At 48.1% G+C, this 1,153,433-nt stretch overlaps 1 protein-coding gene and 1 long non-coding RNA gene across 3 annotated transcripts; one reads left to right on the top strand and one right to left on the bottom strand.

The window, feature by feature from the left end:
- The first annotated feature begins 42,484 nt into the window (after positions 1-42,484).
- On the top strand, positions 42,485-91,616 carry LOC138526494 (uncharacterized). The gene is made up of 2 exons (XR_011283583.1): positions 42,485-42,605; positions 91,102-91,616. It is a non-coding gene; the product is annotated as an uncharacterized lncRNA (long non-coding RNA).
- A 131,644-nt stretch (positions 91,617-223,260) lies between these two features.
- PKNOX1 (PBX/knotted 1 homeobox 1) lies at positions 223,261-1,040,384 on the bottom strand. 2 transcript variants are annotated; one of them, XM_069635659.1, is made up of 12 exons: positions 1,040,314-1,040,384; positions 984,439-984,543; positions 934,419-934,553; positions 833,916-834,043; positions 749,666-749,837; positions 669,067-669,237; positions 643,515-643,611; positions 599,374-599,471; positions 460,280-460,408; positions 413,778-413,854; positions 328,269-328,441; positions 223,261-223,918 (listed from the first exon to the last, which is right to left on the bottom strand). In XM_069635659.1, exons 2-12 carry the CDS (start codon positions 984,490-984,492, stop codon positions 223,692-223,694), a joined length of 1,461 nt encoding a protein of 486 aa, XP_069491760.1. In that variant the 5' UTR covers positions 984,493-984,543; positions 1,040,314-1,040,384; the 3' UTR covers positions 223,261-223,691. The 2 variants fall into 2 exon arrangements, with proteins under 2 accessions (XP_069491760.1, XP_069491761.1); XM_069635660.1 differs by lacking the exon at positions 934,419-934,553 and having other exon boundaries at positions 1,040,314-1,040,355.
- Between the last annotated feature and the right edge of the window lie 113,049 nt (positions 1,040,385-1,153,433).

The raw sequence follows: 1,153,433 nt of genomic DNA, 5'->3' as shown, positions 1-1,153,433 counted from the left end.
GTTATGGTGGTCGGACCACAGGCAAGGAGTTACTGAGATCAAGTTGAGAGTACAGTTCAAGTCCGCAACCCAATCAAGGGTATGACCTTTGATGTGAGTGGGTACTTTAATGTGTTGTGTAAGGCCAAAGTCCGTTAAGGTGTTAACGAGTTCAGCTGCTTTAGAGTCGTTCACGTCTTGGTAACCTAAATTGAGATCACCAAGTAGGAGTATTTGCGAGTTTGACTTTATGTCATCTATTAAAGAAAAGATAGGGCCTGGAGGTCTATAGATGAGGTAAACTGTAGCTGTTAGGTTAGGTGAGATAGGGAGTTTAATGAAAAGGAGTTCTGCAGATGGTATTTGGATGTTCGGGATCACCCTAAATTCAAGTGAATTTTTGAAGATGAAGGCTAGTCCACCACCCTTTGCTTTATTAGAATCCCTATCACATCTGATAATAGAATAGTTATCAGGGACTGCTAGAGATAGAGAGGGGCCAGCTGCTGCATGCAACCAGGTTTCTGTGATGGCCAGGAAGTCAAGGTTTTCAGAAGTAATCATATCTGCTATGTCAAGGGCATGTGCTGGGAGGGAGCGAGCATTGATGAGTGCACCTAGGAGCTTCTTGTCTTTGACATTTATGTGATTAGTGGTCAGGTGAGGTGAAGTGACTTTGTTAGGTAGAGGCACATTCATTGAGTTATAGGTAAGTGATGAGATATCAGCTGGCAGAGACGGTTTGGTAACAGGACGACGGTGCAGAGGGTGTGTCACATGATGGGCTCTGGAAGCTAATATTTGGTTTCTGGTGTCTGTAGGACATGGAAGGCTAGGGTAAATATAAGTAGGCTGGTTATGGAAGGTTTGGTCAGGGGTTTGTTGAGTGCATTTAAGGTTGCTAGCATAAAGTAGGGTTGCTAAGGAGAATACATGAGTCGGGGTCACGTGGAGTCGCATGCCTAGTCTCTGATTTCTAATGTACACAGAAGGAGGCATAATGGGTATGGAGGCATTGCTGTCAGATGTAAAGGTGTTATTGTGCATAGCAAGACAGTGCCGAGGGCCAAGTCTCAAGTTTCTAATATGGGTAGGACATGGTTGGTTAGGGGTCGGTTTGTGTGCAAAGTGCTGTAGCCAAAGGGCTGGTGCATTTAGGTAAGGGTTTGTAGTAGTCATACTGGCGAAGGTATTTAAACTAATCATGGAAGGTAGGTGAGTATCAGATAAGGAAGGGCGGTGATGTTGTACAGAAGTAGTGAAGGGAGTGCATGGTGTGTGAAATGTCCCCATCAGAACCAAAAAGGATAAAAGGACGAAGGGTATGTTGAGAGATATGTGTTGGGGGGTGCGGTAACGGATCAGGCAGGATACGTGAGGCAAGGGGCACGCGAGGTGTAAGTTAAAAAGCATGATAACTGCTTGTCCTGTAATAACTATTAGTCATGTAGCAAGCTAATGTGAGTTGAATGTAGAAGTCCTAAATCTAGTACCAGATAAGCTGAGAGCAAGTGGTAACACATGCAGGATACAGGCAAATGTTGAACATAACGTCATTCAGTAGGTTTAGCAAAATCAAGCGCAGTACAATTGCAACGTGCACAACGTGTGGTGGCCAGGTGGGGATTCAATGGGTCAGACTACCAACAGGGCAAATATCACAGAGCAAAACAGGTTGGCAGTCAAATAGTTTGTGAGTAATCTCAAGGTGCAAGTTCAAGGCAATACGGTGACCAATGGGCTAATAGCATCCGAGTATGTGGCAGGGGTCACGAAACATAGGTAGGAATAATGCAGTGCAGCATAGCAATAGTCTAGTGCCAAAACAAAGGCAAAATTGATATAATGCTGAGGAACGTGGCTAGGTCAACGAGGGACAGGCTGAAAGTAATCCCTGCACCACATAAAACGGAATGTGTCAATATAATAGCGGGCGGTCTTAATCAGGTAGTATACAATAGACAAGGGACGTGGAGAGGGTGATTTACCTCACGTGGTGGCAGTGGTAGGAGAGGTCGGTCCTCCGAGCAATGCAATGTGTTCAGTGTCCGTACCAGTCCGGACAAGTCCAGACAGGGGGCCTTATGTTCGTGGGGCCTTAGAGGAGGGGGGCCCGACTGACGCCTTCCTGCGGCTCCAGAAGGCCTATGAGCGGGCCTGGAGCGGTTGCTTAGCAACCCAAAATAAACAAAATAGTGAGATGTGCGGCAGCCATTTTCTTACTCCATGCGGTCAGTGGAGGTTGGGCATGCTCCCTTTGGGCATTGGTGTGCAACAAGAGGTGAGGAAATGCACGATGGTCAGGCAGCCGAAGTGGGGGCACAGGATCTGCGCTGTGGTCTAGGCCGAGGATCAGGTGCTCAGGCGGAATTCGCAGGCTGGCAGGCTGCAGATGGTGCACTGGCTGCTCCTGTAGCGTTGGCGATGAGAGGGGTCTGGCCCAGTGAAACAGGGAGAATGAGGGTGGGTCCAGACAGGTCGGCCTTATGTTCGTGGGGCCTTAGAGGAGGGGGGCCTGGCTGACGCCTTCCGGCTACAAAAGGCCTATGAGCAAGTCTGGAGCGGTTGCTTAGCAACTCAGAATAAACAAAATAGCGAGACGTGTGGCAGCCATTTTCTTACTCCATGCGGTCAGTGGAGGTTGGCCTTGCTCACTTTGGGCATTGGTGCGCAACAAGAGGTGAGGAAATGCACGATGGTCAGGCATCCGAAGTGGGGGCACAGGATCTGCGCTGTGGTCTAGGCCGAGGATCAGCTGCTCAGGCGGAATTCGCAGGCTGGCAGGCTGCAGATGGTGCACTGGCTGCTCCTGCGGCGTCGGTGATGAGAGGGGCTCCGGCCCAGTGAAACAGGGAGAATGGGTACAAGCCCCTGGTATATTACAGTGGGAATTTGGACCCGGTGATGAAAGGCCATTTCCCGTGCGAACAAAGTTTGACTGCCGCAGCGTTCGCCATCAAAAAGGCTACAACCATTGTAATGGGATGCTCAATGATGTTGTATGTTGAGCACTCACTATTTGTTATCCTAGAGAAACCTAAGGGTACACTAACATCTCAGAGAGCTTCTGCTTATGAAGTGATCATATCAAATCCATCAATTAAAGTAGTCTGATGTAAGATAGTGAATCCAGCTAGGTTTATAGCAGAGCCAGTCACTGAAAGAGAACTAACTGATCTATGACTGTGCAAATTATGAAGAATTCTATGATGAGATCCCCCGAGTGAAGGAAAATTCTTTGGCAGAAGGAGAAAGTGTCTTTATTGATGGTTCTTCGAGAATCGATCAAAATTACGGGCAAAGATATACAGGCGTCGCTGTAATGAAACACACAGCAAATGGAGAATTTCGAGTACTCCTTAGTGCACGAATACCATCTCACTATTCAGCTCAGGCTGCAGAATTATTGGCGTTGATACTCACCATTGAGAATCACGCAGACCAGGAAGTAACGGTGAACAGTGACTCCGCCTATGTGACGTCAACAGTGCACGCAGGCTTAGCGTGCTGGAAAAGGAGGGGCTACCTCCGAGCAGACGGCAGGCCAGTGCAGCACGCAGCATTATTGGACAGGCTGATCAAGGCACTACAGCTCGCAGTGGGCATAGAGGTCGTGAAATGCGCCACCCACACAAAAGGGACAGATTTGATCTCACGCAGAAACCAAGCAGCAGACACGGAAGCCAAACGTATGGCATCCAAGAATGAGGCGATCATGGAAGTGGAAGTCACCCATACCAATGAGAGAATGATGGTTGCACGAACTACACCTGAAAGCTATAACAATCTAGGGAAAAAAACAGTTGATGGAACTCCAAGAGGAGGCACCACATGAAGAGAAAAATCTATGGAAACGGCAAGGGTGTTCTTTAAACCCCTCTGACAGTTTGTGGCGACAAGACAGCACTGGTAAACCGGTGATGCCTATAGCCCTGTTAAAATTAGCGCTGGATCAGCTACATTACCCAGCACATATGACAAAAAAGAATCTTGCAGCAACGCTCGCAGAAGACTGGTTAATACCGAATTTAACCGAGCATGTTGCATTTTTTATAGTGAACTGTATAATCTGCCAACAATTCACAGCTGGGCACACATTAAAAGTAATGAGATGGGTCATCTCCAGGCCAAATGGGCCTTTTCAGCACTTGCATGTTGATTACGTCGACATGATTCAAGTATGTAACGGGTACAGATACTTAATTGTTGTGGTGTGTCCATTCTCTAGATGGATAGAGGCAGGTCCATGTACACACCCAGACTCTACCTGTGCAGACACATTTTTAGTGAAAGAAGTGTTCCCAAGGTGGGGGGTGTGTGAAGTCATGAGATCAGATAATGGACCTCACTTTGTAAATGAGACATTTGAACAGATTAGCGTGCTGCTTGGTATAAAGCACAAGTTCTCGTCGGCCTATCATCCGCAAGGTAACAGAATCTGTGAGAAGCTCAACGGCTTATTAAAGGAAATGATAGCCAAGTTGAAGCTTACTCTAAGAAAGGGATGGTTGCATTGCCTTCCTTTGGCATTGTATGCACTCCGGAACCAACCTGGTTCTGACCATCATCTTACGCCACACGAGATATCCACAGGAAGAAGAATGCATACTCCCTTGACACCCTGAAATAAAGCTTGATGTGATGCCCAGTTAACAGGAGAAATCTTAGGGTCTGAAATGCAAAATTACCTGAATTGCATGACATCTTGCTTTACTGTAATTTCAGACCAGCTGCAGCGACGACAAAAGGGGTGCAGGGCAGCACAGAACACAGAAGGAGATACTACTGCAGACACAGCTCAAGGACTTTGTATACCATCCATTTTCCCTGGAGATACCATCCTTGCAAAGAATCATACAAGGAAAAAGAGGGATGAGACAAGTTCTAACGGTCCCTTTACAGTGGAGGACTGCACTCTTTCCGCAGTGAAACTACAAGGCAGGAGAGCTTGGATTTTTCTGGCCGATATCAAACCCTACGTCGGAGAAGGCCTCCTGCCTACACCCCAACGCGAGGAGACTACGAGCGACGGGGAAGAACCACAACACGTGCAGACGAGATCCATGACGAAGAAGAAGGACGCATGACCAGCCAGACAAAGACAAAGAACTGTTTGCAAATTGTGGCTTAAAATTGGACACTTCCACTGAGCAATAAGGGGATAAGGACATAAACGAAGGACAATCTGTGCTTCCTAGTTGGAGGGTGAAGAAGAGAATTGCACGTATAAGCCACAACATAGGCCCTCATTCCGAGTTTGGAGGTAAGTATCGTCCCTTACCGGCATGGCGCAAATAGCGTGTCACAGTTGGCACCAGTCCGCTAATAGAGGACTATTACGACTTTGCGGGCGCAAGCTTTGCGGCATGCCGGTAAGGTACCTAGCGCCATGCCGCAAAAGGCCCCCAAAAACCCCTTACCGGCATCAAGCGCACCGTAGATAGCACTACCACCATAGTCCGAAGCGGCATTAGCGGTGACCGTAAATAGCCGTGACCGTAATTAGCGGACATCTCTATTTATGGTCACCGTAAATAAGCAGAAGCGGAAATAGCGTCATTGCAGAGGAACAGGAAGGAGCACGGCGGCCATCTTTAAAAACACAATCCATTGCCATCCTCAGCACACAGGACCCCTGGGACACTGGTGATAGTCTAAAAACGTCATCCTACTACCCAAGAATGCCTAAAGCTCTGAAGAAGGGATCTGCCCGCCTCCGAAAGGAAAGATTCAGCAAGGACGAGCTCCAGTTGCTCGTGGACACTCTCCACGAGCATGCAGGCACAGTATTCAGCAGCAACTTCAGGCGAGAGGCAGTGCTGCGCAAAAAAGAGATCTGGGCACTTGTTGCCCAGAAGGTTAGTGCAGTGGGCAACACACCCGGCACGGTGAAAGATTGCCGAAAACGGTGGGATGATCTGCGCCTAAGGGTGCGCAACATACTCTCGGTAAATCGCACCCAGGCCATGGAAACTGGAGGAGGACCTAGTTCCCCCATAAAGCTCACCCCATGGGAGGACACATGTGCAAGCATGATCGGGCCTGAATCGATTGAAGGTGTGGGTGATATGGAGTGTGGTGCCACGACATCTGACAATGGAGGTGAGTGAACAAAGTAAACACTTCAATGCCAAATCTGATGAAAGTCAATGCCAATGCCAGTCCAAAGAGTCACGCCATGGTCGGTCACACACACACACTCCCCGTAAAGTAGGCCGAAGCATCATAGACACATGCTGATGCCTGGTGCATGACACATACCACAGAAAGCAGGATATTCCATGACGCCCACAGCGTGCATGACCAAAATAGTGTGCATGTCAGACAGCACTATTCCTGGCCAACATGAGTGACACCGACATATGCCTGCATTTACCACCCATGTATGAAATGAGGTGCCCTTCCAAACACAAATGCCTATTACCCGCAAATGTGTGGATGAGCAATTGTCCCAATGTATGTATGATGCCTATCAAAACATCACTCATGCCGTCCCTCTCTCCCACCCCCACAGGCAGTGAGCATGACAGCGAAGAGCAGGACACCACCTCTGCACAGGCCACACCCAGTAAGAGGTCCCAGGAGGACAGCAGCTGTCCATCTACCTCCAGGCGACAAGTCAGGGGGCGCCGTGTCCCAGCACCAAAGCCGCCACAGGTACAAACAGCACCAGTACCACCAAGGCCCGAGGAGGCCACAGCACCACCCCCCACCCACTGTTCTGCCTAGGGTGACCTGTGAGACACCCCATTCTGAGGAATCCAGTGTGGCTGGGGAGGTGGCAGCCACGGCACCCCTCACAGTGGAAGACAGCCAGGAAGACATCTGGGGCACCATTGAGGATGATACAATGGATGTTGTCCACACCCCAAGCCAAACTGCATCCCCCCAGGTATCTACGAGCAATACCGTAGACACCCACACCCCAGAGCAGTCTGGCCAAGACCCAACCCAGGGACATATCAGTCCAGCATTCAGTGTTGTGGAGGATGAGCAGGCTGGGCATGCCAGGCAGATTCCCAGCACAGCCACAGGTGCAGCCGCAGGACCACAGCGGGCTGACCTGCTCACTGGACTCATCAGGGAACTTGTGCAGGACAACCGTCAGGCCAGGGAGGAGTGGCGCACCGAGTTGTCAGCACTGGGCTGGTCCTTCATGGATAACACCAACCGCCTCTGCGAGGAGATCTCGGGCCTCCAGCAGGTGCTAGGGCGCATTGCTGATGCTTTGGAGTCAGGTCATCCCGCCCTACAACCCCAGCAGGAGGGCACACCATCCACCAGCAGTTCAACACAAACCAGCCCACTCTGCCGGTCTGTCTGTGCACTGCGCTGACGGGACATGCCTCCTCCTGGCTCTGGGAGTGCTGAGTGAAAGTACTGGCAACCTCATGTAGGCTTTGTGGACTCTATGGGACTTGTGTGGGGGAGTTGTGGAGGGAGTGGGAAGGGGGTGAGAGTGTGTGGGGGCGTTATGGGGGGAGTGGGAAGGGGTGAGGGTGTGTGGGGGAGTTGTGGAGGGAGGGGGGTCACAGTGTGTGGGGGAGTTGTGGGGGGAGTGGGAGGGGGTGAGGTTGGTGGAGGGTCTTGACACTTACGTTAATATTGTTACTTTCAATACACCGGTTGTGTGAAAAAGAAGACCAGAGTGGACATTCATCATTGCGCATGTGTCATTTAATCATTCACAGTGCTTAGTGTACATGTACCCCCACACCCAGTGCCCTATGTCCAACCATTATGTCACCCTCTCCTGACATGTATGTCAGAAATATTGTGCGATCACTGACTGGCGCACAGCACGTCCCTCCTGTGCATCGCCACCGTGATGAGGTCCTGGCGCATCTTCCTCATCCCCTTCATCATCATCAGGTGGTAGCAGTTCCATGTCAGGGGCACGTTCCGGCGGATGCACAAATTGTGCAGCATTACACATGCCATGGTGATCGTGGCCACCTTCTCATGCCTGTAGAGGAGTGCCCCAACCGACCGGCTGAGGCAGCGAAATCGTGCCTTCAACAGGCCAAAGGTCTGCTCGATGACCACACGTGTACGGGTATGGGAACGATTGTAGTCCTCCTCGTGCCTGTTCGGTGGGTTTCAGACAGGGGTGAGGAGCCACGGCTTCAAGGGATAGCCACTGTCACCTGTATGAGATAAAAATGAAGGTAAGTGTCAGGGGAATCATGAAGGACAGCTGTACTAGTCACACATGCCTGCAGTTTATAGTTGGCCATATGCACGTCCCAGGATGCATTGCCGCCATTTTCTGTCTCTCCATGTGTCCTGTGCCATGGTCTAATGGTGCGTGTTTCATCTCCAAGATGATGGTGTGCACTGACGTCTAGTTGCACATGCATGGTGTATGCATACAGCTGTGTTAGTGTCAAAATAGTGAGGTGTTGTGTCCTGTGAGATTTGGCAGTAATATGTACAATAATGGGCAATCAGAATTCCCATGGTGACAAGCAGCACTCCTGTGATTTTTCCGGCCCTGTGCCGGACTGTGGATTCCCTAGTAGGTTCAGTATGATGCACTTCCAGGGATGCTTGTCCTGTGTGGTGATATGTTGGAGACAGCAGCATGGTGCATATGCACTGCATGGTGCAGGATGGCCTTACGGAGGGTGAAGGTCGCTGATGGGTGGTGCACGTGTCATGGGATGTGGGGTGGTTTCCTGTTAGTCATGTCGTGATAGGTGTGGACCTTACTTCATTCATATTGGAATTTTGTGTCTTGTACTGTATGTGATGGTTTGGGGCACTATTTGGTGATGTGCACATCGTGCAGTCTCATCAACATTGGCAGCATGGTGATATGTGCATCTATCCCCCCTTTTCAATGCCATGTGCCAGTCCTGCTACTTACCAAGCAGCCAGGCACGTCGTCCAGCATGTCACTCCATGTAGCGTGGTAGCGTGGAGTTCTGCAGGACCAAAGAGTCATGAGTTGATCCGGGATATCGGGCACAACAATGTGTGATGATCTTGCTGGCGTCGCATACCATCTGCACATTGATGGAGTGGGATTGCTTGCGCTTGCGGTACACCACCTCCATGGCATGCAGGACCACCAACTCCACGTGGGTGCAGTCGAGGGCACCTACACAATTTGGCATGCCTGCCAGTGCATGGAAGGCAACTTTTGTATCAAATATCTCCTGGGGAGTGCGTGGTAGGGATATGTAGTCCCTTGTGTGCTTGAGGAGGGCATCCAGCAGTTGGATCCGGGAAAATAAGGGTTGTGATATGCCATGCATGTGCCCCACTGTGTGCTGGTAGGTGCCTGTGGCAAAGAAATGGAGCATAGACACTACCTTCAGTAGAGGGGGGATGGTGGTGCGTATTTCAATGAGGCTCACTATGTCATCATGTATCAGGTCCACTATGGTGGTGATGGTGTCCCGGTCCACACTGTACAGGGAGTGGATCTGCTCAGGGGTTAGGTTGAAAGGACTGGCTCTGATGCGAGGGATTGGTGGCTGCCGCCGTGGTAAAGGTGGCTGCACTGGTGGGGCATGCTGGGCCTGTCTCACCCTCCTTCTCCTCCTGCGTCTCCTCTGTGGTGCCGGCTGTTGTTGTTGTAGTTGATGTTGAGGCATTGCAAGCAGGTGCTCCAGCTCCAGTAATGCTACTACTATTGGTATCGTCTTGGTGTGGGAGGGGGTGTGGTGTGGTGTGTGGTGTGTGGGTGTGCTCTTTTTGTGAACTCGGAATGAGGGCCATGGTCTTTTGAACTTGAACTTTGAATTGAGACACATTAAAACTGTGACGAGGAAATAACATGCCAAATTTTGATCGAGGACACATAAATTGGAAGAAAATACAATATCCAGACTCATTCCACACCGAGACCATATTCGGGATCACTTATGGTGTCCCACAGCATTGACATCACTAAAGACATGGTGGCATACTTTAATCTAGTGCTAAGATCATACCTGTCATTGGTGGGGAGACTCACCAGTGTCACTGACTTTCTTCAAGATCCCAAAAATGAAAAGACAATAAGAATATTGCTTACTGTAATTGCCAAACAATTTCTCCTGCTTCCTGAATACAGTGAGGAGAAGCCAAATGTCCCAAGCAAAGAAGGAAGTAAATGAACTTGTCAATACATTTTTCTTTCGAATAATCGAAGACTATCCAAATCTTGTCGGAAGAACGACAGACACACTCACGTTTCTCCAAGATCCAGCGCATACAGAACGTCTGAGCACACTTCTAAAATACATTGTGATCTTAGTTGCACTCCACGCAAACAGACAGTGCAGACATTGTTTACATTGAATTGAAAGCATACAGTCCTGAAAACCAGCAAAACGGGACAGATGTCCCTGTCCCCAGAAGACAGTAGATTGGCCCACAGCGTTCTCTTTCATTTAGTCACTGATTTTCCAGAGCTAGTGGGGAGACCAATCAATGTTGACGTCCTCACATTCATCAGAGACCCAGCCAATGTTGCACAAATGGGCATGCTCTTGCATGGAATAATACTACAAGTGGAACTCTAGAACCATCAGCAGAACTATCTGAGGAGATTCTAAAAGCTTTCCGCCGAGGGACAGATCGAGAGAGCATTGCACAAGGTATCCCTTCTTATTTTCCATTAACAAAGGCAACATGTCTTCTGGACTAAAGCAGATCAGGGGCACGGACTGGGAGCTGACATACTTTGAACATGCACGGTAAAGAGACTTGTTGGATTATCCCTTAATTTTGACACTTCCCATATTTTAGTAAAAGAACTGTATCCTGAGATAATAGACAATTTATTAGTCACAAGAGGGGGGACAATTGTGTTACACCTGAAACTCACAACAAACAATCCGAAAAGACAACATTGTTTAAAGGAGTATCGTAAGACTTAACATTTTGGCGAATGATCGAGATGGGAATCCAGAGCAGCAACCTCGTCCTCCCGCAGGAGGAACGACGTCCCTCTTTCTCTGGAGGTAAATGCTGCCACCTGACATACTGTGGCATAATGCATTTGTGTATTATATTCATCGTCGTTTTACTGTCATTAACGATCAGAACTGCATTTTTCATCCGTGCACAAAGCGTTCCAATTCCAGTGCACCCACCTTATGATGCACGCATGAAGCCTACAAAGGCACCCAGACCTTACATAGTCATTCCCGTCCCTAGAAGATCTGATGGTGGAATGAATGAACTTGAAATGGATGTGATTAGCAATGACACACACACACTTGTGGTAACAAACAAAAAGGAAAGCCAGAGACAGGGTCAGCAAAGTATGAATGTGACAACATTACAAACAACTACACGCATGCAAACACGAATGCACACGCAACAGGCCTAGTGTCAATGACTACAGAACCACAATCGAAAACATCAGAGAAGAAAAGACTGCATACTATGAGAAACTCCACAACAGACATTGTGGAAAGACAAGAGGAGTTGGAGAAGAAACCAACAGAAATAACAGTAATAACCACCGCTGAGACGACACTGATGGAGACGAAGACAAACTCAAAGAAAATCTCACGAGTACAGCTGATAGCAGAATCCATCTGGCCATCAGTACCCAGAGCCAGGAAAAGGCAAGAGGTAATAGAAATAATTGCCAGACTTTCCTCAACTCAAATGGCACAAATGAGGAGGTCTGCACCATGGACCGGGATACCTGAGGATCCTCCAGCAAGAAAGAGCCATACAGATGCATTCAGGGATGTAGTAATAGCAAACTACATGAAAACCTTAAGAATCAAGAGTAGTATGCACGGAGATGACAACAAACTAAATGATTACCTGGACAGCACAGCACATTTGGGAAACAACATTTGGTATCAACACATGAAAGAGGTCGGAAGACGAATTTCAGAAGAGGAATGCTTTGTTTGTGCACTCCTACCCTACAGCATGGCGAAGTCCAAGATTTTCGTAGCTGTAGAAATTGATGTCCAGACAGCACACTGTCTTTCACACATAGCCATGTGCAAAACGAGAGGCCAGTTCATGGGCAGTGATGCTTTCCTAATATGGGCAACTGAAACAGCCTATCCCGATGAAGATGATTATGTTCAAGACATAAAGACAAGAAATAGAGCTCATACTAGGAACCATGTAATCCGGTACAAGAAGCCTCGAGTTCAAGGAGCAGAAATCAGATAGGAAGTGAACCTGAAGCTAAATGTCCAAGGAAAAACTCCAGAAGAGACTCAAAGTTGGAAGAACAGAGGCCAAATGCAGATTTGGGGAACAGTGTTTTCACCAGACGGATGGGAGAAAGGAGTAGTAATTTGTAGAGCCTGGATGGTCACTGGTCGTTACCAAGGTACCATCGACATCTTACAGAATGGAGGCAAGCCATTATGGCCAAAGCTTGCAAAACTGCTGACATGGGTCGAAGAGAGAGGAGGTCCATTGCAGATAGTGCCACTGGAGAGACCCAAAGTTATGCTTCAGAAATAATGGCACAAGAAAAATGGGAGGGAACCAGAACTGTGGACGAGTTTTTGATGCTCCAGGAATGGTGCATGGAACTGCAGTAATTATGGATCATTATTGGGCATGTGGATCCAAAGCCTACATCAGACTGCCGAAAAAATGGGTAGGTATATGCACAATAGTGAACGTCCACGTTCCAGCATTGGTGATCCCGAAAAGTGACCTGAACATTGACAGTTTCCCGAAAGCAGATGCTCACCTGAGGAAAAGGAGATCTGTGGAACTGCTTACTCGGATGAAGAAAGAGAATTACTTCTCTGCCAAATCAGAAGAAGCCTTTCATGCAATCCCATATGAACACAGGCTGTTCAGCCTCACCTCATCAGTGTTCACAACTATTTTCATGCCAAGAATTCAGGTTGGAGCAAATACTAAATGGTTGCAGATAACCAGATGGGAGTTACTGCAGACCATCAACATGACAATAAAAGGATTCAATGCGATTAAGGAAGAGTTAAGAGCCATCCGACTGATGACTATCCAGAACAGATATGTGCTTGACATTATAACAGCTATGAATGGAGGAGTTTGTGCAAAAATCGGAGAATCATGTTGCACATTTATACCTTCTCACGATGAGGAAAATGGAACTTTAACAGAAGCCATAGGTATGCTGACAAAACTGCGGAACCAGATGATTGATGAAACTGACGAAGTGGATGATGAAAGTTGGTTTGGATCACTATTCTCATGGGTCCCACAATGGATGGCAGATGCATTCAAGTTCTTGGGAGCACTGCTAGTGTTGATATTACTAGGTTTTTCTGTTATCAAAATAATAATCTCTCAATGCCAGAAGACTGCGAAAAAAAGCCATAGTGATGAAGATCATGATTGATGTCAAGCCAGGATGGAAGCCTAAAGACCTAACTGAGTAAGAAATAAAATCTTTGTCAAGGCCATCATTCATGCACCAGAAGGAACAAAGTTTCTCTACCCCAGGAAACATCGAAACTATGTGGAAAGATGGGTTTACTGCAACCCAAATGGACAATGTCAACTAATGACATGGAATAAACACGAACATGTAAGGACCGCAGGAAGCCTGAAAGGAGTAATAAAGATATGGACTCCAAAGAGACACTTCTTCAAACCATCATGTATAGATCCAAAAGATGAAGAAGGAATGAACCCAGGCTATGGAGTGAAGATGAATACAGAAGAACCGAGTAAGATGAATCCAAAGACGAAAGTGAAAGTGGTCGATGAATCGCCCAGAGGGGAGTGCAGAGGAGGTCCCAAATAAAGCCTGCACTCGAATCGTCCATTTTGAAGTACCAGGAACGTTCACACCAAAATATGTGACGTATGATGAGCAAATAAAGCAGCAGAGAGCCGCAGTAGGGCTCTGTCCAGTGCCTATCAGAAGAACAGCACCTATTGAAGTACCAACACCCAGAAAACCATGGACAGTAAGGTATCCATTGAGAAAACCCTACCAACAAATGAAACAAAATGAAGATTGGCTAGGTACAGTCCCGGAAGAAACTAAAAAGGTCTTAATGGAAGATGAATGGTGACGTCACAAGAACCCAGACTGACTTGCAGATAGAAGAACTGACGACCCGAGAATGATGCAAAAAGATGAAACGCCATGAATAATGATATCGTGAACCTAAAGTGAAAGGACGATGTCGAAATGCAAAGAAGTTTAAAGCTGTAAGCAAGATGAAGGCATACGACCAGTTTACACCTGTAAATATGCTTGGAACTGCAAGAAAGCTAAGAAAACAGTGTGGCTTGCTATACTTAGTAGAAGAATAGTGCGGCAAGCGACATTATACTTAATCTACCTCAAAACGAAGCACAGCATTATAAGTGTATTTCTACTTCGCACAAGAAGCAGAATCAACCCAGGTTACTAAAGGCTAAATGAGAAACATTCATATTTAGCAAAACGAGAAGAGACGGCTGAAACAAAACTCGGCAGAGGCAACTCTTGCCAGGAAAGCCAAGGTCATACTAATAAAAGAAGTGAACAGTAGCTACATCTAGTTGAAACTGAGAACAGAATATCCTGCCTCTACTAAAAAGTCGAGATAAGAAGACGTAGGCAGGTGGCGGGCTAAATGAGAATCAAATACACAAATTGAGAGAAAAGAGACAAATTCACGGTGTAGGAATCACGTGATCAGCCAAGCTAGAAGAAGCGAGGGTCCACACCTACGCTTGGCACCTGACCAGGTGGAGATATCAGAACTTTTCCAGCCAGAAAATGCAGTCTCGAGGCAAACCACAGTGAACTAACTGACACATGGACGCTTAAGTGATGATTGATTGTAACCATAATCAGAGGAAAGCCGGGTAACTAAGGGACACCCCACACCTGGCCGACCATTCTGTGTGCTGCTAAGCGAAGTGGAAAAGTATGCATGGGGTTGGTGCCAACCCAATCACAGTGGACCAAATAATCTAGGGTTCTATAGTTAGTAGAACCAATGAGACGTTGTACTTTTAGTGATGTCTACAGTAGTCATGTTTGAAGGAAGGGTTTAGATGCCCATCTGAGAGTGTTTACCCAATCCCCTCACTCCGTTACCATATACAGATATAGTACCTATAGTAAAGTTACCTTTTCCTAAACAATAGAATTGCATGTTAACTTTTGAGTGTTACACATCAGTGATGATGATTTTTGAGTATAAATGTTACAACTTGCATGAAGTTTGTTGGAGTTGAAGTGAGAAGGATGATCGCATCACTGTTGATATCCATGACTTCCCGTTTTCTGTACTTGTCATTAAATGGGCTGCCTTTGCCAAATCATTGAGTTGTCATTATTGATTGGTGTTGGAGTAATGAATCTGCACCCCCATCCATCTCAAGGATGCAGCTATCTCGTCTTAAAGTACTTCTGAGCAAACCTCGGCTCTATGGGCCAGCCAGGGGGTCTCGGAGTACAGGCTCCTTGGCCCGGCCCTTCTGGCCCATTCCGTGAACTACATATTGATTATGTGGACATGGGTGAAAGGTGCAATGGATCTCGTTATGTCATTGTGATCATGTGTCCCTTCTCCCGATGGGTCGAGGCGGGACCTTGTGCACATCCAGACACAGAGTGTGTTACCAAATTCTTAGTGCAGGTGGTTTTTCCTCCATGGGGCGAGTGTGCTGTATTTAGATCAGATAACGGCTCGCATTTCTTTAATAAACTCTTTAAAGAGGTTTTGGCATTACTGGGCACCAATAATCGGATGTGCACCATTTACATTTACCACCCCCAGGCCAACGGAGTCGTAGAATAGATCAACAGCCTATTAAAGAGAAAGCTGTTCAAACTGTGCACCACATTAAAGAAAAATTGGGTGCACTGTTTACGACTTGCGTTATTCCATTTGTGCACACAGCCCTGCAAATACCAGCATTTATCACCCCACAAAGTGATAAAAGGGCACCCCATTCACAAACCACTCTCTCCTGTTAGACGAGCGCCAGACGCTCACAGGGCACGTCCATTTTGGGGGCAGAATTTAGCAGCTATTTGCCCCCTAACGAAGGCTATGAAATGTGTACCCCAACATATCACACCTCCCCGGACTGAGGAAGCAGCCGGCACCGCACTGGACATGCCAGCAGTATCACCACCACTGCAATTGTTCCCCGGCGATTGGATATACTTTAAAAAATGTCTTCTGCGGGGGCGTGGCTTGGAGCCATGGCAGCTGGAGCACCTTGTGCCACGTGACTGACAAGAATGCACCGGTGAAAGTGCTCATTAAAACCCACAAACGGAACGCTCTGACCATCGTGCGATGCGGCAAACACTGACAAATTCCTGACTGCCACCAGCACCTGAATCGGGAGATTCTCCCTGTGCGAGGTGCTGACAGCATGCAGGGGGAGTGAGTAGACAAAATGGTGGATGCTCTCCTGAGCCAAGACACCCTAGGCTCTAAACGTGCTCTCAGGCGTGACCCACGGCTGCAGCGATCCTAAAGAGTGGAACCAGGTCCGGCTAACAACCCGCAGCAAGACTCCTCCTCTGACAGCCCCGAATATCTTAAGCAGGCCGACTCGGCGAAGAGCCCCTCAGGGAGACGCATATAGCCGATAGGGCTATGCGACACAACAGGGGTGCTCTTGCGGACCCAGAAAAAGAGGAAACTGAAAATGGAGAGGGGATGCACACATACGCCGAATGCAGAAGAACGAATATCCTCAGCCCACACTGTTACCCGGCCCAGGGTACCAGCACAAAGCAGCGGACCGGCAATAGAGGCGTAGTCGTGAGGAGCCAGCCACCCGGCTGCAGAAACCAGCAGGTACTACGAGCTTCCCCACGCCTAACACCACTGAAGGGGAACAACTGCAAACCCGGAGGTACATCAAAGGAAACACGGGTGGAATCCCACCTAAGTAAACCGCCGGCCTTTGCCCTGGGGCAGCAGCTTTGTCCTCCCGCCTGAGAACCACGGTGTCCCACAGCCCTGAGCGCAGGCGGGGGACATCGGGAACCAACAATCTGAGGAAAACGACCCAAAGGTAGGGCAGCACATGCCGTGCAGCACAGTGACCACCCCCCCGTGTAAGACAGCTAACGCCTTCCTCCTCAAGCGGGGGGCAGGACATCACCACGCGGGGGCCAAACACTCCTAGGACGCTGCAAGCCTACATGGAATAGTGGCAGAGCCATCATCGGGATGGGCTGGTTAATTTTACGCTTGGGTGACATACTTTTTCATCTTTATGACCACTTTGTCACTGATTCTTTCAATTTACAATGGCCATTAAAATTCAACAAGAGGTTTCTCCACCTTTAACTCAAAATGGCTTAAGTAACAGTAATGTCTGCATTTCTAATGTGGGCGTTAAAGTAGCCATTTTAAATAAAGAGAGAACATTTATATTGTCCATGATGTGAGGACATCTTAGACCAAGGGAATGGAGTTGGCAGAGCTACAATTCTCCTCTATTGGGAAATTAATGGAAGACCTGGAACATTTATAGGTGAGACTCGGGGAACTAGAACTGGCTCAAAAGAGTTGTAGGGTCAGAATCAGAAAAATAACATACGTTTTTCAGGTATTCTAGAGACTCTTCAGAGTCAGGATCCAGTAAAATGTATGGAGAATTTGATTCTGAATGTTTCAGTTATTTTTCTTACCCCTCTGACCCCCATTAGAACTCCAAAGAGCTCAACATGTTTGTCCATGAACCCCTGTCACTATGGACTTTCCTCGCCCATTCATTTTGTGCTTCTTGAGACATAAGCAGGTCAAACAGGTTATTTTAGACGCTAAGAAAAAGGTCTACAATAGCATTTGAAGGAAAAAATATATATCTCCGACTTTTCTAAAGAAACAATTAGGAAGAGGAAGAGTGTTTGTAGAGATGAGACCTTTGGTCTAATTTACCTAGCGGAAATGATCATAACACTTGCCAGGAGACTCAAAAAAATGATTTTAGATGAGAACGATTAGTCAAACTTTTGATATCATTTTGAATATGAGCAAATGGACACTGCTGGCCCATAACCTCTTACTCAGCCCTTTTCTGTCCCTCCATCTCCTTCCTCTTCTCTAATGAGCCAAGCTGAGGGATATTGGTCTAGAGCAAGCTACCTGAAACATCTCCCAGCTGTAATGAAGCAGATCCTCCTATTATGGTGAAGGACCCTCAGCCAAAACATAAGAACAGGGACTAAACCACATCTCCAATTTAATGTACTGAAGATCAGCTGATTAAATGTAAGGAGCAGGATTGTTGTCCTTCTGCTTAAATTATCAATGCCTCACTCTAGTGGGTATTTATTTTGCTCATTGTTGTTTATACTTCTATGTTTTTCAGTTTCTTGTTATTCGATGCTTGTTATATGCTCACTTTATATTGTATCACAATTGAGGTTTGGCGCTATCAGGGTTTTGGATTTGGTGGCTTGATGACACGTCAATCCCAGGTTTATGGTGTGTTTTTTGCACTGTTCATAGTGGCAGGCTCCTGCCTTGTGTCTCTTTGTACAATCCTTCCTTTCACAATCTTTTTACCTTCTTTGTTTGATTTGGAGGCACTTTTATATACACTACAATTACATTTATATATCGTAGTCCTTTCTTTTATGTTTACAAGGATTTTTCTCAGAGTTCTTCATATGTTTACTTTTGTACTGCTTTAGCAATGTCCTTTAAGATCCTGTCTTGGAATGCAAGAGGTATATGAGGACCAGTTAAACACTACAAGTTTATCTCGCACCTGTCTAAGTTTCATCCGGACATAGCATGTATACAAGAAATGCATCTCGATGCTTTGGAATATGAGAAATTGAAGATGGGTTGCATTGGGGAGTAAGCTGAAATTACATTTTGAGTAATGATCAATAACATTATACGTGTCTTTCCTCTGTTGCCCCCTACCCCACTTCTCTTCCAACTGCAGGTGGGGTCTCCTGTCTCAAATCCATTGAAAAATAAGTAACTTCCAAGAAGACACATCACTCAGTGCCTGTTTCCATAGCCCTGATGAAAGTGGTTGCAAATTGCCAATACCACTGAAACCGGTAGGCTTTTCTTCTCAGACGAGTGATAAACTAGAAACTCGGTCGAAGTTTGGATAATGATCCTCTCAAAGAATACAATACGAGGATGACTCCACACCCTGAACTGAGTCCAAAAACATCTAGAAGACTTGTTCATAGTGTACAGGAGAACTGAATGAACTGGTCGTACTGTATCTCTAAAATAGAACACAGACCTATTCTGGCAATTTAGAATTACTCTTTGGCCAAACATTTTTAAACCCTGTGGACAGAGAAACGGAATAAAATTTGGAAATGTTTAATCTGTGAAGCACTTTTAATGATTGAGCTTCAAAGTCCTGAAAAGGGGGCAAATCAATAATAGAAAGAAAACATGTCAATGTAAAGATTGGAGGGGGGTGTCTGTACTTCCGCTCTCTATATGGTAGAGGAGAGGCACAGAGGACCCCAGCCAAGATTCTCTATTGTGGTGGCAATGGACGAGCAATCAAGGCCTAGCTTCTCAGGAGGTGATGCAGGCTGGTTCTTAAGTACAGTGTAGTCCCCAAGCACCCACAAAGGAATGTCCACACACTGTATTACTGAAAACACAGTCTTTATATAATTATTATTCAAAGGTATGTACACGATCACAATAACTCACTTTGTGCTCTGAAAATCAACAATGGTAAATATATACAGTTCTAAGTGGTACCACAATTATTAGCAGATCTCATTAAAGTGCATCAACTTTACTCAGGTAAAATGTCACACAGATCAAATTAAAAAGGAAACCAACAATAGAAAATAGGAGGAAAGCAGTTGGTTGGAACAATTGGCAGAATACTGGTCCCGCTACCTAGACACAGTTCTGTGTGGAGATCCCCCCACCTGGACAACCTGTAAAACAAAGATGTATCACAAACTCAGTCCATATATTGTTCACAATAGACTCCCCAATAGTTCTGCAACCCCAAAGTACCTGGCGTTGTAGCGTTCCTCGTCGGGGAATCGACGGCCCTTCTTGAGTGCCCTCCCTTTAAGGCACGAGTCACGGGTCGTCGAACGTCCGACGGAGAACAGGTCGAGCTATGACGGTGAAGTGGCAGCGTCGTTCCTAGCGGTGCTCGTTGACGGGGAAGTGTAAATGTCCTGAAAGGAAGAGGCGTGTGGGGCACCTAAGTGTCGATAGTTCTGGACCACAAAGAGTTTGAAGAACTGTGGCCCAGCAAGGGCGTTGAGTCATCGGCTTCTCTGTGGTCTTTGGGTGGCGGGAAACCCACCGGCGGATGCTCCTCGGTGCGTCGATGGTCAGGCCTTCTCCAGCAGCATACAGGGTCGATGATGCGGCCGAGAGCGTCCTTGGATTCGAAAGTTCTTAGGCAAACGGGAGCACGACGGCTCCAATCGGCAACAGCGTTTGTTGACAGTGGCGGACAACAGTCCGGGTGCTTCTCTTTGTGATTCCGCGGCAGTCTCCGTCTCGGGCCAGCAGCCTGTCGAAGGTCTGTCTACCAGGGAGCTTTGGCAAAGATCTGCTGGTGCACGATGGGCCCTCGTAGCTCGGCAAGAGGGCACCTTACCAGGTCCTCTCTGGGTCAGTCCTTGGAGACGCAGCAGCTTTCAGATTGTGAAGGAGAGCAACAGCAGTTCTTCTCGTCCAGCAGGGCTTCAAGGTCAAGCTTCAGTTACTCCAATTACTCGTCGTAATGGACTTCAGTGTCATGATGCCTGCCTCCAAGGAGCCAAACCAGGCCCGGCACCCTCAGAGACAGACACCATGCATTCAAGGGAAGTCCCAGCAGCCCCAGATGGGGGCCCTTTGGACTCAGTCCTGCCGCAGTTGGCGTCAGGCTCATAGGGGACATCAGTCCTGGCGCCATCGGCGCCAGGCTCATACAGAAGTAGGTTGGGTGTAGTGCTTGGTGTAAACTTAACTGTGCAGACCATGCTGCAACTTCCAAGACTGGAAGGAACTATTTTTCTAGGGACTACTTGATCTCTAAGGTGTGACCGGTGGAGGAATACATATTTCTGGGGGAAGAATACATACCTGGAACTACTTGAAAGGCTATTTAAGCCACACCCAAGCAGCAGACCACGCTTCGCGTTGTTCTGCACTTAGCAGCTGGACGCTCACCGTGCCTGCTCCTGCCTTGGTCCTCCATCACGCCTGCCAGCATCCTGGAAACACCTAAAGAAGAAAAGGGAAGAGAACAGGTGAAAACAAGAACCTTACCTGATACATCTGCACTCCGGATTCTGCACGCCGACGATCCTGCAAAGAAGGCAAACATTTTAAACACGCATCGCGTCGCGCGCAGCACGCTGCATTTCACTCACCTGCACGTGGCGTTTTAGAGTCCTGCGACGTCCATCCGGAGCTTCCACCGCCATCCAGCACCCATTGGAAAGAAGGAGAAAGAGAGGTGAGAAGGGAAACACGAATCTAAGTAGAACTTACCTGTGGTTCAATTCCCTCTCCGCCTTCGGGTTTGTGCCATACATTCGGCATCTCAGCACCCCGGCCCCTAAGGGGAAAAGAAACAGACATTGTATTAGTGAGAGCATGTGAGAACATTAGCAATACGCTCACTCAAGACTTACCCATTTGCAAGAGAGACACAGCAGCTCTTTTCGGGTCGGCGCCTTACCTCCAGCATTGCCGTACCCCGGCCCCTATGGGGAAAAAGACATTGGACATTAAAGGAGATACTTAAAACTGCAAAGGAATCTCTCATCGGAATTCTTACCAGAATTTGGCTTCATCCAAATCGCCTGCAGCCCGGAATCTTCTCCAGCACCTGCGAAAGAAAAGAACAGATGAGTGAATATAAACCCAAACTTGCCATAAACATTTGCGGTACGACGGGAATGGACAAACTAGTTTAAACTCATCAATCCAGTGAAGTAACTGGAATCACAACGCACCACTGCATCAGAAGCAGGATGGAGAGCTCGTCATTTTGGTCCCTAAAGTGAGTCTTCGCAGGGAATGCCAAAAGGGTTTCACGGAGGAAGAGAAGGGAAGTGGGAGGTCGGAACATCACCTGCAGACTATTAACCCTTCCTTTTCACACACAGTGGGATATTCCTCCGAGCCAGAAAAGCCAGGTTGGGGAATCCAGTCCAGTCCATCTTCCGGGTCTTACGCTTCTCTGCAGAAGAGGTCACAGCAGTCCCAGCCACGCCCGCGCCTCCGTGGGAGCCAGGTGAGCGTTACAGAACGCAAAGCCTACCCATAATTTCCCACCCAGGCGCCATGGAGACTTCCGAGACAGACCAACTGGCCCAATTATTGGGGGAATTACGGGCAGAAGTGCATGCCGCCCGCCAGGAAACTAACGCCCTTAGAAGGGAACTAATCTTATCCAAAGAACGAACTGATGATTTGGCTAAACAGATTTGCAGAGTCAGGCAGGACAAACGCCTTTACCCGGCTCCGGGATGAATTCCATTCCGATGGTTTCAACCAACCCGGTGCAAATTAACCTGCCAGGAAATATGCCTCTGGCCCTCCCTGAGCGTTTTACTGGGGATCCCAAGAAATACGCCGTTTTCATGAATCAATGTCGTTTACATTTCATATGCAGACCTGGGGCCTTCCCTAATGACCAAACCAAGGTGGCTTTTGTGCTATCTTATCTCAGCGGCAGTGCTGCCGATTGGTCGATTCCGTTGGTAAATCAAGACGACCCAATCCTTCAGGACTTTCAAGGCTTCCAGGCAAGCACGGAAAGATTATTCGCTCGACACGCTCAGGGTGAGGCCTTGGATAACGAACTTCTGTCCTTGCGGCAAGGAAACCAAGATCTCCTATCTTATATAGCCACATTTAACAGATTGGTCGTAGAGACTGGGTGGCCTGAGAATAAAAGAATTACATTATTCCACCGAGGTCTGCGTGGAGAACTAAAAGACGTTCTTGCTCAAATAGTGAACCCGCCTCAACTCTGCGCAGAATACATTAACTTAGTGGTCCAACTTGATCATAGACTCCAGAATAGAAAAGCGGATCGGTCCAGATTTGAAACCCGAGTTCTGACCAAAACCCACACAAGCCCCAAGGGTACCGACGCTTCAGAGCCAATGCAAATTGGGGGAGTTAAAGGACCACTAACTCAGAAAGAACGAGAAAGAAGAAGACAAAAACAATTATGTCTTTACTGTGGAGCTTCTGGACACTTCCTGCGGGATTGCCCGGTAAAACCACCTAAGAAGGTGGTTGGAGCCACAGACAGTAATCTTCCAGAACCTGATTCGGGAAACGACCAAGCCCGACAAGCGTAGAGGTCCGCTTGCCGAGCGTGAAGACACACTCTTTGACCTCGCATTTCATCATGCCTATGGTCCTCATACATCCAAAACAGCCTCAACGGTTGCACGGAATAAAAGCCTACCTCGACAGTGGGGCTATTGGAAATTATGTTGACCTTGAATTGGCTTCCAGGATTGGTCTCCCTCTCTGTCCAAAAACCACCAAGGATGTCATTACCACGGTTGATGGAACCGAAATTGCCTCCGGGCCGGTAACACACTCTACCACGGAAATGACACTGGTTGGCCAAGATGGCCATCGGGAAACCATAGTGTTTGACGTAATCAAGGCTCCACAATTTCAGGTAATCTTAGGGATCCCTTGGTTAGAAACACATAATCCTCGAATTGACTGGCGAGCAAAGAGCATAACCTTGCCTGATTGTGCACAAAAGTGTTATCCAGGAAATTCACAGATGGGTCTAGCCTCAGTAACCTCCACAACAGTACCATTACCTTTTGAGTGTCAAGACTTTCAAGACGTCTTCCAAAAGGAACAGGCCAACACCTTACCTCCTCACCGGCCATATGATTGTCAGATCGACCTGGTACCCAATGCTCAACCGCCTTGTAGTAGAATCTATGCCTTTTTCATGTTACGGAAGTTGAGTTTCTCGGATTCGTCCTAACATCTAAAGGAGTCCGAATGGACTCACGGAAAGTGGATGCGATCCTCAAATGGCCGTCTCCTAGTTCTGTGAAAGGAGTTCAAAGTATGCTAGGTTTTGCCAATTTTTACAGAAGGTTTATCCCGGAATTTTCTCGAGTGGTTCAACCCATCACAGCGCTCCTACGAAAAAACAGACGCTTCGAGTGGTCTAAGGAGGCAGAACAAGCCTTTCAGAAACTAAAAACCAAATTCACCTCCGCACCTGTGTTAAAACATCCTCGTCCGGACCTCCCTTACGTTGTGGAAACCGACGCTTCTAGTTTAGCCATGGGGGCTGTCCTTTCTCAAAGGGATCCAGTTTCAAATCAACTACATCCCGTAGCCTTTTGGTCCAGGAAATTCTCAGCTCCTGAAGTGAACTACGGAATCACAGATAAGGAACTGTTGGCTATTAAGTCAGCTTTCAAAGCTTGGCGTCACTACCTGCTCGGCGCAAGACACACCGTTACAGTGATTACAGATCACAGGAACTTGCAATACCATGTAAAACCTGGACATTACAGCCTTTACTTCCCAAAAGAGCAGTGCTGAGTCAATGTGTGTTACTGTAATAGGCAGGTTAGCTGATAAACATTGCTTTGCATTCTGGTATTTGTAGTATTTCAAATAAAGATGGAGCAGAAAAGAAAGCTGCAGTTATGCTTTTTTTTATATGGGTGTATATATTTGTCAAGCTGGTTTATTTTGATTTGTGTACTTTACAAGTAATCTCTTTGAAACAGGCTATTATTGAAATGCACACATTGCTACCAACTAGACCTGAAAAAGAAATTTGGCTAAAGTTGCAGACTAGTCTGAAGTCCAGGCTTCACCACCTAAGTGTGTAAACCTGGGCAAATGAGTGTATCCGTCTGTGCCTTATGCAAATGAGCAATACTGTGAGGCAAATGAGCCCAGTGTTTGCACCAAATAGAGGACGATCTAAAAAATGGAAAAGACGAATGATATAATGATATTAAGCCACTTTCCATAATACACATTTCTGTCCACAAAGATTTGCTAACACCGCTGTTCTAGGCCACAAGCAGGAGCTAATTAGCTTCCAGCTCCCTCCCCCCAAAACCCCGCACGCCCTGCGCGCAATTTCGAAACTTGCTTAAAGTAACTTGCATGGCCAAGTACTTCTCCCTCCGTCCAGTCTGGGAGGAAGAGTAGTAACTTATATATCACTCTACTAGAAAGTGTGTTTTAGTTGAAGTCAGGCAGCGTTGTAGGAGGGTCGCTGAGGTCATCTGGCTAAAAGGGAGTGTGTGTCAGGGGCCATTTCTGAGATCAGGGGGGCTAACTACGCATCAGACGCAAGGAACGACGGGTGCATTGGGTGACGATGGGGGTCATATTTATATTTCATGGGCAGAACGAATAGGGCAGATAGAGTTTAGGGTGCGCCATGTTCAAAGTGTCGCAAACATCCCAGCCGATGCGCCTGCCCTTTATTTCCAGTGGGACAAGTTCCAGAAGGCGCAACCAGAGATGGGCTCACCATCCACAAGCGCGGGAGGAAGGAGAGCCTACATAATGGTGGCAGCTGGTTTCCTGGACCAGACGCTCTGGGACACAGGGGAGCGTTTGCTCGCACTAGGAGTTAGGTCCAGGTACCAGCCTTGCTACGGTAAATTCTTGAACTTCTTGCATGAGCCGTGGTGCACAGAGGGGCCCACTTCTGGTCTGGGCACATAAGGTCGCTAATACTAACCAAGATGCTGAAATGCACTTGCACACCAAATTGTTAATGACAATTAAAGACAGATCTTTTATAATGCTTAATGATAAATAACTTCAGACAAGAATGTGAGGTGCAGGGGAGAGAGACTCAGCCTTGGTATCTAGGCTGGAATATACTAGAGAAGAGAAGAAATCCAAATCTTGGAAAGCTGCGTCCCCTGCACACTGTCAATGAGGCAATACGCCTAAGGAGATGTCAAAACAGGTCTGACTGCTTTCAAGAAGACACTTTGTATATTTTACACACATACAGTGTATACAATTTTTAGAATGACAGTGATATGTAATTCAATACATCCAAAGAATGACATACAACAATTCTGTTAGTTTTTAGAGGAAAAGATGTCTTCTCCTTTTTTATTATTTTCAGGTGGGCCCAACGCGTTTCGAGATTCATATTCTCTTCATCAGGGACATAAATCTTCAATAATTCTTTCACTTTAATCTACAAATAATTAATCAAACATTAATTAATGTTTTTACAAAAGGTCAAAAGAAAAGTAATTAACCAAGTTGAATCACTTTTTATAAAAAAAACAGTCAAAAAAACAATTTATAAAGAGGGGCATCCCCTTACAAGTTCCTCAATGAACCTGACCTTGCTAGGGTACAATTGTTGAGAGTGCAATGATTTGATTCATGTCGTACATTTGGTACCGAAATATTATGTCATGTGAGACCAAGATTGAAAATAATGTAGTTTTAACAAGATTTCTACACATTATGAACCTTTAATTTACATAGATATACTATCCTGAGACATAATAATGCCTAGAAAAAATTCAAATAAATAAATAGAGCCTGAATATAAAGTAGGGAAGAGGTGGGGAGAATGAGAACTCACCCTTCTTCCAGTAAGATAGTGGATTGAAGTAGAGGGAGAGAGCAGTGGTTGCTGAAGGTAGTCTAGTGAGGAAGCTACGTTCTCCTATGGGAGAATAAGAGCATAAGTGCCTGCAGTCCGTGTAGGCTTAAGAAATAGCCCTATGATGTAGAAGAGAACTTACTTTCAATTGGATGATAGAAGAAGCAACAGTCCACGGCAGGAATGCGGTCAGGAAGCCCAGCTCTCAGACCGCATCTGCCGCAGACTGTTTATTTATACTCAATGATGGAGCCGTGACATCACTCGCGCATGCGTGAGCGGCGTCACAACAACCATGACGTCACTCGGGTGCGCGCGAGCGGCGTATTGTCAGGAAATATCAGGATGCGTGTGCGCGGGCGGCGTCAATAACACGTCGCCCGCCACCATGTAATCAATATGAAGGTAAGTAGACGAGATCTGATAACATCAACAACATATTTGGAATTTGGAAAGGTACAGAAGCGGAACTACTTGAATTCTGGAACTACCTTAACACCTGTAACCAAAGAATTGGCTTTACAATGGATATCGGTAAACCTACGGTTAATTTCCTAGATGTCACAGTGGATCATACTGGCACGCATATGAAAACTAAGATCTTCCGTAAACCCACAGATGTGAACAGTTGTCTGCATCATGCAAGCCATCACCCTAAACATCTCAAAGACAATTTACCATACAGTCAGTTGTTAAGACTCAAAAGAATTACCTCTGAAACGGACACACTACAAGAAGAATACAATACCATGAAGAAAAGGTTCTTAGACAGAGGATTTCCTCCAGAGACCATCGACAAAGCCATCATACGCACTGAGACACATGACAGAAATGTACTCTTACAGGCCAATCAAAAGAAAGAAGAAAGAAATCTGATACATACGCTCAAATATTCAAGCCAAAGTTTCCAAATTAAGAGAATCATTCATAAAAACTGGAACTTGATCAAATCAGATTAAACTTTATCCAACTTATTTCCAGATCCCCCTATGATGGCTTATAAACGTGGAAAGAACTTCAGAGACCAATTGATAAGAGCGGAAAGGAGCAAATCAACAGCCCAGAATACCCTAAGTAAACCAAAATTTGGCACTTTCGCTTGCCTACATTGCCAGCATTGTAATAACCTAATTAAAGGAGACCACATCCGTCACCCACATACTGGTAAAAAAATCATGTTGAAGCACTTCGCGACATGCGACACCAAAAATGTCCTCTACGCAATTCGCTGCCCTTGCGGGAAATACTATGTCGGCAAGACAAACAGAAGGGCAAAGGATAGATGGACGGAACACAAATCGTGCATCAGGACACAGAACATAAAATCACCAGTCTTCAGACATTTCCGTGACTCAAGACACAATGTCTGTCAAATGCGATTAGTGATTTTGGAGGTTCTACATCCCCTCAGCAGGGGACATAATCTACCTAAACTATTGGCCCAGAGAGAACTGTTCTGGATCAATAAACATGACGCAATGACCCCACTGGGCCTTAATGAGGACTATTATTTAGGTCCATTTCTGTAAACATGGCTATTGTTCACATTCACACAATGCTTGCCTAATAACCGGTAATTTGTTTCTAGGATTCCCCGATTATAACACCTTTTAGGATGGTACTGACAATAGATTGTACACCCTTCCATTTTGGGTTAGACAATTTGTACAGGTGTCTGTCCTTTTTTTGAAATGTTGATATGTAAAAGTTGGATATTCTGGATAGTCAACATTGAATCACAACAATGCTCTCCTATGTACTTGGATTGTTTTTATTGCAATGATCAAACCATTGTTCTTATCTTTTTCTTTAATACAGCTTTCAAGAATGGCCCTTTAGCCGTTTACACCATTGTTTTGTGGCAGTAGGCTGTTGCAGTTTGACATGCAACATAATATCTTTTAGATTACTTCTTTTCACTTTTTTTTTCATAGACACACAGTGAATAGTGAGCCTTTATAACATTCTACTTTCACAGACCAGAATAGCGCGTGACAACAGTTATGTTATCACGTCTCGTCTACTTACCTTCTTATTGATTACATGGTGGCAGGTGACGTGTTATTGACGCCGCCCGCGCACACGCATCCTGATATTTCCTGACAATACGCCGCTCGCGCGCACGCGAGTGACGTCATGGTTGTTGTGACGCCGCTCACGCATGCGCGAGTGATGTCACGGCTCCATCATTGAGTATAAATAAACAGTCCGCGGCAGATGCGGTCTGAGAGCTGGGCTTCCTGACCGCATTCCTGCCGTGGACTGTTGCTTCTTCTATCATCCAATTGAAAGTAAGTTCTCTTCTACATCATAGGGCTATTTCTTAAGCCTACACGGACTGCAGGCACTTATGCTCTTATTCTCCCATAGGAGAACGTAGCTTCCTCACTAGACTACCTTCAGCAACCACTGCTCTCTTCCTGTACTTCAATCCACTATCTTACCGGAAGAAGGGTGAGTTCTCCTTCTCCCAACCTCTTCCCTACTTTATATTCAGGCTCTATTTATTTATTTGTATTTTTTCTAGGCATTATTATGTCTCAGGATAGTATATCTATGTAAATTAAAGGTTCATAATGTGTAGAAATCTTGTTAAAACTACATTATTTTCAATCTTGGTCTCACATGACATAATATTTCGCTACCAAATGTACGACATGAATCAAATCATTGCACTCTCAACAATTGTACCCTAGCAAGGTCAGGTTCATTGAGGAACTTGTAAGGGGATGCCCCTCTTTATAAATTGTTTTTTTGACTGTTTTTTATAAAAAGTGATTCAACTTGGTTAATTACTTTTCTTTTGACCTTTTGTAAAAACATTAATTAATGTTTGATTAATTATTTGTAGATTAAAGTGAAAGAATTATTGAAGATTTATGCCCCTGATGAAGAGAATATGAATCTCGAAACGCGTTGGGCCCACCTGAAAATAATAAAAAAGGAGAAGACATCTTTTCCTCTAAAAACGAACAGAATTGTTGTATGTCATTCTTTGGATGTATTGAATTACATATCACTGTCATTCTAAAAATTGTATACACTGTATGTGTGTAAAATATACAAAGTGTCTTCTTGAAAGCAGTCAGACCTGTTTTTACATCTCCTTAGGCGTATTGCCTCATTGACAGTGTGCAGGGGACGCAGCTGTCCAAGATTTGGATTTCCTCTGTTCCCCCACATAAGGTCGCTAAAGCAAGAAGTTTGTCGGTGGGGCACCCGACAGCAGTAGCCTTTTACAGCAAGCTTGGTGGGAGGGACGTCCCACCAGAGATTTCACGGACGTGTTGCCCTTAAAAGACGGAAGAGCCAAGGAAGGACGGGCGCATGCCCATTTATTTCAGGATATTACTCAACCTCTTGGGGGTTGTGCCAGGGGTGTGTTACAACTCTTTAAAATCAGAAACGAAATTAAAAAAAACAACCGACTGCAACAACGGTCCAATACCATCGAAGAAACTATGCAGTGAGCTTGCAGACCCTTTCAAAAACAAAATCATGACCATCCAACAGACCATAGAAAACCGACCATGTAACCACAATACTGAAGAAACCCACCGATGCAAGGAACACCGGAACAAATTCAGAGTCTTCCCCCAAATATCAGTGGAGACCTTCGTCAAACTGTTAAATCAAAGCAACAAATCAGGCTCCCCGCGGTTCCCTACCCACCTGACATTTACAAAACAATCCTCTCACAAGGAACACCCATCGAATACTACAAGGACATCCTCAACCAATCGATCTCAACAGGGAGAGTGCCACAATCCTTCAAATCAGCATACATCAAACCACTCCTAAAGGATACAGCAGGAAACGTAGGGGACCTCTCCAATTACAGACCCATCTCCAACATCCCCTACCAAGCTAAGCTCCTGGAAACACACTTATAGAACAACCCAAGAAGTCATAGAAGAACACGCCTACTAAACCAGGTACAAGTAGGCTTCAGACTGATGAGAGGAACAGAAACAGCCTTTATCTCAATCTGGGACAATCTAAAGGCAAAAGCAGACTCAAACAACAGCACCGCTTTGAGACCTCTAGAACTCTCTGTGGCATTCGACACAGTTAACCATGACATCCTCATCATGAGACTGGAAGAATTTGGAATCACTGACAATGCCTTACTATGGATCAACTCCTTCCTAACAAACAGAACAGAAACAATATGGTTGAAACCTTTCAAATCCAACCCTAGAGAGCCGTTATGCAGAGTCCCACAAGGATCATCCTTCTCCCCATTATTGTTCAACATCTACCTGTCTCAACTAATCAAGATCATCGAAAGACACAGCCTCACCCGTTACAACTACACTGACGACACACAAATAGTCTATAAAATACAAGACTCACAAGAAGAAAACTCAACACTAGAGAGCTGCCTTTGTGAAATATACAACTGGATGAACTCAAACTACCTAAAAACTCAACCCATGCAAAACAGAAATAATGATCATCACACAAAATGGAGAAGACAACCTCTGCATCCCATGCTTCCGTTCCACCACATGAAGTTGCAGGGCGCTGGTGCCCCTGCCTCCCTCTCCCATCCATCTGGAGACCGGACATCGACCAACACACCATGGAGAAGAAAGGTAGGCCCTTGAGGCTTGCTTTAATGCAAAATCGCGCTGGAGCGCACTTTTTCAATTTTCCACCTAAATTGACTATTTGTGCTGTGCTATTTGTCTTGGCAAAGGCTTGGCCTCACCTTGCTACATCAGTGCCTTTGTGGTTACCGGCCATTTCAAATTGGCGGGCGTGCGCGCACCGGTGTGCCTGGGCCTCTGCTACTAGCCACAGTCCCTGATTGGCTGGGCCTAGGTTGATATTGGCCAATGGGAGAGGCAGGCTTGGCCGGCCCTCCCTCCAAGGCCCACTCCTGGCCCTGTCTACCCCTGTCCACCACGGTACGCTGCACCGTCCCAGCCCACCTTGGTCGCCTGTGTAATGTATGCCTCCCCCTAGCCCCCCTTGGTCACCTGTGCAATGTATGCCACCCCCCCTTGGTCGCCTGTGTGATGTATGCCTCCCCCCCAGCCCCCTTTGGTTGCCTGTGTAATGTATGCCCCCCCCAGCCCCCCTTGGTCACCTGTGCAATGTATGCCGCCCCCCCTTGGTCGCCTGTGTTAGGTATGCCTCCCCCCAGCCCCCTTTCGTCGCCTGTGTAATGTATGCCTTCTCTCCAGCTCCCCTTGGTTGCCTGTGCAATGTATGCCTCCCCCCCAGCTCCCCTTGGTTGCCTGTGCAATGTATGCCTCCCCCCCAGCCCCCCTTGATCGCCTGTGTAATGTATGCCTCCCCCGCAGCCCCCCTTGTTGCCTGTGTAATGTATGCCTCCCCCCCAGCCCCCCTTGGTCGCCTGTGTAATGTATGCCGCCGCCCCCCCTTGGTCGCCTGTGTAATGTATGCCTTCTCTCCAGCCCCCCTTGGTCGCCTGTGCAATGTATGCCACCGCCCCCCCTTGGTCGCCTGTGCAATGTATGCCTTCTCTCCAGCCCCCGTGGTCGCCTGTGCAATGTATGCCTCCCCCCCTTGGTCGCCTGTGTAATGTATGCCTTCTCTCCAGCCCCCCTGGTCGCCTGTGCAATGTATGCCACCCCCCCTGGTCGCCTGTGCAATGTATGCCCCCCCCCAGCCCTCCTTGGTCGCTTGTGGGGTCAGCAGCCCTCATGTCTATTCCACCTATTCGGACTTAACGCATTTTTTTGCCACTGCCGCCTGTAACTAGGGGCCGACACGCATACTTCACCACTTACTCTGTCCCTTGCATTACATGTTGTCGCCAACCTTCAAGATGGGGTGGCTCTCATGTTTTATGCACTGAGTTTGACAGCATGCACTTATGTAACCAAGCAAGTATTCTTAACAGCGCCACAAAGCCCGAGGGCAGCTGTGCGCTTTACAAATGTAAATAAATAAATAAATAGATGGCCAAGAGAACTTGGTGCAAGCCCATCCCCATTGTTGATTGTAAAAAACATGGGAGTCCTGATGGACAACGAACTTACCCTAGAGCCACACGCAAATGCCCTAATCAAGAAATGCTTCTTTCTCCTGCGAACAGTAAACAGATCCTCCCATTCCTGTCATTGACTAACAAAACAACTACCGTCATCGCTCTCGTCATGTCCAGAATAGATTGCGCCAATACCTCATATCTAGGCATGAAAAAAACTCCAACGCATTCAAAATACGGCAGCCAGACTGCCCCTTAAACTACCTCGAAGAGAACACATCACACCAGCGCTGAAAAGGCTACACTGGCTACCCATCAAACAGCGAATCGAGTTCAAATCAATGTGCAAACCGCACAGAGCAATCAACGGCCAAGGCGCAGAGTTCCTTAGGAAAAAAATAAAGGTATATTGCACAACAAGGCAACTCAGATCCGTCAGCGACATCCGTTTGGAACAAAAACCATGCAACAAAAGAAAACTCAGAGGATCCTCTTTCTCTCACCTCGCCCCAAAAACCTTGAATGAACTACCAAAGAACATATGGAACACAAGAGATCACCTCCTATTCAGAAAACTCCTCAAATCCTGGCTCTTCACCCCATAACTAGAAAGAATGCCCATAGGGGCAATACACAGCGGAAACACTGCTGAGAGAAGAAACCTATCCCCTATTCCCTAAGCCTTCGACCCTCAACAGAAGTAAGGGATATATCCACAACATATACACCTACCATTGAAAGAGTGACAACCTAGAATCATACCAAGAATTACCACAGATCAATCGGGTTGGAAGGTAAGGATGTCCTATCAATAACACCTTGGCCCACAGTGTACTCACAGTCAGCAATGATAGTAAATAGACAGAAAGGGAGCGGGTGAAGGTAATACAGCACCACTATCAGTGTAGGGGATAATGCTCGCCCAACCGGGTGTACTAAGCTCAATAACACAGCTGGGAACCAGCCACACCATCGCCCTAGAAACTAGACAGTCAGGAAAGGGAAGAGAAAGAATATACCCACCCAGTACGACAACCGGATACATAGAACACAAACTACAAGGATTAAGAGACACATAACCCACTAACCCAAAGCTTACATTTCTGCATACTTAACTCACACAAAACCCACACAACCACTTCTCGCAGAGCAAACAGCGCGCACTTCACCACACCGCAACAAAAAACAATCAACAAACAAGTCACATCAACAGAACACGAGGACTTGCATCAATCTGATACTCGCACCCAAGCTCAGTGCACAGTGAAAACCGATATGAAGCTGCCAACAGGACACCACCTTCTCACTTTCTTACGCCCTCTTCACCCTAATAACCCACCCGCCCCTCCTTGTTTACAGATCCGCCTGAGCGCCTGGGGACCAATTCCGTTGGTGATGGAGAGCTATATAAATACCTTTAACATTAACCCTTACGAAGTAGCGCTTTTCTAAGTCCATCTTGGTTATAAATGTTTCAGAGTTGCATTCGCCTCTCCCCTCAGGGTCCAGCCCAGGCGAAGAATAAGCAGAATTCTGGACTTACATTGGCACGGTGGGATTTGGGTAGAAGACCAGGGGGAGTTCCACACAGTCTAAGTCATCCCATTGGTTACTGCCCTGGGGTTTAGGGGGCGCTAGCATGTCAATCCTAGGGGCACACCGCAATTTTTGCAGCGGTGGGAGTATGGTCAAGGAAATGAGAGAACTAAAAGGAGTTCATTGGCAGTGTTTCGATGTTGCCTCACGATTTACAGTTTGATGAACACAGGACAGGTATTTACACTAAGATAGCTCAGTGGGCTGGAGTTGGCCCTGATCATTAGGTCGCAAACTAGAGTGGCACCAACGTTAAAGGACAGGGACCCTTGAGATTGCAGCTCATGCATGGTATGCGGAGGGGTGATGAGGAACTGTGGCGGGCAAAAGTTCACACGTTGGCTGGTGGAAAAAGCTCAAAGGGCGGCAGAGGACTGGACACTGGGAAAGAAAAGGTAAGGTTATTGGAAGGGGTGGCAGAAGAGCAGGCTGTGCAAGTTCCCGCACACTGCAGCACGGTAAAGACACTAATGCGGAACATGTCCCCGCGTCGGAGACCCCCAGATGAATGGTTAGAGCATGGGTTTACCAGTGGAAAGGTTGCGGGTTCAAGGTCACACGTTGGCTTGACAACACTCACATGACTACAGAGCATGGTACACTTAGAGGAAATGGGGAACCTTATAGACTGGTCTGATTAATCATGACCACGGGGCGTGTAATATGCACGGGTGTCCTGAGCTTTGAGTTGGCTGGTTCACTGGTTGGCAGGTAAAGACAACATGGCAAGCGCAGAATCACTGGGTATTGGGGCAGATGCAGGAAGGCTTTCGACTCCTGGGGCACACGCTATCGAACACTTGTTGGGGGTTTGTCCTTGGCCCCATGCGTGCCCGCAAGCCCCCACCCTGAAAGGACCACACTGCTCACACGTCCTTCCAGTTCGGGCTTCCCGGTCGCTCTGCCGCGGCCGGCAACGCCCCATTTATTTATACAGCACGCGGCGGCGTGTAATGTCACGCCACAGCGTGCGCATCCCGCACGGGGCAGCGCCACACTCCTCCTTTTTCGGGAGGACACACAACTGCTTTTATTACTAAACAATACAAACCACACAACACAATAACAGCAACATTTTACGCCCATACCCCTTTAATGTCAGCCACCTTTAATAGTCGGGCATACTGTCCACATGTCCCAGCACGTATTCGCTGAGGTAAGCAGGTTTCCCTCGCCCAGCCCTCTGGGGGTACCTCCCGCTTACCTCCGGCATGGGAAGTCCTTCCGCAGCAGTCCCCCGGACAGGGGAATGCGGCGTGCCCAAGGGACCTCCAGCGTCCTCCGGCACCTCCGCTACATCCGGGTCCAGTGGTGGTTCAGTTTGTGGATCACCCAGCTTCTTAAAGAAACTGACGTTTCGGGTGACGGCAGATTTTCCATCTGAGGCCGTCACCATGGACCCCTTTACGGCTACGACGTCCAATGGGTCTGGCTCATAGGGGAGCGAGAGCTTCCCATGGGGGTGTCGGTTTCGAATGAGCACCTCATCTCCCGGTTCCAGCCGCTGGGGGCGAAGACCTCTTCGCACGTTCTCCTGGTCAATCCTGACCCGCCTGTCGGCCTCGACCTGCTGATTGTCAATTACTCCCGGCTCCTTCTCCCAGACCTCGGGCAGTAGGCCCCGGGACATCGCCTGAACAGAGCCTCCGCCGGGGCTACCCCCGTGGAGGCATGTGGGGTGGTGCGGTACACTCGCAGGAACTGGTAGAGGGCTCGTTGAAGTGGCTGCCCTTGTCCATGGGCAATCCTGAAGGTCTTATTGAGTGTCCGCATCAGTCTTTCAGCGTCACCATTAGCTCGAGGCCACAGCGGGGATATCTTCCTGTGCTGAATCCCGCAGCTCTCCAGGAACTCCGAGAACCGCTCACTTTGGAACGGCGACCCATTAACCGAGCACAGAGTGATAGGGAAGCCATGGGCCGAAAACACCTTCTCCATGGCCACGACCACGTGCTCGAAGGCCACCGACTCCAAGAACTCCACCTCCGGGTATCGTGAGTACTCATAAACGATTACAAGAAAATGGGTGCCTACGGATGTTGACCCAAAGTCCGCATGGACGACCTCCCAGAGCCGGGTCCCCCGGGGCATCGCCTCGATGGCCGGCTCTCGTTGCACGGGAGAGGCCGCCTGGCACCACAAACAGGCAGCCACAAAATCATCCACCCTTCTCTCCAGTTCCGGGAACCAGACCTTCAGCCGCAGCCTCGCCTTGGTCTTGGCGGCGCCCTGATGTCCATGGTGGGCCAAAGTGATGACCTCCGTTATCTTGGATTGGGGGACCACTATGCGATCACCTCGGAGTAGGAGGCCCGATTCCGAGAAGGACAGCTCGTCCTTGACCTTCCACAAATGCTCGAGCCCTGTCCTCGCCTCCTGGGTCCGCCCCGCCAGTGCCTCCAAGATGGATTTCCAGGAGCCGTGCTGCATTGAGTGCTTTAGGATCTGGAAGCACTCATCCTCGGCCGCGGCCGCCTCCAGGTCCGACAGGGGCATCGCATTCGGCGTGGCTCCCTCCACCACCATTCGAACATGGTCGTCGGCCTCCTCCGCACAGGTGTCGTACTCCTCTCCCCTGCGCACTCCAGGATGCCGGGAGAGGTAGTCTGCTGCGTTATTGGCCCCGGGCCGATACACCAGGGTAACTCCATACTCAAGCAAGGCAATCATCCACCTCTCAATCCTAGCCGGGGGCTTCGAGGATGACCCAGCCAGAATGGGAAGCAATGGCTTGTGGTCTGTTACCACGGTCACTGGACGCCCCAAGACATAGAGTCAAAAATGTCTGCAACCCCAGAGGACCGCCAGTGCATCCCGCTCGATCTGGAAGTATCGTTGCTCCGTCTCCGAGATCGCCTTGCTGGCGTATGCCACTGGGCGGACGCTCCCGTCCCGGTCCACCTGAGTCAGTACAGCCCCCAGGCCGAACGGACTGGCATCCACGATGATCTCGGACGCCAGCGCCGGGTTGAAGAATGCCATGGTGTTAGGGCGCTCTTAATGTCCTCAAAAGCCGACTGCTCAAGTGGGCCCCATTGCCAGGTCAACTCCTTTTTCGTCAACGCCCTGAGCGGCTCGGACCTTGACGCGAGATTTTAAATGAAGCACCCACAGTATGTCACCATACCAAGGAAGCTTCTCACGTCGGATACCGACTTGGGGGGCTGCGCCTTCTTAATGTCCTGAACCTTCCTCGGATCGGGCGACACCCCCCCTCCTTGAACACGAACCTGAAGAATTCGATGGAGGGGTGCAGGAACTCACATTTATCCCTATGAAGGGTGAGGCCCAGTGACTGTAGCCTCTCAAAAGTCTTCCCAAGCCTCCTCAGATGGTCCACCTCTGTCCTTGCGAACACCAGAATATCATCGCTGATATTAAGGACACCCTCCAGATCTGCTAGGGCGCCCCGTATAATGTTCTGAAATACTTCTGCAGCCGATGACACCCCAAAACTCAACCTCTTGTACCTGTACAGCCCCCGGTGGGTGGTAAACGTTATGTACCGGGACTCAGGGTGGAGGACAACCTGATGATATCCTGCTCGAAGGTCTAGCTTGGAGAAGAAACAGGCCCCTTGTACTTCAGCGATAATGTCGTCGATGGTAGGGGTGAGATGCCGCTCCCTCTTAATGGCCTTGTTGGGTAGCCTCATGTCCACACAAATCCGGACAGAGTCAGGTTGTTTAGGTTTTCTAGCCACCACAATGGGGGACACCCAGGGCGTCGGGCCCTCTGCCTTTTCGATAATGTCCAGACTCACCAGGTTGTCTAACTCCTTGTCCACCTGCTCCCTGAGATGGAACGGCACCCTGCGGTGCTTCAGGGCGATGGGCTGTACAGAGTCATCAATGTGCAGCCGGACCGGGTCACCGGTCATCTTTCCAATGCCGTTGAAGAGGGCAGCATACTTGTCCAGGAGGTCATTGATGTCTTCCAAGTACACCGAGTACGCAAAACTGACGGCAGCAGCACAGCTTAGGAGAGTGTTGTTACTCACAGGGGTCACATAGATCCGAGCCCTAATCCGGGAGCCCTCATGCTCCACACTTGCCACAAAGGCCCCGTCCAGCGGTATTGGTTGTAGTCCTCCAAAAGCGAATATGCGGGCTCTCGGCGTAGCCAAGTCCGGGGGCGGGTCAAGGGCGCCATAGTGTCCCCTGGCCATCACATTGACCGACGCCCCTATGTCCACCAGCACCGGGACCGGAGAGTGGTTAACCTCCACCACACACCTCGGCTGCTTCCTGCTCTTCCCCTTCAGGACTTCCACACACGAAACAAAGAAGATGTTATCTTCTTCTTCCTCATCTGCCTCGTCCACCTGGGCCTCCTCTTCACCTTGCTCCACCTGGGCCACATTTGGTGGTCAGCTCTGGCGCGGAGTCCATGTCCGGGCCGGACCTCTAAGTACCATCACGGGCAGGGCCGCCTGGCACACTCTAGAGAAATGGTCAGGCAGGCCGCACCTGCCACATGTTCTTCCCGCTGCCGGGCACTCCGTCGGGTGGAGAAGGTCATAGCCACACTTCTGGCACGACTCCCCTGATCTTCCTGCTCTGTCCCGGGGTCCTCCGACCAGCCTTCTCATTCCTCGCCCACCTCGCCACACAGCACACACTTCCTCTGACTTTATTGCGCGGGACCCCGCCTCCATCTTGCTGGCACGAGCCTCTGCCACCTCATGACATCGGCCCAGTTCCAATATGCGGGGCAGAGTGATGCCTGGCTCTCTCAGGACCTGCCTCCTGAGCTTGCCGGAGGAGCACGCCTGAATCAGCATCGTGCGCATCATGTCCTCCGGGTCCCCCCATGCACAGCCCAGGGAGAGGCGGCGCAGGCGACCATAAAAGGTGTCCAGTGGCTCATCGTCCTTTTGTTTGGCCGACAGCATGACAAATCTTTCATAATCCACATTGGCAAGGGGCAGAAAATGCGCAAGGAGCACCGCCTTGGCGGCATCATAGGATTGGTCCACCGGAGTAAGCGACTCAAAAATGTCTTGGACCGCTGGCCCCGTCGAGTACAGCATAGTGGCCACCATGCTGTCGTCGTCTGTCACCTGAGCAGCCCTGAAATACATGTCCAGGCGGCCAACCCACCTCCTCCACCGGGGCCCCATGCTGAAAGGTGGGCCCGATGCATCTAATTCGGGAATGGGCTGCAGGGCAGCCTGGGCTCGTGCCTGAGCCATGACAGGGAGTCCTTGCTGACCACCTGGCTGTGCCACCGGCAGCACCTGGGGTACAGGAGCCTGAGTACCTACTTGCGGGGGCAGCTGTAGAGCCGCCGCTGGTTGTTGAACTGGAAACACTGGGGGCTCCAAAACCTGCTGATGTTGCGCCGCTTGGCCACCGTCCTGAGGAAGCTGTGCAGCTACGGCGGCCTCACCCTCCTGATCATCAATGTCACACATGTGCTTGAGCGCACAGGCACCCCCGCCTAGTGTCCTGAGTGCCGCAACTCAAACACCCACCACCACCATGCAGACAAACAAAAGCCTCCCCCCCTCTTCCAGGCACAGCAACAGTCCAACCTGGGGGAGAGTCGGTGGTGACTTGTCCCTCGCTCACCTGGGACAGCTTCGAGCCACAAAACCACCGGAGGAGAAGAAGACACCCACTGCAGCCAACCTCGTGATGATGAAGGGGACAAAGAAGAAGCCACAGCCTCCTGATGATGAAGGGGACAAAGAAAAAGACTGTGTTTCCACCTTGCCGTGGTCCACAGGGGTGTGGATGTTCCAAAAATTAAGCTACAATTGTGGAGTGGACTAAACAGGCCCTGCCATGTTAGTCCTTCCCCTAGCTTTCACTCGACGTAGGAGTCCCAAAACTGGATTAAAATTCACAAACCAGGCATGGGCGTGCAGGTTAGTCTGCCTGCAAGCAGAATTTCAAATAATTAGACCTGGATCACCTTCACCCTCCAAACCGGAGCCTCATGAAGTTCCACGGCCTCAGAGACAAAATGGCCGCCAGCGGCGTGTACGAACCGCAGCCACGGCATGAAACGAAACATCCGAACGTTCCATTTCAGGGAAAAATTCCGGAATGCCTTCACCGCCGGGCCCGGGCATCCGTTGACACTCGTCGCCACTGTTGGGGGTTTGTCCTTGGCCCCATGCGTGCCCGCAAGCCCCTACCCTGAAAGGACCACACTGCTCACACGTCCTTCCAGTTCGGGCTTCCCGGTCGCTCTGCCGCGGCCGGGAACGCCCCGTTTATTTATACAGCACGCGGCGGCGTGCAACGTCACGCCGCCGCCGCGTCCCACACGGGGCAGCGCCACAACACTGACATGTTCTGGTTGGAGATCAAGCCTAGGAGAGTATGGCTGTTATGTTATGTTAAGGTCACTTATAGGAGGCTAATGGCACCCTTACAGACCGGTGCTACACTAGTAACATGTAGAGGCGGGTAGGAGCAATGCATGCTGGTGCAGGCCTGGGGTGTCATCGGGCACAGGGTGCTGTGGGAGAGAGACCGTGCCAAGGTTTTTAGGGATGGGGTTAGGGTGACCAGATGTCCCAGTTTTCCCGGGACAGTCCGGGGAAACCACCCTCTGTCCCGGGACTTTTTTGATTTTATAAACCCCGCCCGGGTTTTGCCGGGACCCGAAATCGTGCCCCGGCGCAACTCTTCGTGCGTGAATGGGGCCATTTCCTCCCCCTTCCCCTCCCAGGCGCTCTCGTCCAATGAGAGGAGTGTGCCTGTGAGCTCCCCCCCCTCCCCACCACCCCTCCAACAGACCAGTGACATAGAAGTAGGACTAAAGTGTCATGTCTATTTACTGTACTCCTACTTCTATGACCTGTCCCGGTTTTAAAAAAGCATCTGGTCTCCTTAGATGGGATGCACCTGTCAGACAGAGGTCACGATGTTTCCCTCTTGGACGTTTTTGCAGCTCTTAAAAGGGTGGGGTGGGGTGAGCATCCGGTGCTATGGAGAGAAGGGGGGGCATTGTGGGTCGCCAGGGAGGGGCACCCCCAAAGCGTGGCAGAGTTGCACGAGGCAGGAGGGGGTTTGACGGGCACTGACACCCTTACGGACAGTTGGGACTCCTCAGCAACTGCAGTGGCCCGGAGTTATGTGCTCCACACAAGGATATGGGAGCCTAGTGGCCTGGCAGTAGAACCACCAGAGGAGGGCGTGCCACTAAGAACTAAAACGGGAAGTGTCGGGGTCCCCCGGAAGGAGGAGTGGAAGCCCGGGAGGGCGAGGGGCCTCCCAGGGAGGGGTGTGTGTTAGACCGGGTGCACTTGTGGCCTGAGGAAGGCCAGGACCGCCCATTAGGTTGACTCCAATAAAGTGAACTTGTTCCTTCCAATGTTCGAATCGTCTGTGCAAGTTATTAATGTGCAAAGCATGTGATAAATGTAGGGTGGGGTTGGGAGGTCATAGTAGGGGCTAGCCCCCCTATGTGCAGGCTCGGACTGCCCTATGGGGCAATAAGCCCGGGGCCAAACCAAAAACGCAGAATGCAGGTGTGGGCCGCTTTTACGGCCAATGTGGGCCATTGGATGAGTTACTTCGCTCTGTGGCTAGTAGTTTTGACCAGTGGTGATGAATACATATTCTTAAAAATGCACAATTTGCTTCACATTTTAGTCTGTCACAGAACGAATGAATTGCCATTTGAGGCCGTGGTCCACTTTTTCATGGGTGCCCGAGACAGGTGCATGGCCCAGACCCCCCCCCCCCACCCATGCTACTGCGGCGGCCACCTGCACATGCTCTGCAGGGGAGCTGAGCCTCCTGTGGCTTTACAGGAGCACCCCCAGGCTCTGGGACCTCATTAGTTCTGTGATTGCAAGACTTAGCGCCCCGCGGGGCAGGGGCCACGCCCGCCCCCTCTACCCTTTGAAGACACACCCCAGCCACTTGCGCTGCCATTATCTCCAGTGGCTTGTGTTCTTTTCACATGGGTGCAGTTCATGCCCTGGCCCCCAGTTCCACCAGACCTTGGGTGGGGGGAGGGGGCTCTGACGCTAATAATGCAATATCAATAGCTTTTCTCAAGTGCTCATTTGGGGCTTCAAGTCCCAGCTGGCTACTTTCTTTGTTCTGCTTTGCAGAGGCCAATAACCCTGTCCTGAGATTATCTGCATCTGCCCCCCCCATCGCCCCCGAAACTCTTCCCCCCAAACCCCCTTCTTTATCTAGGATGTGGTCACAGCCTTCACACACGCTCGAAGACTGATACAGCGCCAGGTGGGGTTCGTGCTCTGCCCCCTCAGTGATCAAAGCAGGGAGAGCACCCACTGGCGCCTGCATCAGGAACCATCTCCCTTATTATCTATACTTCATCTTCGCCCACGAGGCCCCCGCATCCCCACCCGGGCCTGGCACAGTACACTTCTGGGCCTGTCACCCGAGGGTAGGGCAGAGCTGGCCCTGCTCCCACTAGACATGCAGGCGCCAGTATGTACACGAGCCTGACAGGTCAAGGTGTGTCCCTCAGCAGCTCCCGTGTCGCCCCCACCCGCAGGGCCTGCCCGGCACGCGCATAAAGGCGCGGCCGCACACAGCCTCCTGCAGTGCAGGCTGACGGAGGGGCCATGGGGGTAAGTACTGCCCACCGACCCGCCGCACCGCTCAGAGGGCTCATGCCTAGAGGCACAGGTCTAGCTCAATGCACTGAGGTGTGCTGCAATCTCCACAGCACTCCAAGGCGGGACAGGTAGCTCGCTGTGTTTCTGCCGCTGCTGCAGCGATCTGGGCATAGCCGCCCCTAGTGGTGCTCCCACAAATAACTCTTTTCAGGAGCCCTCAAGGTGCTCTTTTGACCAATCACGTTCACCTTCTCCTGGTTTGGTGAGGTTGCCCTTTCTTCTGACCTGAAGGAACACTGTAGTATTAGTTTGTCATTAATGGAGCGCCTTTAGTCATTATTGTGGCCTCGATGTCCTTTTGGTGGAAACTCCCTGGGGGCGGGGGTAGCTGAAATACAAGGCATTGGACATTTTCAGAGGATTAGAATGCGTGTCTGCATTTGCCCAGATAAGGAGTTAGGGGGGCTGGCCGGGCTCCAGTGAGCTACCCATGAAGGTCAGGCATGTGGATGGGTGCTGAGGTGGTCAGGAGAGTGCGCGAGTGCAAGAGAATCGCTGTGTGTCCAGCTGGGATAAGGAGTTAGGGGGGCTGGCCGGGCTCCAGTGAGCTACCCATGAAGGTCAGGCATGTGGATGGGTGCTGAGGTGGTCAGGAGAGTGCGCGAGTGCAAGAGACTTGCTCTGTGTCCAGCTGGGATAAGGAGATAGGGGGGCTGGCTGGGCTCCAAAAAGCTACCCTTGAAGGTCAGGCACGTGAATGAGTGCTGAGGTGGTCAGGAGAGTGCGCGAGTGCAAGAGACTTGCTGTGTGTCCAGCTGGGATAATGAGTTAGGGGGGCTGGCCGGGCTCCAGTGAGCTACCCATGAAGGTCAGGCATGTGGATGGGTGGTGAGGTGGTCAGGAGAGTGCACGAGTGCAAGAGACTTGCTCTGTGTCCAGCTGGGATAAGGAGATAGGGGGGCTGGCTGGGCTCCAAAAAGCTACCCTTGAAGGTCAGGCACGTGAATGAGTGCTGAGGTGGTCAGGAGAGTGCGCGAGTGCAAGAGACTTGCTGTGTGTCCAGCTGGGATAATGAGTTAGGGGGGCTGGCCGGGCTCCAGTGAGCTACCCATGAAGGTCAGGCATGTGGATGGGTGGTGAGGTGGTCAGGAGAGTGCACGAGTGCAAGAGACTCGCTGTGTGTCCAGCTGCGATAAGGAGTTAGGGGGGCTGGCCGCGCTCCAGTGAGCTACCCATGAAGATCAGGCATGTGGATGGGTGCTGAGGTGGTCAGGAGAGTGCACAAGTGCAAGAGACTCGCTGCGTGTCCAGCTGGGATAAGGAGTTAGTGGGGCTGGCCGGGCTCCAGTGAGCTACCCATGAAGGTCAGGCATGTGGATGGGTGCTGAGGTGGTCAGGAGAGTGCGCGAGTGCAAGAGACTTGCTGCGTGTCCAGCTGGGAGAAGGAGTTAGGGGGGCTGGCCGGGCTCCAGTGAGCTACCCATGAAGATCAGGCATGTGGATGGGTGCTGAGGTGGTCAGGAGAGTGCACAAGTGCAAGAGACTCGCTGTGTGTCCAGCTGGGATAAGGAGTTAGGGGGGCTGGCCGGGCTCCAGTGAGCTACCCATGAAGGTCAGGCATGTGGATGGGTGCTGAGGTGGTCAGGAGAGTGCACGAGTGCAAGAGACTCGCTGTGTGTCCAGCTGGGATAAGGAGTTAGGGGGGCTGGCCAGGCTCCACTGACCTACCCATGAAGGTCAGGCATGTGGATGGGTGCTGAGGTGGTCAGGAGAGTGCGCGAGTGCAAGAGACTCGCTGTGTGTCCAGCTGGGATAAGGAGTTAGGGGGGCTGGCCGGGCTCCAGTGAGATACCCATGAAGATCAGGCATGTGGATGGGTGCTGAGGTGGTGAGGAGAGTGCGCGAGTGCAAGAGACTTGCTGTGTGTCCAGCTGGGATAAGGAGTTAGGGGGGCTGGCCGGGCTCCAGTGAGCTACCCATGAAGGTCAGGCATGTGGATGGGTGCTGAGGTGGTCAGGAGAGTGCGCGAGTGCAAGAGACTTGCTGTGTGTCCAGCTGGGATAAGGAGTTAGGGGGGCTGGCCGGGCTCCAGTGAGCTACCCATGAAGGTCAGGCATGTGGCTGGGTGCTGAGGTGGTCAGGAGAGTGCACGAGTGCAAGAGACTCGCTGTGTGTCTAGCTGGGATAAGGAGTTAGGGGGGCTGGCCGGGCTCCAGTGAGCTACCCATGAAGGTCAGGCATGTGGATGGGTGCTGAGGGGGCCAGGAGAGTGCGCGAGTGCAAGAGACTCACTGTGTGTCCAGCTGGGATAATGAGTTAGCGGGGCTGGCCGGGCTCCAGTGAGCTACCCATGAAGGTCAGGCATGTGGATGGGTGGTGAGGTGGTCAGGGGAGTGCACGAGTGCAAGAGACTCGCTGTGTGTCCAGCTGGGATAAGGAGTTAGGGGGGCTGGCCGCGCTCCAATGAGCTACCCATGAAGATCAGGCATGTGGATGGGTGCTGAGTTGGTCAGGAGAGTGCACGAGTGCAAGAGACTCGCTGTGTGTCCAGCTGGGATAAGGAGTTAGGGGGGCTGGCCAGGCTCCACTGACCTACCCATGAAGGTCAGGAATGTGGATGGGTGCTGAGGTGGTCAGGAGAGTGCACGAGTGCAAGAGACTTGCTGTGTGTCCAGCTGGGATAAGCAGTTAGGGGGGCTGGCCGGGCTCCAGTGAACTACCCATGAAGGTCAGGCATGTGGATGGGTGCCTCGGTGGTCAGGAGAGTGCGCGAGTGCAAGAGACCGCTCTGTGTCCAGCTGGGATAAGGAGTTAGGTGGGTTGGCTGCTCTCCAGTGAACTACGCATGAAGGTCAGGCATGTGGATGGGTGCTGAGGTGGTCAGGAGAGTGCGCGAGTGCAAGAGACCGCTCTGTGTCCAGCTGGGATAAGGAGTTAGGTGGGCTGGCTGCTCTCCAGTGAACTACCCATGAAGATCAGGCATGTGGATGGGTGCTGAGGTGGTCAGGAGAGTGCGCGAGTGCAAGAGACTCGCTGTGTGTCCAGCTAGGATAAGGAGTTAGGGGGGCTGGCCGGGCTCCAGTGAGCTATCCATGAAGGTCAGGCATGTGGATGGGTGCTGAGGTGGTCAGGAGAGTGCACAAGTGCAAGAGACTTGCTGTGTGTCCAGCTGGGATAAGGAGTTAGGGGGGGTGGTGGTGCTCCAGTGAGCTACCCATGAAGGTCAGGCATGTGGATGGGTGCTGAGGTGGTCAGGAGAGTGCACAAGTGCAAGAGACTTGCTGTGTGTCCAGCTGGGATAAGGCGTTAGGGAGGTGGTGGTGCTCCAGTGAGCTACCCATGAAGGTCAGGCATGTGGATGGGTGCTGAGGTGGTGAGGAGAGTGCGCGAGTGCAAGAGACTTGCTGTGTGTCCAGCTGGGATAAGGAGTTAGGAGGGCTGGCCGCGCTCCAGTGAGCTACCCATGAAGGTCAGGCATGTGGATGGGAGCTGAGGTGTTCAGGAGAGTGGGCGAGTGCAAGAGACTTGCTGTGTGTCCAGCTGGGATAAGGAGATAGGGGGGATGGCTGGGCTCCAAAAAGCTACCCTTGAAGGTCAGGCACGTGAATGAGTGCGGAGGTGGTCAGGAGAGTGCGCGAGTGCAAGAGACTTGCTGTGTCCAGCTGGGATAAGGAGTTAGGGGGGCTGGCCGGGCTCCAGTGAGGTACCCATGAAGTTCAGGCATGTGGATGGGTGCTGAGGTGGTCAGGAGAGTGCGCAAGTGCAAGAGACCGCTGTGTGTATAGCTGGGATAAGGAGTTAGGTGGGCTGACTGGGCTCCAGTGAGCTACCCGTGAAGGTCAGGCATGTGGATGGGTGCTGAGGTGGTCAGGAGAGTGCACAAGTGCAAGAGACTCGCTGTGTGTCCAGCTGGGATAAGGAGTTAGGGGGGCTGGCCGGGCTCCAGTGAGCTACCCATGAAGGTCAGGCATGTGGATGGGTGCTGAGGTGGTCAGGAGAGTGCGCGAGTGCAAGAGACTTGCTGTGTGTCCAGCTGGGAGAAGGAGTTAGGGGGGCTGGCCGGGCTCCAGTGAGCTACCCATGAAGATCAGGCATGTGAATGGGTGCTGAGGTGGTCAGGAGAGTGCACAAGTGCAAGAGACTCGCTGTGTGTCCAGCTGGGATAAGGAGTTAGGGGGGCTGGCCGGGCTCCAGTGAGCTACCCATGAAGGTCAGGCATGTGGATGGGTGCTGAGGTGGTCAGGAGAGTGCACGAGTGCAAGAGACTCGCTGTGTGTCCAGATGGGATAAGGAGTTAGGGGGGCTGGCCAGGCTCCACTGACCTACCCATGAAGGTCAGGCATGTGGATGGGTGCTGAGGTGGTCAGGAGAGTGCGCGAGTGCAAGAGACTCGCTGTGTGTCCAGCTGGGATAAGGAGTTAGGGGGGCTGGCCGGGCTCCAGTGAGATACCCATGAAGATCAGGCATGTGGATGGGTGCTGAGGTGGTGAGGAGAGTGCGCGAGTGCAAGAGACTTGCTGAGTGTCCAGCTGGGATAAGGAGTTAGGGGGGCTGGCCGGGCTCCAGTGAGCTACCCATGAAGGTCAGGCATGTGGATGGGTGCTGAGGTGGTCAGGAGAGTGCGCGAGTGCAAGAGACTTGCTGTGTGTCCAGCTGGGATAAGGAGTTAGGGGGGCTGGCCGGGCTCCAGTGAGCTACCCATGAAGGTCAGGCATGTGGCTGGGTGCTGAGGTGGTCAGGAGAGTGCACGAGTGCAAGAGACTCGCTGTGTGTCTAGCTGGGATAAGGAGTTAGGGGGGCTGGCCGGGCTCCAGTGAGATACCCATGAAGGTCAGGCATGTGGATGGGTGCTGAGGGGGCCAGGAGAGTGCGCGAGTGCAAGAGACTCACTGTGTGTCCAGCTGGGATAATGAGTTAGCGGGGCTGGCCGGGCTCCAGTGAGCTACCCATGAAGGTCAGGCATGTGGATGGGTGGTGAGGTGGTCAGGAGAGTGCACGAGTGCAAGAGACTCGCTGTGTGTCCAGCTGGGATAAGGAGTTAGGGGGGCTGGCCGGGCTCCAGTGAACTACCCATGAAGGTCAGGCATGTGGATGGGTGCCGAGGTGGTCAGGAGAGTGCGCGAGTGCAAGAGACCGCTCTGTGTCCAGCTGGGATAAGGAGTTAGGTGGGCTGGCTGCTCTCCAGTGAACTACCCATGAAGGTCAGGCATGTGGATGGGTGCTGAGGTGGTCAGGAGAGTGCGCTAGTGCAAGAGACCGCTCTGTGTCCAGCTGGGATAAGGAGTTAGGTGGGCTGGCTGCTCTCCAGTGAACTACCCATGAAGATCAGGCATGTGGATGGGTGCTGAGGTGGTCAGGAGAGTGCACAAGTGCAAGAGACTTGCTGTGTGTCCAGCTGGGATAAGGAGTTAGGGGAGGTGGTGGTGCTCCAGTGAGCTACCCATGAAGGTCAGGCATGTGGATGGGTGCTGAGGTGGTGAGGAGAGTGCGCGAGTGCAAGAGACTTGCTGTGTGTCCAGCTGGGATAAGGAGTTAGGGGGGCTGGCCGGGCTCCAGTGAGCTACCCATGAAGGTCAGGCACGTGGATGAGTGCTGAGGTGGTCAGGAGAGTGCGCGAGTGCAAGAGAATTGCTGTGTGTCCAGCTGGGATAAGGAGTTAGGAGGGCTGGTCGCGCTCCAGTGAGCCACCCATGAAGGTCAGGCATGTGGATGGGAGCTGAGGTGTTCAGGACAGTGCGCAAGTGTAAGAGACTTGCTGTGTGTCCAGCTGGGATAAGGAGATAGGGGGGCTGGCTGGGCTCCAAAAACCTACCCTTGAAGGTCAGGCACGTGAATGACTGCTGAGGTGGTCAGGAGAGTGCGCGAGTGCAAGAGACTTGCTGTGTGTCCAGCTGGGATAAGGAGTTAGAGGGGCTGGCCGGGCTCCAGTGAGCTACCCATGAAGGTCAGGCATGTGGATGGGTGCTGAGGTGGTCAGGAGAGTGCACGAGTGCAAGAGACTCGCTGTGTGTGCAGCTGGGATAAGGAGTTAGGGGGGCTGGCCGCGCTCCAATGACCTACCCATGAAGATCAGGCATGTGGATGGGTGCTGAGGTGGTCAGGAGAGTGCACGAGTGCAAGAGACTCGCTGTGTGTCCAGCTGGGATAAGGAGTTAGGGGGCTGGCCGGGCTCCAGTGAGCTACCCATGAAGGTCAGGCATGTGGATGGGTGCTGAGGTGGTCAGGAGAGTGCACGAGTGCAAGAGACTCGCTGTGTGTCCAGCTGGGATAAGGAGTTAGGGGGGCTGGCCAGGCTCCACTGACCTACCCATGAAGGTCAGGAATGTGGATGGGTGCTGAGGTGGTCAGGAGAGTGCACAAGTGCAAGAGACTCGCTGTGTGTCCAGCTGGGATAAGGAGTTAGGGGGGCTGGCCGGGCTCCAGTGAACTACCCATGAAGGTCAGGCATGTGGATGGGTGCTGAGGTGGTCAGGAGAGTGCGCGAGTGCAAGAGACCGCTCTGTGTCCAGCTGGGATAAGGAGTTAGGTGGGCTGGCTGCTCTCCAGTGAACTACCCATGAAGGTCAGGCATGTGGATGGGTGCTGAGGTGGTCAGGAGAGTGCGTGAGTGCAAGAGACTCGCTGTGTGTCCAGCTAGGATAAGGAGTCAGGGGGGCTGGCCGGGCTCCAGTGAGCTATCCATGAAGGTCAGGCATGTGGATGGGTGCTGAGGTGGTCAGGAGAGTGCACGAGTGCAAGAGGCTTGCTGTGTGTCCAGCTGGGATAAGGAGTTAGGGGGGGTGGTGGTGCTCCAGTGAGCTACCCATGAAGGTCAGGCATGTGGATGGGTGCTGAGGTGGTCAGGAGAGTGCACAAGTGCAAGAGACTTGCTGTGTGTCCAGCTGGGATAAGGAGTTAGGGTAGGTGGTGGTGCTCCAGTGAGCTACCCTTGAAGGTCAGGCATGTGGATGGGTGCTGAGGTGGTGAGGAGAGTGCGCGAGTGCAAGAGACTTGCTGTGTGTCCAGCTGGGATAAGGAGTTAGGGGGGCTGGCCGGGCTCCAGTGAGCTACCCATGAAGGTCAGGCACGTGGATGAGTGCTGAGTTGGTCAGGAGAGTGCGCGAGTGCAAGAGAATCGCTGTGTGTCCAGCTGGGATAAGGAGTTAGGAGGGCTGGCCGCGCTCCAGTGAGCTACCCATGAAGGTCAGGCATGTGGATGGGAGCTGAGGTGTTCAGGAGAGTGCGTGAGTGCAATAGACTTGCTGTGTGTCCAGCTGGGATAAGGAGATAGGGGGGATGGCTGGGCTCCAAAAAGCTACCCTTGAAGGTCAGGCATGTGAATGAGTGCTGAGGTGGTCAGGAGAGTGCGCGAGTGCGAGAGACTTGCTGTGTGTCCAGCTGGGATAAGGAGTTAGGGGGGCTGGCCGGGCTCCAGTGAGCTACCCATGAAGGTCAGGCATGTGGATGGGTGCTGAGGTGGTCAGTAGAGTGCGCGAGTGCAAGAGACCGCTGTGTGTACAGCTGGGATAAGGAGTTAGGTGGGCTGACCGGGCTACAGTGAGCTACCCATGAAGGTCAGGCATGTGGATGGGTGCTGAGGTGGTCAGGAGAGTGCACAACTGCAAGAGACTTGCTGTGTGTCCAGCTGGGATAAGGAGTTAGGGGGGGTGGTGGTGCTCCAGTGAGCTACCCATGAAGGTCAGGCATGTGGATGGGTGCTGAGGTGGTCAGGAGAGTGCGCGAGTGCAAGAGACTCGCTGTGTGTCCAGCTGGGATAAGGAGTTAGGGGAGCTGGCCGGGCTCCAGTGAGCTACCCATGAAGGTCAGGCACTTGGATGAGTGCTGAGGTGGTCAGGAGTGCACGCGAGTGCAAGAGAATCGCTGTGTGTCCAGCTGGGATAAGGAGTTAGGAGGGCTGGCCGTGCTCGAGTGAGCTACCCATGAAGGTCAGGCATGTGGATGGGTGCTGAGGTGGTCAGGAGAGTGCGCGAGTGCAAGAGACTTGCTGTGTGTCCAGCTGGGATAAGGAGTTAGGGGGGCTGGCCGGGCTCCAGTGAGCTACCCATGAAGGTCAGGCATGTGGATGGGTGCTGAGGTGGTCAGGAGAGTGCACGAGTGCAAGAGACTCGCTGTGTGTCCAGCTGGGATAAGGAGTTAGGGGGGCTGGCCGCGCTCCAATGAGCTACCCATGAAGATCAGGCATGTGGATGGGTGCTGAGGTGGTCAGGAGAGTGCACGAGTGCAAGAGACTCGCTGTGTGTCCAGCTGGGATAAGGAGTTAGGGGGGCTGGCCGGGCTCCAGTGAGCTACCCATGAAGGTCAGGCATGTGGATGGGTGCTGAGGTGGTCAGGAGAGTGCACGAGTGCAAGAGACTCACTGTGTGTCCAGCTGGGATAAGGAGTTAGGGGGGCTGGCCAGGCTCCACTGACCTACCCATGAAGGTCAGGAATGTGGATGGGTGCTGAGGTGGTCAGGAGAGTGCACAAGTGCAAGAGACTCGCTGTGTGTCCAGCTGGGATAAGGAGTTAAGGGGGCTGGCCGGGCTCCAGTGAACTACCCATGAAGATCAGGCATGTGGATGGGTGCTGAGGTGGTCAGGAGCGGGCGCGAGTGCAAGAGACTCGCTGTGTGTCCAGCTGGGATAAGGAGTTAGGGGGGCTGGCCGGGCTCCAGTGAGCTACCCATGAAGGTCAGGCATGTGGATGGGTGCTGAGGTGGTCAGGAGAGTGCGCGAGTGCAAGAGACTCGCTGTGTGTCCAGCTGGGATAAGGAGTTAGGGGGGCTGGCCGGGCTCGAGTGAGCTACCCATGAAGGTCAGGCATGTGGATGGGTGCTGAGGTGGTCAGGAGAGTGCGCGAGTGCAAGAGACTTGCTGTGATAAGGAGTTAGGTGGGCTGGCTGGGCTCTAGTGAGCTACCCATGAAGGTCAGGCATGTGGATGGGTGCTGAGGTGGTCAGGAGAGTGCGCGAGTGCAAGAGACTTGCTGTGTGTTCAGCTGGGATAAGGAGTTAGGGGGGCTGGCCGGGCTCCAGTGAGCTACCCATGAAGGTCAGGCATGTGGATGGGTGCTGAGGTGGTCAGGCGAGTGCACAAGTGCAAGACACTCACTGTGTGTCCAGCTGGGATAAGGAGTTAGGGGGGCTGGCCGGGCTTTAGTGTGCTACCCATGAAGGTCAGGCATGTGGATGGGTGCTGAGGGGGCCAGGAGAGTGCGCGAGGGCAAGAGACTCGCTGTGTGTCCAGCTGGGATAAGGAGTTAGGTTGGCTGGCCGGGCTCCAGTGAGCTACCCATGAAGATCAGGCATGTGGATGGGTGCTGAGGTGGTCAGGAGAGTGCACGAGAGCAAGAGACTCGATGTGTGTCCAGCTGGGATAAGGAGTTAGGTGAGCTGGCCGCTTTCCAGTGAGCTACCCATGAAGGTCAGGCATGTGGATGGGTGCTGAGGTGGTCAGGAGCGGGCGCGAGTGCAAGAGACTCGCTGTGTGTCCAGCTGGGATAAGGATTTAGGGGGGCTGGCTGGGCTCCAGTGAGCTACCCATGAAGGTCAGGCATGTGGATGGGTGCTGAGGTGGTCAGGAGAGTGCCCGAGTGCAAGAGACTCGCTGTGTGTCCAGCTGGGATAAGGAGTTAGGGGGGCTGGCCAGGCTCCACTGACCTACCCATGAAGGTCAGGAATGTGGATGGGTGCTGAGGTGGTCAGGAGAGTGCACAAGTGCAAGAGACTCGCTGTGTGTCCAGCTGGGATAAGGAGTTAGGGGGTCGCTTGGCTCCAGTGAACTACCCATGAAGGTCAGGCATGTGGATGGGTGCTGAGGTGGTCAGGAGAGTGCACGAGTGCAAGAGACTTGCTGTGTGTTCAGCTGGGATAAGGAGTTAGGGGGGCTGGCCGGGCTCCAGTGAGCTACCCATGAAGGTCAGGCATGTGGATGGGTGCTGAGGTGGTCAGGCGAGTGCACAAGTGCAAGACACTCACTGTGTGTCCAGCTGGGATAAGGAGTTAGGGGGGCTGGCCGGGCTCCAGTGAGCTACCCATGAAGATCAGGCATGTGGATGGGTGCTGAGATGGCCAGGAGAGTGCGCAAGTGCAAGAGACTCGCTGTGTGTCCAGCTGGGATAAGGAGTTAGGGGGGCTGGCCGGGCTCTAGTGAGCTACCCATGAAGGTCAGGCATGTGGATGGGTGCTGAGGGGGCCAGGAGAGTGCGCGAGGGCAAGAGACCGCTGAGTGTCCAGCTGGGATAAGGAGTTAGGTGGGCTGACCGGGCTCCAGTGAGCTACCCATGAAAGTCAGGCATGTGGATGGGTGCTGAGGTGGTCAGGAGAGTGCGCGAGTGCAAGAGACTTGCTGTGTCTCCAGGCTGGGATAAGGAGTTAGGGGGGCTGGCCGGGGTCCAGTGAGCTACCCATGAAGGTCAGGCATGTGGATGGGTGCTGAGGTGGTCAGGAGAGTGCACGAGTGCAAGAGACTCACTGTGTGTCCAGCTGGGATAAGGAGTTAGGGGGGCTGGCCGCGCTCCAATGAGCTACCCATGAGGATCAGGCATGTGGATGGGTGCTGAGGTGGTCAGGAGAGTGCACGAGTGCAAGAGACTCGCTGTGTGTCCAGCTGGGATAAGGAGTTAGGGGGGCTGGCCGGGCTCCAGTGAGCTACCCATGAAGGTCAGGCATGTGGATGGGTGCTGAGGTGGTCAGGAGAGTGCACGAGTGCAAGAGACTCACTGTGTGTCCAGCTGGGATAAGGAGTTAGGGGGGCTGGCCAGGCTCCACTGACCTACCCATGAAGGTCAGGAATGTGGATGGGTGCTGAGGTGGTCAGGAGAGTGCACAAGTGCAAGAGACTCGCTGTGTGTCCAGCTGGGATAAGGAGTTAGGGGGGCTGGCCGGGCTCCAGTGAACTACCCATGAAGGTCAGGCATGTGGATGGGTGCTGAGGTGGTCAGGAGAGTGCGCGAGTGCAAGAGACCGCTCTGTGTCCAGCTGGGATAAGGAGTTAGGTGGGCTGGCTGCTCTCCAGTGAACTACCCATGAAGGTCAGGCATGTGGATGGGTGCTGAGGTGGTCAGGAGAGTGCACGAATGCAAGAGACTCGCTGTGTGTCCAGCTAGGATAAGGAGTTAGGGGGGCTGGCCGGGCTCCAGTGAGCTATCCATGAAGGTCAGGCATGTGGATGGGTGCTGAGGTGGTCAGGAGAGTGCACGAGTGCAAGAGACTTGCTGTGTGTCCAGCTGGGATAAGGAGTTAGGTGGGCTGACCAGGCTCCAGTGAGCTACCCATGAAGGTCAGGCATGTGGATGGGTGCTGAGGTGGTGAAGAGAGTGGGCGAGTGCAAGAGACTTGCTGTGTGTCCAGCTGGGATAAGGAGTTAGGGGGGCTGGCCGGGCTCCAGTGAGCTACCCATGAAGGTCAGGCACGTGGATGAGTGCTGAGGTGGTCAGGAGAGTGCGCGAGTGCAAGAGAATCGCTGTGTGTCCAGCTGGGATAAGGAGTTAGGAGGGCTGGCCGCGCTCCAGTGAGCTACCCATGAAGGTCAGGCATGTGGATGGGAGCTGAGGTGTTCAGGAGAGTGCGCGAGTGCAAGAGACCGCTGTGTGTCCAGCTGGGATAAGGAGTTAGGTGGGCTGACCGGGCTCCAGTGAGCTACCCATGAAGGTCAGGCATGTGGATGGGTGCTGAGGTGGTCAGGAGAGTGCACGAGTGCAAGAGACTCGATGTGTGTCGAGCTGGGATAAGGAGTTAGGTGGGCTGGCCGCTTTCCAGTGAGCTACCCATGAAGGTCAGGCATGTGGATGGGTGCTGAGGTGGTCAGGAGCGGGCGCAAGTGCAAGAGACTCGCTGTGTGTCCAGCTGGGATAAGGAGTTAGGGGGGCTGGCCGGGCTCCAGTGAGCTACCCATGAAGGTCAGGCATGTGGATGGGTGCTGAGGTGGTCAGGAGAGTGCGCGAGTGCAAGAGACTCGCTGTGTGTCCAGCTGGGATAAGGAGTTAGGGGGGCTGGCCGGGCTCGAGTGAGCTACCCATGAAGGTCAGGCATGTGGATGGGTGCTGAGGTGGTCAGGAGAGTGCGCGAGTGCAAGAGACTTGCTGTGATAAGGAGTTAGGTGGGCTGGCTGGGCTCTAGTGAGCTACCCATGAAGGTCAGGCATGTGGATGGGTGCTGAGGTGGTCAAGAGAGTGCACGAGTGCAAGAGACTTGCTGTGTGTTCAGCTGGGATAAGGAGTTAGGGGGGCTGGCCGGGCTCCAGTGAGCTACCCATGAAGGTCAGGCATGTGGATGGGTGCTGAGGTGGTCAGGCGAGTGCACAAGTGCAAGACACTCACTGTGTGTCCAGCTGGGATAAGGAGTTAGGGGGGCTGGCCGGGCTTTAGTGTGCTACCCATGAAGGTCAGGCATGTGGATGGGTGCTGAGGGGGCCAGGAGAGTGCGCGAGGGCAAGAGACTCGCTGTGTGTCCAGCTGGGATAAGGAGTTAGGTTGGCTGGCCAGGCTCCAGTGAGCTACCCATGAAGATCAGGCATGTGGATGGGTGCTGAGGTGGTCAGGAGAGTGCACGAGTGCAAGAGACCGCTGTGTGTCCAGCTGGGATAAGGAGTTAGGTGGGCTGACCGGGCTCCAGTGAGCTACCCATGAAGGTCAGGCATGTGGATGGGTGCTGAGGTGGTCAGGAGAGTGCACGAGAGCAAGAGACTCGATGTGTGTCCAGCTGGGATAAGGAGTTAGGTGAGCTGGCCGCTTTCCAGTGAGCTACCCATGAAGGTCAGGCATGTGGATGGGTGCTGAGGTGGTCAGGAGCGGGCGCGAGTGCAAGAGACTCGCTGTGTGTCCAGCTGGGATAAGGATTTAGGGGGGCTGGCCGGGCTCCAGTGAGCTACCCATGAAGGTCAGGCATGTGGATGGGTTCTGAGGTGGTCAGGAGAGTGCCCGAGTGCAAGAGACTCGCTGTGTGTCCAGCTGGGATAAGGAGTTAGGGGGGCTGGCCAGGCTCCACTGACCTACCCATGAAGGTCAGGAATGTGGATGGGTGCTGAGGTGGTCAGGAGAGTGCACAAGTGCAAGAGACTCGCTGTGTGTCCAGCTGGGATAAGGAGTTATGGGGTCGCTGGGCTCCAGTGAACTACCCATGAAGGTCAGGCATGTGGATGGGTGCTGAGGTGGTCAGGAGAGTGCGCGAGTGCAAGAGACTCGCTGTGTGTTCAGCTGGGATAAGGAGTTAGGGGGGGTGGTGGTGCTCCAGTGAGCTATCCATGAAGGTCAGGCATGTGGATGGGTGCTGAGGTGGTCAGGAGAGTGCACGAGTGCAAGAGACTTGCTGTGTGTTCAGCTGGGATAAGGAGTTAGGGGGGCTGGCCGGGCTCCAGTGAGCTACCCATGAAGGTCAGGCATGTGGATGGGTGCTGAGGTGGTCAGGCGAGTGCACAAGTGCAAGACACTCACTGTGTGTCCAGCTGGGATAAGGAGTTAGGGGGGCTGGCCGGGCTCCACTGACCTACCCATGAAGGTCAGGCATGTGGATGGGTGCTGAGGTGGTCAGGCGAGTGCGCGAGTGCAAGAGACTTGCTGTGTCTCCAGGCTGGGATAAGGAGTTAGGGGGGCTGGCCGGGCTCCAGTGAGCTACCCATGAAGGTCAGGCATGTGGATGGGTGCTGAGGTGTTCAGGAGACTGCGCAAGTGCAAGAGACTCACTGTATGTCCAACTGGACTGCATTTTGTCATAGAACGTTGCTGTATTCTGGTGGAAGAGGTGTTGTGCTTTGTGTTCTAGTCTGGTGTATGGAGGCGAGTCATTATGCATCCAGCTGGACCGAATGTTGTCGTAGGTCATCGCCGCATGCCGGTGGGTAGCTATGCCTGCAGTAGATGTCCTGCGAAGTGCTGCATGAATACGTACCTTGAAGCTCTGATGGAGCGTTGTCTTTGGTGAAGCTGTGTGATCAGATCGTCTGTATAATAGACAGGCTGCCTGCCCTCTGCGAGGGCGCAGAAGGAGGAGACTGAAACATAGGTGGCATGGCGATTGCTATAGACTTTTATTTAAGATCACAATAAAGAGCAAACCTACCTTTTCCTTTATGAGGGGTTTCCCTGCCTCAACTAAAAGCGCAAATGGGTCTGTCAAGATGTCGCTGCAACTGCAAGAGTCCACCGTGCTGCGTCAAACGTCCCTATCTTTGTCCCTTACACTTACAACTAAAGTAAATCTGTACCAATGTTCCTGGTCCAGGAGAAGGACTCCCTCCTCCTGCACTGGAAGACGCAGATTCTGTTTGCAAGTCTCTCACCAGGGGGAGAGTACTTCAGTGACTTCAGTACTTCAAAACAAAGGATTGCTGCCTTTGCATCAAACATCATAATTTCTTCCCTCCAGGAGGAATAACTCAGTTCACCTGGATCACTGATTTGATGCTCCTTGGAAACTGAATTACCAGGAGACAGACTCCTTTCTCCTGATGTCGGGCTCTGTGTTTCTCCTCATACAAAGGTAGGGGGGAATGACTCCCTTCCCCTGACCTCTCTCAGGCTCTTTATCACAATTCAAAATGCCAGGGAGAATGTTTCCCTTCTCCTGACCACTCGCAGGCTCTTTATCACAGTTCACAATGCCTGGGGGAATGTCTCTCTTCTCCTGACCTCTCTCTAGCTCTTTATCACAGTTCACAATGCCTGGAGGAATGCCACCCTTCCCCTGACCTCTCGCAGGCTCTTTATCATAGTTCACAATGCCAGGGAGAATGTCTCCCTTCCCCTGACCACTCGCAGGCTCTTTATCACAGTTCACAATGCCAGGGAGAATGTCTCCCTTCCCCTGACCACTCGCAGGCTCTTTATCACAGTTCACAATGCCTGGGGGAATGTCTCTCTTCTCCTGACCTCTCTCAAGCTCTTTATCTTAGTTCACAATGCCTGGAGGAATGCCACCCTTCCCCTGACCTCTCGCAGGCTCTTTATCACAGTTCACAATGCCTGGAGGAATGCCACCCTTCTCCTGACCTCTCGGAGGCTCTTTATCATAGTTCACAATGCCAGTGAGAATGACTCCCTTCCCCTGACCTCTCGCAAGCTCTTTATCACAGTTCACAATGCCAGAGGGAATGACTCCCTTCCCCTGACCTCTCTCAGGCTCTTTGTCACAGTTCACAATTCCAGGGGGAATGTCTCCCGCCCCCTGACCTCTCGGAGGGTCTTTATCATAGTTCACAATGCCAGGCGGAGTGTCCCCTTCCCGTAGCCTTTCCCAGACTCTTTATCTCAGTTCACAATTCACAATGCCAGGGGGAATGAATCCCTTCCCATGGCCTCGCACAGGCTCTTTATCACAGTTCACAATGCCAGGCGGAGTGTTCCCTTCCCGTAGCCTTTCCCAGACTCTATCTCAGTTCACAATTCACAATGCCAGGGGGAATGAATCCCTTCCCATGGCCTCGCACAGGCTCTTTATCACAGTTCACAATGCCAGGCGGAGTGTCCCCTTCCCGTAGCCTTTCCCAGACTCTTTATCTCAGTTCACAATTCACAATGCCAGGGAGAATTTCTCCCTCCCTGTGGCCTTTCCCAGGCTCTTTATCTCAGTTCACAATTCACAATGCCAGGGGGAATGAATCCCTTCCCATGGCCTCGCACAGGCTCTTTATCACAGTTCACAATGCCAGGCGGAGTCTCCCCTTCCCGTAGCCTTTCCCAGACTCTTTATCTCAGTTCACAATTCACAATGCCAGGGGGAATGAATCCCTTCCCCTGACCTCTCGCAGGCTCTTTATCACAGTTCACAATGGGCCTCATTACGACCCAGGCGGTAAGTTACCGCCTGGGCCGTGACTTTACCACCATGGCGTAAACTACGTTTATGCCATGGTGGTTGGCGGACTTACCGCCCCATTCCGACCTTGGCGGGGCGGTAAGTCCCCAATCCCCATTTACCCTTCCCCATTCCCATTTTTGCCCCATAGGGCATAATGGGAGTGGGGAAGGCGTTAATTACGCCACCGTAAATTACGGTGGCGTAATTAACTCCATGGTCCCTTAGCGCCATGGATTTTAACACCTGCTAAAAGCAGGTGTTAAGTCCGCCATGGCGCTAAGGGACCTCGTACTCAGGCGGTAAGGGTCGGCGCTGTTTACGCCGCCGTAAAACCCTTACCGCCTGGGTCGTAATGAGGCCCAATGCCAGAGGGAATGACTCCCTTCCCCTGACCTCTCTCAGGCTCTTTGTCACAGTTCACAATTCCAGGGGGAATGTCTCCCTCCGCGTGGCCTCGCACAGGCTCTTCATCACAGTTCACAATTGCAGGTGGAATGTCTCCCTTCCCCTGACCTCTCGGAGGCTCTTTATCATAGTTCACAATGCCAGTGAGAATGACTCCCTTCCCCTGACCACTCGCAGGCTCTTTATCATAGTTCACAATGCCAGGGGGAATGACTCCCTTCCCCTGACCTCTCGCAGGCTCTTTATCACAGTTCACAATGCCAGGCAGAGTGTCCCCTTCCCGTAGCCTTTCCCAGACTCTTTATCTCAGTTCACAATTCACAATGCCAGGGGGAATGAATCCCTTCCCATGGCCTCGCACAGGCTCTTTATCACAGTTCACAATTCACAATGCCAGGGGGAATGAATCCCTTCCCATGGCCTCTCACAGGCTCTTTGTCACAGTTCACAATGCCAGGGGGAATGACTCCCTTCCCCTGAGCTCTCGCAGGCTCTTTGTCACAGTTCACAATGCCAGGGGCAATGACTCCCTTCCCCTGACCTCTCGCAGGCTCTTTATCACAGTTCACAATGCCAGGCGGAGTGTCCCCTTCCCGTAGCCTTTCCCAGACTCTTTATCTCAGTTCACAATTCACAATGCCAGGGGGAATGAATCCCTTCCCATGGCCTCTCACAGGCTCTTTGTCACAGTTTTCAATTCCAGGTTGAATGACTTCCTTCCCCTGAGCTCTCGCAGGCTCTTTGTCACAGTTCACAATGCCAGGGGGAACGACTCCCTTCCCCTGAGCTCTCGGAGGCCCTTTATCATATTTCACTCTTGTTTGACAGTCCCTCCGTCAGAGTGCGTGCTGGAGGAAAGCGCACATCTTGGTCATGCACCAGCACTACTGGCTTCCATTGCTCCTTCCTCCAGGGCTGCCTGCTAATCAAGCAGGGCAGTGAATCCTCACACTCTCAGCCTTTTCCTGTCATTGTGGGCCGGTTCACGTGAATTTGCAGTGGGAGGTAGGGCTGGCTAGCTATTGAATTCAGTACCTAGGCCAAAAACCCAGTTTTACTGGTTTCTGAGTCTTTTCTAAGGCACCAAGCCTTTGGGGACAAATATAATGTACATTATATAACCAAACCCACACCCACATATTCAATCACATTTCTGTGCAAGCAAATGCCGTCATTTGACATTTACTTTTAAACTGTATTTTCCTTATTTTCAAAAGAGCAGATTCACACGTGTGTTCATTTCCTTTCATTTCAAGTTTACAAATGCGGTTTCTGCAATGCAGGATTTATTTCCAATTAGTCCTTTGGTTTTTTTGCATATCCTGTTGGTTTATGGACACAAAAGGATGCTGCATGGAATTTCTTTGATATTGACATGGAAAAAGAAATTCCACATTATTTCTTTCATTTACTGCAATTTGAGCGCAATGGTTCACAGCAAAAGGAAACCATAAAGCTGTGTTGAGTGAAAAGCAGAACTCTCTGCCCCTCATGTGATTTCTCAGTAGACAATGCCGTTCTTTGGAGGTATTGCCTAACTTTTTGGCAATCAGATGAAATAAAGCATGCAGGGGTATGTTTCAATGGAGCACACAACTTTGTGATGTTTTAAATGAAATAAAGAATAATTGCAGGGCCGTCTTGAATGTTGTGCGCAACTTTAGTATTCAGAGGACAGAACAGCAAATGTGGTGCCGTTCTGAATGCCTGTCATTTTCTTATGATTCAACTTTAAAGTAAAACAAATGTAGAGCCGTTCTTTGGGTGGCAGTGTTTAATGCTCGCCATACATGCGCCAGGGGGGCCAAAGCACATCCATTTTTGTGGCACTGTTTCCATGCAGTTTTTGGTTGAAGAGGATTTCTGCTTAGGGCCTTAAATGCACCCCACAGATTCCCCCCGCCCGGGACTACAGGATCCCCTACCGTTTTCAGGTTGGAGGGTATGGGGCAGAACCCTCTTTCCTTCCCTTCCAGGTCCCCGGGGTGATCCTCGTCAGGCTAGAAGGTAATGATGTTAATTATCTAATAGAAGATAGATAAAAACAAGTTTTAGTATTTTTCAATGACATTATTCCTGTAAGATTTACAACAGTGGAAGCATGATTATTGTTTACAATTTTCAGGAGATGGATCTCTCTCATTTTTTTTTTACAATTTACAATTACACCACATAAATTACTCAACAGAACAAGGTCAACAACTTAACTTTTATAACATCTTTTTCTCATTTTTACAATCACATCAAGTAAAATACTCCATGTTATATAGATATACCCATGCATCTAAATACTTCTATCTGCTTTTTTTCCCTTTTCTTCTCATTCTTTAGATGGTTCCCCTGTTGGATTTTCCTTTGGCTCATCAATCAGCTGCAAAGCATGTCTTGTGTGACAGCTTTTTAACTGATTGATGTGTACCTATTTTTCTTCTGACAGATCTCCTTTGGGGATGCAGATCTTATAGGCGACAGGTGAAATTTTGGCTATAATTTCAAAGGGACCGCGCCCGAAGGGGCAGAATTTCTGTTCCTTGGTCTGGTTCCTCTGAAAATTGTACAACTAGACCCGGTCTCCTACTTGATATTCTTTTTTAGTAGCCTTTAAACCGTAGTGGGTTTTCATCCCCTCTCCCAATTTCTCCAGATTCTGCTGAGCGTACACAAAAGCATGATGAAGGTGTTTTCTCAGATTCTCAACATATTCATGTGTTGTGGAGGTGTTAATCAGTGTCTGCTCTTGTGTTCTATAGAGCAGATGCTGGGGTAGCACCATGTTTCATCCATTCATTAGCTCAAATGGAGACATTTTGGTCGCAGAAGAGGGTGTAGTTCTGATGGCAATCAGGACAAGCGGTAGTCGGATGTCCCAACTAGGCCCAGAGTCCACCATAGACTTCTTAAGAATGCTCGCAATGGTTTTATTGTACCTCTCAACTCCCAAGTATCTCCCACATCTTTGTCATCACTTCGTTGGTGAAGTGACTTTCTCGGTCTGACTCAATCCTTTGGAGAAGACCAAAACGCGAGAAGATGTGGTTGATCATCAGGGCAGCTGGTGTTTCTGCCTTGCAATTTGGGGCCAGGACAGGAGACGTTCCACCCATTTGGTAAACAAGCATGTTACTATTAACATGTACTTGTTCCCCCTAGAGGAGCGAATCATGGGCCCAATGAAATCTACTTGTAAATCTGACCAAGGCAGTGTCCTCCCCCTTTTCTGGAGGGGAGCTCGGTGTGCGAGTGAACTTGGCTGAAATTGTGCACACACAAGACACCCCTTCAAATATTGGTCTAGGTCCTGACCCATGTGTGGCCAGTATGCGACCTCTCACAAGATTTCTAAAGTAGTATGAAACCCCCGATGACCGGCTATGGCCGCATCATGGGCTTGACTTGGCATCAGGCTTCGAAATGAGGTAGGTACCACCCACTGGTCACATCCAGAGATGGATAACCTTACCAACACACCGTCTTGGATTCGGAACATTTTGGAAAACTTCAACACCCGAAGATCCTCCTTCCAAATGTAATCGGTTTTCGTCAGAGGAAAGTTCACAGGGGCCTCAATGTGTTGGTAAAATTTCCCAATAATCGGATCCCCTTTTGTACTGTGATCAAATCAGCATCTGGGGCCTTCTTACTCTACTGGGCAGTTGAGAGTTCATTTTGGCAAGTGTTTGGGACCTGGTGAAGGCAGCGGCCTGGGTTTCCCCCAGCCTGGACTCGATCTCAAGGAGATCCCCCTGGATGGCTCCGGCTTTGGCCAACTGATCAGCCAGGTCTTTTCCAGTTTTGTCTGGTCCCTCTATTCTGGAATGACCCTTAATCATTTTCCAATAGATGCTCATCCCATCAGAGGTGACCCGATCATCAATATTTTGTATTAGTTTCCCATGCTTGAGGGGCTTATTGTTTGCATACAGCATGCCTCTGGTTTTCCAATTAATCAGGTGCTCCACAAACCCGTTCCGGAAATAATTTGAATCGGTGATTATGACCAGTTGTTGGAGTCGGTGTTGCAAAGCAGTGAGGATGGCCTGGTGAACTGCCATCAACTCCGCCACCTGACTACTGCAGGGACCGAACTTGTACCCAGCGGAGGGCTCTGGGGCATCATTCACCCAGGCATTCCGAGCGCCGGCCACTAGTTCCTTTTCCCCGTTGTTGTCAACATGGTAGGAGCACCCGTTCACATAAACTGTGGGCATCCCCTGGCAGGTGTCTTCTTCACAGACTTTGCGCCGGGAATCCAGGTACGCCTCCATGTTGTCTTCGGTTTTGAGACTTTTGTTCTTGAGACAGTTTTCTCGGGAACAATCACGCAAGTCAGCCAAACCTTGTGCAAGGGGACTCTTCTTGTTTTGGCCATATCTGACCTCCAAAGGAAAGCCTTGCATGGACAGAATCCAGGAAGTAATTCTGGGATTACTCACATTCCCTGCCCGGATTCTGTCACTTTGGAGGTATTGCAAAGGCTGGTGCGGCGTCTCGACGATGATGTGCTCCCCCTAGATGAACAGGCAGTAATTTTTCAATGCCCACACCGTTGCCAGCAGTGCCTTCTCACAATCGTTGAATTTTTCCTCCACACAGGATAAAGTCTTATTCGTATATGAGATTACTTTATTGACCTTGTCATGCTTTTGGTATAATACTGCTGTTAAGCACGTATTCGAGAACCCCGTCTCCAAGAAGAACTCCTTGTTTTTGACGAGTTAAGCTAGACAAGGTGCTTGTGAGAAGCTTCTGTTTAGTTGTTTCACTGCCTCAGCTTGTTCTGGACCCCACTCCCACTTGACTACCCCCTTTAACAAATGGACCAGGGGTTTCATGAACTCTGCGTAATCCTCAATTAACTTCCTACTGTAATTAGTCAGTCCAAGAAGGCTCCTTAGTTCAGTCAGAGTTGTGGGGTCTTTTAGTTTTAGTAGTGCTTCCACTTTCATCGCCTGTGGACAGAAGCCCTCAGGGGTGATTTCATGTCCTAAGAGGTTTACATGGGTCCTACACCACTGTGGCTTCTGAAAGGACAGTTTTGCTCCAGCAACCGTCAACTGGGCCAGAACATAGCAGTCATCCGCTATGTGTTCCTCCACAGTTGAGCTTTTAATTAGAACATCATCCACATAGGCCAGGTTACCCCTTTCACCCAAGTCGGGCATGGCCTTATGCAGAAAGATGTTAAATTCATTGTCGGAATTTATATATCCAAAGGGAGTTCAGGTCCTTGTGTACTGCTGCCCCTCGAAGGAGAAGGCAAGCTTGTACTGGTCTTCCCTACTTACGGTGTTAGGCAGAAAGCCTGTACTACACAGTAAAATGGTAGCGATGGCTGAGCATCCAAACTTATCTCAAGAGTAAAGTGAGCAGTACCAATAGTTACACAAAGGGCAGCAATTGCTATGGTTCAAACAAACACTGACTCAAGGTTTCTGAGTAAAAGAATATACATTTATTTACACATCAGTTATAAAACATTTCACTATTATCAAGCAGTTGAAAAATCACAATCTTAATACACCATACTACACCCAATAGATTCTGGACAAGTTAAGCTCAAAATGAAGTGTGAGCAAAATGGCACTCCAGTAATTTAAAAGAGAGGGAAAGACAAAGTTAGACAGAAATTGAGCAGCACCAACAAGTAAGTAGGCAGGGCAATCTATAAAAAGTAACTACACTGAGGAAATCAAATCAAGAGGCCAGGGCCAAAGTCAATGGACCAAAGTCTTTGCAGAGGAACACACAGTTCAGAGTAGTTTGCGGTTAAGTCTTTGCCAAGAGTTCAGAACGAAGTTGGTCAGACGAAAAGTTACTTTAAAGAATAGAGAAGGACAAGCCCTCAGATTGGCAAAAGATTTCAAACATTTACACCGCGGTCGGACGGAACGAACGACTGGATTTGAACAGTACCTTAAATGGAGAAGAAGGCTGTAGCTGAGACGAATGTTCCTGGCAGGTCCTGCAGGCTCACAGTTCCTGAAGTGACTGTTGGACTGACACGAAGTAGGAAGAAGGGTGGGTCCTGCAATGCCCAGGGAAGAAACCAGGAGCAGAGCAAAACAACAAATAAAAGGTGTGCTCCTTAAAACCCAAGCAGGGTCCGATCCTCCTGGCTATCCAGTACACTGTAGCTGTGCACAGCAAATTCGACCAGAGGAGGGAGGCTTGGTGCACAGTTTGGTGAACTGGTTGTTCCCACCAGCTCAAGGGGAGAAGATTCCTTGCAGATCTTCCCTGTCATCAAAGTTTTAAGATTTGGACCCGCAGCAGGGCTTCACCGGGAGGTTCAGTCATGGTAAAGGTCCTCTTCTGTCAGCTTCTCTTCAGTTCTCTTGATCCAGTGGCGAATCTGCCATCTCAGTCCCAGAGACCTGCTTTTTATGCAGTTTTCCCCCATTCACACAGCCTGGCTGTCAATCACACAGCAGGGTGGCTGTCCCGCCGGGACAGTCACCACAGCCAATCATACCAGAGTGCGACATGGGTCTTCAAGGAGACCCCGTGCAGGGAGTCTCAAACCCCTCCCTCACATCCTGTCCCCCTCAGACATTCAGGTGCCTAACTGTCCCCCTCAGACATTCAGGTGCCTAAGGAGGGCTTCTGTGCAGAAGCCCGCCAAAGGTCAGTGAACAAAGGAACCAGGCCTGGTTTCGGGCACAGAGTAAAACACGAGAAAGACTTTTACAAAAAGAAATGGCGAATAAACCCAGCCGGAACCGTATAAAAGTAAATATGGTCCAGCGGGTTTAAGTTTGAGGCTACTAAAATAGCCTAAAACAATACCAAGGCTATTTAAAATAACCCGGGTAGGAAAAATAGGGTAGTTACCACTGCCACCAGCCAAATCTTAATGAAAAGGGAACGAAACAATGTTCTATGAGAAACAAACAAAAAGGGACAGCTATTAACCCTTTCCAGAACTCTATGTAGTATAGTTTGTACTGGGTCTGTGATTTTAAAAAGACTAATAAAGTTGATGGCAACTTTACATGTTCTGGGAGACAGTAGTCAGTCCCAGAAAATGGAGTTCAGAGTGGGAAGTCTGAAAACGACAACTGCACTGAAGGTGCTGTGTAACACACAGTAAAAAGATGATGCCTGTGGAGTAGGTGCGGCTCCACAGTCTATGAACACAAAAATGTAAAACACACAGCAAAACACATGTAAGAGTAGGAAAAAAGGCTCAAACTCTTACAAGGTGAAAAAAGTAAATACTAGAAATCAAGAAAAGCTGCTGAGGGACTCAGTAGGTAAGGGAAATAAGCCATTTTGGAGAATTCTCCCTAACATATGGGTACTGTCCAGTATACATTGGTCAGGTAAATGGCAGTGTACACCTTTGACCCCTGGATCTGGGCCAGTCACTGGTCAATGTAGGGAAGAGGCTATCGGGACACGTGGACCTGTTTGTTCAGCTCCCTAAGGTCTGTGCATAGTCTCCATTGGCCATTTGGTTTTAGAATCCCCAGCACTGGATTATTGAAGGTGCTGTGGACTGGATGAATTATCCCCCGGGACTCTAGGTTCTTTATGATTTCTGTCAGGGACTCCATAGACACGAGAGGCAAGCAATATTGCTTAACAAATACGGGAGTCATCCCAGGATCCGTGGGAATTAAGGTAGAATGTATCTCGCTGCGACCACAGTCATACGAGTCCACAGCAAAGATTTCTTGAAAATCTAAAAACACCTGCTTCAACTTTTGGTTTTGCTCCTCGTTCTCACAGGCATCAGTGAAGTTGACCCGTTCTTCAACCATCTTTCTGAAGCCTGGGAAGAATTCGAGTTGCGCAATCTCGGCGGCCTTCTCCAGCTGCGGGGAGAGATCCCTGGTGAGGGTGTTGACCTGGACAGGACCGATTGAGAATGTCACTACCTAAGTAGAATGCAGAGGGGGCATCACACACAACCCAACAATTATGCTCTTTGCTTTTATCACCTATGGACATTTTTAGCATACACCTGCTAGGCAGGAGATTTTTGAAATTGAGAGTTTCCAGGACTATTTCCCACTTAATGAAAAACAGTATAGCTGAGGTGTGCCAGGTAGTGGAAGCGCTTGAGCAAATAAATCACATGCTACTTGATAATGTACCAAAATTAGCTGCTGCACTCTGATGAAACAAGTAGGCACCTCAAAACCTACTTCACGTAGAAAAGAAACAGTAATTGTTTCACCAAGTAAATGCGCTGCTAGCACCATAAGAGTTCAAAGCCTTCAATAATAAGGTTCAATATTGCCAATGAAGCAAGTCCTCAAAGATGCTACTCATGGAAATCTCGAAATTGTATTTCAATATTTAATAGTGTCCATATTCAGGAGTTAGAGTTGTGTGCCAACACGTGTTTCGACCTCCACAGGTCTTTTTCAAGGCAACGCTCTGCTCTAAATAAGTGATAACAGAACATGTAAATGCATAATGTAAAACACAATCCATATGGTAAAACCAAAAATTGGACAAGGTGAAGGATTACAGGGCAAAACATAGAGAGTAACAAGAAAAATACATGTGGATAAAAACAGGGAAAAAAAACACACACACATAGGGTATACATTACCAAGAAGAAATTGGCGTATAAAGTAAACAGGAACATTTCACCACTGATACATGAAAAAAAAGGAAAATGACAAAAGAAAACTTATGCACAAAAAGCAATTGAAGCAGAAAAATTGCATGAAATCTATATAATGTCTAAATAAAACGTGAAGTGGAATAAAAACTAACCGATTGAAACACATGAGTCACCAATCGAAGCCCAGCACCTCCAAAAGTTATGCCTGCCACTGCACCCGCTGACGAAAAGAAAAAGTTTTTGCACACTGTTTAAAATGTAAACAATGTAAAAAATGTAAACGATAGCCTGGTTTGTACTTGTGCCATGCACCTAATTTAAGTGTCACTTCCCATCAAAATGGCATGCACTGTCACGGTTGTGTAACATAAAGGGTTAATCACCCAAATTTCAGTTCTTGTCAAATAATGCTTGTTTCTAAATGTGTTCATACGTGACCGCACTCGTAAAGCTGACGTCCTAAATCAAAAATTACAGCTGTTCATTGTTCCTCATGCTTCTGTAGACCAGGTTCTTTCCCACCCACTAATTAACGTTTCTGTGAGATTTCCTGCTGGGGGGAAAGACCTTCCTTCTGTGAGAAAACCTGTTATTCCAGTTTGGTAGCTTCAGCCAGGCTTATTTTAATTGTTAACTCTGTTGAATTTTTCCTTAGCTTAAAACAAACTTGTTGTATCAAATCACAGCTAGAAAACCTATTCAAGATTTTACCATGGGATCAAATAAATGACGACATGGTTTACTATCAGTAACAGGCCTCTTAGATTGTAAACATTTGATTTCAGTTTATACATGTTAAAGTTTAATCAGACGGGGGCGTGGCTAGCTAGCCATGGAATAGGACGTGCCTTCATGTGCAGCTCCTGTTGATCCGTCATTTATCCTGGAAATTACGCTGGAAAATGCTACACGTGCTCTGTAACTGAAGATATGGACGTCTGAATACATGCTCTGCAACTATCCTTGAAAGCAAGTGCATCGCGTCTGGGAATCGGGAGATAAAAGAACTTTGAAGAAGTGGCCGTGCGGATAAATTGATGCCAAGATGGCAGACAACAAAGGAAGCGTACTTGCAAAAATCGAATGAAGCTGAACGGCAGGGATCGCAAAAGAAGCTAGCTGCCGGGAGAAATGCTTTCAAACCTTGCCTTTACACAAAGCAATATCGTGGTGGCGCTCCCGGGCATGAGCGAACGGAACGATTGAAAATTGCAACAGTGTCTGTGTCATGGAGGATAAACGCCTGATTCTTGCGTGGCTCCCAGCCGCTCACAAAGGAGGCTGCGAATAATGAACGTTACAATTGAAAGCATGAATAGCGGGCTGCGGTGAGATCAGCAGGGAAGACACTGACCACGAGCGATATATAAATAACGGCAGCAACGCCCCGGACACCAGTGACAGAGAACGTTCACATAAGTGCAGAGCACATGGAAACGGAGTGCTGTTGTCGAAATTGCACCGGGCGAGGTTGCCGCTTGAGCTGACAGAACATTTCCTCGCATCACTAAACAGAGTGGCATGCTATTCAGTCGGAGTGCTGCTGGGAAGAAATGCACACGAAACGCAGTGAAACAAGCGAATGAGGCGCACCAAAAAGCCTGCCCTTTCACAATAAAGGCCCAAGAACTGATTCCTCCCATTACCGTAATGCACAGTAAATACGGACCGGTAAGCTGTCCTGTTGTGACACTGCTGGGAAGAAGTGCCACAAGACACACAGGATAATTAAGCGCATGAGGCGCACTGAAGAGCTTGCCCTCATGTGATAATGGCCCAGGAACTGATACAGCGTTGTGGGCCTTGAAAGTGGCTAGGACCTGCAAAGAGAACACAGATTCCATGCCGAAGCGCTGCCTGGAGACATAGACACTTGTGCAATCTGGCAGCCTGGCATCAGGTGCGAAGGCACTGTGGTAAGAGAAGTTGGGTGTGTTCACTGGCCCCAAAAATTAAGCTATTGAGATACTGACTGCAGTGTCCAAAGAAGAGACGTGGAAGGACACAGCTCACTCTTAGCGCAACCTTATGTCCCGCCTCGCAGGGCAGTCCACTGGGGAGGACGCCCCAGCACTGAACTGAACTGGTGAAGACACATTAACATCGGAGAGCTAATATCAGACACGAAGTAAGATTGCATGATGTCAGTGAAAGGGGCGAAGGCCAGGAGCAAGCAACCTACAATGGACACCTTTGCAAAGGCACAGCAGACCCCCCTCGACCCCGGCACAAAGTTTTCTCCTTCAGCCGCCCCTGAAGGAGAAAACCAACAGATCCTAGCAGCCATAACGGATCTAAGCGCTAAGTGGGGCACAGCAATGGCGGAACTACGGATGGCCCTGGAGAACAAAATAGATGCTGTAGGAATCAAAGTCACTCTGCTGCGACAAGACGTCAGAGCGCTGGCAGAAAGGACCAGTGGCCTGGAGAGCGCTGTGCAGACCAACACAGACTTAAGCACGAATAATGCAAAAGAAGTCCACATGCTAAAACAATAGGTTGCCAATCTTGAAAATCGAGTGGAGGAAGCTTAAGGAAGGGCGAGACGGAACAACCTCCGGGTGGTCGGCCTGCCGGAGGGAGAAGAGGGCCAAGACCCCACGGACTATGCGGAGAACATGATCCTGCAAGAAATAGGAGCAGACAAGCTCTCACAAGGGTTCACGGTTGAGCGGGCACATCGGGCCCTAATGAGGAAACCATGGTCTGGGGCTCCATGGCGGCCGATAATTGCGAACATTTTGAACTATAAAGGCAGAGAGAAGATTCTAGAGTATTTTCATAAGGGCGGAACGATAGAAAGTGCTTCCTCCAAGATCACGGCATACCCTGATTATACTGTGTTGGTACAAAGACAACGATATAGATACGTGGCGGTTAAGAGGAGACTGCGTACAGCGGATATCAAGTACATGCTATTGTACCCTGCGAAGTTAAAGGTCTTGCACAAAGGCTGAGCGCTGTTCTTTGATACCCCAGAGGAAGCAGCATCATGGCTGAACTTGAAGGGCTGTACGGAGCGAGATGAGGAACAAGATCGCCAGGAGCACGATAAGTGAAGATGCTGTATCATGTACACTGAGAGGATAAGCGGGAGGGGAGTCCTAGTTTGAAGCCTTGAGACATTTGATTAATAATGTGTAGCCTTTGGACTCTATGACCCTGTTGGAACTGGAATATAGGTTATAAAAGCGCAAGTGAGTATGGGAGCAAGAGGCGTAGCAAACTTAGAACAAACAGGAGCGGCAGGATGGCAGCTACCTACCCCCGAGAATTAGTAGTAAGGCGGTCAATAGGGTGACTTCACCCTGCTTATCCGCGAGTACAGGCTTTTGCCAGAAAGGTCTAGATGCAGGAGTGCCTGAGATCCAGGGATGGAGCTGGGCAACAGTTGAGGAGGGTGTTGTTGGGGAAAAGCAAGGAGGTGGAAGGTGGGAGGGGGGAGGCGGGCGGGGTTGTTGTGCATATAGTTAGAGGGTGTTTGAATTAGGGTACGAGCCTACATGGAAGAATTAAGCAACTGAAGTTGGACTGCATGGGTGGGGGAGGGAAGAGGGACACAGACGTACCATGGGGGACCTTAAAATAGTCACCTGGAATGTCAGGGGGCTCAATAGTTACCTGAAGAGAAATAAGGTTATGCTATACCTACGGAGACAAAAGGTAGATATTGCCCTGCTGCAAGAAACACACCTGACGCGGGACAAGATGGAGATAGTCAGGAGAAAATGGAAGGGAACGGTGGTGGGTTCGCCATATTCGGCCTATGCCAGGGGAGTGATCATTTGGGTAGCGCCACATGTCCCGTTTCAGCTGTTACAGCCGTTGGTAGAGGCGGACGGGAGGATGGTCATGGTGAGGGGATTGGTGGAAAATAGAGAAATAAGTATTATAAACAAGTATGCCCCGAACCAAAATACTGCGACATATTTTAAAACACTGTGTAACAATCTTAGCATCTGTGTGGGGAGTGCAATGATTTGGGCGGGGGACTTTAATTGCGTTCTAAACCCTAGAGTGGACAGGTCAGATGGGAAATCAGATAGGCCTGCCCCAGCAGCCAAAGCGTTACAGACGCTGCTGAATGATTTTAGGTTAGAAGATGCATGGAGGATGCGTGTTATCCTTACGATAGGCAGTACTCGCGTTATTCTGCCCCGCAGCAACTACATACAAGGCTGGACTATGTCTTCATCACCCCAGAAATATTGACAGAGATCACGCAAGTTGAATATAAAGCGAGGGTCCTCTCGGACCACTCGCCTTTGATTCTTGGATGGCAATATTGTCCCCCGAGAGCGAGAATCCCGACATGGTGCCTCAGAGCAGAGGCGCTCAGAGACCCCCTTTTTAGAGAAGACATGAGAGATGAGATAGTTAACTACTTTGAGACGAACACGGGCAGTGTGGATTCAGCGGGCACATGGAGGGAGGCCTTTAAAGTTATGATAAGGGGAGTGGCTATAGCGAAATCCAAAGGATTGCAGGAAGGGATTTTGGCGGATTTACAGGAAGCCGAAGGAGAACTGGAAAAGGCACTCAGAGGAGAAAATGGTACCAACCCAGACAGTGACCTGATACTAAGATTACAGCAAAAGTGTGCAGGGCACTGGGAAAAATTGTGCAACCTCAACTATAAAAAGTATATAGAGAGGCAACATGCTGGAGGAGATAAACCGGGGAGGATTTTGGCATGGCTGTACAAAAGTGAGACCCCCTACGCCCCCAATTACATCGATAACGAGGGAAGACGGTAGGGTGGTGGATACCCAAGAGGGAATTAATCAGGAGTTTGAAAACTATTATGGCCTGCTATATGGGGGTGAAGGGGAGGATAATCACACGATAATAGCAGAAACGCTGGAAGACATAGGATTGCCACAGATTAGCGCAGAGGAAAGAGAGGAGATGGACGCACCGATTACTTTGGAGGAGTTAGAAGAGGTGGTGAGACAGTTGCCAACAAGTAAGACCCCGGGGGCTGACGGACTCCCAAGTGAGTTTTATAAAACATTTAAAGATGAAGTGCTCCCCCCTTTGTTAGACATGTTGAATGAGGCGTATGAGCTAGGCAGACTACCGGAGTCGCTCAGAGAAGCGATTATAATACCACTCCCCAAACCGAACAAGCCAGAACATAGCTGCAGCTCTTATAGACCCCTGTCGATGTTGAATCAAGCCAGCAAAATTTTGACTGCCGTCTTGGCTATTAGATTGAGGAGAGTCATAAGTCAACTAATACACCCGGACCAGACAGGCTATGTCCCTAATAGGAACATCTCCAATAATCTCAGAAGGCTCCACAGAGTCATCGAATACGGAAACGGAAGTGAGGATAAACTGGCAGTTGTGTCGCTGGATGCAATAAAGTCCTTCGACTCGGTCAAATGGCCATGGCTGTTGGCATCCCTGGCTGGCTATGGGATAGGTCTGGGGTATCTACAGTGGGCTAAGATGTTGTACAGTGAGCCGCTGGCCAGGGTTAAAACAGGGGGTCAGTGGTATCGGAAAGATGGAAGTTCCGTAGGGCAACCAGGCAAGGCTGTCCATGGTCCCCTATGCTCTACACATTAGCTCTGGAACCCCTAGCGATCTACTTCAGACAGCAATATGACATGATGGGCATCCCAGTGGGTGGGGCACGACACCTGATATCATTATACGCAGATGATATGCTACTGTATTTGCGATACCCAGAAGAAAACCTCCAATATGTTTTGGAGGTGATGGGTAGATATGCGGAAATGTCTGGAATAGCAGTGAACCCTCAGAAGTCCAGCATGTTCCCATTGGGTGGATACAAAGGAATCCCCCTGAAACAATTACCGATGTTACACGTGCCATGGGCAACCAGCACATTTTGCTACCTGGGAATAGATGTATACCACACAGTGGAGGAGGAGCAGAAGCGCAACACAGAAGTAGCCATTACCAAGATAGAGAATTGCATGCAGTTCTGGGTAAAACTGCCCTTAGCAATGATGGGCCGTGGTGCAATGTTAAAGATGGTGGTCTTGCCTCGGCTCCTGCACTACTTCGGGAATATCCCGTTTATGATACCAAAGAAATTCTTTAGTAAATTGGCTGGCATATGCAGAGACTTTCTGTGGCACGGGACATGGAACAGAGTGGCCCTCTGGAAGCTACAGAACACCTACGAGAAAGGGGGTATAAAATTGCCTAATTATGTTGCCAGTCAGCTACAGTATGTGGCCAAATGGCTTTCAGAGGATGTGACCTCGGGAACTGTGCTGTTCAGACCGGACTGTGTCCCATTCCATCTGAAAGAGATAATGTGGTTACCCCAGGCTGCGCTAGAGGGGCGCCCCAAGATGTTGTCACTGGGATGGGCGATGTGGCGAAGGGCATGTCAACTGATGGGGAACCCATGCCCGTGCTCCCCTCAGGTACCGCTAGTTGCACTGGCGGGCGGGGAAGAGCAGCTGAGGATGATAATCAGGAATCACTGGGAACCGGCTGGCGTAATGACAATGGGAGATATCTGGTGGGGGGGCAGAAACTGGGCTACACACCGGCCAGTATATCATGTACCATAGATTGGTGCGAAAGATGAAGAGAACGTGGTCAGAATTGGTGCTTGAGGAAGAACCAGACGCCACTGTAGACATAATATATGACATAGCAGAGGGAGGACACGAGATATCTCGGCTATACGAGATGGTGATGTCCAAAGTAGGAAAAGAGGAAGTACAATTGAAACTAGACTGTGAGGAGGAAGTGGGTACCCCTATGGAGGATGGGATGTGGGAAGGAGTCCAAGGGTATCATAACAAGGTGTCAAGGAACGCAAGACTTAAAACATCATATTGCGCATAGGGCGTACCTGACACCTCAGAGGATAGCCAAGTTTAAAAGTGCAGGACGGCAGGCATGCCCTAGATGTGATGAAGAGAATGCAGCCATGGTGCATATGTTTTGGTCCTGCCCGGTCATTGGGCGCTTCTGGGGTGAGGTTGCACATAAATTAGCAGGAAAAGGTTTTAGGATTGTGGGGGATAATGTGTGGGCCTGTCTGCTGGGGGGGGGGGGTTCCCTAGGCCAAAGAAACTCAAGCACGTGAGCAAACTGAAGGATCTGGCATATGTGCTTGCGAAGAGGAGAATTGCTATGGGGTGGAAGACATGCTACAAACCTTGATTAGAGATATGGTGGAATAATCTGCAGAAATGGGCAGAGGCGGAAACCATGGTATGGCAAGAAGCCAGCAATGCTGGTAGGGAGGAGGAAACTGAGACTCTCATGGCCTGGCATCTGCTGATAGCAGAACTATTTGGGTCTGTGCCGGACTCAATGGACCCCACGGACAGAAACCCCCCCATCACAAGATGCAGAATAGAACACTAGTAGAAGTAGGCTCGTAATGGGGGGAGGCAAAAGGGAAGCAGTGAGCGCGACTGAACAATGTATAATGGATATGTTACTGTATACACTGCAAGTTTGGTTTGTATTGTTTGTTTAAATATTTAATAACAAATAAAAAAAAACATTTAAAAAAAAGGTTTAATCAGGAAGGCTCCTGACAGCTGTCATCACTGCAGCTCTCTGCTGCACAGAGATTTTTGACATCCACAGACAGGCCACTTTTGCTGTGAAATCTCTTTATGCTCTCAGCTTTTCAGGACCTTGTAAGTTCACAATGATTTTTTAAACTAAGTGAATTGTAGCACCCAGTAAGAATTTTGGATGTTTGAGCGTGTTTTGTACCGGCATTCTGAAGTTTCAGCAACAAAGAAAAAGCAAGATTTTGGGGTTTCATTTAGAAAAACACTGCTTTTTCCTTCTGTACTACATTTTCACTTGTTGTGGAGCCCAGTGACATATTTCTGGAGTGATAGTTCTGTTCCACCACTGACAACATGCATGGCAGCTTGGGGAGTCATCTTTTTGTGCATTGCAAAGCGCGATTTTCAGAGGTTTTAGCGCGCACAAGGGTTTTGCGGCCATTTTCCTATTTCTGGCACCATCATAACACAGTAATGCAGCATAGCAGAGCAAAAACGGATCAATACACCCTCAGCCCTACTGTGACAAGTCCACACAGACCATGAAGAATCCTAACCCACGACTACATCCTCAGCCCTACTGTGACAAGTCCACACAGACCATGAAGAATCCAAACCCACGACTACATCCTCAGCCCTACTGTGACAAGTCCACACAGACCAGGAAGAATCCTAACCCAGGACTACACACTCAGCATTACTGTGACAAGTCCACACAGACCATGAAGAATCCTAACCCACGACTACATCCTCAGCCCTACTGTGACAGGTCCACACTGACCATGAAGAATCCTAACCCACGACTACACCCTCAGCCCTACTGTGACAGGTCCACACTGACCATGAAGAATCCTAACCCACGACTACACCCTCAGCCCTACTGTGACAAGTCCACACACACCATGAAGAATCCTAACCCACGACTACATCCTCAGCCCTACTGTGACAAGTCCACACAGACCAGGAAGAATCCTAACCCAGGACTACACACTCAGCCCTACTGTGACAAGTCCACACAGACCATGAAGAATCCTAACCCACGACTACATCCTCAGCCCTACTGTGACAGGTCCACACAGACCATGAAGAATCCCAACCCACAACTACATCCTCAGCCCTCCTGTGACAAGTCCACACAGACCAAGAAGAAACCTAACCCAGGACTACAACCTCAGCCCTACTGTGACACGTCCACACAGACCAAGAAGAGTCCTAACCCAGGACTACACCCTCAGCCCTACTGTGACAAGTCCACACAGACCATGAAGAATCCGAACCCAGGACTACACACTCAGCCCTACTGTGACAAGTCCACACAGACCAGGAATAATCCTAACCCACAAGTACACACTCATCCCTACTGTGACAAGTCCACACAGACCAGGAAGAATCCTAACCCACAAGTACACACTCATCCCTACTGTGACAAGTCCACACAGACCAAGAAGAATCCTAACCCAGGACTACACACTCAGCCCTACTGTGACAGGTCCACACAGACCATGAAGAATCCTAACCCACGACTACACCCTCAGCCCTACTGTGACAGGTCCACACAGACCATGAAGAATCCTAACCCACGACTACATCCTCAGCCCTACTGTGACAAGTCCACACAGACCAGGAAGAATCCTAACCCACGACTACACCCTCAGCCCTACTGTGACAAGTCCACACAGACCAAGAAGAATCCTAACCCACGACTACACCCTCAGCCCTACTGTGACAAGTCCACACAGACCAGGAAGAATCCTAACCCACGACTACATCCTCAGCCCTCCTGTGGCAAGTCCACACAGACCAGGAAGAATCCTAACCCACGACTACATCCTCAGCCCTCCTGTGACAAGTCCAAACAGACCAGGAAGAATCCTAACCCACGACTACATCCTCAGCCCTCCTGTGACAAGTCCACACAGACCAGGAAGAATCCTAACCCACGACTACATCCTCAGCCCTCCTGTGACAAGTCCAAACAGACCAGGAAGAATCCTAACCCACGACTACACCCTCATCCCTACTGTGACAAGTCCACACAGACCAGGAAGAATCCTAACCCACGACTACATCCTCAGCCCTACTGTGACAAGTCCACACAGACCATGAAGAATCCTAACCCACGACTACATCCTCAGCCCTACTGTGACAAGTCCACACAGACCATGAAGAATCCAAACCCACTACATCCTCAGCCCTACTGTGACAAGTCCACACAGACCAAGAGGAATCCTAACCCAGGACTACATCCTCAGCCCTACTGTGACAAGTCCACACAGACCATGAAGATTCCTAACCCACAACTACATCCTCAGCCCTACTGTGACAAGTCCACAGAGACCAGGAAGAATCCTAACCCACGACTACACCCTCAGCCCTCCTGTGACAAGTCCACACAGACCATGAAGAATCCTAACCCACGACTACACCCTCAGCCCTACTGTGACAAGTCCACACAGACCATGAAGAATCCTAACCCACGACTACATCCTCAGCCCTACTGTGACAAGTCCACACAGACCATGAAGAATCCTAACCCACGACTACATCCTCAGCCCTACTGTGACAAGTCCACACAGACCAAGAAGAATCCTAACCCACGACTACATCCTCAGCCCTACTGTGACAAGTCCACACAGACCAAGAAGAATCCTAACCCACGACTACATCCTCAGCCTTACTGTGACAGGTCCACACAGACCAGAAAGAATCCTAACCCAACACTACATCCTCAGCCCTACTGTGACAGGTCCACACACACCAAGAAGAATCCTAACCCACGACTACACACTCAGCCCTACTGTGACAGGTCCACACAGACCATGAAGAATCCCAACCCACGACTACATCCTCAGCCCTCCTGTGACAAGTCCACACAGACCAGGAAGAATCCTAACCCACGACTACATCCTCAGCCCTCCTGTGACAAGTCCACACAGACCAGGAAGAATCCTAACCCACGACTACATCCTCAGCCCTCCTGTGACAAGTCCACACAGACCATGAAGAATCCTAACCCACGACTACATCCTCAGCCCTCCTGTGACAAGTCCACACAGACCAGGAAGAATCCTAACCCACGACTACATCCTCAGCCCTACTGTGACAAGTCCACACAGACCAGGAAGAATCCTAACCCACGACTACATCCTCAGCCCTCCTGTGACAAGTCCACACAGACCATGAAGAATCCTAACCCACGACTACATCCTCAGCCCTCCTGTGACAAGTCCACACAGACCATGAAGAATCCTAACCCACGACTACATCCTCAGCCCTACTGTGACAAGTCCACACAGACCAAGAAGAATCCTAACCCACGACTACATCCTCAGCCCTACTGTGACAAGTCCACACAGACCAAGAAGAATCCTAACCCACGACTACATCCTCAGCCTTACTGTGACAGGTCCACACAGACCAGAAAGAATCCTAACCCACGACTACATCCTCAGCCCTACTGTGACAGGTCCACACACACCAAGAAGAATCCTAACCCACGACTACACACTCAGCCCTACTGTGACAGGTCCACACAGACCATGAAGAATCCCAACCCACGACTACATCCTCAGCCCTCCTGTGACAAGTCCACACAGACCAGAAACAATCCTAACCCACGACTACATCCTCAGCCCTCCTGTGACAAGTCCACACAGACCAGGAAGAATCCTAACCCACGACTACATCCTCAGCCCTCCTGTGACAAGTCCACACAGACCAGGAAGAATCCTAACCCACGACTACATCCTCAGCCCTCCTGTGACAAGTCCACACAGACCAGGAAGAATCCTAACCCACGACTACATCCTCAGCCCTCCTGTGACAAGTCCACACAGACCATGAAGAATCCTAACCCACGACTACATCCTCAGCCCTCCTGTGACAAGTCCACACAGACCAGGAAGAATCCTAACCCACGACTACATCCTCAGCCCTCCTGTGACAAGTCCACACAGACCAAGAAGAAACCTAACCCAGCACTACAACCTCAGCCCTACTGTGACAAGTCCACACAGACCAGGAAGAGTCCTAACCCAGGACTACACCCTCAGCCCTACTGTGACAAGTCCACACAGACCATGAAGAATCCTAACCCAGGACTACACACTCAGCCCTACTGTGACAAGTCCACACAGACCAGGAAGAATCCTAACCCACGACTACATCCTCAGCCCTCCTGTGACAAGTCCACACAGACCATGAAGAATCCTAACCCACGACTACATCCTCAGCCCTCCTGTGACAAGTCCACACAGACCAGGAAGAATCCTAACCCACGACTACATCCTCAGCCCTCCTGTGACAAGTCCACACAGACCAAGAAGAAACCTAACCCAGCACTACAACCTCAGCCCTACTGTGACAAGTCCACACAGACCAGGAAGAGTCCTAACCCAGGACTACACCCTCAGCCCTACTGTGACAAGTCCACACAGACCATGAAGAATCCTAACCCAGGACTACACACTCAGCCCTACTGTGACAAGTCCACACAGACCAGGAAGAATCCTAACCCACAAGTACACACTCATCCCTACTGTGACAAGTCCACACAGACCATGAAGAATCCTAACCCACGACTACATCCTCAGCCCTACTGTGACAAGTCCACACAGACCATGAAGAATCCTAACCCAGGACTACATCCTCAGCCCTACTGTGACAAGTCCACACAGACCAAGAGGAATCCTAACCCACGACTACATCCTCAGCCCTACTGTGACAAGTCCACACAGACCAAGAAGAATCCTAACCCACGACTACATCCTCAGCCCTACTGTGACAAGTCCACACAGACCAAGAAGAATCCTAACCCACGACTACATCCTCAGCCTTACTGTGACAGGTCCACACAGACCAGAAAGAATCCTAACCCACGACTACATCCTCAGCCCTACTGTGACAGGTCCACACACACCAAGAAGAATCCCAACCCACGACTACACACTCAGCCCTACTGTGACAGGTCCACACAGACCATGAAGAATCCCAACCCACGACTACATCCTCAGCCCTCCTGTGACAAGTCCACACAGACCAGAAACAATCCTAACCCACGACTACATCCTCAGCCCTCCTGTGACAAGTCCACACAGACCAGGAAGAATCCTAACCCACGACTACATCCTCAGCCCTCCTGTGACAAGTCCACACAGACCAGGAAGAATCCTAACCCACGACTACATCCTCAGCCCTCCTGTGACAAGTCCACACAGACCATGAAGAATCCGAACCCAGGACTACACACTCAGCCCTACTGTGACAAGTCCACACAGACCAGGAAGAATCCTAACCCACAAGTACACACTCATCCCTACTGTGACAAGTCCACACAGACCAGGAAGAATCCTAACCCACAAGTACACACTCATCCCTACTGTGACAAGTCCACACAGACCAAGAAGAATCCTAACCCAGGACTACACATTCAGCCCTACTGTGACAGGTCCACACAGACCAAGAAGAATCCTAACCCACGACTACACCCTCAGCCCTACTGTGACAAGTCCACACAGACCAGGAAGAATCCTAACCCACGACTACATCCTCAGCCCTACTGTGACAAGTCCACACAGACCAGGAAGAATCCTAACCCACGACTACATCCTCAGCCCTCCTGTGACAAGTCCACACAGACCAGGAAGAATCCTAACCCATGACTACATCCTCAGCCCTCCTGTGACAAGTCCAAACAGACCAGGAAGAATCCTAACCCACGACTACACCCTCATCCCTACTGTGACAAGTCCACACAGACCATGAAGAATCCTAATCCACGACTACACCCTCAGCCCTCCTGTGACAAGTCCACACAGACCAGGAAGAATCCTAACCCACGACTACATCCTCAGCCCTCCTGTGACAAGTCCAAACAGACCAGGAAGAATCCTAACCCACGACTACACCCTCATCCCTACTGTGACAAGTCCACACAGACCAGGAGGAATCCTAACCCACGACTACATCCTCAGCCCTACTGTGACAAGTCCACACAGACCATGAAGAATCCTAACCCACGACTACATCCTCAGCCCTACTGTGACAAGTCCACACAGACCATGAAGAATCCAAACCCACTACATCCTCAGCCCTACTGTGACAAGTCCACACAGACCATGAAGAATCCTAACCCAGGACTACATCCTCAGCCCTACTGTGACAAGTCCACACAGACCATGAAGATTCCTAACCCAGACTACACCCTCAGCCCTACTGTGACAAGTCCACACAGACCATGAAGAATCCTAACCCACGACTACATCCTCAGCCCTACTGTGACAAGTCCACACAGACCATGAAGAATCCTAACCCACGACTACATCCTCAGCCCTACTGTGACAAGTCCACACAGACCAAGAAGAATCCTAACCCACGACTACATCCTCAGCCCTACTGTGACAAGTCCACACAGACCATGAAGAATCCAAACCCACTTCATCCTCAGCCCTACTGTGACAAGTCGACACAGACCAAGAGGAATCCTAACCCAGGACTACATCCTCAGCCCTACTGTGACAAGTCCGCACAGACCAAGAAGAATCCTAACCGACGACTACATCCTCAGCCTTACTGTGACAGGTCCACACAGACCAGAAAGAATCCTAACCCACGACTACATCCTCAGCCCTACTGTGACAAGTCCACACAGACCAGAAACAATCCTAACCCACGACTACATCCTCAGCCCTCCTGTGACAAGTCCACACAGACCATGAAGAATCCTAATCCACGACTACACCCTCAGCCCTCCTGTGACAAGTCCACACAGACCATGAAGAATCCTAATCCACGACTACACCCTCAGCCCTCCTGTGACAAGTCCACACAGACCATGAAGAATCCTAACCCACGACTACATCCTCAGCCCTCCTGTGACAAGTCCACACAGACCAGGAAGAATCCTAACCCACGACTACATCCTCAGCCCTCCTGTGACAAGTCCACACAGACCAAGAAGAGTCCTAACCCAGGACTACAACCTCAGCCCTACTGTGACAAGTCCACACAGACCAAGAAGAGTCCTAACCCAGGACTACACACTCATCCCTACTGTGACAAGTCCACACAGACCAGGAAGAATCCTAACCCACAAGTACACACTCATCCCTACTGTGACAGGTCCACAGAGACCAAGAAGAATCCTAACTCAGGACTACACACTCAGCCCTACTGTCACAGGTCCACACAGACCATGAAGAATCCTAACCCACGACTACACCCTCAGCCCTACTGGACAAGTCCACACAGAGCCCTACTGGACAAGTCCACACAGACCAAGAAGAATCCTAACCCACGACTAGATCCTCAGCCCTACTGTGACAAGTCCACACAGACCATGAAGAATCCTAACCCACGACTACACCCTCAGCCCTCCTGTGACAAGTCCACACAGACCAAGAAGAATCCTAACCCACGACTACATCTTCAGCCCTCCTGTGACAAGTCCACACAGACCAGGAAGAATCCTAACCCACGACTACATCCTCAGCCCTCCTGTGACAAGTCCACACAGACCAGGAAGAATCCTAACCCACGACTACATCCTCAGCCCTCCTGTGACAAGTCCAAACAGACCAGGAAGAATCCTAACCCACGACTACACCCTCAGCCCTACTGTGACAAGTCCACACAGACCAGGAAGAATCCTAACCCACGACTACACCCTCAGCCCTACTGTGACAAGTCCACACAGACCATGAAGAATCCTAACCCACGACTACACCCTCAGCCCTACTGTGACAAGTCCACACAGACCATGAAGAATCCTAACCCACGACTACACCCTCAGCCCTACTGTGACAAGTCCACACAGACCAAGAAGAATCCTAACCCACGACTACATCCTCAGCCTTACTGTGACAAGTCCACACAGACCAGGAAGAATCCTAACCCACGACTACATTCTCAGCCCTCCTGTGACAAGTCCACACAGGCCAGGAAGAATCCTAACCCACGACTACATCCTCAGCCCTCCTGTGACAAGTCCAAACAGGCCAGGAAGAATCCTAACCCACGACTACACCCTCAGCCCTACTGTGACAAGTCCACACAGACCATGAAGAATCCTAACCCACGACTACATCCTCAGCCCTACTGTGACAAGTCCACACAGACCAAGAAGAATCCTAACCCACGACTACATCCTCAGCCCTACTGTGACAAGTCCACACAGACCAGGAAGAATCCTAACCCACGACTACATCCTCAGCCCTACTGTGACAAGTCCACACAGACCAAGAGGAATCCTAACCCAGGACTACATCCTCAGCCCTACTGTGACAAGTCCAAACAGACCAGGAAGAATCCTAACCCACGACTACACCCTCATCCCTACTGTGACAAGTCCACACAGACCATGAAGAATCCTAACCCACGACTACATCCTCAGCCCTACTGTGACAAGTCCAAACAGACCAGGAAGAATCCTAACCCACGACTACACCCTCATCCCTACTGTGACAAGTCCACACAGACCATGAAGAATCCTAACCCACGACTACATCCTCAGCCCTCCTGTGACAAGTCCACACAGACCATGAAGAATCCTAATCCACGACTACACCCTCAGCCCTCCTGTGACAAGTCCACACAGACCATGAAGAATCCTAATCCACGACTACACCCTCAGCCCTCCTGTGACAAGTCCACACAGACCAGGAAGAATCCTAACCCACGACTACATCCTCAGCCCTCCTGTGACAAGTCCAAACAGACCAGGAAGAATCCTAACCCACGACTACACCCTCATCCCTACTGTGACAAGTCCACACAGACCAGGAAGAATCCTAACCCAGGACTACAACCTCAGCCCTACTGTGACACGACCACACAGACCAAGAAGAGTCCTAACCCACGACTACACCCTCAGCCCTACTGTGACAAGACCACGACTACACCCTCAGCCCTACTGTGACAAGTCCACACAGACCATGAAGAATCCTAACCCAGGACTACATCCTCAGCCCTACTGTGACAAGTCCACACAGACCATGAAGAATCCTAACCCACGACTACATCCTCAGCCCTACTGTGACAAGTCCACACAGACCATGAAGAATCCTAACTCACGACTACATCCTCAGCCCTACTGTGACAAGTCCACACAGACCAGGAAGAATCCTAACCCACGACTACATCCTCAGCCCTACTGTGACAAGTCCACACAGACCATGAAGAATCCTAACCCACGACTACATCCTCAGCCCTACTGTGACAAGTCCACACAGACCAGGAAGAATCCTAACCCATGACTACATCCTCAGCCCTACTGTGACAAGTCCACACGGACCATGAAGAATCCCAACCCAGGACTACATCCTCAGCCCTACTGTGACAAGTGCACACAGACCATGAAGAATCCCAACCCAGGACTACATCCTCAGCCCTACTGTGACAAGTCCACACAGACCAGGAAGAATCCTAACCCACGACTACATCCTCAGCCCTCCTGTGACAAGTGCACACAGACCATGAAGAATCCTAACCCACGACTACATCCTCAGCCCTCCTGTGACAAGTCCACACAGACCAGGAAGAATCCTAACCCACGACTACATCCTCAGCCCTACTGTGACAAGTCCACACGGACCATGAAGAATCCCAACCCAGGACTACATCCTCAGCCCTACTGTGACAAGTGCACACAGACCATGAAGAATCCTAACCCAGGACTACATCCTCAGCCCTACTGTGACAAGTCCACACAGACCAGGAAGAATCCTAACCCACGACTACATCCTCAGCCCTACTGTGACAAGTCCACACAGACCATGAAGAATCCTAACCCACGACTACATCCTCAGCCCTACTGTGACAAGTCCACACAGAACAGGAAGAATCCTAACCCACGACTACATCCTCAGCCCTACTGTGACAAGTCCACACAGACCATGAAGAATCCTAACCCACGACTACATCCTCAGCCCTACTGTGACAAGTCCACACAGACCAGGAAGAATCCTAACCCACGACTACATCCTCAGCCCTACTGTGACAAGTCCACACGGACCATGAAGAATCCCAACCCAGGACTACATCCTCAGCCCTACTGTGACAAGTGCACACAGACCATGAAGAATCCCAACCCAGGACTACATCCTCAGCCCTACTGTGACAAGTCCACACAGACCAGGAAGAATCCCAACCCACGACTACATCCTCAGCCCTCCTGTGACAAGTGCACACAGACCATGAAGAATCCTAACCCACGACTACATCCTCAGCCCTCCTGTGACAAGTCCACACGGACCAGGAAGAATCCTAACCCACGACTACATCCTCAGCCCTACTGTGACAAGTCCACACGGACCATGAAGAATCCCAACCCAGGACTACATCCTCAGCCCTACTGTGACAAGTGCACACAGACCATGAAGAATCCTAACCCAGGACTACATCCTCAGCCCTACTGTGACAAGTCCACACAGACCAGGAAGAATCCTAACCCACGACTACACTCTCAGCCCTACTGTGACAAGACCACGACTACACCCTCAGCCCTACTGTGACAAGTCCACACAGACCATGAAGAATCCTAACCCACGACTACATCCTCAGCCCTCCTGTGACAAGTCCACACAGACCATGAAGAATCCTAACCCACGACTACACCCTCAGCCCTCCTGTGACAAGTCCACACAGACCATGAAGAATCCTAGAGCATCTGCAGTGTGGCACCAGCGGTGTGTGAGACAGCGGGTCTTCAGTTACGAGGCCCGGTACCCCCGGGAACCCCAACACCCTGCAGTGTTAGGTGCAGGGTCTGCTCCCATGTTTTCTGCATATTCCTCGATCTTTTCACCCTGGTTTCTTATTATTCTTCCAGCCCTATAATGCAGAACGCATTTCAAGTTGCTCTTTCCCACATTATGAAAATCGGACCACTTTGGTGCATGCTGGGACCTGTAGTCATTAAGTGACGTTTCAGGCTAAGGCCACATTTCTGATTGGAGAGCAAGCCCAGGGATCCGCTCACTTCACGATGTGTGAGGCACATGGAAAAGAAGCCGGAACAATCCAGTCTCCTGTGGCTTGGCCCTCTGAAATAAAAGAATGGGGAGTTTTTAAACCCCCTCCCACAGAAATCAGGCCTAACACTTACATAATGCTTGACGTCACAGGAAATCCAAGTTGTGCTACCACCCATCATTGGACTAGCAGAAAATATTATCGTGAGATGCCAGATGCATTAGCTTTCGAAGTCCAGTAAACTTCTTCCTCAGATGGTGCTTGCTGAATAAAATGAGAAACAAAAAACAGAGCGCTGAGCATTTTTAGCATAGAAAAAAGTGAGACAGAATCTTTCAGTGTACACTCCATTGGGTGCAGTCAGAGTGTGCATGGAATTGAGACCTCAGATGGCCTCTCATCTACAGGGCAATACATTTAGGATAGGAGCAGACATTGGGAAACAGTTCTCAACTCCAGCAGTGCTAAGACATTATATTTTCAGCAGGGACATATTCGCCCAGTGCTTTTGCAGGTAATTTGTCCAAATTCTTAACCACAGCGAACCTTAAAAGTGGGGCGCAGCCCCACTAGTACCATGGATGCTTTTTTGCACGTATCCCCAACTAAAGGTGTTGAACTCTAATGTATGGTCTTGGTGTGATTCTTTGTCCCAGGAAATCCTGTGACAGACTGTATATGCATGATTATGAAGAAGTGATTAGGGTCCACAGTACGGATAGACCCGGTTGCTGTAATGAAGTTATATAAAACTCACACCTCAAAAAACCAACAAATAAATTGTCATTACCTGGTCTCCACCGGGTACCCTTATTGGTTGAGTGGGAATGTATATGCCCACACAGATTAGGACTGCAAGCCCTGAGGAAGCCCCTTGCAGGTAAGGCGAAACACATGTCGACAGAAGACCTTCTACTGATTGTGCAGCTTGTCGAGTACTCTAGCATAGAAGGATGCAAGTCTTTGTGTTTCTTCGCATTAGAACCTGCATGTTCTTACACATTTAAATTCTCTGGGGCATTTTGTCTATTTTTCAAGTGCTATCAGCTGTGTGCATTGTCCACTAAACATGACATTTCTTCTTATTAATCGCCCCCCGAACCCCCACACTCTCCACTGCTAAACAGCAGCTAGTTTCACCCAGCCCCTATTTCCAGTCTTCCTGTTCCCAGCCACAGAGCCCCTCGCTAGCAGAGAAAGCATGTCACCATACCTTAGGGACAGGCTTGCTGGTGAGAGCGAGTGACATGGCCAGTCGCCAGGCCCAGGATGGCCAAACCTCCAGTCTGCCGACAAGGTTGTAGCCAGCGGGGCACTCCTGGGGAGTGGGCCAACTGCTGCATAGGTTTTGACGTATGACGCTTGTGCCACCTTGCCTAAACCATGCTCCATCACAATGTGTACACCATGAGAAAGGGTGTATTGTGTACATACACCAAACGCACACCTCAGGCAAAGCAGCGCATGAAGCACTCCTGGTGTCTTTTGAGGGTTTCCTTGACTTATTCGGCACTCGGCGGAAAAGAAGCTTATGGGTAGAATAGCTCAGCCACGTCTGCTCATGTGTGACAAGCATTTCTAGCCATCATGAAGGCGGCTGCAGGCTTACTTGCTTACTTATTAACCACTGTCGCGTCATGGTTCCGCAAGTAAGAAAGGAGGGTGAGGGGCAAAGGGCCGAAGAACTCACCTTCACAGCCTTCTAGCCTTCAGGACAGGTGAGTGCTGGAGGGAACCCAGAAAAAGCCAATACAGGTCGGGGGCTTTGCTTTTTTATTTATTTATGGTTTTTTAGTCAAAGAACTTGACTTTTCGCAAAATTAAAATAGCAGTATGTATTAAATCACATATGTCATCACTGTATAAAACAAGAGAGATGAACAAAAGAAAGAAGAAAATTAAGAAAAAGAAAATCAGTTCAGTCAGAGTGCATTAAGGGATTATAAAGGGACGCCGGTATCTTTAAATACTTAGGAGAACGTTGCCCTCTTTGGAAATTTGATATTGAATTTGTCCTTTAACTCTTTAAACAGATTAGTCAAGTAACATCAACATGTCGACAATTGCCATTTTAATACCAGGGGTGCAAACATTTTCCATGAATGTGTGCAAGCGACTGAGCCTATTGTGGGGTCAGAGGCATAGACAGGGTAGGGCCCGAGCTGGCAAGGCCCACCCAAAATATGTAAATGCCCACCCTGCAGCGCCGTGTGGGCATTTACAGATGTTAATGTCACTGTGGTGGGGCTAACTACATTAGCTTCAGGCCCCACTTGTTACACAATCTTGGCAACACCTCTTCGTGGGAGCCCCAAACAACAAAGCTCTCTCGCCTGACAAATATTTTAAAATAATGGGTTAAATTGGTACATTTCACAGCACTATCGCTGTGAAAAATTGGGGAAAACCACACAGTTTAAATTAGGCTATTTAGGGCAATGCATGAATACATCCAATAGGTGCTAGATCACTCACTTTGCACAGGAGCATTTACCAATGCATTTTCATGATGCCTTTCTTACAATACATGGCAGTGCTTTCCCAGTGTAAAAACATTTTCATGCTGGCTGTGACCAAACATGTCTCGAATGACTGCACCCATACATGCCAGTCTCCCCACATAATAACACTCAACATGTTAGATTTGCACTAACGGCAGTACAACATATTAAGCTTTCAGTTCTGGACCGAGAGACATTCCCCAGGACACCCAGTCAGAGCCTCTCCTCCCCGGCCGCATGCAAACACAAACTGACATGCATGCTCATACAACATACACACTGCACTCTTAGTCTCTCAGTCACATGCTCATCCATGCGCTACAACACACACACACACACACACACACACACACACACAACAAGCACGCCAATACAATAAAACATCCGCATTAGACTGGCTACTCTCACCCTCATATAAGCACCAGGAAACAGGGGGAGATATCAAGCAAACCCCCTTCCTGGTTCCTGGCATGAGCGGTGGCGGTGGAGCCGGAGCGCAATCAGTAGAATGCTCCAGTCCCATGTATCAGAATATGATACATTTAGTGTGAGGGGTCTGAAATACGTGAGCAGATTCCCTGTAGGGCTGAGCGGAAAAACAGGCCAGCGTTGGGAACCCTGGCAACCTACCTGCACATCAGGGATTACTTAATTGATATGTCCACGGATTGGGGATCGGAGAACAGACAAAACGTGATGAGTGAAGCCGAAAATGACAAACATTTGCTGCTGCAGCTCGGGATGTACGGTTTCATATAGAAACTCAAGGGAGGTTTTCGAGTAGCCATAGCCTAGGTCAGGCATGGCATGACTCGAATGTGTCACTGAGTAATAAAAGAAAACTCCAAGAAAGGAATAGGTATGGGAGGGAATACCCGTTTCCTTGTGAAGGGCGAGGCTATATAGTACTTTAAATACATCGTATTCGGACTTGGGTCTGTGTAAATCCGAAACTTGATGAATAAATCACAGGGGATCTATCATACATGAATGAGAAGTCCATTTTTATACCACACACGGCAAAACTAATGCACAAATTGCCTTGACGACGTGCTGCCTCGTGTTTTTTCATTGCGATAAATATATGCAATAAACTGCACCTAGCATATGATATGTTAATGTATGTAAATACGCGCAGAATCAAACATAAAATGATATATGTTATCTATAACGCGCTTTATACCCAGAGGTTTAAGCGCGGACCGGGGATCGAACCTGTGTTGCTCCGTGTCGTCTTGCTTCCAAGGCGAGCACGTTGCCCCTGAGCTATCCTCCCGATGATGCTTGGATTCATGTATCGGCCTCATTATAATTTGGATTAAACGAACAGTATTTGTGCTTCTTTACCATTCTGTTGGGAAATCTAATCACGTTGCTCTGAATATGTTTCCATTCAGATCTGTGTTCCGAAGGCGCTCGCAGTGGATGTTACTTCTTGCGTATCTTACGGTTCTTAGCGCAGTGACATGCAGAGGTAGAGGGAGCTGTTAGTAGCTCTTCCGAGTCCATCACCGTCATCCGTCGAGCAGGCTCACACTCACGTGCCGCTGCCTGCCTGCCTGCCTGCCTGCCTGCCGTAGTGCCTGCCTGCCCTAGTGCCTGCCTGCCTGCCTGCCGTAGTGCCTGCCTGCCCTAGTGCCTGCCTGCCTGCCTGCCTGCCGTAGTGCCTGCCTGCCTGCCTGCCTGCCTGCCGTAGTGCCTGCCTGCCTGCCTGCCTGCCGTAGTGCCTGCCTGCCTGCCTGCCGTAGTGCCTGCCTGCCTGCCTGCCTGCCTGCCGTAGTGCCTGCCTGCCTGCCCTAGTGCCCTAGTGGCCAAGGGGAGAGGAGGCTGGCAACAAGCTGCGCAGCAGTGCGCTGCGCACTCCCAGACAGGGCAGGGCAGGGCTGGGCTGGGCAGGCAGTGGCACGTGCCGTATTAGGGCAACGCACGAGCAAGAGTTCTTGTCAACAACTCTTGCTCGGGGTCCTGCGTTCTTCTCCTCCCCCTCCCCCACTGCTGTTGTGAATCGGATTCAGATAGAATCCCCGGGCCGCCTGTGCCTGCTGCGTGCAAACCTCAGAGTCTGAAGTTTGCACGCAGCAGTGCACATGATGGCACATCAGACTCCAGGGCAGGACACAAAACTGGGGGGGGGGATAAATGACATTGTATCCCCCCACTTAAGATTGTGCGGAGGGGGGGATTTGTCCCCCATGTCCCCCATGTCCTACGTCCATGGCCACAACCTCTGGTGATTATGGTGGCAGTGGATGCAGAGCTTCATATTGCAGTGGATGCAGAGCTTCCTATTGCAGTGGCTGCAGCGCTTCCTATTGCAGTGGCTGCAGAGCTTCCTATTGCAGTGGCTGCAGAGCTACCTATTGCAGTGGCTGTAGAGCTTCCTATTGCAGTGGCTGCAGAGCTTCCTATTGCAGTGGCTGCAGAGCTTCCTATTGCAGTGGATGCAGAGCTTCCTATTGCAGTGGATGCAGAGCTTCCTATCGCAGTGGCTGCAGAGCTTCCTATCGCAGTGGCTGCACGGTTTATCAAAGGGATGTATCTCTCGCCCTCTCCCCCTTCCTCTCTCATTCTCTCTTTCTCTTTCTTTCTCTTTCTCTCTCTCTCTCTACTAATGCAACCACGAGGATATCCATAGCTATGTAGAAGCAGGGAGTGTAATTCCAAGCCTGCAACGACTCGCGCCATCTATGCAATATGACCATTGTGTGTTGCCAACTGTAAGTGTGTCTCATCTCTGCTGTGTTCTTCTTGTCATTCGCAGGCAATGATTCGAGTGGTGGTCGTGCCGTGGCTCTGCCTCTGGTTGTCTTGCTTCTTCCTGCAGGAGGGCGGCTCTGCAATGGTCAAACCAGCATGCAGGGAGAAGCAGTGTAAAGCTCGAATCGAGAGCTGTAAAAAAGTGTATTGCGGGTGCTGTAAAGAGTATGCCGGATGTCCCTGTGATGTGCTCCGTAACCCGCAGTGCCGGTTGATAAACCACGGCCTCATCCCATTGGGAACAACCTACCTCGAAGACTACGGCAGACTGACCTGCACCTGCGGCTGCAACCATAAGCTCAAATGTGAGCGGGTCCCATGTCCGGCCATCCCTCCTGGCTGCAAGAAAACTGCCCAGCCCATGGACGGCTGCCTTCAATGCATAGCGCTCTAGACAAGCCATCAGACTTTCTACCTGATGAAGGCTTCCACCATTCAAACCCTGATTCCCGGGGAGCGCTTCCATATCTTTATGTTCTGTCTGAACGCAATCAATAAATTGCTGTAGAAAATATGGAACTCAGAGTCTAGTGCCTGCCTCTCATCATCGGCTTACAAGAATGGCACATTGTTTTATCAGCAGTGTTTTGCTTATCTGTCAAAAATCAGGAGGGGCTCCACGTTCATTAGCTGCCGACACATTAACAAAAATGTCGTCAACTACATGTCGTCCTTTGTAAATCTCGACCAACAGAAACATTGTGTTTAGAGAGAACCCAAAACATTCTGTGCATGCCTTTCAGTATTCACAGTGTAAAGAAAATATGTCTTCATCCAGAAGTACCTTATGCTGTTTTCTTAATTCCATTATGCAGATAAAATGATATTGTATGATCATGGTAAAGTGACGTCATGGAGCACAGCCACGCTACTCATCACCTTGGGAAGAAATTCATCTTCTCCGCTATCTCACCACTATTGGTAATTAAGATGCCATATTTCAAAACGTCCAGATGAAGTAACTTTAGCTCCTGAAACACGTGTCGACTTCAGCATGATGGCATCAGATTACTTTATCTAAATCTTGGAATAATAAACAGCATAAATCACTATGAGATAGAAATGTACATTCTGTACACTGTGAATACTCAAATGAATACATCGAAAATTTTGGGTTCTCTTTCTAAATATTGTTTTCACACATACAGAGCGGAATTGCCCCTATATTTTCTGCTGCAAGCAACTTGGGCTAGCGCAGAAAATAACACATTTGCTTACCTCTCCGTAATGTTCTTTCTGATGGACGTTCCTCCCACGGATTCCTCATCTTTGACATCCATCTCCCAGCGCAGCTGCTCTTTGGAGCGTTTTACACCACCAGAGGGTGCAACACTGCACCGGCTGATGCCTCAATGCACCCTGCACCGGACATGATATTGGGGCCAGTAAATATAGAGGCGCTGCATCCCATGACCTTAGTGCCACCCTATATCCCTAGCACTCTGCTGTTTAGAATCAAGGTGTACTAGGTACCCACCAAGAGGGACGGGCAGGAAGGGCGAGAAGAAACTTGTGGGAGGAACATCCATCAGCAAGAACATTACCGAGAGGCAAGTGATTTGTTCTTCGGATGGATTCCTTCTTCCCATGGATTCCTCATCTAGGATGGACTTCCATAACAGTACGTAGATCAGGAGGAGGGAGGAAAGCAAGGACACCACCTTAACCAGAAAACACTGAAGGACCGTCCGGCAATAATGAGCCTCCTGACAAGACATAGAATCCACACAGTAATGCTATGCGAGTGTGTGCAAAGAAGCCCATGTCGCTTCCTGGCATGTGTCCGGGACAGGTACTCCACGCTGCAGAGCAGAGGTGGCCATCAGCCCTCTGGTGGAATGAACCGCAGACCCTCAGGAACATCCGTACCAGCCAGATCATGGCATTCCGAGATGCAGAGGATGATCCTCCTTGACAGGGTCCATTTAGTCACAGCCTGACAGTTCCAGCATAACCCACAAAAGGCTGGTGATCTCCTCTCATACAGGAGACGCAGTAACCGAGGGCCCTGACCAGGTGTAGCCGATGGAATTGTCCCTCTCCCTTGGAAGAGTGAGGCGGAGGAAGGAAGACAGGAAGATGGATCTTCTGAGAGAGATGGAAATCAGAGACCACCTTCGGAAGGAATTAAGATCACACTCTCAATGTCAGCTTCTCTTTGGAGAAAAACAAATAGGGAGGATTAACTGGCAATGCCGGGTGATCGCTCACCCCTCTAGCGGAAGTGGCGGCAACTAGGACAATCACCTTAAGTGTGAGCAATCTAAAAGAACAAGAATTGAGGGGCGCAGAAGGAGCGCCCATTAAAGAAGTTAACATTAAACTCAAATCTCATGCCATGACAACAAGCTGGCGTGGGGAAAACACATTACCAAGACCCCTCAGGAATTGCATCACTGTGGGGATCGTCAATTAAAAGAGCATTGCTCGTGAGACCTCTTATAGACAGAAATAGCATCAAGATAGCACTTCACAGTGCCAATCTGCAGTCCCGTCAGGACTTAAGAAAGCAGAAAATCCAGACCAGAGGAAGTGGAGCATGTAAAAGGGCCCAGAACCTTCCGTAGGTATCACGCTGAGAACCTCTGCTACGTGCAGGCACAGCTAGATTTGGAGGCAGGTCTCCTAGCAGAGAGGAGCACATCCAGGCAGTGCTCTGACATATCCACTCTTTATACCGCAACCTTTCAGCAGCCAGGCATGAGGGTTAAGGCTGTGGAGGCTTGGGTGCAGAACCCGCCCCTCCAAATGAGAGAAGGAGGCCAGGCCTCTGTAGCAGGCGCCGGGCAATGAGGGCAGATGGCCATGCCTACCGGGTATCATGTTCTCCCTGCACAATCCGGAGCGATCAAAATCACTGTGGACCCGAACAGGCCTAATCTCCTGAGAGCCATCGGAATGACAGGGATCGGCAGGAATTCATAGATCGAAGTCCCACTCGGCTGTCAAGGCGTCCTCAAAGCGGACTGTCGAGGACATTCCCTGGAGCAGAACCACTTGCACTTCCTATTCATACTGCAATTTGTGGGAGTCTGAACGCTGTCTGCTCAAGTCCTCTTCCAGCACATTCTCGTCGCCAGCCAGGTAAACCGCTGTCATACACGTTCTCTAGAGCCCAGAACCACAATTACATTGCTACTCAGCACAAAGGCAAGGCGAACACTTGTTTGGGTAGTGCATGGCAATCATATTGTCTGTCAAGACTAGCACAGTCTTGCCTTGCACAGAGGGGATGAATGCAACCAGGGCCTGCCTGATCAGCCTCAACTCCAGCACTCTGGCAGGGACCACATGTCACTCACTGAAGTCTTGGAGGTGAGCGCCCCAGTCTTTCAGGCATGTATCTGTGACATGAGTATTTGGGGCTAGGTTTTGAACAATGCCCCTCGCATTGAGTTGTCTGTCTCCGACCAGCGCTGCATGTCTCTGCTCACCTGAAGAACATGTGGTGTTTGTGCCTGAAACTGAGACCAGTGGCAACTCAGAAGCCAGAGAAGCGACCTCATGTGCAACTAGCCTCCGGCACTACACAGATGCAAGCCATGAGACCCAGCAAGAGCAGGGAAGCCGAGGCGGGAACCCTTGCCTGTGATTGAAGACAAACACCATCTTGGAGATCAAAACAGTTTTGGGGACTGCCAAGCAAAAGAGCGCTTAGGTGAAGGAGATCCGCTAGGTTACACCATAGTTCTTAGGCAATGCTAGCTGCTGCACCCCTGTGGACCTAGTAGGTACCTCCACCCTACTAAAATAAAGACAGAACAGAAATGGTGCGTCCACGGTGATGCGCTGCTAGCCTGATTGGGTCAACTAGATTTCAGACAAACCCGGATGATGCAAAATCAATATGATTGATTTCAATGAGTCAAAATTACAACGGAAAGTTTAACAAGTTTTGGCGACTCTGCCAACACGTGTTTCGACCCTTCCTGGGTCTTTATCAAGGCAAAACGTGTTTATATATAGGACTAACGAGTAGTAGACATTGATTGGCTAGATAGCAGTATTCCAAATATATTGCTTGCCCATTAGCACATCTGAGAGTATTCTGGTTTGTTATGCTGAAGCGTTAATCCGTGGAAAGTTCACAATAACCTCTACTGGGTAATTCTGATATGCTATGGTCGGTCAAGTAGTACCTACAATGGGAGTATCCTGATAAAACTTGCGTCCGTTGGTCTGATTAGTAGCATTTTCCGCAGCAGCAGGTCAGTCGACTGTGGGTACTACTCGACCGACCATAGCATATCAGAATTACCCAGTAGAGGTTATTGTGAACTTTCAACAGTTTAACGCTTCGGCATAACAAACCAGAATACTCTCGTATGTGCTAATGGGCACACAATATATTTGGACTGCTGCTATCTAGCCAATCAATGCTCTACTACTCGTTAGTCCTGCATATACACACGTTTTGCCTTGATAAAGACGCAGGAAGGGTCGAAACACGTGTTGGCAGAGTCGACAAAACGTATTAAACTTTCTGTTGTAATTTTGACTTGTTGAAATCAATCATATTGATTTTGCATCATCCGGGTTTGTCTGAAATCTAGTTGACCCAATCAGGCTAGCAGCGCATCACTGTGGACACACCATTTCTGTTCCGACCATCTTGGAGAGGTTTGCGTTTCTGTCCTACGGTGGGAAATCCTGACCCAGGCGAGTATCCAAGACCTCCCCGATAAATCTGAGGGGCTGAGGCAGTGAAACCTGAGATTTCATGAAGTTCAAAGAAAAGCCAAAGCTTTGTAATAGGCGGAAACTCCGGGACAGGTGCACTGCCGTCTGGTCTGGGGAGCGAGCTCAGACGAGCCAGTTGTCCAGATCGGGAATGACATGGATGCACTCCCTTCTGAGGCGAGCCGCTACCACTGCCCGCGGCTTGGTAAAAACCCTTGGTGCTGAAGAAAGACTGAACGGCAGGACCTTGGATTTAATAATGGCAATTCCCTACTTTGAATCCCAGGAACCTCATGTGCATCCTTGGGATTCAGGGAGAGCAGCTAGTCCGGCAGACCCAGGGCCTGGAAGATCTGGGCCAGGGTCACCATTTTGAACTTGTCCTTTTGCATTAAGTACAAGTTCAAATGCCACAGATCGAAGATTGGATTGAGACCCTGGGTCTCCTTAGGAACCAGAAGAAAGGTTCAGTACCAGCTCTATGGCCTCCTTTGCCAGAAGCTGAAGGGCCTCTTCCAACAGGAGAAGATCCGTAGGCAAGAACAGGCCATCCATGGGGGCGAACAACGAAAGGGAGACTATCCCTGGTGAAAGACCTGTAAGGCCCAGGTGTCAGAAGTGGTAATACACCATCCCTTGCCAAATTGGCATAATCTCTCGCCGATAGATGAACACTTGTGTATAGGCGCGTTACAAATGCCATGTCATATCATATCCTGGTGGCAGTCCGGCTGATATAGGCTCTGCAATTGGGGCAAGAAAAGGGCATGGCCGAGGTTGCGACAACTCCTCTGGAGGCGCCTCTGCCCTGACCCCCGTTGGGGCAGTGCTGCACCTACTTTCCTGAGGGGGCTTGACCCCTGCCCCTGTGGGTGGAGCTCTAGGCGCAAAAAACCCTACCCTGCCCAGAGTTTTCTGCTGCTGCACAGCCAGTCCCAGCGATTTCGCAGTCGGCTTTAAGGCCTCGATTGGAACAAGGGGGGCGTCCTACCAACAGATTTCATTAATTGCAACTATTTCATGCAAACTTGTTTTCCTTTGTTATGTAGCACTGGGGCAAGAAACTCTTTGCCTCACTAAACACCCTCGCACGGAGTAGTGTTCAAACAGCTGTTATTATTTGGCTGCAAATCTTATTTTGATTTTTTTGTATTTCTTTTTTTAGAAACTTTCCTATATGTGAGCAGTTTGTAGTATTTGACAGCTGCTCAGTGAGTTTTTTTTTTAGCACAAATTCAATTGAAGGGGACATTTTAGGGTCCACAAATGGATATTCTGTGATAATATCAAATAGAATGTGCCGATAAAAATACAATAATCATCAACAATGAAAAAATGGTGAGAGAATATATCAACAACAAGTGGTTAGCTACTTCACTGAGTACATGGATTAGACTTGTATGTAGCAAATATGTCTTTCTTTGGCATACCATAGTGGTCCAGAGCAAACACCGTATATAAAGGTTTGGGAGGGAACTGGGCTTGGAAGCAAGCCGGAGTCCTAGGAGTGCCACCCAGTTGCACGTATATTCAGCGCCCATGGGGTGTGTGTGGTATCGCCTTGAAACGGTCTACCAATGCCAGGCAGAAGGGGGACCTATAGGGAGGTCGACGTCTGGATGTTAAATCCTGGGTTACTGTTCTTACAATGGACTGTGAGGGCACCAATGGTGCAGCGTCCAGAGACCTTTCGGCCTGAGGAGATGGAAGTCTTGTTCTAGGGCCAGGAAAAGGTCTCCCTTGAATGCGTGTCCCTGAGTCTTTACCCTCTGGAATGGGAGGAAAGATGGTTCAAAACTAGATGGGTAGGGAAAATGAAGTGTCTCAAATGAAGTAGGTCACTGCTGCGGTGGCCTCGAATTTCTGTAGTGACTCATTGGCCTTAGTACCAAACAGGTTGTTGCTGTCTAACGACATGTCCAGAAGCTTTTCCTGGACATCTGGGGCAAAACCAGACGTCTGCCGTCATAAGTACCTTCTCTATACTATGCTGGTAGATAATGTCCTGGCTACACAGTCTGCAGTGTCCAGGCACAATTGGAGGATATGTCGAGAGGTCTCTTTGCCATAATGGATCAGAGCCTCAAAGCCATCCCCCCATCTAAACCTCAGGGATGTGTTTTGCCATCTCTGATATCACAGACCAACCTCGGAAAGAGAACTTGGCCAGTGCACAGGAGGCATTGATGCAATGAATGCCCAGGCTAGGAGAATCACATACTTCCCTGCCCCAGGCATCCAGTCAATTGCTCTCCCTATCAGGAGGCAAAGAGGTAAAGGAGGTGCTTTTTAGACCGGCCATGACAGCAACACTCTGGGGATGCATGGGCCAATAGGAGGTTTGGAGCCTGTACAACCAAACTCCCTGGGGATGCATGGGCCAATAGGAGGTTTGGAGCCTGTACAACCAAACTCGCTGGGGATGCATGGGCCAATAGGAGGTTTGGGGCCAGTATAACCAAACTCCCTTGGGATGCATGGGCCAATAGGAGGTTTGGAGCCTGTACAACCAAACACTCTGGGGATGCATGGGCCAATAGGAGGTTTGGGGCCTGTACAACCAAACTCTCTGGGGATGCATGGGCCAATAGGAGGTTTGGGGCCTGTACAACCAAACTCTCTGGGGATGCATGGGCCAATAGGAGGTTTGGGGCCTGTACAACCAAACTCCCTGGGGATGCATGGGCCAATAGGAGGTTTGGGGCCTGTACAACCAAACTCTCTGGGGATGCATGGGCCAATAGGAGGTTTGGAGCCTGTACAACCAACCTCTCTTTGGATGCATGGGCCAATAGGTTTGGAGCCTGTACAACCAAACTCTCTGGAGATGCATGGTCCAATAGGAGGTTTGGGGCCTGTACAACCAAACTCTCTAGGGATGCATGGGCCAATAGGGGGTTGGGTCTGAAGCTGCTGGTCTGTGCTTTTTTACTAGGTTTATGGTCAACAGTCATGACTGAAGGCAGTTTAGACTAATGCTCCAGGACCAGCGCTTCAAACACAATAGGGTTTCCTTCTTTGGGCCTCATCCAGAATGTTTGTCAGCTCGGATTGGACCTTGGCACGTGACAGAGCCGACACAGCAATGGTATCCACCACCTTAGAAATTAGGCTTTCCAGAATTAGGAGCTTGAAGCACGATCACTTCTGGTGACGTGTCCAGGCCACTTTCATCGGCTGTAAGGTCCACCAAATCCCCCAGTTCGCCACACAACTTCTGTCAGAAGTCAATGTTTCCCTGGGTTGTAGGGGTTCCATGCAAAAGGGAATGGGGCTCCCTTCCACATCATAAATATCTTTCAGGTGAGACCTAAATGCACCCCTACAGAGTGGGACATACTCTCGAGGAGCCCCAGCGTCATAGGCGCCGACTGTGGAGGGAAACGTAGAGGCCAGAAGGCTGTCTGAGGAAGGAGTGGTGTTGCCACTAAACTGGCGGGCGAATGCGCCGAAGGATGAGGCATGGCGGGCGCCGCCCCTTAGTGGGGGTTGCCCAGCCTGCCTCCTCCCCCTCCCCCAATATGACGGGGGTAGTGGGCGGGCTCCCACAAGGGGAGGCTCCCCTCCGGAAGTGCGGAGAAGGTGGCGCAGGAGGGTGGGCGGGGGCAGGAAACCGAGGGGGAGAAAGCCCTACAAAAGGGGGAATGGTATCCAGGGCAGTAACTTCCCTCGGTTCCTGCCCCCGCCCGCGAGCGCTGTGGGTATAACTTTCCCACCCTCCCTCCCATTGAAAGAAATGTTTGGCTAATGTGTCTTTACTTTTCAGGTCGCCCTGCGGAGTTACATTGCGATCCCTTTAGCAAAGCACTGGCAGGCCCATAGGGGAATGCACAGCCAACAGATTAGATCATACGGCGCCCCAAGAGTCCTAGACTCAGGGGAGGCCCTGGGAAAAGGGGAGGAGTTAGGGGACTTGGAAACCATTTCCAAACCCAAAAAGTGAGGGGCGGCGGGGGGATAAAAGGAATGAAACACAAATCTACAACAAAGGTCTTAAAGGGAAACCTGTCGGAAGGGGGGCAAGGAGAGACTACGGGGGATCAGGGAATGTTAACAGACAAAACAGCAAGGGGAAGTCTTCATAGAAGGTGGGAGACACGAGGGCGAGAGGTGGGGGGCATAAGACAGGGCAGGAAGGGGCCAGCGGGAGCAGAAGAGGGAGACTCAAGGTTTTGTAGGGAATGGGGGGGCTGGGGGAAGCCGACCTTGGGGGGATGAGTGGGGCCTAGGCTGCATTGGGGGGGGGGCCGAGGCATGCTATCCTGGGGACAGGAGAGGGGACGAGCAAACCAGAGATAGGAATGGTCTGGGTTAAGGACAGGGATCACGGAGGAGGACGAGGCTGGGTTCGGGGATAGATTCGGTAGGGAGGCTTGGGGAGAGAGGGCGCAGCGGGTTGAGGGGGCCCGTCAAAGCACTGGCCGGGGGACGGCAAGGCGATAGGGGGCATCTAGGGCCGGGCCAGTTAGGGCAAGAGGTTGGCAGCGAAGCGGCACTGTAGAAAATGGGAGTCGGTTAGTGTAGAATGGGGGCGCGAGGATAGCTGGACATCGCAGAGCGATAACTGTATAGGCAGGGAGAAAGTTGTGGGTCAGCACCGGAGGTCGGTGTCGGCTCCGTGTATGGATGTGGGGTGTGAGTTGCATTGGGACACTGTTGGCGGGGTCTGTATAGGAACCTGCTTTTAGCGAGTCACCAAGTGGCTGCCTGTGTTAGATAGAAGGGACATGGGACGCATTGAGGGGGTGGGGGGGCAGGGCTACCATGCCGGTCTTTATAGCAAAGGAGGGGACAACGTAAGAAGCATGGACCAAGGATTAGAAGCATTGGATGATCAAGGGGTAGAGAGAAGATGATAGCAAGGGCAGGGCTACACCGGAGGCGTTCATCGGACGCTGACGGGGGGGGGGGGGGTTGGGGGGCGTCCCTAGGTAACTTCACACGGAGTAGAAGAACCTGTGGTGTGGTGAATTACGGATCGCTTGTAAGTTAACTCCAAGACTTTATGCAAATAAAGCGGCTGAGGCATTACCTCTTCCAAACATTACAAATGTGTCTGGCTGTTATTTCCTGGTTACTGATCACGGCGGCGGCGGGCCGGCACGAGAACTGGGTTGGAGGGGAGGAGGGGGAATGCCGGTAGAGGCGGGGAGGGGAGTGCCGGTCGGCGCTGCCGGGATTGAAGGAACAAGGGAGGGGGGGGGACAGGGCGATGGGATGCCCCCGCTAAGATTCTGTCCAGGTGGCGTGCAGTCGAGCCCAAAGGCGCCTGCCACACATCATATCGCAGTCTCTGCTGGCTTATCTGAGCGTAGTGGACTCGGCCCTTGACACAGGGGACTTGGCAAAGATGTCAAGCATCTTAAGCCTGATGGCCTCCCATCCCTCTGAAGCAGAGGATTGGCTGCAGAGAGGTACCTGTGGAGCAGTGTCCTGAGGAGAGTCCCTGGAGTGGTAGCTCCTCCTCTTGGGCGAAGGAAGAAGGGTGTTTGGAAGAACCTCCTGGAGAACGGGATTTCTTGGGCTGCTGCTTCTTTTTGTCCTTTTGGACGGGAGACCATTCTTCGGTGTGGCGATCCGTGCCGGGGGACCTCAAGCGGGTCTGCTTATCCCTCTTTCCTGCGTGTCATTTCCCCACTGAGACAGCAGAGGCAATCCCTGGGGGGATCTGAAACAGGCATGTGTTGTCTGCCGCCGACATAGGGTTTGAACCCCCAGGGAGGCACATTAATTGATGAAAAAAACACAAATCGAAAAACTTCAAAGAAGCAGCGTTCCTAAAATAAAACGAGCAGAGTGTGAAGAAAAAAGGATCTAAGGTCACAAGGTTCGACACCTCTGCATATACTGGCCCCAATGTCATGTCCGCTCTAGGCAAATGGAGGCGCTGGGCGGAGTCCACACAGAGGCGCACTGCGCCCCCTGGCGGCAGAAAAGGTTCCAAAGAGCAGCTGTGACAGGAGACGGATATCAAAGATAAGGAATCCCTGGGGAGGGGGGGGAGATAATCCTTTACAAACAGCCAAAAGGCCCTCCCTCTCTACTTCAGGAAATGTCCTACACTGAAAGCTAAATATTCAAATGTTGGTCAAGTTTCTCTTCTCCCTCATCACTGAACAGGAATTAGAATATGTGTTCCGTTTAACTTTATACCCTATAATGTGTGTACATATAATTCTCTAAGGATGTCTGTACATTGGGTACTGGGCATGCACACAACCCCATATGAACACCCTTCCCTTGAAACTCAGCCCCCTTCTCTTCTAAGATGCTGGAAGGCACAACCATCTCACCCTCACTTTCAAATCCTGAGGCTGTCAGAATTAGCATATGTGATTCATGGTTACAAACATTTTAATGTTAGAGGAAGCCATTTTGATAAATGAAATCAGCAGCAATTCCAGTCCACATTATATACTTAGTGGCTTAAGCTTACAACCCTACAACCCTTTAATGTCAGGCATGTTTGTCAAATATAAAGCTCGGTGGTCATTCTTGTGTTCATAAAATTCACTTTGATTTTATGGGACGCTGCCAGGAACTTTCATTGGTGCTATTTATCCCCTTCCCATCGTTCATACGGGTATTTCTGAAGAGTATGGTACGAGTGTACCAGAGGGTCCAAATTGAAATGATAACCGTCCATTAGAAATGATGTACATGGTTATTGTACGATTTGATAAAGTGCTTTGCTCAGTAAGAGTAACCTTCTTATTACGACTACTAAAGCTTCTCGAATATTCTGGAACTGATCATTAGAAATACTTGGTTTTGTGAGCAACAAGGCATGGTCTCCTTTCGCATGATGGCCATAGGTAGTGGGGATACTGCAGAACCCAGGCATTTGTTACAGTGTGCAAAGACCGAAAGAATTAATAAAACCTAGAAATTCACAAAACAATTGTGAACCCTACAGTCAGCTCTACAAGGTCTGTCAAAACTGCATCACTCCCCACACAGCCTATCCATGTGCCCCCGAGTTATCCCGATGGACAGTGCACCCTGGGTGTGATGGGACATTTCTACAGGGTACTCGCAAATACAATGTCTCCAGAAACCCAGCCATATCCCCCGCGTGGGTGATGCAAAGCACAGCGCTCTGCCCTACTTCAGGAAACATGCGGGGTTTCCTTGGCCCTGCGGCTGCGAGCAATGGCTGAGCTGCAGGGGAGGAATTGAGCCAGAACGAGACGGAGCTGCGCTCCGGGAAAATTGTCTTGCCAGAGTGCCATTCCATGTAGACCCGGGGCCGTACCCCGCTCCTTAATGTTGTGCATTTAATGCATGAAGCAATAAGCAGCACCTTCGCAAACTGCACCTGAAAGTGGTTTTCCCATTTCCTTATTCAGTATTATAGGAGAATAGCACAGCGGTGTGCATGGTAGCTGCGGCTACTGTTGGGGGTGGTATGCCTGGTAGGTGCTGCTACTGTTGGGGCGGTATGCCTGGTAGCTGCTGCTACTGTTGGGGAGGTATGCCTGGTGGCTGCAGCTACTGTTGGGGGTGGTATGCCTGGTAGCTGCTGCTACTGTTGGGGGTGGTATGCCTGGTAGGTGCTGCTACTGTTGGGGCGGTATGCCTGGTAGCTGCTGCTACTGTTGGGGATGGTATGCATGGTAGCTGCTGATACTGTTGGGGCGGTATGCATGGTAGCTGCTGCTACTGTTGGGGGTGCTATGCATGGTAGATGCTGCTACTGTTGGGGGTGGTATGCCTGGTGGCTGCTGCTACTGTTGGGGTGGTATGCATGGTAGCTGCTGCTACTGTTGGGGAGGTATGCCTGGTGGCTGCAGCTACTGTTGGGGGTGGTATGCCTGGTAGCTGCTGCTACTGTGGGGATGGTATGCATGGTAGCTGCTGCTACTGTGGGGATGGTATGCCTGGTAGCTGCTGCTACTGTTGGGGGTGGTATGCCTGGTAGCTGCTGCTACTGTGGGGATGATATGCATGGTAGCTGCTGCTACTGTGGGGATGGTATGCATGGTAGCTGCTGCTACTGTGGGGATGGTATGCATGGTGGCTGCTGCTAGTGTTGGGGCAGTATGCCTGGTGGCTGCAGCTACTGTTGGGGGTGGTATGCCTGGTGGCTGCAGCTACTGTTGGGGGTGGTATGCATGGTGGCTGCTGCTACTGTTGGGGCGGTATGGCTGGTAGCTGCTGCTACTGTGGGGATGGTATGCATGGTAGATGCTGCTACTGTGGGGATGGTATGCATGGTAGATGCTGCTATTGTTGGGGCGGTATGCCTGGTAGCTGCTGCTACTGTGGGGATGGTATGCCTGGTAGATGCTGCTACTGTTGGGGCGGTATGGCTGGTAGCTGCTGCTACTGTGGGGATGGTATGCATGGTAGATGCTGCTACTGTGGGGATGGTATGCATGGTAGATGCTGCTACTGTGGTGATGGTATGCATGGTAGCTGCTGCTACTGTGGGGATGGTATGCATGGTAGCTGCTGATACTGTGGGGATGGTATGCATGGTAGCTGCTGCTACTGTTTGGGGTGGTATGCATGGTAGCTGCTGCTACTGTGGGGATGGTATGCATGGTAGCTGCTGATACAGTGGGGATGGTATGCATGGTAGCTGCTGCTACTGTTGGGGGTGGTATGCCTGGTGGCTGCTGCTATTGATGGAGGCGGCATGCATGGTGACTGCTGCTACTGTTAGGGCTGGTATGCATGGTAGCTGTTGCTACTGTGGGGATGGTATGCATGGTAGCTGCTGATACTGTGGGGATGGTATGCATGGTAGCTGCTGATACTGTGGGGATGGTATGCATGGTAGCTGCTGCTACTGTGGGGATGGTATGCATGGTAGCTGCTGCTACTGTTGGGGGTGGTATGCCTGGTGGCTGCAGCTACTGTTGGGGAGGTATGCCTGGTGGCTGCTGCTACTGTTGGGGGTGGTATGCCTGGTAGCTGCTGCTACTGTGGGGATGGTATGCATGGTAGCTGCTGCTACTGTTGGGGGTGGTATGCATGGTGGCTGCTGCTACTGTTGGGGGCGGTATGCCTGGTAGCTGCTGCTACTGTTGTGGCGGTATGCCTGGTAGCTGCTGCTACTGTTGGGGGTGGTATGCCTGGTAGCTGCTGCTACTGTTGGGGCGGTATGCCTGGTAGCTGCTGCTACTGTTGGGGGTGGTATGCATGGGAGCTGCTGCTACTGTTGGGGGTGGTATGCCTGGTGGCTGCTGCTACTGTTGGGGGTGGTATGCCTGGTAGCTGCTGCTACTGTTGGGGGTGGTATGCATGGTAGCTGCTGCTACTGTTGGGGGTGGTATGCCTGGTAGCTGCTGCTACTGTTGGGGGTGGTATGCATGGTGGCTGCTGCTACTGTTGGGGGTGGTATGCATGGTGGCTGCTGCTACTGTGGGGGCGGTATGCATGGTAGCTGCTGCTACTGTGGGGGCGTTATGCGTTGGGGCGTTATGCATGGTAGCTGCTGCTACTGTGGGGGTGGTATGCATGGTAGCTGCTGCTACTGTTGGGGGTGGTATGCATGGTAGCTGCTGCTACTGTTGGGGGTGGTATGCATGGTAGCTGCTGCTACTGTGGGGATGATATGCATGGTAGCTGCTGCTACTGTGGGGATGGTATGCATGGTAGCTGCTGCTACTGTGGGGATGGTATGCATGGTGGCTTCTGCTATTGTTGGGGAGGTATGCCTGGTGGATGCTGCTACTGTTGGGGCGGAATGCATGGTAGCTGCTGCAACTGTTGGGCTGGTATGCATGGTAGCTGCTGCTGCTACTGTTGGGGGTGGTATGCATGGTAGCTGCTGCTACTGTTGGGGGTGGTATGCATGGTAGCTGCTGCTACTGTGGGGATGGTATGCATGGTAGCTGCTGCTACTGTGGGGATGGTATGCATGGTAGCTGCTGCTACTGTGGGGATGGTATGCATGGTAGATGCTGCTACTGTTGGGGGTGGTATGCCTGGTAGCTGCTGCTACTGTGGGGATGGTATGCATGGTAGATGCTGCTACTGTGGGGCGGTATGGCTGGTAGCTGCTGCTACTGTGGGGATGGTATGCATGGTAGCTGCTGATACTGTGGGGATGGTATGCATGGTAGCTGCTGCTACTGTTTGGGGTGGTATGCATGGTAGCTGCTGCTACTGTGGGGATGGTATGCATGGTAGCTGCTGATACTGTGGGGATGGTATGCATGGTAGCTGCTGCTACTGTTTGGGGTGGTATGCATGGTAGCTGTTGCTACTGTGGGGATGGTATGCATGGTAGCTGCTGATACTGTGGGGATGGTATGCATGGTAGCTGCTGCTACTGTGGGGATGGTATGCATGGTAGCTGCTGATACTGTGGGGATGGTATGCATGGTAGCTGCTGCTACTGTTGGGGGTGGTATGCCTGGTGGCTGCAGCTACTGTTGGGGAGGTATGCCTGGTGGCTGCTGCTACTGTTGGGGGTGGTATGCCTGGTAGCTGCTGCTACTGTGGGGATGGTATGCATGGTAGCTGCTGCTACTGTTGGGGGTGGTATGCATGGTGGCTGCTGCTACTGTTGGGGGTGCTATGCATGGTAGATGCTGCTACTGTTGGGGCGGTATGCCTGGTAGCTGCTGCTACTGTTGGGGGTGGTATGCCTGGTAGCTGCTGCTACTGTTGGGGCGGTATGCCTGGTAGCTGCTGCTACTGTTGGGGGTGGTATGCATGGTAGCTGCTGCTACTGTTGGGGGTGGTATGCCTGGTGGCTGCTGCTACTGTTGGGGGTGGTATGCCTGGTAGCTGCTGCTACTGTTGGGGGTGGTATGCATGGTAGCTGCTGCTACTGTTGGGGGTGGTATGCCTGGTAGATGCTGCTAATGTTGGGGTGGCATGCATGTTATCTGCTGCTACTGTTGGAGGTGACATGCCTGGTGGCTGCTGCTACTGTTGGGGGTGGTATGCATGGTAGCTGCTGCTACTGTTGGGGGTGGTATGCATGGTGGCTGCTGCTACTGTTGGGGGTGGTATGCATGGTGGCTGCTGCTACTGTGGGGGCGGTATGCATGGTAGCTGCTGCTACTGTTGGGGCGTTATGCGTTGGGGCGTTATGCATGGTAGCTGCTGCTACTGTGGGGGTGGTATGCATGGTAGCTGCTGCTACTGTTGGGGGTGGTATGCATGGTAGCTGCTGCTACTGTGGGGATGATATGCATGGTAGCTGCTGCTACTGTGGGGATGGTATGCATGGTAGCTGCTGCTACTGTGGGGATGGTATGCATGGTGGCTTCTGCTATTGTTGGGGAGGTATGCCTGGTGGATGCTGCTACTGTTGGGGCGGAATGCATGGTAGCTGCTGCAACTGTTGGGCTGGTATGCATGGTAGCTGCTGCTGCTACTGTTGGGGGTGGTATGCATGGTAGCTGCTGCTACTGTTGGGGGTGGTATGCATGGTAGCTGCTGCTACTGTGGGGATGGTATGCATGGTAGCTGCTGCTACTGTGGGGATGGTATGCATGGTAGCTGCTGCTACTGTGGGGATGGTATGCATGGTAGCTGCTGCAACTGTTGGGCTGGTATGCATGGTAGCTGCTGCTACTGTTGGGGGTGGTATGCATGGTAGCTGCTGCTACTGTGGGGATGGTATGCATGGTAGCTGCTGCTACTGTGGGGGTGGTATGCATGGTAGCTGCTGCTACTGTTGGGGCGGTATGCCTGGTGGCTGCTGCTACTGTTGGGGTGGTATGCGTGGTAGCTGCTGCTACTGTGGGGGCGGTATGCATGGTAGCTGCTGCTACTGTTGGGGCGGTATGCATGGTAGCGCTTGCTACTGTTGGGGCAGTATGCATGGTAGAGCTTGCTACTGTTGGGGGCGGTATGCATGGTAGCTGCTGCTACTGTTGGGGCAGTATGCATGGTAGCTGCTGCTACTGTTGGGGCAGTATGCATGGTGGCTGCTGCTACTGTTGGGGTGGTATGCATGATGGCTGCTGCTATTATTGAGGGCGGTATGCATGGTGGCTGCTGCTACTGTTAGAGCGGTATGCATGGTAGCTGCTGCTATTGTTGGTGGCGGTAATCATGGTAGCTGCTGCTACTGTTGGGGCGGTATGCATGGTGGCTGCTGCTACTGTTGGGGTGGTATGCATGATGGCTGCTGCTATTGTTGAGGGCGGTATGCATGGTGGCTGCTGCTGCTACTGTTGGGGCGGTATGCCTGGTGGCTGCTGCTACTGTTGGGGGTGGTATGCATGGTGGCTGCCGCTACTGTTGGGGGTGGTATGCATGGTGGCTGCTGCTACTGTGGGCGTGGTATGCATACTAGCTGCTGCTACTGTTGGGGCGGTATGCATGGTGGCTGCTGCTACTGTTGGGGTGGTATGCATGATGGCTGCTGCTATTGCTGGGGGCGGTATGCATGGTGGCTGCTGCTATTGTTGGGGCGGTATGCATGGTGGCTGCTGCTACTGTTTGGGCGGTATGCATGGTGGCTGCTGCTACTGTTGGGGTGGTATGCATGGTGGCTGCTGCTACTGTTGGGGGTGGTATGCATGGTGGCTGCTGCTACTGTTGGGGGTGGCATGCCTGGTGGCTGCTGCTACTGTTGGGGGCGGCATGCCTGGTGGCTGCTGCTACTGTTGGGGGCGGCATGCCTGGTGGCTGCTGCTGCTGTTGGGGGTGACATGCCTGGTGGCTGCTGCTACTTTTGCGGGCGGCATGCCTGGTGGCTGCTGCTACTGTTGGGGGTGACATGCCTGGTGGCTGCTGCTACTGTTGGGGGTGACATGCCTGGTGGCTGCTGCTACTGGGGGGATGGCATGCATGGTAGCTGCTGCTAATGTTGGGGGTGGTATGCATGGTGGCTGCTGCTAATGTTGGGGGCGGCATGCATGGTAGCTGCTGCTACTGTTGGGGCATTATGCATGGTAGCTGCTGCTACTGTGGGGGTGGTATGCATGGTAGCTGCTGCTAGTGTGGGGGTGGTATGCATGGTGGCTGCTGCTACTGTGGGGACGGTATGCATGGTAGCTGCTGCTACTGTGGGGGCAGTATGCATGGTAGCTGCTGCTACTGTTGGGGCGGTATGCATGGTAGCTGCTGCTACTGTTGGGTGGTATGCATGGTAGCTGCTGCTACTGTTGGGGCGGTATGCATGGTGGCTGCTGCTACTGTTGGGGTGGTATGCATGATGGTTGCTGCTATTTTTGGGGTGGTATGCATGATGGCTGCTGCTATTGTTGGGGGTGGTACGCATGGTGGCTGCCGCTACTGTTGGGGTGGTATGCATGGTGGCTGCTGCTACTGTTGGGGGTGGTATGCATGGTGGCTGCTGCTACTGTTGGGGGCGGCATGCCTGGTGGCTGCTGCTACTGTGGGGAGTGACATGCATGGTGGCTGCTGCTACTGTTGGGGGTGACATGCCTGGTGGCTGCTGCTACTGTTGCGGGCAGCATGCCTGGTGGCTGCTGCTACTGTTGGGGTAGCGATATGCATGGTAGCCGCTGCTACGGTTGGGGGCAGCATGCCTGTTGACTGCTGCTACTGATGGGGGCGGCATGCATGTTGCCAGCTGCTACTGTTGGGGGGGGGGGGGTGGCATGCATGGTAGCTGCTGCTACTGTTGGGGTAGCAATATGCATGGTAGCCACTGCTACGGTTGGGGGCGACATGCCTCGTGGCTCCTGCTACTGTTGGGGGTGACATGCCTGGTGGCTGCTGCTACTGTTGGAGGTGACATGCCTCATGGCTGCTGCTACTGTTGGGGGTGGTATGCATGGTGGCTGCTGCTACTGTTGGGGGTGGCATGCCTGGTGGCTGCTGCTACTGTTGGGGGCGACATGCCTGGGGGCTACTGCTACTGTTGCGGGCGGCATGCCTGGTGGCTGCTGCTACTGTTGGGGGTGACATGCCTGGTGGCTGCTGCTACTTTTGCGGGCGGCATGCCTGGTGGCTGCTGCTACTGTTGGGGGTGACATGCCTGGTGGCTGCTGCTACTGTTGGGGGTGACACGCCTGGTGGCTGCTGCTACTGTGGGGATGGTATGCATGGTAGCTGCTGCTAATGTTGGGGGTGGTATGCATGGTGGCTGCTGCTAATGTTGGGGGCGGCATGCATGGTAGCTGCTGCTACTGTTGGGGCATTATGCATGGTAGCTGCTGCTAGTGTGGGGGTGGTATGCATGGTAGCTGCTGCTAGTGTGGGGGTGGTATGCATGGTGGCTGCTGCTACTGTGGGGACGGTATGCATGGTAGCTGCTGCTACTGTGGGGGCAGTATGCATGGTAGCTGCTGCTACTGGTGGGGCGGTATGCATGGTAGCTGCTGCTACTGTTGGGTGGTATGCATGGTAGCTGCTGCTACTGTTGGGGCGGTATGCATGGTGGCTGCTGCTACTGTTGGGGTGGTATGCATGATGGTTGCTGCTATTGTTGGGGTGGTATGCATGATGGCTGCTGCTATTGTTGGGGGCGGTACGCATGGTGGCTGCTGCTATTGTTGGGGCCGTATGCATGGTGGCTGCCGCTAATGTTGGGGTGGTATGCATGGTGGCTGCTGCTACTGTTGGGGGTGGTATGCATGGTGGCTGCTGCTACTGTTGGGGGCGGCATGCCTGGTGGCTGCTGCTACTGTTGGGGGTGACATGCCTGGTAGCTGCTGCTACTGTTGGGGGTGACATGCATGGTGGCTGCTACTACTGTTGGGGGTGACATGCCTGGTGGCTGCTGCTACTGTTGCGGGCAGCATGCCTGGTGGCTGCTGCTACTGTTGGGGGTGATATGCCTAGTGGGTGCTGCTACTGTTGCGGGCGGCATGCCTGGTGGCTGCTGCTACTGTTGGGGTAGCAATATGCATGGTATCCGCTGCAATGGTTGGGGGTGAAATGCCTGGTGACTGCTGCTACTGATGGGGGTGGCATGCATGGTGGCTGCTGCTATTGTTGGGGTAGCGATATGCATGGTAGCCGCTGCTACGGTTGGGGGCAGCATGCCTGGTGACTGCTGCTACTGATGGGGGCGGCATGCATGTTGCCAGCTGCTACTGTTGGGGGGGATGGCATGCATGGTAGCTGCTGCTACTGTTGGGGTAGCAATATGCATGGTAGCCACTGAAACGGTTGGGGGCGACATGCCTCGTGGCTCCTGCTACTGTTGGGGGTGACATGCCTGGTGGCTGCTGCTACTGTTGGAGGTGACATGCCTCGTGGCTGCTGCTACTATTGGGGGTGACATGCCTGGTGGCTGCTGCTACTGTTGGGGGTGGCATGCCTGGTGGCTGCTGCTACTGTTGGGGTGGTATATATGGTGGTTGCTGCTACTGTTGGGGGCAGTATGCATGGTAGCTGCTGCTACTGTTGGGGCGGTATGCATGGTAGCCACTGCTACTGTTGGGGGTGCTATGCATGGTAGCCACTGCTACCGTTGGGGGGGTATGCATGGTAGCAACTGCTACTGTGGTGACGGTATGCATGGTAGCTGCTGCTACTGTGGGGATGGTATGCATGGTAGCTGCTGCTACTGTGGGGATGGTATGCATGGTGGCTGCTGCTAATGTTGGGGGTGGTATGCATGGTAGCTGCTGCTACTGTGGGGATGGTATGCATGGTGGCTGCTGCTAGTGTTGGGGCGGTATGCCTGGTGGCTGCTGCTACTGTTGGGGCGGTATGCATGGTAGCTGCTGCTACTGTTGGGGCTGGTATGCATGGTAGCTGCTGCTACTGTGGGGATGGTATGCATGGTAGCTGCTGCTACGTTGGGGGTGGTATGCATGGTGGCTGCTGCTACTGTTGGGGGTGGCATGCATGGTGGCTGCTGCTACTGTTGGGGGTGGCATGCATGGTGGCTGCTGCTACTGTTGGGGTTGCATATATGGTTGTTGCTGCTACTGTTTGGGGTGGTATGCATGGTAGCTGCGGCTACTGTTGGGGCGGTATGCATGGTGGCTGCTGCTACTGTGGGGGCGGTATGCATGGTAGCTGATGCTACTGTGGGGGCGGTATGCATGGTGGCTGCTGCTACTGTGGGGGTGGTATGCATGGTGGCTGCTGCTACTGTGGGCATGGTATGCATGGTAGCTGCTGCTACTGTTGGGGCGGTATGCATGGTAGCTGCTGCTACTGTTGGGGCGGTATGCATGGTAGCTGCTGCTACTATTGGGGCGGTATGCATGGTAGCTGCTGCTACTGTTGGGGGCGGTATGCATGGTAGCTGCCGCTACTGTTGGGGCGGTATGCATGGTGGCTGCCGCTACTGTTGGGGGTGGTATGCATGGTGGCTGCCGCTACTGTTGGGGGTGGTATGCATGGTGGCTGCCGCTACTGTTGGGGGTGGTATGCATGGTGGCTGCCGCTACTGTTGGGGGTGGTATGCATGGTGGCTGCCGCTACTGTTGGGGGCGGTATGCATGGTGGCTGCTGCTACTGTTGGGGTGGCATATATGGTTGTTGCTGCTACTGTTAGGGGTGGTATGCATGGTAGCTGCTGCTACTTTTGGGGCGGTATGCATGGTGGCTGCTGCTACTGTGGGGCGGTATGCATGGTAGCTGCTGCTACTGTTGAGGCATTATGCATGGTAGCTGCTGCTACTGTGGGGGTGGTATGCATGGTAGCTGCTGCTACTGTGGGGGTGACATGCATGGTGGCTGCTGCTACTGTTGCGGGTGGCATGCCTGGTGGCTGCTGCTACTGTTGGGGGTGACATGCCTGGTGGCTGCTGCTACTGTTGGGGGTGACATGCCTGGTGGCTGCTGCTACTGTTGCGGGCGGCATGTCTGGTGGCTGCTGTTACTGTTGGGGGTGACATGCCTGGTGGCTGCTGCTACTGTTGGGGCTGACATGCCTGGTGGCTGCTGCTACTTTTGCGGGCGGCATGCCTGGTGGCTGCTGCTACTGTTGGGGGCAGTATGCATGGTAGCTGCTGCTACTGTTGGGGTAGCAATATGCATGGTAGCCGCTGCTATGGTTGGGGGTGACATGCCTGGTGACTGCTGCTACTGATGAGGGCGGCATACATGGTGGCTGCTGCTATTGTTGGGGTAGGGATATGCATGGTAGCCGCTGCTAGGGATGGGGGCAGCATGCCCGGTGACTGCTGCTACTGATGGGGACGGCATGCATGTTGCCTGCTGCTACTGTTGAGGGGGTGGCATGTATGGTAGCTGCTGCTACTGTTGGGGTAGCAATATGCATGGTAGCCACTGCTACGGTTGGGGGTGACATGCCTCGTGGCTGCTGCTACTGTTGGGGATGACATGCCTGGTGGCTGCTGCTACTGTTGGGGGTGACATGCCTGGTGGCTGCTGCTACTGTTGGGGGGTGGCATGCATGGTGGCTGCTGCTACTGTTGGGTGGTGGCATTCATGGTAGCTGCTGCTACTGTTGGGGGTGGCATGCCTGGTGGTTGCTGCTACTGTTGGGGGCAGTATGCATGGTAGCTGCTGCTACTGTGGGGATGGTATGCATGGTAGCTGCTGCCACTGTTGGGGTGGTATGCATGGTAGCTGCTGCTACTGTGGGGGCGGTATGCATGGTAGCCACTGCTACTGTTGGGAGAGGTATGCATGGTGGCCACTGGTACTGTTGGGGCGGTATGCATGGTAGCCACTGCTACTGTTGGGGCGGTATGCATTGTAGCCACTGCTACTGTTAGGGGAGGTATGCCTGGTGGCTGCTGCTACTGTTGGGGGTGGTATGCAAAGTAGCCACTGCTACTGTTAGGGGAGTTATGCATGGTAGCTGCTGCTACTGTTGGGGGTGGTATGCATGGTAGCTGCTGCTACTGTGGTGATGGTATGCATGGTAGCTGCTGCTACTGTGGGGATGGTATGCATGGTGGCTGCTGCTAATGTTGGGGGTGGTATGCATGGTAGCTGCTGCTACTGTGGGGATGGTATGCATGGTGGCTGCTGCTATTGTTGGGGCGGTATGCCTGGTGGCTGCTGCTACTGTTGGGGCAGTATGCATGGTAGCTGCTGCTACTGTTGGGGCTGGTTTGCATGGTAGCTGCTGCTACTGTTGGGGGTGGTATGCATGGTAGCGTCTGCTACTGTTGGGGGTGGTATTCATGGTAGCTGCTGCTACTGTTGGGGGTGGCATATATGGTGGCTGCTGCTGTTGGGTGGTGGCATGCATGGTGGCTGCTGCTACTGTTAGGGGTGACATGCCTGGTGGCTGCTGCTACTGTTGGGGGTGACATGCCTGGTGGCTGCTGCTACTGTTGGGGGTGACATGCCTGGTGGCTGCTGCTACTGTTGGGGGTGACATGCCTGGTGGCTGCTGCTACTGTTGGGGGGTGGCATGCATGGTGGCTGCTGCTGTTGGGTGGTGGCATGCATGGTAGCTACTGCTACTCCTGAGGTTGGTATGCATGGTAGCTGCTGCTACTGTTGGGGGTGGCATGCCTGGGGGCTGCTGCTACTGTTGGGGTGGTATATATGGTGGTTGCTGCTACTGTTGGGGGCAGTATGCATGGTAGCCGCTGCTACGGTTGGGGGTGACATGCCTGGTGGCTGCTGCTACTGTTGGGGGTGGTATGCATGGTAGCTGCTGCTACTGTGGGGATGGTATGCATGGTAGCTGCTGCCACTGTTGGGGGTGGTATGCATGGTAGCAGCTGCTACTGTTGGGGCGGTATGCATGGTAGCCACTGCTACTGTTGGGGGTGGTATGCATGGTAGCCACTGCTACTGTTGGGGCGGTGTGCATGGTAGCCACTGCTACTGTTAGGGGAGGTATGCCTGGTGGCTGCTGCTACTGTTTGGGGTGGTATGCATAGTAGCCACTGCTACTGTTAGGGGAGGTATGCATGGTAGCTGCTGCTACTATTGGGGGTGGTATGCATGGTAGCTGCTGCTACTGTGGGGATGGTATGCATGGTAGCTGCTGCTACTGTGGGGATGGTATGCATGGTGGCTGCTGCTAATGTTGGGGGTGGTATGCATGGTAGCTGCTCCTACTGTGGGGATGGTATGCATGGTGGCTGCTGCTACTGTGGGGGCGGTATGCATGGTAGCTGCTGCTACTGTTGGGGCGTTATGCATGGTAGCTGCTGCTACTGTGGGGGTGGTATGCATGGTAGCTGCTGCTACTGTGGGGGTGGTATGCATGGTGGCTGCTGCTACTGTGGGGATGGTATGCATGGTAGCTGCTGCTACTGTGGGGGCGGTTTGCATGGTAGCTGCTGCTACTGTTGGGGCAGTATGCATGGTAGCTGCTGCTACTGTTGGGGCGGTATGCATGGTGGCTGCTGCTATTGTTGGGGCGGTATGCCTGGTGGCTGCTGCTACTGTTGGGGCGGTATGCATGGTAGCTGCTGCTACTGTTGGGGCTGGTATGCATGGTAGCTGCTGCTACTGTGGGGATGGTATGCATGGTAGCTGCTGCTAATGTTGGGGGTGGTATGCATGGTGGCTGCTGCTACTGTTGGGGGTGGCTTGCATGGTGCCTGCTGCTACTGTTGGGGTTGCATATATGGTTGTTGCTGCTAATGTTTGGGGTGGTATGCATGGTAGCTGCTGCTACTGTTGGGGCGGTATGCATGGTGGCTGCTGCTACTGTGGGGGCAGTATGCATGGTAGCTGCTGCTACTGTTGGGGCATTATGCATGGTAGCTGCTGCTACTGTGGGGGTGGTATGCATGGTAGCTGCTGCTACTGTGCGGGTGGTATGCATGGTGGCTGCTGCTACTGTGGGGATGGTATGCATGGTAGCTGCTGCTACTGTTGGGGCGGTATGCATGGTAGCTGCTGCTACTGTTGGGGCGGTATGCATGGTAGCTGCTGCTATTGTTGGGGGCGGTATGCATGGTGGCTGCTGCTATTGTTGGGGCGGTATGCATGGTGGCTGCTGCTACTGTTGGGGCGGTATGCATGGTAGCTGCTGCTACTGTTGGGGCGGTATGCATGGTGGCTGCCGCTACTGTTGGGGGTGGTATGCATGGTGGCTGCCGCTACTGTTGGGCATGGTATGCATACTGGCTGCTGCTTCTGTTGGGGCGGTATGCATGGTGGCTGCTGCTATTGTTGGGGTGGTATGCATGATGGCTGCTGCTATTGTTGGGGGCGGTATGCATGGTGGCTGCTGCTATTGTTGGGGGTGGTATGCATGGTGGCTGTTGCTACTGTTGGGGTGGTATGAATGGTGGCTGCTGCTACTGTTGGGGGCGGCATGCCTGGTGGCTGCTGCTACTGTTGGGGGTGACATGCATGGTGGCTGCTGCTACTGTTGGGGGTGACATGCCTGGGGGCTGCTGCTACTGTTGCGGGCGGCATGCCTGGTGGCTGCTGCTACTGTTGGGGGTGACATGCCTGGTGGCTGCTGCTACTGTTGCAGGCGGCATGCCTGGTGGCTGCTGCTACTTTTGGGGGTGACATGCCTGGTGGCTGCTGCTACTGTTGGGGGCGGCATGCTTGGTGGCTGCTGCTACTGTTGGGGGCAGTATGCATGGTAGCTGCTGCTACTGTTGGGGTAGCAATATGCATGGTAGCCGCTGCTATGGTTGGGGGTGACATGCCTGGTGACTGCTGCTACTGATGGGGGCGGCATGCATGGTGGCTGCTGCTATTGTTGGGGTAGCGATATGCATGGTAGCTGCTGCTACGGTTGGGGGCAGCATGCCTGGTGACTGCTGCTACTGATGGGAGCGGCATGCATGTTGCCTGCTGCTACTGTTGCAGGGGTGGCATGCATGGTAGCTGCTGCTACTGTTGGGGTAGCAATATGCATGGTAGCCACTGCTACGGTTGGGGGCGACATGCCTCGTGGCTGCTGCTACTGTTGGGGGTGACATGCCTGGTGGCTGCTGCTACTGTTGATGGTGACATGCCTCGTGGCTGCTATTACTGTTGGGGGTGACATGCCTGGTGGCTGCTTCTACTGTTGGAGGTGACATGCCTGGTGGCTGCTGCTACTGTTGGGGGGTGGCATGCATGGTGGCTGCTGCTACTGTTGGATGGTGGCATGCATGGTAGTGCTGCTACTCTTGAGGTTGGTATGCATGGTAGCTGCTGCTACTGTTGTGGGCGGCATGCCTGGTGGCTGCTGCTACTGTTGGGGTGGTATATATTGTGGTTGCTGCTACTGTTGGGGGAAATATGCATGGTAGCCGCTGCTACGGTTGAGCGGTGACATGCCTGGTGGCTGCTGCTACTGTTGGGGTGACATGCCTAGTGGCTGCTGCTACTGTCGGGGTGGTATGCATGGTGGCTTCTGCTACTTTTGGGGGGTGGCATGCATGGTAGCCACTGCTACTGTTAGGGGAGGTATGCATGGTAGCTGCTGCTATTGTTGGGGCGGTATGCATGGTAGCTGCTGCTACTGTTGGGGTGGTATATATGGTGGTTGCTGCTACTGTTTGGGGTGGTATTCATAGTAGCTGCTGCTACTGTTGGGGCGGTATGCCTGGTGGCTGCTGCTACTGTTGGGGCAGGTTGCATGGTAGCTGCTGCTACTGTTGGGGGTGGTATGCATGGTGGCTGCTGATATTGTTGGGGCGGTATGCATGGTGGTTGCTGCTAATGTTGGGGTTGGTATGCATGGTAGCTGCTGCTACTGTTGCGGGTGGCATGCATGGTGGCTGCTGCTACTGTTGGGGTGGTATACATGGTGGTTGCTGCTACTGTTTGGGGTGGTATTCATAGTAGCTGCTGCTACTGTTGGGGCGGTATGCATGGTAGCTGCTGCTACTGTTGGGGCTGGTATGCATGGTAGCGGCTGCTACTGTTGGGGCGGTATGCATGGTGGCTGCTGCTACTGTTAGGGCGTGATATGCATGGTAGCTGCTGCTTCTGTTGGGGTAGCGATATGCATGGTAGCCGCTACTACGGTTGGGGGTGACATGCCTGTAGCTGCTGCTACTGTTGCGGGTGGCATTCCTGGTGGCTGCTGCTACTGCTGGGGGGTGGCATGCATGGTGGCTGCTGCTACTGTTGGGGTGGTATGCATGGTGGCTTCTGCTACTTTTGGGGGGTGGCATGCATGGTAGCCACTGCTACTGTTAGGGGAGGTATGCATGGTAGCTGCTGCTATTGTTGGGGCGGTATGCATGGTAGCTGCTGCTACTGTTGGGGTGGTATATATGGTGGTTGCTGCTACTGTTTGGGGTGGTATTCATAGTAGCTGCTGCTACTGTTGGGGCGGTATGCCTGGTGGCTGCTGCTACTGTTGGGGCAGGTTGCATGGTAGCTGCTGCTACTGTTGGGGCTGGTATGCATGGTAGCTGCTGCTACTGTTGGGGGTGGTATGCATGGTGGCTGCTGATATTGTTGGGGCGGTATGCATGGTGGCTGCTGCTACTGTTAGGGCGTGATATGCATGGTAGCTGCTGCTTCTGTTGGGGTAGCGATATGCATGGTAGCCGCTACTACGGTTGGGGGTGACATGCCTGTAGCTGCTGCTACTGTTGGGGTGGTATACATGGTGGTTGCTGCTACTGTTTGGGGTGGTATTCATAGTAGCTGCTGCTACTGTTGGGGCGGTATGCATGGTAGCTGCTGCTACTGTTGGGGTGGTATACATGGTGGTTGCTGCTACTGTTTGGGGTGGTATTCATAGTAGCTGCTGATATTGTTGGGGCGGTATGCATGGTGGTTGCTGCTACTGTTTGGGGTGGTATTCCTAGTAGCTGCTGCTACTGTTGGGGTGGTATGCATGGTAGCTGCTGCTACTGTTGGGGGCAACATGCCTGGTGGCTTCTGCTGTGGGGTGGCATGCATGGTGGCTGCTGCTACTGTTGGGGGCGACATGCCTGGTGGCTGCTGCTACTGTTGGGGGTGGCATGCATGGTGGCTGCTGCTACTGCTGGGGGGTGGCATGCATGGTGGCTGCTGCTACTGCTGGGGGGTGGCATGCATGGTGGCTGCTGCTACTGTTGGGGGCAGTATGCATGGTAGCTGTTGCTACTGTTGGGGGGTGGCATGCATGGTAGCTGCTGCTACTGTTGGGGTAGCGATATGCATGGTAGCCGCTGCTACCATTGGGGGTGGCATGCCTGGTGACTGCTGCTATTGATGGAGGTGGCATGAATGGTGGCTGCTGCTACTGTTAGGGTAGCAATATGCATGGTAGCCGCTGCTACCATTGGGGGTGGCATGCCTGGTGACTGCTGGTACTGATGGGGACGGTATGCATGGTGGCTGCTGATACTGTTGGGGGTGGCATGCATGGTAGCTGCTGCTACTGTTGGGGTAGCGATATGCATGGTAGCCGCTGCTACTGTTGGGGGTGACAGACTGGTGGCTGCCTCTACTGTTCGAGGTGACATGCCTGGTGGCTGCTGCTACTGTTGGGGGTGGCATGCATGGTGGCTGCTGCTACTGTCGGGGGCGACATGCCTGGTGGCTGCTGCTACTGTTAGGGGTGGCATGCATGGTGGCTGCTGCTACTGTTGTGGGGTGGCATGCATGTTAGCTGCTGATATTGTTAGGGCGGTATGCGTGGTGGTTGCTGCTACTGTTTGGGGTGGTATTCATAGTAGCTGCTGCTACTGTTGGGGTGGTATGCATGGTAGCTGCTGCTACTGTTGGGGGCAACATGCCTGGTGGCTTCTGCTGTGGGGTGGCATGCATGTTAGCTACTGCTGCTGGTGGGGTGGTATGCATGGTAGCTGCTGCTAATGTTGGGGGTGGCATGCATGTTATCTGCTGCTACTGTTGGAGGCGACATGCCTGGTGGCTGCTGCTACTGTTGGAGGTGACATGCCTGGTGGCTGCTGCTACTGTTGGGGGTGGCATGCCTGATGGCTGCTGCTACTGTTGTGGGGTGGCATGCATGTTAGCTGCTGCTACTTTTGGGTGGTATGCATGGTAGCTGCTGCTACTGTTGGGGGTGGCATGGATGGAGGCTGCTGCTACTGTTGTGGGCTGGCATGCATGGTGGCTGCTGCTACTGTTGGGGGCACTATGCATGGTAGCCGCTGCTACGGTTGGGGTTGACATGCCTGGTGGCTGCTGATACTGTTGGGGGTGCCATGACTGGTGGCTGCTGCTACTGTTGGGGGTGGCATGCATGGTGGCTGCTGCTACTGTTGTGGGCTGGCATGCATGTTAGCTGCTGCTACTGTTGGGGGCACTATGCATGGTAGCCGCTGCTACGGTTGGGGTTGACATGCATGGTAGTTGCTGCTACTACTGTTGGGGGGTGGCATACATGGTGGTTGCTGCTATTGTTGGGGGTTGGTATGCATGGTAGCTGCTGCTTCTGATAGGGGCGGCATGCATACTGGCTGCTGCTACTGTTGGGGTGGTATACATGGTGGTTGCTGCTACTGTTTGGGGTGGTATGCATTGTGGCTGCTGCTACTGTTGGGGCTGGTATGCATGGTAGCTGCTGCTTCTGATAGGGGCGGCATGCATACTGGCTGCTGCTACTGTTGGGGTGGTATACATGGTGGTTGCTGCTACTGTTTGGGGTGGTATGCATTGTGGCTGCTGCTACTGTTGGGGCTGGTATGCATGGTAGCTGCTGCTACTGTTGGGGTGGTATGCATGGTGGCTGCTGCTACTGTTGCGGGTGGTATACATTGTACCTGCTGCTATTGTTGGGGGAGGTATGTCTGGTGACTGCTGTTACTGATGGGTGTGACATGCCTGGTGGCTGCTGCTACTGTTGGGGGTGAAATGCCTGGTGGCTGCTGCTACTGTTGGAGGCGGCATGCCTGGTGACTGCTGCTACTGATGGGTGTGACATGCCTGGTGGCTGCTGCTACTGTTGGGGGTGACATGCATGGTGGCTGCTGCTACTGTTGGGTGTGACATGCCTGGTGGCTGCTGCTACTGATGGGTGTGTCATGCCTGGTGGCTGCTGCTACTGTTGGGGGTGACATGCCTGGTGGCTGCTGCTACTGTTGGGGGCGGCATGCCTGGTGACTGCTGCTACTGATGGGTGTGACATGCCTGGTGGCTGCTGCTACTGTTGGGGGTGACATGCCTGGTGACTGCTGCTACTGTTCGGGGTGACATGCCTGGTGGCTGCTGCTGCTACTGTTGGGGGCGGCATGCCTGGTGGCTGCTGCTACTGTTGGGGGGTGGCATGCCTGGTGGCTGCTGCTACTGTTGGGGGGCGGCATGCCTGGTGACTGCTGCTACTGATGGGTGTGACATGCCTAGTGGCTGCTGCTACTGTTGGGGGCGTCATGCCTGGTGGCTGCTGCTACTTTTGGGGGCAGCATGCATGGTGACTGCTGCTCCTTTGGGGAGTGCTATGTATGGTAGCTGCTGCTACTGTTGGGGTAGAAGTATGCAGGGTAGCCAATGCTACTGTTGGGTAGGTATGCTTGGTAGCTGCTGCTACTGTTGGGGGTGGCATGCATGGTGGCTGCTACTACTGTTGGGGTGGCATATATGGTTGTTGCTGCTACTGTTTGGGGTGGTATGCATGGTAGCTGCTGCTATTGTTGGGGCGGTATGCATGGCAGCTGCTGCTACTGTTGGGGCTGGTATGCTACTGTTGGCAGAGGTATGCATGGTAGCTGGGTATCAGGTAATAATATCCCCATATATATGGTCGCCATAAATAATATTGCCGGGAAAATGTTGTGGCAATATTACTTGGGTGACCATATATATGGGGACAGGAGCAAAAAAAAACATTTTTTTTTAAAAAAAAAAAGGAAAAAAAATAGTTTGGGGGTTGCGGGGGTGTCCCCCGCATTTTCCATGCAATAATGTCGCCACAAAAAAAGGCAATTTTTCGGCGATATTTTTGCATGGCGAGATTTTTGTGGCGACATTATTAAATGGAACCGGTAGCTGCTGCTACGGTTGGGGACGGTATGCATGGTGGCTGCTGCTACTGTTGCGGGTGGTATACATTGTACCTGTTGCGACTGTTGGTAGAGGGATGCATGGTAGCTGCTGCTAATGTTGGGGGCGGCATGCATGGAAGCTGCTGCTACAATCGGGACGCTATGCATGGTAACTGCTGCCACTGTTGGGGGCAGCATTCATGGTGGCTGCTGCTACTGTTGGGGGCAGTATGCATGGTAGCTGATGCTGCTACTGTTGGGGGTATGCGTGGTAGCTGCTACTTCTGTGGGGTGGAATGCATGGTAGCTGCTACTTCTGTGGAGAGCGGTATGCATGGTGATTGCTGCTACTCTTGGGGGTGTGTGCATGGTAGCTTCTACTACTGTGGGGGCAGTATGCATGGTAGCTGCTGCTACTCTTGGGGGCGGTAGACATGGTGGCTGCTGATACCGTTGGGGCCGGTATGGATGGTAGCGGCTGCTACTGTGGGCGCGGTATGCATGGTGGCTGCTGCTACTGTGGGCGTGGTATGCATGGTGGCTGCTGCTACTCTAGGGGTGGTATACATGGTGGCTGCTGCTACTGTGGGGGCGGTATGCATGGTGGCTGCTGTTACTGTTGGCAGCGGTATGCATGGTGGCTGCTGCTACTCTTGAGGGTGGTATGCATGGTAGCTGCTGCTACTCCTGGGGGTGGTATGCATGGTGGCTGCTACTGTGGGAAGTGGTATGCATGGAGGCTGCTGCTACTGTTGGGGGTGCTATGCATGGTAGCGGCTGCTACTCATGGGGGCGGTATGCATGGTAGCTGCTGCTACTGTCGGGAGCGGCATGCATGGTGGTTGCTGCTACTCTTGGGGGTGGTATGCATGGTAACTGCTGCTACTCTTGGGGGTGGTATGCATGGTGGCTGCTACTGTGGGAAGTGGTATGCATGGAGGCTGCTGCTACTGTTGGGGGTGCTATGCATGGTAGCGGCCGCTACTCATGGGGGCGGATGCATGGTAGCTGCTGCTCCTCTTGGGGGTGGTATGCATGGTAGCTGCTGCTACTCTTTGGGGGTGGTATGCATGGTGGCTCCTGCTACTGTGGGAAGTGGTATGCACGGAGGCTGCTGCTACTGTTGGGGTGCTATGCATGGTAGCGAACACTACTCATGGGGGAAGTATGCATGGTAGCTGCTGCTACTGTGGGGAGTGGCATGCATGGTGGTGGCTGCTACTCTTGGGGGCGGTATGCATGGTAACTGCTGCTACTCTTGGGGGTGGTATGCATGGTGGCTGCTGCTACTGTGGGAAGTGGTATGCATGGAGGCTGCTGCTACTGTTGGGGGTGCTATGCATGGTAGCGGCCGCTACTCATGGGGGCGGATGCATGGTAGCTGCTGCAACTGTGGGGAGCGGCATGCATGGTGGTTGCTGCTACTCTTGGGGGTGGTATGCATGGTAGCTGCTGCTACTGTGGGGAGCGGCATGCAAGGTGGTTGCTGCTACTCTTAGGGGTGGTATGCATGGTGACTGCTGCTACTGTGGGGAGTGGCATGCATGGTGGTTGCTGCTACTCTTAGGGGTGGTATGCATGGTGACTGCTGCTACTGTGGGGAGTGGCATGCATGGTGGTTGCTGCTACTCTTTGGGGATGGTATGCATGGTGACTGCTGCTACTGTGGGGGTGGCATGCATGGTAGCTGCTGCTATTCTTGGGGGTGATATGCATGGTAGCTGCTGCTACTCTTGCGAAGTGGTATGCATGGAGGCTGCTGCTACTGTTGGGGGTGCTATGCATGTATGTATGGTAGCTGCTGCTACTGTTGGCGGCAGTATGTGGAGGATCCCCAAATCGGTCCCTGTCACATGGCAGGGGACAATCACAGTGTCACACCACAGGCCAATCTTCAGGGTTAAAATTCCTCCACCCCACTAGACCAGTGGGATAGGCCAGCACAGAAAGCTTTGACGCTTACCAAACCTCTGGCGAGTCCCTGCTGGAGCACCCCTTCCCCAAATAAGAGACCCCGAAGCAACTTCCCCTCTAAGAGATATAATGTCTCTGCACTCACCGATGGTAGAGAAGGTTTGGATGCTATTACACCTCCACCCGGTACATCAAAAGTCTTGGCGACAGAGAACTAGGCGGTTCAGTGGATACAATGTTGCCAGTTTACGCATTGCCAAATGCTGAGAGGTCAGCCCTTCTAGGACGGGCCCATAGGGCAATGCCAGAACTTCAGACCCAACATGTTAGTATGAGCCAGTTTTGTGGAGTCAAAGTGGGGCAGTTTTTGACCAAGTGGGCCAGAGTGAGGAGGTCTTGCATGCCATTGAGGCTATGCAGCGCAATAAAGCGCCAGGCAGCAATGGGTTTTCGGTGGAATTTTACCAGACGTATGTAGACCTCTTGGTGCCTCATCTTAAGAGGGCTTATGATAATGTGTTTCAGACAGGTTCTCTACCAGACACCATGCGAGAGGCAGTGATTACGGTTTTACTCAAGAGGCGGCAGGGTCCAAAGTACTGTGCATCGTACATACCAATTTCACTTTTGAATGTTGATGCTAAAATCCTGGGGAAAGTGTTAGCAAATAGGTTATCCAAGGTGGTGCCCGGTCTGGTACATCCAGACCAGTGTGGTTTCATAAAGGGCTGTTATATGACCATGAACCTGTGCAGATTGCATTATGTTATGGATCAAGTACGAGAGTTGGGCAGGAATTGGCCGCTGCATCACTGGATGCAGTCAAAGCGTTTGATTCTGTGAAGTGGGTGTGGTTACTTAAGGTTTTGTAGGCCTTTGGCTTTGGGGCAGGAATAGACAGTTGGTTGAAACTGCTATACAATGGTCCCACGGGGGGATTTGCAAGATTGGGGTCTTAAATGGGAAGAGGAATTACTTAAGTATTTGGGAATTCAGATATTTCACACAACGGAAGATACATTTGTATATAACACGGGGAGAGCGCTGTTAGGCATAGACAATGCTATTCAGTTTTGGAAGAAACAACCTATTTCTTTGAAGGGGAGGGTGGCTCTGTGTAAGATGGTGGTGCACCCAGGCTCTTTTTTCACAAACATCCCGTACCCTACCAAGAAGGTTTTTTCCAAAAGGTTGGATGAAAAAATAGGTGAGCTGCTATGAATACAGAGAGACACAGGGTACCATTGAAAACGTTGCAACATCGGTGTGAGAATGGGGAGTTGAATTTGCCGGATTTTGAAATGTATTTCCTGGTGGCCCAATTACAATCTGTGACCAGGTGGGATTCCTCGCCGGAGGGAGAGATTGTGGGTCTATTGGGGGGAATTATGCGGCACCAGCAGGGCATTGAACTGTTGTGGCGCCCCATGGGAGCTAAGGGAACCTCCGGCGTCTTCACAGTAATACAGGTACTACGAAAAAGGTTGCTGAATACATTTAGAATAGGAACTCTCTATAGTGATCTCTTGGAGGTCCATGGGGCTGGCTGCATTGGAAGGGGGCCATTGCAGAGTTCTGGGGATATTTTTGAAGGTGGTCAATTGATGACATTTGAGCAATGGAAGACGACAATTGGCATGCTACTAGGTCATTTTCTTGCATATGCAAGGATATGCCAAAGGCTGGCCACATTGTGAGATGTGTAAGCAAGGCATGGTATCAACAGTAAAACAGACACAAGTGATCACAGTTCAAGGGTGTTTATTGAATTTTCACAAGGGTGAGATAAACGCCTACCTAAACCGAAATCTACAGATGGGAGCAAGCTACAACCATCAAATAATATTAATGCAGTCCTAGTGGAGTCTTGTCAAATAAAAAGGGCCCATACTAAAAAGCCTATTGCCAATCCTAATTTATGAATAATGTGGGGTAATGTTCATGAAAAAGAAAGAAGTGTTCACAAATGATATGTCAGGATGCTCGGCCCGTTGGCCTCCCTTGCCCAAGTTTTCAGCATGGGACAAGGCAGTACACTCGAGAAAAGCACAAACTCTGGCTTCTGCAGCATGAGGGTACAGTTCCACTTTCACATTTCAAGACCTTCTGTGTCCAAGCCTCTTTACTTCTTGCAACTCTATTGACTCAGAGGGCCTGGTCTACAAAAACAACACAAAAACGTTCTTTTCCTTTTCCAGTACTCAATTTGGGTGTTCAACCAGGATCCCCCTCAGCCGGACTCAGATCCCTTTCAAAACAAAAGTTCAATGTTGGATCTCCCTCTTCCGGACTCAGACCCCTTTCAAACAAAAGTTTAAAGAATTCCTTCTCGGTGACTCACGGTTCACCCCCGATCCCTCTAAGCCGGGCACAGATCCCTTTCATTCATTCAATTAGACTCCCTCAGCTGGGGGCGGACCAATTGTGATGTACTTTAAACTATCGTAGACTTTCGAATGTGCACAGGGTTTAGCTTTACCTGTTGCATGAACACTTTGATCTCAATATTCCTTTTTCTCACACTCAGCATCAGTTGGATGCCTAACAGAGACTTTCAAATGAGCACCCACACGGCGCCGGATCACTCTGTGTATGGTATCTTTTCTTGGCCTCCCAAAGTTCAATTACTCCATTGGTTTCCAATTCTTTCCACATTGCTTATTACAAACACCTCACACACTGTTCTCTTTATACAATGTTGCCGCTTGCAAACTTGGTTCAAAGCACAAACTGGCATGGTATCAGTCTCTTTGACTCACAGGCTGTGCTGTCTTTTCTGACGCCGCTTTTTTGTAGTAGCCAAGGACAGGACCACAGCGGCAATCACTCCTCCCCACCTTGGTTATCGACACGGGAGGGCCTTGGGTACCTCCGACACACTGTGCAGGTTTGATCAACCTTAGTTTCTGGGCTTCGGTTAGTTACTTTCCAAGGCTCACGAAAGTAACGGTCTTTAGAGGTCATGGGTACTTCCCTCCTTGCGACTCGCTCTGGTCTTGCCATATTTCTCCTTGCATTAAACTGCCATCTTGGAACTGCCATTTCCTCGTGAGGTTTGCCTGGCTCACAGTGTGCTTTCGGGCTCTACCTTTTATCTGTGTGGGGAAGTATGATGGAAGTCAGGGGTGTGTAATGATCCATAATTTCCTGACCTTGCCTGACCATGCTGTTGGGACATGTCGGGTATACGGCTCTGGTATCAGTCTGTTGTCACTCATGGTGAACTGTCCATGAGAAGGTGTTTGTATTGGGAAAGGGGGTGGGGGGGCGGAGTTCCTAGGTATCCTACCTGGTAGGATGGGAAAAGGTGTTATAGGGAAGGGGATACCGGGTCTCACCCTCCGGTGTCCCTCTTCCACTCCCCAAAGATCCCTCATCCAGGTAATCCTGCCGCACTGGTCCCCCCCAGGAACTGGATCCAATATTGATGGCTGTTTCCTGGCCACCTGGATAAAAGATTCCTGGGGATTAGCGAGTGAGACACCCTGAGGATTCTCACAGATGGTATCCCAGCGGAATCAGAGACGAACTTGCTGATGCAGACGCTGTTTATTTTAACATTTGTGTAACGTCCAGACCCAAGGGTATCATGGCATTAGTACATATTAGAGAAAGCGAGACAAGTAGGACACAGTACACATGATCACATTAGGCAGGTTTGTTAAATATCCACTTTTTCAACAATTGTTTGAAGGTAAAGTAGGGTGGCTCATTTTTTAGATGAGGTGGTAGGGAGTTCCACATGGTTGGTGCCACAGTGCTGAAGATCACTCCACCTGCTCTGGCCAGTCTGACGCGTGGGACCGTTAAACAGAGCTGGTTGGCTGAACGGAGGGGGCGACTGTGCTATTGTTTCATGATCGAATGGTTGAGGTAGATGGGGGCTTCTTTATGAATGCAGCGGTGAACCAATGCCAGGGTTTTGTAGTCAATCTGTGTTTTAACAGGTTGCCATTGGACCTTTCGGCAGGTTGCAGAGAGGTGGTCTGAATTGCAGAGGCCCAGGGCTGCCTGAAGGGATTTATTTTTGAAGAAGCTGTAGTTTTGCAAGGTTGGCCGGGGAAGTGCCCTTGAAGAGAGCATTGCAGTAGTCTAATATGTTCAGGATGATGCTCTGGAAAGGGTGAGGCAGTTGTTAGGCTTCAGGAATTATCTACTTAGGGATAAACATTTTGCTGTGTTAACACAGAGAGGCAGGGCAAAGGATCACTAGGCTCGAGGCCGCCCTGCAGTGTACCCGAGTGGGGGAGGAGTTAGTGGTCAAAAGTACATGGGCCTTAAGAAAAAGCGGAAAACCGGGTTGCACCTGTATAAAATATCCATGCAGTCCTGACCTCTCCCCGGAATCAATAGTAACCAAAAAACTTAAGTGTGATTAGGAATAAGTTGGTATCCACGGAGTAAAAAAAATCCTAAATTAAAGAATAGTGTATATCTCCAATGTCATGGAGAAACAATTAACAAACAATGGAAAACAAATATATGAATAAAGCACACTTTAATCAATAAATAGTAAAAAAACAAAGTGTGGTTATCACGATTAACACACAAGAGTATATATATATATATATATATATATATATATATACACAAAATCACAAAGACAATTTCCATTATAAAATGATGGCTACACAGACAACGATAAACCACAAATGTAAACAAAGTGCTGTAGTGACTCGTAGACTAAGTGGTGGGTTAGAAAAAAGAGGGAGGGTGAGGCGTGCATTCTAGTTCCCAGCTCTGTATACCTTCTGCAGTGCAGTTGCTCTTCTCCTCCAAGCACTTTCATGCCTCTTGCAATCTTCAATGAGGCAGTCTGTTCAGGTGTAGCTGATTAGTACCAATTTTGGTCTCAGGGAATTCTGGTAGCTGTAGTCAATGCTGGCAGCCAGGAACCAACTCCCCTTCAATAGCACAGTTTAGATCCCATGGTGGGGCGAGGGGGAAAAATCAACGATGTGGCTCTCCTAAGTAGGGCATGTTGACCCCGGTGCTGTTTCACTTCTCCAATCCTATCAATAAGTGAATCTTCTTCAGGAACTGGTGATGTGGGTCCCACTTAGTTCTGAGGTTTCAAAATTGATAACGCCCATCTATTTTCTTAAAAACAAAACTTGTATCTTGTCAAGCCTCTGATTTTTGTGCTCTGGGTAGCCATGGTGGAGTTCTCCGCTAAAGGACACAGGTTATTTGCCAAATCCTTTTAATGGATGTAGATCTAGGTCTGGAATATCCTCTGTTTAGATACTCTTTCGACCCAGGAGACACCTCTATTGTGGGTTTTCGTAGATTAGGTGGTGGAAAAATCTGCTCAGACAGATGGTAAAGTAGCCACACTAACTCATGTGATGGAAACCAAAGCCATTGCTCTAACGATCTGCTCTGCGTCCTCACAGGTCCTTCGAGTACCTGTGAGGACACGCAGCAGACCGCCAGCGCAATTTACAACATTAGTAAGAAAGTCTTTTCACAGCGTGCCAGTATCCTAGCAACCCGCACGCAAAACCAGCAGCACATTCATAAACGGCTACATTTGAGCCTCCGAGTCAGATGCATAATGGCTTTAGTTTCCTTCGCATGAGCACCAGACTAGGATTGGTCTCCTAGCAACCTACACGCCAGGCAGCTGCAGTTTCTCAGACGGCATCTGCACATTTTCTGCACCGTATGCGGTCCTCAATGGCATATGTATAAACCTTTGGGCATTGCAATTGAGAAATCTCTCTATGTGATCTGATATCTGTTTACAGTTTAATCAATGTATTGATTAAAATGTGCTTCATTCATATATTTGTTTTCTATTGTTTGTTCATTGATTCTCGATGACATTGGAGATATACACTATTCTTTAATTCAGGATTTTTTAACTCTTTGGATACCAACTTATTCCTGATTACACTTATGGTTTTTGGTTAAAAGTACATGGGAGCAGGATGTAGGCTACTCTAATATGAAGAAACAGTGGTCCAAGATCTAGGAGTGGGTTAAAAAGGTTTCTCGGAACGTGCACTTTCAGTTATTCCAATTTCACTATTTGCATAGGGTATATAGGACCCCGGCTATGCTACACAGAATGAATCGCATGACTGTCCACGATGCAAGTCAGAACCTGTTGGCTTCTGGCACATGATTTGGGAGAGCCCGGTGATCGGGCCCTACTGGAAGCGGGTTATGAATCGCCTTAATTCCTTATTGAATAGCACATATGAAAGGTCCCCAAGAGTTTGTCTGCTGGGGTTGATACCTGGGAAAGTCTCACAAAACACCATGTAGGATGGCACGTTTTTCAATGATTTTAGCCAAACTTAGAGTAGCAATGGCTTGGAAGAATGAATTGGGTCCAACTATCGGACAGTGGCTTCATGACATACAAAGATGGGGAATAGCGCAGTTGGACTGTTTAAGGAAAGACAGAAAATGGGATGAGGGAGAGGTGGTCGATTGGGGTCAATTGCTAAATGAACTGGCTTCATCCCCGACCTTAAAACCTCCATGAGACGGCCTTAAAACCCCCGGCCTTTAGTCGCTCATGCTACAGACATAGCAGACACTATCCTGGAAAATGAACTTGACTTCATCGCCATTACTGAAACCTGGCTCCACGAGGCAGCAGGTCCAGCACCAACGCTAGCAGTCCCAGACAACTACACTATCCTTAGAACTGACAGACTAGACGCACGAGGTGGTGGAATAGCGATCATCGCCAAAACCAATCTCTCCATGAGAATCACCTCTACTCCCCACCTTAAATCCTGAGAGTCTCTCTCCATCAAACTATCCACTGCCAACTCTCAAACATTAAATATCCATCTCCTTTATAGACCCCCAGGCCCAATCAGTACCTTCAATGAAGATATTACCACTGTTATCTCTGAAAAGCTAAATAACTCCTCACAAACCCTAGTGCCTGGAGATTTTAACCTAGAGTATAATGATATCAATGATCACCAGGCCACCTCCGTAGCCAACACCCTGACAGAACCAGGTTTCTCGCAGAAAGTGAATATGTCCACCCACACCAAAGGGAGAACTCTCGACTGGATTGCCAGTCACAACTGTAACCTCTCCATTACATCCATCACCCCCCAAATATGGACTGACCACCACTTAATCTCCTTTACTCTCAATACTAAAAGACCCATTGCTCTAACACCCCTCCTCGCCGTACCTACATTAACTAGAAACAAGAAAAAGATCACAGCAGACAATCTCTTGCCCCATATCCTACCTTATCTTAACTCCTTACCAGACCATACTGACCCAGGCCTTCTAGTCGAGGAATTCAATAATGCTATGACCATGGCTCTCGACAGCATTGCACCGCTTAAACTTAGGAACAGTAAACCAAAGAAGCATCTTAACTCTTGGTTTACACCCCACCTAAAAAAACCTAAGATTACAGAAAAGAAAATGCGAAACGGTATGGAATCTACATCCTACCACTGAAAATAAAACAATAATATCTCAACGCAATACAAAAAGGATATCATCCTGGCCAAACAAGAAACCTATAACAATAGGATTACCCAAGCCAATTCCAGTATGAAGGAGCGCTTCTCTATTCTAAAAGAACTGGAAACCTCTATTGCAGTACAGGATGACTCTATTAAAGATAAAACTTGGTGCACAGACATACAGTTGGCACTAACCAACAAAGTGGCCAATCTCCAAACAAAAATTGCTTTAAAGAAAGCCTCATTATCAGCCCAAACACAAATTCCCCTGAACAAAACACCAATCTCTAAACCCAAAGAATTCACCCAATTCAACTTCTCCAAGGTCTCAGTGATTGAGGTAGAGAAAACTATTCTTGCACTTAAACCATCCAACTGTAAAGGCGACCAATGCCCAGCACAACTGATCAAGGACGCTGCTAGAGACCTAGCTCCCTTCATCACCAAACTCATCAATGCCTACTGGCACCATCCAACGTAACCTAAAGTAATCCTGGGTACTCCCTCTTCTGAAAAAACAAACACCGGACCCCAACATACCCACAAACTACAGGTCCATCACCACGGTGCCATTCTTACTAAAAATATTAGATAAGGTAGCATATACCCAAATTCAGAACTTCCTCGAGGTGAACCATCTCCTTGGCGCCCGCCAATCTGGCTTCTGACCTCAACATGGCACTGAGACTGCCCTTATCGATTTAAAGGCCCAAATAGACTCACTCAGAGATGAGGGTAAATTAGCACTCCTCCTCCTACTAGACCTCTCAGCCGCCTTTGACCTGGTGGACCATAGAGTCCTGTGTAATCACCTGGACTCTGCGGCCCACTTTTCAGGGGAGGCTATAGTCTGGATACAGACATTCCTCAGTGATAGGACCATGAGGGTGTTCTCCCCCTCAGCGGCAGCAGACCCGACACCAATTACTTGTGGAGTGCCCCAGGGATCTTGTGTCTCACCAACATTCTACAATATCTTCACCAAGCAACTCTTTGACGATCTTGACAATTGGGTATCACCTATACCAATTACGCAGACGATACCCAGATTCTCCTACCACTTACCGGGGATTACGGGGAAGATCTGGCTTTGGTGAACAGAGTCTATAGCATCGTTCAGGCATGGATGGCCAACCATGGCCTATGCTTGAGCGATGACAAAACGGAGCTCATCATCCTGGGCACCGCAGCTCACATCTCTAAACTCAACCCAAACTACTCAGCATTTATCATCGATGGGAATATTATCAAGGTTGCCAGAGAAGTAAAAACTCTAGGTTTCTACCTCGACTCGACCCTATCCCTCACCAAACAGGTAAACTCACTGGCCTCATCCACGGCCTACACATGTAAACTAATACAAGCCGAGAAACAATTCCTATCAGACAACAGTTGTCTAATCCTCTCCAGAGCCCTTATCCTATCAAAATTAGACTATTGTAATTCCCTCTACATAGGGGCAACCAAACAAACCATCAACAGAATACAAGTGCTCCAAAATAATGCACTTAGAGCGGCCTTAAGTATTCCCAGAAGAGTACTTATTTCTGAAATAAGACGGAAACATAAATGGCTCTCTACCCAGGAAAAAAATCAACCTCAAATCGGCCACCTCATCCACAAATGCTTAAACAACAAAGCCCCCCGGTACCTAACAGAACGTTTTACTAGAAAAAAACCACTAGACCAACTAGAACAGTCAGCCCCAACTGCCTGCTAGTGCCCAGATTTAAACTGACCACTATTGGAGGGTCCAGCTTCCCAGTTAGGGCAGCTCAATTGTGGAACTCCCTACCGCACGCCCTTAGATCTGACCAAACGTTCAACAAATTCAGATAGAACACGATAAAATGGCTCACCGAGAATGCTATGTAACCCGCATTCTCCCCATGCACCTACCGCATGTATTGCACCTGATATAGACTTGCTATTATGTAAACGTCAGCTATATGATGATTTGATGTCTGCATACTGTTTGTATATGTACTTTACTGCCTTACCTCCAACCTGTGGAGCCACGAAAATAGTTTTTACCATGCTCTGTAAATGTGTAACTTCTGTAACCAAGTTGTAAACCCTCTCGTCACATGCGCCGTGCTACCCCAGGGTCTGGTGCGCACAATAATCACAATAAATAAATAAACAAACAAACAATGTTTGAAGAAGGTGGGTGGGTGTTTGGGTTCAAGGTTGTTCTGGAGGGGATGTACTATTGTTAGGGTTATTTGGAAGAAGTGGGGGGTTTGGGAAGGGGAATCCGACAGAATGGGAAAGGGTAAGTGAGGGGTATCATATAATGGTGATTTGATGCAAGGGAGTGGGCTCTCATGGGGAGGGTTATTTGCGTTACCTATATTGATGACTGCGACTAGATATGACATGTTTTATTCATGTTTACCTTTCTATACAAAAGTGAATGCAGAAGAGTTTATTAAAAAAAAAAATCAAAAAATGTGGGCCAGAGTGATTAATTATTTCACTGTGTAGCTACAGGTTTGCACCAATGTTACTGAACAAATAGTCTTCAAAATGCACAATTTGCAAGACCTTTTACCAAATAAAACCCTCGTTGGGTACTCCTCAAACAGTCAGACACAAAAGGAACTCATTGCCATTTTGTCACAAGTTTCTCCCCTTCTCACCTGTTTCTCCTTACTTGCAACCTTCTTGTAAGTGGCTTCCTTCTTTCATACTGTCCGAGACTTCTAAAGGCCTGGGCGCAGGTCTTCGGATTCCAACATGAGTTCTTGGTTGCCCCTCCCCTAGGAAGCATTCAGTATGCAGGATGTGGAACCAGGAGGGAGATAGTCCAGGCTCGGAAGGAACCAAAGCGCCGAAGGACCGACAACAAGATTAATCCAGGAATGACCCACGGAAGGAGGAAAGGAAGGGAACGAACAGGTACCAGGAATAGGAAGGAGGAAAAACAGAGGAATTAAAAAAGAGCACGGAGCGGACTTCGACAACATACCTCTAACTACTCCAAGCAGTAGCGTTGAGACGCACGGCACCGCAGGGGCGTGGCTGTTTTCTAGGAAGTCGAGCGTAACGCGCAAGGGCTGTTGTGCAGTGTTTCGGAACTGTCGGCCATGTTGGAAGGATCACGGAGTTCATACCGCGGTGGATCATGGACCATGAAGTCCAGAATGGACGAATTCGGCGGTTCATGGCACATTTGCGATCGTGGGCCACTTTTTCATTGGCGACTGAGCCAGTTTGATTCCCCAGTCTGACCCTGAGCTCAGCGCGGGAAGACAGGTTTCAGAGTCACTGTTCCACAGCAGGAGGTTGTTGGGCCTGAGAACCCCTCTCATGGCAGGCAGCTTCTCAGCACCAGGTCACAGCCAGTTCTGTCCCAGATGGTGTAGCAGGGAGATGAAGGTTTCCGCCATCCTTAGCTCCCCATAGTGGGTAGAAACATGCAGGCAAAGAGGTAGCTCTGCTCCTGCCCCTCGCCGATCAGCCCCGGTCCTGTCCGGGTCTTCTTTTCATAAATTCCAGGTCACTTCCTGGAGGCCTGGGGATCAGAACAGCCAGCTATCTCGACATGAGGGACTACAGTTACCAGCATGCACCAGCACTCTGGTATTCCTGCAATGGATAATGGATCCCAGCAGTGATACTACAGATAAGATTTTAAGCTCAGGATATTTTACGCAGTCGTGTCAGAGGTCGACAGCAAATTAACGGCAGACCCTATTAATTCATGAGGGTGCACCTGGGCTTTTGGGGTGCTTGTGCATGATTGATTGTTAGAAAAAACATGTCTACTCTTTTGCCACGAGTAGAAACCTGCATGAAAAGCGACCGACTACAGGAAAGAAAATGCTGCATTCAAATGAGCTACTTACGTCTGGGCATTATTCTCTCTTAACATCACTCCTTCATTATTCACACTTACACAGAACAAAATATGCACTCCCCACAAGCGATGTTCTACGCTTCCTAGATCAGCTGATGCCATGTGAATTGCCGTGTAATTGTAGTGTGCCCTTCTCAAGTGATGTGAGCTTAGAAGCCAGGATTTACTGAGCACCTAATGAGGGACAACATGACAACTTAGTAAACTCTTCTACTTCAGCACAGTATGGTCACCTGCTCCGAGTCATCCTCTGACACTGCCATGCTTCTTGCGTTCATGCATGTCAAGAGTAAACCTGCAGTTCACCTGAACGGCTTTTCTTTTAACCCCTTGAACAAGCCATCAGCTGTGAAAGTCTTATTTGCATTCTGTTTTTATTTTCTGGCGTGGTGGTGCGCTGCCAACCGAGGGCTGTGTGGGATTTGGGTCTTTTAGATGCAGATAAGCACGTCTCGAGATGAACAGTGACACCATGTGAACACCCATTGCGGACTTGGGAGGCAGGCCAAAATGCAGGAGGCTGTGGGGAGGCCCCAGGCAGGGACACAGTTTTGGGCCTGGGATTGACAGACCCAGTGAGGGTGCGTTGTGTATGCAGACAGACTGAGTCCCCCCTCTGGCAATAGCAGGCAGACGACTGCGAAATGTGGGAACACCAATGAATGCACCAAAGTCTTTGTTCATGTCAGAAATCAGGAACAGATTTATTATTGGCAGAGTAGTAGACTTATTGCCGGCAGAGTATGTTAGGCACACTGGACATGGGTACTTGTCTGCACCGGGCTGCAGGCACAAGACGGAGCATCAACGGCAGGCATACGGGCTAGGCACACCCTCTTTCATGGGACCCGGGGGCCTGGAGTACCAGGGGTGGACTGGCAAACAACGGAGGCCCTGGAAATAAGTTTCAAGGTTGCCCCAAATCACTGATTTTCAGCAAGTCCAACCCTTTTCCTAAGAGAAAATGTGGAAATATCACACAAAAGAGGCCCAGGGTGCAGAGGCCTACTGGGAAATCTCCAGAGTTCTCTATAGGCCAGTCCACCCCTGTGGAGTACCCTTGTTTGCAGGGGGGAGAGAGGGACACACAGGGAAGAAGGGAAGGGTTGGAGAGGAAAAAGCTGAATGTGGAGGCTGCTGGGCAGGATCAAAGTGGGTGAGGGAGACTGGGGAGAGAGAGGAAAGAATGGGCAGTGGGGGGCATAGATAGAGAGAGACGGTGAGGAGGGAAAATAGCTGGAGAGGAGAGGCAACATAAGGGTCTGGTAGAGAAAGTGGGTGAGAAAGAGAGAGAAGGGGAAAAAAGAGGACGAGAAAGAGAAAGAGGGAAGAGCAGGGGCAGAGGCAGCCGGAAAGCTGACTTCTAGAAAAATAGAGCAGTTTGGGAAGAAAGGGAAAAAAGAGGAGGGAAAGGGTACCTGCTTAATGGCCTCCACAGCTTTGCTGCCCCAACCGGTATGTTCTGCACACCATTGCCAGCAACCAAAAAAGGCCCTGAATCCCCCTCTCCACACATTTATGAGTCTGTTGCTTCCCCCCACCCCCGAGAGCCTGCCCATTCCCAGCCGCATGATAAACACAACAGGTGGAACTGGTTTCTGGCTGTTCCCAGGGCCCAAGAGACTTGCTGAAAGGAAGGGGGAAGGGAACTCACTGGGTGTAGGACAAGTGGGCAAACACAGGTAGGAACGATAGATGAAAAGTGTAGGTCAGATTGTTAGATTGATGTTACGGAGGACAGTAAGAGATGACAGGGCAAGCCCTAGGCTGCAGATAGCCTGGGCTGGAACAGCTTTAGTTTTCAGGAGGGCTGGCCGGGTTTTGGAGGGAATGGCATCCCTTTGTCTGGGCAGGAGCATGGCTTAAGTTCCACGACCTTCCCACACAGACCCATCCTTACATACACAGATACACACAGTGGAAGGAACACAGAGTGGAAGAGCAGAAGACTAAACATAATAGCAGGAACTCAGCACAGGTACACATAGCAAGGCAGGGTCACACATACACACACACTAAAGACACAATGTACCTCATTATGAGTCAGGCAGTAACCGCGGCGGGAAAACCGCCTGGTTACCACCGGACTCGTATTACCATTCCGCCTCCGTGACTCCCGGAATTACCAGGGCATTACAGCTCTGGTGTCCCGGGAGTCACAGAGGCGGAATGGGGTAAATCCCCATTCCCATTGAGTCCCACAGGACTCAATGGGAATGGGGAAGTGGAAACACCGGCACCATCTCGTGATGGTGCTGGTGTTTCCACGTCCGCCTGCAGGCGGGGGGTGTTCAACCCGCCAGGTCAGACCTGGCGGGAAGATCACCTCCCGCCTGCAGGACTCAGGATCGGGCGGTCCGGAATTAACAGTGGCGGCGGGTTTACCGCCCGACCCGTAATGAGGCCCAATATCTGCTATCCATACAGTGCACGAACACAGGGTAAAATGTGGGCAATGTCCAGTGTGCCAGGAGCCACGCAACTACAGAGATCATAAAGTAAAAGTACAAAACACAGTGAGCAGGCAATGATGAAATCAAGTACAGTGAACAGTCAATGCAGTAACCAAATAAAGATTCCGGAATGAAGTAACAAAAGCAAGGAGGTTCAGGCTACACTGACCAGGCTTCTGTCATGATGCCTACCCCCAGGCATCTGTACCTAGCCCATCAGCCCCGGAAGCAGGCATCTAGACATTTAGTAAAACCTCAGCAGCCCCGGCTGGGGGCTAACTGGGTTCGGTCCTGGCGCCTTAGGCGCCAGGCTCATAGTAGAAATCAGTCCTGGCGCCTAAGGCACGAGGCTCATAGTCATTACTTACTGCAGGCAGACCATGCTGCAAATGACTTCAATCCAACATGAAGCCTGAAAGGGGCTATTTTACTACAGGGACTACTTTTTATATGGGTGTGGTTCTAGGGACTTCTTACCTCAGACTTCTTTTGAGGCTATTTAAACCACGCCCGACCAGCAACACACGCTTTGCGTTATTCTGCATGCAGCAGCGTAATGCTCACCGTGCCTGCAAGTCAGCTTGCAGACCTCTGCCACGCCCGTCCTGAATCCGGAGCTCCTAGAGGAGAAGGAAAGTAGAGGCAAGGCTAGAAAACGAATTTTATTCTAGTTTCTCACCTGATTCCAGAACCATCACGTCTCAGCACCTGGAAAGGATATTCTTTCTACACGCATCGCATCGCCAGCTGCAGCACCGCGCCATACTCACCGGTCCTCACAGCACCTTTCGATCTGGCGCTGCTTCCATCATTTCTTCGCTGGGCTCCGGCATCTGGGGACAAAAGAAATAACCAGGTGAGCTGAGAGAGCCAACAAATACAATCTCTCTTACCACCATAGACTTACCTGATTTACCACCAGAGGCATTATTCTTTAACTCTTAGCCGCATCTGAAAACGGAGAGAAAACAACACGTTAAATACATGCATCATTTACAAGACAGCATCGGGTAATACAGACTCTTACCTGAACGCCATCTACCGCCACGAGACCATCTTTTCTCGAACTCCACTGCAAGATAAGAAAGGAATGGGACAAGAGTGAACATCGGACATATTGAACTTTATGAACTCTATAATTACTGGTCTTCGCCAGGAACCTCAAAGTCAGCTCTCGTCCGGAACTCCCCAATGCCTTTTAACCAGTGATGTAACTGGTATCTACGCGCCCCTGCATGCCACGCAGGATGGAGAGCTCATTGTTTAAAAACATAAGGTGAGGTTACTGAAAGGGGATATCGGAGGTGACAAGTGGGGAAAACGAGAACAGTGGGAGGGGCCATCACTAAAATCCACGGGTGGCTAAATCCCTTTCTCCACTTGCAGGAGAATACTTCTACGGGTCAAGCAAACGAGATTAGGCAGGCCAGTCCAGACAGTCATCTCGGCACTACGCATCACGTTGGTGGAGACCGCAGCTGTCCGGATCCGAACGATGCCCCTGTGGGAACCAGGTGAGCGTAACAGCTTCTGACATGGACAAAATGCAAACACAGGAGAACATGCAAGCCCTTGGCACAAATAAACCAGTAGCATGGGAAATGCAGTCAAGGCTAGTCATAAACAGAAATAAAAAACAGGGAAACATGCATGTACTGGTAATGTAAACACAAGCACAGAAATTGTAGTTGGGCGAGTCCATGTAGATTCATAGGCAGGAAAAAGGAAATATACACTCACATACAGTGCAAGATGGGAAAAATAAAAAGTCACACAAAAAACATTGGCAAAATGAAAAATACAGAAAATCCACAGTAAACTCAAGTGACATCTTTGTCTAATACAAGTGAAAGCGGTCAGGGGTCCACACGTGGAGACTGCCATTTCCACTGCCCCCTCTGGTCCTGAAAAGGGACACAACAACTGGGATGGGGCCCAGCATCACTCCTCAATTTGAGCGAGTCTATAAAGTTCTTGGTATAGGGAGTCTGGATTCGAGGACGTTAGGGGGTATATGAGCCATGGTCAAGTAGGGCCCAGGGTTCTGGCAACGATTTGATATGAGGCACCAGATTAGTTTGAAAATTAAAATTAAATGAAAATTAGTGCAAGCACCCCCACAGCATACAGGACATATGAAAGCAGTTTTCCCCAGAAGGAGCTGAACCAGTCTTTTATTACATCCAGACAGTCTTTGGATGTAGTCTTGGGGGTGGCCCGAAGGAAATGATGTGAGCGGCGTGGTCAAAGATTTCTTCAGAGAAATCTGGGGCAAATACACAACACTCTGATCCAATAAGTTCACACACTCCGCCATGGGAAGCCACTATCATGTCCCTCAGCTCAGCGGACAATGTTTCCAGTGAGACAGCAGTCTCATACACCACCACCTCCAGAATTGCCTGCAACCGATACACAGCCCAACCAACTCTCATGACACACATCTGGGTTATTATTGTGGTGCCATACAGCTGTGCGTCTGTTAGAGGAGTGTAGATGTTCACTATGTCACACGCTTGGTGTAAGTCACAGGAATTTCAGATCTTGCCGGGAGGCCTTGGTTTGCTCACCCTGATGGTGGGCACCACATGGCCCAGGGCACAGCTGCTGCTCCAGAGGTCAGGAAGCCGCTTGTAGGTTTGCGGCTGCAGATTCAGAAGAGGTCTTCAGGTTCCAGTCTGGTGTCTATTGGCTCCCACTCAGGCATGGTTAGATTCCATTCCCGGCAGGCAATGTAAGTTAGGAGGCCGGGCTGTATTGTCAAAAAGTTAGTTGGGGCGTTCTCACAGGGAGAGGATGTCAAGTTTGCTGGGTCTTTACAGTAGTCCATGTTAAATCTTGCCAGTTGGTCGGGCAACCGGAGCACCGTGGACTGGCATCTGATTGTGGTGGCCACATCTTCTACCCCTCCCTTCTTGTCCTTCCCACACAAAGCACAGGGAAGGTAGCCTTGTACTGCACAGTTAGAGATGATTTTTCCAGGTGCCCACTGGGCTTCCTGGTATGGTGGAGGAATAGATCGGAGACACTGGCAGGTACGGCTTGGAGCGAGAACTCTGCACCCTGATGGGAGGCATGTAGGCAGCAGTTTGTCTAATTGAGTTTGCGGGCCACCAAATGGCAGATCTGGAGGAAAGAGTTTTCTTAGTGAACCGTTAATGCAAGAAGGAGCACCTTTACAAATAAAATACACTTAAAGCAAAGTGAGCTTGGTGCACTGTAGCTGTACAACGGTAACACTCAGAAACTGGGAGACATTCAAGCAGAACTGTTGCACCCTAAACACAGAGCAAAAATATTGAAATTCAAAAATATCAACTTTGCAAGAGATATCAAATTAAAAAAACAACAACATTCTAAAATTAAAATTCAGAAATTAAAACAAAAATTCAATAACTACACTTCGGAACCCATAATGCAAAAATCAAAACTTAAAATGTCAAAATTATTAAAATTCAAAACTTTAAATTTGAAATTCAAAATGATTGAAAATATCAACATTTCAAAATGTAAGTCAAAACATCAAAGTTCCAAAAAAATCGCAGTTCAAAAGATCAGAGTCTGAAAATATCACAGTTTCAAAAATGTGAAAGTTCAAAAATACAGTCACGTCTAAGCTGGTTTGTGTCGGTTAGTGTAAGGTGAGTGTACCTAGGGTGGAACCCTCATATATCCCCTCTTTCATTTTGTACTCTTCATTTAGATTATGTCGACTCAATGCAGCCTTATCTTTGCTATTCAGAGGAATCGCCAGGCCCGGCTTAGGGTTAGATCAGAGGAAAGCTTTTGGGAGGATTGTACAACAGAAAAAACGCTTGACCCCACAGAATATGATCTGCTTGGTGTTCCTTGAAGCTCCTCCATCAGGAATTTTGAGTGATGTCGCTCAGTCACATGTTTTTGCTCAAGGTCAGCCAGGCAATGCTGAAAAGCATAATAGCACTAGTCCTCTATTAACTCCTAAGGTCTTAACAAAAACATTGAAATACTGCCTAATTAATAACCGATCTTTAGAAAAACATGCTGCTGAAATTGCAGACTTTATTTCATAAATTAATCTCGACATCCTAGTGATTACTGAAACTTTGCTTCACGAGACAGCCCACCATGCTGTACTAATGGCCACTCCAACTGGATACTCCTGCCTCCACAATGATCGAGTCAGAACTATAGGCGGGGAAGTCGCGGTACTCTTCAAACAAGAGGTAAATTTACATATATCTGCCCATCCAACTTTTGACTCATGTGAAGCTATGTTTATAAGGAATCGTACCAAAATGTCGACCTAATTGCGATGGCCGAAAATGACGACTTTTGTTTTTTTACCTCTCCCCCTCTTACACCACAGACATATGTGGTGTTAAGGCCATCACAATAATCACATACATCCTGTTTATAAAAGTGAACATAAATCCTATTAACTCTCTTAGTGTTCTACTTCTATACAGACCTCCTAAGCAAACACCACTTTTGAAGAGCAACTTTTATCTTTTATCGGTGAAGTATCTAAAGGCATGACACCCTTTATTATTCTTGGAGACTTTAACCTATGGGCTAATAATCTCGTAGATCATGAGGCTCTTTCCTTATTATTGTCACTTCAAACTATTTGGTTCTCCCAGTTTGTTCACACTATTGCACACAATGGGGGAAACATCCTGGACTGGATTCTGATGAAAAACCAGACCCTGTGGGTTACATCAGTAGAATAATGTATTTGGTCGGATCACTTCTTTCTTCATTTCGAGGTTCCCCTCCCATTGCTTCCTACTAAACCACCCAAAACAGTTAGACCTTCCATACTTAAATGTAATTGTAAAAAAGTCTCAATCAAGGCCTTTGCGCCTCGGGTGTTATCCCCATTACCTGCAATGGATGAGAGTCTATCCCTTGACATATTTACATCCACTTTTAGAGCAGCCACTAATCAAGTATTTTACTCTTTAGCTCCTTTAAGATGAGTCAAACAGAACACAGTAGTTAGCTTTTACCACTGGCTTACCTCAAAAGTTGTGCATGCGGAAGTGTCCATCAGATGATACTGCGTTTGTTTGTTTATTTATTTATTTCTTTAGTGCACCTGACCGTGAGGGATCTGGGCGTTAAAATACAAAATTGCAGCTAGGACTTTTAAGGAGGAAATCTTCAAAGCTAAACAGAAAAACTTGAATTAAAGAATAGAAAAAGCAAAATCCAAACCAAAAGAATTGTTAACAGTATTACAAGAACTTAAAGGGTCTGTGGTTGAGTCATCTACTGTTGTAGACAATGACTGGTGCCATTGTATAGAGAACAGTTTTACCCAAAAAACAACACAACACCAGAAATGTGTACTGGATCAAGCCAAGCTGTTACAACCAGTCAAAGCTAATCTTGCACCAGCACGCAAAACTATGACCCCTGACACCGCCTTGTTTTCCTTTAAAGAAGTATCAGAAGATGAGGTGTTGGAGACTATAAAAAAAATTAAGCCCACATCTTGTAAGGGAGATGTTTTCCCTTCAACGTTTTTCAAGGACTTTGCTAAAACGCTCGTCCCATGGGTCACTAAATTTGTAAATCACTGCTTTCAAAAGGCTTACATCCCAGGATCCCAGGAAGTATCAAGGAGGCGTTGATAAGCCTATTAATAGAAAAGGAGAATCTTGATCCAACAGTCCCCGGGAACTAAAGATCAATCACAATTTACTACTGAAAATAAATGACGAAATAAATAGCTTGTGCCCAATATCAGAACTTTGTGGAACAAAACAATGTCCTAGCGAATTAAAAATCTGGTTTCCGCATGAATCTTGGGACAGAGACGGCTCTCCTAGATTTAAAATCAAATATCTAAGAAATTAATCGAGGAAGGCAATGCAGCACTACCTCTTTTGCTGGACCTTTCTTCGGCCTTCGACTTGGTTGACCATGCTGTCTTAGAAAAGAGACTGATCAAGGTAGGTAAATGCACCAACCAGGCTGCAAGTTGGTTCAGATCTTTCCTTGGGGTCAGGATGGCTAATGTGGTTAAGCTCAAAGCCCAGTCACTAAGAACACTGTTAACATGTGGAGTTCCACAGGGTTCACGCCATTATTGTTTAACATTTATTCTAAACCCTTATGTGATCTTCTTGTTTCTCTTGGGGTTTATTTTGCAAATTACGCAGATGACACCCGGATAGTTTTTAAACTATCTGGGGTCTATAGTGAAGATGTGGTCAGAGTGAATGAAGTATTTAAGGCCATATAGATATGGATGGCCACAAATTCTCTGGCCCTGAATGATTAAAAAACCGAGCTGCTTATTTTTTTTTATTTATTTTTTTATTTGTAGCATCTAGTTTATTACAAACTTTTATTACAACTCATTTCATCCCTTCGTTAATGCAATGTCCAGTGTCGTCGTATGTTCCCTGTCTCTTCAGTTTATAGCTTTATCTAAAATGTTTATAGCCGAACAGGTTAGGTGTACCGAGTTTCCGCTCAAGATCCGAAACCACAGATCCTCCATCATATCATGTGCAGGCTGGAATTTGCTCAGATGGATCGATCTTAAGGCACTTAGAGCAGAACATTCAATTAACAGATGTTTCACTGACTCCGCAAATAATTGGCAATGCTGGCATGCTTCGTCTGTGACATTCTTCGTATGTCTCATCGCCATCATTTGGTTTGTTTTATATATATTTGTTCTTAGTCTGAGGAAGCTGTCTCAATGATATCTTGAAGGAAACTGACTTAAGTATTTTGGCATGTTATCAACTTTGTTCTTTGTCAGTCCCAAGTCTAAAGCTATCGACAACTTTTCATATTTGTCCAGGTTTTCAATCCATAGCCACTCTTTCAGCTTCTTTCTCGCAATTTGGCGACGTTGCATCAGTGTGTTCATAGGCACATTTATGGTTTGCCTTGTTGTTTTAACTTTTTCTGAGCATTTTAAGAGTAAGCCTTTATGGAGATTTTTTTCCTCCTGATCTTAATATTTTGAATGATGGTTCAGGATTCGATATTTCCATCTTTCGTAGCAGGGTCATGGATTTCCATAACACTGTCCCATATAGACTTTCTAAAGCCAACTCGTGTCTTATTATAACCATGGATAGATACTTGGGTAGTCTCAAGGCACGGCGCCAGAATATACCTTCCATTTGAGACCAGATCTTCTGATCTATATTCCAGCCAGCTTCCGCCCCAAAGGTTATTGTAGGGACTACTTTCTGAAGATAAAATGTGCGGAGCGGTGTTACTGAGAATTTTCCGTATAACGTTTGAATTCTCGCTCCTTGTAGAGCAAGTGTTCGGGTCCGGTAGAATAAGTCTTGCACCCAGCTTCACTCTCGTATCGAGGTGTTCACCAATATTCCTAAATAGTGAATTTCGGTGACTTCCTCGATCATTTCATTGTAGATACGCCATTTAAAGTTCTTGTTTTTGGCCCCCAGTTTGCAGCCAAACTTCATGATTTTTGTTTTTAACACATTAATTGCCAGGTATTTTTCGTCATATAGGTTTCAAGTTTTGATATAGGCCGCTGTAGACCTATCTGAGTCCTGTCGAACAGGACCAGGTCATCAGTGTAAATCACATAACTTATGTGCTGACCATTGATTTTTGGAGGGAAGCAATTGGCACTCGCTAAGGCAACAGGGATGTCAGCAATGTAAAGTTTGAACAGGGTAGCTGCCAGACGGCATCCCTGTTTCACCCCTTTGTTGGTAACAATGGACTTCGACAAGTCTCCCCTTTCATTTAGCCTGACTCTTATTGTTGTTTTGGAGTGCAATGCCATTATCGGCAGCAGCAAGGAATTCAGACATTTTCTGTTTACTAACTTCTCCCATAGTTTGTCTCCGTTTATAGAGTCGAATGCCTGCTGCATGTCAATGAATGCCATGAATAAGTTGTTCTTCTTATGCAATGCTTCCAACTTGAATCCTGTTTGTCTTCCGTCAAATAAGCCTGTTTCCTTGGCCCATAAAGAGAGTTTTTATTGTAGAAATGTCGCAAATACCTTACCGATGGTATCCAGCAGTGCAATCGAGCGATTATTGGCAGTATCGTCCCAATTGCCCTTCTTAAACACTGGAACTATTATTGCCTTAGTCCATGAGTTCGGAATCATCTTCCTATTAGCCATCACCACGAACAGATTTTCAATAAATTTCGACCACTCGTGTTTATGTTCCTTAAGCATTGTGTAGCTGATGCCATCTGGTCCTGCCGCTCTTGACGTCTTTAACTTAGTGATGGCTATGCAGATGCCTTCTCTGGTCTCTATTATGTCCCAGATTGTTTCTTCTTTTCTACTTTCTATCGTCGGCAGTCTCTCAGTTCCTAAAAAACCTTCTCAAAATGCATTATCCAGACGTTTTCAGCCACTCCATTTGTCAGTGTGGCATCTTGATTTACTGATCCTTTGTTCAGAATCTTCCAAATGTCTCGAGTTGTTTCTTTTAATCAATGCTAGCATTTCTTCTCCACGCTCTTGGTCTCTCTGGTAAGAAAATGTTTTTAGCCAATTTCAATATTGTTGTTTCCTTCTTTTTAATAAAGTTGAGGCATTCATTCCATGCGTTTTTTTTTTATTTTGGTTAGATCTTTCTTAAGATGTTTCTTTTGAGTTTTTAAGATCATGCTCCATTTGTGCTTATGGTCATTATCAGTATGATGATGTTTTTTGGAGAAACCCAATTTCAAGCTTGGAAGTAGAGGTATATAATCTAATGGATCTGAAGTTTCTTTATTTGACTCCTCAATCTCATTTGCCATTTTGAAAATTTTATTTACTTTTATTCTTAATCGATTTCACCCATGATTCACCTCCACAGCTTGACATTTTGTGCCTGATTTCTTTTTGCACATTAGCGGCCATGATATTACTAATACATAATGATCACTATTTGCAGTCGGTATAGTTTGTAGATTTTTGATAGTGACAAACACATTTCTTGATGTCCAGAAATAATCTAGAGTCTTTTCATGTCCCATATTTTGCCAGGTGAAATTTGGTGGTAGATCACCACTCACGTTTCCATTTACCATAAAATAGCCTTGGGCTTTAATTTCATTGTTCCACTATGACCTTCTTGCATTTCTTAAAGATCCATCTTTCTATTTATCCTCTATGGGCTTATTATGATCGTCGAACCAGGAGATGTTCAAGTCTCCACATAAAATGATTGAGAGGTCATGACAAGTCCTTTGATGATTATCTATTATTTTCATCACAGCGGATATGAATGCACCCGCCGAGATTTTGAATGGGTTCCAATATACATTCAACAAAAGTAAGGTGTATATTTTATGTTTTTGATCGTGCAAAATTTGAAGTAATGTTCCTTGGACACATCTGTTGGGATTCATTTCTTCAACTACTTCCCAGTTTGTTCCCGTCTTTATCATAGTAATTAGTCCAGAAAATGGACGTGCCATGTTATTTTTTCCTGCCGGATTTATCAATGTTGAGTAACCATCTTTTGTTGGCGGCAAGCGCATCCACGTTTCATGTAGACAGATAGCAAAATTATCAGTTAGGTCTGCTGGGAAGTCATTGTTGAGATGGCTAAACCATTTTGTATTCCATGAGATCACTCTCACAGAGGCAGCAGTATCCTTTTCCACCAGCTACTGCCTCCTCATCTCTGTGGCTGTATTTCAATTCTTTGAGTTTAGGAATTAATCTGTATTACAGTGTCTCCTCAGAACTTCTCGTTGCTGGTCCATAGAGTCTTTCACCCACTTGGGCTCAGTTGCCGCAGCTGTGTCTTGTCTTCCAGCTGTTTCATGGGATGAAATCTCGAACCCTAGACACATAAGTTCTTCTTTTGCGGTCAATAAAATATTCCGTACCGCTGAGATATAATGTGTGATAATACACAGTCCACTCGATCTTCTGATAAGTATTCTACAATGCGGATGTCTTCGGACCTAATGGTCCGTAGCACTGGCAGTGCATATAGTAGATGCATTATGTTTCCACGGTTCAAGTTGACGTCCAGTTCATTTTCAATCTTGATTTTTTGTGTGAGCATCTTTTGCTAATTTCGCGGGACTTTGTGTGCTGAGATGGTAGAGTGTTGGTTGTACGCTGTTGTGTGTTTCGGATTCAGCAATGATCGTATTTTATTTGAAGGCATTGAGCTGTGGTCTACATGTCCTTTACTCGGTTCAGTTGATTGTTCACACGAGGGTCTTACTTTCTCTCGGGTCTCTCCTTTTACCATTTTGTTGAAACATGTTTTCTTTATTGGTTGTTTCTCGTGTTTGTTCTGTACTGGGGATTCTGAGCTACTTATGGACGTGTTCAATAACTCCACGGCAGATTCTAGGGGACAAGCCTCAATGTCGTCATCAGAATATGTGGACACGTTGCATAACTCCTCAATTTCGTCGCTAGAAGCAGACGAACTCTGAACAGATTCAATTCTCATCCGCTTTTTTGGGTTTGTGATCGCTTTGGTAGCTTGTCCCACTCTTTTCTCTGCTTTTCCTCCCATGGTATTTCATTTCGATCTGCCAGGTGTTTCACTTTCAAGTATCTTTGGTTTCTCGGGAGTGGTCACATTTTTTATAAAATGCCTTGTATTGCTTCTATGTTTTGTTAGAGCCTGTAAGTTCTTTTTTTCCAGCTTTTTCTTTACTTGACCATTTGTCTCTGTTTGCAATTTTCCTTCACAAGATGTAATCTCCAAGTTTCTTGCAGGACCACTGAATAGACCATATGATGCTATTGTCGTGGAGCAAGATGGAATCTCTAAACGCTTCTTGACTGTCTTCGTTGACCCTGTGGTTGGTTTATTCATTTCAGCAATCAATTCTTTATTGCCTGCCACGGACGAATGTAAGGTGCTTTGTGCATTTTCAGTCACAGTAGGTGCAGTGCCTTCCGTCACCGGCATAGACGTTTTTGTGCTTTTTTTCGGTTAGGTCAATGAGATCGTTCATTTTGGACCCATTGATTGTGTTGTTTTTGTCATTCAGCTTGGCCTGAATATCCGCCTCCATGATGCTTTGAGTCCCTGCATCTATTCCACCATGAGCCCTGTTTGCAAAAGAGGCTGGTGTCTCTAATGACTGATTTGCCATTAGGCTTAGTCTGCCAAGCGTTGCTTTTAATCGAGAATTAATTCCGTTGTTTTCCTTCAGCAACTGCTCAAATTGCCTATTTGTTGAATCATCAGACTGGGTGTTTACTGCTTCCTGTCTTGAGTGATTGGCCAAAATGTGTGCTTCTAGTTTGTTTATTTTGTCAGCCAAGTGCCTCATTACTGCTCCATTATTTTGTGTAGATTCATTTAAGCTTTCATATAGCTTTATGAATGGAATTAAGGCCAATGATGTAGCAGCTAAGACATTATTATGAATTTGAATGGTGGCGGCAACTGACAAGTTCGATTTTGCTTCTGAGTCTTTACTAATCGGACTGCTGCTTTTCTCGTTGCTTGTGATGTTCTGCTCGCTCCTGCTGTGTGATGTAATGTTTTTCAGCCATTGCAGAAGTGGCTGGTCTGGACCCATTCCTCTCTTCCTTATTGATGTTGGGCTCAGTGGGAATCTTTTTTCTTTATGCTTGATTTCTGTTGTTATTTGTGCTTTCTTTCCATGACTTTTAGGGCATAGTAACATTTCATTTTCAAGGTTAGGCTCCTGATTAGCATTGGCATTTGTCAGCTCGGGATGTATCTGCTTTAGTCTTATCACTCTGCCACTCGTGGAACGGTCATATTCACCTGATTTGTTTTGACCAGAGTTTATTTCAGCGTTGCTGATGTTGCTAGATTTTCCGAGTGCGAAACTTTCTGCCAGTCTTTCTTTCATTTCCTCAAAATCGGCTTGGAATCTCAGAGTCAGACGTGCCTCTTGCGCCGCCAAATCGGTCTCCTTTATTGGTATTACGTTGATAAGGCCCCGTTGTGAAGTGCATACAAGTTTCCCTATTGCAACACTGGATGGTATTTCAAAGCCATTTAGTGAGGTTAATTCAATGTCCTCTCTTCTGTTACAGGCCTTGTTTACCTTCTTAATGTAATTGTCGTCTTTGTTACAGCTTGCGGTTTTTTGTATTGGGGTGCTCTCTTTACGTAAGTTTAAATGGTGTTCAGATGTTAATGGAAAGGTAAATTTCAGCAGGTATGTGTCTAACACTGCATACGGCACTTCTAGTGCGAGCAGTTCATTATCTGTTACATCAAAGGGTGAATGAAATGCCTCTGCGTTTATCTCAATCACCTCCAGATCAACAGTTACTCCGTTCGAGTCATGGTCACACTGATTTACGCCCGCACTCATAGCGGCGCCCAGATTAAAACTGTCTTTAACATTGTTGACATCAATGATTTTGCTGATGCCTAAATTCGTCGGTGTAGGGCAGTATGCAATAGTGGCCTTTTTCATTCTGACCTTCTCTTTCATGGACTCGGCAGTGCGGTCATGAGCAAGAGTTAAGATTGCTTTATTTGCCAAGTCTCGCAAGTACAGTTGTTGCGGTATTGACAATAGTTCTGGGTTCGGGTTCGAGTTCTCAATTGACTTGTCTGCCAATACCGCAGTCAAACTCGCAGCCGAATCTGTTGCCCCATGTGCTGGGACCAACTCAGACTCTGCTTGTAGAGGTACTGCCGCTGGAGGACCCGTTCCACTTCTAGTGTTAAATTGCAACAAGTTGCCTCTCGCACATCCAATGTTATATCTAATAAACGTGGGTCGGCCGTGTGGATGGTGTTTGACGCTCCCTCCCTACGTCCTCCTTCAGATGTTGTTACGTTTAGACCTGCAAAATGTTCTATTTCACTCTCAATTTCGGAAACATTTTCTCTGGCATTATTTAAATCACAGTCAATCGTATTCCTGGACATGGAAGTCAATGATTTCTGAGCTTGTTTTAGTTTGAGCCGAGTCAATGGCCCGTTATCAGCCATATGTTTCTCTTACCTCTTTCCTCCGGTCACACCAGTCGCGGCTGCTGCCTGCTGCGGACTGCTGGACTGCTGTAGACTGGACTTTACATGGACTCTGCACGTGCTCCGCGCTCTTCCGGAGTTTTTAAGGGTGATAGTGCTTCTTTTCCTTAAAGGCACACACCATTCACAAAAACCAGAGATCGTGTACCGTAGCTGCAGCTCCTCTCTCCTGCTCACACTGCTGCAGACTGGACTCTACACGAACTCCGAGCTGCTTATTGGCACCCAACAGAAACTAAAAACCCTTGACACTCGGTACAATGTCTGGAAGTCAATGGGATTGACATTGAAGCGTCTGGGACGTCCTTGGGAGTATTTTTGAATTCTCATCTCACCTTTAAAAAGCATGTCTCCTACCTTAAGTCCTCTTGCGCTTTCTTTGCCAGCCTTCTGTGGCAGGTCCCCCTGTCTCTATCCGAGGAGAACTGAGCAATGATTGCCGCAGCCATTGTAAATTCAAAGCTGGACTACTGTAATAGCCTCCTGATAAGCACTTCTAAATCCAACACCGCGAAGTTACAGGTGTCACAGAACTGAGCTGTTCGTGCTGTATATGGGCTTAGTCGTCATTCTAAGATCTCAGCTTCTCGGAGGAAGTTACATTGGCTTCCTGTTGAGTAGCGAATACAATTCAAGGGCTCTGTCTTGGTATTTAAATGTCTTTTGGGTGAAGCACCTTCTTACCTTTCCTCTAGAGTCCAAAGAATCCCTTTCAGATTAACTCTTTGCTCAAATAACAATGTGACACTGCATCAACCCTGTGTCACCTTAAAAAAGATTCCAGGTGCAGGTTTCAATGTCTGGGCACCTACCATCTGGGATTCCCTCCCACGAAGCTCCGAACATGTGCTTCAATGACTCAGTTCAAGAAGCAATGAAAAACGCTCCTGTTTCGACAAGGGGATAGATTAAAACAAGCAGATAACCCTTCTTGCAATTGCATTACATCCTTCCCTCTGCTCTCCACCTGTTTTTCTATTCTCTGTTGTCTGGCATGTGCGTGCCCTGAGGCCTTTGGGCGTGTGGCAAAATATTGAAAAAATATTGAGATAGATCAAGGTTCAAAATATCACAGTACAAACCGCGCTGTCTTCCGAACGCAGGTCACTTACACACAGCAAAAGAAGACAGACTGTCCCCACGCCGTTAGGTGCGCAGAGAGGGGGTTGAGGGGAGCTTTTAGAAAGAAAATATGTTTGTAAGCATCTCAGACTTACTCTGCCACCTCAGTCCATGCTCTGTGATGCACTGACCTTTGCAGCACAGGGTCTGGTCTAAATCCTGGGCCTCAGGTTATAACGGGGCTCCGCTGGGTCGAGCCCCTGAACCTTCAGGGCTGGGTGAGGTGGAGGAAAACATCCCAGGATTATAGAAGGCAGCACTGGGGGTTGTACTTTAGGAGCAGGAGGTGTCCTTACCTTCTTGGTATGGGTGGATTGAACGAACGACTTTACACCTTGTAGCTTGAGAGCAGTGTCTGTGGTCAAAGGACAGTAAATGGTCCTTTCCACCTGGGCTGCAGACTATTTTCAAGGGCACAGTACTTGAGCATCACTAGGTATCCCGCCTGCACTGAATGCAGTTTTTGATGGCCTCGCACAAACTGTGCCCCACTGACCTGTCGGTAGATCGGTCTCATGACAGAAGTAAGGTGCTTTGAAATATGGCAGAAACTGAATCATCAGTCAGCGCCAAAGGCAACCTGTTTACAGAGGGAGGAGCTAAAGCCGGCAGGGGCAGGGTCTCAAATAGAGTCCAGCAAAGTGGCTGGGCATACCTCTCATGTACATGAGGGCAAGGGGCAACTCGTCTGGCCAACTTAGTATTATCTGTGCACACACTTTGCCAGCTTCCTTCCATTTTTACTTTCTCTTTTCCCCAAGCTCTGTGGTTTGTATTGTACATGCAGCTTCTGTTCAATCCCAGGGCCTCACACATGTAAGTCTTCTTCTGGTTGGAAAAATGTGGGCCTCTGCCACTAGAAAGAACAGAGGCCACTCCCTACCATGGACACATTTCCCTAAGTGATCCTTGGGCCGCTGTGATAGCATCATCATGGATACATGGGAAGGCTTCCACATATCCATTAAACATGTCAACAAGGACCAGAACATACTGGTACTTACCTACTGTTGGCAGTGTTATGAAATCCATTTGGATCTCATTCCAGGGCCCAACAAGTGGGCTTGTGGGTGCAGCGAGGGCCAACCTTCACTGATTTACCAATGTTACGAAACTGCCAGATGTGGCACTGCTGAACAAAGTGTTTCACTCTCTCTCTGACCCCAAGGGCAAACTAAGAACTCCTTATGTAGCTGCTGATGGCATCGCTACCCATGTGTGTGGTGTTGTGTGCCAGGCAAATCAAATATTCCTGGGCAAAAGTTGGAGCAACTGGCTTCCTTTCTTGGCAGTGCCAGACATCGGATTCATCCTGGGTGCACCGTAGCCTCCTAGGTTGCTCTGGCTCTTGTATCCCTAGGGTAGCCGACCGTGTGTGTGTAGCAATGATGTCAGTTCTGCTACAGGATCTTGTACCGGTAGATTGAGGAGTATGAGAGCCATTTCTTGTGTCCTCTCAGCAGTGCTTTGGGGAGCCTGTTTAGCCGTCTGATCTGCCAAGTTGTTACCTGTTGCCTGTAGGGATGCTCTGGTCTGGTGTGCTTTACAGCGCATAATTGAGATACTGCAAGGTAAGAGTAAAGCATATAAAAGGGCAGCAACATGGGACGCATTCCTGATTAGGTCCCAGCCAAAGTGAGATATCCTCTTTCCTGCCACATCATGCCGAAATCGAGGTGCATGCCTAGTGCATACCTACTGTCAGTCAGGATATTAACCTGCTTCTCTGACATCACTGTGTAGGCTCTGGTGAGGGCCACAATATATGCAACTTGAGCAGAACAAGGGGGGATATATGTGCTCTGCTTCTATGACAGTAAAGGTGTTATTTACTTCATCCCAGGAAAACAATAGCATTAGCGGATATGAGAGCCTCACCCGACTTTCTCTGTTGGGCGGACCCGTCCACAAATAGTGTATGGGCTCCGCGGATTGAAGGTTCGGACAGGTCAAGGCGGACGATAACCTGATGATGGACTACCTGGAGGCGGTCATGTTCTTCAGAGTGCACATCACATGCTGGCACTAGGGAGGCAATGGTGAAATCAGGAGCCCTCTCTGCAGTGATGTTGTTACTGTTGAAAAGCCCTCTTCATAACGTAGTTTGCAGGCTGGAAAAATATGTTGGGTACTGCTATGTGCCAAGAGAGCATGCACTGAGTGGGGTACCCTAACAAGAAGCTCACAGTCCAGGAAAATATTCTTACTCTTCAGAACCAGGGACACAGAACTAACAACAGCGTGCAGACAAGAGGGTAGGGAGCAGCAACAGGGTCAAGCGGAGTGCTGTAGTAGGCCAGAGGACGCAGTGCACCACAATGATCTTGAAGCAGTACCCCAGAAAATATTCCTTTCCTCTCATGACAGTGGATGAAGCGTTTATCGTAGTCATGCAAGCCCAGTGCAGGTGCACTGCACAGGGCTGCTATGACTTGTTCAAAGGCTTTTGTAAGGGTACAGAAGAAGGAGGATGACACAATGGTGGCATGTTTGGGGATAAATAATTTTATTTCAGAGAAAAAGGGGAACCAAAACCTATCTATCCCTATTCCTAAGAGGGGTTTCCCTGCCTCAACTAAAAGATCTAAGGTGATTGTCAGGATGTCTGCCAAACTCAAAATGTCCACTATACTGTGTCAACAAAACCTTACTTCTGGCCCTCACACTAAAACTATACACTGAAATGGTATGACTCCTTTCTTCTGGGTTCTTGTTTCTCACAGGTTGTCAGATGAATGACTGCCTTCCCCTGATTGTAAAGGTTCCAAACAATGTTCCCTCAAGTCTTCTCAGGGGGGACTGGCTCCTTTCCCCTGATAGGAAAGTTCCAAACAGCTTGTTCCTTCTGCCTGGTGGGTCTGAAGAATTAGAGATTGATCTGGTTCCAGGTAGCCTGGGGGAATGGATCTCTTTCCCAGGTCCTTTCGGACCTTTCGGACCTTACAGACAGTCCTTGGTAGAAGAGAATTACTATCTTCTCCTGGTATCTTGCTCTCAGTTCAACGCAACCAGGAGGAATGACCCCCTTCCACTGGTCTCCTTTTCATGAGGTTTCATACCTACAATATTTAGTTATAGTTTCACCTCTTCTTTGCATTGGTCCACTTGGTTCACTTCCCTCCCAAGTACTGCCACAAGGAAGATGACTCGTTAACACAATTAGGGGGGAATGGCTCCCTTCCCCTGATATGCTGTTCATTATAGTGTCTCGTTACTGACTCCCAGATTCCTCTCTGGTGGTTAATGGTCTCCTCAATACTACTGCGTTGAGGGAGATTCCCTTTGATGATTTTCTCTTTGTATTTTGGGTGCCAGAGCCCTCTGGTGGTTAGCGGTTTCTTCCCTACCACTGAGCTCACAAAGATTCCTCCTGATGCTTCCTCCTTTCTGCTGTGGGTTCCAGACGGCTAGTGATTTCTTCATGATCACTGTGCCGAGGAGGCTCCTCTCTGATGCTTCCCACTTTATGCTCTGGAACTGTCACACCCCTGGAGTACCACACAACTCCTTCCTAGCCACAGAAGCCAAATGCCGTTGACCCCTCCCACCTTGGTTGGCACGGTCCTGATCTTGATATATACAGGCACCACGAGGCAGCCGAAGGAGGGGGGGGGGGAGAGGGTTAGGGAGAGGTTGTGGATAGGTAGGGGGTTTTAGGGTCACTGGATAGAGGTTTAGGAATCTTGCATGAGGATGGGAAAAGGGAACATAGAGGAAAAAACATAACATGTTCATATATCCTGAAACAACCTATACCTCTCAGAACTAAACCAAGTAATGATCCTTCTTAGTTAGGATCTAACCTGCCTCCTGTATTCCTAATCACCCCTGAAGTAGCAACAAACATAAGCACATTGAAAGTTATTGATGGCCATTGATTATGTACAGCAACACACCCATGATGCAACATGAAGTACAAGCAACAGCATCGTGTGGCATACTCATGTTAATGACTTGCAACCCTCCTGCCATGTCAGCCGGCGAAGGGTACTTCTAAACATGCACAGAAATGACCCAGGTAGACAAATAATGAAGACAAGAAGCAAGTCCCTGCGTTTTCTTTTTTTTTTTTTTAACTCTTCATTTCCTATTTTCAACAATAGTCAACAAACAACATTAGCATCATCAAAAGTCATCGTATTGCAAAATATACAATAGTGGGAAGCAATACAACAGAATTTTACACCATAACCCCGTATCCCACCATATCAAACTGTAAAATTAATCGAAAACCAAACCAAATGCACCAAACAAATAACAGACAAACAAGACTACACAAAACAACCCCATAAACAACACAAATCCCCCTACCCCCATATGTATGGTACCTGAAAGTAAACCATTGCACTCTACTCCATAACTCAACCTAGCCTTTTCCATAAAGGTCATTAAAACCCTCCCACATTTCATCATAAAGGTCTGCTTTGTCCTGTTTACGAAACATTGTTTTTTCAAACCTTGATAAAGCTCTAACATCCAAAATCCACTCCTCCACTGTCAGCTTTTTATGTGTCTTCCAGACCTTCAAAACCTGTTTAGCCGCCACCAACAAAACTTTACGCACTCCACACAATGTCACCCAACTCACATTACGCCCACCACCATATGACAGAAATATAACTGCTAAGGGATTGCGTGGGTAGACAATGTTAGATCTGGTCGATCCTGTCAAGAACCTCCCTCCAAAAGATTACCACCCTTTCAAAATGCCACAACATATGTAACAGTGTACCCTGTTCTTTCCCACAACCACAACATAAAGCATCATCAGCTAAACCCAATTTGCACATATGTGCTGGAGTCCAATAAATTCTGCCCATTATCCTTTGATGTATGTAGCATAATTGCAAATCCACTTTGGCTGTCGTCGGCACTCTCCAAATCTTATCCCATTCTCTCAATGCGAGTTCCCTGCCCAACTCCTCTGTCCACGATAACCTCAACTTTTCCCACAAATCCAACCATCACCTATCCGGTAGCATAAACTGCATAAATGTAGACACTCTTTGAAATCCCATCTCCAATATTTCCAAATTCTCTGGCTTTTTCAAAAATAGAGCATCCAACATCTCTCTCCGCTCTAAGAGTAAAGCTACCAAAATATCATACCTCCTCATTTCTCTGTTCCTTAAACCAAATTTCTCGACTAAACTCTCAAAAGGTACTACCCCAGGCTCATTCCACACGTCGCCAATAATCAAAACTCCTCTCTGAATCCAACTCTTCCAGGACAGTACCTTATTATTAAACTTCAGACCAGGATTATGCCAAAGTGAAGCCTCTTCATAAAGATATAGTCCCTGACCAGTACCTATAATCCACGACGACAACGCCTCTTTGGTAGCCAATACCGATTTCAAACACTGTACCTTCTTAGGTAACTTTCCAAAAGAAAATAAACATTTAATATCATAAGGCAAAAACCGCTGCATCTCAATTTGTACCCACCACGGCATCCGGTTCAGATCTACACCGGTGTAACTAGACACTTTCTTTAACAAGAAGCCACTACAATAATTTCTCAAACCCGGATACCCAAATCCTCCGTCTTTAACATTCCTGACCGTAATGTACCGGGGAATCTTGGCTCTCTTCCCAAATCCCCACAAAAAATCTTGAAACAATCTATCTATACGTGCAAATGTTCCCTTTGTAAAACGTAAAGGTAGAGATAGAACAACATACAGAATCTTCGGCAGCAAAATAATTTTAATAGCATTGACTTTGCCCCAAAGAGTCAGATTAACACGTCCCCATCTTATAATATCCCGCTTAAGAACCTCAATGATTTTATCAACATTAAAACTTACTAACTTTCCAAAGTCCTGAGTAATATGAATCCCCAAATATTTCACACTAGAATATTCCCATTTACAGTCCCACCCCAACAGCTGTTCACATCCAGGTGAAGTACTCACCGGAAATACCACCGTCTTATCCCAATTGATCCGATACCCGGATAACCTACTCACCTCCTCAAAGACCTCCCGTAACACTTGACCCCCAATAACAGGGTCATTCAAGATGATCACCACATCATCCGCATAAGCCAGAGCTTTTACTTCCCCATCTCCCACCGCAAACCCTCTGATACATCTCATCTGACGTATATACGCCAAAAAGGGCTCTAACACCAAATTAAATAATAGCGGCGACAAGGGGCAACCTTGGCAAGTGCCTCTAAACAATGAAAATGTTGCAGAAAACCCCCCATTCACCCACACCTTTGCCGATATGCCATTCTGAAGAGCTTGAACACCCTTAATAAAGAAAGGACCAAAACCCAACTTTGACAGTGTATAATTCAGAAAGCCCCAATTCACCCTATCAAAGGCCTTCTCGGCGTCTAAAAAAATCAACAAAATATCCTTTATCTCTGAGTCCGGCATACTCAAAATATCTAACAGTGTTCGAATATCATCATATCCATACCTTCGCTCCATGAAACCTGTCTGAGAACGCTCCACTAAATTCAGCCATATATTTTTTAAGTCTTACTGTCAGTATTTTCGTAAAAATGTTTAGGTGTACATTAAGTAAGGAGATAGGCAGATAGTTATTGCACTTGGTTACATCCTTTCCTGGTTTCGGGATCACCGTGATGATTGCCTCTTTCATTGAATCACACAACCTCCCGTCCCTCAAAAAACAGTTATATAATTCACACAAGCTCGGTGCCAACACCTCACCAAATTTTTGATAAAATTCTACCATCAACCCATCCATCCCTGGAGATTTACCTATATTAATTTCCCCAATTACTGACAAAACCTCTAGGAAAGTAATTGGCGCCTCCATAAAACATCTACCTTCTTCAGAAAGCACTGGGAGTTAAATTTTCCCAAAGAATCTGTCAAAATCACCTATTTGTGGTGTAATATCTTCCGTATACAATTTAGCATAAAAAGAGTGAAAACATTCCCCAATTTTACCTTTCCTAATCTCTAAATTTCCAGACTCATCAACAATTTTTTGAACATACACCCTCTCCGAATAACTCTTCAATCTACTTGCCAACAACTTCCCTGCTTTATCCCCCTGCTCCCAGTAATTTTGCTTCATGAAATACAATCCCTTCTCAACTTGCGAGTCCACCTCATTTTTTAGTAATTCTTTAACATCCAAGATTTTAAGTCTAATATTCCCCTCTCTTGACAAAGCATAACTTTGTTGTAAGTCTCCAAGTTCCCTTTCAAGCTCCATCAATTTGGCTTCACCCACCCTATGCATCCTTGCAGTCCAGTTCATCAGTTCCCCTCTAACAGAAGCCGTAAAAGCATCCCACACCACCATGCTGTCCGCCGTGCCCTCATTCATCTCAAAGAAATTTGGTATAAAATTAATTAATGCATTAGCAGCATCCCGATTGTTTAACATAACAGGTTGCAACCTCCATCTACTAGCTCCCTGCCTCCCAGCGAGTAACATCACTTGGCCACTACCATTGAGTGATCCAAAATGTGACGTTCTCCCATAGACACCTCCCTTACATTCTCAATTAGCCTATCCGACATTAATATGTAGTCAAGCCTAGAATAAGAATTATGTACTGGTGAATAAAATGAGAACTCCCTCTCCCTCCAATGAAAATGTCTCCAGGTATCCACTAAGTCATATACATCCAAGAACTCCTGAAACTCCTTACTTGATTTCTGTCCGGTAAATTTGCACACTGAGGACCTATCCATCTTGGGGTCAATCACACAATTAAAATCCCCTCCCAAGACAATAATTTCACCTCCCATATCACCAAGCATCCTCTTCAGCGAGTCAAAAAAGGCCCCCCCACCCGCACATGGCCCATATATAGATCCCACTGTTAACAGCATGCCCTCACATTTAAGATCAATAAGTATGATACGCCCCTCGCCATCCATACTCACTTTCTCAACACATGCATCTAAACCTTTCTTCAACAATATTCCAACACCCCGGGAGTTAGAGGAGTAGCAATTCAAGAATACCTTCATATATCTCGAATTGGTCAGTGAATCACCAGTTCCATCAATTAAATGTGTTTCTTGCAAAACCGCCACATCAATTTTCTCCCTCCAAAGTTTAGCCAGCATCTTCTTTCTCTTCCGCACACAGTGCAACCCTTTCACATTCCAAGTACACAACGTAACAGGCCTCCCCATAACTCACTAAAACACTCCATATCATCACAAACTCATAGACCATCAATCATCCATAAACCTTCCATTAAACACTATGACAAACATCAAGCCCATCCCACAAAGTGGAGCAACACATGTATCAACCCCCCACCCCACCCCACACATATAACAAAAGACAACATGCACACATTCAAGACAGCATTGATTGTAAGAAACCCAATATAACTCAGGTTTCAACAAAATACCATTATGTACAAAATCATAACCTATTCCAACTATCTCCCCAGAACCCTATGCCCAACATTTTCACTATTATAATTACCTCCTCAAATATCCAAGTCCCAGAACCAACACCAAAACCAACAAGCACCTGCATCAAGCCCTCTACTATTAATTATAATGCAAAAAGTAAGGGAAAAAAATTTAAAACTCATGCCCTCACTGAAACAAAGGTATAAGCACCAAAAATTTCCACCAAACACCAACACTTCAGTAAGAACAAGTGACAGCAACCATCCCAAGTCTGCATGGGCAAACAGGAATTAATAAAAACAAAATCAGAAGCAAACTCTAACAAAAATGAGTCTATTTCTATAAAGCAGTTCCTCCAACCACCCCCTCTCCGTCAGTGCCATTGTTCGGCCTTTCATTCTTCAATCATGAAGTCACATTTGCCCATAGAGAACGCCAATCCCATCATTGCTCTTCCCACAGGGCCAGAGTGTAAAGTAAAAAATGCAATAACCTAAACATCATACACCCCTGTACACCGCCATGACCATTGAGCACATGTCTTCCACCAAGTAAGCCACGACATGCAGAGCAGAATCTCTCTCCACTGTAAGACTCCATCTAAAGGCGTAAAATGTCAACAGAAAAGTATATTATATAACTATAACATGAACCTGCAAAGAGTGGATGGTGTATTCAAAATCTTTAGTTCGCTGACATACCAACTTTCAACCAGCTCTTTCACATATAAATAAAGGTCAGCATGAGGCACTTCTTGGACGGAATGCATGCTGAAGCCATGCATGTATCAGTCCGCACACTAGCACATATCAGGGCATCTCACTGCACAGCAGGGGGGGGGAGAAGAAGCACGTGACTGCTCACAACATCCCAGTCGAGCACAGTGACCCCCCTGAACACATAGTAGAGCTGTACCAAAATCGCATAAAGTACTCTTGAGTTGACAAAAGTAACATGTAAGCTCCATAGCGAAGTCTGAGCCCAGCATCATAATGACAATTGCCAGTTAAACTCAAATGCTGGCGCTAGATTTAAATCAACAAAGAAGTGCATCGCCAACCAGCGGACCAAAGGCGTTCCCCCATCTACCCGGGAATATCACAGAGATCCTACAGAATACAGTATCACCCTGGAAGCAAAGACAAGCCCCAGTGGCCGACGGAGCATGTAAGACTCGGGAATTCTGCGGTAGTTATCATCACCACCACCATGTCTGCTTCCTTAGATGTGTCATGAGGTTCCAGGAGCATCAAGGCAATGTCTGCATGGTTCCCTCCTTTCTGTATACAACCACACTTTATGCTTCTTCCTACGTGCTCCGTATCACCAAAATCACCTCAATGTCAATCTTAACTCACATGAGCCTTTCAAGTGTATCCTGAGTTCCCCTCCACCTCATTGTAGAACATGCTTTCTGTATACCAATTGCCACTTCATATACATTACAGATCAGGAAACATAAATAGATCAGGAAACAGCCCATTCAATAACAGCGTGCGAGAAGTGCCTTCTCCAAAACCTTAATAAGCCTCAATACGCAAGCGGAATGCTGCTCATTGGTATGAAAGTCGACGTACGTAATAATAGAACCTGATGTTTCTCGGTAAGCAAATACTCAGCATGAAACGTAGCAGTTCATCTTAATTTAAAAAATAAGCACAACTCGCCCAACGCAGGTGCACAGCGGAACTCAGATGTGTCAATATGCCCGTGTATTGCATTGTCAGTTCGTAACAACACTGCAATGAGGGCTACAGCGTCCGATCACGCGCACTCCATACATCCCAAGTTCCGCAGCCTACCATGAGGGAGTCCCGCAGCCGCCAGTATTCCCCCGCGCAGGGGAGAGGCCAGAACCCTCGTTCACTGTACCTGATGACCGTGTGCCTTCCTCACCTTGCTGCCATTTTCACCGGCAAAACAATCCAGGCAACGGCGTTCCGCGCATCAATAGAACGAATAGCCTCCTCCTACCTGGAAACAACGTGCGTAGAAGCACGTACGAAAGGTTCCTTACTCAATATGCACGAAATGAAGATCCCAGCATCCCGTGCACGCGATATCATTAAAACACAACTCCAACGGTTTTTCTTTAACGGTAAAACATCAATAATGAATCCAAAGGCAAAGAAAGTCAATTAAACAAAAATAAAACATCCAATGGTAGTAAATCAAGCTGAAAAATGTCCTTCTTTCTTTTATCTCTTCTTCTTTGCTGTTTTCAGATTTATAGATGAAGTTGAAGCTTCCATGGGCTCACAATTCACATCAGTTAAATCGGATAAGAAAGCCTCTGCACTCCTATGATCAGAAAAGGAATGTAATTGGCCATCCACAACCACACGAAAAATTGCTGGATAAACCATATAATACTTCAGTTTCTCGAGTCGTGCCTTTTCTTTTGCCACTCCAAAACATTTTGTTTTTTCCCCCATGACATCTCTACTGAGGTCAGCAAATATCATAATCTTGTTCCCTCCCCATGCGAGATCTCCAATTTCACAAGATTTCTTCAGCATTAGTTCTCTCATTGGGAATGTTAAAAATGTAACAATAAAATGTCTAGAGCGCTGACCTAAGGCCGGCTTCTTACCAAGAGATCTGTGAGCTCTCTCAATGTCCAATGGTGTCCTATGATCCAAATGTAGCATGGAAACCAATGCCTTTTCCAAAAAGGAGATTGGATTCCCTCTCTCTGCATTTTCAGGAAATCCTGCAATCCTGATGTTATTTCTCCTTGAGAAATGTTCCTGCTCAGACAGCTTGATCAATAGCTTCTTATTATTAATCTCCAATTGCCTCACTTGATCAGCCAAACACAGTGTCTTGTCATCCATCAGGTTAAGATGATCGTCAACAGCAGTTACCTTGACAGTAAGGTCCATAAACTTCTCCTCTGCCTTTATCAACCTTGATTTGATATCTGTGACATCCAATGTTAATTTTTTAAGCAGATCCAAAATCTTATCATCTCTCTCCTCCTCACCCTTCTGTCTTTTAGCAGGCTGTATAGTATCAGCAGGTTCAGGAATCTCTGCCATATTGTTTAGGATAAGAATTTCAGCAGGCACAGGAGCTCAGCACCTAAGATGCCATCTCTGAGGCTGACAGTTCTGGAATCAAGTCCCTGCATTTTCTAACAGTGTTCTTTTCTGCATGCACTGTTACGGCATGCTCTCAATCCTCATATGTGTTCATAAGCCCCAGAACCTGCATATGCATGTGCGGATCTCTGCAACCTTGGCTCGCTCCCTTTCATGAAACGTGTGGGAAAACTTATGCAAATGAGGAAAACAGTGCGTCTGCACTCAAAATAAAGCATATGTGTCCTCATGAATACATGGTCACACTTAATTGAGGCCTGGTGGGGCTTGCCAACACACCCACCCCAGGCACAGTGGTGTCCAGCGTTGACGGCCTTGCCACCGCATGTGCTTCTGTGCCCTGGGAGGCAGTGCACTGGTGAAGCATCCTATCCACCCGACCCGGTCCGCCTGAAAACGGGACTGTAACCGCTCCAACCCCTCACGAGTGATAGAGCTCAGTCCAGTCACTGCCGCGCCAAGGTTGCTTCAGTCTCCAACACCTACATGACAGCTTGCCTCCTCTGACTGTGCCTGCATACAACAATCACCAACAAGCAGCACAGGCTGGGGAGGGGCTTAAGAGCTCTCATGATTGACACACCTGTTCCAACTGAAAACAAGCCTCATGGGAAATTTAGCTTTCTGCTCGTATTCCTGATAAACTTGAACATCCCTATTTTTCTTTACATTACCCCCTCCTCTAGAGCCCTTCCCAGGACCCGACTTACCCGGATGAGATTGATGAAATAGTCTTACCAGACGGTCTGCATGCACTGCCACAGCAGTTTCCCAGTCCTCAGGACCACACCCCACCCAGGAGATAAGATACCACAGTCTTGAACTGCACCACTTGGAGTCCAAAAAAGTGCTTTACTTCAAACTCTTCCTGACCATCCGTCATCACTCCCAGAGCCTTCCTTGTCACTACACCAGGAGCAGCAGGTTTAACCAAAGAAACGAGAAAAACTGGATGAATAGGCATATGAGAAGGCAATCGTAATCGTACTGCTGTGTTTCCTACACATTGCGCAATACTATAAGGACCAATGAAACGAGGCAAAAACTTTCAAAACCCAAACAATTTAATGTGCTGTGTAGATAACCACACTCGATCTCCCACCACATACTTAGGACTTAATGGTCTCTTGTGATCTGCTGGTCTCTTATAACTCACCTTGGCCTTATCCAGATTTTGGCGTGCCTTCTCTCGTATTTCAAGAAGCAACCGCATGCGTTTTCGTCAATGCCGGAATCCTGCTGAATTTAGGAATTTCTTCTGGTAGCATTTGACAATCCTGGCCATATATACAATAATAAGGTGACATTCCCAAGGAGTCGTGCTTGGCTTTATTATAGCAAAATTCTGCTAGCCAAAGTGAACGAAACCATGAAGTGTTGCCTTCGGCCAAAAAGCATCGGAGGTATTGTTCCATTGTTTGATTTACTCTTTCCGTCTACAAATCTGTTTGCGGATGATAGCTGGTAGATAGCGCACAAGAGATTCTGAGCAATTTGCAGAAAGCATGCCAAAACCGGGAGGTGAACTGAGATCCCCAGTCAGATACTATTGTCCTCGGTAACCCATGTAATCTCACTATGTGCTGCAAGAATAAATCCACCAGTGAATTCCATTGCATGGTATAAAGTGAGCCTGTTTTGTCAGATAGTCTACAACCACCAAAATATTGTCACAATGCTCATTCTGAGGCAACTCAGTGACATAATCCATATACACACATTCCCAAGGATTCCGGGGAGTAGCCAGTGGCTGCAACAACTGTGCCTTTTTCAAATGGTCTGCTTTGGAGTGGACACTGGTCTCACAACCTGCCACATAATCATTTACCTGAGTAGCCCATCCCTCCCACCAAACGTATCTTTGCTCCATATCTTGTGTCATCCTGATTCCCACATGCCCTGACATAGGAGAGTAATGGCACCAAAACAACGCCTTTTTTCTCAATGTCTCAGTAGGGAGGAACAACTTCCCTCCATGATAAGGCAACCCTTCCAGAATTACTGTCTTTTCCCTTTTTCACCCATTCTGACCACCTCTCCTTTGGGAAATACTGACGTATCTCTCCAAGCACCACCTGTGTCACTGCCCCCACAAGTCTTTCTACCAGAATAAAGCTACATTCCACTTGACACTGCCCTCCCAGATCTTCCTGCCTAGACAATGCATCAGCCTTACCATTGCTCCTACCCGGCCTATATGTGACCACAAAAGCAAACTCTTCAAAGAATCGGGCCCATCTCATTTGCCGAGAGCTCAAGTTTCTTGCAGACCTCAGATACTATAAATTCTTATGATCAGTGATAACCACCAGTGGAAGCCGAGCCCCCATTAGGTAGTGGTGCCATTTCAAAAAAGCCTCCCCGATTGCCAAAGGTTCCTTATCCATGATGGCGTAATTTTGTTCACATGTCAATTTACGAGAAAAGTAGGCTACTGGATGAAGAATGCCTTCCCCATTGACTTGAGACAAAATGGCCCCTAGAGCCAAATTAGAGGCATCAGTCTCTACTTGAAACTGTTTCTCCAAATTTGGATGAGATTGGATCGGGGCCTCTGTAAATGCTGCCTTTAATCCTTTAAATACTTCCTCCGCCTCCTGATCCCACTCGAACTTAGTAGGTTTCTTCAATAACCTAGTAATGGGAATAATTATAGCAGAAAAGTGGTTTATAAATCGCCTGTAAAAATGTGCAAACCGTAGAAATGACTGAACATCCTTCACACATTGGGGAGTCAGTCATTTGGTCACTGCCAACACCTCCTGCATGAAATGTTGAAAGGCCGTTGGGGCGTTGCACAAACCAAACGGCATTACCAAATATTCAAATAAACCAAACTTTGTACGGAAAGCCGCCTTCCGCTCATCCCCCGTCACCCTGATGAGATGGTACGCTCCCCTTAAATCCAACTTGGTATAAATCTTAGCCATCTTGACCTGATCTAATAAGACAGATATTAATGGTAATGGGAACCGATTCTTTATGGTTACCCTATTCAATGCTCTGTAGTCTATGCACGTCCTTAAGGTGCCCCCCTTCTTCGGCACGAAAAACAAGGAACACGAGACTGGAGATTTAGAGGGTCTTATAAATCCACAGGCCAACATCTCGTCCAGATATTCCCGCAAATGCTGCGTCTCCTTTTCTGACAAGGCATACACCCGAATACACGGTAATCTAGCTTGCGGTTCAAGTTCAATCACACAGTCCAATGGCCTATGGGGTGGCAACTGAAGGAGCACCCTTGTCAAAAACACTAGCAAATTCCTGATATTTTTCTGGCAGGGTGGTAACCACTGGCCAGATCTGAACCGGCTGATGTACTCCTTCCACCAGAAAAGTGGTAGGTCCGCCAATGCCCGTCAAATGAGATGTATACCATTCATTTCCAAAAGTCAATGTCCTTCCTTGCCAATCTATGCAAGGATTGTGTGTCACCAACCAGGGCATATCCGAAATCACCCCAAACTATGGTGCCAAGATCAAAACAAAAGTGATCACCTCCTCATACCCCTCACCACACCACATCCTTAGCTCCTGAGTCTGCGTGGTTATTGGCCCTGAGGTCAAACATGAACCATCCACAACCTGCATTAACTCACTCTCCTTCTTGATTCTAGTGGGAATTCCTAACTTGGTGGCCAAAGCAATATCAATGAAATTCCCCGTAGCCCCTGAATCCACGATTGCCGATACCATTTCGCTGCTATTGGCAAAAATAAAAAAGTCATCAAGAGGTAGATATGAGGAGCCTTCACCTGCATGGTATTAGACACTATTGAAGGGAACGCCGTTTCCTACTGGCTCAGTATTAGGAGTTCCCCCACTTACTGAGCCCCTTCTTTTCCCGCCTCCACCTTTCTCCTCTCCCCCATGCGAGCGGCCGTATTTGGACAATTCCTGATATAATGTCCTGCTTTTCCACAATACAAACACAAATTACTAGACTTTCTCTTCTCTTGTTTTTTTACATAAATTAAAGGACCCCTAACACTACCAATCTGCATGGGTTCCCCCTGAGCCCCACCAACACAGCCTTCTACCTCTCTGCTCAGCAAAAGGTACAACAACCAGTCAGATAGCACAGCGAGTAGAGCGCTTGCTTTGACATTCGTGCAGAACCTGCTGACGTAGGTTCGAATCCCGGCAGGGCCAAACTCAGCCTTTCATCCTTCCGAGGTCAATAAATGAGCAGAACACACTGTGGGTAAGCAGCGCTCAGATGCCTGAGGGTTTCTAGCGCTATATAAAATGCAACAAAAAAACAACTCCCTTCTAAATGTACAAAAGGTATTCCATCTGTCCATTTTTTCTCACCCCTGCACTCACTCAACTGATGATCCAACCGCAGAGCCAGGTCAATAAGTGCACTACATGACTCTGGTTGGGGTTCCACATGAGCTACAGCATCCTTAAGCTCGTCTTTCAATCCTTGATAAAACAACACTGCTTGCTTAGCTTCTGACCAGGTCGTCTCAACTACCAAATGATTACATTGTGTCACATAAGTTACCACATCCTTAGTACCCTACCTCAGTGCTAATAACTTCTTATCCTCAGCCAATGATACATTACGCTTGTCAAATGCTCGTGCAAATTCCACCGAGAGCCCAGCCTAGTCTTACAATATAGGCTCATCCTTTTGTACTAGGGGAATTACCCAGGCTGCTGCATCCTCGGTCAAATAAGAAATAACAAACACGGTCCGAGTCTGTGCCGACTCAAACGCTGTTGGTTTACATAAAAAATGTAACTTGCATTGCATCAGGAAAGTGGAAAATGTTCTAGGGTCTTCTGCAAACCTTTCAGGGGCTGCCAAAGGAACCCCCAAATGTTGTTGGCCCACCACAGTATTTCATCTACTAGACGGTTCTGCCGATGTTGTTGCCGTTTCGAGCTGGAGCAGCCTTCCCTGAGCAATCAATCCACTGGCCTGCAATTTCAACGTATTAGTCTCTTGCGGAGACTGAATCAATTCGGCCTGTATGTACTGTAGTGCTTTAGCACTTCTGTTAAGGGCGGAGGGGACTCCATCTGGCTTGGGTGGCTTAATTATCCCAATTGGGGGTTGGGGATTATGTCACACCCCTGGAGTAACGCACAACTCCTTCCTAGCCACAGAATCCAAATGCATTTGACCCCTTCCACCCTGGTTGGTACGGGGTCCTGATCTTGATATATACAGGCACCACGAGGCAGGCGAAGGGGGACGAGGGCTAGGGAGAAGTTGGGGATAGGTAGGGGGTGTTAGGGTCACCGGGTATATGTTTAGGAATCTTGCATGAGGATGGGAAAAGGGAACATAGAGAAAAAGACATAACATGTACATATAGCCTGAAACAACCTATACCTCCTAAAACTAAACCAAGTAATGATCCTTCTTAGTTAGGATCTAACCTGCCTCCTGTATTTCTTATCACTCCTGAAGCAGCAACAAACATAAGCACATTGAACGTTATTGATGGCCATTGATTACGTGCAGCAACAAACACATGATGAAACATGAAGTACAAGCAACAGCATCGTGTGGCATACTCATGGTAATAACTTCCAACCCTCCTGCCATGTCAGCTGGTGAAGGGTGCTTTCCAAACTTGCACAGAAATGACTCGGGTAGACAAATAATGAAGACAAGAAGCAAGCAGCCACAAAACAACACGGCGAGTCCCTACGTTTTCTAACAGTGTTCTTTTCTGCATGCACTGTTACGGCGCGCTCTCAATCTGCGAGTCGAGGCATGCCCCGTATGTTTTCATAAGCCCCAGAACCTGCATATGCATGTGCGGATCTCTGCAACCTTGACTCGCTCCCTTTCATGGAATGTGTGGGAACACTTATGCTAATGAGGAATACAGTGTGTCTGCACTCAAAATAAAGCATATGCCTCCTCGCAATTTCATTAATAGATGTCACACTTAACTGAGGTCTTGCCAGCACCTCCCCAGGCTATGCGGTGTCCAGCGTTGATGGCCTCGCCGCCACATGTGCTTCTGTGCCCTGGAAGTGCACTGTGGAAGTGTTCACTACCCGGCCCGGTCCGCCTGAAAACATGAGCGTAACCACTACAACCCCTCATGAGGGATAGAGCTCAGCCCAGTCACTGCCGCGCCCAGGTTCCTTCAGTCTCCAAACACCTACATGACAGCCTGCCTCGTCTGATCGTGCCGGCATACAACAATCACCAACAAGCAGCACGGGCTGGGGAGGGGCTTAAGAGCTCTCATGATTGACACACCTGTTCCAACTGAAAACAAGCCTCATGCAAAATTTAGTTTTCTGCTCGTATTCCTGATAAACTTGCACATCCCTATTTTTCCTTACATTACCCCCTCCTCTAGAGCCCTTCCCAGGACCCGGTTTACCCGGATGAGATCGATGAAATAGTCTTACCAGACGGTCTGCATGCACGCCACAGCAGGTTCCCAAGAATCATCCTCAGGACCACACCCCACCCAGGAGATAAGATACCACAGTCTTGAACCGCACCACTTGGAGTCCAAAATGTGCTGTACTTCAAACTGTTCCTGACCATCCTTCATCACTCCCAGAGCCTTCCTTGTCACTACACCAGGAGCTGCAGGTTTAACCAAAGAAACGTGAAAAACTGTAGGAATCCGCATATGAGAAGACAATCGTACTGCTGCGTTTGATACACATTGCGTAATACTATAAGGACCAATAAAACGGGGCAAAAACTTTCAAGACCCAAACAATTTAATGTGCTGTGTAGATAAGCACACTCGATCTCCCACCACATACTTAGGACTTAATAGTCTCTTGCGATCTGCTGGTCTCTTATAACTCACCTTGGCCTTATCCAGATTTTGGCGTGCCTTCTCTCGTATTTCAAGAAGCAACCGCATGCGTTTTCGTCACTGCCGGAATCCTGTTGAATTTAGGAATTTCTTCTGGTAGCATTTGACAATCCTGGCCATGTATACAATAATAAGGTTGAGAAGTAAATGGGCGGAACCCTCTTTTTCTGAAGGGGGCTTGACTCAAGAGGGCAGAAGTACAGTAAGAGTAGGAGTGAGTCAAAGCTACCCTAACCAAAGGCGTGGGTCACAAAATTGCAGCGGACCTTGGCAGCTACTAGCTCGAAATAAACACCTTTAGAAACAGGAATATCGAAACAATATAAAGCTTTAATTTAGACTAACAGAAAACAAGACATGGTTACAAACTGCGCCGTGGTGCTGAAGAAGTGCATAGTTGGGTACATAATGGTCTGCGTCTTTGTGGGTTAGTAGGCAGAGTGACAGAGATATTTCGTGTATTGCTTAAAATGGCAATACATTAACATTGTCGACACGAAATTAGGTGTTTCTGGTTCGGTATTCAGATGACAAGTTGCAGTGGCTGTATAGAATGGAGCAGCACTGCAGGTTGGTACCGAACGGTCTTCAGGACAGATTTGTTTATGGTCGGGTTGAAGTTAAAGAAAGTACGTCCACCTAAGAATGACAGGGGACTCTGTTAGTGAAGCGAGGATGGTGTTTGAAATTAAGTAAGAGATGCAGCAAAAAAGGGACCTACCAGGTACAGGTAAGTAGACGCCTAGGTTCAGGTATTGTTGGTCCAGTAATTAATTTGGACTTGGAGGCTGTCTGCAAAAGTCGGGGGCCTGGAGCTGAGTAGAAAGGAATTCAATCAGGTAAGTAGCTCGGGTGTGTGAACAATTTAAAAGTACTGTCAAGTGGTTATAGTAGTGGAGCCATCATAGTGGTATATACTGTGCCTGCAGGTACAGAGGATGTGCTATATGTATTAGCCATGCTGTGCAGTTTATTTAGTAGTGGGAGTGTTTGCCAAATTATTTGTTGGACCATAATAGCACAGGAGGGTTAATCCTAAAAGCATATCGAGCGGTGATTGAAAGCCAGATTCCAGAGTGGTCTAGTCAAAGTGTTTGTGGCTGGTGTTGGAGCCTAAATACCAGAATGCTGTGGTGGCAATTGCGGTGCTAATTTAAAAGGAGAGAGTTATTGCGAGAGTCAGTGCAAGTGATTGCCTTCGCTCGTGAGTGCGAGCTGTAACAAGTTCTATTGGTGCCAGGTATAGATTGCATCTAATGGCGTTGCAAGGGTCCTGTTAGGGACGTGCTGCGGGCGCAATTACCTGTGGAGTAGATCAGTGAGCTGAGCCGGCGGCAGCAGGAGCTCTTCCTCGATAAGTGGGAACGAGCCGTGTCATGCAGGGATGCAAGTGTGCATGTCAAGAAGAGTAGTGTCATGTCGCAGGCGATGCGCAGGTCGGGGAGAGAAGTGTCTGTCATAGAAGCTAGTCATAAAGCACGGAGTGAAATGACAGATCACAAGAATAAAGTCACTATATCTCGGCAGAGATGCTGCTTGTGAATATAGGAAAAGGCCCTGATAGTTGCAAGCATCGGCATACATTACTCGTTTAATAATACAACAAACACATACTTTTTTATGCTTTCAAAATGTGGAATGTTGAATCACAGAGTAAATTGTGCCGTGAAGAATGGCACTCATTAGAGACGGTACTGGTGCATGTACAGGAGTACCTGACAGGAGTAAAGAACTGGCTATTCGATTAAAAGAAAGAGGTTTCCGCAAACACATAATCCGCCAAGCCCGAAAACGTGTGAAAAACACCAATCGTGACTCCTGCTTAACACCAAGCAAAAGAGAACAATCTACCACTAAAATGACTTGCGTGACCACGTTCACCCCGCTAAGCAACTCCATCAGGAAAGTCATCCTAAAACATTGGGATATACTCCAGACCGATTCTTTCAAACCAGAGAAACCTCGGTTTGCGTTCAAACACAGCCGTAACCTGAAAGATCAGCCCGTGCATACCTACACAGAAGTCGTTCCTTCAAGTATTCAACAATCCACGCTATGGAACCTTCCGGCAATTAAAGGGCATTTCAAATGTGGCATTTGCTCTGTATGCTCTTTCACAAAGAATCTCAAAACTATTGACCTAAAAGGAAATCTCTGGACCTTCAACTCCTTCACGAATTGTAAAACAAAATGGTCCGTTTATATAATCAAATGCCCTTGTGACCTCATCTATGTAGGGAAGTCAAAAAGAGAAATAAGACAACGCATTTGTGAACACCGCTCCTGTGTGCGCAACCAAGTCAAGGACAAACCATTGGTGGCACATTTCAAGGCCAAAAAACATACTCATAACGACATTTTCTGGGCAATACTGCAAACAGCAGACAACCTCTTATGAGGAGGGGACAGAGACCTAGCCCTGCGCAAACTCGAACAAAAATGGATCTACCGTTTAGACTTCGGTCAGACAGGGCCTTAATATTTCAATAGAATGGAAACTTTTTTTCAATAAGTGAACACCTACGAACTCTGTTTCCATAAACACACTTGACACTATTGAGTCTTGCATGTGTAATTTTGTTTACCCATACTCTGTCCGTATTTATGCATAACCCATGGCTGTCTATTCACCAACATCAGTTTGCATTTTTCAGCTTATACTGCCCAGGTCAATACTCTACTCTGACAACCCTGGGCCTGGATGCATATAATCTGTTCTTAACAAACTCCTTTTTTCTGTTAAATAAACAAATAACATATTTGGCCTTTGAATCAGCATACTGCTTGAAAACGCCAATTTGGCAACTGTCAACAAAACCTTTGTATGCACTAATAACATCGCTGATGAGTCACAGTGACAGTGGTCATTTTTCATGGATGTATAGAATGGGGCTATAACAACCCCCTTTTTTTAAGTTAAAAAACATGTAACGTGTGGGCCCTTTTAATCATCAACCTGTCTGTAATTGCTATTCTCGCACCTGTCAGGTACTCCGGTACATGCACCAGTACCGTCTCTAATGAGTGCCATTCTCCACAGCACAATTTACTCTGTGATTCAACATTCCACATTTTGAAAGCACAAAAAAGTATGTGTTTGTTGTATTATTAAACGAGTAATGTATGCCGATGCTTGCAACTATCAGGACCTTTTCCTATATTCACAAGCAGCATCTCTGCCGAGATACAGTGACTTTATTCTTGTGATCTGTCATTTCACTCCGTGCTTTATGACTAGCTTCTATGACAGACACTTCTCTCCCCGACCTGCGCATCGCCTGCGACATGACACTACTCTTCTTGACATGCACACTTGCATCCCTGCATGACACGGCTCGTTCCCACTTATCGAGGAAGAGCTCCTGCTGCCGCCGGCTCAGCTCACTGATCTACTCCACAGGTAATTGCGCCCGCAGCACGTCCCTAACAGGACCCTTGCAACGCCATTAGATGCAATCTATACCTGGCACCAATAGAACTTGTTACAGCTCGCACTCACGAGCGAAGGCAATCACTTGCACTGACTCTCGCAATAACTCTCTCCTTTTAAATTAGCACCGCAATTGCCACCACAGCATTCTGGTATTTAGGCTCCAACACCAGCCACAAACACTTTGACTAGACCACTCTGGAATCTGGCTTTCAATCACCGCTCGATATGCTTTTAGGATTAACCCTCCTGTGCTATTATGGTCCAACAAATAATTTGGCAAACACTCCCACTACTAAATAAACTGCACAGCATGGCTAATACGTATAGCACATCCTCTGTACCTGCAGGCACAGTATATACCACTATGATGGCTCCACTACTATAACCACTCAACAGTACTTTTAAATTGTTCACACACCCGAGCTACTTACCTGATTGAATTCCTTTCTACTGAGCTCCAGGCTCCCGACTTTTGCAGACAGCCTCCAAGTCCAAATTAATTACTGGACCAACAATACCTGAACCTAGGGGTCTACTTACCTGTACATGGTAGGTCCCTTTTTTGCTGCATCTCTTACTTAATTTCAAACACCATCCTCGCTTCACTAACAGAGTCCCCTGTCATTCTTAGGTGGACATACTTTCTTTAACTTCTACCCGACCATAAACAAATCTGTCCTGAAGACCGTTCGGTACCAACCTGCAGTGCTGCTCCATTCTATACAGCCACTGCAACTTGTCATCTGAATACCGAACCAGAAACACCTAATTTCGTGTCGACAATGTTAATGTATTGCCATTTTAAGCAATACATGAAATATCTCTGTCACTCTGCCTACTAACCCACAAAGACGCAGACCATTATGTACCCAACTATGCACTTCTTCAGCACCACGGTGCAGTTTGCAAACATGTCTTGTTTTCTGTTAGTCTAAATTAAAGCTTTATATTGTTTCGATATTCCTGTATCTAAAGGTGTTTTTTTCGAGCTGGTAGCTGCCAAGCTTCGCTGCAATTTTGTGACCCTATGTCACGCTTTGGTTAGGGTAGCTTTGACTCACTCCTACTCTTACTGTACAATAATAAGGTGACATTCCCAAGGAGTCGTGCTTGGCATTATTATAGCAAAATTCTGCTAGCCAAAGACAACAAACCCATGAAGTGTTGCCTTCGGCCAAAAATCATCGGAGGTATTGTTCCATCGTTTGATTTACTCTTTCCGTCTAAAAATCTGTTTGCGGATGGTAGCTGGTAGATAACACACAGGAGATTCTGAGTAATTTGCAGAAAACACGCCAAAACCGGGAGGTGAACGGAGATCCCCAGTCAGATACTATTGTCCTCGGTAACCCATGTAATCTCACTATGTGCTGCAAGAATAAATCCACCAGTGAATTCCACCGCATGGTATAAAGTGAGCCTGTTTTGTCAGATAGTCTACAACCACCAAAATTGTGTCACAATCCTCATTCCGAGGTAACTCCGTGACAAAATCCATGTACACACATTCACAAGGATTCCGGGGAGTAGCCAGTGGCTGCAACAACCATGCCTTTTTCAAATGGTCTGCTTTGGAGTGCACACAGGTCTCACAACCTGCCACATAATCATTTACCTGAGTAGCCCATCCCTCCCACCAAACGTATCTTTGCTCCATATCTTGTGTCTTTCTGATTCCCACGTGCCCTGCCATAGGAGGGTTATGGCACCAAAACAATGCCTTTTTTCTCAATGTCTCAGTAGGGAGGAACAACTTCTCTTCATGATAAGGCAACCCTTCTCGAATGACTGTCTTTTCCCTTTTTCACCCATTCTGACCACCTCTCCTTTGGGAAATACTGACGTATCTCTCCAAGTACCACCTGTGTCACTGCCCCCACAAGTCTTTCTACCAGAATTACACTACAATCCACTTGGCACTGCCCTCCCAGATCTTCCTGCCTAGACAATGCATCAGCCTTACCATTGCTCCTACCCGGCCTATATGTGACCACAAAAGCAAACTCTTCAAAGAATTGGACCCATCTCAATTGCCGAGAACTCAAGTTTCTTGCAGACCTCAGATACTGTAAATTCTTATGATCAGTGATAACCACCACCGGAGGTCGAGCCCCCATTAGGTAGTGGTGCCATTTCAAAAAAGCCTCCCCGATTGCCAAAGGTTCCTTATCCATGATGGCGTAATTTTGTTCACATGTCAATTTACGAGAAAAGTAGGCTACCGGATGACGAATGCCTTCCCCATTTGCTTGAGACCAAATGGCCCCTACCGCCAAATTAGAGGCATCAGTCTCTACTTGAAACCGTTTCTCCAAATTTGGATGAGATAGGATCGGGGCCTCTGTAAATGCTGCCTTTAATCCTTTAAATTCTTCTTCTGCCTCCTGATCCCACTGGAACTTAGTAGGTGTCTTCAATAATCTACTAACGGGAATAATTATAGCAGAAAAGTGGTTTATAAATCTCCTGTAAAAATTTGCAAACCCTAGAAACGATTGAACGTCCTTCACACATTGGGGAGTCAGCCATTTGGTCACTGCCAGTACCTTCTTGTCATCCATGACCACTTCCTGATGGTGTCAGGATGAAACCCCAAAACTCTACTCTAGCGACATGAAACGCTTTTCTAACTTAGCAAATAAATGATACTCCTGTAGTCTTGCTAGTACTGACTTGACATGGTGTTCAAGCTGTTCAAAGGACTCAGAAAAAATCCAAATATCATCTATGTACACAATCACAAATAAATCCAAAAATTCCTGCAACACCTCCTGCATGAATATTGAAAGGCCGCTGGGGCATTGCACAAACCAAACAGCATTACCAAATATTCAAATAAACCAAACTTTGTACGGAATGCCGCCTTCCCCTCATCCCCCTTCACCCTGATGAGATGGTACGCTCCCCTTAAATCCAACTTGGTATACATCTTAGCCATCTTGACCTGATCTAATAAGACAGAAATTAATGGTAATGGGAACCGATTCTTTATGGTTACCCTATTCAATGCTCTGTAGTCGATGCACGTCCTTAAGGTGCCCCCCTTCTTCGGCACAAAAACCAAGGGACACGAGACTGGAGATTTAGAGGGTCTTATAAATCCACAGGCCAAAATCTCGTCTAGATATTCCTGCAAATGTTGCGTCTCCTTTTCTGACAAGGCATACACCTGACTACACAGTAACCTAGCTTGTGGTTCCAGTCCAATGGCCTATGGGGAGGTAACTGAAGCACCACCCTTGTCAAAAACACTAGCAAATTCCTGATATTTTTCTGGCAGGGTGCTAACTACTGCCCAGATCTGAACCGGCTGATGTACTCCTTCCACCAGGAACATGGTAGGTCCGCCAATGCCCTTCAAATGAGATGTATACCATTCATTTCCAAAAGTCAATGTCCTTCCTTGCCAATCTATGCAAGGATTGTGTGTCACCAACCATGGCATACCCGAAATCAACCCGAACTAGGGTGCCGCAATCAAAACAAAAGTGATAACCTCCTCACACCCCTCACCACACCACATCCTTAGCTCCTGAGTCTGCGTGGTAATTGGCCCTGAGGTCAAACATGAACCATCCACAACCTGCATTAACTCGCTCTCCTTCTTGATTCTAGTGGGAATTCCTAACTTGGTGGCCAAAGCAATATCAATGAAATTCCCCGTAGCCCCTGAATCCACCATTGCCGATACCATTTCGCTACTTTTGGCAAAAATCAAAGTCATCAAGAGGTAGATATGAGGAGCCTTCACCTGCATGGTATTAGCCACGATTGAAGGGAACGCTGTTTCCTACTGGCTCAGTATAGTCGTTCCCCCACTTACCGAGCCCCTTCTTTTCCCGCCTCCACCTTTCTCCTCTCCCCCATGCGCACGAGCGTATTTGGACAATTCCGGATATAATGTCCTGCCTTTCCACAATACAAACCCAAATTACTAGACTTACTCTTTTCTTTTTCTTCAGCAGTCAAAGGACCCCTAACACTACCAATCTGCATGGGTTCCCCCTGAGCCCCACCAACATGTCCTCTTACCTCTCTGCTCTGCAGAAGGTACAAGAACCAGTCAGATAGCACAGTGAATTGAGCACTCGCTTTGACATTCGTGCAGAGCCTGCTGACGTAGGTTCGAATCCCGGCAGGGCCAAACTCAGCCTTTCAGCCTTCCGAGGTCAATAAATGAGCACCACACACTGTGGGTAAGCAGCGCTCAGATGCCTGAGGGTTTCTAGCGCTATATAAAATGCAACAAAAAAAACAACTCCCTTCTAAATGTACAAAAGGTATTCCATCTGTCCATTTTTTCTCACCCCTGCACTCACTCAACTGATGATCCAACCGCAGAGCCAGGTCAATAAGTGCACTACATGGCTCCGGTTGGGGTTCCACATGAGCTACAGCATCCTTAAGCTCGTCTTTCAATCCTTGATAAAACAACACTGCTTGCTTAGCTTCTGACCAGGTCGTCTCAACTACCAAATGATTAAATTGTGTCACATAAGTCACCACATCCTTAGTACCCTGCCTCAGTGCTAATAACTTCTTATCCTGAGCCAATGATACATTACGCTTGTCAAATGCTCGTGCAAATTCCACCGAGAGCCCAGCCTAGTCTTACAATATGGGCTCATCCTTTTGTACTAGGGGAATTACCCAGGCTGCTGCATCCACGGTCAGATAAGAAATAACAAACACGGCCCGAGCCTGTGCCGACTCAAACACTGTTGGTTTACATAAAAAATGCAACTTGCATTGCATCAGGAAAGTGGAAAATGTTCTAGGGTCTCCTGCAAACCTTTCAGGGGCTGCCAAAGGAACCCCCAAATGTTGTTGGCCCACCACAGTATTTGACCTACTAGAAGGTTCTGCCGATGTTGTTGCCGTTTCCCGCTGTAGCAGCGTTCCCTGAGCAATCAATCCACTGACCTGCAATTTCAACATATTAGTCTCTTGCGGAGACTGAATCAATTCGGCCTGTATATACTGTAGTGCTTTAGCACTTCTGTTAAGGGTGGAGGGGACTCCATCTGGCTTGGGTGGCTTAATTATCCCAATTGGGGGTTGGGGATTATGTCACACCCCTGGAGTATCGCACAACTCCTTCCTAGCCACAGAAGCCAAATGCAGTTGACCCCTCCCACCTTGGTTGGTACGGGGTCCTGATCTTGATATATACAGGCACTACGAAGGCATGCGAAGGGGGCGAGGGCTAGGGAGAAGTTGGGGATAGGTAGGGGGTGTTAGGGTCACCGGGTATATGTTTAGGAATCTTGCATGAGGATGGGAAAAGGGAACATAGAGAAAAAGACATAACATGTACATATAGCCTGAAACAACCTATACCTCCTAAAACTAAACCAAGTAATGATCCTTCTTAGTTAGGATCTAACCTGCCTCCTGTATTTCTCATCACTCCTGAAGCAGCAACAAACATAAGCACATTGAACGTTATTAATGGCCATTGATTACGTGCAGCAACAAACACATGATGAAACATGAAGTACAAGCAACAGCATCGTGTGGCATACTCATGGTAATAACTTCCAACCCTCCTGCCGTGGCAGCTGGCGAAGGGTGCTTTCCAAACTTGCACAGAAATGACTCGGGTAGACAAATAATGAAGACAAGAAGCAAGCAGCCACAAAACAACACGGCAAGTCCCTACGTTTTCTAACAGTGTTCTTTTCTGCATGCACTGTTACGGCGCGCTCTCAATCTACGAGTCGAGGCATGCCCTGTATGTGTTCAAGAGCCCCAGAACCTGCATATGCATGTGCGGATCTCTGCAACCTTGACTCGCTCCCTTTCATGGAATGTGTGGGAACACTTATGCAAATATGGAAAACAGTGTGTCCGCACTCAAAATAAAGCATATGCCTCCTCACAGTTTCATTAATACATGGTCACACTTAACTGAGGCCTTGCCAGCACCTCCCCAGGCTATGCGGTGTCCAGCATTGATGGCCTCACCGCCGCGTGTGCTTCTGTGCCCTGGAAGTGCGCTGTGGAAGTGTCTTCACTGCCCGGCCCGGTCCGCCTGAAAACGTGAGCGTAACCGCTACAACTCCTCTTTCTTGGTGACTTCAACATCCACTTGGATGTCTCCTGTCCCCCCACGGGACTCTCTCTCACTCTCTATTCTCCCATCTGGGCCTACTCATTCTGCAGGGCACACTCTTGATGCTCTGATCTCTTCTGACCTTCCCCTCTCCGTCCCTCTCTCCACTCCTCTCTCAGGAGTGATCACTTTCTCCTATCCTCCCACCTCACCCTCCCTACCCCACTGGCAAAGCCACCCTCATCACTGCCACCCACCTTCTCGGTCATCCGACCCATGAAGCGCGTGTCAGTTGAGGCTTTCGCTGCCACCTTCGCACCCCCCCCCCTTCGGCTGACTCCCACCCTGACACTGCCCACTCCATGCTCCACTCTACTATATCTGATACTCTTGATATCCTTGACCCTGTCATGAGAATCTGCCTGAAGCCCAAAGCCAAATGTAACTCCTGGTATGACTCGGAGCTCGTCACCCTTAAACGCAAGTGCAGGGCGGCAGAGAGGAAATGGCGTTTTTCATGTTCATCCTCTGACAAACTGGCCTGCCGCCTGCTCCAAAGGCAATATCGTCTCTCCGTTCTCTCCAAGAAGAGAGCCCTTATCCAAGCCCGCATCTCTGCAGCATCTAACAACTCGGCCGAACTCTTTAAAATCTGCAAGGAGCTTGCCAACCCTGCTGCAGTCTCTACCTCTCCTGTCCCCTCCCAGGCCCTCTGCACTGCACTGGCCTCTCACTTCATCTCTAAAACTCACGACATCCTGTCCTCTCTCTTCTCCTATCACCTCCCTCCCTCTCTTCCTGGTTCTTCCTCTGGCCCTTCTACAGCCACCCCTCCTCACTCCTTCTCGGCCTTTCCCCTTTTTTCTGCTGACGAGGTTTCCAGACAAGTCCGATCTATGAAAGTCTTGTCTAAACAGGTTCACCCCTGTTCCTCCAAAACTATCAAGGACCACATCGACTCCCTGGCTCCTGCCCTGGCTGACTTTTGCAACCACTCCTTCGCCTCTGGAGTCTTCCCATCCCCCCCTTAAGCACTCCCTTGTGCACCCTCTTCTTAAGAAACCCTCTTCTGACCCCTCCTGCCCGGCTAACTATCGCCCAATCTCCATCACTCCCTTCCTGGGCAAGCTCCTGGAGAAACTGGCCCTCTCCCAGCTTAACCTCCATGCTGAATCTGTTGGCAGTCTTCATGACCATCAATCTGGCTTCAGAGCTGCCAGAAGCACGGAAACTGCTCTCCTGAACATCCGTGAGGACCTACTCTTGAACCTTGACTCCAACACTCTGTGTGTTCTCATTCTGCTCGATCTCTCTTCTGCCTTTGACACTGTCAACCATGCCATCCTGCTCAACCGTCTCCGTGATAACCTGGGTATCACTGGTCAGGCTCGGGCGTGGCTGACCTCTTTCCTCTCCAATCGACCCTCCCAGGTCCAACTGGGGTCCTTCCTCTCTGACATCTTTTTCTCCACCTGTGGTGTCCCCCAGGGATCAAATCTCTCCCCCTGGCTGTTCAACCAGTACCTGGCACTCCTTGCCCACCGCATCGCCGCTCTCTGCCCCAACTTTCAGTGCTATGCGGACGATACCCAGCTCATTTTCAGGCTACCCTCGGCCTCCTCCTCTCCTTCCCTCATCTCTGACTGTCTGTCTGCTATCCAGGAATGGTGTGCCGCCAATGACCTCTGCCTTAATGCCAGTAAGACTGAGATTCTACTCATCGGCACACCCACTCCCTCCTTCCCTGCAGCTCTCTGGCCGGCCTCTCTTGGCCCTCTTCCTGCTCCTACCTGCACGGCAAAAAACCTCGGGGTTATCTTCGACTCCACACTCTCCTTCTCTCCTCATATATCTGACGTCTCTAAGAAGTCACACTACCAGCTGCACCTCCTCAGAGGTATTCTTCCCTTCCTCTCCTCCCCCCAGAAGCTCACTGTCTCACGAGCCCTGGTTCTCTCAAAACTGGACTACTGTAACAGCCTCTATCTTAATCTGCCTGCCTCCACTCTCCGCCCTCTGCAACTCATCCAGAACAGAACTGCGAGACTTGTCCTTGGCCTCAAGCCCAGGGACCGTATCTCTCCAGGACTGAAGTCTCTACACTGGCCCCCAGTGGCTGCGAGGATAAAGTTCAAAACCCTCTGCATTGTCCACAAGGCTTTCTGGGGCCTGGGGCCTAAATACCTTCAACTCTCTCTTCCTAAATATCTTCCTTCCCGAGCCCTTCGCTCATCCGTCTCCAACTCCCTCGGGGTCAGCCGCTTCTCGAAGCAACGAGCTGGGGGTTGATCTCTCTCCGCGGCAGGGGCCTCCCTCTGGAACAGCCTTCCTGCCTCCCTGAAACTTGAGGAGAACCATCTACGGTTCCGGAAGCACCTCAAAACTTTCCTCTTTACTTCTGCTTTCTCTCTCCCTCTCCCCTGCTAATTCTTCGCTGAATCTGCAACTGGGCCACTCTCGCCGACCTCGGTCCTGGGCCCAGCCACTCTCCACTTGCACTGCCTCCCTGGCAACCCCTGCACTGCGGGACTGTCGCTGTATCCCTACAGCCCCGTTCCCAGCACTTGTCTGCACTTACCTTGCACTTGCCACCAGCTGGCCCTATTTATTTTATTCTACTTACCTTGTACTGCACTTCCCCCCCCTCCCCTCCCCTTGCACTTTCTCCCTTCCCCCTACCCCTGCACTTGCACGATCTGAATGACACCTGGCCTAGTAGGATCGTTGTCTGTCTTCCCCTTTTCCCCCCTCCCTGCCTCGTCGCGCCTTGAAACACTTGAAACCCTTGTGTATAGGCGCGTTACAAATGCCATATCATATCATATCATGAGGGATAGAGCTCATCCCAGTCACTGCCGCGCCCATGTTCCTTCAGTCTCCAACACCTACATGGCAGCCTGCCTCCTTCGACATGTGCCTGCACACAACAATCACCAACAAGCAGGCCGGAGAGGGGCTTAAGAGCTCTCATGATCGACACACCCGTTCCAACTGAAAACAAGCCTCATGGGAATGTAGTTTTCTGCTCGTTTTCCGGAAAGCATCTCTGCTGAGCTACCTTCTTATTTGCACAGCCCCATGTTTCCTTACAGGAACCCAGACCCTTCTCTGAAAGCTAATGGTTTCTTCAGGACCACTTTGCTGAGGAAGATCCTCTCCGATGCTTCCTCTTTTATGCTGTGGGTCCCAGATCCTTCTCTGGTAGCTAGTGGTTTCTTCAGGACCACTGTGCCGGGGAAGATCTTCTCTGTTGACTTCCCCTTTATACTGTGGGTTCAGACCCTCTGGGAACTTTCTTTAGCCCACCCGGTGCTTTGGGATCTTCAAGGAGAGTTTGGCGGTGTCCCACTATCCATGCTGACCCACTTGTACTTCCTGTTACCTTTTGGGACCTTCATGCACAGTGGCATCTCTTCCTGGGAATGGAGCTGGCCTCCTACAGTCTGTCAGCGACCATCTGTTTCTTCTGCATCGGCAGTTCCACATTTGCTGGTGTTCCGCAATATCGGCACGGCATAAGGACCGCACTGTCCACCTCCCCATGGAGGTCCTGCCACTGCGTCACCATGGTTTTCCTGGGCCCGCCGGTCATGGAGTCTTCGGGAACGTCTCCAGCTTCTCGCTTGAGTCCCCAGTCAACCTCAATCAAATCTCCCACGTCGGACAGCTTCCTCGCTTGCTGTTCTGGGACTGGTTTGACGAAATCATTGGTCAATTCTCTCTTTTTATGTTACACAATGCGATCTTCGTGCTTCCGCATCTTCCTCGTTGCAGTACTGAGGTTAGGCATGATCCTCTTGTAACACACATTCTTCTTCATCCCAGTACTGGTATGTGGTATACAGCTGGTACCACAATAACACACTGAAATTTCAAGAGAGAGGTAAGAGTGTAGAGAGGTTAGGGTTATATGTAGGGGTGTTGTGATTAAGGGTACCATGGTGCTTGCCCTTCTCCTTAGGGGGAGGGGTCCCTACCCATGAGATTGTCACTCATTATACCAGCCCATGGAGACTCTCAGGTAGCAGCTTCACTGCCCTGGTCTCATTGAAAGGGGCCCCTCCTCGGGGAGAAGTGACGACACCTAGTGAATCATCACACTTTCCTCTACTCAGGGGTCCAAGGCACAGGGTCTAGCTGATCCGACAGGATGGCCTCCTGCAGTGGTCTGACTAAGATGGCATAATCACAGATGCACTACCGGTAGTATCCTACTACACCTAGGAAGGCGCGGAGGTCGCTCTGAGTCACTGGGGGAGGTAGGGCTGAGGTAGCATTCACGCTCTTCAGATCCAAGGACCTGCAACCCTTGCTGATGATATGCCCCAGATACTTCACCTCAGTTTTGCAGAACTGCAGCTACGCCTTTGATGCCTTAGGCCCCTGCTAGTCAACTCAGTGATCAGATGAACCATTTTGAGAGCACATAGTGCCTCTGTCACAGGTATCCCCCTTTCTCACCTGTTTTCGCTGCTTGATGGATTCCGTTGTAGAAGTTTTCTTCCTTATGGTTCGGGTCTTGTACAAGCCCGCACAGCCGTCTTCGGCTTCCAGTGTTCTTTCAACTTCTTGTCCGGGATCGATAGTAAACTCCAGGTAATCCAGGAACAAATAAGGGGAAGAAGCACTCAGAGGCGGGTGCACGGATTACGGGAGAAGGTTGGGTAAGAAGGAGAAGGGATAGAATGAACCAAGGGTCCAGGAACCAGGAAAGCAACAAAGTTCCGTGAAAGCGAACTACGGGGCACACGTCTAGCCACAGCTAACAGTAGCGTTGATACGCGTGGAAGCACAGGGGTGTGGCTATTTTATCACGCGTGCTGCAATGAACGTGAAGGCTGTTAGGCAGCGTTCATTGTTTGCGGCCATGTTGGTAGTACAACAGAGTGCAAGCCCCGATGTGACAGGGACCAGGAGGCCCAGAAGGGGTGTGTCCGATGGGTCATGACAGCCTCTGTCGTAGAGCAGATCATGCACACAGATCAAAAGCTTGCTAGAGCCAGGAAGCACGATCTCCGAAAGGACCTGGTGGAGAATTTTGAGAGAACACCATAGGAGCATGGATATACGCCATTGGCATTCTTTTCCAAATTATCTGGACACCCTTAAAGGAAAAGGCAAACAGATGCCAGGAATCCAGATGCAGAGGGACACTGAAGAAGGCACTGCAGAGATCGATGACACTGAAGTTGGAACCCATCACAGGGATGGCATCTAAGAGTGTGACAGGCTTTGGGGTGACAGCAATCTACATCAGAGTGGGCTCCCTGCATTCATTATTGACATTTAACCTAGCCTTATAGCTTAATGTATCCAATTAATTTTAACAGCTGCACTGTTTACCACAGGTGGAGAACACGTGACCACCCATACCAATCACAGGACAGAGCACTTAGGCCTATACAGGAGCCCACTATAGAGCCAATAAGATAGCTCCTTACCAAACACCTTTTTCGGAACCACCATCAAACCAAACCACCGGCAGACGTTACTCCAGTGTTGACAAGCACCTTTCGAATCAGGTAAGCAGGACCTTGGATGGACTTAGTACTCCCCGCCCCACATCTTTATGAGATACTATGCTCATCTGTTTATTTTCCTATTAAAATCGTCTTAGCACTAGCGGGTGGGCAATGGGCTTCCGTGCCCATGCCTCGGCAACACACCTGCGATTTATTGTAAAAGACACTACTGTCTTAAGGTTATATTTTTATGTATAATAACTGTAGCGCCAATGGGACACCATTGGGCGTCCGCGCTCACGCCTCGCTTCCTCAATGCACTAGCAATCACTGCACTGACCATCCTAGTCACACGCAGTGCACCACCGTGTTAGCAACGCAAGCACCAACACCCACCCTCTCCCCATCCCTGCTCACACTTGGACAACGCACCATTGCACAACTCGTGCTCATCCACTGAAGCGGGTCATAGCCCAGCTGCTTATGATCACACTTGGACAATTCAATTGTTACCAGGTAACTTAGTACATGATCTCAGTCTGTAGCACCATGGCACATGGATCATAGCTTACCTAGCATATGATCACGCTCAGACACTCTGATTGTCACCAGATAATGCAACACATGTAGTCCTTAGCTTCTTGGCACAAGGACAAGAGAACCTGATAACTCAGCATATGATGCGTCTCACAGTACAATGGCACACAGACAAACCTGTTATCCCCTTGTATAAGCCATCCACCACAACCACTCACCCTCCAGGTGGTGGTTCACCCACGTGAACACCACTGTATCTCACTTGTCTTCACCCACAAGGCCAACTCTGGCCATCCAGGCACACAGGACCACCAGTAGGACACCGTCACACACTGCCAACCACCTCTGAGAGGCACAGCTTAATCTGCATCCTGCTTTCCTATACTCCAACCTTGCCATCTCCTCTCCACAGATGCACCTAACCTGGGATGACCATCCGCCCAGGGATACCTGCCTCTCAGAATCACCATGCAAGATACACCTAAAACCTATGTGAGCATGGCATCTTACTCCCATGTCAATCCTTTTGATCTGGACCAACTGACAATATGCCCCCTACAACTCCGCTAACCTGCTTATCGTTACTTTTCCTTCCCTTGTATATCAATTTCTCTCCTCATTAATACGTTTGGAATGTATGCTAATATTGGGTATCTACTCACAACATTGTGACATTTTGCGCATATAATTGCCCTGTTTTGTTATCAGGCCTTTTGACATTGTATTCAATTTCATTGGCCTCACCCTTTGCACTGAATCACCTGTCACTTTGCACCCTTCGCCATGATGTTTTGATTTGATACATGCTACCTTAACAAAAACACCTTTTAATGATTGTAGCCTTGATAAAGACCTTCAGATGGTCGAAAGATGTGTCAACACCTATGGTGAAAAATAATTTCAAAAACTCAATGGTATCAAAATCAAATGTGTGGACTATACCTATCATGACTTAATAGTGAACAAAGCAAACATGGTTTCTACTAACCAGCTGCATGTACAACAAAACTCGGCATATCATAAAGAGTAAGGCGAGGCCAACCACTAGTTCCTAGTGATCTCATTTCTGTGTGGTGGGTTTGTTGTTGCGGTGTGGTGAAGTGCGTGCTTGTTGCTGCGGTTTTAAGGATTTGTGGTTGTGTTTAGAGTGTGAGAGGTGTGTGAGGAGTGGTGAGGTTTTGTGGGCTTGGTTAGTAGCCTTGTTGTTAGGAGAAATGCACACTTCTATTGTGTGTCTTTCGGGAATTGGAGAAGGTTGTCTTCCTTTCAGTGATTAGGTTTCAGCATGATATGGCCATCTCATCTCTCTGTCGTTATGTTAAGTTAGCTAGTCTTTGTGTTTCCATTTTTGTATTTGGCCACCCCCTACATCCCAGTTTGTAGTTGGTGCAACCTAGTCTTTTCGGATCGATTTACCTGCTACCTACGCCTGTACCCTATGCCCTTTCTGAGTGGGTAAGGTTGGTGGTAGTGCCTTTGTGTAAGGCATGTTTGCTATTGTTCTGTACTCATGGGGTTGTCGCTCGTGTTCTGTTCCACCTAGCATCGTCGCTCTTGTTCTTGTAGGAGTTTCCCTTAGTCGGTCTTAGGCGTTGCCTGTGCCATCATATATTTTGTCGGGCTGTTCTTTTGTATTTCCTGTTTGATTGCTTCAGTTGTTTCCATCTGGTTCAGAGGTGTTGAAGAGCCAGGTTTTTAGAAGTTTTCAAAATTTTAGGTGGTCTTTGGTGTTTCTTATTTTTTTTAGGAGGTTGTTCCAGCTTTTTGCAGCTAGGTGGGGCGAAAGAGGAGCCCCCTAGTTTTTCCTGGCGTATGGTTTTGGTTCCAGGCGGATTTCATTGCTTGATCTGAGGAGCCTCATTGGCTTGTAGATTATTTTCTTTTGTAGGAATTCTGCTCCCTGTCTGTTGATTGCCCTGTGTCTTATGCACATTGTTTTGAACGTGATACGATGTTTGATTGGAAGACAATATAGCATTTTTAGCGCTGGAGTGATGTGGGCTCTTCTAGATAGTTTGAGGAGGAGTCTAGCTGCTGCATTTTGGATACGTTGTAATTTATTCAGGTGGTGTTCTGGCATCCCGAGGCAGAGGATGTTTGCAAAGTCGATTCTTATGATATGGCATGAGGGCAACGATTGTCAGTGTTTTGTGGGGGAAGGAGAGGGAAGGTAGGATTCTTCTTGTTGAGTGAAGGAGGAAGAAGCATTTCTTAATTTTCGTCTTTACTTGCCGTTCGAAGGTTAGAGCGTTGTTCATTAGGACTCCCAAGTTTTTTACTACCTTAGATGGTGTGGGTGCAGTTCCCAATTCCGTCGGCCAGAGAAAGCAGGTGTTGTTCTCTTGATTTTTGGATATAATCATGATTTCTGTCTTTCCTGGTTTGATTTTGAAGTTGTTGGCGTTCATCCAGTCATAGATTTCTTTTAGACATTATACTAGGGTTGAGTGATCGGCTTGTGTATCTTAGATTTTGTAGATGATTTGAGTGTCGACTGCATAGTTGTAGCATGTAATGTTGTATTTTTTGAAAATCCCGATTAACGGAATCTGATAGATGTTGAAGCATAGTGGTGATAGTGAGGATCCTTGTGGTACTCTACAGGCGTTAACTCGTGGAGTACATTTGAAGGGTTTTATCCATACAGTTTCTGTTCTGTTTTCTAGGAATGATTTAATCCAGAGTAGTGCAATGTCCATTACACCTATATCTTTTTTTTAATTATTAATGTTTTATTGGTTTGCCAAATTTAAACCTTTAACAGATAAATCCTCCATTAACAGATCATCTCACTGTTCACATTCCATTAAAAAACTATGTATTTTTTTAAACAGATATAGACCTCTTTAGGGCTCACTTCACTGCTTCCTTAAAATCAATTTTGATCAGACAACGGAGGACAGGTAAAAGAGGAGAAAGGAAGAAGGGGCATCGAAATGGAGCCTCTACTTTGGGAAGAACTCCCTTTCACTCCGTTTCCCATTTACTCACCATCTGTATCCATCATTTTTTTTTTAACATAAACTCCACCATCTTCATCACAGCGATCACAAGGCTGGTTCTTTCCCCCAAAAGAACCCACTCCCACCATTGTGAAGGCCCCAATGACTCACACGCAGTCATCTACCCCTCTAAGAATTCTTCTCACTTCCCTTAGTGACTTACATGCTGTTACCAGATGGAGCAATGTTTCCACACCTCCTATTTTGTTACAGACTCTGCACTGGGTATTCTCAATCCCATGCGGTTTCCTAGCCCATTGCACCTCTCTTGTGTTGAGGGTGTTCAGTCGGCATCTAAGGAGGAGATCCGAATATACCGGTGACAGGAACATTTGTAGGTATATTGGTAGGCAGTTTAAACCTTTTCGCTCTAGATCCAGTGGCTGTCTCAGTTTATCCTGACCCCATTGCACCACTGTTCTTACCCAATCTAGAGCTTGGAGTTTATTTTATACTTTGGTCGGATTTACTACCAAATCACTCATTTCAATTCCATTTCCATCTAGGATAATTTCTACCTTCCTTCTCCATTGGATTAGAAATATATCTTGCCCTTCTTTACCCTGGTCAAAGATATAAAAGGGAATGATTGTAGGTTCGTATGTGCATTTTCTATAGAGAGCTAAAATTCATGTCTAATCGAGCACATAGACAGCGAGTTAGGTAATCTTAAAACTATCCGCCAAAAGAAAGCCTTGAGCCTCTCCCAGATTTCCCAGGATAGGTGCAGGATGGCCTCTGCCCCATAAGTAAGAGTCTGGGCTACCTTTTGTTTATAGAAGGAAATTATTGGCACCATCGAGAATTTCCTGTATCTTCGATGGATAGCCATTCCCTGGTTGGTTAAGGAAGATAGCTTGGACCTTAGATGGATCTATTGGCCCTTTTCATTCAGGTTCCTATTTACAACCACCCCAAGGTATATCATGGATTCTACTATTTTGAGGGGTTTATCTCCCACTTTCCACAGGAATCCAATACCCTTCTTCTTGTGGGCCGACCTCATAGTCAATATTTTGGACACATTGGCCTTCATCCCATTTTTTGTTAGAAATGTATTGAATGCCTCGATTCTGCTCGGAAGGCCAATGGGCATTAAGTCAGAAAATACCAAATCGTCCGCAAATAGGATCCATGGAACTTCAGTCACATTAATTTTTTGCAAAAAGGCCATCACATCTTTCTGTGATAGTGCTAGATCGGCAATGTAGAGGCAGAATAACATTGGGGTTAATGCACACCCCTGTATTAGTCCTCTATGTGTCAGGATCTTTCTTGTTAAATGTCCTTTATCTGACAATCTAATCATTACTGATGTATTGCAATATAAACCCTCCATGGCCTCTACCAGGTCGAATGGGCACTGCCAAGCTCTCAGCTTGGCCTACAGCTTTTCTCGCAGTGCGCCGTCGAAAGCCTGTTCGAGCTCCATGAATGCAAGATATAGGCAAGTTTTGCAATCCAGGGCCCTATCTTTAAGAACATTTATAATAAAGAGATTAAGGGTTGTCCCTACAACCTTGACAAACCCAGTTTGTCTTGGGTCCAGGATTCCACTCCTAACCACCCATGCCTTGAGGTCTCTCAGTAATAGGGTCACAAACAATTTCCCCACTGAATCTAGGAGTGCGATAGGGCGGTAGTTCTTGGGACCCGCCCTATCTCCTTTCTTAAAGATCGGGACAATGTTTGCCTCTCTCCAAGAAGACGGTACCTCCTTATTTGGCATAATCTGCGCAAACATAACAACAAGGAGCTTTCCCCGTTGCTCCTTATTTTTCTACAGTTCTTGATTGGATAGACCATCTTGCCCCGCAGCTCTGGATGAGCTCAACTTACCAATCATTAGCCGGGCATCAACCTCGATCAAATAGAAATTCCAGCTAGGGGATGGGGGGACCACTTTTCCCACTCATATCCCTCCCTGGATCAGCAAAAGGGAGGGGGAAAAAAACGGGAAACCCATGCTTCTTCCACAACCATACTAATAGAGATGACCACTGTAAATGTACCCCCATTGTTTATCAATTCCCAGAGATTGCGAGAATTCCTAGCACATACCACTTTTAGCATGTGCTCTGCAACCCTCTGAGCTCTCCATATTCTAGTAGCAATCAGCCAGTTGCAGTATTTCTGTCTGGCTTTCTGCATTCTTACCTTCTTAAACAAATTTATATTTGTATAAATAGCTGTAACGCTCACCTGACTCCCACGGAGGCGCCGGCCTGGTTTGAGCTGCTGTGACCTCTTCTAAAGTGATGCGCAGGACTCGGAAGACAGACTGGACCGGACCCCCAAATCTTGCTTGTCTGGCTCGCTGAAGTATCCTTCTGTAGGTGGAAATAGGTGATTAGCTGTCTGCGGGGTAATGCGTCGGCCTCCCCTCTAACCCTCCTCAAAACCCTTCTGTGCTTCCCCGTAGCGTCTCACCTAAGGGTCTGGAAGGACGAGCTCTCCATCCTGCTTCTGATGCAGGGGCGCGTTGGTATCCAGTTACTTCACTGGATTTTCGGATTGGTGGTTTCTGATGCGGGGGCGCGTTGGTATCCAGTTACTTCACTGGATTTTCGGATTGGTGAGAACCAAACTTGCTTGGCTTCCAGGTAAGTTTTTGATAAGTGGTTCCCCTTGTGTCCATGCATTAATGTTCTAATGCTAGTGTCTTTTTCCCCATAGGGGCCGGGGTACGGAATGCCGGGGGAACAGGCACCGACCCGAGATGAGAGGTGAAATCCTTGTGGAAATCAGGTTAAGTCTTTAATGAGCGTCTTGGTAATGTCTTTTCATTCGCTCATTAACGCTGATGTCTTTTTCCCCTTAGGGGCCGGGGTCCGAAAATGCCTGGATGCGGCGCGGACCCGAAATGAAAAGGGAATGACCCAGCAGGTAAGTCTTAACATGGAGATTTAGCTTCCCTTTTCCCTTCTTTCTCTCACCTTCGTTATTGTCTTTTTCTCCTAGGCGCTGGGGCACGACTGCGGATCCGGATGGTCGCTGCAGAAGATGGAAGCGCCCTGTAAGGTGAGTAGAATGAGGCGCTGCAGCGATCGATGCGATGTGCTTTTAAAAATAAATGTCTTCCTTTTCAGGATCGTCGGCGAAATGTCTCTGGGATGCAGATTTAGCAGGTAAGGCCTTTTCCTTCTTCTGTTCTCTTGTTCCCTTCCTTTGCAGGTGATTCAGGATGCTGGCAGGCGTGGCAGAAGTCAGGATGCAGGAGCAGACACGGTGAGCGTCCAGCTGCTAGATGCAGAACAACGCGAAGCACGTGTGGCAGTCCGGGCGTGGTTTAAATAGCCTTGGAAGAAGTCCCAGGTAAGTATTCTTCCACGGTCCTCACCCAAGTAAAATAGTTCCTTTAATAAAGTAGTCCCTCCTAAGCCTTATTTGGCTTGAGGCTTTATGCAGCATGGTCTGCGTCAGGTAAGTGCACCAAACACCTTCTTTTATGAGACTGGCGCCTTTGGCGCCAGGACTGATGTCCAATATGAGCCTGGCGCCAAAGGCGCCAGGACAAAGTCCAAAGAGCCCCTATTAGGGGCCGCTGGGTTTTTTCCCCCCGAGGGCATGATGCCTGCTTCCGGGGGTGCTGGGCCTGTCCCGGTGCTCTGGGGGCAGGCATCATGACAATAGCCTTGCCTATACCTGAATACGCCCATGCCTTTGCCCAACAACCTATGTACATGCCTGAACTGCCCATGCCTGAATAGCCAGGTATATGTCTGAATAGTCTATGCCTATGCCTGAATTGCCTGTACAGCCCATGTCTATGTCAGAAAAGCCTATATATACATGCCTGAACTGCCCATGCCTATGCCTGAATAGCCCATGTAGTGGCCGAATAGTCTATGACTGAAAGACTGTTGTATATGCCTGAATAGCCTATGTCTGGATAGCCTATGCATATGATTGAATAGCCTTTGCCCCCAGTGGAATAGCCTACTATTGAATAACCCACACCTACGCATAACCAGCCTACCTCCCTAGCCTACACCATGTCCGACTAACATAAAATGCAGAATCATACCTGCCAGTCTAGAATTATGCTCCGTAGCATGTCCTTGATGCCACGCTTGCTGCTGATCTTACCACTCATCCACGAGTTGTTTATAGCCATAACAATGCCCCACACCAGGCGCCTACCCTGTCCTCTATATGACAGAAACAATAGACTCTGTGCCATGAATCGGCCTTGAGGCTAGACCCTGAGGCCACATCCAACACTCTGAACCACGCCTCTCACATTCCCTTCAAACTTAAAACAACCAATCGACCAAAACCTGTTGCCGCCAGACCTCAGGAGATTAAAAATAAGACCCCCATCTCAGGAGCATTAATAATTAATGCAAGATCACTAGTGGCTCATGCCTTAGAAGTAGCAGACCCATTATCCTTAGATAACATTTATTTTCTAGCCGTCACCGAATCTTGGTTGAACGACGCTGCAGGGCCAGCCCTTACGCTAGCAATTCCAGACAACTACCAAATACTTGGAGCAGATAGACCCAACGCAAGAGAAGGTGGCATAGCCATCATAGCCAAAAACTAACCTTGCTATAAGACTCCTGCCCACTCCACCACTTAAATCCTGCGAATTGCTTATTGCCAAAATGCCCATATCCAACTGCCGTACCCTAACCATTTACTTGCTATACAGACCTCCAGGGTCCATCAACACCTTTGAAGGGGACTTATCTAGCCTCCTAGCCAATAACTCAAAAGACTCTACGCAAATTTCAATACTGGGCGATTTCAACCTCGGATCCAATGATCCTGAGGACAAATATGCAAAGGTAATATCCACTACTCTCTCAGAACATGGACTAACCCAAAAGGTTCTTGTACCGACTCACACTAAAGGCAGGACCATTGACTGGGTGGCTGACGAACTGTAAAACTACCATCACTAAAGTAACCCCACAATTAAGGCCTGACCATTACCTGATTGATTTCTCATTAGCACTAGACACCCCAGCAACCAAAGATATAATCTTGGCACCACCCCTTCAAACTAGGAGTTAAAAGAATATCACACCAGATAAGCTACTCCCCCATATCCTTCCATCTCTTAACTCTCTTCCTAGCAACTCTGACACAAATGTCCTAGTTGAAGTGTATAACAACACCATGACTAAAGCACTAAACTGCACTGCACCAGTTAAACTGCACAAAAGTAAACAACGAGCACCCCTCAATACCTGTTTTACACCTCACCTCAAAGACCTTAGACTCCAGAAAAGGAAACTAGAATCCATATGGCGCCACACACCATCTGATGAAAATAAGACACTACTGACCACCTTTGCTAATAATTATAAAAAGGAAATAATTTGTACCAAAAGAACAACTATAATGTCAGAATTTCCAACGCCAGTTCCAATACAAAGGAACTCTTCATCCTCCGGGAACTGGAATCCCCCAGTCCCCCACCTGACACTGCACCGTAGGATAAACTATGATGCACTAGCATCCAGAATGCCCTAACAAATAAAATAAGCACACTTCAAACTAAGATTGCCAATAAAAAAGCCTCTCTGCACCCCAAGTCACCAGCCTTACAGTACCCACCAGTCTGCCTGAACCATTTAGCTTCACCAAAGTATCTATCCTGGAAACAGAAAAAAATCATTCTTTCCTTGAAGCCCTCCAACTGCCAGAGCGACAACTGCCCCGTCCAAATAATTAAAGACGCAGCTAGAGACCTAGCGCCTTTCATTACTAAACTTATCAATGCCTCATTCACGACCAACACTGTCCCAAGTAATTTAAGAGTACTGGGTACTACCCTTGTTAAAAAAACAAACTCTGGATCCCTCCATCCCAACCAATTACAGGCCCATTACTACGGTGCCTTTCCTCCTCAAAATCATTGACGTAGTGTACTTGCAAATTCAGAATTACCTGGAAACTAACCACCTTCTAGGCTCTCGCCAATCCGGCTTGAGGCCACAACATGGCACGGAAACGGCACTAATCGAATAAACACAAATTGACAAGCGCCGGGACCAAGGGAAAACGGCCATGCTACTCCACCTGGACCTGTCGGCAGCCTTCGACTTGGTGGACCATGAAGTCCTGTGCAAACACCTAGCCACAGCAGCCCATTTCTCGATGGACGCTATAGCATCGGTTCAGTCCTTCCTTGACAATAAAACAATGCAAGTTTTCTCCCCTTCAGCCGCGGCCAACCCGATCCAGACTACATGTGGCGTTCACAAGGTTCTTGCGTATCGCCAACCATGTATAACATATTTACCAGGCCCCTATTTGACAAATTGGACAGACTGGGTTGTCACCTACAATAACTACGCAGATGACCGCCCAGATCCTTATACCCCTTTCAGGCAATTTTAACAAAGATACAGACTTGGTAGATAAAATATACTTCCTCATTGGCATCCCATGGCCTCTGCCTGAATGACAACAAAACAGAAATCTTGATCCTTGGGTCGCCGACTACCTTAAAAAAATTGGATTCCAATTATTCCGCCTTCAACATAGACGGACACATGATTAAGGTAGCTAAGGAAGTAAAAATGCTATGCTTCTACCTCGACTCCAATCTAACCTTAAGGAAACATGTAAACTCCATGGCATCATCTACTGCCTATACCTGCAAACTCATCAGAGCCTGCAGACCATTTTTATACAAAGCTAGTTGCATTATCCTCACAAATGCCCTAATATTGTCAAAACGCCCTGTACTAGGGAGCCAAATAATATTCTGGACAAAATCCAAATCTAACAAAATAATGCCCTTAGAACGGCCCTGAATATCCCTAACAGAGAACGTATTTCCAATATTAGAAGGGAACACCACTGGCTAAAGATCAACGATCTAATCCTACATAAAACCGTCTCCTTGACCTACAAATGCCTGAACAACACAGCACCCCCATACCTTACGGAGAGAATGGTCAGGAGAACATCTACCCGCCCTGCTAGAACTGCTAACGCATGTTGTCTGGAGATTCCCAGATTTAAGCTTAAGAAAGCTGGAGGAAGCAGCTTCCCGGTGAAAGCTGCCCAATCTTGGAACGCACTAACTACAGCACTCAGAGCTGGCCAATCCTACCTCAGCTTTAGGCGGAACACCATGAGCTGGCTGCGCTCGAATGACATATGATCCATATTGGACACAACGTCAATGTACATATCTGCTTCTTTATCACGCATGTACCTTGCTGCTTATTTCCTTATATTGCCTGTCCGTGCTCTGTAACCATGTCTTTGTGTAACCTAGGTCTTAAGTATTCTTGTACCATGTTGCGCCCAGTTACCTACGGGTTCGGTGTGCCCTACAAATAAATAAACAAATAAACAAACAAATCCCCATCTCTCCGAATGTTTCGAACAGAGGCTCGCATCAGTCGTCTTTCCTTCACCAATTCATAGCCGTACACATGCTTCTGAACCCATTAACACTATTAGTAAAGTAGTCCAGGTAAAATAGTCCCAGGCCTGCCACACCCAAACTAGAACAGGTAAAGTAGACCCAGGCCTGCCAAACCCAAAAGACTAGACCGCATAGCTCTGTGTCTTTTCTCTCCTTGCAGGTTGCGATGTTCCTCGCCGAGCGCCGTAATGTTCCAGCAATGATACTGACCAGGAGAGGACTACCCAGGTAAGAATTGTGTGGCTTTCTTCATTCAGGAGGAAACGTGAGTAAACGCTTACTGATGCTGTCTTTCTTTCTCCTCTTTCCAGGTTATGGTATTCCGGGATGCATGCGGTGCCGGATGATGGAGTTTGTACCTTCAGGTGAGTGGAACTGAAGTCGGCGATGGATTGAAGACAGGACACTGTTCCAGGTAAGTTTCGTATTGTTCTTTCTCTCTCAGGAGGTCCTTGGTTTCAGGTAAGCTGGCATCAAAGAACTGGACACGGTGAGCGTTATGCTGCCCACAGCAGAATAACGCAAAGCATGTTCTGCTGTTTGGGTGTGGTTTAAATAGTCTCAGGTAAAGTAGTCCAGGTAAAATAGTCCCAGGCCTGCCACACCCAAACTAGTCCAGGTAAAATAGTCCCAGGCCTGCCAAACCCAAAAGACTAGACCGCATAGCTCAGTTCCTTGTAACTGAGTTATGTGTGTGCCTCCATGTTGGCTGTACCCCCAAAGTTAAATAGTCCCAAGTAAATAGTCCCATTCTAATGCTGGTCTTCATGATGGTTATGAGCCTGGCGCCAAAGGAGCCAGTAGTCTTGGATGAGGTTTTAAGGCCTTTGACCAAGCCCTAACTGGAAGGCTGACTTGCCAGTGAGGGCCAGGGGCAAGGGTCATAACACTTCCACTGGTTCAAGCAGGGAAATTGAGATTGCCAATAAGTCACGATCGCTTGACTTTTGTTGTAATATCTCAAATCGAGCCACCTCTGTCTCAAGTTTTCCGATACAAAACAATAGTCAATGCAAGATTTTGATACCCCACATGTCCAAGTGCATCCCCTAGGAATATCACCCTCAGTTTGTGCATTAAGCATATGCATGTCTCTCAATCTCATGCTTGTCATCCACTTAGACGCTCTCACATCCCATTCCCCATCTTTCAAAGGACTACCTTCTTTGTTTTGGAGTCTGATATTTAGGTCGCCACATATAATCCTAGCATCATCCCAATCCCTCATTCACAGCCCTCTTTATTGACTCTACAAACTTAATATCTTTAGCTATGTTTACTCTCCAATAGATGTTAATTAGGAGGTAGGGGATACATTGATCTTCCGATGTACTTACTAGAGACACGATTTGTACATAGGGGCTGGGATATTCAATGCTAGTTACATTCAAGCAAGACTCATTTTAATCAGGGTCAAAAGGCCTGAAAAAGGGCGACCGGTGATTCCTTTTGGAGCAGGGTTTAGATAGGTCATAAATCCTTCACATAGGGGAACTATTCTGAGCCATGTCTCTTGGAAGCACAGTACATAAAACGGCTCCAGAAGGGGGGGCTGTTCCACAAATAGAGTCTGAAAGCCTCTTGTGTTCCATGAGGCAATTCTGAGGGACTCCCTCTTAGTGTGACTTGTAATCTATTGCAGACTGGAATTTCCTAGAGTGCTGGCTAGCCAATCCCATGATCTTGCCTCCTTTATTGGGTCCGCCGACCCCTCTTCATTAGCAATTTGCTTTTTTCCCTGATTTGCCACCAGGTCCTTTTCGAGGAGGTTTTGTATCCATCACTTTTGTAGGATTCTTTGAAACTTTCTCTCCTGTTTTGGAGTTATATACGCTTATGTCCCTCTTTATTTTAGCCTTGTTATCCACAAATGGATAGCTGATACAATTGAAAAGATCGCCCCAGAAAAACCATTCACCCCATCAAAAAAAAGAGCAATGGCAAAATGGTTCACACCACTACTAAACACCATGAAAAAGGACAACAAGAAAATGGAGCTGGAATGGAGGAAAGAATACAACCCAGAAAAAAAAAAACTGTTCCAGAAATAAATCAGAGCATACAAGAAGGAAATACAGAAGGCAAAGAGAAGGCATTAGGACGACAGAATCACCAACGCAACAAACTCACAAAAAGAAATGTTCAACATCATTAAAGAAATTCGAACCCTACCAGGCTGCGACAACACCCCAACCCCTTGAGAGAAACTTTGCAACGACCTGGAAGACCACTTCAAGAACAAAATAAACGACATCAGACAAATCATACAAAACAGACCAACCAACCATAACATCCAATCAACCGAATCGAACACAGAACCACAGCACAAACTCCAAAACTATCCTGAAATATCAGCAGAAGCTTTCGTCTTGCTGGTGAAACACAGCAAGAAATCAGGTTCACCCATGGACCCATGCCCGCCTGACAGCTACAAATCAATCCTTGCACAAGGAACACCATCAGAATATTACAGATACCACCTAAATCTCTCACTAGCCACAGGAACTGTACCAAGATCCTTCAAAACAGCATATATCAAACCACTCTTAAGGAACACAAGTGGAGACGTGGAAGACCTCTCCAACTACAGGCCGATCTCAAACATTCCGTACCCAGAAGAAATCCTGGAAACGTAAGTATACAAATTAACCCAAGAACACGCAGAAAAACACCACCTGCTGGACCAGCAAAAGTCGGCTTCAGACCCGCAAGAGGAACAGAAACAGCTCTACTATCCATCTGGGACGACCTAAAAACAAACGCGGACTCCGACACAACCTCAGCCCTGATTCTGCTCGACCTCTCCGCAGCCTTTGACACAGTTAGCCATGACATTCTAACCAAAAGACTAGAAGACGTAGGCATAACAGACACAACACTACTTAAATCTTTCCGAGCAGACAGAACAGAAACCGTTTGGTTAAAGCCCTTCAAATCGACTCCACGAGTCAACGACAGCAGAGTACCACAAGGGTCCTCATTATCACCACTGTACTTCAACATCTACCAAACTGCACTAATCAGAATCTTCAAAAAATACAACATTACATGCTACAACTACGCAGATGACACTCAAATCATCTACAAAATCGAAGACAATCAAGCCGATCACTCAACACTAACCGAGTGTCTAAAAGAAGTCTTCAATTGGATGAATGCCAACAGCTTAAAAATCAACCCAGGAAAGACAGAAATCATGATTACATCCAAAAATCAAGAGAACAACTATATTCCATGGCCAACGGAAATGGGAACCGCACCAACTCCTTCTAAGGTAGTAAAAAAATCTGGGAGTCCTGATGGACAACACCCTAAACTTAGAACCACAAACAAATACAATAATCAAGAAATGCTTCTTCTTCCTTTATACAGCAAGAAGAATCTTACCATTCCTCTCCTTCACCCACAAAACACTCACAATCGTCGCCCTAATCATGTCAAGAATCGACTATGCAAACAGCCTCTATCTCGGGACACCAGAATACCTCCTGAAGATACTACAACGGATCCAAAATACAGCAGCCAGACTCCTCCTCAAACTATCCAGAAGAGACCACATCACTCCAGCCCTAAAAACACTGCACTGGCTCCAGTCAAACATCGCATCACCTTCAAAACAATGTGCATAACACACAGGACAATCAACAGACAATGAGCTGAATTCCTGCAAAAGAAACTAACAATCTACAAGCCGACAAGACTCCTCAGATCAAGCAACGAAATCCGTCTAGAAGAAAAACCATACCTTAGGAAAAAACTTGAGGGCTCCTCCTTCTCCCACTTAGCCACAAAAACCTGGAACATCCCGAAAGAAATAAGAAACACCAAAGACCACCAACAATTTAGAAAACTACTAAAAATCTGGCTCTTCAACATAACAGACTCAAACTGAGAAACCAAACAGGAAAAACAATTAAAAGGTTGACTATCTAATACGACAATGACAACAGCCAAAACCGAATAAAGAAACTCTTACCACAACAAGAGAGACAACACTAAGTCCAATAGGACACAAACGACACCCATGAGGACACAACCCAACATCCCTAGCCAACAATCATCACCCAAGCAATAAATGCCACTACAGTTCATACCTGTATAGAGTTAGGTGAGCGTTAGCGCCTAACAGACCAACTAAGCTGTGGATATTGGCAGGGCCATGGACGAAGAGAGTTGTGAATGAAGGCAGACGCAGCGTACGGAGCGCTAGCATTGCCTGACTCCAAAGGGGGTAGTAGCGGTAACATGAATGAGCAACCAAATAAGAGGGAGAAGCTGAGGAGACTGAACGTATGGAGGGAACGAACACAGGCTTACCTAGGCCACCCTCGTACTAGACTAGATTGGGAATGCTCTCTGAGCTAGACTGCAGGAGACGCACAAAATGCCTACCCGCCCCCCACACAAACAGGGACCATGTAGACGGCAGGTACACAACTTGGGCAAGGATATGAATCTGAACGGATGCCATATGGTAAAGAGACTGTGAGCGTCGCACAACCCTGTCCTGGATGCAGACACAGTGACACTCACGCACCCCGCCGAATTAGTAATGGGAAATATAGCACCCCACTTCTAGACAGCAATGCCAATAACCAACCCTCTAACAACTCCAACCTCTGCATACACCTCTCAAACTCTAACCAAACACAACCACAAACCTACAACACAACAATCCGCACAAACTTCACAACACTACAACAACAAAACAAGGCACACATGAACCACCACAACAGAACACAACGTCTCCCAACAGTATAACACTCCAAACCCAGCCAACGGAATTCCAGGCCGAGGCTGCCAACAGCACATCACTGCTCTCTTGCACTTCTCCAGCTCATCCCACTAATTCCCCCCACCCCTCCCTTTTTCTTGCAGAGCCGCCAGAGCACAAGGGGACCACTCCGGTGGTGATAGCACGCGGTACAAATACCCTTTAACATTAACATCGCCTACTTCCATTTAGCTCTAATCCTCTCCTTATAGTCACTTATATCATACCCTAGTGGTAGAAATTTCTCATTCAGTGACAACAGAAGGTCTTTCTTGGCCTGTGAGTTTAAATGGAGGATGACCCAATCAGTCCTTTTTTCCAATACAAATTCCACTATCTTAATATCCGCTGTGGATATCTGTCATAGAGGAAGAATACAGTGCAGCAATCTCAAAACATTCCTCCTATTTAAAATCGGAGCGGTAGGTCCAGCGATAATTCGTTTGAGATATATCTTTGGGCTGGCTTGTGAGGTCGCCGTATCTCAGGCTCTTTGATTTCTTATGTTAGTCCTTTGGGGGTTTCCCAAAGACTCCCACTTGTCTTTAGGCCTTGTCATTTTGTCGCCTGGGGTACCAGTTGGTCTTGCTACTTGCATACGATTCTTTCGCTTTTCTTCCATTGTTCTGAATCTCACTGGTTCTTTCTGCACTAGCGGTTGCGTTTGTTTGATGTAAGATTTTTGTCTCTGCAAATTTAGCGGGTGAGTAGCTAAAGCCATTTGACTCAATTTTTGCAGATTCTGATTTTCTCATATCATTTCATTTATCATCGTCCTCCACCCTCTCAATTTCTTCAACTAAGTCGCTTAAGCCGGTCTCCGAAAAATCCAGAACTTCCTTCCGATTTTCCGCCACTTCAACCAACGGAAGCTTTAGTTCTTTCCTTGCACCTTTAGATGCAGGTCTACTATCCATTGGCGGTGGAGAGCGCTGATTTCTTAGGAAGGCTCTTGAGCCGTTTGATTTCCTCTTAGTCGTCGACGACATATTTCTGTTTATTTTTGTCTGCTGCATGTTTTTCTTATTGCCACTTGTTGGATCTTTTGTGGCTTCTAGCGTCTTATTCGATTTAAACATTGAGAAGATGTTTTCCTCTCCGGTAGTTGTCAGGGGCTCTATTTTATTGGGCGAGATCAAAATCAGCTCTTTGGGAGAGTTTCTCTCCTTTTCCATCAATGGATGGCGGCAAGGGGCTCTTTCCACTAAATTTGTTTTTTTGCATTGGGCTCGCATCCATTTACAGTTGGCTAATAGAGCGTCCATCAGCAAGGATTTATCCGCGGATTCCCTCTTTGCGAGATCGCAGAGGCGATTTTGCCAATTTACAGAGTTTTCAGCCTCTTTGTCCAAATGGGAATCCCCCTTATTTACCAAGGTTTTCAACCCCACCATCTTGTTAGACATGGTGGTAATGAGGGTGGATGGATCTTGTAAGGTGTTACATAAAGTTTCATAAAGCTTCGTAAATGGTTTTAGGGATGCTGATAGCGATGCCATCACAGTCTGTTGAAAGTATAAACGTTCTTCAATTCCAAAAGGTCCCTCACTCATCCATTTATTGAGTCTTGAATTCTCAGAATCTTGATGGGATGAGAGTGAGAGATAGGTAGAGCCCCAACTTGCTCCCCTTTCCTTATGCTTACCTTCTTCCCTGGTTGTGCGGGGCCCTTTCTGGGACGCCCGTTTCACTTCCCTCCTATATTCTATATGTGGTTCCAGATCCCATTTGTCGGTTTGCTGTTGCACAGATTTCCACTCCACAGATCGTGCCTTTTCTTCTGGCAGGGGCGCTGTGAACTCCTGTTCTGGCACTTGTAATTCTGCACTTTTATCAGACAATTTCAAGGATTGATCCAGCACAAGCAGTCGATCATTTACACAGGACAGACTTGATTGTTTCTGCTGTGCACTTTTTTTTGTCAGGTCTGTTAGTTCACTGGCTAGATGGGCTACCAGGTCTGCATTTCGCCCTCTTACTGGGGAACAGACTGTCACGCCTCCTCTTTCAATCGAATTATTAGGCTCTTGTGGATTTTGTTCAGCCTCATGTTGACTTTTTTGAGGGTGCTTCGTCGGCTGGCTCTGCTTAGCCAGCTCCAGGCTGCTCGAGCTCTTACTCGGGCCAAACACTGCTCCTTGAGCATTGTTCGTATTAGGCTCCAGTTTTAACAATGCTGCGGGTGATTCCATAGATGGTATGATGGTGCTCATCCGACCTCCTTGTGCATTGGGCGGAGAGGACTCCAGATCGACTACTATTCCAGCCAATTTAGGCAGTAACATGTTGTTCAATAGCTGACCACCAGGGGGATATCTCGTACTCCTGCACTCCCTTGCTTGCTAACTTCACACCAGGTCTCTGCAGAAGCGGTTCGGGACCCATTATTCTCTCCCCCTTGTCAGGCGACCGCTGAACGTTGGCTGCGCATTCCACAGGGGGGTGAGTACTTGATATGGCAAAATGCCACTTTCCACCCGGTGATTCGAGCCCCACAGGGTCATTGAGATTCATTACAGCCCCCCCACACCCCTGCCTTACCTGGAAGCATCGAGCATCCTGGGGGCTGGTAACAGTGAGCATTCACTGAAGTTAGCTGGCACTTATTTCTCTGCTCACTGCGCCTTTCTCCGCCCCGAGGACTCCGGCAAACCCCACTTGTCTCCGCTTCGCGGAGGAAGGAGATTATAGGGGCCCAAGCAGATGGATCAGCTGAGCAGGGGCGAGCTCTGCAGTCAATGTAGAATTAAAGGCACAACAAAGCTTTTCTCTGTTTCCCTCCGGCAAACTCCACTTGTCTCCACTTCGCCTATATCTTCTAATCTTTTGATTAAGGTGTCATGGCTTACTGTTTCGAAAGCTGCCGAGAGGTCGAGCAGAATCAGGGCCGAGGTTGTGGTGGAGTCTACGTTTGTTTTTAGGTCATCCCAGATGTATAGTAGTGCCGATTCTGTTCCTCTTGTGGGTCTGAAGCCGACTTGCGCTTGGTCTAGCAACCAGTGTTTTACTATGTGTTCTTGGGTTAGTTTGTATATGTATGTTTCTAGGAGTTTTGCCGGATAGGGAATGTTTGAAATCGGTCTGTAGTTGAAAGGTCTTCCATGTCGCCACTTGTGTTTTTTAGAAGTGGTTTATTATATGCTGATTTGAAGGATTGTGGTACAGTCAGATTCAGGAGATTTCTGTAATATTCTGATAGCGTTCCTTGTGCGAGGATTTATTTGTATATGTCAGGGGGGCAGGGGTCCCTGGGGTAGCCTGCTTTCTTGCTGTGTTTTACCAGCTTGACGAACGTCTCTACTGATATTTCCGGGAAGTTTTGGAGTTTGTGCTCTGGCTCCTCGTCAGATCCGGTTGGTTGAGTGTTAGGATTTGTCGGTCTGTTTTGTATGATTTGTCAGATGTCATTGATTTTGCTTTTGAAATGGTCTGCTAAGTTGTTGCATAGTTTCTGTGAGGGTATTGGAGTGTTGTCACAACCTGGTGGGTTTCTCATTTCTTTTATGATGTTGAACATTTCTTTTTGTTTGTGGTTTTGGGAATTCTATCATCATGATGCCTTTTGAATTTCTTTCTTATACGATCGGCTTTGTCTCTGGAACTGGGTTTTCTTATTTTGGTCATATTCTTTCCTCCATTCTAGTTCCAGTTTCTTGTTCTTTTTCATGGTGCTTAGTAGTGGGGTGTACAATTTTGTCATTGCTCTTTTTCTTGAGGGGTTAAATGGTTTATCCATGGAGATCTTTTCGATTGTATCCGCAATCCGTTTAGGGAGTAGCTCCATTTATCCGTCTAGGCCTGCCTTCTCCAGTTCTGAAGTTGAAGGTTTGGGCTGCTGCAGTTGTTCTATTAGGTTGCTTGCTTTGACGGTTTTCCAGTTTGTTTCTGTGGTGGTTGGGAGCTTAAGGGGCTGGAAGCTGACTTTGGTTGGTAGTGTGATCACGAATGGAATGATGAGATGGTTGCTCCAAAGTATTTGTATCGGTGGTGCAGTGGTGATAAGTTTTTTCTTGGCAAAGATTGCATCAAGGGTGTGTCCTGCTGAGTGTGTTGCCCATTTGACCTGCTGTTGTAGTTTCATGGTTGTTAGCTGCCCGATGGGTGAGTCTTTTATATGAAGACTTTATACAGGTTGTTTACTGTCACGTACCACGCAGAGTTTTGCAAGATCAAACCTCAAACACATACAGAACACAGCAGTTTCTGCACTCAATTGTCTGATCTGGCCTGGAAGCTCAGTGCTCGGCTGGCTCAGCCTAATACTAAAACCTTGCTGCCAGCACAAATGCACACGCAAGTGTGCAAGTGAGGTTGTAAGTATGGCACAGGACTCTTATTTATCTGCTTTCCCATTTGCTACCTTTACGCATTTTGGAGCGGCTTCTTTATTCTGCACTCCACTGTCTGGTCTGGCATGGGAAGTCAGCTGGCTCAGCCTAATACTTTCTTCCAAACCTTGCTGCCAGCGCAAATGCTCTTGCAAGCGAGGTTGGAAGTGTACCCCAGTTTGGCAAAGGACTCTTATTGATCTGCTTTCCTTTTTGCAACGTTTATGCATTTTGGTGCAGCTCCTGTATTCTGCACTCCATTGTCTGGTCTGGACTGCGAGCACGGCTCGCTCAGCCTAATACTTTCTTTAAAACCTTGCTGCCAGCGCAAAAGCGTGCGCGAGTGTGGTTGGAAGTGTGGCGCAGTTCAGCAGGCGGTGAGCCGGTGAGTACGAGGGACTAATCGTAATCATCCTTCTAAGCTTGTCGGTAGCCGAGTATCGGAGAAGACGTTTATTTTCTTGTCGCCCCCTTGCACTCAGCTCTTGGACACTTGCATTTCTTGTTTTGGTTTGGGAGGAGGATATTGTACACTACCGATGATTTTTGCTTCCTGAATCAATTCATTGATTGATTTTATTTTTTGAAACTGCCTTATGCTGAAGCGCCGAGCTATTGCTGTCTATTTAACACATTCGCTTAAGCGAATAGTTTCATCCATGCCTGGTGATATGACGGCTAAAGCTCAACCCATTTATACCCTAGAGGAGGTGTTTGAATTAAATGGGATGGACAAAAAAAACACCCGCCGAGAAAAGCGTGCATGCCCTCAGCGAATTGTGAAATTGGTTGAGAAGGCTGTGGTTGCCCCTAAAATTGACTTTTTATCAGCACCGAAGCCTGTAACTGATGGCATTGTTTCTTGTGATTCATCTCTTATCTTAACTAATGATCCCATAATGGAACCATCTGCTCCCCTCAAGTGCCTAGGATCTAAGATGATTGAACAAGTAGCTTTGGCTCTTATCAACACCTCTTGGCCTACTTGTTCTAAGGATTCAATTGATATTCCGAGTGCTTCCATTTTAGTTCATGACACTATTTCTAATCCTTTGCCTAATGTGGTTTGCCCTACTTTGGGTGGTTCCTCTTTGGAAAACAAAAAACATTTCATCGCCAGGAATGAGGGGAATATTTCTTGTTTAGTGCATTCTAGCCATGTGCCTCATACTTTTTTTTCGACGTGGGTTGATGCTTCTCCCAAGCAGCAAGGAGCAGATTTGCCATCAAATACTACGGTCAATTTGACCGATTTTTCTTTTCCACCTAGGGAGCAAAACCATCCTGACTCATCAGATGATCTCCATCCTGTTTTTTGCATTGGAACATTGGGTTTTCTTCACCCGCTTCCATTCGCTCTTCTATTGACTTGGCCAACGAGAGCAGTTCTTCGGCATCAATGTTTAAAATCTTGGAGGCAGCAATGACTGACTGGACTATTAAATGCAATGCTATTGTAAGCAAATTAGATTTGCAGAGTTTACAGTTATCTAAAACTGCGGATATGGAAGAGGGGTTATTAAGAGCATTTTCCCAACAGGAATAATCGAGGTTCAGTCTCTTATGACCCCTCTTCTTGCATCACTGGACCTTCCCTCATCATGGGATACACATTTGAAAAGTATATTGGTCAATGGGGGACTGCCTGTAACTGAACAATCACTGCTTCTTTTACCACGTGGGAATGATTCTATGTTATTTCAGCGACGGCTATTTTTTCAATTTTTTTTTACTAAAAGGTTTTGCCCAAAAACCCATCAAAAAAATGTTTTTTTATTTTTGGGGGGGTTCCCTGAAGCCCCCCTCCCCTATTGTTTTTTTAAATGACCTCTTCCACCCATCCCACCCCCCCCCCCCTATAATTTTCAATATGTTTTTTCAGCGAAACATTTTCGCTAAAAAACCCATCGGAAAAATAGCCGTTGATGAAAGAACGGTATATGGTGGGAATGATCCTAGGTGGCGGCCACGTGAGGGTGTTAGTCAAGCCTTGACGTACTAGCCTATAGCATTATTTCCCATTTATTATCTAGTTCTGTCTGTGATTCCATCCCGGTTGCCTCCAGAAAAGTAACTTTTTCTAACTGTGTGAAACCCTGGGGATTAGAATGTGGCTATACTACCTTTTGAAGATGACTGCCCTGCTCGAAACATATTGCCTCTTGTTGTTACCCTGCCTAATGGTGCCCCTGTGGTTCCGCAGGCCAAGTCTCCTCCTTCGAGGCCTTTGGTTGCAGCAGCCAATTATAGTGATAAATCTTTGGTGTCACCTTCTAGTGTTGCTGGAAGGACTACTGTTAGCACCTCAGCTCAGATGGAATGTGGATTTGCTAGTGCTCCGCTTTCGGTCTGTAGGGTTACTTCATCACGGCAGGCGATTGTGCCCCTTTTGTCTAGAAAGTCTGCAACAAAGGCTCTTTTAACCCAGAGCCTTCTTTGTGATAATGGAAGGTTTTTGAATCAGACACGGTTGCTCGATTTATTCCATTGTGTCATTCCACTTCAATTCATTCGTAGTGGTGATATTAAAACAGTGGATATTTGTGAAAAAACCTGCAACGTTACATTATAAATTACTCACCGTAGTGACTAATGTACTCTTAGTCCATATACCCCTTTCCTCCATACTGCATGGGCGTCCCTTCCAAGGGACGGGAAACGGAACCTTTGTCACCAGAAAAAACCTCCTTCCCCTTTAAATTTAGAGGCGCGTGGCCCAGGGAGCATGCGCTGACCTGACTCCGCCCTCCGGTGCCACACCTCAGTCCCCATTGACGCGTCGACAATAGATTTAACATTGCCTAATGACACCAGTATTATTACGAGGAAGGTTGGTGGGACGTATGGAGGAAAAGGGACTATGGACTAAGAGTACGTTAGTCACTACGGTGAGTAACTTATAATTACTCTTACATCCTGTCCCCTTTCCTCCATACTGCAAGGGCGATTACAACTGATTGTAGCCCCAGGGTGGAGAGGAGACCCTCCTTAAGAAAAGAGGTTCCTGAGAACCATCTATCCGAAAGCCGCATCTGATCTAGAGCCGCAATCCAAACAGTAATTCTTGCAAAAAGCCGAGGGAGAGGCCCAAGTGGCCACCATGCTTATGACTTGCCAAGGGACATGGCGGTGGAATGCGATGGCCATTGCCTTGGCACTGACTGCGTGGGCATGCATGTTGGCTGGAAGTAGCTTGTGCTGGCCCTCGTACGCTTCTTTGATGGCAGAGACCATCCAGCGGGATATGGAGGCCTTAGAAGCCTGATAGCCTGGTCTTGATCCTCCAAAAGTGACAAACAGGGCGTTTGACTTGCGGAAGCCCTTTGTTCTGTCCAAGTAGAATTTCAGGGCACGCCTGACATCCAGGCAGTGCAGCACCCTCTGTGCTTCATCCGTAGGATCAGGAAAGAACGTAGGAGGGACGATTTCCTCGTTAAGGTGGAAAGCAGACGGAACCTTGGGCAGAAAAGCCGGGTGCGTCTGCATGACTACTGTGTCCTTGTGAAAGGTAGTATATGGTTCAGAGGCGACCAGCGCCTGGATCTCGCTGACTCTACGAGCCGAGGTAAGGCTGACTAGTAAGGTCGTCTTGATGGTGACCAACCTGATGTCCACGGACACCATTGGCTAGAACGGTTTGTGTGCCAGTGCGCCCAAGACTATGTTGCGGTCCCACACCGGGTTCGTTCTCTTGACAGGCGGGTGCCCTGTATGATCTCCAGATTGGTCTCTGAGAGGCTAAGGTGCCGAAGCATTACCTGCTCAGCTACCACGCTGTGAGGGCTAATTTCCCTGGTGCAGGGTGGATGATCCTGCCCCCCTGCTGCACCAGAAGATGTGCTGGGCCCGTCGGGAGGTGTATCGGAGGCACCTCTGAGAGGCTGAGTAGCTCCGAGAACCATGGTCTGGTCGGCCACCATGGAGCTATCAGGATGATGTGGAGTCGGCGGGAATCCTTGATCTTGCAAATTACCCTGTGGATCAGAGGAGTGGGCGGAAAGGCGTAGGCTTTCATGCCGGTCCACTGGAGGGGAAATGCGTCGCCCAGAGAGCCAGGGCCCTGCCCTTGCCAGGATGCGAACTGGGGGGCACTTCTTGTTGTGCCAGGTGGCAAAGAGATCCACGTGGGGGTGACCTCACCTGTGGAAGATCTCCTGAATAACAAGGTTGTTTAGCTGCCACTCGTAATTGTCCGCTCCCAGCCTGCTGAGCCTGTCCGCTTCCAGGTTGCATTCCCCCGGGAGGTGGATTGACTTGAGGAAAGTGTCTTTTCCAAGGCCCATTCCCACATGCTGATCACCAGTCTGCACAAAGGAGGGGATCTGGTGCCTCCCTGCTTGTTGATGTAGCACATGCTGGTCGAGTTGTTTGTCTGGATGAGGGCAACCTTGCCCTTGAGAAGTGGTAGGAATGGCCTGAGCGCTGGCCAGATGGCGTTCAGCTCCAACCAATTGATGTGGTATTCCTGCTCCTGTCGGGTCCAGGTGCCGTGGACCGAGAGATCGTCCAGGGTGGCTCCCCAGCCCTCGAGTGAGGAGTCTGTGGTGATGGTGGGCTGCGGAGAAGGTGGCCGGAAGGGCTTGCCCATCCGTAGGTTGTAGTCCCTGGACCACCAAGTTAGGTCCAGGTGGAGAGATGGAGGAACGTTGATCATTTCGGATTGAGAGCCCTGCTCCCGACTCCATGAGGCTGCGAAGTGCAGCTGAATCCTTCTCATTCTTAGTCTCGTGTGCGGGACTGCAAGCAGCACGAGGAGATGTTGATACCACCATGCCAAGGTCACCTCTCTGCTGAGGAAGTGGGAGGTGGCCCTCTTGATGGCAGAGATCTTTTCTTCCGTGGGGAAGACCCTCTCAGAGCATGTGTCCCAAATGAGTCCCAGGAACGTCAGAGTCTGCATAGGGAGCAGCTGTGACTTCTTGAGGTTGGGCGAGAAGCCCAGGTCGTGCAGTGTGTTCATAAGAGCATGGGAGGAGTGGAGGACTGCCTCCGGAGATGTAGCCCTGACTAGCCAGTCGTCGAGGTATGGATAGATGTGGAGGCTCGGCCAAACGGGAGGACCTTATATTGGAAATGGTAACCCATGATCCTGAACCTTAGGAAAGAACGGTGGGGCTGCGAAATCGGGACGTGTAGGTACGCGTTCTTCAGGTCTAGGGAGTACATCCAGTATCCCCTGTCCAATGTCTCCGCTATGAAAGCTGGCATAACCATCTCAAACTTTTGCAGGGGTAAGGAGAGGTTGAGGGTGGAAAGGTCCAGCACAACTCTCAGGCCCGCCTGTTTCTTCTTCTGAATGGTGAAAATCCTGGAGTAGAAGCCAAAGCCTCGCTTGGAGGCTAGAACTTCCTCCACTGCCTGGCTCTCTACGAGCGACCGGATCTCCGCCAAAGGAGTTGCTGTCCCAACCTGTGGGAGTAGAGGGGAGGTAGGAGGAGAGGCTGGGATGGGTAGGCAGTACCCTGTGGATACTACAGACAAGATCCAGGGGTCTGCGAAATTCTGGCACCAGAAATTTGCATGGAGAGCAAGCCTGCCCCCCACCGGAGACACGTGGACCGGAAGGGGCGTGTCATGCCTTCTTTCCCTCAGAGGCTGAGGAGGGGGACTGAAAAAAATCCCTTTCTCCCCCCCTTTTGTTGTTTGCGCTGGCTCTGAGACAGCGAGCGGTCCGGCTGCCTGGCTCTACGTTCCTGGAAGCCTCAGAACCCTCCATATGTACGACCCTTCTCTGAGCGCTGCTGAGATTGGGTGTAAGATTTGGGCGCGGTCTTTGTAAGAATGGACAAAGATTTTGCCATTTGTGAGCTGTTCTTCTTGTCCAGCTCTTCATCCGTGAAGGAGTGGAAGAGGCCCCCCCCCTCGAACAGTAAATCTAGAATGCGCTCTTGGACGTCCAGGTTGAACTTCGTCGCCCGGAGCCAGGCTGTGCGCCTCATGTCAGTGGCAATGCAGATGGCTCTGCCCGAGGTATCGATATGTGCCACCGTGGATTTCATGAGGTTGTGCGCCACAAGCTTGGCCTCCGCTAGCCCCACCTTGAAGCGTGATTGGCATTGGGAGGGGAGTGCCAGGAGGAAGTCTGCAATTTCCTGCCATAACCGTTGGTTGGCGGCAGCCAGCATGGCATCTGCGTTGGCCTGATGCAGGTGCAGGGAGGCGTTGGAGTAGATCTTCTTGCCGTACGCCTCCAAGATCTTCTCCTCCTTGCCTAGCAGCGCCACAGAGGAGGAGGCTGAGGACGACTGAGGCTTGGAGTATAGTGATGCCGCAGCGATCACCGAGGAGTGTGGCTGAGGATGGGTGGGTCAAGAGCAAGTCTATCCCCCTCCATCCGCCTGTACTTAGTGTCCTGGCGTCTGTTGACCGGCTGCACCGAGTGGGGCTTGAGCCAATCCTTCTTGGCCAGGGAGACTACATCAGTTTGCAGTGGAATCCCTGTGTTGGCAGAGGGGCGTCTTGTGAGGGCTACAGCCAGTACCCCCTCTGCCGGCTGTTCGAACTTGTGCTGAGGGAGGCCTAGATACTCTGCCAGGCCAGCAAGACGTTCGTGGAAGGCCCTGGCTGAGGATGGCGTGTCCAGATCCTCCTCCTCGTCCGTATCCTGCGGATCTGGAGGATCTTGTGGAGGCTGGAGTACAGAGACCGCAGCTGGAGGCTGAGGAGGCTGCAGAGTTGGCTGTGGAGCCAGAGGAGGCGGCTGCACCGGGGCCTGGGGGCCCGATGAAGGCGTCTGTGGTGCCTCTAGCATGACCGGGAGGACGTCCCTGACTGCGTCCTTGATGATAGCCCCCACCTGAGCAGACCTAATGAGGCCGAGGAATGTATCCAAGAGCCTCTCTCACTGGCCGAAGAGGTGGCAGGGGGTACCGACAGGGTAGCGGGGGGCTGCTGGAGCCGCTGCATACCCAGTCCGTATGGATGCATGGGAAAGCTGCCCTGTGCATATGAAGGGTAGGCTGTAGGCCACGTACCTGGTTGCGACCAGTCCCACCTTGACACTCGTTCTTTGCTGAATTCGTAGAATGGCGTCGAACAGGTGTTCCTGTCTGGCGCTGCGGCCATCTTGTCGAGCTGCCTGCCACGTGCCTGCGACGTGTTGCTCAGCCCGCTGGGTCTGGCCTCATCCAGGACTCTCGCGTGTGGATCACGAGACCTTCCCTGCTCCTCGGGTCTCGGCCCAGTAGGTGTGACACCCTCAACCCGGGGGTCGGTAAGAGCTGCGTATAGGCGCTCCCTCGGACATATTGCCGGTATTGGGGCATAGCCCCTCGGACGTCCTGCCGTTGTCAGGGCATAGCCCCTCGGCCACTGTGCCGGTAAAAGGGCGTAGCCCCTCGGGTTTAGACCCGGTACAAGAACCTTCTGGTCCCTCAACACTGCGACCGGGAGGATCCGAGGACCCCTCGACCCAAAGGAAGGAGTCTCCCTTGCGGGGTGCGGTGGAAAATATCGGCCCTACCTTGGACCTGGGACGATGTTTCACGAAGTTCTTGAGATCCTCTGGAGCAGACTTCTGGAAGAGCTTGCTCCACCTGGCTAGTCTGTTCTTCAGCACCTTCGAGGACAGCGAGTCTCACGCCGGACATGATTGCCATCCATGGTCTGGGCCAAGGCAACGTAAGCAGAGGGTGTGGGGGTCTGAAGTTGGAAAGAGCCCGTTGCAGGATGGACACCTGCTGAAGGGGGCAATCGCTTCAATCGTGACAATTATCGCCTTTTAGCCATGCTTGATGCTTCATCGAAAATCGTTGCTCGTCTTTTGTTGAGGTAACTACAGACATGGGCAGAAGCTTCCAAGCTTATTTCGCTAACCCAGCCTGGCTTACGGAGGGGATTGAGTACCACATCTAACTGCCTTGTTGACTGTTATTCAGCAGGCATGGCTTATTAGACACGGCACTGTTTATGCTGTGTTTATCGACTACAGTGCAGCTTTTGATTCTGTCAATAGGAACAAGCTTTGGCGGAAGCTGTCTTGATTGGAACATCCTGGCAGGATAACTCTCTATGATTATTTCCCTACATACGAACACAAGGGTGAAAGTTAGGTTGGACCAATCGGGCAGTACATTCTCCTGGATTTGTACGGATCGTGGGTTGAAGCAGGGGTGTACCCTGGCACCTCTCCTGTTCAATTTATATATTGCGGACATGGGAGTGGCGTTGGATAATCCAACACGGATTACCCCGAAATTGGAGAATTTTCCACTACAGTGGATGGGCTATGCAGATGACATCTTTCTGCTGGAGCTCACTCCGTCTGGCTTGCAGGTATCTCTTGACCTGTTAAAAAGGTTCTCGGATATTCATCACCTTGTTATTAACATCAATAAAACTAAGGTAATGGTATTCCATCCTCCTGGCTGGAAAAAGACCACTGTGCCATGGCACCTCGATGGAAATCGCCTCAAGCTAGTCATTGAATATAAATATCTGGAAATATATTTCGACCATAGACTAAGGGACACTCGCCACTTGGAATATGTTAAGTTAAAGTGCTCACAGGTTATTGTAGGTCTTGGGAAATTAGCCTGCAATGCAGGGGGATATTCTGTTGGAATGTTGGCTCAATTATGTCTGGCCAAGTTCCTGGCAGTTATGTATTGGGTCGAATGTTGGTTCCTTGGTAACCTTCCGGGGGTGGCCAAATTGGAGTTTTTATTGCTTAAGAGATTATTTTGCCTCCTGATACGTACTTCAATCGAGGGCGTTTTACTCGAATTAGGTATGGACTCCTAGTTCCAGGTGATTTGTTTGAATACTTACTGGAAACTTGCCAATGCTCAGGCTGGCACTTTGAATGTTCTTATCCTTGATGCTGCACCGGTTAAGGCAGCGTTAATGCAGGATAGTGGTCTATTTTACATTGAGACTGTTGCTGCCAGATGCTTGGCCCTGGCCCCGGGTGTCCCACTGAGTTGGTCCCTTGCGTTTTTAAGCCGCTTTGCGAGGAATTGTCCTTACAGGCCATCGTGAGCAGGCTATAGTGGATCTTGAACTAAATCCAACAGTGGGCTGTTTATTGAGTACATTCTCACTCCGGAGAATGTCCTGAATTACATCGGACAGTTTGTGGGTAACCCCCTGGTTTGGGATTACCTCAAACTTAAAACAAACTCAGTAAAGACACTAGAAATGACATGCGCCTGGAATAACATTCCTAGGTCACTTCGGTTTTGCTGGCTGTGTGGCGATAATCAACTGGAGACAGCCAAACACTTGTTAATAAGTTGTGCATCCTTGAGTGCTTGGAGGTCAAGGGTTGTTACTGCAGCTGGGTTGACTTTTCCCAATCATGAGGATGCTTTATCGGCTGTGACTTTGGGAGGGAACAATGAGCCCTATATTTTTTTTGACTATTTTTTGGAGAAAGGTTGTGAGCATTTTGGAGGATTTTAACTTCTATCAAGGGTTGGATTGGAGGTTGTGGGCGGGTCTTGGGGTTTTATTGTGTTGAAAATTAAGATGGCAGTTTGAGACTTGAACTCTTTTTTTGCATTGATTAATGCAGCGCAAGGTACGGATCCAATCTAGCAACTGGGATCCAAACCCTCGATTTGTTCATCCCTGGGCAAACCTTTTACGAATCCTCAATAACAAATGTTATATTACCAAAATCTGTGTAGGTGTAGCCTGTTGATCCATGTCCACACAGTGACAAAACTAAACCCTAACATTTGTAAATTCAGTCTGGTGTATTTATTTTATATAACCTATACAAAGAAGAAGTAGTCTGTACTGCGTGCATGGGATTGGTATGTTTTTCACCACCTGGTCCTCTAGTTGTTTTCTATTCCAAAGTGGTAATTACAAAAATGCAATCTTATGTAAAAAGTGTCTGCTTCCCAATGCTGCTCGTGTAAGGATTTACTTTGGACCACCACTACCAAGATAAATTGCTCCTTTTAGGCTGAATAGCAATGGCACACCAGAGGATGAGGCAACTCATCTTGGCAATAGGTAAACTGTCACCGTAAATGGGTGAATGTGTGAGTTCTCCCAGTCATTGTGACTTGAGGGTTCTGGGGAACAACACAGACTTAGGTCTGTGGTCAAAAGAGAACCTTCATGACACAATGTGATTTGTGCCACAAGGTCAATTGGGAAAAGGGATCAAAAAGCAGAAAATGTCTATTCAAAATGACTTTTCACGTTAAAACATGGTTTTCTTGATCTCTCATGAGACAGGAGATGAAAGAAAGTACACTTAAATGACCAACAAAAACACTGAAGCGTCAGAAAGTGTAGGGTGTAAACCGGCACCTGGAAGAGCAGATACAGTGGTTGCATGTGCATGCAAATTAGCCACGGAAATGGACTCCCCCCCAACAAAACTACATAACATGTTAGGAACAATCAAATTACAACAGTACTTACCAGTCCCTGTGAGTAATATCACATGGGGCATGTTTGCTTACCGCGATCCCACCTTCAAAAAGGAAATCTAACAAGCAGGGCCATGCATCGAGAAAATGGATGAGCAAGACATTAGGTTTCTAAGCTCATTGTAAAGTAATGAGACAGACCGTTCATGAGCAATACTTTATGTAAATTTATTCCATTCCTTCAAGATTCAGAACCTTTCAAAAAAGGAATTTCAAATATTTATTTTCCTTCCTCGCTTTCATTTTGAATGAAACCTTAATTTCCAATTCTTAATGAATTCATAAAAATACCTTTTTCTAAATCCAATAATTGTTGGTAAACGGAGGATCCGTGTTTCCTGGCGAGAAGAGCAGAGGAGGGGTACAGATTGGGAATGGCTACCCAGTCTGTACTATGTCCCCTGAATTTCCTCCAAGCCTCTGTGAGGGGTTCGGGCAAACACTTTCTTTAAGGATTGGCAGTTTATATTTAAGGTGCAAAAAGTCTTTCAAACGTGCAACCGATCGAATTAAGAAATTCCAAGACCAACACAAACTAGAGCTTATCAAACAAGTATATAGAGTCAATGCAGAGCCTTGCAGCGGCTTGTCCTTCCTCCAACCAAGATCCAGAATAGGAGCTCTTCAAACATAGAGGGCCTAGGGGTTACACAAACATTATTCTTTCAAACAATAAGATGACCAGAGTTAGTTCTGAAAACTCACACAGTCCAAACACTTGCATGTCCCTGTTGACAATGTGAATATTAACGAAAGCTCCACATTCACACTACACAGCTCAAGTGGAGCACCATATCCCCACCTTGTTCCACTCATGGACATCAACTGATGCAAAACCAGCATGACTGCAGAGTCTCCATCCGCATATGGTTTATAAAATTAAATAGGACTTCCTGTTGGGACTACTGTACTACTTGTCTGTAGTCCCCTTTTCTCCATGCTACTAGGATGTTGTCCCAGTCAAGGGGATGACCTGAAGCCCTTTGCCAAGCAGACTGTCACAATGAAAAGCAGAAACCCTGTGCATGTCCTCCTCCTCGTGCACATCCTAGGCTCCATCTGACAGTCCTTCATTATTGCATTGTTAAACAAAATGTAGGATACTGGTTATTAGGTATGGAGAGCAAGGTGCATCGAGGGGGGTCAAGGTCTAGGCATACAATAGTCATTACAGTAATGAAGCTTTCCAGATCCCCAAGACTTGTCCACTTCCCTCTGTACTGGTCAGACATTGTTAAGCATAAGAAAAATGTGTTCGGGGTTTGGGGAGGGTTCTTAAAGAACAAAGTCTCATCTAAAAAAGGATTCCAGCACAGACTGTCTCAAAATGGAATTGTATCTTGAATCGAGGAAATACTCTTTATAGAAAGAGTGCGGATTTCACTACTTGGCAGCTGAACACATATGCTCCGACTGAGTTTCTGTAATGTGGGGATGGCTCTCCTTCAGAGAGTGGCATTTCCCAGAGAGAACAGCACTCCAGAATACACAATACTCTCCATCGTGCTATAGTGGGTTAATGTACCTGGACAACCCGTGTCCCATCCCCAGAGGTTAAGAAAACAGTTTAGGGCAGGATCAAACTTCCACTAATTTTTCCAGGTGCAAAAGGAATACAGAATCCTTCCTGCAACTGAGGAGGGCTGTGGAATATAAGCAGGTGTGTAGATGTCTGGAACACGCATTTCCTTATAAATAATGAATTCTGTGACCACCTGGACAAAGGAGAGTTGGATTCTCAGAACTACTTCCTCTTTCTAGTAAACAGTGAAAGCCACTTCTGCACACACAGCTTGAACTTCACTTACACAGAGAGCAGAAGTCACTGCTACTAAGGTGGCAGCCTTCTAGAAAACCAGAGGCTGAATGGCTTATGGGCTAAAAATGATAAGATGCTATTCAGATGGCGCCAAGGATGAGGCGGGTGAACCCTTTAACTTCAGCTGGACTTCCTGCCAGAGTGCTGGATACAACAATCACTGAATCAAGAAAGTACTTAGCACTGAAAGTGAGTAACCTGTCAAAATGCCATTTTACAACTGAGGTTTGAAGAGAATAATGAATGGAAGCACATCTACGTAGGCATTGGCAAGAGGCAGATGTGGGTTAAGTGTGAAATCCCCCAATGAGGGATTGAGTGCATTCTTGTGCCCATACAGACCAGTGACAGAAGCTGGTCTAGCCGCTGTGGTGTTGGGAGAAGACGTTCTTGCTACCCATGTGATCTGCAAACTCTGTGCATCAACCTAAATGGCTGTAGATTAGGTCCTCAGGCACCAGGTGACTAAACATTGAGACTGATGAAAGGGCTGACCAATCTTTCCTCACTATCGGGGAGGTTGGCAGGGAATGAGAGGGAGAGACAGCAGATGGCTGCCTGGGACCAGACTTTCTTTGTCACAGAGGGACTATTAGAATGCGAAGACAGCAAATTTTGTGTCTTAATTGAATGACTTTTGGGGGTGAGGGTGGGGGGGGGGGCTATGGGTGGGGCAGAGAAATTGCCATTCCTGGGGAGGACGACAGCATTTCTTAACACCTAGGCCCCCTGCCCATTCTAGGAGACACAAAGGGCATATGATGCTGTTCTCTTTCATTGCAAGAGAATCTTCTAAGGGATGGATTTCTAGAAGATCCGCAAAGTGATCAGACGAAATAGCTCACACTTTTTAGGGCCTCTGGAAAGGTGGCTCATGGAGTATGCTGTGGTCTTGAGTTCCCACGTCAAATATTCTGCATAAAGCAGTGACCAGCCCAGTACCATAATTGCAGCTCTCCCTCACACAGCTTCCTGGACCTTGTGCCAGCCTTCTGCTTTATGTAAAACACTAAGAACATCGCCCCTTGTATTCTTCAGATATGGGAGAAAGGGATAAGAAGAGGGCTATGAGTTCCAGAGTGTGTATTGTGCCATTCTGTCCTTTGGACCTCATAGACTTTGAAGCATTTAGTCACAAACTGACCCAAAAGACGTAAAAAAGCTCTGACCATGAGGCTTGATTCCGATAGCCACCAAAGCCAGATTGGCACCCCTAAGGAGATACGACTTTTGAATGATTGGTACAGACACGCAATCCAATAAGGAGGCTTACAGGATTAGAGTATGCATCTTGTGAAGACTAGCATTAAGAACCAAAAGGACGACCAACCACACGCAGCCCAGAACCCATAGGAAAAGGAGGGAACTGACTTCACTGTGACCAAATGGTCTTGATAGCACAGATATGGTCTAGAGGTGTACAAGCAGCTCTGAAAAGACGTGTCTCAAATGTGAAAGGAAAAGAGCAGTCGGTGTGTGGTGCGAAAGGAAGCCCTCCTGACTCTCACTAGTTGAACCAGCTGGTGCCCAGGTACAGAGGACTTTGCAGCTTGTTGGAGACATTCTCTGGAAATGTGCCCCATAAATGGCTGTGGTCTAGGTACAGGTAAGTGTAAATAGCCACCAGCCACAGATGACCAAACAGTGCTGAAATGACTTCTTAGTAAACCCAGGGTCTGTACCGAGGCACAAGGGGAGAAGCAGATTCTGGAGGCCTGTCCCTCTGCCACAAAGCACAGGTACGTTTGGTGAGGAGACCAAATACAGAGTGTGTCATGAAGGTCTATGGCATATACCCAGTGATTCCGATTAAGGTAGCCTAGGATCTGGGCTGGAGAGAACATTATGGTAAATGTAAGTTAAAGTTCAGGAGGTCAAGGATTGATGCGAGGCCAGCATTGTTTTTCTTCTCCACAGAGAAAAACATGGAGTAGAAACCCCACAAGGCTTTAGTTCGAGGAGTTGGCTTGATGGCTTTCGTCCTCAGAATGAGTGAAGTTTGTTGCCAAACCCTTGTGATATCTGCTGATTTAGGGGAGTGGAAGAGAGGAAGGAGAGGCGACACCCCCAGGCCACTTCAGAAAAGATTCAAGAGTCCTGGATGATTGATCTCTAGGCTTCCAGGAAAAACAGCAAGTTGCCCACCACCGGAGGCAGATGTTTTGATCACGACTGGCTAGTCTAGTTTTGGATTAGGGTCTGAGGAAGAGGTGGAGGTGAAACAACCTACAGTGGTCATTTGGCACATTCCTCTACAGGTGGAAGAGGGCTGATCCTGGCAAGCTGTTTGGTCTTGGGCTGGAAAACAACAGAAGGCCTGAAAGGAACATCCGCTTGCTCCCTTCTGTTTACAATGAGTTTGATGGTTTGGGAGAAGGCTTGTAAATTGCAGCCAAGGATTGTGGCTGTCAGCATTATTCTTTACATTTGTTAATTCCCCATCTATTCGGGGACAAAACCATCTTCCTCTGTCAAACAGAAGGTCCAGAACCTTAAGCTGGATATTAGGTAGAAACGTAGTGCTCTGGAACCAAGTCCGTCTTCCAAAGCCCAGTCACAGAGCCATGCACCGTGATGTAGTCTCCATAATGTCTTCTGCAGACTCAAGGAAGAGCCGGTTTACTTGCTTAACATTTAGAACTGTTGACGCTTTTCCACCAGGAAGTAATTTGCAAATTTGGCAAAGTCCTTCCATAACTGAAAGTTAAATGCTGCAAATCGCGCATTAGAACTTGCCTGATAGAGACAGGGCAAACTATTTGAGTAGACTTATTTCCCCCCAGAAGCATGCATGTGTTTTTCCCTTTGCCAGATGGGGTAGAAGACCACCCTGCTGTTGCTTTACCACACTTTCCATTGCAGATACCATCACAGATGATTGGGAAAGCAGGCAGGCATTTTGCCTCTGAAACTGGTTTGTGTTTTGTGCCCGTTATATGCTAACACGGGCAACCACATGAGGTTTATCCAACAACCCGTTTGGTTTACTAAGGATGTCACTCTGTACTGTAATCCCCGTTTTCTCAGATCTTGGGCAACTGACACTATGAGCGAATCAAGGAATTTAATCTGGAAAGAATCCACAATCCTAAAGCTCTTCCTGATAAGGGAAGTACCTATTCGGCATCTTCATCCGAGTAATGTGAAGCAATAGCTTAGTTCCTTGGAAGACTGGCTCTGGCTGACAATGGTTCTGCCAAATCTCGTCACATGGACCGGTGTCACTGCAGGTGGTACGCAGGCCGTGAAGGAGTAGCAGCTCGATGAGCTGGAGATGGCAAAGAAGGTTCAAGTGCCAGGGCTTGTGGCAACTGGGTGGATTAGTGGGGTGCCAGTGGAATATGGATCAATTCGGACACAATATTCTTGAAGAAAGACTTAATTTTGGCAACATCATAAACCTATGGAGTATGTCAAACAAAGGGCTGTCTTGAGGTGGTTGGGCATTAGGGCTGGCTGAAAATGTCTCGATTGACTAAGAGGAACTCGTGGATGACATGCGATGGTCAGGAAGCCTAAACATCAATGAGTAAAGCCCAGATGGAAACTTAGAAAGGCGGGCTGCAACCGCTGTCAAATCTACCTCTGGTGCCACAGAGAGTCTTCTTGGAATGAAGAGCCCAGAATTGCCCGTTCCTTGCAGGCTGTAGAAAACTATCCCCAAAAGGCAGGGGTCAACAGTTGAAACTGAGATGGTAGGTCCTGAAGCTGTGCGACCTCTGGAGGAAAGACCATGGAGGACTGAACAATAGGTGGGTGGGAAAGAATAGTATAAGCAGCCACCTCAGACCATGAAGGTTATTGTCTAAGAAGGCTTAGTGGAGTCCATCCATATCTGTAATGCAAGGGTGCAGAGGGCATGTAGGGCAAGTACATCGCAGGCTGGGCTTGGTGAATGGTTAGGTGTGAATGTGGTCCGTTTCCTCTTATCCTGGGCACTTCAGGAGTTCCCCAGCGTTGGTCCTACCATTCTCAGGGAGAAAGATGAGCCAGCACTTTAGTTCTTGGAGACCTTGGGGCTAGTAAGAGCTAATGTGAGCAAGCGTTCGGTGGTGGTGCGCAGAATGCACAATGGGACTGGTACACACATGCACGGGTTGAGGCCATGGGGCACCCTTAGGCCCCTCATGATAGGGTGCAGAGAGTGATGGTGCTGTGCCCGATACATTAGCCAGTAGGGGAAAAGCATTGGGCTTCATGGCTGAGAAAATACAAATATTGACCTACCTTTTTCCTTGCTATAGTGGTGAAGCACCAGCAAGCTGAGGTAGAGGGAATCACAGCACACACAAGGGACACATGTTCCAGGCCAAAGCACTCAAAACATAATGAGTGCAGACCTTTGCTGGAAAAAAAAGACTGCTCTCATGAGACACAAGCTTTTAACCACACCTGTATGCACAGGGGCAGAAGAAGCATGAGAAAAACCTAAAAGTAATTGGAGGAACAAAGAGGCCTTTTGCACTCAGCCACAGAGACAGAAAAGAAAAGTTGCCTGCTGGAGAAAAGGATGTGCAAGAGCAGGATAACGCGAGTGAGGGTGTGCACGTACCTCTGGCTGGTGTATTTTCCTTTGAGAGTTTGCTTAGCAGAGGTCTTAGATCCTTCCAATTCTCAGGCTCAGAGCCCACCAATAGGAAGGAAGTAGACAGGATGGAGATGGCCCAGTACTTTGATGTTCAATGATGTCTAACCTGCAGACAGCGAGTGCCTGCTCCACAAACATATAAAGAGAGCATACAAGCCCAGTGTATCCATCCCCACCACAAACACTAATATGGGATTCATCTGCATAGGGCCACCCCTCTTTCTCGTGCACACACACACACACACACACACACACACACCCCTTTCAATTGAAACACACAATCATCAAGAAGCATCACAGATGCATTGCTCGCCACGCAGTTCACTTGTAACCCTTGTACATGAAGAATATCTGTACACTTATTGATAACAAAAATGAGGTGCCCATGAAAACAACTCAAATGATCATTTGATCATTCCAGGCACAAATAAGATTAAACAAGCTCCACAAGCATTCTTACAACCTCAGCACCCCTTGAAAGGAAGGACAACAGCTGGGGTTTCCATGCACACACTGACCTTAGAAAGGACTGCATCCCAAACTCTCAAGGACACCAGAAATTCTAAGCCGGCCTTTACAATCACACATGACATTCACACGGAGACTCAAAGGCTAATATGCCCATAGAAACATGCCCCAGGGCACCAAAGTTCATATTTGATTAATAAGATGGTTCACATTCAAAGCTTTGCATGCCTCTCCATCCGTAGGGTGCTAGAAAGCACTGCATGCCTCTCCATCCGTAGGGTGCTAGACAGCTCTGCATGCCTCTCCATCTGTAGGGTGCTAGAAAGTTCTGACTCGGTTTGTGGTGCCTGGGCAGATGTTTTTTTCCAAACAAATATGCAGAGACTCTTAATACTGTTTTACAAACCATTCACTTATCGACAAAATGGCCTATTCCGTCACAAAAGCACATACAGACCCCACTGAGACTCTCAAACCAATCTTTCCACAACCATCAATTCAATGAACCATGGTACCACACACATACATGTATAGCCACTGTGAGTCTCAGAGTCCGACATTTGCATGCCGATACATGGCTGTAACCAGTGTTTGTAAACCTACACATAGATCACATGAACATCACAGCTCAATTGAAGTACATAAGAAAAGTGATTCAAAAGAACATTCACAGTTAAAAATGAGACTACAATCCCAATCAGGAGCAGTAAAGCAACACGTGTGCGCCCATTGCAAATGTGACCCAGGAATCAACATACTACGTTTTACACACATGTCGCCTCACCAATCGCTGATAGGAACCAAGAGTCTGCGCCACACATACTTACTCCACATGGAACTTCACAGCTCATTCTTGCCACACCCATCTCTAACATGGACCTGAGTTCAACAAACACACAGAACACAGACAGCCTTGCACCTCAATTCAATTCCTCACAAAGTAAAGAAAAATGTCTCTAACATGCACACGGTTCAGAGAGCTTCGTGGCCTGGTCTAAACCCATCAAACACTAGATCCAGACTTGGTCAAACAAGCTCAGAAGTAGTCTCGAAGTCTATTCTCTCCCACCCATCCATAAGATGATCGAGAGCTTCACGGATACACATTCAGTCCACAGAGCCCCACATCTCAACTTCTCTCACCCCTCCACAAGATGTTTAAGAGCTTTACAAATACACAGTCTAGAAAACCCCACATCTCAGCCTCTCGCACCCGTCCATCCGTCCACCCATCCACCCATCAGTCCACCCATCCGTCCGTCCGTCCGTCCGTCCGTCCATCCATCCATCCATCCATCCGTCCGTCCGTCCGTCCGTCCGTCCGTCCGTCCGTCCGTCCGTCCGTCCGTCCATCCATCCACCCGTCCGTCCATCCATCCATCCATCCACCCATCAGTCCACCCATCCATCCATCCATCCATCCACCCATCCATCCATCCATCCACCCACCCACCCACCAAGGCCTAATAGACAAAGACAGATTCCACATAAACCCGACCATCCAACTGCCTGATGTCCAGAGGCTGGGTCCTTTCCAGAATGGGAGCTCCTCCCCTGTGGATTTATTTGGCAACAGAGCCGTCCTCTTGCGTGTTTTCCACGATGACATGAACAGTGGGTGCTGGAAAATGTAATCAGCAAGCACAGGGCTGTGAGGTGGGCAGTGTGTGGAAGACTGCATCACCTGTCCTCTAGAATATTCTGGAGTGCCTCTTCCTTGTCTCAATCAGCAATACTCGACCTCACAGTATTTTGCTCAAAACAAAAGGAAAGCAGACTCTGGGGGCTGCATGGACACTTCAAGCAGACTATGAAATACAAAAGGTGCACCCATCTATACCTAAATATAAAACAGGTCAGAAATAAAATGTGTAAAATGTTTGCTGTGCAAACTTTAAAAACAGTCATTCTTCTTGCTGTAACAAGAGGGGTGAGACCCCTGCACTGTAGTGTTCTACTGTAGAGGGTCACTATTGTCCAGAACTAGCCCTGTAAGGTTTGATGTGGAGAGGTCCCCATCATCATCATCCTCATCCTCGTCGCTGCTGTCCAACGTGTCTTCATCTTCACTCTGCCCAGCCATCATCACCTGCTGCACTGCCAGGGTGGCACCATCAGAGGACAGAGACTGCAGGCTATCCACATTCATATTGACGGGCGTTGCAATTGTCACCACTGTTCCTAGAAAGAAAGAAGAAAAGAATGAAACTATGGTCCATAGCCCAGCTTCCCTCTGCAATGCTTCCCATGCTTCTCTGGGTCCTCTCGCTCCCCCTCAACTAGGTCGAAGCGCTCTCCCCATCACAGTCAGCTTTCACTCTATCCTGCCTGGCATCTAGTACCTTCCGGTATTACCCATGGTGCCCATTAGTTATGTGCACTATTCCCTGTCATTGACTCATTCTCCAGAGCCCTGGTCTTGTTTCAAATGAACTCTTAGTGCTGCCACCTGACACTGTTCTCCCACATCACTAGTTTAGCTACTGTCCTGTAAGCCATCTCTTGCACCCACTCCCCTCAACTCTATAATCCCCTTATCATATTCGGACTACAATTCCCTCCATTTAATCCTCTCTTGTCAAACAAACTCTCATTCTTTCTGTGCGCCCTTTGTTTTCTTCAATTAGTTTTTTTTGTGCAAAATTAACTTCTTTATTTTCTTTGACTCAGCTAGATTGATCCAAAAGAAGAAAAAAAACACTTGTGTGAGTATATGGTCAATTTCACTTAAATAATTTAGTTTTGTATTCATTCATTTTCTTTCTCTTCCAATTTACCCAGGGATGCTCCCAAAGACCCTTTCCAAGCTACAGCCCTTGCTCAACTCCATCCCACTCTCTGCGCACAATGCTGCGCTGTGTGGCTCTCCAGTTCTATATTGTTAGCCCTTTAATAATCCATCCTTCCTAGCTCCCCACTCAGCCCGGTGCATGGTTTTCCTCTTTAGCTCCTTCCATTCCCCTTCCATCCCCAGTGTACTTGCTTTTCCCAGCTGCTTCCTTGCCTTCTTTCGGGCACAGCCCATTCATGTCACCAGATCCCCTCTATCAATTCAATTCCCCAGTAGCAAAGAGAGGGGGCGCTGTAGAACAAGGGTATCATTATAATTGTTCTTTTATAACACACTTAATACCAGAGACTCGTTTCTTCGTGCAGGATCGTGATTGAACCTGTGTTGCTCTGCGTTGTCTTGCTTCGAAGACAAACACGTTGCCCCTGAGCTCTCCCCTCACCAATGAGGTGTATGAACTCTGCTGTCTAGAATAAAAAAGAAACTACCACGTGAACCTTCATTCTCTCTGTAAACACCCTCTTCTTATGCAATCTCTAAGCTTCTCTGTAAAGCCACACTGCCTGCACAAACCTTGATGCTTTCTGTGAGCCTGTCACCCAGGGTCACCTTCTCCAGTACTTCGACTCATCCACTCTGTGAACCCACTTCCTGCACATTGATTGAATGTCCACGTTCTCTCCTCACTCATTAGTGTGTAGCCCTCTTGCCCTTTCTACTCCACACTGATCCTTTGTTGAACAACTATGTCTCTGCTTACATATATTTTTCTCCCGATTCACCCCTTATTTCACCCTCACACTTGCGTCACCTTATTCCTTTTATTCCGGATTTTTCACTTTTTGGTGAACCATTCTGTTTTCTTTTCTTTTTTAAGATTATATACATCAGAATTCACAGTTAAAACATGGCTGCGACCCAGATCAGGTAACGAACAGAAAATGTATAGGTCTAACACAAAATACAGTCATTTAACGGAATGCTGATGGCACAAACCAAACATAGTTCACATACACATGACCAATACATTTAATTAGAATATATTAAACTAATGAAGCATCTACATGAGCTTACTGAGCCCGCGATAAGGTCTAAAATGGCCCTGGATAACTTTTGGGCCTACCATCAGGCACAAATAACGTGCAATTAATGTGAAATGTGAGATCTGTCAGCCACTGGTGGTGTGTGGCAGGCGGACCCTCAGCCAGAGTATGGAAATCATCTTCTTGGCACAACCCATATACTCATCACTTTAGGTTTAAGTTTAAATAAACCTACCAGCCACACTGATAGAATGTGTAGGATACTGCAGCCCATAACAGTTCTGGATTGTGAACCAGAATGCTAATTGGAGGACACCCCTGGGGCAAGGGAGAAATTCAGCATCAGACATGTTAACCCTATGACACATGCCATACTCGTGGGGGGATGTGGCACGTAATTTCCTGAGGTTGGTGGATCTGCAGTTGGAGGCGGTTGTTTAATTGACGAGGAAACTTCAAATGGATTCATTTATGCTTGGCGTTCAAAGGCACTTCCTTAGTTTGGATGAAGGCAAGTTGCCAACATTAATCCGATGACCAGGTGCCTCCTGCTAGAAATATGTAGCAGTGTCCGCTGGTGAAGGCCTTTCAAACATGGCTGTAGAGTTTAGAGACAGACAGATGACCATAATTATTCATACTAGGCACACGCTGTAGCACTTTAGCGGTCTCCTGCACAGTAGGGAATCTCGTCACCCTGTCTCAGCATGCTGCACAATCTAAAATATAGAAATGCTGTGAATGGGTATACCCCTTGTCTTTATTTAAGCCTATCTTAAGAACATCCAATGGGCAAGGTGACGAGAGTGCAGAAAGCCTTACATGGCGTCGTCTTCAATCACCTGCCAGTGTCCGAGCTTGAAGGTGAAATATCGCATAATTAAGACAAATGGCTTCTCTGTGAGTTTCAACAGTCCCTTCATTGTATTCGTCGTGTCACTTCTAGGCACTGTTCAGGACCGTGCCTAATAGTGTGGCGTGTGTGATCAGCTTTCCAATAGATAGGTTATGTGGTGAATCATGCGCGCACCCAAGAAGCCCCGTTAAGTCCCGCTTTGCCGTGGGTGACTCTGGAGTTCCTGTGCTTCTTTTGCATTACTGTGGATTCAGCGTTTCCATTGAATTTCTGTCCACACTTCAAGTACCAGCAGGTGAAGATTTGCCTTAGAAAGTCAGAGATAACATCTATTTGCATAAATATATGCTGATACACCTTTTTTGTTTGTATTCAGGCTTCCTGCTTTGGGAGGGGCTATATACACGTGGATGCGCGTGCACCACGCACCCGAGAAGCCCCCTTAAGTCCTGCTTTGCCGCTTCGCCGCGCTAGTCACGGTGAGTGGTGAGGGTCTTAGACTGTGGGCTTATTATCCAAATTATTTCTCATTCCATAGTCTGCATAGGTGTTTTGCTTCTGAGCTTATTGACTATTTCACTATGAAACAAGGCATTACCTCTTTAAAATCGGGGATGCCCACTGTAACTGCTTTGCCCTGCACAAATGGTGCAAGCCTTCCTCCTAATTCACCTTCCTCCTTAACTAAACAACTTCGACTAAGCTCTACCCCTCGCATCGGCATCATGAAACCCAAAACAAAAAGTAAAGCTGAACTACTGTTAGGGATGGACATTCGTCCTTTTTGTCGTGAAGCAAGTCATGTGGACTCTTTTGATCTCAATAATGGAATCACTCCAGCAGCAGTACCTGGTTGTGCGGACAAAACATCTGCGGTTTCAAAAAAAGACTTATCACACAGACAATCTATCAGGTTCAATGCAGTGGATGATGGAATAATCGGTGAGACACCAAAGTCCGTGCTTTCGACCGTCTCCATGGTTACTTTTGCAAAGGAAAATGTGATGCTAAATAATGTGTTAACTGGTTCTGTTGCGCCATCTGCCAAAGTATCTAACAGCTCTGCCTTGTCCGTAAATGACATCTCTAGTTCCAAATTGTCCACCATATCGAATACTGGAGATATGGCTGTAATTGATCTTGATACAAATGCTTCTTGTTTTTCAGCACACACCATATCTGAAAATATATCCAAGTCTCCAATTTTATTCACAAGGATTAGCGCTGCCAACTCTGTGGCCAATTTGTCATTTATTGCTCCAACACCACGAAAAATGGGCGACAACAGTACTTCTGATGTTGGATTGGTTGAAACTCAAAGTGTAAATATTGGCATTGCTCTGACTTCCATAAACACTGCTATTCTTGCTTTGGACAAACTGTTTGAAGTTTTAGCTAACAAGGCTGATGTCCATTCTAATCAGCTTAATCAGCTATTATCTGAGCAACTTGCGATCTCCAATAAGCTTGAGAGTCTGAGACAACCTTCCACCTTACCTATTATTAGATGGTCAGTAGTTTCCCAGACTTCTTTCCAATCTGATGTGCCTGTGCATCGTTATCAGATCATTCCGTGCATACCAAATCCTAGAATTGATCTGATGAATGTTGTAAATGAAGCATCAGTTGACCAGCAAAAAAAAACTAATTACTCACTTTTTGGTGCAAATACAAATCCATTTGATGCAGTGAAGTCGGGGCCTAAAAAGGTTGCCATTCCAAAAAAAAAAAATCTAAAAACATCAAATCTGTGGCCAAACGTACAACCCAAACTAAATCCTTTGTCAAAAACCTTTCAACTCCAGTAACAACCACTGCAATCGCTTCTAAAGCTATAGCAAAAAAATATCTTCATCAATCGCAGGCAAAGAAGGCAAAGATATTGCCAGCTTCAGCTGCCTCTGTTATTGCCTACAGTCCTTTAAATGATCTGTTAAGTGCTGCTGCTGACATTTCTCGAGAAACTTCTAAAAGACAAATATCCAATGGCTTTTGTTTTAAATCTCTTTTGGCCATGGGAGTCTCGAACACTGAAAAGCGTCGCAAAGAAATAAGGCAAGCATTCGACGAGTACATGTCCTCCAAATCTGTTTTAAAGAACTTGACTTTTGCGCTGTGTGAAATGGTTAATATGCATGAGCCGTCCACGAGTTTCTGACAAGATTGACTTAGCACAAACCGTGTCACAGGAGCAATTTCAGAATAAGACAAATGTTCCCGCTTCTGATCTTGTTGCTTCTAGTGACATGGAAAGACTAATTCAATCTACATTGACCAAGTTTTTTGAGGCTTCTGCCTCTTCTCAAACTAAAGTTTGTAGTGTAAACCACCCAATCTCCAACGCTCCGCCCAATCCATCCAAACAAAAACCTGTGATTGCGTGTCTTAAGCGCCCTGCGGTTCATTCACTGACACTCAGTTGCAAGTCTTTGCCAGCTAAACAATATAATCTTAATCGTGTGTCACGACCCACCTCTTAAAACCCCCCGGGCAGGCCCATAGACCAGGAGGGGTCTCGGTTCGGGCCCCGAACAAACTAAGACATCCTTTGCTCAGGCTCTCTTGGGGCCAGTCCTGGCACCTTTGGCGCCAGGCTCATAATTAATGAAGACTTGTGTTTGGGAACTACTTTATTCAATGCCAGCCAACATGGAGGCACCCACATAGCTTGGTTCCTTGGAACCAAGCTATGAGGTATAGTGTTTTGGGTGTGCTAGCCTAGGGACTACTTTACCTGGACTATTTTCTTGATGCTATTTAAACCACGCCCGATTTGGAGAACACGCTTCACGTTACTTTGCAATCCTGCAACGTGACACTCATCGTGTCCAGCAGCATCTGCGAACCTCGGAAGAACCGCACCTGAAAAAAACAAAGGAACATCGTTAATAGCAGCAGTTTACCTGTGATTCCACCGCTAGCTGCCCTCTGCTCCTGCAAACAGCATCCAAGGAACAGCGAGCCTCCCGGATCGTCGGACCTGCAAAAGGAGAGAAACAAGACATTAGACTTTCACAATTGTACTGGCAGCTTACCTCTCGAGTTGCCCATCGGCCAGCATCGCCTTGGAACTTCTTGCTCTGGTGAGCACCGCAACCTACGGGAACGAAGGACAAACAGGTTAGCAAAGGCAAGGCATTTTAGCGCTGCGCATAGCGCCTACTTACCGCATCAAGGCACTCTTGAAACACCATCATCACCTACCGGAGCTTCCAAATTCAGCCAACGTTCCACCGCAAACTTCTGCGCACCTAAGGAGAGAGAAAAGACATTAGTGCATTCAAGAAAGGCTTACAGTATAACAGTAATAAGACCTACCCGAAAGACTCTAAGGGGAGCATCAGTGAAGTAACTAGATCGCTCTCGCCCACAAGGACAACGCACCCCTGCCCAGGAGGCAGGACGGAGAGCACGCCAAAACTCATAACAAGGTGAGGAAAGGTCCAGGGATGGGCTGCGGGCATACCGGGGGGTTGGGAGGCTCTTACCCCAGTTGCCCAGTCTTGAACATTGCCCACCTGTTTTCCAGGCAGAACTTCCCCGCTGAAAATACCAGGGAGCGGCTGAGAAGGGCACCAGAGTCCCCGCAGCTGCGTGGCGTCCCCGTGGATACCAGGTGGCCGTAACAGAACGCGAAGCCTCACAAACCCATCCACCTGGGCGCCATGGAATCATCAGAATTAGACCAATTGGCCCAATTGTTGGGAGAACTTCGTGCCGGGGTTCACTCCGCCAGACAGGAGACTAACGCTCTCCGGAGAGACTTATTGGTGACTAAAGAGCGTACCAAAGATATCAGTAGGCAAGTCTAGCAATCACAAGCAGGTCAGACGCCTCTACCTGGGAACAACCCACTGATGCAAAATCCAAGCATGTCTTCCACTGCCTCGACTCCGGTACAGGTTGTGTTAAAAGGTACAGTTCCTTTGGCACCACCGGAGAGGTTTGCTGGTGATCCACGGAAATACGCAGCTTTCATTAATCAGTGCCGCCTTCATTTTCTTTGCAGGCCGGGAGCATTCCCAAGTGACCAAGCCCAGGTAGCCTTTGTTTTGACATACCTAAGTGGCAGCACCACAGATTGGTCAGTACCATTGGTGTCCCATGATGACCCTTTATCATATAACTTTGGAGACTTTCAGAGGGAAATGGAAAAAACTCTTTGCCCGCCATACTCGAGAACAAGCTGTGGACAATGAACTCCTTTCCTTCCGACATGGGAATCAGGATTTATTAACGTACATCGCAACTTTCAACCGATTGGTTGCTGAAGCCAGGTGGCCTGAAAACGAAAGAACCACGTTGTTTCTTCAGGGCTTACGAGGCGAATTAAAAGACGTTCTAGCTCAAGTGGTTAATCCTCCCCGAGATTGTTCTGAATTCATAGACTTGGCTGTGCAACTGGACCACCGGCTGCAAGACCGAAAAGTAGACCGTTCTAGAATGGACCCTCGGCCAGTGTACATGCGGCCTAGAGACAATGTAACCCGAGTGCAAGAAACTACTGCGGAGCCCATGCAAATCGGAGGAGTACGGCCCCCACTAACAAAACAAGAGCGAGATAAAAGGAGACAACAACAACTGTGTCTGTACTGTGGAAAGTCAGGGCATTTCCTGAGGGACTGCCCAGTGAAACCTCTGAGGAAGACCGTTGGAGCCACGGAAAAAGATGAAGATAAGGAGGGTCAGTCGGGAAACTGCCCAGCTCGGCAAATGTAGAGGTCAGTTTGTCGAGTGAGGGAAAAGAGCCACCGACCTCACACTTTGCAATTCCGGTGATCCTAATTAATAATCAACGATCGTCAAGGATGCATGCCATTGAAGCATACATCGACAGCGGAGCAGTTGGGAATTATATAGATCAGGACCTAGCAGCAGAGATGGGGCTTCCCCTGTGTTCCAAGCCGACTACAGACAAGGTAAACACAGTGGATGGGACAGAAATCGCTTCCGGACCCGTAACCCAGCGCACAGCCGAGATAACCTTGCTGTGCCAGGAAGGGCATCGAGAACTTATTTCGTTCGATCTCATCAAGGCTCCTCAATTCCGGCTCATACTAGGGATGCCATGGTTAGTAGCTCACAACCCTTTGACTGGTGAGCAAGAAAATTAACCTTTCCGAACAACTGCTCTCCAGCCTGTTATTACCAAGAACAGAAACTTGCTTTCAGTATCTCTACGAATCCAGAAGTGGTAACTTTGGGAGTGACAAGTACCCTACCTGAGGAATGCCAAGACTTCCAGGATGTATTCCAGAAGGATCAAGCAAACACGCTGCCCCCGCACAGGCCCTATGATTGCCAGATCGACCTTGTTCCAGGTGCTCGAGTTCCTTGCGGAAGAATCTATGCTCTCACGGAACCCGAAAACCTTCACCTGAAGGCTTATTTAGACCAGTACCTCGCAAATGGATTCATCCGCCCATCCAAGTCCCCTGCAGCCAGTCCTTTGTTCTTTGTACCGAAAAAAGGGGACCTAAGAACTTGTATTGACTACCGCGCATTAAACCATATCACTGTAAAGAACCGTTACCCCTTGCCGCTCATCCCAGAAATGCTGGACCAGGTGAAAGATGCCCAAATTTACACCAAACTAGACCTTTGAGGAGCATACCACCGGGTGCGGGTTAGAAGCGGAGACAAATGGAAGACTGCTTTCTGCACCAAATATGGTTGATTCGAATATCAAGTCATGACCTTTGGGTTATGCAACGCCCCTGCAGCGTTTCAATATTTTATGAATGACGATTTGAGAGAGTTAATCGATGTCTGCGCCCTAGTGTACATATATGACATCTTAGTGTACTCAACTTCAAAACAGGATCACATCAAGCACGTCCGTTCAGTCCTTTCCAAGCTCCAAGAACATCGTTTATATGCAAAGCTGGAAAAGTGCTTTTTTCACGTCACAGAAGTTGAGTATTTGGGTTTTATTCTTACTCCACGAGGCATCAGAATGGACCTGCATAAAGTGGACGCCGTTTTGAAATGGCCAACACCAACGTCAGTTAAAGGGGTACAGAGCATGCTGGGATTTGCGAACTTCTATCGCCGCTTCATACCAGACTTCTCACAGGTCGTACACCCGATCACTGTATTGCTAAGAAAAAATAACAAGAAATTTGCCTGGACCGAAGAAGCAGAGGAGGCTTTCCAGGAACTCAAGAGAAGGTTCACCTCCGCGCCCATCCTGCAACACCCTCGCCCCAACTTTCCTTATATCATAGAAACAGACGCTTCCAGCGCAGCGATGGGAGCGGTCCTCTCGCAAAGAGATCCAGTAACAGGCCAGCTACATCCAGTGGCCTTTTGGTCGAAGAAATTCTCTCCTCCGGAAAAGAATTATGCTATCACAGACAAGGAACTCTTGGCAATCAAATCTGCCTTTAAGGCCTGGTGGCATTACCTCTGGGGGGCCAGACATACCATTACAGTTATTAGAGACCACTGAAACCTGCAATACCTTAAGACAGCTAAAGCCCAGTCTTCACGGCAATTGCGGTGGGCCCTTTTTTTCGCCAAATACGACTATGTCATCACTTTTCGACCAGGGGTCAAGAATGGAAAAGCTGATGCACTCTCTCGTACAGGCACTGATGATTTGGCGTATACGCCCCCAGACCCAGTCCCCATCATACCAGAAGACAAGCTCTTGGGCCTCACTACGGCCTTAACCCAAGTCGAACTGAGAGACAAGATTCAACGAACCATGAACCCAGATGCTTACCTCGCATGGCAAGGGCGAGGAGAGCAATATTCTGTTAAAGATCACTTACCCTTTTTTAAGAATCGATTGTATATCCCCACCAAGGATTTGCAAAAACAAATTGTTGCTAGTTATCATGATTCCCTGATCGAGGGGCACCCAGGAATCACCAAGACTCTAGCCAAGGTAAAACAGAACTTCTGGTGGCCAGCCTGGCGTAAAGATGTCATCCAATATGTTACGTCTTGCGGAGTTTGTGCGCAAAACAAGTCACAAAAACTAAAACCATCCGGTCTTCTGCAACCTTTAGACATTCCTCCCACTCCCTGGCACACTCTCTCCCTCGACTTCATCACTGACCTACCTCCCAGTCATGGGTTTAACACCATCCTGGTAGTCGTGGACTTGTTTTAAAAAATGGCGCACTTTTTTCCACTCAAAGGCCTCCCTGATGCACCCACTCTGGCCAAAGTGTTCCTGGATGGTATTGTAAAACTACATGGCTTCCCGTCAGTCCTGATCTCCGATCGAGGTAGCCAGTTCATCTCCAACTTCTGGAAAAAATGTTGTGCAATGGCACAAATTGACGTCAGGCTATCCACTAGCCATCACCCCCAAACGGACGGTCAGACCGAGAGGACCAACCAGACCCTCGATCAATATCTACGGTGCATGTTACACCATGAACTAAGAGACTGGAAAGATTTGTTATGGATAGCCGAGTACGCATATAACAACTCCTTGCACTCCAGTACCGGACAAACCCCCTTTTACACCCTTTATGGTAGACACCCACGAACCTCAGAACTAGATGTCCCAACAAATCTGGAAATGCCAGCAGTTAAAACTCTGCACACCAACATCACCCAGGCTTTCAAAAAGGCCAAAGAACATCTTCTTTTCGCCAAAGAAAAGCAAAAGCAATTTGCCGACAAACACCGGAAAAAGGCCCCAGACTATCGGATAGGAGACAAGGTTTGGCTGGCTGCCAAGTTTGTACCCATCAAGGGAACCCGGACTTTCCAACCCAGGTATTTAGGGCCTTACACCATCAAGGCAATTATCAATTCAGCAGCCGTCAAACTAGACTTACCACCTAATCTACAGATTCACCCAGTGTTTCATGTATCCCTGTTAAAACCAATGCAACCCGGTACACGGGTTGGGACACCACAAAAACCCATACTTATTGACGGAGAAGCAGAATTCGAAGTCAGAAGCATCTTGGATTCCAAGTACTCGAGGGGACGGTTATATTACCTAGTCGATTGGAAGGGGTTTCGATCCCAAGACAGATCCTGGGAGACCTGTGAAAACATTCATGCATCACGTCTGATCAGAACATATCATCGCAACTTTCCAACTAAACCAGGGCTGGATAAAAGGGACATCATGAGCGGGGCCTGGGTGGGGGGGCACGGTAGCCTAGGGACTACTTTACCTGGACTATTTTCTTGATGCTATTTAAAACACGCCCGATTTGGAGAACACGCTTCGCGTTACTTTGCAATCCTGCAACGTGACACTCATCGTGTCCAGCAGCATCTGCGAACCTCGGAAGAACCGCACCTGAAAAAAAACAAAGGAACATCGTTAATAGCAGCAGCTTACCTGTGATTCCACCGCTAGCTGCCCTCTGCTCCTGCAAACAGCATCCAAGGAACAGCGAGCCTCCCGGATCGTCGGACCTGCAAAAGGAGAGAAACAAGACATTAGACTTTCACAATTGTACTGGCAGCTTACCTCTCGAGTTGCCCATCGGCCAGCATCGCCTTGGAACTTCTTGCTCTGGTGAGCACCGCAACCTACGGGAACGAATGACAAACAGGTTAGCAAAGGCAAGGCATTTTAGCGCTGCGCATAGCGCCTACTTACCGCATCAAGGCGCTCTCGAAACACCATCATCACCTACTGGAGCTTCCAAATTCAGCCAACGTTCCACCGCGAACTTCTGCGCACCTAAGGAGAGAGAAAAGACATTAGTGCATTCAAGAAAGGCTTACAGTATAACAGTAATAAGACCTACCTGAAAGACTCTAAGGGGAGCATCAGTGAAGTAACTAGATCACTCTCGCCCACAGGGACAACGCGCCCCTGCCCAGGAGGCAGGACGGAGAGCACGCCAAAACTCATAACAAGGTGAGGAAAGGTCCAGGGATGGGCTGCAGGCATACCGGGGGGTTGGGAGGCTCTTACCCCAGTTGCCCAGCCTTGAACATTGCCCACCTGTTTTCCAGGCAGAACTTCCCGCTGAAAATATCAGGGAGCGGCTGAGAAGGGCACCAGAGTCCCTGCAGCTGGGTGGGTTCCCGGTGGATACCAGGTGAGCGTAACATCGTGCCTCTGTTGTCTATATTAGTGAAATTCCGGAGCTCGATGAAATTGGCACCATTGACATTGAGCTAGTGGAGGTCATTGATCATTCAAAACGGTCCTCTGTGATTCTTTGGATCAATTCGAGGGTCATAGTCAACGCAATCTGGGCTGTGAAGTCTCAACTTCTTGATCTTGGATTTATCCTTTTGCCAACTTCTGACTCCTCAGATGGCTTATTAACGCGACAACAGGATATACATTCAAAGCAAAATACAAACAAAATTCAAGGCATCTCCTCCCACACATGTAATTGTGACCCCAAAAGTAACCAATGTTAGCATTCTAAATCTTTAGAATCTGCTTTGTCTTTGATCAGTTGGAATTCCAGAGGGCATAGGCATCTACTGAATAATCGAGCCTGGCAGTTGTTAGACCATGATGTAATTCTGATACAAGAATCCTGGCTTACCAGCGTTCCATCATGGAATAACTATGATGTCCTTTTGATACCTGCAGTCAAAGGTTGCTCAGGGCGTCCCGCCTCTGGTTTGTTAACCGCTGTCAAGCAGTCTTCCACCTTAAAAGTTGAAACTTGGTTTTCCCCGAATGCATTTTTACAAATGACTAGAATTGTTGGACAAAATGTTTCATGTGCTGCCATTAATGTTTACTGGAATCCCTTGGGTATTTCTGATGACTGGTTTCTGGAATCTGTGAACAAAACTATTGATATTGTAACTCTCGATGGACATTCGGACCACATTATTTTAGCTGGCGATTTAAATCTTCACTGCTTGGGTCCGAATTGTAAATCTGAAACACATCGTCTTGTTAAGTGGACAAGCTTTGTCGAATCCCGAAACCTGTTCATGTTAAATGGTGCATTCCCTCGGGATATCGCACCTAGACCTACTTGGCATCGTGCTCATAGCCAGGGAATTATTGACTTCATCTATGTCAATGCATACATGTTAAATAATGTAAAATCATTTCAAATAATTGACACAGAAATGAGCGATCACAATGTGCTACACACAATTTGGCGCTTAAATTCTATCACAGCACAAGAGAAATCCTCTCATCTTATGGGTTCCTACAAGGTAAACTCAGCCAGAAATCGATTAACGTGGACCGCGTCATCTTTGGAAGCCTTTAGGTCATGCTATGACGCTGAGTTGAAGAACAAAGCTGTGCGTAAACATCCCTCAGATTTAGTGTATCATACCAGACTCAATCACACAGAAACAAAAACAAACACTGCATCTGCACATCTTCGACCATGAAATCAGAATTAGGAAATCCGTGGTCCGGGCTGAAAAGAGGGATGCCCTCAAGCTCCCCGCAGATACACGATTAGCTGCCCTAACCCTTATCAAAACCAGATATAGGAATTGGGTAAGAGGCTTGAAGGCCAAACTATATCAAACTGATGGAAGCAATATGTTGAAACTATTGGCATCTAAAAACTCTGCTCAGTCATGGAACATCATCAATAAAGTTACGGCAGCTCATCAGGTTGCTGTCCAAACTAATTGCTGCACCCTCGGTACATCCAAGTATATATATATGCCTGAGTCTCAGCCTCCTTTCCATTTATCTTTTGATAAAGACAACATTTTGTATTTCATCAAACAAGCAAGTCACTCTAGAGCACCTGGCCCGGATGGCTTGTCGAATGCACAAATGAAGCAATTCCCGGTCATCTGAGCAGATATATTATATCTTATATTTGAGACCATTAATGTTTCTCAGAAAATCCCAATGTCTTGGAAACAATCCATCATTATTCCCATCTATAAGAAGGGTGATCGGGATAATCCGGCTAGCTACAGGCCCATTTCCTTGCTTGATGTGCCTGGGAAGATCTTTTGTCGTCTAATTCTGAGAGAGTTGAATACTTGGACTAAAAACTACTTTAAGAGAGATCCTCTTCAATCAGGATTCGTCAGTGGCCTTGGTACTCTCCCTAACATCATTACCATTAATATGCTTAAATCACAATATGCGTGTCGGAAACGATCTTTATATTTTGCATTTATTGATTTCCGATCAGCATTTGACTCCATAAACCGTGATCTTTTATTTCACAAGTTAAAATCCCTTGGTTGTCCATCATCTCTCTTGGCTTTAGTGATTCAGCTACACACGGAGACCTCCATGCGAGTTAAGTTATCTTTTGAAGGTCTACTGTCTTCCTCCTTTCCCACTTTTTTGGGACTTAAGCAGGGTTGCATTTTAGCTTCAATACTGTTTAATCTATTCATCTTTGATATGGGTCTCTCTTTTCTCGGAATCGTGTCGGATGCTCCTGAACTAGGAGGCCAGCGCATACTTTGGCTGCTCTACGCTGATGACCTAGTTTTAATATCTCAGACTCCCAGGGGACTCCAGAATTTGTTATCAGCCCTCTCTAAATATGTTGAGAGGAACCAGCTTATAGTAAACTTGAACAAATCTCAGATTTTGGTTTGTAGACCTCAAGGGAAATCCAAAAATAATAATGGAATTTGGCGTATGCGACAGGAACCCATGGAATTAGTTTTGGAATACAAATACTTGGGCCTTTTTATACAAAATAGCACTGGTGATAGCAAATATTTGATTACCTTAGAGTCGAAACTTCTGACTTTGATCTCACAGGCAAAAATACTTCTTTATAAGTACGGGAAATTTACTTTAAAGCATCTCCTAATGTTCTATGAGCAAAAAGTCATCCCCGTTCTTCTTTACGGTGTTGAATCAAAGCTGTATTAAAATGATAAAATGTGGAATAAATTGGAGGCGGTTTTTTGGAAAAGGGTTTTACATTTACCGAATTGCTCTCCCATGCCTATATTAAGATTTGAATTAGGTTTGAATTCACTATTTAGTAGAGTCAAGTGGAGAATGTGCTCCTCCTTTCGTAAGTGCTTGCTTGGCGTGGCAAACAATAATATATTGAGTACGGTTGCCCGCTACTTGTCCTCTTCTACTCTCGCTTTTCCTTTAAAATGGCAAAATCTAGTACTGAATACTTTAGTAGAAGCCGATATTCCATTACAGCTCCTAATTGAAAATCCAGTCCGTGCTAAAACAAAGTATTATCTTTGAGCTTGGATACGAAACTATGACTTTTGTACAAAGTATAAAGATTTCAATAATAATAATTTTGGAATTAAGCGGTTGGGCCAAGTGGCAGGTTATATATTGAAATGTCCTTCCGCGAATGTACGGAACACATTTCTGCGCTTGAGACTCAATTTATGGACCACTAGGGAAGTGTTGGTGAGGCATAAAATTATTTCTGCTGATTTAAATTTTTGTCGGTTCTGTGAATCCCATATTGTGAGGGAAACCTTAAAACATTTGATAATATCTTGTCCTAAATTGAAGGACATGCGGGCTAAACATTTTACTAATTTGTTACATTTGCATGAGGAACTGGATGAAAATGAGATATGAAGCATTTTATTTAATAGCACAAGATTTTCGGTCATAAAGGCTCTGGTGCACTTTTTGGAAGCCATTCTGCCTGGTGAAATCTATTTACAAACTTAATTTTTAACTGCGAATACCATTTGTATATATTCATAGTTATTTTTGAGCACTTGAGAAATCAATTGAAATGTATTAGATTTTAAGTTTTAAATTCCTATATTAATTGCTCATATTCTGTTTAATTTCTCATGTTCCGAATTGTTATCCTTTTTACTATTGTTAACATTTTTGTTATTAATTGTGTTGAATGAATTTGGAAATGTACATCTGTTTGATCATTTTGAAAAGTTGATTTAATCAGCTGTATCAAAAAATAAAAAATAAAAATAAAAAAGAATCATGAATTTCCGAGTACCAGACCACTGCACAGTGGACCTGGGAGAGCAGCTAGAAAGTACGCCCAGGCAATATGCGGTCACCAAAGAAGCAAATACCACCCTAGACTGCTTTCCCATGCCCATTATTTTGACCACCCTATTATGGTGAACAAGGAGATGCTGAGAACTAGCCAAACCCAATAAAGGTAGGTAGCAGAGCATCAAGGCTTAGTCTCGGGAGGGCTGCAAGAGTGGTCCAGGGCTACAATGAGCGCTCATAGAACACCACCAATAATTCAAGTTAGACAGGCAAATACACAAATATACCATAATTTATCAGGCTTTTAAAATAAACACTAGGCGGATTCCAAGATGGCCGCCTGCTGAAGTGGACGCGTGTCCCCTGCGCTCCGCACCGGCGGATTAATAAAGGTGTATATCAACTGTATCACCTACAAATACCGCCATCCGCGATCGTGGGAGGTAACGGGTGCAGTCGGTAAATACTTTGAGTACTGCAACGGGGCTGGATCATCAGTGTTTGCAGCAAGCGGCTGCCCCTTCCCCCTCCGCAGATCTCTGGCGGGCTCTGTCGGCGGCCACGCATCCACAGGGGGCGGCCCGCTCCCCACAGCCGAGCCCAAGACGTCTGACTGCGGGTCCCTCCGCGCTCGCTGCAGGGCTAGAGAGTGCACTCCTGGAAAGGCGCAATGTCTGTGAGATCGGTGGAACCGCGAGTCTAACGTGGCAGCCGGCGGCGTGTGCAGCGGTCTCTGGGGAGTCCGGGCCGGCCAGACCATAACTGCTGCGCCGCGGCAGTGAAGATGGGGTCCGGAATTGTCCTGCTTGGCGCCCGCCCCCCCCTGGCGGCTTGAGGAAGGAAAAAGAATCCTGCATCTCGGGGGAGCGAATTCCACTCTGCGCTCGGTGCGGGGCGTTCGAGGCTGAATACCGGAGTGGGAGAAACGCGTGCAGTGGTCCCGGGGCCAGAGCGGAGATTGAGGGAGGACCCTGCAGGACCCGGGGGTGCAGTGGTGCCCGGGTCGGTCAAGCCACATCAGCGGTGTGACGGGGTGGGAGCGCTGCCCTGGCCTTGTACGCACCCCACCCCCCGGCACCCTGAAACAACGAAATCCGGCGTCTCGGCGGAGCGGGCCTCCGCTCCCCTCGGAGCAGAGAAACAGAGCTGGATGTGGGGGCTGGAGAAGCGTCTGTGCTTGGCCTGAAGCTGATCCACGGAGGACGTGGCTGTGGACGAGCGCCCTGCGGAACTCAAGGGGCTGGGCCAGGATACCATTGCAGTGGAGTTGACTGAACTCGACCTACAAGGTGAGAGGTGCCCCCCCCTCCTGTTTCCTCCTCGCCCACCTTACGGCGGCCTCCATAGGTTGAGTGGATAGACTTGAGGGACTTGTGAACCTATACTCATCACTGTAAAGGTGGCGGAACAGACACTGCAGATAGCAAATTTAATAGTGTGGGAGAGGTGCCCATATAGCCTGGCGATCTGCACGACCTGCTTGACGGTGTCACCAAGTCAGCCCCACTCACTCTTGAGGACTCCTTGGGGGGGGTGCTAAAAGGAACAGGGGGATCAACGAGCATAGTGAGTGGTACACTTTGCACGACCCCAACACACCATCCCATCTGACTCAGACTGACATGTATGCATGACCACTAAGTTGAAACTACTCGGACCCCGGAGCCAACTAGTCTGGTACTTAAAATATATGTCATCGGGTTCCTTCCTGATAGTGCACCCTCAGAAGATAAAAGCAACTCTCCAGAGACAAGTTCCTAAAAGCGCCCCACCTAGGACGAAAGGTGTGCCAGGGAGACAAGAACCCCAACTCGCTAAGTACTGGGGACAAACAAAACAGCAAGAAAAGACTCCCCAGTCGATACAACCGGAACCATCTGAGCTACCCCCGGAAATACTCCAGGGAACTATGGATACAGAGAAAGGTGAACTGTTAACGTGCCTGAAAGGTATGGAGGCCAGAATGACAACAGCATTTCAGACCCAAATAAGTCAATTGAGGGAGAATATTAAATCCTCCTTGCAGGAAATCCGTAAAGAAGTTAACGACCTTGGAGATCGTGTTGACACAGTGGAAAGCGGCCTCTCCAATTTAACTGAGGAGTACAAGCAATCTAGCCTCCTCTTGGATCAAATAGCCACGGCCACGAATAACCTGGAACTACAAGCAGAAGACCTGGAAAATAGGTCGAGACTATCTAACATACGGGTCAAAGGCCTACCTGAATCAGTCCCGGACAGCGAACTTCGTGAAACACTCCAACTGACTTTCAGTAACATATTAAGAGATCCAGCGCCAGAATCAATTGGAATTGATAGAATACACAGAGTTGGCCCCAAAAGAGGGGACCCTGGTGCTCGTCCACGAGATGTTCTGGTGGTCCTCACCTCATTCCTAACAAAAGAATGCATCCTGAAGGCCGCTAGATCCAGCACTGGACTGAATCAATGGCCATGAGGTCAAATTGTTCCAAGATCTTGCCCTCTCTACACTCCACAAGCGCAGACTAATGCGTCCGGTGACCAAAACCCTACAAGAGAAGCAAATCCCCTATAGATGGGTGTACCCTTTTAGGCTGATGTTCAATTGGGAGGGCAAACAGAGGCGAATAAATACATGCGAGGATGGTGAGGCTCTACTAAATTTGGAGGAAGCCCCGAGTTGCTTGGATAAAGATCTGATACGAAAGCCCCAGGACACTGGGCTCAACCTATGGGAGTGGTCCAGAGCGCGTAGAAGCAGATCAAGACGGGAACCAAAACGCAGAGATCCACAAGCGACTCAAGACCCCCAGAAACACTAATAATACTACTCCATAACCGTGTAAGGCCATCGGTTGTGATCCGTAGGTCTATAGGCTGTAATACATACATGCTGCTATAAGCAGTCGGTGCGGAGGCATGCAATGCCAATTTATGGAATCTAATACGACACCTGACAACTTCAGGTTTCTCATCCCCTGTAGGTTGCTGATCGACCCGATGCCCCATGGAGTTAATGGGGAGGATTCTAAGGAATCCGGGTTGTTGAGGATGCAAGAGGAGGCAAGGAAGGGATGGAGGGGAAGGGGGAGGTGGGAGGGGAGGGAGGGGGATGGGAAAGCTATCAGAGATCAACACAAAGAGGTGAAAGTAAAAGCTCCCGTAAGATCCTAATAGATAGGGGAAGGGTAACGTCACAGCAACCTAACGCATGGCGAAAGTGCAAATCTTTACCTTCTAAATGTACATGGCTGAATCAAACATAGTTTCACTGAATGTTCGGGGATTAAACTCCCCAGTTAAACGCCGGGTTATCCTCGATAGGTTGGTAAAGATGCAGACAGAAATAGGAATACTACAAGAGACACACCTTCTCCCTAACGATGAAAAGCGTTTAGCGCATCGAGCTTTCCCGCAGCAATACTTTGCATCCAGCGGGAGAACAAGAGAGGGGTGGCTATACTAATAGGTAAGGCTCAAACAACTCAACTCTGTAGAGACAAGGAGAGTCGCTATCTGGGGTTGAAGGGGCTGATCAAGGGTAGAATGTACACAATTCTGGCAATTTATGCCCCTAATGAACGCCAAGATATGTACATAACACACCTATTGACTAAACTGGGCAGCTGGTGTGAGAGTCAACTAATTGTTGGAGGAGATTTCAACTGTGTGATGGACCCAGCTCTTGATAAAACGCTTCCCCCCACGAATGCAGATCAAAGAAATAGACAGGCATTGGGTCAGTTCTTTAGGGAATTGGGAGTCATCGAGACCTGGCGGTTTTTTCAGGGTGTCAGTAGGGAATATACCCACTACTCGGCGGTGCATCTGGGTTACTCTAGAATAGATATGATCCTTGTCTCCAGTACACTAATCCCACAAATAACCGGGGTTGAAATTGGGGTGGAATATCACTCAGACCATGCGCCAGTGATAGTGGGAATAATCTGGGGAGAGGGGCATCACAAAAGCAAACCACCCTGGAGACTAAATGAAGTCCTACTGAGAGACACAGCGCTTAGAGCACGTATCAAGACCTCCATAAATAATTACTTTAAAGAAAATGACAACGGGGAAACTAGTTGGGGGACAATTTGGGATGCAGGGAAGGCAGTGATTAGAGGTGAGTTTATGTCACAGGCTGCGGCCTATTACCGAGAAAGAGCAATTGTCACCCATCTATTGGAAACTGAAGTGAAAAATGCGGAAAAACAACATAAAGAGTGCTGGTCAAGGAGATCCCTGCGGGCACTTCGGAAGATCCGAGCTCAGCTCGAGCACCATACAGTGGACCAAATGGCCCAGTCATTGCTACGCATGAAGCAGTCCTACTATGTTCATGGGGGCAAAGCAAATCGGTTTCTAGCGGCAAAACTGAGGAAACGCAAAGCCCGCAATTACATAGTGCAATTGAAAGATGAATTTGGGAATCTGCACACAGCAGAGATAGACAAAATAAAGATCATTAAACAGTTCCATGAGACACTCTTTAACAGTGAAAAGCTTGACCCTACACAGCAAATCGCTTATATAGATTCTCTACCTCTACCCCAAATAACGGAACAAGATGGAATCAGCCTGGGTAGCCCGATCCTGGCGCAACAAGTCAACGACGCCATTTCGGCCTTGCCAGCAAACAAAACTCCGGGCCCTGATGGCCTCAGCAACGGGTACTATAAAACCTTCCGTGCCCAACTACTCGGCCCACTGACAAAATTATTTAACACCATCAGAGAGGAGGGAAAAGTGACTATAGACATGGAAAAGTCCACAACCATACTGCCCTTGAAGCTCGGAAGGGACCCCTGTGACTGTGCAAGCTACCGCCCTATAACACTATTGAACACAAAAATGTATGCGAAGATATTAGCCAACCGACTGATGAAAGTACTCCCAAAAATAATACATGATGATCAAGCGGGCTTCATTGCGGATCGTCACACTTAGGATAACATCAGGAGGTCAATAGATGTTATAGACGCAGGACGTAGGACCCAGCAAGAATTTGCAGTAGCGGCTCTGGATGAATCCCGGGCCTTTGATAGTATGGACTGGAACTATTTGGCACTAATCCTGGAGCGCTTTGGTTGTGGTCCAGAGTTCACCAAAACGGTGCTAGCTAATTATCAGACCCCATCGACTACTATGAGACAGGGATGCCCCCTCTCCCTGCTAGTATTCGCAATGGCGATGGAACCTTGTGCCACGCTGTTCCGCTTAGAAGCCAACATCAAAAGGTGTGACCTTGGGTTCCGAAACTCATAAAATTGCATTATATGCAGACGACATCATCCTCTACATGGGCGAGGCAGGTACCACCATGCCCAGTGCGATGGCTAGATTAGAGGAATTTAGGCAGGTCTCCGGGTTCTCGATAAACTTCCCCAAATCAAAGGCAATGAACATCACAGCGCATAGGGCAACGATAGAAAGGCTAGAGCAGTCACACCCGTTGAAATGGGTAAAAGACTCCCTCAAATATCTGGGAATACGACTCACCACGGAACCAAGCAAACTATTCCAGGCAAACATCGTTCCCTTATGGAAGCAATTGCAAGATGATATGCTTAAATGGGAATCCCAGGAATTATCGTGCTTCGCCCGCATCGCAGCTGTTAAAATGACTATTCTTCCACGTCTTCTTTATGTAGTGAGCTCAATCCCGGTGCCTATCCCATCAGCCAAGATCAAAACTGCAAAATGCAATTCTTAAATTCATATGGCAGGGTAAAAGGCCTAGAATTCAGAAAGGTATATTAATGCGTCCCCCGCTTCTGGGTGGCCTTGGAGTACCAGACGTGGCCAGATACATATTAGCAGCGCAACTGGCCCCTATGCTGCGCTGGGCTAAGGTCGAACGTCACAAAGGGTGGTGCGGAATTGAACAATCGGTCACAACGATACCTTTGATCTCACTCCTGGGTCTGAAAGCGGAACAGAGGAAGTGGGGGTGCCCTCCTGGAATCCACAAAGGAGTCGCTGCAGAGCTGGGATATGGCTAGGAAACAGAAACGCATCCCTCTAGGTTTGGGCCAATACTCACAGATATTACATAACCCGGACTTTACTCCGGGCCTGCAGTGTAGAAACTGGGAAGGATGGAAAGGCGTGGAGACCCTGACCTTGGCTAAGGTGTACAGAGAGAACACCCCAATGATTTTCACTGAATGCCAGCAGAAGTTTGGCATCGGGGAAAGGGAGCGATACAGGTATATGCAAATAAGGCATTGGATAACCCATCCGCTGGTGAAAAGGGCGGGAACACGAACTCCGTCAGGCTTAGAACTAACTTTGCAGGAGGGTGAGACCCCAAAAGGAATCACCAGACTATACAAACTCCTCTCAAAGTCCCAAACGACGGACCGCCTCATGTCTCAACTGAATTGGGAAAGCGATCTACAAGAATCCCTGACGGAAGATGAATGGTGCATAATATGGTCACGGGCGCATGGGGTCTCCAGATGCACCACGATAAAAAAATCTGCCTACAAAATGCATCTTAGATGGTATATGACCCCACACCGTCGGCACAAATTCACTAAGGCCTACTCGCCATACTGTTGGAGAAATTGTGGAGAGAGAGGGGACTTCACCCATATGTGGTGGACATGTCCCAAAGCAGTGGTCTAATGGAAGGAGATTCTGGGCCACATTAAAGACCTCACTGGGGTTGCACTCCCGATGTCCCCGAAAACCATCCTACTAGGCGTCCCGATAGAGGACAAATACGCAATGTCAGGGGCAATGGCTACTCTCATCACCCACTTGCTACCGGCGGCTAGGATGACCTTATACGCAAAACTGGAAAAAAGAAGAGAGCCCGATAGTGGCATGGTGGTGGGGCAAAATTTGGGGAGTGATGGCCATGGAGAAAATATGTCCACTTACTGCCGGAAGGTACCCAAAATTCCTGAGAACCTGGACTCCATTCCATGGGTATGTAAGTGACAGAGAAGCCCACTTTTTCAAACCCCGGCTTCTCAGGAGTATCCATGTCATATGAGAGCCATCAACAATAAGAAGGATGAACACAGGTCTAACGTTACTAGGAGCCTTACCATATGTTGATCTCTATTATGTTTAATAATATTCTGAGGTGTTAGCTAAACCAGGGAGGGAGGGAGGGAAAGGTTGGAGGGATAAGGGGGAAACGAGGGTTGGGAATTGTTAATGAAAAATGAGAACACTCAAAGGCGAAGAGACCTTGGTTATTGTTGGTTAACATCAGACTGAGACGAAGATTCCATACGAACGTTAAATTGCGATTTCTGAATGTTTAAGATATGTGTCGGCCTTTGTTCCAAAAATAAAGTGTTTTTAAAAAAAAATACACACTAGGCAAGTCACACCTCCCGTCAAATATTGTCGCACACTTTCTACAAAACAGATATATAAGAGAAGAAAGGGTATACTTCAATAACCAGTGAAACACAGATAAGTACTTATATGCATGGAATTGAGTAAAGACACTCAGAATAACCACAGAATAGTTCCCCTAACATGTCAAATCCTAAAATGGATTGAGGCCTTGTACCCTAAAGTCATCAGTTCCAAAGTTATACTTCACAGGTTTATTAAGAGATGTGTTTGATGCCAGAGGTTATGATGAACAAGGCAAAAAGGTAAGCAAAGTTCAGGTAGGCAAACTTGACCAGGCCTCCACCGACCAAAGTCAGAAAGAGTATTTTAGGGACAGGACCTTGCGCCTGTGTAAAGTATGAGAACAGGGGGGAAAGGAACAGGTATGTTAACTTACATCCCCCACCCCGACTCTGATTTCTCTAGAGATCACTGTTAAGGTCACGGAATCCTTTGGGTTCAGTCCTCTGCACTTGGTCTGGTTGTGGAAGGGCCAGGGTCAGTCACAGGTGCCGAGATCACTGGTGGACACAGGATTTTGTGTCGGTTGGTCGGGGGGGCTTAGGAACCGGTTCCAGACAACTTCCAGCTGAACGCCCAAACAAAGAAAATTTGACACTTCTGCGATGCAGGTGTCCTCAGGGCACCTCTAGGATGGGAAGAAGACTGTTTCCAACAGTCCAAACAAAGGAGCAGGTCCTGCGCGGCTTCCGTTGATGCAAGGAGGCTGAACATGCAGGAACATGTGTCTTGTTGAATCCATTTGCTTTCTATATCCAGTGGTTGCAGTGCAGAGGAGTTGAGCGCAGTGCTGCAAGGACTTACAGATAAGTCTATTATCGGAGGGTGAAGTGGCGTTAGGAGCAATGTGGTGGGGAGTGGAGTCGGAGGGAATTGGGTGCGCAGGGTCTTGTGGCAGCGGCATAAGGGACAGAGGCCCCATTTCGTGCAGAGATGGGAATGCAGTAGGGGGATCTGGTATGAGAGGGGGGACCCCCCCATTAGCAAGTACAGCAGGTAATACCCAGTGGGGATGGGGTCGATTTAAGGTAGATTTTAGAAGGCCACCCTACTATGAATAGGGAGACACAGAGGTTAGCCAAAACCAATCAAGGTAGTGTGGAGAGCAGTCTCAGGAGGGGTGTGACAGTGGTCTAGGGCTACAATAATACCACACAGAGCAACATCAATAAATCCAGTTAAGACAGATGAGAACACAAATTAAATTGTGTTAGGCCTTTAAAATACACATTAAGCAAGTACAAACTTCTAGTCAAATATTGTCGCACAAACCATTAGAAAACAGATATATACATTCGCCCATAGGAGACATTGGAAAGCATTTGACTCAGTAACCAGTGCTACACAGCTAAGTACTCAGATACAATAGGCACTTCAGAATAATTATAGAACAGCTTCCATAGCTCTTATAAAGTCCAACCCTAAGATAGTTTTGGGCTTGTGCCTAAAGGCCACCAGTTCCAAAGTAGATACTTCCCAGTTAGGGTTATCAATGATTGGCAATGGCAGTGGTTATGGTTAACAGAGTCAAAAAGTTAGGTAAAGTTCGGGTAAGAAAATGCACTCAATCGCAGACACTAGAATAGGTCTAGGAAGGGATCCTTGACCAGGTCTCCCCCAAACAAAGTCAGAAAAAAGTGATTTAGGGACCGGACTTTACATCCGTGTAACCCTATGGAGAAAATGAGGGCAAAGGAACAGGTATGTCCAAAGACCACTGCTTGTATTCCGGATTCTGTTGGGGACACAAACTTCTGCGCTTGGTCTGGTCCAGGAAGGCCTGTAAGTCTCGGATGCAGATGTCACTTAGGTGCAGGATTTAGTTTCGGTCGGGTTGGGGGCATGGCTAGACAGCCATGGCGTAAGACGCGCTTCTGACCGTCTCCTGCCGATCCGGAATGATCCTTGGGTGCATGGGCACCTTAATCCTGAACATTCGCTACCAGAGTCGGTGGGAACGCTAGCTGCATCGAATGATGGCACGCCACCAAAAATTCATCAAGTCTACCGCGGAAATTGTGCTGGCGGTGGAGGACGGTGCTCAGAATCAAAGATGGCGGCCGTGCAAGCTTGCCGAATAAAGGAACGGGAGGACTGAGAAGGAGGGCCCACTGTGCGCCTTGAGGGGAAGCGTCCCTGGTGGGCCGGGACAGCAGCCCAAATGACAACGTGAAGAGCCCGAGCTGTGCTGCTGCGGAACCCAGAGGAGTGGACGCCTCAGTTGCTGATACAGGCGCCCAGCGAAAACGGGAGTGCACGTGCGCTCCACAGACCTGGCGGCGCACAAGCGCTCTGTGGACCTGACGCAGTAGACGCAGGATACTCCTGAAGGGCCCTGAAAGCGGTTGTACATAAGGCGATAGCATCCGTCTGGGACTGGAAGGCAGCAGAGGCCAACAGCGGGCCCCCAATATACGGCTAGCCCGGCGGCTGGCCGGTGAGATTGCAGGCCTTGCTGATCTACGGCACCGGGGCTAGGGGCCAGCAGGCCTCGTCTAAAATAGGGGGAATGCCAGACGGCAGGATGACATCTAAACTTCCCAAATCGAAGGGGAAGCAGCCCACAATGGAAGATTTCACCAACACCCCGCAACAGGCGGAGGGGGCGAGACCTAAGGACAAGATTCCACCCGAGGGCACCACTCCTACACGCGTCGACCGGCAGATCCTGGAAGCAATTGCAGACCTTAAGGCAACGTGGGAAAGCAAGCTCGAGGCAGCCACTGCCGAACTTAAGGCAGCGCTGGAGCTCAATATTGGCGCAGTGCAAGAGGAGGTCAACTTGCTCAGATTGGACGTGCGGAAAACTGCGGAACGCACAGATGAGCTGGAGAAAGAAGTGACCATAAACACGACTGCCCGGACCTCTCACGCCTCGGGGATCCATATCCTGAAACAGCAGGTGAGGAACCTGGAGAACAGAGCAGAGGAGGCTGAAGGGCGTGCTCGAAGGAACAACGTGCGCATAGTGGGCCTTCCAGAGGGGGAAGAAGGCCCTAACCCGACGGACTATGTCGAAAACATGTTGTTGCAGAAGATTGGAGCTGGGGTCTTCAAGCAAGGCTTCGCGTGGAGGGAGCACACAGAGCGCTCTCGAGGAAACCCCCCCCCCCCGGTACTCCCCCCTACCCGAGGCCGATCATCGCCAAGATTTTGAACTATCGAGACAGGGAGAAGATACTGGAATATTTCAGGAAGGGGGCACCATACAAAGGGCTTCCGCGACCATCTCGGCATACCCTGACTATACACTTCAAGTGCAGAGGCGGAGGCTGAACTATGGGACAGTTAAGATGAGATTGCGAGAGGCTGGGATGCGATACATGCTGAAGTACCCAGCTAAGCTGAAAGTGATCCACAAAGCCAAAGCTCTGTTTTTTGAGAGTCCGGAGGATGCGACGGAATGGTTGGATGGCCAAAATTGCCCGGAGGGAGCGGACGGCGGAAGAAGGATGATACGGACAAGTGATGCCCGATCACGTGACCGAGGTGCTGTACATATTGTGACTCTGGGACTTGATTATAATACAGTGTAGAGATGTGTGGATTCTCAGGGGCGACAAATTGTATTGTGATATGGAGGAGGCACCATGGTAATTAGCAAGAGACAAGCAGGAAGCACTCTTAACCCCAACAGTGAGGACATTAGTTAGGTCACCAAATATTGGTGACACCCTGCCGGGTTCCCGACGTCGGCATTTCGAGGTGGGACCAAACGCGGGGGAGCCTGAGATCCAGAGATGGAGCTGGGAATTAGTTTGGGTGTGGTTGGGGGGCAGGAGGGAAGGGGAAGTGTGCAGTGGGGCAGTGGGGAATAGTTGAGTGGGGAGAGGGGGGCGGGCTAGTTGGAGAGCCCAAGTTGGGAAAGGGTGGGGAACGAGCCCAATTTCATGATGGCCGGGACAGGAACAGTGACCCGCAGAGGGGGGAGGCGATACATACTTCGCATGGCTATGGATAGTCTCAGGATTGTAACTTGGAATGTAAGAGGGCTCAACAGCTACCTGAAAAGGAATACAGTAATGATGTACCTGAGAAAGCTGAAAGTCGATATAGCATTACTACAGGAGACCCCCCTTACTAGGGATAAATTAGAGTTAGTCAAGAGAAAGTGGAGGGGAACCACCACAGGAGCTACCTACTCAGCGTAGGCAAGGGGGGTGGTCACGTGGGTAGCACCTCATGTACCATTCCAGATGCTTCAATCCATGCCAGAACCAGAGGGGAGAATGCTAGTGGTGCGGGGGATGTTGGAGAATAGGGAGGTCAGCATCGTGAATACATATGCTCCCAATCAAGATACAGCGGCCTATTACAGGGCCCTATATGATAAAATTAGCCCCCTAATGGGCAGCGCTACCATCTGGGGAGGCGACTTCAACTGTACAATAGACCCCAGGATGGACAGGTCTGATAAGAAACTTGAGAGACCCACCCCTGCGGGGAAGGCACCAACGGCCCTCCTGCGGGATTTTGATCTAGAATACATATGGAGGCTGCTGCACCCGGGGGACAGGCAGTCCTCGCACTATTCGGCCCCCCACAACTTATATACTAGACTGGACTATATGTTTGTGTCCTCGGGAATAGCTGGGGAGATGACAGGTTCGGAGTACAAGGCCAGAGTTCTTTCGGACCACTCCCCCTTGGTGGTGGAGTGGAGGCACCGGCCCCCCAGGGCAAGAATCCCGACGTGGAAACTCAGAGCGGAGGCTTTGCAGGACTCGGGATTCCGTGAGGACCTAAGGGAGACCATTACCGAATATTTTGACATTAACACTAGCAGTCGGAGGGCACCCTATGGGAGGCGTTCAAAGTGGTAGTACGGGGCGCGGCCATATCTAAGTCTAGAGGGCTCCAATGGGGCATAGCGCGGGAGCTACAGGAGACAGAGAGGGAGCTGGAAGAAAGAATACAGAGGGGGGGTACCTCACAGGAAGATATGGCGAGGGTGGCCCTACACCAGCAGGGGGCACTGGGACAGGCTCTGCAAGATAAATTATAAAAAGTACATTGAGAGGCAACATGCAGGGGGAGATAAACCGGGCAGGCTGCTGGCGTGGCTATACAAGAACGAAACGCTGCGCTCAGTGATCAGGGAGATAAAGGACGAAGATGGCCAGACCTGGGATACCCAAGGAGTCGTCAATGAGGGATTTCTTAGATTCTACAGGCGCTTGTAGGAGGATAAAGGGGAGGAGACGGGGCAAGCGACTCAGGAAACCCTGGAGGACATAGGACCGCCCAAGCTTAGTGAAACTCCACAGCTTATGCAGGGGCTTCATCTGGCACAATACCAGAAATAGGGTGGCCTTATGGAAGTTACAAAACACGAGTGATAAAGGGGGCATAAACCTACCGAATTTTGAGCTATACTATCTGGCAGGACAGCTTCAGTACGTGACCAGATGGCTGTCCGAGGAAGAGTCTGCCGAGACCAGGCTTTTGCACAAGGACTCTGCCCCTTATTACTTGGGGGAGGTGGTGTGGTTGCCAAAAACTAAGGTGCAAGGAAGGGCAAGACTCTTAACACTGGGCTGGGAAATCTGGAACAAAACGTGGCAGCTGGTGGGAATCCCAACCCCATGCTCCCCGCAGGTGCCGCTAGTAGCGGCGATCCGTAAATATTGGGAATCAACGGGACTTGTGACCCATGGGGATGTATGGCAAGAGGGTGAGGCACTAGACTTCAGTAAGCTGATGGAAGATACCGGGGTGCACGTAGGCCAACACATTACCTATACTAGAGTCATCAAACGGGTGTTGGACAGATGGCCTGCGGAAGTGCTATCCGAGCAACCAGATATGGCCATTGAGACAATGTACGATATTTCGGAGGGTGGGCATGAAGTGTCTCGCATATACGAGTTACTGATGTCTGTTGGGTGTCATGACCCACGTTTGGACCATTATGCTGCAACATTTGGTGCTGTGGGCTTAGGAAATCCAAGAGGGCGGAAAAGTCCACATTTGCGCCAGAATCCTGGAGAACCGCGCAGTCTTTGCGCACAACAAAATGGTCGCCTGACCTGCCACCCACCAGTGTGAGCGTGAGGGACCGGAAGCGCCATGGGTAAAAGGTGGTGCCCAATGAAAAACAGCAGGGCCTGTTGGCTCAAAAAGTGCTTTGAAACCACCTTTGTTTCTCTGAAATGCAAGCTAAAAATGCATATTTTAAACATTGCAAGATATTAAAAAATCTCACTGAACACCAGCAGACATTTGGCAGAATGTATTCTTGTGTGCATACTAAATCTGGAAAGAGAAAGAGCCCAAAACAATGTTTATAACAAAACTGGCTGAGCTGTGGATGTCAGCAGCTCAAGTGAAAGTGGACTGAAAGACATTAAAATCTAAATGTTTAAAATAAATGAGTGACCAACTGTTGAGTGTCACATAGTTTGCAACTGTTAAATGTCATAGTTTTGAACTTAGAATCAGCGTTCTAGCTGCATGTGTAAAAATTGCAAGTTTGGTTTGAATGTAGAAAACTGGGAACCAAAGTGACATTTAGCTGAAGCCTGGCTTGAAGAGAGTGAATTCTGCCTGGCAACTACCCCCTGACAGGAGTTGAAACTTGCTCAGCCACTCTTCCCAGGCCTGGCTGCATTCTGCTGCCCCTGCCAAAAGGAGATGACACCTCCCTGATTGAATCAGGGGAGGAGCACCTAGGACTGGAGGGAAACAAAACAAAGCACTCTCCTTGGCCCAGGCAAATGTTAAATTAGGGGGGTCGTAAATGGCTTCCTCTTGGAAGGAAATGGGGAGGGGCACTGCATCTGTGAGCAAGCTGAGCTTGGGGGAAGTGGATAAACTGGAAATTCCACCATGTGCTTCGAAAAACCACACCCCTCGGGGCCAGAGCATAATTTTAAAAAGATGGATAATCCATAGTGCGGACTTGTAAAAATTATATAAATAACATCATCATTCTTGTGATTTTTCTGTGCACATTTTAAGAGGTGTTAGGACTCTATGGTATGTTCTTGGGGATAGCAGCGGAAAAAAGGTTGGTACTCCAAATGTATGCATGTTAAAAATCTGACACTATCATCTGAAACCCATATCCCTGGTGCACATTTGTGTAAAATCTGGAAAGGTTTAGAGGTCGTTATCTGGATGAAAAGGGGAGAATTCTGTCATAAGTGGACACGACATCTTACAAAGACAGGGATCGGATGGTTTGGTGCTACAGAAAATATATTAACTGGACATATAATATTAGAAAAATGGTACATAGATAAATATGTATTTGGATCAGAAATAGATTTGTGTGCAATTTGACAAGGGGAGGATCCTCTGACCATAAACCTACCTCATCACTCTGACTCACAAATCAGTTCCCCCAATCAAGGGAGGGAGGAGGAACTGGCCAATGATAAGTTGAGAGGGTTGGGCATGCAGAATGAGCCGACCCACCCACTTTCTAAACACATAAAAGAAGACTGTGCAGGACAGGTAGACATTCAATTTCCATTTCCTTGCGGAGTACGCTGACAGACGACTTCACATCCAGAGACTGCATACTTCAAATCCATCAATCTCCAGAGACCAGAGATACCAGAGATCCAGAGAGACCAGAACTGTGCAGTGCTGAGAGCAGAACCAGAGAACCAGTACCCAGTGGCGAGAGAAGTCCAGCCAATCCTGACCCGATCCGTGACGAAGTCGCATTCCTGTCCAAAATATAGTGTGAGTACTCAGCGAAAACTGTGCAAAACCCAATCTCTTATTTTAATATAATCTAATTCAAACTATTTTAACCTATTGAGAACTGCATCATAGAAATCGTGTCCCTTCTTTTGATTCAAAGCTGCAAAACTGTCATCTGTCATTTTGAAACTTTAAAATTTCATTTCGAGAATCTACCTTCACATAATCGTCTGTATCTCAGGAACCGTTTGTCCTAGGAACAAAATTTAACTTTTATTTCAAAGCTGAGATTCTAAGCTTTCCAACGAGCTCTGAACCGACTTGCTACTCCTTATAGTTCCTTCGTAATTGCGCTCGACACACGCGACTAAATTGCCGCGATTTGACATTTTGCTTCATTCCAGCCACGTGTAAAAACATTTATCTTTTGCTGCCATGACGGAATGCTGTTTTCAACTTGATAACCATCATTATCTTTTGCTGAAATCATATCAAGTTTATTTCTGTACTGCCTTTTATTCATCTTTGCATCTCCTTGAAACCATAAAGCATTCTCTGATACCTTATTCCCCTGTTCCTAGTCATAAGTCACCAGAACTGTGCTATTGTAGGATTACCTATTGCTGATTACTGCTCATATTCACAAGTGTGATATCAATTATTAATTTATTATAAAAGTGCGATATATATATATATATATATAGTTTAATTCTCAAATAAACCTTTTAAATTTGCAAAACAAACGTACTTCTTGGCTCAGTGGGGTCAGGGGGATTCTAAGAGAGGGATGTTATATAAGGGTTGTCATCCAGAGTACACGAACTGGACATGAAAATATATAAATAAGGGCTTCCCTCGAGCAATCCCAGACAAGGCACTGACATAGTGGGACTGCTTGATTGGAGTCTTTAACATGTCCAGGGTGGGTAAGGAGGTGCTGCAATTGAGACGGGATTGGGAGGAGGAGGTGGGAGAACCCCTACTAGATGGACAATGGGACAGTGTTAAGAGGTACCACAAGAAGGTGTCTCGCAATGCAAGGCTTCAGCAGATACAGCTATACGTCACCCATAGGGCATATATGACCCCCGGTAGGATTGCCAAATTTGGGAACCCAGCGGCGCAAAAGTGCCCACGGTGCAGGGAGGCAGAAGCTGGGCTGATACATATGTTCTGGGCTTGCCCGGAGGTGGGCAGATTCTGGACAGAGATCAAGCTACGCCTGGCAGAGAAAGGGATTGTATTGGAGGTGGAATCAGTATGGCATGTTTGCTGAGGGTGTTCGCCAGTCCGCGTAACTTGAAGCACGTTAGTAAAATGAAGGACCTGGCCTACATTCTAGCCAAACGGAGAATCGCAATGTGCGGGAAGGCCGCCCGGTGCCCCAGGATAGAGGCGTGGTGGGCGGACCTCCTAAAATGGGCAGACGCAGAAACGACAGTGTGGTTTGAAGAAATCAGCAGGGGTGGGGAGGAAGAAGTGGGACCCTTGATAGAATGGAGGCAACTGGTGACCACATTACCAGGCACCCCGGAGGCGGGTCCCAGTGAGGACACCGCGCATGAGACGTGAGAGCAAAACAAGATACTTTGGTGGGCGGCATGGAGATAGTGGCTCGAGTTAAAGGTGAGGGGGGGGGAGGACCGCAATGTTTGATGTATGACTATATTGCAGTAGACTTGAATGTAAATGTCCTCTAAGTTGTAATGTTTGGTGTGTTGGTAATAAAATAAACTTTTTTTTCAAAAAAATAGTTACGGTCGGGTGCAGTGCTGCTTAGGAATCGGTTTCAGAGCACCCAAGCAAGGAAACAACAAACCTCTAGGATACAGAGGAGATGGATTGCAATGGGAGTCCCCACAATCAGGCAACAATCTTCAATGGATGAACAAAGGAGCATGCCCAGCACAGCTTCAGTTGATTCTGGAAGGCTGTAAATACAGGAACAGGAGTCTTGTTACTGTGACGAATCATAAGGATCCCTCACTGAAACCCTACCTAAAGTCTCCTCCCAGGTGGCTAGGGGAAGGCAGACGCTTCCTGATCCCAATCCTGGGGGTAGTGTACTGCGGGAGCATCACCTGTGTGTATACAGGGCCCAGGGTAGTGGGGGGATTCCATGGGACGAGAAACAGTAATTATCCTCCTATAGGGAGAGTCTTGACACTGTGCCATAAGAGGCTCTGGCTTACTGCCATTTCAATGTCGCTCAACCTCCTATTAAACCTAAGGCGCTGAACCCTAAAGTTGTAACAACAAAGTGTACTGTACCAAAAGAAAGACTCTTTTTGGTATCTAACATTAAAAGCCTGCCTCACTTCCGAGGGTATGCCACAATGGATTGCAGCAATGTTGTCTTCTCTAAACCATCATCCTTCTCTAGAAAAGTTAAAATCTACAGCCCCTCTTAACGTTACTAGGGGAATTAAATGTACCCTTAAAATTAATCAATAAGTAGAATAACCTATCTTTAAAGAAGCAAAGTACATGACCCAGAATCCTATAGGTAGTGAGACGAGGGCTGAAGAGGTATGCAGATGTAATAGTGAGACAATTAGGCCTGAGAGCGATTGCAGGAGTTAGGCAATAGTAACTAATGGCTCACACCTGAAGCCAATTGCCAAACCTGTGAGGCATAAAAGGCTGCAGCAGGGGAGGAAAGTAGGAAGGAGCTGAAACAGGAGTTGCAAGGCTGGCAGTAGTAGAAGAGCACAAGGCTGGCAATTCCCGAGGAAGTGTGAACATGGACGGGATGCTGGAAAGTGGAGACAGCAGATTTCTCCTGCAAGTTCTGAGAGGGTCCTGTGTTCTCAAAACCTAAATTGCTGTGGCTGCACCGAGGAAGACGTGTTGAGAGTGGAGTTTTCTCCATGTGCGCCGAGTGCTGTGATTGCAGAGCCGTGACTGTGCTGAAGCCTGAGGCCCTTAGCAGAAGGCAAACCGAGGAACTGGGAAGGGAAGGAGACTTCAGATCAACATGGCCGGACCTAAGACACCGGTGCAGCAGTAGGGTGTGGGTATCAGGTGTGCCCAAAACAGTAGTAGAAGAAGTCAGAAAAGCGAGTATAAACTGTTTGTTGTTTCTGAATATATTTCTAACACTGGAAATGTAGCATGCACACAAGCAGTGAAAGCTGTAGTGTTCGAGTAGGAAGCAAAAGAATGTTATCGCCATTGCTGAACATTCTTACTGTTGCCGGAGTGGCCATGTGTCCTTAATTGAAGAAGGAATGCTTGCTAAACCATTCTGAAAACTAACGTTGACTTTCAGAGTTACAAGTGAATGCAGCATCAAAGGAAGGCCGTGTGTGGTCATTGTGTTTCCCGAAAGGATTCTGAAATCCTCTCTGTGACATTACGCGGGAATACAGTCCATTGCAACACTTTAAGGTTACAAATCTATCTTAAAGTGTGGTTGCGTGTGCCTAAATCTGTTTTCCCTTTGAAGACTGAACCTTGTAGTATTCTCAACAATCTTTCTTTAATTCCAGAAGTTGTTGTATTGAGGAGAACAAGCTTTGCCCAAGCAAAAAGGCAAACCCTTTCCATAGTGAAACAAGTCCTATTCAGATCCATCCACCTGATCTGTGAGGTTGTTAAAGGTCCAGTGTCCCCTGATGTAATTACTGGTGTGAATAAAGCTGGGGAAGGGAGTTTGGTGCTTGTAAAGAAGACATAAAATAACCTTTAATGCTTAAGACGGCTGAAGCTGAGAAGAGGTCAGTCTTAGGGCAGAGGCAGGTTATCCTTGTGACAGTGAGACAGACAGCAGAGGCAAAGAGGCTGCTCTGTTCTTGAAGCACAGAAAGGAAGAGTGCCTTGCGTACCTGTAGAGGTCAAAGTGTCTTGTCTTTATATTCCCAATAACTCAAATATAAAACTGAAACAGAAGTACATGAACAGTGGGGGTGTATACAACTGTCAGTGGATGTTACATTGAAGTGGTTTGGAGTAGTGGCATACCGTGGGACAAAGGTGACTGTTCTCATAGTAACAGCAGCAAAAGGGAGGTTGTTTAGAGGGAAGCAGCAACCCAAAGAGAAGCATCCTGGCAATTATCCATAATGCACTGCAGAGGGGTTCTAACTAATTGCAAAGTTGTAGAAGGACCTATTCTTTGAACTCTGACAAATAATCTTGGAAAGAAGATATCCAGAATGACCATTGGTGCTATTTTCTTGGCTGGAATTGGAAGAGGATCTTTTCAATCGAAACCGGAGAATTGTTACCAGTAGATCTTTGTTTGAAGAATTTTTTTTATTATTTGGAACTTACAAAAACTGGTTTAAGACTTTTCTTTTAACCTTTTGGAAGAACTGGTTCAAGACTTTTCTTTTCCTTTGAACATTTGGGAAATTTAGTTTGAAAACCCCGGGGGAAGGGATTCTCCCAGGACAGGTGGGGGTCATCCAGATCTTGTTCAGTTCTTGTTATTTCATGCTGGTTATTATTTGCTTTGAATTCTTGGTTGTTTAGTGTGAGGGCCAGTTTGCCTATGGTAGGAGTTATCCCCTTAGCCTAAAGGCTAGGTAGGTAGGGAATATCTTGATAGAGAAGAGCAAGCAAGGATATATTTGCAAACCTTTTCCTTAATAAAAGGTCTATTCTTGAGAAACAACAAGCAGTTGTCCACCTAGGTAGACCTCGCAAATCGAATCCCTTATTCTGGTGGCCAGGGAAGGGCTGCCACTCTCAGATCCCAACCCTGGGGGTGGACGAGCGAGGATCACCTGGGTAGGGGACACCGGGGTTGTGCTCAGGAAAATGCCAGGTGAGACGCTGGATTATACCGGGGAAAATGGTGAGGAGGACGGAGTCCATGAGGCTTTACCACATCTGCCTCCCTTCCTCCTGTAACCAAATCCAACGACACATCTATCTACAACAAATACCCTAGGATCTCAAACCTGTAACATTCAGAGACCCTCTTTCACAGAATCCCTATTTTCCTGGTCCCTACCCAAATACTCCCAACCATTCTTCTCCACGTCCCTATGACTACTCTTTCCCGAACAGCCTGTCTACTTTCACAAAACATTACTGTTCCCACAATCCCCCGTTCCTTTCACAACAATAATCCTGGTCAGTCCTGTGCATTTCACAAACCCTACCAAACTCATCCTTCTAAGTTTACAAACCCTCCCAGTACGAGGGTTATAATTCCCTACAACATCTTTTCCCCATCCAGATACACTGCCCACCGCCCTCCTTTCTAACATGAACACTTTCTCCTGACACGAAAGACAACAGACTAATAAAATTGTTTACCTGACATGTCCCAACCCAAGGGTTAGGCAAAGTCAGGCAACTGACCAGAACCTCACACACCTGACAGCCCTTTCCTTTCCCGAAAGGGATAAAACGTGGAGCACAAGACGAGCAAGGCAGACCGCACGACGAGAGCACTATCCAAGCACGGCAGTTCAATAGGAGGAGAAAGGCAGCGAGTATCGAAGGAACGACAAGGAGAGAAACGACCTTGCCTTTTCTGACCCGGACACGCAAAGCCTCTGCAGTAGGAAACCTAAGACCTCAAACAATAGCCCAAATGTGTTGCAGCAGATGTCAAAGGTACTGGAGCGTGCCTACGCTGAGAAGCAGGACAGAGGGAGATGCCTGCAACCGTGGTACCAGCCTTGACTCAAGATAGAGTGAAAAGCCAAGCGGTTCATCACAGTCGGTGAGTCTAAGGGGAACCGATAACGAAACCGAACTGTGTTGAATGAAAATCACAAAGAGGCACGTTGAGGACAGTTCAAAGAACTGTAAATTGTTTAGGGAAGGCCAGCTGCAGTGGTGCTGACTCGAGAGATTCTGGTTGATCCTGTGTTGACTGAAACTACTGATACCAGAAGGCCGTAGGAGAGCCGCCAAGAAAGGTCAAAGTGGTCATACACGGGTCTAGCAAAGTCCCTGTACAGTCTAAAGTCTTTGAACGACAAACCATTAAGAAACGCAAGGGAAGTGAATCCCACAGCAGAAGAAAGTAGAAGGAATTGTGAAATGGCAAGAGTGAACCAGATGGAGGGATGCCAATAAAGAGGGGTAAAGTCTAAAGACCCAAGAAACAGTGTGTTGACAAAAGTGAACCCGGCAGAGGGATGACTGTTTAAAAAGACATTAAGATTTGTGAATGCCAAGGAGAAAATGTCTTTGCAAAAGCCAGAGTGAATACGACGGAGGGAAGCAAATGTTTGAAAGGGGCCTGAGCCCAGAAGAGGGAGATCCAAGGGTGAAAGGTTGTCACCCAAAGAACTGTGAAAGCAAAAGAATAAAGCCTGAGAATGAGAGCCAGAGTGAACCAGACGGAGGGAGGCCAATATTCAAGTAGGGTCTGAGCCCGGCGAGGGGGATACATGGGGTGGAAAACCATCACCCCATCGAAGAGTGAGCCTGGCAGAGAGGGGAGCAGGGGGTGGAAAACCATCATCCCATTGTCGCATGAAGACAAGAATAAGAAATCTTTTGCAATAGGCCAGAGTGAACCTGACGGGAGGGAGGCTGATATTCCAGAGGGGTCTGCGTCGGGAAGAGGGGTCCCAGGGGTGAAGAATCCTCACCTCAAGTGCAATCCGAAAGACATTTTTGTTTGTTATTTCAATCAATCAGATTCTCGGAAGCAGGAGAGACAACCTACGAAGATCCTGATATTGATAAGAACAGTTTGAGGGGCCTGCGCCAGAAGAGGGGGATCCAGGGGTGAAACCATCACCCAATGTACATTTGGAACAGAACTTCCTTTGTTTGTTATTTTTGGACGCTACCGGGTCCTTGGGCGAAAGGGACTTTTAGTAGAAAAGAGACTTCATCATCGAAGGTCCTGATACGTGAAGCAGAACTGCTGTCTCATGCTGGGAAAGCTCAAGAGTGTGCGGAACTGCTGTCTCGTGCTGGGAAAGCTCTAGCGTAGTGTGCTCAGGAGTCCCACCTTGTACCATGCTCAAAACGTGGGGAAGGGAGACCCCCAGCTAACACATCCTGACTTCTCATTTGTGAACACTGCTTTCTTTCTTGTGAACCCTATCCCACACTCTTTTGTATTTTACTGTAAGGATTGGCAGTAGGTTTTTCTTAGTATAGGCCCTTATATTTGACATGACGCCACTAGGACTGCCTTATTATTATTTGATGGTCGTAGTTTGCTCCCATTTTAGATTTAGGTTGGGCGTTTTTCAACCTACCTATACAGTTTACAGTTTAATAAACACCCTTGAACTGTGATCACTTGTGTGTCTATTCTTGACACCATGTCTCCCTTACAGAATCAGCTGATACAAACTGGGGATCCACAATGTATTGGCTGCAATTTCTTTGTACCAAGCTAAGCCCTCTCTCCCTCCTAAGATAAGTCTGGCTGCTCTGTCCATGCTACCACATTCTCCGGTGGTACAGCCTTATACTAAGAGTGGAGCTTACATACTGCCTCAGATATATTTTTTATGAAGTCTTGGTAGGACTTTGGAAAAACTGTCCTAACAAGAACCTAAAGGTGACTGTATTTATGTTTATAATTGAGTGTTGTGTAATAATATCACCTGTTTGTTTCAGTTCCTAGTGTGTGTTTTGGGCCTAGAATAAATATAGTTTTTGTACTGACCTGTCTAAATTGAATTATTGTGTGCTTACTGTGTGGACTCATTGTGGACCCCTGACCCCAGTCACACTTTCCTGAGAATAGCCACGACTGCTCTCCACGCTTACCTTGACTGTGTTTCGGCTAACCTCTCAGTTACCCTGTTCACCATAAATAGGGTGGCCTCCTAAAATCTGTACACCTGGCTAGATTCTAGGAACCTATTTTAACACTCAGTACACTTGGTTTTCCCTTCATAGGCAGGCCAGAGGTTCAATAGGAAGAGCAACAATTATATGGAAGAGAAGGCACCCCATCCTCTGCCTCTGAAATGGGAACATGGATCGGACACCACCCCATTCATTGTCAACCTAGTCCGCATATGAATGTACAAGAGTTTAACTAATCCCAAAGTAATCACTGTGAGGAACTCATGGTATCGAAAGTAAGAACACAAAGAGCAAGTTCAAAGGTGTTTATTGAACAGTTTTCAAGGGGTTTGGGAAAACTCCTAACTTGCCTGAATTCTAGAATGGGAGTAATGTCGACCATTGAATAAAAGAAAAGAAACAGTCCTTGTCAGTCGAGTCTAAACTATAACAGTTAAACTAATAAAACCCATTACCTACCCTAAGCTTATACAACAATTGTGAAGGAGGATGAGCAATTAAGCAACAAAAAGAGGTGCATCAAGTCAGAATGGAAATATGGCTTCTTTATCTAGATTCAACAAGTACCCTCTAGGTTTCCCTCACCAAGTCCGAGTCTCCTTTTCAGGATATGGTTCTCTTGGTTTTAGCGAGGGGTAGGCTCCAAGGTCATGCAGATCAGCCCCTCTCAGCTCTTCGGTTCCTAACCAAGAATATATGATATGATATGTTATTTATATCGCACCCATACATAAGCGTTTCAGGGCGCAGCGAGGAAGGGGTACAAGAGAGGACAAAAACAACGATCATACTAGGCCCAGTGACATTGAGAACGTGCAATCACAAGAGGGAGGGAAGGGGAAAGTGCAAGGGGCAGGGGAGGAATGAGAAGTGCATAACACAGGAACAAAACAACAAAAGGTAGTGCGTCCATCGGGTGGCGGTGCATGGCACAAGCAGAGACAACGGGTGTCTCATAGGTGCATGTGAGGGGACTGTAGGGTTGCAGATACAGACCCAAGTGCAAGGGTTGCCAGAGGCAGCGCGTGTGAGTTGCAGTATGGGCAAGGGAACTGGGCCCGAAGTCAGAGGGTAGCCAGATGCACAATGCAGAAACAGAAAGATCTGCAGGGGAGAGGAAGAGAGAAGGCAGAAGCAAAGAGGAACGTCTTGAGATGCTTCCAGAACCGGAGATGTTTCTCCTTCAGTTTCAAAGAGGCAGGGAGGCTGTTCCAAAGGGAGGGCCGCAGCCGAAGAAAGAGATCTACCACCAACTCGTTGCTTGGAGAATAGACTGACCCTGAAGGAGTTGGAGGAGTTAAGAGCTCGAGTAGGAATGTATTTACAAAGAGAGTTGGAGGTAGTGAGGACCCATGCCCCAGAAGGCCTTGTGGACAATGCAGGGGGTCTTGAACTTAATCCTCGCAGCCAGTGGGAGCTAATACAGAGATTTCAGTGCTGGAGAGATATGATCCCTGGGCTTGAGGCCAAGGCAAGTCTCGTAGTCCCGTTCTGGATGACTTGCAAAGGGCGGAGAGTAGAAGCAGGCAGATTTACAAAGAGGCTGTTGCAGTAGTCCAGCCTAGAGAGAACCAGAGCTCTGGAGACAGTGAGCTTCTGGGATAAGGAGAGGAGAGGAAGGATACCTTTGAGGTGGTGCAGTTGGTAGTTTGACTTCTTAGAGACGTCACAGATGTGAGGAGAGAAGAAGACTGTTTTGTCGAAGATAACCCCAAGGTTCTTTGCCTCACAGGTGGGAGCAGGAAGAGATCCAAGGGAGGCCGGCCAGAGAGTGACCGGAAAGGAGGGTGCAGGTGTGCCGATGAGGAGAATTCCAGTCTTACTTGCATTAAGGCAGAGATCGTTGGCGGCACACCACTCCTGTATAGCAGACAGACAGTCAGAGATGAGAGAAGGGGAAGAGGTGGCAGAGGGGAGCCTGAAAACGAGCTAAGTGTCATCCGCATAGCACTGAAAGTTGGAGCAAAGAGAGCGGCAATGCGGTGGGCAAGAGGTGACAGGTATTTGTTGAACAGTCAGAGAGAGAGGTTAGACCTCTGAGGAACACCACAGGTGGAAAGAGAGATCGAGGAAAGGAAGGACCCAAGTTGGACCTGGGAGGGTCGATCGGAGAGGAAAGAAATCAGTCAGGCCAGGGCCGGATCGGTGATACCCAGGTTATCAGAGACGATTGAGCATGTCAATTTGACCGTGTCAAAGGCAGAAGAGAAATCGTGTAAGAAGAGGACAGATGGCAGATTAGAATTGAGATTACAGAGCAGGTTTTCACAGATGTTCAGGAGAGCAGTTTCCGTGCTTCTGGCAGCTCTGAAGCCAGACTGATTGTCATGGAGACAACCAACAGATTCAGTGTGAAGATTAAGGTGGGAGATGGCCAGCTTTTCCAGGAGTTTGCCCAGGAAAAAAGGTATCAGGCAATATTATCCCCATATATATGGTCGCCGTAAATAATATTGCCGGGAAAAGGTTGTGGCGATATTATATGGGTGACCATATATATGGGGACAGGGGCAAAAGGCAAAAAAAAAATGTAAAAAAACAAACAAACAAACAAAAAAAATTGGCGGTTGCGGGGGTGTCCCCCGCATGTTCCATGCAATAATGTCGCCACAAAAAAACGGCGAGTTTTCTGCGATATTTTTGCATGGCGAGATTTTTGTGGCGACATTATTGCATGGAACTGGAAAAGAGTGATAGAGATAGGGTGATAGTTAGCCGGGCAGGAGGGTTTCTTGAGAAGAGGGTGCACAAGAGAGTGCTTCAAGGGGGAAGAGACGGTTCCGATGGCAAAGGAGTGGTTGCAGAAGTCAGCCAGGGCAGGAGCAAGGGTGTCGGTGTGGTCCTTGATGGTTTTGGAAGAACAGAGAAGGACCTATTTTGACGAGACTTTCATAGATTAGACTTGTCTAGAAACCTTGTTAGGGGAGAACAGCGGAAAGGCAGAGAAAGGAGGAGGAGAGGTGGCCACAGGGGGGCCGGAGGTAGAGGAGAGGGTAGAGGGAGGAGGAGGGGGCGAGAGCGTGGACAGGATGTCCGGAGTTTTAGAGATTAAATGAGAAGCCAGGGCCGTGCCGAGGGCCTGGGAGGGGAGGGGACAGGCGAGGTAGAGACTGCAGCAGGATTGGCCAGCTCCTTGCAGATTTTAAAGAGTTCGGCCGAGTTGTTAGATGCCGCAGAGATGTGGGCTCTCTTCTTGGTGCGGACAGAGAGCCGGTATTGCCTTTGGAGCAGGAGGTAGGCCAGTTTGGCATAGGATGCACAAGAAGCTAGCCATTTCCTCTCAGCCACCCTGCACTTGCGTTTAAGGGTGTCAAGGTCAGAGTCGTACCAGGAGTTGCACATTGGCTTTGGGCTTCAGGCAGATCTTCATGACAGGGGCAAGGACATCAAGAGTATCGGAGATAGAAGAGTAGAGCATGGAAAGGGCTTTTTCAGGATGTGATTCAGCAAGGCGAGGAGGGGGAGGGGGAGAGAAAGTGGCGGCGAAAGCCTCAACTGACACACGCTTCATGGGTCGGATGACCGAGAAGGTAGGTGGCAGTGCTAGAGTTTGCTTGGCCTGAAGGGTAGAGAGGGAGAGATGGGAGGAAAGGAGAGAGTGATCACTCCAGGAGAGAGGAGTGGTGTGAGAGAGAGGGGGAGGTCTGAGGAGATCAGAACATCCAGATTGTGCCCTGCAGAGTGAATCAGGATGGAGGGAAGAATAGAGAGAGAGAGAGGGAGGGAGTCGCAGAGGTCGCGAAAGAGTCCAGAGGACGGATAGGAAGCATCCATGGGGATATTGAAGTCACCAAGGAGGAGGAGTTGAGTGGTTGAGGCCAGGAGGGAGGAGGAGCGGTCAGCCCACTCGGATAGGAAAGAGGTAGTCTGACCAGGTGGCCGATCGAGAGTAGCAATGGTGTGTGAGTGACCAGAAGAGAGGGAAAGCCTACAGACAAGGCATTCGAAGGAGGAGTAGGCCTGCACAGGAACCAGAGAGGTAGGAATCCACTCAGGGAAGATCAAGGCTATGGCACCACCCGGCCGGTTGGGTCTGGGCACAGAGAGGATCTTGTAGCCATCAGGGAGGAGAGGGTCAAAGTTTGTGACGGAGCTGGCCGTGAACCATGTCTCGGTGAGACAGAGAACATCGAAGTTGAGTTCTTCCAAGAGGCGGCAGATGTCAGAGGAGTGTTTGACAGCAGAGCGAGAGTGGCAATATGGAGAAGGTTGCCACCCTTGAAAGACTTCCGGCGAGGTGTACAAATCAGAGGTACGCCCTGCAGAGGTATAGAAGAAGCCCGAGGGACAGAGGAAGGAGCAGAGGGCAAGGTAGCCAAGGAGGAGGCCGAGGTGGAGGGCAAGGGAGCCAGAGAAGGAAGTTGATGAGGCGCAGGAAACGTCTATCAAAAAGGAGAAGGTTGGCCCGAGGGCCTTGGAACAGGTTGGTGCCATTTCGGTAGACATTAATGATTACCCTAGAAGAGTGAAAGGGGTCCAGGAGGGCCTCCCACCTGGTGCCACCATTAATGGGTGAAATAGAGAAGGGGGAGAGCACAGAGACACTTTGAGGAGTCCAAAGGTCCGGCAAAAGAACAGACAAAGATGTCGGTGAGGGTCTGTCTGGAGGAAGTGCTGGTGTAGGTGTCATCGATAGGGAGACCAGGGTTAGAGATCAAGATATCCTTTTTGAACTTCTTCCTACCAGACTTAGTGAGAAGAGTAGGGTAGTCAATGGAGAAGCAGTTAGAGAAAATAGGAGAAACAGAGAGCGCCATAGATGATGTGGAAGAGGGCGAAGGAGAGAGGAGATGGGGGGGCAGGGGAGGGGGGAGAAGACAGGAGCAGGAGGACAGGGTAGCACAATGTAGTCACTGGGTGCAGGCAAAGTCAAAAACACAGTACAGGCATAGGGCAAAGCTAAGATCAATTAGTTAGCAGATGGTCCAAACACTGCTAGAATCAAATTGGAAGCGGATTGTGAACACACAATACAGATACAGGCAATAAGAATGGGAGTCCAGGTGTGATGGTGATGAGTGTGGGAAAGTCAGAGGGGTAGAAGTAAGTCTAGGTAGAAGCGACTAACCCATGGTCGATGATGTGAGAGTGTCACAAGAGTTTATGCTCCACTAAAGAGTGTGGAAACGGGTTTATAGTGGTATAATCGAATGTCATTTTTTCGAAAGTCATAATATCAGAAAAAAAAAGTCGAAAACAAAAATTTTGCATTTTTTTAAAAATAGCTTTTTATTCGAAATGGGGGGGTTCCCCCCCTCCACTTTTTTTTTGTTTTACCCATTTTGGACCCCAAAATAAATATATAATTAAAAAAAGGGCATTCGACTTTTTTTTTCCCAACCTTTTTGTTTTCGATATTATGACTGCACACCGTGGAAACACCATCATCAGTGTGCTCGTGAGGGGTGCAACAAGACCTCACGCAACAAACCGGCAGTGGACAGGGAGCAGACAGGGGCCTTTGGTAAGGGGGCCGGCTAAAGCCTGCCGGTCCCCGATAGGATACTTTCAAGTAGCAGGTGTCCAATAGGTGAACAGGATAGCAGGATGAGGATGTGCTCAGGCAACACTCCGATCCAGTGCTTGAGGGGGCCATCTTGGAATTGACGCAAAACGGCACTGTAATAATGCACACACAATGAAGATCTTGTAGCCCCAGGCCCCAGAGAGGTGATGTGCATAGGAGGCAATGCAGGCAGTGCAGCGAAAATGCACAGGAAATGAAAAGCTTTTTGGATTCACATTAAAACCAAGCATTTCTGGGTTTCTTTCTTTTTTCTTTTTGTTTTCAAAAAACGAAAAGGATGTTGAGGAAGTTATTCCAGTGCAACTCCTACCTCAATGCAGAGATGAAGTTGCCTGCAGCACGGCCTCCATGCGTGCGTGCAGGATGGTGAGGGAGCAGCTCTTCAGTCGCTCTGAAGATGTGAGACACGGCCCAGGAAGTCAAAACATTTCAATTTAGGTGTCCCAGGTCTCTCTCCCCCGAGTTATAGTGTTCACAAGGTTGCCAAAACAAAATAGTTCTCACTGATAAGTCTTTAGACTGTTCAGGACTCCCTTCCCCAAAGTCTGGTCTATGTCCAATACATTAAAAGGACATATCTAAGCCACAATTTCAAATGAGTTGGGGATTCCCTTCCCAGAGTCTTCAGCTTCTCGTAGATATCACCAGTTAATGTAGGTCTGCCTCCATCGGCCTCAGACATCCTCCTTTCAACCATATCACAATAGGTCTCCCTCTGTCGGGATCGGCCATCCTTTCGAATATCCCAATTTTCTGTAGGTCTCCCTCTCTCGAGCTCAGACCACTCTCTTTCCAAATATAACAATTTACTGTAGGTTGCCCTCAGCTGGGCTCGGACCTCCTTCTCATAGTTCGTAGTTCACAAGTTCACAGTAGGCTTCCCTCAGCCGGGCTCAAGCCTGCTTTATAGTTATGATATGATAGTTTATTTATATATTGCCTATACACAATGTGTTTCAAAGCGCTTCAAGGCAAGGGAGGGAACAAAGGAAAATACAATGACATTCTTACAGGCCATGAACAGTAAGGATTTGAAATGAATTATCGTACTATCGTCAGCCTGACGACATTTCAGATAGTGCAAGAGCTAAGACATAGATAAGGAAGGGAGGGGGAGAGTGGGAATTAAATGGAAACAGACAAGCGACTACCGTACTAGGCCGGACGACATTTCTGGTAGAGCCGGAGAAAAACAAAAGGTGAGGGAGAGGGGTGCAGAAAGGGAGGGGAGGAACAAAACAAGCGACTATCGTACTAAGCCTGACAACGTTTCAGATAATGCTGGAGGGAGGGGGGCGGGGACAGAAAGTGGATGGGGGAGCGACAGACAAGGTTGCTATCATACTCGGTCCAGGGACAATTCTGATAGAGTAAGTGCATAGAAGAAAGTAAGGGGAGGAGATAGGAAAAGGGAGAGGGGAGGCGAGGAGAGAACAGAGAGTAAGCTGGCATAAAGAGTGAAGAAGAAAGAGGAGAGAGCGACTACAATTGCAGAAGTCAGTAGTAACACAATGTTGCAAGCCAGGATACAAGATGGAGATGGGAACAGCATGATTCAGGGCCACCATGAGTACAAGATGCAAAGGAAGTCCAGCATGAGAGTTGAGAAAGAGTAACGCACCGTGAATCAATGAAGTCCATAAAAATAAAATCCAGTATTGGTCACAAGACGGTGATGGTGAAACCAGAATGTATCAGGACAGACTCCTGTGTGCGGGAAGGGGGGGGCACAAGGGAACAACACGGGAGGACCAGAGAGGCTGGGGATGGCCTGTGGGGACAGAGGGCGTAAACACATGCTGGTCCATGACTACTTCCTCCCATTTATTCCTGCTCCTTGCGCATTGGAAGCATATGCATCCCCTCGAGCTACTAATCACCGCTAATGCATCCCGCCGCCTGGCGACTGAGTCCCACAATGCAGTTTGGTACCATATCAAACATGGGACACCATTCTACCATACCAGCGTTATGTAATCCATGTACCATCACCTCCATTTGACCATCGGGCATGGCGACAAGCGAGCATGTGAAATGCAGAAAGCCGCCTTTCATTACAGTGCCCGGTCATTTATGCCCCCCTAAAATGCAAGAAGACATTTTTACATCTCAACATCTCCATTCATGCAGTGCACACAGGGCATGAGTGCCGCGACCACCCTGGGCAAGACATTACCCTCCACCCCAGCGGCCACCAATTGGCGGTTTCTACAATAATCAGTTATGCTGCCTGATCACCTATCCCACTGTTCAAAACACACCAAGAAAACGCCTGTGATCAAATCTGCTGCATCACAGGTTTGGTACGTCGAGACTCAAGGTTTGTTCCTTGTGGCCCACAATATATGCTTATCCCGAACCCAAACTAAAGAAACACAATGGAGGACACTAAACAAACAACTACTACTACTACTACATTAACGCTTGACGATTACCGGACAGTTCTACTCCCTACGTGTAAATATTTACTGCGGCCTATGACCGCACACCAGCGCTCTACACCACAACACAGCAAGGGGACCGCATGCACAATCCGCTGCTATACAATCTGCCAATTGCGGCTACAAAACAGCACCGGGCCATTATGCCAATGTATTAAAGCAGTGTAAAATCTTTAAATTCAGGCAGTGTGCAAGCCCCCCCCCCCCCGCTCACCCAAATGGCAGCCGCACATCCTGCCCGACTACCAACACTGTGCAGTAAAGCAGTAAATACCCTTGCGCCGCCTTGTCCTCCAGCCTAAATACCCTTATTCACCACACTTGGCCCCTTGCCTCCCCTGGCTGTGCTATGGGGAGGAGGGTTGGTGGTTGAAACCAGCTCGGAGCCCATGGTGCTATGGACCCAGCCCTCCTATTTCTTACACTCAACCATACTTGCAGCCGGTTCCTTTCTTTATTTCCCTTTTTTATGGGGGGCGGTGGGTGGGGTGGAGGAGGGTACTCCGATCTTGTTTATGATCCCCAGTAATAGCACGCCGTCATTAACCAGGAGGCTGTCCCCCCATCCCATGTAAGGCTCGAGGCCACCGCAACTCTCCCGTACAGCAGCCTCTGTGAACTTAACAGCAGCGAGGCTTCCCCAACCACCTGCTTTATCTTGCATACGGAGCAAGAATATTATATTACTTTGCAAACCTTCCACTTTGTTCCCGCCATACTCAACCTTTATGGACAGCGCCTGTTAGCCGTTCACATCCCGTCGCCCATATGAGGCTTGGCCTCTTTGCTGTGCGCCTAATGGTCACATCAAACAAATCATAGTTCACTGTAGGCTCCCCTGAGTCGGGCTCAAGCCTTCTTCCTTGCTTTGGTTTCCCTGTCGAAGACTTTCGAATGTGCGAGGATTTGACATGTACCCCAACATGACCACTTCGACCTAATCAGTTCGCAGAAACTTTCAAAAAAGGCACTCTCAATTCAGCCCGACCACTCTGCTACTCATTTTCAGGGTTTTAATTGTTTGCTCAAAAAACTACCAGTCCCATAATGCTTTTGGACTCAGTTCATTATTTTCCATTATGCTTCATCCACACACACGTCACTGGGTTCCTCTCTCTCTTAGACTCACGCTGACAGGCAGGGCCTGGTGTGTTCTTGGGTTGAGGCCAGGGTCTCATCACCTGTCCCTCCTTCCTCCTCACCTCCTTCGTTCACCCGGGAGGGAAGCAGATACTTCTTTGTTGGTCTTTCCCTCCCCAACTCCGTCGTTCACCCGAGAGGTGGTGCACTACTTTTTCCAGAATGCACTTCTTCCTGTTTGTCAATGCCCCAGAGGAAGGGGCACTGGCCTGAACATGTCCCGCTCTGATCGCCAGCTCGCTCTCGGAGTGCTTGGTACTTAGGTAGGGTTTCTCTGCCGGACTCAGCCTTGCAGCCTCCCACCTGGCTTCCCAAGAGCAAATGCCTTCTCTTCTTCAGCCACCTTCTTTTATACACCTGTGAATTGGTAATTGGCTGTAGGTGTCTGGTCAGGGTTGGGTCTGCCTGACTCTGCCTGTCTATTAGTGGGACAGCCTAACGTCAGAGTGTGATAGTCTGTCCTCTGTTTCTCAGTGTGTTTTCCTTTTGTAATCTTCATACGCTTAGTCCCTCGCTTCCTCGTTTCAGTCTTTTGGTGTTCTAGTAGAGGAATGGAATTAGGTTCAATTTTTGTCATAAAAGGGATTTTGGATACAAGTTTGCTGAGAAATGGGTTTCATGGAAGAAGAGGTAAAATTTGCATTGGGGTTTAGGGATGGTCTCGGTTTCCCCTGATGAAAGGTTGGGGTAGGATGGGACTCTGATGACAAAATCCCACAAAGACAGAGGGATTGTCGGGTAAGGGGGTATGTAAAAACAAAGGATACTGCGTCTCGCCCAAGGGCGCTCCTCCCACAGCCCTCAAGGACCCCCTGCCCAGGTGATCCTCCCTCGCTCGTCTGCGCCCAGGTTCAGGATCCAAGCGCGATGACCCTCCCCTGGCCACCTGAACAAAGGATCCCCAGGGTCTAAAAGTGAGAACACCTCCAGGTTTCTCACATCACCCAGAACAGAACTCTGCAGCACCTCACAGTAATATGCCTCTCAGAGTCAAAGGCCTTCTCTGCATTAAGAAAAACGAGTATTTATGGTTTTACAGAATGCAATAGTGTAACGGTTGATATAGGATATGGTGAGTATCTCCTAGGTGCAAAGCTGGCCTCACGACTTACTAATGATGGAAGTACAGGTAGTAGAGAACTGGTAGCTCATTTTGACAGCATTTTATTATTCGTATTTATGAGGAACAGGGGTTTATCCGGCCTGAGCAACACTGCCACCAAGACCTCATAGGTGGATTTGGGGAGTCCACCAGAGCCTAGTGACTGTTCACACATGGCCAGGAGGCGCTGGGAGATGAGAGTACTAAAATGCGGCAGACAATCGACCTGTGCCCAGGGACTTGGCGCTGACTGATTCAGCAGCACACTAGATTTTATCCTATGGTCGGTGCTGTGCTTATACTACAGGCAAGGGGATCTGATGAGGGAGCTAGCTGCTCTCAGCAGGTGTTTGAGATAGATGAGTGTAGTGAAGGTCTTGGTAAAATACCTCAATTACCAAGTTCATCCCAATGTCAGCGTATCAGGGCACCATCAGAGTTTTAGTTCCTGGTATGTTGCCACCAATCCCTGGTTCTGATCTCACAGACCACAGAGGACCACAGAGGACGCCTACCAAAACTGTCCATCTGCCCATAGTGCTTAGTCTTTTACCCAAACATTTTATTTATTTATTTATTGTTTGCTTGTTAGGTGTTTATACAAGGGAAGTACAAACTGTTCCAAAGCACACACAGGACAACAGGGAGGGGACAAGGGATGATAAACAATTAAAATACATACACAATTATTAAATACAGTGGCAGGGGGCCGAACCTACTATGCCTTATGAGTGTTCAGAATGTGCAAGTGCAGAAGGTCGAGGGAATGTGATAGGTGCTCATGGGTGAGCAACAGGTGAAGTGCAATGTAAGGTAAGTGCGTGGAGGGTGAGCCGAGGCAAGTGCAGAGGATAGACAGGAGCTGGGGAGAATCGGTGTGGGAGGTCAGGGCCCCGAAGATGCATAAGCTCCCTGAACACCAAACAAGGAACTGTGAGATTAGCAGAGGAGAGAGGGAGGGAGGAGGAGTTAAAGAGGAGGGTCTTCAGGATCGTGTAGAATTTAAGAAAGCCCTGCTCAAGAGAAAGGGGGAGGGGGCAGAAAGGCGGTCAGAGATGATGGAAGGTGCAAGAGGGTCAGCAGGAAGTTTGAAGAAGAGTTGTGTGTCGTCAGCATAACACGGGAAGTTGAGGGAGAAGGAAGAGATGAGGAGTGCCAGCTGAATAAGGTAGATGTTAAAGAGCCAAGGCGAGAGAATAGAGCTCTGGGGGACACCACAGGTGGAGAAGGTGACTAGGATGACTTGGGAGGAGCGGTCAGTTAGGAAGGATGTCAGCAAGTACAGTGCCCGTTCCGAGATACCAAGGGTGTCATGGACCCTTTGTAGGAGGATCGAGTGGTTGACCATGTCAATTGCAGAGGAGAGATCAAGAAAGATGAGACAGCAAGGGAGTTGGAATCAAGGAATGCAAGCAGTTCTTCACGGGTGTCCCAATAAAAGAAATGATAATCTTCAAGACTCTGACACTGACCCACAAGTGCATTCACCTTACTGCCCCAGACTACCTCGCCCAAAGGATCCACCCCATTTCCTCTACGAGGCCAACCAGATCACCATATACTAACATGCTCTCTGTGCCTTTAGTAAAAAAAAGCCGGAGCAGGCGGATCCAGCTTCCCATATCTCGCACCCACTCACTGGAACGTCCTACCTCCCACAATCCGAGGTGAGGCTTCCCTCAGCGCCTTCGCCTTCCGCAAAACCATGAAAACCATCTTATTCACATACCAGTTGAATACATATCATATGTTCCTAATGCATAAACTGTATTGTAATGACTAACTGTACCAACCAAAATATCAGCTCCATGCCTTGTGGAATTCATAATGTACCACTGAATGCCACTATTCCTGTAACTAAGCTCTTGCAATTAACAGCGCCTCAATGCCCATGGGCTGTTTGCGCGCTATATAAATATAAATAAATAACAAGAGCAGTTTCTGTGCCTCTGGATGCCCTTAATCCCGATTGATGGTCGTGGAGACCGCCAACAAGTTCAGTGACTGAGTTGAGTTGGGACAGGGCCAACTTTGCCAGCAGTTTCCCCAGGAAGGGGGTGATGGAGATGGGGCAGTAGTTGGCTGACATTTTTCTAAGGAGGGGGCACACAAGGGAGTGCTTGAGGGAGGAGGGGAAAGAACTCGTAGAAAATGAGTGGTTACAGAAGTCAGCGAGTGCAGGAGCGAGAGAGCAAATGTTGTCCTTGATGGTTCTAGATGAGCATTTGGAAGAGACCTTCATGGAGTGGGCAACTCTGGTGACTTCCTCCGGTGAGACAAAGGCGAAGGAGGAAGGAAGAGGGTGATTGGCCAAGGGAGGCAAGGGGGTGAAGGATGGGTTGTGAGAGTGAGAGACAAGGCTGTTAAGGATGTCCTGAGTTTTGGTGGTGAAGTAAGTGGCGAGTTTGTTGCAGAGGGCCTGAGAAGGGATAGGGGAGGAGGATACTGTGGAAGGGTTGGCAAGTTCCCCGTAGATTTTGAAAAGTTAAGCCGTGTTGTTGGATGCGCAGGAGACTCGTGCCTGAATGTGGGCCCTTTTCTTGGCACGGATGGAGAGTCTGTGTGTCTTTGGAGTACGCAGCAGGCCAGTTTGTCAAAGGATGAGCCTGAGGTTTGCCACTTTGGTTCTGCAGCTCTGCACTTTCGTTTCAGGTTGTAAGTTCGGAGTCGTACCAAGTATTGCGCTTAGAGGCGGGTTTCAAGCGGATCCTCATGACTGGGGCAAGAATGTCTAGGGTGTTGGTGATGGACAGGTGGAAGTTGCTGAGAGCAGTGCCAGTGGTAGAGTCTGAGTTGGGAGGGCAAGGGGGAAAAAGATGGAAGTGAAGGCAGCAGCTGACACTCATTTCATTGGACGGATGTTCGTGAGCGAGGTTGGCAGGGCTTTTGGAGGAGTGGTCACAGGGTCATAGAGACCCAGATAGGAGGAGAGAAGAGCGTGGTCAGACCAAGAGAGAGGGGTCACCAGAGGAGATGAGAGAGGGAGTCTAGAGTGTGTCCAGCAGAGTGGGTTGGACCAGAAGGGAGAATGGAGAGGGATAGAGAGGTGCAGAGGTCAATGAAAAGAGTGGATTCTGTGCCAGGAGAGTCCAATTGGAAGTTAAAGTCACCCAGGAGCAGCAGGTTGGAGGAGGTTGAGAGTAGGGAGGAACAGAAATCTGCGCATTCAGAGAGAAATAGGGAGGTAGCGCCTAGAGGGCGGTAAAATGTAGCAATGGTCGGGGTGGAGGAGGGAGGGATGACCAATTTGCATACTAGGCTCTCAAAGGAAGGGTAGAGCTGGGTGGGTAAATGGAAGAAGGAACCCACTCAGGGACAATTAAGGCAACCCCACCGCCAGCACGATGAGGTTGAGGCGTGGAAATAATCTTAAAGCCATTCCGATAGGAGGGAGTCAAAAGCGGTGACTGCGCTGGCATTGAACCATGTCTCAGTAAGGGCGAGAATGTCAAGGTCAGTGTCTTCAAGAAAGAGGCAGATGTCAGCAGTGTTAGTTGGCTGAGCGGGTGTTGAGTCGCCAGGTGGAGATGATCTCTACCTTTGAAGGTTTTCTGAAGTGGAGTACAGGGGCGTGGTACTTCAGTCAGAGGTGGGGGGACAGAGGAGGAAGTAGGGGAGAAGCAGGAGAAGGAAGAAAGTTAATGAGGGATGGCAGGATCCCGTCAAAGAGAAGGAGGTTGGCCTGAGGACCCTGAACCAGGATAGTGCCAGTGTGGTAGACATTAATGATGCAGCGTGATGAGAAGAAGTCCACCAGGAGGACTTCCCATTTGGTGCCGCCATTAATGGGAGAGGATGAGAAAGGGGAGAGACTAGAGATGAGATGAGAAGTCCATAGTTCTGGAGAAGAGACAGAAGATTTCTCTCGAGGATGCACTGACATAGGTGTCTGCGATGGGAAGGCTAGGATTTGCACCCAGGATGTCTTTTTTCGTCCAGATTTTGCGCGAGAGAGGAAGGATAGGTGATAGTGTAGCAGTTAGAGAAGATTGGGGACATGGTGAGTGCCATCTCAGTGGCAGAGGATAGATGTGAGAAGGGAAGAGGAAAAAGGGGGGGGGAGTTGCAATGCACAGTCCTGGCCTTAACCCACAGGTGGCCTAGTAGTTAAGGAGGGCACAATGCAAATGTAGAGCAATAGGTGGGGTGCAGGAATCAATTAAAAGAATATTTTTCAAAATAAGCAATACACTGCAGTGTACACATGGATGCAAGTTGTGAAAGCACATCGACCTAGAATCGATTTTTAAAAATAAGAATACAATGCAGTATCCACAAGGGTGTGAGAGGTAAGGAGGAAAGCACAACTTGAGATGTATTTAACAAATGTAGAACACAGGGTGCAGTGTCATAAAGAGAAGGTTCAAGGAGAGGCAGTCGGGAATAGCACAGTAACGGTTCAAGAGATAGCTGGAAGAGGCAATCAGACAGTTAAGCCATCGTTTTTGTAGAGAAACAGAGGCCATGGTGCAAGTTCAGGAGCAAGATGTGCTCAGGGGGTTGCAGCGTTGTTTGTGAGCCGGCAACAAGGTGGGGGCCATACAAGCCCATTCAAGCATGGACAGCTTAAGACACAACCTTAGGGGTGGGCCTTTGGGTGGGGGCCGGCGTTCGCCTGCCGGCTGACCTGATTGGGCCTTAAGGTAGCATTGAGGCCCAATCGGTGAGGAGTAGGGAAGGGAGGTCGAGTTCTCAATTTGCAGCAATTAGGAGGCAGCCATGTTGTAGGAGATGCCAACAAAGGAACTCCAAGGTATCACGCCATTTGATTGTCAGAAATAATGCATTAAAGCACATCAGGCCTCTGGATAATGCAAGGGTGGATTAAAGCAGCCTAACAATTTTATAACACTTTTCAAAATTAATTTCTTTCAGAAAGTAAACATTGCTCACAGGGCTCAGATCGAGGTGGGTGCAGGGGGATTCCTGTTGGCCCCTTAAGCCCTTCTGGGCTTACCTGGATGGCAGGCTGGCTGGTGGTGGCTACTTCCGAGCCTCCTGGAAGGGGGTGGACGAAAGGGTCTTCCTTCTCAGGCTGCTGTAGTGAAGTGTAAACAAACTCCAGCATACTTGATCCAATACTAGTCCAGTGTTGTTCAAATTACTCAAGGGTCAATCTCCTCCAGTTCTTTCTCCAGTCTGCCCATGTCTCAATTAGAGAAGCTCATCCTTTTAACATATGTGTTGATGGTCCATTTGCTTTCAGCCAACGAATATTATCATATCCTCCTGCAAAGAGAATCAGAAGGCTATGTCTGTCCGAGAGCTATGCGTATAGCACCAATGGACGTGGCTTCTTTTGGTTACAGGCTTCTGGATTATTGTCATGACAGGAAAGTGGTCCGAATATATTCTTGGTAGATTGTCACTGGTGTCAACTCATCTAGCCAGGTGAATGTGGAGTCAATCCTAGAGGATGCTTTATGAAACTTAGAATAAAATGCGTTCTCTGGTTGGAATCCATTACTCTACATCCATACATCTGATTGCCAGGAAATAAAATATATTGAGCACTCTGTTTGCAGATTTGGGGAAAGGGCGTGTAGTAGCAGAGCTCGGACTACACTAAGGTCAGGTTGAAAATGGTCTCTCTAGAATATCAAATTTGAGAAATTGTGAAGCATTTCCCTATGAATCAACACACCCTGAATTCGTGAGCCACAATCAACAATCAAGAAGTGCCCTGCATCACCAGAAATCACCATGTGAAAATTAAACAGGAGGCTCTCATCTAATTGGGGAGCAACCCCTTCGCTTCCCACTACAGTCCGAACTGTGGGGAAAATTGTTGTGAGTGCATTAGCTAATTTGTCAGATCTAGGGATATATGCATCTCCTGCAACAGGAGAATGTTTTAATGGTGTCTGTTGGTGTACGCATAAACTTTTCTTAGCATACAGGTTATTCTCACCTCACATGTTATAGGCAAATACATTCATACTCCATGACAAACTAGTGTAACGTGCCATACAATTTGGGAGACCTGCCACCAATGGCAGAGCGGCTGAGCAACTGTGCAGATCTGGGAACAGTACCAATAAAATGATTTAATCACCTAAGCATCCCACACCAACAGATGCCGGTACATAGAATAACAAATACCACTTTTCCAAATGAAGGCATCTTAGCAGAAAGGGCTTCCCAGTAAAGATAGTGTAAAGAAAAGATAACCAAATTTAACAGCAGTGGTGTACATTCCGACTGTGGGGCCAGAGGCACACTCCAGTGAACCACAATGCTATCTCTAATCAGCCTACTAGGCTGGGATCAAAGAGGTTCTTGTGATGAATCCGACAGACTCCTCTCTAAGTCCCTGCCTACAGTCCCCTCCCGGGTGGCCAGGGAAAGGCAGACGCTTCCCGATCCTGACCTTGAGGGTGGTGTTCTGCAGGAGGATTACCTGGGAGGAGAAAAGGCCCAGGGGAATAAGAGGACTCTGTGGGGTGGCCAGGGAAAGGCAGGCGCTTCCCGATCCTGACCTTGAGGGTGGTGTTCTGCAGGAGGATCACCTGGGAGGAGAAAAGGCCCAGGGGAATAAGAGGACTCTGTGGGGTGGCCAGGGAAAGGCAGGCGCTTCCCGATCCTGACCTTGAGGGTGGTGTTCTGCAGGAGGATCACCTGGGAGGAGAAAAGGCCCAGGGGAATAAGAGGACTAGGTGGGGTGGACAGGGAAAGGCAGACGCTTCCCGATCCTGACCTTGAGGGTGGTGTTCTGCAGGAGGATTACCTGGGAGGAGAAAGGGCCCAGGGGAATGAGAGGACTCTGTGGGGTAGCCAGGGAAAGGCAGGCGCTTCCCGATCCTGACCTTGAGGGTGGTGTTCTGCAGGAGGATCACCTGGGAGGAGAAAGGGCCCAGGGGAATGAGAGGACTCTGTGGGGTGGCCAGGGAAAGGCAGGCACTTCCCGATCCTGACCTTGAGGGTGGTGTTCTGCAGGAGGATTACCTGGGAGGAGAAAGGGCCCGGGGGAAGGAGAGGACTCTGTGGGGTGGCCAGGGAAAGGCAGACGCTTCCCGATCCTGACCTCGGGGGAGGTGTTCTGCAGGAGGATTACCTGGAAGGAGAAATAGCCCAGGGGAATTAGAGGACTCAGTGGGGTGGCCAGGGAAAGGCAGGCGCTTCCCGATCCTGACCTTGAGGGTGGTGTTCTGCAGGAGGATCACCTGGAAGGAGAAATGGCCCAGGGGAATAAGAGGACTCTGTGGGGTGGCCAGGGAAAGGCAGGCGCTTCCTCATTCCTGACCTTGAGGGTGGTGTTCTGCAGGAGGATCACCTGGAAGGAGAAATGGCCCAGGGGAATAAGAGGACTCTGTGGGGTGGCCAGGGAAAGGCAGGCGCTTCCTCATTCCTGACCTTGAGGGTGGTGTTCTGCAGGAGGATTACCTGGGAGGAGAAAAGGCCCAGGGGAATGAGAGGACTCAGTGGGATGAGACACAGTATTTATTTATTTATTACATTTATATAGCGCGCAGGCAGCCCAGGGGCATTGTGGCGCTGTTACTTGTAGGGGAACTTAGTTACAGGTACAGGTTGTGCCATGGGTTACAGTAAGGCAAGATCCTGTGTTAAGCGATAAGGAGCATCATACACCATAATACATCATACACCATAGTACATCATACATGTTAGTCATGAATGTTTAAACATGTGGGGTTGGTTAGGTGAACAAGGTAGTTTTCATGGCTTTGGCTAAATACCACAGTATTTATCCTCCTATAGGGAGGACATATCTTTAATTCCAAAGTATGTAATGGCTTGCTGTCGTACCACTTTGCCTGTCCCACAAGTTCAACATCTTAATGTACATAAAAGCCCCTCTAAAACCCGGGAGATCTATAAAGCTCTCCTAACTGCCAGAGGTGCAGTAAAGGTTGGTCTATAAATATTAATGGTTTAAACCCTAAGGAACTTTATTCCTTTTTTCAATCAGATTTGGTGATTCATTCATCCAATATTTCCTTAAAGGAAATTACGGGGAACAGAAATAAGTTTAAGAAGGAACACCAAACCATAAAAAAACACTTTGTCATGAGGGACTTCAAGTCCCATAATCCCCTAAGTACTGGGACAACGGAGAAGCTTAAAGAGGAACAATGTTGCAGGAGTAGTCAGATCATTAATGGAAATAACCCACACCTGAGGGAGACTGGGGAGCTTAAAAGGCCCCATCAGGTGCATGCCAGGGGTGTTGCTTCTGACGTAGAGCAGAGAGTCGAATGAGCAGGCAGAGCAGAGCATGCAGCCAACGCAGAAGCTGGAGGAGGGCGAGGACGTCGGGACCACTGCCAAGGAGAAGTCAGTAACAGGTCCTAAGAGGGTCTGTGCCTCCAGAAGTCCAGAGTACAGAGGCTGCACAGTGGGAAGTGAAAGCAAGGGAAGCTTTCCTTTCCAAGATGCCGTCTCCCGTGGCTGGCGAGCACCAGGGACCCTCAGGGGTGAATGAAGTTCTGCTTTTGAGTAGAGCTTGAGGCGGCAGACCAGAAATAGCTGTTTGCTGGGTCAGAAGGAGCCACAGCAGCATAACACCTACGAGCAGCAAGGAGATTGGACGTGCACGCCTTACCCGGTGAGTTCACCAGCTTACAGTGACCCTGCAGTGCTTCGAGACTGCTTGCCTGTTCAGAGCAGGCGGATTACTATTAAGAAGCACTTGCGTAGGAGTGAAAGCAATATTAGAAGGGTCTCCCTAAACCCAGAGGAGCCCAGCAGATGGAAGGTTCTGTTTGCTTAGAATATGGATAACTTTGACTCCTGGCCTGGGCCCCACTGTAAATAGCCCTCGGAATCGCTTGAGCGCAGGCTCAGAGTCGACAATGGACCCACCTGTGGCTGCTATCAGCGGAAGTGCCAATGCTGATTTTTCTTCCAGAGCGTTATTGCAGGTGCTTGAAAGTTCTATTTACTGCTATTATGCGGAGAACTGCTTGCCGGGACGGTTTGAGCAGGCCACAAGCAAGCCACCAGAGTCTAGTGATCTTTTGCTTCAGTCAACCGAAGATGTGGATTCTCCGAATGGGGATGTCTTGCGGGGCCTTGTGGACTGTAAACTTATTAAGGATTCTTGTCATCTAGCCCTGATGGGGCACTGGTTAGGCCGCACTAACAACCCCAGACCGCGGGAGGGCTGTCATTTTAGCAAGCTCCTGTGTATTTCAACAGTAATTAGGGATTGTGGCAGTGCGCAAACAGAGCCCCCTGAATCCCGATTGTCAGAAGAACAGTCGGCCACTCAGCAGTCGGAATTTCGTCTCTTGGATCCTGCAGTTGCTGAGCCTTTGTCAGGCTCATATACAGCTGAAGCATCTCTTCTTGTTCGCCATTTTAACAATCTTACTGCACCCTTTCTGGAATTGAAGGTGGAATTTAGGGCCCTTAAACACCGGAATGACAAGGATGCGGGGAGACTGGACTCCTGTATAGAGGTGATAAGTGTGTCAGCAAAGTCGTTGGCCGCTCTAGCGGCTGCACCTAAAGCTTACCAGCCCACCGCTACTCTCAGAGCTCTCCATTTTGGCAATCCACTACGTATATCTGATCATGTATAGTGAACCCTGTATTTCCAGTGTTCATTTTGTATCAACTGCCAAATGATGTATTGTAACTGCATCCAGCCATAATGTATTTAATGCACATGTTCTGATTGCAACTATTCTCACTCACGCAAAATTGTCTGTAACTACTCAGTGACACCCTTGGGTTTGGGCGTATTATAAATGCAATAAATAAAATGGAGGCTGTTTTTGGCCAGCCTGATAATCCTTACCCGAGTGCTACTCGAAATCAAAGCAAGAAGCTCATGGGGCCTGGTTCTGGCCCATTTGGATATGGAGGCTCTGAATTGTAGGCCTGGTCTTGATGGAGTAAGGGCCGTAGCGATACCAAGACCCCTCAGAAGAGCATGAACAATTTCAATGCAGTTTGATGGCCCAATTACAAACGCAACAGGCCTCCTGCTTCTTTGTAACCCTGATACAATCTGTCACTGAGATCCAGGCCAGACCTAACGAATGTCGCAGGGCCGTGGAGGCTCCAATCAACAGAATGACGAGATGGTCCCGGTCTCGCAGGCTGCTCTTAGCACTTCATTAAACCATGGAGGCATAGAGGATGACCCCCTAAGAGGCTGGCGAGACGAAAATCTGATTTGAAGGTTTCAGGGGCCTTACTCATGGCAATAAAAATGCCTATAAAAGATTATTAGTGCACGGTTTGTCGGAAGTGTTGGGGTGAATGACATTTCTTTCAAATTGTTTCCGGTTGTCTGCATTTTATCGGATTGCAAGGTGTGCAACGTTAATTTTTCTTTCACCAATTTCAACTTTTGCACCTGTATTTGGAACTGTTGTGAGGTCCTGGCCTCTAAAGGGATCAACGTTTCTGAAGATATCAGGACGGAGCTGTGCCACATTCATGATTCTTGGCATTACTGACAGGACAGGGCGGGGGGAGATGCCGATGATGCTTTTTGTTTTGAGCCCACAGCAGTGGATCATCAAGGTCTTCAACATGCTAACCATCCTGAGCCTTCTGTAGATTATACCCGCCTTATTATTGACTTGACCAGATCTGACCTGGAGGCGAAGCGAGGAAGAGGCAGCCCCCTCCCATATCCTTCCAAATTTCACAGCAGGCTCAGGATAGGGTGTATGCCTCTGCCACCTTGGTCCCATGGACAAAGCAACACCAGGGAGTTTAGGGCCCTAGCAGCAAAGCAGCCTGTGCATCGTTTCTTTGAATCTTTGGTATTTATGTCTTGGATTTACGACCCATTTTGTACCGGCCTTGAAGGGAGCGAGGGGGCGACACCATAGTGGTTTATGCATACTGGTCAACCGCCCTCTTGTGAGCAAAGTTTTCCATTTTGAGTCTTCTCATCCTTTTTTCCAAGGGTTGAGAATATGTAGGAGGGGTAGCCAAGATATGCTGGTAGTCCATTTTTACAACTGCCCTCATGCTCAATTTGGTAAAGTGTCTTTCAACTTTAACACTAGTGATGGAGGGTTTGGTGAGCTGTGCAGCCATGAACGAGGCACTTCTTGTTTTGGAAGGGGATTTTAATGCCAAGCTGGGCTGTGAACTAAGTGACACTTTGTTTGATCCACTTGAAGACAATCTGGCCGGTGTACTGCCTCCTGTGATGAAAGACGGTCAAACTTGGCAAGTTTCGGGAAGCTTCTTTTTCGGTGGGTATTGCATTTAGTCAATGGTCGTTTCACAGAGGACATCCCAGGGGATTTTACTTTTGCTTTACATTGGTTTGCTTGACAATTGACTACTTATGTGTCCCAGTCAAGTTTGGGAGTTATATTAGTGGGTTCACAGTACTAGGCGATCTAGCTAGTGATAATTTTCCTATTCGGTTCGAACTCAGATTTCTGTATGGGCGTCCTCATGTGGGTTTGGTTGGCCTCCAGGGAGTGCCCTTTTGTGCGCAGCAAAGTAGGGTAAAATGGCAATCGGTGGATGGAACAAGTTACTTACCTGTAACTGTTGTTCTCCAGCATGGGTCTGGCATGGATTCACATGCTCATGAATATTCCCCGTCGTCAGGCTGGGAATCCTCGGTAAAGAAAAAACCAGTATCAGTTTCGTTTCTGATCTGTCTTTCGTAGTAATAACCAATCACTGATCTCTGCGTCATACTGACCACAGCCAATGACTGCCCTCTACCTAAGCCCCGCCTCTGGCAGCCATCTTCAGATTTGGAAGCACGTGAAGTGGCAGTATGACCAAGTGAAGAGCCGCAGAGGGGTAGGCGGGAGGGTTCGCATGTGAATCCATGCCAGACCCATGCTGGAGAACAACAGTTACAGGTAAGTAACTTGTTCCTTCTCCAGCATGGGGTCTGGCATGGATTCACATGCTCATGAATAAAGAATACATAGCAGTACACACATGCACAACCACGGGAGGTGGCAAAGGCTCAACATTAAGCATTACATCAAACTCAACATTAAGCATCTTACCTCCTCACCAGGCTCACCTCAGGCGAACAGGTTGCGCAGCACTGCTTGGCCGACCCTGGACTCCTCCCTGGAATCCCGGTCGACGCAGTAGAATTTCGTGAAGGTGTGCGTCGACCTCCACGTAGCAGCCCTGCATATGTCCAGCAGGGGCACACCAGATAGGAACGCCGTGGTAGCTGCGATCGCTCTGGTGGAATGGGCTCTCGGACGGCCAGGCAGCGGTCGGTTTGCCAACCGGTGACAGTACATGATACAGCTGGAGAGCCATCTGGAAATGGAAGCCTTCGAGAGAGCCTTCCCCTGATTGACAGGTTCAAAGTTCACAAAGTTGTGACGTCTTCCGAAAACACTTCGTGCGGTCTACGTAGAACTTCAGCGCTCTAGCCACATCCAGCGAGTGCAAAGTCCTCTCAGCCGGCGACGAAGGCGACGGGAAGAACACAGGCAACACCAAGGGTTCGTTGAGATGGAAGTCCGACGGTACCTTGGGCATGAAGGAGGGGTGCGTCCTGAGCACTACCCTCGTGTCGTGAAAAGTCAAGTACGGGGCCTTGCAGGAAAGGGCCTGGATCTCTCCCACTCGTCGTGCGGAGGTGATGGCCACAAGAAACGCTGTTTTCCACGACAGAAATTTCAACGGAGCCGAGTGCAGAGGCTCGAACGGAGGTCCCATGAGCTTGGTCAGCACCACGTTGAGCTCCCACGCCGGGGCCGGAGCCTTCACCGGCGGGAACGATCTGAACAGTCCCTTCATGAACTCTTTCACCAGACGATGAGACCACAAGGACGTCCGGCCCGTGGTTCTGGTGTATCGGGAGATCGCAGCAAGATGAGTCTTGATGGACGCGTGTGCCAGTCCAGCTTTGGCCAGCGTCAGCAGGTACGGCAGTACCTGGGGAGCCGTAATCCGTAGAGGGTTAATCTTCTGTGCGTGGCACCAGACAGAGAACCTCTTCCATTTGTGTCCGTAGCATTTAAGAGTCGAGGGCGCCCTGGCCTTTGCAAGAACCTCTCTGCAGTCGGCCGGTATGTCGTATCCTCCAAACTCTAGCGCTGCAGGAGCCAGGCCTGCAAGTTCAGCGATTTCGGGTCGTGGTGGAGGATGGCGCCTCCTTCCCTGGAGAGTAGATCCGCGTCCACCGGCAGCTTGATTGGCGGGGACGCTGACAAGTCCAGAAGGTCCGGGAACCATATCTGCCTCGGCCACGCAGGTGCGACGAGGATCATCCTGCACCGTGACCTCTTGAGCTGGTTGACGAGCCGGATTAGCAGTGGCAAAGGAGGGAACGCGTAGAGGAACAGGCCCTCCCAGGGGAACGAGAAAGCATCGCTCATGCTCCTCGCCTGGGGAAACCTGCTGGCGAACCTCCGGCACTTGGAGTTCGTCGTTGTCGCAAACAGGTCGATCTGGGGTGTGCCCCACCGTCGGAAGAGGCGATCCACTAGATCCTGCCATAGTTCCCACTCGTGGCACGAGCGCAGCTCCCTGCTGAGTGAGTCGGCGATGGTGTTTTTTATCCCTGCCAGATGAAACGGCACCAGAAACATCCTTTGGGCGACGGCCCAATGCCACAGGTCCTGCGCCTCCTTGGACAGCGCTGGGGACCTGGTTCCGCCCTGTTTCCTGATGTAAAACATGGTGGTGGTGTTGTCGGTGAAGATCCTCACCACCTTGATCTTGAGGGACGGAAGGAAGGACCTGAGGGCCCAGAACACTGCACGGAGCTCCAGGGCGTTGATATGGAGGGACTTCTCCGTCGGGAGCCAAAGGCCTCTCGCGTGCAGGTTTTCGGTGTGCGCTCCCCACCCTTCCAGGGAGGCATCCGTGGTCACTGTCTCCTGGTGGTCTGGAAGTCCATGCCCGCCGTCAGATGCGCGCGGTTGCCCCACCACCGGACCGCTCGGCGGAAACTCTCGTCGAGTGTGATCCTCTCCTCGAAGCCGCCCGTCGTTTGGATCCAGCGCGCGTCCAGGAACTCCTGCAACGGGCGGATCCGGAGCCTGCACATGGGGATGAGGTAGATGCAAGAAGACATCATTCCGAGGAGGGACTTGATGGACCTCACCTTGGCCGCGTCGGAAACCAACATCCGCTGTACCTTGCCCAGGATGGACCTGGTCCTTTCCTCCGACGGGGAGGCCAGAAGGGACACTGTGTCGAGCTTCGCTCCCAGAAACAGTGCATTTTGCGCGGGTACCAGGTGGGACTTGGCGTAGTTCACGGAGAATCCCAGGTCCGTGAGAAGTTGGACGGTCCTTGCCGTGTGCTCCACGGCGAGCTCCCTCGTCTTGGCTCGGATGAGCCAGTCGTCCAGGTAGGGGTAGACGTGGATCCCCTCGCGGCGCAGCTGCGCCGCCACCGGGGCAAGGCACTTGGTGAATACCCTGGGTGCCGACCGTAGTCCGAAGGGGAGGGCTTTGAACTGGTAGTGACGCCCTTGGACCACAAACCTGAGGAATTTTCGGTGCCCCTTTAGGATGGGAATATGGAAGTAGGCATCCTCCAAATCCAACGACGACAGGAAGTCTCCTTCCTCCAGCTGCCCCAGGACGTGCTGGAGGGTGACCATCCGGAACTTCTGTGCCTTGATGAACTTGTTCAGACGTCGCAGGTCTAGGATGGGGCGCCATCCTCCCGTCTTCTTCTTCACGAGGAAGTATCTCGAGTAAACTCCGGAGCCCCGAAGCCTCTTTGGGACGAGTTCGATGGCGCCCTTCCTGAGCATCGCCTTTACCTCCAGGAGAAGCTGAGGGACGTGAAGCTCTTTCCTGGCCACGGGGGGGACGCGCGGGCACCTTCTTTGAAACTCGAGCGCGTGGCCCCGGGCTAAGGCGTCCAGCACCCAACGGTCGGTGGAGATGGACTCCCACACGCTGACGAAGCTCGTCAGCCGGCCTCCCACCGGGGTGCTTCGGTGGGGGCCCGACCCCACGGCCGGTTCAATCCTGTTTCGACGAGGCTTTGCCGCCTTGACCTCCTTGGCGACGACGGCGGGGTCCGCCAGACTTGCCTCGTCCTCTGTAGGCCTCCTGAGACGACGAGCGGGCCGCTTGACGGTAGGTGGAGAAACCGCCGCCGGAACCTTTGGAGGCGCCCTTGCCTCCGCTGCTCCGAAAGGGCGTCCGTCGTTGCTGCAGAACCCCAAGGGCCCGGGCCGTCTCAGTGTCCGCTTTAATGGCCTGAAGGGAATCGTCCACTGTTTTCCCAAACAGGTTGTTCCCATCGAACGGCATGTCCAGGACTCTGGTCTGTATGTCTTGACGGAAGTCCGTAGCCTTGAGCCATCCACGCCGCCTAAGGCACACGCCTTTGCCCAACTGGCGGAACCCAGTGTCGGCGATGTCCGTCGCAATAGTGATGGCGTGGTCCGACGCCACCTCAACTTCCTGTAGGATCTCCAGGGCATCCGCCCTCTTGTCGTCCGGTAGGAAGTCCAGCAGGGGAGCCAGTTTGTACCATAGCTCCCTGTCGTAGCGGGCCACGATAGCCAAGGCGTTGGCCGCTTTAATCGTCGTCGCTGCAGACGAGATGACCCTGCGTCCCATAGCGTCCAATTTCTTTCCCTCGCCGTCCTGTGGGGAAGTCGATGTGGAGGCCGCACCCCCCCCCCCCGCTTTTTTCCTGGCCGCCGCGGAGACGACGGAGTCTGGGGTAGGCTGCGCCCGGAGGCACAGGGGGGCCGCGTCCGGGACCCGGTACTTCTTCTCGTACCGGTCTCTTCTAGCTGGCGTCGTGGAAGGGTTCTTGAGGAGGGCGAGGCCCTCATCCCAAATGTCGTCCAGCAGAGGCACCGCGAGGACCGTCTTCCTCTTGGCCTCGCGCCGTTGATAAAGGAATCCTTCCTTTTTCTTCTCCTCAGGGCAGAGTTGGAAAAGCTCGGATGCCCTGGCGATCATGGAGTGGAACGATCCAATCTCGTCGGGCGGAGAAGCCCTGGTGGGAGGTGACGACGGTAGATCCTCGTCGTCCGTACCCGTCGCTGCCGTGTCAGTCCCCGTATCATCCCCTCGGGTGGACGGGGAGGAGGGCTGGACGGGCGCGACGGCTGAAAAGGAGGTGGAGGGTGAATCCTTCTTTTCTTGGGAGGGGGAACACCAGAAGGTCCCGGTTCAGGATCCCCCGACGGGAGAGGTTCCTCCGTCGGCAACGGTAGTCTCGTCCTTATCTCTGAGCATAAGGACTGTATAGCCAACAAAATGGCCGCCGAGTTGTCTTGCGGCGCTGGCAGAGGGGAATCCGACGGGCGATCAGGGGCCCCGTCGGCACCCTCGACGATGTCGTCGTCACCTGCGTCGGGACTCATCCCGACGGGCCGGTCTTCTTCCACGCCAAGGCCGTGGCTTAAGACCTCGATCAGCTCTTCCTCAGAGGTTGAGGCCGAATCTACGACGACGCCCTGCCCCCCCTTTTTCTTCCCCGCCGGGGATTTCACGGGGGTCCTATCGATGGGCACAAAAGAGGACTCCCTCCGAGGTGGCAGGGAGACTCTGAGCCCCGAGGTCGCCACCACTGGTGTAGCCTCCACAGGCTGAGCCAGGGCCGCCGCGACAGTATCGATAGACGGCTTGGCCGGATGGATTAAGGCCTTCACCACCTTAGGTGCGCTCACCGCCTTATCCTTGAGGGGGGGGACACTGCCTCGCTCCCCCTCCGATGGGGCCTTCGAGCTCGACCGGGGCCTCTCCAGGAGCTTCGCCGGGTGCTCGCCTTTCCTCTTACCCGACCCAGAGCGTTGGCTCGTGGTTGATGGTGCCGGGGAGGGTGCGCTCTGCCTGGCGCCCGTAGAGCCCGACCGTTCGGCGCTCCCGGTGCCAGCGGACTCGCGGTGCTTGGCCTTGTGTTGGACCCCCGTCGCCGGGGCGTCCTCAAAGGTCTTAGAAGACCGCTCGGATTTCTTCCTCTTCTTCTCGCCTGACGGGCTCTTCCCTTCCAGCCAGTTGGCGAGACGTTGATGGCGGTCCTTCATGGTCCGCTCCGACATATTGCCGCAAAACGCACAGTCCTTCTCCACGTGCGTCTTGTCCTCATGTAAGCAGTAGAGACAAAAGGAGTGTTCGTCCTCCTTAAAGACGTTCTGCAGCTGGCATCCAGGGCAGATCCTGAACAGCTTTCCGGGCGTCGAGCTTCCCTTCTCCTGGGCCATGTCCGGGCCTGGGAAGCTTCTGGAGTCCTCCAAAAGCGTAGCTCGACGAAATCTTCACCCTTGAGGGGCGCAGACGAATCCGACACGGGTCCCCGTTGATCGGATGGAGAGTCGGTGGAGCTTGAGGCTCTTTTGACCGAAAAAACAAAGTTTTTGAGAAAAAACGTGAAAAAATAGCACTAACGCTCGAGAGCAATAGCACGAGGATCCCAACACATGAACGTGCGGTAAAAATCTGAAGATGGCTGCCAGAGGCGGGGCTCAGGTAGAGGGCAGTCATTGGCTGTGGTCAGTATGACGCAGAGATCAGTGATTGGTTATTACTACGAAAGAGAGATCAGAAACGAAACTGATACTGGTTTTTTCTTTACCGAGGATTCCCAGCCTGACGACGGGGAATATTCATGAGCATGTGAATCCATGCCAGACCCCATGCTGGAGAACCCTGGCGCCTTCAGAGGGTTATTGTTCGAAATAACTGGCATGGAAAGATTACTCTGTGGGTGTATGGAACAGGGGGTTATTTGGGGGTCATTTGTCCATATTTGTTTGCTACTTCTATCCAGCCTCTCGGCTACATTCACTATGCGGGAGGTTAAAGGGAGGGCCTGTCCCCATCCTAGATGGTTCAATTCAGAATGTGCAAAATTGAAGTCCACCCTGTTAAGACTGAACCCCTTTTCGAAAAAATCCAACACAATTGGGGCTTGAGCAGTATATAAGAAAGCCATTGCACGCAGGAAGCAAGAAATTGAGAGACGTGGGAGGATTGGATTAATTCCCTACCCTCTAATAATGACAAATTGTTCTGGAAAATTGTTAGTAAGGGGCCCTTCTATATACATTCAGGACTTCTGGCCAACCTGTCGTGGTTTCGGAGCCATCATGGTTGGCTCATTATTCCTCCTTGTTTGGAAGTGACTGCGCGAGTATACACAGGGATAGCCCGTCTGGCCCAGGCCCTAAACTGACCATTTGTGACGTGGTAGCTAGTGTTGTCTTTACAGTGGAAGATGTTTTGCTGGCTATTAAAAATCAAGGCAGAGGTGTCCTCTGGCCCCCCTGATCTTTTGTTTCTACACCAATAGCCTATATGAATACCTATTGAAATCCTCTTCTGATTTCCCTAGGCTGGGCAATAGATGTTTGCCAGTACTTGCCTAAAACGATGACGTGGTCTTACTTGCCCATACCCCCAGATCATTACAGCGTTTGGTGGATGACTACTCTGGCTATATGGACAATCTTGAGCCCAAGATAAATGGCCGGAAATCAGCTGTGATGGCCTACTGTTGAAGGAAATCCCCCCCCCCCCCCCACAGGTCTTTAGTTCTCTCTTGTAAAGGAGTATCGATTCCTAGAATTAACCATTTTGATTATCTTGGGGTGAGAATCTCTGCGAACTTTGGGCCAGAGGCACATACCGAAAAGCAGTCACAAAGGTTTAAGCAGGCGATCAAGGGTATCTAGAGCTTTTGGCTCATTTAAAGCATAACCGCTGGAACTGATAATGAACGTCCACCATGGCAAAACCATGTCCGTGGCAAGATATGGTATGGAGTTGTGGGGCTTTGGCAGATTGGAGCCTGGGTCGGCTCCTAACTTTGCAGTACACTAAGAGCTTAGCTGATGGTTCTAGGGTGATTTGGTTGTAGCCTTACCGGTCGGCAATTGGCTCAGAATTTGGGGTAATATCAGAGCCACCTTGACTCAGGAACTAATTTGTTTTTTGGTGTCTAGAGACTCCGGGATAAAAACCCCTTGGCTTAGACACGTGGAATTTTTGCTTGATGACGCAGGGCTGGGTTACTGTTTTTTATATCAGCTTTGTTATCCTCTGAGACTACAAATTCTGTGAAAATAAGTGTCTCTGTTTCTTTTGGCCAAAAGAGCATTTCTAGAGCTTACGAAGCCTGCTAACAGGACACATTCACTGATCACCTCCCCTGGTTTCCAAGAATATCTGAAACGGGCTAATCATCCATCTCAGCGCTTTCCTGTGTCAAGGGCTCGTTTTAATTGAATACACCTGGGAGCTATAATGTCGGCTCAGACTTAAGGGAGGACGGAGCAGTCTCATCTCCTCTGCAGGGCACCCAAAGAAGACCCAAAGAAGACCGGGCACACTTGTTTCTATTGTGTTCAACCCCGTCAACAAGAAGGGAACAAATGTTAAAACCTGTTTTGCAGGGCAGTGGCTTGCGACGCTATGCACCCACACTAACATTATCTACTACGGACTGACGTTTCTAAAGCGTGCATTGTCAAAAAGAGAATTTGTATTAAGGTTTGACTGCTCATGATTTTAGTGTTTTATTTTTTTAAGTTTATGTGGTGATTCTATTTGTCTGATGTTTTTATGAATACTGTGATGTGCATTTGCTGTGTTTATTATGGTATGCCATGTCTTACTGAATAAACTTCTTCAAATAGAAGTACTTTTGAATCTTGAACTAACAGAAAGCAACAAAAGTCACATTTGGTGAAGCCAAAAGACTAACTTTAAGCGTGTGAGTTTATGGAAACCCAGGCAGCCCGATGGGGCACTATTGGTAAAAGCTAATGCATACAACCATTGCCCAAGCCAAGGGAGATCAAAAACAAGGCAAGTCAAACACAGCAGACATTGCCAAAGGCGAAAGGGGACTAATAAAAGGCCCAAAGGTTGTGTAGCTTGTCACTCATAATGTGAGAAACATAGGACTACTGCTGGTAGAAACACACATTGCCAAAGCCAAGGAAGACACAGAATAAGACTCTGCCTGTCAGCATTTGGTTACTTGTGCAGTGGGGAAACGTACGTGCCAAAAAGGTTGCCCTCTGGAAAAGGCTATTCAGAAGAAGAGGAGCATAATTTGCAGAGGAGCATTGAAGAGCACCAATGTGAATGTTGTTTTCCCTGAAGAGTTGTTAAAAGTGTAATGCTACAAAATACTGAACATTGTGAAGCTGTCGGAAAGCTATTCTAAGTTCCTCTACACTACAGAAGCTCTTTCTATTTTTGAAACGCGTTTCGTGGAAGGGAGTATACCCGGGTGGCAAAACTCTTGAAGCAGTAGGCCTGGCTCGGGAGTAAACTAGGTGGAAGTTGGTGAAGTGCTGTAAAGTGGTGCTGACAAAGACAATTTATTTTAGTTGTGGTGCTGAAGACAGAACTACATAAAACTGTTGTAGAGAAATTGCCTTTCTTCGATAATACTCAGTTGTGGCAAATCATCCTGACAAGACAATTGTTGTTACTTTTGAATAACTACAAAAAGGCTCATTCTGAAGGAAAAGGATCATTCTGAAGTTTGTTCTTGCTCAAGAAAGAGAAAGAATCTTCTGTTTTCTTTGTTGAATCACTGGAGTGGTGGAACTTTGTTGCGAAGCAGGATTTCTTCAATGCTTTTTGGAACTGCGGAGCAGAACCCTGCTTGAATCTGGGGAAGGGGAATTCACCCAGATAATAAGTAGAGACTGTGGTTAGAATGCCAATTCAATTGTGATGTCAATATATATTTGTATTTCTATTTATTTAGCTTTACTCCAAAGCACTGAACAGAATGTTACAGTACAATAAAAACAAAGATGTATTCATTTACAAACATTTTCAAGGAGAGATTTAAACTGGAGAAGATAGTTCTTTAGAGAAGTACGGAAGGAAAAATAGGAAGTAATAGAATGGAGGGAGAAAGTGATAATGTTCCAGTGGTAAGGGCCAAGAAGAGATAAATTAACGGAATTGAGTTTGGGCACAAGCAGGGCAAGGGGCAGAAAATAGAAATTGATATTGAGAGCGAAGGGAGCATAGACATATATATATCTCTCCTTGTTACCGTTTCAACTGCTATATATTAATTATTTCTAACATATAAGTACATATAAGTATCAGATTCCACAAGCCTCAGAAAAGTATATATAACATATATATTACTTTACTGATTTATTCTATGTATGAGTTAGAGGGACAGATCTCCTTTGCTAGAGTGTTTCCTTTTGTTTATTTTAGGCAGAGATATTTTCATCAGGGTAGGGATAATGAGGTGTTTATCCAACCTTTTCATTTAATAAAATGACATTTGTTGAAAAACCTTCACAAAGTTGTGTGCCTCACATTTCTGACCCCTTACACTCCTATTGGCAAAGGTAGATCAATGAAAATGACTTGATAAAAAATACAGCAACAACAAAAGTGTAAGAAGGGCAATCGAAGGTCAATCTTACACATGGGCTGTTGCATTTACCTATAAGCAATGAACGGATGAAATCCAAGACATCAGACGGTTTCATAAAGAAATTAGATGGCGTCATCAACTGCCCATGGATATGGACATGGCCGCTCGAGCTTAAACCTCCGGCTCCCCTCACAACCTCAGCAAAATGTGAGCATACAGGAAGACTCTCTGCAGCCCAAAAGCAATTAAATGCACAGTGGAACAGCAGAGGCATAACGTTGCTTATTTCTGGCGGCAGCAGGGAGCGGGGAAGGTCCCAAAAATACTGACAACACAAGTGGCCGGAGGAGGGGTAGGAGAGAAAATGGCAACCTGCCACCGCAGAACTACCAGGTCCTGAGGAGACGGTGGAGCAGCCTCTGCTCATCGCAGACAGTAAACAAACAGACGGCCAGTGCAGAGCTGAGGATGCGGGAGAGATTGATGCTGTTAGGCAAGATTGTATGTAGGAACCCTGTGGGAGACTGCACCAGCCTTGTCCTCTTGGCAATAGGTAACCCAACCTTTGGTATAAGCCTGTACTACACAAGTTGGTAGAGTGACAGAGCAGCTAGGCTTATATCAAGATGGGCAAATGTGACCTGTAGGGTTGTAACAGAGTTTCACAGTGACAATTATCCAAATAACACTTACACTCAAGGTTTCCCGATTAAATAATTATTAATTTAACAGTCAGTTTTAAAATAAGCCTTCTTTAGAAAGGAGCAATTGGCAACAATAGAAAATACACTCCAAAATACACTCCTTCAGTTCAATAAACTAAGTATATATATGTCATGTCATTTATAACGCGCTTAATAGCCAGAGGTTTCTAAGCACGGACCCGGGGATCGAACCTGTGGTGCTCCGTGACGTCTTGCTTCCAATGTGAGCACGTTGCCCCTGACCTATCCTCCCGAGATACCATTTTGGGATGGCACCCAGATTTCATACACCCTGAGGTGACTTCAATAACTAGGATACTGTGGACATTTATATATCACATTTCACACTTAAATGGTAATACTGAAGTTGTGGCAAAAAGGAAAAGGTTAGGGAAGGAAACAACGGTTAACAAGTTTCTCAAACAGGTAAGCACTTTTGAACCCGCCAATGCAATGTAGATTAACCCTTTCCCAGCTATATAAGTAAGGTATGTATGACTTTGTGGAGGGCTAGTTAAACACAGAGGTTAGAAGAGTCTTCAGGGAGCCAGGACAGCCAATGTCACTTGAGCTAAGGCACTTCATGAAGGTTGGTAAAAGTCCTGCACAATGTTAAAAGAGAGTTTGTTGAAAAAGAAATTACTGTTGGGCCCCAAGCTGGGAAGCTTGTGAAGGGCAAAGCTGCCAGCAACTCTGCAAAAGGCAGCAACTGCAAGTTTCAACTGAGAACAGGCAAGCTACACACACAAGAGGTAGGTACCCCTTAGTTCACAGTAACTTAGGTCTGAAGAAATGGTTCCAGCTGGCTTCTGTTCCTGTTGTAGTTCCTGCAGATACTGTCGTTCCTGGGCCTCAGTCATGGGGACAAGAGGGAGGACGTCTGGGGACATCTGCACTACAATTCGTAGGTCGGCGGCAGCAATGGGCAAAGTTCAGATCAGCAGCACTTCCCGGTTTCAGCTTCTCGCGAATAGCACCACTGTGTTTCTTGGACACCTTGTGGGCTTTCCTTGCTTCTGGGTTCCAGCACTCTTGAGGTGGCTCAGGCTTGGTCAGCCCTGCTTCGAGGGAGCCTGGGGGGATCTTCCTGGAGCTTGGGGCCCACTTAAAAACGATGCACTCGATTCTGGTGTTCCTGGCCCCTGGCACTCGGTTCCTGCAGCAGCAATGCAAGTACAGCCAGCAGAGAGGATTTTCAGTCGAGTTCGTCTTGGGGTTGGATTGGTCCTTTACAGGGCTTCTCTAGTCGAGGCAAATCCAGAGCTTCAGCACTGCAGCAGAGCTTCACCGGGCAAACCAACAGTCAGGAGTTGCAGCAAGCTTCTCTTCCAAGTTGTTTTTCGGATTCCTTTGTCCAGTGGTCGACTCTGCCTTCCTTGCAAAAGACCTTGCCTTTTATGCAAGTCTCTCCCATTCATTCGCATTCTAGCTGTCACTCGAACAGCAGGGTGGCTGTGCTCCAAGGACAGCCAGCCAGCCGATCACTGTTGGGTGCATTCCTGTAACCAAGGAGACTAAGCACAGGGTGTTTCGGGCACCTCCCTCGCTTCCTGCTCTGCCAGACACGCTGGAGCCAGAGGCGGACTTCACCAGTGAATCCCACACCAAAGACAAAACGAACAAAGGGGCCAAACCTGGTTTGGCACACAGAGTAAATCTCAAAGACCTTTCCAACAAGAAATGGCGAAAAAAGAAAACCGGGCCATTTTGACAAAATGGGCACCCATGGGTGCTATACTGCAGCTACACACAATGGTAGGAAAAAGTAAACTACTGCCACCAGCCATTAATTGTAGAAAGGGTAACAAACATTTTACATAAGAAAGTAGACAAAGGGGATATTAATTAACCCCTCCAGCACCCTATGGTAAGATAGTGTGTGCTGGGTCTACCAAGTTACAAATGGTAAGTAAAGTCAATTTCATTTTACTGCTCTTGGATAAACACTAGTTTATCCAAGAGAAGGTATTTAGACCTTTGGGAAATCTAAAGGACTTCCCTGTGCCACTGCACTGAAGGTGCTGTGTGTCACAATGTCAAAAGATGATGCCTATGGAGTTTGTCAGACTCCAAAACCAAAAGAAAAACAGTGTTTAAATCAAAGAAAAATACATGCGAGAGTGGGAAAAAGGTCTCACTCTCCAGGATAAAAATGTAAAGTCCTAAAGTCCAGCAAAAGAGCTGGAGGTCTCGAAGGTAGAATGGAATTAGTACATTTCTGTAAATTCTCCCAAAGAGGTGCTAACAGTGGAGCGGCGGCGGAGTGAAGGACGGCTGGTGAGGCGTGAGGCCGTGACAACGGTCTGCGGCTGCATAGAGGGCACTATAGTGACATGAGAGTGTGTGGGTAAGCCGATAGAGCCGGAGCACGGAGTGGGTGGCAAGGAGAAGGAAGCGGCCAGATATAGAAGGGGGACTGCAGATTGCCGAGCAGGCAGTGGGGCAGAACCCCCCAAACTCCCGTAACGGAAAGCAGGAGCAGAGACGACATGGCGAATGAGGGGAGAGGGGAGGCATGGAGGACAAGTAAAATACAGATAGCCAAAAAACAACATTCTATTTCCTAGTACCTGGAGAAGCGGAGGACTAAAGAGGGGCATTGAGAATTGGGGCAATGGGGCTAAAAGCCAGCTGGGAAGACAAGTGAATATACTCATCACCTCAGAAGAAGGAAAACCGAGAGAGACAAAATAATATATATAAAGGGTTTTGTAAGCCTACAAGGATATAAGAGAGGCAGAAGGTGAACAGGTGTACAGGAGGAGACCAAAACTAGCCACAGAAATAGGCGGGAAGAAAATTGAGGTATCTACAAAGAAGCACACAGGGAAAGGAGGCAAGCTAAAATAAATACAAGGGGGGTAGAGGAGTGGCAGAACATCAGCATGATGGCAGAGCAAGAGCAAGTGGGAGATACCCCCTCGCTAGAAGTGCTGAAATTACGCTTAATTTGACAAAAATTTGCCAAGCTCAATGAGGTTGTGGCAACCATGGATGAAAGGAAAAGGGACACTTCTGGAGAGGTCTTAAGTGTAAAGACAGAGATGGGGAAGTTCTCGGAAAGACTTACTGAGGTAGAAAAGAGATTGGGGAAGGTAGAAGTGGCCGATGGGGTCTTTGGTATTTGCTCTGCAAGCACAGGTAGAGGAGTTGTGAGTGACCAACATTGATTTGGGGGATAGAAATCGGCAGAGCAACCTGTGTTTCTTTGGGTTTTTGGAGATGGCAGAGGGGAGTGACCCCCATTGGCTTTCTGGAGAAATGGATACTAGCTCATCTGAAAATAGATTGTGCACGAGGGTTAGTGATACAAGGAGCGCAGAGGGTGAGGCAGAGAAACGGAAGCTGCATACAAACACCAAGACCCATGATCACCCGTTTCCTCCTCTACAGGAATGCACAGCACATTTGATCGGCTGTGAAGGGGAAGACCCTGATAATCTGGAATGACCACAAAATATACATGACACCAGACTTCTCCAGGGAAACGCTGGAAAAAAGGAAGAGATGCTTAAATATGAGACTGGTCTTAAGGAAAGGGGATCTGAGATATGGGTTATTGGGGGGTTATTGGAGCCAGCAAGGGCGTTGGTCACAAAAGGATCAGAAAACAACCATATTGCAAGAAATGGACGCTCATGCCAGGGACATATCACAGCAAAACGATACTCTAAGGCAGGAAAAAGAGTGGCATGAGACACAGGGAAGATGGAGATGGGAAAACAGAAAGAGGTCCGGGAGCACGTTGCAAGCTAATCAATAACAAGCAGCAGCATGGAGACAGATTTGCAACAGACAGATTGAGAGAAAAATCAGATTCCCTGCTTACCAGGATCGCAACACCTACATACTGCTGGGGCGAAGCTTGGGGTGAAGCAATTTCAGGTTACAGGAAAACAGAGATTTGCTCACAAATGAGCAGGCCATTCAAGATGTAAGCAGAGGGGATGAGGCGGGCAGCAGGGACTGGGGGGACAGTCGGGTGCAGCAGGCCAACGCACCAGAGAGAGGAGTAGTATGATCAGCACAGTTGAAATTCAGTGGAAGCCGCAATTGCTGAAATGATAACGGTGGGAAGGACTGGGGGCCACAGGATTTTGTAGCTTTGTGTTGGGAGTTTACACAATGTTCAGTTGTACAGTTCATATTTTTCCACAGAGAGCTAATGTGGGGAGGAATACAATAGGGGGTAATGGGGACGAGGATTATACAGTTGTATGAAACTATGGCTTATGAAGATAAGATAAGTAAATGATGGTGGGGGTGAGGGATTAAGGGTACTCTCGTTAAATGTTATTGGACTAAAGCATTATATAAAGCAGAAAAAGATGTTGCACTAACTGGCCACAAAGAAAGTGGATATAGCACTTATGCAGGAAGAAGGCAGAAAAGCTATGTAGAGAATAGGCTTGGAAGGTATACCATAGTAGCTTAGAAAGAGGGAAGAAACGTGGGGTGGCAATCCTGCTACCAAAGCGCTCCTAGTACGAGTCACAAAGATTTGGGTGGATAACGAGGGCAGATTCATTGCGATTAAAACACACATAGGCAATCACAAACTCATTATTGGATCAGCATATGCACCAACTTCATAGGATTGAAAACCAGTCCTGAATCTAACAGGCGGGTTAGGTACAGGGCCATATCTTTTGGTGAGCATTCAATAGGATTGATGCCCTTGCCATTACACCAAATGACAAAGCGTGTCCATTTGTTGGAGTCGCAATGCCTGGTGTTTCTGTGCTTCTCAGAGTATGCCCATGCATCTTTGAGGGAGATGGAGGTGACTGGATCTTGGTGCATTTTTGTGCACTATTCTGTTGAGCAGGCGAATCGGGGGGAAAAGCGTAGACAAATTTCCCAGACCATGTTATCCAAAGACCGTTCCCCTTGGAGCGGTTCTGATGGTACCTGGAGGCGTAATCTGGGCATTGGGCATTCTCCTGATTGGCGAAAGAGTCTATCTCTGGGAAGCCCCATTCTGCGAAGACATGGAGTACAATGTCCTCATCTAACCACCACTCGTGCTCTACGGGTAGGGGGAAGTCTCTGCGGAGTACGTCCGCCAGAAGATTGAGTTCCCCATGAACATGTTGTGAGAGGGGGAACATTTTGTGTTTGAGAGCCCACTTCTATATATTCTGGGACAGTTTGGACAGCCCTAGAGAGTGAGTGCCTCCTTGTTGGTTTAAGTAATACAAGGACGTAGTACTGTCTGTGAGGACAAGAACCGTTTTGCCCTGGAGGTGTGTTTGGAAGGCCTTCTGGGTCTTGAACACTGCTAGCAGTCCAAAAGGTTGATGTGATTGGATGCTATCGCTGGGGATCACATGCCATGCACAGTCTGTTGAAGGAGGTGAGCCCCCCAACCTGTTAGAGATGCGTCTGTGGTGAGAGGGGCTTCTACTGCGGGGGTGGTGAGTGTTTTCCCCTGCAGGTTTTCCCTTGACCACCACTGCAGAGACTGAATGAGGGCTGCCGAGACAACCACTAGATCGTCTCACTGGCCGCTGTCCTGACACCATTGGCTCGCGAGCCACTCTTGCATGTGGCACATGCACAGACTAGCGTGAGGAACTAGGTAGACACATCATCCCCAACAGTCGCATGGCTTTGTGTACAGTCACCTGGTGACTGGCTACATAGTGAGGGATCTGGAACAGCAGGTTTTGAACCCTCTCGTTGGAGGGAAAGATGAGGCCGTCTTTGGTCCGAATTAGAGCCCCCAGAAACTGTTTGACTTGATTGGGGTTTAGACTGGAATTTTTCTCGTTGATAGAGAAACCTAGGTTGAAGAGAAGATCTACCGTCTTCTGGGTATTTGTTTGGCATGTTCCGTACGATACCCCTGTTATAAGCCAGTCGTCGAGGTAAGGATAGACTGGGATGGACTGCCTGCACAGGTGAGTAGCTACTACCGCCAGTACCTTTGTGAACACCTGTGGCACTGAAGCAATATCAAAAGGGAGACCCTTGAACTGATAGTGGGTGTCCTCTATCATTAACCTGAGGTACTTTCAGTGTGCTGGCAACATTGAAATATGAAAGTATTCATCTTCCATGTAGTCCCCCTGTTGCAACAGTGGGATTACCTCCTGCAGTGTTGTCATCCTGAATTTTTTAGGTTTGGCATACTTGTTTGCCGGGCGCAGGTCTAAAACAGGGCGCATGGTGAGATCCTTTTTGGGTACAAGAAAATACACTGAATAAATACCCTGGTGAATGGGGATGACTTCTATGGTGCCCTTTTCCAGCAGGACCTGCACCTCTTCCAGCAGGATGGGCAGGTGTTCTGGCGACAGAAGTCTGCTTTTTGGTCGGTGGTATCGAGGTGGTCGGTGAAACTCGATGCAGTAGCTGTGGGCAAAGGTCTTTAGCACCCACTGGTCTGATGTGAAACCCCTACCAGGTGTGGATGAATGATAACAAGCGACCCCTGACCGGGGAAGCGTGGGAGGGGACCCGAACCGGCGAGTCACTTTGAGGTGGAGGCCAGGGAGCCTCTAGGAGTAGAGTTCTTGCCTCTACCCTAGCCCCTACAAGGGTTTCTTAGTTGATATTGGTTGTTACTAGAAGAGCCTTGGCCGGAGGACCAGTGGGTACTCCCGGAACCTTATTGCCCATGGGGAGTGTGGGAAAAAGATTGCCCACGAAAGGACCGGCGTGAGTAAGAGCCTCCACGCTGGTGGAAGGGCTTAGCCGTGATCTGGCTGAGAGACTTCTGTGTTTTGTGTTCTTTTTTCGCATTTTTCGGGGCATCATCAACAGCCTTCCCAAAAAGGATGGAATCTTCAACTAGTTTGTTGATTAGAGAGCCCTAAGTTTCGGGGTTATAGCCAGAGTTCTTTAACCAGGTGTGTCTTAAGTAAGGTCCCCCGGGCTAGGGTGCGTCCAGCGGTCTCAGCAGAGTCCAGAGTATTCTTCAATATGTTATGGGTAACCTGTCTCCCCTCAGCCACGACCGCCAGCAGGCATGATCGGGTGGCCTCTGGTACATCTTGAAGGCCATCCTGGACTAGGCCCCATTGGACGTTGCTGTAACTAGCCAGGAGAGTGGTATTGTTTGCAATCCTAGTAGAGTAGGCCGCTAAGGCGGTGACCCTTTTAATCAGGGAATAAAGCTACAGTCCTTGTCCGGAGGGGCTTCCGCCGAGGACAGTGAAACCCCCGCCCTTTTCCGAGTGGTAGTAACCACCAGGGAGTCCGGTGTAGCATGAACCCTTAAGTAGAGTGGGTCAGATGGTGATGGGCAGAATCATTTTTCAACCCAGGGGTTGACAGCCCATGTGAGAGAGGGCAGCAATAAGGGAGGGGCAAGGCGCATCTTTATAGAGTTCAGTAAGGGGGTGTCTTGACTAGTCAGAGGCTTCTCCTTCAGGATATCCTCAACAAAGTCTGAGTCTGGAGCTGCCTCATTTGTTGCAATCTGGAAATTATCTGCTGCTCTCTTTAAAATAGCATTGAACATCTGGTCGCCAACAAGTGACAAATCCCTCTATGGAGGCAAGGTAGGGGGATCTAGACAGATGACGTCCGGGTCAGGGGTATGTGTAGGTGATAGCCAAAGCCCCTGATCCCCTGCCTGATCTTGATCCCAGTCTGGGTCTTGATCAGCTTTGTCCTGAGCAACTAGATTAATGTCCTCATAGGTATCCTCCTGTGTTGGGTCCTCTGGGACATCCAAGATATCCTCCTGCTGTCCCTGTGCAGAGATGGGGGATTTCTGCAGTTTGTAAGGAATGGGTCAGGTGTCCTCTTCCCTGGGCCTTTTAGGTTTAGGTGTAATGTACCTGTCAGAAAAGTCAATAAACTGGGACATTTTGTCTATGTATTGTTCAAATCTCTCCCTAGTCCATAGAGAAGAGGCAGAAGGGTCTGGAGGTGGAAAAGGTTGCCCAGAAGGGGGAGATTTTCCCAATAATGCCTTAGAGAGGTCAGAATACTCTCTCGACGAGAGGAGGTGCCCTTGTGCTCTGTGGCTGCCGAAATGATAGCCGCAAAGCTTTTGTGGATTTTCGGCGGTTGAATCTAAGGTCTCGACGCACCCAACGGCACTGTCGCGGACGGTGACTCCACCGAGGCCTTAGGTGCTTGTGCGCCCTCGGACGGTGTGTCGACAACGTTATGTTTTTTAGGATGAACGTCCCTTTCAGGAGGGATGCCCAGTCGCATGCCGTGAAAGCAGTTGCGTGGAAGGCGCCGAACACTGAGGTTCGGAAGGCGTTGTCGAAATTTTCGGCGGCCCTGTTGGCGTTGTGCGCTTCTACGATGACTCAGTCAAAGAGGCCCTAGAGGTTGAGCGTTTTCGTAATTGTGGTGCGTTGGTGCCCTTGTAGCCGGGGTGTGATCTCATAAGAGAGCCGGTGGCCTGTCTGTCGGGGCCGGAGACAGGCATTTGGGAGCCTCTAGGCTCCGCCGAGAGGTCGATGGCTTCCAATTCGGAGCCATGGCTGCCGACGGATTCCTCGTCCGAAGCAATGGCGCCAACGGGGGAAAGGCTTTCGGCCTGCATAGCGTAGGCCGACCACCGTTTAGACCGTCTGTCTTTCAACATTTTTGGTCGAGTTTACAGGACTTGCATGAGCGCTCATCGTGGTCTCGAAGACACCGATTGCATCGGCGATGGGTGTCCTTCCAAGGAAACTTGCCATTACACGACAGGCAAAATATAAAGGGCGTCTGCTCCATAGCAGGGGGTAGCGGCAGCCAGACCAAGAAGAGAAAGAGAGGGGTAAAGGAAATACATTCTTAGAGAAGAATAAACCCAGGGCCCCACTCTCCCTAATGTAAGGGCCTGGCAGGAGGGCAGAAGCCACGTGGTCGAAAGTCATCTAACAGATGAACAGTCGCCGAGTAGGTGTAGATGCCTTTGGCGGCAGGAAACCACGAGACAGTCGTCGAAAAGATTATTCGGGAGACTAGACGACCGTAGGTCGTGAGGACAAATTAGCAATATCTAACTCTTGCGAGCTCCGCATAGGCGACTGTTAGGTAAGATTTCCACAGAGCTGGTAAATCTTCCTTTCCTGGTTCACTCCAGAACTTTTTGCTTTTCTAGTGGGATATTTTTCATTAATCCCTCAGTGAGTGGGAACCTTTTTCCACACTCACCTAATCGTTAACTCTTTTTATGGGTGTAATTTTTAAGACTCTCCATAGTGTCTTTTTAAAGTTATCATGTCTAACAACTTATTGGCAATAAGTGCCTGTTGTTGCTGGGTTGCACTAGGGGCTCCCCATTTAACTTTCTTGTGCTAACCTTGAGTGAACTACAGTTCCCAAGGGAAGAAAGGATCTTTGGATCCCTTTCACATTTTATTCTGTGAAATCAGCACACCCCAGCTTATGTGGAGTGGTGGGGAGATACAGTGTGTATCCCCTTTCACATTAAAACTGTAACAATTATGTTACAGTGAGAAGCTTACCGAGACACGAATTGAGTCCAGAAAGTCCCCTCACAAGAGTGCTGGACCTTTCAAATGACGAGAATTCAACCGCGATTTTCTGTCTTCTTCTGTGCTCCTTGAAAAGGCGCCAAACCCGCAGAAACACATTCAGCCGCAAGAGAGATCTTGCCTAGAGCCTTCTTCATCGATCCCTGCTGCAAAGTCCCTTCTGAGGTCTTGTGTTCAGTCTCCAGGACAAGGAATCCACTGACCGGGTATTTTGATGCAGCCCCTGAAGTTCTCCTGCTGCAATCTCTTCTTCATTGCTGAGGTACTGTTTTGGCTTGGGTATATACTTACCTTAAGCCTGTTGGGATTTCTGTGTAGCTTTGGGGTGTCTTCTGTGATTGGGAGGTCCCTCATCCAGTGCACCCAGTCCCACTGCTATAATCCTGCTGGGGTGTCTTCTGTGAAGCCACTGGGCCCTCTTCTAACCCTAGAAGTAAAGTACTCACCTGTTTACCCAGTTTTCCTAAGGAACTCTGACTTTTGCTACTAAAGAACTTATTCTAACAATGCCTGTTGGTCACTAGTCCTAGTGACCCCCACCCCCTTCTGCCACTGAGAACACCCATGCTCCAAGGGAAAGACTTTGAAGGGATTGGGACTTCTGCCTAGAAAAGAAATCAAGTGTTTTACTTACTTGTAAAGAGTTGGTGGGTAACTGTAATTCTAAGAGTGAACAGTTACCAAAGTTCTTACTGATCTTGAATGTGTGATACACTATTCTTAAAAAGTATGGTTAACATCTTTTCGTCCTTAGCCACTGTTTTACCAGTCTAAAAGAAAGTAGATGTAAAGGCATTTATCTCTCCTGTGATTAGGTTGTGCCTCTTTACAAAAGTAATGTGTTGGTTTCACCAGATTATTCCTGTAGGGCAATTGTATGAGTGTCCTCCAACTGTTGGTATCACCAGGTTAGTCCTGTTAGGATAACTGTATGAGTGTCCCCCAACTGGGTCTTGCTTCCCCTGACTTGCTGCTAGCCTGTCCTTAATAGGTCTACATTAGGTTGTTGCCTACCTAGAATAACTATTCAGTAAAGTGTGACATTGGGTTTTACTCTCCCCGTCATTGTGAAGTTAAAGTATGTGGGTTTTACTTACCTTGTGTTAGCTGTGTGCCATCCACAACAAGTTACCAGAGTTATTGCTTACCTCAATCTGGGGTTCCCTGATTTCCAAAGCATCTGTAATTGGATATTACATCCTGAGGTTTTACTCACCTGCTATAACTGTGTGTTATGACAAAAGTAGTTATAGGTTTTTACTGCACCTAGAATAAGTGTTTCACTATTCACCAAAGGTATATTGTCCAGTTGACTGTTTATGTGATTTGTTACAAGATTCACTGTACAACTGGAAGGGCCTACTGTCCTTGTATTACCAAAAGTAATCTAAAAGTAACCATTGGTCTTTTACTCCCAATGAATAGGCTTGATCTATGATAAATGTGTATAACAGGGTTTTGACTTCCCTAGAACTACTGTTAGGTGTTCCAAAAGGAACAAGTTACTTACCTGTAACTGTTGTTCTCCAGCATGGGTCTGGCATGGATTCACATGCTCATGAATATTCCCCGTCGTCAGGCTGGGAATCCTCGGTAAAGAAAAAACCAGTATCAGTTTCGTTTCTGATCTGTCTTTCGTAGTAATAACCAATCACTGGTCTCTGCGTCATACTGACCACAGCCAATGACTGCCCTCTACCTAAGCACCGCCTCTGGCAGCCATCTTCAGATTTGGAAGCACGTGAAGTGGCAGTATGACCAAGTGAAGAGCCGCAGAGGGGTAGGCGGGAGGGTTCGCATGTGAATCCATGCCAGACCCATGCTGGAGAACAACAGTTACAGGTAAGTAACTTGTTCCTTCTCCAGCATGGGGTCTGGCATGGATTCACATGCTCATGAATAAAGAATACATAGCAGTACACACATGCACAACCACGGGAGGTGGCAAAGGCTCAACATTAAGCATCACATCAACTCAACATTAAGCATCTTACCTCCTCACCAGGCTCACCTCAGGCGAACAGGTTGCGCAGCACTGCTTGGCCGACCCTGGACTCCTCCCTGGAATCCCGGTCGACGCAGTAGAATTTCGTGAAGGTGTGCGTCGACCTCCACGTAGCAGCCCTGCATATGTCCAGCAGGGGCACACCAGATAGGAACGCCGTGGTAGCTGCGATCGCTCTGGTGGAATGGGCTCTCGGACGGCCAGGCAGCGGTCGGTTTGCCAACCGGTGACAGTACATGATACAGCCGGAGAGCCATCTGGAGATGGAAGCCTTCGAGAGAGCCTTCCCCTGATTGACAGGTCCAAAGTTCACAAAGAGTTGTGACGTCTTCCGAAAACCTTTCGTGCGGTCCACGTAGAACTTCAGCGCTCTAGCTACATCCAGCGAGTGCAAAGTCCTCTCAGCCGGCGACGAAGGCGACGGGAAGAACACAGGTAACACCAAGGGTTCGTTGAGATGAAAGTCCGACGGTACCTTGGGCATGAAGGAGGGGTGCGTCCTGAGCACTACCCTCGTGTCGTGGAAAGTCAAGTACGGTGCCTTGCAGGAAAGGGCCTGGATCTCTCCCACTCGTCGTGCGGAGGTGATGGCCACGAGAAAAGCTGTTTTCCACGATAGAAACTTCAACGGGGCCGAGTGCAGAGGCTCGAACGGAGGTCCCATGAGTTTGGTCAGTACCACGTTGAGCTCCCACGCCGGGGCCGGAGCCTTCACCGGCGGGAACGATCTGAACAGTCCCTTCATGAACTCTTTCACCAGACGATGAGACCACAAGGACGTCCTGCCCGTGGTTCTGGTGTATCGGGAGATCGCAGCAAGATGAATCTTGATGGACGCGTGTGCCAGACCAGCTTTGGCCAGCGTCAGCAGGTACGGCAGCACTTGGGGAGCCGTAATCCGTAGAGGGTTAATCTTCTGTGCGTGGCACCAGACAGAGAACCTCTTCCATTTGTGTCCGTAGCATTTAAGAGTCGAGGACGCCCTGGCCTTTGCAAGAACCTCTCTGCAGTCGGCCGGTATGTCGTATCCTCCAAACTCTAGCGCTGCAGGAGCCAGGCCTGCAAGTTCAGCGACTTCGGGTCGTGGTGGAGGATGGCGCCTCCTTCCCTGGAGAGTAGATCCGCGTCCGCCGGCAGCTTGATTGGCGGGGACGCCGACAAGTCCAGAAGGTCCGGGAACCATATCTGCCTCGGCCACGCAGGTGCGACGAGGATCATCCTGCACCGTGACCTCTTGAGCTGGTTGACGAGCCGGATTAGCAGAGGCAAGGGAGGGAACGCGTAGAGGAACAGGCCCTCCCAGGGGAACGAGAAAGCATCGCCCATGCTCCTCGTCTGGGGAAACCTGCTGGCGAACCTCCGGCACTTGGTGTTCGTCGCCGTCGCGAACAGGTCGATCTGGGGTGTGCCCCACCGTCGGAAGAGGCGATCCACCAGATCCTGCCGTAGTTCCCACTCGTGGCACGAGCGCAGCTCCCTGCTGAGTGAGTCGGCGATGGTGTTTTTTATCCCTGCCAGATGAAACGGCACCAGAAGAATCCCTTGGGCGACGGCCCAATGCCACAGGTCCTGCGCCTCCTTGGACAGCGCTGGGGACCTGGTTCCGCCCTGTTTCCTGATGTAAAACATGGTGGTGGTGTTGTCGGTGAAGATCCTCACCACCTTGCCCTTGAGGGACGGAAGGAAGGACCTGAGGGCCCAAAACACTGCACGGAGCTCCAGGACGTTGATATGCAGGGACTTCTCCGTCGGGAGCCAGAGTCCCCTTGCGTGCAGATTTTCGGTGTGCGCTCCCCACCCTTCTAGGGAGGCATCCGTGGTCACAGTCACCTGGTGGGCTGGGGTCTGGAAGTCCATGCCCGCCGTCAGATGCGCGCGGGTGCCCCACCACCGTATCGCTCGTCGGAAACTCTCGTCGAGTTTGATCCTTTCCTCGAAGCTGCCCGTCGTCTGGATCCAGCGCGCATCCAGGAACTCTTGCAACGGGCGCATCCGGAGCCTGCACATGGGAATGAGGTAGATGCAGGAAGACATCATCCCGAGGAGGGACTTGATGGACCTCACCTTGGCCGCGTCGGCCACCAACATCCGTTGCACCTTGCCCAAGATGGTCCTGGTCCTCTCCTCCGACGGGGAGGCCAGAAGGGACACTGTGTCGAGCCTCGCTCCCAGAAACAGTGCGACTTGCGCGGGCACCAGGTGGGATTTGGCGTAGTTCACGGAGAATCCCAGGTCCGTGAGGAGTTGGACGGTCCTTGCCGTGTGGACCACGGCGAGCTCCCTCGTCTTGGCGCGGATGAGCCAGTCGTCCAGGTAGGGGTAGACGTGAATCCCCTCGCGGCGCAGCTGCGCCGCCACCGGTGCGAGGCACTTGGTGAAAACCCTGGGTGCCGACCGCAGTCCGAAGGGAAGGGCTTTGAACTGGTAATGACGCCCTTGGACCACGAATCTGAGGAATTTTCGGTGCCCCTTTAGGATGGGAATGTGGAAGTAGGCATCCTCCAAATCCAACGACGATAGGAAGTCTCCTTCCTCCAGCTGACCCAGGACGTGCTGGAGGGTGACCATCCGGAACTTCTGCGCCTTGATGAATTTGTTCAGGCGTCGCAGGTCCAGGATGGGGCGCCATCCTCCCGTCTTCTTCTTCACGAGGAAGTAACGCGAGTAGACTCCGGAGCCCCGAAGCCTCTTTGGGACGAGTTCGATGGCGCCCTTCCTGAGCATCGCCTTCACCTCCAGGAGAAGTTGAGGGACGTGAAGTTCTTTCCTGGCCACGGGGGGGACGCGCGGGCACCTTCTTTGAAACTCGAGCGCGTGGCCCCGGGCCAGGGCGTCCAGCACCCAACGGTCGGTGGAGATGGACTCCCACACGCTGACGAAGCCCGCCAGCCGGCCTCCCACCGGGGTGCTTCGGTGGGGGCCCGACCCCACGGCCGGTTCAATCCTGCTTGGACGCGGCCTTGCCGCCTTGGCCCCCTTGGCGACGACGGCGGGGGCCGCCAGACTTGCCTCGTCCTCTGTAGGCCTCTTGCGACGACGAGCGGGCCGCTTGACGGTAGGAAGCGAAACCGCCGCCGGAACCTTTGGAGGCGCCCTTGCCTCCGCCGCTCCGAAAGGGCGTCCGCCGTTGCTGCAGCACTCCAAGGGCCCGGGCCGTCTCCGTATCCGCCTTGATGGCCTGAAGGGAATCGTCCACTGTCTTCCCAAACAGGTTGTTCCCGTCGAAGGGCATGTCCAGGACCCTGTTCTGGACGTCCTGCCGAAAGTCCGTAGCCTTGAGCCATCCGCGCCGTCGAAGGCAAACGCCGTTGCCCATCTGGCGGAACCCAGTGTCGGCGATGTCCGTCGCCACGGTGATGGCGTGGTCCGAGGCCACCTCACCTTCCTGCAGGATCTCAAGGGCCTCCGCCCTCTTGTCGTCCGGCAGAAAATCCAGCAGGGGAGCTATCTTGTACCAGAGTTCCCTGTCGTAGCGGGCCACGATAGCCAAGGCGTTGGCCGCTTTAATCGTCGTCGCCGCCGACGAGATGACTCTGCGTCCCATGGCATCCAATTTCTTTCCCTCGCCGTCCGGCGGGGAAGTCGACGTGGAGGCCGCACCCCCCCCCGCTTTCTTCCTGGCTGCCGCGGAGACGACGGAGTCCGGGGTAGGCTGCGCCCGGAGGCATAGGGGGGCCGAGTCCGGGACCCGGTACTTTTTCTCGTACCGGTCTCTTTTCGCTGGCGTCGTGGAAGGGTTCTTGAGGAGGGAAAGGCCCTCATCCCAAATGTCGTCCAACAGAGGCACTGCGAGGACCGTCTTCCTCTTGGTCTCGCGCCGTTGGTAAAGGAAGCCTTCCTTTTTCTTCTCCTCAGGGCAGAGTTGGAAAAGCTCGGATGCCCTGGCGATCATTGAGTGGAACGATCCAATCTCGTCGGGCGGAGAAGCCCTGGGGGGAGGCGACGACGGAAAATCCTCGTCGTATGCCTCGTCGTCCGTACCCGTCGCTGCCGTGTCAGTCCCCGTATCATCCCCTCGGGTGGACGGGGAGGAGGGCTGGATGGGGCGCGATGGTTGAAAAGGAGGCGGTGGATGGATCCTTCTTTTCTTGGTAGGGGGAACACCAGAAGGTCCCGGTTCTGGATCCCCCGACGGGAGAGGTTCCTCCGTCGGTAACGGTAGTCTCGTCCTTATCTCGGAGCATAAGGACTGTATAGCCAACAAAATGGCCGCTGAGTTGTCCTGCGGCGCTGGCAGAGGGGAATCCGACGGGCGAGCAGGGGCCCCGTCGGTATCCTCGACGATGTCGTCGTCGTCACCTGCGTCGGGGCCCATTCCGACGGGCTGGTCTTGTTCCACGCCTAGGCCGTGGCTTAAGACCTCGATCAGTTCCTCTTCTGAGGTTGAGGCCGAATCTCCGACGACGCCCTGCCCCCCCTTCTTCCCCACGGAGGGTTTCACGGGGGTCCTATCGATGGGCACGAAAGAAGACTCCCTCCGAGGAGGCAGGGAGATTCTGGGCCCCGAGGCCGCCACCACTGGTGCAGCCTCCACAGGCTGGGCCAGGGCCGCCGCGACCGTTTCGATAGAGGGCTTGGTCGAATGGATCAAGGCCTTCACCACCTTAGGTGCGCTCACCGCCTTATCCTTGAGGGAGGGGGCACTGCCACGCTCCTCCTCTGCCTTAGAGCTCGACCGGGGTCTCTCCAGGAGCTTCGCCGGGTGCTCGGCCTTCCTCTTACCCGACCCAGAGCGTTGGCTCGTGGTTGATGGTGCCGGGGAGGGTGCGCCCTGCCTGGCGCCCGTAGAGCCCGACCGTTCGGCGCTCCCGGTGCCAGCGGACTCGCGGTGCTTGGCCTTATGTTGGGCCCCCGTCGCCGGGGCGCCCTCAAAGGTCTTAGAAGACCGCTCAGATTTCTTCTTCTTCTCGCCAGACGGGCTCTTACCCTCCAGCCAGCTGGCGAGACGTTGATGGCGGTCCTTCATGGTCCGTTCCGACATGTTGCCGCAAAACGCACAGTCCTTCTCCACGTGCGTCTTGTCCCCATGAAGGCAGTAAAGGCAGAAAGAGTGTTCGTCCTCCTTGAAGACGTTCTGCAGCTGGCATCCAGGGCAGGCCCTGAACAGCTTTCCGGGCGTCGAGCTTCCCTTCTCCTGGGCCATCTCCGAGACCGGGCCTGAGAAGCTTCTGGAGTCCTCCGAAGTGTAGCTCGACGAAATCTTCACCCTTGAGGGGCACAGATGAATCCGACACGGGTCCCCGTTGATCGGATGTAGGATCGGTGGAGCTTGAGGCTCTTTTGACCGAAAGAATCGAAGTTTTTGTGAAAAAGCGCGAAAAAATAGCACTAATGCTCGAGAGCAATAGCACGAGGATCCCAACACATGAACGTGCGGTAAAAATCTGAAGATGGCTGCCAGAGGCGGTGCTTAGGTAGAGGGCAGTCATTGGCTGTGGTCAGTATGACGCAGAGACCAGTGATTGGTTATTACTACGAAAGACAGATCAGAAACGAAACTGATACTGGTTTTTTCTTTACCGAGGATTCCCAGCCTGACGACGGGGAATATTCATGAGCATGTGAATCCATGCCAGACCCCATGCTGGAGAATAAGGTTTATACTTGGGTCTGTGTACTTTCAAGTATAGTGTTTTGTTTTATATTGTGATTTTATATAATGTGTTAGTACTTACTTAACCCCTAGATTTATCTGGGCCTACCTGTATTTAAATAAATCCTTTACTTTTACAATACATAGTGTTTCAGTGTATGTGCTAACTTGTATGGCAATTTCATTTGTACTGTATCTACTGCCCTCTCTCCCTCCTAAAATAAGCCTGATGCTCTGTCTACGCTACCCGTAACTCAGGTGGTACAGCCCTATACTAAGAGTGGAGTCTTGTACTGCCTCAGTAGAATGTTTTTGCTAGCCCTTAATTGGACTTCAGAAAAACTGTCCTAACAGCGGCCAACTAGGTTGGCGGAAAATAACTATCTGAGGAACCTTGACACGTGAGGGATTTTGGGTACACTACATGTTATGTTCGGGATAGTGTTACAGTCACACCCATGTCGACGTCCCCTTTCGATCTTTGAAAGAAAGATGCAATACTCTGCGATTCCACTAGATGTCGGACTATATGCACAGCATGCAATTCTAAGCAGATTCAAAAGCACCAGAAATACCTTTACATCATGCGTACACGGCGCACGAACGCAAATTGACTACTTCCTACTATCGACACGTTTGATAAATAATGTGATTAAGTGTGACATTTTACCAGTAGGGGTATCAGACCATGAAGCTGTGCGCATACAATGAGACACATTGTTGGGGACCACCCGGGGGACAACATGGAGAATGAATCCCAGCATTGGTGAAATGCCTGCAGGATAAAGAGGCTCTTAAGCGCTCAATAGATGAGTATTTTGAATTGAATGAAGGCTCAGCAAGGTGAGCAGCTTATGGGTGGCAGAGAAAGCTTATTTCAAAAGATCAAAGTTATTGAATACCAAACTAAATGAAGGTTTTTGGCAAAGCTACGAGCAGATGACTGTGTGAAAGACATATACCGCATATTGAAAGTAAAGCATGAACCGTATGAAATACAGTGGAAAGCAAGTATGGAATATTGCGAGGAAGTTGCGAGGAAGTATGAAAGCAATGAGGTGAAGGAACAAGAACACCACAGAGTGAATTGTATGTGAGAACACACTGTGGCAAAGTCAAGAGGCTAACTAAGAAAAGCCAAGTGCATGAACTATCACACAGGTAAAGATACAGAAGAGATTGAGTGCCCTGTTACAATTGCGCTAGGTGCATGTGAGAGAAGCCAACACGTGTTTCCACCGAAGTCTTGGTCAAGGCAGAGGGCAAATGGTGGTTGACTCTTCTTAAGGATGTCTTGTGCCTGTCGTTTGGTGCAGTACCAGTTGTTGATGAAAGGCCGATTAGCCACTGAGCGTTTGCTGGATGGCGAGTAGTGGTTCTATGTATCCCCATCAACAACTGGTACTGCACCAAAGGACAAGGCACAAGACATCACTATCCTTAAAATAACACATAGTACTATCAGGAATGATAACATATCCTGCAGCTACTTGTTGCTCTCAAGATCCAAGGGACACTAGTGTAATTCATACTCTAGGCAAGGAATCTGAAGTGATACAGGTCCGCAGCAATAGCTAATGATCTAGCTCTTTGGAATCTGCAAGATGCCACTTGAGCACAGGGGAACAAGAAGCAAACGTGTACAAGCATGCCTTTAAAAGTGGTCTACAACCGACCCACTCAGATTCTTACGAGATTCATTCATGTGACAGGCTGCTTTTTCTTGTGCTCTCTAAACCTCTTATAATAGGGCTGAAGTCTTCCAAAGCTTAAGAGCAGAGTCTGATGAAGCTTAAACTCTTGCTCTGTGGGACTGAATGCATTCACTCTGGGGAAGCCTACTGATAAGAGTGCACAAATTCCTGCACCTCATTCAAATTTAAATACTGTCAACCATTCAATTATAGAATTCTTGTCATTATATACACTGAACAGATTCATAGGAAATGTAGGTAAAAGGGCGTACCTGAGCCATTACCAATATCTCCATTGGAGCCTCGTCCACCAGCAAGGAACAAGTTACTTACCTGTAACTGTTGTTCTCCAGCATGGGGTCTGGCATGGATTCACATGCTCATGAATATTCCCCGTCGTCAGGCTGGGAATCCTCGGTAAAGAAAAAACCAGTATCAGTTTCGTTTCTGATCTGGCTTTCGTAGTAGTAACCAATCACTGGTCTCTGCGTCATACTGACCACAGCCAATGACTGCCCTCTACCTAAGCCCCGCCTCTGGCAGCCATCTTCAGATTTTTACCGCACGTTCATGTGTTGGGATCCTCGTGCTATTGCTCTCGAGCGTTAGTGCTATTTTTTCACGTTTTTTCTCAAAAACTTCGTTTTTTCGGTCAAAAGAGCCTCAAGCTCCACCGACTCTCCATCCGATCAACGGGGACCCGTGTCAGATTCGTCTACGCCCCTCAAGGGTGAAGATTCGTCGAGCTACGCTTTTGGAGGACTCCAGAAGTTTCTCAGGCCCATCTCAGTCATGGCCCAGGAGAAGGGAAGCTCGACGCCCGGAAAGCTGTTCATGGTCTGCCCTGGATGCCAGCTGCAGAATGTCTTTAAGGAAGACGAACACTCCTTTTGTCTTTACTGCCTACATGAGGACAAGACGCATGTGGAGAAGGACTGTGCGTTTTGCGGCAACATGTCGGAGCGGACCATGAAGGACCGCCATCAGCGTCTCGCCAACTGGCTGGAAGGGAAGAGCCCGTCCGGCGAGAAGAAGAGGAAGAAATCCGAGCGGTCTTCTAAGACCTTTGAGGACGCCCCGGCGACGGGGGTCCAACACAAGGCCAAGCACCGCGAGTCCGCTGGCACCGGGAGCGCCGAACGGTCGGGCTCTACGGGCGCCAGGCAGGGCGCACCCTCCCCGGCACCATCAACCACGAGCCAACGCTCTGGGTCGGGTAAGAGGAAGGCCGAGCACCCGGCGAAGCTCCTGGAGAGGCCCCGGTCGAGTTCGAAGGCGGAGGGGGAGCGAGGCAGTGCCCCCCCCCCTCAAGGAGAAGGCGGTGAGCGCACCTAAGGTGGTGAAAGCCTTAATCCATCCGGCCAAGGCCTCTATCGAGACAGTCGTGGCGGCCCTGGCTCAGCCTGTGGATGCTACACCAGAGGTGGCGACCTCGGGGGTCAGAGTCTCCCTGCCACTTCGGAGGGAGTCCTCTTTTATGCCCATCGACATGACCCCCGTGAAACCTCCGACGGAGAAGAAAAAGGGGGGGGCAGGAGGTCGTCGTGGATTCGGCCTCAACCTCTGAGGAAGAACTGATCGAGGTCTTAAGCCACGGCGTTGGCGTGGAAGAAGACCAGCCCGACGCAGGAGACGACGACATCGTCGAGGGTACCGACGGGGCCCCTGACCGCCCGTCGGATTCCCCTCTGCCAGTGCCGCAAGACAACTCAGCGGCCATTTTGTTGGCTATACAGAAATAGGATACCCCTTCTCAAAGCACAACCTTTTTAAGCAATCTACTTTGTCCTGAGAGAGGGACTCAAGAGTGTAGCTTTTCAGATTACAGTACATATGGTAACCTTTACTGGCCTAAAGCCTTTAAAGGCTAGAATTCTGTGTATAAATAACTATTTGATCACTCCGGTGAGGCTTCACCAGTCCAAAACACCTTACCCCACTGCTGTCACCAATCGTTAATATAGATTTTCAGAACCAGCCCTGAGGGCAACACCATATTTTAGTAAACGGGGAATAGACACATAGGTATACGGCAAAGTCAACCAAGTTAAGTGGTAGAGCAGTAAGTAAGGCTTAGACTTTAGATGATATGGGGATGGTGTAATAGTACAATGACACAGAGCTCCCAAATAAAAGTATAAACATACACTATGCATTAGACCTGAACACACTAAGCAGTATAGGTATTACTACTAAAATACTATTAAAAATACATATATACACTCACTAAGCATGCTCTTACTAGAGAACACCTACAGTTTACATTTTTTGTATTTTTTATTTGTTTTTATTGGAGTTTTATTACATCAAAAACCTTGGCAACATAACTAGGATTGCAATACAAACCCGTACTTCCCTTTCTCCCCCACCCCTCAACAATGACATCCTTAATCTATACTACCTTACTCCCCCTTCCCGCCCTCCCCCCCTTTGAACGTGGTGGTCTACAAAATATCACCATCACCGGACCTTACCGTCTTGGTGTGTGGGCAGTGTCTTGTCTTGCAATTAGTCACTGCCTTTGGCTGCCTAAAGAGGGCGTACACTATAATGCAAGATCATCAAGCTGTGGGGGGCCCTACCGTGAGTGAGAGTGGTCCTTCTCCTGGTCCGTTGTCCATCTACTGCAGCCCATTCACATACACATTTTACAATGTATTCCACTACTTGTTATTCAAATATTTCGCCATAACGTCACCCCATAACAGATCGTGCGGTACCGCTTTCCCATGGAGCGCTGCGGTTATCCCTTCCATTAAAATGTATTTTTATTATTAAATCTATAGAGTTTGACACTCCTAAAATGATCAGGTTACATAAAACTCAATATCAAACACGATATATAAAACATATACTTTACATATTGGTATATTTTGAAAATATACCAATAACATCTCAGAATATGATAGACTACTCCAGTGTGAAATTTCATACAGAGTAGCGGTGCAATCATTATAAAAATGAACCCACAGTATGTGTTTTCCATGTGTTTTGTAAAGTATATGTTTTATATATCATGTTTGATATTGAGTTTTATGTAACCTGATCATTTTAGGAGTGTCAAACTCTATATATTTAATAATAAAAATACATTTTAATATGATTATTTGATATATCATTGGTCTTTTCTGCCCCATGTTGTGGTGCAGACATCTGGTAAATACATCTTCTTTTTGAATATTATAGATCTTACCCCTGTGGTAGGAAGTGTGTGCTCCCCAGAGCATGGCATATGCTGTTTGAGAAAAGTGTATCCTTTCCATTATACATATGTTTGTGGCAACATTAATCCACTCTTTCTTTCCTGGTATCTTGGCACTTTTCCATTGCATCACAAGGCAGGCTCTTTCCGCGAGCAGAAGGGGCGCTGCCAGCCAGGTCACCCCCCTAGATTCCCCATCGGTCTCCTCGATCCCAAATAGTAACAAAAAAGGCTCATTAGCACGTTGGATCCCATCAAGTTGCCTTATCCACCCCAAAACCTTGTCCCAAAACACCTTGATACGGGGACAACCCCACCACATGTGCCAATAATCGGTTCTCTCACCACACAAGCGCCAGCACCCAGGGTTAACCGACTGGAACATCCTTGAAAGCCTTACCGGGTCATATTGCCATCTATGGAGAAGCTTAATAGCATGCAGCTTATACTGACTAGCAATGGAGGTCTGTGAGGCCCCTTTACATATTCTCCCCCAAAGGTCCGTGTCTATGTCCGTTCCCAAGTCCCTCTCCCATCATAGCCTCAGACTTTCCACTGACCGCTTCCCAGCATTCACCAGGGCTCTGTACATGGCTGAGATCAAACCCTTCATTGCCCTTCGTTTATCTAGGAGCTCTTCGAAGGGGGTTAAGATCTCGCTGAATCTTCTCTCTCCATTTCTCCACCGTAAAAACCCCTTTAAACTGGAGGAAGGAAAAAAAAGAGGGGACCTATGCCCAGCGCCTCTTCCAGGTCTGTGATCGTAATGAAAGTGCCAGCTTTGCAGAGTTGGCCCACCCTCTCCAGGCCTGCATCAAACCAAGCTTGAAATCTTTCGGGACTGCCTCCCGGAACCCAGGTGCCCAGATATGACTCAAGGGAGATGGCCATGAGGTAATTCCCTGCAAGTCGACCCGTTCCTGCCATACCTGGTTTATAGTGAATATGTCGAATGACATTTTTTCGAATGCCATTATGTCAAAAATCAAATGGCGAAAAAAATGATTTCGATTTTTTTTTTTTTTAAATTTTATTTTATGGTGGGGTTCCCCGCCCAACCCCCCGTTTTTTTTATTTACACTTTCTTTTTACTAGCTAAACCAAAATAAACACGCATTCGATTTTTTTTTCCCGGCATATTTTTTTTCCACATAATGGCATTCAAATTTTTTTTTTTATAGACATTTTTACTTGATACCGCCAAACCTTTCATACGGTACCCAGTATCGGGTGGTCCCTAACCCTACATGGGAGCTTGCTTCTTGGTACCCACAGCCATTCTGCTACTGTGGCAGGGGCAAGGGTAATATTACCTAGGGCAATCCACTGCAGTTCCTTCTGCCCTCTTAGATGAGGAACAAGGACCCTTCGCTGTACAGCTTCATAGTACTTTTTCAGATTTGGCAGTCCCACCCCACTCCCGTCAGTCAGTGTGAGAACATCATACGCTACTCTCGCTTTCTTTACCTGCCATAAGAACTTCAGCATTGCCCCCTTCACCTCGCAAAAGAAGGATTCTGGGAGGCGAACCGGGAGCATTTGAAATGGGTAAAGGAATCGGAGCAGACAGACCAGCTTCAGAGCGTTCAGTTGTCCAAGCCAAGATATGGTCAGTTTCTCCCATCGCTCTAGGTCAGCTTGGAGACCAGAGGGGGAAAGTTGGCATCAAACAGGGCACCCATCTCCCTTGTGAGGTTTATCCCCAGGTATCGCAGGGTGTCCCCTCCCACCATTAGTCCCAGTAAAGCGAATCTACTACCATCTACCTGCCCCTGGTCCTTCAGTGGGAATAGGATCGATTTGGCACTATTGATCTTGAAGCCAGATAGTGCACCATACTGTTCAAACAATTGAATCGTCCAAGGTACGGAGGCCAGAGGGATCTCTATGTGCAACAAGAGGTCATCCGCATACAGAGCCATCTTGTACTCCACCCCTGCAACCATGAGACCTTCCACTTGTGGGTCTCCTCTAATTCTCTGAGCCAGGGGTTCAAGGGAGAGGGTGAACCCCTGGCTTGTGCCCCTGCTTTAAGTCGAACCAGCGGGAGTAGTTCCCATTAACCGCTACTGACGCCCTGGGAGAGGTATACACTGCCATTCCTCCCCTCATGAACCTAGATCCCAATCCCACTTTGCCCATGACCGCCTCCAGAAAGCCCCATTCCACCCTGTCAAACGCTTTCTCTGCATCCATTGAGAGAAGGGCCCGGTCCCCCCCCCCGCCATCCACCCCCCTCCATATTCCATGACTCGTGAATCTAATGCAGAGTTTTCCGCATCGTTTCCAAAACTTGGTCCGAGTGTATCAGGCAGGGCATGTATATTTCAAGTCCCGCTACCAGTACCCTCGTGTAGATCTTGGCGTCAAGGTTCAAAAGCGATATGAGACCGTAAGACCCACAACCTTTGGGGTCCCTGCCTTCTATAGGGATCACCGTAATTAAAGTCTGTGACAATGATTCAGGGTCATCATTAACGTCATTAAAGAGCTCCACCATGAAGGGGGGGGAGATAAAGAACTTGTAAAAGCCAGCTGTGTAGCCATCTTCTCCCGGGCATTCCCCAGCGGCAACCTCGACAACGCCCTTTTAATTTCCTATGCCGTAATAGGGGCATCCAATGCGCCAGCCTTCTCAAGAGAGTGTTTCGGCATCTGAGTATCAGCTAGGTATGGCCCTATACCCCTACTCCCTGGACTGGCCTCTGATTTATATAGAGCCTCATAGAATGTCGCAAATGCCTCTGGCATCCCCTCCCTCCCCGGGTCCCGCTCCCCACCTACCCCCTCTATTGCCATCACCCATCTTTCGGTGCGCTGTCTACGTAGTCTGGTAGCCAACAGTGCATCCGCCTTGTCCCCCTTTTCATAAAAGTTCTGTTTCAGGAACTGTATTTCCTAAGTTTTTGGCCCTCCTCAAGGAGTCTGAGGTCTTCCCTTTTCTGTCTGGCCTCAAGGACCCTGAACTCCCTCTCCTCGGTGGCTCCCCTTGCCAACTTGTCCAGGTGGGAAATCTCCCCCATCAACCTCATCTCTATGAGAGCCCTCTCCCTCTTTTTCCGGGCACCTTACCTAATCGGGATCCCACGCTACGTCGCCTTCCCTGCTTCCCATACCATCTTCAAGCCGGTCAAGTGGCACAGCGAGTAGAGCGCTCGCTTTGACACCCGTGCAGAGCCTGTTAACGCAGGTTCGAATCCCGGCGGGGCCAAACTCAGCCTTTCATCCTTCCGAGGTCGATAAATGAGCACCACACACCGTGGGTAATAATAAGCAGCGCTCAGATACCTGAGGGTTTGTAGCGCTATATAAAAAGCCTAATTATTATTATTATTATTATCTTCCCTGGGACCTCTCCCCCGTATTATTCAGTTTAAAGTATTCCCCAATTTCCACAGCCATCTCTGTTCGGAGCACAGGGTCCTTAAACAGTGACTCATTTCATCTCCACTTTGACCCTCTATGTGGTAGGCCTGACCAATCCAAGTCAACAGTCACCATGTCATGGGCTGACCATGCGACTGGGGTGATTTCGGAGCCCTGCGCCACATCCCATAGGGCACCTGAAACATACAAGTAATCGATTCTAGTGATAGTACCCAAGGGTGCAGAGTATAAGGTGTACCTATTCTCATTCAGATGAAAATTCCATCATGCGTCTCTGAGCCCATAAACCTCCAACATCTCCATGACCCCAGCACCCCCTCTGCCCAGTGGGTCCTGTGTTCCGGGATCTCCCACTTGCCTGTCCAGCTTAATATCAGCCCATAAATTAAAGTCACCACCCAGAATTATATGGCCCGAAGCCTCCAGCATCAATTTCGGGAGTGTCCTCGGCAGGAACCGCAGCTGACCCGTATTGGGGCAGTACACTGTCGGCAGTGTAAAATTCACGTTCCGTACAGTGCCCACTACCATCAGGGCCCTACCTTCTACGTCTGCCCACACTTTAGTTACCTCCATATTCAGCCTTTTCCTGGCGAGGATACCTACCCCCCGCCTTCCTCAGAGGACCCGAGCCCCAGTATTCCCGTCCCAGTCTCAGATCCAGGATCTTCTGTTCCTCCCCTTTTGCGTATTTGGTTTCCTGCAGAACATCACATCGAGGCCCGCTCTCTGAAATTCCCTGGCTACTATTGAACCTTTCGTGGGAGAATTCAATCCCTTAACATTTAAGGTGCCCAGCCTAAGGAGGCCTCCCCCGGGAGCCTGAGTCTATTGCCATTCTCGCATTTCCCCACCCGTATCATCACCTACCCCCCCGGGGGGCCAAATCCAATATTCTGCCTCCACACTGCCACTTACACTCAATTTAAAGAAGGCCCTGTTCCTACCCTTTTCCCCTCACCGACCCAACTCCCCTGCCCCCTAAAAGGCATCCAACATCACCAGGCCGAACTGAGACCACCAGCGGGGACCGATCACCTCCCGGTTCCTCACTAACTCAACCTCATGATTATTGAGCCCACCCCGCCCCAAGCAAATTACAACGTTACAAATCCCGAGCATGTCCCGTGAGCCACATACCCCCACATCCCGGTATGTTGTCAGGACATTCACCCTTTGAAACCCCCACAGGACCCTCGCTTCTAGATATGCAAAACTGTCTGCGGCCACTACCAGTACATTTAACAAACACTATTGCGCATCCGGTGTATTTCAAGTGTCTACCACAGGTGAAGCATTCACTCTCCTGTATTTTCTGGAGTCTGGCATACGTCCCTAATTTAGCCCTTGAATACGCCATTCCCTTTCTGGTCCTTCACCCTTGTTCTGCTCACTTCCAGATTCGCCCAACAGGTCGGACATACATCTGCGGATGCCCCTCTCCAACCTCAACCTCTGCTTTTGCCCCACAATTCAAACGTGAGGGAGAACGGAAACCCCCATCTATAGCGTACACCCTTCTCCTGCAACCACTTCGTCAGGGGCATGCACATTCTTCTTCTGGCCAGGGTCAGTGATGAGATCCTGGAAAATTGTCACTCTATCGGAGCCGTAGGTGATTGGGCCCTTTTGCTTTGGGCTGGATTTTGGTTTTGTCACTGTAGTTATGGAACCGGCCTAAAATGGACCTAGGGCCTCCGGCAGTCCCCTCCCCACACCCCAGCTCTGTGAATCCTCTCGATCTTCGCCTCATCAATGGAGTCATCCTCGAATACCAGACTTGTAACTTCGTGAAGTGTTCTTTTCAGGTCCTGCTCCAATTCCCCTTCATTGTCCAGGATGCCAAAGAGTCAAGTTTTTACGCCTTTCCCAACTTTTTTACAATCGTCCATCTTCAGACAGAATTCCTCATCTCGACTCTCCATGTCCATAATCCGTTGGTCCATTTGGGTCTCCAAAGTAGTCAGGGAGGTCTGGTTATTTTCGACTTCCTCTAAGCGCTCCTCCATCTTGTCTATCCTGCGGGTAATTTTGTCTACCCTACTGCCAATGTCTGCCCTCATGTTCCTTATTTCCTCCATCAGGGCGGTCACATCCTTCTTGGTTGCTGCCGATTCATCCACTGACGCCGCCATTTTGCTGTAAGTCGGGGTCTTTGGCCCAGGTCATTGTGGGTTATATTTGTAGGTGGCTAACTTCTGCCGTGCGTCCATACACTTCCTTCACTGCCACTTGCGTGACCTTCAGTACACTCCGACTGGTAGTCTTCTCCGATGGATGGTAGCTGCTGCGCCGCCGCGATGCGTCACACAGGTGGATGAGGGGAGGGGCGAGCCGAGCCCTTGAGTGGCTCACAGAGCGATGGGCTACCCTATCAGTGATCCTTCGGTGTTACGGCAGCTAGGCTGCGTCCGTTGTCAAGTGCGCAGCGCTGCTCAGTACCCTCCTCTGGTGTGCCCTTTCAAGGGGCATGTTCTGTCACTTATTGCCTGTTTCTCCAGTGGCCAGGGATCAACTGAGTCATTGCATCCCCATCATTGCCAACGTGGCGGGCACACGCCCCAGTACCGGGGGCCCACACCACAGAGGTTCAGGGTTTGGCCTTTAATCTGTTTCGCTGCCTTGCCTCTATCTTAGTGTCAGCCTCCGGCTCTCCCTGTCCTTCTGCAGCTTCAGGCCTACCAAGGCGAGTTCACATCCTGCTAAATCAGTGCCTCAGGTGCAGGTCGTTGGGGTCTCCTTGAACCAGGGAGGAGGGCACACGCCTCAAAATCGGGGGCCCACCCTTCCCTGGGCATACAGGGCTCCTCTGCTCGGTCTTCCCCGGATGTCCACCGGGTCCTGGGGCTCAATGTGGGTAAATTATAGACACCTACTCTAGGTGCGGAGGGCGAATCGTGGTCAACGGAGGAGACCCCACAGATGGTCAATAAGGTTGCTTGTTCCCCTACTCTGATCCCCCCACAATCTTGCAGCCGTCAGTGCCCCCTGGGAAGGGGGCCGTTATCCCTGGGACATTCTTCATGCAAGGCGTGGGTCCAGGGCTCCACAGGGTATGAGTGCCCTCCCCAATGGTATATTCCGCTATTTCACCACAAGAATGGCTGATCCAGTGGATCCAATCCCCAGACAATGTCAAGCATATGGGCACTCCACCCACCAGTCGCCCAGCTCCTCTATTTTCCCAATAGTGCAGGCAGCAGATGGGCCTCCCTATTAATCTCCTTGTCTCCGTGATGTAATTGTCCGACCACAGGGGCCGGGAATGGTGAACTCCCAGAGCAACCTCACCAACAGTATGCGGTCACAGCCGCTGCTCCTATACTTCGGAAATGTCTTATTGGCAGGTGGTGCAGGGGATGCAGAGTAAGGCCAGTGCCTGTTCACATGCTACATAGTTCCCTGGCAGGCCCATACTGGGCAGGCCGAGCAGATCTTCTCGGTCCGCCCAGGTGGGTGCAGACCTCTAGCACTCCGTTGCTCTCACACCCTAGGGGGTGTGAGTATCACCGCCCACTCCCGCCTACCCCAAGTGCACCAGCTCCTCGGCTTCTACTCACGGGCCGCCTCCACTGTCCAGAGTGTGCCGCGAACTGCCACCAGGGCCGGCGGTGCACCACGCCAGCCTCTCAGCCACCAAGCAATCCCAGAGCCGGCTCGTGTCGCTTCTCCCAACACCTGGTTGGGTCTGCACAGCTAGCCACGTGGGGGAGATGGTTAGGGTGTCCGGGGCCTCCCGTCGGCAGTTGCCATGTCCCACAGATCTTATCCAGTCTCAGCGGAACCATACCCATCCTCCTTCATACGCAGCTCCTTAGGAAGCAGGGTTTTCACTTTCGGTTTCACTGCCGTATTCTGAAGCCCTTTTTCTGAGTCCAGGGCCAATTTTTTCGCCTTACTTTCGGACAGCAATTGCAGGGATAGTTCTCACCTCTCACTGTCCAGTCTATTTTGGGGGAGGGTACAAGTGGCGGCTCAATCCACTTTATGGGACCGTAAGAGGAGAGCTATACAGAGGCTTCCCGCATCTACGTGCCCCCTAGTGGCCTCCCTACACTTTGTGTGCTGTAAAGCAAGTGACAATAGATAAGTTATTGCAAAAGCCCAATTCAGAAAACCAATGGCCTAACACAGTGAAAGCAGTAGAAACATTACCCTGCCTTATAAAATAAGGCCCCTAACACTTACGAAGTCCTACCTGCGAAGGTAAGTAGGCCCAGTACCTTTACATGTGCCCGAAAATATCTTTTGTAGGGAGTCGGCAGACTTTAAAGTGAAGAAACAAGTAGCGGCAAAGCCAACAGGTGAGTAAACTGGTCCACTATTGAAAGAGCAGGGGGACGTTAGATAGATATGGGGTCCCCTCTCAATCCCACCACTCTAGGGGTAGTCCAGGGGAGAATCCTTAGCCAGAACGCCGTCAAACACAACCAGACAAGGAAGAGATAGGGTCAGGATTTTGCGCCCATGCAACTATGTGGCGGAATGATGGAAACAGCTATGAAGTCTCACCACCCTTCTCAGATTCCACTCAGAACCAACCTTATGGTTCCTAGATTTGCTGGGTCCATTTACTTCAATCATTGGTTCCATTGCAGGGGGTTCACGTGCCGTGGTGTAGGGGTCAGGTTTGTTGTCAGGATTGGGTCTGTCTGGGCAATTGCTGCCTACTCCGACAAGATGGTTCCTTAAGCTTTGTTGCTGGATGACTCAGACACCCGCTGAGATTCAGACCAACACAAATCCCACGACGACATGACACCCCCCAGGCCACAATGGAAGCGAGCTGCATTTAAAGAACTCTGTACTCAGGTGGCGAGAAATAAACTATTCCAAGAAGGCCCCTCTTTAAGATGGAGAGCTGCAGCTGAAAAAGCCCTGTTCTTGGGCAACAAGCTGGAGACTTCTGAAGTTCCAAGCCGAAACTTAGAAAGGGGGCCAATGCACAGCAGATGCTCTAGACAGAGCTGACCAGCCCACACGTTGGTTCTGGGACACTCCCAAAGACTCCAGAGGGCAGGATGAGCATGCACGTGTCCCACCAGACCGAGGGTCGAAGCATCAACAAGGGTCTTCAGGAGATCAATCCAGAGAGGCAGGGCTAGGCTGGAGGCAATGCTGGATTTCTTCAATGGGTGTCCTCGGATTCTCAGCGGGCTGCAGCTCTTCTGAGGAGTCTTGGTTCCAAACAACGATCTGAAGTGGATGCTGGACTACTCCTTTTAGCCTAAATTCAAGCCCAGCAATGGACAGGATTTGCACCATTCAAACTGGTAAGAACTGTCCAGTCATGGACAACCTCATGCCACAAATCTGCCCAGCAACAGACATAACCCTGTCCAGGGTGTGGTTTGGGACCAGACCGTCCCAACCCCCACAACCCGCCAGATGCTCACAATGCCGCTTTGCCCTCCATATATGGCATTTGCTGAACTGAGAGGCAGGACAAAGGACAAGATGGACAAAGGACAGGGGGACATACAGGTGGCATGACCATTTTAATACTCAAAATGGCATTATGAAGTAAATGCAAAAGTGTTTGTGAGAAAAAAACTTAAACCACGCTAAAAACATATCAACAGCCAGCAGCTTGTCTTGGATGCAGCATGAAAGTAACAGAATATTACTAAAAGAACATGAAAAGGGATGCAAAGTACCCCTCCAGCAGTCTACTGCAGGGTGATGTGTGCAGCCTAAAAATAGCAACAAATCACTCAAAGGAAGACAGGGTCCCTCTGCTTTGGTAGCCATAGAGACTGACCAGTGACCCTAAAACAGATGAGCGACGCAAGAGAAGTAAAGCAAAAAGGCTTTACTTAAACTCCAAAAGACGGGACAGCAAAGAACAGCAGCAACACATTGATGGGCTGATGTAAAAAAAAGAAAATCTTGCCTAGCAGGGGTTCTTAGGAATTCTTTAGTACAACTGGAATTCTTCTCCTAGACCCCCAGTTCCCCAGACATTGTGGGCACCTTTTCTCTGGTGTCTCACTAGGAAGGCTACCTACGTGTAATTTTGAATCCAGTGTTCTTGATGTAGGCTTCATCTATTGGGGGTCTAAGGAAACTTTACAGTGCTCACTGGGATTAAGAAGAGACAACAGGAATTTCTAAAATGGTCTCGTCCCCTCCCAGTAAGCCTGCAGGGTCTCCTCCTTTTCCTCAGAATTGGCAGGTTGGGCAAAGAAGTGGGACTCACTTAAATAAGGGAGTCTGACAGTGAGATCGAAGCTAGAGGTGCTGGGGTTTGGGCTGGTGATGGACTGTGGAGCCTGGGTGATAAGCCATACACCTCCTCGAGGCCCTACCGTTCTTCTGGGAAGTCCCCTAGCTCATCCTCTAAGAACTCCAGGCCAGAACAGACACCTTTCTCATGAAACCTCTGAGCAAATCTAGCCAGACTGCCTCCTGGTAGCTGGCATGTATTTCTTAGCAAGACGCAGAGGTTCCAGTACCAGGTGACGGAGCCGTACAGCAGGACAAGGATGCAGAACATCCAGCCCGAGCTCTGGTGCATGCAGTAGGAGGTGAAAAAGATCCTCTATTGGCCCGAGAAGGCTCAACTGGCCTGGGTTCCTTTGTCTGCGCTGAGGCTGAAGTCACTGGTGTGTTTGTAAAATTATAAAGCATTTTCAGCCTGCATTCCTCCCACTGAGCCTGGGTACAGGAGGCAGTGGGAACGGTAAAAAGACACAAGTAGGTGGGGATTCCTCCGACTCCACCCACCTCCCAAAACCAGACAGTGGGGGTGCCTTCTCCGGGATGAAGAAGAATGGTTCTTGGACCACAAGGGACTTTGTGAGGGTGCTCTTTTCCTTATGCTTTTCAGGGGGCTTGAAGGGGCCAGGTCTTAGTAGGGTTTGGTAGAGAGGGGTAACGAATTTTGCTGCACAACCTTTGGGCGCATGGGCTGGAAGGACAGCACGTGGTGGTGGGATCCGAGCCGAGACACAAAACACAGTGCTGGTGTGGATCTGACTCGGCATCAGAAATACACTATCTGCAAACCTTACACTGAGAAACAATGTGACTATCCAAAATCAGAATTCAGAGTATGCCGGAAAAAGGAAATTCTGTCATGGGGTGAAACTGGCTCCATATAAACACCACCCATGGCATCCCATCCGGAGTCATGGGCACCAATGAAGAACAAACAGGAGGCGGCAGTGTGTCCCCTGGAAGCTGAAAAGGTTTCCAAACCCAAACTTGCACCTGGAAGGATATTTCTAAGAAGAGGAGCCAACGGGAGGAAATAATCCATTAGGAACATACTTCCTTCTTAAAATAGCACAACAAATGATTACATTCAAAAAAGTATTATTTTCCTACTACATGTGTGTAAAATTTCCAATCGAATTCTGTATGTGTGATCATCTGTATCAGAAACACCCCAATGATATTCCAAGAATTGCCCAAAGCTGATCGGCCAAAATAGACCACTACTTGTGAGCCAGGGAAGTCGGCTGCCCAGCTGTTCTGCAGTTTCCCTCCTTCCCTGAATACTGTTCTTACATTCTCAAACTGCAGGATCCTAGAAGAATGCCACAGTATCTTTTCTATTCTCAGAGCCCAACACACCACACAGTTATTGTGCGTGTCCGTGAGGGACATCTTCGAGTTGCAGTCCTTGCAGCATTTCAATAACAATGGTTTTGGCCTCTGCCATTCTGATGCTTTTAATCGAAAAGGTTTTGAGCCGTTTTTGGTAACACTGTGCTGATTGTGCAGAAAAAAGTAACTGAAGTAAAGGGGAGTAGTGCAATCCTCTGAGTTGGTGGTTGATGTCACGTCCAGAGTCGAGGAGTGGCAGGGTCGAGACACGAGGTAGTCGAGAGACGTCGTGGAGCTGCACTACGCCCCCTGTTGAAATCCGAGCAGCTGATGCTTGATGGGATCTCTCTCAAGATGAGGAATTTGTGGGAGAATATAATACATTGAAGTAGGTGTATTCAAATGGGGCCTGTGCATGCTCGGCTTATGAGTTTGGCTGCTCAAAGAATATGGGACACTAGCCTGATCGTGAGACTTGAGGAGGGTGGAAAGGGGTTTTCTGAAAACTCAAATATTCCCTGTTGCAATAGTGAGACTGGAAAAATGGGAGAGGTTGCGATTAAACCCAAATATTACTTGGTGTAATAGACTGGCGGACAGGCATTGAAAATCCAAATATTCTTGAGGTTAGAGGGAGATCTGAGGGTAGAGTGAGACCCAGGAAAGGCCATATTGACAACCTCAGATATGTTTAAGCGCAGAGTGGCACTCAAAGAGGGAGAAGAGCCAGAAAACCACCAATATGCCTGAGTTTCATTGGAGACAGAGGCTAAAGTGAGATGCAAAGCGGGGTAGTTTCTTACATTCCTGTAGCTGCAAAGAGTCTTGAGGAGAGTGGCTGAGTAAATCTATAAAACCCACAGAGTAGAGAGAGAATCAGAACATAGAAAGCCTGCAACCCGCTGATTAGAAGATTCAGAGTGGGAGAGAATCTGTAATAAAAGACTGACACCTTTGTGGCATATTTCATTTAAATTCCCATTACTGTGTGCAGCTTGCCTCCTTAATCACATTCCATCACAGGGAGCCCAGAAAGATGGATCTCACATTCTCTAACAGGTTACCATTCCCTGCGCACTGAAGACTTCCCAGCATATTAAGGTTCAGATAATTGTTCTCTTCTACCATCCCCGCCCTACCGATGGATATGGTTGCCTACCATCTGTTACTTCGAGTTCATGGCCCATGGGTTGAGAGGCACCGGAAGCGATGGAATCTGGCCAGAACCTCTGCACAGGGCGATTCTGGGCCGTCTTTTTCTTAGTCTTAGGGGCTTCACTGCAGCTGGAGTCCAGCATCGGTTGAAGAATACGTCTCCGAGCGTTGATAAACCTAAAGAAATTAAAGGCAGACATGTGGACCAGTATGAATGAAATCTGATCTCAAAAGGAAAATCTTCACAAACGATAGAAACAGTCAATGTTAAGCAGCAGTTGTCTGCTGGAGGAACTCTAAAGCCTTCATTAACAGACAATGCGTCCGTGCACAATCCATGCTCTGGCTAATTTCAGACAAAGAGGGAAAAGATTCACCAGCATTTACAAACGTTGTGCAACTCAGAACGTTCTAACAAGTGGGAAGACTGCTATCAAGTTGATGGCAGTGGATACAGTCCATGTACACATGTATGAAGCCAGGGACTCGGGTGCAGTCCTTTCCTTCCCATGTGCCCTAAGTACCACCCCACTGACTGGGTCTACTATGCGTCTCCCAAACAACCTCGGAACCAGTGCTCCAGATAAGATTTGGATGTGGGAGATTTTTACTCCCCATTTTTTGAAGTTGGGAGTAAAATTATTTTTATGGGAGTAAAAATAAAATACTCCCATTGGAAATTGGACTTATATAGTGGGTAAAAATTGTTTTTTAACTGGATAACGGAAATGTTTTTGTAATAGCTATTTCTTCGTACCTCAGGCAGTAATAATAGCAGCTTCCTCGGATGATGTGTGTGTGAAAGCAGGGACACAAGGCGTGGGATAAAAGACAACTGCTACAACGAGTCTTAAAAAAAAATCTATCTTACGCCCATTCTTTTCTATTTGTAATGTGCAAAAAAGTTAAACAGCGCTGGATAATATGAGATTGGCAGAAACATTGCCCAACATAAACCAGGCAAACCTTTCTGTTGGATCCTTTTGCCTCTGCTATGTAACTGGTGGATGCCTATGCAAACAGGCTAATGCCTTTATAATACTGCCGAAGCTGCATTGGCTAGGATCGGGTTAGCATATGTTGCAAATTGGATGAACTACCATTTTGATTTGGAGACTAGGATACTATAACTGATACCTACTATTCAAAAAGGTTCTGTGTCTTTTTACCACTGATGGTATGCAATCCACGTTTCATGTGGCTCAATATTAGTTGCTCTACAAATGCTGTCTTTCACGTCGCCTGTATGCATTTAGCTTTAATGCCCCCTCCTTACATGTCGCTTTTCAAGCATTTCTTTTTGGAGGACCTCCCAAAGTGATCCCAACCAGAGCGGCTCCCTCTGCCCGGCGATGACCCTAAAATGCACCTTGTGCACCCCTCTCATATGCCCCTTAGTGACCCTTCTTTGACTTAAGCTGGCGAGAAGTGGGTGATCTTGCAACATAGCTCCCAGTTTGGAGTGCTTGGGCAAAGTCCCATGTTTGGGGTTAGTAGATGATTGGTGAAGCCATGGGTACCAGGTGCCATCACCCCCCTTGGTGATGCAGGGGCCGAAGGAGGTAAAGAAATCCATCTCTGACCCATGGTATTCAACTGTCTTCCCAACTCTGCCCTGCTATCCCGCCTCCCAAAGCCTCTATGTCGGCCCCAACCCTTGGACCACCTTGTCCCTAAAGGATCCTTTTCTCACCAGTCTTCATGGAAACTATGGCAGGCATCAGTAAAAAGGGTGCATTTCAGTAAATAGTTTAGTCTTGCAGATTTGCTGCAGGCCAGCACAGCGCAACCTACAGCAATAGTTGAATGCACACTTCCCTCTGTGGGCCAACAACACTGAACAATGGGAGTTTCTATGTGGATTTGAACAATGAATTGGAAGCCACAGAGAAAAGGATCAGTGTAAACAACCGTGGCAAGGATTTTACAAGCAAAATGGCAGACAGCCCAGCTAAGGGTTCAGCCCGCAGAGACGTGTACATCAACCAAGAACAGCTTTGTGGCAACACTTGAATATGGAGAGCCAATCACTGCACCCAGCTTGTTGGGCTCTTATACCTGAGCGAGGTCTGGTGTTTGTGGGCCATGGGTACTGTTTGGTACATCATTTTACATTCCTTGCTAGGGCTGTGGAATAATGTAAACTAAAGGCAAGGTAGGCTTTTCAATCAAAACAAAGACCAAACTCTCTGTAGTGGCAGCTGTGGCAGAGCAATCAGGCCCAACTCTAGGGTAGCGGCAGGTAGTGGAGAACAGTTATTACCAATAATTACCCCTGTGCATAAACCACACGGGTACACTGCAAAATATACACTATTATAAAATGACACAAGTACTTATACATAGCACATAGTGGACACAGTACATGTATAAAAACAGCAAAGGCTCATAGACGGACCATGCCCTGTCCTAAGATAAATAGAGGCCCAAATCTGGCCTGGTGGTAGGCGTCATAGAAAGAAGGCTAAGGGGTGGAGAGAAAAAAGATCCCTCGATAACAGTAACACACATTTACACAATCATAACGCCACACATGGATGATCACAATGAGCCTCATTACAACTCTGGCGGTAGCCGGAGTTGCATTTTTTCCAGCACCCACGAATGGGCAAGAACCGGGTCATGCCGAGCTCGGCGGACCCGGTAATTGCCCATTTGCGGGTGTCAGAATCAAGGGTCTCCCGATCCCCATTCTGCCCCATAGGGCTGAATGGGGATGGGGAGGTCGGATGCACCGGCACATACAGAGTTGTGCCGTTGCATCTAACGTGCTCTGCTCGCGGGTGCCGTTCCACCGCCAGGAAAAACCTGGCGGGTGAAACGGCACCCGCGAGCAGAGAAGGTAGTATGGTGGTCCAGTAACTACGGTACCGGCATACTTACCGGTACCGTAGTTCCCGGACAGCCATGCTTGTAATGAGGCCCAATAACTTCCCACACCGAAAGTATAGAGCCGCATTAATGGTACTGTACACTATATATTAAATATAGCACCCAGAGGGCCATCAAAGGATTTGACATAATTAGGCTAATATTATCAGAGCCATAAATTCTCATTACACCCCTATAAATTCAGTGATACATAATAACCAACAGTTAGATACAGTAGCAGCATATTTCCATAGGCAAGAGCGTAATGCAGAGATTTAAAAAATGCATAATAATTCAGGGTTACAGGCTAACAGTCCAGACTATTCTTACGAACTGCAGAGATCCAGGGTGTCCCCTGGAAAGATTCTAGGCTACAGGTGAGAGTACCTTGTTAAAGTGCTTCATAGGATTTCATGGGGCACATTCAATAGGCATGCCACAGATATGGCCGATTTGGGGAAAGTCAGGAAAAGCTCAAGTCACTTCCCTGTAACTCCTGTTCTCCAGCATGGGGTCTGGCATGGATTCACATGCTCATGAATATTCCCCGCCGTTGGGCTGCAGTTTCACTTTCACTTTAAAACTGTATTTCCCCTCTAAACCAATCACTGTCCTCTGGGTCATACTGCCCCCATCCAATGACAGTCCTCTCCCTAAACTCCACCCCTGGCGGCCATCTTTCAGATTAGGTAAGCACGTAAAGTGGCAGTATGACCAAGAAGAACTGCAGAGGGTTGGAGGGAGGGTTTGCATGTGAATCCATGCCAGGCCCATGCTGGAGAACAATAGTTACGGATTCGGGAAGAAGACAGGCAACACCAAAAATGTGTTAAGGTGGAATTCTGATGGTACCTTTGACATAAAGCTGGGGTGTGTACGCAGTACCACTTTCGAAGCGTGGAATGACAAGTAAGGCTGCTTGCACCCTGGCCGAGGTGATAGCCACGGCGAAAGCAGTCTTCCACAAGAGAAACCTGAGCGGGGCCTGATGCATAGGTTCGAAGGGAGCTGCCATGGGCTTAGTTAGCACAACATTGAGCTCCCAAGCCGGGGCAGGGGCCTTCACCGGCGGGAAAGTCCTTTGAGGAATACCTTGACGAGCCTGTGAGACCACAGCGACTGTCTGCCTGGGGACCTGGTGTACCTGGATATGGCAGCAAGGGGCACCTTGATAGAGGCGTGAGCCAGTCCCCCTTTGGCCAGGGAATGCAAGTAAGGTAGAAGTTGTGGAGCCGCGACATGCAGAGGGGTAATCTTCTGAGTCTCACACCACACAGAGAACCAAAGCACTCCAGCCTAAACGAGGCTCTGGCCCTGGCCAGGATGTCCTTACATTTTGGAGGTTATGCTTTACCCGCAGACTCTAGGGCTGCAGGAGCCATGCTATCAGGTTCAGAGACTCTGGGTTGTGATGCAGGATACCCCCCACCCCCAAGTCTGTCAAGAAGGTCTGGGGACAGCGGCAGCCGGATGGATGGGGCCACTGACAAATGTAAGTCCGGATACCAGACAAGAATCGGCCACATGGGATTAACGAGTATTATCCTGAAATGGCACCACGTGTGTTGATCACATGTAAGGGGAGTGGAAATGGCGGGAAGGTGTTCAGGAACCGCCCCTCCCACGGGAACGAGAACGCATCCCCCATGCTCCTTGGTTGAGGGCTGGTGAACCTTTGGCACTTGGTGTTCGCCACTGACGCGATGAGGTCGATCTGAGGCTGGCCATATTTTCTGAACAGAAAATCCACCTGGTCCTGGCGAAGTTCCCGCTTGTGGCAAGAACGCAGATCCCTGCTGAGCGAGTCCAAAATGGTGTTCTTGACTCGCGCTAGGTGAAATGGAACGAGGAACATGCCTTGACGAACGGCCCAGGTCCTGAGCCTCCTGGGAAATCACTGGTGTACGGGTCCCCCCCTTGTTTCCGGATGTAGAACATGGTGGTGGTATTGTCGGTGAAGATCCTCACCACCTTGCTCTTCAACGACAGTAGGAAAGAATTGAGGGCCAAGAATACGGCATGACGTTCCAGGACATTGACGTGTAGGTCCTTCTCCTCCGGTTGCCAGAGGCCTCTGGCGTGCAACTATCCGGTGAGGGCTCCCCATCCCTCTAGAGAGGCGTCCATGGTGACTGTCTCCTGGTAAGGAGGGACCTGAAACGGAGCTCCCTGGACGAGATGTAGCCATACACCCCACAACTGAATCGCCCAACGGAACTCCTCGTTGAGTGAGATCTTGTACGCAAAGTTCCCCGACACCTGCGTCCACCACGAATCCAGGAACTCCTGGAGAGGTCTCATGTGAATGCTGCGTAGGCGAACGAGGCTGATGCAGGATGACATCATGCCCAGCAACGACTTGATGGAATGAACCGTCGCCGTCTACACCGATGACAAGCGCTGTACTTTGCCTTGTATGACTCTCACCCTCTTCTCGGAGGGCGACGCCAAACACATCACTGTTTTGAGTCGGACACCTAGAAACAGCGTGTTCTGAGGTGGCTTCAAGCAATAGTTTGGATAGTTTATGAAGAACCCCAACTCTGTCAGCAGATGTACAGTCTTTGATGTGTGTTCGCCGGCCAGAGCGTGCTAGCGGGAATGCACCAGCCAGTCGTCCACGTAGGGGTATACGTGGATGCCTTGCAGACAAAGATGTGCCACCAGGCCCAGGCACTTAAACACCCTGAGGGCTGATTTCAGGCAGAAAGGCAGTGCCTTGAACTATGAACCGTAGGAACATGCAGTGTTTCTTGTGAATGGGATGTGTAAGTAGGCGTCCTCCAGATCCAACAGCGTCAGACAATCTCCTTGCTCCAGCTGGCAGAGCATGTGTTGCAACGTGACCATACAGAACTTTTGGGACTTCAAGTACTTGTTGAGACGACGAAGATCTAGGATCGGCCTTTCACCCCCCCTGTTTTCTTTCTAGCCAGAAAGTATCTGGAGTATACTCCGGAGCCCAGAGACACTGGGGGACGGGCTCTATTGCCCCCTTCTGTAAAATGGCATGCACCTCATGCAGAAGCTGCGGTCAGTGCTTTCTTGTTGCTGAATCGGCGGAATACGAGAACACCTGCGTTGGCAAAATTATCTCGGAGAGCAACTTGAGGACTTCCAACAATGAAGCATGCAGTAAAAATCTGATTGGAGCTAAGGGAAAGAACGATCATTGGAAAGGGGCAGTATGACCCAGAGGACAGTGATTGGTTTAGAGGAGAAATACAGTTTTCAAGTGAAAGTGAAACTTTTTTTCTGTTAGTGAGGATTCCCAGCCTGACAACAGAGAATTTGTATTTGTATTTATTTATTTGTAATGCGCACCTAACCCAAGGATAGCCAGGCGCAAAGGCAGCAAGAGGGTTGCAAAGCTTCGTTACGTACAGTGGGGTGAGGTCCAGCTAGGGTTACAGTGCCAGATGTATCACGCCAAATAGGAAGGGTAGAACATGTACACTAAAGGCAATACTATAAACATATTTACATTCAATGAGGAGCCACATGGTAGTGGCGCATCTGGGTCTCAGAGTCGTTATGAGTCGAGAGATTTGAGCCAGTGGACGGTCCTGGCTCTGAACTGGTGGTAGGGTAGGTCCTCCCTACAGGTAGGAGGGAGGGAGTTCCAGAATTGCGCTGCTTTTACTGGGAAGCTATTGCCTCCAGACATTGTACGTTTGAACCTGGGCACCAGAAGAAGGTTGGAATTGGCCGTTCTCGAGGGGCGGGAAAGGGTAGGTCTAGTAAATCTGGCGATGAGGTATTGGGTGGCTGCTTGGTGGAGGCATATGAATCAGGGACACCGATTTAAGGAATATCTTGTCCTTGGTGGATAGCCAATTGACAGATCTTCTGGAATATGAAATATGGGCTTTCTTCGGGATACTGAGGGCCGCTCTGAGGGCATTATTTTGGAGGATTTGGATTTTGTTAGAGATATATTTGTTGCAGCCTACATATAAGGCATTGCAATAGTCCAACTTGGACAAGATCAGTGCCCTGGCCAAGGTGGTACAGTTGGTGGGGGAGAGAATGGGTTTGGCTGCCCTGATGAGTTTGCAAGTGTAGGAAGTGGCGGAGGCCATTGCGTTCACTTGTTTGTTGAAGGTAAGGGTGGAATCTAGATAGAATCCGAGGGTTTTAACCTCCTTAGCTAGCATGATTTTGTTATCATCAATTATGAACAATGAGTATTTGTGGTCCAGTTTGTTGAGGTAGTGTGTAGAGCCTAGAATGAGAAGTTCCGTCTTGTCATCATTCAGGCATAGACCATGTGAGGCCATCCATGCCTGGATGATGAGGTACACTTTATTAACGAAGGCCAAATCCTTGTCATAATCCCCCGAAAACGGGATGAGGATCTGGGAATCATCTGCGTAATTAGTGTAGGTGATACCCAGATCGTCTAGATCATCAAAAAGGGGCTTCGTGAAAATGTTATAAAGTGTAGGGGAGACGCAAGATCCTTGAGGCACGCCGCACGTGATAGGGGTAGGGTCGGCTGCTGCTGATAATGAGAAGACTCTCATCGTACGGTTATTAAGGAAGGATTGGATCCAGTTGGTTGCTTCTTGACAGAAGTGGGCAGCTATTTGTAGGTGGTTGCACAAGATCTCATGGTCGACCAGATCGAAGGCTGCAGAGAGATCAAGGAGAAGCAATAATGCTGTCTTCCCCTGGTCTCTCAACTCGTCTATCTGTGCCTTGAGATCTATGAGTGCGGTTTCGGTTCTGTGTTGTGGCCTGAAGCCCGATTGTAGGGCGCCTAGGAGATGGAAGTGCTCAAGGTAGTGTTGGATCTGTTGGTATGCTATTTTGTCGATGATTTTAAGAAGGAATGGTACTGTGGTAATAGGGCGGTAGTTAGTTGGGGTGGAAGGGTCTAAATTCGTTTTTTTAAGCAGAGGGAGAACCCAGGACTGTTTTAAATTATTAGGTACGGTGCCTGATGTGAAAGACGCATTTATTAGTTTGGTAATAAATGGTGCAAGATCACGGGCAGCATCCTTAATCAGTTGAGCGGGGCATAGGTCTCCGCGGCAGTTTGAGGGTTTGAGGGTGAGAATGGTATTTTCTACCTCTTTGGTGGATACTTTGTGGAAGTTAAAGGAGGGGTTGTGCGCTGGGGGGGAGGATTGAGTCAGGTGGACCTTTTTGTGGGAGACGGTACTTGGTGGAGGAGAGCAGAGATTCTTTTTTAGTGCTTATCTTGGTCTTAAGGGAGGAGATTTTGTTCGCTAGGGTATTTTGAATGCCCGTGCACCAATTTTTATCTTTGATACACGAATCGGGTACTTGGATCAGGGATTCAACCTCTTTAAGTATTGTGAAAAGCGCTCTAGTGTTAGATTTAGCTTGTGAGATTCGCGTGCTATATGACGTTTGTTTGGCCAGTATAATTTCTTTTTTATATTGGGAGGCTAGACTACTCAAGTTTCATATTCATGAGCATGTGAATCCATGCCAGACCCCATGCTGGAGAAGACATGCATTACTTACCGTAATAGCATTTCTGATGATTGTATCTGCTAAGATTCACATGCTGTACATATAGTCCGACATCTAGTGGTAACTGCAGTGTATTGTATCTTGTCTTCCGAGGATCGAAAGGGGACGTCGACATGGGCGTGCCTGTAACACTATCCCGAACGTGACGTGTAGTGTACCCAAAATTCCTCACGCGTCAAGGTCCCTCCGATTGTATTTTTTCTGCTGTGAGGGACCCTTATGATTATCACGAGTGAGTACAGAAAAGAAAGAATAGTAGTGAGATGTCTATGTCCCTTCCATCCGAGCGGGGAGGAAGGGTGGGCGCATGTGAATCTAAGCAGATACAACCATCAGAAATGCTAATACGGAAAGTAATGCGTGTCTTCTGATGCTGGTTAATCTGCTTAGAATCACATGCTCTGCATAGACTAGCGAGCAGTACCCGGAGTTAGAGGTGCGATGTGAGAAAGAACAGCAGTGAAAAGATGTGTTCGTATTGCTTGTCCCACCTGAGAATCAGACCTAGAAAGAGTGTCTAGGCAATAGTGTTTTGTAAAGGTGTGTGCAGAACTCCAGGTTGCCGCTTTGCAAATGGACTCTAGGGGAACATTAACAATGAATGCTATGGAAGCCCCAGTGCCTCGAGTAGAGTCTGCTCTAGGCTTGAAGGGCAGATCTCTCTTAGCAAGAGTGTAACAGAGTGTGATGCAATTCACAATACAACTTGAGATAGCTGATTTAGAGACAGGATCCCCTTCTCTACCAGCTGCCACTGAAACAAAACACTTGTTTTGTTTGCCTTGGTGGTTTAGTTCTTTCCAGGTAAAACATGACTGCCTTGCGCACATCTAGTATGTGTAGGCTTCTTTCTGCCATGCTAGTGGGATTCTGGAAGAAAGTTGGCAGTTCTATAGACCGGTTCACATGGAACTTGGAAATAAATGGGGGCGCAAATCGAGGGTGAGTGCGCAGAACCACCTTATCTCTGTGGACTGTAATAAAAGGGTCTAGAACCGAAAGGGCCTGTAGTTCACTGACTCTCCTTATAGAGGTGATAGCCAATAGGAACGCGGTCTTATAGGTAAGAGCTTTGAGACTGCCTTCATGCATAGGCTCAAAATGAGACCCCTTAAGTGTAGTCAATACAACATTTAGGTCCCACCCGAGAGCCGGATCAGAAATGGGGGAATTAATCCTTTTTAACTCCTTCCATGAAAGCCTTGATAACTGGTATCTTCCACCACAACACCTTAGTGAACCTTCAGGGAATATAAAACCAGGCCTGAGTCTAGTAAGTGAGTCAGGTATAACACAATATGAGTGGGAGAGCAGTCAATGGGATTGATGCTCCTGGAATTGCACCAGATGACAAAGTGCTTCCATTTACTGGAGTAGCAATATCGGGTGTTGGATTTTCTTGCTTCCCTAAGTATGTCCATGCATCTCTGAGGAAGTTGGAGGTGCCCAAATGCTATGACCTCAGGAACCAGGCCGCTAAGTTCAGAGTTTGCGGGCATGCGTGAAGTGTTTCCCCCCTTTCCTGAGATAACATGTTTTATGGGCAAGGCAGTTTCACTGGGGGAGAGAGAGACATATCCATCAGATGAGAACCAGGGTTGGCAGGGCCACCAATACCATGGTGACTGGTTCCTGGTGCATCTTGTGCACAATCTTGTTGAGTAGGGGAGTCAGGAGGGTGGGGGTGGGGACGAAGAAGGGTAAACAAATCTCCCTGACCATGTTATCCAGAGACCGTTCTCCTTCAATCTCTGGGAAGCTCCATTCTGCAAAAACTTTGGAGACGTGGTCTTCGTGTAGTCGCCATTCGTACTCTCAGGGCACTGGGAAGTCTCTGCTGAGCACGTCTGCCAGAAGATTGAGTTCCCCTGGTACGTGTTGGGACAACAGGAATATCTTATGTTTGAGAGCCCATGTCCAAATGTTCTGGGACAGTTTGGATAGCCCTGGAGAGTGAGTGCCCCCTTGCTTGTTTGGGTAGTACATGGCTATGGTGCTGTCTGTGAGGATCAGGACCGTTTTCCCCTGTAACTGTGTCTGAAAGGCTTAGAGTGCTTTGAATACGGCTAACAGCTCCAACAGATTTATGTGGTTGGACGCTACCGCTGGGGACCAAACGCAGTACGCTGTCTGCTGAAGCAGGTGAGCCCCCCCACCCCGTGAGAGATGCGTCAGTCGTGAGAGTGGCTTCTACTGCAGGGGTGGTGAAGGACTTTCCCTTCAAGAGGTTTTCCCTCGACCACCACGGCAGAGAGAGAACGAGGGCTGCCGAGACAACCACTAGATCGTCCCATTGTCCGCTGGCCTGAAACCACTGGCTGTTGAACCACTCTTGCATGGGACCATGCGCAAACGTACATGAGGAACCAAGTAAATGCAAGACGCCATCATTCCTAACAGTCGTATGGCCTTGCGTACCGTACCTCTCGACTGGCTACATACTGAGGGATCTGAAACAGCATGTTTTGAACCCTCTCATTGGAGAGAAAGATGAGGTCGTCTTCTGTCCTAATTAGAGCTCCCAGAAACTGCTTGACTTGACTGCGGTCTAGGCTGGATTTCTTCTCGTTTATGGAGAATCCCATACTGAATAAGAGGTCTATCGTCTTTTGAGTGTTTGACAGGCATGTTCCGGTGGAGTCCCTTGTTATGAGCCAGTCATCGAGGTAAGGATAAACTGGAATGGATTCCCTGCGCAGATGTGCTGCTGCAACTTCCAGTACCTTTGTAAATACCCGTGGGGGCGAGTGTTAGGCAGAATCCTGTGCAGTTCCCTTAGGGAGCACTACAGAAGATTAAGACTACAGGTGAGAGCAATAAATCCCCTTTGGTATCAGTATGTACCACAAAGATTTAGTTGTTAGCTGTGGCTGAGCAGTCAGACTTATCTCAAGGGGGAGAGGAGCAGTATTCAGGGTTTACACAATAGGCCTTCAGTACTATGGGACAAGGAAACACGAACCAAAGCTTTGTAGTAAAAAGAATATATATTTATTTCATACACTTCTAGTTCAACACATCTATAACAGTTCTTAAGCAAGTTCAATGCGGTCAAAGAAAGTATACACAACTCCCTAGTTAAATTGTAGACAAGTTTGAGCAAGAGTGAAAACTGAGCAAAACGGCACAGTGAAAACCAAACACAAATGGCACTCTAGCAATTTCTCACAAGGAATGGAAAGCACAAGTTATACAGAAATATCTTCTTACACACCCGAGCAACACTCCCCATCAGTTTGTGGACCAGTTTAAGCAAGGCATTACATCAATATAGAAAATACTTAAATGAAAACGGAGCAAAATGGCACTTCACATGGTTGAAGAGAGGGGAGAAAAGGGTAGTTATAAGAAGTAGGTGCACCAACACAGTTCTAGTTAAGAACCAATCTAGAGAAGGCAGTTCATAACAAATTTAGCCAGAGTCAGTAGGCCTGTGCCAGAGTCAGTGGTACAGGGCAAGGGCCCAGGAGCAAAATGTTCTTGTATCTGCAGTCAAGTCTTTGGTTAATGATTTTGAAAAGGTGGATGCAGAAGGTGAAAGACAATGTTAAGAGAGAGGGGCAGCCAACCCAACAGGTATGTAAAGGATTTAAAACACCTTTACCTCTACCACGAAGAAAGGGCGGCCTGGCGGAACAATGTACCTTTAAAATGAAGAAATGGTTCCTGCGGTGGTGGTTATTCCTGGTAGTTCCTGCAGTTCAGGGGATCCAGCAGAGGATGAGAGGCTCTAGTCAAGGAGGAAGGTTCGAGTTACTGCACTACCCAGGGATGAAACCAGCCGCGGTGCAGCCCGACGAATAAAAGGTACGCTTCTTTAAATCGCGGTCCGGGTGGACTGGTGCCTGGCTATCCGGCCTCTGAGTACAGGGTACTGGCGATTCGACCAAGGCAGGTCCGGGAGGGTGATTGGCAAACTGGTTGGCAACACTAGCTCAAGGGAAGAAGGCTCTTTCAGATGAAGATCTTCTCTCGTCGTGTGGCGAAAAGTGGTGAGAGGCTGCAGCAGAGCTTCACCGGTGGTTCAGTCATCTTAGATGTCTTTGGCTCCTCTCCTCTTCAGCTTCTGAGTTCCAGTGGCGACGTCTTGCTCTTCTAGTCCTCAGGACCCTGCTTTTATGCAAAAACATCCCCATTCATACAGCCTAGCTGTCACTCACACAGTGGAGTGGTCATCTTGGCGGGAGACCCTCCAGCCTATCAGGATAGAGTGCGATATGAGTTGCTGAGGCAACCCTGTCCAAGGGTCCTACTCCCCCCTCCCACACAATGGACCCGCCCCAGACTCAGTGGCGCCGAAAGGAGGGCTTCTTGGCAGAAGCCTGCCAAAAGGACGAACAAAGGATCCCCGACCTGGGTTAGGAGTTTAGAGAAAGACACAAGAAAGAAGATATATTCAAGTTCTGGCAAATAAAAACTACCAGAGTAAAGTTAATATTAAAATACACCGGCGGTACGTTGGAGGCTGTCAGAAAATGTGGTAGCCTTGAACAATGGGAAAATCCCATAGGAAAATATTTGCGGTCGAACATTTACGGTAGTAACCACTGCCACCAGCCAGAAACATTTGAGAGAGGGACTGTATGGTACCCTCTCGAAAATGAACATAAGGGAAAAACTATTAACCCTTTCCAGTACCTCCATAGTAAGATGGGTTGTACTGGTTTAGTTCATAAAAAGTGACTAGTAAAGTCAATTGGGACTTTACATGCCCTGGGACACAGTAGTCAGTCCCAGGGTATGGAGTCTATGTTTGGGGGTCGCTATGACACCCATGTGTCACTGCATGGAGGGTGTTGTGTAACACATGTGAATAAAGATGGATCCTATGGAGGTGAGAAAAACCCATAGACATTAGACACAAAAATAGCCTAGAACACACATAGCAAAAATGCCTAAGAGTGGGAAAAAGAGTCTCACTCTTAGCAGGAGAAAAAACAAACCCTTCAAATCCAGCAAAGCTGCTGGGGGTCTCTATAGGTAAGGGAAATTAGCCATAGAATGAGAATTCTCCCTAACACTCGCGCCCCCACTCCCCAAACCAAGGAACAGGAGGATCTAATCCACTCCTGGATGAGTCTCTTACCTCTGGTCGGTATAAACATCCTAGAGAGACCATCAGCATTTTGGTGGCGACATCCTGACCTGTGGTCAATGGTAAAATCAAACCCTTGGAGGGAGATTGACCATCTTAGCATTTTTGGGTTTTCCCCTTTCATTTGCATCAACCATCTCAAGGGTTGGTGGTCTGTTTGAATGATGAAAGTAGATCCATACAAGTATGGTCTAAACTTCTTCAAAGCCCACACAATGGCAAAACATTCACTCTAAATAGTTGCCCACCTTGTTTCAGGTTCCTTCAGTTTCCTACTGATGAAGCAAATGGGGTGTTCCTTACCTTTCTCATCCAGTTGACGGAGTACTGCGCCTATACCTATATTGGAAGCATCTGTTTGTACAATGAAGGGTTGGTGGTAGTCAGGAGCTCTGAGAACTGGAGCTTGACAAAGAGCTTTCTTCAGGCTTTCAAAGGCCTGATTGCACTCCTCATCCCATTTGATCTTTTTAGGGAACTTAGGAGAAGAGATTACATTCAGTGGAGAAGCTATGGATCCATAGGTCTCAGTAAAATTCCTGTAATACCCAGTGAGGCCTGGGAAGGCTCTCACCTGGGTATGAGTATAAGAGGTTGTCCAATTTTGCACAGCTTCAATCTTGCTGAGAAAATGCCTCATTTCACCACCTCCTACCTCATGCCCAAGGTAGACCACTTTACTCTGACCAATTTGGCATTTACTTGCTTTATGGTCAGATGGGCCTGCTCAAGAGCCTGCAAACATATCATAGGTGGTCAACATGTTCTTTCCAAGTAGGGCTGAACACTGCAATGTCATCCAAGTATGCCATGCAGAAGTCCTCCATCCCATTTAGAACCTGATTAACCATCCTTTGGAATGTAGCAGGTGCATTCTTTAATCCAAAAGGCATAACCTTAAACTGGTATAAGCCAACTGGGGTGAAGAATGCAGTTATCTTCTTGGCATGGTCAGTCAGGCCTATTTGTCATTAGCCTGACGTGAGGTCAAATGTGATGAGGAACTTGGCTGAACCAAGTCTATCCACCAGCTCATCTGTCCTTGGCAAAGGATGGGCATCGGTTTTAGTGACTGCATTTACAGCTCTATAGTTCACACATACTCTCAACTCCTTGGATCCGGCCTTTGATACTAACACAACTGGGCTAGACCATGGACTAGTAGAGGGCTTTATTACCCCGAGATCAAGTATCTTGTTGACCTCTGCTTTGATGTGGGTTCTTAAGTTTTCTGACATCCTGTAACCCCTGCTTTTGACAGGTAAACAGTCACCAGTTTGGATATCATGCTGGCCCCAACGGGTCCGGCCTGGTGCTAGAGAAAACAGGGGGGCAAATTGGTTTAACAACACTTTGCACTCCTCCTGTTACTCAGGTGTCAGATTAGAAGAGAGATTAACTCCTATTTTCTCGTCTAAAGGTTTGCCTCTGAGGAGGTCAGGTAGAGGTTCACTCGCCTGCTCCTCCTGAGCTGAAGCTAGAAGCAAAGCTCTCAGTTCTGGTCTCGAGACATAAGCTTTTAGACAGTTGGTGTGAAAGACTCTAGGAGCTTCCATAGGATTGCCTAAGTCCACCAGATAGTTCACCTCTCCGAGTTTTCCCACAACCTTGAAGGGTCCCATCCATTTGTCCTGCAAGGCCCTCTGCCTTGTTGGGACCATAACAAGAACTAGCTGGTCTTGAGGGAACTCAACCATGTTGGCCTTCTGGTCATGCCAATGCTCAACCAGAGCCTGACCTGCTTTCAAGTTATCACTTGCCTCAGCCATCATGTGTGACATTCTCCTCCAGAGTCCTATCACATTGTCAGTGACTCTGACTGGTGTGGGGAAAGGAGCACTCTCCAACCCCTCCTTGATCAGGCCCAATGGACCTCTGACCGGATGGCCATAGAGAAGATCAAAGGGATTGTAATCCACTCCCTCCTGAGGGACTTCTCTATATACAAAGAGAAGGCATGGCAGTAGGAGATCCCACTTTTCTTAAGGGGATCCTCTAAAGCTCCCATCATGCTCTTCATGGTTCTGTTAATCCTTTCTACCAACCCATTTGTCTGAGGGTGGTATTCTGTTGAGAACTTGTAGATTACTCCACAGTTTTACCACATGGCCTTCATGTAGTCGGACATAAAATGTGACCCTCTGTCGGATATTACCCCCTTAGGAAACACAACCCTGGTAAAAAATACCAACGAGGGCCTTTGCTACAGCCTGAGCTGTAACAGTCCTCCTAGGAATTGCTTCAAAGCCTAGTACCATGGACTACTACAACAAGTATAAACCTGTTGCCTGAAGAGGTTGGAGGATCAAGGGGACCAACAATGTTGATTCCTACCCTCTCAAATGGTACTCCCACCACAGGGAGAGGCACTAAAGGTGCCACGTTCTTGGAACCACTTTTACCAGAAGTTTGGCAAGTGTGGCAACTCTTGCAATACTTATCTATCTCAGCCCCCATTTTAGGCCAATAAAAGTAGAGAGAGAGCCTTTCCTTGGTCTTCTTGAAACTCAAGTGACCAGCCAAAGGTATCTCATGGGCTAGTTGCAAGAATTGGAGTCTCTTTTTTTGGGGCACTAGAAGTCTTTTGTAGTCTCCAGGGATTGACTCCGTCGGTTCACTATTTTTTAAATTTGTATTATTGCTTGGCTGTAAACAACCTTTCAATAAATACAATTTACAGTTCAATTCATCAATACATTTTTTTTAAAAAATTATCTCATACAATTTAAAAAAACAAGGTGTATACAGTCTTCCAGGTTAGTTCACTTACTGAGATTAGTTCAAAATTACTTTTAAAACAATTCATTTAAAAAGCCAGTTGTTGCTAATCTAATTGACATTCATTTTGTACCAAAAATCAGCAGCCATAATTCCTCGATATCAGTTATCGTCTGATCTTTAAAACAGTGTAAAAAATATTTACAGCGTGCAACATACAGTACTGGACAATAAACAATGACATGTTTCAGGGTTTCTTTAGTATTGCAATCTTTACAGAACCGGCAGATATTTTCACTAACATCTATTCATTTCCGCCTGGCTAATATATCTTTGGTATGCTAGAGATTGAGACGGAATCGAATGTAGTCGTCTCTAAATTTTGGAGATGGATATTTTAGAATATATGATTCAGTAACACTAAACCTCTTATGGCCAAATTGAGCTGAATTCCAGTCTCTAAAATGGGAACATTTTTCAAGAGTATATATCCAGTCTCTTCGATACAGTTTGATTTTGGCCTGTGCTGGATTATGGATTAGGGTGTCTAAAGAAATATCTGCATCAGTAAGAATATATAAAGCTGTGTTTAGCCAATGCTTAGGGTATTGATGTTCAGAGTATATTAAGTATTGGCCTAAAATACAAGAAATATCCATGTATTGTAATGACAATATACACTTTCTAAAAAAAGGTTATCAATTTCCATGCAACAGCACTAAATAAAGACAATAGCCCTAATTTGAATCGAAGCATTGCAATAGGTACACAGGTAGGAAGATTAAAAAGTGTGCGCCAATATTTGCCTTCCATATGGTCCCAGAATGTCCGGGGCAACATCGGCGCAGCTTCTGGGCCATACGTGATAATAGGTTTGACTTTCATAGAATAAAATGATATGATTACACGTGAACTTTCCAAACTTATATAATATAACCTTGGATTGAGAAATCAGGGCCTCTAGTTTCGATTCAAGGTCCGTTTGGTATACATTATCATTCAAGCTAATCATAATACCTGTATATCTATATGATGGTGTAATAAGGATTTGATCACTTTTAATAGACCACTTAAATTGGGAATATTTAGTGGTTTTACGATTATGACACACCATAATTTGCGTTTTAGTTAAATTGATGGTCATGGCATTTTCCAAAGTGTACTCGGATAACCCATTAATCAGTCGTTGCAATCCCGCCGCGGCTTTTGAGAGCAGAATAAGATCATCTGCATAGAGAATCCAAGGTATCTGCTCCTGGCCTAGTTTAGGGGCATCAGAATTAATATTCTTGAATTTTTCACCCATATCCAGAATGAATAAGTTAAATATTGTGGCCGCCAGGATACATCCTTGCTTCAACCCTCAGTATGTTAAGAGGGGGGGGTTAGCATCCCATCGAGGGTTAGGCGAACATAAACTGACGTATTTTCATGAAAAATAGCAATAAGTTTGACCAGTGAATAAGGGCAGCCCATTAGCAACAATTTATGCAGCATTAAGTTGCGATCTATAGAATCAAATGCCTCTTTGAATTCTACAAAAGCAATGAAAAGAGATTGCTTTTGCTGGCAGCAGAGGGCCTTGATTGAGGTCAGAGTGACGATATTTATAGCCGTTCCCTTGCCGGCAACAAATCCTGTTTGAAACCTATCTCGCATGTTTAATGAATTAATCCATTGGTGAAGATCTCTTAAAATTAGGGAAGCAAAGATTTTCCCCGGGACATCCAGTAGGGCGATAGGCCTATAATTGGTAGGATCGTGTCTATCGCCCTTTTTATAAATGGGTACAATCAATGAAGTGCACAATGAACTTGGTATCTTTTGGGTAATTAGAACTTGCGAGAATATTTCAAACAGGATTGGTGCCCATAGATCTGGAAACTCCTTCAGCATAACATTGGAAAGCCCATCCGGGCCCGGGGCTCGCGACCTACTGGCCTTATGAATATAATATAGAATATCGTCAATTGTGAAAGCTATTGAAAAAGGGCCCTCTAGTTTTACAGGAGGTATACAGTGATCAGAAGAGAATGATGCATAAAGTCGGGAAAAATGAGATTGCCATACTGACGGAGCAACATCATTAATCTGTATCTGACACTGAGAAGTTTTATATGTTTCTGTTATTAAGGACCAACATCCTGCAGAGTTTTTTGTTAAAACTTTGGCCAGCATAGCTTCACTATCTTTTTGAAATAAGGTAGATCGGTATGTTCTTCTCCAATTCCTATATTGGGTCTTAATAGCTTTAAGAGCTGCCCAACGCTGGTCGACTGGTAAAGACTGTGCCAATTTCTTTCTTTTCCAGGATAGTGTTTTCCCGTTCTGCATATTTAGGTCATTAGAGTGAGATGTGACAGAAGAACTTATTCGCTTTGTTGATCCAGCAAACTGATACATTAGTTTTGTGTAATCATAATCGCAGCTCACGGCATTTCTCTGACTCGTACAGGTGGCTTTGAGACGATCCGTGAAATGCAATAGCTTAGATCTAAGACCACCGTAATCGGTTTCGTGCACAATTTACCTGGATCGTGCCTTCCATAGTCATAGGCATCGAAGGGGGAATAATCTCATGACCACTAGAACTAGATGTCCAATTGAGATTCAGCATGTTGTGATCGCTGTCCGAGGTTACCAAAACCTGAAACCCCTTCAAGAGATGGAATAGTGACCGACTAACATAGATAAAATCGTTGATAGCCATAGAGTTACCCCTCTTCCAAGTCGGGTGAGGGGGACAATCCTCAGGAAAGGAGCCATTCACCATAAACATGTCTTTTGATTGGATAAACATATTCCAACATCGCAAGCGTTCATCGGAGGATACTTTGAATTTATTTAAACAATGCAGGTTCAAATCCCCTGCTAAAATTATGTGACACTGCTTTGGATGTTGTTATATTTTCTCCCATAAGTACTCTAAAGTTCTCAGAAATGAGTTAGTTGAAAGAGCTGCAGGGTTCCAATACGTATTAATTATAATTCAGCGATAGTCAATTGAACAAGTTGAATATATGGAGTCGGGGCTTCATATGTGATAATTGACATAGCCAGGGATGTTTTCAACAGCAACAACAATCCAGACATAGGGCGACCCTTAGTAGCAGAAATTGCAGGATTTAGGATGGCGTGATAGCCATCCCAGGACGGACAATGGGATAGCCATGTTTCCTGAAGTAGGATAATATCATAATCTCTTAATTCTGTAGCTGCAGCAGAAACAAGATGTCTAAAACCTCAAGTGTTCCAACTCAATAACGAAAGCTGTTTATTGGTTGATGATTTATGCTTGTGAAGTAGGACACCGACATTTGCACTACCACTAGGGTCCAAATTAAGAGAGTCGCTTACTAATAGCTGCTCAACCTCACACGGGTCAGACTTAGAAATGACTCTTAGATGGTCGGTCGAGAGTTCGAATCCCATATCCCATAGCACTGGACGGGCAGCCCATAAAGTATTTAAAACTACTCTAGAGCGTAGCCAGAGCCGTGCTATGGAGAGATCATGACTAAATGGGAATTCAAGTTGCTCAATGTCACCCGAATTAATATCCTCCAGAGCATAAATGTCACCAAAGATGGCCAGTACGCTAGAGCGATTCAAGTCGTAAGAAGGTAACGGTGAAGGTCTACATTTGATGATTAAAGAGTGGAGGTTATTCTTTACATCACATTTTTTTTGCATGATTTGCTTACTATTGGTATTAATAGCAGGCGCAGGTGGGGGGCCCGCCCTTTCCAAAGAAGAGGACAAAATATGACTTTGGATGGGAGTAGCAGTAGGTAAAGGCAGTCTCAATAGACCCTCCTCACCTAGAGCCCCACATCTATCTGGAATAGGATGGTATTTTAGCATATATTGTTCAATGGTTGAGGTTATAATATAGTCTAAGGCAGGGGGCGCAGATGTAAGGATGCAATGATCCATTTTATTAGGGCCGCCAAGGAAGAGGGGGGTAACGGCTGAAGTACAACCTTTGAGGTAGGAAACTGCTGCGGTTGAGGCAGCCTAACTTCTTGCGGCAATGTAAGGCAGCCATCTTTCAGATTGTGAACATCAGAGATGTTGGTTTCTAATAGTGGAAGATTAGAGGTTTTAGCATTCAGATAGAGATCTATCTCTTTGCGCAACTCGGCACGCTTCAATCGCAAGCCAGCAATCGCTAAATCATTTATTTTTGGAAAATTGGGTTGGTTTTGTGTGCTATCCAAAACCACAGGCTTCTTCTGGATCAGAGCTACAATATCATCCAAGGGAGAATGATTCACCGGATTTCTCACAGTGAACGACTCCTTTGACTTTCTTTCGGCGGTGAGTTTAGCATATTTATTCTGTACTACTTTAGCTGCCATAGTAATTTTATTTTTAGCGGGTAACTTCAACCCCTTAAAAAATGACTTTGCGATAGATGAAGGGATCTGTTTAGACCGATTTTTAGTTTTTTTTCTCATAGGGTTCGTATTAGTCGACATAAATTGTTTGGACTGTGAAGTACCCGCAAAAATTGTAAATAGTTCCTTGGGTGACTGAAGACCAGTCGCTGTCACATTAGGAGGTAAAGGGCTAGGTAACAGGCACTCAGGCGCATGACTATGAGCAGACGAGCAAACTTCTTGTATTATTTGCGGGAAAAAAGGGAGAACAGTCGATGAGTCGGCGGCCAGATTAGCTGCAGTTAATTTGGGTTTGTCAAATGGGGAACGGGAAGTATCGTTAGTTGCTTTCTGCTGCAATAAATTAGCTAGAGGCAACTGTTGTTTTTCAGGTAAGGCAGGGGTAATTTCCTTAGTTGATTTCCACTGTTGCAGGATCAACCGCGTTTGCCATCTGGTTAATTTTATAAGTTGTTTATCTTGCATTTGAAGTTTTTCGTTTAAAGTTTCAAATAATTTAAATAACGAAGATATGGCCAAATTCATCGCGTGTAAGGTAGTTTCAACCAATATCGCAGAAGAGAGTGACACAGCAGATGGAAGTGGCGGGGAAGGGGAGGGAATAGAGGACTGAGTGGCAGCATTCGGGAGAGTTAGGGGCCGTCGAGGTGTAGGGGTTGTCTAAGAGGAAACTGACATATGTTTCTCATCATAGGAGTAAATGTGAGAAATTTCAGGTAGCTCATAATTGGTCCCAGAAGCCACATTATCATCAATAAAGGATGAATTAGAATGAAGTTCAATTATGGCCTGGTCCCTTATGAACACATCGGCCAATGCTGCGGAAGTGGGATTAGAGGATATGGCTGGCATAGATGAGATACATGGAACAGATAGGGTTACAAGGCGTTTTAAACTTGGTTTAATAGGGGGGTTGCTCAAAGGGACCATGTTATACACTTGAGGCAGCATTGAAACGAATTGTGTTGAGGCTTGGTTGTTATTAACACATGGTAATTTTTTCGAACTAATAATGGGAGCCAACAGGGGAGCCGGTAACTCAGGGCCCGCTTTAGTCTGTAAAGGTATCTCACTACCTTTAAGCATGGTTACGTCAGAGATAAAACACACAGAATTATGGGAAGCTAAAGCTGTACGTTTGTCAGTAACGACATCATTGGAAGAAAGAACATTATTAAATACCTTCTTATCTTTACTCATGGTGGAAAGCATCTGTTGAATATCAAGAGAGACTACTGTGGATTTGGTTCTATCAATTTTTGGGACTCGTGAACATGAGGTAGCACGGGGTTGCGGCGTGCTTCCCATTTGCTTTCTTTTCTGATTAACAGGAGGAGGGGAGGGCGGAACAGGCTCCAGCTTGTTTGACCTTAAAAAATACGAGCGATAGCACATTTAAGGCACAGCCAATAAACAGTTATTTTAAAATCGCAGTTATATTATAAAATCAGCTACCGTCTAAAAAGATTAAGTGACCCTGCCTACTGCACGACTTCACAGCAAAAAGCCAACAGTCACTTAGGAATCACTTGTGAAGCGCGCGCTGAAGCGCGTACACGAGGTAGTTGTAGGAACGCTGGGAAAATGGGCGGGTGCAGGAGGAGCCAATACACTCTGCAAACAAAAGCAATAGATTAGCCGTACACAGCGTAGAAAAGTTCAAAAGTTCATTCGAAACGTTGAGGAAAGTTCATCACAGGCGCAGGGGGGCGGGGCATACCATTCGTTCCAAGGCACGTCACACAGTCGCAGCCGCAGAATCGAAGACCAAAAAGCCAAGGAAGCCGGCAGCACAACAGCCCACAACAGCCAACAGTCACTTAGGAATCACTTGTACGCGCTTCAGCGCGCGCTTCACACGAGGTAGTTGTAGGAACGCAGGGAAAATGGGCGGGTGCAGGAGGGGCCAATACACTCATTCGTTCCAAGGCATGTCACACAGTCGCAGCCGCAGAAGCGAAGACCAAAAAGCCAAGGAAGCCGGCAGCACAACAGCCCACAACAGCCAACAGTCACTTAGGAATCACTTGTGAAGTGTCGGTTCACTATAGAAGAGGCCATCTTCCCAGTGTAACCTATACTTCCCAGGCTCTTGCCCTTCAAGCTGAGAAGCTGCCTGGTGGCAAAGACCTTCCAGAGTTGGACATTCTCTTTGTCCTCTACTGAAGTCTGCCCTGTTGGGGCCACCTTCTGCCAGTAAAGACTGCAGCTCAGGATGGTCCACAGGGTCAAGATCTCCAATGAGTTCCTGGCCTCCTACTAGATCTGAATCTTCAGGATCTAGTTCAACCACACAGGGTTGTACCTCACTCTCAGCCTCAGCTGGAGGAGAAATCAGAGGTGTGATTTTTGACAACCTAGGAGATTTCCTGGTTGGCAGCACTGGAGTGCTTTCTGCTGGTTTCTTCTTTGAAGTCTTGGGTTTCCCCTTTGCTTCTGGTTGCTTTGAAATAGCAGTTAGTAGCTCCAGTGGAGTAGGAGTGATTTATTTTTCCATCATCTCCTCATGAGAGCCCCTCAAGGTCCTCTGCCTTGCAGGTCTGGTAAGCTCCTGTAATCTCTTACTAGGAGGTCTGGGAATACTGGACACTACTCCCAGGTCTTTCAGATCATTGCCCAACAGCACCCTTCCTGGTACTTCAGATTGTACACTCACAGGTATCCCGACAGTCATTTCATTGCACTGGATGAGAGCTGTTAATTGGGGAAGCATCTGCACAGGCCCTCCAGCTAACTTGGTGAGGCGTTTGGGTGCTTTAGCAACATCCACCACCTTGAAAAAAGATGTGTCCACCACAGTTATGCTAGCCCCAGTGTCTCTAATGGCAGGAGTCTCCTGACCATTGACTAGGACACTGTCTTTATAATACTCTTCAGTATTAGGAGGGTTAGAATTACACACATCTAAATTCTGTTGTTCCCACAACCCTAGGGATACTAAAGATACACTAGCTGAGACTCCAATGGGGTCTTCAGCTAGTAGTTGAAAGTTTCCACTGGCCATATGTACTTCTTCCTCTGGAGCGAAGGCTAAGGAGACAGTGTGGACCCCTGAAGGTTTACCCTTACATCTGGGATCCCCTCTCAAATGATCAGTAGAGCCACAAACATAACATTCTCCAAATGTCTTTATGAATGGTGCCTTGTTCTGACCTCCTTCTGGTCTGGGACCAGAAGGTACACTAGCCTGATTAGGTCTCCCTTGTGGCTTACCCTTAGGATTCTGTTTGGGGCCCTCTTTGGAATTGGAATAATTTGAATTCTCTTTAGTGTCTTTCTTAGGCTGCTTTCCCTCATCCTTTTTCTGAGTTACCCCAGAATCCTTGTGAGTAGCCCTGTTGGCAACCCAGAAGTCAGCAGCCTTAGCTAGCTTCTTAGAATCTAGTTCTTTTGAATCAGCCAAGTGCTGTCTGAGCTCAGGAGAGCAGGCATCATAGATAGACTCCATCATTACAGGATTTCTCAGTCCTTCATAAGTGTTAACTCTATAACCCTTAATCCATCCCTCTAAGTTCTTCAAACACTCATTCACCCAAGTAGCCCAAGGGGTACTATCATGCTTTTTGAGGGTCCTAAACCTCTTAAGGTACTGGGAAGGAGTCTTCCAAAATCTAGCTATCGAAGCTAGCTGCACACATTCATAATCCATCCTATCCACCTCCCCCAACTCCATTACCGCATCAGATGCAACAGGGGGGAGCCTAGAGAAAAACCAGGGGATCAACCGATTCCCTGTGATATCCTGGAGCCCATGATTGTATTCAAACATAGCTAGCCAATCCAATACATCCAACTTAGGTTCACACATACCCACAATCTCTTTAGGCATTCCGGGTCTTTTTGGACTGGAAGATCTAGAGGATTCGGGGAGAGAAGCGTTTTCCAAAGATAATTTCGTCATCTCAAGCTCATGATTTAGCTCCATTTCTTTGAGCCTTAGTTCTTGATGTCTGTGTTCAGTTTGGGCACTAATTCTTTTGAATTCTAGTTCAAGTCTCATTTTTTCTAGAGAGATAAATTCAGGACTTAAAGATGTAAACCAAACGCAATTTTAATTTTTTTTAAAAAATGTGGGACGTGGTAAGGATCCAGTAGCCACAGGTTGAGGCCTTTGAGCAGGTAGAGGGCCAGATGGAGTGACATTGTTATCCTCCTCTTCCTCATCCGTTTCAACAATAACATTTTTAACCTTATCCTCTTCACTGTTTGCTACATTTGCTGGAGTGGTGGGCACTACAGCACCACTATCCAGACTTTGTTTCTCTAACAGTCTATCAATCATTTCTAATTTCTTGCCTTTGACAGGAAGACCTTTCTGTCTAAACAGATCCCTTAAATAATCAGCAGTATTAGTAAGGAGGGTCTCCTGGCTGTAACTTGCCATATTTTTGACTTTGTTTAAAATAAACTTTGTGATAGTTAGCAGTGTGGTTATTTGAACCAAGGTACTAGTAGAACTCTAAAATGTAAACCCAATACTTTTATCCTCACAGCTGTACACCAGTGTTAGGCAGAATGCAGTTCCCTTAGGGAGCACTACAGAAGATTAAGACTACAGGTGAGAGCAATAAATCCCCTTTGGTATCAGTCTGCACCACAAAGATTTATTTGATAGCTGTGGCTGAGCAGTCAGACTTATCTCAAGCGGAAGATGAGCAGTATTCAGGGTTTACACAATAGGCCTTCAGTACTATGGGACAAGGAAACACTGACCAAAGCTCTGGAGTAAAAAGAAAATATATTTATTTTATACACTTCTAGTTAAACACATCTATCACAATTCTTAAGCAAGTTAAATGCGGTCAAAGAAAGTATACACAACGCACCGCGAAGCACCGCAAAGGACTGTTGGCTGTCCTGGATTAAGCTGCTCGCCGTTTTGTGCCGCTTGGAAAACGCATTCAGCGCTTGTGATTTCAGCCTTCACACTCGCGCTGGTATTCTGCAAGGAGGAAGTCTTTTTCTGTAACCCCTTGCTGTGCCTGACTTTCGTCAGTTCCAGGTACTTGCTGATTGGCCCGCGCCTTTCCACGCCCTCCACACCTCCCCTTATCCTCGGCTCTCTGGCGCACCCGCGCCGCGCACCGCGAAGCACCGCAAAGGACTGTTGGCTGTCCTGGATTAAGCTGCTCGCCGTTTTGTGCCGCTTGGAAAACGCATTCAGCGCTTGTGATTTCAGCCTTCACACTCGCGCTGGTATTCTGCAAGGAGGAAGTCTTTTTCTGTAACCCCTTGCTGTGCCTGACTTTCGTCAGTTCCAGGTGATTGGGCTCACGTCTTAGTGCACTTCGTCACAGCATTGGGGGAAAGACTGTGTACTAACGTCTCAGTGCACTTCTTCACAGCATTGGGGGAAAGACTGTGTACTTTTGGACTGGACTGTGGGAGGCGCCAACTTAATAACCTATATGATCGGCACCTCACTAAGCTTGCTTTTTTTTTCCTTTTAGGTACTTGCTGATTGGCCCGCGCCTTTCCACGCCCTCCACACCTCCCCTTATCCTCGGCTCTCTGGCGCACCCGCGCCGCGCACCGCGAAGCACCGCAAAGGACTGTTGGCTGTTCGCGGTGCGCGGCACGTGGCGTTCGGCGAGCGGAGAATCTTACTGAACATTTTTTGGCTTCAGTGTGGTACTGTGATTTAGCTTTGTTTGAGGCTTTGTAAGAGTGATCAACATTGTTTGTTTTTGCTCTCTAACCTGGTTGATGTATGAGTCTTGTTAAAGTTGACAGAGTGTAGCTATTTAGAAAAATGGAGTGTTCATCTACTACCTTAAGAAATGGTAAATGTCTGTTGGATACGTGTAAGATTCCAGTAAAGATAAAGCCGTCCTTGGCTCTCCTAAATACGGAAAGCTCACATTCTACTCCCCTTGACAGCCCCTCACAGGTTGTCGCTTCAAAAACATCACCGGAATGCTGTGATCATTATGCAAAAGGCACTCCTATTACTGAGCCGTTAATTGTCCAAAATATATATACGCCTTTTTCGTTAAAAACAGCCAATGATGAAGATCACAATGTAGAAGTATTTTTGGGAGAAATGTGTAAATCTCCGCCTGTGATTTCTGACGTCTCTATGTTGGCTCCTGGCGTAATTGAGGCCCTAGAGAGACGTATTAGTCTCTCTTTGGGCCCTTCTACTCCTGCTGCAGCCTCACATGGTCTACATGAACAGGTTCATTTTCACTCTAGCATGTTGCCTAATAGAGATGTGCCTCAGTCAAACATTCAAGCTCTCTTAGTTGAATGTGACACGAGTATGTCATTCCCCAATGCATCCTTACTTTACAACAAGGTACATTGTGAAAAGCAAACGAAACATGAATCCCCTTTTAATCAGCACCCCTCTGGGTTTTCCGCCGAGCCCATTTTGCATCAAACTTCAAGCTCTCCTTATGCAAACGACAGGAATTCTCCCAATCCATTAGCACAGGAAATCCATTCATTTCCAGTATTCACTCGTATCCTTAATCTTTTAGATAAAGGACATGAATTTACTCACGCAATTCTGAAGGATATGAAGGACTCAATTAGTACCAATTCTCTACAGTTGGCTAGGATCGAGGGATACATTTTGGCCCAAGAGGCCTGCCATAAATTTCATGCATCTTGCCCGGAACGAATGGTCGAGATTGCAAGGAGGAGTATGCCGACGACCTCTTTCATGCATGCTTTAATTTCCCAAAGTACGCAAACAAATGAGTCCCCTTCTGCTTCTTCATGGTCTGCCCACCTCCTTTGCTAAAGCAGTGGTTGAAGACCTTGCAGAGGCCTCATCAACTTCTATATCCCATTCTACACAGTGGGCCGAAGTTGCCAAACTGCAGCATGAAAGAATCTTACAGATTGAACAAACCATGCTTAATTCAAAACTTTTCAATGTGGAAACAGGTGACATTAGAAACATCCCTTCGACCACTATTGTAGTTGAAACTACGCCCGATAGTCCATCTGCTCTTACAGCGTTAATGGACCAGTCTGTCTCTGACGAGAAAACGAGTGATTCGGCCGGGCCTAATCATATATATCATGCCTCACGCAAAATGAAAAAAGCCTATCAGAGAGCGATAAAACGCAAAAACAAGACGAAAAAAAATACAAATTGCTCTGGCAAAAATTACACTGCAGTCTCCTCCTTGCAAAATTCGGCAGTTAATGGTATTATAAATGATGATGTGGTGCAGCTGACAGATACTGAAGATGCTGAAGTGCCCTTTGACTCTAGCCAACTAAATGAGGAGAGTCGGATTGCACTTCAATGGCAGGCCCCCAAAAACAAACGGAAGGGTAAAAAGAAGGGCTCACATAATTCTGAACCTCACATAAGCTTGGAAGGGTCCGTTGAAACTCGGAGTGATTCCCCTACCCTTCCTAGTGTGGTGGGCAACTTACCACAGGCAGCTACTAATCAAGCAAACTTGAATAGGTTTTTTCTTCCGCTTGAGAACAAAAGAACAGTCTGCCATGTGGCCTCAAGCACCTCCGAGAATGATTTAATTGTTTCAGAGGCATCGAACGTGGCCTCAGTTTCGACAATGATACATCAACCTAATCATGTCTCATCAGCGCTTGAAGTTCACGAGAGTCTATCACAGAGCTTGATGCAAAGCGATGTAAAATATGCCGCCGTGGTAGATACTTCTAAACCCTCCCTCACCTTGTCTAAAGTGGAACATGAAATACCTGTTGTCCAGGCTTCGTCTTTTGTAGAAAAGCAAGATGGGTTGAAGCAAATGCTTCAATCTGATAATATGAGGTTGCCCTTTCCGTCAACAATATCTACCAACACAGACCCTACGGCTCTGTATGAGATTGCTGAGGAAAATCAGACCTTAATCGGATGGTCCAGCAATCCGCAGATCAATGGTATGGCATCTATCAACCGCTCTTTTTTGTTGAATACTTTGTATAAAATTCCTTCACTACGCAACTTAGTCTCTCAAGATGTAGAATGGATTAGGTTGCCTCTGATTAACAATAATCGTATGCTGTGTAAAGTAGTATCATCCATTATTGCCAAACTCATTTGGGAACATAAAACCGATTTGCTATCTTTGGGATTGGAATTGCAAGCCTTTCCACATTTAGAAAAGGCCATGCAATTCTTAGAATTCACGCCTTTGGTTGCGAAACAAGATAACAGCAAAAAGGAAATGTCATCAGAGCAATCGGAAAACGCAAAGATTCTGGCACAATTGGCTTCTTTGACCTTGGCATTAAATGGTTTAGTGGGGATTCTGCCTACCTCTAAAGCTTCATCACTTTCAGGGTCTTCTTTGCCTATTGCTGAGGCAAAGTCGTAATGTATAAACCCTATTATTCATTCATGGAATTGCTGTGGTTTTAAGAACCTCTTAACACGGTTCCATGATAAGGCCATTAAAAGCCTGCCTTTTATTTTACTTTTACAAGAAACGATGTGTGTTTATGACCTTCAACTAGATGGATTTACGGCCATTAACCAGTTAGCTGTGCAACCACCTGTTGGTTGTCCGGTAGGCGGTTTGTCTATCTTATTGAATAATGATTTTCCTTTTGTAATAAATCATAGAGTTTCAACCCAACTGTTTCTATTGGTAGATGTGACAATTAATATGGACACACCACGCAGAATAATGTTAATCTCCCTTTATTGGAACCCGACTTCAATACTGCTTGGTGATGCTATAACTATGTTGAACGATACCCTTATCGACATTTGTCATAACACCCCTACAGCTGAGATATTAATTGGTGGCGACTTTAATTCCCACTTACTCACATATCCTAATGCTTCCCGGCGGCTTGAATTGGCGCACCATGTGAAAATCTCCTGTGCGAATGGCCTAAGATGGGCCAACTTTTTCTCTGATTGGGACCTATGTATAAGTAAAGCTGTCTGTCTTAAAACCTCATCTACTTGGCACAGGGGGAATGCCTTTTCCACAATTGATTACATAGTCAGCTCAAAGCACCTTTCGGGTCTATTATCTTTGGTCAAACCCCACTTTCCACCTTATGGAGATCATGCCATTTTAGAATGTTCATTAGCGGTTAACATTGAACCCTTTGATAGGGCACATTCGTTAGGCTTAATCCAGACTGATAGACCGTTCATCTCTATCAGATGGAACATATCCACATGTCGGCGTCTGACCTTTTTAGTTAATCGCGATTGGTGGCCTGATCACTCATTAGATGATATCTCCGCTCAGACTATTTCTCAGTGGAATAGTCAGATGATACAACAGCACTTGAGAACGTTGGCTGACGATGCTGAGAATAATTTGAATCCTGCTCGTCCATGTTTTACCTTAGAAAGATCTATTGCAAAATTAAAAAAGGAGAAAAATGTTGCGTTGCGTGCAATACGGAATGAATATGGCAGGTCAAATTGGTTCAACTTGTCCAAAGCAAAAAAATTGATTTTGAGGTATTTCAAAAACAAGGTAAAATCGACCCGAATTGCATTTCATTTGATGGAAAATCAGAAGATGGTGCGTTTCATCTGTAAGCACAATATTCGGGACATCTGGAAACTTCTTAGAGCATCTAAGTACTCTGATTCCTCCTCTATAGAGTCGACTATAGATGGTAACTCTTGGTATACATTTTTTGTACAAAAATATCATCTACCAGAAAGATTTAAGCAAGTGAATATCCTGGATTTAGTAAAATTTATTCCAATGTCCTGTCCTTGGGACATCCAAGATGTATTGTTAGCAATCACAAAGCTTAAATCCTCTAAGTGTGCAGGCCCGGATGGGCTCCCACCATGCGTTATAAAGGACGATCCCCTCTTCTGGGCTAATATATTCTTGAAGATGTTTCACGCCATTTACAAAAGGAAAACTCTCCCAATATCTTGGGTTGAATCTATTATTATTCCTCTCCATAAAAAAGGTCCCTTGAATGATCCACTCAATTTCAGACCAATAGCTCTGATTGATGTTGCTGCTAAGATCTTTGCGCTTTTACTACTTAACGAGGTGGAGCAACACATTAAAAAAAACAACTGCATTAACAAAGCCCAAACAGGATTTAGAAAAAAAATGGGAACTCAATTGAATGCTTCTATTTTAGCACATTTAATTGCTGAAGCTCACACCCCTACTAATGGACCAATCTTTATTGCTTCATTGGACTTGTCATCTGCCTTTGATTGTGTTATTCGAAGCAGGCTATGGACCAAAATGTTGGATCTTAAGTTTCCTCCGGGTCTGGTGGCGTTAATAGCGCTTTTACATCATAAAACCTCAATTAGAGTTCGTATTACTAGCAAGGGCCACCTCACACAGTCTATTCCAACTGCTATTGGTGTTAAACAGGGCTGCAATCTGGCAGCAGTCCTGTTTAACTTATATCTTTCAGATATTGAAGGGATCTGGGATTACAATCACTCATTCACAGTCAAGCTAGGTAAGCTTCGTCTGGCCTGGCTTGCATATGCTGACGATGTGTTACTTTTTGATAGTACTCATTCTGGACTTCAGAACAAATTAGAAACATTTGAAATATATTGTAAACAAAACAACCTTACCATAAATCCATTGAAATCGAGCATTCTGATACTATCTTCTAAAAAAAAGTTACGAAAGTTTCGATGGAATTTGGATTTAAACTATATTAAAATTGTTACTCAGACAACTTACTTAGGGTATAACTTGGCTAATAATTCTTCTGCATTGTTTTGGCAAGAGTCAATTGCGGAAAAAGTCCTTTTTCTACAAAATCAAATGAGATTAATTTTCCGCAAACATTGCAAATTTTCCCTAGTACCCTTATTGGAATTTTACTCAAAAAAGGCAGAGGCCATTATTTTATATGGTCTCGACCTGAATTTACTAGATTTATCGCCATTCCTGAATAAAGTTCAAGCTGGAATGTGGAAGGCAATTCTTCGCCTTCCTGCGTCCCTTCCTAACGCAATTGTTCGACATGAGCTAGGATTGAATTCCTTGGCTTCTCGTCACAATTGGCGTTTGTTGAAAACTTACCTTAAGATGAAGTTTCCAGAAGAAAACTCTTTATATGAAGATTTTTTTATTATGCTAAGGGAATCCAAGCCTAGGTCCATTGCATGTTTTCAACAGCGTATACAACTTATCCTAGAGAACATCAACATAGCAGCTGACGACTTACAAAGAAGATTGTGTACGGCTCATAAGCGTTTATTTTGGAATGACTGGGCTGAAACGTGCGAACAATTAACACAGTATTCTTCATTTACTGAATACGCACATTTCAGACATGCTCAAACACCTCGCCTGCAATATCTATTATTGTTTCCAAGTGAAGAAATCCGCGCAACATATATGCGCTTTCGCTTAGACTTGATACATACCAAGATGAGAATGAAACATTGGGCAAATAAAGATATTACTGCCGCAAACACTAGATGTAGATTTTGTAAAACACCTGAAATCAATGAGACCTTAAAACATCTTTTTTTGCTATGTCCAACCTTTGAAATCGAACGTCTAAAAATCATTTCCTCTTTTAGTCCCACCAACACATTAAGTAGCAGAGAGTTGATCTGGACTCGATGTATGTGGGGGTCAAGTAATTCGATAATTCTTGCGACTGTTCGCTTGGTTAAAATTATAGATGCAGCTCTTGAGTCGTATGTGGCGTAGACTTAAAACCATGTTAAGTAATGAGATTTTCCTGATAGTATGCATATCAAGTATCCGCATGATTTTGCTGAGAAACTAGAGTTTTATAAACTTATTTTATCTTCCCCTATACATATTTTAACTATGTTTTTTTTGTATCTATATTTAAATGTTAAGAAGTTTGTTTAAGAGATGTATTTGAATTCTGCTGTAAATTTTGTAAAGGTGCGTATGCATCAAAAACAAAAATAAAAATAAAAAAAAAAAAAAAAAAAGTATACACAACTCCCTAGTTAAATTGTAGACAAGTTTGAGCAAGAGTGAAAACTGAGCAAAACGGCACAGTGAAAACAAAACACAAATGGCACTCTACCAATTTCTCGCAAGGGAAATATGTTCTTACACACCCTAGCAACACTCCCCATCAGTTTGTGGACCAGTTTAAGCAAGGCAGTACATCAGTATAGAAAATACTTAAATGAAAACTGAGCAAAATGGCACTTCACAAGGTTGAAGAGAGGGGAGAAAAGGTTAGTTACAAGAAGTAGGTACACCAACACAGTTCTAGTTGAGAATCAATCTAGAGAAGGCAGTTCTAACAAATTTAGCCAGAGCCAGTGGAACAACGCAAGGGCCCAGGAGCAAAATGTTCTTGTATCTGCAGTCAAGTCTTTGGTTAACGATTTTGAAAAGGTGGATGCAGAAGGTGAAAGACAATGTTGAGAGAGGGGCGGCCAACCCAACAGGTAGGTAAAGGATTTAAAACACCTTTAGCTCTACCACGAAGAAAGGGCGGCCTGGCAGAACAATGTACCTTTAAAATGAAGAAGTGGCTCCTGCGGTGGCTGTTGTTCCTGGCAGTTCCTGCAGTTCGGGGGATCCAGCAGAGGAAGAGAGGCTCTCGTCGTGGAGGAAGGTTCAAGTTACTGCACTACCCAGGGATGAAACCAGCCGCGGTGCTGTCCGACGAATAAAAGGTACGCTCCTTTAAATCGCGGTCCGGGTGGACTGGTGCCTGGCTATCCGGCCTCCGAGTACAGGGTACTGGCGATTCGACCAGGGCAGGTCCGGGAGAGCGATTGGCAAACTGGTGGGCCCCACCAGCTCAAGGGAAGAAGGCTCTTTCAGATGAAGATCTTCTCTCGTCGTGTGGAAGAAAAGTGGTAAGACGCTGCAGCAGGGCTTCACCGGTGGTTCAGTCGTTGCAGTTGTCTTTGGCTTCTCTCCTCTTCGGCTTCTTGGTTCCAGTGGTGACGTCTTGCTCTTCCAGTCCTCAGGACCCTGCTTTTATGCAAAAAGATCCCCATTCATACAGCCTAGCTGTCACACAGTAGAGTGGTCATCTTGGCGGGAGACCCTCCAGCCTATCAGGATAGAGTGCGACATGGGTTGCTGAGCCAACCCTGTCCAGGGGTCCTACTCCCCATCCCACACAATGGACCCACCCCAGACTCAGTGGCGCCGAAAGGAGGGCTTCTTGGCAGAAGCCCGCCAAAAGGATGAACAAAGGATCCCCGACCTGGGTTAGGAGTTTAGAGAAAGACACGAGAAAGAAGTTATATTCAAGTTCTGGCAAATAAAACCTACCGGAGTAAAGTTAATATTAAAATACACCGGCGGTACGTTAGAGGCTTTCAGAAAATGTGGTAGCCTTGAACAATGGGAAAATCCCAAAGGAAAATATTTGCGGTCGAATATTTACGGTAGTAACCACTGCCACCAGCCAGAAACATTTGAGAGAGGGACTGTACGGTACCCTCTCGAAAATGAACATAAGGGAAAAACTATTAACCCTTTCCAGTACCTCCATAGTAAGATGGGTTGTACTGGTTTAGTTCATAAAAATTGATTAGTAAAGTCAATTGGGACTTTACATGCCCTGGGAGACAGTAGTCAGTCCCAGGGTATGAAGTCTATGTTTGGGGGTCGCTACGACACCCCTGTGTCACTGCACGGAGGGTGCTGTGTAACACATGTGAATAAAGATGGTTCCTATGGAGGTGAGAAAAAACCCATAGACATTAAACACTAAAATAGCCCGGAACACACATAGCAAAAATGCCTAAGAGTGGGAAAAAGAGTCTCACTCTTAGCAGGTGAAAAAACAAACCCTTCAAATCCAGCAAAGTTGCTGGGGGACTCTATAGGTAAGGGAAATTAGCCATAGAATGAGAATTCTCCCTAACAACGAGGCAATGCCAAAGGGAAGTACTTTAAACTGATAGTGCTTGCCTTCTATCATGAACCTTAGGTATTTTCTGTGTGCCGCAACATTGAAATATGAAAGTATGCATCTTTCATGTCCAATGTTGCCATGCAATCCCCTGTGTTAGCAGAGGAATCACTTCTTGCAGTGCGACCATATGAAACTTCTGAGGTTTGACAAAGTTGTTCGCTGAGCGTAAGTCTAGCACAGGGCACATGATGAGATCCTTTTTGAGCACAAGGAAGTACACTGAATAAATACCCTTGTTTACCTGTAGAAGAGGGACGACTTTGATAGCGCACTTTTCCTGTAGGATCTCGGCCTCCTGCAGTAGGATACTCAGGTGTTCTGGTGTTAGGTGTCTTGATCTCAGAGGTCTGAATCGAGGTGGTCGGCTGAACTCGATGCAGTAACCGTGGGCGACGGTCTTGAGCACCCACTGGTCTGTTGTAATCCCCTCCCTCCCATGCGTGCAGGAATTATGTTAAACGTCCCCCAACCGGGGAGGTATGGGAGGGAACCCGGATCTGAAAGTTGTTTCTGACTGGAGGCAGGGGAGCCTCAGGGGGTGGGATTGCGACCACTTCTTTCCCACGGCGTTGTGCCCTAGGTGGAAACTGGGTGGTAGAGGTAGATCCCTGACCTGAGGACCAGTTGTTTCCAGAACCATAATGGTTGTGAGGGGAGCAAGAGTAGGACTGTCCATGAAAGGAGCGACAAGAACCTCCCCCTCTTTGATGAAAGGGCCTTTGAGTAATTCGGTTCAAAGTCTTCAGAGTCTTGTGTTCCTTTTTTGCTGTCTACAGAGCCTCGACAACAGCCTTGCCGAACAAGTTGGAGTCCTCCACCGGCTTGTTGATTAAGGATGCCTAGGTTTCTGGCGTGAACCCGGAGTTCTTCAACTAGGCGTGCCGTTTTAGTAGGGTACCCTGGGCTAAGGTCCTTCCCGCTGTCTCAGCAGCGTCTAAATTATTTTTAAGTATGTTGTGGTTCACCCGCTTGCCCTCCAAAACAAATCGCAAGCAGGCGAGCCCGCACAGGTTCAGGGACCTTTTGAAGGTCCTCCTGCAGCAGGTTCATTGAACATCAGAGTAGCTAGCCAACAGCGTAGTGTTGTTGGCTATGCGTGTGGAGTATGCTGCAGCAGTAGAAATCCTTTTTCCCAGTGCGTGCAAATTCTTACATTCTTTATCAGGCGGTGCCTCACCTATCGACAAAGGGACACCTGCCCTCTTCCTCGTTGTCTTAACCACCAGAGGATCTGGGGTGGCATGTCCCCTAATGTAGAGGGGGTCAGTAGGGGAAGCGCAAGAAAGCTTTTCCACTCGTGGATTAACAGCCCTGGTCTGTGCAGGCATTAACAACAAAGGAGCAAGGCGTCTTTTTAGAGGATTCAGCAATGGGATAGCCTGACTGGCCTTCCTTCAAGATGCCGTCAACAAAATCCAATTCTGGCACTGCCTCCTGTGTGGCAATTTTGAAGTGTTCAGCTGCTTTCTTTAAGATGGCGTTAAACACCATCTGGTTATCAATAGGTGATGCCTGACGGACTGGTGGGGAGGGGTCCATGCATAAGGTGTCAGGGTCCGGGGTAGGGGACGTCCAAGGTTGGTTATCAACCGGCTGGCAGTCTTCCCATCCCTGAGTGGGATAAGTAGGATCATCAAGGGGATCATCATCCTGTAAGTATGGATCAACATGAACATCATCAGTAATGTCATAAATCTCCTCTTCATGAGGTGGATCAGAAGTCCTATGGAACTTTGCCACAGGCGTATATGGGCTCTCTTCACAAGGCCTTTTAGGAGCAAACCTTTCAGAAAATTCAACAAACTTTTCCAGCCTGTTCATGCACACCTCAAACTTCTCTCTGGTCCATGATGAGGAACCAGAGGAGTCTAGAGGAGGAAATTTCACAACTAGAGTCTTAGATAAGGACAGAGGACTCTCAAATCTTTCCGTCCGTCCTGGCGTTTCGACGTGTCTTTCGGCGCGTCCCTAGCCTGGTCTTTCGGTTTCATTGCAGAAACAATGTTAGCAATACTAACGCTGATGTTTGGCGTTACAGGGATGTGTATGGACTGTGTAGGCGGTTACGCCGTAGATTTTGATGCAACCGGGGCCTTGTGTGGCATCGGCACACTCTTCTGAGGAGTCTCGACGTCTGCGTGGATTTTGGTGCTGGCACCCTTACTCTTGGATTGCCTGCCGCATGCCGCTGTCGCAGTTGCGGGGAGGACTGCCGATCACGGGAATCGGCAGGTGCCGCCACACTATCCGACGTACCCGTTGGTGCCTTGGAACTCTTCGACTGACCCATCGTGGCAGAACCGCGGGTTGTGCACTTGGTGTGGGAATCGGGTGCGTCCCTGTCGCCGGGATGTACATTCCCCATAGCAGGACTCATCGCGCCTATCGGGCCGGGGACAGACATTACGCTTCAACGTAAGTTCAATGGCGTCCGAAATGGAGCCTTGGTCATGGCTTATCTCCTCATCACACTCAGCGGCAGGGGAGCTACTCTCAGCCTGCGACATAGAGTAGGCCGCCCACCGCTTTACTCAACGCTCCTTAATAGTCTTAGGACGTAGGAGCTTACAGGCCTCACAGGATGCCTCGTTGTGATTGAGGGGAAGACACTTGTCTTTCCATGGGAATGTTCCCTTACAGGAAGGGCAAAATCTAAATGTCATCCTGTCCATAGTTCGGGAATTCAAAAGCGATGACAAAACCAAAGGGACAAAGAGGGGAGAAGGAAAGACATTCTTGAAAGAATGGAACACCCCCAAACCCCACTATCCCTACTGTATAGGCCGGCCAAAAGGCCTGGCCACGTGGTTGGCAGCGTCGACCGCAGCACCAGCCATCGAAGTTCTGTTCTTAGTGGTCTTCGGCAGTGGCACAGGAATCAACCGTCAAGAAGGGAATGACAATAGAAAAACGAGGTCGAGAAGGAACAAGTTACTTACCTGTAACTGTTGTTCTCCAGCATGGGTAAAGAAAAAAACCAGTATCAGTTTCGTTTCTGATCTGTCTTTCGTAGTAATAACCAATCACTGATCTCTGCGTCATACTGACCACAGCCAATGAGTGCCCTCTACCTAAGCCCCGCCTCTGGCAGCCATCTTCAGATTTGGAAGCACGTGAAGTGGCAGTATGACCAAGTGAAGAGCCGCAGAGGGGTAGGCGGGAGGGTTCGCATGTGAATCCATGCTAGACCCATGCTGGAGAACAACAGTTACAGGTAAGTAACTTGTTCCTTCTCCAGCATGGGGTCTGGCATGGATTCACATGCTCATGAATAAAGAATACATAGCAGTACACACATGCACAACCACGGGAGGTGGCAAAGGCTCAACATTAAGCATTACATCAAACTCAACATTAAGCATCTTACCTCCTCACCAGGCTCACCTCAGGCGAACAGGTTGCGCAGCACTGCTTGGCCGACCCTGGACTCCTCCCTGGAATCCCGGTCGACGCAGTAGAATTTCGTGAAGTGTGTGCGTCGACCTCCACGTAGCAGCCCTGCATATGTCCAGCAGGGGCACACCAGATAGGAACACCGTGGTAGCTGCGATCGCTCTGGTGGAATGGGCTCTCGGACGGCCAGGCAGCGGTCGGTTTGCCAACCGGTGACAGTACATGATACAGCCGGAGAGCCATCTGGAAATGGAAGCCTTCGAGAGAGCCTTCCCCTGATTGACAGGTCCAAAGTTCACAAAGAGTTGTGACGTCTTCCAAAAACACTTCGTGCGGTCTACGTAGAACTTCAGCGCTCTAGCCACATCCAGCGAGTGCAAAGTCCTCTCAGCCGGCGACGAAGGCGACGGGAAGAACACAGGCAACACCAAGGGTTTGTTGAGATGGAAGTCCGACGGTACCTTGGGCATGAAGGAGGGGTGCGTCCTGAGCACTACCCTCGTGTCGTGAAAAGTCAAGTACGGGGCCTTGCAGGAAAGGGCCTGGATCTCTCCCACTCGTCGTGCGGAGGTGATGGCCACAAGAAACGCTGTTTTCCACGACAGAAATTTCAACGGAGCCGAGTGCAGAGGCTCGAACGGAGGTCCCATGAGCTTGGTCAGCACCACGTTGAGCTCCCACGCCGGGGCCGGAGCCTTCACCGGCGGGAACGATCTGAACAGTCCCTTCATGAACTCTTTCACCAGACGATGAGACCACAAGGACGTCCGGCCCGTGGTTCTGGTGTATCGGGAGATCGCAGCAAGATGAATCTTGATGGACGCGTGTGCCAGTCCAGCTTTGGCCAGCGTCAGCAGGTACGGCAGTACCTGGGGAGCCGTAATCCGTAGAGGGTTAATCTTCTGTGCGTGGCACCAGACAGAGAACCTCTTCCATTTGTGTCCGTAGCATTTAAGAGTCGAGGACGCCCTGGCCTTTGCAAGAACCTCTCTGCAGTCGGCCGGTATGTCGTATCCTCCAAACTCTAGCGCTGCAGGAGCCAGGCCTGCAAGTTCAGCGATTTCGGGTCGTGGTGAAGGATGGCGCCTCCTTCCCTGGAGAGTAGATCCGCGTCCACCGGCAGCTTGATTGGCGGGGACGCTGACAAGTCCAGAAGGTCCGGGAACCATATCTGCCTCGGCCACGCAGGTGCGACGAGGATCATCCTGCACCGTGACCTCTTGAGCTGGTTGACGAGCCGGATTAGCAGTGGCAAAGGAGGGAACGCGTAGAGGAACAGGCCCTCCATGGGGAACGAGAAAGCATCGCCCATGCTCCTCGCCTGGGGAAACCTGCTGGCGAACCTCCGGCACTTGGAGTTCGTCGCCGTCGCGAACAGGTCGATCTGGGGTGTGCCCCACCGTCGGAAGAGGCGATCCACTAGATCCTGTCATAGTTCCCACTCGTGGCACGAGCGCAGCTCCCTGCTGAGTGAGTCGGCGATGGGGTTTTTTATCCCTGCCAGATGAAACGGCACCAAAAACATCCTTTGGGCGACGGCCCAATGCCACAGGTCCTGCGCCTCCTTGGACAGCGCTGGGGACCTGGTTCCGCCCTGTTTCCTGATGTAAAACATGGTGGTGGTGTTGTCGGTGAAGATCCTCACCACCTTGCCCTTGAGGGACGGAAGGAAGGACCTGAGGGCCCAGAACACTGCACGGAGCTCCAGGACGTTGATATGGAGGGACTTCTCCGTCGGGAGCCAAAGGCCTCTCGCGTGCAGGTTTTCGGTGTGCGCTCCCCACCCTTCCAGGGAGGCATCCGTGGTCACTGTCTCCTGGTGGTCTGGGGTCTGGAAGTCCATGCCCGCCGTCAGATGCGCGCGGTTGCCCCACCACCGGACCGCTCGGCGGAAACTCTCGTCGAGTGTGATCCTCTCCTCGAAGCCGCCCGTCGTTTGGATCCAGCGCGCATCCAGGAACTCCTGCAACGGGCGCATCCGGAGCCTGCACATGGGAATGAGGTAGATGCAAGAAGACATCATTCCGAGGAGGGACTTGATGGACCTCACCTTGGCCGCGTCGGAAACCAACATCCGCTGTACCATGCCCAGGATGGACCTGGTCCTTTCCTCCGACGGGGAGGCCAGAAGGGACACTGTCGAGCTTCGCTCCCAGAAACAGTGCGTTTTGCGCGGGTACCAGGTGGGACTTGGCGTAGTTCACGGAGAATCCCAGGTCCGTGAGAAGTTGGACGGTCCTTGCCGTGTGCTCCACGGCGAGCTCCCCCGTCTTGGCTCGGATGAGCCAGTCGTCCAGGTAGGGGTAGACGTGGATCCCCTCGTCTGCGCCGCCACCGGTGCAAGGCACTTGGTGAATACCCTGGGTGCCGACCGTAATCCGAAGGGGAGGGCTTTGAACTGGTAGTGACGCCCTTGGACCACAAACCTGAGGAATTTTCGGTGCCCCTTTAGGATGGGAATATGGAAGTAGGCATCCTCCAAATCCAACGACGACAGGAAGTCTCCTTCCTCCAGCTGCCCCAGGACGTGCTGGAGGGTGACCATCCGGAACTTCTGTGCCTTGATGAACTTGTTCAGACGTCGCAGGTCTAGGATGGGGCGCCATCCTCCCGTCTTCTTCTTCACGAGGAAGTATCTCGAGTAAACTCCGGAGCCCCGAAGCCTCTTTGGGACGAGTTCGATGGCGCCCTTCCTGAGCATCGCCTTTACCTCCAGGAGAAGCTGAGGGACGTGAAGCTCTTTCCTGGCCACGGGGGGGACGCGCGGGCACCTTCTTTGAAACTCGAGCGCGTGGCCCCGGGCTAAGGCGTCCAGCACCCAACGGTCGGTGGAGATGGACTCCCACACGCTGACGAAGCTCGCCAGCCGGCCTCCCACCGAGGTGCTTCGGTGGGGGCCCGACCCCACGGCCGGTTCAATCCTGTTTCGACGAAGCTTTGCCGCCTTGACCTCCTTGGCGACGACGGCGGGGTCCGCCAGACTTGCCTCGTCCTCTGTAGGCCTCATGAGACGAGCGGGCCGCTTGACGGTAGGTGGAGAAACCGCCGCCGGAACCTTTGGAGGCGCCCTTGCCTCCGCTGCTCCGAAAGGGCGTCCGTCGTTGCTGCAGAACCCCAAGGGCCCGGGCCGTCTCAGTGTCCGCTTTAATGGCCTGAAGGGAATTGTCCACTGTTTTCCCAAACAGGTTGTTCCCATCGAACGGCATGTCCAGGACTCTGGTCTGTACGTCTTCACAGAAGTCCGTAGCCTTGAGCCATCCACGCCGCATAAGGCACACGCCGTTGCCCAACTGGCGGAACCCAGTGTCGGCGATGTCCGTCGCAATAGTGATGGCGTGGTCCGACGCCACCTCACCTTCCTGTAGGATCTCCAGGGCATCCGCCCTCTTGTCGTCCGGTAGGAAGTCCAGCAGGGGAGCCAGTTTGTACCATAGCTCCCTGTCGTAGCGGGCCACGATAGCCAAGGCGTTGGCCGCTTTAATCGTCGTCGCTGCAGACGAGATGACCCTGCGTCCCATAGCGTCCAATTTCTTTCCCTCGCCGTCCGGTGGGGAAGTCGATGTGGAGGCCGCACCCCCCCCCCCGCTTTCTTCCTGGCCGCCGCGGAGACGACGGAGTCCGGGGTAGGCTGCGCCCGGAGGCACAGGGGGGCCGCATCCGGGACCCGGTACTTCTTCTCGTACCGGTCTCTTCTAGCTGGCGTCGTGGAAGGGTTCTTGAGGAGGGCGAGGCCCTCATCCCAAATGTCGTCCAGTAGAGGCACCGCGAGGACTGTCTTCCTCTTGGCCTCGCGCCGTTGATAAAGGAATCCTTCCTTTTTCTTCTCCTCAGGGCAGAGTTGGAAAAGCTCGGATGCCCTGGCGATCATGGAGTGGAACGATCCAATCTCGTCGGGCGGAGAAGCCCTGGTGGGAGGTGACGACGGTAGATCCTCGTCATATACCTCGTCGTCCGTACCCGTCGCTGCCGTGTCAGTCCCCGTATCATCCCCTCGGGTGGACGGGGAGGAGGGCTGGACGGGGCGCGACGGCTGAAAAGGAGGTGGAGGGTGAATCCTTCTTTTCTTGGGAGGGGGAACACCAGAAGGTCCCGGTTCAGGATCCCCCGACGGGAGAGGTTCCTCCGTCGGCAACGCTAGTCTCGTCCTTATCTCTGAGCATAAGGACTGTATAGCCAACAAAATGGCCGCCGAGTTGTCTTGCGGCGCTGGCAGAGGGGAATCCGACGGGCTATCAGGGGCCCCGTCGGCACCCTCGACGATGTCGTCGTCACCTGCGTCGGGACTCATCCCGACGGGCCGGTCTTCTTCCACGCCAAGGCCGTGGCTTAAGACCTCGATCAGCTCTTCCTCCGAGGTTGAGGCCGAATCTACGACGCCCTGCCCCCCCTTTTTCTTCCCCGCCGGGGATTTCACGGGGGTCCTATCGATGGGCACAAAAGAGGACTCCCTCCGAGGTGGCAGGGAGACTCTGAGCCCCGAGGTCGCCACCACTGGTGTAGCCTCCACAGGCTGAGCCAGGGCCGCCGCGACAGTATCGATAGAGGGCTTGGCCGGATGGATTAAGGCCTTCACCACCTTAGGTGCGCTCACCGCCTTATCCTTGAGGGGGGGGGACACTGCCTCGCTCCCCCTCCGATGGGGCCTTCGAGCTCGACCGGGGCCTCTCCAGGAGCTTCGCCGGGTGCTCGCCTTTCCTCTTAACCGACCCAGAGCGTTGGCTCGTGGTTGATGGTGCCGGGGAGTGTGCGCCCTGCCTGGCGCCCGTAGAGCCCGACCGTTCGGCGCTCCCGGTGCCAGCGGACTCGCGGTACTTGGCCTTGTGTTGGACCCCCGTCGCCGGGGCGTCCTCAAAGGTCTTAGAAGACCGCTCGGATTTCTTCCTCTTCTTCTCGCCTGACGGGCTCTTCCCTTCCAGCCAGTTGGCGAGACGTTGATGGCGGTCCTTCATGGTCCGCTCCGACATATTGCCGCAAAACGCACAGTCCTTCTCCACGTGCGTCTTGTCCTCATGTAAGCAGTAGAGACAAAAGGAGTGTTCGTCCTCCTTAAAGACGTTCTGCAGCTGGCATCCAGGGCAGATCCTGAACAGCTTTCCGGGCGTCGAGCTTCCCTTCTCCTGGGCCATGTCCGGGCCTGGGAAGCTTCTGGAGTCCTCCAAAAGCGTAGCTCGACGAAATCTTCACCCTTGAGGGGCGCAGACGAATCCGACACGGGTCCCCGTTGATCGGATGGAGAGTCGGTGGAGCTTGAGGCTCTTTTGTCGAAAAAACGAAGTTTTTGAGAAAAAACGTGAAAAAATAGCACTAACGCTCGAGAGCAATAGCACGAGGATCCCAACACATGAACGTGCGGTAAAAATCTGAAGATGGCTGCCAGAGGCGGGGCTTAGGTAGAGGGCAGTCATTGGCTGTGGTCAGTATGACGCAGAGATCAGTGATTGGTTATTACTACGAAAGACAGATCAGAAACGAAACTGATACTGGTTTTTTCTTTACCGAGGATTCCCAGCCTGACGACGGGGAATATTCATGAGCATGTGAATCCATGCCAGACCCCATGCTGGAGAATATAACAATATTGCAATTTTTGTAAGAGCACTGCATAAGGCGACCAGCTAGCTGGGCGGAAAAAAACTATCTGAGGGACCTCGACGCGTGAGGGATTTTGGGTACACTACACGTCACGTTAGGGATAGTGTTACAAGCACGCCCATGTCGACGTTCCCTTTCAATCCTCGAAAGACAAGATGCAATACTCTGTTGTTATCACTAGATGTCAGACTATATGCACAGCATGTGATTCTAAGCAGATTAACAAGCATCAGAAGTCTCTGTTCTACTCTTGAGATGTAAACAAGGAGACAAGGCAGCAATCAACCCTAGGGGATGTGCGAGGATATCCAGGTTCAAGGCCCATAAGGCCCAGGAAGAATATAAATCAATGGTGAACATTGCTAGACGGTACCTGCAGAAACCCACAACCAAGGAACCAGGGGAACTCTGAGGGCCACTTCAAAAAATTAACCACCAGCCCAGGACGCGGGGGCAAGTACTTGCGGTGCCAGTTCTGGAGAAATTGGCTCAGGAACGGTGAAACAACCAGCTAAGTACAAATCATCTTTTGCGGGCCAGTTCCAGGATCCACTCTCATTGGATTTGAATCCTAGATCAACGGCAACCCAGATGACCCAAAGGAATACAAATCAGCCTTCCCAGAGGGTGATCCAACAACTAAGAGTGAAAACAACTAATGGGGGTTGCACCCAGAAGGCAAAGGAACCTTAACAAGTGCATCTTGATGGCTCGAGGACAAAACAGAGCAGCCAGCCAGTAGAAAACAGTCCACAGCAGGGTCAACAGTGGAGGTGACCTAAGACGGCCCAGACGAAAGAAAAGGCAGGGTGGTGGAGTCCCATCACCCTTATGTATGACATAGACTTCCTACCTTGAGGCCCGACAACCAGGAGGACAAGACAGGAAGACAGTAGAAAAACATCCCAGAACAAAACATCCAGTCCATGCAGCGAGGAGGTCCAGGGAAGGACGTCAAGCAGCCAAAAGAGGACACCAGCGCAAAGGGATAGGACACAAGGCCCATTCACTGTGGTCAAACCAGCAGCACTGCTTGAAGAAAAACCCTGCAGCAACACAGATAAGTACACCACAAAAAATCCCAGCACACTTGATGAAGAGTCAGTGGTCTCCCCTAAATTTACCCATGCACTTAATCACACCAAGCTTTTGGTGGCCAGCCAACTAGACTGGCCCTAAAAACTGTCAAAAACCTAGGTCTACTAGTTTACTCCAGTTTGGGTAAATGGCCTGTCTAGCACCAGTGACCCCTCTAAACCAGTTTAAGCCACTAATGAGGGTATACGACTAGGCTCAGAGTGAGCCCACGTTTGCACAACGGCCATTTTAGGCCTGCCTTCTGGTGTCCCTTAATAAAGGAATGGCGCAAAACAAAATGGCCAAGAGAAGGACTTAAAGAATTTAGTACCTCAATGGCTACCGAGACATTGGCTACTAATATGGTAAAATCGGATGAACCCCAAAACAATTATAGGGTGATATAATCACCCTAGTGCCAAAATGGGTACTTAAAAAGCACACATGTGCTAGGAGCTACATAGGCTACTATAAGACATGATAAAAAGGGGCGTAGTAGCTGGGGTACCTCAGGAGAAAATAAGCCAGAGATCCTAGCCAAAGGGGAAAAAACTAAAAGATTAGGGGGCCCCAAAAGGTTGTGACAGCAGAACCCTGCCAAAATGGAATTCTGCCCCAACAGGTATGCATTGGTATGAAGGTGGACACCACTACATTTGTTTACTATATCCGCGCACACAGCAAGGCTCTCTACGTGATGCACTTTGTACCAACAAGTACAAATTTGGGGGCAAGCGTTGTTGCCGACAATTGTTGAATTTGTGGCCCTTACTTCGCCAGCATTCCTGTTAGGTATTCCTCTAAAATGTACAACTGCAGGCAGGTGTCAAGGACTTCTCGACCATCTCTCTTTACGCAAACATAAGCCTGTTCATTCACCTTGCCAGCTAAACTCTGGTCTCCACCTGTACTACCCTGCCTGCTTACCGACCTAGCGGATAACCTTCATTGATCTTACTACCATCTAGGACTTGACCGCCATGAGTCTCCTACAATCCTCTAGCACAAAGCTCTGTTCTTCCAATGTTGCCCCTGGCACTACGAGGTGAGGGTCTGGCAGCTTGTTCACATTTTGACTCTACCTATAATGTTTGTTTGCACACCGGTAATAGCACCTGCAACCCGAGGTGAGGCTCTCCTTGACTGTGCTGCTACCATACCTGACTTTCCTTTGGCGACTCGGTGCGCCACTAATGCCAACGCATGCAATGCTTCTAGACTAGCCGCTGCGGCACACTGCAATGTTGTGCATAACTCACCTGTTACCAATTTGTACCTGCATATTGATGTAGCCCCCCTCACAATGACGTGAGGCAGTCCAATTTTGCATTTTCCCTACTTGTTCCTGCATACTTGATGTAGCCCGTTGTACCAGAGGGTGAATCTGTCCCAAATTTTCCAGCATTGTGCTGTGTTTGAACCTGTTCATTTGCACTTAATGTACCCTTCTCGTCCCTCCCGCATGAACTTTACTTCTTCCTCACCGTCTAGCATTTCCCCTCCACCCCTTCTCCTATCTTTCTGTCACTGCACTTGCTCTAGCCGCATAGTCTCAAGATCTAGTAGGAATGTTTGCCTTAATTCCCTGGTCATCCTAATTCTACGCTTCCTCTCCTCTCCCTCGCCTCTCATTTCTGTTACTGCACCTGCACGCTCCGAATTGTCTCACAACCTAGTAGAAATGTTATTGTTGGTCTTCTTCCCGGTTCATCCCCAAACGTCACTTCGCCATCTCCCTCGCTCCACTTCATTCTTGTTACTGCAATTGCACGATCCAAATGCCTCAAGACCTGTGTTAGGGAGAATTCTCACTTATGTATAATTTCCCTTATCTATAGAGTCCCCCAGCAGCTTTGCTGGATCTGAAGGGTTTATTTCTTTTTACCTGCTAAGAGTGAGACTCTTTTTCCACTCTTAGGCATCTTTGCTATGTGTGTTCTAGGCTATTTTTGTGTTTAATGCCCATGGGATCTTTTCTCTCATCCATAGGAACCATCTTTATACACATGTGTTACACAGCACCCTCCGTGCAGTGACACAGGGGTGTCGTAGCGACCCCGAAACATAGACTCCATACCCTGGGACTGACTACTGTCTCCCAGGGTATGTAAAGTCCCAATTGACTTTACTAGTCAATCTCTATGAACTAAACCAGTACCCCCCCCCCATCTTAATATGGAAGTGCTGGAAGGGGTTAATAGTTTTTCCCCTATGTTCATTTTCGAGAGGGTACCTTAAAGTCCCCCTCTACAAAGTTTCTGGCTGGTGGCAGTGGTTACTACCTTTTATATTCGACCGCAAATATTTTCCTATGGGATTTTCCCATTGTTCGAGGCTAATACTTTTACTGACAGCCTCTAATATACCGCCGGTTTATTTTAGTATTAACTTTACTCCGGTAGGTTTTATTTGCCAGAACTTTGATATAATTTCTTTCTCGTGTCTTACTCTAAACTCCTAACCCAGGTCGGGGATCCTTTGTTCGCTCTTTTGGCGGCGCCTCTGAGTCTAGGGTGGGTCTGTTGTTTGGGAGGGGGAGTAGAAGCCCTGGACAGAGTTGCCACAGCAACTCAGGTCGCACTCTAATCTGATAGGCTGGAGGATCTCCCGCCAAGAAGACCACTCCACTGTGTGAGTGACATCTAGGCTGTATGAATGGGTCTCTTTCTGCATAAAAGCAGGGTCCTGAGGACTGGAAGAGCAAGACGTCGCCACTGGAACTACGGAACCGAAGGGGAGAGAAGCCACAGACATCTTCAGCATCTACAACACCGGTGAAGCCCTGCCGGATCGTCTCATCACTTTTCTTCCACATGACGAGAGGAGATCTTCAGCGAAAGAGCCTCCTTCCGTTGAGGTTATGGGGTCAATCAGTTCACCTATTGCTTCCTCGGACCTGCCTTGGTCGAATCGACAGTGCCCAGCACTTGGAGACCGGATAGCCAGGCAGCTATCGACCCGGACTGCGATTAAAAGGAGCGTACCTTTTAAACTTCATTTGGCAGCACCGCGGCTGGTTTCATCCCTGGGTAGTGCAGCGACTCGAACCTTCCTCCACGACGAGAGTCTCTCTTCCTCTGTTGGACACCTCGACCTGCAGGAACTACCAGGAACAACCGCCACCGCAGGAGCCACTTCTTCATGTTTAAGGTACATTGTTCCGCCAGGCCGCCCTTTCTCCGTGGTAGCCCTAAAGGTGTTTTAAATCCTTTAGCTATTTGTGGGGTCGGCCGCCCTCTCTCTTAACATTGTCTTTCGCCTTGCATCTACCTCTTCAATATTTTTCTACTAAAGACTTGACTGCAGCTACAAGAACATTTCTGCTCCTAAACTCTTGGTCCTGTACCACTGACTCTGGCTCAGGCCTATTGACTCTGGCTGATTTGTTAGATCTGCTCTCACTAGATTGGTTTTCAATGAGAAATGTGTTGATGCACCTAAATCTTCAAAACCCCTCTTCCTTCCTACTGTTTTAACTTGTGGAGTGCCATTTTGCTCAGTTTTCATTCACTTATCTTTTGGCTAAAGTGTTACTGTGCATTACTTGTTCACAAAACTTCAGGGAAGTGTTGCTAGGGGGTGTCTGAAGATATTTCGGTTTAACTTGTGCTTTCCCTCCCTTTCGTTGAATTGCTAGAATGCCATTTGTGGTTGGTTTTCACTGTGCCATTTTGCTCAGTTTTCACTCCACCGCAAACTTTGTGTGTTGACTTAGAAGTGTATAACATAAATATATATTCCCTTTTTGATACAAAACTTTGGTCAGTGTTTCCTTGCTCCATTGTGCTATTCTACCTATTATGTAAACCCTGACAACTGCTCATCTCCCTCTTGAGATAAGTCTGACTGCGCAGTCACAGCTACCAACTAAATCTTTGTGGTACAGACTGATACTAAAGGGGATTCATTGCTCTCACCTGTAGTCCTAATCTGGTGTAGTGCTCCCTAAGGGAACTGCACAGGATTGGGCCTAACAACCTGGTAGGAACGTTATTATTTGTCTTTCTCCCAGCTCATCCCCATCCTGCATTTCCCCTTCTCCCCCTTCCCCACTTGTCTGTTACTTCACTTCCACAATCCTAATGCCTCAAGACCTAGTAGGAACGTTATTGTTTTTGTTTTTCTTCCCTGTTCTTCCCCCTCCCTTGTCTTGATGCTGCAGCAGAGTGTTCAGGAGGTGGTGGCAGTGGTGTTTCGGAGGGTCGGAGGAGTGAGCATGAGGGGAGGAAAGGCAGAGGAGCAGGAGCAGTGACTTTCATCTGACAGACAAGCGGCATAGCTCAAGGGAAGAGGGGACAGACTGACAAGACTACGGTCCTTCAGGAATCTGCAGTTACTCATTGTGGGATTCTTTCTTGCTCCCCTTTCTTCCACACCACCCCTAAAATGAACCCTTATGTGGAAGTTCCCTGCCTTATTTTGGGGACATCTCAAATGGGTGACCAAGGGGATCACTACATGTTCAACTTAGATGCTACTGGCAGTATAAGCAATTTACATTCGTTTGGGAAGAGCAAAGGGATCCCCAATGCAATCTACTAACGCTACTTAAATCTAAAGAAAATTCAGAATGCAGTATACCCAGGTCCCACAAAGCAACATCTGCCTGTGGACAAAAGGCAGGTTTCATGGCAGAATGCTTACAGTAAAGAGTGCCCTTCAAATATTAACCATGCTTCATGCGAACAGAAGTAGAAGCAGCTCCGTTCCAGGGGTCCAACACTTGCATGCATGGAGGCATGCACTGTCCAATTCCAAGACAGAGTACAAAACAAAAACAAACAAGTGATCGAGGGGCCGTAATTAGGGGAAGGCAATGCCAACACAATCGGGCCATCCAGCTGCAGACTCCGATTTACTCTCAACCCAGGGAGATAACACTTAGGATGTTTAAACCCAGGCCCAGTAAAGAATGGTGTGGGTGTTTGGCGAAGCAAACAGTCTTTAAGCAAGTTGTGAATTCAGGTTAGAAATTGGAGAAAGGGGCTAGTGGGAGAGAGGAAAGAGTGAATGTTAGAGACAAGAATGGAACATGGAATTAACATCAGTAGGCAGCAGTCCACGAAACAGCAGTAGGCAACAGCAGGCAAACTGGATACACCGACTTCGGGACAAATACTCCATCAATGACCTCAGAGGAAGCAGACAGCAATGGCCACTTTACCAAAACGTCAGAGAGCTGCAATTTCAGTGAAACACTCATTGTTTCATAAGCTGTGTCTCTGCGCAGGTCGTAAGGCTCAACCCCAGCCTGTGGCTATTTCAACGAAGTAGCCCAGGAGAACGTCTATCTAGCCCACAGGATGGTTCTGGCACTGTCCGAGCGCTTCCAGTGGCTGAATCTTTGAGCAAAGGTCTGGCCTGGTTGTTCCCACCGGTCCAGGAACACAGATTAAGGTCGTCTTGAGATCTGCAGAGTCAGGGCTATGCCGGGCAAGTGAAGACAGGGCTGCTCAACCAGCAACGAGTTCCGGGTCTTCAGAGGGCTGCTCTCCTTCATAGGGGTCTTGGATCCAATGATGATCTGATGACTGGCTATAGGGGCCCTCCTCTTTTCCAGAATACGGGCCGGATTAGCCCCTAGCCCACCAATGGCAAAGATCTGCACCATTCAAACTTGTCAAAAGGTTGTCCAATCAGGGAAGATTCTGGTCACTGCAACTGCCCAGCAACAGATATCTGGCAAGGATGTGGACTGGGTCCAGATCGACCCAGCCAACAACATCCAACCACTCACACACAGACTGCCACTTTGCACGCAAAGCTTGAGTTATCCCCAGGAAAGGGATTTACCAAATGTGGAAAATCCGGCCACTCCAGGGCAAGAAGGAGGTCAAACTACATGATGACCAAAGGACAGGGAAAAATCTCATGGCACAGCCATTTTAGAGAACATGGTACTGTAATTGCTATTAAGTGGTAGAATATAAAAGTGCACAAGACCATCAAAAATAAAATATCACAAAAGTATACACTACCACACACCCATCCTGGACAAATCGTGCAAGTAACCACAAAGTTGCCAGAAAGTGCCCCAACTGCACTTCACTAAAGGTGATGTTTTCTGAGCTGTACTGCATAGATAGTTTTAGGGAACAAACAGTGCCCCCAAAGGAGAAGAGCTCAGCAAGGTAAGTGGAGCAAAAAGGCTTCACTTACCTCCAAAAGTCAGGAAAGGTTTAAAACAATGGCAAAAGGAGGGGAATCTCTGATGCATCCAGAGAGCCTGGACGAGGAGGAAATAAAGACAGAGGCAGAGGTGGTTGAGGGTATGGATATCTCCACACGATCCAAAGGTGAGAACCACACTTTCCTTATTATCGTGCTGTGGCATACTTTGTATTTGTTATGATGCTTTGTATTGTCTGAACCGAAGATCACCCATGCAAGTGCCACATAAAACAATTGGTGTGGAGATATTTCTGATTATGGTGTCACTTTTGATGGTTGCATTTTTACCCATTGTGTGTGAAGGAGCAACAAAGACCACCAACCTTGTGTGGAAACATGGTATTTACATTTGCCATTTTACATACAAAGGGTTTTGGTCAAAGGTGTTGGTAGATTTCATGGCAGGAGTACATTTCTGTGGTCGGTGCATTGCTATCCCAAACAGTCAAAACATGCAAGATAAATACATTCATGATAATAGCAATCTGACATCTTACTACAGCTGGCCATAGGAGCTGTATTGAACAAGCTGTGTTTACTATTTTACATGTGTTCTTCGAAACGACAGTGGAAATAGTTTATGTATCTGTAGATTCATGTGCATGTGGAGAATGTAGGGGATTGGAGAATTCATGCCAGGCCAATAGCTTGCAACATGAAAGGTTTTCCCCTGCTATGGCGTAAACAAGCGTTGGGTTGGCTGCACACACAGTCAGGTGATCGCTACACAAGTCGTATGTTTGCAGTGACTTCATTACATACATTTGTCTTTGTATACTTCGTTTATTTCTGGAAGCTAGTAACAGCATTCTGCTCTTTAGCTGCACTCACAGAACACCGCAGTGGGGGGATCCTCGCGTTAAAAAGATTTGTTTGTATTTATGCAAGATCCACTGGGAAGGGTTTGCACTGGCTTGTAGCTTCAACGGTTTAGTTTTGGGCCAGGAGTGTGGTGTTCGTTGGCTTGTAAATAAACACTTAACATTTAGGTGTAATGCGTGCAGCCACTTGGAGAAGGTGTTGAGCTCCCTGAAATGTTCTGATCAGAGCAAATAATCCAAAGTTTAACCTGAAGTGTCTTGTACACCTGTCATTTAAAAGCAATCCCGCACAAGTAGTCTGGCTGTAAGATTTGGACTGCAGCTTTATTTGTGGATTTTCTACAAGTGCATTGGTGTGAATCATGAGGGGTGTTCTAAAGACGGGGTGTAGAACATGTTTACACTGTTCATTGGGAAGGAACAAGTTACTTACCTGTAACTGTTGTTCTCCAGCATGGGTCTGGTATGGATTCACATGCTCATGAATATTCCCCGTCGTCAGGCTGGGAATCCTCGGTAAAGAAAAATCAGTATCAGTTTCTTTTCTGATCTGTCTTTCGTAGAAGTAACCAATCACTGATCTCTGCGTCATACTGACCACAGCCAATGACTGCCATCTCCCTAAGCCCCACCTTTGGCAGCCATCTTCAGATTTGGTAGCACGTGAAGTGGCAGTATGACCAAGTGAAGAGCCGCAGAGGGGAAGGCAGGAGGGTTCGCATGTGAATCATGCCAGACCCATGCTGGAGAACAACAGTTACAGGTAAGTAACTTGTTCTTTCTCCAGCATGAGGTCTGGCATGGATTCACATGCTCATCATGAATAAAAGAATACATAGCAGTACACACATGCACAACCACGGGAGGTGGCAACAGGCTCAACATTAAGCAATACAACAACTCAACATTAAGCATCTCTTACCTTCTCACCAGGCTCACCTCAGGCGAACAGGTTGCGCAGCACTGCTTGGCCGACCCTGGACTCCTCCCTGGAATCCCGGTCGACTCAGTAGAATTTCGTGAAGGTGTGCGTCGACCTCCACGTAGCAGCCCTGCAGATGTCCAGCAGGGGCACACCAGATAGGAACGCCGTGGTAGCTGCGATCACTCTGGTGGAATTGGCTCTCGGACGGCCGGGCAGCGGTCTGTTTGCCAACCGATGACAGTACATGATACAGCCGGAGAGCCATCTGGAAATGGAAGCATTTGAGAGAGCCTTCCCCTGATTGACAGGTCCAAAGTTCACAAAAAGTTGTGACGTCTTCCGAAAACTCTTCGTGCGGTCCACGTAGAACTTCAGCGCTCTAGCCACATCCAGCAAGTGCAAAGTCCTTTCAGCCGGCGACGAAGGCGACGGGAAGAAAACAGGCAACACCAAGGGTTCGTTGAGGTGGAAGTCCGACGGCACCTTGGGCATGAAGGAGGGGTGCGTCCTGAGCACTACCCTCGTGTCATGAAAAGTCAAGTACGGGGGCTTGCAGGAAAGGACCTGGATCTCTCCCACTTGTCGTGCGGAGGTGATGGCCACAAGAAACGCCGTTTTCCACGACAAGAACTTCAACGGAGCTGAGTGCAGAGGCTCGAACGGAGGTCCCATGAGCTTGGTCAGCACTACTTTGAGCTCCCACGCCGGGGCCGGAGCCTTCACCGGCGGGAACAATCTGAACAGTCCCTTCATGAATTCTTTCACCAGACGATGAGACCACAAAGACGTCCGTCCCATGGTTCTGGTGTATCGGGAGATTGCGGCAAGATGAATCTTGATGGAAGCGTGCGCCAGTCCAGCCTTGGCCAGCGTCAGTAAGTACGGCAGTACTTGAGGAGCCGTAATCCGTAGAGGGTTAATCTTCTGTGCATGGCACCAGACAGAGAACCTCTTCCATTTGTGTCCGTAGCATTTAAGAGTGGAGGACGCCCTGGCCTTTGCAAGAACCTCTCTGCAGTCGGCCGGTATGTCGTAGCCTCCAAACTCTAACGCTGCAGGAGCCAGGCCTGCAAGTTCAGCGACTTCGGGTCGTGATGGAGGATGGCGCCTCCTTCCCTGGAGAGAAGATCCACGTCCACTGGCAGCTTGATTGACGGGGACGCTGACAAGTCCAGAAGGTCCGGGAACCATATCTGCCTTGGCCACGAAGGTGTGACGAGGATCATCCTGCACCGTGACCTCTTGAGCTGGTTGATGAGCCAGATCAGCAACGGCAATGGAGGGAACGCGTATAGAAACAGGCCCTCCCAGGGGAACGAGAAAGCATCGCCCATGCTCCTCGGCTGGGGAAACCTGCTGGCGAACCTCCGGCACTTGGAGTTCGTCGCCATCGCGAACAGATCGATCTGGGGAGTGCCCCACCGCCGGAAGAGGCGGTCCACTAGATCCTGTCGTAGCTTCCACTCGTGGCACGAGCGCAGCTCTCTGCTGAGCGAGTCGGCGATGGTGTTTTTTATTCCTGCCAGATGAAACGGCACCAGAAACATCCCTTGGGCGACGGCCCAATGCCACAGATCCTGCGCCTCCTTGGACAGGGCTGGGGATCTGATACCGCCCTGCTTCCTGATGTAGAACATGGTGGTGGTGTTGTTGGTGAAGATCCTCACCACCTTGCCCTTGAGGGATGGAAAAAAGGACCTGAGGCCCCAAAACACTGCCCGGAGCTCCAGGACGTTGATATGGAGGGACTTCTCCGTCGGAAGCCAAAGGCCTCTCGCGTGCTTATTTTCAGTGTGCGCTCCCCACCCTTCCAGGGAGGCATCCGTGGTCACTGTCTTCTGGTGGCCTGGGGTCTGGAAGTCCATGCCCGCCGTCAGATGCGCGTGGGTGCCCCACCACCGGATCGCTCGTCGGAAGCGCTCGTCGAGTGTGATCCTGTCCTCGAAGCTGCCCGTCGTCTGAATCCAGTGAGCGTCCAGGAACTCCTGTAACGGGCGCATCCGAAGCCTGCACAGGTGGATGAGATAAATGCAAGAAGACATCATTCCGAGGAGGGATTTGATGGACCTCACCCTGGCCGCGTCCGCAACCAGCATCCGCTGCACCTTGCCCAAGATGGCCCTCGTCCTTTCCTCCGACTGAGAGGCCAGAAGCGCCACTGTGTCGAGTTTCGCTCCCAGAAACAGCTCATTTTGCGCGGGCACCAGGTGGGACTTGGCGTAGTTTATGGAGAATCCCAGGTCTGTGAGTAGTTGGACGGTCCTCGCCATGTGCTCCGCAGCGAGTTCCCTTGTCTTTGCTCGGATGAGCCAGACGTCCAGGTAGGGGTAGACGTGGATCCCCTCCAGGTGCAGCCGCGCCGCCACTGGTGCGAGGCACTTGGTGAACACCCTGGGTGCCGACCTCAATCCGAAGGTAAGGGCTCTGAACTGGTAGTGACGCCTTTGGACCACGAATCTGAGAAACTTTCGGTGTCCCTTTAGGATGGGGATATGGAAGTAAGCATCCTCCAAATCCAACGACGACAGGAAATCGCCCTCCTCCATCTGACCCAGGACGTGCTGGAGGGTGACCACCCGGAACTTCTGTGCCTTGATGAATTTGTTCAGTCGTCGTAGGTCCAGGATGGGACGCCATCCTCATGTCTTCCTCTTCACGAGGAAGTATCTTGAGTAAACTCCGGAGCCCCGAAGCCTCTTTGGAACGAGCTTGATGGCGCCTTTTTTGAGCATCGCCTTTACCTCCAAGAGAAGTTGAGGGACGTGATGTTCCTTCCTGGCCACAGGGGGGACGTGCGGGCACTTCTTTAGAAACTCGAGCACGTGACCCTGGGCCAGGGCCTCCAGCACCCAACGGTCGGTGGAGATGGACTCCCACACGCTGACGAAGCTCGGCAGCCGGCCTCCCACCGGGGTGCTTCGGTGGGGGCCCGACCCCACGGCCGGTTCAGTCCTGCTTCGACGAGGCTTTGCCGCCTTGTCCTCCCTGGCGACGATGGCGGGGTCCGCCCGACTTGCCTCGTCCCCTGTAGGCTTCCTGTGACGACGAACGGGCCGCTTGACGATAGGTGGAAAATCCGCCGCCTGAACCTTTGGAGGCACCCTGCTTGCCTCTGCCGCTCCGAAAGGGCGGCCGTCGTTGCTGGAGAACACCAAGAGCCCGGGCCGTCTCTGTGTCCGTCTTGATCGTCCACTGTTTTCCTAAACAGGTTGCTCCCGTCGTACGGCATGTCCAAGACTCTGGTCTGCACGTCCTGCCGGAAGTCCGTTGCCTTGAGCCATCCACGCCGTCTAAGGCACACGCCGTTGCCCAACTGGCGAAATCCAGTGTCAGCGATGTCCGTCGCTATCGTAATGGCGTGGTCCGACGCCACTTCTCCTTCCTGCAAGATCTCTTGGGCCTCCGCCCTCTTGTCATCTGGTAGGAAGTCCAGCAGGGGGGCGTTTTTGTACCACAACTCCCTGTCGTTGCGGGCTACGATAGCCAAGGCGTTGGCAGCCTTAATCGTCGTCGCTGCCGATGAGATGACTCTGCGTCCCATCGTGTCCAATTTCTTTCCCTCGCCGTCCGGCGGGGAGGTTGACGTAGAGGCCGAGGCCCCCCCCCCGCTTTCTTCCTGGCCGCCGCGGGGACGACCGAGTCCGGGACCCGGTACTTCTTGTACTGATCCCTTCTCGCCGGCATTGTGGATGGGTTCTTGAGGAGGGCGAGACCCTCATCCCAGATATCGTCCAGCAGAGGTACAGCGAGGACTGTCTTCCTCTTGGTCTCGCGCCGTTGATAAAGGAAACCTTCCTTCTTCTTCTCTTCCGGGCAGAGCTGGAAAAGCTCGGATGCCCTGGCGATCATGGCATGAAACGATCCAATCTCGTCGGTGGGGAAGCCCGGGGAGGAGGTGACGACGGGAGATCCTCATCGTAAACCTTGTCGTCTGTACCCGTCGCGGCCGTGTCCGTCCCCGTATCATCCCCACGGGTCGTGGACGGGGAGGAGGGCTGAGCAGGGCGCGATGGTTGAAAAGGAGGTGGAGGATGAATCCTTCTTCTCTTAGGAGGAGGGCTCCCAGAAGGGCCTGGCGCCGGGTCCCCCGTCGGGAGCGGTTCCTCCGTTGGTGGTAACGGCAATCTCGTCCTTATCTCCGAGCATAAGGACTGTATAGCCAACAAAATGGCCGCCGAGTTGTCTTGCAGCACTGGTTGAGGGGATTCCGACGGGCGGTCAGGAGCCTTGTCGGCACCCTCGACGTTATCGTCGTCTCCGACATCGGGGTCCCTCCCGACGGGCTGGTCTTCTTCCATGTCAACGCCGTGGCTTAAGACTTCGATCAGCTCCTCTTCAGAGGTTGAGGCCGAATCCACGACGACCTCCTGCCCCCCCTTTTTCTTCTCCGTCGGAGGTTTCACGGGGGTCCTGTCGATGGGCATGAAAGAGGACTCCCTCCGCGGTGGCAGGGAGACTCTGGGCCCTGAGGTCGCCAACACTGGTGTAGCCTCCACAGGCTGAGCCAGGGCCGCCGCGACTGTCTCGATAGAGGCCTTGGCAGGGTGGATCAAGGCTTTCACCACCTTAGGTGCGCTCACTGCCTTCTCCATGGGGGGAGGGTCACCGCCTCGCTCCCCCCTCCGATGGGGCCTTCGAGCTCGACAGGGGTCTCTCCAGGAGCTTCGCCGGGTGCTCGGCCTTCCTTTTACCCGAGCCAGAGCGTTGGCTCGTGGTTGATGGCGCCGGGGAGGATGCGCCCTGCCTGGCACCAGTAGAGCCCGACCATTCGGCGCTCCCGGTGCCAGCGGACTCGCGGTGCTTGGCCTTCTGTTGGGCCCCCGTCACCCCCGTCGCGGACCGCTCGGACCGCTCAGACTTCTTCTTTTTCTCACCTGACGGGCTCTTCCCTTCCAGCCAGTTGGCGAGACGCAGATGGCGGTCCTTCATGGTCCGCTCCGACATATTGCTGCAAAACGCACAGTCCTTCTCCACGTGCGTCTTGTCCTCATGCAGGCAGTAGAGGCAAAGGGAGTGTTCGTCCTCCTTAAAGACATTTTGAAGCTGGCATCCAGGGCAGACCCTGAACAGCTTTCCGGGCGTCGAGCTTCCCTTCTCCTGGGCCATGTCCGAGATGGGCCTGAGAAACTTCTGGAGTCCTCCAAAAGCGTGGCTCGAGGAAATCTTCACCCTTGAGGGGCGTAGAAGAATCTGACACGGTCCCCGTTGATCGGATAAAGAAACGGTGGAGCTTGAGGCTCTTTTGACTGAAAAAAGAGAACATTTTCCTATGAAAAACACGAAAAAAGCACTAAAGCTCGAGAGCAATAGCACGAGGATCCCAACACTTGAACGTGCGGTAAAAATCTGAAGATGGCTGCCAGAGGCGGGGCTTAGGGAGATGGCAGTCATTGGCTGTGGTCAGTATGACGCAGAGATCAGTGATTGGTTACTACTACGAAAGACAGATCAGAAATGAAACTGATACTGATTTTTCTTTACCGAGGATTCCCAGCCTGACGACGGGGAATATTCATGAGCATGTGAATCCATGCCAGACCCCATGCTGGAGAAATAATTATTACTATTCTTGGGGTATTTAATGGAGCACAGACAGCTTCAGGAAGCAACAAAGCTCTTTACAATCATAGGGGAAGACCACAGTGAGAGAAGCAGAGAGCTAACAGGGGAGTGCGGGCACTTGCCAGCATGGGGGGGAAGACAGTGGGGTGCAGATCACAGCGTCTCGTGTAGGGTGGGAAGTGCAGGGTGTGTGGACCTAGGTGTTAAGGGGGAGCCATTTCTTGAAGAGGAAGGTATTGAGCTCTTTCCTGAACTGCAGATGGGGCAAGTCCGATGCTGACAGGATATCATTTATTCTCTTCTAAAACTTGTGTTGAGATGTTTATGTGATCACTTTATAAATATGGCATCTTAGGTTTAGAATAAAGAGTGAGTCTTGGAGTTTAGAGGTTTTCTTGTAGCTGTCTTTTTGCCATTGTGCAGATCCAGCTCTTAACTAGGTGATCCACACACTGTCTTGTATGGGTTTAGCTAAAGCAATTGTCACCATCCAGCTATGTGTTCTCTAGCTCTGCTTTGACTACCCTGATATTATTGACTGGGACGTTTTACAATCAGGCCATCTAGGCCCAGGGCTATGGTAGTAGATTGCCACTGGAGAACATTTGTTATAGCCATTAATTTAAATGTATTAGTCATTTTTTATTAAGATTAAAATTCGTTTTGCTTCTCAGTCTGGATAATCTGCAGTAATGCTTGAGAGATTTGGAGTTGTTAGCAGTCATTGCACCCTGACAGCTAACGTATTTGCTGGTCAAAAGTGTATATATGCGGAAGCCACCAGGGGGCGCAGGCAAGATGGCTGCTTGATTGCAAAGCTCCCTCGCCAGCCTCGGAGTTAATGCAGATAAAGTGGAAATAATGGCATCTGGACCCCCTAAGGAGTGTACCCTGGATCGTGTGAAGTGAACCCCACTGTGTTGGGCTTTGACAGGAGGGTCGAAGTTGCTCCTGCGCTCCACAACGCCTTGCTGAGGGCGGGCCACCCCGATGGGAAGAGGCAGCCGGTGGGTTGCGGGCTGTGAGAGGGCAGAGCATGCCCGAACCCACGCCGCAGGCACACGTGAGCCCCACATCATCAGACATGAAGGTGCCCCGCATTACCAGCAGTGAAGACGGAGGAGTGCCGGCATTGCTCTGAGGTGCTTGCAGAGGAGTGGAGGCGATCCCTCTGGTTGGGGGGTGTGTATGCCTCTGGCATACTGCGCTGGACTGCACATGTGGTATGATATCGGCCATGCCGGCCCCCGGGTGAGGCTCATCAACCCGCCAAGGGGGCGGGGAATGACCCAACGGGGGAACGAGGGAGACGCTCGCCAAACCCTCAGGACTGACGGCGCTGCAGAGGTGGTGAGTGGAGAGATCCCAGGCCTGAAGGCGGTGCGTGGTGTGCAGTGCCCTCCGTGTGGGTGGACACACCCAACAGTCGCTTGAGTGAGCCTGAGCAATGCAGGGTGAGGCCCTTTGCGGCGCAGCTTTCCAGAGGGCCAGATTCTGTCATGATCTCTGCTTCCAAAAGGTCAGGGTTTTCCCCAACTCCCTTGGAAGCAGATCCATAACCCAGGTTCCGAGTGCCAACCAGTCCCAATTGGGACCTTTTGGACCCAGTCCTGGCGCCAGTGGCACCAGGCTCATAAATATGCCCAGTCCCAGCGCTGGAAGCGCCGGGCTCATAATGCTTGGGTGGATTTACCTGCAGCAGACCATGCTGCTTACTTGCCTGCCAGTTGAGCCTCTGATCCTCTTCTGTTTGGAACTACTTTTCCTGTTGGGTGGGGCAGGAGCCACTCCCTAGATTCAGAACACTGGAACTCTTCTGGAAAGCAGGAACTCTTTTCTTACCTAGGCATGGCTGTGGAAGGAGACACCTAAGCACTACAGGAGGCTATTTAAACCACACCCGATGGATGAATCTTGCTTTGCGTTATTCTGCATCCTCTGCAGCAGAACCCTCATCGTGTCTTCTGCATCTGATCCTGGGTCTAAGGAAAAAGGCTTACCATCCTGAATCCAGTCTTCAGCAACACCTATAAAGACAAGAAAGAACAGGTTAGCATTACGGTCTTCAGTGACAGCTCTTCACTTACCTGGTCCATCGGCTGTCACCAACGCCTCGCGCTGCATTCCGGCATCTGAAAGACAAAGGCTTACCTACTCTTCGTGCGCTCCGGAGGTCTTCACACTGCATTCCGGCATCTGAAAGACAAAAGCTTACCAACTCTTCGCACGCTCCGGAGGCCTTCGGCGCTGCATCCCGCATCTGAAAGACAAAACAAGGTGCGTTTAAAGACATTGGGGAACTTTAATACTCACGTGCCATTACTCCTTTCCACATCTAACCCAGTGGGTATTCCGGCACCCTGCAGCCGCTCCGAACTTGTACCTGCAAAATAAAAAGACAGAGCGCATCGTGAAGCAGGCAACAAGCGCTTACTTACGTGCTTCCAGGCGCTTCTATTCATCACACAGGCTCCATCTTCAACTCACTTCAGCCCGTCATCCGCCATCGCCGGAACCCTGCAAAACAAGGGACATTAGAATTACTCGAAACTTACCGTTCGTGCAGTAAACGACGGACAGCAGTCCTCTGAAGTCAAGAGGCCTGCTCCCCTTATCCAGTGAAGAAACTGGTTACAGCACCCTGCCCCGAGGCAGATGGAGAGCACAGCGTTCACTTACCTAAGGGGAGAGCGTTAACCTTTGGGGTTCTACAGGAGAAGAGAAAGGGAAGAAGAGAGAGACATTCAATAACCCAGTTCCTTAATACCATATTTTCTATCTGCAGACATCTTACCCTTCGAGTCAGACATACAGTGCACAGAGGTCCAGCCCAAAGAGCCAGCCGTGTGTTACACATCACCTTTGAAGATACGGTATACGCCCAGTCAAGACCGGCGCCTCTACGGGAATCAGGTGAGCGTTACAGATTCATAGACACCATCTGCAGCATTGGGCTCTGAGGAGGGTGACAGTTACGATAGACAGGGTGCCTAGGGCCGATGGGGGATCCCGGGGCCCTTGCCCAATCCTAGCACCTATGCACTATTACAGAGATAGGATGAGGATCCTTGACCAAGCGAAACATCTGAAAGAGATACGTTACGGTGACTCCAGGGTGGCTATTTTTTAGGATCTTTCTGCCTGCACATTACTGAGACGAAAGAATTGTGGGACCTCACCAGATGGTTGCAGGAGAAGGGGGTGCGATACAGTTGGGGCTATCCCTTTTCTCTGGTGTTTGAACGGAACCACCTGGTGGCAGAAGAGGACATACGAGTCACGGAGGACTTGGTGGGCCACCAGGAGGGACTAGCCTCCGTGTGGCCCAGACCGGGGAGCACGGGCCCAGCATCCATGCGTGGGAAGCGCAGGGTGAAAGGAGTCCGTAAATACCAGAAGCTCAACACCCCTCCCCACGGGATGACGATGCTTGAAAGGGGGCTACGCCATCTTGTCATTGGCCTTCGGTGGTCTCCGGGGATCACCTCGGAACCCTTTTCGGGGCCTCAAGGGAGGCCGGAATAGAGCAGGAGAAGTCTAGGGGTTATAGTTTTGGTAAAAATTACGTAGATGGTGGGCATGTGGTTGATGAAATCGGGTGGGGGGGGATCTGGGAGTTGGGCGAGTTTATTCACGATTCAACTTGGAAGCCAGAGGAGGGTGGGGATGTGTTCTCTCCCCCAGCTGGTTTGTTAAGGGGGTTGTGGGGGTTTAGGGGGTGTCTGTTCAACAGGATTTTCGGGGCAGGGGACGGCTCCCTGGTGGTTCGATAACAGTACACACTGAGATGGGGATAATGGATCAGACACCTCAACCTAGGGTGGGGGAGGGCGAGGAGGGATGGGGGGGGGGGGGGGGGGAGTCGGGGGAGCCAGGGTGGGGAACCTCATGCACAGAAATTCTTAAATGAAGGAAATTGCGTACCTCATAGGACACGCCAGGAGTACTGGGAGAAGGTTAAAGGTGGGATATGGCTGAGGTGGTGGTGGGTACACTGAACGTAAAGGGATTGAACTCTGAAAACAAATGGTCGCTGACTAATAACATGTTCCGCAAACAAAAACCTCCGGTTCTTTTCTTGGAAGAGACCCATTACAAACAGGGGGCCGAATCTTCGATAAAATGAAGGGAGATCGGTAGGAACTTCTGGGCCTCCCATAACACTTCAAAGGAGGAAGTGGTGGGCATACTGCTTGGTAAGTCCCTCCACCTGACGGAGATTCAGGTCAAGAGGGGATTCGGGGACGCTTCTTGGGCATAAAAGGCATGTTTGGGGGTGCATGGATTGTGTTCGCTACACTGTACGCATCTGATGTGGGTCAGGTAGGGTTTCTGCGCCAGGTGTTTAAGGTAATGGATGGATGGGAGGAAGGTGCAATGCTGTCAGGGGGAGATTTTAACCTAATATTAGACTAAAAGTTAGACAGGTGGTCAGCAGAAGGAGTAGGGGCGAAAAGGAATTCCAAGGATGGTGAAGCCCTAAGGGACCTCCTACAGGATCACTTTTGGGTTAACGTCTGGTGGAAGCACTGGCCGGGCCCGGGAGGATACAAGTTTTTCTCTCCCCCGCATCAGACATATATGAGGATTGATTTCCTTTTGATCCCGATTGAGCGAGAGGGTGAGGTAGGCATTCACAGGGTGGAGGCGATCACGTGGTCAGAACACAAACTCATAGTGGCGAACTGGCAGCTCCCTGTTATGCAGTAAGCAAACAAGGGTCATGTCAAGCGGAACAGAATATAAATCTAATGCACGAGTGCTAGACAAAAATTAAAAAGAAAGAGCCTAGAGCAAGACCAAAGAGGCCAAAAAACCAAACAATGTTATATCATTTTTTATATAAAAAATATATTGTCATTTTATTATGGTATCAAAAATAGATAAAATTCATATTCGGGCTGTATATGCCTACACCAAATATTGGCTCATAGTGTTGCAGATAAAGTACATCGCGATTGAAATAAATTGCACACCATTAGAGCGGACCATTCGAAGGGTCACATCGCATGCAAAAGTGCAAGGCACCGAAGACCCAAGGTGAGTGAAGAAGATCACTCAAGGAGGGAAAACGGTGTCCACCCGTATGTCTGCGATATCCCAACAAAAGTCTAGGAGACATGCAATCACAATTCTTTACTGGTATTAATTCTAATAAAGAGAATTGTGCAAATAATTGAATAGAGGTGCCATTCGTCCAGTGATGCGCCGGGTTTTTCGGTGGAGGTGCAATGATACCCTGCTGAAGGATCGGGTCTTTAGGAACTTCCTGGGAAAGGAGATACGGGCATACTTTAATACTAACGACAACGGGGAGACTAGTATGGCAACAGTCTGGGAGGCGGCAAAGACCACATTCCATGGATTTCTTATTGCGGAGGGCGCACGTAAGAAGTAAGCTGATTGAAAGTAATCTTTGAGAAGAATTGAAAGTGTTACGTTCCCGCCTGGCTCAACGAGACACAGATAGGGTGGCTTTTCTATAGGAGATGAGGGGGAAAAGGCAGGAACTCCACACTGTTCAGATTGGGGAGGTTGTGAAGATGACAAATATTCAGCAGAGGTACTATGAGAGGGGAGACACAGCCAGAACCCTACTGGCGAATAGGTTGAAGGGTTGCAGGACAGAAAGGAGGGTAGTGGGAATGAGGGATGTGGGGGGGACGGGTGAGGTGTGGGGTACGGACACTGTGGCCTGTTTCACAGATTTTTATAGGGAGCTATACACTAGACCCCCAGATAGGCCAGTGGAAGTAATCAGGAGATACTTGGCTGACTGGAATCTCGCCGGGCTTACAAGGGAGGATGATAATGTGTATAGCGCCTTAATCCAAAGCGCTTTACAGAGCACATATTTACATACAATATCACCCAACCAGAATAGGTACTCATTTATCGACCTCGGAAGGATGAAAGGCTGAGTTGGCCTTGCCAGGATTCGAACCTGCGACCTGCAGATCACGCACAGATTGAAGCAGCAAGCGCTCAACCCGCTGAGCTATTTTGCTGGCATAGGAGGAGGAGGAGTGTGAGGCGTTGGAGGGGGAGGTGACCAGGGAGGCGGTGTTGAGGGTCATCCAGAGGCTGAAGATGGGAAAAGCCCCAGAGGACGACGGCTTTACGGACGATTTTTACAAGCAGTATCAGACCCTGCTAGCGACAACCATGGCTAAACTGTTTAACTCTATAGTGTGGCAGGATACAATACCACTGACCTTCCTCCAGGCCTTAGTTGCAGTTATCCCAAAGCCCGGGAAGGATTTGCCCAACTGCGCCTCATACACACAGATCTCCCTTCTTAATGTGGACGCCAAGGTCTTCACCAGAATTATGGCGACGCGTTTGGAATCTCATCTCCCCCGTCTGGTTCACCCGGGCCAGGTGGTCTTTGTCCTTCACAGACAGGGAGCAGATAGTATGCGGAAGAGTCTCCATGTCCTGAACACACCACAGGCAGGGGAAGAAGGGGTGCTCTTGCGATCCCTTGATGCTGTGAAGGCATTCGACCGAGTGAGCTGGGCCTTCATGGGGGAGGTCTGCGCGTTCCTGGGGATGGGTCCTAGGTGGATGGGTTGGAGTGTGGCCCTGTACTCGGCACCCATAGCCAGAGTGGTGGTTAATGGGGTTGAGTCATCATCCTTGCCATTGGGGCAGGGTACACGTCAGGGGTGCCCTCTCTCTCCGATGATTTATGTGCTGGTAATGGAGCCATGGGTTGCATCAATTAGGGACAATATGGAGATTAAAGGTGTTACGGTTGATGGGGTTGAATGTAAGGTCAGCCTCTTCGCAGACAACGCCTTGCTCTACATCGCTGGGCCTTCCCATTCGGTCCCCGCTCTCTTGGAGTCTCAGGAACGGTACGGGCAGCTGTCGGGATTTAAGGTTAACTTAGGGAAGTCAGTAGAGTTTGTGGCAGGGGAGATGTCGGAGGGAGACAGAGAATATATCAGGGGGCTCCCATTTAGAGTGCAAAGTCACATGTTCAGATACCTGTGGGTCCAGGTGATACAGCGTTTTGAGGACCTCTTCTCTAGTAACTTCCTCCACCCCTGATCTGCTATAAAACGGGATATGGAGAGGTGGATGGATGTGGGGTTAACCTGGATGGCGCGCTTAATTTGCCTAAAAATGGTGCTGCTTCAAAATTTGTATTCCTGTTCCAGATGCTGCCTGTGTCCATACCGGTCTCGTTTTTTCAGGAGGCAAAGCGCGCCATGCTGCCGTTTCGCTGGGTGGGGGCCAAATATAGGATTGCATATGGGACATTGATCCGGCCTAGGGAGGAGGGAGTTTCCCTGACCTGGCAATGTAATACAGGGCAGCCATGTTTCGGGTCCTGGTGGACCATTTTAACCCACAGTCGGGCAAACAATGGGTGGCGGTGGACAATGCGGTGTTGGCCCCGGTTACGCTTGATGAATGGTTGTGGGTTCCTAGAGCTCGTATTCCGAACAGAGTGCTTCACCACCCGATCTTGGAGGTCCTGTGGTCTATCTGGAGGGATGGATGGGACAACAGGTGGCCCACCTTGTGGCCTTCACTACTGAGCTGTATCTAGGCGCCCCCACTCAGAGATGGGATTGAGGATCCACTGGCATTCCAACTATGGTATGAGGCAGGGCTGAGTAGGGAGGGACAAATGTGGGAGGGAGAGGCCTTTATCTCCCTGAGTAGACTGGAGGAGGCTCTAGGTCTCAGTAAGCTGTCGCCCTTTCGCTTTTTGCAATTGAAGGGGGTCCTGACTGAGGGAAGCAGGGGGGCCAATATAAAACTGAATTTGACAAGCTTTGAGAGGTTCTTGATCACGCAGAAGGGGTCCAAAGGGTTGATAGCTGGTTTGTACAGGGTGCTTCTTCTGGCGCGTTCCTCGGTCCCCCTCCCTGTGATGGTTAAGTGGGGGCAGGATCTAAGCAGGGACATCGAAGACACTGTGGGCTGAAATGGGCAAGAGGGCCTCTTGCTGGACAACATCACTCCAGTACAAGCATCAGGCCTTGAAGATACTGCACAGATGGCACTACCCCCAAGCGAGAATTGCCTGTATGAGGGAGGGATATGACCCACACTGTTGGAAATGCTGTGGGGAAAAAGGGGACTATAAACACGTGGTGGTATTGCCCGAAGGTACAGGGGTACTGGAACGAGGTTTTGTCCTGAATAAAAGGGGTTGAAGGGATACAGAAGGAGCACTCAACGTGGCTCATTGTTTTTGGTGTAAGCACAGACGAGGAGCCGGAGGTGGAGCAGGGACACATGTTTCAGACCATGCTGGCGGCGGCGAGATGCTGCTTGGCTCAATTGTGGAAAAGCCGTTGAATGTCGGTGGAGAAGGAGAGGGTCTCGAAGACGCACGCCATTCATGATATGGAGTATCTCACCCACCTTATGGATGAGTCCAGGTCGGATATTGAGGGTGTGTGGCTCCCCATCTTTGAGAAATATGGGTGGCTGGACCAAAGGCGATGAAGTGGTTTACGAGCTGCTGGAAAAGGAGGGGTCTGCCTACCGCAAGGGGAGACTACAGGAATCGGAACATGCCAGGGGGCGGTGTGGGGAAGGTTCTTTTTCTTTTTATTGTGGTACAACTAATTTGGTTTTTCACAAATACAAAAAAAAATACATTCATTAACATCATTTTTACAAAACAGTTTCACATATTTACATGTTAATTTCTCTAGGCAAAAGATATAGAAATCACTTCAAGCAGTACAAAAAAAAATTACAGGCGCAGTCTCCCCAACCCTGACCACTTGATATTAAATTTCAGCAGAAATCAGTGGAGAGGAACCCTGCCTGCTGCAGAACACGGAGAACATTTATCGTTAATGGTGTTTCATGACCGGCTATCATCCGTTCCCACATCTTTGAAGTTAAGTGGTCTAGAGAGTCGGAGAAACACTCTGGCCTCCCAAGTGCCCAAGCATTGTCTCAGCAGGTGTTTGATGGTTTAATTTTTTGCATCCATGCATACCGGGCAAAGTATTTTAGTTTAGGCCCTCCTCCTACCCCTAGCTGCGAGGCTAAGAACCTCAGGGTCATCTTTGACTCCACCCTTTCCTTCTGCCCCCACATCTCTGAAGTCTCTAAAAAGTCAAACCTCCTACTGCACCTCCTCAGAGGTACTCTTCCTTTCCTCTCCTTCCCTCACAAGCTCACCGTCTCCCAAGCTCTGGTTCCCTCTAGGTTGGACTACTGTAACAGCCTCTTTCTAAATCTACCTGCCTCTACTCTCCGCAACTTATCCAGAACAGGACTGCGAGACTTGTCCTTGGCCTCAAGCCCTTGGATCGTATCTCTACAGCCCTGAAATCTCTCCATTGGTTCCCAGTGGATGCAAGAATTAAATTCAAAACCCTCTACATTGTCCACAAGGCTTTCTGGGGCCTAGGTCCAAAATACCTTCAGCTTTCGCTCTGCAAATACCTCCCCTCTCGAGCTCTTTGCTCCTCTACCTCTAACTCCCTCCGGATCAATCGTTTTTCAAAGAAAGGAGCTGGGGTAGATCTCTATCTTCGGCTGGGACCTCCCTCTGGAACAGCCTCCCTGCCACTCTAAAACTTGGAGAACCATCTCCTGTTCCGGAAGAACCTCAAGACCTTTGCTTCTGCCTTTGCTCCCCTCTCCCCTGTTGATCAGCTCTCTCTTGGCACTGTGCACCCGTCCACCCTCTGTCCCCTGGGCCCAGGTACCCGCTCTGCCTCCTGGGCACTCCTTGCACTTGGGACTGTATCTGTACCCTTACAGTCCCCCTACCCCCAATGTTTCTTCTTTTTCTGCACTTATCAGACTTACCCAGTTTGCTGCCTTAAACGCAGCACTTGCCACTTGCTGGCTGCATGTTAGGCAGAATCTTGTGCAGTTCCCTTGGGGAGCACTACAGAAGATTAAGACTACAGATATGAGCAATAAATCCCCTTTGGTATCAGTCTGTACCACAAAGATTTAGTTGGTAGCTGTGGCTAAGCAGTCAGACTTATCTCAAGGGGGAGATGAGCAGTATTTAGGGTTTACACAATAGGGCTACAGTACTTATGGCACAAGGAAACACTGACCAAAGCTTTGTATTAAAAAGAATATGGGATACATTACTCACCGTAATCGTATTTCTGATGCTTGTATCTGTTTAGATTCGCATGCTGTGTATAGGCCGACATCTAGTGGAAGCTGCAGAGTATTACAGTTTGTTTTTCGAAACTCGAAAATTGGGCGTCGACACAGGGCGTGCCAGTAATACTATCCCTAGTGTGACGTCCACTGTACCCATGATCCCTCACGCGTCTAGGACCCTCAGATTGTATTTTTTCTGACATGAGGTAGCATGAGGAGTAGCGTGAGTACAGATGATCCAAGCAGATAGAATATAGATAAGATAAGACTACAAGCATCCATGCGCCTTCTCTCAGAGGGGAGGAAGGGTGGGTCGCATGTGAATCTAAGCAGATACAAGCATCAGAAATACGATTACGGTGAGTAATGTATCCCTTCTGAGGCTTGTGGAATCTGCTTGGATCACATGCTGTGCATAGATTAGAGAGCAGTGTTAGAAGGAGGTGGGATTTGAGAAGGGTCATGAGCAAATAAATGTCTTAGAACCGCTTGTGCCACTTGAGTATCTGTCTTGGAATGGGTGTCAATGCAGTAGTGCTGAGTAAAAGTGTGAATAGAGCTCCAAGTAGCTGCTTTGCAAATGGTGTCAAGGGGAACATTTGCAATGAAAGCCAGAGTGGCCCCAATGCCTCTTGTCGAGTGGGCTCTGGGCGTAAAAGGCAAAGTTTTGTCAGAAAGAGAGTAACACAACTGGATACAGTTGACAATCCACTTGGAGATGGCACCCTTAGAGACGCGATCTCCCTCTTTGCCTGTGGCTACGGAGACAAACAGTTGATCTGTTTTCCTAAGCTGTCTGGTCTTGTTTACGTAGTAAAGGACCGCCCTACGCACATCTAGGGTGTGTAGTTTAACCTCAGCCGAGCTTTGTGGGTTTTGGAAGAAAGCCGGAAGATCGATGGACTGGTTTACAAGGGATTTGGAAATAAACTTAGGCGAGAACCTAGAGTGTGTCCATAAAACCAGCTTATCCTTATGAATAGTAAAGAAAGGATCCTGCACTGACAGAGCCTGAATTTCACTGACCCTTCTTATGGATGTAATGGCTTCTAAGAAGGCAGTCTTATAGGTCAGGTGTTTGAGACTTGTCTTATGCATGGGCTCGAATGGGGGGCCCATGAGTTTAGATAGCACCACGTTCAGGTCCCATCCTGCTGGTGGGTTAGATATAGGAGGATGAAGTCTCTTTACTCCCTCCATGAAGGCTTTAACCACGGGTACCTTCCACCACGACACCTTGCTATGTGAGGTGGTGTACGCTGACAGTGCTGCCAGGTGTACCTTTAGTGAGTTGAAAACCAACCCTGCGTCCAGCATGTGGAGCATGTATGTCACGATTGTGGAAGGAGTGCAATCAACTGTGTTGATTTGTTTATACTGGCACCAGATAACGAATCTCTTCCATTTGTCGAAGTAGTAATGCCTCGTGTTCGGTTTCCTAGACTCTTTTAGGATGTCCATACACCTCTGTGGTAAATTGAGATGTCCAAACTCTATGACCTCAGGAGCCATGCTGCTAGGTTCATGGAGTTGGGTTGAGGATGCACCTTCTGACCTTGGTGCTGGGACAAAAGGTTGTACCAGCCCGGGAGTTCGATGGGATCGCACACCGAGAGTCTGCGTAGGTGTGGAAACCACGGTTGTCTCGTCCACATGGGAGCAACTAGGACGAGCGTCATCGACTCTCTGTTCATCTTGTTCACCACCTTCCTGATGAGAGGAGTTGGTGGAAAAGCGTACGCAAACATCCCTGACCAGTTCATCCACAGGGCGTTCCCCAGGGAGTCTGGTTGGGGAAACCTGGATGCGAATCCTGGGCACTGTCTGTTTTCGCTTGTGGCGAATAGGTCTATAGTGGGGAAACCCCACTGAGAGAAGAGATCTTCTACGATATCTCTGTGTAGACACCATTCGTGTTCCTCCGGAAGGGGATCTCAGCTCAAAGCGTCCGCTAGAAAATTGAGATCCCCTGGAACATGTTGAGATGACAGAAAGATGTTCCGTCTGAGTGCCCATATCCAAATTTTCTGGGCAAGTCTGGACAGATTTGGCGAACGAGTCCCTGCTTGCTTGTTCATGTAGAACATGGCTGTCGTGCTGTCCGTCCGGATCTGCACCAACAGGTTCAATAGGTGGGGCTCGAACGCTTGAAATGCTCTGAAAACTACCAGAAGCTCTAGCAGGTTGATGTGATTCTTGGCCACTGTGTGAGACCAGAGACCCTGAGCTGTGTGGTGGAGATGGTGAGCTCCCCATCCTGTCAGGCATGCGTCCGTCGTGACTACTGCCTGTATCTCGGGATCGTAAAAGGGTTTCCCCTTGGATAGATTGTCTCTTGTCCACCAGTGGAGGCTTTGTACAAGTGTTGGCGAAACGACCACTAGATCGTCCCACTGACCACTTGCCTGAGACCACAGTTTCGCCAACCATTCTTGCAGGGGACGCAGGCGCGCGTGGGGGACCAGGTAAATACATGACACCATCATGCCCAGCAAACGCATTGCTTTGCGTACTGTTATCTGGCGACCAGTTTGATATTGCGGAATTTGCAGTAGTATATTCCGAATTCTTTCCTCTGAAGGAAAAGCCAACCCCTCTTGAGTATTTAGAACAGCTCCTAGGAACTGCTTGGAGGTGCTGGGCACCAGACTTGATTTTTTCTCGTTTATGGAGAAGCCCAATTCGAAGAGGAGGTCGATAGTTCTTTAAATGTTTGTCCTTCAAATTACTGGGGTCTCCCCCGTGATGAGCCTGTCGTCCAGATAAGGGTACACTGGGATTGCCTCCCTGCGTAGGTGTGCCGCCGCCGCCACCGCCAGTACCTTGGTGAATACCCTTGGAGCCGAGGCTATCCCGAATGGCAGTACCTTGAACTGGTAGTGCTGACTGTCCACCTTGAAGCGCAGATATTTTCTGTGCGCTGGGAACATGGAAATATGAAAATAGGCATCTTTCATATCCAATGTTGCCATGTAATCCCCCTTTTTTAGGAGGGGCATTACCTCTTGGAGAGTAGTCATGCAAAATTTTTGGGGCTTGACATACTTCTTTGCAGGCTGTAAGTCCAATACTGGGCGCATTGTCAAATCTTTTTTTGGCACAAAGAAGTAAGTTGAATAAATACCCTTGTTTACCTGGTGTCCCGGGACGAGTTCTATCGCGTCCTTTGCGAGAAGAATTTCGATCTCTTCGAGTAGGATCTTCTGGTGGTCAAAGGAGTGTATTCTTCGTCGTGGAGGGTGGTATCGGGGATGCTCTAGGAGTTCTATGCAGTATCCTGCGGACACTGTGGACAGCACCCATCTGTCTGATGTGATCCCTTCCCAAGCTTGGGTGAAGATGGAAATGCGTCCCCCTACTGGGGATGCGTGAGAAGGGGCCCTGAACGGAGCGTCACCGTTTTGGTGGAGGCGTGCCCCCTCCTTTATTGGGACTGCCTCTACCCCTACCACGACCTCTTTTGTTACCCCTGCCATAATTCTGGGTAGACTGCTGGTTAGTGTTCCATGTAGTACCCTGGCCTTGGGAATAGTTAGAGCCTCTTTGGGAGTTTTGGCTGCGAGGCTGACGAAAATTGCCATTCCCTCTCTGGTTAGGGGGTTTGTTGGTTAGTTGCCCTAGGGACTTCAGTGTCTCGTACTTGTCCTTGGCATTCTTTAGTGCGTCCTTGACCGCCTTTCCAAACAATAGATCCGGCTCCACCTGCTTATCTATCAATGATGCTTGGGTCTCGGCCTTGAAACCAAACTTAGTAGCCAAGCATGCCTCTTGATGACCGTGCTTTCAGCAATTAATCTGCCGGCGTTATCCGCGGCATCAAAGGTTGATTTTAAAATGCAACCTGTTACAGCTCTCCCCTCGGCCGAAACTCGTGCCAATTGGCTTTTTAAGGGTTCTGGGCGGAGTCTATGAGAGCCGCGACTTCTTCCCATTGATGGCAGTTGTAACTAGCCAGCAGGGTGGTGGAGTTTGCAATCCTTGCCTGGTAGGCGAAGTGGAGGCTACTTTCCTGCCCAAGCCATAAATCTTCTTGCTCTCCTTGTCGGGGGGAGCTTCGGACGATGACAAGGGTGTTCCCGCCCTCTTACGGGTGTTTGTAACAACCAGGGTGTCCGGTTTGAGATGTCCCCTTATGCATAGTGGGTCAGATTGGGCTGCCCTGAAAAGCTTTTCAATTCTGGGGTTTACTGCCCTAGTGAGATTGGGGTTGACAAGGGAAGGGTCTATCCTCCTTTGTATTGACTTAAGGATAGGGATGGCCTGAGCAACAGGTCTTCTCTCTCCCACCAGTTCCTCTGCAAAGTCCCTCTCTTCCTGAGCACCTTGGGTGTCAATGTGGAAGTGCTGTGCGGCTCTGGACAGGACCTCATTCAGGAGAGGTTGGTTGTCGACCGGGGAGTCGGTAACCGCGGGCTCTTTCTCTACTGGGGAATCTACCCTGTATGTATCTGGGTAGTCCTCTTCCTCCTCCTCCTCTTGGTCGTCATCATCCCTGTAATAGCCTGTCCCAGTTTGTTTTCCGAACATGCCCACGTCTGGATCCTCAACAAAGGATGGATCTTCCTGGTATTGAGAAGGGGTTTGAAGCTAGAGTTGGTGCTTCACCCCGGGACTTCCTACTTGGGGGTATTGGATCCTTTGAGCCTGAGGGAGTTGACCCTTCTGGTGTATAAGAGAGAAAGTGTTCCGGGTTCTTGGCATAGAAATCTGCCAATGATGACATCCTTGACATTACTCTGTCTATGTCCTCACTGGACCATTCCTTTGAACTGGGAATAACTCTTTCCTGGAGTGCTTTCTCTGTTTTATCCTGACTAGACCTACTGGTTTGAACAGGGGCCTTAAGGACAGGGGTCTGAGACTTGTCCTTCTGTTTAGGTGGAGTAGAATGTAGTTTAGGAGAGGAAGTAGGCTGGGACTGCTTACTTTGTTGTTTTCCCCCGTCCCCATGGGTGGAAGAGTGCTTCCCCGACATTTGGGCCCTATCAGAGCTTTTCAATGCCTTGCATCGAAATTCGGGGGTAGAGTCCCTGTCTCTGGAGAGTGTAAGGGATTCGGTAGCAGCCTTGCCGCTGCCTGTAGACGCCGACTCCTGGAGTGCGGCTTGGGGGTAGAGGTCGGCGTCGTCCTCCGACGACCGAACCTCAGTCACTAAGGGGAGCGAGGCACTTTTAGCAACAGTGGAGGGTTGCTTGGTGTCATGAGGCGATCTCGAACGCGAACGCCCAGAGGACACTGACTCGGTGGACTGTTCTCTACGTGCCTCTTGCCGAGAATTTGACGTGCGCGTCGAGTCTCGGTTGGACTTCGGTTTGCTGGAAGTGGTGTGGGTAGCGCTCGTGTCGCCGGGGGTCTTCCCCATAGCTGCCATGCCGGACAACCTTCCGAGGTCGGGGACTTGCGCTTGGCTGTCCATCGACACCACATTGCCCTTGCCGTCCGAAAGTACAGCGTCGCTGCCATCGCTGAAGGCACCCTCCGCGACCATGGCCTCTTGTCGCCTGGCGTGGTGGGCCCAACGCTTTGTCGAACGGTCCTTAAGGGTCTTCAGTTTAAACCGACTGCACGCTCTGCAATTCGCCTCGGGGTGGTCCCTCGGCAAGCAGAGGTTACACGTGGCGTGTCTGTCAACCCAAGGATACTTGTGGTTGCACTTGGGTCAAAACTGAAAGGGGGTACCCTCCATACGCACCCTATGGCAGCGGGCTGGGAGTGTAGGAACATAAGTAATGTACCTATATTAAACAGAGTGTAGGTTATGTGCCACCCCCCACTGTCCCTAATTGCAGGGCCGAGTCCAGAGGACTTCCGAGGCCCGGGCCGAGGCCAGAGGCCTTCTGGAGGTCTAAATCCGTCGCTGTAGTCCTACGGTTGAATTTTCTCCGATCCGGCGTCGAGTGTGGATGTTCGGAGACTCGACGTAGAGGTGGAATAAACAAGGAAATATATAACAATATTAGCAAAATCTGACTAAGTCAGGGAACTCCGCTCAGTGCTTCCGACCAGCATGGCGGAAAAAAACAATCTGAGGGTCCTAGACGCGCGAGGGATCATGGGTACGGTGGACGTCACACTAGGGATAGTATTACTGGCAACGCCCTGTGTCGACGGCCAATTTTCGATTAACAAACTGTAATACTCCGCAGCTTCCACTAGATGTCGGCCTATGCACAGCACGTGATCTAAGCAGATTCCACAAGCCTCAGAAATATATTTATTTTACACACTTCTAGTTGAACACATTGATCACAGTTAATAAAGCAAGTTAAAATCAGTCAAGAAAAGTATACACAACTCCCTAGTTAAATTGTAGACAAGTTTGAGCAAGAGTGAAAACTGAGCAAAATGGCACAGTAAAACCAAACAAATGGCACTCTAGCAATTTCTCACAAGGGAGGGAAAGCACAAGTTATACAGAAATATCTTCTTACACACCCTAGCAACACTTCCCATAAGTTTGTGAACATGTTTAGGCATGGCAGTACTTTAGCATAGAGAATACTTTTGAAAACCGAGCAAAATGGCACTTCACAAGTTAAAAAGTGGGAAGGAAAAGGTGGTTATAAGAATTAGGTGCACCAACACAGTTCTAGCTGAGAAGCAATCTACAGAAGGCAGTTCTAACAAATTTAGCCAAAGTCAATAGACCTGTGCCAGAGTCAGTGGTACAGGGCAAAGGGCCCAGGAGCAAAATGTTCCTGTAGCTGCAGTCAAGTCTTTGGTTAACAAGGTGGATGACAAGGTGGATGCAGAGGGTGAAAGACAAAGTTTAGAAGATAGGGGCGGCCAACCCAACAGGTAGGTAAAGGATTTAAAACACGTTTAGCACTACCACGCGGAAAGGGAGGCCTGGCGGAACAATGTACCTTAAAATGAAGAAGTGGCTCCTGTGGTGGCGGTTGTTCCTGGTAGTTCCTGCAGTTCGGTGGAACCAGCAGAGGAAGAAAGGCTCTCGTCGTGGAGGAAGGTTCAAGTTACTGCACTACCCAGGGATGAAACCAGCCACGGTGCTGCCTGTCGAAAAAAAAGCTACGCTCCTTTAAATCGCGGTCCGGGTGGATGGGTGCCTGGCTATTCGGTCACCGAGTACAGGGTACTGGCGATTCAACCAAGGCAGGTCCAGGAAGGCGATTGGCAAACTGGTTGGCCCCAACAGCTCAAGGAAAGAAGGCTCTTGCAGATGAAGATCTTCTCTCGTCGTGTGGAGAAAAGTAGTGAGATGCTGCAGCAGGGCTTCACCAGTGGTTCAGTCGTTGCAGGTGTCTTTGGCTTCTCTCCTCTTCGGCTTCTTAGTTCCAGTGGCAACGTCTTGCTCTTCCAGTCCTCAGGACCCTGCTTTTATGCAAAAAGTTCCTCATTCATACAGCCTAGCTGTCACTCACACAGTGGAGTGGTCATCTTGGCGGGAGACCCTCCAGCCTATCAGGATAGAGTGCGACATGGGTTGCTGAGGCAACCCTGTCCAGGGGTCCTACTCCCCCTCCCACACAATTGACCCCACCCCAAACTCAGTGGCGCCGAAAGGAGGGCTTCTTGGCAGAAGCCCGCCAAAAGGACAAACAAAGGATCCCCGACCTGGGTTAGGAGTTTAGAGAAAGACACGAGAAAGAAGTTATATTACAGTTCTGGCAAATAAAACCTACCGGAGTAAAGTTAATATTAAAATACACTGGCGGCATGTTAGAGGCTGTCAGAAAATGTGGCAGCCTCGAACAATGGGAAAATCCCATAGGGAAATATTTGCGGTCGAATATTTACGGTAGTAACCACTGCCACCAGCCAGAAACTTTTGAGGGAGGGTCTGTACGGCACCCTCTCGAAAACGAACACCAGGGAAAAACTATTAACCCTTCCCAGTACCTCCATAGTAAGATGGGTTGTACTGGTTTAGTTCATAAAAATTGACTAGTAAAGTCAATGGGGACTGAAAATGCCCTGGGAGACAGTAGTCCGTCCCAGGGTATGGAGTCTATGTTTGGGGGTCACTATGACACCCCTGTGTCACTGCACTGAGGGTGCTGGGTAACATGTGTATAAATATGGTTCCTATGAGGGTGAGAAAAACCCCATAGACATTAAACACAAAAATAGCCTAAAACACACATAGCAGAAATGTCAGAGTGGGGAAAAGAGTCTCACTCTTAGCAGGAGAAAAAAACAAACCCTTTAAATCCAGCAAAGCTGCTGGGGGACTCTATAGGTAAGGGAAATTAGCCATAAGATGTGAATTCTCCCTAACACTGCACTGCCCCCATTTTCTATTTATTATTATTTATCTGCTCTCCTCTGCGCCGCACTTACCACTCTCCCCCTTCCATGCACTGTTTCCTTTTTCCCATGCACTTGCACATGCTCAATGTCACAGGGCCTAGTAAGATCGTTGTTGTTGTGTTGTGTTCTCCCCTGTTCCCGTCCCTTGCCTAGTCGTGCTCTGAAACACTTGTGTACGAGCGCGATACAAATAAAATATCATTATCATATCATTGTCCCCTTGCCCCCGCCGATTAAGAACTTCTCAAGTGTGGGTCAGATTAAGTTGAACTCTGAGGAAGTCCTGCCTTTTCTTGGCATCTGGGAACTTAAAGATATTTTGGGAGAAAGCCAAGCTTCTTGTCACACATGGACAAAGAAGCCGCTACAGAGGATTCCCACAATTGATCTATGGCATTTGTTTTGTTTGTTTTGTTGATTTATATAGCACATCGAACCCTGGGGTAACTGGACGCATTGCATAAAGGTTACAATTTTACATTATCCTAAGGTTACAAGTTTGCACAATCATAATTACAGACAGTACAGGCGGAAATATACAAGTAGACAAGGTATAATACAATATTGATTGAGTCTGAGGTTGACAGGGCCTTCTTAGTCTTCACGTGGTTGGAGAAGGCTCTTTCATTTTGCGTATGAGCATACCCAGGAGAACTCGAACTGAAAGAGAGATACTGTTTGATGTCCGAACATTGTGGGGACATTAGAAATTTCGAAGCATTGGGGAGGGGTGGGGGTTGATTGGCTTAAAAGTTGGGGGAATGCTTTTTATTAACCTGTGTTATTTTGATAAAAAAATGGTAATAAAAAGCCATGCCCGGCACCCCCCCTCGGCTAAGGAGCCAGAGGCAAAGGGCAGCTCCTAATGAAGCAGCTTCAGACTGTCTCTACAAAGGGGTCAACAGGGGAAGCAAGAAACCACAAGCAGCAACCGACAATGAAGGCAAGGTGCAAACAGTGGGTCGTCAATAAATCACCCCAGCAGTAATGTTAACCTATAACCATTATATTTATTTCTCCAACGCTAACACCACTTCTCCACTACACATAGCACACCGATCTAGTTCATCCATAGTTGCACGCTAGATATCTTTAGAAAAACTCTAACCTAGGTGTGTTTTCATTGACTGCTGTACTTTGAAATTTAGGCCTCTTTCACACTAACCAGGAAACTCAAATCTAGGTGTATTTTTATTGACTGCTGTACTTTGCAACGTAGGCCTTTTTCCCCACTATCCGGAAAATGTGTATTTAGGTACTGTTATATTATGAAATCATGCCCACTACCCTCTGACCAGAGAAGACAACCGTAAGGGTATCTCAGTCTAAACCTCCCAACCACCCAACCCCAGAGTGAATCGCTCTCACTGCTGTGCGTAGAAACTCATACCCGTTGCCACCTCAGTCCACCTTACACAGAAAAGTGGGACACAAGGATACTGTCTGGTAGAATTGTGACTGGGTAACACATCAGTCACAATTCTAGCGAGATAGCCTGACGCCCCTACAATAACCCTAGAATCATATCAAGCCTGCCCCCCACCCTTACTCCATCCCCAAGACAATCTAGCTGTAGCGTAAGGACCCCCAGTCACTCTTCCTCCAGCAGCCTTCCCAGATAGATCCACTCAACATATCAAGCCACAAGACCACCCATATCACACCGCGTTACATAAATCACAAATGCAAGGAAGGAACAAGTAACTTACCTATAACTGTTGTTCTCCAGCATGGGTCTGGCATGGATTCAGATGCTCATGAATATTCCCCGTCGTCAGGCTGGGAATCCTTGCAAAAAGAAAAAAAACAGTTTCAGTTTCGTTTCTGAACTGTCTTTTTCCTAATAACCAATCACTGGTTTCTGGGTCATGCTGCCCCCAGCCAATGACTGCCCTCTACCTAAGCCCCTCCTCCGGCAGCCATCTTCAGATTTGGTAGCACGTAAAGTGGTAGTAGGACCAAGAGAAGAGCTGCAGAGGGGTAGGCAGGAGGGTTCGCATGTGAATCCATGCCAGACCCATGCTGGAGAACAACAGTTACAGGTAAGTGACTTGTTCCTTCTCCAGCATGGGGTCTGGCATGGATTCACATGCTCATGAATAAAAGAATACATAGCAGTACACACATGCACAACCACGGGAGGTGGCAAGGCTCAACATTAAGCATTTCAACAACTCAACATTAAGCATCTCTTACCTCCTCACCAGGCTCACCTTCAAGCGAACAGGTTGCGCAGCACTGCTTGGCAGACTCTGGACTCATCCCTGGAATCCCAGTCGATGCAGTAGTATTTCGTGAAGGTGTGCAGCGACCTCCACGTAGCAGCCCTGCAGATGTCCAGCAGGGGCACACCAGACACGAACGCCGTAGCAATCGCTCTGGTTGAATGGGCTCTCGGACGGCCAGGCAACGGTCGGTTTGCCAACCGGTGACAGTGCGTGATGCAGCTGGAGAGCCACCTGGAAATGGAAGCCTTGGAGAGGGCCTTCCCTTGGTTCACAGGTCCAAAGTTCACCAAGTTCACAAACCGCTGTGAAGTCTTCCGAAAACTTTTTGCGCGGTCCACGTAGAACTTCAGCTCTCTAGCCACATCCAGCGAGTGCAAAGTCCTCTCAGCCGGTGACAAAGGCGACGGGAAGAAAACAGGTAACACCAAGGGCTCGTTCAGATGGAAGTTCGACGGCACCTTGGGCATGAAGGAGGGGTGCATCCTCAGCACGACCCTCGTTGCGTAGAAAGTCAAGTATGGAGGCTTACAGGAGAGGGCCTGGATCCCTCTCATTAGTCGTGTGGAGGTGATGGCCACCAAGAACACGGTCTTCAACGATAGGAATTTCAGAGGTGCCGAATGCAGAGGCTTGAACGGAGGACCCATGAGCCTAGTCAGCACCACATTGAGCTCCCACGCCGGGGCCTTCAATGGTGGAACGAGCGGAAAAGTCCTTTCATGAACTGCTCACCAGGCGATGCAGCCACAGCGACGATCGCCCCGGAGTTCTGGTGTAGCGGTAGATAGCCGCCAGATGGATCTTGAAAGAGGCGTGTGCCAGCGACAGCAAGTATGGCACGTTTGAGGGGCCGTAATGCGTAGGGGGTTTACCTTCTGTGCACAGCACCAGACGGTGAACCTCTTCCATTTATGTCCGTAGCACTTAAAGTCGAAGAAGCTCTAGCCTTGGCAAGCACCTCCTTGCAGTCCGCCGGGATCTCGTATCCTCCAAACTCTAGCGCTGCAGGAGCCAGGCCTGCAGGTTCAACTACCCCGGATCGTGGTGCAGAATCGCGCCTCCTTCCCTGGCGAGAAGATCTGTGTCCGTCGGAAGCTTGACTGGAGGGGACGCTGACATGTCCAGCGGGTCCAGGTACCAAATTTGCCTCGGCCGCGCCAGAGCGACAAGGATCATCCTGCACCGGAACCGTCTGAGTTGACTGATGAGTCGCAGAAGCAACGGTGGGAACGCGTAGAGAAACAGGCCATCCCAGGGGAATGAGAATGCATCCCCAATGCTCCCCGGCTGGGGAAATCTGCTGGCGAACCTCCGTCACTTGGTGTTCGTCGCCATCGCAAACAGATCGTTCTGGGGATTGCCCCATCGTCGAAACAGCAGGTGCACCTGATCCTGACGAAGCTCGCACTCGTGGCAAGAGCATAGCTCCCTGCTGAGTTAGTCAGCGACAGTGTTCTTTACTCCTGCCAGATAAAAGGGTACCAGGAACATCTTCTCGGCAACGGCCTAGTGCCATAGGTCCTGCGCTTCCTTGGAGAGTGCTGGGGATCTGGTGCCCCCCTGCTTCTGAATGTAGAACATCATTGTGACGGTGTCGGTGAAGACCCGCACCACCTTGCCCTTGAGGGATGGAAGGAGCTCCAGAACGTTGATGTGCAACATTCTCTACTCTGGAAGCCACAGGCCTCTTGCGTGGAGATTTCCAGTATGTGCGCCCCATCCCAACAGGGAGGCGTCTGTCGTCACCGTCGCCTGATGCGCCGGGGTTTGGAAGTCTGTGCCTGCCGCGAGATGCGCGCGACACCCCACCACCGAACCGCTCGACGGAATATGTCGTTGAGGGCAATCTTGTCCTCAAAGCTTCCCGCCGCTTGCATCCAACGGGCATCGAGGAACTCCTGCAGCGGCCGCATCTGCAGCCTGCACAGCCAAACAAGGTAGATGCATGACAACATCATGCTGAGCAGGGACTTGATGGATCTCACCCTGGCAAACTTCATGGTCAACAGCCGTTGTACCTTGCCCAGGATGGCTTTTATCCTGTCCTTCGACGGTGAAACTAGGTGCGCCACCATGTTCAGTCTGGCTCCCAGGAACTGAGCGTCTTGAGATGGCTCAAAGCAGGACTTCGCAAAGGTTATCGAGAACCCCAGTTCTGAGAGCAGGCGGACGGTTCTCGCTGTGTGTTCGATGGCGAGTTCCCTTGACTTCGCTCGGATGACCCAATCGTCCAGATAGGGGTAGACGTGGATCCCCTGCAGGCGCAGCCGTACCGCCACCAGTGCCAGGCACTTGGTGAAGACCCTTGGGGCCGACTTCAACCATAAGGGAAAGGTCTTGAATTGGTAGTGCCGCCCCTGGACCACGAAGCGCAGAAACATTTGATGCCCCTTGTGAATGGGGATGTGGAAGTAGGCATCCTCCAAGTCCAGTGACAACAGGAAGTTGCCTTCCTCCAGCTGTCCCAGCACGTGCTGCAGGGTGACCATTCAGAACTTCTGGGATTTTACGTATTTGTTGAGGCGGCGAAGATCTAGAATGGGCCGCCAACTGCCGGTCTTCTTTCGGATGAGGAAGTACCGCGAGTATACTCCGGAGCCCCGGAGCCTCTTTGGGATGAGTTCTATTGTGCCATTTTTCAGCACTGCTCGCACCTCTAGAAGCAGCTGTGGAATGTGGTTTTCTTTCCTGGCCACAGGTGGGAAACAGGGACACTTCCTTTGGAACTCCAGAGTGTGTCCGTGGGCCAGGGCATCCAGCACCAAACGGTCGGTGGAGATGGACTTCCACAAGCCGACGAAGTTCGCCAGCCGGCCTCCCATCAGGGTGCTCGGGTGGTGGCCCGAAGTCACGCCAGGTTCAGTCCTGTTTTGCAGAGGCCTTACCAACTTGAGCCCCTTGATGACGACGACGTCCTCCTGCGTTCCTGCGGCCTATGTAGGCTTCCTGGGACGAAGAACGGGCTGCTTGAAGGTATGAAGAGCTGCCACCAAATCCTTTGGAGGTACCATGTGACTTGCCTCCGGAGGACCGAAGGGAAGGCCGTTGTTGATGGAGCGTGCCCAAGGCACGGGCCGTCTCAGTGTCTGCCTTGATGGCCTGCAGTGACTCGTCCAATGCCTTGCCGAACAAGTTGTCCCCATCGAAGGACATGTCCAGTACCCTCGTCTATACGTCTTGAAGGAAGTCGGTGGCCCTGAGCCAACCACGCCAGCGAAGGCAAATGCCGTTGCCCATCTGGCGGAAGCCTGTGTCGATGTCTGTGGCCACCGTGATGGCGCGGTCCAAAGCCATCTCGCCTTCTTGCAAGATTTCAAGGGCCTCCGCCCTCTTGTCGTCTGGGGTAAGTCCAGGAGGGGGGGATTTTAAACCACAGCTTCCTATCCTAGCAGGCCACGATAGCGAGAGTTTTGGCCGCCTTAATGGTCGTCGCTGCTGACGAGATGACCCGACGTCCCATGGCGTCTAGCTTCTTCCCCTCACCGTCCGGCGGTGGAAGTGGAAGTCGATGCCGTCGCCCCTGCCGATTTCTTCTTGGCCGCTGCAGAGACCACTGTATCCTGGGACAGCTGCGCTCTGAGGCACATACCGACGATGGGTTCTTCAGGAGGGACAGCCCTTCGTCCCAGATGTCGTCCAACAGCGGGACCAAGAGCACAGTCTTCCTCTTGGCCTCTCGTCGCTGATAAAGGAATCCCTCCTATCTTCTGCTCTTCGGGCGTAGCTGAAAAAGCTCTGAGGCCCTGCCGATCATGCCGTGAAATGAGTGAATTTCGCCGGGAGGAGAAGCCCAGGGTGGCGGCGACAGGAGATCAGTACCGTCGTCACCGCCGTTATCCGTCCCTGTCATGTCCGTCTCCATCTCATCCCTCGGTAGAGGGGATGGAGGTGAAGGATGGAAGGGTTGGGGAGGATGGACTCGCCTCCGTTTGGATGGAGGGCTTCCCGACGGTCCAGGCGCCACTGGATCGTCCGTCGGTGGTGGCAGCGGTTGCGACAGGAGCGTCGGCATCGGCGTGGTGTCCTCAGGTTCCTCGTCGACATGCCGTTCCTCGTCGGCTCCTTCGACGCTCTCCACGTCCGTCTCGTCGGGCTCCTTCCCGTAGGACCTGACCTCGATGAACTTCCTTTCAAGGACTGACTTGAGGCCCGACCGCTCATCCTCAGAGGAGATATCTGAGTCCGGTAGGACTATAGCACCCCCCCCTTCTCGGCCAGGGGCTTCACTGGGGTATTTTCGATGGGCAGGCAGGACTATTCCCTCCGGGTGGGCAGGCAAACTCTTGGCTTGGAGGTTGTCTCCACTGGGGCCGCATCTGCAGGCTTCGCCAGGGACGTTACCACTACCTCAATCGTAGCCTTAGCCAGGTGAATCTGGGCCTTCACGACCTTTGGCGCGTCTGAGGCCTTCACTGTGGGGGGAGGGTCACTGCCTCGCTCCCACTTGTCTTTCTCTGTCGGAGCCGACCGGGGCCTCTCCCAAAGCTTACCCGGGTTGTCCAACTTCCTTTTCGTCGAGCCGGAGCGTTGGCTCATGGTTGACGGCATCTGCGATGCTGCGCCCGGCCTGGCAGCCGCGGAGCCTGTAGCAACGGTGCTACCGGTGCCCGCGGACTTGCGGTGCTTTACCTTATGTTGGGCCCCCGTCGCAGAAGCACCCTCAAAGGTCTTAGAAGACCGCTCATACTTCTTGGGAGAAGTACGTTGCCGGGGCTCACCTGCCACCGGGCTCTTCGTCTCCAGCCAGTCAGCGAGTCGCTTATAGCGGTCCTTCATGGTACGGATGGACATGTCCTTGCAGAATGCACAGGCCTCCTCCACATGCGACTTGTCTGAGGGCAGGCAGTAGAGGCACCAGGAGTGCCCATCCTCCTCCAAGACGTTCTGTAGTGCGCATCCTGGGCAGATCCTAAACAGGGGCGTCAAATCTCCTTTGTCTTTGGCCATGTCCATGCGGGGTAGGCCTCAAAGATCTTCCGGAATCCTCCAACAAGTGAAATTCAATGAAAAATCGCCCTGGAGGGGCGTAGAGATTTCCAAAACGGGTCCCTGTTAATCGGAAGATGAGTCGGTGGAGCTTGAGGCTCAATTTGACTGAAAAAATAAGCGTAAACTCTTTGAAAAATGCAACACGCAGTAAAAGCTCGAGAGCTAAACACGAGGACTTCCAACACTTGAACGTGCAGTAAAAATCGAAAGATGGCTGCCAGAGGAGAGGCTTATGTAGAGGGCAGTCATTGGCTGGGGGGGCAGAATGACCCAGAGACCAGTGATTGGTTATTAGGAGAAAGACAATTCAGAAACGAAACTGAAACTGATTTTTTCTTTACTGAGAATTCCCAGCCTGACGGGGAATATTCATGAGCATGTGAATCCATGCCAGACCCCATGCTGGAGAAGTACAATTCCCTTCTACTTCAGAAGTCCGGCCCTAAGATGTGTGGGGCATAACGCATTTAAGCAACTATTCTCAGACATATGGCTTCAGAGTGCTATTTCTACTGTGCACAGAGCACGTGGTGCAATATACAGAGATGGGGCCTGCAAAGGCACATAGTTAGGTCTTCTGCTAAAGATTCTGAGTGCACTTGCTTTTGTACCGTCACAATTGGTGAATGACTTGTACACAACTATAACAAACCACATTCTGCAGGGCAAACCCTAATTTGCTTCACACATTCTGTGATTACTTCGTAGATACATGGGTTGAGAAAATCTCCAAGGAAGGGAAGATGGAAGAACCGTTTCCCAATCCTGCACTGGAGCTACTACAAATATTTCCTTGAAAAGGGCCAAATACGAAAAAAATGCTAACAAGGAAAAGGAGGGGTGTGGAAGAGGTTACAACAGGTTTGCACAGACAGTCGCAGTCTAGAGCCCAAATCTGTGGAAATTCTTGTCAAAGCTACAAAACGCACAATCCTTTACAAAGCTAAACACAGCGCATGCACTGCCACGAGAAATGCAACCCACCAAAGCATCAAGCATAGGAAATTGCAAGAGCAACTATTTTTGGTTGTGACAAACATGAGAAAAGGAGTCGGGGGAGTGGGGAGGGTATACCTGAAAGAACTGGCAACGATCAACTTTCCAAATGTATGTGCTGTGCAAGTTTTGAGAAGTGCAATGGTAAAGAACTTTCAAAAGCTTGAATATTGTACATTTGTAAATGAGTGGTGCTGAAATATTTATAAAATGAGCAGATGTAGAACTGTATGTATACAAGTAAATGTTTTGTTGCCTCAAAGGAAATTCTAAGATGAATACAGAAATGGGAACCTCTAAGATTGTAAACTGTCTATTTAAACCTTGTATTGGGACCTTTCACATGCTTAGAATGCACAATTCATATGGAATACTGCTGCTTTTGCACAGACATTGTTGACACTTGGGCCGAGTCACTTCTGTGCAAGGCTACTCAGCTGGTCTTTTATGACTCTACTTTGTCAGCCTGGTAGCCCGACCCTTTGAATTATTGCTACATTAAAGAACATGAGAAGTTTGATAGTTATCTATTTTTAAAACTAAATTTGGCCCCCTAGTTGCAACCCAATCCTTTCTTGAACTCCTTTTGTTTACACAGTTGCCCGTTGCATTCACTCCCTTCAGAAGATAGCACACCAATATTAAATGTTCCTGTAACATACACTGCCTTCCGCATCGCCTTAACATGGCACTCAGGTTACTGGTGCATCAATCGACGCACACACTAACAATGTCCAGCTATAGATAAGACCACAGATGCTAGAATTTCCTGGAGGCGACAGCTTCTGCCAATACTTCCACAAAACCATACCCTCTTGGTAGCCAGTATTGAAAACACTCACATCCGGCACCCCGTGACTGTTCACATTTCATTTTATGAAGAAAAAAGAGCTGCGAACAGTAATGTGTGTACATTGTGGAGGCATCCTCTGGGGATACTATCTCCGACTCACCAATTGTTCACCTGGAGAAGGGTAAGGTTAGTTTGCCCAGCAATATGTTTCTTCTCATCCTCTGTTGGGTATGGATGCTGTAAAAAACAAAAATATATTTAATAGGACACAATACACAAAACTAAACCTAAATGGGATTCGGTAATGAAGCAACGTGACTGCCCCTCGCTCACCCCACCTATCTGGCAATTAAATTACAAAAGGAGGACCTGCACATCAAACAGAGGACTCACCAATAGTCCAGCAAGAGCAAATAAGCTCACCATGCAGCGCACATACAGCAAGAAGAACATTCACTTTAGACTAAGCCTAACACCTTGCAGAGCAGGTACAGCAAGAAGAAGTTCCCTTTAGATTAAGCCTATCACCTTGCAGCGCAGGTACAGTGAACATCGAAGTGGGCTCCAAGTGGCTGTTGGGCTGCCCGGACTTGCTGGCTTACAGTGGACTGTTTTCAAGCAGCAAATTACTTTTTTACCAAGCGCCGTGCGCAAGAGGAAGCATCTCGTGGGCGAAACGCCATATTGGACACATCACCAATCACTCCCTGACTGGCTCCGCCCCCTCCCTCCTCGCACTGCCCCAGCCAACTCCAACTTCCTACTTAACTCCGCGCGCATCAAAGTGGGCTCCAAGTGGCTGTTGGGCTGCCCGGACTTGCTGGCTTACAGTGGACTGTTTTCAAGCAGCAAATTGCTTCTTTACCAAGCGCCGTGCGCAAGAGGAAGCATCTCGTCGGCGAAACGCCGTATTGGACGCATCACCAAGTAATTGGACTCTTGAATTCATTTCATGAAAAGCTTTTCTTTGAATTTATTTGAAACTGTTGCCGCGGCTTTGCCACGGCTTCTTGTATGGGTTGCGTGTGCTTGCGCATACCTTTATGTTCTGAAGGGTAACTGTAGCCTTCTCCTTTTTCTTTTGCAGTCACTCCCTGACTGGCTCCGCCCCCTCCCTCCTCGCACTGCCCCCAGCCAACTCCAACTTCCTACTTAACTCCATGCGCATCGCGCGCGCACATTGAAGTGGGCTCCAAGTGGCTGTTGGGTTGTTAGGCGGTGAGGAGGTGAGCACAGGAGCACGGTCCCTTTTCAGGTTGTGTCATATCCTTGAAATTCTTATGGGTTAAAGTTGTGTATTCTGTTGGGGTTTGAGGCTATTCTGCTATCACTTAGCATGATAGGCTTAAATGGTTTCATGTTTACGTAGTGGTCGCGCACTAAAAACATCTACTCCCAAACCTGTGAATACGAAAAAAAATACAGAAGAACAAACGCATGTTGATGTTAAAGCGCTCTGTGAGGAGCGATGTTCTTGCGCCTTGTGAAGGCACCGGTTATGCTGCATCTTGGGGTCCTGTTACTTACCAGTAAGGCATGGGGTAGCATTCTCTTATGCGCGTGCTCAAGCACTCGCAGTGGCAACAAATGAGTCTGCTTCTATTGATTCTGATCCCCCTCAAAGTAAGATTTCTCCAAAGACATCCCGTAAAAGTTTTCTTAGCATGCGTATGGATGTGGTAGCTCCTGCCCCTGACCGTTCAATTGATGAGATTCCCTCCTCACCCTCGGACAACTCCATACTAGCCCCGGTCGTGCTCGCTGCTCTTGAAAAACGGGTACGGCTATCGGTTGGTCCCTCCACTCCAGTCACTTATCCTAGTTGCAAAAGAGCTGATGTGCATATTCATTGTAAAGATGTGGTAAACATGGAGGACCTAAACATTTTTCCAGCACCTCCTTCGCACACAACCAAGCCATTCAACTTTCCTGTTTCTAGCTCTTGTCCTTCCTCGCCAACCACAGCTCCAAGTGGCTCTATAAAAGCCTGGCCTAGATCCCTTGTACTCGCTTGCTAAAAAGCTATCAAATCATCCTTTGGGATTTGACCTCCTAGAACCCACAGATGATATGCAATCCCTTGAAGCATCCTACCCTGTACTAACACGAATACTTAATCTACAAGATCGTGGCCATGAATACACGCATTATGAATTAAGGGACTGTAAGTCTGTGTTGACAGAAATCCTTATAAAAATCAACAAACTGGAGGGCTTCATATTTGCTGACAGTCTTAGACGGGAACCAGAGGCGCATCAGCCACTGAAAATGGATGTGCCCTATAAGATCTCCGTGACTACGCAAACACATGAGCTAGTTGACCCGCTAAATGGATCTCAAGTCATGAATGTTCCCTGTGCTACTTATTCATTTCCCCAATCATTTACTCAAACTGTGCTTGCCACAAGACCGACACCTCTTTCAAAATTCTCACGCATGCCCAACTATGTTTGGAAGTTGCTTCGCATGCTGAGAAGCTGGAACATGTCCTATTTTTTCTACAATCTGGACCTGGAGAAGAGAATTTAGGGGATCCTATTGGCAGCACAGAGGGGGGTCAGGCATTCCATCCCGACAGTCCCTCAGCACTAACCACATTGTTAGATGCAAATGCCCAAATTGATTCTGCTCTTGATTGCACTGCACCTTCTTAGCCTATCACCATGCAGAGCAGGTACAGCGAGAAGAATGTTCTGTTTAGACTAAGCCTAACATCTTGCAGAGCAGGTACAGCAAGAAGAATGTTCCCTTTAAACTAAGCCTATCACCTTGCAGAGCAGGTAGAGTTAGAAGAATGTTCCCTTTAGACTAAGCCTATCACCTTGCAGTGCAGGAACAGCAAGAAGAATGTTCCCTTTAGACTAAGCTTATCACCTTGCGGTGCAGGAACAGCAAGAAGAATGTTCCCTTTAGACTAAGCCTATCACCTTGCAGCACAGGTACAGCAAGAAGAATGTTCCCTGTAGACTAAGCCTATTACCTTGCAGCACAGGTACAGCGAGAAGAATGTTCCCTTTAGACTAAGCCTATCACCTTGCAGAGCAGGTACAGTGAGAAGAACGTTCCCTTTAGACTAAGCCTATCAACTTGCAGAGCAGGTATAGCGAGAAGAATGTTCCCTTAAGACTAAGCCTATCACCTTGCAGCACAGGTACAGCGAGAAGAATGTTCCCTTTAGACTAAGCCTATCACCTTGCAGCGCAAGGAACAGCAAGAAGAATGTTCCCTTTAGACTAAGCCTATCACCTTGCAGCACAGGAACAGCAAGAAGAATGTTTCCTTTAGACTAAGCCTATCACCTTGCAGAGAATGTAAAGCGAAAAGAATGTTCCCTTTAGACTAAGCCTATCACCTTGCAGCACAGGTACAGCGAGAAGAATGTTCCCTTTAGACTAAGCCTATCACCTTGCAGAGCATGTACAGCGAGAAGAATGTTCCCTTTAGACTAAGCCTATCACCTTGCAGCGCAGGAACAGCGAGAAGAATGTTCCCTTTAGACTAATCCTATCACCTTGCAGAGCAGGTACAGCATGAAGAACATTCCCTTTAGACTAAGCCTATCACTTTCCAGCACAGGTACAGTGAGAAGAACGTTCCCTTTAGACTAAGCCTGTCAACTTGCAGAGCAGGTATAGCGAGAAGAATGTTCCCTTAAGACTAAGCCTATCACCTTGCAGCACAGGTACAGCGAGAAGAATGTTCCCTTTAGACTAAGCCTATCACCTTGCAGCGCAAGGAACAGCAAGAAGAATGTTCCCTTTAGACTAAGCCTATCACCTTGCAGCACAGGAACAGCAAGAAGAATGTTTCCTTTAGACTAAGCCTATCACCTTGCAGAGAATGTAAAGCGAAAAGAATGTTCCCTTTAGACTAAGCCTATCACCTTGCAGCACAGGTACAGCGAGAAGAATGTTCCCTTTAGACTAAGCCTATCACCTTGCAGCGCAGGAACAGCAAGAAGAATGTTCCCTTTAGACTAAGCATATCACCTTGCAGAGCAGGTACAGCATGAAGAACATTCCCTTTAGACTAAGCCCGTCACTTTGCAGCACAGGTACAGCGAGAAGAATGTTCCCTTTAGACTAAGCCTATCACCTTGCAGAGCAGGTACAGCATGAAGAACATTCCCTTTAGACTAAGCCTGTCACTTTGCAGCACAGGTACAGCGAGAAGAATGTTCCCTTTAGACTAAGCCTATCACCTTGCAGAGCAGGTACAGCATGAAGAACATTCCCTTTAGACTAAGCCTATCACTTTGCAGCACAGGTAAAGTGAGAAGAATGTTCCCTTAAGACTAAGCCTATTACCTTGCAGAGCAGGTACAATGAGAAGAATGTTCCCTTTAGACTAAGCCTATCACCTTGCAGAGCATGTACAGCGAGATGAATGTTCCCTTCAGAATAAGACTATCACCTTGCAGCACAGGAACAGCAAGTAGAATGTTCCCTTTAGAATACGCCTATCTCCTTGCAGCACAGGAACAGCAAGAAGAATGTTCCCTTTAGACTAAGCCTATCACCTTGCAGCACAGGTACAGCGAGAAGAATGTCCCCTTAAGACTAAGCCTATCACCTTGCAGAGCAGGTACAGTGAGAACAATGTTCCCTTTAGACTAAGCCTATCACCTTGCAAAACAGGTACAGCGAGAAGAATGTTCCCTTTAGACTAAGCCTATCACCTTGCAGAGCATGTACAGCGAGAAAAATGTTCCCTTAAGACTAAGCCTATTACCTTGCAGAGCAGGTACAGCGAGAAGAATGTTCCCTTAAGACTAAGCCTATCACCTTGTAGCGCAGGAACAGCAAGAAGAATGTCCCTTTTAGACTAGGCCTATCACCTTGCAGAGCATGTACAGCGAGAAGATGTTCCCTTTAGACTAAGCCTATCACCTTGCAGAGCATGTACAGCGAGAAGAATGTTCCCTTTAGACTAAGCCTATCACCTTGCAGCACAGGAACAGCAAGAAGAATGTTTCCTTTAGACTAAGCCTATCACCTTGCAGAGAATGTAAAGCGAAAAGAATGTTCCCTTTAGACTAAGCCTATCACCTTGCAGCACAGGTACAGCGAGAAGAATGTTCCCTTTAGACTAAGCCTATCACCTTGCAGCACAGGAACTGCAAGAAGAATGTTCCCTTAAGACTAAGCCTATCACCTTGCAGAGCAGGTACAGTGAGAAGAATGTTCCCTTTAGACAAAGCATATCACCTTGCAGAGCAGGTACAGCATGAAGAACATTCCCTTTAGACTAAGCCCATCACTTTGCAGCACAGGTACAGCGAGAAGAATGTTCCCTTTAGACTAAGCCTATCACCTTGCAGAGCAGGTACAGCGAGAATAATGTTCCCTTTAGACTAAGCCTATCACCTTGCAGAGCAGGTACAGCGAGAATAATGTTCCCTTTAGACTAAGCCTATCACCTTGCATATCAGGTACAGCAAGAAGAATGTTCCCTTAAGACTAAGCCTATCACCTTGCAGCACAGGTACAGCGAAATGAATGTTCCCTTTAGACTAAGCCTATCACCTTGCAGAGCAGGTACAGCGAGAAGAACCTTCCCTTTAGAAAGCCATTGGAAAGCTTTTCTGGGGGCTCTGCATTACAGAGGATGACGAGCTGTAGCACTGTTAGAAGGATCGCCTTCCATAGGATTGCATCAAGCCAGCAATACATCTTACAATAACTGGATCTTCACAGCTCCTTGGGATAGATGTACACCCCTGTGCCACTTTAAATCCTTTATAATTATATTACACAACATTGGTTTAGGGAGTAAGCTGGTGGCAACTGCAATTTAGTTTTGGCTTCGCCAGAGGGGCAAGCCGATTTACTGCTTTAGTAGCCCAATGTACCATATAGGTGGCCAATGGAGTACTAATGCATTTTTCAACACCGTCCTGCTCTCAGATATTCTGTTTCAGGCCATCTCTGTCTTAGGAAACTATGAGGCAAGTCCAAAATGGCAATTGTGCAACCATGACCTCACTTGGAGCCCAACCCTGCACACTTTAATGTGGTTTGTACTGGCACAGACTGTTAGGGAGAATTCTCATTTCTGTGTTGATTTAATTCCCTTCAACCTTAGAGACCCCCGGCTCTTTTGCTGGACTTTAGGACTTTTTAATTTTAAACCTTGAGTGAGTGAGACCTTTTTTTCACTCTTTCATGTGTTTTGACCTGATTTGGATTATATGTTTCCTCTGTTTTTGGAGTCTGACAAACTCCATAAGCATCTACTTTCTGTATGGTGACACACAGCACCTTCAGTGCAGTCTGACAGAGAAATCCTTTATATTTCTCATAAGGTTTAAATACCTTTTCTTGTGTGAACTACAGTGAAATTGACTTTACTTACCTTTTCTCTTTGTAGGTCCAGCACACACCATCTTATGTGGAGTGCTGGGGGCTTACCTAGTAGCCCCTTATCCTACATTCTCATGTAATACTTTTTATGTTATTCTCACTACTTTAAATGGCTGGTGGCAGTGGTTTAATTTTCCTACCATTGTGCTTTTCTACCGCAGGCTGAATCCTCAGCTGCAGTATAGCACCCATGGGTAACCATTTTGTGAAAATGGCCCTGGTCGTCTTTTTTTGCCATTTTCCGTTTGTGAGGTCTTTCTTGGGTTTTACTCTGCGCGTTGAGCCAGGTTTGAGCCCTTTGTTCGTTTTACGATTGGCGGATTCAGCCCTGAAGCATGCCTCTGGCTCCACTGTGTCTGGAAAGGCAGGATGTGAGGGAGGTTCCCGAAACTCCCCTGTCCTTTGTATCTAGGAATGTCTGAATGCAACCAGTCCTGATTGGCTGGGTGGCTGTCCTTTCAGGACAGCCACCCTGCTGTGTGATTGAAAACCTGCTTAAAAGGCCAGGGTTCTGGGACTAGAGGCACAGTCGACCACTGGGAGAAACACCAGAAGAAAAAGTGAACAGAGCTTGCTGCATCCTCCAGGACCTTTGAATTGACTGGTGAAGCCCTGCTGCTGTGCCGAAACTCCTTTTCTAATAGACGAGAGAAGCTCCGGAAGGGACGACTTCTTCCCTGGGGTTAGTGGGACCAACTAACCCTGAGTCAAACTCCACTGGACCCTCCTCCCCGACTGGCTGTACTTCTTCGCTGCTGAAGGAACCGAGTGCCAGTGGTTCGAGAAATCTGTAGTCGAGTGCAATGTCTGAAATCCAGCAAGAAGCTCCAGGAGTCTCCTAAGGACCCTCTAGAAGCAGGACGACAAAAGCTTGAGGCCCCTCACCAGAGTGCAGGACCCAAGGAGTGAAGGAAGCCCAACCTGTATCAGAGATCAGCGATGGTGCCGTTTACCGAGCGCCAAAACTGCACAGTGCTGTTGAACCGAAAAGAGCCCGTAGCTGCCAACGTCCTCCAAATTGCTGCCGCAGGAGCCCTCCAGACGTCCTCCCTTTTGTCTCCACGACGACTGATGCTCAGGAACCCAGGTTCTGCATCGCTGCAACAGGACAGAAACTAGCTGGACCACTTTTCTTCAAACCAGAGGTACTGTTGAGACTTGGGGTACTTATCTAATTGTCTCTTTAGCTGTGCTCTTCTCAGTTGAGACTTGCATTGGCTTACTTTTTAGAGTTGGTCTAACTCTGCTTTTCACAGGCTTCAAAGCGTGTGACCCTGCAAGTGATGTCCACAAACTCTCTAACTTTGTGCAAAACTTATTATCTAAGAAGTGCCTCTGCTCCATAGACTGTGCTCCAATTGACTTTGGTTGTCCTGGGTCACTACAGACTCTTCTAGTCCATTGACTGTGATATTTCTGTCCCTCATAGGTGTTAACTTGTTTTAGACTGTTATTGCTGCAAAAGGCTTGTCTAGACGTCATTGGAAGATTTAAGTATACTCACATGCCATGAGAACCTATTTTACCTTTTTCCTTCCTTTAACCTTTCCTTTCTGCAAACTCAGAATCTGCATAGTACAACTAGTTATATATAAATGCCATTACTATCCTTGTGAACAAAGTCACCTCTGGGTGTAGGTATCGTGTAAGAAGCATATTGAAAGAGTATCCACTAACTTGTGCTGATCCTGAAACGTATTTGAAAGTATATTTGATTGCTACATAAATTGCCCTTTTAAAGGAATGCTTATTTAAAAATGGATGTTAAATTAAATAAATAACTATTCATAACAGAAGCCTCGAGTTTAAGTGTTACTTGTAAATACAAATTTCATTGCTACAGCTCACATTCACCACTCGTGAGATAGGCCTGGCTGCTCAGTCACACTACCAACTTGTGTAGTACAGACCTATACTAAAATGTAGGTTACCGAATACCAAGTGTTGTGTAGTCTCACACAGTGTGACTGCATCAATTCTTACCCAACACTGGTGGCAGATGGTGGGATTGGTGTAGAGTGGTTACAGTGACTATCTGCTGTGCTTGTGCCCAACTAAACCAGCCACAAGGCTAAGCAATTGTAACATGCCAAATATGGATAACTTTAATGAGGCAGCCCTGATTATCCTGACAGTAGAACAACTGAAAGATATGTGTAAAACCAGGGGTCTGACTATGAAAGGAAAGAAATGTGCATTGATTGTAAGGTTGTTAAATCACCAAAGCTTGGGTAGTAGGCTTGTAACCCCTACTCACCGAAGTAATGTGGAAGACATTGATGAGGATGCTGGTTTAGAGTCAAACTCCAATCTGCAAGAGCAGTCAGATGAGGGAGAGGAGTCTTGAGGAGGGAGGCCCCCTTCTTCCACAGCCTGCCCCTGTACCTCAGCCACTTCCCATTGGAACCCCCAAAGGTCCAAATCGAAGCCCAGAATATATTTCTCTCGAGAGACTAGGATTAGAGCTGGAGTTCAGGAAACTAAATGTCCAAGCTGAAACTAAACATCAAGAGGTGAAACTAAGAGAAAGAGAGATGCAACATGAAATTGAAATGAGAAAGATGTCCCTTAATTCTGCTTCCCTTTCAGGGCCTTCTAGGTCTGCTAGGTCTGCCTGTCCCAAGAGGCCTCGCCTGCACAAATGAGCAGTGAGTATTTATGAACCTAAACCTGATGTATTGGATTGGCTGGGTACGTTTGAATACACCTATGGTCTTCAAGGAGTATGTGGGAATTATTTAATTCCATGGCTCATGTCTAGGCTCAACCTGAATGGCTGTGATGGAATTGGGCATCAGTGAGAGAAATTATTATGAATCAGTGAAACTGGCATTAATAGACACGTTTATGAAAACTCCTTCCCAGTACCTTAAGAGGTTTAGGACCTGCAAAAAGACTGATGGTCACCCTTGAGCTACCTGGATATGCAAATGTTTGAAAAACGTAGATGGTTGGGTTAAGGGGTACAGAGTTCACACCTTTGAAGGAATAAGAAATCTTTTTTTTACTAGAATCTATTTTTGATACCTGCTTTCCTGAGTCGAGACAGCGTCTTGACTTACTCAAAAGAAATGGATCCTAAAAAGCTAGCACAAGCTGCTAATTTATGGGTAGCCAACAGGGCCACTCAGAAAGACTCTGGGGAAACTCACAAGAAGGACGAAGGAAAGAGAATTCTAATTCCAACCATCCAAGAGGGGGCCACAAGCATAGCAAGGGTAAATTCCATGGGAAACCTGGTAGGTCTAGTGAACCCTTTGGTGCCAAACCAGTGGGAGATCAACAGAAACCCCCATTCCAGAGAACATTTGGGAAATGTTTTGTATGTGGGCCTCTAGATAATGTGAAAGGGGATCCCAGATGTAAGGGTAAACCTTCAGGGGTACACACTGTCTCCTTAGCCTTCATCCCTGAGGGAGAAGCACAAATGGCAAGTGCACACTTTCAACTACTGGCTGACGACCCCATTGGAGTTCAAGCCAGTGTATCTTCAGTGCCCCTGTGTATGTGGGAACAACAGAATGTGGATGTTTCTAACTCCACTCCAGATAACACCAAAGAAGATTATCAGGACAGCGTTCTTGTAAATGGACGGGAGACCCCGGCCATCAGAGACACTGGGGCAACATAACAGCGGTAGATAAACGTTTTTTCAAACCTGAGGGTGTAGCTAAGGCACCCAAAAGTCCCACTAAACTTTCAGGAGGCCCAATCCAAATGGTTCCTATTCTGCCAGCTCTCATCCAGTGCAATAATAGGACTGTTAGAATTCCTGTTAGTGTACAGAATAAAGTGCCAGGGAGAGACCTGTTGGGAAATGATTTGAAAACTCTTGGAGTTGTATCGAGTACCCCCAGGCTTCCCAGCAAAAAGGAGGAGCAAACAAAATTGGCCAGAGAGGCAACCTTGAGAGACACTCAGTATGAGGTTGAGGAGATTTCCAACAAATCCAGTCCACAGGAAGGCCACCCTTTAATTTCCAGAAAAAAGAGAGTCAAGGAGAAACCCAAGATCTCTGAGAGAAAGAAAGGTCTCAAACCTAATTCTGTTCCTAGGACGACATCCACGAGAGAACTGTCACAGGTCACCCCAGCTGAGGCTGAGTGGGAGGACCAAGCAAATTCTTTGTAATCAGCTACTGGTGACACAGAGCTGGAAGAATACCTTCCCTGCATTGGAGATCTGGAGCCTAGACACCATCCTGAGCTGCAGACTTTACTTGTAGAAGGTGGACCCTCTAGGGCAGACTTCAGCAGAGGACAAAGAGTGTCCCTCTCTAGAAGATCTGCGCCAGCAGACAGCTTCCCAGCTGGACGGCCAAGAGCCAGGGAAGCATAGGCTTTACTGGGAGGATGGCCTCCTCTACAGTGAACCTACAGAGTCTACATGAGACTGGTAGTGCCTCAGGAGGCGAGACAACAGTTCCTACAGTAAGCCCATGAGATTCCTTTGGCTGATCACTTGAGTTTCAAGAGGACCAAAGAGAGACTATCTCTGTACTTCTACTGGCCCAAGATGGGGGCTGATGTAGATACATTCTGTAGGAGCTGCCACAATTGTCAGACGTCTGGCAAGAGTGGGCCCCAAGAATGTGGCACCTTTATTGCCCCTCCCTGTGGCAGGAGTCACTTTTTTTTAACCTCTTTATTAGATTTTCAGCAATTCATAACAACGTCACATAGATCCAATAAAATATTGCAATAAGCATTCAATAACCAAAGTTTCTGAACATCTCACATCGTATTCTTCATTAACATAACCACTCTATGTGAAACATAAAATAATAAAGCATTACCAAAGGCACTCACTAACCCACACTAAACATTACAAAAGACAACATGAACAAATAAGAGAAAGAAAAAAAAAAAAGAAAAAAAGAAATAAATAAAAAGGGTGGGGTGGGAGTTACATCTATTTTACCCACCTCTCACAGTCTCACTACTATATCAATCATAAAGGGCTTCAAACGATCCCCATAACTTTAAGAAGTCTTCCTCTTTACCCTTATTCTTCATTGATACCTTATCATACTTTGATAGAACCTGTAATTCCACAAACCACTCAATATTAGGTTTCTTCCTCGTCTTCCAAATCCTAAAGATTAGCTTAATCGCTACCATCACGGCCCTGTCAATCCAGAAATTGTGTTTTCTAGTGTCCACACATCTATCCTTATGTAAAAGCAAGATTATGTTTGCAGCAGATCTTTGCAAACTGATTCCAAAAATTAAATCAATTCTATCAACTACATCCTTCCAAAAGACTTGTACTCTCGGACAGTCCATAGTAGATGTATAAGAGTACCTCTATCAGCACCACAACTCCAGCATATCTCGTATAATCTCAGTTTCAATTTGAACATCTTAACTGGTGTCCAGTATATTCTTCCAATAATTTTCTGTCTGATTAGACGCAAGTTCATATCTTTCCACAAATTCATACTCACCCCAATATACATCTCCAATCATTTTCAGAAATAACCATATTGACATAATTCGACCAAGCCTCCTTCAACCCATTCCAAGCTATAAGATGTCCTATTTCAATGGGCATGAAACGCATGTCAGTCCGCGCACTGTACTCTTGTCCAATCAGTAATTTACTAATTTCTGGTTTCATTCCATGTGAGGCACCTGCCTTATCTTTCCTTTGATTGATAAGGGAATCCAAGTCCAAATATTTACTCATCTCTCTTTGTCCTAGATCATATTTATTTTGTAATTCCTCAAAACACAACAACCTGTTCCCATCCAGTATATCACCTAACTTCAAAATTCCCTTTATAATCCAGCTCTTCCAACTCAGACATCTATTATTAAGTTGTAATGTCTCATTATGCCAAATAGATGCATCTGGGCTGAAACCGTAACTCTGGCCATTTTCCCTAAACCATAACCCCAAGGCCTGTCTGGTTGCCACTATTGATTGTAACATTAGCCTTTTATTAGACCGTTTTCCCTTAGTATAAATATTTTCTAGATGATACGGTGCACAAGTCTCTCTTTCCATCCGTAGCCAGATTGGTTCTTTAACGCATTCTTCTCTAAAATAATATGAACTCTTCTTAAGCAGAAAGGCTTTATAATATTTCACTAGATTCGGATATCCAAATCCACCCTCTTCAGTTTTTTACATCAATATGTATTTTGGAACACAAGGTTTTTTGCCGCGTCCCCACAAGAAGGATTGAAAGAGCTTATCATACTTCAACAGCTGTTTTTTTATGGATTAATACTAGGACTGATTGAACAACATACAACACTTTAGGCAATAGAACCATTTTGATTGCGTTAATTTTTGCCCACAGATTCAAATTCAATCTTTCCCACCTTTTAATTATTAATGATATTTTGGCTATTACCTGATCTAGATTACATTTAATTATTTTATTTAAATCTCCTATAATACGTATTCCTAAATATGTAACACCCCCGGGCGACCATCTACAATTCCAATTTTTTTTAATCATATGTCCTAGATAATGAAAAAAATTCAGTTTTGTCCCAATTTACCTTGTGTCCTGATAATTCGCCCACTTCCTCAAACATTTCTTTTAATATAGATCCACATACTTCTGGGTTTGACAGTAAAAGCAGCATATCATCTGCATAAAACAATATTTTGACCTCAGTATTCCCCACATGTACGCAGCTAAAGGTTCCAGTGCCAAATTAAACAAAAACATTGACAAAGAGCATCCTTGTCGTGTACCTTTAGATAGATGAAATGACCTCGAAATCAATCCATTAACCAAAGCCCGAGCCCTAACATAACAATGGATGCACTCAACCATCTTCATAAACACTGGTCCAAACCCCATTTTCAACAATGTGTATTCCATAAATTTCCAATTAACCCCATCAAAGTCTTTTTCAGCGTCAAAAAACCCTACGATTCCATTTGACTCCTTTCCATAATGTGCCCCAATTACATTCCATAATGTGTCCTTATGTTGTCATACCCAAAACGTCCTTGAGTAAAACCCACCTGAGTTTCATCAATTAGTTCCCCTATACATGACATCAATCTATTAGCCCATATTTTAGTGAAAATTCTTAGATCCACATTCAGCAGCGAAATTGGCCTGTAGTTTCCAAATATTTTGTTATCCTTATTAGGTTTCGGAATTTCAATGATCAAAGCATCTTTCATCGAGTCACACAACTCCTGATGCCATAAATCCATTATAGACCTCACATAAGATAGGTGCCAGCTGAGTAGCAAACCTCTTATAGAACTCCGAAACTATACCATTTGGCCCTGGAGATTTTCCGTCTTTCATCTGCGAAATGGCATTACATACTTCAGCAACATCAATCTCAGATTCTAGTATGTTTTTTTTTCTATAGTTAATTTAGAAAGAGTAATTTTATCAAAAAACGTTTCCAAGGCTTCATCGCTGGGATATAGTTCCTCTTTATATAACTGCTCATAAAAACCCTGGAAATGTTCACAGATTTCTTTGTTCTTATGTAAAGTGTTGCCTACTTCCGTTTGACTGGAAGAAATACATGTTTGTATTGTCATTCTTCTTAGTTTGTTGGCCAACAACTTTCCATTCCTATCACCATATTCCCAAAACCGTTGTTTAGAATAAAACATGCCTTTATCCGCCATTGTCTCTACGTAGTGTCATGAACCGCCGCCTGCATCCATTCTGGACTTCGTGGTCCCTGACCCATAGAGGACTAAATGCAGTAATCCTCCCAACATGGCCGCCTGATACGAAATGCAGCTTGCCAGTCTTTGCGCTCCACGCTCGGCGCACTACTAAACATGTACGCCCCCGCGGCTCTTCGCGTCTCAACGCTACCGCTCGCTGTAGTCGGACGTGTGCTGCCGGAGTTCGCTTGGGGCTGTTTCCTGAAACCTGTTTCCTGGTTCCTTGAATCCTCCTCCTTTCCTTCCCTCAATTTTCTCCGAACTTCCTGGATTTTGGCTTGCGCTCTTGTCACGGCATTCTGTGCCTCCTCACGCAGACATTGCTCCTTCCTGGTTCCGTCCTGGACAATCTGAATGTAGCATGCTGGAATCCGAAGACCTGCACACGGGCTTATACAAATCCCAGACCGTGCGAAAGAAATCACCAAAGAAGGTCGCAAGCAAACAGGAAAGACAGGTGAGAAGGGGAGAGACTTGTGACAGATTGAGACGCCAAAAGAACAATACGGATACAGAGATGCAATGGCCAAGCTGTTAGTGACCTCCCTAATGATATGTGGCAATCTAAATGCGGTCTGCAACACTCAGAGGAACACTCGAGCAAAAAAACAGCCCACAGCAGCTGAACAGCGTGGCAGAGCATGGCTCGACCTGACTCAATCTCGCGAACTGCACAATCTCGATGTCGCCTTCGCACAACCAAATAGAATACCGACCTGGGAACGGGCAGACTCGAGTGAGACAATCGACTACATATTTGTTTCCAAACCGCTACTAAGCGCCACTATCTCCTTTAATGTATGACATACAATTGCCAGTGACCACAACCTCCTGGAGACCTGCTGGTTAATCCACAGTGCAAAAAATCTTCGAGCAGGCATGGACATCGAGAACAATGCCCAACGAACACGGCTCAAACTAAGCACAGCTGCGATTAAAGACCTAACGCACAGATACAAAGGAGATGTCCAGACGGCAGAAATCAAAGCAGTCGATTACCAACCACTGCTAGTGGCATACACATGCCCAAAAACAAGCTTGAAGACCACAGGCGTCATCAAAAAACACATCGACAACATCGACCTGGTAGCCAGAAGACGTGAGTATAGAAGAGCCACAAGCAACGCAAAAAGAACCCTACCAACTGCAGACGGCAACGCCACACTCAAAGTCCTGAAATCAGAGTATAGAGCCTGGGTACGAGTCCATAGAAGCAACCTATATCAGCTGGACACAGAAAACATCACCAAAGCACGAACAACAAACAACGCCAGAGACTTTTGGTCCTTACTGAAAGCAACAGAATCTCCAGTAGAAAACCTGATAACAAACAATATCCCTCAATTTACCTGGGAAACACACTTCGCTGAAGTGTTCAAATCCGTCACACCCGAAAACATAGGGGAGTGTCAGCACCATAATGCAAAATGGATTAATCTAGAAGACAAAGATGACATCCTAGAAGTCATCAAAAACATCAAAAACTCACGAGCGCCTGGCCCAGACGGGATCACCAACTTTGAACTCAAAGCGCACCCCAAAGAATGGGACGCCTTTATCAGCGCAATTTTTCAACGCTGTGCAGCGTCGAATTCTGTGCCTAATTCATGGATCACAGCAACGATAATTCCCATCTACAAAAAGGGAGACATAAAGGACCCTATGAACTTTCGTCCGATAGCGCTGCTCGACTGCATAGGTAAAGTTTTTGGTTCCCTACTTCTAAGGAAATGTGAAACCTGGGCCGCTTCAGCCAATTGCAATGACCATCTGCAATCAGGCTTCAAAAAAACGCCGGGACATCAGCCAACATATTAATCTACAGCATACTGAAAAGCAGAGCCCTGCAACTTGGTCAACGGCTCTTTGTCGCGTTCGTCGATTTCACGCAAGCTTTCGACCGCATTGATGAGACTGGAAATGTCCAGAAGACATATTGGCTCCGATACAAGCCTTGCATCATAACACCTCGAAGAGGGTGCGTCTAAGTCGTGAAGGTGACCTATCTGATGAAATTCCGATCACACGGGGAGTCAAGCAGGGATGCCCATTAGCATCAGCTCTATTCTTAGCCTACATAGGTGATCTACAAGTAAGTACAACTACTATGCGTGCCTTCCCACCAAAAATTGGAAACACCATGATAGAACGACTCCTATACGCTGACGACCTCACATTATTCGACCAGACACCGGTAGGCCTGCAACAGCAACTCACCGGTCTACAAGAATATACAAGTGAAAACTTTTTGGAAATTAATAGAAGTAAAACCAAGGTATTGATCCTGCAGAAAAGGAAAAAGAAAATCGAAAACCTAACATGGTTTCTCGGAGATACAAAAATCAAAATTGTCCAGAACTTCAAGTACCTGGGGGTACAACTTGACAGCACAAAAAGTGAAATCACCATGCAAACAGTTTTGTTCAAGAAGATCAAAAAACTAGCCGCTCAGGCCAAGACAATCGACCGTAAATATGGGAAATTCTCACTACAGCCAACACTCAACTTCTACAAAATGAAAGTGGTGCCCGCTGTAAATTACGGCACTGAGGCCATGCCAACCATCCCAAAAAAACATCTAGCCCAAATTGGAAGCCTCATTTTGGAAATCAGTGCTTAAGAATTCTACCTCAGGAGTGGCGATAAGACGTGAACTGAGCCTCCAGTCCATGGAATGCACAGTGAATTGCAACACACTAATGCTTTACAGAAAGTGCAGAGTGGTCGATGGCAACGAAATCTATAAAATGATCAAATGCGAGATGGATGCAGGTAAATCCGAGATGCTAACAACTTGGCAAAAAACCAACACCTTGCTCTTGAACACCATTGCCTCGGATGAAGATGACCTCATCCATAATCCATGCAGAATCCTGCGTAAACTGAAGGAAGCAGACTGGGCAAAGACGACCGAATTAGCTGCGACCCAAAGGCTCACCGCTCATCTCCCTGGCAACACAAACCCTCGATCCATCCATCTCCATCCCGACCAACTATAGGCCTATCACCACGGTACCCTTCCTACTAAAAATGATCGATAGAGTAGCCTATCTCCAAATTCAAGATTATTTAGAAGCCAATCATCTACTAGGCTGGCGCCAATTGGGCTTCGGCCCTCTCCATGGCACTGAAACAGCCCTGATAGATCTTAAAACTAAAATGGAGGAATTCAAGGATAATGGGAAAACAGCGCTGCTACTTTTACTGGACTTGTCAGCAGCTTTTGATCTGGTGGATCATGCAGTCTTATGCAACCACCTCAAGCTCGCTGCCAATTTCACAGGAGAAGCTATAGCATGGGTCCAATCCTTTCTAGCCAACCGGACCATGAGAGTGTTTTCCACCTCCACCTGTGCCGATCCCATCCAAATTACATGTGGAGTCCCACAGGGCTCCTGTGTCTCACCCACCATGTACAACATTTTCACCAAGCCATTGTTCAACAAGTTGGACAGACTGGGCGTCACCTACACTAATTACGCAGATGACACCCAGATCCTCATACCCCTTTCGGGCAACTATGGAGTGGACCTGGCTCTGGTGAATAAAATCTACATCCTCATTCAGGCATGGATGGCCACCCATGGCCTCTGCCTGAACGACGATAAAACTGAAATCTTGCTCCTCGGATCAGACCATAACCTAAACTCACACCGGACTATGCCTCATTTAACGGTTGTATACGAATTGTTCGTTTTACAACTGCTCGAATGACAATTGACCGAATTGTGAAGGTCAATTGTACCATATATGTGGGGGGAAACCCCCAAAACCCCCCACCCAACGCCAAACCCCCAAAACATATATACATATATATATATATATATATATATATATTACCAAACCGATATATATATATATATATTCGGTCAATTGTGACCCTTTAAATTTGGCCAATTGTTCATTCGAACAATTGTAAACGAACAATTTGGGTAATACCCATTTAACATCGATAATAACACTATCAAGGTTATGCGAAAGGTTAAAACCCTAGGTTTTTACCTCGACTCAGCTCTCACCCTCAAAAAGCAAGTCAACTCCCTCGCCTCAACTACGTGTAAACTCATCCGTGCTGCCAGACCCTTCCTGTCCAGCGCCAGCTGCCTCACCTTGGCCAATGCCCTCGTCATGTCCAGACCGGACTATTGCAACGCCTTATACTCAGGTGCAAATAAGTTGGTCACTGACAAACTCCAGAGATTACAAAATAACGCTCTCAGAGCAGCTTTGAACATCCCACGCAGAGAGCATATCTCCAAACACCGGACCCAGGACACTGGCTAAAGATAAAGGACAGAATCCTCCTTAAAACCATTTCCCTCACTTCCAAATGCCTCAACAATCTAGCAACCCCCTACCTAGCGGAAAGAATCAATTGGAGACCCTCTAACCGACTGACGAGATCTGCCAACACCTTCTTACTTGAAGTCCCTAGATTCAAGCTTACCACGGCGGGTGGATCTAGCTTCCCAGTTAGAGCTGCACAATCATGGAAAACTCTCCCTTCGGACCTTAAACGCCCTCTACCCTACACTAGATTTAGATCTTACGCTCTCAAATGGCTGCACAACAACGATATGTAACCGTTTCGGGAGAGTGTTGTATGCTCCACATCAGTTCCTTCCTTGAACTCTCCTGGACAAACTCCAGAGATTACAAAATAACGCTCTCAGAGCAGCTCTGAACATCCCACGCAGAGAGCATATCTCCAAACACCGGACCGAGGACACTGGCTAAAGATAAAGGACAGAATCCTCCTTAAAACCATTTCCCTCACTTCCAAATGCCTCAACAATCTAGCACCCCCCTACCTAGCGGAAAGAATCAATTGGAGACCCTCTAACCGACTGACGAGATCTGCCAACACCTTCTTACTTGAAGTCCCTAGATTCAAGCTTACCACGGCGGGTGGATCTAGCTTCCCAGTTAGAGCTGCACAATCATGGAAAACACTCCCTTCTGACCTTAGACGCCCTCTACCCTACACTAGATTTAGATCTTAAGCTCTCAAATGGCTGCACAACAACGATATGTAACGATTTTCACCCTTACCTAGCGGAAAACGTTATACACCTGTTAAGACGATATTCTTATGCGCTTAACCCATCTTATCCTATATGTATTGTATCACCTTGTATCATTTGTTGTAAGTGACCAGCGTTTTTGTAATAGCACTTTAACTAAGTTTTGAGTCTACTTGTATTGTTGCGCCCAGCTGCCCACGGGCTTGGAGCGCATTACCAAATAAACAAACAAACAAACATTGAACGAGCTGCAAAACTTTATAAAGAAATATCCAAATAAACATGCACGCAATCTGATACTAAGAGCATGACTAAATCTTTTACCAACTAATGAAATCTTGCAAATAAGAGGCTCATCATCAACAGCAAATTGTCGTTTCTGCCAAGACACTGTGCCTCCACCACAAGAAACTATTCTACCTCTCCTGATGGTCTGTCCCGCGACGCTTTCAATAAGAAACGGTACATCTTGCATGCATCAAGAGATGATCCTCTGATGGAAGAACAAACATGGTGGTGCAGACTCATAGGAGGCGACAGAACAGCTGGCAAATAATTACAGCAAAAATACTAGAATATATCGTGACTGATCTACTAAAAGATAAAGAATGACTCGGAGACTTACTGGCGTATAGTCAATGCGCCCAATCAACATGAACTCAAGCATGGGAGGCAAGCTTTGAGACACACGAAGAGACAATCATATTGTAAAAATCTTATTTTTGATTAAAACAAAAAAAAAAATCTAGTATGTTTTTTTTTTCTATAGTTAATTTAGAAAGAGTAATTTTATCAAAAAATGTTTCCAAGGCTTCATCGCTGGGATATAGTTCCTCTTTATATAACTGCTCATAAAAACCCTGGAAATGTTCACAGATTTCTTTGTTCTTATGTAAAGTGTTGCCTACTTCCGTTTGACTGGAAGGAATACATGTATCTATTGTCATTCCTCTTAGTTTGTTGGCCAACAACTTTCCATTCCTATTACCATATTCCCAAAACCGTTGTTTAGAATAAAACATCACTTTATCCGCCATTGTCTCTACGTAGTGTCATGAACCGCCGCCTGCGTCCATTCTGGACTTCGTGGTCCCTGACCCATAGAGGACTGAATGCAGTAATCCTCCCAACATGGTGCCTGATCCGAAATGCAGCTTGCCAGTCTTTGCGCTCCACGCTCGGCGCACTACTAAACATGTATGCCCCCGCGGCTCTGCGCGTCTCAACGCTACCGCTCGCTGTAGTCGGACGTGTGCTGCCGGAGTTCGCTCTGAGCTATTTCCTGAAACCTGTTTCCTGGTTCCTTGAATCCTCCTCCTTTCCTTCCTTCCCTCAATTTTCTCCGAACTTCCTGGATTTTGGCTTGCGCTCTTGTCACGGCATTCCATGCCCCCGCGCGCAGACATTGCTCCTTCCTGGTTCCGTCCTGGACAATCTGAATGTAGCATGCTGGAATCCGAAGACCCGCACACAGGCTTATACAAATCCCAGACCGTGCGAAAGAAATCACCAAAGAAGGTCGCAAGCAAACAGGAAAGACAGGTGAGAAGGGGAGAGACTTGTGACAGAGATTGAGACGCCAAAAGAACGATACAGATACAGAGATGGAGTCCGCGGTTCAAGACCTCATGCAAGGCATGCAGGAGCTTAACACAGAAGTTCAAAACCTTAAGGCTGAGAACGCCGCTTTAAAGCAGCTAGTATTGTCTTGTGATTCTGCTACCAAGGAAAGTGTGTTATTGGGAAGAGTAGTGGACAAATATGATGGTTCTCCAAAGACCCTGCGTGCCTTCCTTGATTCATGTTTGGTACATTTCACCTTCAAGCCCTACTACTTTTCCACCCCTAGAGCAAAGGTGGGGTTTATATCACATCACACCTCACTGGTAACGCCTTAACCTGGGCAACCCCCCCAAGTCAATTCGGGCGATGCCCTCCTGGATGATTATAATGGATTTGTGGAAGCCCTAAAGGCCATGTTTGATCATCCTGAGCAGGTTTACAGCGCTGAAGAACGTCTACTTGATTTTCAACAAGGATCCCAGGATATGCTTACCTATGTGACCCGTTTCAAGCAACTTGTGAAGGAAGCTGATTGGTCCCAGAGGCTAGCTTCACCCTCTTTCGAAGAGGCCTGAACGAAGAAATAAAGGACGAGTTGGCCAGCGTAGCTCGCCCAAATTCCTTCCAGGCCATCTTGGACCTTTCCCTGCAAATCGATTTTCAAATCCAGGAAAGAAAGGCAGAGAAAAGGAAGTCTAAGTCATCATTCCAAAAGACTGCCATAGACCACCCTTCCAGTCCAGAGCCCGCAGTTTCTCCGACCTCAGATCCAGAATCCATGCAACTGGGGGCCTTCCGTGGAACCATTACCCCACAAGAAAGGATGCGCCGTATTCACACTGGTCTCTGCATGTATTGCGCCTCCGATAAAGATCTTGTGAGAGAGTGCCCTATTGCTCCTCCACGGCGTTCGGGAAACGCCATCTTGCGATCCTAGATGGGGCACCGTTTCGGGAGAGTGGTGTATGCTCCACATCAGTTCCTTCCTTGAACTCTCCTGGACAAAATAATCTTTTGATTCTACAGGCATTCCTATCGCCTTCCAAGAAAGAATCCTACCCCATCCCGGCATTAGTGGATTGCGGAGCCATGGGCATATTCATAGATCATGATTGGGTCACTACTCATCACATTCCATGCGAAACACGAGAGACTATGCAACCTGTTGAAGCTATCGATGGAAGGCCCCTGTCTTCAGGACCCATAACCCTTCAAACCAAGGAGCTTCTTTCTATAAACCACCATCAAGAGAGGATTAAATTTGATATTATAAGATCTGCCCACTATCCAATGGTTCTAGGCATGCCCTGGTTACAGAAGCACAACCCCTATACCAATTGGGCAGCAGGCTCTTTGTTTCTTGGTTCAGAACATTGTATGTCCCACAACACCTTACCAAAGCCCTCTGAAGACTTCCATGAAACTCAGCAAATATCAGTCACCGTCTCTAACGTCATCCAGATTCCCAGGGCCTACCAGGCTTACACAGATGTGTTCTCGACAGCCATAGTTCAAGCTCTATCACCCCACAGCCCTGAAGATTGTGCCATCGATACTGAACCTTCAGCAGTAATTCCGTTTGGAAGAATGTTTATTTTGTCAGAACCTGAAAAAAGGGCCCCTCTGGGAATACCTAGATACCAATTTGGAAAATGGAACTATTCGACCATCCAAGTCCCCGGAGGGTGCCTCTCTATTCTTTGTTCCCTGGAAGGATTCCAAGGAGCTTAGGCCATGTCTAGATTACTGTGGCCTTAACCAATGCACTCTCAAGGACCGTTATCCATTTCCTCTCATCTCGGACATCCTAGAAGCAGTCAGAGGTGCTGTCATCTTCACAAAACTAGACCTCAGGGGCGCCTACCATCTTACTCATATAAAAGAAGGAACAAGTTACTTACCTGTAACTGTTGTTCTCCAGCATGGGTCTGGCATGGATTCACATGCTCATGAATATTGCCCGTCGTCAGGCCAGGAATCCTCGGTATAGAACAAATTCAGTATCAGTTTTGCTTCTGATCTGTCTTTCTTAGTAGTAACCAATCACTGGTCTCTGGGTCATACTGCCCCCAACCAATGACTGCCCTCTCCCTAAGCCCCGCCTCCGGCAGCCATCCTCAGATTTGGTAGCACGTAAAGTGGCAGTATGACCAAGTGAAGAGGGGTAGGCGGGAGGGTTCGCATGTGAATCCATGCCAGACCCATGCTGGAGAACAACAGTTACAGGTAAGTAACTTGTTCCTTCTCCAGCATGGGGTCTGGCATGGATTCACATGCTCATGAATAAGAGAATACATAGCAGTACACACATGCACAACCACGGGAGGTGGGAACAGGCTCAACATTAAGCAATACAACAACTCAACATTAAGCAACTCTTACCTCCTCACCAGGCTCACCTTAGGCGAATAGGTTGCGCAGCACTGCTTGGCCGACCCTGGACTCCTCCCTGGAGTCCCGATCGACGCAGTACAATCTTGTGAAGGTGTGCGTCGACCTCCACGTCGCAGCCCTGCAAATGTCCAGCAGGGGCACACCAGACAGGAACGTCGTGGTAGCAGCGATCGCTCTGGTCGAATGGGCTCTCGGATGGCCGGGCAGCTGTCGGTTTGCCAACCAGTGACAGTGCATGATGCAGCCGGAGAGCCAACTGGAAATGGAAGTCTTCAAGAGAGCCTTCCCCCTTGATTCACAGTCCCAAAGTTCACAAACAGTTGTGACGTCTTCCGAAAACTCTTTGTGCGGTCCACGTAGAACTTCAGCGCTCTAGCTACATCCAGCGAGTGCAAAGTCCTCTCAGCCGGCAACGAAGGCGACGAGAAGAAAACTGGCAACACCAAGGGCTTGTTGAGGTGGAAGTCCGACGGCACCTCGGGCATAAAGGATGGGTGTGTCCTCACCACCACCCTCGTGTCATGAAAAGTCAAGTATGGAGGCTTGCAAGATAGGGCCTGGATCTATCCCACTCGTCGTGCGGAGGTGATGGCCACGAGGAAAGCTGTCTTCCACGACAGGAACTTCAAAGGCGCCGAATGCATAGGCTCGAATGGGGCCCCCATGAGCTTGGTCAGCACCACATTAAGCTCCCCCACTGGGACAGGAGCCTTCACCGGCGGGAATGGTCGGAATAGCCCCTTCATGAATTCTTTCACCAGGCGATGAGACCACAAGGACGCCCGTCCCGTCGTCCTGGTATAGCGGGAGATTGCAGCCAGATGTATTTTGATGGAGGCGTGAGTCAGTCCTGCTTTGGCCAGCGACAGTAGGTACGGCAGTACTTGAGGGGCCGTAATCCGCAGAGGGTTAATCTTCTGTGCAAGGCACCAGACAGAGAACCTCTGCCATTTATGTCCGTAGCACTTGAGAGTTGAGGACGCCCTGGCCTTTGCAAGAACCTCTCTGCAGTCGGCTGTGATGTCGTACCCTCCAAACTCTAGTGCTGCAGGAGCCAGGCCTGCAAGTTCAGCGACTCCGGGTTGTGGTGAAGAATGGCGCCTCCTTCTCTGGAGAGGTCTGCGTCCGTCGGCAGCTTGACTGGTGGGAATGTTGACAAGTCCAGAAGGTCCGGGAACCAGATCTGCCTCGGCCACGCCGGTGCGACGAGGATCATCCTGCACCGGGACCTCTTGAGCTGGTTGATGAGCCGGAGCAGCAATGGCAGCGGAGGGAACGCATAAAGAAATAGGCCGTCCCAGGGGAACGAGAAAGCATCGCCCATGCTCCTCTGCTGGGGGAACCTGCTGGCGAACCTCCGGCACTTGGAATTCGCCGCCGTCGTGAAGAGATCGATTTGGGGTTCGCCCCATCGTCGGAAGAGTCGATCTACTTGATCCTGGTATAGTTCCCACTCATGGCACAAGCGCAGCTCCCTGCTGAGTGAGTCTGCGATCGTGTTTTTTATTCCTGCCAGATGAAGAGGCATCAGAAACATCCCTTGGGCGACGGCCCAATGCCACAGATCCTGGGCTTCCTTGGATAGGGACCTGGTTCCGCCCTGCTTCCGGATGTAGAACATCGTGGTGGTGTTGTCGGTGAAGATCCTCACCACCTTGCCCTTGAGGGACGGAAGAAAGGACCCGAGGGCCCAGAACACCGCGCAGAGCTCCAAGATGTTGATGTGGAGAGACTTCTCCTCCGGGAGCCAAAGGCCTCACGCGTGAAGATCTCCGGAGTGTGCTCCCCAACCTTCCAGGGAGGCGTCTGTCGTCACCGTCACCTGGTGAGCTGGGGTCTGAATGTCTGTGCCCGCCGACAGATGGGCGCGAGTACTCCACCACCGGATCGCCTCGTTGAGAGGGATCCTGTCCTCGAAGCTGCCCGTCAACTGGATCCAGCAGGCGTCGAGGAACTCCTGTAAGGGTCTCATCCGAAGCCTGGAAAGGCGCACCAGATAAATGCAGGAGGACATCATCCCGAGGAGGAACTTGATAGATCTTACCCTGGCCATGTCCGTGGCCAGCAGACGCTGCACTTTGCCCAGAATGGTCCTGGTCCTTTACTCCGATGGCAAGGCCAGCCGCGCCACTGTGTCGAGCTTGGCTACCAGAAACAGGGCGACTTGCGACGGAACCAGGTGGGATTTCGGAAAGTTGATGGAGAATCCCAGGTCTGTGAGCAGCTGGACGGTCTTCGCAGTGTGCTCCATGGCAAGCTCCCTTGTCCTTGCCCGGATAAGCCAGTCGTCCAGGTAGGGGTAGACGTGGATCCCCTGTAGGCGCAGCCGCACCGCCACCGGTGCGAGGCACTTGGTGAACACCCTGGGTGCCGACTTCAATCCGAACGGGAGGGCCTTGAACTGGTAGTGCCGCCCTTGGACCACGAACCTGAGGAACTTTCAGTGTCTTTTTAGAATGGGGATGTGGAAGTACGCATCCTCCAAGTCCAACGATGACAGGAAATCGCCCTCCTCCAGCTGTCCCAGCACATGCTGGAGGGTGACCATACGGAACTTCTGTGCCTTGATGTACTTGTTCAGTCGTAGGTCCAGGATGGGGCGCCATCCTCCTGTCTTCATTTTTACAAGGAAGTACCTTGAGTAAACTCCGGAGCCCCGAAGCCTCTTTGGGACGAGCTCGATGGCACCCTTCTTGAGCATCGCCCTTACTTCCAACAGTAGTTGAGGGACGTGATTTTCCTTCCTGGCCACGGGTGGAACGCGAGGGCACTTCTTCTGAAACTCGAGGGCGTGCCCTTGGGCCAGGGCGTCCAGCACCCAACGGTCGGTGGAGATGGACTCCCACACGCTGACGAACCTCGCCAGCCGGCCTCCCACCGGGGTGCTTCGGCAGGGGCCCGACCCACGGTCGGTTCAATCTTGTTTGGAGGCCGCCTTGCCTCCTTGACCCTCTTGTCGACGACGACGGGCACCACCTGACTTGCCGCGTCCCCTGCAGGCTTCCTGGGACGAAGATCTTGCCGCTTGGCGGTAAGTGGAGGAGCCACTGCCGGATCCCTTGGAGGCACCTTGTCTGCCTCCGGAGCTCCGAAAGGACGGCCGTCGTTGTTGGAGCACTCCCAGTGCCCAGGCAGTCTCTGTGTCCGTCTTGATGGCCTGAAGGGACTCATCAACCGCCTTCCCAAACAGGTTGTTCCCGTCGAAGGGCATGTCCAAAACCTTGGTTTGTACGTCCTGGCGGAAATCCGTGGCCTTGAGCCATCCTCGTCGTCTCAAGCAAACGCCAGTTGCCCAACTGACGGAAACCGGTGTCGGCGATGTCCGTTGCCACCGTGATGGCGTGGTCCGAAGCAATCTCCCGCTCCTGTAGGATTTCAAGGGCCTCAGCCCTTTTGGCGTCCGGAAGGAAGCCTAACAGAGGGGCGATTTTGAACCACAACTCCCTGTCGTAGCGGGCTACGATAGCCAGGGCGTTGGCCGCCTTGATAGTCGTCGCTGAGGATGAGATGATCCGTCGCCCCATCGTGTCCAACTTCCTGCCCTCGGCATCCGGCGGGGAAGTTGATGTCGAGGCCGATGCCCCCCCGCTTTCTTCTTTGCCGCCGCCGAGATGACCGAATCCGGGGTAGGTTGTGCCCAAAGGCACAAGGGGGCAGCGTCGGGGACCCGGTACTTCTTCTCGTACAGGTCCCTCTTTGCCGGCGCCGTGGCAGGGTTCTTGAGGAGGGTGAGCCCCCTCATCCCAGATGTCATCAAGAAGTGGTACGGCGAGGACCGTCTTCCTTTTAGCCTTGCGCCGTTAGTAAAGGAACCCTTCTTTCTTCTTTTCTTTTGGGCAGAGCTGAAAAAGCTTGGATGCCCTGGAAATCATGGCATGAAAGGATCCAATCTCGTCGGGCGGGGACGCCCGAGCAGGGGGCGGCGGGGGACGCGTCCCGTCGTCGCCTCCGTCGTCATCTGTACCTGTCATAGTCGTGTCCGTGCCTGAATCATCCCCGTGGGTAGTAGACCGGGGGGGAAGGCAGAGCAGGCCGCAGAGGTGGCGTAGGATGCGTCCTCCTCCTCTTATGCGGTGGACTCTCCGAAGGTCCTGGCTCCGGTTCCCCCGTCGGGTCTGGCTCAGGTACCTCCGTCGGGGGAAGGGGCAACCTTGTCCTTATCTCTGAGCATAAGGACTGAATCGCTGACAAAATGGCCGCTGAGGTGTCCTGCGGCGCCGGAAACAACGGGCGCGAGTGCTCTTGAGGAGCCTTGTCGGCGACACCGTCGGGATCCCTCCCGATGGGCTGGGCCTCTTCCACGACTTCGATGAGCTCTTCTTCAGAGGTCGTGTCCGTATCCACGATGGCCACCAGCCCCTCCCTCACCTTTTCCAACGAGGACTTCGTGGGGGTCTTCTCAATGGGCCTGAAAGACGACTCCCTCCGCGGTGGCATGGAGACTCTGGGTCCTGAGGGCGCCTCCACTGGTGTAGCCTCCACAGGCTGAGCCAGGGCCGTGGCGACATCCTCAATCGAGGTCTTAGCAGGGTGAATTAAGGCCATCGTCACCTTCTGGACGCCTGGGGCCTTCACCTTGGGGGGAGGGTCCGAGCCTCACTCCCCCTCTGCCGGAATCTTCGAGATTGACCGGGGCCTCTCCAGAAGCTTTGCCGGGTCCTCGGACTTCCTCTTACCCGAGCCAGAGCGTTGGCTCGTGGTTGATGGCGCCGGGGAGGATGCGCGCTGCCTGGCAGCCAAGGAGCCCGACCGTTCGGCGCTCCCGGACTCACGGTGCTTAGCCTTTTGTTGGGCCCCCGTCGCCGGGGCACCCTCACAGGACTTAGAAGACCGCTCGGACTTCTTTTTCTTCTTCTCGCCTGATGGGCTCTTCCCTTCCAGCCAGTTGGCGAGACGGAGGTGGCGATCCTTCATGGTCCGCTCCGACATGTTCCCACAAAACGCACAGTCCTTCTCCTTGTGCATCTTGTCCTCATGGAGACAGTAGAGGCATAACGAATGCTCGTCCTCCTTGAAAACATTCTGAAGCTGGCATCCAGGGCAGGTCCTGAACAGCTTCCCGGGCATCGAGCTTCCTTTCTCCTGGGCCAGGTCCGGGGTAGGCCTCGGATCTTCTGGAATCCTCCAAAAGCTTAACTCGACGAAATCTTCACCCTTGAGGGGCGTAGAAAACTCCAAAATGGATCCCCGTTGATCGGATGTAGAAACGGTGGAGCTTGAGGCTCTATTTAACCGAAAAATGAGAAAAATCTCCTGAAAAAGCGCGAAAACGCAGCAAAAGCTCGAGAGCTACAGCACAAGGACTCCCAACTCTTGAAAGTGCGGTAAAAATCTGAGGATGGCTGCCGGAGGTGGGGCTTAGGGAGAGGGCAGTCATTGGTTGGGGGCAGTATGACCCAGAGACCAGTGATTGGTTACTACTAAGAAAGACAGATCAGAAACGAAACTGATACTGATTTTTTTCTATACCGAGGATTCCCGGCCTGACGACGGGGAATATTCATGAGCATGTGAATCCATGCCAGACCCCATGCTGGAGAAATTCAGTATCCTTGGTAAGTTATTTTGTAAAAAGTCAATTGCATTACCTCTTTCAGCCTTCTCTGGAAGTCCAGCAATTCGAAGATTATTTCTCCGGGAAAAATGTTCCTGTTCAGACAGCTTCAGTGTAATTTTCTCATTTATCATGTTCACTCTCAGAGTTACAGTTACCAACCAACTTCTTTTGCAAGTAACTTATAAACACTTATTCTCTTTTCTAGGCAAAAGGCCCAATCCTTAGAAGTCTTTCCCTTATTCTTAGAGCAGGAGTGTTCTCAGTGGCAGAAGGGGGTCACTAGGGTCTAGTGTCCAACAGGAAGGTCAGGATAGGTTCTTAAGTAGCAAATGTCAGAGTTCCCAAGGAAGACTGCTAGAACAAGTAAGTACTTTACTTTTAGATTTAGTTGAGGGTACAGGGGCTTCAGAGAAGACACCCTAGCGCCAGAGTGCTAGGGAGAATTCTCAGAAATACGTGAATTCTCTCCACCTTAGAAACCACCAGCAACTTTGCTGGATTTTGAGGACTTGATTTTTTTTAACCTGGAGAGCGTGAGACTCTTTTTCTCACTCTCTCATGTATTTACACACTATCTTACAATAGGGGGCTGGAGGGGGAACCTAGTATCCCCTTTGTCTAACCTGTAACATTTTTATGTTACCCTTTTCTCAAGGAATGGCTTGTGGCAGTGGTTTCGTTTTAACTACCGTGGTGTGCATTTACCATGGACTGTGTTCGCAGCTGCAGTAAAGCACCCAAGGGTGCCATTTTTGTCAAAATGGCCCTGGTCGTCTTTTTTTCGCAATTTCTTTGTGGAAAGGTCCTTCTTGAGATTTACTCTGTGCACCAAACCAGGTTAGGTCCCATTGCTTGCTTTGCCTTTGGTGGGATTCACAAGTGAAGCCCGCCTCTGGCTCCAGGTTGTCTGGGGTAGGCAGGAAGTGAAGGAGGTGCCCGAAATTCCCCGTGCTTAGTCTCCTAGGAGACCCAAATGCACTCTGTGGTGACTGGCCGGCTGACTGTCCAGCAATGACAGCCACCCTGCTGGGTGACTGACAGCTAGGCTGGAATGAATGAGAGAGAACTGAATAAAATGCAAGTCTTTTGGCTTAGAAGGTAGAGTCGACCACTGGACGAAGGAACCGAAGAAGAACTTGAAGAGGATGTCTGCTGCAACTCCTGAACCGTTGGTTTGCCCGAAGAAGCCCTGCTGCTGTGATGGAACTCCAAATTCGTTATCGACAGAGAAGCTCCTGCAAGGACGACTTCTCCCCTGAGTTGGTGGGACCAATCAACTCCAAAGTAAGCCACCTGGACATCCTTCTCGGAGCTGGTTGAATTTCCACAAAGCTACTGCTGGAAACCGTATAGCCAGGGAGAGAAACGCCAGATTGTGTGCGTTGCTTTTAAGCTGGCCAAGAGCTCCAGGAATATCCTCCGGACTCCCAGGAAACAGGACTGACCAAGTCTGAGCCCCCTCAACAGAGTGCAGGACCCCAGAAGCAAGGAAAGTCCATTGCGACAGCCTGGAACCGCAGTGTTGCTATTAGTGGTAGTCCCGAGGAGCTGAAACACTGAACCCGAGGAGCTGAAACACTGAAGTGCCACTTGTGCAACAGAAGTCATCTGTTGCACTTTTTCTTCAATACAAAAGGTACTGCAAAGTCTGAGAGAACTTGCCTCTTGTTGTAGAGTTGCTTGCATCTTCTACCTTTCACAAGTCTAACAGTTTGTGGCCATTTGATTCGTCTTTCTTCAAAGACTTCTAAATACATTGTGCAAAAACTTTGTCTACTTACCTGCAAAGAAGGACTTCAGCTCAGATAGACTTTTGCCTATTGACTTTGGCTTAGCCTTTTTCACTGCATGCCTCTTCTTGGAGGACCTGAAAGTAATTTACCTGCTTAAGAATATTTGTGGTCTCTTGTATCTTCTAAATATCCTTTTACCAAATTCAACAGTATTCTAAATGCAAACAGTAGGATATTTAATGTCCCTAGCACCCTAGCTATTGAAGTCACCTGAGAGTGTAGGTTGTGTCTGTGGGCCATCCCAAAGGGTTCTTTACTGGTTTAGAAACTAAGAGTGTACAGTATTGAGGTGTATTTGTGTGTTACTTTTTTTTTCACATTAATTTTTATTAATCAAAAACAGAACACCGAAAGGAAACAAAGACAAAGGACCCCGAATCCAACTCCACCCCAATCCCCACCCGCACCCACCCACCCTCAACTCAAACCATACCCAGAGGAACTAAGGAGAGAGAAACATCACCCTGTAACAGGGCCAAAAATACAGTCAAAAATGGCCCAAAGTCTCAAATCATAGTAACAAAGGACAGTCCATAGCAGTTTATGAAAAGTCTCATAAGTCAAAGTCTCCTTGATTCACAATCTTCATGAAGCAACACCACCATCCAGTCCTGCAAAAAGGAGTTCATGGTGTCGTGAGTGATTGCCGACAGTTTTTCATACGTGAAGATCACCCAGAGTTTTGCTAACCAGTCTTCCTTAGAAGGCACCCCAGCACGTTTCCACCCTTGAGCTAAGGCAAGCCTCCCCGCCCGCAACCTAGCTTGGACCACACGCGACAAGGGCATATCATCCTATTCCTCGACCCACACACCAAGAAGAAGTACAAGAGGCTGCAAGGGTAGATCAGCTCCCGTAATCTCCTTGATCCAACTGAGACTCAGGAGTTCAGACCAGAAAAACTGGGCAGAAGGGCAGTCCCACCAGAGATGAAACCAGGACCCTCGTTGACCTCACCCCCTTGGACAAAACGGGGAGGACCTCACATACATTTTGGCAAGCCTCTCGGGAGAGAGATGCCACGCGTGCAACATTTTGAAGTTATGTTCCGTTGCCGCTGTATACAGGGATCCCAAAAAAAAAGACCTTAAAAATGGCCGACCATGTAGCTTCCCCTATTTCCCCCCCCCTACTTAACCCTCCCAAAATTTCCTAAAAGGCTGCCCGAGCTCAACATCTGGCGTAATCAGCGCTTTATAGATTTTGGACAGGGAGCCTTTCCTACTAATGGAATCGATAAACACTCTCTCCAACGGAGTGGGGGGGCGAGTCAGATCTGCCACTCAGCGGGGGTCAGTCATAATGCCCTTCACCCGAACATAGTCCAAGATAGAGATCTGAGGAACGCCCAGAGAGTCCCCCAGACTATCATAGTCTATAAATACACCCTGCCTAAACAGCTGGGCTGCACGCTCCAGACCCCCATCCGACCACCGTTGAGTTCCCCGAAAATCTCTGTTACCCAAGTCAAAAGGGGGTGCCCACATGTGTTATTTTTTATATTGCTCCCTTCTGAAGAAGGTTTATTCTAACTGACTGATAAATACATTAATAATTGTTTATACAAGAAACCTTGAGTGTAAGATTTTATTTGAATACTTGTCACTGTGAATCTCTGTGTAACTCCCCTACAGCTCACAATGACCCCTCTTGAGATAAGCCTGGCTGCTCCACACGGTACCAAACTGTGTAGTGCAAGCTTATACCAAAGGTTGGGTTTCCTATACCTGTAGTCAGAGTTGTGTGTAGTGCACCCAAAGGGTACTGCATACAAACTTTGCCTAACACGGAGCACAAGTGGTGGCAAGTGGTCTTTTGGTCCCTTGCTCTGTGCTGCATAACTAAATTTAGTCATCTACTGACAGTTGCTATCAATGGAGCTTTCTTCACCACTGCAACAGTGCATCTGTGCTCCAAAGCTCACAGCGCAGATCTTTCTTTGTTCTACTGCAAACAGAGAGTCTACCTACCATTTCCAATATGGAGGGCGGGGCCTAACTGCCCCAGGACCTGGCCCGACTACTCATTAACCCCACTTTCGCACAGTGTGTGCACGGAGCATAAGTGGTGGCAAGTGGTCTTATGGGCGAGTGCGCCATGTGGGGCATACTCCACTATTACAACTACTACAAGGTAAGAACCTAACTGTGTGTTCTACAATCTTTTCAATTACTGAGAAGCACCATTCCGGCATCTAAACTTCGGAGTGGGAGGCTCCTAATTGCTGAGAAGGGTTTAGCGGCCCTTTAAGAGAGAGAGAGGGAGGGGGGGAGGGAAGGCTCTCCCAGACTGTGAGGATACTCTGCGGACAACAGTGGTGTCATATAAAGTCCCTTTGAAGGGAAACCAACGGCAGGCGCCCTCATGTCTTGGCCATAATGCATCTTCACCCACCCCTTACCCCCATCTTTTCACAGGTGTTGATTGGTTCAGTTTGCGGTACTGGGCCATCAGGGCTGCCTGTCAGGCAGCTCACAGAGGACTCAATGACTTTTCCAACGGACAACCTGGTGCCACACTGCTCCAATCACTGCACTACCCTACAGGTGGAACTTCACTCCCCTGCTGTTGCTTCCATGTTTACTACGCAGGGAGACTCGGGGGCATGTGTCCTATCCTGTCTTGCAGCCCCCCAATACCAATGTTCAATTATTCAATCACTCTGGGTGACTCTTTTGAAAAACTATGTGATCATTTGGAGTAGATCACTAATGGAACTTACAGGCCCCACTCCCTGGAGGCCCTCCCTCCTATACAACTGAACGACACTCCTAACAGTTTGCCTGCTTCACTAACTTCACCTAGCATCAATCCAAAGTCCATCTTAAAGCAGCCCTCTGTGGGTGATATCTTCACGCCCAGGAACATTGAAATGAGAAGGGATTCCTCGGTACTTCCGCAGATTGACTCATTGGGGCCTGCTTCGATTTCGGCACTTCACCTGGTGCTAGAATCTATGCTCAGACTATACGACAATATTAAAGACATCACTCAGGACAACTCAAAGAAGCTAGGCATACTGGATTCTAAGATGTCCAAACTGTTGAAAAGTCAAAAACGTCCAATGTCGACCTCAATTGATTCCATACGCAATTGTGGGGATGAGGACCTCTAGGAAGTTCCTGTAACATCTCCATCGAACTTGCATGCATCACCTAACATAGAACGCAATCCTATTCCCGACACCCTATCGTGTTGGTAGACATACAGCTGAGTGAGGTTGCCCCAATACAGGCTGAAGTGACCTACAGGGGGCTTCTATTGAGCCACAGCATCAGAATATGGAAGAGGCTCCCAATACCTACAAGAGCCCTCAGCAACTACAGTCGAGAAATCAACGCACCAAAAAATCGAATAAGAAAAAAGAACAGCAGAAAAAGAAAACTAAAAACCTTACAGAAGAGAATTAACAAAAGAAAAAAATTCTAAATTCTTAAATACTCTTTCGAGTGAGGATACAGTCAAGGATTTGGCTGTGGACGCAATTTCTCTCCCACTCATGGCCCATGACCTATCAGAAGGGGACACTCTCGAACAGCAGAGTCCCAAAAGAGCAAAGAACACCAACCAAACTAAGACGAGTACATTTCTGGGCAATCCTACCTCACCCCAATAGTGTGCCAATCCCTGGATAACCAGCAGGCTGATACAGAGCCTACTGTTTTACAATCCCGGGCAAGGGCCTCAGGACTGGCCCACTGTGATCTTAACAATCCACCAGATCCCCATAGGGACGATACTTTCAAGGGGATCATCATGGGGTGGGACTTTGTTCTACACGCAAATGATAACCAACCCATGAACAGAACTCAAATGCTCTGAGGTTTCCAAGAGATTCCGTCGCTACGAGTCTTGCTCTCGGATGACATCACGCACGTAATCTTCCCCAAGTCTGGCTCTAGCAGATCGGTTTGTCATTTCAAGACCAATCTTATTGCGCAAATTGTCTGGAATGAGCGTGAACTGCTGAAGGTGGTGTGCTACGATCTTTTTGTTCTTCATGATCCAACTGCCCTGGCTGGCTACTTGTCTCCTCAATCCTCCTCCTTGCTTGAGAATCTGAACCTAAATGATTCCAAGACCTTGTCTGGTCCAACAGTGGCCTTGGAGGACTGGTCTTGGCTGGAGGCTGCAGTACAGATGTTTTCCAAGATTAAACAAGCAAAAAAACCTGCTTTAGGACAGGGCCTGCAAATTCTTATCTTGGAACGTTTGCGACTTCCACAACTTGTCTAAGGGGATTCACATTAGGGTTGGGGAACCTAACATTCTTTTTTTGCAGAAAACAACAGCCACCAGTCCCCTTTGTCTTGCAGGGTGGAATCTGACAAACTCCATAGGCATCATCTTTTTACATTGTGTCACACAGCACCTTCAGTGCAGTGGCACAGGGAAGTCTTTTAGATTCCCCAAGGTTTAAATACCTTCTCTTGAATAAACTACTGTTTCCAAGAGCACTGAAGTGAAATTGACTTCACTTACATTGTAACTTTCTAGACCCAGCACACACTATCTTACAATAGGGTGCTGAAGGGGTTACTTAGTATCCCCTTTTGTCTAGCTTCCCATTTAACATTTTTATGTTACCCTTTCCTCGATGAATGGCAGGTAGCAGTGGTTTACTTTTAACTACTGTGGTGTGCATTTACCACGGGCTGCGTTCGCAGCTGCAGTAAAGCACCCTAGGGTGCCATTTTTGTCAAAATGGCCGCAGTCTTCTTTTTTGCCATTTCTTTGTGAAAAGGTCCTTCTTGAAATTTACTCTGCGCGCCAAACCAGGTCTGGTCCCTTTGTTCGTTTTGCCTTTGGCGGGATTCACAAGTGAAGCCTGTCTATGGCTCCAGGGTGTCTGGCAGCGGCAGGAAGCGAGACAGGTGCCTTAAACTCCCTGTGCTTAGTCTCCTAGGAGACAGGAATGCACTATTAGGTGATTGGCCGGCTGGCTGTCCGGCAAGGACAGCCACTCTGCTGGGTGACTGCCAGCTTGGCTGGAATGAATGGGAGAAATCTGCATTAAAGGAGAGGTTTTTTGGCTTGGAAGGCAGAGTAAATCACTGGACGAAGGAACCGAAGAATAGCTTGAAGAGAAATCCTGCTGCAACTCCTGAGCCATTGGTTTGCCCGGTGAAGCCCTGCTGCTGTGCTGAAACTCCAATTTCATTTCTACTAGAGAAGCCCTGCAAGGACGACTTCTCCCTTTGAGTTGGTGGGACCAATCAACTCCAAAGTAAGCCGTCCGGACATCCTCTCGGAGCTGGTTGAAATTCCACTGCAGTTGCTGCAGGAACCGACTAGCCAGGGAGAGGAACACCAGATTGTGTGCATTGCTTTTAAGCTGGCCAAGAGCTCCAGGAAGATCCTCCGGACTCCCAGGAAGCAGGACTGACCGAGCCTGAGCCACCTCAATAGAGTGATGGTCCCCAGATGCAAGGAAAGTCCATCTTGACAGCCAGGAACCGCGGTGTTGCTACTTGTGGTAGACGCAAGGAGCTCAAATATCGAAGTTCCACTTGTTTGAAGATTGCCGGTTGCGGTCAGTGACCGTCTCATTGCAGTGCAGGAGTCCCCAGACGTCCTCACTCTTGTCCCCATGACTGTGGTCCAGGAACATCAGGATATGCAGAGCTGCACAGGAACAGAAGCCATCTGCTGCACTTTTCTTCAACCTAAAGGTACTGTACAGTCTAAGAAAACATACCTCTTGTGTAACTGGACTTATTCTCTTTTGGTGAGACTTGTTGTGGTTGCTTCTGTAGAGTTGCTGACAGCTTCTTTACCTCATAAGCCTAAACAGCTTGTGGCCCTGATTTGATTTCTTCTTTTCTACAAAGACTTCTAAAAAAATTGTGCAAGACTTTTACTTACCTGCAAGAAGTGCTAGACTTTTGCCCAATTGACTTGAGTTTACCCTGGCTCCCTGAATGACTCTTCTTCCCTCCGACATTGTCTTGTGTCTTCCTTCCAGGAATGGGTTAACTAACTTTGCATTGGGGGTTACCAAAAGTACTTACTTGCTTCAGAATATTTGTGTGATCTCTTGTTCTGTTCTAATAACCTTTTCTCCTTTGACTCACTCCTAAGTCTGATTCTAAATGCCAACAGAGGAATATTAATATCCACAGTGTCCTGGGATGACGGAGATGTGAGATGGGCCATTGGCAGGGCGCGGTCATCTGCATTCCGCCATTGCTTTTCAAGCAGGACCCCGAATTATGGGTCGGCCCTCTGTTGAACCTTTTCAAGACCATCTTCAGGGAGGGCAAAATTTCCACCACTTGGAAGCAATCCATTATCATTCCAATTTTCAAGCAGGGGGATGTGCCTGATCCGAAGAACTACAGACCCATCGCCCTGCTCGATGCCTCCAGCTAAATCTTCACCTCCCTTTTCGAGAGACCTCTCCCGACACATAGAGGAACTTAACCTTTTGTCCAAACACAAGGTGGGTTTCTGCTCGGGAAATGGGGACTTCTCTTAACGGTTCATTCATCTCCCATCTGTCTGGGGCCATAAGAACAGGGGCAATGGGCATTGTCTATATGGATTCCATAGACATGTCCAGCGCCTTTGATACAGTCAGCAGAGAAACTCTTTGGAGCAAGCTCATACAATGGAAGATCCCGTTAAAAATTGTTCAGATTCTGGCACTGCTACATAGAGAGTCTTCATTGAGGGTCAGGCTGACGAGGGACGGGCCATGTCCGCACCCGTTTCCACCTTTGTGGGGCTGAGACAGGGTTGTGCGGTGGCCCCAACCCTCTTTAATTTGTTTGTTCTAGACATTGCAGTCATATGGAAGGAGGGAGACACCAATCCGGTTAAGATGGTCAGTTTAGTATTAACCTGGCTCGCTTTTGCCGACGATATCATCTTATTCGATAAAACTCCAATTGGCCTCTTTAGGAAATTGACTCTTCTTTCAGTATGCGTTCCACAATAACTTGCAAATTAACGGGCAAAAATCAAAGGTTGTCATCTTCTCTACCAAGAAACATCCCAAAACTTGCATTTGGAGGGTAGGTGATCAGCTCTTGGAAAGGGTGGGATCAATGCGATACTTGGGCTTTAATCTTGCATCCAGCTATTCTAGGGGGTCATGGATTACCACTCTACAGGCAAAAATTAAGCGGATCTACTCCCAAGTGTCGCTATTCTCTGATCCCTTTGATCAGGTTCTACTTAAAAAACTTCAAACTGATTATTTTATATGGCTTGGGAATAGTTTTGTTCGATTTGGGGGCCCCACTAAACATTCTGTACGGGCTCCTTTGGAAGCGAACCTTGGGCTTGAAACAATCTGTACCAAATGCTGTGCTTCGTCATGAGCTGGGCCTAGTGTCACTGGCAGCCAGAGCCCTATGGAACAAGCTAGCCGAGTTTGCCAACCCACCAAACAACTCACTCTACCAAGATCTGGGTGAATCATCCCAAACCCACACGGCCTCTACCCTAGTCCAATGCAAGCTTCCTGTGTGCAGTGTTCTTCATCGTATTGGGTCTTCGCCGGACGAGTTGAAGTCACTTCCGGGGGTTGGCAGACTGGACAGAAACGTCCGACTTAATGGGCAATTTTTGGCTCTACAGGGAGCATGCAGGGTTGCGAGGGAAGAACTTGATGCATTTATCTCCCTTTCCCTGCCCACACATGTGTGCTGTATAACTTTGCTTCCCTCTGTACCAATGTGCAACCCTGGAGAGGAGGTTCAAGTGGGATGGAACACTGGCAAGCAACATCTGTAGATTCTATGAATCCACCACAGTGGAAAACCTGAAACACATCATTCTGGACTGTCCCGATATTGCTGAGCTTCGGCTGCACTACTTGGGTGAGGGGTTGTTGAGCGAGATGTTCTGGGTAAGGTTAATGTGGGGACATTCAGTGAAAGTGATCCTAGCAATGTATGCCTTCTTATCTGTGTTCTTGAAGCTAACTGAATGAGTTGCCTGTGGTCCTTAAGGGAAGACGGCTAATCTTCAGTATATAGCGGGTTGGATGTTATGTCTTTACTTTACTGCTGATGAAAGGTTGATGAATTATTACATTACTTTTTCTATGTGTTTTTTTCCTTTTCTTTCTATGTTTTTAATATTGTATTTGATTGCATTGTAACTATTTGTGAAAAGATAACTTTTGTAGGCTAAACACACACACAAAAGGAAATGCAACAAAAAAGAAGACACTCTAGGAGGATTCCGGCAGGGGCCTGTGTGCAATCACAGAAAACGACCCAAAACTACACAGGAATCACAAGAGACTTAAGGTAAGTAAATGCCCAATGCAGCACAGTACCTCAGCACAGAAGAAGATTTTTCAGCAGGAGGACTTCAGGATCTGCAGCCAAAAACCTGGTCGTTGAATTTCTTCATGAAGAAGACAGAATACAGGAAACTGGAAGGACTTTTACAACAAGGATCAGGGGGAAGCATCTAGGCAAGGTTTTCCTCGCGGATGGATGTGGCTCTGTGTATTTGGCACATTTTTCAGGCGCACAGAAAGACAGACTATCCCAGGTCAGATTCTCGTCGTTTGCAAGGTCCAGCACTCTGGTAAGGGGACTTTTCAGGTTGGAATCGTGCCTTTGGACATCCAGCAGGATGCCCACGAAGTTTCATAGAGATAGATTAGGGTTAGGGTGTAAGGCAGAAGTTGCGAGAGACGGGTGAACAAAGAGCAAGTGGTTGCGAAAAGGAAACAGATGAAGAACCTTCACCGCCCCTCACCTCTCTCAGTCTCGAGCCGGACCTCCTTAAATTCCAGAAAATCCACAAGACCTTCCTCTTCTCCTCTGTTTTCTCTCTACCTCTCCCCTGCTAACCTCCGCTCCCTACATGCTACCTCCTCTTTCTGTTCAGCTAGCTGGCTGGTTTCCTGGATCACCTCAGAACTTTACAGGTCCCAGGCACACACACCCGTCTATGCACTTGCCTCCAGGCCCCCGCACTACTTGCTGCACTACGCACTTCCCAAAGAGATAACCCTCTGCACTTAACCCGGCCCTCCTGGACAAGGCACCCTTATCCCTACCCCCATCCCTCGCACTTCCTGTCTGTGCACTTACACAAAATGAATGCACCCATCCCAGTAATGTTCGTTGTCTGTCTGCCCCTTTGTCTCCCCTTGCCCCCCCCTCTAGAATTGTGCACCTGAAACACTTGCGTTATTGGCACATTATAAAATGCCCAACCATCTTAACCATTCCCCTTCCCCTCCCCTGATCCACTGCCCTTATGTCAATGTCTTGTGTTCATTCTAGCAAGAAATGTTCTCTAGTATGGCTGTTGAGTTGTTACGTGCCTCCAGCTCTCTCCCCCTCTTCCCTCCTACCCTCACTACTTGTCACGTACTTGCACTATTGTCAGTTTGTTATCCATGAATCCCTGTCTCCTCCCCTCTCCCTGCTTTCCCCCACCATCTGTTAACGCACTTTAATTAGCAGAAATGTCATCAGGCCTAGTATGCGTATTATTATTGTATATCATTCGGAATTCTCCAGGGCCTTATGAATGATTGTATCCCATGTTCCCCCATCTTAGAGCGCTTTGAAGCACTTTTTTTGTGTCTAAGCGCTTTATAAATAAACAGTGCAAATACCGGCTAACCGTGGGAGAATCCAGGAACGCCAACAAGAGCCGGTGAGTCCAACCAGAGACAGCGGAGACACTGGGGAATATCAGCGACTGCGCAGAATGTAAATAATTACAAGTAATATAACAGGAAGAGAAAAAGCAAAGGAGTTAATGAAAAAGAGGAAATTAAGTTACATACAAAACCCTTACAAATGTGTTATTACATACAGTGCAAGTACATGAGAAACCCAAAAAGGATAATATATAAAGAGGATACATTAGCCAACAAAGTATAGGTGCAACTCGGGGAGAGGGAAGAGACCCTGGATGAACAGAAGTCCTGGCAGGAGAGTATACCAGGCAATTACAGGTGTGTGAATACAAGAAGCCCTGGCAGGAGAATATACCAGGCAATTACAGGTGTGTGAAAACAAAAAGCCCTGGCAGGAGAGTAACCAGGCAGTCACAAGAAATGTGCAAGATTTAAAGAAGGCATGAAAAGTAACATCAGGACTAGGAAAAGAATTGTATTAAACGGAAATAAGGAGGTCATGAGAAGAAACATCAGGACTAGGAAAAGGATTCTGTTAATCGGATTTAAAGTCGTCCTGAGAAGGAATATCAGGACTACAAAAATGAATTATGTTAACCAAATCAGAAGGTGCAAAAGCTTCCCAGAAAAGAATAGCAGGTGTCCCGAGAGAGTCAAAACTACAAATCCAGACAGTTTTGTGTGACAGTGTTTTGTTGGTAAAGAAAACACAAGGAACTGTTGTGTGCGATACCTCAGAGAGTGGAGAGGAATCCGGGGAAGGGAATCACCCTCTGGAGCAAGGACCTCTATCCTTGAAGAACGTTTGTGTTGGAACTTTTTATTCTTCCTTTATGAACACTTTTCTGGACCACCCAGGGTTAAAGACATTTCCATTATCACCTTAGAATTTAGTTTATAGTGTGAGGGTCAGAATAGAACTTTGGACACATGTCAGTTCTTGCTTTAGACATTCTGACATAGACAGATCCTTAGTTTGTGGTTAGGTAGGGAAATTCCTCTTAGAGCAGGGCCAGAGAGGCATTTTCCCAACCCATTTTATTTTCAATAAGTCTTTAACCAAAATCATGGCTAACTTGTGTCCGAGTTTCAATCCTGAATCCTCACTATGTTACTGTCAACAGGAAACTCTGAATATTCCTTTAAATGAATAATCCCCCTTAACTGAGACGAGGAGGATGACATACAGAGGAGAAGAGAAGCCACAGAAGACAGAAAAAGGAGCAGGACACTGCAACGGTTAAGTCCCACAGCTACATAATATATGAAAGGGGAGGAGACTGGAGACGTGAGAGAGAGAAGCCCATGAGTTATGAATTGGCTCGCATGCTGACATGGAGGAGAGACTGGACAAGCGGTGTCCAACTGTTGTGGAAAAGCAAGAAACTGACAGATACATCCTCTTTGTCGTTGCCTCGCCAGACCTATGGACTCCTCATATGGTATCTGTGCTATATCCTTTCTCTTCTTCTCCCATTAATGGTGGCACCCAGCGGGAGGCCTTCCTGGCCCCCTTCCACTCCTCTAAAGTCATCATTAATGTTTACCTGAATGGCACCAGGCCAACATCCTCTTTGCTAGACGCTTCCCACGCCTCATCAATTTCCTTTCTTCTCCTGTTGTCCCTTCCACTGCATCCTTGCCTCCCCCCTCTGTCTCCTCCTTGGCTACCTTGCCCTCTCCACCTTCCTCTTCTGCGCCCCCCGCCCCTCTGGCTCCTTCTACACCTCTGCAGGGTGTACCTCTGATTTGTACCCCTCCCCGGAAGTCTTTCAAGGAGGACAACCTTCTCCATATTGCCACTCTCAACTCTCGCTCAGCTGTCAAACACTAAATGAAGATACTTAGTATTGAAATATAAGGTGCAAATAACTATTTAGTTGAATGAATTTGTAATAACTGTTAAATTGTAGTTAGTTTTAAAATCTCAAAGCACGGTGAATGCAGCCTGTGCTAAAAATAGAGTACAGGCATTGCGTCACCGAGGCAAAGGCTTGGCAGAGAGCACAAGGTAACTCGGCAGCTGTTGGCTGTCTGTCAAAAGCCCATGGATTCTAAATGGAGACTAAAATATTGAAATGCACGACATACAGAATACTATGGAAACAAGCAAGCAAGTTTGTCAGAGGATGCACAAGAAGCCCGCCATTTCCCCTCAGCCACCCTACACTTTCGTTTAAGGGTAACTAGGTCAGAGTTGTACCAAGAGTTGCAGTTGGCTTTGGGCTTCAAACGGATCCTCAAAACAGGGGCAAGAACATCGAGAGTATCAGAGATAGCAGAATGGAGCTGGGAAAGGGCAGTATCAGGATGAGAGTCAGCCAAGGGTGGAGGAAGGGGAGAGAAAGTGGCAGCGAAAGCCTCAACTGACACACGCTTCATGGGCCGGATGACCGAGAAGGTAGGTGGCAGTGCTGGAGTAGGCGTGGCCTGTGGGGTACAGAGGGAGAGATGGGAGGAAAGGAGAAAGTGATTGCTCCAGGAGAGAAGAGTGGTGAGGGGGTTAGAGAGAGGGAGGTCAGAGGAGATGAGAACATCCAGAGTATGCCGTGCAGAGTGAGTCAGAGCCTGCTAGAGTAGGCTTGGCCTGCGGGAGAGAGAGAGGGAGAGATGGCTAGAGGGACTTATCCTCAAATCTCCCTGCCATTACAACCCTTTTTTACCTTACCTAAGGTATATGGTGGCATTGGGTATCTCCTAGGGCCCACAGGGGTACCTCTGAGGCACCATATGTGTAGCCCTAGAGAGCTTCTACAAGCATAGGGTGGTTTTGGGAAACTGGTAGTCCTACTGATCAACCAGAAGTATTAGTCATCTGACCATTAGCTCCAGTGATCGCAATGGACTTAAGGCACTGCCTAGGCCCTGCATCCCTCTCCATTTCCTATTCTGCTGCTTTCCTATTCGGCTGCATGGAGAAAGCTGGTCTACTGACCTGCTTCAGGAGAGCTTCTCACCATTTCCTGCCGTTTAAAGCACTTACTTGGTCATACTGGCTGGATACGGCGGATTGGGCATATCCCAGTTTGGATTTCCCAGTTCGAGCTTCTTGAGGCTACTGCTGTTTGCACATTCGCAGGGTCGAGCCCCCCACGCTGGAATTGTTGACTGAGACATTTACTGCCACCACCTGCCATTTACCACCAGGATCTTCCGCTTGGCTGTGGATCGCTGCCACCGTCCAGAAGGGTGTTGTGCCTCAACACCCCACCAGAACTTCAGCTTGGGACGTCCGCGGTTGCCTCCAGCTATTATCCCCATCCCCGGATCATTTCCTGCTGTACTGCCTTCAGCCTTTGCCAATCAAGCCACAGCAAGCCATCTTCATGGGTACCCACATCTTCCTGGAGTCTTCCTAGCTGAGTTTTTCACTTCAGGATCGAAGGTTGCAGGCGGGAAATTTGTTTCATTCTTTGGTCGTCTGGATTGTTGCTGGCTCAGGGCGCAAGCGCCTGTGTACAGAATCCTGGAAATTGCACCTATGGAAAGAAGCCCTGTACTTACCGGGTTATTTTGTGCTGCTTATGCGGTTTTAATTTAAACCACCAATGTGAGTACTTTACTCTGGCTGCTGAGGTGGGCAATTATTCAAGACACTCACCCTCAGCATCCCTCTGGTTTGGGAGCAAAATGCTTTGGAGGCAAGTCTCTACCACATCTCCCATATACGTCTTTTGGGGATCCCCTGCTCTGCTGCATCTTTCTTTGGGCCTTCTGGTTTGTCCTCTCTGGGCTTCATCTGGCCTTTCCAGGGGTTGTTTGACACAGAACATGCACCTGTAAGGTAGAACTGACTTGCCTCCATGAACGCCAAAGGCCCATTGACTTCCTTCCCACTGTTTCCTATGGAACTTTCAGACTGCGCTGGAATTCCTCTAAATTGATTATGGTGGTATTGACCTCCCACTGGACATTTGTCATGTACACACACTGGGCTCAAAGGGTTCTGCACCAAGAATTAAAATGTTTGTACTTAAATGTGATTTTCAAAGTCATGCTCTGCATTTCTCAAATTGTGAATGTATTTTAACATTGTAGCTAATTGCGATGACACTGTACATGGTGTTCAGTGAAGTGTATTGCTAAGGACACTGTAAATGGTTTTCAGTGAAGTGTATTGCTAAGGACACTGTACATGGTGTTCAGTGAAGTGTATTGCTAAGGGCACTGCTGCTGAAGTGTCTTGCTCATTCCTGGAGGCCACGGACTATGGTTTCCTACCTTCTATGCCTAGGATTATCCTGCATGCATATGAATTGTTTTTGATAATATGGCAGTGTGCAAACTTTAGCTCTCCATATGTGTTGTACTACAACTGCCATCGACCCCAGCTAGCATGGTTAATGATGAGGGGGCCATGTGAGTTGTAGTCCTAAACATCTGGAGAGCCACAGGTTGTAGACCTCTGCCCTAGTCATATTAACGTGCAGTGTTCGTGTAGGACTACCAAGCTTAGGAGTAGTTTTCCTTACTGGTTAAAATGTCTGCTTTCCTTTTTCTGCCTATCCCTACTTCTATGTGCCAGGGGCGGACCACCAGGTCTAAGGCCTTCCACATATACCAGGGTTTGGTGATGTCTTGTGCGGGCCATAGGTGGCTTTACCTGCTTGTTAGATTTTGAGGTTCCCGTGTTCTCCCCATCCCATTAATGTTGGGTGCCTACCTGTGGCAGTGGCCTCACATACAGACAATGAGGCAAGGAAGGTTCTTTTTTAGACCTTTATTGTTTTTTGGTAAAATACTGGGTCTTTTTTTTTAAATATTGTGTATTAGCCCTTAATTACTTATTTCACTATGAGAGTGTGACTTAATAAAGCGTAGCGTACTTTCCAGAGCTATGTCTGGACTAACTGTACCTTTGTGTCAGCCTGCTGAGAGCTAAGCCTTGGTGCTCTGTGCATATTACCTACTTTTAAGAAAGGTTTGGCATCCCTTTCTTGTTAGGTTTGTTTGTCCCACATTAATGTCAATAGTTGTATAGTGCCCTCAACAGAATGTCATATAAAAAATGCCTTAACGCCCAGACATCTTGGTTCAGTGGTATCTTCATTTAGTACGTATAAGCACCTTATTTATTTATTTATTTTTAAACAGCAGAGCAACCTTATGTGCACCACAAATGTCAAAATGTCTGGTCAGACATTTTGCCCTGTCTTTGTGCTACACTGTTCTTTTGACTTTATGCGTCCCGGGCAGCGGCATATGTGGGCATCCCCCTTCGCAGGCCCTAGCCAGAGAAGTAGCCTTTGAGTGCATGAAACTGGTTTGCGTTGGACAAGGGGCTGCAGACCTCTCAATACACATCCCAAACCTGTGTGAAGTCATGAATACACCCACGCTGACAGCCCATGGTAGGGACTCAGGAACAGAGTCTGCATGTTGCAGGTTCCCTGGTGGGTTTGCAGACCCAGCTAAGGATTGTGTATATGAGGAGAGGATCTGGCCACTGGATACAAGAAACCAAAGCCCAAGAGTGGGCTAGAGGGATTCTGCAAGACCGCTGCTGCTGGGACAAGCATTACTCAGGCCATCTACTGTAAGGAAGAACAAGGTCTGCTCTTTCATTGACAGGGGAATCTTTGAACTGGTGGTGGTTCCTGGGTTATGCCATCAGTAAAGCCAGAATCCATATTGATCCACAGAAGATACAGGAGTTCTGAGTCCTGCAACACCAAGGTTGCTGTCCTAGAGCTTCGAAGAGCCATGGAGGCCAGTGGCTAGTACCCACCATCTGGAGCGGGGTTTGCGCCCTTGGATCTCATGGAGCCTGGTACTGGGAAACCCACAGTTCACCCTCACTGTGGGCACTGGACAATGCTGCTCTGTTGGTGCAGTCCTTTGTCAAAAAGAGTCCTGTGTCTTTGAGCATGAAGATCCTGCTGGTATAACCTCAACTGCTGATCTCGTCTACGGCATCCTGAAGGTCCTCAAAACAGTACAGGATCGGAAGCAGACGTTCTTCATCTTCTTCATCCATAGTCCAGTTTGGTGGGCTTCAAAACAGAGGTTGCTGACAGAGAACGGCCAGGTTTGAGATGAAGATTCTATTATGAGGATCTAAAACCAGCTCCTGGGTGTCAGGCATCACCCAGTAGGCAGAAGCTACTGCTGGGGAACCATGAGCGAGTACACAGCGCATTACACATCTAACTTCTACATGCAATTAGTATTAGCTTGGCACAAACTGCACAGTATAAAAAAGGGCATGCATACATGGTGTTGGTGTTCCAAAGTGTATGTGTGTGCAGAGCGAGAAGCAAAGGCAGCCAGGAACATCAGGGAGCGAGAGGAGAGGTCAATAACAGAAGGTGGCTGCATGTTAGGGACCTTTCTCTCCAAGGACCTGCGGGGATCCATAGCTAAAACCTGGCAGAAGGCATAAACATGAGGGCCTCCTGTAAAACTTGACTGGGGGCTGGATATCTAGACCCTGGCTAGAAGACAAAAAACTCTAAACCACTGCATGCCCCAGCCCCTGCCTCATCTGAACCCTTCATTCAAGTCTCTAGTCCCGAGTCCTCCATTACAGTCTCCATTCACTATTCCAATGCTGGGTCCCACACCCCAGTCCTAGTCTCTCATACTAATCCTAGTCTCTTCTCCACATACATATTTGTTGCTTATTAAAAAGGAAAGGTGGAACTGTATAGCATTCCTCTCTGTGTTTTCTGCTGTAGCAGTTTCTTACCCCGATGTGCTGGAAGAGCCAGGAGCGCATTACATTTGTGGCGTGCTTTGGCAGGACACCTCGTTTGTTCTTTGAAGAGCTGTCATCTTGATGCAAGATGCTCAGGTCTTGATTTAGTTGAAGCTGAAGCTACATTGAGAAGAAAAGAACGGCACTGTTTAGGAAGCTGCATAAAATAACATCAATTGCATTGTACTACAAAAACACCTACCTACCCGGCAAGACCCACCAACAGAAAAAGCATGGCACTAGCCACAGTTTAGTGACTGCCATTTATAGAAGGAGTTGCTCCATGTTATACACATTAACACAATTACATTTAAAGCTGGTTCAATTAGCGGGTTCCTTTTTTAAAGTGATAATTTAATATGGGAATATATCGGAGACCTTACAAGGATCCAGCAAACTGAATGAGCTGCAAAAGTAGGCAAATAAAGCACAATAAACTACTAGGTTTGGGGTAGCCTTTTGCAATGTATTGAAATAAACAAGCATTCTTTTAAACTTAACAGGCCATGTATGTAAATAACTACTCACATACAATGGATTAATAGTGAAGCACCTTCCTCAGGAAAACATACGTGGAAGATATTATACTGAAATCATGAAGATGCCTCGAGGATAGAGGTGGCATCCCATACCAGCTGGTCAGTGAAAGTCTCAACAGGTGAAAGTAAGTGGATACCTGTTTCAAGCCATATCAACTGGAGAGCACTCATCTTATAAAACACCATCAAGACAATGCTTAATGCAGAAGGACAACATGGAAGTTGAAACCAGTTAAGGTGTACAGACCCAACAGGCAGCAGCCTATACAAGGACAGATGTGTAAGTCGTAGTCTGTACCAGTTGGTTAGTACGTATATTACAGACAGTGTCACTGTCAGGACCCCCACTGCCTCAGCTGTGTCCAGCGTGGGGATTAGGTCCAGCAGGAGCCATAAAGTACTATATTTCAGAACACTGTTGTGTCCTCGTTGCAGAACATTGGCTGCAGATGGCAGAAAACGCCATCCGGTAGCCAGAACTACAAGTCCCAGCAAGCTCGCGTGCTCGCAAGCAGTGGAACTCCGTGGGACAACGCCCGACGGTCCGCGCATGCGCGCGACGAGCGCACGGATCCCCGCTTGCGCTAACAGACTCGGATGGGAGCGGACGTGTAAGCTGAGGGCTCCTGCAGGCAGCGACCCGCGGGGCCATTCCCCGCCTGCGACCTCTGCAGGCCCCGCGCCTCCGGCAAGATAAGTGCATTTCTCTGCTTTCACGAACCGCTGGTTCACAGACAAAAACAATAGTGCATGCAACGTTGTGGGATTCTAGCCGGTATGAGCGCCGGGCTGAGGAAAGCTCCGGTGATACTAGTTAAGGCCAAGTGGCCACCTCGTAACTCAGTTTAACTGTTTCGTTGCCGTGTGAAGCAACACGGCCTTGGCAGATTCTTGGGGCGATCGTAACCCAGTTTGCACTATTTGTTGCCGTGTGAAGCAACACGGCCCTTGCAGATTCTTGGGGGAACACATCAGCGTGTGAGAGTAAAGTGACGGGCCCAGTTTGCGACCTGAGCTCACTCTTGTTTTTGATTTCCATGGTACCGGGTGGCGTGCCAGGCGACTGCCAGAGTTCGTGCCGTTAGACTACGGCGGCGCAGCGGGTTCTGGCCACTGATACAGTGGGATGCCGCTACAAGGAAATCAAAAACAAGAGTGAGCTCAGGTAGCAAACTGGGCCCGTCACTTTACTCTCACACGCTGATGTGTTCCCCCAAGAATCTGCAAGGGCCGTGTTGCTTCACACGGCAATAAATAGTGCAAACTGGGTTACGATCGCCCCAAGAATCTGCCAAGGCCGTGTTGCTTCACACGGCAACGAAACAGTTAAACTGAGTTACGAGGTGGCCACTTGGCCTTAACTAGTATCACCGGAGCTTTCCTCAGCCCGGCGCTCATACCGGCTAGAATCCAACAACGTTGCATGCACTATTGTTTTTGTCTGTGAACCAGCGGTTCGTGAAAGCAGAGAAATGCACTTATCTTGCCGGAGGCGCGGGGCCTGCAGAGGTCGCAGGCGGGGAATGGCCCCGCGGGTCGCTGCCTGCAGGAGCCCTCAGCTTACACGTCCGCTCCCATCCGAGTCTGTTAGCGCAAGCAGGGATCCGTGCGCTCGTCGCGCGCATGCGCGGACCGTCGGGCGTTGTCCCACGGAGTTCCACTGCTTGCGAGCACGCGAGCTTGCTGGGACTTGTAGTTCTGGCTACCGGATGGCGTTTTCTGCCATCTGCAGCCAATGTTCTGCAACGAGGACACAACAGTGTTCTGAAATATAGTACTTTATGGCTCCTGCTGGACCTAATCCCCCTTCGTTAAAGAATGTCCAAACAAACCCAAGAAAGACTTGCCGGGAAACGAGAGAGCTCGCCAGTGAGGGTGGCCCGGGCGAGCCAACTTGAAAACACCCCGAGACTTTTGGCAAATACCCATCATACGCTGGTAACTCATGTGACACTTTCTGGTCAGGTTAGTTGGGCAAACCAACAAGTGCCCGTAACCCTAATGGTGGACTCTGGAGCAACAGGCAATTTTATTGATCAAGACTTAGCATCAGAATTACGAATACCTCTTAGCAACAAGGAGTGTCCGGAGGAGGTCAAATCGGTGGACGGATCACCGCTCACGTCGGGTCCTATAACCAAGCAGACCAGGTGGGTACATTTAGAATGCACCTCTGGACATCATGAGGACATACGATTCGATGTAATTGCGGCACCACAATTTGGAATGATTTTAGGATTGCCCTGGTTAAGAACTCATAATCCGGAAGTGCACTGGACTCAGGGCTCAGTGCGTTTTACATCCAGTTATTGCTCAGAACATTGCTGTCGACCCTCCGCCGGAATCCCAGAAATCCAGCCAGTGTCAAACCAAGGGCATGTGGTTGGGGGCATGGAAGCCCTACCAACTGTCTATCAAGTTTACAGGGATGTTTTCAGTAAGGCCGCTGCAGAAACCCTACCGCCTCATCGGACGTTTGACTGCAGGATTGATTTGGAGCCTGGAGCAGCGTTGCCATGTAGTCGGATCTATGCTTTAACGGAGGCTGAAAACGAACACCTCCGGAAATACATTGAGACTAATCTGGCTAACGGGTTTATTCGACACTCAATGTCACCGGTTTCGTCGCCCTTGTTCTTCGTCCCAAAAAAGACCGGGGACTTGAGGACTTGTATTGACTATAGGGCAATCAACAGGATAACGATCAAGAACCGGTACCCTCTGCCCTTAATACCCACTCTATTAGACCAGGTGCGGAATGCAAAGATTTACACCAAGCTCGACCTAAGAGGGGCTTACCACTTGGTGCGGGTGCGTGAGGGAGACGAATGGAAGACTGCCTTTAGAACCAAGTACGGGCTCTACGAATATCAGGTTATGCCATTCGGCCTCTGTAACGCACCCGCCGCCTTTCAGCATTTCCTGGATGAGGTTCTGCGGGGATATTTGGACATCTTTGCTATCGTCTACATCGATATCCTCATCTACTCTCGGAACCTGGAAGAGCATCAAGGGCATGTAAAAGCTGTACTACAACGTTTGAGGGAACACAAATTATATGCAAAACTTGAGAAATGTGTTTTTCATCAAACAACGGTGGAATTCCTAGGATTCATCCTTTCACCAGAAGGAGTAACCATGGACCAAAACAAAGTACGGGCTATAATTGATTGGCCGTCACCAACATCAGTTAAGGATGTGCAGACAGTACTGGGGTTTGCAAACTTTTATCGCCGATTTATTGATGGGTTCGCGAGTAAAGTACAACCAATCACTCGCCTGTTGAAGAAAGGAGTAGCGTTCCAATGGGATACGGCCGCAGAAACAAGTTTTCAAGCTTTAAAGAAGGCATTCACTACAGCCCCAGTGTTATCACATGCGGACCCTACTCGCCCCTATGTCATCGAAACCGACGCTTCAAGTTACGCTCTAGGAGCCATTTTGTCCCAACGGAATAACACCGGCCAGTTGCACCCAGTAGCGTATTACTCTCGTACCCTCTTACCAGCAGAACGTAACTATGTCATAGCGGACAGAGAATTACTAGCCATAAAAGCGGCATTCAGTGAATGGCGTCACTATCTGATGGGGGCCCGACACACTATAACGATCCTGACTGATCACAGAAATCTGCAATTCCTGAAATCCGCCAAGGCGCTTAGTCCCCGACAATTGCGATGGGCCATGTACTTCGCGGACTTCGATTTTGTAGTTACATTCCGCCCTGGAGTGGAGAACAGGAAGGCTGATATTTTGTCTCGCTATCCAGAACCAGACTCGAAAACCGATCAATCGGAAGAGCCAAAGCCTATCGTGCCACCAACTCGTATAATTGGATCTATAGTGGTAGATGACATGTTCTCTGAAATCAGGAAAGCATTAACCGCACAGGAGTTGGCCCAGTGGAACGACCCAAGCAAGAAGAAAACCGTGAAGGATGGGTTACCCTTTTTTGGAACAGCCTTATATCTACCCACACCAGTTATCCGTCAACAAGCCATCAGGTGGTGTCATGATTCTCCTTTTGTGGGGCACCCCGGCAATGCAAAAACCTGTGAATTGTTAACTCGACATTTCTGGTGGCCAGGTCTCAAGCAAGATGTTCAACAGTATATACAAACATGCGAATGTTGTCTGAGGAACAAATCAGACCATCGAAAACCAGCTGGACACCTGCGCCCTTTACCCACTCCGCCAGTACCATGGCACACCATATCATTGGATTTTATAGTGGACCTGCCATTAAGTCAGGGATACACCACTGTACTGGTGGTGGTGGATTCTTTAACCAAATTGGCTCATTTCATACCCAGCAAAGGAATCCCTACGGCTCGGGCATTGGTTCACCTTTTCCTTCAACATATTGTCCGCTTACATGGCATGCCATTACATGTTGTTTCAGATCGAGGAGCACAGTTCACTTCACGTTTCTGGCAGGCCTTTTGTGCCACTGTAGGGATGCGATTGAAATTATCCACGAGTTATCACCCCGAAACAGACGGGCAAACGGAAAGGGTGAACCAGACCTTGGAGCAGTACATCCGCTGTATGACATACAATAACGAATCCACGTGGGCGGATGTTCTTTGGCTGGCGGAACTAGCGTATAATAACGCTGTACATAGTTCTACTAGGGTGACTCCTTTTTATGGGACTTATGGTTTTCATCCCCGTTTCCAACCAGTGCCACATTTGCCCAATATTGATGTACCCGCTGTGACCCAGCTCAAAACACATTTAAAGAATGTCTGGCGTGGTATCATAGTCAATCTAGACATGGCTAAAGCTTCCTATAAGAAATATGCAGATACACACAGAGAACCCGCTCCAACATATAGGGTTGGGGACAAGGTATGGTTAAACACGCATAACCTGCATTTGATAGTCCCACGCAAATTCCAACCCAGGTTTATAGGCCCGTTCCCTGTAGAAAAAATCATTAATCCATTAGCAGTCCGTCTCACCTTACCAACACAAATGAAAATCCACCCTGTGTTCCATGTAGCACTACTCAAACCCGCCCCGGCTTCCATACGGTCCAAAAGACCTCCCCCCGATTACTGTGAATGGGGTTCCTGAGTTCGAGGTGAAAGCGATTCTGGATTCTCGCTTGAATCTGGGGCAATTGTATTATCTGGTGGACTGGTTGGGTTATGGGCCCGAGGAACGCTCATGGGAGCCAGCGTTAAATGTACATGCACCCCGACTAGTGCGCTTGTTTCATAGAAACAATCCTGCAAAAGCAGGACCTGTTGGGGGGGGGGGGGGGGGGGGGGGGGGGAGTACTGTCAGGACCCCCACTGCCTCAGCTGTGTCCAGCGTGGGGATTAGGTCCAGCAGGAGCCATAAAGTACTATATTTCAGAACACTGTTGTGTCCTCGTTGCAGAACATTGGCTGCAGATGGCAGAAAACGCCATCCGGTAGCCAGAACTACAAGTCCCAGCAAGCTTGCGTGCTCGCAAGCAGTGGAACTCCGTGGGACAACGCCCGACGGTCCGCGCATGCGCGCGACGAGCGCACGGATCCCCGCTTGCGCTAACAGACTCGGATGGGAGCGGACGTGTAAGCTGAGGGCTCCTGCAGGCAGCGACCCGCGGGGCCATTCCCCGCCTGCGACCTCTGCAGGCCCCGCGCCTCCGGCAAGATAAGTGCATTTCTCTGCTTTCACGAACCGCTGGTTCACAGACAAAAAATAACTCAGTTTAACTGTTTCGTTGCCGTGTGAAGCAACACGGCCTTGGCAGATTCTTGGGGCGATCGTAACCCAGTTTGCACTATTTGTTGCCGTGTGAAGCAACACGGCCCTTGCAGATTCTTGGGGGAACACATCAGCGTGTGAGAGTAAAGTGACGGGCCCAGTTTGCGACCTGAGCTCACTCTTGTTTTTGATTTCCTTGTAGCGGCATCCCACTGTATCAGTGGCCAGAACCCGCTGCGCCGCCGTAGTCTAACGGCACGAACTCTGGCAGTCGCCTGGCACGCCACCCGGTACCATCAAACGAAGCTAAGTGCTCATTTGGTTACTTTTAAGGTGTTGGGTGTTATAGATAATGCTAACCTTGTGGGTTGGTAGATGAACTGCCAACTCTATATCAGAAACTGTAGCGTGTTCATGATGTCCTTTCCCATGATGTTTCCATACTGTAAGTGAACCGTGTATAGAAGTCACAGAGTTTTGGGGGCAAGTTAGTTGTGAGTGTGGAAGCGTGCATGGGCGGAGTACCGTCGATCTCAGGAGTCCCAGGCAGAACACCAAGGCGGACCTTTCCTAAAATCCCTTCTTATCCATAACCCATTCCTACCCTTCCTCCCCTTTTACCCGGTTAACCAACAACCCTCTACCTATCCAATTCAACGGACCCTAACCCTCTTTCCCCGGCGGGTCGCGGTGACCCGTGTTGTCTACCTAACCGGGTGCCAAGACCCAACGGGGAGGTAGGTGTACGTGCTGCCCCTGCGCAAGATTGAGTTCCTGACAGTCACAGAAAGGAAAGCTTGCTAAGCAAGATACAGGAGAAAGCTTCAAACAGTAAAGAGTACAGGTCTAGTAGCCTGGAAGTAGCTGCATAAGCAACTCACATTCAGGATCATGAAAGTTACTAACTGGAGCGACTGCTACATTACATGGCTACTTCCCCCTCTCTTCCTTACGAGTATAACGACCAGGATCATCAGAGAACTGGAGAACATGTAGGCCAAGCACAAGCAGAGCCAATTTTTAAGCACAGGTGTGGTGCAGACCCCACACACAAGTTGGCTACAATAGCTCCGTCTGTCTCCACTCACTTCCTATGTTTACAAAACATAGCAGGATTGATGGGCGAGTCTTCTGGAGCAAAATGAATAATGACTGCAAGTACTAGTCAGTATAGCAAGCCAAATAGAGTTACTTTTTCTAGAACTATGGGTATCTAGCATGGACATATTCTATAGATTGATATGCTCTGCTGGATGAACCATATACCCAAATCATCATGGCAGCCTGCAGCTTGACAGGTGGGGATGTGCATCAGGTGTGCATGCATCGGGTATGGCACTATGGACGTGTGGCAGCATGTGTTTTTGCAGGGTGCAGCACTGGGCTACACTGTAGGAGGGAGCATATCTCGCAATGGCTGGGATCCAACCTCCGATTTGTGCTAGGTTGGTTTGCCAGTCTAAGATGCCTCATGTTTTAAAGCATTGCTTCGGATGCAGGTAAGTTGGTTTTCATTTTCCCAAACCAATAGAGGATATGCTCTTGGCTCGATTACACTGCAGTCTCAGAAGATTTATTTTCAATTTCAACTGAGATGAAAGTCATACATAAGCCTGTTAGGGATCATGATTTAGTACCATTACACATGGACATCACGCTGAAGTTGTCTGAAATGCCCCAATGTAAAAGCCTGGCTTTGAACCAAGGAAAACAATAGACTTTCGTGGAATACACGAAGTCTACAAAACATTAATAGAGTGATTGAAGATTTTTGGCACACTACCACCTAGCCACAAAAAATAAAGAGCCTGTCAGTGGAGAACGTCTGTCCATTTGTAATCGTAATAACTGCAGCTGTTCCAAACACCAACTTAACCAAACTGTACTGTAATCGCTCTCATGTCTATATAAAAGAAATTCAAGAAAGAAAAACCCTCATGCGTAAATTAATAAGGAATCTAAGGTTAGAGTCACTCAATAACACCAAGAAAAATGAAAGAGTTCGGAAGGAAAAACTGTCGAATAAAAACTGGATTAAGAGCCATAAGCACCTCCTAGTGCAAAAAGATGGGGGGGAAATGCTGAGTGCAGTTTCACAAATAAATAGTAAGAATTTCTGGAGTTTAGTCAACACAAGTACTAGGCATGTGCCCACTGAAACTATGAATTCCATATTCTAAGAAGTATGGTGCACCCATTTTGCAGAATTATATAGAAATGTGGGTGGTAAATTCCAAAAGCTGACATCACCTGAGAATTCATACTTAAAATCATAAAATCCTTCTCTAATTCTCGGGCACCAGGACCCAATGGCCTATGCAATCATGTGTTGAAGAATAACCCAGAGATGTGGTCTAAAATACTTCACACCTTATTTAAGAATATTTTGGATAGTAAGGTCTTCCCTAACTCCTGGTCTTCCTCAGTCATCGTTCCCCAACTCCTGGTCTTCCTCAGTCCTCGTTCCAATCTATAAGAAGGGCAGCAAATTGCATCCTGTAAGCTACCGCCCCTTTGCTCTCCTCGAAGTGGAGACCAAAATATTCGCTCAATGTGTATTGAAGAGTCTGGAAGAATGGGCGGCCTCAATAGGAAGACTCTCCCAATATCAAACAGGCTTCAGGAAGGGAATAGGGACCGATGCCAGCAGACTATACATACAGTCGATGATCGACTAAGCATGCATCAAAGAGAATTATCCACTGCATGTAGCTAGCATCAACATTAGTCTAGCATTTGACAAAGTAGATAGAGCAAGGTTGTGGTCAAAGCTACTCAACTGGGGAATTCCGACGCAGCTACTCGATATACTAATACAATTGCACAGCAACACACGGGTGAGAGTGCGACCAGGACTAAGTGGTGAAGTTTCAAGACCAATAAAAAATGATTGTGGTGTAAGGCAGGGGTGCATTCTGGAAGCCTGCCTTTTCAACCTATATCTATCAGATGTGGGCGATGCTCTTGAGAAGTTTCATTTATAGCCTCGAAAATAGCGAGAGAGCAGAGCTTGTGGGTCACGTATGCAGATGACATATTGTTGCTAGATAGGACTCCAATTGGCCTTCAAAGACTACTCCACAGTTTTTCTGAATATGAAAAAAACAGTTTTTCAATGAATCCAACTAAATCAAATATTCTATGCTACGCTGGAAAGAAATTCAAGAAAGCGAATTTCAGTTGGAAAATTGATTTGTCAGCAATAGTAGTCACCCCACAAATTAAATATCTGGGGTTCAATCTTCTTAGACCCACAGAATGTAAGATTGGGAAGTCAGCATTGTGGGCACAGGGGACTCAATATATAGCACAAATAAAACACATTAAACAAAAATACTGTTGATTCACCCACCAACCCCTCCTACAATTTTACACCAGTAAAAATGTACCATCATTAATATATGGACTGGAAATACATAGTCAACTAGACCAAATGGAATTGAACAGATTGGAAGGAAAGAACTGCAGGAAGGTGCTTTCGCATCCAACCTGCGTTCCTCTATTTATCCTTCGTTTCAAATTGGGATTTAATTCTATTCTGTTGCTGGTACAGATGAGGAAGCTGCTCCTATTTCGAAAACTAATAAATTCCCCCGATTCCCTCTATTCTGTAATAGGAATGCAAATGAGGAACGGGACAGGAAAAACATTCCACTTTTTTTCACAACAGTGTCAACAAATCATGGAGACTCTCGACATATCAGCTGAGATGTTACTCCTTCATCCAGAGAAAGTAAAAAGGAAACTTCTAGATTGAAATTGGATGACTACATGTGATGAGAGAGGAAAATTCAGGCTAACAAAAGAGATCAGCTTGGAGGGCAAAACAAGAGGAGTACTTTTGTTCTATCTAAAGCAATGTCCAGACAGGCGCTTTAGTGAATTTTGTATGCAATTTCACTTTAACTTGTTATACACAGGAGAGGTCCTGTATCTCAGAGGCCAACAAGAAAAAGCAATTTGCAGATTTTGTCAAGATCCCCTGCGCTTGCGAGTATTCGAGAAGACAGCTTCAGTTGTTTTGATCATCTAGACAATGAGAATCTGTGGTCATATATGCTTCAGGGTAGACCTACAATGCTGCTTATTCTAATTGTGCAAGATCTTAAAAAAGCTAAAATCATAGAATGAAATGAATTAGAAGATTTTAGAGAAACGTTAAATACATGTAATTATTCATGTGCTTTTTTCTTTTTCTTTTGTTCCGTTTTTAGAACCTGATGGAACCTAGAACCTGATGGAACGTTTATTTTAACTATGTTATTAATAATCCTTGTTTGCTCTTATAATGTAATGAATGCATCTTTTTCTTACTTTATCAAAGGTATAAAATCTATATAAACTATTTTACAATACAAAACAAAAAACAACAGAGGATATGCACTTCTTTCCAGTCACGTGGCTCAAGAGCATTAAACAAAGTGCCGCTTGGCAGAAAGGACAGGCTTTACTGCTCTGCCTGTTGTAATTTCCATGTATGCAAGTTACTTTCTTCTCACTGAAGTGGGGCTTGAAAGATGCTTTTGGCTGGCTGTTTCTCTGCCTGGTACTTTTTGCTCCAGAAAGGGGGCATGGGCCTCACCAATACTTGTGTGAATTCCATAGGTGTGTTAGATCGAAAGTGCTAATCTTTACATTGAGGGAGTCCTTTGACTTATTTAGCTTGATCCTGACTTGTTCTATGACCACCCCCAACCCACAGGGAGTCCTCATTTACAATTAAATGTTGGTGCTGGATGCACATTACACACAGTGCTATAAAGATAGGCGTTTCCGCACCTTACCTTTCTGAAAGGAGCTGGAAGAACTACTTACCCAAGGGAGATGAAAGAAGCTCTGCTGTTGCAGCTCTCCGGAACATGCAACAGACAGTGAAGGTCTGCTAAACTTCAAGCGACCAGAGGGAACCAAATAGGCACCGCTTCCTCTAACCCGGCGGAAACAGACATCCAGGAATCCTAACTCCCTGAAAATCACCCGTTGGACTGTTAGATGAGATTTCCTAAAGTCCTACTGGTAGTAAGACTGTCGTAAGCTATTGTAGTGGTTTGTAGAGCTCCAACTCTTACCATAAATCCGTACTAACTCAGGACCTTGGTGGAGTGGCAGAGCAGTCAGGCTTATTTTAAGAGGAAGATTAGAGCTGTAGGTAAGCACACTGAACCTAGTTAGTCAGGTACACCTAAGAGAAACTTATAATTTATCTAAAATCATAATTTTATTATATTTACACCAGAATCACTTTAAAAACCTGTGACGTTTACACTAACACACTTTGGAATCCTTGATAATACACTTCAATGGGCATTTTCACTTTTGTGTTTGTTCGCGGTTACATTTGTAGCAATGTTAGAAAGGGAAAAGACAATGCTATTGTATTATCGGCAATTACACGCACTTGCGGTACTTAACAGTTATTACGGTAATGCATTTACTCTGCAAACACATAGTAAAGGCACTTAAAGGGAGGAAAAGGAACACGTTACTTACCTGTAACTATTTGTTTGTTTGTTTATTTTATTTATATAGCGCTCCAGACCCAGAGGTAAAAGAGCGCATAGGTAGGCGGTTACAATACATTTTATACATTTTGCAGGTTCTACAACAAGTTCAAAGTACATTTTACAAATTATACATCACATTTAAAATACAGGGCAAGAATGTCGAGTGGAGGAAGGAGAAGGGGGGGATAAGGGAGAGAAGTGTTAGTTTTTATTCAGTAGCCATGAGATGACGTATTTTCTGAATGATTGAAAGGTAGAGATGGATTTGAAATGTAATGATAAAGTGTTCCACAGTTGGGAGGCAAGGACCGTAAAGCTAGTTTCTCCAGCTCTTTGTAGAGTGAACCTGGGCACCACTAGGCATAGGGTGTTAGTGGATCTTGTGGTTCTCGTGGCAGGATTCAAGGTAAACTTGTTGGTGAGATAAGGGGAGGCTTGGTGGTTCAAGGCTTTATAAGTGAGGCAGATAGTTTATAGGTCGATTTGTTGTTGTATGGAGAGCCATTTGCATGATTTTCTAATGGTAGAGGTATGCTCTCGCCTGGGAATGTTTAATGCCGCTCGTAAAGCGTTGTTTTGGAGTACCTGCAGTTTGTTGATTATGGATTGGTTCGCACCTAGGTAAAGACTGTTGCAATAGTCCAGTTTGGACTGTATAAGGGCCATAGCCAGTATGAGGCAACTATTGGAGGACAAGAAAGGTCTACACGCTCTGATCAGCTTACCTGTGTAGGCAGTGGCTGAGGCAGTCATGTTAATTTGTTTAGAGAGGTTAGTGTTGGCATCAAAGTAGAAACCTAGAGTTTTTACGCTTTTAACAATGGGAATAGTGTTTCCATCGATGATGATACTAGTGCAATTAAAGCCGAGTTTCAGCAGGTTGTTGGGAGAGCCGACAAAGAGGAGTTTGTTTTTCCGATCGTTCAGGCAGAGGACGTGTGTGGCCGTCCACGCCTGAATGATGGAGAAGATATTGTTGATCCGGGTGACATCGGCGTTGTAGTTGCCTGATAAGGTCAGGAGTATCTGGGTGTCATCTGCATAATTGGTGTAGGTGACACCCAGAAGGTCCAGTTTGTCAAAGAGAGGCTTTGTAAATATGTTATACAAAGTGAGTGAAACACAGGAGCCTTGTGGGACACCACATGTGATGGGGATAGGGTCAGCTGCCGCTTCAGCATGGATCTGGCATGGAATCACATGCTCAAATATTCCCCATCGTCAGGCCGGAATCCTCGGTAAAAGGAAAAACAGTTTCACTTTCACTTACAAACTGTCTTTCTTCTATAAACCAATCACTGAGCTCGGGGTCATATTGCCCCCAGCCAATGACTGCCCTCTCCAGCCCTCTCCCTAAGCCCCTCCTCTGGCAGCCTTCTTCAGATTTGGTAGCACATAAAGTGGCAGCATGACCAAGAAGAGCTGCAGAGGGGCAGGAGGGAGGGTTCACATGTGAATCCATCCCACACCCATGCTTACCTGTAACAATAGTTACAGGTAAGTAACTTGCTCCTTCTCCAGCATGGGGTCTGGCATAGATTCACATTCTCATGAATAAAGAATACATAGCAGTACAACATTACACAACCACAGGAGGTGGCAGGGCTCAACAGAAGCAAAAACTCTTACCTCCTTCAAGCGAACAGGTTGCATAGCACTGCTTGGCCGACCCAGGACTCCTCAATGGAATCCCGGTCGACACAGTAGAATCTTGCAAAGGTGTGTGTGTACCTCCACGTTGCAGCCCTGCAGGATCGCTCTGGTGGAATGGTCTCTCGGACGGCAGGGCAGCAGTCAGTTTGCCAACCAGTGACAGTGTGTGATGCAGCCTGAGAGCCACCTGAAGATGGAAGCCTTGGACAAGGCCTTCCCATGGTTTAGAGGACCACAGTTCACAAATAGTTGAGATGTTTTCCAGAAACTCTTCATGCGTGCCACGTAGAACTTCACCGCACAAGCCACATCCACCGAGTGCAAAGTCCTTTCAGACGGCGACAAAAAACCACAGGAAATACCAAAGGTTTGTTGAGGTGGAATTCCTACGGGACCTTTGGCATGAAGGGGGGGTGCGTTCGCAGCACCACCCCTGTGTCATGAAAAGTCAGATAAGGCTGTTTGCAGGAAAGGACCTGGATCTCACCTACCCTCCTGGCAGAGGTGATGGCCATGAGAAAAGCCGTCTTCCACAAAAGGAACTTGAGAGGGGCCTGATGCATAGGTTCGAAGGGAGCCCCCATGAACCTCGTGAGCACCACGTTGAGTTCCCACGCCGGGGCAGGGGCCTTCATCCGGCGGGAATGAGCGAACCAGTCCTTTGAGGTACTCCTTGACTAGACAGTGGGACCAAAGAGAAGACCGTCCTGGAGACATGGTGTAGCAGGAGATGGCCACCAGATGCAGGGGCGTGCCCAAGCCCAGCCCAGGGCCAAGGACAACAAGTACGGAAGAATCTGCGGAGCCGAGACCCACAGAGGGTTGATCTTCTGCATCTGGCACCACGTTGAGAAATGTTTCTACTTGTGCCCGTGGCACTTAAGAGTCGACGATGCTCTGGCCCTGGCAAGGACCTCCCTGCAGTCCCCGGCAGCTCGTACCCACTGAACTCTAAGGCTGCAGGAGCCAAGCCTTCATGTTCAGCGATCCTGGGTCGTGATGCAGGATTGCGCCTCCTTCCCTGGTGAGCAGCTCTGCAACCACTGCCAGCTTGACCGGAGGGGACGTCGACATGCTGAGAAGGTCTGGATCCCAAATCTGCCTCGGCCACGCCGGGGGACGAGTATCATCCTGCATCGGCACTGTTTGAGTTGATAGAGGACTCACAGCAGGAGAGGAAACAGAGGGAACGTATATAGAAGAGGCCTTCCCACAGGAAGGAAAACGGGTCCCCCAAGCTCCTCGGCTGGTGGAACCTGCTGGCGAATTTCTGGCATTTGGAATTTGTCGCAGTCGCAAACAGATCGATCTGGGGTCTGCCCCATTTGAGGAAGAGGCTGTCCACTTGATCCTGTCGAAGCTCCCACTCGTGGCAAGAGCACAGGCTTCCTGCTGAGAGAGTGGGCGATGGTGTTCCTGACTCCAGCCAGGTGGAAAGGAATGAGGAACATTTCTTAGGCAACGGCCCAGTGCCACAAGTTCTTTGCCTCTCTGGAGAGCGCTGGGGATCTGGTTCGCCCCCGCTTCCTGATGTAGAACATTGTGGTGGTATTGTCTGTGAAGACGCTCACCACTTTTCACTTGAGGGATGGAAAGAACGACTTGAGGGCCCAGAACACTGCCCACAGCTCCAGGACATAGATGTGGAGATCGCTCTCCTCTGTCCGGCAGAGGCCTCTGGCGTGGAAACATCCAGTGTGGGCTCCCCAGCCCTCCAGGGAAGTGTCCGTGGTGACTGTCTCCTGGTACGGGGGCTCTGGAAATCCGTGCCCCCGGCGATGTTGGAGCGCACGCCCTACCACCTTATTTGACAGAACTCTTCGTTGAGAACAATCTTGTCTGCAAAGCTTCCGGACACCTGGACCCAACAAGCGTCCAGGAATTCCTGCAGTGGTCGCAACCTGCAGAGTCTTATCAGGTAAATGCATGACAACATCATGAGGAGCAGTGACTTGATTGTCCGCACCATAGCACCGTGGCGGTCTTCAGTGTCAACAACCAGTGCACCTTGCCCAGTAAGGCTGAATCCTTTCCTCCAAGGGGGCCGCCAGGCAGGAGCCTGTGTTGAGCCTGGCCTCCAGAAACAGCACGTTCTGCGATGGAATCAAGCAGGACTTTGGATAGTTCACGGAGAACCCCAGATCTGCCAGCAGCCGGACGGTCCTCTACGTGTGTTAGATGGCTACTTCCATGGACTTGGCGCGGATGAGCCAGTCGCCGAGGTACGGGTTTACATGTAACCCTTGTAAACGCAGATGGGCCGCCACTTGCGCCAGGCACTTCATGAACACCCTGGGTGCCGACTTCAGTCCGAAGGGAAGGGCCTTGAACTGGTAATGCCTTCCCTGTACCACGAAGCGCAGGAACTTCCGATGCTTCTTGTGAATGGGGATGTGGAAGTATGTCTCATCCAGATCCAGCGACAACAAGAAGTCGCATTCCTCCATTTGGGCGAGCACGTGCTGCAACATGACCAACCTGAATTTTTGGGACTTGACGTATTTGTTGAGGTGCCGCAGGTCTAGAATGGACCTCCAGCCCCAGGTCTTCTTTACCAAGAAGTATCTGGAGTAAACTCCGGAGCCCTGGATTCCTTTTGGAACCAGCTCTATCACCCCTTTTTTTTTTTAGCATGGCCCCTACTTCCTGCAGGAGCTGAGCGATGTACTGCTCCTGCCGGGCCACCGTGTCCGTCCCTGTATCCCTTGGGGACGGGAGGAATGTATGTGCAGCGGTTGAGGCGGCAGTGTAGGGTGCCGCTTTCACTTTGCCAGCGGCAGGCCCGGTGCCACCGGCATCCTCTTTTGGATCTCCGACAGTAGGGTATTGAGAGTTGAAAGGATGTCCAGGGATATGTCCCTTGGAGGTGTCGGTTAGGCTTGCGGGGCCCACCTCTGTTGTCCCGTCAGTGTTTCCGCCATTCTGATCCTCCTCTGCGTTTCCGCCATAGTCGTTTCCCACGTCCTCTGGGACCGTGTGAACGGACAGCAGTTCCTCCTCGTCCGAGGAAGAAATATCCGTGCCCTGGAGCACTGTTTAAGCCTCCACTCCCCCACCCCCTTTTTTGCATCCTGAGGGGTACGTCTCGGGCTTAAGGATGGCATCCTTTTCTCCACCGGCTTTTGATGAGGCCTCCCGCCTCGGGCAGAGGACCACTTTGGGCGCTGTCAGCCCCTTTCGCCTTCGAGAGGGCGGCCGCCACCAGCTCGATCGCCGAGGATGACTTTGCCTGGACCACCTGGGCCTTCAGGGGCAGGTTGGATACCTTTTCCTGCACCTTGGTCTTCTCCGGCTTCTCCCGCAGCTTCCCTTTGTTAGACGATTTCCTCTTCGAGGAAGAGGTGGAGCAATGACTTGAGATTGAGGCAGACGGTGAAGATGAGCGCGCCTTGCCCGTCGCGGGACCCACTTGCGCAGCGACCCCAACGGAATCACAGTGCTTGGTCTTGGGCCCCCACTGATGGAGCGCCCTCAAAAGACTTAGAAGCCTGCTCCTCGGACCAGCCGTTCATGGGTGAGGCATGCCCCTGCTTGCTGCACAGGGTAGAGGCCTTGGCGTTGAGCCACGCGCCAAACTACTGTGATGATCCTTGATGGTGCACTTGGAGAAACCAAGGAAGATCTCACAACCCCCTTCCCTGTGGTCCGGATGGAGACAGAGGCACTGGGAGTGTTTGTCCTCCACAAACACGTTCCTTAATCCGCAGCTGGAGCAGAGCTTGAAGAGGGATCCTCCCTCCTTCTCCTCCTCCGACATGGTCCGGCGTGCAGTGTAGGCCCGATGGCCTTCTGGAATGTTTGATTAACTCTGAACAATTCTTGCCCTTGAGGGACGTGGGCATTGAAAGATGCCAACAAACAGATCCCCGCTTGCTGGGCAAAGGAAGAAAGAGCAAGCAGGCTCTATTTGACAAAAATAGGAACCTTTTTATCAAAAAAAGCACGAAAACGTTGAAAAGCTCACAGAGCAAAACACGAGGACTCCCAACACTTGAACGTGCGGTACAAATCTGAAGATGGCTGCCAAAGGGGGGCTTAGGGAGAGGCCTGTCATTGGCTGGAGGCAGTATGACCCAGAGCTCAGTGATTAGTTTATAGGAGAAAGACAGTTTGTAAGTGAAACTGTTTTTTCTTTTACCGAGGATTCCTGGCGAGGCGACAGGGAATATTCATGAGCATGTGACTCCAAGTCAGACCCCATGCTGGAGAATGTTTTGTTAGTGTAATATTAGCCTAGTTCAAGGTTCTAGAGAGGGTTTTTTCGCCCAGTAAGTCTTTCAAATCCCAAAACGCAACCCTAACGAAAGGCAGTTCGGAGAGGACTCAAAGTCTGGACAGCAGCGGAATTTGAAGAGTAATTTGGGGTTACGCAACTCTGGAAACTTCTAGGACCTCGAGAGATGGCTCAATTCAAAGTTTGACTTGGGACTGGTTGTTCCCACCAGCAAAAGGGAAGGAGTCATCCTCTTCGGAGCTCCTCTGTCGCACAGAAAACGGGGTCAGGACAGCAGTGGTCGCTTCACGGTTTTGCAAAGAGTCCGCTGGCGTCTCTGGTCGCCTTCTTCTTCGGTTTCTTCAGCTTCCAGTGGTCGACTTGCTTTTCACTACAGAAGCCTCACCTTTTATACAGTTCCAGCGCACACTCCTCTGCAATCTCTTTCAGCATTTTACAAAAAGGGGCGTTTGGCTGTCCAATCAGGACAGCCAAACCCCCTGTGGGAGCTGTTCCTATTCAGGCACTCTGGTAGACAAAAGACAGGGGGGTGGAGAACATCTCCCTCACTTCCTACCTGCCCAGACACACTGGAGCCCAGGCGGGACACCTAAGAGTTCCCGCCAAAGCCAAAAACACACACACTGATCTTCCCCTCCCAGAATGGTAGAAGGGCTAACTAAAAACAACCGCACTAGTAATGGTGAAAAAAGAAGGGAGGCCCCAAGTTGGTACTTGGGTGCCCCTATTGAGCAGACCCAGTTCAGGTGAGAGCAAGTTACTTGGCCCACTTGAAATTGTATTCGGATATTAGGCCCAAGTTCATTTTGTGTACATTTCAAAGCGCTCCTGCACTTGTGTCATTTTCCCCTTGCCCTGCTGTTTAGTCCAGCACTGGTCCCTCCTCCCTCCCGCCCCCACCCCTGATTGGCTGCCTCCCTTTTAACACTACCTCCCAAAGCAGCCCTCTGCCCGTGCAGCCCATCGGCTAAGGGCGGCTCCTGAAGTAGCGGCTCCAGTCAGTGTCTGCAGGTGAGGCCAGGGACCAGCCACTAACACACTCCAAATCCTAACCTCTACTTTCTTTACTCCTGTGGCACTTCCACGTAATTAAGTGCCCCCTTCCACCTAGCTAGTCCCACACCATAACAGTTGCAACAGGCCACAGCACCCTGACATAAATCACAACGAATAGGCTGCTGCCACCCAGCATCAACGGATAAGGTAGGAACTATTTGTTATAACTACAACATATACTGGCACCGTCATACGAAACCTCCTGTACCAAACTGCCTTGTGAAGTTTAGGCCTCTCTCCCACTATACAGGACCCTTCTAATAGTGCTCCCCTGTATTTGAAACTGCATTCGAAATTGCATTTGAAACAGCATTAACGTAGACCTCTCACTATACATGACTCTCAAATCTCAGTGTTCTCCTGTACCAAACTGCACTGAGATGTTTAGGCCTCTCTCTGACTAAACAGGATTCTCAATATCAGAGTGTCTTCCTGTACTGAACGGCATTTTGAAGCTTAGACATCTCTCCCACCATACAGAGAGAGTGGGATTAGGCCTCTCTCCCACTATACAGGACCCTTCTAAGTGTCCTCGTCTGTATTTGAAACTGCATTTTGAAACTGCATTTGAAACTGCATTCTAAAGCGCAGGCCTCTCTCCCACTGTGTGGGACTCTCGGGTCTCGGTGTGTTCTACTGTGCCAAACTGCATTGTGGCAATTGGGCCTCTCTCCCACAATACAGGACCCTTCTAATAGTGCCCACCCCCTGCATTTGAAACTGCATTCTGAAATGTAGACCTCTCTCCCACTATACAAGACTCAAATCTCAGTGTATTATCCTATACCAATCTGCATTGTGAAGCTTAGACCTCTCTCTCCCACCATACAGAGAGAGTGTGGGATTAGACCTCTCTCCCACCATACAGAGAGAGTGTGGGATTAGGCCTCTCTCCCAACATACAGGACCCTTCTAAGTGTACTCCACTGTATTTGAAACTGCATTTTGAAACTACATTTGCAACATAGGCGTCTCTCCCACTATACAGGACTCCCAATATCAGAGTGCCCCCATGTACTGAACGGCATTGTGAAGCCTAGGCCTCTCTCCCACTATAGAGTACCCCATTCTAGGTCTGTCCCCCGTACTAAATTGTACTGTAAAGCTCAGGGCTTTATCCCACTGAACAAGTCTCTCAATCTCAGTGTGTTGTCCTGCACCAAACTACATAGCGAAACTTCGGGCCCCTCTCCATATGTACAGAACTCTCAAATCTCAGTGTTTTCTCAAGTACTAAGCTGCACAGTGAAGCCTAGGTCGCTCCACCTCAACACAGGATTCTCAAGTCTTGCTGTCCCCTCCCGTACCAAGTTGCATTATAGAACCTAGGCCTCCCCCACCACGAAGAACCCACCTCTGGGTGTATTCTAATGTACCAAACTATAACTAGGTATACTCCCCTGTGCCTGAACTGCATTGTGAAAGCTAAAACTCCCTGATTCTGCACACGAGAGCCAACTCCAGGTGTTCCCACCTCTAGCTTATACTGTTGAACCTGCTACATTGTGAGGCCGGAGCCTCTCCAGCTGCCTGGATGTTCCAGTCTAGGTGAACAATTGCTGTATAGGTGTCCCACTCTAGATGTACAATTGCTGCCTGACACTGAGATGAATTGCTATCTGGTACCCAACTACCTACCCCGCTGTCCAGGTGTTTCAGTCTAGGTGTACAATTGCTGTCTAGGTTTTCCAGTCTAGGTGTACAACTGCTGTCTAGGTGTCCCAAGCCTAGGTATTCAAGTGCTGCCTGACACTCTGAGAGGCCTGGACCTTCCTCCCGATATCTATGCGCCTTAAAATTGGGCATTAACTACCTCCTACCTCTACCAAACTAAACCTCCCCTGTCACCTAGGTGTCCCTAACCTGACACTTGATCACCATCTGCGTTCTGCAAGGACTAAACCCTCTCCTGATAGCTAGGTGTCCCACTCCTGACCCCTGCCTGCCTTGCGGAACTTAGACCCAACCGCTGCTGTCCAAGGATAAGGAATCGAGCTGTTCAATCATCGCTTGGCTCCCGCCAAAACCTACATCCCTTCGGACATCCGCTATCCTCCACCCAAGAGCACAACTCATTGTCAACCACATGCAACACCAAGGCTCTCCACCTCCTGGTTCCCATCTGTCTGGATATTATCAGTACCTGGCATAATTGAACCCTAAGAACTCAACACCCCGGAACACCCAGGAACCACCAAAGCCAGTAACCACTTCCATAATCCCCAGCTAATTTACTGCACCCATAGCCCATAACCAGCTGCACCACCCTCCTACGTATAATACTCCCCAGGACAGCCCTTCCATTGTAAGAGGAACACCCCTACCCAACCGACTGAACAAAGACGTACCCTCGAAAAACTTCCAGACACAACAACTTTGAGGATTAAAATCAACACTAGCTTGGCACAAGGAACAACAGTTGAATAACTGCCCCTATAAACCCAACACCCAAACTAACTCCCCCATCCAAGGACCCATAATGCCCCGACGCAGAATTGGACGCCGACAAACAGAAAAGGAACACGGTACAAATAAAATGGATGCACAAGCTCAACCACCCCCAGCAGAAGACACCTTCAATACAGAACACACCCCACCAAACAATACTAACGACAGAACAAACATCGTAAGATAAAAATCCTTATACCTTACACCGTACCTCGCACCATCCAAAGAACCTAGATACTTTGACACCGAAATTTCCAGATGAATTAAAAAGAAAAAAAAACAAAGGAACAAAAGAAGAGTGGACTCAAAAGAATGGGATGACACCAACCCCCTTACTCCCTACAGCACAAGAAGGGAAGGGCCCTATTGATACCCACATCAAATGACAAGAGAGGACGAAGCAATAGAAGTCAGCCACCCAATTATCAATCTCACAGACCGATTCAACAAGAAAGCCACCTTCACAGAACCTCAACCAATCAGAGTCAACATAAAAGCACACTAACTGAACACCCAGAAATCAAAACCGGGAACAAATAAACCAAATCACACCAAAAAGATCCACTGCAATCTAATTAACGCAAGATCAATGTCCAAAGGTGCCACCAAAATCTATGACCTCCTAAGTGACGGAGGCATCGACATCCTTTTTGTAACCGAAACATGGCTAGATGACAACTACGAGATTACCCTCAATAACTGCCTGCCAATACCTTCAAATGCATCCAGGCAAACAGGAAAACCAAAAGAGGTGGTGAACTGGCAATCATCCACAAGGAACACTTGGAAATTAAAGCGTAAGTCCCATTAAACATCAATAAATGTGAATCCCTAATCATAAGTCTATCAACAAATCCCAGAACAAACCTGAAATTCATACTGGTATACAGACCACCAACGTATGATGAGGCCTTCATAGACACCTTCACAGAAGCAATTCCCAAACTAGGTATCCAGTTTGCACTATTTGTTGCCGTGTGAAGCAACACGGCCCTTGCAGATTCTTGGGGGAACACATCAGCGTGTGAGAGTAAAGTGACGGGCCCAGTTTGCGACCTGAGCTCACTCTTGTTTTTGATTTCCTTGTAGCGGCATCCCACTGTATCAGTGGCCAGAACCCGCTGCGCCGCCGTAGTCTAACGGCACGAACTCTGGCAGTCGCCTGGCACGCCACCCGGTACCATCAAACGAAGCTAAGTGCTCATTTGGTTACTTTTAAGGTGTTGGGTGTTATAGATAATGCTAACCTTGTGGGTTGGTAGATGAACTGCCAACTCTATATCAGAAACTGTAGCGTGTTCATGATGTCCTTTCCCATGATGTTTCCATACTGTAAGTGAACCGTGTATAGAAGTCACAGAGTTTTGGGGGCAAGTTAGTTGTGAGTGTGGAAGCGTGCATGGGCGGAGTACCGTCGATCTCAGGAGTCCCAGGCAGAACACCAAGGCGGACCTTTCCTAAAATCCCTTCTTATCCATAACCCATTCCTACCCTTCCTCCCCTTTTACCCGGTTAACCAACAACCCTCTACCTATCCAATTCAACGGACCCTAACCCTCTTTCCCCGGCGGGTCGCGGTGACCCGTGTTGTCTACCTAACCGGGTGCCAAGACCCAACGGGGAGGTAGGTGTACGTGCTGCCCCTGCGCAAGATTGAGTTCCTGACAGTCACAGAAAGGAAAGCTTGCTAAGCAAGATACAGGAGAAAGCTTCAAACAGTAAAGAGTACAGGTCTAGTAGCCTGGAAGTAGCTGCATAAGCAACTCACATTCAGGATCATGAAAGTTACTAACTGGAGCGACTGCTACATTACATGGCTACTTCCCCCTCTCTTCCTTACGAGTATAACGACCAGGATCATCAGAGAACTGGAGAACATGTAGGCCAAGCACAAGCAGAGCCAATTTTTAAGCACAGGTGTGGTGCAGACCCCACACACAAGTTGGCTACAATAGCTCCGTCTGTCTCCACTCACTTCCTATGTTTACAAAACATAGCAGGATTGATGGGCGAGTCTTCTGGAGCAAAATGAATAATGACTGCAAGTACTAGTCAGTATAGCAAGCCAAATAGAGTTACTTTTTCTAGAACTATGGGTATCTAGCATGGACATATTCTATAGATTGATATGCTCTGCTGGATGAACCATATACCCAAATCATCATGGCAGCCTGCAGCTTGACAGGTGGGGATGTGCATCAGGTGTGCATGCATCGGGTATGGCACTATGGACGTGTGGCAGCATGTGTTTTTGCAGGGTGCAGCACTGGGCTACACTGTAGGAGGGAGCATATCTCGCAATGGCTGGGATCCAACCTCCGATTTGTGCTAGGTTGGTTTGCCAGTCTAAGATGCCTCATGTTTTAAAGCATTGCTTCGGATGCAGGTAAGTTGGTTTTCATTTTCCCAAACCAATAGAGGATATGCTCTTGGCTCGATTACACTGCAGTCTCAGAAGATTTATTTTCAATTTCAACTGAGATGAAAGTCATACATAAGCCTGTTAGGGATCATGATTTAGTACCATTACACATGGACATCACGCTGAAGTTGTCTGAAATGCCCCAATGTAAAAGCCTGGCTTTGAACCAAGGAAAACAATAGACTTTCGTGGAATACACGAAGTCTACAAAACATTAATAGAGTGATTGAAGATTTTTGGCACACTACCACCTAGCCACAAAAAATAAAGAGCCTGTCAGTGGAGAACGTCTGTCCATTTGTAATCGTAATAACTGCAGCTGTTCCAAACACCAACTTAACCAAACTGTACTGTAATCGCTCTCATGTCTATATAAAAGAAATTCAAGAAAGAAAAACCCTCATGCGTAAATTAATAAGGAATCTAAGGTTAGAGTCACTCAATAACACCAAGAAAAATGAAAGAGTTCGGAAGGAAAAACTGTCGAATAAAAACTGGATTAAGAGCCATAAGCACCTCCTAGTGCAAAAAGATGGGGGGGAAATGCTGAGTGCAGTTTCACAAATAAATAGTAAGAATTTCTGGAGTTTAGTCAACACAAGTACTAGGCATGTGCCCACTGAAACTATGAATTCCATATTCTAAGAAGTATGGTGCACCCATTTTGCAGAATTATATAGAAATGTGGGTGGTAAATTCCAAAAGCTGACATCACCTGAGAATTCATACTTAAAATCATAAAATCCTTCTCTAATTCTCGGGCACCAGGACCCAATGGCCTATGCAATCATGTGTTGAAGAATAACCCAGAGATGTGGTCTAAAATACTTCACACCTTATTTAAGAATATTTTGGATAGTAAGGTCTTCCCTAACTCCTGGTCTTCCTCAGTCATCGTTCCCCAACTCCTGGTCTTCCTCAGTCCTCGTTCCAATCTATAAGAAGGGCAGCAAATTGCATCCTGTAAGCTACCGCCCCTTTGCTCTCCTCGAAGTGGAGACCAAAATATTCGCTCAATGTGTATTGAAGAGTCTGGAAGAATGGGCGGCCTCAATAGGAAGACTCTCCCAATATCAAACAGGCTTCAGGAAGGGAATAGGGACCGATGCCAGCAGACTATACATACAGTCGATGATCGACTAAGCATGCATCAAAGAGAATTATCCACTGCATGTAGCTAGCATCAACATTAGTCTAGCATTTGACAAAGTAGATAGAGCAAGGTTGTGGTCAAAGCTACTCAACTGGGGAATTCCGACGCAGCTACTCGATATACTAATACAATTGCACAGCAACACACGGGTGAGAGTGCGACCAGGACTAAGTGGTGAAGTTTCAAGACCAATAAAAAATGATTGTGGTGTAAGGCAGGGGTGCATTCTGGAAGCCTGCCTTTTCAACCTATATCTATCAGATGTGGGCGATGCTCTTGAGAAGTTTCATTTATAGCCTCGAAAATAGCGAGAGAGCAGAGCTTGTGGGTCACGTATGCAGATGACATATTGTTGCTAGATAGGACTCCAATTGGCCTTCAAAGACTACTCCACAGTTTTTCTGAATATGAAAAAAACAGTTTTTCAATGAATCCAACTAAATCAAATATTCTATGCTACGCTGGAAAGAAATTCAAGAAAGCGAATTTCAGTTGGAAAATTGATTTGTCAGCAATAGTAGTCACCCCACAAATTAAATATCTGGGGTTCAATCTTCTTAGACCCACAGAATGTAAGATTGGGAAGTCAGCATTGTGGGCACAGGGGACTCAATATATAGCACAAATAAAACACATTAAACAAAAATACTGTTGATTCACCCACCAACCCCTCCTACAATTTTACACCAGTAAAAATGTACCATCATTAATATATGGACTGGAAATACATAGTCAACTAGACCAAATGGAATTGAACAGATTGGAAGGAAAGAACTGCAGGAAGGTGCTTTCGCATCCAACCTGCGTTCCTCTATTTATCCTTCGTTTCAAATTGGGATTTAATTCTATTCTGTTGCTGGTACAGATGAGGAAGCTGCTCCTATTTCGAAAACTAATAAATTCCCCCGATTCCCTCTATTCTGTAATAGGAATGCAAATGAGGAACGGGACAGGAAAAACATTCCACTTTTTTTCACAACAGTGTCAACAAATCATGGAGACTCTCGACATATCAGCTGAGATGTTACTCCTTCATCCAGAGAAAGTAAAAAGGAAACTTCTAGATTGAAATTGGATGACTACATGTGATGAGAGAGGAAAATTCAGGCTAACAAAAGAGATCAGCTTGGAGGGCAAAACAAGAGGAGTACTTTTGTTCTATCTAAAGCAATGTCCAGACAGGCGCTTTAGTGAATTTTGTATGCAATTTCACTTTAACTTGTTATACACAGGAGAGGTCCTGTATCTCAGAGGCCAACAAGAAAAAGCAATTTGCAGATTTTGTCAAGATCCCCTGCGCTTGCGAGTATTCGAGAAGACAGCTTCAGTTGTTTTGATCATCTAGACAATGAGAATCTGTGGTCATATATGCTTCAGGGTAGACCTACAATGCTGCTTATTCTAATTGTGCAAGATCTTAAAAAAGCTAAAATCATAGAATGAAATGAATTAGAAGATTTTAGAGAAACGTTAAATACATGTAATTATTCATGTGCTTTTTTCTTTTTCTTTTGTTCCGTTTTTAGAACCTGATGGAACCTAGAACCTGATGGAACGTTTATTTTAACTATGTTATTAATAATCCTTGTTTGCTCTTATAATGTAATGAATGCATCTTTTTCTTACTTTATCAAAGGTATAAAATCTATATAAACTATTTTACAATACAAAACAAAAAACAACAGAGGATATGCACTTCTTTCCAGTCACGTGGCTCAAGAGCATTAAACAAAGTGCCGCTTGGCAGAAAGGACAGGCTTTACTGCTCTGCCTGTTGTAATTTCCATGTATGCAAGTTACTTTCTTCTCACTGAAGTGGGGCTTGAAAGATGCTTTTGGCTGGCTGTTTCTCTGCCTGGTACTTTTTGCTCCAGAAAGGGGGCATGGGCCTCACCAATACTTGTGTGAATTCCATAGGTGTGTTAGATCGAAAGTGCTAATCTTTACATTGAGGGAGTCCTTTGACTTATTTAGCTTGATCCTGACTTGTTCTATGACCACCCCCAACCCACAGGGAGTCCTCATTTACAATTAAATGTTGGTGCTGGATGCACATTACACACAGTGCTATAAAGATAGGCGTTTCCGCACCTTACCTTTCTGAAAGGAGCTGGAAGAACTACTTACCCAAGGGAGATGAAAGAAGCTCTGCTGTTGCAGCTCTCCGGAACATGCAACAGACAGTGAAGGTCTGCTAAACTTCAAGCGACCAGAGGGAACCAAATAGGCACCGCTTCCTCTAACCCGGCGGAAACAGACATCCAGGAATCCTAACTCCCTGAAAATCACCCGTTGGACTGTTAGATGAGATTTCCTAAAGTCCTACTGGTAGTAAGACTGTCGTAAGCTATTGTAGTGGTTTGTAGAGCTCCAACTCTTACCATAAATCCGTACTAACTCAGGACCTTGGTGGAGTGGCAGAGCAGTCAGGCTTATTTTAAGAGGAAGATTAGAGCTGTAGGTAAGCACACTGAACCTAGTTAGTCAGGTACACCTAAGAGAAACTTATAATTTATCTAAAATCATAATTTTATTATATTTACACCAGAATCACTTTAAAAACCTGTGACGTTTACACTAACACACTTTGGAATCCTTGATAATACACTTCAATGGGCATTTTCACTTTTGTGTTTGTTCGCGGTTACATTTGTAGCAATGTTAGAAAGGGAAAAGACAATGCTATTGTATTATCGGCAATTACACGCACTTGCGGTACTTAACAGTTATTACGGTAATGCATTTACTCTGCAAACACATAGTAAAGGCACTTAAAGGGAGGAAAAGGAACACGTTACTTACCTGTAACTATTTGTTTGTTTGTTTATTTTATTTATATAGCGCTCCAGACCCAGAGGTAAAAGAGCGCATAGGTAGGCGGTTACAATACATTTTATACATTTTGCAGGTTCTACAACAAGTTCAAAGTACATTTTACAAATTATACATCACATTTAAAATACAGGGCAAGAATGTCGAGTGGAGGAAGGAGAAGGGGGGGATAAGGGAGAGAAGTGTTAGTTTTTATTCAGTAGCCATGAGATGACGTATTTTCTGAATGATTGAAAGGTAGAGATGGATTTGAAATGTAATGATAAAGTGTTCCACAGTTGGGAGGCAAGGACCGTAAAGCTAGTTTCTCCAGCTCTTTGTAGAGTGAACCTGGGCACCACTAGGCATAGGGTGTTAGTGGATCTTGTGGTTCTCGTGGCAGGATTCAAGGTAAACTTGTTGGTGAGATAAGGGGAGGCTTGGTGGTTCAAGGCTTTATAAGTGAGGCAGATAGTTTATAGGTCGATTTGTTGTTGTATGGAGAGCCATTTGCATGATTTTCTAATGGTAGAGGTATGCTCTCGCCTGGGAATGTTTAATGCCGCTCGTAAAGCGTTGTTTTGGAGTACCTGCAGTTTGTTGATTATGGATTGGTTCGCACCTAGGTAAAGACTGTTGCAATAGTCCAGTTTGGACTGTATAAGGGCCATAGCCAGTATGAGGCAACTATTGGAGGACAAGAAAGGTCTACACGCTCTGATCAGCTTACCTGTGTAGGCAGTGGCTGAGGCAGTCATGTTAATTTGTTTAGAGAGGTTAGTGTTGGCATCAAAGTAGAAACCTAGAGTTTTTACGCTTTTAACAATGGGAATAGTGTTTCCATCGATGATGATACTAGTGCAATTAAAGCCGAGTTTCAGCAGGTTGTTGGGAGAGCCGACAAAGAGGAGTTTGTTTTTCCGATCGTTCAGGCAGAGGACGTGTGTGGCCGTCCACGCCTGAATGATGGAGAAGATATTGTTGATCCGGGTGACATCGGCGTTGTAGTTGCCTGATAAGGTCAGGAGTATCTGGGTGTCATCTGCATAATTGGTGTAGGTGACACCCAGAAGGTCCAGTTTGTCAAAGAGAGGCTTTGTAAATATGTTATACAAAGTGAGTGAAACACAGGAGCCTTGTGGGACACCACATGTGATGGGGATAGGGTCAGCTGCCGCTTCAGCATGGATCTGGCATGGAATCACATGCTCAAATATTCCCCATCGTCAGGCCGGAATCCTCGGTAAAAGGAAAAACAGTTTCACTTTCACTTACAAACTGTCTTTCTTCTATAAACCAATCACTGAGCTCGGGGTCATATTGCCCCCAGCCAATGACTGCCCTCTCCAGCCCTCTCCCTAAGCCCCTCCTCTGGCAGCCTTCTTCAGATTTGGTAGCACATAAAGTGGCAGCATGACCAAGAAGAGCTGCAGAGGGGCAGGAGGGAGGGTTCACATGTGAATCCATCCCACACCCATGCTTACCTGTAACAATAGTTACAGGTAAGTAACTTGCTCCTTCTCCAGCATGGGGTCTGGCATAGATTCACATTCTCATGAATAAAGAATACATAGCAGTACAACATTACACAACCACAGGAGGTGGCAGGGCTCAACAGAAGCAAAAACTCTTACCTCCTTCAAGCGAACAGGTTGCATAGCACTGCTTGGCCGACCCAGGACTCCTCAATGGAATCCCGGTCGACACAGTAGAATCTTGCAAAGGTGTGTGTGTACCTCCACGTTGCAGCCCTGCAGGATCGCTCTGGTGGAATGGTCTCTCGGACGGCAGGGCAGCAGTCAGTTTGCCAACCAGTGACAGTGTGTGATGCAGCCTGAGAGCCACCTGAAGATGGAAGCCTTGGACAAGGCCTTCCCATGGTTTAGAGGACCACAGTTCACAAATAGTTGAGATGTTTTCCAGAAACTCTTCATGCGTGCCACGTAGAACTTCACCGCACAAGCCACATCCACCGAGTGCAAAGTCCTTTCAGACGGCGACAAAAAACCACAGGAAATACCAAAGGTTTGTTGAGGTGGAATTCCTACGGGACCTTTGGCATGAAGGGGGGGTGCGTTCGCAGCACCACCCCTGTGTCATGAAAAGTCAGATAAGGCTGTTTGCAGGAAAGGACCTGGATCTCACCTACCCTCCTGGCAGAGGTGATGGCCATGAGAAAAGCCGTCTTCCACAAAAGGAACTTGAGAGGGGCCTGATGCATAGGTTCGAAGGGAGCCCCCATGAACCTCGTGAGCACCACGTTGAGTTCCCACGCCGGGGCAGGGGCCTTCATCCGGCGGGAATGAGCGAACCAGTCCTTTGAGGTACTCCTTGACTAGACAGTGGGACCAAAGAGAAGACCGTCCTGGAGACATGGTGTAGCAGGAGATGGCCACCAGATGCAGGGGCGTGCCCAAGCCCAGCCCAGGGCCAAGGACAACAAGTACGGAAGAATCTGCGGAGCCGAGACCCACAGAGGGTTGATCTTCTGCATCTGGCACCACGTTGAGAAATGTTTCTACTTGTGCCCGTGGCACTTAAGAGTCGACGATGCTCTGGCCCTGGCAAGGACCTCCCTGCAGTCCCCGGCAGCTCGTACCCACTGAACTCTAAGGCTGCAGGAGCCAAGCCTTCATGTTCAGCGATCCTGGGTCGTGATGCAGGATTGCGCCTCCTTCCCTGGTGAGCAGCTCTGCAACCACTGCCAGCTTGACCGGAGGGGACGTCGACATGCTGAGAAGGTCTGGATCCCAAATCTGCCTCGGCCACGCCGGGGGACGAGTATCATCCTGCATCGGCACTGTTTGAGTTGATAGAGGACTCACAGCAGGAGAGGAAACAGAGGGAACGTATATAGAAGAGGCCTTCCCACAGGAAGGAAAACGGGTCCCCCAAGCTCCTCGGCTGGTGGAACCTGCTGGCGAATTTCTGGCATTTGGAATTTGTCGCAGTCGCAAACAGATCGATCTGGGGTCTGCCCCATTTGAGGAAGAGGCTGTCCACTTGATCCTGTCGAAGCTCCCACTCGTGGCAAGAGCACAGGCTTCCTGCTGAGAGAGTGGGCGATGGTGTTCCTGACTCCAGCCAGGTGGAAAGGAATGAGGAACATTTCTTAGGCAACGGCCCAGTGCCACAAGTTCTTTGCCTCTCTGGAGAGCGCTGGGGATCTGGTTCGCCCCCGCTTCCTGATGTAGAACATTGTGGTGGTATTGTCTGTGAAGACGCTCACCACTTTTCACTTGAGGGATGGAAAGAACGACTTGAGGGCCCAGAACACTGCCCACAGCTCCAGGACATAGATGTGGAGATCGCTCTCCTCTGTCCGGCAGAGGCCTCTGGCGTGGAAACATCCAGTGTGGGCTCCCCAGCCCTCCAGGGAAGTGTCCGTGGTGACTGTCTCCTGGTACGGGGGCTCTGGAAATCCGTGCCCCCGGCGATGTTGGAGCGCACGCCCTACCACCTTATTTGACAGAACTCTTCGTCGAGAACAATCTTGTCTGCAAAGCTTCCGGACACCTGGACCCAACAAGCGTCCAGGAATTCCTGCAGTGGTCGCAACCTGCAGAGTCTTATCAGGTAAATGCATGACAACATCATGAGGAGCAGTGACTTGATTGTCCGCACCATAGCACCGTGGCGGTCTTCAGTGTCAACAACCAGTGCACCTTGCCCAGTAAGGCTGAATCCTTTCCTCCAAGGGGGCCGCCAGGCAGGAGCCTGTGTTGAACCTGGCCTCCAGAAACAGCACGTTCTGCGATGGAATCAAGCAGGACTTTGGATAGTTCACGGAGAACCCCAGATCTGCCAGCAGCCGGACGGTCCTCTACGTGTGTTAGATGGCTACTTCCATGGACTTGGCGCGGATGAGCCAGTCGCCGAGGTACGGGTTTACATGTAACCCTTGTAAACGCAGATGGGCCGCCACTTGCGCCAGGCACTTCATGAACACCCTGGGTGCCGACTTCAGTCCGAAGGGAAGGGCCTTGAACTGGTAATGCCTTCCCTGTACCACGAAGCGCAGGAACTTCCGATGCTTCTTGTGAATGGGGATGTGGAAGTATGTCTCATCCAGATCCAGCGACAACAAGAAGTCGCATTCCTCCATTTGGGCGAGCACGTGCTGCAACATGACCAACCTGAATTTTTGGGACTTGACGTATTTGTTGAGGTGCCGCAGGTCTAGAATGGACCTCCAGCCCCAGGTCTTCTTTACCAAGAAGTATCTGGAGTAAACTCCGGAGCCCTGGATTCCTTTTGGAACCAGCTCTATCACCCCTTTTTTTTTTAGCATGGCCCCTACTTCCTGCAGGAGCTGAGCGATGTACTGCTCCTGCCGGGCCACCGTGTCCGTCCCTGTATCCCTTGGGGACGGGAGGAATGTATGTGCAGCGGTTGAGGCGGCAGTGTAGGGTGCCGCTTTCACTTTGCCAGCGGCAGGCCCGGTGCCACCGGCATCCTCTTTTGGATCTCCGACAGTAGGGTATTGAGAGTTGAAAGGATGTCCAGGGATATGTCCCTTGGAGGTGTCGGTTAGGCTTGCGGGGCCCACCTCTGTTGTCCCGTCAGTGTTTCCGCCATTCTGATCCTCCTCTGCGTTTCCGCCATAGTCGTTTCCCACGTCCTCTGGGACCGTGTGAACGGACAGCAGTTCCTCCTCGTCCGAGGAAGAAATATCCGTGCCCTGGAGCACTGTTTAAGCCTCCACTCCCCCACCCCCTTTTTTGCATCCTGAGGGGTACGTCTCGGGCTTAAGGATGGCATCCTTTTCTCCACCGGCTTTTGATGAGGCCTCCCGCCTCGGGCAGAGGACCACTTTGGGCGCTGTCAGCCCCTTTCGCCTTCGAGAGGGCGGCCGCCACCAGCTCGATCGCCGAGGATGACTTTGCCTGGACCACCTGGGCCTTCAGGGGCAGGTTGGATACCTTTTCCTGCACCTTGGTCTTCTCCGGCTTCTCCCGCAGCTTCCCTTTGTTAGACGATTTCCTCTTCGAGGAAGAGGTGGAGCAATGACTTGAGATTGAGGCAGACGGTGAAGATGAGCGCGCCTTGCCCGTCGCGGGACCCACTTGCGCAGCGACCCCAACGGAATCACAGTGCTTGGTCTTGGGCCCCCACTGATGGAGCGCCCTCAAAAGACTTAGAAGCCTGCTCCTCGGACCAGCCGTTCATGGGTGAGGCATGCCCCTGCTTGCTGCACAGGGTAGAGGCCTTGGCGTTGAGCCACGCGCCAAACTACTGTGATGATCCTTGATGGTGCACTTGGAGAAACCAAGGAAGATCTCACAACCCCCTTCCCTGTGGTCCGGATGGAGACAGAGGCACTGGGAGTGTTTGTCCTCCACAAACACGTTCCTTAATCCGCAGCTGGAGCAGAGCTTGAAGAGGGATCCTCCCTCCTTCTCCTCCTCCGACATGGTCCGGCGTGCAGTGTAGGCCCGATGGCCTTCTGGAATGTTTGATTAACTCTGAACAATTCTTGCCCTTGAGGGACGTGGGCATTGAAAGATGCCAACAAACAGATCCCCGCTTGCTGGGCAAAGGAAGAAAGAGCAAGCAGGCTCTATTTGACAAAAATAGGAACCTTTTTATCAAAAAAAGCACGAAAACGTTGAAAAGCTCACAGAGCAAAACACGAGGACTCCCAACACTTGAACGTGCGGTACAAATCTGAAGATGGCTGCCAAAGGGGGGCTTAGGGAGAGGCCTGTCATTGGCTGGAGGCAGTATGACCCAGAGCTCAGTGATTAGTTTATAGGAGAAGAACTAGTTACTCTTACCTTGTAACGTTCTTTCGATGGGATGTTCCTCCGACGTATTCCTTATCTTAAATAGAAATCCTTCAGCTTTGCTGGCCTCGGAAAATTTTTTCGCCAGAGGGCGCTGCGCGTCGATGATCGCCGAGTCGATGACCCTCGACGGCCTCCGTGCCGACGTCGACGTCATCCTGCCTATAAAGGCCGCGCGCAGCGTCCGTTGCTCAGTTCCGTTTTGTAGTCCCCAGTAATGTTTTTGGATTAGACTAATCACCTTGAAGGAGCATAGGCTGCAAACCCACAGGAAGTCATACTGCGGGGATGGATGGGAGGGTCGATAAGGAATACGTCGGAGGAACATCCCATCGAAAGAACGTTACAAGGTAAGAGTAACTAGTTCTTCGAAGGGATTGTGTCCTCCGACGTATTCCTTATCTTAGATAGACTCCCATAGCAGTGGTATTGTGACTGGAGGCGGGAGTAATAAAAGTTATGTTACCCTTCCAGAATGGACAGAGTGTAACACAGCCTTGCCGAATCTAGTTTCTTGACTAGAGGAGGAATCCAGGCTATAGAATTTGGTAAATGTATGTGCGGACGACCATGTGGCAGCCGCACATATATCTCGAATTGGCACCCCTCTTTGAAGGGCTGAGGATGTTGCGATACCCCTGGTAGAATGAGCCCTTAGATTTTGAGGAGGCTCCTTTCCTGCCAATTTGTAGCACTCCAGAATGGCTAAAATAATCCATCTGGAGATGGTTTGTTTTGTTATTGGAAGGCCCAACTTATGTCCTGCATAACCTACAAAGAGTTGGTCTGCTTGTCTGATCTTAGCCAATCTGCTGATATAGAAGCTCAAGGCTCGCTTAGGGTCCAGCCTGTGCAGTCTCTCTTCCTCCTTCCCCGGATGAGGAGGAGGGTAGAAAGAAGGTAATATAATCTTCTGAGTGATGTGAAACTCCGAGACTACCTTCGGGAGGAAGTTAGGCTTCACCTGAAGAACAACTTTGTCCTTGTAAAAGATTGTATGTGGAGGTTTACACGATAAGGCTTGCAACTCGCTAACCCTTCTAGCAGATGTCAATGCTATTAGCAAAACAGTTTTGAGGGTGAGAAGCTTCAATGAACAAGAGTGTAGTGGTTCAAAAGGGGCACCCTTTAGGAAGTTTAAAATTAGGTTTAAATCCCATAAGGGAACTTGAAAAGGTTTTGGGGGATAAACATTAGTTAATCCTTTTAGGTATTGTATTACCAATGGAATTTTGAAGTATGAAGGCTCCTCTGCAGTGCGCTTAAAGATTGATAGCGCTGCGAGATAGCCCTTAATTGTGCCAATCTGTAGGCCTGAATTAGCCAGGTAAAGTAAGAATGATAACACCATAGGTGTACCACAAGAAAAGGGTTCAATATTCTTTTCTCTGCACCAGCTGCAAAATTTGTTCCAACGGCAGCGGTATAGAGTTTTAGTTGCCGGCCTTCTGGCCGAAAGCAACACCTCCATAACATCATCCGGAAGGTCCCAATCCTTGTACCTCAACCTTTCAGACACCAAGCGTGAAGGTTGAGGGTCTTGATGGCTGGATGGAGAACCTGACCTTCCTTCTGCGAGAGAAGATCCTCTCTGTATGGCAGTCGAATTGGAGGGCAGATGGACATGTCTAGAAGGTCCGGGTACCACGTTCTCCTGGCCCAATCCGGGGCAATTAGGATCATGGTCTTCCGAAACCTTCTCAACCTCCTGATCATTTGAGGAATGACAGGGACCGGAGGGAACGCGTACAGAAGTGGGAACTCCCAGTCCACTACGAACGCATCTCCTAGAGCTCCTCTCGGGGGAAATTCCCTTGAGCAAAATCTGTCGCACTTCCTGTTGATACTGGTGGCGAACAGATCCACTTGAGGGGTTCCCCAAAGGGCGAAGATCTCTTGAATGACTTCCTGAGCTATCTCCCACTCGTGAGAGACTGTGCTCTGCCTGCTCAGAGCGTCCGCTGTCAAGTTCTTCTCTCCGGCTAGGTGAATTGCCGATAGAGAGATTCCTTCCTGAATTGCCCAAAACCAGAGCTGCATCGCCTCTCTGCACAGTGGTAGTGAGCCTACGCCTCCTCTTTTGTTGAGGTAGTGCATGGCCACTGTATTGTCCGTCATTATTAAGACGTTTCTTCCCCGTACAGACGGCAGAAAAGCCTTCAGCGCTAGTCTGATGGCTCTCAGCTCCAACAGGTTGATATGTAGTCTGGACTCCGATGGAGACCAACGACCGCTGATGGTCAAGTCGTTGGCGTGAGCTCCCCACCCCGTGAGTGAGGCATCCGTGACTACTGTTATCTCCGGCCATGGTTGCCAAAACATTTCTCCTTTCAGGATGTTCTCCCGACAGGCCCACCACTGAAGGTCTCGGGCTACTTTGACCGGGATCCGAAGGAGATCTGTCATCCTTCCTGAGAACTGTGACCACTGAGTTCTCAGTGCCCACTGGAGGGATCTCATTCTCAGGCGAGCCTCCGGCACGAGGAATATGCAGGATGCCATGAGGCCTAGCAACCTCAGAAAGTCGTAGGCTGGGAGATATTGGGCATTCTGAAATCTGATGACCATCTGCAGAATATCTCGAGCCCTCACCTCTGGTGGCAAGGCTTTTCCCAGGGAAGTGTCCAGGACTGCTCCAATGAATTGGAGTCTCTGTGATGGTATCATCTGTGACTTCTTTAAATTGAGGGAGAAGCCCAGCTTGTGAAGGAAGTGGCAAACATAATCTAGTTGTCTCTGAGCCTGTTCCGAAGATACAGCTCTGATCAACCAATCGTCTAGGTAAGGGTAGACATGAATCCCTTCCCTCCTTAGACTTGCAGCCACAACCGACATTAGCTTGGTAAAGACCCTCGGGGCGGAGGTTAGCCCAAATGGCAGAACTCGAAATTGATAATGAGAGCTGCCAATTGCGAACCTCAGGTATCTCCTGTGCCTGGGATGGATCGGCACATGGAAATAAGCGTCCTGGAGGTCTAGAGATACCAACCAGTCCTGAAGCTGGAGGGCCTGAAGGATCTGAGAGAGAGTCACCATCTTGAACTTGTCCTTTCGGAGGAATTTGTTCAATTCCCGTAAGTCTAAGATGGGTCTCAGTCCTCCGTCCTTCTTCGGTATTATGAAGTAGGGGGAGTACCAACCCTTGTTCCTTTCCGCTACAGGTACCAGTTCTATGGCACCTTTCTCTAGCAGGTCTAAAACCTCCTGCAAGAGGAGCGGATCTGGAAGCTTCAAAGGGTTGTTCCCCGGTGGATGACTCTGAGGGATATGTAGGAAGGGCAGGCAGTAACCTTGGGCCACTGTCTCCAGAGCCCAAGCATCTGACGTAATAGCCTGCCATTCCGTCAGATGGTGAGTTAACCTGCCCCCTACTGGTGTTCTGTGAGGGGAGACCTCAGAGTGGTTTTGAAGCGGCTGATGCAGTTGCCGAAGGTAAAGTGGCTCCTGCTCCTGCGGGTGCGGCTTTCTTTCCCCTACCCCGTCCACCACGGGTAAATCTTCCTTGGCCTCTTTGAGCCGGTCGTCCCCTGCCCCTTCCATATGAGGAATAGTAACGAAAGGACCGTCCTCTCCACGATGATCCCGAAGGACGAAAGGTATTCTGACGGATAGCAGCTCCCAATGACTTGGCTGCTGCCTTGGACGTTTGCAGTTTCTCCAAACTGTCATCCGCCTTCTTTCCAAAGAGGGTAGAACCGTCAAAGGGCATATTCAAAAGCCTGGTCTGCACGTCAGAGGCAAAACCAGACTTCCTCAACCACGCATGCCTGCGGATTGTGGTACTTGCCGCCATGGCCCTGCTGATACTGTCAGCAGAATCTAGGCCAGTTTGTAGGGTCTCGCACATCGCATCTTTACCATCCCTGATGATGTTTAAAAATGCGTCCCTTTCCTCTCCTTCTTGGAGGCAGTCAGCCGCTGATGAAGCGCACTCCCAAAGGGTGTGGCTGAACCTAGCGAGCGTACAGGTCGCGTTAATAGACTTTAACGCCATGCTACAGGCAGAAAAAACCTTCTTAGCCATGGCATCATACTTTTTGTCATCCCTATCCTGCGGAGCAGTGGGGTATGCAGATGTGCTGCCTGATGAGGTTGCAGCCTGTACAACCAAGCTCTCAGGAGTAGGGTGTTTTGACAAATATTCAGGGTCAGAACTAGCCACCCTGTATTTTGTTGACAGTTTTTTATTTACTGCCGGGATAATTTCTGGCGTTTCCCAGTTTGTCAAAATCCTTCTCTGTAGAGCAGAGTGAAATGGAACCACAGGATCCTCCTGTGGGCCCTTGTCCAGTATGTCAGTGAGGTCATCCTGCTGAAAGGCAGGAGAAGGTGCAGACCAACCCATAAATTCTATGATTCTAGACATCAGAGCTCTATATGGAGTCTCCGCATGTTCTCCTGGGTCTGGTTTGATAAATTCTGCTTCAGGAGAAGTGTCCAAGCCACTAGCTTCCTGAAGTGCATCCTGAAGATTTTTTAATCTTCCTTCCTCAGAGGCGAAAGTCTCTGGCTCTGGTGATGTGGTCCTCTGTAAATCAATATCTTGGTCTGAATCCTCCCTTTCCTCAAAAATCGAGGTTAAAGGGGGATACATTGGTTTTTGGAATGGTATAAACCCCATTTCCAATGCAGAAGGAGCCATCATCACAGGCCTTGAAAACGTCGATGTCGTCGACACCGACGTGAAAGTACTCGAAGGCGCCGTGAAAAGCGTCGAGAAATGTGTACTAGGCCTCGAAGAACTCGAAAGGATCGGAGTCTTGCTCGAGAACGACGTCGACGTTCTCGGCGTCGAGTCGGAGGTCTTTTGTCTAACCGTTGGCTGTGGAGTAGCCGTGGTTCTTTCCTTCACCGGCGTCGATATCGGCGTCGACGTCGGCGTCGACTCGATCGACTGATGCGCCGATGAATCCTTCGACAACGGCGTCGATGGCGCCGACCTCTGTTTCGAAGGAGTTTTCGACGATGGCGTCGATGATGCTTTATCTCCCGATGGCTCGAGGCGCTTTCGGGTTGACTTTTCCGCCGGGTACTGCGACTCGCGGCGTTTAGATTTTTTGGGTTTTTTACCCGGGGTATCACCCTCAGCTGTCTTCGAGGGGGACGAGGCCGCTTTCTCGAAGACGCTTAGCATCTTTTTCCTGAATTCCTCCCACTCAGCTTGCGAGCTGCGTTTTGTGGGGCAATGAACTCTCTCAGGAGAACTCGACGAAGATGACGAAGGGGATCTCCTACGTCTCTTCTTCGAGTGTCTCGATGTCGACGAGTGGTGGGAGCCACTTCGTGATCTAGATCGAGAGTGTTTTTTATGGTGAGGAGACGAACGTCTCGACTCTACCGAAGAAGCTTTCGAGGAAGTTAAAGTTGACCTACCTCTCTCGAGCTTCCCCCTACGCTCCTTCAAGGCTTTCGCCGTCATGGAAAGGCATTCCTCACACTCCGAACTCTGGTGCGTGATTCCCAGACACCACAAACAGACCCTGTGAGGGTCCGTCAACGACATTTTCTTCCCGCAGTCTCGGCACTTTTTGAAACCGGACCGAGGGGTCGTCGGGTCGGAGGAGGATGCCATCGATATCGAGGTAAATAGTAGTTATTATATACGTTATCTTGACGAGAACTGAGCAACGGTGTTCCGAGGCACAACGAAGCGCGGAAAAACGGAACTGAGCAACGGACGCTGCGCGCGGCCTTTATAGGCAGGATGACGTCGACGTCGGCACGGAGGCCGTCGAGGGTCATCGACTCGGCGATCATCGACGCGCAGCGCCCTCTGGCGAAAAAATTTTCCGAGGCCAGCAAAGCTGAAGGATTTCTATTTAAGATAAGGAATACGTCGGAGGACACAATCCCTTCGAAAGACAGTTTGTAAGTGAAACTGTTTTTTCTTTTACCGAGGATTCCTGGCGAGGCGACAGGGAATATTCATGAGCATGTGACTCCAAGTCAGACCCCATGCTGGAGAATGTTTTGTTAGTGTAATATTAGCCTAGTTCAAGGTTCTAGAGAGGGTTTTTTCGCCCAGTAAGTCTTTCAAATCCCAAAACGCAACCCTAACGAAAGGCAGTTCGGAGAGGACTCAAAGTCTGGACAGCAGCGGAATTTGAAGAGTAATTTGGGGTTACGCAACTCTGGAAACTTCTAGGACCTCGAGAGATGGCTCAATTCAAAGTTTGACTTGGGACTGGTTGTTCCCACCAGCAAAAGGGAAGGAGTCATCCTCTTCGGAGCTCCTCTGTCGCACAGAAAACGGGGTCAGGACAGCAGTGGTCGCTTCACGGTTTTGCAAAGAGTCCGCTGGCGTCTCTGGTCGCCTTCTTCTTCGGTTTCTTCAGCTTCCAGTGGTCGACTTGCTTTTCACTACAGAAGCCTCACCTTTTATACAGTTCCAGCGCACACTCCTCTGCAATCTCTTTCAGCATTTTACAAAAAGGGGCGTTTGGCTGTCCAATCAGGACAGCCAAACCCCCTGTGGGAGCTGTTCCTATTCAGGCACTCTGGTAGACAAAAGACAGGGGGGTGGAGAACATCTCCCTCACTTCCTACCTGCCCAGACACACTGGAGCCCAGGCGGGACACCTAAGAGTTCCCGCCAAAGCCAAAAACACACACACTGATCTTCCCCTCCCAGAATGGTAGAAGGGCTAACTAAAAACAACCGCACTAGTAATGGTGAAAAAAGAAGGGAGGCCCCAAGTTGGTACTTGGGTGCCCCTATTGAGCAGACCCAGTTCAGGTGAGAGCAAGTTACTTGGCCCACTTGAAATTGTATTCGGATATTAGGCCCAAGTTCATTTTGTGTACATTTCAAAGCGCTCCTGCACTTGTGTCATTTTCCCCTTGCCCTGCTGTTTAGTCCAGCACTGGTCCCTCCTCCCTCCCGCCCCCACCCCTGATTGGCTGCCTCCCTTTTAACACTACCTCCCAAAGCAGCCCTCTGCCCGTGCAGCCCATCGGCTAAGGGCGGCTCCTGAAGTAGCGGCTCCAGTCAGTGTCTGCAGGTGAGGCCAGGGACCAGCCACTAACACACTCCAAATCCTAACCTCTACTTTCTTTACTCCTGTGGCACTTCCACGTAATTAAGTGCCCCCTTCCACCTAGCTAGTCCCACACCCTAACAGTTGCAACAGGCCACAGCACCCTGACATAAATCACAACGAATAGGCTGCTGCCACCCAGCATCAACGGATAAGGTAGGAACTATTTGTTATAACTACAACATATACTGGCACCGTCATACGAAACCTCCTGTACCAAACTGCCTTGTGAAGTTTAGGCCTCTCTCCCACTATACAGGACCCTTCTAATAGTGCTCCCCTGTATTTGAAACTGCATTCGAAATTGCATTTGAAACAGCATTAACGTAGACCTCTCACTATACATGACTCTCAAATCTCAGTGTTCTCCTGTACCAAACTGCACTGAGATGTTTAGGCCTCTCTCTGACTAAACAGGATTCTCAATATCAGAGTGTCTTCCTGTACTGAACGGCATTTTGAAGCTTAGACATCTCTCCCACCATACAGAGAGAGTGGGATTAGGCCTCTCTCCCACTATACAGGACCCTTCTAAGTGTCCTCGTCTGTATTTGAAACTGCATTTTGAAACTGCATTTGAAACTGCATTCTAAAGCGCAGGCCTCTCTCCCACTGTGTGGGACTCTCGGGTCTTGGTGTGTTCTACTGTGCCAAACTGCATTGTGGCAATTGGGCCTCTCTCCCACAATACAGGACCCTTCTAATAGTGCCCACCCCCTGCATTTGAAACTGCATTCTGAAATGTAGACCTCTCTCCCACTATACAAGACTCAAATCTCAGTGTATTATCCTATACCAATCTGCATTGTGAAGCTTAGACCTCTCTCTCCCACCATACAGAGAGAGTGTGGGATTAGACCTCTCTCCCACCATACAGAGAGAGTGTGGGATTAGGCCTCTCTCCCAACATACAGGACCCTTCTAAGTGTACTCCACTGTATTTGAAACTGCATTTTGAAACTACATTTGCAACATAGGCGTCTCTCCCACTATACAGGACTCCCAATATCAGAGTGCCCCCATGTACTGAACGGCATTGTGAAGCCTAGGCCTCTCTCCCACTATAGAGTACCCCATTCTAGGTCTGTCCCCCGTACTAAATTGTACTGTAAAGCTCAGGGCTTTATCCCACTGAACAAGTCTCTCAATCTCAGTGTGTTGTCCTGCACCAAACTACATAGCGAAACTTCGGGCCCCTCTCCATATGTACAGAACTCTCAAATCTCAGTGTTTTCTCAAGTACTAAGCTGCACAGTGAAGCCTAGGTCGCTCCACCTCAACACAGGATTCTCAAGTCTTGCTGTCCCCTCCCGTACCAAGTTGCATTATAGAACCTAGGCCTCCCCCACCACGAAGAACCCACCTCTGGGTGTATTCTAATGTACCAAACTATAACTAGGTATACTCCCCTGTGCCTGAACTGCATTGTGAAAGCTAAAACTCCCTGATTCTGCACACGAGAGCCAACTCCAGGTGTTCCCACCTCTAGCTTATACTGTTGAACCTGCTACATTGTGAGGCCGGAGCCTCTCCAGCTGCCTGGATGTTCCAGTCTAGGTGAACAATTGCTGTATAGGTGTCCCACTCTAGATGTACAATTGCTGCCTGACACTGAGATGAATTGCTATCTGGTACCCAACTACCTACCCCGCTGTCCAGGTGTTTCAGTCTAGGTGTACAATTGCTGTCTAGGTTTTCCAGTCTAGGTGTACAACTGCTGTCTAGGTGTCCCAAGCCTAGGTATTCAAGTGCTGCCTGACACTCTGAGAGGCCTGGACCTTCCTCCCGATATCTATGCGCCTTAAAATTGGGCATTAACTACCTCCTACCTCTACCAAACTAAACCTCCCCTGTCACCTAGGTGTCCCTAACCTGACACTTGATCACCATCTGCGTTCTGCAAGGACTAAACCCTCTCCTGATAGCTAGGTGTCCCACTCCTGACCCCTGCCTGCCTTGCGGAACTTAGACCCAACCGCTGCTGTCCAAGGATAAGGAATCGAGCTGTTCAATCATCGCTTGGCTCCCGCCAAAACCTACATCCCTTCGGACATCCGCTATCCTCCACCCAAGAGCACAACTCATTGTCAACCACATGCAACACCAAGGCTCTCCACCTCCTGGTTCCCATCTGTCTGGATATTATCAGTACCTGGCATAATTGAACCCTAAGAACTCAACACCCCGGAACACCCAGGAACCACCAAAGCCAGTAACCACTTCCATAATCCCCAGCTAATTTACTGCACCCATAGCCCATAACCAGCTGCACCACCCTCCTACGTATAATACTCCCCAGGACAGCCCTTCCATTGTAAGAGGAACACCCCTACCCAACCGACTGAACAAAGACGTACCCTCGAAAAACTTCCAGACACAACAACTTTGAGGATTAAAATCAACACTAGCTTGGCACAAGGAACAACAGTTGAATAACTGCCCCTATAAACCCAACACCCAAACTAACTCCCCCATCCAAGGACCCATAATGCCCCGACGCAGAATTGGACGCCGACAAACAGAAAAGGAACACGGTACAAATAAAATGGATGCACAAGCTCAACCACCCCCAGCAGAAGACACCTTCAATACAGAACACACCCCACCAAACAATACTAACGACAGAACAAACATCGTAAGATAAAAATCCTTATACCTTACACCGTACCTCGCACCATCCAAAGAACCTAGATACTTTGACACCGAAATTTCCAGATGAATTAAAAAGAAAAAAAAACAAAGGAACAAAAGAAGAGTGGACTCAAAAGAATGGGATGACACCAACCCCCTTACTCCCTACAGCACAAGAAGGGAAGGGCCCTATTGATACCCACATCAAATGACAAGAGAGGACGAAGCAATAGAAGTCAGCCACCCAATTATCAATCTCACAGACCGATTCAACAAGAAAGCCACCTTCACAGAACCTCAACCAATCAGAGTCAACATAAAAGCACACTAACTGAACACCCAGAAATCAAAACCGGGAACAAATAAACCAAATCACACCAAAAAGATCCACTGCAATCTAATTAACGCAAGATCAATGTCCAAAGGTGCCACCAAAATCTATGACCTCCTAAGTGACGGAGGCATCGACATCCTTTTTGTAACCGAAACATGGCTAGATGACAACTACGAGATTACCCTCAATAACTGCCTGCCAATACCTTCAAATGCATCCAGGCAAACAGGAAAACCAAAAGAGGTGGTGAACTGGCAATCATCCACAAGGAACACTTGGAAATTAAAGCGTAAGTCCCATTAAACATCAATAAATGTGAATCCCTAATCATAAGTCTATCAACAAATCCCAGAACAAACCTGAAATTCATACTGGTATACAGACCACCAACGTATGATGAGGCCTTCATAGACACCTTCACAGAAGCAATTCCCAAACTAGGTATCGAGCATAATCACCTGATTATCCTACGAGACTTCAACATCTGGTTGGATTAAGAAACCACAACCTCACAAAAATCTCTTGCCAGCCAACTAACAATGGAACTATATCAGCTGGTCAAAGGAGCAACCCACAGAGCAGGACATACACTGGACGCAAACTTCGCCAACAGGAAACTAATTACCACAGCGCCACCGATTGAAATCCTCTGGAGCGACCACCTCATCATCCCCTTCGTAATCACACTACCCTCCCCAATAACCAAGAAACAGGGAAAGCTACCGATCATCATGAAAAGAAATTGAAGAACCATAAAAAACTCCAACTTAACAGAACTATTGGAGATCACCAACCCACAAGCAACAACTATAGACAAAGCTGACCTAGACACTAAAGCAGATCTACTTCACAACTGGATCACAACAATTGACGAGATCGCCAAAGAAAAACCTTTCAATCCATCCTGCAAAAGAGCAATGGCAAAATGGTTGACCCCACTACTAGGCGCCATGAAAAGGAAAAAAACGATAACTAGAAATGGAAGATCAATAAAGACCGCCAAATTCTTTTTTATCTTCAACAACATACCCGTTCATACAAAAAGGAAATAGAAAAAGCAAAAAGGAACTACTACGACAACAGAATCCTCAAAGATCCAAACACCCAAAAAGAACTATTTAAAATCAAACGAAATTAAACCCACCCGGCTGCAACAACGCTCCGATACCATCGAAGAAACTATGCAGTGACCTCGAAGACCATTTAAAAAATAAAATAATGACCATCCAACAGACAATACAAAACAGAGCATGCAACCACAATACTGAAGAAACCCAATGATGCAAGGAACACTGGAACAAACTCTGAAACTTCCCGAACATATCAGTGGAGACATTTGTCAAACTGGTAAATCAAAGCAACAAATCAGGTTCCCCCGCGGATCCCTGCCCACCTGACATTTACAAATAAATCCTCTCACAAGGAACACCAATGGAATACTACAGGAACGTCCTCAACCAATCGATCTCAAAAGGGAGAGTGCCACAATCCTTCAAATCAGCATACATCAAAACACTCCTCAAGGATACAGCAGGAAACGTAGGGGACCTCTCCAATTACAGACCCATCTCTACCATCCCCTACCAAGCTAAACTCCTGGAAACACACTTATAGAACAACGCAAGAATTCATAGAAGAACACGCCTACTAAACCAGGTACAAGTAGGCTTCAGACTAATGAGAGGAACAGAAACAGCCTTTATCTCAATCTGGGACAATCTAAAGGCAAAAGCAGACTCAAACAACATCACCGCTCTGATACTTTTAGACCTCTATGCGGCATTCGACACAGTTAACCACGACATACTCATCATGAGACTGGAAGAATTCTGAATCACCGACAACGCCTTACTATGGATCAAATCCATCCTAAGAAACAGAAACAATATGGATGAAACCTTTCAAATCAAGCCCAAGAGAATTGTCATGCAGAGTCCCACAAGGATCATCATTCTCGCCACTACTATTCAACATCTACCTGTCTCAACTAATTAAAATCATCAAAAAACACGGCCTCACCTGTTACAAAAACGCTGATGACACACAAATAGTCTATAAAATACAAGACTCACATGAAGAAAACTCAAACACTAGAGAATAGTCTTCATGAAATATACAACTGGATGAACTCAAACAACCCTAAACTCAACCCAGGCAAAACAGAAATAATGATCATCACAAAAAACGGAGAAGACAACCTCTACATCCCATGGCCAACAGAACTTGGTGAAACCCCAGTCCCATCATCGGTTGTAAAAAACCTGGGAGTCCTGATGGACAACAAACTCACTCTAGAGCCACAAGTAAATGCCCCCAATCAAACATGTTTCTTTCTCCTGCGAGCGGCAAAAAGGATCCTACCATTCCTCTCATTCACCAACAAAACAACCACTGTCATCCCTCTCATCATGTCCAGATTTTAAATGGTCTTATCTACCTATCAAACAGCGAAATCAAGTTCAAATCAATGTGCATAAACGCACAGAGCAATCCACGACCAATGCGCAGATTTCCTTAGAAGAAAAATAAACATACATCACACTACAAAGCCACTGAGATCCAGTAGCGACATCCGTTTGGAACCCACATTATACATCAAAAGAAAACTGAGGATTCTCTTTCTCTCACGAACTACCAAAGAACATACGGAACACAAGAGATAACCTACAATTCAGGAAAGTCCTCAAATCCTGGCTCTTCACCTCATAACTAGAAGTAATGCCCATAGGGGCATACACAGCGGAAATAGGGTGAGAAAGGAGCCTTTCCCCTATTCCCTAAGCCTTCGACCCTTAATAGAAGGATATACTGATCTACAACATATCCACTTATCAAGTGAAAGATAGACTACCACAATCATACCAAAAAACATCCACAGATCAATCGGGAAGGAAGGCAAGGTATGACCTAGCAATAAGACTGTGGCCCACATTGTAATCACAGGCAGCAATAGACCACCGGCAGCAAATTGATAGGAGGGAGCGGGGGAATGAGAATATAACACCACTACCTAAGTAAGGATAATGCTCGCCCAGCCAAGTGTACTAAACTCAAATAACTTAGCTGGGGACCAGCCTCACCATTGCCCTAGAAAATAGACGTCAGGAAAGTGAAGAGAAGAGAACGAATATACCTACCCAATGGACCACTGGCAGTAAATAGATAGGAAGGAGCGGGGAATGATAATATAACACCACTATCGAACTAGGGGATAATGCTCGCCCAACCAGGTGTACTAAGCCCTAATAACTTAGCTAGGAACCAGCCACGCCATCACCCTAGAAACTAGACAGTGAGGGAAGAAAGAGAAACAGTATACCTACCCAGTATGACAGCCACTAACCAAAACCTCAAACTTCTGCATACTTAACTCGCACAAAAACCCACAAAACCACCTCTCACACAGCAAACCGCACACACTTCACCACACCGCAACAAACAATTAACAAATAAATCGCAATAACAGCACACAAGGACTCGCTTCGATACTATATTCACACCCAAGCTCAGCGCACGGAGAAAACAGAACTGAAGCTGCCAACAGGACACCACCTTCTCACTTTCCTAAACCCTCTTCACTCACTAACCCAACCCCACCTCTTTGTTTACAGATCGCCTGGAGACCAACTCTGTTGGTGACAGTGCACTATATAAACACCTTTAACATTAACTACCAAAGCTATGGACATAGCCTGCGGTACAAAATATACACAATAGTTGGTAGAACACATCCACTGCCACCAGCCATAACTAGGAGATTGTCTAACTAAAAAGTCACAGGGGCAGAGAGAAGGAGGATACTAGGTATCCCTTTGGCACTCCACTGAAGGTGACGTGTGCCAATCTCTCAGACTATAGAGTTTCGGAAGAGATACTAATTATCTCTCCATCCTTAAGAACTGTAGTTACTTGAGGATATAGAAAAGGAATCTTAAAGGAGGAACCAAAGGGCCCTCAGCAACACTGCCCATAAGGAGCTGTATGCTGCAGTAGTAAGAACAGAGATGCCTTTAAGAACTATGGAGCAGATGGACGCCAAAGTACAGGTAAGATACAAAGAATTCCAAAAGACAGAGCCTAAAAGAATGAATGAGCTAAAAAAAGGTCTAGAAGTCGAGCAAAAAGTGCTGGGGTTCTCACTAGGTGAGGGGATGAAGCATAAAAGAACAAGTTACTTACCCCAGGCAACATTCTTTCGACTAGATGTTCCTCCCACATATTCCTTTTGACACATGTTGGTACTTGACTCATGTTGACTGCTTCAGCTGCGTCAGGAAAAACATTTCAGCAGAGGGCGCTGTGCGTCGATGGCGTTGACTCAATGTGCCCCGAAGGCCTCCGTCGAGGATGATGTCATCGAAGGCATATATAGCATGCTCAGCGCAGGTTGGCTTCAGTTCTGTTTTTCCTGAAGCTTTAATAGCATGGAAATTCTACGGAGGGCTAGGATGGGAGGGCAATGAGGAATACGTGGAAGGAACGTCCAGTCAAAAGAATGTTACCAGTGGTAACTTGTTCTTCGAACGGATTGTGTCCTCCCACGTATTGCTCATCTTTTGACAGACTCCCACAAAGGTATTTGATTTGGAGGAGGCAGTAGAATTTGATTGAATATATTTTCATGGACCGAGTGCAGGACTGCCTTACCAAAGGCACCATCCTGACCGAGGGAAGATTCCAGGCAATAATGCTTTGCGAAGGTGTGGATAATAGACCATGTTGCTGCTTCACAAATGTTTTTTATTGGTATGCCCCTTTGCAGGGCTGTAGAGGTAGCCATGCCCCTGGTGGGATGGGCCCTTAAACCTTCCAGAGGTTCCTTTTCCTGCCAACCTATCACATTCTGAAATGGGCAGAATTATCCATCTGGATAAGGTCTGCTGAGAAAAACAGCCTGACCCAGCTTATGAACCGTATATATAATGAAAAGTTGGTCATCAATGCATAGTTTTGACATTCTATATGAAAACGTAACGGTCTACGAGGGTCCAACCTACGTAATCTTTCCTCCTCCTTGCCAGAATGAGGCAGGGGATAGAAAGAAGGTAGAACAATTTTCTGTCCTATATGGAAATCAGAAATGATTTTGGGCAAAACTGAAGGTTTGACCCTTAGAACAACCCTATCCTTGAGGAAGATAGTAAAAGGCAGCCTGGACCAAAGTGCCTGCAACTCACTCACTCTACGGGCTGATGTTAGAGCTACCAATAAAATGGTTATAAAGGTTACAATCAAAAGAGACATGAGTGTAGAGGTTCAAAAGGTGCACACAATAGGAATTTTAGAATCAAATTAAGGCCCCAAACTGGAACCTGGAAAGGAGATGGAGGAAACATGTTGGTGCGCCACTTTCGAAATGGTGTCATCAGTGGAATTTTGAAGTAGGAACATTCCTCTTAAGAGCACTTAAAGATGGACAGCGCCGCTAGGTAGCGTTTAATAGTACCAATCTGGAGCCCCAAATTGCCTTAAGATAGTAGAAAGGATAACACATCCAGTGTTTTACATGGAAAGAGATCTACATTATTTTCTCTGCACCAGTTGCAGAATTTATTCCAACGGCAATGGTACAGAGACTTTGTTGCTGGCCTTCTGGCGGAAAGCAAAATCTCCATTACGTCATCCGGGAGGTCCCAATCCTTATATATCAGCCTCTCAGAAACCAAGCGTGAAGGTTGAGTGTTTTGACCTCTGGGTGGAGAACCCGACCCTCCGCTCTCTCAAGAGAGAAGGTCCTCTCTTTGTGGAAGATGCATTGGAGGACAGATGGACATGTCCAGAAGGTTTGGGTACCACGTTGTACTCCGAGACCCCCGGCCGGCCCATAGAGCCTGTTAGGGAGAATTCTCATTCTATGGCTAATTTCCCTCACCTAGTGAGTCCCCCAGCAGCTTTGCTAGATTTCTGGAGTTTATTTTTTTCCACTTGGTAAGAGTGTGAGCCTTTTTCCCACTCTTACATGTGTTTTACCATGTGTATTACTACTGTTTATGTGATCTTGGGCTCTGGAGTACACCACTCCATGAGCCCCACTTTTTATGTGTGTTACACAGCACCTTCAGTGCAGTGACACAGGGTTGTCTTTGAGACTTCCCACTGACGCAATTTTTCTGGGGCAGACTACTGTCCCCCAGAAACAGGTAAAGTTGCCATTTACTTTATGTAGTCATTTAAAACTACAGACCCAGAACACACCATCTTACATGGAGTACTGGAAAGGGTTAACTCCTATCCCTTTTTGTCTGTGCCTCTCTGTGCTTTATTGTGCTCTTTTAACATTTAGACTTGGCTGGTGGCAGTGGCATCTACCCTAACTTTTGTACCACGATTATACTATATAAACGTGGTACTGTTCCAGGCTATTATATGAGCCTCGAACATAAACCCGTTTGACCAAATACTCTTTCTTTTGGCTCCGGTCGGGTTTATTCACCATTTCTTTTTGTTAAAGTCTTTCTTGTGTTTTACTTTGTGCAGCAAACCAGGTTTGCCTTCTTTGTTCACCGTCTTTTGGCGGGCTTCTCCCAAGAAGCCCTCCTTTTGGCGCCTGGGTGCCTAGGTGAGCTGAATGTGAGGGAGGGGTGTAGTCACCCCCTGCACAGGGTCTCCTTGGAAACCCAAGTCGCACTTTGCGTCCACTGGCTGGAGGGGTTGTCCGGGCTGGACAACCCCCCTGCTGTGTGATTGACAGCCAGACTGTGTGAATGGGGGATTTTCGCATAAAAGACAGGACTCTTGGGCTGGAAGTCAGAATCGCCACTGGAACTACAAGGAACCGAAGAGAAGCGGAGAAGAAGACGGCTGCTGCAACTACTGAGTCCCGGTGAAGCCCTGCTGCAGCCCTGAGCTATCTACCCTTCAACGACAAGAGAAGATCCAGTCCGGAGTCGTCTTCCCTTGAGCCTGGTGGGATCAACCAGCTCATCTACCACAGGCAGAGGCTCCTCTTCTTGGTCAAAATCGCTGCACACAGCTGTAGTGGTCCGGATAGCCACCTGAAGAGCCTCTCCTGTTTTAAAGGAGCGCACCTTTTATTCACCGTTGCTTTTGCTGCTGCTGGCTTCATCCCTGGGTAGTGCAGATCGCTCCAGACGTTGTCCTTCTTGTCCCCACGACTGAAGCCACAGGAACCGTGAGTCTGCAGGAACTACCAGGAACAACTGCCATAGCACCAGCTCTTCTTCACTTTGAATAAGGTACTGTGTCCAACTTCAAGGAACTGGGGTGAACCCTTTTCTCCTCACTAAAGGTTTGTCCTCATCTTCCTTCCCTCTTATAAATTTTGCTTCCTCTTTTTGACAATATCTAAGTACTCCTGGCAATCTCAAATCGTGAACTGTACTAACCGTGTGATCCTCGGCAACAGGAACCTTGTTCCACTTGACACTGGCGCAGGCCTATTCACTTTATTCACTTTTAGGATAGTGTCCTCTGATTCTATGCCTTGACAAAAGTATTGCCTATGATTTTTATCCCCAACTCTCTTGTGTTGATTCATGTTCTTAGTGTTTTTTAACTGCAGTAACATTTCTTCCTGCGGGTACGTGTATCTTTAGTAAGACCGAACTGTCATTACTGTCAAAATGTGATCGCGTGATAACCCCCGGTAACGTCTTTGTTTCACAACACCGGTCTGGCAAATCCAAAAGGTACTTACCTTGAATTGTTCTGCTCAAGGGGAATTGGTCGTGTGTAGTGTGGTTTTCATTTAATAGAGGTGAAGTGATTTACGAACAGATGGTTTAAGATAAATGTACTTTTACTTTTTAACCAAAAACCTTGAGTCAGTGTTTGCTTGAGTCACAGTAATTGTAGTCCTTTGTGTAATCTCTACTACTGCTGATTTGCTCTTGAGATAAGTCTGGCTGCCCCGCTACTGCTACCACTTTAACAGTCTAGTACAGGCTTGTACCAAAGGTGAACTTGTATTACCACTTCTAGTCTTAATTGTGAGTAGTGGTCCCTAAGGGCACTGCACAGGATTCTGCCCAACAGAGCCGAGGTTTGCTCAAAAGCATTTTAAGACGAGATAGCTGCACCCTTGAGATGGATGGGGGTGCACATTTATTACTACATCACCAATCAATTCAGGACAACTCAATGTTTTGGCAAAGGGAGTCCGTTTAATGACAAGTACAAAAATCGGGGAGTTATGGATATCAGCAGTGATGCAATCGTCCTTCTCGCTTCAACTCCAACGAACTTCATTCAAGTTGTAACATTTATACTCAAAAATCATCATCACTGACGTGTAACACTCAAAAGTTAACATGCAATTCTATTGGTTAGGAAAAGGTAACTTTACTATAGGTACTATATCTGTATATGGTAACAGAGTGAGGGGATTGGGTAAACACTGTCAGGTGGGCGTCTAAGCCCTTCCTTCAAAATGACTACTGTAGACGTCACTAAAAGTATGGCGTCTCATTGGTTCTACTAACGATAGGACCCTCAATTATTTGGTTCATGATTGGGTTGACACCAACCCCATGCATACTTTTCCACTTCGCTTAGCAGCACGCAGAATGGTCGGCCAGGAGCGGGGTGCCCCTTAGTTACCCAGCCTTCCTCCGATTATGGTTACAATCAATCATCACTTTAGTAGCCATGTGTCAATTATTTCACTGTGGTTGGCCTTGAGACTGCATCTTCTGTCTGGAAAAAAGTCTGATATCTCTGCCTGGTCAGGTGCCAAGCGTAGGTGTGAGCCATCGCTTCTTGCTCGGCTGGCCACGTGATTCCTACACCATGAATTTGTCTCTTTTCCCTCAATTTGTGTATTTGATTCTCATTTCACACGCCACCTGCCTTTGTCTTTTTATCTCGACCTTTCAGAGGCAGGATATTGTGTTCTTAGTTTCAATTAGATGTAGCTACTGTTCGCCTCTTCTATTGGTATGACCTTGGCTTTCCCTGGCACGAGTTGCCTCTGCCGAGTTTCGTTTCAGCCGTCTCTTCTCGTTTTGCTAAATATGAATCTTTTCTTGTTTGGCCTTTAGTAACCTGGGTTGATTCTGCTTCTTGTGCAAAGTAGAAATATACTTATAATACTGTGCTTCGTTTGAGGTAGATTATGTATAATGGCGCTTGCCGCATTATTTTTCTACTAAGTATAGCAAGCCGCACTGTTTTCTTAGCTTTCTTGCGGTTCCAAGCATATTTACAGGTGTAAACTGGTCGACTATTTGTTTACAGCTTAATTATCTTACATTTGGACATCGTTCTCTTACTTCAAGTTCACGATATCCTTTCTCATGGCATTTTTTTCTGTGCGTCAATCTCGGGTTGTCTTTTCTTCTATCTGTGAGTCTGTCCGAGTCCTCATGACGTCACCATTCGTCTTCCCTCAAGACTTGTTTGGTTTCCTCCGGGACTGTAATTAGGCAATCTTCATTTCGTTTCATTTGTTGATACGGTTTTCTTAAGGGATACCTTACTGTCCATGGTTTTCTTGGTATTGGTACGTCAATAGGTGCTGTTCTTCTGATAGGCACAGGGCAGAGCCCTACTGCGTCTCTCTGCTGGTTTATTTAATCATCATACGTCACATATCTCGGTGTGAACGTTCCTGGTACTTCAAAATGGGCGACTGGAATCCAGGTTTTAATTGGGACCTCCTCTACAACGTTCTCCTGGCCCAATCCGGGGCAATTATGATCATGTGTTTCCTGAACTTTCTCAACCTCCTGATCACATGAGGAATGACGTGGACTGGAGGAAATGCGTACAAGAGTGGAAATTGCCAGTCCAGTAAGAGCACGTCGCCTAGAGCTCCTTTTGGGGGGAAATTCCCTGGCGCAATACAGTTCACACTTCCGGTTGACACTGGTCACAAACAGATCCACTTGAGGGGTTCCCCCAAAGGGTGAAGATCTCTTGAAGGACTTCCTGAGCTAGTTCCCACTCGTGGGAGACTGTGTTCTGTCTGTTTAGAGCGTCCGCCACTGTGTTCTCCTCTCCCGCCAGGTGAACTGACGATAGCAAGATTCCTTCTTGTATTGCCCAGTAACAGAGCTGCATTGCCTCTCTGCACAGTGGTAGTGACCCGACACCTCTCTTGTTGAGGTAGTACATGGCCACTGTGTTGTCCGTCATTATCAGGACATTCTTTCCCCTTACAGAGGGTGGAAAAGCCTTCAGCACTAGCCTGATTGCCCTCAGCTCCAAAAGACTTATACGTAGTTTGGACTCCCATGGAGACAAACGACCGCTGACTGTCAAATCTTTGGTTTGGGCTCCCCACCCCATGAGTGAGGCATCCGTCACTGCTGTTGTCTCCAGCCATGGTTGCCAAAAGTGTTCTGCTTTCACAATATTGTCCTTGCAGACCCACCACAGAAGATCCTGTGCGACCCTGCTTGAAACCTGAAGTAGGTCTGACATTTTTCCTGAGAACTGGGACCATTGAGTTCTTGGATCCCATTGAAGGGATCTCATTCTCAGACGGGCCTCTGGCACCAGATAAATGCAGGATGCCATGAGTGTCAGATCTATGGTCTGCCTTGTCCCACTTTTCTGGTTCGTCACTGAATATAACTTCCCCCCTCCTCCTCACCTGTGTCTTCCGTGCAGATGTCTGCCTCCTTCGTTCCTTTCGCCTTTTTTTGAAGAGGTAAGGCCTCCCCCGGATAGAAGCCACTCTGCTGCCTTGATGTAACAAGGTAGGTAGAGGACCCCTTCCCGGGAGCGCCAATAAGAGAAAAAAGCCAAAGCTAAAAAAACCTCTGTGGAGATTCCTTTCAAGTCCTTCTGAAGAGCGGATATTGGTTCGTTTTATTCAGCGGTATGAAGATGGAGGAGTCCAAGAAAGAGAAAGGATGGAGTACTCTTTCAGGAAAATTCCAACGTGTCCAAAGAGGAGGAGTCTGCCGCCAAGCTGATGGTAAATTTGTGCAGGCGGTGTGGAGGTCCGTTATAGGAGGAAAGGATGTGGCACGGAGGTAGAGGACAGCCAAGAGAATTGCACACAGCTGCGGAGAAGCTTCTGGCGAAATGGAGAAAGTTGAGGAGAGGAGCAGCGCGAGACGCTGAAATAAGGCACCAGGGATGGACCCAGAAAGAGAGAGGGAGACGCGAAAGCGGAAGAGAAAGTAGCAAAGCAAAAGGGGGCTGAAAGAAAAAAGGACAGAGAAAATGAGGGAGTTAGCAGTAGATAGAAAGCGATAGACTCCAAGAGTCGTAGAGGAAAACTAGCATGTAAACCCAAAAGCACCGAAGCGGAAAGGGTTGCAACGCAACAACGCTAAGGCTGGATGCGTTGTTAAGGGAAACACTAAAGATAGAAGACGGACAAGAAACAAAAAGACTAGACCGTAACCCACGTGGAGAATAGGACGATAAACAAAGAAAATGGACAAAGAATAGTTAGACCCGCAAACCAGGGAGAGGACAAGATAGGGAACATAGAAAAGGGACTACAAATAACTAAGCCCACAGACCAAGGAGAAGACAGTACAGAAGAAGAAACAGAACCTGGTGACAATCCTAATGACGGCGGAAACGCCAAGTACTCCACAATCTCCATGCAGGCAGGTGCATGACAAGGCTGAGCAACCTCAAAAAATCAAACCCGGTCGACATTCTGAAACTTGGTGACCATCTGAAGAATGTTGTGAGCCCTCACCTTGGGTGGCAAGCTCTTTCATATGGGACTTGTTGTAAGTGAGCGAGAAGCCCAGTCTGTGAACGGAGTGGTAGGTGACATTGAGATGATCCCGGGCTTGTTCGGGGGTACGCACCCATCTCAGCCAATAGTCCAGGTAGGGGTAGATGCAAATCATCCCCTGTCCGGAGAATCGCTGCCAACACCTCCATCAGTTTGGTAGAAACCCTTGGGCGGAGGTTAGCCCGAATGGCAGAACTCAAAACTGATAAGGAGAACTGCCAACTGCGAACCTCAGGTATTTTCTGTGCTTGACATGGATTTGCATATGCGGTCATGCTGTTCCACTGAATCTGAAATGCGTCGCCCAGGGAGCCGGGGCCCTGCCCCTGCCAGGAGGCGAACTGTTGGCACTGCCTGTTGTCCCAGGAGGCAAAGAGGTCCACCTGGGGGTGTCCCCATCTACTGAAGATCTCCTGCAGTACGGGGGCGTTTAGCTGCTACTCGTAATTGTCCGCTCCCAGTCTGCTGAGCCTGTCCACCTCCATGTTGGACTCCCTGCGAGGTGGACGGCCGTGAGGTAAATGTTGTTCTCCAGGGCCCATTCCCACATGCTCACTGCCAGTCTGCACAGCGGAGGGGACCTGGTACCTCCCTGCTTGTTGACATAAAACATGCTGGTCGAGCTGGCTGTCATGATCTCTGCTTCCAAAAGATCAGGACTTGCCCGACTCCTTTGGAAGCAGACCCATAACCCCGGTTCCGAGTGCCAGCCAGTCCCAATTGGGACCTTTTGGACCCTGTCCTGGCACCAGTGGCACCAGGCTCATAAAGATGCCCAGTCCCAGCGCTGGAAGCGCCGGGCTCATAATGCTTGGGTGGACTTACCTGCAGCAGACCATGCTGCTTACTTACCTGCCAGTTGAACCCCTGATCCTCTTCTGTTTGGGACTACTTTTCCTGTTGGGTGGGGCAGGAGCCACTCCCTAGGTTCAGAACACTGGAACTCTTCTGGAAAGCAGGAACTCTTTTCTTACCTAGGCGTGGCTGTGGAAGGAGACACCTAAGCACTACAGGAGGCTATTTAAACCACACCCGATGGATGAATCTTGCTTTGCGTTATTCTGCATTCTCTGCAGCAGAACGCTCATCGTGTCTTCTGCTTCTGATCCTGGGCCTAAGGGAACAAAGGCTTACCATCCTGGAATCCAGTCTTCAGCAGCACCTGTAAAGACAAAGAAAGAACAGGTTAGCACTACGGTCTTCAGTGGCAGCGCATCTCTTACCTGGTCCATCGGCTGTCACCAACGCCTCGCGCTGCATTCCGGCATCTGAAAGACAAAGGCTTACCTACTCTTCGCATGCTCCGGAGGTCTTCGCACTGCATTCCGGCATCTGAAAGACAAAAGAAGGTGCGTTTAAAGACATTGGGCAACTTTATTACTCACGTGCCATTACTCCTTCCCACGCCGAATCCAGTGGGTATTCCAGCACCCATCAGCTTCTCTAAAGCTCCGAACTTGTACCTGCAAGATAAAAGGGACAGTTAGTGCGCATCGTGAAGCAGGCTACAAGCGCTTACTTAGGTGCTTCCAGGCGCTTCTATTCCTCACGCGGGTTCGATCCTCAACTCTCATCAGCCCGCCATCCGCCATCGCCGGAACCCTGCAAAACAAGAGATATCATTACAAAAGACTTTTAAGACATTTGAAGTGCCCAGAACTTACCGTTCGTGCAGTTAACGACGGACAGCAGTCCTCTGAGGTCAAGAGGCCTGCACCCTTATCCAGTGAAGAAACTGGTTACAGCACCCTGCCCCGAGGCAGATGGAGAGCTCGGCGTTCACTTACCTAAGGTGAGGGCGTTAACCTTTGGGGTTCTACAGGAGAAGAGAAAGGGAAGAGGAGAGAGGCACCCAATAACCCCAGTTCATTAATCCCATATTTTCTATCTGCAGACATCTTACTCTTCGAGTCAGACATAGAGTGCACAGAGGTCCAGCCCAAAGAGCCAACTGTGTGTTACACATCACCTTTGAAGATACGGCATTCACCCAGTCAAGACCGGCGCCTCTGCGGGAATCAGGTGAGCGTTACACTGTCTGTCTGAATGAGGATGACCTTTCCCTCGATGCTAGCCATTTAGCCTTCAGTTCCAGCCAATGGATATGGTACCCCTGCTCCTGCTGGGTCCGGATGCCATGGACGCAATGGTTGTCCGGGGTGGCCCCCCCCATCCCTCAAGAGAGGAGTCAGAAGTGATGGTGGCCTGCGGGGTAGGTTGTCGGAAGGGCTTGCCTGTCTGCTGGTTGCAGTCCCTGGACCACCATGTGAGGTCCAGGTGAAGAGAAGGAGGAACGATGATCATCTCCGCCTGAGAGCCCCGTTTCTGGTTCCACGATGCAGCGAAGTGCAGCTGTATCCTCCTCCTCCTGAGTCTCGTGTGGGGGACAGCCAATAGGACCGCTGCCATAAGACCCAGATGTCGTAAATCTCCCCCCGTCTCACCTGAGATCGCTTCTTGTTCTGTTCCATGGGAGGATTCCTCTTGTGGACGGATCGGGTCTTGTATAGGCTCGCTCGAGTCTCGTCCGGCTGCAGAGCACATTCAGAGTTCCGGGAAGGTTGCAGTTCCAGGATGTCCAGGAAAAAGGGTAGCGGTCGCTAGGGATGAGGATTCCGGGAGCAGAATTAGAGGGAAGGGGTGAAAGGAAGGAAGAAGCAACCAGGAAACTAGGAATAGTGGATTCGCCAAACAGCACACACACGTCAAGTCACTACTAATGATAGCGTTGAGACGCGTGGGGCCGCGGGGCCATGGCCAATTTATAGAACGTGCCGTGTGCGACGTGAAGGCTGGTGCGAGGCAAATTACTTGGCACGGCCATGTTAGGAGTAACAAGGAATACAAGCCCCGTCGCGATAAGGACCAGGAAGTCCAGAAGGGGCAAGTTCTATGGGTCATGACAGCATTCCTCCTCCGAAGACCTGTTCCACCAGGTTTGCCCGGGTGTATGAGATGGAATCTTCTAAGCAATCGAGGGGTATTTAAGTTAGAAACTGGTTCCCAGGTTCTCTCGCTAGGAGGATATCCCTTCCATTCAACCAGGTATTGAAGTCGACCCCGTTTATACCTGGAATCGCATATTCTGGACACTTTGTATTCCACCTGATCGTCCACAACAACAGGACTGGGTCTGCAAGATTTTCGGGTGGATTGGATGTAGGGTTTCAATAGGGAAGTGTGAAAGACTGGGTGTATTTTCTTCCAAGAGTCAGGTAGCTTGAGTCAGAATGAGACAGGATTGATGATTTCCTTTATGGAAAATGGTCCATAGTAACGAGGGGCTAATTTGTTTGGCCGTAGATGTCATGGTAATAGTTTCGAGGACAACCAGACTTGATCACCAACAGAATAAGAAGGTGCTGGTCTTCTTTTGGAGTCCACATAACGCTTAGTGTGTGTCTGGGCCTCTTTCAATTGTTCCTTGGCTTCCTCGTGTATATTGATGAGAGTCTGAATCCATGAGTCGAGAGTAGGTACTGGAGTGGGATGTGGAAGAACAGAAGGTAAAACGGACGGGTGAAAAACTTGACTGCAATAGAAAGAGCTGACCTTGAGTGCCGAGTGATCGGAATTGTTGTAGGCAAACTCGGCCAGGGGTATGAGGAGAGACCAGTCATCCTGAACCTTGGTGGCAAAACAACGAAGATATTGCTCCAGAGTTTGATTTACACGTTCCGTGGCTCCGTTGGTTTGTGGGTGATAACCTGATGAGAACGCGTTGGATCCCTAGAATACGACACAGATGTTTCCAGAATTGTGAGATGTATTGAGGTCCTCGGTCCGATATGATCTTGGAATGAAGTCCATGAAGACGGAAAATGTGTTCCAGGAAGATTCCAGCAAGTTCTGAGGAATGAACCATATGAGTGAACAAGTCTATGGTTACCATGATGGTCGTGTATCCTCGGGAAGGTGGTAATTCCACAATGAAGTCTGTAGCAATAATTTCCCATGGTCTTGTTGGCAGCGATGGTTGCAGTAGAAGACCCGCCAGTCTCTTGTTATCATGTTTGCTTTGACCGCAGATAGCACAAGCCTTGATGTACTGTTGTACGTCGGTCTTCATTCCAGGCCACCAAAACTGTCTTTGTATAAGACAGAGGGTGTTAGTTATACCACGATGACCGGAGTGAAGGGTATCATGGCAGAGGTTTATTATCCTTTGTTGTAATTTCTGCATAGGAATGACCAGTGCATTGTCCTTGAATAAATATCCTTCCTTAACTATTAGATTCCATGGATTCTTCCTTGAAATATCCTTCCAGGTCAGAGGACTGGGTTTGCACTCGGATTTCTTCCAGGAGGTTGACTGCATGAACTACAAAGATAGTGTGGGAAACATCTTAGGATAGGCCTCGTCTTCCGTGGCTATGTAGTCAGGACGTCGAGATAAGGCGTCAGCAATCATGTTTTGTGATCCGGGAACATGAGTGATTTGGAATTGGTACTGGGCAAAGAAGAAGTAGGCACAACGCGCCTGACGACTGTTCCTGCACTTCAACGACTGTAGAATTTGGAGATTCTGATGGTCTGTGCGGACCTGAACTGGATATTTAGCACCCAGAAGTAGGTGTCGCCATTCAGTGAAGGCTTGGCGGATGGCCAACAGTTACTTCTCCAGGACGGAATAGTGTGTCTCGCTGGGAGTCAGGGTTCGTGAAAGGTAAGCAATGGGGTGTTCCAGTTTATCCTCAAGTTCCTGTTTCAAGACCGCTCCTATGGCGTAGTTAGAGGCATCCGTTTCCACTAGGAATGGGTGATTTATGTTGGGTTGGGCCAGGATGGGGGCTTGCGTGAACTCTCTTCAATTGTTGGAATGCTTTATCTTGCGGTAAAGACCAGATAAAGGGGGTGTCTTTCTTCAAAAGAGCAACGATCGGCTGAACGATCTCGGAAAAGGAAGAAATAAACTTCCTGTAAAAGTTGGCGAGCCCCAGGAAGGATTGAACTTGTTTCACAGATGTGGGAGCGGGCCAAGCCAGTATGGCCTTTACCTTTGAAGGGTCCATACCAATTCCTTCTGGGCTAAGGATGAATCCTAGGTAGTGAACAGAAGTAACGGGAAACGAGCAATTTTCGGGTTTGGCTAAAAGTTTGTGTTCACGAAGTCGTTGTAGTACTGTCTTTACATGTTCTTCATGCTTTAGAGGATCCTTGGAAAAAATCAATATGTCATCCAGATAGACAATGACGAAGAGGAACAACATGTCAGAGAACACCCTATCCATAAAACGCTGAAAGACTGCGGGAGCATTAGCTAGTCCAAAGGGCATGATTAGATATTCATAGTGACTAAAGGGTGTTCTAAAGGCTGTTTTCCATTCGTCTCCTTCCCGGACACGGATTAAGTGGTAGGCACCCCGGAGATCCAACTTCTGGAATATTACGGCCCCTCTCACAGCTTCCAGGATATCCGAGATCAGGGGCAGTGGGTACCGATCTTTGAGGGTGCATTGATTTAAGCCTCGATAGTCGAGGCAAGGTCTGAGTTCCTTGGTATCCTTCTTGGGAACGAAGAACAACGAAGCACCCGCTGGAGATTTCGAGGGTCTTATGGTGCCGTTTTCAAGATTGATGTCTAGGTATTCCCAAAGGGCCCTTTTCTCAGGTTCGGAAAGAATTAATATTCTGCCGAAGGGAATTACTGCTGAGGGATCTGTATCTATGGCACAGTCTTCGGGCCTGTGAGTGGGTAAGGCTTGGACTATAGCAGTAGAAAATACATCAGCATTTCCCTGATAGGCCTCTGGAACTTGGATGATATTGGAAACCATGAGTGGTGTTTTTAGGTCTCTTGATGGTTCTTTAGGAGGTGTCGAGGAGGGATCCAGGGATAGACAGTGGGACATACAGAACTCTGAGCCCAGGAATAATGATCCTGCTGTCCAATTGATAAACGGATTGTGCTTTTGTAACCAGGGCATACCCAAAACCATGGGGCAATGAGCTGACTTAATGATGTCGAATGTAATCCGCTCTTGATGATGGTTTATGGAAAGTTGGATCTCTTTAGTCTGCAGGCTTATGGGTCCTGAAGAGAGGGGTCTTCGGTCAATTGCTTCCACCGGCTGCATGGTGTTTCGTGTCTCGTACGGAATATGATGACTTACAACCCAGTCTTGATCAATTAAAATTCCCATAGCTCTGCAGTCCACCAAGGCCAGAATGGGATAGGTCTTGTTCTTGGAGGGCGACAGGAAGGCCTGTAGTATCACCACATTTTTTTGTCCAGGAGAGTTCAAGGATGGAATTGATGTGGAGCAAACATCTTTCTCCCGACACCTCGCTCCATCTAGGATCGGGAGCTGGCGTTTCCCACGCTGAGGAGGGGCTAGAGGGCATTCTCTAACAAGGTGTTTATCCGAGGCACAATACATGCACAGGCCTGTGTGGAACCTTCTTATCCTTTCTTGTGGGGAAATAGGCCCACGGAAGGCTCCTATTTGCATGGGTTCCGGATCTATGTCAGGGGTTGGGGCAGGATCGGCCTTTACAGAAGTCTCAAGGGAATTCTTTTGAAAGGGTATCTTGGTCTTTCTTCTTTCAGCCTTTCTTTCCTGGATTTGGAAGACTATTTGCATGGCTAGATCCATTAGAGCCTGGAATGAGCTAGGACGGGCCACCATGGCTAATTCGTCCTTAATATCCTTGTTTAGACCCCTGCGAAATAGAGTGAAACTTGCTTCTGAGGACCAATCTGCTTCCTTGCCCAGTTGTTTGAATCTAGTAACGTACGTTAGCATATCCTGAGATCCCTGTCGGAAATCAAGTAACCGTTCCTGAGCACTAAAAACCTGTTCTGGGCGGTCGAACATAGTCTTGAGTGCCTGAATGAATCCATCATAATCATCCAGGAGGGCATCTCCTGAGTTGACTAAGGGAGTGGCCCAGGTCAATGCGTTCCCTGTGAGATGCGAGATTATGAAGCCCACCTTCGCCCTGGAAGTTGAAAAACAATAGGGCTTAAAAGTAAACTGCACCAAGCAGGAATCCAGGAATCCACCTAAGGATTTTGCCGAGCCATCATATTTGTCTACCACTCCACCCAGTAACACGCTGTCCTTGTTAGCGGGGTCGCGAGACAAAACAAGCTGTTTTAACGCAGCATTCTCAGCTTTTAAGTTCTGTACTTCAGTTGTGAGTTCTTGCATGCCACGCATAAGGTCCTGGGCTGCTTTCTCCATAGCAGTATCGTTGTCAGTCGTTTGGCGTCTTAAACTGTTGTAAATCTCCCCGTCTCACCTGGGATCGCTTCTTGCTCTGTTCGCGGGAGGATTCCTCTTGTGGACGGATCGGGTCTTGTATAGGCTTGCTCTAGTCTCGTCCAGCTGCAGAGCGCGTTCACAGTTCCGGGAAGGTCGCAGTTCCAGGATGTCCAGGAAAAAGGGTAGCGGTCGCTAGGGATGAGGATTCCGGGAGCAGAATTAGAGGGAAGGGGTGAAAGGAAGGAAGAAGCAACCAGGAAACTAGGAATAGTGGATTTGCCGAACAGCACACACACGTCAAGTCACTACCTAATGATAGCGTTGAGACGCGCAGGGCCGCGGGGGTGTGGCCAATTTATAGAACGTGCCGTGTGCGACGTGAAGGCTGGTGCGAGGCAAGTCACTTGGCATGGCCATGTTGGGAGTAACAAGGAATACAAGCCCCGTCACGATAAGGACCAGGAAGTCCAGAAGGGGCAAGTTCTATGGGTCAGGACACCAGAAGGTGTTGGTACCACCAGGCCGATGTCACTTCTCTGCTGAGGAAGTGCACAGTGGCCCTCTTGATGGCCATGATCTTGTCCTCTGAAGGAAAAACTCTCTCAGAGCCTGTGTCCCAGATGAGCCCCAAGAAGGTCAGAGTCTGTGTAGGCTGCAGCTGCGACTTCTTGAGATTGAGCGAAAAGCCCAGATCGTGAAGGGTGTCCATGAGGGGCATGAGAGGTGCGGTGCACCGCTTCAGATGAAGCCCTGACGAGCCAGTCATCGAGGTACGGATAGATGTGGGGGCCCTGAGGAGGGCTGCCACTGTATTCATCAGCCTGGTAAAGACCATGGGGGCCGAGTTGAGGCCAAAGGGAAGAACCTTGTATTGGAAATGGTAGCCCATGATCCTGAATCGTAGAAAAGAACGATGAGGCTGCCAAATCGGGACATGCAAGTACAGTTCCAGGGAGCAGCACATCCAGTCTCCCCTCCACAATGTCTCTGCTATTAAAGCCAGCATAACCATCTTGAATTTTTCTGAATGGCGAAAATCCTGGAGTAGAAGCCCAAGCCTCGCTGGGAGGCTGGGACTTCCTCCACTGCCTGGCTCTCGACGAGCGACCGGATCTCTGCCAAAAGAGTTGCTGTCCCAACCTGTGGGAGTGGAGGGGGAAGAGGGAGGAGAGGTTGGGATGGGTAGGCGGTACCCCGAGGATACTACCGAGAGGATCCAGGGGTCCACAAAATTCTGGCACCAGAACTGCATGGAGAGCAAGCCTGCCCCCCACTGGAGACACGTGGACCCGAAAGGGCATGTCATGCCTTCTTTCCCTCTGAGGAGGGGGGGGGACTGGAAAAGGCCCTTGCTCCCCCCTCTTTTTGCACCAATGTTGGGTCGGCGAACGGTCAGGCTGACTGGACCTCCGCTCTTGGAAGCCGCAGAACCCTCCATATGTACGCCCCTTGTCCAAGCGCTGCTGTGACTGGGTGTAAGTTTTGGCCGTGGTCTTTGTAAGGATGGATAAAGACTTGGCTGTTTGTGAGCTACTTTTTTTCCTTTGTCCAGCTTCTTGTCCGTGGTGGAGTGGAAGAGGTCACCCCCTTTCGAACGGAAGGTCTAATATGCGTTCCTGGACATCCGGGTTGAATTTAGTAGCACAGAGCCAGGCTGTTCTCCTCATGTCCTTGGCAAGCAGATGGCCCGGCCAGAGGTGTCAATGTGGGCCACGATGGACTCCATGTTGTCTTGTGCCACCATCTTGGCTTCTGCCAGTCCCGCCTTGAATCGTGATTGGCTCTGCGCCGGAAGCTCTGGGAGGAAATCGGCAATTTCCCGCCAAAGCCTCTGGTTAACGGCTGCCAGCATGGCATCCGCGTTGGCTTTACGAAGATGCAGGGATGCGTTAGAATACATCATCTTCCTGTACGCCTCCAAGATCTTCTCCTGCTTGCCTAGCAGCGCCGCAGAGGAAAAGGCTGAGGACGACTGAGGCGTGGAGTATAGTGATGCCGAAGCGATCACTGAGGAGTGCGGCTGAGGGTGGGCCTATAGCAAGAGTGTATCCCCCTCCATCTGGCTGTACTTGGCGTCCAGGCGTCGATTGACCGGCTGGACCGAGTGGGGCTTGAGCCAGCCCTTTTTGGCCAAGGTGACTACGTCCTTGTGTATCGGGATCCCTATTCTCACTGCGGGACGTAGTGTGAGGACTCCGGCACCGGTGGAGGGGTGCTGGGAGCCGAAGGCTGGGGTGTGTAGACTGGAGTCGGAGGCTGCAGTGGAGGCTGGTACGGAACCGCCTGTACAATCGTTTGGGGGGCCGGAGCGGGTGGAGGAGGCTGAACAGAGGCCAGGGGCGGCGGCACTGGGGCCTGCGGCGCCAGAGCCATAGGCGGGAGCACGTCCCTGATGGCGCCCCTGAGGATGACCCCCATCCAAGGAGATTTCATGAGCCCGAGGAACCTTTCAAAGAATCTGTACACTCAGGCCGGAGAGGTGGTAGGCGATATTGACGGGGTAGCGGTTGGCTGCTGGAGCCGTTGCGTAGCCTGCACATACATACGCAGCGGAAACCTGCCCTGCGCAAATGATGGGTAGGCTGTAGGCCACATACCTGGTTAACACCAGTACCACCTTGACACACGTTCCTCCACCTGCTCCCTGCCTTGGTGCGGTATCGGGCGGATGTCAGAAATGTCTGGCAGGGGCGTGGCTAGCGCGCGAGCGATGCGGACGTGAGCCGAGTGAGCTCCCGTAAGCGCCGACACAATCCTGTACTTTTATCCTGATTCCTGGGGACATCGAGCGACATCAACGCCACGATTGTGCCCGTGAAGCTGTGGGCTACGACCGGCTGAAATCCGGGCTGTCGTCTGCCCGTTTGGAGGGCCACAATCTGCAATTTACTGAAGGCCGGGGGCCCCGAACTGCGAAACCAAGATGGCCGCCGGAGCTTGAGGGCAGACCACCTCCTGTCTGATTGGGGCTAGAAGCGGCCTGGTGTGGTGCGGCACACGCAGTGGACACTGACTTTTCTTACAACCGGAGGTCGTCCGGACAAACGGCTCCTGCTCTTGGGCTGTCTCGACCCAGCCCCGAGTGGTGGAGGACGGCAGCGGCCTGGCCCGACAGTGCTAGAGGTAGGTGGGATTAACTCTCCCCCCCCCCTGCTCCATACAGTCGGTGGATTCGTGGAGCTGCGTGTTGGAAGGTGCTTGGAGGACCCCGAGGCCTTCCACCGGGCCTGTTGCGGGGCTGCAACACGATACACCGGAGTAGATCCGGAAGGGCGTAATTAGCACTGTTCGACTTACCGTGCCGGACGCCCCACGCCTCCCCGGAACTATGGGGAAAGAAAGGCAGAAGAAACCCTCCACACAGAGCAGTATGGACCAATTTGCCGTCTCCACCACCCCGGCCCCGGCGGCCCCAGCAACGCGACCGAACTCCCCCAATGGGGAGGGCCCTCTTTCTCTCCATGATGTAATGGCGGCCATTGCTAATTCCCGATCCTCCATGGAGACCAAAATAGATAGCATGGCGGCAGACGTCTCCTTCCTACGCCACGATCTACAGAAGCTAACCTCCAGAACGGGAGAGGTGGAACACCGTATTTCTGAAGTGGAAGACAATATAGGCGGTATTAACCGCCAACTGTCCCAGGCCTTAAACCGCCTTACGACCCTTGAATCAAGAGTGGAGGATGGTGAGGGGCGATCCCGTCGCAATAATGTCCGTATCCTGGGTCTGCCAGAAGGGGAGGAGGGACAGTGTATGGAGCTGTTCTTGGAGCAGTGGCTTGTAGACATCTTCGAGGCCACATCCTTTTCAAAGTTCTTCTCAGTGGAGAGGGCTCACAGAATGCCGGCGGGTAGACCACCCCCGGGTGCCCCGCCACGTACTATCATCGCCCGCTTACTCAACTACCGAGATAGGGATGCCCTCCTGCAACTGTCGCGGGCACAAGGCTCGATTACCCATAACGGCTCCCGAATCGCCTTTTTCCCGGACTACACCCGAGAAGTGCAGCGGGCACGACAATCGTTTGAGCCACTCAAGAGACAGCTGGCCCAACTAAATGTGAAATATGGCCTGCTCTTCCCGGCCCAACTGAAGATATATCATGGTGGAACCACGGTTCATTTCAGCGACCCGCAAGAGGCATGGAAATGGGCGGAGGCCCATATAGAAGGTGATTGGACTGCGAGACCGAGGAGACCGAGAGGTAGACCGAGGCCCAGGCACGCCTCCCCGAGGGGAAACCCGGAGAGGAATGAACAGGGGGTCCTGGACCCCGATGCAGATCAGCGAGAACATTGACCGGACTGTCGCCCCTCTGGCCTAGTGATAGCGCTCTGAAGTATTCTTTCTTTGTACTCTTAAGTCGGACGCATGAGTAGTCCACCATGGAAGATGTTGACACTGGCGCATGGGAGGGGACTCTGGAGGAGCCTCTGAAACCCCCCCCCCCCTAGCCGAACTTCCTCCTTTCCCTCTCCTTTTCCCATTCTCCCCCCCCCCTCTTTCTTGTTCATCTAGACCCGGCTCTAGGATCTGGGTTTTTGAGCTGCTACCTTAAGTTGAAGGCCCAGCTATGTTTGGGCGACAGGTACTTCGTGTTGGGGTGGAGTATAGGGTGGGGGCGAGTTGGGAATGTTTGAAAGTTTGTTTGTTACTTCAAGACTGTCATATGTTTATAACGGACACGAACCACTGTCTTTGGTCGAAGTTACCACTCCACCATCTCTCACTGATTGCTACAATCGTACAGACCCCCATCATGTGTGATAGATATCCTGTGCACAGACTCACGAGACACCCATGCGGCACACCAAATCCCTGAAGTTCCTCACCTGGAACGTGAATGGGATGGGGTCCGGGATTAAACGGCGCCTGCTTAGGCAATTTCTGAATAGACACTCCGCTGATGTGGCCCTTTTGACAGAAACCCACCTGGCCGGATCACACTGTGCCTTTTTTCAGAGGACTAATTACCACCTTGCCCTTCAGGCGGGGTACACAATGGGCTCCAGGGGCACCCTCATCCTGATACACAAGCGCATTCCATTTACTCAGCAATTGGTTGAGCGTGACCCAAGGGGTCGATACGTGTTCGTCATGGGGACCATCTGGGGTCAGACGATGGCCATTGCCGCAATTTATTCCCCACCCGGGTTGGGACAGGAATTACTGGACAATCTTACTACCCTTATAGGGAAACACCATCCTGATACGTTCATTCTGGGGGGTGATTTTAATGATACCATGAATGATAATTTTGACCGTTCCCATCTCCGAAATCGCAACCCTGACACCTCGACTAGATTGGCCAATTTTGCATCGGCCCTTGGGCTCCGAGATGTATGGAGAGAGTTACACCCGACTGATAGGGAGTACTCCTTCCATTCCGGCGCTCACGGCTCCATGTCCAGACTGGACTACTTCTTGCCACATACCGACCTCCATAGGGCAATGTCCGCAGATTTACTCCCCCGGGGCATTTCGGACCACTCCCCCCTCTTAGTTGAATTGCGTATGCAAGGTCCCCTTCCCCCCAGAACGTGGAGACTTAACAATTATTATCTGGGGTCCCCGGAACTGATAGATCGCCTGGAGGAAGTTTCTGGTGAATATTTAGAAATTAACGAGAAGTCGGTGGACAGCCCCGTGATATTATGGGAGGCCTATAAAACAGTGCTAAGGGGTGAAATCCTTTCTTGGACGACACACAAAAGAAACACCCGGTTCCGGGAAATATTAAAGGCCGAAGAGGAAGTGAGAAACAGGGAGATTGAGCATATATCCGATCCTACGCCCGAGACCCACCGATCCCTCCAGCGCGCCCAGGAGTGCCTCCGTAACAGAACGATGGATGACGCCAAGCAGGCCCATTGGCAGGCTAGGGCGAGGGTGTATGAACTTGGGGATAAGTCGGGTAAACTACTCGCTTGGTTGCAGAGGAGAGACGAGGGGCAGCGCCATGTCCGGGAAATTGTCACGGCACAGGGCGACACCCAACATTCGGACTCTGGGATTGCCGAGGCCTTCACAGAGTTTTACGCAGATTTGTATCGGGCTCCGACCTCACCGCTAAACCCCTGCCTCCTAGATGAGGTGACGCTGCCGACCCTTTCGGGGCAACAGAGGGACCAGCTGGACTCTGCTTTATCAGAGGCTGAGATTGCAGAGGCACTGTCTCAGCTCCAGTCGGGAAAGGCACCGGGCCCGAACGGATTCCCAGTTGAAACTTGGCAGAAGCTAGGAGTTGACAAAATGGCCGCTCCTCTACATAGGATGTTTCTTGCTGCCCGGGAACAGGGTACCCTCCCACCAGATCTTTGCAAGGCCACTATTGTGGTCATTCCCAAGCCTGGCAAACCTCCACATGATTGTGCTTCTTATAGACCTATATCGCTGATTAACGGGGAGGCTAAGGTCCTTGCTAAGCTATTAGCGAATCGGTTGCAGTTAGTCACATCCTCCTTGATCCATCCGGATCAATGTGGTTTTATGCCTGGCAAATCGACTCGGATGAATCTGCGCCGCCTCCATTTAGCATTGGAGAGATCCCCGATTATAAACGAACCCTTGGCCTTGTTGGCAATCGATTTTGAAAAGGCGTTCAACTCCATTCGATGGGACTACCTTTGGGAAATGATGCGCCGCATGGGGTTCGGAGAGGCCTATTTAGGCTGGGTGCAGCTACTTTATGCTAACATCAAGGCGGAAGTGAGAGTGAATGGCTGGTCCTCTGGGTCTTTCCCCCTGGGCCGTGGTACGCGACAGGGATGCCCATTGTCCCCTCTTTTGTTCGCCCTTGCTATCGAGCCATTAGCTCTTTGGCTTCGCCAAAACACCGCCTGGAGAGGATTCAGATGGCCGGAGGGACACGAGGATCGTACATCCCTGTATGCGGACGACCTCCTTGTGTACCTGGGTGACCCACTAACATCCTCTGCCATTGTAACGCAAATGTTAGTCCGCTTTGGGGAACTCAGCGGACTCAGAATCAACTGGGGGAAATCAGTCCTCTTTCCGGTGAAGGGTGGGGAACAGGCAATCCCCCAGGACTGCCCGTACCGGGTGGAACGACAGGGGTTTCGTTACCTGGGAATATGGATATCCGGGGATTTAACAAGCTATATAAGGAACAATCTCCGACCAATCACAGACCGCTTTATTACTGATGTCCGGCACTGGAAACTCCTCCCCTGACACTTATGGGAAGAGCGGCACTTTTTAAAATGATGACCCTTCTTAGATTCCTCTATGTCCTTCAAAATGCCCCACTTAAGGTCCCCGACTCGGAGTTCCACCAGGTGGAGACACTTCTCAGAGACCTTATATGGGGGGGAGGCCAGCCACGAATTGCGTTAACTACACTCCAAAGATCTATTTGGGAGGGAGGAATAGGAGTTCCCCGCCTTCAAACGTATTACTGGGCATCACAACTGGTGGTGGTTAATGACCTTCTCCACGGGGACCGAGACCTGCCCCATATACGGGCTGAGATAGCCACTATGCGCAACACTGACCCGCTGCTTCTCCTCTATCAGCCCCTCTCGAGAACCTCTCCGCCCACAACCACTACGCATATGATCACAGTGTGGAGACAGGCACACCGATTCATTGGGTGGGAAAATAAAGCTACTAGAGCACAACCCCTCTGGCGGAACAACAACCTAGCTGAGACCCAGAAGTTGGAGCCGTGGCCTAGGTGGGTGAACGCGGGGATTGCCAGGATTGGGGATATGCTTACACAGGGGTGTTTGGCCTCATTTGATGACCTACAATTGCGATTCCAGATTCCGAATACGGAACATTACCACTACATTCGCCTCGCCCACGCTTTGAGACCCTACCTGACAGCAGATACACAGTTACCGGACTATACCCCCATAGAGCGTAACATCCTTCCGGCGCATATCCCTACCAAATGCACTTCCATCCTTTACAATGCTATATCCTCCTTTGCTACCCCCGAATTGAATGAACTAAAGGCAAAATGGGAAGTAGATGTGGGGGTGATAGATCCTGAGGATTGGATACAAGTCCTTATGCATCCCCGGGAAATCGCCATTTCCTCTAGGCTTCGACTAGTGCAGTTGAAAATACTACACCGGGTTTATTACCCTAGGACACGTCTATATGGCTGGAAACGGGCTTCTAACCCAAACTGTTTGCGGTGTGGGGATGGGGAGGGGACCTTTATTCACATTTTGTGGCTGTGTCCCCAGATACAAACTTTTTGGAACGCATGCTGTAGGGAACTCTCCCGAGTTCTGACTCGCACCATACCACTGGACCCAAGGGCTTTGCTTCTGGGCGTGCCCGATGAGATAGAAGCTAATGAGTGGGAAAGATTGCTCCTACACACGGCGATGGGGCTGATTAAGCGCAATATAGCGCAGAAATGGGGTGCCCCTGACTCCCCAACGCTGGAACAATGGAAATTGGATATGGACATATGCGCTATGATGGAGCGTAGGATTTACTCGGCGCGAGGCTGTCCCAACAAAGCGTCGAAAATATGGGACAGGTGGGAGGAGGGTGTGGCCTGAGTGTCCCATGTACAGGCGGGGGAATGTGCACTGGGGGTTTTGTTTTGTGCTTGTACCATACTATACATTATTACATGTGATGAGATGATCGCTCAACTGTTGATGTTCTGGGTACCTTTTCTGATTGTGAACGACTATGACAGTCTGGAGTTGTTTTTGTTTGCTTGTTGCTTTGTTATTATGACCACTGTATTATGTTAATAACAATAAAATACTTTATAAAAAAAAAGAAATGTCTGGCACGGCAGCCATTTTGTCGAGCTGCCTTCCACGTGCCTGCGTCGTGTTGCTTGGGTCACTGGGCCCAGCCCCGTCCATGACTCTTGGAGTGTAGATCATGAGGCCTATGCTGTTCCTCAGGCCGAGACCTGGTAGGTGTTTCGCCCTCGGTGGATCTGCCGGTAGAACAGCATATAGGCGCCCCCCTCGGACATGTTGCCGGTACTAGGGTGTGGCCCCATGGGTGAAGACCTGGTAAAAGAACCTTCCGGTCCCTCCTCACTGTCACCGGGAGGATCAACTGACCCCTCGGCTAGACGGCTGGTAGCTGATTTAGCCTTGGTACTTGTGCTGGTATGAGAACCTGAGCAGTTCCTCCCGTGCGGGCTAGTCCCTGGAAAGGAGTCTCCCTTGCGGGATGCGCTGGAAAAGAGTGGCTCTACCTTGGGCCTGGATCGATGATTGACGAAGTCCTTCAGGTCCTCTGGAGGCGATCTCTGAAAGAGCTCCCTCCACCTGGCTAGTCTGTTCTTCAGAGACCTCGAGGAAAAAGCATTGTACGCGGTACAAGCTTGCCAGCCGTGGTCTGGGCCAAGGCAATGTAGGCAGAGAGAGTGGGGGACTGAAGTTGGAAAGAGCCCGTCGCAGGATGGACACCTGCTGAACCCTGTAGAAGTCAACATGCGCCAGGGAGAAGCGTGACACCTGAGGACAGTACCTGAATGATAAAAGACAGAAGAGAAGAAGTATCTGCCTGTGGAATTACATGGCTGAAGCCAAACCCAGGAGCGCTGGTGAATTCGGCCCATTCCTGTCGACACGGAAAAGGAGACTGAGGTGTGGCGCCAGAGGGCGGAGTCAGGGCAGCGCATGCTCCCAGGGCCGCACCCCTGTGCGCCTCTAAATTTAAAGGGGAAGATGGTTTTTTCTGGTGAAAAAGGTATGTCTCCCGTGCCTTGGAAGGGACGCCCATGCAGTATGAAGGAAAGGGGACGGAACGTAAAAGTATTAAAAGTAAAAAGTCCCAAAGTTCAGCAAAAGAGCCGTCTCTAAGGTAGGAGTATTTTAGCACTAAACTGAAAATTCTACCTAAGACCCAACAAGTGCCTGCTTATATATGTACAGTACCAACTTCCATCACCCCATAGCTCACGAGGAAAATGGTGGCCAAGTTTTCTTTCTTTTGTAGAACCAGACGTGAGACGACAGCCTTATGGTGAGACCACCTGCAGGACCGCAACCCATCAGTGCCCCACGTTAAATGTCTACAATCATCTGAGCCCAGAGCAAGCAAGGAGAGCGAGAGCCAGTGAACAAAGAAACAGTGAGCTAACATGGCCACCGGACACACCGTGTTCGGCTTCCCAGCCCCAGCATACACGGAGCCCGAGCCACTGTGCCAGACCTATTGCACCAAGGAGTTGCCAGGGAAGAATATCCACTCAGGCTTCCACTTACCTTTGGGATTACTGCACTGTGGCCCCCTAACAGCTTACAGCCTTGTTTTACATGCTGAATGTCTTAATATTAGATAAAAGGCTTCTGCCGATTATTTTAAATCGTTGCAGAGTAGCCTTGGGAAAAATCATTCTCCTTTCACCACGTTCACGCTATGTTAGGCAAGATTGTATGGAGTAGCCCTGTGGGAGACTACACCAGTCTTGGACTCTTAGTATTAGGTAACCCACCTATTGGTATAGGTGTGTACTACATAAGTTGGTAGAGTGACTGAGCAGCCAGAGTCAAGAGTGATAAATGTGAGCTGTAGAGCTGTAGCATCGAAATGCACACATACAAGTATCCAAATAACACTTATACTCATGGTTTTCTAGTAAAATAATGTCTTTATTTAACAGTCAGTTTTAAATAAGCCTTCTTTAAAAAGGACAATATGCAACAATAAAAATACACTCCATACCACTTTCTCAGATTTAGAAAAAGCAAGTAGATACGTGTTAGAGATGCTGTCAATACATTTCCTACACCCTGGGGTGACTTCAATTACTAGGCAGTATTGCCATTTATATATCACTTTTTGGTACTGAAAAAGGAAAAGGTTAGGAAAGGAAAAAGGTTAACAGGTTCTCAGAGCATGTGAGCACTTTTCAATTTCCCAATGAAGTCTAGATTAGATCTTTCCCAGAAATACAAGGTAAACGTATGCACCACCTAAGAGGGAAAGTTAGAATCAAAATCAACTGGTATGAAGAGTCTGCAGGGAGCCAGGACAGCGAAAGTCAATTGGAACAATGTCGATGGAGCTGAGGCACTTCTTTAGATAGCATAAAAGTCTTGCACAAAGTTAGAGAGTTTGTAAGGAATCACTGTTGGGCAACAGGCTGTCAGGTCAGAGCTGAAATCAACTCTGCAAAAAAGCATTATCTCCAGTGAGATAATGCAAGCTACTGACAAAAGAGGTAAGCACCCCTTAGTCAGCACAGTACCTTAGGTTTGAAGAAGAGAATCCAGCCGGCTTCTGTCCTAGTTGAAGTCTTGCAGATCCTGGGTTCCTGGGCCTCAGTCGTGGGGACAAGAGGGAGGATGTCTGGAAGACTCCTGCACTGCAGTTCGAAGGTCGTCGGCAGCCTGGTCTCTTTTGAGATCAACGGCACTTCGCGGTTTCAGCTACTGGCAAATAGCACCACCGCGGTTGTTGTACACTTGATGGGCTTCCTTTGCTTCTGGAGTCCAGCACTCTGGCGAGGTGACTCAGGGTTGGGTCGTCCTACTTCGGGCGGGTCCTCAGGATCTTCCTGAAGCTCTAGTCTGGCTTAAAGACGATGCACTTGACTATGGATTTCGTGAGCCCTGGCACATGGTTCCAGCAGCAACAAAGTACAGCCAGTTGGGGAAGGTCCTACTGCAAAGTTTGTCTTGTAGTTAGTTGGTCCCACCAACCCAAGGGAAGATGTCGTCCGTTCCAGGGCTTCCCTAGTCGATTCGGATTTAGAGTTCAACACTGCAGCAGGGCTTCACTGGGCAGTTCAACTGTCCAGCAGGGTGCAGCAAGCTTCTCTTCCAGTTTCCTTAGTCGGATGTTTCGTCCAGTGGTCGGCTCAGCCTTTAGTCCAAGAAACCTTGCCTTTTATACAGGTTTCTCCAATCAGCACTGGGTGCATTCAGGTAACGAAGGAGACTAAGGACAGGGAGTTTCGGGCGCCTCCCTCGCTTCCTGCCCTGCCAGGCACACTGGAGCCAGAGGCAGGTTTCAGTACTGAAGCCCACCAAAGGCAAAACTAACAAAAGGGTTGTGTGCAGAGTAAAACCCAAAAAAGACCTCACAAGCAAGAAATGGCAAAAAAAGAACACCAGTGCCATTTTGACATAATGGGCACCCATGGGTGCACTAATGCAGCTGAGGATTCAGCCCGCGGTAGAAACGCACAATGGTTGGAAAATTAAACCAATGCCACCAGCCATTCAAAGTCGTGAGGGAAACATAAAAAAATGTTACATGAGCAAGTAGGAAAGGGGGCTAAGTAACCCCCCAGCACTTCCACATAAAATGGGGTGTACTGGTCCTACATAGGAGAAACAGGTAAGTAAAGTCAGTTTCACTTTACTACTCTTGGGAACAGTAGTTCACCCAAGAGAAGGTATTTAAACCTTGGGAGGAATCCAAAGGACTTCTCTGTGACACTGCACGGAAGGTGCTCTGTGTCACAATACAAAAAGCAGATACCTATGGAGTTTGTCAGACTCCAACAACAAAGGAAACACAGAGTCCAAATCAGATCAAAATACATGAGAGAGTGAGAAAAAGGTTTCACTCACTCCAGGATGAAAATGAAAAGTCCTAAAGTCCAGCAAAAGAGCTAGGGTCTCTAGGGTTGAAGGGAATTTGCACAGAAATGAGAATTCTCTCTAACACACTACCAGCTGATAATTATTTTCGTAGTGCAATTCGGGAATGATTGTCTAGGAACGTCGGGTTTAAAAGCTCTTTAGCACAGAGCCTGTTTGGCCTGCTTGGCATGAGGGGTTGGGTGAGTGCTACTCTTTGGAACCGGATAAGCACTCTTGCGAAGGTCCTCGTTGACTGGTGTTGGGTACTTGGTGGAATAATGGCACTGGCAGCAATATGGCAGGTGAGGATTTGAAGGCCTGTGCCCAGAGACCGGTAGCTGAGGTACTTTTGAGAAGCCTGCAACGGCATGCCTTTTTCGGTCATACGGGAAAGGTGCAAGGGGGTGTTTGTAGTGGGGAAAGGAACAAATTACTTACCTGTAACTGTTGTTCTCCAGCATGGGTCTGGCATGGATTCACATGCTCATGAATATTCCCCGTCGTCAGGCCGGGAATCCTCAGTATAGAAAAAAATCAGTATCAGTTTTGTTTCTGATCGTCTTTCTCAGTAGTAACCAATCACTGGTCTCTGGGTCATACTGCCCCCAGCCAATGACTGCTCTCTCCCTAAGCACCGCCCCTGGCAGCCATCCTCAGATTTGGTAGCACGTGAAATGACAGTATGACCAAGTGAAGAGCCGCAGAGGGGTAGGCGGGAGGGTTCGCATGTGAATCCATGCCAGACCCATGCTGGAGAACAACAGTTACAGGTAAGTAACTTGTTCCTTCTCCAGCATGGGGTCTGGCATGGATTCACATGCTCATGAATATAAGAATACATAGCAGTATACACATGCACAACCACGGGAGGTGGCAAAAGGCTCAATATCAAGCAATACAACAACTCAACATTAAGCAACTCTTACCTCCTCATCAGGCTCACCTTAGGCGAACAGGTTGCGCAGCACTGCCTGGCCGACTCTGGACTCCTCCCTGGAATCCCGGTCGACGCAGTAGAATCTCGTGAAGGTGTGCGTCGACCTCCACGTAGCAGCCCTGCAGATGTCGAGCAGGGGCACACCAGACAGGAACGCCGTAGTAGCAGCGATCGCTCTGGTCGAATGGGCCTTCGGACGGCCTGGCAATAGTCGGTTTGCCAACCAGTGACAGTGCATGATGCAGCCGGAGAGCCATCTGGAAATGGAAGTCTTCGTGAGAGCCTTCCCCTGATTCACAGGTCCAAAGTTCACAAACAGTTGTGATGTCTTCCAAAAAATCTTCGTGCAGTCCACGTAGAAATTCAGCGCTCTAGCTACATCCAGCGAGTGCAGAGTCCTCTCAGCCGGCGACGAAGGCGACGGGGAGAAAACTGGCAACACCAAGGGCTCGTTGAGGTGCAAGTCCGACGGCACCTTGGGCATGAAGGAGGGGTGCGTCCTCAGCACCACCCTCGTGTCGTGAAAAGTCAAGTATGGAGGCTTGCAAGACAGGGCCTGGATCTCTCCCACTCGTCGTGCAGAGGTGATGGCCACGAGGAATGCTGTCTTCCACGACAGAAACTTCAACGGCACTGAATGCATAGGCTCGAATGGGGCCCCCATGAGCCTAGTCAGCACCACGTTGAGCTCCCACGCCGGGGCAGGGGCCTTCACCAGCGGGAATGATCGGAACAGTCCTTTCATAAATTCCTTCACCAGTCGATGAGACCACAAGGACGCCCGTCCTGTAATTCGGGTGTAACGTGAGACGGCAGCCAGATGTACCTTGATGGAAGCGTGAGATAGGCCAGCCTTGGCCAAGGTCAATAGGTACGGCAATACTTGAAGGGCCATAATCCGCAGAGGGTTAATCTTCTGTGCACGGCACCAGACAGAGAACCTCTTCCATTTGTGTCCGTAGCACTTGAGAGTTGAGGATGCCCCGACCTTCGCGAGATCCTCTATGCAGTCGGCCGGGATGTCGTATCCTCCAATCTCTAGTGCTGCAGGAGCCAGGCCTGCAAGTTCAGCGACTCTGGTTCGTGATGAAGAATGGCGCCTCCTTCTCTGGAGAGAAAATCTGTGTCCGTCGGCAGCTTGACTGGTGTGGACGCTGACAAGTCCAGAAGGTCCGGGAACCAGATCTGCCTCGGCCACGCCGGTGCGACGAGGATCATCCTGCACCGGGACCTCTTGAGCTGATTGACGAGCCGGAGTAGCAACGGCAACGGCGGGAATGCATAAAGGAACAGGCCGTCCCAGGGGAACGAGAAAGCATCGCCCATGCTCCTCGGTTGGGGAAACCTGCTGGCGAACCTCCGGCACTTGGAGTTCGCCGCCATCGCGAACAGATCGATCTGGGGTTCGCCCCATCGTCGGAAGAGTCGGTCCACTTGATCCTGGCGCAGTTCCCACTCGTGGAACGAGCGCAGCTCTCTGCTGAGTAAGTCGGCGATGGTGTTTTTTATCCCTGCCAGATGAAAGGGTACCAGAAACATCCCTTGGGCGACGGCCCAATGCCACAGATCCTGGGCTTCCTTGGATAGGGCAGGGGATCTGGTTCCGCCCTGTTTCCGAATGTAAAACATTGTGGTGGTGTTGTCGGTGAAGATCCTCACTACCTTGCCCTTGAGGGACGGAAGGAAGGACCTGAGGGCCCAGAACACTGCACGGAGCTCCAAGATGTTGATGTGGAGTCTCTTCTCCTCCGGGAGCCAAAGGCCTCTCGCGTGGAGACCCCCGGTGTGCACTCCCCAACCTTCCAGGGAGGCATCCGTCGTCACCGTCACCTGGTGGGCCGGGGCTAGGAAACCTGTTCCCACCGTCAGATGAGAGCGGACACCCCACCATCGTATCGCCTGACGGAACGCTTCGTCGAGCGGGATCCTGTCCTCGAAGCTGCCCCTCGTCTGGATCCAGTGGGCGTCGAGGAATTCTTGCAAGGGCCGCATCCGAAGTCTGCAGTGGCGCACCAGATAAAGGCAGGAGGACATCATTCCGAGGAGGGACTTGATAGACCTCACTCTGGCCACGTCCGTGGCCAGCAGACGTTGCACCTTTCCTAGGATGGTCCTTATCCTTTCCTCCGATGGTGAGGCCCGATGCGCCACTGTGTCGAGATGTGCTCCCAGTAACAGGGCGACTTGCGACGGGACCAGGTGGGATTTTGGAAAGTTGATGGAGAACCCCAGGTCCGTGAGCAGCTGGACGGTCTTCGCAGTGTGTTCCACGGCGAGCTCCCTTGTCCTTGCCCGTATGAGCCTGTCGTCCAGGTAGGGGTAGACGTGGATCCCCTGCAGGTGCAGCCGTGCCGCCACCGGTGCTAGGCACTTGGTGAACAGCCTGGGCGCCGATTTTAATCCGAACGGGAGGGCCTTGAACTGGTAGTGCCGCCCTTTGACCACGAACCTGAGGAACTTTCGGTGTCTCTTTAGAATAGGGATGTGGAAGTATGCATCTCCAAGTCCAACGACGACAGGAAATCGCCCTCCTCCAGCTGTCCCAGCACGTGCTGGAGGGTGACCATCCGGAACTTCTGTGCCTTGATGTATTTGTTCAGTCGTCGCAGGTCCAGGATGGGACGCCATCCTCCTGTCTTCTTCTTTACGAGGAAGTATCTTGAGTAAACTCCGGAGCCCCGAAGCCTCTTTGGGACGAGCTCGATGGCACCTTTCCTGAGCATCGCCCTTACTTCCAACAGCAGTTGAGGGACGTGATTTTCCTTCCTGGCCACAGGAGGAATGCGGGGGCACCACTTCTGGAACTCGAGGGCGTGCCCCGGGGCCAGGGCGTCCAGAACCCAACGGTCGGTGGAGATGGACTCCCACACACCGACGAACTTCGTTAGCCGGCCTCCCACCGGGGTGCTTCGGCGGGGGCCCAACCCGACGGTCGGTTCAATCTTGCTTGGAGGCCGCTTTGCCTCCTTGACAACCTTGGTGACGACGGCGGGATCCACCTGACTTGCCGCGTCCCCTGTAGGCCTCCTGCGACGAAGATCTTGCCGCTTGACGGTACGTAGAGGAGCTGCTGCCGGCTCCCTTGGAGGCACTCTGTCTGCCTCCGGAGCTCCGAAAGGACGGCCGTCGCTGTTGGAGCACACCCAGTGCACGGGCCGTCTCCGTGTCCGTCTTGATCGCCTGAAGGGACTCATCAACCGCCTTGCCAAAAAGGTTGTTCCCATCGAAGGGCATGTCCAAAACCTTGGTCTGTACGTCCTGGCGGAAATCTGTCGCCTTGAGCCATCCTTGTCGTCTCAGGCAAACGCTGTTGTCCAACTGACGGAAACCGGTGTCCGCGATGTCCATAGCCACCGTAATGGCGTGGTCCGAGGCAATCTCACCTTCCTGTAAGATTTCCAGGGCCTCAGCCCTCTTGGCATCCGGAAGGAAGTCCAGCAGAGGGGCGATCTTGAACCATAACTCCCTGTCGTAGCGGGCTACGATGGCCAGGGCGTTGGCCGCCTTGATGGTCGTCGCTGCAGATGAGATGACCCGTCGTCCCATCGCATCCAGCTTCCTACCCTCGCCGTCCGGCGGGGAGGTTGAAGTCGAGGCCGATGCCCCCCCCCCCGCTTTCTTCTTGGCTGCCGCCGAAACGACCGAATCCGGGGTAGGTTGCGCCCTAAGGCACAAGGGGGCAGCGTCAGGGACCCGGTACTACTTCTCGTACCGGTCCCTCTTCGCAGGAGCCGTGGCAGGGTTCTTGAGGAGGGTGAGCCCCTCATCCCAGATGTCTTCAAGAAGCAGTACGGCGAGGACCGTCTTCCTTTTAGCCTCTTCTTCGGGGCAGAGCTGGAAGAACTCGGATGCCCTGGAAATCATAGCATGAAGGATCCAATCTCGTCGGGCGGGGACGCCCGGGCAGGGGGTGACGGGGGACACGTCCCGTCATCGCCTCCGTCGTCATCTGTACCCGTCGTAGTCGTGTCCATGCCTGTATCATCCCTGTGGGTAGTGGACCAGGGGGAAGGCAGAGAAGGCCGCAGAGGCGGAAGGGGAGGACTAGGATGTGTCCTCCTCCTCTTAAGTGGTGGGCTCTCCGAAGGTCCTGGCTCCGGTTCCCCCGTCAGGTCTGGCTCAGGTACCTCCGTCGGGGGAAGGGGCAACCTAGTCCTTATCTCCGAGCATAAGGACTGGATGGCTGACAAAATGGCCGCTGAGGTGTCCTGCGGCGCCGGAAACGACGGGAGCGAAGGCTCTTGAGGAGCCTCGTCTGCGACACCGTCGCCCTCGTAGTCGCCCTCGTCGGGGTCCCTCCCGATGGGCTGGGCCTCCTCCACGACTTGGATGAGCTCCTCTTCAGAGGTCGTGTCCGTATCCACGAGGGCCACCAGCCCCTCCCCCATCCTTTCCAACGAGGACTTTGTGGGGGTCTTCTCGATGGGCCTGAAAGACGACTCCCTCCGCGGTGGCAGGGAGACTCTGGGTCCTGAGGGCGCCTCCACTGGTGTAGCCTCCACAGGCTGAGCCAGGGCCGTGGCGACATCCTCAATCGAGGTCTTAGCAGGGTGAATTAAGGCCAACATCACCTTCTGTAATCCTGGGGCCTTCACCTTGGGGGGGGGGGGTTCGAGCCTCGCTCCCCTTGTGCCGGAATCTTCGAGATCGACCGGGGCCTCTCCAGAAGCTTCGCCGGGTTCTCGGACTTCCTCTTACCCAAGCCAGAGCGTTGGCTCGTGGTTGATGGCGCCGGGGAGGATGCGCCCTGCCTGGCAGCCAAGGAGCCCGACCGTTCGGCGCTCCCGGTGCCCGCGGACTCGCAGTGCTTAGCCTTTTGTTGGGCCCCCGTCGCCAGGGCACCCTCACAGGACTTAGAAGACCACTCGGACTTCTTTTTCTTCTTCTCGCCTGGCAGGCTCTTACCTTCCAGCCAGTTGGCGAGACGGAGGTGGCGATCCTTCATGGTCCGCTCCGACATGTTCCCACAAAACGCGCAGTCCTTTTCCTTGTGCGTCTTGTCCTCATGGAGACAGTAGAGGTATAACGAATGCTCGTCCTCCTTAAAACGTTCTGAAGCTGGCATCCAGGGCAGGTCCTGAACAGCTGCCCGGGCGTCGAGCTCCTTTTCTCCTGGGCCATGTCCGGGTAGGCCTTGGAACTTCTGGAATCCTCCAAAAGCGTAACTCGACGAAATCTTCACCCTTGAGGGGCATAGAAACTCCGAAATGGATCCCCGTTGATCAGATGTAGAAACGGTGGAGCTTGAGGCTCTATTTAACTGAAAAAATGAGAAAATCTCCTGAAAAAAGCGCGAAACCGCAGCAAAAGCTCGAGAGCTACAGCACGAGGACTCCCAACACTTGAACGTGCGGTAAAAATGTGAGGATGGCTGCCAGGGGCAGGGCTTAGGGAGAGGGCAGTCATTGGCTGGGGGCAGTATGACCCAGAGACCAGTGATTGGTTACTACTGAGAAAGACAGATCAGAAACGAAACTGATACTGATTTTTTCTATACCTAGGATTCCTGGCCTGACGACAGGGAAGATTCATGAGCATGTGAGTCCATGCCAGACCCCATGCTGGAGAAGTGTTATTATGCCATCTCCTCTAAGTGTCTCTCTTGCTCCGGCTAAAAGGTTACCAGACCCTAGAGGTTTGTGGTATATGTACAAACAAGGCAGGGAAACTGTGGGGAAAGGAATGAGGGATGGGGTATCAGAGGCCTTGGATGAGACTAGGCTAAATTGGCAGGGCAAGCAGTCACTCTCCTTGCATCATAGGAGCAGGAAGCTACCTCACCAAGGCTGATTAGGGCATTTCTACTAAATGTGCAGTCGGCGGAAAGAAAACTTTTATTTATACAGGACTTGATTGTAGATTTTAATTTGGGCATGCTTTGTATTACGGACCCATAGTTTTTGGACCGTTGAGGAATCGGAGTGCATCCTCACTTCTTTTCCCCAGATATCCTCCTCCCAGGTGGCCAGGGAAAGGCCGTCGCTATCAGATCCTGACCCTGGGGGTGTATATGCGATGGAGGTCTACCTGGGCAGAGGAGATTTGGGGAGTGGAGGTGAGGCACCCTTGGGTGAGACGCAGTATCCCCCATTTCCCTTTCATAAGGAGTCGGACATCCCCCAAGACGTTATAGGCTATTGCAAGTCTCTTCCCTATTGTGGAGATCAGAGGCCTCGCTGGAATGCTGTAAGCACTGACCGGTGAGTCAGCCTGGGAAAACATACCCAAATAAATACCAGTTAGGTAGTGGGACGAGGAAAAGTCAAACCAGAGCAAGACATCCTCTTTTTATCGATGTTAAGTGATCCGACCGTGGCTGATTTTGTCGCGGCCGAAAAATTTGCATGAGAAAGGTGCAAACTACCTAAGATTCGCACCTTTCTCATGCAAACACACTTACATACTACGGGGGCTACAGGGGTTTCCCCCGCATCCCCCGCTCACTATACTGTAGAGTATAGTGAGCGGGGTGTTGCGGGGGAAACCCCTGCAGTCCCTGTTTTTTTTCGTGTGTGCTGTGGGGGTGTTCTCCGCAACACCCCGCTCACTATGCCACACAGTATAGTGAGCGGGCTGTTGCAGTGGACAACCCCTGCAGCCCCCGTTTTTTTTTTTGTTTTTTTGTTTTACTTACCTGCTATGCTACCACCAAAGGTTCGAACCTTTGGTGTTCGACCATTGGTGGTAGCATTTTTCTGTCGTTTTGTACAGTCGGACCTTTTTTTTTCAGTCCGATCGTACAAAACCTTTTTATCAACACACACACACACACCATTTAGGTACTGGGACGAGGAGGAGGCATGAAAGAGCAATGCAGAACTCCTAAGCCTTTTTGGACCAATCAAACTAGCGGGAGGTTTAAAAACAGCAAAATGTGGGGGTGTGGAAGCAGGTCTACGGACTGCTGGACGAGAGCAGACCTCTCCTGGAAGGCGGCATGGCAGACGGAGCGCTCGAGCACCCCAGTTTTTGCAGTGGGTTTCAAGGCTAAAGGAAGCTAGCGGCCTGTGCCGGACTACGGAGAAGGAACCGTTGTGAGCAGGCGAAGCTGCAGTGTGAGGCCCGAGCTGCGAGAGACGCATCAGAGGTGGGAGCGAAGCCACAGAGTGCGGGTGAGGAGACTGAGCGAGGCACTGCACTAGAGAGAAAGCGCTTGTGGAGATCAGAGGCCTCGCTGGAATGCTGCAAGCACTGACCGGTGAGTCAGCCTGGGAAAAGGGACATCGGAATGGCAGGCGAGCATGAAAACCCATGAGAACTTTAATGAATGGTGATATAAGTGTAAGCAAGAACTTTTTGAATACCAAACCGAATGAAAGTAAGCATTTTGAATACTGATCTGAATTAAAGCAGTTTTGTTGAACTCACAATATAAAGGAACTGTGTACTTTGAGAGAACAAGCATTGGCAAGAGCCATATGAAGGAACAAGTTACTTACCTGTAACTATTGTTCTCCAGCATGGATTGAAATGCTCATGAATGTTCCCCGTTGTCAGGCTTGGAATCCTCTGTAAAAGAAAAAACAGTTTCACTTTCACTTACAAACTGTATTTCTCCTTTAAACCAATCACTGTCCTCTGAGTCATACAGCCTCCATCCAATGACAGTCCTCTACCTAAGCCCCTCCTCTGGCAGCCATCTTCAGATTTGGTAAGCACGTAAAGTTGCATTATGACCAAGAAGAGACACAGAGGGGTCGGGGGAGGGTTTGCATGTGAAGCCATGCCAGACCCATGCTGGAGATCAATAGTTACAGGTAAGTAACTTGTTCCTTTTCGAGCATGGGGTCTGGCATGGATTCACATGCTCATAAATAACGAATACATTTCAGTACAACATTACACAACCACGTGAGGTGGCAAGACTCAACAGAAGCAATTACACTTACCCCTGGAACAGACTCACCTCAAGCAAACAGGTTGCGTAGCACTGCTTGGCCGACTCTGGAATCCCTGTCGATGCAGTAGAATTTCGTGAAGGTGTGAGTGGACCTCCACGTAGCAGCCATGCAGATGTCTAGCAGAGGCACACAGGACAGGAACGCTTTTGCCGCAGCAATCGCTCTGGTGGAGTGGGATCTCGGACGCACGAGCAGTGGTAGGTTAGCCAACCAATGACAGTGCGTGATGTAGCCAGAGAGCCGTCTTGAAATGGAAGTCTTGGACAAAGCCTTCCCATGGTTCACAGGACCGAGGTTTATAAACAGCTGTGAAGTCTTCCGAAAACTCTGTGCGTATGACTTAGAACTGCAGGGAACGAGCAACTTCCAGCAAAAGCAAGGCCTGCTCCGCCGGCAAAGGTTTGGAAAAACAACAGGTAACATCAAAGGCTTGTTGAGGTGGAATTCCGATGGAACCTTTGGCATGAAGGAGGGGTGCGTACGTAGCATCACCCTCGATTCGTGGAAAGTCAGATATGGCTGTTTGCAGGATAGGGCCTGGATCTCACCTACTGCCTGGCAGAGGTGATGGTCACTAGGAAACCCATTTTGCACAAGAGGAATTTGAGTGGAGCTTGATGCAGAGGCTCAAAGGGCCCCCCCCCATGAGCCTGGGCAGAACCACGTTGAGTTGCCACACCAGGGCAGGAGCCTTCACCGGTGGGAAAGATCTGAAAAGTCCTTTGAGAAACTCTTTGACGAGTCGATGGGACCAAAGCGATTATCTCCCGGTCGATCTGGTATAGCGGGAGAGGACCGGCAGATGCACCTTGATGGAGGTGTGTGCCAGTGCGGCCTTTGCCAAGGATAGCAAGTACGGCAGGATCTGTGGGGCTGTGACCCTCAAAAGGGGTAATCTTCTGTGACGGGCACCACGTATCAAAACGCTTCCACTTGTGACCGTAGCACTTTAAGGTCGACAATGCCCTGGCTTTTGCAAGGACCTCCCTGCAGTCCGCTGGCAACTCATATCCGTCAAGCTCTAGAGCTGCCAAACCCTCAGGTTCAGCGATCCCGGGTCACGATGTAGGATTGCACCTTTCTCTGGTGAGAAGATCCGAAACCATGGGCAGCTTGACCGGAGGCGACACTGACAGGCTGAGAAGGTCTGGGTACCAAATCTGTCTCGAGTATGCTGGGGCGATGAGTATCATCCTGCATTGGCACTGTCTGAGTGTGTTGAGGACTCGTAGCAGCAGAAGCAATGGGGTGGAACGTGCACAGAAACAGCCCTTCCCACAGGAAGGAGAATGCGTCCCCCAGGCTCGTCGGCTGGTTAAACCTGCGGGCAAACTTCTGGCATTTGGAGTTTGCTGCCGTCGCAAACAGATCGATTTGGGGCCTGCCCCACTCGACGAAGATTTGGTCCACCTGGTCCTGCAGCAGTTCCCACACGTGGCAGGAGCGCAATTCCCTGCTGAGGGAGTCTGCGATGGTGTAGGAACATCCCTTGTCCGACTGCCTAGCACCACAAGTCCTGCGCTTCCTTGGAGAGTGATGGGGATCGAGTGCCCCCGTTTTCTGATCTAGATCATGGTGGTGGTGTTGTCTGTGAAGATCCTCACCACCTTGCCCTCCAGAGACAGAAGGAATGACTTCAGGGCCCAGAACACTGCCTGTAGCTCCAAGATGATGATATGGAGGTCCTACTCCTCCGGCAGCCACAGACCTCTGGCGTGCAGACGTCCAGTGTGGGCTCCCCAACCTTCGAGGGAAGCATCGGTTTTGAATCCCTGTGCCCCGGGCGATGTTGGAGTGGATGCCCCACCACCTTATCGCCCGACAGAACTCGTCGTCGAGCGGGATCTTGTCCGCGAAGCACCCAGACAGCAAGCGTCCAGGCACTCCGGAGGAGGATGAATTTGCAACCTGCAGAGCCCGATGAAGTAGGTGCAGGACATCATGCTGAGCAACGACTTGATGGTTCCCACCATGGCAGTCTTCATCGACAACAGCCGCTGCACCTTCCCTTTGATGGCCGCTACCCTCTCCTCCGAAGGTGACGCCAGTCAGGACACTGTATTGAGTCTGGCTCCTAGGAACAGCGCATTCTGCGATGGTTGTCAAGCAGGACTTCGGCTAGTTGCTGGAGAATCCCAGATCCGTCAGTAGTTGGACGGTCGTCTCGCCGTGTCCGACGGCCAGCTCCCGCGAGTGGGCCCAGGTGAGCAAGTCGTCGATGTATGGTGTTAGGGAGAATTCTCAGAAATGTGCCAATTCCCTCTACCTTAGAGACCCCCAGCAACTTTGCTGGATTTTGAGGACTTGATTTTTTAACCTGGAGAGAGTGAGATCCTTTCTCCCCCCCACTCTCTAATGTAATTTTTTCTGTGATTTATTTGTACTCTGTTTCTTTTGGTTGTTGAGTCTGACAAACTCCATAGGCATCATCTTTTACATCCCCAAGCTTTAAATACCTTCTCTGGGATAAACTACTGTTTCCCAGAACAATGAAGTGAAATTGACTTTACTTACCTTTTGTAGCTTTCGAGACCCTGCACACATTATCTTACAATAGGGTGCTGGAGGGGTTACCTAGTATCCCCTATGTCTAGCTTCTCATGTAACATTTTTATGTTACCCTTTTCTCACTGAATGGCTGGTGGCAGTTGTTTACTTTTTACTACCATTATGGGATTTTTACTGCAGGCTGCGTTCGTAGCCACGGTAAAGAACCCATGGGTGCCATTTCAGTCAAAATGGTCCGGTCTTCTTTTTTCACCATTTCTTTGTGGAAAGGTCCTTCTTGAGATTTCCTCTGCGCGCCAAACCAGGTTTGGTCTCTTTGTTCGTTTTTTCTTTGGTGGGATTCATGAGTGAAGCCTTCCTCTGGCTCCAGGGTGTCTGGGGTAGGCAGGAAATGAGGTAGGTGGCCGAAACTCCCTATGCTTAGTCTCCTAGGAGACCCAAATGCACTCTGTGATTATTAGCCGGCTGACTCTCCGGCAAGGACAGCCACCCTGCTGGGTGACTGACAGCTAGGCTGGAATGAAACGGGGAGAAATATATAAAAGGCAAGTCTTTTGGCTTGGAAGGCATAGTCGACCACTGGACGAAGGAACCAAAGAAGAACTTGAAGAGGACGCCTGCTGCAATTCCTGAACCGTTGGTTTGCCCAATGAAGCCCTGCTGCAGTGCCGAAACACCAAGTTTGCATCGACAGAGAAGCCCCTGCAACGATGACTTCTCCCCTTCAGTTGGTGGGACCAAGCAACTCCAAAGTAAGCCACCTGGACATTCTTTCCGGAGTTGGTTGAATTTCCACAGAGTTGTTGCTGGAAACCGTAGATCCAGGGAGAGGAACACCAGTTTGTGTGCGTTGCTTTTAAATGGCCAAGAGCTCCAGGAAGATCCTGCGGACTCCCAGGAAGCAGGACTGACCGAGCCTAAGCCCCCTCAACAGAGTGCGGGACCCCGGAAGCAAGGAATGTCCATTGCGACAGCCAGGAACCGCTGTGTTGCTATTTGTGACGCAAGGAACTGAAACACGGAATAGCCGCTGAAAGTGAAGTTTGATGGTTGTAAGTTTTGACCGTCCCAGTGCAGGAGTCCCCTGACGTCCTCCCTCTTGTCCCCATGACTGAGGCCCAGGAACAGTGAGAGCTGCACAGGAACAGGAGTCATCTGCTGCATCTTTTCTTCATTTTAAAGGTACTGTACAAAGTCTAAGAACTTACCTCTTGCTGTAGAGTTGCTTAGCATCTTCTTCTACTCACAAATCTCACAGCTTGTGGCCCTACATTGATTCATCTTTTTCTTCAAAAACTTCTGAAACATTCATTCATTTGCATTCACATGCAAAGACTTTTCTACTTACCTGCAAAAAAGTGCTTCAGCCCATATAGTTTAGTTTATTCATTTGTAATGCGCACCAGATCCAGGGGTATCAGGTCGCAGCAGTAAAGCAAACAGTAGTGCATTTGAGGAGCACAGAGAGGAAAGGGCAGTGCAAAGGAGTAAGCAAAAACAATCATTACATTATAGACGGGATACAAATGCAAGGTTAGGGCAGCTGGGATACGGTAGGGTACAGGCAAATATACTAGAGGGGGTGCAAAGATGCGGGAGTGAAATCCTAGTGGATGGAAGTGTATGTGCGGACATTAGATGTTTTTCGATTTAAGCCAGTTGATGTAACTTAGTCTGAACTTAGGGTAAGATTGATCTTCTCTAATGTGGGGTGGTAAGGAGTTCCACAGTTGAGCAGCTTTGACGTGGAAGTTATTTCCACCAACCTTGGAGAGTTTGAATCTAGTGATGGTGAAGAAGTTGGAGTTAACAAGTCTCGTCGGTCTGTTGGAAATTCGTCTTTGAAGTCTGTTCATGAGATAGCTAGGGGCAGCGTTGTTCAATGCCTTGTGAGTCAGGGAGGCCGTTTTTAATTGAATTTTGTTGAGGGTAGAAAGCCAGTTGTTTTGGCGTCTTAACGCCGATATATGTGATCTTTTGGGCACTCCAAGGGCAGCTCTTAATGCATTATTTTGCAAGATTTGGATTTTTTGGATGATAGATTTATTGGCCCCAATGTATAATGCATTGCAGTAGTCGAGCCTTGACAGGATCAAGCCTCTTGCCAAGGTAATGCAGTTGTCATCAGAGAGAAACGCTTTATCAGATCGGATCAACTTGCATGTGTAGGCTGTGACAGAGGCCATGGAGCTTACTTGTTTGGCTAAGAAGAGGGTGGAATCAAATTAAAAACCAAGCGTTTTTACTTCCTTACCCACCTTAATAAGGTTACCACCTATAATGAAAGATAAGTACTCCTGACCAAGTTTCTTCAGGTTGGTGTGTGTGCTGAGAATGATAGGCTCTGTTTTGTTATCATTCAGGCATAGACCGTGAGTGGCCATCCATGCCTGGATGATGAGATACACCGTATTCACCAAGGCCAAATCCTCTCCGTAGACCCCAGAAAGTGGGAGGAGAATCTGGGTATCATCTGCATAGTTAGTGTAGGTATATACTCTTGCCTATTTACTTTGGCTTAGCCTGTTTTAACTGAATGACTCTTCTTGGGAATCTGAAAGTATTTGCCTGCTTAAGAAATATTTGTAGTATCTTGTTTGCTCTAATAATCTTTTCCTTTAACTTGCTCTTAACTAATTCTGAATGCCAAAAGTAATACATTAATGTCAACAGCACGCTAGCAATTGAAGTCACCTGAGGGTGAAGGTCTCTATGCCACCCCAAATGGGCATTTACTGATTCTGAAATTAAGAGAGTGTATAGTTTTGAAGTATATTTATTTGGTGTTTTGCAGTGCTCCCTTCTGAAGAAGGCTTACATTAACTGACTGGTAAATAAATTAATAATTGTTTTATCAAGAAAACAACACTGTGTGTAAGTGTTTGCTTGAATACTTGTCACTGTGAATCTCTGTGTAACTCCCCTACAGCTCACAATGACCCCTCTTGAGATAAGCCTGGCTACTCGTCCACACTACCAACATGTGTAGTACAGACTTATACCAAAGGTTGGGTTGCTATTGCCAGGAGGTCAGGGTTGTTGTAGTGCACCCTAAGGGTACTGCATAGAATCTTGCCCAACACTTGTGGGAGGAGGTGAGAATATATTGTAGAGTTGTTACACTAAGGTTTGCTTTGCTTTTGTTCAACTAAACCTTCACAAGGCAAAGCTCCACTAGAATAGCAATTGTATAAAAATGCCAAACAAGGATAACTTCAGTCAGGAAGTCCTGATCGTTTTTTGACAGTAGAACAACTGAAAGAAATGTATAAGGCCAGGAGTCTCCCTGTTAAATGAAAGAAAAATGAACTTATTGCAAGATTATTGAATCATCAAAGTCTGGGTAGTAGGCCTGTCACACCTACTAACCCAGGAAATGTGGATAATAATATTGAGGATGATAATTCAGAGTCTAACTCTAATGCCTTAGAAGAGTCAGAGGAGGAAGAGGAGTCTCATGAAGAGAGCACCTCTTCACCTCAACCAGCCCTTTCACCTCAGCCTTTAGCCACTGGCACCCTACCAACTCCAGTACTGAGCCCAGAGTTTGTATCTCTTGAGAGAATGAGACTTGAGTTAGAGTTCAAAAGATTACAAGTCCAAGCTGAAGCCAAACATCAAGATATCACGTTAAGGGAAATGGAAATGCAACATGCTCTTAAGATGAAGAAATGGTCTGTTGAAAATGTTACTATCCCAGAGTCTTCTAGGTATTCCAGTCCAAAGAGACCTTGCATACCTAAAGAAGAAGTGAGTATGTATGATGCAAAACTTGATATTTTGTATTGGTCGGGTGCTTTTGAGTATAACTATGGGATTCAGGGTTACACTGGGAATCGTCTAATTCCTTGGCTTTTGTCTATGCTCCCCCAGGTTGCAACTGATGCGGTAATGGAGGCGGGGGATCTTGAAAGAAAGGAGTATGAAAGTGTGAAGCTAGCTTTGATAGCTAGATTTGGGAAAACTCCTTCCCAGTACCTTAAGAGGTTTAGGACCCTCAAAAAGACTGATGGTACCCCTTGGGATACCTGGGTGTGTGAATGTTTGAAGAACTTAGATGGTTGGGTTAAGGGTTACAGAGTTACTACTTTTGAAGGTATGAGAGGTCTATTTTTGTTGGAATCTATTTTTGATACCTACTCACCTGAGCTGAGACAGCACTTGGGTGACTCAAAAGAAATTGATCCAAAGAAGCTTGCAAAATCTTTTGACTTGTAGGTGCCAACAGGGCTATTCACAAGGATTCTGGGGCCACTCATAAAAAGGATGAAGGGAAACAAAACACTTTCTTCCTTTGGATTAAAAGGCTCTGTACTTAACTGGCTATCCTCTTACCTCTCCTCCCACTCATTTACTGTATCCTGGGGCGGCTGTTTGTCACCAACCCAGCGTTTGGAATACGGCGTATCCCAAGGCTCGGTTCTTGGCACTTTCCTATTCTCAATCTACACCTCCCTCCTTGCCCCCGTTATCTCCTCATTCGGTATTTCTCACCATTTCTATGCCGATGACACTCAGCTCTTCCTTTCCTTCTCCACCGACCTCCACCTTAAACTCTCTTCCTGTCTTACAGCCATTAAAAACTGGATGCCATCCCGCTTTCTTTCCCTCAATACTGATAAGACTGAAGTCTTATTCTTCCCCTCCAACTCTCTTCCCCCTCCCTCGCCGCCACCCTTCAGTCACTTTCCTCCCTCTAATTTTCCATCTCTGTCCACGCTCACATCTTAGGCATTCACTTTGACTCCTCCCACTCCTTTTCCCATCATATTTCTCTCACCTCTCACGCCTGTCGCTACCACCTCTTTAACATTCGCAAAGTCCGCCCCTCTCTCACTTTCCATGCTACTAAACTTTTAATCTCCTCGCTTATCTTCTCTCGCCTCTTCTACTGCTCCTCCTTACTCTTTGGTCTACCTACTTCTCATCTCACCCCCCTCAAATCTATCTACCATTCTGCCATCCGTACCCTCTGTCTCCTTACCTCCCGAGACTCCATTTCTGCTTCCCTCTCATCCCTTGGCTGGCTTCCCGTTCACTCCCAACTTAAATTTAATTTCCTCTGTTTAGTCTTTAAATCTCCCCCTTATCACTCTCCTCTCCTCTCCTCTCTTTCTACACTCCCTCCCGTTCCCTTCGTTCAGCTGACCACTTCCTCTTACTGTTCCTCCATCCCTGTGTGCCCCCTCCCGTTTCCGCTCCTTCCAGCTCTTAGACCCCCTGCACTGGAACGCCTTACCTCTCTCAATCCGCTCTATACCTACCTTCTTCTCCTTCCGCACTTCCCTAAAATCTCTACTTCTCCATCCCCCGACATGAAACCCTCCCCGCTTCTTGCTCCCCCTCCTTTCTTTGTCTCTTCCCCATGATCCTCTCCCTCCTCTTGCCCCCACCAACCCCATTCTCGCCCTCATACCCCCCCCATCTGTTTTCCCTCCTCTGTCCCCTCCTCACCCCTCCCTCTTCCCCCTGTTTAATTGCTCTACTCTCCCTCTTCCCTCTCAGTTTAATTGCTCTACTTACTGTTTTGTTGGTTTGATTCATAATTGTAAATTGCTTCTACTGTTATAATGTTATATGTATCCACCTGTTAAAATGTACAGCGTTTTGGAGTAAAGCGCTATATAAACAAAATAAATACAAATACAAAGAAAATTCTAAAACCTCCCATCCAAAAGAGGGCCACAAACAGAAGAAGGGTAAACCCCATGGGAAACCGGGTCAGTCTAGAGATACCTCTGGTTCTTTGTAATTGGAGACACGGCCCTAAGAGCGTCAGAGCTGTGGGCTAATAATACATGATACAAAACTCAAAGGAATATTGAGAAAATTCTGGCCTTTAGTGCAATTGAGCCTGCCTGAAGAAAAAGTACCCAGAATGGCGCTTAAAAGATCTAAAAACCTCAAGGATATGTTAACACACGCAAGAATAGAGAACAAGACGCAAAGATCCACGATTTGGAACATGCGAGAAATAAAGGGCCACCACCCTTGCGGCACATGTACAGTGTGCCGTTTCACCAAGAAAATGAATTCATTCCGGATCGGGGAAAAACACTGGCAACTCAGAAAATTCACGAATTGCAAAACAGCAAACGTCATATACATAATTGAATGCCCATGTGGCCTCCGTTATGTAGAACAAACCACTCGTCAAATCCACAAAAGAATAGGAGAACATCGATCTTGGATGAGTTGTAAATCCTTAACAGCTCCCATGGTCCAACATTACACAGAAAATCACCATGGACCGGATGACATCTTTTGGTGGGTAGCAGATTCAGTCCCCAACACCAGCAATGCCCTCAATTCACTGAACCACAAAGAGACTTGGTGGATCTTTAAACTTAAAAGCATTATGAATGGGCTTAACGAGGCAGAACCCACAGGGTACCGTAGATAACCATGCTACCCCTACTACCTGGATTCCTGATGCCCAGCCACGTCCACTGTTGCCCACTTTTTGGACCCTTGTCTCTATTCATCATCCTAGATTTACTAGGTACTTCCTCACTGTGCGTCTTCTATTGCCCTTAACTCTCAGGGGCCCTTCACACTTAGAGAATCCTGGACACACTATTCTCCAGGCCACATTTTATATCCACGGCCTCTACCTTGGATATTAATCCTCCACCAGTCCACTCCACCTTAACTGGCAGTACCACCTTTCTACAGTACTGGCCATTTTTTAAGGGAGTGTACAGCCCCCGGCCGCCCCCCCACCTGTCCTACTTGTCTTCCACAAACATCTATAGATCCCTTATATTTGGGACATCTGAACCCTGCGCATACAATTCATACTGGCCATTTACTTACATGAGACATTATACCTCTGATTCCGGCAAGTACTCTGTAAATGCCTGCCACGGACCCCTGGGTCTCCATGGATACCACAATGCCATTGGATTACTATCACGCGCGCAGCATTCGATGCATCTCTCCTTCACACATGCGCAGTAGTGCACCATTACTAACACTACTCCGCACACGCATTCCGAAGCCTCGATGCTTCTCTCCCTCGCACATGCGCAGTTGCTCAACATGACCAACACTATTCTCTACGCGCATGCGCAATCTGCCCCGCCGCATACAGTTCGGCTTTTCTTTTTAAACGCAGCGCCCCAGCTGCCGCTCGCAAACGCGGCTCTACAGGAAATCTTCCAACCTGTTCCGGACATCATTTCCAGGTAATTCTTGACCTAGCCCCTTCCAACTGGCTACAACAGCTTTCTCCTGCCACCAGAATAATTTCGACCGTGCCCTTGTGTATTTACCCTACAGGAAAACGGCCATTGGGGATCAACTTTGGGAACCCAGCTCCAACCCCACCATATCTTTAGCAGGTGCCAACTTCACTGCCAGCATCCACCTCCCGTGACTCCTTACCATGAGCACATTGAGGAAGGTGAGCACCAGTCTTGTACTTCAACTGCCTGTTTAATACAGTAGCCACATGCTTCATACTGGTATCAAAAGGTGCATTAGGATACATTGCTAGTTTGTGCATTCTTATTTTTCATAGCCTACAGCAGTCTGATGCTGCAAGTTACAAGCAAGGACATACCCTGCTCCACACCAGTGAACCAGCAATTCAAAGTTCGATCCAACAATACTACCCCCCAGGTCAGTCCCGTGCTTCCCTTGTTTTTAACCTTACTTTGCCTGTGGTGTACCACAATCATGGAACTTTTTATGTCATGTTCTTCAGTTTTCGACCACTACTTCAGGCATTAATAGAGTCCCCTCAACTCTATTCTAGGGAGACCTACTCCAGGCCCAAGATGAAGGCATCTTGCCGCAACGTCCAAGGACCAGCACCCCATTAAGCTCTACTTGGTCCTCCTAATCTCGTGATTCAGATCCAGACGTCGACCATGTGTTAGGTCACCCTCCAGCCTGGCTACATACAATCAATTGCTATACCATTTATTGCTTTCTGTTTTGGTTGTACTCTGTACTTGTACTATCACTAGTGGTTACACATTGATCTTAAAGCACTACTTTGTTTTAGCTTTGTATAAATTCAATTCAGTTGCCAAATCAGTTACATTAAGGACTTCTGAATACTAAGAACAAACTACCCTTATTGTACTGGACCTTTACAAAAAATCATTAAAAGATTACAAATGCATGACTAAGAAATGCACTAACAGCGAAATAAAACAAAAGCTGTACCCTCTACATCTATTTTTGTCTGCATTCTCAATTTCATGAGTACTACTAAATCCAGAATGTATTTGCATGTATGTGACATGACAGAATAAATCTAGGCCTACTGCATTCAATAAGTAGACCCCAGTACCACAGACGTCAGGGCAGACCCCCTCTGTATCATGTAGGGATCCCTCTGGTGCCAAACCAGAGGGAGGTCAGCAGAAACCCCCATTCAAGAAAACATTTGGTAAAGGTTATGCTTGTGGGTCTACTGACCATGAGAAAGGGGATCCCAGAGGCAAGGGTAAACCTTCAGGGGTCCACACTGCCTCCTTAGCCTTCATCCCCGAAGGAGAAGTACATATGGCAAGTGTAAACTTTCATCTATTGGATGAAGACCCCATTGGGATCTCAGCCAGTGTTTCTTTAGTGTCCCTAGGTCTGTGGGAACAGCAGAATTTAGATGTGTATAACTCTATACCAGATAACACAAAAGAATACTACAAGGGCAGTGTGCTTGTAAATGGTAAGGAGACCCCTGCCATTAGAGACACTGGGGCCAGCATCACAGTGGTGGATGAAACCTTTTTCAAACCGGAGGATGTTGCTAAGGCACCCAAAGGCCCCACTGAGCTTGTTGGAGGCCCTCTCCAGGTGATTCCAATACTACCAGCTCTCATCCAGTGCAACAATAGGACTGTAAGAATACCTGTCGGTGTTCAGAGTGAGGTGCCTGGGAGAGTTCTGTTGGGGAATAACTTAAAGACTCTTGGAGTTGTATCAAGCACCCCCAAACCTCCCAGTAAAAGAAATCAGGACCAAAGTAAGACAGCCAGAGAGCTCACCTTGGATAACTCTCAGTGGGTTGTTGCAGAAGAACCTATAACACCCAGTCCACAGGAAGGACAAACTTCTACTTCCAGGAAAATAGAGACAAAGGGGAAACCCAAAGTCTCAGGATATAAGAGTAGCACTCCTGTACACAAAACCAGGACATCCCCGTGAGGACATACCCAAGTCACACCTGTGACTCCTCCACCAGCTGAGGCTGAGTGTGAGAAACCACCAGAGGATGGCGAGTCAGCTACTGATGATACAGAGCTGGAAGAAAACCTTCCTCCTGTTCGAGATCTGGATCCTAAAGACCATCCTGAGCTGCAGACTTTACTTGCAGAAGGTGGCCCCTGTAGGGCAGACTTCAGCAGAGGTCAAAAAGTGTCCTAATCTTGAAGGTCTTCGCCAACAGGGCAAGAGCCAGGGAAGCACAGGTTGTACTGGGAGGATGGCCTCCTCTACAGATTGTCCACTCAAGGACCAGTGGGAGTTACAGCCTCCTCGCTGGTGGAAGGGTTTAGCTGTGATCTGGCTGGGTAACTTTAATGTTTTGTGTTCTTTTTTCGCAGTCTCCAGGGCATCATCAACAGCTTTCCCAAAAAGGTTGGAGTCCTCAATTGGTTTGTTGATAAGGGAGGGCTAAGTTTCGGGTTTAAAGCTGGAGTTCTTCAACCAAGCATGTCTCTTAAGCAAAGTCCCCTGTGCTAGGGTGCGTCCAGCGGCCTAAGCAGAGTCCAGAGTGTTCTTTAATATGTTGTGAGTAACCTGTCTGCCCTCAGCCATGAACACCAGCAGGCATGATCGGGTGGGCTCTGGGACATCTTGAAGGCCATCGTGGACGAGGCCCCATTGGACATCGCTGTAGCTTGCCAGGAGAGTAGTATTGTTTGCGATCCTAGTAGAATAGGCCGCAGAGGCAGTGACCCGTTTACCCAGGGCATAACATTTCTTACAATCTTTATCTGGAGGGGCTTCCGCCATGGAAGTGGAACCCTTGCCCTTTTCCGAGTGGTAGTAACCACCAGGGAGTCTGGTGTAGCATGACCCCTTATGTATAGTGGGTTGCAAGGTGATGGGCAAAATAATGCTTCAACCTGGGGGTTGACCGCCCGTGTGAGAGACTGTGACAACAAGGAGGGGGCTAGGCGTCTCTTTACAGAGTTCAGTAAGGGGATGACTTGACTAGTCAGAGGCTTCTCCTTCAGGATATCCTCAACAAAGTTGGAGTCTGGAGCTGCCTCATGTGTTGCAATCTGGAAATGATCGGCTGCTCTTTTTAAAATAGAACTGAACGAGGGCGTGGCTTGGAGCGCCATCGATGTGGTCGCTCCTCTGAGGCCGCCCGTGGGATGCCCGCCTCCGCCGTCGAATTCCGGGTTCCGCGTCGCCAATGCCATCTAAAGCGACCGGAACTGACATGGCACAACCTGGCTAAACATAGCGTTCGACCGAGGAGGCGTTCTACCAGAATTCAGCGGCTGAACTTCTCCCCCAAGAACTTCTCCAACCAAGATGGCCGCCAAGCCGGAACCCAGCAGCACACTCCGCACCCGGCGGTAGCGGGGCCCTGGAACACCGAGGAGCTGGAGAGGGGGAGCGGAATCTAAACCAAAGCAACCCAGAACACTCCGGGTTGCTGCCTCGGTGCCTCGGCGACCACGGGTTACATACACTCTGAGGGACCGAGAGAGCAGGCTTTCACCCCTCCCCCCGCGGCCAGCCTGCATCATCCCTGACGGAGACCCTCTCCCCACACCAACGTTTCCTGGGGCGCCCCTGCCCACTCCCCCAGATCTAGTCCAGAGCGGGGGTCGAGGGTGAGGAACTCCCCGAGTGCAGTCTCCCGCCGTCCTAGGCCTCGCTGCTACTCTCTTAATGAAGACCGCCTGACACGAGCAGCATGTCGAGGCAGACAAAGGTGAGCAAGGGCACAGATATCTCCGCCATGTTTACGGCTCCGGAGAACCCCAAGAAACAGGATCCTCCTAAACTGACCCCACAGAAGCCACAAGAGGATAGGGGTGCTCTTGCCACCAAAGGAGACCTGATAGCCTTCATGGCGGACATCAAATCGGAGTTCCGCGCCTGCCTCTCGGAACTCACCGCTAAAGTTGACCAAACAGATCAGAGGGTCACAGAACTCGAACAGAGGCTCGGAGAGATTGAGGACCATTCCCAGGATCACGCTACCACACTGGGGGAAGTGCAAAAGTCTATCGATTCCTTGCATCACAAATACGAGATCCTGGAGTTCAAACATGAAGACCTGGAAAATAGGGCACGTCGAAATAACCTCCGCATTCGGGGCGTCCCGTCCTCTATCCCCGACAACAAACTAGCGGACTACGTGGGAAGCTTCTTCGAGGCCTTACTCCCGGATCTGGACAAATCCCAGCTCCTGCTGGACCGGACCCACAGACTCCACCCGCGCCGTGGGACAGATTCGGACCCCCCCCCAGATGTTATCACCAGGGTCCATTTCTTTACGACGAAAGAGGCAATATCAGCGATCAGTCGCCAAGGAGATGAGATCACTTTTCAGAGCACTCCTCTTCAAATATACCAGGACTTCTCACCACTCACCCTCCAGAAAAGAACAGCACTTCGGCCTCTGATATTGTTCCTCCAGGAGCAACAGATCCGTTACAGATGGCTGTTTCCGACAGCTCTCCAGTTTACATATAATGGCACCCTACGCCGAATCAGCCACTTGGAAGACGCTGAGAAAATCTTACACCCAACCTCACCCCGAGATCCTTCCACGCCAATCCCAGAGGGGACAGAAGATTCTGAACCGCTTCCCTCTCCAAAGCCCAAACGCACGCCATGGTCGTCGACCCAGTGGAACAACAGAAAGAGATGAACGCGGACACTTCCACGATCCCAGGCTCCGTCAGCAAGTAAGCCTGGACACAGATGCCCCTGCTTGAAGTAGGACCCGCCACCTAGATTTCGAGCTCACCAACCTTGAACACGGCGGCGGCGGGCCACACCCATGGTTCATACCCACTCCAAGGATACTTTCCACCCTTTGTTCCTTGGAAACCCACAGTACACGATACGTGATGGGACAGTTGGCCCTGTTGGCCTTAGGTACGACCGTACTGACAATGTCGGTCTACTTCTCTGTTAAAGTTGCGGCCCCCCGTTGGGGCTCCGCGTTAAAACCTCAAGTGCAGGATGATATCAAGAGTTTCCCCAACAGACATGGCAGTTGAGCCACCACCCCTTGACCCTCCCTAACCCAAGGAACGGGGAGTGAGTCTTCAGAGGACCTTCAGTCGCTTCGGATCCTTTCCCTGAATGTTAATGGCCTGAACTCCAACAAGCGAAAGGCAATTCTACTGAAACTTCGTGACGAAGACGCAGCGATAGCTATGCTTCAAGAGACCCACCTGCTGCCGGGAGATGTATCCCGCCTTCGATCCCGGTTATTCCCGCTCCAATTCTTCGCCTCTGGCACAAATAAAAAAGGAGGTATGGCGATTCTCTTCAGGAAAGATCTGAACCCACAGATTCTGGAAACGAAAATATGCCCAGAAGGCCGATTTACAGCAATTAAATGCCTCCTAATGGGAGACCTATATACCCTCATTTCAGTATACGATCCCAACACTGGACAGTCACACTTCTATGACTCCTTGGGCACATCTCTCGCTAGCTTTGTGGAGGTCCAAACAATTGTCGGCGGGGATTTCAACGGGGTTCCTGACCCCACCAAAGACCGATCACACCCCCCCGACTCCAAGCGACTTCGCCCAAGCACTCAGCCTCCTTCGATTCTTCAGGACGCTGGAGATAATAGACTCATGGCGGGTGTTCCACCCTGACGAAAAAGATTTCTCCTTTTACTCTTTTGTCCATCGCACCTTCTCAAGGATCGACCTGTTCCTGATCTCCCCGCATACGTTCCCCTCAGTCAAAGAGGTCACCATCGGCACAAGAGCGATATCCGACCATGCCCCAGTGCTCCTGGAACTCCGGGTTCATAACCCTAACCCCAAAATCCCGCGTAAATGGATGCTATACGACCCGATCCTCAACGACATGGCCACCAGAGACAAGATCGCAACAGGAATAAGAAACTTCTTTAACGAAAACCCAGCCTCAGACACCTCATTAGCGAACAACTGGGACACCATGAAGGCAGTAATCAGGGGCTCCCTAATAGCCCAAGGTGCGGCCTACCATCGAGACAGACGTCAGACCCGGACGGCCCTAGAGAACGAACTAAGAGAGGCCGAGGCACTCCATAAGGAGAAAGGCTGGTCCCCCAAAACACAACGGATCATCCGTACGGCACGGAAAAAACTGGAAGCCCACTATGCGGAACAAACCGCCCAGCTAATGGCGAAGGCCAAACAGTCATACTACGCGAAGGGCTACAAGGCGAACAAGTTTCTGGTGGCCAAACTAGCCAAGCAGAGACGCATAAACGCAATCACGGGCCTGCGTAATGCCAACGGGGTCACACTATACTCAGAGCCCGAGAAGCAACGCCTTGCAATAGATTACTTGGCCCAAATCATGAAAGCAACCCCACGAAACTTATCACAACAGCAGGAATACCTGCAGCAGGCAGCAGTGCCCCGGATCTCCGACGCAACGAGAGACGAACTGGAGGAGCCTATCACAGGGGAGGAAATTGAGGAGGCCATCAAATCACTTAAAACACGGGCCCCCGGCCCAGATGGCTTCTCAACCAGGTTCTATAAACTATTCAGAGCACAACTGACCCCCCACCTGGCTACCCTATTCAACTCCTTCAGGGAAACGGGTGCGGTGTCCCCATCGATGCAGGAATCAACCACCATCCTCCTGCCCAAACCTGGAAAAGACCCAAGAAGCATAACATCCTACAGACCAATCGCACTCTTAAATATCGATGCGAACATATACTCAAAAATTCTAGCAACCCGCTTGAATCGCATCTTGCCGAAGATCATCCACCCCGACCAGGCAGGTTTTATCCTACACCGGACAGCAGGTGACAACATCCGGAGAACCCTGAACCTGGTGGACCTCGCCTCCCGGAACTCCCAAAAACTAGTCTTAGTGGCTCTCGACGCAGCTAAGGCGTTTGATAGGGTGGATTGGACATTTATGAGACACACCCTAGGGGCCTTTGGCTTCGGACCAGCTTTCCAAACGATGGTTTTAGCCAACTATGATAGCACTAAAACAAGCCTGAGGATCAACGGCCACAACTCGGCCCCAATCCCCTTATCATGCAGAACCCGGCAAGGCTGTCCACTGTCGCCCTTGCTCTTTGCTCTCACCATGGAGCCCTTCGCACAAAAAATTAGGCGGAATGACCAAATCAAGGGCATACAAAGTGGCCGCACGCACCATAAACTCGCCCTATACGCGGATTACATTTTGCTCACGATCTCGGAGGCCCACTCATCCCTCAAACACGCGATAAACGAAATCGCCAGCTACGGCGAAGTCTCAGGCCTCACCATAAACTTCGATAAATCATCTGCCTTGGGTATTGGCCTCACCCCAGCAGAACAAGAACCATTGACTAGGATGTGCCCAATAACATGGGAAAAGAGCGCCATCCCCTATCTAGGGGTCTACATCCCGGCTGACCCAAGGGATACGTACAAAGCCAATTTTCCCCGACTCTTCAAAGAACTGGAAGGCGACTTGAAGCGCTGGGGGACCCAAGAGATCTCCCTGCTCGGGCGCATCACTGCATGCAAGATGAACCTCCTTCCGAGATTCCTATACACATGCGCCTCACTACCAGTGGCAATCCCCACGCCAACTCTCCGAGGGATCCAGAGGAAAATGCTGAACTTTATCTGGAGAGGTAAGAAAGCGAGAATCCCTCTCAGAACTATGCTGGGGAGCTCCAAATTGGGAGGGCTAGGATTCCCAGACCTACAGGCCTACAGAGTGGCAGCCCAACTGGCCCAGGTCCAGGCCTGGCAAAATATGACAAACCGCCCCAGATGGGTGGAGTTGGAACAATCACGGGCACCCCTACCCCTGCGATTTCTACCACACATCCCGCCCCCACTCAGGACCCATTGGGGAGAGCTCCTGCTATCAACTAAACACACCCACAGCACCTGGGACTGGGCGCTAAAACGAAAGGGAGCGCCAAGAGGACTGAGCCCATGTTCCCCGGTCTTTCATAATCCAACGTTCACACCGGGTATGAATCCTCGCAACTTTCGTAACTGGATCAAAGGTGGGCTGGAGACCATAGACCAGCTGTATACGGGGGAAAGAGACCTCTCACATTCGCCCAATGCAAGGAGAAGTTCCAACTCCAGGAACGGGATAGATTCACATATATTCAACTACATCACTGGTGCTCGCATCCCCAAACCTTGCAAGCAGCAACACGCCCTCCTACTGCCTTAGAACTCACCCTGGGAGATCTTCCAACCCGCGGCAGAGTATCCACCCTGTACAGACGCTTTCTAAGCGACTTCCTGACCACAAGAACCCGCTGCATGGCCCAATGGGAAGCGGACCTGGGTCACCCGATAGAGGATCAAACCTGGGTTGACATATGGACCAGAACACATACCTCGTCCACCTGCATCACCATCAGGGAATGTGCGTATAAGATCACGCTGCGGTGGTACTATCCGCCCCTCAGACTTCACCATATGAACCCCCAGGTGGACCACTCTTGCTGGAGAGGATGCGGCCACCCAGGCTCCTTCTTCCACATGTGGTGGGACTGCCCGAAGATCCAACCATTCTGGAAAGCTTGCCTAGGGTCCATCTCACAAATTACCGGAACAACGATTCCCTTGGAACCAGAACCGGTTTTGCTGGGTGCTCCAATTCCCGGGACCTATCCGCGCTCCGGACCCAGAGAGAAACTAGTAACTCACTGCCGACTAGCAGGGAAAACGGTGTTGGCCCGAACCTAGAAAACCCTGGAAGGCCCTCACATAGCCCAATGGTGGACCAAACTTTGGGACATTCTGATAGCGGAGAAGGTGAATGCAGCACAAGCGGGAACTCTTCATCGTTTCCAGAATATCTGGGCCCCAGTGTTGGAATTCGACCAGCGCTTCCCCGCCCTGACCTACAAACCCACCAGGGCCCGCTGGATCTTAAAAAATCAGGAGATCCCGGAGGAAGACACATAGTCGCTGAGGCCCAATTTGGACTGCCCGGGAGGGAGGAGCCCGCCTACAGGGCCTATGGGACAGATGGACCAGGGGGAGGAGGGAGGGAGAAGTCGCAGGGGGGGATAGAGGACGGGGGTTCAACATGCCTAAATAACCACTGCTTATAATGTCTGTACTTATCATCCTGCCTTGATTTAAAATAAACAAAGTTAAAAAAAAAAAAATAGAACTGAACAACATTTGGCCATCCACATGTGACGAATCCCTCTGTGGTGGCGAAGAAGGGTGATCTAGACAAATGATGTCCGGGTTAGGGATATGTGTTGGTGATAGCCAAGATCCCTGATCCCCTGTTTTATCTTAATCCCAGTCTGGGTCCTGATCAGCTGTGTCTTGTGCAAAGGGATTAATGTCCTCATAGGTATTCTCCTGTGTTGGGTCCTCTGGGACATCCAAGATATCCTCCTGCTGTCCGTCCCTGTGCAGAGAAGGGGCATTTCTACAGTTTATAAGAAATGGGACAGGAGTCCTCTTCCCTGGGTCTCTTGGGAGTAATATATCTGTCCGAAAAGTCAATAAATTGGGCAATTTTTTCCATATATTGTTCAAATCTCTACCTGGTCCATAGGGAAGATGCAGAAGGGTCTGGAAGTGGAAAAGGTTGCTCAGAAGTGGGTGATTTTCTTAATAAGGCCTTCGAGAGAGGGCTTCAGAATACTCCTCTCAACGCAAGGGGTGCCCTTGTGCTCTGTAGCTGCCGAGATGATCACTGCAAGACTTTCGTGGATTTTCAGCGGTTGAACTGAAGGCCTCGACGCGCCTGCCGGTGCCGTTGCGGTGGGCCTACCACCGAGTCTTTAGGTGCTTGAGCGCCCTTGGATGGTGTGTCGACGACTGCATTTTAGGATGAACGCCCTTACCAGGGGAAAGCCCAGTCGCATGCCACGAAGGCGGTTGCGTGATGGGAGCTGACTCGCAATGTTTGGAAATCGCTGTTGAAGTTTTCGACTGCCCCGTTAGCGTTGTGCGCTTCTTCGACAACTGTGTCTTAAGAGGCCTTAGGGGTTGTGTGCTTTGGTATTTGTGGTGCGTGGGCGCCCTAGTTATCGCCGGGGTATTTACTCCACATAACAGAGCCGGTGGCCTGGCTCTCGGGCTGGAACGGGCATTTCGGAGCCTTAAGGCTGCGCCAAAAGGTCGATGACCTCCAATTCGGAGCCATGGCTGCTGATGGATGTCTCTTCGTCCGAAGCGACAGCGCCAACAGGGGAATGGCTTTGCGCCTGCATCGTGTAGGCCATCCACCGTTTAGTCCGCCTGTCCTTCAACGTTGTCGGTCGAAAGAGCTTGGAGAACTTGCATGAGCGCTTGTCGTGGTCTCGAGGAAGATACCGACTGCAACGGCGATGTGTGTCCTTCCAAGAAAACTTCCTGTTACACAATGGCAACATTTAAAAGGCGTCCTCTCCGTAGCAGAGGGTAAGGGCAGCCAGACCAAGAAGAGAAATAGAGGGGAAAAGGAAATACATTCTTAGAGAAGAATAAACCCAGGGATCAACTCTCGCTTATGTAAGGGCCTGGCCGGAGGGCCGAGGCCACGCGGTAGACAGTCGTCGAGTAGTTGAGGATGTCTTTGGCGGCAGGAAGCCCATGGGCAGTCGTTGAGAGGAATAGTCGGGAGACTAGACTATCGTAGGTTGTGGGGACAAAGCAAGTAATATTAACTCTTGCGAGCTCTGAATAGGTGATCAACTAGGTTGGTGGAAAAAAACGATCTGAGGAACCCCGACGTGCGAGGGATTTTGGGCACACTACACGTCACCTCAGGAATAGTGTTACAGTCATCCCCATGTCGACAGCCCCTTTCGATCTTTGAAAGAAAGATGCAATACTCTGCGGTTTCAACTAGATGTCGGACTATATGCACAGAATGTGATTCTAAGCAGATTTACAAGCATCAGAAACTTTTAGAGGGTTTTCGTTTTATACTCTTGTGCACATTTGCATTTTACCGCTTAATGACAATTATAGTACCATATACTCTAAAATGGCCGATGCACACGAGTTTTGCATGTCCTAGTTTGACCTTCGTCCTGCCCTGCAGTGGGTGGATATCCATATATAAAGCTCTTTCCCAGGGAAAGCTCCAGCTTTTGTGGGCAAATCGGCTGTGTGTGGCCAAATGTGGGGAGTGGGTCTGTCTGGATCCAGTCCACATTCATGCCAGAATGTGTCCGTTGCTGCACAGATGCAGTGACCAGAGGCTATCCTGATTGAAAAGCCCATGGAAAGTTTGAATGGTGCAGATCCTTGCCACTGGTGGGCTGGGGGAAACTTCAGGCCGATTCTAGATTAGAGGGGGGACTCCTGCAGCAATTCAACAGATCATCGTTGCAGCCAAGACCCCTACAAAGGAGAGCAGTCTGCCGAAGACCCATAACTCGTCTTTGGAAGATCACCAGCAGCCCTTTCTTCACTTGCAAGGCAAAGCCCTGTCTCTCTGCATATCTCTAGAAGACTATCATCGGTGGAAACAACCATTCCAGACCTGTGCTCAAAGATCCAGTCGCTGGAAGGACTCTGAACAGTCCCAGAACTATCCTGCGGCCACCAACTACTGCACTGGGCTACTTCCCTGCAACTGTTGCCGTCCTGAGTCGACCCTTGGGATTCTGCAGATCCCCAGCTTATGGAGCAAGAAGTATTTCCCTGAGGTTACAGCTCTCCACCAAGAATAGGGTCCTTGCAGGACCAGGTGATTTGTTTCTGGCTCCATGGCTGTCTACTGCCATTTTCCTCAAGTGGCTATCACTGTCTTCTGCCTGCACCATGTTCCGGGGCTCCCCTGAGGTCGTCGACGGGGTGGTGGTCCCGAAGTCGGTGTGTCTTGAGTGCCCAGAACCGGTCCAACAGATCCTGAAACTGCAAACTACCTGGACCCAACAACCTGCCACCTTAAATGACCTGTGAACACAAGACCCCTGGACTTCCTCCAATGGAACCAAAGAACAAATACAAAAGGCACACCGATTTCGGGAACCTCCAGGGTGGTCCCTTAGTGAATCAGAGTACAGGGCATAAGTAAACATACCAGTTTTGCCGCCCTCCCATGCCTCTGTGGGGTTCTATGGGTGTGACTTCCTGTTCTTTCCCAGGATATTTCTGTTACAGTTCGTGTCCTCAAATGTGCTTGTGTAATTCCTTTGTTCGGAGTTTGGCTGCTGGGTATCCCAGCAGGTAACCTTTTCACCTTGTGAAGGCATCACGAAGCACACAGACAACATAATCAAGTTTGGTCTACAAACTTTTATTAACTCAAAATGCAGGATGGAGTAAGGCCTGACTTGCCCTATGCTATGGTGGGATTTCCCTACCTAAGGAAAACTAAGGATAGTCTGTCAGGAAGTCCAAAGCAAATGTCTGTGTGTCCAAAACCTATACTTACCCTCACGTCTTACTGTATACAATGGGTAGGGATGTCAGCATGACAATAGTGTTCAAAATAAATTTCAGTTTTTCCTCCAGCTCTCGGCTTGTAATCCGCTTTCCCTTCGCCAAGTTCAAAATAGTTCATAAGGCACAGGGGTTCCCTTCCCCAAGAGTTCAAATCTTCCAGCTTTTCAAAACACCACACTTTCTTGGCTTTTCTGATATTGTTAGTTTTCACCAGTTCACATAAGTAGTTCAGTTTCTTGACTTCAAAACCACAGAAGAGTTTGTTGGATTTCAAAACACAAGCTTCTTTGTGGGTGCTTTCAGTGAATTCTCCATACAGGGATGCACTCGGGCTAGGCGCGGTTGTCGGCCCACACGGTCCACCCATTACAGGTCATGCAACCGATACTGCTTCAACTTGACAGCGATGCTTGATTTATTCAGCTGTGTCACACTCTCCTGACACTGTACCGTGGCTTGGATGGCCACCATGCACTGGTTACCCTTCCTTGTATTATCCTTGCTCTTACCAATGCAGGTTTTCTCATAATATACAGTTCCTTGAATTCTCTTTGATGCGGCCAATGCTTGTTTTCTGATATAACAGTTATTTTGTATCAGGCAGATTCGTAAACTTTTTTCACTCCGATCAATATTCAAAAGTGCTCAAACTTGCTTTCATTCCGTTTGGTATTCAAAAGTACTTATATTTGCTTTCACTCAATTCGGTATTCATCGAAATACTAGCTTTCATTCAAATCAATGTTCATAGCTTGCTTTGCATATTTGCCTGATAGCCCGGTGTTCCCCCTTTTTGGCACATTGACTGGTCGGAACTTACGGCTTTCCCCCAAGGTCCTCTGCCGCCACTTGGTCTCTTCCCCTGCGGTACCTCGCCTGCTCTCCCAGCGGCTCTCAGTGGTTTCGTTCACCCAGCAATGCTCCTCCTGCAGCTTGGGACTCGCATGACTGTTTCGCTCGGTCACGCCGGAATCCCTCTCACGATCTGTCACCGGTTTCCAGCATCCTTCAGCTTCGATTACCGCTGCATAAACTCTGCATCTTGCAGGGGGTCTTGAGTGCTCCATTCGCCACACTGCGGTTCCGGAGAGGATTGCTTGCACTCCACAGCTCGTAGCCATGCTTCAACAGCTGCCTCCATTTCCACAATGATTACGGCTTTTAAAGTTCCCGCCACCATGATTGGTTCAAAAAGGACTAGACCGCTTGCTGTTGAAGCGGTAGTTCTGCCTTATTCTTGTCGTCTTACTCGTCCCAGTATACAACAGAGGTCTGTATGTGTATGTATTCGAAAAATGAGGATGTGTTTCTCTAGTTGGTCTCTTCCTCGTCCCAGTGTCGAACAAGTGTTTCTTGGGACATTTCTTAAGGGAAGAACAGGGAAAGGGCTGACAATAGCATAGGCTTGAGGGATAGAGGGTTCATTATGAAGAGGAAATGTGGGATACCATGTCTCAACTAAGGATGTCCTCTCCCCACGCCTCCTCCACCTAGGTGATCCTCCCTCGCATTTCCACTTCCCCAGGGTTAGGATCCAAGAGTGATGGCCTTTCCCTGGCCACCCAAGAGGAGGATACAGGACGAGAAGTGAGGACGCCATCAGGTTCCTCGCACCCTTTCCTTTGTTGCGTTTCAATATAGTACCTTGTGCCATATTGCCAACAGTGTGCTGGTTCCTGCTTCAGGAGGCAGTCATTGTTCAGTTCCTGCTGGACCCATACGGGCTTCAGTCTTGAGTATTGTTTCCTTGTTCAGACTTTAGGTAAAAGACACAGACACCAAACTCCTTTCCATGAGCATTCAGAGTGGGGCCCTGTAATAGTAAATCAGCTCAGAAGGCTAGTTAAGTAAAGCAAAAACGTCTACACTTACCTTCAAAATGTCAGGTCAGGATCCAACAATAGAAAAGAGACAGAGCAGGACTTAAAAAAAAATACATTAGCACCCCAATGGCTACCAGTAAGGTCCATTGGCTTCCTAATGCAGTAAATCGGCATGCACCCCTAGTGAAAATAAAACTAAAATTACGGCTGCCACCAACCTACTCCCTAAAAGAAATGTGGGGTGACATAATTACCAGAGGGCCGACGTGGGGTGCTAATTAAAGTATCCCTTTCCTACTGGCCATATGGACTACCACATGACCATATACTAAAATGGGTTGCAGTGTCAGGGGGAACTTCAGTAGCAGTCTCTCTCCCGACTACAAAAAAGGTTCGAGGAGATAACATTCAAAGGAGAAAAAGCAAAAAAGTATATGGGCCCCCTAAAAGGGACAGCAAACTCCCCAAACATGGAATTCTGACCTAATATCTGGTGAGGATCTGCCCCAATACAATATTCATCTCCTGGGATCCGCCCGTCAGGAGAGAAGTGTAAGACGACCATGAGGAACCCCTGCTGGTGTGCATTCCTGTCCTAGAAAAGACAAAGCGCTGCTGGGAAGTTTCAACGTCAACCTCTTCAACCAAACAAGGACCCTGAGGCAGTGACTTGAACCTTTGACCGGTGGGGTTGCTTTCTACCCTTCCTGAAGTGTTGGAAACTAGGGTAGGTGGGTAGACCAGGGGGCTAGGTTGCTGTGAAAGAATCAAGTCCAAGCCCAAGAAAGGAATGTTGGCACCACGAGAGGCAAACCTAGCAGACGTTTGTGGGTGATCTTCAATTCACCAACTCAAGCACCAGAACAGCTGGTCTTCTGAACCGGCTCGAATGCAACCCTATGCAGCAGCTGCTTACTCTTAGTTCTTCATTTCTTCACTGTGCGCAGTCCTCCCATGGGTCTCCATCTCCCTTTCTCCCAAAACATTGTCGGTCACTGGAGACCTCCCCATTGCTCCAGGAAATACCACAGTTGCCCTGCAGTAACCGGAAGCTAATGGAGGGCCAGATTCTAAGGAAACTCCTCGGAAAGTAGCCCAAACCATAGGGGCATAGGATCATTTGTCAATATATTGCTCTGGAGAGAGGTAGCAGTCGAAAACAGATGGAAGTCCAATGTAAGGTGCCAGAAGCTTTCCCCAAAGGACAACATTGGTGGGCGCAAAATACTGCAAAGCGCGAAAAGCAGGGATTTACCAATGGTTAGCCCAAAGTTGTAGGGATACCTTCGGGGGCTCCATGGATCAGAGAACAGCCTTTTTCATCCTCACCAGAGACTTCTTTCAGTGACATGCTTACCTGCACCCGTCGGTCAAGTTACATTTGACTTATCTGCTAACGATATAATAAACGTGCCTGTAACTAATTAACTTGTGTAGTGTGGATCAGAAGAGGGACGAGACTCTGATACATTTCACAGACTTTATTGATTTAAGAATAAGGTAAAGGCCTATCTTTCCCTATAAGGCATCCCTACCGAACAAAACTAAGGTGCTCATCAGTCGTCAGTGAAGGTCTTCCAAAGGAATCAGTCCACCGTCCAAACTAACCTTATCTGACCCTGCCACTAACCTAATAACAAAAGGACAGGAGAATGACTCCCTTCTCCTGATGTATTTGCTTCTTGACAATTTTTAGATCAATAGATTATTGTCAAGTAGTCTCTGGTGGCTGCTTTTATGAGTTCATCTAGTGCATTCAACACTTTCTTGGTCTTTTCTCACTTTTCCTTTTGGTTAGAGAATTTAATTATTTTCTTGTTTTCCCTCTGATTTTCTATGTGAATATTAAGTTTTCTCTTTTCCCCGGATAGGGTTATCAAACAATTGCAAGATGCCCCTTTTGCTGTTGCTCTTTCTACACACAGTTTATTATTCATTTATTTATTTATTTACAGACAGCAAATAGAACCCGGAGGCATCAAGGTGCTGTTACAGGTAGATGTTCTTTACATTAGGTACACTTAGGGAAACAAAAGGAGGCATGCTTAGTGTTACAAATCAGAAGAGCTGTGTTTTTAATGCTTTGAAGAATACCTAATACGATTGTTCTGCTCTGAGCGGGAGGGGGTAGGGAGTTCCACTGTTCGGTTGCGATCTAGGGGAAGCTGGAGCTGCCAGGTTTGGCTCGTTTCACTTTCGCTGGGAGAAGGAGGTCAGCATATGGTCTGCTGGGTCTTGTTGAGTGAACATTTGCTATTTTCTGTGAGCAGGAAGGGGGGCTGTGTTGGGGAGGCACTTGTGGGTGATGGATAAGATCTTGAAGGTGATGCGACCTTGGATGGTCAGCCAGTGGGCTTCTCTTCGTGCTTCTGAGATATGCTCTCTTTTAGGGATATTTAGGGCTGCTTGGAGGGCGTTATATTGAATTACTGGGGGTCTATGGATGTTTATGGCAGAGGTGCCTGCAAAGAGGACATTGCAATAGTCTATCCTCGAGCCGATGATTGCTCGGGCAATCGTTAAACAACTGTTTTTGGAGAGGAAAGATCTGGCAGCATTTAGTACCTTGGTTGCATAGGCTGCTGATGAAGCAATGGCGTTCATTTGGCAGGACATGGTAAGGGAGGCATCAAGGTATGCCCCTATTGTTTTTACTAATGCTGAAACAGGGATTGAGAGGTTATCAATCTGGAAGGCAGAGCGTTGTTCATTGAGTTTTTGTAGGACTCTTGGTGGTCCAACTAGCAGGATTTCAGTTTTGTCGCTGTTTAGACAGGTGATTTACCGCTATGAATAACTTGCATCATATCCATGGCTGAATCAGGGAGTAGGTATTGTTGAGTGTTAGCATTTTCTGCATAGTTGCCTGTGAGTGGCAGCAGAATTTGGGTATCGTCGGCATTGTTGGTGTAGGCTCTGCTGAGGGAATCCAAGATATCGAAGAGGGGCCTAATGAAGATGCTGTAGAGGGTTGGGGATATACAAGAGCCTTGCGGTACCCCATATAGGATGGGGGATGGGGAGGCATTGCCGTTCTCTGAGAATACCCTCATGACTCTTCCTTCCAGAAAGGATGCGATCCAGGCAGTGGCCATGAGGGAGAAGTTGGCAGAGGTGGTGTCTGTTAGGGAGAATTCTCAGAAATGTGCTAATCTCCTTGTACCTTAGAGACCCCCAGCACTTTTGCTGGACTTTAGGACTATTTCTACCCTGAAGAGAGTGAGAACTTTCTCCCACTCTCTCCCTCATCATCTTTTATACATTGTGTCACACAGCGCTTTCAGTGCAGTAACACAAGGAAGTCTTCCAGATTTCCCAAAGGTTTAAATACTGTCTCTTGGTTAAACGACTGTTTCCAAGAGCACTGAAGTGAAATTGACTTTACTTGCATTGTAACTTTCTAGACCCAGCACACACTATTTTACAATAGGGTACTGAAAGGGTTACACAGTATCCCCTTTGTCTAGTTTCTCATGTAACATTTTTGTGTTACCCTTTCTACGATTAATGGCTGGTGGCAGTGGTTTACTTTTTCCTACCATTGTGTGTTTATACCGCGAGCTGCAAATGCAGCTGCAGTAAAGCACCCATGGGTGCCCATTTTGTCAAAATGGCCCGGTCTTTTTTCGCCATTTCTTGTTGGAAAGGTCCTTCTTGAGATCAACTCTGTGCGCCTAACCAGGTTTGGTACCTTTGTTCATTTTGTTTTTGGCGGGATTCATGTGTGAAGCCCGCCTCTGCCTCCAGTATGTCTGGCAGGGCAGGAAGTGAGGGAGGTGCCCGAAACTCCCTGTGCTTAATCCCCTTGGTTACAGGAACGCAGCCTGTAGGTGATTGGCCAGCTGGCTGTCCTTGGAGGAAAGCCACCCTGCTGTGTGAGTGACAGCTAGGCTGCAGGTTAATGGGAGAAACCTGCATAAAAGGCAAAGCTTTTTGCTTGGAAGGCAGAGATGACCACTGGATGAAGGAATCTGAAGAAGAACTTGGAAGAGATGCTTGCTGCAACTCCTGGACCGTTGGTTTGCCCGGTGAGGTCCTGCTGCATTGCTGAAGCTCCGGAATCGCCTCGACTAGAGAAGCCCTGCAACGGACGACTTCTCCCCTTGGGTTGGACATCCTGTCGGAGCTGGCTGTAGTTCCATTGCTGCTGCAGGAACCGATTGCAGGCAGAGGAACACCAAAGCGAGTGCATCGTTTTTAAGTCGGACCCGAGCTCGAGGAAGATCCTCCGGACTCCCATGAAGTAGGACTGACCGAGCCTGAGCCACCTCAACAGAGTGCTGGACCCCAGATGCGAGGAAAGTCCATAAAAGGTATCCCAGAACTGTGGTGGTGCTGTTTGCGAGAGACGCAAGAAGCTGAAACCGTGAAGTGCTGCTGATCTAAAGTTTGCCCATTGCTGTTGCCGACCTTCAGTTCGTAGTGCAGGAGTCCCCAGACGTCCTCCCTCTTGTCCCCACGACTGAGGCCCAGGAAAACAGAATCTGCAGACCTACCACTGGAACAGAAGGCAGCTGGAACCAATTTGTTGAAACCAAAAGGTACTGTAAAACTAAGGGGTTGCTTACCTCTTGTTGTGTAGTCTTGCTAGCTCTCAGTTGAGACTTGTCTTGGTTGTCTTTGCAGAGTTGCTTGCAGATTTGCCCCTCACAAGCCTCCCAGCTTGTGGCCCTACAGTGATTTCATTTCTACAAAAATTTCTAAAACATTGTGCAAGACTTTTTACTTACCTGCAAGAAGTGCTTCAGCTCACCTAGACTTTTGCTAAACTAACATTGGCAGTCCTGGCTCCCTGAAAGACTTGACTTACCACTGACTTTGTGCTTTAACTATACCTCAACAAAAGTCAATTAGATAACTTGTGTAGCTGGGAAAGGGTTCATTTGCTTTGCATTGGAGGGTTCGAAAGGTACTTACCTGCTGAAGAATATTTGTTAACCATTGTTTTATTCCCTCATCTTTTCGTTTTGACACCAATCTCAGTATTGCTCTAAATGTACCAGTGATATATCAATGTCCACAGTGTCCTAGTTATTTAAGTCACCTCAGGGTGTAGGAAGGGAGTAGTTTCTTACCTGTAACTCCATTTCTCCAGCGTTGGTATCTTTCATGTATTCACATGCTGTGAATATTCCCCGTCAGACTGGGAAACCTTGGTAACTTTAACTTAATGTTTTCCTATGGAAACCTTTGACACTATAATGTCCTATCCACGTCCTTTTTGGGTGCTTTGTCCCCACCAATAGGACATAGGGTATAAATAGCGCCGCCCCCACGGCTTCCCTTCAGATTCTAACCTCCAAAGTAGAGGGAACACAAACCAGGTTAGCCTGCAGGGGCGGCCGGCGGGCGCATATGAATCCATGAAAGATACCATCGCTGGAGAAATGGAGTTACAGGAAAGAAACTACTCCCTTCTCCAGCATTGGATCTTTCATGGATTCACATGCTGTGAATAGATTACATAGCAGTACCACCAATGCATGGCGGAGTGTAACTGGCAAACCAATAAACACTTAATCACATACATGAGACAACAAACCCATCAAGTGAAAAAGTTCAAAATAAACACCCCGAAGCTGCGGGGCTTACCTTATTGGAACAGGAGTTGTAGGACCACACGCCGCACCTGCACATCATCCACATGCTGCTGCCCCAGACAGTAATGCCTGGTGAAGGTATGTGGCACCGCCCAGGAGGCCGCCTGGCAAATATCCACCAGAGGAATATCTGACCATACGCCGCTGACGAAGCCGTGGACCTCGTTGAGCGAGACTTAGGAAACCGCCTCAAAGGCTTCCCAGCTTTTGAGTGGAGCAACGAATTGCAGAGGAAACCAAACGTGAGAGTCCTTGCTTGGAGACAGCCTGTCCCTTGTTGGATGGACCATAAGCCACAAACAGCTGCTTTGACTTCCTGAAGTCCTCAGTGCAATTCAAATAAAATTTTAAAGCCCTCTAAACGTCCAGAGAATGCAGGGCCCTTTAAGCTGGCGTGGATGCCGTAGCAAAAAACGAGGGTAAAGCAATAGAAGATAATTTGTGAAATGCCGTCGGCACTTTGGGGATAAAGTGCGGGATAGTGGCCAGAATATCCTTATCCTTCAGAAATATCAAGTATAGAGGGTCGATGACCAGTGCCTGCAACGCCGATATCCGCCAGGCCGAAGTAATTGCCACCAGAAAAGCCACCTTCCATGATAGGAACTTTAAGGGAGCCGTCGACATGGGCTCACAAGGCGGTTTCATCAAAACCGAAAGTTCCACATTAAGGCTCCACACCGGCGCAAACTTCTTCATAGGTGGAAAAGTTTGAAAAAACCCTTTAAAAAATGTTTTTCACTAACCGATCACTGAACAGAGGAGCAGCATGTCGCCTCCTCGTGAACTTAGATATCGCTGCCAAATGCACCTTAATGGATGACAATGCCAGGCCCCCCCTCCGCCAAATGCAACAGGTATGGGAGAACCTGTGCCAGAGAAATGTTCAAAGGGTCAACCCCAGGGTGGGCCTTACACCATTCGCAAAATCTTTTCCATTTATGTCCGTATGAGATATTTGTGGATGGTGCCCTCGTTGCCTCCAGAATCCGTCGACAGTCCTGGGAAATACCTAAACGGCCGAACTCGGAGTGGTCAGGAGCCAAGCCGTCCGGCTGAGTGAGCCCGGATTGTGATGTCACAACTTGCCCTCGTCCTGAGACAGGAGATCTGCAGCCGCCCCCAACCGAATTGGCTCTGCCATCGACATATGAAGGAGATCGGAGAACCACGTCTGTCTGGGCCAGAACGGGGCCACCAGAATCACACAGCATTGGTATCGCCGAATCCACTGGACGGTCCGCCGAATGAGCGGAAACAGGGGAAATGCATATGCGAACTGGTCCGTCCATGGGAACGAAAACGCGTCCCCCAGAGACTCTGGATGAGCCTCCCTGCTGGCGAACTCCTGACACTGCTTGTTTTCTACTGTTGCAAAAAGATCCAACGGAGGATGCCCCCATCGCCGGAATATCATCGAAACCTGCTGCTCCTTCAGCTTACACTCGTGCAGCTGGCTGGCGTCACTTCTGAGAGCGTCTGCCTGCACATTCAACACTCCAGTCAGATGATAGGCCACAATGCTGATCTCTTGAGCCAGAGCCCAATGCCAAACGTCCTGCGCCTCCTTTGACAGGACCCGGGAATTTGTGCCCACTTGTTTTCTTAAATAAAACATTGCGGTGGTATTGTCCGTCAATACCCTCACCACAGATCCGCGTATGCGGGGCAAAAACGACTTGAGGGTCCAGCGCACCGCTCTCAACTCAACTCGAGCACATTGATTGATTGACTGATTGATATTTTATTTCTATCGCGCTCGTACACAAGAAGTGTTTCAGAGCGCGACAAGGCAAGGGGGGGGGAACAGGGGAGAACAAAACAGCAATCTTACTAGGCCCAGTGACATTGAGAACGTGCAAGTGCATGGGGGGGGGGGGTGCATGGAAGGAGGGAGAAGTGGAAAGCGCGAAGCAGAGGAGAAACAGATAAATAAATAAATAAATAATAACAAATAAATAAACAGATGTAATGCAGCCAGCAATTTGCAAGTGCTAGGTTTAAGGCAGCAGACAGGGTAGGTCTGATAAGTGCAGGAAGAACAAGGGGGGGTGCTGTATGGGTACAGATACAGACCCCAGTGCAAGGGGTGGCCCGGAGGCAGTGCAGGAGGGTGGCAGGGTGAGCAGGTACCTGGGCCCGAAGGACAGAGGGTGGCCAGGTGCACAGTGCCAAGAGAGAACAGATCAGCAGGGGAGAGGGGGAGCGAAGGCAGAAGACAAGAGGAAGGTCTTGAGGTGCTTCCGGAACCGGAGATGGTTCTCTTCAAGTTTTAGAGTGGCAGGGAGGCTATTCCAGAGGGAGGCCCCAGCCGAAGACAGAGATCTACCCCCAGCTTGTTTCTTTGAAAAACGACTGACCCTGAGGGAGTTGGAGGTAGAGGAGCGAAGAGCTCGAGAAGGGAGTTATTTGCGGAGAGATAGCTGAAGGTATGTTGGGCCCAGGCCCCAGAAAGCCTTGTGGACAATGCAGAGGGTTTTGAATTTAATCCTTGCATCCACTGGGAGCCAGTGGAGAGATTTTAGAGCTGGAGAGATACGATCCCAGGGCTTGAGCCCAAGGACAAGTCTCGCAGTCCTGTTCTGGATTAGTTGCAGAGGGTGGAGAGTAGAGGTAGGTACATTTAGAAAGAGGCTGTTACAATAGTCCAAGCCAGAGAGAACCAGAGCTTGGGATACCCTGAGCTTCTGGGGGAAGGAGAGGAAAGGCAGAGTACCTCTGAGGAGGTGCAGTCGGAAATTTGACTTTTTAGAGACCTCAGAGATGTGGGCGGAGAAGGAAAGGGTGGAGTCAAAGATGACCCCGAGGTTCTTAGCCTCACAGGTGGGGGTAGGAGGAGGACCAAGGGAGGCCGTCCAGAGAGTGAGGGGAAAGGATGGTGAAGGTGTGCCGATGAGGAGGCTCTCTGTCTTGCTGGCATTCAGACAAAGATCATTGGCGGAACACCAATCTGGAATGGCAGTTAGGCAATCAGAGATGAGAGAGGGAGAGGAGGTGGCAGAGGGCAGTTGAAAATGAGTTGAGTGTCGTCAGCGTAGTGCTGGAAATTTGAGCAGAAAGTGTCATGAACCGCCGGACGCGTCCCTTTTGGACTTCCTGGTCCCCGACACATCGGGGCTTGCATTCTGCAGTACTCCCAACATGGCCATCAAACTCGGAACGTTGTTTACCAACGTCTGTGTCAGACGTAGCACGTTCTACAAATAAGACACGCCCCCGCGGCCCCGCGCGTCTCAACGCTACCACTTGCTTTGGCTAGACGTGTGTTGCCGTAGTTCGCTCTCGCTGTCTTCTTGATTCCTGGTTTCGTGGTCCCCAATTCCCTTCCTCTTCATTCCCCTCTTTCATTGCTCCTGATTCCGAGACCTCTGTGTACCCATCTCCGAGTACACGCTTCTTCATTTTCCTGGATTTCCCGGTCATCCTGAACGTTCCTGGAGTCGAACGCTGTTCGCACGCTGGAACCCGACGACATCCGCACGGGGTTATACATAACCCGAACTGTGCGCAAGAAGACTCCTTCAAAGAGCTCCAGTAAACAACACAGACAGGTGAGAAGGGGTGAAACCTGTGACAGATTGAGACGCCAACAAACTGAAACGGATACGGACATGGAGGCTGCAGTTCAAGATCTCATGCGTGGCATGCAGGAGTTAACAACCGAAGTGCAGAATCTTAAAGCAGAGAATGCCACATTAAAACAATTAGTCTTGTCCTGTGATTCCGCGACCAAGGAAAGCACACTTTTGGGCGGAGTACTTGATAAATACGACGGTTCTTCAAAAACCCTTCGCAGATTCCTTGACTCGTGTTTGGTACACTTTACTTTTAAGTCCTACTACTTCTCTACCCCCAGGGCAAAGGTGGGCTTTATGATTTCGCATCTCTCCGGGAATGCATTAACTTGGGCCACGCCTTTAGTTAATTCTGGAGATGCTCTCCTGGATGACTACGATGGATTCGTACAGGCTCTGAAGACCATGTTTGACTGCCCAGAACAGGTCTATAGTGCCCAGGAATACCTATTGGATTTCCAACAAGGTTCCCAAGACATGCTTACATATGTGACACGCTTTAAGCAATTGGCCAAAGACGCAGATAGGTCCTCAGAAGCCTGCATTACCCTTTTTCGAAGGGGACTAAATGAAGAAATAAAGGACGAGCTAGCCAGGGTGGCTCGCCCAAGTTCATTCCAGGCTCTTATGGATCTCTCTCTACAAATAGACTTCCGTATCCAGGAAAGGAAGGCAGAAAAGAAGACTAGAATGCCCCTCCAAAAGGTCTCCACAGAAACTTCCTCAAAGGCCGAGCACACTCTTGCACCCACTAATGAATCACAACCCATGCAACTGGGGGCCTTCCATGGACCCATATCCCCACAGGAAAGAATGCGACAGATTCACACTGGGCTTTGTATGTATTGTGCCTCGGATAAACATCTAGTGAGAGACTGTCCTTTAGCTCCTCCACGGCGTTCGGGAAACGCCAGCTCCCGATCCTAGATGGAGCACGGCTTCGGGAGAGAGATGTTTGCTCCACTTCTATTCCATCCTTGAACTCTCCTGGACAAAGCAATCTTGTGATTTTACAGGCCTTTGTATCGCCATCCAATAACGAAAGCCTCCCCATTTTGGCATTGGTGGATTGTGGAGCCATGGGGATATTTATAGATCAAGATTGGGTCACTAACCACCACATTCCATATGAAACTCGAGGCATCCAACAACTTGTAGAGGCTATCTATGGAAGACCTCTCTCTTCAGGACCCATAACCCTACAAACCAAGGAGGTGCAACTTTCGATAAATCACCATTGAGAGAAGATCAGAGAAGACATCATAAAGTCTGATCATTACCCAATGGCGCTGGGTATGCCCTGGTTGCAGAGGCACAACCCATACATCAAATGGGCAGCAGGGTCCTTGTTCCTGGGTTCCGAATTTTGTATGTCTCATTGTCTATTCCTGGATTCCTCGCCGACATCTTCTGGAGGTACGCCGTCAGACCAGCAAGGGCCCTACTTGGTCTCCAATATCATCCAGGTTCCTAGGGCCCATCAGGAATACACTGATGTGTTCTCAACTGCCATAGTGCAGGCTCTACCACCTCATAGACCTGAAGATTGTACTATTGACACTGAACCCTCAGCCGTGATTCCCTTTGGAAGAATGTCCATCTTATCTGAACCTGAGAAAAGGGCCCTTCGTGAATATTTGGATACCAACCTTGAAAATGGCACTATACGATCACCCAAATCACCAGCAGGAGCTTCCTTGTTTTTTGTTCCTAAAAAAGATACCAAAGAACTCAGGCCTTGTCTTGATTATTGTGGTTTAAACCAGTGCACTCTGAAGGACCGCTATCCATTGCCCTTAATCTCAGATATCCTGGAAGCAGTGAGAGGAGCGGTAATCTTCACGAAATTGGACCTCAGAGGTGCCTACCATCTGATCCGTATTAGGGAAGGTGACGAATGGAAAACACCCTTTAGAACACATTTTGGCCACTTTGAATACCTGGTCATGCCCTTCGGACTCGCCAATGCCCCAGCGGTCTTCCAACGTTGCATGGATCAGGTGTTTTCTGATATGCTGTTCCTCTCGTCATAGTATACCTGGACGCTATCCTAATATTCTCTAAGGATCACCTTAAGCATGAAGAACATGTTAAAGCAGTGTTACAGCGGTTACGTGAACACAAGCTCCTGGCTAAACCTGAGAAATGCCTTTTTCACGTCTCTACTGTTCACAATCTAGGATTTTTTCTTAGTCCAGAAGGAATCGGAATGGACCGCTCAAAGGTAAAAGCCATACTATCCTGGCCTGTTCCAACTTCCATCAAACAGATTCAATCCTTTCTGGGACTTGCCAACTTTTACTGGAAATTCATACCTTCCTTTTCTGAGATAGTTCAACCGATCATAACATTGTTGAAAAAAAGATACTCCCTTTCTCTGGACAGCAGACCAAGATGAAGCATTCCAACGGTTAAAGACAGAGTTTACACAAGCCCCCATCCTGGCTCAACCAGACATCAACCAACCCTTTCTAGTGGAAACGGATGCCTCCAACTACGCCATTGAAGCAGTTCTAAAACAGGAATTCGAAGATAACCTAGAACATCCCATTGCTTATCTCTCACGAACTCTAACTCCCAGCGAAACCCATTATTCCGTTTTGGAAAAGGAACTGTTAGCCATCCGTCAAGCCTTCACAAAGTAGCGTCATCTACTTCTAGGAGCAAAACATCCTGTTCAGGTCCGCACGGACCATCGAAATCTTCAAGTTTTGCAGTCCCTGGAATGTAGAAACAGCCGTCAAGCCTGCTGGGCCTTCATCTTTGCCCAGTACAAGTTCCAGATCCACCATGTCCCTGGAACACAGAACATAATTGCTGATGCCCTGTCCCGGCGTCCCGACTACGACACTCTTGAGGATCGGTCCTTCCCCAAGATGTTTCCTCACACACTTTTTGTAGCCCAAGCAATTACCCTCCTGGAAGATGTTCGGATACAAACCCAGTCCTCTGACCTCTGGAAGGAATTCACAGGGAATAATCGATGCAATCTAAGAACAAAGGACGGGTATCTGTTCAAGGATAATGGCCTGGTCATTCCCACACAGAGACTACAACAAAGGATTATGACCCTCTGTCACGATACCCTTCACTCAGGACATTGTGGCATCTCCAACACCCTCCGTCTAATACAAAGACAATTTTGGTGGCCAAGAATGAAAACTGATGTCCAACTGTATATCCAAGCCTGTGCGGTCTGCAATCAACACAAACATGATAAGAGACCGGCGGGTCTCCTACTTCAACCTGCACTACCAACAAGACCCTGGGAATTCATCGCTACAGACTTCATTGTGGAATTGCCCCCTTCCAGGGGGATACACGACTATCATGGTCACCATTGATTTATTCACTCATTTGTCTCATTTTACACCATTGTATAAACTGCCATCTTCATCAGAACTCTCCGGAATTTTCCTGGAACACATTCTGACTTCATGGACTCCCTTCCAAGATTATATCAGACAGAGGACCTCAATACATTTCTCAGTTTTGGAAATACTTATGCCGAATCCTAGTGATCCAACGCACCCTCTCCTGAGGTTATCATCCACAGACTAACTGAGCCACTGAATGTGTGAATCAAACCCTAGAGCAATATCTTTGCTGCTTCACTACCAAGGTACAGGATGATTGGTCCCTCTTAATACCTGTGGCTGAATTCGCTTACAACAATTCGGATCACTCAGAGCCCTTTTTTTTGTAGCCAAGGATTTCACCCTTCGGTCCTACCTTCCATTCTCCCACATCCTACACCAGTGCCTACAGTCGACTCCTGGATCGAAACTCTCATCAATGTACACAAGGAAGCCAAGGAACATTTAGAAATGGCCCGTACTCACACCAAGCATTATGCAGACTCCAAAAGAAGAACAGGACCCTCCTATGCAGTGGGTGATAAGGTCTGGCTATCCTCAAAACTACTGCCCCGACATTTACGACCGAATAAGTTGGCTCCCCGGTACTATGGCCCTTTTCCCATAAAGGAAATCATAAACCCAGTGGCCTTCCGACTCAAACTACCAGACTCTTGGTAGAGGATCCATCCAGTATTTCATACGTCCTTAATGAAACCATACATCCAGTCCTCAAGGACTGCCCTCAGGCCTAACCCTGTACTTATCAATGACCAGCTGGAATACGAAGTGGCCAGAATATGCGACTTCAGGTACAAACACGGTCAGCTACAATACCTGGTTGAGTGGAAAGGGTACCCTCCTAGTGAACGCACCTGGAAACCAATCTCAAACCTAAATGCCCCCAGATTACTCAGAAGGTATCATCTCATTCACCCGGGCAAGCCTGGAGGAACTGGTCTTCGGAAGAGGCATGCTGTCATGAACCGTCGGATGCGTCCCTTTTGGACTTCCTGGTCCCTGACACATCGGGGCTTGCATTCTGCAGTACTCCAAACATGGCCGTCAAAGTCGGAACCTTGTTTACCAACGTCTGCGTCAGACATAGCACGTTCTACAAATAAGACACGCCCCCGCGGCCCCGCGCATCTCAACGCTACCACTTGCTTTGGCTAGACGTGTGTTGCCGTAGTTCGCTCTCGCTGACTTCTTGATTCCTGGCTTCGTGGTCCCCAATTCCCTTCCTCTTCATTCCCCTCTTTCATTGCTCCTGATTCCCAGACCTCTGTGTACCCGTCTCCGAGTACACTCTTCTTCATTTTCCTGGATTTGCCGGACATCCTGAACGTTCCTGGAGTCGAACGCTGTTCGCACGCTGGAACCCGACGACGTCTGCACGGGGTTATACAAAACCCGAACTGTGCGCAAGAAGACTCCTTCAAAGAGCTCCAGTAAACAACACAGACAGGTGAGAAGGGGTGAAACCTGTGACAGAAAGTGGCAATGCAGTGGGCGAGAGTTGCCAGGTATTGGTTGAAAAGCCAGGGCGAGAGGTTAGACCCCTGGGGAACACCACAGGTAGAGAGGAAGATAGATGAAAGGCAGGACCCAAGTTGGACCTGGGAGGGCCGATCTGAGAGGAAAGAGGTCAGCCAGGCCTGAGCCTGATCAGTGATACCCAGGTGTTCACAGAGACGGTTGAGCAGGATGGTATGGTTGACCGTGTTGAAGGCAGAAGAGAGATTGAGGAGGATAAGGACAGAGGGAATGTTAGAGTTAAGGTTGGAGAGTAGATCTTCACATATGTTCAGGAGAGCAGTTTCTGTGCTTCTGGCAGCTCTGAAGCCAGACTGGTGGTCATGGAAACAGCCAACAGAATTGGAATGAAGGTTAAGCTGAGAGATGCCCAACTTTTCCAGGAGTTTGCCAAGAAAGGGAGTAATGGAAATTGGGCGAAAGTTAGCTGGACTGGAAGGATCAGCTGTGGGTTTCTTGAGAAGAGGATGCACAAAGGAGTGCTTCAGAGAGGAGGGGAAGGATCCCGATGCAAATGAGTGGTTGCAAAAATCAGCAAGGGCTGGAGCGAGGATGTCGATGTGGTCCTTGATGGTTTTAGAGGAACAGGGATGAACCGGTTTTGATGAGGCTTTCATAGATCGGACTTGTCTAGCGACCTCATCAGGGGTGAAAAGAGGAAAGGATGAGAAGGATGGTGGGAGGGTGACTAAAGGAAGGTCAGCAAGCACAGATAGAGAGGGGAAAGGAGGGGTGTGGATGGAGAGGGTGAACAGGATGTCCTTGTTTTTTAAATGAAGTGAGAGGCAAGGGCTTTGTAAAGAGCCTGGGAGGCAACAGGAGGGGTAGAGACTGCAGCAGGGTTGGCCAGCTCCTTGCAGATTTTTAAGAGTTTGGCCGAGTTGTTAGATGCCGCAGAGATACGAGCTTGAATGTGGACTCTCTTCTTGGTGAGGACAGAGTCGGTATTGCCTTTGTAGCAGGCCAGGCCAGTTTGTCAGAGGATGAACAGGAAGCCCTCCATTTCCTCTCAGCTGCCATACACTTACTTTTAAGCATAGCTAGGTCAGAGTTATACCAGGAATTGCACTTGGCTTTGGGCTTCAAATGGATCCTCATGACAGGGGCAAGAGCATCAAGCCTATCAGAAATTGAACATTAGAGCAGAGACAGGGCTGTGTAAGGATGTGAGACAGCCAAAGGTGGAGGGGAGGGGAGAAAGTGACGGCAAAAGCCTCAACTGACACACGCTTCATGGGCCGGATGTCCGAGAAGGTAGGTGGCAGTGTTGGGGTAGGCTTGGCTTGGGGGGAAGAGAGGGAGAGATGAGATGAGAGGAGGGAGTGATCGCTCCAGGAGAGAGGAGTGGTCAGAGGGATGGAGAGGGGGAGGTCAGAGGAGATCAAGACATCGAGTGTGTGCCCTGCAGAGTGAGTCGGGCCAGAGGGGAGGATGGATAGGGAGAGGGAGTCGCAGAGGTCACGGAAGAGTACAGAGGACGAGCAAGGAGAGTTTAAATGTATATTTAGGTTACCGAGGAGGAGGAGTTGAGTGGTAGAAGCCAGGAGGGAGGAGGAGAGGAGGAGAGGTCTGGCCACTCAGAGAGAAATTAGGTGATTTGACCAGGAGGCCGGTAGATGGTACCCACAGTAAGAATGGGTAGGTGAGAGAGAAAGCCTACAGACAAGGCATTCAAGAGAGGAGTAGGTCTGAGTGGGAATGATAGAGGCAGGAATCCACTCAGGAAAGATCAGGGCTACCCCCCCACCGGACCGGGAGGATCTGGGTGCTGAGAGGATCTTGTAGCCATCAGGGAGGAGATGAGCTGGCCGTGAACCATGTCTCACGAAGGACATCAAGGTCTAGTTCTTCAAGGAGGTGGCAGATGTCAGAGGAGTGTTTGACAGCAGAGCGAGAGTTGAGAGTGGCAATATGAAGAAGGTTGCCAGCCTTAAAGACCTTCCAGGGAGGGGTACAGATCAGAGGTATGCCCTGCGGAGGAGAAAGAGCCCTAGGAGGGGCAGAAGAGGAGGAGGAGAGTGAGGGCAAGGTAGTCAAGGGGGAAGACTAGGGGACAGCAGGAGCTGAGAGGAAATTGATGAGGCGAGGGAAGCGCCTATCAAAGAGGAGGAGACTGGCCTGAGGGCCTTGGACCATGACAGTGCCATTTAGGTAGACATTAATGATGACTTTAGAGGAATCGAAGGAAGCCATGAGAACTTCCCAGCGAGTGCCACCATTAATGGGAGAGGAGGAGATAGGGCAGAGCACAGAGACCATATGAGGAGTCCATAGATCTGGCGAAGGAACGACAAAGAGGATGTTGGTAAGGGTCTGTCTGGCAGAAGCATTGGAGTAGGTGTCGGCGATAGGAAGACCAAGGTTAGAGGCCAAGATATCCTTTTTGAACATCTTCCTACCGGACTTAGTGAGACGGGAAGGATAGTCAATGGAGAAGCAATTGGAAAAGATAGGAGAAACAGAAAGCGCCATTGGGGTGGAAGTGAGGAGAGGATGGAGATACTGGGGTGGGGGGGGCTAAGGCAGGTAGGTGTGGGACAAAAGAGTGGCGAGGTCACTGGGCTGGCAAGTTACAGAGAAGAAACAGTATACAAGCAAAATACAGAGAATTTCGCAAAAACAGCAAGATGTGTCTTTTTAGCACAAAGCAAAAACAGCAAGATTTGTCTTTTTAGCACAAAGCAAAAACAGCAAGATTTGTCTTTTTCCATCTTAGAAACAGATGTTAGCAAAAGGTTTTAGGAAGCAACAAGCAGAAAGAACAGTGATAGTCAAAGGCAGTAGGAGTGAGTCCATAAGGAGGGAACTAACCCATAGGTCTGCAGGTGGCAAAGTCAAGGCAATCCAGATTTCTTAGAGGAGTGAGGTGGCAGCATCATTGTGGTTAAGGTGCAGGGAGGACCCCAATTAGCGTTCCGGAAGCAGAAAGGGAGCAGACAGGGACCTTAGAAGTGGGCCTTTGCTGAGAGGGACGGCTGGTGCCTACCGGTCCCTGATTGGATGGAAAAAAACACTCAGCAACCAATGGGAGTGCAGCACAGGGAGAGGTGGCTCAGCACATCCTGACTACACAACAAAGACAACCATGGCAGCCATCTTGGAAGGGCCAAAAATAGTCAAATAAGCAGCAATAGTAGGGAAAAACGTGTGCTTTCAAAATAGCAAGGCAGCTCCAGGTATTAAAAAGCTCAAAAAATAGCCTGCACGATGAAAATGCCAAATAAAACAGTCCTTTCCAACAATTTTATGCAAATTTCCTCTTTTTATCTTCAAATTTTGATTTTTCAGGTTCAATAATTCCCCTGGAGGTGCAGTAATGCACAGAACGTGCACTTACCTAATGGAATGGTCAGCAGCCAGGCACAAACTCCACATGTGCAGGGGAACAACAGATGGCCAGGAGGGTGGAAACAGGACCTCACTCCCAGTGAGAAGCAGATGAAAGCAATGATGTGGAACAGACTCCACCTGAGACCACAGGCTCTGCACCTGTGAATCGTCAAGATGGGCCCCCCATCCTGCCTGAGAGGCTTCTGCCACAATCGTAAACTGAACTCCAGCTCCAGCAACGGCATGCCCCGCACCAGATTGGCCATGCATGTCCACCAGTGAAGAGCGTCCACCAGACTTCTCTTGACCACCAACTTGTCCAACCATAACCCACGACTCTGCGCCCATCTGTCCGCTAGGAACTCTTGCATCAGCCTCATGAAGAGACGAAAATTTAGTAGAAGCGGGATACACGAAGCCATGGCCCCCAACAGCGACATGTAACTTCAGACCGACACCACTGTGCCCTCCTTCCACTCGCCTGCTATCTGTTGCAACTTCTTGATCCGTTCGCTGGAGGGTTTCACCAGATTGTGCCGGGTGAGAAACTCCGCCTCCAGAAACACCAATTCCTTGGTCGGCGTCAAAAATGATTTTTCGAAGTTGATGGCGAATCCCAATCGTTGCAAAAGCTGCATGGTTGCCACGAGACTCTCTTGCGCCCTCCCCGGCGAGGAACCCCTCACCAACCAGTCCAGGTAGGGGTATACATGATGACCTTCCCGTCAGAGGAACGCTGCCACTGGTGCCAGACACTTTGTGAACGTCCTGGGAGACGACTTCAAGCCAAACGGGAGGATCCAAAACTGGTAGTGTTCCTCGCCGACTACAAACCGCAGAAACCTGCGGTGCCGTCGCCGCATAGGGATGTGAAAATATGCGTTGTGTACATCCAACGCCAGAAACTCACCCGGCTGCACCGACCGGATAACCTCCTGAAGAGTGAGCATCTTCAACTTCAGGCGTTGCAGAGTCTTGTTCAACGCCTGAAGATCCAGAATGGGTCTTCACTTGCCGTTGGGCTTCTTCACCACGAAGTAGCAGGAATAAACCCCTTGGCCCCGCTCTGCCACCGGCACAGGTTCTGTAGCCCCTCCCTCCAGCATGAGAACCATACGGCTGTAAGACATACACCAGTGGAATAAGAACCGGGGGACACCTGAACTCTAACGAGTGGCATAGACGCACCGTGTCCAACACCCAGCGATCCAATGTTATTTTTCTCCACTCGTCCACGTGTATAGCCACCCTGCCACCTTGCAGATTGTCCATAAGGCAGTCATTGTTGCGGTTTAACTTGCCTCCCCTTAGACGCTGAGCACTGCGAACCCCTTTTACGCTAAGTCTGGAAGTCTCAATGTTTCTGCGCCGACTGGGCTGTCCGTCGATACCCTTGAGAGGAGTAACTGGATCCTAACCACGGTCCTTGGTGGAAGCAAACCGGGCATTACCTGAAGCACCCCGGAACGGTCGAGAGGAGCGAAAAGAGCGCCCACTCTGTAAGGAACCTAAGGACTTAGCTGTTTCCGTAACCCTTTATCCTCTTCATCCCTTTCAGGGCTTCATCGATCTTCTCACCGAACAAGTGCTCCCCCTCACAGGGCATGTCGATGACTTTATATTGTACCTCTGGCCGAAAGTCAGTGCATTTCAACCAGGCCTGACGTTGAAGCACCACCCCATTGTTAATTTGTTTAAATCCCGACTCCGCCAGGTCCACGGCAATATTTATGCTGTGGTTGGAGGCCTCCTCCCCCTCACGCACCAACAGCATGGCATCCTTGCGGTGCTGCTCCGGCAGATGTTCTAAAATTGTGGCCAGCCGATGCCACATTTTGCGATCATATATGGCCATGATCAAGAATTTTCCGCCTTAACCGTCGTCGCCCCGACCGTCAAAACCTTCTTCCCAAAGGTGTCCTGCCTCCTGGTCTCACTGTCCAGAGGCGTAACGCACTTATGTTGACTTCTGGCTTTCCTGCTGGCCACCGCCGACACCACAATTTTGGGGTAGACTCCGGAGCCTTGAATTTCTTTTCAAGACAACCTTTGGCAGCCAGCTCCGAAAACGGGTGGCGCATCGTGTGCAGGCCCTCCTGCCACACATGGTCAAGAATAGGCATGGAGAAGACAGCCTTCCTCCGCTTGCCCATATGATCGAATAGGAAGCAGTCCTTCCGCTCCTCTTCAGGTGCCAATCCAAACTGCACACACGCCTTGACATCATGGCGTGGAATGCCCCAATATCATCTGGTGGAGAGGGTTGAGCCGGACTCCGGGGTTGCTCCACCTCCATGTCTGTGTCCCACGCATCGTCCCTCGTCGGAGAAGACGAAACAGTAGACAAAGTGTCCCGCGGAACACTCTCTGGCTCAGACTCTGGCAGCTCGCCTTCTTCTGGATGCGACTGGACGGCCTACCCCCACCGGCAACGGCAACCATGCCGGAGGAGACGTCCTCGGTGCTACACCAGGCACTTCGACCACTGGCACCTCCGGTCGCACATGCAGAGGAGGCAACCTCGCATCCAGCTGCCCCAACAACGACTGAAGCATGGACAGTACTTGTAATGACAAAAGAGACTGTGGGTTAACCAGCGGATAACCGGCCGGACCAGCTCCCATTCCACTCGACGTAGAAGGCCCCACACTTTGCAGACCCAAAGCCGACGGGCCCAGCACCTGATCCTGGTCCTCCTCAACCTCAGAGGAAACCGAAAAAGTAGCCGGATCCTGATGCAGAATGTTGTCAGGAAGAAGAGAATCAAAGGCGGTGGACTGCCATGCCCCGCTCGTCGACAATAATCCTTCCGTTTCCACCCGCATGGACGAGAACAGCATCGGTTCACTGTCAATGACTGTCGTGGACGGCACCGACACCACCGTCGACGATGGGACCGTAGACTGCAGCCCAACCATCACCAGAGACCCAGATTTCCTGGAAGAACTGGACCAGTGTTTGGACGACACCCGGCTGGACGACGACTTGTTGTGCTCCCTGGATGACGAGTGCTTAGATGAAAATTCCTTCGGCTTGCCCAAGCCTTTCTCCGGCGCCGTCGACTTCTCGGGCCTACCACCTGACCCCTGGGACTGGTCCGATCAACCATGCTTGGACGAAGAGGTAGTCGCACCCTTCGACAGCTGCTTGCTTGATGAAGATTTACTGCTTTTCCCCACCTCCGACGCTGGCAAAGCAGGACAATGTTTCTTCGCCGGAGGTTCGGTCGACGCCGCTCAGCGATGTACTGCGGATTCCACAGCCCTCTCCGAAGACAGACTACCCCAGACCGACCCCACCTCTGAAGCCGGATACGTGTCCTCACTGAGCCAACATATAAGCTGTCGATTACGGTCCCTCAGAGTCTTCTGCGAGAACCCCTGGCATATCTCGCAGGTCTCTGCCGAGTGTTGGGGGTAGAGGCAGTAGAGGCAATCCATATGGCCGTCGCGTTCGTACACCACCCCCAAGCCACAAGCAGCACTAGGCCGAACAAGACTTCTTGGCCCCGATGGCATCGTAGCTCTCAATACCAAAAACGCATGTGCAACAAACACGAAGAACACAAAGTGATCCCAACAGTTTGGAGACGGTTGAAATCTGAATGGAAGCCATGGGAAGGGGCTATTTATACCAGGCGTCCTATTGGTGGGGCCTAAAGCACCCAAAAAGGACGTTGATAGGACACTAAAGTGTGAAAGTTTTCCATAGGAAAACGCTAAGTTAAAGTTACCAAGGTTTCCCAGCCTGACGACGGGGAATATTAACAGCATGTGAATCCATGAAAGATCCAATGCTGGAGAAGTATCTATGTGCCATCCCAAATAGGTATCTACTGATTTATTGAAACAGAGTGTGCAGTTTTTAAGTACATTTTTGTGCTACATATTTTGCGTCCTTCTAAAGAAGGCTTATTCAACTGATTGTTAAATTAATACATAATTGTTTAATCAAGAAACCTTGAGAGTAAGTGTGTATCACTTGTCCCTGTGAATCTCTGTGTATGACCCTACAGCTCACATTGACCCCTCTTAAAATAAGCCTAGCTGCTCAGTCACTCTACCAATATGTGTAGTACATGCTTATAGCAAAGGTTGGGTTAACTATTGCCAAGCGGTGCAGTCTTCCACAGGGTACGGCATACAATCTTGCCCAACAGTATCAAATGCAGCAGAGGTCTAGGAGGAGGAGAAGTGCTGACTTATCTCGTACAACTGATTTTTTAGGGATAGCAGGGCTGACCAGGTTTACACTTCTGAAAATGTCCTTTATCTCTAGACTTTATTCCAGCTTTTTCTTTTACTCTGTGTTTCTTCTTGATTTAATCTTTCTTGATTTGCTAGGGGTATGGGCATTCCAATAATGAGATTAATTCCCTCTTTTGGTTATCAGTGTGATACATTTGTCTCCCTCACCCGGGTGTGTATGATCCTTCCAATAATGATTCTTGTTATGAAGATGATGCGGAAGCAGGTAAGTCATACATGTAGGTTTATTAGGTTAATAAGTCAGAAAAGAAGACCCCACATCTCATGGGCTCCCTTCCCTTCAGCTCTCTCCTCCAACTGTCCAATTTAGAACCAAGCAAGAAACCTGCATCAACATTCCATTACATCATAATGTATTCTCTCCTCACTAGAGAGATCTCCTCTCCAAAGCATGTTACACTAACTATGTCACATTTCATACAATAGATTTAACTCAAACAAGTCACACTAACTAATTCACAATAAAATGATCTAGAACAAAACGCCATGAGCGGCTCAGTTGCCATTTCCTTCCTCCTTCTCCTGGGCACATCCCCGCTTATGCTTTCACATATTTCCTCTCCTCACAGAGGCAACCCTATTTTTATTCCATACTTGCCCTCCAGCAACTCGCACAGCCCCTTTCATGACCGCCACCACTCTGACAGGATCCGAATAAAGAGACTCCCCCTTCCTCCCTATCACTGCTCTCTTTATCCTAATCCAGTCACCACATTCCACACGCAACTCCTTCTTTCCTCTCTTCAAGTTTTCACGCTTGACCCAATTTGATTTTTTTTCCACTAACGATCTTCTCACTTCATCCACAACAAGATCGGTTTCCCTACATCTTCCCAGCCATGGCGGACAAGCCATGGAATATGGCTTCCTTCCCCTCATGAGCTCAAATGGGCACAGACCGGTCGTAGAATGCGGCGCCATCCTCAGGGCCCACATTCTATTTTGTATTAGAGCTAGCTTGTCTAAACCACACTCCTCTCCCATACGTACACTTTCCATCACACACCTATTCATTCTCTCAACCACACCATTTGACTCGGGATGGTATAATGAAGTTCTTTTGTGACCAACCCCACACTTCCTCAAATAGTTAGCAAATTTTTCTCCAATAAACTGGGGACCATTGTCGGTCAATACGGTCTCAGGTAAACCTTCACTTGCAAAGATTTCCTGCAGAACCTTTATCATACTTTCACTCGTGATCTCCCTCACGACCTTACAATCCACCCACCTGGAAAACAAATCCACCACCAAAACAATATACTTTCCCCGGGCATAACCCAGTTCCACGGGACCCAGTATGTCCATGGCTATATCACTCCATATTCTGGACGGAAGACCGACATCCACTAAAGGTTGCTTTCTGGCCGCTATTCCCTTTCCACTCTTAACACAAAACTGACAATTTGCCAAATGATCTTCCACCTCCTTATCAAAACCCGGCCACCAATAATCTTCTCTTAATACTCCTTTGGTCTTGGTAACCCCAATATGACCGCTATGTGCTAAATCTACCACTTTCTTCCTTAAACCTATCGGGACCACTGCTCTACCCCATCTGAACAAAATATTGTCATTTACGGACAACTCATCTTTCACCTCCCAAAACGGCTTCATTCCTTCCGCCAATTCTACCTTATTTGGCCATACCGTAGATTCTACATATGTGATTACCCTCCTTATGATGTCATCTCTTTCCATTTCGTCCAACCACTCCTGCTTGGATACAATGCCATCAGTGTTGACAAACACTAATTCCATTTCTTCACTTCCCATACTCTCAGGTGCTGCCACCTTTATCCTTGATAGACTGTCGGCTAAAACATTTTCCTTCCCGGGAATGACCTCCATTCTAAAACAATGTGTCTGCATCCTGGTGACCCACCCTGCCACTCTCCGAGATACCTTGTCAAGGCCCTTATTCTCAAAAATGGCTTTTAAGGGTTTATGATCCGTTCGCAACACAAACTCTACTCCCCACACAAAATTTCTGAAACGTTCCACAGCCCAAAAACATGCCAATGCCTCCTTCTCAAGTACCGAATATCTTAACTCTGCTCCCTTGAGACCCCTCGAAGCATGGGCGATTACCTCTTCAGAACCATCTTCCTGCTTTTGAGATAGTACAGCTCCCAGTCCACTCTCACTAGCGTCAACCGTGATCATGGTTAGCTTCCTCGTGTCAAAACACCCTAATGGACCTGCCATATTGATTTCTTCCTTTATCCTGTTAAACTCCCTGTCACACTGGCTATTCCACTCAAAATCGGCACCCTTCCTAAGAATCTTTCTCATCTCCTGTACTTTATCAGCATAATTTATTACAAATTTGTGATAAAATTCTGTCATTCCTAGAAAAGAGCGCAGCTCATTCTTGCTTTTAGGTTTCTCAACACTCTTAATGGTATTAATCATATCCTCCTTGGGTTTAACTCCATCCCCTGACACTTCGTGTCCTAGGTAGTCCACTTTCGTCACTGCAAACTTACATTTCTCACCTCTCAAGGTAATACCTCTTTCCTCAAATATCCTCAAAACCTTGCGTAGATTCCTCTCATGTTCTTCCAACGTTACACCACTCACCAACACATCATCCTGAAAACAGAACACCCCCTTAAGTCCCTTCAACAACCGATCCATAATCTTCTGAAATACTGACGAAGCGGACGCCAGCCCAAATGGCATTCTCCTAAATTGAAAAACACCTTCATGCGTTACAAAAGCCGTAACTTTCCTACACGCCTCCACCAATTCAAGCTGATGTCATATTTAACTTAGAGAAAAATCTTCCCCCACCCACCATGGTCAACAGTTCACCCATGTTGGGCAGGGGATGTCTGTCCACCAACACGCACTTATTTAACTCTCGCATGTCAACACATAGTCTTATGTCACCTGAACTTTTCTTCACGATCACCACTGGGGATACCCATTCAACCCCCCAGCTCTCTCAATCACACCTGACTCCAACAGCTTCTGTAATTCCCTTTGCACTTTTTCCCTCAAAGCTAGAGGCACAGGCCTGAGTTTCGCCACCGTAGGCATACTATTCTTTTTCAATGTTATCTGGTGCTGAAACCCTCTCACCTTTCCCAACTTCTCACTGAACACTTTCCTAAACTCCGACATGTACCTATCATGACTTGCGGATACTTCGGAAATTTGCAGCACTTGTTCTGGGTGATTGGGATCAAGTCTGATCCCTAAATTCTTTTGTTCTCTCCACCCTAATAAAGATTGTCCCTTCTTGGTGACATACACCTTGCCATCACAACTGCGTCCCTTGAATTCGAATCTCCTCCATACATAACCCAGTAAATCAATACGATCTTGGTTATATCCTTCTGGACTTATGTCAGGCTCTGCTAACTCAGATACTACCCCTTTCATCTCGCACTCAAAAGCATCTCTGGATATTAAAGTTATTTTCGACCCAGAGTCAGCCATCATTGACACCTTACGCCCATTTACCGTTACCACAGCATAAGGTCTTTCACAATCCTCAAGATCCCCACCATTCGCAACAACATTTACTGTATTCACGATAACATTTTGTAATGGCACCACAACTTCGTCCTCTGATGACCTTCCATCTTCTTCTTCATTTACATACAAGACTCTCCGTTGGCCTGTCTGACCAAATTGGTAGTTTTTGCAGCACGATGCTAAATGTCCTCTCCTTTTGCATTTTGAGCACGTACTTTTCCGCCCTGGGCACACCACGGAGGATGCAAAGTGTGTGGCACTGGCACACCGATAACACAACCTTTCGTCCTTCCTATCCTCTTTCTTCTCACATCTCTGCATATAATCTTGACCCTTCCTTTCTTCCGGATTGTTCCTCCCTGACTGTCTGTTTCTTCCTTTCCTTTTGTTCTTTCCCTCGGCCACGATTAACACCTCTGGTTTATTTTCTTTGGGCTCCCCTCCTTCAGTTTTGGAAAGTTTGGCAACACATGCCAGGGAATGCTCCACATGTTTCGCCAAGTCCAATACCTCGTCTAAACTTGGCTCATCCTTTAGCCACAACTCCTCTCGTATCTTGTTGGATCGACAATGTGTCATGAATTGATCACGAATATGTTCGTCGAAACTTCCTTGAAATTTGCACGTAAGAGCCAGATGTCGCAATGCAGTCACATAATCCTCAACAGATTCATTTTGGGCTTGTGTGCGCATCCGGAAATTGTACCTTTCCAAAATTGTACTCCTTTTTGGGTTAAAATGTTTATCTAGCTTCCCTAATGCGGCTTCGAATTCATTTAATTCATCCCCGCTTCCGTCACTCACCAGTTGAGGTAGAGTTTCAAAGATTCTTTGGCCCTCAAAACCCAAAAAATGTAACAATAATGCCAACTTCCTCTCGCTGGAATAAGCTGTTCCACCGGCTGCTTTCATGTAATGCAGAAAGCCCTTGCGCCATTGGGGCCACGCAATTCTTGCCGCACCCGGGGCAGGCATAAAAATGGGAGGACCAGATATTCCTGGCAAAGCTGCCATCTCGCCTGAATGCAAAATGTCACTTGGAGAGCACCTTTTACGTTCTTCCTGCGCTGGGAATTACTATTTCTCAGTTGCAGTTGCTTAGGTGTTTTTTTTTTTTCCAACTATTCCCGGCAATCAGGACCAACACTGCAAAACCACACTGAACACCGTCTTGATCCTGGTTAGTGTCTACCTCCCTGAAGATTATGCAAGTGTGTCCCGTCTTTCCTCCAAAATGTTACTTATTATGCTTTTCCCCAGACACCTTCGGTTATTTACTAGCTGCCTCGAATCCTCAAATGGCTATTGGGGAATCAACCACCTCACTTGAATAAGGAATGCCCCTCTCTTCTATTATCCTCGGCAGTTCACTCTCACATGTCCCTCCGTTAGGAGGTATACGGTACTCTGGTTCGGAGTCCGTTCCCCACGCCTTCCATCATCCGTCATACGCCCGGCAACCCGGGGGCGCTGCGCCAGAGTTGTAAACCCTTATACACTTACTTTTACGTAGTGGAGGAGCGATGGGGAGGCACGGACACGCAGGCCTGCGCGCGGTGGCCACTCGATGCTACCGGGAAGCGGAGCAGCCAACCCGCAGACCTCCTCACAGTGGCCGCTCAACGCTGCGGATAGCGGAGCGGCCCTCCCAGAAATGTTCCTCTGGTGCCGAGCGAACAATGAGCCTCTTCTCAGCGACAGCCCCTTGTCCGGCTGAATCGCTCGCGTAGACAGCTGATCTCCGCAGCCTTTCCACGTCGGCCGGTCACACGGGACCGAGCGGGCAGCCACGGATGATGCGTGCAGCCCTATCAGCGACCATCGTGTGGGCAGCGTTCCACGTCAGGGGGCCGCATACAGGAGACAGAACGGGTTGGCCTTTCTCGCACACAGGAGCAGGGACTTTCACCGGACGTCTCTCTCGACACGGGGCTTATCGAAGCGGCGTATCACAGCTGGGATCTTCTTTTCCTCCTTGTTATGAAGATGATGCGGAAGCAGGTAAGTCATACATGTAGGTTTATTAGGTTAATAAGTCAGAAAAGAAGACCCCACATCTCATGGGCTCCATTCCCTTCAGCTCTCTCCTCCAACTGTCCAATTTTAGAACCAAGCAAGAAACCTGCATCAACATTCCATTACATCATAATGTATTCTCTCCTCACTAGAGAGATCTCCTCTCCAAAGCAGATCCACTACAACAATTCTTATCAGCTTCACTGGGTTTTAATATTAAAGGGTTTATTGTTTCATGTTTTGTATGTCACATTGGCGTTCTCAAGCCTCCGGGTCCATGGATAGCGTGGTATAAATGATTAAAGTAAAGTCTCTTTCTCTGTACTGAGATGAGTATGAGCATTCCAATATTGATTCTCATCTGCTTCAGGGGGCTTCCATATTACATACCCTATTTCTGTACTGGCACGAGTATGAGCTTTCCAATAATGGTTCTCGTGCCCCTCCTGGGTCTCCCGTCTTCCCAGTTACCTTTGGCTGATTAGGGATAATGTCACTCTGTTCTCGGTTCTACCCTGGTCTATTCTTATTCTTGTCAGATTGGCATCTGCGGTTTCCTTCCGATCTTCCACTCCATACTGCTGTACATGAAGACACTTAGGTCTTTCAGTTATCGACTGGTTTCATAGGGATAGAGCACACTCAGCGTCGCTTCCAGGACCCCTGGTCCACCACTCGCGGTCACTCCACCACTCGCGGTCACTCCACAACTCTCCCTCTTACTCTCTTCCCAGTTTTTAGGAAGCAGCGCATCTGACATCTCTCCTCTCTTTCTCGTTGTTGTGAGACACTGCGCATCTCTCTCCATTTCCTGGTTTCTCTCCAGTTCAGGACATGGAGCGTCCAGCCTCTGCTCAGAACTGGTGTGCAAGCTCTTTCGTAACTCGTGGGTATCTTTCTTTTGTCTCCAGACTCCTCCCCTTTCATACGCTAAGCAGACGTGGGATTTCGCGGGCATAGCTTTGTATTCCATCATCTCCGTTTCCCATGTTATGTTAATCGTATTTATAAGGCGCCAAAGCCCGCAGGCATCCAGGCGCAGAAAGACAGAAGTAGCGGCGAAGAGCTGGAGATTTATCCTAACTGAACAGGATTGTCTTTAGCTGTTTCGAAAGAGAAGGTGATCTTCAATCTTACGTATCTGAGAAGGTAGGGTGTTCCAGGCTTGTGCACCCCGAACATGGAAGGCCCGCCCTAGTCCACGGGATCTTTTTATCCGAGGCAATACCAACAGGGTATTCCATTGATCTTAAGCATCTGTTCGGTTGATAAATGCTGATCTTCTCCTTCCTGGCTTCTCTTCCATAGGTGATCCTCCTCGTCTCAGTTACTGGGTTTTTCTTTGTTGAAGGAACATTCACAGTTTCTGGTTTACAATAGCACACACTGGTATTTTCTTCACAGAAGGATGTCAGAAGAGATAACATTGGTATGTTCTTTCAGGAATTCCCCACAGGAATGGGAGTCCTTGTCCCAAAAGGGGAAGTCTCTGCCGGCAAGGTCCCACTTGCCTCTACCCCTAAGAAGGGTGTTGCAGAGAAGTGACTAATTCTCGCGATTCGTCACAGTGGATAGCCAGTTAGTCAACACAGTATATTGTGACACTGTATTTGTTGCCCTCCTCAGAGGTGTGCCTTAGCTACTCTGCCACTGCTACCATGTGTGAGCTGAGACTCCAAAACCTCGCTAGATCAGGGTGGTGATTTCAGGCTTGACAATAAGCATCAGAAAACCCCTCCTGGCACTAGGGATGAGGCAGAGTTAAGGAAAGGCAGTCGGCAACTCACGTCTACCAGTGTTGGCGGGGATTCCTCCAGATAAGACCAATATCGAGCAATAGACTATTGTTCGAGTTACCAAAGTAACATGGAATAAGGGGTTGAGAAGAAGACTAGTCACTGCTGACCTCAAGTGCTTTTTCTTTTTTCTCCCATTCCTCCTTTTCCCTCTGCTCGGGAGTCAAAGGCACGAATTGGGTCTTTTGAGAAAGGGAATTGCCTAAGGGTTTCTTACTGAGAGCCAGGTCATTTCTTGTCACATAATCCCACACAGTCTTGGGGTGCATAGATTGACAGGAGTCACAATCCAGTGTTGTGGACCTGCCCCAAATGCAACGGACAGCGGTGGAGCAGGTCTGAAACTGGCATGTGTCTCACACACTCCTTGCAGGACTTGAAACCTACCTTACAGTACAAACATAACGCAGCGGAAAAAAAAGTTTAAATGACGGTTCTTCAACGCCTCTGTTACAACTGGGCGGGGGGGGAGGAAGTCGCAGTGCTCACGTGGCTCTGTATATGTACCAAGGACATCACTTCCGGCACAAGTGATGCCATTGACACAGTTTTGGAGTAATAATGCACAGTGCCGGATTCCCCACTAGGCCAAGTAGGCACTGGCCTATGGGTCCCACTCCTTCTGGGGGGCCTGGGCCTATTTTGTATTTGTGCCGCAGGGCTGGAATCGCTAGTCCGGCAGCCGGCACCGCGTTTGCTTTTCCCCCCCAAAATCATATTGGTCTTTCTACCACAGAGACCGTGTGTGGGCCCTCCTGCCGAGTCAGACTTGCATTTTCAGTTTTTCAGATTCTTTTTTTTTACTTGCGTGCCTGTGCTTGCGCACGTGCAGGCAGGCAGTAGCACCATCAGGAGTAGTCAAGACATCAGAGGCCCAGGAGGCGCTGGTGGCATCCGCCTTCGCTCGCCACCACCCGGCTCGGCCACGGCCATCCTACAATAGAATTCCTACTCATGGGCCAGTGGTGGAGGGGCCGCAGTGAAAGCGACTGCTTTGTGTGGCCTGTCTGGTTAGGTTCACTGCACCGCCGGTACTCGGACAGACGACCCTCAACTGGTAAATGGCCCAGCCAGGACTAAGCTCCTAGTACTCCTTTTCTGCAATGCTATCACCAAATACACCTGGGCCCTGTCAATTGTTAGGTGGCTGGTGGGATTGCAGAATGGTGGTATAATGTGTCTCTTTGTTCGTAGTGCTGTGCAAATTTGTCTTCATGACAAGGGTATTTTAAATAATGCAACATCTCAAACAGACCCTCTGAGATCTTGTTTTATTCAGATCACCATTTTCAAGAATTTACGCTGCAGTGTGCAAACATGTTCTTATATGGAAATTATTTGCAAATCTTTGGTAAGCACATTCAGTGTAAAATGGCAATAATTATTCTAATTACTAATGTGCAAATTGTACGCGTAAGTAAATAAAAAAAGATCAGCATAATTAACATATTGCAATCTACTTCAAACGCACCGGCTCCAATACAGTAACGTCCGTTTTGAATAGTGCCACAGAAATGGAAGTGTTCAATGTGCGAGTCTTAAAATATGATCTTGCCACTGAAATGGAGTTCAACACATTGATGCAGTGATATAAAGTACTTGGTTCCAAAACACATTTGACAAAACTTACGCTTTTTTCAATTTTACATGTACTGTATCAAAGTGCTTTATTGGCGACAGCACATAACAAGCACCTGCAATACGTGCTAAAAAGCCCAATTTGCCAATAATTATACCCAAAAATATCCCAAATTTAAAGCGTATTAGGAGATCATTTGTGAGGGGCCCCCTGACCTTTTGACTGCCTGGTGGCCTCCATAGGGTTTAATCCGCCACTGATGCAGCATGATGCCACCTAGCAGCTCTGAGAAAAGGTTAAGAACCAGTCTGTGCCAGGATATGATACGATAGGTTATTTATAACGCGCTTAATACCCAGAGGTTTCCTAGCGCCGACCCGGGGATCGAACCTGTGTTGCCCTGTGTGGTCTTGCTTCCAAGGAGAGCACCTTTGCACTGAGCTATTCTCCCGAGATGGCCTCCCGGATGGCCTTTCAAAGGATGGAAAATCTGTGAGAGGAAAGAATTGATCTGAAAAAAGTAATTGTGATGCAGGTTTCAGTATTCCACTGGAAGGCACGGGCATGGGGGTGTCAGCGGTGTAACATCCCCAACTAGAAGTTTGCGATCCTGCCCCAAGGTACTGCATGCTTCCCAGCAGCACAGTATTTAGTAACGGAAAACGTTCAGATCTGCAAATCCTTTCACATTTGCACGTTGGGGATCTATCAAGAGGACAGGCAGTGCTAATCACATCTGAAGGGTTTTCTCGTGTTTTATTTCACCTTTATTAGTGATTTTGAGCTATAAAGAACACTTGAAAACAATGATTTCAGATGTAAAACACTGATGGTTATGGGAGAGTGCTCAGTTCTTTCCGCAATCCCTTATTGCTAATGTACAACAAAGGAATTCATGAAATAGTCTCATTGCAATATTGGGAGAGTCTGCAATTTTCATGTAATCTTATTTTAAATAACTTTATACAATCAAATATCTGAGTGAAGACCAATCTTATACTCATTTCAAAATAATACATCACAATACTAGGCCATTTATAAGGTTTTCAAGTCTGAGTGAAAATTAAAACGCATATTTGAAAAGATGCAGAAAGTACCTGCGAGTTCTGTATTCGAATTGTGCCAGGTGACAGTGCTTGCGTTACTACTTGACCTTGTGGGGTAACCACGGTAACAGGCTGATAAACTGTGCCACCTAAAACAAAACAAACAATAGAATAAACATGGGTGGGGTCCTGGAAGATGCTATAACATAATACACTAATAAAGTGGCATATAGCAAACTTATGCTGTGTGACAAAGTGCCATGTTTGTGGTTGGGGAATGGGACTTGAGAAGTCCTAGGGTCGGTGCCACATGAAACAGGCCCTGAAGTAGATACCTGGGAAATCCCCCCCCCCCCCCGGCCAACCCAGGATATCCAGCCATTCCTAACCTTTCATGGTTAAGAGGTCTGCTGCTGCAGATAACCTGTTCATGATTAAGGGATATTGGCATCTTCTCCAAAGCGATTAAGGGATATTGGCATCTTCTCCAAAGCGCTAATCACAATATTGTTTGCACCATGTAGAGCAATCTAGGTGTTCTAACCTGGCAATGGCTGTCAATGGGAGTATGGAATTTGAGGAATCAAATCAATATCAGTCTCTCCCACATAAACTACTTTAGTGTTACCTGTGCCTGGAGCATCCAACGTGGGATCCCATGGACTTGCAAGCTATCGTTGGTTTCAGGACCAAACACGTACACCAGCGAGACTGGAGCCACAGTGCTCTCCAGCAGCAAAACGCCTGCCACACACCTGTGCCAGAGGTGCCCCGGGAACTGCAGGACTGGCCTGCAGCAAGGGATTTAAGGAGCCAACAGGCACGTTTGCAAATGGCTTTAATGAGGGCTTTGTCCTTGGTTCTATATGCCTCCAGATTGGCAAAGTGGAACCAGCTGGGGCTGCCTAATCAAACACCAGGAAGCCATCCCGATGCTTAGCTCAGAGTGTCCATTTCATCAATTACGGGCTGCATGGTTGGCCCCCCATAAATATAAGTGTCCATTCAACAATGATGGAGGGTGCTTCAGAGATGGTCGATCAGTGCAACAAAGAGGTGGCAGAGAGTAAGCAGAGAAAGGGAGAACAACTGCAGAGACAGTTGGGAGAGAACAGAAGGTAGCGGACGAGAACAAGGGGCGGGGGGTTGCAAAAGCCAGCTGGTGCTGAAAGAGGATGAGGAAAAGGAAGGAAAGCAGAGTGTTAGGGGTGCTTATAAGTATAATTAGTCCCAACACAACAGGATGCACCATATATAATATACTATAATGTATTTTATATTATTTAACACAATTCAATGATATAATGTAACTATATACTATTTATTAAGTATAGTGGCACCGCGGTTCTTGGACACCTTGTGCACTTTCCTTGCTTCTGAGGTCCAGCACTCTGTTGAGGTGGCTCAGGCTTGGCTAGCCCTGCTTCGAGGGAGTCCAGAGGATCTTCCTGGAGCTTGGGTCCGGCTCAAAGGCGATGCACTCGTCCTGGCGTTCCTGTCCCCTGGCACTCAGTTCCTGCAACAGCAAAGTAGTACAGCCAGCAGAGAGGGTTTGCAGGCAAGTTCGTCTTGGGGCCGATTGGTCCCACCAACCCAAGGGGAGAAGTCGTCCTTTCCGGGCTTCTCAAGTCGATTCGAAATTCAGAGCTTCAGCACCGCAGCAGGGCTTCACCGGGCAAACCAACGGTCCAGGAGGGTGCAGCAAGCTTCTATTCCAGTTTCTTCTTCGTTCCTTCCTCCAGTGGTCGACTCTGCCTTCCTTGCAAAAGACCTCGCCTTTTATGCAAGTTTCTCATATTCATTTGCAGCCTAGCTGTCACTCACAAATCACCTTTGGGTGCATTCCTGTAACCAAGGAGACTAAGCACATGGAGTTTCGGGAACCTCCCTCGCTTCCTGCCCTACCAGACACGCTGGAGCCAGAGGCGCGCTTCACAAGTGAATCGCCCTAAAGACAAAACAAGTCTTTTGGGGGGTCTGTACAAGTGTATAGGGTACATTGGTTGGGAAACAGGTAGTAGGCGAAATCAGACAGCTATAGCGACAGTCAAATTCAACATTTAGGTAACAGGCGGTTGGCAAAATCAGATAGCTATGGCAGCAGATTCACTGCTAGGTAACAGCCAATGGGCAAATTCACTGCTAGGTAGCAGGCAGTGGGCAACATCAGATAGCTATGGCAGCAAAGTCAATACTAGGTAACAGGCAATGTGAAAAATCAGATAGCTATGGCAGCAAATTCACTACTAGGTAACAGCCAATGGGCAAATTCACTGCTAGGTAGCAGGCAGTGGGCAAAATCAGATAGCTATGGCAACAAATTCAATACTAGGTAACAGGCAATGTCAAAAATCAGATAGCTATGGCAGCAAATTCACTACTAGGTAACAGGCGGTGGGCAAAATCAGATAGCTAATGCAAATTATTAGAAAATAGGCTAATGCAAGTAGTCACGGGATAGGCTAAAGCAAGTTGTCAAAGAATAGGCTGGTGCAAATTATCACAAGATAGGCTAGTGCAAATTGTTACAGAATAGGCTAATGCAGGTTGTCACAGATTAGGCTAATGCACGAGGCGGCAAGATCATGTTCGTTCAAACTGCACAGTTCGAATGACACAATGGCTGGTTCAAGTGGTACAGGCTAACACAAACCAAATAACATAGGGCTAATGCAAGATTAGTTTGTTCGGCATAAGGTTGGGGTGCTCCATGCAAGCTCCATTTGGTGCATGCACATGTAATATATATATAGTCATTGGTTATAGGGTTGTCTGGGGGGTGCCAGTAATGCTAGGTCGTCCCTGGTGTGTTAGAGGAAGCTGAGCTAGCAAGCTCGTGGCAGTAGAGGTGTGCGGGCGTGCTCTCTAGGCCGCACTTGTATGTGCGCTGTGTTTGGAGGTAAGGGAGACATTGCAGCACTTGCGGTTACTCGACATTGGAGACACTAGAGACGCCTTGCCGTAGTAAAATGCATATTGTATTGGGACCTGGATAGGCTCTTTGGCGCCCACCGGCGCAAACGGGGGCAAACAGGGCCTTAGGTGGCCTTTGGTAGGGCCGGCTCTTCCACCTGCCGGCAGATACAGGGCAATTTATAAATGGTTGCTTACCAACCAAGGAGACGCTAAGTCTCGCTATGGGGCTGCGTTGCGCCCGACATTTTGTTTTGCAAAACAGTGTCGGACACGTGCAGGTGCGGAAACTGGGCTGCCTGGGCGAAACGTGGCCGTGGAAATGGGTGAGCTCGTAGATGCAATGTAGATCTCACCAGGGTCATCGATTAAAATGCAGATCCCACTATATGCGAGTGCTTCTCATCGCAGGCATCGGGAGATCAGCTGCGTATGGTCTTCAAGTTGCAGCAGGGGCCTGAGGCTGCTTGGGTCCTCCGGTGCTTGGAGGTAGGTGGGGGCTCCTGCCCTTGCCACCTGGCTGCTGCTTCTGAAGAATGAGGAGGCAAACAGCACCTTAGGTTGCCTTTGGTAGGATTCAAAATTACAGAGCAGAAAATGTAGAGTCTCCTCAGAAACTCTTGTAAATGTAAAGGGTTTTCGGATTAATAAGCCATCTGATTTGATGGCAGCACTATCATCCGATTGCTCCTCGGGTTCCGTAGGTAGTGATTATGCAATCTTTTCCTTAATGATTTTTTTTTTTTTTTTTTTACAAAACAAAAATCATTGAATGCGCCTGCCTGCATTTGGGAAGCTTTCAAAGCGGCTGCACCACAGCGTGGTTCCACAAAGCTCGAGATAACAGAATATAGTTCTCTCGATCTATTTGTGGCTTCCTCGATCTTATCAGTTAGGTATTTGGATTTCGCTTAGAAAATAGCCTTTTATAGATCTTTTGAGTGGTCTTAATCAACTCTAGGTTATTTTGGTTTGCCTTTTCCTCCATGTTTTGTCCAGAGATCTCAGGTGTTTCCTTTTTATAACAAGTTCTTGCGAGACCCATGAATTGAACACTTTCTTGGGTTTACCTTGTTGGAAAGGGGCCACTTGTTTGCACAAATTATCCATAATTTCTGTACCTTCATTAAAACATTTCTCATAAGACAAGGAGGAATCAATTTGTGCAATAGCAGGTTTCAGTAAGTTCCTTGATATCGTCAGTAAATCTTTTGATTCACGGAATTGGGTAGGCTTACGATTATTTTTCTCCTCATACAGTCTTTCAGTTGCTACCAGCCCAAACATTCCAGCATCATGGTCAGACCAGGGGACAGAAAGAGTATCCAAATAATTGATAATTTACCCTCTATACAGCAATACATCAAGGCAGAGACCATGACCGTTGGATGGTGAGGTTACTTAAGATTTCATTTCATGTGCATCCAGGATCTCCAATAGTTCCTTAGCCTCAGGAGAGGTCATGTCCTCAACCCAGATATTAAAATCACCCAGGCAGAGTAATTCCTGGTGTTTGCTACCGGTATCTGTAAGCAACTGGTCTAATTTTTCCAGGAATCTTTTTGCTGGACCTGGTGGTTGCTACCCAAACAGAAGGAACAAGTTACTTGTCTGTAACTGTTGTTCTCCAGCATGGGTCTGGCATGGATTCACATGCTCATGAATATTCCCAGTCGTCAGGCTGGGAATACTCGGTAAAGAAAAAAATCAGTTTCAGTTTCGTTTCTGAACTGTCTTTCTACTAATAACCAATCACTGGTCTCTGGGTCATACTGCCCCCAGCCAATGACTGCCCTCTACCTAAGCCCCTCCTCTGGCAGCCATCTTCAGATATGGTAGCACGTAAAGTGGCAGTAGGACCAAGAGAAGAGCCACAGAGGGGTAGGCGGGAGGGTTCGCATGTGAATAAATGCCAGACCCATGCTGGAGAACAACAGTTACAGGTAAGTAACTTGTTCCTTCTCCAGCGTGGGGTCTGGCATGGATTCACATGCTCATGAATATAAGAATACATAGCAGTACACACATGCACAACCACGGGAGGTGGCAAAAGGCTCAACATTAAGCATTACATAAACTCAACATTAAGCAACTCTTAACTCCTCACCAGGCCCACCTTCAGGCGAACAGGTTGCGCAGCACTGCTTGGCCGACTCTGGACTCCTCCCTGGAATCCCAGTCGACGCAGTAGAATCTCGTAAAGGTGTGCGCCGACCTCCACGTAGCAGCCCTGCAGATGTCCAGCAGGGGCAGACCAGAGAGGAACGCCGTAGTAGCAGCAATCGGTCTGGTCGAATGGGCTCTCGGACCGCCGGGCAACGGTCGGTTGGCCAACCGATGACAGTGCATAATGCAGCCGGAGAGCCATCTGGAAATAGAAGCCTTTGAGAGAGCCTTCCCTTGGTTCACAGGTCCAAAGTTCACAAATAGCTGTGATGTCTTCCGAAAACTCTTTGTTCGGTCCACGTAGAACTCAAGCGCTCTAGCTACATCCAGCGAGTGCAAAGTCCTCTTGGCCGGCGACGAAGGCGACGGAAAGAAAACTGGCAACACCAAGGGCTTGTTAAGATGGAAGCCCAACGGCACCTTGGGCATGAAAGGGGGGTGCGTCCTTAGCACCACCCACGTATCGTAAAAAGTCACGTATGGAGGCTTGCAGGATAGGGCCTGATTCTCTCCCACGCGTCGTGCGGAGGTGATGGCCACAAGGAATACTGTCTTCCACGACAGGAACTTCAACAGAGCCGAAAGCAAAGGCTCGAATGGCGGTCCCATGAGCCTGGTCAGCACCACCTTGAGCTCCCACGCCGGGGCCGGAGCCTTCACCGGCGGGAACGATTGGAACAGTCCCTTCATAAATAACTTCACCAGTCAATGAGACCACAAGGACGGCCGTCCTGTAGTTCTGGTGTATCGGGAGATCGCTGCCAGATGTATCTTGATGGAAGCGTGAGCTAGTCCAGCCTTGGCCAGCGACAGTAGGTATGGTAGCACTTGAGGTGCCGTAATCCGTAGAGGGTTAATCTTTTGTGCACGGCACCAGACAGAGAACCTCTTCCACTTATGTCCATAGCACTTGAGAGTTGAGGACGCCCTGGACTTTGCAAGAACCTCTCTGAAGTCTGCCGGGATATCGTACCCTCCAAACTCTAGTGCTGCAGGAGCCAGTCCTGCGACTCCGGGTCGTGATGAAGAATGGTGCCTCCTTCTCTGGAGAGAAGATCCGCGTCCGTCGGCAGCTTGACTGGTAGGGACGCTGACAAGTCCAGAAGGTCCGGGAACCAGATCCGTCTCGGCCACGCCAGTGCGACGAGGATCATCCCCCACCGGGACCTCTTGAGTTGGTTGATGAGTCGGAGCAGCAACGGCAACGGAGGGAACGCGTACAGGAACAGGCCGTCCCAGGGGAACGAGAAAGCATTGCCCATGCTCCTCGGCTGGGGAAACCTGCTGGCGAACCGCTGGCACTTGGAGTTCGTCGCTGTCGCGAACAGGTCGATCTGGGGTTTGCCCCAACGTCGGAAGAGCCGATCCACCTGATCCTGGCATAGTTCCCACTCGTGGCACAAGCGTAGCTCCCTGCTGAGTGAGTTGGCGATGGTGTTTTTTATTCCTGCCAGGTGGAAGGGAACCAGAAACATCCCCTGGGCCTCCTTGGACAGGGATGGGGATCTGGTGCCTCCCTGCTTCCGTATGTAGAACATCGTGGTGGTGTTGTCGGTGAAAATCCTCACCACCTTGCCCTTGAGGGACGGGAGGAACGACCTGAGCGCCCAGAACACGGCCCGGAGCTCCAGGATGTTGATGTGAAGAGACTTCTCCTCCGGGAGCCTCTCTTGCGTGGAGATCTCCGGTGTGAGCACCCCATCCCTCCAGGGAGGCGTCTGTCGTCACCATCTCCTGATACGCCGGGGTCTGAAAGTCTGTGCCTGCCTTGAGGTGCGCACGGGTGCCCCACCACTGAATCGCCTGACGTAAGGCCTAGTTGAGCGGGATCCTGTCTTCGAAGCTGCCCGCCGCCTGCATTCAGCGGGCGTCGAGGAACTCTTGTAGCAGACGCATCAGTAGTCTGCAAAGGCGCACCAGGTAGATGCATGAGGACATCATCCCGAGGAGGGACTTGATGGACCTGCCCCTGGCCATGTCCGTGGCTAGCAGGCACTGCACCTTGCCCAAAATGGCCTTCATCCTCTCCTCCGACGGAGACGCCAATCGCTCCACTGTGTCGAGCTTCGCTCTCAGAAACAGTGCCACCTACGACGGAACCAGGTGGGATTTGGGGTAGTTGATGGCGAATCCCAGCTCCGTGAGTAGGCGGACGGTCCTCGCTGTGTGCTTGACAGCGAGTTCTCTTGTCCTTGCACGGATGAGCCAGTCGCCCAGGCAGGGGTAGACGTGGATCCCCTGCAGGCGCAGCCGCGCCGCCACTGGTGCTAGGCACTTGGTAAACACCCTGGGTGCCGACTTCAATCCGAAAGGCAAAGCTCTGAATTGGTAGTGACGTCCCTGGACTACAAATCTGAGGAACTTTCGGTGTCCTTTTAGAATGGGGATGTGGAAGTAAGCATCCTCCAGGTCCAACAATGATAGGAAGTCGCCCTCCTCCAGCTGTCCCAGCACGTGCTGGAGGGTAACCATCCTGAACTTCTGTACCTTGATGAACTTGTTTAGCCGACGTAGGTCCAGGATGCGGTGCCAACCGCCTGTCTTCTTTCTGACGAGGAAGTATCGTGAGTATACACCGGAGCCCCGCAGCCTCTTGGGGACGAGCTCGATGGCACCTTTCTTGAGCATCACCCTCACCTCCAACAGCAGTTGAGGGACGTGATACTCCTTCCTGGCCACGGGAGGAATGCGGGGATACTTCTTCAGGAATTCTAGCGAGTGCCCGCGGGCCGGGGTATTCAGCACCCAATGGTCGGTGGAGAAGGACTCCCACACGCTGATGAACTTTCGTCAGCCGGCCTCCCACCGGGGTGCTTCGGTGGGGGCCCCACGCTATGGCCGGCTCAGTCGTGTTTGGAAGTGGCCTTGCCGCCTTGGCCCCCCTTGACGGCGGCGGCGCAATCCTCCTGGTTTGCCGCAACCTCTGTAGGCCTCCTGGGATGAGGAGCGGGCCGCCTGGCGGTACGTAGAGGAGCCACCGCTGGATCCCTTGGAGGCCCCTCGTCTGCCTCCGGTGCTCCGAAAGGGCAGTCGTTGTTGTAGGACTCCCAGGGCTTGGGCCGTCTCAGTGTCGGTCTTGATGGCCTAGAGCGACTCATCTACCACCTTTCCAAACAGGTTGTTGCCGTCGAACGGCATGTCCAACACCCTGGCCTGAACGTCCTGACGGAAGTCTGTTGCCTTGAGCCATCCTCGTCGTCGAAGGCAAACTCTGTTGCCTAACTGGCAAAATCCAGTGTCGGCAATGTCTGTTGCCACCGTTATGGCGTGGTCCGACGCCACCTCACCTTCCTGCAGAATCTCTAGGGCCTCCGCCCTCTTATCGTTTCGTAGGAAGTCCAGCAGGGGAGCTATCTTGTACCAAAGCTCCCTGTCGTAACGGGCCACAATCGCTAAGGCGTTGGCCGCCTTAATTGTCGTCGCTGCCGACGAGATGACACGTCGCCCCATGGCGTCCAATTTCTTTCCCTCGCCGTCCGGTGGGGAGGTGGAGGTTGAAACCGCTGCACCCGCCGCTTTCTTCTTGGCCGCTGCTGAGACAACCAAATCCGGCGTAGGCTGGGCCCTGAGGCACAAGGGGGCGGCGTCAGGGACCCGGTACTTCTTCTCGTACCGGTCCCTCTTGGCGGGCGTCGTGGAAGGGTTCTTCAGGACGGCAAGTCCCTCGTCCCAGATATCGTCGAGTAACGGTACCGCAAGGACCGTCTTTCTCTTGGCCTCCCGCCGTTGGTAGAGGAAGCCTTCCTTCTTCTGTTCCTCCGGGCAGAACTGGAAGAGCTCGGATGCCCTGGCGATCATGGCGTGGAAAGAGCCAATTTCGTCGGGCGGAGAAGCCCGAAGGGGTGGTGATGGAAAGTCCGTCCCGTCTTCACCACCGTCGCCGTCATCCGTCCCAGTCGCTGTATCTGTCGCCGTGTCATCTCGGGGGTCCGGCGAGGGGGATAAGGGCTCCACAGGCCTTGTGGGCACAAAGGGCGGGGCCGGTGGACTCTCCTCCGCTTGTTCAGAGGGCTTCCCGACGGTCCTGGTTCTGGATCCTCCGCTGGGGTTCGTGGTAATCTCGTCCTTATCTCGGTGCATAAGGATTGGATTGCCAACAAAATGGCCGCCGAGCTGTCCTGAGGCTCGGGCAATGGCTGCGACGGGTGGGATGGCTGCGAAGGGCAGGATGGCTGCTCCTCCACTGGGCCTTCGTCGTCGCCATCGTCGCAGTCTTCGATCACATCAGCAGGATCTCTCCCGTGGGATCGTACCTCCTCAAACCTCTCGTTGAGGCCCTTCACGACTTCCATCAGCTCCTCCTCATAGGCTGAATCCGTGGCCGTAATGGCCACCGGGCCCCCGCCCTCTTTTTCCACTGGGGTCTTCACGGGGGTCTTGTCGATGGGCTGGAAAGATGATTCCTTCCGCGGTGGCAGGGAAACTCTGGGCCCCGAGGTCACCTCCACTGGCGTAGTCTCTGCCAGCTTCGCCAGGGCCGCTGCGACTCCCTCGATAGAGGCCTTCGCCGGTTTGATCAGGGACCTCACCACCTTAGGTGCGTCCTGGGCCTTCACCTTGGGGGGAGGGTCACCGCCTCGCTACCCCTCGGCTCCCTTCGAGATCGACCGGGGCCTCTCCAGAAGCTTACCCGGGTTCTCGGATTTCCTCTTCCCCGAACCAGAGCGTTGGCTCGTGGTTGATGGTGCCGGGGAAGGCGCACCCTGCCTGGCAGCCGAAGAGATCGACCATTCGGCGCTCCCGGTGCCCGCGGACTCGCGGTGCTTAGCCTTCTGTTGGGCCCCCATCACCGGGGTGCCCTCACAGGACTTAGAAGACCGCTCTGACCTTTTCTTCTTCTTACCTGCTGGGCCCTTCTCCAGCCAGCTGGCGAGGCGGGTACGACAATCCCTCATAGTCCTTCTCCACGTGCGTCTTGTCCTCATGAAGGCAGTAGAGACATCTCAAATGCTCATCTTCCTTGAAAACATTCTGTAACCCGCATCCAGGGCAGTTCCTGAACAGCTTGGATCTAGGCGTCGAGCTTCCCTTGTCCTGGGCCATGTCCAAGGTAGGCCTTGGATCTTCTGGAATACTCCAAGAAGCGTAACACGACGAAAACTTCACCGTTGAGGGGCGTAGAAAATTCCGAAACGGGTCCCCATTGATCGGAAGTAGAACGGTGGAGCTTGAGGCTCGATTTAACCAAAAAATGAGAAAATCTCTTTGAAAAAAGTGCAAAAACGCAGTAAAAGCTCGAGAGCTATAGCACGAGGACTCCCAACAATTGAACGTGCGATAAAAATCTGAAGATGGCTGCCAGAGGAGGAGCTTAGGTAGAGGGCAGTCATTGGCTGGGGGCAGTATGACCCAGAGACCAGTGATTGGTTATTAGTAGACAGACAGTTCAGAAACGAAACTGAAACTGATTTTTTCTTTACTGAGGATTCCCAGCCTGACGACGGGGAATATTCATGAGCATGTGGACGCCCTGGCCTTTGCAAGAACCGCCTTGCAGTCTGCCAAGATATCGTAGCCTCCGAACTCTAGTGCTGCAGGAGCCAGGCCTGCAGGTTCAGCAATCCTGCGTCGTGATGTAGGATGGCGCCTCCTTCCCTGGCAAGAAGATCCGCGTCCGTTTGACTGGGAGGGGGCGGGGGGTTGCTGACAAGTCCAGAAGGTCCGGGAACCAGATCTGCTTCGGCCAAGCCAGTGCGACGAGGATCATCCCGCACCGGGACCGCCTGAGTTGACTGATGAGTCGCAGAAGCAATGGCAAGGGTAGGAACGCATACAGGAACAGGCCATCCCAGGGGAAGGAGAATGCATTGCCCATGCTCCCCGGCTGGGGAAACCTGCTGGCGAACCTCCGGCACTTGGTGTTCGTCGCCGTAGCGAAGAGCTCTATCTGGGGATTGCCCCATCGTCGGAAAAGTACATCCACTTGATCCTGCCGGAGTTCCCACTCGTGGCACGAGTGCAGCTCCCTGCTGAGCGAGTCGGCGACGGTGTTCTTTACTCCTGCCAGGTGGAAGGGTACCAGGAACATCCGCTGGGCGACGGCCCAGTGCCACAGATCCTGCGCTTCATTGGACAGGGCTGGGGATCTGGAGCCCCATTGCTTTCGGATGTGGAACATCGTGGAGGTGTTGTCGGTGAAGATCTGCACCCCCTTGCCCTTGAGGGACAGAAGGAAAGACCTGAGGGCCCAGAACACGGCCCAGAGCTCCAGGACGTTGATGTGCAGGGACCTCTCCTCCGGGAGCCAAAGGCGTGGAGATCTCTGGTGTGCGCTCCCCATCCTTCCAGGGAGGCGTCCGTCGCCAACGTTTCCTGGTGCGATGGGATCTGGGAATGCAATGCCTGTCGACAGATGCGCGCGGGTGCCCCACCACCGGATTGCATGACGGAAAGTCTCGTTGAGTGGGATCTTGTCTTCGAAGCTTCCCGCCGCTTGCATCCAACGGGCGTCGAGGAACTCCTGCAGTGGCCGCATCCGCAACCTGCACAGACGCACGAGGTAGATGCAAGATGACATCATGCCTAGCAGGAACTTTATGCCCCTCATCCTGGCCACTTCCATGATCTACAGCTGTTATACCTTGCCCAGGATGGCCCTCGTCCTTTCCTCCAACGGTGAGGCCAACTGAGCCACTGTGTCGAGTCTGGCTCCCAGGAACAGGGCATCCTGCAACGGTACCAAGTGGGACTTCGCAAAGTTGATCGAGAATCCCAGTTACGTGAGCAGGCGGACGGTCTTCGCTGTGTGGTCGACGGCGAGTTCTCTTGACTTTGCTCGGATGAGCCAATCATCCAGGTGGGGGTATATGTGGATCCCCTGCAGGCGCAACCGCGCCACCACCGGTGGCAGGCACTTGGTGAAGACCCTTGGAGCCGACTTCAACCCGAAGGGCAGGGCCTTGAACTGGTAGTGCCACCCTTGGACCACGAAACGTAGGCACTTTCGATGTCCTTTGTGTATGGGGATGTGTAAGTAAGCATCCTCCAGGTCCAGCGACGATAGGAAGTCGCCTTCCTCCAGCTGTCCCAGCACGTGCTGAAGGGTAACCATCCAGAACTTCTGGGCTTTGATGTATTTGTTGAGGCGCCGAAGGTCCAGGATGGGCCGCCAGACGCCGGTCTTCTTTCGGACGAGGAAGTATCGCAAGTATACTTCGGAGCCTCGGAGCCTCTTTAGGACGAGTTCTATTGCGCCCTTTCTCAGCATGGCTCGTACCTCCAGAAGCAGCTGTGGAACATGGTTTTCTTAACTCGCCACAGGTGGGAACTGGGGGCACCTTCTCTGTAACTCCAGAGTGTGCCCGTGGGCCAGGGCATCCAGCACCCAACGGTTGGTGGAGATGGACTCCCACATGCTGACAAAGTTCTCCAACCGGCCTCCCACCGGGGTGCTTAGGTGGGGGCCCCAACGTCACGACCGGTTCAGTCCTGTTTCGCCGAGGCCTTGCCACCCTGGGCTCCTTGGCGACGCCTTAATCAATAGACAGATCTTGCCGTTCGTGATGCTGAATGCAGGTACAGCTGGCACACGCATCGGCAGTGACACTAAGACACAGGACAAGCCTTATGAGACAGAGTAATTTACGTACCGTCTGGACGCTTTCGTGCCCATCACCGAGATTTAAACTCGTAGAGTGACCCCCTGCCGATGCGTGAGCCAGCTGTACCTGCCTTCAGCATCACAAACTGCAAGATAGGTCTATTGATTAAGGCGTGACTGCCTACCTGGAGATGTACAACTACTAATACTGGCCCCCTGCTAGAAGTACTGCTACAACAAGGGACCTGCCCCCTCCTCCTGTGTCTAATTTTTAACAGAAGACACACTCAGTTACAGGTTGGTTAAGAGCTACTTGGCAGCCCATCGCAACCTACACTAGTGACGTTGTGAGCCCCCACGAGCACCACGCAAGGTTGCACGTGCACATTATATCTTTCTTCTTACGAAGCAACTGATTTTTTTATTGGGATTCTCGTGATTATGACAACCCTCCTGATGAATGTTCTTTGAATAACTCCTTAAGAACAGAAACATGTCAAGACAATTTCCTGGATTCATACAGGGAAACCAACAACTTGTGTTATCTAGTATTGACCTGAAACTGATACAGTATCAGCTATTTGCTGAATGTATTGTTCACTTTATGTTTACCGACCATTTGATTGGTATTGACGAAATCCTATGCTTTTTATGCGTTGATCTTGAATGATCCTTTTGTAATGTACTTAATAGTTCTGTGATGATTGTTATTGTGTGTTTTATTAAATCTTAATGTGTATCAAATTAAAGTTTATGTACAGTGTTTTTAGGAACTTATCCAGGTGTGCAAACTGTTTTTGAGCCCTGTCGTAAGAAGGCCTGGCAACCAAGTCTTACTGCAGTCCCGGTTGAGCCCTGTCTGGCTGGTGATCTTTAGAAAGCCTTCGATGTTAGTTCGACACTTAGAGTCGTGGGACCAACCATTCTCGATGGCTGCTCGGTGTATAGCCATCTGGTGTCTTCAGAAGCGTTCCTGGAACCATCCTGTAGACTGATCAAATCCAGTTTGGGCTACCGCAGTAATGGCGTTGTGGTTCCGCCTTTTGGCTCAGAACCTTGGGGGCTCCCAGCTCGTTCTACAAGAGTCTCTTCTGCGGAATATCAGCGTTCCAGCTCCAACGTGACCCGAGATTGGAGGCCGACTCTGACCACCACAGCTGAGTCCCTTTGTGTCACTGTGCATTGATGAATTTCGTCAAAACTTGATTGCCTGCATCTGATCCAGTGCCTAGAGGAGGGCTGCATCCGTGTGAGTTGCATTTATTGACAGGAACAGGTTGCACCAGCTTCTGAATCCAAACGAGACATCTCTTGCACCCGTGGCTCCTGGGCTCTGGTGACCTTCTGGTGACCTGCCAAGTCCGAAGAGCAACTACAGTACAGGGAGTGAGTTACAACAGTACTTACCTGCACCCCTAACTCCACCTGCAAATGTTTTCAACACTTATGAATGTTTTACAATACTTTGTCTTTGGCAGCGCATGTTGCCGAAAGCTGGGGACAGAATATACCCTTATCTGACTTTTGGAACCTTTCTCCCATCCACAAGACCCTCCTCATAACTTTTTCCCAGCTCCCAAAACATCTTGGAACTTTTTCATGTGAACTTTTAGGCCACAAGGACCCAGTCAACTTAGGGTTGGACTTCTAAAGTTAAGGTTGTATTATTGTGGACTGCCATTTCCTTTCAGTATCGTGCAGTGGGGGTATTGTGATTCTATTGTACTGGCTAGAGGGGCTGTGTATCGCATACATTACTTAACGTAAGCTAATTTCTAATGCTTGTATCTTCTTAGACTCATATGCTTCCATAGGCCGACATCTTTTGGTAAGTTCAGAGTATTGCACGACTTGTTTTCGAAGTTCGAAAAGGGACGTCGACTGGGCGTGTCTGTAATACTATCGCTACTGTGACGTGTATTGTACCCATGATCCTTCACGTGTCGTGGTCCCTCAGATTGTTTTGTTTCTGACATGAGGGAGCATGAAGTGTATGCATGAATAAAGTGATGAGACGGCAAGTAATGTATGCCTTTTGTGGCATACATTACTTGTGGATCTGCTTAGAAACACATGTTTAGCATAGACTAGCAAACAGTACCTGGAGAAGGAGGTGGGACGTTTGAAGGTACAGTGGCAAAAAGATGTCACCATTTGTCCCATCTGAGAATCTTTTTTAGAATGTGTATCTAGACAGTAGTGGTGTGTGAATTGAACTCCAAGTAGCTGCCTTGCAAATGGCATCAAAGAACAAGTCTGTCATAGATATGGAATATGTTGGAGGACCCAATCCCCTCGAAGAGGACCCAATCCCCTTGAAGAACAAGTTACTCTCTTACCTGGTAACGTTCTTTCGATGGGATGGTCCAACGACGTATTCCATATCTATGAAAGTAATCACCACAGCTGTGCTGCTTCGGAAAATCTTCGGCGTCTGCGTCCTGCGTCGATGACCCTCCTCCGACGGCCAACGTCACTGGATGTTATAAGTAGGACGCACGACGCCCGTACCATCAGTTGCAGTTTTTTCCCCAGAACGTGTGGCACCAGTCGTATGCCAGTCTGACAGACAAAGCCTTGCGGAAACGTAAGCTGCAATCGCATGAGAAATTCTGTAGCAGGGAAGGCAGGGAGGGAGCGATATGGACTACGTCGTCGGACCATCCCATCGAAAGAACGTTACCAGGTAAGAGAGTAACTTGTTCTTCAAGGGGATTGGGTCCTCTTCGAGGGGATTGGGTCCTCCGACATATTCCATATCTATGACAGACTCCCAAAGCAGTACCAATGCAAGGAGGTGGGAAAAGAATTTAGAAAACAGAAATTTAGAATGCCCAATCAAATTGCGGAGTAAAGGACCGCCTTGCCAAAGGCCAGATCCTGCCCCCGGATGGAATCGAGGGAGTAGTGACGTACAAAGTCTGTTTCATCACAGCTTGTCCCAAACGCTTTCCAGCGTAACCAATGAAGAGTTGATCGTCCACTCTGACCCAGGACATGCGCGACATATAAAAGCTTAAAGCTCTCCTAGGATCATCAAGCCTATGGAGCCTCTCCTCTTCCTTACAAGGATGTGGAGGAGGATAAAACGCCGGAAGAACAACCTTCTGGCCTAAATGAAATTCCGACACCACCTTCGGAAGAAAGGAAGGACGAACTCTAAGGACAACCCTGTCCTTATGAAACACAGTGAAGGGCGGCTTAACTGAAAGTGCCTGTAACTCACTCACTCTGCGAGCGGAAGTGACCGCAACCAAAAATACAATTTTAAGAGTTAACAGTCTCAAAGGGCATGAATGCAAAGGCTCAAACGGAGCACCAATCAGAAACTTGAGAACAAGGTTCAAATCCCAACCGGGCACCTGGAAAGGTGACGGAGAGAACACATTAGTGAGCCCTTTCAGAAATTGAGAAATTAAAGTAATATTAAAATAGGAACACTCTTCAGACGAGCGCTTAAATATGGACAGCGCCGCCAGGTAACCTTTAACAGTACCCACTTGCAAGCCCCTGTGGGCCAAAGAAAGCAAAAAAGACAGAACCATGGGAATGTCACATGCAAAAGGATCCACATTCTTAACCCTGCACCAGTCGCAGAACTTACGCCAATGGCAACTGTACAGGGACTTTGTTGCTGGCCGTGAGCAACACCTCCATCACGTCTTCAGGGAGGTCCCAATCCTTATACCTCAACCTTTCAGAAACCAAGCGTGAAGGTTGAGGGATCTGATGTCTGGATGGAGAACCAGACCCCCCTCCCGTGAGAGCAGATCGTCTCGGTAGGGAAGACGACGTGGAGGGCAGATGGACAAGCCGAGAAGGTCCGGGTACCACGTCCTATGGGCCCACGCCGGAGCAATGAGGATCATCTGGGAACCGAACCTCCGTAACCTCCGCAGTACTTGCGGGATGACGGGGCCTGGAGGAAACGCGTACAGCAGTGGGAATGACCACTACACCACGAACGCTTCTCCTAAGTCTCCTTTTGGAGGAAATTCTCGCGAGCAGAACCTTTCGTACTTCCGGTTGACACTGGAGGCGAAGAGATCCCTTTGAGGGGTCCCCCAAATGGCGAAGATCTCCAGGAGAATCTCCAGAACCAACTCCCACTCGTGAGAGATCGTGCTCTGCCTGCTCAGAGCGTCCGCCGTCTCGTTTTCGTCTCCGGCCAGATGAACTGCCGAGATCCAAACTTCCTGCTGGATTGCCCAGAACCAGAGCTGCATCGCCTCCCTGCGCAGAGGAAGTGACCCTCCCCCCCCTTTTTGTTGAGGTAGTGCATGGCCACCGTGTTGTCCGTCAGGATCAGGACATTCTTTCCTCGCACAGTCGGCAGAAAAGCCTTCTGGGCTAGCCTGACGGCACTCGGCTCCAACAGATTGATATGGAGTCTGGACTCCGACGGAGACCAACGACCGCTGACTGTCAACTCGTTGGCATGAGCTCCCCATCCCGTGAGGGATGCGTCCGTCACGATCGTCACCTCCGGCCAGAGTAGCCAAAATGGAGCCCCCTTCATCAGATTGTCTTCGACGGCCCACCACAGAAGGTCCTGGGCGACCGAGGACAGCACCTGAACAGGGACCGACTTCCTGCCGGAGGACTGAGACCACTGGAACTTGAGTGCCCATTGCAAAGATCTCATGCGCAACCTGGCGTCTGGCACCAGAAGAATGCAGGATGCCATGAGGCCGAGCAATCTCAAGACCTCGAACGCTGGGAGACTCTGGGCAAGCTGAAACTTGTGCACCATCTGCTGAATGTGAGGAGCCCTCACCTGGGGAGGAAAACACTGCCCGAGGGACGTGTCGAGCACTGCTCCGATGTACTGGAGCCTCTGAGTTGGTGTCAAATGGGACTTCTTTAAGTTGAGGGAAAAACCCAGCTTGTGGAAGGAGTGGCAGGTGACTGACAGATGATCCAGGACTTGCTCGGGAGAGAGCGCCCTGATCAACCAATCGTCCAGGTAGGGGTAGACGTGAATCCCCCCCTTTCCTGAGGTGCACTGCCACCACTACCATGAGCTTGGTGAAGACGCTCGGGCGGAGGTCAATCCGAACGGCAGGACCCGAAACTGAAAGTGCGAGTCGGCAACCACGAACCTCAGGTACTTCTTGTGCTTTGGATGGACCGGCACATGAAAATAAGCGTCCTTGAGGTTGAGAGACACCAACCAGTCCTGAAGTTGAAGGGCCTGGAGGACTTGAGAGAGAGTAACCATCTTGAACTTGTCCTTCCTGAGGAGTTTGTTCAAACCGCGCAAGTCCATGATGGGTCTCAATCCCCCGTCTTTCTTGGAAATAAAAAAATAAGGGGAATACCACCCCTTGTTCCTCTCCACTACAGGCACCAGTTCTATGGCGCCTTTCTCCAGCAGGGATTGAATTTCCTGCGCAAGGAGCGGATCCAGACTCTTCAAAGAGAGATTCCCCGGTGGATTGTCTTGAGGCCTCTGCCGGAAAGGAAGACATTAGCCGTGGGTTATGATCTCCAGAACCAAGTAATGGCGCGCCACTCTGCAAGATGCTGCGCCACCCTTCTCCCAACCGGCGAACCATGGGACATGGCCTCATGACTGAGCTGAAGCGGCTGCGGCGTTGCCGGAGGGCAAAGAGGCAACGGCCCGAGCAGCTTTGGCACCTCGAGTACCTTGTTTTCCACCTCTGGCACTCCTACAGTGGCCCCTTTGACTGGCAGCTCCTCTCGCTTTACCAAAGGATGAGTAATAACGAAAGGAACCTCCCCTCTATTGCTGTCCCCTAGGACGAAAAGGCAGAGGTTGGCGAACCGCAGCGCCCAACGACTTCGCTGCAGCTTTGGAGGTCTGCAACCTCTCAAGGCTCTCGTCAGCCTTGCTGCCAAAACAATGTTCCCCATCAAAGGGCATGTTGAGGAGCCGGGCCTGCACATCAGGAGCAAACCCTGACTTCCGCAACGACGCAAACCTACGTATCACGGTGCTCGCCACCATGGACCGGCTGACGCAATCTGCCATGTCCAAACCTAACAGAACGGCCTCACACATGGCATCCTTGCCATCCTGAACCATGGCAAGGAAACCATACTATTCGTCCCCTTTGGGAATATGCTCAGCCGCTAAGGAAACAGTTCCACAGAGTGTGCGTGAAACGTGACAAGGCACAAACGGAGTTGGCCGCCTGAAGCGCAATACCCCCTGAAGAAAACACTTTCTTCGCCCAACCGTCAAAATGTTTGTCGTCCCTATCAGGAGGGATGGTAGGATACGACACCTGCTTTGCCGGGGCCGTAGCCGCCTGCACCACCAAACTCTCCGGAGTGGGGTGCTTGGTCAAGTAGCAGGGGTCGCTACTGGCTGGGCAGTATTTTCGCGACAAAGACTTTCCCACTGCCAGGAGACTCTCCGGAGCAGTCCAAGCCGCTGCCACCCTCCTCTGTAGAGCCATATGGAACGGCAGTACCGGGTCAGTTGGTGGACCTTGGTCGAGGATATCCGTAAGGGCATCCTGAAGAAAATCCCCTGGGGGAGCAGACCATCCCAAGTACTCGGTGACCCTGGACATAAGGCGCCGGTACGAGGAGTCGGCATGAGTGCCAGGCTCAGGCCTACAAAACTCCACCTCCGTAGAGGTGTCCAGCCCACTGGCATCGTGCAGGGACTGCCGCAGGTCCTCAATTTGGCTATGGCCCGAGAGAATCTCGTCCGGCACCGTATCTGGAACCATGCCATCATCAGAGCCCTCATCCACCTCTGAAATAAACTCAAGCTGGCAGTAAGAAGGCACAGAATGTGGAACAAAGCCATGCTTGACCTTTGCCAGAGCCTTTCTAGGTGGTTCCACCGAGCCCCAGGGAACCCCCGTCGAAACAGCCTCGAAAGGCGTCGAGTGAATCGGCGTCGACACCGAACGCGGCGTCGACAGCATCGATGGCGTCGACACAGTCCTCGAGGCCGGAGCCCTGAGCGTGTCCCTCGACAGCCTGGGCGCCAATGGCGTCGACGACTTCTTTGGAGGCGGGGCCTCGAAAGAGTCCGTCAACGACCTCGGCGCCACCAGCATCAATGTCTTCCTCGAAGACACCACAGGTGCACACGGTCTTGAGCGCGTTGAGAACCGGGACCTGGAAAGGGCATGACGAGAACAATTCCCCTTGTCCGAGCGGGACCTCTCCCACGAATCGTGCCAACAACCCGAACCCGAAGGCCTGCGAGCAGTGTCTCTCGACCGATCACGACCGACCCCACTCGGAGGCGCAGACGGACCAGTGCCCTGCGATTCGAGAATTGCCAACATTTTCTTCCTGAAGGAAGCCCATTCCTCCGGCGTCGCATGCTTGGTGGGGTAAGCGACCTGCCGACGGGCAGAGTCCTCGGATGAGGACGCAGAAGGCGACCGATGACGGCGCTTCCGGGAGTGCCTCGAAGAGGCAGAGGAGTGGCGGGACCGACTCCGGGAAAGAGACCCACTGGACGTTCGCCGACGACGCAGAGAGTCGCCCCTCGAATCGTCCGTCGAAAGCCCCGAAGACCTCGACTTCCATGGCTTGGACACCTTACCTACCGATAACTTCTTCTTGCGCTCCCGCAAGGCTTTGGACGTGAGCAACTGGCGGTCGACACAGTCATCCGTGTCATGGGCCTCCCCGAGGCACCAGAGGCAGGCATCGTGAGAGTCCGTTACCGACATCTTGGACCCACAGTCCCCGCACTTCTTAAAGCCCGGATGCGGTGTGTAAGACGAGGTAGACATCTTCACGAAAAAAGACTTCACAATATGAACAGGTTCGAAGAACCGAGAAAGAACAGGAACTCCAAAGAGTCGAGGCGCGCCGAGATCTCCGAAGCGAACACGTTCGCGGAAAAAATGGAACTGGGGCTACGGGCGTCGTGCGCCCTACTTATAACATCCAGTGACGTCGGAGGAGGTCCTCGAGAGTGGCGTATCAACGTCATCGACGCAGAATGCAGACGCCGAAGATTTTCCGAAGCAGCACAGCTGTGGTGATTACTGTCATAGATATGGAATACGTTGGAGGACCCAATCCCCTCGAAGTGGCCATATTAATAAATAAGTCTATCAAGTTTCGCTTTGTGTCTAGTAAGCAGGATCATGAGGGCAGGGCACTGATGGTGGTTGGGGTCTTGGAACGGGTACAAGTGACTCTGGTAAATACATACAGGCCAAATGTGAAGGATGTTAGCTTTTTCGAATTGGGTGTAAATAAACCAGTCTTACTGCCGAAACTCTATGATTATATGGGGGGGGGTATGAACGCAGTGTTAGACCCTGCCAAGGATAGATCATCAGGCTGCACGCCCTATGTAAACAAGGCTGGCAAACCAATTCAAGGCGTAAATGCGATGTACATCCTGGTAGACGTGTAGCGAATGCAGCACTGGGATTGACAGGGATTACACCTTTTATTCATGAGTACATGGGTCAAGTTCCAGATTATATTATTAACTGGTGTTTCTCATGATGGGGGTCTCTTACTGGGTGAATGCTCCATCCTTCGAAAGACCATGTCCGACCACTCGCCTGTGGTACTGGAGTGTGACATGAGAGGGAAGCGAGTGGGAGGGTTTCTATGGCGTTTTAAATCAAATGCAGTGGCAGACGCTGTGTTTCGCGAGGAGATCCAGGAGGAAGTTGAAGCCTTCTTCGAACGGAATGATGGCTCGGTCCGGTCACAGAGGGCGCTCTGGGAAAGCTTCAAATGCCATGTTAGGGGTATATGTATGCCAAAAGAGAGCGGGATACTTAAAAATATTAGGAGGGAGCTTGCGGCCAATGAGACCAAATTGAAGGAGTTGGAGGGGGAGTATGTTACCTCGGCTACCCCCAGTACACTGGCGGCATTGACAAAAACCTGGTGCCATTCTGGTCAGAATACTGCCAGCTGATCAGCAGCCACCGCAGGTCGATGTGATTAGAGACACCCAAGGGCTACCTCGATATGCAGACGACGATGCATCCAGATACGAGCAGGATGAGGTCGACATGCAGATATACCCGGAAGCCGCTGGATTACATTGGGCGGAATCACCGCTTAGGGTCTGCCTTAATGGGGAAGTGACGGTGGAGGACATCCTGATGGCCATTAAGGAAGTCCCAAGATCTAAGGCCCCCGGTCCTGACGGTTTGACCAGGGAGTTTTATAAAACCTATGTGCCTATCTTGCCCCACGGTTCTTGCACATGTATGCAGAATCAGTAAAGGTGGGCTCTCTGCCCACCACGCTGTGCGAGGGTTCAATTATCCTGTTGCACAAGATGGGGAAACACAAGAGGCATGCTTCATACCGGCCGAACTCCTTAATTAACGTGGACAACAAAATCTTTGCAAGGATCCTGGCTAACCGATTTCTCCCGCTGATGCCTGGGCTGGTGCTAGCCGATCAGTCAGGGTTTACTCCGGGGAGGAGTACGACCTATGGTCTCTGCCATTTTTTTTTTTTGGGATCCTATCAGCATTGCAGCCTGAGGTGAAGGCGCTGGCTGTGCTACTTGATCCTGAAAAGGCATTCGAGTCAGTTGAGTGGCCTTTTCTTTTTGCAGTCTTCTGAAAGCTTGGCCTGGGTGAATATTTTATTTCACCGATCTCACTCCTCGACACGCCAGCAGAGGCAAGAAGAAGGGTGGGGCAGTCTCAATCCGGGTTGGTGGCAATGGGACAGGGGACCAGGCAGGGCTGCCCCTCATCTCCTCTCCTTTTTGCATTGGCTTTGGGGCCCTTGGCGGCAGTATTGCGATACCACCATGACCGGTGGGAGATACAGCTGGGCCTGCCTCCCTTGAGAATCTCACTGTATGCTGATGATGTGCTATTATTCGTATCCAGTTATATTTTAGAAAAAATAGTTTCTAAATACAAAAACTTCGAATACAAAGTTTTGAAAGAAAAATGTTCCAATGCATTTTTTTTGCATGCGACAGGTTTTATTTTAGTTTCGTACAGAAAAAAAGTTTGTTTTAAAAAGAAAAGGGGGAGGGTCGGGGGAACCCCCCTCCCCCCAATTAAAAAAAAAAAATGAATTCAAAACTTTTTTTTCCGATGCTTTTGTGTCTAAAAGCCGGTAAGATAGCTCAGCGGGTTGAGCGCTCGCTGCTGCGATCTGAGCGTGATCTGCAGGTCGCAGGTTTGAATCCCGGCAAGGCCAACTCAGCCTTTCATCCTTCCGAGGTCGATACATGAGTACCAATTTCGGTTGGGTGATATTGTATGTACATATGTGCTCTATAAAGCGCTTTGGATTAAGGCGCTATATAAATAAACACATCATTATCATTAAACTTTTGCATTTAGAAACTTTGCCTGTCGAAAAAATCACTATAAACCGATATTATTTATAAGCGATCCGGTAGGCAATCTATCGCCAGTGATGCAGGAGGTGCTAAAGTTTGGGTAATTCTCTGGGCTGCGGATCAATTGTAGCAAGTCAGTAGCATTTCTGCTTACCGATGGCACAGTGGCACTTGATCACAGGTTTGGGCTTACATGGGAGATGGGAGGTACTACATACCTGGGGATCATCCTCGCACGGGAACCGGCCATCCTGTTCCGAGACAACTATGGTGGAGTCCCGATTCCCATGCCAGGAATTGGTGCTGCAATGGCGTTCCCTCCCCCTTACGCTGCTGGGTCATTTGTCAATCGTGTAGATGATCGTATTGCCCAAATTCTTATACCTATTCCTTCATATTCCGTTACTACTCACATCAGGTTTTTTTCTTAAACTATGGGGGATCATCATAGATTTGGTATGGGCTGGGAAATAAGCCACAGTGGCATATATAGCTTTAACCCAGCCATTTGGCAGGGGGAGTTGGCACTCCCAGACCTGGAACGGTATTCCTGGGCAGCGCAGGCACAGTTTTTAGCATTCTGGTATGCAACACAATTGATTAGGCCACATGTTCAAGTGGAGAGGGTGCTGGCTGCGCCTGGCCTCTTGCGCGCACGGATTTTAGGTGCGCCTTCTGCAGAACCAGGAACGATGCATATAGTAAATATCACACGTGTGGTATGGAGGAAGGTGGCCCGTAGGGTTGGCATCACCACGGTGTACTTGCCCCTGTCTCACGTGCAGGAGCAGTCCCGCCGACTTTCTGCACCTGGCATGGTCCGGCGATAGGCAGGTACTGGGGGGAGGTGGTGCCCAGGGTCTCGCTCATTGTGTGGGAGGAGCTCAATTTGGACCCTGGTCGGGTGCTATTGGGGAATACGAGGCACCTGCCATTCGCTTCACTTAGGCTCACTGGCCTTTTGCTCGCTTTGGCCTGTAGGGGAATTGCCATGTCATGTGTAAGCCCCCCCCCCCCACCCCAACCAAAATGCAAACCTGGTTGGAAGACGTGGGGTACTGTCACGACCTAGAGACTGCCTTCATCCAAACTTTACCATTGCATGCAAAATCACCTGAGAATTGGGCAAAATACTATCAATATCTTTTAAATGCTTGAGGAGGTATGGTGGGGTGCAGTGATGCCTTGACGGTTCTGTTCTGGGTGATGTGGTAATAAAGTGTGGCCCTGGTCGGATCAGATTCCGATGATCTTTTGTTGTGTTTTTCTTGCATTTGTGGAAAATTAATAAGCCAATTTAAAGAAAAAGAAAAAGAAAAAGCCAGAGAAACGAGAGCGGGAGAAACCGGAGATGGAGAAAACTGCTGACGTGAAGCTAGAGCTGTGGGGAGCTGTGGGGAGCTGTGCAAAGGGAACCGGCTGTGACACTCGGCGAGGCAGAGCGGAGAGAAGGAGCAGGAGGTAAGATGGCAGGCCACAGCAGAAGGGTCTGCAAGTGGACCCGAAGCGAAGCACCCACTTCAGAGGGTCGGGCCGCTCACCTGCCCAGAGAAGGCTGGCAAGCGTGCACAGAGCCATGGGAGAGGCCGCTGGGATCCCCTAACGAAGGAGCAGCAGAAGCCACGTTAAGGAGGAGGATCGCAACACAAACAGCTGATGGCCCTGAGAGACCCGAGTGAAACAAAAAGTGCTAGACGCACCCTGATGTTGAAGTGTGCGAGTTCCAAAAGCATTATTTTGAATACCGAAATAACCGAAAGCATCATTGAATAGCGCGCAGAATTGAAGCAATATGAAGGTTTGATTAATAAGCTTTGCTGAATGCCACACAGAGATGAAGCAAGCAAAGAGAATGTTTGAATAGAACAAAAGCAACGTGGTACAGATGGCAAATACCACACAGCAAGTTGAATGAAATACAAGTGTTGGCAAAGAAAGTAGAGTCCCAAGAAGGGTGTGAGAAGAAACATAACCAAGTGAGGGGTGAACAAGCACCTAGTATAAATAGCACCTTCTCACGGTTAAGAGAAGTAATGGACAATTATTCCACAAGTTGATGATAAGGGGTATCGGTTGAGTGACCTGTGATGGGTGGACCGTGTGGTCTGTCAACTGCACCTAGACTGAGGAATCCGCTGCAGGGGAGCGATATTAAAGCACAAGGGTTATTGGTTGCGTGACCTGTGATGGGTGGACCGTGTGGCCCGTCAACTGTGCCTAGACCGAAGGCCCGACTTGGAAAGCAAATGAAAGAAAGAATCAAGGGTGTAAACCTTGTTTTGGTGAACCAGAGAAACTACCCTTGGTAAGAGGGTTGGAGAGGAGCCTAATCCTTTGAGAATTGTTTTGTTTGAACTTTCTTGAACTTGGGGAAGGGAATAGAGAGACTTGTGGAACTGTGAACCTGAACATGGGAGCGGAAAGTAGGCCAAGAGCTGGAAGAAGCTCAAACCTTTGTTTGAAAAACTGCCGACATCCCAACACATTGTTTAGCTTTAGTTGTGAGGGCAAGTATAGGTTTTGGACACAGACAGACCTGAGTTGAACTCTTTGACTCCGACTGTCCTTAGTTTCTTCAGGGAGGGAACTCTCACCTTAGCTTAGGGCAAGTTAGGCCTTCATCCATTGTTAGGCAGAAACCTGTGCAGTTCCCTTAGGGACCACTGCAAAAAGTTTAAGACTACAGGTGTTGGCAGTAAACCCAATTGGTAGCAGTCCGTATCACCCAGATTTACCTGGTAGCTGTGGCTGAGCAGTCAGACTTCTCTCAAGAAGCGTTACGCAGTATATAGAGTATACACAATAGGTACAGAGATACAGTAGCACAAGCAAACACTGACCAGAGCTTTGGTGTAAAAGTATATAATTATCTATTTAAAAACACACTTGTAAAAATACACTGGCACTAATATGTCAAGCAAGTTCAAACACAGTCACTAGAAGTATATACACCTCCCTAATTAATTATTTGACAAGTCTAGGTTAAGACACCACTTATTTAGCAAAACAGAGGTGAGCCCGTATCCATAAATGGCACTCCAATAATTTGTTTAAAAAGGGAGAGAAAAGGCAGAATAGTAAAATCACACACTACCAACACTTTTAAGAAACCACAGCAAGTCAACAAAGGCAGGGTCTACTGTAGAGCAAAAAGTTCATAGGCCAGGCCCACTCTTGGAGAGAGCAAGGCGGAATGTGCCCAAGATCACACAGTGGAAATGCACTCAAAGTCTTTGCAGAAAAGTCAAAAGAGGTTGGATCAAGTTAGAAAGGTAATGTTAACAGGTCCAAGGTCACCCCAGGATAGAGAGTCAAGGACTTATGGGACACCTTGGACAGTCTGTTGCAAGGGAGACCAGGCGGGACACAGTACCTGAAATGGTGAGAAAGCTCCAGCGGGGCATTTGTTCCTGGCAGCAGGTGCAAGTCGGGGCTTCATCCAGGGGAAGAGAATATCTCGACGTGGAGGAAAGCTGGAGGTCGTTGCACTGCCAGGGAAGAAAGGAGCCGTAGAGTTTCCCGGTTAAAAGGTACTACCCTTTTATTCACGGTAGTGGTGAAGCGTGGCTATCCGGCCGCCGGGGTGCTTGGCACGGGCGATTCGACCACGAGACGATCCAAGAAGGCGAAAAAGGTGAACTATTTGGTCCCACCAGCTCAAAGGAAGAAGACTCTCCTGGAAGAAGATCTCCTCTGTCGTCGGGGAAGTGGTGAGTTCGTACAGCAGGGCTCCACTAGTGGTGTTGTCGTTGTAGATGGCTCAGCTTCTCCCTTCTCCCCTCTTCGGATTCTTTAGGTCCTGTGGCGACTTCTGAAGTTCCAGTCCCCAAAGCCCTGCTTCTATGCAGAAAAACCCCCATTCATCAGCCTAGCTGTCACTCAAACATGCTAAGTGGTGAGCCGGGCGGCTCACCACTGGGCCAATCACACAAGAGTGCGACTTGAGTTGCCAAGGCAACTCAGTCCAGGGGGCCTAATCCCCCTCCCACACATCCTATAGACCCCAGACAGAGTGGCACCATTTGGAGGGCTTCTGTGGAGAAGCCCGCCAAAAAGTGCAACAAAGGGCTCGACTTGGGTTAGAGTTTCAGAGGCAAACACAAACACCATTTTAAAACCGAGTCCTGGCAAAAAGACCCAACCGGGGAATAAATATTAAATAAATAACCTGGCGGTATCTTTAACATTGCACCAAAAAGTGGTGCGTTTAAAATGAATGGGAAAATCCCATAGGAAATATTCAGGTGGAATATTTCGCGTGGTATCCACTGCCACCAGCCAGAAACTCGACGAGGGGGGACTGCACAGTGCCCTCTTGGAAACAGACACAGGGGCAATCTAATTAACCCCTACCAGTAATTCCACAACATGATGGTTTGTACTGGTTCTGTTCACAATTTAGGACTAGTAAAGCCAATGGTGACTTTACATGCCCTGGGAGACAGTAGTCAGTCCCAGGGTATGGAGTCTATGGTGGGGTGTCACTATGAGGATGCTGTGTAACACACTTACCAAAAACACATGAAGCCCTATGGAGTAAAAGACCCCATAGCCCATATAACACATTACATAGTCAACAGACATTCTCAAATCATGCCTAAGAGTGGGAGAAAAAGAGTCTCACTCTTAGCAGGAGAAATAATTAAACCCCAAAAATCCAGCAAAGCTGCTGGGGGACTCACTAGGTTTGGGAAATTAGTCTTAACAGAGAATTCTCCCTAACATCCATCCTGACATTTAAGTTAAATAAAATTCAGAATCTGTTGTCTGTGTCTTGCTTGATGATGCCTTCACAGGAAGCAAGACCCAATTACACTTTAAGAACACAATGTTATTCAAGGTAGGTAAAACCCATTTGGCAAGCTTTTACACTCATTCAGCTAACCAATGATAAAACAGCACCAACACTTATACTGTTTAGGGGGCAGAATGCAACTCAAAGGTACTCATACACTTAATGACATGTTGTAACTGCTCCTTTCACAGAGATAGCTACCACAATGAATCCTTTTCTTATCCAGTCCTTGCCTAGTCTATTGCATGAGTTCTCTCAGACAGCTGAGGGGCCCTCGTGGTCTAGGTGCCAGCTGTAGGCCGGTTGAGAAAGGGTTCAGTTGCAGGAAAGTCAAAGATCCATCTTCTTAGACAAATAAGTATTCACTTTCAGAGGGTTCCATGTGGTAATATACCGGCAAAAATATTGCAATACAAAAATATCACCATATTTTTGCGGCGATATTGAGCCATGGACCCTGCGGGGGCCACCCCTGCAACCCCTGCATTATTTTTAAATGTGCGGGGGACATCCCCACAACACCCGCTCCCACAAATTATCCCCCCAAAAAATATTGCCTATGGCGAGACAAACAACCATATGTACGGCGATATTTTTGGTGGGGATAATATGTAGGGATACCCTTTCAGAGTTAGTTAAGTGTTCAGGGACTTCTGAGAAGTTGCCCTCTATGCGTTCCAGCAATAGGACTGGGCAAGTGATATGGGCAAACTCCCAACCACACGAATCACACCAGACTTTAAGTATTACCCAAGCCCACACAGTACCTTAGGAGAAAATAAGAGCTTCAGAGTGGATGCCTTCAGGATGCAGCAGCAAAGGACCTGGTTCCTGTATTCTTGGTCTGGAGGTGTAAATTGGGCACTGGATGGGAACTTGCAGCAGCAGTCATCAGGAGGCCTTCAGCAAAGGTTTCTTCATGGATTCTCACGGCTCTGTAGATTTGGTGCTTTTTTTTAACACTTTATTTTTGGGATCAAAGGCATACATATATATCAAACGATTCAGAAATAGTAAATTACCTTTCTTATTCAGCCCCCCTCTCTTTCTGATGTTGTCCAACAATGAATAAGGTCTCTTAGCCTTTGAGTGTTCTCATTTTCCATTTTACAGTCCCCATACCTCTTTTCCCCCCGTCCCACCCTCCCCTTTCCCACCCCCCTCCCTGCTTGAACTAACACTTCAGAATAGTATAAAACAGTACAGAGATCAACATGTATGAGGACTCTGGTTAGGGTTTGTCCTGTGTTCATTCCCTCTTGCTGTTGATGGTGCTTATATGACATGTATGCTCCTGAGAAGACGGGGTTTAAAGAAGTGGGCCTCTCTGTCGCTCACGCATTCGTGGAATGGAGTCCAGGTCGTCAGGAATTTCTGGTGTTTTCCCGCAGTGAGTGCGCATATTTTCTCCATGGCCATCACTCCCCATCCCTTGACCCACCTCCATGCCACTATGGGGCCCTCTTCATTTTTCCAGTTTTGCGCTAAGGTCATCCTAGCCGCCGGTAGCAGGTGAGTGATAAGAGTGGCCATCACCCCTGACATTGCGTATTTGCCATCAATCGGAACACCGAATAGGATAGTTTTCAGGGACTTCGGGAGTTCGACACCAGTGAGGTCTTTAATGTGGCCTTGAATCGCCTTCCAATAAGCCACTGCTTTGGGGCATGTTCACCACATGTGAATTAAGTCACCTCTCTCGCCACAGTTTCTCCAGCAGTATGGCAAATAGGTCTTGGTGATCTTATGCAGGCGGTACGGGGGCATATACCACCTAAAACACATTTTATAGGCAGATTCTTTAATCGTGGTGCATCTGGAAGCACCATGTGCACATGACCATATTTTGCACCATTCTTCTTCCGTTAGGGACTCTTGCACAGTCGCTTTCCAAGTTCACTTGATACGGGAGGCGGTCTGTCGTTTGGGAATTTGAGAGAAGTTTGTAGAGTCTGGTGATCCCTTTTTGTGTCTGACCCTCCTGCAAGGTTAGCTCTAGGCCGGACAGTGGTCGTGTGCTCGCTCTTTTCACCGTCGGATGGGTTATCCAGTGTCTTATTTTCGCATACCTGTACCGCTCCCTTTCCTCTTTGCCAAACTTCTGCTGACAGTCTGAAAAGTAGTGGGGAACCATCTCTGTACATCTCAGCCAGGGCCAGGGTCTCCACTCTGTTCCATCCCTCCCAGTCTTTTCCCTGAAGGCCTGGGGCGAAATCCGGATTATGTAGTATAGGTGAGTATGGACCCAGACCTTGTGGGATACGTTTCTGCTTCCTGGCTATATCCCAACTCTGCAATGACCCCTTTGTGGATTCCAGGAGGGCACCACCACTTCCTCTATGTTCAGCTTTCAGACCCAGGCGTGAGATCAGAGGGATCGACGTGACGAATTGTTCTATTCTACACCATCCTTTGTGATTCTCGACTCTGGCCCAGCGCAGCATAGGAGCTAGTTGTGCTGCTGATATGTATCTATCCACGTCTGGTACTCCGAGGATTTGGTGCTTATTTACAACAGCCAGATGAAGAACGAATATTGCCCGTCAGATTCTCTTCCCTCTCTCGGTCCTGCACTCTGGTAAGGGGACTCCAGGGATTCAAATGATTTCTCTGGCGGTCCAGCAGGAGTCCACCAGACAGATTCGGAATTTGGACTTCGGGAGATCATGCACCATACAATGGCTTGAGGTCTGAGGGTATTGGGGTATTGCAGCCCAGCGGTGTCTAGTCAAAGGATCGAAAAAAAGGGTTGACAGGACAAAGGAGCGAATTTTTTTTTAAAATTATATATTTTTTTTTAGGTTTTTGTTTTGGAAAAGAATGTGAAAGGGCGTTGGGGGGGGGGGGGGACACCCAAAAAAAAAAAATGTGAAAATAAAACAAAATATTCGATCCTTTGTCCTGTCGACCCTTTTACTGTCGATCCTTTGACTGGCAACCCAGCCCAGCAAGGTCACAGCATGGTGTGGGATGGTTCAAAATGCAGGTCCTCTTGAGACTAGTGGATCTCACCCGCCTCCTGGTAGGAGTCGTCGCTTTTGGGCCCCCCAGGTGGATTGGAAGGAAGGGTTGCATCAGGCTCTGGGTACACAGCAGGCTCTCCCGTCGCTGGAGATCGCTTCAGACGTCTTTTCTTCATCTTCCTCTTCGGTTTCAGCTCCAGTGGTCGACTTGTCAGCAGCTTCCAGGTTTGGAGTATTTATCAGGAACTACAGCAGAACTTCTGCAAACTCTCCCTGCAGTTTACAGAAAGGGGCGGTCTGGCTGTCCAATCAGGATGGCCAGCCACCCCACTGGGAGTTAGTTCCTTTCAGGCAAGGTGAAAGAAAGGGCTCAGGAAATGTCTTCTCCTCCCTCGCTTCCTCCCGTCTTTGGACCTAGGGTGAGGAATACAATGGATTCTCACCGAAGACAAAACTTCCACTAAGGTCGTTCCTGCCTAGAATGGCAGAGGAAGACCTAAAAAAACAGATATACTTAAAAATGGCAAAAAAGAAGGAACACGCCATTCTAAAGTGTTACTAAGGTAAAACCACTGCCACCAGCTATTCAAGTAAAATTGCAATTTTAACAAAAATGATACAGGTAAGTAAGCAAGGGGATACAATGTATCCCCCCAGCACTCCACATAAGGTGGGGTGTGTAGAGGGGATGACAATCCCCCTTTACCTCTTGGGAACAGTAGTTCACCCAAGTACATTAAAGAGAAAAAACAGCGAAGCCCAAAGGGGGAACCCAGCTCTTAGGGAGAATTCTCATTTCTGTGCTAATTCCCTTCAACCTTAGAGACCCCCAGCTATTTTGCTGGACTTTAGGACATTTACATTTTTATCCTGGAATGAGTGAGACCTTTTTCTCACTCTCATGTGTTTTGACCTGATTTGGAGTATGTGTTTCTTCTGTTATTGGAGTCTGACAAACTCCATAGGCATCTACTTTTTGTATGGTGATACACAGCACCTTCAGTGCAGTGTCACAGAGAAATCCTTTAGATTTCTCATAAGGTTTAAATACCTTTTCTTGTGTGAACTACTGTTCCCAAGAATAGTAAAGTGAAATTGATTTTACTTACCTTTTCTCTTTGTAGGTCCAGTACACAACACCTTATGTGTTGTGCTGGGGGTTACCCAGTAACCCCTTATCCTACATTCTCCTGTAACATTTTTATGTTACCCGCACTACTTTAAATGGCTGGTGGCAGTGGTTTAATTTTCCTACCATTGTGCTTTTCTACGGCAGGCTGATCACTCAGCTGCAGTACAGCACCCATGGGTGACCATTTTGCCAAAATGGCCCCAGGCTTCCTTTTTTGCCATTTTCTGTTTGTGAGGTCTTTCTCGGGTTTTACTCTGTGCGTTGAGCCAGGTTTTGGCCCTTTGTTTTGCCTTTGGCAGGCTTCAGCCCTGAAGCCCGCCTCTGGCTCCACTGTATCTGGAAAGGCAGCATGTGAGGGAGTTTCCCGAAACTCCCCTGTCCTTTGTCTCTAGGAATGCCTGAATGCAACCAGTCCTGATTGGCTGGCTGGCTGTCAGGACAGCCACCATGCTGTGTGATTGACAGCCTAGGCTGTGCATGAATGGGAGAAACCTGCTTAAAAGGCGAGGGTTTGGGGACTAGAGGCAGAGTCGACCACTGGGAGAAATACCCAACGAAGAAACCGTGAACGAAGCTGGCAGCATCCTCATGGACCTTTGGATTGCCCTTTGAAGACCTGTTGCTATGCTGAAACTCCTTTTTCAATTCGACAGAGAAGCTCCAGAAGGGATGACTTCTGCCCTTGGGTTAGTGGGACCAACTAACCCTGAGACAAACTCCACTGGACCATCTTCCCTGATTGGCTGTACTTCTTCGATGCTGTAAGAACTGAGCGACAGGGGTCGAGAAATCCGCAGTAGAGTGCATCATGTGTAATCCATCCAGAAGCTCCAGGAGTCTCCTCAGGACCCTCCAGAAGCAGGATGATCCGAGCTTGAGTCCCCTCAAAAGAGTGCAGGACCCAAGGAGTGAAGGAAGCCCAACCGGTATCCAAGATCGGCAACGGTGCTGTTTACTAAGTGCAGCTGACCCGAAAAGAAACCATAGCTGCCCATGACCTCCCAAGTGCCACTGCAGGTGCCTTCCAGACGTCCTCTCTCTTGTCCCCATGACTGAGGCTCCGGAACCCAGGGTCTGCATCGCTGCAACAGGACAGAATCCAGCTGGACCACTCTTCTTCAAACCAGAGGTAGTGTACTTACCTCACGGTCTTTTAGCTGTGCTTTTCTCAGTTGGGAATCGCATTAGCTTACCTTTACAGTTGATTCCCTCTCTCTTTGCACAGGCTTAACGGCTTGTGACCCTACAAGTGATTTCTACAAACTCTCTAACTTTGTGCAAGACATTTTATCTAAGAAGTGCCTCAGCTCCCTAGACGGTGCTGCTGTTGACTTTGGCTGTCCTGGCTCCCTGCAGACTCTTCAAGCCCATTGACTGACATTGCTGTCCCTCATAGGGGGTCACTTGTTTTAGACGGTTATTGCTGGGAAAGGATTCTCTAGATTTCATTGGGAGATTTAGTTGTCCTCACATATATCGAGAACCTGTTTAACCCTTTCCTTCCTTAAACCTTTCCTTTCCTTTCTGCAATACATAACTGCCGTTACTTTCCTTGTGATTGAAGTACCTCAGGGTGTAGGAATTATGTAGAAAGCATACCCAAAGATTATCCACTAACTTGTTCTGATTCTGAAAAGTATTTTTAAAGTATATTTACATTGTTGCACAAATTGCCATTTTAAAGAACACGTATCTAAACATTTCTGTTAAATAAATATTTATAACTGAAACCTTGAGTGTAAGTGTTACTTGGTTACTTGTATTGATGAATTTCATTGCTACAGCTCTCCAGCTCACATTTACCCCTCTTGAGATAGGCCTGGCTGCTCAGTCACACTACCAACTTGTGTAGTACAGATCTTTAACAAAGGGTGGGTTACCCAATACTAAGCAGATAGTCGGGTTGGACGACTTTCTCTTCGAGTAGGAGCTTGATTGCTGGCTGGCAAGGGAGGCGGAAAGTCGATCGTGCCCGGTCTGCCATGGGACCCGCTTCCGCAGCCACCCCGGTGGACCCGGACTTGCAATGCTTGGACTTATCTTGGGCACCCACATATGAGGCGCCCTCACAGGACTTAGAAGACCGCTCCTCGGACTGACCGGCCTTGGGTGAGGCATACCCCTGCTCAAAGCATGGGGCAGAGGCCTTGACGTTCAGCCACGCCGCCAGTGTACTGTGCCTGTCCTTTGTCGGCTTCTTGGAGAATCTGCAGCATATCTCGCACTCTCCTTCCTTGTGGTCTGGATGCAGGCAGTAGAGGCACTGCATGCGTTTGTCCTCCACAAACACATTTTGAAACCTTCCTTCTTTCTTCTCCTCCGTCATGTAAGGTCAGGGCCAAATGGTTCCTTCTTCCAGCCTTGATTCAAGTCTATGCGAGCCTTTTTTTTCCTGAGTTCAAAATAATTGGAGTGTTTGTTCTTCCGGTGGATAGATCTTTGCTAGGCTGCCAGTTGGGTTTCTCTTGTCCGAGGCTGATCAGACTGTATAATGTAAAGAATAAATGGTCTTTTCCTTAGAAAAAGGCCGAAAACCTGTCTAATTGCGCCCTCAGCATGCTGATTAGTTAAAAAATAAAAAGATGAATCCAAATAGTATTGTTTTACACAATGGGCCTCATTACACGGAAGGCGGTAATGGTTAACGGCCACCGTTAATGGTAACGGTGACCGTTAACCATTACCGCCTTACTACGAGGTCCCTTAGCGGGTTGGTGCTTTAACGCCTGCTTTTTGCGCCTTCCCCATTCCCATAGAGCCCTATGGGGCAGAAATGGAAAGGGCAATGGCGGAAGGGGGATTTACCGCCCCACCAACCTTGGAATGGGGCGGTAAATCCCCTTTCCGCCAAGGCGGTGCCGGTAATTTACCGGCATGGTACAGGGTGCAAATAGCACCCTGGATCACCGCCTTCCGTGTAATGAGGCCCAATGTCTTTAATTAATTTTCGATTATTTCTCATGTGTCCTTTTGAATTAGTGCCCTCAGTGCCCTCGACACGTGTTCCACTTTATTTAATATTCAGACAGTTCTTCAGGAGGGAATGTAGAGCCTTTTGGTGGCTCAAAGCAAAAAGAAAACCTTTTATCGGTTAACAAATTGTCCAATTAAATCTGTAAATAAAAAGATGTTTAACAGTTTTAATTGCATTGCTTTCCAAAATGTTGTAGGCACTTACTTATGAACATTTCTTAGTGTTTGACTCAATTTGCTAAATTTTTAACAAACATTTCAGGGAAGATAGTAGAATCAGAAAAAGCACTCACTTTTAGAGTATTCTGTGACCAGATCGTATGAAATTAGCTTAGCATTTTCACAAAGTTTCCCCCGCTTCCTTTGTATTTTCCTGTTTATGTTAGCTCTGTGAAAAACGAGCATGCGAGGCTAAGGCACTATAGTAATGTGTTTAGCAAAACATTTCTTACATGGAGAGCTTATCTATTGAGGATTAGTATTCTATCTGATAGGACTTGTAAAAGTGGGCTCCAATAGGGCTTACCTTATTTGTGCTAGTACGATCCTTTTCTGCCACCATGCAGCTTGCCTTTCGGATGCGGGATCTTCCGGCTTGATAACTTGCTTAGCGTTCTATTCGTGTCTGTTTTAGATGTTTGTATCAAGTCGCGGTCACGTGATCGTAATTGTCACGTGATCGCGACTCCTCCATCTTGCATTGGGGCCGATTGGTTTCTTGTAATAAAACGGTGATACCCATGCCTTATTTTGTAAAAGATGGTGATACTGATTATGCTCGGTTCTATCTTTGATAAAATGAAATTGTAGCCATATTAGACATTTGTTTGTGATCGCGGTCACGTGACAGTGATTGTCACTCGACCGCTGTTCCTCCATCTTGGATAGGGCCTGTCGATTTCTGTTATTAAAATTGTGGCCATTCTAAATTTTCTTTTTTTTGAAGTGACTGATAATAGTTGCTCTTCATTTTATCAATGATTATTATTTTGTTAGGATGATAGCTTTCGATTGTTTAGATGAACATTTTATCTAAATGTGAGTACCTAATACGATTGTAGTGTTATGTTGGCAAGTGTTAAACTTAACACTTAAATTGCTCAGTACATATGACTAATTTTCCTTTTTCATAGTAGGTGCTTGCAATTTGGATAAGCATGCATTTCAAAATGATTTAAACATTTAAATGCTAACACATTAACATTTATGCTGTCAGCGCTCAAAATTCCGATCACCTCTCAGGCTGAACAATCATAAAACATGGATTAGTTCTGTGTCTGTATTAAGACCCGTATGGCAACTGTCGAGATTACAGATCCAGTATGCTTCTCTGGATCTGAGGATTTTCTCCATGTTTCCTCCTCTCTGTGGTTTTGTTACTTTTTCAATGCCAAAAAACTGTATCTCTTTTATTGATTCATTTGCATGTTCTGATAGATGATGGTATCCCAGGGGATATCTCATATCCTTGTTTTTTATTGCTCTTAAATGTTCCTGTATTCGGATTTTGAGTTTTCTCGTACTTCCCACATAGATTTTATTACACGAGCATGTGATGACATATACTACCATTTTGGAGTTACAGTTTATGAAGTCTTTGATATTGTATCTTGTTCCATTGGGCAGTGAAATACTTTTTTCCCCATTTTCTTTGAAAGGGCAGCTGATGCATGTTCCACATTTGTAGTTGCCCTTGAGGGGTGTTCTATTCCATAATTGTTTTAGTCCTTCTCTCTTAAATGTGAAATGTGAGTGACTTAATCTGTCTTTTAGACTTTTTGCTTTTTTGAAAGTAATGTGGGCCTGGTTTTCAATGTGTCTTGCTATATCCTGGTCCAGTTTCAAAATGTGCCATTTTTTTGAAGAATTTTTTTAATCTGTTTGGCGTTTGTTCTATACTGGGTTATAAATCAAAGCTTTTCTTGTTCCTTGTCATTTGTTGTTGCTCGTTTGTTTTTGAGCAGTTCCATTCTTGATTTAACCTTTGTTTTATGATAGGATTTTTTCTAGGAGTTTTGACTTGTATCCTCTTGCTCGAGATTTTTCCATTGCTTTCTTTGCATGTTTGTCATATTCTTGTGGTTCAGTGCAATTCCTTTGTATTCTTTTTTTTTCAGAAACATTTTATTAAGTTTCCAATAAACAACAACATTTTCATAAAATGTACACAACGTCTCATACTAAGCAGTAATAATCAAAATTACAGTACATTGTAAATATCATATTTTGCGCATTCTAGCATAATAACTATATCCAATGAATTCAAGGAACATACAACTAATACACATATACAAGTACAAAAGACAACACAAACAGGAAGAGGAAAAAAGGGAAAATGAGAAAGAAAGAGAAAAAAAAAAAGGGGGGGCCTCCCTCACCAACATTTTCGTAAAAGGCACAGTCATATCTGTTATATTTACAATTCCTTTTTATTCTTAATATTTTGCCATACGGGATATTTCTGATGAAGTGTTGGGGGTGATGACTTTTAGCATGCAATATAGTGTTTCCAGCAGTAGGTTTGACATACAATGTAGTTAGGATTCTTCCATTTTGGATATAAATTTCCAGGTCTAAGAATTGTATTCTATTCTGACTTTGATTGGTTGTAAATTGCAAGTTGTATCGGTTGGTGTTAAGATAATTGACATATTCTTTTAGAGTTTCGGCATTTCCATTCCAAATTAGAAGAATATCATTTATGTACCGGTCCCAATATATTATGTTGTTGAGTTTGGTGAAAGCTTCATGGGACCAGGCATGTTCTAATTCAAAGTGGCCTACATATAGGCTAGCATAACATGGTGCACATTTCGCTCCCATGGCCGTCCCCTGTTTCTGTCTATAAATTTGATTTTTGAACATGAAGATATTGTTGTTCAATGTAAAGTGGAGCATTTCAAGAAGCATTTCATTTTGTTTATAGTACGAAACTGATCTTGTTTTGTAAAAGTAGTTGGTGGTATCAAGTCCTTTGTCGTGTGGTATGCTTGTGTATAAAGAGGAGACGTCCAGTGTGACCAGTAAATAGCTTGGTTCCCAGTTGATTTCTTCAATTTGCTGGATAACATGTTTGGTGTTTTTTATGAATGAAGTGAGACGCAGTACTAGAGGCTGTAAATGGGTGTCGATGTATTTTGATATTGGCTCTGTGAGTGAGCCTACTATTAATTATTGCTCTGAAAGACGGAAAGTTGGTATAAGGTTTGTGGATTTTGGGTATGAAATATATAGTACCCAGTATCGGGAAATTGTTGGTAAGAAAATCTTTCTCCATGCCCGTTAGTAGATTTTGCTCTGTCCAATTTTTTACCATTTGGGTCCATTCCGATATGAGTTCTTCTACTGGATTTGCTTTGAGTTTTTCATAGCACTGATCTCGGTTCAGATGTTCTTCCACTGCTGTTATATAGTCCTTAGTGTTCATTAATACTACATTTCCTACCTTGTCCGCTTTTTTGATCATTATTTCTGTGTTGTTTTTTAGCTCTTCTATCGTGCCCTCACAGGACTTAGAAGACCGCTCCTCAGACTAACCGGCGTTGGGTGAGGCATGCCTCTGCTCAAAGCATGGGGCAGATGCCTTGGCGTTCAGCCACGCCGCCAGTCTACTGTGCCTGTCCTTTGTCGTCTTCTTGGAGAATCTGCGGCATATCTCGCAATCTCCTTCCTTGTGGTCTGGATGCTGGCAGTAGAGGCACTGCATGTGTTTGTCCTCCACAAACACATTTAGAAGCCTGCACTTGGTACAGGACTTGACGAGGGACCTTCCTTCTTTCTTCTCCTCAGTCATGGTCGGAGGGCGCGAAGAAGGCCGATGACCTTCTGGAAACTTCAACGGTCTTCGCTATTGAGGAGCACTGAACTTTACCGACAACTGATCTTCGCTGTCAGCAGATAGAGAGAAGAGTACATAGGCTCTTTTGGAACAAAAATAGAACCTTTTTCTGTGGAGAAAATGTAGAAGTAACTCGCAGAGCAAACTCGAAGACTTCCAACACTGAAGCATGCATTAAAAATCAGAAGTCGGCTGCCAGAGGAGGGGCCTAGGGAGAGGGATGTCATTGGATGGGAGCAGTATGACCCAGAGGACAGTGATTAGTTTAGAGGAGAAATACAGTTTGTAAATGAAAGTGAAATGGTTTTGGCCACTGGCCATCTTTAAACGGGCCACGGTCCAAATACAGAAGCCCCAGCGAATTCAGGAGCTCCTTAGGAGGTGACTAAACATACCGGTTGTAACCTCCCCCCCTACCGTCGCCATAGGGTTCTATAGGCGTAAAGTCCTAGCCCTACCTCTCCCCTGTCTAGCCTTGAAAGGTGGTGTTCTGGTCAGGTATCCTCCTCGGGGTCTCTCTTAAGGTGGTTGGATTTGAAGAAAGCCTACAGAGCCCTTTCTCCAGTTCTTATTTAACATTGCAACACTTGTACACATTCCTAAAGCGACGCCTATTGGGACCTGTGACTCTAAACTTGAGGAAAACCATTTCCGGTTCTGGAAGCCCCTCAAGACCTCCCCTTTGCCTCTGCCTTTGCCCCCCTTCACCCCTGTTGATCTGCTTCTTTCTTGGCATCGTGCACCTGGCCACCCTCTGTCACTCGGGCCCAAGTAGCTGCTCACCCTACCACCCTCCTGCACTGCCTCCAGGCCACCCCCTGCACTGGGGTTCTGTATTTGTACCCATACAGCCCCCCCCCCTTTTTTCTCCTGCACTTATCAGATATACCTTATCTGACTAACGTTCACCTGCCACTTGCTGGCTGCACTACCTTGGTTTATGGCCCGTATTTATTTATTATTTTATTATTTATTCTGTTCTCTTCTCTATTCCGCACTTTCCCCCTTTTCCATGCACTTGCGCTTTCTTGAATGTCACTGGGCCTAGTAAGATCGCCGTTTTCTTTTTTGTTCTCCCTTGTTCCCCTCCTTTTTGCCTGGTCGCGCTCTGAAACACTTGTATACGAGCGCGATATAAATAAAATATTTCATTTAATTTCCTTTCTAGCTAGGGAAGCACTTTTTAAGCATAGTATATTCGTTTTCAAGGTTTTGTATGGTGTTCCCAACTCTTTCTTTTCAGCCTTTTAGTTCTCTATTGATTACTTACTTGGTTCTATTTGCTTTATTCACTTGCTTTGCTACATTTACGGTATTTCAAAACGCATTCTAAATGGTTTTTAAAAGTGAAGTGCTAGTGCAAAGTACCTCAAGGTGAATGATTAAATAATAGAAGTGAATGTTTTAGTGGGTTACCTGTGGTTTTTAATTGATAAGAGTTGTCTAAGGCCTAAATAAATAACTGTATTCTTAAACATTCTGATTAAACTTGTATTAAGAGTGCTCTGTGTGTGCTTAACGGAACCCTTCACCAGTCTCATGCCCTCCTAAATCTTAGTCTTGCTGTTCAGTCACACCACCCAGATAGAGTTTGGCTAGAAATTAGTGTTTGTCCCTGTTCATCAGAATCTGGCAACTCAAGTGGCCACTTTGCTTGGGAAAGGGCTTTCTGTTTATGGTACCAATACTTCCAGGCTGTGACCGATTTGTTATGCGCATTGTTTTCTTAGTTTTTGTAACCATCCATACGCACAAGTCACGTTGGTCGTGTGAAGTTTATCACATGACTTTGGTCACAGATATTTGCACGTTGCTTTTTCCTCATTCAAGCAGTACAGGTGGAGGAACTTCCCTCGTACCTTAGGCAGAGTGGTTAATGAGGTTTGTAAAGTCACTTTTTTTGGTTGGGATATTGATATGAACATCCGGATTGATGAATACCTGATATTACCAGTCATTGTCTGTAGTTTTTGCTTTCTATGAGCTGGTGCTCTTTATATACTGCACTGACTTTTTCAAGAAACCGTTCATACTCCAGTAGGAGGTCTTTTTTTTATTCCACTTTCTTTGCTTGGCTCAATCAGCACGTTGGTACTCTAATGACTACCCTCATGTTTCACTATTTTTGCATATCAGGAGCCTGCCGCCCCTTGCATGCTTTACTTTTGTTCCGAGATATTGATTGCTTTTTTACAGAAGGTATCCGTCACGCACATGCTTCACATGCGTTTTTATCGGCACTTTGGCACCTTAATGATTGTTTCTGTGCCTTTCATGACTTACGCCTCGGATGAAGTTTTCCAGTTTGTGACCATCTTACTCACATCGTGCTAGAGCAGGTTAGGAATTTCTTCAGCTCTTTTTATCTTTCTTAGTCTTTCATTTCTTCACTTTCTCTAGTTCTGATTTAAAACTTGTTTATAATGTACAAATCATGATCTGCACAGTGTGTATAAAACTGCATTGCTTCAACATTTTACATGAGCTATTGGCTATTATGGATGGATATTACATGTGTTTTAGGGTTTATTCCGATCCAGACCATTAGTATTGCTAGTTCCATGTGCTTACGGTAGATAGGGGAGCTTTTGGTTCACTCACTTGTTATTATCTTGTTCTAAATTGCACTGAATATCATATCGTAGCTAGTGGTTACTAGGTCAAAATGCATAGTAAGAATATTCTCTACTGTAACATATTTTGCCCTGACGAAGTACCTTTCTGGTCCAAAGCTCATCGGCATCGGCTACCAACAGTTATTAAAATGGCCACCTTGTTTTCTATATGCAAGTTGTGCCATATAACATTGGTTAGAAATGACTGAAGTAAATGTTTTGATTATGAAACCAACCATTTGACATGGTAGATTTTGGGTACGAAGCCCTCACCGCAGGCTAGTAGCCTAGGTCTTTGCTGAGTGTGTAGTCAGACTGGGCCATAAAATTGACTCGGGCACCAGTGAAAAAGTGGCCCACAGTTGCAAATGACAATACTTTCCTTTTGTGACACTGTTTGCATAGTAACCAAGGGGGAGTGTTTTAATTAAGTGTGATGCAAATTGTGCATTTTAAAGAATATTTATTCAGCAATGCTGGTCAAAACTACTAGCCGCATGGTGAAGTAACTCATCAAACTGGCCCATATTGGCCAAAAAAGTGGGCCACTTTGTCCAAAAAAACTAGCCCGCACCAGCATTTTGCGTTTTTGGTTCGGTATATGCGAAGACAACTAAATCTCCCAATGAAATCTAGAGAATACTTTCCCAACAATAACAGTCTAAAACACGTTACCATCTATGAGCGAAAAACAATATCAAAGTCAATGGGCTTGAAAAGTCTGCAAGGAGATAGGACAGCCAAAGTCAATTTGAAACAGTCTAGGGAGCTGAGGCACTTCTTAGATAAAATGTCTTGCACAAAGTTAGAGAGTTTGTAGAAATCACTTGTAGGGTCACAAGCCGTTAAGCCTGTGCAAAGAGATTGGGAATCAACTGTAAAGGTAAGCTAATGCGATTCCCAACTGAGAAAAGCACAACTAAAAGACAGTGAGGTAAGTACACTACCTCTGGTTTGAAGAAGAGTGGTCCAGCTGGATTCTGTACAGATGCAGACCCTGGGTTCCGGAGGCCAGTCCGAGCCGGTGTGTAATTGAGTGTCTAGTGCAGGTCACTCTGAGGGTTTGCAGCTCACTCATGTTTAAGCACTTGTTCTATTGTTTGACAATCAACTTTTGTAAATACAGTGGTGCCCACTCACACTTCAGTCACATATCTTTTGCCACCAGCTTGCACACATAAAAGTAACCAAAAAAATCACAAATGTAAAAAGCTAGGGTGATACAAAAGTATGCCCAATTCACTGCATTGTAAGATGCTGTGTGCAATGTAAAATGATTAAAAGGGAAACAGGTTCCCAGTACTGATTAGAGGTAAAGTGGGGTTTGTTTCCCAGCACTGATGGCCTGGAGGACTGATTAGGATCCCCAAGGCAAATGAGCAAAAGGCAGGGAAGGTGAAGCTGAAGGCTCTACTTCTCCTGGGAAAGTCCAAACAGGTCAAAAAACAAAGCAAAAAGATTGGAGGTCAATAGAAAATATGGAAGGAAAGGTGCCAAAAGATACAGGTTTCCTAATACTGGGCCACGTTGGACACATCAAGAAAGTTATGGAAGAAAAGGGATACAAAATATGCCAATGGAAGGTGATGCATGCAGCCTAAAATCAACAAGGAATCTCAAAAAGGGAGACGGGGTCCCCTTGCACTTAAATATTCGGGACTGATCAGAGCCCCCAAAACATATGAGCTAAGAAGAGTAAAGAAAAAAGGATTTCTTACGTGGAAATGTCAGGACAAGAATCAAACAATAGGTAAAGGTTGGGGGTTCCATTGATGTCAATGCAGGAAAAGCTGCAAAAAGAAAACCTTTCCTAACAGCAGGTGTTCCCTGATGTTCTTTGGTTTCAATCTGGCAAAGCAACAGCACTCCATGCAACAAGGGCCGGATGGTACACAGTAGGCATCTGGATACCCAACCATGACTAACATCTTTGCATTACACTGTGAGCCCCATGCCACAGCCACAGACTTCCCATAAGAAAACACATTTCAAATGTAAATCATTCATCTCAGAAAATGTCATTAGAAAAACACAGAATGACCATACAATGATGTTGCACCAATCAAAAGCCTTCAGGAAAACCCAAATGGTAAGAGAACAAAACAGTAAGAGGAATGAATAGTGGACGTACAATGCGAGGCTGAAGCTTTGGTGCAAAAAGTGGAAGGACTGCTGGGCTAACCCAGAACAAGAAAGTCACAGCAGAGAGTCTGCAAACACAAAAAGGGACAAAGGAAAAGATACATCTAATTGGAGGGATGAACTTGGATTTTTTGATTTCTATTCTTCCCTCTAATTCTCCTCTTCCGGTCTTCAGATGCTGCCTTCCTATAAATAAATACTGTATATTGTATATGCACATGCCAGGCAGCGAACAGCTGGTAGACATCCCGAGTGCAGCTCCAAGACCCAGCTCTGGTAGCACATAAAAAGTACACTGGTAAAGCCAACAGTTGGGCTTTTGTATAAGAGGCTGACAATGTGGCCGAACGAGTAGCATTGCTAAACTCATCTCCTGGTCCCCCAAAATTATGGAGGAGCCAGTTGCTGGAAAGGTGTACAGAATCCCAGCCCACCTATGGCCAGCCTGCCTACCCAATGCCACTCACCATCCCCTGCCTCACTGCTACATGACTCTCCAGTAGGCACCCACTCTGGGAATACATGGATCTTTCGGTCTCTTGTTCTGACATGGGCAGAGAGACATGGTCAACGCCAAATAGTGCAGATGGGATGCAACACAGAAATGAAAACTAAAAGTGCACACACACGTACACACACACACACGTACACACACACGTACACACACACGTACACACACACACACGCACACACACCCACCTACCCCCCCCCCTTGGCTGGCTGGCAGGGGGTCGGGGGGACCAGGGAGGGGGAGCGAGCATAGCACTTGAATGGAGACAAAAGGGTAGAAAATGGACACAAACACCAAGGTGTGTGAAATGTGTTCTAACCTGACATTGTGGCCATGGTCACATTTCCTTGCTGCAGTGCAGACGCTGGCACCACGATTCCTTGGGCACTCAGGCTGCCAATGGTGCTGTGAATTTGCTACAAAGTAGAAGATAAAGTGAAATTGCATGAATGTGGAACACATATCCCACCCATAACACTGGCAGGGCATTTCATACATTGACTATTTCTGACATAGCAAAGAGAAGAACAAGTTACTTTCTTACCTGGTAACGTTCTTTCGATGGGATGGTCCGACGACGTATTCCATATCTATGACATGTAATCACCACAGCACAGCTGTGGTGATTACATGTCATAGATATGGAATACGTTGGAGGACCCAATCCCCTCGAAATACCATTTTAAGAGATAAATGTGTACTTCAAAAGTATGGTTAACCAGGGGATACAATTATTATTATTGTTTATGTTTATTATTTGTAGTGCGCGCCTAACCCAAAGGTAGCAGGGCGCAGAAGAAGCAAGAGGATTGTGAAGCTTAGGTTACAGGAGCGCAATAGATGGAGTCCAGCTCAGGTTACATTGCTGGATGACATCAAGAACAGTGAAAGCCAATACGGCAAATTAGAATTACAGGAAATATACAATATTTACAGGTTAAATGATATGTCTAAGCATAGACGATCAGTAGATGTACAAAGTTATACACAATTTACAGTAATTAAGTATAGCGCAGCAAGGAAAAGCATTGTCATGTTCCTTGAGCCAGAGGATGATATTGGATCTGAATTGAAGGTAAGGAAGGTCTTCCCTGATGGATGGTAGTAGGGAGTTCCAGAATTGTGCTGCTTTAACAGGAAAGCTATTCCCTCCAGACATAGTGCGTTTGAATCTTGGCACCAGAAGGAGGTTAGAGCTGACCTTTCTGGTAGGGCGGCAGGATGCTTGTCTGGTGAATCTCGTTATCAAGTATTGAGGGGCAGCTTGGTGGAAGCATTTGTGAGTCAGGGAGACGGATTTAAGGAATATTTTGTCTTTCGTTGAAAGCCAATTGACAGCTCTTCTAGTCTCTGAGATGCGGGCTTTTTTCGGGAGGCTTAGTGCAGCTCTTAAAGCAGTATTTTGTAAAATTTGAATTTTGTACGCGATATATTTGTTGCTGCCTACATATAGCGCATTACAATAGTCCAGCTTGGACAGGATCAGAGCTCTGGCTAGGGTGATACAGTTAGTGGGAGAGAGGAATGGTTTGGCTGCTCTAATAGGTTTGTATGTATAAGATGTGGCGGATGCCATGGCATTAACTTGTTTTTTGATGGTAAGTGTGGAGTCTAAATAGAAGCCAAGGGTTTTGATCTCCATGGCTACGGTGGTGATGTTGTTGTCAATTACAAAGGAAGAGTAATTTTGGCCTAGTTTGTTAAGGTTGGATGTGGTGGCCGAGATGAAGAGTTCTGTTTTGTCATCATTCAGGCATAGACCGTGTGAGGCCATCTATGCCTGGATGATCAGGTTATTATTGTTAGTGTATTTATTGAGGGTGGACTAAGCTTCGAGAAGCAACAGAGTGCTTTACAATCATAGAAGGAAGGAAGGAAGAACACAGTGAGGGAAGCAGAGATCAAATGAGCAGGGAGTGGAGGGTGGGGAATTGGCAGAAAGGGATCTTGCTGGTTGCTGCTAAAAAAAGTAATATAGAGCGAGGACTCGCAATAATGCCCATTTTCAGTGCTCTCATTCGAAACTACATAAACATTTGTGTCCCATGTTGGAAATGATTCAATGCTAGGAGCCTGTAGTAGTGTGCTATGTCCTGTCCTTCTGGCCATAGCTACACGTTGTAGAATGCAGAAGGCATGAGCAGCTCAGGAGAATGTTGAGTGCATACTGCGAGTGAGTACTCCATGGAGGTCAGTGGAGCCCACAGACTTCTCAAAGAACTAGAGGGCCACCGGACGCAGCCATGGAATCCATCACCTTCCGATGGTGGCAGCAGCAAAACAATCATGCATGGCCCTCCTCTGTGCTGTCCTGAATTTTAAGGTAATGGGGCACCGGACACACATTACATTTCCCTCCATATGCAGTTGTGCACAAAGTGTTTTCTGGTCTGTATGCGTTTTTTTCCTACTGCACATTTCTTCAGAATTTCCTGCTAATAGTATTGTTAGTTTTGCAAATAGCATATACAACAGCGCATCGTTACCATTGGCATGGTCTGTGGGCGATCACGTGGTGGGTTGGGAAGGTTAGTGAGGATAGAGGTTGTGTAGGACCAGGAGGAACTGGCGTCTTGTGCGAGTCTGCTTTCTAGGTGTGTTTGGATTGTGCGCACTGTGGTTACTGTGTCAGGAAGGGCAACGTCCAGTGATTTGTAGGTTTGTTTGAAGCAGTTGGTTTTGTGCTGGATGTGTGGATTATGTGTAATTAGGCTGAACTGTTACATTATGTGTTGCCATATTAACTATTTCCGGTTTTAATCTGTCCATCTGCAGGAACATGTTATCAAACTGCAAAGTGATATTGAACAGGAGCTGCAGCATGTATGACAGGTGGCTTTAAGCATTATTGGAAAATACATGATTTTTCTGTGCAAAACCCAGAGCTGAGCTTGTAAGACATGCATTACTTACCGTAGTAGCATTTCTGATGATTGTATCTGCTTTAGATTCACATGTTGTGCATATAGTCTGACATCTAGTTGTAATCGCAGAGTATTGCATCTTGACTTTCAAGGATCAAAAGGGGGACGTAGACATGGGCGTGCTTGTAACAGTATACCTAATGTGACATGTAGTGTACCCAAAAATCTCTCACGCTCTGGTTTTTGTCTGCCGTGAGGGAGCCTTATGACTACAGAGAGAGAAAGGAGTAAAATGTCTATGTTCCTTCTACTCCAAGAGGGGAGGAAGGGTGGGCGCATGTGAATCTAAGCAGATGCAATCATCAGAAATGCTACTACTGTAAGTAATGCATGTCTTCTGATGCTTGTGGATCTGCTTAGAATCACATGCTGTGCATAGACTAGCGAGCAGTATCCAGAGATGGTGGTGAGATGTGAGAAGGAACAGTAGTAAAGAGATGTCTTAGTACCGCTTGGCCCACCTTCGAATCAGACCTAGAGTGTGTATCTAGGCAGTAGTGTTTTGTAAAGGTGGGTACAGAACTCCAGGTTGCTGCTTTACAAATGACTCAAGAGGAACATTTGTAATGAATGCTTTGGTAGCACCTTGTCCCGGGACTAGAGTGTGCTGTAGGCATGAAGGGCAGATCCCTCTTGGCAAGAGTAACACAGTGTGATGCATTTTACGATTCAGTTGGCAAAGGTAGCGGGCGCCCCTCTCTCGACAGAACAAGGCCTGATAACCTGTTCAGTGGTTATTAACCACTTGAGAGTTCGCAGCCACTGCTTTTACTCACTGTGCCTTTCACAGATGGGAAATATCCATTTGCATATCAGTCTTTGTCCTGCCCAGGGGCAGTCCAGCACCGAAATGCAATGGCAATTCCAACCTGAACGAGAGTACCACCAGCAACCCCATACACGTGTTTCACCCTTGTTGGGGATCATCAGTGAGGTGAAGCTGATGCCTCTCTAAGCACAGTGAGAGGGAGACCACGTCTGGTTGCCCCCAGGAGACCTAGGGTTACCAATCCCAGGTTCCTTGAAATTTAGTTGGCAAAGGTAGCGGGCGCCCCTCTCTCGACAGAACAAGGCCTGATAACCTGTTCAGTGGTTATTAACCACTTGAGAGTTCGCAGCCACTGCTTTTACTCACTGTGCCTTTCACAGATGGGAAATATCCATTTGCATATCAGTCTTTGTCCTGCCCAGGGGCAGTCCAGCACCGAAATGCAATGGCAATTCCAACCTGAACGAGAGTACCACCAGCAACCCCATACACGTGTTTCACCCTTGTTGGGGATCATCAGTGAGGTGAAGCTGATGCTTCTCTAAGCACAGTGAGAGGGAGACCACGTCTGGTTGCCCCCAGGAGACCTAGGGTTACCAATCCCAGGTTCCTTGAAATTTTACGATCCACTTTGAAATAGCCAATTTAGAGACAGGATACCCTTCTCTACCAGCTGCCACTGAAACAAAAACCTGTTTGTCTTTCTAAGTGGTCCTGTCTTTTCCAGATAGTAGATGACTGCTCTCTTACATCAAGCGTGTGGAGACTTCTTTCCGCCACGGTAGTGGGGTTCTGGAAAAAGGTGGGTAGTTCTATTGATTGGTTGACATGGAACTTTGAAATAAATGTAGGCGCAAATCGTGAGTGCGCAGGACCACCTTTTCTTTGTGAATCATGCCAAGGGTCTAGGACTGAAAGAGCCTGTAGTTCACTAACTCTTCTTATTGAAGTGACTGCCACCAGGAAGGCGGTCTTGTAAGTGAGAGCCTTAAGGCTTGCCTTATGCATAGGTTCAAATGGCGATCCCATTAGACTAGTTAATACCACATTCAGGTCCCATCCAGGAGCTGGGTTTGAAATAGGGGGATGAAGTATTTTAGCCCCTTCCATAAAAGCCTTGATTACTGGGATTTTCTGGGACTTAGTGTAAGCTGAAAGTGCAGCTAAATGGACCTTCAGGGAATTAAAAACCAGACCTGAGTCTACTAGGTGAGTCAGGTACAGGAAAATATGTGTCCGTGAGAAGTCTATGGGTTGATGTTCTTGGAATTGCACCAGATGATGAAGCGCTTCCATTTGTTGGAGTAGCAATGTCTGGTGTTAGGCTTTCTTGCTTCTCTAAGTATCTCCATGCATCTTTGAGGAAGTTGGAAGTGTCCGAACTCTTATGACCTCAGGAGCCAGGCCGCTAAAATGAGAGTTTGCGGGCATGTATGGAGTGTTTCCCCTCTGTCTTGTGATAGCATGTTGTACGAGCATGGTAGCTTCCTTGCAGGGGAAACTGATATTGCCATCAGATGAGAGAACAAGGGTTAGCGAGCCCACATAGGGGCCACCAGAATCATTGTGACTGGTCCCTGGCGCATCTTGTGCACTATCTTTTTGAGTAGTGGATTCAGGGGAAAAGTGTAAAAAAAATTCCCTCACAATGTTATCCAGAGACTGTTCCCCTTGGAACGGTTCGGCGGGTACCTGGAGGTGTAATTTGGGCATTGTGCATTCTCCAGAGTTGTGAACAAGTCGATCTCTGTGAAGCCCCAGTCTCCGAAGATGTTGAGAACAATGTCTTCGTGCAATCGCCACTCGTGCTCTACGGGTAGTGGGAAGTCTCTGCTGACCACGTCTGCCATAAGATTGAGTTCCCCTGCAACGTGTTGAGACAGGAGAGACATCTTGTGTTTGAGAGCCCACTTACATATGTTCTGAGACAGTTTGGATAGCAGCATCCAAGCTATTCCTCAGGATATTTTGGTTGACCTGTCTCCCTTCCGAGACAACCGCCAGCACAACCGCCAGCAGGCATGATCGTACTGGTTCTGGGACTTCCTGTAGGCCGACCTGAAGTAAGTTCCATTGTACGTCACTATAACTTGCCAGCAGTGTAGTGTTTTTTTTAAACAATTTCTATTGATTTTATTTCGACAACCAACACAAACCAAACTTACAGTGCATGTATTATTATTTGAATATACATCGCTTTATCAGAGTCCACTGTTTCACCCATTCCCACCCACCCTTCCGACCCTACTGTCCTTCATGTTCTGTTTCTCCGTCTTGCAGTAGGGATTCCTCTTCAATGGTTTTTGTTGGATCCCGGTCACTTGACCCATCATGCGTAGGCCCAAATAATTCAGCTATTAGTTGTTTCCAAGCTATCTAGGTTCCAGCCTCTTCCCCCCCACCCCCCAACATTGCTTGCATTTCTGTAGATTTTTCCACCATACTTCTATTCTTGGTCTATGACATGCCTTCCACCCCACTGCAATTCTTCTCTTTGCTAGTACATACGCCAGGTCTTTCCATTTACTCACATGCTTGAGTTTACGTGGTCTAGGAAATCCTCCTATCAGGCAAGCCCACACTGTGTCCACCTCTATATTGATCCCTTTTTCCTCCATCCTGTGTGCTAGTTCTCCCCAGAATCTCTCTATTATTGGTCATGACCAAAACATGTGCACCATTCCATCATTTTCTTCGTCACATTTGGGGCATGATTGTCGTCCTGCATTTTTTAATTTGGCTATCCTTAGGGGTGTCATATACGCCCTGTGAGTTATGTATAATTGTATCTGTTGTAATCTAGCATTTCTTTACACTTTCTTGTGATATCCTTGGGCACGCTCCCACATCCCATCACTCATTGGGGCACTGACTTCCTCTTCCCAGTCCTGTCTAAGTTGTACCACTTCCTTCCCCACTTTGATCATCATCAGCTCATATATTCTAGATATTTCATGTCCCCCGTCTGCTATGTCATATATTATGTCTATGGTGGCGTCCGGTTCATCTGCTAGTAGTACTTCGGACCATGTTTCTTAAATTCGCTGCACCACCCTATGGTATGTGATATACTGCCCCGCATGCAACCCCGTTTCCTCCATCAGCCCCTCAAAATCCTTTATACTCCCCTCTTGTCACATGTCGCCCATTGTTGCTATCCCCACCGGTTCCCAGTGCTTCCTAATCATTAGTCTTAGTTGCTTTTCTTTTCCCGCCAAAGCGACTAATGGAACATGCGGGGAACACAGGGATGGATTCTCCATTATCTGACAGGCTCTCCGCCATATCTCCCACCCGAGTGTCATCATCCTTGGGCGCCCTTCCATATCCGATCTGGGCAACCACATCATTTCTTTTAGGAAGAATGGGGCGCAGTCCAATCGGAAAAGCCTGGATTCCGAGGTCGGCTCCTCAGAGAGCCATTTAGCTACATATTGTAGTTGACTTGCTATGTAATAGATTTCATAGTTTGGTAGTTTTATACCCCCTTTCTCGTGTGAGTTTTGGAGCTTCCAAAGGGCCACTCTGTTCCTTGTCCCATGCCAGAGGAATTCCCTGCATATGCTGTCCATCGTGGCAAATATTCGCCTAGGTATCAAATATGGGATGTTCCCAAAATAGTGCAACAGTCTTGGCAGAACCACCATTTTAAGCATTGCCCCTCGTCCCATCATCGTCAAGGGGAGCTTCACCCAGAACTTCATACTATTTTTAATATTCTGGATAGCTTTCTCAGTGTTGTGTTGATGCTCTGCTTCCATCTGTCTATTCCCAGATATCGGAACGTGTTGACCTCCCATGGCATCTGCAGGATGTGTAACTGTTCTAACAGGATCCCTTTATACCTGCCCAGTTGAAATACACAAGATTTTTTGGGGTTCACAGCTATGCCTGAAAGCCTTGCAAATCGCTCCATCACTTCCAGGACATACTGGAGGTTTTCTTCCGGGTAGCGTAGATACAACAACATTATCATCAGCGTACAAGGAATTTAAATGCGGTTCCCGCTTTATGGTGATGCCTATTATGTCATACTGCTGCCTCAGATATATCGCCAGGGGCTCTAAGGCCAAAATGTACAGCATGGGGGACCACGGGCATCCCTGCCTGGTAACTCCACTGAGTTGCCACCTCTCTGATATTGCCGCTCCTGTCTTAACCCTGGCCAGCGGCGCGCTATATAATAGTTTGACCCATTTGAGATACCCCGGTCCTATTCCATAATTGGTCAGGGCCGCAATCAGCCATGGCCATTTGACCGAGTCGAAGGCCTTTATTGCGTCCAGCGAAACCATTGCACCCGCATCCCCGTTCGCATGTTCAATGACTCGGTGGAGTCGCCTAAGATTGTTGGATATGTTCCTGTTGGGGACATAGCCTGTCTGGTCGGGGTGTATTAATTTATTATTGACTCTTCATTCTGTTTGCCAGGACCGCCGTCAATATTTTACTGTCCTGGTTCAACATCGACAGGGGTCTGTAAGAACCGCACTCACAACCAGGCTTATTGGGTTTGGGGAGTGGTATGATAATCGCCTCTCTTAGGGACTCTGGTAGTCTTCCGACTTCATATGCCTCATTTAGCATCTCAAAGAGCAGGGGGAAGTACCTCATTTTTGTAAATCTTATAAAATTTGCTGGGGAGTCCGTCAGACCCCGGGGTTTTACTAGTGGGTAGTTGCCTCACTACCTCTTCCAATTCCTCTAGAGTGATCGGTGCATCTAGCTCCTCTCGCTCTTCTGCGCTAATATGTGGCAATCCAATATCCTCCAGTGTTTCTCTTATGTCCTTGCTGTCACTTTCCTCCGCATCTCCGTACAGGATACGGTAATAATCTGCAAACTCCTGATTAACTCTCACTTGAGTGTCTACTATACACCCATCATCTTTCGCTATCGTTCTGATTGCAGGTCTGGGAGTCTCGCTTTTGTATAGCCATGCCAGGACTCGCTCTGGTTTGTCCCCTCCTGCATGCTGCCTTTCCATGTATTTTTTATAGTTGAGGTTGCACAACCTTTCCCAGTATCCCGCGCATTTCTTGCTTCATTATCTTCTTTAGACTCACATCCTCTTTTCAATGCTATTTCTAGCTCTGTTTCCGCTTCTTCAGTTCAGCCAGAATCCCTCCTTGTAGCCCCTTGGACTTGGCTATAGCTATCCCTTTCACTACTACTTTAAAAGGCTTCCCAGAGCATACCCGCTGTCTCCACGCTGCCAGTATTGATCTCAAAATAGCTTATTATTTCCTCTCTCATGTCCTCCCTAAAATATTATCTTTCAACGCCTCTGCACGGAGGTGCCATGTCGGTATCTTCGCTCTCGGGGGTCGGTATTAACATACTAATATCAGCGGCGAATGGTCCGAAAGGACCCTCGCTTTGTATTCTGTCTGCGCTATTTCCGTCATCCGTTCATGTGTGACGAACACATAGTCCAGTCTAGTGTGTAGGTTCTGAGGGGTTGAATAGTGCGAATATTGTCTATCCTGTAGATGGTGTGACCTCCGTGCATCCTCTAACCCGAAATCCGCTAACAGACTGAAATGTCCTGGCAGCTGGGGTGGGTCTGTCTATGTTGGTATCTGATCTATCTACTTTTGGGTTTAGTACGCAATTAAAGTCTCCTCCCCAAATCACCCCCCCTCAAAGCTCACGCTAAGTTTGCTGTATAGGGTTCTAAAGTATGCCGCCGTATCTTGATTCGGAGCATATGTGTTTATGATACATGTTTCCTTGTTTTCCACCAACCCCTTTATTATTACCATCCTCCCGTCTGGCTCGACCATAGAGTGCAGTAACTGAAACGGGAAATGCGGTGCAACCCAGGTAATCACCCCTCTAGCATAAGCTGAGTGTGCTGCGCCTACAACAGTCCCTCTCCACTTCTTTCGGACCGCCTCCAACTTTTCTTGCGTTAGGTGAGTCTCTTGTAGCAAGGCTATGTCTATTTTCTGCCTGTGCAGATACATCATAACCTTATTTCTTTTTAAATAGCTATTGAGCCCCCTAACATTCCAAGTAGCTACTTTAAGGTCTCCCATAACATATCAGGTTCCCGCTCTTCCCTCCGCAAGTACAGTCCAAGTCTCAGTTCTTCCCTCCTTCTAAGTATCTCCCCCCTTAAAGGTAGGCTCGTTCTCCAACCTCAACCCAAACTCCCCTTAACTACAAACACCTCAACTCCCCCAATCCAATCCCCCCAGCCCCCTTCCCCTCCTGCCCCAACTTGCACTGCAATCCGCTCCCATCCCCACCCCTCCCCAACTGTTCCCCAGCTCCATACCTGGATCTCAGGCACACCCCTGCATCTAGCCCTTTTCCAGCAATTGCTGTACTCACGGCCCAGCAGGGAGATATCGCCCTAATGGCGGTCCTACTACACTAATTCCCGGGGATAGGCTGTCTCCATCTTGTGGCTTCTGTTTTTCTCATCAAGCTCCGCATCCTTATCGCTGCCCATTTCGCATTTTACAATCTATATTCGAGTCCCACATGCTCGATTGTCACATATTTAACCTTCTTCGTAACATCTTGTCTAGCTGCGTCCCTGTTACCAGTTTTGCAGTCTCTGCTCACGGCCCCCACCTCCCCCCTTTTATCATATATGGCACTGTGGTCACTTATCGTGTTCCCGCTGGGATTGCACCTCATCTCGTTCCGGACAGCCGTGTGCATCCAACCACGTCGCCACATCCTCCGGGGTATCAAAAAAGTGTGCTTTGCCTTTGGGGAAAATCTTGAGCTTCGCAGGATACAAGAGCATATATTTGAATCCAGCCGTGTGCAGCCTCCTCTTGATCGCCGCATAGATGTACCGCTGCCTTTGCACCAGCATAGTGTAATCAGGATATGCAGTGATGGTCGCGGATGCCCTTTTTATCGTCCCTCCTTTCCGAAAAAATTCCAAGATCTTCTCTCTGTCCCTGTAGTTCAGGATTTTTGCTATAATTGCTCTGGGGGGTGGAGGGGGTCCAGGTTACGGTTTCCTCACCAAGGCCCTATGTGCACGTTCAATTGCAAACCCTTGGGAGAGCTTGGTGGGTCCTATTTCTTGTATTATCATGGTCTCCACATAGTCCGTGGGGTCCAGCCCTTCCTCTCCTTCCGGGAGGCCGACCACACGTATGTTGTTGCGTCTCGCTCTTCCCTCAGCCTCTTCCGCTCGATTCTCTAAGTTAGCCACCTGCTGTTTCAGTATGTGGACTTCCTTGGCATTATTTGCACTAGTTTCCGTGTTGGTTTTCACCGCACTCTCTAGGCCGCTAGTTCGTTCCGCAAACGCTCCGACATCTTGCCTTAGCAGATTGACCTCTGTTCCCACTGCATCTATTTTGGTTTTTAGTGCGGTTCTCAGGTCTGCCATCGCTGTCCCCCATGAGGTTTTCAATTCCGTAATAGCCGTTAGGATTGCGCGGTCCTCTCGTAGTGAAGCCGCTTCCACAGGCGTAATTGCTGTACCTTGTGCTGGGGTGGTGGGGGATTGCTGCGACTTGGCAAAAATGTCCATCGTGGGCTGTTTGCCCTTGGCTTTGCCTCCCCTTACAGACATTGCTCTGTCCTGTTTGTGCCCCAGGGTCCGTCCTCGCAGGGGGCTGGCAGCTCTTGCTTCTCGCGCAATTCTTCAGTTATTATGGTATCAATACCTCCTGGTGATTGTTCTTCCCAGGCCGTGTTTTAGCACCTGGTCACAGGCTGCACCTCCCCAGTGTGGGGCTTTATACGAGCACTGTCGCACCTTTCAAGGAATCTCTGTATCTATGAGTCTTCGGAGGAATTGGAAGCAGTCAATCCTGTCGTATGGCCTTTAGATCTCTGCCTATCCAGCCTTCCTGTGTCTGTTTGCATGGCTCTGTTTTCCACCCTTAGTGTGGTGCTGCATGCACCATGGCAGTCAGGTTGCCATTCCTATGGGGGCCGCCTATATTCATACTGTGAATGGCCATTGCCTTCTCTTTCACTGTTATGTATGTTATCAGCGCCTGTGCCGATTATCAATGTCTTTTCTCCCCCTCTTGCTGTGTTTGCATCCCTACTGGCCTCTTCTTGGGTCCATGTGGCCTCCCACTGCACTCCATTATCTAATTTTCGGTATCCTGCCGAGTGCACGCAGCGTGAGTCTTCCTGTCGCCGCCTGTTGCCAATATAGCATTTAATGTCTGCCACCTTCAGTGCCAGTGGCGCGCACCCTGCCCCGCCTCCTCGCGCACACTTAAGTCACAATGAACTTTCACTGGCCTGAATGCAACCGCGTACCTGTTGCCGCTGTGCCCGTCCACACCCTCTGGGTTGCTTATTCCGGCCCTGTGTACCGTTCTTTTCATGCGCTTGTGTGCGCTGCTGTTCCTGTGGGGCGCCGATCGGCCGCGTGCCTCCGTACCTATTGGGCCCCACGGGGGTTAGGCCCACCGCGCTCCCAACCGACCAACCTTGCCCACAATGTGGTCACTGAGCGTACATGGCGCAGTCCACCGTACACTCTACCTTCCGCGGCGGACTGGCAAGGGTTTCTTCTGTGCGTCGCAGATCTTCATGCCCCAACCCTCTTCTGCCTATGGGCTGATGTTCGTATGCTGTCACAGCCTCATTCTTATTTGCAGCGGCTCGGCAGTTGCTCCTTTCCCAGCAGCCCGCTCCTGCGTCGCACTTGGCACCTTCAAGAATCCCTTTGTCTCAGAGGCGCCGCCATCCTGTCGCTGTTGTTACGGCCCGCGGCCCAGGACGCAAAGTACCAGATCCCTTGATCACTTGAATCAATTCGTCCACTGATGCACGCTCCTTAGTCCTCTGATGTTCACGCATCTATGGTATTAAGATGCAGCCTACTCCATGGCTGCCAAGCCACGCCCCCCGCCAGCAGTATAGTGTTATTGGCAATTCTAGTGTAATATGCTGCTGACGTAGTGATGTGCTTTCCGAGGTCGTACAACTTTTTACAGTACTTGTCTCGTGGTGCCTCTGTCGTAGACAAGAGCACTCCGGCTCTCTTCCTTGTAGTGACTACCAGGGAGTTGGGAGTGGCCTGGCCCCGGATATACAGCAGGTCATTAGGGGAGGAGCAAAAAAGATTTTTTACTCGAGGATTGACAGCTCTTGTAAGAGATAGGGGACAACAAGGAGGGAGCGAGGCACTTTTTGATAAGAGTTAAGCAGTGGGATCGCCTGACTTGTGGGGAGTTTCTCTTTTAGGATATCTTCCACAAAGTCTGTGTCCTGTACTCAGAAGGTGGCTCACTCGAGCTTTGGAATACACTCTGGCTTCTCTGCCATGAGGATGCAGTTCAACACATAGGTATCTGGGCCTTCTGCGCCAAAGTCTCTTTACCATTCAAAGTTTCTTATGGCAGAGGGCCTGGTACAACAAACAAGTACTCAAAGTTTCTTTCTTATCAGGAATGCCACATTTACAAGTTCTCAGGTTTACTGTTCAGCATGAGTCTCCCTCGACCGGGCTCGGACCACTTTTCAAACCGTGTTCACAATTGGTCTCCCTCGATCGGCTCGGACAACGGGTCGCCCTCGATCGGGCTCGAACCACTTTGTATCAAGAAATAGAACACTTTAGACCGTGCAATGGATTTTATTATTTTATCTATCGAGACTAAAAATCTGGGATTGGATCCAAACCTTAGAGGGCGCAGCGAAAAAAACAAACTCACCTAACATCTTCCACTGAATTCACAAAAAGCCAACGAGAAAGCGATTACTTGAAAAAATGTCCAGATAAAGGAACACGAACAACTTTCCTAAGAATCCGTTTAAATCTCTTGAAAACCAACAAGATACTTGCAATCCGAGAAAGATCAACAACAAATGTTTCTGTAAGGTCGAGGAAAACGTGGAAACCCTAAGACATTTACTTTTAACATGCAAAGGAACACCACAAAACAGAGAAACCCACATGGGCCATTGTTCATAAATGCATTGATTTTAGAAGAGCAACATTGGTGGGACCACTTGATGTTACAAGGAACAGACTGGACCAGCACTGCGAATGTGCTCAATCGAAGGTCTCTGTGTAGCCAAGAAGTGGCAGAAGTAAAAGTGAAGAAAAGACAAATAATGAATAAAGTGAATCGAAGTGGTTTATTTTTTTTTATTTTTTTAATTCTTGGTTAAACTGTTCATTGCAGTTTTTACAAGATTTGTGTCATCTTTGGGTATCTGTCCCCATTTCTTTTCTTTAAAACCTCATTGGTCGTGGTCCTTATTTTTAAGGTTTGTTCTTATTCCCTTGAGTTCGCGATTAATGTATCAAGTTGTAGGCTGTCAAAAAATGTTACCACTGCAATGACCCCTTTTGTCATTTTTTTTTAATTCATTATTTGTCTTTTCTTCACTTTTACTTCTGCCACTTCTTGGCTACACAGACCTTCGATTGAGCACATTCGCAGTGCTGGTCCACTCTGTTCCTTGTAGCGTGTCTTCCTCTATCAAACTTCAAACATCCATCAGCAATTGAACTTTACTCACGTCTTTCATCACAAGCGTTAATATCCTTCCCTCTTTCACTCTTTATACAATGTTGCCGCTTGCAACCTTGACTTCAAAACAGACCGGTCTCGCATCAGTCTCCCCAACTCACCGGCTGTGTTGATCTCTGTGGCGCCGTTTTGATCATGGAGCCAAGGACGGTATCATGGCAGCTGCTGCTCCTCCCCTACTCTGCCAGTCATGCAGGAGGGCCTCGGGTATCTCCAACACACAATGCAGGATTCTTCAGTCTGGTTTCCTGGCCTTACACTTTTTTATCTGAAGGCTTCAGGAAAGTAACGGCTTCTTGCCGGAAAGGTCAAGGGTATCTCCCTCTTTGTTCACCCTTCTTGGTTTGCTGTCTTTCGCCCCTTGTGCAGCTGCTGTCTGGAAAATGCTGTTCCTTCGTGTGCTTTTCCTCGCTCAGAGTGTGCGCTCATGCTCCGCCTTTTATCTTTGTGGGGAGGCTTAATGGAAGTCAGGTGTCAGTGGTTACCAGTAATTGCCTGACCTTGCCTGACCATAGTAGCGGAACATGTCAGGTACCATGCTCGAGTTAATCTGTTTTCTCCCAGAGCGGGCTGTACGTGTGAAAGTGTTCATGAAGGGAAAGGGAGGGGGTAATGTTCCCAGGTATCCTACCTTGTAGGATGGGGTAAAGACGTTATAGGGGTAGGGATACCGCATCTCGCCATCAGGTGTCCCACTCCCTGAAGACCCCTCACCCAGGTGATCCTCCCGCACTGGTCCAACCCCAGGGTCTGGATCCAATGGTGATGGCCGTGCCCTGGCCACCTGTGAGAGAGATCACCGGGGACTAGCGGGTGAGACACCTTCTGTTTTCTCACAGTATTCTGTATTGTACTTGCATTCTCATGCCCTTGAGTACCATTGTAGTTTACATTTGTTGCTTGCACTGTTTTCTCCACTCACGCTAGGGCCCCGCAAGGATCCAGTGTTCTTGTTCTGTGGTGTACTTGTTTCCCCAGCTATGGTGTGTGACCCCCACTGTGCTTCCCTCCTGTTTGCCCCTAGTTTGTGCTCTCCACCCCCACTTCCCTCCTACTTGGGTTGCCTCCCCTCCCCTTTCTCTCGGCCCTGCACCCTTTATGGTGCTCTCTGTCTCCCCTATCTTCTCTAACTGCTATTCTATTAACTATCCTATCCCTCTCACTGAGTCTGGTAGGAAGAAGCTCAAAAGGGACACCCTGGTCTCCAACCCAGGCCTCCCTATCGCTAATACCTAAACCAGTGCTTCCTCCAGACAGACCCTCATCAACAACCTCTTTGTCGTTCCGTCTCCATGCCTATGAACCCCCCCCCATATGGTCTCTGTTCTCTCTCCTTTTTCTTCCTCTCCCATTAATGGTGGCACCCGGTGGGAAGCCATCCTGGCCCCCTTCCACTCCTCCAAGACCATCATTAATGCCTACTTAAATGGCACCATCTTGGTCCAGGGTCCTCAGGACAATCTTCTCCTTTTCGATAGATGCTTCACGCATCTTATCAACTTCTTCCTTCTCCTGATACTCCTACCTACCCCTCTCTGGCTCCTCTGCTGCTTCCTTCCTCCGCCACCTCTCTGGCACCCTCTGCTGCTTCTCTGGCTGCTCTACCTTCTCCTTCCTCCGCCACCTCTCTGGCACCCTCTTCTTCCTCGCTGACTACCCTGCCATCTCCTCCTTCCTCCTCTGCCCATTCTCGGGCACCTCTTAACACTTTTGCAGGTCATATCTCATGCCTGTACCCCTCCACGGAAGTCTTGCAAAGGTGCCAATCTGCTCTACGTTGCTACTCAACTCTCGCTCTGCTGTCAAACACTCCTCGGACATCTACCATCTCCTTGAAGAGCTTGATTTGGATGTACTCGGTCTCACCAAGACTTGGTTCACAGCCAGCACTATCACAAGTTTTGACACTCTCCTCCCTGATGGCTACAAGATCCTCTCGGAACACAGAACCAACCGTCCAGTAGCCCTGATCTTTTCGAGTGGATCCCTGCTTCTGTTATTCCTACGCAGGCCTGCTCCTCCTTTGAATGTTTGGTCTGAAGGCTCTCTAGCTCTCCTGTCGCTCTCAAGGGCCACCACCTACAGGCTGCCTGGCCAGGTCGCCCTCTTCCTCTCCAAGTGAGCTGACCTCTCCTCCTCCCTCCTTGCCTCTGCCTCTCAACTTCTCCTCAGAGACCTCAACATCCACTTGGATGCTTCTATCCTTTCCTCAGGGCTCATTCGCAACCTCTGCAACTCTCTCTGTCTATTCTTCCCTCTGGCCCGACTCACTCTGCAGGGCAAACCCTGGATGTTCTGATCTCGTCAGACCTCCCCCTCTCCAACCCTCCCACCACGCCTATCTCTTGGACTGACCACTTTCTTCTCTCCTCTCACCTTTTCCTCTCTGCCCCTCAGGTTAGGCCGACCCCAGCACTGCCACCTACCTTCTCGGTCATCCGGCCCATGAAGCGTGTGTCATTCAAGGCTTTTGCTGCGACTTTCTTTCCTCCTCCTACACCTTTGGTTGACTCCCACTCTGACACAGCCCTTTCCAACCTTCATCTCTCAATGTGTAACACTCTAGATGTCCTTGCCCCTGTCATGAGGATCCATTTGAAGCCCGCTTCCAAGTGCAACTCTTGGTATGATTCTAACCTCGCCACCCTTCAGCGCAAGTGTAGGGTGGCTGAGAGGAAGTGGAGGCATCAGGCTCATACTCTGACAAACTGGCCAGCCGCCTGCTCCAAAAGGCAATACAGACTCTGTCCTTTCTAAGTAGAGAGCCTACATCCAAGCCCGGGTCGTGGCGGCCTCTAAAAACTCAGCCAAACTTTTCAAAATCTGTAAAGAGCTGGCCAATCCTGCTGCAGTCTCCACCTCTCATGTTCCCTCCCAGGCCCTTTGCACAGCTCTGACATCTCATTTTACCACTGAACTCGGACATCCTGTCCACTCTCTCTTCTTCCACTCTCTCTTCTTCCTCTACCTCAACCATTCCAGGCCCCTCTCTGGCCATATGTTCTCTTCCTTCTCCCTGTTCACTCCCGTCGATGTTTCTAGACGAGTCTGATCTATGAAAGTCTTGTCAAAGCAGGTACTTACCCTGCTCCTCCAGAACTATTAAGGACCACATCGACACCAGTGCTCCAAGCCTTGGCCGATTTCTGCAATCACTCTTGCCACTGGAACATTCCCCCCCTTAAGAACTCTCTTGTGCACCCCCTCCTTAAGAAGCCCTCTGCTCTGCCGATCCTTCCTCTCCAGCAAACTATCGCCCGATCTAGATCATTCCTTTCCTGGGCAAACTCCTGGAAAAGCTGGCTATCTCCCAGCTTAATCTACATACTGAATCTGTTGGTTGTCTCGTTAACCACCAGTCTGGCGTCAGAGCAGCCAGAAGCATGGAAACCGCTCTCCTGAAGAACCGTTAAGACTTGCTCTCTAATCTAGAGTCTAACCTACCTTCTGTCCTCATTCTCCTTCATCTTTCCTCTGTTTTTGACATGGTCAACCATGCCATCCTATTCAATCGTCTCCATGACAACCTGAGTATCTCTGGTCATTCCCTAGCCTGATTAACCTCCTTTTTCTCGGATAGACCCTTCCATGTCCAACCTGGTATTACACTCACCTGGATCCACAGGGGCGTTGAACGAAACTGGACTGCTGCGGTCTCCACCAGTGTGACTCGTAGCAAAGTGAGGATTGACTGCACTTGCCCACTCAGTTTCGTCTGCCTGGCCCGCGGGAATATTTTCCTTATTGTTTGGAAGGATGAACTCTCCATCCTGTGTGGAGTGCAGGGGCGCGTAGAAGTTCAGTTACTTCACTGAGCCGAAGGTATTTGGCAGAGTTCCAGACAACAATGACTCCGAGGTAAGTAGTGTGTAAACCGAATGTATAGTTCTTTTTAGAGCTCAAATGTCTGTTAATTCACTCTTGCTCCTTTCATACCTTTTCCCTTGCAGCGTGATCCAAGGAGTGAGTTCGCCTCGATGGATGAAGGTAGCGCTTAGGTAAGAGTCAGTTTGTACCAAGCACTGTCTAGAAAGTAATATTGTTCCAAATGTAATTAACCAATAGTTCTCTATCTTCTTTGCAGGTGTGGCGCCTTGCCGAAAAAGGCTAACGTAGGATGGTGACCAGCGCTGCCTCGAGCGGTAAAATTCCGAGTAAGTATCTTGCGGTAAGTAAAAGAATGTCTTTGGCGGAACCCCGCTCACCTTTTGTTTTGTTCTTGTCTTTTCAGATGCTGATGTTTCGGGCGGCGATCCAACGGGTGCTGCGCCGGGTCATGGAGATGCTCCGAAGACAGGCGAGTATGGCGCGGCGCTGCAGCTGGCAATGCGATGCGGTTTATTTTAATGTCTTTTTCCTTTATCCACAGGTGTGGCTGCTCCAGGAAAAGATGATGACCAAATGGAAATCTCCTTGTTCTAACCTTCTCTTCTTCTTTCCTTTTCTCTAGGACCGGCTCCGGACACAAGACGGGTGTGGCTGTAGACTGGATGCTGGACTGCAGACACGGTGAACGTTACGCTGCTAAAATGCAGAATAACGCGAAGCGTGTGCTGCTCTTCGGGCGTGGTTTACATAGCATCAAAAAAGTAGTTCCCAGGTAAGAAGTTCCAGTACCACACCCAAGCAGCAAAATAGTTCCTAAAGGAAAGTAGTCCCTTCATGGCCTGTACATGAGTTATTTGCAGGATGACCTGCATAGTTTAAAGTTGGCAATATGAGCCTGGCGCCTACGGCGCCAGGACTGAACCCATATAGCCCCTAGGCAGGGTTTTGGGAATTCCTGTGTGTTCTTGGGTGCCTGTTCCCTGGACAGATGGACCTGTTCCGGATGTTTGGGGGCAGGCATCGCGACACCTGGGCCTTTCCTCTGTTCCATCTCTCTCTCTGCATGTTGTGTCCCCCAGGGGTCTAATCTCTCTCCCTGGCTCTTTAACTACTACCTGGCAACTCTGTCCCACTGCATCTCTACCTTCTGTACTAACTTTCAGTGTTATGCGGATGAAACCCGGCTCTCCTTCAGGCTCCCCTCAGCCTCCTCTGCTCCTTCTCTCATACCAGACTGTCTGTCTGCAATTCAAGAATGGTGTGCCTCCAATGATCTCTGCCTTAATGCCAGTAAGTCTGAGATCCTCCTCATTGGGACACCTGCTCTCGCCTTCCATCTCTCACTCTGGCCGCCTACACTGGGCCCTCTACCTGCACCTTCCTGTGAGGCTAAGAACCTTGTTATCTTCAACACTACCCTCTCCTTCTCTGCTCACATCTCTGAAGTCACTAAGAATTCACACTATCAGCTGCACCTTCTCAGAGGTATTCTTTCTTTTCTCACTTTCCCCCAGAGGCTCACTGTCTCCAGAGCCCTGGTCCTCCCTGGTCTTTCTAAATCTGCCTGCCTCTGCTTTTCGCCCGTTGCAACTAACCCAGAACAGGACTATGAGAATTGTCCCTGACCTCAAGCCCAAGGAACGTATCTCGCCAGCCCTGAAATTTCTCCACTGGCTCCCTGTGGCTGCAGGGATCAAGTTCAAGACACTCTGCATCATCCACAAGGCTTTCTGGGGCCAGGGACCACACTACATCCAACTTTCTCTTCCTAGGCATTTTCCTTCTCGAGCACTCTACTCATCCACCTCCAACTCTCCCAGGGTCAGATGCTTCTCCAGGAAGACACTGGGGGTAGATCTCGGTCCTCGGCTGGGGCCTCCCTCTGGAACAGTCTCCCTTCCTCGCTCAAACTTGAGCAGGACCACCTAAGGTTCCAGAAATAACTCAATACCTTACTTTTCGCTTCTGCTTTCTCTCCCTCTCATTGGCAATGTCCCTGTCTGCTGCGCATACTTGTTACCTGGCCACCCACTGAATTTATTGGACCAGGCTCCTGCATTACCAGTTGCCCCTGCTATTCCTCCGGGCCTCCCAACCACTTAGGGACTGTATCTGTAATCCTACAGTCCCCCGACTCTACACTTATGAGCCACCTCCCTGGCAGCACTTAAGAATTCCTTTGCACTCTCCCCTGCCCCCTCACTCCCTGGCACTTCTACCCCTCGCCGCCACACCCACGTGATCGAATGACACAAGGCATAGTAAGATTGTTGTTTTGTCCTCCTTCTGTCTACCCTTCCTTGTCTTGTCGCACCGAGAAACACTTGTTTACAGGCGTGTTATAGATGACTTATATCATATAATTTTATCTTTATACTAGTGTAAGAGACCATGTACACGGTCCAACATGTAGGTTTTCATCAACACAGTCGGACCACTATATATCCTAAGGCAACAGTTCCCTCTAGCGGTGACAACAGGCAAAGCTACTGCATCAGACAAACATACAGGGCCAAACCTACATCTGGCCTTTTATTATATTGTTCGATTACATAGCTTAGACGAGGCCAACACGGACTGCAAGAACATACTATATTCATTTATATATTCCCATATTTTGCACATGTTGAGAGCCTGGTCCATAGGGAATGCTTCTATTCCACTGTATTCCATCCATAGGCATAGCATCTTAGCCCTTTAGCTCTATATTACAACTCTGTGGTGGGATGGACAAGTATGAGGCTGGCCAGTGAGTAACTAGAAGCAAGTGTGCTGTGTCCTTTCTAGCTGCAACCCTTTACTCCTAGGTCCTGAGGAATCAACAAAGGAAAAACCCTAGCAACAAGCTCAACTGTGAACCCAAGAGTGATGTGCTGGAAGTAGCAGCAAAATTAGGCAACCACCAATCGGCAAAGCCCCCCATCCTTAGGTGAGCTGCCAAAGGACACTCTGCTGTCAGGAAAAGGAAACTGCATTTGAAGCCTGTCAATCTTTTTTACTTTTCTCAGGGGGGCAAGCTCAAACCTGGCAAGTTGAGCTGGGTTTAATGCAAGCAGCAACAGGAAGATAGAGGAGAGTGGTGCTTGTCAGAATTAGTGACAGCTAGGGAATATTATAGCAATCACCCACGCTCAGGTGGGTATGCTGGGCCAGTAACGGGCTGCAAGCCCAAGCCTAGGTATGGCCTCTGCAAGGGCTTAGGGCAGTTATCGGCTCTGTACACAACCTCCTCAGTAGTGGTGATTGCTATTTGCACCCCTAGACACGTCCGGGGAGCGGTTTTTATATCAAATCAATTCCTGGGAGAGGGGCTCTGTGCATATTGCGGGAGCCCAATCTCCGTAAAAAAGGCAAGATGGCTACTGCCATAGAAACGTAGTCTCTTTTCTATTTCTATAGTGGCAGCGGCTTTGGGGGGGGATTGCCCAAAGCTCCGGTCCAGTAGATAAGTAGGGAGGGTTGTGGGGAAGGGTATGGGATGTCTCAGTGGTGGGGGGACGAAGTTGGCATAGGGAGGCAATAGTGAGAGACTCCCTGTTGCCTCCCCTCAATCAAGATGGCACCACCCGGGGCCTGGCCTCGGGTGGCCGAAAAATGTGGGGGTACACTGTGTTCTCACCCGCATTTCCTGCTACCTGATTGGCTGAGCGCCCTTCCCGAGGTGCGAAGAATCTTTTAGCTACTTGTCCCACTCTTTCAACGGGTCGGTTAAGATAGAATTTGATTTTTCTGTAGGGCCTTTTTGCTGGTCTCCTTGACTTTTTGCTTTTTCACTCTTTTTTGGATCACTGACTTATTTCATGGTCCTCGGTCGCAGATAAGGCTCAGAGGCCCAGAGGTGCTTCTTAAGAACCCAATTTGTGTGCTGGGATTATAGCACTCTACATAACACTAAATTGTTTATAGGCGATAGGCTGGTGGCAGCTATTTCTTTTTGGCTAAACGAAAGGGTGGAAGTCGATGTATTTCCCTCATTGGTAGCCCCAATGTACCTTTTAAAGTCCTACCAGTGGTCGAAGTGGGTGGGAGCAGTTGGGAGCAGTGCTCCTCTAGTTTTTAAAATAAAGTTGCACTGTTCATATGCTTTTATTTTTAAAAGAAACCGTTCCTGAATGGTTTCATTTTAAAATAAAAGTGTAGGAAGAAGTTGTAACTTGCACTTCAGCACACTGCACTGAACGTTCCTGTAAACGGCAGGCACATGTGTATGGGGGTTTGTGTTATGCATGGGATGGGGCGTGGCGATGGGATTTGTGAGAAGCGGGGGCAGGCCATTAGGGAACATAGTTCCACTACTTCTTTTCATACACTTCTACCTCAGTTCTACTCTCTGACATTTTGATTTTTGGGTTTTCTTTGTTCAGGGTGACCACGAGGCAGGCCTAGAATGCTCTGTGGGAGCCCAGATGTTGGGTTTTGACTGGTTTAGACCAGTGTTTGTCCCAGAGTTGGCCATATCACATACTGTGGGGGGTGGTCTGGTCTGAGAGGTGGGTTTAGGGGTCAACCAGTTAGTCTAGCCTCTATACCATTTGTCCCTAACCTCCTATTGTAATTGGGCATCTAGCTTAAGTCAGCCCATATGAGTGGTGTTTTATTATAGGAAACCTTGTTCATAAGCTCAGATTTTTCACTGTAATTCTGGAAACAAGCAGGTTTCCTTGCGTACTGGAGGCTTCCCGCCGTTGCTGCACTTTAAGGACCCTATTATGCCATACTATCTGTATGTTGTGTCCTGGGCTGATCTCCAGTCGCAGTCCCAGGGCCTCTGGAATGCTGTTGCTGGCTTCACTTGTGTACTGGGTCAGCCCTTCCATGCTGGGACCTTCTCCAAGCCGTTTTAGTGCCAGCTTCCCGCCCTATTGCTATGATTGTCACATCTTGGTGCTGGTCGCTGCCATCGCTTGGAAAGGACACCAAAGCCCTGCCTCATTTACTCTTATGGGACGTTCTGTGTCACCCTCACCGTAGCCTTTGCTATCGGATCATTTTTCTGTGGTTGGGCAGCACTTTTGTCCTTCAAACCATTCTACCCTTTGAAGGGTTCGCCCCCGCCTTTACCGATTTTTCCTTGCTGCTTCTTTGGCTTCTAGCTTGAAGGGCACTCTTCAACGAAGGCCCCTTAGTCTTCTTTTTCGCCACTGGGGTCATCATCGACTTTTTTTTTTTTTTTTTTTAAGTCCCAGAGAAGTCAGATTGTAAACCGCACCTAGAAAAGAAGCCACATACTTACTGGGATGTGTCACCTTCTTAGAACAAATGTTTTGGTCACACACCTCTTGCCATACCTCTTGCCCCTGAGGTGATTGGTTATTTACGATCCTCAGGGGTCCCCACAGTCCAGGATCGACACTATTTGCAGGCAGGTCTCGATGCGGGTCTCAACTGCATTTTACCATTGTATGGCATTGGTGCTTTTCCTGCTGTGCTGCATCCTCTTTTGGTGCTTGTGGTTCTCGCACAGACCTCTGGAACTCTTCTTTGGGGTTTTCTCTTGTACTCCCTGGGGTTCTTTGCAGCCAAATCTACACTTGAGGGGTACAACTGAGACTGCCTTTTCCCTATACATGCAGATTGCTTAGAGTTTGTCCCATTTATTTTTATTGACATACATTTTGCCAGGTCACCTTTTGCAATATGGACCTGAAGCAGGTTGCGACAGGTTGGGACTAAGATGAAATTGATGTAAACCTGGAGCTCTCTTGGCCTTCTACGACTTATGACCGTGTTTAAGTTATGACATGGCAATAGGTCACTATAAGGGCAAAAGTCACATTTAAGTTAGGTCATGCCAAAATAAATAAGTCAGAGGAAATCCCATTTGCAACCTGACCTTTTCTGTGTACCATGTGTCTCTATCCACTCAGCCCTATGTAGACAGTGAGCGGGGGGTGTCTAATCAGTCTATACTGGAATAAGAATCATGAGAACATATTCAGCATTACACATTTATGACAAAGAGGGTAAGTGATCTGGGAAAAAATAACCCAAGCCTTAGGCAGCTGGCAGATCAAAGAACTGCTGTCCAAGTACAACATACCTTGCAGAGAGAGAATAAGACCAAACATTCACCGAATGAAGTTCCCAAGCCCTGCCAGCAAGCAATGGCACTTGCACACTCCAAAATCCCTTGCAGCACCCGACTCTGCTCCACACAGCAGACCACGCACAAACTCCAAAACAAAGATGGTACCGGCTCCAGGTATCGGCTTGGGTTGGCAAGAACCAAATAGAGGGGAGGAGACGACAATGTATGCAGAAAGGGTTCCACAAAGTCAGAAAGGCCAATTATATCCCCTATGCATTTATGCCCCACACCGAAAGGGCGATGAGGAATGGAGGACCTGAGAGTAGTGGCCAAATCCCTAGAAAAGGGAACAGGTACACAAACAGGCAGGAGAGTCTGTTGAGAGTAGAGGTAAACAGAAAGACTGCTTGTGGTGATGAGAAAAGGGAGTAGGGAAGGGAAGGAAATGTGGCATGGAGGAGGTGGCAAACAATTGGATAAGGAGGAAGCAGCGAAAGAGGGCTGGTAAGAGGTGACCAGAGAGCGGAAGTAGGTGGCGAGAAGTTGGGAAGACACCAAGAGAAGAAGATGGCAAGACAAAAATAAAGAGGAAAAGGGATATGTGGAGAAAGTGATGAGGACCCAAAGGAGATGGAAGGAACGCGGCAGAAGGTGGCGAGACACCAGAAGTGGGGGTGGGAATAAGAAGAGAGGAGGGAGCAAAGAAACGGCAGTAGGAGGGAGAACACATTGAACAGGTGGTAATAGGTCCATCTCAGGAAAAAGAGGATGAGTACACCAGTATGAGCTGAGTCGCAGCACAAAGGTACCCCAGATACATCTAAAGTCTAGTGGACAAGTGTGGATGGGAGGAGGTAGGGGCAAGTGGCACAGCAATGAGTAGACTGCAGGAACTCGGGGAGAAGAAAAAACATCAGAGTGAAGTAAATTAGTAGAGGAGGCACAAAGAGGATCGAGTACATGGTGGAAAACCCTAGGCCTCCCTCTCACCCAGCCAATGGAAGAAATGGGGACTAGGCTTGGTGGCCTCTAACCAAATGCCAGTTGCCATCAATATTGTACAACCCCTGGAACCAAGTTCCATTGAAAAGAGCAAAAAGGAGGAGATTCCAACTGCTGCATGTATTTAAAAAAAATGCAAGAAGAACTGAAAACAAAACCAGACAAGTGATTCAAATCCCCCATGGATTGCCTGGGGTGGGACCCAGACTTTGGGACTGCTGAGTGCATAGTAAAAATAACTTTCCTTTGGCTTATTTGTAGTGGAACATAGAAGAAGAACTAAGGACAAGGACTGTAACAGAGAGCGAGTATCCCAGATTCTTCTTTATATTTTCTTTCTCACTGCCCCCTCTTGCTTTTAATAAATCTTGAACAAACATTATGCACCCGAACAAGACCTGTCTGGTTTATGATCATGACACAACCTGCATCTTCATCTCGAGACTCGCCGCCAAAGAGTAGTGAAAAGGGGGCAACAAAGCAACCTTAAGAATACATTCTGCACTTTTTAACCTAAATAAAATGCGTTACTTGTCAGCACTTCAGACGAGCCAGTAAAAAGGAGAAAAGCAGTAAAAAAAAGAAATCACACTGAACTGTTCGACGGGAGACAAATACAGCAGTACTCAGATCATGGAATCATGAAGGAGTGCAGGGGGTCCAGCAAAACGTCTTAACACATTGCTCTCTTTGAGATCTGCATTAGAAGAATTCAAACAGGGGGTCAATGTGTAGCTACAATTCTACAAGGTGGGATTTTGAAGGAAGACGGGTCAAGCAAGGATGACAGAAATTAACTGTTGTTCAAGAATCAAGTAATCTTTAGCACGCTGTTATACCTGGGGTTGTACGGGGGAGTATGGACTTCCAGAGTCACTACTTAGTAGAGTCTCACTGTTCATTTTAGTTTTCAAGCAGGCAATGTAGCGGCTGCAGAAATCCTTGCACAGTTCATTGACTTTTTCAAGTTCAAGCAGGTGAATTCGCAGGACTTGGATTGCTTTCACCATCTAGAGAGGAAAAAAGGCAGACACTGTATGAGTAAAATAAGGAAGGGTCACACAGCTTTCAGAATAAAATAAATGCCTGTAGTACAGCCTGTTTATAACCTTATCTCCTAATGATCCAGTGGCAGCTGGTGAATTCTTTCATTGGAAAATGAATGTGTCGGAGCTATCACACGAAGCAAGAAAACCCAAACCAAGGAAGGAGAGCTTGGGGAGAGAGGGGAATTGGGGTACTCCCTAACAAAGGTTTTAAAATAAGGAATTAAAATGGTGCATTTTACAACACACTTAAAAAAAATTGTTAAAAAGCTGTACAGTTTATACAAGGATTTGGAGGGTAACGGTTAGGAGAGCATTTCAGAACTACTGCTGTGGGGGGGTTCTAAAAGGCCATTCTAGAGGATGAGCAAGAGCCTTCCACATGTGGTCTTGCCAGCCCCACTCTGGTTACCGTAGACTGAGCAGTAAAACAGACTTAGGCGATGAAGGGCTTAGTATATAGGCACAATTAACAACACTTAACGGATAGCCAAGTAATAAGAGTTCCACACAGATATGTTATAATACTCTGTTATTTCATTTCATTTAATTTCGTCATTTGTATTGCACCTTTCACCATGGCATGGTCCCAACACGTCATAGGTTTATAGCCCTCGGAGGGACTGCAGTCCGAAGTATGGGAAAGTTATTATGCCAAAATCAAATGCATGTAAAACCTAAAAATACTATATACTACACATTCACATATGGGATACATTACTCACCGTAATCGTATTTCTGGTGATTGTACCTACTTAGATTGGCATGCTCTGCATAGTCCAACATCTAGTGGAAGCCACGGAGTAGTACAAGATTTGTTTTCAAAACTCGAAAACAGACGTCGACAAGGCGTGTTTAGCAATACTATCCCTAGTGTGACGTGTACTGTACCTATGGTCCTTCACGTGTCGAGGTCCCTCACATTGTTTCTGACATGAGGTTGCATGAAGTGTAGCGCGAGTACAGATGTGATGAAGCAGAAACAGTGATAACCCAGAAAACATCAATACGCCTTGTACTCCAGTAAAGGAGGAAGGGTGGGCGCATGTGAATCTAAGCAGATACAAGCACCAGAAATATGATTACGGTGAGTAATGTATCCCTTCTGGAGATTGTGGATCTGCTTAGATCACACACACTGCATAGATTAGCGAGAAGTATCTGGAGAAGGAGGTGGGAAGTGAGAAAGTACAGCAACAAAGAGATGTTTTTGGATCACTTGTCCCACCTCTGAATCTGCTTTAGAGTGGGTGTCAATGCAATAATGCTGTGTGAACGTATGGACAAAGCTCCATGTAGCAGCTTTGCAGATAGCATCCAGGGGGCCGTTTGCAATGAAAGCTAAGGTAGCCACTGTACCTCTGGTAGAGTGTGCCCTAGGGGTGAACGGCAAGACTTTCTTGGATAGGGAATAGCAGAGCTGTATACACTTGACTATCCATCTGGAGATGGCGTTCTTTGATATGTGATCGCCATATACCTGTTTTCCTTAGCGGTTTTGTTTTGTTCACACAGTACAAGACCGCCCTCCGTAAATAAAGCGTATGGAGACTTCTTTCTGCTGAGTTTGATGGATTTTGAAAGAAGGTGGGAAGTTCTAGGGATTGGTTTACATGGAACTTTGAATTGAATTTAGGTGAGAACCTAGGATGTGTTCGGAGGACAACCTTGTCCTTGTGTATAATGAAAAAGGTGTCTTGTACAGACAAAGCCTGTAGCTCACGGACTCGTCTTATGGAGGTGATAGCTACTGATAATGCAGTATTGCAACTAAGATGTTTTAAGCTAGCCTTGTACACTTTATTCTGTGAGGTGGTGTAAGCCAACAGGGCCACCAGATGCACCTTTATGGAATTAAATACTAGGCCGGAGTCTAGTAGGTAAAGCATGTAGTGTAGAATGTTAGCTGGAGAACATTCTATTTGGTTTAGTGATTGTGATGTGCACCATATCACAAATCTCTTCTACCTATTAAAATAGCAGTGCATGGTATTGGGTTTTCGTGCCTCTTTAAGGATATCCTACACCTCTGGGGAAGATTGAAGTGGCCAAACTCTATGAATTCAGGAGCCAACCTGCCAAGTTCATTGATTGTGGACGTGGGTGGAGGGATGCCCCTTTGTGTTGTGTCAACATGTTGTATGGGCACGGGAGTTTGATTGGGTCGCCCATCTCCAGTTTGAGCAGATGTGGAACCCAAGGCGGTCTGGCCCACATAGGAGCAACCAGGAACAGAGTTACTTGTCCCTGGTGCATCTTGTGCACGATCTTGCTCAGTAGCGGTGTCGGGGGGGAAAAGCGTAAGCAAATTTCCCTGACCAGTTCATCCACAGGGCGTTCCCCTTGGACCCTGTTTGGGGAAACCTGGACACGAAGTCTGGGCATTGTGCATTTAGGTTTGTGGCGAACCGGTCTAGTGGGGGGTGGCCCCATAGTGAGAATATTCTGTCTAGGATATCTGTCGAGTTGCCACTCGTGGTCTTGTGGTAGAGGGTGTCTGCCAGAGAATTGAGTTCCCCTGGAACATGTTGAGATGTTAGGAACATGTTCCGCTTGAGTGCCCACTTCCATATTATTTGGGATAGCTTGGGGTGTGTGCCTCCTTGCTTGTTCAGAAAGAACTTGGACATGGCGCGGTCTGTGAGGACCTGCACCGTTTGACCCTTGAGATGTTGCTGAAAGGCCTGAAGAGTCTTGAGGACTGCCAAGAGTTCTAGGAAGTTATGTCTTTGGGCAGTAGCGTGTGTCCACTGGCCATGGGCTGTGTGGTGGAGGGCCCCCCCCAATCCGGCGAGTGAGGCGTCTGTAGTTAGGATCGCCTGCGCTGGTGCAGCACGAAAAGGTTTTCCTTTTAACAGGTTGTCCTTGGACCACCAGCAAAGAGCCTGAACCAGGATTAGCGAAACAACCACTAGATCGTCCCATTGTCTGCTTGCCTGAGACCAGTGGTCGCTAACCAGTTCCCAGGGGTCTAACCTCTCTCCATGGCTCTTCAATCACTACACCTGGCACCTCTTGCCCACTGATTCGCTACTTTCTGCTCCAGTTTTCAATGTTATGCAGATGACACTCAGCTCTCTTTCAGGCTCCCCTCAGCCACCTCTGCCTCTTCTCTCATACCAGACTGTCTGGCTGCAATTCAGGAATGGTGTGCCGCCAATGATCTCTGCCTGAATGCCAGTAAGACTGAGATCCTCCTCATTGGGACACCCGCTCCCTCATTTCCTCTCTCTCTCTCTGGCCACCCACGCAGGGCCCCGTTCATGCTCCTCCCTGTGATGCCAAGAACCTTGGTGTCATCTTTGACTCCACCCTCTCCATCTCTCCTCACATCTCTGACGTCTCTAAGAAGTCAAACTTTCAGCTGCACCTCCTCAGATGTATTCTTCCTTTTCTTACTTTGCCCCAGAAGCTCACTGTCTCCAGAGCTCTGGTCCTCTCTAGGCTGGACTATTGCAACAACCTCTTTCTTGAAGCCAAGCATAAATCTTGCTGTCATATTCTGGATTAGTTGGAGGGTTCACAGAGTGGACAAAGGTAGATTAAGGAGGAGGCTATTGCAACCGTCAAGCCTAGAGAGAACCAGAGCCTGGGTAACATTGAGTCTCTGGGGAAAGGTGAGGAAAGGTAGAATTCCTTTCAGAAGGAACAGCTGAAAGTGGGACTTCTTGTCAATGTCCTACGTATGAGGGAGGAAAGGGAGAGAGGAGTCGAAGATGACTCCAATGTTTCTGGCTTCCAAAGGGGGAGCAGGGGGAGAACCCAAGGAAGAAGGCCAGAGTGAAGGGAAGAAGTTGGGTGCTGGGGTCCAATAGGAAGAATCTCTGTTTTGCTGGCATTGAAGCAGAGATCAATGGAGGTACACCAGGCCTGGATAGCTGGGAGGCAGTCAGGGATGATGGAGGGTGCATGGGCGTCTGTAGGAAGTTTGAAGAAGAGTTGTGTGTCGTCAGCATAGCACTGGAAGTTGGCAGAGAAGGAGGAAATGAGGCATGCCAGCAGAGCAAGGTAGATGTTAAAGAGCCAAGGCGAAAGAATGGAGCCCTGGTGGATGCCAAAAAGTGGAGATGGAAGTAGGGGAGGAGAAGGTGCCCTGTATGACTTTGGAAGAGCGGTCAATTAAGAAGGAGGTCAGCCAGTCCAGTGCCCGTTCGGAGATACAAAGGATGTCATGGAGCTTTATGTGGATGGAGTGGTTCACTGTGTCAAATGCATTAGAGAGATCAAGGAAGATGAGGACAGCCGGGGAGTTGGAATGAAGGGATGCTGGGGAGGAAAATGTGCTCCTTTGCATGTTGCAGTAATGAGTCGATCAACTGGTTAGGACCACAGACAAGGCAAGCTGAGACAATCCAAGCAAACCCAACGACAGGGTGTTGAAATGTGGCTGTGACACAGGGCTTTTACATACTTCAGTGGGCGGTGGGTGCCTCTGCACAGACTGATTGCACTTTGATCAGCTGCTAGTCTGTGAGACTCAAGGAAGATGGTTTGGGCCTGGGGGTATCAGGCTGCAACATCCTCTGCCTTCCTGGGACCGGTTTCCTCTCTTGCTGTTTGATGATACTTTTCTCTATCTTACTGCACAATAAGCTCTCTCCGAATCCCAGCAAAGTGACCTGTGGTTTGTTTCCACATCCTGTGGGTCTGTTTTAGTCCTGTTCAAGCGATGGGATGCAGCGGTTTGCTACTTAGGGCGGATGCTGCTCAGATGGTGTCAACTTCCTAGTTGCATTAGGCCAGGAGGAAGACAGACAACAGCACCAGGGGTGTGTTGCACATTATGGATGCACTGATTTAGCTTGGCTTTGTATGTGTTTAATCAGGTCTCAAAATGTGCGTGCCGCTAGCAATTGGAAAGTGACCATTGACTCTTGGCGAATAAGAAATGGTGTGCTGGGTGTCTGCGGTGAACCAAGGGACTAATTCTTACTGAAAACTCTGCTGCCAATGTACAGCAAGATGAACAAGTTACTTACCCCTGGTAACGTTCTTTCGACTGGATGTTCCTCCCACATATTCCTGATCTTAGGATATCTCCTTCCAGTGATAGTTGCTTCAGAAGTTTATTTGCAGAAGAGGGCCCAATTCATTGTCGTCGACTCGATGTCCCTCGAAGGCCTAAGTCCCCTCCCGTACAGTATGTAAAGCACGCACTGTACCCGTTACTTCAGTTCCCAGCTTTTTCACCCTTTTCTCATAGAATAACCAGCATTCGTGAGGTCAAAGAGACCAGGCGCTCAAGAAACAAAAGGTGTACTGCATGGAAATTCTACTGAGGGGTAGGATGGGAGGGGCAATGAGGAATACATAGGAGGAACATCCAGTCAAAAGAGCGTTACCAGGGGTAAGTGTGAGAAACCTGAAGGTGTCTCACCCGCTAGTCCCCGGGGATCTGTCATCCAGGTGGCCAGGACACGGCCATCACTTTTGGATCCAGTTTCTCGGGGTGGAACACTGCGGGAGGATCTCCTGGGTGAGGGTGCTTCGGGAGTGGGACACCGGATGGCAAGATGTGGTATCCACTTCCCTGTAACACCTTTACCCCATCCTACCAGGTAGTATACTTAGGAACACGGTCCCCCCCATAAACCTGCCGCCACTTTCAAACACAAACACTTTCTCATGGACAGCTCGCCATGAGAGAAAACAGACTAACACTCGAGCGGTACACCTGACATGTCCCAATACAATGGTCAGGCAATTACTGACCATCATACACACCTGACTTTCATTACACTTCCCCCACACAAAAAGAAGGCGGAGCAGAAGAGCACACTCTGAGCAAAGCAAAACACACGAGGAAGCAGTAGTTCCAAGATGGCAGTTTAATACAAGGAGGAAGATAGCAAAACAGAAGGGGATCGCAAAGAGGGAAGTGCCCTTGACCTTTTCGACGAGGAACCGTTACTTTCAGGAACCCTCGAGAATAGACAGCATAAGACCAAGAAACCACGCTGAAGAATACTGTATTGTGTGTCGGAGGTCCCCAGGGCACTCCTGCATCGATAATCAAGGCGGGGAGAATCTCTTGCCACCATGGTACGGTCTTTGGATCCTACAATAAAGTGGTGTCAGGGAAAGCAACACAGCCGGTGAGTTGGGGAGACCGATAGACTGGTCTGTGTTGAAGCCAAGGTTGTAAGCGGCAACATTGTATGGTGAGCGCTGAAGTGAACAGTATATGAAATGCATGTGATAACCAACACGAGTAAAAACATGAACAACAGATGAGTGATTGAACTTTGAAACCAAGATACGATACCCTTGACAGAGTGGGCCAGCACTGCGTGCGTGCTAATTCGAAGGTCTCTGTAAAGTATCCAACAGAGTTGAGAAAGGTGAAAGAGTGGCAAAGAACCGTGCATCGAAGAGGTCCTGCGACGGGTCAAGCAAAATCCTGTGCACAATCGAAAGTTTTCGATGTTGATACCGCCCAGAAAGTTGGCCAGAGCCCGAACGAGGGAGATCAATTGAATAAATTGATGACAAAATAGAGAAAGTTGGTCCGAACCCAAGTGAGGGAGATCAATTGAAGCTTTTGGGATAAAGCAAGTTTATGTTAAAGTGAATTAAATTGATCCGAACCCGGCAGAGAGAGAGTGATTGAACATTGTGTTAAAGCGGATCCGAGCCCGGCTGAGGGAGCTCCGCGGTGAATAGAGAATCACCCGAGAAAATGGACACATGAAAATCCTACAAAGCTGGTGTTAAAGGGGATCTGAGCCCGGCTGAGGGGGCTCCGAGGTTAACAGTAATCACCTGAGAAATTGAGTACGTGTGAAATCCGAGAGGAAAATACCTTTTAGTTTGTCGCCTCAGGCCCTCTGAAAGAAGAGACTATGAAAGGCAGAGAGACTTGGGCACGACCGGCCCTGATGCTAATGTTTGAACTGCACCCTTGTGCTAGAGAAGCCAGAGAGTGTGCTAAGCTTGAGTGTGCTGCCTTATCCCGGGCTGAAAACTTGAGGAAGGAAGGCCATCGGCCTGAACATCCCGGCATATTATTTCTTGAACACTTCTTTCTTTTACATAACAATGTTTCCCACACTATTTGTGTTTAGAAGTAAGGATTGGCAATAGGTTTATCAGTATAGGTCTTTTTATTTTGACAAGACACCACTAGAACTGCGTTACTATTATTTGAGGGTCGCAGCTTGCTCCCATCTGTAGATTTAGGATTAGATGGGCGTTTTTCAAACCCTTATTGAAGTTCAATAAACACCCTTGCACTGTGGTCACCGGTGTCTGTATTACTGTTGATTCCATGACTTCCTTACATAAGCAACTTGTTCTTCGAATGGATTGTGTCCTCCCAAGTATTCCTCATTTTATGACAGCCTCCCAAAGCAGTATGGTATGGTGTGATATGTTATTTGGCATTTATATAGCGCTCTATATATCATTGGTATGACCTCAAAGAGCTGCTAGGTTGAATGCCCTTGGTGACCGTAGCCCAGGTCAGTTGAGAGAGTAGGGTGTCGTAGGGTGCATGGGTGCACCAGTTATGTGTGCAGCAGATGTAATTGGCTGGTGGAAGCTGCATGCTAGCATTAGTTGTGGAGTATTGATATCGGTTGAATGTGTGCAGTCTGGCGGGTGGATACAGGACTGGGTTCTGGCTGCGTTATGCCTGTAGGACGCATGTGTGCAGCTAGGCCAGATTGTTGTGGGATATAGCTGCATTTTATCAGGGTGATGAGGTGTTCATGGGGTAATGTTCGTATGTGAGCAGCTAGACCGAATTGATCGACGGTGTAGCTGCACTCTATGTGAGTGGTGCTGTAGAGAATAGAGTATTTATTTGTTTATTTGTTTGTTTATTTATTTAGTATAGCGCGCAAAACCCAGAGGTAACAGGGCGCAACAGAGGTCAGGAAGATAGGATTACTTAAAAACTTGGTTACAGAATAAGATAGGCATGAGAAAAAGTGCATTGCATTTACAGTTACATTGTGTGGGATGTGCATATATACATATAATTGAGCGAAGGCTTACAAATTTACATATTAATACTGTGCGTAGGGGCAGTTCGGTTGCATTTACATATTTACAAATTTAAGGCTGTGCATGGTAGTCAGGTTATAGCATTGGCATGATCAGATTAGATGGCAGGGTTAGTTGTGAGGATCATTGGCCCGCAGCCAAGTGAGGGTGTTTCGCCTGAAGCTATAGTAGGATTGGTCAGTCCTAATGTGGAGTGGGAGGGCGTTCCAGTGTTGGGCTGCCAGGACAGGGAAGCTGCTGCCGCCGGTTTTCTTTTGTCTGAAATTGGGTACCTGCAGGCAGTAGGAATTGATCGATCTGGTGGGGCGGGTGGACGTTTTTTTCTTTATTCTGGATGCGAGATAGGGGGGGGCTGCGTTGTTTAAGCATTTGTGGGTGAGTGATGCCGTTTTGAGGGAGATGCGGTCATGGATTTTAAGCCATTTGTGTTCTCTTCTTTTGTTGGAGATGTGTTCCTTAGAGGGTAGGTTGAGGGCTGTTCTGAGAGCGTTGTTTTGTAGTGTCTGTAGTTTGTTGGTTATGCATTTGTTGGCTCCTAGGTACATGGCGTTGCAATAGTCCAGTCTGGATAGTATTAGGGCGTTGGCTATGATGATGCAGCTAGCTTGGGTGAGGAAGGCTCTACTTGCCCTAATTAGCTTGCATGTGTAGGCGGTGGAGGATGCTAGTGAGTTGACTTGTTTTTTTAGTGACATGGTTGCATCAAGGTGAAAGCCTAGTGTTTTCACTGTTTTGGCCACTGTGATGGTATTGCCATCAATGTTGAAGGCCTTATAGTTGGAACTGAGTTTTTTGAGATTGGTATTGGATCCGAGGAGTAGGATTTCGGTTTTCTCATCATTTAGACATAGACCGTGTGTGGCCATCCATGCCTGAATGATGAGATATATTTTGTTTACCAAGGCCGTATCTGAAGCGTAGTTGCCTGAGAGGGGTATGAGGATCTGGGTGTCATCTGCATAATTGGTATATGAGACACCCAGTCTGTCCAACTTGTCAAATAGGGGCTTGGTAAAGATGTTGTAGAGGGTGGGAGAGACGCAGGAGCCTTGGGGCACCCCACAGGTTATTTTAATAGGGTCTGCTGAGGCTAGGGTGGAGAAGACCCTCATAGTTCGGTTGTCCAGGAATGATTGGATCCAGGCTATGGCCTCTTTCGAGAAGTGGGCTGCTGAGGCCAGGTGTTCGCACAGGACTGCGTGATCCACCAGGTCAAATGCTGCCGACAGATCGAGGAGTAGTAACATGGCAGTGTTCCCTTTGTCGTTAATCTCATTGATCTGGGTTTTAAGATCGATTAAGGCTGTCTCGGTGCCGTGCTTCGGTCTGAAGCCTGATTGGTGGGTGCCTAGTAGTTTGTGAGTTTCAAGATATTGCTGAATCTGCAGGTATGCTACTCTATCTATTATCTTTAACAGGAATGGCACCGTGGTGATGGGCCTGTAATTGGTGGGAATGGTGGGGTCTAGGGTTTGCTTCTTGAGGAGAGGCAGGACCCAAGATTCTTTGAGGTTGCTTGGTATGGTGTTGGAGGAGAAGGATGCGTTGATCAGCTTGGTTATGAAGGGGGCTAGATCCCTAGTAGGCATAGTAATATGAGAGGAGAGTGTTTGCATGGAGTGATGATCAAAGGAGATCGATATTCTGGATTTCAGGTATGCGGTCGCTTCTTAGCGAATTAATAAGCGCATTCAGGGATGACATTGTTCGGATCTCAGTGATCCGAACGGTAAGAGCCACGTTGTACAGGAAGAGCCACGTTTTTAGAGCTTTGCGGAATGTCATATATTCTTGGTGTGTCGAATATAAGGGGGAAGCGAGTTCCACAGAGTTGGGGCCAAGGTTGCGAAGGCGGATCCTCCGATTCTGACAGAGTTAGAGGTTGGAATGATTAGAAGGACAGTGCTTGATCTTAGGGTGCGGGAAGGGAGGTATGGTTTTATCTTATCCTGTAGGTATAATGGGCCGGTCTTGTGCACTGCTCGGTGAGTGATGCATAGGGTCTTGAAGGTGGCCCTTCGTCCGACTGGGAGCCAGTGGAGGGTTTGGAGAGCGGGTGAGATGTGGTCTCTTGGGCCCAGGGCAAGGAGCAGTTTTTCAGCCGCGTTTTGGGCCCTTTGTAGTTTGTTGAGTTGGTAAGCTGGGGTTCCGAGGTATAGGGAGTTGGCATAGTCCAGTCTCGACATCACAATGGACATAACTGCAGCAAGTCTGTTAGGGTAGGAGAGGTAGGGAAAAATGTGTCTGAGACGTTTGAGGTGGTAGTGACAGGATTTTGACAGGTTGTTGATCTGACGGGAGAGGGTCATGCCTGAGTCCGTAGTGCAGCCTGGGTATTTCACTGCATCGGAAGGGGGTGGAGGAGGGCCGAGTGAAGGGTTCCAAGGGAGCGGATGAGGTAGAAAGGCAGTATTGCTGCGCACCATGATTTCTGTTTTAGCAGGGTTCAAAAAGAGGTGGTTCATTGTCATCCGTTGATCAATATCTCGGAGACAGGTTTCAAGGTCCGGAAGGGGGTCGTCGCTTGATTTTGGAATTTTTAGGATAATTTGGGTATCGTCAGCGTAGTTTTAACAGTAGATGTTGTGCATGCAGATGATTCCAGGTAGAGTGGTCATATAGAAGTTGAACGGGAGATCAGACAGGCATGCACCTTTGGAATACTCCAGTGTTCACAGAGCGAGCAGTTGAAACGTAAGGGGCGAGGAGGGTTATTTGTTTCCTGTTGCTGAGGAAGGAGGCGATCCATTTGAGAGCAGTGCCACGGATTCCTAGGGAGTGAAGGCGGTCAAGGAGGATTGAGTGGTTAACAGTGTCAAAGGCTGCAAAGAGATCGAGGAGAATCAAAGCTGTGCAGCCTTCAGAGTCTGCAGTGACCTTGAGATCATCTCAGATCGGTATCAGAGTGGTTTCAGTTCCATGTCGCGGTCTGAAGCCTGATTGTACAGGGTCGAGGAGGCCGTTGGATTCTACAAACGAGTTGGGCTGGGAGTAAGCAGTCCGGTCAATGAGTTTCGCGAGAAACCTGGTGTTGGAGATCAGTCTGTAGTTCTTGGGGTCAAGAGGGTCAAGGGATGCCTTTTTTAGAAGTGGCTTGACATGGGAAACGTTGAAGGCATCAGGGAAGATGCCAGAGGAGAAGGATTTGTTTAGGATTACTCTTGCATGTTCGCCAGCGCAGGCAGACGAGAATATTTCTGGGCAGGGGTCAATGGGGTGATCCGAAGGGTTTACTGGGTAATAATAGGTCAAGGAACTCCTCCCTGGAGATAGGTTTGAATGAGTCGAAGGTAGGGGCGTTAGGTCAGTGGGATCGGGGAAGGTCAGTGATTGGGGGGTAGCTTGGTGTTAAGGGATGTCATCATGTCGAGAGCGGTGTTGAAGAAGTGTAGGGAGAGGGAGTCGCAGAGTGATTGGGTGGGAGTGGATTGGCTGGAGGAGCAGGAGGGTTTGATGAATTCAGATTTGATCATGTGGAGTTCTTTGCTTCGGTTGCCACAGTTGAAAATTCGTTTATTGCAATAGGTTTTTTTGGTTTTCCGAATTTCAGCTTTATAGATACGGTGGTGCATGGGTGCGTGGCGAACATGGGTCTGCTGAGATCGGTTTTGGATGTTCGCCATTTGCGTTCGAGAAAGTGTTTTTTTTGTTGGCACTCCTCAGGAGGGGCGTGAACCATTTGGGGGATGTTCCCCTTTGCATGAGGAAGCTCGGCGTGAGGAGGTGAGAGGAATTAGAGAGTCATTTAGCCAGGAGTCGAAGTAATCGGTGGTAAATGTTCTGTCAGGGGTGAGCGTTGCAGGGGGGGGGGCAAAGAAGCAGGGATTCGGCTAGGTCAGGGAGGATCTTGACTTTATTCCAGCATTTGATATCCCTAGGGGGCGCCAGGGGAGCTATAGGAGGAGGGGCAGGGGAGTGGATAGAGAAAGGGATGGCGTAGTGGTCGGTCCAGATGAGTGCTTTGGGACGGTATAAGTAGACCAGGTCATGGGAGCTGAAAATTGCATCAAGCGTGTGCCCACCTGAGTGGGTTGGACCAGTCGTATGATGGGAGAGGTTGAGCGCGTCGAGACTGTCAATGAGCGGATGAGTCATGGGGTTAGTGGGGATATGGAACCAGATATTAAGGTCTCCTGTATTTGAAATTGCATTGTGAAACCTAGACCTTTCCCCACTATTCAGGACTCTCAGACTTGGGTGTGTTTACTCCTGCATTTAAAAAATAAATGTGCATTGTGAAAGTAGTGCTGTTCTGTGGCTTTGCCTCCTAGCAAAGCACTCATCTAGCAAACCTTTCACCACTATCTAAGCACTGGTCGTCTTGTCCAATTGTCAAATGTCTCGTCGCTCTGTCTTGTCTGCTTGCAACCTGCCCTGTGTCCCTCCCTAGTGTTCTCCCCTACCCCTTCCCTTCCTCTTCTCTCCTCTCCCTACCTACCTACCATATGGTGCTCTCTGTCTCTCCTATCTTTTCTAACTGCTTCTCTATCGACTATCCTGCTCTCCTCACTAAATCTGGTAGGAAGAAGTTTAAAAAGGACATACTGGTCTCCACCCCAGGCCTCCCTATTGCTGACACCTAAACCAGTGCCTCCTCCAGGCAAACTTTCACTGACATCCTCTTTGTCGTTCCCTCGTCAGACCTACGGACTCTACATATGGTCTCTGTGCTCTCTCCCTTCTCTTCCTCTCCAATTAATGGTGGCACCCGGTGGGAGGCCTTCCGGGCCTCCTTCCACTCCTCCAAGGTCATGATGAATGTTTACTTGAATGGTACCGTCTTGGTCCAAGGCCCTCAAGCCAGCCTTCTCCTCTTTGATAAACGCTTCCCATGCCTCATGAATTTCCTTTCTTCTTCTGCTGTCCCCTCTCTCCCCTCCATGGCCTCCTCGCCTCCCCCTGTCGTCTTGTCCATGGCTACCTTGCCCTCTCCTCTTTCTGCCTCCCCCACCCCCTAGGGCCACTTCTTTACCTCTGCAGAGCGTACCTCTGATTTGTACCCCTCCCCGGAAGTCTTTCAAGGACGGCAACCTTCTCCATATTGCCACTCTAACCTCTCGCTCAGCTGTCGAACACTCTGACATCTGCCGCCTCCTGGAGGAACTCGACCTCAATGTCCTCGATCTCACCGAGACATGGTTCACGGCCAGATCTGCCACAAGCTTTGACACTCTCCTCCCTGACGGCTACAAGATCCTCTCTGCGCCCAGGTCCAACTGTTCCGGAGGGGGTGTAGCCCTGATCTTCCCTGAGTGGATTCCTGCCTCTGTCATTCCTACGCAGGCCTACTCCTCTTTCGAATGCCTCGTCTACAGGCTCTCTCTCTCTCCTAGTCCTTCCCTTACTGTGGCTACCATCTATCAGCCACCTGGTCAGATACCCTCCTTCCTCTCTCAGTGGGCGGACCTCTCCTCTCCCCTCCTTGTTTCAACCACAACTCCTCCTTCTTGGAGACTTCAACATCCACCTGGATGCTTCCTGTCCTTCCACTGGACTCTTTCGTGACCTCTGTGACTCTCTCTCAACTCTCTATTCTCTCCTTTGGCCCGACTCACTCTGCAGGGCACGCTCTGGGTGTTCTGATCTCTTCAGACCTTCCCCTTTCTAGCCCGCTCACCACTCCTCTCTCCTAGAGTGATCCCTTTCTCCTTGCCTCCCATCTCACCCTCTCTACCCCTCAGGCCAAGCCAACTCCAGCACTGCCACCTACCTTCTCGGGTTATCCGACCCATGAAGCGTATGTCAGTTGAGGCTTTCACTGCCACCTTCTCACCCCTTCATCCCCCGTTGGCTGACTCACACCTGACTGACACAGCCATTTCCATGCTCCACTCTGCTATAGCTGATACTCTCGATGTTCTTGCCCCTGTCACGAGGATCCACTTGAAGCCCAAAACCAAGAGCAACTCTTGGTACGACTCAGACCTTGTCACCCTTAAACGCAAGTGCAGGGTGGCTGAGAGGAAATGGCGTGCTTCCGGTACATCCTCTGACAAACCGACCTACCGCCTGCTCCAAAGGCAATACCGGCTCTCTGTCCGCACCAAGAAGAGAGCCCACATCCAAGCCTTCATCTCCGCGGCATCTAACAACTCGGCTGAAGTCTTTATAATCTTCAAGGAGCTGGCCAATCCTGCTGCAGTCTCTACCTTTCCTGTCTCTTCCCAGGCCTCTCATTTAATCTCTAAGTAAGACTCAGGACATCCTGTCCTCTCTCCCTTCCTCTTCCTCTCCCCCTCCTTTCTAAAAAGTCTGATCTATGAAAGTCTTGTCAAAAGAGGTTCACCCCTGTAGCTCCAAAACCATGAAGGACCACATTGACACCATGGCTCTTGCTCTGACTGATTTCTGCAACTACTCCTTCACCACTGGAATCTTCCCGTACCCCCTGAGCACTCCCTTGTGCACCCTCCTCTTCTTAAGAAACCCTCTGCCGACCCTCCTGTCTGGCTAACTGTGGAAATCCCTGCTTGGTGCCTTTCTTCAGTTCCTAACCCGCATAGATGTACCTCCCAGTTTATAGACCAGCTCCACCCATCTACGAAAGCCCTTTCCAATCCTGAATCACTGCAGCGTGGAGTGAAGCCAGTCCCACCTAACCGAATCAAATGCCTTTATGGCATCCAACAAGGCCACCGTGCAGGGATCAGTGGAGGACATAGTCCTATCGATAATACAATGCCACATCTGCAGAGTCCATGCAGTGCTCCTCCCCAAGACATAGCCAGTGTGATCAGGGTGTATCAAAGTGCCAATCACAGTTAAGTCGATTTGCAAGTACAGCCTTACGAATTTTGCAGTCCTGGTTGACCAACGACAGCAGTCTATAAGAGCGACAGTCCAGCTTGAGTTTATTGGGTTTGAGCACAAGTACGATGATGGCTTCTCGCAAGCTGGGAGGGTGGGGGGCGAGTACGCCTCATAGGCCTCCTGCAGTGTCTCAAGGACCCTAGGTGCTAGTTCTGCCACAAATTCCTTATAGAATTTGCCCGCAGCCCGTCAGATCCAGGAACCTTACATGATGGTGGGCCTCAGTTCCCCCACCATCAGTGGAGCATCCAGGCCGTCCCCCGACCCCCTATGCAAGTGAGGCAACGCTATCAGGGACAGCGCCTCATCATGATGCCTATCACGGCTATCAATGTTCTCTGAGTAAATCGAGCTGTAGTATCTAAAGAAGAGATCATTGACGCCACACATCATTGATGCCAAGATCTAATGCACTTGTTCAAAACTAATGTGCATAGGTACTAATACCACACATAGACATGAGTCAGTTGATTTAGTATTAATTACCTATTTTAATAAACATATTCCACCTGACTTTGCAACAATCTCTACCAATGTTTACTGCACTTTGTCAATGAAAACGTCACTTAGTCAAGTTATTACACTTTGCCTTCACTTAAATATGCGATAACCTCTAACAACGTTTACTACATTTTGCCCAAGTTATTGCACTTTCCCAACACGTGTTCCGACCAGTCTGGTCTTTTTCAAGGCACAAATCTCAGAGTAAGCTAATCATTCCATGGATTAAAGCCCTTTGACAACAAATAACATTTTTGATACAAATGTAACAAACATATATTGATAATCAGTTATGTAACACACAAGGAAGATGAGAATAAAAACGAGGGGGAAAGAAGGAAAATTCTGTCAGTGTATAAGGTACATTAAAGGGTTGATGATCATGTTGCCAAATTGTAACATACTTATCTAACATAGACCCTTAATCACCTGTTATTGTCCTAAAATGTAGTGGTTATTTCTAACTTGTGAAACAATTACATGACAGATGTCCTTAAACATTAATTCTTAAATTGTTCAAATTCCCATGATATTCATTGACAGATCGAGCTCTAGTTTCACTAATGTCATATGTCATTGCGATTGGTTAGCCAACTGTTGTGGCATCTGCACGCCAACAGTAAAACATCATATTAGATGAGTGACCCTATCCCAGTCACAATCCTAGTCCTCGAAAGCAGGAAACCAAATAGATTTTTAGGGATATAACCCACTAGTTATTGAGTTCTGTAATGTCAACCCCCCAAATCTTAGTTAAGTGATCAAATTATGGGAGAAACTAAATGTTAGTGATTTCCTAATTCCACGTCTCCGGAAATTTGTAAACATTCGTATCGGGTGGACCCCAATATTCTAAAAAAATCCAAATGAGGCTATATAGAGATCTCTGTGTTGCTACTCACCCTGTATTTGGGTTGAGAGTCCTCTTCATACAAAATATGTGAATACCAATGGATTAAGGAGTCCGCTCATTCTGAAATGTAGTGTACGTTGAAGTCAAAGAGGACCCAATGTTTCATCAATTACAAATAAACCTTGTCCATTTGTGTTATCCAATGACTTAACCTATACCCTAAGTTAGGTTCTTGTGATCATTAATAGATTCTGAGTCCGGTTTCCTACAAATTGATATGGGACTCAATGAATCACCGCCTTTAGAAAAAATGGACATACTCAATTACGTCAAAGATGTGTCTCTAATATCTTAGATTCTGTCGGTTATTGTATAACTGGTGTCCATCCTTCACGACTGTAATATCTTTGAGGGTCCCCTACAGTAAAGGTCCCAGCCTCCGTCTGGCATCATCGTGCTTTCACTCGCAGGCGCCATTTGCAATGATTATTTATGTGATGCCAGTGACGTCACGCGGCCGTAAAGCGCGCCGCGACGGCAAATGTGGTAGTACTTCTCACGACTGCGATGCAGCTACACTAATAGGTTTGCCTCCATTCTAAAATAGAAAGTAAAACGTACTGCTGAGGCAATGATTAACTATTGCCTGTGTAAATCATGATTAAGTACCAACAAAAACGCCTAAAATAATACATTGATATGTTAAGGATAAATTATTATTATGTTGAAGATTGTAAACACTCAATTTTGCAGTGAAAATAATATTTTCAAATCCTGCTTTCAAGCATGACAGCTGATCAGACTAGAATGTCGTGTTGGTAACAATATTTACAAGGGAACCCTTGTCTACTAACTAGTTCATCGCTACTATGTTGTACAAAGCACCTATTAGCAGAGGTCATACATTGTATACTAGAGAAAATCAGTTTCCCCACAAGGACTTTTAAAAAAAAAATCTATTTGTGCTTTATTAAGGTTGTTCAAGGAGATCATAAACGGGAACAATGTTTGAGGCATGTTCCATTGTAATACTTACTGATTCACTTCCTCCCTCTCACAACTTACAAATACAAACATTGCATAAACATCTCCCTCCCTCCCTGCCCCCTCCCTTGGAACGGTGTTCTCGCAAATCTCTTTACGAATTGTCAAAATCTCTAGTTCGTGGTCAGTGTTCAGTTTTTCATCTTATCATTGAATCGTGTGTGGCCTGCCAGTTCAAGGTCCAGTTAAAAAAATAATAATAAATTTATATTGGTCTCCTCAGGTGAGATTGCTGTACAATTGCAATAGATGAGAACATTTTGGAGGGGTGCACTTTGATCTGGTTCTGCATTTTCCCTTTGTTAGAGGGTTCACAAATGCCGGGCATATATTTCTCCAAAGCTTCCCCATAGTGACTCATACTGGTGGATTTCTCATGTAGGGCTGCAGTGATTCTTTCCATTATGCAAATATTCATGGCTACATTTACCCACTCTTTCTTCCCCGGGACCTGGTTTGCCCATGCTGCTAGTAACAGTGATGCTGCCAGCCCTGTAACTCTCTTACGCCCATTTTCACTCTCATCATAACCAAACAGTAGTAGGAGGGGGGGGGGGGGTCGGCAGTGCGCTGGATCCCATCCAATTCTTTAATACACCCCAAAACATCCTCCCAGTAGATCTTAATACAGGGACAACCCCACAACATGTGCCAGTAACCAGCATTCTCACCGCACTCACGCCAGCATTGGGGACTCAATGTCTGAAACATTTGGGATAGTCTGTGGGGATCATATCGCCACCTGTGTAGAAGTTTAATGGCATGTAACTTGTACTGGCATGCTATCGAAAATTGCGAGGCCCCTCTACATATTTTCGCCCACAGGGACGGAGCTATCTCTTCACCCAGATCCCCTTCCCACCTATATTTCAGCTTCGCAGTTGACCTCCTCCCGGTGACTATCAAGATTCTATACATTGCGGAGATTAGATTCTTGGACTCGGCTCTGGTATTTAGTAGCTGTTCAAAGGGGGTAAGATCCCTCTGGAGCATTACCTTCCATTTGTTCCTCATAAAGATCCCCTTGAGCTGTAAGAAGGGGAAGACCGGGAGGGGGCCTATCCCAAGAGCCTCTTCGAGTTCTGTGATTGTTATAAAGGAGCCCTCTCTCCACAGCTGGCCCACCCTCTCTAGCCCAGCTTCAAACCAGAGCTGGAATCTTTTGTGGCTGGGGATTTCCTCCCTGGTGCCCAGATGTGAATCGGGGGGGGGGGGGGGGAGGGACGGCCAGGTAGTGATTCCCCGCATGTTTGTTCCTTCCCTCCATATGTCCCATATGGTTCCCAATATCGAGTGATTTTTTGTTCTCCGCGTTAGCTTGCTTCACGGGACCCATAGCCATTCAGCAACAGTAACAGGGGACAGATGGGAATTATTCATGTCTATCCATTGGAACCCTTTCTGTTTTCTAAGGTGGGGAACCAGGATTCTCAACTGTACGGCTTCATAATATTTCTTAAGGTCCGGTAGGCCTACGCCTCCCATGTCTTTGGGTAACGTCAAGGTGTCATATGCTATCCTAGCCTTTTTCCCCTGCCACAGAAATGTTTGTATTGCTCTCTTCGCCAAAAAAGGTGTCCGGCACACGGATCAGAAGCATCTGAAAGGGGTAAAGGAATCTGGGCAAGCACACCATCTTTACGGCATTCTGTCCCACTTCGCTATGTCTGCATGGAGACCTGTAAGAAGGGGGGGGAAATTAGCATCATATAGTGCATTCAAGTTCCTTGTGATATTTATCCCCAGGTATCGGAGAGCGTCACCCCCAATGGCTAGTCCCAATGGTGAGAATCTTTTAACCTCACCTTGTGAGAGTTCCTGTAGCGGAAATAGAATTGACTTGGCTCTATTTATTTTAAAGCCGGAGAGTTCACCCTATTCCTCAAACAGGTGTATAGCTTTAGGAATTGACGTCAGGGGGTTCTGGGTGTGCAGGAGTAGATCATCTGCGTATAGGGCTACCTTATAGTCTCTCCCTCCCATCTGAAGACCCTCAATCTGTCGTTCATTCCCGAGTCTCTGAGCAAGAGGCTCCAGGGAAAGGGCGAATAATATGGCAGAGAGGGGACACCCCTGTCGTGTACCTCTGCCAAGGCCAAACCAGCGAGAGTATTCCCCGTTGACAAACACTGAAGCCTGGGGGGGATGTATAGACTGCCTCAATTCCTTTCCTGAATTTCGCACTGAGTCCTACTTTTTTTCAAGACCGCCTCCAAAAAGCCCCATTCGACCCGGTCGAAGGCCTTCTCTGCATCAACTGAGTGGAGGACTTGGAATTCGTGAATCAAATGTAAGGTCTTCCTCATAGTATCTGTGGATCATAGTAAGGTCTTCCTCATAGCATCCTCGCCTTCGACACAATATAAATCCCACTTGATCAGGGTGTATCAGGTGGGGCATATGAGTCTCCAGTCTCGCAGCGACGACCCTCGTTTAGATTTTGGCATTGATATTCAACAGCGATATAGGGCGATATGAACCACACTGTGTTATCTCGGCCTTCTTTGGGAATAACAGTGATGAGCGCCCGCAAGAAGGAATCGGGGGCAATACCAGATTCCAAGATATCGTTGACGAGTTCTACCATAAAGGGGAGGAGTGAGGAGAGGAAGGACTTGTAGAAGCCCGCAGTAAAGCCATCTTCCCCAGAGCCTTCCCCAGGGAGAGTCTCTTCACTACCCTCTTAATTTCCTCGGCGGCGAAAGGGGCGTCAAGATCAAGAGATTCCTCCTGGGAAAGCTCAGGCATCTCAAGGCCTGCTATCTAACGATCTATTCCAGGAGTCACGGGGTCCACCTCTGATTTATATAGGGTCTCGTAAAACGTGGCAAATTTCTCCAGAATAGTTCTATCCCCCGAAGTTTGGGTAATATCACCTTCTTCTATGGTTGTCACCCTTCTCTCCGCACGTTGGCCTCGAAGTCTAGCAGCCAGCATTGCATCTGTCTTGTCCCCCTTTTCATAAAACTTTTGTTTGAGTGGTTGTAATTTTTGGACTATCTGCCCTTCTTTTGTTTGGCCTTGCATACCTTGTCCTCTCTACCTTCGTTGTCTCTTCTCGCCATTTCATCTAAATGAGAGATCTCTTTCCTCAATCTGTTTTCAATCAGTGTCCCTTCTCTTTTTTACGGGCCCCTTCCCTAATCGGGATGCCTCGCTATGTTGCTTTTCCTGCCTCCCAGAATGTCGTCTTGGGACCTCTCCTGTGTTGTTTATTTTGAGGTCTTCCCTAATTTCTTTATCCATTTCTTCTCTAAAGAGTGAGTATCTCCAGAGTGACGCGTTGCATCTCCACCTCGAGCCCCGATGGGTGAGGCTCTGCCAATTCAGGTCGACCGGGACCATGTCGTGGTCGGACCACGTGACCGATACAATCGCTGATTGCACTGTTGCTAGTCTGAGGTCTTCTGTGATATATACATAATCAATCCTTGTAAAGGTACCGTGCAGTGCAGAGTAAAATGTGTAACCTGCCTCATTTGGGTGGAGCCCCTTCCATGCATCTTGTAACTTATAGAGTTCTACCATCTCTGTAATTTTCAGATGACCTTTCTATCGGATCTCGTGTACTGGGGTTGGCCACTCTCCTGTCCAATCCAATGTCCGCCCACCAATTAAAATCCGATCCTGAGGAGCCCTTTTCTTTGGTGGTCTAGATTAACTGCCATTTGATTTTGTTTGAGCATGGTGACCATCTATTGGGCATTGGCGGTCGAGCATATAGGAGAAACCAAACTTTGCTACATTGTCTTTGCTGTAAGAGAAACCTGTTCCTTTCCATCCCTCCCGCCTCCCTTTCCCACCCACCTCCCCCCCTTCAACGAGGTCCGATCTGACCCGGATAACCTCTCCAAGTCAAGTTCGGACCACCAATGGAGACCGGCTTTCCCCCAGTCCTAGCTAAAGATCAACCTTAACAACTTTGAGCCCCCTGTACCCCCCCCACCTCCCCTGTATGAAATCTGTAAACATTTAAACGTTTCTCAAATAACTTGCATTCCACCCTCAAACCTCCAATCAGGACCACAGCACTTTCAGGAGTTTTCAGACCTCAGCATCAGGGGAGGCATACCCCCCTCTGGTATTTCCTGGACCCGGGTATAAGTCGCTGCTTCGGGACTTGGATATGCTAATGCCTATCACTGGGTATTAGTCCTTCTGTTCCTAACCATCTTCTTGGTTCCTGAGGAGTTATGCAGTTCTTAATGTCTTTTTCAGTCCTCGGTCTTTCTCTTCTCCAGTCCAGTTCAAAAGTAAGGTAGAATAGATTTCCCCATCTATAGCGTACTCTTTTCTCTTTAACCATTTTGTGAGGGGCATGCACATCGGCCTCAGAGTCAGAGATGAGAGATCTTGGAAGATTGTTATTCTAGCTGCCTCTAGGGTAATTGCATCGCTGCGTTTGGCCTTTTCCAGAATTCTTGCCTTATCCTGGTAGTTAGGAAAGTGGACTAAGACTGTCCTCGGACAGCCTGCTGCTGCTCCTGCTCTATGTATCCTCTCGGTCTTTGGTTCGTCAATGGCATCGTCGAGGAATAGCAGTTTCATAATCTTGTGGAGTCTTTTTCAGGTCTCATTAGGTTTATCCTTCTTTCTCTGGAATGCCATAAATTGTTTTGTCGTTCTCTATTTTCCAAATCATCCATCTTGAGACGGAATTTCTCTTCTCTCCCTTCTATTTCGGTGAGCCTCTGGTCAATTCGAGTGTTCAGTGAGGTTTGATTGTTCTCAACTCCTTCGAGTCTCTCTTCCATTTTGTCCATTCTTTGGGTGATTTTATCAATCTTTCCACTGATGTTCGCACCGATATTTTTGATTTCCTCAAGTAGTGCGGCAACATCTCCCTTGGTCGCGGTGGCTTCAACCCCTGAGGTTGCCATATTTAATCCTTAGTGTGATTTCGGAGTGCGGCGAAGTGGGGAGTATCTATATAGGGCCAACTTCCCTTTCATTTCCATGCACCCCACTATGGGGCCTTTGGTGTAAGATCTAATATCTCCCTCCCGGACCCTTCTTGCGACGTGGGTCTGTCTCTTGGAAATCTCTTGTTACGGATGAGGGGCCAGGTGTGGTCGTTCAGTACTCCTCGGCAGAGGGCAGATCAGTTTTCCTGGATTCTCCACCTTGAGGTGGGCACACACCTCATTGAAAAAATAAAAGGGGGCCAACACTCACAGGTTCACAGGTGGCGAGTATGTAATTTCACTCCAGGCTTCCCAGTGGAATCAATCAATGTAAGTTATGGTGCTGAATCCGATGCGCCGCGGGCTGTCCAGCTGGGAAAGTCTATAGATGGGGGGCAATACCGCAGCAGGCAGTGATGATCCTTGTCACATCAATGTTCTCTGGGCTGGAATGTGCTTTCTTCATCGACTTCCACTCTGAGTAGTGGGCTATCAGAGCCTGCAGGTTGGTATTGACCGTTTCACTGTTGCTCTGTCTCTTCAGACTGCACAGTGTGGGACGCCCGAGGTCGCTGTATATTGTGGGAGGTATTGCCGATGTAATCACCGATTTACATGCAGGGTTATGTGTTGTGTTGACCCATGTGGTCTCATGGACATTCTGGAGTTATGGCTTGAATGGTATCACTGCGACCGCACCTTGTTTGTTGAATTAGGGCGCTGGGTTCAGAAACAGGGTCCTGACCCCCTTTTCTCTTGCCCATTCTCTGCCGGCTGGTATTTGTTTATGCCCACGTTCTGTTGCTGGATTGTTCACAGTGCCACTGGGAGAGGGTTTAATCAGTGGTGCTATTTGGTGCTCCGGTTCTTGCACCGTGAGTGTAGGGGTGTTTCTCCTTCATGTCCCCCTCAATTTTCTTGGTAGGTCGTCCTGCTACTCCCCACTGGGTCCAGGATGCCACGTTTTAGTCCGCGGGCTGCTTACTGGTCTGACTGACTGGGCCCGTCTGGACTGTGTCCCAGTTTGCAGGGGGTTATGTTTGACGTTTCATCTCCGTTTTGGGGAGCCTCTGTGGTCTGCTACTATGTGCACCAACTCCCCTCCTTTGATGGACCGAGTTGGGCTGGGGGTGGGTTGATCCTCAACTGATAATCCTGAGAGTCATAGCCCCACTTGGAGTGGCCACAGTCGTGTGCTCTGTATCCTGATATCTGGGGGGGCTCAATGCATGAAGCAGCACTGAGAACTATAAGGGCCCAGTGCTGGTGTGAGCTCCCAATGATGCTCGTGCTGTCCAGGGTGTGCACGCCAGGATCTAGGTTTCAGTCGTTATTTCGTTATGTGTCCCACCTTCTGGGCGTTCCGCACCGTAAGGTGTATTACTGGACTGGTGGCTGAATGGGGCGCCAGAGGTGGGGACCGTTCTGGTCTTGCTGGTTAGGGTTGGATTATACCCTGCGTGCTGCTGGGCGCTCACACCCCATGAGGCGTCCTTTTAGACTGGGAGGTCGTGTCTATGTTAAGTGTCCTTCGATCGTTGGCCCAAGGGATTATTTCCAGAGGTTTTTTTCCCAGGCGGGAGGCAACCACACACCCAGCTGCTTGTGACACCACGCAGCAGTGGGGAGCACTCCCAGGGCCAGGGGGGCAAGCGTGTGCAGGCTTATTGCCAGGTGGAAGGAACAGTCAGGTCACCGCTGGCATCCCAAGGAGGTGCGTGGTTTCGGGCCACCGTCCTCCGCATCTCCAGCCAGGCCTCAGTCTTGGGGCTCCTCCAAAGCATTTGGCGTGGGCCGGGGTACTCGGGGAGGGAAATCGCTTCAGTCTCGATGTCACGAAAGGCTGCTATGTTTCCCCCACAGTGCACGGGAGATGCAGGCTGCTTTCCGTTCGGTCTCCTCAAGTAGGTGTCACTTCAAGGCCCCACGCAGTAAGCTTCTTTTCAGATGAACCCGGGTCTGATTTTATTCGCCCTTTCGTTCACCGCAGGGAGAATACTTTCAGACACCACTGGGAACTAACTTTTCAGGGGGGCGGGGGAGTCCCTTAGTGGGGGCCCAAGCCACTATTGGGACCACTGGGCGCAGAGCTCACATGGAGGTAGACTCCATCCGTGCGCCCCCTGGTGGCCGATCCCCACAAGGACTTTTGAATAATAGTATCTAAGAAACTAAGAAAAAAACATTGTTATTCGTAATTCACACTGTGATTCAAAGTTAATGCTGTGGTTGATATTTCACATAGGTGGCAGCTATGGGCTGATGCAAGTCAATAATTCATGAATTTAACACTCCTAATATTTTGCCAAAAGATAGCCATAGTGTTTGTAAACGTAATGCTTCAACTCAGGTTGAGTGCAGTGATTTCCCTGTGTGGAATTCATCCACATGCTTTAAATAGATAACAGCCACGGGCCGATATCAGTTGGCTATGCCAATCCTATTGGAAGAGATTACAATTGCTAAAAGGCAATCGATTCATATCGAGCCAATGATAATAGCGAAGGACCAATACCAGTTGGTTTTTCATACCACTGTGTCAATCCTATTGGAGGAGATTGCAGTCACAAAAAAATCATACGATTCATTATCCATGTTGGTGGTTAGACCTCAAAAGGATAGAATGATTAGCATCAAAGAATTATTACCAAACCCCTGATGGTACAAATGTAATATAAGAAACAATAGCTATAGGAAAACATTAATTTTGTGTTCCTTATTGAGGCCTTGTGTTGTACATCTTAGTCTACAAATCATCTTAGATTCTAATTGTCTCAATCGTTGTGGTAGATCTCCACCTCATTTGCTGCCAGATGCTTTCTGGATGCCAATGAATTGAATCTCCGCCTTGTTTCCCCATCTGATGCTCTTTTTGCCAATGGTAATTTTGGATCCTATTTAGAGAGATGCTCCCTAATGTGTACCCGCAATTCTCGTATGGTGCTGCTAATGTACACTTTTTTGCAAATATAAGTGATCGCGTACACCATGTACTTCGATTGACAGTTTATGAATTCTTGTATTTCAGTTTTTATCCCTCCATGACATTCAAAGATTGTAGTAATAGGATGAGCAAATCTGAAAACACTGCATGTCCCACATTTGTAGAAACCTTCATGTGCGAATCTCAGCCAATCACTGCCACTTTATTTCTCAGTCTCTGGTTGCAAAATTGACGGACACAATTTGTTTTTGATTGTAGGTGCCAGAGTGTACACAAACCTGGCTTTGTCTTCAATGTAATTATGAAGATCGTTATCTAATAGTAACAAGTGCCAATTTTTAAGTACCATACCATACATCAGATCGCTGTCTTGCGAGTACTTAGTGATAAAATTCACCCGTGGTGTTTGAAAATCTGGATTCTTAATTAGTGATTTTTATCACATCCTCTCTTTGGACAGAATGGGTCTTTTCACATGCCTTCAACACACATCACTGAGTACCCTCGTTCCTAAAACCTTTTTTGGCTAACAAATCACACTCCTCATCAAAAGTGGTGATGGTGCTACAATTCCTTTTGGCTCTGTAAAATTCTCCGACCAGAATATTAGCAATAGTTCACTTCTTATGGCAGCTGCTAGCAAATCTATGGACTTAGCATTAATGGTTCCTGTACATCCTATGCCAAAGGTATTATTATTCAAATATAAATGAATCTCTCAAATCTAACTTTAGTGCCATTCCATACTAGAAATGCATCATCAATATATCGCTTCCAGAGCTTAATTTCATTATGATACTCAATCTCATTGTAGATATACCTGTGCTCAAAATACTCCATGAATAGGTTGGACAGTCCATGGAAGTGTATAGGGATTTTACATACAAGGTTGCTAATAGAAACTGTGGTTCCCATTAAAACTCATAGAATTTGTTGAATGTGAGTCAAGTCATTCAAATAGGACGCCAAAGAAGGGACTATATCTTTAATTGCTCTGTCTATGTATTCAGAGAAGCCGTCAGTAGCCCATCCTACGTCACTCATAATCGGGCGCACCTCTGGTAATTGTACAAACGTCTTATGTATTGTAGGCAAGAAATACATGGTGGGCATTACAGGATATGTTCTTACAGGAAAATACCTCTCCTCGGCAGTTAGCAAGCCCTTCATGTGTCAAACATACACTAACATCGTCAGCTCTTTAACTGTCCATTTTGTTGGGTTAGCCAATAAATTGGTATAGCACGCTGATGTTGCTAAATGTGAATTTGCCATTTTAATTATTTTTTTATTGATTGATTGATTGATATTTTATTTCTATCGCGCTGGTACATAAGTGTTTCAGAGCGCGACAAGGCAAGGGAGGGGAACAGGGGAGAACAAAACAGCGATCTTACTAGGCCCAGTGACATTGAGAACGCGCAAGTGCATGGGAGAAGGGTATGGGAAAAGTGCATGGAAGAAGTGGAAAGTGCGAGGCAGAGGAGAAACAGACAAATAACAATAAATAAATAATAAAGGCAACAAACAGTGGTAATGCAGCCAGCAATTTGCAAGTGCTAGGTTTAAGGCAGCAGACAGGGTAGGTCTGATAAGTGCAGGAAGAAAAAGGGGGGGCTGTATGGGTACAGATACAGACCCCAGTGCAAGGGGTGGCCCGGAGGCAGTGCGGGAGGGTGGCAGGGTGAGCAGGTACCTGGGCCCGAAGGACAGAGGGTGGGCAGGTGCACGGTGCCAAGAGAGAACAGATCAGCAGGGGAGAGGGGGGGCGAAGGCAGAAGAAAAGAGGAAGGTCTTGAGGTGCTTCCGGAACCGGAGATGGTTCTCAAGTTTTAGAGTGGTAGGGAGTTTCCAGAGGGAGGCCCCAGCCGAAGACAGAGATCTACCCCCAGCTCATTTCTTTGAAAAACGACAGACCCTGAGGGAGTTGGAGGCAGAGGAGCGAAGAGCTTGAGAGGGGAGGTATTTGCAGAGGGATAGCTGAAGGTATTTTGGACCCAAGTCCTAGAAAGCCTTGTGGACAATGCAGAGGGTTTTAAATTTAATCCTTGCATCCACTGGGAGCCAGTGGAGAGATTTCAGAGCTGTTTATAAAGCAAACTTTACACACACATATACACAAGCCAAATACAATATTACAATAGCCTCAAAATTACAAATTAAGAAACACATTTAAAACAGAGAAATTTCATACAAAAGGTAAAAATAAAAGCAGCTTCAAACATTCATTACATTAATTAGCAGCCTATCATTCGGGTTATTTAGTAAAGTCGACCACAGATCTTCCCAGGGCGAATTAAAAGAGGGTGAATAAAAAAATAGGATTTAAAAGTCTCTTCCTGAAGAACAGTTAAATCTGAAAATTCAATGATAAGATGCTTCAAGGTTTCACCCCTTAATTTACAGTAACGACACAAACGATCAGTCGAAGGCAGCTCCGCCCGACTACCTACGACATGGTTTGTCCACAGCCGATTTAATTTAATACGCAACTAAACATTTCTAAGATGTTTTGAAGCAGGTTTGGTTAAGTATTTCTGCAGAACATTAAATGATTTAACGTCTATAAAAAAAATGTCAAACACTTTATTCAAGCTGAGATTTTCTCTGTTTTTAATCCAGTCTTCCTCAAATAATGACTTCTTGACCTTACATGGATTGCAATCTAAATCTTCCAAGGAAATAGATTTATAATGATAATGATGTGTTATTTATATAGCGCCTTAATCCAAAGTGCTTTACAGAGCACATATTTACATACAATATCACCCAACCGAAATTGGGACTCATTTATCGACCTCGGAAGGATGAAAGGCTGAGTTGGCCTTGCCGGGATTCGAACCTGCGACCTGCAGATCACGGTCAGATCGCAGCAGCAAGCGTTCAACCCGCTGTGCTATCTTACCGGCTTTACCGATTTATCCGCAAGCACATTCAGCAATTTCCCTGATTGAGCAGTGCATTAAATTAAGTAAAAAGGGTAGATACCGGGGGAAACAGTATAGATCGTAAAAGAAGAATGTTTCACCAAACAATCTTCATACTCAATAAAGTGATGCCCAAGATAGGTTTAACTGAGGGAGGGGGGGGGACCGAGTACCCAATGGAAGATTCAGAAAACGTTTCCAGATGAAAGCCTCACTCTTAACCCAATCCAGGTTAGCCTCCCTAACCTCTGCCCCATAAATTAATTTCAGGACAAACACCTGGTTATAAAGTTTAATAGCAGGTACCAATGAAAAGCATCCACATTTTTTATCAAGTACTTGAAGTTGAACATCTCTATAGCATCCAAAATGAGAGCTCCCCGATGAGATCTTTATAAGATTAAAGATCAAAACCTTGGATTTAGTAACACTAATATCCAGGCCCAGGTCCCTAAGAAGTTATGAGCCTGCAGAAGAGATTTCTGTAATCCAACTGCTGTATAATCAAGTAAAATGAGATCATCCGCATGGTTTATAGTGATAATTTCGAGAAAAAAAATGTCGACTTACAAAAATGTCGAAAAAAAAATGTCGAAAACCTATTCTTATGACAAGAGTCAATTTTTAGAAAAAAAAATGTCGAGAAAAAATGTCATTTAGCACTATCAATAAATACATAAACAAGAAGAGTCCCCCAACCCCCCCTCATCCAACACCCCCCTGCCACCCCCCCACCCCCTCACCCCTCATACTCAACACATTTTAATTATATATTTATTTATTCGATAAATAAATAAACAAGGAAAATATCATTTAATAGGGGGGGTTCCCCCCAACCCCCCTCACCAAACACCCCCCTGCCACCCCCTCACCACCCTCTCACCCCTCATATTCAACACATTCTAATTATATATATTTATTTATTTCTAAAAATTAAAAAAAATGTAGGAAAAAATTAGACATTGTTTTTCTACATTATTTTTTTCGACATTTCTTTTCGACATTTTGACTGTCGACATTATTGCATTCGACATCATCACTGACCACCCATCCGCATAGAGAAGATACTGAATTCTAACCTGGCCCAACCTTGGGGTTGGGGGGGGCTGGGTTAATCCCTGACCCCTCCAATGCTGTCCTGATTCCCAGGATGTATAAGTTGACAAGAAACAGGCAGAGAACGCATCCCCGACGTAGACCCCGATCCACAGAGATCCAACCTGAACACCCATCCCGCTTATGCAACCTAACCTTAATATTAAGATCTTTATGTAGGAATTCCAACATTTGAACCAGGGCCTCAGGGCAACCCCATAGCCTAAGCATCCCCCAGAGCTCATCTCGATCCACACAATCAAAATACTTGGTAATATTGAGAAAAGAAAGATTGATTGTATGTTTTGTTTGAAACGCCTGGTTCTTTAAAAGCTGTAAAACCAAGCAGTTAAGGGATGTACTTGAGCTCTTAAGAAAGCTGGATTGATTACAATCCATCTTACTGGCTGTGGTGGCCCATCGCTCCAGTGCATGCAATCAAAAAACAGAAAACATTTTATACGAGGCATCCAAAAAGGAGATAGGGTGATAATTCCCCGGATTGGCCCCATCGCCCTTTTTATATATTAGTACGATAGCCTCTCTCCAAGTATCCAGGCACATGGTCTGCTCAATCACATTACGGAACAACTGAAGTAAGACATCAGCCCATAAGGGAGGCTCGGATTTTAATGTTAGGTTGGATAGGCCATCGGGTCTGGGGGCATTTGAGGACTTGGCCCTCCTAATCGCAGTTTGTATTCCTACTAGCTCAATATCTAGTAGTACCCAAGCCTCCTCACCAAAAGAGAACCCCAGTTTCACAGATAAACAACCCTCTGTTCGACTTACAGAGATGTACAGATTTCTAAAATAGTCCTCCTCCCATTCCTGACCTGAGATGGACCCCCTCGAATGAGTCTTCAAAAAGTGTCTGTCTGTCGAGGAGACAAAGCCACAAGCATATGTTCAGCATCATTCTGTAAAAGCAAGCCACGATGGCCCTTTACCCAATTCCGGTAAGATTGTTTAAGCTAAGCTATAGTTTCGACCACAGTTGTACACATTTTTAAAGTTTTCCTAATGTCCCCTCTCAGCTTCCTCTCCATTTCGCGGACTTCTGGGTTATACCTATGTGAAAATACCAGCGGGCGAATGTCTCTTATTAGATTCGAAGCCGGTATCAGAGCAAGAAGCGTGCTCTGCAAATGGGGAGAGAATAGACGTGCACACACGTCTACAAAAAGTCCCCCCCACAAGGTCCTGATCAATCTTAGCATTGTAACAAAAGGCATACTTGGGTTTCCAAATAACTGTGCGATTTTGAGGATTTATATCCAAGCGTCTGAAAGCTGGTCAGGAGAATCAGTCGCCAGCCCTGAGACGCGAGTCATCACTAGCACTATCAGACTCCACGGTAAGTGTTCAATGGAAGGAAAGAAGAATGAGGACACAAATACCAAATACAAAGTGGATTTATACTGGCCATTTGACCATGAATATCTAGGCGGAACATCTTCATGAGAGTTCCCTTTTAGGAGAACCAGGGCCAGGCTACCTAGGCAGGCACGAAATAACAACCCTTGAGCTCTAGCCAATGGAGTCTAAACATTCAGAATTAAAATCACCCAAGATAACAAAACACACATTCAAATACATTAATAATGGCTGCTAAAAAATCTGTTTAAATAGTTGTTGTAGAGTTCAAAAAAACATTTAAAACAATAAACACTCTAAAAGCTAGCATAGATGGATCAAACCATGCATCCTAACATGTCAGCACGGCAAACACATATCTTCAATATTCGATCCAGGAGAGATGCGCCAAGCACAAATTAAACCACCATAAGGTTGACCCTTTAGTTCCTTCCTCGCAGGCTCATGAATGACCGTAAAGCAGTCGACTAAGGGAGTATCAAGCATGAAAGATTCTTGAATACATATCAATTCCGCCCCATTCCAAAGTTAATCATTCAAACAAAAATAGCTAAACCCACGAGTATTCCAAGACACAAACCTCAATGGGAAAATTCAACAGGTGCCCCGTTGTAGTGGATTATGTTGGTGCAATGAATTAATAATATGAGACCAATCATTCGTCACGTGACGATTCATCGTCTGTGGTAGGAAGTTGTTAGTCGTATTCGCAGCAGCCAATTGTACATTGATTTTTAAGGGTTCATTAGACTCAGAACCACCATCTCCACTCCGAATCAATGCGCCAGAGATCTCATGAGGCCAATCCTTGGACAACAGATACCCCATATTAAACAAACATTCACCCACTGTCACAACCGTAAACCCTGGCCAGGGAACTCGGGGCCTCTGGCCCTCGCCACAGTATTTCTACAAGGCCCCAAGCGCCCAATCGTGCCCCTCTCGGGTACCCTGGAGCCAGTCCTGGCGCCGTTGGCGCCAGGCTCATGTGGCAGGTGAAGTTTCCATTGGGCAATGGACCAGCATGGCTGCCCCCACAAGGATCAACGTGGAACTACAAAATGCAGTCTAGCATCCAGGGCGTGGCCTGCCCCGAAGGCACCTGGGATACCTGCTGGCTATTTAAACCACGCCCGAGTTGAAGCACGCGCTTCGCGTTATTCTGCTCTTGCAGCGTGACGTTCACCGGGTCCTGCTCAGCATCTTTGGCCTGCATGGGCGAGAGAACAAGAAGAACCTGGTTATTCATCCTTACCTGCTCTGCATCCTGCTCCTCTGCCAATCCGGAATCTTCCCTGGAATTCGTTATATTCCTCCAGCAACATCCTAGAGAGGAGAGACGAGAAGAGGACAATTAGTAAGCGATCATCCAACTGCTGCATCGCCTCTAGGCTCCGCTTACTTATCAAGCTCTCCTGGAAGTCTACCGCCATACGGGCCTCTTCCATTCCGATGCCCTGTTTCCATTTGGCCACATTCTTCCAGGAATCTTTCGGCGACCTGCAAGGAAAGACAGCACAGGTTAGTCTTATTCAAAGGACGCACATAGCGCCGCGCCCTGCGCTTTCCCTTACCTTCTCGAGCTCAGCCCTCTATATCAGCTCGACGTCTCCATAACCCCTTCTGCATCAACAAGAAATAAGGTGAAGGTCAACCAGGGCAACTACAATTACGGACATTCATTCTTAACCAGACTAGAGACTTATCTCCAGAGTGGAGTTGCAGCCGGTCTGGACTCCAGGGCCACGCCAGTGAAGTAACTCGGCGGAACAGTGCCCAGCTTTGATGCGCCCCTGCTCAGCACGGCAGGACGGAGAGCGCACCTTATCGAAACAAAAGGTCCGAAAGGCTCTAAAGGTCGCAAGGGGAGCACGGGGAAGGTGGGATCCGAGAGAAGGTGTTGTAGCTAAAACTGAACTCCTGTCTTCCAGAACAAGCCCTCAGCAGCGCAAGTCCCTGGGGAAGGTGCAGCGGTCCCATAAGTATCCCAGACCAGTCGGGTGGCGTCCCTGTGGATACAAGGTGAGCGTTACAGAACGCAAAGCCCAAAAAAACATAATAATCCAGCCGGGCGCCTAGTATGGAAACCTCGGAGACCGACCAGTTGGCCCAGTTGTTGGGGCAGTTACGTGCGGAGGTACATTCAGCCTGACAAGAAACCAACGCTTTGCGGAGAGAATTAATAGTGGCCAAAGAGCGAACTGATGATCTTGGCAGACAACTCCTTCAATCGCAGGCCGGACAAGCCCTGTTGCCCGGAGCTAACCCATCGATGCCAGCGCCCACGAGTAATCCGGTTCAGATTAATCTACCGGGAACAGTGCCACTAGCCCCACCAGAGCGTTTCTCTGGGGACCCCCGAAAATATGCGACTTTCATGAATCAGTGTATCCTCCACTTTGTGTCGACCTTGGGCGTTTCCCAATGAACAATCGCGAGTGGCCTTTGTTTTGTCCTACCTGAGTGGTAGTGCAGCGGACTGGTCGGTGCCGTTTATCAGCCGGGATGATCCGCTGTTACACAATTTCGGGGGCTTCCAACAGGAGCTGGAGAAACGTTTTGCCCGTCGCTCTCATGGCCAGGCTTTGGACAATGAACTTTTATCCCTTCGACAAGAGAATCAGGATCTGCTGGTATACATAGCCACCTTTAACAGGCTGGTGGTTGAAGCTGAATGGCCAGAAGACAAACGAACCACTTTGTTCCACAGGGGGTTAAAAAGGGGAGTTAAAAGATGTACTGGCCCAAGTAGAGGATCCACCCAGGGACTGTGCCGAGTTCATCAACCTGGTAGTGCTACTGGACCGGCGGTTGGAGGATCGGAGAATAGACCGAAGCAAACCGGAATCACGTCCCATGTTTGCGCATCCCAAAGACCAAGCCCAGCGGGGATCAGAAAACACCATTGAACCCATGCAACTAGGAGGGGTTAGGCCTCCTTTGACCAAAGCCGAACGAGATAAGAGGAGAGAACAGCAACTATGCCTGTACTAAAGGCCGGCCACTTCCTTAAGGAATGTCCTGTCAAGCCGCCAAGAAGAACTGTTGGAGCTACGGACAAGGAGACACCTAGTGAGGAGTCGGAAAACTACCAAGCCCGGCAATTGTAGGGGTCCAATTGTCGAGCAAAGAAATCCAACTACAGACCTCCCATTTTGCTCTACCCGTGACGTTAATTACCCATCAACAGCCATCAAATATGCATTTGTTGGAAGCTTACATTGATAGCGGAGCAGTGGGGAATTATATCGACCAGCATCTAGTAGCAAAGATGGGGCTGCCACTCTGCTCTAAGCCGACCACAGAGACTGTAACTACTGTAGATGGCACTGAGATCGCCTCTGGTCCCGTGTCCGAATGCACCACAGAACTCGCTCTCATATGTGAAGATGGTCACCGAGAAATCATCATCTTTGACCTTATCAAAGCACTGCAGTTCCAACTAATCCTAGGGATGCCGTGGCTGATCGCGCACAACTCACGGATCAACTGGTGCGCCCGCGAGTTGGTCTTCGCCCATGACTGCACGCACACCTGTTATCCAAAAGGAAGGAAGGGGAAGAATGCCAGTTCACCGTGGCTTCGAGTCATGGCGGTCGGTTTGGCTCTGTAAGAGCTCTCGGCTGGCGCCACGCTACCAGCCACCATGCCCGGTGAAGTTTGAGACTTGAAGCCGAAAAATAGGGAATTCCTGCAGCGGAAACGACGGAGCACCGCCTGATGTGCCCCCGGCGCGGATCCGCGGGGGCTAGCGGCTGACTGGGTCCCGAACCCTGACGGACACAGGATCCTCCCAAGGAACAGAAGGAAAATGGCGGACTCCGTCCACATCCCGCCGATCGGAACGGTCCGATTTTAACCTGAGAAAGAGCCTGGAGGCAGCTGCGCTCCAGACCCAGCACCAGAATCGCCGTCCCCTCGGCTGACTCTCGCCATCTCGCAATCTGGGGCTCGGATCGGATCGGAGCTCCCCCGGAGACCAGCGACGTCGCCCATCCCCCCCTCAGGCACATCAACAATAACCGAGCGGCAACCACCCGGCGGGCCCTTGCGGAGAAGGGCTGGGGTCAAGGGACCCCCATCGTTGCACCGGCGGCCCCTACCCGACCTTCAGTGCCCCCCCGAGGGCGTGCGGGTCTTCGGCCTCGGCTTCGGAGGCTGGGCCCCCCTTGGGTGAGGGAGCGGACTACTCGAAGCTCGACCGGAGCGTCGCCAACCCGTGCTGCTCCCGGTGGCCAGGAACAGCAAGACAACAAACCCAGCACGCCAAACCAGTCACCGGTGACCACGGCGCGACCGAGCCCAGCTGAACTCGCAGGTCCACGGGACCCCCCCACCGCCGAGGACGATCGGCGGAGGCTGAGGTCCCCATAGTACCCACTCATTGGAGCCGGTCCCTTCCTTCTCTGCTGGAGGACGCCCGCAACTATCCACCTCTGCCCCTGCCTCCTAGAGAATACCCAGGCTCATCGGAGCGGAGGGAATCCCGGAGCCCTGAGGAACATCTTCCATTGCCCCCACCCCCGCCCCCCCCGCTACACAAAGCCATCTGGGCACGAATCCACCCCGGCTCCGAGGGGCCCCCCTCCATCGGGGGCCCACTATCGAAGGTAAGGCGGCACCTGCCGCGTCAAGCCCTGTGGGGCTACCCCGACAAACACCAGGCATCGGTGGACCCACCGTTTGAGGCCCCCCCTGGCTCTACACTAAAGCCCTGAATCCGGGACTGGGTCCCGCCTCCTGGGGGAGAGCCAACACCTCTGGACGTTCTGCAAACCGGGGTTCTGGAGCCGGTAGCGGCCGCCGAAACTCGCTTCCCACAACGGGAGCCCAGGGAGTGTCACTCGCCACCTGAATTAACCGACAGCCCCTCCCCCCCCTCTAGTGGTTACAGGACTGTGGTGGAATCTCTTGAGCTCCGGGGGGGGGGCTTTTGCCGAGGCCAGGGGGCCCCCATCGCAGCGATGTCTAAAGCGAACAAATTAGCAAAGCAAGCGGACATCGCCACTATGCTGAACACGCCCTCGGGGGGTGAGAAAAGCAAGAAGGGCGAGCGAAACGAGGGGGGTGCGGGGAATGTCCCCCCCGAAGATCAGGGAATGGTGGCCACTCAAGCTGTCACTAAAGCTGACTTGCACGACCTCCTGTCGGCCCTCACTAAAGAGTTCCAAAAGGGGACAGAGGAAGTAAAATCCCAAATCGCTCGACTGGACAAGAGGGTAGGGGAAATTGAGTCAAGAACCGAGGAAATTGAAACTACACTCTGTGAACAGAACTTTGAGATCGGAGAGGGGGCTGACAGAATCAGAGCTCTCGAGTGCAGATGCGAGGCACTAGAAACGAAACAGGAAGAAGCGGAAAATCGCTCTAGACGAAACAACATCAGGATTCGGGGCATCCCGCTGGCGATCCCAGATACAGACCTCCCATCTTACGTAGCGGATCTCCTCCGCCACATCATCACCCTCCCAGATGACGGCCCCCTGGAGCTGGACCGGGTGCATAGAACCAGGCCTAGACAAAATTCTAATAGCTCAGTAGATGTGCTGATCAGAGTTCACTTCTATAAACTCAAGGAAGAGATCATGCAAGAAGCCAGGGCGATGGGCCAAATCCACTTCCGAGACGCTGAAATCTCTCTCTTTCAAGATCTTGCAGCAGCCACTCTGGCAAAACGCAGAATGCTCAAACCCATGACTGATTGGCTTCGCGAGCGCAAGATAACATACCGTTGGAGCTTTCCGTCGGGTCTTGCCTTTCTCTGGGAGGGGAAGATGCGGCAAATCCCGTCCCCCCAAGAAGCGGCCCTATTTATGAACCCGGAGGCGGAGGAGGGAGAGCCCCGGGGGAGCGCGAGTCATTCACCGGAGGGAGCTAATAGAGAGTCGCTCCGCTCGTGGTCCCGGGTGGAGGGGCGCCGCAGGAGGCGAGGTCCGCCATCCAGGGGGAAAAATATGAACAATCGCTGAAGCCCCACATCGCTGGCGACTGAAATCCACACCGAGGAGCAGGGAAGGCAAGCAGGGACGGGATCCAGAGTCTTCTGGGCCCCGAGCCGGCACAAAGCCCCATACACATAGTTACACGGTCTCACTCTCACCGGCAAAGCATGAGGCCCCATGGCCTCTCAACGAGCTGGTAGCCATGGCCCAGCCGACAGCCCCGTTGGTAGAAGGCTGGTCTGGATACCTACACTGATTTTCTGTTTGAAGTTCGGTTTTAAGTTTCGTTTGCTGGGAAATCATGGTCAGAGGAGAGAAAGGAGCGGAATTCGAGGGGAGACCCGAAGGAAGGGGCGACCCAGAGGGCAGGACACAAGCTCCAGGGACGGGGGAGCCCACAACCCGACAGATGGACCGAGGCAACGAAAAGCCACAACCTATCTCATTGACGGCCCAGCCGGATAGAGAGCTAACCATGTTATCCTGGAACGTCCAGGGCCTTAACACCCCACGGAAGAGGAAAGCCATAGAGCACAGACTCGCCCAGCTGGCTCCCGATATTGTATGTCTCCAGGAGACGCACCTCCTCAAGTCAGACGAAAGCCGCATCGCAGTCCGATACTACACGAAACGCTTTTTTGCCTCGGCAGGCATCAAGAAAAGAGGAGTGGGCATCCTGATAAGCCGAGATCTCCCTTTCACGAAGGTCACAGTCAAGAGAGATCCAGAGGGGCGATACATTCTTCTTGAGGGCCGATTGGTAGAACTACCCATCACCATAGCAGCCATATACTGCCCGAACACAGCACAAAGTCTATTCCTCCGCAACCTGCTCCCCATAATTTCAACCTTCACTGAAGGGCAGCTGTTCATAGGGGGCGACTTTAACCTAACCCCGGATCCCAACCTAGATAAGACACTCCCTCCTTCCAGAGACGACTGGGGCAAAGCCCTCGCGATGGCGGAGTTCCTGAGGGAAACCGACTCCATAGATGTCTGGAGGTGGGCCAACAAGGGAACCAGGGATTACACATTTTTCTCCCACGCCCATATGGGTCACTCCAGGATCGATCTCCTGCTCCTCTCAAGCTCTCTCATTCTCTGCGTGGAATCTATCCAAATTGGACACAGAGCCCTATCCGACCACGCTCCAGTCATAATGAAATTAAGGGTTCAGAGCTTCCCCGATCCGACCCAGCGCCAATGGAAACTGCAAGACCAGATCTTAACAGACATAGCGATCAGAACGGAATTAGCAGACGCACTCAAGAATTATTTCAAGGAAAACACCACCAGAGACACAACGATCTCCACGATCTGGGACGCCATGAAACCGGTAATCAGGGGTGTGGCTAATGATTGCACGGCCAGACTACGACGGCTACATAAAATACAGCAAGACAAACTAGAAGCGGAGGTAGCTGAGGCGGAACGCATCCTGAAACAAGGTCAGAACAGGAAAGCGAGTCGCATACTCCAGAAAGCAAAACGCTCCTTAGAAATGCACCTAGCGGACAAAGCGGCCAGGGCACTTACATACACCAAGCAATTTTACTATGTGCACAGCAATAAAGCAAACCGCCTCCTAGCCCACAAACTTAAAAAGCTGCAATCGAGGAACTCCATCCAATGCCTCCAAGACTCACAAGGAACACCACACTACACCAATTCAGAGAAAATGAACATCATGACAGCACACCACAGAGCAATCATGTCGGGGGCCCCTACAGCAACAGAAGCACACTCCAGATACCTAGATGGGGTCCAGTCGGGCATCCCTCACCCACACATGTCATCCCTCGAAGACCCGATCTCGTCAAAGGAAGTAAGTGAGGTCATAGCAAAATTGAAAAACTCAACACCTGGCCCGGATGGGCTCACAGCCCCTTTTTTCAAGAAATTCTCATTCATACTCGCCCCCCAACTGGCGCTCCTCTTCAATTCCTTCCTCGCCTCAGGGACAACCACCCCTTCAATGGAAGAGTCTCTAACAGTCCTGCTATTAAAACCTGGCAGAGATCGTAGTCTCTGCGCCTCGTACAGACCCATCACACTCCTGAACTATGACGCTAAAATTTTCGCTAAAATTTTAGCTAACAGACTGGCTCCCCTACTCCCGGACATTATACACCCAGACCAAACGGGATTCATACCCGGACGCCGTACTCACGACAGCATAAGAAGATCCATAAACGTCATCGAGTCGGCCAGCAGGAAAGGCCAGGAGCTGATGATGCTCTCTCTAGATGCTCACAAAGCTTTCGACATGCTGGATTGGGGATTCATACAAAAAACATTGAAGCACTATGGTTTCGGCCCTAACTTTATAAAATGGACATTAGCCAACTACCAGCACCCATCCACCAAACTGAGGCTCAACGGAACCAAATCGGATACAATTCACATCTCAAGAGGCACAAGGCAAGGATGTCCCCTCTCCCCATTGATCTTTGCCCTGTCCATGGAACCGTTTGCAAGCAGGGTCCGGCAAAACGAAGAAATACAAGGCCTGACAATCAAATCCCAAACATACAAAGCTGCCCTATACGCCGACGATGTCCTCTTATCACTAACCAATCCTAGGGACTCCATGAAAGCTCTGTGGACCGAACTGGAGGAATTCCGGGAAGCTTCGGGGTTCAAGGTCAACAGATCTAAGTCTTCTGCACTGGGCATCAACCTCCCTCAGCCTATGATCACAGACCTGGAAAAGGAATATCGAATCCCCTGGGCAGAAAAGCATCTAGCATACCTGGGGGTCCAGCTACCTAACACCCCGCACAGCTTATATAAAGCTAACTTTCCGGCGCTGTTCAAAGAACTTAAGAGCGACCTAATACGCTGGCAGAAACAGGAAATTTCCTGGTTCGGAAGAATCACAGCACTGAAAATGAATCTTATTCCAAGACTACTTTACCACTGCACGGCCCTACCAACAGCTATCCCAAGGCAAGCGACACAGAAATTACAAAAGAGCATTATGAGATACATATGGGAAGGAAAACAGCCACGAATCCCAAGGAAACTCATGCTGCGGGGCCGAGCAGTGGGAGGTCTTGGAGCACCGGATGTGGCCAGATATATCCTGGCTGCCCAGCTCTCACACGCATTTGTCTGGCCCCAGGCCTCACCTAAGCCTCGATGGCTGGATCTGGAGGAGGCCTGGAGCCCTGTCCCGATAAGTGCACTCCCGCACTTGAAAAGCTCCACGGCCCGGGCAGACACCGGACCGCTCTCAGCAACCGAAAACACGGTGATGAGTTGGAAGACAGCAGCGCGTCTATGGAAAAACCGCAGCACAACAGGTCCGCTCACCCCGATCTGGGCAAACCCAGAGTTCTCACCTGGCGCCTTTCCCAAGCACTTCGCGAAATGGAGGGAGGGTGGACTGGAGAGAGTGCAGGACTTTTTCAATGAAGGAAATCCCCTGGACTTCGAGGCCTGCAAGGCGAAATTCAGGGTGACTGAAAAGGAAAGGTTCAGATATACCCAACTTCGACACTGGCTCTCTAGCAGGAGCATGAAAACCCACGGAAGCAGAGCCCTAACAGCCCTTGAACAAACCCTCACAGCGTCTCCCCCGAAAGGCAAAATCTCTACCCTCTACAAGATCCTAGACAGAACCGACCTGACCCGCAAGGAGCCGTACATGCTCAAATGGGAGAGAGACATCGGAAGACCCATGGAGCCAGAAGAATGGGACCAGATCTGGACAAGAGCAAACAGGAGCTCGAAGTGCGTGGCCAACAAAGAGGGAGCATTTAAGGTATGCTACAGATGGTACCGAACCCCAGAATCGCTTAACAAATGCAACCCGGAGATCCCGGCGTCATGCTGGAGAGGGTGCTCAGACAAAGGCACACTATTCCACCAGCTCTGGACATGCCCCAAGGTGACTCAATTTTGGAAATCGGTACTAACACAAATCAACATGATCACGGGCCTATCAATCCCTTGGGACCCAGGAATAGTACTACTGGGGGCTAGTGGGGAAAGCCAATTCCCACGATCAGGTCACAGTGCAGAACTGTGTTCCCATTTACTGACAGCCGCTAAAATCTCAGTGGCAAGGCTCTGGAAAAATGTGGAAGGACCATCGATCCAAATGTGGTTGACCAAATGCTGGGACATAATTGCAGCCGAAAAAATCACTGCACTTAGGTTCGGGAACAGAGACAAATTTCTGCTCACATGGGCTCCCTTCCTGGACTATGCACAGACGTATCCGGGCCTAGCCCGGCAACCCCCATCGCTGCGCTGGCTGGACAAATATGACTGAAAAAAAAAATATAGCTGGGTGCCTGTCCACCGAACCTAAACCTCCCCAGGCTTACAGCTGATCCTCTGACCCACAGATATTGTTTATGTTTTCTTGTTATTTTTTGTTTAGGAACTTACAAGCTAGACAGTGCTGACTGAAGCACCTACAATGCATATGCTTGAATGCACAACATGCCTGTTTAAAACCAATAAAAACATGTTTGGAAAAAAAAAAAAAGAAGGTACTATAAGTGTCTTAGGGATGGTCGCTACCCTACCAACGCAATACCACGACTTTCAAGACGTATTCCAAAAGGAGCAAGCTAACACCTTGCCACCCCACAGGCCCTACGATTGCCAGATCGACCTGATACCTGGAGCCCGAATTCCATGTGGGCAAATCTAGGCGCTCAGCGAACCTGAAAATCAACATCTGAAGACGTACCTGAAGTAATACCTGGCCAACGGTTTCATCCGTCCTTCGAAGTCATCGGCAGCGGCTCCCTTATTCTACGGACCGAAGAAGGAAGGAGAATTGAGAACTTGCATCGACTACCGTGCATTGAACCAAGTCACCGTCGAGAACCGCTAACCCCCTACCCCTGATCCCGGAGTTATTAGATCAGGTGAAGGAAGCCCAAATCTACACTAAACTGGACCTTAGAGGTGCCTACAATCTGGTGCGCATTAAGGAAGGGGACGAGTGGAAAATGGCGTTCCGTACCAAATACGGCTTATACGAGTATCAAGTGATGCCGTTCGGCCTGTGCAATGCTCCAGCTGCATTCCAATACTTCATGAATGACGTTCTAAGAGAGCTGATTGAGGTCTGCTCCTTAGTTTACATCGATGACATCCTGGTGTATTCCGTGTCAGAACAAGATCATGTTAGGCCTGTACGGGCTGTTCTTACCAAACTGTCAACATCATCTCTACGCCAAGCTCGAGAAATGTTTGTTCCAAGTTACGGAAGTAGAGTTCCTGGGTTTTATACTTACCCCTAAAGGAATATGGATGGATGTACACAAGATCGATGCAGTCCTTAATTGGCTAGCTCCGGATTCAATCAAGGGAGTCCAGAGCATGCTAAGTTTTACAAACTTTTACTGCCGTTTCATCCCCGGGTTCTCGCGAATAGTACATCTGATCACTTCGCTGTTGAGGAAGTGCAATAAGACATTTCGATGGACAGAGGAGGCCGAAAAAGCCTTTCAGGAACTCAAGGCAAAATTCACCACTGCACCAATCTTGCGAAATCCACGCCCACACCTCCCCTATGTGGTGGAGACGGATGCTTCCAGTATGGCAATGGGTGCTGTATTATCGCAAAGGGACCCGCACACTGGCCAGCTACATCCGGTGGCTTTCTGGTCACGAATATTCTCGCCACCAGAGCTCAACTATGCCATCACGGATAAGGAGCTACTGGCCATTAAGGCCGCTTTCAAGGCTTGGCAACACTATCTGTTGGGAGCCAGACACACTATCACTGTGATAACGGACCACCGAAATCTCCAATATTTGAAAAATGCAAAGGCTCAACCTTCTCGGAAACTACGCTGGGCCCTTTTCTTTTGGCGGAGTACGATTAAGTGATCACCTACCGGCCTGGTGTTAAAAATGGAAATGCTGATGCCCTCTCACGCATGGGCACCGATGAGGTGGTGCATACACCTCCTGACCCCGTGGCCATCATTCCGGGGGACAGACTCTTGGGCATTACAACTACGATGACTCAGGACAAGTTGCTGTATGAAGTTCGGCAAGAGTTAACTCAGGAGCAACTATGAAAGCAGGGTTCAAGAGGAGAACACTATAGTGTTAGGGACCAACTGCCTTACTACAGGAATCGGCTATTCGTGCCTGTAAAAGAACTTCAAGAACAGGTCATTTCGGAGTATCACAGCTCCCTCATGGAAGGCCACCCGGGGATTGCCAAAACCTTGGCTAAGGTGAAACGAAGTTACTGGTGGCCAACGTGGCGTAAAGATGTAATTGAATTCATCACTTCCTGTGGTATCTGTGCTCAGAACAAATTCTCAAAGCAAAGACCCGCTGGACTCCTACAACCTTTGGACATTCCACCGGCTCCGTGGCACACGTTATCACTCGATTTCATTACCAATCTACCCTCCTGTCAAGGTTACAACACCATCCTGGTGATCGTGCACTTATTTTCCAAGATGGCCAACTTCCTCCCGTTCAAAGGTTTACCTAATGGATCTGGTCTCGCCAGAACCTTCCTTGAACATATGGTACGATTGCACGGGTTCCCATCAGTCTTAATTTTTTTTTGTTGTATTTATTGGTTTATATAAACCTTTAAAAAGAGAAGCAACACAATTAACATAAATGACAATATTTCCACCCATATCATTACTGTCCACATGTTTCTAACGTTTTGCCAACAATTTAATCAGTAATAGATAACAGAGAAATATATTATGTTCTGTTAAACAAAAATAACACTCTTACTCCTTAACTGATCGCTAAAATATTTTCTCCTCATCTAGACGCTCTTTGAGCACTCGAAGAAACAGCACCAACGCAAATGTCACTTACCTATTTGATCCTTCAATCAAGGCAACCCACCATTGTTCAAGCAACATTAATTGATGTTTAGTGATAAGCAAACCAAAGATTGATTTTATGTGTTGAAGAAACTCAGGACAGACCATCGTCAGATGTTTCAAAGTCTCCTTCTCGGTACCAAAAAACCGACATGTTAGATTCAAGTCGGTGAATTGTGACCAAGTACTCAAACGTTCCTTGGTTGCCATTACATTCAGTCTAAACTGCATGAAGAGGGTTCTCGAATATTGGTCTGGAAAGCAGTTTAAGTAAGCCTGAAGATGGCCATGGGCTCTTGCTTCCCCAGGGACCTCCATTATCAGTTCTGATTTTGACCTCAGGTCACAGGTTTTAATCCAATCTGCCCTCCGCAGTTGCGTCTTGGCTAACTCCGGGTTTTCGATCAGAGTTTGCAGCGTGATATCATACAGACTCAATACTTCACAACAAAGTATGTTCCATTTTGAAAGAATCGTGTCAGCTTTAACCCTGTCAGGTTGATGCAGTATTTGAATTTGCGGCACCGGAGCCTTGAACATTGTTTTTCTAAAGAGGCTCAACAGGTTCCAAGTTACTCTAGCTTGTATTGAAATGTACCCCAGTTCAAATTGTAAACAAACTGTTGACGTGCCCTTGGGCAGATATAAGTCTCGTGTCCAGAATATGTTTTCAAGTGAGTTCCACGGGGAACTAGGACACCCAAAAGTGTTTTCACCACCATAGATTAGGGCTGGAATTGCTTTTTGTTTGAAAAACATAACAGTTGGTTTTAAGGAAAAGTTCCCATATTTTTGATTGATCAGGGCGGCTTGACATGCCAACTGGCGACATTTGCTCTTAAGACACCTTCACCCATGGTGCGTCATTCCTGCTTGCACTAACTAATCTTCATGCCCAGGTAGACGGTTTCTTTTACAATCTTAACTGATTCTTCAGAAAGACGCCAATTGAATTTTTTTGGTTTCCCTTGGTTCCTATTAGTTTTTCAAAGATTAGAATTTCGCATTTCTGTTTTTTTATATTAAGACCATTTGTGGTTACGTAACTTTCAAGGCTCGTGAGTTTCCGCTGAAGACCTATTGGGGTAAGGTCTATTAACACAAGATCGTCCGCATATACAAGATAGTCAATATGAGAGCCATGGATTTTAGGAGGAAACGTAGTTACACCAAATATCTGCATAATATCAGATATGAAAAGGTTAAAAATGATTGCTGCCAAAGGGCATCCTTGTTTAACACCTTTATAGGTGTTGATTGGTGTAGATAGCGTACCTTTCATATCAAGTCTAATCTGGATGGTAATATTAGAGTATAATTCTCGATCGCCGCCAAGAGACTCGGAGGGGCAATTCCATGCATTCTTTCCCACATCAGCTCTCTGTTTATGCTGTCGAGGGCATATGAAAAGTCTATTAGGGCTATGTATACCTTAGCATTGGATCTGTGTGCTTCCATCGTCAACACATTAGGAGTAGGTGGTTCACTCCACAGCCAACCCCCTTTACACACCCAGCTTGTCTTGGGTCAACATGGTTCGATTCTTTAGACCATTTTAACAATTTCTGTTGGAGGAGGGTGGCATAGATTTTCCCCAAGACGTCAAGCAATGCTATTGGTCTGTAATTTTTTGGGATTCCTTCTATCTCCTTTTTTGAAGATAGGTACAATCACAGCGCTCTTCCATGATTTAGGAGTGGCACAAAGCAAGCTTATTCTGGTAAACAAGGTAACACAGAAATACGCCCAACGATCTGGGTGACGCTCAATGGTATAGTCTGTTAGGGTTGCCAGTCAATTCGTCGAAAAAAATTGGTCGACCAGACAAATGGTCGAATCAAATTGGTTGAAAACCATTTTGTCGAATTTTTTTTTTTTCTATTTTAACCCTTTTTTTTTTTTTTTTTGGGGGGGGGTCCCCCCCCAACCCGCTTTTTTTCTCTAAAAACCCATTTTTTATCAAAACGAAAACCCAAAAAAATAAATATATAAATAAAAAAATATTTTCGACGAAATGGTTTTCGACGAAATTGCGTCGACCAAATTGCAGTCGACCAGTTTTTTTTCGACGAGTTGACTGGACACCAGTCTGTTAGGCCATCAGGGCCTGGAGCTCTGGAGGTATTCACATTTTCAATAGCTTGGAAGATCTCATCTCGTTCAAACACTAGACCCCAGCGAGTTAGGGAAGGCGATTTCCATGTCTCAATTGTTTCGTCTTTTCGCAAAAGTTTAGTGTAAAACAGTACCCACTCTGCTTCCGTAACTAAATTGGACTGTAAATCATTTTGTGGTGCTAAATTGTTATTTATCAACCTCCAGAAATCAGCAGAATTCTTATTTGCCATTTTCGACAGCATCAGTTTGGCGTCATTTTGTAGTACAATAGCCCTGTGCGATTTGACCCAGTTCTTATAAGTTTGTCTAAGTTATCTTTTGTGTTCGCGGATATTGATGTTAAACGATCCTTGTGCGATTCTTATTTCACGCCGCAGCGTTCTTTTCCGTTGTTGTATTTCTAGGTTAAATTTATGTTTCGGAGCAAAATCAGCCCGTCTTAAAGTATTTTTGTGTTCCTCAAATTGAGTCAGCAAGTTCTGGTATTCCAAGGACCACGTTTTCAACACAAATTCTGATGTTAAATAGGTTAACTCATCGTCTTGTAGATGTAGCCGCAGCCTACATGCTGCTGTTCTCACTGCATGAGGTCAAGACGCTTGTTCAGGACAGGTGTGATAGTTGAATCTTAGCTTCACCATATCGTGGTCGATGTTAGTCATTTGGGTGACTTCAAAGCAGGTAGTCCTTGTATGAATATTTTCTGACACGAAAACATAATCGAGAATAGAGCTTTGGGCAAGTCTTCTCCAAGTTGGTTGAGCTGGAATGTCGCCAACTGTGTGACCATTTAGCATTGTTAGCCCTTGCAGGTCCATTTCTAAGCACCATTGGTTTATTGTCTGCAGTTGTTTAGCAGTACATTTTGTTTTGCCACTAGATTGATCTTTTGGTGTAATGAAATCAATGTTCAAATCACCGCATATGATTAGGTCTATACAATTTTCTTTTTCAGTTAAGTCATCAATCAGCATTGAAACTTGGTCGATGAACACCCCCCTCCAGTTACTGAATGATTCCAGTATAGGTTAATGTGAATCTGAGATATTTCAGGCTTTTCGGTTTGGGATGAACTGACGACAGACACTTGAATAAAAGGCGATACGTTCATAGATCTTTCGATCCTAAAGCCAGAGTCTTTCTTCACTGCTAACAGAAGGCCAGCCATAGGTCTCCCCTTGGTTTGCTTTAAGGCTGGATTCATCGCCATTTCAAATCCTTTGATAATCAGGGTTTCTGTTAGCCACGTTTCTTGTAAACAGAGCAAGTCAAGCTCTTCAACCCATAGGGTTGAAAATAGATGCGAAAAGCCTCTTGTGTTCCAGGATCCTAACGTACATAGTCGATATCCTTGAGGGGCCTGGCATTACGTGGACTTATTCTTATTTAGAGATCCTCCCACCCAGGACCAGTCATTGGCCTTATTTGTCAAGTTACTGACCGATTCTGCGTTGTTTACTTCTGGTGTTAGATGGTCAACCCCTTGAATTATGATCCTTATAAGATCTTGCGTCTGTAAATTTGACAATAATACAGCATTTACATGATTAGCAGACGTTACCGACGGCGGCGGGGCCACAACTAAATCTTCTGGGGCTGAAAACTTCCGCCATTTGGTTTCACAATCAGAACTATCGGTTGAGTCATTTTCTAGGGATCGAAACAAGGAACTGTCAGTCACTTTGGAGATGTCAAACCCCAGTGACATCAACACAGAGCCGGCTTCAAGTAATATGTCCACAATGAATTTAGATTGCACATGCAGTATCACTGCATCATTTTTGCCTCCATCAAAGAATTCTACCACTTTAAAGTCATCAGAGACAATAGCTCTGAGGATAGGTACAAGATGACATAGCCACAACACATTGTGCCGATTTAAAATTAGATCGTCAGAGGACTCAATGCGTTCCAGTAGCACTTGGTGGTAAGCTTGTATTTATTGAGTAGGCAAATTCCGTTTTTCGTCATTTGTTGTGTGAAGGTGGGTTCTCCTATTTTCGGACATGGGTACTTTATTATTAAAAGTGACACGTGTTTTTCCATCTAATTTGGAAGCAAATTTATGTTCAGTTGATGTGTCATTTCCAATGATACGAGACACACGTCCAGTCAGATGAGATATTTTAAGAATGAAAACTCTAGGTTGATAATTTATTTCACATGTAGAGTCACCTCTCAGGGACGATATCTCTGTTAACTTTTTCCTTTTGTCATCGAGTGTCATAAAGGTTGTAATTGATTGTTTGCCACCATGGGACGATGTAGGTAGTTGTATCATTTGACCAACTCTTGACACTTTCGTAGGATAGTGCAAGTCTTTTCGTTCTTTTAAGGCTTCCTTGAAGATCGTTTGTCACCACAGGCTAATTTTTTTCAGCCTGTGTCACAATCACAGATTTTATCAATTGAAGAAGATTTGTTCATGGAGTTGAGGAAAGGACACCTTTGTCCTCTCTTAACACCTCTCCAGCTGCTGTATAAGATGGATCATTTTTTTTATTTTTTTTTAATTGTATGTGGTTTATTTAAACCTTTACAAAATACATTTTACAACAAGAGAATAAAAGATACATTTACAAGATAAAACAGTATTGAATATGTACTAAACATTATTCCATTCAACACACTGCTATACAAGAAGAACATTACAGATTGGCAAATCAAATTAACCAACATATCGTGATTAAACAAGCAAAATACTAGACAAATAAAAAAAAACCTAAAATCAAAACTCTTAAAGTTTCAAAGAAGACATTTAGGATAAATCACAAACAATTTTTAAAAAGGCAGTCACTCTAATCCTGAGTGCAGTGTTATGACCATGTCTCATTTGATACCACAGTAATTCTCTATTTACACAGTGTAGATGTTGTACAAATTGTGCGAAATATGAGATACGATATTGGAGCAGAGCTGGACAAGGGAGTAGAATGTGCTGCAATGTTTCCTCAATCCCCTCTTTCCTACAAAGTTTGCACCAGACTCATGGTTCTGTCAGCAACTTCCAACTTTTAAGAATACTATTGGTTCTCATCACATTTAATCTAAATCTCAAAGACATTTCGTAAACTTCTGCAAGGATACTTTTCTAAGTAAGCTTCCATACCAGGAAAGAAATTTCCAGAATGAATATGCTTGATTGAAATTACTTGAAAGCGATACTGTACATGCAGTCTGTAGCCAATCATCACTTTTTAGAATCATTTTTACCTTTTGTGGATTAGATTGCAGCATTTCAACTGAGACACCCAAATTGGTGAGACAAGCCTCTACCTTAGCTTTAAGTTGGTTAGTGACCAAGTTAGAAGGGTCCGTGCCCGCTATAGTATAAAGATTATCTGATGAGTTTACTAAACATTTTCCCAATAGCAAAATCTTTTTCCACATGATAAACGAATGCAAAGACTGTAGGCCTAGCTCGTATCTTATGATTTCCATCGGAACGCTTTTAGGTAGAAAGTATAGGATTCCTTTCCATATAAGACTTTCAAGAGACTTCACCCAATCCGTATTTTCAAAATCAAAAAATTCCATACCAAACATAAACCTTGGAATACCCTTCATGATGTAAAAGGTTCTTAGCGGTACCATGGTGAATTTACAATATTTGATCTCTAATTTGCGCATTTGCCTTAGGGCCATCTCTACCTTTGTTCTCAATTGAGTTTTTATTATAGTTGTGGAGCCTGAACCAATCACATTATAACCCAAAGACTTGAAGGCAATCTGGCACTTAATACGTTTACCCTCGTAGTGCCATGTGTGACCACGTAAGTTGTTCTTAGATTTACCCAGACATGCAATGGTAGTCTTGGATGCATTTCTTTTTAGGTGTAGTTTAGACACAAATATTACAAATGCGTTTATCATTCGTTGTAAACCCACTTTGGTACAGTCCAGTAGCAAAAAATCATTGGCATAAGCTAACCATTCTATCGCTTTGTTACCCAGTTTTGGTGCCACCAACCCTTTGTTCTTTAACGCTTTATTGGCTCCACAGACATATAGATTAAACAGCGTCGGAGCAAGCATGCAGCCTTAACGGAGTCCATTGGGGATGTTAATCTCTGAGGTAAATTGACCTTCTGAGTTTAGCCTGACTTTAATTTTAGTCTCTGAATACAATTCTATTATTATCTCCAGGAGATGTTTAGGGATATTCAAGTCTCTCAGTATGGACCATAAGGTTGGGCGATCAACCATGTCGAACGCTCTACTGAGATCCATGGAGGCAACAAAAATTGAGACTCCATTTTTCATTAGTGCTTTGGATTGTAGACTTTAAGTATTAGTCCCCCGCAGTCCGTACCTATGTTTTTTTTTAAACCAATTTGTTTAGCATCCAGTATGTTATTGCATTTAATCCAGTCTTGCATTTCTTCCAGTACAATAGAAGCAAACATTTTAGACTCCGGATCCGAGAAAGCTATAGGTCTGTAGCTTTCCGGAGCATATCTGGAACCCTTTTTATAAATCGGGAGTACTAGTGCTAATCTCCAAGACTCAGGTATGGTTTTAGTGCTCAGAATATCATTATATAAAATATGCAGAACCTTAGCCCATACATCAATATCAGATTTTAGGATCTTATTAGATAAATTATTCGGTGCAGGAGCCGCCAAGTTTTTAGATTTAGAAATTAGGCAATATATATTAGAGACAGAGATGTTCAAATTCCATATAGCAACCTTGTTAACAATACCCCCAAAATTGGCCGACTCGCAGCTATACATTTTCGAGAAGTAGTCGTGCCACCTTCTCTCGCTGATTTGAGTAAGTAGCATTGCCTTTTGAGATACTTCAACCTTGTTAATGATTTGCCCGAAGTTGGATAAATTGTTTCCTTTTAGTGCATTAATCATTTTTTCCCCATCCAATTGAGCTTGCATGCCCTTAAAATGTATTAACCAATTTTTGTATTGTTGCTTGATTTTTTTAATCTGCATCAATATAAAGTCTGCGATATAGCCCATTTTTTTGACTGAGCGAATTTCACTTCGCATCGATTGCCTATGTTTATATACCTCCATATTAAAGCAATGTGAATGAGTCCTTCTAGCATTACCACCATGTTCACTACTGATTTCAATATAATATCGTTAACATGTGTTGTAAACCTGGTCACAGACAGTTTATAAATCCGGTCTTCAAGATGCACCTGTTCAAAATTCTTAACCATAACAGAGGAGAATTTCTTTGTTTTAGCAAACGACCACTTCACTCCGTTACCTTTTAGATTCACTAGCAGGCCCCGAGTATAGTATGATGGTGGTTCAATAGGGGCTGGATATGGAAAATCAATATGTAACAAATTGTGATCGCTAGTAGGCATATCAACTACAGTAAGTTTGGAGATAACTTTATCAAAACCAACAGACACAAAAATATAGTCCAAGATAGAACTGCAACCTCTAGCATTCCAGGTATGGCATTTGTTGTCCATCATCGTTAATCCCATAATTTCCACAAAATTGTACCATATAGCTCCCCGAAACTTGGGGTTCCCTGCCGTCGTTTTGGCATTACAGTTATTATACTTGTTTTCTGACAATAAAGCATCTGCCACCATAGAATCAATATTGCAATCAGAGTTCAGGTCCCCCGCTATAATTATGAAACCATTCGCATTAACCGCTCTCCATGCATCGATTTTTGCAGTCAGGTTATTCATTTCTTTTATTAATTGAAAATCAGAATATTTTAGCGGGTTCCAATATACGTTAGTGATGCATAGTTGGATATTTATCTCACCAGTTTTGATTTCGTATGTCACTGTTAGGAAGGAATTAGAACTAGACCATTCACTCATTTTTGATGCCCCAAGAGTTTGTTTACAAGCCAATAGGAGTCCGCCCATTGGACGACCTTTAACCCCCTTTACGGCTTTGGTTTGTACTCTATCAAATCCTTCCCATAATAGGTCACTGGGAGCCCAAGTTTCTTGCAAGAGTAGCAAATCATAAGATTGTAAAACATTGGTGACTTCGCTATTGTGGATCAAATGTAAATGTCCTCTCGTATTCCAACTTGCCAATGTTATTTTTCTGGACTTGCTAGAGTAGTTTCCACAATTCCCTCAAAGAATTAATAGATTCTCTGTGGGAAAGAGCCAGCCATCTCCACTCTTGCTTGTCATCATTGACCATTGATGAATTATTGCTCCCTACGCGGGAATCCACCCCTACTCCACCTTCCGCACCATTTGTAGATTGAGAGTTGCCACTCTTAGAGGGGATGGTGTGCTCATATTGAAAGAGGTCAAAACCCCTGCGCTGTAAAGATTCGACCTCCTTTAGCAGCAGATTTCTTACTAGAGGAGATGGAATTACCAGACGCACATAATCTAATCTCCGTCTATGAATGAAATCCACCAAGACTATATCGGCAGATGAAATTAGTGCTAATTCCGGAATTGCTGCAAACAATGAGTATGTATGGACGGTTTAAAGAGATTCGGTTAACCCTCCGAAAACAGTGCTGTCAATATGAGACTTGGAAGGTCACTCAAAGCAGGTTTTTTTAGATCAAGATCATACATTGTTTTTTCAAAATTTTGTGAGTTTGTGCCGCACCTATTGACATTTGTAGACTCATTCATATTGTTGCGTGGTAAATGCCAGCCATTCTTATCCAATGAAAGTGTGTCCTCTAAAATTTTCTTGCCCATCGATGTAATTTCATCCTCTTTAAAGGATGTAAGAGTAACCGGCTTAGTCAATGAGACATCAGGGTTAGACACATCAATGATCGTATTCAAAAGAGGATCAGTCACTTCAAGCGAGGGCACCACCTCAGACCTAGTTCCAGGAGTAAGTACAGAGTCAATTAGTGTTGTCTTGTTTTGAATGAAAGGTGCTAACCCAGCGGGGGCCAGGGCAAAACATCCGGTATGGCATGAGGTAGTACCGACCATCTTCTCCTTATTAAGCCTTTCACTATGGCCCGACCCCATGTTAACTGAACACGACGGCCGACTCTTGTCTTCATTTAGGGCACATCCATTAAGGAGTGAATCCTTACCAACCTTATTAACACATGAGTTCTTCGCAGCAATCAGCCCAGTTGCATATGATTAACCGCTTTGGTACCTATGTTATTTGGAACAAGGGAGCTGTTTACATCCAAAGAGTTAGTTTTAAATATTTCAAAGATATCTTCTAGTCCTGTTTTTAAAGATGATAGCTGCGAGGCAATCTCACACGCCTCTTTTTTTTCTTCATTGCATTAGAAATCGAATTGCCAGCCTCAAAATATACTCCCGAGGAGGGATGGCTAGCCTCCTTCGAAACCCCAAGCACAGACTGGACCTCGACCCCCACATTCGTAGAAGGTTGATCATTGAAACCACCCTCCAAATCCTCCCTGGCCTCTAGAATCAAATTTTTGAAGGTCGAGTCTCTCAGAAATTTACGAGAAAATTTAGCCATATTATTTGCACGCATCAGTTTGGTTTGACATGCTCTTTTTTTTTTTCTTTTTTATTGTTTAAGACTGCTGTATTTTTGGAATTGTCAGCCAGAACATCTTCCCTAACAGGGATGTTTGGAGTAGCCACCTTATCCAAAGTAGCCTCCATAACAGTCTCAACCGAATCTGTCACCCTCTTATTACCCTGTGTATCATATATGACAATTACTTCTACAATATCTTGAGAGATGACTGAGGTTTGGACGTCCCTAGGCTCCTGAATAGGCAAACACATTTTAGTCGCCAACGCAGACTTTAAATCACTCAGTGAATTGGATAATAAATCATTCACTCTCGAGGGGATCTGTGCCATGGATGTATTGATTAGTCCTAAAACTTTGTTCTGTCTCCTAAGTTCATACAATATTGGTCTATTAAAGATTCCTAACATCGTACTAATATCAGTATTTTTGGTTGTCTCAGCTCCCTCATTGAGGGGAGTGTCATGGTTCGTTAGGTTGCCTATAAGTTCTAGATCTGCATTCAAAAAAACACTAGAAGTGTCACAAAAGGAATCATTATTGGTAATACTATTAGTCGGTTTCTCAGAAGCCTCCCCCCACTGATGTTTTAGAACCTCTTTCCCCAAAGGGACTGAGTATTCACCCGCATACAGTGATTGGGAAGAATCAGTAAATTCAATCGAGTTAGTAAGTGGTTCAGCATTGAATTTAAGCTCATTAGAGCAGGCTTGAGCGCATTCAAGTAATTCATCTTCCTCAATACAAGGAGGTGGCAGAGGTAAAGCCGCAGCACGCGCCAACCTAGCCCTGCGCGTGGTTACCGCTGAAAAAAAGTCCACACGCGGGTCTTTCATCATAGTTGTTGTTTTGACCATTTTGCCCATATTAGCATGCATAGACTTAAAACCCCCCTAAGATTCGTTGGAATACCTCTTAGTTACCAAAGACACTGCTCCCCATCAATGAAAACAAATCACCTTACCAGCCCGAAAAAAAAAAGAAAAAAAAAAAAAACAATACTGAGCACCTGCATCCAACACCCGAACAGCCAAACAGCCAAGCCACTTGTGTCCACTTGGTGCGCGCGCAGGTGCGCTAGTGGCGGCTATTTTGAGAGGCTGCAGGGCTCAAAGGGGGCAGGGCAATACTCGCAAAGGCACAAGGGAGTTGTGGTCCATAAGCAATTGAAAGTCTGTGAAAGTCCGAGTTTCAGCAGAAAATGTAGCATACAGGCTTCCTCTTACAGAAGGCGCTCTGTAGCTTCCTCCACAGGCTTCCTCAGCAGAAGGGCAGAAAGGTAAAGAAGCATACCGCCCGGCCAAACAGCCAAGCCACTTGTGTCCACTTGGATGGATCATTACGAGCGCCCTGTGGAGAGACTTCGTATTCCCTTAATTCAGTGATGTCGTCGTCTTCGTATGTTGACATGTCCAACAACTCCACAGAACTATCACTGGGGCCCGTGACCACATCAGTTGCATCAACGTCCACTGACTTTGCCTCATCCGGGACAACTTTTATTTCACTTCTTTTATTGTTAACAGTTTTATTTAATGTCACATTAACTGTTTATGTTGCGTAGGAATTTCCTTGAGTCAATTCCATGTTTCATTTTTTTTGCAGGTTGATTTTTGGATTTCTTTAGACTTGCACATCGCATTAGAGACTGAGCTATATGGGAAGACCTTTAGTGTTCGCAGATTTTTTGAACATATCAAACACGCCAGGAACGTTTTCAGGTTCATAACGCGTAGCTGGTGCTTAGGCGTGTGCACTTTAAGTGAATTTAGGCATACATTAGAAGATGACACCGTTTGGGGATCTTGCAAAGCCAAGTTTCCTACAGCTTAACTCTCCTCTATGATTGCAGTAAACTGAGTAGACAGAGGCTTCTTCTTCGTAAGGGGAATACAAGTTTTTGCTAACACCAGAGATCTCACTTCTTCCTCAGTTCCTTTTGTCACAGAGGTGTTTTGATTCCGTGACACCGCTGGAGATGTCGTGCTTTGGATAACTGACGTCTCGTCCCCAAGTGAGGACTCTAGTCTCTCAGGGGCTCCGATTGGGCCCTCTTTCGTATTCATCATCCCTGGCTTCACCAGCTCTGTGGCCGGTGGAAAGAAAGGCGTGGTTATGTTAATGAGCATTGATTGCTCACAAAGTGGAGGATATTGGCCTCCAGTACGACTTTGTTTAGCACCTGAAGGGTTCACATCATTTTTATGTTGGAATAAATTCAAGGTTTCTTTCGCCACCTCAGCTAACAGTTTTTAACCAGGTTGGCATTTTTGGTGGACTCCGTCAGAGTGTCTAAAGCCAAATCAATCTTCTTGGGTACCCCGTAAAGTACCTCCTTATGGGTGCTCGTTGCATTTTCCCTCGACATAATTTTAGTATTCATTGAGGAGACCATAGTTCATAGGTCTTTAATGTTTCCATTGAGATGTTCGTACATTTTCGTGAAAGGAGCCATTGAAATCATCATGGAAGACATTATAATTGATTGAGACTCCTTCATAAATTGGGCATATTTCACGGCCTTGTCATGCGACGCTTCATATCGGATACAGCGTCTCTGATGGTAAGTCGGCCGTCTGATTTTTGGAAACGTCGCTCCATTATGGAAGAATCAGAGAAAGAGGAGTCCGATAAGGAAACTGCAGACTCATTTGGGCCTCACAACATTTCTTCACTTGAAGGGTTTGGCTGTGCTTTAGGCGTTGTGTTCGTCATTTTGCTTTTTTTTCTTTGGGAGCATCTAATGTTAGGAGAAATGCTCGACTCCACTCTCCTGCGTTTAGGAAAGTTTGTTTCATGAGGAGCTTTCGTTTGTTGTGGCTTTTGTAGTACAGGATTTGTGTCCACAACGTTTACAGTGGGAGACTGCGACACAATGTCAGCGGTTTTATGTGAATTCGGATGAGTTCTTGCTTTATTCAGTCGAGTAAGATCATGAAGAACTTTGTTTACAACGTCTAAAGAATTTCTTCTATTTTCTTGGGCACAAGGCACTGTGAGCAGGTGCCTTACTAGGCGGCTGAGTGCAAGTGGTGACAAATGAGGTGAGACCCCTTGCACCTCCGACGTCAACCCGCAGGGCAAAACACATTGTCCATGTCCTCAGAGGCAAACAAAGTCCAAACTAGGCAGTGGAGAAAAGACTCGTTTTTCAAGAGCACTGAAAAAGCAGGGATCGGGGACACCAGGTTCACACAACGGCCCCGGCACCACAAGCGCCGGGACCGCTCGGCACGCGACCTCTCGCTTCCTCCGTGTGAACCATGTCAACCCCAACCGCGTGATCGAGTGACGTGCTCGGCTCGTCAATGGTGGGTTTTGGGTGGGTATAGGTATTCAGAGCACGACACACTAACTCACGTAGAGGGATAACCTCTTGAATGGGCGGGACTGGTCAATTCGCTGAAACTATCACAATCAATTCTCCGCAAAGGAGCCACACGCACATACACGTCGGCGCTTCCATCTGCCGCAAGAGGGCACCGGACACTTTCTGCATGTTATTATTGTTTCCTTTCACGGCATTCAGCATATCATTGTCTCTAAGCAGCATACGTGCCGTATTTTCACTTACTTGGGTCGACGATGGTAACAAACAAGTACCCGACAGTGGAAGTCGCTCACAGTCAAAGTCTTGGGATCCAAGAGCAGTAGCTTCCAGTTTTCGCTGGGCACGCGTTTTTGAGAACGACGCTTGCTTTGTAAGTGCGCTCATGGTTCTGCTCGCTGCGAACTGCAGGCAAAGACATACGCCACAGGCGGCCAAGCGCACAGGTCCACAAAGTCAGCAAAATCGAACACGAAAGTGATAAAGTCCAGCACAGGCAAATGGCGGGTCTGAGGAGGAGAGTGCCGCAGTGCAGTACTTCCAGTACTTCCTCGGACTCCTCAGACTCTACCAGATTCTGCGCCCGCTCCGCGGGGAGAAACAGGTCTTGTTGAGAGTCACGCCCAGCAGGATAAGACACTAAAAAGTTGCAGCAGCAGGATAGCAGGGAAAACAGACTCCACTCCCTTCACTCCTCAGACTCTGCCAGACTCCAGTGGTGGTACTTTGATATGCTGCTCCTGTGATACTTTCACCCGCTGTCAGCCGCTTCTTCCCAGCTCTGCGCGACCTCCTTCAGTCTTAATTTCGGATAGAGTGTAATGCTCACCTGGTATCCACAGGGACGTCACTCAGCCTGTTCTGACCTCTTACGACCTCGAACCCTTCCCTGGAGGCTGGGCCTGAACACAGGATTGGTAGAGTTTAACTCCCTATTATCTCTGTGTGCTTGAACCCCTTTTTTCCAGGGGTCCAACCCTTCCCTTTGATCCACAGCTCACCTTGTTATCTTGGATAGTGTGCTCTCCGTCCTGCTTTCAGCGCAGGAGCGCATTGATTGATGCGGGCTCATTGCTGCCTAGTTATTTCACTGGCAAGAGTCTGACAGGTAAGTATGAGTCTTTTGAACAGTTCTCCAACTTCGTTCCTTTCCTTCCTTAGATGATGGCCAGCGTCCAGGGATGGCGGCGTGCTGCTGAGATGAGTAGCGCTGAAGGTGAGTGAGAGGGCGATGCGCGATGCACCCCTTTCATATTTGTATTGAACTGAGTTCTTTTTCTGTGTCTTTTAGGTGCCGAAACGTTTTCAGCGTGGATGCCGGTTATGAAGAACAAATGCGGTGGGTAAGCGCGGTATGCAGCGCCTCTAGATGTTTCCACACTAACCTGGAGTGTCTTTCCCCTCTTGCAGATGGATGAGAAGTACCGGAGACAGAGTTCCCCTAGAGCAGCTGGGATTCAGGTAAGCGTTTGAAGCTCGAACAGTATTTAAAAATAAGCGAAGATTTGCAGAACGCTTACTAATGCCTTTTTCTGTTCTTTTCCCTTAGGAAGCGGCGTGCCGGGATGGGAAAGACACCGCCGAAGATGCCCGCAGAACAGAAGGAGCGATGAATGATGGGCAGAAGTGCTTCAAGGTAAGGCTTTTCCTAAAGGTGTTCTTGTTCTTGCAGGAGCTGAGCGCAGAAGAAAGATGCAGGCCTACTGGAGACCGATCCGAACACGGTGAGTGTCACGCTACAGGTGCAGAAAACGCAAAGCATGTTTCTCAGCCTGGGCGTGGCTTAAATAGTCTCTGGGTATCCCATGCGTCTCTGGGCTGAACCACACCCAAAAGACTAGACTGCACATGCAGTTCTGGGAACAAAATATGTGGGGGCATCCATCTTGTCCCCATCAATGCACACGAAATATGTGGGGGCATCCATCTTGTCCCCATCAATGCACTGCAAGTCCAATCCCCAATGTTATCCTATGGGAGTGAGTGAGTCTGGTGCCAGAAGCGCCAAGTCTGGCTCCAAGTGGGTCTTTGGAGGGATGGAGAGGCCCTTGAGGGCCATGTAGGTGATCGTGGCCTGGCTCCAGCCTAACATCTTGGAGGGCTGGGGACATGAGGGGCAGGAATCATGACAGAGGTACCCAATTTGTGTGTAACTTCTGGAGAAAGTGTTGCTTGTTAGCCCAAATACACATTCAACTATCCACTAGCCATCACCCCCAAACTGACGGAAAACTGAGAGGACGAACCAAACACTCGAGCAATACTTGCGCTGCATGCTTCACCAAGTGGAAGGGGATTGGAAGGATCTCTTATGGATCGCTGAGTATGCCTATAACAACTCACTACACAGCAGCACTGGGCAAACTCTGTTCTTTATGGTATATGGGAGACACACACGCACCTCCAAATTGGACGTCCCTACTACCCTGGAAATGCCGGCCGTCACAAACCTCCACACGACCATTTTGTAGGCCTTCACGAGAGCCAAAAAACACTTGCATCAGGCCAAGGCTCTCCAGAAGAAGTATGCAGACCAGCATCACACTAAAGCCCCTGACTACCAAATAGGAGATATGGTGTGGTTAGCCTCAAAACATGTACCCCTAAACGGAACTCAGACATTTCGCCCACGGTTTTTAGGGCCTTACCCCATCGAGTCCATCATCAATCCAGCCGCGGTAAAGCGGACACTGCCAACATGCGGATACATCCAGTGTTTCATGTATCCCTTCTGAAGCCAGTTCAGCCTAAAACGCAAGTAACTACCCCACCAGGGCCCGCAATAATTCATGGGGAACCAGAATTCGAAGTAAAAGACATCCTGGACTCCAAGTATGTGAGAACGAAACTCTACTATCTATTGGACTGGAAGGGATATGGCTCGCAGGATAGGACATGGGAGCCCAGTGAATACATTCATGCTCCGAGTCTGATTCAGCGTTTCCATTAAGAATACCCCCACCAAGCCAGGAACGGACAGAAGGACCACCTCGAGAGGGGCCTTAGGGGGGAGTGCTGTAACGACCTTAAACCCTGGCCAGGGAACTCTGGGCCTCTGGCTCTCGCCACAGTATTTCTACAAGGCCCGAAGGGCCCAATCGTGCCCCTCTCGGGTACCCTGGAGCCAGTCCTGGCACCGTTGGCGCCAGGCTCATGTGGCAGGTGAAGTTTCCATTGGGCAATGGACCAACATGGCTGCCCCCACAAGGATCAACGTGGAACTGCAACATGCAGTCTAGCATCCAGGGCGTGGCCCGCCTCGAAGGCACCTGGGATACCTGCTGGCTATTTAAACCACGCCCAAGTTGAGGCAAGCGCTTCGTGTTATTCTGCTCTTGCAGCGTGACGTTCACCGGGTCCTGCTCAGCATCTTTGGCCTGCATGGGCGAGAGAAGAAGAAACACGTTATTCATCCTTACCTGCTCTGCATCCTGCTCCTCTGTCAATCCGGAATCTTCCCTGGAATTCATTATCTTCCTGCAGCAACATCCGAGAGAGGAGAGACGAGAAGAGGACAATTAGTAAGCGATCATCCATCTGCTCCATCGCCTCCAGGCTCAGTTTTCTTACCAAGCTCTCCTGGAAGTCTACCGCCATGCGGGCCTCTTCCATCCGATGCCTTGTTTCCATCTGGCCACATTCTTCCAGGAATGTTTCGGCGACCTGCAAGGAAAGACAACACAGGTTAGCCTTATTCAAAGGACGCTCATAGCGCTGCGCCCTGTGCTTTCTCTTACCTTCTCAAGCTCAGCCCTCTATATCAGCTTGACGTCTCCATCACCCCTTCTGCATAAACAAGAAAGAAGGTGAAGGTCAACCGGAGCAACTACAATTACGGACAATCATTCTTAACCAGACTAGAGACTTATCTCCAGAGTGGAGTCGCAGCCGGTCTGGACTCCAGGGCCACGCCAGTGAAGTAACTCGGCGGAACGGTGCCCAGCTACGACGCGCCCCTGCTCAGCACGGCAGGACCGAGAGCGCACCTTATCGAAACAAAAGGTGAGAAAGGCTCCAAGGAGGGTCGCAAGGGGAGCATGGGGAAGGTGGGCTCTGAGAGAAGGTGTTGTAGCTAAAACCGAACTCCTGTCTTCCAGAACAACCCCTCGGCAGCACGAGTCCCCGGGGAAGGTGCAGCGGTCCCAGAAGCATCCCAGACCAGTTGGGTGGCGTCCCTGTGGATACAAGGTGAGCGTTACACCCTCAGCCATAACTAGGTTATAAACAAGTTTTGAATAGAACCCTTTATTTCACCATGTAAACACGATGGACGTCTAGAAATACAATTCTGGCAATGTCTTTAGAGGTGAGTAATTGGAGGCTGGCTATGTGACCAAATAATGGCAAAATATATTGTCGATTCAAGCGATAAAGATCTTTAACTTTAAAGGTGTGGCTGAGATATATTTAATTCAGCTGGTCCATGCCTCCGGGCAGTGACACTTGACCGACCTCAAGGGCCTCATCTAACTCTGGTAGTCGGAATGGTGAGCCCCCTGGCAGACCTTTAGGTAGTCCAGCTGGGTCCGACAACAAACCTCCCAATCCAGGTCCCTGTGCCAGAAGCTTCCTTCTTTCTTCCATGGTTAAAAAGCTCTGGGAGGGGGCCATACCCAATGGTTGTACTGGCACCCCTAAAGGCTCAAATGAGTGGACTGTGGGCTCAGGATTCTTAGAGACAAGATGAGAGGCCACACGAGAACCCAATGCTATTTGACCAATATCTACTCTCACCTGTGATTGGGTCAAGCAATCAAGCTTCACCGGCGTGCAGGCCTGAAGAGCCTCCTCGTCGGATTCAATAGACCAGGTTGACAGAGAGGATATATTCACTACCACCTCAGGAGCTTTCCGCCTTCTTTGGTTTAAGATATATAGTTCTGGAAGCGTCAGTACGGAGTGATAGCAATAGATATGCGTTCTCCATCTCCGTTATTGTGAGGGTACTCAGAGGCTGGTGCGTTTCTTTAGGATCATAAATCTCTACTTTATTGTGAAAATATTCCGCACAAATGTAACTTATCATATCCATCCCCAGAGTAGGTGCAAATGATCATCCTCACCAGCGGAGCCGGAGCAATCACCTGCTGCATGGGCAGCACCACCCACTACCCTGCCTTCCTCAACAGGTAAGGGAGAAGGGCCAGACCGTCTAGATGAGAAAATCTACCGCCACGACCTGCGCATCCAGCACCTTTAAGGAATTACAGTGTAATGCCTGCACGCACAGCACAGCACTGCTCGCCATCCATTTGATGCTATTTAAATAGCATTCCGCAAAGGAAAGTAGCGAAAGCGACCCGCCGCCATTGTGAACCACGAGGGTTCTATCTCCTCAAAGATGTCCGCCACTACTTCTGAGACCCCCTCCTACGCCGCCCTGCCGACCAACAGCCCGCCTCTGGCATTGATTGGCTCACTGTTCCACTAATACCCAATCAGAATCGCTGGAAGGTGAAGCCGTGCCCCGGAAACGAAGGCACGGTAAACTAAGGCACAATGCCTGTCCTCTGCCTTCCTCGCCATTCGGCGAGAGTCTCTGCACGTTTTTCTTTTGCCCTGCCTCTACGACTACATCCAGCTCCTGCGCATGAAGTACTGAATGGATAACGTTCTGCTGCCGCCTTAACCGTAAGACACTAACCGTAACATTATTTCCCTGCATATTGCATAACATCTATCCATCCTCTCACCATGTCTAGAGAGTCCTCTTGAGTTTGGATTATTCCATCCGCTGCGCGCAGCAGTGTGTCTAACGCTCTATCTCTCAGTAACGTGTACTGCGCGACCTTGCCCATTAGTATTCTGTGCACGCAAACATAATTACCCTCACTGCTATATGAGACTCCTCATGTACTTTACGCTCCACCTTATTATTGATTCATTCTGTTGGTAGCCACTCCACCACGTGTGTTGAGCTATGTTGTTACTCTGCCTATTAATATGGATGACTGCTCTATGCCAGTCACCTTGCCTCTTATTGTTGTTTTACTGTCATACTAGTAAATGGCATCTAGATTGAATAGCATCGATCACACTGGTAAAAATTCACCCTAGCCACTTCTACTTGCTTGTTCCTGCATATAGCATTATAGTCATACTAGTGGTCATACTACTAAACGGCATCTAGTAACAATTAATGCCATTGTTTTAGCACATATATTGTGCATTCTGACGTTCGAGCCAATAAAGTGTTTTGTGCATTCTGACCTCCGGCCCAATATAGTGTTTTGGGCATTCTGCCCTCCAGGCCAATATAGTGTTTTGGGCATTCTGCCCTCCAGGCCAATATAGTGTTTTTGTGCATTCTGCCCTCCAGGCCAATATAGTGTTTTTGTGCATTCTGCCCTCCAGGCCAATATAGTGTTTTGGGCATTCTGCCCTCCAGGCCAATATAGTGTTTTGGGCATTCTACCCTCCAGGCCAATATAGTGTTTTTGTGCATTCTGCCCTCCAGGCCAATATAGTGTTTTTGTGCATTCTGCTCCCCAGGCCTACCTTGTGTAATCTGCATCTCGGCCTACAGTACCACATGGTCCAGGCACATGAGCAACACCCTTACCTCCAAATCTCACAGCACAACGAATTCACACACAATATGTACTCTCTGCCCCTCCTCGCCTGCCTAGTTAGCACACTACTCACCCTAAAGACTACACCTCACCCTTTTACCACACAGCACTACCACCACTATCAAATCACCTCGAGTCTCCAACACACTATGGACTTCTTGCCACCCCTACACTCACACCACACAGAAACTGCAGACTCAGCTCACGCACCCCCAAAGTGCACACACCCCACCACCAAGACAATACCTCTATTTGCTACAGATCTAAACCCACGCTCACCACACCTAGCGGTAACTCATACTCTCAATGTACCGCTGTACCCAATGCAGTCACCCACACCATCACAAAAAACTCCTGCCCAGCACTATACAAATGCGCCTTCATCAATGTACGATCACTCAATGCCCACGCATTAGAAGTAAATGACTTAATAACTACCCAAAACCTATACCTACTCGCTATCACCGAGACCTGGCTCAACGAAGCCTCCGGCCCAGCCATCACACTAGCCTTACCACAAGGGTATGCCATCCTCAGACAAGACAGGATAGCCAGAACAGGAGGGGGGTAGCCATTATTCACAAAGACACACTACCCATCAGAATCTTACTCCATCAAGAGGAAGAAACTATAGACATCCTATCAGTCAAATTAGCACTCTCTCCAAATAGCACAATAAATATTCACACTTTATACCGTCCACCCGGACCAACCACCAACTTCACAGACAAAGTCAATCACCTCCTAGGAAACAACCTTAAAAAATCCACCAAGACACTACTTATAGGTGACCTTAACTTAGGATTCAATGATCCCAAGGATAAAACTGCTATCTCCTTAGCCAAAGACATCCAAGACCTAGGCTTCTCCCAAAAGATCACTTTGCCTACTCACGCAAAAGGACGCATCCTAGATTGGATTATAGACCATAACTGTAACACAGACATCACCTCCAATACCAGCCTCCCATGGACAGACCACAACCTTCTCCTATTTGACATCCCTGTCACATCAAGCCCCAAAGTGCCTACTAAAGCACCAGTGACCTTAGCCAGAAGCACCAAAAAACTCACCGCTGACAACGTCGATGCACTCCTCAATCTGCCATGCCTAGCGCCCCCGTTCTCCACAGACCCCAACATCCTCGCAGAAATATTCAAAGACACCATTACTATGGCTGTTAACACTGTTGCCCCATTGGAAAACAAAAAAGAAAAAAATCCTTCCACTCCAACTCCTGGTTCACAGAGGAACTTCAGACCCTGCGCAAGGACAAACGCATAGCGCTCAAAAACTGGCAGTCTAACCCCTGCAATACCACAAAAGCCAACTTCAAATCCATAGCAAAAAAATACAAAGACGCAATCTTCCTTGCCAAATATGAAGCCTACAACCACCGCATCGCCTCTGCCAACTCTCACTCTAAAGAACTTTTCAATATATTCAAAGAACTAACCGTACCACCTACATGCCCTGATGAAATCATCAAAGACGAGGCATGGTGTACAGGCATTCAATCAGCCATGCTTGCAAAAATAAACCTCCTCCAAAGCAAAATATCCAACCACTTCAATACTCTACCTAAGCAAAGCGCGCATGCACAGATAAAACCCAAGGTAAAAGTAGGAAACATACCCAAATTTGCATTTACCAAAATCTCCAAAGCAGAAGTCAGACATCCTCAGGCACCTCAAACCCTCACAATGCAAGGGTGATATATGCCCCCCTCAAATCATCAAAGACTGCGCTGAACCACTCGCCCCTCTTCTCACAGCATTTATCAATGCATCCTTCACAACAGGCATAGTTCCCGACAGCCTTAAAGAGGCCTGGGTACGCCCTCTCTTAAAAAAACCGACACTAGACCCTGCCAACCCTAACAACTACCGACCAATAACCACAGTCCCTTTCCTCCTGAAACTACTTGACAAAGTCGCCCACAAACAGATTCAACTATACCTCAAATCTAACGCTATCTTGGGAAAAAGACAATCTGGGTTCCGCAAGGGACACGGAACTGAAACCGCACTTCTAGACCTAAAAAACGAAATCACCAACATCCTAGATAAAGGTAAACCCGCCCTCCTCCTTCTCCTTGACCTCTCAGCCGCGTTTGATTTGGTAGACCACACTACACTTACCAGTCACCTTACTCACGCTGCACACTTCTCAAATGACGCAGCATCTTGGGTAACCTCATTCCTGGAGGGCAGAGCTATGAAAGTGTTCTCTAACACAGCTCATGCAGCACCCTCCATCATCCACTGCAGTGTCCCACAAGGTTCCTGTACTGCCCCCACGCTCTATAATCTTTTTACCAAGCCTCTCTTTGATAAACTAGACGGGCTAGGGATCACCTACACAAATTATGCCGACGACACGCAGGTTCTCCTTCCCTTGACAGGGAACTATCACCAAGACGCCACTACCCTACAGCAAATCTACGCTACCATACAAGCATGGATGGCTACCAACGGCCTCTGCTTGAACGGGGACAAGACCGAAATCCTCATACTAGGACAGAAATCCACCCTCTCTAACCTCAACCCACTGTACATCAATTTCAACAGACAATTGTATCATCCCAGTGCTATCCTCAGTCAAAACACTGGGGGTTCACATAGACGCCACACTATCTATGGACAAACAAGTCAGCGCCATAGTCTCAGCCTCTGCACTGAGCACCACACTCATTAACGCAATAAAACCATTCCTAACCAAGGATAACTGCCTCTTGTTAGGGAGAATTCTCTGTTTAGGCTGAATTTCCTAACCTAGTGAGTCCCCCAGCAGCTTTGCTGGATTTCTGGAGTTTGTTTTTTTCCATCCTGCCAAGAGTGAGACTCTTTTTCTCCCACTCTTGGACATGAATGTGTGTAATTCCTTTGAATGTCAATGTGTTCCATGGACTATGGGGTCTTTTACTCCATAGGGTCTCATATGTTTTTCTATGTGTGTTACACCGCACCCTCCGTGCCGTAACACTGGGGCGTCCTAGAGGATCCCCACCATAGACTCCATACCCTGGGACTGACTACTGTCTCCCAGGGCATGTAAAGTCACCATTGGCTTTACTAGACCTAAATTTACTAACAGAACTAGTACAAACCATCCTATTGTGGACGTACTGTTCCGTCCCCCCTCGTCGAGTTTTGTCTGGTGGCAGTGGAAACTACTTGTTATATTCGACCCCGAATATAACCCTATGGGATTCTTCCCATTGTTGGAGGTTAATACTTTTTCTCGTTAATCTCTAACATACCACCGGTTTATTTATCTTAAATAAATCTATCGGTTGGTATTTTCTGCCAGAACTCGGTTTTTAAAATGGCGTCTGTGTTCGTCTCTGTGACTCCTAAACCAAAGGTTGAGCCCTTTGTTCCACTTTTGGCGGGCTTCTACACAGAAGTCCTCCAAAGTGGTGCCATTCTGTCTGGGTACCACAGGGGGTGTGGGAGGGGGGTTTAGGCACCCTGGACTGAGTTGCCTTGCCAACTCAAGTCGCACTCTGGTGTGATTGGCCCAAGTGGTGAGCCACCCCGCTCACCACTTAGCGTGTTTTGATTGACAGCTAGGCTGAATGAATGGGGGTTTTCTGCATTAAAGCAGGGCTTTTGGGACTGGATCTTCAGAAGTCGCCACAGGACCTAAGAATCCGACGAGGGTAAAGCTGAGCCGACCTGCAACGACGACACCTCCGGTGGAGCCCTGCTGAACCGACTCACCACTTCCCGACGACAGAGGAGATCTCCCCGCCGGAGAGTCTCTTCCCCTGACTGGTGGGAACAACCAGTCCCCTTTGCTTTTTCTTCGTTCCAGGACGTAGTGGTCGAATTTCCCGTGCAGAGCACCACGGCAACCGGATAGCCACTAACCCCTGTACCGCGACCAAAAGGTGGTGCCATGTGACTGAGCACTCCGCGGCTGGTCTCTTCCCTGGTGGTGCAACGATCTTCAACTTTCCTTCGACGATGAGATCATCTCTTCTCTTGGCAAAGCCCCAACTTGCATCCACCACCAGGAACAACTGCCCCCGCAGGAGCGGTCTCTCCACATACAAGGTACCGTGTCCGCTTGGCTTCCCTTGTGTCGGTTAGTGTGGGGTGTCTTAATCCTCGCCTATCCATTGGGTCGCCTCCAAGCCTTCTTAACTTTCTGTTCTGAACTGGTCCAACCTTGCTGTGACAATTTGCGCCAAAGACTCGAAGTGCATTTCCGCTGTGATACTTTTTGGAACATTTCGCCTTGCCTCTCTCCGAGTGGGCCTGGCCTCTGAACTTTGCGATCTACAGTAGACCCTGCCTTACTTGCCTTGCATTTGTTCGTAAAAGTGTTGGTACCGAGTTGATTTCATACCCTGCCTTTTCTCTCCCGTCCTAACGAATACTAGAGTGCCATCTAGGTTAAAGCATTCACCTCTGTCTGCAAATAAGTGGTGCCGTTGAACCTAGACTTGTTGAACTATTGTTAGGGGGATTGATTTACTAATAGTAATTGAAGTTGTTTGCCGTATTAGTGCCAGTGTGTTTTCCATAGATGTGTTTTTATAAATAAATAACTATACATCTTTACACCGAAGCTCTGTTCCGTGTCTGCTTGTTCTACTGTGTAGATTGCCCTATTTTGTATACTCCACATACTGCCTAATTCTTCTTGAGGGAAGTCTGACTGCTCAGCCACAGCTACCAAGTGAATCTGTGTGGTACAGACTGCTACCAAGTGGGTTTACTGCCAAACACCTGTAGTCCTAAGCCTTTTGCAGTGGTCCCAGAGGGAACTGCACAGGTTTCCGCCTAACACCTCTCCATCGCCCGAGCAACTATAGGAGCCAAACTAGGCTATTGTAATGCGCTCCTAGCCGGCACCTCCAAAAAAAAAAAAAGATCTAGGCTCCAAACAACCCAAAACAACACTCTCAGAGCAGCCCTTAGCATACCAAAAAGAGAGCACATCACACAAGCCAGAAAGACAGCTCACTGGCTTCCAGTCAAAGACCGTATCTCTTTCAAAATTCTCACAACCACCCATAAATGCATCAACCTCTCAGCTCCCCCTTACTTATCTGACACGATAGGTAGATATCAATCCACGAGACCAAGAAGAGCACAATACACGAATCAACTAGCAATACCTCGCATCAACAGAACCAAGGCAGGAGGCATAGGCTTCCCCTTCCTCGCACCCAAACTCTGGAACTCTCTGCCTTCTGACCTCAGAGCTGATGCATCTCTCTTCTCCTTCCGAAAAAAACTCAAAACTGTCCTATTCAACTAACTCCGTATCATGTTCTACTGCTGCTCAATGTATATCTGAAAAAGTATATCTCGTCCAATGTAACCGTACGGACATGAACTGTATGTAACTAAGTATAAGCAACACTGTAACTAGCGCCACGATGTCCTCGGCCTGCTGTGCGCTCAACAAATGCGAATAAATAAATCATCCTCTATTCAATGTAGACCTTTCATTGTCAGTGAGAACTTGGTTAGACAGATTGATTACTAGATTCTGCACTAGTTCTTGTTCTGTTGAGTCCTCGTGCTGGAATCGGTGAGTCTTTTCATAAGAGTGTGCTCTATTCCTGCCCCCAAGTCTGCCTCCTCTTCGTCCTGAAGAAGTTTCTTGTATTGGCGTACTTTGCCCTAAAGGGTCTTGAAATCTAACTTGTTTAACAATTGTTTGTTGGGTATATTGATTGGCTCCTTTATATCTCCTGATCTCTTCTAGAAATCCTCTTCTGACACTGTTAGCCCCTTGAGCTCCCCTCTCACTATTCAGAGTACCTGATCCTGTGGCCACAGCCACCTCTTCTTCTGACTCTACATCAGAGTTTCCAGGTGCAGTCAGCGGTGTATTGCTTCCTACATACGATTTCCGATTGTCATCATATGTAGCTTGAAAAGTGTACACTCCATCGTTCTCATAGTCTCCATCATCCCTGAAATACTTGTGAAACCTCCTTAGTTTGATCTCATCTTGATAGTCTTTCAAAATTGAATACATTTTGTTATAATTCTTATCTTTAGGGCTCTGCAGGCTACTCGTGTCTGCAATTTCTTGCTTAGTTTGATAAATTTGGATTTGTACTGGGGCATGTTCCCTATCTGCATGTTCTACTTAGAGATGCATCATTGTTTCTGAGCTCCGTGTTAAATTCCCGTCCCATTACTGGGCAAGATCTTGGTCTTCATTATTGCTAAAGTCTGGAAAAATAAGAATTCGTAGAGGTATTTTATTATTTTCCAAATAGTTAGTCAGAGATGCCTTCTTCCAATATTTGTATAATTTCCCTCCTGGCCTCCTGACACAGCCATGCCAGGAGCCTCCCCGGCTTGTCCCCTCCCCGTGCAGCCTCGCATTGTATGTTGCATAATCAAACTTGCCCATCCTATCCCAGTCAGCCATACATTTCTGCTTCAGTACACCCGTAACCTATACTAATACTAAGTAAGTCACCTGGTGCACTAATATCAAGAAAGCTCTTTCTGACAAAATTGAGCTCTTACAATCTAAAATAAGAGCCCAAAATAAAACAATCTGGCTACCAACACACCCCAGCTCGCAACTCAAGGGTACGACGTCCTTTCATCGCCTGCTTTTACATTGCCAGGCTGTTAAACGTGCACACTACATCGAATGTGCTCATCAAATTTTCGAGGGGGTGGTGGGAAAGGGCAAAGAAGGGTTTGGGCGGGTGGGCAATAGTAAAAAAATAAGTGTGGGTGGAGGGTGGGGGGGGGCAACCCCCAACCAAAAAAAAAACCAAAAAAAAAACAAGCACATTCAATGGAATGTGCACGTTTAAAAGCCTGGCGATGTAAAAGCAGACGATGAAATCACATGGAACCAACTCGTACCCCCACCTGACAAGCATGACCTCTTCAAGTTCTCCCCTCTCGCCATTAAGGATCTCGAGGACATAATCATGAGCCTGAAAGCATCTAGATGCCTGGGTGATGCCTGCCCAAAGGCACCAAAGGATCTTGCGCTTTTTGTTACGGCATTCATTAATGCATCTTTTGCAACTAGCACAGTACCGACTAACCTGAAGGACGCATGGGTCCTGCCACTCTTGCAGAAACCTTCCCTCAACCCAAACATCCGGACACATTACAGACCTATTACCACTGTGCCCTTCCTACTTACAAATCTGGACAGGGCTGCTTACCTACAGGTCCAGCATCACTTGGAAAGCAACATTTTACTAGGGCTCCGACAATCAGGTTTCCGACCCAGATATGGCACCGAGACGGCTCTGCTAGACCGCGTAACACAAATGGAGATCATAAAAGATGAAGGCAACCTAGCACTCCTCTTGTTACTAGATCTATCAGCGGCCTTGGACTTGATTGACCACAGTCTTATTCAACCACCTCTCCTCTACAGCGCATTTCTCTGAAGAAGCCACCACCTGAATTCAATCCTTCTTAAACAACAGAGCTACTATTTTTAAACCAACTGCATTCGCCATACCAGTCCCAGTCACTTGTAGAGTCCCCCAGGGATCATGCGTCTCCCCCACGCTCTACAATATTTTCCCCAAGCCCCTCTTTGACGACTATTTGGGTGTATCCTGCACAAATTATGCGGACAACACCCAAGTCCTTATTCCGATTTCTGGCGACTATAACAGACTCCAAATGCCTAAACGACATCTACCCAATCATTCAAGCTTGGATGGCCAAACATGGACTAGGTCTCAATGACAACAAGACAGAGCTGCTCCTTGTAGGTACCCAAGCTAGACTCAACAGACTGGACAAACAATTCAATTTATTTAATATTGACGGCAATAATATCAGTCTCCAAAGATGTCAAAACCTTTGACTCTTCCATCTCACTGACAAGACAAATTAACGTGACTGCCTCCACCACTTCTTACACAGGCAAGCTAATTAACGCCTGCAGACCGTTTCTAATCACAAGTCATTGCATCACTTTAGCCAGGGCGCTAGTCAATATCTAAGATAGATTACTGCAATGCCCTCTATCTTGTCACCAACCAATCTAACTTAAAAAGTTACAAATTCTCCAGAATAACACACTCAGATCAGTGACTTACTTACCCAGATCACATCACATCTCGGAGCGGAGATGCAGTGTACATTGGCTATCAGTCAATCAAAGAATCAAACTCAAAACTCTATCACACACATTCAAATGCCTATACGATCTAGCACCCAAGTACTTGTGCGACAAATTCACACGAAACAGGCCTGATCGACCAGCCAGATCCTCACAATCCAACTGCCTTATCGTTCCTAGGTTTAAGCATCAAAGGGCAGGAGGTATAAGTTTCCCGGTCCTAGCAGCGAAAATGGTAAGTACCATGTTAAGGTCCCATCCGGGAGCTGGGTCAGCTATCGGGGGGTGTATTCTCTTTATTCCCTCCATGAAGGCCTTTATAACAGGGATCTTCCACCACGACACCTTTAGTTGGGAAGTGGTGTATGCAGAAAGTGCCGCTAGGTGGACTTTAATGGAATTGAACACTAGACCCGAATCCAATAAGTGGGTCAGGTATAGAACAATATCTGTGGGAGAGCAGTCAATTGGGTTGATGCCTTTCCCTCTGCACCAGATGACAAATCTCCTCCACTTGCTAGAGTAGCAGTGGCGAGTGTTAGGTTTTCTGGCTTCCCTGAGAATGTCCATACATCTCTGCGGGAGCAGTAGATGTCCGAATTCTATGATCTCAGGAGCCAAGCTGCTTAGTTCATGTCCTGGGGGCATGGATGCAGAGTCCTGCCCTTGTCTTGTGACAGCATGTTGTACGGGCAGGGGAGTTTCACTGGGGGAGATAGAGACATCTCCATCAAGTGAGCGAACCATGGCTGTCGGGCCCACATTGGGGCCACTAGTATCATGGTAACCTGCTCCTGGTGCATCTTGTACACCACTTTGTTGAGAAGGGGAGTCGGGGGAAAAGCGTAAACAAATTTCCCTGACCATTGAATCGACAGACCGTTCCCCTTGGACTGGTTCTGGGGGTACCTGGAGGCGTAACTTTGGCATTGTGAGTTCTCCAGAGTTGCGAACAGGTCTATTTCTGGAAATCCCCATTGCGTGAAGACGTCTAAGACGATGTCTTCGTGCAATTGCCATTCGTACTCTTCGGGCAGGGGGAAGTCTCTGCTGAGTTTGTCTGCTAGCAGATTGAGTTCCCCTGGTACATGTTGTGATAGTAGGAACATGTTGTGTTCGAGAGCCCACTTCCATATATTCTGGGACAGCTTGGACAGTCCTGGAGAGTGAGTGCCCCCTTGCTTGTTGAGGTAGTACATGGCTGTGGTGCTGTCTGTGAGGACCATCACTGTCTTTCCTTGTAAGTGTTCCTGAAAGGCTTTCAGTGCTTTGAACACCGCTAGTAGTTCCAGCAGGTTTATATGCTTGGATGCTAAGTTCGGAGTCCACACTCCGTGAGCAGTCTGATGGGATAGGTGAGCCCTCCATCCTGTAAGGGATGCGTCTGTGGTTAGAGTGGCTTCCACTGCGGGTGTGGCAAAAGTTTTCCCTAATAACAGGTTTTCTTTTGTCCACCACCGTAGCGAGAGAACCAAGGTCTGCGAGACCACCACTAGATCGTCCCATTGTCCGCTGGCCTGACACCACTGGCTGTAGAGCCACTCTTGCATTGGGCGCATGCGCAGGCGCGCGTGAGGTACCAAATAAATACATGACGCCATCATCCCTAGCAAGCGCATTGCTTTGCGTACCGTCACCTCTCGACCTGCCACATAATGGGGGATCTGAAACAGCATGTTTTGGACCCTCTCGTTGGAGGGGAAGACGAGGCCGTCCTTTGTTCGAATTAGAGCCCCTAGGAATTGTTTGATTTGGCTGGGGTCTAAGCTGGACTTCTTTTCGTTGATGGAGAAGCCCAGTTGGGACAAAAGGTCTACGGTCTTTTGGGTATTGGAGAAGCATGTTTCGTAAGAATCCCCTGTTATGAGCCAGTCGTCGAGGTAAGGGTATACCGGGATGGATAACCTGCGCAGGTGGGCCGCTGCCACTGCCAGTATTTTCGTGAATACCCTTGGTGCAGATGCTATCCCGAAGGGTAGTACTCTGAACTGGTAGTGTTTGTTCTCTATCTTGAACCTGAGGTATTTTCTGTGCGCTGGCAACATTAAAATATGAAAGTATGCATCTTTCATGTCTAGTGTTGTCATGTAATCCCCCTGTGATAACAGTGGGATTACTTCCTGTAAGGTCACCATACGAAACTTTTGGGGTTTGACAAACTTGTTCGCTGGGCGCAGATCTAATACAGGGCGCATTGTTAAGTCCTTTTTGGGTACAAGGAAGTACACTGAATAAATACCTTCTGTTACCTGAGATAGGGGGACAGCCTCTATAGCTTCTTTTTCAGTAGCTCTTCTACTTCTTGAAGAAGAATAGTGAGGTGTTCCGGTGTCATGCGTCGGTTCCGTGGGGGTCTGTACTTCGGGGAACCGTTGAATTCGATGCAGTATCCATGGGCTACGGTGGATAATACCCAGCGGTCTGACGATATTCCCTCCCATGCTGAAAGGAACGATGTTAGCCGGCCCCCGACCGGTGATGCATGGGAGGGGACCCGAATCTTCGGGTCATTTGTTGGTATTGGGCGTGGAAACTTTGGGGCTGGAGCCGCGACCTCTTCCTTTGCCACGGCGTTGGCCTCTTTGACTGAACTGGGTGTTGTTACCCTGGTTAGAGGGCCAGTTGGTAGCAGAGTAAAATTGCTGTTGGTTTTGCTGCTGGCGTTGGCCACGAAAGGAGCGTCTATTGCCATAGCTGCGTAAGAGTTCCCTCTGAGATTATAGCTAACAGGCATGAACGCAGGGGTTCTGGTGCGTCCTCTGCTTCGCTGCGCAGCTTGCTCCACTGTGCATCTGCGTAGCTAGCTAGTAGGGAATTGTTATTTGCAATCCTAGTTGAGAAGGCGGCGGAGGTCGTGATTCTCTTCCCAAGTGCATAGAGCTTCTTGCCCTCTTTGTCAGGTGGTGCCTCACTAGTGGATAGTGGTACCCCGCTCTTTTTCTTGTATTAGTAACTACGAGGGAGTCCGGAATAGAATGTCCTCTGATGTACAAAGGGCAGAGGACGAAGGGCTGAAGAGCTTTTCTATCCGAGGGTTGACCCCTCTGACTAAGGCCGGATTGGAAAGGGAAGGAGTTATTCTTCTCTTTATAGAAGCCAGGAGCGGAATAGACTGACTAACAGGGGCTTTCTCTTTAATAACTTTCTCTACAAAGTCTATGTCAGGAAGAGTCTCCCCTGTGTCTATTTCAAAATGCGCTGCTGCCTTGCGCAATAGTGCATTAAGTGAAGGTTGGTCATCTATGGGAGAGGTGTTTCCAATAGGTGAATCCTTGGGAGGAGAAGGGTGAAAGACATCAGGGTCTGAGTGCACTGATGGGGATTGCCAAGGCTGCACTGATGGGGATTGCCAGGGCTGCGAGTTAGCTGTATCTTCTTCAAAAGCTCCTGCACTAGTGTAAGGATCTTCTTCAAACCCCTCTTCCTCATGTTCTTCCTCTCCACCCAAACACTCATCTTCCTGGAGGTATTGCTCCTCTTCAGTGAGGTCATATGCGTCTGTAGAAGGGGGAAACAGCCTAGGAATCTTGACCCTAGGGTCATCCTGGGGCCATTCTCTTGGTCTTTTGGGTGTGGGTGGGTTTTGGCTTCCCAAAAACCTTTCCATTTTCTCCATACAAGAATGGAGTCTTTCAAGGGTCTCATGGGGGACCCCTGAATAGTCTAGAGGGGGGAAATCAGTGTCTTCACCTTCAAAACGCTTAGAACGCTCCCACAACGTTGAAGAAAGGTTTCCGTCGCCCTCTGAAAAGCCCTCCGGTAGTTCAGAAGTGTCCTTAGATGAAGGGGGCAGTTCCTGGCTACTCTTGCGCTTTTTCGGCGTTTCCATAGCTTTTTGTGCGGTATTCGACGTTTGTTTCGTCGTCCGCTTACGTTTGTCTTCGGAAACAATTCTCGCCAGGCTCTCGACAACAAGTTTGTCAGTAGAGGGCTCTGGTGTTGACGTTGCCTGCGTTACGCGTTGTTCCTCGACGGCCGCTCTATGGAGCGTTACGTCGGATGATTTTGAGGTAGCGCCCGTGTTTGATGAAAGCCCAATCGCTGGTCGCGGCTGCGTTTGCGGGTGGGGCTTGAGACCCTTACGGTCTGAGGTAGACGCCGGAGTGCCCTGCGTCCCGGCGCTGATGGATCCTTCGTCTTCGACGAAGAAGAGCCGTGGGTTGTGTGCTTAGGCCTATGGGGTCTATGTGCGTCCTTGTCGCCGGGGTGTTCATCCCCATAAGCAGGGCACGAGCCGAGCCTGTCGGGGCCGGGGACGGACGTCGAGGAGCGCGAGCGCTCCTTCTGGGGGTTAATGACTTCCGTAACGGACGTCGAGTTATCACCCTCCTCGTCACTTTCTGTAACAGCGGCGGCGGGTGAGGAAACTGACTTCGACATAGCGTAGTCCGCCCACCTCTTAACTTTTCGTTCTTTAAGAGTTCTTGGTTTCAAGAGCTTACAGGCCGTGCAGCTGTCCTCCTTATGATCGAGGGGCAAGCAACGATTACAGAGCTTGTGTTTGTCCTTCCAAGTGTATTTGCCCCTACAGCGAGGGCAAAACTTAAAAGGTGTCCTCTCCATAGCTGAGGCAATAATAACTGGTGATAACAACCCCAAGGGAAAGATAGGGGAGAAAGAAAGACATTCTCAAAGGGAAGATAAAAGTTTGAACCCCCACTCTCCCTACTGTATGTTGGCCGGCGAGGCCAGGCCACGTGTTCGGCAGCGCCGAAGGATCTCCTCCGTCTCTTCCCCTCCGTCGAAAACTTGCTCACAGCTAACGTTGAGGGGAGGGATCTTTAACAATATAATAAGTATAATTAAGGACTGAGGTCCGTAGTAAGTATTTGCAATGTCTCTCTAGGAGCTCCGCGTAAGGCGACCAGAAGCTGGGCGGAAAAAAACAATCTGAGGAACCTCGACGCATGAGGGATTGTGGGTACAACGCACGTCACTATAGGGATAGTGTTACAGACACGCCTTGTCGACGTCCCCTTTTTCGACTACGAAAAACAAAATGCAATACTCCGCAGTCACCACTGGATGTCAGACCTATGCACAGCATGTGATTCTAAGCAGATTAACAAACATCAGAAATGTGTTTTCCAGTGTATCCTGTTTGGCTGGAGCCGTGCAAGGGTTCTCAATGAGGGCTAGACCCTCTTCCCAGACGCTGTACAGAAGGGGTACTATCATGACCGTCTTCCTCTTGGCCTCGCACCTCTGGTACAAGAAGCCCTCCTTCTTGGTTCCCTCGGGAATTAGCTGGAATAGCTTGGAGGCTCTGGATATCATGGAGTGGAACGATCCCACCTCATCCGATGGCGACACCCTATGTGGAGCATCCAACTGTTGAGATTTGCTATCCACTGCAACGATATCCTCGTCGTCATCATGGCCGCATCTGTCCCCATACCCGTGTCTGGGTCTGACGGGGGAGAAGGGACCCAACATGGTGGCAGAGGGTGAAATAAGGGCGTTGGATGACGCTTCTCTTCTTTGCTGGTGGCTGATCGATCGGGGGCCTGAGGTTAGCCAGGTGCCGGAGCCAGAGGCATCCTCATCTGGATCTCTGACACCAAGGTATGCAGGGTCGACAGAATATCCAAGGAATTGTCCCTCGGCTGTGAAGGCGGAATTGGGAAACTAGGTCCTGTGCCATCATCATAGTCGTCGTCGTCGCTGTCCTCTTCAACATCCTCATGGACCGTGTGTAAGGTCTCCTGGTCTTCGTCGTCCGTGGACGAGAACTCCATGGCTTGGGCAATGACCTGTGGGGACCGTACCTGGCTAGGATCGCCAGAGTGTGCCTGCTTGGGCTGTTCAGCCTTCTTCTCCTCTGTCCGCGGCTTCTCGGATTGCTCATGTAGTTTAGCCGGTGTCGATGATTTTCTCTTCGAAGAGGAACTCGATTGCTGGTTGGCAATGGAGGCAGAAGGTGATGTCGATTGTGCCCTATCCACCTTGGGAACTGCTTCCGCGGCGAATCGGGGGCACTCGGACTTGCAGCTCTTGGCCTTATCTTGGGCCCCCACGGATGAGGCGCCCTCAAAGGACTTGGAAGACCACTCCTCAGAACGGCAGGTCCAGGGTGAGGCATGACCCTGCTGGGAGCATGGGTCAGAGCCCTTGACGTTCAGCCACGCAGCCAGTCTACTGTGCCTGTCCTTCGACGTCTTCTTGGAGAACCCGAGGCATATCTCACACTCCACTTCCTTGTGTCGTCAGGAGAAACAAAGAACACACAGGAAACACAAAAAACATACAAATAGCTTGGAGAGCAAACTAGAGAACGCCCAACACTGAAACGTGCCGTACAAATCTGAAGATGGCTGCCAGAGGAGGGGCTTAGAGAGAGTACTGTCATTCGATGGGGGTAGTATGGCCCAGGGGACAATGATTGGTTTAAAGGAGAAATACAGTTTTTAAGTGAAAGTGAAACTGTTTTTTCTTTTACCAAGGATTCCCAGCCCGACGACGGGGAATATTCAAGAGCATGTGAATGCATGCCAGACCCTATGCAGGACAAGTAAGCTTTTAGCTAACAAGAACTGTACACCAGCATTCCTTTTGTCAGCCTTTCCCTTTGTGCTCCAGTTATTCTAACCTTGTGATTTCTCCTTAGGTGTATTTGGGGAATGTGCCTGTCCTAACCTCTTGGTCTTCCCTACCCATAACATCGTCCTAGCAACGCACACCGGGGTGATCTTGAACCGAGGAGAACATGGTTTGGAGACAGGTAAGAGGAGGGTCAGGTTTTAAGTGAAGGTTTAAGCTGTATATTGTGTGCCTGCCTACACTTGTCTCCTTATAAGGTCTGTTGGAAGATCACCCCGCTACACTAAGCAGGTAATTGACAAAGCTATTGAGGCCACGCACATTTCATGTGACTGTGAGAACTAGGTCAGTCAAGAGTCACCAGCAGCATAAAAGGGAGTCCACCATCATGGCTCCACAGGGCAGTCCGAGTGGTGGGAAGCACTAGCCCGGCAGTTGTGTCCAGCAAGAGTCCATTGACAGGACTCCAGGGCTGAGAAAGACAAAACACACACAGCAAATCAACCAAAGGCAGGAAAGAAAGGAAAAAGGAAAGAAAAAAGAAATAGAAAAACAGTCACTCAAGCTACATAAAAGCCCAGCAGCGTGTGGCATATTCAGGCTCAGCCGCATCTCCCACAAGTCTCACAACCTAACTCCACCAAGGCAGCGAGCAGCAGCAGACCAAACTGGTGTCAAAAAAAGAAAGTCAGCAACTGTAGGGGTGCAGCAGCAGCAGCAACAGCAACAGCGGTCAGTCAGCCAGCCGATGTGGTTCGCAAAATTAGCAAAGCAAAAACTCCAGTTTCCTGCACTTTGCAAATCCTCCGACGCCTCTGGTTACATCCTGCCAACACCAACCCTGTAGTACCCAGTGTGGCAGTCATGGTCCCTCGCTCTGCCTTGTCGGGGGCTGCGCAATTCCTCTCGAGTCCATCCAAGCGCACACCTCAGTCGTGTCCTCGAAAAAAAAGAAATGTTGCGCCGTTATACAGCACCTTGAGTTTAGCAGGGTAGACCAGCATGCATCATAGGTTTGCTCTTAAGCAGGCGTTCCTTAATGGGGTGAAACATAGCTCTTTGTTTTTGTACCTGCAGTGTATAATCAGGGAAAATAGTAAGTCTAGAGGAGGCCCTCTCAATGGTGCCCCCATCCCTGCCAAAAGCAAGAATTCTTTCCTCATCTTCATAATTCTGGATACTTGCCATCATTGGTCTTGGGGGGGCCCGGGAGGCAGTCGTGTAATAAGGGATCTGTGCAAGCGCTCTACTGCAAAGCCCTGATAGAGGGTGCCAGGGCCCAGCTTCTGTCAAAGCAAAGTTTCGACATATCCCGTGGGGTCGCTACCCTCCGCCCCCTCTGGCAGGCCCAGGATGTTTCTTCTGGCCCTGCATTCCGAGTCCTCTGCACAACACTCAAGGACCTTAATCCTGTCTGACATGTGCATGTGCAATCGACTGTACGCTCGTAATATTTGTGGTATTCTCACGGACCTGGGTTTCACTGTGTTCACTCGGTCAGCCAGCCAGTGCCCGTACGTCCTGCCTGAGCAAGCCAACACCCACAAAAACTGAGTATATCTTGTGTTCCAATGCTGTCTGTAATGCAGCTATGGCAGCCAGGACCCAAGAGAAACCCTGCTGGTCCTCAGTGGGGGGAGGGCACTGCGACAAGTTGATCTCCAGTTGGGGTACCCGCACCATCCTCAGTCCTGCGGGCATAGGCCTCCATCATGGTCTGCCTAGAGTGCCCCTTGGTATGTTTCCCAGGCATGTGTGCACAGGCAAGAGTGCCAATACAGGTTGCAGTTCCAAACAGCGAAGGGCGCCACAGAGCCAGCAATATGGGTTCCCTCAAAAGGCCTATGGGCTTGGAGGCCGCTAATATGTCACTGCGACTCTGGTAGTGAAGCCACCCGTCCCCCCCCCTAGCCACTACGCAGCCCAGTGGTACCTCCACAGCCACCAGTGCAGCCTGATCGGATGGTCAGCCAGCAGATGCACCACTGCGGCCGCAACTCCACTCCGACAGGTGGCAGAGAGAGAGAGGGTATAAAAATGTTTTCTATTTTTTTTATCCTTTCCCCTTCTGTTCTTTACATTTCACTCCTTTGCCAGGCACAGTCCAAATTCTCCTGGGCCCCGTGCGGCTGCAGTCTGCAGTCTTATCAAGGCGCCCCTCTAGGACACTTGAATCCCCCAGGAGAGCCGCTTTTGCACCTTCTGTTAGCAGTGTCCTGAGGCAGGCGGCTCCCAGAGCTACATACCTCATGGGGCAAGCCACTGCAATTACAATTTGGGCCTCAGCAATGCCTGTGGCACAGTCCTTCCAGTCTGCCTCAACTAATCCCGTGGCACAGTTCCTCCAGTCGGCGTGTCCCAGGGTGCCAGGTCCAATAGGTCAGGCCGAAGATGGTCCACTGCATCAAAAAGGGCACCGGTGCGCCAGCCACCCGCTTGGCTCGTACATCAGGCGCACAGTCGCCGCAGATACCCACACAGCTGCCACACAAGCCTCTGGCACTGGAAGCGGGTCGCTGCACCGGAGTACAGCCCTCAGTTTTACCGCACACCAGGGTGCCGTCGTCAGCCAAAGGACCTACAGCGGCCCACAGCGCGAGTTGCAGCGTGAGGCGCCCAGCCTCCAAACTTACACAGCTCTGCCGTGTGCTACCAGCGCCATCTTGCCTCAGGCTCTGCCAACTTCAGCCAAACCATGCATCCGCAGGCAGCTTCTATGGGTCGTCAGTGACACAACGGATGCACTCCCAGGGTGATCCGACACACGGAACAGGTCAGAGAAGCTATTTTTTAAACAATAATTGACCATGAAAGGCGAATCAGCTATCGGATCGGGCAGGAGCAAGCGGTGGATGTGTCCTCACTGCATGGCCGCTAGCCACACACCTGTCCCCTCCACCCTCAAGTACGAATTATGGTTACGAGAGGCCATAAACCTGGTACAAAGGTTTGCAGTGAACAACCAGAAGGCAAAAGAACACTTAAACAATGGAACGACAGACAGGGCAAGAAGGGTCGCAAAGTCACCACAATGATTAAGTATGGATGAGTAAGCATTACTTACTAGACTATCAGTTTCCGGATCTTCACAGAAGAAAGGTTTGCCTTCTTTGTCTTGCTCCCTGACAAAGTTTTCAATATCTACATCAAAGCTGGCGGAAGTCGTGCACTCCGACCCTTGCGTGGATCCCTCACACTTTTCAAAGAGTAGTGCCAGCAGTGGAAAGAGAGGGTGCCTGTGGTGCAACATCCAGAAGGAAACAGTTACACATTTATACAAACTGATAGCATTACCCCCCCACACCCCAAGCAAATATACAATACTTTAAAAGACAACTCAGGCCACCAAGTATTCATTCAGTGTTTTTTACATCATCAGCATACAGAGAGAACAATTAAGTAGAGCAAGGGGAAGAGGCAAAGCTAAGTGTAGAGGGAAAGGAGAAAGGGTAGAGAAGGTTGGACCAGACTACCAGGCTGGGGGCAGAGGCCTTGTGATTCTCCTATGGGAGACTGAAGTGGAAAGAGGCCAGCGGGAGGAGTAAGGGTTGCGAGGACCACAATCAATTCAGTCCTGTGTTTTGGGCTGCTGAGGCAGAAGTGAAAGAGGGACAGGTGAGTGGGGTAAGTGCATTCATGTCCAGAGAGAGGGAGTCAAGGGGCAACTGGGTGTTGGGCCTTACATTTCACAGATGAATAGTGAGAGAGATATTAGGGAAGGAATCATTTGCATCAGTGCACAGGTGAAGATCATCTTCAAGGCAGCTGCTGACTCAGAAACCTAAGGATGGAGGCCAAGACTTCTAAGGTAAGGAAGTGTTGTGGGGTCGTTGAGGCATGTCGTCATTGAGGAGGGATCTGGGAGAGAGGAGTCAGGTCAGAAATTGACAAAGATAAGAGGACCATAGAGTGAAGGCAGCATGATTGGTAGAAAAAAAGGAAACCGAAAACCGCCATCCCGAGTTTTTCTATTTAAAATAGAGTTCAGGAATTTGGCTCTTCTGCCTAAGGCTTCCAGAGAAATGCATGAAACAGGTCCCTGATCTCGTTCACAAGTTTGTGCCACAATAGAACTGATAAGGAACTTAAATAATACAAATGTTTTACAAGGATTATAAGGAAGGCATGGTATCAACAGTAAGACAGACACAAGTGACCAAACGGTTCAAGGGTGTTTATTGAACTTCAATTGGATTTGAAAAACAGCCATTTAATTCTAAATCTAAAGATGGGAGCAAGCTATGACCATCAAATTATAATAACGAAGTCCTAGTGGTGTCTTCTACAAATTAAAAAGGGCCTATACTAATAAACCTGTTGTCAATCCTTACCTCTAATACAAATAGTGTGGGAAACAATGTTATGCAAAAAAAGTGTTCAAAAAATAATATGTCAGGATATTAAGCCGTTAGCTTCCCTTGCCCATGTTTTCAGCATAGGACAAGGCGACACAGTCTACCTTAGAACAGTCTCTGGCTTCTCTAGCACGAGGGCCCAGTTTAAGACACAGGTATTGGGGCCTTCTGTTCCAAAGTCTCTTTGCCATTCAAAGGGCCTCATAAGTTTGCCGGTCCGGGAACTATGGTACCAGTAAGCTTGCTGGTACCGTAGTTCCCGGTCCGGCAAACTAAGAGTTGTGCTAGCGGGTGCCTTTCTGCCTGCCAGGTCTGAACTGGCAGGCAGAGCGGCACCCGCGAGCACAGCATGTCGGATGCACCGGCACCGTTTATCCTGATTGGGAATGGGGAAGAATTATTTCCAGCGTCCATGAATGGGCAAATACCGGGTCCAGCAAGGCCGTAATGACCCAGGAATTGCCCATTCCTGGACGGCATAAAAAAATAAATACTGGCAGCAGCCATGCCTGTATTACAGGCAGGGTTACCGCCAGCCTCCTAATGAGGCCCTGATGCGACAGACACAAAAGTTCCTTTCTCCTCAGGGTTTAACTAGTACAACTTCTTCACTATTCACCCTGGGTTCCACTTCGCCGGGCTCATTCAACATACGATTCTCAATTTCGGATGATTCTTTGCTCACCCCGGTCCCCCTCCACTGGGCTCAGACCCCAACTTCAACACAATGTTCTCAATTGGTCTCCCTTCGCTGGGCACGGACCACTGTAACTCAATTTCCAAAACTTTACTTTCTGTATCAAAGATTGAAGACTTTTGAATGTGGACAGGATTTTGCTTAACCCTTTGCAGGACCACTTCGATTGACAGTTTCGTTTTACAACTCTTAACTTCACGTCTGCTGCTTCTCGGCTTGATACCTTACAGAGGCCGGTTGAAAACCCACGCAGTGTCGGACCACTCTGTCAAAGGTATCGTATCTCAGTTCAAACATTCATCTGTAATTTAGCTTTGCTTGGGTCTTTCAGCCCATGCTTCTTAACGATGTTCGTTCCAGTGTTCGTTAAACAATGCTGCCGCTTGCAACCTTGGCTTCAACACAGACTGGTCTTGTATCGGTCTCACCGACTCACCGGCTGTGTTGATTTCTTGGTCACTCTTTGTTCTTGAAGCCAAGGACAGTAGCCCGCCTGCTGATGCTTCTCCCCGACTCGATCAGCCATGTAGGAGGAGAGCGGTAACCTCCGACACTCAATACAGGACTCTTCAGCTGGGTTCCCTGGCCTTACGCTTTCTAATCTGAAAGCTGGCTTTAAAGTAATAGTTCTTTGCAGGGAAGGTCAAGGGCATCTCCCTTCTTACGATTCCCTCTGGGTTGGCCGTCTTTCTTCCTTCGTTCAGCTGCCCTCTCAAAACTATCCTTTCATGTGCTTTGCTCGCTCAGAATTTGCTTTCGTGCTCCGCCTTTTATCCGTGTACGGAACTTTAATGTATGTATTTATGCTTGTATAGCGCCGGTAGCCCGCAGGCATCAGGGCGCTCTGACAATACAACACATGTATAGTGAGACAGAACCTCACCAATTCCTAACCCTGTGCCAGCATTAGATGATAAAAGACTACATTTCTTATTTGAAGAGACGTGTCTTGAGACGTTTCCTAAACGCCAGATGGTTATTTTCTGTTTTCAGAGACTCCGGAAGGATGTTCCACTGTTGTGGAGCCAAGACCACATAGGACCTAATCAAACCAGATTGAAGGTGTGTGTAATTTGGACTAATTGCCTGACCTCGCCTGACCAATGCATTGAGACACAAGTGTGTGTGTAGGAAAGGGGGTGGGCAGAGTTCCCAAGTATCCTATTTGGTAGGATGGGGTAAAGGTGTTACAGGGAAGGGGATACTGCATCTCGCCATCCGTTGTCCCACTTCTACTTCCTGAAGAACCCTCACCCAGGTGATCCACCGCACTTGTCCTCCCCCAGGAACTGGATCCAAAAGCGATGGCCATTTCCTGGCAACCCAGATGACAGATCCTGGGGGACTAGTGAGTGAGACACCTTGTGGTTTCTCACAGGGTACATATTTGAATAGCAATCAATCACTACTAGAGGTACAAGTTGAGTTTGTCCGATTTCTCTCAGTTTTCAACTTCTGCAATATTGACCTTACATTTACTGACATCAGAATAGTTACATCCTTCACCAATTATATACTGAGGTAATCAAGACCGTCCCTATTCCACTCATAGCTGTGATGGGTAAATAGGCCTCTGTAGCAACAGGAGTTAAATGGAAGCACTTTAGTGTTGTCCCAGTTGCTCTTATGGCCAGAGTTGCCGTTCCCATAGCAATCCAGAATACTCAGTACCAACGGGCAGGAAGCCTCTGGGTCTGAAAGCAAATATAGCAGATCATCCTACCAAAGCAACAGACGATCCTCTACAATGCCCACAGAAATGCCCTTAAACCGCTGATCGAATCATGGCAGAGAGGGGCTCCATGACCAAATCAAAAATGGGCAAATGGCCTGGTCTTGTGCCACTCCTCTTTGTACAAGCATGTTACAATGCAAAGTAGGAATCACAATGTATTATTGTACTTATTTAATAAAAAATCCAATTTAGTGCAAATATATGTATTTGTTTTAAACATGTTTTTGTTTTTTTTTTATCGCCCATGACTACAGTCGATGCTTTGGGGTAGAGTGTCTTAAATATGCATAAAAACTTGTTCCTACAAGGAACATTTTCCATTTTGCAGCTTTCTTTTGATTGATTTTAATGGAGCCTCCAGCATACTGGTTTATGATTTTAGTCTTGTGGTTGTATTTGGGTAAGGGAGGCACTCCTAGCCTCACTCACCTACTCAGCTCGTTTGTTTTGGGGGCATTGGTCAGTCCTAAGGCTGCCAGTGCATGGGGAGTTTTTTCTCCATTTGATTTTCTAGTGCTATAGTTTTGCAATACAAGCCACCTTAAATGGGGTATTACAGGCACACTGTGTCCCTTTTTCTTTGCAACCTTTTTAATGTTCAGTCGATGCCTAGGACAGGCTGGTGACAGTAAACCACGTTGTTCAATTTATTCTGGCACAATATCGTGCACCTTCGTTTTTACTGTGATAATACCATTTTCAATCGAATATACTCAAATTGGCCCTCTTACTTCTTTCACAGGGTCCTGCTCAGGACTCATAGTCAGTACTTTGGGTGAGTGAAACTGGTGGAAACTGGGATAGTGGGGCCATGTGCCTGGAAAACTTGTTTAAATTCTCATACTCTTGGGGGCTCTTCCAGCGGTGACATGCAAAGTTCGTTAACTTTTCCCCACTGCTTTCCATACCTGCGTCGGTTTCAGTACTCTGTGAAACCAACCATTTCAGGACTTACGGGTGTCTCCAGATGAACAGCAGCTGTGTTCTGGACGGTGCAGCTTCCAACGGTAAAGGAGCTTGTCAGACGGATCCCGCCGATCCCGGCTACTCTCCAGTCTCTGGTCTCGGCATCCCCGGCCCACCACTGGTCGTCAGTGGTCACGCCATCTGAGCAGTTGGTTTTCTCACCACCGAGACTCGATCCCTGAACGGATCCTCTCACTCGGTCAAGGCACCCGCCGCCCAGCCTGCAGCTAGCTGGTTTCTCTCCACACATGCCACCACTGCTTATGCGGCTCGACGTGGCTCTGCCCCTCCAGGACGGCGATGCTACATTGGTTCCAATTCCCCTTCATATGGAACGGATACTTCATACGGAATCAAAACGTGGAGGATGAATGAAATGATGCAGAGCAGGAGCCTCAAGCTCAATGAACGTGCTAGTTGTTTTGTGAAATCACCTGTGAGTGGGACATTTAAAAATGGAAAACACACTACGAGAGAGCACTCAGGAGAAGACACTGCATCTCCCTTGGGGGCATGCAGAAGCTGGAGGCATGAGCTGGTGTGGCAGGGCCCAGGGGCTTCCCAACAAAGAGGGACCGAATCGTTGCGAGAGCAAGCAGGGCCGCAGAAACGACAGGAACCACAAAACAATTCCTGGGCGTTCGGGAGCTGGAGGAACCGGGAACTGCAGTCGTGCATAAGCAAAGCCACAGGAGAAGGCAGGAAGATGTCAGGGTAGTCCAGAGTGGAAGGCAAGCAGCAGATCTGCGCGGTGTTATTATTATTATGGTATTTATTGAGCAAGTACCTAGCTTCGAGAAACAACAGAGTGCATTACAGAGGAATACAAAAATACAGATGAATAACAGAGCATGTTTCAGAGGTAACAGATATACAGAAGGGGGTAGGATACAGAGGGGCACAGAGGAGGGGTACAGCTGTACCGGGTGGCAGGGCAGAGAGGCACGGGCCACATCTAGCAAGTCAGGTCGCGTAAGGGGCGATGTGATGGCCTAGGTGTTGAGGTGGAGAGATTCGTTGGAGAGGTGGGTCTTGAGTTCTTTTCTGAATTGTAGGAGCGTGGGGCGTGTCTGATGCCGACGCGGAGGAGGTTCCATAGTCTTGGGGCATAGGCAGAGAAAGCTTGGTTTCTGGTCCTTTCCTTTTTCCAGCAGCGTATTTAAGTCTGCACGTGTCCTGGCCTCTGGTGGTGCGCGGTCCACCGGAGATGCAGAGTTTCTCTGCAAGGTACCTGGGTGACTTGAGAGTGCCTGCCTTTTAGATGATGCAGCAAGACTTGAAGTTGATTTGTGTGTGCATTGGGTGCCAGTGAAGGTCGATGAAGGCCGATGAAGGCCGGGGTGATGGGGTTGTATCTGTGCAGACCCTTTATGAGGCGTGCAGCCACGTGTAGGACACTTCTCATGGGCACAAGGGAGGACGACGGGAGGACTTTGAGGATTGCATTGCCCCATCCAGGTGGGATAGGACCATTGCTTGAACGGTGGATCTAAAGCTGTCCAGAGTGAGGAAGGGTTTGACTTTCCGCCGGAGGAAGAGTGGATATCAAGCTGTCTGAATTTTATTAGCTATGTGTGTCTTGAAGGCGAGAGGTTTGTCGATGGGAACCCCAAGAGGCCCAGAGACATTGCGAACTCTATTGACTTAAGGCAAGAGCCCTGAAAGGTTTCAAGGGCAACCCTTTTGAGTTGAACTCTTTTGAACTGGCAGAACGACACCTATTGGTATGACTACCTGAAACCAGCTGTGGTTTACATTTCCTTTCTTTTCTTGAGTCACCATTTGTCCTTAAAGAAAATCCCCCATCACATTTGGTTTAAGAGGGAGGGCAACCGATGGAGTGGTACCCCTTTCTTGTCAGATATATGAATCCAGACCCACCGACGGGGTAGAACGGGTGTTACTGCCTAAGGAGGGGGTCAAGGAATGGAGGTGGAGAAATAGGTGGGGAAAAGGAGGAGAGGCCGTGTCGTTCAGAGGGAGACTTTTGAGTAATGGGGGAGTGAGGAAAGAGAGGGCCAAAAAGTAGTCTGTTCATCGGACAGAGGCCTTGGAATCCAAACATAGTAGGAATAAGCAGTACCATGTGAAAGGGGGTGGGGTGGGTGGAGGTGGTTGAGTAAGATGGGGGTTGGCGGGGGGTTTCTAGTTATTGGTGTTTTCTTCTGTTTTTTGAATCTGTAATGCTGCAAGGTTGTAATATCACATTCCTCTGCAAAACAAAATAAAACCAATGTGAAGAAAAGAGGAAGAGCAAGCATAGGTTTGAACAAAGATGAACTATGGTTTTGCACTTAGACATCAACAGCCCTTAGATGCATCAGTTGAGGGAATAATCCCCTTAGAGCTAGAGCCAGGTAGGCATTACGTAGAAGAAGTCAGAGGATCCAAAGTTAGGAGCCCTCCCGTGACCTGCACACTATGTAATGTTGTCAATAAAGACATTCAATAGATTTGCATGTGATATCACATGTCGAGCACATTCAATTGAAGTTCATAATAGATTAAGAAAAAGTAGAATTTATTTAATTCAAAGAGGCAGGGCAACTATTACAATAGTTGCACTAAATTATGGGACAGTTATTGATGAAAATATACAAAAGAAAGCAACAACAAAAGAATAATATCCATAGGTTAACATATGCTTGGCTGACTCGTTTTGAGGTACTTTCCTCTTCTTCTAGAGCCTAATAGCACTAGGACACAAAATAGTTGAGAAAGAGTAAGAGACAAGGGAGAAAAGAAAAAAGGGGGCGGGGGAGAGAGAATAACTGATGTAATTTAAATTTTGCAGAGTCAGGTATGGCAAACATTATAAAACGTATGCTCAGTAAGTGTTAAGGACCAGTGGTTGTTGAATAGTAACAATGCATAATGTTTGAGTACTTGTTATTCGACATACTGTGTATTCAATACAAAATTCATAGTGATGCCCAGCTTCATGCTGTTGCTGGAAGTTGTAATGTTATAAGGGGACCCGGTGAGCACCAATTTGAAAGAACATTAATCGAAGGGTTTATAAAGATATAGCTAGATTAATGCATTATCTTAAGTGATTGATCAATCAAAAAAGCTAGAAGCCATGGTGAATAAGAGGGTCTGGATATCTAGTTAATGGTGATGACAGGCCGGTGATGATTCATAAAATATAGGTTCCATCACTCACATGTCACTGGAGTACAACAAAAGTGTCCTTCTCTGGTTGTCAAGTAAAAAAATCCTTCAGAACCGAAGGATTGTAGTTTCAGTATATTCAACTGTGTTAGGAAAACCTAACTACATCTGTGGAAATATAGGTAAAGGGAAACTTACATTTTATCCAGTAACTGAGGAGTGTAACTGATGAGTGTACAAAATATTTTTTATGCGAGATGCCGGTTCAACTAATATTAAGAAATGAAACTCACTCGTGTACATCACCCCATGGGTACTCGAATGTGGAAAGAGTACGTAGCTGAGAATGGTTTTTGGGCGACGTGATCCAGGGTTCCTATATGTTCATATAAATCCGTACTAGTCGTCGTATTCTAACAGAAAAGCAGAACAAATGTATGTCATAGCCTCACAATCAGGCAAATGGAAATATGGAGAGAATAATGTCTATATGTCCATAACGGTACCTCATATAAGTGGATTCAGACTCAGCGAGGGTAGTGGCACAGAACGTGCTGGTTGCTGCATGTACAATTACAGAAGGCGTCTTAAAGTAGTGAAAATGTAGATCGCATTCTCGCGTGTAGCTAAATCACTTTCTTGCCGTAATCCTTCGTAGCTTTCTATAAGGAAGAACGGGGAAACGAGAGAACGAGGGATTTCAGATGCTGTGCCGATCACGAAACGAAAGTTTCTAAAAAATACATGTAAGCGGGACATCTACCTGTCTCAAAGCGGCGTACGCGGTGCCTGATGCAGCTTGAACTGTGGCTAGCGTGGCGGTTGCCACAGTGATTCTGCTCTGTCTATCCCGAGGTGATGGCGGACATGTTAGATTGGAAAAGTAAGTGGCTCAAGGAGTCATGGATACTAACAGCTGACTAAATGTTATGGATTATTATAATGGGTTCCATATTGGAGGAGGAACTCTAAAGTAAATGGTGATATATTATATGAACGTCAGATTAATGTTCTTGATTGGTGTGGAGCGGGTGCCCTTTCACAATAAACCGTAATTACACATCTTATGATTCTACTACACCAATCATCTCACATAATAACAGACTGACTGTGGCAATGTTTCTTAATGTCGTGACGAGACAAAATCTATACAGAGTGGAAAATGGAAGCTTCATTGGCAAACTCATTCTGTATTGACAATTCATAAAAATGTAAAAATATATAATCGTGACCAAAACCTTATCATTGATCAAACATTGCGTTTAATGCAATATCAAAAAAAAGATTTTATTTGACCAATTTTTTTTAAAAAAGAGAGAGAAAGTAAATCACCCAAAGTCTATCATGCCACACTTGGCGAGAATGTGTAATGATGTTATGGAGGTTGTGCCACTGTGTAGTTGCCTGACCTACTGAGGAGTCTGCTAATGTTAAAGATTAAAATTCATGATATATAGACGGAAAGGGGACTGAGTTTAAGTAGTGAAAAATGTGTAGAGAAAAGATTATGTACAAACGAGAGTGGCAAAATCTCTCAAATATCACCACGCAACATTTATGTGGTATGTCCCCCAAATGGACATTTAACTCAGATAAAACATCACAGTGAGAATTCTTCATTTAGGCCCCTAGGATCTAGTGTGTCAAAGTAGTGAATCCAATACTTCTCACATCTTGATAGGATGGATTGATAATCTCCTCCCAAGTGGGGGCGCTTCACCACTTCCAGAATCTGGAATTTGAGTTGAGCTATAGAGTGGTGGTTTTCCAAAAAGTGTCTTGCTAGTGGTGACTTAGTATTTTTGCATCGGATTGTTGATTTATGTTCGGACCACCTCTCCTTGGCTGGTCTGGTACAAAAGTCCACATGGGCATTTAATGGAGTAAATTACTCCCAAGGTGAGGCATGTTGCATAATTATTTAGTTTAATTTTTTTCCCGGTCTGTGGATGATTAATAAAGTCACCTTTAACAACGTTGTTACAATGTGAACAAGTCAAACAAGGAAAAGTGCCTTTCTTTTTTGTTGTTAAGAATTGTTGTTTCTCTTTGGGTGGTCTCTCAGCCTTCACTAGTTTATCCCGTAAATTTTGGATTCTTTTGAACGCCATCATTGGTGCTTTAGAGAATAGTTTATGGAGTGTTGGATCGTTTGAGTATTCCCCAGTGTTTTCTGATTGTCTTACTAATTTGGAAGCTCTGACGGGAGAATTTAGATATGTATAGGAGTGGTGGTTCCTTATCTTTGGTTTTCACAGACAAAGGTTGTTCCTTGGTTCTTAGCTCAGACCTTTCCTTGGCTTCGCTCAGTATGAAGCTGGGTAACATCTCGATTCAAATTTATCAATCAATTTGGAGCACTCCATGTCTAGTCCTGCTGGATCTGATATGATCCTTTTAAGTCTTAATATCTGGATGAACGGGAGACTTTTGAGCATTGCTTTTGGGTGAAAACTTGTAAAGTGGAGAAGATTGTTGGCGTCCATTGGTTTGTGGTACACTGATGTGGATAAAGTGTTATTCTTGATTTCTATGTTTACATCCAGGAAATGCAGAAGTGGTTTACCTATATCCATAGTAAATTTGATACTGTCATGTGCTGAGTTGAGATATTCCAAGAATAGTAGTAGTTCATCCTCTGTGCCACACCATATGCTGAATATGTCGTCAATAAAGCGCTTCCACATCAGTATGCAAACTGACCACCGAGGGTGATCAAGTATGAATTCCTTTTCAAAACGGTACATAAATGAATTTGCGTACACAGGAGGCCATGGATGACCCCATAGAGGTACCTGTTATTTGTAGAAAGAATGTGTTCTGAAATCTAAAGTAACTGTTGTATAATATTAGTTTCAGTAGTTCCACAATAAATTCAGGGTTGCCGCTGGAAGATGGAAATTAAGGAGAAGCCATTCAACTGACTTGATCCCTTCGTCATGAGGAATGGATGTATACAGACTACAGACATCCATACTAAAGAGTATGCAGTCTGAATCAAGGGCTTTGATCTCAATGATGCAATTTAGGAAGTCGGTGGTGTCCCTTAGGTATGTTGGGATTCTTTGTATCGGGTTGAAGGGAGCGATCAATATAGATAGCCAGGGGATCAAATATGCTATCCGTCCCATCTACTATTGGTCTAAGGGGTGGAGTCTCCATTTTTATGGATCTTCAGAAGACCATAAAAGAAAGTTATAGGATGTTGATTAAAAAGAAATGTACTCGTTTTCTCACTGATCCATTCGTTTTCGAATGCTTCGGTAATGGTTTTTTCAATGATAGTCTTGATCCTGTGTATGGGGTCACCATCAAGTCTAGTATAAGTGGATGAGTCATTTAAGAGCGTCATACATTTTTTAGTGTAGTCATCAGTGTCCATAATTACGATAGCACCCCCTTTATCCGCTGGTTTAATTGGGATCTCCTCATCCTTAGCCAAAGCTTCAATATGATCTAGTTGACAATTCTTGATTTTATGCGGAGTGGTTCTTTGGTAATTAATCCTTTTAAGATCTGTCAGTACATTTTTCTCAAACATATCTAGAATCAAGTTCTGGGTAGGGGGGTCAAAGTAACTCTTTGGACAAAGTTCCAACTTCTCATCGATCAGTTGGGCAGGTTCCGTGTCGCAGTCTGAATCAAAGAAAATTTTGAGTCGAAGTTTCCTAAGTAATCTGTGTAGACATACCTTCTCTTCAAATAAGGATGTATTGCTTGTGGGAACAAAGGATAGTCCCTGATTAAGCATCTCTAATTGTCCTCCAGTTAGGTTCTTGCTCGAGATATTGCTGTCATGATGCCTATCCCCGGGCATCCGGATCAAGCCCATCAGCCCCGGGAGCAGGCATCCAGATATTTAATAAAATCCCCAGCAGCCCCGGCTGGGGGCTGTCTGGGTTCAGTCCTGGCGCCTTAGGCGCCAGGCTCATAATAGAAATCAGTCCTGGCGCCATAGGCGCCAGGCTCATAGACTTTACTTACCTCATGCAGATCATGCTGCAAATGAATCCAAGCCAACGTGAGGCCTGGATGGGACTATTTTACTACAGAGACTATTTTTTACACGGGTGTGGTTCTAGGGACTTCTTACCTGGAACTACTTTGGAGGCTATTTAAACCACACCCGAACAACAGCACACGCTTCATGTTATTCTGCATCCAGCAGCGTAACGCTCACCGTGTCTGCAGTCTGCATCCAGTCTTCTGCCACGCCCGCCTCGAATCTGAAGCTTCTAAAACCAAGAGGAAAGAAAAGGACAAGATTAGAAAACGAACTATTTCGAATTCCTCACCTGATTTCGGATCCATCTCTGCCTCCGGACCTGGAAAGAACATCATTTCTGTACACGTCGCATCTCCAGCTGCAGCGCCGCGCCATACTCACCAGTCCTTGCAGCATCTTTTGATTCGTCATTGCCTCCATCATTTCTTCACCGAACTCCGGCACCTGAGGGACAAAAGAAAACAAGGTGAGCCGAGAAAACCAACAAATAAAACACTTATCATAGACTTACCTGATTACCACCGGAGGCATTATTCTATAACTCTAGACATCTTCATGTGCCGCACCTGCAAAGAGAGAGAAAACAACACGTTAAACACCGGCAACATTTACCGGACGGCGTCGGGTAATACAGACTCTTACCTGAGCGCCACCAACTGCCACGAGGGGTATCTTCTCACGATCGTAGTTGCAAGACAAGGAAGGAAGGGGGGGAACGAGAGTGAATCATCGGACATATTAAACTCTATGAACTTGATACTTACCGAACCTTGCCAGGAACCTCAGAGTCAATACTCTCCGGAACTCTCCCACGCCTTCAAACCAGTGAAGTAACTGGCATCAACGCGCCCCTGCAATCCACGCAGGATGGAGAGCTCATCATTTAAAAACATAAGGTGAGGTTCTTAAAAGGGGATATCAGAGGTGACAAGAAGGGAGAACGAGAACAGTGGGAGGGGGCTGTCACTAAATCCCTTTCTCCACTTGCAGGAGAATACTTCTACGGATCAAGCAGACGAGATTAGGCGGGCCAGTCCAGACAGTCATCTCGGCATTACGCATCACGTTGGTGGAGACCGCAAATGTCCGGGTCCGATCGATGCCCCTGTGGGAACCAGGTGAGCGTAACAGAACGCGAAGCCTATCTACAAATCCCCACCCGGGCGTCATGGAAACCTCAGAGACCGACCAACTAGACCTATTGTTAGGGGAACTTAGGGCAGAAGTGCACTCTGCGCGCCAATAAACTAATGCCCTCAGGAGAGAACTGATTGTGTCAAAGGAGAGCACTGATGGTATTGCTAGACAATTGCTGCAAAACCAAGCTGGGCAAACACCATTACCTGGACTCGGGGGGAATCCAACTCCCGTTTCATCGAGCAATCCTGTGCAAGTGGTTCTACAAGGGAGCATACCTTCAGCTCCACCCGAACGTTTTGCTGGGGACCCGAAAAAGTTTGCTGTGTTTATGAACCAATGCCGCTTGCACTTTTTATGCAGACCTGGAGCTTTTCTTACGACCAAGCCAAAGTAGCCTTTGTACTATCAAACCTTAGTGGCAGCGCAGCGGATTGGTCAATTCCACTAGTCAACCAGGATGACCCTCTTTTTCGGGATTTTCAAGGGTTTCAATTGAGCATGGAGAGACTATTTGCCAGACATTCACAGGGACAGGCCCTGGATAACGAACTCTTATCCTTACGACAAGGTAGCCAGGATCTACTAACCTATATCGCAACCTTCAATAGGTTGGTGGTGGAAACCGGAAGGCCAGAGGCAAAACGAATTACATTATTTCATCATGAACTTCGGGGTGAACTCAAAGATGTTTTGGCCCAAGTTGTGAACCCACCTCAGGATTGCGCATAATATATAGACTTAGTGGTCCAGTTAGACCACCGACTTCAGAATAGAAAGGCTGATCAAGCTAAGTTCGAGAATCGGGTATTGGTTAAACCCAATGTTACCCTCAAAGGAACAGATGCACCAGAACCGATGCAGATCGGGGGGGGGGGTCAAGGGACCCTTAACTCAAAAGGAAAGAGAAAGGAGACGGCAGATGCAATTATGTCTGTACTGTGGGGCCTCAGGACATTTTCTACGGGATTGCCCTATAAAACCATCCAAAAAAGTAGTCGGAGTTGCTGATAAAAATCAAACAGAGCCTGATTCGGGAAACGACCACGCCCGACAAGCGTAGAGGTCCGCTTGCCGAGCTTGAAGAAGGATACTCCGACCTCGCACTTCATCATACCAATGGTCCTTGTGGATCCAAGGCAGCCATCACGTATGCACGCAGTAAGGGCATACATTGATAGCGCGGCCATAGGAAACTATGTGGACCACGAATTGGCTACTAGGATGAATCTACCTCTCTGCAAAAAGACCACTTCGGATGTCATCACCACAGTCGATGGAACTGAAATTGCCTCTGGGCCTGTAACTCATTCCACCGCAGATATGACATTACTGGGTCAAGATGGGCATCGAGAGACTATTGTGTTTGATTTAATCAAAGCACTGCAGTTCCAAATAATACTGGGGATAACTTGGTTGGAAACACATAATCCTTGTATTGATTGGCGAGAGAAGAGAATAACCTTCCCGGATTGTGCACATACTTGTTACCCGGAAAAACCCTTGAACCAAGGCCTGGCCACAGTTGCTACTCCAGTTGTGCAGTTACCTCAGGAATATCAAGAATTCCAGGATGTTTTCCAAAATGAACAGGCCAACACCTTACCACCTCACAGAACTTACGATTGTCAAATCGATCTCATACCCGGTGCACAAGCTCCATGTAGTATGATCTACGCCCTTACGGAACCTGAAAACCTTCACCTGCGACAATACTTGGACCAATACCTTGCTAATGGCTTCATTCGTCCATCCAAGTCCCCTGCATCTTCAGCTTTGTTCTTCGTGCCTAAAAAGGAAGGTGACCTCAGAACGTGCATAGACTACCGCGCATTAAATCAGATCACGGTTAAGAACCGATACCCATTGCCTCTGATCCCCGAATTACTAGACCAAGTAAAGGACGCTTGCATCTACACTAAATTAGATCTTCGAGGGGCATATCATCTGGTACGCGTAAAGAAAGGCGACGAATAGAAGACTGCCTTTCGCACTAAGTACGGGTTATTCGAATACCACGTGATGCCCTTCGGGTTGTGCAATGCACCAGCAGCAATCCAGTATTTTATGAACGATGTCCTTCGTGAACTCATTGACGTCTGTGTTGTTGTATACATAGACGATATTCTAGTGTACTCCTCCTCAGAATCAGACCATGTGAAGCACGTTTGTGCAGTCCTTGAGAAACTACGCCAGCACAAGTTATATGCAAAATTGGAAAAATGTGTTTTTCATGCTACGGAAGTTGAATTCCTTGGATTTATCCTGACTCCAAAAGGTGTCCGAATGGACTCTCGAAAGTTGGACGCAATTCTCAAGTGGCCATCACCCAGTTCAGTTAAAGGTGTACAAAGCATGCTCGGATTTGCTAATTTCTACCGCACATTCATTCCGGATTTCTCACATGTTGTACACCCTATCACAGCACTTTCGCGAAAAAACAAACGCTTCTTGTGGACCGAAGAAGCTAAAAAAGGCCTTCCAAAAGCTGAAAGCGAAATTCACGTCTGCACCTGTCTTAAAGCATCCACGCCCTGACCTTCCATACATAGTTGAAACTGATGCATCCAGTTTAGCCATGGGAGCTGTCCTGTCCCAGAAGGATCCTGAAACCGGTCAACTTCACCCAGTAGCATTTTGGTCCAGAAAGTTCTCGGCACCCAAATTAAACTATGTGGTTACCGATAAAGAGTTATTAACCATCAAATCCGCCTTCAAGGCTTGGCGGCATTATCTTCTCCGTGCCAGGCACACCATTACTGTAATCACCGATCACAGAAACCTGCAGTATTTAAAAACAGCCAAGGCCCAATCGTCCAAGGCCCAATCGTCGCGCCAACTTCGATGGGCATTGTTCTTTGCCGAGTTCGATTTCGTGATCACTTATCGACCAGGCTGTAAAAATGGCAAGGCAGATGCCTTATCCCGAATAAGGATGGGAGAAGCATATGCGAACCCGGAACCGGTGCCTATAATTTCAGAACAAAGAATTCTTGGCATAACTACTCTACAGAGACTAGTGGATATTCAGGTAAAGATCCAACAACTCTTCGATCCAACAGTCCTGCAGGACTGGGTAAAGAAAGGCCCGGACTACTCAGTCATCAATGACCTACCTTATTATCAAGGGCGACTATTTCTACCACACAAGGAACTACAAGAACTAGTCATCTCCAATTATCATGACACCCTGATGGAAGGGCACCCAGGTATCGCAAAAACTGAAGCTAAAATTAAGAGACAATTCTGATGGCCTACCTGGCAAAAAGACGTAAAGTCATTTGTGATGTCTTGTGGCATTTGCGCCCAAAACAAAAGTCAGAAGAAAAGACCAGCTGGCCTTTTACAACCTTTGGATATTCCACTTACACCATGGCACACCTTATCTTTAGACTTTATTACAGATCTACCTCCATGTAATGGATTTAAAACCATTCTAGTTATTGTGGATCTTTTTTCCAAGATGGCCCACTTTATTCCTTTAAAGGGATTACCTTCTGCTTCAATTCTGGCCAAGGAGTTCCTCGAAAACATTGTTCCAATACACGGATTTCCTTCCGTATTGGTCTCTGATCGAGGTAGTCAATTCATTTCACATTTTTGGAAGAAATGTTGTCAATTGGCGCAAATCGACGTGAGGTTATCAACCAGTCACCATCCCCAGACCGATGGTCAGACGGAGAGGACCAACCAGACCCTTGAACAGTACCTACGATGCATGCTACATCAGACTGAAAGTAATTGGAAAGATATTTTATGGATTTCCGAGTATGCATACACTAATTCTGTACATTCAGGAACCGGACAAAGCCCCTTTTATACCATATATGGACATCACCCTCGAACCTAAGAACTAGATTCGCCTCAGCATTTAGAAATGCCCGCAGTTAGTCATTTGCACTCAACTATTACACAAGCCTTTAAAGAGGCAACAGAACATTTGAAACAAGCAAAAGAGAAATATAAGAAAAATGCTGATCAACATAGAAGTGAAACTCCACAATACCAGATTGGGGATCAAGTTTGGCTGGCTACAAAACACATACCTCTGAAGGGAACTCGAACCTTTAACCCTAGATATTTGGGACCTTGCACCATTAAGGTCATTATCAACCCAGTGGCCGTCAAACTGGAATTACCCTCTAATATGCGAATTCATCCTGTCTTTCATGTTTCACTTTTAAAACCAGTTCAACCAGGAACAAGATTAACCAAACTACCCGACCCCATCTTAATAGATGGAGAACCTGAATCCGAGGTAAAAAATATCCTGGACTCCAAGATGGTTAAATCAAAACTTTTTTATTTAATCGATTGGAAGGGCTACGGACCAAAGAAAAGGCCATGGGAGCCTAGTGACCACGTTCATGCACCTCGGTTAGTGAAGAAATTCCATCGGGACTTCCCAGACAAACCAGGGCCAAGGGGAAGAACAACTTTAGGAGGGGCCTTGGAGGGGAGTGCTGTCATGAAGCCTACCCCCGGGAATCCGGATCAAGCCCATCAGCCCCGGGAGCAGGCATCCAGATATTTAATAAAACCCCAGCAGCCACGGCTGGGGGCTGTCTGGGTTCAGTCCTGGCGCCTTAGGTGCCAGACTCATAACAGAAATCAGTCCTGGCGCCATAGGCGCCAGGCTCATAGACTTTACTTACCTCATGCAGACCATGCTGCAAATGAATCCAAGCCAACGTGAGGTCTGGATGGGACAAGATTAGAAAACAAACTATTTCGAATTCCTCACCTGATTTCGGATCCATCTCGCCTCCGGACCTGGAAAGAACATAATTTCTGTACACGTCGCATCTCCAGCTGCAGCGCCGCACCATACTCACCAGTCTTCGCAGCATCTTTCAATTCGGCGTTGCCTCCATTTCTTTGCTGAACTCCGGCACCTGAGGGACAAAAGAAAACAACAAGGTGAGCCGAGAAAACCAACAAATAAAACACTTATCATCATAGACTTACCTGATTACCACCGGAGGCATTATTCTATAACTCTCCACATCTTCATGTGCCGCACCTGCAAAGAGAGAGAAAACAACACGTTAAACACCGGCAACATTTACCGGACAGCGTCAGGTAATACAGACTCTTACCTGAGCGCCACCAACTGCCACGAGGGGTATCTCCTCACGATCGTAGTTGCAAGATAAGGAAGGAAGGGGGGAAACAAGAGTGAATCATCGGATATATTGAATTCTATGAACTTGATACTTACCGAACCTTGCCAGGAACCTCAGAGTCAATACTCTCTGGAACTCTCCCACGCCTTCAAACCAGTGAAGTAACTGGCATCAACGCACCCATGCAATCCACGCAGGATGGAGAGCTCATCATTTAAAAACATAAGGTGAGTTTCCTAAAAGGGGATATCGGAGGTGACAAGAAGGGAGAACGAGAACAGTTGGAGGGGGCTGTCACTCATATCCGCGGGTGGCTAAATCCCTTTCTCCACTTGCAGGAGAATACTTCTACGGATCAAGCAGACGAGATTAGGCGGACCAGTCCAGACAGTCATCTCGGCACTACGCATCATGTTGGTGGAGACCGCAGCTGTCCGGGTCTGATCAACGCCACTGTGGGAACCAGGTGAGCGTAACAATGGACTAGGTTCTCACTCATTTGTTTTTTTTCCCCCCTTTGGTTTTTGCTTGCCGCGTCTTGTTTTTCTTTTGATTTTTCTCGGAGGCCTAAAAAAACTCCCCCTGAAGATCCTGATAATGTTGGTTCACTACCTCTTGGAGGGCTTGCTACTCTTGGTTCTGTAGTCTCGTTGTTTTCAAGGACTCCAGTTCTTGGTCTATGAGAGCCTTCAGTATCGTTGGGTTCCCCAATACTGCTGTTACTACTGCTAGTATTGGAATTAGTCGGATTAGGGTTGTGCGGTCTCCCTCTATTCAAGTTGCGGTGATGATAATATTCCTGCCAATTATATACGATATTGTTTAAATAGTCGAAAGTATCTTGTTTAAACTTCCTTAATTTACGTTTTCCTCGTTCTTCCTTATAGAAAGCTACGAAGGATTACGGCAAGAAAGTGATTTAGCTACACGCGAGAATGCGATCTACATTTTAACTACTTTAAGACGCCTTCTGTAATTGTACATGCAGCAACCAGCACGTTCTGTGCCACTACCCTCGCTGAGTCTGAATCAACTTATATCAGGTACCGTTATGGACATATAGACATTATTCTCTCCATATTTCTATTTGCCTGATTGTGAGGCTATGACATACATTTGTTCTGCTTTTCTATTAGAATACGACGACTAGTACGGATTTATATGAACATATAGGAACCCTGGGTCACGTCGCCCAAAAACCATTATCAGCTACGTACTCTTTCCACATTCGAGTACCCGTGGGGTGATGTACACGAGTGTATTGCTCGCCAATAGTGCACGGACAGTAATTTATCACCAGTACAGCCGCAGAGCCAATACTTTGAATGCAGGTAGACAACGCAATGACTTACAACCACACGCACACTTAGAGAGTAAGTAGCACTTATACGGCTATTTTAGTGAGAGATTTGTATGTCAGGTTTACACGGTATCTTGTCTAAGTGCTCTGACACCAGCCAGTGACAGATAGTCGGGCTATGTATGTACCCCATAGGTAACCTTGTAAAGGTGTACTGACGCCCGCTCCAAGAAAATGCAAACTGCTCTTGACACTCTTCAGCAATTGGCACAGAGAAAAATGCATTGGCTAAATCTACCACTGCATACCAAGTCCCCTCAAACTTTTGGACATTTTCAATCAAGGTAATGGCATCTGGGACTGCGGGCACCAAGGGAGGAGTGTGTTTATTCAACTCGCGGTAATCCACCGTCATCCTCCAAGACCCATCCCCTTTTTTGACAGGCCAGAGGGGGTTGTTCCATGTGGTAGTGATAGGTCGTAACACACCCGCCTCTACATACTCTTTGATGGTGTCCGAAATTTCCTTGTGCCCCCCAGGAATGCGGTATTGCTTCATTGCTACCCGCTTGGTCGCCACAGGCACCTTTACTGGGGGCATCTTCAATTTGCCCACTGTAATGGGTGTACAGGTCAATGCACTCACCCCAAACTGGTACGTTTTACCTCCAAGTCCCAAAGTCAACCCTTCCAGAATGTCAAAGTACAATTATGTACTCGGGTATCGGGACAATCAACACTTGGTATTTCTGCCTAGCCAAACTGCCTATTTTCATTTCCACTTCAGTTTGTACTGCGGGGGTCTCCTTCCCCCCCTAGACCTGTAATAGTAAAGTGTCTGCCTGTGAATCGTGTCGGATTTCCGTGAATCAGAGAGGCCTCCGCCCCGGTGTCTATCAATGCTCGCACCCCTTGCGTATTTCCTGGTCCCCAAAAAATCTTAACATTAACATGGGGCCGCCTATCCACTTTTATGCGAGCAGACGCTGCCGGAGCTTGGCAATAACCCTAGTCAAATTTTGAATGAGTGTAACCTGACTCTGCCTCTAGCATCGCACTCACCACCTTCCTCAAATCAGCACATGTCGGTTGGTACGGGGAAAGTGTCCCCATAGACCCCTCTTCCTGTTCTTCCTCAGGAGGGGCAGAAGGTGTGGTGTCCCTCTGTGGTTTAGTCAACACCTGTTTCTTAACCTGTTTGTAGAGCTCCTTGGCTGCAAGCCCTCTCTTTCTGTATAGTTCGTACATGACCCTGGTTTTAATGCCATCAATTTCTTCCCGTGGCACACCATCTTTTAACAGGGCCAAAAACATGTCTTTTCTGGACACTCGGGAGTCTCTACTATCTTGCCTCCTGCCTTCAGTTCTTCTCTCACTACGCCCCCCTCCCTCCCGTGGCTTGTTACCACTCTTATCCCACTCCCCTAAATCTGCCAGTTGCCGAATGGCATCCACTACTTCATCTGTGGGTTTGCCCGTCATACCTACGAGCAAAGTCATAATGACACATTTGTATGCGGGCGGTGCAGTTCTGATCACCATATTTCTAGTTGAAACTGAGAGCGACACGGCCCCCATGTATCCTGGAGCATCTATATGAATTGCCTCTTTCATAGCATGCTCTCTGACCTTTTGAATCGCCTCTTTCAAAGTATACCACTTTGTTTCCTCGCTAGGCCAATCTGTGGTAATGGGGTACTTGTGGTTACATGCTTGGGCTGCTAAGTTCAACAAAGACACTTGTGAAAGTTGGCCATTCTCATCAGGGGGCGGCCCTGCCCTTAAGACCTCCTGTACATTAGTGTCATTGGACAAAGGCAAAAAGCGCGGTGAGTCTGCAGCATCTACGAACAACCCTGCCGCTCCCCCGTCTAGCAATCTCACCATCCATGTCAATAAAGGTTCCCCTGACTTTTGCCTCAAACGAGTAATGATTTCTCCAACCTCCTGTGGAGTATAATCTTCCAGAGTGGTTAAATCCACAACCCCGCCTTCAGGGTCCTGCGGGTGGGGCCCAGCACAGCGTCTTCTGACCGGCTTGGCTGCCACTGCCTTTTGATTAATTTCTGCTTTGGAATCTGACTCATTTGCCGAGCTACTCTCTGGGCTTATTGAGTCAAAGATGTCTCCATCCCATTTATCGGGATCCCAATTTACATCTGCGGTAGCGATTACCGCTGCCACTTTTCTTTGGTTGACCCCTCCCCATCTTTTTCTATACTTATATCGGGCTACTCTGACTGCTGCCCTTTCAGCCACAGCCTGATATTTGTCAGCTTTATCTTTGAAAAGTTTCATCTGAATCTGCTGCATTAACGCAATCTGTTTCTCAGCAGCGAATTCTTTTTCCAGTCGCAAAATATTATCCTTCATTTCCACATTTTTCTGATGTATCTTTCGGTAGGCATGCAGGAGAACCCAACCCCGCCTGCCTAGCGCGGCGCATTCCTTTCCCCCCTCTACTGAAATCTGTTGTAAACAAGACATTACTTCTGATGGATCAGGGTCTCCCACTCCATCATCCCATGTTTCACACAGCCCCGCACCGCATACCCATAACTGAGCCAACTTATCATATGGGCTTTTCGCCCACCCTGGAATCATCACATCGGGACATTCACCGCCAGCGGGAACTCCCTTTTTCCTGAACAAACTATTCATCATTGAATAATGTACAAAACCTCTGTATATATATATATAAATTTCTTCCTACACCGCAGTCACTTGCGCAGACACGCACACACAAAACAGATTAAGACAGTCCAGCACTCTCTGCCAAATGAAAACAACCTTTCGCTCGCAATGTAAGCAAAACCTATCTGCGTTCAAACGGATTCTTTAATATTTGGAACAATTCATCACAAATATCCCATCCTCGTCGGCAAAAATGTATTGCTCGCCAATAGTGCACCGACAGTAATTTATCACCAGTACAGCTGCAGAGCCAATACTTTGAACGCAGGTAGACGACGCAATGACTTACAACCACACGCACAATTAGAGAGTAAGTAGCACTTATACGGCTATTTATTCATAGTTAGGCATATATACAATACAAGCATAGATCAGATAAATCATAGGAAAGACAGTAAATTAGCAAGAATACATCACCATGGGCGTAACTTGACGAAACCTCATCTCGCCAGAAGCGGCTGAAAGACCCCGATAACAGCCGGGCCGAGAGCACAACAGCCCACAGGTATATCGGACCAGGGCGTCCCCCTTCCGACTGACGTCTTTGCGCTTGTCCCGTCTGACCGTTGAGGGTTTCCGCATATATTCCCTCCTCAACAACGGGTGGCAACTTCTCGAACCTTCTGGCAATGCGCTTGCGCATTGATGGGTGACCGTTGGTTGCCAGCTGGGTCAACCGACAGTAACCTCAAGGAGCAAAGCGCTTCCCTCTCCTAAACGCCCCGGAAAACAATTCCATAACTCATCTCAAAACCTTGGCGCAAGCATAGCAAACCAAAACAAACCTCGTTATCAGGTACCAGCCGGCACCTGCGGATCTTAGCTTTCCCAGCGCCGTGTCCTTGGCTGAGAAGGCCTGCATTTCAAACCCATCAGCGAATAACGTTGAAAACATGTTTCGCAAAGCAAGTGCAGCTTTCCACTGAGGCATGGATAAATATCCATTATGGCTCTGAGTTCCCCCAGAATGCACTGCACACCAGCGCCATGTTTTAGCTCGAACACCACAACGAGTGAGTTTCATTTCTTAATTTTAGTTGAACCGGCATCTCGTATAAAAAATATTTTGTACACTCATCAGTTACTGGATAAAATGTAAGTTTCCCTTTACCTATATTTCCACAGATGTAGTTAGGTTTTCCTAACACAGTTGAATATACTGAAACTACAATCCTTCGGTTCTGAAGGATTTTTTTACTTGACAACCAGAGAAGGACACTGTTGTTGTACTCCAGTGACTTGTGAGTGATGGAACCTAAATTTGATGAATTATCACCGGCCTGTCCTCACCATTAACTAGATATCCAGACCCTCTTATTCACCATGGCTTCTAGCTTTTTTGATTGATCGATCACTTAAGATAATGCATTAATCTAGCTATATCTTGATTAACCCTTCGATTAATATTCTTTCAAATTGGTGCTCACCGGGTCCCCTTATAACATTACAACTTCCAGCAACAGCATGAAGTTGGGCATCACTATGAATTTTGTATTGAATACACAGTACGTCGAATAACAAGTACTCAAACACTATGCATTGTTACTATTTAACAACCCCTGGTGGTTAACACTTACTGAGCATACTTTTTATAATGTTTGCCATACCGGACTATGCAAAATGTAAATTTCATCAGTTATTCTCTCTCCCCTGCCCCCTTTTTTCTTTTCTCCCTTGTCTCTTACTCTTTCTCAACTATTTTGTGTCCTAGTGCTATTAGGCTCTAGAAGAAGAGGAAAGTACCTCGAAACGCGTCAGCCAAGCATATGTTAACCTATGGATATTATTCTTTTGTTGTTGCTTTCTTTTGTATATGTTCATTAATAACTGTCCTATAATTTAGTGCAACTATTGTAATAGTTGCCCTGCCTTTTTGAATTAAATAAATTCTACTTCAATTGAATGTGCTCGACATGTGATATCACATGCAAATCTATTGGATGTCTTTATTGACAACATTATATAGTGTGCAGGGGACGGGAGGGCTCCTAACTTTGGATCCTCTGACTTCTTCTACTTTTTGCTATATTGGTCTTGTGCCAAGACCATTTTTCTCCCCTGCACCTTAAATTTACATAACTAATTTTATGAATTATCAATTGGTAAACAACCTCAAACTACTAGTGTGCACCGACAACCACAAATATTCTCTTCCAGGTAGGCATTACAGCAACCCCACAAAGTTTGATAATAACGGTTTTCAAACTATTCTTTTTGAGTCTGTCTCTCTTGAGACCATGCCTGTCTCACATCATCCAGCAACCAGTGATTGACTTTGGAACCTTACTGTGTTCTGCATTGGACACCCTGCAACCACTGATTGACGTGAAACCTTACTGTGTTTGCATTTCATCTCCTGCATCCACAGTCAGTCTCTTTGCTGTCTGAGCTGTGTTTACACTTCTTGTAACCTGTTGATGATACTGGATGTTGCAGCTGCACCATGTTGTGAGGCTTCCATAGTTGTCCACCCACCCTTCATTCTCTGTGTGGCACAGCACTGCTGGCAGGTTCCATTACTGCAATAGTCCCTGTTCCCCGCCTATTGTTCCTACATTGTCGTTCCGCCCCCGTCAACTTGGGGTGTTGCAGTCCAATTGTTCATACAACCTACCTTTACCTGCATTTGTGTTGTATCCCCCCTCACACAGGGTGAGGCTTTCCCTTGTTGCATGTGACCTAACCTGTACCTGCATTGTGTGAGGCATTTCCATGTTGGATTGACCTACCTTGTTTTGCATTTTGTACTTTTATCCTACTTCCCCCACCTGCACCCATTTCACGTTTCAGCACTTGCATGAGCCTCACGGCCTAGTAGGAACGCTTTTGTATTGCTTTTCTTCCCTTCCTCCCCTTCCTTGCACTTCCCTCATCCCTGTCTCCCCTGTTCTCATGTTATAGTACTTTCACGTTCCAAATGTTTCAAGGACCTTGTAAGAACGTTTTTGTTTTATACAGTCTTCAACTTCCCTATCCCCCCCCTTGTCGCGCCTTGAAACACTTGTGTATAGGCGCGTTATAAATGCCATATCATATCATTGTCTTGATGCGCTTTGAAACACAATTTTTGCTGCATAGTGTGCATTACAAATAACCAATAAATAAATAAACTGATGGACTCTTGTATGAGATTTATGAGAAGCAGCTGGTCTGATGAGAACTACAAGAATGGTATAAATCAGGTATACAAAAATAGGAGCGCCAAATAGCAACTCATAAGGTGTTTTACCCTCACATTGAGAAAGGTGAGGTAGATTATTTATGCTACACTGCTCAATAGGTACGTGATTCACCCAATTGCCACCAGAAGAAATGATGCATTTAGTCAAGGCTTGCTTTATTATCCCATTGGCCCTCTCTACAACACCATTATCTTGTGGGCACAATGGGTTAGAAAAATGCAGAGTACAGCTCCATTTTGACAGTGTCTCTCTTAAGGCTTTGCCAGAAAAAAGGCTGGCCCATTGTCAGCTTGAAGCAATTCTGGTGCCCTCGTGGCTACTAAGGACAGCAAACCCTTCATGATCTCTTTACAATCCGCTTTCTTCAGAAGAATTAACCAAGTGAACATTGTGTACAAGTCCACCACAACTAACAAATATGTGTACTCGTTGACGGGTGTCATTGGACCTTTGTGGTCCATAAACATGCATTCAAAAGGCACGGTTGGCCTGGTTAGTGTGTTTACAGGTAGTTTGCAGGAATTGTCCAATTTGCTATGCACTGTCGTACCTCTTTATTAAGCACTGGCCACCAGTATCTATCCTGCAAGTAGTAGTAGCTGACATCCCAAAATTGGTTGAGGCTACACTTGCAAGTGCTAAAGAGATTAATTGTAATCTATCCTGCTCGTTTGGTGGGGCCTTCTTTTGACCTAGGTATAGTGGCTATCACTCTATTCTCCTCTACAGCCTAGTTAAAAGTAGTGGGTAACCCTTGAGGGTTAGGGCTGATAGCATCTAGACATGCATTGATGTCCTAATCCATGTATGTGGCTGGGCATGATACCACTTTGTATACTGTCCGCTGTCTTACAAACTGATCAGTAAGCGCATTGCCTGCACTGTGCACAGAATCTTTTCTGTCTGCTTTTGTATGCATAATCCAGATGAGAGGTTGTGATGGGGAAACAGTAGCGGCCAGCATTGCGGGGAAAAACAGCAGTGACGAAGATAAGCCAACTGTCCCACAAGATACCAAAATACTAAGTATAAGAGTCAAAAGTGAAAAATATACATATCGCAGAATGCCCCAGCCGATGCATGTTCCACATAAAAGCCTGAAAAGGGGTAAAGAAATGAGATGGGGGAGACGAAAAACCACGTTTCTATATAACGAGGAACGCTTGCAGGCAGGAGTTAAAAATAAGGCAGGCTATGCGAGGGTTAAGCAGGGAGGAAGAGAATTAGCCTCAGGGGTGAGAGAAACATGGCTGGGAACGCCCGATGTTAATTGCTGGGGAGGAGGGCCCCGGGAGTTAAAAACAGGTGAAAACAACTCAACTTCTCTCTCGCCTTGCAGCAGTGGAAGGAGGCTGACGGAGCGAATTCAGACTGGTATGAGGCCAGTTCGCCCATATCGGTGGGCATATTAGAAGGAAAAGAAAAGAACACCGAAGTGCCCCATACCTGGCTTCCAGACCGATCGCTCAGCGGATGAAGGCTCCTGATTAAAAGGAGTTTCCAGTGTGAAAACAGACACCGGACGTTTAAGTGATTCCAAGCCCGAGGCCAGCAAGGAACGGCTGCATCCTGGAGAGCCGACATCAGCAAGCCGGGGAAAGGTTATGAAACAATCACTGGAGTCGAAGGGCGTACAGAGAAAACGCTCTAACCCAGTACGAAGTACGCTTGGCTTCAAGGAGGTTTTCCATCCATATTATTAATGTGCAAACCGAATTTTCTTTTTAGGAAAGGCTGCATTCCGGAGGTTTTCTTTTGCTTTATGGACTGCCTTTAAGTTGAAACCCGGCTCGCTCTGATTTGACCTTGACGAACTTTATTGAAGAGAGTTTAAAACCATGGAGAAAGTCCTATGTTACTGATTCTGCCTTATGAAATATAAGTGACATATTTAATAGACCGTCGTGATAACTGCTGGCCTTAAATAAATATCTGTTACCACACCTTTCTGTCTCTGGCTCACTACTTAACAGAGGTCTAGCCTTCTTCATGCTCCATATCTTTGCCAAATGTTTTTTGACAAGATTGGCTTGCTTTAGAATATCTGAATGAGTTGGCTTGCCACCACTGAAGGTCAAAGTTATAACCCCATACTACATAATCTGAATCAGACACAATTAGAGTGGGTTTATGAGGATCAATTAATTTTAGTGCAAGCTAGAGGCCTTGTAACTCACCATCCTGAGCTAATGTATCTCCTAAATGTTTTGTTTGTGTATCCTGGTGTTCAAACTCATTGTTATGGTTGAATCGCTCCTTTATAGTAGCACAGGCAGCGAAATACTTAGAGCGTGTCCTACTTGGTGGGACAGCACTTCCATCACATTATAGTATGTTTGCAAACATCCAAAGTAGGATGTCTGTTACTGCTGTTCTGTTTCTGGTTGTAGAGACAAATCCAGATCATACCTTTGTAGCAATTCAGGTTTATAGTGAAACTTTATGTCTGGTGCTGGCTGTGTTGCGGCCCACTGAACCCATCTGGTGTGTAGTGCCTTTGCATTTATAATACTAGAGTGTGTAGCTGCTTCTAACTGCACAAATGGTGGGTTTACGTGGATGATTTTGCTTGCCGCTACTGTGCGTTCCTTCTCCGCTATCATTTGTACAGCAGCCAGAATCTTTTCTTCTGGAGCACATTTCAGTTTAAGAATTTTATAGATACGTGTATGGAATGCTAGGTGTTTTGTCTCTCCATGGTTACATATTACATATGTAAAAGCTTTTGGACCAGAAAATAGTGTCACTTCTAAGTCCTTGTCTGTGTTCCTGTCCTGAAGAGGACTGCTTTGAGTCATCTGTTGGTAGACTTGGTGCAGGATGCGTGTATGCTCTCGCTCCCAGTCTGTTGGATGGAAATTGGGCTTCAACAAATCATATAGTGGTTTCACGAATGCTGCATAGTCTGCCATATATGATCCCCCAAAGTTCAAAAGGGCAATTATGGCCCGCAATTGCCCGAGCATACGTGGGCTTTGCAAGTGTGCACATTTCTCTAAGAATTGTGGAGCAAGTCCCATTCCCTCATCAGATAATGGAAACCCCAGAAACAGGATTTCTCTATGGGCTATATTAGACTTCTTAAAATTGAAGTGCTCCTTCAAGTCATTCTCTGTACAGTATATGTAATCTACTATGTCCAGCATGTCTTTATGCCTTCTAAGAGGGATTGTATTATACTAGAGAAAAGCCTAGGACTGTTTTTGTACTCCTGTGGGAGCAAGTGAAGAAAAATTGTTTTCCCTTAAAGGTTATAGATGTGTATGTATAGCTCTCTGAATCCAAAGAATCCATTCTCCAGATCCAATACAATCTTATATTTGTATTTCTATGTTACTCAGAAGGTCTGAACTCGGCATGCTCTGTAGAGCCTCTGTGCATGTATTAGCATTATCTAAGATTCTAAACTCTATCACCAATCGATACTGGATAATGAAAGTAATGCTGTAATGTAGGGGCTTGCCTGTGATATCAGAACCCCTTGGACTAATAACTGATCCACTACTACTTTCAAATGTGGTATAGTCTGCTTTGATTGGATATTGTCTCTGAGGCTTTGGTTTTGCAAGTACAGGCATTGTATGAGGGCGGCAATTTATATCATGTCGTACATGATTCTTGTATAACTGTGCTGCACCTACAACAGCCCAGGAGGCTGCATAGGAGCTCGCTGTAGTTTCCTCAACTTTATCTGAAAAAGCTGGTTTCTACTTCTTCCCCACTAGAGCTTTCCCTAAAATATATCCTGGCCCAATTATTTTCTGATAAAAGGCCATCTTGTGGTATATACAAATTAGATAAAAATAGTGCAATTTTTGGGGGATGTTCTCCTTCAAGGTAAATTGTAAATATATACACAATAGTATGTATGGGTAGTACAGCTCAGTGGGAAATCGCTTGTCTTAGAAGCAAGACGATGCTGAGCAACATAGGTTTGAATCCCGGGTCCGCGCTTAGAAACCTCTTTGGTATTAAGCGCGTTATAAAAAAACTATTATAATAATTATACAGATTATGGTCCTCCACCACTTCTCCTGTGGGAGTAATAACCTCTGTTTTTGATTAGTAGGAATGCACTGTAAAAGCCTTGTGTCTTTCTTTGAATATGGAGACTTGTGTGCCAGAGTCAATTCTACCACTAACCAATCCCTTGGATCTTTAGTCACTGGTATTATCCTGTGAGTCTGGTTTAGACTTTTGCCATTGTTGCGATTGTCTACTCTCAAAGCTGCAGTTTGCTACCTTTCTCCTTTTGTCTCTTGCCTCCTGGCAGCTTCTGCTCTCCCTTGGGTGCCGAGCCCTCTTTCTTCTCTTTCTGTGAAGGAGAAGGATAATCTTCATCTTTGTATCTTTGTGGCTGCCTGAGCTGTGCCCTTACCCTTAACTGGTAGGCTCTCTTTTCACCACTTTTGCCCTTAAAGGGTCATCTATCCCAACCAGCCTCTTGCCTGCGGCTGGTACTATCTCTTTCTACAGATAGTGTTCTCTTACAAAAGGTCTCCCTTTCTTCTTTGGCAGGGGGCATACTGGATGCCTGTGTCCTTCCCTTTCTGCCTCTAGCTGAGAAGGTATGGCTGCCAGGTCCCTGTCTGGGACCAATGTTACTATTAGGTGGTGTTCTTTTAGGGTGCTTATTCTCACCTGACTCCTTCCTTTGCACTTGCCCAGGGGATCTACCCAGGTGATCTCTGCATAGGGACCTGTAAGTAGCTGTCACTATATGGCCAAACTGGAGTTTCCTTTCTTGGTCACTGGGCAATACTGCTAGGTGTCTGATGACTTCTAATCTGACCGACTCAACTTTTATAAGGGGCATAAGTACTCCTTGTACCATGGAACCGGGGTGTGTTGAACGAGGATTGCAAAGTGACAAGTTTGATCAAATTTCAAAGAACGAAAGTGTTGAGGGGAGACCAGCTGCAGAGGGAACCGGCACCACATGGGTGCTAACTTGAGACTCTAGTCGATCCCCGTCTGAGGAAAACTACAGATACCAGAAGGTCGTAGGAGAGCCGTCAACTTAGGTTAAAATGGTCATACAGGAGGTCAAGCAAAATCCATGTACAGTCGAAAGCCTTTGACCTAATAAATGTAGAGAAAGTAAGGGAAATGAATCCCGCCTCGTGAGAAAGTAAGGGAAGTGAATCTCAGAAATCATTGAAAGCAAAGTGAATGAAGTTGGAAAAAGTGAATCCAGAAGAGGGATGCTGACGAGAAGGGGGCAAAGTCTAAAGTCCCAAGAAACAGTATGTTGACAAAGGTGAACCCGACCAAGGGATGTCCACTGAACCTGTAAGACATTAAGATTGATAAGGGAAAAGACAAGCTACAGTGAACGTAGTGGAGGGAGGCTGGAAATTGAGAGGGGTCTGCGCCCAGAAGAGGGGGACCCAGGGGGTGAACCATTATCACCCTGATCAAGTGAACCCGAAAAAGGGAGGTTCACAATGAACTGATTAAAAGACATTGTACGAAAACGATAGAGGAAGACTTTGTTGAAAGCCATAGTGTACCTGGTGGAGGGAGGCCAACAGTCGAGAGGGGTCCTAGCCCGAACTAGGGAGATCCAGGCGTGAAGCCATCACCAAAAGTTCCTTAAGAAAATGAACAGTTATTGATTTATGGAATACAATTCGTAAAGGGTCAGCGACCAGAAGAGGGGGATCCAGGGGTGAATCCATCACCCAAAGAAAACGTGAAAAGGAACTGTGTTTGTTATTTTACTGTTCCTCGAAGGCAAGAATCTTTTTGCTGAAAAGAGACTTGGCCGATGAAGCTTTTGAGAAGTTGAAACCGGAACTGTCATCTCGTGCTGGGAAAAGTGCGAGACTTGTGCTGTGCTCCAAGAGCCCACCTCACCCTGTGCTTAAAACGTGAGAAAGGGAGACGCAAGCTACCACATCCTGGCATATTATTTGAGAACACTTTCTTTTCTTGAAAACTACCCCACACCTTTTTTGTATTAGTTGTAAGGTTTGGCAATATTTTTATTTTTAGTATAGGCCCTTTTTATTTTGACAACGCCACTAGGACGGCCTTATTTTCATTTGATGGTCGATGCTTGCTCTCATTTTAGATTTAGGTTTAGATTAGGTGTTTTTCCAACCTGCATACAGTTTAATAAACACCCTTGAACTGTGATCATTTGTGTCTGTCTTTACTGTTGCCGCCATGAGTTCCTTTCAGAGTAGGGAAAGGATGCATCTGTCACTGTGCAACAGTAAGGAGAGCAGGCAACAACCCCTGCAGTGCGCGGTTGCTCTCAATTTCCAACACAGGGGAGGTTTACCAATGTCACATTATATTTTATTGATAGTCCACTGCTCACGCCATCCAGTAACCCTTTGTGTGTATTAAATGAAATGTGCCCTATATAACATATCATACACAGTAATTCAATTAGATGCCCTCCACTAAATATTTATGTTCAAATGCCCCTGAAAACACTCAGAAACGGACACTCAATGAATGTGTATTACACTCGTGTAAAAAAAAAATTAATTATGAGAAATATGTAATAAAGAAACATTGCCATTATTATCACTATACACAACACACTAAAAATGCAAAACGTAATTCATGAAAAAGCTGAAATCATTGTCTTTGTCTCTAACTCTAATCAAGACTACGACTGATCAGCGTTCTCCAAGAAATCGTAGTCACCTTAAAAACTAACTACCTGCCTCACCAGGTCATGCTAGACGACCTCTCAAATCATGCTAGGCAATCTTCATAGAAACATCTGCGTCACCAAATCATGAAGGCCAGCTTTGCAGAAGCACCTGTCCAAATACCTCAATACCTTTCTCAATGTGTTATTAATGAAGGGTAAAAGGCCTCCCATACTCAACTGTAGAGAGATGAGATGAGAGCTGGATACGATGTGATGCCTGAATCAGTTTACACAATCCAGGAAAAAATTGCAAGAAATTGGCAAAAATATCAAAAATGACCTTATCAGAGCACCATAAGAAAAGCATAAAAATAAGGACAAATGCTTCATTAAGAATTACATTGTCCACTCGGATATATGGTACCAGTGTGTAGCCCATCCAGAACAGGGCCTGCTCTTTAGGTGGTGAGCTGATGTGCCTTGGGAAAGAAAATCAAAATGATTCCTATGCAGCTCAGTCAAAAATGAAAAAAGTTCTGCTCAAAAACCAATAGGCAGTGTCCTTTGGGACGGAAAATGCCCTAAAACTGCAAAAACTCCAGTTTAGTGGCTTTAAATCCAACAAGGAAAAAAGGAGTGACTTGATCCCCCTCCCTTCTGGAAAAAGTCATCAGTGCTCTCCATCTCTAGAATAATTAGAGAGTAAAATATTCCCACTTCAACATCTTATCTGGGGCACTGCTCATTACTGATAGTCTTGGGGACTGATTAGTTTACCGATAAGGATGAGCAAAAGGCCAAGAGAAGTAAAGCATAAGCCTCCACAAATTCAGAACAGGTTTCAAAACAAAGCCAAAAGAAAGGGTGACCCATAGAAGTCTATGGGAGGAAAGCAGCAAAAAGAACATCTTTCCTAACACAGTGGCATGTCTATCCAGACTTACAAAAATACTATAAGGCATTCTTGCTTAAGAAAGGCTCTTATTGTTATAGAGATGATGATCTTAAAGGACTTCTTTTGTTGCGTATGGAAAAGGATATCTGCAGTCCGTATCATTTAAAAAGCCTCTATACTATGGGGAAATATCGGCCAATAGACTGAAGCTAAAATCAATAATGGCGACTAGACACATTTTTTGGATGTGGTTTGGTGAGAATAAACAGTCGTATGGATTTAGTGAAGATGCTTCACTGTGGTATAATGAGGTGCTGAAACTCACCAATAGATGCCTTAATTGGCAAAGTTGGTGAAGAGGGGTATTTTCACTTTAGGAGATATACTTCATGGGGACCATTTGCTGTCATTTGAGGAGATGCAGAGAAAATAGGGTTTGAATGCAAGAGGAAGAAACAGATATGTGGATCTAGTCTCATTATAAATCTTTCGGAAAAGCATGTTCAATGATTCCCTGGGAGCTAAACTGGATTTGTGTCAACTACTTTTGGGACAAGAGTATAATGCTCGTACATACATGAACTTTATGCAATTGGAAAATAGACATGTTGAGGCTTGGGGAAAATTGAGAGAGGTATGGTCTCTGGATATGAATATAGACTTTATGGATAAAGATTGGAGGGATATACTTAGATTGAGTGCCAACCATAAATCTACGTATAATCAAACAGAAAATAATAGGTAGGGTATACTGAAATAATAGGTAGGGCATACTGAAATAATAGGTAGGGTATACTGAAATAATAGGTAGGGTATACTGAAATTGCAAATGGCTGATTTATGCTGGGGTTGTGGGAAAGACAGAGGTACCTTGTTTGAAGTTGTCCGAGAGTTCATAGCTTTTGGAATGAGGGGATTGATAGAGTTGAAATGACTCTAAGAGTAATCCTACAGAGATCAGCAGTTTAATATAATCCTTCTTCTACATAGAGGAAGATGTACAGATTCTATGAAATACAACAATTGGATTGATAAAGTTCTGTTAGTTGCGATGAGATTGATTTTTTGGGTTTGGAAAACCAGGAAGAAACCCTCAGTGGAGGACTGGTTAATGGAGTTGCAGACCCTGTCTAATTATGAGAAAATGTCATTCAAGTCAAAAGAGAAGGAGGAGGAATACATTTCGATATGGGGGCCATTCAATGCCTTATATGGCTGAATATCTAAGATGTGGTTGAAATTGAGGAGTGGGATATTTCTCTTTTTTTCATCTCTTTCTTCTTTGCTCTTTTTATTAGTGTATTGGTTTGGTGTTTGTCTATGTGGAGTCTTGTGTCTGTGTATGAGTTCTGGAAGGAGTGGTGGTTATATGTTTTTGGAATTTTATTGTTTGCATATACTGAAAGTGTTGTGTGTTTAAGGGGGTTGCGTTGGATTGTAAAGTATGCTTTGAATTATATACTTATTGAAATGTAGTTAAACAATGTGTTTATGTTTCTACAAAAAACTAAAAACCCTTGTATCATATTGAAATGAAATGTATTTGTTGACATGCTAATAAAAAGATGTTTAAAAAAAAAAAACAGTGGCATGTGTTTGACCCTGTCAAAAGGGCACCGAGTAGGCTGCTAGCCACGTGACCAGGCCCTGTCATGCAACTGTTCCACCCACCACCAGTTTTCGCACCTTTCTGCAGCTTCTTACAGGAGACGTTCTTGTATAATTTCTAACCAAGCAATCGCCAAGTGCATCTATTTTTGAACATATCTCCTGGCTTAAAGAATCACTAATTCCTCTCTCCCCCTCGCGACCCGCAACCTCACGCAAAGGACCATCCCCCAAATGGTTCACGCAACACCCGAGGACATTGAAAAAACAAAAAATGTAGAACGCAAATGGGGAGCATCTAAAACAGATCTCAGCAGATCCTTGTTCACCCTTTACCACCGTAATTATAAATCCGAGATCCGAAAGGCCAAAAAAGCTTATTACAATAAATGAATTCTGAACTGTGGCAGCAGCAGAAAATAACTTCACAAGATCATCTCTGAATTCGTGAAACCCACTTGCACCTCTGCCCAATCCACTCCCACACTCACTCTGCAAACCCCTCTCACAAAATTTCGACAACCCCGCACTTGATAGGATGGCAACCCTTAACACCAAACTTTCTTCCCTCACCCCCTTCCCCACACCGACCCCTCTTGAACCCATTTCCCAGACGCCCACTTTACCAATCTTCGACTCTTTCAAACCCATCTCCAGAGACCAGTTCCTCGACCTACTATCAGGCAGCAGACCCTACGGGTCACCCCTCGAGAACATGCAAGAGCCATACTAAACGACTCCCTCAACTCTGGCATCTTTCCAGAAGCCTTTAAAATAATGCATGTCAAGTCGCTTCTAAAAAAGGCATCCCTTGACCCTAAGAATTACAGGGCGATCTCCTACACCAGATTTCTCGCAAAACTCATTGATCGGACTGCATACTCCCAGTTCAACTGCTTCGTAGAATCCAACACACTCCTTGACCACGCACAATCAGGCTTCAGACCTTGACATGGAACAGAAACCACTCTGATCTCGATCTGGGATGATCTCAAGGTTGCTGCAAACTGAGGGCTGCGCAGCACAGATTCTCCTCGATCTCTCTGCAGCCTTTGACAACGTTGAACCATTCAATCCTCCTTGACCGTCTCCACTATCTAGGTGTCCGTGGCTTGGCACTCAAATGGATTGCCTCCTTCCACAGCAACAGAAAACAAATCGCCTTCCTCTCCCCTTTTGTCTCAACTGCTTGCGCTGTGAACACTGCAGTACCCCAAGGCGCATGCCCCTCTGCTCTCCTTTTCAACCTCTTCCGACCACTCGACCAGGAATCATCCGCATGCGCATCCTCTCCTGTTGAAACTACGCGGACGATACCCAAATTATCCTAAAAATTCCAAAGAGAAGCACCAACCCATGCCCCAACCTTGAAGCCTGCCTCAGTGATATTGACCGATGGATGACAAGTAACCACCTCTTTTTGAACCCTGATAAAACTGAAATGGTGTCCGGCAATACTGCCCTTCTCCCACAACCGCTCCCATCGCCCCCCCTCCCTCAACCCTCCGCTCCTTCCAATATCGTCAAAAACCTAGGCTGCACTATGAACTCCGGCCTAACCCTCTCCCGTCAGATCAATAATGTTTCAAAATCCTGTCACTACCACCTCAAACTCATTAGATGCATTTTTCCTTACCTCTCCTACCCCAACACACTCGCCGCTGTTATGTCCATCGTTATGTTGTGACTGACTTATGCCAACTCCTTATACCTAGGAGCACCGGCATACCAACTTAAACTCCAAAGAGCCCAAAATGCTGCCACCAAACTCCTCCTCACCCTGGGACAGAGACCACATCTCCCCTGCTCTCCGCACCCTCCACTGGCTCCCAGTCCAACAAAGGGCCACCTTCAAGACCCTATGCATTACCCACAAGCAGTGCACACGACCGGCCTAACATACCTATAAGAGAAGATAAAACCCTACCTCCCATCACACACCCTAAGATCAAGCACTGTCCTCTTTCTAGCGATTACAACCTCCAATTCTGCCAGGATCGGAGGATCCTCCTTTTCAACCTTGGCCCCAACTCTGTGGAACTCACGCCCCGCACATATTCGACACACCCAAGACTACATGGCCTTCTGAAAAGCTCTAAAAACCTGTCTCTTTCCATAATGCCGACTAAGACCCTCTAAGGCCGCTGAGACCTTACAACCTGCTGACGAATATTCAAAGAGATATTGAGCGATGATGCCAGTGAATGCGACTATAAAGTCACTAACAAGTTTATTCTGAATGCAACAATCACAAACGTGTAATTGAAATCCAGAATAGTGGTCTCGTAAGAATCAAAACCCACACCCAGACACTCACCTCTCCTATCACTATGCTCACTCTCTACACCAACACTTAACAGAGCGCATCTACATTCCTCGATCAATTCCGCCTAGCTACTCACATACGAACAATACTCCATGAACACCCCAACATTCTGCGAACACAGCTATACCCCACGTATATCAGCCTAGCTGCACACAAGCGTCCTGCACAGGCCTAACGCAGCCAGAACCCAGTCCTCGTGACCAACCTCCAGACTGCACACATTCTACTGATCTCAAATACCACCACCCCTAATGCTAGGATGCAGCTACCATCAGGCAATCGCATCAGCTGCACACCTAATTGGTGAACCCAAGCACCATGACACCTTACTCTCTCGACTGACCTGAATTACGGTCCCCAAGAGCGTTCAACCCACTAGCACTTTGAGGTCATACAAATGATATATAAATGCCAAGTAACATAACATATATAGATCGATTAAAAAAATTCTTTCAATGTATCTTACCATACATGTTGACAAATGACTAGCTGCGATCACGCAGGTCCCAAACTGCCATCTTATTACAATCCAATCAGTTGATGGATCACCCGAAATTCAAGTGCACTGGCAGCAATAAATCCTAACACACACCCCTTTATGTGACATCAGCATGCCAGAGTGCTATGCTTCGCCCCTAGTCACATCAGTGCAGGACATAGACAAATGTCCTCTGTATGCAATGTATTGCCATGTCTTCGTGGAAATTTCAAGACGCCTCTGTGCTCAATAAAAACCTACAAACCCTTTCTCTTTGACAATATTATTGCGACTCCTACCTTCGTGGCTGTCCTTTTTATTTCTGGCCTTCTTCCAGACGTGTTCTTTTTTGCTCTGTTTAGCTACCAGCTACGACACACACAACACAAAAAGGTAATTTCACTACTTCAAATGTCTCTTCTCTATATGTGCTTCGTATTTCTGTAAGTCGATAATTTCCAAACGTTTTCGTTAAACCAGCTTTTTCAATCCATACATCGTTTCTTGTGCAAAGGATTGATTAGCATTGTTGGGCCTTTTGCTGTTGTGTTTGCACTATGGTCTCTTATCAATTGTTACTTATGTTGATGGTCTTTAATACATAATGGCCTATATATTGCTTTTCTCCATAGAGTTTGTTGCCTCTTTGTCCTTTTTTTTTCTTTTTCCACAGTCTTCAAATATTATGGCTGGTATTCAGGGGTTCATGCACTTGAAATATATGTATAACTTAAAGTGAAGTATTACTACGTTTAGAAGTGTAAGTAAAGGGGTATGTATAATAGTAGTGAATGTTTTAGTGTGTTACCCACCTGTGGTTTTTCATTGATATGTGTTTGTTTTAAGTCCTAGATAAATAACTATTTTTATACATTCTGCCTAACTTGTTTTATTAAGATTGCTCTGTGTGTGCTTGACTGAAATCTTCACCACTCACGCCCTCCTAAGTCTTGCTGCTCAGTCACACTACCAAGGTAGCGTTGGGAAAGACATTTGTGTCTGTCTCTGTTCATCAGAATAGGGTGGCCACTCTGAATCTGTCCACGGGACTGATTGTGAAAATCCATTTTAACAGGGAGGGCTGTAAAAAATCAGCAAAGTCAGTTGACAGTGAGGTGAACGGGTGAGGTCAGAAAGCAGGGGAAAGAGGGACGAGTGTGTAGCAGCTTGAGGAAACTTTGGGGTGTTTACAGAAAGGGGAGGCAAGGTGTTTGGAATAAAAAGGGGAACCAATGAGGAGTGATTGGAGAGCGGCTAGAGGTAATTTTGGAAGGGCAGTAGGAGGCAGGTTGAGTGTAAGTGTGAAAGTGGTTGGAGATTATTCTGGAGGGAGAGTAGGAGAGAAAGAGAAGAGGGAATTGGGAGCAGGTGGGAGAAAGAAGAGGCAGGGTAGTCCTGTGAGGAATGAGATTTGGGGGGAAGCGGATAGGATCAAGAGGGAGTTGCGATTGTAAAGAGGAAAACAGAGAGAGAGAGAGAGAAAGAGAGAGATCAGACGAGGAGAACAAATGTAGTGAAGGAGTAGAGAGCAGGAGGATCCCAACTACACTGCAAGCACCAATTGGCTATTTTTGTCACACCATTTGTTGCATTTAAACTGAAAACATATTAAATTTGCATCCCCATGCAAAAGTACACTCATGATACTCAACTTTTCCTGAAAATAACATCCAAAGTAATAAGCATTGTCTCCAGGACAGCCTTCAAGGGGTTGACTCTGTGAGGAACATGAAGGTGTCCTCACTTCTTTTTCCCCCTGTGTCCTTCTCTCGGGTGGCTAGGGAAAGGCCATCACTCTTGGATCCTGACCCTGGGATCCTTACCCTGGGGGTGGATATGTGAGGGAGGATCACCTGGGTGGAGGAGACCTGGGGAGTGCGGAGATTATGTCCTTAGGTGAGACATGTTATCCCCAATTTCCTTCTCATAAATAACCCTCTATCGCTCAGGTCTTTGTAGGCTGTTCGTCCCTTAAAACATTACCCAGGAAACACTAGTTCAACACTGAGACGAGGAAGAGACCATCTAGAGAGACAGAAGAAATATTATTAATACACACACATACCAGCCCCAGCTGTTTACTGAGATGAGGAGGAGGAAGACAGCAAGAGGAAGGCAGGACTACCGTTTCAATAGTGAGCCCTCTAGTCTTTTCTGGACTCAACATGGTGGCAGGACCTTTAAAAACCGACATCCTTTTGGAAATTGAGTCAGCTGTGGAAGCAGGGCTACGGACTGCTGGGTTCAGGCAGACCTCTACAGATCAGCGGTTTGGCAAGCAGAGCACTCAAGACTCATTCCGAGGTTATGATGTGATATGGCATTTATAACGCACCTATACACAAGAGTTTCAAGGCGCGGCGAGGCACAGGAGGGGAACAAAAGGGGAACGAACAACGATCCTTCTAGGCCAGGTGTCATTCAGATCGCGCAAGTGCATGGGAAGGGGGAAATGGAAAGTGCAGTACATGGGAATAGATAATAACAATAAGTAAAATAACGGCCAGCATGTGGCAAGTGCATGGGTAAGTGCTGACATCAGCTATCAAGGGCTGGTAGGGGGACTGTAGGAATGCAGAACAGTCCCCAAGTGTGGGGTTGCCAGGAGGGCAGTGCAGGTGTGTGACGCTGGCGGGGGAGGGACCTTGGTCCGGGATCAGAGGGTGTCCAGGTAGCCAGTGCAGTACCGGTTACAGCCAGGAGGTCAGCAGTGGAGAGGAGGAGAGAAAGCAGAAGCAAAGAGAAAGGTTTTGAGATTCCGGAACCGGAGATGGTTCTCCTCAAGTTTAAGGGAGGCAGGGAGGCTGTTCCAGAGGGAAGCACCAGCCAAGGAAAGAGATCTACCGCCAACTCGTTGCTTGGAGAAGCGACTGACCCTGGGGGAATTGGAGACGGATGAGCGAACAGCTCGAGAAGAAGATATTTAGGAAGAGAGAGATGAAGGTATTGAGGCTCCAGGCCCCAGAAGGCCTTGTGGATGATGCAGAGGGTTTTCAACTTAATCCTCGCAGCCACTGGGAGCCAGTGCAGAGATTTCAGTCCTGGAGAGATACGATCACTAGGCTTGAGGCCAAGTTCTGGATGAGTTGCAGAGGGCGGAGAGTAGAAGCAGGTAGATTTAGAAAGAGGCTCTTACAATAGACCAGCCTAGAGAGAACCAGAGCTCCGGAGACAGTGAGCTTCTGGGGGAAGGAGAGGAAAGGCAGAATACCTCTGAGGAGGTGCAGCTGTTAGTGTGACTTCTTGGAGACGTCAGATGTGAGGAGAAGGAGAGTGTAGAGTCAAAGATGACCCTGAGGTTTTTGGCTTTGCCGGTGGCAGCAGGGTTTATGCAGCGGGAAGCAAAGCTGAAGGACGCTGGAAGCCGGGGGTAGACAAGAGGGAGACCGGCGTGATCGTGCAAACCGGTCGTAAGAGTCCTGAGCTGCAAGAGGAGCATCGCTGGGTGAGTATAACCACAGAGAGCCACTGGGAGAGAAAGTGAGGTACAGCACGGGAAGGAGAGAACTCGTGTTGACAGAGAACCTCGCAGAAAGGCCGAAAGATCTGACCGGTGAGTGTACGTAGAAGGGGGAACACCGGGCTGGCAGGCGAATGTACAAAGCAGGCAATGAACATTGATTTGAATACCGAATTAAGTGAAAGCAAACAGAAGTCCTTTTGAATAATGAGCGCAGTGAAAGCACGTTTTAAGCACTCGAAGATTGAGCAGAGTGAAAGAAAGTTTGTGAATCTGTCTGATACAAAGAACTGCATTATAGGAGAAAACAAGCATTGGCAACAGCTAAGAGAATTCAAGGAACTGTATGTCATAAGGAAACACGCATTGGCAAGAGCCAGGAGAATGCAAGAAAGTGTAGCAAATGCTTAGTGGCCAAAGCAGCCACGGTACAGTGTCAGGGTCGTGTAACAGAGGGGAATAAATCAAGCAGCACTGTCAAGTTGAAGCAGTGGCATAGTGTTGATAGCAAAGCAGCAAGGACGGGTTTATCGGTTGCGTAACCTGTAATGGGTGGACCGTGTGGTCAGACAGCTGCGCCTAGACAGAGTTTACCACTGTATGGAAAAGTCACTCAAAGCACTGTTAGGAAAGATTTCATAATTGTATGTAATTTTCCCTCCATGTGGCAACCCCCAAACATTTTGCTGCTGTTTTACACCCTGATCTAGACTTTGCCAGAGAAGCGCAGCCTTCCGCCGCACTCCTCTGGGCTTTCGCTCAATTCTTATGGGAAAACTGACATGCCCTTAAGACAGTCAGTACTGGGAGACTTTGTTTCCCTTAGTCCTTTCCTCATGTTGCAGCTTTTGTGCAACATGAAACAAGAGTTGACCGTAATTTACATTACCGCGCTCTTGGGTCTCTAGTCATTCCAAAGGCCTTAGAAACTCTCGCTGGACTTACTATGAACTCTGCAAGTGTGTCACGGACGGGGCTGGTGGCAGCTATCGTTTCTCTTGTGTTTTGAACCCTTTTTTGCCATGTATCCGCGCTTATCCTGTTTGGCACAAATAGGTGGCCTGGCACCCAAAATGGCCATGCCACGAGGTTCTTTGTCCTGCCCGCTGACCGTCTTGCCCCTTCACCTTCCCCCCAGGTCGAGCCGACCCAGGGCAGTCCTTATTTGGTCATGCACTTTCCCGCGAAACACAAACGCTTTTGTGGTCTTCTGCATGCCTTGTGTGTGCCTCCAGGATGTGGGCTGGGATGTCTGGTCCCAATACACATCCTGGGTGCCAAAGAGTCTAGAGTGTCCTGAATGCCTGGGACCACCGTGGCCCATGATAGGTCCACGGATGGTTTGAGTGTTTGTGAGCAGATCTCCCATTGGGTCCTCTCCGTTTTGGCGCGAAGGGAACTTTGGATAAGAGGAGGCTGGAAACACCACTACCATGTCGATCTCCTGAGTTCACACCGAACAAGGGATAAAGAGCCAAGAAGCTGAGTCAAGGAACCGCTGGTGACCCGCTGAAGGTTTGCTGTCGTCCTGCGAGACCCCTCTGCATCTGATCGTCCTAGAGGTCTGCGAAGGCGCTTCGACCCATTGGAATAGTGGGATCAACTATTCTCGGCACCTTCATCAAACCCTGCAAGTAAGCCTCTTCGGAAGTGTCCCTGGGCCAACCAGTGGGCTGACCAGCTAACGCAGGACGCTTTGCTCGGTCACCGCCGCCGTTTCGGGAAAGCCCTCAAAACTTGGTCTACTGCTTGCTCTGCGTCCACGGCACCCTCACACCGAATTCGTACATTTGGCATTCCCAGGTCTGAAGTGAGACGAGTGCGCCCGGACCAGAGTAAACGTGGTTGCCGTGTTGCCCTGCTGTGGTAACAACCTGTGCACATCCGCTGCATTTGGGACACCCTCAACCCTGCATCCTGCTACGCAGAATCTACATGGTGTCGAGACGTCCTGATCATCACAGCTGAACCTGCCAGCAACATGAACTGAACTGGAGAAGTCTGGGTCTGCCTGCGTCGGGGACCGGTGAGTAGTCCATACCCCAACTGGTGGCCCCTCGCGCAGGAGCACGTTTCTTTTCTACCGCTGTTGCGAAATAGCGACTCTATCCCGCACTCTCACCCTGCCTCTGCCCACAAGTGGAGGCCTTGCTTGAGTAGTGGGGACTTGTTCTGCATCGCTTCATTCACCTTCCTGAACTGCCTGATATCCTTGAAGAGGCCCTCTTTTGTCCATTGGCACCAGCGCGTGCAGGTACTTTTGAGCATAAGGCTCCTCTCTTCGTAGGGCTCGGACTTCCTTCTAGTTAGGTGTATTTCAGATGTCGAACTGGGTCTAATGATTACTTGCACTGCCTGTTTTCCTCCCCATCTAGGTGGTCTACATATTACGTGCTCCTAACTCCTTAGACCCCACGGTCTTGTATATATATTGTATTGATTGTGATGTGTTTAGTTTTACTTTAGTATTATTGTGATTCTTTGCTATGGTCGATGTTACAAAGGCCTTGTAATAAATGTGTCTATATTTTTAATAGAACACCTGTCTGGAGTAATTTGTAAGTGTCCTTGCTTTGTGTGCTCATTGAGGTCTTTCCGTCACCCTCACCCCTCGAGACTTAGTCTTGACCGCCGCCATTGCTACCCTGATTGGTCTGGCTTGTCCAGAGGTTACCCTGTTCCAAGAAACTAGGCTGGCCTTCTGAACCTCTGCCCCTCCAGGTCAGAGTTCAGAAATCCATCTTAACAAGCACCCAAAAAGAAGCTTGTGTTTTACAACAACCTCTTATATGTTTTTGAAATCAATAAACTGAACTGCGCTTCTGTGAACAGAACTGCGTATGTGAACCAGTGAAAAATAACCATATCATAAGAGCTGGGAAGTGTCCCAAGGAAATGTGTTGTTTTGAAACCCTGGAAGATTTGAACTCTTGGGGAAGGAAAAACCCTGTGCCTTTTGAACAATTTTTAACTTGGGGAAGGGGAAGCCGATTACAAGCCAAGAGCTGGAAGAAGCTCTGAACATTTCTTTGAACACTATTTAACTTTGATGCCGGCATCCCTACACATTGTATACAGTTAGACATGAGGGCAAGTATAGGTTTTAGACACAGACAGATATTTGCTTTGGACTTTCAGACACAGACTATCCTTAGTTTTCTTTAGGTAGGGAAATCCCACCTTAGCATAGGGCAAGTTAGGCCTTACTACATCCTGCATTTTGAGTTAATACAACTTTGTGGACCTAACTTGACCCTGAAACTTCTCTGTGTCTGCTTCATGATGCCTTCACGTTATTTTAAAGCTAAACACATCCAAGACAGAATGTCTCGTTTTCCTATTCTAGCCCATGAGCCTCTACTCTGCCCTTGATGTTGGAAACTTCAGTTGCTACTTCTCCTGGGGCGTTTGCCTCTTTGGCTAAATCTTTGTGCTGAATTTTGGATCTGTGGCTTTCTTTTCCTTGGCAAAGGCTGCACATTTCTATGTTTTTTCTTTGAAAGCTGTTTCTGCGACTTTAGTTCAGTCTGTGTTGTTTTTGCAGATTGATATGGGGGACTGTGCCTTGGCTGGCCCTGATTGGTCAGACAACCCTTACTGTCTTGCAGGCAGTCCTACAAGCTCAGCCAAGTTAAATGTGGAGGTTTGGAGGTTTGATGGTATTTTCACTGCCCTGAAGCCGCTACACAGGCTTCCATTAGATACCAGCGTTTTACTTAGTATGGCTAGCATAGGCCAGATGCTTGTCCACTCCAACTCGCCCAGTTATATGGCCTATACACTGGTGATTTCTGAAGGAATTTGGGCCTTCTTTGTTTGGAGGACACTAAATCTCAACAGGCTGCTTTGTTTAAGAGTGCCTTCTCTGGTGCAACCGTGATGTGCTGTGCTGGAACTCCTTTCCACCAAATTTAAATTGTTAAGATTTCAGAAAATGCTGAAAGCTTATTCATTAATTATTATTAGACATTTTACCAGAATTTAAGAGTTTTATTCTACAACTCAGTTTGTACGATTTGTTATGTCTGCATTTGTATGCGTTTATAAACGCCTGTGGACTATCATATGCGGACAATGCAGTCCATTGGATCAACACCTAAGGCGCTGCAGATACTTGTTATACTGGATATTTCGGATATATGGATACAGGAGATCAGATCCTTGAATGCAGAAAGGGTTTATCGTATGTGTGTGGGCAAGCGTTTTGGTAACTTACCCTGCATTCTAGCATCTGGACAGATACTAAAGTGGGTTTCCAAATCTACATATCTCGGGGTAGTGTTAAATATTGTGCTGAACTGGCAAGATCACATTCATTTTTCTGCTAATAAATTCACCCAGGTAAATGGTGTAATTATTAATTTTGGTAGAGACATGGGTGGCTTAAACTGTGAATCCATACTTCCGATCTATCAGGCCAGGTCAATTGCAACTAGTGTATATGGTGCTGGAGTGTGGGGAGTTTTACGCTGAGCCACCAATTCAAATCAAAAAGAAGAACAAGTTACTTACCAACTGGTAACGTTGTTTCGACTGGATGTTCCTCCAACGTATTACACATCTTCGATATGTAATGTCCACAGCTGTGTACTTCGGAAACTTTTTTGGCAGAGGGCGTCCTGCGTCGATGGCGTCGGGTCGATGTCCCTCAAAGGCTTCTGTCGAGGGCGACGTCACCGGATGTTATACATAGGACGCGCAGCGCCCGCAGCCTCAGTTTATGTTTTTTCCTCCATAACGTGCGACATACACATATCCAATGACTGCTTGACTGCACATAGCCTTGAGGGAACGTAAGCTGCAATAGCATAGGAAATTCTCCAGAGGGGCAGGCAGGGGGGGCGATGTGGAATACGTTGGAGAAACAGTCGAAAGAACGTTACCAGTTGGTAACTTGTTCTTTGAATGGATTGTGTCCTTCAACGTATTCCACATCTTTGACAGACTCCCAAAGCAGTACCAGAAAATGGAGGAGGGAAAAGAATTTAGAATACCCAATCAGATGGCAGAATAAAGAACCGCCTTACCATAGGCCATATATGACCATGGAGCGTATCCAGGGAGTAATGTTTGACAAAGGTGTGGATAGAAGCCCATGTGGCTGCATCACAAATATTCCTAATGGGAACTCCCCGTTGCAGGGCTGTGGAAGTAGCCACGCCCCTAGTGGAATGAGACTGCAACACTTCAGGAGGGTCCTTGGCCGCCAATCTGCAACATTCAGTAATGGTGAGGATAATCCACCTGAACATGGTCTGTTTGGTAACAGCCTGGCCCAATCAGTGTCAAGCATACCCCACAATCGTCCACTCTGACCCTGGACATCCTAGAAATATAAAAGCTCAGAGCTCTCCTAGGGTCCAACCTATGGAGTCGCTCCTCTTCCTTACCAGGATGAGGAGGAGGATAGAAAGACGGAAGAACCACTTTCTGGCTTAAATGATATTCAGAGACTACCTTAGGTAGAAAGGAAGGACATACCCTCAGTACAACCCTATCCTTGTAAAACACAGTAAAGGGTGGCTTAGATGAAAGTGCCTGCAATTCACTCACTCTGCGAGCGGATGTAACCGCAACCAAGAACACCGTCTTGAAAGACAACAGTCTCAAAGGACAAGAGTGCAAAGGTTCAAATGGAGCACCCATCAGGAATTTCAAGACCAAATTCAGATCCCAAACTGGCACCTGGAACAGGAACGGAGTGAGCCCTTTAAGAAATTGGGAAATCATAGGAATCTTAAAATAAGAACATTCTTCAGACGAGTGCATGAAGATAGACAGCGCCGCCAGGTAACCTTTAATGGTACCTACTTGAAGGCCAAGGAAAGCAAGAAAGATAGAACCATGGGAATGGAACACTGAAAAGGATCAACATTTTGTCCTCTGCACCAGTCGCAAAACTTACGGCAACGGTACAGGGATTTAGTTGCTGGCCACCTGGCCGAAAGCAACACCTCCATCACGTCATCCGGGAGAACCCAATCCTTATACCTCAACCTTTCAGATACCAAGCGTGAAGGTTGAGAGTCTTGACCTCTGGATGGAGAACTCCTGACCCCCCCCCCTCACGTGCGAGCAGATCCTCTCGGTAGGGAAGGCAGCAGGAAGGACAGATGGAAATTTCTAGAAGGTCCGGGTACCACGCTCTCCTGGCCCAATCCGGGGCAATGAAGATCATGCGGGATCCGAACCTCCGCAACCTCCTTAACACTCAATGACTGGGACCGGAGGAAACGCGTACAGAAGTGGGAATGACCAATCCACTGCAAATGCGTCTCCTAAGGCTCCTCTCAGAGGAGATTCCCTGGAGCAGAATCTCTCGCACTTCCGGTTGGCACTGGTCGCAAAGAGATCCACTTGTGGGGATCCCCAAAGGACAAAGATCTCCAGAAAGACTACCTGAGCAACTCCCACTCGTGAGAGACTGTTCTCTGCCTGCTCAGAGCGTCTGCCGCCGCATTCTCCTCTCCGGCCAGATGAACTGCCGAGAGCAGTATTTCCTGCTGGATTGCCCAGAACCAGAGCTGCATCGCCTCTCTGCACAACGGGAGTGACCCTACCCCCACCTTTTTTGTTGAGGTAATGCATGGCCACTGTATTGTCTGTCATGATCAGGACACACTTCCCCCGCACAGACGGCAGAAAAGCCTTCAGGGCCAGCCTGATGGCCATCAGCTCTAGCAGGTTGATGTGGAATTTCGACTCCGACAGAGACCAACGACCGCTGGCGGTCAAATCTTAGGCATGAGCTCCCCATCCTGTGAGGGAAGTGTCCGTCACTACTGTCACCTCTGGCCACGGTTGCCAAAATGGCTCCCCCTTCATCAGGTTCCCCTCGTTGGCCCACCACAGCAGATCCTGTGAGACCGAGAGTGGAATCTGAATGGGATCCGACATCTTGCCTGAGAATTGTGACCACTGCATCTTGAGGACCCATTGCAGGGATTTCATCTGCAGCCTGGCCTCTGGCACCAGAAAAATGCAGGATGCCATGAGGCCGAGCAACCTTAAGAATTCGAAAGCCGGGAGACGCCGGGCATGTTTAAACTTGTCCACTATCGGCACAATGTGATGAGCCCTCACCTTTGGAGGGGAGCATTTCCCCAAGGACGTGTCCAACACAACCCGATGTACTGGAGCTGTTGGGAAGGTGTCCGATGTGATTTCTTGAAATTGAGGGAGAAGCGGAGCTTGTGGAGGGAGCGGCAGGTGGGACTCAGATGATGCATCGCTTGCTTGGGAGAACACGCACGGATCAGCCAGTCGTCCAGGTAGGGGTAGACGCGAATCCCCCTCGCCTGTGATATGCTGCCACCACCACCATTCGCTTGGTGAAGACCCTCGGGCGGAGGTCAATCCGAATGGCAGGACCCGAAACTCAAAGTGCGAGTCGTCAGTGCTTTGGATGAATCGGCACATGAAATTAAACATCCTGTAGGTCCAGATACACCAACCAATCCTGAAGTCGAAGGGCCTGGAGGACCTGAGAAAGAGTGACCATCTTGAACTTGTCCTCCCTGAGAAGTTTGTTCAACCAACGCAAGTTCAAAATGGGTCTCAATCCCCCGGCTTTCTTTGGAATCAAAAAATATGGGGAATACCATCCCTTGTTCCTCTCCGCTACAGGCACAAGTTCTATTGCACCTTTCTCCAGCAGGGTCAAGATTTCCTGCACTAGGAGCGGATCTGGAAGCTTCAAAGAGAGATTCCCCGCTGGATTGTCGTGAGGCTGCTTTAGGAAGGGAAGGCAGTAGCCGTGGGCTATTGTATCCAGAACCCACACATCCGAAGTAATAGCTTGCCATTCTTCGAGATGCTGAGACAGTCTGCCCCCAACCGGCGAACAATGGAACATGGCCTCATGATTGTTTTGGAGCAGCTGCGGCAGCTCCTGAAGGCAAAGAGGCAGCTGCCCGAGCGGCTTTGGCACCCCTATTTCCCAGACCACCACGGGTACTTTTATGCTAACCCCTTTGACTGGCGGCTCCTCTCAGTCTACCGAAGGAGGAGTAGTAACGAAAAGAACCTCCCCTCCACTGCTGTCCCCTAGGACGAAAAGGCGGAGGTTGACGCACAGCTGCGGTCAAAGATTTCGCTGCAGCTTTTGAGGTCTGCAACCTCTCAAGGCTCTCGTCAGCTTTGCTGCCAAACAAATGCGCACCATCAAAGGGCATGTTCAAAAGACTGGCTTGCACATCCAGAGCAAAACAAGACTTCTGCAACCACGCAAATCTGCGTATAATGGTGCTCGCAGCCATGGACCGGCTAACTCTGTCAGCCGGGTCCAAACCCAACTGAAGGGATTCACACATGGCATCCTTGCCATCCTGCACGAGAACAAGAAACCAACCCTTTCTTCCCCTCCGGGAATATGCTCAGCCGCTAGAGAAACACAATTCCACAGAGTGTGTGAAAATCTTGCAAAGGCACAAGTGGCGTTTGCTGACTTCAGCACCATACTCCCCGCAGAAAACACCTTGCGTGCCCAACCGTCGAAGCGTTTGTCGTCCCTATCAGCAGGGATGGTAGGATACGCCACCTGCCTCGAGGTGGCCGTAGCCGCCTGAACCACCATTCTCTCGGGAGTAGGGTGAGAGGAAAGGTAGCTGGGGTCACTAATGGAAGGGTGGTATTTTTTAGTTAACGATTTGTTAACTCTGGGAAGAGATTCCGGTGTCTGCCAAACAGCCGCCACCCTTTTCTGCACCATCAAATGAAAAGGTAACACTGGGTCAGAGGACTGACCTTGATCTAAAATATCCGTTAAATCATCCTGAAAAAAAGCTTCGGAAGGACTAGACCAAACAAGATACTCAGTGACCTTAGCCATCAGTCTCCTGTAGGACGACTCAGCATTAGCCCCAGGTTCAGGTCTGCCAAACTCCACCTCAGGAGAGGTGTCCAAGCTACTGGCATCATGAAGAGATTGCCATAACTCTTCCAACTGACTGCCCCCGGAAAAGACAGTAGCCACATCAGGCTCAAATTCTAAATCTGACCTCTCCTCATCCTCATAGATGTCATCCAGAGGGAGCAAAATCTCCTGCCTCGGGACTGGAATCCTTAACAGGCCTCACAGACTTGGAAGTAGCCTTCCTTGGAGGATCCACAGTACCAGGGACCTTCATCAGCAAATTCCGGGCAAAAGGCCCTGAAGGCACAGAGGATGCTGATGGCTTTGGCAACGAGGGCGCCGTAGGTTTCGGCGTTGGCAATGGCGCCGAGGGCAGGTGTGATGGCAAAGCCTTGACATCCATATGCGACGGACACCGCACCGACGGAGTTGACGCTGACCCATTACCAGATTTCTGCGGTCTCGACGGGGACGAAGACCGAGACCTGGAAGCACGTCTCTTGCAATCATCCTGAACCTTGTCCGAACCGGACCTCGAAGGTTCCTGTTGAGGATCGTGCCGAGGACCCAAGCCCGAAGGCGCACGAACCACGGACCGAGACCGTTACCTGCCGGCTTCTTTCGAAGGCGCAGAAAGAACTGTGGCCTGGGATTGGAAAATCTCCAGCATCTACTCCCTTAAGGCTGCCCATTCCTCCGGAGTCGAGGACTTTGTAGGACAAGCCAGTTTCTTTGCGGCGCCATCCTCCGAGGAGGACGGGGAAGGCGACCGGTGATGGCGCTTCATGGAATGCCGAGACAAGGACGACGAATGGCAGGAACCACTCTGGGGCCGAGATCCCCAGGACTCCTTCCGACGCAGAGAATTGCCCCTCCAATCATGGGTGGACATCCCCTTAGAAGTTTTACGAGACTGGGTTTAGAACCCCTACCTACCTGTAACTTCCCCTTACGCTCCCGCAAGGCCTTAGCAGTCAGCGACTGGCATTTGGAACAGTCGTCGGTGTCATGACTCTAGCCCAGGCACCACAAACAAATGCGATGCAGGTCCGTAATCGTCATTTTAGACTTGCAGTTTCAGCAAGTCTTATAGCCAGACCGTGGAGTCGGATGGGTCAAAGCAGAAGACATATTCACGAGGCGCACCGAGTCTCTGAAGCAAACACGTTTGTGGAAAAAATGGAACTGAGGCTACAGGTGCCGTGCGTCCTATTTATAACATCCGGTGAAGTCACCCTCGACGGAGGCCTTCGAGGGACATCGACCCAACGCCATCGACGCAGGACGCCCTCTGCCGAAAAAGGTTCCGAAGTACACAGCTGTGGACATTACATGTCAAAGATGTGGAATACGTTGGAGGAAACAATCCATTCGAACATCTTCTTAAAACATCTCTTTGGAGTTGCAAAAAGTGCCTTGACGCATTTTCTACACATGTAAGCTGGTTTGGAATATATAAGTGATCAAATCAGTCTTAAAACACTATTATTCTGGATCAGACTATGGTCAAACAAAGTCACATCTGACACATGGCAGTATTAAAGAATTATTAGTCTCGGATATATGTACAAAATTCCCCGGCTTAACCAACTAAAAAAGGAATTCATTCCTTTAGGCGTAGTAAATGTTTTAGCCCCCTTTTTAATACATTGCAAAAAGGACAACTCTGGTTCATCTGAGATTTATGGGACAGAGAAGGAATAAGAGTCAAAGTATTGAGACAAGGAAGAACTTCGCTTTTGTCTGATGACAACCATGCATGAAGGAAAACTAATTATGTACGCGGGATCCTCAGTCCGCGTAAGAAGAGTGTGTTATTCACTTTAAAGGACTAACTCCTTACCCATACTCACTGTCTTGAGTGGTTGTTCAGATATCAATTGTTTTCATGAGTGCCCTTTGTCCTTGTGTGCAGCAGCAGCTGAGGCGTTATTTATGCGCAGAATGGAATTAACAAATATTCTTGGACCCAAATGGTATGATGTAATAGAAGTCATTTATAACGTGCCTGTACACAAGTGTTGCGACAAGACAAGGCAGGGAGGACAGAAGGAGGACAACAAAACAACTATCTTACTAGGCCTTATGTCCTTCAGATCGCACAAGTGCAGGTGGGAGGGAGGGGAGAAGTGCCATGGGGTTGGGGGGAAGGGAAGAGTACATAGTAACTAGTAAGTGCACCCGGTAGGTGGCTCGCAAGTGCATATAGTCAGGGGACTGTTGGGTTGCAGATACAGTCCCTTAAGTGGTTGGGAGGCCCAGATGCAGTTGAAGGGCAACCAGTCGTGCAGGAGCTTGGTCCCGTAAATTCAGTGGATGGCCAGGTAACCAGTATGCGCAGCAGACAGGGACATCAGCAAGGGAGAGGGAGAGAGAAAGCGGAAGCGAAAAGGAAGGTCTTGAGTTGCTTCTGGAACCTTAGGTGGTCCTGCTCAAGTTTGAGAGAGGCAGGGAGGCTGTTCCAGAGAGAGGCCCCAGCAGAGGACAGAGATCTACCCTGCACACTCTGTTTGGAGAAGGGTCGGACCATAAGAGAGTTGGAAGTGGATGAGCGGAGGGCTCGAGAAGGAAGATGCTTAGGTAGTGAAAGATAGATGTAGTGGGTTCCCTGGCACCAGAAAGACTTGTGGACGATGCAGAGGGTCTTGAACTTGATCCTCGCAGCCACAGGGAGTCATTGGAGAGATTTCAGTCCTGGAGAGATACGATCCCTGGGCTTGAGGCCAAGGACAAGTCTCACAGTCCTGCTCTGGATAAGATGTAGAGGGCGAAGAGTAGACGCAGGCAGATTTAGAAAGAGGCTGTTGCAGTAATCCAGCCAAGAGAGGACCAGGGCTCTGGATAAAGTGAGCTTCTGGGGGAAAGTGAGAAAAGGAAGAATACCTCTGATAAGGTGCAGCTGACAGTGTGACTTCTTAGAGACGTCAGAGATGTGAGGAGAGAAGGAGAGGGTGGAGTCGAAGATGACCAAGGATCTTAGCCTCATTAGAAAGAGCAGGTAGAGGGCCCAAGGTGGGCAGCCAGAGTGAGAGAGGGAAGGTGGGAGCAGGAGGCCCAATGAAGAGGATCACAGTCTTGCTGGCATTAACGCAAATATCACTGGAGGTACACCATTCCTGAATTGCGGACAGATAGTCTGGTATGAGACAAGGAGCAGTGGAGGCCGAAGACATCCTGAAGGAGAGCTGGGTGTCATCCACATAACACTGAAAGTTAGAGCAGAAGGTAGAGATGTGGTGGGCCAGAGGTGCCAGGTAGTGGTTAAGCCAGGGAGAGAGGATAGACTCCTGGGGAACACCACAAATAGAGGGAGAAATCGAAGCAAGGAAAGAACCCAGTTGGACCTGAGAGGGTCGATCAGTGAGAAAGGAGGTCAACCAGGCAAGGGCCTGACCAAAGATACCCAGGTTGTCACGGAGACGATTGGGCAGGATGGCGTGGTTGACCGTGCCAAAAGCAGAGGAGGACAGAAGGAAGGTCAGAGTTAAGATTGGAGAGCAAGTCTTCATGGGTGTTCAGGAGAGCAGTTTCTGTGCTTCTAGCTGCTCTGAAGCCAAACTGGTGGTCATGGAGACAACCAACAGATTCAGTATGTAGATTAAGCTGGGAGATGGAGTTTGCCCAGGATAGGAGTGATGGAGATCGGGCGATAGTTTGCCGGAGACGAAGAATCAGCAGAAGGCTTCTTAAGAAGGTAGTGCACAAGGGATTGCTTAAGGGGGAGAGGACAGTCCCAGTGGCAAAAGAGTGTTTGCCGAAATCGGCCAAGGCTGGAGCAAGGGTGTCGATGTGGTCCTTAATGGTTCTGGTGGAGCAGGAGAGCACCTGCTTTGACAAGACATTCAAAGATCCGACTTGTCTAGAAACATTGTCAGGAGTGAACAGGGGGATGGAGGAGAAAGGAAGAGGAGAACCAGCCGGAGAGGAGACTGGAATAGTAGACGGAGAGGAAGAGGAGGTGCATGAAGAGAGAGTAGACAGGATGTCCTGAGTTTTAGTGGTAAAATGAGATGCCAAGGCCGTGCAAAGGGCCTGGGAGGGAACAGGAGAGGTGGGGACTGCAGCAGGATTGGCCAACTCCTTGCAGATTTTGAAAAGTTTGGACGAGTTGTTAGAGGCCACCGAGATACGGGCTTGGGTGTAGGCTCTCTTCTTAGAGAGGCCAGAGAGTCTGTATTGCCTTTGGAGCAGGCGGCAGGCCAGTTTGTCAGAGGATGTGCTTGATGCTCTCCACTTCCTCTCTGCCACTCTACACTTGCGCTTAAGGGTGGCGAAGTCAGAATCGTACCAAGAGTTGCACATGGATACGGGCTTCCCTCATGACAGGGGAAAGGACATCAAGAGTGTTAAAGATGGAGCAATGAAGGTTGGAAAGGGCTGTGTCAGAGTGTGAGTCAGCCAAAGGTGGAGGAGAGAAACTAGCTACAAAAGCCTCCAATGACACGTGTGCCTTGGGCCATATGACCGAGAAGGTGGGTGGTAGTGCTGGGGACGGCTTAGCCTGAGGGACAGAGAGCGAGAGGAGAGAAGAAAGTGGTCAGTCCAAGACAGAGGAGTGGTGAGGGGGTTGGAGAGGGTGAGGTCTGAATAGATCAGAACATCCAGGGTGTGTCCTGCGGAGTGAGTCGGTGCAGATGGTAGAATAGAGAGAGAGAGAGAGAGAGAGAGAGAGAGAGAGAGAGAGAGAGAGAGAGAGAGAGAGAGAGAGAGAGAGAGAGAGAGAGAGAGAGAGAGAGAGAGGGGGGTCACGAAATAGCCCAGAGGAGGGGATAGTAGCATCCAAGTGGATGTTAAGGTCTCAAAGGAGGAGAGGTTTAGAGGTAGAGACAAGGAGGAAGGAGGAGAGGTCAGCCCACTCAGAGAGGAAAAGGGCGACCTGGCCAGCGGCCTATAGCTGGTGGCCAAAGTGAGAGGCAAAATGAGATAGAGAGCCTGCAGACCAGGCATTCAAAGGAAGAGTAGGCCTGCGTAGGAATGACAGAATCAGGGATCCACTCTGAGAATATCCGGGCTGCTCCACCTCCAGGACAGTTGGTTCTGGGTTCGGGGAGGATCTTGTAGCCATCAGGGAGGAGAGTGTCAAAACCTGTGACAGAGCTGGCCGTGAACCAAGTCTTAGTGGGATTGAGTACATCCAAATCAAGCTCTTTTAGGAGACGGCATATGTCAGAGGAGTGTTTGACAGTGGAGCGAGAGTTAAGAGTAGCGACGTGGAACAGATTGCCACCTTTGAAAGCCTTCCATGGAGCGGTACAGGCATGAGATATGCCCTGCGCAAGTGTTAGAGGTGCCAGAGAATGGGCAGAGGAGGTGAAAGGGTGGTCAGAGAGGAAGAAGAGAGTGCCAGAGAGGTGGAGGAGGAGGAGGCAAAGTGGGCATGAGAAGCATGGGAGGGTGCCAGAGAGGTGGCCGAGTAATGAGAAAGCAGAGCACTTAGAGAATCAGCAGAGTGTGCCAGAGAGGTGGCGGAGGAAGGAAGCAGCAGAGCGGCCAGAAAAGCAGCAGAGGGTGCCAGAGAGGTGGCGTAGGAAGGAGGCGGCAGAGGAGGCAGAGAGGGGTAGACAGGAGTAGCAGGAGAAGAAGGGAGTTGATAAGACACGGGAAGCATCTATCGAAAAGGAGGAGCTTGGCCGAGGGCCCTGGACCAAGGCGGTACCATTTAAGGAGACATTAATAATGGTCTTTGAGGAGTGGAAGGGGGCCAGGACGGAGGAAAAAGCAGATGGAACAGAGACCATATGTGGGGTCCATAGGCCTGGAGAGGGAATGACAACGAGGATGTCGGTGAGGGTCTGTCTGGAGGAAGCACTGCTGTAGCTATCAGCGATAGGGAGGCCTGGGTTGGAGACCAGAAGTTTGATTTTTAACTTCTTACCAGGCTTAGTGAGAGGGAGAGGATAGTTGATAGAATAGCAGTTAGAGAAGATAGGCGAGACAGAGCACCATACAGGGTGCAGGGCGGAGAGTGAACGGGGCAGCCCAAGCAGGAAGGGGGGTTTACATGCTTGGGGCAAACAGGAGGGAGCCACATAAGGGGGGGTCAACACAAAGAGGGGCAGTAAGAAGTGCAACACAGAACAAGAAAACAAGGGCATTGCGAGGTCCTAGAGTAAGTGGAGAAAAAAGAGCACTCAACGAAAATATTCTACAATGGAACTCAAGACGTGAGATTGCAAGTACAGTACAGAATACACAGCTGGTGGTCAAAAGGGGCCCCAGAGGGGAAGAAGAGAAATCCAAGCAATGCAGCATGTAAACAATACAATAGCAACCCAACAAAGCTAAACACTGGAGGTGAAAGGGCACCTCGAAGTAGGAGGAATGCAGGCAATGCAATGTAAAGACAATACAGTAGTGAAATGCAAAACAGTGGACTGAACAGTACAATGGTCACAGGATGTAAGGGCATGGGATGCAAGGCACAGGCAGGGAACAAAGCACTGGGCGCGGCTCAGGGGAGGAAGGAGAGGAGGGAAAGGCTTTTTGAAGCGTGGGGAGCAATGCAGAGAGGGATGCGCTAAGCCAGGGTAGCGGGGATAGTTGCTTGGGAGCAGTGCTGGGACAAGAGCACTGGGAGCAACGCAGAGAGTTAATGCATGGGGATAACGCAGAGGGTGATGCGCTATTCCAGGGGAGTGGGGATAGTTGCATGGAAAGCAAACATTACATGGTTCTTGCCATGTCATACACAGTTATGGGTATGATACTGTTCTGCCCATGATATGTGCACGCCAGTTGTTCATAAGAACATAGTCAGTTACAAAACGCCCCGCCCGTTGTGCTTTCTAACACAATCTTATTCAAATTGCAGCTCCTTTTAAATCTCCCGTTGTTAAAATTGTGAGCTTTTCTGCCCTCCAACCAGTTGTCAGTTGGGCTTTTATTTTCTAATCATGTTTGTATGGGTAAGTCTATTTATTTATTTATTGGTCACTTGTTAGGCGCTTATACAATTAGCAAAACTGTTTCAAAACGCCCAAAGGGCAACAGGGTGGGGACAGGGGAATGTAGACAATGAAGTACAACAAAGATAAATAATTGAATTAATAGTACAAACAAATAATGAGAATAACAGGGAGGGGAGATAAACCCACTATGCCTTGTCAGTGTTCAGAACGTGCAAGGGCAGAGGGGAGGGGCAGTAAGGGATATGTGCTGTGGTGCTCATGTAGAAGTGCTCGGGGTGAAGTGCTCAGAAGAGATGAACGTAAGTGCAAGCTTCTCTGGGAGCCTAAGTAAGTGCAGTAGAAAAGGCAGCGGCTAGGATGAGAGATGTGGGGCATCAGGGCCCCGAGGATACATAAGGGCCCTGCACATCAGCCACGCTACTGTAGAATTAGCAGGGAAGAGAGGAGGAGAAGGAAGAGGTCAAGAGAAAGGTCTTGAGGCTTTTCTGGAACTTAAGGATGTCCTTCTCAAGTCGCAGAGGGAGAGGGAAGCTAATACACAGAAGGGAGCCTGCAGAGAAAAGTGATCGACCACCAGCTTTCTGTTTAGCAAACCACTTCACACGCAGGGAGTTGGTGCCAGAGGAATGCAGAGGTTTAGAAGGGCAGTATCTGGTCAGGAAGCGTTGAAGATAAGGAGTGGTCCCCGGCCCCAGATAGCCTTGTGGATGATTCAGTGGGATTTGAATTTAATCCAAGCTGAGACTGGGACCAAGTGAAGGCTTTGTAGGGCAGGAGAGATGCAGTCCCTGGGTTTGAGGCCAAGGATAAGTGTCTCTGCCCTATTGTGGGTTAGCTGGAAGGGTCGCAGGGTGGACGAAGGAAGATTAAGGAAGAGGCTATTGCAATAGTCTAGCCTGGAGAGAACCAGAGCCTGGGTAACATTGAGTCTCTGGGAGAAGGTGAGGAAGGGTAGAGTTCCTTTGAGAAGGAAGAGCTGAAAGTGGGACTTCTTGACGATGTCCTGAATATGAGGGATGAAGGAAAGGGAGGAGTCGAAGATGACTCACTGGCTTCAGAGGATGGCGTGAGGGTTTGAGCATGGAGGAAGGCCAGAGTGAAGGGAAGAAGTAGGGTGCAGTGTACCCAATAGGGAGAAACTCTGTTTTTCTGGCATTGAGGGAGAGGTCATTAGCAGTGCACCAGGCCTGGACAGCAGAGAGGCAGTCAGGGATGAAGGAAGGTGCAAGGGCGTCAGTAGGAAGTTTGAAGAAGAGTTGTGTGTCATCAGCGTAGAACTGGAACTTGGGGGAGAAGGAGGAAATGTGGCATGCCAGCAGAGAAAGGTATATGTTAAAGAGCCAGATTGAAAGAATGGAGCCCTTGGGGACGCCACAGATGGAGTAGGAGGTAGGGGAGGAGAAAGAGCCCAGAATGGTTTTGGAGGAACGGTCAGTTAGGAAGGAGGTCAGATAGTCCAGTGCCCGCTCCGAGATACCAAGGGTGTCATGGAGCCTTTTTATGAGGATGGAATGGTTCACTGTGTCGAATGCAGAAGAGAGATCAAGGAGAATGAGGACAGCAGATGAGTTGGAATCCAGGGATGCAAGCAGTTCTTCACGGGTGTTCAGAGGAGCGGTTTCCGCGCTTCTGGATGCTCGGAATCCAGACTGGTGATCGTGCAGACCTCCAACAAGTTTTGTATGAGAGTTGAGTTGGGGGAGGGACAACTTCTCAAGCAGGTTCCCCAGGAAGGGGGTGATGGAAATGGGGCGGTAGCTGGTTGGGTAGGAGGGGTCTGCAGAGGTTTTTATTAAGGAGGGGGCAGAAGGGAGTGCTTGAGGGAGGATGGAAAAGAACCAGTAGCAAAGGAGTGCTTCAGAGATCAGCAAGACCAGGGGCGAGGGAGATCATCTTGTCCTTGATGGTTCTGGAAGAGCATGGGGCAACCTGTTTGGAAGAGACCTTCATGGAGTTGACAACTCTGGTGACTTCTTCAGGGGAGACAGAAGCAAAGGAGGAGAAGGAGAAAGGAGGAGGGTGAGTGGAAGGGGAAGCAGAGGGGGAAAGGTTGGGTTGGAAGAGTGCATGACAAGGCTGTTCAGTATGTCCCGAGTTTTAGAAATAAATTAAGAGGGAAGTGCATTCCAAAGGTCCTCGGAAGGAGTAGGGGCAGAAGATACTGCGCAATGAGTTGGCAAGTTCCCTGCAGATTTTGAAGAGTTCAGCCGTGTTGTTAGACGCATTGGACACTTGTGCCTGAATGTGGGCTCTTTTTTTGACACGGATGGAGAGTCTGTAGTGTCTCTGGATCAGGCGGCAGGCCCGTTTGTCAGAGAGGGAGTCTGAAGTGTGCCACTTCCGTTCAGCAGCCCTGCATTGGTCTGCAAGATCCGAGTCGTACCAGGCGTTATGCTTGGAGGCAGGTTTCAGGCAGATCCTCATGACTGGGGCAAGGATGTCAAGGGTGTTGGCAATGGACAGATAGAGGTTGCTGAGGGCAGAATCAGTGGTAGAGTCTGGGTTGAGTAGGCAAGGGGGAATTAAGGTGGAAGAGAAAGCAGCAGCTGACACTCGTTTCATCGGACGGATGTTCGTGAATGAGGTTGGCAGAGCTTTATAAGGAGATGTCACAGCGCCATAGGGACCCAGATGAGAGGTGAGGAGAGAGTGGTAAGACCAGGAGAGAGGGGTGACAGGGGGGAAGAGAGAGTGGATGATGGCGTCTAGTGTGTGCCCAGCAGAATGGGTACGGCCAGAGGGAAGAATGGAGAGGGATAGGGAGGAGCAGAGGTCAGTGAAGAAGGTGGTCACTGTGCAAGGGGAGTCTAGGTGGATGTTGAAGTTGCCTAGTAGTAAGCAGGTTGGAGGTGGTAGAGAGTAGGGAGTAAGAGGTCTGCCCAATCAGAGAAAAAGTGCCTGGTGTCCGGTAGATGGTAGCAATGGTAAAGGTGGTGGAAGGAGAGATGACCAATTTGCATACTGTGCTCTCAACGGACGAATAGGGCTCAGTGGGTAGGATGGAAGAAGGAATTCACTCTGGGAAGATTAAGGCCAGCACGGTGGGGTCGAGGCTTTGAGGTGATCGTAAAGCCGTCTGGTAGGTGCGAGTCAAAGGAAGTAACTGAGCTGGCAATGAACCAGGTTTCAGTGAGTGCAATTATGTCCAGGTCAGTGTCTTCAAGAAGCAGGCAGATGTCAGCAGTGTGTTTGATGGCTGAGTGTGCGTTGAAGGTCGCCAGGTGGAGACAATCGCTGGCTTTGAAGGTTTTTTTGAGGCAGAGTGTTGGGGTTGCGGGGCTTCCACCAGATGTGGTGGAGCAGAGGTGGCAGAAGGGGAAGAAGCAGGGGAAGGAAGGAAATTGATCAGAGATGGCAGGATTCGGTCAAAGTGAAGGAGGTTGGCCTGAGGGCCTTGAACCAGGACTGTGCCCATGTGGTAGACATTGATGTAGCAGCGAGATGGGAAGAAGCCTGCAAGGAGGACTTCCCACTTGGTGCCGCCATTTATGGATGAGGAAGAAGGATGCACTGACCTAAGTGTCTGCAATTGGGAGGCCAGGTTTGCAGCAATTATGTCCTTTTAAATTTCTTTTCCATCCAGATTTTGTGAGAGGGAGGAAACGTGATGGTGTAGTAGTTGGAGTAGATTGGGGAGATAGAGAGTGCCATCTCAGAGCAAAAGGAGGAAATGAGAGGCAGAGAGAACGTGGGAGCGGTGTGTGTGCTGCAATGCACAGTTTTGAACCTGATACACAGTTTACCAAGTAAGTGTTAAGAGTACAAAACAAAGCAACGCAGGATGAAGGCAAAACTAAATTCGATTTTTGCAATAACTGACAAATGCAATGCAGGATGACACAAGAATTGCAGCACAGCAGTACAGAGAGGGGGACAGTGGAAATGTACCTCAGGGAGTGAGAGCAGAGTGAAGTTTCACCGTAGTGCAGAGGCCATCTGCAATGTGAATGACTGGAGTGGCAGAGGGAGTGAGTCAGGAAGAGACAAAGCAGCCCCCAAGCAAGTCAGTATTCACGTGATGGCAAGAGGGGGGATGTCACAGACCAGAGGTGCTTTGAATTTACTTTGAATGAGACTGTGTGTAAAGTATATCCACTGCATCGTTTTACTTTGTGCATGAGTGCCAGGGGACCACTCCAGGGGTGATGGTGCGTGGTATAACTGTCCAATAACATTTGCCATAATGAATTATTTGTTCATGTGTCATGTTTTGTTTTTTATGTGTAATCATTCGACATTAATTTCACCTTCCACCATTTCCTCACAATTCCTTTACAGGCTCAATTCCAGACTGTAGAGCCCCCATCACTGCCACGAAACAACTTACAACCACCTTGATGTCCCGGACAATACTCCCCTACCACCATCACCACCCTCTCCTCCCTCCGCAACAACTATCACACCAACCCCCACTCGCCCCCACCCACCCCTTCCAAACCCACATCCCTTCACCCCACCTCCCCAACCTCATCCAATACCCTCGCTTGCGCGCTAATTAATGCCCACTCTATTTGCGCTCATACCACAATATCCATGACCTCTTAATAGCTAGCAACCTAGATATGTTAGCCATATCTGAAACCTGGCTGTACGAGGCACCAGGACCCGTCCTATCACTCGCTCTACCCAGTGGTTATTCCATCCTACGAGCTGATCGAGCAGGTGGCCAAGGAGGTAGAGCTGCAATCATCTCCAAATCCACACTCCCCATCAAAGCCTCTCCCCTCCAGAGTCTTCCAGGCTACAAACTCTTACTAGCCAAGATTGAATCCCCACCCCCCCAAACCACCATCAACATAATACTCCTATACTGCTTGTCCTCCATACTAGCACACTAGACGCCGACATCACGCTACTCATCACCCCCCTCCTCAAGCCTAAAACCAAATTTATACTCCTAGAATATTTTAATCTAGGCTTCAAAGACACTGGTGACCAGAAGGCAGCCACCTTTACTGCAACCCTCGAAGAGATGAACTTTAACCAAATGGGACTCTCCCCGACACACAACAAAGGAAGGATCCTTGATTGGATACTCTCGTGCAACACACCTCTCCAAGTTTCCTCCATTGACCCCCTCCCATGGTCAGACCATTCACATATCCGCTTTACTCTAGCCATCATCACCAAAACCTCACCCACTACTGGGAACCCCCGCCTGCATCATCGCTAGACTAACACGCGAACGTACTGCTGAACAACTAGCCCCTTCTATCCTGGCCTCACTCGCACCAGCATCTGACGATGCTAACCCTGAATTAATCCTAGCAGCCGTCAACACTGCACTTCTTACTGCTTTAGATGAACACGCTCCCCTCAAAACTACCTCCCGCAAAAAAGCAACCCCCCCATCTGGTACACATATGAACTAGCCTCCCTTCACAAACAATAAACGCGCCCTCGAACTTCTTTGGAGAAAAAACTCCACCACTCCTAAATAAAAGCAGCCTTCAATCACTCTACCTGCACCTACAAAACAGCCATCACTGCCACCAAAGCGAACATCTACAAAACCAGAATCTATGAAGCAAGCTCGAACGTTAAAGAGCTCTTCAAGACCCTGAGAGAGGTGGAAACACCCCACCCGTGACCAACAGCTTTCCCAAAAATAAAGCATGGTGCTCGACTATCCAATCAGCCCTTGTCACCAAAACCAACAACCAAAGAGATAAAGCCATAGTCAAAAAATCCCACGTATGTCCCACAACACTCGTTACTGAGGATATCTCCTCCCCCAACCCAATAACTGTCCACAATTTCAGTTCTCCACCGTCTCTTCATCGGAAGTGCTCACCACCATTCAGCACTTGAAAGCCTCTAACTGCTACGGGGATATATGCCCAGCTCACATTGTCAAAATGCGTGCAGAAACCATAGCTAACTTCATCAATACCTCCTTCAAATCTCACGCTATTCCCAAATCCATCAAAGAAGCCTGGGTCACGCCTCTCCAAAATCACTGGAAACTACGATCTAGACTCCACCAACATCAACCGTACCTACAGCATCATTCGAGCATGGATGGCCACTCACCATCTATGCCTGAACAATGATAAGACTGAGCTCCTTATCGTTGGCTCTACTCAATGCCTAAAACGCCTTAGTCCTGATTTCACAACCTTTTGCTTCGATGGGAACATCATTCCAGTCTCCGCCCATGTAAAAACGCAGGGGGCCTACCTTGACGCAGAACTCAACATGCAGAAACACGTCAAAGCAATCGCCTCGTCCTCTGCCTACTCCACTAAACGTATTCATCTTTCCAGAACATCCTTACCCCAGTAACTGCCTCACCTTAGCCAGGGCTATCATAGGCAGTAAGGAATACATTACTCACCGTAATTGTATTTCTTGTGCTTGTATCTGCTTAGATTCACATGCTTTGGGTATTAAGCGTGTTATAAATAACCTATGATATCATACTATGCATAGGCCGACATCTAGTGAAAGCTGCTGAGTATTACAGTTGTTTTCGAAATCCAAAAAGGGATGTCGACAGGGCGTGCCAGTAATACTATCCCTAGTGCAATGTCCGCTGTACCCATGATCCCTCACACGTCAAGGTCCCTCAGATTGTTTTTCTTCTGACATGAGTGTCATGTGAGTACAGTTGTATCCAAGCAGATATATGTAGAAGCTCATATAACATCTATGCACCTTCTCTCAGGGGAGGAAGGGTAGGCGGCGCATGTGAATCCAAGCAGATACAAGCACCAGAAATACGATTATGGTGAGTAATGTATTCCTTCCGTTTCTTGTGTAATCTGCTTAGGTCACATGCTATGCATAGATTAGCGAGCAGTGTTATGAGAAGATGGTGGGTTGCGAGAAGGAGTAGCGGCAAATAGATGTTTTAGAACCGCTTGTCCAACCTGTGTATCTGTCTTGGAATGTGTATCAATGCAGTAGTGCTGAGTGAAGGTTTGAGAACTGAGCTCCATGTAGCTGCTTTGCAAATGCTGTCTTAGGGGACGTTTGCAATAAAGGCCAAAGTAGCCCCAGTACCCCGTGTGGAGTGGGCTCTTGGTATAGAAGGCAGTGTCTTGTTTGATAATGAATAGCATAATTGCATACATTTGACTATCCATCTGGAGAGGGCTCTTTTGGAAACACGCTCTCCTTCTCTGCCTGTAGCTATGGAGAAAAACAGTCGATTAGTCTTCCTAAGCGGTTTGGTTTTATCTACGTAGTAGAGAACCCCCCTCCTCACATCTAGTGTGTGGAATCTGACCTCAGCTAAGCTAGTTGGCTTCTGAAAGAAGGCCAGAAGCTCAATTGATTGGTTTACAAGGAACTTGGAAATGAATTTAGGGGAGAACCTAGGGTGAGTCCGTAAAACCAATTTGTCTTTATGGATGATAAAGCAAGGGTCCTGCACTGACAAGGCTTGGAGTTCGCTGACTCTTCTTATGGAAGTAATAGTCACTAAGATGGCAGTTTTATAGGAAATGTGCCAAAAAAGTCAACAAGCTCCTACTAATTCAAAACAGTGCACTCAGAGCAGTCTGGGGACTGAAACGCTCCGTTCATATCTCCCTTATCAGATGTGAAGTGCACTGGCTTCCTATCAAAGCACGCATTGAGTTCAACTCCTCACTATCACACATCGTTGCCTACACAATACCGCCCCCGCCCCACCTCACCAACTACATCTCTAAAAAACACTCCACTCGCAATCTGCGATCACCCTCCTCATCTGCCCTGATCACCCCCAGATTCTCTAGAAAGAGAGCAGGGGGCTCCTACTTCACCAGCATCGCCCCAGCCCTCTGGAACGCCATCTGTTAGATAATCCAAGACAAAGCCTCCTACCCTCTCTTCCGAAAGAAAGTTAAAACACTTTTGTTCAACAAATAACAGATCTGTAACGAGCCTGTTGATATTTTGATTTCATATCTATGCAGTACCGCTTTCTAAGCGCTGTGACACCTCCGGGTCTGGCGCTTACTATAAATGTAATAAAAAAATAGAATGAACTTCTTCCAAAACTTGAGTTTGCAACCCGATTATGAGCATATGTAACATTTGCTCTGTGTGTGCATTGTGCACGTGAAGGGTATTGTAATGACTTTTCTGACAGCACTACGAGCATGTAAAGAAGATAATTACAGTTACAAGAATGACCGCAATAAGCAATGCTCACATCGGAGACTCAGACAATTTAAACATATGGGTGGAATGACATTTCTTCCAATGTTGTGCAAAGACTTGCCGTTTCATGTGATAATGTAAAGGCATCCTTTTTATTTTCATCTTATATGTTATGTTTCATGTTTTATCTGTTCAATTATCTGTATTACTTGCATAATTTCTAATAGATTGTCAAAATAGTACGGTAATATGGTTGAATAGTTACATTTGAGGTTATATTTTCAATGTACTTACCACGTTAATCCTTAATATGTGACTCATTTTCAGTAATATGCACAAAGTTCATATCGGCCAATAGTTCGGCAACCAACTGAATACAGCCGTCAGTGTGAACCAATAATCTAGTTCCCTAGCATCAAGCCTTTGCCAGCACCTTCGCAGCATATCCGTCCGTTGACTGTCTATGCCTGGTAGAGGCTTACTTTCCTCATACATTAGAGTTGGGGTGGTTCTTTCATCCACAGGGTCCAGTCACTTATGATTGTAATTCACACTGTTAGGGAGAATTCTCAGAAACGTGATAATTCCCTTTACCTTACAGACCCCCAGCAACTTTGCTGGATTTTAAGGACTTGATTTTTTTTTTAACCTGGAGAGAGTGATACCCTTTTTCCCACTCTCTCATGTGTTTTAATGTGATTTTGTACACGGAATCTTTTGGTTGTGGAGTCTGACAAACTCCATAGGCATCATCTTTTACATTGTGTCACACAGCACCTTCAGTGCAGCGACACAGGGAAGTCTTTCAGATTTCCCAAAGGTTTAAATACCTTCTCTGGGATAATCTGTTTCCAAGGACAGTGAAGTGAAATTGACTTTTCTTACATTTGTAACTTTCTAGAGCCAGCACACAGTATCTTACCATAGGTGGCTGGAGGGGTTACTTAGTATCCCCTTTGTCTAGCTTCTCATGTAACATTTTTATGTTACCCTTTCCTCACTGAATGGCAGTAGTGTACTTTTTACTACCATTATGGGAGTTTACCGCGGGCTCTGTTCGCAGCCACGGTAAAGCACCCATGGGTGTCATTTTTGTCAAAACGGCCCCCGTCTTCTTTTTTTCCCCATTTTTTTGTGGAAAGGTCCTTCTCGAGATTTACTCTGCGCGCCAAACCAGGTGTGGTCCCTTTGTTCATTTTGCCTTTGGCAGGATTCACGAGTGAAGCCTGCCTCTGGCTCCAGGGTGTCCATCGAGGGCAGGAAGCAAGGGAGGTACCCGAAACTCCCTGTGCTTAGCCTCCTAGGAGACAGGAATGCCCTCTTAGGTGATTGGCCAGCTGGCTGTCCGACAAGGACAGCCACCCTGCTGGGTGACTGACAGCTAGGCTGGAATGAATGGGAGCAAGCTGCATAAAAGGCAAAGCTTTTTGACTTGGAAGGCAGAGTCGACCACTGGACGAAGGAATCCAAAGAAGAACTTGAAGAGGGCGCCTGCTGCAAAAGCTGGACCGTGGGTTTGCACAGTGAAGCCCTGCTGCTGTGCTGAAACTCCAAATTCGTATCGGCAGAGAAGCCCCTGCCAGGAAGACTTCTTCCTTTGAGTTGGTGGGACCAATCAACTCCAAAGTAAGCCACCTGGACATCCTCTCAAAGCTGGTTGAGTATCCACTGCAGTCGCTGCTGGAACCGGATAGCCAGGGAGAGGAACACCAGTTTGTTTGCGTTGCTTTTAAGCTGGCAAAGAGCTTCAGGAAGATCCTCCAGACTCCCAGGAAGCAGGACTGACCGAGCCTGAGCCCCTCCAGACTCCCAGGAAGCAGGACTGACCGAGCCTGAGCCCCCTAAACAGAGTGCGAGAACACAGATGCAAGGAAAGCCCATCTCGACAGCCAGAAACCGCAGTGTTCCTATTTGCGGTAGACGCGAGGAGCTGAAACACTGAACAACCACTTGTTTGAAGTTTGCTGGTTGCCGGTTGCGAGTGGTGACCGTCCCCACGGCTGAGGCCCAGGAACAGTGAGATCTGCAGAGCTGCACAGGAGCAGGGGTCATCTGCTGCACTTTTTCTTCAACCTAAAGGTACTGTAAAGTCTAAGAGAACTTACCTCTTGTTGTGTAACCACTTGTCCTCATTGGAGACTTGCTTGGTTGCATGTTTAGAGCTTCTTGCAGCTTTTTTACCTCACAAGTCAAATCAGCTTGTGGCCCTACTTTGATTTTCTTCCATTCCCAAGTCAAGTCAAACAACTTTATTCAGCCGAAAAAGGCCATCAAAGTACAACCTACAAATACAGTTATAAAAATAAAAATAGACACTAACACATAGTAACAAAAACACAGCAAAGAAGGGACAACTGAGCATTGCAAAAGACCGCTCCCCTAATGATGGCCCCCAAACGGACCTGGGCTCTCCTAACGGGTTTCCGCAATGGTGAGGGCTCGGTCCCCAAGTCTGTACATCCGGTGCACTCGCTGGACTACCTTCGTTTGGGGGATGCTGGGGGGAGGGCCGCCTCTGGACGGCTCCTCAGAGAAGGGGGAGGCCTAGCCACATAGGCATGGGGCAGTCCAGGGTACGAGGAGTGTGTTCCTTTTACAAAGCCAAGAGTCGGTCGCCCTGGGCCGACCCCTAAAGAACCCATTCTTTCCCTTCCCACGCCTCCTTCCCCCTTGTCCCCCAACAACCCCTTAATTAGGACAAGAAGAAGGTATTTGACCTCAGCCAGCTCAGAGAGCAGGAGGTAACGGACAATTTAGCAGCTTGGTGGAGTCGATGGAGGGTGGAGCTGAAGGGGAGTGTTCTCCTTTATTGGGCGGTTTGGAAGACCGAAGAGGGCTAAGACAAAACAGAGAGCTAGCCCCGAGCATATGCTGGCTCCCAAGGCTAGATGGAAAGCTGGACTTCCCCTCCACGCCCGGCCCCAAACCATCAACAGCCACACCTCCGACATCCAAAGTCATGGGCACGGGAGGCGGACATGAGTATACTTCGGGAAGAACCAGTGTCGGGTGCAGAACTTGGGTAACAGGACCTGGGCCAGAAGTTGGATGAAGGGGGGCCAGTTTCAGAAAGGGAGTGCTGCATGGGGCCAAGGGTGGGACCAGCAGGTTCAGCGGCAGGACCACCAGCCGGACCACTGGTCAACTTCAATATGCCCGTTGAGATTCTCTCACAGCCATTAGCCAGATTATTCAAAAGATCAGCAGAGGCCACACAGTCAAAGCCCCCACCGGGAGTAAGCAGGTTTATGGGAGAAGCAGGACCCTCCCGGGCGGAACATGCCGAGCTGATGGTTGAGGGAGGGGGCAGCATGGTGCCGCAAGTCCCAGGGGGCCGAGATAAAGGGCCTGCCAACAGGCTGTAGATATGGGCGTGTAGAGGTATAGGCTCCCCAGAGGCTCCTTCTAAGACACTCTTTATCCCACAGGCAGTGGCCAAAGGTGCTCCACTCCAACAGAGGCTCCCGCTACACGCTCCGTTTCCCTGCGCAGCCCCCAGAGCCGTGCACTGCAAGCCCCTTTTCATTCTTCTTCCCACAATAGGTTTGCGATCAGCCTGAGGGACCGGGGTACCTTGAAGTTTCGAAAGAAGGGTAGATTGCAGCAGATGGTGGGGGGAGAAACGGGGAAGAGATTTCTCCTTCGTCCGATGCTCCTAGGTTGGGGTCCCTAGGAGGGCCAACCATCATGTGAATTGGATAGTGGAAAGCCCTGCGTGACCGCTCCAAGAAGAACAGAAAGGTTCCAAAGGTTCCAGGGCATTCAAAGTTTGTTTCGTTGTTGTACAAAGACTTTTTAAACATTGGAACAGACTTTCTACTTACCTGCAAGAAGAGTTTCCGTTGCCTTGACTTTTGCTAACTTAACATTGGCTGGCCGTGGCTGCCTAAATGACTTCTCGCTTCTGCTTATGTGTTTTGCCTTCCTTCCAGGAAACGTTTAACTGACTTTGCATTGGGGGGTTGCATTGAAAGTACTTACCTTCTTAAGAATAACTGTATGAATACTTGTTTATTCTGAACTCTCTTCTCGTTAACACTACTCCCAAGAATATTGTAAATGCATAAATTGCAATTCATGTGTAAATATGTAAATGCATATTCAACATTAATGCCAGCATTCTAAAATTGATACATTAATGCCAACAGCACCCTAGCTATTGAAGTCACCTGAGGGTGTAGGTAGTGCCTGTGTGTCATCCCAAAATTGCTGATTTAGATAGCTAAGTGTATATTGTTTAAGTGTATTATATTGCACCCTTCTGAAAAAGGCTTATTCTTAAGTGACTGATAAATAAATTAATAATTGTTTACTCAAGAAACCTTGTGTGTAAGAGTTTATTTGAATACTTGTCACTGTGAATCTCTGTGCAACTCCCCTGGAGCTCAAATTAACCCCTCTTGAGATAAACCTGGCTGCTCAACACGCTACCAACCTGTCTAGTACAGACTTATACCAAAGGTTGGGTTCCTATTGCCAAGAGGTCAGGGTTGTTGTAGTGCACTCAAAGGGTACTGCATACAATCTTGCCTAATACACACATTTCACTTCGACTTTGTAATCCGGTGTAGCAGATGAGTGCAGGCCATTCGAGACCCTGCTGGGCCTTGGTTTGCCTCTTTTTGTTTGCATTAGGAGCCCCCAGACCCTGCTAGCACCTTCGATTCCCAGACCTTCTCCCTGTATCCATTTCCCGTTTCACTCCCTCCTCCCAGCCCGCCCCTCCCCCGATTGGTCAATAGTACCAAGCCTTGCCCAACCCATACACCGGCACCGTTGTCTGCACACCACTATATAATCCAGCGTAGCAGGCGAGTGCAGGCCATTCGAGACCCTCCTGGGCCTTGTTTTGCCTCCTTTTTGCATTTGGAGCCCCTAGCCCCCGATCGCACCCTCGATTCCCCAACCTGCACCCATGTCCCATTTCTCTCCCTCCTCCCACCTCCCCATATTGGCTCAATCGCCGACTTAACTTTCTCCCATTAGCCAGGTGTCTCAAATCAAGCTGTTCCCACTACTACCTACCACCCTTTGAAACCTAGGCCTTTCTCGTGTTATCTAGGTTTCGCAAATTCTAGTTGCTCTAATTACTGTCTGCTACTGTTTGAAGCCTAGGCCTTTATCCCGTTATCTAGGTGTCGTAAATCAGGTTGTTCTAATTACTGCCTGCTAATGTTTGAAACCTAGGCTTTTCTCCAATTGTCTAGGTGTCCCAAATCTAGGTGCTCTAACTACCACCTACCATTCTTTGAAACCTATGCCTTTCTCCCGTTAACTAAGTGTCTCAAATCTAGTTGTCTAATTACAGCCTGCTACTGTTTGAAACCTAGGCCGTTCTCCCGCTGTCTAGATATCTCAAATCTGGGTGTTCCAAGTACTTCCTGCAATTCTTTCAAACCGAGGCCTCTGTCCCAAAATCCAGCTCTGTCAATTCTAGAATTTCTAAATACCACTAGCCCTCTGTGAATCCCAGGCCCTTCTCCTGCGATCTAGGCATAGCAAATGTAGGCGTTTCATTATCGCCTGCCCATTTGTAAAACATAAGCTTCCCTCCCGTTATCCAGTTGTCCCAAATCTTGGTACTTTATCACTGCCTGCCATTCTGGGAAGCTAGGGCCTCTCCCCTGTCGTCTAGATCTCAGGAATCTAGGTGTCTAACGTACTGCTTGGCCTCGACGAAACCTAGACCCCTCCCCAACCCTCGGCAATCCTAAATCTAAGAGTATCATTTAAAACACCAGGGAAACCTAGGCTCCCACTATCTTGTCATCTCAAACCTCTGGGCACTATCAGTACCTACCATAATTGAGTCCTAGGCCGCCCGACACCCAAGAACACCCAGCAGCCTTAAAAGCTAGTAATTACCTCCAATCACTACCTCTGTTACCCTCTCCCCATAGCCCCAAACGGCCGAGGCACATGTCCAAAGCCTAGTACTCCCTTACTCCCTTGGACAGTCCTCCTATAGTAAAAGGAACACCTTAACCCAACCGACAGAATGGACAGACACCCTTCGAGATCACCCAGGAATTGCAAGAGGAAAACCTCAATATTGTCCTAGCACAAGACACGACAGGCGAGCAATTGCCCTGTAAACTCTACACCCAGACCAATTCCTACCACTGAGGACCCAAAATGCCCAGACGCAGAATTTGACGCCGACAAAGAGAGCAGGAACATGGAAGAACTAATATGGATACACAAATTCAATTGCCTCCAGTAGAAGCCGTCTTGAATACAGAACACACCCTGCCAAATACTACTAACAGAACAAACATTGTAAGAGAAGAATCCTTAAACCTTATACCGTATCTCGCAACAACCGCAGAGCCTCGATATTTCAACGACACGGACATCCCGAAACAAGCAAAGAATCCCCCCAAACAGGAAAAAAGACAGGAGTACACAAGAAGAGATTGGGATGATACCAACCCCCTTACTCCATGCATCTCAAGAACAGAAGGGCACTATTGATATCCACATCATACCACACGTGACGACAAAGCACTAGAAGTCAACAACCCAACTGTCAATCTAACAGACAGATTCAATGAAGAAACAGCATTCGCTGAACCTCAACCAACCGGCGTCAATACAGAAGCACCCCATCTGAATACCCACAAACCAAAACAAGGAACTACAAACAAACAAAACCACACCAAAAAGATCCATTACAATCTAATCAACGCAAGGTCAATGTCCAAACATGCCACCGAAATCTACGACCTCCTATGTGACGGAGGTATCGACATCCTATTTGTAACTGAAACATGGCTAGATGACAATTACAAGATCACCCTCAACAACTGCCTGCCTGATAACTTCAAGTGCGTCCAAGCAAACACGAAAGCCAAAAGAGGGGTTGGACTGGCAATCCTCCACATGGCACACCGGGAAATTAAACTAGAAGACCCATTAAACATTGATAAATGTGAATCTCTAATCCTACGCCTATCAGCAAACCCAAGAACAAAGCTGAAATTCATACAGACCGCCAATTTACGATTCAACCTTTGTAGACGTGTTCACGGAAGCAATCACCAGCCTAGCCATCGAGCACATTCACCTGATCATCCTCGGAGACTTCAACATCTGGTTCAATGAAGAAACCACAACCACACAAAAACCTCTAGCCAGCCAACTAGCAATAATGAATCCACAACAACTAGTCAAAGGAGCAACCCACACGGCAGGAAATACACTTGAAGCCATCTTCGCCAACAAAGAACTCATTACCACGGCACCACCAATTTAAATACTATGGAGCGACCACCTCATCATTCCCTTCATAATCCCACTGGCCACTCCAATAAGCAAGCAACAGGACAAGCCACCGATCATCATAAAAAGAAATTGAAGAACCATCAAAAACTCCAACCTAACTGAACTTCTGGACTCAGCAAACCACAAGCAACAACTAAGTGTACCTGCACAAAAAAAATAGATCTACTCCACAAATGGATCGCAACAACAATCGACGAGATCGCCAAAGAAAAACCTTTCACCCCTTCACGCAAAGAGCAACAGCAAAATTGTTCACCCCACTACTCAGCGCCATGAAAAGAAAAAAACGAATACTGGAACGAGAATGGAGGATCAAAAACGACTGCAGGAAAAAAAAAATCAAATTTCAACAACATATACGCTCATACAAAGGAAATACAAAAAGAAAAAAGGAAATACTATGACAACCAAATCTTCAAAGCACCAAACACCCCAAAACAGCTCTTTAAAATCATAAATGAAATAAAGAATCCTATTGGCTGCAACAACACGCCAATACCATTGAAGAAACTCTGCAATGATCTAGCAGACCACTTCAAAAACAAAATCATTACCATCCAACAGACCATACCAAGCAGACAGTTTGAGCAGAATATGGAACCCACCCACCCTGACAAGGAAGGCTCAAACAAACTCTGAAGGTTCCCCTTAAAATCACTGGAGACATTCGTCAAACTGGTAAATCAAAGCAACAAAACCGGTTCACCCGCGGATCACTGCCCCCCCACCCCTCCCGGACATATACAAATCAATCCTCTCACAAGGAAAGGAACACCCCTGGAACACCACACGAACGTCTTCAACCTCTCAATCTCAACAGGAAAAGTGCCACAATCCTTCAAATAAGCATACATCAGGCCGCTTCCCAAAGATACAACAGTAAACGTAGAGGATCTCTCCAATTACAGGCCCATCTCCAACATCCCATACCCAGCTAAACTGCTCGAAACATACATATACAGAACAAACCAAGAATTCATAGAAGAACACCGTCTGCTCGACCCAGTGCAAGTAGGCTATAGACCAATGAGAGGAACGGAATCCGCACTTCTCTCAATAAGGGATGACCTAAAGGCAAACGCAGACTCAGACAATAGTACCGCTTTGATACTTCTAGAGCTCTCTGCGGCATTCAACACAGTTAACCACGACCTCCTCATTGCAAGATTGGAAGAAATTGGTATTAGGGAGAATTCTCTGTTTAGGCTGAATTTCCTAACCTAGTGAGTCCCCCAGCAGCTTTGCTGGATTTTTGGGGTTTATTTTTTTTCTCCTGCCAAGAGTGAGACTCTTTTACCCTCACTCTTGGACATGATTTGAGTGTGTTTCTTTGAATCTAGATGTGTTTAATGGGCTATGGGATCTTTTACTCCATAGGGCTTCATGTGTTTTTGTGATATGCGTTACACAGCACCCTCAGTGCAGTAACACAGGGGTGTCATAGTGACCCCCCAGTATAGACTCCATACCCTGGGACTGACTACTGTCTCCCAGGGCATGTAAAGTCACCATTGACTTTACTAGTCTTAAATTCTGAACAGAACCAGTACAAACCATCATATTGTGGACGTACTGTCCGGGGCAATTCAATTGCCCCGAGGTCTGTTAGTCGAGGGGGCACGTCTCCGTCCCCCATGATCGAGTTTTGGCTGATGGCAGTGGATACTACTTTTTATATTCAACCGCAAATATTTTCCTACGGGATTTCCCATTGTTTTAGGCTACTATCTTTATTTAATTATTTACGGTAGCCTCGAACATACCGCCGGTTTATTTAATTAATATTAATTCTCTGGTTGGTATTTTTTGCCAAAACTTGATTCTAAAATGGCGTTTGTGTTCTCTTCTGTGACTCCAACCCAAGTCGAGCCCTTTGTTCCACTTTTTGGCGGGCTTCTCCACAGAAGCCCTTCAAAGTGGTGCCACTCTGTCTGGGGTACTTAGGAGGGGGATTTAGGCACCCTGTACTGAGTTACCTAGGCAACTCAAGTCGCACTCCGTCCTGATTGGCCCAAGTGGTGAGTCGGCCGGCTCACCTCTTAGCATGTTTGAGTGACAGCTAGGCTGAGTGAATGGGGGTTTTCTGCATAAAAGCAGGGCTTTGGTGACTGGAACTTCAGAAGTCGCCACAGGACCTAAGAATCCGATGAGGGAGAAGCTGAGCCGACCTGCCACGACACCACCACCGGTGGAGCCCTGCTGGACCGTCTCTCCACTTTTCCCAACGACAGAGGAGATCTCCCGCCAGAGTCTTCTTCCTTTGACTGGTGGGGATAACCAGTTTCACCGTCTTTTCGCTTTCCCGACGTACCTTGTGGCCGCCTTGCCTGTGCCAAGCACCCCGGCAACCGGGATACCACGTTTTACCACGACCGCGAAACAAAGGTACCACCTTTAACCGGAAAACTCCACAGCTGGTTTCTTCCCTGGTAGTGCAACGACCTTCATCTTTCCTGTAAGTCGAGATCTTCTCTTCCTCTGGACGACGACGCAACTTGCACCCACTACCAGGAACTGCCACCGCTGGAGGATCCTTCCCACTTAAGGTACCGTGTCCCGCCTGGCTTCCCTTGCTACCGACTGTACGGGGTAGATTTAGCCCCCGGCTTTCGAACCTGGGTTAGCCTGGGACACCCTGACTAAACTTTCCTAAGCCTCTCTAAACTCTTTTTGAACCCTCTGCAAGACTTTCAAAGCCTAGTGTAACTTTGTGATCTTGGGCGCATTTGTGCTCTGCTCTCTCTAAGAGTGGGCCCAGCCTCTGGACTTTGGCTCACCAGTGACTTTTGCTCTTCTGCCTTGCTAACAGTGTTCCTGAATCAGAGTGGTGCACCTCTTCATATTCTGTCTTTTTCCCTCCCTTTCTCACAAACTTATTGGAGTGCCATCTAGTTAAGCGCTCACCTCTGTATGAAAATAAGTGGTGTTTTACTGTGAGTTATCTGATAAGGGAAAAGGGGTGTATATATTACAATAGTAACTGTGTTTAGAATATTTTACAACAAGAGTGCTGGAGTGTTTCAAACAGTGTGTTTTTAAATAAATGATTATATACTTTGATACCAAATCTCTGGTCAGTGTTTGCTTGTATTGTTGTATCTGAGTGCCTATTGTGTATACTTTGCATACTGCCTAACTCTTCTTGAGGGAAGTCTGACTGCTCAGCCACAGCTACCAGGTAAATCTGGGTGGTGCAGACTGCTACCAAGTGGGTTTACTGCCAACACCTGTAGTCTTAAATCTTTTGCAGTGTTCCCTAAGGGAACTGCACAGGTTTCTGCCTAACAATTGGAATCACCGACCGCACCTTACTATGGATCGAATCCTTCCTAAGAAACAGAACAGAGACCATATGGATCAAACCTTTCAAATCCACCCCAAGAGAATCCTCATGCAGAGTACCACAAGGATCCTCCTTCTCCCAGTTATTATTCAACATCTACCTCTCTCAACTAATCAACATCATCAAAAGACACGGCCTCACCTGTTACAACTACGCTGACAATTTACAAATAGTCTACAAAATACAAGACATTCAAGAAGACAGCACAACATTAGAGAACTGCCGCTGTGAAATATACAACTGGATTAACTCGAACTACACCCCCTAGCCAGTGGAACTCGGTACAACTCGCTCCAGCACCATCGTCGATTGTAAAAAACTGGGAGTCCTGATGGACAACAAACTTACTCTAGAGCCACAAGTAAACGCTCTAATCAGAAATGTTTCTTTCTTCTGTGAGTGGTAAAAAGGACCCTACCGTTCCTGTCATTTGCCAACAAAACACTCACCTTCGGGGGGCGTGGCCGGGAGCAGACCGTGGGGCATAGCTCCTTAAGTTTCCGCAGACTGAGGCTCCCGCCGGGCCGGTCTTCGATCCTACAGCACTATGAAACCCTGCTGCATCAATCGAGCGGGGTCGGCAGTGATTATGTACAGCCTCCAAGCTTTGGGAGCTGTGTTTGCTCTCGCCGGACCCGTGTTAGAAATCCAAGATGGCGAGCGGGCGCCCGTAACACCCGAGGCCTCGGTGGGGGAGGGGCGCCCCTCTGATCTCATCTCCAGCACCCTGCACGGCCCACAGGCCTGGGGGAACCCTCTCTCCCAGCCCCCGCCGGGCAACGCCGACATCCGTTCCCCTTGCGGGGCATCAGGAGAAGCTCTGCAGGACCCATCGGCCGGAGCCTCCACCATGGCCCGGACGCATCGCTGACCAGCGGCGGACTCCCAGCGACAACCAACGGGACCCGGGGCACAGCTGTGTAGCGGGACCTGGCCCGCAGCCTCGAGCTCTCTGGGGGGGGCTTCCGCCGGGCCGTGGAGTGGGGCCTCCCGCGTGGGCTTCATCTCTGGGTAAGTGCACCCGGCGCTGCACCTCCCGCCTCTGCACGCAGTCGAGTGCGCGTCGGGTTTGATCCTGAAGGCGCCCGCTCCGGGTCGGTGTGGCTCCCGCTATGGGGGCGGGGGGGGAATGGGGCACCTGCCCACGAACAACCATCATCTTTCCTGCGCTAGCCAGACTTGAATGCAGCATCTCCCTATACGCCTAATCCCTGCTCTGGAGGACTGGGATTCAGAGGCTCGGGTGCTTACCTGCAGGAGATCTTCCCGGCATTTGAGGCGGCCCTGTTACTCCAACCTCCCATCTGGATTCCAGCACTTCTGTTTGGACCCCTCTGCGCATCGCCCCAGTGGACTCCATGGACAGTGCAGGAGCCGGGGCCCACGTGGAGGGCCCCCAAGCCTAAATCTACTCCAGGGGGAGCAGTATCGCCTAAAGCAGCACCCTCGCCTACGAGCGCACAGCCTAACATCAGCAGCCCCCTGAAGCTAGGGGCAGCAACACCTGCGCACCCTGCCCTGTTCTGGAGATCCATAGGGTAGCGCCTGGCATAGCTATCTCCACCTCTGGCAGGCAAATCAAAGCTCACCTAAACCATCTCCACTCTTCGCTTTGCAGCTCTGCTCTGGACCTGCTAATCCCGGTTGCCTACGCCTCCAGCCACACAGCCGGGGCGTCTCAACCCCATTTACTCCGCCAATCACTTCTCCTCACCTGCGAAGCCTGACCTCCCGGGTCCTCCCATCAGCGCCGCAAAGAACAGGTCGCTGGGCAGCCCACAAAACCATTTTGCGCTCATCCCCATCGCCCGCACCTGTTGAACTGACCTTCAGCGAAGTGGGGCTTGCCATTCCTCCCCGGCACCAGATCTGCTCAGCTGGGCTAGGCCCGGCATCTCTGTGCGGACTATTAGACGATACTGCGGCAGCTGCCCTCATCCGCCTCCACCACTCGGTAGAACCATGCCGAAGAGTGGAAAAGCGACGAAACAAGCAGACATTGCAGCAATAATGTCCAACTCTGGCCAGAATAAGGCGAGCAAAACTGACCCTCCCTTCACCGGAGCATCCGCAGGTCGAGCATTTCGCCACCAAAACAGACTTAAAAGACCTCCTAGTAGCCCTCACCAAAAAGATCCAAAAAGGCACAGAGGAGGTTACCAAAAAGATCGCATCTCTAGACAGAAGAGTGGAGGAAGTGGAAAAGCGCACTGAGGAGGTGGAAAATGGCCTATGGGACAGCACCTTCGAACTGGAGTGCGGCTTAAATAGAATAGCAACCCTGGAAGCCAGATGCGACGCACTCGAGTCCAAGCAGGAGGACAGTGAGAACGGCTCCCGGTGTAATAATATTCGCATCCGCGGAATCCCCACTTAAATCACCAATGCAGATCTCGAGAGCTTCGTTAAAGACCTACTTAGGTCCATTATAACTCTTCCTGACAGCGCCCCGCTGGAAATCGACAGAGTCCATCGCACGGTGTCTAGGCAAGCCTCAACCTCTCCGCCGGATGTTCTCGCCCGGATTCACTTTTTCGGGGTTAAAGAGGAAATAATGAGAGAGGCCAGGTCCTTGAAACAAATCACTTTCAGAGGCGCAAACATTGCAATGTTCCAAGACCTTGCAAGCATAACCCTCCAGAAAAGGAGAGCCCTTCGTAACCTCAAGGAATGGCTTCAAGAAAAGAAAATACAATACAGATGGGGTCACCCCACATCTCTGTGCTTCGAATGTGAGGGTATGCGCAAGCAAATCCTGAGCCCCAAGGAGGCGGGCCAATTTCTGGGAATAAGACCAACAGACGAGGACTCTGACCATGCCACCTGCTCTCAATCCCAACCCGGCTCGCCTATGTCCAATCGCTGGTCCCGTGCTAGTGGGCGGCGCAGGCCACGGGGCCCCCGGAAGCAGCGTAATCCGGACTGATCAGAGGCCCTCACATGTCTCCCTGTTGCCGGCCCGCCAGATCAATGTCTTTCCCCACTTGGCGATCCCCTGCGCCTTCAGATTTCCTTGAGCTCCCTAGCCTCCTCTCATTTTACACTAAAGGTACTGTGCCAACTCCTAGCACCCTGGGGGACACCAATAGACTTGCACTCTGGCACACAGCCTCAGGCACTTGTTCTCTACACAGCCCCTGGGTTTATCACCCCATGTACTGGGCGGTTTTTCTGTTCATTTAGCGGGATGCAACTCCTGACGACGGGATCCACCAGTAACCCCACGAATGAGCTTTATGGTCTCATTCTCAGTTTTGGGGGGGGGGGGTAGTTTTGAGCCAAAGGAACTGTTTAACTCCCCAGAAGCCCCAGTTAACGGTTATAGTTTTACTCGTAGACAGCGGTAATTGTAGCACACCATTGCGCTTCCTCAGGAAGACTCCAAAGCCTTGCAGCCCTTACATAGATCACCCGCACAACACTTGCTTCGTACCCAGAACTAATAGGCCCGGACGACGCTAGGGAGGTCCGCATCCTGACCTGGAATGTCCAAGGTCTTAACTCCCCCAGGAAGCGCAAATCGGTGGAGCACAGGCTGTCGGCTTTAAACGGGGATATAGTAATTCTCCAGGAGACTCATCTCTTGCCAGCCGACGAACACAATCAAATTCAAGCGCTTTAAACAGGGCTTCTTTGCCTCTAGTGGTGAGAAAAAGCGGGGGGTGGCGGTCCTACTAAGCGACAAATTCCCTCTATCCAACCCCACAGTCAAAAAGGACCCATCGGGCAGATACCTTTTCATCCAAGGCCTCATTGCAGAACAGCCAATCACAATTGCTGGGATCTACGCCCAAATGCAAATCAGGACAAATTCGTAGAAGAGTTACTCCCCCGGCTATTAACTTTTACCACAGGGTATCTCCTAGTCGGGTGGGACTTTAACTTAGTCCCTGATCCCACAAAGGACAAGTCCCTTCCCCCATCCCACCCTGACGTTTTCCGAGCCCTTGCATTTGCCAGATTTCTTAAAGAGTCGGGCACGGTCGACATATGGAGGGTAGCCAATCCCGACACTCACGATTACACGTTCTTCTCAAACGCACACAGAGGTCACTTCGGAATTGATGTACTACTGGCCACCAGCACCTTATTCCCATGCTTTAGTAATATCGAAATCCACACAAGAATGGTGTCCGACCATGCGCCCGTCTCGGCAGACCGCTCTATCTTGGGAGGCCCGTACCCCCCTCCTAGGTCCTGGAAACTTAACGACACCTTGCTATTAGATCAGGCGATCAGGGGCGAGGGCGAGGCAGAAGCAGCATTGGTCAACTATTTCAAGGAAAATCAGAACCCCGAAACCCCAATTGGGCTGTTATGGAGGCCATGAAGCCAGTCATAAGGGGGGTATTTATTAGTGCAGCCTCCGAGCAATTTCGAGTCTCCAAAATCCTCACACAAGCTCTAGAGTCCAAACTATCCTCCCTAGAAAATGACCTTAAGACCCAATACTCTAGAAAGGCGGGCAGGGAGCTAAAAAAGGCGAGAATGGCTCAGGAGACGCACTGGGCCGACCGCACGGCGAAGGCTCTGGCATATACGAAACAATTCTATTATCACAAAAGTAATAAGGCGAACCGGTTGCTAGCTTACAAATTGCGAAAAACCCACACCAGAAACAACATTGTTAGTCTTAAGGGGTCAGATGGGTTAAGCAAATGTACTACCTCAGACATAATCGAAACCCTGTCGGACCACCATAAAGCGGTCATGCAAGGTCCACCCACATATCAGGAGGTTAGAGCCCAACAGCAGTGCTATTTGGAATTTTTTCACACCCCCACGTTTACTTCCCCCCCTAGACTCCCTGGAAGCACCAATTTCCTCAGAGGAAATTTTAGAAGCCATCAAATCGCTTAAGAACACCGCCCGAGGCCCGGATGGGCTCACGCCTAAGTTTTATAAATCATTCGCTCACATCCTGACCCCACAATTAGCAGTACTATTCAACTCATTTCTATCTACAAAAAAGGTAACACATTCCATGGCCGAATCAACTACCATCCTACTGCAGAAGCCGGGAAAGGATCCCGAGCAAGCAGCCTTATATAGGCCAATTGCCCTAATGAACACCGACGGGAAAAACGATTCCAAGGTTCTAGCAGCTAGACTAGCTAGGATCCTCCCAGAGTTAATTCACAAAGATCAAACAGGCTTTATCCCGGGCAGAGGGACTCATGATAATATCAGGCGTACACTTAACATAATCAAGTCCGCGAACAGAATGAAAATTCTGCTCCTAGTAATTTCCCTCGACGCACATAAGGCGTTTGATCTAGTGAACTGGGACCTCATTCGGAACACTCTTTCTCATATGGGCCTTGGTCACAACTTTATAACTTGGTTAATGGCATGCTACGTACACCCATCAATGCAACTCTGTGTCAATGGGAGGTAATCGACGAGCATCCCTATATCCAGAGGGACCCACCAGGGGGTGCCCGCTATCTCCCTTGGCGTTTGCCCTATCGATGGAACCGTTTGCCGTGAGAATCCGCCTCAATCACAATATCAAGGGGGTCATGGTGGGTGGGACTGAACATAAAGTGGTGCTCTACGCCGATGATGTACTTTTCACCGTCACCGATCGATCCAGCTTGCTGCAACCTCTATTCGAAGAACTAGAAGCATTCTAGGCATGTTCCGGGTTCAGGGTGAACTATGATAAGTCCTCTGTCCTCCCGATTAACCTCCCAAGGCGCCAGGGAAATACCCTATGTCCCGATCTGCCAATCCCGTGGGCTCACACCTCGGAGCATCTGGGCGTCCAAATCCCCAAATCCAGCTTGTTAATCTACAAACACAACTTCCCTCAGCTATTTAAAACGCTACGTTCAGACCTGAAGCAGTGGGATAAACAGGAGATCTCGTGTCTGGGCCGGGCAGCCGCTGTAAAAATGAACTTACTCCCCAGAGTGCTACATCATTGCCATGCGGTCCCAACTCATATCCCCGAAGCGGACCTTGCCGCTTTACAGTGCGATATTATGAAATTCATTTGGGGAGGGAAGAGACCCCGTATCGCCAGGAAAATCATGACCCGCAGCCGACATCTTGGAGGTCTGGGGGTCCCGGACATCGCTAGATATCGGCGCGCAGCTCAACTCTAGCACGCCATCACATGGACTCGCTCAGGGGATCGCCCAGCCTGGCTGCAACTGGAAGAAGCATGGTGCACGTCCCCCTCGTCAGACTTGCCTCACATCCAGTCCCAGAAAGCCCCACCTGCAGTGTCTCCGCCTCCAGCAACTTGCAATACAGTGGACAGTTGGAAAGCTGCAAATAGAAAGTGGGGAATTAAAAGCTCGCTGGGCCTGCTGACCCCAATCTGGGGCAACCCTGGCTTCTCCCCCGGCCTTTGCTTCCAAAGCTTTGCCAAATGGTCAGAGGGCGGCCTCCATAGAATCTCAGACTTTTTAAATGAAGGCCAGCCGCTCTCCTTTGAGAACTGTAAGACAAAGTTCAACATCACCGAGGAGGAATGATTCCGGTATACTCAGATCCGGCACTAGATCTCGCAACGCTCCGTCAGAGAGCGAGGCTCCAGGGACTTAACACCCCTCGAACTATCATTAACGGCATCCCCTCCAAGAGGGGATATCTCCACCCTCTACAAACTCTTAGAAAAAGCCAACCCTGAATCGAAGGAAAGGTACATGCTGAACTGGGAGCGGGACTTGGGGCGCCCCCTGGACCCTGAGGCCTGGGACAAGATTTGGTCAAGACTCCACAGGAGTACCCAGTGTGTTACTAATAGGGAAGGGGGATATAAAGTATGCTTTAGGTACTATATTACACCATCCCAACTGCATAAAGCGGGCGTGAGGACCTCACCGAACTGCTGGAGGGGGTGTGAGCAAGAGAGGTCGCTTTTCCATCTACTATGGGACTGCCCTAAAGCGGTGCACTATTGGAAGGGGTTTCTGATGCATATCCGAGCAATAACAGGCCTCAATATCCCGTGGGACCCTGGAATAATTTTACTGGGAGACTCGGGGGAGGGGAGCCTGCCGATGTCAGGAAACGCAGCCCGCCTACGCGCTCATCTACTATTGGCGGCCAAGATCGCCCTCACCCGTCTTTGGAAGCACCACGAGGGCCCCTCCATCCCGCTATGGTGGGCTAAGTGTTGGGACATTGTTGTTGCGGAAAGAGTCACTGCAATTCGCCTGGGCAACCTCAATCCCTTCCGGAACACCTGGGCCCCATTTATGGACTATGCGGACCGTTATCCAGCCCTCACACTAAAACCGCCTAGTGTCCGCTGGCTGAACTGAACTCCGCACGGCTATAGCCCGGCCCAATATAGAAATATCCCCCTCCATCATTGCTTTCCTACCAGAATATTGCTATGAATGAGTTGCATGCTAAACCTCACCTTCTAATATCTATTCTTCCACTGTAATTAACTGTCATCACAATCTTGTGCTAATTCCGTTGTCTACTGTTCAATTTGTTTCACTGTTATTGATTAATATTTGAATAAAATGTATATTTTGAAGAAAAAAAAAACCTCACCTTCATCAATCTCGTCATGTCCAAAGTAGACTACGCCAATAGCCTGTATCTGTGCATGCCTGAACGACTTCTAAAAAAACTACAATGCATACAAAATGCGGCGGCCAGACTGCTCCTCAAACTACCCTGAAGAGATCACATCACACCAACGCTGACAACACAACACTGGCTACTAATAAAACAGTGAATCAAGTTCAGATCAATGTGCATTACGCACAGAGAAATCCACGACCAAGGTGCAGACTTCCTAAGAGACAAATTAAGCCTACACCGCCCTAAAAGGACACTAAGATCGAGCAACGACATCCGTTTGGAACCAAAAACCCTACAACAAAAGAAAATTCAGAGGTTCTTCTTTCTTTCACCTTGTTCCAAAAACCTGGAACGAGCTACCAAAGAACATGCGTAACACAAGAAATCACCTCCTATTAAGAAAATTCCTCAAACCATGGCTCTTCAACCCATAACCAGAAGAACTCCTATGGTGGATATACACAGCTGAAACAACGATGAGAGAAGAAACAGATCCTCCCAAACCCCTAATTTACCGCCCATAAACAGTTAAGGAAGAACAATCAAAGGCATACCAATTTACCAACTGAGAGATAAGATACGTTATAACAATACCAAAGAAAGATCAGATGGGTCAGGATGGAAGGTCAGGCATCATATATCAATAACACCTTGTCCTACAAACTACACACAGGCAACAATGGACCACCGACAGAAAATATATAACAAGGGAATGGGTGAATGCAAACTACAGCACCAGTACCAGAGTGGGGGACAAGACACGCCCCTACCTATTACACTAAGTTCAAACAACACAGCTGGTAACGGGCCACGCCATCATTCATAACAATTAGATGGGCAGGAAAAAGGGAAAATATGCCTACCTATAGGACAACTGCATACATAGAACAAGAATTATCAGGACTAAGACATATAACCCACTAACACTATGCTCAATTCTCTGCATACCTAACTCACCCGAAAATACATACAGCCATCTAGCTCAGCAAATCGCACGCACTTCACCACACTGCAACAACAAACAAACACATAAACCACACTAACAGCACACAAGGTCTCACATGGGTCCAATATTCACACCAAAGCTCAGCGCACGGGGGGGCAGAGTCTATCAGTGACGCATACGTCTGCTCCTCTACACTTGCAATAATAAACTTCAGGGTGACCTCCCTCATTTTTTATTCTTTAGCTCGCTTTCACATAACTTCAGCTTAAGGCTCTTTGTTGCATTATTAAAAGAACAACTGTAGAACAAAATCTGATGTGAATAATACCTTTGTTCTTTACTGAACAAAGAAGCTGCTTATGCAGTCTACTCATTCATAGACGGGGCTTTATTACTCAATCAAGAATGCCATCAGAACAATTACTTGTTTTTATATTCTGTATGGGTTTTATTATTATGTTTGTATTGGACTGTTTTAACTTTGTATTGTATTCTTTTATGATGGATTTAACCTTCAAAATAAAGATTTGAACTAACTACTGACCTAATCTAAGTAAAATTAATCAATTCATAACAAAAGGCCCAGTATTATGGCCCTCCCATTCTCATAAGAAGTGCCCCAGTTGCTGCGTGATGTACCAGTACCTGTATATGGAGTCCTTGTCTGCGTCCATCGGCGTCTGAGGTGGCACATGAACGGGGCTCACCCCACCTGTTGCTGTATCAGAGCAGATTTGCTCTGGTTCAGTTTTCAAGTCACTGACCACTTGCATCTGAAAAAGAAGAGTGAATGGTTGAATCCATGGCTGCAGCGACTTGAGTAATTATCCGCTTAATATGCAAGAGCCAACAGATGATTTACTTTGTGAGGTCAGACCCCCCAAACTTATAGCGATTTTGCGATCCTGCAAAATGCAGCAAAAAACAGCATTCTTTTTTTTTAAAGCACAAATACGGCAGTTTTAAAAGAGCCGTCCAATCCCCAAAGGCCATCTGAATGGGTGCATCTTATATGATCCCATTCAGAGGGCCTTTTTCACCCCCTTCGTGAAAAACAGGGGGCGTTAGCGCATCCCAAATTTACAAAACAAGATGCGCTTTTAAATGTGCTGAAATATTGGACAACCCTTTGCGCCTGCTTTGAAAAGGCGCAGAGGGGGGGCACTGCATGACAGGGTCTTTCCTGTCCCTGTCATGCAATTTCTTTCATTTTTTTCAAGTGAGACAGCAAAGGTATAAACCGCTGCTGTCTCACTTGCATTTCTGTTCCTCAAACGGGATAGAAGAACAAGTTACTCTCTTACCTGTTAACGTTCTTTCAATGGGATGGTCCGACGACGTATTCCATATCTATGACAGTAATCACCACAGCTGTGCTGCTTCAGAAAATCTTTCGGCGTCTGCATCCTGCGTCGATGACGTCGATACGCCGCCCTCGAGGACCTCCTCCGACGGCCGACGTCACTGGATGTTAGAAGTAGGACACACGACGCCCATAGCCTCAGTTGTAGTTTTTTCCCCAGAACGTGCGGCACCAGTCTTCTGCCAGTCTGACCACACAAAGCCTTGCGGAAACGTAAGCTGCAATCGCATAAGGAATTCTGCAGCGGGGAAGGCAGGGAGGGAGGGATATGGAATACATCATCGGACCATCCCATCGAAGGAACGTTAACAGGTAAGAGAGTAACTTGTTCTTCGAGGGGATTGGGTCCTCTGACGTATTCCATATCTATGACAGACTCCCAAAGCAGTACCAACGCAAGGAGGTGGGAAAAGAATTTAGAATACAGAAATTTAGAATGCCCAATCAAATTGCAGAGTAAAGGACCACCTTGCCAAAGGCCAGATCCTGCCCACGGATAGAATCGAGGGAGTAGTGACGTACAAAAGTATGGACCGAAGCACAGGTGGCTGCATCACAGATGTTAAGAATAGGAACACCCCTCTGTAGGGCAGTAGAGGCAGCCATACCCCTGGTAGAATGGGCCCGCAAGCCGACCGGCGGGTCCTTACCCGCCAAGCGGTAACATTCAGAAATTGCCAGAATAATCCAGCGAGACAAAGTCTGCTTAGTAACCGCTTGTCCCAAACGCCTTGCAGCGTAACCAGCCTATGGAGCCTCTCCTCTTCCTTACCAGGATGCAGAGGAGGATAAAATGCCGTAAGAATAACCTTCTGGCCTAAATGAAATTCCGACACCACCTTCGGAAGAAAGGAAGGACGAACTCTAAGGACAACCCTGTCCTTATGAAATACAGTGAAGGGTGGCTTAACTGAAAGTGCCTGTAACTCACTCACTCTGCGAACGGAAGTGACCGCAACCAAAAATACAGTTTTAAGAGTTAACAGTCTCAAAGGGCAAGAATGCAAAGGCTCAAACGGAGCACCCATCAGAAGCTTGAGGACAAGGTTCAAATCCCAACCGGGCACCTGGAAAGGTGACAGAGGGAACACATTAGTGAGCCCTTTTAGAAACTGAGAAATTAAAGGGAGTTTAAAATAAGAACACTCTTCAGACGAACGCTTAAATATGGACAGCGCGCCAGGTAACCTTTAACGGTACCCACTTGCAAGCCCCTGTGGGCTAAATAAAGCAAAAAAGACAGAACCACAGGAATGTCACATTAAAACGGATCCGCATTCTTAACCCTGCACCAGTCGCAGAACTTTCTCCAACGGCAACGGCACAGGGACTTTGTTGCGGCCCTTCTGGCCGAAAGCACCACCTCCATCACGTCTTCAACCAAGCGTGAAGGATCTGACCTCTGGATGGAGAACCTGACCCCCCCTCCCGTGAGAGCAGATCGTCTCGGTAGGGAAGACGACGTGGAGGGCAGATGGACAAGTCGAGAAGGTCCGGGTACCACGTCCTCCGGGCCCATGCCGGAGCAATGAGGATCATCTGGGAACCGAACCTCCGTAACCTCTGCAGCACTTGCGGGATGACGGGGACTGGAGAAAACGCGTACAGCAGTGGGAATGACCACTCCACCACAAACGCGTCTCCTAAGGCTCCTCTTGGAGGAAATTCCCGCAAGCAGAACCTTTCGCACTTCCGGTTGACACTGGAGGCAAAGAGATCCATTTGAGAGGTCCCCCAAAGGTCGAAGATCTCCAGGAGAATCTCCTGAGCCAACTCCCACTCGTGAGAGATCGCGCTCTGCCTGCTCAGAGCGTCCGTCGTCTCATTTTCGTCTCCGGCCAGATGAACTGCAGAGATCACAACTTCCTGCTGGAGTGCCCAGAACCAGAGCTGCATCGCCTCCCTGCACAGAGGAAGTGACCCTGCCCCCCCCCTTTTTTTGAGGTAGTGCATGGCCACTGTGTTGTCCGTCAGGATCAGGACATTCTTTCCTCGCACAGTCGGCAGAAAAGCCTTCAGGGCAAGCCTGATGGCACTCAGCTCCAACAGACTGATATGAAGTCTGGACTCTGACGGAGACCAACGACCGCTGACTCGTTGGCAATAGCTCCCCATCCTATGAGGGATGCGTCCGTCACGATCGTCACCTCCGGCCAGGGTAGCCAAAATGGAGCCGCCTTCATCAGATTGCCTTTGACGGCCCATCACAGAAGGTCCTGGGCGACCGAGGGCGGCACCTGAACGGGGTCTGACATCCTGCCGGAGGACTGAGACCACTGGAGCTTGAGTGCCCATTGCAAAGATCTCATTCGCAACCTGGCCTCTGGCACCAGAAGAATGCAGGATGCCACGAGGCCGAGCAATCTCAAGAACTCGAACGCAGGGAGACTCTGGGCATGTTGAAACTTTAGCACCATCTGCTGAATGTGATGAGCTCTCACCTGGGGAGGAAAACACTGCCCCAGGGACGTGCCGAGCACTGCTCTGATGTACTGGAGCCTCTGAGTTGGCGTCAAGTGGGACTTCTTTAAGTTGAGGGAGAAGCCCAGCTTGTGGAGGGAGTGGCAGGTGATGGACAGATGATCCAGGACTTGCTTGGGAGAGCGCACCCTGACCAATCAATCGTCCAGGTAGGGGTAGACGTGAATCCCCCCTTTCCTGAGATGCGCTGCCACCACTACCATGAGCTTGGTGAAGACCCTCGGGCGGAGGTCAACCTGAACGGCAGGACCCGAAGCTGAAAGTGCGAGTCGCCAACCGCGAACCTCAGGTACTTCTTGTGCTTTGTGCTTTGGATGGATCGGCACATGAAAATAAGCGTCCTTGAGGTGAAGAGACACCAACCAGTCCTGAAGTTGAAGGTCCTGGAGGGCTTGAGAAAGAGTAACCATCTTGAACTTGTCCTTCCTGAGGAGTTTGTTCAAACCGCGCAAGTCCATGATGGGTCTCAATCCCCCGTCTTTCTTGGAAATAAAAAAATAAGGGGAATACCATCCCTTGTTCCTCTCCGCTACAGGCACCAGTTCTATGGCGCCTTTCTCTAGCAGGGCTTGAACCTCCTGCACAAGGAGCGGACTCTTCAACGAGAGATTCCCCGGTAGATTGTTGTGAGGCCTCTGCTGAAAGGGAAGACAGTAGCCATGGGCTATGATCTCCAGCACCCACACATCTGAAGTAATGGCATGCCATTCGACAAGATGCTGTGCCAGCCTTCCCCCAACTGGCGAACCATGGGACATGGCCTCATGACTGAGCTGAAGCGGCTGCGGCGTTGCCTGAGGGCAAAGAGGCAACTGCCGAGCGGCCTTGGCACCTCGAGTACCTTGCTTTCCACCTCTGGCACTCCTACTGTGGCCCCTTTGACTGGCAGCTCCTCTCGCTTTACCAAAGGATGAGTAATAACGAAAAGGAACCTCCCCTCCATTGCTGTCCCCTAGGACGAAAAGGCAGACGTTGGCGAACTGCAGCGCCCAACGACTTTGCTGCAGCTTTGGAGGTCTGCAACCTCTCAAGGCTCTCGTCAGCCTTGCTGCCAAAAAGATGGACACCATTGAGGGCATGTTGAGGAGCCGGGCCTGCACATCAGGAGCAAACCCCGACTTCCGCAACCACGCAAACCTGCGTATTACGGTGCTTGCCGCCATGGACCGGCTGATGCAATCTGCCATGTCCAAACCCGACTGAACAGCCTCACACATGGCATCCTTGCCACCCTGGACCATAGCAAGAAAACCATCCGTTCGTCCCCTTCGGGAATGTGTTCAGCCACTAAGGAAACACAGTTCCACAGAGTGTGCGTGAAACGTGACAAGGCACATACGGAGTTGGCAGCCTGAAGAGCCATACCCCCTGAAGAAAATACTTTCTTCGCCCAACCATCAAAACGCTTGTCGTCCCCATCAGGAGGGATGGTAGGATACAATGCGTGCTTTGCTGGGGCCGTAGCCGCCTGCACCACCAAACTCTCCGGAGTGGGGTGCTTGGTCAAGTAGCAGGGGTCGCTACTGGCTGGGCGGTAGTTTTGTGACAAAGACTTGCCCACTGCCGGGAGACTCTCCGGAGCAGTCCAAGCCGCTGCCGCCACCCTCCTCTGTAAAGCCATATGGAACGGCAGTACCGGGTCAGTTGGTGGACCTTGGTCGAGGATATCCGTGAGGTCATCCTGAAGAAAATCCCCTGGGGGAGCAGACCACCCCAAGTACTCGGTGACCCTAGAAATAAGGCGCCGGTACGAGGAGTCGGCATTGGTGCCATGCTCAGGCCTACAAAACTCCACCTCCGGAGAGGTGTCCAGACCACTGGCGTCGTGCAGGGACTGACGCAGGTCCTCAATCTGACTATGTCCCGAGAGAATCCCATCTGGCACCGTATCAGGAACCATGCCCTCATCAGAGCCCTCATCCACCTCAGAACTGTACTCAAGATGGTGGAAAGGGGGCACAGAATGGGGAACAAAGCTTGCTTGGCCTTAGCCTTTCTAGGGGTTCCACCGTACCCCAGGATACCCCCGTCGAAACAGCCTCGAAAGGCGTCGAGTGAATCGGCGTCGACACCGAACGTGGCGCCGACAGCATCGACAGCGCCAGCACAGGCCACAAGGGCAGAGCCCCAAGCGTGCCCTTCGACAGCCTGGGCGCCAATGGCGTCGACGACTTCCTCGGAGGTGGAGCCTCGAGAGAGTCCCTCGCCGACCTCGGCGTCAACGTCTTCTTCGAAGACGTCACAGGTACGCGGTCTCGAGCGCGTCGAGGACCGGGACCTGGAACGGTCATGACTAGAACGATTCCCCTTGTCCGAGCGGGACTGTTCCCGCGAATCGTGCCGACCACCCGAGCCCGAAGGCGTACGAGCGGTGTCTCTAGTCCGATCACACCCGACACCACTCGGAGGCGTGGACAGACCAGTGCCCTGCGATTCGAGAATCGCTAGCATTTTCTTACCAAAGGAAGCCCATTCCTCCGGAGTCGCATGCTTGGTGGGATAAGCGACCCGGCGACGGGCGGAGGCCTCGGACAAGGACGGGGAAGGCGACCGATGACAGCGCTTCCTGGAGTGCCTCGAAGAGGCAGAGGAGTGGCGGGACCCACTCCGGGACCGAGACCCACCGGACTTCCGACGACGATGCGGAGAGTCGCCCCTCGAATCGTCTGTCGAAAGCCCTGTGGACCTCAACTTCCGGGGCTTGGACACCTTACCGACCGACAGTTTCTTCTTGTGCTCCCGCAAGGCTTTGGACGTAAGCGACTGTCAGTCGACACAATCATCTGTGTCATGGACCTCCCCGAGGCACCAGAGGCAGGCGCTGTGCGAATCCGTCACCGACATCTTGGACCCGCAGTCCCCACACTTCTTGAAGCCCGGACGCAGGGTGGAAGAAGAGGAAGACATCTCGAAAACGTCTCACAAACGAACAGGTTCTAAGAACCGAAAGAACCGAAACTCCAAAGAGTCGAGGCGCTCAAGATCTCTGAAGCAAACACGCCCGCAGAAAAAACGGAACTGAGTCTACGGGCGTCGTGCGTCCTACTTATAACATCCAGTGACGTCAGCCATCGGAGGAGGTCCTCGAGGGCGGCGTATCGATGTCATCGATGCAGGACGCAGAAAGATTTTCCGAAGCAGCACAGCTGTGGTGATTACCGTCATAGATATGGAATAAGTCGGAGGACCCAATCCCCTCGAAATGTGTTCATTTGGTTCACATTTTACAGTGGCGGGCCTGTTAAGGGCCTGTCACAGTCAAACGCGCTGGGACCCTGTAGAACATTGTCGGGAAAGCGCTTCCAACATGGACGTATTCACGGCGGCCGGTCAGGGTATCGTTTGCGCTACAGCTCAGCCTGTGGAAATGCCAGGCCACATTGGAGAATATGGTGACCTGCTCATTTGCCAAAATGGGTTATCTAAAAATACCATATCCTCTCCTCTATTTTTACATAGTGAACTTTTTGCGGATCTATGCCAAAATCTACATTTTTTTTAAATTAAAAAATGGTCACAATATGAGAGGAAAAGGAGGGAGAGGGGGAGTGATGGCTGAGATGTGGAGTGGTAGACAAGGAAGCAGAGGGAGGGCAGTGGGTCAGAGTTGGATGCAGTGGGGAAGAGAGCAGAGAGGAAGCAGTAGAGCGGTGGGGCCAGAATTCTGAGAGGGAATAGCAGGCCACAAATCCAAGAGGGAGCAGAGGTACAGAAAGAAGTGGGAGCAGTGGGCCAAAAAGCAGAGAGGGATCACTTTGCCAGAAAGAGGCAGTGAGCTGCAGACTGGGAGAAAGGATGAGGGAAGAGTGTGAAAGAATAAAGTACTGTATACTGCGGGAGGAATTGTGGGGGTGTAAAGTGTGAGTTGGGAGTATGATTTGGAGTGTGTCAGGGACTGGGGAGAGTGAACTGTGACTTGGTAGTGTGACAGAGTATGTGAGTATGTGTATGACAGAGTAAGAGGTTTGGGAATGCAAGTTGTGATGGGGAATTGGTGAGACGTACGAGGTGTGTTGGTCAGAGAGGTGCTTGGGGGATTTGAGAACATAGAATGGGAATATTTTAAATATTACAACTGATAATGATCAATACTGTTAATAATATTGAATGGGCAAGCACATTAAATCAAAAATGTAGCCAAAACAACCACTGTTCTGCCAAGCCAAAGACATCAAGAACTCTTCCTAGGTACAAATAATGACACCATGGTTCTCTTGTAGCCTTGCACACTGACTCTTTCCTGCAATGTGCCAATCTTAAACCCTCCAGTCAATCAGAAATGTGCCACAAAAATTCCCATTTCATAGCGCAATATCCTGGAGGGTCTGTGATGTGCATGAAATCAATCGTGTCCCTGTGAAAGGACGTTGTACTGTAATCACACCCATGAGTCCCCAAGATAATGAATTAAGTATTTAATTTCATACAATATTGTGTCTCATCTAGGTGCATTGCCTTATACTCACATCTAGGCATCCCTACGGCCATGCATGTAATTGCCTCTTTTATACACGGGTAATCTAGCTCAGTGGCGACCCGTTCGTCTTGGAAGCAAGACGACACAGGGCAACACAGGTTTGAATCCCGGGTTACTCTTAGAAACCTCTTCGGTATTACTTGCATTATAAAAGCAACAATTAGAATTATAATAATAATAATAATACACTACTGTGCCTAGGTATGCCTGTGAAAGTGCACTGCATTTTGCAGACACCTAGGTATACTTAAGATGACTTAATGAAACTGTGATGAATCTAATGATGTCATCACTTTTCCGGGTGTGGCTTCACCCCATGTAGCCAGGGGACGGTAACCGCTACTTGATTCTGACCCTGAGAGCGGCTATATGAGGAAGGACCAAACGGGGGGAGGCAACCCTCAGGGGAATAACATGACATAATTGGAAGGAGTCTCCAATCCTGCATTCCCTTTTCGGGATGTTCCCTCCATTCCAAATGCCCTGATGGCATATTGTAACACTCCCCCCTCAACCACTGGCCAAACCTACTTCAAGTAATTCCGTATCATCACATAAGGAACGGTATGCCAAAAACTGAGATGAGGAAGAGGCAGGAAGCAGTAATGATCACTCCCAGTCAGATATGTTGGGAAGGAGCCTAGTGCTTTCGTACATTTCCAAACTTTCCAAGCGCTTTTGAATTAGGCAAAGCTTCTGTTAACTGTTTTCTAAGCCATGCAAGAGTCCAGGGGGGAGGAGGGTCACTAAATAAAGATAGTTGGGATTGAAATCTAAGTACAAACAACTATGTAGATGGATTTATATGGAAAACTGACGTACATTATAAGTTAGCTTTGCTCAAAGCATACAGTAAAAGTCAGGCTGTGCTAAATATAGACTACATGCAGGCTAGAGTGCACAAACTGGCTGGGCAACTGTTCCTGTCGATCACAAGCCAATGTAGACTTTGATTCAGCACGACAGAGTACTAGGCAAACAGGTTTTTTTTGTATGAATTACTGGACCATATCAAATATAATTATGTTGAGTTAAGTGTTGAGAGACTGGCGTGAAGATGTGTTATGTATGAATGTTTATAACATAGTAAATTATGCTAAACAAGAGGGACAAAGTATTCCGGTTAATGCAGCATTATGTAAAGCAGGGAACCTGGCCATGCAACACTGGAGACACTGCAGCATCCCTTGTATGGCAAGAAAGACACGTTTGGAGGAGCTCTGCTGGTATCCAGTACCAAGTCAAGAGTATTTAAGCACCAGGCACAGCATCAGTATTCAGGACCTGGGAGCCAGCGACGACAACAGAATGCTGGCCCCAAATGCCATTTGCCTAATCCTCATGATCTGTAAAGATTAAAGTCTTGTTATCACCTGCAAGATAGATTCATGACTTAATTCCCTAGAGGTGTGCATTGTTTATGGTGATTATGGGTAAATTGGGGATCACTTTCAGTGGTGACCGCGACATGACCTCAGTCTTCCCCCAGACTTTGCGAAGCCCCAGGCCAAGTCAGCCACGCCCAACTATAGTGACCGTCCCCTAAATAAATAAATAAAATGTGTTTCCTGAGCGGTTTTAGTAGAAGCCATTTTAAAAGAAATCCTCTCTGCTCACTGGAACAGGGCGTGGCTCCAGAAAGACAGGCCAGCATGTGACTTTGTAACAGAGGAAGCCCGAGTGAACAACGACCACGTGAGTATACTCTTGCAGGTGATAACAAAATGGGAACATGTATGTGTTGGTGATGTGAATGGTATGGTGATGTCTAATATATTGGTGATATGAAAGATATTATGGTAATGTACGAGGTCAATGGTATAAGGACTTGGTGATGTATTATGGCATAGGACTTTTGGTGATGAAGTTTTGGTGATGAAGTATAAAATAGGACTTTTGGTGATAAGGCATAAGATTGGATAGGATAGTTTAGATTTCAGGTGATGTGTTGAGTAGATTGGATAAAAAGTGGGTCATGTATTGAAATTGTCACATTTTTCTGTTTTTCTAATTTTCATAATGAAAAAGGGAAGGAAAAGGATCCCCAGCTTATAAGGACTGGGAGGTAGTACCACACAGTATTCTTCTTAGGACGATAAAAGCACTAAGTGGTATTACGTAGTGGCTTGGTATATAAGGAATGGGCCTGGATGCTATTACATTTTTATATTTTCTCTCGCTGTCTTTTGTGGTAAAAAAGGAAGGAAGGTGGATGAGTCACGGTGTGTATGTGTATGTGTGAAACCAAAGTGAAGAAAGTGTAAAAGTGGGTGGGGGGAAAAAGTGGGTTGATCTGTATTTTTGAAGCACGTGCAGCATAGCAGTAGGGTTTAAGTGAAGCATTAGGGACGCGCGGAACATTATGGAGGAAGAAACACCAATAAAATACATGCATAGGGTTCTGCCACTGTGACAGAATAAATAAACACGTGATAGTAGAAACAAAGGAAGGGGGGACCTCCTGCTCCTGGCCAGTACATGACTCCCATAACAGAAACATGCTAGAAGAAACGTCCATCTTTGTAGCAGCAAAATATGAAGGGAACAAGTCCCAAAAAAGAGAAGAGATTCTAGATCTCTGTAAATTAGTTGGGGATATAGGAGATCAGGAAGGTGAAAAAGAGATCCAATGTAAGGGGATATACCCTGTAACGCCTAAACCTGCAGTAGGGTATGAAAACCCAGTCTATAATCCTCCAGAGGTAGAGAGAGTGTCAACAGGATTAGCAACTAGGAGGGGGGACTTCAGAGCTTTTGCACCTCCATATAACCCATCCACAAGCGCTGATATGCCCATAGCATTAGTGCACCCAAGTAGACATTGACAATGAGCTAAGAGCATTGCAGGAAAGGTTGGTCAGGTTACAAGTGCCTGAAGTATCACCAGAAATAAGGGTACCGGAGCAGAAAACAGGGGATTGGAATTCAGGAGATTTTTTGTTCAGGTTAAACCCTGGGGCAATAAGAAATGTTTGTGTTGAAAAAGATGATGGGAAGAGTGTATGGACAGTCCTGGGACAAGAAGTAGAACAAGCAAGGGATAATGGAGGGGAAGATAGAGGTAGTAGAAATAATGAAGGGGTGGGGCAAGAAGGAGATCAAGGAGAGGAGGCGGCAAGAAACCTGTCCCTGTCACAGGAGGCAGTGGGGAGGGACAGACCAAGAAATAGACCAGATTTAATCATGGTAGTACAAGATCAGAATATTAAACGGGTAGAAAACAAAATAGATATGCAGATGCCTCTAACACAAAGAAGTAGGGATAACGCAGTATGTGCCATGACCTCAAATGGACAGAAATAATTTGACTAAAGCTCTCCCCCAGCTTATAGACGGAGCTAGTAAATGGATCTATGAATGTGAAAAACAAACAGCAGGGGTAGCCTTAGCACCAGGAGACTTGAAGTGTTTACTGGTCACCATAGTCGGGGAGCAGGCTGGGGACATATGGGCAAGGGCTGGGATAAGTCTTGCAGATAATGAACTTGATGGAGCAGCCTTTGATGAGATAAGGGTATGGAATGCCCTACGAAGGATGTACCCAGATACCCCTGACTTACATTCTTTAATGCAGTGCACAATGGGCGATGAGGACCCAGTTAGGTTTATTCTTAAGTTAAAGGAAATGTGGGGAGTTGAGACAGTACAATTTTTCTATTTTATTGTAAAGAGGGGACTACCAAAAGAGGTCCCAAAGGCACTAGATACAATTGTGGGAATTGAAGCTAAAGGGTGGCCAGAGATACAAAGTATAATAGTTCACAACTGTAAGAGAATCAAGGAGTGGGACAGGGAGACAGTCCAGAAGCGGTGAATTGACGAGGCAAGACTAGTGGAAAAGAAACTAAATAAGGTTGTCGTTCAAGCACCAGTGAAGGCACCGGCTCAGGGGGAAAGGACAGGAGATACTCAAATTGGGAATGCCACAACTGCAGCACTATGGGGCGAAGGAGGACAGGGAAAATGGGGAGGGGGGTGCAGTACCCCAACCCACAGTGGCAGTATGAAGAAGCACCAAGGGGGAAATGAGGATTTCGAGGAGCAAGAGCAGGAGACTTTGGGAGGATAGGGCCTCGGGGAGGAGGATTGGGAACATCACAGTGCTGGTTTTGCGGGAAATGGGGGCATTTTGTAAGGGAATGCAGGAACAGGCCTGGGATGAGATTTAATTATGGGCCATCACCTTCAGGGCTAGGGTTCGAAGGGCCTCAAGGAAGGAGACAACAGCAATTTGGCTAGGGATCAAAATCAGTTCCCTTATGAAGCTGACCGGTAAAGGCAACAACTACAGCAGGGTGAGGGAACACAGTTTAACAGAATGGCAGGGGGAACAGGTGCCCCATTCCAAGGAGTTTCAATGACGGGGCGGACCTTTTTTATTCCCCAGGACAAATACATATTCTGATTAGGACAGCCCACAGAAAGCATGTGCATGTCCAATCCTATTGATAACCACAGACCCTGAAGAGGAGCCTTTGGTGGAAGAGGAAATAGGAAACAAGCAATTTGTATTTATGGTAGATTCAGGTGCAACTAAATCATGCATCATGGAGGGGAACTTTCCATTATCAGGTAAAAACTCTTTACATGCAGGGATTTTCTGGGGCTATCTCTATAGTTCCATAGACTGAGGAGCTAGATATAAAAGTGGGAGGGGAGATAGTACGAGCCCCCTTGTTATATTCAGAGAGTTCCCCAGTGAACTTGTTGGGTAGGGATCTGCTCAGTATCAGTCACAGAACAAGGGGAAGTGTGTTCCACTCCATGGATGTGTGTTGCTCAAGCAATGGTAATAATCAATGCAATAGCAAGGGTGTCAGTAGTACATGGGGTTCCTGTGGTACCAGATTTTATATTATATTATATATATATATAATTTTGTTATGGTATTAAGGTATTACTAAATGAAGTGCCTCAAATTGTGACAAAGTGTTGGCAAGTGCCTACAGATTTTATTTTCCGACCCATGGTGCCACCCGAGATGGTGGCAGGGACAATATTGTCATTAGGTTTGCAAGGACTAGTAGTGTCAGAAAAAAGAGTAGTCCTAATTGGAACAGACCATGTTGGGTGCGAGTGGCGCACAATATTATGTATAGACCGAACAGTGTAATTAAAGGAAATGATGAAAAGGGAGTTGAGGACAGTGAGCAAAATGGGGAGATTATTTTGGGAATCTGCATCCCCTGTGATATCATGGTGCAGTATAAGGAGGTACAGTGCCCCCTGAGGTCAGTAGTAACTCAGATGTGATATGTGCCAGCATAATTATGGACTGCTAATCCACATGATGTTGGGTTACTGAGAGATGTGACCCCAGTACAGATTACATTGAAGTCGGATGCTTTGCACAAAATCGTCCAGTATGTGGATGATCGGTTGGTATGTAGTGAAAAGGATCATCAGTGCAGGAGGGGTTCTATTGCAATATTGCAAATGCTGGCTCACAAGAGATACAAAGCAGATACAAAGCAGATACAAAGAAGCTACAATACTGCCAACAGGAGGCACTATACTTGGGACAACTCATTGTTGTAATGGGGAAAAAAATAAAAATGATCAGATAGGGCGGCGGCAGTACGCACCGCCCCTAGGCCCAGTACTGTGAAGGAAATGTAGCAGTTTTTTGGGTTCATGTAATTTTTGTAGGGCATGGATCCTAGACTATAGAGTCTACACAAGGCGACTGTTACAAAGTCTCAAGGAAGGACAGAGGACTTAAAAGTACATTTGAATGGACTGATAAAATGACTAGACAATTTGAGGACTTAAGCTATTTGCACGGCCCCTGTTTTAGCAACTCCAGATTATTTACAGGAGTTTCATTTATTTTCCCACTCTGATGAACGGCTCATGAATTGACGGAAGGAGACATATTATATGGTGATGGGTCATAAATAATTGACCTGGGTATGGGACGGAAGCACACAGGGGCGGTAGTAGTGGGACACGGTAAGGGGGGGTGGGGGGAGAAATATTGACCACCCCTGTAGAAAGCGAGACCATGGTTCCATACACAGCATTGCCCATATTACAACGGGCCATTATTATCTGGGGAACTGATCAGCCCCAGGTTTAAAGGTCCATATGAGGTGGTGTTCTGTACTCCTCTCGCGGTCTATATGAAGGAGTTCGATATTGGGTGCATCTCTCTGGTGTTCTAAGAGCACCTGAGAAAAGGTAATGTTTAGGAAGGGCATAGCCAAAAGACATTTTTGAGGATCCATGCCAGGGTGGTGTGCAGTGGCACACGTCTGTTTTGTTCCTTTCTTTTTAAAGGTTTTCGTTTTTTCTTGTTTTTTCTTTTGTCCAGTTTTTATTTTATTTTTAATTTTTTGTTGTTTTGGTTTTTTTTTGTTTTTTTAAGGTCCAGGATCCAGTCAGCCTTGGTGGAAAAATTGCCTCTTTTTCCCTGTCTCTCTCTCCGTCTCTCTCTCTCTCTCTCTCTCCCTCTCCCCCCCTTTCTCTCCCTTCCTTTCTATCCCTCCCTTTCTCTCTCTACCTCTCTCTCCCTCTCCCTCCCTTTCTCTCCCTTCCTTTCTATCCCTTCTTTTCTCTACCTCTCTCTCTCCCTCGCCCTCCCTTTCTCGCCCTCCCTTTATGTTTCTCTCTCCTTCTTGGTAACCTTTTCTCTCCTCTCCAGGAATAAGCAAAGATGGGTGACCGACCTCTGTTATGTAGGGATAATGATAAATAAATATGTTATTTAGTCTAAAGGTAGTAGTACTATGATGTTTTGTATGACACTGGTCGTGGTTGTTGGAGTGGATGAAGGGATGTTTGTTATATGGGGTGGCCATATAAAGGGGGAATTGGGGGGGGGGTGGACAGTTGGGAAAGAAAAAAATGCTAATATGTCTATAAAAAAGGTAATACAAAATGTCTCACTTTTTGACGGCCACCCCTACAAGTTTTCTTAGACGAATGAAACGGGAAGTACGAATGATGTATGATTTACATAAGGTGTTGAGTTTTGACACTATTTCTGATGTCCAGAATGTAGAAACATTGAATAGCTAGTACACTGATGTGCGCATTGCAGGAAGGAAATCAATGAAAGATGTTATGTGTGTGCACTTATCCGGCACACATCAGGGGCTCCTAAGGTTTTTAGGTCCACATCCAGTCCCAATTACAGAGGCACAATGCTTGGTACATCTTGCACTATAAAGGGATAAAGGGCACATTCCAGGCACATTGTCGCGCCTTGAAACACCTGTGTATAGGCGCGTTATAAATGCCATATCATATCGTATCATATCATAGTGTGCAGTTGAGAAGCATTGATCTAGACCCAGCGTTATGCAATGGCAACACAAAATACTGCCAGTGTCTACAAGGACCATATTTCTCCTTGGGAGGTTACTCAAATGACAATGACAAATGGCAGGGCACCACAGTGATGTGCCTGGCAGATGGGCTGATCGAGTACAGCGGAGAAGCAATATCCCAAATAGAAACTATGTGTGCGCAGTATGGTCCCAATACATCACGGATTGCAACAATGAAGAAGCCAGTGCAAATAGATAGGGCCAAAAATGAAGCAATGAAGGAATAGTTCCTGGTGGCGCAAACACACAGTGCAACCACACTCTTGTGATCCCTGGTATGACAAAAGGTACAGCAGCAGTGATGGATTACTACTGGGTTTGTGGCCGACAAGCCTACTTGCAACTCCTACCATCTTGGAGGGGTAGGTGTTCACTGGCCACCCTGCACTCTGTGTTATTAGTAATCTTGGATGAACACCTGAAGGGAGAAGAAATGCCTGTTGAGGTGCCAACAGCCACTCTAGCACCTAAAAGAAACGGAAAAAAGCTTGTAGATCACACAAGAATTTGGTATGCTGCCAGAAAAAGGACAATTTCAACGGCAGAGAAGAAAGAAAAGCTCAAACTGTCAAAAATCTGTTCCGCACTGCTCAGAGGAATACCTGAAAAGGATTGACTTTTTAGCTCAGCAGAGACTGTTGTTTGGCTCCTGGGGTACAAGCAGCTGCTGTACTTTTCTATGCCCGGAGGATGCTGAGAATGGGTCACTATCCCACGCCATCAAGGCGGTGCACAATCTAGGTGTTCAAATGAAGAAAGAAGGAACGCAGATTGGCTATCGCTTGCCTTTGATTGGGTCCTGTCATGGTTGGGGGCAGCAGTAAAAATACTGGTTCCTGCAATCATGTCCTTCTTGGTTCTCTTCTGCATGTACCAATGGGGTCTCCAATGAGGTGTTCCTATAGTCCCTAATAGTGCAAAGATGATGGTATCAATTGGGAGACATAAAACACCTTGCCATACAATAAACAGCGAAACAAAAACTAATATGTATGGGGTTGTAGATATGTCTGGTGGGGATGAGTTTGTTACTGTAGAAGTACTGAAGGAACAAGTTACTTACCTGTAACTGTTGTTCTCCAGCATCGGTCTGGCATGGATTCACATGCTCATGAATATTCCCCGTCGTCAGGCTGGGAATCCTCGGTAAAGAAAAAATCAGTATCAGTTTCGTTTCTGATCTGTCTTTCTTAGTAGTAACCAATCACTGGTCTCTGGGTCATACTGCCCCCAGCCAATGACTGCCCTCTCCCCAAGTCCCACCCCTGGCAGCCATCCTCAGATTTGGTAGCACGTAAAGTGGCAGTATGACCAAGTGAAGAGCCGCAGAGGGGACGGAGGGAGGGTTCGCATGTGAATCCATGCTGGAGAACAACAGTTAAAGGTAAGGAACTTGTTCCTTCTCCAGCATGGAGTCTGGCATGGATTCACATGCTCATGAGTATAAGAATACATAGCAGTATACACATGCACAACCACGGGAGGTGGCAAAGGCTCAACATTAAGCATTACATAAACTCAACATTAAGCAACTCTTACCTCCTCACCAGGCCCACCCTGAGGCGAACAGGTTGCGCAGCACTGCTTGGCTGACTCTGGACTCCTCTCTGGAATCCCGGTCGACGCAGTAGAATCTCATGAATGTGTGAGTCGACCTCCACGTAGATGTCCAGCAGGGACACACCAGACAAGAACGCCGTGGTAGCAGCGATCGCTCTGGTCGAATGGGCTCTCGGACGGCCGGGTAACGGTTGGTTTGCCAACCAGTGACAGTGCATGATGCAGCCGGAGAGCCATCTGGAAATGGAAGCCTTCGAGAGGGCCTTCCCTTAGTTCACAGGTCCAAAGTTCACAAACAGCGGTGACGTCCTCCGAAACCTTTTGTGCGGTCCACGTAGCACTTCTGCGCTCTAGCTACATCCAGCGAGTGCAAAGTCCTCTCGGCCGGCGACAAAGGCGACGGGAAGAAAACTGGTAACACCAACGGCTCATTGAGATGGAAGTCCGACGGCACCTTGGATGCTTGCAAGATAGGGCCTGGATCTCTCCCACTCGTCGTGCGCTGGTGAGAAATGCTGCCACAAGAAATGCTGCCTTCCATGACAGGAACTTCAACAGTGCTGAATGCAGAGGCTCGAAAGGCGCCCCCATGAGCCTGGTAGGCACCACATTGAGCTCACACGCTGGGGCCGGAGCCTTCACTGGCGGGAACTAACAGAACAGTCCTTTCATAAATTCCTTCACCAGGCGATGAGACCACAGGGATGGCCGTCCTGTAGGCCTGGTGTATCAGGAAATAGCTACCAGGTGTATCTTGATGGAAGCATGCGCTAGTCCCGTCCTGGCCAGCAACAGTAGGTATGGTAGCACCTGAGGGGCCGAAATCCGCAGAGGGTTAATCTTCTGTGCACGCCACCAGACAGAGAACCTCTTCCACTTGTGTCCGTAGCACTTGAGAGTTGAGGACGCCCTGGCCTTTGCAAGGACCTCCTTGCAGTCCGCTGGAATATCGTACCCTCCAAACTCTAGTGCTGCAGGAGCGAGGCCTGCAAGTTCAGCGACTCCGAGTCGTGATGAAGGATAGCGTCTCCTTCTCTGGAGAGAAGATCTGTGTCCGTAGACAGCTTGACTGGTGGGGACGCTGACAAGTCCAGAAGGTCCGGGAACCAGATCTGCCTCGGCCACGCCGGTGCAACGAGGATCATCCTGCACTGGGACCTCTTGAGTTGGTTGATGAGTAGGAGCGGCAACGGACGGAACGCATACAGGAACAGGCCATCCCAGGGAAACGAGAAAGCATCGGCCATGCTCCTCAGCTGGGGAAACCTGCTAGCGAACCTCTGGCACATGGAGTTCGCCGCCGTCGCGAACAGGTCGATCTGGGGTTTGCCCCATCGCTGGAAGAGTCGATTCACTTGATCCTGGCGCAGTTCCCACTCATGGCACGAGCACAGCTCCCTGGTGAGTGAGTCGGCAATGGTGTTTTTTATCCCTGCTAGATAAAAGGGTACCAGAAACATCCCCTGGGCAATGGCCCAATGGCACAGATCCTGGGCTTCCTTGGACAGGGCTGGAGATCTGGTTCCTCCCTGCTTCCGGATGTAGAACATCGTGGTGGTGTTGTCGCCGAAGATCGTCACCACCTTGCCCTTGAGGGACGGGAGGAACGATCTGGAGGGCCCAGAACACTGCTCGGAGCTCCAGTATGTTGATGTGGAGCGGCTTCTCCCCCGGGAGCCAAAGGCCTCTTGCGTGAAGAACTCCGGTGTGCGCTTCACACCCCTCCAGGGAGGCATCCATCGTCACCTGGTGTGCTGGGGTCTGAAAGTTCGTGCCCGCCGCGAGATGCGCGCTGGTGCCCCACCACTGAATTGCTTGGCGGAAGACCTCATTGAGCGAGATCTTGTCTCCGAAACTGCCCGCCGCTTGCATCCAACGAGCATCGAGGAACTCCTGTAGAGGACGCATCCAAAGCCTGCACAGGCGCACCAGATAGATGCATGAGGACATCATCCCGAGAAGGGACTTGATGGACCTCACCCTGGCCACGTTCGTGGCCAGCAGACGCTGCACCTTGCCCAGGATGGCCTTCGTCCTTTCTTTCGACGGCGAGGCCAATTGCGCTACTGTATCGGGCTTGGCTCCCAGAAACAGTGCGACCTGCGACGAAACCAGGTGGGATTTGGGGAAGTTGATGGAGAATCCCAGGTCCGTGAGCAGCTGGACGGTCTTCGCTGTGTGTTCGACGGTGAGTTCCATTGTCCTTGCTCGGATGAGCCAATCGTCCAGGTAGGGGTAGATGTGCATCCCCTGCAGGCACAGCCGCGCCGCCACTCGTGCCAGGCACTTGGTTAATACCCTGGGCGCCGACTTCAATCCGAATGGGAGGGCCTTGAACTGGTAGTGCCGTCCTTGGACTATTAACCTGAGAAACCTTCGGTGTCCTTTTAGAATGGGGATGTGAAAGTATGCATCCTCCAAAGCCAACGACGATAGCAAGTCGCCTTCCTCCAGCTGGCCCAGCACGTGCTGGGAGGGTGACAATCCGGAACTTCTGTGCCTTGATGTATTTGTTTAGTCGACGCAGGTCGAGGATGGGACGCCATCCTCCTGTCTTCTTTTTGACGAGGAAGTATCTTGAGTATACTCCAGAGCCCCGGAGCCTCTTTGGGACGAGCTTGATGGCTCCTTTCTTGAGCATCGCCCTTACCTCTAACAGCAGTTGAGGGACGTGGTTTTCCTTCCTTGCCACAGGAGGAATGCGGGGGCACTTCTTTAGAAATTCGAGTGTGCCCGTGGGCCAGGGCATCCAGCACCCAACGGTCGGTGGAGATGGACTCCCACACGCTGACGAACTTCTTCAGCTGGCCTCCCACCGGGGTGCTCCGGTGGGGGCCCGAGGCAATGGCCAGATCAATCTTGCTTGACAGAGGCCTTGACGCCTTGGCCTCACTGGCGACGACGGCAAAATCCACCTAACTTGCCTCATCCCCTGTAGGCTTCTTGCGACGAGGAGCGGGCCGCCTGACGGTGCGACGAGGAGCGGGCCGCCTGACGGTACGTCGAGGAGCCGCCAACGAATCCTTTGGGGGCACCTTGCTGGCCTCCGGAGTTCCGAAAGGGCGGCCGTCGTTGCTGCAGAACTCCCAAGGCCCGAGCCGTCTCCTTGTCGGTCTTGATGGCCTGAAGTGACTCATCCACTGTCTTCCCAAACAGATTGTTCCCTTCGAAGGGCATGTCCAAAACTTTGGTTTGTACGTCTTGGTGGAAATCCGTTGTCTTGAGCCACCCCCACCGTCAAAGGCAAACACGCAAACACTGTTGCCCAACTGGCGGAAACCGGTGTCAGCAATGTCCGTGGTTACCGTTATGGCGTGGTCCGACGCCACCTCCCCTTCCTGTAGGATCGCCAGGGCCTCTGCCCTCTTGTCGTTCCGGGAGGAAGTCCAACAGGGGGGCGATCTTGTACCACAACTCCCTGTCGTAGCGGGCCACAATCGCTAGGGCGTTGGCCGCCTTAATCGTCGTCACCGCAGACGAGATGACTCGTCGTCCCATGGCATCTAGTTTATTTCCCTCGCCGTCCGGTGGGGAAGTTGAAGTTGAAGCTGAGGCCCCCCCCCCCCGCTTTCTTCTTGACCGCTGCCGAGACGACCGAATCCGGGGTCGGCTGTGCCCTAAGGCACAAAGGGGCGGTGTTGGGGACCCAGTACTTCTTCTCGTACTGGTCCCTCTTGGCAGGTGCCGTGGATGGGTTCTTCAGAAGAGCAATTCCCCCGTCCCAGATGTCATCCAGCAACCGCACCGCGAGGACCGTCTCCCTATTGGCCTCGCGCGGTTGGTAGAGGAAGCCTTCCTTCTTCTGTTCCTCAGGGCAGGGCTGCAAAAGCTTGGATGCCCTGGCAATCATGGCGTGGAAGGAGCCAATCTCGTCAGGCAGGGAGGCCCGAGGGGGTGGTGATGATGATGGGAGGTCCGTCCCGTCGTCACCACCGTCATCATCCGTCCCCGTCATGGCCGTATCTGTGTGTCATCCCTCGGGACAGGGGACGGTGACAACAGCTGAGAGGGCCGTGGAGGCTGGAAAGGCGGGGGTGGATGAACTCTCCTCCTCTTGTTTGAAGGGCTTCCCGACGGGCCCGGTTCTGCTGGGTCGTCCGTTGGGGGCAGGGGCAATCTCGTCCTTATTTCCATGCATAAGGATTGGATTGCCATCAAAATGGCCGCCGAGTTGTCCTGTGGCTCGGGTTGCGACGGGCGCGATGGTTGCTCCTCCACGGGAACCTCATCGGCGCCACCGTCGCTCTCTTCGTCTTCTTCGCCGGGATTCCTCCCGTGGGACCGGACCTCCTCAAACCTTTTGTTGAGGCCTTCTACGACCTCAACCACTTCCTCCTTGGAGGCTGAGTCCATGTCCATAATGGCCACCGCCCCCCCCCCCTCTTTTTCCACCGGGGTCTTCGCGGGGGTCTTCGCGATGGGCTGAAAAAGAGGATTCCCTCCACGGTGGCAGGGAACCTCTGGGCCCCGAGGTCGCCTCCACTGGGATAGCCTCCACAGGCTTCGCCAGGGCCGCAGCGACCCCCACGATAGAGGCCTTAGCCGGGTGAATCAAGGCCTTCACCACCTTGGGCGAGCTTGAGGCCTTCACCTTAGGGGGAGGGTCACTGCCTCACTCCCGCTCGCCCGGTTCCTTCGAGATCGACCGAGGCCTCTCCAGAAGCTTACCCGGGTTCTCGGATTTTCTCTTCCCCGAGCCAGAGCGTTGGCTCGTGGTTGATGGCGCCGGTGAAGGTTCGCCCTGCCTGGCAGCCAAGGAGCCCGACCGTTCGGCACTCCTGGTGCCCGCAGATTCACGGTGCTTAGCCTTCTGTTGGGACCCCATCGCCGGGGCGCCCTCACGGGACTTAGAAGACCGCTCAGACTTCTTCTCACCTGCTGGGCTCTTTCCTTCCAGTCAGTTGGCGAGACGGGTCCGACGATCCCTCATAGTCCGATCTGTCATGTTCATGCAAAACGCACAGTCCTTCTCCACGTGTGTTTTGTCTTCGTGAAGGCAGTAGATGCATCTCGAATGCTCATCCTCCTTGAACACATTCTGTAATCCGCACCCAGGGCAGCTCCTAAACAGCTTGGATCCGGGCGTCGAGCTTCCCTTTTCCTGGGCCATGTCCACGAGGTAGGCCTCAGAAAACTTCTGGAATCCTCCAAGAAGGGAAACTCGATGAAAACTTTGCCCTTGAGGGGTGTAGAAAATTCCGAAACGGGTCACCGTTGATCTGAAGTAGAAACGGTGGAGCTTGAGGCTCGATTGATAAAAAAAAAGGAGATAAATCTCTCTGAAAAAACACAAAACGCAGTAAAAGCTCGAGAGCTATAGTACAAGGACTCCCAACACTTGACCCCGTCCCATGGATGGACCATTCTCGGATCCTCTTTGCCACACCCACCAACCCCAACACACCACACATTACCAACATACATCCCCATATCACTGCGAGACACACTTGCAAACTTACCAAAGAAATAATGGAACCCACCATCAGTGCTTCCCTACCTGAAAGCACAGATCCAGACACTAGCCCCACTGCCTACAACTCCTCCCTCCTCAATGCCCTAGACCTGCATGCCCGATTCAAAACGACAACAAAAGACAACCAACAACCACAACTGGTTTAATGATGAACTAATGGCCCTCCGTGAACTGAATCGTGCCCAAGAATACTTATGGAGAAAAAAAAACATCCACTCCCCAAAAGGACACCTTTCTTACAACTGCCAAATCCTTTAAAACTGCCACTGTTACCACCAAAGCCAGCATTTACAATACCAGAATCAATGAGGCCAGCTCCAATACTCGAGAACATTTTAAAATCTTCATAGAGCTCAAATCCTCTGCGCCACCCATAGAAAGCTTTCCTAAAGACAATGCCTGGTGCTCCCTGGTCCAGTGCGCACTCACCAACAAGACCCATAATCTCAGAGAGAAGAACAAGTTACTTAACCCTGGTAAAGTTCTTTCGACTGGATGTTCCTCCAACTTATTCCTCATCTTTGACATGTAATGTTCAGCTTCTGAAAAATACTTCGGCAGAGGGAGCCCTGCGTCGATGCCATTGGGTCGATGTCCCTCGAAGGCCTCCGTCGATGTTACAAGTAGCACGCACGGTGCCCGTTGGCTTCATTTCTGTCTTTCTCCCTCTTCGCCTGTCAGAATCGCCCAGGATCACGGGCAGGACAGTACACAGCCATGTGGGAACGAAAGATGAAATAGCATGGGAAATTCAAAAGAGGGGCATGTTGGGAGGGCGATGAGGAATATGTTGGAGGAACATCCAGTTGAAAGAACATTACCAGGGGTAAGTAATTTGTTCTTCCAATGGTTTGTGTCCTCCAACGTATTCCTCATCTTTGACAGACTCCGAAAGCAGTATCCATGATAGGAGGAGGGTGAAGAATTTAGACACGCAGAATTTTCAAAGGGCAGCATAAAGGACTGCCTTACCAAAAGCAACATCCTGAGCGTGGGAAGTATCCAAAGAGTAATGCTTGGTGACCATGTGTATGGATGACCATGTTGCAGCATCAGATGTTTTTAATAGGGACACCTCTCTGCAGGGCAGACGAAATGGCCATGCCTCTGGTGGAATGAGCTCGCCTGCCAGCCTGTAGCACTCAGAAATAGCTTGGATGATCCACCTAGACAAGGTCTGTTTGGAAACAGCCTGGCCTTGCCTGCGTCCTGTATACCCTACAAAGAGTTGATTGTCCACTCTCAATTTGGACATCCTGGACACATAAAAGCTTAATGCCCTTCTAGGGTCCAACCGATGTAGCCTTTCCTCATCCTTACTAGGACGTGGAGGAGGATAGAATGCTGGTAGCACAATTTTCTGCCGTAGGTGAAACTCCAAAACAACATTAGGCAAAAAAGAGGGTTTCACCCTCAATACAACCCTGTCTTTGTGGAATATAGTAAAGGGTGGCTTGGAAGAAAGCGCTTGCAACTCGCTCACTCTTCTTACAGATGTAAGAGCAACCAACAGGAAGGTCTTAAAGGTCAACAGCCTTAAAGGGCATGAGTGCAATGGTTCAAAAAGAGCACCCATCAGGAATGTTAAAACCAAGTTGAAGTCCCATACCGGAAACTGGAATTTAGAAGGTGGGAACACATTTGTGAGCCCTTTCAGAAACTGAGTGACCAAAGGGATCTTAAAATAGGAATATTCCTCTGATGAGCGCTTAAAAATGGATAGCGCTGCCAGGTAACCTTTAATGGTACCAACTTGCAAACCTTTATGAGCCAAGGGAAGCAGAAAGGATAGAACATCCAGTGTCGTACATCGGAAAGGATCAACATTCCGGTCTCTGCACCAGTCACAAAACGTATTCCAATGGCAACGGTACAGAGACTTTGTTGCTGGCCTCCTAGCCAAAAGCAACACCTCCATCACGTCATCCGGAAGGTCCCAATCCTTGTAGCTCAACCATTCAGAAACCAAGCGTGAAGGTTGAGAGTATTGACCTCTGGATGTAGAACTCGACCCTCCTCTCGCAAGAGAAGATCCTCTCTTAGCGAAGACGTATAGCAGGACAGATGGACATATCCAGAAGGTCCGGGTACCACGTTCTCCTGGCCCAATCCGAGGCAATGAGGATCATGCGGTTTACGAACCTCCTCAACCTCCTGATTACTTGAGGAATGACGGGGACTGGCGGAAACGCGAACCACAGTGGGAATTGCCAGTCCACCACAAACGCGTCTCCTAGAGATCCTCTCAGAGGAAATTCCATTGAGCAGTACAGCTCGCACTTCCGGTTGACACTGGTCACGAACAGATCCACCTGAGGGGTTCCCCAAAGGGCGAAGATCTCTTGAAGAACTTCCTGAGCTAGTTCCCACTCATGGGAGACTCTGCTCTGCCTGTTCAGAGCGTCCGCTGCCGTGTTCTCCTCCCCGGCCAGGTGAACCGCCCATAGGGAGCTTCCTTCTTGAATAGCCCAATACCAGAAGCTGCATTGCCTCTCTGCACACTGGTAGTGACCCTACGCCTACCCTTTAGTTGAGGTAGTGCATGGCCACTGTATTGTCCGTCATTATCAGGACATTCTTTCCCCGTACAGATGGCAGAAAAGCCTTCAGTGCAATTCTGATTGCTCTCAGCTCCAAAAGATTGATGTGTAGTTTGGACTCCGATGGAGACCAACGACCGCTGACAGTCAAGTCGTTGGCGCGAGCTCCCACCCCGTGAATGAGGCGTCTGTCCCTACAGTGATCTCCGGCCTTTTAGCCAAAAGTGTTTGCTCCTTAGAACATTTTCCTCGCAGGCCCACCACAGCAGATCCTGTGAGACTCTGGGAGGTGGTCCGACATCTGCCCCGAGAACTGGGACTATTGCGATCGGAGAACCCACCGAAGGGATCTCATCCTCAAGCGGGCCTCTGGCACCAGGAAAATGCAGGATGCCATGAAGCAGAGCAACCAAATGAACTCCAAGGCCGGAAGATTCTGGGCATGCTGGAATTTCAGAACCATCTGGAGAATGTCTTGAGCCCACACCTTGGGAGGCAAGCACTTTCCCAAGGAAGTGTCTAACACCACCCTGATGTACTAGAGCTGTTGGGAAGGTGTCATATGGGACTTCTTGAAATTGAGGGACAAGCCCAGTCTGTGGAGAGAGTGGCAAGTTGCGTTGAGATGATCCCAGGCTTGTTTGGGGCAACCTCCAGTCAGGTAGGGCTAGATATGAATCCCCCCTCTCCTGAAATGCGCTGCCACCACCACCATCAGCTTGGTGAATACCCTCGGGCGGAGGTCAACCCTAATGGCAGGACTCGAAACTGATAGTGCGAGCTGCCAACAGCGAAACTCAGGTATTTCCTGTGCTTGAGATGGATTGGCACATGAAAATAAGCATCCTGAAGGTCCAATGACACCAACCAATCCCGACGTTGGAGACCCTGAAAGATCTGAGAAAGAGTAACCATCTTGAATATGTCTTTCCTGAGGAACTTGTTCAAGTATCTCAAGTCCTAGATGGGTCTCAGTCCCCCGTCCTTTTTGGGACAAAAAAAATATTGGGAATGCCAATCCGTGTCCCTCTCCACTCCAGGCACAGCGCCTTTCTCTAGCAGGGTTAAAATTTCACACACAATGAGCGGATCCGGAAATCCTCAAAGAGTGAGTCTGCTGAAGTGCTCTATCCAGTGGACGTATGGACATTAAGGGGAAACTTGTATCATATAGATTCCCCTCACTTCTGCACTGACACAATCATCGCTTCAGACCCAAAAATGACGACCTCGGGGGCACAAACAGCCACAACTAAAGCTGACATTGCGGATCTACTGATCTAAATCAAAGGAATGAGAGCCGATATAGGCGGGAAAGTTGATAAAATGATACAGAGAATAGACAAAATGGAGGAGAGACTAGAGGAGGTCGAGAATAACTAATCCTCGCTTGGCACGCTTGAATCTCAAATGGGCCAAAGAATTGCGGACATTGAAGCCTGAGAAGAAGAATTCGGACTAAAAATAGATGACCTAGATAACCGCGAACTACGGAACATACGCATTTTTGGCATCCCAGAAAAGGATGGGGAAACTGACCTAGACCTAAAGAGGACATTACACACACTAATGAAACTCTTGTTCGAAGACAACTCTATTGACGAACCCAAAAGCGACTGTATACACAGAGCTGGTGGGGCAGCAGATGGCCCGAAGACGGTTCTGGCGAGGTTCCACAACTATGCGGATAAAGCCAGGGTTCTTGAAAAGGCCAAGTGTGGCGCGCTGATTCCCCTGGAAGACTTGTCCACTCTAACACTGGCTATGAGGAGAAAATGCATCCTGCTGACTAAATGGCTGAAGGAGAAAGGCCACCGATACAGCTGGGGCTATCCTTTCTCCTTTCTCGCTAACATTTGAGTGGGAGGGGAGTACAATAAGACTCAAATCGGAGAGATATACAAAGCTGCACGTCTGATCTACTGGGCATCCAGGGGGACGACGCAAGCCAAGTGGGAAGAAGGGCAGAGGACAGAATGGCGAATCAAGGGCCAGAGGCGGAGGTGGATAGCAGGATCAAGAAAATTCAGGAGGATGAATGCATCACCGGACATGGAACACTGAATACACCAGCAAGATCATTTTACACTCCCGAGCCGGATGCTCGTACCGGCGGGAGGATCGCCCATTTCGGATCACCGACCAGCGCAAGCAGAATGACTGACTGCAAACACATGAAGTGACTCCAAGATGGCATTATGGGAATGTGAGTGCCCCGAGCACAAAAACTACTGCACACTGCTTTGGGCTTGCAGAGCAATAAATGATTTCCAAGACGCAGACATGAGGCACCGAACGGGGTGCACCTGGCCACCAGGAGTGCTTGCTCCACAGTTAGGAGAACGCCAACAACGGGTGTTTGCATACATGTGGGCCGTTTCTCAGAGAACATGATTCCGAAGATGGAGCGGGCTCGCTCATATCGTAACTCGTGAAGCTAATGGTGAGACTTTTTCTAACAGACTCAGCTTACTCTGAGACTGTCGATTGAACTGGTTTCTTTTTACAAGTGAAGGGAGGGGAGGATAAAGGGGGGAACATTTAGAAATAGTTGGTCCTCAAGGTTAAGATAAATGGTATGAGTTGTGGCCGAATGATGTACGTTCTCCACTGGTGGTCCGAGATCGGCCAGGTGCAGATGACCCGGCTAGATCGGACGCCGACAGGGAGGAGGGCGGGGGGGTGAGTAAGGGGGCAAATTTAGGGGGGAGAGGGAACCGGAACAAGCCTGTTTAGGGTGGTGTCATGGGCAATGAAGAATGTTGAAAGCTCTAGCGTCATGGGATCACTTTCTAAATGGAACATGCAAAAAGTAGGAAATGGTGGCAACACCTGAACCCTCTGGAGTAGGCCCACTCAAGATGGGCACGCTCAACGTGAAGGGCTTTAACTCACCCACAAAGCGATTGCTGGTCTGCAGGGAATTCGAGAGAGCACAACTTGATGTGCTCTTTCTTCAAGGGACCAAGTATATGGGTGGAGAAGAGCGCAGGGTCCTATACCCCAGACTGGGGATGGAATACTGGGGCTCTGGCCCTCTGCGGAAGGTGCGGGTGGGTATATAAGTGAGGAAAGGGTTGAGTATGGAAAAGACCAAGGTATGGGTTGATACGGAAGGGAGGGCACTTGTAGTGGTGGGAAAGATACGTAATAGAATGTTCACACTTGCAACGTTTTATGCTCCAAATGTGGGGCAATCCAGATTTTACAGCGTATGATCCCAAAGATAATGTTGGAGGTCACGGGCCACGTAATCCCAGTGGGGGGACCTTAATTGGTGGGCAGACCCCATGTTGGACAGAAAGTCTGGCAATCCAGAATCACGTGAGCCTGTAGACTGTGCCAGAGTAGAGGTGTGACAGATGATGCGGACATATGGGCTACAAACATCTGGCGAACATTTCACCCAAACGAGATGGGCTATACCTTTTACTCAGCCCCACACTCCACGTTCACCAGAATAGACTATTTGTACATCTACGAGGGGGCAAAGGAAGCTGTGAATGCTTCCGGGATAATACCAATTTTATGGACAGACCACGATATGGTTACAGCTGATATGAACTTATTAATCTTACCATATAGGGGAGCGAAATGGCGCGGTTATGAAACTCTCTGGAAGGATCACGTCTTCCACGAGGAGTTGAAGAAAGGGATAGAGGAATATTTTAAACTTAATGATACGGTAAGAGGGTGGTGTGGGAAGCTGGGAAGGCGACATGGAGGGGACTACTGATTAGGGAAGGAGCGGATAAGAAGAGAGAAAAGGCTCTCATAGAAACTGGGTTAAGGAAGAAAATTGCAGAATTGGATACTGCCGCCCGTAACTCTATAGAGGGACGTGCGGAAAAGGTGGCTGAGGCTAGGCAGAAAATAGAGGAACTCAGGCTCTTAAAGGAGGGACAGGTTGTTTGCAAACTCCAATTTCTTTAAAAACAACACTATGAAAAGGGGGATAAAGCAGACGCCCTTCTTGCTGCTAGATTGAGAGGCCAACGGGCAGAAAGGTCAATTGCCAGCATTGAGGGGGAAGGTGGTGTCTTAACGACAAACCCGAAAGAGATTCCGGAAGTGTTCGCAAAGTTCTATGAGAAGCTATACAAATCTGAAAGGGTTAAGGAACAAGCAGAAATACAACAACACTTGCAGGGGGTGGACATGCCACGGCTCTCCCACGAGGATATGGAAATATAAGACGTACCAATTACGAATGATGAGATTAAGAGAGCGATAAAGAGGCTACCACTAGGGAAAGCACCTGGTAAGGACGGATATACAGCGGGCTTCTATAAGACATTTATATCGTCTCTCCTCCCCTTTACGGTGGATTTATTCAACGCTATCCTTCAGACCGGAGTGGCCCCTGCCTCCTTCTCAGAAGCACTGTAATCGCCAAGGAGGGCAGAGACCCCAACCAATGTGGGTCCTACCGCCCAATCTCCTTACTCGACATCAATGCCAAAGTCTATACACGAGTACTGGCAGCCAGACTCGAGGTCCATATGCCCTGATTAATACATTCTGATCAAGTCGGATTCATTTTAGGAAGACAGGGGGCCGACACTATGCGCAAAACACTCCATCTAATCCACGAGTCTAAAAAAATGACGGGAGACCCCGATCTCCTGTCAGTGGACGCAGAGAAAGCATTTGACAGGGTGGAGTGGTACTTCTTAGAAGCAGTACTTGAAAAGGTGGGACTACGTCCCACATTTAGGAAAGGAGTTAAAGCTGCATACATATTTCCCAAGGCATCAGTAGTCGCCAACTCAGAGTACTCGAGCTGGTTGCACTTGGAAAGAGGTACGAAACAGGGCTGCCCCCTCTCGGCAATACTGTTTGCACTCTCCCTGGAACCCCTTGCCGAGACGCTTAGAATGGACCAGCGAGTTCAGGGCCTACAGGTGAAAGGGAAGGAATACAAGATCACCCTGTATGCTGATGATATCCTTCTGCATATACATAACCCTATGACATCGGTCTCAAGTGCTATACAGCTAATCGAGAGTTATGGGGCGCTCTCAGGCTTCAAAATCAATAGATCTAAATCAATATTGTTCCCATTACAGGACCCTACCTCCGAAACTGCCAACAGACTGGCCACTCTCGGCCTCGAAATAGGCAGCACCACTCTCCGCTATTTAGGGATAAACCTAACAAGGGTGTTAGAGACTCTATATGATGTCAATTATGCTGGTTTCATGGCTAGTCATTAATGCTTTTAAGATGGTCTGCCCCCCGAGATTTCTATATCCCTTTCAAATGCTTCCGATACAGCTCCCGGGGGCATTCTTTAGAGAAACTAAGAGGGCCATTCCAAGATTCCTGTGGCAGGGGGAAAAGGCAAGGATAGCCTACGAGAAACTTGTTTTACCCAAGGAAAAGGGAGGAGTAGGTCTCCCCGACCTTAACAAATACTTCCAAGCCGTTCAATTAAGGGTCATGGTTCCCCACGTAATAGGGCAGACCGAATTTACAATGGGTGCACCTTTACAAACATAACCTGGCACCGGCCACCGTCGCGGAGTGGCTTTGGGTCCCAAGAGCTAAATTGCTCAGAAGGCTCTGAAGTCATCCGATACTGTGCACGTTATGGGGGATCTGGAAAGAAGTGGTAGACATGCATGGAATAACCACGTGGACGTCCCCTTTGAGCCATATATGGTCTCCGGGAGTCCAAGAGGAAATCCCTAATCTAGACCGGTTCCAGGCATGGTTTGAAGCAGGCCTGGAAAAGGTAGGACCACTTTGGAGGGGAGGGGGGGGGGAGTTGTCTTAAATCACCGAACTCAGAGTCCTTGGGAATACACCCGATACCAGTCTTTTCCTTCTTACAGCTTAAAGGGGTCCTTATGAGGAATGAATGGAAAGAAGATACAGAGAAGCCTCACCTCTTTTGAAAAACTGCTGGGCACGACCATAGAAACCAAACAGTTGATCTTCGCCATGTATTAAGTGCTGATAGAAGCAGGGAAGGGATCCACTGCCCAGCTTAGAAAAAGATGGGAGCGGGATTTGAATATTGAACTAGATCCCGACCTGTGGATGAGGATTTGCAAAGGGTCCTTCCAGGTATCTATAGCTGCCCAATACAAACTGCAAGCCATCAAACTCCTTCACAGGTGGCAATATGATCCCGATAGATAATCCAAAATGTTCCAAACAACAAGTCCCATTTGCTGGTGCCAATGTGGCGAAAAGAACAAGTTACTTACCAACTGGTAACGTTCTTTCGATTAGATGTTCCTCCAACGTATTCCTCATTTTAGATGTATTCCATCCAGCTTTGCTGCTCTTCGGAAAATTTTTCGGCAGAGGGAGCCGTGCGTCGATGTCGTCGAGTCGATGGTCCCTCGAAGGCCTCCTTCGAGGGTGACGTCATCGGGTATATAAGTAGCACACGTGGCGCCCGTTGGCCTCAGTTCTGTTTTTCCCTTTTCACCTTTGATTTTGTACTGTGTAGATTGTTGCCGGTAGACAGGTATCAGCCTTGCAAGAGTCGAGTTGGCAATAACCCGGAAAAATCTACAGAGGGGTACGCTGGGAGGGCGATGAGGAATACGTTGGAGGAACATCCAATCGAAAGAACGTTACTAGTTGGTAAGTAACTTGTTCTTCGAGTGGATTGTGTCCTCCAATGTATTCCTCATCTTAGATAGACTCCCAAAGCAGTATGGACAATTTCTCTGGAGGAGGGGTTAGATTTTTCAATGTCCTTAGATGGCTGAATATACTACTGCTTTACCAAAATTCAGCTCCTTAGACTGGGAAGAATCCAGACTATAGAATTTTGAAAAGATGTGCAGTGAAGACCAAGTTGCTGCTTCACAAATGGACCTTATTGGAACACCTCTTTGAAGGGCTGTTCGAAGGGGCGATGCCTCTGGTGGAATGATTAACCCTTCTGGTGGGTCTTTTTGTGCTAATCTGTAGCATTCTGAAATGCAAAGCACAATCCAGCGTGATATTGTCTGTTTTGTCACCGCTTGACCCAATTTCCTTCCGGTGTAGCCGATAAACAGTTGGTTGTCCACTCTAAGCTTGGAAAGCCTAGAGATGTAAAAGCTTAAAGCTCTTCTTGGATCCAACCTGAGTAATCTTTCCTCCTCCTTAGTAGGATGAGGTGGAGGATAAAACGCAGGTAAAACAATTTTCTGACTTAAATGAAAATCGGATACTACTTTAGGTAAAAATGAGGGTTTAACCCTCAACACAACTCTGTCCTTATGGAACACAGTATAGGGTGGCCCAGAAGACAGTGCCTGCAATTCGCTCACTCTTCTTGCAGATGTTAAAGCAACTAGGAAAGCAGTTTTCCATGTCAGTAATCTTAATGGACAAGTTTTCAAAGGCTCAAAAGGAGCATACATTAAGAATTTTAGAACCAGATTGAGATCCCAAATTGGCACTTGGAATGGGTAAGGAGGAAACACATTAGTGAGTCCCTTTAAGAATTGCACTACCAAAGGATTTTTGAAATAGGAGCATTCTGCCGACGAGCGCTTGAAGATGGAAAGCGCTGCAAGATAACCTTTAATCGTACCAACATTTAGACCTCTATGCGCTAGGGACAGGAGGAAGGACAGTACTTGCGTAATAGAACAAGAAAAGGATTGAAATTCTTTTCTCTGCACCAGTTGCAAAACTTCCTCCAACGGCATAGAGATTTTGTTGCTGGCCTTCTTGCCGAAGGCAACACCTCCATGACGTCATCTGGAAGGTCCCAATCCTTGTATCTCAGCCTTTCAGATATCAAGCGTGAAGGTTGAGAGTTTTAACCTCTGGATGGAGAACCTGACCCTCCATTTGTGAGAGAAGGTCCTCTCTCTGAGGAAGACATGCTGGGGGACAGATGGACATGTCTAGAAGGTCCGAGTACCTCGTTCTCCTGGCCCAATCCGGGGCAATTAGGATCATGCGGTTCCCGAAGCGTCTGTCTCCTGATGACCTGAGGAATGACTGGAATCGGAGGGAACGCGTACAATAGTGGGAAATTCCACTCCACCACGAACACGTCTCCCAGGGCTCCTCTCGGGGGAAATTCCCTTGAGCAATACCTTTCGCACTTCCGGTTGATTCTGGTCGCAAATAGGTCTACTTGAGGGGTTCCCCAAAGGGCGAAGATCTCTTGAATGACTTCCTGAGCCAGTTCCCATTCGTGGGACACCGGGCTCTGCCTGCTCAGAGCATCTGCCTTCATATTCTCCTCCCCGGCTAGATGAACTGCTGTTAAAGAGATTCCTTCCTGAATTGCCCAATACCAGAGATACATTGCCTCTCTGCACAGAGGTAGTGACCCTACACCTCCTCTTTTGTTTAGATAATGCATGGCCACTGCGTTGTCCGTCATTATCAGGACATTTTTTCCCCTGACAGATTGCAGGAAAGCTTTCAGCGCTAGTTTGATTGCTCGCAGCTCTAAAAGGTTGATGTGCAGTTTGGACTCCGATGGAGACCAATGACCGCTGATTGTCAGATTGTTGGCATGAGCTCCCCGCCCCATGAGTGAGGCTTCCGTCACTACTGTGATCTCCGGCCATGGTTGCCAAAACAATTCTCCTTTTAGGATTTTCTCAGTACAAGTCCACCATAGAAGATCTTGTTGAACCTTGTTCGGAATCTGGAGAAGATCCGTCATTTGCCCTGAGAACTGGGACCACTGAGTCTTTAGAGCCCATTGAAGGGATCTCACCCTCAAACGTGCCTCCGGCAGCAGGAAGAGGCAGGATGCCATGAGGCCAGGCAACCTTAAGAAGTCGTAGACCTGGAGATTTTGGGCATTTTGGAATTTGGAAACCATCTGAAGAATGTCTTGAGCCCTCGACTTGGGAGGAGAGCTCTTTCCCAAGGAAGTGTCTAATACAGCCCCTATGTACTGGAGCTGTTGGGAAGGTGTCATTTGAGGCTTCTTGAAATTTAGGGAGAAGCCCAGTCTGTGGAGAAAGTGGCAGGTGACTTTCAGATGATCCATTGCTTGTTCGGCAGAACGTGCCCTGATCAACCAATCGTCCAGGTAGGGGTAGAAGTGAATCCCCCCCTCTCCTGAGGTGCGTTGCCACCACTACCATTAACTTGGTGAAGACCCTTGGGCGGAGGTCAATCCGAATGGCAGGACTCGAAACTGATGGTGTGAGTCACCAACTACGAACCTCAGGTATTTTCTGTGCTTGAGATATATCGGCACATGAAAATAAGCATCCTGGAGGTCCAATGACACCAACCAGTCCTGAAGTTGAAGGGCCTGAAGGATCTGAGAAAGGGTAACCATCTTGAACTTGTCCTTCCTGAGGAACTTGTTCAGGTTTCCCAAGTCCAAGATGGGTCTCAGTCCTCCGTCCTTTTTGGGGATCAAAAAATACGGGGAGTACCATCTCTTGTTCTTCTCAGCTGCAGGTACTGGTTCTATAGCACCTTTCTCCAGCAGGGTTAGAACTTCCTGCTGTAGGAGCGGGTCTGAAAACCTCAAAGGGTGTCTCCCTGGTGGATTGCTTTGAGGTTGGGTTAGAAAAGGAAGGCAGTAACCTTGGGCTATTATTTCTAGAGCCCAAACATCTGAAGTAATGGCTCGCCATTCTTGCAGATGCTGTGACAGCCTGCCTCCTACTGGTGTTTTGTGATGCAAGTCCTCAAAGTGGTTTTGTGGCGGTTGTTGCAGCCGCTGATGGCAAAGAGGCTGCAGCTGGAGCTGGCTTTGCACGTTTTGCTCGTCCACCGCGAGGGGCCTTTCTCTGGCCCCTTTGACTGGCCATTCCTCTCGCCTTTCCATATGAGGAGTAGTATTGAAAGGATCGTCCTCTCCACGATTGTCCTGGCGCACAAAAAGACTGAGGTTGCCTAATAGCAGCCCCTAAAGATTTGGCAGCTGCTTTTGAGGCCTGCAACCTCTCAAGGCTCTAGTCAGCCTTGCTGCCAAAAAGGTGAGACCCGTCAAAGGGCATGTTCAGAAGGCGGTTCTGTACGTCCGGTGCGAAACCCGACTTCCGTAACCACGCAAATCTACGCATTACTGTGCTAGTGCCCATGGACCTGCTTACACTATCCACAGGGTCCAATCCAGACTGAAGGGATTCCTGCATGGCTTCCTTTCCATCTCCAACGATGGCTAGGAACCCTTCTCTTTCGTCCCCTTCTGGTATGTGCTCCGCCGCCATTGCGATGCACTCCCACAGAGTGTACGAAAACTTTGCCAAGGCACATGTGGAGGTGGCAGATTTTAAAGCCATACTCCCAGCTGAAAATACCTTCCGTGCCCAGCCATCCACACGCTTATCATCCCTGTCTGGGGGGATAGAAGGGTACGCAAGTTTGTTAGAAGCTGTGGCTGCCTGTATGACCAGACTCTCGGGAGTGGGATGTTTGGACAGATAGCCGGGGTCGCTACTGGAAGGGCGGTATTTTGAGGTGAGGGATTTATTCACCGGAGGAATAGAATCTGTCTCCCAATTCTTGGCCACCCTATTTTGCAGGACTACATGAAAGGGTAGTACTGGGTCTTCGGTGGGACCATGGTCCAATATATCTGTCAAATCATCCTGGATGAATTGGGCTGATGGTCTAGCCCATCCTAAGTAATCTACTACCTTCGTCATTAGCTGACGGTATGATGGACTGGCATGCTCTCTTGGTTCTGGTTTGCCAGTCATTTTCAGGAGATGTGTCAATGCCACTTGCATTGTGTAATGATTCCACCAGGACCCTCATCCTGCTTTCTTCTGAAATCAGGCATTCTGGAACTTTGGGGTGCCATATTCTAGCCCAAAAGGTACATTCTCCCCATCAGATCTTTCCTGTTCCTCAAAAATTGAGGTCAGGGACTTCAAAAACTCCTTCCTAGGGAGAGGCTTGAAAACCTTCTCTGGGAGAGGAGGAGGAAGAGGTGTATTAAAGGGCTCTGAAGGCATTACAGGTCTTGTAACCGTGTCTTTCCCTTTTTCTGGCTGGCCTGGCTTGGCTGGAGCCTTTGGCGTCGAGGGCTTCGGGGTCGACATTGACAAAGGCGTCGAAGTAATAGTGGTCGTTGACAGAGCCAGCTTCGAGGGCGTTGTGGCGCTCTTCGAAGATTTGCCCTTCGAGGTGCATTGGGTCTCGGACGGCGTCAGTGACCTCGAGCGGTCGACTCGACCAGTCTTTTTCGCTCGGCGTCCTGGAAGGTTCTCTATCCTTCCTTTTTCGATCACCCGGGCTCGAGGGCGCGCGAGTATCGGAGCGATGACGCTCCCGGCCAGCTTCCGAAGAAGGCACGGACCAAGGCTTTGCTTTCTCAAACACCTCCATCATTTTGACCCTGAATGCTTCCCACTCTTCAGAGGATGAATGTTTCATGGGGCATTTCATCCTTTTTGGGGACCCCTCTGAGGACGAGGTGGAGGGGGACCTGTGGCGTCGTTTCTTCGATTTTTTTGTCGAAGATGACGAGTGATGGGAATCGCTTCGGGACCTGGACCGATGCCTTTCGCCTCGAGGAGATTTCTCCTTACTGGACCTCGACTCGACGCTAGAGGCTTTACGGTCGGTATTACGACCTACCTGTAGTTTTCCCCTCCTTTTTCGCAAGGCTTTCCCCATCATCGCCTGATACTTCGTACAGGCCTCCATGTCGTGGCCTTCTCCGAGGCACCAAAAACCGTTTCGGTGTGGGTCTGTGATCAACATTTTTGAACCGCACCACTTGCACTTTTTGAAACCAGATCTCGGGGTTGTGGTCGGCGTCGATGACGAGGACATGGGATACATTACTCACCGTAATCGTATTTCTGATGCTTGTATCTGCTTAGATTCACATGCTGTGCATAGGCTGACATCTAGTGGAAGCTGCGGAGTATTACAGTTTGTTTTTCGAAACTCGAAAATGGGCGTCAACACAGGGCGTGCCAGTAATACTATCCCTAATGTGACATCCACTGTACCCATGATCCCTCACACGTTTAGGACCCTCAGATTGTATTTTTTCTGACATGAGGTAGCACGAGGAGTAGCGAGAGTAAAGATAATCCAAGCAGATAGATAGATAGATAGATAGATAGATAGATAGATAGATAGATAGATAGACACTACAAGCATCCATGCGCCTTCTCTCAGAGGGGAGAAAGGGTGGGTCGCATGTGAATCTAAGCAGATACAAGCATCAGAAATACGATTACGGTGAGTAATGTATCCCTTCTGAGGCTTGTGGAATCTGCTTAGATCACATGCTGTGCATAGATTAGCAAGCAGTGTTAGAAGGAGGTGGGATGTGAGAAGGGTCATGAGCAAATAAATGTCTTAGAACCGCTTGTCCCACTTGAGTATTTGTCTTGGAATGGGTGTCAATGCAGTAGTGCTGAGTAAAAGTGTGAGTAGAGCTCAATTAGCCGCTTTGCAAATGGTGTTAAGGGGTACATTTGCAATGAAAGCCAGAGTGGGCCCAATGCCTCTTGTAGAGTGGGCTCTTGGCGTGAAGGGCAACGTTTTTGCAAAAAGGGAGTAACACAGCTGGATACAGTTCACAGTCCACTTAGAGATGGCACCTTTAGAGACGCGATCTCCCTCTTTGCCTGTAGCTACGGAGACAGTTGGTCTGTTTTCCTTAGCGGTCTGGTTTTGTTTACATAGTATAGGACCGCCCTACGCACATCAAGGGTGTGTAGTTTCACCTCAGCCGAGCCTTGAGGGTCTTGGAAGAAAGCCGGAAGCTCAATGGACTGGTTCATGTGGAATTTAGAAATAAACTTAGGTGAAAATCTAGGGTGTGTACGTAAAACCAGTTTATCTTTATGAACCGTAAAGAAAGGATCCTGCACTGACAGAGCCTGAATTTGACTGACCCTTCTTATATATGTAATAGCTACTAAGAAGGCTGTCTTATAAGTCAGGTGTTTGAGACTGCTTTTATGCATGGGCTCGAATGGGGGGCCCATGAGTTTAGATAGCACCACGTTAAGGTCCCATCCTGGTGGTGGGTTAGAAATCGGAGGGTGAAGTCTCTTTACTCCTTCCATGAAGGCTTTAACCACTGGTACTTTCCACCACGACACCTTGTTATGGGAGGTGGTGTATGCTGACAGAACTGCCAGGTGTACCTTTAGTGAGTTAAAAATCAACCCTGCATCCAGCAGGTGGCGCATGTATGTGACAATTGTGGAAGGAGTGCAATCAACTGGGTTGATTTGCTTATTCTGGCACCAGATAACGAATCTTTATCGTTTGTCAAAGTAGCAGTGCCTCGTGTTCGGCTTCCTAGATTCTCTTAGGATGTCCATACATCTCTGCAGTAAATTGAGATGTCCAAACTCTATGACCTCAGGAGCCATGCTGCCAGGTTCATTGAATTGGGTTGAGAATGCACTTTCTGACCTTGGTGCTGGGACAGTAGGTTGTACCAGCCCGGGAGTTTGATGGGTTCGCACACCGCTAGTCTGCGTAAGTGTGGGAACGACGGTTGTCTCGCCCACATGGGAGCAACTAGGACGAGCGTCATCGATTCTCTGTTCATCTTGTTGACCACCTTCCTGATGAGAGATGTTGGTGGAAAAGCGTACGCAAATATCCCTGACCAGTTCATCCACAGGGCGTTCCCCTGGGAGTCTGGTTGGGGGAACCTGGATGCAAATCCTGGGCACTGTCTGTTTTCGCGAATAGGTCTATAGTGGGGAAACCCCACTGAGAGAAGATATTTTCTATGATTTCTCTTTGTAGACACCATTCGTGTTCCTCTGGGAGGGGATCTCGGCTCAAAGCGTCCGCCAGAGAATTGAGATCCCCTGGAACATGTTGAGATGACAGGAAGATGTTCTGTCTGAGTGCCCATATCCAAATTTTCTGGGCAAGCTTGGACAGATTTGGCGAACGAGTCCCTCCTTGCTTGTTCAGGTAAAACATGGCTGTAGTGCTGTCCGTCAGGATCTGCACTGACAGGTTCAACAGGTAGGGCTCGAACGCTTGAAGCGCTCTGAATACTGCCAGAAGCTCTAGCAGGTTGATATGATTCTTGTGTTGAAAACAACAGGGAAAGCTTAAAAAGCTAAAGGACACGGTACAACCGTGATAATCCTTTTAACCGTTAACAAGGAAACGTATGGTAGCACAACAACAACGGTTTTTTAGGAAGGCAGGTATTCAAGGTGCATCTTAAGTATGCAAACAAATGGATCAATTAGAGTGCTCACACTCAAACACAGAAAGAGAGAGGGCCACCCGGCTCGGCGTACCTTACCCTAAGGAAGAACACCCTAACCCTGGCGGGGGTGCCTATCCCTGGGTAGCGCGTGGTGTATCGCCTATCTAACAGATATAGAAGAGAGTGCTGTCCCTCAACCTTCTATACTAGTGGCAGTGTCTGTAGGCAGACAAAGTTCGTCAAAAAGTGAAAAGGTCTAAAAAATGGTGTTCTCCAGAAGGAAGAGCAGTGTTCAACAGAGCTGTGGATTAGATCTTGAGGCTGCTCGATCTTAAGCGTGGGTACAACCTGCGAAACAGGTCAACTGTTTATGTTCCATCCAAGGTGTACAACTTTAATAGTGCCCATAGGTCACCGTGGTTGGGGTGTGAAACAGTACAGCTGGAGAGACCACTGGTGGGTGAAGCAGTAAAACACAGCCAAAGGGCTGGAGGGCTAAAAAATGGCTCTTATAAAAATATTTAGCTCACTCGGTGGTAATGAGTGTGCTACAGCGAATGATTTTCAGAAAATAGAGTCTCTTTTTTGGTGTAGAAGAGATCAAAGGTGGGTCATGAGAGCCCTCATGACCGAAAGGGGTCGACCGGTTTCAATGGCGTAGGAAATTCGAGCCATCTTCTTCAGGACCGTGATTAGAAATGCAAGCTGGATTGCCGAGGTTCAGAGAGATGCTGAACAAGTAGAGAATTGCTGGTGTCTCCTGTGGGGAGACAAAAGGGAAGGGGGGGGGGAATGGAGAAAAACAATCAAGGAGGGGGAAGGGCAATTGAGGAAGACTAGCAACAATCAATGCATGCAAGCATTAGGGTGGAGGTCTTCATGCATTGGGGTGAGCATGTGGGAACAAGAACTAAATAGGTCAATAAATACAGGAGAGGTGAGGGTGCCTGAGCACCTGTGAGGAGTCTCACCGCCAAAGGGTAAGGGAAGTGGGAAAGTGAAGGAGAAACGTCTCTTAAGGTGACTGGAGGGCGGCGTGCACACAGGTTGGTGGAAGGTGTGCAAACAGGGCAAATGCAGTGGGCCCCTGTGTGGTAAACAAAGAGGATTGCAGGGGGCAGCAACCTCCCAAAAAAGGTGCAAGATGTGTGCCGGGGTGGGGAGCTGAAAAGCCCTACCTCTGGGCAGACGTCCTTAAAAGGAGGCGGGAGGCGATCGGTGATCAAAGGTTGCTCAAAGCACCGAAAACAGACGGAAAAAGCAGCAACTAGACGCACAGGTCAGGTATACCTGTTGGAAAAGCAAACCAAATCAAGGTGGTAGGATGGGCAGCAAAATACATGGCAGAGGCTAAATAAGAAATGGTCCATGATGCCTGGATGTGGGCCGTACCTGTTAAAGGGCTGCTGCTTGCCTCCGTGTTGTCCGTGTGCTGTATCTAGCTGTACAGCTCAGGACTGACGATTCTGAAGAAAAAAGCCCCATCGCCTATAAAAAGAGCGGGAAAACGCTCTCGCGTCGCAATGACGCGGCTGACTCCTTGGAAACGCCTCACGCGTTGGAGAAAAGGATAAAGAAGCCCGAGCGCCTCTCAACACAGCAGAAGAGCACGCTCGGATTGGCAGGGGTCAGGCACTGGAGCGTGGTCTCCGTCGGTGCTGCGAAGGACCTGGAACCCTTGTGGATGAGACTAGGGAAGAAGGGGGGGGGTTTGGGGGGGAGGGGTGGTTCAAAGGCAACAATTGGCAACAAACAAGATGTATAAGGATGAATGGAGAGCAGATGGGAATAAGGATGGATCAGAAAAAATGGTGTAAATTGAGAAAATCATGAGGGAATCATGAAAAAAATGTGAAATCATGAAAAAACACGAAAAAAACAGAAGGGTCAAACAAGGGAGGTGAACAGAAAACAGGGCACTTCTGGTGCTGCAAGGAGTGTGGATTCAGGACAGCACTGCTAGTTCGTGCCACTGGATTTGTTCATTCAAGCCTTCAGAGTAGGTGTTGAGTCTATAAATCCACATCTGTTCTTTCTTGAACAGCATATTGCGATAGTTGCCGCCTCTGCGGGGCGGTGTGACTTTCTCAATGATAGTCCACTTGAACTGATCCGCAGTGTGTCCTTTTGATGACAAATGGGACACCAAGGGGGCAGTGAGCTTGTTTGTTCTTATGCATGATCTGTGTTCGGTCATGCGGGTTCGAACTGGCCTAATGGTAATGCCAATGTACCTCAGGTTGCAGGGCAAAGTTATCATGTAGATAACACCCTTGATGTTACAATTAGTAAATGTGTTCTGTATCCATGGTGTTTTCCATCCAATCTCTATCTGTGTAGTTCTGGCGGGCTGGGCGCACATGGAGCAGTTACCACAGGGCGCATGTCCCTTGATAGGTGGAGTATTCCAAAGGGTACCCTGGGTGGGCTCTTCCCTGTGTATGCTAGGTATCAGAGTCTTGACGACCTTCTCTCACATTGCAACGTCTCTTAAGGGCAAATCGTGGAACAGAGATGTTGGAGGCGCATGTGTTGAGAAGAGGCCAACGTCTTTTTACTTCCCGTTTGATTTTATTGAGAAGAGGTGAAAAACTGAACACAGCTGTGAAGGTGTTAGACTCTCTGGGTTTGGTATGCTGTTGTAGGGTGATGGAACGTGGAATGTTCCTGGCTCTTTTACAGGTATCCTTGATAATCCTCCTAGGGTAGCCTCTCTCGGCGAGTTGCGTTTGGAGTTGTTTGGATTGTCTGGAGTCTGTGTGCACTGCCTTCTATAGCGCAGGAACTGCCCAAAGGGGAGATTATCTCCGAGTGCCTTAGGGTGGTAGCTTGAGTAGCAAAGCAAAGAATTTCTGTCTCTGGTTTTCTTGTAAACGCTCGAGGAGAGGTACCCACTAGATGCTGAGACGGCAAGGTCGAGGAAATGGGTGTTAAATCTATGTCTCTCCATGGTGAACTTGAGATGGGGATTGAGGGAGTTGAGCCAGGTGTGGAAAGCCTTTATATATCGTGTTCTGAGCCTCTGAATATCACAAAAATATCGTGAATGTAACGCCGCCATATAGTTAAATGGGAAAGATATGGATTGGTCTCAGGATAGATGTGTTGGCGTTCGAATAAATCCACATACAGATTAGCGAGGCTGGGGGCAAAAGTCGCCCCATCGCAGTTCCTGAGATCTGTTGGTAAAAAGTCTCTTCAAAGAGAAAGTAGTTCTTGGTCAATGCTATTTCTGCTAGAGATAAGATGAAGCTGGGTGGGACTCCATGCAGGTCCATACCCGAGTGTAGCATTCCGCTAAGCATTTGCAATGTCTCTTGCTGCGGTATCCGGGTGTAAAGGGACTCTATGTCGATAGTGACTAGCCATTCTGTTTCTGGATTGTATGCGATGGTGTCTAAAAGAGTCAGCATATTAGAAGAGTCTTTAATATAACTGGTCATTTTTGGAACTTGGTCTTTGATAAAGAAATCCACATATTGTGAGAGGGGTTCCAGTATAGAACTAATCCCGGAAACAATCGGAGGCCCTGGTGGAGGTAGAAGTCCTTTGTGGATCTTAAGAAGAGCATATATGGCCGGAATCCGAGGGTGAGGGGGGGACAGAAAAGCAGCTTCACGGGCGCCGATATGTCCCTCAGCTTCGACCTCGTAGACGATGGGTGCTATCAGAGCCTGCAAGGATGGAGTAGGGTCTCTGGGCAGAATACAATAGCTATTGGGGTCATTGAGCAGGGTGTTGACCATTGTAATGTACTTGGTGGTATCCATAATGACAATGGCACCTCCTTTGTCAGCTGGTTTAATCATGATATCTGGGTTGTTTGCTAAATCTGTCGGAGCGAGTAGTTGAGGTTTAGTATAATTGTTATGGATGAATGGAATATTGGATTCAAATTCAGAGATCTTTTTGAGCAAAGCTTGTTCGAAAGGGACTGATTCAGCTGTGTTTGCGCAATGGGGTGGGAAGTACTGTGATGGAGGACGTAGGCCCGTCACATCTTTGTCTTCATAAGTGTGGTTAGAAAAAATACTGCTTCAATCGTATCTTGCGCATCATCTGGGTGACTTCGACCCGAGTTTGGAATGGGTCGTAGCGAGCTGTAGGTATGAAGGATAATCCTTTTTGTAAAATCTCTTGTTCAGGTCTGGTGAGGATATGGGCTGATTGGTTCACGATTAGTGAGGGTCCCCGACTGCATGTGACCACTGTTGATTGTGGATGGTTCTGCCAACGTGCGCGGTTCTGGCCTCTCCCGCGCTGTCCTAAAAAAGGAACCGCAGGGGCGGTGCCCTGGTTGAAGCTGCTGAACTGTACTCTCTTGTTCTGCCATTTGTTGTTGTTAGAGCTATTGCTCGAGTTGCTACTAGAACTGTTCCAGGTATCATTAGAGTTAGATCTTTGAAGATTGTGGAACAGGAGTTGTGCAGCGTCACGTCTGGCTTGTTTTGCTTCCTCAGTGAAATACTCCTCTGCTACATAGGGGTAGAACTTCACATGAGTGAAAGCTGCAAGGTCTTTCTTCAACTTAATAATCTTTCTATTCAAGTTATTGGGCCTCATTACGACCCAGGCGGTCCGGAAATAACGGTGGCGGTAAACCTGCCGCCACCGTTGTTTCTGGACCGCCTGAGTCCGACCCCTGCAGGCGGGAGGTGATGTTCCCGCCAGGTCTGACCTGCCGGGTTTAACACCGCCCACCTGCAGGCGGACGAGGAAACACCGCCAGCATTACGAGATGCTGCCGGTGTTTCCATGATCCCCATTCCCATCGAGTCCCATAGGACTGAATGGGAATGGGGATTTACACCATTCCGCCTCCGTGATTCCCGGAAAACCGGGGTTGTAATGCCCCAGTAATTCCGGGAATCACGGAGGCGGAATGGTAATACGAGTCCGGCGGTAACCAGGCGGTTTTACCGCCGCGGTTACCGCCGGACTCGTAATGAGGCCCATTGTCTTTAAACTCTTTCAGTGTGGTATCTAAAAGAATGAGTTTAGCCGAATAGGTGTCTACAGTGATTTTTGTTTTGAGTGCCTCACTTTTGTCATTCAATTCTTTCAGTAATTGATCTGTGACTGTTTTGGCAGTGTTAATGATGAGTAAACACTCAACTACTCGCTCTGACAGATTTAGCAAACAACCCAGATATCATGATTAAACCAGCTAACAAAGGAGGTGCCATTGTCATTATGGATACCACCAAGTACATTACAATGGTCAACACCCTGCTCAATGACCCCAATAGCTATTGTATTCTACCCAGAGACCCTACTCCATCCTTGCAGGCTCTGATAGCACCCATCGTCTACGAGGCCGAAGCTGAGGGACATATCAGCGCCCGTGAAGCTGCTTTTCTGCCCCCCTCACCCTCGGATTCCAGCCATATATGCTCTTCCTAAGATCCACAAAGGACTCATACCTCCACCAGGGCGTCCGATTGTTTCCGGGATTAGTTCTATACTGGAACCCCTCTCACATTATGTGGATTTCTTTATCAAAGACCAAGTTCCAAAAATGACCAGTTATGTTAAAGACTCTACTAATATGCTGACTCTTTTAGACACCATCGCATACAATCCAGAAACAGAATGGCTAGTCACTATCGACAGAGTCCCTTTACACCCGGATACCGCAGCAAGAGACATTGCAAATGCTTAGCGGAATGCTACACTCGGGTATGGACCTGCATGGAGTCCCACCCATCTTCATCTTATCTCTAGCAGAAATAGCATTGACCAAGAACTACTTTCTCTTTGAAGAGACTTTTTACCAACAGATCTCAGGAACTGCGATGGGGGTGACTTTTGCCCCCAGCCTCGCTAATCTGTATGTGGATTTATTCGAACGCCAACACATCTATCCTGAGACCAATCCATAACTCGCCCATTTAACTATATGGCGGCGTTACATTGACGATATTTTTGTGATATTCAGAGGCTCAGAACACGATATAGAGGCTTTCCACACCTTGCTCAACTCCCTCAATCCCCATCTCAAGTTCACCATGGAGAGTCATAGATTTAACACCCATTTCCTCGACCTTGCCATCTCAGCATCTAGTGGGTACCTCTCCTCGAGCGTTTACAAGAAAACCACAGACAGAAATTCTTTGCTTTGCTACTCAAGCTACCACCCTAAGGCACTCGGAGATAATCTCCCCTTTGGGCAGTTCCTGCGCTATAGAAGGCTGTGCACACAGACTCCAGACTATACCAGACAATCCAAACAACTCCAAACGCAACTCGCCGAGAGAGGTTACCCTAGGAGGATTATCAAGGACACCTGTAAAAGAGCCAGGAACATTCCACGTTCCATCACCCTACAACAGCATACCAAACCCAGAGAGTCTAACACCTTCACAGCTGTGTTCAGTTTTTCACCTCTTCTCAATAAAATCAAACGGGAAGTAAAAAGACTTGGGCCTATTCTCAACACAGGCGCCTCCAACATCTCTGTTAAACGATTTGCCCATAAGAGACGTTGCAATGTGAGAGATAAGGTCGTCAAGACTCTGATACCTAGCATACACAGGGAAGAGCCCACCCAGGGTACCCTTTGGAATACTCCACCTATCAAGGGACATGCGCCCTGTGGTAACTGCTCCATGTGCGCCCAGACCGCCAGAACTACACAGATAGAGATTGGATGGAAAACACCATGGATACAGAACACATTTACTAATTGTAACACCAAGACGTTATCTACATGATAACTTGCCCCTGCAACCTGAGGTACATTGGCATGACCATTAGGCCAGTTCGAACCCGCATGACCGAACACAGATCATGCATAAGAACAAACAAGCTTACTGCACCCTTGGTGTCCCATTTTTAATCAAAAGGACACACTGCGGATCAGTTCAAGTGGACTATCATTGAGAAAGTCACACCGCCCCGCAGAGGCGGCAACTATCACAATATGCTGTTCAAGAAAGAACAGATGTGGATTTATAGACTCAACACCTACTCTGAAGGCTTGAATGAACAAATCCAGTGGCACGAACTAGCAGTGCTGTCCTGAATCCACACTCCTTGCAGCACCAGAAGTGCCCTGTTCTCTGTTCACCTCCCTTGTTTCACCCTTCTGTTTTTTTCGTGTTTTTTCATGATTTCATGTTTTTTTCATGATTCCCTCATGATTTTCTCAATTTACACCATTTTTTCGGATCCATCCTTATTCCCATCTGCTCTCCATTTATCCTTATACATCTTTTTCGTTGCCAATTGTTGCCCTTGAACCACCCCTCCCCAAACCCCCCCCCCCCTTTTCCCTAGTCTCGTCCACAAGGGACCAGGTCCTTCGCAGCACCGACGGAGACCACGCTCCAGTGCCTGACCCCTGCCAGTCCGAGCGCGCTCTTCTGCTGCGTTGAGAGGCGCTCGGGCTTCTTTTTCCTTTTCTCCAACGCGTGAGGCGTTTCCAAGGAGTCAGCCGCGTCATTGCGACGCAAGTGCGTTTTCCTGCTCTTTTTATAGGCGGTGGGGCTTTTTTCGTCAGAATCGCCAGTGCTGAGCTGTACAGCTAGATACAGCACACGGACAACACAGAGGCAAGCAGCAGCCCTCTAACAGGTACGGCCCACACCCAGGCATCATGGACCATTTCTTATTTAGCCTCTGCCATGTATTTTGCTGCCCATCCTACCACCTTGATTTGGTTTGCTTTTCCAACAGGTATACCTGACCTGTGCGTCTAGTTGCTGCTTTTTCCATCTGTTTTCGGTGCTTTGAGCAACCTTTGATCACTGATCGCCTCCCGCCTCCTTTTAAGGACGCCTGCCCAGAGGTAGGGTTTTTCAGCTCTCCACCCCTCCACACATCTTGCACCTTTTTTGGGAGGTTGCTGCCCCCGCAACCCCTCTTTGTTTACCACACAGGGGCCCACTGCATTTGCCCTGTTTGCACACCTTCCACCAACCTGTGTGCACGCCGCCCTCCCCCTTCGGTGGTGCCCACCAGTCACCTTAAGAGACGTTTCTCCTTCACTTTCCCACTTCCCTTACCCTTTGGCGGTGAGACTCCTCACAGGTGCTCAGGCACCCTCAACTCTCCTGTATTTATTGACCTATTTAGTTCTTGTTCCCACATGCTCACCCCAATGCATGAAGACCTCCACCCTAATGCTTGCATGCATTGATAGTTGCTAGTCTTCCTCAATTGCCCTTCCCCCTCCTTGATTGTTTTTCTCCATTTCTCCCCCCCCTCCCTTTTGTCTCCCCGCAGGAGACACCAGCAATTCTCTACTTGTTCAGCATCTCTCTGAACCTTGGCAACCCAGCTTGCATTTCTAATCACGGTCCTGAAGAAGATGGCTCGAATTTCCTACGCCATTGAAACCGGTCGACCCCTTTCGGTCAGGAGGGCTCTCATGACCCTCCTTTGATCTCTTCTACACCAAAAAAGAGACTATTTTCTGAAAATCATTCGCTGTAGCACACTCATTACCACTGAGTGAGCTAAATATTTTTATAAGAGACATTTTTTAGCCCTCTGGCTGTGTTTTACTACTTCACCCACCAGTGGTCTCTCCAGCTGTACTGTTTCACACCCCAACCACGGTGACCTACGGGCACTATTAAAGTTGTACACTTTGGATGGAACATAAACAGTTGACCTGTTTCGCAGGTTGATCTGATTCTTGGCCACTGAGTGAGACCAAAGACCCTGATCTGTGTGGTGGAGATGGTGTGCTCCCCACCCTGACAGGCATGCCTCCGTTGTGACTACCGCCTGCATCTCGGGATCGTAAAAGGGTTTCCCCTTGGACAGATTTTCTCTTGTCCACCAGTGAAGGCTTTGTACAAGTGTTGGCGAAACGACCACTAGATCGTCCCACTGACCACTTGCCTGAGACCACTGTTTCGCCAACCATTCTTGCATGGGACGCATGCGAAGGCGCACGTGGGGGACCAGGTAAATACATGACGCCATCATGCCCAGCAAACACATTGCTTTGCGTACCGTTAACTGGCGACCGGTCTGATATTGCGGAATTTGCAGCAGTATTTTCCAAATTCTTTCCTCTGATGCTGTCATGCCCGCGCCGCTGGCGCACGCATTGGCAATCATCATGGACTACCTGGTACTCATTTATCCTCCTAATACTCCTTGAACAACTCCTTTTCACGCCTGGGTCTTTTATTTCCATTTGCTCAACGTTGGGTCTTTCTTATTTTATTCAATTAACTACATTTACCATAATGCACCTGGCTGCAGTCCTCAATTCCTGGCTATTCTCATTCATCGTTATTGGGACCACAATCCCCAGAAGCCCTAGCGGCCAGTGCTGCTTCCACCTGCTCAGGACCAGAGAGGGAGGAGGCAGATTGTCTTCAGGTGTGCTGCTACAGGTGCTGTCAATTAGCCTGCCTCAGAACAGGGCAGGGCTGTATATAAGCAGCTGCCTGCAGGAGCACAGTGTCTTGCATCTTGAGATCTCCCAGCTCCTGTTTGCCTTGACCCGCTACTTTGTATGCTGTTCCTGTTGCTGCATTATCTTGTTTTGATCCAGTGCCCTTTCTGGGCTCCCTGCCTTGCAGCCGATCACGCTCCGCTGCCTTCTACCTACAGCCCTTGTCCTCTGGACTTCCTGCCTTGCAGCCTATTACAGTCCTCTGCAGCCCTCTACAGTCAGCGGCCCTGCTCCTCTGGGCTCACTCCTTGCTGCCCTGCTCCTCTGGGCTCCTTGCCCTGCAGCCTACCTCACTCCGGCTGCCTACAGTCCTAGTCCTCTGCAGCCCGCTTTGCAGCCTGCCTCACTCCGGCTGCCTACAATCCTTGTCCTCTGGGCTCCCTGCCCTGCAGCCTGCCACTGTCATGATTTCCCAACGAGTTCCCTGATTTAACCCATGTTTCTGTAGGTTATTATTGCTCTGTCATTTGAGAGAAGGTATTGTTCCCATTCAGATCCATATAGTAAGTCATGGAAAATTGGGATTCCACGATGGCCGCCTAGTGGTGTACCCAGGAACTAATCTGTAGGTCTAGTCTTTTGCGACCTCTGTTATAAGTACTCAATTTCTGAGGAGACTCGCGCTTCGCGTTGCTGACTGCCTTGCAGTACGGACGCTCACCGCGGTCTCCGTCTAATTCCAGTCAGAGTTTCCCCGCCCTTCATATTTCCAGTCAGAATTTCCTCGTCCTGTCCCATAGTCTCCTTCACTGCTCTCAGTCAGTAGTTTTCTTTCTTATTTGATGTTCCCTAGTTACCGCGTCCTCAGTTCCAGTCCGAAGATTTTTCCTGTCAAGAGTTTTATACGCAAGTACCAGTGCCTAGTTGTTCTCTGTTACGAGTGTTTTAGCAACGGATTAGTCATTGTGCATATTCGCATTTTTTGGTTTATACTATACATAGTTGTTCCTTGTGCCAATGTTTGAAACTCATTTGCTGTGCCAGGTTGTTGTCACACTGCCCAATATGTGCCAAGTTGTGTAGCTGTTGTAGCTAGTTGAACATTCTTTTGCATATCATTTCCGCATTACACTTTGCTGATAGTTATTTAGTCAGTTCCCGATAGGACAGCGCTACACCTCTCATGTCATCTATATTTCCACTATTGCCCTCCAGTTTGATTGTACTAAGGTCTTCTCACAGCTACACTCATATATGACTATGACTAAATAGGCATTATCTTCCCCTTGTCACCAGTCTCCTTTATTCCTTATATAAGAATACTATTGACATCTAGACTACACTGTTTTCTTCAGGACATGCGCCCCTGTATGAATGCAGGATGGAGGGCTCACTAAAAAAGCACTTTAGGTGAGTTTTCCTGATGTTGGTTATCATTCTATTTTCAGTACTGGAGAGTTTTCTCAGAATAGGGTAGGAACCTTATTAAGGAGGGTTGTTATCTTGTCATCTTTTCCTACAGGGATTGTGATTACTGAAGTTCCAGGGAGTTCTTCTGGCGTTCCCGCAGATTGACAGGTGAGCGTTACAGCCTCACTCCGGCTGCCTACCGGCCTTGTCCACTGGGCTCCCTGCTCTGCAGCCTGCTTCACTCCGGCTGCCTACAATCCTAGTCCTCTGCTGCCCGCCCTGCAGCCTGCCTCACTCCGGCTGCCTACCGTCCTGGTCCTCTGGGCTCCCTGCCCTGCAGCCTGCTTCACTCCGGCTGCCTACAGCCCTTGTCCTCTGGCTCCCTACCGTGCAGCTTGCAACCTTCTGCTGTCTCCAAGCCCTTGTTCCCTGGGCTCCCTACCTTGCAGCCTGCACCTCTTCTCTGCCTACAGCCCTGCTCCTCTGGGCTCCCTACCTAGGGGCCCTATTCTTTTGGGCTCTGTCTGTCACCTACTACTAATCTCTCTCTGTCCTGTTCTTCTGGACTCCCTGCCTTTCAGCCTACTGTAGTCCTCTGCAGTCCAATACAGTTTGCCTGCACCTAGTGCCACTCTTGACTGCAGACCTGCTTCCTACTTTGCAGCCTTCTGTTTTCCTGACTGCTGCTCCTTGTTCTCTTCCTTGAGTCCTCTGTACTCCACCTTAGGTTATCTATTTCAGTCTAACTGCCTTTCCTTCATTTCCTTCTGCTAGATTGCTCATTGACTTCCTTTTCGCTGGATATTTCTGTTCTTGTCTTCTCATGTGTCTTATGTAATCCCTTTATACAGAGCTTGCCTGTTGGTTTCCGGCAGGCAACCTCTGCCCCTTCCTTTGTCGCGTTTTCAGTGTAACAGACACCCACTGCTGTTGTTCCCAGCCATGAGCATACAGCGTGGGCCTCTGTGATAGCAATCTGTGCAGAAGGCTGGAGTTTCTTAATATTCGTGGAACACTCTTTCCCATTTCAGCATACACCCCAAGAGGGAATCCAGTTTGTTTCTACCTTTGTATCTTTTGCCCCTTTTGGCCCACAGCTAGTGTTTCCTACTCTTCTTTCTTGTTGAACTTCCTGCTGTGTGTGCTTATCTGCTACCTTACCTCAGCACAGCCACCCAAACCCTACTTGGGTACCCTGTGCCACTCTTGACAGAGTGCCATTCCGGACAGATGCAAAGGCCAACCCCTCTTGTGTGTTTAGGACAGCTCCTAGGAAATGTTTGGAGGTGCTTGGCACCATACTTGACTTTTTCTCGTTTATGGAGAAACCTAATTCGAAGAGGAGGTCGATCGTTCTTTGAATGTTTGTTCTGAAAATTACTGGGGTCTCCCCCCTGATGAGCCAGTCGTCCAGATAAGGGTACACTGGGATTGCCTCCCTGCGTAGGTGTGCCGCCGCCACCGTCAGTACCTTGGTGAATACCCTTGGCTATCCCGAAGGGCAGTACCTTGAACTGGTAGTGCTGACTGTCCACCTTGAAGCGCAAGTATCTTCTGTGCGCTGGGAACATGGAAATATGAAAATAGGCATCTTTCATGTCCAATGTTGCCATGTTATCCCCTTTTTTAGGAAGGGGATTACCTCTTGGAGAGTAGTCATGCGAAATCTTTGGGGCTTGACATACTTGTTTGCAGGTCGTAAATCCAATATTGGGCGCATTGTCAAATCTTTTTTTGGCACAAGGAAGTAAGTTGAATAAATACCCTCGTTTACCTGGTGTCCCGGGACGAGTTCTATCGCGTCCTTTGCTAGAAGATTGGCGATCTCTTCTAGGAGGATCTTCTGGTGGTCTAATGAAGGTACTTTCTGTTGTGGAGGGTGGTTTCGGGGACGCTCTAAAAGTTCTATACAGTATCCTGCGGACAGCACCCATCTGTCTGATGTGATCCCTTCCCAAGCTTGGGTGAAGTTGGAAATGCGTCCCCCTACTGGGGATGCGTGAGAAGGGACCCTGAACGGAGCGTCACTGTTTTGGTGGAGGCGTGCCCCCTCCTTGATTGGGACTGCCTCTACCCCTACCACGACCTCTTTTGTTACCCCTGCCATAACTCTGGGTAGACTGCTGGTTAGTGTTCCATGGAGTACCCTGGCCTTGGGAATAGTTTGAGCCTCTTTGGGAGTTTTGTCCGCAAAGTCGACGAAAATTGCCATTCACTCTCTGGTTAGGGGGTTTGTTGGTTAGCTGTACTAGGGACTTGAGTGTCTCGTACTCGTCCTTGGCATTCTTCAGCGCGTCCTCGACCGCCTTTCCAAACAATAGATCCGGCTCCCCCGGCTCATCTATCAATGATGCTTGGGTCTCGGCCTTGAAACCAGACTGCCGTAGCCAAGCATGCCTCTTGATGACCGTGCTCTCAGCAATTAATCTGCCGGTGTTATCCGCGGCATCAAAGGTTGATTTTAAAATGCAACCTGACACGGCTCTCCCCTCTGCCGAAACTCGTGCCAATTGGCTTTTTAAGGGTTCTGGGGCGGAGTCTATGAGAGCCGCGACTTCTTCCCACTGGTGGCTACTTTCCTGTCCAAGCCATATATCGTGCCTCTTTCCGAGAACTTGACGTGTGCGTCGAGTCTCGGTTGGACCTTTGTTTGCTGGAAGTGGTGTGGGTAGCGCTCGTGTCGCCGGGGGTCTTCCCCATAGCTGCCCTGCCGGACAACCTTCCGAGGTCGGGGAGTTGCGCTTGGCTGTCCATCGACGCCACATTGCCCTCGCTGTCAGAAAGTACGGCGTCGCTGCCATCGCTGAAGGCACCCTCCGCGGCCATGGCCTCTTGTTGCCTGGTGTGGTGGGCCCAACGCTTTGTCGAACGGTCCTTAAGGGTCTTCGGTTTAAACAGACTGCACGCTCTGCAATTTGCCTCGGGGTGGTCCCTTGGCAAGCAGAGGTTACACGTGGCGTGTCTGTCAACCCAAGGATACTTGCGGTTGCACTTGGGGCAAAATTGAAAAGGGGTACCCTCCATACGCACCGTGGCAGCGGGCTGGGAGTGTAGGAATATAAGTAATGTACCTATATTAATCAGAGTGTAGGATATGTGCCACCCCCCACTCTCCCTACTTGCAGGGCCGAGTCCAGAGGACTTCCGAGGCCCGGGCCGAGGCCAGACCAGAGGCCTTCTGAGGCCCAAATCCATCGCTGTTGTCCGACGATTGAATTTTCTCCGATCCGGCGTCGAGTGTCGATGTTCGGAGACTCGACGTATAGGTGGAATAAACTGGGAAATATATAACAATATTAGCAAAATCTGACTAAGTCAGGGAACTCCGCTCAGTGCTTCCGACCAGCATGGCGGAAAAAAACAATGAGGGTCCTAGACATATATATTACACACACGTGAGTGTAGAGTATGTACCACCCCCCACTCTCCCTACTTGCAGGGCCGAGGCCAGAGGCCTTCTGAGGCCCAAGTCTGTCGTGCAGCTCTTGACGGTTGATTTATTCTCCGGTCCGGCGTCGAGTGTCGAAGTTCGTTGGCTCGACGTTGGGGTGGAGAAAATGGGGAAATATTGAGATATTTAGCAAAATTATGGCTAAGGCCAGGGAACTCCGCGGGATGCTTCTGTTAGGCAGAAACCTGCGCAGTTCCCTTAGGGACCACTGCAAAAGATTTAAGACTACAGGTGTTGGCAGTAAACCCACTTGGTAGCAGTCTGCACCATCCAGACTTACCTGGTAGCTGTGGCTGAGCAGTCAGACTTCCCTCAAGAAGAGTTAGGCAGTATGCAAAGTATACAGAATAGGCACTCAGATACAACAATACAAGCAAACACTGACCAGAGCTTTGGTATCAAAGTATATAATTATTTATTTAAAAACACACTGTTGAAAACACTCCAGCACTCTTATTGTAAAATATTGTAAACACAGTTACTATTATAATATATACACCCCTTTTTCCTTATCAGATAAGTCACTGTAAAACACCACTTATTTTCATACAGAGGTGAGAGTTTAACTAGATGGCACTCCAATAAGTTTGTGGGAAAGGGAGGGAAAAAGACAGAATATGGAAAGGTACACCACTCTAAGATTCAGGAACACTGTTAGCAAGGCAGAAGAGCAAAAGTCACAGGTGAGCCAAGGTCCAAAGGCTGGGCCCACTCTTAGAGAGAGCAGAGCACAAATGCGCCCAAGATCACACAGTTACACTAGGCTTAGAAAGTCTTGCAGAGGGTTCAAAAAGAGTTTAGAGAGGCTTAGGAAAGTTTAGCCAGGGTGTCCCAGGCTAATCCAGGTTCGAAAGCCGGGGGCTAAATCTACCCCGTACAGTCGGTAGCAAGGGAAGCCAGGCGGGACACGGTACCTTAAGTGGGAAGGATCCTCCAGCGGTGGCAGTTGTCCTGGTAGTGGGTGTAAGTTGCGTCGTCGTCCAGGGGAAGAGAAAATCTCGACTTGGAGGAAAGATGAAGGTCGTTGCACTACCAGGGTTTCGCGGTCGTGGTAAAACGTGGTATCCCGGTTGCCGGGGTGCTTGGCACAGGCAAGGCGGCCACGAGGTACGTCGGGAAGGTGAAAAGACGGTGAAACTGGTTATCCCCACCAGTCAAAGGAAGAAGACTCTCCGGCGGGAGATCTCCTCTGTCGTTGGGAAAAAGTGGTGAGACGGTGCAGCAGGGCTCCACCGGTAGTGGTGTCGTGGCAGGTCGGCTAAGCTTCTCCCTCGTCGGATTCTTAGGTCCTGTGGCGACTTCTGAAGTTCCAGTCCCCAAAGCCCTGCTTTTATGCAGCAAACCTCAATTCACTCAGCCTAGCTGTCACTCAAACATGCTAAGTGGTGAGCCGGCCGGCTCACCACTTGGGCCAATCAGGATGGAGTGCGACTTGAGTTGCCTAGGCAACTCAGTCCAGGGTGCCTAAATCCCTCTCCACCCCTCCTAAGTACCCCAGACAGAGTGGCACCACTTTGGAGGGCTTCTGTGGAGAAGCCCGCCAAAAAGTGGAACAAAGGGCTCGACTTGGGTTGGAGTCACAGAAGAGAACACAAACGCCATTTTAGAATCAAGTTTTGGCAAAAAATACCAACCGGGGAATTAATATTAATTAAATAAACCGGCGGTATGAGGCTACCGTAAATAATTAAATAAAGATAGTAGCCTAAAACAATGGGAAATCCCATAGGAAAATATTTGCGGTTGAATATAAAAAGTAGTATCCACTGCCACCAGCCAAAACTCGATCAGGGGGGACGGAGACGTGCCCCCTCGACTAACAGACCCTGGGGCAATCGAATTGCCCCAGCCAGTACGTCCACAATATGATGGTTTGTACTGATTCTGTTCAGAATTTAAGACTAGTAAAGTCAATGGTGACTTTACATGCCCTGGGAGACAGTAGTCAGTCCCAGGGTATGGAGTCTATACTGGGGGGTCACTATGACACCCCTGTGTCACTGCACTGAGGGTGCTGTGTAACACACATCACAAAAACACATGAAGCCCTATGGAGTAAAAGACCCTATAGCCCATTAAACACTTCTAGATTCAAAGAAACACACTCAAATCATGTCCAAGAGTGAGGGTAAAAGAGTCTCACTCTTGGCAGGAGAAAAAAAATAAACCCCAAAAATCCAGCAAAGCTGCTGGGGGACTCACTAGGCTAGGAAATTCAGCCTAAACAGAGAATTCTCCCTAACAGCTTCCGACCAGTATAGCGGAAAAAAATAATCTGAGGGTCCTAGACGCGTGAGGGACCATGGGTACAGTGGACGTCACACTAGGGATAGTATTACTGGCACGCCCTGTGTCGACGTCCATTTTCGAGTTTCGAAAAACAAACTGATACTCTGCAGCTTCCAGTAGATGTCAGCCTATGCACAGCATGTGATCTAAGCAGATTCCACAAGCCTCAGAAATGTCTTTATTTACTATTTCTTCACAGAACTCGAGGTGCGCCGAATCTCCAAAGCAACGTATGCTGCGGAAAAACGGAACTGAGGCCAACGGGCGCCACGCGTGCTACTTATATACCCGATGACGTCACCCTTGACGGAGGCCTTCGAGGGACCATCGACTCGACATCGACGCACGACGCTCTCTGCCGTAAAAATTTCCAAAGAGCAGCAAAGCTGGATGGAATACATCTAAGATGAGGAATACGTTGGAGGACACAATCCACTCGAAAGATAATAACTGGCATATGTGGTGGTGGTGCCCCCGAGTGAAAGTGTGCTGGTTTGAAGTCTTGGGGTGGATCAAACAGGTTGATGGGGTAGCCCGTGACGCGAAATCCCTGTTGACCCTATTTGGCCTGGAAGAATGCGGGGGTGAAATTAATAGATTACCCGGGGTAGCAGCCCCGCTTCTTTTGGCGGCAAGGGCCTGTCTGGTGATTAAGTGGAAATCTGGATCCACCCCTAGCAAGAAAGATTGGGTCATGGTCGCCACAAACATGTGTGATGGAAAGGATTACAGCATCCCTTCATGGAGGGGCTGCACAATATGAAACTATGTGGAATGACTTTGTAAAGGAGTATATTGCTAACCCTGCACAGGGAACATCAGAGGGCGAGAACAATTGGACGTATCACGTCTATAGCATCACGAACAGAGCCCCGCCCCCGGCACCTCAGTTAAATAACTGCATGTTTTTCGACTGACAATGTGTTCATTGAAAGCCACATACGCTAGTATTGCAGACACGGACAAAGGAAATATTCACCAGTGGGAGAGGGCATTGTTCTGGGGGGGTGGGAGGGGGGAGAGGTGGAGGAGAGAGGGAGAAACGAATATTTGGTTTACAGTTTCATGTTGTTAGGCCATAGGGACGGGAATGGGGGTAAGTAGGTTACCAATTCTTGTATGCTCCAACTGTCATGTATATGCTAATCACTATGTTTTTCAAAACTAATAAAAACAAATTTAAAAAAAGAAAAAAAAGACATTAAGATTTGTGAATGTCGCAGACAAAATTGCATTGAAAGCCATAGTGAACCCAACAGGAGGTGAACAATTGAGTAGGATCTGAGCCCGGAAAAGTGGTTTCAAGGGTGAGAAGCCATCACCCACCAACCCGTGAATGCAGCAAAGAAGAGTGCAACAGAGAATGTCTTGAGATGCATGCCAGAGTGAACCCGACAGAGGGAGGCTAAAATTCGAGAGGGGTCTAAGCCCGGAAGAGGGGGACCCAAGGGAGGAACCATCACCCAGAGTGCAACCAGAAAAGCGCTTTTGTTGAACTTTGAATCGGTCAGGCCTTTGGAAGCAGGAAAAAATGACTGACGGTCCTGATATCATTAAGGACTTTTTGTAGATCTGAGCCCGAAGAGGGGGATCCAGGGGTGGAAAAGGCACCATGTATACCAAAAGGAACTTTTGTTTATTATTTGGAACCCATCAGATCCTCCGAGGCAAGAGACTTTTTCTAGAAAATAGACTTAACCACCGAAGGCCTCGATTGCTGAGAGCGGAACTGTTGGCTCGTGCTGAGAAAGCTGAGCGTGTCCTGTGCTCCAGAGTCCTGCCTTGTCCCGTGCTCAAAACGTGGGGAAGGGAGACCCAGACTACTGCATCCTGACTTATTATTTGTGAACACTTCTTTCTTAAAAACATTATCCCACACTTCTTTTCTATTTAGAGTAAGGATTAGCAATATGTTTTTCTTAGTAAAGGCCCTTTTATTTGACAAGACGTCACTAGGACTGCCTTATTGTTTATTATATTGCCTTATCATTGTTCGATGATGGTCGTAACTTACGCCCATCTTAGATTTAGGTTTAGATTAGGCGTTTTTCCAACCTACCTAAGCAGTTTAATGGGAGCAAAACCCATCTGAATGGAAAGAAACATCCATCATAATAAATCAGTTTTATTTTTCTCAAGTGTTTGAACAAGATTCAGGTCAGTAGTCACCTTTAATCCAGTTGAATATTAGATACAACTTGCACATGCGCCATAGGAGTTCTCACTTACACCTATTTTGTATTCTTGTTTTATTACAGAATTAACAAATAAACGGGTTAGAGGAACAGTTGATTAAATAATTGTATGTCCCGATTAAGGCCCAATAGAAAACTTAAATAGATGATCGCCTGGATGAGTGAACCACCATATCAAGGGTCCGAAACACCCTGCGTCGACAAAATACTCAATACAAAACACCCTGTTGTGAGAAAACAAAGCAGAGAATAGATCTATCTGACTTTAGCTGCTGGGCAATGCTTTGAACAATCACTACAATCACTATAAAACAGAAAGACTGCATCCAGACACGTGAACACACTTGAATATATAAATACTCATTGGATGTACCGAATGTGGCTGTACTGGCATACCCACATAGAACTACTATGTGAAATTTGTTAGAATGAGTCATTTGCATACAAATCACACTCATTTACTAACACCACATTGCATGTGTGCACCTTAAAGGATTAGGAACAGTACATCTTTTATGAAAAAATGTAATGCCAGATGTGATATATATTTTTATTTAATTTTTTATTATTGTTCACTTAGTAATTAAACTAAGCGAAAAAAAGATACAAAATAAATTAAACATAAGCATAACATCAGATTCTATCGGATCCAAACAAAGCAAGTCAAAAAATGCAGTTAATACATTTAAAATGTCTTCAAGCTTCCTTCTATATGTTAAAAGCAGCAGCTACATTAACAGTTGATGACGCACTAAATAAAGTGGACCAGAATTGTTCATGTGAGCAATCCTTGATGTTACTTACAAAGTTAATATCGCCACGTATATATAAATTGTGCAACGTCACGTAATTGGTCAGAACATAATGACAAGTTTCTATATGAACCAGACAAAGTCTACATAGCCGGTGCTCGTGTGGCGTTATTTGCCACACACCTATAAGCTCTTTAGTGGGCAATGGGCAATAGGTTGAGCCGCAAATACAATGCAAAGCGTTTAAGTTCTATAGAGCACAGCTTAGTCAGGTAGGAAGACGGAAAACTTTGTCGAGCCATGTCTCCATATCTGGCCTTATGGTGCAACCTGTCAACATTTTTTGCCATGTCCCAGTCCCTGGCTTTCTTTTTATTTTAGCTTCATAGTTTGGGTCAATTTTTAATATATCATTGTCAAGATTTAATTTGGCTATAAATGTTGATGCAGTTTCCTTTAGCTCGATTATAAAGCTGTTTTTGTTGACATATGCCGCTCTTCTAACCAATAGTTGCAATAATTTGTTAGAAACTTGGTTACAATCCAAGAATTTTGCGTATAGGAGTTTTCTTTGCACATCCCATAGAGTCTTCAGTGAGGTAACCCCAAACTTGAGCCGTAAAGCCTTGACGGGTACTGAATTTGGCAGATTGACGACAAGCCTCAAGAATTTGACTCTGAATTGTTTTAGGCAGGAGATCTGCTGAAAATTCAAGGCAGCCAAGTACCATACTTGATTGGTAAATCTCCAAGAACCCTTCAATATTGTAACGACCTTGATGTACGATGTAATTTTTCACTGCAAGCCACTTTCCTCGGGCTTTGGAGGTAATCTTTGAAAGGTATGTGAAAGGCACATGGGAACATCTATTTTTTAAAGCTGCTTCATTCTACTTAGGGTTCTGCCCTTGTTTGGTTATCTATTGCGGTGGGTCAGAGGAAGGACAGAGACCGATATCTTTCCATTTTCAAGTATTTTATTGATTCAATGAGATGGTGCAAACTCCCAACTATCCCTACAGTAGGGGTTTTCCCTGCCTAACACAAAACTAACTAAGGTGCTCGTCAGTGAGTCCAAAAGGAAGAACTGTCCTCTGTCCAAAACTAAGCTATTCTGTCCCTACCACTATCAAAAGGAACTAAGGCACAGGAGAATGACTCCCTTCTCCTGTGGTCTGCTTTTCACAGTCAATTTGGCAACTCATTCACAGGTAGTTCTTAGTAACTACTTTCGCCAGTTTGTACAGTTCAGAAATAGGGCTCTTCAGCTTCTCATTCGTGTCCTTGGCACCTTGCTTTCCCCTTCTGGGGTTCTTCTCTCTCTTGCTAGATTTATAAGATTTCTTACATTCTCTTGTCACAATGTCCACTCTTTTTCCTGGTTAGTAACCCTCTGAAAATGGATGTTCACTGTTTTCAGTTTCTTCTGTCTTACTGGGACGGGTATGAATGTTCCAGTAACGATTCCCTTGACTCTTTAGGGCTCTCTCCTTATTAAAATTTGTATCAGAGTTCACATAGTAATTTTCAATCTTGTCCATTATTTTGTTTTCAGTGAGATGAGCATGATGCATACACTTGCTCAATTTGTTTTCCCTCCTGGGTCTCCCGCTTTCCCTGTTATCTCTTTTCACTGGGGTTAGCGTCACCGGGTCTGCACTCAGGATGGGAAGCTTCTCTCTTGTTGTCAGGTTGGCTTTGAGCCTCTCCGCTTCTCTTTCTCTCGCTGGATGTCTGCTCCGTGATGCGAGCAGGTCTGTGGTTTTGTTGCGGGACTTAACAGTACACAGACTCTCGGTCACGCCACCGCTTAAGGATCTCTATCTTTGTTGGAGATCCCTTTTCCCAGCATCTCTTTTCAGCTTCTCTTGCGTCAGCTTCACACACTAGTCTTCATGCAGGTTCAAACACTGCACGGCCCGGTCTCGCTCAGCTCTCGCTGCACAGGTGACTTGAAACTCCCAGGCTTCTCTCTCCAAAAGGAGGAGGACTCCTGCTTTCATGACGCATTGCTGGGTTATCCCCAGCAGAGCCTCATAGTCCTTTTTCTTTGTTGCCAGAGTGTTCTGTATTACACAGGCACTCTTCTTCGTCTCTGTATTACAAGAATACTGCTCCTCGCAATGAAACAATGGTTCTACAAAACAGTAACAAACAGGAGTCCTTGCCCTCAAGGGGGGAGTCTCTCCTGGTGAGGTTCCGCTTGCCTCAACCCCTAGGAATGGTATCATGTAGCAGGTTCAGCTCCCTAGCCACATAGGGAAAGGCTCCCCCGTGGAGAGAAGTGACTGAAACACGCGATTCGTCACACTATGCAGGAATGACTGGTTAATGTGTGCATAAAACTCCATGTTGCAGCTATGCAAATGGAGTAGAGAGGCGCATTTACCAGGAAAGCAAGAGTTGCTCCTATACCTCTTGCAGAATATGCTTTAGATCTCTTGATGGGCCTCCTAAACCCCACAAAGTCCCCCAAGTCCTCTATAGCAGTTAACCCTACCGTCTTAAGTCTTTCTAATCTTGACAGAAAGACTACAGGCTGTGTCCCTTTCGATCTCCCTTTGGGATTTTCTAAGGGATGCTTCTGGTCAGTTTGGCTACTCAATGCCCCCATAGTTTCTCTTCCAACCCATCCACTTCTCACCCTCACTCTCTTTCTCACTCCCCGAGTCTCCATGTCTGATCTTCCTCGTCTCCCTCTCTCTCTCTCCTCTCTCTACCTGATCCACTCTACTCTTACCCTCAATAACCCCTGTCTACTCCTCTGTCTCCTGACCTTACCACTCTCTGTCTGTCTCGCTCAACTTCCTCCCTCCATCACTCTGGCTCACCCCTACTCCCACTCCCAACTTGACATATCCCGCTCTTCCATCCTGCCACATGCTCTGTCACTTATGCTCACTCTCTCTGTAACTCACCCTACACTCTCTGCCTATCTCTCGTTCCCACTACATTCACACTGCACCTCACAGACTACAGACAAATGACATCACTCTGTTTCACTCAATACCTTACCTACACTCTCACAAAACACTGCCACAGCCTCCTCAGCACTCCACTCCGCTCCACCGTCCGCACTCTGCCTGTTCTCTTAGTCCACCACCACTCCACCTGACCTCACCCGAACACCCAGCAGTCTGCTCTATGATAGCTGGACTTTTATAGCCCAGCCTACCCCCTTCCAACACTCCTCCCGGCTCCCATTTATTCTCGCTGGTCACATGCTTCTCTTGGCCAATGTGCTGAAGCTGTTTGTTTTCCTTGCGCTTCAGGTGTTGGTGGGTTTGGGGAGACGTTCAGTGTCTTCACTGCTCCCCTACAGGCTCTTCTCACTCAGTTTGTTTTATCTTGCCCCACTATTCCCCTGAGGTCGGTGGGTTGGGTGTTGTGTGTCTCATTTATTTTAGGCAGAAAAATCCCAGTTCATTCTATACCTCTGAAAAAGATTGGTCAGAGGAGAGGCTAGTACAGGGTCAGTGGAACCATCACTCGCAAATAATGCACACTCAAGGGGGTTAGGGACTGCTGCCCCAACTCTGTCACTCTGCCTTTGGGGCAGGCCTGGCTATGGCATACACCCTGGTAGGACGCCTATGCCAGGTTGGTAGGAGTCCCCAGTTCTCAACTAACATGGTCATTACCATGAGCCTATCGCATTCCTCTACCTGTTCCTCAAAGCCCCCTCTTCTTTCCTCTCACTATCTGTCTGGAGATACCTAAATAGGTTATCTACATTAGCTTGGTTTCGTCCCTACCGATGTTCCATTCTAAAAGAATAGGGCTGTAGGGCTATGAACCATTTAAGTATGCTTGCCTTGGGCCATTCAGACTAATTGGGAATGGTCAGTTATTATACCACATTTTCGCTTTGCAAGATTGTAGCTAACACCATGTAGCGCCCACTTAACTGCCAAGCACTCCACTTCCACTATCGGGTAGTTCCTTTTCCATGGGTGTAATTTCCAGCTGTGGCACAGTATAGACTTTTCTTCTCCATCAGACAAGACGCTCCCAACCCAACGAGGGAGACATCCGTTTGGAGGACAAATTCCTGTGAAAAGGCCAGCATGAGGATCTGGCTCTTGCTTAGGGCAGTTTTTAGTTGTTCAAAAGAGTCTGAACACACCTGTCCCAGTGTATAGGGTAGGCCTGGTCATTTGCCAATTTTGCAGTCAAGGATGCAGCTTTAGTTAATAATTTAGACGGTAGTAATATACCAGTCCTAAAAGAGCTTTAATGTCCTTGGTTTGTGGCACAGGAGCATTCTGGACTGACTCCACTGTATTATCCTGTGGCAGTAGGTGTCCATCTCCCACCTGGAATCCCAGAATACTTCACTGAGTGTTGGGCCAAGTGGCAGTTGGTGGAGTTGGCTCTTATACCAGCTTTCCTTAAAGGGATGGTCTAGTAAAAATATTTATTTAAAAAATAAATAGATAGGCCACATAAAAAAAAAATACTAGCATCCTCCGTTTTAAAACTTCCTATGTAAAATTTTGAGCTATTCAAGCTCTAAATTCGAAAAAGCAAGCACAGGGGCGCAGCCATTTTGTAAAATGGAGGCCCTCCTGTGCTGGCTTTTGCGGCACTAATGAAGGAAAAGCCAGCCAGCTGTAGTAAACAAAGTCTACCGCTGGGTGGCTTTCCCTTCATTAGTGCCGGGACTCGGAGGACACGGACCGGAGACCAGAGCAGGAAAGCTGCAGCTGAATCTCGTTAAGTGCTATTTATTTTTTTTACAAAAAATAAGCACTAGCTGCGGTTTTTTTTCTACGTTTTCCGGGCTGGAGGAGCCCAGAAAACTTAGAAATAAAACCGCAGCTTTAAAAACGTTGTATTTATGTTTGCAGTCGCTTTTGAAGCGACCGCAAACATAAATACAACGTTATTGTGTTGGAAAACGCTGCGGTTTTTCTTTCCAAGTTTCTCAGGCTTCTCCGGCTCGGAGGAGCCTGAGAAACTTGGAAAGAAAAACCGCAGCGTTTTCCAACACAACCGCGTTGTGTCTGCCTGAATCTGCTTTCCCATTTGGGGCTCTCGGGCTCCCCCACGAGGAGCCAGAGAGCCCCAAATGGGAAAGCAGATTTAGGCAGACAACGCAGCATTTAGCATTTCCCATTTGGGGCTCTCGGGCTCCCCACGGGGAGCCCGAGAGCCCCAAATGGGAAATCAGCTGCAGGTAGAAACACTGCGCGGCATGTAAACATAACCGCGTGTGTTTCTGCCTTGCTGTGGCTTTCAATTTGGGTCTCCGGTGCTCCCCTGGGAGCACCGGAGACCCAAAGTGATAGCCACAGCAGGCACAAACATACGCGGTTGTGTTGGAAAACGCTGCAGTTTTTCTTTCCAAGTTTCTCAGGCTCCTCCGAGCCGGAGGAGCCTGAGAAACTTGGAAAGAAAAAACGCAGCGTTTTCCAACACAATAACGTTGTATTTATGTTTGCGGTCGCTTCAAAAGCGACCGCAAACATAAAAACAACGTTTTTAAAGCTGCGGTTTTAGTTCTACGTTTTCCGGGCTCCTCCAGCCCGGAAAACTTAGGAAAAAAAACGCAGCTAGTGCTTATTTTTTGTAAAAAAAATAAATAGCACTTACCGAGATTCAGCTGCAGCTTTCCTGCTCTGGTCTCCGGTCCGCGTCCTCCGAGTCCCGGCACTAATGAAGGGAAAGCCACCCAGCGGTAGACTTTGTTTACTACAGCTGGCTGGCTTTTCCTTCATTAGTGCCGCAAAAGCCAGCACAGGAGGGCCTCCATTTTACAAAATGGCTGCGCCCCTGTGCTTGCTTTTTCGAATTTAGAGCTTGAATAGCTCAAAATTTTACATAGGAAGTTTTAAAACGGAGGATGCTAGTATTTTTTTTTATGTGGCCTATCTATTTATTTTTTAAATAAAACTTTTTACTAGACCATCCCTTTGAGCAAATGCACACTGCCTACAGATGCTGCAGATGTTCCTCCCACAACTTACAGGTTCATCCAGATAGGCACCTGAAAATCCCCAACAAGGTTCCAGCACTCTCTGGACAGTCGCCAGAGTCCTGTGAAGCCCAAGGGTAGAACAGTAAAGCCAGAGTCCTGTGAAACCCAAGGGTAGAACAGTAAAGTGGAATAGACAGATGTAGGGAAGGCTGCCTTTTCTTCCGATTCAGGGTTGAGTGTGACCTGCCAATACCCTTTCGTGAGTTCCAGAGTTGAGATGAGTTTTGCCTTACTGTGGGTCTCAATGTGTCAACTCGCAGCACAGGGTAGGGTAGGAGTGGCATTCAGACACTGCCTTCAACCGGTGAAAATTAATTTTAAAAAAAGCACCAGATCTGGTCTGGTTTTGGCACTGGTTCAATGAGGGCTGACCAATGTACTAGAAGACCTTTCAATCACCCCTAAAGCAAGCATCTTTACACGTTCCCCCTCATGATTTTCTTTCGATCCTGTGGTAAGCGATATGGTTCGAGTTCTATCACTCGTCTTGATTGTCTCTTGATTTTATGAAGAAACGATTGCAATGTCCCAGGTTGTACTGAATAAATATCGGGGAAGGACTGGAGCGGTTTTAAGAGGTCCTTATGCATCTGGGTGTAAGTCTGGTAGGATCACACTCCACTCACTTGGACCAGCAGAGGTGTCTTCCTGGTGTTATTTTTATTGTATAAAAACACATTTTTAGGCATGTTCTAGCATAAAAATACTTTTAACACCCGATTACAATAGAAAAAAAGAAGTCAACATCAAGAACTTAAAATATACAATATTATCACATTATTATTTACAAATTAATAAAACAATAACATTCAAATAATTCCTCAAAGCAAGCCAATTACATTCATGCCTGTGTATAGGTTCAATTCCCAGGGATGACACTAAATAATGACTTTGCCACCTCCCATATATGCATTAGGGCAATTAGTAGCAGTGTAGTTCTGCCAAGCATAGACCTTCCTGAAAAATCAGAAGTTTCAAGAGTATGCACACTGTGTATAAACAGATCCAATAATAGGATACGTTCATTATCAAGCCACAAGCACAGAGTTCTTATGTGTCTAAACTTTTCGATTTTACTTTGATCTAAACAGAGGCGGAATGTGAGCGCACCTTTAACTACTAAGCAAGGGAGCAGATTGAACCTGGAGTGCTTATAAAACGCAAACCCGGACATTTAAGCATATAAGACTGGGGTTTATCCGCTGCAGATGTTTGCTCTTTATTTTCCTGGATTGAGTGATAGTCTCTTAATGATTCCAAGTTAAATCTGTGATCTGAATTAAATGTGCTCTTGCGAAGTTGGCACACAAATGTCTTTACACTTCCATCTTCCTACTGTAAATGTCAAAAATTAACTCCCCATTAGAGAACAGATGGGAACAAACATTTTGTTTGACCATTTTAACCCACATAAATAGCTTTCCGAACTTTCAACATTGTAGCCAATGAAACTAAACCAAGTTCCAATCTGATTAGGCTCAACGGTACACAGTTAGGAAGACCCAAGATGCGTCTCAGTAAGCCTCCTTCAAGGCGCTTGATCCAGTTGAAGTTTCCAACGATTCCGTACCATACAAAAGGGTAGGTACTAAGCTTTGTTTATATACTATTCAAAGACCGTTCACACTGAAACCATGATGTAAAGTATGAACCGCATAATAGAGCCAACTTTTCTGTGAGCCTTCAGTTGAATAGATGCCCTCTTGTCAATATGAGAACGTTTGCTGGTAATCAAAGATCCTAAGTACATGTAAGATGTACCTATGTCAATTGTAAGGTCGCTCAAACAGATGCTCTGGGAGGGGACATCGTTATGTGGCGAAGTACATCATCTGTATTTTTTTCTGATTCATTAGTAAATCAGTGGAGTACTTCATAGGGGTCAACATGGACCTTTTTTGCCCTATTATTTTGTGGTCCTTGATGACAATGCCATCTGCATATAATAGTATGGGGAGGTAAACTGCACCCCATTTTGGCAGAAAATGTCTGCATTGCATTAGCAGATCAGGGAAATCTGCCATACAGACGTTAAATAACAGGGGGGCTAAAACACACCCGTTTTATCCTCTATTGATTTTAATAAGCCTGGTAAACGTGCCTGTTCCATCATGCCGTACCGTACACGCACAGCTGTGTTAGAGTAGAGTAGAGTTGGTAAAGCATGTGGAGAAGCCCACTGTCGTTTTTCCATTGATGTCATTTTCTTCAGAGTTTAAGGCGATTAACACAGTCGCATGGCTATAGTTTACATATACTATGTACAACGAAGGGCCCTTGCCAGTCCTAGCTCACTTAGCAATAGTCTGCAAAATCATCTCGCTACGAGCAGTCGAGCACTGCTTTTGAAAATCCATTTGAGAAAGATACCTCTATCCCGGACCCACTCCGTCAGAGTTCTAAATAATATTGTAGAATAAATTCTGCTAGATAAGTCTAGCATTTCCAAGAGGCGGTAAATGGCTGGATAGTTTCTCTTCCAGTTTTTAAATATGGGGACCAACAGTGAGGAGAGGGGTATCCCATGTATCACAATTATGTAAAGAAAATAATTATATAATATTGTGGACCAAATGTTATCAGATCATTTCGACTATATTATTACCCCGTGCTCCAGAGTTCTTTAAAGATTTAAAGGAATAGTGCACTCAGAAATGTTATTGTCCCGAGGGTTCGGGCATGTGTTTTTAAGCATATGTTGATCGTTCGTACAAACATTTCCTATGCGCCTTACCGTAGTTTTCCTCTTTTGTACACATGCGAAATCAGGCAGCAGGGTGCGGCCATCTTGTGATAATCTTATCTTGCCGCATCGTTGCCGCATCGCCCAAGCAGGACTGCCCTGGCAGCACTAAATCATATCCCCCGCCCCTGAGGCTGACATCACGAAACCTAGTGATATTCTCTGCCTATCTCCAGGACGTCACGGGGCAGTGTAGCCAAACGCGCCCAGTCATCACCTACGTGACGCAGAACCTGGAAATCAAAAGCGCGTCCAAATTGTAAATATAAAACTATACTTTTAAAAGGAAATAGCAAGACTACAATTTGTAAAGTACTTTCATTTCACAATAAACGCTCCGAGAACATCCGGCGATTGCCATATTCAATCACATGGGACATTCTTTTCTTTGGTCTCGATCCGCAAAGGTTTATCGTGAGTCACGCAGTGTTCATTTTGGGTAAAAGAAGCCTTTTTGACGCACCGTGAATCGCAAGGCTTGTGCATCAGCTTGGTGCTAGGCCACCGTTAACAATGTTATGTTGCTCCTAATCGCTGGTACCGCGTAAGGGCAGATTGGCCCAAGGCGATCATCCCAAAAAAGAGTCATCCAGCTATTGATGTGTATCTGCAGCTGCCGGTTGAAAAACCTGTCAGTTGGTATCTGGAATCGATGACAATCGCAGAAAGGCAGGATGTAGCGGTTTTGAAACCATAACAAAAATGTGTCTCAGTAGCCAATCTTTATTACAATTTATCTTTTTACCCATTAATTCGGCCCATGTTAAAACTAACGAACACAGATGTGAAACAATGGCAAAACAGAGAAAACAATGAGGAAAGTAGTCTACAGTTTGCTTCGGAGGATAGTGCTATGGAGCATGTTCAGCTCGAAATGGGATGCGGAAGCTGACGCTACAATTCTAGTAACAAATACAGCATTTTAATTAAATATTAGCGTTGAACCTGGGGAAACCGAGTGGTGGTCTACATGCATCTCGATGCTGGACTGCCCATGAGCCCAGTAAAAGAGCAGTACACAAAGGTTGTACTTGCGTTTCATTGCAATATGCCACACAGAACAACGAGTACAACGTAACCCAGCAAGAACGGTTGAATAATGAGGAGTACACTCGGTCTATGAAATTGTCAAAAGTCAAACTTACATTATATTCGGCATTTCCATTCTCTTATTGATATTGATATTTTATTTCTATCGCGCTCGTACAGAAGTGTTTCAGAGCGCGACAAGGCAAGGGGGGGGAACAGGGGAGAACAAAACAGCAATCTTACTAGGTCCAGTGACATTGAGAACGTGCAAGTGCATGGGAGTGTCCTGATCTTGGCAATCCGCCTTGATGGTCGTGCAGCTATAAACTACCTCCGTCCCCAAGTACCGCTCGAGCAGAAAAAAAATATACTGCCCTAGCAATCTTTGAGGCCACAGGTGATGAGTGGCGTTGTCAGATACCGGGAACACCGGAAGGACCCCTGAGTGCTGTAATGCAAAGGTTAGGATCAGGTACGCTTTGAACAAGAATGGCAGTGCAAGCAGACAAGGAAAAATGACAAAGCTTACCCTGGGGATGATAGAACCGGTGGGAAACCTGAATAGACAACAAGGGAAGACCAACAGCAGGCTGGGATGTGCTGCAGTTCCTCCAACTCACACCTGCAGCCAGAGCGTGACCAGAGAGCAAGTCAATCCAAGGTCCAGGTGGTTATTAGCTCGCAAAGACAGAAGGGTAATCCAGAGCAATTCCAGGGCCAGAAAGGGGGGTCAAGAGTTCCAAGGGTCCAGAAGCTACGACGAATCCAAAGGGAAATCCAAGACAAGTCCAAATAACGTTCCGTGGTCGAGTTCCAAACTGTAGCTAGAAGCAAAAGGGTAATGCCGAACAGGTCTCAGGTAGAAACAGCTGTGAAGCGCTGAGTGTTTCCTCTCGGCTCCTTTTGAAGGGAAGCTAGATCACGTGACAGGGCACGTGACCGCACAGGAGCGTCACGTGTGGCCGGACGCCATCAGTGATTGGTGTTTGTCCAACGTGGAAGCCGGCGTCAGCTGCAGACGAAGAACCCGTGACTAGTCACGTGATCGTCTGAGCGAGACGCGATCGGGTTCTCCCGTGCGCGGGAGCTGGAGCCGACGACCCCGGAGCCATCGGGCATGGATGAGACGCCAGGGCAAGCGCCAACACGGAAACGGGCGGAAGGAGGTGGTTCTGACCCCTCTGACATCCCGCCTGCCGTGTCTTCCCTGTTGGTGTGGGTGGTGGGTATTGGAACGGATGGTGCCGGGTAAGTGTCGGGAGGAGGGCACGATTGAGGACGTGGACAGGGAGAGAGGGAGGGGAAAAGTGCATGGAAGGGGCGAGAAGAACAAGTTTCTCCTTACCTGGTAACGTTCTTTCGATGGGATGTTCCTCCAACGTATTCCTTATCTATGATATTTGTATCTCCAGCTTCCTGGCCTCGGAAACATTTTTTCCCCAGTAGAGGGCGCTGTGCGTCGACATCCGTCGAGTAGGTGTTCCTCGACAGCCACCGTATCGATGCCGACGTCATCATGCCTATAAATGGCCACACGCAGCGTCCGTTGTTCAGTTCCGTTTTGTAGAGTAAGGTAGTTATTGCATGAATGGTTACTACCCTTGAAGGAGCGTAAGCTGCAACCACAAGGAAAATGTTACTGCGGGGATGGATGGGAGAGGCGATAAGGAATACGTCGGAGGAACATCCCATCGAAAGAACGTTACCAGGTAAGGAGTACATTTTTCTTCGAAGGGATTGTGTCCTCCGACGTATTCCTTATCTATGATAGAATCCCAAAGCAGTGGTATGTGATTGGAGGCGGGAGTAAGAGATGCCATATTACTCTTTAAGAATAAACAGAGTATAACACAGCTTTGCCAAATCTAGTCTCTTGACTAGAGGAGGAATCCAGGCTATAAAATTTGGTAAAGGTATGTGCGGACGGCCATGTGGCAGCCGCACATATGTCTCTAATTGGTACCCCTCTTTGAAGAGCTGAGGAGGCTGCGATACCCCTGGTTGAATGAGCCCTTAGATTTTGAGGGGGCTCTTTCCCTGCAAGTTTGTAGCATTCCAGAATGGCTAAAATAATCCATCTGGAGATGGTTTGTTTGGTTATTGGTAATCCCAACTTATGTCCTGTGTAACCTACAAAGAGTTGGTCTGCTTGTCTAATTTTAGCAACTCTACTGATATAAAAACTCAAGGCTCGCTTAGGGTCCAGCCTGTGTAGTCTCTCTTCCTCTTTCCCCGGATGGGGAGGAGGATAGAATGAAGGTAAAGTCATCTTCTGAGTAATGTGAAATTCAGAAACTACCTTTGGGAGGAAGTTAGGCTTCACCTGTAGAACGACTTTGTCCTTGTGAAAAATTGTATGAGGAGGTTTACAAGATAGGGCTTGTATCTCGCTAACCCTTCTAGCAGATGTTAATGCTACCAATAAAACAGTTTTGAGGGTGAGAAACTTCAATGAACAAGAGTGGAGTGGTTCAAATGGAGCACCCTTTAGGAAGTTTAAAACTAGATTGAAGTCCCATAAGGGAACTTGGAATGGTCTTGGAGGGTAAACATTAGTTAGACCTTTCAGGTATTGTATTACCAATGGAATTTTGAAATACTATGGCTCCTCTGCAGTGCACTTAAAGATCGATAGCGCTGCGAGATAGCCCTTAATAGTGCCAACTTGAAGGCCTGAATTTGCCAAATAAAGTAAGAAGGATAACACCGCAGGTGTACCACATGAAAAGGGTTCGATATTCTTTTCTCTGCACCAGCTGCAAAATGTATTCCAACTGCAGCGGTATAGAGTTTTAGTTGCTGGCCTTCTGGCCGAAAGCAACACCTCCATGACGTCATCTGGAAGGACCCAATCCTTGTACCTCAACCTTTCAGACACCAAGCGTGAAGGTTGAGGGTCTTGATGGCTGGATGGAGAACCTGACCTCCCTTCTGCAAGAGAAGATCCTCTCTGTACGGTAGACGAATTGGAGGATGGATGGACATGTCCAGAAGGTCCGGGTACCACGTTCTCCTGGCCCAATCCAGGGTAATTAGGATCATGGTCTTCCGAAACCTTCTCAACCTCCTGATCATTTGAGGAATGACAGGGACCGGAGGAAACGCGTACAGAAGTGGGAACTCCCAGTCCACTACGAACGCGTCTCCTAGAGCTCCTCTCGGGGGAAATTCCCTTGAGCAAAATCTGTCGCACTTCCTGTTGATACTGGTGGCGAACAGATCCACTTGAGGGGTTCCCCAAAGGGCGAAGATCTCTTGAAGGACTTCCTGAGCTATCGTGTTCTGCCTGCTCAGAGCGTCCGCTGTCAAGTTCTTCTCTCCGGCTAGGTGAATTGCCGATAGATTCCTTCCTGAATTGCCCAAAACCAGAGCTGCATCGCCTCTCTGCACAGTGGCAGTGACCCTACGCCTCCTCTTTTGTTGAGGTAGTGCATGGCCACTGTATTGTCCGTCATTATCAGGACGTTTCTCCCCCATACAGACGGCAGAAAAGCCTTCAGTGCCAGTCTGATGCTCTCAGCTCCAACAGGTTGATGTGTAGTCTGGACTCCGATGGAGACCAACGACCGCTGATGGTCAAGTCGTTGGCATGGGCTCCCCACCCCGTGAGTGAGGCGTCTGACTACTGTTATCTCCGGCCATGGTTGCCAAAACATTCCTCCTTTCAAGATGTTCTCTGGAGAGGCCCACCATTGAAGGTCGTGGGCTACCTTGTCCGGAATCCGGAGGAGATCTGTCATCCTCCCTGAGAATTGTGACCACTGAGTCCTCAGTGCCCACTGAAGGGATCTCATTCTCAGGCGAGCCTCTGGCACAAGGGATATGCAGGATGCCATGAGGCCTAGCAACCTCATAAAGTCGTAGGCTGGAGACGTTGGGCATTTTGAAACCTGGTGACCATCTGCAGAATATCTTGAGCCCTCACCTCTGGTGGCGAGGCTTTTCCCAGGGATGTGTCCAGGACTGCTCCAATGAACTGGAGTCTTTGTGATGGTATCATCTGTGACTTCTTTAAATTGAGGGAGAAGCCCAGCTTGTGAAGGAAGTGGCAGACATAATCTAGTTGGATCCGAGCTTGTTCCGAAGAAACTGCTCTGATCAACCAATCGTCCAGGTAGGGGTAGACGTGAATCCCTTCCCTCCTTAGACTTGCAGCCACAACCGACATTAGCTTGGTGAAGACCCTCGGGCGGAGGTCAGCCCAAATGGCAGAACTCGAAATTGATAATGAGAGTTGCCAATTGCGAACCTCAGGTACTTCCTGTGCTTGGGATGGATTGGCACATGGAAATAAGCATCCTGAAGGTCCAGAGATACCAACGAGTCCTGAAGCTGGAGGGCCTGAAGGATCTGAGAAAGAGTTACCATCTTGAACTTGTCCTTCCTGAGGAACTTGTTCAATTCTCGTAAGTCCAGGATGGGTCTCAGTCCTCCGTCTTTCTTTGGTATGAGAAAGTAGGGGGGGGGGGGGGGGGGAGGAGTACCAGCCCTTGTTCCTGTCCGCTACAGGTACCGGTTCTATGGCACCTTTCTCTAGCAGGTCTACAATTTCCTGCAAGAGGAGCGGATCCGGCACTTTCAGAGAGCTGTTCCCCGGTGGATGGCTCTGAGGGATGCGTAGAAAATGCAGGCAGTAACCTTGGGCAACTGTCTCCAATGCCCAAGCACCTGACGTAATAGCCTGCCATTCCGTCAGATGGGGAGTTAACCTGCCCCCCTACAGGTGTCTTGTGATGGGAGACCTCAGAGTGGTTTGGGAGCGGCTGATGCAGTTGCCGAAGGTAAAGCGGCTCCTGCTCCTGCTGATGCGGCTTTCTTTCCTTTACCCCATCCACCACGGGTAAATTTTCCTTGGCCTCTTTGAGCCGGCCATCCTCTGCCTCTTCCATATGAGGAATAATAGCGAAAGGACCTTCCTCTCCAAGAGGATCCTGAGGGACGAAAATTAGTTTGGCCGATTGCAGCTCCTAGTGACTTGGCTGCTGCTTTAGATGTTTGCAGTTTTTCCAAACTGTCATCCGACTTAACAAACAGGGAAGAGCCGTCAAAGTGCACATTTAAAAATCTGGCCTGTACGTCAGAAGCAAAGCCGGACTTTCTCAACCACGCATGCCTGCGGATTGTGGTACTTGCCGCCATGGCCCTGCTGATACTGTCAGCAGAATCAATGCCAGTTTGAAGGGACTCACACATTGCATCTTTACCATCTCTGATGAGATTTAAAAATGCGTCCCTTTCTTCTCCTTCCTGGAGGCAGTCAGCCGCTGATGAAGCACACTTTCAAAGAGTGTGGCTGAACTTAGCGAGCGTACAAGTCGCATTAATAGATTTTAAAGCCATGCTACAGGCCGAGAAGACTTTCTTAGCCATGGCATCATATTTTTTTATCATCCCTATACTGTGGAGCAGTGGGGCATCAGATGTACTGCCTGATGAAGTTGCAGCCTGGACCACCAGACTCTCTGGAGTAGGGTGCTTAGATAGGTATTTTCAGGGTCAGCAGCAGATACCCTATATTTCGCTGACAACTTCTTGTTAACCAACTTCAGGAGTTTCCCAGTTAGTTAAAATCTTTCTTTGTAAAGCAGAATGAAAGGGAATCACAGGATCCTCCTGTGGACCTTTATCCAGAATATCTGTGAGGTCATCCTGTTGAAAAACAGGTGAAGGCGCAGACCAACCCATGAACTCCATAATTCTTGACATTAGGGTTCTATAAGGGGTTTCAGCATGTTCCCCTGGGTCTGGTTTGACAAATTCCACTTCTGGGGAAGTGTCTAGGCCACTTGCTTCCTGTAATACATCTTGAAGGTCTTTCAACCTTCTTTCCTCAGAGGCAAAAGTCTCTGGTTCAGGTGATGTGGTCCTCTGCAGCCCAAAGGTCTTTCTTGATCAGAATCTTCCCTTTCTTCATAAATTGAAGTTAAGGGGGGGGTGCTCTGGCCTGTGAAATGGTATAAAACCCATCTCTAAAGCAGAGGGAGCCATCATCAGTGGCCTTGAAAAGGTCGATGTCGGCGACGCTGATGTAAAAATCCTCGAAGGCGCCGACAAAGGCGTCGAGAAAACTGGAAGAGGCCTCGAAGAACTCGAGAGGATTGGAATCCTGCTCGAGGATGTCGACGACGTTGTGTCGGAGGCTCTTGGTGTAACCGTTGGCTGTGGAGTAGCCGTGGGTTTTTCTTTTATCAGCGTCGATGTCGGGGTCGACTTGATCGACGGATGCGTCGAAGAACCCTTCGATAAAGGCGCCGATCTATGCTTCGAAGGGGCTTTCGACGATGGCGTCGAAGATGCTTTACTTCCCGATAGCTCATGGCGCTTTCGGGTCGACTCTTTCGCCGGGTGCTTTGACTCGCGGCGCTTAGAATTTTTGGGCTTTTCACCCGGGGTATCACCCTCAGCTGACTTCGAGGGGGTCGAGGCCGCTTTCTCGAAGACGCTTAGCATCTTTTCTCTGAATTCCTCCCACTCAGCCGGATAGCTGTGTTTAGTGGGGCAATGTACTCTTTCAGGGGAACTAGAAGACGACGACAAAGGAGATCTTCTACGTCTCTTTTTCGAGTGTCTAGACCTCAACGAGTGGTGGGAGCCACTTCGAGACCTAGACCGAGAATGCTTTCGACGGGGAGGAGACGAATGTCTCGACTCTACCGCGGAAACCTTGGAGGAAGTTAAAACTGACTTACCTCTCTCGAGCTTCCCCTTACGCTCCTTCAAGGCTTTCGCCGTCATGGAAAGGCATTCCTCACACTCCGAACACTGGTGTTCGATTCCCAGACACCACAAACAGATCCTGTGAGGATCCGTCAATGACATTTTCTTCACACAGTCTCGCCATTTTTTGAAACCGGACCGAGGAGTCGTCGGGTCGGAGGAGGAAGCCATCGAGTACGAGTCAGTTTTCTCAAGGAAATATGAATATATTTCGACTGACTAACTGAGCAACGGTATTCCGAGGCACGCGAAGCGCGGAAAAACGGAACTGAGCAACGGACGCTGCACGTGGCCATTTATAGGCATGATGACGTCGGCGTCGATACGGTGGCTGTCGAGAAACACCTACTCGACGGACGTCGACGCACAGCACCCTCTACTGGGGAAAAAATGTTTCCGAGGCCAGCAAGCTGGAGATACAAATATCATAGATAAAGAATACGTCGGAGGACACAATCCCTTCGAAGTGGAAAGTGGGAAGCAGAGGAGAAACAGATAAATAACAATAAATAAATAATAAAGGCAACAAACAGTTTTAGTGCAGCCAGCAATTTGCACGTGCTAGGTTTAAGGCAGCAGACAGGGTAGGTGTCTGATAAGTGCAGGAAGAAAAAGGGGGGGCTGTATGTTTTGTTTTATTACTTGTATTGCGCACTAGACCCAAGGGTAACCGGGCACATTGAATATGACAACTTACAGCTTAGTTACAGAAACACAGAAGCAAATACGGAGACAATAAATATATACAAAGGCAAAAATATACAAAGGCAGAAATAATGCTACAATTATTTACAGTCCTACTCAGATGGGCGGTAAATGCTGAGAGGTAGATGTGTGCAAAAATACAAACAGTGGAAGGACATGTGGAATAGGTCAAGGCAGTTAGTGGTCTGTTATTTGTCCACGTCTCTGATCCACCTTGTAAGGTTATGTCGGAAAGTGGAGTATGGTTGATCTGTCTGCAAGGTGGATGGTAGGGAGTTCCATAGTGGAGCTTTGACCTGGAAGCTACAACCACCAACTCTGGACAATTTAAATCTAGGTGTTGAAATGTTGTTGGAGTTAGAGGATCTGGTGAGTCTTGTTGGATTTATTCACATGAATCTCGTAGAGAGGTAACGTGGTGCGGCATTGTTTAGACATTTGTAAATAAGTGAAGCCACTTTTAGCTGGATTTTCTCATGAGTCGAGAGCCAGTTATTGGCTCTTCTAAATTCAGTGATGTGAGCTCTCCTGGGAATACCTAATGCTGCTCTAAGCGCGTTGTTCTGCAAGATTTGAATTCTTTTGATAACTTCCTTATTGGCCCCAATGTAGAGCGAGTTTCAATAGTCCAACTTCGATAAAACGAGAGCTCTAACAAGTGTGATGCAGCTATTGTTGGATAGGAAGGGTTTGCCTGCTCTTATCAATTTACAAGTGTAAGCGGTGGCAGAAGCCATCGCGTTGACCTGCTTGTTGAACGAGAGGGTAGAGTTCAAGTAGAAACCTAGAGTATGGGTGTAGATACAGACCCCAGTGCAAGGATCGGGCCCGGAGGACAGAGGGTGGCTAGGTGCACGGTGCCGAGAGAGAACAGATCAGCTGGGCAGAGGGGGCGCGAAGGCAAAAGAAAAGAGGAAGGTCTTGAGGTGCTTCCGGAACCGGAGATGGTTCTCCTCAAGTTTTAGAGTGACAGGCATGCTGTTCCAGAGGGAGGCCCCAGCCAAAGAGATCTACCCCCAGCTTGTTTCTTTGACAAACGACTGACCCTGAGGGAGTTGGAGGTAGAGGAGCGAAGACCTTGAGAGGGGAGGTATTTGCGAAGGGATAGCTGAAGGTATTTTGGACCCAGGCCCCAGAATGCCTTGTGGACAATGCAGAGGGTTTTGAATTTAATCCTTGCATCCACTGGGAGCCAATGGAGAGATTTCAGAGCTGGAGAGATACGATCCCAGGGCTTGAGTCCAAGGACAAGTCTCGCAGTCCTGTTCTGGATTAGTTGCAGAGGGCGGAGAGTAGAGGCAGGTAGATTTAGAAAGAGGCTGTTACAATAGTCCAAGCTAGAGAGAAAGGCAGAGTACCTCTGAGGAGGTGCAGTCGGAAACTTTACTTTTTAGAGACCTCAGACATGTGGGTGGAGAAGGAAAGGGTGGAGTCAAAGATGACCCTGAGGTTCTTAGCCTCGCAGGTGGGGGTAGGAGGAGAGCCAAGGGAGGCCGGCCAGAGAGTGAGGGGAAAGGATAGTGAAGGTGTGCCGATGAGGAGGATCTCCGTCTTGCTGGCATTCAGACAAAGATCACTGGCGACATGCCAATCTTGAATGGCAGTTAGGCAATCGGAGATGAGAGGGAGAGGAGGTGGCAGAGGGCAGCCTGAAAATGAGTTGAGTGTCGTCATCGTAGCACTGGAAATTTGAGCAGACAGTGGCAATGCAGTGGGCGAGAGTTGCCAGGTATTGGTTGAAAAGCCAGGGCGAGAGGTTTGACCCCTGGGGAACACCACTGGTAGAGAGGAGGATAGATGAAAAGAAGGACCCAAGTTGGACATGGGAGGATCGATCTGAGAGGAAAGAGGTCAGCCAGGCCAGAGCCTGATCAGTGATACCCAGGGTTTCACGGAGACGGTTGAGCAGGATGGTATGGTTTACCATGTCGAAGGCAGAAGAGAGATCGAGGAGGATGAGGACAGAGGGAATGTTAGAGTCAAGGTTGGAGAGCAGATCTTCACGTATGTTCAGGAGAGCAGTTTCCGTGCTTCTAGCAGCTCTTAAGCCAGACTGGTGGTCATGAAGACAGCCAACAGAATTGGAATGAAGGTTAAGTTGAGAGATGGCCAACTTTTCCAGGAGTTTGTCAAGAAAGGGAGTAATGGAAATTGGGCGAGTTAGCAGGACAAGAAGGATCAGCTGTGGGTTTCTTGAGAAGAGGATGCACAAAGGAGTGCTTCAGAGGGGAGGGGAAAGATCCCGAGGCAAAGGAGTGGTTGCAAAAATCAGCAAGGGCCGGAGCGAGGGTTTCAATGTGGTCCTTGATGGTTTTAGAGAAACAGGGAGGAACCTGTTTTGATGAGGCTTTCATAGATCGGACTTGTCTAGCGACCTCGTCAGGGGAGAAAAGAGGAAAGGACGAGAAGTATGGTGGGGGGGTGGCTAAAGGAGGGTCGGCAAGCACAGATTGGTAGGGGAGAGGAGGGGTGTGGGTGGAGAGGGTCCACAGGATGTCCTGGGTTTTTTAAATGAAGGGAGAGGCAAGGAAACTGCAAAGAGCCTGGGAGGCAACAGGAGGGGTGGAGACAGCAGCAGGGTTGGCCAGCTCCTTGCAGATTTTAAAGAGTTTGGCCGAGTTGTTAGATGCCGCAGAGACACAAGCTTGGATGTGGACTCTCTTCTTGGTGAGGACAGAGAGTCGGTATTGACTTTGTAGCAGGCGACAGGCCAGTTTGTCAGAGGATGAACAGGAAGTCCTCCATTTCCTCTCAGCCGCCCTACACTTATGTTTAAGTGTAGCTAGGTCAGAGTCATATGAGGAATTGCACTTGGCTTTGGACTGCAAACGGATCCTCATGACAGGGGCAAGAGCATCAAGCGTATCAGAAATTGAAGAGTAGAGCAGAGACAGGGCTGTGTCAGGATGTGAGACAGCCAAAGGTGGAGAGAAAGTGGCGGCAAAAGCCTCAAATGACACACGCTTCATGGGCCGGATGTCTGAGAAGGTAGGTGGCAGCATTGGGGTAGGCTTGGCTTGGGGGGGAAGAGAGGGAGAGATGAGAGGAGGGAGTGATCGCTCCAGGAGAGAGGAGTGGTCAGAGGAATGGAGAGGGGGAGGTCAGAGGAGATCAAGACATCGAGTGTGTGCCCTGCAGAGTGTGTCGGGCCAGAGGGGAGGATAGACAGGGAGAGGGAGTCGCAGAGGTCACGGAAGAGTACAGAGGAGGAGCAAGGAGAGTCTAAATGTATATTTAGGTCACCGAGGAGGAGGAGTCGAGTGGTAGTGGCCAGGAGGGAGGAGGAGAGGTCTGCCGACTCAGAGAGAAATTATGTGATTTAACCAGGAGGCCGGTAGATGGTACCCACAGTAAGAGAATGTGTAGGCGAGAGAGAAAGCCTACAGACAAGGCATTCAAAAGAGGAGTAGGTCTGAGTGGGAATGATAGAGGCAGGAATCCACTCAGGAAAGATCAGGGCTACCCCCCCACCGGACCGGGAGGATCTGGGTGCTGAGAGGATCTTGTGGACAGTGTGTCAAAGCTCGTGACAGAGCTGGCCGTGAACTATGTCTCAATAAGACCAAGGACATCAAGGTCTAGTTCTTCAAGGAGGTGACCGATGTCAGAGGAGTGTTTGACAGCAGAGCGAGAGTTGAGAGTGGCAATATGAAGCCAGCCTTAAAGACCTTCCGGGGAGGGGTACAGATCAGATCAGAGGAGGGGCAGAGGGGGAGGAGGAGAGAGCAAGGTAGCCAAGGGGGAGAGTAGGGGACAGCAGGGGATGAGGAAATTGATGAGGCGAGGGAAGCGCCTATCAAAGAGGAGGAGATTGGCCTGATGGCCTTGGACCATGACAGTGTCATTTAAGTTGACATTAATAATGACTTTAGAGGAGTTGAAGGAAGCCATGAGAACTTCCCAGCGAGTCCCACCATTAATGGGAGAGGAGGCGATAGGGCAGAGCACAGAGACCATATGAGGAGTCCATAGATCTGGCGAAGGAACAACAAAGAGGATGTCGGTGACGGTCTGTCTGGCAGAAGCATTGGAGTAGGTGTCGGCGATAGGAAGACCAGGGTTAGAGGCCAAGATATCCTTTTTGAACTTCTTCCTACCAGACCTAGTGAGAAGGGAAGGATAGTCAATGGAGAAGCATTTGGAAAAGATAGGAGAAACAGAAAGCGCCATTGAGGTGGAAGCAAGGAGAGGATGGAGATACTGGGGGGGCTAAGGCAGGTAGGTGTGGGACAAAAGAGAGTGGTGAGGTCACTGGGCTGGCAAGTTACAGAGAAGAATCAGTATACAAGCAAAATACAGAGAATTTCGCAATGGCCAGCGAGATTTGACTTTTTAGCACAAAGTAAAAACAGCAAGATTTGACTTTTTTTTTAGAACAAAGCAAAAACAGCAAGATTCTCTTGGCGTGACCCTGACTCCGTTCAGATCAACGATTTTTCATATACTGAAATGACATGTTCCTTTGACCAGTTTTTGAATGGTGAACCTTATCATATCTGACTTTATTACACGCCTCCCTTAATTCAATTCCTTTCGGAATGGTCCCTTTCTCTCAAGGTCAAAAAACAACTGAACCTTATACTGTGTGTGATGCGTGGGCTTGCTGAGTTCCAAAGCCAAAATTCAAAGCTGGTGACCTTCACTCAGAATGACGATACATTCTTAGTTTGCAGCATCTTGTCTTGGCGCATCCATGAGAAAGGGACGTGTGAGGCACAGGAGGAAAAATGTGGGGGGTGTCAGTGCTCGCTGTTTGCGGCGCTGCTGAAGGGTAGGGTAAACTTCACAATGGCAGAATGCAGCCTAGTCCAAATGGTCAGAGTGCTTCTATTTCTCACCAACAACCCACTTTGATGTGCTGTTTTGCTCACAGTCAGTAGTTCTTGTGTGCCGAGTATCTTATCTAGCCTAGGTCTCATCCCTTTTGTGGGACGAGTAGCTATTCAGCTATTTGGGCAACTATTTGGTAAGGCAACTGCAGAACCCCAAAGTTGCTTTCATACTGTTATCCATCTGGCCCTCCCAAGATCAGTGACGGACCCACAGTAGCTCGACGAAAATGGGAATTGTGAAAGCACAGCGTTACATGGTATGGCATTTGTAAAAATGGTACTTGTTGAAAAAATAATTGACAAAGAAGATAGATTTCAAAAGACAAATTGGATGCTTTATTTGGACACTTCATAAAAACATTGTTGATAAAAAAAAAAAAAACAGGTGGTAATCATTTGTAACGGGAGCTGAACTGTTCCACGAGCTCTGCTTTAGGTGGACACGGCATGTTGGCAATGTTTTGTGGCAACGTATGTGTCCTCAGAACAAATTTGTGCGTAATTCCATGAGTATGTATCTCCAAGAGATTAATAATAGGTTATTTCACAAAATCGAATTCCATTTCCTCATATATTGGCTTGACCACCCATGTTTTGCTTCTTTTCGTAAAGGTCATTGTGTAGCGAAGCATCCCAAAGTTTCCTGCAGTCCTCGATTGTTCACGGCCTACATTCTCGTTATGCGCTAGTGCCGCTAGTAATGTCCTATATTTGTATTTTGTAGTTATATAGTGTTTTACTCCAAGGCGCTTCACATTATAACAACAAGATATATAGTAGTTTATAACAGTAGAAGCAATTATAAAACATGAGTCAAACCAACAAAATAGTGACTAGAGCAATTAGCCTGTAAAGAAAACAACAGGTGAGTGTAATAGGAGAGGAAGTAGGTAGGGAGACGTAAGAAGGGGAGAGAGAAAGCAGTTTCAGGGTGGGGAATGGAGAAGAAGAGATTTCAGGGAAGCATGGAAGGAGGAAAAGGTGGGGATGGATTGGATAGAAAGCAGTATGGGGGCTAGTAGCTAAAGAGGCACATGGGGGCAGGGGAGCAGAGTAGGAAGGGGTCAGCAGAACGTAAACGAATGATAGGAGAGAGGATATTTCATCCCGCCTATGCCTGTTCGCTGTGTGGCCGCAATCAAAATGGAGGTGTCCTTAGGACACATAAGATGTCCGTCTGTCTGCAATTAACCAAAATGGGGGTATCCTAAGGACACTATGCCTGTTCGCACTGTCTGCAATCAAAATGGAGGTGTCCGGTGGACACTAAATCCATCTGCATGTCCGCAACTATTCAAAATAAGCTGTCCTTAGAACATACCCTCTGTTCGCATTGTCTGCAACCAGGATGAATATGTCCGTAGAACACATAGCCCGTCCGCCCGTCTGCCTGTCCGAAATGCAATCTCTTTGGCCTGTACTTTAGGCACATATTGTGAACACCTCCAAATCTCCCGTGTGACAGAATTCTGTGAGTCCCTTCAGATCTCTTGAAAGAGTTTTATCAAAACACAATCTTCAAGGGCTTTGAGTGGAGGTGAAGATGGCATCAACCACTTCTTCCGTTCCTGCTCTGGCGACAAAGGGCCCATGTGCACATTGGTGGAAATGTTGGTTTTCTGTCCAAGAGTGAACGTTGGACAGTGGTGCAATAGTGACCGCCATTTTTCTAGTAGAATTTCCACAGACCATCACAAGTTTTGGAGCTCCCCCAAAGATGGTTGCTGAAAGACTGCTGAAAGACTGGGACCACTGTAAAACATTTTCAGAACCTTTTTTTTTTTTCCATGCAGCTGAGATTTTTTTATTGATGGATTTGGCAACGTGCCAGATATCAAATTGATGGTGAATATTTGGAAACTGCTCTCTCATTGTCTTGGCTATTGAAACGGGTCTGTCCGTGGCTATGAGGTCGATTTGCATTCCCCTCAATTGGAGATCTTACAGTGATTTTATAAAACCAAGTTTCTCCACGGTCACAGAGGATTTACATTCGGACACCTGCACGACCACCGAACTCGCAATTCTTTTAGTTTCCATGTCCTGAAAGTGGTATGTGCAGTACTTTGCTGAAAATCCAGGGCTGTCACAATGTCCATCGCCAGCTAGCCTGAACCGTTTTTCGGGAGAATGTACTTTGAATAGACAATTGTTCAATTTTCCAAGCTTCACTAATGGCAGGGAATAAATATTGACGTTCATATTTGTAGTACTGTGTTTTAGAAATGAAATGGAGTCCCACAAATTGACAGAAACTGGACAACTTAATGAAACTAGAGCTACTGAAAAGTAAAGCAGCTGCACACAATACATTCCCAGCTGGCAGTTTTCCCAGCATCGGTTGAGCGTACCATGAACATTTTTCATGGAGCATTTCACAGGTGGCATGTATTTTGAGGTTACTGCCTTGTGATACACGAATCACATTCACCAATGGCTTCCCACAAACTTCCCCCCTCACTGAATGCACACATTTCAGAATTATTATAATCTCCATCAAGCTGCTGTCGAATACTATGCATTTGGGCTCCTTTATTAGACTATCACCCTGCATTAATGTTGTTTCTGACTGAACTGTGGTTGACATATCAGCCAAACTGGACATACTGTAGTTGAGATCTTGCTCTAGTTCCTCGGTCAATTGTATTGCTGCTTCAGTCTGTCATTTCAGCGGCTGTTGCTTGTACATGAATCGGAGAAAACATCTATGTCGATTGGTTTTTGAGTGGCCCTTTTGCCCTTTTTTGGCGGGTGTCGATTGTGTCAAGTGGTCTATAACTAATTCAAAAGGATCTTCATTACATTCAGTTTCATCTTCATCTGGTGGAGCAGTCGCATTGTAGAAATGGTCCAACAACACTTTGCTGGCTTCGCCGGTCACATTAAATTCATTTTCTGGCCATCGGGCAAAAGCATCTTGAGTCTGCATATTGAATTGAACACGCTGCGCCTCAAAGAATAGTTGCTCCATGGTGAAAACAGTTTGGCAAGCAGCATCTCAGATTTCTGTAGCTGTCTGTGTCTGCATAGTTCGTAGACCATCGGGCAACTAGAAGACAGGTTGGAAAAAGATTTTCAATGTAAATCCAACATACAGGATTGGACAATTTACATTTAAAAAAAGCATGTTATGAAGGCGCCAGCAAAAAACACTGTTCAAAAATGAAATGGTTTGCAAATTACCTTATATTTATTGCTTTTCTTTGAAACCTTCTTTTTTACTGTAACGTCAACAACAGCAAGCTGGTCCACCGCCTCGTATCCACGTGCCTCCTCTTCTATATCCCGATCTTGTATACATCCCTAGAAAAGAGTATCAATTTTTAAGTCATTCATATTAGAAATCAAATTATTCCATCGTACACATGGCTTACACAGATACACTCGTACACCGTGTCCGTCATTTAGTCAAACTATACTCAATCGAATTTCACCCGATTGAAGGCTAGTTTACTCGATCAAAGATGACTGTGTGAAGGATACTGACTGAAATGTTGCACTCAAGCAATTTGCAAAAACTGCTTCTTTCTAATATTGTCACGGTCTAATAGTATCAGATATAGGACCTACTTTCTTTCATTTGAGGGAACTGTCAGTACGCATACCTCTGGCTCTGGATCAACTATGAGGGATGATGTAATTGTAGTAGAAGCTTCAGCATCTGCCTATAATACAGTACTTGTTTTAGTAATGATGATAAAATTGAAATTGAACACGCACAATGTGATGCAGACAATGATACATATCAATAAAAATCCATGAATGAATCATTGTGTAAACGAACGACACGATACGTAAATATGATCATATCTCAAAATCCATGCATAACACAATTCCGGAACTGAATAGGTAAATAAGACTACCTGATACGTGCTCGAAGTTGTTGTTGACTCCAGGCAAGACAATGATGCAGAATCTTGCTCCTTCATATTCAGTGCATAGTCATGGAGTTGTAAAGGGAAGATTTGATTCGATTTAGAAATGCTAATCTTAAAAGTTGGCATGTATAGAGAAAGGATTATGCTTATTTTAAAGGGCACTATAGCATAGTTATCTCTGGCCATAAATCTTTTTCTATGATGCTCCTAAAACCAAGGCCAGATGTTTATCAAAATGGGGTTTAGTTATAAAGCAATACAATCTTGTAAATATAAAAAGTATTATAAGGGACATTTACACCATTGAGTTACCTGTTCACTACCCCAAGGGCTACAGCTAAATCCGTAACCGTGACTCACCTGAGGAGGACTGTGCATGAATAGAGTCGGAATTGCATTTGGGAGCAATTTACGAGTCGTTCTGAGTCGATTCTTCTTTGTGTACTTGGATTGCTCGTACATATTCAGGGTAAAGTGCAGGCTGCAGATGCAGAATCTATCACCCCTTGAGTCCTTCATGGGCTCTACTTTCAAGCTCTGCCGGCTCAAATCCGCAATATCTGACCCATTCTCTTATTCGATTTATATTCCTCGGGAATACATGAATTGTAGTGCCTTCAGATTTATTATAGGTCTTAGAAGGGCAACCGAAAACCGTACATGCAGGCATTGTTGGACATTCTGCACACAAAAAAAAAACAAAAAAAAAAAAAGTGTCAACATTATTCAAAAATTACTTTGAATAAATCCGTGAGAAAGAAGGAATTAAACCATACATTTCTTCTATGCAAGCTATGTTTTGGTCACCGAAGCAAAACCAGTGTAGCGTGGCCGGCTGTATTATAGGATAACTTTTCATTGATGTGACGAAAATCACAACATGTTACTCGTCCCTTGAAGGTACTATTGTGCATCAAAAGGGAACATGCTTATAGACACGGTCCACGAAGGATGAATTCGATCCCAATTGACACTGATGACAATTGATATAAATCGATGACAGTACAAATTAAAATCAAGCCAATGGCAATGAGAGGAATGAACATAACACTACTGGGTAAGTTCGTTCGAAATAGATAGAACTTAAGAGATCAAGGAGATATGATTAGGTGACCTGCCCTTACCTTGACCAACAAACAGTTAGATTCAGCAAGCTGGGTAGTTAGTGGCAGGAGAACAGGGAGATGTTCACAGGTAGCACGACGACAAGCTGAATCGCAGTGGTCACAGAAGTTCTCAGATAGCATGTTCACGAGTTGACTTGCAGTGCTCAAAGATGTTCTCATGATAAATATCAAGTGGTTTATAAAGAAGTAGAAAAGAGGGTGTGTATGTGAATGAATGATGTGTATATGGCGTGGTCTTATGTGGATAGCAGGGGGGCGGCCTGCTTCAAGGTGAGCCTGCGTGGAGACACAGGGTCTGAGGAGGGCATGTCAACAATGGTCCCTGCGCGCAAGTTACCTCTGAAGTGTACATGGTGTTTGGCACCTTGGCCGTTCCCACCCCTGCCAGCCCTCTTAGGCAGCACACATCCACTGGTGTCAATTCCCTTTGATAATGGAGGGATGATGGATGGTCATGAGGCGTTCAGGAAAGTGCCGGTACACTGCGGAATGGGGACACACTTGATTCACTGAAAAACTGATACAACCATTGATAAAAGTTCTGTTGTGTTTTATTTTGTTTCTGATTTTGAAGGCACAAATGTACTACACATTAAAAATTTCTGGGAGCAGCACAGTGTGGGAAAATCCCCTGTACTGACCGCTGTCACTGGGGAAAGTTTCTCTAATGGCACCAAAGACACAGGCGGGTATTACTTGTCGAATGCGGTGTCCAAGCCTCCCATGAAGCCACCATGTAAACGAACGATAGGCCACCAGCCTGTACCACCTGTGAAAGAGAAAGATACAAACTGTTTTTAATTAAACAAGATAAGTGTATTAAACCTTAGTTGCCAATGACAATTCTTGTATGCAATGGCATTGTTGCCAGTACAAATGTTACCTAGACACTGTACAATATTGAACGACTATGCATTCCATTACATTTGCAACACAAAGAAATGTTGCTTCACGGATGTCCATGAAATTAACATAAAGAGACCACTATGATTTCCCCAAATTGCGAGTCATGTATAGAATTGCAAGACTACATTTGTTTGGCATTGATGGATCAAAGTTACGACAATATAGGGGACAACCATGAAATCGTAGTGGCCTAAGTGACATCACAACTAGAGTATGCTTACTCGTTACTTGGATTGCGAGAGAACTGTTGCTCGAAGTTCGTGCATAAGACCATCATAATCCTCGACACGGTCCATGTGAGGCAGGCTGCCCTGAAGTCTGGCAGCTCGGTAACACATTGCGGCCGTGTCTCACCTTCCGATATGTAGGACAAGCATCCAGAGTTTTCTCGGCAGCAGCAGTTCTCCTCGGTTGGCATTATCGCGCACCGATTGCAGGTACACCAGGTGGAGACGTTGACCATGCTACTAGGCTCAGGCTCTTGATATGTTGAATCGTCCTCCCAACTGCTGTCCGAAGCCCCATCGTTTGCGCATCTTTCTCTTTCGAGTAATTCGGCCTCGGAATACTCCGGCTCGTACTGGTAGGGCTGCATTGTTGCCATTATGGAGCAAACAAAAAAAATTGATAGTAATGGTACTGGTATCTGTTCGCACGGGCTACAAGCAACAAAGGTAGCTGACCAGAGCACAGAAACGAGGCATAGAATACTAAAAAAAAGACAAATGATTGAAAAAGCAAATCTGATGTTGTCTGATGAGAAGCGGTCTTTTTATACTTTTTTTTTTAAACAATTTTTATTAATTTTACAACACAACCAAAAACACAAACCAAACAAGCAGTGCACTATACAATAGTTACATTAGCATCAATTAGTCCTTGAGCACCGCCCCCCTAATCCCACCCCCCGTTACGAGCCTGTTTGTCTTTCACACTCAGTATCTGTTACTCGTGGCAGGGCATCACCTTCCTCGGATTCCGCCGAGTCCAATACTGTTCTGAACAATCCAGCTATAAGTGATTTCCACGCCATCAGGTTACCCACTTCTTCCTCCCCATTCATGCTACTTGCCTCCTGCCATACCACCGTTTCAGCCTCTGCCCATTTCTGCAATTCCCTCCACCACACCTCCACCCTTGGCCTGTGACACTTTTTCCATCCCATAGCAATCCTCCGTTTTGCAAGCACATATGCCAGGTCTTTCAGTTTCCCAACATGTTTAAGCTTCCGTGGCCTGGGAAACCCTCCCAGCAGGCAGGCCCAGGCTGTGTCTACGATGAGCGTGACCCCCTTCTCTGCCAGTTTTTGTGCCACTTCTCTCCAGAAACGCTCAATTACTGGGCTTGACCAAAACATGTGTGTCATATCTGCATTTTCCTCATCACACTTAGGGCACGCCTGTCGCCCAGCCTTCCTAAACTTAGATATCCTCAAAGGGGTCATGTACGCTCTATGCATTACATACAGCTGTATTTGCTTCAATCTAGCATTCCTAGATACCTTCTTGTGGTATCCCAGGGCACGCTCCCATACCCGAGATCCTCCATCTGGGCCCCCACCTCCACTTCCCAATCCAATCTCAAATGCGTCAATTCTTTTCCAACCTTAGTCATCACCATCTCATACAGTCTAGAGATCTCGTGCCCCCCTTCCGTTATGTCATATATTGTCCCTTTAATGACGTCTGGTTCCTCCGCCAATACTTGTCTCAGGCCACTTCTTCCGAATTTTCTGCACCAGCCTATGATATGTGACGTATTGGCCCCCATGCAATCCAGCCTCTCCCCCCAGTTCCTCAAAATCCCTGATGGTCCCTTCTTGCCAGATGTCCCCTACTGTTACCAGCCTAACCGACTCCCAGTAGGTTCTGATTATCATCCTCAGTTGTCTGTCTCAATCAGCCAAAGCAACCAGCGGTACCTGCGGGGACCACGGGTGCGGCTCTCCCATCATCCGGCATGCTCGACGCCACATTTTCCACCCCAGCAACAACATCCCTGGCCGCTCTTTCATTTCTGACTCAGGCAGCCAGATAATTTCCTTCAGGTAAAACGGGGTACAGTCTCGCCCAAACAACCTAAATTCAGGGGTCTCTTCATCAGAAAGCCATTTGGCAACATATTGTAATTGACCCGCTACATAATAAGCCTCAAAATTAGGTATCTTGATACCCCCTTTCTTGTGGAAATTTTGCAACTTCCATAGCGCCACTCTATGCCACAGGAAGCTTCTACACATACCATTCAGTTGAACAAAAAACCTCTTGGGAATCAGATGTGGGATGTTACTAAAGTAATGCAAGAGCCGAGGCAGAACTACCATGTTAAGCATCGCCCCTTGCCCCATCATAGATAAGGGCAACTTCTCCCAAAACCCCATACACTTGCGGATTTTACCAATAGCTACCTCAGTGTTGTGTTTATGTTCCTCTTCCACTGTGTGATACGCATCTATTCCAAGGTAGCGAAAGGAACCGACAGTCCATGGCACTGGCACCACTGGTAATCTTTCTACGGGGATTCCCTTATAACTACCCAGCGGGAATATGCTGGATTTTTGAGGGTTCACAGCTATACCGGACAGCCTCGCATACCTTTCCATTACCTCCAAAATATACTGAAGATTTTCTTCCGGGTATCTTAAATATAACAACAAATCGTCCGCATATAAGGATATCAGGTGCCTCTCCCCTCCTACTTCGATACCTATCGTGCTGTATTGTTGTCTGAGGTATACAGCCAGGGGCTCCAGAGCCAGAATGTACAACATCGGGGACCAGGGGCACCCCTGTCTAGTGCCCCTACTAAGTTGCCACCTCTCAGATATCACAGCCCCTGTTCGAACCCTCGCTAGCGGCTCACTATACAGCATCGTCGCCCACCTGAGGTACCCCGGCCCCACCCCATACTCTCCAAGGGGCGCCAGAAGCCACGGCCACCTAACCGAGTCGGTCTTTTTATACTTATTGAGGAAAGAGGCGTCCTGCCATTTCCATGGAGACACGTTATTAGCTGGAGCGCTGAGAATATTGACACTAGACGTGCATTGGCGTTGTGAAATGGGTGGTACGCGTCTAGTGATCTCAGCCTCAGGGGATATGATTTAGTGCCGCCAGGGCAGTCCTGCTTGGGCAATGCGGCAACGGATAAGATTATCACAAGATGGCCGTGCCCTGCTGCCTGATTTTGCATGTGTACAAAAGAGGAAAACTACGGTAAAGCACATAGGAAATGTTTGTACGATCTATCAACGTATGCTTAAAAACACATGCCCGAACCCTCGTGACAATATTTCTGAGCGCACTATTCCTTTAATGAGAAGCTCCAGATCTTCCATGTCATATTTACCAAGATCGTATTTGTTATTGGTAATCACGGCTATAGATCTGTTTATGACACAGTAGTTCTCCAAGACAAAGCTCTCCCATTTATTGCTGGGCAAACTATTTATCATAGTGAATTTTCTGGTACCTTCATCCTTATTTACTAATGCCCAAACATCTGATCATCTTTAGAGGCGAGAATTTCTCTGTCCTCCTTTAGCCAATTATTGTACACGTGCTTGGCAGTTCTAATCTGTGCTTTCTCCCAACAATATGGATACCAAAAGGTTTCACATTTGGGGTTAAATGCCCCATCCGTGGTTTGTTTCCCCCCCCCCCATTTCTTCACAGGTATGATTACCCAACTCTCCAATTCCTCAATTGATCTCGGGAAAAGAGTATGCTCCTCAGAATCAATCTTTTTCAAGTTGTGGTTTAGTGTGCTGATATTCCGATTGGACTAATACAGCTGGGCCTGATTGTTAGTGTTGAGGGCCCCTTATTTGAACATTTTGGGTTGCTTCAGCTCTGTGCACAGTCAAGTTTAAAATATCATGGTTGCTTTGGTCCATAGGGTTTATGGTAATTCTATCAATATGTCCCCAATTAGGAATATCTAGAAATACGTACTCTACTATAGCCTGTTTGTATCCCATATGCCATTCAGCCGGACCGCTCTTGCCTCTGCCATTAACCATAACCATGCCCATGCCCACTCCTACCATAAATTGTATTGGCTTTTCACCCCGCTTATCCCCTTCAATTATAGACAGCAAAGCTTTAGGGATCAGTGTAGAAGATTGTTCAAGCAATTCATTATCCTATGGCGGGTGCAGGAAATGTGGCATACAGAAGTCCGACTCCCCGGAGTCTCTCAGGGGGCCCAAGTTCTTCAGATCGAGGCGACCTGCTTAATTTAAGCATATTATTAAGTGGAGGAAAATAAACTAACCAGGATTCCCTTAGTAATGGCGAGTGAAGAGGGAAGTGCCCATGGCCAACTCCCCGTCCCTGGTGTTATTGTGGAAGAGAGCCAAAAGGAGAGGGATGCGTTTTCCTTCCATGCTTTTAGCTTGTTAATGTGGTATCTTTTTGATGGCTCATGCGGCTGGCTTGATGTACTTCGTAGGTAACAGTTGATACAGTTTCTGTTGCCACATAAGGCCCATGCTTCCTGGACAGCATTTTATTCTGCGTAGTCGGAAGCAATACCATCACCTTGTTGCCAATGTTAACTTCCTCAACTTGGCCTCTTTATTATAGGCTCTCTCACTTGGCATGCCTGAGCCTCTTGGAGAGGACTTCACAAGATTTCGGACCAACTCCATTTGTATTTTTCACCAAGGGATGGCTGCTAGTGTGTCTCGTCCCTAGATCTTTCTATTTTCCCTGTGCCATATCAAGGATACCTTGTGGAATCAAGGTGGACTGAGGGTTCTTTTGAACTGCAAATAGAGCACAGGGAATCAGGTTTGGTTGAATCCTTCAAACCCATTTGCATGCCAGTGATATATGAAAAATTACCTTCATGGTGTATATGACAAATGGATAGTATTTGCCCTTTCTCCCCAGGGAAAGTCAGACATATCCTTCCTCCCAACAACTTCCGCACCACAGTGCAAGCACTAGTTCTCTCTAATCTGGACTATGAAATTCTCTCCTCACTGAACTCTCCAACAACACTCTTGCTCCCCTGCACCACATACAAAATGCAGCAGCCAGACTCATCTTCCACTGACCCAAACATTCACACATCACCCCCGCTCTTGCCCAGCTCCACTGGCTCCCTATAACCCAGAGAACAGCCTTCAAAAGACTCTGCATTGTATTCAAAGCCATCCACCTGAAAACTCCATTTTACCTTCATGACAAACTCAAACCCATCCCTCACGCAAACACAATACAAGCCAGCCAACACCTTCTGCATATCCCACTCTGCAAACTAGTCGCATGCTCGCAAAAACAAGCATTTACACACTGGGCACCCAAGGCATGGAACTCCCTACCTCTTCACATATGCACTGCAAACTCACATGCACCCAAGAGCAAGCATTCACCCACTGGGCCCCCAGGGCATGGAACTCCCTACCTCTTCACATATGCACTGCAAACTCACATGCACCCAAAAGCAAGCATTCACCCACTGGGCCCCCAGGGCATGGAACTCCCTACCTCTTCACATATGCACTGCAAACTCACATGCACCCAAAAGCAAGCATTCACCCACTGGGCCCCCAGGGCATGGAACTCCCTACCTCTTCACATACGCACTGCATCTTCCATCGCCACTTTCAGAAAGAGCCTCAAAACATACATGTTTCACCACACAACACTGCCCTCTTCCACGGCTTCCACTTGTCTATCCTAATCTTCCGATCCTTTCCTCAAAACATTTTGTGACTTTTTTTCAACTCCCATTTTTTCAGACTTTGAACCATGTAAAGCGCTTCAAGACCCTCTGGATAGGGCCAGCGCTAAATCAAATAAATATGCAAAACACGACACACCAAGCAATGGAGGCTTTAGCTGCTTTGTTGCCAGGTGAAAGACCACCATCAACTGATCCCGTTTCCTGAAAGGCCCAGTATATGCGCTATATAAAATGCCACAGCCCTAGAGATGCCTGGAATGTTTAAGTCCTATTCAACCAGAGATTAATGAGGCCTCAGATAAAAGTGTAAAAATAGGATGGAATATGTCAGACCACCTTCAGTAGGAAGGAAGGAGCTGTACGAAGAACAATCTAATCTCTATGAGAAATTGTAGACGGTGCCTTCAATGATTGAGTTTTTGTTTTTTAGAGCCGATATTGCCTTTTTTTTCATATTACAATATTTTTTTTTATTAAAAAAAAGTTGTCAGTTTGATTAACAAACTTTTTACAACAAACATTACAAAAAAAAATGTTCAGTCATTATCAATTATTCTTTATACATAACATACTAAATAATTACATTCAATGTGAATCCTATATAAAAGATTAAAATATTCTTTGATAGCATAATACATTTCTTCCTTCTATCAATCCAAAAGACTAATTCATAATCATAAGATTTGATTCCTTCTTATCTAACTCGACAACCAATTTCTCAAGAAATATGCACAATAAGACAATTATTTTGAATGAATATCCTCACATAAATTTCTTCCAACACCATTCTCTGGCTTCTTGCATCATACCTAACACATTAGGACCAATGAGAGAATATCTCAAAGGTTCAAAATGAGTACAATACATGGTTAGATGTTTTAGATTTTCCATGCAAATATTACCATCGCAAAATCTACACCATGGGATCTGAGTCACCAATGATTGCTTATTCCAAGTAATTGTTTTTTCGAAGGTATGCAATTGGTTGAGCTTAAATCTCAAATGTAGGTCGCGATAGGAATTAGCAGGACATTTTACCAGATAGGCACTACGAGGTATTCTAAGAGTAGCAAATTTAGCTGCTTTAGAATATATATTTTTTGAGTGCATATCATTCAATGTAATTAACCAATCATGTTCATATAGTCTTTCCTTTACATAAACCGTCCGAAATTCAAGATCTATTGGTTTTAAACCACATTCATGGATTTTGTTGGTCATAAGATTTGAAAAAGTGACCAACGAAGCAGCGTATAGAATTGCAAGAGTGGTAATATTGAGAATTTGGTGATATTTCATGAATATGATTCCACATCTGTGTCAACAAAACAGCTTTTTTCACATTAAAGTTTAGTACCCAGTTTTCTCTTGAGGAAGAATCTATAACATCATATCCCAAGTATCACATATTCAGGTGACATAGGCATAGGAATAGAATGTATGGACCATTTCATTGTGGAAATTCTCTTTCATATTTTTTAAGATGAAAATACTTGATTTCTCCACATTACATGTTAAGTTATGTTTGAATAAGTATTCAGCAAATATTACAAGCTTTTTTTGTAATCCGTATGGTGTTCGATCAAAGATTAGGTCATCATCCGCAAAAGCAATCCATTGTATCCAGAGATGTCCCAAAATTGCAGGGTAAGTGATCTCAGTATTCCATATTTGTTCAACGTCGGAGAGGTAGAGATTAAACAGGGTAGCCGCCAAGTTGCAACCCTGTTTAACCCCCACCTCAGTTGGGATAGGAGTTGTTGTTGAACCAGAGTTCTTGATACGAACCAAATACGAAGTGCCTTCATGTAATTTGGCCAGCATCGCAATTAGGGACTGTGGTATCCCCTTTGCGTCAAGTTTTTCCCAAAGTAAATTCCTGATTACACAGTCAAATCCTGCAGATAAATCCACGGATGCCATATATAGGGCACCCGAGTTTGGAATTTTTGAGCGGGCTATTAGGTGTGCCAAAACAGTTGCATTCAGAGCAGTTCCCATTCTGGCACGAAAACCAATCTGAAATGGTGAAAGGATGGCAAGCCGAATTACAATCTCTTAATTGCTGTAATAACAAGACACCAAAGGTCTTTGAACTTGCATCAATTAGTGCAATGGGCCGGAAATTGCCAGGGTTCGTTCTAATACCTTTCTGGTGAATGGGAACTATAACGGACTGTAACCATGAAAGAGGAACACTAGATGCCCGAATAATTCAATCAAATTGTGTTTTCAGCACCGGTGCCCATAGTTGCACATTTTCCTTAAGTACACATGGAGGAATACAGTCTGGTCCCGGGGCTTTTGATTTGTTTAATTTTCCTAGGGCCCATGTAATATCCTCTATAGACCATCCCTTCAATTGCTCTACTGAGTGGTAGTTAAATTTGGAAGATGATTCCCGAAATATTTCCGGTAGGGCAAATTTTTCCTTATAAAAATGCGTCCATGTTTCTGCACTAATATTGGAAGATTGGTCGTCATTTCTTGAGTATTCATTACCCCTTAAAAGAGCCCAAGTGGATCGCCTGTCATTGGAGCACAGTGATGCAATCATTTTTTGATTTATTGAATGAAGAAAAGTTCTAGAATTTTTTAATATTATTGTGATATTTGTTAGTGATTTTTCTTTTTGTAATTTCATATTCGGAGTTAGATAATCCAATTTTGGATAGGTGACCAATATCCTGATTTTTTTGTTTTTTTAAGATGTTAATTCTCACGGCAAGTCAATCAACAGCTAAAGGCTGTGCTGGTTCATTTGCTTTAAGCCAGACCAGATATGTCAGTGCAGTTGTAATAATGATCGAGCTTTGTAGAATTTTTATTGACCCTTTGATGGTTGTATTACTACAGTACATGCAATTAAGCGCTAACATTTTAATAATTTCATTTAGCTTTCTGCATGTTTTCGCATTCCATCTTAATGATGCACCTGGACGATCTTCCATGATAAATGTACTACGTGGATCTTGACCAATATCAGGATGATTAAGTGCATTTCTGTATATAAAATACAATGGTCACTTAATTCGATCATAGCAGTTTCTACTCCCGTACAACTTGAAGAGGATTCCACTGATACCGCAATATAGTCAATGCATGATTTTCTGTTGCTGCGAGACCATGTGTATACATTCTCTTTTGAACAAAAGGGCAGAAAAACAATATTCCAACACTCAAAAAAGAGCTTGAAAAGTAAACCTCTTTTCCTGTTCGTCAATGATTGATTTTGCCGTGAAGTTTTTAAAACAGTAAGTTGCCCTCTTCAATGAAAGCACAGCTCGCCCTACATTCCTCTTGCCCTTGGTGCTCTCTTCGCCCTCTTTTCTCTGTTCACTTCAAGTTCTAATGGAGGGAAAGTGAACCAGTAATCATCTCCTACACTCAATTTTTAAAAATTGCAAACCAGAAGTAATCAGGATGATACTTTTATTAAACTTTCGATATCCTGTCTGGCAAAGACCAGTATATGTTAACTTTATATCTTTTAAAAAGACAATCATGCAATTCCATTCCTAAAATGAAAGTTGTTACATGATGCATAATTACAGTATTGATACTGTAAAACACTGTATCAGCATAATGCTTTAGAGTAAAGTTTAAGTTAGCGTATCCAAATTTCCTAGAGAGAAAGAGAGAGGCCAGCCCTAGCGCCAGTCCCACAAAAAAAAAAACACAGTAGGCGAAAGAACTTTGAGAATTAAGCCATTCTGACCACTTATTTTCAATAAACACCCTTGGACTTTCCCCTTGAAGTCAGCGCAATTCTTTGTGAAGGGACCACCCTGTCACATGTGGTGTCAGAAGTGGGATCGGCCAGATCTCAAAAGAGAGATCACCCACACCCATCGAAAGACGATTACCCGGACGGAGATGCATCCGCAGGAAGACATATTGGAACATCTACCACCAGGAACCAGAATTGTTGGGTTGATTTTTCAACCATTGACTAACCGTGCCCATGTACCAACCCGAAGTTTGCCCTGTGAGAATTCCTATGAGGTCTGAAGTGCCTATGAGCATTATATCCCCGTTAATGAAAAGGCCCCGATTGAGACAGACTTGCGAGTGGACTTACCCGGGGCTGTGTGGGATTTTTTGCTCAAGTTAATCGGTCCCAACAGAAGTCCCAGTACAACATTCTGATGGTCCGGACTTCAGCCCGGTATCCAGCCAACATCCAAGCCCTCTTAGTTTATTTGTCCACAGAACCTCTTCACCTTCGAGCAGAGAAGTATTTGTGCACTTCTTTTTGGATACCATTTGGGAGACTGAACTAAATGTACGGTGAGCTGAAGTGGAGAAAACCTAAAGTCTGCCACAGAAACAACCTGGGGAATCTTCAATGTCTGGATCACACTCAAACCCAAGAAGACAGAGGGATTGCTACCAAACTGACAGGGATGCTACCCAGTCTGGAGAAGATGAGGGGTTTATGGTTAAGTCTAGGCCCTTGGACCCAGTGTCCATACCCGAGGAATTCCAGTTAGAGTCGAAGACTGGCAACCACTGAGAGCTTGAGAAACAGAATGTTCCAAATGAGATCGGGAGCAGTCATGCCCAACCCCGGAGAGTAATGCAAAGAGATTCTCTTAGGCTGTCTGTAACACGGCTGGCCTTTCCGGGAGACGGTAACAGGAAGGAGGAATCTAGACTTATACCCACTAAGCAGCAGTATCAGAGTGTATTTAAGGCGAGTCCCAACCACCAGGAAGTATGATCGAACGGTGGAGGGGGAAAGGCAGGGTGAGAGACTGGTTGGTCAGTAAGTGAGGCTGATGGATAAGGATTACTGATCCTAGTATTACTAACACCCCATTAGGAACGTCTGGGTTAGGGAGGTGGTGATCAAGAGTAGGGCAGACAAGAGAGAAAAGGGCCAACCCTAGCGCAAGTCCAACAAGAACCCCAGTAGGCCTGAAGAACTTTGAGAATTAAAAGCAATTCTGACCACTTCAATAAATAACCTTGGACTTTCCTCAAGAGCCAGTGTGATTCTTTGGGACAGGACCACCCTGTCACATACCTTAATACCTCAAAGAAGGAGAATGAACAATCCTTTCAAACTGGGTACGTCGCCATAGAGAATACTTTGCAAACCTGTGTGGAGAAAGTGGGTGGGGCTTACACTCAGGTTTAAAGGATTCTCGCAGACATAAAGATCCTGGGGAGGGGAAAGCAAACATGATTGGTCAGGGAAAGCAAACCAATCCCAAAGCATGATAGGGTACTTAAAATAGGAAGGGGGAGATGTGGGTTTACTGAGTTAGGTCAGAAGTGGAGTGAAGGCCCACCACGAGACCAGCATGAGGAAGAAAGGAGCCACGGCTTGTGGAAGAGATGGTTGGTGCTGGTTAGATATTAGTTTAGGAGTGATAAAGGTTCTGCTGTTTTTGCGTGTTTGTGTGGCAAATGTGTAGAAGATGGTGTAAAAGTGAATGTGAACTGAATAAAACTGGGTGAAAGAAGAGTGTCTGTTGTAGTGGGAGGGAGAGAATAGGAGTGAGAGGTAGTGTAGCAGTGGGAGGAGTGTAGCAGTGGGAGGAGAAGAGCAACAGTGAGCATAGGAGTGCAGTAGTGGGAGGGGGAGCATTGTAGCATCATGAGGAAGTACTATATTGGAGCATAATGAGTGGTTACATCAAAGGGTGGAGGTGAGGAGTGAAAAATCAGAGGGATGAAGCATTGGAGGGAGGAGTAAATGGAGGAGCGGTAGTAAGAGGAATAGAGGTGAGTGGGAGCTATTGATGAAGCCTAATTAAGATAGAGCAAGTGCATTGAACTCCCATTAGACCTTTGGTCAGGGCAGAAGAAAATAAGAAAGACAATGAGTTAAGTAAGATAGTCTGCATTTAGAGAGACCACACCTAGTACAAGATCATAGACATTAGATGTTACCATTCGGTATAACTAACCAGCGGCTAGGGATAACTGGATGAGAGAGGAGGTTCATGGGCAGATGAGAGAGAGAGAGAGAGAGAGAGAGAGAGAGAAAACGAGCGACAGCCCTAAGCCTCACAAAACCCTAGAACTGTCCGCAAGACTTACAGTTTTCTTTACCATTTGTCACACAGTAGATACAGGGAATGGGCTCAAATCCCACCCTGCTTGTTTATATGAAACTTTGTGGTAGTCTTGTCTGTAGAACCCTGTACCACCTTTCCCTAAATGGAGGATAGGAATGACTTCAAAGCATAGAAAATGGCTCTTATCTCCAAAACGTTTATGTGATCTCTTACATTCAGGTCTGAATGAAGCCTGCGAGTGTTAAATGAAGACCATGAGCTCCTCAACTGTATTCTGAGAAATCTGTCACCACAATCAGAGGTTGAGGTGGCCGGAAAGGAAACCCAATTAGACGCTTTTCTGAATTCTTCCACCAGACAGGAGTTTCCCGACAATGACTCGAAATGGACCCAGTCTCGGGGAGGCAAGGCATTGTTTAGAGTGGCATCCATCAAAGCTCCAAAAAAATTAAATCCTCTGAAAATAGCTCTCTCGGGATTCACAATGAGTGCCTCTGGGACCTTGGCATTCTCAGGATTCACAAGAGGTTCCTCACAGACCTTGGCTGTCTCAGCAGTAATGGGTATTTCTCCCCCATCATTAGGGTCTTTATCAAGCAGCTGATACTGTGTCCCCCTGCTGCTTGTGGTTAGTCTCAGGCTTAGACTTTTCAGTCCCTTCAAGGCTTGGGAGGGTCTTCCAAATACCCTGGTCACCATCTCTTTCCAGGGTTTCCATGCTTTGGCGACTTCCAGCCTGGCCTTTCTGATCTTCTCCCAAATGGTTCCCGCTGTACTCCAGACTGAGCATGACAAGGTATGCCTGCCTGCTCAGAGATACTCCCCTCTTCTGCCTCTTTCGCCTCTTTTATCCTTCCGAGGCTGGCACTTGGTACCTAACATTGCGCTCTATAGGTTATTGGTGGTTCTGCTTTGAATTCTTAAGCCTAATTGGTTATTTCCTTCGGAGCCTTCACTTTTTATCAATATTATTGGTGCAGGTCTAGTGTTGGTTACTTGCCTGAGAGTCTGGGAAATGAGAGCTGGCAACGTTTTAAAGCATTTGTGGCATGCAGCTCCATCTTGGAAATATTCACTATGCAGAGAGAGGCTCTGGGGTGGTCAGCTGTTACTGTGCTCTGCTATGGATCCTGCTGAGTTGCTGCGCAAAGTATGCACACCTTGAATCTTTCCTTATGGCTCGTGAACATCGCTAGTTTGTTTTCAAAGTCGCATGTCAGTTGATCCAGATCCTAGGTTACAGAGACCCATTTCAAGGCTTCCTGGGAGCTGGTCTTTGAAGCCACAACCTCTAAGCATGGCTCCAAAGGGGACACTATCATGTCTGTTGGGGATAGCTAGCTGGTGTGATCCCTCCTCATCCACCACTGGGTGGTCACATCAGGGAATGGCTGTACTAGCCCAGTTCCTGGCGGCTCGCTTCCCCACATACAAAGATGGGGGATTCAGACAACTCCCCACACCGGTTGCATTACTTTTTCAACTTCCCACGGTGAAAGAACCGCTCTGATATCCTGGAGTCTAGAAGGCTGCACATAGTGCAGCGCCAAGGTGGTAGGAAGGATTCTCAAAGATCAGGAAAAATAAATGGGCACTTCTGAAGACGTGGCCAGGCACAAGAGTTCCATTCTCGAACATAAATCCTTTTGAACTGAACAAACAAAATGGGAATAAATGAAGGTGTGGCGCAAAGTGCACAATCAATAATGGTAGATGGCATGGGGAAGGTCTTGTTTGTTGCAAAAATAAAAAACACTTCTGGCAAATGGTCAGCCTTTACAGCTATCGACTAGTTTCCACCCATGCTGCAATCATAATTTAGTAACTACTAAAACATGAGAATAAAAACACATTTGCAGTTCTCATAATGATAAGGAAACTGAAAGAAATACTTTGCATCCTTAAACTAAAACAGTGCTAAATGAAAAAACATCAAGCTTGATGAAATAGTTCAGTACCCGCCCCTCAGCAGAGAGAGCACAGACCCTGAAGGGATAAGCAAAGTAAGTGACCGTAGAGCCAGGATATGGCATTGCCGTCAAAGCAGGTCATCTGAATGCAAGAGCAGAGTTTTGAGCACCTTTAGAAAGTGGTGGTCAAGAGACCTCTAGTCCAAAGTTGAGCTAGTTGTAGATTTGCCTCACCACAGAATTTACCCTGAAGCTTTGGAGGCTTGTGAAGCTGGTTATGAAAAAAACAGCAAAGGATGAGTTGAAAAGAAAACAGAAGACACATTAAGGACATCTAAAATTCTATAACGGGGAATAGGAGTCTCACACAATCCTACTAAAACCAGCCTAAAAGCCTCCTATAATGAAAAAATGAACATTCCCGAATGATGCTGAAAGCTAACCAGTGCACATTGGAAACCGTTCTCTTATTGTATGCTTGACAGTGGGGCTACTACAAGAATGTGAATGCATAGAGGATCCCACTCTGGAGAATGTCATTGTCCAGATGGACACCTAGTAAGGTGTGACCGTAACCGTTTTTTGTTGAATTATTTTCTGATTCCGATACTCCACATTACCCCCGATTTGAGGAAACTGACCTATGGGGGCTTTGGAGAGTTAAACGAGTAGTCGCCTTTATCTTCAATTGGATCCAGTAGAAAGAGACAAAAATCACATTCGCCTGTACCCAAAAAACATGTTTGAAGATCAGAACCTTGCAAGATACAAGCAAAAACTGGTTTACAGAAAGAAATACATTGGGACATAAGTAAATCAAAAATACCTTTGTAGATGATCCTTCAAAGGTACCAGGACCCAATTCCATGTGGCCATCAGCATAACCAGCTTCCAGGAACCCAAACCCTCTAACTTCTGTCGTGTCCAGCTGACCAGTGTCAGCTTCCCTCTGCTCCCAAACCTACCAGAAGGAATAAGGGAGCATCCGCTCCAGTGAATAAGGGGGAAAAAAACAAATAATTCCAGATAAACACTCCAAAACCATACTGCATGCCAAGGTCCCTTTACAAACATAAGTCCATGCATCAAACCCAATAAGCACAAAACGAGAGACGCAGAAAGGAGCTTCCATTCCTACCGTGTGGCCAGTCTCAGTCCAACTGGAAGCTGTGCATGGAGGGAAACAATAGTCCAGACATGTCGACACAATGGAAACATGCCAGTATTCAAGTCACAAGGCAGACGTATGTGGGTAAATCGCCTACATGGGAAAATAGGTTTGTGCCGTAATCGCACACCAAGCCTACAAAAACAATTTTGAGTCAGGTCCCATGAAGCATTAGTAACGTTATAGGACAGGCAGACCAGAATTAAGTTCTGCCCCAATTCCTTTGCAACCTCTTCAATAAAAACAGACATGGTATGACCATATCATCAGATCTTGTTAGATAAAAAAAGCAATAGAAGTTCAAGTGAAAAAGCAAAACTGCGGGACCTACCAGACAAACAGCACGTGATACATGACAGCTAATGAACACCTGATGGATTCCACAAGTCTTCAACATGTCAAAGGACCGTGAGATGCTTCACCAAGATCCTTAAATGAACAGGTGCAACGCTGCAGAGAAGCCTAGCATGATGTTTATCAGCGACAACTGCCATCAATGATAATGGGAGATCCCCACAATTCTATGCCAAACTTTCATGGGATTAGAATAGACATGGCATACTATTTTAAAAGGTCAGTGACAGGTCTTTATAGCAGCTGGATTCAGATTCAAATATAGGCCAGTACATCAAGGCCCATTGTAGCTTTCAGTAATGAGAAACATGCTACTACGTATTAGTTTGTTTTTTTTGTTTTAAGAGTGCTCAAACCAAGGAAAAGTAGAGGAAATGCTGCAGAAACTGGCACAGAAAACCCCATCATCCTACTCCACTAACTTGGGGGATAGCAGGCTAAACCTGGGTGACCAAATACCAGTAGAACTGGAGGTAACCAATGAAGAACGGATTGATCTCATGAATGCCCACAGCTAGCCCGCAGATCACAAGGGTCCACCTGCTCAGTTTGACAGGTGCCATTGGCAATGCTAATTGAGCATTTCAGAGAGCATTTTGGAATGTATGTGGATCACACCCGAATCATCCTCCGCATTAAAATTCCCAGGCATATCAACAGACTCATCACATATTCAAGAACAGGTTAAATAAAGTACCTTAAACCACAAAGAATGAAATACTGTGGTCCTGCTGCTCGGCAATGCCAACACTCGCCGCCTACATTGCTAGGAAAAACCATTGATCCAGAAAACAAAAAACTTGTTTCTTTTCTATAGATCTTTATTGTTTATCCCACAAAAGAATAGTGGCAAAGATCCCATCTCCAATTCCATAATCCTAGCCAAGTCACCAGATTACAAATTAATTCAGACAACAACACTATCTCATTTAGACTACTGCAGCAGTATCGCATGGGACTAGCAGAGAAAGAAAGTTGCCTTGGCTATTGCCCAGTCTAAAACGTTCTTGAATCATTAAATCAGCTCTGCAATTTCAGGGCTGGGCTTGTCAAGCACCTGTAAAAGTGATCCCAGCACTACAATAGGCAAAATAATCCCCTTCATCGTCCCACCAAAAACGGTTTATAGTTAACATGCCGAATGACATTATGTCGAAAACAAATGCCGGAAAAAAACGATTTTCTTTTTTTAATTTACAATTTATTTTTAGTAACTAAACCAAAAAAAAAACATACAAATAAAAAAAACATTTGAAATGTATTATTATTTTTTTCAACATTATTGCTTTCGAAAAAATGTTTCACATTTTAACTGGATACCACCAAAAACATTTGGGAGGAAACCCCCTTAATGCGGACAACGAAGTCTGGCCCTAAATAAATCCAACACCAAAACATCAAGACCACCCAAACGAACAGAAAGCATCTGTAACCACCCTTCTTTCGAGAGTTACTAGAATATGCATATGAAGACGGGTTAATGAGAGTTAACAAAATGAGAGTCGGTTTACCAAGTTTGGACCAAGCTGCCTATCTGCAGATCCAGGACTATCTGGAAACTAAAACTACTTGGTCTCAGACAATCCGGTTTCCGACTAAGGCATGGAACTGAAACTGACAACGGTAAATTATCCCTCCTACTATTACTTGACTTATCGGCTGCATTTGATTTGGTTAACCACCAAATTCTCTGATGGCACCTATTAAATTCGGCAGCCCACTTTTCAGACAAAGCTACCATGTGGATTTGTTCCTTCCTGGCCAATAGATCCATGAGGGTCTTCTCCCCATCTGCTTCCGCTGAAACCTCTCCAGTCCCTTGCGGGGTGTTCACGAAACCACTCTTCGATATTCTTGACTATCTGGGCTAACTATGCAGATGGCACACAGATACTCATCCCTATCACAGGAGACCTAAAGTCTTATTAAAGGATGCCTATCTGGACATTCAGGCCTGGATGGCTCAACACGAGCTCTGTCTTAACGACGATAAGACAGAGCTCCTCATCTTGGATTCCCACCACTGACTTAATAGACTAGATCCTATCGTCAAATCCTTCATCATCGATGGCAACACCATCAAAGTATCCAACGATACTAAAACCCTAGGCATCTATCTTGATTCTACTTTATCACTCTCTAGACAAACCAATGCCGTAATCTCAGCATCTGCCTACACGTGCAAACTTATTACAGCCTGCCGTCCATTCCTCACCACCTCTAACTGCATCACCCTTGCGAGAACCCTTATTATGTCAAAACTCGACTATTGTAATGCACTCTACCTAGGGATGAGCCAATGAAATGTAAGCAAGCTTCAGGTCACTCAAAATAACGCCATCAGGGCAGCACTGAATATTCCCAGGAATCCACACATATCTGACACCAGACACAGCCTACACTGGCTCTCAGTAGCCCAAAGAGTCTCCCTCGAATCACTTGCTCTCACACTCAAATGTCTTGCCAACCAGGCGCCTAACTATCTGGTGCGCCGGATCACATCCCACACCTCTTGCCGCCCAAGCTCATTGTCTATCCCTACCTAGATTCAAGCTTCAGAAAGCTGGCGGGGCCAGTTTCCCGGTCCTTGCTTCCAAACTATGGAACTCCCTTCACAACCCTCTTAGATCAGAACCTTCCTTCCACTCCTTCAAAAGCAAAGCTAAACTGTGGCTTATTGCTCAAGACACGCAAACCACCGGTCTCATCGGCCATAATTCCACATAATGACCTGCAAATTCTCCTACTAGCATTCTAAATGTTAATTCTAATGTAAATACACTGCAAGTATTCTGAATGTAATTAGCCTGTAAGTATCCTGCATGTATATTCGGTCTTGCTGCTCGACTGTTTTTTGGTGTATACTATTTCACTGTCACATTATGTAACCTAAAATATGCGCCCAGATACCTCTGGGCCAGGCGCGCTATACAAATAAACTAAAATACAAATGCAAACTCCGACATGTTAAAGATGCAAACAAGTAAGGCTTAGGGGTGTGGTGTCAAGTACAGTTAACATGCACAACAGACAGTCGAGCAATACATTGTGCATGCAGGTAGGTATACAAATCATTTCTTTTAACAACACATATGCATAAAGCTAGAATACAAAACGACATGCGTATACCAGGGTGCAATATTTACACACACCACTAGCCATTGGCTGGAGATATTGGACTCTTGGCGAGTAGGAAATGGTGTGCTGTGTATGTGTAGCATCGAGGTGGGGAGTGACTTTATGGCTGGATAGTAGCTTGCAACCGGAAATGTTGCCCTCTGCATATATACAATTAATCATTATGAGGAGTCCAATTGGAACACCCACAACACTTTAGCATGAAAACAGATAAAAGCAATACTGTTACGACGACAAAGTAGGGGAACCATATCTTAGGTAGGTTATGACAGACCTTATAAAAACTATGACTATCTAACAATATAGTAAAAGGCCAGATGTATGTTTGTCCATGTATGCTTGTCCGATGCACCCGTTGTCACCGCTAGAGGGAGCTGTAGGCTTAGGCTCTATAGTGATCCTACTGTGTCAATGAGATCCTGCACTTTGGCCCGTGTACATTAAAATGTAATAACAGCACAATGTTACCGAACTGAATCGGTCCAAACCTAACCTGAAAACAAGTGTTCAACAAAGTGTTATGCAAGCAACATAGTTTTGGCTACTTTGGGAAAGTTTTAGAAAGTTTGTCCTAGTTCTACAAAACAAAAAACAGAGCTTAATCCAGCAGTTAAATGTGGTTTCTTTTTTCAGTTTCACACCATTGATTTCAATGGGACCCCAGCATATGTGTCTATGTCATAGAATCATGGAAGTCTGCATAATAAACTCTTATTTCCCCAAATACGGGATCTCAAAACACCTAGATGCACTGGGAGCCAAACTAGCTCACCATCAAGACAGCTTCTGTATCTGGGGAGGCGGCCTCAACTATGTCAGGGAGTCAGAGCTGGACAGATCTAAACCGACAGCAACCAGAAGTGATACAGCGTCAGGTGCATTAAATCTGCTAGTAGAGGCCCTAGACCTGGCCGACGTGTGGTGTGAGCTCCACCCAATGGACAGAGGCTACTCATACTTCTCCTCTACACACACCCTACACACCAGAATTGACTACCTATTCGTGCCAAGCACCACCAGCCACAAATAGACTCAGCACAGTACTTGGGCAGGTCAATCTCAGATCACTCAGCACTGCTGGCGACGTGGAAGGCAAGGGGCCCCAGGCCACCCATACCGCTACGGCGCATGTCATCAGACGCCCTGACCGACCAGGCTTTTGCGGAAGGGCTACGAGACAAACTGGAGGAGTACATAGAGGTGAATGTGTGCAGCGTTGAATGATGGAGCACAGTTTAGGAAGCAATGAAAGTAGTGGTGAGGGGCGAGGCCATCACAGGAGCGTAAGGTATAAGGAAAACACTAAGAGCGGAACTTGAGCCTTAGCTTGAGCCTTGAGCCAATAGCGATATACCTCAGGAAACCGTACCTAGATGCCGACATCTGGGTTGGAGGAGTGGGGCACCTACTGTCACTCTACGCGGATGATGTGCTGCTATACGTAAGGGGCCCACACCTAAACGTCCCAGTTATCCTAGACATACTAGACAATTATGCTAAAGGTGTCCGGAATCAATTTTAGCAGATCTAAATCCTGCATATTCACAATAGCGGGGCTAAGAGGGAGGGACACCAGCACACTACCAGCAGTGGGACTCAACAGGGAGGTGGACTTGTTCAAATATCTAGGGGTCAACATAAAGCACACACCAGAACAGATGCACGAACATAACACAGCCAAGGTGGTGCAGGGCCTGGGGGAGTCCAAATTCCAGTCTAAGTTACCACTGTCACTACTAGGCAGGGTGGCCATCACCAAAATGATCATCTTGCCGAGATTCCTGTACTTCTTTAACAACGTGCACTATTACATCAAAGTGTCCTTTTTTCGAACGCTGGAAAAATTGATCCGGGGGTTTTTGTGGGGCACCTCCCGCCACAGCCTCACACTAACAAAGCTACACCTACCGTACGACAAGGGGGGAGTGAAACTGCCAAACCTGGAGAAATATTATTTAGCAGCCCATCTCAGCATGTGGTCAAATGGCTGGCCTGCTACAACACCTGGTGGCTCCCATTAAGCTGAAAGAAATACTGTGGGTAACACACGGGGACACGGAACAAACCCCAATGGTGGTAACATTAGGAAGGAAAATATAGAGGAGGACACAAGCCCTACTGAAACTGGCACACCCTTACTTCCCAGAAGTACCAATAGCGGCGGACACATGCCGAGACAGCACAGACATGGCGATGTTGAGAAGATGGGAAGGGAAAGGGATATATGCATGGGGGATGTATATGATGAGGGGGCCTTCAGGGAGTTAAACTCAATACAAGAAAGAGAAGGGGTCCCGAGTGGGCAGTTCCTCTGGTACCAACGAGTCCGAAAGGTGGCTAAAGATAGATGGGAGGGCTGTCGGGAAGAACCGCAAGCGGAACCAATACTTACGCTGATATACAACCTGAGCGACGGCTGGTAGCCAGTTTCAAGGCTGTACAGTATGCTAAATAGACTCACCCAACCCCAAGAGCACAACATAAAAAGAGCAATAGGAGACAGATTTGGGCACAGCAATAACGGAAAAGGAATGGGAGAGGATATTGGGTTACCCCAAAGCAGTATCGCTGAACCACCGCTTTAAATTGATACAACTAAATGTGCTATACCGCACATACATGAATCCGCACAGGGTAGCCACATTCAATAAGAGCGCTAGTTCACAATGCCCATGGTGTGGAGGCGAAGGAACCGTCATGATACACATGTTCTGGGGATGTGGGCGCGCGAGGGGATTTTGGACACGGATAGAACAAGCCTGCAGAGCGGCTGGCGTAGTAAGGTTTGAATGGTCGCCGAAGGAATGCCTGCTCGGAGCTTACCCCAGGATTAGCAAATACAGCCATGTGCTCAGATTCATGGACCTGGCATGCATCTTAGCCAAGAAAACCATCGCCACGTTTTGGAAAAAGGGTGGGGGGCCACAATACGAAAAATGGCACAGGGAATTTGAGAGGTGGGCAGAGGCGGAAACCAAGGTGTGGATGGATGGGGTCAATAGATCGGAGCCGGACGGCAACGTCAAATGTGTCGCATGGAAAGCACTGGTGTGGGACATGTTCCACCCATCTGACGATAAACCCCCTCTGAACGAGCCACACAATGTGAGACACACCTGCCCCATGTCTGCGTAGCTATCCACCCGCGCCCAACTGCCAATGGCCGCTGGTGACACCAGGAGAGTGAGGGTAAGAACTGTACCCCGGACACCAGAATGCCTACCCTGGCGAACAATGCAACACACCATAAGACCCATGTAGGAAACTGTTTATTGTTTAAAGGTTATTACAAAATGTTGGCATAAATGTATGACTTGAATGGAAAGCGACACACTGAAATGCAGGATTGTACCTAATCAAATGCTGATAAAAACATTTAAAAATAGAATCATGGCTAACCTTTGCAGGGAGTAAAGCCTTTTTGGCTTCACTCACCTACCCAACTGATTCATTTTGGGGGCACTCGGGCCCAAAGGCTTCCACTGAGGGAAGACTGTTTCTCCCATTTATGTTTTTCTGTGTGGGTTCCATGTCTGTACTTTGTATGTATTTACTGTGCTGATCTTTCCCATGCAGTAAATACATAGAAGCTCCTTCTATCACTGTCCTATCCCTCCCCTTGTAAGGGGGGCCTCCTTCAGCCCCCACTAAGGTGAGTGGCGTCCAATCCCCCATTCTAACACTCCCCCACCCCAGAACCAACCCCTTTCACAACAAACGTACCTTTGACTAATGCCACCAGTTCTTCCTCTTCCACTCCTGTGCCACCCGTCACCCCACCCTCCAAACACCCCCTACCCATCCACTCCTGGTCTCCGCCCACCAGAAACAAAGATGCTCTTCCTGTGGCACAGAAAAGACCAGTGCTGAACATGTAGTGCCGCTATGTTATACCTTTGTGTTGTGCCTAGGAGAGACTGGTGACTGAACAGTGTTTTACACCTTTTCCAGTGCCCTACTGTCAGGAATGGCACTCTGTCAAGAGTGGCACAGGGTACCCAGGTAGGGTTTGGGTGGCTGTGCTGAAGTAAGGTAGCAGATAAGCACACACAGCAGGAAGTTCTACAAGAAAGAAGAGTAGGAAACAGTAGCTGTGAGCCAAAAGGGGCAGAAGATACAAAGGTACAAACAAACTGGATTCCCTCTTGGGGTGTATGCTGAAATGGGAAAGAGTGTTCCACGAACCTTAGGAAACTCCAGCCTTCTGCACAGATTGCTATAACAGAGGCCCACGCTGTATGCCCATGGCTGGGAACAACAGCAGTGGGTGTCTGTAACACTGAAAACGCGACAAAGGAAGGGGCAGAGGTTGCCTGCCGGAAACCAACAGGCAAGCTCTGTACAAAGGGATTACATAAGACACATGAGAAGACAAGAACAGAAATATCCAGCGAAAAGGAAGTCAATGAGCAATCTAGCAGAAGGAAATGAAGGAAAGGCAGTAAGACTGAAATAGATAACCTAAGGTGGAGTACAGAGGACTCAAGGAAGAGAACAAGGAGCAGCAGTCAGGACAACAGAAGGGCTGCAAAGTAGGAAGCAGGTCTGCAGTCAAGAGTGGCACTAGGTGCAGGCAAACTGTATTGGACTGCGTAGGACTGTAGTAGGCTGCAAGGCAGGGAGTCCAGAAGAACAGGACAGAGAGAGATTAGTAGTAGGCGACAGCCAGATAGCCCAAAAGAATAGGGCCGCGAGGTAAGGAGCCCAGAGGAGCAGGGCTGTAGGCAGCAGAGGGAGACATGCTGCAAGGAAGGAGCCCAGAGGACAAGGGCTGTAGGCAGCGAAGAGGTGCCGGCTGCAAGGTAGGGAGCCCAGGGAACAAGGGCTTGGAGACAGCAGAGGGTTGCAAACTGCATGGTAGGGAGCCCAGAGGACAAGGGCTGTAGGCAGCCGGAGTGAGGCAGGCTGCAGGGTGGGAGCCCAGAGGACAAGGAAGGTAGGCAGCCGGAGTGAGGCAGGCTGCAGGGCAGGGAGCCCAGAGGACAAGGATTGTAGGCAGCCGGAGTGAGGCAGGCTGCAGGGCAGGGAGCCTAGAGGACAAGGACAGTAGGCAGCCGGAGAGAGGCAGGCTGCAAGGCGGGCTGCAGAGGACTAGGACTGTAGGCAGCCGGAGTGAGGCAGGCTGCAGGGCAGGGAGCACAGAGGACAAGGACTGTAGGCAGCCGGAGTGAGGCATGCTGCTGCAAGGCGGGCTGCAGAGGACTAGGACTGTAGGCAGCCAGAGTGAGGCAGGCTGCAGGGCAGGGAGCCCAGAGGACAAAGACTGTAGGCAGCCGGAGTGAGGCAGGCTGCAGGGCAAGGAGCCCAGAGGAGCAGGGCAGCAAGGAGTGAGCCCAGAGGAGCAGGGCCTCTGACTGTAGAGGGCTGCAGAGGACTGTAATAGGCTGCAAGGCAGGAAGCCCAGAGGACAAGGGCTGTAGGTAGAAGGCAGCGGAGCGTGATCGGCCCGGAAAGGGCACTGGAACAAAACAGGATAATGCAGCAACAGGAACAGCATACAAAGTAAAGGGTCAAGGCAAACAGGAGCGGGGAGAACTCAAGATGCAAGACACTGTGCTCCTGCAGGCAGCTGCTTATATACAGCCCTGCCCTGTTCTGAGGCAGGCTAATTGACAGCACCTGGGGCAGCACACCTGAAGACAATCTGCCTCCTCCCTCTCTGGTCCTGAGCAGGTGGAAGCAGCACTGGCCGCTAGGGCTTCTGGGGATTGTGGTCCCAATAACGATGAATGAGAATAGCCAGGAATTGAGGACTGTAGCCAGGTGCATTATGGTAAATGTAGTTAATTGAATAAAATAAGAAAGAACCAAAGTTGAGCAAATGGAAATAAAAGACCAAGGCGTGAAAAGGAGTTGTTCAAGGAGTATTAGGAGGATAAATGAGTACCAAGTAGTCCGTGATGGTTGCCAATGCGTGTGCCAGCCAGTGGAAGCAACCCTCCCTACTCCTCGTTCCGGGTCAGACATCTCAAGACTCCACAGGCTTTCCAGTAGCTCACCGCAAGAGCAAGCAACCATTGATGCTTTCATCTCCGGATACCTCCTGAAGCATAGAGCTAAACCACATTAGTATGACCGAATACTGAACTAAGAAACTGGACTCACCAACGACCTACCATCCTTGCCTGCATTTACCCTGACAGCCATTCCACCAACCATAAAACAGGACCTGCACGAGGCAACACCCATTACTCTATTCATCACTGTGCCAGACCCCAAGATGAACCTGCAAAGCCTCTGTGAATCCGCAAGCCTTATCATGGAGCCCGAGGAAACTGATAAAAACAACCTTGAACAACCAAACAGCACTAGCCCAGAAACGCAAACCTACCCAGAAATGACAGACACAAGATGCTGCCTGATCAACGCACGGTCTGTGTCCAACCACACTTCTGACATTTTTTCCTTTTCTCCGAAGACCAGGTAGACTTCCTCTTCAAAGCAGAAACTTGGCTCTCGCATGATCAGTCCCCGGTTATCGACGAGAGTATATCCCATCAAGCTTCAAGATCATCTGTGCTAATCGCAACAATGGGAGAGGAAGTGGCATAGCGCTAGTGCACAGAGACCCCTTTATAGACTTAACACCCTCCATTGACACCATTCCAGACGGTGAATCGCTCGCTCTGGCCTGCTCCATCTCCCCCACAGCTGGGGAAAGGTTCCTCTTAATCTTCCTCTTAATCTACTGCCGCCACCCTGTTCATAGATCGCCAACTACTAACTATACTTGGAGATGTCAACATCTGGCTGGAGAAAGAAGATGATGCTAGTACCAGGTCACTTCAGCATACCTTGCTGCATTACACCTCAAGCAGATGGCCATGGGTCTCGCACACATAGCTGCACACACACTGGGTGGCATTTCTTGTAACGAAAGCATAATCACCATCTGCTCTGCATTGCACCTGTCCTGGGGAGATCATTCATCTATCCCATTTATAATATTTATAATATTTACAGAGACACCACGCCTCGCAGGACCCGCAGAAGAACCATCGACCACGACCAGGCAGTGGAAATAAATACACATCCACTCCCTAGTAGAAAGACCAAATCTACCGTACCCGCAGAAGGACCAACAACCATATTGGATGCAAAACTCCACCACATTCACAACTGGATTATTTCTGCATTGGACTGCATTGACTCTAAAAAGCCTTTCACAATCTCTCAAAAAAAGAAACTAGCCAAAAGCTTCACCGCAAACCAAATCACTTAAAAAAGGAAAAATCAGAAACTGGAGAATATAATGAGGAAGAACAAGCTACACACTAGCAAATTCGCCTACGATCAACGCCTTAAGGTGGCTAAAGTACTCAAAGCAAAGAAAGCAAACTACTCCAAACGCATTGATTCAGCGCATCACAAAGAAAGGGAAATATGTTAATGATCATCAGAAAATTTAGAAACCTGACATCCTGTAAAGCAACCCCCTACAGTGGCCTACACCTACACACGAGCTCTGCGACCAGATGGCTGCATACTTCAACTAAAAGATCCTAGACATGCACGATCACCTTGACAATAAAGAATTCTTCCACCAACACGCCACCAACGAGACCCCACCAATACCGACAAGCTACCATTGACTCTTGCAACCCGTCAGGATATCCTGAGGATCCATGCCCCTGCCAATCTTCACAGATCAATCATGCGTGAAATCTCCAGACTTGTTGTTGATCATCCTTTCCCTTCCTCTTTGCTTCTGTCTGCTCTCTTCCTCTCTCCTGCTCATCTCCTGTTTGATACTGCACTGGTCACCTGGTTACCGTCTGAACTCGGGTCCAGGTCCCTATCCACCCAGTTGCACACCCGCACTACCCCCTGAAATCCCCTGCACTTGGGGTCTTTATCTATAACCATACATTCCTCTTTCCTGCACATATTACACACCTGTTGTCTGCACTTTTAACACTTGCACTTGCCACCTGTTGGCTGCATTACTTGTCGCATGGATTCCATGTCCTGCACTTGCCCATCCATCCCTCCCCTTAAACCCCCCAGCACTTCTCCCCTTCCCGCTCCTCTGCACTTGCGTGCTCTCAATGTCACTAGGCCTAATAAGATTGCTGTTTTTGTCTTCCCCCGGTCTCCCCTCCCTTGCTTCGTCGCGCCTTGAAACACTTGTGTATAGGTGCGTTATAAATGCCATATCATATCATGTATGCAGATTTCAACTGAGCTGGGACTCTTCCGGTGCTGGTGGGAGTCATTCTCCCTCTCTCATCCCGGATTGTGTGTCTGCAATCCAAGAGTGGTGTGCCGCCAATGACCTCTGCCTTAAACCCAGTAAGACGGAGATCCTCCTCACTGGCACACCTGCACCTTCCTCTCCTGTCACTCTCTGGCCACCCACTCTTGGCCCTCTTCCTGCTCCCACCTGTGAGGCTAAGAACCTCTGGGTCATCTTCGATGCTGTTGCAGTAGTGTAGCCTAGAGAGAACCATAGCTCTAGAGACAGTGAGCTTCTGGGGGGAGGTGAGGAAAGGAAGAATACCTCTGAGGAGGTGCAGCTGGTAGTTTGACTTCTTAGAGACGTCAGAGATGTGAGAGAGTGTGGAGTCGAAGATGACCACTCGGCAGGGGAAGCAGGGACCAGCGTGATGTCAGATGTGGCGAGTCAATTCCATGTTGAGCCCCGGCAACAGGTGGGGAGGAGGAGCCAGGCAGTCCGGAGAGGGAGCCTGCAACAGCAGACGAGAGAGGCAAGCGTCCCGTCAATGTGGAGGAGATGGGGCAGTCCGTTCCCGAGCCTGCAGCCCACGGCAACAACCCGCTCCACTCCGGCAAGGCTGTGCGATGGGGCGGGCTCGGTGATGGTTCCGGGACAAGGGCCCCTAGCGGGTTTGTGGGGTAACTCCAGCAGTGTCGTGCACTGCTCACCTCCAGCAGGCTCAGGCAGGCAGGAAGGCTCCTCGTAGAGGACACGGCCCAGGATCCACCGGGCGCCGCTCCCAGGCTGCGGGGGTGAGACCTCTGCCGCAGAATGCCAAAAACACCCGAAACACGGGCCAGTTGTGCGCCACACCTTCAGCCTGCCATCTTCGTGCTTCGTGGGAGACGTGGATCCCTGGAACCGCCATAATGTTGAGCGTTCTGCTGGTGTCGTGCAGAGCTCGTCAGCTAGGCAGCCATTTTCTGGCTGCTCAATTGCGCCCCCCAGCATTACGTGTAATTTATCACTTGTGGATTAAGTATCACTATAGTTTGTCAAGGTCAAAAAATTGCTTTTTTCACGATATTTCCCAAAATTATTATTCACATTACAATTGACCTTTTTGCTGTGAATTTTGGGGCAATTAATACATGCCATATTGTTTACTCGCATATTTCACTGATTTTTCATTAACGTTTTTGCTTCACACTGCCCCCTCTTTTTTTCCTACCCTTAATAATACACACTACACCCAGGGTTCTCGGAACTACAAGAAGCACCGGGTGCTATGTGACAGTCCCTGTAACAGGCACCAGTGGAATATACACTAAGCACCAAAAATAGAACAGCCAGAGCTGAAGGGCTGTCTGTGAAACATATCCCTTTGAGAAAACACAGAGGTACACCTTTATGTTGATGTTTATACTATGGCCGGCGTACCTCTGGTAAACTAGGCAAACCCCATACTTTGTTACCATATGTGCTTTGTGACATTAGTTTACAGTGACCACACTGAGGATTGTTTTTTGTTCAAATCAGTATACTCAGTAGGCCAGCACTACCACGCATCAGCCGTACTCCGGCATTTATTTAAACGTCTGCTGTATACATTATAGATTATTTTCTGGTCCTAGAGTTTACAATTGTCAACATATACTGATGAATCCGTTTAAGGTGATTAGATGTTACATCGTTATATGTTTTTTGTCAATCCTTCACATTTATTCTTTTTTTTTCTTTGGATTGTCTCCTAAAATGTACATGCATTCACTGAGCGATTTACTATTGTATGAAGATTAGTCATTTAATACAAAAGCTTAAAAATTGTATTTTTGGCATGTGTTAAAGAAAACTCATGAAAGATTCCTCAGTTCTAGAATGAAACACTTTCCGCACACCCAAGTTGGATGGTGCGGGCAGGATAATTCCCCAAAGTATGGAAACAAATGCAACGTTGCACTGAACCATACCACCATTAAATGACATCCTGAACTCCCTCATCAACTAAGTAATTACCACATTGTTTTATCAAGTTCTTTGGATTAACTATTTTATTCCATTTATGACCATATCCATAAAGATTATTTTTTAAGGAGCCCCTCATTTGCACAACTCTGTCTGCACCAACTCTAGTTTTCACTTGTTTGTCCTTCCTTTGCTTGCCTAAAGAAAATATAATTCCATGCAATAATTAATGATTTCTTGGGATTATGGTGAACAATAAATTCAACTTTAATGCGTTCATCAACCTAAATCACATTCACAGACGGCCTGGCCTCATTTGCTCCATCACTCTCAGAGTGCAATAATTTTGCTGGAAAGAAGATCACCTAGTACAGCACGCATTCAATTCCCAAATAATATGCCAGTAAGATAGCACACCGAGCTAAGTGCTCGCCTTTGATATCTGTGCGCAGCCTGCTGTTACAGGTTAGAATACCGGCATGGTCAACTCAGACTTTCATTCTTCCGAGGTCGATACATTGAGTACCTCTCTGTGGGATAATAATGTTTTATGTTATTACAGCACTCTGAGACCTATGGGTGTGTAGCGCTATATAAGAAATACATTATTATTATGAACTTCCAGAAAATGCCCAGAGAACAACAATAGAAGTAAACAGACGAACAACAAGCAACAGAGAAGTCCTGTAACTACTAAGAATAGTCACTGAGGCTGTGTGTTCTTCACCATCTAGAACATAGGAATATGTTCCATCACTACAGAAACACAACTGAAATCCAAACTTCCATTCAGCCCTTCATGCTGTAATGAAGACTGTTAACACATCCCTTGTGTTCTGCTCAGACACAGCTTTTAAGGTCTCTTTTTGGGTGTGTGTGGAGTAGTGTTGTTGCAAACATTGCAATTAAGGCAGAGGCAAGTGCCCATCTATAATGGTTGGTGTTTCTGAATCTCTGTGCACTTGTACAAGCAGATATTTCACTGTTTGGTCGTCTCACTTCGAATACTGGTTTACACCAAAAACCATGTTTGCATTTGATGTGCTGCTCAAAATAGTCCAAAATGCGAACATAATATTTTACACATCAGTGTAATTAAAAAGTCCAAACAGTTCAATGCGGTAATCAACTTCCATTTGCTGTTTTTGAAGCTTGAATTCAATCATTCCTTTTTGTGTTCTGTAAAACATTAAACAGGATGTTGCCAGGAGTTTGATCAGAATACATTCATTGTATAAAATATGTCACCATTTCTGATTCACCCTAAAAATATTAAAATTGTGCTGAATAAGCACATTATTCCCCAAAATTGTAAAAAGGGTAATGACTATTTCATTAAAGTGTCATTAAAAGGAGTGAATAAAACACTATTTTGAATCAGGTTTAACATACTTATGCATCACTTTCAGGATAAGTGTTTTTCCAGGCTACGCTATACAGGATATGCACATTTCATGGTCCACCACATGACACACACTGGTTTCATTTTTACAACAGATGAAGGCTGTTAAACCGATGATCAAAATATTGGCAACATATGGAAGAATTCATTTTTTTTAACACTTTGATTACATTAAGCAGATTCCTTGTAAATCTCATAGGAAGACGTGGGCGACTTTCCAAAGCTCCCCCATGCCGTCACAACATGTACTGACATGGCCCCACCAAACAACACATAGATGTCTTCCCTCTGAGCAGCAGATAATTGCCAGCTGGGTTCCGCCAAATACCTCTTTGATATCACAGTAACAAATAACCTGCCTCAACACCCAACTGCCTCCTGAAACTTTTTAGCACTTACAAAACCAATCATTTAATATTCTTACAAAGTGTCACGGCTCGCTCCCGTTTCCGTCACTTGCGGGCATGTTTTGGGGTTTATTCCCTAAAGGACATTTCCTCCGAACCTTATGCTACAGTGCTGTGATGAATTGGGAGCGCTAAAACCTTATTTTCCAAGTTACTTCCCTTCCGGATCCATTCCAGGTTTTTGGCAGCCAGCATGCTACTTTAATCTAATGACTATGCTTCCCAGAATGCCTGGCTCACTGCTTCACCTCCTCCCTTGCAGGACAAGGTTGGGTGGAGGATAGGCAACACCTGTGGCTGCAGGTGCAGCAGGCGGCACACCTGAGGGGTGTGCTCGTTAAGCAGCTTTAAAAGCCTCAGTTTGGTTCAGTCCAGCGCTGGTCATTGTTGCAGTGTTCCTGTTGTGACTGGTCCCTTGTTCCTAGCTTTTGTGCCTAGTTCCTAGTTGCTGTTTCTTGTTCCTCTGCCCTGGATTTCGGATTTATGTGCTTAATTGATTTCTGCTTTCTGGATTTCCCTTTCTGTCTTCCTCTGTCTGCAGGCAGCCTTTCTCTGTGCTTTACCCTTTGAAGCTGCCCAATTTGCCTGTGTTCTCTGTTTCTTTAATGCTGTCCTTTGCTACTGAAAAACTTGATGCATTAGTCTTTCCCTTCATAGATTTAGCTTCCTGCCTTTTCTCCTTGGATGGGTGGGAAAGGTTTCCTTTTGTGATAATTTTCCCTGCTCCTAATCCTTACTTTCTATAGGGATCCATTCCATGTTTTCCATTGCACTTCTACATTTATTTCCCATTGATTATTAGGTGTGGGGTGCTGTTGTAACTAGTCCCTGTGTGAATGCCTTTTGTTTTCCTCACTATTCTATAATCACAATTCTTACTTGCCCCTTGACTTGGGTCTTATGTATTTAGTTATCCTCCACCCATTGCTGTTATAGCCTTCTGGGTCCCTGTTTGATCAACTGGGTTCGTGGGTTTACTGACATTCAAGTGGTCTTCCGGTCCTCGTGAGTACTGTTTCTAAGTTCCTTATTCAGTATCATCCAGAGTGTCAGCTCACAGATCCTGTCCTTGCTTGCCCTCTACGTGGGCTTAGCGCTGTCAGTATCTGTAATAGCATAGTGGGTAAGGAGTTTGCCGACTTTCCTTTCAGTCATAAGGAGGTTCTAAGTGCTTACCCCACATCCCTTTTCATATATTGGTATTATTGTTTCACTCTATTTGTACTCCTGGGTTTTAGTATACACGAGTCTTGGGTATTGTATGCGCGTTGTTAGATTCAAAGTTGCGCACTGTGCGATTCCGTGCACATTTCCCTTGCCATATTCATTGCCTTCTTCCTTTCTTAACACAAAGTGATGGTTCACAGAGTTTTTCAAAATACCACTGTGTGGGTTCGGAAAGACCAACTGTCGTACTCTGCATCTCTCTCTGCCTCGCTCTCTATACAATTCTTCACAATAGTTATTTTATTTTTATTTATGTGATATGGCTTGTGTTACAGACCTTTCACAATACAAAACAATAACATACAACGTAGAAAACAGAACAATGTAGATGAAGACCATTATAAAGTAGTTCTAAATTACAAATAAAATAGGACATAGTTTGCATTTCATCAGAGTCTCAATTCAGCCACTGAACACAAAATCAAGTAGGGAAGGTTGATAGTACGAATCTAATAGCTGCTGCAAATTAACGAAATTTGATTACATTGCAGATGGGGAGCACATGCAAGTCGATCTAGGTCATCTGGCCTAAGCCCCACCCACCTGGTGCCTTCCTGCCTGCCGCTCTTTTTCCCTACTTAAGGAGCCCTCCAGCCTCTTTTGCTTTGCAGATGGGGAGCAGGTGCAAGTGGATCTAGGTCACCTGGCCTAAGTCCCACCCACCCGGTGCCTTCCTGCCTGCCGCTCTTTGTCACCACTTAGCAAGCACCACCCACCTTCTTAGCCCTGCCTCTTCCTTCCTGCTCTTAACTGTAAGATCAAGGGTGTCTCTCACCCGGGCATCCCAAGTGAAGGGCAGACGAAGAAAAGGGCAATTCCTGTTTGGCTTGCAACATTATGTGTTACTACTGACTTCTGCAATTGTATTCGCTCTCCCCTCTTGCTTCTCCACTCTTTTTGACTGCTAACTCTCTATTCTCCCCTCCTTTCCCTTCTCCCTTTTCCCATCTCCTCCCCTTACTTTCTTCTATGCACTTACTCTATCAGAATTGTCCCTGGACCTAGTATGATAGCAACCTCGTCTGTCGCCTCCTCCCTCCTCCTCCTCCTCCTCCTCCTCATCCTCCTCATCCTCATCCTCCCTCCCCTTACTGTTTTTTTCCTCCCCACCTCCCCTCCTGCACTAGAATGTCGTCAGGCCTAGTACGGTAGTCACTTGTTTTGTTCCTCCCCTACCTTTCTGCACCCCTCTCCCTCACCTCTTGTTTATTTCCAGCTCTACCAGAAATGTGGTCAGGCCTAGTACGGTAGTCGCCTGTCTGTTTCTATTTCCTTCCCACTCTCCCCCTCCCTTCCTTATCTATTTCTAAGCTCTTGCATTATCTGAAATGTCGTCAGGCCGAGTATGATAGTTAATTTCACATCCTTACTGTTCATGGCCGGTACGAATGACATTGTTTTCCCTTGTTCCCCCCCCTTGCCTTGAAGCGCTTTGAAACACATTGTGTATAGGCGCTATATAAATAAACTCTCATATCATACATACTAAAATGATTTGCCACAGTTCATCTTGACTAAAACATTCATACTGCACAAAAATATCAAAATACCTCAACTCATTTAAACTTGTGCAATCGACAACAAGATGTTTTAGTGTTCTACCTTAGTATCATAATCTGCTAAATCATTTAGAGCCTTGGACTTTTGAGCGTAGCCACATTATCTCGGTAGTAGGAAATAAATTAAACTGCATCCTTAATAATAAGTATTGCCAGCTAATGTCAAGACATTTTTATAAATATTTTGGGAGGGTATTTTCTGCTTTTTTTTGGTCCAGATATATAGGTAAACAGCTTTTATTTGGTGCTATCCTCTCTTGTGGTAATCCAATCAAATGCTCTGAATGTTTTCCTTGCCAGGAGTGGTTGGCCAATCAGCAGTTCATTAGTACAGTGTAGTTGAGTTAATAAATCCATGCATCCCCTTCCTCCATGTTAACATTTCTTGGTCTGCCGTTAAAACCAGTGCTGAAATGAAGATGCAAAAAAAAAATAATAATAATAATAATAATAGTGCCTTGGAGAGTCAAGAACTTTCCTATACAGGGATATGATTTGCCATTTAACCAAATATTCAAGTGATAGCTGACCCAGTTCCTATCTAATGATCGATATTGGTACCCCTTTTGGTAGTCTAAAAATAGATCTCCAGAATATTCCTTCTAATCTAGCCCAAGGAGGATTACTCCAGTCACCCATTATCTCAGCACCATAAATCAGCACTGGGATTACATCTTTACCACATGACAGAGAAGCAAGCATACAAAGATGTTCCTTTTTCAGCTTTGACCACCAAGTATAAAGTCTTAACTTGCACCAATCTCAGGGATATTTTTCCTTGAGCGTCTCTTACGGATAGGAAATCCCAGATACATCAATAGCATTGATAGTTTCTAATTTTACATGATTTAGTCGCCACACAATTTTCTGGCTAGATTTCTTATATAGGGACATAAGCATTACTTTTGTTTTAGCAACATTAATTTCTAGATCATACGATTTTAGGTAGTGATCAATATTATTCAACTATCTTTGACTGGCTTGCTGATACCAACTGCAACATCCAGGTTCTATCTAACACTCCTTGCCTTTGGTCAGACCACCATATCATTACCTTTACGATTAAAGCAGCATCACGCCCCCTACCTACAACGGTGCCTGCCCTCCCTACTTGAAACCAAAGGGACATAACTAGAGAGAAATTGCACCCTTTTTTACTCCCCTCCCTAAACAAGGTCACATACTCCTGCTCTGATCCTACAATCCTAGCAGACACCTACAATCAAGCGTTGCTCTCAGCTTTAAACCGCATTGCCCCCATTAAACTGAGAAAGCCTAAATCGCATGCGCACCTTAACTCCTAGTTTACACCGCAGTTAAGAGTGCTCTGCAAAGCTAAACACTGCGCTGAAAACCGTTGAGAAGCCATCAGTCTGATGCTCATAAGGATGGCCTTATCCTAGCTACCTCTAACTATAAAGAAGCCATTTACCTGGCCAAAAAAGAATCTTTTAATACCCGCATCATGCAAGCAGACTTGAATACCAGAGAACTAGTCAAAATCCTAAAGGAACTTGAATCTCCTGCCACACCGCCTGACACTTGCATCAAAGACAGCAATTGGTGCACTAATATCCAGACAGCCTTACTGAATAAAATCGCTTCCCTCCAAGCCAAAATTAAAGATAAACAAATTGGATTGAAACTAGATAATCGTCAGCCCACTCCTATCGCGACTCTTCCCTTGGCATCACCTAAGATCAAACCGTTTACCTTCTCTCCACTTACCATTGCCGAAGTGGAAGTCATCATCAATAGAATTAAACCGTCCAACTGCCAAGGTGATGCCTGCCCTGCTTCCATCATCAAGGAATCGGCTCATGACCTAGCCCCTTTCATAACGGCCTTTATCAACTCCTCCTTTAAAACTGGTATTGTCCCTGACAATCTCAAGGATGCTTGGGTGATCCCTCTGTTAAAAAAACCTTCCTTAGACCTGAGTATACCAACTAATTACAGGCCTATCACAACTGTCCCGTTCATGCTCAAACTACTTTATCGTGCGGCATACCTGCAGATTCAAGATTACTTGAAACTTAATAACCTCTTTGGACTAAGTCAATCCGGCTTCTGTCCCAGGCATGGGACCGAAACGGCTTTGATAGATTTGAAAACTCTAATCGAAGTCCTGAAAGATGGGAAATTAGCTTTGCCATTACTCCTAGACCTCTTGGTGGCTTTCGATCTGGTCAATCACACAATCTTGTGCCAGCACCTCTGCTCTGCCGCTTACTTCGTCGATTCAGCCACTGCATGGATCAGCTCCTTTCTCAGCAACAGACACGAGAGTCTTCTCCCCCTCAGCAGCTGCTGACCCAGCCCCTATCTAATGTGGGGTCCCTTAAGGCTTGTGCGTGTCACCAACTCTTTACAATGTGTTCACCAAACCACTCTTTGATGTTCTTGATTATCTGGGTGTCTCTTATACTAATTTTGCGGCTGACACCCAGATACTCATCCCCATCACAGGTGATCACATTGTGGACTCCAAGGCAGTGAACGAAGTATATATGGTAATCCAGGCTTGGATGGCCCAACACAAACTTTGTCTCAATGATAAGATGGAACTTCTCATCTTGGGCTCCTCTCAACGGATTAACAAACTAGATCACTTGTATCAGTCCTTCATCATTGATGGAATGTCATTAAAGTGACCAAGGACACTAAAACCTTGGGCATCTATCTTGACTCCACCCTGTATCTGACAAGACAAACTAATGCCGTCAGATCAGCGTCGGCATATACCTGCAAACTCATTACGGCCTGGAGACCTTTTCTGACCACTCCTAATAGCATCACTTTAGCTAGAACGCTCATGTCTAAGATTGATTGCTGCAGTGCCCTTTATCTGGGGACTAGCCAGGCTAACCTCAACAAACTGCAAATCACCCAGAACAACGCCATTAGAGCAGCGTTAAATATTCCACGAAACCAACACATTTCCGACATCAGGACAAACCTGCAGTAGCTTCCTGTCAAACAGAGAATTGTGTTGAAAACACTGGTCCTTACCCACAAATGCCCGACGAACAGGGCCCCCCTCTACCTTTCAAAGAAAGGGTGGGACTGGAGACGTCGAAAGCGGCCAGTGATTGTGCTCTGTTACTTTGTTACGAGCGCTGGAGCGTGGTGCGGCTTGACGTGAATCATCACGGCAACAGGTCCGTTACTCTAACCGCAAGGCTGCGGGAGAGTACAGCGTTGCCGAAGGAAGCTGAAGGGAAGCGCTGCCGTAGCCCCCTGCGACCCCCTGCTACTCCCAGTATACTGATATCTACATCAGCGGCCCCCCTGCACGTTGCTTAGGGGTTGGCATTCGGCGGTGGGCCCTCGGCGGATATACGCCGCCAAACCGCGATACCACGGCCCGGAATTACGGTGGCCCTGCGCTCGGAGTAGAGGCTGCAGAGGGCTTCACGAGCTGTTTAAGGAATCGCAGGAAAGTGGAGAAAGGCGGAGGGCGGCTCAGAGCAGTGAAATCTGCTTATTAGCAGAAGCGCCCATGCGAGGACTTGGCACTTGGTAAGATCCATTTTAAGGAAATCCGGCTATTCTTTTCCTTTCGCTTCTGGGCTGTTTTGATTTGACCTTGCTAGGTCCAAGGTCCTATACTGGAAGGACCTAATTTTGTATTAGGTCTGGAGGCTTAAATATACTCTGACCATATAAGGAGACTGTAGGTCACCCTTGGAATTTGGCCTCACATTTTACATATAATCTGTTCCCTGTGACTATCTGAACTCCGTCTGTTTATTGAACTTCCATTTTCTATAAAACTGTAATCGGTTGCTTGCAATAGAGCGTGTAGGCATACCTAGCCCAGGGAACTGTTAATACACTGCTCTAAACAGTGCCTCTACCCTCGAGACATTGAGTTACCAGAGGTTATTAAAGAAGCATCTCAAGATCCATTATGCTCTCAGTCAGGAAATGCTCTGCGACGAGATATAATCTACGTAATCAGAAGAGCAGAACTCCTACAATAAAAACAAACAAAAGTAAAGGACCCAAAGAAGCACCTGTGGAGAAAGGTGCAATTACTGATTTCTTCTCACTCCCTGTTACCGCTAATATTATAACACCAACACCCCTGAAGGATAAATCTACGGGAGGCTCTGGTATGAATACCCCTATGGAGGCACTTGATGAAAGTGTAATAGATAATTCATTATTGGACTTGTGTTTATCTATGCAGAGAACTATGACTCCCTACCCAGGAAGCAATTCGGCTATCCAGAATGATAGCTACCAACATCTGCCTACTCACACACAGCGTGAATCATACAACAGTCTATCTGCTTCTCCTAATTTGAATGTACATTTGGATTCTTCAGAACCTGATTGCGGTAGGGACCAAGGAGAAAGTCAAATAACCCTGGTTGACTTGCAATTTTCAGTTGCATCTTTGCAATTTGCTCTTAACATCCTACTAAAGATGTGTGGGAGGATATTGGAAGTCACCCTTACCCTACCATCAGCAAATAACGGTAACAGTGATCTGCCTCACAAGGAAGAGAAGACCATCCAGCCAGACTGCCCGGAGATCGAAGACATTGATTCTAATACCACTACGAATGTGGACGTCTTCTACTCACGTAAACAGCGACGACTGGCGAAATGAGCCCTTGCGAGGAAAAAGCGCCAAATGGCAACCTTAAGACCACCGGAGACAGTGGAGCAGGAAGAAGAAATATCTACTCCTACCAAAGGCAGCACCCCTAAACAAGATAAGAAAAAATCCAAATGCAAGGCACCTCGAGAGAATAAAGGCACTGCTAGCAGGGAGAACAAACTGACTATTTGGCTTATTCTTGAGAAGAGCACCATCAATAACACTGTTGAGGAGATTGTCTCTAATAAGAGTATTAATGTACCTCAAGCAGATGAGAGATCCAGACCATCCAACATGTCTTGATGAGCTGAAGGACAACCCCGCAGTTGACACTACAAATGCTGTACCAATCAATCCAGTTCGAACGGATATAGTATCTGTACCATTAGAGGGACTTCAAAATGACAATAGCAATAATATATCATATCAAGGTGGAAGGATATGTATTATTAAAAACCTATATCAAAATAGCGATCATGATTGGCTTTCTAGATCAGCGCTATTAACTAGACTGTACTCTATACCACAGCTCGGGGTGCTGAGATCCGAAGATTTCGAATATGTGGAGCCCTTGAAAGCAAAGAATTCCAATACCTCGGCACTACACTGTACATTTTTAGCGACTGCCAACCTGATTCGCAGCTACAAAGCAAACTTGTGGGAAGTGGATATTGAAGTAGATGCTGATCCAAACATAACCGATCCACAATGGCCAATACTTATACCAAACACCAAAGCGGTTGAAACTATAGTACCCAAATTACCTAAAGGCAATACAGTACAATTAGCGGATGTGCAAAATGTTCTTAAATGGCTTGCCGAATCCCTACCGTCGCTCTCCTTAACCCAATGAGATCAAAGCTTAATCACATGGAATTGCCGAGGATTTAGCCACTTATTATCGGCAGTGGGCTCATCTTCGCTGTTAGTAGGGAAAACATGTATTTGTCTACAGGAGACATGGATCACTACTCAGGCACTTCTCAATGGCTATTCAATTCATCAGGAATTAGCTAAAAAGGGCCCCAAGGGAAGACCGTATGGGGGCCTTATAACGGGAATCATACACCCATTAAAATCGATGAGGATTCACTCGAACTTTGACGAATTTGTATTAGCTGTTGAGATCGAACTTACTGGTAAAGATAAAATGGAGAAGATGTTAGTGATTAATCTCTACAATCCACCTGACTCTCCACACAGAGATCTCATTCGGGACGCGTGTCACTCGTTACTGATTGACTGGATGATTGATTCTGACCACAATCTAGTAACAATTGTAGGTGACTTCAACTGTCATATGAAGGGTCCTATGAGTAAGACCAATAACCCATTGCTGAAGAATACAGGCAAGATGTGGCATAAGGAGGCGAATGCGGAGGGACTGCTGTGGCTCAATTTTTTCAACGCTTGGGATTTTGAAATCTTGAATGGTAGAACTCCCAGTGATTATCCAGGTCAATCTACTTGGAGAAATACCAGAGCCCGCAGTACTCTAGATTACATCTTTGTAAGTCCATCAATGGCTAATCGGACGGCGGACATGAAGGTCAGTGATAACGGTTGGAGCGACCATTCCTCTTTATTGTTAACATTTAATTTTGTTCTTCAACATATTTGCCCTCGATCGATTGGCGATTTGAGAACGAACCACACCTCTTCAAATATTCGCTGGTCAGATAAAAACATCACAAAAGCTGTAGAAGCTATGAATAAAATGCCAGACATTGACCATGCTGCTCTCTTCAGTATGTCCGGTAACGATATTGAAAAATGGATAACTTCCTTCTCTCACAAGCACGCTGCTGCGAAGATTAACATAATCGCTCCTGATGCTAAAACAGCTTATACATTTGATGTCGAAATCAGAGATGCTAAAAGAAGCTTAAGAGCAGAACTTAAGATGCTACAGAAAAACTCTACCACCTGGGATAGTTACCTGATCTCCAGTAAGAAATGCAAGAATACCTATAGATCTTGGCTTAGACAAAAACGCTATGCGTCCAAATTAGCCAAATGGCAAAAGACAGTTCAAATATTATGCACAAGAAACTCCCGCTCCATATGGAGTTTATTAAGACAGGCCAGAGGCGAAACGAATAGTGGTCTTAACAATCCCATTGACAAGGGCCAGTGGGAGGAATTTTTGAGAAGCCGCAATAACCAGTTATCAGGTTTGTCAATGGTACCGACGGTCTGGAGCTGCCCTACCCCCCCCCCCTTTCAGGGTGTCGATTGATTCATTGATAACCATGATCAAAAATCTCAAATCATCGAGAGCACCTGGGCCTACGGCCTAGCGAATGTTATATTAAAAAGCAACCCTGAATATTGGGCAGAGGTCCTGAAAATACTGTTTGAAAAAACTTTGAAAGATGGCCTTATACCAGACTCTTGGCGAACTGCAACCCTGGTCCCCATATATAAAAGGGGAAGTCGCACAGACCCCTTAAATTATCGATTATTATCTATGTTGGATTCCACTGGCAAACTATTTTCGACATATTTACTCCAAGAGCTTCATATATGGATGGAAAGAGAAAAGATCTTGGACCAATTCCAATGTGGTTTTAGGAGTGGATATTCTACGGTGCATAACATTATCATAATGGATATACTGCGTAACAAGGCGAGATCTTCCGACAGTCCTCCATTATATATATTATTCATTGATTTTAAGGCTGCCTTTGATCTAGTGCCGAGAGACTTGCTATGGACCAAATTAGAAAACCTAGGATGCCCGAAGGGAATATTATACTACCTCAAACAGCTACATTGGGATACCACAGTCTCTCTAAAACTAGATGCAAAAGGTAACAAGACCAATAAGATCGATCAATCGCGAGATGTCAAACAAGGCTGTGTGACAGCACCAACATTATATAACCTCTTTGTTCATGACATCCCTAAAGCCTTATCTGAAGTCCACAATTGTCCACCTAAGATTGGCCCTGCTCACTGTGCAGTTCTAGCCTATGCTGATGACAGTTATTATGGACCATACTATCAAAGGTCTTCGAAATTCTGCAGAGGCATTATGGAGCTATGCCAATAGGAATGGCCTTACTATTAACCTAGACAAAACCCAGATGATGGTTTTCAACAACAAGAAAATCGCCAGAGTGAGTCTACAAATACAGGGGTCCAGAATTCAATATACTCCCTTCTATAGATATTTGGGAATTGAAATAGAACCAAAGGGTCATTATGCGATGTGCAAGCAAGTTCTAATTACGAGAGCGGCACAAATTAGTGCTTTAATATATCATTTTTCAACTTCTCAGTGTGGATACACTGTCTGGGCTGCACGACAATTGTATCTACAGGTACTAACCCCTATGATTATTTATGGATTGGAAGCCCTGCAGCTCATGGATTTGGGGTGGCTCCAGATATTAGAAGGAAAATTCTGGAAGAAAATACTTGGCCTCCCAAACTGTATACCAATGGCTATTTTAAGACTTGAATTGGGCCTGATATCTTTAAAAGCACAAGTTCTCAGAAAAAGAGCTGAACTATACTTAAAGATGTCACCAGTTGCAGAAAATCCTCTCCTGAACACATTGCATAATGAAATAAATCGTCTTCATTCCCTCTCGTGAAGAAACAAATGGAGGAATATCTGGAAAAGATTAGTTGGTCAAATAGGCACAACGGCATTCGAACTTCTACCTTGTTTGCTTTATCTAAAAAATCAGAATTATACGATTGGATTGAAAACTATGCACACTTGGAAGAGCTGAAACGATATAAATTTGTCCAGCGTATGAGATACATTTTTAAGAAACCGGTTCCCTATCTTTCTTTGTGCCCTTCTCCGCGATTAAGACGATTTATTTTATTACTGCGGATGGACCAATTGCCGGTATTGGCTATCAGCGGGATTATGAGTAATCTCACCAGGATAGAACGATCCTGCCGGTTATGCAAGAATAATATGACGATTGAATCAGGAAAACATGTATTAACTAGATGCTCGGCCATGCACAAAATCTATGCAATTTGTTATGGGGACTTTGTCCATCGCTCGGACCATATCTGCAGCGAAGATTTTTGGCTTAGGGTGCTCAATGGCCCAGGAATGAAGCTCTATATTGCTGTGTATAACGTATGGCTAACAATTGAAAAATTACTAGAAATGGCTATATAAAGATATTTTATTTACTTTCTATTTTTGTGAATACAACTAGTCACATGGCTGTTAGTATTAGTTAGGGTTTACAAGAGATATTGACACCCAAGTCTTAAAATATAAAAATATAGCTTGAACGTCTATTTTATATAAATTACATTATTACTAGATATGGATTAATGATATTATCCTTGTTTTATTTAAATAGAATTTTATTCTATAAAATGTTTTATTGATTTATATGTGAAAAGCTTATGTTAAGCTGTTAACACATTAATAAATAAATAAAGAAAGGGTGGTACACACCTACCTTTCCAACCGCCTTTCCCTCCACACTTCTTCTCGACCCCAAAGAACTGCCCAGACACAGTTTATCCTTGCCTAGATTTAAACTCCAAAAAGCTGGGGGTGTGAGCTTCCCTGTTCTGGCCACTAAGCTTTGGAACACTTTCCTTCCACTATCAGGATCCTTAAGTTTTCTTTAGGTAGGGAAATCCCACCTTAGCATAGGGCAAGTTGCATCTTACTCCACCCTGCCTTTTAAGTTGATAAAAAGATTAAGAACCAAACTTGTACCGGTTGTCTGCATCTCATTCATAATGCCTTCACAGGACGCCAGCAATTCGCTAAACCAAACAGAACCAAATTACTGAGCAACTCAAAAAGGATAGACAGTAGAAGTTAAAGGTGGGAGGAAATGGTTAGAAATGTAACAGCCTAAGAAAATACAAAGCACACACAGCATTCCGACTAAGTCAAAAAGTTCCACACTAGCACCTGTCAAGCGTTCAACAAACGTCAGAGGTAAGTAACGGATTCCATTTACTAAGGGAGCTTGAATTGTATTACGATATCCCTGCCAAAGGAAAGATTGGGACACTGGCAGTAGTACGGATGTGGTTATAGTGCCACAGCAGGTATGTACTGAAGTGTTCCCGTAAGGAAAGAAAGGCAGCCACTTACTTGGGGAGTGAAAGGGACCCTACCATTGATTGATTGTAACTTCCCTGATTCCACCACCAAAGGCGAAGAGGACAGTGGCTGCAGCCAAGGAACTCAAGCCCAAGGGGAAATGCTAGTCGGTGGGCAGGGGTATAGGGTAAGCAAATGGTTATGAAAACATGTCCCAGCGGCCCCTAAGATGAAGACTCAAGGTAGGTCACTACACCAGGGGGAGACATATCGCAACATATGCTGCAGAAGAGGCCCAGGGGATACAGGTGCAAAGGTAGGTTTTCAGGTCGAGATTGGGTCCAGATGGTGTCAGTTTGTAGACTCATGGTTCTGGAAGATTACAAGAACAGGACCTCAGTATTCCCAACAGTGGATGAGCCCTGCTCAGCAGCATGCGGTGAACAGTCTTGGTGAGACATAGTAGAGGAGCAAGCACAAATTAGGGGCCAGAGGATTCCAACGGCCAAGAGCAGCGGCAGAGCCACGTGGATCAATGACCCACAGTGTCATAGGTAAGAGGACCAGCAACTCAGGCAATGTGGTATCTCGGCACTGGAGCGGCCCTCTCCCAGAATACCCAGACCTTTTGGAATGGAGCAGGCCTCAGAGTCTACAAGATTTAGGAGAACGCCAAAAGGACGTGCAGGACACCATTGTGCCCACTGGCTGAAGGAGGTGGGAATCACCTGGGCAGGATCCTCCTAAACGAGAGAGGCAGAGCTTTGTCCTTGCAGCAATCCTCTTGCTTCCCTGTGCTTCACATTGAAGTTCCAGTGTCCCACTAAGGAATGGTTCCACAATATCCCCAGATAGAAGATGCTGTGGTGGGGATTCCCCCAGCCTGTTTATCAGAAGGCATGCAGCAGCCAAAGATTTCACAGCCATATGATCCTGAATGGTTGGCCAAACTCTATTCAGGGGTTCAATGTGGATTAGGGTTTCTGAGACCCTAGTTCCAGCACAAAGTAGTTTCCATTCACAAAGCACACAAAGAATGGACTCAAAACAAAGAGGTGTGAGGGGTCAGAAATGCGAGACGGATACAAAAGGTAACATTTTCTCAAGGATGGGCATTTATTGAAAATAAAAAGGGGTTTTGATAAACGCCTCACTTTCCCGAGCCTAATACAGAGGTCCCTGCCTAACAAGCTAAAACTAAGGAAAATGGCCCAGTGTCAGACATTTCTCTGGCCCCCACACTAATAAATACAATAAATGTATTCAAGGAACTTATGGCTGAGTTTTAGTTCAACAAAACAGTTTTGAAATTCAAATGTTTTTGAAAAGTATTCCTTTGCGACCAGGGTTGCATTTCCTTCTCCTGGATCAATTCAGGAATAATTAGCATACCGTTCTGATTCAATAAGGTTCTGTTGAAAGAAATAGAAAATGTCTTTTCCAACCAATGCGTCTTTCTCAGAGATACCATAAATATCATTTTCACCACATTTGGTTGATTACAAAACAAGTCAATGTCCTCCACAATATCCCTCTTGAAAGGAGGATTCCTTTCCTCCCCAAAACACAGGTTCAAAAACCAATACCAATTGTTCTGTTATCAGGTAACACTTTCATCAATGAAACTACTTCTTGTCAAGATAGCACTTCAATCTTTCTCAATGCTTCTTCTTGAAAAAACACTTTTGTCAGGATAGCAAAAGGCAACTTGTCTCTGTGATGCTGCTGCTTGTCAAACAAATAATACAGTTCATGAATTCTCTTAATTCATCCAAGGTTCTTTCCACATATCTTTCTGCCATAACAATATCAAACAATCATCTTCTTTCCTGGTCCACTCACCTGCCAGGAAAAAACACTATAAGCCCTTTCCTGGTGTTTTCGCCTGCCAGGAAGAAAACTCCTACAACGATGCCAATATTGATTCCAAGGTTCTCCACAATAATCTCCTTTGGAAGGGGGTTTGGCCAATAACTGCCTTTTCTTATAGTCTCTTGACATCTTGTGTTCCAGTTTTCCCTAAACTGAGAACAAAATGTAGAAGAATTATTCTCAAAAGGCCTCTCAATAACTTCTGGACAGTCTTTTGACGGATAGCAGTTTGAATTACGAGCTTCCTCTACATGGAATCCCAAAAAGGAAGAGTTGCACCCTGTCGCCTTAGTGTGGTTTCACAGTCACTGGGCTGTTGGCAATGTGAGATACAAGCTTTCCCAAAAGTGTAGTGTATCTCTGAAAAGGAGATTTATCCTTTGGTTGCTTTATTAGGAATTTCTCACAACTTCTTGACTGATGGAAATGCTGGTTATTAGCCTTTCTCAGTGGTTGTCTTGATATGGTATGCCCGTAGCCTCTTGGCTGCAGGTAGCACTGGTTCTTCCCTCTTGTAGTCCCTTATGGAACTTTCTTCTTTGCCACTTAACTACTCAGCATTAAGTTTTGCTTTTATTTTTCAATTGTTCGGTATTCAAATGTATTGCTTCTGAATTAGGTAAATTTTATTTTTTTCTACAGACCGGACCAAAACAAGATCGATTCTGAATAAAATCGATAATTCAGTCATTCCAAGTTAATCCTATAAACCCATCTCACCCACCTCAAACGTCATCTACACTCACCCCTTCCACCGCCCCAGCCTTTCACTGCTCCTTTGTCTTCTTCCTCTGCTTCACCTTTATTCCCTTTTCCTCAGCTGGGCCTCATCTTGGGTTTTAAATATCCCACTCAGGCGCTTTGACTAGACCGCACCTTTGAACATTCACCATTCTGAGTCCTTATTGCCTTTGAGCTCCTCTTCCTCGTCCCAGTACATTTAACATTATCGAAGAATGTGTAACATTAAGTTGTTTCATGGTTTTTTTTTTTAAATAGGTCAAGACTGTTATATGAACAGAGTTATTAGTGAAAGGGGCGATTGTGGAAAGTGTTTGTAATTCCACATTAGGGTGGGAATTTCTCATTAAGGCAGAATTATGACAATTCAAGGTTTTCATCTTTATTTTAAAAAAAATGTTTTTATTGTGTATTAGTCCAAATCATAGATTTTTCACAAAATACGTTAAACCATACACTCTAACCATCATAATATGACACATCTTAATCAGAAAATCAAGAAATCAAGAAAAGAATAAGAAAAAAGAAAGAAGAAAATAAACAGAAAATAGAAAAAACAAATCTAACATTGCACAGTTCAATCATAATTGAAAAGAAACCTAAAACAAAACAAAAAAACATCAACTCAACGGAACTAAATTGAAGCAAAACTTCATAGAAAATCAGTCACCAATTAAAGCAAAACACAAGGAGAGACTAAAAGTTCATAAACTTCTTCCATAATCAAATCAGCAACCGTGGAAATGCCAGCCATCTAAGCAGATTCATGAATGAGGAGCAAGCAACTTTAAGTCCCTCAATAGCCTAACAATTTCCACTGTTAATAGGGTTTCATTCCCAGAGGCTAACCTTTCCCAAAATCAGTCAGTTTCCAACCACCAATCCCCATCTACAAAGCGTAATAACCTTTTTGATCTCTTACTCAGCGTCCCTGGACAATTATTCAGAAGGTGCTTTAGAGTCTGGGGAAGGCAATCCTTGCATAAATTGCAGATATTATGCCCTTCCTCCTCTTTCTGCCTGATATATAAGATTTCTCGAGTAGGCAGGGGATTAAGCTGAAATCTCAAAAACTCAGGCCTAATCCAGGAGTCAGGAAATCGCTTCAAGTATTTGGGAACCCATGAGCAAGGTTTATGCATAACGGACAGGGAGGGAGACACAACAGAAGAGTACATTCCCGATATTGTCCTAATCCAATCAGCCCTTTTCATGCGCTCTTTAACTTTCATTCGATTATGAATCAGGTCCAACTCTGAACATTCAGAATCTGTCCGAATTTCCTGAGCCTGTGACTTCAAGTCATCGGTATGCCCTTCATGGCAGATAGTATGTCCTCATACAGGGACAGTTTGGGCGGGACCAAGATTGTTCTATAGACAGACAACCATCTCCACTTCATCCAAGCTCTCATCGACTGCAAACCCAGTTCATACCTTAAACTAGAAAATGGTTAACAGTTTGGCAAATGTAACACACGCTTCCATAGTAAACTCTCCTGTCTCTCCCAATCAAGAAAGTATGACTGCGGATTTGTGTCTAGGCCAAGCAGTAAAGTCGGGATTACCTTCCCATCGTAGTATCAAATAGCTGGGGAAAGGGAAAACTTACAGAATCTATTTATGATATGGGAGCCTCATTGAACAATTGGACCTTCTAGGAGAGCAAGTAAGTGAACTTTAGTGGGAAATGATCTCATCACTGAGCCAAGTAAGCAAATTCTTTACTGATCAGAGAATGTTTCATGACTTTAAGTGGTCTTTTAAAGACTAAGATTTTAGAGGATTTATCTTTAGGCCATTTTTCCTCGCATATCCTTCAAGGGCTTTCAACATCGGGGTTGAAGACTGATCGGGGTGAAATCTAAGAGAACAATCGTCCGCGTAGGTGATACAATTTATTTTAGCTGTCCCAATCTTTGGACTAGCCAACGTGGACTCATCCAACCATTTCACTAGATCCGATAAATAAAGATTAAAGAGAAAGGGGGCGACGATACAACCCTGTCTCACCCCGTTCTGTTTTAATAGTTTTGGACAAGTTCATCTTTATTTCCTAAACCTTTGAGGCATGAACTTTGTTTTGTTTAACAGACTTTTTATAACAGGCGCTTTATAAATTAATATTAGAAGGTTTGGTACATTGATAGCATGTCATTAAATATCTGTGAATGATTTCATCCTCCTCCTCAGAAGAAGAAGAAGATGAATACTGCGTCTCTCCTGGTGGAGTCACGATTTCCCCTCGATAGCCATCTCCTCTTTCCCTCGGATACCACCCCCAGGGGTTAGGATCAGGTAGCGGCTGCCTTCCCCTGGCCACATGGGAGGAGACTTAGGCTGGGGTTTGGGTGACGACTCTGCATGATTCGTCACAGAGGTTGCCATTTTGGCAAGTACATATCTAGATATATAAAAGGGACATTTGTGGATATGTGTGTGTGTCTGTTTGAAATGTTCAGCATATTTGCCAACATGCTACAAACCTGAAATGTGGCATGTGGGTAGGTCCCATGGTGAAGACAATGTAACAAGTATAAAATATACCCTTTCCGGATTTTTTATTTTAAGCAGTCTACGGTGCTTAACTCTGCCATATGGCTCTTTGTGCCGTGTTCTGCCGTAGTTCTTTCAGCAGTTCATGAAAACGTCAGCAGTTCATGGTTCCTAAACTTTCCACACAATCAGCATTCCAGCTGACATTAGCGGCACACACTTTTGAAGTCATGCAGGCGACACAACACAGTGCTTTTGCAATAATGTAGGTGAAAGGAAACAGTGCATGTCTCTTCAATAGTGTTCGCAATGACGTTGTACGTCACATTGTGACAAATCTCTCATGATAATTACAGAAACTTAATTTCAAACGGAAGTTGATGAATGTATGCCACCTCAACAGTATGAAACTTACACGCTTCAGCCCTACACGTACGCCACTTATGTTGAGTTTGCTGCTGCCTCCGCGGTAGATCGGGACACCAATAATGCTGCTGCGCCAACTTAACGCTCCAACTCTCTGTAGCTGGAACCAATTTACAGGATTCATGCTTTTGTAATGGCCAGCTTTAAGTGGCTTGCTCCAGAGTCGGAAAACAAAGGCAATACAGGAAAAACTAGCAATATTGTCTACAAAGCAGCATTGGTTTAGTTCATTAAATAAACTTCAAACTAGGACTGTAGGAATTACCTTGCGAAGCACGGGTACACCTGCTAGTAGCAATATATGGCAACCTAGCAATAGAAGAGGCAAAACCACCAGCCTGTCCTGAACACAGTGTCAGGGTGGAAAATCCGCCCAGGATATAGAAAAGTAGGGACAAAGTCCCCTTGTACTGGTAACCATTGGGGTTAGCAGTGCTACCTGAAAAGCAGGATAGGATAGGTGGAACAGGGCCATCCAGCACTGACAACCACAGGGAATCATAAGTGCTCCCAAAAAGAAAGGAGCAGCAGTGGTTAAGTGAGGATGAAAAAGAGGCTCACTTAATGTCATGCCCGCGCCGCTGGCGCACGCATTGGCAACCATCATGGACTACTTGGTACTCCTTTATCCTCCTAATACTCCTTGAACAACTCCTTTTCACGCCTTGGTCTTTTATTTCCATTTGCTCAACTTTGGTTCTTTCTTATTTTATTCATTTAACTACATTTACAATAATGCACCCCGCTGCAGTCTTCAATTCCTGGCTATTCTCATTCATCGTTATTGGGACCACAATCCCCAGAAGCCCTAGCGGCCAGTGCTGCTTCCACCTGCTCAGGACCAGAAAGGGAGGAGGCAGATTGTCTTCAGGTGTGCTGCTACAGGTGCTGTCAATTAGCCTGCCTCAGAACAGGGCAGTGCTGTATATAAGCAGCTGCCTGCAGGAGCACAGTGTCTTGCATCTTGAGTTCTCCCCGCTCGCCTTGACCCACTACTTTGTATGCTGTTCCTGTTGCTGCATTATCCTGTTTTGATCCAGTGCCCTTTCCGGGCTCCCTGCCTTGCAGCCGATCTTGCTCCACTGCCTTCGACCTACAGCCCTTGTCCTCTGGGCTCCCTGCCCTGCAGCCTGCCTCACTCCAGCTGCCTACGGTCCTTGTCCTCTGGGCTCCCTGCCCTGCAGCCTGCCTTACTCCGGCTGCCTACAGCCCTTGTCCTCTGGGCTCCCTACCTTGCAGCCTGCACCTCTTCGCTGCCTACAGCCCTCGTCCTCTGGGTTCCTTTCTTGCTGCCAGCTCCCTCCGCTGCCTACAGCCCGTGTCCTCTGGGCTCCCTGCCTTGCGGCTTGCTACACTCCTCTGCCTTACAGCCTGTATTACACTTAGCTACCTACGGCCCTGCTCCTCTGGGCTCCCTACCTCGCGGCCCTGTTCTTTTGGGCTCTCTGTCTGTCGCCTACTACTTATCTCTCTCTGTCCTGTTCTTCTGGACTCCCTGCCTTGCAGCCTACTACAGACCTCCGCAGTCCACTACAGTTTGCCTGCACCTAGTGCCACTCTTGACTGCAGACCTGCTTCCTACTTTGCAGCCCTTCTGTTTTCCTGACTGCTGCTCCCTTGTTCTCTTCCTAGAGTCCTCTGTACTCCACCTTAGGTTATCTACTTCAGTCTAACTGCCTTTCCTTCATTTCCTTCTGCTAGATTGCTCATTGACTTCCTTTTCGCTGGATATATCTTTTATTGTCTTCTCATGTGTCTTATGTAATCCCTTTGTAGAGAGCTTGCCTGTTGGTTTCCGGCAGGCAACCTCTGCCCCTTCCCTTGTCCCGTTTTCAGTGTTACAGACACCCACTGCTGTTGTTCCCAGCCATGAGCATACAGCGTGGGCCTCTGTGATAGCAATCTGTGCAGAAGGCTGGAGTTTCTTAAGATTCGTGGAACACTCTTTCCCATTTCAGCATACACCCCAAGAGGGAATCCAGTTTGTTTGTACCTTTGTATCTTTTGGCTCACAGCTACAGTTTCCTACTCTTCTTTCTCGTTGAACTTCCTGCTGTGTGTGCTTATCTGCTACCTTACTTCAGCACAGCCACCCAAAACCTACCTGGGTACCCTGTGCCACTCTTGACAGAGTGCCATTCTTGACACTTAACCAAAAACCAGTTAGGAAAACAAACCAGTGAGCAAATATACCAGGATTCCATGTAATGAGGCTTAAGGGGAGCAACATTTTCATAACAATGATATTGCTCCAGCGCGTTAGATGGTGTTTTCAGATTTCAAGGTGGATTCGGAGGCGGCCTAGCAGGAGATGCCAGTGAAGGTTGTTCTAGCAGTCCCAGATTCCACCTGCTCAAAGCCGTTAATTCAACCACCAGTGCCAGCCTATCATCTGTGTCATTTGTGCGAGAATGTGGCTCCCGGAACTTGGTTATCCTCAGAGATGGAGCCAACATATGTTGGGAGGCCACCCTATTATGGTGCAGAGGGAAGACATTGAGAGGCAAGCCAAATCCATTGAAGGTAAGGTAGCAATGTGTCAAGGCTTAATCTCAGGAAGGGTGTAAGAGTGGTCTAGGGGTACAGTGAGTCCACACAGGGCAACACCAATAATTACAGTTAGACAGGTAAGTACACAAATATACAATGAAGTATTAGTTTAAACGCTAAGCAGATTAAACATTATAGGTAAATATCACGCAAAACACTTATAAAACAGATCTATACATTCACCCTTAGGAGAGATAGAATAGAATTTGATTCAATGACCAATGAAACACAGATAAGTAGAAATAGACAGTACTCCTCTGAATAATCACGGAACAGCTCCACTATCGTAAAATGGTATTGGGCCTTGTGCCCAAAAGTCCCAGGTTCCAAGGTATGTACTTTTCCGGTACGTTTATATCGAGATTTGCAGATGCCAGTGGTTATGATTAATAAAGAGTCATAGGAAGTTAGATACAGTTCAGATCAGGACTCCACTCAATCGCAACACACTAGTAAAGGTCCATGTAGGGATCCTTAACCCAGGTTCTAACACCAAAGGTCAGGTAAGAGTGAGTTATGGTCAGGGATTTACACCCTTGCAACCCTATGGGAGACGGAGGAGAAAGCAGCAGATAAATAGACTTACCCACCTAGCTCAGAGTTCTTCGGATCTCATTGCAGGCTTGTTCTCTTACGCAAGTGTCATCTAGACAGGAAAGATACTTAATTTCATGGGATTTAGTTACCGACGGTTGCGGTACTTAGAAATCAGTTCCAGACAGCTTTCAGTTGAAGACCCCAACGAAGACAGGTGAAGACTTCTGTGGAACAGGTGGCCACGGAACACCTCAGGGACATGACGACTATAAGATCCAACAAAGGTCACCATAGTCAGGTGGCAATAGGCGATTGTGCAGCAGCAAACACACGAGCAGGCCCAGCACAGCTTCCCTTGGTGTGAGATGGTTGAAAATGCAGAAACAGACGGCATCTGGCATAACGTGTAGTTTTGGAAAGCTCAAAGAGTCTACTCGGAATGGAAAAAGGTGCAGTGAGATATCTCATGAGAGTGCTGATCGTCGATCAGTTGGTCCAGGGACACCTTTGAAGGCTCAGCAGGCACAAATCCTCAAGCAGAGTTTGAGGCTGATTGTTCCCAGGGGTCAAAGCACCAACAAAGCCATTCTTGAGATCATGACAGAGAAGCAGGGCTTCACCAGGACATCACAGGAGTTGATGCTCGTTAGCTGCAGAGGTCATCCTCGAGTAGTCAGTAGGCTGATCAACTTCGTAGAAGTCTTGGCTCCAACTGTGATATGAAGAACAGTTGCAGGACCTCTACATTTATCCAAGAATCAGGTTGGGAAAATGGTAAGAATGTGCACCATGCAAACAGCCAGTGGGTATCCAATCATGGATAGCCACTGGCCACCACATCTGCCCAGCAACAAACAATCAGGCACCAGAGATGCGGATTAGGACTACACAGCCCTTGCTCACATCTCTGGCGTACACACATACATACATAATACCCCTTCACCCGTGAGAGGCACAGCTTCCTCCAGAAAGGGACTTCTAGTAAAGGCATTTCCTAGCCTGAGAAGGCAGGAAAAAGTCCAAAGAACAATATGGCCAAAGAACAAGCAATCAACCTCGTGGCACAACCATCTTATGGTGCTAGCCACCTTTAGTAGCCATTGGCAGTAAATGCAGAAGTGCACGAGTAAAATAACACAAAAACAGTAAAAATAGAGCTGCCACCAGCTTGTCTTAGGCACATTGTAAAAGAAACCAACAAGCTATTCTATTAAAAGATATGATACAAAGTATCCTAACTGAACTTCACTGTAAGGTATCGGGAGGATAGCCACGGAACAACACAGGTTCAATCCCCGGATCCGCGTTTAGAAACCTCTGGGTATTAGGCGCGTTATAAATAACCTATCATATCATATAAGGTGATTTGTGCAATTGTAACAATATAAGAATTCATAAAGACAGACATATTGTCTCAGTACTGATAGAGATACTGGTCAGTTTCCCCAAAAGAATGAGCAAAACAGGCAAGGAATGTAAAGCGGGTGGCTTTACTTACCTCCAAAAGTCAGGACAAGGTTCAAAACAAGCAAAAGGAAAGGGTGTTCCATTGAAATCTATGGAGGGAAAGTTTCAAAAAGAAAATCATTGCTAACCGTTGTCCTTGGTCCAACTGGGACAGTTTGCCTAGGGACGTCAGCATGAGGTACTTTTGAATGGGCCTCAGGAACAACAGAGGGCTCACAAACAGGGCACAGAAAGGGGTGTGAAAGATGACAGATGTGAAGGATATACAGTTCCTACCACAGGGAGGTGTTCTGAATCCGATGGTGTCATCACTTCTTTCCCGGCAGTGACCTCTCCCCGTGTGCCCAGGGGACAGCAGCCACTACCTGATCCAGACCCAGGGGCGGCTATATGAGCAAGGATCACACAGGGGAGAGAGCCTATGGGCGAGTATCAGGGCACCATCGGGCAAGACATGACTTTCCCCTTCTTCCTTTAAGGATACCCCATCCATGCCCAATGCCTTAATGGCATATTGTTATACCTCGCCTTATTCACCAATGAAGGGTACTGAAGAGCTTCTCCCAAGTTATGTATGCAAGCCTTCAATATCCGATTGTGCTCTTAGTTGTTACAAGCGCATACCTGCAGCCGGGAAAATGAAACAGGCAAAGTAGAGAAAGCTGCTCCTCTCGGTACGGACCGAGAGACCGTAGGGCTGGAGTGAGTTCCGTGGAGCCAACCGGCACAAGGACAAAGAAAAGGGAAGATGACCATGAGAGAGAACAAGCTGCGGGAATGCCAAAAGTCGACGGAGGGCTGATGGCCGTTTGCAGGTGTTGAGAGACAGCCTTCGTCTTACTAAAGTCCAAATCGATGCAGAAGAGCCTCGCAGGAACTGCAAGAGGCAGAGAAGCTGAGAAACAGAGGCAGCGAGAAGGAAGGAAACACCAACGACCACCACCGGCTTGCTGTGGGAGAAATGTAGTACGCCAGCAAGAGACAGCGAGTACACCCAAGGGAAGCAGGGACAGAAGGGCGCATTGGAAGCTATTCCAAACCCGAACAATTGTTAATGAAGCACATGAAAGAGAAAGAGCAAGTGAGCATTTCTTTAAAAGGGAGAACGGAACAAAAGTCAAAGACTTTCAAGTTTGTGAGTGTATGCAATACAGATATACGAGAGAAGCCCTGGCAGGATAGTATACAATACCCAGTGAAGTAAACATAAAAGACTATCAAGTTTGGAAGTGTGCGCAGAGCCCACATGAGAAAACCCCTGGCAGGAGAGTATACCGGGTAAATTAAAAGGTGCAAGGAAAATACATATTTATAAGAAAATCCCTGGCAGGAGTATACCAGGCAGCTGCAAGTGTGTTCATTTAAGAAAGCCCTGATGGGTAAGCACACCATGCAATGACAAGCTGAACTGTGTATATGAAATACATCACCTAAAGAGGTCCTAAATGGATATATCAGAATTAGAAAAAGGATGCGTTTAAACCAGAGAGAAGATGAGTGAAAACCTGTATGAATACAGTAGTTATCCTACCAAATGTACAGCAGTTGTTTGTGTACCAGTTGTGTTTTGATCAAGAGAAGGGGAGTGAAAACTGTTACGGAAAAATTTCATTTATGTGCTAAATTCCTCCCACCTTAGAGACCCCAGCTCTTTTGCTGGATTTAGGACTTTGTAATTTTAACTCCTGAGTGAGTGGGACTTTTTTCTCAGTCTCATGTGTTTTTCCCCTGATTTGGATTTTATGTTTTCACTGTTTTTGGAGTCTGGCATCTACTTTTTGTATGGTGACACAGCACAAGGTTTAAATACCTTTTCTTGGGTGAACTACTGTTCCCAAGAATAGTAAGGTGAAATTGATCTTGCTTAAGTTTGTGGGTGCAGCACACACCATCTTATGTGGAGTGCTGGGCGTTACATAGTAGCCCCTTATCCTATTTTCTCATGTAACATTCTTTGTTACCCTCACTACCTTAAATGGCGGGTGGCGGCAGTGGTTTAATTTTTACCACCAGTGTGCTTTTTTTTAACCGCAGGCTGAACCCTCAGCTGCAGTACAGCACCCATGGGTGTCCATTTAGTCAAAATGGCCCGGTCTTTTTTCGCCATTTTTTGTTCGACTGCACCAATTCTTACCCAACACAAACCTGGCAAGGAAGTACTCCAGGTATCCGATCAAACTTACAGCCAAGTTGTGTACCAGTTGTGATTTGATCAAAAGAAGAGGAGTGAAAACCTGGCAAGGAAATACTCAAGGTATCCTACCAAACTTGCAGCCAAGTTGTTTGTGTACTGCTTTTCTTGGTGATCAAGAGAAAATCAAGGAACAGATATTCTTGAACATAAAACAAAGTGACTAGAAATCCAGGGGAAGGAAATCACCCTCTGGAACAAGGAACTCTGTCCTTCTGGAACTTGTGTGTTGGAGTGGTGCATCGTTTTCCTTTTAGAACATGTATATACTGCCAAAGGCATTTTCCCCCTTCCGAGTTGATTTTTCAAAACGTGAGGGCCAGAATAGTACTTTGGACAAAGGACGTTTTATTAGGGACATTCTGACATCCGACCGACCCTTGGTTTTGTTTGAGGTAGGGAAACGCCTCTTAGTGTAGGGACAGAGAAGCATTGCCCCACCCCCTTTTCCTTTGTCAATAAAAGTTTATATGATATTTTATTTGTATCGCGCTCATACACAAGTGTTTCAGGGTGCGACGAGGCAAGGGAGGACAAAAGAATTATCTTACTAGGCCCAGTGATATTGAGAACGTGCAAGTGCAGGGGAGAAGGAAGTGGGAAAGTGCAGGAAAGCGGTAAGCAAGAGATAAATACAACAACAACTGACAGTGCAGCCAGCAAGGTGGCAAGTGCAAGGTTTAAAGCGCAGGAAAGGGGGGGGATCTGATAAGTGCAGGTAAGGGGACTGTAAGGTTACAGATACAGATCCAAGTGCAAGGGTTGCCAGGAGGCAGTGCAGGAGTGTGGATGGGTGGGCAAGTACCTGGACCAGAAATCAGAAGGTAACCAGGTGCACGGTGCTAAAGGAGACAGATCAACAGGGGAGAGGAAGAGCGAAGACAGAGGCAAAGAGGAAGGTCTTGAGGTGCTTCCGGAACCGGAGATGGTTCTCCTCAAGTTTCAGAGTGGCAGGGAGGCTGTTCCAGAGGGAGGCCGCAGCCGAGGAAAGATATCTACCCCCAACTCGTTGCTTGGAGAAGCGACTGACCCTGAGAAGGTGGAGGAGCGAAGAGCTCGAGTGGGAAGGTATTTACAGAGGGAGAGCTGAAGGTATTTTGGACCCAGGTCCCAGAAAGCCTTGAGGACAATACAAAGGGTCTTGAATGTAATCCTTGCAGCCACTGGGAGCCAATTAAAAGATTTCAGGGCTGGAGAGATACGATCCCAGCGCTTGAGGCCAAGGACAAGTCTCGCAGTCCTGTTCTGGATGAGTTGCAGCAGGCGGAGAGTACAAGCAGGCAGATTTAGAAAGAGGCTGCTGCAGTAGTCCAGCCTAGAGAGAACCAGAGCTCTAGAGCCAGTAAGCTTCTGGGGGAAGGAGAGGAAAGGAAGAATACCTCTGTTGAGGTGCAGCTGGTAGTTTGACTTCCTGGAGACGTCAGAGATGTGAGGAGAAAAGGAGAGTGTGGAGTCGAAGATGACCCGAGGTTCTTAGCCTCACAGGTAGGAGTAGGAAGAAGGCCAAGGGAGGCCGGCCAGAGTGCCAGGAAAGGAGGGTGCAGGTGTGCCAATGAGGTGAATCTCTGACTTGCTGGCATTAAGGCAGAGATCATTGGCGGCACACCACTCCTGGATAGCGGACAGACAGAGATGAGAGAAGGAGAAGAGGTAGCAAAAGGAAGCCTGAAAACGTCATCCGTATAGCACTGAAAGTTGGAGCAGAGAGGGGCAATGAGGTGGGCAAGGGGTGCCAGGTATTGGTTGAACAACCAGGGAGAGAGGTTAGACCCCTGAGGAACACCACAGGTAGAGAGTGAGATAGAGGAAAGGAAGGACCCAAGTTGGACCTGGGAGGTTCGATCAGAGAGAAAAGAGGTCAGCCAGGGCCTGGTCGGTGATACCTAGGTAATCATGGAGATGGTTGAGCAGGATGGCATGGTTGACAGTGTCAAAGGCAGAAGAGAGATCAAGTTGGATGAGCACAGAAGGGATGTTAAGAGTCAAGGTTGGAGAGCAGGCCTTCACGGATGTTCAGGAGAGCAATGTCCATGCTTCTGTAAGCTCTAAAGCCAGACTGATGGTCAGAGACAAGAATCAGTGTGAAGATTAAGCTGGGAGATGGCTAGCTTTTCCAGGTGTTTGCCCAGGAAAGGAGTGATGGAGATCGGGCGTCGGCTAGCCGGGCATGAGGGATCGGCTGAGGGTTTCTTGAGAAGAGGGTGCACAGGAGAGTGCTTCAGAGGGGAAGGGAGGATCCAGGGGCGAAGGAGAGGTTGCAGAAGTTGACCAGTGCAGGAGCAAGGGTGTCAATGTGTTCCTTGATGGTTTTAAACGAACAGGGAAGAACCTGTTTTGACAAGACTTTCATAGATCGGACTGGTCTAGAAACCTTGTCAGGGGACAACAGAGGAAAGGAAGAGAAAGTGGGAGAGGGGGCAGCTGTAGGAGAGCCAGAGGTAGCGAAGTGAGAAGGGGGAAGAGGAGGAGAGGACGGGAGGGTGGGCAAGATGTCCTGTATTTTTTTTTAACCTGTTATTTATTGACAGAGTACAAAAGGTACCAGGTAATTTCTTAGTACTTACATAGTCACATGTAACACAATAATAGCACGATCCTGCAGTCAGGAATTTCAGCTTACATTACTTACACATTTTCAGGGTGAAGTTGTCCATAATGATTCAATAACATATTTACAATTCAGTCATCAGAGTGGTGAGATGGGTACGTATGGAACTCCGTCCAGACATTCTTGGGTCTAGAGTTTAAGGCTAGCGAGTTCACATATTCCTTCTCGCGTGCAGCTAACCACATTTTGAAGGTAGGAGGTGATGGCTGCTTCCAGTGCTGCAGTATACACCTCTTGGCCAGAACACAGCTAATATTCAGAAAAACGAATATTTATGTATTCACAGTGCCATTCCACACACCAAACAGAACCCCCCCAATGGATCATGTTCAATGGGAACCCAACAATTTCTGTAAGCGCTTGTAGGACCTTAATCCAAAATTTCTGGAGCTGGGTGCAGGCCCAAAACATGTGTATATGATCAGCCTCCTCTGCCTGGCATCTGGAGCAGGTGTAGAGTGACTGTCGGGCAACCGGTTAAGCCTATGGGGGGTTTAGTACAATCTATTCAGTAATTAATATTCTATACAGTGGAATCTAAAATTGAGGGAGACTGTACGTGTGAGGGAGCACATAGATTCAGACGTCTCGGACGCCCAATGGAAATCTAACTCGCTCGCCCATGCTTCACGCACCTTGGACAATGAGTCTATGTGCTTGCTCAGCAGCGTCTTATATAAGGAAGAAACTATCCCCCGGGCGCCCTAGGTATTGGTAATGTACTGCAGTTTCTGGGATTTGGGGGACTAGGGGGGAATTCAGCCGGGAAGCACGGCCATACCGATCGCATTACTGCACGCGTCCTATAGTACTGCAGCATTTCCAGAGTGCCCCATACGCCAGGTTTCGGGCGTGATGAACTTCCCATCAAGGAATAGATCCGCCAACGCCCTATATCCCAACCCATCCTAATAGTTCATCAAAGCTGGATCGTGTGTAGGTTCTAGCCCAGTGAACTTCCTTTTGGTAGCCATCTATAGAGCCATCTATAGTAAGGGCGCGTCTCGTTAACAATTGGTAATATCCGGCGCCACGCCATCAACGTGGTAGCCATCACGTCCACTGGGGAGTTGTCTTTATAGGTTAGGTTCAAAATAAGCATTTTGGAGGTCAGAGTCACCCGCTGGCAGTTGTTCAAGTTTAACATGAGGCGAGTGCCGGGTGTCGTTATACCAGGAGGTGGCATATTGGGCCTGCACTGCTATCCAGTACAGCTTGAGGTGGGGGGCTGTGAAACCCCCTCTTCCATAATGAAGGGTAATATTTGCCCATTTCTTTCACACAGCCCCAGCGTGTCATAGAACTTGTGCACACAGAGCATGTAGTTTAGCAAAATATTGCTTCCCAGGCCAGATAGGGACATTCCCGAAAATATACAGCGGTTTAGCCAACAACATCATCTTCACAAGGGATAGTCTGCCCGCCATGGTGATGGGAAGTGGCCGCCATCTGGCTAGCTTAGCCTCGACATACCCTTCCATCACCCCATAGTTATCCGCCAATAACGTCTGCTTAGTCCCGAATATTTGGATCACCAGGTATCTAATTCCCTCTGGTGACCAACGAAGTGGGAATTTGCATACCGGTTGACTGGTATTCTTTGTGAGCGGGAAAATCTCAGATTTCCTATAGTTGATTGTGAAGCCAGATAAGGTTCCCATCAGGATCACATCTCTGAGTATTGGGTCAATGTTTGGGTCCCTAATACACAGCAGCAAATCGTCTGCGTATAATGATATGATCTCTGGCTGGTCCTTCAAGCGGACTCCCTGCTGAGCGTGTCGAGCTCTAATTCTGTCGGCCATTGGTTCTATCACCAGAGCAAAGAGGATAGGGGAAAAAGGACAGCCCTGCCGGGTGCCCCTGTTTAAATGTGAAAGGCGGAGATCTGCATGAATTGACCAATACACTTGCTGTGAGGCACATGTATAATAATTTAATGTACCTGATCATTTCTGGCCCAAAGCCCATCTTTTCTAGGACAACCACATGTATTGCCATGAGAACATGGCAAAGGCCTTCGGCGCGTCCAATGTCACTGCCTTTGCATCAGGATCAATTCTGGCCATCACATTAAAGAGTCTTCTAATATTCAATGATGTCGACCTACCGGGGACAAAACCACCTTGATCATGGATCAAATAAGGCATGAGTGATAGGAGCCTATTCGCCAAGACTTTAGCAGAGATGTTTGTATCTATATTCATAAGAGAGAGCGGCCTATAGGACCCACACTCATTACTTGGTTTCCCGGCCTTTAGGAGAATCGTTATGGTAGCGTCCCGTAGCGTGGGAGGAAGGATGGAGTCATGAAGCAACTCATTCCAAACTTCAAGGAGGCGCGGGGCGAGCGGTGCTGCATGTTCCTGATAAAATTCCGGAACGAGACCTTCTGGCTGCCTGTGGGTATGTAAAATATGTATCTCCCTAAATCCATGTGACTGAAAGAGTACCAACGTATCTGGGCTCGACGACTCCTGCTCTAGTTGCTTTTTTGGTTTCTGAGCGTTGAAGGTCCCTCCTTATCACTGTCAGTATAGCTGCTTCCCTGGATATGGACATGCCTGAATATACACCATAAAAGCTTCCCATCCAACTCCCACCGTGGTGTCCTGCAGTTCATTGCAAGTAAAGAAAGTTTCTATATCAGCTTGGATCTCGGTCTTAAATACAATATCAGAAAGCCTCTGTCTTAATCCGCCAGGTGCTACGGGGTGTAGGTGAGGATGGCAACACTAATAACAGCGTGACAGATGAATGGTCCGATAGCGTACGGGGGTGCATCTCAATGGTTTTGATCCTGCCCATCAGGGAGCTAGACACTAGAAACATGTCTATCTGTGACGAGCGATCATGCACAGAGGAGTAATACGAGTACTGCCTCTCTTCTGCGTGGAGGGCTCTCCAGACATCCCTTAATTCCAACGAAGCCATAGGTGCAAGCAGTCTTCGCAGATGTCCTGGATTGTATAGATGAAATGAGAGGCAAGGTCCGTGCAAAGGGCCTCGGAGGTGACATGAGAGGTAGAGACGGCAGCAGGGTTGGCCAGCTCCTTGCAGATTTTAAAGTGTTCGGCCGAGTTGTTAGATGCCGCAGAGATGCAGGCTTGGATGTGGGCTCTCTTCTTAGTTCGTACAAGGAGCCGGTATTGCCTTTGTAGCAGGTGGCAGGCCAGTTTTCTCAGAGGATGTACAAGAAGCCTGCCATTTTTCCTCTCAGCCACCCTACACTCACATCTAAGGGTAGCTAGGTCGGAGTCGTACCAAGAGTTGCACATGGCTTTGGGCTTCAATCGGATCCTCATGACAGGGGCAAGAACATCTAGAGTATCACAGATAGAACAGTAGGGCATGGAAAGGGCTGTGAGTCAGCTAGAGGAGGAGGGGGGGGGAGAGAAAGTGGCGGCGAAAGCCTCAATTGACACACGTTTCATGGGTCGGATGACTGAAAAGGTAGGTGGCAGTGTTGGAGTTGGCTTGGCCTGAGGGGTAGAGAGGGAGAGATGGGAGGAAAGGAGGGAGTGATCACTCCAGGAGGGGGAAGAGTGGTCAGAGGGATGGGGAAGAGGGAGGTCGGAGGAGATGAGAGTATCCAGCGTGTGCCCTGCAGGGTGAGTCGGGCCAGAGGGGAGAATAGAAGGAGTCCAGAGGAGGAACAGGGAGCATCCAGATGGAAATTGAGGTCACCAAGAAGGAGGAGTTGACTGGTTGAGGGCAGGAGGGCGGAGGAGAGGTTGGCCCACTCAGAGGAAGGAGGTGATCTGACCAGGTGGCCGATAGATGGTAGCCACGGAAATAGAGTGGCCAGGAGAGAGAGAGAAGGCCTGCAGACAAGGCATTCGAAAGAGGAGTAGGTCTGCATAGGAATGACAGAGGCAGGAATCCACTCGGGGAAGATCAGGGCTACACCCCCGTCGGACCGCGTGGATCTGGGTGCGGAGAGGGTCTTGCAGCCGTCATGGAGGAAAGTGTCAAAACACGTGACAGAGCTGGCCATGAACCATGTCTCAGTGAGACACAGGACCTCAAGGTGAAGTTCTTCCAGGAGGCAGCAGATGTTAGAGGAGAGTTTGATGGCTGAGCGAGAGTGGAGAGTGGCAATATGGAGAAGGTTGCCATCCTTGGAAGGACTTCAGTGGAGGGGTACAGATAAGAGTTACACCCTGCGGAGGTGTAGACAGAGCCAGAGGGGGGCAGGAGAGGAAGGAGGCGAGGGCAAGGTAGCCAAGGGGGGGAGGCAAAGGGGGAGGTCAAAACCGTCCATGTCTCATTCCTGGTTCCTCACAGAGGGGGCAGGGCACGAGGAGGTAAGTGGAGAGCATCAATAGAAAGGAGAGTGACCAATCAAAGGAAAAGTTACAGTGTCTTTCTTGTAAGGAAGATGACAGAATGGAGCACAGAGAGCACCTGTAGGCACCGTTCAGGCAGAGGATAAAGGGGCTAATTCAAGAAACTATTCATGCCAGCAGAGATTCTCCAGACTTGTCTGAAGGGGCGCATTTCAAACAGCCCAATAAAGGAGGAGACGGGTACAAAAGAACGACTATCGGAAGAAAGGGATTATCATGATTTTGATTTCCTTAGGTGCAACAAGTAGTTTAGACGCCTGGTGAAGTAATCCCAGGAAAAGCAATAAAAAAAGTCTATGTCTCTGGAATTAAGAGGCAGCGCCTCAATAAACCAATTTGATACTGGAACTGGCTTGTGGTGACTGTTGAAGAAAGGAAACAAATGCAAGCCAAATCCCGGTGTTGGGTCTTCTGTCCCTACCCAGAAAGAAGGACCCTTCCACAATATGGAACTGGGGTCGGCAGCCGATAGGACTGGAGATTGAATAGGAGCATCTAGGTGATCAGTTAATGTGTTTGAGAAGATCCCCACAAATGTATCCAAATGAAATACGTTGAAGTGGGTCTCCAGATCAGCATGAGTCGGGTTAAGGGTCAGGCTAGAAAACAGCTACACCATCCAGTTAAGACCCTCCATTAGTTCTTCCAAAGACTTTGCAGGCATGCGCTGGCTGTTAAACTAGGAGAGCATCATGAAGTCAATGTCCTTGAGGAGTGATGGCAAAAATGCTACTCTCTAAATGGAAAAAGTAGAGGAATATGGTGGATAAACTGGACCTCAAGGCTATGAGCATTGGACAGATTTAGGGAGAGGGTAAAGTAGCAATATTAGACGACACTCCCAGGCCTGGACTCCTGTCACTGAAGAAACAAGATGAATGCAGGTGGAGCTTGCCTTCAAAAGAAGATGGGGATGTGCAGAAAATAGCCATGCCCATATCTAAATCCAGAAACTGTGGCGTTAAAGAGGTCATGCACTGGTTAAAACAAAAATGTGTAAAGGAAGATACATCTGGGGTACCCTGAGGCTTCAGATTACTTGCTCTTCCCTTAGGACAGCTATGATGGTCCGAGCGCCCAATTTAAAAGAAGTAGTACTTCTCTTTAGTACTCACGACTGCAGTGGAATTGTATCAAAATAATATGTCAGGCTAGTCATTGACCAGGGAAGATGGTGTACCGATGTCAGTACAATGGAGCACATGTTTGGGTGTCCGTAAACTAGGCCTCTAGGGTTTTTTTTCAAAGAAAGGGAAATATGAATCTATAACAGATAATCACTCTCTGCTTTTTATGATTTAGCATCATACATTTTGCACCTAACAATACTTTAGATTTTGGAAACCATATATGGCAAATGTTACTTGCTAGTAATAAGTCTTTCTAAAGCTTGTATCTGCTTAAAGTCAAATACTTTGCATAGTCTGCCATCCGGGGGCTGGCTTGGAGTGTAACAGTTGTTTTTCAAAAGTCAAAAAAAGGGGCGTCAACACTACCGCTTATCCTACGTGTACAGATACCCATGATCCATCACCGTCAACTCCTGAGATTCTTTTTTCCGCCATTGGTTGGAAGCAAGATTTCTAGCAGAGAGAAATACAGCAACGCCATTCCATGCGGATTGCTGTGATTGACAGACGAGTCGAATGAAGGACCCAATCAAACCAAGATACTAGATCTTCCCTTAGGACAGCTATTATGTTATGAGCACCCAGTTTAAGAGAAGCAGTACTTCCCTTTAGTGCTGACGACTGTGGTGGAATTGTGTTAACATAATAAGCCAAGTATGTCATGGACAAGGGAAGATGCTATACTGACATCAGTACAATGGAACACAGGCTTGGGTGCCCTGAAATGAGGCCTCTATGGTCTTTTCCAAGAAAAATAAATATGAATGTATAACAGATTCACACTCTGCTACAAAAGTAGGCTTATTAATATTTATGAATTACCATCATGAAATTTTGCACTTAATCATAGACATGGTTTTGGAAATCTCATATATGATACTTTTATGATCTTACATTGTTAATCCGCCAGATGGTTCAATGTCTGCAGCGCGGCTATTGCTGCACTGCATTTACTGCAAGGGCCCCACTTTCACCCCCTCATCCTTCTCATTCGAAGGTGGGGTCACCAATGTTGCCCCTCTGTTGGGGTGTCCACTGCCGCAAGATCACCCACTGTGTGGTTCAGGGACACACTGTCTTCCAGGTGCAGTCCATGCTCTGCCCATTCTACAATCCGCCTTCCTTCCACCCCAGACATGGATTGTTGCCAAACCGAACGCTGTAGCTTAGCAGTAGTCCACTCTAAAACAACTTCTCTAGAAATCCAGCATAACAGCATTTCTCAAGCAACCCTTCAGGATAGTGCCAATTCTTAACTACCATATATGTTTGAAAAGTTAGCAAACTCTAAAGTTTCAAATGAAAACACAATGCAAGCTTCAAAGTAGCATTCCTTAACCAGCAAGAGCCCAACCTTGTTAGCATACATTTACCCTTGAGGCAGTTTTGCATGCACTGCACAATCTAACCATGAGAAAAATAGGAACATGCTCAAATGACACTTACCTGTTGTTGCCCATCTTGATATCCGTCTATAGTTATAGCTTGGGCAGCCATCATACTTAACAAAAGGCTGATGAGGTCATATTATCCGTTGGTAGTACAGATGTCCTAAGGAAATAAAATATTGTTAAAAACAAGGTTACTGAGCAGTTACTAATAAAGGAGTCGTACAATCAGCTAGAAACAGAAATGTGCGTTTCATATGTTGCATTAAATCAGCAAAATAAAGAACTACAGGGCAAAACGGCCAGTTCTTGCTAAATAAAAATACCAAAACAGAAAAAAAGAAACTCACCTGTAGTAATTGCGATACTTGGGTGCAACTTCCATTACTTTGTGATGTGCTGCAAAAGCTAGCCTGAGCAGTAAGAAGAAAATATAAGGCCAGTGGACTCTCTGATTGCGGTCTCCAGACTGCTGTCCTGAAGGTCAATGCACTTAAGTGCACCAAACATGCGTAAATACACAGTATGTTGCGCTTCAGGTCAGCGGACTGGAGATCCGAATCAAGGATGGAGCTGGGGCCAGTGAGAAAAGTGGGGGGGGAGTGAGAGAATGTAGGGGGAAAGGTGTGGAGTAGGAGTAAAAGGGGAGAGCAGAGAGCAGGGTGGGGTCCCCACCAAAGGGAAGAAATCCTGTGGGGTGGCCTTTGTTGGGAGGCCTTCTGAAAAGTGGGTCTTAGGAGCTTGATTCAAGATTTGCTTCTACTGCCATCTGGGAATGGTGTGGGGAAAACCCAATGCCTCTGCCAGGGGAAGTGTTACAACACTGCCCCTGGCAGAGAATGCAAACTATGAAACAAGATTCCTCCACTCTGTTGTGTGCCAGTCAGTGTGGCTCACTACACCGTTTCTTATGCTGCCCCGAGCTTCCAGACAGGAGACCTGTGTGGAGAACAGTCTGCACTAGCCACCCATTCTAGAGCTATGTGGGAGACCACTGCTCAATCCCTCCGATCCATTTTTCTAAGTCTGGTCCTTGCCAGAGCCTAGCCAGCAAGAACAAGTCAGGGGCAATTCCATTTTACAATGGATAGAACCAGTCCGTTCTCTACAAGCTTCTCCAATATTGCACCTCCACTGTGCTTTATGAAGTTATCCAGGTTTTGGGCTGCGTTATAAATTTTAGCACAGTCTACGTTCCTGGTATTGAAAACAGAGATTCTGAACAATGTCACAAGCCCAAACACTCAGGCTGTTATGTAATTTAAGCAATAATTCACATTCTGGTTGGATTTACCAATGGTAAGGCACAGGGACCATGCTAAAGTCAAGCAGGGCCTTTCATGAGCTTGTAAGAAAGCAAGTCCTCGTGTGTGCACTTTTGTGAGTTCCCTCCACTTTTTACTCGTTTTATGGTGTCCTGAGTATTTTTCCCCAGTGAAACCAATTCAGGTGATGCAACACTCATATGTATGTGGCCTTTTCGGAGACCCTTGCATACCCAAACCGGTCTCCAAAAGGCCATATACATAAAAGTATGGACTCAAAAGGTGGGGGCTACTACTAACGTGCAATTCAGTCTTGCTGGGACAGCTCTCTGATCCAGGCAGTTCTGGTTGTAGAAGTGTTCCTTAATATAGTGGCTGCATGTGTTGTAGACATTTAGGTTTAGTGAAAGCATTTTCTTCATGGGGGCTTCCAAAATGGAGACTTGAGTGTTGTGAAATGCAGCAATCGGGAAACTGTGCTTTGTTGCCCAATATTGTCATTGGGTGAAGATTGAATTGCGATGTATGGGTCTTTTTCCGACTTGACCTCTGGCCAGGAGCTCGAAGAGGAATGTGTATGGTTACATGAGAGGGATTGTAGGGGCTGTCTGTCTGCGATTTCTCTGGGATCCACACACCCCACCCCAGAGTCTGTATGGGAGAATGCCCAGAGAAAGGTCTGGTGTGGTGTCCAAAACTGTTTGCTTGGCCCCCAAGGTATGAATGGTGCATCTGTGTAAGATTGGTGCTTATGGTTATGCTCTACCCCTCCAATTTGCGATATCTGACATTCTGCACGAGGAACTTTTTCCAACTCTTGGGGATCCCCCAAGATAGGTGACGGACTCCAGAACGATAATGGAAACTCTGCAACAACATATTTTGGAACTGAAAATCGGGCAGCGAAGCTCTGCTTCGCTACTGACCAGGACAAACCATGTCCAGTGCTCTATTCATCTGTAAAGGTAGAAGTCCATCTGCCCCTGCAATCCTTTGGCTCCTGCACCCGCTGATGGTGCTAATAAGCAATCAGGTTGCTCCAAAGCTCGGCTGAAACTACCAATGCAAGCCCAGGTTCACAACAACCCAAGTGCTCTGTGCATCCGCCATCCACCGGTGCTACTATTTTCCCTCCTCACCTGCCTCCCGCACCCAAATCCAGCCCCCTCAAGATCCCCCTGGACACCATCCAACTTACCCTAAATGGCCTCCTCCACCTGGTTCCTCAGCCCGCTCTGTTCTGACAGCTTGGCTTCCCGGTAAGTCATGGAAATGGAAGAGGGGCTCTGAGCGGAGACCCACCTTCCATTTCAATGGCGACCCCGACTCTCCCCAGCCACTGCTGTGAACGAAGCAGCGCCAGGTTTCCCCCCCCCCCCCAATTACTATTAGCACCTCAAGGGTTTGCCTCGGGCGCTAATAGCAATAATCCTGCCTAGTTGTTCTACAGAATCCCCTGGGTGCGGGGTAGTGCAGGAGAAGATGTTGGTTCCTATGCAGAGGCCTTCGAGCACAGGAGACACTATCGTTGCGGCGGAGCAGAGGAGAAACAGTGCGTGAGCATGACGTGCAGTGGTGACACCGGGAGCTGCAAGAGAATTCCTGGGTGCTCCGCAGCTGGAAGAGGCAACGTTCTCCGTACAGGGACCTAAAGGGAAGAAGCAATGTGACCGCGGAGACGTGAAGGATGCCGGAAGGACATCTGCAGGACATCTGCACAATTCAGAGTGGGAAGTGAGTGGCAGAGCCACGCCGCAGAAATGCAAACAGGACCAGAGACGCTGGCGAGAACCGGTGAGTCAACCCAAAGCAAGTGGGGACCCCGGGGCGTTCCGGCAACCGCACCAATGATAATTTGAATGTTATGAAATTGCTAATCCAGAAACTAAAAGAAGATTGTTTGAATTCAGAAAAGGCAAAGTACATATTGAAGCCCCAATAAGACACAGATGCATGAGATGCAAGTGTGGGGCAAAGTTTGAACAAACATTACCGCAGAATCTAGGGATGTCACGGTATTGATTTTTTGACGGTATGATAACCTTCATGTGAAATGATAGTATACTGTGGTTATCACGGTACAGCACACATGCGTGTTTAACCATTTTCTTTTTTTTTATATTTCTTTATTGAATTTCCATCAAATTTGCGTATATCTAACAAGATTTTACAATAAACATGTAAATCCATACTTCCTGAACATCCACAATATAGATCTCAGGAATCAAACCCCCCTTACGCGAAACGTAAAAGTAATCACCACCAAATACACTGATTAACACCACAGACAAACATCAGACAACATAACCAATATTTTGCCAGGCCACACATTTTCACCTAGACACAAAACACAAACAAGAGACGCCACCAAGAAGTTGCTTTAGTTCCATTTCATTTCTTTTATCTGTGGCAGTGCCTTTCATATGCATGATGGAACATTTCCAATTTTAAGACCTTGCAAATCTATGATAGTTAAAGTGAGCAACACATTTAAACATCTGTTTATGTCCATGCAGTCGATCTTCACTAATCAAATGTTTTCAACATCTTGAATAACATCTATGTTTTATTACACAACTTCTTTTAGTAGCTTGGGGTTAACTAGACTTTACAGGTTGGCATCATCTTGCATCCTGAGACTCATAGTTTACCCTTCAGGGTGTGACAATGAAAGCCACAACAATATTCTTTTGGCTAAACATGTTGCTATAAGGATTTACATGCTGGCATGTGTCTTTATTATGCAATTATTTTTATTATTAACCTGAAAAATCTAGTTAACCCCACGGATCGGATCCTCGATAATCAGCTTTGTTTTCTATAACGAGTCAGTGACTTGAATTTTCTCTGGCTGCAATCAGTGGGACTGTAGTGGGCCGTGATGGCTGAGGCGCCGCACTTCTGGGGTAGTACTGACTGGCAGTGGGCAGGCACTACATACAAGGAGCGCTGCTGCTACACGTGCAACTGTCAGTCTGACTCGTCTCCAACATGCTTTGGGAGTGGGGGGCATCGCACCCCAGTCATACGACTCCACTCCCAGGCTCACCCGAGAGAGAGACAGAGAGAGAACATAGAATCCAGTGACTGCCTGCCTGTGTGCGCACACGATGCTGCACACAGCACACTGCGCACGCCACACATCTATTAAAAGGAGGGCTCAAATCTTATTTAATTACTGTTACTTTGTTTGCAATGGTACGGAATCGGTAAACAGTTGCAAACAAAGTAACGGTAATTAAATAAGAATGCCTTTGATCAGGGTATTTATACCGGTATACCGTTTCATGCCTACCGCAGACAGATATACCAAGCCAAGAACGGTATATACAGTTTTGGAGATACAGAGGAACTGTGAAACACATAAGATGTCCTGGGAAGGGAAGGATACCGGGCATTTGAAACACAAGAGAAGTCCTGGCCGGGGTAGTACACCAGGCAGTTGCAAAGCTACCAGAAATACTAAAGAAGGACAGTGTTTGCTAGACAAAGGAAGATACTTGTGTTAAAGAAAGACTGTTACAGAACTTGTTGCCCAACAGGAACATTGCGAATCAAGGTGAGACACAAAGGAACTGTTAGTTAAAGAGAAATTGACATCCTATTCAAGAATCCAGGGGATGGGAACCATGCTCTGGATCCCAGGTCTTTCACCTTGGAGAACATTTTCCGTTGGAGCATTTTCCCCAAACCATTTTAATTCCAATAAAAAAGTCTTAAACCCAAACATGACAACCTTGTGTCGGGCCTTCATTTCTGACCCCTCACAGTAGGCTTTTGCCAACTGTAATTTATTATTTGGCATCATCAGTGGTGCAACTATTTTACTGCATCAGTAGTCTGATGCAACTTTTTGGTAGCCATTGGTGTGCTAATGTATTTAAATCCTGCTCTCTGTGATTTTGTTGTTTGTCCCTTCCTCTGCTTGGTTAAACCACAAAGCCTAAAATGGTCATTGTGTAAACCTGGCTTCGCTCTGAACCCAGCCCTGCACTCCTTTGTGGTTTGGATTATTGTAGACTAGTCCCTGGCCCTAGATAGGCCTAAACACACTGTGTGAGTGGACCTGAATGTTTGGCAGTGTTTTGGGCAAGTCCGATTGCCTGGCCAACAAAATCCATGTGTGAATGCCATTTAATGTGATTGTGGGGCTGGCTTAATGAGTGTCCGAGTATATTTTGGGGAGACCCTGATCCTTTCACACCTATGTTGGGATTTTGTAGGGCGCTTATCTGCATGCCGGAGGATTCTGCCACAAAGCTGTGCCTAAGAACCTTACACAAGCATGGGTCACTCAAATCCCCCATAAAAACGGCCTTTGTCCCGAGGATCCCCTCGATTATAGGCCAATCACAAACATGCCTTTTCGTTTAAAAATTCTGGACCGGATCGCTTATGAACAGCTTGCACAACACCTCAACAATTTTCCTGTGCTTAACCCTCGTCAGTCAGGTTTCAGAGTCGGTTTTGGTACAGAAACTGCATTAATAGAATTAAAATCCAGGCTTATGGAGTGGATGGACAAGGGCCATGTTTCCATGTCAATGCTTCTTGACCTGCCTGCTGCCTTCGACTGGGTCGACCATTCTATTTTGGTCGACAGGTTGGAGGCAGTAGCTAACTTTTCCCCGATAGCAGCACAGTGGATTGCATCATTCCTGAATAACCGTGAAAGCAGAGTCTTTTCCGGGTAAGCGGAGGCTCTCCCGATACCCCACAGAATTCAGTGTTCCACAGGGCGCTTGTTTATCCCCCTGTCTCTACAACATATTCATGGTCCCTTTCTTTGCCTTGTTGGATCAAGAGGGGGTGAAGTTCACCAACTACGCGGCCGATACCCAGTGTGTTGTCCCCGTGGTGGGTACTCATTCAGTGGACGAGGCAGAATTGAATCGTGTGTATTCGTCCATAGCGGACTGGATGCTGAGGAACAATCTTGTACTTAATAAGAGTAAGACAGAGCTCTTGATCGTGGGCTCGCCATCTTCGCTCTTTAAGCTGGGCTCGCCTTATCAAAGCTTCCAACTTGGCATGGTTATGTTAGCACCCTTGAAAAAGGTCAAAACCTTGGGGGTCGTTTTAGACCAGCAGCTATCTATGAAGGCCCACATGGGAAGCTTTGTCTATGCCACAGCATTTTATATAAAATTGCTAGCCCATCTCATGCCTTTTATTAATCGGGACAATGCGGAAACTATCGCTCGAGCGATTATCGGAGCCAGAATGGACTATTGTTGTAGTCTCCTGGCAGGCTTGAATGAAACAGAAATTAACAGACTTCAAGTTATACAGTCGTGACGGGGCATAAGCGCAGTGATCATGTCTGAGGCAAGAAGGAGCCTGCATTGGCTCCCGGTGGAGGCCTGAGTGCACTATCGATTACTGGTGATCACCTTCAAATGTGTCCAAGGCACTATGACCAGTTATCTGAGACAATTTATTATGCACAAAACCCAAAGTCGTTCCTTAGGATCCAGCAACCAGAAACTTCTGGGTATTCCTAGAAGCAGAACCAGAAGGGCCAAAACGGGAGCTCTTTACCTTTCAGCCCCCACAGCCTGGAATAACCTCCCCCCAGTTCTCTGAGTTGAGCCTAATTTAGAGTCCTTTAAAAGGAACCTGAAAACATGGCTGTTTACTTAACTGGTTCTGTCTTCTGATGGCTCTGTTTTTTCTACTGTTTACTTTCCCTCTGCTCCTTTCATTCATGGCTGCTGGGCGTCCTTCCTGGACTGCCCTTCCAACCCCCACCCCTAACCCCACTGCACCCCTGCCCACAGTACACCTCACTGGATAGGCTGGATGTTCTATGCTTGAATTGTTTCTAAGCTGTTTTATCACCATCTTTGTGTCTTATACTCTGGGTTATGTGCCTCGAGGTCAGAAGCTACCGTTGTCCCGAAGGGTGACGGGACACCACTATCGCTCATCTGCAGTTTGTTTGGGGCATTCCGAGTCACCTCCTTCGCTAATCCCATTGTGCGACAGTTTTCTGCATGCAGGTTGACTATTTTCCCATCGAGCTGCATGGATCACTTGGTCGTGTTCCTCAGTCTTTCTGGTGTCACCCTTGCTGTTGTCTTCGCTCCTGTATCACCATTGTGGGAAAGTTGTATCTTCTTCTGTTGGGTTGTCTGGGTCCTTGTTTATGTTTCAAGGCCCTGGGTGACCTGATCATGTAATCCGATCTCAAAACAGAAGACTTTTATACTCACTGGGTTGTTTTATCGTCCATGAGCCGCGTTTTCTGGATTGTCCACCATGAGTACTTACCTCAGGGCCCTGCGCTGGTGGGTCATTCTGAAAAGGAAAGGTACCCTCACAGAGGTCCCCTTGATCCGTAAAGGTGGGTTTCTGCAAGGTCCCCCCCTTCTATGGCGGGTATCCATAGACTTACATTGGCATGAGGCCTAGTCTGCTTCGCTTTTTCCTGGGGGCTGGGTCTCAAACCTAGTCCTGGATGTCTTCACAAGGGCGTCCTCTAGCATTCCAAGAAAGGTTTCTTTCTTCTCTGTACCTCTGTGGCAGAACTCACTTAACTTATATTCTCAATAACTGTGACTGTGCCTACAGATAATTATATCCAAAAGATAACTTTTACCAACTTGGAAAACTGCACCTAAATGACTTTTAAGGGTATATCTCTAAACACTGGTATTTTTCCTTGTTCCCCCTGGGGTACCTGGCATTTCTGGAAAATAACTGCCATTTTAGCTTTTACCTGATTTCAAATGCCTTTTTAAAGTTCTGCATTAGGTGCATGAAAATGTCCCATGGTACACTGTGTAATTGCTATTGATTATTCCATCTATTCTGTAGGAGAGTACTGAGACTTTCTGGATCTGGTAATATGAAAGGAATGGTCTCTTGGGCTTGCTATTAACTCCTGTTTCTCACTCTAGATGCTCTAAGAACGCATAATGTCTATTTGTTACATTTATGCTACTATGTAATGTGACATTTTGGGTCCCAATTATGACTGTACAACTGTATGTTTTTATTGTTCCGAATATCTTTAATTACATTTTTTCCAGCGATTCCACTGTCACAACCGTCTTACATTCCAAAACCTTTCCCCGTCCTTCCCTCCCACCACCACCCCTTCAAGATTGGGAGTCATCATAAAAACCAGGGTCGTCATTTGGGGGTCGCAACTGTGACCTCTAAAAAAAAAAAACTAAAAAAAATGGGTTTTTTTGTAATACAAGCTCCTGGGCTGTGGCCAGCAATATGTGGCTCTTTAATTCTGGAGTGGCTGGATTTTTTGTTCAGGCCGCTTAAAAAAGAAGATGAAAAATAAGAACAGGAGTGCCACAAGTCTAACACTTTCAGCACTGATCCTAAATAAGAAAGAATAGGAATACCAAATAATGTGTCTTTCTGGAATTCTATACAATAATTGCTAGACTCATTAAAGGTTTATTTCAGGCACACTTCAGGGGGGGGTCACCGATTTAGTCTGTTCTTAAATGCTTAAACTCAGCCTTTCATCCTTCTGAGGTCGATAAATGAGTACCAACACAGGTTGGATGATATTGGGTGTATATTTTTTCTATATAAAGTGCTTAAGCGTAAGTGCTATATAATAACACATTATCATTTGGTCATGGACGTGTGCTTGCATTCAAAGTAATTTGGTAATATGGGCCTATACACACTGATCTTAACGATACATATGACGGTCCATTCTTGTAGTGATAGCATAACCATATTTTTCGTAGTGTACAATGCTATGTGATGCCACTTCCTGTTTTGTCAATGGGTGAAAGGTTGTGTTCCATCGCTTCCCACGACATCACTTTGGGGTGGGGTCAAATGACATCACTTCCTGTGATGTAATCAGGGGGTCAAGGGTCGTGTGATGTCACTTCCGCTACCCCTGGCATTTTAGTGAAATGACATCCCTGATAACAACTAACAGCATGAGTTTCTCATTTACCCATTGTGTACACTGCAGCATTTACCCTTACATATCATTAAATTCAGGTGGTCTACGTTCCAATAAAGTTACACATCCCAACCTCAAAGGCGACTCCCTTTCGGATTATATAGTGGTTCACCAGAAACGAGCAGTTGTAAGAACAGTGCCCATTCCATTTCCCAGGAGTGCTGTGGTACAGAGGGGTAATGTTCTCCATGTCGAATGTCAGCCCATAACAAAAATTGAACCATGTACATGAGAAGAACCCAACTGCCCTGTTGCTCTTCTAGCCTAAAAACAACTAAATAACATTGGGTCCAACTCTATGTATATCCCCTCTGGCCCACTAACCCAAGCCAGCACTTCCTTCAATAACTCTGGGATTTTTGACATGACCATCACATATGCCAATAAGTGGCTTTTTCTCCAAATTATCGCCAACAATAGGGGCTCACCACAGGGTACATCTTTAAAAGCTTAACCGGGTCATACTGCCATATGTTTAGCAATTTTATTCTGCGCAGATTATACTGGCAAGCTATCAATGTGCCCTCCCGCACCTTCTCCTCCATCCCCAGATCCTTCTCCCGTTTACTCCTCAGTATGTGATATCAAAGCTTTGGAGCTGTGGCTAAAATGCATTCTAACAGGGTAAGCTCTCTGAAAACCTGCTTTTCATCACCCCTTTTATTTGCAGGTAAACGAATGTGGACAGGTTTCCGATATGAACACTCTTCTTTTTTTTTAAAAACTTTGGTTTTATTATCATTTTCTTAATGTAACAAACAGGCTCAATACATGTTCATAGGATATACATTCGACTGGCCCAAAAACCCCCGCCGCCCCTCCGCTCTTCCCCCCACTCCAATTCAAACCCACCCCCCTGATAACTTTAATCACACTTGAACCGTAGTTTAGGGAGTCTCCTTGAAAGTTCTTTGTGTCCGGAGCTTGGGAGTGAATGTGATCGTTGACTTCTTCTATGGCTGTATTCCGACCACCGACCCCCGGGCCGTGGGCACCCGTTCCATCCTTGGATCCTCCCAGACCTCTGGGCCCCTACCGGACATCAGTGAACGTCCCATCCCCAGGTCTGCTGCACCCTGTACCAGTTTGCTTGGAATGAGCCAGAGTCATTGTTTATCATTGCCATTAGTTTGTCCATTAAGAACATATTCTTTACCTTTTTCAGCCAATCCTCCTTCGAGGGGGTCTCCGGGCTCTTCCATTTCTGCACCAGGGCCACCCTTCCCGCCCTCAGCATTGTTTCCCACATTCTAGGGTACCTGTATATGGCCGTGTCTTTCGGAGGGAGACCCAGCAACATCGTCAGAGGGTTCTGGGAGAGTAATTCCTCTGAGACTTCAGCGATCCAACCCCTTACCTTCTCCCAGTACGACTGTACTTTTGGGCAGTGCCACCACATGTGGCCCCTCGTTCTGGCCTGGCCACAACCCCTGGGGCAATCGGGGGACACTCCTGAGATCATTTTTGACAACTTCACGGGGTCTCTGTGCCACCCCTGCAAAATCTTGAAGTTGTGTTCCATGTCTGCTTTGAATAAATTCCCATGGAATACCATTTTAAATATCCTTGACCAGGCGTCCTCCGAGATCTCCTCTCCTGCCAAGTTGTTCCAAAACGTGCGGAGGGCCCTCCTCTCCACTAAGTTAATAGTGTTCAGGATTTTGTACATTCCAGATACCGCCCCCTTCCTTGAGGTCGCTGTGTTGAGTAGTTTCTCAAAGGTGGTCAGCTGTCTCTTCAAGTTTTGGCCCCATGATTGGTCACAAAGGATACCCTTCAAGCGAAGGTATTCGAATATGGAGAGGGACCCCTGCCCGAGAGCGTCTATCAGTTCCTCATATGCTAGGGATTCCCCTTCCCATAACATCTGCCCCGCCCACTCCATTCCCGAGTCAGACCAGGCCTGTGCATTGCGGAACCCCCTACTTCCCAGATTGAGGGGGTGTCCCCAGAGTGAGGACATCGGGGACGGCCACGACGTTAGATATGCCGTCTGGGGGCCCTCCTTCCAGATTGCGCAGAGAACTCCCAGTGTCGGGTGGGATTTAAGTCTGTTTGGGATGAAACTGCGTGGGGCAGAGAGGAGATCTCGAACTTTAAGAGGGTGGGCGTCCATGTCTTCCAAGTAGGACCAGTAGGTTTCCATCCCCTCTTTCATGTGTTCCAGGAGGATGCGCAACTGGGAGGCGCGGAAATAGAGTTGGAAATCTGGCAACCCAAATCCTCCCTCCTCTCTCGGTAAGGTCAGGACAGCCTTCACGGTCCTCGGGGTCCTACCCTGCCATATAAACTCTCGCACCGCGGTCTGAAGAGCCCTGAAGGTTTGGTTGGGAGAGCAGTAAAGAGATACAGTAAACGTGGTAGTATATTCATCTTTACCGTTGTCATGCGGCCGTACCAGGACAGAATCATTGAGCCCCATCTCCTTAGATCTGCGGTGATCCCTGCCATGACAGGGTCATAGTTGGTAGGGGCCAGTTTTGATAGATCCTTGGTGAGGAGGACGCCCAGGTATCGGATAGAGACCTTCCCCACTGTTATCCCTTTGAGCCTGTCCAAGGAGTCTAAGCCCGGGTCCCGAGTTCTCATGGGGAGTAGCACTGATTTGGATGCGTTGATCTTTAGCCCCGACAAGCGCCCAAATGCGGCCATCACGATCGTTGATTGTTTTGACACGATCGTTGACTTCACTTATCTTTATTTTGACTTCCTGACAGACCCCTTTAAGATGTATGTTGAGGCAGGGAAACCCCTCTTAGCATTAGGGCTAGCAAGGCCTTCCCCCAACCCCATTTTTCCTTTAATAAAAGTCTGTAGCAACAGAAATGTCACCTGTGTGTCGATCTCTCACTACTGCATCCTCACACCGTGAGGAAGATGAAAACGTATGTGATCTTCAACCATAAAACAGCATTTGGCAATGTACTATGACGAGTCCTCACAAAGGCCATACCTAAAGTCTCCTCCCAGGTGGCCAGGGAAAGGCAGACACTTCCTGATCCCGACCTTGGGGTGGTGTTCTGCGAGAGGATCACCTGGGAGGAGAAAGTACCCAGGGGAATAAGAGGACTCCATTGGGTGACAAGTGGTATTTGTCTTCCTCTAGAGAAGACATCTCCTCAATACCAAAGTATGTAATGGCTTTTTGTCATAACAATCGTTCTGTTCCCCAAGTTGAACATCCTAATATGGGTAAAACAATCATAAACCTTTAGGCACTGAGAGAAATGAAAACCCTTCCAAATCCATGGGGACTTATAGAGCTAGAAGTTCCCCAAACTCCCAAAGGTACAGTGAAAAGAAGTCTGTGAATAATACCAATTCAAACTCTAAAGACCTTTTTTCCTCTATACAATCCAGTCCTGTCCCTAGTCAGACCGCCAGATATTATAACAATAGACCCGGAAAGCCACGATTAATCTGTACCCCTGGGTTTAGTTATGACAATCTCTAGCCAAGGATCGTTAACTCAGGGGCAAAGGTTGAGTTCCAGAAAGGAAGAAACACAAAAATGTTTGAAGATGCAACGTGGTCATGGCTACCGGACACCGGAATGCGGATTAACTCACCGTAGCAGGGTGTAGATAAGAAATGTAGAAATCTATACTTGGCTTGCTGGACACAAAAGAATTCTCCCATTTATTTAAAAAAGGTGGGTCTGAATTGGGGAACGGGGGGTGGAGGGGTAGGATTTTTTAGCTTTCGGGAAACGTGGCTACAAGAGAATCCCAGTTTGGATGGATACGCAGTCCTGAATTCTATATCTAAAGGCCAAAAAGGGAGGCCGTCTGCGGGTCTCTTGATAGGTATAGGCCTAGAAGTCACATTTTCAGAAAACGTAAACCCACTTATTCAAAGAGTAGTGATCCAAGTGGACAAAGCTGCTACCCAGACTAGGAAAGCTGGGAGAGACAGCCTGACCTGGATTCATGTATAGTCGAACCCCTTAATAATGGCTTCAGAAGCAATTGACAAAATATGTATGATGAAAGTAAAGGTTCATTAATAATCTGTGGGGTCTTGAATGCTTCATGCCTTAATAGCAAGGGGGAGGTCAGCCGAGTATGCCCTCTGTCTGTAAAATCATCTGTACAGAGAGGACTGGCATGGATCGAACTTATGGATTCTAGAGACCACCTCCATATTTTAAATGCCCATTTTGATGGTAACCGACCTTGTAGACCAACCTGGGTGAGTGGCAATCAGACAGCCTTGATTGACTACATCTTCATTTAAAGAGATCTGATGTGGGAGATGCATCGTTTTGAAGTTATAGACACAGAAGAAAGTGAATATAAACTCTTGAAACAGAATTGGAAGCAGGACACGCATAAAGTGTACACTGTGATGAATGCGGATGTAGAGGTTGCGAATGGTGGTACGCGGCTGAATACATCTATAAAGAAAGAACTGATTGACCATGTCTCAATAAGAATGCACAAAAGTACAACGGCAGCCTTGATATCACTGTTGAATAATGCATTGTTTTTGAAGAATTTTGGTAACAAAAAACTAAACCAGGGCAATAATACATGTCACTATCAGTATTCATATGACAAAGAGTTAGTTGAGAAAAGGAGAGAATTACAGAGAGACGTCAGACAGCTTAAACTTTACATACCTGGCGATAACAAAGCTGCTGCAAGGGAGGTAAAGAATAAATATAAAAACCAGGTCCAATGGCATAAGGCGTCAATGCTTCAAAGAAATGCAGAGGACATGCTAAAAGCAGTATGGAAAAAAAGACTAGTGAAATCTGGAGCCTGATAAAAAACTACGAAAGTGCGCAGGTATTCAGGCAAACAAACGGGGTTTCAGCAGCCGAATAGACTAAATATTTTAAAACTTTGTACGGCAGCGAGTCAAAAGGGGAGCATTTCTTAGAAAAAAAGATTAAAATGAACTGGTATATCGACTATAATATGGAAGAAAGTCACATTAATTAGGAAAGTAAGCAATTTGCAAACCCCAGGCCCGGACGGGCTAGCAAACTTTGCACTAAAATAAGAGACGGAATTATCGGCATCTTGTAGAAGGAAGTTGGTAGAGTAAGGTATATACCAAACTCACAGACAAGCGATAGTGGTCCCGATTTATAAGATGGGCAATAGGGACGACCCTAAAAACTATCCCTCATTGCCTTTCTGGGTGTAACTGGGAAAATCTATGGATCTCTGATAAATGAGTGGGCTTTGGGAGTGAGTCAGGTCGACACATTTCTAACAGGGTTTGTGAGAGGCATGGGAACAAGTTTAAATATCACACCTTTAAACGACCTAAAAAAGGTAGAGCCCTGGATGGCAAATCACGAATATACCTAGCTTTTGCGGACCTAACCCAGGCATTCGACGGTGTAAGCAGGTTGCGTATGTGGTGGTAATTGGAATTGTCCACCTGAGCTTGTAGAGTAGTTGAAGTAACTGCATACTGACAGATCGCTGAGGGTGAGATTGAACGCAACAGGGTTGCTGACAGAGGATATTAACATCTTCAGAGGCTTGAAGCAGCTATGCCCGTTGGCCCCCGCCCAGTTCCACTCATACCTCTCTGATATAGGGATTAAATTGACTCAGGCAAAAGCATTTCCCCCTAGATTTGGTGGAGAAAAAGATAGGCCTGGCTCCTTTATGCGGACGACCTGATCTTGTTTGATCAGAGGCCTACTGGTTGCCAGCGGAAACTGGACAAACTAGGGAATACTCTGCAGAATATGAATTATCTATAAACATAGAGAAAACAAAGATCTTGGTATTAGGCAATGGAAATAGAAGAAACAAAACTGGAAACAACGAAAATAGAACGGGTACACCTCATTAGGTATTTGGGAGACAAGTATAAATACGAGTAAAAAGGAGACTCATACTGGAAAACGTAAAAAAACACTTAAAATGATGGCGAGCCAAGCAAGGTCATTAGAGTGAAAGTACCACTGTTTTTCTTTGCTACCCATTATAGAATTTAACAGAGCTAAAGTTGTCTCCACTGTAACCTGTACTTCAGAATCCATGCTCTTTGTCCCCAAAAACTAGTGGTCAGTAATCAAAGGGATATTTTGGAAATGATTCCTTCGTCTTCCAACTTCAACCCCTATTCAGGTAATCCAAAGAGAACTGGGGCTGGTCTCGATAAGGGCATGTGCAGATTGGAAATCTCTGGCCTTGTTCAGGAAGTGTGTGGTAGAGACCCCACTCCCAATCTTTGCAATGCTGCAACAAGAGATGGATTTTGCAAATGGTATTCTAAAAAGGTGGGGATCCTCTTGCACAGCATTGCTGGTCTGATAGCACAGCGAGTAGAGCGCTCGCTTTGACATCTGCGCAGAGCTTTCCGATGCAGGTTTGAATCCCGGCAGGGCCAAACTTAGCCTTTCATCCTTCCGAGGTCGATAAATGAGCACCACACACCGTGGGTAATAATAAGCAGCGCTCAGATGCCTGAGGGTTCGTAGCGCTATATAAATGCGAAATAATAATTATTGTTATTATTATTGCTTGAGGAACTATGTGCATCAGAGAATGAATTAAGAGAAAATCCTGATAGAGTAAAAGGAAACATCTGGGAAAGGGACTGATGCGTAAACTAGATGAATCTAATGAGTATAAACTGTTTTGTCAATTATCATAAGTAGTAAGAGTCCGTGGTTCAACGCCAAAATATCTGTTGAAGTTTCCGAATGGCCACTTTAGAATGCAATTTATGAGGTTTAGGCCAAATCTGCTTCCAACGAAAGAAGTGCGCTCAGTAAGAGTTGTAGACCAAGAGACACGATGTCCAGTTTTTGTAAGTAAAACGAGATGGTTGAGAACCTGCCCATGTGTTGCTATTTTGCACTGATTTAAAGCCTCTGAGATCTGCGTACTTTGGACACTTCCTAGCAAAGGCAAGTCCTCTAAAAGCAAAGGAATGGTGGCAGATGCCACTGAGAGGGGAGAAGACCTCGTTAGTTTTAGCGTCTGTAAAAAATATGGAAAGTGTGTTTAGTAGATTTTGAGAAGCAGATTATTGTACTTATGTTTTAACAGATTGAAATGGATTTTATAATGTGTATTGGATTAAATGGGACTGTGATGATTAAATGCAAAAGGTTTGTAATAAGACAACAATGCATCTAAGACAAATAATCCAGTCTTTTGATTGATATTCCTTTAAAGAATATTATTTATTGTTTTTTTATAATGCGCTTAATACCAGAGTTCGGTTTCTAAGGCATGGAACATTAACACTCAATGAAAGCCCCTCCTGCCTACGCGCTGATCTTCGCATCCAGATGTTGCCACTAACCTGTTAGTGTTGATCTATTAGTATTAAGTCAATGCAGGTATTTTTGCTTATGCGTGGATTTTCGCATTTAGATGCTGCCACTAACCTGCTACTGTTGAGTAATCCGCACTAGGATTAATGACTTTACAAATAACCCTTTGCATAAATTGTCAACCCATTAGGTGCTTTTATCCTTTGCATTTGAGTCACTGTTGGATTGTCGCTTCTAGGTATGTTATGTCACTCCTAGCCATTGTGCTGCCTATACCTAGCCATTGTGTTGCCTACATCTAGCCACTGTGTTGCCCACTCTTAGCCATTGTGTTGCCTATATCTAGCCATTGTGTTGCCCACTACTAGCCATTGTGCTGCCTATACCTAGCCATTGTGTTGCCCACTCCTAGCCATTGTGTTGCCTATATCTAGCCATTGTGTTGCCCACTCCTAGCCAAAGTTGACTGATAGCTGATCGCTGCCCTACACTCACCCATCATGCCCAACATCACACCCCCACCGTATGCACTCATCCCCCCCACACCCTTCCTTCCATCCTTCTTCACTAAACCCAGAGATCACAAACCAAGCACACCCTCGACGCGCCCCAGAGCTACCAACTCTAGAAATCAAATACTAGGCCTCCGCTCCAGATCCTCACCGCAAACCCAACCAGATAAAACTGTAAACAAACCAACTACAGAATACCACAAAAGGGCCACCACCAACAAGGCAGCCACTGGACAGAATACCACCCCACCTCCACTGCCATGCCCAGATTTACAATGCGCATTAATTAATGCCAGATCCCTCCCTGCCCACGCTACTGAAATTCATGACCTTCTAACCAACCTCGACCTTGACATTCTCGCAATCACCGAAACCTGGCTACACAATGCCGCCGGCCCGGCCATCTCCCTAGCCATCCCATCGAGATACTCCATCCTTAGACAGAACAGAACACTATCCACAGGAAGGGATGTAGCCCTCATAGTCAAAGATCACCTAGAAATGAGACAACTCTGCTCCAAATTAGGGGAGAACGTAGACTCGCTATCTGCCAAGATCGCACTTTCTCCCAATACCACCATCACCCTCAATCTAGTATACCGCCCACCAGGCCCAATACTGGACTTTCAGGACAACCTCTCACATCTACTAGGGGAAAACCTTAAAACTACAACCAAAACTATCCTCTTAGGAGACCTTAACCTGGGACTCCACGACCAGAAAGATAGACCTTCCACCACGCTAGCACAGGTTCTCCAGGAACTGGGCTTTGAACATAAAGTACTCCATCCTACAAAGGACGTACTCTTGACTGGATAGCTGACCACAACTGTGGCATCGACATCAGCTCCATCACACCTACCCCATGGTCCGACCACTTTCTCATTCACTTCCTCATCCCCATTCCTAACAACTCGGGAAAAAAACTCAAGCCAGCACCTCCAGCCCTGGCCAGAAGCGCCAAGAACATCACTAAAGAAAATATCCTACCTTACCTAGACACCCTCACTTCTAACCTCCCTGCCGCATCAGACCCAGCTGTGCTGGCGGATATCTACAAATCCACCATCAGCACTGCCATAGATACCATCGCCCCTCTACAAAAGAAAAAATCTAAAAATACCAAACACTCAAATACCTGGTTCTCAGCAGAACTAAAAGAATTACGAACCAAAAAACGCAAAGCCCTAAACCTATGGCAAAGCGCGCCCAATGCATCCTCGCTATCCTCCTACAAATCACTGGCCACCCAATACAAAAAAAGTATCATAGCAGCCAAATCCGCGTCCTACAATGAAAGAATCTCCAACGCCTCCTCTGAATCCAAAGAGCTTTTCGCCATCTACAAGGAACTATCCACACCGGCTACTAAGTCGCAAGAGATTGTTAAGGACCAAGCTTGGTGTAACACCATACAGTCCACCCTCAAACAAAATTGAACTCCTCCAAGCAAAAATCATAGACCACCACAAAAATCCCACTCAGCACAACCTATCAGCATCCCACACGGAAACTGTGACTGAGAACACAAAGACTAAGCTCTTTACTCCTTTCAAATTTAGAGAAGTTTCTGAAAAAGAGGTAGTAGACATCGTCAACAGAATCAAACCTTCTAATTGTAAAGGCGACGCCTGCCCCGCTAAACTAGTTAAAGACTGCGTAGAAACACTAGCACCATTTCTTAAAACCTTCATCAATGCGTCCTTCAACTCAAACTCAGTCCCAACCAGCCTAAAAGAAGCCTGGGTGCGCCCTCTTCTCAAAAAACCCACTCTAGATCCCGAAAACGTCAACTATAGACCCATCACAACCGTTCCCTTCCTGCTCAAGATCCTCGACAAAGTTGCTTATACACAAATACAGGAATACCTGGAAGAAAACCGCATCCTAGGAAAAAGACAATCGGGATTCCGCCCGGGGCATGGGACCGAATCAGCCCTATTAGACCTCAAAATCCAACTAAATGACATCATGGACAAAGGCAAACCGGCACTCTTGCTCCTGCTAGACTTATCTGCCGCCTTTGACCTGGTCAATCACGATATTCTAGGCATGCAACTCAAAAATGAAGCCCACTTCTCGCCAGAAGCCATCTCTTGGGTCAAATCATTCCTCGAGGGACGACGTATGAAAGTCTTTTCGGACTCTGCAAACGCTACCCCCACCACCATCCACTGTGGCGTCCCACAAGGGTCCTGCACTGCACCCACCCTATACAACCTCTTCACCCTCCCACTGTTCAATGACTTGGACCGTCGCCACATAGCATACACCAATTATGCTGACGACACGCAAGTCCTGCTCCCTCTCACAGGGGTCTATGAACAAGACGCAGCAGCACTAACCAAGATCTATACAGCCATCCAAACCTGGATGGCAGCCAACGGACTCTGCCTAAACGGGGACAAAACAGAAATCCTACTAGTTGGCACCAAAGAAACACTAAAACTCCCACCGCACTACAAATCCTTTAACATAGATAACTCTACCATCACAGTCTCCACTGCAGTAAAAACGCTAGGAGTATACCTTGACTCCACTCTCTCCATGACACGGCAAGTCAATGCCATAGCCTCCTCTGCCGCACTCACCACGAAGATAATCAACGCTGTTAAACCCTTCCTATCCACTAAAAACTGCCTAGCCGTAGCTAGAGCCACAGTAGGTACCAAATTGGACTATTGCAATGCTCTCTTCCTGGGCACGTCTGCACAAAACCTAAAAAAAATGCAAGTCACACAAAACAATGCTCTAAGAGCAGCCCTAAGCATCCCTTAAAGGGAGCACATCACCCAAGCCAGGAAAGAAGCCCACTGGCTACCAATAAAAGAGCGGATACTATTTAAATCCATGGCCATCACCCACAGATGCCTCTCAGCCAAGGCTCCGCCCTATCTTTCTGAAAGAATCACCCTTAACACATCTACTAGACCCACAAGGTCACACATGACCAACCAGACCTACGTACCGACATTCAAAAGAAGCAAAGCCGGGGGTGCTAGCTTCCAACACTTAGCACCCAAAAACTGTAACGCTCTCCCCACAGCGCTCAGGAACGAAAACTCTTACCATGTCTTCCTCAGACTACTCAAAACCACGCTGTTTAACTAACTCCACCCCACGTCCTAACTGTTTTTTCACAACTGTATATAAATAAGCACAACTGTATATAAACATGCATATATGTTCAGCAATGTATCTATATCCATACCATGTTTGCTTGTAACAAGTAAGAATGCTTTCAGCGCCACGATGCCCCTGGGCAGATGCGCGCTATACAAATCCAAATAAATAAAATAAATAAATAAGCGTGGATACGGGATTTGAACCTCTCTTGCTCTGCGTGGTCTTGCCCCTGTGCTATCCTCCGTCACAGAAATTAGTTTGAGACCCAAAATCAAGGTAGAAAAACTAGTTCTTGCATTAGGGACTTCAAGTCCCATAATCCCCAAAGTACTGGGTTGAAGAAGAGGGCTAAAGAGGAACAAAACTGCAAAGTGCAGTTTCTTAATAGGAATGACCAACACCTGAGGGAAACTTAGAAGGCCTCTTAGGTGCAGGCCATTAGTGAGCAGTGTGAGCAGCAGAAGCAGAGACTGCAGGAGGGAGAAGATGCCGGGACCACACTCTAGCAGAGAGCCTTAACCGGTCCGAGAGGGTCTTTGCCTCCAGAAGCCTTAATTGCAAGGTCACGAAGCAGGAAGCCTGAAAGGGCAAGCTTGCCCTCTGAAGACCTGTTTTGCAGAGGATGGGCAGCAGGACGCCAAAGTGTGGAAAGCTTTCCTCCCCACAGGGCTGTCTCCGGTGGCAGGCAAGCGCCGGAGACCCCGGAGCCAGCCAAACTTCCAAACATTCAGACATCCAAACAGGGAGACCAATGTGAGCTCAGAGGGAGCCTACAATGGCAGGATGGCTATTTTGGGGTGTCGTCGTGGACCAGACAAAGAAAGGCCACAAAACAAAATGGCTGTGGTGTAGAACTTTCAAAATGCAGTAGTAACCAAGGGACCAACATAGGAGTACGTTTGGCTGGTACAGCGGTACAAGGCTGCAGACTTGCTGTAGCCTTGCCGTGACAGAGTACTTGAAGAGAACACAAAAAGAAAAGGCTAAATCCAGAAAGGTCAGCAACATTGTAGGGGACCCACAGTCCTTTTATTATTTAAACTTTATTTAGGAACAGGTTCACATTACATCCGACACCCCAAGAGCATGGACAACCAAGATTAACATCAAGTCATTGCATATTAGACCGCAACAAACCATATACATATTAGCAGCGAGTAACCATCCCTTCGCACCACCAATTTATTGCCCCCTCACAAGAAGCTTACATCAACAACCATAATTGTGTTTCAAATGTAAAACTTTGCTTTCCTTTCTCTCCATAGACCTGGCGTGGTAGCCGGGAGCCCATAGCATGTAGCCAGATCCATGACCCTCGCTTCCGCGGATATCACAGTTCCCTCCCCAACATATGTGGTCCCACCCGATTCTCCGGCTGCCAGGAATACCTGGACCGGGTCCCACACATCCCCAGGTCTAGAGCTCCCAGGTTGCATCTTAAAATATTCCTGTTCCACACCACAAGGCCATGCCAAATCCCATAACCATTTTGCAACAGTTGGAACCGCTGAACTAGACCAAAGCATTCAAATGCATCTCTTACATTCAAATACACAGCAGCTTTTGCCCACTCTTAGAGATGGGCGAGAGCCACCCAAACAAGCAACACTGAATCTCGAGCGGGTCTGTATGACATACCATATGCCCCGTCAGTTCAGCTATTTGCCGCCAGAAAGACAACAGAGTAGGGCGGTCCCACAGCATATGTATAAACCCAGCACCCTAACAATGACATCTGCGCCATCTTCCATCCTTGGAATCATCAAGGTTCTGCTGAACAGGCGGGGAAAGGTAAGCACAGTGAAGGATTTTGAATTGAATACGTTTATACCTTGAGCATATTGCTACTTTCTTGGTATAATTGAGCACATACATTTCCACTTTTTATCCTCCAATTCCGTCCCAATGGTGCTCACCCACTGCAATTTACACACTGATGCCCCCCTGGGAATAAGCATCTGTGCCATTCGATACACAGTGGACGCCACCCTACTGGCATTTGCCAAAAACAAGACACTTCACTACCGGACATACCTGTGGCTCAGCAGGAAAATCCAGAGACCATGCTCAAAACGCCTCCCGAAGTCTCAAGTACTGAAATGCTAGCCCAAACCTCCCCCCAACTTAGCCTCCCACCTGCTCCCAGGCAACAAAGGTGCCATCCACATACAAATCTAACATGTTATTTATCCCCAAGCCGGACCACGCTCTCTTAAAATCGTTCCTTTGCACATTGGGGTGATGCACGGAATATCCCAGAACACCACCTCTGGGATGTATGGGCACGATACCCGCATCCGCAAGCATAACAGACAGTACATTAGACTGGATCAAAAGGACACTTAACTCTCCTAGACATCAAGGTACTCTGCAAAGAATAGGGCGAAGCCGACCTCCGCTCAATACACACATGGGGAAAGGATGGCTAACCGGACATCCAATACTATGCAAATGAGACCTGAGCCGCCAAATAATAAAGCTCCACATCAGGCACAGTCAGTCCCCCCGGATGCCACAGTCTAGTAAGTGATTCTCATTTAATTCTAGGAGATTTGGGGCACCACACTTACTCAAGCAAGAGCATTCAAAGGTCCTTGAAATATTGTGCACCTGGCCAAACCAGGTTTTTTAAGAAACACATAATAATTTAGGAAGTATCACAATTTTTTGTGCTAGCCACTTTACCCATAAGCGAGATCGGGTGCGCTGCCCACCGCTCAACCTTTACACGCAGCGCCTCAAGGTAAGCCTCTTGGTTTTCCTTCGATAACTGCAGTCGGTTCCTGCTTAACTACCAAGTATTTAGCGCTAATCTGTTCCCATTGAAACCCCTCTGCATCACGTGGCCGTAGGATGTCCTCATTCAATAGAAATAAAATCGACTTCATCCAATTCACTCGCAAACCAGAGATCGCCCAAATTTCCTCCGAAATGGGCTTCATATTCCTCTCAGATCTTTAACATGCAGAATGACATCATCCGCATATAAGGATATCAGCTCTCTGACCCACCCAATGCTAGCCCGCAGTACCTATGCCGCGACCGCAAGCAGCTCCATAGCTATCGCAAACAAAAGGGGACAAAAGGCACCTCTGCCGTGTCCATCGCCCCAAGTCGAAAGACACTGAGCGCATCCCAAAAAGACAATCCGTGGGGATACTCCCAAATACAGGACCCTAACAGAGTGCAAATAGTATGGCTGTAACCCTACCTTCTCCAGGACCACAACAAGATAGTCCAAAGCAACAGAGTCGAACGCCTTTTCAATATCCAGAAGCTCACCGACCGCACGTGCAGATGGATCAATCTGAGTCAGCACCCCAAACAACCTATGACTGTTCAGTGCTGTGGTGCATCCTGGGATAAACCCAGACTGATCCCAGTGTAACACCAAGGGGAGAAATGGGAACAACCTATCCACCAGCACTTTGGAAAATATCTTAGTATCCAGATTAATTAGGGAAATCGGCCTATACAAAGCACACTCCAATGGGTCCTTACCTGGCTTTAAAATCCATGACCCCCTACTGCATGGTCGGGGGCAACGTCCCCATCTCCAATGCTTCCTGCCAAACCTGAATCAGGTAGTTTGCTAGCATGGGACCAAATTCCTTATACAACTCTGAAGAGATACCTTCAGATCCCAGAGCCTTAGAGGTTGGCAGGGCTTGTATTGCCTTCAGGACCTCTGCAACAGTAATGGGCACCCCCCAACAATTCCCTTGCAGACCCTGCAAGTCCGGCCAACTCACTCCATCCACAAAGGCCTGCAAAGTATCCTGGTCCGCCAGCCTCTGAGCTGCATACGACTAAATGTAAAATACTCTAAATTCCCGGCGGAGAATCGACTCGGGCTCCGTCACCAGCACTCCATCTCCTCCCCTTTACCCCGGTAATGTCAGTTTGACAACTGTGAAGGCATCATGAAGCAAGACACAGACAACAGATTAAAAGTTTAAACAAAATACTTTTATTAACTTAAATGTCAGGATGGGCGAAGGCCTAACTTGCCCTATACTTGGGTGGGAATTCCCTGCCCAAAGAAACAAATGATCGTCTGTGTCCTCCATCTGTGTCCAAAACCTATGCTTGCCCTCACATCTAAAGATACAGAGCGTGTAGGGATTTCAGCAACCACAAAAACAGTGTTCAAAATAAAGATCTGAGCTTCTTCCAGCTCCACGGCTTGTACTATAGCCCTTCTTTAAGTTCAAAGCACTTTTAAACAAAACCACAGAGTTCCTTTCCCCAAGGGTAGCACAGTCTCAACACAGATCTTGGGGTTCCCTTCCCCAAGTTAAACAGTTCCAAAATAAGGCATCTGGGTTCCCTTGCCAAAGTTGAACACAGTTCCAAAATGATATTCAGTTCTCTTTCTTTCCAGTAAGTTTTCCACACCAACTTTTTGCAGTTCAAATAGGGCTTTCCAGTCTAGGCACAGTTGTCAGACCACATGGTCCACCCACCACAGGTCATGCAACCGAAAACATTTGGCACTTCATTATAGTCACTGGTTCACTTTAAAGTTCCTTGCAGCCACTGGCTCCCTCTTTAAACCTGCACCATTTAGCTGTTTGCAGAACTTTCCTCTGTGACAGCCTTGTGGGCTCTGCCTTTACGTGACTAACAACGTTCACTTTAGGGAGACTTTCCTTGCCTCCTCAACACACTTTCACACTTTGCAATAGTGTTGTATTCCTTGTACTCCTCACTTGGTTTCAAAAGGCCTTGGTCACTGGCTCTCTTTAATTCTTATTCTCACAATGTCCATTGACTTCTTGATTCGACTTATTGTCAACATTGTATTTCACTTTCCTTTCATTCACACGATAGGTTTCACGTGCTTCACACAACTTTACTTCTGTTCGGTATTAAAAAATTGCAGGTAATCTTCAGCTGCTTGTTCGGGTTTCATAAAACTCTGTTTTGGTCTCCTGACCCAACAAACAATCGCCTTTCTCTGATCAGCACCCTCGCATACCTGAACCCAAGCCCCTGGAGAGCCTCGCCGTGACGTTCTCTCACCGGTATCCAGCAACTCCTCAGGATGCCTTTGGTTCTCTCCTTGGCATTCGCTTGCTCCCCGTCGGGAGCCTTGGCGAGCTCAGCTCGCCTCTTCTGAACCTTCCTGCTTTACGATACGGCTCCCTGGAGTCTTCAGTGTCCCCCAGCTCCAGCGGGGGACACGCGGTCTCTGACCTTGCAGGACTCCTGCCCCCCTCTCCAGCAGGGGACACGCAGCCACGGACCTTGCAGGACTCCGGCCCCTCTCACAGTCCGGTCGGCTGCAGCGTCTCTCTGCAGGTCCTGCAATTCTCAGCACGCTTTTCATCGAGCAGGCTCCTTCTCCACATGTGACACCTTCTACTGCGTGCTGGGTTCTCTCCCCCAGCTGGACTCCGGCAACCTGGGTTCTCGCTCCCAGCAGGATTCCCTGTCCTTCTGATTTCTTTCTCCTTATATACACGTGCGGCCTGGCAATTGGCGCCAGGTGCAAGTGATTGGCCTGACCCCAATTAGTGGGATTTGCCCGACTTGTGTGTTGATGTTTTGCAGCCCTCTTCCTTTTCTCAGTACTAGAGTGATGAAATTACATGCCAGTGTGTACTGCTCCTAGTTGTCTTGTCCTTGTCGTCAGTACTAATAGGGAAAATGAGGGGAGTTGTCTTACAATAGCCCATAAAGGCCAAGGGAAGGTTAGGTCGGTTCTCATAAGGGAAAGGGGGATACCATGTCTCGTATGTGGGTACCCTTTTCCCAATCCCCAAGGACCCTCCCTCGCTTCTCCACCCCCAGGGTAAGGATCCAAAAGCCATCGCCTTTCCCATGCCACCTGAGAAGAGGATCCAGGGGGAGTAGGAGTGAAGATACCCGCAGGTTTCTCACACTGCGTTCACCCCGCACTAGCCTAGCGAGGAGCCTCCGAGGTCTACCCTCCTCTCCGTGCCAACTGTGGGGATGGCAGGAAGCGCACATCCCTGTCAGCGTCTGCCCAAAAAAGGTCAAGCGCCTCCCATGAGATGGTTGCTTCATTTCTGCAGCCTGCAACACCTTCAACTCGGCCAGTTTCCCCCGGATTGCGTTAATCACCCCATATGCCAAGGAAAGGCAGTGGCCCCCGCAAAACCACCTTAAACACCTCCAAAGGGTGCCGACAGAAACACCCGACCCTTATTTACAGTAAAAAAGATATTATAACCTCATGCACTTCACCTCGGTACGCTGCGTCTTGCAAGGCATGACCCTTGAAACGCCAGTGTGGCCTTCTAACCACCAGTTCTGACATCGGTCCAACCTCATCCTCAACAACATCGCACAAACCCTAGTATGGTGCACACACTCTTGTCCAACCATAATGTAGTCATGTACTGAAGAATAAAATAAAATATGCCCGTCGCCAGTGAGTAATGTCCTCCAAAGGCCCATAAGCCTGAAGGCTGCCATCCGCCCCCAGTAGCCCCTTAGCAGCCAACAGTGACCCTGGGCCAGGAGTGAACCTGTCCGACCCTAGATGCAGTATTGGATTAAAATTGCCCACCACAATGAGCTTGGTATGTTAGTAATTTAAGCACTTGGTCCAGAGGGAGTCGTAAAACCCTGGATCTTCGCTCATCTGCCTTAAACTCCCTCACGGTCAGTCGTTTCTCCAAGCAACGAGTTGGTGGTAGATCTTTCTTCGGCTGGGGCCTCCCTCTGGAACAGCCTCCCTGAAACTTGGAGAATCATCTTCGGTTCCCGGAAGCACCTCAAAAACTTTCTCTTTGCTTCTGCTTTTTCTCCTCCTCTCCCTTGCTGACTTCCTGGCTGACACTGAAACTGCACTGGTTACCTGGCCACCCTCTGATCTCGGGCCCAGGTCCCCTCCCACCCAGTCGCACTCCTGCACTGCCTTCCTGGATACCCCAGCACTTGGGGACTGCTTTTCTGTATCCCTACAGTCCCACCACCCGCACATGACACCCGATGTCAGCACTTACCCTTGCACTTGCCACCTGCTGGCCGTACTTTTACTAAGTATTTATTTATTTTCTTATCCCATGTACTGCACTGCCCTCTCCCCATTCACCCCCCTCGCACCTCTCCTCCTTCCCCTTCCCATGCACTTGCGCGATCTGACCAACACCTGGCCTAGTAGGATTGTTGTCTGTCTTCCCTCTGTTCCCCCTCTCTAGCCTCGTCGCGCCTTGAAACACTTGTGTATAGGCGCGTTATAAATGCCATATCATATCATCATATCATGTTGGGGCCATATACATAAATCAACGCAACCCATCGTCGGGCGAGCGTGCCTGTCACAATCATATATCTCCCTTCCAGATCACATGCCGACCGCAATGGTCGAACACCAGGGACTTAGGGAAAATGGTGAGCATTCCTTGGGAGTATAACAAATAGGAGGCATAAAAGCGGGAATCCCCCCCCAGGACCTAGCAAACATCTCATTCAAATTCCCCACTAAGTGAGTTTCTTGAAGCATAAGGATTTAAGCCCTGTGTCGTTCTCCATAAACCAGGATCCTGCGCATTTTACAGTGGTTTTTAAGACCACGCACATTGCAACCAAGAAGAGTACAAGACTTCGGCCTCACAGACCCAATGCCAGCCTTGCAACCAACATATGACATTTACCATCACATTACGACCTGAAAACAAACACCATGACGCCCCCAGAGGCGCAGAGCAATGCAAATCTCAAAATACTCCCCCACAGCCAACACCCCCCACAGCCAACCCCTACCAGCCCATGACCATCCCCCACCTCACTTGCCAACCCTAACCTGCAGTGACCCTTTACAATCCCCCCTCTCCTCCACTTTCCAACACTAACACATTGGGCGATTGCAAGGGGCCGTCAGACTCCGTCATCGGCCCATCTCCAGCTACAACTTAACAGAGGAGGAGGCCCCAATCCTATTAGGATCCAAAGCAACTGACCCGTCATGTTACATACACATTGTGCTGCTATACCGTTGATACAAATCTCTGTTTTTCTTTCTCTGCACCGTGCACCTGGCCCTTTGGGCCCAGGTACCTGCTCACCCTGCCCCCTTCCTGCACTGCTTCCGGGCCACCCCTTGCACTGGGATCTGTATCTGTACTCATGCAGTCCCCCATTTTTCTTCTGCACTTATCAGATATACCCTATCTGACTACTCATGCACGTGCCACTTGCTGGCAGCACTACCACTCTTCACTGCCTTTATTTATTTATTGTACTTTTTATTTATTCAGTTCTTTCCTCTGCTCCGCACTGTCCCCCTTTTACCTTTTCCCTGCACTTGCGCGTTCTTATTGTCACTGAGCCTAGTAAGATTGTTGTTTTTGTTTCTACCTTGTTCCCCTCCCTTTGCTTGGTTGTGCTCTGAAACACTTGTGTATGAGCGCGATATCACAGGAATCTCGAAAAGAGAACACATATCGGACACCAGAAAATCTGTCCACTGGCTGCCCATTAAAGAACGCATCCTCTAAATCCCTTGCACTGACCCACAAATGTCGCCACAACACAGCACATCGTTATCTCGCGCAAAGATTCTCTGCGCTCCCATCAAGCAGACTTGCTAGATCTGGTCAAACCAACCTTCTTTCTAGTCCCAAAAGCCTCAGGATTAGAGCAGGCAGCTCCAGCTTCCCAGTCCTTGCGGCGACCAACTGGAACCTACTACCTCTCGCCATCAGAGGCATGAAATCCCACATGGTCTTCAGAAAAGCTTTAAAAACCCTGTTGTTCGTGTAAGACGCTCGCTCGTCATGCCTACCTGTAAGGCATTTTAATTTATGCCTACCCCAACCCCTGTAACTAAGTCACATTCTTGAAACAGCGCCACAATGCCTGCGGGCTGCCAGGCGCTTTACAGATATAAAAATAAATACAAATATAAAGCTCCCTGTGCACACAACAACTCAACATCAGGATCTTTTCAAACAAATGGGCAAACATCACAAAAGCACCAAAGAGTCAGCAGCTCGTCACACCCACAAACCCTCTGCATCAACTCATAGGCAGATTCTGCAAAAAGGTGTGAACCTCAACAGGGTCAGATAAAAAAAAAAAAGTCATTATAATGAGTGACCCTTAACTTGAAAGGATATAACATGGCATACTGTAACCACCGGTCTAAGAGCGCACGTTTGGGTGCCAACAAGGATAAGTGGGCCCTCTGTACCATGGATGTAAAATCTGGATAAAATGATACTCTTGTCCCCTTTAAGTCTCCCAAGTCGCGTGTTATACGCAGGACACATGCTGTCACGGTAATTAAGCAAACGTGCAATGACGGGACGCAGGTTCTGCCCAGGTCTGGGGTTCTGTATCGTCATACGATGGGCCCTTTCAATCAAGAACTGAGAAGAAAGTGGCAGGTCCCAAAGGACCTCTTTGATAAAGGCCTCCATGAATGTCCCCATGCTCCGTCTCTGAACGGATTCCAGGATCCCCAACACTCTAATGTTATTGCGACAAGATCTTGCCTCCAGATATTCATTCTGATCATGGATCTCTCTCACCTCCCGCTGTAACGAGAGTGTCGCCTGGCACACCTCAGTGCTCGTATCCTCCAGCACCTGAACTCCATGCTCCGCCTCACGAATATAGCCACTCTCCTTCTCAATACGGGCCTGCATGCGATCCATTTTGTACTCCATGCCGTATAACTTGGTATTAATGGATGCAAAACCGCTCTTCATCTCTGCCAGGATGACACTACGTTCCGGAGCCGGGGCCGCGGCCGCGGGACCCACTGGCAGGCTAAAAAAAAAAAAAAAAAAAAAAAAAATTCAGCTGACATTGCCACCTCCTCCAGCCACACTGTGCAGGGTGCCTGTGTGAACTGGAGGCACCTCTGCTTTGCATTTCCCTTGGCCATTCAGCAGCTGCCCCTCGACTCCAGGAAAGGCACACGGCTCACCAAGGCAGCAAAGTTCACCCTGCAGCTCACTTATGTCACAGATATACACACTCAGCAGCTTTCTAACGGTGACGACCAGATCTGGGGCAACAACCCCGACCGCAACTGGTGCAGGCAGGGCCGAAGCTACACCGATGAAACGGATGAAGCACCCCTCGCTCATCACTACTGTGGGTGCACTACTAGGATGCGAGGTAGGGGCTGTCAAGCCAGTAGAGCCACAGGGCCATCTACGTCCGGCCCCAGGCCCAGCACACCACCACTGCACTAAGGGGTTTACCTGGTCAATGACAGCACACCGAGCTGTGCCTGCCAGCAAACAAGCAGACCACGCCACTAGTACCCCAGCAGGGATGAGGGCCCTCCGCCTACAGCGTCCATCACCTAGCCAGCAAGTAGATCAGGTCTGCCCAAGCCACTAACACCCCCGTGGAGGCCATACATCGTTGACTCATCAGCTCCCCCCATATGCTGCCATCCACTGCAGGCAGCGCTCACAGTTGAGCCGGCTCCCTCACATATCCATGGGAAGCTCCTGTAACCAGTTACTTCACTGGTGGCTTTCTTGCAATTCCTATGCGCTTCTTGGCAGCATTGCTTTCAGTCCCTGTGTTTGCTTGAACACTGCGTTGCAGTTTTGTTGGAGTCTTGCTTCCTTCAGCCTTGAAACCCTGCTTTGTGTTTTCCTGTCCTGGAATGGCAGTTCTCTTTCTTTGTACCGGTGTTTAAAGCCACCAGTTGCACAAGCTTTTCCCCAAAGAAGGCAGCACTGCTACTTTGTGCGCGTGTGCCTTTCATTTATTTTCAGATATAGCAGGGGGTCGCCAGAGCGCATGCAGGAGGCCGCCTTTCCCACTAAATGCGGCTGCTGTTCAAATGGAGCGGGATAACGCTCTACTTATGCGAGCAAACACTCTTTGTTGAGTGCCGAGTATTTCTTCGCTCAGCAAGACATGGAGCTCTGTTGGGTTAATCGAGTAACTCCCAATGAGAGTTGGAATCGGGACCATGGTTCTGCACATCAACTGATCATAGCGAAAGGATCAGGCAAGGGTTTGCCCGTGCTGGCGCTCGCCATGCTGTGGCTGCAAGGAACAGCTCTACAACAAGACCACCAAGCGGGCCGAAACACAGACCACTGCCCCACAAAATCACGCCAGCACACCGGTAGAAAACAGTGTGCAACCTCCTCCTCCCATTGCCTGCTTGCGGACCTCACATGGAAGCAGTCATTATGGTTGCAAGCTCACAGCGCCCCCGACACACCGAGTCATTTGAGGAAATCCCAAAAATGTGATTCCGCCCTAACACTTGCTAATCCCATTTTCCCTGAAGGTTTACTAAGTTTGTCACTTGCTGGAGGTCTTGCCTTGTGGAAGAAGCCTGCGTGAAAACTTGATTGATTTCAGTCTTTTACTCGAAGACCCTCATATTCTCTACTGCGCAGCTCTAATATCATACAAATCTATGTTTTCTGAGGATCACCAGATCTTACGGCTTAGGAGGTTGAGCTGCTGTCATTTACCAACCACACAAAAAGCTAAACCATCTATGACAACCTCCTCCCTAATGACATCTTGGAAGTTTAATTTCCTTTCAAAACCTTGCCCCCCTTACTAGCCAACGCCTGCCGGGGACCAATTGCCTTGTTCTTCGATGTTCATAATCTAGGTATTTCCTTTATCTTTTCTTTCTGGGAAGCTTTAAAATGGTTAGGTGACCTTAGCAGACAATTAGGAACTCATACATTTTCATGCCGTAGGGCACTCCTACACTTTACATCCATATAATGGAGGAATTACTGTGGTGGTACACCCTGCAAAACCCCCATCGAGTCATATGGAATCCAAAAATGGGGACTACCTCAGCCATTACCCAACTCCTGATTGGGCTGTAATTCTGCCAGACAGAGTGCCGCTAACACTAAACAGGTCTGATGGTGAAATTACAACGAAACACGCAATGAGGCCTAGTCTCGGGAGGATAGCTCAGGGGCAACGTGCTCGCCTTGGAAGCAAGACGACACAGAGCAACACAGGTTGGATCCCCAGGTCCGCGCTTAGAAACCTCTGGGTATTAAGCGCGTTATAAATAACCTATCATATCATATCTCTTCGGTCTTCCTCTCGGAGCACCAAAAGACAGCTATTTCCATAATGTGCACCATTGTAAACCGTCAAACACATTCTCTCTCAATCTTCACATCCTCCTCACTTGTTTTCGGCTACGAATGTTCATCTGGGTTCCTCTCATATATCCACTGAATGTTTTGCAACACACTTTACTTCTAAAAGAGAAATTAGCCACTTCCTTTCCATCGAGTGTCGTAAGAGTCAGTTCCACGATCTATACAGACATACAGCGAGTGATCATTTTTAACAAACTGCTTCTTGATTTGACTTTGACCCAAAACATCTGAATGACCTTGCCCCCAGCAGAATTTAAAAAAATGTCAATGTCTTTATTGGTTTTAGAAACAAATGAATGTAAGCATGTGGATGTTACATCTCATTTCTTAAATGCCATATTTTACCATAGTCAACATTTCCTAAATGTTATCAACAGGAACTCTAGCCCCAACCCTCCCAACCCATTGGAGTGCCTTCTGTAGCTCTCTATACAATAACATTTTGGTATCAGTAGTAGAAATGCACATTATAAAACATCCTTTCAGCCATTTTAGAGATATAAATGCTAGCATGACATTTCCTATCTCACGCTTCCCTTAAACCTCCCACAACCATTTATCTCTGCAGCCCATCCCAACAGGCATCGTTTTACAATGAATTCCCCAGAGAACTAACTCTTCCAAGCAAGGAGGAGAAATACAACAGTGTGTGAGTTTTCCACAAAATAGGTTCCCTGGCTGGAGGATATTTGAAAGGATGTAGGTATATACACTCCTCTTCTTGCGAGGCGTACAATCCTCACTCAGCAGGAGGGCCCTGTTGGACTAAAGAGACGTTTCTTATATTTTCTTTTATGTGCCTTTGATTTAGTTTTCCATTCATCACTGCTTGCCACCTGGCACTGACAGAACGGAGTTACTTCCTGTTACACAATGCAATCCTAAATAGTTAATGCTCTTTCTTCCTTTTGCTGTTCGGTGCTTTTTATGTTTAGAGTCCCCTTTGCACAGTGGCAGTCCTCACGCTGTAATCATTTGTAGTTGTATCCTTGCAGTGGTGACCAGGTGGATGGTGAGATACTTATCAGTGGGCTCAGACTTGGAGACTTGCTTACACAGCAATTATGATACACTGCCTGATTTGGGTTATGCATTTACAGGGGGGGGGGTGGATAAGGCTAGCTGGCGAGAGCGCAGAGCAATTGATCCAGATTTTCACGTACACTGGAAGAGAGGTTTGGAGCAAGGAGGCATCCCTGACGGAAGTTCACCTGGACTCAGGTATGCTTTACCTAGCTTTCGCCATGAAAGGCTCCCAATTGAAATCCTTGCACAGCTCAAAGACTTTTCAATACTCCACACCACTTCTGTTTTATTAACTTCCACTCCTATTTTATTTTTATTCACAGGGCATCTGTGTGTTTCCACTGGAATTAGGACCCTCTATTGGGAAGGTGCCGGCTGCTTTCCTGGGCAGCGACTGTGGCAGAATCGTCTCTTGAGGAGTGCAGTGACGACTTGAGTAGGGAGAAGCGTTGGGAAAGGTGCCCTGTATTGGAGCCGATAGTGATGAGGCACAGGTAGGAGGGTACATTCTTGCAGGCAGCTACTGATGCAGACTCTCCCTGCCAGAGGAGCAGACCGGTTTCCAGTCGGGGTACCTGCAGGAAGGAATGATTTTAGGAAAAGCTGGGAGGTACCAGACATGTGGGTCCACAGGCTAGGGATGGGTTCTAGGGGAGCGGGCCTCGGGCTAAGTGGGCTTTGGCCAACAGCCCATTTCTGGTTGAGAAGGTCAGCCAGGGATGGGAGTGCCGAGAAGCTTATTTCCACAGGCCTGGGACCTACGACTCATGTGGTTTTGGGTGGCAGCAAGAATTGTTGGTAGTCCCGAGTTAGACAAGGTTTTCTCCAGCCAACATTTAAGAAAACGTTACTAAAGAATCCCTACGATACGAAAATATTCCCTTCAACTTCTTGTGTTTGCTTCATACCAGCAACCAGAATGATATGCTGCAAAATTGTATGCCTTCTCATAACCTTTCAATAATCTGGGCTAAAACGTTTCCAATGTCAACTCTTGAGTGTTTACCAACGTATGGCTTCAGATTTGCACACCTATCGGTTCTTTAAAACCGGACATTGAACATTAAGGTTTCAATTTTGCTGGGCCTTCAGAAAGGCTTTGAAAACTGTACCTAGAGCCTGTGACACTGCATGTTCTCTTTGCCTCTTCTGCTTTTTCGTCCCTCCCTCCACTCCACAAGTTAAGCGCACCTGGTTGGAACAGCGCCTCAATGTCCTAGGGTTATGTGTGCTTAATAAATGTAAGAATAAATAAGATTGCATGATCAGTGTATTTTGTCTGACAATGGAATCAAGCCTCCAGCAATCTCTCGTATAGCAAGTTTTTGTTCAAGGGAAATGTAAGAATGGAAACATATCTATTCTTATATGGGAATAATGTCATACGAAGCCAGTCTCAATTCACTGAGAACAATTTTTTTTTTTTTTTAAATAATACGCTCTACGTTTCTCGATTAAATATTGTGGACATTGTGCCAAATCCAAGCTCTACATCGGATACAGGTGTTTCAGGCTGTCCTGTGCTTTAAAAGATTATTTGTATCTATTCTGCTAATAAAATCAGTAAGCATCACACCTGCTATGTCATATCATAAGTTTATTTGTCATTGCGTTAAACCAAACAGAACCAAAAAGCTTCAAAAAATGTTAACACAAGATTACAATACTGAAATACACGTTACAAGGAAACAATAACATCAATACAGTAGTGCGTAATCCAAGGCCTGAGAAAATGGCCAACAATGTATTCCAATAATTCTCGAAGATATTTAATAAATTATAAAGTGCTTTTTTCAAGGATCAGATCAATTTTCTTACAAAATTTAAAACGAATCTCTTATCAAATTAATAACACTCACTACCATAATGCATTATAAAAACCTTAAAAGACTACAGTCCATAAAAGTCATCCATTCTCCCAAATAATGTGTGGTTTGTAAAATACACACATCAACAATCTCAATAACTTCGCATTAGTTCTCAGAGAGGTAGCAAGATAAATTATTGAATGGGTTTAATATGCTGGTCCTACAGGCATCTCTAGTGTGGGGTAATACTTCTATTCGATGCTCCAGAATCTTCCTAGTAGAGACACTACAGCCAATTCTGCCCCTGGAGAGATTCATTCCTTTTTACCCCCCAAGCTGCCCCTGGAGAGATTCATTCCTGTTGCCCCCCCCCCCCAAGCTATCACTAGATGGGTAGAAATACTTTCTAGAGGATTGTGATTTTTAGCCACCTTAAAAATGCAACACAGCTTCCTTCCCTGTCCTGATTCTGACGTCTTTAAAAATTGGTTTCAGCCATCTCGTTCTTTCTGTCTTATACAAAGGGCAAACTAACAGAAAATGGGGCTCAGTCTCATCTATATCAACACAATAGTGCATTTCATAGAGTGGCAACTACCCCAATTTGCAGAAAGTATTTTAAGGTGGAGTATACAAAGTTTTAATCTCACTAATACATTTTTTCTTTGGCCTCCAAGAGATCATGGCCCTCATTACGACCCTGGCGGAAAGCGACTGACCGGAGCGCCACAGCGTAAATAGCGTTTCCGCCATTGCACGAAGGAGCAAAGTGCGGCCCATTCCGACCCATCGGGCACGAGCACCACGCCACGGCGGAAGTGCAAAGTCCGCGATGGCGGAAATGACCCCAAAACGTCCCACACCGCCGCCGTACGGCGCCCTAGGTGCAATACCGCCACCCTTCTTAGCGGTCACCGCAGTGTGCGCCTACCGGAAAGTACGGTGACCGGAAATATACGGAAACGGAAGTTAAAACATGGGCCCGGAACGGGAAACATCCCGGCGTACACCTATAAAAACACTAAAACCACACAACCACTAAAATCACCACCCTGAAACACACCCCAACCCGTCAACCACCCTAGCGAAACCAAGAAAAATGGGAAAAGTAGCGAAGAAAGCGTGCGACCGCAAGCGGCAGGTCCACTTCTCCCGTGAGGAACTCACCGTGCTAACAGAGACCCTCCAGGAGAATGCTGCCGTCGTCTTCTCCACGCAAATGACCAGGACGGCACTTGCAAACAAGAAGGCCATATGGGCTCTGGTGGCACAGCGGGTAAGTGCGGTGGGGACCGCACCCCGCACCCCACAGCAATGCCGCAAGCGATGGGACGACCTGCGGATACGCGTCCGCAGCATACTCTCTGCCAACCGCAACATTGCCACAGCCACCGGGGGAGGTCCTGAATCACCCATCAAGTTGACCCCCTGGGAAGAAATCTGTGCCTCCACCATCGGAATGGAGAGCATAGAGGGAGTCGGAGGGATGGAGAAAGGAGTGCAGACATCCGAAGAATCAGGTAGGTGGACCAGATAAAACAATGCCAAATCCACACAGTCCATCCATGTGAAGTACCATGCGTCCACATAGTGCAACAGAAACACATGTCCAGGAGAACGTCCACACACATCGGCCTGATAGCGCACGTTAAAACCCACAATAAATACATAAATAATTAAAAACCCCTAAAACACGCACTACACGTGCAGCAGGCACACCCTAACTGCAGGCTGCCAAACAACTGCACCCTCACTCCACACACAAATCAAAGCACCTCCAAGGCCCCGACCCAAATCACCCTCAGGTACCACCCCAAAGCATGTGATACAATGCCATTCCAATTCCCACAGACCCATCAATAACCCTCGCCCTCCTTTACTCCACCACAGGGTCCGATCCAAACGACGAGCTACAGGACACCCCTACCAGCACACCTGCAAAGAGGGCCAAGACCAACGGCCAGAGACCCTCCACCTCAGCTGCACGCATCAAGACACGGCAGCAGCACAAATCAGGTGGCAGCACAGAGGAGGGAACATCAACAGGCACCCCAGCAGCCAGCATGCCCACAACACCACCACCACAGGTCCCCCCAATGGATGCCACAGAAGGCACTGCCTCAGGTGGCAGCAGCACCATAGGCGACACCTCATTGATGGCAGCATGCTCCGACACAGAAAACGGGGATGCCGAAGTCAGATCCATCCATGACCTGTCCCAATCCCCCTGTCTGTCCCATCCCGTACAACATGAGGATACCACGCAGGGGCACCCACAAGACGACGACTGGCCATCCCCCACAAGCCCTGTGGCAAGGCAACATGAGGACAACAGCCCCTCTGCGACACCCCCGCAAATGGCCATGGCCCAGCAGAGGCAACAGTCCCTCGACCAGTTGATCGAACAACAGCAGCAACTGGCCACACTCCTCAAGGACCATGCCGATGAATGTGGGGGCACTAAGGCAGACATAGAAACATCAACTGAGACACTTAGGGCAGAAATGGAGAGAGGCACAGAGACGCTAAGGGCACAAATTGAGAGAAGCACCGAGAGCCTGAGGGGGGAACTGCATGCGACGTCCAAAGACGTATGTGCCGAACTTGCCGCAGTGCGCCGTGTGCTCACTGAGCTCTCGCAAACCCTTAGGGACATGCATGGACGTGAGCAGGCAGACACATCATCCGTTGCAAGTTCCGTCCAGGGCAGCCCCCAACGTAGATCTGGAAGGAACCTGCGCTCCACAGGCAGGGGTGCCCTGATACCCGCAGAGGGGGCTTGCAATAGCGACAGCCCACTGACAATGAGCATCTTTGGACACTGGTGTTCGGGGGGGAGGTAGGAGGGTGGAGGGGGTGTGTTGGGCTCACTTGGGTGGCGGGTCGATAGGGTGTTCAACATGACATCACATATGCCATAAAAAGTGCACGATAAACCAATGAGATGTGTGGACATTGATCTTTGTGTACTAGGCCATCATAGGCGTAGAGTCCATATTGTGCATGTCCCAGACACACGCAGTGCCACGAGTCCCGTGTCCATGTATCAGCCACCAGGCGTGAGTGCTAGAAGCATACATCAATGAGATGCTGACGAATGTCACGGGCCTCCGGTGCCTCGCAGACTCCATGAGGTGCTGCCACATCCCCACCCTCATCATGACCATCATCAGGTGCTTGCAGTACTGCGTCAGGGGGCATGGGCACATTTCTACGTACGCACATGTTGTGGAGCATGACACATGCCATGACCATCTTCGCAACCTTCTCATGGCGGTACAGGAGTGCCCCGCCAGACCTGCTGAGGCAGCGGAAACGGCCCTTCAGTAGGCCGAATGCCTGTTCTATGACTACACGGGTACGTGAGTGGGCATGGTTGTAGTCCTCCTCATGCTGGTCCCGTGGGTTCCGGACTGGTGTGAGGAGCCATCTCTTCAGTGGATATCCAGCATCACCTGTATGTGGACGAGAAACGTATGATGTGGAATGCCATTGATACGTACGCACACCCCCCCCCCTTCCTGCCAGTACATTGCCAATTCACATACCCCACATCATCATGCATGTAATGAGACTCACCGAGTAGCCAGGATCTGTTCCCTGCGTGTCGCTCCATGTAGCGTGGTATTGTAGAGTTCCTCAAGACCATAGAATCATGGGTTGATCCAGGGAATCGGGCACAACAATGTGTAATGATCCTGTTGGAGTCACACACCATTTGTACATTCAGGGAATGAAATTGTTTTCGGTTGCGGTACTGGGCCTCCATGGCATGTGGGACGACCAATTCAACATGGGTGCAGTCGATGGCACCAATGCAACCCGGTATGCCGGCAAGTGCATGGAATCCCACTTTTGTGTTGGTAATTTCCTGCTCCGAGTGTGGTAGAGAGATGTAGTCGTCTGCGTGCTGCAGGAGGGCATCGAGCACTTGAAATAGTGTCCGTGAGAACAGTGGCTGAGAAATGCCATGCAACTGTCCGACTGTGTGCTGGTAGGTGCCTGTGGCCAGGAAGTGTAGTACAGACACCACCTTCAGTAGGGGTGGGATGGCGGTTGGGCTATCTATCATGCTGACAAGGTCAGCCTGTGTCATGTCCACAATGGCGGCTATGGTGTCCCGGTCCAGACGGTAGAGGGTGTGGATCTGCTCATCAGTGAGGTTGAACGGATGTGCTCGGAGGCGTGGGATTGCGGGCTGCCTGCGTGGTGGTAGTGGCTGTGCTGGTGGGCCTTGCTGGCCCTGCCTTGGCCTCCTCCTCCTCCTGCGTCTCCTCCGTGCGGCTGGTTGTAGTTGGTGTTCGTCTTCTTCTTGGAGTCGGAGCACTTGCAGTGCTATCAGGTCCCCCAGGGCCAACATCGCGAGTCCTGCCGGTAGCATTTCGGTGTGGTTGTGGGAGGAGACTGGCTGTGCAATTTATGTGTTTCCAGGCTGTATGGCCTCCACCTGTGGTGATTAATTCCACCTGTGCAAACTGCTCTCCCCTTTGGCCGAGCACGTCCCGCGCACAACGCTGCAAATCGGGGAATGGTATCTTGCTATTGCAATCATGTATTTGTACCCGATGGCCGTGTAAGATTGGTTGATATGTTCATTCTGCTGTGGTCCCATTGTTTCCCATACTATCTGTGCAGTCGCGAACGGACTTGTGAAGGGTCAGTGGAACGTAGTACTCGAGTAACGGTGGGCCCTCATGCATCACTGTACCGAGTTGCAACGACGGGCGGGGCGTCCCATTTGTGGGTGAAGGCAGTTGCCATTTTCACACACAGCCGCACTCGATGGAATAATTAGTGATTTCAAACGGCCACAGATGCCTTTTCGACGTGATGTTGCAAATGAGGAATTCGAAGGGCGGCGCTTTCGGTTTCCAGCTAGCGGCGAGGAGATGCCCACAGGTCTGACTGCAAATGTAACGTTCTATTGTTCAATGTCCTTGAGACAGGGCCCATGGCGAGGGAGCAATGATTGATATGAATAGTTTGGGATGCGCAATAGCTACGTGGCCGATGAGGCCGGCCGTTCCCAAATACATGTTACTTCACAACACTGGAATTACGGGCTGGGGCACTGTGGATTTAGCAGGCTGCATTACGCACAGACTCAATGGATGTTTCTAATGTTATGTGAGTAATTATTCATGCGTTTTGATCCCGGGATGAGGGAATGATGAATGGATGCATGGGCAGGTGATTTGATGCAGAGTTTGCCATGTACAGGGCTTCTTGGGATCTATCCGCCTCCCCTACGCTATGTGATGCAGGGCTGCCATAGTGGGACCATCGTCTATCTGGCCTTGTTGAGCCCTCCCTGTCTCGACGCGCCCTCAGACACTTGTGTCCATGCAAGTTAACATTCCCATCTGATGGATTCTGTTTTGACAGACGCATGCACAGGTACACTCGTTTGTGATGGTGTTTGCACCTCGATATAGATGGTCATGAGTCGCAAGTGGTTTTGGGGTGGTGATGTTCCTTTTGAGTGGGCTAGCATGCATATGGCTGTGGATTTAGTGTGATCATTGAAGTGAGTTGTTCGAATGTAGTTCTGATGGCCATTCTGTTCTTGTTCTTTTCTTTTGGTTGACAGGTATCTCCTCCCCTTTTGCCACTGCCATCTGTATGCCACTCCTGCAGATGGATTTTACTCCCGACACCTGCTGCTTCGTGTTAATCAGTGGAGCAGCATTACGATCTTATGGGACGATCGCCAATGGCCCACATGCCCTTACGCAGTACTGGTGGCTCGGAGCAACATTTCGGCCTTTCAGCTGGACTAGTGCCTCCCCATTGGGTCGGCCCTGCGGTTCTGTGCGCTTCCATGTTGCCTTTTCGTACGTGAATGTGGCTCTGTGTACCATGGGGGAACAGGGCGACACACAGGTAGTGGCTGGTCATTTCTTGCGGATGCAGCCCACAATGGTGATTAGTGTTTTGTAGTTCATGGCCTGATGGCTGTATGGGCTTGGTGACTTTGATGTGCATTAAATTTCTATTCTGATTTGGCCCGTGTAGCGTTTTTCTTTGCAAGTGATGTGGCATATGCCTATTTGGGGGGCGATGTATTGTGAGGAGATCTGCATTGGGTTCCAGCTTCGGGGTTTAGTTGCGTGGTACTGTGCTGGGCGCGTTTGCCTACGAAGCACAGTGAGGTCAGGGATGGGGGCTGCCAATATGACGGTTTGATTGTTGTCATGCTCAGGGGCGGGGGATTGGGTTTTGTGTAACAGATGCCGGTCAGCCAGGTGGACTGGTGGAATGATGTGATTTTCGGAATATTGCGTGCGTTTCTTGGTGGGGGACTGTGGTCATGTCCATTGGGATGGCTTCTGTATTCGTGCCATCTGTGCCCTGCAGCTCCCATTGGCCCCTCTTGTGTTTCTTTTGTTCGTTGCCATGCAGGGGTGACTTGTACATTTCAATGGTTGCATTGTGACTTCATTGCACCTACGGGGAGTTGTACTTTGTGGGCAGGGAGCGGTGTACAGGCACTCAGTGGGGCCGTTTACGGTTGATTCGCGATGCCGTACTTCTCGCCATGGCGGAATGGTACATTACGCCATGCCTGATGGCGTTAGGTACATGTCCGCTAGGGTCGGAATTGGCGTACCCTTGCGCCATGGTGGTGTTTGCGGTTTGGCATGGCGCGCGCGCGCGTGCTTGGTGCAGTTAGCGTTGGCGTTCACTACGGTGTCGCTAATGGCTTCGTACTTTCCGGTGACGGGTCATAGTCGCACCGAGCGCTATTCGATGGCGGAATTGCATTTCCGCCATCGTTTTCCCCTTTCCGCCAGGGTCGTAATGAGGGCCCATGACATTTTTCTAACCTTGGCATAAATTTGAATGCTAAAAAATCTCTTATGATGCGGGAACCTGTACCCTGATCCAAGGCCATACCGCGTGTCCATTGCTTAGAGGCCACTTTGATCTTAGTCTTGGCCCCCATACCACAGCAACAGGGGTCGTCCCATCATTCAGGCAGTTTAACTGATGTTAACATGGTTAATGTAGCTTACCCAGGGCAAGTCTTCTGCACCAAGAGTTGCCAGGAAATCCTTTAGTACGTGGCAATAAGCAGTCAGACTCTCGCAATTACAGATTTTGGCCCAGGAGACAAGGGGTTTCATTCAAACGATATAATCAATACCAAAAAGCCCTATTTCCATTCTTATAGAAGGTAAACTATATGGAAGGCCTAGCAGTCTCTAAGATTGTGCTTTCTTTAGTTTCCAGTGCCCTCATAATTTCTGCTCCATATACTGAAGCGGTCACAGCTTGGGCTCTATAGACCTCCATCGCACTGGAGATGATCCTTTCTCCACGTTGTTTTGAGAATGTTAAGACTGCTTCCCCTCTGTGTGCTAACATTATTGACTTGTGGGTTCCAGCTTAATGAGCTGTTTATTCTCAGGCCTAAATCGTTGTAAATATGCAAAGTTTCAATTATCTCCCCATTGACTTTAAATATTGGGTGATGGGGCCCTCTTCACCCTCAATGGCTTACATACCATGGCCTTCATTTTGTTGATGTTCAATGTTAAGCCTCTCTCCTCATCAGTATTGAAATTAAGATTGCGTCATTCGCAAAAAAAGAAGGGCTGCTATCTTCTGGCTCCCCATGCTCAGTGTATCTGGCCCCATGATGGTATCTATCAAGCAATTAATGTATAGTGAAATGGGGCCAGTACGCACACCTTCCTTAAACCAATCTTTATATCAAATGGTAGCGTAAGACCATTACCATTTCCTCATCCTACATATGCATAATTATTGGAACAAAAGAGCCTGACTGTACAAATGAGTTCAATTGGTATTAACATCTGTTCTAATGCACCCCATAACTTATTTCGCGGTACCAAATCAAAGGCACTTTTGATATCTATATATGCCAAATAAATGAGTTGCCTTTTTAATAATACAAATGTATACAGTTCTACTAAGTCTGCTATGATGCATTAAATAACTAAAATTGACTACTCCTAAGAGACACCCATGTGCTGATACTAAAATCGTTATATTACAAAATAATGTACAGCAGAAAATATAATTAATCCTAGTCATGCCCACAGAAGCCAACCAAACTTACTGCGCTAATTCACAAACATTCCAAGCTAAACGCCTTCATAACATTAACAAAGGATTAACAATTCCAATGTGACATTTTCGGTTTAAAGAAACATACAGAAAATAGGCAACTGGCTTTCAATAAGAACAGACCAATCACAACTATAAGCCACACAAGAAAACTAAATATAACATATAACCTTTAACAATATTAACTTACCTGAGCCAAAAAGGATTTCACCAATAAACCTATTAAGTTAATATACAGCTACAGAAACTAAATTGTATACTATTCGTCAAGGTCCTGACGAATCACAAGTAGTGAACTAACATTATCCACTTCTGTGTGAAAATGATGATTTTGGCTGCATTATAGAATTCACAAATAATTGTAGAAATAATTGTGACTATATTTAGATACTGATGCTTGTAAATTAGGATATCTAATGAGCTGAAAGATATGGAATTCATAAACCTGGTTTAAAGACATTTTGTACCATTAACACATGATACTTTTTCAAATGTTTTTGTAATAAAACAAGTTTAGTATCAATGCATTGGTGTTACTCAGGACTAGACCACTGCAGGCTATACATATGTTGTTTAATGTCTCTCTTTAATAATCTAGATCTCTTACCAAATCCTTGACTGCAGGAAAGCTTACAAACAAATTGGCTTATTTTTCAGATAATAAACTGCCCTATCAAGTAATAATTCACTAAGCCTGGCCATGGATTTACATGTTTGCTTGGCTCGTCCTAACCGGCAACACCCAAGATGTTAACCCCAACTCAGACAGTAAATGCCCTTCTGGCATGCCCCCATTTACACTGAGGGGTCGTTGCAAACATTTCCCTCCTTGCTTTTTTAGCCAGTTACATAATTGACAGCCCTAACGTCTGCTCCATATAACGCTACAGAGGTTAGCTTGAGTTTATAGACGTGAATAAATTACTGCAAGATGAAACAGCCTAGTTGTATGTCAAATTGGAGCTTTTCCAAAGAAGTTTTCATTGAACACTATAACAACATATTTGAAGAAACCTCTCAATTTTTTCCACAAAGTAGGTACAAGTTAAAAGGAGCTTGCCATCTCTTCTGTGAAAACACATGACCTTCCTTTTTACTGAAGTAAACATGTACGTTATCTACCACAAATTGTTGAAAAATCAGATGCCTTTGTCGCCCTTTCTGTGTAGTGTCAAATAATATGTCTGTATAGACCATCCATTGAAAGTTGTCTTTACCATGATTTCTGGGGGAGTGGGGGGGGGTGCGGCAGGTCAGTTTTAAGTAATCTGGGACATCGGCCAAGTATAACAAAGGGCAAAACATAACCCTGCTTTAAGCTATCTGAATTAATCCACCCTTGACACCCAGTCGGACCCACACCTTATTAGGGTTGTTTAACACTATCAGCACTGTCAACCAGCCTTAGCATATTCCCTACTCTTGCTATTTAGACTAAAGGCTTGGTCTACTGGCTCGGTTGATGAACGCTACATATAGTGGCCGCAATTTCCAATAACGTCTTCTGCAGATGAGCAAAGTAGTCTAGACACCCACTGCTGTTGCAGTTTATTATTATTTTTACAACAAATCCTCAGTGAAGTAAAACAAAACATACATCTTTATCAGCTACGCAAGAATGAAGGAACAAGTCACAATGGGATTGTAGGAAATGGAATTGATTGATTTTTAGACGGGCTGACTTTAAAAGCGAAGGCAAAGATATACAGGAGGTATGCAGGTTGAGGTTTTGAGATGTTGATGCCCACTTTGATCCGGTCTTGAGGACGGGCATGCCTTACAGTAAGGGGGTATCTAGGTCTGGCAAAGATTGCCAGTATATTCCTTAACTGACACAGAAAATACCATGCATTACAGGGGATGCGCAGGCATGCTGAGGGGAGAAGGGCTCACTCCTAGTCGAGGAGCTCTGATCTGTCTTGAATTGACAGGCTCCATATCAGATTCCCTAGGGCTCAGATGGGTTGGGAGGCCCTTTGGATGGGGATGACTGGGTGTTTCCAAGAGGTGATGATTCCCCTGTGGCTTTGATGGGTGATGGCCTCCTAAGGCTTACAGAAGGAGTTAACTGAGGAAAAGCTGAGGTAGTGATAGGATTGGGAACATTAGAAAGAGCACCAATATGTCTGTGCTAGTAATTCAAACGCTCATTCCTTCTGAGCATGCAATGCACACTTGGTATGGTGCTCTTGACAGTAAAATGTGTGCAAAAGAATGGAACATATATACAGCTTTGGACAATTTAATTGTTTAAGTGTGGGCTGTTGAGCAAAGAACGACTTTCCGATGAAGTCTGTGAAAACGTGTTCCATTCATCTGCACGAGACAGAGTTCCCACAACTTTGGGGGGGAGTTTGGGCCTCGTGTCTGCACAGAACGCCACACCAGCAAGACAGTTTTTGCCAGGAGCACGGCTCCATCTTGTTCCAGCCCAATTCCTCCCTTGGTTCTGACAGATGGCGGGTGCCCTGGGCAGGTCACGGAACTAGGAATTACTATGGAGCTTGCCAGGTGGTGACACCACTGGGGTTCTGAAGGCAACCTTCCTAGAGGCTTTGGGAGGGCCGAGGGAGCATACAGAGAGAGCTGTAAGGGGTGGGCATGAGGACTAACAAAGGCCAAAAGGAGTCTGCAGAGGGATATATAGGAGGTGGGAATGAGGGCTTACAGGGGGTAAAGGGTTCTGCAGAAGGAGCGATAGGAGGTGGATATGGGGACTAAAAAGGGGTCTGCAGACAGTGCTATAGGAGGTGGGTATGTGGACTAAAAAGGGGCAAAGGGGTCAGCAGAAGGAGCTATAGGAGGTGGGCACACGACTAACAAGGGGCAGAGGGAGCTATTGGAGGAGGGGAGGAGGACTAACGAGGGGCAGAGGGGTCTGCAGAGGGAGCTATAGGAGGAGGGGAGGAGGACTAACGGGGGGCAGAAGGGGTCAGCAGAGGGAGCTATAGGAGGTTGGCATGAGGACTAACAAGGGTCTGCAGAGGGAGCTATAGGAGGTGGGCATGAGGACTAACAAGGGGCAGAGGGGTCTGCAGAGGGAGCTATAGGAGGTGGGCATGAGGACCAACAAGGGGCAGAGGGAGCTATAGGAGGTGGGCATGAGGTCTAACAAGGGGCAGAGGGGTCTGCAGAGGGAGCTTTAGGAGGTGGGCATCAGGACTAACAAGGGGCAGAGGGAGCTATAGGAGGTGGGCAGAGGACTAACAGGGGGCAGAGGGGTCTGCAGAGGGAGCTTAAGGAGGTGGGTATGAGGACTAACAAGGGGCAGAGGGAGCTATAGGAGGTGGGCATGAGGACTAACAGGAGGCAGAGGGAGCTATAGGAGGTGGGCATGAGGACTAACAAGGGGCAGAGGGGCCTGCAGAGGTAGCTATGGGAGGTGGGCATGAGGTCGAACAAGGGGCAGAGGGAGTTATAGGAGGTGGGCATGACTAATAAGGGGCAGAGGGGTCTGCTGAGGGAGCTATAGGAGGGGGCACGAGGTCTAAGGGGCAGAGGGAGCTATAGGAGGTGGGCATGAGGACTAATAAGGGGCAGAGGGAGCTATAGGGGGTGGGAATGAGGACTAACAAGGGACAGAGGGAGCTATAGGAGGTGGGCATAAGGACTAACAAGGGTCTGCAGAGGGAACTATAGGAGGTGGGCATGAGGACTAACGGGGCAGAGGGAGCTATAGGAGGTGGGCACGCGACTAACAAGGGGCAGAGGGGTCTGCAGAGGGAGCTATAGGAGGTGGGCATGAGGACTAACAGGGGGCAGAGGGAGCTATAGGAGGTGGGCACATGACTAACAAGGGGCAGAGGGGTCTGCAGAGGGAGCTATAGGAGGTGGGCATGAGGACTAACCGGCTGTGGGTCTATCTGATGGTGGAGTCTAGACTCTGGTGGGACTTCAGCAAGTGTTGGGGCTGGGGAGTTCAGGTGCGGGAATTCTGGGGGCTGAGGGGGGTCCAGTGGTCTGCAAAGGGAATGCAGTCTCTGTGAGAGGACACCCTTCCTCTGGGGGCCCCGCTGCTCTGCTACAGGCACTTGGGGTGAAGAGCTGCCCTGGGGCAGGGAGGGTGGCACTAGGGAGCTCTGCAGAGGGGACACCTTTCCTCTGGGGGCCCCACTGCTGTGCTACAGGCACTTGGGGTGAAGAGCTGTCCTGGGGCAGGGAGGGTGGCACTAGGGGGCTCTGCAGAGGGGACACCCTTCCTCTGGGGGCCCCACTGCTCTGCTACAGGCACTTGGGGTGAAGATCTGCCCTGGGGCAGGGAGGGTGGCACTAGGGAGCTCTGCAGAGGGGACACCTTTCCTCTGGGGGCCCCACTGCTGTGCTACAGGCACTTGGGGTGAAGAGCTGTCCTGGGGCAGGGAGGGTGGCACTAGGGAGCTCTGCAGGCTGGGGGGGGGCCTTCCTCTGGGGGCCCCACTGCTCTGCTACAGGCACTTGGGGTGAAAAGCTGTCCTGGGATAGGGAGGGTGGCACTAGGGAGCTCTGCAGGCGGGGGGGGGGCTTCCTCTGGGGGCCCCACTGCTCTGCTACAGGCAGTTGGGGTGAAGAGCTGCCCTGGGGCAGAGAGGGTGGCACTAGGGAGCTCTGCAGAGGGGACACCCTTCCTCTGGGGGCCCCACAGCTCTGCTACAGGCACTTGGGGTGAAGAGCTGCCCTGGGGCAGGGAGGGTGGCACTAGGGAGCTCTGCAGAGGGGATACCTTTCCTCTGGGGGCCCCACTGCTGTGCTACAGGCCCTTGGGGTGAAGAGCTGTCCTGGGGCAGGGAGGGTGGCACTAGGGAGCTCTGCAGGCGGGGGGGGGCCTTCCTCTGGGGGCCCCACTGCTCTGCTACAGGCACTTGGGGTGAAGAGTTGTCCTGGGGCAGGGAGGGTGGCACTAGGGAGCTCTGCAGGCGGGGGGGCCTTCCTCTGGGGGCCCCACTGCTCTGCTACAGGCACTTGGGGTGAAGAGCTGTCCTGGGGCAGGGAGGGTGGCACTAGGGAGCTCTGCAGGCGGGGGGGGGGCCTTCCTCTGGGGGCCCCACTGCTCTGCTACAGGCACTTGGGGTGAAGAGCTGCCCTGGGGCAGAGAGGGTGGCACTAGGGAGCTCTGCAGAGGGGAAACCCTTCCTCTGGGGGCCCCACTGCTCTGCTACAGGCACTTGGGGTGAAGAGCTGCCCTGGGGCAGGGAGGGTGGCACTAGGGAGCTCTGCAGGGGAGGGATGGGCACCCTTCCTCTGGGGGGGGCACTGCTGTGCTACAGGCACTTGGGGTGAAGAGCTGTCCTGGGGCAGGGAGGGTGGCACTAGGGAGCTCTGCAGGCGAGGGGGGGGGCCTTCCTCTGGGGGCCCCACTGCTCTGCTACAGGCACTTGGGGTGAAGAGCTGTCCTGGGGCAGGGAGGGTGGCACTAGGGAGCTCTGCAGGCAAGGAGGGGGCCTTCCTCTGGGGGCCCCACTGCTCTGCTACAGGCACTTGGGGTGAAGAGCTGCCCTGGGGCAGGGAGGGTGGCACTAGGGAGCTCTGCAGAGGGGACACCTTTCCTCTGGGGGCCCCACTGCTGTGCTACAGGCACTTGGGGTGAAGAGCTGTCCTGGGGCAGGGAGGGTGGCACTAGGGAGCTCTGCAGGCGGGGGGGGCCTTCCTCTGGGGGCCCCACTGCTCTGCTACAGGCACTTGGGGTGAAGAGCTGTCCTGGGGCAGGGAGGGTGGCACTAGGGAGCTCTGCAGAGGGGACACCTTTCCTCTGGGGGCCCCACTGCTCTGCTACAGGCACTTGGGGTGAAGAGCTGTCCTGGGGCAGGGAGGGTGGCACTAGGGAGCTCTGCAGGCGGGGGGGGGGGCTTCCTCTGGGGGCCCCACTGCTCTGCTACAGGCACTTGGGGTGAAGAGCTGTCCTGGGGCAGGGAGGGTGGCACTAGGGAGCTCTGCAGGCGGGGGGGGCCTTCCTCTGGGGGCCCCACTGCTCTGCTACAGGCACTTGGGGTGAAGAGCTGCCCTGGGGCAGGGAGGGTGGCACTAGGGAGCTCTGCAGGCGGGGGGGCCTTCCTCTGGGGGCCCCACTGCGCTGCTACAGGCACTTGGGGTGAAGAGCTGCCCTGGGGCAGGGAGGGTGCCACTAGGGAGCTCTGCAGGCGGGGGGGGCTTCCTCTGGGGGCCCCACTGCTCTGCTACAGGCACTTGGGGTGAAGAGCTGCCCTGGGGCAGAGAGGGTGGCACTAGGGAGCTCTGCAGAGGGGACACCCTTCCTCTGGGGGCCCCACAGCTCTGCTACAGGCACTTGGGGTGAAGAGCTGCCCTGGGGCAGGGAGGGTGGCACTAGGGAGCTCTGCAGAGGGGATACCTTTGCTCTGGGGGCCCCACTGCTGTGCTACAGGCACTTGGGGTGAAGAGCTGTCCTGGGGCAGGGAGGGTGGCACTAGGGAGCTCTGCAGGCGGGGGGGGCCTTCCTCTGGGGGCCCCACTGCTCTGCTACAGGCACTTGGGGTGAAGAGTTGTCCTGAGGCAGGGAGGGTGGCACTAGGGAGCTCTGCAGGCGGGGGGGGCTTCCTCTGGGGGCCCCACTGCTCTGCTACAGGCACTTGGGGTGAAGAGCTGTCCTGGGGCAGGGAGGGTGGCACTAGGGAGCTCTGCAGGCGGGGGGGGGGCCTTCCTCTGGGGGCCCCACTGCTCTGCTACAGGCACTTGGGGTGAAGAGTTGTCCTGGGGCAGGGAGGGTGGCACTAGGGAGCTCTGCAGGCGGGGGGGCCTTCCTCTGGGGGCCCCACTGCTCTGCTACAGGCACTTGGGGTGAAGAGCTGCCCTGGGGCAGGGAGGGTGGCACTAGGGAGCTCTGCAGAGGGGAAACCCTTCCTCTGGGGGCCCCACTGCTCTGCTACAGGCACTTGGGGTGAAAAGCTGTCCTGGGATAGGGAGGGTGGCACTAGGGAGCTCTGCAGGCGGGGGGGGGCTTCCTCTGGGGGCCCCACTGCTCTGCTACAGGCACTTGGGGTGAAGAGCTGCCCTGGGGCAGAGAGGGTGGCACTAGGGAGCTCTGCAGAGGGGACACCCTTCCTCTGGGGGCCCCACAGCTCTGCTACAGGCACTTGGGGTGAAGAGCTGCCCTGGGGCAGGGAGGGTGGCACTAGGGAGCTCTGCAGAGGGGATACCTTTCCTCTGGGGGCCCCACTGCTGTGCTACAGGCACTTGGGGTGAAGACCTGTCCTGGGGCAGGGAGGGTGGCACTAGGGAGCTCTGCAGGCGGGGGGGGGCCTTCCTCTGGGGGCCCCACTGCTCTGCTACAGGCACTTGGGGTGAAGAGTTGTCCTGGGGCAGGGAGGGTGGCACTAGGGAGCTCTGCAGGCGGGGGGGGGGCCTTCCTCTGGGGGCCCCACTGCTCTGCTACAGGCACTTGGGGTGAAGTGCTGTCCTGGGGCAGGGAGGGTGGCACTAGGGAGCTCTGCAGGCGGGGGGGCCTTCCTCTGGGGGCCCCACTGCTCTGCTACAGGCACTTGGGGTGAAGAGCTGCCCTGGGGCAGAGAGGGTGGCACTAGGGAGCTCTGCAGAGGGGAAACCCTTCCTCTGGGGGCCCCACTGCTCTGCTACAGGCACTTGGGGTGAAGAGCTGCCCTGGGGCAGGGAGGGTGGCACTAGGGAGCTCTGCAGGGGAGGGATGGGCACCCTTCCTCTGGGGGGGGCACTGCTGTGCTACAGGCACTTGGGGTGAAGAGCTGTCCTGGGGCAGGGAGGGTGGCACTAGGGAGCTCTGCAGGCGAGGGGGGGGGGCTTCCTCTGGGGGCCCCACTGCTCTGCTACAGGCACTTGGGGTGAAGAGCTGTCCTGGGGCAGGGAGGGTGGCACTAGGGAGCTCTGCAGGCAAGGGGGGGGGCCTTCCTCTGGGGGCCCCACTGCTCTGCTACAGGCACTTGGGGTGAAGAGCTGCCCTGGGGCAGGGAGGGTGGCACTAGGGAGCTCTGCAGAGGGGACACCTTTCCTCTGGGGGCCCCACTGCTGTGCTACAGGCACTTGGGGTGAAGAGCTGTCCTGGGGCAGGGAGGGTGGCACTAGGGAGCTCTGCAGGCGGGGGGGGGCCTTCCTCTGGGGGCCCCACTGCTCTGCTACAGGCACTTGGGGTGAAGAGCTGTCCTGGGGCAGGGAGGGTGGCACTAGGGAGCTCTGCAGAGGGGACACCTTTCCTCTGGGGGCCCCACTGCTCTGCTACAGGCACTTGGGGTGAAGAGCTGTCCTGGGGCAGGGAGGGTGGCACTAGGGAGCTCTGCAGGCGGGGGGGGCTTCCTCTGGGGGCCCCACTGCTCTGCTACAGGCACTTGGGGTGAAGAGCTGTCCTGGGGCAGGGAGGGTGGCACTAGGGAGCTCTGCAGGCGGGGGGGGCCTTCCTCTGGGGGCCCCACTGCTCTGCTACAGGCACTTGGGGTGAAGAGCTGCCCTGGGGCAGGGAGGGTGGCACTAGGGAGCTCTGCAGGCGGGGGGGCCTTCCTCTGGGGGCCCCACTGCGCTGCTACAGGCACTTGGGGTGAAGAGCTGCCCTGGGGCAGGGAGGGTGGCACTAGGGAGCTCTGCAGGCGGGGGGGGCTTCCTCTGGGGGCCCCACTGCTCTGCTACAGGCACTTGGGGTGAAGAGCTGCCCTGGGGCAGAGAGGGTGGCACTAGGGAGCTCTGCAGAGGGGACACCCTTCCTCTGGGGGCCCCACAGCTCTGCTACAGGCACTTGGGGTGAAGAGCTGCCCTGGGGCAGGGAGGGTGGCACTAGGGAGCTCTGCAGAGGGGATACCTTTCCTCTGGGGGCCCCACTGCTGTGCTACAGGCACTTGGGGTGAAGAGCTGTCCTGGGGCAGGGAGGGTGGCACTAGGGAGCTCTGCAGGCGGGGGGGGCCTTCCTCTGGGGGCCCCACTGCTCTGCTACAGGCACTTGGGGTGAACAGTTGTCCTGAGGCAGGGAGGGTGGCACTAGGGAGCTCTGCAGGCGGGGGGGCCTTCCTCTGGGGGCCCCACTGCTCTGCTACAGGCACTTGGGGTGAAGAGCTGTCCTGGGGCAGGGAGGGTGGCACTAGGGAGCTCTGCAGGCGGGGGGGGCCTTCCTCTGGGGGCCCCACTGCTCTGCTACAGGCACTTGGGGTGAAGAGTTGTCCTGGGGCAGGGAAGGTGGCACTAGGGAGCTCTGCAGGCGGGGGGGCCTTCCTCTGGGGGCCCCACTGCTCTGCTACAGGCACTTGGGGTGAAGAGCTGCCCTGGGGCAGAGAGGGTGGCACTAGGGAGCTCTGCAGAGGGGAAACCCTTCCTCTGGGGGCCCCACTGCTCTGCTACAGGCACTTGGGGTGAAGAGCTGCCCTGGGGCAGGGAGGGTGGCACTAGGGAGCTCTGCAGGGGAGGGGGGGCACCCTTCCTCTGGGGGGGGGGCACTGCTGTGCTACAGGCACTTGGGGTGAAGAGCTGTCCTGGGGCAGGGAGGGTGGCACTAGGGAGCTCTGCAGGCGAGGGGGGGGCTTCCTCTGGGGGCCCCACTGCTCTGCTACAGGCACTTGGGGTGAAGAGCTGTCCTGGGGCAGGGAGGGTGGCACTAGGGAGCTCTGCAGGCGAGGGGGGGGCCTTCCTCTGGGGGCCCCACTGCTCTGCTACAGGCACTTGGGGTGAAGAGCTGCCCTGGGGCAGGGAGGGTGGCACTAGGGAGCTCTGCAGGCGGGGGGGGGCCTTCTTCTGGGGGCCCCACTGCTCTGCTACAGGCACTTGGGGTGAAGAGCTGCCCTGGGGCAGGGAGGGTGGCACTAGGGAGCTCTGCAGGGGAGGGGGGGCACCCTTCCTCTGGGGGGGCACTGCTGTGCTACAGGCACTTGGGGTGAAGAGCTGTCCTGGGGCAGGGAGGGTGGCACTAGGGAGCTCTGCAGGCGAGGGGGGGGGCCTTCCTCTGGGGGCCCCACTGCTCTGCTACAGGCACTTGGGGTGAAGAGCTGCCCTGGGGCAGAGAGGGTGGCACTAGGGAGCTCTGCAGAGGGGACACCGTTCCTCTGGGGGCCCCACTGCTCTGCTACAGGCACTTGGGGTGAAGAGCTGCCCTGGGGCAGGGAGGGTGGCACTAGGGAGCTCTGCAGGCGGGGGGGGGCCTTCCTCTGGGGGCCCCACTGCTCTTCTACAGGCACTTGGGGTGAAGAGCTGCCCTGGGGCAGGGAGGGTGGCACTAGGGAGCTCTGCAGGCGGGGGGGCCTTCCTCTGGGGGCCCCACTGCTCTGCTACAGGCACTTGGGGTGAAGAGCTGTCCTGGGGCAGGGAGGGTGGCACTAGGGAGCTCTGCAGAGGGGACACCTTTCCTCTGGGGGCCCCACTGCTCTGCTACAGGCACTTGGGGTGAAGAGCTGCCCTGGGGCAGGGAGAGTGGCACTAGGGAGCTCTGCAGGCGGGGGGGGCCTTCCTCTGGGGGCCCCACTGCTCTGCTACAGGCACTTGGGGTGAAGAGCTGCCCTGGCGCAGAGAGGGTGGCACTAGGGAGCTCTGCAGAGGGGACACCGTTCCTCTGGGGGCCCCACTGCTCTGCTACAGGCACTTGGGGTGAAGAGCTGCCCTGGGGCAGGGAGGGTGGCACTAGGGAGCTCTGCAGGCGGGGGGGGCCTTCCTCTGGGGGCCCCACTGCTGTGCTACAGGCACTTGGGGTGAAGAGCTGCCCTGGGGCAGGGAGGGTGGCACTAGGGAGCTCTGCAGAGGGGATACCTTTCCTCTGGAGGCCCCACTGCTGTGCTACAGGCACTTGGGGTGAAGAGCTGTCCTGGGGCAGGGAGGGTGGCACTAGGGAGCTCTGCAGGCGGGGGGGGCCCTTCCTCTGGGGGCCCCACTGCGCTGCTACAGGCACTTGGGGTGAAGAGCTGCCCTGGGGCAGGGAGGGTGGCACTAGGGAGCTCTGTAGGGGGGGGGCCTTCCTCTGGGGGCCCCACTGCTCTGCTACAGGCACTTGGGGTGAAGAGCTGCCCTGGGGCAGGGAGGGTGGCACTAGGGAGCTCTGCAGGCGGGGGGGGGCCTTCCTCTGGGGGCCCCACTGCTGTGCTACAGGCACTTGGGGTGAAGAGCTGCCCTGGGGCAGGGAGGGTGGCACTAGGGAGCTCTGCAGAGGGGATACCTTTCCTCTGGGGGCCCCACTGCTGTGCTACAGGCACTTGGGGTGAAGAGCTGTCCTGGGGCAGGGAGGGTGGCACTAGGGAGCTCTGCAGGCGGGGGGGGGCCCTTCCTCTGGGGGCCCCACTGCGCTGCTACAGGCACTTGGGGTGAAGAGCTGCCCTGGGGCAGGGAGGGTGGCACTAGGGAGCTCTGTAGGGGGGGGGCCTTCCTCTGGGGGCCCCACTGCTCTGCTACAGGCACTTGGGGTGAAGAGCTGCCCTGGGGCAGGGAGGGTGGCACTAGGGAGCTCTGCAGGGGAGGGGGGGGCACCCTTCCTCTGGGGGGGCACTGCTGTGCTACAGGCACTTGGGGTGAAGAGCTGTCCTGGGGCAGGGAGGGTGGCACTAGGGAGCTCTGCAGGCGAGGGGGGGGCCTTCCTCTGGGGGCCCCACTGCTCTGCTACAGGCACTTGGGGTGAAGAGCTGCCCTGGGGCAGAGAGGGTGGCACTAGGGAGCTCTGCAGAGGGGACACCGTTCCTCTGGGGGCCCAACTGCTCTGCTACAGGCACTTGGGGTGAAGAGCTGCCCTGGGGCAGGGAGGGTGGCACTAGGGAGCTCTGCAGGCGGGGGGGGGCCTTCCTCTGGGGGCCCCACTGCTCTTCTACAGGCACTTGGGGTGAAGAGCTGCCCTGGGGCAGGGAGGGTGGCACTAGGGAGCTCTGCAGGCGGGGGGCCTTCCTCTGGGGGCCCCACTGCTCTGCTACAGGCACTTGGGGTGAAGAGCTGTCCTGGGGCAGGGAGGGTGGCACTAGGGAGCTCTGCAGAGGGGACACCTTTCCTCTGGGGGCCCCACTGCTCTGCTACAGGCACTTGGGGTGAAGAGCTGCCCTGGGGCAGGGAGAGTGGCACTAGGGAGCTCTGCAGGCGGGGGGGGCCTTCCTCTGGGGGCCCCACTGCTCTGCTACAGGCACTTGGGGTGAAGAGCTGCCCTGGCGCAGAGAGGGTGGCACTAGGGAGCTCTGCAGAGGGGACACCGTTCCTCTGGGGGCCCCACTGCTGTGCTACAGGCACTTGGGGTGAAGAGCTGTCCTGGGGCAGGGAGGGTGGCACTAGGGAGCTCTGCAGAGGGGACACCCTTCCTCTGGGGGCCCCACTGCTCTGCTACAGGCACTTGGGGTGAAGAGCTGCCCTGGGGCAGGGAGGGTGGCACTAGGGAGCTCTGCAGGCGGGGGGGCCTTCCTCTGGGGGCCCCACTGCTCTGCTACAGGCACTTGGGGTGAAGAGCTGTCCTGGGGCAGGGAGGGTGGCACTAGGGAGCTCTGCAGGCGGGGGGGCCTTCCTCTGGGGGCCCCACTGCTCTGCTACAGGCACTTGGGGTGAAGAGCTGTCCTGGGGCAGGGAGGGTGGCACTAGGGACACAGACCCCCGCTGGGACGCCTCTCCCCAGCCGCCGCTCTCTCCTATTGGTCCCCCCTGAAAGCCCCGCCTCCTGCGCGTACTTGTGAATGCCGCGCCTCCCATGCACGCGCCCTGCTCCCGCGAGCCCCCACTCTTTTCTCTCCCCTCCCCCGCTCCTAGGCCTAGGCGGCTTTCCAAGACGGTTCGGTGAACGGTAGGAGCGGCTGGTTGCTCGGCCGGACCCCCGCACCCGCGCTCGGCCCCCAGTCCCCGCCCCACCGCCCGCGCCCGGCCCAGACGCTCCCCACTACGCCAGGCCGCGCGGACGGAGCGCTTTGAGTGACAGCTTACCTGGTGCCAATCTTCGTCACACTGACAAGCGGCTGCAGCAATCCGGGGCCGCAGGGGCGCGCTGCGTCACCGCGCTCCGCGCACGATATGAATATTCATAAGAGGGGGCGGGGGTCAGAAGCAGGCTTCCTCCATAGTGACGAGAAGCGGGCGGCGAGCGACCTGTATAATATGCATATTCATGAGGTGGGCGGACGAATTACCAACGTTATCCTAATCGAGAAAGTGAATCCCGTGCCCGAGCACTTGGCGCAGGCGCGCTAGGCACTGGAGAGGATCGACCCCCTGTAATCGAAAGAGAAAATGCACTCCGTGATCCTCTCGCAGTAAGAAGAGAAATGGAAGAAGGACACTGTTTACGGGGGTTGTGGAATGAGGAGAAGAGGGTGGAGCAGCGAGCCGTAACCCTGGGTGACCGCCATGGAAACAAACCAGTTACATTCCCAAGCCGCAGTGACACGTGACGACGTAAAGCAGCCAGGAGGACCCCAGACGCCATGCTCAATCACACAAGCCACCTTGACTACTCTTCCCTCCAGTAACTACTCACCACTTCACTCTTGCATCCCTACCCTCCAGTCCCACGCTCCTACAGGTGGCCTCCTGGGTCTAGTGTACTTGACAGATTCAGATCCTATCCATCTTCTATCAACAACCACATACATGCCAAACCTCACCATTTAGGCGCGGGACTCATGATTTTTCGTGAAAAATACTGCAATTTTTCACGTTCTCCCACCTAAAATAATAGTTTCCCCAATGCATTGCTATGGGGAAATTGTTGTCTCCCGATTTCTCTGTAGAAATCTCCCTCCCAGGTACCCTGGAATGTTGGCATGTATGATATTGCTAGTTTTCCCTTTCATCAGCCTAAAGTCATTTTATTCCCAACGCATTCCTATGGGGAAAATACTGATTTTCGATCCTAACATTATAGAAAGTCAAGATTCTATTTAAAACACGGAGGCGAAGGATTATGCTTTAATTTCTCCTGATTTCTCGGATAATATCTCCTGCCCAGGTACTTCTGAATGTAAGCATGTATGCAACCATGCTGTTCATTTTTTCACTCCACAATCGAGGGGCTGACGATATGCATACAAGCCAACCCTGCCGATTTAGGCAGGGAACTCCCGATATTGTGAACAAAAACGTTGCTATTTTGTACTGTCTCCCTCCTCAAATAAATTGAACCCCAATGCCATTGAATGGGGAAATTACATTTTCCTACTTTCACTGAAAGAATCTCCCTCCCAGCTGTTGCAAAATGCTGGCATGTATACATATATGGCTAACCTGCTGATCGGTACCAACCACAAACAACATGGACATTTTCCTATTGACACACAGGTAACGGATACTTCTGACCTGCATTCATCAACGCCAAAGGTTTCTGCCTCTGCCGTCCCGTCATCCGACTAACATACCCTACCCTCGTGTCTTATAGAGCCATGCACAGTGAGACCAACATTATTAGCAGAAGGGGGCTACATAACACTTTAAATTACATTAGAAAGGATATTCGAAAGGCCACAGGTTTTATTTAATTCAGTGTAGGAGTGGCGCTTCTTTAAATAAACAGTATCAAAACCAGAATATTATTTTGAGAGTTTTTTACATTTCTTTATCAAATTCTTATGTACATGCACACATACCTGCCAAGTGTCACACATCTAGTGTTACACTCAGACATTTTTATGCACTCTCACATTCCAACAAGCCAAGGGAAATGTCACACATAGGAGAGGTTCTAGAGCAGAGGCAGTAGTATACCCGGATATCTGCTGCTCATCAGCAATCTTTCCTTCTAGAATGCACCCTTCCCTAGCCCTTATATGCAATCCATTGGTCTCACTGCTCTCTTCCCCTGCTCACACAACCAGAAAAACAGAACCCTCGAAAGCACAACACATTGGGTTCAGATGTCCGCAACAGTCTTCTTCAGTCCAAGCCCATTCAGATGTCACTTAACATCTCATACCAAAAGATGATAATGCCATTATAAGCCTATTGCACACATGGAATTGTCAAACATACACAAGCTGAAAACCTCACAGCTCTTCCACAATTTTACAAGGTTGTCAGTTGCTCTCCACTTTTCAGACTTTATAGTGTTCACAATTACCTGCTTGGGGCGTGCTCAGGAGAGGGCTTTTTGATTTAAATTAGGTTCAATGTCCTCCCAGGAGCCTATTTCTGCCATAAAATGATTGATCAGCACCAGGCTCGGGTCACCTGACAAAGGTTGGCCAATTACTGGGCGTACCATCTCAACCTATATCCTTCATTTTCAGAGGTCCAGAGAATGGCCCCTTTCTGCCACTATAGAGTGCTATTATGCTGATCAAGGGCCAATCGAGATGCACATGGCAAGGTGCTAATCTCCAGACTAATCATCCCTCCCAATATTCATGAGAGACCCCTGAATTTCCAGCCCAAAATGTTTATTTCTTTTTACTTTTTTGCACCAAAAATGTACTTTCCCCCTATGCAAGTCAATGGGAGAAAATGCATTTAACCTGGCAACCCTCTTCCTCATGTCTACTACTGCAAACACAGCAATCCAACTGCTCTCTGTCTTAGTCTGTTTGGCTGCTGTCATCAGGGTTCTAAAGCTCAAGCCCCTTTAAGTGTCACTCAAAATGTCACACAAAAAGTATGGCAATGTCACACATAAGAACACTGCAAACATGTACATTTCACACATAGACGAACTGAACACTTTCCAGCTCTATGCACAGCCGCACGAGAGCTCTCTCCCAGTGGGTCTCTCTCCCCTGCGCCTTCTTCCATTTCTACTTCCGTTCCTGTTCCTACCCCTGCGCACATCACATGGCGACGTGATGTGCGTGCTGTGTGCGTTTTCCTACATTATCCAGTTTTGTACAAATTTCAAGTTAGTCCATTACAAAGTCTTTGTATCCTTGTGGAAGTCTGTTGCTTCTGCTAGGTCTTTGAGGATTGTCGATTTCTCTCATTGTCCTTTCGTCACTCTCTTCTGCCGTTTTGTTTCTTGATTCTTGAATGTATTTTCCTGTCTCTGGAGAATAAGTTCTACTTTTGTTTCATTTGCTTGTCCTGTATGTTCTTGTCTTAGTTAATTGTTCTCTTCTCTGGTATCTTATTGTATATATTTACTTTCACTGCGATCCTTGCTATACAAAGCTACTGTTTCAGGATTCTATTTCCTTCCGCCTGTTGTCTGAATGTAGTGCTCTCTTGCTCTATACACTAGCATGGTTCACTGAACTTGGACATAGTTAGTTTGTCCGAATATGGCATCAAGATACTTACCCAGTCACCCTTGTAAATGGTGTGATCTTTCACAGCTTTCCTGGCATTATGAATTTCCTTATCTCTTTGTTGCAGTTTTCTCACTTTGTATCCTGTTTGCGTTGCCCATTCCATTGCTTTCTTTACTCTGGGTATCCAGGAAGGAGATAATTTCGTGTTGGCCTACCTTCTTCACATCATGTAGAATGGCAACACTCCCATCACACTGTTGGGGGTATTCCAGTGTGGTGCTATGTCTTTGTACACTTCCTCCTCACAGTCTTGCTTCCCTCTGTATGCAGCTTGTATGATTCCCTGTATGCACCTAGTCATGCGTTCAACTTATTCATTGACTTGTGCTTGTAGGTGTTATAAAGTATATTTCCGGTGTTTGATGTCATGGCTTCTTAAGTACCTTTTCATTTCCTCCGATTTGACCTGTACCTCGTTGTCCGTCACTATCCTTTTGGGGTAGCCCTCTCTACTAAACACCTCTTCAAAGCACTTCATTGTTGACTTTGTCATGATTTCCGTCATGAAGTGTACTTCATTCCATTACGACATGTCGTCCACTATCACTGTAGCATATTTTGCATTATTTGGTCAATAGTCCATAGAACCTATGAAGTCCACCAGGATTTGGGCCCACATTTCTTCTATCCATTCTATGTTTTCCAGTGTTACCTGTCTCGTTATAAGTCTCTTATCTCCTTCTTTGCAGGTAGTGCAGTTGACCAGTACGTACTCTATTTCCGTGTCTTTGGATCGCCAAATATGCATACAATAATTCAGTACATTCTGGAACTGGACAAAGTCCCTTTTATACCCTATATGGGCACCACCCTCGAACCTCGGACCTTGACTCACCCCAACACTTAGAAATGCCCGCAGTGGACCATCTACACGCTACGATTACACAAGCCTTTAAGGAGGCAACTGCACATTTAAAACAGGCGAAGGAGAAATATAAGAAAGATGCTGATCGGCATAGAAGTGATACTCCACAGTACCAGATAGGGGACCAAGTAGGGTTATCTACAAAACGCATACCTCTCAAGGGAACGCGGACCTTTAATCCTAGATATTTGGGACTTTACTCTATTAAGGCCATTATCAACCTGGTGGCCGTCAAGTTGGACTTACCTGCTAATATGCAAATTCATCCCGTCTTTCATGTGTCACTTTTGAAGCCAGTGCAATCAGGGACAAGACTAACCAAGCCACCAGACCCCGTCCTTATAGACTCCAAGATGGTGAAGTCAAAACGTTTTTATTTAATCGTCTGGAAAGGTTACGGACCACAGGAAAGGTCTTGGGAACCAAGTGACCACGTGCATGCACCTCGATTGGTGAATAGATTCCACCGAAATTTCCCAGACAAACCAAAACCACGGGGAAGAGCGACTTTAGGAGGGGTCTTGGGGGGGAGTGCTGTCATGATGCCTACCCCCGGGGAACCAGACCCGGTCCAGCAACCCCGGAAGCAGGCATCAAGTTATTTTGAGCAAGCCCAAAAACCCCTGCTAGGGGCTGTTTGGGTGCGGTCCTGGCGCCTGTGGCGCCAGGCTCATATGGAGAGTCAGTCCTGGCACCATAGGCGCCAGGCTCATAGAGTAGAACTTACCTGATGCAGACCATGCTGCAAGCTTACCTGATGCAGACCATGCTGCAGAGCTCCAAACCAAATGAGGCTTGGAAGGGACTATTTTACCAAGGGACTATTTTTTACTCGGGTGGGGCTGGGGAGGAATACCTACCTGGGACTCCTTTGGAGGCTATTTAAACCACACCCAAAGAGCAGCACATGCTTCGCGTTATTCTGCATCCAGCAGCGTAACGCTCACTGTGTCTGCAAGCCTGCATCCAGTCTTCTGCCACGCCTGCCTCGAGTCCGCAGCTCCTAGAAAAAGGGAGGAACAGAAGGAGACAAGGTTAGAATAAGTGCAAAACCTTTGATCCTTACCTGAACTCTGGATCCACTGCGCCTTCGAGCTGGAAGAAAGAAGCATTTTACGTGCACCGCCTCGCCTGCTGCAGCGCCGCGCTGAACTCACCGGCCTTCGCAGCATCCTCAAGATCCACCGCATCCTTCTGCACGTTCCCGCCGCACTCTGGCACCTAAGAAGAACACAAGAACAGCAAAGGTGAGCCAAGGGAAGAAACAGAGGCAATAGTAACTACCCCCACAGACTTACCTGATTACCGCCGGGGGTACTATTCCTCTTCACGGGTCGGCGCAGTCTCCATTGCATCCTCGCCGTACCCCAGCCCCTAAGGGGAACAAAAGGACAACAAGGTGAGACAAAGGGACAAACAAGGGGAACTCTTCTCACTGCAATAGACTTACCTAATTTTACCGCCGGAGGCATTATTCCCCGAACTTCATATTTTCTTTCCACACCTGAATAAGGGAGCAAGCAACAGGTTACATTCTGGCCTTATTTTATTGAACTGTGTAGGATAAGCCAAATCCTTACCTGAACTTCGTCAGCTACCACGAGGAACTCTTCGCTGGGGTCAAGCTGCAAACTGCAAGGAATCAGACAAGAGTGAAAGTCAGACATGTGAACTCTTACGAACTACATACTTTTCGGAGTCAATATTGCTCTGGAACTCAGCAATTCCTTCAAGCCAGTGAAGCAACTGGTTATCAACGCGCCCCTGCGCTCAATGCAGGATGGAGAGCTCATCTTTTCAAACCATCAGGTGAGACTATAAGAGGGGACATCAAAGGTGATCTGTGGGGAGAACAGCGAGGGTGGGGGGATTTCCGCTCAACTCCACGGGTGGTTAATTCCCTTTCTCCATTTGCAGAAGAATATTCCTAAGGGCCAAGCAAACGAAGCTAGGTGGGCCAGTCCAGTCCGTCATCTCGGCCCTACGCGTCACATTGGTGGAGACCGCAGCTGTCCAGTTCAGATTGACGCCTCTGTGGGAGCCAGGTGAGCATAACACTTACCTAACTCTGAAGCACTTGGGGGTTCGGGAGGACCCTGGTTCCTTCCCAACAAATGCAAGGCGGACAACCTTTTGGTGATTGTTCAGAATTTGCCATTTTATTAAAGTATACATAATAAATGCCTCACTATCCCCACTCTGCTGAGGATTTCCCTGCCTAGCAAAACTAAAGGGGAAACACTTGAACACAGGATGTCTGACCCTCACACTAAACATCAAATACACAAAAGAAAATATAAGACTATTCAGACAACATAAACACTTGTGTTCAAGTTTCTTGATACCCTTTCAGTAAGCTTGGTGAACTCCCTTTCCCCAAGATTCAAGGTTAATTGAACTCCAATGTTCATCAAAACAAAATCGGGAAATCCACATCAGTAGCAAAGTCTTAATTCAGTTCTTGAAGTTGCAATGTTAAGATAAAGTTTTGTTAACCAAAGTTCTAACAACAGCAACGTTCTTCTTCTTGCTGACAAGGTTTTCCACTACCTCAGAATAGCAACAATGTTATTCCCAGCGACAATGCTTTGCCACCACTTCCAGTTATGCATGAAGACTTGACATATTTCAAAAGAAATACAACTTCTATAAATGTTCGTGAAACACAAGTCTTGGTTAGCAGGAATTATGCTTCTGTCCAGGTTAGGATTCACAGTAGGTATCTTTGTCAGAGTGGCTACCCATTGTTGCTGCTTCTACTTCAACATCTTCACTTCTACTAACGGTTACCATGAGGGCATTCTCCTTTGCCTCATAACATTCTACTTCAGTTGTACCACTGGAGTCCTGCATCTACTGACACTCAGATATAACACCACAGCCTCAGTACTTTGTGCTACCACCACAGCTTCAGTACTTGTGACTCAAGACAGAGTCTGACAAGATTCAGTGTGATAAATCTACTGTAGTGCATCCAGTTAGTATGCACTCTGGCTCTGTCAATACTAGGCTGATCGGCTATATGAAGAGTTAATTCTAACTATCAGGTGGAAGGAAGTGATTGACAGTACTATTACCCAATCAGAGTCTGTCTTCCAATTCCGGGTATATTGTTTTGACAACAACTGTGTTCTTTGCTCACCTATGTTGTTGCTAGGGGACAGAAGGAGAGGAGATCCTGAATGACGAGTTATGAGTGGGCTTACTAAAGTACTTTTACTCTTAATTGCTATGTAAATAAAAGTTCAGTGTTGCCAGTTCCTGGAATAGAAGAGACGCGCTGCCAGTTTCGTTACAGGGAGAGAAATGCTCGACACAGCGTCCCTTTGGAAGAGGGTGTGTATCCTGTCAGCTCTTCGGTCACGGGCAAAGTCTCCACAACGGCTGACGATACGCTGAAGCAGTGCAACACAACATTGGAAGGTGAGAGAGCGGGGCATTGTTCAGGCGGCGCTGCTGAGCCGTGATCAAAGTTGAAGGGGTGGAGACCAGGCGGCCCTGCTGAGGGTGTTAACAGCTGAACAGATGATTACACAGAGAAAACCGTACGCACCCAGAACGTAAGGAGGGAAAAGTAAAGTTATAGAAGGTACGTGAATGTCCAAGACTGTTTTAACGGGGCAGAGTCTCATAGTATGAAATGGACATTGATTAATACAAATACAAGAAAGGCAAACTGTTTTATTGGGAAGAAACAAAAAGAGTGAATGTTTCTGCTGGGAACGTTTACTATGCTGGCACTATAGAAACAGTACCAGAGGTTGACTATTAATGCTAACAAGCAACAAGTATTAAAAAAGCTACAAGTATTAAAAAAAAGACCAAGAGAGAAGAGCGTTGATGAGAATCATCTGTAAAGACATGTATTACAGTGGACAAGAGAGTACATAACAGAATTAGACAGGAAGAATCGAAGAGACTGTAATAACAAACTGAGAAAATTGAACTATGGTCGGAGGAGAAGTAAAGAGAGAGAATAAATAGACACTGAGAAAGTTTTCAGAGACTTACCTGAATGTGAACCAAGACTATTGCCTGAAAAGTACATCCAATCCAAGAAGTCTGAAGAGAGAAGAAAACGTGTCCTTTTTTTCTAAGAGAAAAAGAAGCAAAAAAAGTTACAATGAATAAAAGTTGTTTCTGAAACAAAATACCATCTACTATCTGTCTCAGTGTGCTTATTCGTTATCATACAGAGGTCACTCTTTACAATTTGGTGTCAGAAGTGGGATTGGAATAGAACACCATGGAAGAACTCATTAAAGCGCTGAGTGAAGGTCAACAACTTCTCCAACAAGCTTTACAAATACAAAACCAACAAGCACAAGCAGATAGGCAAGATTTTCAACAGGCCATACAAGTCCAGCAAGCTCAGTTATTAGAGGCTACCAACATACGCAGGCATTCTCAAGTACCGGCCTTGTTCCTTCAAAAATACTCTGCTGGAGAAGACCCCGCCCACTTCCTTGTGAATTTTGAACGGGTGGCGAGGAATACTCAGTGGCCCAACAAAAGCTGGTGCCATTATATCACACCACTCATGACTGGTGAAATGCAGAGTGCCTACCAGGCAGCCAACCCAACTGGAGAAACGAGTTATATGGATATGAAAGGAGTAGTGCTTGAATGCTTAGGTCATGGTGAAAAGGCCTATAGGCTAAAATTTCGAGAGGTTAAGTTACAAGCGGAAAAAACACCACGTCAACATTTCTACAGGGTTAAAGAACTAGGAAATAAGTGGTTACAGACAACAACCACCATCACCCAAGAAATGACAGAGAAAATTGTTCTGGAACAATTCATTGAAGCGCTTCCTCTACCTATGCAATGTTGGGTCCGTCAACATCACTGACCCAGCCTTGTTGAGGCTGTAAACATTGCCTCTGCCTATCTATCAGGATTAGTAGGCGAGTACAAAGGCAGCGAATATGGCAAGGGAAATGTGCACCCAGGAACAACGACTCAGGTATGCTAGAACCTAGGAGTGCAAATAGAGTGTGACATCAAAACCAATATATGAAAAGGGATGTGGGGTAAGCACCTGACCGCGAGGAAAGTCGGCAAGCGCCTTACCCCCAATTGCTGTTACAGGTACTGACAGCGCTAAACCCACGTGGAGGGCAAGCAATGACAGGATCTGTGAACTAACACTCTTGATGGTATTACATAAGGGAACTTAAGAACTGTACTCACGAGGACGAGAAAAAACTCTTGAATGTCAGCTAGCCCACGAATCCTGTTGAATGAAACTGGGACCCCGAAAGGCTAGAACAGCAATGGAAGGAAAACTAAATACCTAAGTTGGAATAGTGTTTACAAAATAGTGAGGAAAACATAAGCATTCACACAGGAGCTAGTTACTACCGCACACCACACCTAATAATCAAAGGGAAAATAAATGCAGAAGTGCAGTGGAAAACATGGAATGGATCCTCTAGAAAGTAAGGATCAGGAGCAGGGAAAAACGAAATAACCTATGCAAACTTCTCCCTACCCCTCCAAGGGAAAGACAGGAAACTAAACTAAGAGGAAGGCTAAGGCAAACGGGTAACAGCAGCAAAGGACAGAGTCAAAGAAATATAGAACACAGACAAACTGGGCTGCATCTAAAAGGGGAAAGCACTGAGAAATGCTGCCTGCAAACAGAGGAAGACAAAAAAGGAATCAAGGGAGCAGAAATCAATTAGCGCATGAATCCGAAATTCAGGGCGGAGGAAACAAGAAAACAGGAACAAGGAAGTAGGTACAAAGGCAAGGAACCAGGAACCAGGGACTAGTCAAAAACAGGAACACTGCAAACGATGACCAGCGCTGGACTGAAGTAAGACTGAGGCTTTTAAAGCTGCTTAACGAGCACACGCCTCGGGTGTGCTGATTGCTGCACCTGCCGCCACAGCTGTACCTATCCTCCACCCAACCTTGTGTTGCAAGGGTGGAGGTGGAGCAGTGGGCCAGGCATTCTGGGAAGCATAGTCATTTGGTTAAAGAAGCATGCTGGCTGCCAAAAACCTGGAATGGATCCGGAAGGGAAGTAGCTTGGGATATAGGGATTTAGCGCTCCCAATTCATCACAGCACTGTAGCATAAAGTTCGGAGGAAAAGTCCAGTAGGGAATAAACCCCAAATCATGCCCCCAAATGGTGGGAACGGGAGCGAAGGGAGCGAGTCGTGACAGTATACCCCCTCCTACGGCCGGCTTCGGGTGCCCGCCACCCGCACGAGACATCTTCTTTCCATGATGGGAGTGCTTTTTCTTCGGAGGTGGCACTGATGGAAATGGTGGCCTGTGGGCAAAGGCAGATGGACTTCCATGATAGGAGTGCTTTGTCTTTGGAGGTGGTACTGATGGAAACGGTGGCTTCTGGTGAGGAAGAGACTCATGGTTCGAAGAAAGGCATGAAGGACTTGCAGGACCAGAAGCAGAGTTGGAAGGTCCAGGAAACTCAGTCACTAGGAATGGACCCTTATAAGTCTTTGAGGAGGGAGGCAGGCTGGTGCAACATGCCTTAGACAATGGTAGAAGCTCTGTTAGCCTTTCTGCCGAGAGTGGACATGCGGGAGGTGAGGAAAATGCTGGCTTCAGGAAAGGTTTATGCTCAGCCATTAGAGAAGGTGGTGGCTGAGGTAGAGGTTCGGATTTCCTTCTGTCATCCATCTGGGAAAAGGCTTGTGGTTGAAAGTGACTAAGGTTTGACTGCCCATGTTCTACGCCTTGGAGACCTGAAAGTCCAATGGGTTGTACAAGGCTAGTACTCCTGGTGACAGTCGTGTAGCCACTTTGTTTCACGTGGGATACAACAGCAGGGACGTTTGGCATACTGATAGGAGTGATAGACGCAGTACTCGGTATTTCAGGCAGACTCGCAGAAGGAGCAATAACAGACACATCTTGAACTGCAGCAGTCATTCCCTTCCTTTGGCTACTAGCACCCGACTGGTGCTTTTTGGCGGAATACTGTTTCACAAGTCCTGTAGGTAATACGCCGGTCTGCACCACCCCTTGCGCACACCCAGGTGAGTGGTTCTGACTCACCACTTGGTCCAGCTTGATGACTCTGAAGCGGGAGCTGGCAAAAGTCTCAAACTCTGATGCTGCATCTTTAGGAGGCTCTGATGCTAAAGTGAAGCAGTTGGGAGAATCGTCTTGTGGAAAAGGCAGGCATTCTGGTGCTCCTCCTGAAGCAAAAGAAAGGCAAGCTAGACGTTCATCGACTGTAAATGGTTGGGATTCAGGAGGAATCGCTGGAGCAGAAGAAAATACAGCAGGATCTGATGGTGTAGACAGGTATACCTCTGATATTGGCAGCGAGGCTATGCAGGATACAGGCGTCTCATGAACTGAAGGCAAATACTCAGTATACTCTGGGACTGAAGACATGCTCTTTTGATGGACTACCGGAGGCACTAAAGCTGAAGGATGATCTGCAGGATGAGTCACTGTAGCTGAAGACAGGCAGGCCAGGGGAAACCTTGAGGCTGAAGGCATGCAAGCTGGAGCAATCTCGGTTGCTGGATACAAACATGTCCGGGTCTTTGGGACTGGCTCTTGAGTAAATGGCAGACATGGCAGCGGTTCATTGGTTGAAGACAGGTGTGCCAAAGATGACTGCAGGGCTGTGGATTGAATCATAGAAGAGTCAATGGTTGTAGGAGGACAGACAGAAGTCTCAGAAGTTGACAGACCCATTGATGGCTCAGGAATGAAGGGCGCCTTTAGGGCAGTAGACTCTTTGGCACCAGTAACCAAAGACTGAGCTGTACCCTTGCAGTCCCTTTCTTTAGTGGGTGACACAGAGTCTCTTTCTTTGTAGAAGTCAAATTCAACCAGTGGAATCACCATAGTAAAGTCTCTGTTAATCAGGATTTCGTCTATTGTCCATTCCTCTGTTTTAGCTTCTGAAAGAGGCAGATTATCAATCAACAGTTCAGGAACCGCCTGGCGGTTCTTTGGTTCTGTATACTGTGGAATGAGTCCATCAGAACATGAAATCTGTACTGTCTCTGACTGTTCGTATTGATCAAAATTGGCAGAAGGAAGAGTGAACCCAGAGGTAACATCGTTTTCCACATCAGCTTTAACATCTACTTCAGTCTCAGCAGCTGTATCAAGAGCAGGGCCTAAGCCTACGGTAGTGACTGAATCTGTGTATGCCACCTTTGTGGATTGTGTTTGGAAATCAGAAGCTTGTATGTGTGCTAGCTCAGAATTATGACAAACTGCTACACAGGTAATATTTGGTAAAGGAGTGGCTTGTAAATCTTCAGCTAACTGCAAACCCTGATAAACAGCAGAACCATTGTTAGAACCTGTGCCTAGATTAAGCGCTGTGCTAGACGAAAGACCTTCACTCCCAATAGATCTAACATATCGACAAATATCATGGTTTACCAAAGTCTCTGCACTCAGGGGCTGAACAGTGTTCACTTCCTCCACATCAACAGATAAAGTCTGAGGTGTATTCAGTAAAGAGTGTAAGGTTTTATTTTCCTCTTGTAAAGAAATGAATTCTTGTCTTAACTCATCAAGCTTAGCTCTTAGCATGCCCTGCATTAACTGTACATCACTATCAGTAGGCACCGGGGGAAGCATAGTGGCATCAGGGCTGGATCCTGCACTAGCAATCTGGATGTGCACCGATTGTACATTGTCCTCTACTGCTTGCAGGTTCTGTGATTTATAGTTTATCTTACCAACTGGGTCTGTGTTTCCCTTAAACAAACTATTGACATTAGACCTCTTGGCATTAGGGACTACAGTATGTACCTGTGCAACGGAGTATGTTTTAGACTGAGGGTAGAAAACAGAAGTTATGCAAGAAACCCCTCCATTCTTTATGTTTGTATCATGAAACTGTTCTATCTGAGGTGAAGCACAACTGGAATCATGGGGTTCAACAACAGAGGTACTCTCGTATAATAAGTCTAACAGTGTGTTGTTTTCTGCGGCTAAGGCTTGCGCTGACATAGAATCGGGATCAAAACAAAAGATAGAACTAGGATCAGGCAATGTAGGATGTGCCATCCTCTGGGAAAAATACTCTGCACGTAAATGCCCATTCGTGACAAGGAGTTCATTAGAGTCAGGACTAGTGATTTGATTGTCACAGGTAAATGTAGGGGAAGCTTTCTGTACAAACTTGTTAGAGGCCTTGCTGCCTTTCTTTCTTAAACTTGCCATATTCAATGGGAATTTTGGGCTGGTCATATTATCAGGATTAGTAGGCGAGTACAAAGGCAGCGAATATGGCAAGGGAAATGTGCACCCAGGAACAACGACTCAGGTATGCTAGAACCCAGGAGTGCAAATAGAGTGTGACATCAAAACCAATATATGAAAAGGGATGTGGGGTAAGCACCTGACCGCGAGGAAAGTCGGCAAGCGCCTTATCCCCAATTGCTGTTACAGGTACTGACAGCGCTAAACCCACGTGGAGGGCAAGCAATGACAGGATCTGTGAACTAACACTCTTGATGGTATTAAATAAGGGAACTAAAGAACTGTACTCACGAGGACGAGATAAACCTCTTGAATGTCAGCTAGCCCACGAATCCTGTTGATGAAACTGGCACCCCGAAAGGCTAGAACAGCAATGGGAGGAAAACTAAATACCTAAGTTGGAATAGTGATTACAAAATAGTGAGGAAAACATAAGCATTCACACAGGAGCTAGCTACAACCGCACACCACACCTAATAATCAAAGGGAAAATAAATGCAGAAGTGCAGTGGAAACCATGGAATGGATCCTCTAGAAAGTAAGGATCAGGAGCAGGGAAAAACGAAATAACCTATGCAAACTTCTCCCTACCCCTCCAAGGGAAAGACAGGAAACTAAACTAAGAGGAAGGCTAAGGCAAACGGGTAACAGCAGCAAAGGACAGAGTCAAAGAAATATAGAACACAGACAAACTGGGCTGCATCTAAAAGGGGAAAGCACTGAGAAATGCTGCCTGCAAACAGAGGAAGACAAAAAAGGAATCAAGGGAGCAGAAATCAATTAGCGCATGAATCCGAAATGCAGGGCGGAGGAAACAAGAAAACAGGAACAAGGAAGTAGGTACAAAGGCAAGGAACCAGGAACCAGGGACTAGTCAAAAACAGGAACACTGCAAACGATGACCAGCGCTGGACTGAAGTAAGACTGAGGCTTTTAAAGCTGCTTAACGAGCACACGCCTCGGGTGTGCTGATTGCTGCACCTGCCGCCACAGCTGTACCTATCCTCCACCCAACCTTGTGTTGCAAGGGTGGAGGTGGAGCAGTGGGCCAGGCATTCTGGGAAGCATAGTCATTTGGTTAAAGAAGCATGCTGGCTGCCAAAAACCTGGAATGGATCCGGAAGGGAAGTAGCTTGGGATATAGGGATTTAGCGCTCCCAATTCATCACAGCACTGTAGCATAAAGTTCGGAGGAAAAGTCCAGTAGGGAATAAACCCCAAATCATGCCCCCAAATGGTGGGAACGGGAGCGAAGGGAGCGAGTCGTGACACTATCAAAAAGCTGGGCAGGGCCATACAATGACCTATTTACCGAATACCAAGCCATCCACAAGCTTAAACAATTCTTCCACAAGGTGCACGAATGCTACAAGATCGCCGACCTCAATGCTCCGGAAAACAGATTGGGAACCCACTAGATCACGACCAAGTAGTGAAAGTCCTGCGGGGATTCGAACCCCAAGTGTAATTCCTAAAGAAATACAGTGTTTCGAGTGTGGTGAATGGGGACACTTAGCAAGAATGTGTCCTAAAAGAGTCAAAGTGGAACCCATGGACGTGGGAAACATGGAAGTTCCTAAAGAAGGAGAATTTCAAGAACCAGCAACAGTTCCAAGATCCTCTTATACCTATATCTGCGAGGCTGAGGTAGACAGGAAACCAACAAGAGCCATGGTCGATACAGGCAGTTTACAGACAGTAGTAAGTACAGAACTCATACTTAATACAGGAGACTTGAATAGGAAAATTCCTATTCGATGTGTCCACGGTGATGTAAGGTCTTACCCTACCAAAGAGATAAACCTAAAGGTGGCTTGGGAACAAATGGAGGTCTGGGAAGCTGTGATGCCGGTATTGCCAGGGCCTCTCCTTATTGGATTGGATGTCCCCAATTTTTCACAAATAATAAAAAAAAGTAGAAGAAAATTGGTTACAAAATGCCCCTTTTTACCATCATGAGATTCCTGTACCTTTAACCAAAGAGAGGAAACGAAGAGCTACAATAAGGAAGTTGAAGAAAGATCGGGGTAAAGACATGTTTTTCCCATTGCAGTGGATTGGAAAATTGATGAGGGGGTGATAGTTTTAGGATGGCCCAAGAATTAGACCCAATATTGGGAAATGCTAGGTCAAGTGCTCAAGGTGATATATCCGGAAACGGACCCTACTTTACTCGGGAGAAGGGTCTCTATTATCGAGTCAGCAAAGATGTAGCCGGAGTTACTATAAAACAATTGCTAGTACTCAGTAAGTACTACCTAACAGTTATGGAAGTGGCTCACCTGCAAATAGGTGAAGGGCATTTGGGAACTGATAAAACCACACAGAAAATATTGGCAAGGTTTTATTGGCAAGGACTATATGCTCAAGTAGCCCGATTTTGTCAGGCTTGTCCGGAATGTCAAAAGAAAAATAAAGCGAATAATAAGAAAGCCCCATTACAACCTATGCCAAGTGTGTTGGAACCTTTTAATAGGATTTGTTTGGATATTGCTGGGCCATTAGATCCATCCTCCAGGGGACATAAATATATCTTGGTAATTGTGGATTACGCAACTAGATATCCAGAAGCTTTTCCTCTTAAGTCTACTAACGCTCAGCGCATCTGTGATGTATTAATACCTTTTATCTGCCGAGTACGAATATTAAAGGAAATTGTCACAGATCGTGGAACTAACTTTATGTCAGCAGTCATGGAGCAAGTTTGTGGGATTTTACAAATAAAACATTTGAAAACTGCTGTTTATCACCCGCAAACAGATGGCCTTGTTGAGAGGTACAATCAGACGATTAAGCAGATGTTACGCAAAACTGTAGAGCCCGGAGGCAGAAGTTGGGACAGAATTTTGCCTTCGATATTACTAACACTTTGGAACACGCCTCAATCTTCGACTGGGTTTTCCCCTTTTGAACTACTGTTTGGGAGGCCTGTGAGAACTGTGCTGGATATCTTGAAGGAGAGTTGGGAAGAAGAACCTAGTCAAGAGATTTCATTTACAGAATATGCCTGTCAATTTAGAGAAAGGATAGAGAAGTTGCAGAACATCGCACGAGAAAATTTGTTACAAGCGCAAGCCAAACAAGAACACTATTACAACCGAAATTCTCAGTTGAGAACATTCAAAAAAGGAGATCAGGTGTTGGTGCTATTACCGATGTCAGAAAATAAAATGTTGGCGGCTTGGAGGGGACCGTATGTGATAGAAGAAGTCCTTGGTCCATTGACTTATAAGGTGAGACAAAACAACAGAAGAGTACCAATACAAACATATCATGTGAACTTGCTTAAAAAGTGGATAGCGCCTGTATCAAGTATAGCAGTGATTAACCATAATGAAATAACCATGGAGCAATTTCCACAGTTAAAAGGAGAACTTGGAATGGAAGCGTTAAATATAAATCAAGATTTGTCTAATAATCAGAAGATGGAACTGATAAAACTTATCAGTAAATATTCCGAGACATTTTCTACTTTACCAGGGAGAACGAATTTGGCTTATCATCACATTAAAAGCCAACCTGCAGATGTGGTTAGGATAAGACCTTATAGAATACCGGAAGCAAAGTTACAGTCAATTAATAAGGAGATCAAAGAGATGTTGGAAATTGGAGTGATAGAACCTTCATGTAGTGAGTGGTCGTCACCAATAGTTTTGGTTCCCAAGCCAGATGGAACAGCTAATTTTTGCATGGATTTTAGAAAACTGAATGAGATCTCGAAGTTCGATGCCTATTCCATGCCTAGGATAGAGGATTTACTTGATAAATTAGGTAAAGCAAAGTTTTTAACAGCCATAGATCTTACTAAAGGGTATTGGCAAATACTTCTCTATCCAGACGACAAAGAGAAAACGGCTTTTGCCACGTCCTCTGGTTTGTTTCAATTTACTGTGCTGCCTTTTGGGTTGCATGGCGCCCCTGCAACATTCCAGAGACTTATGAATTCAATTATTAAAGGTCATGAAAATTATGTGGGAGCTTGCCTAGATGATGTTATTGGGCCTCATTCCGACTTTGGAGGTAAACACGCCGCTATTGCTGCCTCCAAAAGCGTTCCGACTGCGGCCTGGTAAATGGAGTAATTACCGGTCCATTCCGAGGTCAGAGGGATCGGTAATTCCCCATTCACCAGTGCCATTCCCGATTCCCATTTGAGCCCTCAAAGGGCTCAATGGGAATGGGGAGGGTGCTAATAACGGTACTGTAAATTATGGTACCGTTATTAGCTCTGAAGTCCTTTTTGCGGATCCCGTCTATAACGCCTGGTAAAAGCAGGCATTAAGGACGGGGATGCAAAGGAACCTCGTAGTAGGGCGCAAAGGGTTTACCGGCACCAATGTTGTTAACGGTGCCCGGTATCCCTTTGCGCCCTACTCGGAATGAGGCCCACTGTCTTTAGTCAGTCTTGGAATTAACATTTATTACATTTGAAGGCCATACTTCAACCCTTACCGCAATCCGGACTTCATGTAAATCCTAAAAAGACTTTCGTTGGCAATTTCCATACAAAATAGTTGGGATATTTTGTCGGTCAGGGGGTCATTAAACCCCAAGAGGAAAAATTGGATGCTATTAAAAAATTACAATTTCCTACGAATGTCCGACAAGTTAGAGCTTTCCTTGGCTTCGTCTGATATTACAGGAGATTCATACTGCACTTTTCGACATTGGCTACACCTTTGACTAATCTCTTGAAGCCATCTGCTTCACCAAAAAAAGAAAGGCGTACTATTGAGACGGAGAACGCTTTCAATAACCTGAAGAATGCCCTCACGGATAAAGCAGTTCTACATTGTCCAGATTTCTCAGCTCCATTTGCTTTGCATACAGACACATCTGGGACAGGCCTTGGAGCTGTGTTATACCAAAATCAAGGAGATGCTGAAAGACCTGTTCTCTTCATAAGCAGGAAGTTACTTCCTCACAAGCTACATTATGCCACAATTGAGAAGGAATGTCTGGCTGTAAAGTGGGCCATATAGGCATTGCGGTATTATCTATTAGGCAGGGAGTTCCCTTTAGTGACCGACCATGTGCCTCTAGTATGGTTGGCCCGAAATAAAGACACAAACCCCAGAGTCCTCAGATGGTTTCTTTCTCTTCAACCGTTCACCTTCAAGACAGTGCATCTCCCTGGAAGGTTGATGGCCCAAGCAGATTTTTTATCACGTAACACTTCCCTTCCCGAGTGTAAGGGCCTAGAAGGGGAGGGGAGGTGATAAATCTACTGTAGTGCATCCAGTTAGTATGCAATCTGGCTCTGGCTCTGTCAATACTAGGCTGATCGGCTATATGAAGGGTTAATTCTAACTATCAGGCAGAAGAGAGTGATTGACAGTACTATTACCCAATCAGTGTCTGTCTTCCAATTCCTGGTACATTGTTTTGACAACAACTGTGTTCTTTGCTTACCTATGTTGTTGCTAGGGGACATAAGGAGAGGAGATCCTGAACAACGGTTATGAGTGGGCTTACTAACGTACTTTTAAGAAAGAGAAGTTGACTGATGTTAAAAAAGAAGTGAAGCTGCGCTGTTGCGCTTATCTGAAGTTGTCAACACTCAAGTACACAATAATGGGGAAGGTGTGTCAACACTCTCCCCCGAACCACAGAAGCCGAATGTAGTCGACCCTCCACCCGTGCTTGGCACAGATACCTGATATATAAACACAGGATACCACGTGGCAGCCAGTGGGGGGAAGAGGGTTAGGAAGAGGTTGTGGATGGGAGGGGGAATGTAGGAAAACCGGATAGAGGGTTAGGAAATGCCTAGGTTGGATAGGACAGGGGAAGTAACAGGGAAAACCCTACATTGACTTTTATCTAGTAGAGTGCCATAGAACATAGCACAAACTCAGGTCACCAATAATGCCCCCTAAATACAGGCCACTAAAGCACCTTCCTAGTGTACTTGCACTCATAATACCCCTTCATACAGGCACAGGTGGTTGTACAGTTACATGGACTACACATATGCAAGCAATAATGAAACAGACTCATGGGAGATTATCCCAACATGAAGAACATGACACATGGCCCTATGGGCAAGTACTAGCAACATTCACAAACATAGAACATGTAGGACCAAGGGCCTGGGCTCAACACAAACATATGTGTTGCAGAACACACATGCTGAGTAACACTGATACCCAAGCGAAGTCTGTGCTTCCTGTCAGCTTTAGGTGCCACAAGTATTTAAGCACCCGTACTCTCCAACTCAATAGGACAGGCACCCCGTTTTCTCTTCAGGCACTGCTATTAATAATCACAGAGTTAAGAGTTCATCCGCAATGCCCAATCAAAGTTCTTTCCTTTTGGTTTGTTTTTTCAATAGAGGACATCATAAACATAGTCCCAACATGAGCCTGTGAAAGTAGACAAACCCATCCCGCACTTATCTGAGCATCCGGGAAGCTCGCAAGCTTTCACGGACGTAAGCTGATGAAGCTGTGACAGCAGCGTGGTTCCATCTTCCGCCACTTCGCGTTCCCAGTGCCTTTTCAGGAACAAATGAAGGCCGGCATGGAAGCCGCACGTGTCCTGCCGTACGCTCCTTCAGAATGCCTGTTCGGATAAAGGCAATGCAGGCGCGTGCCACTCCTCTAGATCCTCCGGCATGGCTTCGCCTCGAAAAGCAGAATAAGCCACACCTGCCGTGCGCCGTTGGCCCTTGATAAGCTGATACTAATTAGTGTCAGCTGGCCAAACGCGCGCACGGCAAGAACTACTCAATACCAAAGAGGCTGCTGGGAAAGGTAGTTTCTTAGCATATATATATTCTTAAACTGTCGGAAGACCCTGACACCTCTTCCGTCTCCACCCTCCCATATTCCTGACATTACCTCCTCTCCCAGGGCCCTTCCGAGGGCCTGGTTTATCCGGATGTTGCCTGTGAAATTGTTTAACCAACCTTGGAGCATGTACCACATCTGCAGGTTCCCAAGAACAGTCTTCTGGTCTATAACCTTTCCACTGAATCAGATACCAGAATTGACGATGCTTTTTCTTCTCATCCAAAATACGCTGAACTTCATATTCTTCTTGGCCTTCTTTCATGATAGCTGGAGGTTGCTTCGTAGTCATGCCCGGAGCTGCAGGTATCATATTCAGTTCATGACCATATAAACATTCATTAGGTGCCATTCCCAAAGAAGTGTGATGTGTGTTGTTATAGGTAAATTCTGCCAACCAGAAAGCCTGAACCCACAAATCCCTGCCATCACCCAGATATCCACGTAAATATTGCTCAAGTGTTTGGTTCACTCTTTCAGTCTGACCATCTGTCTGGGGATGATAGCTGGTGGAAAGCGCACAGTTGATCCCTAACATTCGACAAAAGGCATGCCAAAATCTGGAGGTAAATTGCAAACCTCTATCTGAGACAATACTTTTTGGCATCCCATGCAGTCTTACCACATGTTGTAGGAATAACTCAGCCAACCTCCCTGCCCCAGGTATTCCCTCACAAGGAATGAAGTGGGCTTGTTTTGACAGAAAATCTACCACTACCCTTATTGTATCATATTGATTATCGGGCAGCAGATCAGTGATAAAATCCATAGAAATGTGTATCCATGTGTTAGCAAACGGTTCCAGCTTCACAGCGTCCCTCCCGTTACCCCATGCTCTCGCAGGCAGCAGCAGGTACGCTTACTCTGTGGAATGCGGAGGGGAGCAGTGTTTTGTCCACGAGCCAACTTGTGCAGACGCGCTCGTCAGAAACCACCTTGCCAACGCTTTGTTTGGAAGTTGCCATGGCGATTACGGCAATGGGCGCATCGTGTCCCACGTGACTCCTTCCGTAGCGGATCACGTGATCGGGGTATTGCCGGAAGTCCGGTATTTAACTCCTCCTCGCCCTCCAGTCAGCGCTTCTGATCGTGTTTTGACAGCAGCGTTTGTTTTTCTCTCGGATTTACCGGTACTTTGATCTCGGATTGCTTCTCTTGGATTTTGCGCTTGGATAGCCCTTGTATTGTTGTTTTCTTGGATATTTGACCTCGGATCGTTCTTGGATTGCCTTGCTTTATGATTTTGTGAGGTTTTTTTGATTCTGGACTTGGGTGGGTTCTAGACCGCTCACTACCTGATACTTGTGCCTGTTTCTCCATCATTTCTGGGGCTCTACTCTACTGTTGTCCTATTCCTCTTCTATACTGGTTTTCTGCTCCTCTTCTACTAACCTCTGTCTGGCTCAACTTAGGTCTTAGGCGTCCTCGTGCCGGCGGGCACAGGTTTAGGTGCTGGACTAGAGACTGCCTGGGCACCTTAGGCGTCCTCGTGCCGGCGGGCACAGGTTTAGGTGCTGGACTAGAGACTGCCTTGGCACCTTAGGCATCCTCGTGCCGTCGGGGTAGGTGCATGGTGCATTGGAGCTGCTTATCACCAAACTGGACTTCGTTTACAAGAGGCGACAAGGACAAGTACTCACCTGGGGGTCTATCATATCCCGAGCACACTGGTAAGAACTCTTCCCTTCCTTGCCATTTTTCCTGTACCTTTTGTTATCTGCTATGCTAAATACCTTTCTTGTGGTCTACAGAACCCATCATTCCTGAGGATCAAATTATAAGGAACGTCTATGGTTAATGTTACGTTCTTCTGCAGGTTAGTGTTCTGTATTATGTGAGGTACCACTAGAGGTTCCTATAATAGTTGGTAATTAGTTGTATTTCTTCTGCAGTCATCAGGAGTTGCCCGGATCTCCTCGTTTTCGTGCAGCTGTTGCGGTTCCAGCGAGGTCACAACATCTTTCGACCAATTGTTTTTTCAGTCTGTCCTTTCATACCCCTGAGAATCACATTGGTAGAAAGAATTCTTTACTTCACGACGCGTTCAACAAGAGGCAATCTATTAAAGGATTCTGACACCATGGTTGCTCAGGAGTGGGTAATGGCTGTAGTAAACCTCTTTTCTTTACATGCTCTGCTGTGTTACGTGCAGAATTCTCACATAATTCCACATATCTTTCATGTCCAGTCTTAAGGTGGGCCACCAAAAGTATTTTTCCAACATGGTCTGCATTTTTCTCAACCCTGCGTGTCCTGCTAAGGGAGACTGATGACACCAGTATAACGCCTTATCTTGCAGCTCTTTCGTTGGTAAATATAATCGCCTCTGATGATATGGTAACCCTTCCCGTATAGTTTGTGCCGGATTACTGTTCCGCCACTCTAACAATTGTCGTGAGTTTAAAGCTTTCTTGACTAGGTTAATGACCTGTGTGGTAATAGCCCCAAAAATGTTATCTGGTGAGATAACAGTTTTCACTTCACCTACTGTATGGTCCAAATTTTGTTGCCTAGACAGCGCATCTGCCTTTCCATTTTCGCTACCTGGCCTGAAAGTAACCACAAAATCAAATTCATTAAAGTACTGAGACCATCACAACTGTCTAGGACTAAGTGTGTGAGCTGTTTTAAGATATTGCACATTTTTATGATCAGTTACCACCACCACCTGATGCCTTGCTCCCAGTAAATATTGTCGCCACTCAAGAAATGCAGACCAAATTGCCAACAACTCTTTATCAGTTATGGAGTAATTTTGTTCACAACCTGACAATTTTCTGGAATAAAATGGTACAGGGTGCCATTCTCATCTTTCTGCAACAGAATGGCTCCTATTTCCACGTTACTGGCATCTGTTTCAACTTGAAATGCCCTCTCAGTGTTAGGATGTTTTAACACCGGAGCAGTAGTGAAAGTTACCTTCAACTCCTGAAAGGCTTTCTCCGCTTCAGAACTCCAAATAAATTTCACTGCCTTCTTTAACAACTGCTTGATTGGAGTAACAATTTTAGAGAAATTGCTGATAAATCGTCTATAAAAGTTGGCAAAGCCTAGGAAAGATTGTATGTCCTTGATGCATTAAGGCGAGGGCCAGTCTCTAATTGCCTGCACTTTCTTAGGATCCATCACAATCCCTGTATTAGTGTTATAGACTTGATGGTCGTGCAGAGTAAGGATACCTCCGTCCCCAAGTACCACACAGGCAACAACAGTAATACTGCCTGTGTGGTCTTTGAGGCCACAGGTGGAGTAGTTCGTAGGCCTGGACTCGGGAACAGCCGGAAAAGGACCCCCCGATCGCTGCAAGGCAATGGGTTATAGGTAAGCACAGAACAAAAGGCAAGAATATAACAGCCGGGTAAGGATCCTAATTGGCTTACCTATGTGTCAAAGATGTATAACCACAGCGGGCGTTGGGAATCCCCAAATGGCGGAGGGCAGATGGTTGGTAAGCAGACAGGCAAACGCCCAGCGTGAGGCCAGAGGCCAAGAGTCCAGGAACAGTGACGAAATCCGTAGGGCACAACCAGGGACAGTCAAAAAGGTCAGGCAGCATTAATATCAACAGTTCCAAGGCGTGGTAACAAGAGGCAAAGGGCACGAGGAATCCAAAATGTAGAAAAGGTAGTCCGGCAACTGGTTATCCAAATTCAAACACTAGGGCAAGGCAGAGGCAGTCCGTGGTACAGGAAACGTGGTCGAGTGAATTCGTAGAGTAAAGCAGAATGAGCGTCGCAGAATCCCGTTGGAAACAGCTGTGAAGCGACGCTCATTGATTTCCGGACGCTTTTATCCAGTAAAGACGTATCACGTGATGAGGGACTGAAATCACGTGATACGGAAGCATTTCTGTAGTGGAGAGTCACGTGACACGTGACGAGCGAATCCTCCTAGGTCCCTTCAGGGCACCTCGGTAAACTGGGAGCCTCCAACGCAACTGCCAGGAGCGGGAAGGAAGGTAAGTGCCAGGTGTATGAGCGAACCCCTGGGTATGACGCCCGAATGGGCGCCTGATCGTGCGTGCATTTGTGTGTATGTGTGAGTGAGTGGGACGGCAGGAGGCCGAGGGTGGGGGCGTGGCCACCTCAGAGATGTTGGTGGGTGCAGGGGTCGTAACAGAGTCCCCCCTCAAAGGCCCACGACCTCGTGGGCAAGCAGGGCAGTCCCTATGAAACTGAGCAACCAGGAGAGGGGCATGGACATCAGAGGAGGGAACCCAGGAGCGATCTTCAGGGCCATAACCCACCCAGTCAACGAGATACTGAAGGCGCCCCCTGTGAAAACGAGAACCCATGATGGCACTGACCTCGAACTCATCAGGGGCGGACAGCGACACGGGAGCAGGAGGCGCAGTGATACGGGTAGGAGCGAGATAAGGCTTGAGGAGGGAAGTATGAAAAACAGGGTGGAGACGCCAGGCAGAAGGGACCCCAAGACGAAAAGCAACAGGGTTCAGGACGCGAGTGATCCTGTAGGGACCAACAAAGCGTGGTAACAGTTTGCGACAACCAGGGATGCGTAGATGCCGGGTCGACAGCCATACCCGATCACCCACGCGATATACAGGGGCCGCGGCCCGCTTCCTGTCAGCCTTTGCTTTCATGACTTCTTGTGCCTCATGAAGATGGACTAGGGTCCGAGCATGGACATCGGCCAGATCGCGAACACAGGCATTAGCAGCAGGAGTGGCAGAAGTGAGGTCAGGTAACGGGAGAGTGCGGGGATGCTGACCGTACATAGAATAAAAGGGAGAGAAACCTGTGGCAGAATGCCGGGCATTATTATATGCGAACTCAGCGAGATGAAGCAGGTTAAACCAGGAATCTTGATACTGGAGGGTCAAACAACGCAGGTATTGTTCCAGTGCCTGGTTCACTCTCTCCGTCTGCCCGTCGCTTTCTGGGTGATAGGCAGAAGAAAAGTGAGCAGCAATGCCCAGGAGCTTGGTAAGGGCACGCCAGAGGCAGGAAGTGAACTGTGACCCACGGTCTGAAACCATAACCTGCGGAAGACCGAAGAGACAGAAAACGGTCTTAAAGAATAGGCGGGCAAGGGTCGGGGCTGAGGGAATGCCGGTACAGGGGATGAAGCGGGCCATTTTGGTGTAGGAATCGACTATAACCCATATTGTATCATAGCCCTGCCTGCGTGGTAAGTCAGTGATAAGATCCATGGAGATGGTATGCCAAGGCCTGGGTGGGACAGGTAGAGGTTGGAGTAACCCCAAAGAACGTCCTCTACGAGCCTTACATTGAGCACATACTGCGCAGGTGTTGACATAGTTAACTACGTCTCGTCTCATGGAAGGCCACCAACACCAACGGTGTAGCAACTCGAGAGTGCGTTGTTGCCCGGGATGGCCATTGATAGCCGCGTCGTGGGACCAAGCAAGCGCCTGATTGCGGGCGTCGATCGTGGGAAGGTACAGTCTACCCTGAACGAATGGTAACCCCTCTTGAAGTATGATATCCCATTCATTAAGTGCATGTGGATGTTGGGAAACCCATTGCCTGATAGTCGTAAGCATAGATGGGGATGGCGTGCATAGACAAACGACATGGCCCTTTCCTAGAACCGTGTCTGGGAACAGAGGCAATGCCTCCCCACCAGGGGAGCGAGAGAGGGCGTCAGCTTTGCCATGGATTGAACCCGGCCTATGCTTAACCACAAAGTCAAATGCAGCAAAGAATAGGTGCCAGCGCACCTGTCGGCTATTTGCACATTTGAGCGAGGCCAGGTCCTGAAGGTTCTTATGGTCTGTGTACACGACCGTCTGGTGCCTTGCTCCCATGAGGTGGTGCCGCCATACCTGAAGGGCATCCTTTATGGCTAGGAGTTCCTTCTCAGTCACCGTGTAGTGGGATTCGGCTGCGGAGAATTTCCGCGAATGAAAAGCAACCGGATGTAAACAGCCCGTGGCAGGGCATGGTTGCGACAGCACGGCGCCTAGGGCAAAAGACGAAGCATCTGCTTCTAGTACATACGGTAATTCCGGGTCAGGATGCTGCAACACGGGAGCTGAGGTAAACCTAGATTTGAGTGTGTCAAACGCCTTCTGGTGTATGGAGGTCCAGGTAAAAGGGACAAGGGGGCTTGTTAATGCAGTCAAGGGAGACACAATGGAAGAAAAGCCTACTATGAATCGTCTGTAGAAATTAGCAAAGCCGATAAATGACTGCAACTGTTTGGTGTTGCTAGGGATCTGCCATTCCGTGACAGCGCGGACCTTGGATTGGTTCATCGATAGCCCCCCAGGAGAAATATGGAAACCCAGGAAGTCCACCTCTCTGACATGGAACGAGCACTTCTCGGGTTTTGCAAACAATGCGTACTTCTTCAGCCGTGATAGGACTTCCCTGACATGAGCAACATGGTCCTCCGAAGAGGAAGAGAAAATCAGGATGTCGTCCAAGTACGCCACCACATACGTGTCCAAGATATCGGAAAAAATGTCATCGATGAAACGTTGGAACGTAGCGGGTGCATTACAAAGCCCAAAGGGCATAACGGTGTATTCGAACAACCCCTGTCGGGAACAAAACGCGGTTTTCCATTCGTCACCGCGCCGTATTCGGATCAGGTTATAAGCCCCTCTTAGGTCTAGTTTAGTATAGATTGTTGCCCTAGTCAGTCTATCCAGGAGCGTGGAGATAAGAGGGATAGGATACCGGTTCTTTATTGTGATGGAGTTCAACCGCCTGTAATCCACGCAAGGGCGCAAATCACCCTCTTTCTTTGGTACAAAGAATATCGGACTGGCAGCCGGAGAGCAGGACGGCCGGATATGACCCAAACGCAAGGCCTGTTGGATATAGTCCTTTAGGGTTTGTTCCTTGGATGGTGATAATGAGTAAACCCTTCCCTTGGGTATGGGGGCTTCTGGGAAAAGATCGATAGGGCAATCATAGGGCCTATGCGGAGGCAGGCCTTCCGCTATGATTTTATCAAAGACCATGTGGTAATCTTGGTATTCCCTAGGAATGCTTGCCATAACGGCTCCCACGGTGTGTGCTGACGTGTCGTCGAGTGCCATATCATTGATATGGGAAGACGCCATGGCGCCGAGAATGGAAGCAGGAGATGAGTGTGACTCCGGTTCCACGAGACAGAAATGTTGGCATTCTTCTGACTCAAATAGCACTTGCCCCGTACCCCAGTTGATTAACGGATTATGGTGTCTTAACCAGGGTATGCCTAGTATGACCCCGAACTGGGGCGTGGAAATGAGGTCGAACGACAAGTTTTCCTTGTGTGCACCATGAATGACCACTTCCAAGGGCGCAGTTTGGTGTTTAATCGGGCCGGATGCTAGAGAAGTGCCGTCAACAGCCTGTACCTGTTCAGGACGAGTCTTTTGAATCAGGGGTAGATTCAGTCGATGTGCTAGTGCAATGTCCATAAAACAACCAGTGGCTCCGGAGTCTATTACTATTTGGACAGCGTGTATGATGTCTCTGGTGGGCTTCAATAATGCTTGCACTGTAACTGGTCTGATAGGGCCAAATGTAGGGTCAGCGGGGGTCGTGAATGGGCTCGCCGGTGCCCCCGATATCATGGGCGAGCCTTCTGAAAACCCGGCGCCTTGTTTCTTGGTCGACGGGGGCATTCTTTCACATAATGTCCGTTTAGACCACAATAGAAACAAGCGTTGTTGGTTCTTCGACGTTCACGTTCTGACTGTGTTATAGGACTGCGGATTCCGCCTATTTGCATGGGCTCAGAACCAACGGAAGAGGGCGCTGGATGGGGCTGCCCAAACGCGGATTCTACCCTTCGTTCGGATCTGCGGGCATCCACCTGTAGGGCAAGGTCTACGAGATCTGTGAAAACAGAAGGGAGGGCAGGAACCACTGAAAGGGCGTCCTTCATAGCACCACTGAGTCCTCGGTAAAACACGATCGCCTTCTTTTCCTCAGGCCAAGAGGTTTCAGCGGCAAGTTGGTTATACCGGGTGATGTACTCAATCAACGATTGTTTGCCCTGCGTGAGGTCCAATAGTTCCAGATCTCTTGCCTGGGCCTTGTAGCGGGTATCGAAAACTTTAGCCATCTCTGTGATCAGAAGCTCGAAATCATACAATATGGGATGGTTGCCCTCTAAGTATGGATTTGCCCAAGTGGCCGCTATGCCTGATAAGTGAGATAAGAGAAAGGCGGCTTTCGTAACCGAATCAGGGAAGGCTTGAGGTCTGCACAAGAAGTGGAGTCTGCATTGGTTTATGAAGGTGCGGTAGGACCGTGGGTCTCCCTGGAAGCGTTCTGGGGCGGCAAGAGGAGAGGTGGTTGGGATCAAAACAGGGGCAGGAGCGGAAACAGGTGCGGCCTGGACTGGGGGGGTGGAATCCCTATGCTCGATGTCTGCAAACGGGGGCTGTTGGGCGTTCTGTAGAAGGTCTAAACGGTGGTGAATGGCGGCTGTGGCTGTGGCCATGTCAGTCCTGAGGGCCGCTACGGCCTGCATTAGAGCGATCACGGGGTCCCCGGCGGTGGGATCCATACTCTGACGGCCAGAGGCTTCACAGTCTGTTATAGACTTGATGGTCGTGCAGAGTAAGGATACCTCCGTCCCCAAGTACCACACAGGCAACAACAGTAATACTGCCTGTGCGGTCTTTGAGGCCACAGGTGGAGTAGTTCGTAGGCCTGGACTCGGGAACAGCCGGAAAAGGACCCCCCGATCGCTGCAAGGCAATGGGTTATAGGTAAGCACAGAACAAAAGGCAAGAATATAACAGCCGGGTAAGGATCCTAATTGGCTTACCTATGTGTCAAAGATGTATAACCACAGCGGGCGTTGGGAATCCCCAAATGGCGGAGGGCAGATGGTTGGTAAGCAGACAGGCAAACGCCCAGCGTGAGGCCAGAGGCCAAGAGTCCAGGGACAGTGACGAAATCCGTAGGGCACAACCAGGGACAGTCAAAAAGGTCAGGCAGCATTAATATCAACAGTTCCAAGGCGTGGTGACAAGAGGCAAAGGGCACGAGGAATCCAAAATGTAGAAAAGGTAGTCCGGCAACTGGTTATCCAAATTCAAACACTAGGGCAAGGCAGAGGCAGTCCGTGGTACAGGAAACGTGGTCGAGTGAATTCGTAGAGTAAAGCAGAATGAGCGTCGCAGAATCCCGTTGGAAACAGCTGTGAAGCGACGCTCATTGATTTCCGGACGCTTTTATCCAGTAAAGACGTATCACGTGATGAGGGACTGAAATCACGTGATACGGAAGCATTTCTGTAGTGGAGAGTCACGTGACACGTGACGAGCGAATCCTCCTAGGTCCCTTCAGGGCACCTCGGTAACCTGGGAGCCTCCAACGCAACTGCCAGGAGCGGGAAGGAAGGTAAGTGCCAGGTGTATGAGCGAACCCCTGGGTATGACGCCCGAATGGGCGCCTGATCGTGCGTGCATTTGTGTGTATGTGTGAGTGAGTGGGACGGCAGGAGGCCGAGGGTGGGGGCGTGGCCACCTCAGAGATGTTGGTGGGTGCAGGGGTCGTAACAATTAGTCAAAATAAAACCCAAAAATTCCACCTGTGTCACACGAAATTCACTTTTCTCCAATTTGACACACAGGTGACAATCCTGTAATCGTTTCAACACTGTCCTTACTTGTCATACATGCTGCTCTGGAGGTTCAGAGTAAATCAAGATATCGTCAATATAAACAATGACAAAAACATCAATGAATTCCTGCAAAACATCTTGCATAAAAAACTGAAAAGCGGCAGGAGCATTACATAAACCAAAAGGCATTACCAGCCATTGAAACAAACCAAACTTAGTTCTAAAAGCTGTTTTCCACTGATCCCCCTCTTTGACCCGTATCAGATGGTAAGCGCCCCTTAAATCCAATTTGGTGTAAACTTTGGCGGTCCTCACTTGATCTAAAAGAACTGAAATCAATGGCAACGGAAATCTGTTCTTTATAGTTACCTTATTTAAGGCCTAATAGTCAATACAAGTACGTACAGTCCCTTCTTTCTTAGGAACAAAAAATAAAGGTGAGGAGACTGGGGACGTGGAATGTCTAATAAAACCCTTAGCCAACATCTCATCTAAATATTCCCATAAATACTGATTTTCCTTTTCAGTAAGCGCATACATTCTGCTGCAAAGCAATTTTGCTCCTTCCTCCAAATCAATAACACAGTCATAGGGTCTATGCGGAGGTCATTGTTCAGCAATTCTCTTGTGGAAAACTTCACTAAACTCCCTGTACTGTGTAGGTATTCCCTCTGTCACTGCTCCCACAGTCTGATCTTCCGACCTCTTTTCAACTAACGTTGGTACTGCTTCTGAAAAAGTATGTTCTTGACATCTCTGCTCCTCAAACCACACTGTCCGTATTTCCCAATCAATCCTAGGATTATGAAGCACCAACCAGGGCATTCCGAGAATTAATCCAAATTGAGGGGCTGCTATTAAGTCAAATGTAATTTCCTATTTATGCCCCTGTCCACAAATGATTTACAATTTGTCTGTCTGCTTTCTTATAGGCCCTGATACCAAAGGAGAACCATCCACTGATTGCACTCCTTTCACCTTGGTTTTGTCCAACAAAGGCAATCCCAACTGCTCTGCCAAAGTAAGATCCACAAAAGGTCTTGTAGCCCCTTGTCAGGAATGTCACCCATCAGAGGGACCCGCGTTTGTCTTCGCGGCGTCCTGCTTTTCCTGCCAGGAAGACGAGCAGACATGGTTCTGCTGCCCCTTTCTTCAGACGCTGGCAGTTGCCATGGCGTCAGTTTCAGACGCTGCATGCTGGTTGCTATGGACGCGTAGGACGTGCTCCACGACACGTGACTCCGCGTCATACTGCAAAGTCCACACCCGGAAATAAAACCAGCAGTCGTACCCACTGCTGCGCTTATAATTGAGCTACTTCGGTTACGCTTCATTTTGGTATATATATATGTCCTTTTGGATTCCTGACCCCTGCCTGCCTCTGGACTGCTTTTGGATTCTGCTTGCACTTTGTTTCCGACCTTCTGCTTTTTGTGTACGGAACGCGTCTTGCACTCTTGATTGGATACTGTTTGCCCTAAATTACTGATTCCTCGTTGCCGACTCGGAACTCTTTGGGTTTGCCTCGTTCTACATGTGTTGGACCTTCTTTCTCTGCTTTCCTGCAATTCTGGCTTATCAGACTTTGGACCCATCAAAGCAGTGTACTACCTGTCCTCATTTCATCTTACTGGACTAGAGACGCTTTCCTGTCTATTGTGATATTAAGCGTCCTCGTGCCGGCGGGAATAGTGTCTAATCTTCTGCAGCCTGAACTAGAGACTCTTCCTTGTATGCTGCTCTAGGCGTCCTTGTGCCGGCGGGATAGGTGGTTGTGGTCTCGCTTCTTCGCCCAGGACGTTACTTGGACTCAACAAGGATGATGTATCTTTTTGAACACTCTTCTCCACGTCTTTGAACATTGGTAAGCTTTGATTCTTTCCTTTGGTTTCTTGGTTAATGTGAGCTCTTGTATATATTTTGTAAGTATCTGTAGGACCATTTGGGACCCACCAGCTACTTTTCTGTTCCAAACACCTTAGGATTCAAGTTTACCTATACAGGTGGGCTAACGTCTGCTTTGGGGCTAAGAGTGTATCTCCTTACCTGTTGGTTGCTAACTTGTTCCTCTTCACTGCAGGTGTTTGTTCGGTGATGTCCTATCTTCCGACTACTGGATCCCTTTGCTTGTCTACTTGAACAACAAAGGGTTACAGTTGTAGGAAGAATTCTTCGTCTACTGTCTCCTGATCCCTAGCTGAGAACTCACTGCAGAGTATTGGTTGATTCTTGACAGAATCAGAAGCCACTACTATGGAGACAGTCGACGCCCTGGACAAACTGGTGCAGTTAGTATCTGAGCTACGCGCCGACATGACCGCTGCTCATGATGCCACACATCGCCACATTGATGCATTACAAGTGGCTCAAACCTCTGGGGTTCCACCTACCCCTGCTGCTGCTACAGGGTCAGGTTACCCATTACCCAGGAAAGAGCCTGTACCAGTATTGATGTCCACACAGCTTCCGTTAGCAGCCCCAGAGAGATTCATTGGCGACCCAAAGCATTTTAGGACCTTTGTTAATCAGTGTTGGCTACATTTTCTATGTAGGCCAGCTTCTTTTCCAGACTCAACCACAAAAGCCGCATTTGTTCTCTCCTACTAAGGTGGAACAACAGTGGCCTGGGCTAACCCCCTGTTGGAACAGAATAGTTTCATGTTGTATGATTATAATGCCCTGCTCTCTGCCATGGGTAGCGTTTTTGATACCCAACACAAATCTCAAGCTACTGATCTGGAACTACTTAATCATCAGCAGGGTAACACCCCTATCTTGGCCTATGTGGCCAGATTCAATCAGCTGGTGGCTGAAACGAACTGGCCGGAAGAGAAGAAGTCCGCAGTGTTCTATAAAGGACTCTCGGATTCTCTAAAAGACACACTGTCCACAGAACTGTTATATATGGTATTACAAATAGATGCCAGACGGGTAGAGAGAAAGGGGAACGTTACCCATCATTCACTGTGGTTTCTCGTTCTGAGTCCGGTGGTGTTCCTGAACCGGAACCCATGCAAGTCGGGACTGTACAGGGTCCTCTGTCCCCCGAAGAAGGAGAAAGACGCAGAAAGAATAACCTGTGTTTTTATTGTGGATCCTCGGAACACTATATCAAATCATGTCCCAAGAAACCTTGTAGGCCTCAGGGAAACTCCAGGGCCTGGCACTAGATGGGGTCCGCGTGCTGAGCTCTTTGTATAAGGATCCCTTTCCCTTGGGCGGATTTGCACCCTTCACTATCGCCATGTCATTTAGCTATCCTTCAGGTACACCGTGGACTGCATTAGCAGTCATTGATTCTGGTGCTACCAGGAACTATCTAGACATCCAATACTCCCGGGACAACAACATACCTCCCCCAACCAAAGAACGCCCAGAGGTTGTCAATGCAGTAGATGGCACATCCCTGGTGTCTGGATTAATCACAGAAAAAATGGTTCTGTTAACTCTGACTTCCGACGGCGGTCACACTGAAATGCTATATTTCGATTTGATTGCCGCCCCACAATACACGGTCATTCTTAGCTTGCCTTGGTTGACTAAACACAACCCGTGTATTGATTGGCAAGGACATGATGTCTGTTTTCCTTCTGAATTATGTGAGAGGAATTGTTTCAATCTGGAACAACCCCCGCCTAGGGGGCCGTGCCACTCTCTCCTCGAGGTCTGTTCTGACTCCGTTCCCATTGTGGGATCTGTATCCGTGACCAGTTTGCCCACGGAGTATAGAGAGTATCAGGATGTTTTTGATAAGACCTGTGCGAAAAAGCTGCCGCCACACAGGCCATACGATTGTCCTATTGATTTGAAACCAGGGGCAATAATACCTAATGGCCGTATTTATTCCCTTACACCAAAGGAAAATACGGTCCTGAAGGACTACATTGATCACGCGCTACGTACTGGGTTTATTCGCCCATCACGGTCTCCAGCGGCATCCCCATTATTTTTTGTACCTAAAAAAGAGGGGGACTTGAGGCCCTGTATAGATTACAGGGCATTGAACGCCATCACGATACAAAATTAATACCCCCTTCCTTTGATTTCTGTGCTGTTGGATCAACTGGGCAACTCCACTTTGTTTACCAAATTAGATCTACGCAGTGCGTACAATCTGGTGCACATACGCGAGGGTGACGAGTGGAAGACGGCCTTTAAAACTAAGTACGTCCTGTATGAATATTCCGTAAAGCCATTTGGGTTATGCAATGCACCTGCTACCTTCCAAAACTTTATCAATGATGTGTTTCATGACATGCTGGATCGTTATGTAGGGGTTTACTTAGACGATATCTTGATTTATTCAACATCATACCAGCAACACATTGATCATGTTTGTAGTGTTCTCCAATGCCTACGGGAAAACCATCTCTATGCCAAACTAGAGAAATGTATATTCCATACTACTAAGGTGGAATTTCTAGGATACGATTTAACGAGTTAAGGCATTCAAATGAATAAATCAAAAGTCTGTGCCGTCCTGGATTGGCCAAGTCCTAAGACGTTGAAGGAATTGCAGTCCTTTTTAGGATTTGCCAATTTTTACAAGCGATTTATACGGTCCTTCTCGGAGATAGTGTCACCTCAGACAGACCTGACCAGCACTAAACAATCTTTTTGTTGGACAGACAGGACACAACTGGCCTTTGATACTCTTAAACGTTCCTTCACCTCCGCACCTGTATTGCAGCATCCTGATCCGTCTTCTCCATTTCAAGTAGAGGCTGACGCGTCAGGTATAGCCATAGGTGCAATTTTGTCTCAATGTGTAAAGACACGGGCATCTTACACCCGGTTGCTTTTTACTCACGGAAACTCATCCCCTTTGAGAAAAACTACACTGTCACGGACAGGGAACTATTAGCCATTCGCGATGCGTTAAGGGAATGACGGCATCATTTGTTGGGGGCGGTGCATCCCATCCAAGTATTCACCGATCACCGTAATCTTCTAGCCATGAAGTCAGTAAAGTGTTCAACTTCCCGGCATGCCCGTTGGTATGAATTCTTTTCCATGTTTGACTTCACCATAACATATCGTCCCAGCAATCTACATTCTAAAGTGGATGCTCTCTTTCGTCTTTATGGGTCCCCCCTGCAACTAATCTTGTTGATCCTCTTCTATTGCCACATCAGGTTGTTTGTGGGTGTACTCCGCAACCATCTCTCAAAACTGCCCTCCAAGAGTGGGTCAAAGATGCACCTGTGGAGGTCTCTGAAATGCATTTGGATGTGGCGAATTCGCTTCATTACATACAAGGTCATCTATACATACCCAATGCTAGAACTCGTCAGACAGCACTCCAGTGGTGCCATGACTCAGTCTTCGCAGCGCATCCTGGTCGTAGAAAGACCATTGAATTACTACGCCGGTGGTGTTGGTGGCCCACCATGGACCGGGATGTGGCTGATTATATCGGGGCCTGTGTGATCTGCATCCAGTGCAAATCCGTGCCTACTAAGCCTGTAGGTTTACTTCGTCCCCTTCGAGTTCCTCAGCGTCCTTGGACTATGGTGTCCATGGACTTCATTGTGGACCTCCCGGCTGTACAGGAATTGAACACAATCTGGGTAGTGGTCGACTACTTCACTAAGATGGCGTTGTTCGTTCCTTGTCGCGGACTGCCCTCTGCCCCGGTGTTAGCTGATATGTTCTTGAAGCATGTCTTTCGCTTCTTTGGATTACCATCTATAGTGGTGTCTGATCGGGGAATGCAATTTACGTCCCATTTTTGGAGAGCCCTTATGGCATCGTGTTAGGGGGAATTCTCTATTTAGGCTGAATTTCCTTTCCTAACCTAGTGAGTCCCCCAGCAGCTTTGCTGGATTTCTGGAGTTTGTTTTTTTCTCCTGCCAAGAGTGAGACTCTTTTTCTCCCACTCTTGGACATAATTTGTGGTGTTCCTTTGAATGTTAATGTGTTTTATGGGCTATGGGGTCTTTTACTCCATAGGGTCTCATGTGTTTGTTCTATGTGTGTGTAAAGTAGTAGACTGTAGTCGGAATGCAGAGTTCACAAGGTATGATTTATTGCTGAGTTAAATTTTCACACAGCCTCTCGTTATAAACAACAAAACATGCTTAAACGTGATTCAGCAGGCTTGCTCGGAAAAAAAAGGTGGATCAATTCAGAGTTCGCATGAATGTCCTCTTCAGCTTGGCTCCTCTTTGAGAGACAATTAATCAGGTCACATAATTTCCTTTCCCCGGACACTAGCTTTCCATTCCTTCGCCAGCTGTCCAACTTGGGTTTTGGAAAAAAGGAAAAACAAACAGAGAGGGTAAACCCACGGAAACACTGTCCTTTGAAAATGGTTTACAGCCAGACTTTCCTTGTCAGTGAATCCGCTTCAGTAGTGCCCCGGCGCTGCCGCTCTTCGAGCCTCTCCTGGCGGAGGCTCTGCCTCTTGATAAGCATCTCCGAGGTGCCGAGCCTTCAGCCTCCTAGTACGCCCAATGTACATCACCTGGGGATTCCTCCCACTCCTCTGTGGTCTCCGGCCAGGGCTGCTGCTGTAATGAGAGACACCTGATGAGTTTCTCGGGGCTTCTTTTAACTCATACTTTGCTCCTCTGCTCCTCTCAGCTTGCACCCGCCTTTCCTGCCCACCTCCCACACCTGCAGCCAGTTTGCCTTCACTCCTCCACCCGGCTCCATGCACTGTTTGTCCCACACCTGCAGCCAGCTTGCCTTCATATCTCCCCCCTGCTCCATGCACTGTTTGTCCATCCCAACCTGTACTGCTATGTGGGTATCTGTCACTGTACCGCATGACCGGGCTGTATCTATACCGCTTCCCTTTGTTCATTTTATCTTTCCCCCACCTGGTCTCCATTTCCTGTGGTGGTTTATGGGACATGTAGTTTTGTTCTGTCCTGCTGATGTAACATTTTGGGTGCTGGGTCTGAAAGTTAGAATGGGGCTGTCTTTTATCGCGATTGCCTCTTTGTCCTCCTCACAGTGTGTTACACAGCACCTTCCGTGCAGTAACACAGGGGTGTCATAGTGACCCCCCACCATAGACTCCATACCCTGGGACTGACTACTGTCTCCCAGGGCATGTAAAGTCACCATTGGCTTTACTAGTCCCAAATTACTAACAGAACCAGTACAAACCATCATATTGTGGACGTACTGGTAGGGGCAATTCGATTGCCCCTGGGTCTGTTGTTCGAGGGGGCACTGTCCCGTCCCCCCTCGTCGAGTTTTGGCTGGTGGCAGTGGATACTACTTTTTATATTCAACCGCAAATATATCTCTATGGGATTTTCCCGTGTTCGAGGCTAATACTTTTTTAACATAGCCTCTAACATACCGCCGGTTTATTTATTTAATATTAATTCATCGGTTGGTATTTTCTGCCAAAACTCAGTTTTAAAATGGCGTTTGTGTTCGCCTCTGTAACTCCAAACCAAAGGTCGAGCCCTTTGTTCCACTTTTGGCGGGCTTCTACACAGAAGCCCTCCAAAGTGGTGCCACTCTGTCTAGGTACCACAGGGGGTGTGGGAGGGGGTTTAGGCACCTTGGACTAAGTTGCCTTGCCAACCCAAGTCGCATTCTTGCGTGATTGGCCCAAGTGGTGAGCCACCACGCTCACCACTTAGCTTGTTTGATTGACAGCTAGGCTGAATGAATGGGGGTTTTCTGCATAAAAGCAGGGCTTTGGGGACTGGAACTTCAGAAGTCGGCAAATGACCTGAAAATCCGACGAGGGAGAAGCTGAGCCGACCTGCTACGACGACACCACCGGTGGAGCCCTGCTGAACCGACTCACCACTTCCCAACGACAGAGGAGATCTCCCGGCTGGAGAGTTTTCTTCCCTTGACTGGTGGGCACAACCAGTTTACCTTCTTTGCTCACATCCCAGGACGTCTCGTGGTCGAATTGCCCGTGCCAAGCATCCCGGCAACCGGATAGCCACTTACCACTGGACCGCGAATAAAAGGACCGCTCCTTTTAATTGAGGACTCTGCGGCTGGTTTCTTCCCTGGCAGTGCAACGGACTCCTGTTTTCCTCTACGACGAGATCCTCTCTTCCCCCGGACGAAGCACCGACTTGCACCCGCTGCCAGGAACAACTGCCCCCTCTGGAGCATTCTCACCATTTTAAGGTACCGTGACCGCCAGGCCTCCCTTTCTAAAGATTGCTACAAGGTAACAATAACCCCTTAACCTTCTGGACTGGGCTGGCCGCCTTGACCATCCAACTGGTCTCTTTCTTTTGGTCCAACTCTTTCTGAACCTTTTGCGAGACTTTTGGGCACTTTCAACCGTGTGACCTTGGACACATTTTGTCCGGAGCCTCTTAAAGTGGGTCTGGCCTTTTTGACTTTGACTTTACGGTTTTAACCTGCCTTCTTCTCCTACTGTGTTCTTCCGAAAGTGTTGGGATCTGTTTCTATCTTTGCTCTGCCTTTCTCTCCCTCTTAAACCGATTGATTAGAGTGCCATCTTCGTTAAACGCTCACCGCTGTCTGAAAATAAGTGTTGCTTTACTTAAGACTTGCTAATAATCGTTGAAGGGAGTGTATATCCTTTAGTGACCGTGTTTTTGAACTGCTTGAGATTAGTGCCAGTGTGTTTAACTAGATGTGTTTTTAAATAAATAATTATATCTCTTTTACACCAAGCTCTGGTCAGTGTTTGCTTGTTCTACTGTGTTCTTTTGACCTATTGTGAATACTCTGTATACTGCCTAACTCTTCTTGAGAGAAGTCTGACTGCTCAGCCACAGCTACCAGGTAAATCTGGGTGGTACAGACTGCTACCAATTGGGTTTACTGCCAACCACCTGTAGTCTTAAATCGTTTGCAGTGGTCCCAGAGGGAACTGCACAGGTTTCTGCCTAACACCTCGTTTGGCATTGAAGATCGTTTCTCAAGCTCCTACCACCCCTAAACCGATGGCCAGACCGAGAGGGTGAATGCCACACTTGAAAAATACCTTCGCTGCCTGATATTGCAGCACCAAGAATCTTGGTTGGTAGTCTTGGTCGCGGCAGAATTTGCTTACAACAATTCTGTCCACACGTCCACGGGTTCTTCTCCATTCCATGCCCTCTACGGTCTACATCCTAGAGCCTTGCCTTTGGATCCTTCTATACCCTCGGACAATCCGGCTGCTATGGCTTGTGTTCGGGACATTTCGGCTGTTCATCAGAGTATAGGAGAACATCTATTGAAGGCTCAAGAATCCGCTTGAAGGTTTGCCGACCATCGGCACTCCCCAGCGCCTGTTTATTGCCCTGGTATGAAAGTGTGGTTGTCCTCCAGGAATTTGCTTATCCCGGGCCGCGATATCTAATACAGAGATATCCCTTAAGTCCAAAGCTTCAAACCCTAAAAAGTCAACCCTGAGCACTGAAGTTGTGAGAACTATTAAGAACACTCTGCTCAAACCACTAACCCTCGAGGAAGCCTAGCCTCAAGATTCATGTGATATTTCATACATGTCCAATAATTGCTCTGTCTGATTATATGTCACACAAAATACGTTGCAGGAAATATTTAGGCCGGATTTAGGCTTATTCTCTCACTGCACATCGGTTGTTTAGCATTAAGGATTTAAAGTGCAACATTGTTATACTCTGTTTTAATTTTGTTTCATCTTTGTATATATGTGTCACTGTAAATTGCTCACTACACACCTGTATTATATAATGTGGTTGCTTTCACCACATAAATTGTTTTTCTATTAGAGTTGGTTGCATATGGTCATACTTCTTTTCAGCAAATATATAGCCTTAATAAATAGTGGCATCTGCATGATTTGTAAGTAAGGATATAGACCACAACCATTTGCAGAGTCATGTGAAGATTTCCCCAGTAGTCCCCTTGTCTAAACATCTAGTGTTGACTCAATACGTGACAAGGAAGGAACAAGTTTATGCCCCCATTAAAATTAGGAGGGCTAACATAGAATTGGCTAAATGGGAGAGGGGACAACTTTTTCCTGTTGACATCTATCCCGGGCCGCAGAGCATTGTTACCCCGTTTTGTGGGTCCTTATGTAGTCAGTGAGATCATCAATCCTGCGGCTGTCCGGCTCACCCTCCCTGCCTCTTGGAAGATACATCCTGTTTTTCATGTCTCTCTGATCAAGCCCTTCCGCCCTGACACCCGGGTGTCTCCTGTGCCCGTCCCTTCCCATATTCCTTCTTCTGATGTTTTCGAAGTACGAGCCATACTCGAGTTGCGTGTGCGACAGGGTGTGCTTCAGTTCCTAATTGATTGGAAGGGCTATGGTCCGGAGGACCGGACCTGGGAGCCTCTTTCTAACATTAATGCTCCTTTGCTGATGGGTTGCTTCCTCGAATTGAGGGGGGCACATGCTCCATTGGGGAAGGGAACTGTCAGGAATGTCACCCACCAGAGGGCACCGCGTTTGTCTTCGCGGCGTCCTGCGTTCCCTGCCAGGAGAACGAGCAGAAATGGTTCTGCTGCTCCTTTCTTCAGACGCTGGCAGGTGCCATGGCGTCAGTTTCAGACGCTGCATGCTGGTTGCTATGGATGCATAGGATGTGCTCCACGACACGTTACTCCGTGTCATACTGTAACGTCCACACCCGGAAATAAAACCAGCAGTCGTACTCACCGCGGCGCTTCTGATTGAGCTACTTCAGTTACGCTTTGTTTTGGTATATATATTTGTTCTTTTGGATTCCTGACCCCTGCCTGCCTCTGGACTGCTTTTGGATTCTCCTTGCACTTTGTTTCCGACCTTCTGCTTTTTGTGTACGGACCACGGCTTGCTCTCTGGATTGGATACTGTTTGCACTAAATTACTGATTCCTCGTTGCCGACTCAGAACTCTTTGGATTTGCCTCGATCTACGTGTGTTGGACCTTGTTTCTCTGCTTTCCTGCAATTCTGGCTTATCGGACTTTGGACCCATCAATGCAGTGTCCTTATTTCATCTTACTGGACTAGAGATGCTTTCCTGTCTATTGTGATATTAGGCGTCCTCGTGCCGGTGGGAATAATGTCTAATCTAGGCGTCCTCGTGCCGGCGGGATAGGTGGTTGTGGTCTCGCTTCTTCGCCCAGGATGTTACTTGGACTCAACAAGGATTCTCTATCTTTTTTAACACTCTTCTCCACGTCTTTGAACATTGGTAAACTTTGCTCAGACCTCTTGATTTGGATCTTGTTCTTTCCTTTGGTTTCTTGGTTAATGTTAGCTCCTGTATATATTTTGTAGGTATCTGTAGGACCATTTGGGACCCACCAGCTACTTTCCCGTTCCAAACACCTTAGGATCCAAGGTTACCTATACAGGTGGGCTAACGTCTGCTTTGGGGCTAAGAGTGTATCTCCTTACCTGTTGGTTGCTAACTTGTTCCTCTTTACTGCAGGTGTTTGTTCGGTGATGTCCTATCTTCGGACTACTGGACCCCTTTGCTTGTCTACTTGAACAACAAATTCTTCGTCTACTGTCTCCTGATCCCTAGCTGAGAACTCACTGCGGCGTATTGGTTGATTCTTGACACCCCTGAATCCACCATAGCCAGGACCTCCTGTTTAGTTAAAGCAAAACATAACGTCACCAAAATGTATAAGTGAGAAGTCTTACCCCCCACTGTGTTCGCAACCCATTTGGGGAACCTGATCTCTATCGGGCCTGTCACCTGTGTTCCACTTAAGGCCGGCCCATCTTTTTTCCCGCTTCCTTTGTACTCCTCTCACCTCCTCCACTTTTCTGCAGGGTATTGGGACACGTACGTATGAAATGTCCTGCTTGTCCACAATAGAGACACAATTTATTAGCCTTATGCTGTTCATTCTCTGCTGCTGACAAGGGTCCCCGTATACTACCAATTTGCATTGGTTCCACTTGCCTGTCCTCTACTCCTGTCTAAACGCACAAAAGGCCCTGTTTCTGGTCTCTTTTTATCTCTTTTCCTTTCATTCATGCGATGATCCAACCTTGAAGCTAAATCAATCATGGCTGTGCAAGTGCTTGGTTGCGGCTCCACTTGAGCAATGGCATCCTTCAGTTCCTCACATAATTCCTGATAGAATAACACCTTTTGTTTAGCCACTGGCCACTTGGTCTCAATTACCAACCTGTTGAACTGGGTAACGTACGTGACTAAATCCCTACCTCCCTGTCTTAATCCTAACAACTCCTTATCTTGAGCTAATGAAACCTCTCGGCGATCAAATAACCTGCCAAATTCTCCTAGAAAATCATCCCAATTGTATAGCAAAGGGTCGTCTTTCTGCACCAACGGCATAGCCCAGGCAGCTGCATCCCCTGTCAAATATGAAATTACAAAGGCCGTTCTAGCCTGAATGGATTCAAACGCAGTAGGTTTACACAAGAAATGAAGTCGGCATTGGGTCAAGAATGTCATGTACTTCCTAGGATCACCTGAAAAGCGCTCTGGCGCTGCCAATGGCACACTACTAGGAGGTTGGACAATTACCATGGGGTTCTGATTCTGGGAACCTCTCGCAGCACTAGCCCTCTCCAACAGTGTTCGCTGAGCTACCAAACTCTGTATTAGTGTCTTTAAAGTATCAGATTCCTGTCTTCCTTGTACTAACTCTACCTGAATATCCTGAAGCGCCTTAAGCACGTCGGCCAGGGCCGGAGTGGTTGCCTCCATTTGGCTCGGGCGGTTGTAAGTATCCCAATTTGGGGGTGGCTTATTATGTCAACACTCAAGTACACAATAATGGGGGAAGGTGTGTCAACACTCTCCCCCGAACCACAGAAGCCGAAATGTAGTCGACCCTCCACCTGTGGTTGGCACAGATACCTGATATATAAACACAGGATACCACGTGGCAGCCATTGGGGGGAGAAGGGTTAGGGAGAGGTTGTGGATGGGAGGGGGAATGTAGGAATTCCGGATAGAGGATTAGGAAATGCCTAGGTTGGATAGGACAGGGGAAGTAACAGGGAAAAACCCTACACTGACTTATATCTGGTAGAGTGCCATAGAACATAACACAAACTCAGGTCACCAATAATGCCCCCCTAAATACAGGCCACTAAAGCACCTTCCTAGCATACTTGCACTCATAATACCCCTTCATACAGGCACAGGTGGTTGTACAGTTACATGGACTACACATATGCAAGCAATAATGAAACAGACTCATGGGAGATTATCCCAACATGAAGAACATGACACATGGCCCTACGGGCAAGCACTAGCAACATTCACAAACATAGAACATGTAGGACTAAGGGCCTGGGCTCAACACAAACATTGATCTGTGTTGCAGAACACACATGCTGAGTAACCTAGTTAACAACACTGATACCCAAGCGAAGTCTGTGCTTCCTGTCAGGTTTAGGTGCCACAAGTATTTAAGCCCCCGTACTCTCCAACTCAATAGGACAGGCACCCCATTTTCTCTTCAGACACTGCTATTAATAATCACAGAGTTCTGAGCACATCCGCAATGCCCAATCAAAGTTCTTTCCTTTTGGTTTGTTTTTTCAATAGAGCACATCATAAACATAGTCCCAACATGAACCCGTGAAAGTAGACAAACCCATCCCGCACTTATCTGAGCATCCGGGAAGCTCGCAAGCTTTCCCGGACATAAGCTGATGAAGCTGTGACAGCAGCGCGGGTCCGTCTTCCGCCGCTTTGCGTTCCCAGTGCCTGTTCAAGAACAAATGAAGGCTGGAATGGAAGCCGTGCGTGTCCTGCCGTACGTGCCTTCAGAATGCCTGTTTGGATAAAGGCAATGCAGGTGCGAGCCACTCCTCTCGATCCTCCGGCATGGCTTTGCCTCAAAAAGCAGAATAAGCCACACCTGCCGTGCGCCATTGGGCCTTGATAAGCTGATACTAATTAGTGTCATTTGGCCAAACGCACGCACGGCAAGAACTACTCAATGCCAAGGAGGCTGCTGGGAAAGTTAGTTTCTTAGCATATATATATTCTTAAACTGTCTGAAGACCCTGACACCTCTTCCGTCTCCACCATCTCATATTCCTGACAGAAGTTCTTCATGTAGAGTTAAAGTGATCGTCTAAATAAAAGTTCAGTGTTGCCAGTTCCCGGAATAGAAGAGACGCGCTGCCAGTTTCATTACAGGGAGAGAAACGCTCGACACAGCGTTCCTTTGGACGAGGATGTGTATCCTGTCAGCTCTTCGGTCGCGGACGAAGTCTCCACAACGGCTGACGAAACGCTGAAGCATTGCAGCACAACGTTGGAAGGTGAGAGAACGGGGCAGAGTTCAGGCGGCGCTGCTGAGCCGCCATCACAGCTGAGGGGGTGGAGACCAGGCGGCCCTGCTGAGAGTGTTAACAGCTGAACAGACGATTAAACAGAGAAAACCGTATGCACCCAGAACGTAAGGAGGGAAAAGTAAAGTTATAGAAGGTACGTGAAAGTCCAAGACTGTTTTAACGGGGCAGAGTCTCATAGTATGAAATGGACATTGATTAATATGAATCCAAGAAAGGCAAACTGTTTTATTGGGAAGAAACAAAAAGATTGAATGTTACTGCTGGGAACGTTTACTACGCTGGCACTATAGAAACAGTATCAGAGGTTGACTATTAATGCTAACAAGCTACCTAAAGAGGAAATTGAGATCAATTAATTAAAAGTATTAAAAAAAAAGACCAAGAGAGAAGAGAGTTGATGAGAATCATCTGTAAAGACGTGTATTACAGTGGACAAGAGAGTACATAACAGAATTAGACAGGAAGAGTCGAAGAGACTATAATAACAAACTGAGAAAATCAAACTATGGTCAGAGGAGATGTAAAGAGAGAGAATAAATAGACACTAAGAAAGTTTTCAGAGACTTACCTGAATGTGAACCAAGAGTATTGCCTGAAAAGTACATCCAATCCAAGAAGTCTGAAGAGAGAAGAAAACGTATCCTTTTTTCTCAGAGAAAAAGAAAAAAAAAAGTTTCAATGAATAAAAGTTGTTTCTGAAACAAAATACCACCTACTATCTGTCTCAGTGTGCTTATTCGTTATCATACAGATTTCACTCTTTACATTCACTTCAAATAGGCAAGGCACTCTTCCTCAGAATGTCTCTCTTCAAAAGGGGCACCCCCTTTGCCTCGCTTGTAATTCTGCCACAATAACAACCTACATGTGCCCTTTTGACCCACTTGTCTCTTTCTCTCACAGTCGTTGGTAATATAGGTTGTGTCAACTTCAAATAATCTTTACAAGCAACAAGGGTTCCCTTCCCCAACTTTGCCTTCACCTCTTTGCTAACCTTTAGCCAAATAATTACCCAGAAGCCTTGGTGTCACTCTCCTGGCTTCAGATAATGCTTGCACACTGGTAATTTAGGCAAGGTTGAACTTCTACTGGGCTCACAGTGTCGGTTGGATTGCTTTTTGGCTTTGAAAAAGGCTGTTTTCAATCTTAATAAGGGAATACTCTTGGCTTGGGCAATGCTTGCGCTCCTATCAACTGCAGATACAATCTTTAAAACCTCAACTTCTTTTGTGAACAATGGGTGTTCATGTGAATAAATAGGTAAAGTTCACTCTTCACAAGGAAAACGAAATTCGGCACACGTAACCACCTCTTCTTACGTTTTACAAGGTTTAAATGTTCAACAATGACTCTTAACAACATTTGTTCTGCTTAATCAGAGACATGCAACCACTTCTTCATAGGTTTAAGGGTTTAACAATGGCTTTCAGCAGCCTTTGCTTTCATGTGAGTAAAAGAGATATTTCTGATCATATGCGAGTGCTACTTTCAATCATCCCCTTGTTAGGAATTCAACAAACAACTTTAGCTTGCTTCTGCTTCTACGCGAATGAATACTTATTGAACACGTGTTCCCTTCTAAAGCATGGGGTGGAGGTTTGCATATGGGGAGGAACGGCCATTATTGTAAACAACCGTTTGGTTACCCACGTGAATTCACACGATTCTCCAGACGGATGTGAAAGTTTACTGGCTAAAATAAAGTTAAATGAAAATAGCTCCCTTACTATTGTAGTAATCTATCGTCCACCCTCTGATACACCCTGTTTGAGGAACAACTCATTGGCCTTCTTACCTCTATCACTAGGGCAAGTACTCCTGTCATCATCCTCAGAGACTTCAATCTTTGAGCTATCATCACCGATGACAAACAAGCAGTCTCCCTTCGTGCTGCATTAAAATCCATTGGTTTCAATCAGAGACTATCCATGGCGCTGGACACACCCTTGATTGGGTTGTAACGCACTGTGCTCCTACTCTTGACACTGACATTTGTAATTATCCATGGTCAGATCACTTTTTAGTTAACTGTACTATTTCATTACAAACCATTTCCTACCAGTCAAAGCCCAGTCTTAGACAAGATGTTTGTATGTTTGTTTTATTTATAACGCGCACCAATAGTGACCCACGGGTAACTAGGCGCTTGTGTGAAAGGTAATGAATACATGGCACAGTATATACATTTTATACATAGTTATACAAAGGAAATGTAATTTGTACAGTCAGGATAAAAGTACATGGCACAGTATATACATTTTGTACAGGAGAGAGGCAGTTTGTATAATCTGGATATAATTACATGCATAAGTATTTAGATTGGTCAGTATACATGGAAGATATGTCATAACAATAGGTCATAGCAGTGGTAGCAGTGGAGAGTAGCGTTTAAGTTTTGTTGTGCATCCACGTGATGACGTGGTTTCTAAATTTGTCAAATGCTTGAATGGTTTGAATGTTATGAAGGAGAGTGTTTCATAGCTGAGCGGCTAGTAGCGGGAAGCTAGCACCGCCAGCTCTTTTTAAGTTAAATATAGGCACCACCAGACATGGGGTGTTGGAAGATCTAGTAATTCTATTGGGCACTTTACAAGTGAATTTGTCTGTGAGATAAGGAGGGGCTTGACGATTAAGCGCCTTGTGAGTGAGGCAGATAGTTTTTAGGTCGATTTTCTTCTTGTATGGAGAGCCACTTGTGTTGCTTTCTAGTTACTGAAATGTGCTCTCTTCTGGGGATGTTTAATGCCGCTCTGAGTGCATTATTTTGAATAATCTGCAGTTTATTTGTAATGGATTTATTGGCACCTACGTAAAGACTGTTGCAATAATCCAATTTGGATTGTATGCGTGCTCTAGCCAGAGTGAGGCAACTGGTGGATGATAATAGTGATCTATAGGCCCTGATCAGCTTGCCGGTATAGGCAGTGGCAGAAGAGGTCATGTTTACCTGTTTGATTAGATTAGACTGGGCATCAAGGTAAAAACATAATGTTTTTACATTTTTGGCTACGGGTATATTATTCCCATCAATGAGGATACTTGTGTAGTTAGGACTCAGTTTAAGAAGGTTATTAGGTGAGCCGACTAGAAGTAACTCAGTCTTATCATCATTCAGGCAGAGACTGTGTGTGGCCATCCATGCCTGAATGATGGTGTAGACTTTGTTAATCTGAGCGACGTCTATGTCATAGGCTCCTGATAGGAGTAGGAGTATCTGGGTGTCATCTGCATAAATCGTGTAGGTGACACCCAGACAGTCCAGTTTGTCGAATAGTGGCTTTGTGAAAATGTTGTACAAAGTGGGCGAGATGCAGGATCCTTGTGGGACTCCGCAGGTGATGGGGATGGGATCAGCAGCCGCCGAGGGTGAGAACACACGCATGGTTCTATTCGCAAGGAAAGATTGGATCCAAGTGACTGCAGAGCTAGAGAAGTGAGCTGCTGATGATAGGTGATCACAGAGTATTGTATGGTCTACCAGATCAAAAGCAGCTGAGAGGTCTAGGAGGAGTAAGATGGCCACTTTGCCTTTGTCTTTCAATTCGTCAATCTGGCTTTTGAGATCAACAAGGGCAGTTTCTGTTCCGTGCTGAGGTCTGAAGCCAGATTGGGGGGTTCCGGGTAATTTGTTGGATTCTAGAGAGTCTTGAATTTGCAGGTAAGCAATTCTATCCAAGATCTTCAATAGGAAGGGGACTGTCGTGATTGGTCTATAATTGGTGGGTATAGCCGGGTCTAGAGTCTGTTTCTTCAGGAGTCTGAGAACCCAGGGGGATAAGCAAGTGTTGTGAACACAAGGGTTTCCTCAATTTTTTAAGGGGGCTGTGGTATGTGAGGAGAGATACAGCAGAAAAAAACATACATATACCACTAGCTACCCACCTCTAACACACCGAAAGGTGGCTACTTGTCAGTAATGTACCTCACAGTAGGAATTTCATAGGATTATATCTCCCACCATAGACAAAGAAATGTGTTTAGCATATTTTAATTATTATATCAAACAACATAAAAAACCTATTTCCAGCGTTTGTTATTTGTAGAAACACAAATGGTCGGAAGAAGCAGACACCAAAACATTTGCAATGTACAATTTGCGTGATGTTAGTAATGGTGTATTTTGATCGCATTTAACATTTGAATATGTTTCTAGGGAGAAGGACAACACTGTTGCAGTTTAAAGCTCGTCAGTAAAGTCCAACGCCCCGTCTTCAGGACGCGATAGGTTAAAGAAACACGTTACACTGGCAACATGGCGCCCATGTGTCAGTGTGGTGACCTAAAAAGATAAATAAAAATTGTTTCACTCAAACATGATAAAAACGGTGATGGTGGTGTTTGTGTGCATACAAAACAAGTAGCCAGGTTGCTAACCTTAAGAGTGATTTCTTTTGGTGTGATGGGCAAAGCGATTGCATGAATCAATTTAATTGAGGCGGCAGACCAGTCCGTCTTAAGAATTCAAGCTGTAAATCAATATGTACATTTTATTTAGATTTTTGTTGAAACAAGTAACATATTGAACCAACAATCGTTACATTTTGATATATGAATCAATCATATTTACCACTTTATGTGTAAGCAGGGATTTTTGTTTCAAGTCCTGCAGAGAAATTTCAGTGGTGTACCGAGTTTATATGTTATTCCGGATACTACATGTCCCATAATGCATCATGGAATCAAAAAAAATGCGAAAAGCCTTTCAATTTCACAGGTTTCACCTGATTTACGTTTCTTTCAAGCATTTAAGTGGCAGGGAGTAACACTTACTTGGCCATAATGATCTCCAAGGCTGTCTTGCATTGTTATATATTGGGTTAGATATTTTAAACCGCTCGTGTGTCAGTGAATGGCTCTGTGTGGGAGACAAAGGCACCAGAGAGTACAATTAGACTCTCTGTACGTTTATGAGCAACAATCAAGTGTGGCATGGATTTCAAAGCAGGCTTACCTGTCGTGTGTGCATTCGCCTTCACAGAATCGCTTTACCCCGTGGCTTTTTCCTTGTTTGAATACTGGTGTAAGCCAAATGTCATTCGTTGACATAGAAAGAGGACTGCCAAGTCCAGTCCATTCGTGTGTTTAGTAGAGGAAGGACTTTCCTCCGTATTAGAAAGGGGTCGGCCATTTTTGAGTGTATATGGATCCCATGAAGGTATACTTAACACTGCAGTAAATAATGATCTGCTTGCTAGTTCTCAGTAAGGGGGTGTGTGTAGTGTGTCAAATACATTTTTTCTTATAGAGCAAATTTGTTCACACAATGGTTATGCATTATGTGACAATTTTAGACAAGGCATCACCCTCCAGCAGACATGATAGACATAAATGGCAATGAGATCATATTTCATTAACCCCCCACTGGTTGTCTGAGCTATTAGTGGATAAACAGACTCCACTCTACGGCAATATTTAGACCGGACTGGACTGTATTGAGATTATAAATCCATTTTTGCTCCATTTTTTTAAGGAACAGATCCCTATTTCCTCCCCGTGGGTGAGCTTTAGATGTCTCAATAACAAACCAAAATATATCTTCGCATGTGTGTTTCGCTTGTAAATAATGGGCCACCAATGGTTTATCCGGAGTACCATTCCGTATGGCTGAGCGATGTTCGCCAATTCGTAATTTCACTGACCTGATTGTTTTGCCTATATAGATTAACCCACAAGGGCATTTTATCCCATAGATCACCCATTTAGTCAGGCAATTTGAGAAGGATTGGTATTTCCATAGCCTGTCATACAGATCAATCTGTTTCAAATTCTTGGTCAAATGGCAAACTGAACAATGTCCGCATGCATAATGACCACTGACTGGTGGCAGTCCCCATAATGTAGATTGAATGGGTGTCTCAATGTTGTTAATAGGCTAAGTGTGTACTAATTTATCCCGCAGATTCGGCATCCGCTTGAAGGTAAATCTAGGACAACTTGGTTGAAAATCATCGGTATGAATGATTTTCCAATTTTTTAGTATCACCCTTCTTAGGTCATTACTACGGTGAGGTAAATTTCTGACAAGTAGCCACCTTTGGGTGTGTTAGAGGTGGGTAGCTAGTGGTATATGTACGTTTTCGTCTGAGAACCCAGGACTGTTTCAGATTACTTGGGATGGAATTGCTGGAATAGGAGGAGTTTATGAGTTTTGTGATAAATGGAGCTAGATCTCTAGCTGCGTCTTTTATAATTTGAGCCGGGCAGCTGTCACCTTTGCAATTAGACGGTTTAAGAGATGCAATGGTTTTTTGAACTTCAGGTATGGAGACCTTATTAAATTTGAAGCCTGAATTGATGTGTGAGGTAGAAGGTAGTGTTAGAGTATTAGTTGTAAGTTGTATCCTTTTGTCAGCTGTTTTGGTCTGGAGCCCATACATTTTATCGGATAGGGCGTTTTGAATGCTGGTGCACCAGGGTTTATCCTTAGTGCACGTGTCTGTCGGGGGTTAGGGTTCTCTAATTCTCTCAGGATGTTAAATAATTCTTTAGTGCTAGAGCCTGCTTGGCTTATTCTGACATTGAAGGTTTCTTTTTTAGTCTGGATTATCTTATTTTTGTAGCTTTATTTTCAGGGGTGGGGGTAGATTCCCAGAGTTTTTCCAATTTTCTCTTTTCTGTACGGAGTAGTTTTAGTTCTGGAGAAAACCATGAATTCAGATGGACTTTGGGTTTGCTTTTGCACAGTTTTAATGGGGCAATAGAGTTGATGGCTTTGGTCATGGTCTCATTGTAAGTGGCGATCAGCGAGTTAGGATCATTAGTACTCAGTAGGGCAATTAGTATAGGGACTACCAAAGGTACTAAGGTCTCCGCTGTAATATCTTGTTTGTTGCTCGTGAGACAAGGAGGTGCAATAGTAGGCTTTTTCTTTTCCAAGTTATTAATGGTCATTTCTAGGGTGATGAGGTGGTGGTCTGACCACACTAGTGGTGTAGAGTCTATTAGAGTGATGTTACAATTAAGATCCGCTACCCAGTCAAGATTCTTGCCTTTCACATGGGTGGGTTTGGTGCTAAGTATGGTGAAGCCTTGTTCTGTTAAAGCTGTGGCGAGAGAGAAGGCGTGCGGGTCGCTAGTGTCAATGTAACCAAGGTTGAAGTCACCTAGAATGATGTTTTGCGCCAGAGGTTTAGTAGTGTCAGCTGCTAGGGATATAATGTCTTCTTCGGATGACCCAAGTGGTACTGGAGGCCTTTAGATAATGTGGATTGTGATAGTATTGTTGGGCGAAGTTTGGAACTTGACTGAGAGAAGTTCACACGATGCCAGTGAGGAGGGGGTGGTTAGTCTTATATTAAGAGTAGATCTGAATATGATGGCTATTCCTCCTCCTCAAGCATTGTACCTGTCCGCTCTGAGGATGGAGTAGTTGTCAGGGACAGCTAGGGTAATAGAAGGGCCTGCTGCGTCGTGCAGTCAGGTTTCTGTCACCCCAAGGAAATCGAGGTTGTTATTCAAAATTATGTCTGCAATCTATGTTGCGTGAGCAACAAGGGACCTGACATTCAGTAAAGCTCCTTTAGTGGACTGCGTCTGTGTACCTTTCAGGGATGGGCTAGGACTAGTGTCACCTGGAATTTTGGTTATGATGGTGTGAGTTTTGTTTTTTTGGCCTGGGTTTGTTATTAGTGAGTTCAGTGCCGGCTGTGCAGATGGCCTTATGGCTGTATTTAGCTAGTGAGTGACTGATGGATGGTAGTCTGCTACCTAGTCTATCGTTACGCTTGGTTATGTCAGGGAAGGTGGTAGTTGTAGCTGATAGCAGGGGGGTCATCTTAACGACAATGGGGGATAAGGATGTGCCATCCAACGAAGGAGTATCCTGTTTAGTGCTAAATGTGGAGACTGGATATAATGTGGGTGCCATTTGTACGGGGAATGGGGGGACTCAGGGGGGGAATGGGGTGGGGCAAGGGATAGGGAAGTGGCGCTGACATCCCAATCTACCTAATCCTTCATCAATCTTGATGAAGTGTCCTTTAGTGCATGGGGTGAAGTGGGGTATTATGCAGAAAGGGAACATAGTTATAGATAGCAATACCTGCATAATGCGGGATAGGCTGTTTCAACAGAGTAACTGCTGCAAATGATTCAAACAGTAAATTCCAGGAAGACAAGTGTAGCTGAATAACAGTTTCAAATGATTCAATAGCAGTTGCATGCTAACTTGAATTAATAGTTTAGTCAAGTGGCAGCTTGTTCAGTTTTCATATTTACATAGTTAAGCATGGTAGGAGTTGGTGCACAATCACAGTATAGATTAGTTAGTGGTAGGGGCTGGACACTAGGTGGGGGGCTAGTGCGCCGTGCTCTGATAAAGGAGTTGGCTACCAGAGGAGGAGCCGTGCAGGCTAGACATACAAATATAGTCTATGTAGGTAGTCTAACAACACGACCAAGCAATGTTTTAAGTAGTCAATCAGATAATATTCGTTCAATATAGTGTTGAAGCTAGAGCATCAGCCTATGATAGATAACATTGACCAATATGTAGTAGACATTGTTAAGCAAGACTAGGCGAATATAAGGAGCATACGGCTTATGTGATACTGGCATGTGAAGAAGTTATAATCATAAGCATGGTTGCGGCGTATAAGCACCTATAATATGGATGATGGATGGAGAAGTGGCAATTATACTCCCCATAGTAAACACCAAATAGACAAGCATAGCTGTGCAGGGTTATGAACTAGCAGTTAAGAAAATACTGTTCAGTGTGTTCAGGATCCGAGAAAGTCAGTGGCAGTACTCGCAATTAGCTGATTAGGATGCCGGAAGTGCAAGGGATCAGCAGAGTGTATCACAACTGAAAAAATCAATACAGTATTCACTAATTAGTAACACTGATTAGGATACAGCAATGTCGTACCTTTAGAAAGCAGGGCCAAGGGACAGGACCACGCCGCGCCTTCCATGCACCAACAAGCGCTAACAGGGCCTTTGTTTGGCCTTGGTAGCTTGCCAGCGGATGTTTTCAAATTTCTAGTTGCAAAGACACGAGCCTCGTTTCCATGCCGTGAGGAGCCCCGGCATGCGAAGGTCAGGCAAAGTGAACGGACACGGTCAGGCAAGCCGTGCTAGCTGGATGCAGACTGCAGAGCTGCTATCAGCTGTAGCCAAAAGTGGGGTCTGTGGGGGAAATCAGCGCATTGGATTTTGCATCCAGTGATCCTTACTGTGCTGCAGGATCGTGGAAAGCGCTCATTGCTGCTTTGGCTCTGATGTTACTAGAAGAAACTTAAAGAAGCTTATGCCTCAAATCATATCCTGCCATCGCGCTCTGAAACACTTGTGTACGAGCGCGATAGAAATAAAAAATCAATATCAGTATCTGTTAACTAAACTTAGCTCCGCCAACTCCTTTACTAATGCTAGTGATTTGGCTAACCATCTCACCCGTACCGCCAGTGACATTTTGAATGATCTTGCCCCTAAAAAACACAAGTTGGCAAAAGGTAAAACTCGCAGGAACGTCTGGTTCGATGACTCTGTCATAACCCTATGTTGTATAAAATGGAAAGCTGAAAGAAACTGGCAGAAGAATCCCACTCCTCTTCTTTATTCCCTCTATCAGCAATCTGTATCTAACCTAAAGCAGGCTGTTATGGGTGCCCGCAAAATCTAACTCTCAGGAGCTCTTTGCAATTCTGAAAGAATTTGAAGATAAACCCCCTGTTGAAAAGGCTCCACATAAGGACTCGTCCTGGTGTCAACCTATACATTACGAGTTCAATCACAACATCTCTGGTCACCAATTTACTATTGCGGCCCAGTTAGGTCAAGCCCATTGGCTTCCCCCTAGTTCTTCTAATGGCGTTAACACTTCTTCCCATCACATTCATGAGGAACCTGGGCAAGTTTTATTTCATTTTAAACCTTACTCTGAGGACCAAATCTGCAAAATTGTCACAGGTATGAAACCTACCACCTACCACATGCCTAGGGGACAGTTGTCCATCTAGCATTTTTAAAGCCTGTATAAACACTTTTGCCCCATGGGTGACACACCTTGTCAATCTTTCCTTCACTGAAGCAAATGTACCTTTGATTCTTAAAGTGTCTTGGATTACCCCTCTTTTGAAAAAAAGCACCTTTGACCCTAATATAGCAAAACACTACCATTCCATTACTAATGTGCCTTTTGTACCTAAAATTCTGGACCGTGACGCCTATATTCAACTTCAGGATTTTCTAGATAGTAACAATCTTCTGAATCCTAGAGAATCCAGTTTCAGTTCTAAACACGGAACAGAGACCGTGCTGGTGGCATCCCTGAGGTGAGGCCGCTCCCCAGAGGAAGCCATTATGAAGCCTCTCTTGTGTTTACATTGCATGCTATCCTGAATGCTCGATTTTAAAGATATTATTCACTGTTTTTATTGACTTAGCCCACTATTGCTTTGTATGCGTTTGTTCACCGCATTGTGTACGGCGGCGCTCTGTCACTGCCCTTTTGAAGGGCTGAAGTATATCGGAGGCTAGTGCTCCTTCTGCCTCTCATCGGGCGGGTCCCCGCCTCTCTCTGAGACCGGCTTCAGCATTTTTTGTGCCGCATTGGCCGCCCGTGCATCCTCCTTCCACTGCCCCAGTTCTGCATTCCTCAGGACACCAGCAATCCTCCCACCTCCATGCATGCCACCGATTGTGGCTCCGGCTCACCCAGCTGGTTTAAGCCACTCCGACTCCATTTCTGCAATATTTCCACCTTTTAAAGTTCCTGCTATGCTGATTGGACAAACATTGCAGAAGCGTAGTCCTGCCGTAGTCTTGCTAAAATGAGTAGGTAGTCCTCCTCGTCGTCTCAGTACCAGATTGAGGCCTATATGTGCATACATTATTAGAATGAGGATGTATTGTTTTAGTTGGTCCCTTCCTCGTCTCAGTAAAGTACTGTTGATTCTTGGGGAATGTTTTAGGGGAAAGACAGGGAAAGGGCTGCCAATAGCCTATGAAGGCTTGTGGGATGGAGTGTTCATTATGAAAAGAAAATGGGGGGTACCATGTCTCACATAAGGACGTCCTCTCCCCACTCCCCAAGTTCCCTCCACCCTGATGATCCTCCCTCGCATGCCCACCCCCAGGGTCAGGATCCAAAAGCGATGGCTTTTCTCTGACCACCCGAAAAGAGGATTTAGGGGGAGAAGTAGTGAGGATTTAGGGGGAGAAGTAGTGAGGACGCCCTGAGGTTCCTCAAACTTAGTAGTATCTGTCACATTGTTAATGTAAATGAAAGCAGACATGATAATAGATTCCTTTCTGTCCTGTGGTAGAATTCAATCAGATCTTCAGATGAAAGGACCGCAGTCCCAAAAAATGAGTGGATCATGTATTTTACCACTTGGGTTGTATTCTAAATCTTCCATTCAAGGCTTCTTGACATATATATTTTGCCCAAATTGTTTACTGGGACATTATTGTGATTTTCATGTTATGGAGCAACAGACCTCTGCCCTATACTTTTTTTGTGTTTAAATATTTGTATTGATTTTAAATAGAATAGGTATTGTCACAGACAGCTTTAATAATGTCCAAAATATCCGGGACATTTCATGAGCCTTTAATGAAACATATGCAAATAAATAATATGCCAGAGTGACACAGAGTCACATACTCTCTGGGAATGGTCCAAGGTTGTTATTAAATGTCTGTGGGCCCTAGGGCCGTCCCCCTCTCTCTCTCTTCTCTCCCCTGGGTTCCTCTGTAGCCCAGACATCCTTAATCCCAAGTTAGTGCTACCAATCAGCAGCCCCTACTGCCTAAGGACTGTTCTTTTCCTAAGGTGGTTCTCCCTAAATGCTGGCTCGATAAAACTCCCCCAGGGGCTTTCAACCTCTGCCTACTCTACGCATTAGTTAGTGTTCCACGGCATGAGCATTTGTCGCTTGCACATGCTCTGTTGACCTTTGGTCAGTTCAATCACTTATAGCTCTCGCTCCTACTCTTATTCTCACCCTCCTTCACACCCTCTGCCACTCTTCTGTCCCTCTCACCTCCATCCTCTGATCTCCCTTCTCCTGCCAACCCATCTTCCTTGTGTCATGCCACGACACGGGTGGCGGTTATGGAACCGCTGGCCCTTATTCTTTCCTCATCCCTAGTTTCCTTTCTCCTCCTATCCTTACCACTTACCTTCTTTTGGCTCCTTCCTGTCTTTCGCCCTTGCCTCTCTTTATCCTCCTGTCCTGCCCACTCGAGTACCAGCACTCGGCAAGACTTTGGATGGTCTCCGCCTCGTCCTGTATTCTACTGCTCCCACGTGTACCAGTTCTTGGCCTGACTTATGCATTGATTTCTCTTTACGTTCTACTACCACAGTTTGCCTGAGCCCCCCATCTTCCGAGTTGCTTCAGCCTCACGTAGTGTACTACAAATCACCAGGGACCAATACTACCGTCTCTCCTTGGATTGGGTGCCGCCTTGACCCGCGTTTGCCTCTAGAGCTGTGCCGCCTACTGAACCACTCCAGTTGGACACACAGGGCCTCTCAGGGGTTTTTTGTGCCTTTGGGCTTTTTCCCTTTCTCGACGCTCCCGGGGGTTTGCCCTTTGTCACCCCTGCAGGTGTCACAGTGGCTTCCTTCCGTGGTCGTCCTTATCTCCTCAAAAAAAGGAGAGACCCAGAAGAAAAGAAAAGAAGGGATCCAGGAAGAAGGACGAAGGTGAGGATCTAGGGGAGGGTGGTGATTCAGAGTCCACCCTTTCAGACGAGGATATCACTGATCCCAGTGACAGTCTGCGAAGCCAAACAGAAATCGAGATGGCTATCCCGCAACACGTACAGGAACTTGTAGCTGCAGTACAGAATTTGAATTTGGAAGTGCAAAACCTTAAGGCAGCTAATACCACCTTGCAACAAAGCATGGCAGAGAGGAAACGACCCTCTGCAGATCTACCTCCACTTCCCCTGGTGTCGGGCAAGTTTGATGGCTCTCCGAAGAGAGTCAAAGAATTCTTGGATGCCTGAAATCTACACTTCTCTTTCCGTCCCCAAACCTTTGCCTCCGATCATGCCAAGGTGGGGTTTATGATTACCCATATGACGGGTAACGCCCTGGCATGGGCCACCCCTCTAGTTAACCAGCCGGACCCAGTACTGCAGGACTATAGCGCATTTAAGGCCCTGATGCAGCAGACCTTTTTGCGTACCGAAAGTGCCTTTATGGCATCGGAAGACCTTCTTGATATTCAACAAGGGAATTCTGACCTGCTGACGTACATAACAACCTTTAAACAAGTAGCAGCTGAAGCAGGTTGGCAGGAGCAGGCTCAGTATGCCATCTTTCGACGTGGGTTGAGAGAAGACCTTAAAGAAGAACTGGCCCGGATTGAAAGACCCTCATCTTTTGCCGATCTCCTCACAGCTACCCACCGAATAGACTTCAGAATAACAGAACGACGCATGGAAAAGAAGAAGACCAAGTTCTACGGGCCCCTCCCTTGGAAGCTCACCCGTCCACATCGGTGCCTTCCTCACGTCAAAGCAAAGAAGAACCTATGCAGATTGGCACAAATCGAGCTCCGCTCACCCCGGAGGAACGCAAGAGACGTAGGGATGGCTGCCTGTGCATGTATTGCGGGGCATCCACACATTTGTTAAGGGACTGCCCTGAAGTACCGCCCAGACGATCGGGAAATGATCGCCCTCGGTAAGTGTTGGGACTCACTTTCGAGGGGCCAATCCAAGTCCTTATGCAACTCTATCGGTATCCTCATCAGGGACATCCGAAGATTCACGTCTGATGGTGCTTACAGTAACCCTCAAATTAGAGAAGACTGAGGTAACAACTCTGGCTTTACTCGATTGTGGGGCAGCCGGCAACTTCATAGATACTCATTGGGCTGAACAGAAGGGTGTCAAACGAATAGCCAAACAAGAAGACCAGAAGGTGGAAGGAGTAGATGGTGAACCGTTGAGTTCTGGCATGATCACCCACACCACTGAAGAACTCACCTTGTCGATGCAGCAACACTCAGAAAGGATCATCTTTGATATCATCAGGGCGGCCCACTTCCCCCTTATCTTGGGGATATGTTGGCTACGCAAACACAACCCCAACATTGATTGGTCGAAGAACTTACTAAGTTTCCAGTCCACCTTCTGTAAGTCAGAATGTCTGCCAGAACCCAAATTTGAAACAGTCAAGAATGTGAGCAGTTGCGAGACCAAAGCCGTTGATTGCTTGCCACATTACCTCAAGGAGTTTACTGAGGTAGTGACTGAAAAGTTACCCATCGAATTACCCCCACACCGACCGGAGGACTGTTGCATAGATCTCACTACACGAGCCTTGGTGCCCTTCTGTAGGATGTTTCCACTTTCTTTGGAGGAAAGACATTTTCTCAGAGAATATCTGGACAACAACTTGGCTAATGGTCTTATAAGACCTTAGAAGTCCCCAGCGGGGGCCTCCTTGTTTTTCATTCCAAAAAAGGAAACAAAAGAATTGAGGCCATGTATCGACTATCGGGGCTTAAACAAAGTGACCGTTAAGGATCGATATCCTATGCCGTTGATAACGGAGATCTTACAAGCGGTCCAATGAGCCACGGTATTTACCAAACTTGACTTAAGGAATGCGTACCATCTGCTCCACATGCACACAGGAGACGAATGGAAGACCACCTTCAGGACTCCGTTTGGGCTCTTTGAGTATCAGGTAATGCCCTTTGGGTTAGTCAACGCCCCATCCATCTTCCAACGTTTCATGGACCATCTATTCTCAGATCTACTGTGTCAAACCACCTTAGTTTATCTCAAATATATCCTGGTGTTCTCCCACAATCCAGAAGAACACAAAGGGCACTTCAAGGAAGTCTTCCGAAGACTTAGAGGCAACCACCTCTCAGTCAAACTCACTAAATGTGTGTTCTCAGCCACGTCCATTCCCTATTTAGGGTTTATCCTCTCCAGTCAAGGTATCACCATGGACCCCCGCAAGGTGACTTCTATTGTTGATTGGCCATCACCTACCTCGGTCAAGGAAATCCGAAAATTCCTGGGCTTGGCGAACTTTTATCAGAGATTTATACCAAATTTTTCCCAGAAGATCGTACCCATTACGACTCTCCTCAAGAAGTCATCAGACCCGTTCCAATGGACTGCTGAAGCCAAACACAGTTTTAGTAGTCTCAAAGAGGCCTTTTGTACGGCTCCCATTCTTCAACAACCGGATCAAAGCATGCCCTTTATCCTGGAGACAGACGCCTCGGCAGCCGCCATTGGAGCCGTCCTTTTACAGGAACATCAAGGGGTGGAACATCCTGTCTCTTATTTCTCAAAAACCCTCAATGCGAGCCAAAGAAATTAATCGGTCATAGAACGTGAATTGCTAGCCATTAAATCGGCTTGTTTGGAGTGGCGCCATCTCCTTCAGGGAGGTAAACATCCATTTATCATCCGGACCGATCACAGGAATCTGCAGGTCCTGAGGCAATTTGAGTGCTACAATACACATCGTAGCCCAGGCATCGCTCGTTGCCGAGACAACATAGGGCAGCGTATCAGGAAGCACGCTGAACAACGAGCCTCATGACACATTACGCTACACCAATCCACGCATAGCTTGCCTTAGCGGTCGCCATAACAACCCGCTGGCATCCGCTTCAGCAAGGCTGAGGAGAGACACTTGGAAGGTGACACCGGAGCTGCACACACGGACCACGAGAGGGACGCAGAGGAGCCCTCCGACCCAGGTGAGAGTCGGACACACAGTGGTATCGTCCTCACCACATGCACAAGATTAAGGGTAAAAAGACACGCAGCGCCAGCATCTTGCCTCATGCACTCCAGCCCTCGTGGCGCAGTCCTATCTTAATATAGTAGATTTCTCGCATTCAAAGTACCCTTCCGCCCCCAGGCACAGGACTTAGGGAGGGAGGCATGCCTCACCCCACTGCATTGCTCCCGTCCTACTGACCCCCTCTGGGCCAGACCCGCGCCATTAGAGTGGGCTACTTTCAGTAAAAAACAAATTCCCGTTCCATTAACTTGCCCCTTCTTCTTTTTCCTTTCCCCCTCATTCCCCCCCTAACCCCCCTTTTTTTTTTCTTTTCCTTTCCCTCTCCAAAGAGGTACTTCTGATAACATACGGAAGCCATCCACTGTCTGCACCAGAAGCCGCCTGTCCACGGTCCTCTGTGAGTGCCCCTTCCAACCCGGATGCTCCAAGAAACTTGGGATTTTGTTACCGGTACAGCTGGTAACCAGAGCTACCCTGTTAAATCATTAAATATAAGGCTGCACTTACAGCTTCATAAACCTGAGAACTTCACACATCTCTCTTTGCTATCTGGTCTTTACACAGGGTCTACCCACTGGAGGCCCTGAAGAATGTGCCATATACTTTCGAAGTATACAAGAAGCACCGAAACGTGTACACACTAAACAGCATATTGAAGAAGATTCAGGACAGAATAGACCACCATTCTTATTGCACATAGTGTGTCTAACAAATGTTTTGTGAACACATTGGCTAAAATTTGAGATATCTTTTAAGTCCAAAGACTTAGACCTCTTTTCAGCAAATAATTACTCTGAGCATTTGAAATGAGAGACCTGTCAATAAAATTCCTCTGAAATGACTAATCGTAAAGGAAACTGTTCCTCATAGCACTTACAACTTCCCGGATATGCTTTAATTGTTAAGTGCAATTGTATGTCACGAGGAATATATCTTTTTAAGAACCACTAAAGCTAAATGTATGCTTCTCTCTATGTTGTACACCAAATCCTTGGCATTGAATATGTAAAGTGAAACATGGTTATATTTGATTTTTGTTTTGAACAGTGTATTTATGTGTCACTGTGAATGTGTCAGTATTTTACCACACACCTGTTCCATATAAATTATTATTTGTTCAATACACTTGGTTATATATGGTCATTTGTCTTCTAGTTTGGTACGTACAGGGCCTGAATCAATAGGGGCGGGCGTAGTACTAACTGCAGATACAGACATGGACCGAGACCAACGCAGAGGAATGTTGCAAGTTTCTCAGTAGTCCCCTTGTCCAAGACTTAGTGTAGATTCAGACAGGGACAAGGTAGGAACCAGTTGATGCCCCCACCAATGTAAGGAGGGCATTTGATAATCTGTACAATGGGAAAGGGGACAACTTTTTCTATGTTGGCACAATACACGTCAGGCCCGATGGGCTCACTTTTTCACCCAATTCAATTTCAACATAACATACATACCAGGAAATATGAATGTGGTGGCAGACTGTCTTTCCCGTTGATGCGAATATCTGACAGAATCAGAACCCCCTCCAAAACGGATGTTTCCTCTAACCAAGCGTATCGGAGTGGTTTCTACATTTTTGAGGCAAATAAAAGAGGCTTCTGGAGGACAATTCGAGGTAGACAAACATCCTAAGAAATTGACATATGATGTCAGAGACGGTCTTTATTTTGTAAAAAGGTAGGCTGTATTTACCCACTCCAGCCTTTCGTAAGATGGCATTGACCTGGTGCCATGACTCCAAAATAGCAGGTCATAGAGGCGGAACGGGCACTCTAGAGTACCTACAAAGACATTTCTACTGGCCTGGAATGAGAGAAGACGTAAATCGCTATGTCCGGTCTTGTATAGCCTGTGTTCGTAACAAGGCTTCACATCAAAGACCGGTAGGATTGCTGGAATCCTGTGCTATACCAGACGGTCCTTGGAGCTCCATTTCGACTGACTTCATAGTTGAGCTGCCCCAATCTCATGGATTTTTTTTTTAAATTTCTTTATTGGTTTTAACAATACAACAAACATAATCGTCATCATTTGTGATATTTAATACAAATCAACAGGATTACGCATTCCCACCCTCCCCCAACCCAAGACCACTGTCAACATTATTGTCCATTCATATCGGACCGGATTGATGGCTAGGACAGTCCGAACCATCCGAGGTATGGACCATAGTGTTAGGATGAAGTAATGGAACTGTTAACGCCACCCAGCGATGCAGTTCCCCACTGGAGTCCAGCCTCTGTTCGTGGATTGCCGTTTCCCATGCACCGGTCTCTGCCGTTATCCATTTCGTAAGGTGCCCCCACCACTGTGCCTCGATCGGGGCCCTCGGGCTCTTCCATCCCATGGCTATGCGTCTCTTCGCTGTTATGTATATCAAGTCTTTGAGTTTGTTTAGAGGCTTATTTTTGTGGTTACATTTGCATCTGCCCAAGATGCAGGCCGCGGGGTTATGCACTTCGTGCTCAATGTGTGCGTCCGCCACTCTTCCCTGTACCTGTGTCCAAAACTTGCGTATCTCTGGACAGCCCCAAAACATATGAGTCATTCCCGCCCTTGGCTCGTTACATTTGGGGCATACTTGGGTCTCAGATCCCTTGAATTTAGATATGGCCTCAGGTGTTAGGTAGGCCCTGTTGGTGATGTATAATTGGATGAGCTGTAATGTTCCCACTGGGCATGCATTTCTAGTGGGCCCCACGGATGGTTGGCCATAATTTCTGCGATGGGGATTTGTGGGGAGTAGGGATCAGCTGACCCCACTGTTCCGCATGCTCTTTTCCAGAGCTTAATTCCGAGTTTGGCTAAGTATGGGAAGGGCTGCGGGGGTCTGTTCTGGATCCAGAGTAGATCCCGTAGGAGCAGGTTGGGCAAAACTGGTTGGAGGAGCCTGGTGTCTGTGGAGATCTCGTCGGCCATCCATCGCATCACATGCCTTAGTTGGCTTGCAAGGTAGTACAATTCGAAGTTGGGGACTTTAATTCCCCCTCTTACGTAAGGTCTTTGGAGTGTGTCCAGCGCCACCCTATGTCTGCCTCCCTGCCAGAGAAACCGTCTACATAGTTTATTAATATTTCTGAAAAAGGAGGGGGCATGTTGAAGGGGACATTTGTGAAATTGTGTAGTAAGCGGGGGAGTGCAACCATTTTGAGGAGACCTGCCCTTCCAGCCATCGAGAGCGGGAGCTTGCCTCAGAAATCCATGGATTTTTCAAGAGTGTCTTTTGCTCTTACCGTGTTGAGGATATGTTCCGTGTATGGATCCCGGTGTATAGTGATTCCCAGGTATCTAAAGGAAGTCACTTGCCATTTTAGGTCAAGGAGGGGTAGGGATCTAAGGTCTTCCTTATACAGTGCAGCTAGTGGGTAGAGGCAGGACTTATCCTTGTTAATTTGGATTCCCGTGTATTTACTGAATCCGTCCAGGGTCTCTAGAATGTAGGGCAGGAGGTGTTCGGGGTTGTGTAGGTACAATAATGTATCATTTGCATACATGGAGACGAGATGGGTCACTCCGTCGATCACGATGTCCCCATCTCCGTATTCTTGTCTGAGGTATGCGGCTACGGGTTCAGTGGCAATGATGTATAACATCGGGGAGAGCGGGTAGCCCTGACGGGTGCCCCTGTGTAGGGACCATTTGTCTGAGAAGGTCCTGTTCGTGCGCACCCTAGCGGTTGGGTTGGTGTAGACTGGCTGGGTCCATTTCAAGAAGGCGGGTCCGATTCCCATTTTAGCCATAGTGGCATATAGCCATTCCCAACGCACTGAATTGAAGGCCTTGGTGGCGTCTAGTGACGCGACCGCGTATTTCTGAGGCCTCTGTTCCGTGCTATATATGTTATGGTGCAACCTGCGCAGGTTCTCAGTTATGGAGCGTCCGGGCACATATCCCGTTTGGTCCTGGTGGATCAGGTGGGGGATCACCCTTCGCAGCCTATTCGCGAGCAGGGAGGTTAGGATCCTACTATCAACGTTTAACATGGAGAGGGGCCTGTAGGAACCGCAGTGCGTTCCGTCTTTACCGGATTTCAGGAGGGGGATAATTACAGCTTCCCTCATGGAGTCAGGGAGGGCACCACGCTCGTAAGCTTCGTTAAACAACTGCGCCAACAGTGGGGCCAGGGTCTCCTCGTACAAATTATAAAATTCCCCGGGGAGGCCATCAGTGCCAGGGGATTTTCCAGACGGGAGAGATCTAATGATTACCTTAACCTCATCTGGGGTGATGGGCTCGTCTAGGATGTCAGTCATTTGAGAGTCAAGCCTGGGAAGGTCGATGTCGTCCAGGACATCTTCAATGCCAGAGTCAGCCATGGGCGGGGGTTCGGAGTATAGTTTGCAGTAAAAGTCGGAGAACACTGAGTTAATTTCTATTTGGGTGTGCACTCAGGAGCCGTCTGGTTTGAGTACTTGGCAAATGGGTGTCCTGGGGGTCTCCCTCTTGTATAACCAGGCTAGGAGTTTACCGGGTTTATCACCTAGGGCATGGGTTCTCTCAGTGTTTGGCGTAGCTCAGCCTTCCCAGGGACTCCCAGTGCGTTAGGCAGGTTTGTTTTAGGTCGGTTACTTTCTGTAGGTGTTCTGGGGATGAGTCTAACCTACCTTCCAGTTCTCCCAGCTCCCTCTCTGAGTGTTCTAGGGAGGATGTAGTAGACCTTTGGGCTCTGCCCATAGCTGCAATCATCTCACCCCTCATGACCACCTTGTATGCCTCCCATGCGGTGCCTATGTATTTAACGCTGTTAAGGATTCTTTCCCAATAGTCCTCCGTCCTGTCTGCTATGTGTTCCCGGAGGGCTGTGTCATGGAGGGCTTCAGCCCTAAGTCTCCAGGTGGGGACAGGGGGTCTAGGCGGGAAGACTTCCCAGGCGGCCAGTAGTGGGGAATGGTCGGACAGCACCCTGGGCAGGTACTGAGCCCCGCCAAACATTGCTTGTTGCTCTTGGCTTACAAAAAGATAGTCTAGCCTAGTGTGGACCGCGTGTGGTGGGGAGTAAAAGAAGAATTCTCGCAGGTCTGGGTGTTGTTCTCTCCACAAGTCTCGGAGTTGTAACTGCTGTGACAGCCTGGATAGTATTTTGGCCGGTGGAGAAGGGCGTGTATGCTTATCATCTGACCTGTCTATCAGGGGGTCTAGGATGCAGTTGTGGTCACCTCCCCATATCATGGTGTTGTCCCTGTAAGAGCTGAGACGTGAGTATAGGGAATGAAAGAAAGCTGTTGCGTCGTGGTTAGGTGCGTAGGTGCCGATTAGGCATATCTCCCTGCCTTCGATTGTGCCGCACGCTAGTGCCATCCTACCTTCGTCATCTACTTTGGAGCTTACTAATCTGAAGGGGATAGAAGGGTCTATCCAAATCAGGACACCTCTGGCATAAGAGGGTTAGGAGGATCCTATCAGAGTTCCTCGCCATGTCTTGGCCAATGACTTCAATTTGTCCACAGTTAGATGCGTTTCTTGTAGTAGGACTATTCTAGCTTTACTTCTTTTGATGTAGGCGAGAATGCGGCATTCCTTCACGAAGCTATTCATGCCTCTGACGTTCCACGTCATGATTTTTATCGAGTCAGCCATGGGAATCAGAGGATCCAGTGTCCGTTTCTGGCTTACCAGGAGGTTCTGCAGGTGGCGGGTGGCGTGTGGAGTTCATTCGAGGTCTAGATGGTTTTTGGATGTGGGTCCCGAATAAGGTGCCTGTGTCTCTTATCTTTTGCTTCGATAACTGCGAACCCATCCAGCGTAGGGACAGTGCTTCATCTGTGCTGTCTGCAATGGTTGTTGGTGGTCTTGGTTTTTCCCGAATCCGGCACCTAACTTCTGTGCCAACTCCCTTCCCCCCCCCCATAACTTTGAACGTCCCAAACATAAAACAGGTCGAGCGAGGTCTCCCTCACTATGACAGTCCATTTCCGCTCCTTTAGACCGTGCATCGGTTGCTTGGTGCCCTACGGGCGGGTATCCAAGTACCCTTAACAACAAAGAGCTTCAGGGGGTAGGAGAGTGTTCATCTCAGGCGTCTCGTTTTGAGGAATCAAGTCAGCTGCAGTGTATTTAGCCGTTACTTGGTGGGGCCCCTGAGAGTCATTGGGTCAAGGTGTAGCCGTTGAGGGGTGAGGCTCAACGTGGTTGTCGCTTCTTCACTTCGATATCAGGGATCTGCTCACTGTCCATCCAGTCCCGAGCCTCGGCCGAGGTATCGAAGAGATAGGATTTGTTGTTGCGTATCACCTTCAATCTGGAGGGGTATAGGAGCATGTAGCATAGACCGGCAGACTTCAATCTAGCTTTGGTGTATATGAACAGTGCCCTCTTCATTTGGACCTGAAAAGTGTAGTCCAGGTAGATGAATATTTTGGCTGAGCCCTTGCAAATCTGGCCGCCTGATCGCGAGAAGGCAAGGATGGTTTCACGGTCCCTGTAATTAAGTACCTTTGCTATCACTGGTCTGGGTGGGTTGCCAGGGGGAGGTTTCATGGTGAGGGATTGATGTGCTCTTTCTATTGTGAAACCCTGGGAGAGTTTCTCTGCACCTATCTCCTGTAGTGGGAGGGTTTCAACATAGTTTGTGGGGTCCGATCCCTCAATGCCCTCCAGTAGGCCCAGAAGGCGAATGTTGTTCCGGCGTGCACGCCCTTCTGCCTCCTCAGCCCTGCCTTCCAGGTTTTTCACTTTCTGCTGGAGTGCATCTACATCTTTGAGGAGCACAGTTTTGGCTTCAGTGTTTTCGAGGACCTGGGCTTCCAGCGTGTCTGACCTGCTGGCCAAAGAGCGGACGTCCTGGCGTAGGAGGCTCAGGTCTATTGAGACTGCGTAAATTTTGTGTTCCACGGCCGTTTGGGATAGTTTGATGGCTTCGAGGATCTGTGTGTTGCTTGGTTCAGTTGTTGCCCCTGAGGGGTCGGGCAGATCTTCGGCGTTTGCCCCGTTCATGGTCTCATGCGCTGTGGGCCCCACCGCCGTGAAGGTATCGATGGTGGTCTGGCGTTGTTTAGCCCTGGCCCCTTTAGTGATATGATATGATATGGCATTTGTAACGCGCCTATACACAAGTGTTTCAAGGCGCGACGAGGCAGGGAGGGGGGAACAGGGGGAGGACAGACAACGATCCTACTAGGCCAGGTGTCATTCAGACCGCGCAAGTGCAGGGGTAGGGGGAATGGAAAAGTGTAGTACAAGGTAAGTAGAATAGAAATAAATAGATAAATAAATAAATAAATAGGGCCAGCTGGTGGCAAGTGCAAGGTAAGTGCAGACAAGTGCTGGGAAGGGGGGGCTGTAGGGATACAGAGACAGTCCCGCAGTGCAGGGGTAGCCAGGGAGGCAGTGCAAGTGGAGAGTGGCTGGGCCCAGGACCGAGGTCGGTGAGAGTGGCCAAGTTTCAGATTCAGTGCAGAATTTAGTGACGAATTAGCAGGGGAGAGGGAGAGAGAAAGCAGAAGCAAAGAGGAAGGTTTTGAGGTGCTTCCGGATCCGGAGATGGTTCTCCTCAAGTTTCAGGGAGGCAGGAAGGCTGTTCCAGAGGGAGGCTCCTGCCGCGGAGAGAGATCTACCCCCAGCTCGTTGCTTCGAGAAGCGGCTGACCCTGAGGGAGTTGGAGACGGATGAGCGAAGGGCTCGAGAAGGAAGATATTTAGGAAGAGAGAGTTGCAGGTATTTAGGCCCCAGGCCCCAGAAGGCCTTGTGGACAATGCAGAGGGTTTTGAACTTAATCCTCGCAGCCACTGGGAGCCAGTGTAGAGATTTCAGTCCTGGAGAGATACGGTCCCTGGGCTTGAGGCCAAGGACAAGTCTCGCAGTTCTGTTCTGGATGAGTTGCAGAGGGCGGAGAGTGGAGGCAGGCAGATTAAGATAGAGACTGTTACAGTAGTCCAGCTTCGAGAGAACCAGGGCTCGGGAGACAGTGAGCTTCTGGGGGAAGGAGAGGAAGGGAAGAATACCTCTAAGGAGGTGCAGCTGGTAGTGTGACTTCTTAGAGACGTCAGATACATGAGGAGAGAAGGAGAGTGTGGAGTCAAAGATGACCCCAAGGTTTTTTGCCTTGCAGGTAGGAGCAGGAAGAGGCCCAAGAGAGGCTGGCCAGAGAGCTGCAGGGAAGGAGGGAGTGGGTGTGCCGATGAGTAGAATCTCAGTCTTACTAGCATTAAGGCGGAGGTCGTTGGCAGCACACCATTCCTGGATAGCAGACAGACAGTCAGAGATGAGGGCAGGAGAGGAGGAGGCCGAGGGTAGCCTGAAAATGAGCTGGGTATCGTCCGCATAGCACTGAAAGTTGGGGCAGAGGGTGGCGATGCGGTGGGCAAGAAGTGCCAGATACTGGTTGAAAAGCCAGGGAGAGAGATTAGATCCCTGGGGAACACCACAGGTGGAGAAAAAGATGTCAGAGAAGAAGGACCCAAGTTGGACCTGGGAGGGTCGATTGGAAAGGAAAGAGGTCAGCCACGCCAGAGCCTGACCAGTGATACCCAGGTTATCGCGGAGACGGTCGAGCAGGATGGCATGGTTGACAGTGTCAAAGGCAGAAGAGAGATCGAGCAGAATGAGAACACACGGAGTGTTGGAGTCGAGGTTCAAGAGCAGGTCATCACGGATGTTCAGGAGAGCAGTTTCCGTGCTTCTGGCCGCTCTGAAGCCGGATTGGTGGTCATGAAGACTACCAACAGCTTCAGCATGGAGGTTAAGCTGGGAGATGGCCAGTTTCTCCAGGAGCTTGCCCAGGAAGGGAGTGATTGAGATTGGGCGATAGTTAGCCGGGCAGGAGGGGTCGGCAGAGGGTTTCTTAAGAAGAGGGTGCACAAGGGAGTGCTTGAGGGGGGATGGGAAGACTCGAGAGGCAAAAGTCAGCCAGGGCAGGAGCCAGGGAGTCGATGTGGTCCTTGATAGTTTTGGAGGTACAGGGGTGAACCTGTTTAGACGAGACTTTCATAGATCGTACTTGTCTGGAAACTTTGTCAGCAGAGAAAAGGGGAAAGGCAGAGAAGGAGGGAGGAGGGGTGGCTGCAGAAGGGCCGGAGGAAGAGCAGGGAAGCGAGGGAGGGAGGTGATAGGAGGAGAGTGAGGACAGGATGTCCTGAGTTTTAGAGATGAAGTGAGAAGCCAGTGCAGTACAGAGGGCCTGGGAGGGGACAGGAGAGGTAGAGACTGCAGCAGGGGTGGCAAGCTCCTTGCAGATTTTAAAGAGTTCGGCCGAATTGTTAGATGCCGCAGAGATGCGGTCTTGGATAAGGGCTCTCTTCTTGGTGAGAACGGAGAGACGGTATTGCCTTTGGAGCAGGAGGCAGGCCAGTTTGTCAGAGGATGAACAAGAAGCACGCCATTTTCTCTCTGCCACCCTGCACTTGCGTTTTAGGGTGACGAGATCCGAATCATACATTGTAACCCGTTCTCCCACTCCTCATGTATCTTTTTGTTACACTGACTAACTTAAATGGCTGGTGGCAGTGGTTACTTTTTACTACCTTTTGTGCAGGTTACTAGCAGGCTGATTTCTCAGCTACAGTACAGCACCCATGGGTGATCATTTTTTTCACAATGACCCATCTTCTTTTTTCACCATTTTTCATTAGTCAGTTCCTTATCGGCTTTTCTTCTATCATTTAGAGTAGATTGGAGTCCTTTGTGAGTTTTGCCCTTTGCGGACTTCAGCCCTGAAGCCCACCCGGCTCCAGTGTGTCTGGGAAGGCAGAAAGGGAGGGAGGAGCCTGAAACATCACTGTCCTTTGTCTGTAGCTATGCCTGGCTGAAACCAGTTCTAACTGGGCAGCTGTCTGTCCTGAAGCACAGCCACCCCCCAGGTGATTGACAGCTCCATGGGAGTGTATGAATGGGTTCCAGCATATAAGGCGTGGATTTTTGGACTACAGGCAGAGTCGACCACAGGAACAAGGAATACTAAGCAGAAGACTAGCAGAGACACCAGCAGCATCATCCAGGATATTTGAAGCAGTGGTGAAGCCCTGCAGCTGTGCTGCCCTGCAGCTGTGTTGAACCCGTTTTCCAATCGACAGGGAAGAGCCGTTAAGGATGACTTCCTCCCTTAGGCTGGTCGGGCCAACTAGCCTCAAGACCTTCTTCATTTTGGGCCAGCCCCTGACATCCTGCGACTTTCCTGGGCTGTAGAACACTAATACCCAGGGCACCTGGACCATTATCAAGTGCATCATCTTCCAAAGATCAAACCCAGCTGAAACTTTGCAGGCATCCGTGTGGACCTCCAGAGACAGGAATTCTTCACCGAAAATCCCCTTGCCAGAGTTCAGTGCCGAGTAATCGACGAGAATCCAACCAGCGATATTCATTTCTTCTGAGCACTGAGAAAAAGGCACCAAAAGCACAAAGAGCCGCTGATGTGAGCTGAATCCATTGCTGCGGACCCCTTCTCCAGAGTGCTGCTGCAGAAGCCCGGCAAAGGTCCACCTTTCGTCACCACGACCATGGAGCAGGCATCAGGGTCTGCAAAGTTGCACCTAGAAGGAATTCGGCTACAATGTCTTCTTCATTTTCAAGGTACTGTGTAGCTTGAGTTGATTATCTGGTGCCATTTTCGCTGCTTCCTGGCTTGGAAAGTGCTGTTTTCTTCGAATGAGAGTTGACCTCAACCTCCTCTGTGCAGACCAGACAGCCTGTGTGTTATCAGGAAGGCTCCCCTTCAGCTCCTGTGTTTTCTTCATGAACCACTGAATGGTTAACTAACTTTTCCACTGATGATTGTCCTCTGAACTGGTACTGTCCATTCGACTTTGGCTCTGTGTCATAATGGCATGTGTGCGCGTGGCTCCGTGAGGTCACCAGGGGTTCTAGTGGAATGCTGGTGTGTGGTGTGACCATTGGCAGTTGGAGATTGGAGGTGGCTTCTAGGAGTGTGGGGAGCCCGGTGTCTGACGTCCTGTCTTGTGTCAAGTTGTCCTACCCAGAGAGTGCTGAACCAAGGACAATAAAGTATATGGTATACATACCATAGTGGGCCCCTCTGCTTCAATTGTTTCACTGGTGACGAGTATTGTAAGACAGCACGCATGCAATCACTGCTGTGGGGAGGTGCAGCTGGTACCAGACACTGCCCCCTGTGTGTTTCCCACACCGCAGGACACAGGGCGAAATCTGGCCGTGACAAAGGAGAGGTGGCCAGGAAACAGTGCAGTGGCCAAGGAAAGGTGGTCGGTGGCCTGTATAGAGGAGAGGTGGCCAAGAAGCGGTGCAGCCACCAGCAAAAGGTACTGTTGCCTGGTGAAGGTCGATGGAGGCCTGGTTAGGAGGCCTGTTGCCACACAAGGCGGAGAGGAGGCCAAGTAAGAAGAGTGGCGGTCGGGGAAAAAGGAGAGGGGCCTAGCAACGGTGTGGAGCGTTTGCATTTCTGAAAAATGGCGCGTGGGTTGCCCAGCAAGTCCAGGTAGTCATAGCCGAAAGTGGAGGTGTGCTTAAGACGGTGAACAGGCTATGGAGACCTTGTGGTTCGCAGCGTGAAAACAAAGGAGTGAGTGACTTGGAGGAGGGTGACATAGCCAGTAATAGCATGCTATTTGTGCCTTCTGAGCGGGGTGTGTAGTGAAATACTCATCCAATCCCATGTTGAAGATTCAGTGCCGTGAACTGGTGACGTCGGCGCCGGGGAGGGCAACGGCGTCATCCTTGGTGTATCACCGTTGGTGCGCATGTGGCCGCTGCCCTGCGCACAGCGCAGTGGAGGTGACGGTGCATGGAATGTCACGTGTGACCAGTGGTCATACTCAGAGCAACGCCGAGAGAGGACTGGATTTTGAAGATTGCACTCAGTGGGCTCCAGCGAAAGGCGAGGATCGGAGCGTCTGGTGCAGCCTCGACCACGCGTTGGGATGTTTCGAAGATGTAGGAGGATGCAATATTTAAGTGTCTTTGGGGAAGTAAGAGTGGTTTGGGCCTGTTGGTTGTGGATGTTTGTGATTGTGTGTGTTTGTGTTGTCCATGGCCCATAGCTGTGGGTTAGGATCGTTGGTCCCTGGGTGGGGTGTTAGTAGTGGGCGGCCGTTGTCATGTGTGATTTGAGTGTCTATTTTGTGGCTGCGTATGTTAGGTCCCCGGTTCATGGTGATTACATTGCTTGTAATGTTTCTCATTTTCAGGTTCGGTGGTTTGGGCTTAACAGTCTGGTCCTGGACATTGAGTTGGGGTTTCCAAGTTTGGAAAGTAACTGTTGACATTGTATGGTTTCCCAAAATGGAGCCGGGGTGCTGATGTCTGCAGTCGGCTGGAGTTTCCAAAAGGTGCAACTTTATGGGGAACATTAATGGTGTTCCTACGGGGTCACGGAACATTAAGGACAATGTTCCGTCAGGGGTCGCAGAACATTAAGGAAGTGTTTTTTTGTCAGAATGTATGTGAACATATGGGTGGAAAGCTTCACGTGTGGTGCATTTTGGACATGTGGGTCAGGTTGTGGGTTGGACCCATATGTATTCACTCTGGATTTGTTTCATTGATCATTGTATGCATATGTGTGTGGCGTACAGGTGAATGGTAGTACCTGTCTGGGGATTGAATGAAGTGCGCAGCACAAGAGGTATGTCACTGTGAAAGCGGTGCTTTAAAGTTTGCACTGGGAGTTATTGCATCCTGGGAGTACAGGGTACAAGTCGGGGTTGGCCGGGGTGTTTTCCGGACTTGTCACTAAAAGTGTATTGGGTTTTAGCCTTTGACTTTGAAGTTGAAACTGTCTGGGGAACATTAACGGGGTTCCTGTGGTGTCGCGGAACAGTAAGGACAGTGTTTCCGTTTGTGTTAGCATTAATTTACTAGGGTTTGCTGGTGCATGGTTTTTGCCAGGTAAGAGGTGAGGTTTAAATTGTTGATCGGGTGTTGGTTGTTGCATTCTGGGGAGTGCAGGGTGGGTGGCTGATGGGTTTGCCACTCAAAGTGTTTTGGGTTAGTAACTGTTGATTTTCCTTTCTGGTTGTTCATTGGAATAGTGGTGGGTACAGTTGCATTCGGTGAACAGTTTTACATAGGCAACGGAAGTTTGTCAACATTGTGAGCTTGTTAGCGGTAAAGGATTTTTGATTTTGCGGATAGTGTGTTCACAACATACTCTTTGGCAGTGTGTGTGGAAGTGCGTGACATGTGATGGGGTGTTGTCTTATGAACATTTTGGCTGGATTGGTGGTTTGGAGCATAGTTCCTGGGCTGACGTGGTAGAAAGTGCTCGGTGTGCTTGTGGAGAGCTGGTTTGTGCTAAGGTGTGGCAGGCCTAAGGCCCTGAGGGGCAAACTAGGAAGGAAGGACTATATGCTGTTTTGTTTCGGTTGGTTAGGTCGGTGCCCATATTGGTTGTGGAATGTCCAGGTGTGGCAGGCGTGAGGTCTTGAGTGAGAGCTCAAGACCAGTGGTTTAGCAGTGTTTTTGTTTTTCGTTCTCGAGGGTTCATGTGGTCCGGGATAGTTTTGGGGGGATATTTAGGCTTCTTTTCTCCACTTTGGTGGGTCTGAACCCTGTTATATTTTTGTGGTTTAGTTTGACAAAGAGTGTGGTTAGCTTATTAGGGGTGGGACAACATGGTGGTTCCTGGTCAATTGTTGGAAACGTTATGGCGGTTTTAGATACTTTCTGGTGAGCATGCCGGCAGTATTGTGGTCCATTGTTGGTTCAGAGGAGATTGTTGTTTTCTTTCCTTTGTGCTTCTGGTTTATTGCCTATCTGGCCACTTAGTGATAGGGCTGGAGTGTGTAGTGTTGTCTTTGTGAGTGGAGCATTGCAGGTCAATGTTCCATTAATTTTGTTGTAATGAGTATAAGGGAGGAGGATGTGTCATGATGGCGCATGTGCGCGCGGCTCTGTGAGGTCACCAGGGGTTCTAGTGGAATGCTGGTGCGTGGTGTGACCATTGGCAGTTGGAGATTGGAGTTGGCTTCTAGGGGTGTAGGGAGCCCGGTGTCTGACGTCCTGTGGACATATCAACTGGTCTACAGGCGCTTCTCTGTGCCTGGTGCGGGCTTAGGGGTGGCTAGGGTGTGGTGAGGCGGAGAGGCCGTAAGTGTCCCTGTGCCAGCGCTAGTGGTTGAGCTATTGTGCAGCTAGGTCCGGCTGGAAGCTGTGGTAGAGGGCAGCGGTATGCTATAGGCCACTCCGGCGGTCCAGATGGATAGCTAGTGTGCAGGGGCCAGACTGTGTCGTCTGGAAGTGTTTTCGCCGGGGCCGCTCCTCAGGGTTTCGGATGTAGTGGTTAGGGCTTGACCCCCAAGTCTCTGCTATGTTCTTTCTGGGCGATTCGTGCAGGAGGACGCTGTGCAAATGTAGGGTGGTGGAGGGGGGGGCAGCTCGCGTGGGCCAGCGGTAACAGCCGCTATATAGCAGATGGGTTTGTTCCCCCCCGCTCACCTCGTAGATCCTGCGACACCCAGGCTCACGGATCCAAGTCGCAGTGGGTTGCGCTCGTATCAGGCTCGTATCAGGCTGGGCTCTGCGTCCCGGGTGCTCCTCCTCGCGTTCGTGCACTCGGCCGCTCGAGTGCTTCGCTGGTCCCCCACCTTGGTCTGGCCGGGCCCTCTTGTGCAGCACGGGTGTCTTCCCCACTCAGGCGGCTTGGGCGTTGCGGCGCGGAAACAGCCTTAGAGTTCGGGCCGCCGTGCAGAGCAGGGTGAGGGAGCTGCCATTTTGGCTCTGATCGGCTGGATCGTGTCGCACGGTCTTTAAGGCAAAGCCGGTCGGTCAGGACCACGGGAGTCAGCCCACAGGTGCAGGAGGGTATCAGCCCTCAGTGAGGCGGTTTGTGGGCTTCAGGGGCCCGTAAAAATGTAGGTAATGGCAGCTTATGATGGTCGCATTAGACGGAGCGCACGGAGCGAACGTCCTCTTCACATGGCGGTTAGCCACGTCCCCCGCCCCAATCTCATGGATGTACGTGTATAATGGTGGTGGTAGATTCCTTTACCAAACTGGCTCACTTCTCCCCTTTGCCTGGTGTTCCTTCCGCAGCAGAAATGGCTGAGGTGTTTCTTAAAGATGTCTTCAGGATACATGGGATGCCAACTAAAATAATATCAGACAGGGGCAGCCAATACACTTCCCGATTTTGGAAAACCCTCTGTGAAAGACTGGGAATAGAAAGGGCCCTGACTTCTGGATTCCACCCGCAATCTAACGGACAGACCAAACGCCTAAACGGTACACTCGAACAATACCTGCGATGTTTTACTAACTTCCAACAGGACAATTGGTACTCACTATTACCTTTGGCTGAATTCTCTTATAATAACTCTGTGCACTCTGCTCTTGGTATAAGTCAGTTTTTCTGCACTTATGGCTACCATCCCTGTTCTGTCTTACCTGTCTCTGATCTTACCACTAACATGCTCTCTATAGATTCCTCACTTTCCCTCCTCGGAGAAATCCACAAGAAAACTAGGGAAAGTCTTAGGGTTAGCACAAAAGCGTTATAAGATCCAAGCCGATAAACACCGCCAACCAGTCCCCGGGTGGGAAGTGGGTTCTAGAGTGATGCTTTCCACAAGATACTTACCTCGATGGACTCACCCCTCCATTCTCCCCTAAATTTCTAGGGCCTTATAAGATCACCCAGAAGATCAACCCTGTGGCCTTTCGTTTACGGCTTCCTCAAAGCCTTCGCAGGGTCCATCCTGTCTTCCATGCTTCACAATTGAAACCTTTCCACGAAGACACTTGGTCTCGTCCTCCCAAGAGAGTCACATTGCCGCAGGAGTCTACCCTGGATGAATTTGAAGTAGCCCAAATCTGCGATTCTAGATATTGCAGAGGGAGGTTGGAGTATTTGGTACGTGTTACACATTATCAACATTGGTCATGGTGGCAAAGCCGTAGAATAGGGAGAAAGGCGCATAACGTGATAATGCAGGCTCCCATAACAGCGACTTTTCCTAGAGACAACAACAGTCTAGTTGTTTCACGTACATCTGACGCACTCGCGCTGGGTCACTTGACTCCTGATAAGGAAGGAAGTGCTGTCTGTATACACGTTGCTACTGCCTTGGTGGACGCTCCGTAAATTCGCTTCTAGGACTCACACTCCATCCCTCTACTGACTCAGAGTTTTCTCCTTATTCCTTACTTCTGTTCTGATTTCTATTCCCTTGCGTAGACTCAGCTGCTGGCCGTATTTGGTGGGATTCGTGGGTTTTCTGGCGGGTTGGCCATCCGTGTTAGTAAGTACAATCAGACTCATCTCCCTTCAGTAGATTTCTCTCCCCGGCATTCTAAAGCTTACTTTCTATTCTCTGTTTGCTAGCGCCTCCACATCCCCGGAACAGGACTGGCTTCTCAACCCCTCGGACACTTCCGAGAGCAGTCTCTTTCCTTAGAGGACACCCTCCTTAATCCCTTGTACGTGGTTTCACACTTCCCACTCTCACTTATTTCTCGCTACCAGTCTTCCTGGAACTTACCTGTTCTATCTTGTTTCCTTGGAAAGGTCTCCGACCCTCTTCGTTGTCCAGCGCGCATAGAGGTTCCATCCAGACTTCCACCTCCCGTTCCGAAGAGTTGCAGCGGCTCAGGGTTTTTTCCCCCAGGAGGGTTTCCCTGGGGATCCTGCTCTCCTCCTAACTGGTTTATCATTCAGGGAGCTGGTAAGCAGGACTCCCACGGGGGATTCATCCATTTCCACAACATCCGTCAGTTGTCTCCATTCCGGGTCGCAGTCTGCCCAGGTTAGTGCAATTTTTTACCGATTTGACAGTTAGCGATGCCTAAAACAGACTGGCCGCGGCAGACGGCAATCTGAAATGGAACAACAGATGTACCAATTTATGGCGGCAATGCAGTCCATGACATTGGAAATGCAGACTTTAAAACAGGATAACTCGCAATTAAAACAACAGTTAGGTCGGGCATTTTCTGATCTTCCTCCGTCAACATTCCAGATAGACAAGTTTGACGGGAATCCGCTTAAGTTAAAAGAGTTTCTTGACAGCTGCAATGTTCAGTTCACCTTTAAACCTAGATTTTTTCCCACCGAGAAAGATAAGGTGGGATTCGTTATTTCCCAGCTATCAGGCCCAGCCTTAGTATGGGCTTCCCCCTTGGTAACTTCGGGAAGTATCATTCTCGATTCCTATGCTGCTTTCACCAATAGCTTGAAAACCATGTTTGGTCGTAAAGAAATTTCAGTTTCAATTCAGGAAAAATTATTTGATTTAAAGCAGGCATCTAGAGACCTCATCTCATATATCACACTTTTTAAACAATTTTCTTCAGAGACAGGATGGCCAGATGATGGTCTGGTTACTTTGTTTCGATAAGGGCTCTCAGAAGAGCTCAAAGACGAGGTGTCCAAGGTCCCTAGACCAGCCAATTTGGCAGAGATGATTTCGATCTCTATGCAGATAGACTATCGATTGCAAGAACGATTGCAAGAACGCCAGCAGGAGAAAAAGAAGGGAAAAGCTTCTCGGGTTCATATGGAATTCTTTCCCGGAACTACCAAGACACACTCTCCAGAAGAGCCAATGCAAATTGGGACTGTGAAGGGCCCTCTTTCCAACTCGGAAAAGGAGAGAAGAAAGACTTGCGGTCTGTGTATGTATTGTGGTTCTTCCTTACACCTTCTAAGAGACTGCCCACTTGTTCCACCACGTAGAATTCCATCTCAGCTTTCGGGAAACGCAAGAACCCTACCATAGGGGGAACCACGGTAGGAGTCTTTCGACAGGGTTCCCCTACTAACAAGAATTCTTCCTCAGATCCTGGACAGGTCGAGCAGTCTATGGTTGTGATTTCTTTAACTATAACCCTTCCAACTATCATCCTTACTAATGTCCCAGGAAACTGATTGATTGCGGGGCGGCGGGCAATTTTGTGGATGCTGCATGGGCGACCAAGAAAGGAATTCCTAGGGTTGACAAGATACTAGCCACTCCAGTTCAAGGGGTTGATGGGACGCCTTTGAGTTCAGGTCTTATCAGGGAACAAACCGAACCTTTACATTGTGCTGTAGGGACACATCAAGAAAACCTACAATTTGATCTCATCCGGACGGCACATTTTCCAATAATCTTGGGGCTCCCGTTGTTGAGATTACATAATCCCTTCATCAACTGGTCAGCGGGCACTCTTTTTTTAGGCTTGGAGTATTGCACCACTCATTGTTTGTCCCATACTACAGTAGGAGTACATATTCCGTCTGAAATAGAAAGATGTCTGAGCATTCCATCTATTGGTCACATTAGTAGGATTCCTATTTGTCATCAGCGATTTCTGTCAGTTTTCTCTAACCCCAAATTTCCTACTCTTCCACCTCATCGCAGAGATGATTATCGTATTGACCTATTGCCTGATGAGCCTATTCCTTTCGGCCGCATGTATGTATTATCCCAGAAAGAAAAGGCTGCTCTAAAAGAATATATTCATCAAAACCTACAAAATGGGTTGATCTCAGAATCCACTTCCCCTGCGGGTGCATCACTATTTTTTATTCCAAAAAAGGACTCAGAAGAATTATGACCGTGTATTGATTTCCGCGGTCTAAACCGGATCACAATCCCAGACAAGTACCACATGCCACTTATTACTGACATCTTGGAGGCCGTTCAAGGGGCCTTGGTTTACATCAAACTTGATCTCAGGGGAGCTTATCATCTCATCAGGATAACACCGGGAGATGAATGGAAAACAGCATTCCGCACTCCCTTTGGCCATTACCAATATCACGTCATGCCCTTCAGGCTAGTTAACGCACCGGCGATCTTTCAAAGATTTATGGACCACCTATTTTCTGATGTCCTCCTTCACTTTGTCATAATTTATCTCGATGACATCTTGATTTTCTCTAAAAACAAGGAAGAACACATCAGTCATGTAAACCTTGTACTATCTTGTCTGGAAGAAAATCAATTATATTGTAAAGCAGAAAAGTGCGAATTTCACCAGAGCCAAGTTACATTTCTAGGATTTGTGCTGTCCCCTCAAGGGATTTCTATGGACCCCAGAAAGGTTTCCTCAGTATTGGATTGTCCTCCTCCATCGTCAATAAAAGAAATCCAGAGGTTTCTAGGATTCACTAATTTCTACGGTAAATTTATCCCAAGCTTTTCAGAAACCGTTCAACCCATAACTAGACTGCTTAAGAAGGGAGTTTCCTTCGAATGGAATACTGAGGCGCAGACAGCCTTTGAAAAACTTAAACGTCTTTTTACTTCTGCTGAGATATTGGCTACCCCGGATCAAAATCGACCATTCGTGGTAGAGTCGGATGCCTCTCACCATGCTCTGGGGGCCGTGTTACTCCAGAAGAACGAACAAGGAGATGAGAAACCAGTAGCTTATCTATCCAAGACATTCAATCGTTCGGAAGAAAACTATTCCGTTCTAGAAAAAGAGTTATTGGCCATTAAAAGAGCCTTTGAAGAGTGGAGACATTTGCTCTTGGGAACGAAGTATCCAGTGGAAGTGTGCACGGATCACCAGAACCTTAAGGTGCTGCAGCAAGCATATACCATGAATAGCAGGCAGGCAAGATGGGCACATTTTTTTTTTGCCTTTTAGGATCAAGTTCACCTACCTACCTGGTAATCGTAATCTTCGGGCAGACGCTCTTTCACGAAAAGACTACTCCTCCTATAAATTCTCTCCAGAACCCTTATTTGGCAAAGCTAAATTTGTTGCAATGACGGGTGACTTTCTTCAAGAACTAAGACTGGCCACGTGCCAGAACAGACAAAGATGGGAAGAGTTAGCTGATCTTCACTCGCTCAATTTGACCCAAGGTTGCTACTTTCACAAGGATCAAGTTCTTGTACCTTCTGCATCTTTACAAAAACAGGTGCTCCACATGTGCCATGATTCCAAGGCTGCAGGACACAGAGGAGTTCGAAACACTCTAGCACTTATATCTCGACATTTCTGGTGGCCCGCGATAAGGAGTGATGTAAATGATTATGTCTCCGCCTGTGTCGTGTGTCAACAGTCTAAAACTCCTTGTGTGTCTCCATACGGTCTGTTAAACCGTATGCCTATCCCAGATCGACCCTGGAAGTACATTTCTACGGATTTCATTGTTGATCTTCCCGTTTCATCTCAACACATGACCATTATGGTAACTATCGATTACCTCACTAAAGTGGCTCACTTTTCTCCTCTTCACAAGCTTCCTGGGGCAGAACAGATGGCAAAGATATTTTTAGCGGAAATATTCTCCCGACATGTCCTTCCAGACACCTTTGTTTCCAATAGGGGTTCTCAATACATCTCTAAATTCTGGAGAATTTTATGTTGGAAATTGGGCATCAAGAGATCCCTTAGTTCCGGATACCACCCGCAGACCAACAGTCAGACGGAACCCTTGAACCATATATTGGAAGGGTATCTACGATGCTTTGTCTCCGCAGCTCAAGACGACTGGCTGGAGTTGCTTCCACTAACAGAATTTGCATACAATAATGCGTATCATTCTGCATTGAAGACTACTCCTTTACATTGCTCTTATGGTTATCACCCTTCCTTTCTCCCTACCGTCTCTCCTTCTTTGTCACACTGCCCAGGGGTCAACCACATTATGAGCAACATTCAGGAAGGTCATCGCTTAGCCCGCAGGTCTTTGAAGAACGCTCAGGACCGAGCCAAACGATATGCAGATCGTCATTGCAGACCGATACCTACACTTCAGGACGGCGACCTGGTTTGGCTGGCTTCCAGTTTTCTCCCCAAACATTTAGTTCCTTCTAAATTGTCGCCTCGATTTTTTGGTCCCTTTAAGATCCTCTCCTTGGTAGGATCTTCGGCGGTACGTTTAGAGCTGCCTCATTCTTGGTCTCGAATGCACCCGGTCTTCCACATCTCCCAGATTAAACTATCCATACCAGACCATTTTGCGCTAAGACCTAATTCTCACCCTCCTCCAGTGGACACAGACACAGGTCCGGAATACGAAGTGGCCAATATCTGTGACTCAAGATTCAATCGAGGTCGACTTCAGTTCCTTATTGACTGGAAAGGGTACTCACCTTCAGAAAGGACGTGGGAAAACGCTTTGGGGGTTCATGCCCCCAAATTGGTGAAAAGGTTCTACCATTTCCACCCCGGAAAACCAGGAGCACCTTGTCACGGCCGCAGGCGGCTGGAGCCTGTGGAGAAGGTGGATACGTGGATGCCATTAGATTGTGCCGTCACGTTTTCTCCCTTCTGCCGGCCTGGGTCTAGTTGTTTTCAAGATGGCGGCCGTCGATCGTTTATCAACAATCGGCAGTCAACGTTCCGCGCGTTGCAACTGAGTTTTTCTCTGTTCTTTTGCGTGCGCTAGTTTTTCCTTCTATTTGCACCCTTGTTGCCTTCTGCTCAGCCTCCCTGGTTTCCCCTTCTCTCCTCGTTTGGGATTCCCCGGATTCGCTACTGCTTCCCTGCCTCCCGTTTTCACTCTGGTTCACTTGCCTCTCCCCCTTCTGCTCTCTGGTCCGCTCGGACTTCCCTATTCTCGCAAATCCTTCGATCTGTACATTGGCTTCTCCTTCATTCAGTTTCACCTACCTGTCTGTCGGATGCTTTGGCCTTTCTGTTTTCGTATCCTCGGCTGAGGAAGTTTACTTGTGCTCCGGCAGTGTACCTCCGGTTTGGATCCAGGCTTGGTCGCTGTTCCCATCTCCCCGTCTGAGGAGACTCCAGTCGTCGCTTCGGATACAGCGGACTTCCATCACCTGCCACTGCTCTGGACCCAGGTTTTTTTTCCGCTCTACGGTTTTTCCCCTTTTCTGGCTGTCGCGGAGGGGAGCCTCGGTAGGTCTCTCTTTCACAGAGACCACGGTGGCTTCTTTCCGAGGCAGATCCTTCCTTCTAAAAAAGAAGAAGCCATACGTCAGACTTTCCTGCAGAAAGAAGTCGGACTATTCCACGTCTTCAGGTGAGGAGGAGGAGGAAGGGAAGTCTGGGGAACACAGTAAGGCCAGTGATTTTGATGATATTACTGATCCTCTCGCAGACCCTGTAGATCACAGTGTCAGATGTGATACACCTCCCCTGAGGAGGGATCATACTGTTACACATTATCAACGTTGGTCATGGTGGCAAAGCCGTAGAATAGGGAGAACGGCGCATAACGTGACAATGCAGGCTCCCATAACGGCGACTTTTCCTAGAGACAACAACGGTCTAGCTGTTTCACATACATCTGACGCACTCGCGCCGGGGCACGTGACTCCTGATAAGGAAGGAAGTGCTGTCTGTATACACGTCGCTACTGCCTTGGTGGACGCTTTGTAAGTTCGCTTCTAGGACTCACACTCCGTTCCTCTACTGACTCAGAGTTTTCTCCTTATTCCTTACTTCTGTTCTGATTTCTATTCCCTTGCTTAGACTCAGCTGCTGGCCGTATTTGGTGGGATTTGTGGGTTTTCTGGCGGGTTGGCCACCCGTGTTAGTGAGTACAATCAGACTCATCTCCCTTCAGTAGATTTCTCTCTCCGGCATTCTAAAGCTTACTTTCTATTCTCTGTTTGCTAGCGCCACCACATCCTCGGAACAGGACCGGCTTCTCAAGCCCTCGGACACTTCCGAGAGCAGTCTCTTTCCTTAGAGGACACCCTCCTTAATCCCTTGTACGTGGTTTCACACTTCCCACTCTCACTTATTTCTCGCTACCAGTCTTCCTGGAACTTACCTGTTCTATCTTGTTTCCTTGGAAAGGTCTCCAACCCTCTTCGTTGTCCAGCGCGCATAGAGGATCCGTCCAGACTTCCACTTCCTGTTCCGAAGAGTTGCAGCGGCTCAGGGTTTTTTCCCCCAGGAGGGATTCCCTGGGGATCCTGCTCTCCTCCTAAATGGTTTATCATTCAGGGAGCTGGGAAGCAGGACTCCCACGGGGGATTCATCCATTTCCACGACATCCGCCAGTTGTCTCCATTCCGGGTCGCAGTCTGCCCAGGTTAGTGCAATTTGTTACCGATTTGACAGTACGGGGAAAGGCTTTCCATCGTCTGAGAACTCCTGGGAACCCATCTTGCATATTACAGCCCCTTTCCTGCTGCACAAGTTTCATTACTTCCATCCGGGTAAACCTGGGGGAGGTAATTTTAGGAGGGGGCATACTGTCATGCCACGACACAGGTGGGGGTTATGGAACCGCTGGCGCTATGGCCCGCCATAGCCTTTCCCGTCACATTTTCATTTTGCCGGTCTAGTCGTTGCACGCAGACGCAGCCGGGGGTACTTATTGGACCACTTGCGGGTTGCGGACGCATCGCAACGCTTCCCGTTTCCTTTCCGTATTGTTGCTGTTCACCCCGCTGTGTTTTCCCCAGCCTAGTACTCTTGTTCCTCTGTCCGTGCTTTTTCTGCCCTTCCCTGTTCCATTATTTCTCCGTTTGCCTTCATTTTTTCTTGTCCGTTCCGCCCTTCTTTTTCCTTAGCCTTCTGCAGCTGACTTCCTTGTCCTTCTTTCTTTATAGCTCGTCTTCCGCCTCTCATCCCCCCTCCTTATTCTTTCCTCGTTCCTACTTTCCTTTCTCCTCCTATCCTTGCCACTTACCTTCTTTTAGCTCCTTCCTGTCTTTCGCCCTTGCCTCTCTTTATCCTCCTATCCTGCCCACTCGAGTACCAGCACTCGGCAAGACTTTGGATGGTCTCCGCCTCGTCCTGTATTCTACTGCTCGCACGTGTACCAGTTCTTGGCCTGACTTATGGATTGATTTCTCTTTACGTTCTACTTCCACTGTGCTGCCTGAGCCACCCGTCTTCCGAGTTGCTTCAGCCTCATGTAGCGAACTACAAATCACCAGGGACCAATACTACCGTCTCTCCTTGGATTGGGTGCTGCCATGACCCGTGTTTGCCTCTAGAGCTGTGCCGCCTACTGAACCACTCCAGTTGGACACCGAGGTCTCTCAGGGGTTTTATGAGCCTTTGGGCTTTTTCCCCTTCTCGACGCTCCCTGGGGTTTGCCCTTTGTCACCCCTGCAGGTGGCACAGTGGCATCCTTCCGTGGTCGTCCTTATCTCCTCAAAAAAAAGGAGAGACCCAGAAGAAAAGAAAAGAAGGGCTCCAGGAAGAAGGACGAAGGTGAGGAGCTAGGGGAGGGTGGTGATTCGGAGTCTACCCTTTCAGATGAGGATATCACTGATCCCGGTGACACCTTGCTCACCCTCCTACTCACCCTTCTACTCATCTTAAATCACCCTCCTCCTGTCACAACAACTTTCCTACCACTCTCCCCCCTCTACTACCACCCTATTCCCACTACCCCTTGCCTCCCACTACTACCCCTCTCATTCCACTTCTACCGCTCTAGACCCACTCTCCTCCCTACAAACTTCTCAATCACCTTCCTTCTTTCTGTACCAGTTGATCCCATTCACCCCTTACGCTAGGCTTCAACACACTCACCCCAGACACGCAGTCAGAACTAGCCCTGCCCCAGACAGGTGAAGTGGAATTTGGGAGGGTCGTTAGTCCCTGAAAATCTCCTCCATGCGTCAGAAGTGTTCACCCTGATATTGATATTGATATTTTATTTATATTGCACTCATACACACGTGTTTCAGAGCGCTAACTGTCTCTCAATTTGCCTCAATTGCCTCTCAATACCATTCTGTCTCTCAATGCATCCCCAAACAGTTACTGGCCGTCTTTCTTTCTCCCCTTTTGGGCAGCAAGGAAAACCAGGACCGGAGCCAAACAACCTCAAAACCAACACGGCAGCTATCCATGCAGACTTGGAACCAGCACACGACCCAACAGCATCCAGCACTGCAGAGAAGCAGCAAACTCACCACGCCAACAGAAAAACTAAGTTCCAGGCATGCAGCACGACAGAGCAAAAGCAGAGACTGTTGTGAAAACTGTGCTGGGAAAAGTGGGAGGGGGCTATAGGATTTAAAAACTTCCCCAGCCGTATAGCCCGCCTCCTGGGGGAAAGGCAGACACAGAATGGTTCAAGGAGTCAAGTGAGCACTTCAGCCAATGGGAAGAGGAGGAAGGCACTAAAGCACCAGCAATAAGCACCAGTATAAAAGCAGGCAGAGGCAGAGTGTGGGTTGTACGTGTAAGGGCTCAGGTCAAGGTGGAGGGGAACGGCGGGTTGGAGTATTGAAGACTTGGTGGCAGAATGTTGAAAAGGTGAGGCATTTAAGAGAGAGTGGTATCAGTGGTGTGTAGTGTCCCGTATTGTCGTCGCAGATCTACAGCTCATGGCAGTCCGTTGGAGAAAAAAACTCCACTCCACAGCAGGCTGTGCGTGGGGTCAAGAGGGCCCACAGGCACGTCAATAATCACTGAAAGAAAAGGGAGCCCATCCCTTTTCACCAGTACTTGTGATTGAGTTGCTGACTCAGCATTGAGCCAGCATGCAGGAAATGTTAAGCCACACCTGCAGCAGCGATTGAGAGGCAGAATTCTTAAACGTGCCCAGGCCGCCAAGGTGAACAGCGATCTTACGGCTTGGGGCAGATCAGACTGTTTAATCTGCTCCATGAGGACAGGTCCATCTGGGCTGTGGCAGTGAGTTTACAGTTGGGGGTGGAATGGAGTGATTAATCTGCTCCGTACTGACAGGTCCATGCAGACCGAGGCGGTGACTACTGGACAACATTTACAGCTTACAAACATCTGCCTCTGGACTCGCATGCGGGTCCAAGGCAGCAAATGCCAGGGGAAAGAAGGGGGGAGGAGTGCAGTGGACAGGACAAGTGGGTTGGGAATAGTCCGGGAAAGGGAGCACGAGGGCAGGTTCTGCCAAAGGATGCTGGGAGGGACTGATGTGGGGTGGTCTGGTCGCTGTGTGACTCTGAAGGGACCAGGCTCCAGTCGCAGTGACAGGTGTAGGGGTTAGCACGGGAGGGGGAGAGGGAAGGAAGAGGAGAAGAGGATGGTCTTGAGAAGTTTCCAAAACTTAAGAAGACCCGGCTCAGGTCTGAGGGGGGAGGCTGTTCCAAATGGAGGTACCACCCACAGAGGAGGGAGCTGCCTACCACTCTCTGCTTGGAGAAACGTTTGGCCTGCAGAGAGTTGGAGCCAGACGAACGAAGGATTCTGGACAGGAGGTATTTTGGGAGAGAAAGTTGGATGTAGAGAGGTCCCAGGCTCCAGACAGCCTGGTGGATAATGCAAAGGATTTTGAATTTCATCCTTGCAGTCACCGGGAGCCAGTGGAGAGATTTTAGGGCTGGAGAGATGCGGTCCTATTCTGGATTAGTTGAAACGGGCAAAGGGAGGAAAGAGGAAGGTTGAGGAAGAGGCTATTGCACTAGCCAAGCCTAGAGAGAACCAGGGCTCTGGAGACATTGAGCTTCTGGGGGAAGGTGAGGAAAGGTAGAATGCCCGTGAGGACATGAAGCTGAAAATTGGACTTCTTGACAAGGTCTGTGATGTGTGGAGAGAAGGAGAAAGAGGAGCCAAATATGATCCCAAGTTTTTTTGCTTCACAAATGGGCGAGGGGAGGGGACTCAAGGAGTCTGGCCAGAGAGTGAGGGAGAAACTAGGAGCACGTATGAGAGAGACTGAATGTTAGGAGGAAGTGGGGCTAGTAGAGAGGACATAAATAGGGATGGTGTGAAAACCCATAAGGTTGCAGGTAATAGACTGTGTGGTTACAGTCACTTGGCAGGAACAAGAATCCCCCGGAAATGCCTCAGGCACCAATATACTACATTTCAGAGAGTACTGTGCACAGAATCACATGTCCGGAACACTGCCTATGAAGATGCGGCCCAGGAAGTGTGAATTCAATGCTGCCACGGATGTGACTTGCCAAGCTGAGCGGGCTAGGCTCAACATTAAGTCTTCCGGCAGAGTAGCTCGTGTCGCTCAATGGCTCCGCCCCCCCTTGTGCTTGTGACCTTAAAACCTTGTCCAAGAATCTCTTGGAGTCAGTCTTGTAACCATCACGAAGACCAACATTAGAATGGGACTATTTACTTGGGACTATTTAACTTGGGGGGGTTCAGCCAACATGGAGGCACACACATAGCTCAGTTACAAGGAACTGAGCTTTGCGGTCTAGTCTTGTGGGTGTGGCAGGCCTAGGACTACTTTACCTGGGCTACCTTGGGTGTGGCAGGCCTGGGACTATTTTACATGGACTACTTTACCTGAGACTATTTAAACCACACCCAAACAGCAGAACATGCTTTGCGTTATTCTGCTGTGGGCAGCGTAACACTCACTGTGTCCAGTTCTTTGATGCCAGTTTACCTGAAACCAAGGACCTGCAGAAGGAGAAAGAACACTATGAAACTTACCTGGAACAGTCTCCTGTCTTCAATCCATCGCTGACTTCAGTTCCACTCACCTGAAGGTATGAACTCCATCATCCGGCACCGTATGCATCCCGGAATACCATAACCTGGAAAGAGGAGAAAGAAAGACAGCATTAGTAAGCGTTTACTCACATTTCTTCCCGAATGAAGAAAGGCACACAATTCTTACCTGGGTAGTCATCTCCTGGTCAGTATCATTGCTGGAACATTACGGCGCTCTGCGAGGAACATCGCAACCTGCAAGTAGAGAAAAGACACAGGTTAGCAATATAAAAGGTGAAACAGCGCAGGGCATCGCGCATTACTCACCGTACAGCATCGCGCACACTGCGATTTCGCCTACCAGCCCATGCTCATCTTCAAACTGCATGACAACACCAGAATACCTTTCCATACCTAAAAGGAAAGAAGCAAGACATTGTTATTCGAACTAAGAAGAACATGTATTTTTTTTTATTTATTGTTGTTTTGATCAGTAAAAATCTGACCTTTCAACAAATTCATTACAACATTTAAAAATAGTTAATTTACAAATTCAATTTCCACAATTGTACAAACAGACATTTTTAGAGTAATTACAAATTAATCATTATTCACTTAATGATATTCAACTTAGAGTACATGATAGATATATATGCATATTTCCAGTTCTTAATCATCCTTGTCTTCATATGACCTAATTTCTAATGAGTTTAAATAATTTACAAGTGCATATCTTAACCGTTTTGAGTGTCCTCCGTGCAATATTAGCCACAGTTGGTCATGTGTGATAGTCGCAGTCTCATTAAACAAATGTCTGAAGTAGAACAACCTCTTTGTTAGCAGAATAACACACTCAATTACTTGGTGTTTCAACGTTTCGATCTCTTGGTTACAGAATCGGCATGCCTGGGCAAATGTCTTCTTCCATCTGTATAGTATGTCTTTTGTGGGCCAGATATTCAATCTAAAATGCAGAAAATCTGCCCGACAGTTGGGATTGGTTGGGAGACAGCTTTAAGTATTTTTCCACAACTCCTTGTGCTTTTAAGGCAAAGGGATTTTTGGCAAATTTCTGAATATTCATACAAGCCTCTCGTGTCTTAATCCAGTCTGATCTCCAACATTTAATTTTAGCTTGATTTGGATTTTCAATAAGTAAGATTTCAGAAACATCAGCTCCTTGTAATTTTTTTTTAGCACAATCACGCCATGTTTTCGCTAAATTATCATTTGACAGCAGTAGATATTGAGATGTAATGGAAAGTAAGCCATTAGTATTATATTTCATAATACATTTTCTATATAGTTGGCAAACTTTCCATTTATATACTACATAAAGTGATATTAGACCTAATTTGTGTCTAATGATCGGCATAGGTTCAGAATTTGGCAGCATGAGTGTTTTTTTCCAAAGGTTACTTTCATATTTGGACCAGTAGACATAGGATTGACTTTTTTTGTTTCTGACCCATACAAGATTGTAGGAACATATTTTTGTTTGTAGTATGTGATCATGGGGTCTATGGAAAACTTACAATATTTTGCCCGAATTATTCGAATTTGAGATAAAGCACTCAAATGTTTCAATTGTAGATGTTCTTCATATGGTTTGTCAGACATATGACTATTCACACATACCCCCAAGTACATATATGACTTTACAAGCATAAGGTTAGTATCTTGTATTTGCCAATGGCATGCTTTTTGTCCTTTCTTAACACCAAATTGCATCACCTGGGTTTTTCTAGTATTAATACTGATGCAATTTTTTTAGCATAGATGTCTAGCACATTTAACATAATGCGCAAGCCAGCTGGTGTTTTAGACAATAACACCATGTCATCGGCATATAAAAGCCAATTAATGGCTGCTCCTTGCAATCTTTGTGGGTCAATAGTCAGCCCCCTGAAACTGGCCCCAAAGTCTAGTAGGAAAAAGTTAAACAAGGCAGAGGCCAACAGACATCCTTGTTTCAGCCCCCGTGAAGTCTCTATGGGTTCAGACAGCAGCTCCTCATTATTCAAACAAATCAAAATGGATGTATTAGAATGTAATTCAATGATCCATTATAGTATGTTCCAAGGACACCTTAAATCCATCAATTTCTTAAAAAGTAGTTCCCTGGGAACAAGATCAAAAGCCGACCTGAAGTCCACAAAGGCCGCATATATTGGTTGTTTACATTGTTTATTTAACTGAATGATGGCATGCAAGGTGACTAAGTTAATAGCTGTACCTAGGCCAGGGACAAATCCTGTCTGAAAGGGATCTCTATGGTTTAGATAATTTAACCATTTATTAAATTCAGCCTGGATCATGCGTGCAAAGATTTTACCCGGACAGTCTAGCAGGGCAATAGGTCTGTATGAGGCCGCATTTGCTCTATCTCCTTTCTTAAATATTGGCAAAATGATCGTTGTTTTCCAATTTGAAGTTACAGAACCTGTTGCCATAATATGCTTAAACATGTGGTACAGTATATCCGACCATAGGTATCAATTTTGTTTTATTAAAGCATTATGTAGACCATCTGGTCCAGCAGCTCTGGAGACACTCAATTTGGATATAAAAAAGAGTATATCATCATGGTCGAAATTCACCTCATGATTGCCAACAATGCTAGCCCAATTTAAATCGATGCTTAAGAATGGTGTAGTATATATGTTGCCATAAAAGTCTCTCCAACACTGCTGTGAAATAGAATTCACTTGTAAAGCAGGCTGACTTTTGATTGAGACTGTATTTAGCAATGCCCAAATGCCCCCTGATGATTTAAGGAAGATCTGTTTCAGCATTACCTCTCCATCATGTTGATATTGGGAGACACGCCGACCTCTCAGCCATTTTTTGTACTCATTTTTTAGTTGTTTTATGTGCTCAAGCTTAGACCCTAGATCCAAACTATGTGCAATACATAGCTTTCTTATATTCCTCCTTAATTCACCTTTCCTGCATTTAACTTTAAGGTCAAAGGCATGAAGGTGAGGTTGAATACCACGTTTAAGGTGAACTCTTTGTGTTGTAAAGAGCTGCATAGCATGTACATAACATCCACTATCACATTTGCTGTCAACAGAGTATAGTTCAGATAAAACATCTCTATACTGGCATAATTTTGAGTGAGACCATTTCATACGATTGCCAGAATTATTGACCTGTAAATTAGACATATTAATATTATAAGATGGATTTTTGTTTTTCGGCCAATCACATATCAGATGGAGTAGACTATGGTCACTCAGAATAGTTGACTTGACAGAGAATATGGTTATGTTATTCAAGAAATGAGCATTCACAGAGATATAATCCAGGGTAGCATGGCTACCAGCATTGTGCCACGTGGTTCTAGCAGGCACATCTCCCTGCACTGAACCATTGACCATAACAAAATTTAGATCAGCCATAATGGACAACCAACGACATTCATCAGGCATGGGCCTCACATTTGTAGATGATAATAGATGCAAATCTAGGTCCCCCAATATAAATGTGTTGATGATGGTATTGTCTAATAATAATTGATCAAGAATCAGGGTCAAAGTCTCAAAAAAGGTCTTAGAGGACAGATGTGTTTTCCCCCAATATATATTCACCATAGCACAAAAACTAAGACCATGCCGGATCTTAACATATTGGAAACGGGGTGAGGGAGATCTGTGCCAGATAACTTCAAGATTCTTATCCTTCTTGAAGGCCATTAGCAAGCCAGCCATGGGACGTCCCTTTGAATGCTCTATAGTGGGTACCATAAAAATGTTATATTGATCCCATACTGGTATTGTACGAAGCCATGTCTCCTGGAGCACTAGTATGTCAAACTGAGAGAGCTCCTTACTCTTATTATTGATTAAATGTTTATTACCTCTTGTGTTCCAGGAGAGTAGGCTTATAGAAACCATTGTCTGGGATTGTTATGATCTCACATTGTAATTGTCTGATGGCCATACATTTTGTATGCGCCCTTCCTTAGATGTCACAGGTGTTACATTGTCACCATATGTTCTCATTTTTGGGTGATTGGTATTCATTTGATTCATTTCATGGAGGGTCACATCCTGAGTTAAAATAAAGCCCAGATTGTAGAAGGCTGTTCGCGCTAGCCACAAGGTGTTTAAGACAACCCTTGATTGAATGAATAATCGTGCTTCTGTTAAATCTATGTCATTGACAAATTCAACTAGACTGATATCTGCCGATGTCATGTCTTCGAGAGCAGAAATTTCTGCACAAATATTCAAAAGGCTTGCACGATTAAGGTCATATGTGGCAAAAGGGTAGCCACGACATTTGATAAGTAGGCGATGATGGTGTTTATATTGGCCTTTACCAACATGCCTGGACATCCCGGGGTTATGGTCACTCTGTTGGACCCTAAGCGGCCTACTGGCAGTTGGAGGGCCCATAATTCCCTGCCCAGCAGTCTCATGTGGCGCCGTTATTTGTAACATTTGAGGACCTTTTAACAGACGCTCAATATTGGGCACTTCTTTATGAGTATCTTGGTTATAATGATCAGAGTTACTTCGTATGCCCTGGTTGGCTAACCTAATGGTTTGTGTGAGAGTTTCATTTTCTCTGGTATATTTTTCAAAGGAAGCTTGTATTTCCTCACGCAGATCTTGCAACATGCCATCAGTATTATTTGCTTGAACATTTTTCACTTCTACAAGGGTACCATGTACTTTGTTGGCTTGCCACTCATTAAAAGGAGCTGTGTAGGACTTCACAAGAATATCATTTATCTTAGACTGTTTATCAAGAGAAGCTCGTATATCTTCTCGCAAATTCTGTATGATGTCAACTGTGGAGTTTGATGCATTTCCGTATGTGACTAAAGTTTTAGTCGGAGCTACTGCAGAACTCATGATTTGTACTGTGTCAGCGGGTGAAAGATTAGACAAGGCCGCTGTATCTACAGCCATAGTTTGAGTGGACATAACCACATTTGAGACCTGTGTACCATCTTCCATTAATTTTTGGGACGAAGGTACTGCGATGGTTTATATTTTAGAGCTTCCGTTCTCCTGAGATGGGTTTCAAGGTTTAGATTCAATTTCCTTTTTTTCTTGGCCGAGATCACTAGTTTCGCAGCCTTTTTAGCTTTCACCCCAGAATTTCAGTTAACAGTTAATAGCCGAGTTGTAGGATCAGTAACCTGCTCAATGGACCGAGTAGGAGCTGCTGACTGGGCTTTCAGATTAGTAAACATGGGTGCAAATGATATTCCTTGTACTTTCGGGGTTACTCCGATTAAATCAGCAGAAACAGATTGAATACTTGCACCGTGAGTAATATGTATGGCACTTTGTACTTTCGGGATTACCTCCGTCGAATTACTAAGTACTGATTGAGTATTTAATTCCTGGGCAGCATCTGCTGCAAGATTGGAGTTTTTTGCTGGGTTTGTTAACAAATCTCCCATTATATCTTGTTTTGAAAATGCACTCGTTTGAGTCTGTTGGCTTATAAGCTTCAATGTAGGGGGACGAGATAATGGGTTTTGCACTTGCTGTTCCTTTTTAAGTAGGGAATGTATGGAATGTATTTCTCTGGTCTGACATGTCATTTTTTTCCTCTAATGATTCATACAATTTTGCTAAGGATAATAGAGCCGATAATGTGTTATTTAATGCCAGAGCCTCAGGAAAGGAAAACCTATTATCTTTATACGGCATCTGACTATCACGTATAAAGTATGGATGATTATTATCCGGTTCATTAAATCTAGTGCGTCTGGGTGTTGGGGCTACAAATTATAAATTTGATATACTAGATGGAGATTTTTCAAAAAGTACTGGAGATTTATATAGTTCTTGATTCACCTTTTCCACTGGGGAAATGGGAAGTTGTGTCTGTACATTCTCTATGCAGGCAGATGTATGCATATGTGAGTTATCAGCGAATTGTATGAAATCACCAGTGTTAGAGCATATATACATAACCTCTGGTGATTCGGATTCCTGTGGACTTTACGCATTCATAGATGCTAAGGTATCATCACTAAATTCACCCACTGCTGTTCATTTTCCATATTCAACTCGTAATAAATGCTGAGCTGTAACGGAACACGTGGGTGCAGCCGATGACGATTTAGCCCCATGCACTCCTACTGGGATGTCAGCACTAGTACTCACTTGAGAAATGCCTATTTCTCCTGTTGTATAAGCTAGTGCAATCGTTGCATCCGCTACTTCTCTTCCTGCCTGTTGTAATTGTACAATTGTAGGACATGCCTTTGGATCAATCACTGCTTCTTTAGAAAGTATATTTGAATAATTGATGCTTCAATCAAAGAAAGCAAGACATTAGAACAAATAGCCTGAGGAGTTTGAGCCACGGACATGCTAGATATTGATAACCTATTTGTCTCACTTAATGGGGGAACAGAAGTAGTTGATTCCAACCCCACAACATCTAGTGTACAGAAAGTGCGAATGTCTGTATTCGCAGAACTCGCCCGCTTTCTGTCTTTATTGACCTTGAGTCTTTTAGCAATTAAAGCATTTTTGATGGTAGGGGGACCAGATAATATATGTTTGCAGCCTGCTCTGGCATACCTGTTTACAACGATTTTATTAACCGGGACATAATCAACGCCAATTAGAACAATTAGTAGTATAAAAAAAAAAGAAAAAAAACCAGAGCACCCTACTTCACAGACACACCTGCTCTCCCGCTATCCGACTAGACAGCGAGACTGCAATCACTTAGCAATTCACTTATGTAAATTTCGAGCAGTATCGCATATGCGTGGGGCTCTTGTAAAAAGAGGCAAGCGCCTGGTTAAGGAATAAATGCAACGGATTACACCCAAAAAGAAGCAAGTAAAATGCGAATCACAATAGCAAGAAGAAATGCAAGTTCCCAAAGATAGCCGCCCCGTGTCCAGTGTTAAAAAAGATGCCTCGCCCACCCAACGAGGCCCACTGCAACAAAAACACTCCTGCAGCCAAAGTTCACATGCAATCCACCATCCTAGATGTATAATGTTATAAATTGCATGAGAGTTCAGAATATCAGCTGTTATAATAGCAAATGCATCTAGTGATACTTTAACACCAAAATTAGCACAAATGTCAACTCGCTTCCTGGCTAACTTTAGTGTGAGTATCTCCAGCGCCAAACAGCCGCTCAACAGCCAGTGGACTTGACTCCACAGGGCTTCACGCCGCAAGGGTAACTCACGGCTGTTTAAAAAGTTCCGGAAATGGCACGTGATCAGTCACGTGTTGCAGAGTGTCTCCGCCTCCTCCAGGAAGCGACACACGGCCACGGGGGCACAGCAAGAGCTATTTGGAGCTTGCAGTGCTGTGAGAGGTAGATGAGCAGTAAAAAGAAAACCTCCAATGTAAAGCAAACACCCTAACTAAGAGGAACATAAGAACTGCATATAAAGACTGTAAAGCAGCAAACCTACGGAGTCGCAGCAGGCCTGGATTCCCACAGGGGGGCTTGCACCAGTGAAGTAACTTGGTCGCTGCTCGCCCCCCACATCAACGCACCCCTGCCACGAGGAGCAGGACGGAGAATACACCTCTTACAATATTAAGGTGAGGAGAAGGCCCATGGGGGAGGAAGGAGTTGAGGCCAAGGGAGGCGGGAAAACATAAAGACAATCTGGTATTGAATCCAGCTCTCCTATATTGCAGACCCATCTTTAACCAGAGGCCTTACCAAGGGACCGGGAGAGGGTTCGAGAGTGCAAATCATCCAACCAGGGCTGGGTGGCGTCCCCTAGGATACCAGGTGAGCGTAACACTGAGGCATGGAAAGGAAGGCCAGAGCTACTGGGGGGTGAAATTATAGGGTATCTCATGAGCTCTAAAGCAATATCTATGCTTCAGATTAGATTAAGATTCAGGCTGGCAGCAAGCCCAAACCAACCAATAGCAAGGATCTGCACCATTCAAACCGCTAGTGGCTATACAATCACAGACAGCCACTGGTCAACACACCTGCCCAACAAAAGATATTCAGGCAACAGAGATGTGGACTGGGACTAGACACCGCAGCGGGTCAGAAGGACACGGACAGTGTGAGGACATTTCTACTGTTGCGCTTATTAAATAATAAGTATAAAGCCTATCTCTCCCTATTGCTGTGGGTGTTCCCTGCATATGTAAATTATTAAGGTGCTGCTCAGTCATCAGGAATTCTCAAATGAATTAGTCTGCTGTCCAAAAAACGACTTCTAACTGACTCTACCACTATTCTAACCAACTTAAATAATATCAAGAGAATGTCTCCCTTCTCCTGAATGTTTTATGGCAATGTCTCTTCTTCTCTTCACAATTCCCTTTTATTAGGATATTCTTAAATAGTTTCTTGTCACTTCCTGTATCAGTTCTTTCCACACTTTCACAATGTCTTTGGGTCTTTTGTCCCCTTTTGGGATAGTCATCCAATTACCCCTTTTTGCAGTCTTTATTCTTCTCTGATTTTGGTTGCTATACCCTTTTGAGTTTGGTACCATATAACTTCTTAGCTGTGAAATGCCTTCTTGGCTCTTAGGGTTCCCCTCTCCTTGGGTGGTTTACTCTGAGTATCTCTTTCCTTAAGTTGTTCCCTTGGCTTTTCTTCCCACTCACAGAATTCTCTCTCTGACAGTCTCCAGTCTTTGCTTCTTGACTTAAGAGCTATTTGCTTCTCTTCCCAAAGTCGTTTTTACCCCGGTGGTGAAGATCTCTCTTCCCTATCAATACGGTTCCACTTTATTGACCTTAAACTCAAGGAGGTCTCCTCAATTCTACTAGGTCGAGTTTCTCCTGCACCCAAGTGGATGCCAAGTGGAGCTGTTTGGCTGTCCTCGCTGCCCCTTCCCTGATCTGGACTCACCCTGCTCGTGAATATTGTGAACCTCATGGATTGCTTCTAGTCGGCAAGAGGAAGGTGAACGAGGCGAAACCGTGAAGGGAAACATTGAACGTTCTACTGCCTAGCGGGCTCCGCCCCCCCGCACTGACGCTCTACAACTGTAGCGGGCTCGCGCACACGCACGCGCGCCCCCAAGTGGACGCCAAGTGGAGCTGTTTGGCTGTCCTCGCTGCCCCTTCCCTGATCTGGACTCACCCTGCTCCGTGAATATTGTGAACCTCATGGATTGCTTCTAGTCGGCAAGAGGAAGGTGAACGAGGCGAAATCGTGAAGGGAAACATTGAAGTAATTACGAACTTTTTCTCCTCTCTTTGGTTGGACTTTTAGCTGGATTCTATATTCTTAAGTGTATCCAAGTGCCTTTAAGGGGTCTTATGCGGGTGTCTTTATCCAACTTGCATACGCTCAACTTGTTCTTTCTCTTTTGTTGTAGCATTCTACAGCCTAGCGGGCTCCGCCCCCCGCACTAACGCTCTACAACTGTAGCGGGCTCGCGCACCCACGCGCGCGCGCAACCAAGTGGACGCCAAGTGGAGCTGTTTGGCTGTTCGGGTGTGCGGCGGGTGCGCAGGGCCCGCTATGAACCCTTATGGTGTGATACAACATTTTCATTTAGTTCAAAAATGGTAGCAGGCGCTCCTCTCCAGAAAGAACATGGCATGATAACCTGTTCTGAGATGAGAGTTTGCAGCACATGCTTTTTGCTCACTGTACCTTTCACAGATGGGAAATATCCATTTGCGTATCAGTCTTTGTCCAGCACTGAAATGCTATGGCAATTCCTCTCTGAACAAGAGTACCAACAGCAACTCCATACACGTGTTTCAGCCTTGTTGGGCCTCATCTTGGAGGTGAAGCTTTGCCTCTCTGAGCACAGTGAGCAGGGAGTACACGTCTGGTTGCCCCCAGGTAACTGTCTTAACTTATGTGTTAACCCTGCAATCTGGCACTAGAAGAGAAAATCGGGTGTGTTGCAGTGACGCGGATATTTTGACATAACTAGCCCATACTGGGCATCAGTAAGCACGGGAATCTGTGTTTGCCCAAAATTGTGTTTAACTTATACAGCCTGGGAAGGGTAGGCGCAGAGCACTTGAATTATAATAATACCACTGTCAGAGTGTACTGTATTTGATTTTATTACAGTTGAATAGTAGCACAAGATCTAAGTGTGTGTATTGAAAGACATTCAGTTGCTGCTATGTCAAGATGATGAAACAGTGTAGAGGAGGTCCCAGATATGGCCTGCACTCCAGCCCCCCATTTTGAGGTGCCAGGAACATACTTGTCAAGATATGTGACGTATGAGGAACATATAAACCAACAAAGAGCGGCACTAGGACTCTGCCCAGTGCCTATCAGAAGAGCAATACCTGTTAAAGTGCCCATAACCGGACAACCATGGGCTGCACGGTACCCATTGAGACAACCATACCAGCAGTTGAGACGAAATGAAGACTACTTATGAACTGTCCCCGAAGAGACCCAAAGGGCCTTAATCGAAGGCAAATGGTGAACAACACAAGGGCCCGGACGGACGCACAGACGAACAAAACGCGGATCAAAAGAAGTCACACGTAGATAATATGTTACGAATAATGACGTAATAATGAATATTGAAGAAGAGACGACATTGAAATCAAAAGGAGACGTAACCAGGATTGAATTATGCAACTGCCCAAATGCCTGTAAATAGGCTTGGAACGCAAGAAGCTAAGGAAAACGATACTGCTTGCAATGCTTAGTAGAAGGATAGAGCGGCAAGCGGCAACTATATATCTACCTCAAAAGCACATTATACAAGTGCGACTCCATTTTACAAAAGCAGAATTAAACCCAAACTGCAAGGGGCCAACCAGGCCGAGATTCATATTCCAGCTAAAGCCAGAAGGAAGGGGCGGAATCGAAACTGAGCACAAAGCAGCTCATGCCTGGGAATTCGAGGTCAACTCCAAGAAGGGAGGAGAGCGGCAACGTCGAAGAAATGAAACTTAAGAGCATAGCAGCCAGCCAGTGAAGGTCGAGATAAGGAGGCCCCAGGCAGGTGGCAAGGCTAAGGAAGAATCAAAAACACGAAAAGAAGGAAAATGAAGCAGATTCACGGTGAACAGACACATGACCAGCCAAGCGCAAAGAGGTACCAACGTCTGATGTCACCGAGAACCCGAGGATGCCATAACTTTTCCTGATAAGAAGCTACAGTTTCGAGGCCATCCCCAGCCAACTAATTGACACATAGCCCTAAAGTACTGATTGATGGAAGGGAGGCAGGGTGAATCTTGAGGCACACCGCATCTGGGTGTCCACTCTGCATGCTGCTAATTAAAGTGGAGATTTATGCCTGGGGGTGTAACCCACCCAATCACAAATGGACCAAATAATCTAGGGTCCTATAGCTAGTAGAACCAATGAGACGTTGTACTTGTAGTGACGTCTATCACAAGTGATGTAAAAGGATGGGCGTAGACACCCACCCCGATAAGAGCTATCCAATCCTCACACTCTGTTACCATATACAGATATAGCACCTATACTTAAGTTACCTTTCCCGACCAATAGAATTGCATGACAAACTTTGAGTGTTACACGTCAATGATGACGAGTTTTGCCTATAAGAATTGCTGTCTAAATGAAGAATTTGGAAGTTGAAGCGAGACAGGCGATCGTATCACTGTTGATTTCAGTGTCCAGTTAAAGGATCGATTACAAAAGGTTTGAATGTAAAAGGTGAGAGTCAATAGGATCAAAAACCAAAGGTTTGAATTTTTTTTAAATTCTATATATTTTTTTGGGTTTCCGTGTAGGTAAAAAAAGTGTTTTTTTTAAAAAAACAAAACATTTTTCCAACCTTTTGTTTTCGGTCCTTTTGATTCAAACCAATTGTAATTCAAACCTTTTGATTCAAACTTTTGACCTATAACCGTTGATTTCCATTTGTTTCCCCGTTTTTTGTACTTGTCATTAAACGGACTTCCCTTTGCCAAACCATTGACTTGTCCTTATTGATTGGTGTTGGAGTAAGAGAATCCTGCACCCCATTCTCCTCAAGGTGCAGCTATCTCGTCTTAAAAGTACTTGAGGGTGAGCTCTGATCCCATGGGCCCGTCAGAGGTCACTCCGCCCTCCTGTACACTTGGTAGCAGAGGATGATTTTGACCATCAATTAGTGAATTTTGATTATTGATAAGACACCTATTGACCGTCAACATGAAGTAACTCTAGGTCTTCGGCAATATAACGAGAAGCTTCCCGTGGACAATGATAGTGTAAGTCCATCAAAAACTGCAGTGGGTCTGAACGAACCTGCCTTACAAAGCATAACCCTTCTCATTCCTACGGGCAGCCGATCGGACGAAAAGACTGAAGGAGGCGGTAAAGGAGGCGGTGATCCCGAAGATTCAGAGAGGAACGATGCGAGCAGTGAGTGAAACAAAAAATTGATGCTTTGGCAGGTGGAGAAAAACAAAATAGTCAGAAGTAGAGAAGACTGTATATATACATAAGGGGTAATGACTCTAGAATAACTGAAGATTCAGAGAGTATACCGGGGTAAACACCTGAGGTAAAGGGAGAGGATACCGGGGTAGACACCCGAGAGAAAAGAGAGAGGATACCGGGGCGGAAACGAGAAGAGATAGGATACACCTTGTTCCTGCGCTTTAATATAGCGGTCAGAAGAAACGTGAACTCATAGTCCCACATAATAAGGAAAAATTAGGCTACTACGACGATTAAAGACGTTATAAAAGGAGTTTGTTTAAACTCCATGTCGGGGTATTGATTAGAAGTCAGAGATATCTGTGGCCAGCTGGTGTCTGTCTAGTCTGTTTAACGTTTGTCATACATGTCCTGTTGATGTGTCATATGTACGGAAATTTGTCTCATTGATGTTTGAAATTGATTAGGGGTTTTACGCGATTCTATAGTTGAGAGGGAATCGCACCTGAATTGATGTTCTTGAGTAAATTGGTGATATAAAATGTTGGCAGGAAAAAGATTGGATTGGAGCTTGCAGTATTTGGGGCTCGCTCATATTGTTGGGAGTGGTGAAATTGCATGAAAGTATTGTTAGAAACAGAATTCAAACATGGAAGATATTACTCCACTTGCTCACTTATGTAAACAATTGCCTAAACATGCACCCAAGCTTAAGAAATACAGTACAGAGGGGGTTAAGGGTACCGCCCACAAGATGTTTATGCCGTGGCCACAGAACGGGTCCTTATCTAAAGCCGTTTTACAACATATGACGACTTATTTGCATGTCACATATACAGGCAAAAAACTAGAGAAACGCCTCGCTGTTCTAGAACTTTGGAAAATGTTCGAACAGTCGAAAGAGGAAGAGCCACCTGCAGACTGGATATTAAATGTATGCACGGAGGGGGGTGAGACGCCTACCGCGCCACCAGCCCTGCTGAAATAGAAATCGAGCGAAGTAAGTCAGAGGGACTCCACCCACTAAGAGAGCTACAGGGTGCAGCAACCCCGCATATGGGTCACATATGTACAGTAGTGACGAAATTAAGGGGAAGGATCAGGATAAAAATCTTGCCTCCGCAATCCCAAGGGACAAGGAGAGAGGCAATGATGAGAGGAAGGATCAGACACAGACAAGTGCACCTCTCGATAGAGAGAGAGAGAGGGGACAAAATGCAAAGGAAGTGAAGACAGAACTGATGAGATAGCATTCACGAAAGACGAATGGATGGGAGGACAGATATTGTTGAAACGTGATGCAAAAGGAAGTGATGATGTGAGACCGCGAGAGAAGTCTGATTAGACACAGAGAAGGGAGAAGGAGAAGGATAAAGAAATAAGGGACGAGAGAATAAAAAGGAAGGATAGGCTGAGACGAGAACAGCTATATTGTGAAGAGCAAGGAAAGCCGCTCAGTCGCAAACAGAGCGCAGCCTTTGATCAGTACAGGCAGAACCTGCAAAGATTGTAAGAAGAGCAAAGAGCACGTGAAAAAAGAGTAAAGAGACGAGAAGATGAGGAAGTTAGAAGGGCAAATGAATGTAGAAATGAAAGGAGAAGAGAAGAAGATAAGGTCAGAGAAGAAGCCAGGAAGCATAAAGAATTCGCAATCTCGACAATCTGGTGCGGGAGCGGGAAGTTAAAAAACCCAATCCTGTTGTAGAATGGGAAGACATTGAAGAATTCTACACTGTATACGATTCAGTACCATGCACGAGTGGGGCAAATATTGAAGATGACTTCGACACCAGAAGCATCGGGGAAACAATCGATGAAATATATGATGAAATGGGGTTGGAACCAATATCCCAAAGGGAAAGGGAAGACGAGCGCTTGGAAAGCACTCAGCTATATGACACTGAGGATGTCACCCGAAGTAGTGGGAGCAGGAGACTGTCCCTAGACAGGCTAGAAATTAGTAAGAACGATGATGACGCGAGGAGTTGTGCAAATTGGGAACAATCAATGTCCGCCTCCGGAGAGGAGTCGGAGTGCGAGGCAAATGAAGAAGGGAGACAGCGTGAAAAGTGGCTCCCAAGGGACAAAGGGGTACGATGGTCAGATGCTAGAGAGTCTGCACCAAGGACATCAGAGTCTACCGCACAGTCTGACCGACACGAAGGAACATCCCAGGGTCAGAGGGGGTGTCAGCATCTGCCTATGCAGACAGGCTGAGGACATTGCCAGGCAGACAGCGATGTGGGAATATTACCCCAGCGATAGACAGGAGAGCTATGGGGACAGAGAAGGAAGACTGCGCGTTCCAATTTCCGCTGTTAGAAAAGGGGGGAGTACGACTACAATATATTCCATGGCCACACATGGATCGAGAGAACTTGAAGAACAAGTTTCCAATGCTGACATCGGGAGCCGGGAAGTGGATACACCAGTTAGAAAAGATCACAGGGGGTGTCACATTAGCTATAGGGGACATTAAATGTCTCCTGATTGCCATACTTGGTGAGAGAGCAGACAATGTATGGGCACGGGCTGGGTACCCTGGTGTTATCATAATTAACACTGCTCATGACGGAGCGCCATTTAATAATTGCAGAGCAGCAGTATGGAAAGCGCTACGAGTGCTTTACCCAGACACTTCCGATATGGGAGCTATAATGACTCAAAAAATGAAGGAGTCAGAAGATCCTTTGATTTATATCCAGAATTTCCAAGACACATGGGTGCTCGAAACGCAGAATCTTGGACGAAATCTATACCTGTATTCTACCACATATTGTGCCAAGGGTTGCCAGAACCAGTGCAGAAACAGCTCAAGAAATTGGTAGGGGTAGAGGCTAAACCTTGAGCTGAAATACAGTTGACTATTGTACATTACTGTAGATTGCTGCAAGAAAAGAATCGAAAAAAGGAGGCAACTCGTAAGGGTGAGGAAGCGAAGCTGGTGCAAAAGAAATTATCAAAGTATGCTCTCGAAGGAGCCATGCTGACTAGCCCAGCTGAATAGAATGTACAACAGGTAGCTAACCCGCAGCAGAACATCCAGGGTAACGTAGGATTGTACCCGAAGGGAAGAGGATTTAGAGGGAGATGATGGCAGAGTAATCAGGGAGGTTTTCAGAGTAAACAAGGAGGCTTTTAAAACGTGCAGATGGGTAATCCAGATATGTCAAATGCACAAATAGCCCGACCACCGCCAGCGTGTTGGCTGTGTGGAATGACAGGGCATTTGGCGCGCTCGTGCAGAAGCCAGGGCGCGTGGCAAAATGGCCAAGGAATGAGAGCAGGCACAGTGAATCCGCCTGCAATCCCCCAACAGGGCGGTGCACAGAATCACACAGTGCAGCACCATGCACCAGGAATGCAGCAGGGTGCGCAGCAGGGGGTTCAACCCCCGAGCATGGGGAACTTGCCACAAGGGCAATTCCAACAGGTACCACGGCAAATGCCTCAGGGTACACACTCCGGAAGGGGAGGCAACCCTGGGAATGGAGAAAATCCACAAGTATACAGTAGTCCAAACTTATATATGAACTAGGACAGCTCACTGGAAACCCTGATGTGCTCTATCCTATCAGTGACACCAGACCCTAAAAGGGAACCAAGGGTGAATGTCATCATAGGGGGTAAAGAATATTCCTTCCTAGTTGACACAGGTGCAACACGCTCGTGTATACGGGAGGGCAAGTTTTCCTTGTCCGGCGAGGCCATAGATACTCAGAGTTTCACAGGAGCTCACAGTCGAGTTCCCTTTACAGACGCACTCCCAGTCTCCGTAGGAGAGTGCAAAATGAATGTACCCTTATTGTATTGGCGTCAGACCCCAGTAAACATTTTGGGTCGATACTTTTTAAAAAAAAAAACATTTTTATTGGTTTATTCAAACAAAACAAACAATACAAACCAAACTTGCAGTGTGCATATTAACAGCTCAGTTATACATCGCTTACTTCTGGTCACTGCTCCCCTTATCCCTCCCTGGGTCGATACTTAATGACAAAATTGAACATGACAATCTCGTTCACGGAGGAGGGCATAGTATGCTCCACTCCAGGAATACATTATTCAATGGTATGCGAAATGATCACAGCATACTCAGGACGCGTAGCCATGAGAGCTATACCATTAGAACCAGAAGTCTTCACATATGGCATGCGTGTGCTTATGGCAGGATTGCCAGGCCTTGCAGATAGGACCATGAGAACCCCTGACGAGTTTCTATTCAGACCAAGAATACCTATGCATGAAGAAGAGGGACAAGTATTTCCCTTGACGATACATATTTCAGCAGTACGAGGGAAAGTAGCATTGGTCGAAGGGTACGATGATGAAGGCAGACAATGGTGCGCGATTATCGCCATTGAAGAAGGATATCAAGTGACTGATGTCACCAATGATGATCTGTTTGAAGAACAACCTGACTCAGAAGAGACTAGGGTGGAAGTGAGTCTCTTGTTTTGGGTGAAAGTGATCAAACGAGAAGTGCCACAGAGAATGATGTTGGCACTGATCCGTCCAGCATATTTTGATGACAACATGGCCCAGGTGCCTGCCTCAGTATGGACTACAGGACCTTATGACGTAGGCCTCCTGAAGGGGGTGGGAGAAGTGAAATTAAACTGAAACCAGGAGCAATTTTACAAGAGCGCCACAATATCCCATGTCCGGAGAAGCGGATGAAGGGATCGCAAAGACAATTTCCGCCATGATGGACCAGGCGGAAATTGATAGTGACGTCAGAATCACCCTGTAATACAGTGATTTACCCCGTCAAGAAATCAAAGGGAGGGTCTTGGCGTTTAATCCAAGATTTAAGAGCATTGAACGATATTGTTGAAACCGAGTTCCCTCTAGTCCCTAATCCATCTACAATTTATGTAATATACCCGTCGAGGCAAGATATTTCACGTTGATTGACATGAAAAATGCCTTTTTCTCAATCCTGTTGCACCGTGATTCACAAGATCTGATGTCATTCACATTCAACAAATGCATCTGTAAAGTATGAGGTTGCCACAGGGGTACTGTGAGTCCCCGTCCATCTTTAATAGAGTCCTTCAGCAATATTACAGTAGAAAGTGTCATCTTGCAGTATGTGGATGCCATTCTGATCTGTAGCACCACAGAAGAGCAATGCAGGCGAGATTCTGTGCAGCTACTGACTATACTGGCTGAGAAAGGCTATAAGGTTGACAAGGAAAAACTGCAATGTTGTCAACACGAGGTGCTGTCCATAGGCCAGTTAATTTCACATGAGGGGAAAAAGGTAACCCCAGAAAGGGCTGAAGCTATCGTGAATACGGCAAAGCCACTCACGGTAAGGCAAATGCAGAGCTTTCTGGGCCTATGCAATTATGTTAGAGCATGGGTCTTCGATTAGAGCTTTTATACCAAGCCCTTGCTCCAGGCCCTAAAGAAGGCCCAGGCGACAAAGGAAAAGATTGAATGGACTGAGACAATGGGAAAAGGGTTTACAGAACTCAAGAGAGCGATTTGTACGGCTCCAGTTCTCGGGATTCCTAATTATGCAGAGGAATTCTACCTGTTCTCGCACACGAATGGCAGCGTTATGATGGCAGTGCTCGCCCAAAGAACCTTGTTGGGGTACAAGCCCTTGGCGTATTACAGTGGGAATCTGGACCCAGTAATGAGAGGCCAGTTCCCATGCAAACAAAGCTTAGCTGCCACAGCGTTTGCCATAGAGAAAGCGACAACCATTGTAATGGGATGTTCCATGACATTATACGTCGAGCACTCATTATTTGCCATCTTAGAGAAACCAAAGGGTACGTTGACATCTCAAAGAGCCTCTGCCTATGAGGTGATCATATCTAATCCATCGATCAAAATAGTTTAATGTAAAACAGTAAACCCAGCTACGTTCATAGCTGAGCCAGTCACTGAAGGAGAGCCGATACATGACTGTACAAACTATGAAGAATTCTATGATGAAATACCCAGGGTAAAAGAAAATGCCCTGGCGGGAGGTGAGATCATTTTTATTGACGGTTCTTCAAGAATCGACCAAGAAGACGGACAAAGATATACAGGCATTGCTGTAATGAAACACATAGCAAACAGAGAATTTCAAGTACTCGTCAGTGCACAAATACCATCTCAATATTCAGCACAGGCTGCAGAATTACTGGCGCTGATACTCACCATTGAGAATCACGCAGACCAGGAAGTAATGGTGTACAGTGACTCCGCCTATGTGACATCCACAGTGCATGCAGGCTTAGTGTGCTGGAAAAGGAGGGGCTACCTCCGAGCGGATGGCACGCTAGTGCAACATGCAGCCTTATTGGACAGGCTGATTAAGGCACTACAGCTCCCAGTGGGCATAGCGGTCGTGAAATGCACCACCCACACCAAAGGGACAGATTTCTTGTCACGTGGGAACCATGCAGCAGATACGGAAGACAAGCGTATGGCATCCAAAAGTGAGACGATCATGGAAGTAGAAGTGGCATGCACCCATGAATGAATGATGATAGCACAAGCCACACCAGAAGCCTATAGCAATATGGGGCAGATACAGCTGATGGAACTTCAAGGGGAGGCACCTCAGGACGAAAAGAACCTGTGGAAATGTCGAGGGTGTTCTTTAAACCCCTCTGATGGATTGTGGCAGCAAGACAGCACTGGTAAACTAGTAATGCCTGTAGTCCTACTAAACATAGCATTGGAACAGTTGCATTACCCATTTCACATGTCAAAAGAGAATCTAGCAGCAATGCTCGCAGAAGACTGGTTTATACCGAATTTAGCTGAGCATGTTGCATTTTTTATGGTGAACTGCATAATTTGCCAGCAATTTACCGCTGGGCACACACTAAAAGTAGTGAAAGGAGTCATCCCCCGTCCAAATGGGCCTTTTCAGCACTTACACATCGACTATGTCGACATGATTCAAGTGTGCAACGAGTACAGGTACTTAATTGTAGTGGTGTGTCCATTCTCTAGAAGCAGGTACATGTACACACCCAGACTCTACCTGTGCGGCCAAGTTCCCAGTGAGGGAAGTGTTCCCTAGGTGGGGGGTGTGTGAGGTGATGAGATCAGACAACGGGGCTCATTTTGTAAACGCAGTCTTTGAGCAGATCAGCTTGTTGCTTGGTATAAAGCACAAGTTCTCGTCGGCGTATCATCCGGAAGGTAATGGCATATGCGAGAGGCTCAACGGCTTGTTAAAGGAAGGATAGCTCTGACTGTTTGTCCGCCATCCAGGAATGGTGTGCTGCCAATGACCTCTGCCTTAATTCCAGTAAGACTGAGATTCTACTCATCGGCACACCCACTCCCTCCTTCTCTGCAGCTCTCTGGCCGGCCTCTCTTGGCCCTCTTCCTACTCCCACCTGCAAGGCTAAAAACCTCAGGGTCATCTTCGACTCTGCTCTCTCATTCTCCCCTCACATCTCTGACGTCTCTAAGAAGTCACACTACCAGCTGCACCTCCTTAGAGGTATTCTTCCTTTCCTCTCCTCTCCTTCCCCCAGAAGCTCACTGTCTCCAGAGCCCTGGTCCTCTCTAGTGGACTATTGTAACAGCCTCTATCTAAATCTGCCTGCCTCTACTCTCCACCCTCTGCAACTTATCCAGAACAGGACTGCGAGACTTGTCCTTGGCCTCAAGCCCAGGGATCGTATCTCTCCAGGACTGAAATCCCTGCACTGGCTCCCAGTGGCTGTGAGGATTAAGTTCAAAACCCTCTGCATTGTACACAAGGCCTTCTGGGGACTGGGGCCAAAATATCTTCAACACTCTCTTCATAAATATCTTCCTTCTGAAGCTCTTCGCTCATCCGCCTCCAAATCCCTCAGTGTCTGTCGCTTCTCCAAGCAACGAGTTGGTGGCAGATTACTCTCTTCAGCTGGGGCTTCTCTCTGGAATAGCCTTTCTTCCTCTCTGAAACTCGAGGAGAACCATCTCCGGTTCCGGAAGCACCTCAAAACCTTCCTCTTTGCCTCTGCTTTCTCTCCCCCTCTCCCCTGCTGATTTCCTGACTGAAACTGCCTGGGTTACCTGGGCACCCTTTCTGATCGCTGGCCCAGGCCATGTCAATTGGCCACTGCACTTCCTCCCTGGCAACCCCTGCACCTGGGGACCGTTGTTCTGTAGCCCTACAGTCCCCCTACTAGCACTTTGTCTGCACTTCCTCACACTTGCCACCAGCTGGGCAGTATTAATTCTTCTTATTTATTCCACTTTTTCCCATCTACTGCACTTTTCACCCTCTCACTTCCCCGTGCACTTTTCTTTTTCCCCCCTTCCCATGCACTTGCACAATCTGAATGATACTTGGCCTAGTAGGATCGTTGTCTGTCCTCCCTTTCACCCCCCCGCATCGTCGCGCCTTGAAACACTTGTGTAAAGGCGCATTATAATGCCATATGATATCATATCATATCAAGTTGAAGCTTACTCTAAGGAGGGGATGGTTGCACTGCCTTCCACTGGCATTGTATGCTCTTCGGAGCCAACCAGGCTCCGACCATCAACTTATGCCGCACGAGATAGTCACAGGAAGAAGAATGAGTACCCCTCTTATCCCCCGAACCAGAGCTAGATGTGATGCCCAGTCAACCCGAGAGGTCCTGGGAACCGAGTTGCACGAATATCCGAACTGCATGACATTCTGTTTTACTGTGATTTCAGACCAACTACAGCGACGACGAAAAGGGTACAACACAGCACAAAACACAGCAGGAGATGCTGAAACAGATGCAGTTCAAGGTCTACGTACGCCACTCATCTTCCTTGGAGACACACCGTGTTGGTAAAAAACCACACGAGGAAAAGGTGGGACGAGCCAAGATTCAATGGCCCTTTGATCGTAGAGGATTGCACTCCATCAGCTGTTAAACTGCAGGGCAGGAGAGCATGAATTTTTCTAAATGACATTAAGCCCTATATCGGAGAAAGCCCTGAAGCTGCACCCCACCGCGAAGAAATTACAGACAACGGGGAAGAACCTCAGCACGTGCAGACAAGATCCATGACGAGGAAGAAGGACGCATGAGCAGCAAAGCCAAGACAAAGAACGCGGTTGCAAGTTGTGGCTTAAACTGGACAGTTCCTCTAAGCAAAAAAAGGGATATGGACATAACGGACATTCTATGCATCTCAGTTGGAGGGTAAAAAAGGACAATTGCACATCTGAGCCACAACACGTTTGGTGATACAAACTTTTGAACCAAGCCACACTTAAGCATTGTTGAACAACAAGTCCCAAATAGACTGAGATCAAGGACTTTTGCTCTAAGGAGCTAACACAGTATCCGCAAGCAACCAACACTAAGACCTTGTTTCGCAGAACTTATGGTATGCCCCAGCAGAAATACCACAAGGGATGTACTGTCCTGTTTCCAATTAATACCAGAGACATATCCGTCACTTATAGGGAGAGTAACCTGTGTCACAGACTTTATTCAAGATCCTGTTACCAAGAAAGTAATCTGGCAACTGCTAACTGTCATCGCGGAAGACTTTGCTGTGTTACCAAAATACAGTGATAAGGACGCAAATGCTTCCACCGCAGGCGATAGTAGATGAACTCACAAATACGCTTTTCTTTCGCATCACAAAGGAGCGCACAGAAATCATCGGGAGAACCACCGACACTCTTACGTTCATTAGAGATCCAAGAAACAGTGAACATTTGCACCAGCTGTGGGCTAAACTCAGCTACCTGGTTGCAATCCACGCAGCAGGAAAGTGTAGAGACTGTTCACGTCAAAAGAAAGGCCTGTGATCCAGAACCCAGCAAAGCAGGACAAATGTCCCTGTCTCCCGAGGACAGCCGACTGGCGCACAACATCCTGTTTCGTCTAGTCACTGACTTTCCAGAAATGGTGGGAAGACCTGCCGAGATTGACGTCATCACCTTCATCAGAGATCCAGCTAATGTTGCGCATATGGGAACGCTCCTACATGGCATTATGCTCCAAGTGGAACTGTCCAACTTCCAAAGAGAGTATCTGAGGAGATTCCAGTGAAACCTTCCGCCAAGGGACAGATCCAGGAGATAGAGTCAAAGCTCTTTATCTTTCCGCCGAGGGACAGATCGTGGAAACAGAGACAAGACCTTCACTGTTTATTTTATTTTATTTTCGACTCTGATTTTGATTGATTGCTATTTTTCTATTTCTTCGCATTGAACAGGTTCCAGCATGTCCTCAGGACTGAAGCAAATTCGGGGGGTGGACTGGGAACTGACCTATTTTGAATATGCACAATGAACGTGCCTCACCAAAGGTGTTAGTCTTTTTTCCATAGTTTAGCAAGGGAACTGTATCCCATAACCAGAAACAATCGTCGCCCGCAAGAGGGGGGACACTTGCGGAACACAAGACACTTTATGATACAAATTTTCTGAGAAACAATAATGGACTAAGTGAAAAGAATAGAACTTTAACAGTTGCTATGATTGAAATGGGGGCCCAAAACAGTAACCTGGTCCTCCCACAAACAGAGGGGCGCCCCCGCTTCCCTGGAAGGAAATGCTGCCAATTGTCATACCGCACGATTATGTGTATATGTATAGTGATCATCTTGAGGAGAACCACCTCCGGTTCCGGAAGCACCTCAAAACCTTCCTCTTTGCTTCTGCTTTCTCTCTCCCTCTCCCCTGATGAACAGCTAATTAATTCTTCACTAAACTGCACTGATCCTGCAACTGGACCACTCTAAACGGCCTTCGGTCCTGGGCCCAGCCACTGATCCCCTGGAACCCCTCTGCACTGCGGGACTGTCTCTGTATCCCTACAGCCCCCCCTTCCCCAGCACTTGTTCTGCACTTACCTTGCACTTGCCACCAGCTGGCCCTTTTTTTTTATTTATTACTTTACGCCACTTACCTTACTGCACTTCCCCCCCTCCCCTTCCCCTTGCACTTTTTCCCCCTCCCCCACCCCTGCACTTGCGCGATCTGAATGACACCTGGCCTAGTAGGATCGTTTGTTATGTCTCCCCTTGTTCCTCCCCTCCCTGCCTCGTCACGCCTTGAAACACCTGTGTATAGGCGCGTTACAAATATCATATCATATCATATCATATCATATCATATCATATCATTGTCTTTCTGTCATTAACAATCAGAACTGCATTCTTTATTGGTGCACAAAGCGTTCCAATTTCAGTGTACCCACCAGATAATGTACGCATAAATCCCACAAAAGAACCCAGACCCTATATAGTTATTCCAGTTCCAAGAAAATCTGATGGTAAGGTAAACAAACTAAAATTGAATGTAATTAGTAGTGAGTCATACACACTTGAGGTAACGAATGAAGAGAAAAGCTGGAGACAGAGTCAACGCGGAATGAATGAAAATGTAGCACTGACCACTACACGCACACACACACTGAATGCACACGAACCAGGGCAAGTGTCGATGGCTACAGAACCTCGAACGAAGGCAACTAAAAGTACGAGACTGCATACCGAACAATCAGTCCCAGAAAATAGTAAAGGTGATCGAAAAGAATCCAGTGAAAGACCAACTAAAGCAGACATAGCAAAAGCCCTCAAGAAGACAGAAGCGGCTATGGGAGAATTCACTGCCAGGACACAAATGTTGATTTATCCATTTATTCCCATTCATAGCTAGAGCAAAGAAACTACATGAGGAACTGAAAATTAGAACCGCAGAGACTGTAGTGACAAGCACACCAGTTCCAACACAAGGAACAAGCACCTGGTCCACGATGCAGCCTTACATTGGGCCGAGGACAGACAAATGGTGGTTAAAAAGAGAAACGCAACACCTCCTCCTATCACATCGATGCAGATAATGAAAACCGCTTCACCGACCAGAATGCCCGAGAGACCCCCAGCAAGGAAAAGTCACACAGACGCGTTTAGAGATGTAGTTATAGCTAACTACAGAAAGACACTAAGAATCAAGAGAAGCCCACATGAACATAAGAATGAACTAAACGATTACCTGGACAGCACATTTAGGAAACAACATATGGTACCAACACATGAAAGAGGTCGGAAAGGAGAAAATCAGAAGGAGACTGCTTCTGTCATGCCTGCGCCATGGGCGCATACATTGGCGATCATTATGGACCTTATTTCCCATTTCCGAGACTTTGGTACTTTTCTATTTCTTCCAACAAACTTCAATAACCACAATGCACTTGGCTATAACCATCTATTCCTGGCTATTCCTATTGGTCATCATCGGAACTACAATCCCCAGAAGCCCTAGGGATTTGCTCTGCTTCCACCAGCTCAGGAACAGAGAGGGAGGTGGCCGATTGCCTGCAGGTGTGCTAAGCCAGGTGCGACCAATTAGCCTGCCTCTGTGCTGGGTTGGGCAGTACAAAAGCTGCTGCCTGCAGGGGCTCAGTCTCTTGCATTAAGAGTCCTTCCAGCACCTTTTTGCTTCGAACTACGTATCTTTGTATGCGGTTCCTCTGCATAGCAGCCGATCACTCTCCGCTGCTACCTTCCATCCTTGCCTTCCAGGATCCAGCCTTGCAGCTGATCACGCTCCGCTGCTACCTTCCGTCCTTGCCTTCCAGGATCCAGCCTTGCAGCCGATCACGCTCCGCTGCTACCTTCCGTCCTTGTCTTCCAGGCTCCAGTCAAGCAGCCAATCACGCTCCGCTGCTTGCTTCCTCCCTTGCCTTCCAGGCTCCTGCCTTGCAGCCGATCACGCTCCGCTGCTACCTTCCGCCATTGTCTCCCAGGCTCCTGCCTTACAGCAGATCACGCTCCACTGCCTTTAACCTACCGTCTTCGTCCGCTGGGCTTCCAGTCTAGCAGCCTTCTACAATCCTCCTGCAGCCTTCTACAGTCAGCGGCCCTACTATTCTGGGCTCTCTCCTTGCTGCCCCGGGCCTTCTAGTCTCCTTGCCGTGCAGCCTGCTTCACTCCGCTACCCAAAGCCCTTACATCAGGGCTTCCTTCCTTACAGCCCTGCTCCTTTTTGGGCTTGCCCATTTGCTTCCCTGCTTTTCTGAGCTTTCTACCTTGTACCCTACAGTCCTCTGCTATCCACATCAGTTTACCTTCATTATTTACTTTCAGTTATTGCAGTTCCCCCGTTTCCTGATTGCTGCTCCCTTGCTTTCTTCCTTGTTTTCTACCCTCAGTTCTTTCTCCCTATCCAATCCTGTTATACGGTTTTCCCTTCATTTCCTTCTGCTAGTTTGCTATTCGACTTCCTTTTCCCTGGATTTATCTGTTAGTGTCTTCTCTTGTACTGTTTGTAGACCCCTTGTACAGAGCTTGTCTGTTGGTTTCCGTCAGGCAACCTCTGCCCCTTCCTTTGTCTAGTTTCTACGTTACAGACACCCATCGCTGTTGTTCCAAGCCATGAGCAAACAGCGTGGGCCTCTGTTATAACAAACTGTGAAGAAGGTTAGAGTTTTCCTAAGGTTCGTGGAATACTTTTTTCTTATATCTGCATACACCCCAAGAGGGAATTCATTCTGTACCTTTTTCCTTACTACACTTGCCTACTCTTCGTTCTCCTTTCTTTCAGCTGTGTGTGCACTTATCTGTCCACTTTACTTTGGGACAACCACCCAAACCCTTCCTGGGTGTCCTGTGCCACTCTTAATAGAGTGCCATCCTTGACAGCTTCGTCTGTGCACTTCTACCGTACAGCATGGGAAAATCCAAAATCTTCGTGGCTGTAGAAATTGATGTTCCTACAGCACACCGTCTTTCACACGTAGCAATGTGCAACACCAGAGGACAATTTATGGGGAGAGATGCCTCATTGATATGGGCGACTGAAACAGAGTATCCCGATGAAGACGGTTACGTCCAGGACATCAAAACAAGAAACAGAGCTCATACTAAGAATCACGTGATCAGGTATGAGAAGCCTGAAGTTAAAGGAGCAGGAACAAGATGGGAAATGAACCCGAGGCTGAACGTCCAAGGAAAGACTCCAGAAGAGGCTCAAATTTGGAAGAACAGAGGCCAA

Source organism: Ambystoma mexicanum, chromosome 7p, assembly GCF_040938575.1.
Source record: "Ambystoma mexicanum isolate Mex_15411 chromosome 7p, UKY_AmexF1_1, whole genome shotgun sequence".
NCBI classification, from domain to species: Eukaryota; Metazoa; Chordata; class Amphibia; order Caudata; family Ambystomatidae; genus Ambystoma; species Ambystoma mexicanum.
This window is presented reverse-complemented; position numbering and strand designations above follow the sequence as displayed.

Excerpts from the sequence above, each read along its gene's own strand:
- PKNOX1 (XM_069635659.1), bottom strand. The coding sequence starts at position 984,492 with ATGATGGCTGCCCAAGCTATAACTATAGACGGATATCAAGATGGGCAA. Across the intron at positions 643,612-669,066 it reads ACTCCCCCGTACAACCCCAG|CAAATTCACAGCACCATTGG; the intron begins GTATAACAGCGT and ends TCTACTTTGTAG. Across the intron at positions 328,442-413,777 it reads CTTCTCCAGGTGAACAATTG|GTTTATCAACGCTCGGAGAC; the intron begins GTGAGTCGGAGA and ends TAATTTCTTTAG.